This window comes from Sarcophilus harrisii, chromosome 1, assembly GCF_902635505.1.
Source record: "Sarcophilus harrisii chromosome 1, mSarHar1.11, whole genome shotgun sequence".
Taxonomy (NCBI): domain Eukaryota; kingdom Metazoa; phylum Chordata; class Mammalia; order Dasyuromorphia; family Dasyuridae; genus Sarcophilus; species Sarcophilus harrisii.
The window spans coordinates 315,296,588-316,308,873 of record NC_045426.1 but is presented as its reverse complement, the minus strand read 5'-3'; the positions used below and the strand labels follow the sequence as shown (position 1 = coordinate 316,308,873).

The 1,012,286-nt window shown below is 38.7% G+C and overlaps 21 protein-coding genes and 3 long non-coding RNA genes across 84 annotated transcripts in view; 11 read left to right on the top strand and 13 right to left on the bottom strand.

Moving 5' to 3' along the window:
- The window catches only part of FAM205A (family with sequence similarity 205 member A), an 11,222-nt gene extending 9,360 nt beyond the window's left edge, over positions 1-1,862 (bottom strand). Inside the window, exons 1-2 of the mRNA XM_003761796.3 lie at positions 1,633-1,862; positions 1,189-1,234 (exon numbers count right to left, since the gene is read on the bottom strand). Of these exons, the coding sequence (XP_003761844.3) occupies positions 1,189-1,234; positions 1,633-1,761 (175 nt within the window). The 5' untranslated portion in view covers positions 1,762-1,862. The remainder of the gene's footprint in view (positions 1-1,188; positions 1,235-1,632) is intronic.
- Positions 1,863-55,175: 53,313 nt separating this feature from the next.
- On the bottom strand, positions 55,176-84,486 carry LOC116420457. Its single transcript, XR_004230784.1, has 5 exons — positions 84,411-84,486; positions 84,182-84,302; positions 80,108-80,247; positions 63,860-63,977; positions 55,176-55,763 (listed from the first exon to the last, which is right to left on the bottom strand). It is a non-coding gene; the product is annotated as an uncharacterized LOC116420457 (long non-coding RNA).
- A 37,796-nt stretch (positions 84,487-122,282) lies between these two features.
- On the top strand, positions 122,283-152,008 carry PHF24 (PHD finger protein 24). 4 transcript variants are annotated; one of them, XM_031945419.1, is made up of 10 exons: positions 122,283-123,044; positions 132,405-132,455; positions 134,740-135,121; positions 135,696-135,881; positions 140,360-140,438; positions 140,904-141,109; positions 141,616-141,776; positions 142,147-142,248; positions 145,751-145,863; positions 151,541-152,008. In XM_031945419.1, the coding sequence occupies exons 3-9, from the start codon at positions 134,744-134,746 to the stop codon at positions 145,845-145,847; spliced, it is 1,209 nt and encodes a 402-aa protein (XP_031801279.1). In that variant the 5' UTR covers positions 122,283-123,044; positions 132,405-132,455; positions 134,740-134,743; the 3' UTR covers positions 145,848-145,863; positions 151,541-152,008. The 4 variants fall into 4 exon arrangements, with proteins under 4 accessions (XP_031801279.1, XP_031801277.1, XP_031801280.1 ...); XM_031945417.1 differs by having other exon boundaries at positions 148,251-152,008; XM_031945420.1 differs by lacking the exon at positions 132,405-132,455 and having other exon boundaries at positions 148,251-152,008.
- Positions 152,009-166,565: 14,557 nt separating this feature from the next.
- On the bottom strand, positions 166,566-168,929 carry LOC116420456. Its single transcript, XR_004230783.1, has 2 exons — positions 168,842-168,929; positions 166,566-167,643 (listed from the first exon to the last, which is right to left on the bottom strand). It is a non-coding gene; the product is annotated as an uncharacterized LOC116420456 (long non-coding RNA).
- DNAJB5 (DnaJ heat shock protein family (Hsp40) member B5) lies at positions 168,226-179,546 on the top strand. 5 transcript variants are annotated; one of them, XM_031945415.1, is made up of 4 exons: positions 168,226-168,307; positions 174,512-174,756; positions 178,368-178,969; positions 179,160-179,546. In XM_031945415.1, exons 1-4 carry the CDS (start codon positions 168,231-168,233, stop codon positions 179,391-179,393), a joined length of 1,158 nt encoding a protein of 385 aa, XP_031801275.1. In that variant the 5' UTR covers positions 168,226-168,230; the 3' UTR covers positions 179,394-179,546. The 5 variants fall into 5 exon arrangements, with proteins under 5 accessions (XP_031801275.1, XP_031801276.1, XP_012398498.1 ...); XM_031945416.1 differs by lacking the exon at positions 168,226-168,307 and adding an exon at positions 168,413-168,475; XM_012543044.3 differs by lacking the exon at positions 168,226-168,307 and adding an exon at positions 169,187-169,364.
- Positions 179,547-181,082: 1,536 nt separating this feature from the next.
- On the bottom strand, positions 181,083-203,930 carry LOC100920272. Of its 4 annotated transcripts, XM_023497654.2 has the most exons (5): positions 200,100-200,618; positions 199,858-199,997; positions 199,126-199,162; positions 187,784-187,844; positions 181,083-187,533 (listed from the first exon to the last, which is right to left on the bottom strand). In XM_023497654.2, the coding sequence occupies exons 2-5, from the start codon at positions 199,864-199,866 to the stop codon at positions 181,170-181,172; spliced, it is 6,471 nt and encodes a 2,156-aa protein (XP_023353422.1). In that variant the 5' UTR covers positions 199,867-199,997; positions 200,100-200,618; the 3' UTR covers positions 181,083-181,169. The 4 variants fall into 4 exon arrangements, with proteins under 4 accessions (XP_023353422.1, XP_031801272.1, XP_031801273.1 ...); XM_031945412.1 differs by lacking the exons at positions 199,858-199,997; positions 200,100-200,618 and adding an exon at positions 203,673-203,930; XM_031945413.1 differs by lacking the exons at positions 199,858-199,997; positions 200,100-200,618 and adding an exon at positions 202,080-202,181.
- Positions 203,931-215,043: 11,113 nt separating this feature from the next.
- C1H9orf131 (chromosome 1 C9orf131 homolog) lies at positions 215,044-219,670 on the top strand. Its single transcript, XM_031945411.1, has 2 exons — positions 215,044-215,290; positions 216,814-219,670. Exons 1-2 carry the CDS (start codon positions 215,084-215,086, stop codon positions 219,529-219,531), a joined length of 2,925 nt encoding a protein of 974 aa, XP_031801271.1. The 5' UTR covers positions 215,044-215,083; the 3' UTR covers positions 219,532-219,670.
- Positions 219,671-241,891: 22,221 nt separating this feature from the next.
- On the bottom strand, positions 241,892-260,307 carry VCP (valosin containing protein). Its single transcript, XM_031945406.1, has 17 exons — positions 260,011-260,307; positions 255,806-255,917; positions 255,487-255,659; positions 254,097-254,239; positions 253,159-253,289; positions 252,422-252,553; positions 250,299-250,401; positions 249,309-249,442; positions 249,082-249,217; positions 248,674-248,786; positions 247,944-248,108; positions 247,738-247,860; positions 247,271-247,483; positions 246,757-247,065; positions 246,324-246,479; positions 242,952-243,106; positions 241,892-242,562 (listed from the first exon to the last, which is right to left on the bottom strand). The coding sequence occupies exons 1-17, from the start codon at positions 260,025-260,027 to the stop codon at positions 242,457-242,459; spliced, it is 2,421 nt and encodes an 806-aa protein (XP_031801266.1). The 5' UTR covers positions 260,028-260,307; the 3' UTR covers positions 241,892-242,456.
- A 1,624-nt stretch (positions 260,308-261,931) lies between these two features.
- On the bottom strand, positions 261,932-273,126 carry FANCG (FA complementation group G). 6 transcript variants are annotated; one of them, XM_031945407.1, is made up of 14 exons: positions 271,831-273,123; positions 271,258-271,351; positions 270,848-270,979; positions 270,276-270,466; positions 269,849-270,008; positions 269,379-269,509; positions 266,301-266,447; positions 265,860-266,011; positions 264,765-264,831; positions 263,960-264,303; positions 263,569-263,657; positions 263,136-263,306; positions 262,688-262,811; positions 261,932-262,599 (listed from the first exon to the last, which is right to left on the bottom strand). In XM_031945407.1, exons 1-14 carry the CDS (start codon positions 271,918-271,920, stop codon positions 262,491-262,493), a joined length of 2,001 nt encoding a protein of 666 aa, XP_031801267.1. In that variant the 5' UTR covers positions 271,921-273,123; the 3' UTR covers positions 261,932-262,490. The 6 variants fall into 6 exon arrangements, 5 of the variants coding, with proteins under 5 accessions (XP_031801267.1, XP_012398487.1, XP_031801269.1 ...); XM_012543033.3 differs by having other exon boundaries at positions 271,258-271,348; XM_031945409.1 differs by having other exon boundaries at positions 270,848-271,450; positions 271,831-271,914.
- Positions 273,127-280,030: 6,904 nt separating this feature from the next.
- Positions 280,031-291,482, bottom strand: PIGO (phosphatidylinositol glycan anchor biosynthesis class O). 6 transcript variants are annotated; one of them, XM_003761764.4, is made up of 11 exons: positions 291,119-291,482; positions 288,950-289,449; positions 286,968-287,111; positions 286,498-286,621; positions 285,628-285,787; positions 285,087-285,266; positions 283,302-284,826; positions 282,580-282,786; positions 282,045-282,250; positions 281,013-281,083; positions 280,031-280,700 (listed from the first exon to the last, which is right to left on the bottom strand). In XM_003761764.4, the coding sequence occupies exons 2-11, from the start codon at positions 289,446-289,448 to the stop codon at positions 280,571-280,573; spliced, it is 3,246 nt and encodes a 1,081-aa protein (XP_003761812.1). In that variant the 5' UTR covers position 289,449; positions 291,119-291,482; the 3' UTR covers positions 280,031-280,570. The 6 variants fall into 6 exon arrangements, with proteins under 6 accessions (XP_003761812.1, XP_023353417.1, XP_023353415.1 ...); XM_023497649.2 differs by having other exon boundaries at positions 286,498-286,573; XM_023497647.2 differs by lacking the exon at positions 291,119-291,482 and adding an exon at positions 290,937-291,077.
- On the top strand, positions 290,533-292,502 carry LOC105749516. The gene is made up of 2 exons (XR_001120592.3): positions 290,533-290,687; positions 291,077-292,502. It is a non-coding gene; the product is annotated as an uncharacterized LOC105749516 (long non-coding RNA).
- STOML2 (stomatin like 2) lies at positions 292,442-296,614 on the bottom strand. Its single transcript, XM_003761765.4, has 10 exons — positions 296,176-296,614; positions 295,696-295,833; positions 295,278-295,377; positions 294,956-295,014; positions 294,767-294,868; positions 294,418-294,552; positions 293,910-294,054; positions 293,710-293,789; positions 293,224-293,352; positions 292,442-292,749 (listed from the first exon to the last, which is right to left on the bottom strand). Exons 1-10 carry the CDS (start codon positions 296,218-296,220, stop codon positions 292,612-292,614), a joined length of 1,071 nt encoding a protein of 356 aa, XP_003761813.1. The 5' UTR covers positions 296,221-296,614; the 3' UTR covers positions 292,442-292,611.
- Positions 296,615-298,375: 1,761 nt separating this feature from the next.
- FAM214B (family with sequence similarity 214 member B) lies at positions 298,376-314,935 on the bottom strand. 10 transcript variants are annotated; one of them, XM_031945400.1, is made up of 13 exons: positions 314,834-314,933; positions 314,502-314,531; positions 313,513-313,606; positions 308,787-308,893; positions 307,876-308,033; positions 305,568-305,707; positions 301,923-302,888; positions 301,470-301,528; positions 301,150-301,255; positions 300,651-300,809; positions 300,275-300,343; positions 299,964-300,139; positions 298,376-299,784 (listed from the first exon to the last, which is right to left on the bottom strand). In XM_031945400.1, exons 7-13 carry the CDS (start codon positions 302,811-302,813, stop codon positions 299,631-299,633), a joined length of 1,614 nt encoding a protein of 537 aa, XP_031801260.1. In that variant the 5' UTR covers positions 302,814-302,888; positions 305,568-305,707; positions 307,876-308,033; positions 308,787-308,893; positions 313,513-313,606; positions 314,502-314,531; positions 314,834-314,933; the 3' UTR covers positions 298,376-299,630. The 10 variants fall into 10 exon arrangements, with proteins under 10 accessions (XP_031801260.1, XP_031801258.1, XP_031801265.1 ...); XM_031945398.1 differs by lacking the exon at positions 307,876-308,033; XM_031945405.1 differs by lacking the exons at positions 300,275-300,343; positions 307,876-308,033 and having other exon boundaries at positions 314,834-314,935.
- A 17,315-nt stretch (positions 314,936-332,250) lies between these two features.
- Positions 332,251-660,052, top strand: LOC100918963 (protein unc-13 homolog B). 11 transcript variants are annotated; one of them, XM_031945391.1, is made up of 42 exons: positions 332,251-332,583; positions 392,806-392,835; positions 415,695-415,794; positions 444,814-444,931; positions 445,657-445,780; positions 461,027-461,100; positions 463,691-463,745; positions 504,913-504,948; positions 513,633-513,870; positions 530,389-530,712; positions 532,424-532,514; positions 616,327-616,373; positions 619,866-619,944; positions 621,746-621,751; positions 622,547-622,621; positions 622,876-623,095; positions 627,664-627,891; positions 628,686-628,827; positions 629,968-630,137; positions 631,098-631,213; positions 632,850-633,013; positions 633,758-633,908; positions 635,118-635,186; positions 636,675-636,764; positions 637,170-637,301; positions 640,935-641,062; positions 641,730-641,815; positions 647,032-647,158; positions 647,331-647,427; positions 647,662-647,805; positions 648,236-648,313; positions 648,857-648,934; positions 649,229-649,317; positions 649,523-649,675; positions 649,811-649,934; positions 650,140-650,196; positions 650,550-650,630; positions 652,353-652,500; positions 654,382-654,438; positions 657,865-657,957; positions 658,324-658,483; positions 658,627-658,912. In XM_031945391.1, the coding sequence occupies exons 1-42, from the start codon at positions 332,562-332,564 to the stop codon at positions 658,910-658,912; spliced, it is 4,887 nt and encodes a 1,628-aa protein (XP_031801251.1). In that variant the 5' UTR covers positions 332,251-332,561. The 11 variants fall into 11 exon arrangements, with proteins under 11 accessions (XP_031801251.1, XP_031801253.1, XP_031801252.1 ...); XM_031945393.1 differs by lacking the exon at positions 504,913-504,948; XM_031945392.1 differs by lacking the exon at positions 621,746-621,751.
- On the top strand, positions 518,940-530,382 carry LOC116420454. Its single transcript, XM_031945385.1, has one exon. The coding sequence runs from the start codon at positions 519,348-519,350 to the stop codon at positions 527,619-527,621; it is 8,274 nt and encodes a 2,757-aa protein (XP_031801245.1). The 5' UTR covers positions 518,940-519,347; the 3' UTR covers positions 527,622-530,382.
- Positions 660,053-660,762: 710 nt separating the features above from the next.
- Positions 660,763-808,773, top strand: LOC100918706 (phospholipid-transporting ATPase FetA-like). Of its 6 annotated transcripts, none has more exons than XM_031945379.1 (29): positions 660,763-660,897; positions 678,310-678,374; positions 686,219-686,275; positions 695,990-696,048; positions 717,043-717,156; positions 718,131-718,229; positions 720,539-720,600; positions 729,593-729,665; positions 730,144-730,214; positions 731,299-731,381; positions 731,985-732,143; positions 735,355-735,443; positions 752,815-753,011; positions 764,055-764,263; positions 767,187-767,230; positions 768,891-769,056; positions 782,344-782,532; positions 783,081-783,196; positions 784,792-784,956; positions 787,472-787,583; positions 798,754-798,859; positions 799,401-799,548; positions 800,085-800,268; positions 801,088-801,311; positions 802,436-802,519; positions 804,419-804,664; positions 804,815-804,953; positions 806,332-806,462; positions 807,619-808,773. In XM_031945379.1, the coding sequence occupies exons 2-29, from the start codon at positions 678,317-678,319 to the stop codon at positions 807,814-807,816; spliced, it is 3,582 nt and encodes a 1,193-aa protein (XP_031801239.1). In that variant the 5' UTR covers positions 660,763-660,897; positions 678,310-678,316; the 3' UTR covers positions 807,817-808,773. The 6 variants fall into 6 exon arrangements, with proteins under 6 accessions (XP_031801239.1, XP_031801242.1, XP_031801243.1 ...); XM_031945380.1 differs by lacking the exon at positions 660,763-660,897 and adding an exon at positions 670,876-671,810; XM_031945381.1 differs by lacking the exon at positions 686,219-686,275 and having other exon boundaries at positions 660,764-660,897.
- A 6,179-nt stretch (positions 808,774-814,952) lies between these two features.
- RUSC2 (RUN and SH3 domain containing 2) lies at positions 814,953-905,815 on the top strand. Of its 6 annotated transcripts, none has more exons than XM_031945368.1 (12): positions 814,953-815,033; positions 884,806-886,854; positions 900,582-901,268; positions 901,486-901,671; positions 901,919-902,062; positions 902,283-902,359; positions 902,444-902,618; positions 902,729-902,834; positions 903,663-903,709; positions 903,992-904,787; positions 904,885-905,022; positions 905,114-905,815. In XM_031945368.1, the coding sequence occupies exons 2-12, from the start codon at positions 884,874-884,876 to the stop codon at positions 905,313-905,315; spliced, it is 4,539 nt and encodes a 1,512-aa protein (XP_031801228.1). In that variant the 5' UTR covers positions 814,953-815,033; positions 884,806-884,873; the 3' UTR covers positions 905,316-905,815. The 6 variants fall into 6 exon arrangements, with proteins under 6 accessions (XP_031801228.1, XP_031801229.1, XP_031801230.1 ...); XM_031945369.1 differs by lacking the exon at positions 814,953-815,033 and adding an exon at positions 855,820-856,243; XM_031945370.1 differs by lacking the exon at positions 814,953-815,033 and adding an exon at positions 857,357-858,169 and having other exon boundaries at positions 900,582-901,262.
- Positions 905,816-906,055: 240 nt separating this feature from the next.
- Positions 906,056-923,873, bottom strand: FAM166B (family with sequence similarity 166 member B). Of its 6 annotated transcripts, none has more exons than XM_031945378.1 (6): positions 923,850-923,873; positions 907,816-910,692; positions 907,189-907,379; positions 906,777-906,982; positions 906,541-906,592; positions 906,056-906,441 (listed from the first exon to the last, which is right to left on the bottom strand). In XM_031945378.1, exons 2-6 carry the CDS (start codon positions 908,046-908,048, stop codon positions 906,164-906,166), a joined length of 960 nt encoding a protein of 319 aa, XP_031801238.1. In that variant the 5' UTR covers positions 908,049-910,692; positions 923,850-923,873; the 3' UTR covers positions 906,056-906,163. The 6 variants fall into 6 exon arrangements, with proteins under 6 accessions (XP_031801238.1, XP_031801237.1, XP_031801233.1 ...); XM_031945377.1 differs by lacking the exon at positions 923,850-923,873 and adding an exon at positions 921,373-921,457; XM_031945373.1 differs by lacking the exon at positions 923,850-923,873 and adding an exon at positions 920,771-920,855.
- On the top strand, positions 922,801-929,271 carry TESK1 (testis associated actin remodelling kinase 1). Its single transcript, XM_031945371.1, has 10 exons — positions 922,801-923,719; positions 923,935-924,056; positions 924,142-924,190; positions 924,496-924,642; positions 924,811-924,893; positions 925,174-925,264; positions 925,953-926,036; positions 926,192-926,281; positions 926,519-926,636; positions 927,949-929,271. Exons 1-10 carry the CDS (start codon positions 922,886-922,888, stop codon positions 928,872-928,874), a joined length of 2,544 nt encoding a protein of 847 aa, XP_031801231.1. The 5' UTR covers positions 922,801-922,885; the 3' UTR covers positions 928,875-929,271.
- On the bottom strand, positions 929,192-938,680 carry CD72 (CD72 molecule). Its single transcript, XM_012543018.3, has 9 exons — positions 938,430-938,680; positions 937,650-937,757; positions 937,304-937,378; positions 935,472-935,561; positions 932,988-933,392; positions 931,457-931,632; positions 930,867-930,970; positions 930,020-930,166; positions 929,192-929,541 (listed from the first exon to the last, which is right to left on the bottom strand). The coding sequence occupies exons 1-8, from the start codon at positions 938,509-938,511 to the stop codon at positions 930,025-930,027; spliced, it is 1,182 nt and encodes a 393-aa protein (XP_012398472.1). The 5' UTR covers positions 938,512-938,680; the 3' UTR covers positions 929,192-929,541; positions 930,020-930,024.
- A 42,036-nt stretch (positions 938,681-980,716) lies between these two features.
- LOC100917659 (nascent polypeptide-associated complex subunit alpha, muscle-specific form-like) lies at positions 980,717-985,620 on the top strand. Of its 6 annotated transcripts, none has more exons than XM_031945365.1 (6): positions 980,717-981,333; positions 982,506-982,922; positions 983,371-983,427; positions 984,063-984,107; positions 984,879-984,971; positions 985,069-985,617. In XM_031945365.1, exons 2-6 carry the CDS (start codon positions 982,583-982,585, stop codon positions 985,422-985,424), a joined length of 891 nt encoding a protein of 296 aa, XP_031801225.1. In that variant the 5' UTR covers positions 980,717-981,333; positions 982,506-982,582; the 3' UTR covers positions 985,425-985,617. The 6 variants fall into 6 exon arrangements, with proteins under 6 accessions (XP_031801225.1, XP_031801223.1, XP_031801221.1 ...); XM_031945363.1 differs by having other exon boundaries at positions 980,725-981,333; positions 982,564-982,922; positions 984,876-984,971; positions 985,069-985,620; XM_031945361.1 differs by having other exon boundaries at positions 980,732-981,333; positions 984,876-984,971; positions 985,069-985,620.
- Positions 985,621-985,722: 102 nt separating this feature from the next.
- Positions 985,723-992,277, bottom strand: SIT1 (signaling threshold regulating transmembrane adaptor 1). Of its 2 annotated transcripts, none has more exons than XM_031945366.1 (5): positions 992,195-992,277; positions 986,940-987,075; positions 986,739-986,797; positions 986,563-986,624; positions 985,723-986,471 (listed from the first exon to the last, which is right to left on the bottom strand). In XM_031945366.1, exons 1-5 carry the CDS (start codon positions 992,250-992,252, stop codon positions 986,229-986,231), a joined length of 558 nt encoding a protein of 185 aa, XP_031801226.1. In that variant the 5' UTR covers positions 992,253-992,277; the 3' UTR covers positions 985,723-986,228. The 2 variants fall into 2 exon arrangements, with proteins under 2 accessions (XP_031801226.1, XP_012398485.1); XM_012543031.3 differs by lacking the exon at positions 992,195-992,277 and adding an exon at positions 987,200-987,386.
- Positions 992,278-993,195: 918 nt separating this feature from the next.
- Positions 993,196-999,171, top strand: CCDC107 (coiled-coil domain containing 107). The gene is made up of 6 exons (XM_031945367.1): positions 993,196-993,420; positions 993,501-993,627; positions 993,722-993,792; positions 993,886-993,967; positions 994,053-994,159; positions 998,968-999,171. The coding sequence occupies exons 1-6, from the start codon at positions 993,264-993,266 to the stop codon at positions 999,066-999,068; spliced, it is 645 nt and encodes a 214-aa protein (XP_031801227.1). The 5' UTR covers positions 993,196-993,263; the 3' UTR covers positions 999,069-999,171.
- Positions 994,834-999,003, bottom strand: ARHGEF39 (Rho guanine nucleotide exchange factor 39). Its single transcript, XM_023497640.2, has 8 exons — positions 998,677-999,003; positions 998,261-998,355; positions 998,051-998,171; positions 997,696-997,811; positions 996,758-996,828; positions 996,465-996,593; positions 996,093-996,322; positions 994,834-995,024 (listed from the first exon to the last, which is right to left on the bottom strand). The coding sequence occupies exons 1-8, from the start codon at positions 998,806-998,808 to the stop codon at positions 994,908-994,910; spliced, it is 1,011 nt and encodes a 336-aa protein (XP_023353408.1). The 5' UTR covers positions 998,809-999,003; the 3' UTR covers positions 994,834-994,907.
- Positions 999,172-1,012,286: the final 13,115 nt, after the last annotated feature.

The following is a 1,012,286-nucleotide window of genomic DNA, read 5'->3' as shown; positions in this document are numbered from 1 at the left end:
GTACCATCCATATCCAGAGAGAGAATTATGGAGACTGAATGTGGATCATAGTATTTTTACCTTTATTATTGTTGTTTTTTTTCTTTATCATGTTTTTTCTCTCATTTTTTTTTTTTGCATAGCATGATGAATATGAAAATAGGTTTAGAAGAATTATATACATTTAACCTACATTGAATTGCTTGCTGTCTGGGGAAGAGCAGGAAAAATGTAGATCACAAGGTTTTGCAAAGGAGAATATTGAAAACTATCTTTGCATGTATTTGGAAAAATAAAAAGCTATTAAACGTTTTTTTAAAAAGAAGTTTGTAAAAGTATCTGTCTTGGCAAGGAAAAAGAGATCTTCCTAAAAGACAGGGCTGAAGAAGATAGTAAAAGAAGATGTCTAAGTGATATGAGATGAGATGAGGAGGGGAGCTGAGGAAATTCTTATCTAATGGTCTCAGTATCTTCAACAAAATATGAAGTGAGGGCCTCAGCTGAAAGAATGGGGCAAGGAGTACTGTGGGAGACTTGAGAGATGAGGAGATTTGGAATAATCATTCTGATGAGAGAGAGTGAAGGGATTAAGGAAGTATAAAAGGACAGCCTCCTGCAGAGAGGGACCAGTTAAAATTATGTAGTGGACTTAGTCAACACAAGTTTCATGATTTTCTCCAACTCTGTACAGCAGCATATGAATAGCAGCAAAGACTGATGGGAATAGTCCAATGTTGGGGCAAGGCATGATAGCACAAGGAGCAAGAGATTCAAATGTAGAGGGTAGTTTAATTTTGACTGGCTCATTAAGGCATCGAGATGGGGAAGGGAGAAGAATGTAGCCAGTGCTGGGATCATAGCTTTGGAAAGAACTGAGGGATGGAGGGTCTGGACGTCATGGTGAGGATGAAGAACAGGGTGAGGGGTCCTAAGACACAAGATAAGATGCAATATGTTAAGCAGGTGAATCTGGGCAGAGAACCGAGAGGGTAGACTCTCCCACAGCCTCAGGGGTTCTACAAGATCACTTTGGCTTAGGGTGGACTATTATCCTGCCCCCTCATTCCTTCAGTCCTATGAAAGGGACAGAGCAAAGATTTTAGGAAATTTCCTGGACTTCAGATGGAACCCCAAGAGAGTTGTAAAGAGAAAGTAAGTTCACTGCTGGGAAAGACTGGACAGGACTAAAGGCTTAATTTAAGATCTCACCTCTTTGTTCTGTGCCTTTGAAACTCCTTTGGACTTTTCTTTGACGCTGAAAGACAGAGGATAAGTGGGAGAATGGGAATTTATTCTTTTTTTACATCTCAAAAGAGATGAGACTCACACAAATTCCCCAGTCTTCTCTCTCTAGTCATTCAACCTTCTATATTTTCTTAACCAATTCTTACTATCCACTCCACCCCACACCCTTCCTTCCTGGCTTTTTAATGAAGGTATCCTACAGAGAGGGCTTCCCAAGAAAAGGCTTTTTCTCTCTGATGGCTCAATCTCAACTGTGGTTGGAGAAGGAAGAAAATATCAGGAAAGAAGTAAAGAAAGTGGGAGAAAAGATGAAGAAAAGAATTAGCTCTGTCTAAAGCCCAAGTAGGCTTCTTATCGCCTTTTGGGGGCATAGAGAGTGGGAGAAAAGGGACTTAGGTGTTTACCTACCCGGCAGCAGCTCTGTTGGGTTTTCCCAAACCCATAACAGAACTGCCACAAGACTATGATAAGGAACAAGAACCCAAAGGTGTAATGAGCATAGCCACTATTCCAAAGAGCAAAAATGTATCTCAGCATGGTCCAAATTCCACTAAAGCAAAGAGACTAGTCATCCCTGTTCCCTGAAGCTCAGAGTGCTGGACACTTTATGGCTCCAGAATTCCAGAATTCGTCATCCTCACATCACAGGGGATATAGAATCTGTGTTACTCAGTACATCACAAAGAGGTCCTAATTATGAGGCAAGAGAGAGCTGCTACAATAGGTTCTGTCCCTTTAGGGAAACTGAAGCAATGCTTAAGAATGTGGCTGTGACTTTCTGGTTAGCCCTGTCAGATAATGTGATGCTAATGAGGATGGAATCGTGGCACCGCCTTTATATGGGTCAGCTAACAGTTCTATTCTAGGCCACAGATTGCAATTTTTCCTCAGGCAAATGGCTCACAAATGCATGCTATGTCCTTAGTGGTGCTCAAAGAGATCTGTGATCTCACTGATTTGAATCTTCCCTCCAATGATTACAGATCAAAATGCATCCATGCCCTCTAGTCTTGTGCAACTTTTATCCAGGTCCCTGTGAAGTTCATCCAAGAGTCTGCCTCACTTTCTCCTAAAATCACAAGGGTATATTAGCAGAGCACTAGGGTTTTCCACTTGTCATCACATCATTTTTTATTCTTGTTTGTCTTTTGAGTTCCTCATTGGTTAGGTGTTACAGCATGCTTATAGTCTTACATTTCCCCCTGTTTTATGCAATTTCTTTCTAAAAACAGATTTATATATACACATATATGTATATTTTGCTTTGCCTAATTTTGTCCACATAACCCTACTCTTCATCTCAAGAGAGTCACCTTTTGGGGGGATTGTTGTGAAAGTGCCTTGCAAACTTTAAAGCATTGTATAAATGCCAGCTATTAGCATTATTATTACAACAAAGAATTTTAAAAAGAAATGAGGAAGAAAAAATGATCATGCATTAAAAAAATGATACCATTTGCAATGCTCCACTTCTACAGAACCCCTCCCCCAGTGATTTTTCAAAGGATTAGAAGATATTTTCTCATAATGTAATAATATTGAATCCTTCAGAAAGTATTCCATTCTTTGTAGTCATGCAAGAATACCGGTAGAATTTTGGAATTGAAATTTAGGGTTTGTTCCAGAAGAATCTTGGAAACATTAAAAGAAATTTGCATTTTACTGAAGGCAAACTAGACAGCTATATCCTCCCTGTTAATTCTGGCCCCAACTCATTGTACCGTATATTCCAAGTTTGCAAACTGATTGACAACTATAGGTTGTCCATTCAAATGTATGCTATCATCTGGGTAATAAATATTTTTTCATCCATTTGGTTTTTCTTGTGTACATGGTCACATCACATTCTTTTGAGTAGATCTGAATGTCTTCCAGGATACTTTGTAATGTTATGGGACTTGATACAACTGGCACAAAAAACCAGGAGGTTCTTGAGAGCTTCACCAGTCTCAGAAAATTCCTTTTCAAGTTAAATGGAATGATTCTACCTTCTGTATCTCTTCCTTTCTCTTTCTAAAATTTCCTGGAGAAAGGTGGACCTTTCCTCATGCTGACTAAAATAGTGGACAGCTCAAACAGAATAGCAGACCCAGGTTCTTGTAGGCAAGTGTAAATTGGGATCTTGGCTACCCTTTCTGCTTTGCATTTCTTTTCCTGAGCATAGAGGACCATACAACAATTCTGAGATGGACATCTTCAGCTTTGAAAGCAATCTTTTAGAGGCTGAGGACTCCTGGGTCCCTCAGTTGGTACTGGCTGAATCATAGCAAGTGCTACTTACATCTATTGCAATACTTCTAAGATGACCACATACATAGCAGATGAGACAATGCAGAAAATATGGACCTTAAGGAAAATTCTGTAGACCTGAATATGAAATACTTATTCAACAGTCTTGTAAAATGTGATGTTTTGAGTATCAATGCCCTAATACAATAGTGGTTAAAAGTTACTGCTTCATGTTTAAATTTTTGGTTAATGCTTACTTGTGATTCTGTATAGTTCATCATTTTTTTAATGTGGAGGAAATAAATAGCAGGCCTCTATTTGATTTATATCATCCATCTGTCTATTTATCTTTTGAGTATATATAAGACATGAACCAAATCTAGGCTCAAAATGATTTTCTTTCTTCTAAAAAAATTTCATTTTTCCCAATTACACATAAAGACAATTTTTAACATTCAATTTTAAAATTTTTTGCATTCCCAATTTTTTCTCTCTCTCCCTCAGTTTTCTCCCCTCTAAAATGCTAAGCAGTTTGATATAGGTTATATATATATATATATGCAATCATGTACAACATATTTCCATATTAGTCATGTTATAAAAGAAGAAACAGATCCAACAAATCATGAACAAAACTAAAGTGAAAAATAGTATGCTTCAATCTGCATTCAGATGCCATAAATTTTTTTACCCCCTCTAGATGTGAATAGCATTTTCCATCATGAGTTCTTTGAGATTGCCTGGGATCATTGTATTGCTGAGAATAGCTAAGTAATTCATAGTTGATCATCAATTATGTAATACATTAATATTGCTGGTACAGTTTACAAAGATCTCCTGGTTCTCTTTACTTACTTTTCATCAATTTATTTAAGTCTTTCCAGGTTTCAATGAAATCATCCTTCTTGTCATTTCTTATGCCATTCCCTAACTACTACATACCACAACTTGTTTAGTCATTTCCTAACTGATAGGCATCCTCTCAATTTCCAATTCTTTGCTACCACAAAATGAACTGCTTTAATATTTTTGTACATGCAGGTTCTAAATGATTTTTCCTGAGTTTTGAGATGGTTCATAAAAAGCTAGAAATCAAAGGAACAAAGGCTTTTTAAAAGGCTAAGCTCACCCAAAATTGAATCTGTTTTGTTATGAGTAAACCCAGAACATCTCAGATCTACTGGATTCATCAGTGGGTTCAGTGTTGTTACAATTACAAATGAGTAATGAAGAGATTATGAATAGTATTGATTCACAAAACAGTAAAAAACGGTGTAGAGGGAAACAAGTTATAGAAAGCTTGGCAAAAGACCCAATTAAGCTGGATTGTCTCAAGATGAAAACGGAAGAACAAACAGCACAGAATAGAACAGATTTACTAGCATTTTTGCACATTTAGATGCCATCTTAGTTCCAAATGTAAAAATGGAAATTTTTCTAGGCTTATTACATATAAGGGGGAGGGGTCTTGTCACTGGACTCTGAACCTCAGAGTCTGTCCAAGTTAAAGCTCTGAGAAATGGACCTCCAATGATCAAGCCTTAAATACCTATCTATAGTCATATATATGTATGTGTATATGCATTTATATGTATTTATCTATATATATGTATGTGTATATGTATATATATTACTCCCTTCATTCATCCCTGTGTCTAGTCATATCCTTCTTGTTCCTCATACTTAACATTATACCTCCTATCTCTTTGCATTTGTACCTTCTTTCCCCAATACCCTGAATGCACTCTCTCTTCCCTTCTGTCTCTTAGAATACTAGCTTTTTTCAAAGTTCAATTCAAGCACCTTCCTGATGCCCTCAGAAGCTAGTGATACCCCAAAAATTGCTTTCTATTTACTTACATTTTTACTTACTTTACTATGCATGTCTATAAATATACATCTGTATATATAGCACATATAGTACATGTATGTGCATAATTGTTTTATACATGTGTATTATATATGTGTATGTAATATGTATATTGTGTATGCATCTTCATAATTTCTTGAGGACACAGACTATTTCTTTTTGTTTGTGTATTCCTAGCAATTTGCATAGTGCCTAAATATAGAGGGTAACTAGTAAGTACTTGTCTATTGATTAGGTTTGAAAAATCTTGGTATATTCTCCATGATAACCTGAGCACATACCCTGGCAGATAGAAAAACTGACTGCTTTTTTCTTTTAACTGGGACGTGTGATTTAAATAGTATAGAGAACTCCCAGTGAGGTAACCTTGCCAATACAGATCAATTCCTGCTCTGCAATTTATAGTATTATTGATGTTGCTGAGCAGATGAATATTTTCCTTCGTATTGAGGTCTCAGACTGGGGTAACCAACCACCAAGTCTTTTATCTCTTTGACTTTTATTGGCTGATGTCTCACCTCACAGCGTCTATTGACACACATTATCATTCTTGGAGTCAACAAGCCTTTTGTTGACTTCTTGGAAGATAAGAACTATTTTCTCCTTAGAGGATCCAACTCCATCAACTTTGGAAAGAGATTCATCTTCCCAATATATTCCCAGAAATACTGCAGATTCCGCAATTCGGTAGTCCTTTTGTTACATTCTTCCATCTTACCACCTTCATGATTCTTCTATGTCCCTTTAAGTGTTCTCTCTATTCTCTCTATTTTGTCTTCATACAAAAGTTTTTTCCATTAAAAAAAAAAAAAAAAGAACAGCACTTTGTTTTCCCTAGTGACCTGGAAAGTAGAAAGATATTCTTCAACCTTGCTTAAATTGTCTTATAGGACCTTCTATTTAAGAATAGATTTATAATTATTTGACCATGGCAGAAAAAGAAATATTCTGCCTCTACTTAGATCACTTCAAACTCCTCCCTGTTATCCATACTTTCTGCAATCATAGGTTTTTTGTCATTTTTGTTAGTAATTCTTGTCTGTTAATTTCCCTGGTGAGCTTGTCTCACCTTACCTTTTGCTTGTCTACTTGTCTTACTTGTCTTACCTCTACTTGTCTTACCAACTTTTTTCTCTCTTTCCTTATTTTTTTTTCTCCTGAGTCCATCTCCTCATATTTCAGCTTGGGATCTTCTTTTTCCTAACATCCTCCTGAATTTTCCCTCCCCAATTTCAAGATGTAACCTCTTCCCAACAGATGTAGCCATAGTGATACCAGGTTGGGTTCTATAATCCCCAGGAACTCGGGGATTATACCATAGTAGTATTCCCTAACTACCACATACCATTTCCTAACTGACAGGCATCCTCTCAATTTCCAATTCTTTGCCGCCATAAAATGAACTGCTACAAATATTTTCATAGACATAGGTTCTAAGTGATTTTCCCCGAGTTTTGAGATGGTTCATAAAAAGCTAGAAATCAAAGGAACGAAGGCTTTTGAAAGGCTAAACTCATCCAGAATCGAATCTGTGGCCTTGGGGTTACTTCCTTCGAAGAGAGAGGTCCTATGGATTAGATAAAGAGAACTACAATGCTTAGGGAGAAGTAAAGGAAAACTGTATGTAAAGCCATGGAACAAAAAGTAGGGGAAAATAAGTGGAACTGAGACCAAATGACAGTGGACTGTTCATTAAAGGGAGAGACCCTATCGGGTGGGTCAGTGAGAGTGGACATGAGGATTGGTTAGGAAACAGCAGTTGTGGTTGGTGGCCAGTCCAGTTCACAGCCCCTTTGTTTCACTCATCTTTCCTGGAGAGCCAAGGAAAGCTCTTCTTCATCTATGTTTCTGCTTCATTTCCTGTTTCCCTTCTGCTGAGTAGGAGGAGAGGCAGGGGAGAACGGAGATTTTAACACACTCCCCCAAATCCCAGATGCAGCCATCACAGCCTACTATGCTCCTTTAAAAGATTATTTATGTTTGTTACTTGAAGCACTATTAAAAATATAGTTTCATTTATCATTATTTTAGTCCAAACAATAAATACACAGATCAGGATTAGGAAAGGAGAAACCAACCCAAATGGGAGAAGAAATTTTCCTTAACTCAGATTGAGGCCAAACAGTTGAAGTCTTTCTTCAATTTTAGTGATCTCTAAGAGACCTTCTTTTGAAGATCCTTAATCAAGGCATGGGCACATGGCAGTGAGAGGTAGAAACTGGTGTGCTTATTCAAATAACTGCCAAAACCTTACCTGGCTACATTCAAAATGACAAAATCCTCTAAATCTCCTTCTTCTTCTCAAAGGTGTTGTAGAAACCAATTTCTAATTAGGAAACAGTTCTCTTAAGTTTAAAAGGTTTATGTAAAGTGGAGATTTGTACATAAATGACTATTTTATGCACATTTCTGAGAATCAGTAAATATCTCTTGTGAAATTAGTCTATACTGAGACCTCAAAGCCTTTTAGATACTCCTTGGGTAAGAATTACATCTAAGTTGAACATGTTTATACTAGCTGTGTGAAGTCAGTTTATTTTCTGTTTAATTTGCTATTCAATCTGCCAGTTCAAATGCTTTTGCAATTTTAAGAAATCTCTGTGGCTGGCATAATGTGGCACTGAAGTCTGTTGCTAAGGGAAACCAGCAAAGAAGTTAACATGTCATTATACGTAGAGTACAATTAAACAGACTCTATGTAGGAGAAAGCCTATAGAAGGAGAAATATTCAAATAAGTCCTTCCAAAAAGAGAAAAAGGGGAAAAATACTTCCTGATTGGTAGGAGGTTAACTCTGAACTGATGCTCAAGAAAAAGGTGATGTGGGGATATGCAGTCTAATTTTCTTTTCCTGCCTTGTTAACAGTTTATGCCTTCTGGTGTCTGAGAGGATCAGACATTTGAAAGGTGTGCAAAGACAGAAGAAAAGGGATGCTGATGAGGGCTGAGATTTGGCTGCTTCTAATAGAGCCTATATCTTAATTATAACCATCTCCAGGAGTAGGCAGAAACATATGAAAGTCAGCAGCTAAGAGAAATCACAGAATCTCAGAGTTGGAAGGGAGCTCAGAGGTCAACTATATACTTCTTACCTAGATCTGAGTTCAAAGTATTGTTTAATTTGTTGTCCATTCAAAAACTTGGCTTGAGTGGCAGTCTCTTTGCTGCACCATATCAAACAGTAAATAATTCAAAAAGCAAAAGACAGTTAATTAAAAGAGAAAAAAGATAAATCACAAGAAATTGAATTAGGTATTAACCGTTCTGAGTACATGTCCACCAGTGAGTGTCATCTTTTATACCTTGGGAGTTCTGGTCAAATCCCTCCATTTAATTCCTCTGCAACCTGAGCATTGCTGGAGAGGAGCATAGTTGTAGAAAACCCCCTGTACTGGGGTTAAAGCTTAGAGTCCTAAGCCCCTCTACATAGTCAGTGGGTTAGAGACCTGGCCCAGCTGGAAGAGCAAGACCAAATGCACAAGTGTAGACTACTTGTTCCCATCTCCACTGTCTTCTGGGTCTCTTCCTCCCAGGTCTCTTGCTGCTCATGCCAGATTCCCGTCTGAAACTCTTAGCACATTTTAAACCTCTTCTGCTGCAGGCATTTCTTACCCAATCAGAATTTATATTGGATATCCCTACATTACCAGCTCATGCACAACCATCTGGAAAATGTAACCCAGAAAATCACCACCAGTGAATGAGACTCAAGTATTGTGGGGGATCCATAAACGTGCCCTCTGTACAATTCAATCTGTAGCTGAGCAAGGGTTTTCTTTACAACATATTTCACAAGTGGTCACCCAGCCATCCCTTAGTGAGGGTAATACTACTTCTTCCTAAGACATCACTTTTAATAATTTGGCTTGAGTTGTCAGAAAGTTTTCCCTTTCATCTAAATTTCCTTCCATCCAGTCTAAATCTGCCTCTTTGTAGCTTCCCTTCTGTTTGTTCTCTGAGACCATAAGACTTCCTTCAAATACTTAATGATAGCAATCATCTTCTCCCTGTTCTTCCATTTTTATTTCATTTCTACCTCATTCACCATCCAGTTTGCTCCACCTCCTCAACTGTCTCCATCCCCTCATAGATACACTCTTTTCCCTCTCCCAATTTCTAGCACTTTTTTATGAGTTTTCTATTTAACTATAAATTATCCTTGAGTGGAGGTTGTCTAATTTTCTTGTATTTGTATACCCAGCATTTAGTACAATGCCTAGCATATAATAAGCACTTTATAAATACTGCAACTTTACTCTCTTCCCCCCCCCCCCTAACTTCACATCAATTATAAATGGGCAGAGTAAAACCACCAAGGCAATCCACAACTAGGGACAAATTAATTGTCACTGTCAATTTTCTTAGTATAAATTAGTGTCCTGTCTATACCTTGCTACCTCCCTGACCTAACAGTTCCATCTGGGGAAGGAAAGAGAAGTGGAAACAAGAAGAAGGCAAGGAGAAAGGAAAAAAAGGAGAAAGAAGAAAGGGAAAGGAAGGGGGAAAGAAGAGGTCGGGGAAAAGGGGGGAAATGGGAAGAATGGGGAAAGGAAAGGATCACAGAATCATTAGTGATAAGGTTAGGTTTTTTCCCCCCTCCTTCTTCTCTGTTCTCAACAAATGCCTATCCATTAAAAAATCAAAGCTATCTATAATAAAATGAAAAAAATGCTCTAAATCATTATTAATTAGAGGAATGAAAATTGAAACAACTCTGAGGTACTACCTCACATCTATTAGACTGAGTAATAAGACAGAAAAAATGATAAATGTTAAAGATGGTGTAGAAAAATTGGAACACAATATTGTTGGTGAAGCTGTGAAATGATCCTACCATTCTAGAAAGCAATTTGGAACTATGCCCAAAGGGATATCAAACTGTGCCTACCTTTGAGACCCAGCAATACCATTCCTAGGTCTGTAAGACAAAGAGATTTTTTTTTTAAGGGAAAAGAACTTATTTGTACAAAAAGTTTTATAGCAGCAATTTTTGTAATGGCTAAGAATTATAAATTGAAGGGATGCCCATCAATCAGGGAATGGTTAAACAAGTTTTGGTATATGATTGTAATGAAATATTGTCATGAAATATTATTATCATAAAAAATAATGAGCAGGATGAGTTTAGAAAAACCTGGAAAGACTTACAAGAACTTATGCCTGGAGAAGTGAACAAAACCTGGAGACATTGCACAAAGTAATAGCAATATTGTATAATGAACAACTGTGAATGATGGAGCTATTCTCAACAAAACAATGATTCAAAACAATCCCATAGAACTCATGATGAAAAGTGATATCTGCTCCCAGAGAAAGAACTGATGGTATATAAGTATAGACTGAAACATACTATTTTTTTACTTTCTTTCCCTTCCTTCCTTCTTCCCTCCCTCCATTCTTTTCTTTGTCCCTCCCTTCCTCCCTCCCTCTATTCTTTCCTTCCTTCTTCCTTCCCTCCCTCCCTCCTTTCCTCCCTTCTTTCCTCTTTCCATTACTCCCTCTCTTCCTTCCTTCCTTCTTTTCTTCTTTCCTTCCTTCCTTCCTTCTAGTGACTAATGTGGAAATTGTTACATTATTATATATGTATAATCTATATCATATTGCTGACTGTTTCAGAGAGGAAGGAAGAAAGGGAAGGAGTAGCAGAATTTAGAACTCAAAATTTAACAGTGAATGTTAAAAAATTATATATAATAGGGAAAAAATTAAATTAAAAAAATAAATGGTTACCCATGCCTTTCCGGGAGCCTTAAATGTAGCCTTATTGACACTCCAGTCTGGCTCTCTTTGAACATCCAAAGTATCAAATGGGATTCTGTCAATTAGAGTTTGTTAGTATTGCCCTTGTCCTTTATTTACACTATCCCCTGAGCGCTTCCATTCACAAAAGTTCATTCTGTCTCACATATATACTCTGACATGAAAGAGCCAAAACATTTACATATTCATATATCCATATACAAAAATTTTTCAGAAGTACCCCTTCCTACATTATTTAAACACACACAGACTTCTATATCTATAAATCTCTACACAAATAAGTGGAACCTTCAATGGCTCTATATCATCTACAGATTAAGGTCAGATTCCTTAAAGTAAAATCTAAAACCTGACCCCAGTCCCCTCTGTCACCACATCTTTCACTACTTCCTTATTTAAACACTGCCCCACCTAGGATAAATTGATATACGAACTAACCCATAACAGATTTTTTTGCATTGTCTCATCTGTCCCTTTGCTCAGATCATTCATCCTGACTATAATGTCATCTTTCTTCCTCTCTAGATTTAAATCCTATACATCCTTCTTCCCAACTCTTTTGCATGCCTTTAATTCCATCCTACAAAGAATAAGGACTCTTTTTCTATAAAGACCACTGATCTAAAGAGAGAAGTAGAATTCCATGCTAGCCAAAACCAAACCAAACCAAACCAAACCACCAAACTTTGATTTAATCAGCTCATTGAGATGGATCAAGAGAAACCAATTAAGTTCCCTTTCCCACTGCTGGTCAAAATTCCCTACCAACTTATCTAGTTCCCACTTCTAAAACCTCCTCCCAAAAAGATAATGATAAATGTTGGAGGGGATGTGAGAAAACTGGAGCACTAATGCCTTGTTGGTGGACTGTGAACTGATCCAACCATTTTAGAGAGCAATTTGGAACTATGCCCAAAGGACTATCAAATGGTGCATTCCCTTTGATCCAGCAGTGTTTCTACTGGGTTTGTATGGCAAAGAGATCATAAAAAAAGGGAAGAGGACCCACATGTGCATAAATATTTGTGGCAGCCCTTTTTGTGGTGGCAAAGATTGGAATCTAAGTGGATGCCCATCAGTTGGAGAATGGCTGAATAAGTTATGGTATATGAATATTATGGAATATTATTGTTTTATAAGAAATGATCAGTAGGATGATTTTAAAGAGGCCTAGAGAGACTTACATGAACTAATGTTCATGTTCATGTAACTAAGTGAAATGAGCAGAACAAAGAGAACATTGTATACAGCAACAACAAGATTCTGTGATGATCAACTGTGATGGACCTGGCTCTTTTCCACAAGGAAGTAATAATTCAGGCCAATTCCAATAGACTTGTGGTGGAGAGAGCCATCTGCATCCAGAAAGAGGACTATGGGGACTGAATGTGGATCACAATATAGTATTTTCATCTTTTTTGTTGTTTGCTCACTTTTTTTTCCTTTCCATTTTTTCCCTTTTTAATCTGATTTTTCTTGTGCAGCATGATAAATGTGGAAATATGTCTAGAAAAATTGTACATATTTAACATATATTGGATTATTTACTGTCTAGGGGACGGGGTAAAAGAACGGGAGGGAGAAAAATTTGGAAAACAAGATTTTGCAAGGGTAAATGTTGAAAATTATCTTTGTATATATTTTGAAAATAAAAAATCTATTATTAAAAAATTAAAACTAAATAAAACCTCCTTCTCACCCTCCACCCCCATGATGGTTCTACTGATCTGCCAGTGCTTCAACCCTTAATCCCCCTTCCAAGACTCAAATAGGTCAGTCAATTGTCAGCTTGTTTCCTTTCCTAGCAGCATTAGAAAACAACAAGAAGTTTTATTAATCTTTCACCTAAATCTGGGTAGTTTTTGCCCTCATGACATTATACTACTAGTGAGATCTATTTCTTCTTACTTTACTCATGGCTCCTTCAAACCACTTTCCAAGAACTTCAAACAATTTCTCCTGCATCTGCATAATAATGAGCTGTGTTCTAAAACAGTTTTACTGTACAAGAATGCTGTCACTCTTCTGCTGTCAAGGATGGGATCTGCTTCTGTCTCAAAATGAAGTGTTAAACCAGAGACAGCCTTTAGACCAATGCCTTGTACATGGTAGGCACATGACAAATATTTCATCTATTAAGGCTTGGACAGGGGACATTGAGACCTGCATCTTACATAAGTCTCTTTCAGGTACATAAACAGTTTTATCAACATGTCAGGTATATAAAGTACCTCCACCAACCATTAATCTATCACTTAAAGTTTGAGAGAGTTGGGTGAAGCTCAGAAGATTAAAAAAAATTCACCGATAGTTGCAAAGCTGGAACGTGTTGGAAACAGGAATTGAACCTATCTCTTCCTGAGTTCAAATCTGGCATTCTAACCTCAGTACCTCATTTTCTGTCTGCAAAATAATAGTTTTTAATTAATAGTTTTAATTTATAACTTTTTTAAAATAATAGGAGCTGATAGACCTATTTTTAAAAATTTCCTGTGAAGTAAAATTACTGGGCTAGATGTGGTAATGGGGTGTCAAAATTCTTATGCATCAGAACTCCTTTAGAATATAGTTGGTTGTTGTCTATATTATGGTTCTAAAGCAGGGCTTCTTAATCCCTCCAGGATCTACGGATCAATTTTAGGGGATCTTTGAACTTGGGTGGGGAGAAAATCACAGCCCTATTTTCATTTTAGCATTTTCCTTTAAGATTATTATTCTGAGGTCCATATGCCTCACCAGACTGCTAAAAGGGTCTATGATACAAAAGTTTAAGAATCTCTATCCTAAAACATTGTAAAACTTGCCTGATTTATTACTGATCACAAATGTTATGAAGGAATTTCCTTGGGTTTCTCATAACAAAGTTAGACAAACTTCCTTTGAATCAGTAATACTGTCAATAAAAAAGATATATTTTCATTCTTTATAATGAAAATCACGTGTAAATAACATTCTATACCTCCGAGTACTTTGTAAGGGTAGTGAAAATTAGGTGTTCTTGATAGAAGCACTAGAGGGCAGCATTTGTCCACCCAGCTCTATTTTTCGGCCAGTATGAGCCCCAGCCTCACTCTAAAATGGTGAGAACTGGTCCTTGGTCTGATGTCAGTTCCAATAAATACACTGCCTCAGAGTACTTGTAGGGGTAAGAGGGGAGATGATGAAATTAAGTATAAATCCACTGAATTTGAGTTCTGTATTTCTCAACTCAACCCAAAGCAGGAGCTCTTAACTGGAGTCTGCAATATCTCTTCTTACTGTCTCTATCTCTCTCTTTTCTCTTCCTCCTCCTCCTTTTTCTTCTTCCTTTCTTTCCTACATCTTTTCTTCCTTTTCCCCCTTCTCTCTATTCCTTCCTTCCTTGCTTCCTTCTTCCTTCCTCTTTTCCTTCCTTTTTCATTCCGTCCTTTTTTCTTTCTTTTCTTATTTCTTTTAAAATATTTCAATAATTGCATTTCAGTATAGCTGGTTCTTTTTGAAATCCTGTGTTTTTTATTTTATTTTATTCATTTATATTCATTGTTCTGAGAAAGGGTCCACTGGCTCTGTCAAACTGTCAAAGGGCTTCACAATACTGTGAACAATACTGTGTGTGTCCCAAGAAGCTGGGATCACAGAGGGGAAGGGGAAGATTCAGGTTGCTTTATAGCAAGAATTGTAGACAGAGATTATGGAATCTTAGTTTCTTATTGCTGCTCGAATAATAACTTATTGTGGTGTGTTGATTTAAGGGGCTCAGTTAGCTGAAAGCTGAAAGGGGAAGTAAGAATAGCACATATTTAAACTAAATCAGATTGTTTGGTGTCTTGGGTAAGAGAGTGAGGGAGAAAAATCTGGAACACAGTCTTATAAAAATGAATGTTGAAAACTATTTTCACATGTATTTGGAAAATGAAATACTATTGAAAACAAAAATTAAAAAAAGTAAAGGGGAAGTAGACAGTGGGAACCTCCTATTAGCCATCTCTGCATTGAGTGTTCCAAACTAGTGGTTCCCAATTCTTTCCAGTATATGGTTTGCTTCTTAACATCAAAAAAATTCTTGATCTCCCACATGAAAATAGTTATGCCATTAAGATACATTGATTAAGAAAACAAAAGAAAGAAGGCTATGTCCTTTGATGCTAACCAGATTCTCTTCTCCTGGGTCACATTGCTTCTTACTTCTATGGTGCTTTTAAATGAACTTGTATTAAAAATACAATTAATATCAAAATATGAAACATAATTGTGTCTACATATATTTGAAAAATAGCAACAAATGCATGTATATACAAGACATTTTATACCAAGGCATTTAATAAGATAGATATTTTGCAATAACTACACCCTTCTAACCGCAGGTTGGAAATCATTGGTCTAGATTATACTCCCAAGCTCTTAATGCTTCTCTAACTGCACTCTGGAGAGGTCTGTATAGACAACCAGAAAATGAAAAATGCTACCCATCCAGACAGTCTTGGGGTCTCTTCTCCATTACCCAGAATGCTCTCTATCTGCCATGCTCTGCACACAGTAAATGCTGAAAAAAATATCTGTTGAATTAGATTGCTGTTCCCCACCCATTCCTTTGGCCCTGAAGCAGTCTGACAAAGAGACAGACCTACGGGGTTCAAATCTAGGTCCTCCAGGATTAACTCATACATATTTTTTTTTAAAAGAATTTTTTCCCTTCAAGTATATGGCTTGGCAATCCTTCTTTCCTCCTTTTTCCTCTCAAGTGACCACAGACAAGGCAGTTCTATTCCTTCTTACGCTCTCATGCATTGGCAATTTTGTCCTCCACTGGGCTTCCAAACTATTTCTTAAACCTCCTTTTCTTCCCATCTCCTTCTTTCTCCTCTCTTCTTACTCATTTTTGTAAGTTGTCCTTGTCTCACAGAGCTTTGGAACCTTAGAGAGTGTGGAGTTCAACCATCTCTGTCCGGATGAGGGAAATAAAGTGCAGAGAAGCTGTAATGTGCTAGAAAGTCACATAGGCAGTGGCCAAGCTGGGATGAGACTAAAGATGGGACTAGAACCCTAACTTCCAGTTCAATACACAGCACTGGAGCCATAATCTCTATTTCCTTTCCATCTGAGAATAGGATTAAGACTCTGGAGCCAACACAGACTTTGATGAACCTTGTACATCTCCAGTTATCATATTCCCCATTTCAGGCTCTTTTCTTTGTCATATTCCCACCTTGTAACATTAGCTTGTTGAGGGCAACAACTGTCTTGTTTGCATTTATATGTATCCTCTGAACATGAAAAATAGTAAGGGCTTAATAAATGTTCCTATCTCTTTGTCTATTTATCTATCATCTATGTATTTATCTACTATATTTCTGATCATTTTATCATATTGCCTCTCTTTATAACAGTCCTAAAAATGGGCACAAATATACTATATAGGTCATTTGCATGATCCTGGCATGAGCTACTAGGATTATGCTAGGAAATGAAAAGAATTTCATCATTCCAAACTAACTATTGAGCATTCCTGGGGAAGCTCTCCTCAATGAGAAGCAGAGCTGTGGGGGAAAAAAAGATTTTGATTCAAGGGAATCTCTTTTGCACCGTCTGTGTGAGATTTATGGGCTTTAGTGAAGCTCTAAGCATAGGCTTTATTTATTTTTATATTATATGTATTATTTAGATATATACTTTATTTGGGGGAAAAGAAGTCTAGCAGAAGATGTCAGCAGCACAGTAAATACATGATCTAGCCACAGACAGCAGCAGCACTTCAGTGAAGAAATAGCAGCTTCACAGGCAGAAAGAAATGCTAGTTGGGGAGACATCACAACTGGGAAGTGACTGAGAAGTGACAGGAACGCATGTTTATCTCCCACCCTTTTATTTATAAGTGTTTGGGGGCAAGGGCAGTTAAGAGAAAAGGAATATTCCTGGTTATATACTTTAGAATTCATGTGTCATCTGGCTTGGTTTGACATATAGAAATACAATGAGGGCAACTCAGAGCTGTGAATTTGACTATTGCTCCAATACTATTATAAATCTGGAGAAATTACAAGACCACACAGAGGAGATCCTGAGTTGAATATATATTGTGCTACATCAATACTTCAATGAACCTGCAATCTTAACAAATGTGCAACTAGGTGACATAGTAAATAGAGTGCTGGGTCTGCTAACTTAAATCCAGTTTCAGATATTTACTAGTTGTGTGATCCTGGGCAAGTTACTTAACCCTGTTTGCTTCAGTTTCCTCATCTGTAAAATGATCTGGAGAGGAAATGGCAAACCATTCCTGTATCTTTGCTAAGTCACTTAACTTCTATCTGCCTCAGTATCCCCACCTGTAAAATGGGGATAATAATAGCATCCAACTTCTGCAGTTCTTGTGAGGATCAAATGGGATATTTGTACAGTACTTAATAGAGTGACTGGCACATAGTAGATGCTTCATAAATGCATGTCCTCCTTTCCATATTGTTTCAAGGAGAAGTTTAAGGCCATTAAAAGAATTTTGCCATTGTTGGTGGAATTGTGAATACATCCAGCCATTCTGGAGAGCAGTTTGGAACTATGCTCAAAAAGCTATCAAACTGTGCATACCCTTTGATCCAGCAGTGTTACTACTGAGCTTATATCCCAAAGAGATCTTACACATGTGCAAAAATGTTTGTGGCAGCCCTCTTTGTAGTGGCTAGAAACTGGAAATTGAGTGGATGCCCATCAACTGGGGCTAAGTGACTTATGGTATATGAATGTTATGGAATATTATTGTTTTATAAGAAATGATCAGCAGGATGATTTCAGAAAGGCCTGGAGAGACTCACATGAACTGATGCTGATTGAAATGACCAGGAGATCACTATACACTTCAACAACAATACTATATGAGGATCAATTATGATGGACTCGGCCCTCTTCAACAATGAGAGGATCCAAATCAGTTCCAGTTGATCTGTAATGAACAGAAACAGCTACACCCAGTGAAAGAACACTAGGAAATGGGTATAGACCACAACATAACATTTCCACTCTTTCTGTTACTGTTTGCTTGCATTTTTGTTTTCCTTCTTGGGTTATTTTTACCTTCTTTCTAAATCCGATCTTTCCTATGCAACAAGATAACTGTATAAATATGTATACATATATTGTATTTAACATATACTTTAACATAATTAACATGTATGGGACTACCTGCCATCTAGGGAAGGGGATGGGGGCAAGGAGGGTAAAAGTTGGAACAGAAGGTTTTGCAAGAGTCATTGCTGAAAAATTACCCATTCATATGTTTTGTATATAAAAAGCTATAATAAAAAATAAAATTAAAAAAGAACTTTGTCATTTTCCAAAGATAATCCAGTTTTTTTTTATCCTCTTCCTATTCAATTCTGGACTCAGTCCACTGTTCAAATTATGTTTACTGAAAGAGCAGCTCTGGGTGTATCACATTTAACTGCATGTCAGATTCTGGACATCAAATATTCTATATCCACTTGTTTTGTCTTGCATGGATAGTTAAACTGAATTCTTTTAAGTGATTAAAACTCTCCTTTAGGAGGCTTTTTAGTGTTTCAAATCTTGGTGCAATTAGTACAATGTCATCTGCAAAGAGAACTAGGGATTGGAATCCTTCTTGACAATAGCAACTCTGGTTTGTGTGTATATCCTTGTTTTATGCCTTTAATGCATATTAGTAATGAGAGGGTACATAAACAAAATTATCTTTGTTACTGCACCTTTTAAGAAATGTTGCATTTTTGTGATTTATGCATAAAAGAAACATTATTTTGCTCTCCTGAATCAAATTTTTAGAATCGAGAAACAATAAGAACAGTAAGATTCTTTATATTCTGCACCTCATAGTTGATTGTATGGCTAAATATGTTATCTGCTGCATAATAATTATACCAGCCTGCCTGTTCCCTTTTTGTGTCTTTATCAAGGATGCCCTCGATGCATGTGTAAATGATTCTTTAAAGATTTTTGTAGAGATGAGAAAGCATATGGGGTTGGTATTTATATTTCCTTGCCTTTTTTTGGCTAACAATAAGGTCTGTGAATTTTTTTCCCCAACTCGTTGGCATCTTACCTCTTTTAGCCAGAATGAGAATAAATTCTTTAATATCCTTAACACTGTGTCACCATTAATATAGATCTTCTAAGGTGCATATTTAGTCTAATCCAGCTGTTCTTCCCACGTATCTTTTTAAAAGGTCCTTTCTATTTTCTTATGAAACAAATCAGTCAGTGGTGAGTCTACATATGACTGTGTTCTATCGTTATTGATGGAAAAGAGACTTGGAAAAGAAATATTCATTGATTTTTTCCCCCTCTTTTTCTATTCATCATCCTCCAGTTTCATCTTTAAATGTCCTTTGAATAATTGGTTTTAATTGGGTTTCTACACAGCTTCATTAAACTGTTCTCACCACTGTTTCTATATAATGTAAAAAAATAACATCATTATAGCCTTCCAACCTCCTCCTCTATAAGATTTTTACAAGTGAGTTTTTATTCTAAATCACTGCCTTTTGTTCTCATACCTTTCCATTTGGCAGGGAGATTAAGTGTTTGCTGACTAAGGTAGTTTGGAGACTTTAATCTCCTTGTTTTGATGATTGATTTAGATCTGCTCATATTACACGGGAAATCTTATTTGTCTTTTTTGATGTCTGGCTTTTTTTTTTTTTAATACATTCAATATGTCAAAAAGTGAATTCATTATCTTTCCCTCTAATCCTCCCCTCTTTCAAATCCTTCAATTTTTGTTGAGGTGATCACCATCTTTCCATTGTCTCAGGTTCATTATCCCCCTCAACCTGTATATCCAATCAATTGCTAAATCTCACCATCTCAAGCCTGATAATACCTTGTGCTTATGATACCTTCTCTCTACTCTTACAGCTTCCCCTTAGTTCAGGTCCTCATCACCTTTCACCTTGTTCATTCTAACAGCTTCTTGATAGGTCTCCCTGCCTCTGAGTGTCTTGCCACTCCAATCCATTCTAGTTACCTCTGCCAGAGTAATTTTCCTTAAGCATCGATTTGACCATGCGAGTCCCCTACTCAATCAACTTCAGTGGCTTCTTATTGCTTCTAAGATAAAACACAAGCTTCCCTGCTTAGCTTTTAACGCTCTAGACAATCTGGCCCCAACCGATCTTTCCTGCCTCACTAGACATTACCTCTCCTCCTGCACTCTGCAATCCAGCCAGACTGCCCTTCTCTTCATTCTTAGTATTCCACTTCCCATCACTCTTATTGAAGAAGATATTTGTGGTGTACAAGAGGGAGGATTCTGTAGAGTCTAAAAGCCTTCCCTTGATCTGAGCTCTGGGAGTGTCACTTTGTGGTTGAGTAAAGGTGGCTGGAAGCAGGGAGACCAGTTAGGAGGCCATTGGAATATTCCTGCTCTCTAACCAGAAGGGGGTCTTCTGATTCAAAGGAAAGGGAGCAGATGGGAGAAATGTTGTGGAGACAGAAATGACAAGACTGACTACTGATTGACAATTGACTTCCTCATTGACAATGAGGAAGATAGATGACTTTGAGATTGTGACCTTGGGTTATTGATAGTATGCTGGTGACTTTAATAGACATTTTTTTTTGAGGAGGCAATTAAGGGCAAGTGACTTTCCAGTGTTACACAGCTGGTTAGTGTCTGAGGCTGGATTTGATTCAGGTCCTCCTGAGTCCAGGGCTGGTGCTCTATCCACTGTGCGACATAACCCTTTTCCCTTCTTATTCTTCACACACACACACTCACTCACTCATACATCTATGCACTGAATATATAACATTACATTTTACTTATTATTTTATCTTATATTCCTATGTCTCTCTCAAAGTATGCAATGTTTTATTAAATGTAGCCCAGCTAAGGTGATAACTCTTTAGTTGATTTTTTTTTTTTTTTTTTGCTTTGGTATATTTCTCTTCTAGGGCAATTTAGCTCAAGGATAGAGGTTGGATGAGAGGGAGTAGAAAAGAAGAATTGTCACCTTATGGGAAGTAGTAATGCAAATAAATGTTGATAGTATGGTATTGTAGGTAGAGGGCCAAGCTTAGAGTAAAAAAAACAAAACTGGTTCAGGTCCTGCTTGACCCTGGGAGAGTCAGTGTGTCTCAGTTCCCAAGCAACTCTCTAAGTGGGAGCTTCCTCACTTAAAGTACTTCTGTCTTCCTTCACCTCTACTACCACACACCAAGAAGACCACAGATCCACAGTAAAAAATAAAATTTTAGCTTGAAACTCATTTTTGGGCCCATTTGCTTCTGCTTGGAATGTCCTTCCATCATCTTTCTATCATTTCCTTCAGGAAACCTTTTGCTATTAACCCTACCTGATTCTGTTACCTTCTATTCAATTGTGCCACATTTGTGCTACATATTCCAATAACTGAACTCTTTTTAAAAAAATAATTTCCCCCTTTCCCCAACACACCCTTTCCCATAAATTCTGTTTTTCTGAGTTGAAAGCACCACCAAATCATCAATTACCCAAATTCACAGTCTCAGTCCCCTATCTCCCTCCTCCAGCTTCCTCATCCCCCCTGTCAATCAATAGTCAGTCTTGTTACTTCCTTCTCTATAACACTTCTCACATCTGTCCTTTTCCTTTTAATCACTCTTCGATCCCTTTTTCATACAACCACAAAATAGCTGAAGTAGAGAGAAACTAGGGACCAATTAGGAGGCTATTGTAATATTCCAGTTCTCTAACCAGGATGGGTAACTAACCACAACAAAATGGAAACTGTCCATGTCCTAAAAGAATAGTCATCCCTCATTCAAAAAATTTCATTGGCTTACTTCTAAAATAGCATATAAGCTTCTCCAGCACGGAAAGTTCTTTCCAATCAGGGCTCAGTCTACATTTCCAGACTTATCTCACATCACTCCTCACTCAATATATATTGCAGTAGCATGGACCGAGAGTTCATGGACTAGGATACATGGTTTCTATATCAAAGGATCATAAATTCAAAGCTGAGAGGGTCTTTGGACTCCAATTCTCACATTTAACAGATGAGAAAAATAAGGCACCGAGAGATTAAATTACTTGCGCAGGATCACATAGCTTCTGAGGATCTGAGGCAGGATTTGAACTCAGATCTCCCTATTTTCTAAGGCCAATTCCCTATTCCTTCTATCATATTACCTTAACATCCCATCCTCATGTCTGGAATGCTGAAACACCTCATGTCTGCTTTTTGAAATCTCTAGATCCTTCTAAGGCTTAATTCACCACCTCCTACACCAGGACATCCTTGATTCTTCCCACCCCCAGTGAGTCTCTTCTGCCAAATACTTTATATTTACTTATCTGCATCTATACAATCCCCCAGTAGAATTAAATTCTCTTAGAACATGGATAGTTACCTTTTGCTGTGGTTAGTTACCCAAGCAAACAATGGATTTGTAGATAGACTTCTATCTGGTTATATTTCCTCACCATCCATTTTAAGTGGGTTGTATTTTAGGATCACATGAAAAAAAAAAAACAACCCAGCTGAATAAAGCACAGAAAGAACTCTGGTTCTTGTTAAGCATTGCTCTTCTCCCAATCCCCACCTTCTCAGTATTGGGAATTGTGGTCTTAGTAGTGGAAACCACCATGACCTTGTGGTTCTAGTCTCACAGAGGTCTTAGGGTCCCAGATTCTGAGATAGAAGCCCTATTAGAGGTAATCCAGCCAAATCCTCTCATTCTATAAATAAGGAAACTGAGCCAAGAAAGATTTGAGATGTGCCTTAAGTCACAGAGCTAATAAATAGCAGAGCTGGTATCTATCTACCTCAAGGTTAAATTTCAGTACCATTTTCATCTAGTGCCTTATTATGTTTGTCCCCCTGAGCCATTATTGTCACTTGTCTGGTTTTACTGTGTCTTAAAACTGTAGAATTTGTCAACTTGAGCAATACACAGAAAATAAATCAGTAGCAAAATACTACCTTCTTCCTCAAAATGTGATTGGGGATTGAGGGGCAATCCTCAGTAGAGGGGCACAGGTTTATGTGTTAAAAATATAATGGAGGAGATTTAAGTATTTTGAATGTTTTAATAAAAGATAATGGAGACTTCTCAGGAAAAGATGGTATTTGTCTTTTGACATGCAAATCTGTTTTGAATCTCTGAAAGGGAATACAGATTCATAGTACATGGTGGGGAGGGGAGGGGGAGAAAGGGTTGGGGGAAACAGGTGGCTGGATGATGCTGTGGGATGGAGTTATAAAGAGCTCTTCAGAAAACTGCTTTCAACAGAAAAGAGAGGGAGGTAGAAAAAGAGAGAGGGAAAAAGTGACACAGAGAGACAAACAGGGATGAGAGACAGAAACAGACAGAGACAGAGACAAAAACAAAGACACAGAGAGGTACAGATGTGAGAGAGAGAGAGAGAGAGAGAGAGAAAGAGAGAGAGAGGAAGAGAAGAGAGAGGAAAAAGAGAGAGAGAGAGAGAGAGAGAGAGAGAGAGAGAGGAGAAAGAAGAGAGAGAGAGAGGAAGGGAGGGAGAGAGGGAGGGAGGAGAGAGAGAGCACACATATGTGTGTATAGGATGAGCTAATCAAATGTAGAAGGGCTGGAGGTACAAATTTTGTAAAGGCTTGAAATCCAGGGTTAGAGAGAAGGCATAAAACCTAATGTTTGGGTGCCTATCTAGGACACATACAGGCCTCTCAGGAGAAGATTCTCTTCTAGAGCTCAGCTGGCTACAGGCTTGAGCCAAACTGGGCTAAGTGAGGTTGGATTGATATGAAAATGGCCATGAGAAAGGGAGATGGCAGACTGACCACAGAAGCAGCATCCAGAAGACACGGTTTACTGTTTCCAACCTGAGCCCAGCTAAGTGATATGAGACTGTTTATAGTCTAGCTCATTGTAGAGGGTTTTAGGGGCAGTTAGGTAGCACAGTGGATAGAATGTCACAAAGACTCCTCTACCTGAGTTCAAATCTGACCTCAGACATTTACTAGCTATCTAACCTTGGCCAAGGCACTTAACCCTGTTTGCCCCAGTTTCTCAACTGTAAAAATGATTTGGAGAAGGAAATGTAAGTCACTCCAGTATCTTTGCCCCGCAAAATAACAACAACCCAAATAGGGTCAAGAAGAATCAGGACTAAAAAATAACAACAAAATAGGATTTGTAAATCCCTCACCCCTAATATTTCTTAGTAAAATTTAATTAGGCCCTTGAATTAGCTATGTGTATTCAACTGTGGTAAATGGGATGGGCAGAGTGGGAGGAAGGGCTTCATTGTCAGAGAAAAAAAGAGTATAAGGTAGTAACCATTAAGATTATTTTCCCAGGGCAGCTAGATGGTTCAGTAGATAGAGCACTGGCCCTGAAGTCAGGAGGACCTGAGTTCAAATGTGACCTCAGACACTTAACACTTCCTAGCCGTGTGACCCTGGGCAAGTCACTTAACCCCAATCGCCTCAGCAAAAAAAAAAAAAAAAAATATATATATATATATATATATATATATATATATATATATTTATTTTTTTTTTCTATTCTGCCTATCAGGCAGATTGGGTCCCACTGGGTAGTTGACTACATCTCTTCTCAGAGATTTGTCATCAAGTAACCTTTAGGATAGAGATATCTAATACTGTCATTGATCTACTCTATGTCTGATTTATCAATCAATCAACCAATTGATATTAGCTTTGCCCAAACCAGAAGCAAACTCCTTTCCAATTCTCTCTCTCTCTCTCTCTCTCTCTCTCTCTCTCTCTCTCTGTCTCAAACCCAAAGTGAGGTATACATGGAGACCATGTGAAGTCAAGGGATACCTCATGACTCCTGATCTTGGACGTCTTTTTCTCTCTTTGAGAAATCCTCACCAAGCTCACTTTAGGAAGTGACCTTGGTGACAGATGAATTGCTCCCTTGCTCACCTGGAGCTGACTCCTTCCAGGAATCCAATGTCTCAGCTGATGAATCACTCCATACCTACAATAGGCCCTGCTGTGCTGGCTATCAGCTCCTAGACTCCAGTTATTGGTGGGACTATGAATGATTTTGATCTTTTGGCTTTCCTGGTCACCTGGGCTCTTCCATCTCAGAATACTAACTCATCTAAGGGATTCACTCGTTTATCTAGGAGAGAAGAAACAAAATGGAAGAAGCGATATGTATTCTGGGATATCTGGTGGCAGTTGGGAGGCAGCACGGCCTCTCCCTCCTACATGCAGCAGCTCAAAGCATTCCTCTTTACTTCACCAAGGAAGGGAAAATAAAATCATCCATGAAAATCTCTCTGCATACTCAGTTCTGGGTCAGCATTGATCCTTTGGGCCTCTCAGCCAGCCAGAAGACTGTCACTCTACAGTGCCAGCAATGGTCAGAAACTGGCTCCCAGAGTTCCACCTGTTGATTGGGGACCAGTTAATGAATATCCATGCAAACTCTCTCTCACTCACCAGCTCAGGCAAACCTGAGCTCGCTCTAAGTGCCAGGGCCTTTTGCTGCAAGAAAGCAATCTTGATAGTCTTTTCTCCCTTCTCATGCTTAGCCTCTCAGCAGCTTTTGTCCTAGCTACCAGGGTGGATTCTTGTATACTTTCATTTCTCACCTTGGGTAATACTGCTTTCTTCTTCTACTGTCCCTGCTGTGCTAGTCCAATTTCCATGTCCCATGTGCTAAATATGGGGGAATCTGAGTTCTCCTTTTTCCTACATTCTTCCTTTTAGTGATTCCTTTGGTTTCCGTCATCTTTATGCAGATGACTCCCAAATCCCATATTTGGATCTGATCACTCTCCTGATTTCCAGCCCCAAATTAACAACTACCATAGAGCATCTCTGTGTGTGTCCTATAGTTATCTCAAATTCAACATTTTCAAAATCAAACTCTTCCTAAACTTGTCCTATACTCTTACTTTGTGCCAGAGATTGCTTGAAGCACTGGAAATTCAAGCAGAAAGAAAGACAGTCTTTACTCTCAATGAGCTTATGTTCTTATTAGGGAAGACAACACACAAAAGGGAGCTGAAAAGGAGATGGAGAACGAAGGTAATGTGGTAGGGGAAGGGGTGGGGAGCTCAGTAGGAAGGTGCTGTAGAGATGAGTCAGGATGGAGGAAGGCAGATGTGGTTGGACCAGGCCTCCCCCAGACAATAAGGGTTCTGGGAAGACAAGCCCATCACAGGAGGAGCTAGAAAAAAGGGAGAGTGCTTTCAAAGTGAGATCCAGAGATGGAGTAAGCTCTGAAGATGAAGAGATTTCTATGACAATAGGGAAAGTCCTGTAGAAATGAGACAGGAATGGAGCCTGGAGACGAATGAACTTTCTTGGGGGCACACTATCATTCCAGTTACCCAAGTTCAAAATCTCAGAGTCATATTTAATTCTTTATTCTCTCTCACTGTTGTTGTTTAGTCATTTTCACTCATGTCCTACTCTTTGTGATCTCTTTTGGGATTTTCTTGGCAAAAATGCTGAAGTAGTTTTCCATTTCCTTCTGCAGTCATTTGACAGATGAGGAAACTTGAGACAAACAGGGTTAAGTGACTTCCTCAGGATCACACAGCTAGTGTCTGAGACTGGGCTTGAATCTAGGTCTACCTATTCTAGGTCTCATCAAGCCACCTGTTCCCCCCAACACTTCCTCTTCCCCTCCCTTACACACCATGCAATATGAATCTACATTCCTTTTCAGAGATTCAAAATGTAGATTTGCATGTCAAAAGACAAGTACCAATTTTTCCTGAGGATTCTCCATTATCTTTCAAAATGCTTAAATCTTTCTCATATTTCTAAATACATAAATTTATGCCCCTATACTGAGGATTGCCTCTCAATCCCCAACCAAGATTGATGGAGTGCCAGGCTTGGGGGTCTAGCTCACCATCCCTATCCAATTAGTTTCTGTGTTTTATTGACTCACACCCTTACTCCAAAATCTTCTGTGTCTCTCTGATAGGGTACAGCTTCCAAGGGAAATACAGCACCATTTGAGATTTCCTGACCTTAGAGTGCTATTGTTCTAACAATCTGCCTGTCAGTGATTCCCCCATGGGAAGTCTTTCTTGCTGCTTCTTGCTGCTAATGTTCTTTTCCTCTTCAACTTATCTTATATATGCTGCCCTGCCTAAATGCTCATGCAATGTCAGTTCTCTGAGGAAACGAGACAACTTCACTTTTTCTTTCCTTTATTGCCTGTTCCTAGCACAGTGCTCACACACAGGAGGTACTTAATAAATGCTTGATGAATCAGTTTGGAAGGTCATGCGTGACTCAGAAATAGTGTTTGACAAAGAAATAGACAACGTTTTGTCTATGGAACTTTGATCTAGGAAAGGATAAAATAATCTGCCTCAACGAGCCTTCTTTGCAATTTTGTTGTTTGACTAAGTGCCTATCTTCCTGAGCTGGGGTGAGCAGGGCCCTGTTTCATTCTGATTTAGACAGTCCAAATGAACTAATAACAGAACCTGACCAAATAATGCCAATAAAATGTGCTCGCCAACTCAGACTGTGGCATAGAATTTAGCTTCTTTTCCAGAAGCTTGGATGAAGTTTGAGCCACCTCCTCTTGGCTCAGGGGAGTTTTTATTTAATTTTCAATATTCAATATAATTTCATTTATATTTCAGAAATGGCAAATCAAATCAAGGCTTGATTTATTATTTGTTGATTGTCTCAATTTAAGAAAGTGATGGAAAATAAGCTAATACAGAAGATTAAAGTTAAATATATGTCTTAGTTATAGCCTGTTGTTGTTTTTTGGGGGGGGTTGTTGTTTTTTTGGAGGTCGATTCTATTGTTGTTGTTTGTCCTTTGTTCTTGAAGAGAACCATAATCTCAAGGAGGTGATGCCATGATATGCCAGTGAATTGGAATGAAGTGAGGGAGGGCTGGGCAAGATCATCTGCTTCTTTCCCCTCCAGAGCCATCCAGGACCAATGACCAGATGTAGATCAGGACAAGTGGAGATGGTCCTGGATGCAATGGGAGACCATGGCCTTGATAAGCTAAAGTCTTTAACAGGCCTTAATCTGACTGAAGGCAATGCTCAGTGATTAAGGTTAGGTAAAGAATGAGGCAGAAAATGATCTTTTTTATCTAGTCAAAAAAATCAGTCTGCTAGAGGAAAACCCTCAGGGTTTCTGTCTGTAAATAGTTAATATTTACACTCAGTCTAAGCCAATCAGAGCCCAAACAGTGACCACTTGGAACTTGGCCTGGGACCTATTGTTGGTCTATCAACAAGAGCCAGAATGATCTGGGCTCAAGGTATGATCCTAGCCTGTAAACACTAAGATATTTTGCAAGATTTTAGCAAAGTCTACATTCCTTTGGGCAAAGCACCTGCAGGTAAGGGTATGATACTCTATGTGGACAGAGAGAAGGAAAGTGGTGGGGGGGGGAAGGAAAGGAAGGGAAAGAGAAAAAAGAAGGAAACTGTGTTGCCTCACTGGCCAGTTCAATTGAGTCCCCATTAAAACAGCTCCTTCTCCTACTCATAGATGTGGTTGTTTGTATGTAATTTTATAAAGTTCTTCCTTCAGGTATTATCATTTGAGCTGTAATTGATTTTTTTGGTGCTCTTTTTGCTTATGTTACTTGTGAGCACTGCAAAGTGAAATGACTGTGTCCTATGAATTTTTTTTGTTTTGTTTGGGCTTATCATGAAACTGATCTTTTTTTGCTTCTTCAAGAAGAACCTTGTGCAATCCTTCCATTTACTGGTCTCACATATTCACAATTTTCCATATTTACATGGTTTAATTCCTCCAGTAGTATAGCAACTCACTGGACAAGTATCTCACATTTAGAACATTGACAATTACATTAATGTTTATAGACTATCTGAAGCATGGAAAACAGTTTAGACAGAATGTTTTGGCACTGACTTAGAAAGAAGGGAAATAATTGTCAGATCCATTAGTACCAGGGTTCACAGAAGCAACGTTGAAAAGATAAAACAGCTATCTATGGAAGTAAATTGACATATTCTGTGTAATGATGGAATCCTAACAATTTTGGCTGGAGTTTGGCTAGTTTCATAGAGGAACCTTAAAGGTCTAGTTTGGCTAGATCTATAAAAGAATAATCTGAATCAGAGGTTAGGCAACTAATCCTGGAGCTTATACTGAAATGCAGGGTACTCCCATATGGCATCCTCTCTATGTTGTTGCCCTTTCCCTAGCTGTGAAATTACAATAATAATTCTTGAGGCTCAGTAGTATTCTTGTTGTTTTTTAAAGCTTAAGAGTATTAGAATCTTAGTACTGAGAGAAGCCACAGGGAGCTAGTATAACCTACTATCCAAAATGTAATCCCTTCTTGGAGCCTAGCAGAGATTAGGTTTAGGAAATTCAGAGTGAAATAAATGCATAGGTCGTGACAGGAAAGAGGAAAGATTGTTTTAATCAGATAGGCAATAGGAATAGCAATCTATGTATTATTTTTTCATGAAATGTACCTCCCCTGGTTTTAGTGAATAAGTAGTTTAAGAGATAAATAGAATTTGTTATTGTATTACTCATTTTATAAAAAGAAGATGTGGATTGGAAAATGTTGATCCAAGAGGAATAAAATGTCAATAATGACAACAGGGTACACACAAAAGGAAATCCTGGTAAAGTGAAGAGGGAATATAAATGGGATAAAAAGTACAGCAATTACAACAGAATGAAAATCGATAAAACCAAAATGAAAAGACCATAAGCCAAAATGGGGCCAAAGTAGCTCCTCTGATGCAGAAACCCCCATCACTATTTCTAGGGGGAAAAAAATCTACTTTCCAGAATAGAATGACCAGATAAAGACCCTAGAAACAAAGGGAGATTCTCAGAGGTCATTTAATCAGTTTTTGACTACCAGGTAGCAAGCAATGTGATCAATTTTATGTGAGTAAGAAACTGTCCTGTTTTTTTTTTTAAATTATTTGTTCAATTACATGAAAAAAAATGGTTAACATTCATTTTTGTAAAATTTGGAGTTCCAAATTTTCTTCTCCTTTCCCAACCCTGCCCCCTCATTGAGAAGGCAAGCAATTTGATATAGATTATATATGTGCAGTCATGCAAAACTTATTTCTATATTAGTCATGTTGTGAAAGAAAATGCACACCAAAAATAAGAAAAATTTAAAAGTTTAAAAAAGTATGCTTTGATCTGTATTCAGACTCCATCAGTTCTTTCTCTGGAGGTGGAGAGCATTTTTCATTATATGTTCTTTGGAATTATCTTGGATCATTCTATTACTGTGAATACCTAAGTCATTCACAGTTGATCATTATATCACATTGCTATTACTGTGCTCCCTGTTCTCCTTGTTCTGTTCACTTCACTTTGCATCAGATCATGTAATTCTCCCCAGGTTTTTTTTTTTTTTTTTTTTTTTTAAGAATCCTGCTTGTCATTTCTTATAGCACAATAGTATTTTATCACAATCATATACCATAACTTATTCAGCCATTTCTCCAATTGATGGGCATCCCTTCAAATTTGCTACTATTTTGCTACTTTTAAAAACTACTTTGCTACTATTAAAAAAGTTGCAATATTTTTATACATATAGGTTCTTTTCCTTTTTAAAAAAATCTTTCTGGATTACACACCTAGTAGTGATATTGCTAGGTCAATGGATAGGCACAGTTTTATAGCCCTTTGGATAGAGTTCCAAATTGCTCTCTAGAATGGTTGTATCAGTTCACAACCACACTAACAATTTTAGTGTCCCACTTTGCCACATTCCCTCCAATATTTTTCATTTTCCTTTTTCAGTCATTATTAGTTAATATGATATCTCAATTGTTTTAATTTGCATTTCTCTAATCAGTAATAATTTAGAGCATTTTTTCATATGGCTAGATGCTTTGACTTCTTTGTCTGAAAACTGATCATTTCTCAGTTGGGGAATGACTTGTATTATAAATTTGACTCAGTTCTCTATATATTTGAGAAATGAAACTAGATTGAGTTGTGCATCTAGCTCATGATCCAGGAACAATTACTTAATGAATCTGTGACCTGTATCTAGTAGACCTGGCCTTGCCCCAAACAAATAACTGCCTTCTCTACAGAATCTACAGTCTGATACATACTGGTACTTCCTTCCTTCAGCAAAATAGATCACACTCTAGCTGTGCTTGTGCATCATGTTGAGCCCATGCTGTGGGATTCTTGTACACGTTTTTCTTCAGCCAGCATGGCGGATGCCTTCCTTAATCTCACAATATCACAGGAATAGCAATGAGCATCCAGGCTATCCAACAGTTACCCCCTTGTCCATGCCAAATGACCAATCCGTCCTCCTTTTTGGATCATGCATTTATTTAATCACATCCTTTAGTCTGGCTCTTCATTAGTTCTGGTTTGCAACATGTTGCAGTTGGTTTATGTCCCCCATGCACCTACCCCTGCACTGTACTTAAATACCATTACTTCCTAAATTATAGTGTGTCATTACTCTCAGTCATGAAATCACACTGGAAGAGTATTGAATATTGAAAAGAAGAGTCTTCCTGGAAAAGACTTTTAAAAAAGCTATCTCCCTTCTTTGTGTGGAAACAATTAGTTGATTTGCTGGTTGATCTTAACTGCTTTTAGAAAAGTATTTTTTTATTGTGTACTTCTGCCTACCTGGGAGGGGTAGGGAGAAATATACTTGGAAAAGAAAGTGACACAAAACCAAAAGATAACAATCTTTAGGAGGGGTGTAAAAATGCACTATTGCTCCAGAGAGAATCTTGGTATCATTAAAAGAATTTAGCAATTTTACCCAAAGGCAATTCAACCCACTCTCCTCCTGTACAATTCTGGGTCCATTGTGTGGAATGCTTACATTGCCTGTGGTGTGGGTCATTTTCCATTGGCTACTTTCCAAGATTATATAATATATAATGTAAATTTACATATATATAATATATACAATATAGCATATGTACAGTTATGTATACATAAATATATGTAAAATATATACTGTACATTATATAATCTATATACAAGTCATATAGGCTGAATAATAAATAGGTACTCTTTATCCACTTGATTTTTTCGTGTGTGGCTGAACTCTTTTTACCTAATTATAGTTCTCATTTAGGAGGTTATACAGTGTTTCAGGGTTTGATTCAATTAACACTTCATCTGCAACACAGTACCATCTGGAGCACATCACATTGTGTAGCAGTCCTGGACCCCCTCAGCAGTGTGAAGAAGCCTATAGACAGAATTTTGCAGAATAATGGTGTCTTTAAAATAATGGTTTCACAACTGAAGGAAAAGCTAAAAATTTCAGTTAGAAGCTAGTGAAAATAAAGATGTGATTTTATTTTCCATCTAAATTCATGTTGCTGATCAGTATTCTTCAATTGTGTCCAACTCTTCATGACCCCATTTGGAATTTTCTTGACAAAGATACTGGAATGGTTTGCCATTTCCTTCTTCAGCTCATTTTACAGATGAGGAAACTAAGGCAAACAGGGTTAAGTGACTTTCCCAGAATCACACAGCTAGTAAATGTCTGGGGCCATAAAAACTCATGAACTCATAAAGATGAATCTTCCTGACTCCAGGCCCAGCGCTTCTATCCACTGTGACACCTAAATGTGCCAATCTAAATTCATGGACCCTCTCAGTCCCAAATTCACCAAATACTTAAGGACTCTAGGCTTAGACTTCACAATCTCCTTGGAATTCTTTGACTAAAATTCTTTAATGAATGTCTTTCATTATACAGCAGTGAGCATCTTAAGGAAATCACACATCTCATCTGATATTAATGATCACAAGGTTTTGAACAAGAATATTTGTTATTATACCTTTTAAGGAATCCTGTACATTTTTGTTAAATGCATGGGAGATGCTTTGATAGAAGAGAGTTCTTAAGATCACTTTTTGCTCTATCAAATAAAAAGTTTTTAAAAATATATTTGTTCTCTACTTCTTTCAGTTAATTGTGTGAAAGTAAAGATGTGCTCTATTGTGGAATATCACTGGGATAGAATCACTTTTCTTTTCTAACAACCTTGTCAAGAATGCCCATGCTACTTGTGTCAATTATTCCCATATTTTAAAGAACTTTTCTTTTAGGTATTATTGTTATAGTATGTCTATTCCTCTGGGAATAAAAATTCTTGGGAGAACTAAAAGGATGAAATATTTGGTTAAAGGACCAAAGAGAAAGAGGTTAAGGACCATAAATATATTTCATATCTATGGCTGCGTTGAGAAACATTAATCCCTAGTAGCAAATAGCCAATTAGGGAAGTGAAGAAATAATTGTTCCAGATTATCCTTAGCCTTAGAATAAATACGTTTTCTTGCTTGGAAAATTTCTCTGCTTTTGCAGATTAACATTTCTATAGATACCTGTATTTAAAATGTCATTGTATATGAGTGTAAATAAGATTGAAGACTGGTAAAAAATAAATATGAAAAATCAATGGAAAGATAATGTTATTTCTTAAAAATTATTGTTGCTATACCTTCATACAATTTTATATCAAATTATATGAAAAATGACTTTTAAAAGGAAATCCCCAGATATGTTATTGTCAGAAGAGCTTACTAAATAATTTTATTGAATTATCACAATATATAAAAAATAATTTTTTGCTCCCCAAATGAATTCAATCACTATGTTAACCCAAAGCTATGCTTCCAAAAATATTTTCCTTTAAAGCTTACATAAAATCTATGTCTCTGTTAAAATAATTTTGAAAATTATTTATATGAGAAAATAAAACAATTACACCCAAATCTAAATAAAGAAATGCATTCAATGGAAAACTTTCACAAAAGTGGACCTAATTCATCGCTATCCATGATTTTTTTCCAGTATTTCACCTAAGTCATAATATCTCTTTCTGTCTTGATTAGAGCAAATGATGCTAGCTATTTCTAACAGGATTGTTTGTGGGAGATCTAATTTTTTAAATAGCTGTCATAAGCCAAATATATTGTTGTCAACATTAACAGGTATCTATAAACTTGGCAAGATAACCTGATAGATTCCTTTGCCTAAATAAATTCCATGATATAGTTATGTGTTCAAGTTACTTTTCACATTCACTGGCTGTGGAATTCCAGTCTTCCTTCCCTGGCTTAAGGGACATTCATTAAAAAATGATGATTTAATCAATCTCAGGTTCTTTTCTAATCTTACAAGTTTTGCTCATATGAAGAGTCACAAAACTTTTTCAAAATGTTATTTAAGTTCTGAAAGATATCACCAGAGCCAATATCTTGGCCTTCAAAGAAGTCCCTTTACAAGCACAAGATGTGTGGGAAGTAATGTCAAAAGACCTCAGACAAAATTCTGACTCTACTACTTACAATATTACCTGTGTGGTTTTGAGCAAGTCATTTAAGCATTCTCTACCTCAATTTCCTATTCTATAAAATAAAGAATTATGAGAAATTATAGAATTATTAATATAGAACTGGAAGTAAACTGATTTTACCTCGTAAAGCAGGAGTTGAATTATACTTTATGGAGCTAATCTCCTTTGGCTGTTTCAGATAATTCAGGACTTTGGAGTGGCACATCAGTTCCTTAGCCTCCCTACTGATGGTTCTGATAGTTATTCTCATGAGGCAATGAGCCCATGGATAAGCCTGCCTGCCTAAGCCTAAGATCTGGACATCTGACGGGTTCTTGTGCTTTGTATTTTTGTCTTTGAGAAGAAGTGATTTAATAGTGATCTTGAGAGGTTTTTGTTGGGGGACAACCTTATGAGTTTGAGAGTTCAAAATTTCTGGATTCCTCATTTGATACCTGATGCTCTACAAGAGATGCTTCCTATAGCACTTCTTGGAGATCACCATGATGAGGAGGATGATAAAAAAAAAATTATGCCCTGGGTGGCCAGAAGAAATGAATCTTGGAGGAATTGTCTAATCAGTGCAGAATTGGGAGAAGGGAAAATGGCTGTTCAGCAGTCTCACTAGTAACCTCATGTTGTAAGTATCAAACACCCCCCCCAAAATACAATAGGAATTATGTTACTGTATCATGTTTTAAGCATCTGTTAATGTACACTCAGAAGTCTTTTGTATTTTAGACATTTCTTCTATGTAAAGGAAATAAATAGTATCTCGTGTATGATCAACCTTATAAACAAGGAAATTTTTTAGGTTTCTTTTGATGAAACACTAAACTTGAACTAAATCTAAGTTTTAAATGATTTTCCCCTAGGGTTTTTGAGGTTGGTGGTGTGAAGTACCAGAGAAGATGAGAAATAGAAACTGACCCCTCTTCTTGGAGGTTAGGCTCTCCTAGTACTGTAGCCATCCATGTTTGAGCCTACAATTCCCCTTTTGGAGGAGAATCCCCTTAGCACCGTGGTCTAGCAGGACTTGTTATATATGTGAGGAAATGAGGTCAGAGGATTTGCCTAAGGCCACCCAGGTATTTTAAATTCAAAGATGGGGTCTGAGCCCCATTCCCCTATACTCTTTCTAGTGTACCACACCACCTCCCTTAGGTGACCTCTTAACTCCCATTCAACTCAAAATTCTAGAATTGCTATGGGCTCATTAATTTCCTCAAATATTCACTATAAATTTATGAATGACTGGGTCCAATGTACTATCATATTCTCTAATTTTAAAATGTTTTATTGGATCAGATACTATTTCATCGAGGCATTTTTATTAGACATCTGTGTTTAGGGTTTTATCTTTGTCTTTTTTGTGGAAATGTAATATGTATTACAACAGAATTCCCCCTAAATGATTTATTCTGAAATCAATCTAAATCCCAATTAGTAAAAGTCTACTGATACTTAATGACTCCAATGTTTGGCCCAACATAACAATATTTGCCTAAAAACATGTCCCCTAAACAAGGCATCATTCCTATTGAGGCTTAACAACAGACTTTCTGAGTTAGTTTATTTCAGTAGGGACAGATATGAGGCATTTACCAGCCTGATGACAGTCCTATGGGCAAAGAAAGGTCAGTTTTGGGGGTGTAGGCCAGAATGGACAGGGAGGGCAAAGGATGAGACATCCAACAGACTGGTCCAGGTGTGACTACATGGCAAGATCAGCACTGGGTCAGATTTGCTTCCACCCATCTCAAGTTATTTGGGGGTGGAGGTTCCAATGTAAATGACCACCTTTCTCTGACTCTTCGACTATCATGATGCCAGAAGCCAAAACTACGAGAGTCTCCTGAGGAGGGTGTGCTAGAATAGGAGCCCCCTCGTTTGCTACTACGGATTGTACATGTGCTGACACTTGGGGGAGCCCTACAAGAAACAACATGGAATCCAGGCACTCCCCCAGGCGGTGGCTTGCCATTCCATCTGGGCTGGATTGCTATATGCTTGGCAATTCCCCCAAGTACAGAGGCTGTGGTAAATATTTCAGTTATAGTCACGGCTCACTGGCCTCCAGAACGCTTGCCAGTCTTTCTAGATTTTTACAGAACCACAGAAAGCTAGATTCTCACTGAGAAAAACCTTATTACACCCCTGGAAATTATTTCCTTGTTTTAGAAATAGTGAATTCAGAATCCAGAAAAAAGACATTACATTTCTGGGGCTACCTTGGAAACTAAACTAGTACCAGAACATTAAACTCTGTCTCCCAGACCTGCTCTATTGATATTAACTGTGTCAAGGCTGCCTCTCTTAGAGCTCCGAGGAAAACTACTTTCAGTAGATTCTATCATATCAAATATCTGGATAAATTACCAAATCTATTTCTTCTTTATGATCATCTCATATCCAATATGATACCAATATTTTTCAATCATCCAAGCCAGAGATTGTGAAGAAATCTTGGACTCTTCTTCCTCCTTCATTCTCTATGTTCAATCTGCTGTCAAAACCTAACTTCTTTCCTTCAAAGAAAAGAAACTCAATTCACCTTTTAATTTCTATTTCCATTGCTACCACCTTTTGTCTACATGCTTAGGTTACTACAATTGCCTATTAGATGATCTACTGGTCATAGCTCAATTATTTATAATTTATCAACCACATGAGATGTAAGACATTTGAGAGACTGGAGAAAGCAAAGCATTCCAGTAATACTACTCTTGAGAAGTATTATTAGGGTACCACCTAAAGAGGAGGGAGAAGTCTAAGTAGAGCATCATTACCATTTCAAGTGCTTAGAATAAATTAGCCTATTCTGGAGGCTGATTGATTGGACATCTAATCACTTTAAACAAGGTGAGGCCACTTGATTGAATAAACCAATCAACCCCATCCTTACTTGTAAGTAATAGCAAATCACTGAACTTTTCTGAAAGTGTCATTATTAGAATAGCCCATCAGAAAGATTATTCAGGCAGAGGTACTGAGAATGGTGTTAATGTTGTTGTTTGTCCTTTGTTCCTGAAGATGGACCATGACATCTCGGAGGGGATGCCGTGATATGTCAGTGACTTGGATTTAAGTGAGGGAGGGTTGGGCAAGCCCCCTCCCTCACTTTCCCCTCAGACCCATCTGGGTCCAGGGGCCAGATGTAGATCAGGACTCCTGGGGATGTCTCTGGATGCAGTGGGAGACCTTGGCTACGGTATTTCTCAGGTCTGAGGCAAATGCCTATTCAGTGATTAGGGCTGTGTAAGAAAGAAATGAGGCAAAGAATGGCTTTTTTTAGTCAAAAAAAAAATCATTCTGGAAGGGGAAGACCCTCAGAGTTTCTGGTCAAAACAGAAAAAATTTATGTTTCCTCTTAGGCAATCAAGGCTCAAAGACCAAGTGGAGGTTGGCCTGAACCCTTTTGTCAGCCAATCCATGAGAACCAGAGTGATTTGGGTTTAAGGTATAGATCTTTATGATTACAAGTTCAGTGCTCTATCCACTGTACCATTTAACAGCTGTCAAGGTATAGATCTTAAGAAAGAAATCTAGCCTTTGAACCCCAAGATATCTAGAGAGGTTTCAGTGGTTCATTCTTTTCTCTCTCTGTCTCTGTCTCTCTCTTTTCTCCTTCCTCTCCTTTTCTTCTTGTTTAGAATGAATTAGAAAGGGAAGGAACTAGAGACACTAGAAGACAAGTTAAATAGGCTATTACCAGTCTAACTATGAAGAAATGAGAGCCTATCAAAGACTTTTCATAGGCAGGGAAAGGAATGAAGGAAAAGAATCATACATCTAGACGTGAATGGGATCTTAGAGGTTATCTCTTACAATCTTATTTCCTTGTTTCTTATTTCTATAGGTGAAGAAGGTGACATAGGAAGAGACAAATGATCAAGATCATAAAGATGGTGAGAGAGAGAAAAGAGGGAGAAGGAGAGAGACAGAGAGATACAGAGAGAGAGAGAGCATGCTAGGATTTGAACTCGGGGTCAAAAGTAGCACTCATCCCACCACACCAGCAGGAGACATTGTTGAGGTAGAATTTCTAGGACTCAGCAAATAATAATTGATTAGATGTGTAGGGCAAAGGAGAAGGAGGAGACAAAGAACGATCCTTGGCTCTCAGCCTGGAAGATTAGGAAGCTGGTGGTAACAGAAATAAAGTGGAGCTGGGGAGAAGTTCAGAAGTTCAGTTTGAGGCATATTTAGTTTATTAGTGTCATATTCAGGTAGAAGTTTCCAGCAGGCAGTTGGACATTTGGCACTGGGTCATTGAGCACAGAAACATAAATAAATGCTCATAACTTTCCCAGGAATGATCATTCCTCTTTTTCTAGAAATTTGAGGCGGCATTTGCCAGACCTTATACTTTTCAGGGACTTCTGTCTGCCCTATTTAAGGTGGGAGAGAGCTTTCCTGCTAATCCAATGAATGGAGAGTGGGTGGGCAGCATTCCTGCTGGGGCTTACCAACTGCCCTTGCTATGTCAATTTATTTCAGTAAGGGCAGATGTAGAAGATTTCCCAGCTTGAGCAAAGCCCAATCGGCAGAGGTCAGTACTGGGGTGTTTAGGTCAGAACACACGGGAGACAACAGGAGCTGAGTAGGTAGGTAAGGCTTAATGGACCAAACACGGTTTCCTGCCTCTCAACCAAAGGAAGACCAGATTGGGGCAGAAACTGAAATGGAAGAGATCATCAGTCAGACGCAGCAGATTGGTTGTGGGAGGTTTCAAAGCTAGGAAGATAAAACGAGAGGCGGGCCAGGGCTGGGACCAGAGAGAAGCAACCTGAAGGAGCCTCCATGAGCAAGCTGCTCCATACTCTCCAGAGAGACCTTTTAAAGGTCTATGAGGGAGAGCATCATCCTACCCAAAGTGAGCTGGCTCAGAATGAACAAACACTGCCAGAGTGTGATGACACAATCTTCGGGCAAATGAAGTCCTCAATCACCCAATCTGCCCATTGCAAAGATTGTCCCATGCCTTAAGGGAGTACTAGAATTGAGAAGGTAACAGTAAGATAGCTAAGGGAAGCAAAGAGACAGGGCTCTAGTTCCTCCCCAGGCAGCTGAGGCCAGGGCTATTTACCTGAGAACTAGCACTGTCTAAGGAGCTGAAAGCTTCTCACAGGCTCTTTTATTCTCACAGCTTTGGCAATGGTAGGGGGAAAGAGGAATATAATTAGTTCTTTATAATTTTACATATTTGCATAGTGAGTCAATAGAAGATTCGGGAATTGTAAGTCAAAGTCTTCAATTTCTTGGGTCTTTAATTCTAACCATTACAAAATGGTCCTATAAGATACTTTATTTCAGGTGTTCAGTAACAACAAGTGTTTGTATAATACTTTGAGATTTACAAAGCACTTTGATTATTTTAACACACTGAAGCAGCACATTATTATTCCCATTTTATAGAGGTGCTCTGAAAATTAAGGTTTTGAGAGTCACTTATAGGACCTGAGGTGGACTGCTACCTCATTTCTCCTGACTCCAAGTCTAGGACTCTTTTCACTATGACCTGCTGTAATTATTTGATGGTATTTGTGATTTTTATTGTTCAGTTGTTTCAGTTATGGCCAACTTTTCATGGTTCCATTTGGGGTTTTCTTGATAGAAATACGGGGTTAGTTTGCCATTTCCTCCTCCAGCTTTACAGATGAAGAAATTGAAGTAAATAGGATTAAGTGACTTGCCCAGGGTCACACAGCTAATAAGTGTCTGAGGTCAGATTTGAATTCAGGAGGAGGAGTCTTCCTGACTTCAGGCCTGGAATTCTAGCCCTGTGTTCAGGAAAGACTAGCACCTCTGATGTGATGACTTTCCAGGCCCCTTTCAGGGCTGCTCACCCACTTATAGTGTCCACTTTTCACCTAACTCTTGCCTATGGCTCCAAGAAGCAATGACCACACACCATTTTAGCAGGCGGGCTCACCCAGGTTAAAGGCAAGTGACAGGGCTCAAACCTCTTTGTGAGTTAGGGAGATGTGTGCTGCCTCAAGCATGTGAAAACTTCCCCAAGCGGGATAAATGGATGAGAACCATTTGTTCCAATGGCTGGCTGAAGCAGATGCTCTGGAGCTCTTAAGCTTGGTCAGACATGGAAGACTCCAAGGTCATCCGGTGCATCCCAGGCCATCACCAGTCATCCCGACTTTTGTCCTGCCACACTGGACTTGGATGACTCTGGAAGAGAGAGTGAGACTGATGACTACAATTCTGCTTCATTTAAATCCAATTCATACACAAGTGAAGACCACCCTATGATGTCATTGGTCCTTAAAAAAAAGGTACCAAAAACCTAAGGACAGATAGCAACAATAAGAAGGAACAGTGATTTAATCAGTGTATCATTTTCTAGAAATTCAATGTACATTTCCTGAAGGCAGAAGCTTAGGCTGCCATGTCTTCTGTGCCTCCATCCTGGAACACTGGACCCATCTTAGCACAATACAGACAATGAATAGACAAAATGAGCCACAGATAAGGATTATATGATACTTTTTCTTTTGGTCACTGCTTTCACCTGCCAATTCTCTTTAAAATTCTCTTCCATGTGGAGGCCATATTTTATGGACTACTAGAGAGAGGCAAGGGACCAGGCCTGTGATTTTAATGGTACAACGAACAACCACGTGAGGGAACTCTACAAATGAAGCTCTGCGGCTTGTGTCGTGTTAGAGATGTGCCAGGGCATTGCCTTTGCAGCTGGTAGGAATGCAAAACACAAGGTAACTGGCCCCAACCTTTAGTCTTGCGAAGCGAGGTTCTCAATTGGATTCTGGGGTCATGATGGGAATTTGAAAGGAGATGAAAGGAAGTTTCTTACCCAAAGTCAAATGGCAAAGTTGGGCCAGGGAGTAGCATCCTAGGAAGCAGCAGAAGAGTTCAGAAACAATCTAAGCCTGAGTGTCCTGGCTGGTGGTACCTTGTCTCTGCCGCCTTCCTTCAAGTCTCTGCTAAAATCTCACCTTCTGCAAGAAGCCTTTCCCAATCCTTATTCTTACTACCCTCCCTCTGAGACAATTCCCAGTCCATCCTGTCCATATCTTGTTTGCATGTTGTTTCCACAATCCAATGGGGAACTCACTGAGAGCAGGAAGTGCTCAACACAACAGGAGCTTCATAAATACTATTAGTAAATGGCTGGCTGTAAGCTAGAATTCACAAAAAGAGTGGAAGTCCTTGATGCCATGGTTGAAAGGGCCAAGGCGAGGACCAGCAGAAAATAGCAGTGCACAAGAGAAGCAGTCTAGTGGGGGCAGGGCTGTGGAGGAGAAAGAGGAGGACCACAGATAAGCTTTTTGGCCAGCAGCTCCTACCCCAGAGCTTGAGGACACCCACACAGCAGCGATGGAGGGAGCAGCAGTGGGAGCACTGGAGGCAGGGACAAGTTTCATCAGAGAAGCCAGCCCAGGAATGTGAGCAGGATCTCTTCCTATGGGAGGATAACCTCTCCCATGTGTTTGGGTGTATGTGTGATGCCTCTTGCATCAGTGGTTGTACAGTAGTGGGGAAAGGGGATTTAACCTGCAGTTTCTTTTGCTGTGTAACTTAAAGAATGAATATGTATTCTGGCTGATTTAGCAAAAGAGAAATTCATTAGGGCCTATAAACTATGATTTGTAATAGAAAGACAACTCAAAACAAATCTTAAATCTAGAATCACTGTCAAAGCAGGTTCAGATTTGAGGGAGGCAGACATGGGTTAAGTTTGTGGGGTTCATCCACAATCTCAATTTTGGTATGCCTTAGTATTGCATAGATCTAAGTAAAGGTTCTTTCCTTTTTAGAAAAAAAAAGTATAATTATTTCCCTCTAGGCTGTGATTGGACAGTAGGGTTTTCCAATTCTTTTTATAATTTTTGAAATAATATTTTATTTTTCCAAAGGCATGCAAAACTAGTTTTCAACATTCACCTTTGCAAAATCTTGTGTTCCAGATTTTTTTCCCTCTCCACCCCCTCCCAAGACAGAAAGCAATCCAATATAAGTTAAATATGTGCAATTCTTCTAAATTTATTTCCATATTCATCATGCTGAGCAAGAAAAATCAGATTAAAAGGGGAAAAAACATGAGAAGGAAAAAAAGGCAAAGAACAACAAAAAGACAAAAATACTGTGCTTTGATCCATATTCAGTCTCTATAGTTCTCTCTGGATTTGGATAACACTTTTCCAGTTAGACCAGTTGATTTAAAAGAATAATTATATTTATCCTTGTGCAATAAGATGCTATTGATATTTGTCTACTGCATTATGACATTGCATCTGGTTGGCATGGTGGATAGAGTACATTTTCCTAAGTTCAAATCTAGCCTCAGACACTTATTAGACATGAGATCCTTGGAAAGTCACTTAATCCTATTTGCTTTAGTTTTCCCAGCTCTAAAATGAGTTGGAGAAGGAAATAGGAAGATACTAATCTTTTCCAAGAAAATCCTAATTATGATCATAACTGAAACAACTAAACAACACTGCATTATGACTATACCATGGCTAGCTAGTTTATTGGAAAACTGGTGTACAGCAACAGGATTGGACCCCCACTAAGGACAGTTAGTTTGGGGCTACTAAGAAATTACGATGATATTATGCAAGGTTGAAGCTGTATTATGGACACTCTGGGGAAATATAGGCTAGGCCGCAGGAGTCCTCAAACTTTTTAAATAGGGGGCCAGTTCACTGTCCCTCAGACTGTTGGAGGGCCGGACTATAGTAAAAACAAAAACTTTGCTTTGTGGCCTTTAAATAAAGAAACTTCATAGCCCTGGGTGAGGGGGAAAAACGTCCTCAGGTGCTGCATCTGGCCTACAGGCTGTAGTTTGAGGGCCCCTGGAGGGTTATGGAAATGAAGGAAAAATTATAACTACATTATGTAAACTGTCTGAAACTGTATTTAAGCATCCTCAAAACATAGCACCTATATCCTCCTCAGGAAAAGGTACTCACAAAGAGCCATCCTGCTGTATGGATTCCAAAAAGGGAAGTTAAGTCTTTTTTTATGAGGACCATGCTACCTAGCAAACAACTCTTTTCAGTCCTGGCCAGTACAAGCCACAGAAGTGTTACAGCAATGTAGGGACTCGAGGTGGATAGTCCTGGAGGTTAAGGAAAATCTTAAGAGGCTCATATTTGATCTGAAAAAGTGTTAGGTTGCTTGAAGAGATGGGTGAAACAGCATGGTAGTATGGAGACTTTCTAGAAAACCTATATCCATAAGGTCACAGATTTATCTAGAGATAGAAGGGACCTCTAGGGGTCTTAGGTCAGCTCTTTTGACTACAAAACCCAGTAACTTAATCTTCACTCCCAAACACAGCTCCTATGTAGTCTCAGCACAGAGAAACCCCTACTCTGTTAGCCATAGCCTCAGGATATTTTAGCTCTTTTTTTTAAAGATTCAGTTTACCCCCCTTACTCTCAAAAATCAGCAGAAACCTTCAGGCAGAGATTTAAGTCTATATTTTTAATTCCTCAGCTTCTGCCTAAACTGTCACTCTCTGATGCAAATGTACTATCTGACTTGGGGTAAGAAAATTAATTTCATCCCTTTTCAATCACTATCATGCTCCTCATGGTAAATCAAATTAGGAATTTCACTTTAACAAGACTGAAAAGGAATTCATATGGTGGCCAAGAGCCTTGCTTCTTACATTATTGCCAGAAACATCATCACTGCCAGATAAATTGACAGAGATGTGTAAGGGAGATTGATCAGACAGTTCCCTGACCAACTAATGAGCTTTCAGAGCACAAGTACACGGGAACCTCCCTATGGATACAATGGGTAAGTTTGTGTCCTGATTCATTTCCAGTGTCCAGTTATGTCCCCAAGGTAATCTAGTAGGCTAGGTCTATAAAGTAAATGGACTCTTGTCAGAGAAACTGCCTCTCTGAGCCAGGCCCATAAATAAAAGCAACAGAGGACATAGTATAGCATAGAAGACCCAAGTCAAGGTAGGAGCTTTTCTCCCACTGAGCCACAAATAGTGTCCTTGAACAGAAAAAGCACATGTCAATTATATATGCTTGCCCTGCTTTCTAAGCAAGTACTTATCAAAGGCCAGAGACCAGAGAATGAGCTTCCCTGCCTCAAGAAATGGCAAGAGCAAAGGCAAAGATAAGAGGAAGCTTAGGGGAGAAGCAGACAAGTGGCTTGTTCATTCAATCTAAAGGGGGAGTAGATAGAAAATATTCCTGAACCCCACCTTCTTGTGTAGTGGAGAATTAAATATTTCCAGGCAGCATGACACTGAAAACCATCCTTCTTGCAGAGAAAGTAAATTTCTTTTGGCAGTAGAGGATTCACAGATTTAAGAATTATAGCTGAAAGGCAGCGGGGGTGGGGAGATTTCCTAGGCAATGAAATCCCAGAACTGAGCCTTCTGGAAAGAGAAAGAGTATTTCTTGGGCAGTGTCAGCTTTGAGAATTGCCTCAGAAGTAGTCACAAATTTGAGAGTCTTGAAATTTGGTGCTGTAGCCAAAGAAAGGGGATTTCCTATACAAGTGATCCCAGAATCTAGTAGTCTGGCTAGAAAAGGTATACTTCTTATGTACCATGAGCCTTGGGGTTTATTTAAGAGTATCCCTATATGGGGGTAAGCTCAAGAGAAGGAAGAAATATGCTTCTTGGAGGAAAAAAAGGAACTCCCAGAGGAACAAAAAAGGATTAAAGCCATGACTCAGTAGGCAGGAGATCAAGACACCCTGACTTAAGGAACTAGAACCTGAGTGGATGCCCATCATCTAGAGAATGGCTGAACAAGTTATGGTATATTCATGTAATAAATGTTACTGTTCTGAAAGAAACAACCATCAGGATGATTTCAGATAGACCTCAAGAGACTTACATGAACTGATTCTGAGTGAAATGAGCAGGACCAGGAGATCATTGTACACGGCAAAAACAAAACTATATGATGATCAATTCTGATGGACGTGGCTCTCTTCTACAATGGGATGATTCAAACCAGTTCCAATAGACTGGTGATGGAGAAAGTCATCCACACCCAGAGAGAGAACTGTGGGAACTGAGGGTGGATCACAATATAGTGCTTTCAATCTTTTTGTTATGGTTTGATTGAATTTTATTTTCTTTCTCATTTTTTTTCCTTTCTGAGAATTTTCTTGTGCAGCAAGATAATTGTATAAATATGTATGCCTATATTGAATTTACATGTATATTTGTACCATGTTTAACATATATATTGGATCACATGCCATCTAGGGGAAGGGGGTGCACAGAAGGGAAGAAAATGGGAACACAAGGTTTTTCAAGGGTCAATGTTGAAAACTATTTTTGCATGTATTTTGAAAAAACGGCTACTCCCAGTATTCCTATGAGTGATTTGGATAGTGCAAATTTGATAGAAAAGGGGAAATCAAACATGTTGGTGGGGGGTGAGTGGTAATGGTGAAGCTTATGTCTATAAGTCTGGGAGGGACTGTGTAAAGCTGTGAAAAAACTAGAAATCCAGTAGAAAGTTGTGTATGTCACAAATGACAATACTGAGCTTAATTCTTTCCAAAGGGAACTACTTTAAATGTTTTGCAAGTAATGTCATGGTACTCTTTGTGAACAAAAGAAAAACAAGTGAAAGGGGTTTATTTGTTTTTTTGTGTGTGTTTAAAAGCTCCTGTGATTCCTTTGAGTACTTTATGTGATTTCTTTATATGTTTATATGATCTGGCAGGTCCTCTGCATCTTCTATATTTTCTGTGGGATGAAATAAAAACTAGTTTGATGTATGTTATCTTGAATGCTTATATAAAATTTGTGCATTCTCTCTCCCTATCTTCCCCTGCCCATTTTACCAACACCTGAGGAAATGAAGACATAAACTATGTTTAGAGATCTTCACAAAGTAAGGGGTAGAGAAAGTCAATGAGCTAAAAAGAGAATATGTCCCTTTTTAGGTCAGCCTCTCAGAGAAGACCTGGTTTGTGTAAGTTCAGATCCTTGCAGAGCCTTAGATCACGGATTACATAGCTCTCTCTCTCACTTTCTCTCACCTCCTTTCCCCCTCTTCCTTCTTCTCCTTCTTCTTTTCTCACTCTGTCTCTGTCTGTCTCTGTATAACCCCTTACCAAATATTGTTTTAATTGCAACATATAACCACTAACTAAACTAGAAGAGAAAATGTCTTCCTAGTATAGAAGAAAGTCCTAGGTCCCATCATCTCTCAGCAGGATGTTTAAATAAAGCTACCATCTTAAATTAGTACCCCTCACACACAAAATCCCCCCACAAATCTCAGGGACTACAATATTTTGAGGAATTTTCAGGCTGTTGTGATCACTTAATTTCACCATATTCAGCAATTCAGCAATAACTACTTAAACTGTTCTAAATACTTTAGACAAATTACCCACTTCAATGGACTCCAAGTGCCCAAAGGATCTTAAACCTCTTAAAACTCTAGTTCATAATGACTCCCATCCTTGATATCTCAAACTCTAATTGCTCTTCACTATGGAAGCAATCACAAGAGCAATCCAGTACAGTGATAAACAAGGCCACTTTGTTCTTGTGCTTATCATTTCTGCAAATTGACTGCCAAACATAAAAAAGAAAGTCATATATTAAAACTACATCCAAAAATCTGGTAAGGAGGTGGGATACACAACCAATATCAGGGACTTGTCTCATCTTAAGAATTTGGTTTTAAGGGACCAAAAGAATATAGGGAACCTAAGGGATAAGAACTGTTATGGAAAAAGAGGAAGAAGAATTCTCTGGAATTCAACTCCCAAAAGAAGCTTCATGGGACAAGACCCTACCATCTGAAATAGACACAGAAGGTTCCTGGGCAAATTAGAAGAGTCCCTTCTCAAAAGGACAGTGCTAGTAAAACAAGAAAAGGCCCTTTAAATTTCTGACAGTTTCGCTTGGGGGTGGGGCTAGTTGGATGTTACCCATGGTCAGGGAAAATAGTTTGAAAAAGTGGAGCTGCTATCCTACTGAGCTGTCCAAGGTTCTGGATTCTTTCTGACTCCTTTCTGACCACTCAGCCCTAGTTTTATTATTTATATACTTTTATCCATTTATACTGATCTAACTCCTGTGAATGATATTCAGTCCTATAGGTATGAACTGACCCCGCCTACATGACCATACTGTGCTGAATTATGCTAGCTTGTTCCAGATTTATAACCAGGGAATAGAGTAGAATCAACCAGTTTTAATTAGTCAGTGTGAGGAAGAACTGAGTGACCCCTTTACCCTGGGGAAAGAGCAAGTCTTGGTAGAGATATCTGGAATTTCATTGGTGTTGATAAACAAAAGTATACAGAATAAAGGAAGACAGAAATGTATGAACTCTAGGAAAGATACTATTACTAACTATGGTTAGTAGTAATCCACAAAGTGGATATCTAACCTTGACTAACCCTGGAAGGGAAGGAATGTCACTTCCATAATCAGTATTGTGGGCACTACAGGCATTGAATGTATACCTTATCAGTCAAAATTACTTCTAACTGGGGTGGGGAAACCTTACTGACTCCTCCAGATTGCAATCACCAATGTTCTGGCCAAAAGCACTAAGTCTAATGTATATGAAATCACTGTGCCTCCCAGAGAATTTTACTGCCAGTACTTAGATCTAATCTGGATAATTCGAATAATAGAAGAAGGGTTAATCCATTTAAATGTGGATTTAAGCACCACACCATAATACTCCCCCCTTTAATCCCCAACTCTAGGACACTCACTACCCAGGATTTTGTATGTAAAATGCTATTTACATATCCACTTAGTCTCATAAAGATCCGAGTTCTTCAACTATGCCAAGGTGACTTAAGTTCATTACATGGATCAGAGTTCTAAAGTCTTGCAAAGTTGCTTTCCTTAATAAAGTTGTCATTGTATACATTTTTAATCAGTTCATACAGTTCTCAATGTCAATTGAAATCTATTTTGTTGTTTCTTATGGCACAATAATATTCCTTTACATTCTTATAACAGAATTTCTTTTAGGAGAATGTCCCAGTGATTGGTAGCCCTTTGGTTTCCAGTTTGGGACTACTATGAAAAAAGTCTCTATAAATATGCATTTTACATATGGGTTTCTTCTTTCTATGATCCCTTTGGGATACAGGCCTAGTAGTGGGCCAAAGGATGTGCACACTTTGGGGGGCTTAGTTTTAAACTTCTTTCCAGAACGACTGGACCAATTCACAGCTCTCCACCAACAGTACATGAGTGTGTTCATTTTCCTGCAGCCCTTGCAACATTTGTCATTTTGGTCAATCTGACAGATGGGAGATGGAATTTCAGAGTTTCTTAAATTCAACCATTTCTCTAATTATTAGTGATTTCAAGCATTTTTCACATGGCTAAAGATAAATCTGATTCCTTTCTTTGAAAATTGAACATTAAATGGTCTTGTGATAAAAAAAAAAATGTCATCTACACCCAGAGAGAGGACAGTGGGAACTGAGTGTGGTTCACAACATAGCATTCTCACTCTTTTTGTTGTTGTTTGCTTGCATTTTATTTTCCTCATCATATACTTTTCTGGTTTGATTTGATTTTTCTTGTACAGCAAAATAATTATATAAATATGTATGCATATATTGGAGTTAACATAAATTTCTACCATGTTTAACATATATTGGACTACTTGCCATCTAGGGGATGGGGTGGAAGAAGGGGTGGGGGAAACTGGAACACAAGGTTTTGCAAGGGCTAATGTTGTAGAATTATCTATGCATATGTTTTGGAAAATAAAAAGCTCTAATAACATTTTTAAAAAAAATAATTAATGATGACTTGCATCATAATACAACTAGTCATTATTTTCTATTTAGAGATGTAATACTACTATGTAATTAAAGTAACTTTTTACTATTAAAAAAACTTTTTACTATAAAAAAAATTTACTATAGAAATAAAACCATACTAACAACACAAATACCTGAAGCATTATCTTATATGAGTAGTTAATGGACATCAATATATGTGGTTTTCTTTTTCACTTTCAAAAGATTTTTTTAAATATTATTTGAATTTTTCTTTAAAATGTTTTTTGGTGTCTTAGTTTTTATTTTTATGAATGTAGCAATATTTGGAATATATTACTAGTGAATTGAAAGTTATTCTGGACAAATCTAAGATTTTTAAATTTCTGAATAACTACTAAAAAAAGAAAATTGCATATTCATATCTTTTGACCAATTATTAATTGGAAAATGGCTCTTAGTCTCATAAATTTGAGTAAGATACTTATATATCTATTGGCTATGAGGCTTTTATCAGAGTAACTGTGGCAATTTTTTTTTGCAGTTACCTGTTTCCTTTCTAATTTTAACTGACTGACCCCTATTTTCTTTTTTTCTTCTTTTTAAAATTATAGCTTTTTATTTACAAGCTATATGCATGGGTAATTTTACAGCACTGACAATTGCCAAACCTTTTGTTCCAATTTTTCCCCTCCTTCGCCCCCATCCCCTCCCCCAGATGGCAGGTTGACCAATACATGTTAAATATGTTAAAGTATAAATTAGATACAATATAAGTATACATGTTCAAACAGTTATTTTGCTGTACAAAAAGAATCAGACTTTGAAATAGTGTACTATTAGTCTGTGAAGGAAATCAAAAATGCAGGCAGATAAAAATATAGGGTTTGGGAATTATATGTAGTGGTTCATAGTCATCTCCCAGAGTTCTTTCACTGGGTGTAGTTGGTTCAATTCATTACTGCTCTATTGGAACTGATTTGGTTCATCATTGCTGGAGATGGCCACGTCCATCAGAATTGATCATCATATAGCATTGTTGTTGAAGTATATAATGATCTCCTGATCCCATTCATTTCCCTCAGCACTGAACCCTATTTTCTAAGCAGTATCAAATCATTTTGATGATTCTTGCTTTGTAATATAGTTTGAGATGTGGTATTGCTAGGACACCTTTTTCTACTTTTTTCCATTACTTCCCTTGAGATTCTCAAACTTTTCTTCCACCAGATGAATGTTACTAATTTTTTTACTTATACAAAATAATCCTTTGATAGCCTGATTGAGATTATACTGTATAGATAGATTAATTTAAATAGTATTGTCACTTTTACTATACTGGATCATTATGTATATTGTTATCAATTTACTACTACCTCCAAAATGATCACTCTTCCTCATGGTGGAGTCCTTGAAAATGATGGCTCAGTTTATATCATACCAGTGGACATTCTATGCTCCTGCTACCATTACCACTTTCCTTTTCCTTCACAATTGGTTTTCTGAAAGATTATTTCTACTCAAACTCTAATTAATATTCTCTTTCAAGCTAACTCTATTTTCATCCTAGGAAGTCAATTCCATTGTTTGTTCATCATCCACAGAGGAATGGTCAGCTAAAGGAAACTAATGGTACCTTAGAATAATACACGCTAATATGATATACCAATTTGGTAATTGGGACAAAATTCTCTATACAAAATCTTTTTTTTTTTTGCTTCTTACATGATGACTTTCTTCCCTAGTATTTCACTTTGATATCCACAATTGAGGTACTCAGTCCAACCTCCAAACCTTCCTGAATGATTATTTAAAGCCCTTTGATCTTACTCTATGAGCTACATACCAAGGACCTATCAACCACTAGAAAGCTTCCAGAAATTCTACATGTGAGGGTCTTGGCTTGACTCCCCACAAAATGTCTGCATATGATTGAATCATCAAAAACAATCATTTTATCAGGGCAGTTGTCATAACTGTTGAAGTGTTGAAACTTAATAATGTTTAGGCTGAAACTATTATATAGTTATATATACTATTATATAGTATAGCCAGTCTTTTACTATTACATTCTTCATCCTGCCAAGTTTGGCTGTGAGCCATACCTACAGCCTATGCCATATTTCTCAGGCTACAGAAACAAAAAGGACAGATTGGAGGTCCACAATATTCTGGACCAAGAAGCAACTATTTATAAATATCTTCTAATCAAGAAAGTCTGTGGTCTTCAGGGCCATATTTGGGACCCTGGCCTGGCTAAGTGCCTGCCCCTTACCTTGTCTGGCATTGCATCATTGCTCCCTGGTGAAAAACAGTCTCCTTTCTACTTCCTGGAGGAGGAATGAAAGTGTTCTCATATTCTGAGTTTCCAGTACCTATCGTCCTAAAATTATCTTCGGTTGATGTCTTGTTGTCACATTCAATTCATTTCAATTCAATAAACATTTTATTTAATGAATACTATTCACAAGTCACTGCTCTAGGCATAAGTCAGTCCCTGACTTTAAGGAGTTTACAATATATTGAGAAGCTAGAGCATATTAATAGATAAGTAAATATTAAATAATCTGAAGAAGAGAGAACTAAGATTGGAGGGATAGAAGCAGGGTGAGCTCTCCCTGTCTCAGCTCAGGACTTAATGGTGAGGTCTTCCTAGAGTGCCTGCCTTGATACATCTGTCTAGTCTGTAGAGCATAAAATAAGGCTTTTTAACTTTTTCCACTTGCATCCCCTTTTTGTCTGAGAGATTTTTATGCAACCCTAGCATATAGGTATACAAAATGGCTATATAAATCAAACATTTACTGATAATAAATCAAAAATTTGTGACTTCCCATATTCATAGCTTTGGCATAGGTCATCTCTAATTGCCCTGGCTCAGTACCCACTGAGTCCTGGTATTAACAAGACTTCCAAGCAAAGATAACTGCATAAAGATATTTCTGTGTGCATGTTTGTGTGTGTTTTCATGAAGAATTTATTTTTCTCAAAGTTTGTGTAGATATTTTTCTTGGTTTATCTGACTATAATTTGGTAAGTTTAAGTAAAGTCAATGAATTTCTTTGGAGGAGTTGATAGTGGAGATATATTTACCTTATTTTTTTGAGAGATCATCATGTAGATATGAGCCAAGTGGATATAAATCCTTTAGTTCACTATGTTTTGTGACAAATTATCAATGTGTGTTTTCTTTGGAATATCTTGTTCTGTGTGGATATGCAAAGAACACATCAGAGGGAGTAGAAGGAAATGGAGAGAAAGTTTCTTATAAAAGTTATTTGGTCAATGCTCTAAACTGAGACCAAAACTTGACATTTTTCCTGGGAAAATGGAGAATATTTTTCCAGATCTCTACTTCTTCTATTGACCACAATACTTCAAGGACATGATACCTGCCCTACTAGTAGGAGAAGCTGAGTCTTTCAAGAACAGCAAATTTTTTTTTTATTATTTTTCATTAATAAAAGATTTAGTGCTCATGATTATGGCATGATCAACTGTTATACACTTAGCTCTTCTCAGCAATATAATGAACCAAGAGAATTTCAAGATGTGATTTAAAAAAATACCATCCACATTTATGGAGACTAAATATGATTGAAAGCACATTATTTTCACCTTTTTTGTGTTTCCTTTTTCTTTCTCCTGGTTTTTTCCTTTTGTTCTGATTTTCCTTTTACAAGAAGACTAATATAAAAATATGTTTAAAATGATGTACATTTATAACCTCTCTCAGATTGTTTGCTGCCTTAGGGAGGAGGAAAATAAGGGAGGGAGAGAGAAAAAAATTGGAACTCAAATTTTATGGAAAGAAATATTGAAAAAATAAAATACTATTGAAATTTTTTTAAAAAATAAAATCTAGTGCTCACAAATGCAGCTTTTTGTCATTCTTTCATATCTCCTTTATTACTCCATTTTTCCTTTCTTATAGTTTAAGATTTCCCCCTTCTTGATAACACCTTAATTTTCCTCCTTGTTTGCCACTTCTAAGCTTTGTCTTTTTGTGATTGTAGGGGCAGAACTGATGCAGGGATAAGATTCTGACAGTTGAAGAATCTTGGGTTCACAATCTGCCTCAGATACTTTCTGTGCAACCTAACCTCTAAAGGCTTTCATTTCCTCTTCTGAGGGGGTTAAACTAGATGACCTGTGAGATCCTCTATAGCTTTTAAGTCCTATAAAATGCTATGCTTAGACATTTTAGTCTCTACGAGTCATTTCTGTTTCTACCATCTCAGGACTTGAGTTGATTTTTCCTGAGGCTACAGCCTTCAGAATATAACTCTGCCAATAATCTTGAAAATGATTAATAGAAACATACTCTAGACAGCTTGAATATAACAAAATAGTTTACAACGGATATTAGAGTTTATAAACTGTACAAACTATACATATGAACACATATATACATATCCATATATATGCACTATATATTTACAATGCAGTTTGCAAGTTACAGCTATATAAGTAGGTATTGAATTTATCCTGTTTCTATCTTGCTTGCACAGTTTTTTGCATATTGTATCCCCAATTAGGCTAGGAGCTCCTTGAGAGCATTTCTTTGTATGCCCAGCACTTGGCCCAGTGCCTAACATATAGCAGGTGCTTAATAAATGCTTGTTAACTTGGAGGAATATGGCTCAGAAGTTGCTAATTCTAGCTAGTTTAGTACCTTAAAAACAGTCTACCTATGGTCTTGTCTCTCTGGCTCTATAAGGTCCAGAGTCTCCTTCTAGTTCCAATCTGTTTCAGATATAAAGCCCAAGGCCAATTTTCCTAATAACACAGATTGAAAGGCAGTATGGCCCAATGGAAGGACCTAGATTAAAATGCTAGATTTCTGAGTTACTACCTGAATGACCCCAAATATGTCACTTAACTCCTCTGAGACTTGTTTTTCTCATCTGGAAAATGAGATAGGTGGGCTAGATGATTTCTCAAGTCATCTTCTAACTCTCTATCTCTGACCCATGACATCCCCTGGCCAGCAAGGAAGCACTGAACTCTCTATTGTTCAAGGAGACTGCCTCCCTAGATCTGCTTCTCCTAAATCTCTTAAGTAAATCTGTTTGTCAGTTCCTTTAGAGTTCTTCTTAAATCTAAGATTACAACTGAGGCTTTTTGGCACAGTGTCTCTTTTTTGTATTTTTCTCTTAATTCTCACTTTTCTTTATTATTGTTGTATCCTCAATCCCAGATTTAATTGATATGGGTTTCTCTTCTCCGCCAATGAACGTTCTGCCCTGTGTGAAGGGTAGTTCATAGTTGGAGAGAGGGGAAGGGAGGCTCTTCAAACTTCGGTTTTCTTAGAGAGTTTTTCAGGGCTCTGCATTCACTTTGGGTCCTTCTGGCTTCCACCTTCAAGAGAAAAGACCTCCCTACACATTGCTGAAGAAAGAGATTCTGGGAATACATGAGAGGAACAAGCAGGCCATCAATCTCTCGCTTGCTGCATTAGACACATCAGTGAACTTCCCCTTGGATGAGACCTGAGATTCTCTGTTACCTGGCTCTCAATGAGAGAGCTCTTTCACCTGTATTGTCTGGTGTATATTCTTCTGTGTGCTTTCTCTGGTTTCTTTTTTTGGCTACCGATAAGGATAAAGGGGTTTTCTTTGATAATTGCTGAGTATTAATTTTGAAAGTGATATTTGTAGGGAAAGGTTTCAAACCTTAGATTTAGGAATCCTTCCTTCTTCCTCAATAATAACACAGCATTCAGATGTGAACTTGAAGCTGATCTCATTCCCTCAGACTAACAATATTTAAAGACTAGATAAATATAATGCTAACTCAATACCCCCTCTCCCTGAGGAGAGCAGAATGACTTCCATTCTAAACTTCCTGCTTCCCCTCCTGGTAAGAAACAGACTCATACTTAGAGAAGGTGGGGAAGAGTAAAGGCTAAAGATGCTTCTATTCTTACTCCTTTCAAGCCATATAAACCCCCATGCTACAAGTGGAAAGAGAGCACTTTGCAACATGTGAGATCTCACTAACACTGTTAAAGCAAATGTTATTAAGTGCCTACTATATGCCCCAGTTCTGTATTAAGGTTTTTTTTTTTTTTTTTTTTTTTTACCCCAGAGGCATACCCATAAAGAAGATGGACTTCCTGCACTCAAGAAGTATGCAATCCATTAGGGGAAATAATACACACAGAGTGAAAAACTGAAGAGCATTTTCCAATAGAATTATACATCAGCAAGTGCAATTTAATGTTCACAAAGCAAGAACAAATAAATGTAGCACAAACTAAGTGCATAAATGTCAAGAGGATATGGAGTTAGATGAGTGAATGGTCAGGTGAATTAACTATGGACAATTTCCCAAAGATGAATTCTGAGCCAAGTTTTAATACAAAGCGACATAGAATAATGGAGAAAAGGAAATGGGTCTGTTCAGGTGAAGGGAGTAATAGCATGAGTAAGTCAAATATATAGAATAGCAGGTGATCCACATGCATATAGTATGTAACCTTTGGCTTGGGAGGAGGGGGCTAAGGAGAACAGTCATAATAAATGGTACCTTATTGATCAGATACAGAACTTCTGGTGTGTGCTCAGTAACTAGGGCTTCCTCCAAAAGGCTCGGCTGGCTGGAACCCAGGATGACGGACTCTTGTTGAAGTAACTGCCCTTTTCCATGCTTTATAAAGTTGAAGAGGAAGAACCAGGTTTTTTTTTCCTTTCCTTATTCAAAAGACAGATCAGAAAAGAGATGAGCGCACTTGGTGTTTTAGGAAGGGAAATATATGTCCACACAAGTCCCTTCCCACCAGGAACTGGAAATGGGTACCTTAGAGGCAGAGATACATTGCAGTTGTATATGCTTGCAAGCAGCCTAAGAAGAGAGATCGTGAAAGTAGATTTCTCAGGAAAAGAGATGGCAGTCGCTGGGACATTGATCAATTTGTTACAAAAGCATAAGGCAGAGGTACACATGAGCATTGTTACTTGGCCTGAGAGAGTAGTTCCTATGGTCCTAAACTTCAAAGTCCTGTGTTGAGGGGAGATTCTCAATTCCCTAGGCAATGTGATAGTGGAATCTAGCTTTTCTGCTAGAGACGGTTGATTTGTTGGATAGCATCAGCTTTGAGGGGTGCCTTATAGATAATAAGCTAAGTTTGAGAGTTTGAAGACTGGATCTACTAGAGAAAAAAAGGGATTTCCATATGTAATATGGTCCTTGAAAAAAGAAGAAAATTACTCACTTAATCCCTGATAGGCATTCTACCAGGACAACTGAGCTAATGGATTAAAATGTGAGTCTATTAATTGTTTGAGGACCTAAGTGGTGCAGTGGTTGGAGGGCTGGGCTTAGAGTCAGGAAGATGAATTCAAATCTGTTCTCACACTAGCTGGACTAGTTAGTTCTTACTTAGTTCTCACACTAAGTGACTGGACAAGTCACTTAACCCTGTCTCACTTTCCTCATTTGCATAATGAGCTGGAGAAGGAAATGGCAAAGCAATCAGTATCTTTCCCAAGAAAACCCCAAGTGGGTCACAAAGAGTAGGTTATCACTAAAATAATCCAATAGAAATTGTTCAGCATTCATTTACTTACAAAAATTATTTGTTTTTTAGATGTCAACACAGGGTGACACTATGAGCCTGAGAGGGACTATATAACATCATGAAGGGATGGGGGACTAGAAATCCACCAGAAGGTGAAATGTTTGCCCTAGGGGCAATCCTAGGTTCGGTTCCCTTCCAAAAAAAGCTATGTAAATCAGTTGAGTGCCTCATGTGTTTCTTCCACACCTATTCATGAGCTCCTTAGAGTCCTCTGTATCTTTTGCATTTTCTGTGAGATGAAATAAAAGCTCTCCTGCTAATATGGATTGCTACCTGAGTGTCTGACACCCTCTTATCCACACCTGAGGAAACCTAGATCTCAGCCAAACACAAACTATAATTATAGGCTTGTCTGGAGTAATTCCAGATAGGAACTACAAGCCAAAGAGAGAAAACAAACTTCTTTGTCTCCCTTTCACTGACTCAATCTCTGTGAACTCGAAACCACTAAAAATCTTTTAAATATAAGTAATTCAATGTTGATTCCTTTTCTAATCCTAAAGTTTGTCATTTTTTCAAAGGGCAATATGATATTTACTTTTGCTTCTAAGTAAGATAAATGCTACCTTCTCCAGGGGATCTTGGTGGCAGTTTGGCTAAACTGACATCAAATAAACTTGATTATGGACTTAAGATTTGAACACCCAAAGTTTCTATGGACATTATTAACTAATATTGCCTTACTTTTTACTCAGTTGTGCCTTAAAAAATAAGTGTGGCACATAAATGTTATTTAAAAAAATAAATGTGGACTTATTCTTATAATTCCTAATCTCATTCCCAGAGTGTGGCTACTATTGGTCCCCTCAGGATTCTAGCTGTATCTTGAGGGAGTTGGGGAATGGTTTTCTAGTGTAATAATTTATGAGCTCCCACTGGGATTCCTTCTCCAATGATTACTAGTTCACATCAATTAGTCAATTAGACTTAATAAACTTTTTGAAAGGGATATTTACTAAAGAGATATGGTAAGGATAATGGTTAGAGAATATTCCCAACTATTCTATAACACATTTTCCTAATAGTAGATACAACATCTAGAGAAAAGTGAGTTCAAGCTTAGAAAGTATATGTAGCAAAGAGGTAATTCACATCTGTTGCTTGCTGGAAGTCTTTTTCTTCTCCTTTTGAGATGAATTACTCTTAGGTATAGTGTAGCTTTTCAGGTTCTTTATAGAGCTTTAAAGCTGCTTTTCTTCGGAGTCTAGTTGCCCTTGCCTCCCAGTATAAAGATGGCATCACCTGTTCTGGGGACATTGCTAAGGATTAGGACTTCAGACTCTCTGCAGTTTATAAGGTTCCTCTCTAAATAAATTGGGAGACTGAAATGAGGGATTCTTCCTCAGAAATTTGTTGGTTTTATACAAGATCCACAGGGCATGGCCAAGTCCCCTCAACTATTTTAAATATTTTTCTTGTGCAAGTGTTATTCCATTTCATCCAAGAACTTGTAAACTAATTAAGGACTTTTTTGCTTGGTCTAATTGATTCAAATGAAGTATCCTTACCAGGTTAAAGAAATTATGGGCTAGGGTGACTGAGTCATTAATATGATGCTATACATCTTAACATAAGAATAGAATGCTATTAAAATTATGAAGTGAAAATAACAGAAAAACTGTGTGAGATGTAAAGTGGTTCAAGACACAATAACTACCTTTAAGAAGTTTACAATTTATTAAAAGATAAAAGTATACACAAGCTAAGGAACTAAGTTAACTACTATTTTTTCAGCAGCTTATAAAAGAAAAGTAGTTAAAGATGATGAGATAGTGATGTCATTCCTGCTACTTTGAAGTTTCTCTCCCAACCTACCATTTATTATCCTAAATGACTAAAATGTTACTGCTGATGGACAAACATTAGTTAATTCTTTAGTGAGTGATATGTAATTCATGAATATCAGAGAAACAGCATGGTAGAACTTTTAGCGTGTTAAACTTAGTATCAAGAAGACCTGGATTCATTTCTCTGATAGTTAATAACTCTTGACACTGAGCAAGCAAGCATTTAACTTCTTACAACCTCAGACAACACCTTAGGACTTATTTGCCATTATAGATTGTGTCCTATGTTAGTAATAGAAATATATCTGTATATGAACATCAATTTTAAATAATAAGGCATAGAGAAGGCAGAATCAAAATGGCAGAGTAAGGCAGGAACTCATCTGAACTCTCCCAAATTTACCTCCAAATATGTATTAAATAATATCTCAAAATGAATTCTGGAGCAGCAAAACCAACAAAAAGATAAGGTGAAACAATTTTTCAGCCCAAGACAACTCAGAAGGTAGGTGGGAAAGGTCTATCTCACTTAGGTAAAAGCGGAGCACAGTTCAGTGCAGGCAGTATTTGGGGAAGCCAGCAGTAAGCCATGTCCCAATAGACCAGTGCAAGGCCCTGTACTGTTGATGCATCAGGCCCTCCCTTTAACTCCTTTTCTTTCAAAAGCTGCTGAAAACATAGCAATTAATTCAGTTCCTTAGCTTAGTGTATTCTTTTTCTTTTTAATAGACTAGAAACTTCTAAAAAGTTTCTGTGTTTTATACAGAAAAAACTACTATGTTTTATACCACTTTATATCCCATACAGAGTTTTTATGTTGTTTGCACTAACCAAAAAAGAAACCTAGATCCAACAGATCTATCTCAGAAACTCTTTCTATCCCAGAAAAAAAGTCCAACTTTAACATAAAAATTAAAAGTCACAAAATAGGGTGGGAAAATAAGCAACACACACCAAAAAAGAACTTAATCATACAAAGTTACTGTAGTGATAGGAAAGATCAAAACATAAACCCAGAAGAGGACAACAATAATCAAAATGGCTACATGTGAAGCCTCCAAGAAAAATATGCATTGATCTTAGGGCCAAAAAAAAAAACTCTTAGAAGAGCTTTAAAAGGATTTAAAAGACCAAATAAAAGAGTAAGAAGAAAAATTAGGAAAAGAAATTATAGTTATATAAAAAAAAATGAAAAGGAGAATCAATGGCTTGCTAAAGGAAGAACAAAAAATGGTAAAATATATACAAATATACACAAAAATTTGACTCCAAAAGTAAAACTGGCAAAATGGAAAAGGAATTACAAAAGCTCACTGAAGAAAATCTTTCCTTAAAAATCAAAATTAGGCAAGTGGAACTAATAAAAAATAAAAAGAATGAAAAAATGTAAGAAAATGTGAAATATTACTAGAAAAACAACTGACCTGGAAAACAGATGCAAGAGAGATAATTTAAGAATTACTACTTGAAAGTCATGATCAAAAAAAGGCCTTGAATATCATATTTCAAGAAATCATCAAAGAAAACTGCCCTAATATCCTAGAATCAATGAGTAAAAGAGAAATTGAAAGACCAATAATCTCTGGAAGAGATCCAAAAATGAAAATCCGTAGGAATATTATAACCAAATTCTAGAGCTCCCAGATCAAGAAGAAAATATTGTAAGCAGTGAGAAAGAAACAATCAAACATCATGGAGCTTACATTCAAGATTAAACAGAATTTAGTACCTTCCACATTAAAGAATAAGAATTCTTGAAATATGACATTCCAGAAAGCAAAAGAATTAGGATTACAATCAAAAATCACCCACCTAGGAAAACTGAGTATAATCCTTCATGGATATTCAATGAAACAGAGACTTTTTAAACATTTCTGATGAGAAGACCAAAGCTGAATAGAAAATCTTATTTTCAAATACAAAACTCAAGAGAAGCATAAAAAGCTAAAAAGGAAAGAGAGAACATAAGAGATACAATAAGGTTAAATTGTTTACGTTTCTACAAGGGAAGATAATACTTGTAACTCTTAAGAACTTTGCCAGTATTAGGACAGTTAGAAATATACATAGACAGAAGGCATGGGAATAAATTGATTTTGATGGGATAATATCCCAAAAAGAAAACAATGAAATTAAGTGATGAGAAAGAATTGCACTGGAAGAAGAGAGAAGGAAGAGCTAGAATGGGGTAAATTATCTTACATGAAGAGGCATAAAAGAGCTTTTATAATGGAAGGGAAAAGGGGTGTGGGTGAGCATCAAATGAACCTTACTCTCATTAGAAATGGATCAAAGAGGAAATAACATACACGATCAGTTGGGTACAAAAATCTATCTTATGCTAAAAAAGAATAGGAAGAGGAGAATAAAAAAAGGGAGGGGGACTGGTAGAAGGGAGAATGGATTGAGGGTGGTAGTCAAGAAACAAAACACTGGTGAAGAGGGACAGGGTAAAAGGAGAGAGAAGAAATAATAAGACATAATTGTATGGTTAAGAAGTAATAAAAGTAGATAGATCACACTAGAAAATAGCAGTTAGTAATTGGGATAAGATCTCTTAGAGAAAAGATTTCAAGATGTAGTTGAAATCAATATCCCATTCTACAAATGGTGTCTGCATTAGCAAATGGAAGGATGGCTTTTATATATGTGCAGAGAAGACAGGACCACTGTTAAGCATTGATCTTTTTAGCTACACTTACACATAAAAGGCAGAAATTACCACCATCAGTTATTTCAATTCAACGGATAGTGACACCATGAACAAAAAGATAATAATCCCAGAACAATCTGACTATTGCATAGAGCAAATCATCTTTTTAAACCATAATGATGTGCTTGCTAATGCAATATATTCTGCAATTGCTTATTCTTTGAACATGGCAATAGATTTATAGTAACTCTCAGAGGTCTTACGGAGGGTACACAAATTCACAAACATGTCATCTATAACCTGGTGTTTCTCCCTACAATTCCTTCTTTCTTCCCCACACACCTCAACTACTGGAATTCTTTTCTCATGGGACAAAGCAATGTCCTTGAGGTTTGATTGGCTCAGAATGATTAGGCCTCAGTGATAGATGTGTCTTCCTGGTCACCTGAGTACAAAAACACCCAGGACACGGGAGACTAGAGTTCTCAGACTATCAAGCGTCAGCAGGAACAGTAGGGATACAGGAAAGATGCATTCATTCACCTTAGCCAGCTGTCTCCTTGGTGAATAATCCCTTCCTGCTCTCAATCTCTTTCCACTGCTATGACTTAGCTCCTTTTAGTAACTGTTATATGGACAAGTGTCTTATTTCAATACAGATTTGAGCTTGAGGTATCCAGCCACCCTGGTCAGACCTGGACTGGCTTGGTCAGCCCGGTTCTGGGACTTCTTACTAGAAGCATATGGATGCTTGGCCAGATTTATGTCCAGAGAAGAGCAAAAGGGAGATGGAATATCTACACAGCTTTGAGGTGTGTATAGTGGTATACTCTGCCAGGAGCCCCTCTTCCCTCTTGATTAAGGTCTTTGTTTTGACTCTGACTCCAGTCCACAGCTACTTCATGTGCCTTAATTTGGGAGTGACCATTAAAAGAGAGGTCAAACATGTATGTCTGGAGTGAGAATAATAACAGACTCTCAGTTTGCATCTGTGGAGCTTCATGATCTCTAGGAGTGGAGGAAACTGTCCAAGTTGAAAACATAGAATGGTTTAAATAAATCCAAAAGGCATCCAGAGACATGGGAGAAAAGAAGGAAATGTTGCCAGATTGCTATGGGAAGGGGAAGAAAGATTAGCATAGTAGAGAGCCACAATGTGAAGGAAAGGCCCAGACCCATTTCCTTGCTGGTCCTAGGAGTCATTTGGACCATGTAGGTCCTGAGGGAAGGTAGAACCTACCAGAAGACAAGATTATTCAAATCTCTAACAGCACCAAGTTATTTTTTTATAGCAGCCTAGAACTATAAACTGGGAGGACTATACCCCCTAGGGAGGCAAGGACCACCTGAAGGGAAGAGGAAGTGAGTTATTTAGGAATATCAAGTTCAATCAGGATACTACTATAAATCTGGATGACTATATAGCTCCCTGGAGAAGATATAGGTCCATTTGAAAGGGAGCCTTGACAGTTTTAGGGCTCAGAAGTATGTGTGAGTTCTTTGTGGTTTTTGTCAGGCTAAAAAAAAAAAAGAAAAAAATAACTTGTCCTATATTTGCTATTGTTAGCCTGACTGTTTATGTGAGAGCTGAGGGCTCTTTAAGACACAAATCCAATTCTGATGTTACTAGGAAAAACCCTAGGGTTAACCCTTAAGAGTTACTGTCAAGAAACCTTAGAAATTGAAGATACTACATGTAAACACAAAACTGTGGTCCTAAGCCATGGACTGCATAATCTTTTCAGTCTAAAAAGATAATGGCTGAAAGAAGTTATAACTTTATGATGGGAATGGAACTATTTCTGTGGTGGAAATGACTAAATAACTAAAACTAGACAGACAGGTTTAAAAATGGTCATTAATTTTTTTTTTTACTGTATAGTATTGTATGGATTTCATTATACAAGAAATAGTACAAAGTCAAATAGAAATAAATTCTGGGAATGGTAAATATAAGTTAAATAAATAACAAGTTATTATTATCTTCATCTGACTGTCCCAAAGATATCTTAAATTTAGCATGTCCAAAAATGAACTTGTTTTCCCTCTAAATCCATCCCTCTGCTTAACTTCTCTGTTTCTGTGGAGAGCACCACCATCTTTTCAGTCACCTTAGTTCTGAAGCTCGAGTCACTTCTCATTTGTCCCTATCCCTTACTCTCAATATTGAATCAGTTAGTTGGGAAGCCTTATACATGGGGAATAAGCCTCATGATCCCATTCATATTCAATGGTGATTCTGCCAAATTGTTTTATTTCTTCTGTCTCTCCTAATTTGTGTCCATGTAGTAGCACCACTCTTCACCCCTCCTCATCCCATTAGAACATAAACTTCTTGAAAAGAAATCCTGTTTAATTTTTGTTTTTCTTATATCTATTTTCAGATAACTCATGCTTAAAGCTTCCTAATCTGAATTATTATGGAACTTTAATCATTTTTATAGTCCATTGTTAACTTTTTGCTCTGACATTACATGCATGGTTCCTCCACTTTGGTTAATAATAATAATAATAATATATTTTATATGGTGTTTAAGGGTTGCATTGCATTTTTCTTTTAATAAACTCCTCAGGTAATTTGTGCAAGCTTCATTGTCTCTTTTACAGATAAGAAAACTAAAGTTCAGAGAGGTTAAGTCATCTGTTAACAGTCACACGACTCATTTATGTCAGAGTGTACTAATATTCCTGTCACAGTATGGGGCTGGGTGGACACTAGCATATCCTAGTAGGGTATTTCTTATGCTCTCATGTTCTAAGTATACTCACCAAAATACTTCACCGTGTATTAATGCATACGTTAGACACTGTCATTTACTCCCATGGGTGCTGAGTTAAAAATATAGCTGTTAACTCCTTCTGTTTCCCAGGCAGCTGCTGACTTACTCTGCAAGAAAAAAAAAAAGAAAAAGAAAAGCTTTCCTCCTTCAGAAACACTGGGGTGAGGGAAAGAAGAGAAACAGATCTAGAAAGGGGCGTGGGTAGTATGTGAGCTGGCTGAATGTGAGAGGGACTGTGTGGGGGAGAAGGTGTGAAAGATAGGTGCGTGTGCAGTGTATGTAAAAGTTGGAGGGGAAGTTTATGGGACGTGTATATATGTGGCTCTTCTACACAGACTAGGTCCAATATTGGGAATATCACACAAATCACTTATTTTTCCTAATATCCTAATACTCGATAACCTCTAGCAGCATAAAATCTTATACTACACCTAAGTCTCAGCCACAAAGGAAAGGAATCTTAGTTTCTATGCAAGCTTTCAGGCTAACAGCCCATTGACAAGTTGACAGACAGGTTTACTAATCTGACCTCCCCTCCCCCCAAAAAAAGCCCTACAAATAAGAAAGCTCACATTTGAGCCTACACACACATCACAATAATTTTCCTTCCCTCTCCTCTGGGGTTCCACTCTCTCTGGGGACTTGTTTAGCACACCAGATTCACATCTGGTCTCCTGTAAGGTAAAGCAATCAAATCCTCTAGAGAGTTCAGCCTTCTCTCTCCAGTAAGTTCCACTTGCATAACGATCTATGATACAGCTCTGGTTACACCATTTTCTTCTTTCCATTCACTCTAACACACATCCTCAAAAGTCACTTGATGTCAGTGGAGAATTGATGGTCTATCCTTTAGACATGGGGAATATACAATTAACAGTCCCCACTTCTTAGGTTGTGGGGATCCCTCCTCCCTGGGAACCACATGGCTTTCCCACAGGGAGCTAGCAGATGTGCCCGTTGGCTCTTCAGGAGACCCAGCCCAATTTCTGGATATACTGCCTTTCCTCATTTCCTTTCTCAGTTCTGGCCCTCTGCATCTGTTTTCTTTTTGAAAGCTGAGACCGAGGTGACTAGCTATGATAAAACCAATGCCATTTTCCAATGTGATATTAATGGGGACATCAACACTTTGTATAAAGAGATATACTTAGTGCCAGAACAAAGGCTTTATCTACAGGTGTTAATAAGGCCTTTTACACTTTGTTTAGACAGATATCTTCAAAACTAAGCCCATAGCTGCCTTGGCAATGAGGACAATGAGAACAATGTCAATGTCTCCCATATACATGTGTGTATGAGAGTTGGTAACTATGAACAAAGAGCAGTTTTTACTGCAGTTAACTAGTCTTGGTTCAAAAGCCACATAGTTCAGGTATTTATGCCTATACATTTATATATGTAGTAGAGTGCACTATCTGCACTCAGATTTTTTTATTTCAGGGAAGGCAAGCCCAGACTTTCAGAGAAACACAGAATCCAGCTGCTCATCAGAGCCTCTAATAAGCACAAAACTGAGAGGACTAGCTATCTGCTGTTTATTTATTCATTGCATTTATAAAATGTACCCATCAATAATAGCTTTTGGCAGGTATGGAAAACTAAACATCCAGTAATCCTTGGACTAATGCCAGATAAATTTACCATGCATGACTTCAAGAGACACAGTGGACAATCAAAGGAATGCCAGAATCAGGGCAGAGAGGGAGGAAGGGAAATAGGGGGAGAGAGAGAGAGAGAGAGAGAGAGAGAGAGAGAGAGAGACAGAGAGAGAGAGAGAGAGAGAGAGAGACAGAGAAGAAAGAGAAAGGGAGAGAAGGAAGGAGGGAGGGAGGGGGGAGGAGAGAGGGAGAGAGGGAGAGAAAAGAGGGAGGGAGTAAGGGAGGGAAGGAGAGGGAGAGAGAGAGAGAGAGAGAGAGAGAGAGAGAGAGAGAGAGAGAGAGAGACTGACTCTCAATGGAGAAAGAAGGCTACCAAAATTAAGGGGCCTGTGTTAAATCTCTGCCTATACAAGCTCAAATATGAGGAAGCAGCTGAGAAACAAATAATATTTTATATATGTGAAGCAGTTACAAAACATTTCCTTGTTTTATCCTCACAATAACCCTGAGCGATAGACAAAGAAAGGGATTGAGGTTCAAGAGAGGCTAGCTGGCTTGCTAAAAGATGATCACAATAAGTGATGGAGGCCAGAATTTAAAACTAGGTCTTTGGATGTCAAGTCTAACATTCTTCACAATAGCATATTGCCTTTCTGGTTAAAGTCGGGCTCCAAGAAAAAGAACAGGAAAAATTCTGTTGATTAGTAGCCTGAATATTCAAGGGACACATTCAACCTCCAAGTTGCCTTAAATTGCCCCTCTTTCTTTGTTTGTTTGTTTTAAACATATTTAAATGTCATTTCTAATAGTTTAGGGAGCATAGCAATTCGAAGGCAGAGGTTTCTAGCAAGGTTGTCTTTTTAGGAGTGTTCTCAGTTTGGGCTATCTACATCTGTTGAGTATTGAGTTGCCCTGTTCATGTTTATGCCCATCATATTTCCCTTTTCCAACTAAAAGTGTGGCGAATTATGGGAAAACATATCCCAAATACATATCAATAGAGTGGGTGGGAATTTTTCTTGTCATTTATTTTCCTACACTGTTTAATACAATGTCTTTTGCTTTGAACTAATATCTTCTACTTGGTCTGGATAAAAAAAAACCCACAAACATTCATAGGGATCATGAGCTATGGTTTTGAGTGGATACTGGCCCATAATATGCCTCAAGTCTGAGGTAGCTTTCAGGGGACCCATGTGTATTTGGTGACCTGGGAATTATATCTATGGGGATTCAGTAGAGATCTCTATTTTTGGATGCTCAGGCACTGTAGAAATATATTGAAGATGTTATATTTTTCCTAAACTGTAGCTGAGTAGAAGGTTTTCCTAAGTGGTTTTAACAAGCCAGACAAAACACTTTGAAACTATTGTCATGTGTCAGCATCATTAGCCTACTGTTGTTTGATTTAGCATTAAGCTAAACAGCATCACAGTTTTCCTATAATTAGAAAATTGGTACACAATAACAGGACCCCCCTTTAAACACTGTAGCTGGGGGAGAGTACCTATTAACCATTGTGATGATTGCACTGAAACCATCTAAGATGATGCTATAGACAGTTTGGGAAATGTCCTACTGTCCAAAATGTATAAGAAAGAATATAAAGCACTGTATTATGTAAATTGTTTAAAATGGTGGTACATTCCAGCATTGCTGAAGGAATAAGCGTTGATGGAGAATTCTGAAAAGTAATTACTGAACTCCCCAGGCAGATGAGAAGATTTAAATCAGTCCTGAAGTCCTTGAAGAAGATGAAGTGTGGAACAAGATAGTTGGAAAGATAGCATATGTAACTGAGGAAATGGTAGCATAAATTAAGTACTGAAAGCAAACTATCATCAGCCTGCCTATACATACAAGGGACTTAATAGGTGAAAGTATGATCCTTTTTGAGAGAGTATCTGTACCTACCATGGGAAATGCTTTGAGTCCTAGCTAGCACAAACCATTGAAATAACACAAAACTGATAGAGACATGCAGGAGGCTATTGCTGTACTAACATAGTATCCTTAAAAATGCAGTAATCCTGAGATCACAGGGTCAGAGTATTGAAGGAGAACCATGATGGGGGAATGGAATATGTGCAGGAAGCCTTGGTCCTTTTCACTCATACCTTTCAATAGGAGGAAGGAAAAGCCTCTGGTTTTACATTACATCCGGAAAGTCTACTTAGAGGCTGAAAGTCAAAGCATCAATAAATATATAACACCTGGAACCATTTCAGACTAACTCAAAGGACCAGTCGGTTCATATGGGACCAGGATGCATGGGAGAGGAATGTTTGGACAACAAATGGTGTCTTAAATATGCAGCACTAATACAGTTGGTGAAAAGATTTGAGCCGAGGGCAACAGTCACAGAGAAAGGCCAGAAGTAGCATTTATAAAGGGTCTAAGGTTTGCAAAACACTTGACATGTTATCTCATTTCTTACAACCACTCTGCAAAGGAGGTGTTTATCAATGTTCTGGGATGACCAGCTGTAAATGGCTTTGCTATTCTCAGTAGTACAATCATCCACCACTACTCTGAAGGACTTATGATGAAAAATCCTATCCATTTCCAGAGAAGGAACTGATTGTGTCTGATACAGATTGAAGCATTCTCTCTTTGTCTGACTCTCTCTTTCTTTTTAACTTAATTTTTATTGAGGGTTTTTATTTTCATTAGGATGGAAGATCTATGTTTTCTTTCATAACTTGACTGTCATGGAAATGTCTTGCATAAATTCACATGTGGTTTCTTAATTATGGGTGGGGATAAGGAAGAGAACCCAGAACTCAAAAATCTTTAAAAAACAAATGTAAAAAAATTGTTTTCAATATAACTGGGGGGAAATATTAAGTAAAATAAAAAAATTTATAAACAAAAAAGGAGGTGCTTATTATCATTCCTGTTTTAGATGAGGAAACTGAGGTTTAGATAGGTTAAGTAAATTTTCCAGAGATACACAGCTAATAAGTATCTGGGACAGAATTTGAATACCAGCCTTCTTGATTCCAACTCTAACACTGGTTCAACTGGTCCTGACTGGCTCAGGTATAAATCTTCAGGGGTAAGCCATTTGATTCCTTTGCTCTCCCAAACTACTGCCTTCTGCTGGGAGGGAACATGCTTTCCAAAGTGACAAGAGAGCAGCTGCCTCAGAGAAAATCACCCGCAGAGCACCACAGAGACTGCAGGGAATAAGGAAAGCTGCCCCTATTCCTGAGTGCACAGGCTATTCCTGTCTCTTCCTATCTATGTGACCTCCCAGGGCCTTGGTTTACTAAGTAGACTTAAGTGACCTCTGGGGTTCTTTCCAGTTCTAAATCTGGGATCCAATTAACTCAAGAGGCTGAGCTTTATTTACTTTCTTTGGGGAGGCAGAGAATAAAATGGATAGAGTACTTCACTTGAAATCAGAAATATGTGAGTCTGAATTCTTCTGATTTCTTCATCTGTAAAGTGAAGGCAATCACAGGATTTATGTCTTTGCAAGGTAGTTGTTTTGCCAACATCAAAATGTTATATAAATGTAAGCTACTTATTATTATTATTATTATTACAAATGCAGACTAGAAGGTTACACACATGCTGAGTGTACTTGAGAGAATTCAAAAGAGTACTGTGCCATAAGTGACTGCCACTGGACCAGAAAAAAAGCCATTAAGTTAGGGACCCCAGACCTGAAAAGCCTCATTTCTACTTCATCCACTTATTCTATATAGACTCACAGAGTCCTATGCAGCAGGGACACTAAAGATCGGAGATGTAATATGACATTACATGGAATTGATAAACTGAACAGCAGATCCCAACTGCCAATGATCTTAGCATTCAAGGGCTTTTCATAACCTGGCTCCATCCTTCCTTTCCGGCTTTTTTTAAAATTTCATTTCCCTCCACTAACTTTACAATCTATTAATACTATGTCATTTTGTCGTTTATTATGCTTCATCCTCCATCTCCAGGCCTTTGTACTGACTCTATTCCATTCCCAAGAGGCTATCCCCTGAATTCTTTCAAGACTTAGATCAAAGGCTATCTTTTGCAGGAGGGCTTCCTACTCCCCCCAGTCATTTGAGCCTTTCTCTCTGAAGTTATTTTACTTCTACTCTATATCCGTTGTGTTTATATGTATTTATCTACATCTATCATGCATTGGTAAGTAAATTCCTCGAAGGCAGGAGCTGGCTTTGTTATTTTTGCCTTTTTTGTATTCCTAGCACTTAACAGTATCTGACACATTATATACATTTATAAATCTTGACTGATTTCAATCATTTTATGTTTTTGCAACATATATCTTGACAGCCCATACAAGAAGTAGGCCTCTATGGATTTAATAAGAACTATCTATATGGGGGTGGGAAGGTTTATATAAGTATGAGCTTTAAGTCAAAGAAAGTAGACAATACAGCCTAAGTTCAGACTTGGTGAACATCATTAATTGGGATCAACTACAGCTTACTTAAAGTATTGGGAAAGTTTAGCAGTTTGGGAGCTAGGGGACTCGATATCTAGATAGCTAAACATAATCTTAGAAGATAAACATCCATGATAGAAAACAGCACCAACCGAACGCTAAACCTTCCATCTTGAAATTGAAAGCGAATTCAAAGTAGTTTGATTTGGGCAATTATTCAATGGCTGAGAAATGGAAAGATCACTTGCAGAAGAAGTGTTAAGTATGATGTATTTTAACTGCATGAATAAGATGTGAGGTATGCCAGAGGAGCAATACATAAAAGTTCATCTCAATGACTACTGACCTTTTTCAAAATGATCTTGGAAAATTCACTTCTATGAGATGAAAAATCTATGATATTATCTAAAGAAATATTAGTCTACAAAATCATCAAGGACTCCTGTTATCCATGAGCTCCCTCTGGAGCTGTGGTATAAAACAAAGCTTCTTTTTTTGTTTATTTTTTGGGTTTTTTACATTGCTTTTTTTTCTCAATAGTATTTTATTTTTCAAAATACATGTAAAGATAGTTTTCAATATTCATTTATATTCCAAATTTTTCAAAATACACATAGTTTTCAACATTTATTACATTCCAAATTTTTCTCCCCTCCTCTCCAAGACAACAATCAATCTGATATAGGTTAAACATCTGCAATCCTTTTAAACATATTTTCACATTTGTCATGTTGTGCAAGAAAAAATCAGGCCAAGGGGAAAAAAATACAAGGAAAAAAGCAAACAAACAAAAGTGAAAATACTATCCTGCAATCCACATTCAGTCCTCCATAGTTCTCTCTCTAGATGTGGATAGCATTTTCCATTCCAATTCTCATTGGAATTTCCTGGAATCACCACATTGCTTTAAAGAGCCAAGTTCTTCCCAACTGATCATCATACAATCTTGCTATTACTGTGTACAATGTTCTCCTGGTTCTGCTTGCTTCACTCAGCTTCAGTTCATGTTAGTCTTTTCAGGCTTTTCTGAAATCAGTCTTCCTCATCATTTCTTTTAGAACAATAATACTCTATTACATTCATATACCATAACTTATAGTCATTCCCTAATAATGAGCATCCACTCAATTTCCCATTCCTTGCCACTACAAAAAGGGCTGTTACAAACAATTTTACACACGTGGGTCCTTTTCCCTCTTTTGTGATCTCTTTGGGATAGAAGTCCAGGAGTGACACTCCTGGATCAAAGGATATACCCAATTTTATAGTCCTTTAGACACAACAGAACAAAACTTCTCAAACTGTGGGTTGCAACCTCACTGAGTATGTGCAACTGAATGTAGGGGTCATAAAAAATTTGGCAGTAGTAAAAGTTATCAAATATTCTGCCAAGATTTAATACTTTATGTAAAAATAAGCATATCTATCTCATTAGTATGAAATTTTGATTTTGTCTTTAATGAATGGTAAAATTATATGTATACTAAAGAATTGATTTAAAATAAACTTCTTTATGATTTGTTATGAGTAAATGTTTAATTTGTATACCTATTTTATATGCATACTATATACATACTATATACATGGGTCACGTAAAAATTTCGTTAGTGAAAAGGGGTTGCGAGTGGAAAAAGTTTAAGAAGCTCTGGTAAAGAAGTAGTCTAAGACTATTTGAATGAGTGTCCATCATCAGATGGAACAAGAGAAGAACTAAGGTGAATCAGTATGTTCAAGATAATCTAATTTGTCTGTCAGATTGGTTTTTCAGTAGTTTTTCAGTCATGTCCAACTCTCTGTGACTCCATTTGGGATTTCTTTGGCAGAGTTACTAAAGTGATTTAATATTTCCTTCTTCCGCTCATTTTACAGATAAGGAAACCACAGCAAACAAAATTAAGTGACTTTTCTAGGGTCCTACAGGTAGTGGCTCAGGCAAGATTTGAACTCATGAAGATGAGTCTTCCTGACCCCAAACACAGCATGCTAGCTACTGTGCCACTTAGCTTTCCCATCTGTCAGGTTGTCAGTGTTGGACCTGGGCAGTGAATATCCTGACAACTCCATGCAGAGGAACCAAGAAGAGAATGGCTTTCATCTATCTGCCAGGCAGGATTGCACAGGTTGAGGCTATCATATTCAAGGATCTTCAGGGAGTGTCCACCACTTTTAACAGCTTATAGAAAAGGCCAATGTGGATAAAAGCATAATATTTTCACCTTTGTTGTTGTCATTGTTTGTTTGCTTGTGGGTTTTTTTCTTTCTCATGGTTTTTTTCCTCTTTTGATCTTTTTTTTTTTTTCCTTGCACAGCATGACAAATGTGGAACTATATCATCGTTTAAACTATATTGGATTGCTTGCTATCTGGGGAGGGGAAGGGGGGAGAAAGGGAGAAAAATTTGGAACATGAGGTTTTGCAAGGATGAATGTTAAAAACTATCTTTGCATTTGTTTTGAAAAATAAAAAGCTTATTATTATTTTAAAAAAAGAAAAAGGTCATTGGTGTCATGATAAATCTACAATTGTTAGTTTATCTAGAAAGCTTCATTGTCTTTGTAAAGACTTGGGAAAACATAAGGAAAGGCTAATGAAAATATTAACTCACTAGGAAAGTGCTGGTTTTTACTTGTCAGAATGGCAGGGCAAAGACCAGAAAACAGCAGAAGATTCCAGTTTCTAAGCGAAGGAAGCTTACTGTACAATGACATTGTATAGTAAAAGGAATGAGTCAGACCAAATGTCTTCTGAAGTTCCTTCTAGCGCTAGTATCATAATCAACAATTCTGTAGGGGAATAAGCAATGGTATCAGAGGCAAAGAGATCTTCTATTGGGTTGCTGTTTTAGGAATATATAAATTGTCTTGGCCAAATGCGTCTCTGCCTTTATGTTATATGTGCAAAAGCAACTTAAGAAGCTAGTTATTAAAGGATCTGTGAATAAAGAACAGATGGGCACTTTCAGACTATCCCTAATGACCAGTAGGCTAGAGGATGAATGGGATGACGGGCACCTCCGTTGAGATTTTGATCAGCAAGGGCAATTTCCCTGAGTCTAACTGGTCTAATTAGTAAGAAAACTCACCCTCTGCCCTACTTTTCTTCAACCTATCCCAGTCAAACTACTGCATCATAGAGTTAACTACCCTACTCCTTCCCTGTGTCAGTAATCAAACTGCTGCACTTCCTACACTTAAAATACTTTCCAAGACTTTTAAAAAAGGTATTTATTTGCTTAGCATCTAAACCTGTCGATTGGCATGGAAAGAAAGTTTTAATCTCTTTTTCAAAAGGAAATCAACATTTAACCATGAGTCAAGGCTAAGAGCATGATATAATTCCACAAATCCTACTCTAATACTTCATTAGAGCATGGGGATGACCCTGAATTTTTAAATGCTATGCAAGAGCAGCACAAGCTCTGGGATTTTCTACCATGCTCAAAAAGCTTTGAATACATCTTAGTAAAAGACCATATTTCAACCTAGAGAATGATAGAACACTCATCACCAGAAGGGCAATGTGGATAGAGTGATAATCCTGACACAGACATTTATTAACTCTGTGACCCTGGGCAAATCACTGCTTGCCTTATTTCATCAAGCTATAAAATGAGCTGGAGAAGGAAATGGCAAAACATTCCAGTGTCTATGCCAAGAAAACTAAACCCCATACATATTTGTGTCTAATGATAGTCCTCTTGGTGGAGGTGGGGTGGGAGTAGGGGAAAGGAGAGCAGAGAAAGGATAGAAAGTCACACAATAACTTTATTATATATTTAAAAGGAAAGGCAAGTTACACATAGTAGATTTTTCATGTGCAATCTTTTTTTTATTCTACTTTGCCATGGAAATGCCTGTCCTATTTCTTAAGTTCAGAATAATTTTTTAAAATGGGATCACAGAGTCAAACATACTGAAACAAAAACAGAGAAAGATTTTTTCATGAAATTAAAAGAAATATAATCTGACCTATTAAACAAATTGCTGATACCAAAAAAGAGGGGGATGGATGGAGTGGTAGGGATGAATAGAGGAATGGACAATGATTAAATTAAAGCAATTTCCCACAGAAATGTAACCAATATAGATCAGTTGCCATGAAACCAAATGAGCTAAGAAACCTTTAGTTAGCAAACACTTGATTTCCTTGCTAAGCAGAAAGACATGACAGCCAAATGCAATATCATTTATAAAATTTTAGGGAGAGCTATGTTGGAAGATTATACACAGTATCACATTACATGACATCAGGAACCAGTGAAGGGGAAAACAAAGTTACAGAAAATTTGTTGAGACCCCCAAATGAGCAAAGTTATCCTAATATCATTTAAGGATGAAACTGGAAGGACAATGAAATAAATCCCAAAAGGGGGAAAATCTGTGGCATTTTTTATAATAAACTTTTTTCATCACTAATGTGAATGAAATTACTATATTTGGACATTTACCAATATAGTACCAGTACTACTTGAAGAATAGAAATGGCACCTAAAAAAAAACCCCAAAAAACAAAGATACATTAAAGGTACTAAAAGTCATAAAGAAAATCTGGCATAGAGTTCAATTGAAAGAAAATCTCTATGGATTGTATGATACTCTAGATCAAAACTTTTTAAAAAATTGACTATGACCTAATATGGGGTCTTGTAACTGAATGTGGGGCTTATGAAATTATGACTTATTATCATAAAAGTTTGATTTGTATAACTATTTTATATTCCTATATACCCAAGGTAAAAATTTCTTGGGTGAAAAAGGGTAGGAAAAGGTTTAAGAAGTCCTGCTCTAGATGCTCCTGTTTAAGACATGATATATAATATGTATTATCCATCAACTAATGTGTCCTCAAGATTCTGGATTGAGATTATTATTATCATTGTTATGATTGTGGGATCAAGCCATCAGAGAAGTCAGTTTCTCTTCATTATGCCCCCTACCTGGACTTCCCTTGGTAAATTTCTAAAATCCAGTTTATATTTAGCTCAAATCTGGAATTTCTTTCAATGTGAGTAGCAGAATCCCTTCCTTCAAAAGGACTAAAAATAGAACATTGGTGTCACATCCGAAACAACTTTTGTCCTCAATTTCAGTTTCATTCATGTACCCATTTTCACTGATGATCCAGGGAGTCCCCAATCAGTTTGGTTAGCTTTTCAGGACTTTATCCTTTATTTGGGACCTTTAATAATCCATACTTCTTTTCCTGCAGGGGTGGACATGCTCATTAGCACCTTAAAATATAAGACAGAATACTCTTGATAGTATCAGCGATTGGGGCTGCCCTAAGATGTCATGAATGACTTGGAGCTTGGATACCTCCAAGCTGATGAGTTTTAGTGACTGAATGCTATAGCTACCCCAAGATGATATAGTTAGCTTGGATCCTCGGAATAATGGAATTCTGTTGGGAAGGAGTTCTCTTTTGTACCACTAGTCTACAGCAATATATATCAAGAAAATAATTCTCCATGACTAAGTTAGATTCACACAGAGATCCAAGGATGATTCAAAAGTTGGGGAAAATTCACATGAATTAATCATTTAAACTACAAAAATAATAAAAATCATATGATTATTTCAACAGGTGCCAAAAAAAGCCTTAACAAAATACCATGTCATGGAGGGTCATGAGATATGTTTGGATTTGCTCTTTCTTATGGGTTATGTAAAGCATGCAGGCAGATAGTCTTTATCTGTTTCTTGTCTATTGTTTCAAAGCCTGGGTGGGTTACCTCCACCCATATGCAGGGTCTTACACTGTGGGATGATGAAGAGTTGACTAGTTAGCTACTGAGCCAGAAAAAAAGGATGAGTCAGGGGACCTGTGAGGAGACAAGTTCCTGCTGGAACTGCTTAACTGTGACTATCCAAATAACAAGATATAATTCCAGTGAAAAGTAGGAAGGACAGGGTCCTTCTCTTTCCCAGTATAATGACTATCCTGTCCATTTAATTGCTAATTCCATCAGGACTTAACTAATTGAGTTTTCACTGGGGCACCTGGATGCCTCTGTGTCTTTTTTATTTGTTCTTTCCTGGTCTTAGGTAAATGAGTTTCCATGGTGGGTATGTTTAGGATTAGAGGTGATCTAGTGAATTCTGAAAAATCAGTAACTCTTGAGAAGTGATTGACAGTGGCAGTGGTATGCACTGGAGTTACCCTGACTAGCGTTGAGGAAAGCTTTGGCATTTTTAGAAAATGTAGGTACCATTAGGACAGGGGCAAAGCTTGGTCTATTTTACTAGCAGACAAGTGTAAGAGGTGATTAGGTAGAATCAAATTATTAGTATTATATAACTGTTTTAGTTTTGATGAGGCTCAAAATATTAACCTCCTAGTCAATTTTGAACATAGTTGTGTTTAGTTGTGGAATTCTGTTTTAATTATTCTGTTAATGCATATTGTGAATCTTTTAAACTTAGTATTTTTCAATCTGGGTAGAAATAAATTCTCTGTCCCATACCTGATTCATAATGTACACTGAATGCATCTTTTCCAATGGGCCCTTTTAGGAAGCATCTTAAGACATGCAGGCAATAAGTATTACTATAATTAGACACTTCCTTCAGTGTGAGGGTTTGTTTAGTACAGGAATCTATCTTATCCTAAGAGGAAGTAGGAGTGGAAGAGGACAGGAGAAGAGATCGTGTGATTTGGGGAAGTCTGGGGAAGTCAAAAGCAAAACACTTTTTAGGAAGGACAGAATAAAAAGGAGAGAAAGAAAGAAAGATAAACAGGGGGAAAATAGAATGGAGGGAAATACACAGTAAAAATATGCCATGAAAAAATTTTATAGTAATTTTCTCTGATAAAGGCTTCATTTTTCAAGTACATAGAGAATTATGTCAAATTTATAAGTCACTCCTCAATTGACAAATGATCAAAGAATATAAACAGGAAGTTTTCAGATGAAAAAATGAAAGCTATCTATAGTTATATGGAAAGCAGCTCTAAATCACTACTGATTAGAGAAATTTTTGCAAATTAAAATAACTGTGAGATGACACCTCACATCTATCAGATAGGTTAAGATGACAGAAAAGGAAAATGACAAATGCTGGGGCAAATTTGGGAAATGTGGGACTCTAGAGCAGTTAGTATAACTGTGAATTGATCTAACCATTTTGGAGAACAATTTGGAACTTTACCCAAAGGGCTATAAAAGTATGTATATCCTTTAACCCAGAAATAAAAAAAGAAAAGATTTTTTTAAAGGAAAAAGATTTAAAGGTACACAAATATAGCAACTCTTTTTATAGTGACAAAGAATTGGAAATTGAGGGGAAGTCTTATCAGTTGGCGGAATGGCTGAACAAATTGTGGTATGTGGTTGTGATATTGATAAGCAGCTTGATTTCACAATAATCTGGGGAAGTTACATGAACTGATACAAAGTGAAGAGAGCAGAACCACAAGAAAAATGTGCACAGTAATAACAGTAATATACAATGATCACTTAGGAATTCACAGAAATACAGTGATTCAAGAAAATTTCTAAGGACTTGATGGAGTCTGAATACAGATCAAAGCATACTTTAAAATTTTTTCTTTCTTTTTTTTTGGAATGTGCTTTCTTTTACAACATGACTAATATAGAAATGTTTTGCACGACTACACATGTATAATCTATATAAAATTCAGATGGAAAAATTAAAGCTATCTATAGTTCAGTGAGGTATAGGGTTGAGAGGATGGGAAAAAAATCTAGAACTCAAAATTTAAAAAAAAATGCTTAACATTTTAAGCATTGTTTTTACACACAAGTGGAAAAGAATTTTTTTTTTTCAAAAACCAGACAGTTTCTTATCCATATGGAATAAATTGGTCACATTGCTTCCTATCTGGCAGTCAAAAATTGACTAACTAAATGACTTCTGAGAATCTCCCTTTATTTCTATGGTCTTTATTATCTGGTCACTCTATTCTGGAAGGTAGATTTTTCTGTGAGAAATAGGAATGGGGGTTTCTGCATTAGAAGAGCCACTCTGTTGGTCTATGGTCTTTTCATTTTGGTTTTATTGATCTTCATTCTGTCATAATTGCTGTGCTTTTTATCCCATTTATATTCCCTCTTCACTTTACCAGGATTTCCTTTTGTGTACCCTGTTGTCTTTATTGATATTTTATTCTTCTTGAATAAACATTTTCCAAACCAATCTTCAAAATGAATAAAACAATAACAAGTTCAATTTATCTCTTAAACTACTTACTCACTAAAACCAGGGGAGATGCATTTCATGAAAAAATAACACATAGATTGCTATTCATATTGTCCATCTGATTAAAACAGTCTTTCCTCTTTCCTGCGCATTTATTTCTCTCTGTAATCCGTAAACCTAATCCCTTTTAGGGTCCAAGAAGGGATCTTGGATAGGAGGTTAGACTAGCTCTCCCTGGCTTCTCTCAATTCTATTCAAAGGTTAAAAAAAAACAACAACAATCATACTAAGCCTCAAGAATTATTATCCTAATTTCACAGCTAGGGAAAGGGCAACAACACAGAGAGGATGCCATATGGGAGTACCCTGCATTTCAATATGAACTCTAGGATTAGTTGCCTCATCTCTTTTTTTAGGTCTAGCCAAACTATACTTTTAAGGCTTCTCTATGAAACTAATCAAACTGCAATCAAAATTATTAGGTCTCCATCAGTACACAGAATTTGTTAACTCCTTCCAACAGAATAGACATTTCTTTTATCCTTTCAATGTTGCTTCCATGAAATCCCGCCACTAATGGATCTGACAATTATTTCCATTCTGAGTCAGTGCCAAAACATCGCTGTCTAAACTGTTTTCCATGCTTTGAATAGTCTATGAACATTAATGTAATTGGCAGTACTCTAAATGTGAGATACTTGTCCAGTGAGTTGCTATACTACAGAAGAAGCCAAACCATATAAATATTAAACATTGTGAATATGTGAAAATAAAAGAAATCAGCAAATTTCCAGCAAATAAAAGAACTGCACATAGACTCCTCTTGAAAAAGTAAAGAAAGGATTTGATGGATCAGTTTCATAATGGGCTCAAATAAAACAAACAAATAAAACTTCAAAGGCCATTCAGTCATTTCATTTTTCAGTGCTCATAATTAACATAAGCAAAAAGATCACCAAAAAAACAATTGCAGCTCAAATGACAATAGTACAAGGAAGAACTTCATAAAATTACATACTCCACAATAGCATGCCATCTATCTATTGATCTATCACATGGAGACATCTATATATGTCACAATTTTTTATTCTGTATACATTTTGGTCAATTGTGTGATATAAAGATCTGTTATATAAAAATCATCTAAGAAAAGCTGTTTATTTCCTATCAATATTCATCAAGAAAACTCTTGTTTTCTACTGGGTAAAATTAAGAAAATCATCTCCATAGAGATTTAGTAGAGTTGAGAATGTAAGCAAGGAAGGCAGTAGTTGCTCATGACTTTTTGGTCATTTTTGGGCAAAGGAGGAAGAGTTGATGCTTGCCTTTTTGTTTGCAGATGATTGTGCACTGCAGCCTCTGAGGTGGAGGTGCAACAAAACATTCATCGATTCTATGCAGCTTGGGCTAATTTTGGCCCAACAACTAACACCAAGCAAACAGATTCTCTACCAACCAGCACCATCATTCATATGTAGAACCATCAGCTAAAGAAAATGGAAATATTTTGAATGCTGTGATTAAGTTCACTTATCTTGGTAATTAATACTGGCTGAAATGTGAGGTCATAAAAGTAAAAGTACAACTGAGGTATCTGAATGACCTCCAATTGCAGTATTTGAGGTATGCAGCATTCAGGTGATACACTAGGTTTCCCTTAGATCTTCCGTGAATGTGCACTGTCTAATTATTTTTAATCAAGGCTGACAGCCTCAATAGGCCTTGAAGACTTACCCCACTCCTCTACATGGCATCTCATCATATACAGTTAACTGTAGGAAATGGAATACTGAAAAAATATTGTAATATAACATCTACTATTTCTACTTGCTCAGATTTCTTTCTTCAGATCTCCTAGATTTAGCCACTCAGTTGTGAATAATAATCACAAAATCATAATCACAATTGTGATTAATAACATGGAATCAAAATGCCAAAGATAACATAAACTCTGCTTACTACACTTTTACCTTCTCAGGTCTTTGGCCCACACGGGCACAACTGTGACTTATAACGAGGAATAAGGAAAAGGCTTTCATAATCCCAATTTCACCAGCCCCAGGACTCACAGCAGCTGGTGGTGCTGAGCTGATTCCATGCAGTGTTGGCTTCTGTCTCTCATTGCCCAGGCTGTTCTGGCGCATCTGGTCACATGCACTGCTCATGCTGCTTCTTCCTGTCTCTCTTCCTTGAGCACTGGAATTAGCCTCTAAAAGATAGAAATGGTAGAAGAGAGAAGAAAGTATATTCTACATACCAGGATAAGAACTCACTATTTGATAAAAACTTGGGAACACTGATTCCAGTGTTATAGTATGTCTGAAACTAGCCATTGACCAACATTTCACATCCCATATCAAGATAAGGTCAAAATGGGTACATAATTTAGGCATAAAGAGTGATACCATAAACAAATCAGGAGAACTAGGAATAATTTATTTGTCATATCTTTGGAAAAAGGAAGAATTTATGACCAAATAAGAAAAGAGAGAACATTATGAAATGCAAAATGAATGATTTTGATTATATTAAATTTAAAAGGTTTTACACAAACAAAACCAGTGCAGCCAAGATTAGAAGGAAAGCAGAAAGCTGGGAAACAATTTTTATAGCCAGTGTTTCTGATAAAAGCCTCATTTCTATATCTATAGAGAACTGAGCCAAATTTATAAGATTATAAGTCATTCCCCAATTGATAAATGGTCAAAGGAAAGGAATAGACAATTTTCAGATGGAGAAATTAAAGCTATCTATAGTCATATGAAAAAATGCTCTAAATCACTATTATTAGATAAATGCAAATTAAAACAACTCTGAGGTACCTCTCACACCTACCAGATTGGCTAAAACGACAGGAAAAAATAATGAAAAATTTTGGAGAGGATGTGGAAAAAGTGGGATACTGATGCATTGTTGGTGGAGATGTGAACTGATCCAGCCAAAGGGCTATAATACTATGAATGCTCTTTGATCCAGCAGTGCCACTACCACGTCTGCATGCCAAAGAAATCATAGAAGAGGGAAAGGAGCCCAGTGTATAAGGATTATTTGTGGCAGCATTTTTTGTGGTGGTAAGGAACTGGAAAATGAATGGGTGCCCACCAACTGGGGAATGACTGAGTAAGTTACAATAAGTATGAAAGTAAGGAATATTACTGTTGTATAAGAAATAATGAACAGACTGATTTTAGAAAGTTTGTAAAGACTTACATGAACTGATGCTGAGTGAAACAAGCAGAACCGGGAAAACATTGTACATGGCAAGACTATGTGATGATCATCTATGAATACTTGGCTTTTCTCCACAATTCAGTTATCCAAGGCAATTCCAATACACCTTGGATGGAAAATGCCATCTGCATCCCAAGAGAAAACTATGGAAACTTGATGCAGATCAAACATATTATTTTCATCTTTTTTTTCTGTATTTTTTCTCATTGTTTTTCCCTTTTGTTCTGATTTTTCCCTCCCTTCCATATGAGCCCAATATGGCTCATATGGAACTATATTTTTAAAAATGAATGTACATACACAACCTAAAAATAAAAAAAATAAATGCAACCAGAAAAATACTTTATAATCTTCTGATTTTCAGTACCAAAGAAGCTATAAGGAAAAGACTTTTTATTTATCGAAGGTATTTACCTCTGCTATGAAAGTTATCTTGCCTAACAGAAGACTGTCTATAGATTGTGAAGTTTGCTAGATGTTCTCATACATGGATGATTTCATGTATAGGTTACATAAGACCAAACTAACTTTGTTTCTTTTTTTAGCAGATCAGGAAGATGTTATAGATACTGTATAGATAATATAGATAAGGTATAGCTATCTAGATAGATGTATAAATTTTTAGCAAAGTAATTGATAATTACTCTCACACTAAATTTGTAGTCAATATGTAAGTATGTAAACTCTGATTATAGAGAAGTTAGATAAACTAGGAATTTGTTAAACAACCAGAACAAAAAAAAAAAAAAAAAAGATCATTAACAATTCAATGTCATCAAGAGAGGAAGTCTCTACTTTAGGCTCTCAAGACTTTTCGAGGTAATTCAGACCAATTCCAATAGGAGACAGCCATCTGCATCAAGAAAGAGAACTGTGGAGACTGTGTGCATCACAACATAGTATTTTTATCTTTTTGTGGTTAGTTGCTTGTTTTTTTTCTTTTGATCTGATTTTTCTTATGTAGCATGATAATTGTAAAAATATGTATAGAAGAATTGCACATATTTAACAAAAATTACTTGTTTATGGGAGGGGGGGTGAAGGGAAGGAAGGAAGAAAAAATTGGAACACAAAGTTTTTCAAGGGTAAATCTTGAAAATTATTTTTGCATATATTTTGAAAATAAAAAGCTATTATTTTAAAAATAGGGAAACTAAAAAGAAATTTTTAAAAAATAAATTGCTAAAGCCTTAAAAAAAAAAAAAAAAAAAAAAGAATCTGTCCTTGTCTTTATGCCTAACTTTCTTTGTTAGGCAAATTTGAGAATTACATAAAGCAGGGAGGAATATTAACACATTAGAATGGCCTACTGAGACACCTTTACTGAACTTGATACATAGAGTGATCTTTGCCGAGGCACCTTTAATACTTTCTCTCACATAAATACAGATTTTTGTAACATCACTATATGGCACACACAAGCATGGGCACACACGAGTGTACACACACACACACACACACACACACACACACGTTATCAACTCCCCATGCTAGTACTCAAGTATGCAAACATTAAACATGGAATAGATTTTATTTACAGTAAAAAGAAAAAAAACCTACAGAAAATTGTACTCAAGCCCATAAATATCCCCTCTCCTTTCTTGATAGACTTCTATTTTCTCCTATAGATCTATAGCGTCCTTATAGATTTTAGCACTTTTCTGGTTAAGTTCCCCCGGAGAAGGAAAGATTTCAAAATTTACTAAACAATCAAGCTACTCTGTACCTCTTATATTTGTTAAGCTTTTCCCACAGTGACCCCTTTTTCCTGAGAAATTTTTACATGACCCCATCTCGAATCTGAGCCGAGGTATTTCTGGGATCATTTGTGCATGCACAGTCCAAAGTACACACATGTGTTCAGAACCAAGACTCTAGTGAAGTCACATAATGCGACATGGGCAAGCACTGCCAGAAACACCTGATCCATTATGCATAATTGATTTTGAAGTATTTTTTGGTCATTGTGTTCAGAAACCTTTTATTGTTGCCCAATTTTTCTCGACCCCTCCTCCCCATTCAGTTTTGAGACCCATAGTTAAGAAGCTCTGTTATACAGTCCTACCCCAGACAGAGTTCTAGCAAGGGGTAAAGGCAGGATTAGTTCCTCCACATGAGCTCCTGTAACCTCCTGGCCCCTGCCTCCTGTTGGCTCCCAGGTGCATCTCCATTGTTGCTCTGTAACTGCCATTTCGCCTGCTGACATTTCATCATGTCACTGTCTCTCCTTGGTTTGGCTTCCCTGCTATGGCTGCTTGCCACATTGGCCCTTCTCAGGGCTTTAACCTCCTACAGACTCCACATGTGGACTCTAATCCCAGACCCCACTCAGGGCCGTAACTCTTCATCCCACAGGGATCCTGTGGCTGTGTTCTTTCTCCCAGGGTATGATAGATCTAGGTCATATTTTCAATGTCAAAATGATCCCAAAGGCCTTGCTGTGGCAAATACACATGGCTTAGTTTTTGTGTTTCCTTAGAATATTTTATTATAGTTGCAAAGTATTTGAGTCTCTAAAGAGAGGGATCATACCCAGGAAGCTGGGTGTGGTTTCTGCTGCAAAATATTCCTCAAGGGAATCTGGGGACAAAGGTCCCCAAATGAAGATAAAATAGGGAGGCACAAGAAATTTCTATCCCAAGATAGAGCTTGATTTCTAGTGCAGACCTAAGCCTTAGTGAGCAAGAAAAACAGTTTTAAAAATAGAACTAATTTTGAAGATCCCAGGTAACTAGGAGTTGCTAGGTTCTGTGTTCTAAAGAGCCTGACACCTAAAACACAGAATCTCCCTCTAGACATGAAAAGGCTTGCTTTTGCCAGGGCCATAAAAGGAACAGAAGGATTATTTCTCAGAGGAAAAGAGCCAGGAATGGTTTTCCCCTCAACAGACCCTCCCTTGGCCTGTTCCTCACCTGTAAAACTAATAGGACAGGATTCAATGGCCTCAAAGTCACTTCGATCTCTCAACCCATGATTTATGAACTTTCTGTTGTTCAGTTATTGGCTCTGTTAAGGGCTTCTTCTGTCTAAAAGCTGCATCAAAAGGAAAATGCTATCAGGTTTAAATCAAAAAAAAGAACTTAAGAAAATCCATTCTTCCCCTCCTCCCTCCCCCCCCCCACCCCCACAAAGAAAGCCCACCTCTTTCCATCTACTCTTTGGCAGCTTGGTGCTGCAAGGGACAGAGCACTGGGCCTGCAGTAAATCCAATCTCAGATATTTTCTGGCTGTGAGACCCTGGCTGGGCAACACACGGTTTCTGCTTGCCTCAGTTTGCTCAGCTGTAAAATGAGAATAATAATAGGGCTGTTATAAGGATCACATGAGACAACACTGACAAAGTCCTTAGCACACAGGTTCTATCCATCAGGAAGACCTGGTTCTCTGACTGGAGCCATGAAAAGCCAGCCTGCCAGCAGCTAGCAACAATCCCCGAGACAGCTGCCCCCTGACAAGCAGAGGGGCCTGGCAGAGATAAGTGGCATTTGAGGCCCATTGGAAGCAACATGATCGCAGGAGCCTTCAGCAGAGACAGGAATAGTCCCTTCATGCAGATACCCTCCCCACACTGTTCTCTACAATGCTTCTACTCTGCAGACTGATAGGATGGAACACTGTGCCCCAAGGATTTGGGCAGGAAGTGGGGGGAAATCTTTTATGGCCACTATTCTTACTGTGGTTTTTTTCCCCCTTTAAATGTATTTGATTTTAGCCAATTATGTCCTCTGGCTAATTATTAAAAATACTTGGATGGGGACCCATAAATTATGATTGAATGGACTCTAAGACTCAGAGTGGACCCAAAACTATGGGACTTGTCTAGAACTTGTCTACATGACCACATGCTATTTGGGGTTTGGTGGCAGAGAGGATGGTTCCATTATTATTTATAATAAAATCATTTTAAAATTTAAAAAGTATTATTTATAATAAAATAAATACATAAAAATTAAAAAATAAAATAACTAAATTGCCTTCAAGTTTTTTCCCCTCCCTCTTTAGAGCAAGCTCAAAAAGTCTCTAGATTATTTAAGACATAAAATTTCTTTCAGACAGGGTCCATATCCCAGTTTTCCACACAGGAAACTGTAGGAGTCTCCTTTTATCCATCCTCTTTCTTTTTTGAATCTATTTGAGTTATGGGAGATCTTCCCAGCTCCAGCCAGGCTGACTCCCCTTGTTCAGCACCTCCCTCTGAATCTTGAGTCTTCAGATCTGAAGGGATTCCTCCATTCTCTCTTCCTGATTATCCTCCTAATCCCCTTTTTCTTCTTGGGGTAAATGGTATCCATTCTAATCAACCTGTGTTGTTGCCTCGAGAAAGTATTAGAACCAATATGGCAACTGTATTGCCCCAAGGAGAGGCAAAACCAGCCATAGCACACTCAAGGAACCACCATGGGGAGGAATCATAGTATGCTAGTCTTGGAAGGAATCTTTGAGATCAGCTAGATCGATCATTTTGTTTTGAAGAATTAAAGATCACACAGCTAGTGATGGTAGGTAGGCAACCAGAATCCTGTTTTGATCAATATTCTCTGCATTGCACCATATGTTCTTTAGATTTATATTTCAGTGTATATGATACAGATAGGGTATACATCTTCATAAATCTTTTTGTCTGTAATAAAGTTGCATTGAAATAGTGCATTTCTATCCAAAGCTAAGATTCCAGAAACTATAGCTACAGGAAAGTAGTAAGGTGTAGGAATCATGATAGAAAAAGCAGGACAATAATAACTGTACTAAATGAATCCCTTTCTATTTTTTAATTTTTGTTGCTTAGTCATCTGCATTATATCTGACTCTTTGTGGCCCCATTGGAGTTTTCTTGGCAGAGATACTAAAGTGGTTTGGCTATTTCCCTCTCTAGTTTATTTTACAGGTGGGGAAACTGAGGCAAAAAATAGACTTGCCTAGAGTCACATGGCTATTTAAACGTCAGAGGGCAAATTGAACTTTTGAGGATGACTCTGACTCCAAACCTGTCACTATCTACTGCATCACCTAGCTGACATCTATTTTTAATATCTTCTTAAAATGACTATCACCTTCCATGAGATCCCATTTTTTCTATTGAGAGCTGATCAATTTTAAAATAGTTGATCAGTTAACTACAAAGAATCATAGACCTTTGACATTTTAGAGTTAAAGAGGAATTTAGAGGTCATCTAGTCCAATACTGTCATTTAGAGGATAGAGACGAGGTTCATATAACAAACGAAGTCCTGAGAAATGCTAAGACCACATGGCAAACTAGTGGCAGAACCAGGACTACAACCTATATATCTCCTGGATTCCTAAACTTCAGTATTTTTTCTTATTTGCCTCCTCTTACACATTTAAATTGTAGCAATACGTCCAAGGCTCACATTAACTTTTTAAAAAGAAGCATTAAATCCCTAAACTAAATTCTGCCATTTACCACATCCCATACCATTAATACAGGTAAAATTCTTGAAGTTGTCAGTCATCATAAGCATATACCTGTATCAAACCCAAAAAACCAATCAGTCACTCACTCTCAAGCACAGTGATACAGAATTTCATTTTGCTTTCATATGAGCAGGACAGAATCACCCCCTTGGAATGGGCTATACAATACCAAAAATACAGAAAGGAACTTTATGACAGCAGATTCACAATAGTGTGCAGGGTTTTGAAAAGGCAGGGCCACATCTTTAGAGTAAGCTGCTTGTGTGTCGTTACGTAGGCCATCTGATGTTGTTTGTTATTGTGGAAGAATGTCCTCCATTCTTAAAGATGACCATGACATCAGGGAGAAAATGCCCTTATATGCAAGCGAACTGAATTTTAGTGAGAGAGGGATGTGCAAAGAGACAGGGCTCTCTTCCCCAGAGCCATCTGTGTCCAGGCCCCAGATATACATCAGGACGACTGGAGAAGGCTCTGGAGGCAGTGGAGGATTTGGCCTTTTTAAGCTCAGGTCTTTAATAGGTCTCAGTTTGAATAGGACATCTAACAGTGCTCTGGGTAAAGGACTTGACTTGCCGTCTATTTGCAAAGCCTCTGCTAGTTGATCACTTCTTCTCTCATTCTGGGGTGGTCATTTCAAACCCTTCGGGGGGGACCTCAGCTGAGCCTGAAGGCCCAACCTTCTCTACTGTGATATTTTGCATTTCATACTAAATCTGTCTATAACGTTACAAATTTCACACTCCTACATTTCTACAGTTACAGCATCTTAATCATATTGAAAATCATTTTGTCACTTCTCTTTTATAAGTGGAACTAACATTTCCACATGAACTAGAAATACAAAATTATTCATTGTCTTTCTAATGGGTCTCAGTAGGTTCATCTATCTCTGCAGTATCTATCTCTGCCTGCACACGTTTTTGTACTGCTTTTATGAGTGTGGTTACATAAACGGTGTCTGTGTACATACATCCCTATATCCTTGAGGGAAGAAAAGCTTGTGTGTGAGTGGGGAACCAGGGTAGAAGAAGGAGTGATAGAATGAAGAAAAAATGAGAGAACTGTTTTCCCCTCAGAAACTGCCCTGATAAGATGGCAAGGAACCTATGTTTTGGGGGCCTCCCGAAAACTTCTCACTAATCTACCATAACATCCACCTCTTCTCCCTAAGAATTCAGTCTTCTACTATCAATTTCCTGTTCTTCTGAGGAAATTAAGGTTTAGGGAGGTTAAATGAGTTACCCAAGCTCACCTTGGCTAGTAAATGACAGGACTCATTGTCTTTACATTGGCTATGTTCTTCCTCTCCAATTTTCATGATATGAATACGTATAGATTTACATAGTACCTAATACTTCTCAAAATGCTCTTTATATATTCTCTTCCTACATCTTGCTTACTTACTTGTAAGATTTAATGGGGAAAACAATACACAAAAGGAAGTTGTAAAGGGGTGGGAGAGGTACTACAATGCTGCCACACAGAAAGCAAAAAGATTTCAAAGGAGATGTCTATCCTGTCACCTCTCTTAAAGGGAGGAGTTTATGGTTGTGCCCTGCAATGAGAGGAGCAGAGAGTGAGGATGAAATGGGTTTAAAAGAAGGCTGATTAGATCAGCTAGGAAATATTTGAGTCTGGATTTGAATTTAGATCTTCCTAACTTCAGGCCCAACTTTTAATCACTACACATAGACACTAAATATACTCTGCCCAGTTAAATAGTTTGGTTATCCACTGAGTTAAAGGAAATTCCTATTGCTGCTGGTGATGTGAATTAGGATCAGATTTAGCAAATCTACTTTTTTTAAATTAATTACTAACTATGGCTTTTTTCTGGTTAGACACATTTTTGTCCTCAGGAATCAGAATGAATAATAATAATGATTTTTTAAAAGTTTGTACTCAGCATCAATTAAGTCTATTACAAAATCCTTTCTTGATCATGATGTTCTGTATGGTCCATGTAATCTATTCTGCTGTCCAATTGGCTGTTCTAACTACCCCATTCCCAAGCTGAAAGAAAGGAGATAACTCTCCATTTCATCTGTTAAAAAGAAAAGTATTGAATTGGATCATGAATGTTCTTTTCAGTTTTAGAATTCTATCATTTTATGATTCTTATCCCTTAGATGACAGGAATTTAATCCATGGTGATTGCTGAGGGCTCTTCATTTTTCTGTTCATTTGTTTGCTTTACATAACGTGCCCCAATGTTGCAGGTAAGTGGACTAAATTAATCTAGCAGCTCTGGAAAGCTAAAGTTGTAATCCTTTGGAGGAGTTTTTGTCTTCTAACAGGATTTCAACTGGTTTGGATGAGGTATGATTAAAATAAATAAAAAACAAACAAAAATTTGTAATAACATAATAAATGATAGCTAGTATTGATATATCACTTTAAGGTTTGCAAAGCATTATACAGATGTTATCTCATTTGATCCTGATAACACCCCCTGAAGTAGGTACTATTATCCCCATTTTACAAACTAGGAAACTAAGGCAGAGAGGTTACATAACTTGCCTAAGTTTATACAAACCAGTGAATGTCAGGCAGAGCCCTTCCCATTGTAGCTACTAGCTGCCTCAGACATAAGTCACCTACCTAGACTCTAGCCCTTCTCCTGGTTATTCACATTTGACATTATTAGCCCAGTACTCTGTCTACTTGCTCTGGACTCAGATCCTTTCCCCAACCCTTACCTTAATCATGTGCTTCAGAACTGTTCTCTCATCTGAACTGTTTGTTTAATTGGATAAGAAGTAGAGATAGACCCAAGTTAGGCTCAAATGTGACATGGGTGATTTGTTAAATGCTAACATTAATAATTAACTAAAAAGGAGGTTTACTTAGCCAGTGCAGAGAAGGGGTAGCCAAACAAAAACATTTTAGCATTCAGCTTTGGAAGACATACTCCCCCCTACCCATCTCCACACGGAAAGGCCTCTATTCAGCAGAGAAAACAATGGTGACTAAGATGGTCTGGGACATCCACCAAGAGTGAAGGACCCTGATTCTACAAAGGGGACCTTCTTATGTCCTTAGGTGACCATCAATATAGCCAGAGGCTCCCAGGATAACAATATCAAGGGATGCACAGCTGGAACCTTTGTCTCCTAGACTGTTTGAGTTCCAAGGACAGCTTTAATAACTGCCATCTTTTCAGTCTCAGGTCAAAAAAAAGGAGCCAGACCTTCCCCTTGCCACACATGTCTTCCATCTCCTGCTGAGCATGTCCCTTGAGGGAAGAGGAAGAGGAACATTGTTGGGGAGTGGGACTGCTGCACCCTTTCATACCTAATCTCCAGCCTTCAGAGAGAAGAGAAGGGAAGAGAAGCTTCCCACCTGACTCTGCCTTTCATTGTGTACTGCACTTGAGTCTCATTTGAGAAGGGCCTTCCACTCACAAATGACAGCCTCACAACTGGCCACTCCCTACAATCTTGATGACTCTGACCCACTATAGTTCATTATCTAAACCTATTTTCCATCTTGAAACCTGGTGATCCATTCTCCTCTACACTGTCCTCTTCCCTGTCTCTAGCCCCATTTTCATTTCACTAATTGCACCCTGATGAGCCCCAGTCTTGGATTACTCCGTATCTGCTACCTTTGCTCCTATACTCATGCTGTTCAATGATGGTACACAAAGTCACATAACTATTCTGACTAGATTTACTATAAAATTGTTACACCACCTCAACGGGGCCCTCACTGTTCCCAGGCAATTCTACCATGCCTCCCTCATTAACTCACCGATCTACTCTCTTCCTAACTCCTTAGGATCTGACTTCTGAGCTCATTATTCAGCTGAGACCTCTCTCTCCAATTACCAATGATCAGCCAGTCCAATAGCCTTTTCTCTAACTTCATTCTCTGTGACTTTCTCTGTAGCCTCTGACACAATCACACCATGCAATCAATCTGTTGCCAAAGGCTATGGAGTTCACCTTTCCCACTTCTCTCCTCTGACATTGCTCTTATTATGGCGCAGGTTCTCATCACCTCTATTATTGCAATGGTCTGCTGGTGCACCTGCCCGCCTTAAGTCTCTTTTCTCTTCAATCCATCCTCAATCAGTCACCAATGTGATTTTCCCAAAGCACCAGTCTAACCATGTCACTCATCTTCTCAATAAACACCAATGGCTCCCTATTGCCCCCAGTAACAAATATAAAATCCTGTTTAGAATTCAAATCCTTTACTAAAGAAGGGAAGGGGACCTGTATGTCTCAGGATGTTTGTGGCAGCCCTTTTTGTGGTGGCTAGAAACTGGAAAATGAATGGATGTCCATCAATTGGAGAATGGCTGAATAAATTGTGGTATATGAATGTTATTGAATATTATTGTTCTGTAAGAAATGACCAGCAGGATGATTTCAGAAAGGCCTGGAGAGATTTCCATGAACTGATGCTTAGTGAAATGAATAGAACCAGGAGATCATTTTTTTTTTTTTTTTTTTTTTTATTTAATAGCCTTTAATTTACAGGATATATATATGGGTAACTTTACAGCATTAACAATTGCCAAACCTCTTGTTCCAATTTTCACCTCTTACCCCCCACCCCTCCCTAAATGGCAGGATGACCAGTAGATGTTAAATATATTAAAATATAACTTAGATACACAATAAGTATACATGACCAAAACATTATTTTGCTGTACAAAAAGAATCAGACTCTGAATTATTGTACAATTAGCTTGTGAAGGAAATCAAAGATGCAGGTGTGCATAAATATAGGGACTGGGAATTCAATGTAATGAGAACCAGGAGATCATTATACACTTCAACAATGATATTATATGAGGATGTATTCTGATGGAAGTGGATATCTTTGACAAAGAGAAGATTTAATTCAGTTCCAATTGATCAATGATGTTCAGAATCAGCTACACCCAGAAAAGGAACACTGGGAAATGAGTGTGAACTGTTTGCATTTTTGTTTTTCTTCCCAGGTTATTTTTACCTTCTGAATCCAATTCTTCTTATGCAACAAGAGAACTGTACAGTTCTGCACACATATATTGTATCTAGGATATATTATAACATATTTAACGTATAAGACTGCCTACCATCTAGGGGAGGGGATGGAGGGAGGGAGGGAAGGGAAAAGTTGGAACAGAAATGAATGCAAGGGATAATGTTGTAAAAAATTATCTGTGCATATGTTCTGTCAATAAAAAGTTATAATAATAAATAAAAATAAAAAAAGAATTCAAATACCTTCATAAACTACCCCCCCTACCTTTTCAATCTTTTTATACACTATGCCCTGCCCCCAAATTCTCTTCGATCCAGGACATTGGTATCCTGGCCATTACACAAACAAGTCATTCCATTTCTTGGTTCCAAGCATTTTCTCTGGCTGTCCTCCATCTTTGGAACACTTTCCCTCTTCTCCACTGACAACCTTCCCTTCCTTCCTTCATATCCCAATAGAAATTCCATCTTTTACAAGAAACTCTTTCCAATTCCTTTTAATTCTAGTGCTTCTCCTCTTATTTGCTTCCTATTTATTCTATATAGAGTTTGTACATATTTGTTTGTCTGTTGTCTTCCCCATTAGATTGTAAGTTCCTTGAGGGGCCAGGATGGTCTTCTGCCTTTTTTTGTATCTACAGCACTTAGCACCACTGGTACATAGTGCTTACCTAGTTTTGTCACTTGGGGTGAGTGCTATTGGTGCAATACTGGTTCTGGCCAAGTCTTTTGTTTCTTTTCTATTTATATCACTGAAATCTGCTGCTTTCTACCTCTTTTGCTCAGCTCCAGCTAATTCAGTCCCAGAACTCTGCCTTGGGTTAAAACAGGGTTTTGAAAATTCCTAAGGAAAAATAGATTTCTCTATATAATTAAGCCAGAAAAGACTCTAAATTATAATAGAATGAGACCTAAAGATGTATTCTTAATAAGCATAAAAATCTCCACTTCAAGCCCAGAAAAAAGTTAGCCAATTATTTAGGATGAAAGTAGCTATCTTTTTAAAATAATTTTTAAATTTTATAATAGCTTTTTATTTTTCAAAATATATACAAAGATAGTTTTCAACACCCATCCCTGAAAAATCTTGTGTTCCATATTTTTCCCTCCTTCCTCATCTCCCCCTTCCCCTAGACACAAATAATCCAATATAGGTTAAACATGTGCAATTCTTCTAAATATATTTCCACATTTATCATGCTGCACAAGAAATCAGATCAAAAAAAGAAAAAAAAAAACAAGCAAACACAACAACAATTACAAAAATGAAAATACTATATTGTGATCTACACTCAGTCCCCACAGCTCTTTCTCTCGATGCAGATGGCACTCTCCATCACAAGACCATTGGAAATGGCCTGAATCATCTCATTGTTGAAAAGAGCCATATCCATCAGATGAATCCATCATCACATAATCTTGTTGCTGCATACAATGTTCTCTTGGTTCACTTCACTAAGCATTAGTTCATGTAAGTCTCTCCAGGCCTCTCTGAAATCATCCTGCTGATTGTTTCTTACAGAACAATAATATTCCATAACATTCATACACCATAATTTATTCAACCATTCTCCAGCTCATGGGCATCTCCTCCCTTTCCAGTTCTTTGCCGCCACAAAAATGGCTGCTACAAACATTTTTGCACATGGGTCCTGTTCCCCTTTTTATAATCTCTTTGGAATACAGACCCAGTAGTGACACTGCTAGATCAAAAAGTATGCACAGTTTGATAGCCCTTTGGGCTTAGTTCTAACTTGCTCAAGGAGTAACTTTGTTAATTAAAGAATTCCAGCTAGCAGAATCTCTTTTTAAAAGTATATTTTTATTGATATGTTTGTTTTCATATCACCTTCATTTACAACTATATTCTTCTTTCCTCCTCTACCCAATCATCCATCTACAGGAATGTTTTTTTTTGGTGGTCTCTTCAATCCTTGATACAAAAATCATTAGATGGAACAGTAAGTCCCTCACCCAGCCTAATCTTTTCTGTAATTCCAGACAATAAACATCTGAGTTCAAATCCAGAATCAAACACTTACTAGTTGTATGGCCCAAATTGCCTCAATTTCTTATTTGTAAAATGGGGGCACATTGGAAAAGTATCTTTGCCAAGAAAACCTCAAGGACTTTTGTCACATAGAATCAGTCATCACTGAACAACAACAAATTAACATAAGATCCCACATATCTAATCATTGCATCCATCATCTATTCTAAATTAATGCCTCTAAGCATCCAAGCTATAATAACAGGAGACACTAGAATAGTAGCATCAAAGCACAGAATATTCACACATAAGCTGTATGTGAATTAAAATGAACTATTTTTGTTACTGGACAGTTAGAGCTCTTTTTTTATTTTGCAATATGCTGTAATAATTATTTTTTGTTAGCTCTCTTCATAGAAATGCTCTAACGTAGTTCAATATATTCTTCCTGTTTAAACATAAGGCTACAGAGGCCCAGCAATTGAATCATTTTCCAAAATAATACTGTGATTAGGAGAGCCACCAAAATCAGTTCCCAAACTCAGATTGCTACTAAGCCCACTTAGCAGTATTGTCAGGTGGCTATCAAGGCTTGTTCCTTAATTAATGTATCTGTCTATAACAATACTGCATTATCATCTAGGGCTGTTGTGGGTTAGAGTTAATAAGTAATTACAAAATGCTATAAAGATGTTTGGCAACAATAGTAATTATTCTAATCACCATCTCTAGCATCTCCAGTGTTGGGGGAAAAGAGGTCTCCACAATCCTCATTGAGTATGCAGCTGCTTGTCAAGTTTCCTTTCCCTCAGATTCAATCACCCTTCCATTTTACTAATAAGCACAGCAATTCTCCATGTTCCAAAACCTTACTCTCAAATTGGCCCAGACTCACAGGACAGCTATAGTGTCTCAGGGTGGCACTGAAGGGCTGAGTCAATATGAGAAAGGGAATCAGCTTTGACCTTCATCTTTTAAAATTTCTGAAGTTCAAGGAGACTTGGGGCAAGAGCCTAGAAAAGCATAAAGTCCTTTAAAATATACTTTCTGTACTTCCATACCTGACTAAACCTGAAATGGAAAGAAGCTTTTCCTCCTCTCTTCAGAGGTAAAATGGGATCAGCTTTCAGGCAATTATGGAGAAATGTTAGATTGATGAATCAGGGGTTATTGCTAGAGGTCCTCAGATTTTTTTAAAAAAGGGAATGGAGAAACAGAGATACAAAAAGTACATAGAACCAGTACTCATACACATAAAAAGTTTTGAGTCTTGTAAACTACTAAGCTTTTACAGTGAAGGAGGAGGAGATAAAGCTTGGAAAAGTATATCAGGCAGAGAAATTTGGACTTTACCCTACAGGAAAAGGCATACAATAAAGGATTTTAAGCGAGTGGGAGATGTGTTCTGAAGAGATAACACACATGAAAGTATTAAAAATTGGAAAAGTACTGAAAAATAACAAGCTCTATGTGCAGATGCTGCCATCACAGCAGAAATTGAAGAGGGCTGGAAGGCAATTCTGTATTTGTCTTTGTCTCATGAGATTGAGGGAGCAAGGTGGTTCCTCCACATGCTCCACCACTGGCTCCGTGACACCCTCCAGCCTTGTGGGTAGGCTCCCAACATCAAGGTCATAAAGGCAGGCGACAGATGCTACACAGGAGTTGTGAGCATCAATGGGTTGTGATGTGTATCATTACAGGGAGTGATGAATTTCTAGCAGTGATTTTGAGGAATCATAGTGAACAGGAGCAGTGTCCTGGAACCACATATGCCAAAATGTCCCAACTTTCAAAAATAGAAGAAAGTAGATTTTTCAAACTATATGTTTGTGGATTTAATGTCAATTCCTGTCAAAATTCTGGAATGGGATATAAAAGAGACAGTGAATATCTGGGAAAGAAAGAAGTAATAACAAGTTTTCATTATGGTTAAAGGACAGGTCATGCTAAACTAATCTTATTTCATTTTAAAATAGAATTATTTTGATCCAAACTGGCTGATCAGAAGTATGCTATAGATACAGTGTTGTGTGGATTTTAGTAAAGCATATGACCAAGTCAAGGGGGGAAGAAGGACATCAAAATAGAAGTGGACTGAACAACAGTACTGGTAGACTTGTAATTGACTGACTAGCCAGATCATAACCAAAATAGGTATTTCTGGCTTGATGGAAGGAAGTTTCTAAGAAAGGAGGTTTCTAAAAGAAGGGCCTCAGGAGTTTATTCTTGATCTAGTGTTACTTAATAATTTTATTAATACTTTATTAAAGAAACACTTACCAAATTTGCTAATAACATACAACTAGGAAAGATAGCTAATATTTTGGAGGAAAAGGGTGAGATACAAAAGGTTCACCATATGCTCGAATATTTGGTCAAATCTAATAATGTTAAGTTTAATAGCTATGGATGTAAAGTCTTATGCTTAAATTCAAGCAAATTAAAATCCTAAGTATAAGATGAGTTTATTAGTTTTGCGTTTGAAAAAGATCTGGGGGCTTTAGTGAACTGCAAGCTCAATATGAGTCAGCATTTGATATGGCAGCCAAAAAAGGTAATGTGATTATCTCAGTTCCATTAAATGAGCTTAATACCCAGAATTAGGGAAGGAAAAGTCTTGCTGTGCTCTGCCTTGGTCAGATAACATCTGTAGTGTTTTGTTCAGTTCTAGGCACTATATTTTATTAAGGCTACTGATAAGTCCCCAAAAAATCAAGATAAGGGCACCCAGGAAAAAAAAAGACTGCTTTGAGATCATATCATACAAGATTAATGGAAGCACTAGGGATATTTATCCTGAAGAGGGGAAGATTGGGGAGGTACATGATAGCTGTCTTCCTTTAGTTGAAACACTGTCAGATACCAGAGCACTTAGGGTTATTAGGCTGGGAGATCAGAGCCATTAGACTGGCTCCAGAGGGCACAACTAGGAACAGTGTTTAGGAGTTGGGGAAAGCAAATTTAGGCCTTGATTCAAAAAAACACTAATAATTAGAGCAATCCAAAAATGGAACTGGCTGCTCAAGAAACACTAAGCTCCCCTTCATTGCCGGAAAGGTCTTCAGCAAAGGCTGCACAAACACTCTTGGCATCCTTGGGAGGGGATTTCTGTTAAGCTAAAGTCTGGACCCATGTTATCTGAGGTTCTGTCTAATTTTGTGATTCTGAAGTAAACAGAATCCACTGAGCTTGGATTCCCCAGGTCTTGCTTTAACTCCAGCATTCAATAGTTTGTATTTTTGAGTAATGATGCCTATAAAAGAGCATAAAAACCTTATCTATCTCACAGGTAATTTTAATATTCCTCCTAGTGCTTTGAGAGGTGTTGAATGAAGATATTTATTGATAATATTAACAAAACACACATAATGCCTATTAATTCAGATGTGAAAGAGATTCTTGCCCATATTCAGCTCTTCCTCCTCAGAAAACTTATACTTTCACCATTCCCCATGATCTTATATTTCAGATGATTTCCGTTATCTTCTATTACATATTTACATATGTTAAACTTAGTTTTTCATCATTTCTATAACATCTCAAACAAAACACATGCCTAAAAATATAATTCCTTACTTGTATTTCCTAAGCAATCTCACATGCCATGTGACCAGAATAACCTTCCTGGAATAATATCATGTTCATCATTCCTGTAGCAGGAGCATTTCACCTAAGGGTGTGAAGTTCTATGAATCAATTAACTTTAGAAATTGGGGGGGGGGAGTGGAAATAGCAAGGACAGGGTTTCTGCACTATTTAAAGATAACAGTTACTTGGCAATTCAACATGCCTGAGATACACCAGCAAAACCCTAGTGATCCATTAAAATAATTAGTCTAGATCTAGCAGGAATCACAGATCATATTTAAGATGTTTTTATGAAATGCATATATATGTAACAATGCAGAGGAGTATCTGATAACAAACTGAGATATTTCCTGTGTGCTGGGCTGAATTATGGGAACCACAAAACAGTTATTTATATTTCCTTAATTGTATAGGGAATTTGAGTAGAGGTGAGAAGAATAGGAGATTATACAATGAGCAAGTAATTACCTAAATACTGGATTTGGAATAATAAGACCTGTGCTTAAATCCCAGTTCTGTTACTTATTACCAATGTGATATTGGATAAATCCCTTCCCCTGTCTGAGTCTCAGCTGGTTTATTTGTAAAATGTAGAAACTGGCCTAGATGATTAGGCTCTTTCCAACCATAAATTCAATGATCCAGATATGTGTGGAGTACATAAGTCAGTTGTGTCATCAGAAAGCTTTCTGATTAGTTAAGGATGAGCTTTTCAGTTGTCAAACAAGAGGATGACTTTCATTCAGAGCATCCTCATGGGTGGATTCCTAAACCATTCCAGGTCTCTTAGGAATACAGATATCTAAATAAGACCCATGTAGGAAAGATAATGATGGATCAAATTAAGCCTAAAAAATTGTAGCTTAATAGAATGATTTACAAAGTTAAGTGTCAAGTTGGCTGGGACTGACTACATTTTTTAAAAATACATTTCTATTTATTTGCTACTGGTGTATTATTTCTTTGTAAATATAGATCAGCTCTGTCCTACTCCCACTGAGGGACCCCAGCTCTGGCTCACATGGACCAGAATTAGTCCCAGAGAAAACCTAGAGAAGTTCTAAACAGAGCATTTCAGACTTTTTCTTGAAGTCTGAAGTTCTTTACATCTCCTGTCCAGGGCCTCAGGAAAAATCATTTAAAAGTTTAAATTTATATTATGTCCAGAGTCTCTCCAAAGGGGAACAGATAAGCTTTCAACAAACAAAGTTGACCATGTATAAGAGAGTTATTTATTTCCTACATACAAAAGAAATGGCTATATCATAAAAGACTCCTAAGCACGCATTAACAAAGATCTAAAACATCCAACAATGAATCTATAGCTTCTATTATTCTCTCTCAGAAGGTTGATGGTTAAAACATCAAAATGTGAACCATTTTGTGAGATTACCAGACCACTATTTTACCTTCACCTTAGTTCTATGCTGTATGATTAACTCCTTCCCAATCTGTGGACTCAAATTTACCTTCTTGCCATTTAGTCCTATGAAGATGAAGGGAATTTGTGATCAAAGAGAGGAGAGTTCAAATATGAATGGGTGCTCTAGAATTGTGTATAGATTATAGACTTTATAATTTAATATTTTGAATAATATTGTATTCCATCACCTAGACTAAATGTTCTTAATCTTTGTTTGGTCATGAATCCCTTCAGAAATCTGGTGAATCCTATGAACCCTTTATCAGAATAAGGTTTTTAAATACATAAAATGAAATACAAAAGATTGCAAAGGAAATAAATTATGTGATAAATAAACTGTTACAATTATATATAATATATAACATGATATATATACATAGATATGCATATGTTTATTGTTTTTCTTTTTTTCATGAATCTCACATTAATTGTGCCAAAAATTAATTCTGGATCTGGCCATTGCAGTACATACAGCTGTAGATTCAGTACTGAAGGGAATAATCTAAACATAGGTAGCCTAAATTCCTGCTGGCAGTTACAGAGGGCAGTTAATAGGGATACTGCAGGAAGGCCATTTCATGCAAAAGACAAAGACTTTGATAAGACCATTAAACTGGTGCCTCAAATACAGAGCCATTTTGAGGGACAACTCAGATAGTGCAATCTTTAAAAGATAGGTTAGTATTTATTATATGTATATAATAAAAACTAACCTATCTTTTATAGATTATCCTATAAAGTGTACCAAGGGCACAAAAGAAGGGAATTACCTTAATAGAGATTGTAAATATCAGACTAACAATTAGAATAATCCCGATGTTGAAAGGACCGCCTCAAGAGAAAGTGAGAGGGGCAACTAGGTAGCAAAGTGCATAGAGCACCTGCCATGGAATCAGGAGGACCTAAGTTCAAATTCAGGCTCAGACACTTACTAGTCGTGTGACCCTGCGTTTGTGAGGGAGAGGAAGAGAGAGGGAGATTCTCCCTCAAAGTTCTTCACGCAAAGGCAAAGTACCAGGAACTCTTATTCAGGTAAGGATAAGAATAGATATCCTATGACACCTTAGAAATAGGAAGCTGCTGTCCTAGAAAAAGAATATGATTCACATTACATCGAATTCCCAATCCCTATATTTTTGCCTGCCTGCATTTTTGATTTCCTTCACAGGCTAACTGTAAAATATTTCGAAGTCCAATTCTTTTTGTATGGCAAAATAATGGTTTGGACATGTATACTTATTTAGTATTTAATTTATACTCTAATATATTTAACATGTATTGGTCATCCTGCCATCTAAGGGAGGGGGTGGGGGAAGGAGGGAAAAAATTGGAACAAAAGGTTTGGCAATTGTCAATGCTGTAAAATTACCCATGCATATAACTTGTAAATAAAAAGCTATTAAACCAAAAAAAAATATGGTTCAGTTAGGCCTAAGGTCCAGACCTTAATCTTAGCAAGCAACCATAACAGTTACAATTGTTCCTTTCTTGAAATTACTTGATATTGACGAAACAATTATTGGATAAAGCCCTTTCTATGGTTGCATCAATTAATCTACAAACATTTATTAAGCACCATTAAGCACAGTATTGGGTATCATTCTAAGAGCAGAGAATATAAAACCAAAAATGAAACAATCCCTACTTTCAAGCTTATATTCTATTAAGGAGACTACATGCACATACACAGATAAGTACAGGATAAAGATGAAATAAATACAAGATTCTTTGGGGGAAGAGGGGAAGACGTTAGCAGGTGGGAGATCAGAAAGAGCTTCATTTGGAAGGCCGTGTTCAAATTGGAGCCTGAAGGAAGTAAGGGATTTTACATGGTGAAAATGAGGAAGGAATGTCCTTGAGGCCAGGGGAACAGCTGTGCCAAGGTACACAGACAGGAGATGGACTGCCATGTACGAGGAAAAGAAAGAAGGACCGTTTGTTTACACCATATTGTGTGTGGGAAGAACAGAGAATATCTAAAAAACCTGGAGAGGTAGGTTGGGGCAAGATTATAAATGGTTCTGAGAGCCAAAGATATATTTTGGCAGTCCTGAGGATAGAGAGAAACCAGGTAGGCAGATCAATTAGGAGGCCAATGTAACAGTCCAGGGAAAAAAGTATGAAAGCCTGAATGAACCACAGTGGAAGATATAGAAATAGTAAGAAGAGAAAAGAAGCAAGAGATCTTATATTAAAAATAAGATTTGGAAAATGATCGGCCATGTGGGGTGGAGAATGAGTTCTTGAGGATAACTCTGAGATTATAAATTTGGGAGAACAGAAATATGGCTGTATTCTTGACAGAAATAAGAAACTTTGTGACATCTGTTTTGGAGATGTTGAGTTTGGAATGTCTATGGGACATCAATGTCTAATAAGGGTGAATGATGTTAACAGGAACTTGGGTCATTATAAAAATAAACTGAGGAGATCACAGAAAAAAGAATAAAAGAAGCTCTGTGTAGATCTAGTTGGAAACATGATATGGATGATGAGCCAGCAAAGGAGACTGAGAAAAAACAGATAAGTAACAAGTCTAGTCATATTTGTCTAAGGAATTTGGTTGAGAAAAGGAGAAAATATAAAGAACAATAACTTGAATAGATGGTAGAGTATAGTAAAAACTTTTAAAATTCTTGCACATGAACATAGGCATCAGGGAATAAACAGTAGATGAGCAGAGATTCAAGATTCAAGAAAAAACAGGTGATGAAGCAATTTGCAGATCACTGGTGTAATAGGAAACATGGTGTATTAAGAAGGGCTAAACTTGGCAAGGAGAAAGATCACCTCTTTATTAGAGATTAAAGGAGAGAGGACAGAAGGTATCAAGAGATTTTAAGAAGAGAAGGGGAAAAGAGGGAACTGATGGTAGATTATCTCTAATTTCTCAAGGAAAATTATCTCTATTTTCTCAGTCAAGTATGAAGTCAAGACCCTTCATTAAGAGCAGAGAGGAAGTGAATTTTGAGCAGAGAAAAGAAGGTTTATAACAGCTGCTGTAGGAAATGGGATAAAGAATAAGTTAGGAGGATATAAGAAGATTGTTTTACTGCATGGAGAGCTCAATGGAGGTAAAACAAACAAACAAACAAATTTTTAGTGGACTCTTTCCTGTTATCTTCAGCTGTTAATGAGAATAGAGTGGGAGATTGTCAGGCATAAGTAGCAATAGGATAGGGGCAAGTGATTTGAGTATAAAAGAAATATAAATTTGAACTGGTTAACTATAGATTTGAGATTGAAAAAAAGAAAAAAGTAAAATTAGAGCAAGAATAATAGCCCAAGAAAATAAAGAGTATGTTTAGGAGGAGTAAGTTAATAGAGGTTATGATCAGCTAAAATAATGTCAACTTTTTTTTACTGTAGAAATGGAACATTTATTTGTTGGGTGATAACAAAATATAAGGTGTAACCATCCCTACATATGATTGAGGTAGAGTGGAAAAGGCCATGGTATTTAAGAAAATTGGGAAATTAGGAGGTTTGGATATTTGAGAGAAGAGGAAGACAGAAAACCAGGGACTGTACTCCTTCAGAAAAAAAGAGAAAAAAAATTACTTTGGAGTCCAATAAGCAATAGCCACCATGACCTAGATTTGCTAATACATTTTGGTAGAGTGAGCTTCAAAGGAAAAGAGATTGCAGAGTGATGATAGCAAGGTGGAAGTCTCAAAGGGGCAGTGGGAAGCAAACAGTGTTCCAATTTCTCTTTGAGTACCAGGATTAATGAGATATAAAAGAGGGTACAGCTCGTTCTAGAGGGGATAGCCAGGGATGTGTATCTAGGGAAATTTGGGTGTGCCATAAGATGAAAAAATACATGAGAGGAAGAGGAACAAAATGGGGGAAAATATGTTAGTTACACAATGGGAATTTCAGAGGGCACAATGGAAGGGATTTGTACATAGAAGGGGATAGTTGAGGAGGATAGTGATGAGAAATTGATGATGAGACTACAGATAATAGTTTACTCTTAGGCATCTGGTAATAAAATATCACATTGATTGAGAGACTAATAAGTAATGAGAGCTGACTAGCCACAGGGAACAGATCAGGTCCCCTGAATTAGATTGGGATTAGATGGAAATGTCCACTGTCTTGGCAAGGGACTCCACTCAGGAACAGAGTGTCAGGGAAAGGGATGGAAGGACTCTAATCCAGGAATAAATAGCATGGTCAGAAGGAGGGAGATTCCATTCATGGGATGACTATGTAAGAGGAGACCAAGCAATGTGGGGATACAAGAGTAGTGTGGGAACTAAGGAGGTAGACAGAAGCACTGGGTGCCCAGAGCCAAAAAGGTGGAGAAAAGGCATTGATTTCTCTGAGCTCTCCCCAGAATCCTCCAAAACATTTTAAAATAATGACATAAAATGATTCCTGGAGTGACTATAGCATATGAAAAAAATACTACAAATCACTATTGATTGGAGAAATGCATATTAAAACAATTCTGAAGTACTACCTTATACCAATTAGATTGATGTATAAAATAGAAAAGGAAAATGGCAAATGGTGTAGGGGATGTGGGAAAAATGAGATATTAATGCACTGTTGGTGGACTTGTGAACTGATTCAACAGTTCTGTAAAGCAATTGGAACTATGCCAGAAAGGCTTTAAAACCACACATAATCTTTGACCTAGCAATACCACTACTATATCTATATCCCCAAATATCCCCTATATTTTTAAAAAAGAAAAGGACCTATATGTACAAAAAATATTTATAGCAATTCTTTTCTGAAGGCAACGAAGTTGTGCTATATGATTGTGATTGAAGAGTATTATATTATAAAAAATGATAAGCAACATGCTCTCAGAAAACCCTGAAAATATTTCCATGAGTTAATGCAAAGTTAAACATACTGTGTACAAACAGCAACACTGTAAGATGATTAGCTGTGAATAACAATGCAATGATCTAAGACAACTTAGAAGGACTTATGACTTAAAAAAAATTATATTCATCCCCAGACAAAGAAGTGATTTTGCCTGAATACAGATTGAAATATACTTTTTTAACTTTACTTTTCTTGAAGGTTTTTTTGTCTATGTTTTTTTCACAACTTAATTGATATGTAAATATGTTTTGCATGACTACACATGTATAACCTATTTTGAATTGCTTGCCTTCTCGATGGGAGTGGGAAGTGGGGAGGGAGGAAGGGAACTCAAAGTTTTAAAAACAAATACTAAAAATTGTTTTTACATGTAATTGGGGGAAATAAAATACTAACAAGAAAATAACTAAAGAGATAATAGTATCACATACTTGCTCTAGTCAAAACAGTTTGCTGATCTGACCAAGGCCTTGATGGTTTGTTGGTTGTATATAAGATCATGGCAAAATTTGGTGTCCCAGAGAAGTGCATCAGTGTTGTAGCCAGTTTCATGCTGGCATGTTGGCACATGGATGACAGTCTCAAGCTTTCCCAGTCACCAATGGAGTGAAGCAAGGCTGTTTATTTGCCCCCATGCCTTTTAGCCCGATTTACTGTCAGACACCTTCAACAAAGATGAAAACAGCATCAAGATCAGCTACTGCACTGAAGGCACGTAGTTTAACTTGGCAAGGCCATAGCCAAGACTAAAGGGAGGGAGAATTGGAATGCAAGTTTTTTGTGCACAGATGATTATGCCCTCAATTAAGCCTCTGGAGCCAAGATACAACAGAATATGGAACAGTTCTCTGGGGTTTGTCCTAACAGAGGTTCTCCACATCACCGTATCCATATGTGGAAGGAACCACTGGTTTCAGCAAATGGAGGAATTGTAAATGCTGTGGATGAGTTGACTTATCTTGGCAGTATATTTGGTTGCTTACTAAACTGAAGGTCTACAGAGTCTTGTACTGACCTCACTGTTGTATGCCTGTGAAACCAAATAGTCTGCCAGCCCCATGCCAGGAAATGGAATTAATTTCATTTGAATTATCTTAGAAAGATTCTGATGATTATCTGGCAAAATAAGGTGCCAGACACGGAGGTCCTTTTTCAAACTGAAATACCAAGTATTCACACCCTACTGCAGAGAGGACAACCTCAAGAAGCACAACTCCACATGGTTTGAACGCCAAACATATGTTCACCTAAAGGACTATTTGAAGAATTCACAGAAGGCAAGCAATCATGCAGAGGTCATAAAAAACTATACTAGGGCACTCTCCAGGTATCTCTGAAGAACTTCGGGATCCATTGTGAGACTTGGGAAACTCTGGCACAGGAGCGTGCAAAGAGCATCCAAGAAAGTATTATGCTCAATGAACAAAGCAGTAACTCAAAAGAAATGTGAGGTGTGAGCATTTAGGGACACTACAAATATTCCTGTCTGATTGATCAGGCAGTCAGGCACACTGTATCATGACCCTGACATAGTGATGTCCTTTTGGTCCCCTTCAAGCATGAAGGACAACCAAATCAGAACTACAATTGTTCAGTTCTGAGCATATTTCAGGAAAGACACTGATAAACTAAAGAACATCCAGAGGTGAGGAAGATTCTCAAGGTCATGCTTTTTAAGGGTCAATTTGAGGAATTGAGGATAGTTAATAGGACAAAAGAAGGCTTGGAGAGGACATGACAGATGTCTTCAAATTTTAGAAGAGCTGTTATGTGAAAAGATTAGACTTGTTCTGTTTGACCTGAGAACAAGAAGTAAAAGATGCAGAGGTAGACTTAGACTTAGTGTGAGCAAGAAAACCCAGAACTATGCAAAAGTGGAATGGGCTGCCTACAGAGGTAGTGCATTCCCCTCCCAAGAACTCTCTAGGTGAAAGTTGGGCAACCATTTGTCAGCCATACTGTTCAAGGGATTCTTGTTTAGGAGCAGGTTGGACTACATGGCCTCTGACGTTCCTAGCATCTCTGCAATTTTGCCATCCTCCAATTCTAGCTTGACACTCTCCCTTCATAAGGCATTCTTCATCTCTCAAGTCCTTTCTTCTTAAGCAGTTCACACTTGCTGTCTTCCCTTATTAATCATCTCTTTACTCCGAGATAATTTGTCTCTGGCTCCAAGATTCTTCCAGTTTCCAATTTCTCCAGATGTTTGCTTCAGTCCCTGTCCTGATTCTGTCATTCAGCTTTTGTCTCATCATCAAATTAGTATCCACAAACACCACATTTAAATCACATAAATGAGATGACTTTGGGCTTATCGCCCTTCTCAATTAACTCTTTGAAAAAGCTATGTACACCCAATGGTTACATTTCCTCTTAAATGAAAGTGCTCTTCAAAAAAGAACCAATGATCTCTTAATTGCCAAATCTAATGGCTTCTTCTCAATTCTCATCCTTCTTGATCTTTCAAAAGCTCATAACACTGATGATCAATTTGTCCTGAATATATTGGGTTTTTGCAACTATTCTTTCTTAATTCCCTTTTTTTTCTGTCTGACTCTTTTGGTGGACCATTATCATTGTCACTCCTACTAACTGTATATGTCCCTCAAGACTTTATGCTAGGCTCTTGTCTCTTTGTACTCAGATCCTTTGGATTCAATTAGTATTTCAATGCAGATAAATCACTGATCAGTTTATCCACTCCTTGTCTCTCTTCTGAGTTCCATTCCCACATCTTCAATTGCCTATTGGACATTCCAAAGAGGATATCACATAGCTACCTCAAACACAACATGTCCAAAACAGAATTTATCTTTTCCCTCAAAGCTTTTCTTCTTTTGAACTTTCCTATAACTGTAAAAGAAAAAAAAGCACCACAATCTTACCAATCACTTAAACCTCTGTTATGAACTTTCATCCACACACTTAATCAGTTGCCAAATCTTGTAATTTGTCTATATAATATCTCTCCTGTATATGCTCTTCTTTCTCACAAAGCCACCAATCTAGTTCAGGCAGCCCCTCATTATTTCTTATCCAGACTATTTCAATAGCCTTTTGCTGCATGGATTTTCTTATAGGTTTGACTAGTTAACACCAATATGTCAGTATAAATCAGAGAAACAGGTTTTATTATACTCAGAGGGTGACACACCCTATCAGCAGTTGTTGGGAATATGTCTGTCATTCACAATTCAGCTAGTATTATTCATACATTAAATGAGACTTTTAAAAATATAGCTTTTCATTAATAGGGTAGCTGGTTATACAAAAAAATGCACATTAAGAAGAATGTAAATAGCTATATGAAGTAAAGAATGGATATATCCTTTTCAGAATAGCTAGTTGCTAACTAAGTGAAGCAAGTAGAACCAGGAGATAATTATATACATCAACAAGATTATACAATGATCAATTCTGATGGAGGTGGCTCTTTTCAACAAAGAGATGATTCAGGCCAGTTCCAATGGTCCTGTGATGAAGAGAGCCATCTGTATCCAGAGAGAGGACTGTGGGGAGAGTGTGGATCATAACATAGTATTTTCGTTTTTTGTTGGTGTTTGCTTGCATTTTGTTTTCTTTCTCCTTTCTTTCCTTTTTGATCTGATTTTTCTTGTGCAGCATGATAATTGTGGAAATATGTATAAAAGAAATGCACGTATTTAACATATACTGGATTACTTGGCATCTAGAAAAGGGAATGGGGAAAGAAAAAAATTTGGAACACAAGGTTTTGCCAGAGTGAATATTGAAAATCATCTATGCCTATGTTTTGAAAATACAAAGCTTTAATAATAATAATAATAAAATAGCTAGTTGCACTAAATCCTATTTGGCTAGATATGGGAGAAGGGCTTTCCCAAGACTGTTGAAGTACTTTTTTTTCTTTTTAGCAATTTAATCTTTTTACACCAATTAGGGGTGCAAAGAAGAAACTGCAGTGAACCAACTATTGCAGCTAGTCTTGAAGTTCATGAACACAGCAAAATGAAAAATACAGAATAAAATTATATCAATTATGTTTTCCCCAAAATTCACTTTTAATATTTCTAATTGCTCTCCCTGCTTCAAACCTCTTCTTCCAATCCCCCTCCACTAAGCTGCCAAAGTGATGTTCCTCAAGTACAGGCTAACTATGACATCATCCTTACCCCTACTCTTTCCCCACTCCACCAGCAAGCTCAATAAACTCATACAGTTCCCTATTATCTCCAGGGTAAGAACCTGGGCTCTTCCTATCTTTTCAATCTTCTCACTTTCTCCTCCCCTGCAAGAACATTACAATCCAACCTTAACTGATCTAGTTCCCTATCCCTCACCCAAGATCTCCTGTTTCTGTCCTCTTTTCACGGGCTGTCCCCCAGGCCTGGAATGCTCTCCCACCCAAACTCTAACTCTTAGAATCCCTGGCTTCCTTTAAGACTCAAGAATCCTCCAGGAGGTCTTCTTTTCTGGTTCCTCATGTACCTCCAGCTGCCAGTGCCATCTATTCTTCCAAGGTTACCTACCTGCTACTCCGAATTTCTTTTGTATGCTTTGATACATTTGCTGTTTCCCCCCCCCCCCCCCATCAGAATATAAAGTCCTTGAGGGCAGGCACTTCTTTTATTTTTTTCTTTTTATCTCCAGAACCACAGGTACAAAATATGTGCGTAATAAATAAATGCTGAACATTATTTATAGACTGATAGTGATATATTTAGAGATTTATTTATAACCAAAGAAATAAGAGGGGAATCTGAAGGTCAGCGGCAAGATGGGAAAAAAAAAAAAGCATGGGATCATTGATTTGGAACTGGAAGGCACCTCAGAAGCCATCTAATCCAACCCTCCCCCATTTTTAGTAGATAAGAAATTGCCCTTCAGAGAAGTTAAATGATTAAGCTAAGGTCACACAAGAGAAGTGGAATTCAAATCCAGGCTGTAGTTCTAAGGTGACAGATTCTAATCGTTCCCATATGCAGGCTTTTGTTTGCATCCTTGCTTAGTTAGCAACTTTGTCCCACCCCATCAAAATGGTGAGAGAAACTAAGGATCAAAAATATATAGAAAGATATTTGGAGATCAAGAGCAATGAGAAACAATTGGGTTTTTACTTGTAAGACAGCTTTGGTTTGCTTCTCTGTATGTTAAGGAATAAAATAAATTAACCATTATAGGAAGCTGAGCAGATCATAGGGTCATATTCCAGAAAAGATAGAAAAGCTAATCCTAAATAAATTAAATCTTGTTCAGGAACCCCACCCCCCAAAAAGATCAGTTTTCTGTCTTTTTAAAAACATATTAATTTTATTCTAAACTTAGGAAATTAAACAGACATCTACATAACAAAGATGGATAGAAAACAGAGGAGTGAACCTGAAACTGCAGATCCATTATGTACAAATTGTTATTCTTTTCAAATATGCAACAAAGTTATGTAAGTTTCTTTTTTTCCACTTCCTCCCACCCCAAAATTTTGACATGGCTACCATTAGACATAAATATGTATGTGTGTGTCTAAAAAAACACATACATACACATATATATGTACTGATTCAAATAGCATCTTCTTTCATAGGATCTTTGCAGTTAATTGGGGTATTCATAAGTCTGAATGACTTGACTGCTCAAAGTTGTTCTTAAAACAATGTTGCTGTTACTGTGTACAATGTTTTCTTGGTTGTGCTCATTTCACTCTTCATTATTTTGTGGAGGTCTCTCCATGCCTTTCTAAAATCATTAAGCTCATCATTTCTTATAGAAGAGTAATATTCCATCATGAACATAAACCACAATTTGTTTAGCCATTCCCCAACTGACAGGCATCCCATAATTTTCACTTCTTTGCCACCACAAAGAGAGCTGCTATAAATATTTTAAAATATGTAGGTTCTTTTCCATTTTCCCTAATCATCTTGAGAAATAGATATAATATTGGTATTGCTGGATCAAAAGATATAGGCAGTTTAATAACTCTGTGGGCATCATTCCAAATCTCTAAAATTGTTGGATTAGCTCACAGATCCACCAACAATGAATTAAGATACCAATTTTTCCACATTCCCTTCAACATTTGTCACTTTCCCCTTCTATCATTTTAGCCAATCTGATTGGTGTGAGATGATATTGATGGAATCTTAACTGCTTCCCCAGTCCAAATTCTTTTTTTCTCCCTCTTCCCCTCCCTCCCTCTCTGTCTGTCTGTCTCTCCCTCCCTCTTTCTCCCTCTTTCTCCCCAGTAGAGCAAAAGGATTTTTCTATGCACACCTTATCTGTATTTTACCTTTTTTCAATCACAGGCACTTTTCTCACATATATCCTTATCTGAAATTCTCCAAATGTGTGTGAAATCCAATCTAGAATTATCCAGTTTTCTTACTCTGCACAATTCTCCTATTTTTCTTCTCTATATAAACCTCAGCCTTCCTCTGCTGGGCTACTAGCTCCCTCCCTTAAAGAGAATAGGTTGCATAATCTCTATTCCCTTAAATGCCCAAATAAATGCCCTTGCCTGGGTCAGAAATTCTGAGCCTGAATTCTTGCTGAGATAATACCATAATGCTCCAAAAACCCAACAATATCTCAAGGTTGTTTTAATTTGCATCTCTCTATAATCAATAATGATTTAGAGCATTTTATGTGACTATAAATTGTTTTGATTTCTTCATCTGAAAACTGCCTGTTCATATCCTTTGATTGTTTATCAATTGAAGAAAGACTCACAATCTTAGAAAATTAAAAAAGTTCTTTATATACTTAAGATATGAGACCTTTATCTAAAGAACTGTCTATAAATTTTCCTCTAGTTTTCTGCTTTACTTCTGATCTTAGCTACATTTTTTTATTTGTGCAAAATTTTTTAATTTAATGTAATCAAAATTATCCATTTTATATCTCACAACACTCTTTTATTTGTTCATAAATTCCTCACCTATCCATTAGTCTTCATGTTCTTCAGGTTTTCTTATTCTATCTCCCTTTCTATCTAGATCATGTATCCATTTTGACCTTATATTGGTACATGGTATAAGATACTGGTCTATGCCCAATTTCTGCCAAACTGCTTTCCAGTTTTCCCAACAATTTTTACCAGATAATGAATTCTTATGCCAAAAACTTAAGTCTTTACACTTGTCAAACACTAGCTTATTATATTTGTTTAATGCTGTAGATTGTATGTATACTCTGTTCCACTGATCTATCTGCTTCTTAGCCAATACCAGATAGTTTTGGTAATTATTGCCTTATCATATAGTTTAGGATCTGGCACTGCTAAACCTCCTTTCTTTACATTTTTAAAATTAGTTCCTTTGAATTTGTTCTATGTGGATTTACTTTATATCCTCCTACTTTGCTGAAAATTTTCATTATTTCAATTAACTTTTTATTTGAGTCTTTAGAATTTTCCAAGTATATCATCATATCATCTGCAAAAAGAGATAATTCTATCACCTTATTTTCCATTCTGATTCCCTCTATTTCTTTTTCTTCTCTTATTGCTATTATAAGGATTTCCAATATAATACGGAATAACATTGATGACAGTGGATATCCTTGTTTCACATCTGATCTTACTAGGAAGGCTTCTAGTTTATCCCCATAACAAAAAGTACTTGCTAATAGTTTTAGATAAATAGTTCTTAACAACTTAAGAAAAAGTCCATTTATGCTGTACTTTCAAGTAGTTTTTTGTTTGTTTGTCTTTTTTGGCTAGGAAATTAGGGTTAAATGAGTTGCCTATGGTCACACAACTAATGTGTGAAGTGTCTGAGGCTGCATTTGAACTCAAGTCCTCCTAACTCCATGGCTAGTGCTCTATCCACTGTGCCACCTAGCTACTCCACTTTTAAGTGGTTTTTAATAGAAATGAATGTTGTATTTTATCATGTGCTTTTTTGGTGGGACCCCTTCTTTGTCTTTTATTCCAGATAATTTATTTAATATTGGAATTATTTGGTCTTTAAATGTTTGATAGAATTCACTTGTAAATCCGACTGGTCCTGGTGCTTTTTTATGAGGAAGTTCATTTATGGCCAATTTTCTGTCTTAAAGGCAGATTACCAAAGCAATTACCAACATCATAAGCCATGTGGAACAATAAAAAAAGAAAATAAGAAAAAGGTTATTTTCGCAACATTTTGCAAGGGTCTACAAATAGTTTGCTAAGTTTATATTTCTTTCACTAAAATGCATATATCTGTACAAAAAGATCATATGAAAAGGTCATATGATATGATATGATATGTCAGAAGAACAGGTCTAAGAAAAATGAAGCATGCCTTGAAAGAATTGAAGTGTTTCATGAACAAAAAGGAGTTGAAAATATGGAGAATTCTCACCTGTGTCAAAGATGGAATATGGAGCATGTTATACAGAATACATGGAAAGATTACCAAACATGCTAAACCATTTCTGGAGAATACAGTTTCTTATATTCCAATGAATGATGATGAAAATTCACATAAGATGAGACATCATTCAACAAGAGCCAGAGGAGTAGAGACAAAAAGTAGTAGTTGGTGATTTCCTATAAGAAGTAAAAAAATACAACTCTAAGATACCACTACACACCTGTCAGATTGGCTAAGATGACAGGAAAAAATAATGATGATTGTTGGAGGGGATGTGGGAAAACTGGGACATTGATGCATTGTTGGTGGAGTTGTAAACGAATCCAACCATTTTGGAGAGTGGTTTGGAATTATGCTCAAAAAGTTATCAAACTGTGCATACCCTTTGACCCAGTATATCCCAAAGAGATTATAAAGAAGGGAAAGGGACCTGTATGTGCACGAATGTTTGTGGCAGTCCTTTTTGTAGTGGCTAGAAACTGGAAACTGAATGGATGTCCATCAGTTGGAGAATGGCTGAATAAATTGTGGTATATGAATATTATGGAATATTACTGTTCTGTAAGAAATGACCAACAGGATGATTTCAGAAAGGCCTGGAGAGACTTACACGAACTGATGCTGAGTGAAATGAGCAGGACCAGGAGATCATTATATACTTCAACAACAATACTATATGATGACCAGTTCTGATGGACCAGGCCATCCTCAGCAACGAGATCAACTAAATCATTTCTAATGGAGCAGTAATGAACTGAACCAGCTATGCCCAGAAAAAGAACTCTGGGAGATGACTAAAAACCATTACATTGAATTCCCAATCCCTATATTTATGCACACCTGCATTTTTGATTTCCTTCACAAGCTAATTGTACAATATTTCAGAGTCTGATTCTTTTTGTACAGCAAAATAACGTTTTGGTCATGTATACTTATTGTGTATCTAATTTATATTTTAATATATTTAACATCTACTGGTCATCCTGCCATCTAGGGGAGGGGGTGGGGGGGTAAGAGGTGAAAAATTGGAACAAGAGGTTTGGCAATTGTTAATGCTGTAAAGTTACCCATGCATATATCCTGTAAATAAAAGGCTATTAAATAAAAAAAAAGAAGTAAAAAAATAATTTGTTGATATGATGTGAGCTCTTGTCAAAATTGATGATCGTAATCCATTTCTGGTGACACATGTGAGGGCAAATTATACCACTACCACTAGAAGAAACTTAAGAGAGAATATCACTAAGAATCGGGAAGTCCTTGGCAAACAAACTAAAGACTTTAGGGACAAAAAAACTGGCATCACTTATGCCATGGAAGACAGGAAATTTGGAAGATAAGGATAGATATGAATACCTGCCTGAGATTAGATATAAAGGAAGCATTAGAGGAGAAGTAAATTAAGAATATATATTCGAAAGAATATTTGAGAAACTGAAGGGAAAACATGATTGACTTTTTGAATGAAGATCAATAAAGAAAGAGAAGTGATATTATTGTTTGAAACTATGTAACAGACCACTTGAACAAAAAGAAATTCAACACAGAGGATAGTGTTGTTGTGGAGGCAAAGACTACCAGAAATTAGATGTGGAAACCACCCAAAGATCTGCTGGTTCTCCTATCTAAGAGAAAAGCAGAGCAACTGAAAAAATAAATTAATTACTATTTTATCCTTCAAAAGAAAATGAGACAAAATCTTACAAAAATGAATGTTGAAATCTATTTTTACATGTACTCAGAAAAATAAACTGCTTTTGAGAAAAATTTTTAAAAGAAAAAAGAAAATGACACAGAGAACTGTTATTCTGCAGCTGATTCTAACCCACAAGGAACAACCAGTTGTTGACATATAAATGACAGGAACCTTGAGAGTGACCACTTCATCAAATGATAGGTGATACAGAAGACAAAAGCTTTAATATAATCTGAGAAAATTTGAAATGATCCAGAGAAAAGATAGAGAAAACTCGAGAACTTAATACTTTATAAGGAAAGTTGACTCGTGGTAATAGAGGGATTTAAAAACCAAAAGGATAAATTTCACAGGAACATATCAAGCAACTCAAATTAACACTTCTTCTTACAACTCCCCATACCCCACTAGATGTGTAGAGGGTGAAAGCTAAGTCGAGTAACTAAGAATGAATACAAGAGTGCCTGGTATCCTGAAGCTCAGAATGAGCCAAGACTGGCAGTGAGTGAAAAAACAAAGTGGGGTGGGGTTTAGCTATTTGGAATAAAGGAGAGGATCAAAGAAAGCACAGAATTACTACTGTGAGTGGATGAGGGAGAAATTATCAACTTAGTTTTTGTGTTTCCTTTTCAAAGCAGAAAGTAAAAAGTACAAGAGAAGTGAAGAGACCAGAAGAGGGCTACTCGCTTCCCTCAGTGGCAGTAAGTCACCAGGACAGAATACATTATATTTCAAGGTAGTAAAAGAACTCTTGTGTGTAATTGCTGAGCTCAACAAAAGATCACAGAGAACAGAAATGTCTTGATTTTCAAACAGGGATGAATATAAAATCTCCAAATTAAAATAAAGAGCTTGACTTTTATAGTAAACACAGAAAAAAACCCATATGACCAAAGATATGTTTTCAATAATTACAAAGTAAAGAACAATCTCTAGCAATAATCCCTAGAAGGTAAGGTATGTCAAGAACAAGTAATGACAAACTACACTCATTGCCACTTTTTGATTCCCCAGTTCTAGAACAAAAAACTATACTCTTAGGGAAGGGAAGTGCCAACTTTTAGAAGCATTTTATAAGATCTCTCATGTTATCATTGTGAATAAGAGAGAAATGTAGGGGCTAGGCAATATTACAGTTAGGAAGATTCAGAGTGCTTGGAATGATTAGAACAAAGCAGTCACTAATTAAGTCAGTTAACCTGGAAGAGGGTTTCTAGAGAAGTGCTCCAAGGTTTTGGCCTTGGCCTAGCACCACTTTTAATCAATGACTTAGATAAAGGGATATTTGGCAAATTTTAAGATGTGATAAAGCTGGGAGAGATAGCTAATATATTGAAAGACAAAATAAAGACCTAAAAGCATCTTGACATCATAAAGATGGGTCAAATTCTAATTCATTTATTCCAAATAAGTTTAAAATTCTTCATTTGGATTAAAAAAGTCACTTACAAAAGTATGTGAAGAGGAGTTGTAGCTAGTAATTTATATGAAAAAGATCTGGTGGTTTTAATGGACTGAAAAATCAATATGAAATCAACAATGTTGATATTGCAGTCCAAAATGTAATACTATTATTCTAGATGACATGAAGTAAAGTATCCTGTATCCAAGATATAGGAGAAAATAATACTTTGCCCTGGTCTGACTACCTCTAGAGTACTATTAATTACTTCCAAGTACTACATATTAGGAAAGGCATGCATAAGTTGGAGCATATCCCAAAAAGGGTAACCAAAATGTCAAGAAAATTGGAGAATATGCCATCTGTTGAAGGAAGTACAGATTTTTTTAGGGTAGAGATGAGAAGACTTGGGAGGAATAAGGCATTATGGATCTTTTCAAGTATTTAAAGATTGGCATATGAAACAAAAACTAGGCTCACCCTTTTTTAGCTCCATAATATAAAAGTAGGAGTAATGCCTGGAAGCCACAGAGGCCAATTCCAACTTGATATTAAGGGAATACTTCCTAATAATTAAAAAGATTCAAAAGCAGGATGTTTCTTCAAGAGAGAATCTTTAACCTTTCACTAGATTTACTTCACAAGCAGAGAATAGAGATGTTGTAGAAGCAATTTTGGGCTACACACAAGTTGAATAAAATAGTACTTGTGGCACTTCTTTTGTGTATGATTTTGTGACAAGTACAGCTGAAGAATTACTATTATTTAGTATATTGCCATATCCTCTTTGCTAGTATTTTATTTAAAATTTTGCATTAATATTCATTCAGATGAAAGTCTGGTTTCAAAGATAGATAGGGAACAGAAACAATAAAAAGGACCAAGAGCCATTAACAATAAATAAAAGTCTTCAAAAGAAGAATTGCAAACCAACAATCATATAAAAATTTTCCATATAGCTAATAATTAGAGAAATGCAAATTAAAATAACTCGAGGATTTACCTCACACCTATCAAATTGGCAAAGATGGAAAAAAAAGAAATAGTGTTAGAAGGACTATCAGAAGGCAGACACACTAACACACTGTTGGTGGAGCTGTAAATTAGTCCAAACATTTTGGTAAACAATTTGGAATTGTGTAAGAAAAGTTATTAAACTATTTACACCCTTTGACCCAGGATCCTCTTATTAGGGATATATCCCAAGGAAATGAAAAAAAGGTCTCATATATACCAAACATTCACAGCAGCATTTTTGTGGTATCAAAAGGGTAAAAATAAAATGAATACCCACCAATCCAGGAATTACTGAGCATATTATGGTGCACCAATACAAATATTATTGCACCATAAGAAACAACAGATATGAAGAATTCAGAGAAACACAGGAAGGTTTGTATAGCCTAATGCAAAATGAAGTGAGCAGAACTCAGAGAACAATATCCACAAAAAGTATATAACACTAAAAGTTAGTCAAACTGAAATAAGTTGCAATATCCAACTTTAGTCCTAGAAAATAGATGATGAAACAGATATCCTATCTCTAGTTTGAGAGACGGAAGGACATGGATGCTGAATGTTGCAAATGCTATTAAAGAGGGTCACTATGTTAAATGGTTTGCTTAGCAAAGTTCCATTTGTGGGAGAAACTGCTACAAAATACTTTTATATATAACAACATCCTGTGCTTGCTATCTACTGGACAAATTTAGCTTTATCTCTCCCACCAAGTAGTAAGAGAACCTAGTAATAATGAATGCATAAGATATTTGGAAATCAAAACTTTTACAAATAAAATTTACAAAGTAGGGCTGGAGAGGCTATATAAAAAAATGACAAAACTTTATCCATCAATTGACCTTAATTAAGCATCTACTCTATGCATAGCATGGTTCTGGATGCTGTGGTGAATCTTTGAGGAATAAAAGGAAACATCCCATTCTAGCTTGAGGCAAAAAAAAAAATTAGATGAAACTAATAAATCATGAAATAATCTTCCCCTGAAGAAGAGGTATTTATTGCTGGCTTAAATCAGACAGTGATCTAAGAAAGTGACCATTTAGTATTCCCTAAAGGTTAACCATTTCTGAGCAACTAATTAAGAGAAATATACCTAGGCCACCCTTGAAGAATAATGGCTTATTTCTGAGAAATAATATTGAAGGACCTTACATAATAGATCAAACCAGTGATCTCTGACAATAGAGCCAAGAGATAAATGATGAGTGTAACATTTACCAGAGAAACTTCCTGCCATTTTCTTGGTGAATAAAGAGCAAATGGAGCAGTCTAGAAATTCCAGATGGAAAAGCCCTGGGACTTCTCTGAAGGAAATCCAGTGATTCCTTGTTGGTTGCCATAGTAATTCTTCATTCTAGGTCATCAAGTAAGAAGAGAAGCATGGAGCCTATGTTTCAGCAATAAATAGAGATAAGCATAAGCAGGCAACATCCTAAGAACCTTCTCAGTAAACTGTATCCCAAAACCAATTTAGGAAAGGTACTCCTGTGAGGCACCTATCTCTAAAAGCTAATAAGCTACTTTATTAAGATGGGAGAGGAGCAGGAATTAATGAGATTCTGTTTTTCTCTTTTCCCATACACAAGGAATTATTATAAAATGAAAGGACTAAGACCTAAGTTAAGTGTCTCTCCTTTTTTATAATTAGATAAAAATGTTTTCTTTTAAAAAATGGTATGCAAGAAAAATATAAACAACCATTTATTTAGTCTTTTAACCTAGGAATCACTATGCAGTTTCAACCACATTATTTCCCTACTTCTTGTTTTAATTTTAGATTTCATATGGAAAATGTATGTGAAGAAATGTAAAAGAGTCAGGGGAAGAGAACGCATGCATGGATAGGTACAGATTGCACCACTAAAGGGAATGCCTACACTTGAGGATATCATTGGCCCTGTAAAATATCACTCTGCTTAAGAAAATACAGTGCTGATTCAGGCCAGTTCCAATGGTCTTGTAATGGAGAGAGCCATCTGTACCCAGAGAGAGAGCTGTGGGAACTGAGTGTGGATCACAACATAGTATTTTCACTTTTGTTGCTATTGTTTGCTTGCATTTTGTTTTTTCTCATTTTCTTCCTTTTTGATCTGATTTTTCTTGTGCAACATGATAATTACGAAAATATGTATAGAAGAGTTGCACATGTTTAACATATATTGAATTACTTGCCTTTTAGGGGATGGAGTGGGAAGGAAGAGAGGAAGAAAAAAAATTTGGACACAAGGTTTTACAAGGGTAAATGCCAAAAATTATCTATGGATATGTTTTGAAAATAAAAAATTTTAATAATAAAAAAGAAAATATAGTGCCCCTCTCACCAAGCATTTACAACTGTCCTCATTTTTGCTTCTCAACCAATTCACTCTATAGCAGTTGTATGCACAGCTCTCTATTTGGTACTAAGGGAGATGAAAAAGAAATTGAAAACACAGGTCCTGACTTCTGAAAAACATTAATCTGTTTGGGAAGAGGAAACATGCACACAGCAGGAGGAAGACTGGAGTACACTCCATGGAAATGCTGGGTCTATGCTTGCTGTAGCCATTTCTTTAGGACTTGGGAACCCAGGAATGAAGTAACAGTCCCCTTATTGACACTGAGCAAAAACAGCCTCAGTAGACTTTAAAAGAGAAGTGAATCTACCTTCTACCTCTCTTTTCTTCTCTCTGGAAATGTAAGTAGTCTCTGAGTCTCTCCCTGAAGGGGTAAGGGTGGGATTGATGGCCTGAGGAATAGCAAACTTGGCATGGCAGCTCAAGCATGTGTGGGTTTCAGTCATTGAGACTGGGCATTGGGTCCCTGATTTTGTTTTGGTCCCTTGTTTAGGGAGAATGGTGAGCTAAGTGAGTTTCTGCAGAGGATGACTACTGCCAGGAGAAAGATCAAATCAACCCTTGGTGAAGCTTTCCAGAAGACAAGAATATGGTGGAAACTATTTAACAGCACAGAAAATTCAGCAACTCTGCAAACTGCATCATGTGCTGATGTTCTGAGTATCAGCTTCTGGAAAGAAAATAAGAATAGATATGTTACTGGCTTCTTCTGTCAAGGGGCACTTATGGGTTTTAGTTATTTATTTCCTCCAAAAGAAATGTTTAACAAACTTGAAGCTTGAGTCCCTTTCTACTCCCTACTTTTTGGAAGAGACCTCAGGCATGAGCCCAAACTGAAACCTTAAGCAATTCTCTACAAAGTTCCAGGTTAGGCTTCTAAAGAGCCAAAGAGCCAAAAAAAAGACCGACTCTTTTCTTAGGTTGTGGATCTCCCCCAGGACTGAAATTAGTCTTTGTTCATGGGTCCAGATTTGAAAGAGGCCCATCTTAGAAAGGCAGCCCTCAGAGTAAGCCCTTGGAGTAAGCAGCCCTCAGAGTTCAGCAGCTGATTCTTATTGTTACAAATGTAAAACAATAAAAGAACAAATGATATAAGAATATATAGCAAACTGCTTCCCAGAACACCCTTTCTATTCTAATCAAATTAGTCCCATTCAAATCTTACACACTCATCTATAGGACTTTGTTCATTCTGTTTCCTCTTTCTAGGCTGCCTGACCCTCTTTTTTTCTCCATTATGACTCAGCTCAAAGCTCAGGTTTTTCAAGAAGTTTCCTCTGACTATCCCTATCCTGCTGTGATCAATCATATGCTCTGTGTTCCTTCAATACAGGAATCTAGTGTATCCTAAAATCACTTGGGCAGAAGAGAAAGAAATACTGTAAAGAGCAGAAAAGTATAAATAAATTAAGCTATGGCTTTTAATACTTTTAGATAAGCAATAATGTATATTTTATGGATTTAAGAAATCAGTTATATTCCAGGAAGTCAGCAGAGATTTTTTTAAGGAACAGATTTGTTACCTCTTCCTCTTTGTTGACAGCTCTAGTTTTAAACCAGAAAGAAGCTGAAAAGACATTAAATACCATCACCCTTTACAATCCTCTGCCTACAAAGTTACTGGAATAATTCAGCTCTGAAGGGGGTCCCCAAACACCATGCCTACTTACTTGTCAGGGCTGTCACAGCAAATGATGTTGATCTTTATTTATCAAGCATACTGAGAAAGAAGAGTTGCATAACTCAGTATATTATTTTTTTTATTATAGCTTACTATTTACAAAACATATGCATGGGTAATTTTTCAACACTGATCCTTGCAAAACCTGTTCCAATTTTTCCCCTTCTTCCCCCCATTCTCTCCCCGACATGGCAGGTAATCCAATACATATTAAATATGTTAAAACAAATACTATATGATGACCAGTTCTGATGGACCTGGCCATCCTCAGCAATGAGATCAACCAAATCATTTCCAATGGAGCAGTAATGAACTGAACCAGCTATGCCGAGAGAAAGAACTCTGGGTGATGACTAAAAACCATTACATTGAACTCCCAATCCCTATATTTTTGCCCACCTGCATTTTTGATTTCCTTCACAAGCTAATTGTACAATATTTCAGAGTCTAATTCTTTTTGTACAGCAAAGTAATGGTTTGGTCATGTATAAAAAAATAAATATGTTAAAACAACATATATATATATACGTTTATACAGTTATCTTGCTGTATAAGAAAAATTGGATCTATAAAAAAGTGAAAAAACCCAACTCAATACATTATTAACAAAGGAAATTGAACACCAAAAAAATTACTTGCAACAATGTAAATCGAAGAGTTCACTGAATATCACTGGAATTTAATCACATTTCTTTGTAATTCTTTCAGCCGTATAGCAATTTCTTTTTTTTAGTACAACTTTTATACTGTTTGAATATTTTAGGTATTTAAAAAGAACATATGCTAAATAAATGGAAAAACCCATTGTATTAATCTGTTGTATAAGGTTCCTGGGTAAATGTTGTCAAAATCATCTTAAACAGTGTAGACATAAAGTAGTTATTCATTCATTCAAAAAACCCTTATCTTGTGCCTACTGTGTACAAGTCACTGTCTTAGGAACTGTAAGATAAATTTGGATCAAATACAATCTCTACCCTCATAGAGCTTACAGGGGACACAATAATTAAGGATAAGACAAATAATTACAATATATGATGTGACTTAAGACATTATTTAGATTTGCAAAACGATGCAATGTGAATTCCAAGTAGGGAAGGAATTACAGATCAGGGAAGGATTCAGAGAAGACAGTATTTGCACAGAGATATAAGTGGGAATCCAACAGGTGAAAAGGGGAAAGAGACATCCATGATATAGAAAACAGCATAAGCAAAGACAAAGAGGCAGGAAAAGTGTGTAAAGAGAGCTAGACAGACCTTGCTCTTAAAAATAGAAGTCTTATTAATTACTGCAGGAAATAGTACACAGAAGGCTGGTTCATCGGCTCTCCTGGGCTTAATTATTTCTATGAGGATGATTCCCAGATTCAGATGAATCAATCACAGGCTCTCAAGCTCAATAGTTCATGATTTCTCCCTCTAAACCCTCTCCTCCAGATTCACCTATTCCTATCTAAGTCAACCCAGCTCCTCCAGTCCCCCAGATCTGCAGCTACTGTGTTCTCCTGAACGGCTGTGCTTCAAAGCAGTGATAGAGCGATTAAAAATGAACTCCTGGGACGGGAGGGTCTGCCTGAAAAACGCTCAAGAAAAGGAAGAGCAAAGGCCCCGAGTAAGGGGGAAGATCAGAGTACCCAGCCCTACACTTGCAAGAAAACGGGCAGGGGAGGCTCTAACCCTAAATCTATTTCGTGCCTTTGGGACCCTGCAAAAGCCACAAACTCAGCGAGCCTCAGTTTCCTCCCCCGGTTAAGCCAAGGCTTGGGCGCGAAGGCTGGAAGAGGGCTAAGCTCCTAACCCGTCATCCCCACTTCCCCAGACAGGTGTGCAATGCTCCTGCAGCTTCGCACTTCGCTGCTCGGGTCCGCGTGCAAGGGCTTTGCACCCCCCACGAGCAGGGTGAGCCGGCTGGACCCCGAGGAGCAGCAAAGTCCTCCTCCCCCCGGCCCCCGCGCCTTTGTGGGAGGGGGTGGGGGAGGGGTCCGAGTTCCGTCCCAGGTTTTCGGGTTCTATCGGATTCCTTAAATCCCAGCCTCAGAAACGAAGCTCCGGTTGGCTTTAATTGGCGCCTCCTCCCCCGGCCGCAATCACTCTCACGAACGAACTCTCTAAGGCACCGAGTCCGGAGGGGAAGTTGATGGGGGCTCATGAATGAATAAATGAATGAATGAATGGGCGGATGAATGAACGAATGCATCCGTGCACGCACGCGTGCACGCAGCCGCCCCCTCCCGTTCTGGGCTGGGCCGAGGGGCCTGGAAGGGGAGGGCTCGGCTTGTGACTGACCTTGCCGGTGCCAGTCGGACGGACTAGCTGGTGCAGTCCCGGGCTCTGCAGTCCCCGGGCTCGGCGGGGGGGGGCGCTCATTGGCATTCCCCAGCCCGCCTGCGTCAGGCCGGAGCTGCTACACCGCTCCCCCGGTCACCCCGACGCCTGCCCTCGCCCCCCGGCCCGCCGCCCCCTCCGCTAGCCAACACCCCGCGCTCTTCCTCGCTCACGCCCTCCCAGCCTCCCCGCCGCGGTGCCTCCTCCCTTCCCCCTCCAGCAGGCGGCGCGCGCCGAGCCTCTAACCGTCCCTGCGGCTCCGCTCCCCCCACCGCCGCCCCCCTGTCGGAGGGGAAAGGGGAGGGGGCGCCAGGCTCCCGGCCCGCCCCCCGCCCGCCCACTAGCCAAGGGCGCTTCTGCCAGCGCCGGGCCGGAGTAGCCTCGGCGGCTGCACCGGCGGGGCCGCAGCGGCAGCAGCGGATAACGGCCACCGCCGCGGTCGCCGCACGAGCCAGCCGAGCCGAGCCTCCCTGGGCGGGTGCGGGTCGGGGGCTTCGCCCCGGGCCGGGGCTCGCCGCCGCCCGCCTCTCGCCCAGCCTTCTACGGGTCCGGTCCCTGGGTGGGGCTGGCGGGGTACACTAGGGAGGATCCTCCCTGGGAAGCTCCCGGGGCGAAGGCGTCGCCGTTGCCCCGGCTCCGGAGTGGGAGGCGAGGATGTGCGGGCAGGAGACCACGTCGTAAGTCCGTGACCCGAGCCGGAGCCGAGTTCCCGGGTGAGCGGCGGGAGCCGGGGAGGGGGGAGGGGGGACCGTATGAGCTTGGAGCGCTGCTGGGCCGGGGGCTAGGGGGAGGGCGGCAGGGCCGGGCGGCAGGGCCGGGCAGGGCGGCCGTGGAATGCGGACCCGTCCGGGGGCCGCCCGCAGCTGTCCACGCCCTGCGGCTCCCGCCCCGGGCCTCCCCGGGTCCTGAGCGCCCCGGGGCGTGGCTGCCCCATCCCTGCTGGTGAGGGTCCGCGAGGGCTGTGCGCCGGCTCGCTCGGCGCCTTTGCCTCGAACAGCGCCCGTCTCCCGCACTGACCACTGCGCTCCCCAGGCACAGAGTAGGTGCTTAATCAGTAGTGGTTGGCCAGGGAGAGGACTGATCGTTGCCTCCTGCACCCGGAAAAATGTTGGACGGAATGATCCCTCCAGGACTCTGGGGTCCCCTCCACCAAAGGACTTGACCGTGGGAAGGAAGAGTCTGGGGGAGCTGGCCCGGGCAAGTGCGGGGAGCGAAAGTTGGAGCTTTGTGGGGGGGGAGGGGGGGCAGACTGAGAGGGAAGCTCAAGCAAGATTAAAAGGACTAGTGTGGTCGTTTGTCCGGAGAAGGATTTTCGAACTGGGGAGTTTTTGGCCTGAAGGCACAGGCATTCCAGAAAGATGCTTTAGGTTCTTTAGAAACAGTATATAGATTTCTATTTGTCATTTAAAATTCTATGGTGCTTTAAAATAGGCAATATACCTGTGTGTGCAGTCCTAGCTGGCTATGAATTGAGGTTGGAGAGAAAGGGGGTCACCAAGGAGAAAGCTAAGTAGATGGATTTTAGTTAGTGATCCTGAAAGCTGCTGAGTGGTTTTCATTTGTTAAGCGAAGGTGGTGAGAGAAAAAGCTGTCTTTGAGGCAGGAAAGAATATGTTGGCATGCTGCACTAAGAGACCAAGGCAGAAAATGTCTACTTAGCCAAGAGTTCTTTCCTGGGCTCCACAGGACTACAGGGGGTTGGTGGGATAGATTTCAAAGGGTTCGTAAACTCTTTGGATTGAGGGGGGAAATTACATCTCTATTTGGGTTTTCTTAATACTATGTTTGTGGGTTTTTTTTTTTATGTATTTTAAAACATTCTGAGAAGAGGTTCACAGGCTTCACCAGACCAAAAACGGGCCAACGAAAATGTTGGAATGGTACCCTGTGACTGAGTTCCTCTAAAACCTTTTATTTTTCAGTCTGCCTAGAACCCAACCAATTTAGAATGACAGAAATGAAAGGGACCTTAGATAACACTTCTACAGATTAGGAAACTGAGCTTTTAGAATTCTTCAGAAAGGAAATGTTTTGCAGAAGATCACTGAATTGAGAGGGACCCCAGATCTCCATATTTTTTTTCCTGCTGCATCATAGGATTTCTTTCCAATTCCTGTCTTTAATAGCATAAGCATTGTGATATTCCTATATAATTTGGGAGATCTCAAATTAGTAGGCAAGAAGAGGCTGCTTAGAAATGGGCGCTGATGTTTCCAGACACCCCTTTTCCAATATATCTTCCTTATGTAGCTTATTTATGCTGGTGATTTAAATTATTTTGGTATATAAGTGACTAATCTCTTACCTCTATCTCAATTCTCCTTCCTCTAGATACTCTCTTTCAACACAACAGAAGTGAAACTGTCTTCCTTCCTAGCCTTTCCTTTGTACAATTTACTCATTTTACCCAGCTACCAAAATAATATTGCTAATGCACAGGTTTTATTACATCACTCCCTTGCTCTAATAACTTCCAAGTTTCCCATTGTCTACTACTAAAGCACAAACTCCTTAGCCCGGCATTAAAGGTATTCCATAATCTTGATTCCAATCTCCTCCCAGGTCTTATTCATATCCTTTCCCTTCATACATGTTATATTCCAGCTAAACTGGATCACTTAATGTTTTGGGTCTCTTCTAGTCCTCTCTGATCTCTGCGTCTTGTACGTGCTAGCCTGCGTCTGCAGGTTGTCTTTCTTTTTTCTTCCTACACCAACTCAGGTGCTAGCTTCTAGATGAAGCCTTCCCTGATCCACTCCCATCTAATCCACCACTGTATCCCTTTTGTCAGATCATATATTCTGATTTGTATTATTTTTTGTGTACCTCATATTCGTCCATACTGGATTCTAAACTCCTTGAGGGTAAAGATCATTTCCTTTTTTGTTGTATTTTGAGTTTCTACTACTGTGCTTTATATACAGTAGGCTGTTAATAAGTGTTTATTGAATTGAAATATCTCTTCCTATCACACTCCAAAAACCCAGGAATTCAGAAGACTGTGATCTTGGAGTTGACCACCACCACCCATTTGGCTTCTCCCTCTCCTGTTGATGATCCAAAGGAATCTATAATGTTTCTCACTAGTACCATCCAGTAAAGAGCAACAATTTATTTAATAAAGTGCTTTAACACCCACTAAAGCCTTCCTCCAATGCCTCAACCCAGTAAGCATGTGGTTTGCAGTTCTCAAGGACTATGACAAGGGAGTATAAACTCTGGCAGATCCTAGGAACCTAGGGTTGGCTTGTAGGACTACTGCCCCCAGATCAACCTAGCTAATATCAGAGATTTTACCAGATTAGCCCCAAAGTGATCAATTGTTTTTGCCATAGCAACTCCTCAAAACCCCATACTAAGTTATAAGAGCAGAACAGTCTGTTTTTATCATGAAATCACAGATTCTTGAAGTGTTTTAAATTTACATAACACTGCTCATAACAACCCTATGAACTAAATAGTAAGAGTGTTTATCACATTGTCTACATGAAGTTAGGAAAACTAAAACAGCCCATAGTCATATAGCTAGTAACGTCAGAGCCAGGGTTCAAACCCAGGTGTTTTTAGATTTCCAGTTCTGAGTCCCTTCCACTGTACCAGGCTGTCTATCTCCCACATCAGTGGGGAATGGGAGGAGGCAGCAACAGCGTGGTTCAGTAGAAAATCAGAGGACCAGGACTTCAAATCCCAAGATTTGCTACTGCCTTTATGGCTTTGAGCAAATTATTTCACTTTTCTGGGCTTCAGTTTTCTGATTTTATATTGAACTATTGGAATCGTAGATGAATCCCTTCTAGTTGTGAATCTACTCTTAGTAGGTGCTTTAGTGTTTCTTGATTTATGTGTTGGTTAATGTGCTTATATAACCTCCTGACAAAGCAGTTTTTTTTTTTTCCAATTCCCATAGATATTTGCAGTTTATTTTTGTTTTTTTTTTTCCTAATTATTTACTACTGACTAGGGCTCCCAAATGTTTTAAGGGAAAAATTACAGAGTTCCAAAAAGTTACTTAGAAAGCTACACAGTATTTATATTCCTTTACTGCACCGAAAATATATAACTATTCTTTGTCTAATGTCCTAGTAACATTTCAATGGATTGATCGTAATTCTTCAAACACATACTTTTAAGTCCTAGAGGAAAAATGTCTTTTCCTATCTGGACCCAGGGGTTACTACCCTCAATGTAAGCTGCCCGTACTTACTTTCACAACTTGGTGGAATTTAGGGAACAGTTTAGTCTTATCTTATCTATAAGCAATCTAGAAAAAGAGGTAGTGATTATAAAGAGCTAGGATTACATCATCAAGAACAGGTTAATGTGAAGGCTTAGATTTGCTCTAAGCCCTAGGGAGCAGAACTGGGAACAATAGGGTAAATATTGCAAAGAGGCAGGTTTAGGCTTATTACAAGAAAAAACTTACTAATAATTCATTTTACCCTAAAGTTGAATTGACTGCCTTGAGAGATAGTAGGTACTTCTTCAATAGGGATCTTTAAATGAATATTGGGTAACCACTTGTGTAGAGGGACTTTGTGTTCAGTTATGGATTGGATTTAGGTGAACTGCTTGTCTAGTCTACCATAGTGGCACCCATATTTTTATTTGTGTCACAAACTATTTGTAGATATTGTTCACTGTATTTTAATTGTTTGGCCATCCTTGAGACAGCTTCTCCAGTTCCAGTCTCTCTTCCACACACCTGCCAATAATCTTATTCTGAAACACAGACATGTCACTTTCTTCAAGAATCCTATTGACTTGAAGATAAACTCTGAATTCCTCAGCTTAGTTATAATCCTTCACAATCTGTCTTCAGCGTACCTTTCCACAGTAATTCTTGTTCATAAAGTCTACATCCCAGCGAAAATGGTCTAGTTGCTATTCCCTGAATTTCACACTCCTATTATTTCTTTGTGACTTTGCATAGACTATCCCCTGTGCCTGGAATGTACTTTTAATCTTTTTAAATCCCTAGCCTCTTTCAAAACTCATATTGTGTGCTTTTTCCTAATAAAAAAAAAAGCTTTTTCACCCTGTAATGCCATCCCCCAGTTATTAGTAGTCACTTTCATTTTTCTGTTTATGGTTTATCTTTCAGTGGAATATAGACTTCTTGAAAGCAGAAATTGCCCTTGTGTCTCCTGGTACCTTGCACAGATTAAATGCGTAATAAATGTTTATGGAATACAATGGAATTTTCATTCTTTAGGGGAAAAAATGATGGTTAATGGGAAAGCAGTGTTCTATATCTGTGATTTCATTGGTGTAGGAACTACCAATGAGGAAATTCCCTCTATCATTGCAGATCATCAATTTATAGTCTTAACAGTTGCCTGGAGTGCTGACAAGTTGTGACTTACCCAGGGTCACAGTATTTTAATGATATTTGTAAAAAAAAAATGTATTTGAATAGCCAATGTGTGTGAAAGGGAGGACAAGAAATCCAGTGCTTTCCAATGCTGAAGCCACCTTTTTAACTTCTGCACCCTACTGCCTCTTCTCAGTTTTTCTTATTCTCATTAAAAATAAAAAACAAAAAAACCCAACCTAGTAGCTTCATCTCTTTTATCTTTTCCTAATTTACTTACAATGGCTCTTTAATGAAGTATAGACTCCCATTTAAACAGGATCCTGGACCATACCTGTTCTTCCACCCATTCTCACATTCATCTTCACATGCAGCTTAGAATAGAGAATTGAATTTGGCGTTAGAAGGAAATTCAGATGTACAGTCCTTTCATTTGACAGATAAGGAAACTGAATCTTAGGGAGTTGACTGCCCAGCTAGTTTTCTAATATAGGTCATTGGACACCAGATTCATGTCATTTCCATTACACCAAAGGTAGGGAGTAGAAAAGTTTCTGAGATTCCTAAGTAGAATATAAGAGCATCAATCCATGGGGTCTGAGCTCCAAAGATGTTATTCCACGTGGGCATAGAAGCAGAGGAAGCAATTGATAAGCGTGGGGATGAGCCAAGGCTCTGAACGATCTGGTCATGCACAGCAGAATGAGAGGCAGCAAAAAATATCTAGAGCATTGAAGGGTAATTTTAAATGTAGATTAAAAGATCTTTTATTGAAAGACACATGAAAGAGAGGAAATGTGTTGAACCTTTGGCAAAATGGGTTAGGTTATAAAACGTGGAAAAAGTAGCAAAACCAACAGGCTGGTCCTAGAAAGTTTGTGAAATGTGTAGAAGATATACTATGGTTGTTAACCAAAGTTCTGGCTTAAACTCTCCAATGGTATTCAAAAAGAGCCCAAGGCCATGGTATTTTGTCACAAAAAAGAGTGGCATTTGTGATTGTCAGTGTCCAACCAAAAGTAACAAAAGTGAGGAAGAGAAAACCAGCAAGAGTGAATTCAGTTTGGCAAACCTTTATTTAACAACTTCTATATACAAGACACTGTCCTGGGTGCTAAAGATAAAAGATGAAATCTAAGCCGGTCTCTGGCCTCAGTGAGTTTTAAGATACGCCATAAGAGAGGAAATAAGACATATACATTTAATTATAATGTAAATTAGAAGAGAGATAATTTCTAGTGAAATGTTAACCTAGACTTTATAAGAAGGGAAGGCATTCAAAAAATAGAAATGGTGGGTGCTGTATCTTTTTCAGTATGGTACACTATATAAGCAGCATAGAATTGAGAGAATAAGATGAGATTGCCAAATGGCTTGTAGTCCAATTTGATTCTAATAAGTTTCAAAGAGAATAATGTGTTGTCATGAAAGGGAAGTTAAATGACTCCAAGGTGTTTTTACTTTATTTGATTGGCTGTGATAATGCCAGGAGTTTTTTTTTTTTTTTGGGGGGGGGGAGATATAGAGTTAATATGTTAACCTGCTAGAATGGATTGGAGGCAGAGAACTAGAGCATAATTTAGGAGACCTTTGTAATTGTCTTAAGTGAGAGGTTGTTTTAGGATCAGGAGTAGTAGATGTGAATGGAAAAAGAGAAATTTAAGAGATGGTGTGAAGATAAATTAACAGGAGTGAGTATGAAGGACATTAGTAGTCCTACATGGGGCCAAAGTTTATAAAGAATAGGAACATGTATATGTTAGCTTTTATACTATTCTGTTGCACAGAACCATCCAGAATTAGAAACTTCATAAATTTTATACAATATGGTGGCAAATCTAAAAACAAACAAACTTGCACATCAGTATACTTGCAGTATCAGTATAGGATAAATGATTCCTAAAAGAAAACCTTCTGGCACAAAAGTGCTTAGTTGCCTGAGACACAGGTATGAAATATGGAGATAAAACATTACTTAAAAGATATCCAAGGTTTCTTATTCACTTTTCTACAAAAGCTCATTTTCTCTGCAAAAATTGTGTTGATAGTTTTAGCACTTAACTGTTTGAAACACCGTTTCATTTCCAATCTATTTGATTTCTTAAAATAAACCACAGAACTGATGGCATTTTGCCCACCAAATACTCCTGGCTTGGATTTTTTCTTCCTCCTTCGCTGAGTAATGTACTTAGCTAATTGTAACATACCAACAGGTTCTTTGAGGGCAGCTAGGGTAGTGCAATGGATAGAGCACTGGGCTTGGAATCAGGAAGATTCATCTTTATGAATTCAAATCCAATCTCAGATACACTAACTGTGTGACCTTGGGAAAGTCATTTAACCCTGTTTGCCTCAATTTCCTCATCTTTAAATTGAGCTGGAGGAGGAAATGGCAAATCACTTCACTATCTTTGCCAAGAAAACTCTAATTGAGGACACAAAGAGTCAGACACATTTGAAAAAATTATCAAACAACAGATTCTTTGACTGGTGCTGTGTTGATGTTAAAAATTTATAGTAGACCTAACTTTTCTCTTAACCAGGAGAATAGACTTCTGTCATACTTTATTCTAATTAGTTTCAATGCTTATGGCTATCTAATTTCTGGTGTTTTTAAGTGGCCAGCAAGAAGCCTCAGCTCTTCTCTGTGTTATCTGTTCCCCGAGAACCTATATACCATAGATAACAAGTTTGGTGACTGTGTTCTCCAGATGCTAACTAAAGTTATTATTGGTGCATCCCTGGACAAATAAAGGTGAAGAACAGAGACCCAGTGGCACCACCTGCAGTTCTTTCTGGGATTAGGGAGAAGTCAAATCTAAAAATAGCTCCCTAGGTTATCACCAGGAGATCAAATGGCTAAAACAGATCCCACACCAGGACATATGGTACTTGAGTATATATTGGATTTTTATTGCTACAGTCATTGATCAGATGACTACAGATCACACAGCCCTTAATGTTGCCTGTAAGCCTACTCAGTCCATGGACCTTGATGTTTACTATCAACAGTAAAAGGACTGACTTTTTTTCCTGACAGGTTAAAAACTTATATAACTAACAAGAGCAAACCTAAATTGTGTAGTGAGCACATAATCTAGCAGTTATGGCACTTTCTTAGCCACAGAAGGTCATAGTCTCTGTGATTTGAATTCAGGTCTTCATGAGTCTATTCGCAATGTTTATACTTACTTTCATTTTCTCCCCAAAGCACAGGCTTTTCCTGACTATTTACACAAATTGGTTGGTATCTGTTTGGACCAATCACAAATGCCATGGTCTTCATGTATTAACAGGAACTCAGGATATATACTCCTCTATCAGATTGAGGAAATAGACTTCAAACTTCATCATATTCCCTTAAACCATGAGCTCTCCTTTGATGGTCTCTTGTGCTACGGAACAGGATACCACAGGAGATGACCTCCAACATTGAGTACCATATTGACTTTAGTATAATTAGTCTCCCTTGTTCTGCTGATGTGGTTTATGTAATCCATCCTTAGCTAACTGTGTCCTATGATTAGAGAAGTCACCATACTGCCATCAATTGCTGATTTCTTTTTATTTCTGCTGACCCTGATCTCATTTCTTAATTTGCCTAGTTACTGGAGAAGCAAGATAGATATGAATCATGTTTTAGGTTGGATGAGTTCATAAATATTTTTGAAGTTAAGTTTTTAGTCTCACTGACCTTTAACCCATCTTGAGGAATTTTTTAAAGGTAGTGTAAGAAGAGCCCTTGAACTTGAAGTTTGAAGTCTTATGTACTCATACAGTTCTTATGAGAATCATGTGAGATAATATATGTGAAAACAGTTTTTAAATGCAAAGGGCTATATCAATCTACATAGCTATTATTATTGAAGGAGAGGATCTTAACACAATGAACTGTCTTCCCATGGTCTCCCACAGTATTCATGCTATAACTGTTATTGAGCATCTATGGGACAGGACAGCAATATATAGTGTCCATATATTATATCATTTAAGTCCCACAACAACTCCTTGAGGAAGGCATTAATTACCACTCTCTTACAAATGAAAAAAAAACCAGAGGTTGAAAGTTATTAAGCAGTTTGCCCATGATTATACATACAGCCTTTCAGTGTTAGACATGTGATTTGAATTCATGTCTTACTGACTCTGTTCGCTAAGTTTATACTTCCTTTCATTTTCTTCCCAAGAATATTCTAAAGAAATATTGGGAATATCTTTAGTTTTGTAGTTTTCTGAGGAATAGCTTAATGGCTAAAGCTGGAATCCTTTGATTCCATATTTCTCTAGCGTATTCTTAGGAAGAAAATGAAAGGCAGAGAGAGCCAGGAAAATCTCAACAAGCACATTCATCCTCATGCCTTGTTCCCACCTCACCACCACCCACCAGACTTCACTGGCTTTTATTAAACAGAAGGAAATCTTCCCCCCCCCCCCAATCTTTTGTTTTGACCAATCATTAATCTTCCACTTGTCCTGCAACTAAGCTTGTGGTTGTTTTGTTGTGGAGTTTTTTTTTTTTCCCCCCAAAAGCACCTAAGCACAAATCACTGTGATTTTAAAAAGAGCATTTAATCAAGATACCTTTTATGCAATTTCTAATTTGTTCATACCAAAAGTTGCAAGTAAGTTAGCCCCATTAGTGGGCTGTTGTATTCTCAGTTTTCCCTTCAAAATCAAAACTATATCAATTCTAAAAGTAACATGTTTAGTATCCAGAGATCCTAATTTTGGTGGTTTTCTTTTTTTCATGATCCTACTACAGTACTGCTTCACATACAAACCTAGTGTGGCCAAGGAAATTGAGCTATTTCAGGTAAGAAAAACAATTTCATAGAGTGCTTATTCAAGGCATAAGGTGACTTTATGCTAACGAATACTTCATCTTTTTCAGGATCCTTGTATAAATGAATTACAAAGATCATTTTAGAGTGTCATTAACAATTGAGATTTTCTAAAACAGTGATTATTTTTGTAATTGTATAGAACAATAGGTTATAGAAAGAAAGGGGTCATTAGGAGGTTAGGACATTTATTATGCTGATACAAAGTCAAATAACTTTGAGAGATTTCATTTTTGGTTGTCTGGGCTTTGTTCAATACATTTTAATATGCCTTCCCACAAAACCAATAAGAATCCACTTGTATGCACAGCCTTCATCTTATTCCAGTTTAAAAAGTTAATTTAACATGTTTCTCCAAAGTTATCTTCCCACTGCATTGAAGTTCTTTGAAGCAAAACATGAGATTGACAAATTTTAAGATTATACAAAAGACAAATCTAGCATTTCCTAACTGGAAGAAGTGAGTATATAGCCTCCAAAAGGCAAGATTCCTGGGTTTCATTTCTAGTTCTGCATCTTATTTACAATCTGATTGGTGATGGCTATTCTAAGTATCTCAGTTTTTCCCTCTTAAGATGGGTAATTGCTTTGTTAAAAATCTGTTTGATCTAATGACTTTGAATTTAGTAAGTCAGTGATTGTTGAAACAACACTCAATTCTTGTGAATTCCACTGGCTGGAGTATTAACTTTGATCTACCTAGATAATGTGAAATAATTGTTAAGTTGTCATCAAGTATATTTAGATGCTCAGAAGAAAGATATTTTGAGAGTTTTTTCTTGGGGGGGGGAGGCAGAGTTAGGTTTTCAGTTTCCAGAGATGTGACTCCCCTAAGTGTATTCTTTAATTGTTCCTAAATCTTTCTTCACCATATCTAGTCTACAAAAGTCAATGCTATTTATGCTCTGTAAATCTTCCTTAGCCAGTTCTAAAAAGAAACAACTTGAAATTAGCTATTTTAAAAACAGAATGCTTGAGAAGGAAAAAATCTTTCTTCTACTTGCCAAGATCCCAAATTCAGGAATCTGGGTTTCCTTGGTAACGGCTGATTGCAGAGCAAACACTAAGGCAGAAATTTGCATCACTCTTATGCAAGTGATGTCATCATCTGTTACTGGAGAAAGTACAGAAACTTCTGATTTCTGGTCTCTAGTCCCACCAAGTATGTGGAGAATTAACAGCTAAGACAATGCAAAGAAAATCTGGCTGCCATTTGGTTATATTCAAGAGTTTATGATGAGTCAGAGTTTGCAAAAAGTAAAGAAACTAGAGACCAAGGTTAAAATGAATTTCTATTTCCTTTTTCCTCCTTTCTCTTATCAAATTGAATAGCTTCTCCTCCTGGTATGCTAGACCATGATGCCTAGAAAAGATCAGTAGAGATGTTCAATGTAATATCTTTATTTTCTTTCCAATTTAACATCATTAATACCAAAGGAAAACCATAATTGTTAGGTTACTTCTTATCTTAAATCAGTTCAACTAAACTAGTCCAAGCAATAGATATGGGATTGGGATTGATAATTTGACTCAGATGAGAAGCAACCAATAAGAGATGTTCATATCTGTGCATACATGCATATGCATGTAAAAGGGATTGCAGAATGGAATTAGATCTATGGCTACTGGCTATAAGAACTATTGGCTTGTGCACAAGTGATCTTAAATTATGTCAGGGATAAGAGTGTACTTGGGATGAAGAGTGGCAGATTTCTAACTTAATCCAAGAATTTTCCTAGAGAAAGACATGTTAAAAGATAATCATGCTCTCACCCTAACAGTAGTGAGACTTTCTCTTGGTCAGATGGGCTTTGTGCCTAAAATTACAGAATTCTGAGGCAGAAACCAGGCAGGCCATTTTGCTATAGAATTTCTCAGATGGCAGAAATTTGGCTTAGGTCCTGAGGCCTCTGCTAGTTTTCACAGAACAGAGCTCTGGAACTCTGAACTAAATTAGATTTAGGAACAGAAACTTATATCAGCTGAGAACCACCTTCAGTAACAGATGGTATGTGCCCCTTTTACTGATTGATGATCTCTTTTGGATACCACATTGAAATCCATTTGGCTGAGTGTAGCATTCTGTTAGGATATAAGTTCATTGAGAGCAGAGTCTGTCTCACTTTTATAATTGTAATCTTAGTGCCAAGGATACAGTAGGTACACATAGTACCTAAGGTAATTAAGCTTAATAAATGTTTCTAGTTTGAGTGTCCTTAGACACATACCTGTATGCCTCTGCTCTTTTCCTCACAGAATCATGGGGGTATTGATGTCCAAACGGCAGACAGTAGAGCAGGTCCAGAAGGTGAGCCTGGCTGTGTCAGCTTTCAAGGATGGGCTGCGGGATAGGCCTTCTCTCCGACGCACGGGAGAATCGGCTGGGTCTCGGAGAGGCACTGTAGAACACTCTGTCCAGGAAGTACAAGAGGAGGATGAGCCAGAGAAAGTGGCTGCTGTCCCACAGGAAGAGAACAGTGTCAACAAAGCAGCCTGGGAAAGGCTGAGAGATGGCCGTGGGGTAGAACCTGAGGAGTTTGACCGTGTCAATCGCTTCACACCACCTGCCTTTATCCGACCCATTCGGGAGCTAAATGATGATAAGCCACTTGATATCTGCTTGGAACCTAGAGAATCTGTGAGTTCTAGAGTAAGGCAGTAGAACTACAGGGGAGAGGGGAGAATGGGCATGATCCAGAAGGAAGAAGATCCCATATTTACAGAATAAACGGTAGGCTGCCTAGGGATCAGATAGCAGGACAGTGAGATGTGGGGTATGAATAAAAAGCATTAAGATAAAAAAATTTAGCGAGATGATGGACTTTAATCCAAAACAAACTGATTTAACTTTCACTTTTTCTGTCTTAAGTCCAAATGTTACTGAGTTCTCATCATAGGAAAATAGTTTAGCAGGGGTATGTGAAGCAAAGGATGAAATAGGGATGTCACTGCACATCCATCTATCCCTTCTACCATTTAATAGCATGTCAGCTGGAATAGTATACCCCCCTTCTGTTTCAGAATAACAGAGTTTCTTGGCTCTCTTCCCCAAGAAGCATTGACCAATATTGAATATATACCTAAAGTGTACATTTCTTAATAGTCTGACCAAGAAATTTAGGTGTAAAAGCCAAGGCTTTGCTTAAATACAAATGGGCATCCTGTTTCATGTTGTTGAATATCTCTTTTCTCCACTTTTACTTACTTCTCAGGTTATCAATGATGAGATGTGTGAGATTTGTGAAGTATGGACTGCTGAGAGTCTCTTCCCATGTAGGATCTGCACCAGAGTTTTTCATGATGGCTGTTTACGCCGTATGGGCTATCTACAAGGAGACAGCACAATGGAAGTGACTGAGATGGCGCACACTGAAATAGGATGGAGCTGTTACTATTGTGTGAGTTTGGTGGGGTTGTAGTGGTAAAGTTGTCAAGGCAAAGCAATTAAAGTCAGTTATTTTACAAGCGGCTATATTATATGGGATCCTCCACACTTAGAGTAGACTCAAAAGGTGTCTAAGAAGAAGTAAGGATATCTGTTTCTAAGACGCCTTTATTCTCCAGATTCTGGCCTGTAAATAAACCCAGAAAAAAGTTTGATAGCACAAATGATTTCTATAATGGTTTCTCATCTTCATAAAGCCATATCCAAACATTAAATTTTATTCAGCTGAGAAACCCAACAGAATCTCAATAATATTATTTCTGTATGGATTGACTTTCTTTCTAGGTGAACTTGTGACAAAAAGCCAATATCTGAGGCCTAGTCAACAATATTTTTAATAAGTAGTCATTTAACCCTTACAAGATTTAACTCCATCTCCCAAAGTAGCCAATTCCATTTTCAGATAGCTCTAATTGTTAGGAAGCCTATACTGCCTCTATGCAACTCACTAATCTCTGTTCTGTTCCCTGGGGCCAAGGAGAATAAATTTAATTTTCTTTCCATGTGGTAGCTCTTCATATACTTCAATACAGTTGCTCCTACCTCCTCATGTCCCCAGATTTTCTCTTCTCCATGCTAAACATAATAACTTAACTTCATTCTATCTTCATATAACATGAATATATAATATCACAATTCTTCACTATCTTTATCATCCTGCTGTGGATACCATTTATTCTTGTCATTCTTAAAACATAGTGCCTAGAACTAAAAACCATATTCCACAGGTGGGCTTTGTCGGGCAAACTAAAGTAGAATTCTTCCTTCCTTAGACTGTTATGCTCTGTCTCCCTCTTAATGTAACAGACAGCTACATTAACCTTCTGGGCTATTATGTGATATTTTTATTCAGATTGTATGTGCAAACTGCTAAAATCCTCAGATCTCTTTCAGATGGGTTACTGTCCAGCCATGCCTCACTTACCTTAGACTTATTAAGTTTTTTTTTTTTTAACAATGTGAAAATTCACATTGACTCTTAAATTCCATCTAGTTAAATTTTGCCCTATATTTTTTTGGAAACATGTTAACAGTACTGCCCAGCTTTTGTCATTTGCAAATTTGACAATCTTTGTTGCCTTTATCTCAGTCATTAATAAAAATGTCAAATAGCACAAGACCAATGATAGATCCCAAAGGTACTCTATTGAAGATCCTCCCTAAGTTAGCATCAGATTTCTGTAAAATAACTTTTCCCCCCTCATCTTTCCTTTGTATATGCCCTGCTACCCCACTGGAATGCTTTCACCACTCTCCTCTCAACCTGTCTGTATACTGCCCTTCCTTCAGAGTCCACCTGAAATTGTCTGTTGAAGTCTTTCCTGGATGTTTTAAGTACACATTGAGCTATTGTGTACTTTTATTATCTGAAATATTCACTGCATTTTGCATATATTGCTCTTAGTATGTATCAGTGTAAACTCCATTACAAAGACCACATTTTACATGCCTTTGTTTCTTTCCCACAGTGTTCAGTATAGCACCTTGTACATAATAGGAGCTCCATAAATACTTGTTTATTAGTTAGCTCATCATAATTGATAAGCCTATTCAGCCCCCTAAATTGGGCATAGAACTCCAGAGATTAAGAGTTAATTCATTAATTCAGCAAATATCCATTAAGAGCCTGCTCAATACAAAGAACTCCTAATAGAATCCTCACACTTTTTTTAAGATTTATAATAATAATAACAATAATAACAGCCACTATTTGTATAATGCTTTAAAGCTTGCATAGTACTTCACATATGTTTCCTCATTTGAAACTGAAGTTTGGCAAAAACCCATGGGAAACATGTGCAATTAAAAGAGAAATTATTGAGATTTGGGATCCTGAGAATATTGTTTCCCCAAAGCTAGTAATAATAACTCCTGCTATCTCTGTAGCACTTGGGCTTTCAGATGTGTTAACTTGTTTTTAACTTTTTTTTAATCCTCACAGCAACCTTTTGAAGTAGACAGGACAAATATTATTTTCCCCACTTTATGGATGGGGAAATAGTCCCAGAGAAGTTAAGAAACCTAAGAGCCCATGGCTAATAAACTGGCAGAGCTGGGAGAGAAGCCAGGGTTTATGACTCATACTGAGTGCTCTTTCCACTGCACAATGCTGCTTCCAAGGGAGACTTAAACCTCATAGCCCTCCACTTTCAGTGTTATCCCACACTGTGGCTATGTTTGTAGTGACAAATGACAATATATTATTTTTTCATATATAAAGATGGTGGTAGTTGCTATTTCTTTTTTTTTTTTTTAAGTACTTGAAAATTTTGATTTGTGAGCAAAAGGTTCTTCACATAATTTATGCTCATAAAGATTTTTTGGTTCAGTGTTTGTAGTAATTGTCATCATTTGTGACTACCTTTCAGATTTGGTCTATTCAGATCCTTGGCTTAAAAAGAGTCCTGCATTTAAACATCTTCCTCACCTTACTAACCCTGACTGACACACACTGGTCTAGCTCTACTATTTTGTTATTTTGTGGGAATTTGGGGGGAGGGTATTGATTTTTTTGTCACAGTTTTAGACGATAGTCTTTCATAAAATGAAAAAAGTATTCCTTATGCTTCTTACAACAAATGACCATAAATATGTTTGAATATTCTTTTATTACTAGTGGACAAATACTAGCAAAGGGCTTCTTACATCCTCCATCCCAAATCCTTATTCCCTAACCAAACCACTTAAGTCAAGGTACTCAAATGAACTCTGAAGCAAGAAAAATATATGTAAAGCAGTAACACACAACACATACACATCCTCTGTCATGGTGCTATCCCAAAGCCATTCTGAACTAAGCTAATTAGGCTACTTGGGTTCAGATTTCTAATCATGAGTCAACATTGATTTTATTCACTATGAGCTTAGTTGTGTTCCAATTTGACTACCCTACTCCTGACCCTGGATTAAGCAGATCACTAAATTTAGCTATACTGCTTTCTTCTAGAAGCATCTCAATCCTGAGTGAGAACCAGAGCAGAGGAAGAAGAAATAGATCATTCCTCTGACTTTCCCCAAATATTGCTCTTATATAAACATTTTTGTCCAGAGACTTATAGCCTATTCTCTGATCCTGTACATGCAGTTTGACATTTCAGGAGCATTAAGATCCTCATCTCTGAAATGGGAATTACAGTGAATCAGAAACGATAAGAAGTCAATACCTTATTTTAAAAGTGTCAGATGAATAATTGAGGCCAGCTTCTCTTGACTTCCCACAGAAGCTTACATTCCCATCTAGTATTTGATCTCAAAATGGTAAAGTTCAATATCGTCATCATTCTTTTATACTCATGTTGGTAGAACACTTGTTATCCTTATTTTACTAATGAGTAAATTTAGTCTCAGAGAAAATAACTGACCTGACTAGACCCATATAGCTAATTAGTGACAGAATTGGGATAACAAACCATTCTTGAAGTGACCTGCCATTTCCTGTCTCATTCATCTGAAATCCCAGGGAGAATATATTATTAACCTTTTGGGTAAATGAGGCAGCTCCTGGTTTCTCCTCAACCTTATTATGAAAATCTTGAAGATATTCTTTCCTAAAAAGGGCTCTTTTTTCCTTTGGCACTAACAACATGGTGAAATGAAAAGAATATTGAGAGTCAGAGGACATAAATATAAATCATGGTACTGTTATCTGCTACCTTTGTATTCTTGGTCAAATCATTTGACCTCTTTAGACCTCATCTGTAAGATTATGTTGAACTAGATGGCATCTTAGTTCACTTTCAATTCTAATTAAATCTATAATGTTTGATCCTAAAATATATATATATATATATATATACCAATTAGAATTCCTCTTGTAGGAGTTACTGAGGACCAAATAGATCTGTAGTCAAATTCTACTTTTTCTCCCAAATATCAGTTACCATCCCTTCAAACCCTAGCTTTCTTCCTTGATGACACTTTTGCTTCAAGATTTTCTGCTATGGTAGAATTTCCTCTTATAATTAAGTTGAAGGTTTCCCTTTTCTAAGCTGAAGCCCCATTTTCTGCTGTCTCCACTAATCTATGCATAAATTCACCATCACTAATCAAGTATCTATAGGTTCGTGTCCCAGTCTGATGTGGTTCCTCATGAGATCTACAGATGGCTTTCTTTAATCAGGAAGCTTTGCACCTACCTGTTCTTTGATGGCATTTCTAGACAAATTGGAGCCCTCAACTGAACATCAGCACTCCAGAATACTATAAACAATTTTTTGACACTCATTTACCTAGTTAATACAAATGTATGTCATTTACTCCTCTAGCACTGCAATAGAATGATTTCAGATGATCCAAGCAGTCAGGAATAGAGCTAAGATTAGAACTCCAAACCAACCCTTAATCCATTTTTCTTTCTTGTCTTTGGAGCAATAACACCCCTGCCAATACTAGTGCTGTTTACTTGATCTGCAACTCTTTCATTTTTCTTAGAACAACCTCAACCTGCTTCTCACAGAAGAAGAAATGTACAGCCTCATGGAAAATTTCCAGCAATGCAAAATTATTCCTGGTGAGGACTGCCAAATGTCTCTCAGGGTTTGGGGAAGGACACTGGTCAGGTTCTCCCAGATGTGAAGTCATATTTGTATAATTAACTAGCCATCTTAACCATATTTTTTTAAATTGAAGGATAGTGGGGCTTCCTGTTATAGCAGGAAAATAATTTGTGGTCTTTGGGAGGAGGAGTAGGGAAAAATAATTTTTAGACGTCCCTGTAAGTCTATCCATTTCCATTTAGAATTCTAGCCCCCAAATAAGTGACTTCTCCAAACTCCCCCAGATCTGAGGGTTAGTATTACTTGATAGAAAAGAGAGATACTCGTAAGTGGTTGCAGCCAGTGTACAGAATCAAAGGTTAATATTTAGAAGTGGAGGGGTAGGGGGGACAGGTTGAAGATAAATGATGAACTGGGTCTAGAATTTGATAAAAGTACACAAGGAATTAGTGACCCTGGAGGCTTTTTTTTCTTTACAGATTGTTCCTTGACACTGGAGGACTTTTTGCGCTACCACCATCAGGCAGCAAGACGAGGAGGAAGTGAAAGAGCACTGAGTGAAGAGCAGGAAGAGCGGGCAGCTCAGCAATTTGCTGCCCTCGATCCTGAACGTCGAGGCCATGTTGAATGGCCTGACTTCTTGTCCCATGAGTCCCTCCAACTACTGCAGAAACTTCGTCCACAGGTGTGGCAGGGTTGGCTGACCCCGGAACACTAGATGGAAAAAGGGTTTGGGAAACTGGAAATTAAGGAAGCAAGAATACAATAGTTCTTGAGCTATTTGTGGCAATGACTTGGTGAAAGAAATAAGAATATAAGAATCCTCAGGAGTAAAGATAGAATTTAGGACTTTTTCTAGTGACTAATGACCAAATGTCCAGTGTACCCTAACTAGCTGGGACAAAGGAATCTGGGTAGTGAGATTATAATGGAGGTTAATTTACTTTTGTTTATTCTAAAAACCTTAATATTCCATATAAAACCTGGAGACCTTAGGATTGTAGAATTTATAGCTGGAAAGGCCTTAAATATAATCTAAGCCAACCACCTTATTTTACATGTGAGGAAACTGCTTAAGACTCTTTCAAAGTCATGCAGATCATAAAATAGTAAAAACGAGTTTCAGAAAGCCCCACTTTCAGCAGAAAGTGTCTATAGTACTCTTTGATTCCCATATCCTTTTTCCCTAAGAACTCTCTATTAAGGCTACTCACAGTTAAGGAGCGGGAACGAGCTCGGACAGCCTTCCTAGCCCAAGGCATTGGGGGTTATATCAGTGAGACTGAATGCCGTCGTGCCCAACATACCTGGTTCCGAAAACGACCCTTGGAAGCACCATCTTGCAGTGTTAGGTATGCTTTATCTTCATACTTTACTCTCCTTCTTAAAATCCATACGAATCTCCCCCAAACCTCTTCTGAAATCCCAATAATTGCCTAATCACTCTTGATCATTTGTAGCCAATCCAGGAAAGCACCTCAACTCCTTTACTATTCTCTGCCACCATCCCACAACCTCATTTAAAAAAGGAATTCTTCTGTATGTGCCATACCTTCCAGGTAAACAGAATAGAGTGATTCCTAGAGTCCAGGATAGCCATTGCTAAGAGCTAAGTGCTGCCACAAGTCAAAGGATAAGATGCATCATCTCATAGGAACTCTGGCATAGGACCAAATCTCTTGATCTTGTCTATTCCCAACCATATGTCCCTGTGCCACACAGTATCAGCCATGTGGGACCCATATCAGAAAGCAGTCCGGCCAGCAACAGCAGTGCCAAGAGTCCAGAGAAACCTCTGCAGACAGCTGAACAGGAGGAGCCCAGGTGAGATATTTGTGTCATCACCCTATCCTTGGCAAGAACCATCATTTCCTTAATATTTTATTTTTATCCAGTTACATATAAAAACAATTTTTAGCATTAGTTTTTAAAACAAGTTCCAAATTCTCTTTCTTCCTCACTCTCCAACCTCACCCTATTGAGAAGGCAAGCAATTCAATACAGATTATACATGTGTAGTTGTGCAAAACATTTCTATAATAGTCATGTTATAAAGGAAAAAAGCCCTCCAAAAATCCAAAACAATAACAAACCCTCAAGAAAAATAATGGTAAAAAATGCCATCAGTAATTTCTTTGAGGATGGATAGCATTTTTCATCATAAGTCCTTCAGAGTTGTCTTGGATCATTTTATTGCTGAGAATAGTTTTGTCATTCACAGCTGATCATCTTACAATATTGCCATTACTTTGTACACAGTACATTTTACTTTGCTTCAGCTCAGTCTTTCCAGATTTTTCTAGAGCATCCTGCTCATTATTTCTTACACTAGTATTCCATCATAATCATACCACATACCACAGTTTGTTCAACCATTTCCCAAATGATGGGCATCCCATCAATTTCCAGTTCTTTGCCACCAGAAAAGAGCTGTTATAAATATTTTGTACATAGAGACATTTTCCTTTGTCTTTTTATTTTTTATTTATTTTGGAATACAGACCCAGTAATAGTATTGCTAGGTCAAAAGGAATGCATTGTTTTTTTAAATCTTTGACCATAGTTTCAAATTGCTTTACAGAATGACTGAATCAATTCGCAATTCCACCAACCATATATTGTCTCATTTCCCCAGTACTTGTGATTTTCCTTTCCTGTCCTATTAGCCAATCTAGTAGTAGATATAAGGTAATATTTCAGGATTGTTTTAATTAGCATTTCTTCAGTCATTAGTGAGTTAGAACATTTTTTCACATGGCAATACCTAGTTTTGATTACTTCATCGGAGAACTGTTCTTTTGATCATTTATCAATTGGGGAATAAAGAGCCATCATTTCTATACTCTGTAGGGTGCCATCATTTCCATTGGTTGGCCTTAGTTCCTCATATATAAGATAGGCCTACAACATTGGCCAAGAAGAAAGCCTGCTTCACATGAATTGAGGTCTTGACAAACTTGTAGTGTCTCTTAGGTTATTATCTCAGTTGGAGCACATTACATATGAGGCTCTGTACTACGTTCTGGGACTACAAAAAGAGACAAAAGACAATCTCTGCTTATATGGAGAATACAGCTTACAAATAAATATATACCAAGCAAGCCATATAAAGAATGAAATGGAAATAAGAGAAGACACTAGAATTAAGTGGGATTGAGGAAAGTTTCCAGTAAAAGATGGGACTTTAGTTATGAATTAAAGGAAGCTAGAGAAGTCAGAAAGAAGGCAGAGATGAGAAGGAAGAACATTCCAAGCATGGAGGACACAGAGAAAATGCTTAGAACCAAGAGATAGTCTTTTTCATGGAACAGCCAAGAAGTGAGTGTTGTTCGACCAAAGCTAGATCCAAGGGTGGGAGAAAGTGTGTGTAATCTATAAGATAACTGGAAAGGTAGGGAAAGCTAGGTTTTGAAGGGCTTTGGTTGCCAAATAGAATATTTTATATTTGTTACTGGAGGCAATAGGGAACTACTGTAGTATATTGAGTGATAGATATGGTTGGAAGATATGATCAGCTTTAGGAAAATCACTTTAATCAATGAATGAAGGGTAGATTAGAATGGAAAGAGATTTGAGGCAGACATCATAATGCAAGCAAGATAATTGCAGCTTGAAATGATGATCTGCAATGCTGACAATGTCAGAGAGTAGGCCATATTCAAGGCATGTTTTTAAAGGTGAAATCTACAGGCCTTGAAAACATAGGTATGGGAGATGATAGTGAGATGACTTGTAGGTTGATAACCTAAGGAACCGGGACAATGGTGTATCCTTCTACAGTAATAAGGAAAGATAGGAGGAAGGAATGGTGTGGGGGAAAGAAATTCAATTTTAGATTTGCATTTAAGATTATTGTAGACAATCCAATTTGGGTTGTCTGAAAGGCATTTGGAGGTGGAAGAAGGAAGTCAGCAGAGAATTTTGGCAGAAGTATGTATATTTAAGAATCATCAGTATAGAAATGATAATTAAAACCATGAGAGCTTATGAGATTACCAAATTAAGTAATATAGAAGGAGAACAAAAGAGGAGACAGATCCTGAGGGCTTCTTGTGTCCCATGGATATGATCTGAAAAAGAGGATCCAGCAAAGGAGGCAGAGAAGGAGCAGTCCATGTAGATAGGAGGATCAAGAAAATTACCAGATTACCAGAAACCTACAGGAAAGAGATGCAGAGGGAGAGAGTGATCAAATGTGTCAAAGGCCACAGAAAAATCAAAGAGAAAGAAGATAGCCTTTAAGTTAAGAAATCATTGGTAATTGGAAAAAAGACATCTTGATAATATGGAAATAAGTTTAGAAGAATTACACATTTAACCTATGTCAGACTGCTTATTGTTTTGGGGAGGAGTGAGGGAGTAGAAAAAAAATTAAAACGAAAGGTTTTACAAAAGAGAATGTTGAAAACTATATTTGCATGTATTTGGGAAAATAAAATTATCATTAAAATTTTTAAAAATAAAAATGTATTAGTGGAATTATGACATCAAAAGTTAGATTGTAAGAAATGAATAAGTGAGAGGAGACAAAAGTTGAAGGCACCTATTGTAGATGGCCGTTTTCAAATTTAGCTACAAGAGACAGAAGAGAAATAGAGCAATAGCAGAAACGGAAGAATCAAGTGAGGGGTTTTTCAGAATAGGGGAAGCAAGGGCTTGTTTATAGGCAGTGGGAAATAAAATAGTAGACAAATTGAGCTACAGAAAGAGAAATCTTTTGGCAGAGATAAATGGAATGGGATCTCTTGAACAAATGGAAGGGTTAGCCTGGGTAAGTGAGTAACTCACCTTAGATGAGATGAGATAGAGGGGAAAGGGAAAAGAAAGCCAGAAGGCACTTGAGTAATAGATAAGGAAGAGGGGAGAAGAGAAAGTTCACGACGAATGGCCTCAAATTTTTTTGTAAATTATGGGCAAACTTATCAGCTTTAAGGGTGGGGAGAGCAGTAACCATGGGAGATTTGAGGAGGGATAAAGAAGTTTAGAAAAATCATTATGGAAAATGTAATAGTTGATAAGGGAGATATAGTAGATTTCCTAGCCACAGCAAGGGCCCATTTGAAGTTGTGTAACATAAATTTGTAGTGGACCCAGTAAGAATGGTTGTATAATTTCTCTATCTTTGTATTAATAGCACATGTATAGAAGCAAAGGCAATCAGCAATAGCTTAGGGTTCTTGTCACAACTATTAACTTCTCACCCAGTTGTAGTCACTTTATTTGTGTCCATCCAAACTCACATCCAGCCAATAATAATTGAATTGTCTCATCTTGTTTCAGTATCATGAGATATGTTTCACCTTCTGCTCTTTCATTCCCACTGTAGGTCTGTGGATTGGCCCACTTTCCTGAAGGAGAATATCATCTACATCCTTGCTGCCCGCCCCAACAGTGCTGCCATTCACCTGAAACCCCTAGGGTAGATCCTCTAGAATGAGGGTTAGTCCCAGTTGGGGCAATGTGGGGTAACCTCCTTCCCTAACTCTTGACACTGATAAAGACTGGGAGGGGGGAGACCTCCAGCATCTTTATTACTAAGTTTTGCCACATCTAGGGCATCTAGATAACTTTTCCTTTCACAGGAAGAATAGCAAGGGCATTGCCTAAGGGAGAGATTCTGGGAAAAGAGAAAATGCTCAATTCTCTACCCCTAACAACTCTTGCTATTACTAGCCAAAAGAAAAAAAAAAAGATTCCTTCCCCTACTATTCCTTCCTCATCTTAACCAGTGTCACTGATGGGATAATTCAAGATTCTTTATCCCTCTAAAGTTGCTAGAAGTTTGGGTTCTACTTGGTTGAGAAGGACCAAACTTGATTGATATTCTAAGTGATCTTTATAGCTGAAAGAGACCTTAGTGGTCACCTAGTCCAACTCTCTCATTTTATAAATGGGGAAAATGAGATCCAGAGTAGTTTTGACTTGCCTAAGGTCACACAGTGAGCAAATGGCAGCACCAGTTAGTAGAAGCCAAGTCTCCTAACTTTCTAGTCCTATCCCTTTATAAAAACTCCCTAGATTTGTTTTGGGGCAGGGGCTGGGGTGGAGGGTATGCATATTCCTTCCATAGTTAGTCAGACTTTTGATTTCTGATTAGCCAGAAATGACCATAGTCCCTTAAATTCCTAATTCTTTTAAATTCTTTTTTTTTTTTTTTTTTTTTTGCTAAGGCAGTTGGGGTTAAGTGACTTGCCCAAGGTCACACATCTGGGAAGTGTTAAGTGTCTGAGGCCAGATTTGAACTCAGGTCCTCCTGACTTCAGAGCTGGTGTTCATTCACTGTGCCACTTAGCTGTCCCTAAATTCTTATTTCTAATTGGCTGAATTAGAAGCAGCCTGCCATACCTACCCTTTATTAATTTTGTAAACTACTGAGACAGGAAAATAGTATCCACCCCAGAATTTCAGTAACTGTGGCTGAAAGAAATCTCACCCAAAGTCGGTACAATTCTAATTAGCTTTGGAAATGAAACTGGTACTCTTAGATGAAGCTGTGTTGTGTCACTATTTTGGAAGTGGACAAAATGAATTATAGTTCTGGCTTCCTAGAACCAAAAGCCTGGATTTGGTGGGCAGTATAGAAAATCAGTCCCTCTTAGCAGTTCAGAGGACTTTATTAAGTAGGTATTACTCTTATCTCCTGTCTCCAGCTTAGTCAGTTCCTATAGACAAGAGTAATTAATAACCCATCATTGTAGAGAATAAAGAAATCTTCCTTAGCATCTCTAGGAAGGAAAAAGGGGTTTTTTCTAAGTTATTAGTACTACAGGTGATCCTTCCATACCACTGTTAGAATATGTGATATACTAGGAGGAAACTTGGAAGAGTACTGGGGCTACCCTGTTTTCTGATGAACAAAGCTTTTCCTAGGGTTAGGGGCTAATGGAATAAGCAGTGACTTAGAGAGAAGGAGGTTTCCCCACCTCTCACTATCAGAAAGCCAAACTAAGTCTTAGATTGCCCTTCCCACATATATTCTCATTAGGCTATGTAACAGCATTTTGTGACTACTTCCTTTCAAATCTGCTCTGGATATTAGATTTTATCAGTATAGAATTGGGATTAGCATTAGGGACTAAATTATGAGTTGCCTGAATGTTCATCTTCTTGGGGTACAATGAAATAGGGGATGGGTATGTAAGTCTGATGACCGGTACTTTAACTTCAAGATCTGACCTGGTTTAGGAAAGCTGCTATATTTCCAGGCTTCTAGTTCCTTAGTGAACTTAAAGTATAATTAAGACCTACAGACTGCCACCCAAAACACTTATGTCCTGTCCCCATGCTCCAGCATTGTGAATGCTGATCTTTAGGAAGAGCAGAAATGAAAGGAACCCCTCTTCATCCTCCCAAGTCTTCTCTATAGCTGTTAAATAATATAAAGAAACCTTATACTACAGCCCAGATAAAATAGATTTGGAGAAGATAGGTTACTGAACTAGGAGGCAAATCTCTTGGTTTCTGTTTTTTTCTTCTGTTAACTCACAAAGACTTTGATTAGGTAAATTCAACTCTTATTCAATGCATTAGTTTCTCTAACTAAAAATTTGAAGAATGAGTTCTGTCATATGAAAGCCAAAATTTCCCTGAGTGCTGAAGAGACATTCCTTGGCAACTTCATATCAATAAAATGGAGAAATAGGACCTAGTGTTGTTGATACTTTGAGATCATCAGTATCATTGACAATGAGCCAAGTCCAGAATTGAACAGGAGGAGAATGGGCTGGATTACCTTTGTAAAATTGCACAGTGCTTTTAATGACTCCATATTTCTCATTAAAACAAAAGACTCATCTTTTTTAACACTCTTCTTGTGTGTTATATAGCTTCAAGTCATGGCACACCACAGTCTCTGAAGAATTAAAATTACCTAACAGGCAATAGAGTGGCATAGGATGGGCAAAAGTAGAATGTAACATGTAAGCAACCAAGAAAAAATTTAATAAAGGATATCATCAGATAATAAGAAAAGAAACTGTCATGGCCACTACAAGGACAAGAACTCAGCTGGCATTCATGTGGTATCAAAAGAATCCCAGAAGTCCTACAGCATATTAGGTAGACCTCTTGTAGAGGATTTATGGGAGTATGGACAAGAAATGTACAAGATTAAGAGGGATGAATGGGTTTCTATCTACATTATTGGAAAGAACCTTCACATAAGATTACTGATCCAGTGAAATACTGAGATTATCAAAGGAATGTCACAGTAAATGCAATGAAGTCATGAAAATTTATGGTCCACAAAACAGAAAAAAATCAACATGGAGAAATAATGAAAGTTGAATATTTAAACCTGAATTCAAGATAAGAGTGTGACTCACTGTGTTCTGAGAATTTCACAAGCTATAGCTATTTTATTTTTCCTCTACTGTGTTCAGAATATTGACTGATAGTTGGCAGTCATTCCCACCAGAAAAGGAAAAAGTAAGTTGCCTTCTTTCATTCATGATGGCATCAAGAACATTGCATTCCATCCTAAGCTTTTATCCCAAGAAGCACTTGTATGCTTTCTCACTATACATCAAGTCAGAGACCTAGGGGTTCACTAAAGAATGATCCTCAGAGAATAGATCTGATTTCCACAAGGTAATTGGAGGGACACACATTATTCTTCAAAAACTTAAGGGATCTCATCTTTTGCACTCAAGGAACTTGATGACCTTCATTAACTACCAGGATCATGATTCTAGGTTCACTTATCCTGCTTAGATGAAAAGTGATGCCAAAAAAGATTGCTCTCCAGCCACAGCCTTATGTCTTAAATGTGTGAGAAAGCCGTATGGTACAGCTTGAAAGGTAGACACATCAGAAGTCCATCCAAACAGAACTGTTATTCGGTGTGCTTGACTATTGCTCCTTTCACTTGGTGCTCTGGTGAGGCTTAAGTGAGTTCCGTTTCCCTTTTTCAAGGAAAGCAAGGAAAAGGATTAAGTCTTTTCTCTCAAACTGGGGGGATTGAGGCAAAGAATATTATAGAAGTGGATTCTTATTTGAGAACCAGATTACCTATATTGGAAAGAACCTTGAAATGTCCATTCTTCTTGCCTCTTGGCAGGGCTGGACAAATTGATAGCTCTCCCATTTTTCATAAACCATTAGCCAGAGAGGGAGATTCCAAAGCTCTATCTGAGGTAAGCCATTGTTCAAAGTCCTTGGTCATCAATTCTACGCAGCCTAAGTCCTGTCTTCTCCAATTTGTTTCCTCCTACTGCCTCACTGGGGAGTTGTATGGAATATTTGAACACTCCAATATATTAATAAAATAACCCCCCTTTAACCTTAACTCTTTCCTCCTAGGTCATCCTAAGACCTTTCAGTTATGATCTTACTGTAAATTCTTTCAGCATAGATGTCCTCTCCTAGTAAAGGGACTCAGTTTCTGTCCATTGACTTCAGCAACATGATCCTAATATCTCTTCCCCATCTTTTTTCTTCTGAGGGGAGGCATTGACTATCAAATATCTTTAGAGAAAACTACTATGAAATTCCTTATTATCCATCAGGCTACTTCCTTAAAACCAGATTAAAATTGTGCAGCCCCTGCTATCTATCAGGTTGAATGGAAAAGGACCTGCCACAAAAAAGCAGCTGTAACCACCTACTGAAGTATTGCCATTACTCTTTCCCTGTGGCCTCTTGCCTTCCTGTTTTCCTTTAATATTGAGGAACAGGCTCTAGATTTAGATACACTAAAAACTGATCTTGGGTTCTTGATCATTGTTAACATTTGATATTGAAAAAGAGGCCTTATCTCCTACACATTGTTTAGAAATACAGAGAGCTAATCTTGGGTTCTTGATCATTAATATTTGAGATTCAAAGAGGAAGAGGCTATACACCAAAATCACTCTTACAGGTTCATCTCTTTATTTTATCTCCAGCTCCATACAAAAGTATTTTGCCCATGGAAATGCTAAGAGCACACACAAACACAAATACATTGCTTTCCCAACCCAATGTCACTGTAACTGAAGAGTGATTTCTGTTCAGATCTACTAGCCTTGCTAAGCTGCTCCTGACATCCAAGCTTTGGAAGCATCTACATAGAATGGCAAAAGGCCTAGAACCTTTTATCCTTTACAGGAGTGACCACTATGAAACCCTACTCACCCCAAGCCCTTGCCTTTTTATAACTGGAAGTACAGCAGGGACTGTATTACCTTTTGGGATGTGCCACTTTAGAAGAGGAGGAGGTCTCACTTGGGAAACCCCTGGAATCACCAATCTATGAAAGTTGTACCTACTATAATCATGCCAGCACCAATGTGAATGAACCCAGATACCAGAACTGTAGCCGGCAAGCAGAGATGGAAATTTAGTAGAAATTAACTAGAAAAGCAGCACTAGGAGTCCTCTTCGTCCTAAGGACAGAAGCAACATAGCAGGTGGCACTGGGATGCTGATGCTACCCAGCCACCCAGAATTCTTAAGTGGATGCCTGTGACCCTGCAAACCAAAGTGTACTATTTTTCAGCTGGCAGCTTGTAGTGTGAAGTGTGCAGACAATGCAGTAAGAAGCTGAGCAGCCCGGATTCTAGAATTTCAGGAGACACCATCAGCCAGCATGAAGCCACAGCCAGAGCCACTTACTATACAGGTTTACAGTTGAATCCCTCAGCTGCTGCTTTTTGCATGGCATTTACTCTATAATCACTTGAGATCTCTGAGCTTCTGGGGAATAAGTACATTATTGTATGCTTGTTGCAGCTCAATGAACTTCCTTATCAGACTGTTCATGACAGTTCAGCCTCTCAGAAACACTGTTCTACATTTGATCCAGTCTTTACCATTACCCTTGGTAGCCCTTGGAATGAGCCATGGTTTTTAAAGAAAGAAACATTAAGGATAACCGGAATCATGATCTCTCTGCCATATTTCTTTCATGATCCAGTGTGGCATGTCATTCATTCTTTGTGCTTTTAAAGTGGGTCCTATTGTATGATCCAGGCATGTATTACTTCTTGGGAAGTCTGCAGTTTCATATTGGGGATATATGCTCCCACCTGGTTAGGAATGTACGTAGGCAGTTGGAACTGCCCTTAGGTGGTCATTTCTCCACTGCTCTCTAAATTTTTGTAACCTTTGGGATTGGGTTGTCATATCCTTTTAACAGATAATGGCAGTGGGACACAACAAAAAAAGGACTTTCCAAGAATCTATACTAAAACAAGGAGAGGATTGAAGATAGAATTGAGGTGTCTTGGATACCAATTCTGGGAGCTTGGCCACAATGCCTGAAGAGATGTCTCCTTTGATCCTTTCCTGAAGAACACTGAAGACATATTTGAGGAATACTTAGGCAGTGGGTCACACTTATCCTTTCTTCTTCCACATTCTCACTCTTAGGAGTTGGCATGCCCTTTTTAATAGAATCTGCCCCACGCCCTGTACCTGTCTTTCTGTGAACAACTAACTTGGACATTGAGGGGTAAGATCCCCAATTTCATTTTTCCCTTGATTATAGTTGCATGTTTCTTCTACCCGTGCCCAGTCTTTGTGGGCAGTGCAGCCAAATGGAGCTGGTACTCCCAAAGTCTGGGCACACACAGAATATCCTAATAAAGAAATCTTTACACGACTACCTCCATGTGTGGTGTTTATAAAAAGGTAGAAATGTAATTCAAGAGCCAGCTAGAAAGACCTGAACTCAAAACATTCTTGTCAAGGCTTAGGAAATATATGTTTGACAAACTTATTTGCTCCCATATCTCTGCCATGGATGCTCATGTTCTCAGGATATTGACCTACATTTGTCCCTTTTAGTTGGAGGGGGTCTACAGTTTCCCAGAAAGGAATAGTCTCACTGAGAAGGAAGATACTAAGCAGTGAGTCTTCCCAAGGAATCACAGATCCTGACTTATCTCCAGGACATTTCTGATATTAATCTTCTTGAGAACTATTAAGGGCTAGAAAGGGGGAAAGGGTGGTTAGATCACCTTTAATGGAAATTCTGATCTATGTACATACACTCATACTATCCTGATAACCTGGAATAATCACAAAAGCTGGATTTTTCCCAGATTGGAAGATTGGAACAGGGCACACAAAGGTCCTAAATTAAACACATTTTTATTTTAGAGTTTTTGTGCTCTGCATCTGAGCAAACTTTACTCTTGATCTCTGATCATCCATGGACCAACACTGCTACCTAGTTTTTTTTAAGCTTTTTATTTTCAAGACATATGCATAATTTTCAATATTCATCCTTGCAAAACCTTGTGTTCCAATTTTTTCCCTCCTTTCTCCTCACCCTCTCCCCTAGATAGCAAGTAATCCAATACGTTAAATATGTGCAATTCTTCTATACATATTTCCACAATTATCATGATGCACAATGAAAGTAACAAAAATTTAAAAATGCAACAAAACAGTGAAAATACTATGTTATAATTTCTTAAATGGTGTATTTTGCTAAGTAAAGCTTTTCAGAGGGAAGGGTTGTGCTACCTAGTTTTTAAATTTTTCATAAGTAAAGCAACAAGATAACACAAATACAAATACCCTGAATTCTAGCCTGGGGGATTGGGCTGCTCCAGCTTTTCAAACCTTGCTGGATCCTCAAGTCAATCCCCAAAACCATCACATCACACCACATCCCATCTGAATGGTTTTAAGACTAAGGATTAAAATGAAACTTTTGGGGGCAGAGGCCTAGTGGGATAGGCAAAAGATTTGGGATAAAAGATATCACTGGGATTATGTTGCCAGAATGGGTGGATTCAACTGAGTCTTAGTAAGGATCAAGTATTACACTATACAGCCTCAATCCTTCAGACCATAATAAGCAGAGAAAGATCAAGAATATTTCAGAGGTTACCAATGAATTTGGCAAACTGTCCTCTGCTTCACTCCTAGTTATGTTTTGTACTCCCATTTTCACAACAGTCTAGCTTCTTAAGGCACCCAAAGGTATACTTAATAGGAAGGGTATCTGACTTGATTTCTCTGGTTGCATAGTAAGGGAGACACTAGTAAATGGTCCTGGAATCATATAGGGGAAAAATGTGGGGCATAAAATTTACCAAAAAAGATAGGGGTGTCCAGAGCAAAGGCAACATACTGTAGGTGAGCCTTATGAGTCTTTGGCTAAAAAAAGAGGTTTTTGAGATTTTTTGGATTTACACTTCATTGAAAAAGGAGTTAAGAGTAAGGAGGAGCCTTTGTCCTGAACTCTCTAATGAGATCAATAGCTTTTAATAGAACTAACACCTCCATTCCCAACCAAAATGAAACAAGGTTTTACATTAATAGAATTTTCTTCCTAGCAGCTGATTTTCAGGTTTTCAAAGGTGTCCCCACTGCTGACACTTTGGGGCTGTTGTCCGTGGTGCTGAAGGCACCAGACAACCCAGTCGAGACTGTCCCACAAATCCTAGATCCTATTTTTCAAGGATGTGAAAATTATTTACATCTCCAGTGTATCACCCCATATTCCAAAGAAAATCAAAAACATTACGAAGATAAAACTAAATTAAATTTGTTACATTTTGTAAATCTATCCTACACTGCACTTTTCAAAATTATATCATGCTATCAATAACTTAATTGGGCTTCAGTTTTTTCATAAGAATGACGTATTTGATGGTATTCAAGGAATGTCTCTTTTAAATCTAACATTCTAGGAACCTATAAGCTTTTAAGTGCCCACAACTGCTGAATGGTTGATATGTGCCTAATCCTATTTTGGGGAAAGAGGAAAAGACCTAGTACAAGATCTCAAGAAATTCATAATCTTTTTGAAAAAGACTAAAAGCTGTGAAATGGTGAAAAAGTAGATTATATGGTATTGGTTCCTCAGATAAACCCTTTGTGCTTAACAATTCTACTTTACCTTCATTCTCTATCTCCCATGATTCTTTAGCATGACTTATTACCTTTTTTTCTACTCATGGTTACTACCAACCTCCACCCCAACACTTGTGACCCAGTCTCCTACTTAACTAAAATCAAGATCATTTAACATGAACTTATCTTCTTCCATTCCTCAAAACTTTGCAGTATTATCCACATTCACCACCTTTCTGAATCTAAAGAGATGTATTTGTCACTAAAGTTAATCCCTCTGTTTATGTCCTTGATCTCCAGCAGAACCTTAATCCAAACAATTCTCTCACTACACTTCCAATTTCTTCTCCCTTTGCACCTTCCTATTTGCATAGGCATACTTAGATCTTCCAATCCTTTTGTTTTTAAGCCTTTCCTTGAGGTTCAATTATGTTTACCTTTTGTCCTATTGCTATCCTCCCTTTCATTAGCAAACTTCTGAAAAATATTCAATGATCCCACTTCATCCCCGCCACCCCTACTACCCATCTACTACTCTCTCAAAGGTCAACACTAATGTCCAAATCACAATTCATAGGACTACATGTCCAGAGACTTGAGTCTAAAAGTGACTTTAGGGATTATCTATCCTAGTCCCCTTATATATGAAAAAACTAAGACCTTAGGAGGCTAAATGAATTGGATTAGGTCACAGATAGTAAGCAGCAAAGGTTGGGTTCAACCACATGGTTAGAAACAAATTGGAAGCAAATGAATATGATCTAATAAGTCACTCCTCAAAAATTTTCAGTGGTTTCCTATTGTCCAAATAAAATTTAGATATCTCTATCCATCATTTAAGGCCCTCCGCAATTTGTGAATATGATTCTCTACAATCGTGAGAGAGAGGTATGTCTACTCTAATTTTGCTCTGCTATTTCCTATACCTAATAATTCTACTAAATTCTTAATCATCCTTTAAAGCTTATCTCAAAAGTACTTTCTTCCACAAAGCCCTCACCTCCACCATGGCAAAGACTTTGTTCTGAACCTCTCTAATGCACTCTTTGGGTGATATTATATGTTATAATCATATAATTGTCTTAATCGCTCTATTTAGAGGTATAACCAACAGCCTCAACCCCAGGATGTTAATCTTTGTGGTTCTGCTCTCCTTAGGCCATATCCTATCCTCAGTAAACCCTCTGCTCCCTCACCTGCAATGGCCTAACATTCCCTAATAGTCTTATTGTTACTGTACCCCCCTCTCCCAGGCCTGTTGTCCTGTTGTACCACAGGAACATTTTTGTGTCCTGGGGCAGAGGGAGTCTACCACCATGCTTTTTGTCAGCTACATCCTTTCCTGAATTCCTCAATGGGACTGGAAGGTATGAAGACAAGAATCAGATTCTTTAAGGAGTAAGTCATCCTTCCTTGATATGACTGCCCCTAATTGGGAGTGAAAAGCATTGAACTATGTACCTAATGAAGGTGAAGATATACCATTCCTCCTTTACTGGTCCCTTCCCAGATTCCCTCTTCCAAGGGAAAGCCTTCCTAGCAGTGGCTTTGGAATGTCCCTTAACTCCCCCTCACAGGGGAGATGTCCTGGAGTCTTAATTCCACAAAGCTTTATTTCCCAAGGGGGCCTTTCCTTGAGATTTCCCTCTCTTCTCAATCCTCGACCACTTCCCAACTAGCCCTTGAGAACTTATTAAAATATTAAAAACATCTCCCCTTCTCTAGGGAGAGAAATATACTTCTCTTTGTAGAGTGCCTGGAGGCAGATAATAACTATATAACATATGGACAATGGACAAAGACCTAAGATAAAAGCCTCTTTCTTCCAAACATTTTTGGGAACTTTGCTCCAATCCTAAGTCCCCTGTCTAGAAAACTTGCATTTCTAGTGATAACTGCACATCAGAAAACACTGTTTCCCCACTAATTTTTCAGTCCTCAACTTCCTTGACCTCTTTATAATTTCTGACATAGCCAAAAGTCTTTTGAAACACCATACTCTTCCCCTGATTTTCTCCACTGTTTTCTTTGCTTTTGGTGAAGGTGAAGACTTTAAATCTTTTGGGGGTTATTACTTAAAGGCCTGTCCTTGTCTTCCTCTGCAATCTTATTGCCCCGATTTCCAACTTCTTTCTTATTGGAACATAATTTTGTTACCTTTTGAAGAAAAATCCCAATCTATTTCTCCAGCCCTGAGCTCTCTTCTGAACAGCATAGAGGATATCTCCACTTGGATTTCTCATTAGTATCTCAAGCTCACCCTGTATAAAACTGAGCTCATGTTCTTTCCTCACAAACTTGCTTTTCCTTATGACTTCATTCTTTCTATCTATGATATTACCTTTTCAACTTAGGTGAAGTTTGATTTCCCCCTCTCCCTCACTGTTTATATTTATTCAGTTCCCAAATGCCACTGATTCTATTTCATTTATCCTTTCCTCTCTCTTTCCATAACCATCATCCCAGCATAGATTCTCATCACTACTCCATGTGGTTTAAATCAGGGCCCTTTTTGCTTGAGAAATTTTTACGTGATTCAGGATCTATGAGTATATATAACAGGTATGCAAATCTAACATTTGCTGATAATAAATCATAATTTTGTGACCCTCACATCAATTAGAAGACCCCCCCATGGGATCATAACAGCCACAAATTAAGAAGCTAAAGTATAAATGAATCAGATTACAGAATAATCTATTGCAGCTAGAAGATACCTTAGAAATCAGCTATTCTAATTCAGTATATAGATGAGAAAACTGATTCTCAAAAAAAGTTACAGTGCTTTTGCCAAAGTCACATAATGATCGAGGCAGTAGTAAGTGGCAAAGCCAGGATTTGAGAGTCACTGACTCCAAACCCAGAGATATTTCCCAGTACTGTGGTGAGAAAACTTTGTAAACTGCACCCAAGTGAGCTAACAAGATAGAAGGACACATTCTCTTTCTTGTAGAAGTTGGGGAGAAATTGAGAAGTGTAAAGATTATAATCCTTTCAGTCTTCTTCCTAACCCAGTTCCCAGCTCTTTTCTCTGACATGAGAGATACTGGTATCCTAAAAAGTGCCCAGACATAAAGGAAATATGTCCAATGGATAAATTCAGTGGAAAGAGTATTGGAGCTAAAAGATCTATATTCATTTCCTATCTTTTACTACCTGTGAGACCTTGGACAGATCATTTGATCTCTGTGAATCTGTAGATCTCATTGGGACTTACAGAGATTTGTAAAATAAGAGAGTTACACTAAATGTCTTCTGAAGTCACCTCTAGTTCTAGTTCTAAATCAGAAGAAGCTGGCATCAGAATCAGTAAGACCTAGTTTGACATCCTGCCTCTATCACATATAGGCTTTTTGGTCCTGGGCAGATTAGTTAATTTCTCAGTATTCCAGGCAACTCACAAAGTCTCTAAATTTCTGAGAAAGGAACAAAAGTTCCTCATCTAGAATTCTGTACATCAATGTAAATCACAGTAAAGGAAAAAAGTATCCAATTGCAAATGTTTTCTCCCTTCTTCCACATAACTACCACCGCCTCTCAGTCACCCATGCTTGCCCTGCAGGGAAGAAGAGCCTGTCCTAGAGAACAGGGTGGGGAATTGCAGAATTTATTATTCATTCTAAACTTTGGAAAACAGAAGAGAGCTAGTTAAGAGCTGAGCTCTAGATGCCCTCTGGTGACAATCTTTGGTACTCTCTTCACTGTCATAAAGTTGGAATTTGGGTTCCTTCCAGTCCAGTGATCTGATTTTGACTCAGTGTTTTATTGGGGACTGTGGTAGCTTCCCTCTATGATAACATTTTCATAAGAGTTCCAATTTCCCCTGGAATTGGAGATCTAACATCACATGTTCATCTAGGTAGTATATCTTTAAATATTATAAATATTATAAATTGTAAATATTGTATTTTAAATATTGTAATTTATTGTATTTTCAACCTGAACCACTATCTTATTCATTTAATCTGTTATTTGCTGAGCAACTACTGTAGGTAAAACAGTGAATTTGACATTGTAAGGACTAAAAAGACAGGAAACACGCATTTATTGAGCTATTGTATCCCAGGCTCTATGCTAAGTGCTCATTACAACAATTCTAGGAGATGTGTATTGTTTATTATCCTCATTTTATGGTTGAGGAAACTGAAGTCAGAATTCAAGTGACTTGCTAAGGGCCACACAGCCAGTGTGTGAGGTCCTATCTGAATTCAAGGCGTTTTGAATTGTAGCCACAGGGCCTACTAGCTATCCCTTGCCCTCAAAGCTTTTGAAAATAAAACATGGGCTACCAGAGAAGGGAAAGCAAAGCATAGAAAGACCTAGAAAGGGAAATGCCAATGCAGAGCAGGATATGCTTAAGTGTTAATGAATGGTACAGAGAAAGGAAGTGCTGGGAAACTTGAAGAAGAAATGGGCATTGGCTGGCTCAGTCAGGGATGACTGCATGGAGGAGATAGAATTTCATTTGAACCTTGAAGAGTGGGCAAAAATTTGAGTCAACAGAGAATGGAAAGGAGAAAGGGAACTTTAACTATGGGCACAGCATGAGGGAAGAGTTCACAAAGAGAACACAAGATATATTTATGAAATAGGCCAGGCTGACTGAAGTGGAGGGTCTGCATTAGGAATCAGTAGGAGATAAGATTGGAAAATTAGCTTGGGGCCTGACCATAAAATGCCTCACCAAATAATCCGACCTTATTCCTATAGGTAACAAAAAGCCTTTGAAGGTTTCTGAGTAAGGGACTGACTTGCATTTTTTAAAACCAAATTTGTGATCTCATTGGATTTCTTCAGATGAGAAAACTGTTATCGGCTTAAAAGTGTAGTCTTAGAGAATTGCCTGAAGTCCTGAGTTTCAGAGGTAGAATTTGAACCCAGGACTTCATAATTCTATGGCAACTCTCTATCTATTATGCTATGCTATTTCTCAACATCTGCATTAGGGAGGTTAATTTGGTGGCAATGTATAGGATAGATAGGAAAGGGGAAACACTAGCGATGAGGAAACCTATTAGAGTAACAATCCCAGTAATCCAGTATGAAGAGATAAAGTAACTACTGGAAGCAGGGGGGTGGGGGAGAGCAGGGAGAGACAGACAGAAAGAAAGGGAGAGAGAGAAGGAAGGAAAAAGGAAGGAAGGAAGAAAATCTTACTGTTATTTGTCTTGAAATTATCACCTTTAAATTTTAAAGAGACATTGCCATTTATCCCAGTTCTAGTTCAACTAAATTCAACAAACATTAGACATTTGTTTACCATATACAAGGAACTGTGTTAGGCATTAGGGATAGATGTAATATATATTCGTCTTTGCAAAATGGTAAAGGTATACTCACACATAATACAAGTTTCAAAAGCACTGGGTAAAATAGGTGAAATAGAGAGGCCTAGAGGATTTGAGGAGGAAAAACTTTCTTCAAGCCAAGCTAAGTCAACAATCATTTATTAAATGTTTACTATGTGCTAAGCACTGGGAATACAAATAGAAAAAAAGGGACAGTCCCTGCTCTCAAGGAACATACTTTCTAATGAGGAAAACAACAGATATAAGGAGGCTGAAAAGAATAGGGGAGAAGGGAGGGAAAGAGAAAACATCCAGATGGAGAGCAAAATGGAAAAGTCCAGAAGAGTGCAGCCTGGTAGGAAATTAAAGAGTTTGTGGGTTTAGAGGAGAGAGACAATTTCATGAAGATAGTTGGACCCAGGGCTGAACTCTGAAGGAAGGTAAAAGTTGTCAGTAGGTAGAAAATGAAAAAAGATAGTACAAGAGATATAGTATAAGAGATGACATGCACAAAAACATAGAAATGGAAATGAGCAATAAATACAGGAGACGGGGCAGCTAGGTGGCACAGTAGATAGAGCACCAGCCCTAAAGTCAGGAGGACCTGAATTCAAATTTGACTTCAGACACTTAACACTTCCTAGCTGTGTGATCCTGGGGCAAGTCACTTAACCCCAATTGACTCAGGGGAGAGAGAGACAGAGAGAGAGACAGAGAAAGATATAGGAAATGATCACATGGTCCAGTGTGTATGCAGCATAGAATATAGGAAAGCTCGAGAGTGACATAAGTCTGAAAAGATAGGTTCAGTCAGAACTTTTGAATGTTCTGTGTATGTATATATATATATATATATATATATATATATATATATATATATATAAAATGTCCTCCATGGCTCTTTTCAATAATGAGGTAAGTCAGGCCAATTCAAATAGACTTGTGAAGGAGAGAGGCAGCAGCATCCAGAGAGAGGACTGTGGGGACTGAATGTGGATCACAACTTAGTATTTTCATCTTTTTTGTTATTTGCTTGCTTTTCGTTTTTTCAATTTTTTCCCTTTTTGATCTGATTTTTCTTGTGCAGCATGATAAATGTGGAAATATATATAAAGGAATTGCACATGTTTAACATATGTTGGATTGCTTGCTGTCTAAGGGAGGGGGGGAAGAAGGGAGGGAGAGAGATTTGGAGTGCCAAGCTTTGCAGGGATGAATGTTGAAAACTATTCTTACATATATTTTAAAAATAGAAATTTATTACTTTAAAAAATCCTCTGATCATTTCTCATCCTCTTATCCTAGTTGAAAATGGTGAGCCATTGAAAGTTTTTGAGCAGAGAGAGGACATTATCAAACAGGTATTAAATAGATTATTTTGGCAACTGTGTACAAGGTAGATTTGAGAAGGAAGATATTGGAGTTAGGAATACCCATTAAGAGTTGAAAGAAAAGGTTGAAGGGGGAGATATTATTGAGTATAGAATCAATAGAATTTGAGAATTAATTTGAGGGAGTGGGAAGTGAAAATGAAAGTTTAGTCAAGAATGGATTCAAGATGTTGAGCCTGAGTGAGAGAATAATAGTTCCATCAATCTAAGTAAATTTAGGGGAAACATACTTGGGAGAGAATCTTGAGCCTGAGGTAGGTGAAACACTAGCTATATATACCTAGCTCAGCTCAAGAAAGACATTGAGATTGAAGATATTTCAAATTCTAGGGTTTGAGAACCAAGTCCATTCCATCCCTTTCTAATTCTATGGATAGTTATCCTGAACCTTCTCAGTTTTCCACTTCCCAAACTAGAGTACCCATCTCTGAAATTAGTCCTAATTGTATATCCTGTCCCACCCCATCTCAGTTCTGACCTCCTCCAGTAGTGCTTGACTTATCTTTTTGTCTGATGGAAAAACAATGGAGTTCCACAAGGAATTTCATGGTTTGGTGATTTATCCAGAGCTGCCGAAATAATCATAGTCCCTGCTGACAAATTTACAAGAGTTAAATCTCCAGCAGATGCAGACTTGCAGGCAAACACCTACACACACACACACACACACACAGAGCGTGGGCGATGATAACATATGCAGCATACAAGGTAGGCACTCCATCACTACTTCTTGAATGAATGAATGAGTGAATGAATGAATAAATGAACATTTGGATTATCTTCAAACTAATCTGGAGAGGCTTCTTCAAGGAGAAGAGAATTTTGAAGAAGCACAAAGGTTTGACTGAAGATTATTGAGAGCTATATTGCAAAGGCCAATGGACTAACCCTATTTTAGTCAAAAGACTTGAGTTTGAATTCTGTTTTTTCTCTGTTAGCTGAACAAATTACTTATCTCTAAGTCTGTTTCCTCATTTGAAAAGCAAGCATAATAATTATACTAATTTCTTTACAGGATTGATATAAAATGAGATGCACATTCAAAATTAAAAGTATGCTCATTCAATGATGTACATTAAAATGCTATTTATTTTGTACCAACAAAGCCTGTTTTGATGTCATATGCTATCAGTGGAGATCGTTCTGTGTTCTCAAAGGTTATTCCAGCAAAGCACAAAATCCTGATCTAATTAAGATTAAAAGGCTTCAAATATAGATGTAGCAATGATAATAAGCATTATATATATGTCATCTAAGTACCTGGCTGGCTATGTCTGGAGATATTCATCATCAAAAAAGTGACTACCAAGAGTTCAATGAATAAATGAGTGAATGAAAAAGCCTAAATTAAGTGCTTACTTTATCCAGATCATTGTATTAAGCTTTAGGGATTTATATTATAAATTGAGATAATCCTTGCCGTTAATAAACTTACATTCTAATAAGGTAGGGATTTGACTGCAGGGCAGAAGATGAACCAGAGAGTGTTGCAGAGTAGATGGCAAGACATGGAGTTTCAGAGAAGACAGCAGCAAGAATGATGGCAAGATCTAGCTGATTCATATAGAGTCATTGCATAGATGAAAAATTTATAATTTCCTCCTAACATGCACCTTTTTGACCTGCAAGTTTTTCCTTTTGTTCCTCTGCTGCTTCTCGTGGCACAGGCCTCTCTCTCTGTGGCCTCTTGTTACTTCTCCTCTCAGCATGACAAGACTTTATCAGATTCCATTTGCTCTCTTAAGCTCAAAAAGCTGAGCCATCTCCAACTATGTTCCTTTATGACCAATACCATGACATCTTATCAGATACAAGGATCCGGGTGTGAATAGGGTGAGTGGATGGTTTGTGAACTTGGGTACTCTGAGCCAAATCCTTACATGCAAAGTAATTCATGCCATCGGTTTAGACATCACTTTCTTCTGGACTTTGAAAAGACAGCCTACTGATGTTGAGAAAGAATGTGTCTGATTGTATGGCTGCGCCTGGCTGTATTATGCATGACTATATTTGTATGGAAGCCTTATTATCTTTTGAGTTGTCTCTGGATGGTGTGTGATTTGTATGATTGGGTATCTAATATATTGAATCTGTAACTGTGTATCTGTTAGGATTCTTACAAGGTGCTAAGCAAGTGGAATTGAGGAGACAGTGGTTAAATCTACTTTAGCATTGATTAATCCTACAACAAATAATGGTTTCCTAGTGATATAAGGATTGGTGTATACTCAGTGTGGAGCATATAAAGTGGAGCTGTCAGGGCCAGACACACAAGCCCACTCTTGAATGAAGAGACAGTTTCATTCCATCTTCCACCTTTGTGCTTGCTGGAGGCTGAAGTTGACAAAGGCAAAGGACTAGCAGCAGGAGCTCTTGGAACCAAGGAGAGAGATAGACCTCTTTTAAAGCTAACCAGGCCCAGGAAAAGAGACAAGACTTTGAAGGAAACAGTAAAAGATTTGGCTTTAATCCCTGCCTATATTTGGGGTGATTACACTAAACTGAAACGAAGGCTGCCCCCAGAATCCTCCCCAAGAAACCTACTCCCAGAGAACATTACACCTTAAAGAAGAATATTACATGTATCTACTTGTTCTGATTTGAAAGAACTTCAAAGACCACTGACTGACTGAGGTCTATTTTCTATTTATATAGATAATATGAATTAAAACTAAAAATCTGAATGTGAATGAACTTTGAACTGATAGGTAAAGACGATTAGTTGCCAAATCTCATAAATTCTAACTCTACAATGTCTCACATCACTCTCTTCTTCAATCACATGGTTATAATTCTGGTTCAGACCCACATCACCTCTCTATTGCAAAAGTCTCCCTGTTATTGGGAATATCTCTCCCACCTCCAAAGTATCCTCCACACAGCTGTCTAAAGCACAGACCTGACCAAGTCACTTCCCTACTCTTGTAGCTGATTTTTGTCTGTAGAATCAAATGCAAGCTGCTCCATTTGTCCTTTCAAGCCCTTCATATTTGCCTCTATCCTACCTTTTGAGACTTATTTCCCATTTTAATTCCCCTCAACATTCCAGACAAATGGGCCTGCTGGCTGTTCCCTGGAAATAACATTCTTCCTTTCCTATGTCTTTGCTTCGGTTGTCTCCTGTATTTGGAACACCTTCCTTCCTTACCTCATTGAATCCCTCAAAGCTCAGGTAAAGAGCCCTTACTACGAAAAGCCTCTCCCAATGGCCCCAGTTTCTACCCAGTTTGGCTTTCCAACTGCTCTTCCTCCCTGAAAAGTATTTGAGTGTTGGGACTCTTAGATGCCATTATGCTTCTAGTATGTACTATTTAATATATATTCTGTTGTATAAACATGTTACTCTCTTTCTCTTCCAAGTCGTCCTCTCCAGTCCCACTCCAAACTTTCACCTTCAGGAAGCAAATTATTTTCATTTTTACTTTGAATCCATAGTGCCTAGCATAGTTCCTGGAATTTAATACATAACTTAGTTCATCTGCAGATGGGAACAGTAGATAAAGTTGTAGCAGATTTAGAGGTCTATGTTTTACCAGGATCAGGGATATATTTAGACTTACAGATCAATCTAGAGCTCGGTCTAGGGGCCACTTTGTGGCCAACGTTTGGAGTCAGTCCCTAACGTTGACTTGGATTGTAGATTATGTTAGGTGGCTAACTTTTGATCAGGTTAGATGAGTTTTGGGCAGGATTAGGAATATATTATGTAAATTCAATGATTATTCTGTGACTGGGGCTAAAGGATCAGATTATGGAAGGAATTCATAAATTAGCATATGGCCAGGTTAAAGGATCAGTCTGTGGCTGAGTTAGAATCAGAGTTAGAGGTCAGTTTATAGCCTTTCTAATGTAGTCCCTGTTGGTAAATTAAAAGAGGGAAAAGGAAAGTGGTGAGAAAACAGGTAGTAGAGGGAGATGGGACATATTGCAGGCTGAAAATAGCCAGAAAATGGGATCCATGGGGGCACGAGCATTCAAGAATCCTAGCATTTAGTCCCTCTTCAGAGAATGGAGCCACAGAGCTTTTTCTCCATGATAGGCTTTATCCTTCCAAACCAGAGCTTCTCAACCATATCCCGGGTCAGGCCTGAGTTAGAGGTGCATCCCTTCTTTGCTTTCCTCTAGACCAGTGTCAAACTCAAATAGAAACAGAGGGCTACTAAATGTACATGAGGATCCCTTGGGGATACATACTGACTTAGAAAACTACATGTTAACTGACCATATTATTATCTGTCAGATAGCCCCTGCTCCTCCCATAAAATCCAAGAGAGAGATGAAATCTTTAGCTCTCTTTATAGTACTATGGTGGCAAAAAACTGAAAGCTGAAGAGGTTGGGAAAGGGAAGCCAAAAGATCATAGGTTCATTGATTTAGAGCTGAAAGGGATCACAGAGGTCATGGAATTCAACCTCCTCATTTTAGAGATGAGGAAACAGACCCAATTACTTAAGTGACTTATGCAAGGTCACACAGCTAATGTCACAAGTAGGATTTGAACTCAAGGACTGGTCAATTCCTAGGCCAGCCCAAAAGGAAGTCCAAGAAACTTAGAAGGAGACAAAGAGACATTAAGAGGGAAAGTAGACCAGAAGTAAGATATGTTGTGGAAAGACAGGTGTAGGAAGGAGAGGGAAAGAAAGGGAAAGGGATATGCAAAAGTTTAAGCAAGAGAAGATGGGAAAACAAGAGGGAAAAGGAAAGGAGATTAGATATTAGAGGAAGCAAGGGTTCCTTCAATGATGGAAGGAAATCCCTTGAATTTTTCCCTATTTCCTAGTTCTTCCTTCTTCCCTTTGAAGAAATTCTCTCTTTGAGAATGGGCAGGTAAGGACAGTGTATGGGGACTTGGGCTGAGGAAATGGATGGATAGGAGGAACAGACAGTCCCCTAGCCAGTGCTGAGAAGAAAAGGGGTGGGGGAAAATGCCACAAGAGACTCTCCTTCCCCTGTGGTTGCTTCATCTCCCTTGGCAACCAGGGCCTTGGCAGCTGTTCTACCCGCCCCCAGAACTTAGCAACCGTGGGAGCCCCTAGCAACTGCTGCCATGGCAACAGGGTAGGAAGCTGAGTACAGGCTGGATGATGCGGCCCTTGGGCACCCCCTCATAGCCCCCCGCCAAATGTGGGATGGACTCAGGAAATCATGGGGAAGCAGGAGGAAGAAAGATGGGCAGATCCTGGGGCTTATGATGTCCTGGTCCTTTGCCCCAAGCTCAAGCTTTCCCTCTGTTCCTATCTTCAGACCTCCAACATTTCTAGTTCCAAAGGGGCTAAGGAGGAAGGCACAGAGATCTAAAGTGATGATATCCCTTACAATTACACACAACATCATGAATATAATATATGCAGAATCACATATAATATATCCACTCAGTTGCACACACAGTCATAATAAACACATAATCATTGACACATATTTACATATTCACATTCATTCGTTCATACAGATCTATAACCATACATAAAAGTTACATGCATGATCATGCACATGCACTTACACAAATCCCCACAAGTTAATCACAAGCAAACCACCAACAGACACATCATACAAATCACACACAACCACAGATGGCTCAGAGAGAATAATTTCACACAAGCACATGTAAGCATATAATTACAGTGACATAACCACACAATTGCAAATAAACCACACATTCTGATACGCAAAGACATACTCATAGGCAGATTTATTTAATCACACACATGGGGTTAGAGTCAAGTAGGGTCAGTAATCAGAGAAAAAGATGAAAAACATATACAAGTTCACACAAATCCTATTCTCCCATTGCCCTTTCACTCTATCATTCCCAATCCTCAGCTTCTTCCACACGCCTTCTCTCTCAACCCCTAACCCTATCCACACACAGCCAAGTGACCTGTATATGATAGACAAATTACCTAGTACGGGTTTAGCCATGCCACTATTATTACCACCACTGGTCTATCTCCTCTTACCTAGTTTTCTCAAAGCTCCCACCGGGCCTATCTATATCTAAGTCCCTTGCCCAGATTGACAGAGAAGAGTGCCCAGGGCAAGGCAGCTTATATGATAGCATTTCTCTCAGATACACACAGGTATACATGTCTGCATAGACATAGAGAAACCTAACCTGTAAGTATATACTGACACATGTATATAAGCTGGGCATACACTGGAACATGAGCATCCTGACAAACACACATATCCATGAGCAAGGTATACACACACACACACACACACACACACAAGTATTTATATTTAAGTATTAAGTATTTAAGCCCCCAAATCAGAGATTAAGCAGTAGTGTTAGAGGATCTGGGAGCTAGGAGAAGAACAAATAGGAAGTAGCTGGGATAGGGCAACTCAAGGACAATTCCTCATAACCTTTCCCATAGCTAGAGAACAGATCTTGTACCCCTCTCCATCCTCCACCGAGGGGGACATTATCCCTTTCATCCCATTACCTTGCTTATTTCCTCTTTCCTTTTATTAGATTTTTTAGCTTATTCTGTCTCTGTTCCCTCCCCCGTCTTCCCTTTCCCTCCCTCATCTCCCCCCACACACCTGCACCATTACATCACACTACCCACTCTCCCCTAGCCCACAGATATAGGTGGTGTGAATGAGGGAAGGTCAAATGAAGAAACCTTCTAGAATTCAGGTCCCACTTCCATCCTACAGTGTAATTCAGGACTGGGTACTTTTAAGGTCTCAGGTTCCAGCTCAGTCATTAGAATAGGAACATTGCTTTTTGCCTGAATCTCCTGCCCCTGGAAGAAAGAAAAGAATGGAAATTAAGAATGAGTTCACTGCCCTTGGGGAAGCAGTCCCCACCCATTTCCCTGGTGTGTCTAAAGGCCCCTCTGTCGGGGTGGCCCCCTCCCCCTGTCCCCCTCCCCGCCCCCTCCCACACCCCCGTCTCCCGCTGGCACAGATGGGCCCTGGGAGACAGTGACGTGTGCGCCAGGCACTGTGTCTGCTCAGGCAGCTTCCGATGGCAGCCACCCCCGCAGCTCTACTCCCCCAAGTCCCAGGGATGGGGTGAGGGGGTAGACAGGAGGATGGGAGACAGGAAATAGGAGGATGGGAGATAGGGGGCAATGAAATGATGGGAAAAAAGCAGGATTGAAACAGGGTTGGAAAAAGAGGGACGGAGACAGAAGAGAGGGGATGTGTAAGGTGGCAGTTTAGGTCAGTGATATGCATCTAGCCCAGAGCAGTGCCGCGCCTGGGAAATCTGGGCCTAGCTGAGGACGGGGGGTCTGGGACTATTTCAGGGCCAGGGTCGGGATCTACGTGTCACTCTGTGGAGGGGACCTAGGACTGGGTAAGGATGGAGGGTCCAGCCTGGGTAGGGATGGAGGGCCACGGGGTACCAGAGATGAGAGAAATCAGACGCAGAAAAAGTCAAATGATTTGCCCACGGTCCCAAAGGTAGGAGCTGACAAAGCCAGGACTGAAACTCGGTGCCTGTGATTCCTATAATAGAACTCTTATGGATCTATAATACAAGGGGGTGGGACGAGGTCAGCAAGGCGAATCTAAGGATTGGGGCAGAGTGCGGCAGCAGGGTGGGGAATCTGGAGTTGAGCCTGGGCCAAGGTAGGGGATCGGGGGGCGGGGAGCAGCGTGGGGGTGGGGTTTGGGGGCTGCATCCGGGGCAGGATCTGAATCGGGGACCTGAAATTGGGCTGCGGCCCGGTGGGGGCAGGGGCGGTTCCTGCGGGGGCGCGGGGAGTCCAGGCAGGGTTCCGCATGAGGTTTAGGGAGACAGGCCCGGGCGGCTGGCCTCGCCAGGGGAAACCGGGAACGCCCTCGCCCCCTCCTCCTTCCCTAACCCCAAGCTCCTCCTTCATGGGTTCCCGAGCCCCCAGGCAGGTCAGCCAGTCAATTCGATTCATCACACATTTATTTAGTGCCTAATGTACGGGCGGCCCGCTAGATTCTGTGGAGACAAAGGAAAACAACCTGAAAAACCATCCTGCCCTCAAGAAGCTCGTGGTCTACTGGACAGCGGCTGTTGGGAGGGCCAAGTCTGAGGCCGGATTTGTGGGCGGAGCCAATTGGGAGTTTCCTCAGTCCCATTCCTCCTGTCGTCGACTTCTTGAACCCACCCAATGGACTACAACTCCCAGGATGCATTGCGACCCGTTTCCCATTCCCTCCGAGAGGCTGATGTTCGTTTTGGTTTTTTTTGAGGGGAGGAGGCAAAAACACCCCCCCCCCCCAAAAGCTAAGTCCGGGGCGCTCTCGTAGGCCTGGAGTAGCCGCGTTCCCTTTAAGACCTGCCTATGACGTTGCGAGGCTTCCAGAAGGTTCTCTAGAGACTAGTAGGGTGGCCGGCGTTTTCCACCTCAAAGGCCTGTCAATTGGGCTGGTGGAGAAATGCCAACACTAGCATGAGGCGGGGCCAAATCTTCCATTTGGACCAATGCAATCGAAGATCATATGAGGATCCTACCTTCAGCTTCCTTCACCAATGAAGTGACTGGTAAGCTAGGAGGCGTGGTTGACTGACTTCTGAAAGCGCCAGTCATAAGCCTGGAATGCGAGCCTTGTGCAGACAGGGGGTCGGCCGCAGGCCGCCGTTGAAAGTAGGCGTCCGTCCCCCCACGCCTCCCTGTGCCCCCTTCTCGCTCAGTACCGTCCAATCATGTCAAGGACCGTGCTGAGTGGCGGGCCTGCCGCGCAATGGCCGGCGCGGGGGCGGGGCCCTGGGGGCGGGTCTCCCCCCCTGCCCACCCACCCTTCCCCGCTCTGTCAGCGGCCGGTGGCTTCGGTCCCGGGTGGAAGCGGTGAATCCGGGGGGAGGGGACAGGACGGGACGGGACAGCGGCTCAGTCTGACCGACCGCGGCGGCGCCCACAGCTTCTCACCGGTGAGGGCGCCGCGCCGGGGCCGGGCGGGGGCCGGGGTGGTCCCAAGGCCGGGGTGTCTGGGCTAAAGCAGAGCCGGAGGCACTACTGGGTCTGGGAGCCGCAGGGGTCTGGGGGGCAGCTCTGGTGGTCTTGCGCCCAGGGGCTTGAGCGATGTGGGGTGGGGGCCGAGCACCTGCGCCGCGGGACTGCTAGAGGGCCGGGGGCCGTCGCCGCCACCAACGCCGCGGGTGGGCACTGCTGGGAGTCGGGAGCTGGGGGCCGCGCCGCCGCCGCCGCCGCCGCCGCCGCCGCCGCCGCCGCCGCGGGGACCTCGGGTTCCAGACCTGCCTAGTCCCCCCAGGGACGGAAAGTCCCGCGGGCGCTCCCTCCCTCCCGGGCCGGGCAGCTGCTCTCCGGGTGTCCGGCCGCCCGCAGCCTGGGACAGCTCGGCAGGAGAGGGGAGGAAGGACTGAAGCGGACTGAAGACTAGACGTGCCCCACGGCGACCATAGGGCCCCACCACCCTGCTCTAGGCCCCCCGTGGCGGTGAGAGCGAGCGACAGGCAGGCAGAGGGGGGGTTGCCGTAGCGCGGGGGGCTGGGGGCTGGCACTGGGCCGGGGGTGGCTGGGAGCGGTCTCCGTCACCGCCGGGCACCCCCACCGTGCCCTCCCCCGCCAGCTCTGCCTTCCCCCCCACACCCACAACCCCCCCCAGTGACATCACCGCTCCGCACTGAGCCGTTCAATGCCCCCCTCCCCGGCTGTTGGACTTGGGGACCCAGGGAGAGCCCCAGCCTCCCCGCACACACTCTTCCCGGCCAGACCCCCGCCCCCACCCTTCCCGAAGCGCCTTTTGTCTGAAGCTGGCCCCACCCCGAGACCAATTAAGGAGGAGACACCGCACGTCAAGTGACTTCATTGAGCAGGTTCTTGGTGATTTGGGGTCAGGCTCTCCCCGGTGAGTGAGGAGCTCCACGCTGCTCCTCTGCATCTCACACTCACAGGCAGTCACTCACAATCATACGCGAGCACACACACTGACCCACTCTCAGGCAGCCCCGAGTCTCCGAGACAGCCAGTCGGCGGTCACCTGCGGGGCTGCTGCTCGGCAGCTCCCCTCACCTGTGAGGGCTCACATTCCCTGGCTCTTGGGTGCCAGGCCAGAGCAGGACATGTGGCCCTGAGCAGCACTTGGCTGTTGAAGCACCTGGTGGACAGGTGGGTGAGGGCAAAGAGGAGGGGCATTGCTGGGAATGTTTAAGCGCACCGGGCTCTCCTGCGCATCCCCAGCTGCTCCCCCAATCCAGGCAAGAGGAGGTTTCCGGAGCTTCCCACACTTCTGGGGAGAAGACTTCTTAGCTAGCTTGATGTTTAAAATTCAGCTGGAGCCGTTAAAACTGCGTGCATGGACGCTGAATGGGTTTGTAAAGTTTCGGTAAGTCCCTTTAAAAAGTATTTTCACCCTCTGTCAGGATGGCAGAAGGACATTCATCCTTTCATCACAACTCACCATTTTTCACCTCAATTGTCTTATCTCATCTCTGGTATTTTATTCATTTCATATCCATCTTCTGATATTTCATCCTCTCATATCCTCCCCCCTTTTCCACCCCTTTTCTCCCCTATATCACATTCTCCCTTACCTTATTCCTTAGGATTTCATAACCCCCATATCTCATCTATATCTCATATCTCCTCATCTCCCCATATTTTATAATCTATTTCACATCCACTATATCTCAATAGCCTCCTATCTCCAGATATCTCCCATTTCTTCATCCTCCTCATCTCATAGTCCCTCATTCCCTTTTATCCCCTCATTTCCCATCCACTTATCCCTCCATAGCCTATATACTCACTCTCCCATATTTCTTATAAACTCATACCTCATCTGATATTTCACATATCCTATATCATATCTTATTCTCCTATTCATATCATTCCAGTCATGCCATTCTTTCATACCTCACCTCATCTCATACCCCTGCATTACATATTCCAATTTATAGCTATATTCCATATCCCTTTATACTTGCTCTTGCCATTTTTATTTCATTTCCCCATACCTGCCTCCAATATCTTATCAAAGATTTTATTTTATCCTTTCCTCTTATCATAGCAACCGCAGTGCTCTTGCTCTCCAAGGCCTTGGAGATTCTTTGTCATCTGAGCACATGGTGGAGGAAATGGGGAAGGAAAGCAGGGCCCCTCTAAGCTCTTACCTACTAGCCTAGAAAGACATGCTAAATTTGCTGGGGAGGGGAGAGGGAGGACTTCTAAAAGAGCTTGTCCTTCATTTCTCCCTCCCATCAGGGGGGTTTTCAAGACCTTCTTGAACCCTGCTTATTTGGCCGTTTGGTTCTGAGGAAAGGAACTAGTTTGGTGGCAGAGGTAACTTGGGGACAGCATGAGGATATTCAAGATTAGAACTTATTTTGTTTGTCCTTTGACACGGACATGCTGTGATGCCTCACCTGTGAGCTGGCATTGGTGGGTGGGGGAATGACACCCAGGGCCTGAGTAACTGTAGGGTGGGGAGGCCTGGATGATGGGGGAAGGAGATGTGGGCTGGGACAGAGATGACAGCACTCCCCCTTCCAGCTCCTTCTCAGATAAGATTTTACTGCTGCTTCCGAAAATGGCTGCCCACCCCCAGATGCACTTTCTTTTCTGTGTGCCCTCCCTACCCCACCTCCCCCACATGCCTGTGATTCAAAATGGCAACCCCCAGCTTGTCGCGTGGGGGGCCGCCGGGAGCTGTGCAGTTTGGCATGACGCGCTGGTGGAAGGAGGGGTGCCCGGGTTCATATAAATGCTTCTCTTTCGTACAAAGAGGCTCCCAAAGGCATGAGTCAGCCCAGCAGCTGCCAGCAACTGTGGGGGCAAGAACTACAGCCATTCTAGCCCTGCTAGCCCAGGACCTTAAGAGACCTTAGAGACACTACCTCCTTTCCTACCTGAAGAGGGATAGAACTGTCTCCCTCTTGCCTTCCCACCCTCCAAATGCCACTCGAGGGCTGGTGCTAGATCATCATGAGGGCAAAAAGTAGTGGGTATGGCCTTAGCCCAGGGCTTTGCTAGAAAGGCTCTGCCCCTGCCTTAGCCATTGGCAGTAATTGTGTTATGCTTTAGAAGAGCCAGAGAATGGCTTTTTGGCTATTCCCCAGAGAGATCCCTGGCCAGGAATAGGAAGAAACCCTCTCTTCGACATATTATGCACATCCCTATGGACACCCACATATACATGTACATATGGTAAGAAGCAATGGGAGCTATGACTGTCCTATGTCATCTGTGACCAGATATCACTTGATCTAGGCCTGGCAGACAAAGGCCAGTGGGGACAACTGGGACTTTGGGCACTTCATGCTATATAAGACACTGAAAGCTGGAACTGAACCTATATAGGCAAACTTAGGATGTCTGAATAGGAGAAAAGGGCTTTCAGGAATCCCCCTCTAGTATTAGGTAAAGGGTAGGCTTAAAACAGCTAGTTGCAAACAGAGCCAGAATGGGACAGGAAAAGAACTCTGCCTCTGCCAAGTTGCCTCTGTGTCAGAATTAACAGTGTCTACTGTGTGTGTTTTGTGAGGCAAAAGATAGTGAGTGAACTGAAGTGCTACCTTAGGGCAGGGAATTGATCCTCATGCTGATGGAGGCAGAAGCTCCTAGTTCCTTGTCCAAGGGCTATGACTCATCCTGTCTTCATGAACTTGGAGGGCTCAAATCACATGTGAATGTGAGGTTGGGAATAAGCAGACTAGAACAGAAATCAAGGGATTTTAATGACAGAAAGACCCTGGGATCCCTAGCATCCTTGGCTTAACTTCCCAGTATGACTGGCTAGCTCAGAGGTGACCTATATGTCTCTTCCTAGGAGGCTTCTGGGGAAAGAATATTCTCACAGGACCATCCTAAAGTTCCATTATTGAGCAAAGATTTTCTACCCTTTCAGAACAGCCATCCATCAGTTATTCACTCATTAACCAGATAGATGCTACCTTCTTCATCCCCTCTCCCCAGGGACTGCAGCATCCCTGTGACAACCCAGCTAGGACAGCCTAATCCAGGATGCCTTCCCTTCATTTCTTGTCCATGTGTATGTAGCATGAGCCAAATTTAATATTATGTGAAGTATACCATTTCAGCAGTATTAGCATCATTAGCTTTCACTCCCAGTATGTTGCGGGAAGGAAATGTTGCCCTGTATAACCTTACTAAACATACTTCCTATCCTGTTCTACCAGCTGGTTATCTAGAGACCCAGTGGAGAGCTGCCTTTGAGGCACTGGCACACAACCGATGTCTTTGATCTGGACAACTCTAAGACTTGAGTAATGAATCAGGTCTCAGCTGGGCCCCACAAAGTAGGCCACAGCCTCCTCACTTTTCAGCTCCTGGAATTCAGGGGCTAAAACCAAAAATATGCTCAATTCAGCCCCTAAGCTGGAAAGGGGTCGAGTGATTATGGTGATGGGAGGGAGAGCTTCTGGTACGGAAGCTAAAATTTAGAGCAGGGAAGTTTCTTGTCTCAGCTCTACCACCAAGGAGCTGAGTGACCTTGGAAGTGAGTTCATATCCCTAAGCCTCAGGATCTAATTCTAAAGAACTTTATTATTCATCTAGTCCGATTCTTTCCTTTTATAGATGAGGCAATTGAGACCAAGAGAGGAGACTTGTCAAAGGGTAAAATTAAAGGTCCGGGGGAGGTCAGGGCAGGTAGATGAAAGGGGCTAGAAGACTAAAAACTATTTTAGATTTGGCCCTGGGCTTCTTTCAGGAACAAGGAGGCCAGTACTGGTCCAGTTGCTGTAATGGGGAAGGATTATTATAAGATTCTGGGTATCCAGTCTGGAGCCAATGAAGATGAGATCAAGAAAGCATATCGGAAGATGGCCTTGAAGTACCATCCAGACAAGAACAAAGAGCCCAGTGCTGAGGAGAAGTTTAAGGAGATTGCAGAGGCTTATGATGTGCTGAGTGACCCCAAGAAACGAGCTGTTTATGACCAGTATGGGGAAGAAGGTAAGAAAGCCCTCAGCTTCTCAGCACCTGGCCTGGGGCAGCCCTGTGGGTGAAGCATGCCTGTTCTCACCGAAGAGAACTCTGTGACCCAATTCCTTCTGAGCTCCTTAGTAACAGGGAAGAGGCCCTGCCATTTGGGTGTTGAGGCTGAGGCAAGGGTCAGAGGAAAGCTGTCTCATCATTTCCCTGAACCTAACCCCTTTTTTCTGCACCTGGGGTTTCACTAGCTAGGACTAAGACTCCTGCTACTCTTCTTAGCATTCTAGGACCCTGGGACCCATTTCCTTTACCCTGAGCTCTCTAAACTCTCTATTTACCACTATCACTTGACCAGCCTTCACAGTTTAAGGCCCCACATAACACAAGAAAAGAGGTAAGACATAGGATCTAGTCACTATGATGCCTGGGGCCTTGGGATTCTTCTGCCAGTCTTGAAACCACCTCTTCTCCCAGCCTTATTAGGCCATCCCTGAAGTCAGTGCTGCCCCATTGGATGCGAAAATGGGGAAAGGCACATAACATTTGTATTCATCAGCAAAGAGTATTAGTCTCTGAAGACCTCTATATAAACAAACTAGGGCCAAGGGAAGAGAGATGTGGCCTCTAGCCCAGTATACTGCAGACCCAGAGATCAAGGGCACCTGAGATCCTGAGGGAAGCAATTTGCCTGCTGGGGTCAAATAGGAGCTGAGACTTAACTGCTGAGACCAGGGCTAGGGTTTGGCAGCCAAGAGTAACCACATTTTTCTTTTCTAAATTAAAGCATGGTGCTATCAGGGAGTGTATATCTCCTTAACAATTCTAGAGCACCCCTGCTGCTGTCTTGGGGAGGTAGAGATTATCACTGGCATGATGCCCCCAGGACATGAGGTGGCCAAAAGCAGGGAGAAAGGTTTATGTCAGGGAGAAGGAAAGGCCCAAATAAAGCTGAAGGAAGAGTGGCCCTGGCAATACCTCTTAGCAAATCCCACAAGCATGATGTAGCTGCTAATTCTGGTCCTCCTTTTCAGGGCCCCACAGTGCCAGCAACAGGCACCTGTTAGGCTATATTAAGACAACACTGTCTCAAGCAGAACTTAGGGCTGCCAGTCCCAAGAGGAACCTTCTTTTCCTTTCTCTACCCTCCCCTTTCCTTTTGCCTGCCCCCTTCTCCTAGTCCTTTGGACATTCCCTTCCCAGACTCACCAACTCTTGGTGATTCACCAGGAATCTCCCAGAATATCCAAAAAATTCCCAGGGATACCAGAGTAGGGTAGTGTACAACTTTAGAAGTGTCAAACTCAAAATAGGAATGGGGACACTAATTCATAAGGTTCCCTGTCAATACAGGCCACAAAATGCCTGTTTTAAAATGAAATATTATTTAGCTTTTTGGTACTTTTATTTTGTAAAATATTTTCCAATTACATTTTAATCTGGTTTCTGATGGGATGGTATATGGTCAATAAACCACCATGTGGCCAAGCCTGAGAATTGAATCCATCCACCCCAGGGCCCCTAACCTAGGTAAAAATCCAGCTGCCTTGAGGATGGGGGGAAGGGGGGAAGGGGGAGAGCCCTCCCACCTCTCTCCACTATAGTTACCAAGTTTGGCCCATGGGCCCCTACGGTCTATTCCATATTGAGAATCAAGGTTGGAGGTAGAACTCACTGTTCCTAGAGAGTCAGTGACTTTGGAAAAGTATGTGGACTCAATCCCTCTGTTCTTTGCCTTTTTTCACCTCTCCCTACCTCTTTGGATATGCTGACTCTCCTTCAAGGACTAGGAGGAGGGGCTGACTCAAACAGTGAATATACCACATCCCCTAGTCTGCCAGAGTGCCAGAGGCTGGTAGTATTTCTGGCTGCCATTCCAGGCTGCCTCCTCCACAGCCACCCCCACAAGAAGCCTGTCGTGCAGACAGACCAAGAGCTGTGAGCTGTGAACGGCTGAGGACAGCCTGTTCCCAGCCTACTGGGGGAGGGGGAGTCTATTGGGAATCCCGGGGGGGGGGGAATTGGGGGAGATTGAAGCCTTTATTACCTTGTCCAAGAGCCCCCAACCTTGATTCCTCCCTGAAAAATGAAACCTAAACCTGTCCTCATGACCCTCAAGTCTTTGCCAGGGAAGTAACAGGCTAATTTGGGCACTGCTTTGTGGGAGGGGGATGGGAGGAGCCTGCTGGGAACTCCAGGTGAAAGGCTCCAAAGAAAATGCAGTCTCTACCACTGTGAAGCCAGTGTGAGGAATGAAATTTCAGGAAAGGGGACAGCCATCCTGTGACTTCCCAGTTAGGTCCCATGGCATGTGGGAGTGAAAAGGCTTAATAATGCCATTTTGCCATTCAGACACTTGGTATGGGGCCATGGGCAGCATTTGGAAACCTCCAGAAAAATTATTATTCTCTGCTCATGAATATATTCAGCTTGTTTCTTCCTCTGGGCCCTGAGGCTTCCCCTGTAGGGACTGGAGAGGGAGGAGGGTTGGTCTTCCTCACCAACTATATCTCAATCTGGCTCCCACTATAGAGGAGGGGGTAGGGTGGGCACAGAGCTGCTAGAAGCCTTTTGTGTGCCTTAGGCAGTGTTGGAAAATTGCTTCCCCTTTTATGTTACTGTTCATCAGAAGCTTTGAGCCTTCACTGTAACTGTAGCACATGCCACTTATTACAAAATAAATACCTAGCTGCTGTGGAGGATGGAATTTTCTGACCAAAAAAAAAAAAAAAAAAATCAAAATGTTCAAAATAACCAACTATTAAATATCGTCCCTCTTGTGATCTCTCTTGGGTTTCACCAAAGCCATTTACCCACTTTGCCTATCCTTAGTTGCAGTTGTGGGTGGGGAAAGGAAAGGATTCAAAAATTCCCCAGCAGCCTCAGTAGAGTATCCAGAACCTTTCTTGGACCTCAGCTATTCATCCACTTCATGGCTAATGAATGTCCTCTTCTCCTAGAGGCTAAGCAAGAATCTAGGAGGTCTCCCCCCGCCCCCTTAATTCTCAATGTATGAATCAGAGGCAAACAACATGACCTCTCTGGTTCCACCTCTCAGCCGGTTCGAAGGACTGACTTTGGGGACGTTTGAAGGGCATGAGAGTTTAAAGTGGTGCCCAGAGCATCGTGTACAGAGCTGTCAAGAGCACTAGTTTTTTTATTTTATTTTATTTTTATTATAGATTTTCATGGATATCATATTTATGGGTAATTTTTCAACATTGTCCCTTGCGATCACTTCTGTTCCAACTTTGGAGCACTAGGTCTTAATCCTGGGCTTGCTCTCTGGGTTGCTTTGGGCAAACCATCTCGGCGTGGATCAGACTAAATAATGAGTACGCTCTGACGGGGAGGGATGATTATTCTTCTCCAAACCAGATATTACTCTCCCCGTGCTCACAAATGGCAAAGCTGCCATCCTTTCCAGGGTAGTAGTTCCCCCCCTCCCAAGATAAGGGGGAGGACAAAAGATCCTGAGAGCCGGCAGTAAGTATCAGGTAACTCCCGGGAACCCAGCTCCCCTTCTTAGAGACGGGTTTGCTGGATGAGGGCAGGGCGGAAGGAGCAGAGCCGAGACTGGAGGTTGTGTTTCTAGCCTTACCTTCCTTCCTCCCCGCTCCCCCCTCCCTGCCCAGGCTTGAAGACCGGCGGTGGCAGCTCCGGAGGCTCTGGAGGCTCCTTCCACTACACGTTCCATGGCGACCCCCACGCTACGTTCGCCTCCTTCTTCGGGGGCTCCAACCCCTTCGACATCTTCTTCGCCAGCAGTCGCACCACGCGGCCCTTCAACGGCTTCGATCCAGACGACATGGATGTGGACGAAGACGAGGACCCGTTTGGCGCCTTCGGCCGCTTTGGTTTCAATGGGCTGAGTGGAGGCCCCAGACGAGCGCAGGAGTCCCTGCACCCCCGGCGGAAGGTGCAAGATCCCCCGGTGGTGCACGAGCTGCGCGTGTCCTTAGAGGAAGTCTACCACGGCTCCACCAAGCGCATGAAGATCACCCGGAGGCGCCTCAATCCCGACGGTCGGACCGTGCGGACCGAGGACAAGATCCTCCACATCGTCATCAAGCGGGGCTGGAAGGAGGGCACCAAGATCACCTTCCCCAAAGAGGGCGACGCCACGCCGGACAACATCCCCGCCGACATAGTCTTTGTACTTAAGGATAAGCCCCACGCTCACTTCCGACGAGACGGGACCAACGTGGTCTACAGTGCTCTGATCAGCCTCAAGGAGGTAAGCTGGGACCCTGGTTCGGGCTGCGAGTCCCGGGGGTGGTGTGGGACGTCCCCCCGAAACCCCCCGATTCCCGGATGCCTAGGGCCCAACATCCCGCCCGGCCTCACCTGACCGGCCGCGCGTTCCCATTCCCCACCGGGCTTCCGAAATCAACGCGCGCTTTTCTGCCCCGCCTCCTCTTCCCTAGGCGTTGTGTGGCTGCACTGTGAACATTCCCACCATCGACGGCCGAGTTATCCCCCTGCCCTGCAATGATGTCATCAAGCCTGGCACTGTGAAGAGACTACGCGGGGAGGGGCTGCCCTTCCCTAAGGTGCCCACCCAGCGGGGCGACCTCATAGTGGAGTTCAAAGTGCGCTTCCCTGACAGGATAGCTCCGCAGACGCGACAGATCTTAAAACAGCACCTGCCTTGCTCCTAGGCCCAGCCTCAGGGCCGGCTCCCGGCCTCCACAGCAATACCGCCCTCCGGCCCCAGGCTCTGGCAGCCAGAAAGGCTATCCAGCCGGCCCTACCGCCCCTCCGGGCTACCTTTTTCTAAAATGCAAAAAAGCCACTTTTGTTTTCAGAAAGTTGTTACCGCCCCTACCTGGCAGTGCTGTCTCGGGTGGGAAGTGAGGGGGGGAGGGGGGGGGGGGGGGGAGGAGGGATGCCCCCGGGGCCAGGGGTCGCTGTTTTTTGTCCCAAGCTTTGGATCCACTTTTACTGCTCCCCGCGGCTGGAGAGTGATTTGACTGTTACTTGACGATCTACATGTAGAGGTTTCCTATCCAGGCCTGTAAATAGCATGTCGTTTCCCCTACCCGCTGCCGAGGTCCTTCCTGCCCTCCTTTCTCGCCCCCTCTCCCGCCAAATGTGGGGGAGGAGGGGACTTCAAACAGGACACTCTTACCCCGGACCATCACCACACGCGAAGGGGGGGAGGGGGCGGGGAAGGATGATTCTTCTCGTGTAAGCGAGTACACGTACACACACATACCTTCCCACATATTTGTGCACACATACTCTGGGATGGGGGAAGGGGGGGTGGGGAGGGCCACTGAGCACGAGACACTTTGTATTTACCAGGGGTGGAGTTCGCCGAGCTGCCGGGGGAGAAGTGGGACCGGGAGGCGGCTGGGGCTTCTCCAGACAAGACACGCCTCAAAACACTTTCCCTCCTTTGACAGCCACACCTTCCCCGAGCCAAACCGGGGCCTGCGAGCTGGGGGAAGAGGGGCTGGGCAGAAGGGGAAAGCGCCTACTATGTACCACATGTGTTTTCTTTTAGGCTAACTAAGGGGCTGGAGTGGGATTTTTACCTTTTTGTACTGGGCAACTCTGTGGTGCTGCCAGCCTTGATCCAAAAAGGAGGGGATTTTGGAGTTGTCCCCACCTTCTGGGAATTCATGGTCACCGCAGCCATGCCCTGGCCTCCCCCGCCCTGGGGCCGAACTCGAGCCCGGCAAGAGCCCGGTCCGGCCCTTCCAGTCCTAGTCCCCTCCGTCTCCAGGCTGCTTTGGTCTTTTCCCTGGCCTGTGGAGCTGTCCTGTCCTGTCCCTGGAGTCTGGGGACCCCAGGACATCGTAACTTCGCTGTTCCACACTGTACAACTGTCATTCTGGACAGCAGGGAACTCTGGAGAAGGGGTTGGCGACTCTGGCCTGGTCTGTGGCTACACCCTAAGGAACTGGGGTGGGGGCTTTCTTGGTTTTTCTCATTTTGATGAGCCCCTGAATGTTTTTATAGTAGTTTTTTTGTATTTTTTTGTAATGACAGTATTATGAAAAAATAAAAGTATTTTAAAAATAGAAGTTATCAGTCAACCACTACAGGGAACGGGGAGGGCGGCGGGGAGAGGAAGGATTCCGCCAGCCTCTCAACCACCTTTTTCCCTGGCCCTTCCTCGTCTTTGAGACACCGGCCAAGAGGCTCCTAACCGGCAGCTCCAGGTGGGAGCTGCCCCCTAGTGGCCATCAAGTTATTCTGGAGAGCCACCAGCTGGCCTCAAAGCGCCTTCCTGACCAAAAGAGCCGTCTCCCTCAGGCAGTGGAAAAGAATTCTCCCCCAGGCTTGAGCCCCCAAAGCAATGCAGCAGACACCGGTAGGGGACAAAAAACCAGCTACTCTTGTTAGAAGAATAGAATGTATTTGGGAAGGATAAAGCCCTTAACACAAATGGTAACCATCCTCTTTGGAAGGTCTAATAAGGTCATGTGTCATGAGAACAAGTTATCTCCTGGGAAACTGGATTCTCGGGTAGGGAGCCAAAATACTCCATACTGAGTGGAAGGGCCTGGGGATCTCTGAAAGTAGGGCCCCCGAAGAGGTGGCTTGGCGTGGTGCTGAGAGTGACCTAGAGTCCTGGAGAACCTGGACCCTCTCTGGCGACATCGGAACTGACCTGAAGAGATGGACATCTCACTAGCAATGGAAGCCAGCTTCTCTGGGGGCAGGTGCTGATCCCTGAATCTCACAGTTTTCTTATTTTTAACCCGTTTCTCCCTGTCCTGGGCCTGCCTCTCCCAACTCAGACTCCAGTGGCCTGCTGAACGTTTTCCATGACCGCTTGATTTGCCATTACCCTCCCGAGGCCTAGCGGAGGGGAGTGCCCTGAGTTCCCTGAATTTATTGCTAGGGGGCTTTGTCTGGGCATCCAGCAGCTGGAGCTCCCTCTCCTGTTGCTGCTCCTCTTCCCAAGAATACAGATCGTCCATCGACCCCATCTTCTTCTCTAAGATCAGTCCAACAACAGTCATGTCCTCCGGAGCTGAAGGAGCCCGACTGCCGAAAGGAGCCCTGTTCCCTTTGGAGAAAGGCCTGACTGTGAATGGACTTTGCTTAGCAGTCTCCTCAGCTATTGCTACCTCTCCTCTAGCTAAGGGCTCTTTTGTCCCTTTGATTTTCTTCTTAGGACGAAGCCAGTTGAAGAAGCTCTTCATCTTCTCTGCTAAACTAATTTCTAAGGAGATTTTGCGCTGGAGTACTCCCTCCTGCTTTGGGAACCCTAAAACACTGCTCATAGGACCCTGAGACGGCCACCTGCTGGTATAGGTGTGGCCCTTCAAAAAATTAGGGTCCTTTTCTGGTTTTTCAAGCCCCATTCCTTGGTCTCTTGGGGGTTTACTGTAGTTCCCCTGTCTCTGAGGTTGTAGCCAGAGTTTGCCCTGATTTTTGCCTGTGACCTGAGAATGAAGTTTCTGGTACTCCCTAAAGCCAGGGCTTTTTCCTTCCACCTTCACAAGAGTACCAAGCCCCTCAGCACTTGTCATGTCCTTATTCGGTTGCTCCAGTGTGTATGACGGGAGGACCTCAGTAGCCTGAAAACCAAGAGCACAGGGCTGGACCAGAGTGTTTTTAGTGAGAGACTCTTCGTAGCTTGGTTCTAGTACTTTGAGGTCAAATTCTTCCTCATTGGCAAATTGTGCTTTATAAATAAGGCAGCTTAGATCCTGAGTATCCATGGTTCTTAGAGAGAGGGTTTGTCCCTCGGCCATCTGGACGACCTCTTTACTCTCTGTCTCAGGTGAAGGCTCTTGAACACTTTCAGACTCAACAGCTGCCACAGTCTCTTTCAGTTGACAGGGAGTGAGTTGTCTTCTTGTGGCCATTTCTCTAGATTCCCTTACCCTCAAGGGAATTCCCAAAACCTTCTCCACCATCCTTTTCTTCAGGTGAAAATTTAGCTTAGAGAAGTTGTTGGATTTGTTTAATACACAGGAACTCTTAAGGAGGCAAATGCTGTCACTATCTACTCCCTCATTGTCCTTGAAGAAGGGAAATGTTCCCGGTCCTTGAAGTTGCTTCCTGAAACTGGAGGGTAGGCTCTTCTGTCTTGGAAGTAAAACTGGATGCTTCATATTCAGCTCTAAAATTTCCCTCCTAGACCCAATTTCAGATATGTGCTTTCGGGGTCCCCTATGCATTAAGTTAGACCTAGAGAGAAATGTATTCTCTTCCCAGTCCCCCCCAGCCTGTGGTGCCTCCCAAAGTTCTTTCCCAACATTCCAGGAACCCTTCTCTGCCTCCAAAATATCTAATACAACAGCTGAGGCCTCTCTGGCAACACCACCCACCCAGATTTCCTGGAGGTTTCTTTTGCCTACCCTAGAATCAAACCCTAGGCCCCCACCTCCAGTAGGGGAAGTAGCTTGGAGCAAGCCTGAATTTTTTAGTTTAAACAGGTAGATGGATTCAAGGACCTTTTTGGGCAGACCCCACTTCAGCCGGATGTGCATGTGGCGAATGTGGGATTCAAGGACTTTCTTAGTCTCTGGATTAAGGAATGGAATGTCCTTGCAGGGTTCTACCTCATAAATCACTTCTTCAGTGGGTGAAGGAGCCTGGGGCTGGGACTGTGGCTGGGGCTCAATTTCTGGCTGTAAGTGGGGCTGAGGTGGGGTTTGAGTGGCTGTGTCTTCCATAGATGAAACCGGAGGGACAATCTCTCTCATTTTGGGTGGTCTCTGAGATGGCTGAGTAGGCTGTAAGGACACAGACCGACCCCTTGCAGTGGCCCACGAACGGCTCACGCTCTCAGGAACCACTTTCTGCTGAATGGCCACACTCTTCTGAAGGAGATGTTGCTGTAGTACCTCCTGTTGGCTAGGGGATGGGCTTTTCTCAAGGTCGCTCTTTGGGCTCTCCTCTGCATGACTGACTGGACCCGTCTCTGGAATTATTGCCGATGCCATGCCTAGAACAGCTGCAGAGTCGCTGGCCGTATCCTTCTTGCCAGAGTGCTTGAGGCCTTCAGATGTAGGAGACTTGGGCTTTTGGGGACTTGCTGGATCTTGCTGAGGTATGGTCTGGGGGGCGAGGTGTTTGATGGAGTCTTCCACCCTCCGGGCCAGGCCCCAATGGTGTTGGACAAGCCTCCTTCGGAGATGGGTCTCCAGTATTTTCTTGACATCTTTGGATATGAAAGGCAGCTCTTGGGGCCAGTTGGAAATCTGAACCTGGGGGCAGGAGGCCTTGTGGACCTGGGGCAGCTGGAGAGGCAAAGGGTTGAAGGCCTCATGAGATCTTTGAACAATCAGGGGCACGCCCCATAAGGACTGGAGCTGTTTCTGCAGCAGGTGCCACTCCAGGGCCTGGAACCTGGGCAGGTAGATAGTGGGGATCTTTATTGGGCTCTCTTCAGGGTCAGTTTTGAAGGTCTTGATGTGGGGGGAAGATGAGGGTAGGGATGGGGAAGGGGAGGGTGGAGAGAGAGTTGGGGATAGGAGTGGAAATGGTGAAGATGGTGACCGGGATGAGGTTGGGTATGAAGGAGGAAGCAGCGTTAAGTGCTGAGTTGGAGAAGGCAGAGAGGGTTGACTAGCTGAACCGGGCAGGTGGAGGTAGGAAAGATCATTGAAGAAAACCAAGGGATTGTCCCCCGGTGGCAATTTGATGGTGGTCCCCAGCCAGCATGAGCTGCTAGACCCCATATAGGTTGTGGCCAAAGATTCACTGTGTAGAGAGGGGAGACCCCAAAAGAGCTGGATGCATTGTCGATTATGGCTCAGAGTGCTCTCAGCACCCCGCCCAGGCATGGAACAGAGTCTGTTCAGGAAATGGAGGGTGGTGGGGGCTAAGAGCAGGGATATAGGTCTGTGAAGCCTCCGGGAGTTGGGCATCTGCTCTCGCTTCATGGTATTGACAAGGGACCTTTCAGAACCCAAGAAGGACTGCTCTGTCCCAGAGGCACCCCAAGGCTCTGAATCAGGGGCCCACAGATCTTTAACAGATGACTCTCTGTCTTCTAGGACTAAGGACAATTTCTTCAATTCTCTGCGCTGGAAACATGGTGGGATATCTGGCCTTGGCTGGCTCAGTAACTCCTTTTCCTTCCAAATATGGAGTGCTATTTTTTCTGTGATGTGCATCTCCAGGAATTCCTGGGCACTTGGGCTGAGGAGTGGGACTTCATTAGCCTCTGGGTACTGCTGGGTTCTGGAATTCGTAGCCTGTTCAGAAAGCCTCAGTCGTAAAGGAACCAAGTTCTTCTCCTGCCACTCTGAGGTCTTACTGTCACATATCTTTTCTTCTGGCATTGAAAGGGGCAGAGTCCCCTTTTCTTCCTTTTTCCCCCACAGATAGGGTTCTGGTAGTCCAAGAGAAAGGGGCTCCAGTTGGGAACCCCAGAGCAACAAGTAAGGGAGCATTAAGTACCCTTGGGAATTCCGCCATTGAGAGGAGCCCGAAAAGGTTGCAAATGATTCACTGATGTCGGTCAGGGAGGCTGAGGATATCAGAGCATCCTCCTCTGGGGATAAGACTTTGGGAAGGGTGCTCAGCTGGTCTGGTCCTTCGCATGTGGCTGGCGAGAGGGGATGACTTGAGGGCCTTGGAGTCAGGGAAGGTTGTCGGGGAGGCTGAAAGTCTACTAGAGAAGTGGAATTCAGAAAGGCCGCCGGGTCCTTGATGTGCATACGGTCCACCAAGGGTTTCCTACTCGGTGGGGTGGTATGGACTGCTGAGGGGGTGCTGCTCACTAGTGGCCTGTGGCTGGCGGAGTGGCTGTGGGTCCTGGGAGGGTTCTGGGCGCCGGGGCTAGTCCCAGACAGTGAGAATCTAAGCACCTGGGAGACAGTCTGTTCCTCTAAGGTGGTGGCAGCTACTGAAGTGGTTTCAACTGTGGAATGGGTCTGGGCTCCAGAGGGAATACAGAACAAGGAAGATCTGAGAATCTGTGAGGTGTTTTTCTCTTGTACGGTGGAGGCCTGTGAGAAGGTGGGAGTCACAGAAATGGGGGGCGTTGCAGAGGAAGTGCAGGTTATGAGGGGAGTGTGAACCACAGAAGGAGTGCAGATTGTGGAGGGGGTGGAAGCCTGGGAGGAGGTGAGCCTCATGGAGCTGGGGCAGCTCGCCGCAGTGGTACAGACCCTGGAGGGCATTTGGACCAGAGAGGAGAGATGGACCACAGAAGAGGTAGGGCTGTCCCCTGGGCTTCTGGCCATTGAGGAAGGGTGGGCTAGAGAGGCCTTGGGTGTGAGGGAGGAGCCGTGGAATCTGGAGGTCCTGGAGGGTTTTGTTGACAGGGTGGGAGCTTTTAAGGGGGCTATTGAAGTGGTAGGAGGTGAGAAGGAACCAGAATTCCTGGAGAATACAGGAGTCATTGAAGGAGCTTTGGAGGAAGTGAAGACTGATGAATGGGTAAGGTCCAAGGAGGGGGTAGAAGCCACAGAAGTGGTGAAAGTTCTCGAGTAGTTGGGGTCCAGTGAGGTAGTATGGGCCACGTAAGAAGAATGGCAGAGTTGGGGATGTCCCCGTAAGTAAGCAGGGTCTATTAAAAATGATCTGTCTAATGAGGAAGTTTGGGCTATTGGGGGGCTGGAAGCCACAGAAAGGGTGGGAGCAACAGAAGGAACAGCATCAAAAGAAGGGGCAGGAGCAAAAGAAGGAGTGGGAGCAAAATAAGGGGTGGGAGCAAAATACGGGGCAGGAGCAAAAGGAGGGGCCGGGGTAACAGAAGGAATGGGAGTAAAATAAGGGGTCGGAGCCACAAAAGGGGTGGGAGCCACAGGAGGTACAGGAGCCACAGGAAGGGTTGGAGCAAAAGAGAGGGTTGGGGGAATAGAAGGGTTGGGAGCCACAAGAGGAGTGGGAGCCACAGGAGGTAGAGGGAAAAGAGAAGGAGCAACAGGAGAGGGGAGAGCCATCCGAGGAGGGAAAGCCACAGAAGAGGGGAGAGCCATCGGATGGGGGGGAACCAGAGGAGGCTGGGGAGCCATAGCAGGTGGGATAGTAGTGGAAAGGGTGGGAGCCACAGGAAGGGTGGGAGCTACAGGAAGGGTGGGAGCTACAGGAAGGGTGGGAGTGAAAGATAAAGTGGGAGCAATAGGAAGAGTGGGAACTGAAGAGGCAGCCATGGTGACTGATTGGAGATCCTTAAGCAAGGAGGTATGGGTAATAAACTGGCTAGGTGATTCCTGGGGAATAGCTGGGTTAAATGAAGGAGTAACTGGAGTGGTGGGATTCACTGAGGAAATTTGGGCCATGAAGGTAGCTTGAGTAACAGGTGGGACTACCAAGGGACTTGGCTGCACTAAGGGAGTGGGGGCCTTTGAGAGCTTAGGAGTTAACTGTGGGGACAGGGTCCCAGGAGGGATAGTTTCTGTGGAAGAATCTGTCATCAAGGAAGTGCGGACAACAGTGGAGGTGTGAGCCAGCACCGATATATGGGTCCTGGAAGTCGTACTGGACTGAGAAAAGGTCTGGACCCTGATGGGGGATTTGCCCTGAAGAGAGTTAGTAGCTGAAGGCGAGGAATGGGGCAGGGAGAAACTGAGGTCCATTGAGTGGATGGGAGAAATAGAAAGAGCATGACCAGGTAAGATATTGGCCGTCATGGAGGAAGAGGGATTCCGTGAGGAGGAGTGTGGTGGACTTGTGTTTTGTGAGGAGCTGGGGACCAGGGAGAGGTTGGAAGGCAAATTTAGAGAGAGATCAGATGGCAGGGCCCAGGAGGCCAGTTCGGGCAGAGTGGATTTGAAGAGCAGTTCAGCCTCCAAAGCCACAGAATTGCACACTTCACAGCCCGGATCTGTGCATAGCATCTGCCGGACGCTGCCCTTCTCAGAGAACTTGGCCTTGTGGCTGCAGGAAACAGGAATGACTGGCTGAAGGCTGGAGAGGGTTAAGGTGGCAGGAACTAGGGAAGGGACATTTGAGTTATCTTTGTCCCTCCTGTTCCGCCCCCACATCCCCCATCCCATAAACCTCCACATCCCCCATCCCATAACCCCCCCTCACCACACATCCCCTCCAATAAGTCTTTGATTCTCCCCCACCCCATGATGGACACAGAAACCTAGAGCTGATCAGATGGGAAAAGGGGATAGGTCACCTTTTCAGGATAGAGGGCAGCTCCCGAGGGCTTTCGAATTCATCTTGATAAAACCTCCAAGCTATGGAACCAGAAAAATAGTATGAGATTTACAGCTGGAAAAAAACATCTTTAGAAACCATCTATGTTGATGCTAAATGGTCAGGTAGAAATCTAAGAAATGTTGAACACTCAGGAGATATGTTGGGACGCCACTGTCTCCAACAACCCCGAGTTAATTCACAAGTTCAGAATAAATAAGAAACAGGGAATTTTGGTTTGCCTGATTGGGAAAACTGGCCAAATTTTGGTTTCCTTTTGATGAGCCTCTCCCCTTTGGAACTTCTTTCTCTGAGAGCCACAGGTAAGCCAAAGGACTTCAAACAGACTAACATACTTGTGTAAGAAAACCTAGAAATGAGAGTTGGGAAACATGATAGAAGGCATTTGGGTGAAGATCAACAGATGGAGAAATAGAAAGAATGTTGTCACCCTAGTTTTGTCATCTGACACCCAAACAAAGGAAATAGATAAGACATTTCAGAATGCAGAAATTTTAGAAATTTCAAATAAAAGAATTTTCAGGAAATAGTTCAGTTGGAACAGAGGTCTGATATTCAGAGAGACTGGAGCAGTTTATTTCAAGCAGTATTTGTTAAGTCCTACTCTGTGGACACATAGACAAAAAAAAGGGTTCAAAGAACTTACATTCTACTGGAGAAAAATAATATGTGCAATTAAGTAAATTTAAAATATCCACAAAGTAACAATCAGTTGGTTACACTAACAACAGGGAAGATCAGGATAGACTTCTTCCTATTTGAGCTGACTCTTGATTTAAGCCTTAAAGGGACAGACTTCCTACCTTTCATCTGCCCAGCTGCTAGTGCCTCTTCTACCACCATCCCCCAAAATAAATTTTCTTAAATTTAAAATATTTTGTATTTTCCTTATGTTTGCAATATTTTCCTAAACAAAATATAAACTCCCAGAAAACAGACTATTTGCGAGGTTTTTTGCAATCTGACACAGAGTTGGCCTGTGGTGCTTGTTAATTGATTTCTTGATTGATAGAATCAAGCCTGTGCTTTAGAGATATTAATTTCACTGTGAATGGGGAGGAAATAGAAGAGACAAATTCTCAGAGAGAAAGGGGAAGGGAGAAATCATTTTCCCATAGACATTCCAGGAAGAAAGGCCCAGAATGGCAGACAGAATATCCCATAAGGGGATCAAGAGGTGGAATATTTTGTACTTAACATGTGTGAGGGGGTTTTATCTGAAATCAGTCTAGAAAGACATCATTAGTGTCAGATTATAAATGGCTTTAAATATCAAACAGAAAGTTGGCATTTTATTCTGGAGGAAAATGGGAGCCAATGCAAGCATCTTTGGCAGGCTTATTGATCATCCCTCTTCCTAATGACCCTATTTAGGGCCCCTCTATTCTTCCAGTTATCTGGGTTTGAAAGCTAAGAGTAAGAGAATAATCATTTATATACACTTACTCCATGCTATGCTATTTTAAAAATAAACATTTTCATTTGATCTTCAAATAACTGTGAATTATTTTATATTTTACAGTAGAGGAAACAGGCAAACAATTAAATCTCTTGCTCCAATTCACCCAGCTAGCAAGAGTCTGAGCTCAAAACTGAACTCAGGTCTTCCTGACTAGACCCAGGACTGTACCAGTAGCTGGTACATTTTCAAGTTTTCACTCTCCCTCACCCCTGTGTTCAAACAGCTGCCAAGTCTTGCTATGTCTACCTCATGACATGGGCCACATCTATCCCTTTTCTCTACCCACTTGAATGCCACTCAAATTCAGCCTCCCCTCTCACCTGGACAATTGCAACAGACCCTCCTGATCTCATTTCTCATTTCATCTGGTCTGTGCTTTCTGATCCATCCTCCACAGTTTCCAGACTGATGTCCCCAAAGCACAGATCTGACCATACCTTGGTCCAGAAGCTCCAATGCTTCCCTGATCTTTCATATAAAAACACCAGTTCCCCTGGGGAATCAGCATTTAAAGCCCATTCACAATCTCCCTCCAATCTAATTTTTCCAGATTTAAATATAACTCCCCTTTACACATCAGCATCCAACCCAATAGGCCCATTCACTGTTTCTCTCAGAAGATTCCATCCCTCTGATGAGGTCCCTTCCAAATTTCCAATTCTGTTGTTCTGTGAATTTCTGTACCTTTGCACAATCTGTTCCTCATACTTGCAATGCCCTTTTTCCTTACTGTGATCCCTAGGAATCCCTAGCTTCCTTCAAAGCACAACTCAAATATTACTTCCTACATAGGGTCTCTCTTCATTTGTCCAGCTGCTAGTACCTCTTCTTCTCCCCCAAAATAAATTTACTCCCCCAAAATAATAAACGAAAAACTCCCAGAAAATGGATTATTACAGGAAGTCTTTTCAGCCTGGCACAAAGTTGGCTTCTGATGCTTGTTAATTAATTTCTTGATTGACACAATCAGGTCTATACTTTAGGGATATCGATTTCACAACTCTTTGGGAAATGGATTGGAAAGGAAATGGAAGGCTGATTAGATTCAGTTGATTAGAAGGCTAATGTAATAGTCTGGAGTAGAGGCATTGAGAGACTGTGTGAGGATGGTGTGTCCATGGGGGAGAAGAAAAAGGAATATTGGGTTCAGGAAATGTTTTGGAGGTAGTTTCAACAAAACTTGGCAACTGGATGGGGGCAGAAGTAAGATAGAGTCAGAGTTAGTTGATCCAGACTCCAAGGATGCAAAGTTGAGTGACTAAAAGATAAATTACCCTTTATGGAAACAGATAAATTAGGAAGGGTGGATGTTAAGGAAAGGTAACAACTTCATTTTGGGCATGTTAAATTTGAGATGCCTATGGAACATCCATATAAGATGGAGATACCTAGTAGACAGCTGGAGATATATTGGAACTTAGGAAAAGGATGAGGACTGGATAACCAGTTTTGGAAATTATTCAAATAAAGATAACTGAACTTGTGGGAACTAGTGGGAGCACTGAGAGCAAGTAGAAAGATTTGAGGTTCTGGGACAGAATCTTGGTGGGAAGTAAGGCGTTGAATAATGATCCATCAAAGATAACTGAGCAAGAATAGTCAGTCAGGAAGCAGGAGAACCAGGATAGGGAAGAATCATGAAAAAACAGAGGAGAGAGTATCAAGGAGGAAAGGATTAACAAACACAAAAAAGCTCAGGAAGAATGAGGATGAAAAAAGACATTGGATTTAGCAATTAAGAGATTACTAAATCCAGTAAATTATTGGGCATATACCCAAGGAAATGAAAAACTAAGACAAAGTTCTGTATGTATTCAAATATTTAGAGCAATATTTTTTTGCAAAAGCAAATTACTAGAAACAAAAAAATGGGATATGAAAACATAGTAGAATGTTATTATGCAATAAAGTGACAAATATGAAAACAGGAAACAAAAAGAGTTATAAGAACCAAAGCAGTGTGAAATAAGCAGAGAATATAGATATATACATATATCCATAAATATCTGTAGATATATATACATCATCTATCAGAATTATTTTTTGGTTTAAGATATGGTTGCATCCTGATTGACTCATAGTGAGTACAAATTGCAATCATTTCTATTTTGGCTTGAAATCCTGAAAGTTTATTTATTTAGATTTTTTTTTTCCTTGACTAAGTGAAAGAGGCCATTCTTTGCCTTGATTGCTACCTAGTCTTAATGACTGAATGGTCATTGACTCAGTAACACTGAGACTCCTTGAAGACCTTAGCTTAAAAAGATCAAGTTCTCCCACTGCATCCAGGGCCATCTCCAGTCATCCTGTTCTATTATCTGGCCACTGGACCCAGATGGTTCTGGAGGGCAAAGTGTGACAGGTGACCTTTCACAGCCCTCTCTCACTTAAATCCAATTCACTTGCATGTCATAGCATTACTTCCCTGATGTCACGGTCCTGTTTGAGAATGAAGGACAAACAACATATATATCTTTCTAGCTATAAAACAAAACATTGTACGTAGAAAGATCTCTAAAAGCAAGTCAAACTCTAGTCAGTAATAACCCTACAGTATTCTCAGGGCAGAATATATTGTCAAATGAAAGATTCTTACTTAATCTTCTTTTGTTGTTGTAAAAAAGAGTGCAGTCTTGATGGGAGGAAGATTTTGATTTTCTTTTTCAAAACCGGTTATGGTGTGAAAACAAAAGGCATAAATAAAAAAAATGTACTTAATCACTGGAATGGGTCTGAGATCTCATCAGTTTGGTTGTTCTAGCCAATGAGTCAGATCACAACCGATCCTCCAGTATTTGTCCATGTCCTACTATAAGTTCACAGTAGGAGATATACCCAATGGACTGAAGGCCTTCATCATTCTCCTGAGTGTGTACCATTCTCCTACTGCAGGACAGATATCATGCTAGAAGCTAGAAATATAATAAATGCAACAATCCTTACTCAACAGGAGCTTACATACTGATGGGGAAGGTAACATGTATAGTATAATACTTAATAAATGCTTCATCTATCTGTCTCTGGGGGTACTGGTACTGGGAATCAAGGGCCACATTGGGGAGGGAGCCACTTTCCCCACATAGTTACAATTTTCATTAGCCATTCCAAAATTCAAGCCTTTTCTCTTTCATCCTGTCTCTCTTGAGTTCTACTTCTTTCTCCCCAGTCTCTCAGAAGTATCTTTGACAATCAGGAGTCATGTAGCATCACAAGAGTATCCTTTAAGGAACCATTCAACCTGCTTGGGACCTGGGGTGGAGGAGTTGTAGCTATATTTATATTGCTCCCCACATGGCTTCTATATGGATAAGGAAGAGAACTTTTAACCAAATAAGGCACTGAGGCAATTCCAAAAATAAAATAGATTATTTTAACTACATGAAATTGAAAAGCTTTACTCCCAACAAAATCAACACAACAGAATAAGAGGAGTTGATAATTGAGGAGAAAAAAATTTTCACACCCATATCTCTGATTAAGGATCTGATATCTGATATATATACCTAAACATATATACATGTGTTATGCATATGTATGAATATATGCATGTGTATAGAACTAAAAATATCAAAGCTGGGATAAGTAATCAAAGGAGAAAATCAAACAGTTCTCTATAAACTAGTTCCACATAACTAATAATAAAAGAATTGAAAATCAAAAGAACTTTGAGGTTTTACCACACACTCAGCAACGTGACAAGGATGACAAAGTCTGGGAGTAGTCAATGCTGGCAGGATTGTGGTAGGTACATGCACACACACACACACAGATGCATATATGCATACATACATACACACAGACCTAAACAAACAGTTGGCAGAAGTGTAAATTGGTCCAATCATTCTGGAAAGAAATTTGGAATTTTTAAAAAGTTACTAAAATATCCATATCCCTCTGATCTAAATTCACAACTGCTAGGCATATAACCCATGAAGTTCAAATGCAGAAAGATCTAATGTGCACCAAAATATTTCTAGCAGAACTTTTTGTAGTAGCACAGAACTAGAAACAAAATAGATGACCACTAACTACAGAATGAAATTCTTTTTTTCTCTTTTTTTCTAATTTTTATTAAAGCTTTTTATTTTTCAAAACATATGCATGGACAATTCTTCAACATTAGCCCTTGCAAAACCCTGAATTCCAATTTCCCCTTCTTGCTCCTATCCCCTCCCCTCAATGGCAAGTAGTCCAATATATGTTAAACATGGTAAAAATATGTTAAATCCAATATATGCATACATATTTATATAATTATCATGTCACACAAGAGAAAAAGTGAAGCAAACAATAACAGAGTGAAAATGCTCCCACAATTCTCTCTCTGGCTAACAAATTCTTTAGAACATGTATGTGATGGGATATTGCTCTGCTGTAAGAAATAATATGGTGAATACAGAGAAGCATGGGAAGATTTATATGAACTGATATAAAAATAAGCAGAAACAGGAAAACAATATATATAATGACAACAATGAAAATGGAAAGAATAACGGCAAAGCAATCAAAATAGAATGCTCCAAAACGGCAATGACCAAGTTTGTCCCCAAAGATTAATTATGAGAAGGAACTATTATGGGGGCTTGCATTATAGTTGATTTATCCTCTCTTATCAATGATAATAGCTTCAATTCTGATATTACTCTGTGTGTGTGTGTGTGTGTGTGTGTGTGTGTGTGTGTGTGTTCAAGCTCATGAACTCTCAAATAGACTATCTCTGTCAAAAGCAAAGCAGCTTGTAATTTCTTGGCACACTTTAATAATTTCCTTTTTCATTGCGTATGTTTAACCTATATTGGATTGCTTGCTATTTATGGCAGGGGGTGAGGGGGAGGAAGGAAGAAAATTGGAACACAAGGTTTTGCAAAGGTGAATGCTGAAAACCATCTTTGCATGTATTTGGAAAAATAAGAAGTTATTAAAAATAATAATTCCATTCTTCCAAAGTGGAAGAATCCATATGGAAAACTGCTATTCTGGACCTAATTTTTCACCACCAACAAGTATTCTATTGCTGAAGTAAAACTAATAGAAACTTTGAAGGGATATGAGCATTCTACTTTTAAAAAGTATTATAGAGAAAAGGCTAGGTGTAATTTGATACATACCTTAGATTTTTAGAGAGCATAGTCAGAAAAGGAAACATGGGAACACAGATGATTTAGAGCTTTAAGGAACCTTAAAGGTCATCAAATCCAACTTGTTAATGTTACTCCTAGTTCCTAGACTCTACTCACAGATGGTAAGGAGTTGGAGGCAGCAGGACCAAGGCGTCACACCGCAAAGATGCAACATGGCCAGTGAGCTCACAGCAGAAGTTTGTTTGGTTGAAAGCCAAATAAATAAGACATCCCCATGATCTTTGGACGACATCATAGGGCGATTAGCCAGCAGTAGGGGCTGCTTTGACACAAGGGGAATTGGGGTTGCTACTCACCATGGAATGAAGCCATCTTTTCCTGGCTATTTATAACCAGAAATACTTGAGGGGTGGGTGAGTCAAGGAATTCTTAATAATGGAGAGAAGAAGGGAATGCCAGATGCTCTCCTCCATAAATGGCCCCTGGGTGCAGCTGTTCCCTTGGCAAACATGACATTGAGAAGTCCAGTTTACTCAAAGGCTGTGTGTCTGGGAGTTCTGAAGTTCACTCTCCCCTCTATTTCTTACATTTAAACAAGATCAGCCAATCAAAGTTTTTATACACTTATCTCTTTCACCTTGATTTTCCGTAGTAAATAATAGTCTAATCTTTAATGAATTGGCTTTCCTCTAGGGGCCTTGAGGAGCTAAGAGATAAGCATCTCAGTAAGTAGTAGAGGCAAATAGCAGTCAATTGTGATTAACTTATGAAATGTTATGTAACAATGGTTTTATATTTTTAACTCTGGGTCAAACATGTTAGAAACATGAGCACTAGGAGACTATGGTCTATTCAAGCCCCTTTGAAGAAGCCAAGTATTATTTCTCAGCCATCTTTCCTATTATGGAATAGGGGTTTCTGCATAAAACAGAAATTTAATCCAAGGGATGCATGTAACAGATTTCAGAGGGTCCGTGAATCTGGATGAGAAAAAAAAAAATATTTTCACCAACCTTTGATTTACTTTATAATCCTATGTATTTTTATTTAATTCATTTAAATTCATTATTGTAAGAAGGCATCTATAGGTTTCACCAAGCTGTCCAAGGGGTTCATGACATTAAAAGCTAGGAAAATTTCCTGTATTTGCCCATGCTAGCAACACCACTACCTCCTCCTCTTTATGTTTTCGGTTTTATTATTTGGTCAGGAAAGTACAAAATTTGTAAAGTAGCAAATAAAAATAACCTAATAGCTAACATTTACATAGCACTTTAAGGATCACAAAATGCTTTACAAGTATTACCTCATTTTATCCTTACAACAATCCTGGTAGGTAAATGCTATTAGTAATCCATTTTATAGATGACGAGCCTATGGCAAATAGGAGTTAAGTGTTTGAAGTTAGATTTGATCTTTAGGTCTTCCTAACTTCTAGGTCCAATGCTCTATCCATTGTGCCACTCCAACAGAAAATATTACCAGTGTTTCTAGATGCCTAAATGAACTCAAGTCATGAGGCTAAGACCAGATACATCCAAGAGTCTGGGAGAATTGGCCAATAATATTGCCAGACAACTGTAAGTGATCTTTGAAAGAGCATAGACATTTTGCCCCACAGATACCACCACTAGATAAACAGCACAAGAAAGTTAAGAGAAAGAAAAATAATCCTATTTTTGCCAAAATATTTATGAAGCATTTTTCATAGGATTATACATTTAGAGCTGTATGTGACCTTAGAAACCACTGAGACTATAATATTTTATAATTGATAGGCAGACAGAGGTTAAGTGATTTTGTCCATGGTCACACAACTAGTTTGTATCTGCCGTGGAATTTGAATTTGGGTCTTTTTTATTCCAATTCTGGTGCTCTTAGCAGCCTTTCATGCCTCCAAGATGCTCATCCATTGGGGAATGACTGAAAAAAATGTATGGAAGGAGCAGTTAGATGATTCAGTGGATAGAGCACCAGCCCTGAAGTCAGGAGGACCTGAGTTCAACTCTGGTCTCAGACACTTAACACTTCCCAGCTGTGTGACCCTGGGCAAGTCACTTAAACCCAATTACCTCAGCAAAAAAAAAAATATGAATAAGAAAAATTCAAGGAAATTGGGGGATATTCATATGAAATGATATAGAATAAAGTAAATAAAACCAAAATGAATTACACAAAGACTACATTAGGACAAAGGAAAGCAACATTGAAAGACAACAGAACACTGATCAATGCAACACCCAAGTATGACTTCCAAGAACTGGTAGGAAAGGATGCCTACTACAATTAATTTTCAGTGTGGAATGAGGTATGTTCTGTCAGATCTAACTCATATTGTTCATTTGTTTTGTTTAGCTTTTCTTTGGTATGGGAATGGTTCTATGGTGAGAAAGAGGAATCACAGGGAAATGATAGTGATGTAAAAAATCAATATAACATTTTTCTTTTAAAAAGTAGGCATGGGAAATGGTAGAATTACTAAGGAAGTGGAAAAGGGGAAAAGGGAAAAAAAACAGTGACCTTGATTTAGATCTCTAGCAAAATTTTAGAAAGTATTATTAAAAGACTGGTTAACAGGTACATAAAATAAGAAATAGGGATCTTAATTGAGAATGGCTTGATCAAGAATAGATTATTTCAGATTAAATGTATTTCCTTTTTTAAAAAAGAAGAAAGTTGTGTGTGTGTGTGTGTGTGTGTGTGTGTGTGTATATATATATGTATCTATGTATGTTTATGTATATAGAGAGAGAATGAGAGAGAGAGATATTGAGAGAACACTTCTTAAAACAGGTGAACAATGCTCATGCTGTTCTTGGGAACAAGACAGAAAGATATTTATTGTTTTTTGACTTGGCTGGGTCCAAAGACAAGTCAACTTAGTAGAAAGGGGAAGAAGAAAAGGGTAGAAAAGAATTTTAAGCATTAATTAAATGACCACTATATACCAAGCACTGTACTGTAAACATTTTACAAGTATCTCATTTGATCCTCTGAGATAAAGGTGGTATTATTTCCATTTTACATTTGAGGAAACTGAGGCAAACAGGGTTAATTGACTTGCCCAGGGCCACACAGCTAGTAAGTACCTGAGGCTGAATCTGAATTCAGATCTTCATGACTCCAGGTCCAGCATTATAGCCCCTGTACCAACTAAGTGCCTCTGGAAATCTCGCAGAGTATTCCAGTGATCTGTGCTTGGTCTCATGCTGGTTAACAGTATCAAAGAGTTATATAAAGACATAGAAAATGTGTAATTTACAGATGACACAAAAATCATCAATATATTGCATGACTAAGTTGGACAGGTTAAAACACTGGACTAAAAGAAATAAAGTGAAATGTAATAAGCACAAAGTCTTAAACATGGGTTCAAATAAAACATCTGCTCCCCTCAACTTCTTCCTTCTGAAAATAGTTTTCTGCTTTATTCAAAGATAGTTCTTGTTTCTTTTTAGGTGCAAAGCCCCAAGACCATGGTTAACCTCTCAGAAATAACTAGAATCTAAAGCTGTCTAAATGTGTCAGCTCTGATTAGTGGTGGTATATTAATTAGTGAAGAGCAAACCCAGCCCATAGAAAGTAGGAGGGGAGAGATGATGAACAAGTAAAGGAATGAATATATAGCTGATAGATACCATAATGGTGCATACATGTGGACAAATTCATTTCTGCTAATCAGATTTTTTAAATGGAAATTTTCTACTTTTAATGGATTTAATTCATTCAATAAACATTTTATTTATGGAGGAGGAGGAGGAAGAGCAGGAGGAAGAAAAGAAGGAAGTCAAAGGTAGAATATAGGCTACCAAAGAAAAAATTTCTTATTTGGGTTCCATTAAAAGAAGTATGCTGTAGGTGATTAGGTCTATTTGCACCCTACCATAACAATATGGTGTTCACTTCTAGGAGTTGCATTTTTGAAGGGTCATTGATAATTAACCTAAGGAAGAGTCTTGAGATCATGTGTGTGAGAGATTAATCTTAGTGTCTTCCCTCTAAAATTACTTCTAATTATTTCCAATTTTTCCTCCATATATCTTATTAGTACCTAGTTATTTGTGGTGGTGTCTCCCCTATTAATCCTTGAGAGAAGGGACTGTCTTTCTCTTTTTCTTTGTTATCACTAACGTTTAGCACAGTATCTGAACACATGGTACGCATTTAATAAATTCTTATTGACTAACACAATTTAGAGGAAAAAATATTTTCAGGAGCCATGGTAACTATCTTTCATGTGAAATGTTTGGCCCCAGAGGACAGAAGCAGGAGCAATGTATTGATAGATGTACTGAAGTAGAGTTAAACTAAATATGAGATACAATTTCCTAATAATTAGAGCTTTCCCAAACTGGAATTGATTGCCTTGGAAACTATTAGATTTCCTTTCACTAGGTAAAACCTTTAAAACTGTTCATTTCCTATGTGGTAGAAGGGATTTTTGTTCAGGGGTAGGCTGAACTAGGTAGCCTCTGGTATACATTCTAGCTCTCAAGAGTTTGTGACTGGGGAAGGAGATGGGAATGAAGACTGAGACGGGGATAAGGATAGTGATGGGGATGAGAGGATGGGAAGGAAGATAAGAGAATGAGGCTGGGGGTGGGCATGGGATAGGAGTAGAGATAGGATGCAGTAGACCTGGGATGGAGTAGAGGTGGAGGGAAGAGTAGGGATGGGGATAAAGCCTCAAGGGAATGGAGCACAAGGCTTGATAACCCACTCCCAAAGAAGTTCAAGACATAAAGCACAGGACCTTACCTCCCTCTGCAGATTCTCTGCTCTCTGGTCTAAAACGCTGAAAGACAGAAATGAGGAAGTAGTTGGAAATCTGATCTCACCTGGAAGCAAAACCCCTCCCCAAAGGTCCCAGTCTCCCAGACTGATTCTACTTACAGCCTCCTATGCATGGAAAAGAATTGGAATCAGAACCAAGGAGTCTGGACTAAAGGGATGGGTATAAGGGAATCTCTGATTTGACTCCTGGGCCATCAAATCAGCTCTTTCCAAATAGTATCTAATTATAACCACCTGCCTGTCTCCAGTAAGTCTGTTTTCTTTCAGAGATATCCATAGGGTTAAATAAAGTATTTTGCAACTCTTGAAGCACTCTATAAATGCTAGCTATTAGCAGTCATCCAGTATGCACACCTGGCCCATGCTTCAAATATACCTCTAAAAATACCCTCAAAGGGCCTAGCAGTTTGAAGTTCAGGAAACAATTATTAAGATTGAGGGAACTTTGAAGCCATAGGATGAGTTAAGTAGGTGTTTTTTTTTTTTTCCTTAATCACCACTCCTACCACCCCCACCATCGCCCAGCAAAGTCCCTGAGCTAATGGAATCATAGATTTAAAGATGGAAGGGACCTTCAAGGTCAACTCATCCAACCCCCTCATTTTACAGATAAGGAAATAAAGATCCAAAGAAGGAAATTTTACTTCTCAAGGATCATTTATGCAGAGGTTCTCTTGTCTCTCAAGGCCCACTCACCACATCCATTTTTCCTCCACCTTATCTCTCATAATTTCTCTCTTCCTCTCTACTCAAGACCATTGTCCTGAGGCTCATACTTCATGTCTGCGTCATTGTAATCATGTCCTATGTGATCTCCCAGCTTCCAATCTACCACTCTTTTAAGAAACAAAGTATTTTTAGTCATTTCATTTCAATACTCACCCACCCCACCCCATCCCAATCAACTCATTCAATGACAAAGAAAGGCAAAAACATACAGTTTAGTGACTACATCATGCAGTGTATACAACATTCTGCCCTAGTAGTCCCCTGCCTCCCTATAATGAGCCGAAAGACGTGATTCATCTGTTCCATGGGTCTTTCGACAGTTTTTCAGTTACTCCAAAGTTCCACACCCTTTTTCTGATCAGTAGCTTCTAATATTCTCTTGATTGAACTTCTTATTTTGCTTTGCATTGCTTCATGTAAATTTTCCTATCTTTCTCTGAATTCTTCGTATCCCCAATTTCCTCCGGTACAATAATCCATTACATATACTTGTGGTTTCAACCAGTCTCCAAAATTAAATCTATGATCACCCAGTGTCTTTTCTGGATGAGGAAAAAGTAGGAGTGGTGAGCAGCAGTTATATGCCTGGTAATAATAGTAGGACCACTGAATCAAAGGGTAGATTAAGGTTGGCTACTTCTTCTGTCTAACTCCAAATTAATATCTTAGTCAAAGTGGTTGAAGTCAAAAGTTTCACCAAAAGGGAATTGATATGCTTAATCTTCCCACAATCCTGCCAAAGCTGACTTGCCATTTTTTGGGTCATCTTTGTAGGATATAAGATTAATTTTAATTAATCTTAATTAAGATTAATTAATTTGTATGATATAAAATTAAATCTTGGCTGTTTAAAATTGTATTTCGCTAAATATGAGTGATTCAGAACATATTTTCACGGCTCTAGTCTTTCCTTAGCCCATTATTTACAAGGCTCATTGTCACACTCATCTCTGGAATAAGATGGGTCTATTGCTCACCAATCCCCAGAGTGGGGGAATTTTGCACCAAGGGTCCTATCGGGGCCTTAGTTTAATTTAATTTCTGTAGAACCCCAGCAACGGGTGCTGTTCGAGGCTCATGCACCACTATACCTTCTCTAGTGCATCTGTCACATCAGCATCAGAGCAAATACCCGGAGGAAGTCTTCCCCTCGATAGGCTGTATATAGTTTTAAAAGGCTTCTTAGCATGTGGTCCTAAAGACCACAAGATGGCGGTGTTGTTTCAGAAAACATAGTTTTCTCTGCCTTTTCTGAGATTGTCTTTGGTGTTTTTGTCTGTCTCTTCTTACAGAACTCATTTATTATTATAACTTACTTAATTAATAATATAACTTACTTTAAGAGTTTTATGCTCCTTCTCTACCTTTATTTTAAAAAGCTGTTAAAGGATATTTTGTATTTCACTTAAAGAAAATTATAGTGACCTTTTTTCTTTATGTTTTCTTCTTTATTTCATATCTTTGCTTCCTGGAGTGAGAAGTCTCTCAATAATAAAATAAAACTTAATGTTGAGCCATTATAATAATTAAGTTTGGCCCCTGAGGAAAAGACGAGAAGATGGTGGAGGCAGAAGACTATGAGCATAGAATGTTGTATATGTTGTCAGACACAATTTGTTAGTTTTGCCTGTTTTGTGTGTGTGTTTTAATTTTTGTTCCAAGGGAAAGTTCATTGGGAAGAAGCTGAGAGGAGTAGTATAGGCAAAAATGCAATAAACCAAAGACATTTTAACACAAAATAATAATAAATAAAATTTGAAGTTTCTCCCCCAAAAGAAAGGTTCTTATTAGATTCAGGCCTATAGGACTATGGTGCCTATTAGATAATTGTATTTCCAAAGTCAAACTCTCTCCCATTAGATAAAGGCAGATTTTCCTAAAGGTTCGGTCCTGTCTTCCCTTTTCTCATTTCCAATAACGAGCAGTGCAAAGATCTAACTGGGCTTGAAGAGGTCACCTATGGGGAATCGGTCTGTGAGGGACTACAACTTGGGCGTTTTACCGTCACATTCTCTGTCTCCACCCAGGAGCTCACCCAGGACAGGCTGTGTGAATTGAGGGAAAGAGTTTTTAAGAGGTGATGCTGAGAAAGGGAAGAAGCTAACACGAGTCAAGAGTCGGCACAGAAGATCGGGGACAAGAGCGGAAGGAAAGGGAAAAAGAAAAGTTGGTCTCCATAGGAGACCTACCTCACTGAAATGGCTGTTCCTCCTAAAGTGGGGTAGAAATAGAGACTTTGAGAAGTGACAGAAGCACACAAGGAAGAGCATGATGCTGCAGAAGTAGACTACTGAGCCAATACCCTCTAGAGTCAGTATTTGGTTCGTCAGCATCTGTAGTAGATCCAAGGTCCCTCCACAATCATCCTGTACAAGGTTGCAGACATCCATCCTTCCCAAAGAGCAACACCATCAAATGCTTCTAAGCCTAAGAATGTCCCACTCCAGAGAGGGTTCCAGCTCTGCATCATAGAGCCCTAGAATTTGACTTATGGAGGTTGTCATAAAGAAAAATCTCCAGGTGGGGGAGGGGGAAATCGGAGGAAGATGGAGAACTCCTTCCTCTCAAGGTCCCTCCTAGCCCCTCTCCATCATCTCCCTTTCATCTCTACTCTTTTTCTGGGCTCCAGGGCTTCCCCCAGTGGCCACTTACCGAACCAACGACTTCCTCCAGGGAGTTTTCCCTGATTATTCCCTTCCATTTTCCATCTAATTAGAAAGATCCCAAGTCTCCTCAAGGTGCTCATGTAACTGTAATACAATTATTATTTTAGGCAATGTGAGTTAAGTGACTTGCCCAGCTGGTAAGTGTCTAAGATCAAATTTGAACTCAGAGCCAAAGTTCTAGCCACTATACCAACTAGCTACTCCAGTCATAATATACTACATTATATTATATGTAATAATGTCACATAATATAATACAATTTAAATAATCATAATGTAATTGTAACAGCTCTAGATTTACATAGACCAGATCCAGTCTTGGGAGAGAGAGGGGAGTTGTGCTAAAATCTTATTTCTCCCTTATTTTGCCCCCCCAAAAAAACCTCAGAAGATCATGTCTAGGTCTCCACTGATATAGGTAAAAGGGTCTCCAGTTCCTGTGAAAGAATTCTAAGGAACAATATTGAACAGAGGACAGCTTTTATTTCACCCCACAGAAAATGTAACCTAATATAAAGGATTCAGCGGCTCATAGAAAGTAACTAGGAACCCCTCATACATGCACCTCCTTCTGTAATTTCCACTTTCTACACCAGAAGCCTTTATTCTCTCTCATCTTTATAGTGTTCCCTAGAAGGAAAATGCTAAATAGGCCCCTTACATCCCAGTGAGTTCCACTTTCCACACCAATACAGGCTTTAAGTTGGAGCACTTAGGTCAGCTAGGTGGCTCAGTAGAGCACCAGGCTTGAAAGCTCCTCTTCCAGAGTTCAAATATGGCTTCAGATACTAACTGTGTGACCTTGGGCAGGTCACTTACCCCTGTCTGGCTCAGTTTCTTCATCTGTAAAATGAGCTGGAGGAGGAAAACGGCAAACCAAGCCAGTATTTGCCAAGAAAACCCCAAATTGAGTCACATAGAACAGAAAACAACAAAATAGCATCCCCTTAATTTATCCTAAGTTCCTCAAGAACATGTATGAATTGGAAGGGGGAAATTGTTGCAGAATGTAGAATGGTGTGGAGCAAAGGTAGAAATTAAGAAGAATCAGCATGAAAGAAAAGGGAGGGGAATAGAAAGGAGCATCTCTGTACAGAATTTGACTGGTTCCCTTTACCTTAGAAAAAATTCTGTTCCTCTTGAACTGAAGTTGATAGACAGACTTATTGAAATGGTAGAGCAGCAAAAGTAGCAACATACTGCCCAGGAAGTAGAAGCCAGAGCCAAACCCCCGTCCATTCAGGACATGACCCACCAGTGGTTCTATCATGCTCCAGGTCACCCCAATATCTCTCAGAATGAAAGGACAGGCTTCCATTCTCTCTAACGCTCAGATCCCACAAAGGACATCTGGGGTGCTAAGAATGACCAAGGCCAATAAGAATTCCAGGGCTGCATCACAGGGCCTATGGAATTTGGGTCAGTAACAAAGGGGAAGAAAGGAGCAATTGAGGAGGTCATGGATAATGGCTCATACCCCACCCCCCACTTTCCTCATAAACCCCTCTCTTTCTCTAGATTCTTTGAAGTTATCAAATAAAGGAAAAGATTTTCTTTTGTGGCCTATGGGAGTGCCCCCCCCCCATATAGTTGACTGAATTATTCTGGTTTTTAAAATAATGTGAAAACTGTCCAGGTATCATTTCTTTCCCAACCCTTTAACTGGAGGAAGGAAACAATATAATTAGGTCAAGTTCTTAACATTTTCTGTTATTTTCTGCCCTTTTGGGAGTCTGGTGAAGTCTTTGGATTTCTGAGAATAAGGTTTTTAAATGAATAAAACAAAATACATGAGATCACAAAAGAAACCCAATATATTGAAATACAGTTATCAATAAAAAAAATGTTTTTTAAGTTAACAAACTTTAGGTTTAGAACTTTTGGCTTAACTGGTTAAGTAATATTAATTTACTCATTTTAGTTACTTAACATGAGTTGAATACCTTAACTCCACCACTGACAACCTGAGAATGATTCTGAATAATAAAAAAGTTTAATTCATCAATTTTCTGGTGGGAAGGATATTATAATTGTCTGGGAACAAGTGCCTGATGAAAGGTCTATCCAGGGTGAGTCATGCTAAGTGGTTAGTTTAAAAAAAGAAAGGAGAGAGAGAGAAAGAGAGAGAGAGAGAGGAGAACAAGAAGAAGGAAGGGAGGAAGGAAGGAAGGAAGGAAGAAAGGAAGGAAGGAAGGAAGGAAGGAAGGAAGGAAGGAAGGAAGGAAGGAAGGAAGGAAGGAAGGAAGGAGGGAAGAAATCTGGGATTAGCGAGTTTCACCCTGTTATGGTAGGGATGAAAAGGGATGTGGAGGTGGGGGAGACAAAGACAGGCATTGGGGAAGGGAATAAATAAGCATTTATTAAGTGCTTCCCTACTTTACACCAGGTACTGCATTAAGTGATGTATTCAGGATAGCAATTCCTAGTTCCTAATGATGTTTGAGGTTTAGTATCAGATAAGATTTGTTCATATGAAGAATTTACATTGGCAATTTTCTTTGGCAAAATGCAGGTTTATTTTGGAAAAGTTAAGACAAAATGAAGCGGTAATGATAAATATATGAAATAGATTTGGGAGAGTATGTAATAACAATGGAAAAGATTAGTGTCCTAGAGGAATTCACAAGTAACCAGGAGAAAGGGAGCACCCCATGAGGATGGGGTATGCTCTTAGCTGGCAAACAAAATTCATAGAGGAGTTTAACACCTAAAAGAATTAGCTATAAGGAGGAAAAAGATACCATGAGGCAGAATGTTGTGGCAGACTGACACAAAAGGGGTTCAGAAAAGATGGCTTAAGCTACGGACAGATTTATAGGGGAAATTTAACCTCAGGGGTTTGACATGGATTTCTGGCTGGACCCAGCCAGGTGGGGCTCTCTACAACTTCCGCAGAGGATGGGACAATACAGTTCAACTAATCCCCATCAGTGCCCTTTCCTGCTTGTTCCTTGCTAACCCCACTTTAGTTACTGTGGACCTCATAAAGTGCTTTTACAAAAATTATCTCATTTGATCTTCAAAACAATCTTGTAAATGCTATTATTATCCCCATTTTACAGCTGAGGAAACCGAGGCAGATAGTGGTTAAATGACTTGCCCAAAGTTACACAAGTAATAAATGTCTAAGGCTGATTTGAATCCAGGTCTAGCCACCTAGACTTTTTTTTATCTTTTTTGACATAGGGAACTCCTAGAGAAAGAAATTTCTTTTATCAATGCAAGTCAGTACCTTCTCTGCAATTTATAATGAGTTGTCTAGAGCAACCTGTCAGGATAAATTACTCGGCCAATATATATCATAAGCAAGACCGGAGCTTTTCAACTGTGATGGATGTAGCTTTTTTCAATAAGGGGTAATTCAGGCCAATTCCAATAGATTTGTGACGTAGAGAGCCATCTGCTTCCAGAGAGAGGACCATGGGAACTGAATGTGGATTGCAACATAATATTTTCACCTTTTTTTTTATTGTTGTTTGTTTGCTTGGGTTTTTTTTTTTTTTCATTTTTTCCTTTTTGATCTGATTTTTCTTGGGCAGCATGATAAATGTGGAAGTCTGTATAGAAGACTGCACATGTTTAGAAGAAGTGCACATGTTTAACCTATAATGTATTACTTGTCTAGGAGAGGGAAGAGGTGGTGAGGGAGAAAATATGGAACATAAGATTTTTGCAAGGGTAAATGTTGAAAACTATCTTTGTATATATTTTGAAAATAAAAAGCTATTATAAAAAAAAAAAACCTGAACCTTGCTCTTTCTTGCTTTGAGTCCACCTCCCTATCCACTACATTATGTTACCTCTCTATTCTACTAAATTTTTAATTTTCTAATTTTGCATATTATCTTTTTCTTTGTAAATAAACATTTTCATTATCTACAGTGGCTATCTATCAATGACTGGATAATCTAGTTACCGTGGCAGTTACTCACTTAAGGGGGGGGAAATATAATTAGAACCTAATATGCCAGATCTCTAAATCCAGGGACTTATGAAGGTCTGAAGTATGACTCCTAAAGATAGGATTACAGTAATGTTAAGTTCATAAAGCAGCAAAAGGTGGAACCTCAGGGTCAAATTCAAAACATCCTAAACTTAAGTGTTATCTAGAAAAGGTTCAAACTTAAGGTCTATAAGCTAGAAGCTTTATAGCAAGCAACTTGATTTACGGGTGTAAATAACCCCTAGATTAATGCTGTTTCCTATGAATTATCTTACTAGTTCCCAGGCACAGAAGAAATCTATTTGCTGAAAGGAGTCAATCAGGAACTTGCAATGAAAAAGTCTTGCTTACTCCCAAAAGCCTCTGCTGGTGATCGATCAATGGTTGACCCTGCTGAGCTCACCACCCTCCTTTATCTCCCCACCCCCCAAAAAACTAGCCTAAACCAGCCTTTTGGGTCAGCTGTACCTGCAATTCATCCTGCTTCTGGTTCTGTTCCTGGGAAAGACTGTCCATTTTTACCCTACCCCTCCCTAAACTTCCCCTTTGTGGTCCCTGCCTCTCCTAGCTCAGGAGAACTATTCCTTTGTATTTTATATTCAGGTGCCTCCACATTAATACCTGATTTTCCTCTTAAGAAAACTTTTCTGCTTTCAGCTCAGCTTGGAATCCCCTACATTTTGAGGGGTGGGCTTTGATAGTGGCAATGCTGGTACTCACTTAACCTACTTTCTCTAGAAAACTTCCCCTGATTACTGTTATGTATTTTCCAGATCTCCTACAACATCCACAGGGGCATGTCAACAAATCCTTATGTGTTGTAACTTTCAAAATATAATGATAAATTACCTGTGTTGCATCAAAAATCTCTTGAGTCACTGGGCCAAAACAATAAATATAAAACATTGACGCAACCAGTTAAATCTGCTTTTAAAATAATTTACATTTAGAGGTGATTCAAGTCAATTCCAATAGATTTGTAATGGAAAAAGAATTCAAAGAGAACTGTGGAGACTGATTATAAATCAAAGCATAGTATTTTCACCTTATTTTTTGTTGTTATTATTGTTTGTTTGCTTGTTTTATTTCCCTTTCATCTTTTGATCTGATTTTTCTTCTGCAGCAGGATGAATATGGACAATTGCACAGGTTTAACCTATATTGGATTGCTTGATGTCTATGGGAGGGAGGATGGGGAAAGGAGGGAGAAAAATTTAGAACACAAGGATTTGCAAAAGTAAATGCTGAAAACTATCTTTGCATGTATTTGGTAAAATAAAGAGCTATTAAAAATAAAATATTTTAAAAGAATTTACATTTAAGTCGATGGATTTCCATGTGCAAAATGTCAATCCTTTTCAGTCATACCCTCTAAATCTCCATCAGGATCCTTTGTCCATCCATTCCTATTTACTCTTCCTTTTATATGTTTGTAGTAAGTGTACATCCTTCCGTGACTTCTTTTTCTACTTTGTATTATTTCATAAAGCTCTGCCCAGTGATCTGGGTGGGGTACATGTCCTTTTCTATTCCCTCTCAGCTCTAGTCCTATACAGGTGCACTAGGTCCAACCCTTGGGAAATCTGGCCTTCTATAGAGAGAAAGCTTGGAGTTACTCTGGCTGCAGAGATGCAGAGAAAAATACCCAAAACTTAGGTTTGGCCAATAGCAAGCCTCTTCCCCAAAGTGGGGAGTTAGTAAATCATATATATTTGTCAGCTATTTCCCATACATAAAAGAAATAACTCAAGATACTCAAAAGTATTCATTAGTAAAGATTTAAACAAGAAGCAGTAATAATTTAATGTTGTTATACTCTCTTAGAAATTTGATATTTTTGGACTACTTGCTATCTAGGAGAGGAGATGGGGGAAGGAGGGGGAAAATTGGAACACAAGGTTTTGCAAAGGTTAATGTTGAAGAATTATCCATCCATATATTTTGAAAATAAAAAGCTTTAATAAAAAGTAAATAAAATGATGAAGACACTGTAAAAAAAAAAGAAATTTGATATTTAAAATATCAAACATAAAGCAGTTTCTAGGACTCTAGTTGATCCCAATTCACCTTAACTGCCTTGTCTAAAATTCTCAAAATCTGTTTGTTCTGGCAAGGCAGAGGCAGAGTTCCTAGTTTTTAATCTTCTGGCCAAGTGAGAAAAAGAGCTTCTTCTATTGCTGATAGCTATCTCTCCAACTAGAAACTCCCCTGCTTGCCAGTCAAAATTCACTGAGGGACCCAAGTTTTCCAGATATCTTGAATTCACAAGATTGCCTCCAAAGTGAGAAAAATCCCACTCAAAACTATTTCTCAGTCCTCTATATTCAGCAAAGAAATACAATAGAACCAGTCCAAAACCCAGATCATCTGAATGAACACATTTCATTAGTTGCTAGAGGCCCATAGTGTTTATGTTGCTAGAATGAGAGATCACAACAATTCTCCTTTTGACTTAATGACTGGTGATAGGGGGCTGCTTTGTCATTTCAAAGTCTTTCAGGACAGAATCTCATATTTCCCTGGAAGTTACCAGGAGGTCTCAGGACACATTCTATGGAATGGTCTCATTGGACTATACCCAAGATGCAAATTTATATTTATATTTCTCATACTTATTCATCTTAATTGCATTAAAGTATTTTGTTACACTAATATATCACAATATTTAACTAGTTTCCTGATATGAAGCATTTAGGTCACATTCAGGGTAATTTTTGCAATTACAAATAATGTTTCTGTGAACAATTTTGAACAGATAGCTCTTTTTTACTGGTGCTTTTGATAATATTTTTGAGGATAGTTTCCCAAAGATGAAATTATTGGATCAAACTGGGCCATGATTATATTTGTTATTTATAATAGTAATCCTATCTTAATAAGATAAATCTGACAGCTAATTTTTTTTTTCCTGAAAAAGAATGTGTAACAGTTATTTGAAGACAATGTGTAATGGTTATTTTCTTGTGGAAAAAGTCTATCCAATAGGTGGCACTAATATTCATCTGGCTGCTACCTACATTGAGGTAGTGATTGTGAACAACATTGTAGGCATAGTATTTAGGGCAACATGAAAGGTTTATAGAACTAGGCTTAGGAACATAATGTAGACAAGTTCAATGTGTGAATGCACTATGCTTAAATTTATTCTCCTTGATTGTTTATCTATTATAAGAGTTGGTTTTTTTAATGGGGAGCAAGATTTTGGAGGAAGAGGAGGACTCTGGATGGTAATGTCCACCAAAAAACCCCTCCAAAAAAAGACAGAAAGGAGAGACATAGAAATATTCTTAATACTTAAAAGAGAAGGAAATTCATAGGGATACAGATAAGCAAGACAACTTTGAAACTATAATGCTAAATGTATTATATTTTTCCCCCCAAAGCAAACTGTATGTAATGGGAATTTATGACTTTATTTGTAATCCTTTTTTATTATTTGTATTTGAAAGTTCTCATTTTTGTTGAGGTTTGTCCTGGTCAGAATGACTATATGTGTGTATATATCTTTATATTTCCCTACATGCACACATAGATACAACTACACAGATTTTTTGAAAGAAAACTTACTGGTAGAAATAGAAAAATGGAATATTTTTGAAAAATATCTTACTATTATCCAATGATATTAGTAACATTGATATTGGTTATTCAGTGATAAAAGTATAATTTTTTGTGGTTATTCCTCCTTCACTTTTAAAGAGGACCAAAGACATCCTAAGAGATGTGGATTGATTATGTATTGGATTTCAGCTAGGGAGAATCATCCAAATCCAGTGACAAGACAAAGGTCAAGGCAACTGGCCAAGGCCCAGGATGCAGTGGGTGACTTTGGCCTTCCTAAATTAAGATCTTTTCCAGGTGTCAGTTTGTAAGCAAAGGGCCAGGTAGACAAAAGATGCCCTGATTTACCATCACAAAGATATCAATCTGGGAGGAGATGATCCTCTAGAATTTCTGGACAGAACAGAAAACAACTCCTATTTACCCTCATTCTAAGCCTACAAAACCTAAACAATGAGCCACCGGAAATTTAGGTTGGGGCTATTATTGTCCTGTGAAAGCCAGAGTGATTTGTGATTTCCTAATAAAAAATAAAAGAATATGACAAATCACATAAAACAAGTAACAGCAACACAGGTGGATCCATTATGGCTAACTGTGTGGTCTGCTCTTCCTTTCCCATTCCCTGGCTCTTAAATGTTTCCTTCTGAATTGCCAGGTCTGAGGCTTTGGCATTTGTTAATTAGATGAGCCAGGGACAAGTTGAGCAATCTGAATCTCAGTTTCCTCATCTATAAATTGGCAATCATAATAATTATACACTACCTCCCAGGATTATAAAAGTTAAACTATTTTAAAATTAAATACTTAAATTTAATATTAAGTGTTTAAAAGAATTTTAATGCAGGTTCATATCGTCATTAGCAATCATCATTATCATTATCACCATATAGAGAAGTTAGATCCTTAAATAGTTACTCATCAGTCCATAATATAACTTGGGTTGTGAAACATTATATGAGGCATCTCTAAGATCTCATTCAGTTCTAAGATTCTATGGTTTATTCTTTTAAAAAATTATTTTGGGGGGAAGGGAGTGGCAATAGGGTTAAGTGATTTGCTCAGATACAAAATATTTGAGATCACATTTGAATTCAGGTACTCCTTACTTCAGGGTAGGTGCTCTATCCACAATACCATCTAGCTGCCCAACTATGATTCATTTGGGGAAAAAAAAAGTTTTGAATGATGTCATTTATATTTCATATCATCATAAATGTACCATCCCTCAAAATCTTGCAAAAATAAATGTTGAAAGCTATCTTTTAATGTAATTGGAAAAATAAAATACCATTGAGAAAAATAAACAAATAAATCTTTCCATCCTTCTTCCCCTTCCCAGAGAACTATATCACATAACAAATAATATTTTTAGAAATAAAAAAGGAGAAAATGCAAAACCAAAAAAGTTTGAAAATATGTGTAATACTTGTATGAACCTCCCACATCTGCTAAGGAGTGACTTTAAAATGTCTCCTATCTCTTCTTTCACGTCAAGCTTGTTCTTTATAGTTTTGCAACATTTGCTTTTGATTTTCTTTTGTATTTTTATGTATGTGTGGTCTGTTCTTTCTATTTACATTGTTACAGTCATTATATATATTCTGTGTTTTTTTCTAATTAATTTTTTTCAAGATAGAGATGTTTAAAAATGGTTTTTATCAGAGGGAAAGGAGTCAGAAAATAGGAAAAGTTGAGATTCTAGAGATAAAAGAGGAAAGCACCTGGAATGAAGTCCTGTATGGGAGGAGGGAGGTTAGATCTAGTCTTTGAGGCTAAATGAGGCTTCCCCTAGGGATCTAGAGAGAGATTTGTTGTTGTTGTTGTTTTTTAAAAATACATATTATTTGTCAACATAATATAACAAACTTACACCTAAGTTCCTCCCTCCTTGTTCATGATAGATGCCTGGGATTCATATAAAAATTCAGGAATAAATCTCCTAAAGTGACCCAACATGCAGACCATGAGAAAACAAAGAGATGCTAAGCTTCCATCCCTATGAAGAACCCCTTCCACTGAGGAGCAATTGAATCAGTTACAGACAATAATATAGGAACAAAACTCCAATAGAGAGAAGCAATCCACCTGCAAGCATCTGTTAAGAGGTTTTTGTGTGTCAATCACAATGCAAACCCAGTTGTGCTAGGAGAAAAACCACAGACTGCACAAAACTGGCAGCAAGATGAGTGGCAGGGAACAGAGACACAACAGAGAAGATAAAACATATAGAAATTGCTCTTCCTGAGATAAAAACAGAACGAGGACCTCAAGTTTACAAGTAAATGAAATTTGAAGAAAGGTCTAATACATAGTTGAATTTTTTAGACCTTTAACTTCATGCTAATTACCTATTGCTAATGTTAACATATACTCTAAAATACAAGAATAATAGCTAATGGAAGTTAGATGGGGCAGTGAATCATCAGGAGGACCTGAGTTCAAGTATGGTCTCAGACCCTTAATACTAGAGGTGTAATCCTAGGCAAGTCATTTAACTCCACATACCTTGCAAAAAGAAAAAGAAAATGAAAAAGAATAATAGCTAGAATTTCTACAGAACTTTATGGTTTGTAAAGGCATTTTACAAATATTATATATCATTTCATCCTCATAACACTGGTTGGTACATGCTATCAGGTAGATAATGTCTACCTGAGATAAAGTTAAGTGTTTTCCTTAGGATCTAATAGCTAGTTCATATTTGGTCTCAGACACTTACTAGCTGGGTCTCTCTGGGCAAGTTACTAATTTAATCCTGTTTGCCTCAGTTTCCTCATCTGTAAAATGAGCTGGAGCAAAAAATGGCAAAAATCATTAGTATCTTTGCCAAGGGAAAAAAAAAACTTTTAAAGGTGTCAAGAAGACTGAAAACAACGACCAAAAAAAAAACCCCACTTAGAATTAATCCTGTATTTAGGAAGATTTCCTAAATATAGAAATACCTTGGTTCAAGTTCCTCTCAGTTTTCACTAGAGGAGTTGTTCTTAACCCCTTTGTATTATGGACCATCAGCTAAAGCTAAAATTGAAATCCAAGGTGAATTCCATGCAATCCAACTTGACAGTCTGCTAAAGCTTATGAACCTTCTCAGAATAACACTTTTAACGCAAAAAACAAAATACATGGGAATACAAAAGAAACCAATTGTATTGAAATGCAATTATTAAAATATTTTTTAAAATCTCAGAACTTTGAAGGAAGTTAAACACATAGATTCTAGAATTTGCATGTTCACATTGGTGTGAATTCTGCGTCTTGGATCACTTTGGAAGGTTTATCTCAGAAATCCTCAAATAGCATCCTTGCCTATCACTACCTTAGGAAGAATTTTATAGATACATCTTTATGATAATGATTCTGTACTTTAATAGATCAGTTTGTATTTAGACAAAATAGCCTGTATTTTTTAATAATCATATTGCTATATAATTTATAAATAAGTCATAAAAATTTACAGGTATGATCTTCAGGGTTTGTTTGTTTTTTAAAGCAGAGAGGGCATTCAATTTAAAATGCTTAGCAATTATGTATACAAATGCTCTAAAGGTTTGTACTTACAGCTTTCTACTCTAAAATGCCTGGTTTCTTTTTAAGAACAGAATTTGTATATATGTGGAATAAATGTCTATTCATAATTACTCTCACAACATAGAAAATAATCCCAAAAACACATGGACCCAGGTTAAGATTTTCTTGGTTAGTGTTTAAAATATAAAATTATTATAATATTTTATATACTTTTTTCACAATTTGACTTTTTATGCCCCCACATCTCATTAAGTTTATCTCTTTCCTAACTTTGAGAAACCCCAAAGGAGAATACATTCACATTACAGTTTAGAATATATCAAACCTTAAATAGGATCAGAAATATAGAGATGAAAGAGGTTATCTCTTCTAACTCTTTTATCTTATAGATGAGAGAAATAATTACTAATAAGTAATGATTTGGGGAGATTCAGAGTTCCCCCTTTTTCTATCCTTATTCCAAGACCTCATTATCCAAAGTTTCAGCTAACTTCCTCTGTCCAACTTCACCCAACCTTACAAAGAATCTAAATTGAAGTCCAAGGTGAATTCCATGCAATCAAACTTGACTGGAGATAGACCCCTTTGTCTTAATAACTTATCTAACATCGGAGAGGCTCTGGGTATAGAGATAGCCTCTCAGTCCAAGGGTGACATGATGTCACTCTTAGACTCTCATTGTAATAATAATTCTCTCATTAAATTTTTTTAGGTTCGCCATGTACATTCATTTTTTACATATTTCCATATGAGTCAGGTAGGGAGAGAAAAATTAGGACAAAAGGGAAAAACCATGAGAAAGAAAAAGAGAAGGAAAAAATTTGAATTCAGGTCCTCTTGACTTCAGGGGTGGTGCTCTAACCACTGCACCACCTAGATACCTCTATAGGGAGTTTTCTTGCATAACATGACAACTATGGAAATATGTTTAAATGGATTGCACATATTTAACTTATATCAGTCTTGGAGAGGGGAGAGATAAGGGAAGGAGGGAACACAAAGTCTTGCAAAAATGAATAAAATACTATTATATTATTTTATTTTTATTATTATAGCTTTTTATTTTATTATATTATTTTAAAAAGAAGTAAAGTTTAAAAAAAGTAAAAGCTACAGGATCAGAAATTTTTTTTTAAAAAGTATCTGAGGTCGGATTTGAACTCAGATTCTTCTGACTTCAGGGTATTCTATTCACTGTACCATCTAGTTGCACCCAAATGTACTATTTTTTAAAATGATATAAAATCAATTTTAATGGTTTAAAAAAAAAAAACTAATAAGGAGACCCTGAAAGTTTTGGGTTTTGTTTTTGTTTTTTCACTTTTTAATAAGAGAGTAACAGAAACGTTTCAGAAAGGGCTGTCTGAAAGCCAGATTAGAGAAAGGAGACGCTCGAGCAGAGTCCTTGGGAGACATTCCTTGATTCCATAGGGTCTGTGACATCAGTGGAATCTGTTGCTGTTTCCAGGGGCCTCCTGGGGAAGCTGGACTAGATGAGAATGCTCACAGTCAAGGCCCAACTTGGCCTGATCTGGGGAGAGATAAAGGAAGCTCTGCTGCCGCTGGGGTGCTCCCAGTGTGGCTGCAGTTGCCCCCAGAGTCCTGGGAACCTGCTGATCCTTTTGCTGTTCCTGATTTGGCATTTTCGGAGAAAGTATCACCAATGGCTCCCAACCAAGAGAGATGGGAGTCAAAACCCAGTGAGTGACTGCCGTCCCCTTCCCCAGACACAGGACAAAATGGATTACTGCCACCCACATGACACAGGGCAGGGGGAATGAGTATTTTCTATTGGATATAAAGCAAGGCAAGTGACCACTGACCTCTTGGATGTAAGTCAAGGTAAATAATCATCGATGCCCCTAACAGGAAAAGATGAGTGGTCACTGAGCACCGAATAAGGTAGGGTGAGCCACCAGTGATTCCTAGGCCAGGGACAAGGCAAGTGCCGTTCAGGACCCCCCATTCTAGGAAAGGCATTGAGTAGTGGGCAGAAAGGGTGACCGCTAAATTTGAAGTTAGAGGACCTGAGATTAAATCTCAGTTCAATCGCTTATTATCTATGTGATTTGGACAAATCATTTACATTCTTTGGACCTCAGTTTCCTCATCTATGAAATGAGATTATTCGATGTCCCTAAGCTGCACAACTAGGACAGTGAAGCATCTTGTTAAGATCGATTCATCTGAGGATCCTCAACAGGGAGTGTTGAGCTTGAAGAAGAGAAGGTTGAGAGGGAGATGATATCTGTCTTTATGTAGTAGGTCTAACTACCGTCATCTGGAAGAGGGGTGGACTTAACTCCACCGCATTCCCAAAGATAGAACTAGCAACCAAGTGTAGAAATCTCAGAAAAACCCTTTCAGACTTGACCTGAGGAAGATTCCTAACAACGACAGCTTCCAACTCTCAGATCCTGGTGATTCTGCCTTCGCTGGATCCCAGAGAATGAGTGACCACTGACCCTCCAACCCAGGAGCAAAGGGAATGATCACTGACCCACTGATGAAAGGTAGAATGAGAAATCATTGGCTTCTGGACGTGAGGCAGAATGACGTGAGGGCAGAATCCCCCCTAACTCCCGGGGGATTAGGGAGAGTGAGTGACCACTGATTGCAAAATAATACAGGACAAAGTGATAAATTGCTCACTTCTCCCAGACACAGGACAGTGAGAGATTATTGACTTCTGGACATAAGAATGATCATTGATCCCTTCCCCAGACACACAGGAAAGAGTGTGGGACTAGTGACTTCTAAATACAGGGAAAGACAAATGATCGTCCACCCGTAGGACACAAAGCAGATGGACTGTTTCATGTGGCTGCCAGCTCCAAAACCTAGGACAGGGTCAGTTACCAGTGACATTCAGATACAAAGCAAGGGACGCGCTATTGATCCCCAAACACAGAAAAAGAGGATTCCTGGAACCCAAGAAAGGGAGAGTTACCATAGACCCTAGAAATAGGACCGGGTCAGAAACTCCTCACACGGAGCTTCTAGGGTGATTGCCGTAGACTAGTAATAAGGCAAAGTAAGTGACCATCAGACATGATGCAGAGAAAATGACAACGGATTTCTGGGTACTGGGCAGGCCAAATAACCACTGACACATGGAAGGACTGGGTGAGTGACCACTGAGTCCCTCGCCCAGACACGGGGCTTTCCAGCCCCAGCCAGGCCTTCAGTTCTCATGCTGTTCCCTTCTCCCTGTACCCTACAGGTCCTTCCATTTCTATTCCTTATCGCCCATAACTTCCTAGAGAGAGCCCAAAGTTGGAAGCCTCAGAGCTGGAAAAGACTTCTTTTCCATAAGGAGAAAGAGGAAGAGGAAAAGGAGGAGCAGGAGGATGAAGAGGAGAAAGAAGAGGATTTGTTAAGACAAATGAGGCTAGACCCTTGGTGGTGTTTCTACCCTAGCAAGATGGAGGCTGAGCCAAAGACCCCTTTCTTCCAAACAGAGACCTTAGGGACGCCAAATGAAAATGTGGGGAGTGTGTACCCCTCATTCTGGGGTCCTGGTGGGACATACCAGCCTTTTGGAGGTTCCGAAGGATTCCCAGTCCGAACAGTGACACCAGACCCAGGGCCCAGCTCTTATTACCTCCCCAAACCTGCTGGCCTGATCCAGGTCCCTTCCTCCCTTGATCCCCTATCTGCCTCAAGTGCCAAGGCAAAAGGAAACATTCAACTCTTCTGGGGTCTCCCTTCTCTTCACAGTGAGTCTTTAGGAAGCACTTTCTCAGTGTCTGGTTGTACCTTCCCCATGGGGGCCACTCACCAACAGTCATTTTCAGACACGCCTCTTATCTTTTTCAATGAGCTTTCTTACCTCCCCCTCCCCAACCTATTAGTTAAAACAGTGTCCCTTCCTCCCCCATACTTGCCCTCAATCTCTCCCTTCCCTGTCTTGCAAGAAAATTGTGAAGTTGCAGAAATGGCATTTCCTGAGCTCCCAAATGACCCCCAAATCCCATGGTGCACCCCTGAGTCCCAGGAGCCAATCCTAGACCCAACACTACCTTTATTTTCTCCTCCACGTTCCCCAGGGGAGCCCCAAGGAATTGACTTCATGGAAGTCACAAAAGTGATGGCTTCAGAGGGATATGAGTCCCAGGATATGCAACAGAGTGAATTAGCCTGGCTCCCTGAATCCCTAGCCCAGACCCCCAGCTCAACCTCAGTCCCCTTTCCTGAAGCACAAGGAGTAAATGGTCCAATGGAAGACCTCAAAGTAACAGTCTCTGAGGCCCTACTGAAAGACCAGTGGCAGAGCCAGCTTCCCCAGGACCCTGAACCACTCCTCAGTGCATCCCCACAGCATCTGCTGAGTCCCCAAAGATACGGTCTCATGGGAACCTCGAGTGAGACGGCCCCCCTGACCCTGCCTGGGCCCATCGCCCCATGCCATAACACCCAGCAAAGCGAACCCCCCTGGGCTCCTGGGACTTCATGTCTCAGCCCGCAAGGAACCGGCCTAACCGAGGGTCCCAGAGTCACGGCTCCCATGATTCTTCATGTACCTGAGGTCCCATGGCTCAACATGCCTGCTGGGCCTCTGGCCCCAGGGCTTACCATGGGCTCCCAGACTGAGCTGCAAGGAGCCAGCTCCATTCCGGTCCCAAAAGGGACAGCTCCAAGCTGGGATATAATGCAGACCCAGCCTCCTTGGACCCCAGGCCTACCTGCCTTCTCCCAGGCTGAACCCCAAGAAGCAAGCTCTAAGGGAGTCCCTGGCCCCTTGGCTGGATCAGAGTCCCCAGGATGGGGGTACAACACCCCTGCTCTGGAGCCTCCATCCCAGATGTGGCCCCCCTCTGACACCGGAGAGGATGAGCACCACCCACCAGAGACCCTCTCAACATCCAGGATGTCCCAGGAGGAGGGAGCAATCGGAGAGACCCCTCTCCCCACCCGGAGGGCCCCAGGCCCTGGAGCTGAAGCCTGTTCCTGGAACAAAGAACCCAGAACCCAGTTTAAGAAGCACCAGTACAACCCTGACCCCCACTCCCTAGCTCCCAGCCCCCCATTCCCAGGCCTATTTTTTCCTAGGACCCCTATTCAACAAGAGCTGTGCCCCCCAACTTGTCAGATCCCAGCCCCCAACCCGACCCACCAAGGGACTGTGGGAACCCCACCCAACTGTGCCCACGTCCAAGCAAAGAAGGCTATGTCTCAAGACCTGCTCTGCCAACCTGCTGCTACCCATCAGCCACAGCTGCAGGAGCTAGCGAGAGATGGGCAAGATCCTGCCAGGGAGGGCAGAGAAGTCCCTTTGGCGTCTCCCCAAATTCCCGACCTCCAGGCCCCCGAGGTCGCAGAGCCCCAGCCCCTGAGTCAGCCCGACAAGAGCCTGGCAGCTGCCAAGATGCCCTGTGCCCCCAGGAGGGCAAGAGTGGGGGGCTCTGAGAAGCCAGGGCCCCCGGCCCCGGGCAAGGGCCCCGCCAAGGCCACAGTCCTGAGCCGCAAGAGGGAACACTCCAGGAAACCCAAGGCCGGAGACCAGGGAGGAGGAGATGCAGGCTGGGGAAAGGGTCAGGCCTCCGGCAGCAAGAAGCCTGCGAGCCGGCAGCCTGCGAGGAGGTCTCTGGTGCCCCCCCAGCAGGGGAGAAGGAATCTCTGTCAGGCCGCTCCCCCTCCCAAACCCGAGATCTCCCAAGCTCTGCCCACCCAGGACCCTTCCAAGGGGCAGGGAGTGGGGGGCGGGGACAGCTCCATCTCCCGACCCCCCTGGAGCCGCTCCCAGGGGGGCCGGGGTCCCCGCAGGGAGAGCTGCGGCCCCGCCAAGAGAGGCCTGCAGAAATTTCTGGGAGGCCTTCTGAACAGCCTGAGTTACAGCCCAAGAACTCTGTCGGTGGAGAGCCTGCAGGCAGCCCAAGATCCAAGGCTGGCCAGGCCTTGCGTCCCACAGCCCAGTAAAGAGACGGAGTCCAGTCTCTAACTGGACTGCTGCTTTCTAGGCTGACTCTGGGGAGCAGAGTGGGAGAGAAAGGATGCACTCCCTGCTGGCCATTTGGTTCTGACCTTTCCATTAAAAAAAATCGTTTTCCTTGGCTTAATACAAATACAGATTTAAGAATTATTTTGAAATTTTGAATTTTTTTTCAATTACCATTTTCTTCCCCATCTAATCTTTCCAACACCATTAAAAAAAAAAATCTTTGTAACAAATAACAGTAAAACAAAACAAATTATCACTTTGGTCATGTCCCAAAACGTCTCATTCTCCATCAGGCAGCTAGATGGTGTAATTCATAGTGGAAGACTTATCCAGCCACCCACATTTACTAGCTTTGGGACTTAAACAAGCCATCTCCAACTGCCTCAGTTGTCTCAACTAGAAAATGGGAATAACCATTTTTCAGGGTGATTGTGCAGATCAAATAGGATAATTTGCTGGCACGCAGTAGGTGCTATGCAAATGCTTATTTCCTTCCTTTCCCATCTTTGTCAGGAGGTGAATAGCATCATTAGTCCTTTGGAAACATGATCATACTGATCAAAGTAACTCTAAGCGGTCTTTGCCATGTTGTTCTCCTGGTTCAAAAGCACAGGAGCATACACTACAAGGCATGAATACCAAAAGAAATTTTAAAAAGAGAGAAAAAGGAAAAGGACCCATCTGTACAAACATTTGTAGCAGCTCTCTTCTCGGGGCAAAGAATTGGAAATTGAGGGATGCCCATCAATTGGGGAATGGATGAATAAACTGCGGTGTGTGATTGTCATGGAGTATTATTATTCCATGGGAAATGATGAGCAGAATGCTTTCAGAAAAAAAACAGGGAAATCCTCCATGAACTAAAGCAAAGTGAAATGTACTGCATACAAAGTAATAGCAATGTTGGGTAATGACCACAATCCACAGTGACTGCTATTTGCAACTCCAAAGGATTTATGATAAAAAAAAAAAATCCTATCCATACCCAGAGAAAGAACTGATTGTGTCTAAACTTGAAGGTTTTTGAAAATTAAGATGGGAGGTCTATGTTTTCTTTCACATGAGTTTTACAGGAAAGTTTTGAATTTAAAAAAAACATGAGGGCAGCCAGAGTATTGGCTCTGGAGTCAGGAAGTCCTGAGTTCACATCCAGCCCAGACACTTTCTAGCTGTGTGACCCTGAGCAAGTCACTTAACTCTGTTTCAAAAAAAAAAAAAAAAAAAAGAAAAGAAAGAAAAAGCAAGCTGAGTTGAACAATGCTGCTTTCTTTATGTTGCCCTCGCATCCACCCTGAGCAGTGGCCCCATTCCTTCTTTACTGTTCTTTTCCTCGATTTAGCTAAAATCCTGGAAGGAAGTCATTCCCCATATCTTCTCTAATGACTTCTCCCCTGGCCCAACTGTTAAAAACTTTGCCCCTTTCTTTTCTGCTCCTGCCCTCCCTTCCAAATCCTGACTGGGAACTGTGAGGTCACAAGTGATGGCCCCTCGCTTCCTTTCTTGAACCCCAAGATCCATTCATTGTTCTTAACTGTTTTTGAATTTAAGGATTCCTGACAATATTCTTTTTTTCTTTTTTAATAGCTTTTTATTTTTCCAAATACATGCAAAGATAGTTTTCAATATTTACCTTTGCAAAACCCCGTGCTCCAAATTTTTCTCCCTCTCTCCTCCTCATTCCTCTCCCATAGAAAGCAAGCAATCCAACATAAGTTAAACATATGCAATTATTGTAAACATATTTCCATATTCGTCATATGGTGCAAAGAAAAATCATATCAAAAGAAAAAAACCATGAAAAAAGGGGGGGGGGGAAGCAAACAAAAAAAGGTGAAAATACCATGCTTTGATCCACATTCAGTCTCCATAGTTCTCTCTTTGGATGCAGAGGGCTCGTTCTATTCCAAGTGTATTGACATTGTCTTGGACCACTGTATTGCTGAGAAGAGTCAAGTCTATCACAGTTGATCCATCACATAATCTTGCTGTTGTGTACAATGTTCTCTTGGTTCTGCTCATTTCACTCAGCACTGGTTCGTGTAAGTCTTTCCAGGTTTTTCTCACATCAACCTGCTCATCCTAACAATATTCTTATAGCCCAGTGCTGTTTTTTTGTTTAATATTCCCCCTTTATTACCTGTTCCCATCCTTCCTACATGTCTTGATAAGGAAAGTTGATGGTGGGGGTAGAGGTAAAAAGTGATCCCCCGTCCCCACATTAATGTGAGCAAAACTTTGTCCTAATTTGAGAACAGATATCCTGAACATGCTTTGGCACCTGCTTTAAAAAAATAACAGGCAACTCGTGATGCATTTGGTGATTATTGAAGTTATTTCCCAAGTGGCTGGCTAGCTGGGATTCAGGAGAAAGGTTCTCTTGTAAGAAATCCCCCTTGAGGAAAGGGACCTGTATGTGCACGAATGTTTGTGACAGTCCTGTTTGTAGTGGCCAGAAACTGGAAACTGAGTGGATGCCCATCAGTTGGAGAATGGCTGAATAAATTGTGGTATATGAATGTTATGGAATATTATTGTTCTGCAAGAAACAAATAACAGGATGAATTCAGAGAGGCCTGGAGAGACTTACATGAAGTGATTCTGAGTGAAATGAGCAGAACCAGGAGGTCATTGTACATGGCAACAACAAGACTATACAATGATTAATTCTGATGGATGTGGCTCTCTTCAACAATGAGATGATCCAAACCAGTTCCAATCGCTCAGTGATGAAGAGAGCCATGTACACCCAGAGAGAGAACTATGGGAACTAAATGTGGGCCACAACATAGCATTTCCACACTTTCTGTTATTGTTTACTTGTATTTTTGTTTTCCTTCTCAAGTTTTTTTTTTCTTTCTTTCTAGATCTGATTTTTCTTGTGCAGCAAAATAACTGTATAAATATGTGTACATATATTGGATTTAACATATATTTTAACATATTTGATGTATGGACTACCTGCCAGCTAGGGGAGGGGGGAGGGGGAAGGAGGAGAAAAGTTGGAACAGAAGGTTTTGCAAGGGTCAATGCTGAAAAAATTACTCATGTATATGTTTTGTCAATAAAAAAGCTATAATAATAATAAAAATTAAAAAATAAAAAGAAATCCCCCTTAAGCTGGCTTTTAGAGGAAAGTAAGAGTTGCTACTGGATCCTTTTGCTTTTTTTCCCTATTCTTTTCAGAGAACAGATTGGTGCCTAGTAGTCTGGGGGAGGACTAGGGCAGGATGGAAATGAGGAAGGAGCCTGAGAACATCCTGCCTCCTCCCCTCCAGAAACGGGTAATGACCACTTTGGGCAGGTGACATGGATGAGCTCAGCTCCGTGGCCTGCCAAGAAAGAGCCTGGGAATGGACTTTCTCAGCCTACAAGACGGCAACAGCCAGGGTATGGTTAGATTTCTTTCGGAAGCCCATGAAAGAGGCACAAGTGCATATCCACTTGGCCCAAGAAGGAGGTCAGCAGTGATGTTCCTGAATGCTAGCCTTTTAAGGGAGGGGGAAGAGCTCACTGTCTTAGTAATGTGATTCCCAGAATCTAACCTTCCAGCCAGAGAAGGGTGATGTGATTCAGTCATAGAATTGCATTGTGGATAACCCCAAATTAAAAAGTCCTGTCCCCCTTTCTCCACTAATTCAATTACTTATTATCTTGGCCTAAAATATTGAAATAACATAATTTATGCATTCTTAACTTGGGGACTGTAAACTCTTTTAAAAATGTTTTGATAATTATACTTTAATATAATTAGTTTTCTTTGTGACCTCATATACTTTATGCGTTGAAAAATGTTATTTCAAGGAGTTTATAATCTTTACCAGACTACCAAAAGGGTCTGTGACATAACAAAGGCTAAAAATCGAGCTCTCTCACTAATGCACTGTTGGTGGAATTGTGAACTGATTCAGTCATTCTAGAGAGTAATTTGAACTATGTCTAAAGGGCTATAAAACCATTTACTTTTAGATCCAACAGTACCACAACTAGCTGTGTCCCGAAGAAGTGGAAGGACTTATTTGTATTTTTTCTTTTATGAAAGCTTTTTGTTTACAAAACATATGCATGGATAATTTTTCAGCATTGACCCTCTCAAAGCCTTCTGTTCCCCTCCTTTCCCCCACCCCCTCCCCTAGATGGCAGGTAGAAGGACTTATTTGTACAAAAATATAATAGCTCTTTTTTGTGATGGCAAGGGAATTGGAAATTGATAGGATGCTTATCAATTGAGGAATGCATGAACAAGTTGTGGTAAATGATTATAATGTAACATTACTATGCAATAAGACATAATGGGCAGGCTGATTTCAGAAAAGCCTGGAAAGATTTACATGAACTGATGCTAAGAGCAGAATCATTGAAACAGCAAGATTATGTGATGAATTTAACTCTTTCCAACAATGAGGTGATTCAAGGCAATTCCAATAGATTTATAATGGAAATTACCATCTGCAACCGGAGAGAACTATGAAGACAATGTGGATAAAAGCATATTTTCACCTTCTTGTTATTGTTGTTTGCTTGTTTTTTTTCTCATTTTTCCCTTTTTGATCTGATTTTTCTTGCATAACATGATTAATACGGAAATATATGTAGAAGAATTGCACATGTTTAAAATACATTGGATTACTTGCTATCTAGGGAAGTGGAGGTGGGGAGGAGAGAGGGAGAAAAATTTGGAACACAAGGTTTTGCAAAAGTGCATATTGAAAACTACCTTTGCATGTATTTGGAAAAATAAAATAGTATTTTAAAATAAATAAAAGAAATGATGAGCAGATGAATTTCAGAGAAATTCTGGAAAGACCTATATGAACTGATCCAAAATGAACTGAGCAGAGCCAGGAAAACAGCAATATTATATGATAATCAACTACGAATGATTTAACTATTCTCCACAATAAAATAATTCAAAACAATTCTAAAGGACTCCAGAAGAAAAATGCTATCTGCTTCCAGAAAAAGAACAGGTAGGGTCTGAGTGTGGATGGAAGCATATTATTTTTCACTTTCTGTATTTTTACATACAGGAAAGGTTTTTTTTTTTCCCCTTTCTTTGGACTTATGTTTTCTTTCACAATATGACTAATATGGTAATTTTTTTTATAATAATAGCTTTTTATTTTTCAGAACACATGCAAAGACAGTTTTCAACATTCACCCTTGCAAAATCTTGTGTTCCAAATTTTTTTCCTTCCCTTCTCCCCCCACCCCAGACAGCAAGTAATCCAATATAAGTTAAACATGTGTAATTCTTCTAAACATATTTCCACATTTATCATGCTGCAGAAGAAAAATCAGATCAAAAGGGAAGAAAAATAAGAAAGAAAAATACAAGCAAGCAAACAACAAAAAAGGTGAAAATACTATTTTATGACTGAGTTAATATTTTGCATAATTGAATTGCTTATTATTTCAGGGAGGAGGGGAAGGCAGGGAAGGAGAGAAAAAATTTGGAAATCAAACTTTTTATTAAATGAATATTAAAAATTATTTTTAAAGGGGAGAAATTAAATAAAAAAAAAAAAAGAAAAAGAACTGGGCTCTCTATCTCAGTTCTTTCCCTTCTCCAGTCTATCCATAGACTGACAATTGCCAAAGAGATTTTCCTAAAGCACAAGTCTAACTAATCTCAACAAACTCCTGTGGCTCACTGTTACCTCATGAATTAAATAAATACAAACGTACTCTGTTTGTCATTTAAGGCCCTTTTCCACCTGACTCCCACCTGCTTTTTTCCTTTTCACAAATTTTACAGTTTGAATTGGTCATCCTACTGTCCTACACATTCTATTTCCCAATTGTTCCTTTGTAGTGGCCATGTCTTGTGCCTTGAATTGATTTCCATTTAACCTTCACTTCTAAGAATCCCTAATTTCCTTTCAAGCTCGGCTACAGTGCCTCCTTCTATATGAAACTTTTATTCATTCCACCTCCACCCCACCCTATTTGTAACAACCCCCTTCAACAAGTTCTTTGTGGAGCCTCTTGGGAAAGTTTAGGCAGCAATTCCCTAGGCATAATAATCTCTATATGTAACAGGAATTTGCTATGATAGGTAGGGTATCACAGATGGAAAACGTGCAAGAGGGAAAGAGAGGATTCTGGGAAAGTTCATGTAGTCAGTCCCCAGCCTCTGGAGGATCTCCTGAGCTCAGGAATTCTGAGCTGCAGGAGAGTTGGGCATATGAGGTATTCACATTGAGTGCAGCATCAGTGCTATACTTCTGTATTTCTAACCTAATCTGCAAAATGACCCTTAAACTACATAACCTAGGGAATCTAAATCTAAGTTCCTATGAAATAGTGGAGGAAAACCATCATGTTCTAATCACATTGAGGCAAGTAGGTGACCCTGGAGTCAGAAGAATTTGAATCCAAATCCTATCTATTTACTGGCTGTCACCTTGTTTGGCTCAGTTTCCTCATCTGTAAAATGAGCTGGAGAAAGAGATGGCAGACCATTCCAGTGTCTTTGCCAAGAAAAGCCCAAATGGGGTCATAAAGAGTCAGATAAGATTCAGCAACACATGGTAATTATCAACCAAGGCTTAATTACTTTTTAGCTATTTAGTATGTGAGAGGGAAACAATAATTCTCTCCCATCATATTCCACCCCAGCCAGAATAATAAATAGCCCCCAAATAAGTAACACTTCTGGATTATGGATTATATGAATTATGTTAATTATTGTTAATAATATAACAATATATTATATTAAAATATAATGTATACTATAAAATGATATAATTATTATAATATATTATATGGATTATATATATGAATATTATATGGATTAACTAGATTGAAAAGAATTACTGATTTGAAAAGTCCGATTTCCCTTGAAAAGAAACCCCTCTTGGAAAAGGATCCACATGTGCAAAAAATGTTTGTAGCAGCCCTTTTTGTAGTGGCAAGGAACTGGAAACTGAATGGATGCCCATCAGTTGGAGAATGGCTGAATAAATTGTGGTATATGAATATTATGGAATATTACTGTTCTGTAAGAAATGACCAACAGGATGATTTCAGAAAGGCCTGGAGAGACTTACACGAACTGATGCTGAGTGAAATGAGCAGGACCAGGAAGGAGATCATTATACATGGCAACAAGATTATACAATGATCAATTCTGATGGATGTGGCTCTCTTCAATATTGAGATGATTCAAACCAGCTCCAATTATTTTATGATGAAGAGAGCCATCTACACCCAGAGAGAGAACTGTGGGAATTGAGTGTGGATCACAACATAGCATTTTCACTCTTTTTGTTGTTTGCTTCCATTTTATTTTCTTTCTCATTTTTCCTTTTTGACCTGATTTTTCTTGTGCAGCACAATAATTGTAGAAATATGTATCGGAGAATTGCACATGTTTAACATATATTGGATTACTTACCATCTAGAAGAGGGGAGGGAAGGGGGGAAATTTGGAACACAAGGTTTTGCAAGGGTCAGTGTTGAAAACTTATCCATGCATAGGTTTTGAAAATGAAGAAAGAAAATAGACCCCCCCCCCCTTCAGATCATTTGAAAAATATAATACAATGAACATGAAATGGTGACAAGACTTCCCAAGTTCTCCTCTGCAGAAGAAAGGAAGGAAGGGGAAGATGGCCTGGTCCAAGCTCCTTTTCTATTTTCCGAATCTTTTATCTACCCCAGCCGAAGTAGCAATGCAACCATCTCCCCTACCTCTGCATTCAACCCTGCAACCTCAATTGTGAAGAATATCCTAAAGAACTCCCATATGAACTAAAAAACCACCTGTGTCCTCTTCCCCCCTAGGCAATTCTGTGCCTGGTTCTCCCTACGATCATATGCTATTTGTGCAATAATTATCCCTCATGATGAGTTTGAGGCTTAACACCAAATAATGAGATTTAGGGGAGCAATTGGCCCCAAATGTTGGCCTTCGGCACCAAATATCGGGGTCCTTTCATGTGAGGGCCATTTTCTTTGGCGAAAGGTAGGTTTATTTAGAAGAGGTAAAAGAGAGATAAAAGGTAAAAGGTAAAAGGTAAAGGTAAAAGGTAAAAGAGATAAAATAGACAGGAATGGTAAATATGAAATAGAGTTGAAAGAACAAAAAGGTTAGAGTCTTGGAGAGAAGGGAGACAGGGAAAGGGAAGGGGAGAGGAAGGAGAAAACATGAGCAGAATGCCTTGGTGGACTAATCCAAAAGGCGTTTAGCTAAAATGGCATGGGCCGTGGATAGATTTAAAAGGGAAATTTAACCTCGGAGGTTTTACATCCAAGGATTTCTGACTGAACACAGCAAGGAGGAACTACCTACCTGGGAGCAGGGGGCGTGGGGAGGAAATGGGGCAGGGAGGGGAAGGGGAAGGGAAGGGGAGCAAGGGTGTGATCCCTGACCTAATCACTCACACTGGTGGAAAAATCATCTCCCTTTCCTCCCCTTCCCCTAAAAGCTAGCCAATGTCCCTTACCAGTACTAAAAATACTAAAATATCAATCAAACAAACAAACAAATAAATAAATGGGTGAATAAACAAATAAATAAATGGGTGAATAAACAAACAAATACATAAATAGGAGATGGTCAATTTAAGGATTAAATCCGATCTTCAGAGCCAGCACAGTTCCTCTGTCCTTTGGACCTATCTTCTAGTCTCTGTCTACATTCCTCTGAAGCCAGAATCTTTTTGCCACCCTCATGCTACCAGCCTCCCTTGCCTCATTCCTTCTTTCTCCTTAGACATACTGGTCTCGTGTGACTAATCCCCTACCATAAGCTTTTCATTGTCCCTTTAAACTAGCCATGTTGAAACTTGTTGTGCCCATGCACAAAGCCCTGAGGGAACTCATTCCAGAAACAAACATAGATTCTGCTCTGTTCTGGACCCCTCCCTTTTACTATTGTATTTTACCAAGCCTTCTCTCTCTTTATATGTAGATAATATAATGTTAGGATTTTTCATTGGCATAGGAATCTTTAATATTGATTATTTTCCTGATATTAAACTAAACTTCCATTCTAGGTACAGTTCCCTTTTGGTCTTAATAATTTTTTTAATATGTTGTTGCATTTTTTACAGTATTTCATTTAATATTGTTCACATTAATGTTTATTAATGATATTGTCTCTTGGTGTTTCTTTTTTTTTTAAGTCCTCTTTTTTTTTCAGGTTTTAGGATCAAAACTTTGTTCCTTTTCCACATAAGTAGGCAAGTTATGAACACAAAGTATTATTACAGATAAGTCATCTAACCAAAGACCATAACATGCTGAGGAAAAAGAAAGAGACATTCCATAAACTGTTTCCTGCAAGATCTTTGCTTATAAACAGGATGACCTTGAATTTTGAGACTAGGTCTGGTCTTTTATTTTTTTTCTTCTCAATTTTATTTTTCCAATTATATGTAAAGATAGTTTTCAACATTCATTTTTGCAAAATTTTGAGTTCCAAATTTTTTTTCCTTCCTTCTTTTACCTTCCCCCTCCCCAAGGCAGCAAGCAATCAGAAATAGGTTATACATTAAACATATCTCCTATTAGTCATAATGTGAAAGAAAAATCAGAACTCAAGAAAGAAAAAGCAAACAACAAAAAAAAAGATGAAAATTGTATGCTTTGATTCACATTCAGCCTTCATAGATCTCTCCTGGATGCAGAAGGCATTTTTGATTCCAAGTCTATTGGAAGTGTCACGAATGTCTTGAAATTGTATTGCTGAGAAGAGCTAAGTCTGTCATAGTTGATCATCACATAATCTTGCTGTTACTATGTATAATGTTCTCCTGGTTCTGCTCATTTCACTCAGGCCTGATCTTTTGAGTTTTTCTTTTAATATTGGTTAAATCTCCCATGTACTCTCAAAAGTCCATCCATCTCACCAAAAGACACTCACTTTACAGATGAAAGGAAACTGCAGGATTGGAATGATTTACCAGAAGTTAAATTACTGGTAGAGCTTTCATTCTCCACAATCAAAATAAAGGGGTAGTTGCTCTAGGCCTCTAGATCCATTGGGTTACAAAGCATCATTTTGCATTAGGAATTGACTAGAAAATAATGATTCTACTTGGGGTTGGGGTGGATCAGAAGGGATGTTACTGAGGGCCTCACTTCTGTCCTTGGACAGCACATCACTTCTGCTGGAATAGGCTTTATTGTCTGTGTGTTTGAGTGTATGAATACACACATACATATATACACAGATTTATACATATATACATAAATATAAAATTTACAAATTTTATCCTTTTTTTTTTTTAACCATATTTGTCACATCTGCACTTGTCACAATTCTTTTCATGCTTCAAGACACAAATCAAATCCTACTACATCAAACTTTGTAAAGCATTGAAGCATTAGCTTGAAGTCAGAAAACTAGGTTGGAATCCTGCAACCAACTAGTGAAAACACAGAATTTCAATATCTGAAGGGGATCTTAAAGGCCATCTAATCCAACCCAAATATAAATCCCTCCTAACATTTATCTAATCTGCCATATGGTTGCTTTATTGGAACATCTTGAAGACTGAATGAGAACCCATTGGCACCTGTGACTGGCTCATTTTACTTTTCACAGTTCTAATTGTAGAGAAGTCTTTCTCTCATATGAAACCAATTTTAAGTTATTTTTATTTATTTCATTTTATATTTTTAGTTTCCCACAATTTTTTTTGGTAGTTTCCACAATTTCATGATATAGTATTCGTAATTTCCATCTAGTTTTGCCCTATGGGGCCTAGCAAAATAAATTTAATTCTTCCATGTGTACATAACTTGTGGTATAGTAGAAAAAGAACTATGGAGTCTAGGGGAAATACTGCTCTGAGGTTTGATACCTGTGTAACCCTAAGGAAGTCATTTAATTTTCCTGAGGCTTAACTTTTTGTTCAGAGGTTGTTTGGTCATGTCTGATTCCTGATGACCCCTTTTGGTGTTTTCCTGGCAGCAATATTGGAGTGGTTTGCCATTTCCTTCTCCAGGTTATTTTACAGATGAGGGAATTGAAAACAACTTGGTGAGAGTCACTAGGTCACAGGTAGGAAAGTGTCTGGGGGTTGGTTACCTTTTCTGTAAATTGAGAATGAACTGGATGACCATGAGGTCTTAACTAGAAGTTCATTCTAGTTACCCTTCTGACTCTAGATCCATGATTCTTCAGACAATTGGAGACAGCTATCATGTCTCCCCAAGTCTTTTCTTATCTAGACAAAATATAGTTTCTACCAAAATATATAATCTTCATGAGGTATGAACTGAGGACTCTTTTTTTTTTTAAATTATAGCTTTTTATTTACAAGATATATGCATTGGTGATTTTACAGCATTGACAACTGCAAAACCTTTTGTTCCAATTTTCCCCTCCTTTCCCCCACCCCCTCCCCCAGATGGCAGGTTGACCAATACATGTTAAATATATTAAAGTATAAATTAAATACAAAATAAGTATACATGTCCAAACCATTATTTTGCTGTACAAAAAGAATCAGACTCTGAAATAGTGTACAATTAGCCTGTGAAGGAAATCAAGAATGCAGGCGGAAAAAAAGAGGGATTGGGAATTCTATGTAATAGTTCATAGTCATCTCCTAGAGTTCTTTCCCTGGCTGTAGCTGGTTCACTTCATTACTGCTCAATTGGAACTGGTTTGGTTCATCTCATTGCTGAAGATGGCCAGGTCCATCAGAACTGATCATCATATAGTATTGTTGTTGAAGTATATAATGATCTCCTGGTCCTGCTCATTTCACTCAGCATCAGTTCGTGCCAGTCTCTCCAGGCCTCTCTACATTCATCCTGATGGTCATTTCTTACAGAACAATAATATTCCATAATATTCATATACCACAATTTGTTCAGCCATTCTCCAACTGATGGACATCCATTCAGTTTCCAGTTTTTAGCCACTACAAAAAGGGCTGCCACAAACATTCGTGCACATACAGGTCCCTTTCCCTTCTTTATAATCTCTTTGGGATATAATCCCAGTAGTAACACTGCTGGATCAAAGGGTATGCACAGTTTGATAACTTTTTGAGCATAGTCCCAAACTACTCTCCAAAATGGTTGGATTCGTTCACAACTCCACCAACAATGCATCAATGTCCCAGTTTTCCCGCATCCCCTCCAACATTCTGCATTATCTTTCCCTGTCATTTTAGCCAATCTGACAGGTGTGTAGTGGTATCTCAGAGTTGTCTTAATTTGCATTTCTCTGATTAATAATGACTTGGAGCATCTTTTCATATGACTAGAAATAGTTTCAATTTCTTCATCTGAGAATTGTCTGTTCATATCCTTTGACCATTTATCAATTGGAGAATGGCTTGATTTCTTATAAATTAGAATCAATTCTCTATATATTTTGGAAATGAGGCCTTTATCAGAACCTTTGACTGTAAAAATGTTTTTCCAATTTATTGCTTCCCTTCTAAATCTTGTCTGCATAGTTTTGTTTGTATAAAAACTTTTCAATTTGATATAATCAAAATTTTCTATGTTGTGATCGATAATGATCTTTAGTTCTTCTTTGGTCACAAATTCTTTCCTCCTCCACAGGTCTGAGAAGTAAACTATCCTATGTTTTTCTAATTTATTTATAATCTCATTCTTTATGCCTAGGTCATGAACCCATTTTGACCTTATCTTGGTGTACGGTGTTAAGTATGGGTCAGTGCTTGAACTTAACCATCATATTTACCTTTTTCCAGATACTCTCCAACTTATCATTGTTCTCTCATAAATGGTCCACCCAAAAGGCAACTCAATTATCCAGGAGTGACCTAACTAGGGAAATAAAATATTTCTAGGTTTCAGCTTCTTCATCTGTGTTGTGACTTCATAGGATTGTTGTGAGGATCAAATAAGATTATCAACAAGTTCTGTCTTCAGTACAGTTCTATTCCACACTTATCAATCCTATCTTTGGAAGATATAGTTACCATTACTGCAGATGCCACAAATCTGGGCAGGCTAGTTAAAAAAAATTTTTTTTAATAGCTTTTAAATCCAATTGCCTCACACACAATAATAATAACAATAATACAAGTTTTTGATGAAAGAATCGGAATCCAAGTTAACAAGTTAAGATAGGACGTCAAATTTAATAAGACAAAATTGAATAAGGGAACAATTCTTTAACATTGAAGTGAATACATTCCTTTACCTGTTGTCAAGTTCAATTATCTCCTTCCTTTCTCCACTTTTATCTCCGACACTTTCTCAAAGTTCAGAGAAGCTCCAGATTAATTTGCATGTGCTGGTCCAGCTACTGATACAGGAAAGTGGGAAATAGAAAAGCAAAAGGAAAGGAAGTGGGAGCATCTTTCCTAATCCTCCCCAAAGCTGGGCACAGCAGGAGGCTCTTCACTCAAATGTGGAAAAGGAGATGAATTCCCTATAACTTGGTTGAACAGGGCTACATGGAGAGTGAAGCTGTGGGACCTGAGTTTCAGAACAGAAAGTTTTAAAAAGTCTGGATGAAAACATCAAGATTAAAATGTAAGTGGAAACATTTAACAAAATAAAAACAAAAGTAGATGATGTTAATTAGGTGGCATATCAATAAAGCACTTTCTAGTTCTGAAGTCAGAAAGATTCATTTTCCTGACACTTCCTGGCTGTGCAAGTCTCTTACCCCTGTTTGCCTCAGTTTTCTCATCTGTAAAATGAGCTGAAGAAGGAAATGATAAACTGTTCTAGTATCTCTGCCAAGAAAACCTTAAAGTTTTCTGTCCCCCTAAGAATCAGACATGACTAAAACAACTAAACAACAGCAAAATCAATATGCAGTCCATAAGGATCAGTTTGCGTTTGAAACTACTGGGAAGAAATCTGGACCTTGGGCCTGACAGATAAAAGTACAAAGTAACCTAGAGAGATGTTGGCCTTGACTTTCTCATTTGGCGAGAGCCAGCATAGCATGATAGAGAGCTACTCTCAGGCAAGAAAAACCTTACTTCAAGCCCCTGCTTCTGATTCAAACTGGCCGTAGGATCCAGGGAAAGTCACTTAATCTAATGTAACTTCTCATTGCCTTCAGACAACCCTAAAACTGGAATTTGCTGAGTAGTACCAAGAAGAAATTTCTTCACTGGGATTTTCTTAAACCAAAGAAATCACAGGTCTATTTCCCCTCCTCCTGCCCCCTATAAATTACAGTGGTATCTGAAGGCACAAGTGGCCAAAACAGAGTACCAAATGGATTTTTTCTATAAAGAATATATCTCCAGGGACAGTGGGTAGAGCACCAGCCCTTTAGTCAGGAGGACCAGAGTTCAAATTTGACCTCAGATACTTGACGATTCCTGGCTGTGTGACCTGGGCAAGTCACTTAACCCCAATTGTCTCAGGAAAGAAAAAAGAACATATCTCCGGTCAGCAGCCTAACCATTCCTCCCCCAATTCCCCAAAGGGGCAAGTGGGGCTTCCAGCTGCAGAGAAACAAGCCAGCCTCGCTGGGCTCCTCTGTTCTTGACCCAACTCACTTTCTGAGAGGAACTGCAACTTTTATACTCCCCTACCCACCTAGTTTCCCAAGGGCTGGGGAAGGGGGGGATTATGTGGAAGTGGAAGTTTTGATCCCTTAACCTCCCTTGCTGCCTAGGGAGTCCTGGATCCTCCTGCCACTGCCTGGTGGCCCTGCTGCTGCTGGAGCCTCCACTGCTGCTCTTGCTGCTGGCACTCCTGCTGAGCACACCGGCCACAAGGCTCTATGGCTCTTCTAGTACTACTGTTTTGGGAGCTGGGAGACTGCACCACAGCCACACCGCCCTGCAGGAAATGTTCCCGGTCTCGGCACAGTGGACCCGGCCCGGCACACTGTAGCCTGGGCTGGAGAGGAGAGTACATAGCCCGTACTGGCTGAGGGCAGTAGCAGTGGCAGTGGGGGCTGGGGAGTAAGCCTGGCCAACCTCACATCCTTACTGCTCAATTTAAGACAACCACCAAGTGTGATGAGTGGCAGGCAAACTTAAGTACTGAAGCCTTTCCTCATTGAAATTCGTGGAGTTTTAAAGCAGTTGAGCACTCAGTTTCCACAGCATTTTTCTCCCATTTTGTAAAAATGGGAGCAGGAATTACATTTCCAGGGTAAATCATCCGTGGGGTATCTAGAACTGATGCTGTCTCTTGGGGGAAAAGAGGAAACTGAGAAGCAGGGCAGTAGAGGAGCCCGAGGGAGCCAAGCTGACGAGCATCTGCAGAGATCCAAGCGGGACCAGACAGATCACAAGGCTTGCTGTAACAAGCAGCAGGCGCAGCAGCTGTTGCTCGGCCTTCTTTTTTCACTCACAAGTGAACTGGAAGGAGCAGGTGCAGTGACATGTTGATGGCAGAGGCCTGCACATCAAAAGCCACAGCACCAGAGCAATTCAGCAACAAGTGAGACAAAGGACCTTTTGGATGGAACAAACTTAAACCACATTCAGTGAATTATTAAGCACTGTGGATCAGGGAGCCTTGACCCACTGGAAGTAAAGGGAGGGGGTGCACCTGAATTTTCTAGCAAAGCCCAAATTCTTCCTCCTTGGGGCAAAAACAGGGACACATAAGGTAATTTTAAATCAAAAGGAACGCATAGGTCACAGTATAGGTGGAGGAGGACTGCTGGAAATGAAAGGTTATTTTCTTTAACTAGACAAGGTATTCCAAAAGTCTTTTGGGATACTATGTTGGCTCTAGCATGAATCCTTTCTCCATTTTTTATTTCCCTAACCATAAAAACTTCTCTCATTAAAAAGCCAACTTGTCCTTCTTCTTTCTCTTCTTCCTCTTCTCCTCTCTCTTTTCTTCCTGTCTCCGTCTCCCTCTCTTTGTCTCTCTGTTACCATTCCCCCATTTTAGATGGAAGGAAGAAGGCAAAGAGGACATTGGCCATTTAATCCCATTTTAGATGGAAGGAAGAAGGCAAAGAGGACATTGGCCATTTAATCCAACTGTCAGATTGTGGGTGGTCTTGCTGTTCTTCAAGTCTACATGATAGCAGCTGGGAAATTATTTAAAATTTCTAAACAGACCCTATTGGACACTATTATAAGTATATTAACTTCTCATACAAGTATAGAATATTGGAATCTTCAAAGTTCAAAAAGGCCTTGTAGGCAATCTATCCAAAACATGAATTTCCCAATTCTAAAATTCCTGACATGCAAACATTCAGCTTTTGAAATTAATCTCCAGTGACAAAAAATCTCCATTTCCAAGGGCAACCCATTTCAATTTTGGGTCACTATAATAATATAATAATTTCCTTCTTAAACTGAGATCCATCTCCCTATAAATTCTATCCTTTGGTTCTAATTCTATTTTTTGCAGCCATGTAAAATAAAAATAACCCTTCTCCTTAACATGAAAACTGTGATTTTAGGATCTGCAACTTCATCAGCAGTTTCTGTGTTTAAATTCCTTTCAGTGCCGAGATGAAGAAAACTCTGGTTTTATATGGTAGTTATGTAGATAATTTATACAACTTAGTAGGGAAATCTTAGGGTGTTGTCTGAGACACTCAGAGGTTAAGGGATATGCCTTTTACAAATCTCAAAGAAAGAATTTGAACCTGAATTTTGCTGACTTCACTTATAGCCACTGAGGCCACATTGCTTCTCATTAATCCAGTTTAGAAATTTGTCAGGAATCAAGATTAGGCTCATTATAGTTTGAAAATGAACTTTGTCACCCTTTTGGAAAATCAGGACATTTACCCTACTTCAGTTCTGTGGCTTCTCTCCAGCTTTTGACAGTTCCTTAAACATCACAAACAGTGGTTCAGTCAGTAATCTCATTCTATATTCTTTCAGTGCCCTGGGATATTGAGAACAGCTGGGGCTTCTCCTCTTATCTTTTCAGTAATCTTGATTTATAATTCCCTGTTGACCAGTTTTGTCCTCTCCTTCCACATTTAAAAATTGTTTTTCTTTAGTAGAGAAAACAGAGGGAATGTAGGAGTTGAGTAGCCATATACAATTGGTCTTTTCTCATCCAAAAGAGTGGTACTATCCATTCTCTGTTCATCATCTCCTCCTCTTCTCTGTTCATTTTTTCCTTCTCTTCTTTTTTGATCTAGCATTTATCCCAAACCATTCAAGCTTCTTGACACTATTCTTTAGGTTTCTTTTTCCTGTGGTTATCTTCAGTTATCTGCCCTTCTTTCCATCTTTGGATATTTGATGAAGCATGATCCACCTGGCGTGATTATAAAACATTGTAGATGACTACCAATCTATACCTTTTTAGGCTATTAAATACTTCCCAAGGTCTGCCATAAGTACTCCATTGAGACTTAACCAACATACTAGAGGTATTCTTCTAGTTCTTATCTTACATAAAATATAAGGACAACACGCTATCTTTCTTCCTATTTACCTGAACTACCTTTTTCCAGTCTCCATACAATAAAATACTATAATTAAAATAATAAAACTGATACTACTACTTGTAATCCAGTCCTTATCGGTATTGTGCTACAACTTTCTATATATAGTTTCTATATATAGCTTTTGGATATATAATAGGAGCAACATCTATCCCATTTAGGTGAAGCCAATTTTTCCTCAAAAGGCAATGAAACTGTCTTCAGGACTTTACAGATCTAGAGGACAAGGTCTAGGATGGCTGATGCAGTTTCCTGGTTGTTTAAATATAAAAATGCAGTGTGTGTGTGTGTGTGTGTGTGTAGAAGTGATTCTCAGATGTGACTTTCAATACGGTTTATTTTAAAACAGAGGTTATCAGACTTATAAAGAGCATGCAAAACTCCCTGTGCAGTCTGTCAGGTTAAAATGTAATTGGGAAATGTCTTTTAAAAAAATACAACAGTAGCATAATTAATGTTATTTTGTGATTTTCTGAGTCAATATGCAGTCAGAGGAGATCCATTTCTTTCAGTTTGACACTACTGGCCAAAAAATCCCCAAACAGCAAAACCTCACTGTCACTTAAGGCAGAAAAGCCAGGTTCAAATTCTCCCTTACCCTTTATCATCTTTGAGCCTGCCATTATGGTAAATGCAAAAGTAGGAAAGCAAATTAGTGCTGTATTTTTGCCAAATATTCTTTCCATGCTATTGAGGTTTTTCACTTGACAATTAGAAAAAGCAGCAGAGCTGGGACTAGAAAAAACTTTGTTTTCAGAGCAGTTGGTGTTTTTCCTAAAGGGAGGAGTTGAGAATTCTAATTCCTGACTATATCAGATGGATGCGCTAGTATCTCTCTATACAGTAGGCTCACCAAAACGTCTCTCCTGATCCTGATAGAGCAAAGAGAAATTAATCTCTTACAAATGTCTGGCCCCAAACAAACTTGGGAATTTCTAGGATGACTTCCTCCTGATCCCCACCAAGAGTCTCTCTTGACTTAAAAAGGGTCCCAGACATACTGTGCTCCCAGCTCCAAACCACACAGAGAATGAGATAGGGAGGCAGAAGTATAGTTTGCCTCATCTTAACATGTAGTATTTACTAGCTGCCTCACACTGTGTTAAATGTGTTATAATGTCCCACAACTAGTTGTGTCCGAGGCCAGATTTGAACTCAGGTCTTCCAAACTCCAGGTCTGCTATCCATCTATTTCCTCTGCCACCTGAGGGCCTTTCATGTGACTATCAGAAGATTATTCCTCAACCCTCATTAGTGGTTCTCACGTACTCACCAAGGTGACTGCCATCTAACAGTGATGGAGCATATCACAGAAGAGACAACAATTATTACAGAGGATATGGTTATACCAGAATGGTGTCAACTTTTTTTTCAAGGGTGAGGAAAGAGGGACACACAGATGAGGAAACTGAAGCAAGGAAAGAGTGATCTGACCAAGGTTTCAAAGGTGAGACTTGAACCAAGACCTTCCTAGCTCCATGACCAGTCAGTTGTTTGTCCACTGGGCCACAATGGCTGTGCAATGGGATTTCCATCAGTCCACATATGGTGTTAAAAACACATTGGAGCATAGGCCAGAAGAAGGCAGACAAGGTCAAGAGTCATAAGTTAAGCCAGGAGTCACACTGATCAGCTCCCTTCAGGAGTAATCTTTGGTCTTAAAGCATTTTCTAGTTTCTTACACAATTTCCTGGTCCAGATAAGAGAAATTTCTTAGAATGAAAGTGAGCCTAGGGAGAAAATCATTCTTCTAATTTATAGACAGGGTCCAAGCTTTAGCAGCTTGTGGTATAGTGAACAAAGCACTGTGCCTGGAGTAAGGGAAACATCTTCCCGAGTTCAAATCTGGCTTCAGACACTTGCTAAGCTGTGTAACCTTATCCAAGTCACTTGACCCTGTTTGCTTCAATTTCTTCAAGGACACCAATGGATAAATGGTCAAAGTATATGAACAGAAAGTTGTCAAAAAAATTCCAATCAAAACACTGTATAAATATGTATACATATATTGTATTTAACATATACTTTAACATATTTAACATGTATGGAACTACCTACCATCTAGGGGAGGGAATGGAGGGAAGGAGGGGGAAATTTGGAACAGAACATTTTGGTCAATGTTGAAAAATTCCCCATGCATATGTTTTGTCAAAAAAACTATAATAATAAATTTTTTAAAAGAATTGCAATCATATAAAAGAATGCTCTGAATCACTGAGATGCAATTCAAAACTAAGTTTTTGAACTGTCTATATACAATAATAAAAGATTAGGAAGTCAACATCAGAAGTTGTGAAAAGACGGGCACACTAATGCATTTTTATAAACTGAATTGAGACTATTCTGTAAAGCAATTTGAATTTATGTGAAAACAACTGACTAAATTGTCTAGTAATAAAATATTCATGGAAGCACTTTCATGGTAGCAATGTAGATGCCCATTGACTAAGGAATGGCTAAACACACTGTGGTACATGAATATTTCTATTTGTTCAACAATGATAAATATGAACTGACAAGTTTGCAAAGAACTTAGTATGAAATTGTGCTAAGTAAAGCAATCAGAGCTAGAAAAACAATATACACAATTACTAAGACATTGTAAAATGAGGAGACTACAAAATCAAAACTGCTTCAAAATTAGAATGGCCAAACCTGGCCCCAAAGAAGAAATGAGCGCGTAACTCTCTTCATTTGTTGGCAAAGGTTTTGGGACCATGGATACGAAACACTGCATATGTCAGACTTTTTCTTTTTTTGGGGGGGTAGGGGAGGAGGTGATGCAATTAGAGTTAAGTCACTTACCTAGGGTCACACAGCCAGGAAGTGTTAAGTGTCTGAGGTCATATTTGAACTCGGGTACTCTCAACTTCAGAGCTGGTGCTCTACCCACTACACTAACTAGCTGCCCCTCAGACTTTTTCAATGTTGGTTGCTGGAACAGTTTAAAAATTATGAAAAGATGGCTCTCTAGAAAGAAGTATGAAAGAGATAAATGGTAGGAAAAGTAAAAGTGATCTAAAAATTAAAAGATATCAAATACAATTTTTTTTTAAAGCTAGAGATGTAGAAGATAAGGTTTTGAGAATGTATCCAGTAAGACAGAAAAAGGGTTTTAGAAGCTCAGGGCTAAAAAAGCCTAGCATAAATGATTGTTAGATTAATAACTGCTTTTGAGTTGAAGTCATCTGCAAAGGTATGACTGAAGCCAGAATGAATAAGAGCAAAGAAAGTCATTTCTTTGTCATTTCCCCTATCCTTATAGGGTACAACTTGCTATCAAAAGTCATGATCACAATCCCTCTTCCCCAAGAGTCCAAAGCCTAGCTAACAGCTTAGTCAACCTTCCAGAACTCCCCTTCTAACCATCCCCAGGGAATTACCCAAGAACCATCTATTGGAACCAAAGGCAGCAAAGTAAAAAAAAATATATATATATTAGGGCTAAAAAAGTGTACCCAGTTTCATTAGGGAAAAACTTATTTTAACCTATGCCAAAACACCACTCTTTCTGATGTAATGAACTGAGCCCATGATCTTACCTAGGTACAAAACCAGCATTTTTTTCTAGAAAATACTTAAAATAGAAAACTGAAGTCCCAGTTTAAATTACTCTTTTACCAAGAAGTCTAAGTCACAATCTGAGATTATTCATCTGCAAGATGAGATCATATTCCATCTTATACTACTCACCTCACAATGTTGTAAGGGAAGCATTTCTTTTAACTAAGAGGTGTGAAAATGAGTCACTGAGTTCAGAGGCAATGTGGCAAAGAGAGCAGCTCGAGTCAGAGAGACCTGGGTTTGTCTGCCCTCAAATACTGACTACATGACCCTGAGGAAGTCAGAGCTTCTCTATGTTTGATGTACTTACAAGGTTCTCTTAAGTTTGTAACTTTTATTGATAGGTAAGTTTTCTCACTGGGCCATTCCTGTATCAGTGATTCTGAAACTTTTGGTCTAAGAAAACCTTTACATGCGTAAAAATTAGTGAAGCTCCTTCTCTTCCCCCAAAGATTTCTTACTTGAATAACACCCATAAATATTTTCCATTAGAAATTAAAACCTTAGTATAAAAAAATTTGACCTTGTAAGACCCTCCTACAAGGACATCAGGGAACCCAGACCCAATTTTGAGAAATACTGCCTTATTATCAGTAAAACAGTCCTTATGTATGAAGGTCCACATTAAAATAAATCGCTTTAGTTATCAGGTCTACCTGCAGGTAAAATAAATCTAATACAATCTTCCCTCACGGAGCTTCATGGGTCTGATATTTTCCTGACATCTCTGAACTGGCATTTCTTAAAAGGCAGGCTTAAAAATAACTATCTTCCCCAGTCTTCAAATAATCAAGGCCCTGGAAACTCTATCAGACCCTCAATAATTAAGGAACAGAATTAGACTTAACAGAAACCAGAGCCAGGATGGCAGGGAGAAATTCCAAAGGTAAAAAAACACAGACCAACAAACCCAGTGCTTTATAACAGTCTCCAACTAAAAAGTTGCTTCTTATTTCTCCTTTTGCAACTTATTTACTTTCCTTGGCTCACTCTGGGTCCCAACACCAGCTTCTGATTAACTGGAAAGGGGGAAGAGATGAAGAAAAAAGACCTTATTTGCACTGATACCTAAAGGAGTCTACCTTTACTACTCAGGTATATTCTAGTGTGGACCCTAGACCTTCCCCTTCCCCACCCCACCCCACCCCCCAGGAAAATCTAGGCAGGAGAACGAGAGGATCATTTGTTAGGACTTCAAAAATCCGCTCCTTCACACACATCAAGCTAGGGAGGAATGACGACTGAATGAGTCATAGTTCTCCTCCACTCCCAGCCAAGGGGAGTTACTAGTTCCTAGCCAAGGAAATGAAAAGACAAAACAGCTCTTGGAGAAGTTCTTCCCAAATCATGCTTGGGTTTGAGGCACTGCCTTGGCACCCTCCCTCCCTGCTTGCCAAAGAAGATATGAAGCTTTCAGGGGAAAGAAGGAGGAGCAGGGGCCAGGACTCAAGCTCTGTTTTGACCCAACGTTTATTGTCCTTTTACAACATGTTTTTGGTTTAGAAACTGCTTGTGATTAGTTAATTTAATTTTCCAACATTAACTCAAAAGCATGTAAAATAAAATGAACCTACTCACTATGTAAAGACCCACGGCTGTGGCCCCTTATCCTGGTGTGGACAGGGAAAGAAGGGACAGCATGGGCAGCATGGAGTGAAGTTCAGGCGCTTTTATTACTGGTGGGGGCTGGACGTTGGCTCCCTTGCTCTCGCCCCACAGAGGCCACCCGCCCGCTGTACCCCCCCCACTACAACAGAAATGGCGCAGGCTCAAGGCCCCGATTCCCTGTTGGTAATTCACTCTCCGCCTCCCAAATGAAAATCGCTTTTATTTTATCGCTTTTGTTTTGTATTTTTTTTTGCAACAGAAACCCCCTGTCCAGAGTCTGACTGCAGCTTAACTGTTCGGACTGAGGAATGGAGCAGGCTCCGGGTGCCCCCGGTCCCTCTCAGGCAAGAGCCTCCCTCCCCCAGGGACCGAGGCCTGGCCAGCTTGCTCCGTGGCCAGCCGCTGCCGCTTAGCCATACAGGTCATCGTCATTGTCTTCCGTGTACACGTTGCCGCCTGTGCCTCCTCCACTGCCCTGGCTGGGGCCAGCCCCGCCTTGGTTCCCTGAGGGGAATCTGCATGGTGGAGAGTGCACATTAAGACCTGGTCAGAGGCATCCTCTTCCCTCCCACCTCTTAGGAGGTTATCTAATCTAACCCACTCATCAAATGATGACATTAAGACCCAGGGAGAGTAAATAATTTACCTAAGGGCCACAGAGAAGGAGAATTAGATGCTGGATATGAGGCCCAGACAAATCCTTGGGGTCAGATTCCTTCCACCACACCTTCTTTCTATGGACACCTGCCCACTACCACCACCAACTCCCGGGCGGGAAGATGCCATTCCTTCCCTCTTTAGCTGGCCCCCTTTCTCTTTTCCTTCCTAAGGGTCTAGAATGTCTACAAGCCAGCCCTCCAACCCTCCACCTTGGGTCTCACCTCCAAAGTCCCATTCTTCTTACCTGAAGCTGCCAAAGCCCCTGCTCTGCTGAAGGGTCTGGGCAAACATCTCATATTTCCGGATATCATTGTCACTGACAGAGCGGCGGGCAAAGCGCATGGCCTCCTCAAAGTGGTCCCGGCGGATCTCAGGGACTGGATCATCCTCTTCTACTTCCTATAAGGTAGAGAGAGATGAGCGGGGACTAAGGCCTACCAGGATTCACCAAGCCTTGGTAATCACCAAGCCTGTCTTCCCCCAAGGAGCTTAAGGCAACAGGCACCTCACACTGGGTAACAGTTAACTCAAGACAAGATCCAGGCTCCAGGGGAGCACTGAACAGCACAACCCTACAACTTTCCCAGTGCCCAAAGTCTGGCAAGGCTGCAACAGAGGCATAATTTTAACAAGTTACTGAGCACCATTCCTAATGCTATCTTCTAAGATGCCCAACATCCTCCAAATTCCCACAGTGATCCATTATAGCACATAGGGAAGTGTCTAAAAAAATCTCTTTGTCCTCAGTTTTTATTTCCAGCTTGAACCACAATTTAGGAAGCTGCATAATCTTTATGAGTCTGTTACCTACTTTGCAAAGAATGTCCCAATATTTGTCTTTACTTCCCTGCAGGCTTCATAGTAGGTGATAAAGAGAGGTGGTATGTGTATATGTATGTATGAGACAGAGAAGAAATAAATAACTATAATTCTTGGCAAACAATGGCAGAACACAAAGAAATACTCTGCTGCAAGGATCCTCAAACTATGATCCATGGGCCAGATGCAGCAGCTGATGACATTTATACCCCTCACCCAGGGCTATGAAGTTTCTTTATTTAAAGGCCCACAAAACAAAATTTTTGTTTTTACTATAGTCCGGCCCTCCAACAGTCTGAGGGACAGTGAACTTGCCCCCTATTTAAAAAGTTTGAGGACCCCTGATTTAGGGGAAGAAACAATCATTTCCATTGCCTGGAAGCTAGCACTTAAGCAATGACTTGAAGTCAGTATGCAGATAATGTAAATCAAAGGACATTAAAATTGAAAGGAATTTTTATTAATTAAAAAAAAAAAAAAAAAAAAAAAACCCACACACTTATAAAAAAGAATAGTACAGGATAAAGTCAGAAAGTTACTGGATCCAGACTATGGAGGATTTTATGGATGTTATCTTAGACTTTACATGGTAGATGGGATTATGTGGTGGTTTTTGTTGTTGGCTTCCCCTTGCCCCAAAATATGGTTAGGTAGGTATAATAGAATGATGACCTTGGCAATGGTATGAAACATAGATTAGAATGAAGCAAGACCAAAGGCAGAAAAAACAAATACAAAGCTATTTCAACTATCTAGGACAGACGTCACAGAAGTTTGAAGCAGGTGGTGGTAGTGGGAGAAGAGGGGGGACAGATTCAAGAAAACCAAAGAATCAAAATGACTTAGCAATTAACTGCAAGTGGGAGGTTTTGAAGAGTCAAAGATGACTTGGAGGTTTTGAGGTGTTTGACTAGGACAATGATGATGCTATAAATATAGAAAAAATATATTTCTATATTTAGGAGTGTGTGGGGGTGGGGAAGATAAGCTGTTCAGTTCTGGTCACACTGAGTTCATGCAGTAAATATGTTATAATAGAGCTCTGGAATGAGTTCAGGATTAAAGATACAAAAGTAGGCATTATCTGAATAAAGTGATAATTGAAGTAAAAATACCAAGGGACAGAAAACAAAGCAGATGGATGAGGCCATGGGGAGACTTCATATGGGGTCTCATAATTGAATGTGAGGGTTGGGTTTATTACAATTTATTATCAGCAAACTTTTGATATTTATTTTATGTGCCTATATACCCAACGTCAAACTTTTCAACTGAAAAGGAATCATGAATGGAAAAAGTTTAAGAAGCTCTCATTTAGATGAGTAAAAAGGGTTAACAAAGAGAGCCAAAAAAGTATAGTTTAATGCAAGGAAGGGAGTTATCTCAAGAAGGGTATGTTTAACTATCAAATACAACAAGATCAAGGAAAATGCAGAGTAAGAAATCAGTGGATTTGGTGATAGTCACTCAATGATAACTTTTAAAAAAGCTGTTTCTATAAAAAGCATTGGTGAAAGCCAGACTATAAAGGGTTGAGGAATATGTGAATAATAAAGTTATAGCAGCGGCTTAAGTTCCCATTTCTAGAAATTTGATGAAGTAATGAAGAGGTAAGACAGAACAATAATATGAGGACACATAAAGGCAAGTGTTTTTTGTTTTTCTTCTTTTTTTTTTTTTTTTAAAGGATCAACACTTTTGTAGGTAGTGAAATGTAGAAAATTAATATAAAAGAAGAAACTAGAGGTGATAAGATCCAAGCAATTGGCACAATGGAACAAAAGAATGCATAAAAACTTAAAAGAGGCTTTCAATAGAAAATAAAGAGTCCCCAAATCAAATGTGTCTTGATCCTCAATCATAATGTAAGAGGACGGGAGCCAAGATGGTAGAGAGTAGATAGTTCTTTGAGCTCTTCCTGGTTTACCTCAGATCAAAACAAGATCAAACCTCTGAACAGGTTTTGGAATGACAGAAGCCAAAAATATTTGGAATGTAACAAATTTCCAGCAGAAGATATTCTGGAAGAACCTCAGAAACGTCTGCCTCAATCAGGTAAGGGGGGGGGGGGGGGGGGAGAGAGGTGATGCAGCACAGGGAGACTCAGGGTAGAGAGGTTTCTGAGCGGAGGAAATCTAATGGTAAGCTTGTACCCAAAATACAGCAGCATTTGCTATTCTATCTTGGTTCAGAAGCCACAGCAGACTAGCTGTGAGACCTTCACCACAATTACAGAAGGCAAATAGTGAGCCCCTGAACCCCAAATAACAAGCAGGATTTGCCCATGACCACCCACAGCACTGGCCCCAGAGCAGCATGAAGCCACTGTGGCCTGTAGAGGAAGCTTGGGACAATCTCCCCTTTGCCCCAAGAGCAGACCTCAACCTTTAAAAATGAGCAAAAAAGCAAGAAGAGCTCTGACCACATATAACTTTTATGGAGATCGAAAAACTGACCTCGAACCCGAAGGACACTAGAGGCAAAAACATCTCTAGATGAAGCCTCAAAGGGGTTGATAAGATGATCTCCATCTCTATTCTTGGGAGAATTCAAAAAGGATCTCAAGAGAATTAGAAGAAAAATGGGGAAAGAAAATGAGAACTTGAAAAAGGAAACACAGAAATTGTCTCAAGAAAAATCACTCCTTAAAAAACAGAATTTGTGAAATGGAAAAAAAAAATCCAATGAATCGAACAACTCAATCAGAATGTAACTCTTTAGGGGAAATAGGTAGATTCCAAACTCAAAGAGCATTCAATATTCCTTAAAGCCTAGCTGTATGAAAAAGGACACTTACCATGGCAGAGGGGTTGGTCTGTCTTTCCCGTTCTCGTCGAATTTCACTCTCAATGGACTCACGGATAGCCAGTTTGCAAGCACGCTGACAGATCTCTGTCAGGTCAGCCCCAGAGAAGCCATTAGTCATCTTGGCCAGGAACTCTAAGTCTACATCCTGCCAGAAGTCAGAAAGCAAATTCAGGACCCAGACCTAAAGTCCCAAACAAAAGGTCTTTTTTCCCCTGGTTTACCCTAATTCTCCCTTCTATGATGACCTTTCCAGATCCTGAACTCAGATTTCACAAGGAATTCATAAGAGCCACCCAAGGAACACCCCAAATATGGCCTAAAAAAAAAAAAATCTAAGAGAAGGATTGCTTTTTCCCCCACACCAGGTTGCTGTAGGAAAGAGACACAGTTGTCAAATTTATCTCCAAAATTCCTCTACTCACCTTGGCAACAGGTGACTTTCTCAGGTTGGCCTTAAGAATTGCAACACGGGACTTTTCATCAGGCAGGGGTATATAGATGAGCTGGTCTAAGCGGCCAGGCCGAAGAATTGCAGGATCAATAATATCAGGCCGGTTTGTGGCACCAATGATGAACACGTTTTTCTTTGTGGACATACCATCCATTTCTGTCAGAATCTGGTTGATGACTCTGTCAGCAGCACCTCCTCCATCTCCAATGTTGCCGCCACGAGCCTTAGCGATTGAATCCAGTTCATCAAAGAACAGAACACAGGGGGCAGCTTGGCGGGCCTTCATGGAGGAATGACACAAAAAGAGATGAATACTTGCCCAGATACTCATTACTCCATCCCAAAGCCCCTTCTTTCCCATATCCAATGGCTTTAGTAAGGTATTGCTAAAACTGTTTCATAATTCATTCCAAATACTGGTCCCAACACACCTAGTCAGTCTGGAAATCCATAGGATAAGAGACTGGATCTAATACAGAGCTCACCTTATCAAAAATCTCACGGACATTGGCCTCAGATTCGCCAAACCACATGGTGAGAAGTTCAGGGCCCTTGATGGAGATGAAGTTTGCCTGGCATTCATTGGCGATAGCTTTGGCCAAGAGGGTTTTTCCACAGCCGGGGGGCCCATAGAAGAGGACTCCCTTGGATGGTGTCATACCAAATTTAAGGAACTTGTCTGGATGCTCCACAGGATACTACATGAAAAGAGAGCTCAGGGTAAATCATTAATATGAGGAACTGGGAATAGAAGTATAATTGATAGCATTTTCTGGAAACAGGAAAGCCAAATCACACACCCAACTTGATTCACCTCACAGTCTCCCACACTCCCAGGACCCAAAAGTAGTCTCATCTCTTATCACAATCCCTGGGGGATAAGATAGCAGAAAGCCTTACTCACTATTCTGTAGAACTCTGAAATAGCCCTAACACTTCAAAACTCTCTCACCTGAACAAGCTCTTGGAGCTCCCGTTTGACATCCTCCAGACCACCAATGTCCTCCCAGGTCACCTGTGGCACCTCTACAACAGTCTCCCGAAGTGCTGACGGATTGCTCTGGCTCAGAGCCCACTACATCAGGAGGAAAAAGCTAGAGTAAGACTCTGTTAAAGGAAAAGGAGTAGGAAAACAAGAGTCATGAAGGGTATCCTTACCCGGAAGTCATCCATGGTGACAGCCAGGGAGTTCATGACTTCAGCATCAATGGTCTCATCTTCCAGGTCAATGAGGTCCATCTTCTTTCGAATGGCCTGTAGTGCTGCTTCTGAACAGAGGGCTGCCAGATCAGCACCTACATGTCCATGGGTCTCATTGGCTACCTGTGAATAGAAGGTCATTCTGGTTAAAGCCCAGCTCTCGGCCTGAGCTAGGAAGAGAAGAATACCCAGATTTCATATGAGGCCTCCTGGAATTCCTTGCTCATTTCTCTCTCCATAAGCTCCTTCCACTGTGAAGTTGTGCCTCAGCCTTCTCTTCTCAAGACACATTGCACTAACAGATTTGCATTCAGAATTTCAATTGTTCTAATCTCAAAATCCTAAGTTGCCCATTACTGCTCAAGGGATAGTTTACACTTGCCAAAATCAGGGCTCTCAGTGACTGGGGCCTTGACACACATCAATGTTTCCATTGCCATGACCTGCCTTTTTGACTGTTAGCCACAACACACACCTAGGCTGAGTTAATCTATTTCAAAGTAGCCTCAAAATAAGTTTTTCTACCCATACAAGTTTATTAATAATTACAGTCTATCTCTGCCCCAACAAGTGCTCCATTTCAACAATCAACTTGAGCCCTGCTCCACAGAGCCTTGGCGGTTCAGCAACTCTCTCATTATCCCTTTCAGATGATTGAGTCTCTTATTTTACTCCCTTTAAGCCTTACCTGTTCTAGGTCAACATCATCTGCCAGCTTCATGTTCTTGGTATGGATCTGCAGAATCTCCAAGCGTCCTGTGGCATCAGGAATTCCAATATCTACCTCCCTGTCAAATCGACCTGTAGGAATACATGCATACACACCATTCAACCCTGGGCTCTGGCCACATATGCCTGCCCCCTCCCCAATGGAAGTGGGTAAAAGAGCAGAACTCTATCATTAAATGATCTGGTAGCAAATAGCCTAGATCCTGCAACTATTGAGGGGAGGGAGAAGAAACAAATGAGGAAAACAGGAAAAGCAGAAACAAGAATCTGTCATTATCCTACCCAACATGCTAAATCTTAAGATTATACTATGATCAAACAATTACATACAGAAGAACATTCGCCAAAAAAGTCAAGGGGCCATTACCAAACCGTCTAAGAGCTGGGTCAATGCTGTTGGGTCTGTTGGTTGCTGCCATAACGATCACATGTGCCCTCTGTTTCAAACCATCCATGAGAGTCAATAATTGTGACACAATTCGACGTTCTACTTCTCCATGGGTCTGTCAAAGCACAATGTCCTTCGTCAATAGGCAAGGTTGTACCCCAATCTCCCTTACTCTCTCTCTCTCTCTCCCTCAGGGGAATCCATACCTTCTCTCTCTTGGGAGCAATGGCATCCAGCTCATCAATGAAAATGATGGCAGGAGCATTCTTCTCTGCCTCTTCAAAAGCCTTCCGCAGGTTGCTCTCTGACTCACCAGCCAACTTGCTCATAATCTCAGGACCTGAAGAGATGCATTGAGCAATCAAGGATGAATCTGGTTTCTTCTCCCCAAGGAGAAGAAGCCATAAGGGTTGCCTGCTAACCCTGCCTAAGTTCTGTTACCACTGAGAAGCTTCTCCAGCCACCTCTGATACACTTTGACCTAGGCAAACTGCCAAGACCTTTATGAAAAAAAAAAGTCACTTTGCCTATTTTCCCTGTTATGAAAATAAGATATTGAAAATATTAAGAAGGGTAAGTTGAAGGAAACATGTTGGCAATTATTTGCTTGTCAGAAGGAGTGAGAATCGCTATATGAGGTTACTCTTCCTATGACTCCCCCCTTCCCCTCCCCTCCCCCCCAATCCTCAGGAGATGGTAGGCTCAAAAATCATGGCCTTCCTCATCTTACCCACTTTCAGGGAAAACGCCTAATCTCCCCCTAACAAGGTAATTCAGCATTCCCATATAGATTGACAATGAAATAATTCTAACTAACCGTCCACCTGCCGCCAAACTGTTGTCTATTCCTCTACTCCTGAATTCTAAGAGAAGATAGTTCTGGAGGGAAGGACACATACAAAAGAGTCCCCTGATACATGCCTAAAACCCACTGAAGTCATTTGCCTCTTCTAGTAGAGTGTGCACTTGAATTAATTCACATCAGGGGAGGGCAAATGTCCCACACCCCCTTTCAAAACCAGTGGTTCTTGCCTCTGTCCCAGACTTAATTGGGGGAAAAGAGGTCAGAGAAAATCATTATTGTATGGGTATGTACATGCGGGTACAACATATTGTATTTGAACTGAGAGGACCTCTAGAAATCAAGAGTCAGAAGATATCCAACCCACCACCTTAGGAAGAGTTAAGTAACTCACCATTGATCAGAAAGAAAAATGCTCCAGTTTCATTTGCCACAGCTCGAGCAATCAGGGTCTTCCCTGTTCCAGGAGGCCCATAGAGCAGGATGCCCCGAGGAGGCTGGGAACAGGCACAAAGTAGATTTAAGAAGGTTAAGCTAGCACCCATGCTAGTTCTCTTCTCTTCCCTCAACAAGAAGTTTAGCAAAGGTTCTCTATATAGGGATGGGATGAAAAGTTTGAACCTAGCAATAAAAATGAGTCCTCAATAGCAAAAGTGACAGGTATGATTTACTATTCAGCCCACAGAATTAAGTTGTCAACAGTAAAGTCACTGAAAGGGGAGATGGGGAAAAAGTAGCAAAAATTCTAACACATAAACATCTGTATCTCAGAAGACTAAGAGGTAAGAAACCTTAAAACTAAGACATAATACTTTGAAAAACTCTAGTTGGAGATTCCAGAAGCTAGAAAGGAACCAAAAGGTGGCCTGGTACCCAGACTTCAGGCAGGTGACTAGATCACAAAGGACAAATAGCAGATGTTAGAGATTTCTAAGAATGCAGGCTCCGTACCCTCCCCATTACTGTCCCATTCTAGTGGTCATGACATCTTCACTAAATTCTTCCAACCATAACCTCTACTGAGTTGAACCCATTTAAAAGAAATTCAGAACAATAAGGCAATTCCAATGGACTTGGGATAGAAGATACCATCCACATCCAGGGAGAGAACTATGAAGACTGGATGTGGATCAAAGCATAGTATTTTTCACCTTTTTTTAGTTATTTGCTCAATTCCCCCCCCCCCCCCTTTCTCCTGGTTTTTTGCCTTTTCATCTAATTTTACTTGCACAACATGACATAAAAATATGTTTAAAAGAACTGCACATATTTAACCTATATCAGATTGCTTGCTGTCTTGGGGAAAGAGGGAGGAAAAGAGAAAAATCTGGAACAAAGTTTCACAAAAACAAATACTGAAAACATTTACAAATATTTAGAAAAATAAAATACTACTTAAAAAAATTCATAACAAGAATTGAAAAGGATCTTGGAGGTCATCTAATCTCTGTATTTTAGTGCAAGTTTATGCTACATGATACCAATAACCCAACTATAAAACTGGATTCCAGAAGGGCACCTGGCTTCTCCTACAAAATGGTAGAAAATTCACTCAATTGAGCCAGCAGGTATCAAGCAGTCATCTATTCTCTGTTATTTTCAAGATAAGAAGACCAAGACCCAGAGAACTAACTTTGACTTAACTATCTTTGTAGTGTCTTCCTCCATGATTATTATGCATACAAAAGAATGACAGCTTGGTACTCCTTCACATAAACCATTCGAATACCATAGTATAATCACTAAATTATATACACATTCATCCCATCTACTTTATGCAGTATGCTAAGAAGCTGTAAGAAATGTAGAGATAAATGAAACACAATCCCCTATATTTCAGGAGCATTCAAACTAGTAATTCCAAACTTTTTCTTCTCCAGGCTAACCATCAACTTTAACCTAAACTCATTTTCTATTTCTATAGGTTTTTTTTTTGAACTTTTCCTCTAATCCCTTCACATCTTTTAAAGTGACCTGACCTAAGACATAACATTCAAATTAGGGGCTTATCTAGGGACTACTTCCTGGCTTCCACTCACATTTCTTATATGTTGATATTATACTAAGTTATTAATTAACAGTGTTAGTGTGAAATTAGATTCAGCATACGGTCTCAACCCCAGGACTCACATTCTACCCTCTAGCTAGGTAATCTTTCCCAAAGTATAAACCTTGCAATCCTTCTGTTAATTGAATGCTCATCTTTACATTCGTTTTTCTAATTACTAAATTTAGTTCTATTTTCTGAAAGACTAAGTAAATGACTAGTAACAGAACTTAGGATTTTCACGTGCAAAGACACCCAAGGCATTAATAAGATGATTGCATAGCACAGCCCAAGATAAATCTGTATTGGATACCACTCACTATCTACACTCCTACAATGACATCAAGGCACTGCTATTTTCCACTATCCCTTTACTTTTCCATTTTCCCTTCACAAAGTACAACATTAAAAAGCTCTCTTCCTGCTGTTCTTCTTGGGCATGGCCCTATCTGAAGCCAAAGGGCAAATACCTTTACACCAATGGCTTTGAAGAGGGCTGGATGTCTCAGTGGCAGCTCCACCATTTCCTTGATCTGAGCCAACTGTTTTCGGCAACCACCAATGTCATCATACCCCACTTCATTGAGGGATTCCTCTTCATCCTGAGTGAAAGGAATTATAAAGATTAGCAATACCAAAGATTCAAACTTGTCCAACGTCAATGTATGAGGATGTCTTATTATATTAGGAAAAAGGAAGGCCTTAAGAAGAACATGTTTCTACAAGGTATAGTGGTCTAGTGCCCAGGAGATCCAGGGGAAATTTCCCCCTGGAAAGGTCTCTGACACAGCTATTCTATTGACTGATGAAAACAACTCTATGGGAAACTCTCCAAAAGGCCAACAACTGAAAAACTAAAGACCTTAAAAGTTCTGAAGGTACCACTCCTGGGAAAGCTAAACTGTCACTGTGATCAGAATATCTTTTCCCTGGTGTTTCTTCAAAATTACCCTGCCCAAGTTCTGTTCAGAACAAGAACCCATCCTGCTGATTCTTGGCCCACACCATAAAAAAACAAAGGAGAATCAGGGAAGACTGTTCTAATCAAGGAGCAACTTATATGAGAATGGAGTTCTGACTTCAGCCTCTCTACTGTCACATCATTCCCAACATATGAACATTCTACTCAGCTTTCTCAATACCCTGCTCCAAACCATACCATACATTCAAAAGATTGATAAGCTTTTACCAAGAGGGTGGAGCTTACCTCTCGTTTAATGGGTTCCCCTTCACAATGAATCACTGTATCTGGAGCAACAATGCAGTAGGGGCTGGGATCTGTCTCCACCACTTTGAATTCTACAGCACGCATTCCACCACGGACAAGAAAGATATCACCTGTAGGATCATTATAGTATATAGTTATGACAAGTATCAACAATAAATGGATGGTAAGCTAGAAAAGACCAGATATAAATTCAACCATTAATATTGGGAACTTGAGCTCTAAAACCACGTGGGTACCCATGTCCTAATACTTAGTCAAAGGGCAAAACATTAATCTGGACTTAGAAAAACTTTTTTTGCCTCTTAGATACCTTATGGAGAAGAAAGCCTTTCTAATAAATAACCAATTTTTGCCACAGGTAACAAGGAAAAAGGATCAAAATTAAAGAGTTTCATGTAATGGACGCAGGGGGAACTGTATATTTTCTGGGAATCAGAATTGGACAAACTGACAAAGACTTTACCTAGAAAGGGTGTTGAGGGCCACCTGGAACCCAACCACCATCAAGGCCTAGCCTGGCCTAAGACAAATAAAAGTAGTAACTTTCTCTCCTGGGGTACAAGATATACCTGTCAGTAGGGGCAGATGGGTGTGAGAAGTTACAAGAGAACTTCAGGGATTAAGCATTTTCTGGAAAATATGGATACCAGAACCAAGTAACTCTACCCATAATCAATTCACTGCCAGGAAAATAAATACCCTGGGAGCAGCTAGGTGGTACAGTGGATAAGAGCACCAGCCCTGAAGTCAGAAGGACTAGAGTTCAACTCTGGCCTCAGACACTCAACACTTCCTAGTTGTGTGACCCTGAGCAAGCCACTTTAACCTCAACTACCTCAGCAAAAAAAGAAAAGAAAGAAAGAAAGAAAAAAGAAAATGAATACCCTGCTAGTTCATTCCTCAAAGCCTTAACTTACCTTTTCGGATGGGTCGATAAGCTTCCAGGAAGTACGGCTTGAGGTACACCTCAAAGAGATTGCCGGTGATGCCTTCCACCGTGTCATCGATGGGCAGTACATGGATACGTTTGCCGTACTTCACATCTGGGCACGGCTGGATGCTGAGGACGACAAGCAGACTCCACGTTACCCACCACACTGCAGCCCCAAGCACTGGGCGTCGGAAAGGGCCTGGTACAGAGAGCTGATGGCAAGTGAAAGAGAAAAGGCAGGGACGGCTTTAGGTGAAGAGAGGCAGGAGAATGGGGTGGGAGGGAGGGTAGGAGAAAAGGCAGGAGCTGAAGCAAGATACCACACACCCAGGACCCTGAACTCCAAGGAGGACAGCAAATGCTACAAGTTCCAGATGGGGACCCAGCTTAAGGATAAGGACTCTTACTACCATTCAAAGGAAGCAACATGGGGAAAAGGGAAGAACAGCTCTTGGTTGGAAAATTGCCAACCTCCTACCCTTCTGATAATCTTGGGGGAATCTCACAGCCTCACTCAACAGGGAAGTTTGGGCCAGGGATGAGAAGGTGTAAAATGAAAGAAATGTCAACTAAATTTGAGAGAAATAAGAACTCTGATAACAGGTACATATATACACATGAGCACAAATATACTTCCATTCTATGCATGTCTCAGAAGGGATCTCTTTAGCCCTAATCTCCTAAGAAAAAGGTTACATGAGACTCACAGTCAGGAGAAAGTAACTAAACACACCCGAGATGAGATAATACAGATACTGAGAACCCTACATAAAAGCCAGTGAGAAGACTAATCAAGGACTGAACAGAAAGAACCCAGAAAGAGAAAGCAAAAGAATGTGCCTGGAGATCATTCATTTATGACCAGTAGTACTATTTGAGCCATTTTCCTGTGACAGCTGGTTTTCTTAACTGATTTTCCTGGGGTTAAAGTATGACCTTCACAAGCTCTCATTCATCATCACAACATCCCTAAAATTCTTGGTTAATATCTCTCCCTTTAGTTTCTTGCCACCCAGCACAAGAACACGAAACCATCAGCACAAGCAGAAGAGACATTACAAAAACTATTAGTTTGGGTCCCCTGGCAAAAAGTCATGAAGCCCCCATTTTCCATGAAACATCAAGACATTCAACTTGAAGGCGTGGTGTAGAATTTACCAGAGTCAATCTCATATCCTTTCCAGTTATCAAAATGCTTGTCAAGATTTTAGAGTATCTGAGTCTTCCCCCAAGAACATACTTGAACCATAAAGTGAAGCTCCAGCCTCCCCTTCCATAGTAGGGAGGAATGTTTATGACAGGCCAAAACTCATGCCTCTCTTGTCCCACCCTGCTGCCCAGGTCTCTCTCATTAAGGGCCAAGGATCCTCACACACCTGATAACGTCCCCCAGGCGCACTCGTAGGTTATTGCGGACAACCCTGTTCATGCGAATCTTTTCATCTGAGCACGTGTCATCAGAAAGCACGATGCACACTGCTTCCCGTCTCTTCTTGCCTTTAAGCAACACTGTGTCACCTCGGAAGAGCTGCAATTCATCCATCTTGGCCTAGAAACATCATGAGAGTCACTGGTCAGTATGGAGTAGTCCAGTGACTAAGCATTAGTTCAGCTACCTACAGCCCTTGTCCCTGATGACCATTCTTTCCATTAATGCATAAAATATGTCTGAACAGATCACCAATATAAACTTACCTGAGACAGGGACACCACACTATTGTCTTCATTGATAGCTTCATCAACGATTAACCGATTGGGGCGGTTCTTCTGCTTGAGAATGGCTGTTGATAAGTCGTCTGCTTTTGAACTGGAAAAGGGAAATCCAGTTAGATCTCCAAGGCTACATCACTCTTACCCAAGGTTTTTGGGAGTCCTTAGATCTTGTTTGAGAAACTTTAAGGTCAAAATTATTTTCATGATATTAAATGCTTTAATTCCTAATATAGTAAATGTTGATAGCTATAATTCACATTAACAAAAGCTCTTTAGGGTTCTCAAGTACAGCCACAACAACTCAACTAGGTGAGGAGACTTAAAAGTCTACGAACTGAGCATGAATACTGACATACTATAAGAAGTTTTCAGTGAATTTGCTGCCGATATATGCAAATGTTTCTGTCTCAAAGACAGAAAAAGTACATAGGAGATGGAGCTATGTGTTCTGGAAAAATTAATATAAATTTCATATTACAAACAAAAAGTCTTTTGCTTCCATGGAAAAGAGTTATGGGTAAAAATATATATATTTTTATGAATAGCCTCAAAGGCTAATAATGATATTGTTAGCTACATACACATTTGCACACTTTAAACAATTACTATGTAAGAGGCAAACTCTTAAGAGGTTTGGGTTGGCAAGTAGTAGGGCACTGGTTTCATAAACCAGATAATGGGTTCTAACACCATTCATGGAAAACTTCTTTAAATCAGCAAATTTTGGAAAGACAGAACACCAGAATCAGAATTAAAAGTATGGAGTTTGAATCTTGCATTTACTCCTAAGCTGTGTGATCTTCGGTAAGCAACATAACATCCCCATTTTATGATCCCCATTTCCTCATATAGAAAATCATGGCATTGGTCTCAATGACTGGAAGAGGTCTCTTCCAGTTTATTAGGATCCTCTGTTTCTCACAAGAAAGTTTAAAGTTAACTGTAATAGTCAATCCCAAGGTTAGATAAGTTATTAACAAATGTGTGAAAAAAACAAAAAATAAATTATCTGAACTTTCTAGAAGAAAAAGTTCATACTGGATGCACAAAAACATCTTGGCAGCTACCAAAGTGCTACTAAGCAAAAAAGCTTCACAGGAACTTGAGTTTCAGGACACAGCTTAATGGAGCTAGTCAAATGTCAAGTGGTGGAAACCAAGAAATACAGAAACAAGTAAAGAATTTCTCCTTTTATCTAGGCTTAAAAAAAAAAAAAAAATCAAGGCTATTAAGGATAACCTAACAGTTCATTTTAAATACTTCATAAGGATTCAAATAAAATCTTTGAACTCTATTTTATCAAGTCCTACTCTAGCAACCAATTAGCTGAACTTAAGGACAATGCTTAATTTAATTTGGAAAGAATTTTGTGAAGGATCAATCAATTCCTCTTTGATCAAGACCCAGAAAGAGGTGAATATTGTTTAAGAAAAAAATCTTTTACATCAACTTTTTTTTTTTTAAATCCCAGGAATAATGTCTGTATTGGAATTAATGGGATCTCTCAGATTTCCCAGGACACAACCTATACCCATTTTAACAGGGCAAGACTTCTGTTAACTCTTCCATACATAACGCAGAACTATTATGTAATAAGTACCCAAACACTACCATTTCTATCAGCTGAAAAACCCACCTGTACAACTAACTGGAGCAATATGCTTCAAAGCCAGAGAAAACAATAACCATGATAAAGGATAAAAGTACATCTACTGACAAACGGGACTTAAGTGCTAGTTCAGGGTAATGAAAGCTCAGCAGGTATTGAGCCCATCAGGGCCTTCTTCCCCAACCTGCCCCTCCCACAAAAGAGACCAGAAGTGAACCATCTCTAAGGTACAGCCATCTTGTTGCCTTATTACTGTAACTGGAGAACAGGAGCATAAAGGAGCAAGGAGAATGAACACAATTTAAAAAAAAAAAAATGCTATTAAAACAAGTTTGTGCTATATGATACCAACCCAACTATAAGACTGGATTCCAGAAGGGCACTTGGCCTCTTCCACAAAATGGAAGAAAATCCACTCAATTGAGCCAGCAGATATCAAGCAATATGCTAATTCCTGAAAGCTCTTTAGAACACAGAAACTTAGATCTACTGTCTTCTAATCCAATCATTTTTTTACAAATGAGAATCTAAAGCCAGGAGAAACCAATTTTATGGAGTTATACAAGTAGTTAAGTGGGCAAGATTTGAATCCATCTCCTCCGACTCTGAGCTATATTTACCATGCTGTGTCATGTTCTATCAAGCTTAGCTCGACTCAGACCCTAACCAGAGTAATCGTGGATCCACACTAGGGGCTCTTATGACTCCAGAGGATCACAGTGAACCCCGAGATACAAGCCACAAACATGGGGAGGGTTTCAAAAAGCAACATTATGATTTAAAAACTAAGATTAAAGTCAACAAGTTCTCTATCATGATAACCAAAACCCCCCCAAACATACTGAGATGATAGTTTTACAAAGATATTTAAGATGAAATTACCAGTGTAATTAAGCACTGCTACTAAATTATACCTTACCTTCATGGAGAAAAGGCAAGGAATAAAAAAACTGCAGTAAAACATAGGGAATTAGAGAATAAAGTGCTGGACTTGAGTTAGGAAAACTCAGATTTAAATGCTGAACAGTTTCCTAATAGATAAAACAAGAATAATAATAGCAATTCCTTTTCTTAGGATTGTTGTGAGAACCAATCAGATGTACTTTTATGTCAAATTAAAGAACATTTATTAAGGGCATACCATGTGCAAGGCACTATACGAGGTATAGTGATACAAAACTAGGCAAATTTGCGAATCTTACAGGACTTAATGTTAGGTACTATTAAAAATGGTTTCAAGGCTGGAAAACTATCATACTTCTCTGGGAAGCAATGAAGGGCAAAGAATGAAAATATTGCCTTTCACTCCTGAGAGCTTATTTCTTCTAAACTTCTAGCGTTCTAGGCTTTGGGTTAAGAATGCCTTGTAGATGTTCAATGAAGGGCCTTTCTCAATTTAACTTCCTCATCCTTAGGTACCTACTACGTCTGGGGCCGGGGCTCCTCGTGCACTCCACCAACAAAACCGGCTGATTTAGTCCGTCTCCACCTCCATCCCCAACATCAGTTGAAGTCCGAATTCAAAGACAGCCAGGAAAGCACCAATAATAATAACCCCAATAGCATAAATCTAAAGACCTAAACTATTTAACACACTATGAGGCAAGAAAAGAAAAAAATCTCGGCAGCTCTCATGGAGAAGGAAATCAGATTTCTCCTCGGCATTTCAAGAAGCAGGAAGGCCATTTAAAGGGGCCTAACCAGTGCCCCACCCCAATCGATTAGCTCTCCCCACCCCCAACAAAGCCGCAAATCTCCAAGAGAACAAAATTCCAGTAAGTGATTTTAGCACCAAAATGCCAACCGCTTCCGCCCGAGGTAGAGTAGGTTCTTCCTCGTGACCCGGCGCCCCCACATCAGCCCTGCCCCACGCGTGGGTTCCCCAAAGGAGTTAATATATTTCACGAGACGTCCAAGTCCAGATCCACCCCTCCCTCAGCCATCGCCTGGGTCCGCCCGACTTCTTTCCCAAACCTAGTCGGTTCCCACTTCTGAAGAGGATCTGGCCCGAGGGCCCCAACCCTCACGTGGCCGTCCCCCTCAAACCGGCGGCGCTGGGCCCCGCGTCAGCACAATCACAGGCCGGGGCCTGGAGAAACCAGCTCCTCCAACCGAGGGAAGTCCCAGCGCCCGCAAACACCTTCGCATCCTCTCCCTCTTCCTCCTCCCTCCGTAGGCGGCGCGGCTCTCCCAGAGGACGGGCGCAGGGCAGGTGTCCTGGGCCCAACGTTGCTCGAAGGCGGCGGCGGCCCGAGGGCCAGACTAGGCCCAGCGGGGCCGGGCCACTTTCCCCGCCCCCCGCTCCCGCGGGAGACGCCGGGGCCTGCATGACACAGCAGGATCGGATCTGGCCCGGGCCCGGGGCGCCTAGCGCCGCGTGCCCGCCGGGCCGGGCTCGAGGACGCGCGCTGGAGAGAAATGGCCCGCCTGGCCTGTGGCCCATCCCCAGCATGAACTGCGTCCGGGGCCGGGGCCTACTCAGCTCGGTCGCCGGCCTGAGGCCCGAGGCCCGGGGCCCGGAGCCCGGGGCCCATGCGCGCTCCCGCGGGGGGAGGGGACGCGCAGGGGAAACACTTACTCGGCTCCCGAGGCCATGGCGCGCGCCTGTCTCCCGGCCGGCGGCGCGCGGGTAACGGCTACGAGGGGCTGGTGCGGGCGGCTGGGCCCGGCGGGGCTCGGCTCTCCCAGGCGGACGGTGGCGGTTCCTCCGGGTGGGCTCCCTCTCTCTCTCTTCCCACGGAGGCGGCGGTGGGGAGGGCGGGTGGCTTAGGCTCCGGTTTCGGGAGAAGGAAGCGCTGGCGACTACGGCGGCGACTGCGGGCGCTTCAGGGAGACTGAGCCGAGAAGAGCCGAATCATCGGAAGGAGAGAAGCACGCGGCCCAGCCAATCGGCGCCCGCGCTGCCGGCCCCCTCCCTCCCCTCCGTTCCTCTCCCCGGCAACCCGCTACGGTCGACCAATCAGAAAATTGATTCGTAGATCCGTTCCCGCCCCTGGGGTGCAACACGCCTGGTAACGCAATGATCATTGGCCACGGCATTACGCTTCGTCGGCGGACTAGGAAGCGCAGCCAATAAACAGAAAGAACGACGTTTGATGGACAGGCGAGAGGAGGGAATTTGCTTTCTCTGAAGTGGACTCTCCCACTTGGCCCCAGTTCATTGGCTCCGAGGGTTAGCGCTCCAAGGTTCCCCAGCCTACGTTAACACAATGGCTTGGGTCTTCTTGCCTCTCCTATTCTGGTCATTGACCCACGCGCCAATCCATTTTATTACTGTTATCTTTCCCAATCCTCATCCACTTTCCAGTCATCTCCTAATCCCAACTTTAACCACCTTCGTTTTCCCTACAAAATTCTCAAATCACTCTCTAACCTTGTCCCCTAATCTTCAGTCCTCTCATTCCAATCCGATTTTGTCCAAAAACCCGTCACGCCAGGCCTCACACTGACTGCTTTGCTATAGGTTCTCACCCAGAAGCCCCCAAATGTTTTAACCCTGTTCTGTCCGGGAGTCCCTGGTCTCGCTGATCTGCTTTGGGACTCTAGAACCGCACTTCCACCTCACCTCATCTCTCTCCTTGCAGTGGGTATTTTCCTATGACTTTTTAATTAGGTCAAAAATTCCTCACTTCCCAGCCCGTCTATTTCTTGGAGAGCGATATCCGAAAACTACATATCCCAGCATACCCCGTACCACTGAATGCTGGGACTTGAAGTCCTTGGTCCCAAGACTCACTCCACCTTTGAATTTAGGCCTTAATACCTTTACACTGTTCAAAGAATGGGACTAAAGCACTGCCCCTTTTCCAGGATTTCACCACCAGAATTTTCTACTGTTTCCTGGCAAACGTGCTTCCCTCTCCTTCATACTCTCTTCTTCAAAATCTGTTTCCCAGAAAATCCCCGACTGACCCTTGCTTTCAGTTCTAGACTAGTTTGGCCATAGCTTCTGATTTATAAGGAAGTGTGCTGTAATAGAAAGGGTGCTAGATTTGGAGTCTGGAGATAAGGATTCAGGACTTTACCAACTATGTGGTCATAGGGAAGTCCCACATTCTCAGAAGTTCAGTTTCTTCATCAGAAAAGGAGATAATACACTTTGTGTCTTCATTAGACAGATCAATTCTTGGAGGCAGGGACCCAGTCTTCTTTTTGTAGATTGCCCTAGGGTCTATTTCAGGATTTTTAAGATTAGAGACAGGTCAGAAAAGCATAAAGACAAAGCTTCAACCTGGTTTTTTGGTTGTTTGTTTTATGACACTGTCTCCACTACAGAACTAAAAAGAAAACCCATGATCTCACAAGTCACCACAGACCTTTCAAGTCAGCGTGTCTCCCTTAGAAAAGCCTGGATTCATATCATATACACTGACAATTTAAACCTAGATAGTTTATAATAGTTGTTGCACATTGTTTTCCCTATTACTATGATCTCCTTGAAAGCAGGAACTGTCTTTTGCCTGTTCCCGAGCATATAGCACAGTGCCAGGCACATAGTATTCACTTAATAAATATTTATTTATTGACCAACTGATAACCACCAAAACACAAATATTATTGCTTAAAAGCTAAGGGAAGGAAGAAATCAAGTAAAGATGGGGGGGAGGGAGGAGTCTCCATTTCCATTAGAGTCCCTTGGACTTCCACTATCATCAGAATATATCACATCAGATAAAGGGGCTGAGTGGCCCAGTGTCCAGAAACCAGAATTCCCAGCATTTACATGCCAAAGACAGATAGTATGGACAGATGGACCAATACAAAATTTTACTGGAAAAAAAAGGTAATAGGTACCAAAACAATAGTGACAGGAAGACACATACATACACATTACACACATACACATATGGGAAGGGGATAGAGTAAACTGATTACTTTTCTCTTTACCCCTATCATTTCCTCCACTTTGAGTGTTGAAGGAGAATGACCAAAAAGACATGTAAGGAACCAGGGACATGGCTTTCTCCAGCCTACTGAATCCCTAGCCATCCCCCTAAACTGAACTAGGAGGGAAGCTCAAACAGAGAAGATCCATGGGAAGCCAGGACTGAATGACCATTAAGGGCTAGAAGGCCTCTGTAGTGATTTCCGAAGTTCTTGCAAGAGGGACTCCTGCTCAGTGATTCCAATGCAGTTCATACAGGACTCTAAGTATTGGGGGAGAAGACTGGAGAGAAGAAGAGAAGCATAAGAGAGCAACAATGGCAAGATGGTTCAAACTCGGTCCCCACCATCCCACCAGCCCTCAGTCTCACCCCTCAGAGTCATCCTGTTGCTGGTCAGCCTCAGACTCTAGCTTCTGATAGATTGCAATAGCATCATCCTTCCGCTCTAGCCTCCATAGGACATGCAGCAGATGTAAGGAAGCATTTCGGTAACCTGCATCACCCATATACACCCCCCCATCTTCATTAGTTTTAAAAAGATCCCCACAGGGATTTCCCCCATCACATCTCAGAAGTCTCCAGCAACCTACAGCACATCAGCCCTACACCCAAGCTGGCAAAAGAGAAACTTCTGCATGGCAGACATATATTTATGCTCACACACCAGATCGTGCACCTTGGCATACCTTGACACATTTCCTAGGCCAGAATACATACTTGTACATACACAAATTTCAGAGTTGGGTACCACTATGCATCTATTCAAAGGTAACTCACCCGCCCCCCACATAAGACCTTTCATACCCCTCATCCATACCTGGACAAACCTGCACACCAAGGAGGAAATCTTGTAGAGCCCGGGCATCCTGGCCTTCTGCCACCCATTCCAGCCCTCGGCTAATTAATGCCACTGCTTTTAGCCTCTGAAGAACCTTCATAGATAGGCAGATCTCTGAAGGGAACTCATCTTCATTGCTGGAGACAACATCTACCCTTCCCCCCGCCCCCAACCAAGTTAGCAATTTATTTCAGAGCCATAAATTCCTGAGGCAGCATCTGTACCCAATCTCTCTGGAGTCCATGTTCCCAGTTCCCCTGTATTGGTCCATCCTAGCAAAATCTTTCTCTAAAGGACACTCTCTAAAGGATTCCTTTATAGGATTATTAGTTCCCTTGGGGAGGACCCCAAGAAATCCAGAAGTGGTAGGAAAAGAGTGATGGATCATAAGAACCAGAGACTTGGAGCTCACCTCCATTCAAACCTTGGCCTTTATCTCCACCTGCATCTTGGTCTACAGCTCTGCCCATAGGCTGTACCCGGAAGAGTAACTCAAGGCACCTAGAAGGGACCGGATCATGTGTGGTTTTTGTCATGGATCCTTCAGTCAGTGAAGATTTATGGAACAGTTCTCAGAATATTTTTAATGGAAGGAATGCTAATTTTCAACTAGAGCTAAATGAAAAAAAATATATATTTCTCCCCTAAGTTTATGGACCCCCTGAACTCTAACCATGGACATGTTCAAGACCCTTGTTGTAAGTAGACTTCATATGGGGCTTGACCCCTACACTGGAGGTTAAAAAAAAAAAAGGCTCTCCCCCCCACCCCGCCCCCTCCATTTATTATATTCTTTCTCTCACCTGCTAAACTCCTCCAAGGCTTCTTTCCGGGCTCCCAGCCCAGCATGGGCCTGACCCTGAAACAAGTGGGCAGCTGAGGCCCACAAGAGGCAGCACAGACGCTCTGAGGGGTTCTCAGAAAGAGGAGGGGCTGGGGATAGAGAGGACTTGAAGCTAGCCCCTCCTTGACCCAGCCAGAGTTTCTGAGGAACCAAAAGCACTATTCGGCTAAGCAGCTCCTCACACACAGTCAGGGAATCATGGAATCTGCCCACAATAATCAGAGCCACTGCTGTCTCCAGGAAGACCTCGGGTACACGGGGAACTTGAGAGCCACCAGACAGGAACACAGAACATGGCATGCCCTGAAGAGATACCCACCAGCACTAGTAATTCTTCTCTGGCATCATCCACACCCTCTCCCCTCCAACCCGGGCCTTGTGACTTGAAGACCAAAGGTCTGAAGAGGAATATCTCCCTTCTAAGCCTTTAAGACACTCCCCCTCCAGGAAGCTTTCCCAGATTCAGCCTACCTCAGTCTTCAAGAACAGATTGTTTAATTCATTGCAGCACTAAGCACAGTGTCTGGCAAGAACATCCAATGTTTAGCATAGTACCTGGCATGTAATAGGTGCTTAATAAATGTTTACTGATTGATTATGCCTCTAGACCCTCACACAGTATCCCACACATAGTAGGTTAGCTCATTGAGAGATCATTCAAACCTCAAGAGAGGGAAGACAGAATTATTCTGCTATAATCCATATGGAAAACCAGCATATAGCCCTTCTTCATCCTTCTGCCCAATCCTGTCTCCCACACACACCTGTGACATTGGTCCATCCAACAACAAGGCCAGCAGGTCCAGGTACTGCTCCACAGCCTCTCCATTCCTAAGGATCCATAGTATAGATGATGCCCTCCTTCCCCCTGCTCCGTCCTTCCCATTACTCTCCCAGATTAGGAATGATCTTGACAACCAATGTCCCAATGACTGCTTTTATCCAATATATGGATTTTTCAGGACTACTACTTCCCTTCTTTCCTCCCCCAGATGCCACTTTTGTATCATTACCATGCACAGGGGGAAGAAAAGCTCACATTTTGTTTTTTGGCATTTAATTATTCAATGGTTAGCAAAATAAAACTAAGATCAGGGAAATAAATGGGGAAAAGAAAGAAAACAAGCATTTATAAAGTGCCTACTATGTGCTGGCCACTATGATAAGCCTTTTACAAATACTATCTTATTTAATCCTTGCCAAAATCCTGGGAGGTGGGTGATATTATTAGTCCCATCTTATAGCTGGAGAAACTGAAGCAGACCGTGACTTACCTAGGATCACACAGCTGAAAACTAAGACTCAATTTTAACTCATCTTTCTTCCTGACTCCAGGCTCCCCTCACAGACAGAACTAGGGGAGGGAGAGAAGCCTATCATTTTCTGTTCCTGACTGTATAGAAAGCAAGTTGAGAGTGTGGGCATTTGCATCTCTAACTGCTCTAACCAGACTGGAGAAATGGGACTGACACTGGGATGGGCAGGCTCACAAGAGAATGAGTCGAGAAGGCAGAGCTGAGGGCAGGTGAAGGATAGGGGCTAGGAAGAGGCGATGTTGGAGGCAGAGAGAAGAGAAGCAGCCTTTCAAAGAGTCAAAATCCTTGAATGGGTTTGGGTGCTTGTCCCTGTTCTACCACCAACTTGCTGTTTGAACTAAAACAAATCTTTTTCTGACATTGTTTTCCCCATATGCAAAACAGGGGGGTTGGAGCAGACAGCCCTGAATTCCCTTTATCTTTGTAACTTAGCCCTGTAACTGTCACTTCACAAATTTGTGCTAATGGATTTTAGCACTAATAATCTATGAATCTATTAAGTGGAGATGGAGAAAGGGAGAGGGAAAGTAGATATGCCAATACCTGCCTGTCTGGAGACACCGACTTGCAAGAAGGTATCTGGCCTGGCTCTGGGTCCCAGCGTATAGGCAGGAGGCAGGGCTGGGTGGAGGAATCAGAAGCTCTACCCCAATAGGGAACAAGGGTGGCCTGGAGTCTTGAGGAATACTCAAAGCCTGCAAGAAATAATAGTAGATGGCAGAGAAGGGACGGATCCCCCCATCCCATGGAATGGGATTGCATTCCTGTCTTATTCCTTAAGATACTGCTCTCTGCCAATCCTAAAAGATATAAGGCTTCTTTAGTTCCTAATGAAGCCCTGCCTCCCTCTAGCATCCAAACCCATGGATTTCCTGCCCTGGTCTATCTGACCAGGGCAGATGAAGAGATTGTTCAGGCTGAGTGGGGCAAAGGGAAGGTCCAGAACCAGGGCAACAGCCTGGATCTCCAAGCCCATGTGCACACCTCTACTAGTAGCCTTAAGCTGTCCAACTCAGCTGTGGTGTGGCCAAGCTGTCGATAGAGTCGAGCAGCCTCCAGGAGAGGGGGTCCTTGGCCTGGGCCTGCCTTTAAAGCCTCAAGGAGATGCAGCAATGCCCTCTGTGGATGGCCCTGGAACAGAGAAAGACAAAGGCAGGGGAAAAAACATGAAAACAGGACCCCAGGTCACCAGGAATCCTAACCCATACATAAAGACTTCCTATTCCATGGTCTTCTTACATGTAAGCACATGGGCCCCTGCAGAATTTCAGCAGAAAAAGGCCTCAGAGAATTGAACTCATTTATAAGAATACAAGCCAGTCTCCAATTGATGGTCAAGGATATGAATGGACAATTTTCGGACAAAGAAATTAAAGTCATTTCTAGTTATATAAAAAAATGCTCTACGTCACTATTGATTAGAGAAATGCAAATTAAGACAACTCTGAGGTATCACCTCACACTTCTCAGATTGGCTAAGATGACAGAAAAAGATAATGATAAATGCTGGAGGGGATGTGGGAAAACTGGGACACTATTTCATTGTTAGTGAAGTCGTGAACTGATCCAACCATTCTGTAAAGCAATTTTCAACTATGCCCAAAGGGCTATAAACCGTGTATAGCCTGTGATCCAACTGGCCTGTATCCAAAAAAGATCATAAAAGAGAGAAAAGGACTCACTTGTGCAAAAATGTTTGTAGCAGTTCTTTTTATAGTGGCAAGAATTGAAAAATGAGTAGATGCTCATCAGTTGGAGAATGGCTGAATAAGTCATGGTATATGCATATTATGGAATATTATTGTTCTATAAGAAATGATCAGGAGGATGATTTCAGAAAGGCCTGGAGAGTCTTACATGAACTGAAGTTGAGTGTAGTGAGTAGAACCAAGAGAACATTGAACATAGCAACAAGATTATGTCATGATCAACTGTGATGGACTTGGCTCATTTCAACAATGCAGTGATTCAGGCGAATAGATTTGTGATGGAAAGAGCCATCCACATCCAGAGAGAGGACTAGGGGAACTGAATGTGGATCATAAAATAGCATTTTCACCTTTTTTTGTTGGTTTTTTTTTCTTTTTTTCCCTTTTTAATTTGATTATTCTTGTGTAACATGTGGAAATGTCTAGAATTACACATGTTTAATATATATTGAATTACTTGCTATCTAGGGGAAGAGGTGAGGGAAGGGAGGGAGAAAAATTTGGAACACAAGATTTTGCAAGAGTGAATATGTTGAAAACTATCTTTGCATGTATTTTGAAAATTAAAAAGCTATTAAAAATTAAAAAGAAAAGAAAAAGAAAAAAGACCTCAGAGGCCACATTATCCACCCAACTGAAATCTGAACATTGATTTCAAGGAAATTTTTACCTTTCATTCAAGCTTAAATCTATTTCTGCCATTTCCATCCCATGTACTTCTAATTCTGTCTTCCAGGAGGTACAGAACAACTTTATTTCCTCTTCTAAATGAAAGGTCTTCAAGATCTGAAGGCAGCTGTCATGTCACACATAAGTCTTATCTCCTCTAGGCTTGCTTTGATCCTGCAGCCTCTCTTTAGGTGACATGAAATCAAAACTCCCCAACATTCTAGCTGCCCTCCTCTAGATATTTCCAGCTTATCAATGTCCTTCCTAAAAATGTGGCCTTCAGAAGTGCACAGGGGCCCCAGATGTGGTTTGACTAGGCCTGAGAATAGGGAGGTGGCAATGTCTCTCAAGGCCCAGCCCCCATGCATCTGACTGTGGCACAACATTGGCATCTGCTCTTTTTTCACACCCCACTGCTGAACTGGACTGAGCCAATAATTCAATAAAGGTTTATTAAATGCCTACCATGTCCACCAATGCAAGGCAATGTGCTGGGTGCTATGAATCTACAGAAATAAGAGAGTCCCTGCTAGAATGGAATTGTTATTCAATTGGGTGGGACACAAGTCTAGGCAGGTGAGTCAATGGCTAGAGAGCTAAGCCTACAGCTGGGCAAACTTGAGTTCAAGTCCCCTTCTCAGGCACTTACTATCTGTGGGAACCTGGGAAAGTCACTTGTCTGTCTGTCTCAACTGCTTCTTAGTAAAATCAGCACCTATCTCATAGTGTTGTGGTAAAGATAATGTATGACAGTATTTTTTTTTTTAAATACAAGTATAGGATATCTATGAACTATGACAGTTTCAAGAGAGGCACACTAACATCTAAGGAAAATCAGAAAAGGCCTCTTCTAGGCACTTGAACTATATTTGAAAGAAGCTCAAGAATCTACAAGGTGAAGGGAAGAATCCAGGGAAGAAGGGAGAGAAAGTGGAATTCAAAGTTTTAAAAATAAATATTAAAAATCATTTTTACATGTAACTGGGGAAAAAACACTAAATAAATTTAATGTTTAAAAACATGAAGGTGAGGAGGCAGAGGCTGAGGTGTTATGTGGGGAGAAATCTAGGTCAGTTGACCTGCAAGTGAAAGTGTATTAAGGGCATAATAAGACAGAAAGATCCACTAAAGAAAAAAAATTTCAAACCCATGTCCAGTCATGTCTTTCCCACCTTGTACTCATGGCCATGATTCTTTGGACCAAGTTTAAACTTTACCTTTGTAAGCTTTGCAAGTCACCTTTCTAAACTTGGCTTAGACTAGACTTAGACTTAGACTAGAGTCTATCAGGATTTTGTTGAATATTGACTGTCATCTACTGAGGTGGCTATTTATCTCTTCTAGCTCTGTTTCATCTGCAGATGTAGGAAGTGTGCCACATAAATCCAGGTTATTGTGATAAAAATGTAAAAGAGCATAGAGCCAAGCACAGATCCTTAGGCCATTCCATATTTAAACATTTAACTATTAATTATTCTTCTTGGGGTCTGGCCATTCAATGAGTTCTGAATTCATCTATCACCAGAACAGCATAAAGACTGACAAACATTTTTTAAGCTAAGTATATCTGCAACATTACCCACTATAATAGGAAATGAGATTAGTCTGATAACCCCCAGTGCCACATTAGGTTGAGTGAGCATCCTCCCCCCACAACTTAGGGCCTTTCAGATTTTCCCATTACCATTTTCCGAAGGCAGGCTCCCAAGGCTGTGTGGACTTGGGCTAGCACAGGGCGGGGGCACAGGCTCAATGCTGCTTTTTGTAGGCTGCTCAAGGCTAACAGCAAGTTCCCCACATGAAGCTCATGAAGCCCTGAGAAGTATCAGGAGGGAGATCCATTAAAAAGAACTGAAAGCTGGAGATGGGAGGTGGGACTGAAACCTGAGGGTCCAAGGGAAGTTAGAATCATATTCACACATGAACAAATACCCCAAAAAAAGCAAAGGGAAATGAAAAATGGAGAGATAAGTTGTAAAAGAGACTGAGATCCTTCCCCTTCCCACTGACCACATAGGTGAGGGACGTGGCAAAAAAAAAGGGAGATGTACTCTGTAAGAAGTCATTGGGGCTAGAAGGAGAAGAATATGTAATCCATTTCCTTTCATGTCTACAGGTTGGGTGTAGGGGCACAAACCTGGACCCTCTGCTCACCTTGGAGGAATGCAGCTGTCGTAAGAAGAACATCCCTCAGACTCCTGGCATCCTGGAGGATCACTGGAGCATCCAACTCTCCAATGGGGGGGTCCCACATACTTAGCAATGACAGCAAGTCTTCAGTAGGTTCAAGGAGAGGAACCCCACTCTCTTTGTACTTGTTTGGTGAGAAATTGGGATCAGACTTCAAAAGGCCCAGAAGTCCAACCACCAACTTTCCCCTAAGAAACTCCTACCATTTAGGAATTTCTCCTTTGCCCCCCTTCTCTACTTACTAACCCCCTTACATCCCTGCCTCACCAAATATGAGCATCCCAGATTAGGAAAAGATGGACTCAAGAGGTCAACCCCCTGGGGAGGGGAGAATTTATGGGGGCACAGAATTGGGGAAGAGCCTGGAACATAAACTGCTGATATTTCTCACCTGGCTCCTCATCACGGTACATAAGAGTCTAGCTAAGTCTCCAGGATGGTTATCTGTCAGCCATAAGGCCCCCTGTAATCCCACCAAGAGGTGTAGGGGGAGAAGCATCTCAGGAGTTATGAAGGGGCTTTGAAAAATGGCCTTCCATAGGTCCCCTGACTGGGGCAATGGCACCCCCATAGCATCCAGCACTATAGAGATACAGATGGTTAGAGAGGGCACTTAGAAAAGCCAAGACAAATTACAGGATCTTCCCTCATGTTACCCCACCCCTTCTTCCAGATAAATGGTGACTTTTGCTCCTCCACCCTTCTCTCACAGGAGGGCCTACAATCAAAAACAAGTAACACAGAAGCTGGACTATAGACAGAAGCCTTAGGTTGTTATCCCATGGACTCCTGTAATGGAGGGGAGGATCTGAGGGAGGGGTTGAGAGTTTAGCAGAGAGTTAAGGAGAGGTTACTGTAAAACATGTGTACTCTGGAGAGCTATAAGTTCTATGTAAGGGAAAGGCTGGTTGTAGTAGTCAGGTTAGTGGGTCACTAGGGGGAAAATCAGTATCCAGCTCTCACCCCTTTCCAGGCCCCGATGGATGTCCAGAGCATGATCCTTCATGAATCGCTGGGTCAAGCCAGCTCCCAGGGTCAGGGTATTAGCCAGGACAGTCAGCTCCAGAGGAAGCACAGAAAGAGCTGAAGGGAGCCCTAGAGTCATATGTCAGGAATCACTAGGAGCTCCTCTAACGGGACCTTTTCTTTCTTCCATCAGGAAACTCCTTCCAACCAGGAGAATTTCCACCTCAGGGCCTAGACTGAGCCTCACCTCTGGTAATGTCCCCCTCCAAACGAACTACCAAGATCAATAACTCTCCAGGCCTCCCTCTTCCTCCAAAGGGGCAATGCTTAAGAGTTCAAGGGACCAAGATCGCTCCCGCTTGGCGCCCGGCTTGCCCACTCTGGTGCCCTCGGCGCTCCCGCCATACCCTGTAGCCTGTGGAGGAGCCCCCGGAGTCCGTCTAGGACGTGATGAGCAGCCTGCGGCTTCAAGGACTGCCCCGAGTGCTGAGCTGCCACCTGCTAATCAAGGAAAGCTGTCCCCCGGGGGCCTCCCGGCGCCCCGCCCGGGAAAAGGGAGAAGCCAGGGCCGAGGCCAGGGATGCTCTAGGATGCCAGGCTCTAGCAATGAAAGACGCGGCCCTTGGGTGTGAGGCCCAGGAACCGGAGGGCAGAGGAGACTCCGCGGGATGGGTGTTTGGTGGCCCGATGACTGGTTTAGCCCGCGGGTCTGTGAAAGACTCACAGCTGACCTCGGTAAGGGCCTCAAAGAGCACTGCCTGCCGATAAGGAGGAAGACTCTGGCTAAGGGGAGGATCGTGGGAGATGGAGCTTTCAGTGCAGAGCAAGACGTCAGTGGGGAGGCGCTGCCACTAGAGTTAGTGGTCGATAGAGGGGTGCGGCAAGTGAGCGGAGCTGCAGGGGAGCGTGCCAAAACGGGTGTTACAGGGGCAGAAGGGGGGTGTCTCTTTGGATAGGGGAATTGCAGGGACCGAATTTACCTTCCACTGCCCGACCAGTTGATCATTTTCCTCCCTCCACAGGCGCAGGCAGCCAGGGTGAGCCTGGGGCGCGGTGGGACCTGGGGACATGCTGTTCCCGGCCACCGCCTGAGGGTTTCTCAGGGCTTTTCCACATCCGACGCCGGCACGCCTGGGAGCACAGCGGGAACGGCCGTGGTCTCCTAGGCGAGCGGCAATTCGCGGGAAGGGAGCTCACACATGCGCAAATCTGAGCCTTGGGTAAGCTCACCCAACATCAGGCAGATTCGTCTCCCCGCCCACGCAGGCGCTGAAGTCGTAGCGGATAGGCCAATCAGATACAGTCCGAGCCACGATTGGCCTTTCAAAGAAAGGGCGAGACCCGCGGGAAACTTGAAGACGGAATAGGGGGAATGCCTCCTCAAGAAGAGGATCTGCTAAAACTACTACAGTATATGGGGGTGAGGAGGCGGGTGATGTGCCCTCGATTTGGGGGGGTTGGCATAACCTCGCTGTCTCCTCATGAGCATCCGGGGTAATGGAAGCTAGATCCCTGACTTCCCTCTCCCGCAAACCATACGCCCCAGCATGCTTCAGGAGCTCACTACTTTTCAGAGCATGCTGGGAATTGTAGTTAGAGTGAAGAGCTTTGCCGGCCTACCTGTTATTTTGGGGGAAAGAAGGTCTGCCAGATCTATACTAACTCCCACCCAATGGAGAGCAGATCCTTATACCATTTTTTGTAAGCTCCCCAAGCAAACTCCTATTCCTTCCCAAGTCTCATATCTCTTCTTGCAGTCTAGCCTCCTATATGCTCCTCAATAAATCACATTTCTCAGGAATTTACACTTGTACTTCCACTTTCTCACCATCCACTCCCTGTAATCTGGATTCTGTTATCACCTTACAGAACCTTTTTTTCAAACTGACTTCCTAATGTCCAAATGCACTTTTTCTTCGGTGCTTATTTTCTGGCCTCTCTACTGCTTCTGTTACTGTTCTTTCATTCTTGAAAAAGTCTTGATTTTCATTTAAAAATAAGAATGAAAATTCTACTAAGTGCCAGTCACTTTGCTAAAAATAAATATTATCTTATTTGAACCACAGAAGAATTCTAGGAGGTTGGCATTATCATTTTACAATTCAGGAAAATGAAGCAGAAAGGTTAAAGGATTTACCCAGAGTTATTCTGGTAGTATATGTCAGAGGTCACATTTGAACTCCATTCTTCCTGAACCCAGGACCAGCTCCTCTATAGGTGGCACAATGGATCAAATGGAATATTTGTAAAGAGTTTAGCACAGTGCCTGGTGTATATTAAGTGTTATAATGTTTGGGCTAGCTCTCTGGAAGGCCTCAGGATCAGTCAGAGTCAGGATCAATCAAAGTCCTTGGTCTTTAGGGGGAGAAATGAAGGAGATGAATCCTGGACTCTAGAGTCTGGAGCCTCTCTCTCCCCCTTGTCCTGTGGCAGGGCAACTCTGACCTCTCTCCCTCAACCCTCTAATCCTTGCCTCAGATTACCTCACCACCATACATTCAGTAAGCACCAATGGTGAGGAGAGCCATCACATCACCATCTCATTTAAATATACATATATAGAACCATTATCTCACATAGAATGGGTAATTAGCCTTAAGTGCTCTGCTGTTTTAGATTCAAGTACATCTTTTCAGAGTTGCATCCCTCTACAGGTGTTTGATAAATTCTTGTTCCCTGACTAAACCAGCAGTTGTCCTGAAAAGGATCTGGAGATTTTGGCAGATTGCATGCTCAATCTAAGTCAGTAGTGAGATGTGACAGCCAAAAAACTAATGCAACCTCTGGCTGATTATGAAGAACACAGTAAGGGAGGTGACAATACTACAATCCCTATTCTTATAAAGTTTCATCTGGAGTATGTATTTAGATCTGCACACAAAGATTTATAGACAGTGATAAGCTGGAATGTCCAGATGTGGATATGGGATAAATTGCATAAAAACCTGTCATAAGAATGTAGCCAAACCAGTTCCAATGATCTTGAGATGAAGAGAGCCATCTGCACCCAGAGAGAGAACTGTGGGAACCGAGTGTGGATCACAACATAACATTTTCACTCTTTTTGTTGTTTACTTGTATTTTTGTTTTTTCATTTTTTCCCTTTTTGATGTAATTTTTCTTGTGTAGCATGATTAATATGGAAATGTGTATAGAAGAATTATCCATGTTTAACATATTGAATTACTTGCCATCTATGGGAGAGGGTGGAGGGAAAGGGGGGGAAATTTGAAACACAAAGGTTTTGCAAGGGTCAATGTTGAAAAATTATCCATGCATGTTTTGAAAATAAAAAGCTTTAATAAAAAAAATGTAGCCTTGACCTATTGCCCTGTGATTCGAGACTTTGCAATAAATTGAGCTATAGCTAAGATAATTGAACACCTAGAACTTTTAAAGTTACATTCCCTATTATTGTTCTGTAAGAAATGACCAACAGGATGATTTCAGAAAGGCCTGGAGAAACTTAGAGGAACTGATGCTGAGTGAAATGAGCAGGAACAGATCATTATATACTTTAACAACAATACTATATGATGATCAATTCTGATGGACCTGGCCATCTTCAGCAATGAGATGAACCAAATCAGCTCCAATGGAGCAGTAATGAACTGAACCAGCTACACCCAGTGAAAGAACTTTGGGAGATGACTAAGAACCATTACATTGAATTCCCAATCCCTATATTTTTGCCTGCCTGCATTTCTGATTTCCTTCACAGGTTAACTGAAATATTTCAGAGTCCAATTCTTTTTGTACAGCAAAATAATGGGTTGGACATGTATACTTATTTTGTATTTAATTTATACTTATAATATAGTTAACATGTATTGGTCAGCCTGCCATCTGGGGGGGGGGGAGGAGGGGAAAAACTGGAACAAAAGGTTTGGCAATCGTCAATGCTGTAAAATTACCCATACATATAACTTGTAAATGAAAAGCTATTAAAAATTAAAAAAAAAAAAAAGAAAAAAGAAAAAAAGAAAGTTATATTCCCCCCCATGTCTTGACCTTGACCCCCACCTTTTCATTAGCATTAAGTTCCTAAAAGGGTAAAGAGTATATCCTTGGCTAGTATTTGTTCTACCAGAGGTGAACTCAATATTACAAAGGCAATTCATTTCACTTTTAGACAGTTCTACTATAAAATTTGTCCCTTCATTGAGGTCAAATAAAGCTTTCACTTTTTCACTCTCAATCAAATCAGAGTAACTCAGATTGTTCTTCAACACAAGCCTTCCCTCACTAGTATTGTATCTTCTCTAACCAATTCCTTAAAACTACTTTCTTTTTCATAGGATGGTTTTTTAGGCCATTTTATCATCTTGGTCACCTTCTTCTGGTGCTTGTTAATGTTCCTAAAATGTAGCTCCAGGACTGAATGTAATACAAAGTACATTCCCTTTCTTGATTTTGATCAAAATTTTTTTTTCTCTAGCCCTAAAATCATTCTTTTTGCCTCATCTGACTATAGAGCAAATGATAAAGCTAGAGACCCTGGACCTTCTGATCAGGGGACTAACTTACTAGGAATGGGCTTAACATTCAGTGTTGACTCACAATCCACAAAGGTTCATCCTTTGAATGAGCATTTTCTTTTAAACTAATCTTGAAGATCATAATAGATGAACAATCAAGGATTTCAGTTTGAAGGAAGAAGAGGGGGCACTGAATACAGCCATTGATCACAACTTGAGTAAAGAAAAAAAGGAAAATCAGCATCTAAAAATCACAACTCCAGAATGATATTTAAAGATCACTAGATGGGGTTAGGAGATGGGTTCTAAACTTGGTGTTGCCACTAAATTACCATGTAGTCTTGGACAAGTTATTTCCTCTATAAAACTATATAATTTTTAAATTTCCTTCCAAGTTTCACATTTTGAGATATAAAGCCTCCTCCCACCCCCGCCCCAATTCCATTCTAACCTCCCCAAATCAGAGTCTGTGAAGCTACTTTTTACGAGATGGAATTCTGACTCAGTAATGGTTTGTCTCATAATTCCAGAGAAGGCTGAGCTGGTAAAGACATATTTAGTGCATTTTAAGACTAGAGATTTTGACTAACAAAATCCAACAGTTACAGTTACAAAGAGAAATTCCATTTAAAGTAATTACCAATAGTATAAAATATTTGGGACTCTATCTGCCAAGGAAAAATCAGGAACTATATGAGCAAAACTACAAAACACTTTCCACACAAATTAAGTCAGGTCTAACCAATTGGAAAAACATTAAATGCTCTTGCATAGGGTGAACAAATATAATAAAGATGACAATATACTATCTAAACTAATCTATTTATTTAGTGCTATAGCAATCAGACTCCCAAAAAACTACTTTAATGACCTAGAAAAAATAACAACAAAGTTCATATGAAAAAACAAAAGGTCAACAATTTCAAGAGAACTAATAAAAAAAAAAATCAAATGGAGGCAGCCTAGCTGTACCAGATCTAAAATTATATTATAAAGCAGTGGTCACCAAAACCATTTGGTATTGGTTAAGAAATAGGCTAGTTGATCAGTGGAATAGGTTAGGTTCAAAGGACAAAATAGTCAATAACTTTAACAATCTAGTGTTTGACAAACCCAAAGACCCCGGCTTTTGGGATAAGAATTCACTTTTTGACAAAAACTGCTGGGAAAATTGGAAATTAGTATGGCAGAAACTAGGCATTGACCCACACGTAACACTGTACACCAAGATAAGTTCAAAATGGGTTCATGACCTAGGCATAAAGAATGAGATTATAAATAAATTAGAAGAACACAAGATAGTTTACCTCTCAGACCTGTGGAAGAGGAAAGAATTTATGATCAAAGAAGAACTAGAGATCATTATTGATCACAAAATAGAAAACTTTGATTATATCAAATTGAAAAGTTTTTGTACAAACAAAACTAATGCACACAAGATTAGAAGTGAAACAATAAACTGGGAAAACATTTTTACAGTCAAAGGTTCTGATAAAGGCTTCATTTCCAAAATATATAGAGAACTGACTCTAATTTATAAGAAATCAAGCCAATTGATAAATGGTCAAAGGACATGAACAGACAATTCTCTGACAAAGAAATTTGAAACGATTTCTAGCCATATGAAAAGATGCTCCAAGTCATTATTAATTAGAGAAATGCAAATTAAGACAACTGAAACACCACTACACACCTGTCAGGTTGGCTAGAATGACAGGGAAAGACAATGTGCAATGTTGGAGGGGATGTGGGAAAACTGGGACATTGATGATACATTGTTGATGGAATTATGAACACATGCAGCCATTCTGGAGGACGATTTGGAACTATGCTCAAAAAGTTATCTAACTGTGCATACCCTTTAATCTAGCAGAGCTAATACTACTGGGCTTATATCCCAAAGAGATCTTAAAGAAGGGAATGGGACCAGTATGTGCAAGAATGTTTGTGGCAGCCCTTTTTGTAGTGGCCAGAAACTGGAAACTGAGTGGATGCCCATCAGTTGGAGAATGGCTGAATAAATTGTGATATATGAATATTATGGAATATTATTGTTCTGTAAGAAATGACCAGCAGGATGATTTCACAAAGGCCTGGAGAGATTCACATGAACTGATGCTGAGTGAAATGAGCAGGACCAGGTGATCATTATATAATTCAACAATACTATATGAGGATGTATTCTGATGGAAGTGGCTCTCTTCAATGAGATGTACCAAATCAGTTCTAATAGAGCAGTAATAATGAATTGAACCAGCTACACCCAGAGAAAGAACTCTGGGAAATGAGTATGAATCATTACATAGAATTCCCAATCCCTCTTATTTTTGTCCGCCTGCATTTTTTATTTCCTTCACGGATTAATTGTATACTATTTCAAAGTCCGATTTTTTTTTGGACAACAAAATAAGTGTATGGACATGTATACATGTATTGTATTTGACATATACTTTAACATATTTAACATGTATTGGTCACCCTGCCATCTGGGGGAAGGGGTAGGGGGAAGGAGGGGAAAAATTGAAACAAAAGGTTTTACAATTGTCAATGCTGAAAAATTACCCATTCATATATCTTGTAAATAAAAAGCTATTAAAAAAAAAAAAAAAAAAAAGACTAGAGATTTTGGGAACACTATCAAATTTTCCATTTCAATATCCATTTCAGTATAATGCAGGCATGTTCAGTACACAAAAAGCACCAACATTCCTTCTTTTAACTATGTCTCTTGAGCCCCTAAAATGTCACAATGTGTAAGATCGCAATAAAAGAGTCAGATAACTTTCCCTTCCCATAGATCCCATTAGAGAACACTGACCAAGAATATGGCCAATATTCACACCCTCTTAAGGTTCTCGTTTGGTTGGTATAGCTGCCTCTCTTCCATCTGCGGATTATCACACTACCAATATAGAGCGGCCAATCTATGGTACTCTAATAGTACTCCATAGTACTCCAATAAAAAGGTCCTATAAAGAGCTAAAGAAGGCAAAAGGTTGAGTCTTGGGGCCAGGAATTCTTAATCTAGGGTCCATGAATCTGTTTTTAGAAATTTTTTTATGACTGCATTTCAATATAGCTTGTTTTTTTGTTTTATGCATTTAAAAACATTATTCTGAGGAGTCCCTAAGCTCCATCAGATGGCTAGTGGTCTGTAACAAAACAAATTAAGAATTCCTACTCCAGGCTATCTTCTTTCCCTTTATTTTCAAAAGCTTTTTATTTTTCAAACATATGTGTGGACAATTCTTTAACATTAACCCTTGTAAAACCTTGTGTTCCAATTTCCCCTCCCTTCCCCCCACTCCCTCCCCTAGATAGCAATGGTAGAAATATATTTTTTACTTCTTTCTTGAATTTTCATACAATACTATTCCCTATATTTTGAGATGCAGGACTGAAGATAATTTTTGGATTTTGACTGTGATCTAATATGTTAGCTATCTCAAATTTCTATTGTCTGAAAATTTAATAAGCATGTCATCATCACCCATATAATTTAAAGAAATGTTGAACAGTGCAGGATAAGGATAGATCCCTGGAATACTCCACCACAGACATCCCTTCTAATTGACACCATTCCATTAATCAACTACTCTTTTTAGCTCAGTCATTAAATCAATTCCAAGTTTACCTAATTGCCTGGTAGTCTAATCCATACTTCTCTTATTCATAGGAATAGCATGATTTCCAGTTTAACTAAATCAACTTAACTCTCTGGGTCTCAGTTTTTTCATCAGCTAGGTAGTACAAACAGATGGGGCTGGAGTCAGGAAGACCCGAATTTAAATCTAGCTTAAAATATTTACTAGTTGTGTGACCCTGAGCAAATTGTTTAACATGTCTACCCCAGTTTCCTCAACTGTAAAAATGAAATAACAGCACCTACACCTCTCAGAGTCATTGTGAGGATCAAATGACATAGAATTTGTAAAGCTCTTAGCATAGTGCTTTACTAGTGCTTTTACATAGGTTTTTGTGGAGATGATTAATAAATACTTGTTTTCTGCCCCTCCATACAATATTTACTTAATCTTCATGTACCTTTTGTAGTTTTTTACACAGTAGGCACATAAACATTTGAATGACTGAAATGGGAATAAGACAAAGAGACAAGCTGTAGCTAGATTGTGGAGTGTTTTGAGGAATTTACCATAGGGAGTTAATGAAGACTAAGTTTTAAGTAGTTTTTTAGGAAGGTTATCATAAAATCACATATTTGGAGACATGACACTTTAGCAACCAGCCATTCCATCATTTTAAAGATGAGGAAATTCAGGAACATTGGGAAGTTATTTACCCTAGGTCAGACAGGTATCTGAGTGTGAAAGAGACTCAATCATACAACAGGCTCTAGTTATTCTCAAATTCTGGGATTCTTATTTTTCCCTCACTCAGGGTGCTCCACTCCTACTTTCAGGCCTCTTCAAATATGAAGTTCCTAAAGAGAAAGGACCCATTCTTTTGTGATATCCACAACATAACCTCACATGGTGCTCAGACTGAGCATAAGTAGTAAGCAGATTTACTGATTTGAAGGGAATGAAGGATATCAAACCTGGAAGAATATATTAGAATATGGCATATGAGAAGCTGAGTGGAATAGGACAGAAACTGAATATAGACAATATTTTTCCCCAACAAAGTCCTATCCCACAAGATAGGGGTTTCTTCCCTCCAGCATCTCTTTCTTTCACACAAACACATTTCTCCAGTGTTTTATTTCATTCTGGGCACACAAAGCAGCTCATTTCCCCCACAAGGCCCCACCCCAGATTTCTCCAGTGCCTCAGGTTCACTTAACCCATCCTTATTTAGGGAGAGGCAGAGTCATTTTACTTGGTCAGGCTCGGATAAGAAAATTAATGGAAAGAACAGAGTCAAGCCCAATGCTTCTATGCAGTTGCTTGGCCGGCCTCCAATCTCTCCAGAGGAGAGACAATTTCAGCATAGACTCAGGTCCTCTGCCTTCCTCCAATCCTGAATTTGAACACTTTAATAAAGTCTCTGCTACCATCTGGCTCCACAAGTGTGTGACCCATTGCTACAAACCCCCTGAGAATAGGGTACACACGCTGTCTGGAGTACAAGACGCAGTCTAGGATCGAGTCCTAGCCAGAGGTCCTGCTCATTAGGTTGTCTCAGTCCTAGAACTGAAGGACAAGCTATGGAGAGATGAACCCAGGGCTCACTTGCCTTGGGGGTGTGAGGTGAGGTTGGCCCCAAGATCATGTGACAAAAGCTACCTCTCTTGGGACAGAATGAGCTGCTTGAACCAGGATCCCACAGCTCTGTCTACCCACATGACCAGTGCCACACCCAGAAGGAGGGCTACGCTGCTCACCACAAAACCCACAGCTTCAAAGATGAACCTACAAGCAGAGAGGCAGGGGCATTAGGATGCTGTAGTATGGTGGTGGAACATTAACACAAACTGTTAGATTCACTGGAGGCTCGCCTTTTCTGCCCATTCTCTCCCCGTCCTTTTAACACTCTGGGAGAATATACAAACTCCTAATTCACCAGGTCACTACCACCCCTTCCAGACAATACCTCTCTACTTCCCTTTTACTTTGTGTCTAAGCAGATTGATACCCAAATCAAAAAGCAACCATCCAACTTCTCATCTAACTCTGGACCCCATCCACCCTACATCCCTCCCCTCATTGAGAACATCCACTCACTTGGGAGCAAACACCTTCCAGACCATGAGATGTCTCCTGAGTATGGAAGCTGCCAGAACACAGGCTAAGACCTGGAGGGGAAGAGGGAATGAGGAAAAGAAGAGTGAGGATGAGGAGGGATGAGAAGGGGGAGAAAGGAATGGTGTATGAAGAGGCAGAGAAAGATGAGAGGAGAACTCTGAGGATGAGGAGAAGAGCAGAAGCATGTGTGACAGAAAGAACACAGACCAGTACTCTTGTGGGTCCAGATTCTACTCCTGACTTGTCTACTAACTTGCTGTATAATGTCAGGCAAGTCACTTAACCACATGAACCATAGCTACCTCATGGAGAAAATGGTCATTATTAAAGTCCTATTAAAATTCTGCAATTCCTTGTCTCTGGTGCTCAGAGCCCCCACCTTCCCTGAGGGTAAGGCTAAACAAATTATTGCTTCCTCACACTGGGAAAAAATTGAGTGAAAAATGTGTATTTTTCCATCCATTGGGGATATGGATTACATCTGGTTTCCTGAATCAGTTGAATGACTCTCTATACATCATTAGCTGGGTCTGGATGGTGGTGTGGTACAAAAAGAATTGGAATTGGAGCCAAGAGATTATGTGTTGTAGTCTTCATTCTACCAGTGACTCAATATGCACTCCTGGAGAAATAGCATGTGCCTCAGTTTCCTTACCTCTAAGTTGGAAAAAAATATTTTGGTCTTTTTATATAGGACTGTGGCAACCAAATGAGAAAAGGTATTTCAATGAGCTTGGAAAACTGAGGTGACTGAGAGTGAAGCATGTCTCTTCCCTCTTAGCAGATGCTGATTTGTTTTGTTTGATGGTACTTACTTATTTTAGGAAGAATTCTACTAAGAGAGGGGAGTCATTGGGAAGTGACAGTGATCTTCCCCCTTCTTCCCCCCTCAAAACACCAGCAGATTATAAAAAAAAAACAATTGTAAAATGGTATATACAAGTTTAAAATTACTAATCCTTCAGCTTCCCTCCCTTGAAATTCCCAGCCATATCAGTTAATCATATCTACCTGTACACCCAGGATGAAGAGGTACTTGAGGCCCAGCTGTAGGAGAGCAGCATTGAAATGGTGAGGGGCATCCCGGAGACGCATCTCCATCAATGGTTCCTCCTTCTCTCCCTCCTCCTCAGTCCCACTGGTCAGGGACTTTTTCTTCTTTGTAGAGCTGTGGCCCTCACACACAAAGGGCCAGAGCAAGAGCAGTGGGCAGCCAACTGCCTCCGGGGGTGAGGGGAAATATAGGTCTGAGGTTACTTTGGTTCCAAGAACAAGCCTCGATTCCCACAGGACAGCCCCATCCTGACTTAATTCTGTGCTTTAATGAGACCAGATTAGGGGCTTTACAAAGGAGGATCCTTCCGGCTAACAAAAAATGCCAAGGGGCCAGTGTCTCATGATACCTTGGCCAGTCTTACACACTGAGCAACTGAGATAAAAGGAAACAGTAAGTTTCTTCCCTTCCCCTACTCAGGTGGGAAGTACCACCACTCCCTTCTAGAGTCTTAGTCTTAGGAGACGGAATGGAGGTTGGGGGATGAGATACCTGAAAAAAGAAGGTGGGAGGCAAAGGTGTTGGCCCCTACGAGCAGAGCGGGCAGCACAGGGGATGAATCATGTCCTTCAGGGAAGCCCACAAAGGCAGCATTCCAGTGGATAGCTGGAAAGACAGGTTGATGGCCTGTGGAGTAGAAGGTCTGAGTGGCTGTGAGAGCCCAAGCAGAAATAGCTAGCCATGGCACGGAGAAGGGACCTGGGAAGAACACACAAATTTATCACCTTCACACTGTTAGCTTGTTCTCCTTTCCCCCCAACAATGTCACATGACTTTCCTGTACTCTGCTCCTGTTCTTTAATTCTGCTCCCACTTTGCATCCATCTCCTCTGCCTAGTCACCCTGATCCAACTTCCCCAGTGCTCACTGTTGCAGACAAATGGTCCCCTAACTGTCTAGAGATTAATCAGTGGGGTAAAACTTCTCCAAAGGAAACAATCCTGATTAGAGTGGAGAGGGCAATAGGTGTGGAGCAGGGGGAAGTGTTTGAGCCCTGACTTCTCCCAGATCAGAATCTCCTCAAGAACTGGTGACAGCAGCACTATTATAAAGTAAGACCAAATGTCAAGGTGACTGAAGTAGGCCTGCCATTACTAAGGAGAGGACAACCTTTCTCCCCAGCCTCGATGGTCCACCTGGGAGTATAGCTGTTCCAAGGACAAGGAGATGGATATTCTAGGGATATCTATGGACGGGACTGTCCTGCCGCCTACCAGGGCTTCCAGCAGGGGTTCCAACAGCAGCGGCGAGCAGCTGCAAGAGTAGGAAACTCTGAAGGAAGAGGATCAGGAAGGCGAGGATGATCCGCTCAGTGTGCAGCAGCAGCAGTGGGAAGACCAGCAGGGCAAGAGTGGTCACCACGGCGGCAGAGTACACACTCCCCAGCCCGTAGGCTGCCAGTGCCAGTGGTGTCTGGCCCCCACCCCCAGCCAGCTTCCCCCTCAGTGCCTCCTGCATTCGACGGTAGATCTGAGGGACTACATAGTTCAGGTCAGCTTGGGAGGCAGGGGGTCCCACAAAAGGGACAACGATGGGGTTGGGGCTGCTTGCCCCAGTCTTGACCAATACTGTGACAGGCTGCCAAAGCAGCAGCCCCAGTCCTATGGCTGCCAGACCCAATACAACCCGTGGCAACCCTATCACAGCTCCAGACACCAAGGCCTGTAGCCTGGGGGGTGCCTCATCTGAGCCTGAAGCCAATGCCCAGTGGGCAGCAGTGCCCAGAGCCATCAGTGGCAATCCCCAGCGCACAAAGAGGATTGAAGGTGCAGAGCTGTTCAGATTCCCACAGCGACGTAGCCAAAATCTTACAGACAGGACAAGCACCCCTAGTGCCCCTAGACATGCCCCATACCAAAGGTTCTTGGCCTGGCCACCACCCACTGAAGATAAAGGAGCTAACCAGGGTGATGACTGGCAAACAGGTGTCTCTTCTGGGCAGCGATGGAAGAGACTGGACAGGCGTACACACAGGAGCAGGCCAACCAATAGCCCCAAGGCCCGAGGACCCTCCCGCCGTGCCACAGATGCTGTGGGGGAACTGAGGCAAGAAGCTGTGGGTCCCCCCACCAGAAGCCGGCCCTCCCAGTGCAGCTGAGCCACCACAAACAGGGACAACGAACATAAAAGGAAGGGGGCTGCCCGGGCCTCAGCCAGGACAAAGCTGTCAGAAAAGAGGGCAGCAAATCGAAGAAACAGGAGCACCAGGATGGGCAAAGGGCCTGGGAGAAAGATTGCCATTGGTGGCTTCCCTCTCCATTTTAAAGCCCACAGGAAGGCCACGAGGGAAGTGGCTGCACCCCCTGAACACAACAGAGCTGGGTCTAGCCCAGTCCTTCCTACTATCAGTCCCCCAGCTAGCAAGGCAGCTCCTACCAGGCCCCAGGCCACAGACTTTAGGAGCAGGCCTAGGAAAGGGAAGTCAGGGGAGCTGGTGAGCCCAGAGGTCACTAGGCAGAGGAGGCAGGTGAAGGCCAGGAGCACAGTGCCCCCTATCATTCGGGCTGGGCGGAATCGAGCCCATGTCTCTGTGCAGGCTGTCCTCGCTCCCTGCAAGAACAATCTCAGCTGGGAGATCAGAGCCTGTACGTCAGCCTCTCTGACCTCTTCAGTCTTCAGCTGATCTAACAGTCGCTTATATTCAGAAGATGCAGAGGAGAAGAGGTCCTGAAGGCGTTGCAATTCCTCAGGGGGCAAGTCCTGGGCAGCTAATGAGTAAGCATGAAGAAAACGGGATACCTGCAGAAAGGGTACAGGAAAGAAAATGTCAATAAGGCATGGAAAGGGTAGAGGTAGAGGGGGGAAAAACAGAAATGTACAGTAGCCAAAATGCCCCAGGGCTAGAATCCATATCTTATATAGGCTAAGTAAAGAACAGAAATGGCTCAGGAGATGAAGGATAGAGAAAATGAGCATGAAGGCACAGGCTGTGGGTTTTTTGTTCAAGTTTCTAACTCCTAGATCCTAGTCCAAGACAGCCCTGTCCCCAGGTCCCCTACCTGTTGGGCATTGAGATGGTAAGCAGAGGCTTGTGCAAGAGCTGTAGCAAGAGGCTGGGTATCTACTTCTCCTGAAAACAGATCCACTATCACTTCTCCTATGTTTCCAAAAGGTATAGGCAGGCCAAGCAGAAGGGCGAGTGTCGGTACCAGGTTCACCTGGGGAACCACTTCCGGGTCCTGGAGGCAATAAAATCAAAGGTAGGAACAAATCAGTGGAAAGGGTGGAGGAAAAAGACCACTGTCCAGAGTGCAATGAGGAGGAGCAAAGAAAAGAACATTTAAAAGTGATAGAGATAGGTAAAAATGATGAGAGTAAGGTATCTAAAGAGAAGGGGAAGGGATGGGAAGGTGGTAGAAGTATGAGGACAAGAAAATATCTGAGGTAAGGGATAATATGGAAGTGGCTTGTTAAGTATGGGGAAGAGGATGAAATAGTCACCTAAAAGACAATGAAATCAAAAAGAGAAAAAGAGTCCAAGGGGTCAAAAGGAAAGAGGAGACCTGGGGAAAAAAAAAAACTAATGGCTTTTGAACTTACTTCTGGGGGTGCCCTGGGGAAAAGGGGCAAAGAACTGTAGAGAAAGAGGGCAGCCATGACTTCTGGCTTGCTGTCCCCACCATGGTCTCCTGTCTCTGTCATGCCATGATCTCCAGCCACCACCAGCAATGTATCATTCTCCAGTCGCTCCACAAGAGTCCTAATTGCACGGCACAAAACAATGGGGGAAAGAGAAGGAACCTTTGGGAAGATACTATCCTGAGTATAGTCATCCCTTGACCCCTGGCATTCATTAAAAGAGCATTCTTAGGAGTTTATGGTTTTACAGGATGCCATGTTATCTTGTTTAGCCCTAACATGATAACTCTATGAAGCAAGCAGTTAAAATAATTGTCCTAATTCACAAAAAGAAACTGAAGTTCAGATACTGGTAATCAGGTCCCATTACCCTCAGGCTAGTTTTCAATGAGACCCAAGTTACTCAATGATAGAGGGAACCCAAATAAACATGACCTCAAGTTTCTGAAAGGGAATACTGGTGGCAATAATTAAGTGGAGCCAACAGAGTATTAGACAAAATCCCAACAATGAACGTCTAATCACATTAAGTACTTCAATAGAGAACCAACAAATATACAGTGATCTCCTATGCCCTAACCCCTACTCCCACACTATTAGAAGATAGTCCTGACCAGATCATGTTCCATATCTAACTACCCTCCCTACCACACTCAAACACTCTTACTCCTCTATGTCTGTCTGTCTGTTTTCCTCTCTCCCTTTCCCTCCCTCTCTATCCCCAAAGAGCTACTATCTCTGCTCCATCATCAATTTAGGCCCTGCTTCCTGCCCACAACTAAATTTCTCTAAATTTACTAAATAAAATGTACTAAATAAAGTACAACTTACTGAAGCACCTGGTCCATCTGGTTCAGCTTCTTGGCCATCTCAGGATGGTGGGGACCATGTTTGTGGCCACAGTGATCTACACCCAGGAAGTGAGCAATCAGCAGGTCCCAGTCATCTCTGTCCACTGTAGATAGCAACACTGAGACAAAGGGCCTGATACCCCTCCTTCGTTTCTCAACCTTTAATATCCTCTACCAATGGAAATTGACTCCAAATTTCATCACCCAGGAAAGTACCATCCAAAGGACTTTCAAAGAATCACATCCTTACCCCGCTGCATAATGCAGCTCAAAATCAGATCCAATGTATGTTGGGACAAATACAAATAGTCTCCAATGGTCTTAACTCCATATTTTACAAATTGAGTTTAGCACTAGCTTCTCAGAATATGACCCAAATATAAGACTGGTCTATCCCCACCTCTCCCTTCCATCAAAATCTAAGCCCAGATCCCACTTAGGACTGCTCACTGGTAGGGTAGAGGTGCTCCAGAATGCCACTGTCCACAGTGTGTAGATCTTTAACATTGAAAGATGGGAAGAAGAAGGCTTGAGAGAAAGCTTCTGGGAACAGCCCCTTCCAAGTGTCATCCCCCATGAAGACCACACGTTTCCCTGTAGCATTGGGAGAGTCAGGGAGAATTTTTGAAGATTATTTTATAATATGGTCTCACTCTACAATTTCCCCTTCTTTCCTTCCCCCATCAATATAAATCTTTTGCTTTAGCCATGCCTTTTCAAAAGGCAATGACCCATTACCATTTTTACATCCCAGCCTTTGCTAATACCATTCATACCATCTGTAATACCCTCCCCTCCTCATTCTTTGCTTATCCAAATCCTAGCCATTATTAACAATGCAATTCAAGTCATATCTCCTACATGAAAACCTTACCTAACCATTCTAATCTACCATAATCTTTCCTTTCAAATATTTCAAATATTTATAGTAATCTTAGTTATATCAGTCAACAATTAAAAACAATCCAGTCCACCAAAGAGTTTATATTTCTTTTATCATTCTCTAGTTGTTTAATAAAAGTAAATAGTTTTCCTCAATTATGTTGTAAATTTTTTGGGAGGGGAGGGGAAGGACTATACCCTCATTGTGGGCCAACAAAGTTTAGCATAGGGCGGGTCATGCATCAGGAGTTTAAACTGCTGATAAGGCAAACAGAGACAGGTAAAACAGTAGGAAAAAAGCCTCAGACAAAGAAGAAAGTGGAGACTCTGTGATAGTGAAGAGAACACACAAGGAAGGAAGGTAAAGTATGAGAAGAACCTGTAGCATATTGTGAAAAAGCATAAGATTGGAAGAGCAGGTAGGCTCTAGTGACAACTCTTCCACAAATTAATTGTACCATCTTAGGTAAATCATTTCACCTGACTAGACCTATTAAGGTCTAAATTAATTTGAATGAGAGTAAGGTATCTAAAGAGAAGGGGAAGGGATGGGAAGATGGTAGAAGTATGAGGACAAGAAAATATCTAAGGTAAGGGATAATATGGAAGTGGCTTGTTAAGTATGGGGAAGAGGATGAAATAGTCACCTAATTAAGAGGGTTGGAACAGAACATAGGTTCATCTGTTTCTTTGTATTACTGACCTCTCTTCATTAGTATGATAAAACCCAAGAAGCCTTTCTTAGAATAATGTTTTTAAATGCATAAAAAACAACACAAAGGACTGCAAAGGAAACCAATTGTAATGAATATACAGTTAACATGTGTACGCATTTATATTTTTTAAAGTTCATGGACTCCAGGCAAAAAAATCCTACACTACCTGGTCTCTAAAGTTCTTTACTACACTAACCTCTTTGTCTTAACAGCAGTTCAAGTAATCTGAGTTTTTTATTTAAGAGGTCTGGGCTTACACTATGAATCAATTGTGAGACCAAAAAAACTGTGACTTCAGGCTAAATTAGAAGGAATAAAGTATTTAATATAGTTTAGACATTAATGTCTAAAAAAATATATAACTGCAGGAGGTAACACACAACACTTTAGGAATGTTGTGTTCCCTTCTGGGTACCATGATATCAACATTAACAAATTGGTATATTTACAGAGGAACATGACCAGAATGATGTGTGATGGCCTGAAAATCTTATCATATAAAGATAGACTGAATGACCTGAGGACATTTAACCTGGGTAAAACAGTCTAAGGTAGACATAATAGCTATCTTCAAATAGCAAAGGAATATCACAAAGAAATATACTTATTTCGTAGTTGGGAGCAAAAGGTTTAAGTTTCAGAGTTGAAACTTCTAATGATTAACACTGTTGACTAAACGTATAAAAAGCAAATGCAGGATAACTCCTCATCATGGCTTTAAAGAAGGGATTCCTCACTGAGTGAGAATTTGGCCTGGATGATCCCTTTCAATTCTAGGTTAATATCATTTTAACATCCTAAGTTTTTAACATTCCATAACCTTTTTAGACTGACCAGTGTTGTTGAGCTGAGCAATGAGGTTATCTTCTTGGATGGCATAGCTAGCAAAGTTGCTCCCAGCATCAATGAAAGTAGGTAAAGAGCCTGTGGTGAGGGCCTTGAGTCTCTGCATGGTGGTGGTGGGTGGGTCAGCCAGGAACCGGTACAGGCGGGCATGTTGTGGCTTGGTTTCCAAAAGGTGCTGTATGGAACCTAGTTTTCCTAGGTAGGGGTATTGGGCAGGAAGGCCACCTGGCCAAGGTTGTACAAAATCGAATCGAAGTGCATCTATCAACACTATCACAGCTCGGGAAAATCGGGGAGCTGTCCAGCAGGCTCCGGGTTCACCTCGGCCACCTCCCACCAGAGGTCCTTTTCCAGGCAACTCCTGACAGCTGCTATGATTAGTAAGCTCCAGCCGGGTGAGCAGGAAGCCACTGGTGAAGAGAGCAATTCCAGCATAAAAGAGGAAGCAGACCCAGGCCAGGAAAAACAATACCAGGGCCTTCAGCATTCTGGATATCAGGAAGACAGACATGTTACTTAAGTTCTCACTGCTCATTCAAACTCTTGTGCACTAACCTCTCTCTCTTTCCTCTCTCCACCCCTCCTCCATGAATCCCTTTTTCCATCTCTCTCTCTCATGTAAATCTTCAAGGCAGACTCATCAAGAACACTTAAGGCACAGAAAACAAGTTCTCTTTTCAATCAAATTTCAGTTCAAAGTCACTATCTAATAAGCCTTCCTTGAACCCATTCTCTAACTCAACAGTACAACGTCACCTTTCATTCCAAGTTTGATAGATTACTGTAATTTTTTAATAAAAATAGTTCCACCCAACTTCAACAATGGTGTGGGCTGTTTCCTGCTGTGCCTCAGTTTCTCATTTCTGTAAATCTAACCACACGGCCTCCATGGTCGGCTCCCTCTTTAGAGCTATGATCTTATGACTCTCCTCAGACCTGAGGAATCCATCAGTGTTAGATCCTCCTTATTCTTTGGTCAAAAATCTTGTCCTACAGCAACTGGATCTATACCAAGCAAACTGGAGATTAGACACGGCTAATTAACAGCACCTACCTTCTGGGGTGGTTGTGAGGATAAAAGCAAAATATGTTCAATATGTTTTGCAAACCTTAAAGTGCCAGGAAAATGTCAGCACTTTTATGTTATTATTACACCTAGTCTGAAGTGAGGGTTAGCTGACAGCGGTCTGGCATGTGAGTGACTCTTAAATGCTGGAAAGAAATGGCTGGACAGCAAGTGTGAGAATGGAACATCACTCCGACAACGACTTCTCTGGGACTTGGGACACAGGAAAAAGCGAGTCCCCTCACCCAAGACATGCCTATGAATCCTTCCTCCTCTCATTTTTTTCTCTCCCTTAATTGAAGCTTTCTCCTTTTACCGCTCCCTCCCTGCCCCACAAACAGGTTTGGGCAGCGAGCAGCACGGGCCCCTTGGCTTTTTCAGCTTGGAAGCGCCGCCTCCCAGCCCCTCCCTCCTCCGAGACCAGCCTCTCCCGAGTCAAAGTCACCCTCCCCAGACCAGCGCACCGGCCACGCCCCGTTTGGCAAGATCAGGCACCACGAGGGAAGGGGGAGGGGAGGAGTGCCCAAAGCCGCGGTCGGGAAGAACCTGCAATACGCCGATGGGGGAGCGGCTCCTAGGACGGAGCCCTGGGGCCTACGGGAGTGCCGGAGAGAGTAAGGGGCAGAAGCAGCACCGGGCGAGACGGGGTCCGGAGAAGAGGTGCTGGGCTGACACAGGAAGGCGGCGTCGGGGGTCAGGGCACTGAAAGGAGTAGCGGCGAGTGGGATGCAGGAACACAGAAGGGCAGGATGGCCGGAGGGAGGAGCCTTGGGAGTGGGAAACACTTAGCGCGGTGGGGGGACGCAGGGCAAGGGGACATGAGGGGGAGGAAGGTACGTTACGAGGATGGGACAGAGACGGGGGAGGGCAGGGGGACGCGCAGGGAAGGCCACGGACTGTCGAGCACACCTGAGGTAGGGGGGTGACGGAAAAGGACGCGGCAAAGGAGGACGCGCGGGACGTGCAAACACAGGCTACCCTCCCGGCCCCGGGGAAGGGGTCAGGAACACAGGGATACTAAGAGGCGGTCCCTCCCACTCTGCTCGCAGTCCCAGGGGTCCCCGGCGAGCTACGCGGACACCCTCAGTCACCTATGAGCAGCACAGCAGGCAGCCGGAAGCAGCGCGCTAGGAACCGGAAGTGTGGCTCAGGTTCCCCTCTTCCCCCAGCCGCACACCATGGAGAAGAGGCACGCAAAGCTAGAGAGGAGCGCCGCGCTTGGAGCGCCCCCTCCCGAGGACATGAGGACGAGGAAGAGGGAGTAAAGGGAAGCAGGTCTGCGACAGCGCTTGCCAGGGACAGCATGGGGCGTCCCAGCAGCCCCGAACAGTGGAGCGACCTTCTTTGTCTTTGCATCCCCAGCAGCTAGCACTGTGTTGGGCAATAGGATGGTGCTCTTAAGTGAACTGTGGGCTGCAAATCACCGCCCTGGGCTGGGCAGTAAGGGGAGGAAGTTGAGAGGGTCCCTTCCCATTGGACATTGTCCCCCAGTTAGCATTTCTGAGGCCTGTGACACTAATCAGGGGTAGAAGCAGAAGGGGGTCAAACCCCTCTTTTAAATGGGGGCAAGAGGAAAGGGATTAAACAGAGTCGTGGCATTTGAGATGAGGGCTTTGTTTGATCCAGTATTCTTCCATTCCACTAGCGTTTATAAGTTCTTTTGTCTGGTGTCCAGTCCTAGTTAAATCACCTCAAAAACAAAGGGAGATGGACCCAGAGGTTATTGCAGAACTGCAGCAAGGGCAGGCTTTTTGTGGATTTTGACTAAGCCCTCGGGGTGGACTTATGTGGGAGTATATCTATCCGGTGCAGTTGGCTAACTAGGGTGAAATTGGTCTTAAATCCCTCAAGACAGCAAGAAGAAAAAAAATTGGGTTTCTGATAGTGATATGTAACTTCCCACGATCCCACCCTTAATAGGTAATGATTACCCCATAAGTTTGAGCAGTGATTCCCCAGGGCAATAGGAAACAAGAGATTCTTCTCCATGCCCTACAATACCCTCTTCTACAATGGGAAAACAGAAAGCATGAACTAAAAAACAGAGATCTCCCTTTCTGCCCAAAGTCTTCTCAGCAATATGCTGCAGACTACAATCCTACAGCATGCATCACACAGGAGGGCTAGGCTAACTCATTGAGAAATGAAGTCTAGTCTTCCCCATAGTTTTGTATGGGAGGAAGAGAGAAGAATGCAGAGGTGGCGTGGAGAATTTCCAGTGTTCCTCTTTAAAAACTCTTTAATACCTGCCTTACTTGCCATATCAACTTCTGAAGGAAAAAAAATGTTTCCAAACCCCAATATGGATGTGGAGTATTATGCAGGAAAAAGAAAATCCACCATCTTACAAACTATAACAACACCAGTTTCCTGAACTTTCCCCCAAACTCTAAGACAATGAGACTGCTTCTTGCTGCTGTCCCACCAGATGTATTTATTACATGATTAAAGTTCAAATAAAAAAATAAAAACCAAAATCTTGGCTGAGGGGTCCAGAAGTGTTGAGGGCAGTGGGGTAAAGATGGGTCCTGGATCAGAAGCCTCTCCCAGGATTCCCAGGGCCCACAAGCCAAGCCAGGCTCTGCTAACTCAGTTTTACACGTTCCAGTTCTTCATCCTGACCAGTGTTTGCACGCTGGGCAACCCTGATTTTTCCATCAGAGACTGAACTTGGTGCCTCGGTGGTGGAGGTTTTGGCAAGGGCTCCATACACACTCATGGCCTGGGATTAGAGAAAAACAAAATTAGGTGATTGGTGTAATAACACATAAAAAATTAGGGCAAGGGACAGAGGCATGAAAATGGAGGAACAAGAGATGGGAATGAGACACCAGGGAGAGGAGATGCATGTGAGTATTGAAGGCAGAGAATAAGAAAGTAAAAACCTTAAGGCTGACTGATTGATTCATAGGTGGAAGGGGAGAACTGAGGACCACAGTGAATGGTAATTCATATATTGGAGGTGGAGAATCAGCATTTCATTGGGAAGGAGGCTATTCAACTTGAAAGGGGGTAAAACAAAACTATTTCTGCAGGAAGATTTAATTATTTTTGATTGGGGATGTGAGGAAGACCTTCAGGAAAGGAGAGATTCAGAAACAACATCTAGAGACAATGTTCCCTGGGGTAATCTGGAAAACTACTTTAGTTTCTGGTAGAATGCAATTAAAATGGGGATGTTGAGGGAGACTCTAACCTGAGCCACCATGCTAGTGACATCTCCAGGATTAGAAGGTAGCAGAATGGTGTTGGAATCCTTTGCCAGTTTGGAGAAAGCGCTGACATACTGTTCGGCCACTGTTAGGGAAGCTGCTGCATCTCCATTCTATAGTCACCGCCACGATCATCAGGTCAAGAATTACAAAAAGTATAAATAACATAAGGGGTCATGAGAAATGAGATCAGGAAATATGGGACAGGTGAGGTCAGGGGCCATGGGAAACAAGAAATCGGGATCACAAGGCCATAGAGTCAAAGGACATAGGCTTAGGGAATGCATTTTGAGGTTAAATCAAGGGAAGTGGGAAGTCAGGAATTATAGAAAATGTGACTTCAGAGATGAGTTCAGATTACAGGGGACACAGCTTCAAGAGAACCCCCCAAAAGTAGATAGGGGAGCACTATGGAGCATTTCTGCTTAGGAACAGGACAAGAAATCTCCTACCTCCTATTATTCACTCACTTGTTGTGTCAGAGCTGCTGCTAGGATCCGTATAGCCTCAGCCTTGGCCTTTGCTTTGGCCAGCACTGCAGTGGCCTCGCCTGGGGGAGGCAAGAGTTCTCAGTGACAGCAAACAGGGAAAATTTGTTCCTGGCCAGAATCCCTACAGGGACAGAAGTCTGGCCAGACCAGACCCCCTCTTTACCCCCACCATCACTGACCAGCTGCCTGGTTGATTTGTTCAGCCTTCTCTGCCTCAGAGGCCAAGATCTGTGCCTGCTTCTTTCCCTCAGCCACATTGATGGCAGACTCCCGAGTTCCCTCTGACTCAAGCACCGTTGCACGTTTCCGACGTTCTGCCTCTACCTGGAAGCAGGGTCACCCCACCCCAAGGTCACCAAGGAGACAGACCTAGTTTTCAGGCTATCAGGGATGGCGCTAAAACAGAGACACAGCTATACTTTCTCATCCCAAGGTCATCTTGGGGGTAAAAAGAAGGCTAGCTAGAGAACTCAAATATGGATAACCATAATCCCCATCAATAGAGTTTTCCCAGGAAGATGAAAGAGCAGGGTCCAGGGACTAAAAAACAGATTCCATTGCCATTCTCACTAGGCATTTGAATAGGATGATCTCTGTCTCTGCAACCAATGACTCCTTCCCAGCTCCTATGGTTTTCAGCTTTAAACTGCCCCACCATTCCAAGAGCCACGCCCTCATTCCCCCAACCTGCATCTGCATAGACTCTTTGACTCGAGGAGGTACGTGGATGTCCTTGATCTCATAGCGGAGACAGCGGATACCCCAATAATCAGAGGCCTGATTGATGGCATCCACAATGCTGGCATTCAGGGATTCTCGTTCCTGGTGTGGGACAAAGATGAGATAACATCTTATTTACCTCAGTGGGAGCCCTGTTCTAGGGAGCTGGACCAAGCAGACAACCTGATACCTTCCCTTGACTCCCCATCACACCATCAAGTCTCCAGGGGAAAGATTCAATACAACAAGGTCTGTAAAAAGGAGCCTTTACACTTTTACCCTAAGTGACCAAAAGCTGTGACCTGACTCCACTCACACGAAAAACCTTATCCAATGAGAGCTTTCCAAGCTCACTTCTCATGGTCGTCTGGGCCAGCTGGGTGACTGCATACTCTGGATCTTCTACACCATAGCTCGCCTAGGGGAAGAGTTTGTGATAAGGAATATAATGTCCCGAGATGGGAAGTCACCAAAATTGCCCACAAATTTGGAAGTAGGAAGGTACCTTGTAAGGGTCCATGATGCGCAAGTAAAGCACTCCATCAATCTGTAGCGTCACGTTGTCTAGGGAAAAAGGGGAGGAAAAGTCAAGGTCTTTAGCCTCTCAGCCTCTATCCCACAGCTCCCCATTCTCCCCAAAGCCCTTCCTCTTCCCTCTCTAATGTACCCTTCCCTCCTTCCCTTCCTGGCTTTCTCTATCATGACTCCCCAATTGCTGCTCAGTTCTCTCACGTCCTCACGGTCAGCTCCGCGCAGCCCACCCTCCTACACCCCGTCACACTTGTACATAAAGGCAGAATGACAAGGAGGCGTGCCCTCCTCCTCACCCAGGGTCACAGCTGACTGTTCGGGCACATTGATGACAATCTCCTTGAGGCTCTGCACATACCGGATTCGATCCAGCACAGGGATTAGGATGTTTAAGCCCTGGGTAAGAGTGGGAGGAAAAGTCAGAGGATCTGGTAGAAATTAAGACCCTGAAGAAACCCTCCCTATGCACGAGCATTCAGTCCATAGGGGCTTCTAGATAGCCCGGACTTGTGTGGACTTCCCCATTAGAAGGTGAGCTCCTCGAAGGAAGAGACTGCCACACTTTCCCTATGTGCACGCCCATCACTTAGCCCGGCGCTTTGCATGTGACAAGTGCTAAATACAAGCTTTGTTCACTTATTTTCTTCATGCTCAGGGCTGCCTCCCCCAGCTATTCCCCACGGGCAAAGGGGGAAGGAAAAACGGAAATCTCACTGGCTCCAAAATCCGGTGGAAGCGACCCATCCGCTCCACGACCCACGCCTCTTGCTGTGGCACAAACAGCACGACGGTATTTCTCGGGAGGCCTGAGGCCGCGCGGTGCTGAACGGGGCCCAGCCAGGCTCTGGGAGCCTGCAGGAAACAACCACCGATAGATAGGGAGGTGGGGGAAAGGAAGGCGCGGAGAGCGGGTAGGGCAGAGGCCGGGGGTGGGGGCAGCGAGCACGGGAAGAACGAAGCCACGGAGGCGGGGTCCTGAGAGCGTAAGAGTTCGGAAAAGGGGGGGCGGGGACGGCAGGTGAGCCCGGACACGCGCGCCCCCGCCCCCACTCCGTCCCACGTGGGCGGGAGTTATTTCCGACCCCTCGGTTTCTCCCACCACAGCGGGCTACCCTCCCCATCTTCACTAGGTAGCAATGGGCGGCGGGGCGCGCCGGGAAAGAGCGCGGGGAGGAGGGCCAGCCCCCTTCTCACCTTGAGCACCAGGCCCCCGGCCCCCCGCGCCGCGCGCACTAGCATCTCACAGCACCGCCACGGCCGCGACCTGACCTCCGGAACCAGCGAGGTTCGGCCTAGAACGACGCCTCCCTACTCCCGGAGAGCGGGCAGCAGCTCATGCGGCCCCTCCGGAAACACTTCCTCCTCGCGCCTGGTCTCGGAGCCAATCCCCGACGCTCCGCGGAGCGGCGTCCAAACGGTCCCCCGGAAAGCGAAACCTTCACCAGGACGCGTTCCGGGGCTGATTTCTATCCCCGGCCGTTCCCCACTCTTTTAGACTTACAAGCCGGCTCTTCGGTTTCCAGCCCCAGTGGAAGAAAAGTCTTGTAGACCCTTCGGTGTACAGGCGACCTGGGAAGGCCAGACTCCTTTATTCTTTCCCTGGCCCCTCTCCAAACCTGCGTGTTTTCCCGCCCGGGCCCCTTGATATTGTTGGGGGATAGAGGGAGAGAGTTAAAGGTTGCTATGGCGTCCCAAAGGGAGACGCTATTGTGTTGCCATAGTGATGACTTCGCCGGGAGATGGCCGGTACCCCTCCCCCACTACCAGTGACTGACCCGGTTCCCCGTTGCCATAGCGACCGGCATCATCCTCAGTTACCCTCGTGACGGGGTCTTGGCTTCCCCTTACCCCGGACTTTCTCTCACCAGAGAATGCGAAGAGCTTCTCTTCCTTGGGATCTCGCAGCTCCCTTAGCTCCCTGCAGATTCTCCAGATCCCCTCTAGGCGAAAAAAGAAAACAAAACATAGAGCTAATACCCATTTTTTTTTTAAGTTCATGTGGCTGGATTTCCACCTTTTGTATCTTTATTTGTCCTGGCACAACTCATACAATCTTTCATGTTTGGGTATTTCCTATTCTCCTTTTGTAGCCACGCAGTTACTACATCCTGTTGTTTCAACCTCTGCATCATTTCCAGAACTTTTTCCCTCTTACCACTTCTCCTCCCTTCCCCCCCGCCCATGTTCTCCCACAACCTGCCCCTTTCATTCTATTACTTTACTTCTATCCACACTTAATGCCTCCCTTTAGTAGAGTGAAGTTAAAATTCAGAGTAATAATAATCAAGGCCCTTCCACAATGTGGAAAATTTCATCGAGCCATTTCTCATTCAACTCCATTCAATATGATCTACGCTTCTAGAAACTAGACCCCTTACTGCTTCCAGTACACACTTTTCTGCATGATTCATGACATTCCCTATTCCTAGAATGTTATATTCCCCTATAATCCTATTTCTGTTAACTTTGGCTGTTTAATTCCTGCCCATTATTTGAAACCCCTCAAAGAATATCATTTCATTGAAGTCTTTCCCTGAGTTCTATTCTTCCCACTGCCAAATTGGTTTTCCTTACTTTACCAATTTTATTTTGCTTAGACCATCCTTAGCTGTTGTTGCAATCTCTTTTCATACTTGATTTTGAGCTTTATATTATATTCAGAAGGATGTGCTTGTTATATTAATGTGTGACCAAGCACAGAGGACCTCATCCGGAAAATGAGAATAATAATAGCACCCATGTCCCAAGGTTTTCTTGTCAAATAAGATAATTGTACAGTACAGTTTGTGGTACATAGTAAGCATTATATAAATGTTACCTATTATTATTTTGGGAGTGGAGTCGAACCCTTCCCCCCAAGTACCTTGCATAGTTTTACTCCCAGAAGGTACTTATATATTAGTTGTATAACCCTGTGTAACCTGTATTAGTTTCCTGAATTGTAAATTGGAGATAATAGCAACACTTACCTCTAAGCAATTGTGGGAGGATCATGAGGTAATATTCTTGAAATATTTAGTTAGCATAGTGGTACTAGTTAGCACATACTAGGTACTAAATAAATGCTAGCTATTATTATAAAACATACAACCATGCCCTTCCAGGGACAGTCCTATTCCCATTTCAGTGAACTGAATATTCCCCAGCCTTCAAGACTGTTTACTAAGCCCCTTGTGATCTTAAAAGATTAATTTCATAATACTTGGCCTACTTCTTTTATAAAGTCAGTCAATAGATTTTTCTGGAAGGCTCCTTTCTAACTATCAGTTATGCTAGGAAGACACCACTGGAAAAGGCCTAGAGTTTCATAATACCTGTTCTTTGTCCAGCCTCTTTCTTCCATGGTCTGTATTCCCCTCTTAATCCGTTATCAAAAAGTGTAAGACTCAAATCATGTCTCCAAACAAAAATTTATTAAATTTCTTTTTTTTTTTTTTTTTTTTTAAGAAAAGTACCAGATACAATTTATTCCTCTGATTTTCAAGTTTCTGCAAATGCTTGTTCCCCTAACCTCATCCCCAGGAGGCAGGACTGGGGCTGGGTCAGGGTCCAGGATAGGGTATACAGTCCAGGGGGGGACAGACAACCAGGAACCACAGCAACCACAACACAAATGTGCAGGGGCCATTCCTCCCCCAAGCTGAGGTAGGTAGGTCAGAGTCCGAGGCTCAGCCTCTTCCCAAGCAAGAGGTGGGAAAGAGCATAGTCCTAGTTGTTGGCTCTGACTCTGCTCCCCTAGCCATGCCTCTTCTGCGCCAATCCCCCCCACTCCCCATGCACAAACACACACTTCACTCAGGACCCCAAGGGTGGGAGAGGCAGATGCTTGGGGGAGGGTACATTGGATTATAGAGCCCACCTTAACCCTCCTTATTTCTCTCTGTCTCTATCTCTCTCTCATACATACACACACACACACACATTTGGTTTCTGGCAGGCATCATGGGGCAAAGGAAGGGAGACAGGAAATAGGGAAACTAGGTCTTTGGCTACTGACCCAGTCTCTTCAGGATAACACCTCTACTCTGGCCCTCAGGCACATGGAGTAAGGCCACCCCCACACCATTCTGCTATACTCTCCTGTTCCTCTTATCCTCATTGTCCCTAACCAAGAAAGGGCAGTTCTTTTCCCCTTAACAGAGATTAGTCTGCTCAAACCAGGAGGTTAGGGCAGTATCTGAGATGGGTGGAGCCATGTCAATTGTCAGGTTTTGGAGGTCAACAAAGCTGTCCCAACTGAATAAATTATAAATTAACAATAAATAAAACAAGAGGTGGCCCCTGCCCAGGATGGGAAGGGAAAGCTGAGGGAAGGGTAATAGGCCTGTGCTCCCATGGTCTACAGAACATGCAGAAGGCCCAAATCCCTACACCTGCAGACATCAGGTAAATTTCTCTTCTTCACCATCTAGGGTAGTGGCTGGGAAGCCAAAAGGGAGGGGAGAGAGTGTGTGTGAACCTGGAGCAGGGCGTTAATTAGCTGGAAGATGAAGGACAGGAGTTTCAAACACCAAATGGTCAATACTTCAGCCTTGAGTTTAGCTGTCCCTTTAATTCAGGCCTGGAGGACCTGCCTCTCTCCTCAGGCCCAGCGTGTCCAAGATGGAGTAGGCTAGTGTCCTTGGAAAGGCCTGAAATCATCAGGGCAGTCAGGGCAAAGGTGAATAACGAGGATTTTGAGGGGCCTCTGTCAATGCCTGCAGCTCATAGGGGAGCCCCGTGTCTAGTTCCAGGCTCCGGCGAGAGAAGAGGAGGCGGATATCCCCATGCAGATACAGCCGGCCAGAGCGAGAACTCCGGAATCTGTTATGGGTACAAAGGATTGGGAGCCAAAGTGAGGTCTGGGGCAAGAGAAGACCGTTGGACTGGAAATATACTGACAAACAAAAGGGAAAGACAAGAGTTGGGGAAGAGACTGGAGGTATTACGGGAGATTGTATCTAAGAAAGACCTGTTTTCCCCAACATATCCTTGACCCATACCTGAGGTGCAGCAGGTAGCAGAGGAGGCGGCGGGTGGGGCTCCCATTGCCCTCCTCACCCACAGGCACCAGGAAGAGTCGGTGGCGAAGGAAGGTCACATGGGCAGCAGGCATGTCCGAGAAGTCAAAGGTCACAAGGAACATCTTCACCACCGTCTGGTTAGGGTTAAATAAGGTCTGGGGGGCAGGGGGAAAAGGGTCAAGAAAAATCCTAGGGGGCCATCCCACCATCCCCTCCCTCCCTAAACTCCATAGTTGTGGGGTTGGGAAGGGCTTGCTGCCACCCATTTTCTCCCCAGAGGGCAGACTCACCACTTGAACGGTGCCCGCCTTGGGAACGCTATAGCCCTTTCTCCCCAGAGGATTCAGGTCCACGACGCCCTGGGGATTCCAGAGGAGCCATGGAGCCATCAGCTAAGAGAACCAAAGTCCCCAGGAGCCCAGAGTCCCTTTCCATCTCAGAGCCCCCAACCTCTGAGTCCTAGAACCTCCAGGAACTTTCCAGTCCCCCAAAGCTCTTGACCCAGACGTGTTCACCAGATTTTCAAGAGGGGACGGAGAGGAAATTTGGCAAAAGCTGATGATTTTCCTCCCATTCCTCTCTTGCTCCTCCTCCCCTTCCCCACTCCGACTCCCACCTTCCCCATAATTTTCCAGCAATTGTAAAACAGGTCCAAGCAATCCTTACCAGGAAGGGGGCAGGGGCACTATGCTCAGAGACATCGAAGAAGGTGACAGCAACAGGCAGGGTGACATGCTGAGGACAGTAGGAACCGCTGGCCCCAATCTCAGCAGTGAAGCCCTCGATGTGGCCAGATGGTACAAATCGACCTCGAAGCAATGACTCCTAGATGTTAATAAAGAACGTTTTTTGTGGTGGGTTTTTTTTTTTTTTTTTTTTGGTGAGAGAATAGGGATTAAGTGGCTCATCTAGGGTCACACACCTACTAAGTGTTTAGTTTCCAAGGCCACATTTGAACTCGAATCCTTTGGGTTGGGCTCTGTCCACTGAACCATCTAGCTGCCTCAGGGACAGCATATTAAAGGAGAGAAGTAGACCCTTTCCAACACTTCCTTAAAATGATTTCCCTGGGGCCCTCTCTGCATGGAAATCTCTCCCTTTATTAATCCCTCTCTCTCTCTCTCACCCTCCCCACCTTTCCAGGACGACCCAGGGAAGTCAGTACCTCAAAATTGCCTAGCAGGGTGTGGCTGACAGCAAGGGTCGGAACAGGGGGAGCACTGGGAGAGATCAGCAGGCCTGGTCCCTTCCGGAAGCTTCGCAGGGAGCTCCTTAATAAGGGGAAGAGAAAGAGGCTATTCAGTAGTCTCTCCTTCCCCCCAGCTTCCCTCCCTACCACCTTTTCTCTACCACTACAGTATCTATCCCATCTCCCCCTCACCCCCTGGGGCTTATTGGACTAAATACCCATCTGTAGAAAGAAAAGGAACAACCTTGTGCCGAGCTGACATGGAGATGATGTGCGAAATAAGGTCAAACACTTACAGTTTTAGTCTTCGGGCACCTTTCAGCCTTCGTCCTGTAGGACTACAGTCTGCCAGTCCCTGCAAAGGATAGGGAGAAGAGAGGGCCACGACCAGTAAGAGGAGAGGGGTTGAAACATGGCATGGGGGAGAGAGGTGGAGCTCGAAGGGTAAAAGTTCCCATTCAGGACCCCTAGAGAGCGGGGCATGAGGAGGAGGAAAGAGCCAAGGTTAAGGTGATGAAATGGGATTTAGAATATGTGGGCCGGGCCGGGCCGGGCCATCAGCCTGGACCTTCATCCACAAAATCTGCCCAGAGGGACACTGGCTCTGGAGGAAAATCCCACTAGGACATACATAACAGCTTGCTTATTTTCACAGGGAGACAGGGACCGGATTAGAGCAGCGCTCTGAGCAGACAGACAAAGGGCAGCAGACTTGCGGCTGCAGGCTTCCTTTCCAGCTCAGGGCTCACCTGCATTGGCTCCCTGGGAACGGGCAGCAGGTGGTTCCAGAATGGCGCAGCTTTGGCATCAGTACTTCGGGCAGCGGGGGGAGGGCCAGAAGGAGCTGCCCTGTGCCTTCGGGGGGCTGGTCCCTCATCTCCAGAGTTGGCATCAGGGGCCTCCCCAGCTGGGAGCAGCCTCCGCTTGGCAGGACAGGGCCCTGGGGGGACTGGGCCTGAGGGAGTATGCTCAGGACTATGTCCATTGGCAGTACCAGGGGGTCCTCCAGGCCAGGGACTGCTCCCATTGCCCATCTCGGGTCCTGGGTCTTCTTCCCCTTTCTGTGCAAGACTGTGCAAATCAGCATCAAGTATGTGCAGCTGGCCACAAGGTGACCCTGGCCCAGGGACCTCACCCAGGGCCCTCCTCCCCCCGGGCTCTGGAGGGCCCCAGTCTCTGGTGTACAAAGTGCTATAGGAAGCATGTGGTAGAGGCCCAGGGAAAATCCAGGCTCCAGTAGTCCTAGATGGATTTGGACTGTCCCGATGTTCCACAACCTGGAGACCACGATGTGAGAAGTGCTGGCCCGCCCCTCCAAGCCCCAGGCTGAGCCCAGCATCCAATGGCCCTACTGTGGCTAACTCTTCAAGAAGCTGTCCTTCCCGACCAGCTATTCCTGGAGCTCGCTTTGCCTCACGGACACCTTCAGTAGGCGGTCCTGGCCGCTTCAGGGCCCTACGGGGTTCAGGAGGGCTGGCCAAAGGGGAGAAGACAGACACCTCGTAGACTCCCTGGGACACAGTCCCTCCTGCTTGGCTGAAGCCCATGAGCAGCCCACCCCTCGGGCCCCCCTGCCCACCTGGGGGCTGTGAGGGGCCAGGCTCAGGGGATGGCGTTGGTTCCACCTGCACGTGGCGCATGGAGTTCCCCTCAAGTCAGAGCAGTTCCCCCAGGAGGCCTTTGCTTTGGGCCTGGGCTGGGGGTCCTGGGCACATCTGGAAAGTAAGAAGAAAAGGAAGGGAAGTTAGTTTCCCGTCGAATGTCCCAGACTTGCTCCTTGAATTGCCCCTGATCACTGGAAACAGAAGGTGAGTAAGGTCACACCTGTGATTTTCAAATCCATATCTACCCCTTTGGTCTTTCACTTGTACTTTAGGCCTACATACCCAGCTGCCCAAAAGACCTCTCCATACTGAACAGACCTCAAATAAAACTAACCTTTAGCATGAATATCTCATCCTTAATCATCTTCTCCATTTCTTTCCATGGCAACATTCTCTTCCTAAACCAAGGCAAGAAATCTTTTTGATATTCATCTTTTCTTCTTCAAATTGACCTTTCCTCAATATTCCCAAGGCTACCAATCTAGCAATCTATCTTAGAATTTATTGACGCAATCTCCCTTTACCAAGTTTCCCTGCCTCTAGTCTCCCCCTAATTCCACGTTGCTATCTGAAAACCCTTCTCAAAACTCTCTGACATCACCCCAAGTTCAAGAACCTATGATGTTTCCCTAAAACTTCCAATATCAAATCCACACAGCTTTCCACTGATTGGCTTTCTTCTTCATCTCTCTCCAACTTTATCTCTCCCCAACACATAGATTCCAATCAAGCAGAAACAATCTATTTACAGCTTTCCTTTCTGTTCCCTTGCCCTCAATACCCATTTTCATTTGACAGCATCATAAGACCAGAGATTTAGAGCTGGAAGGGACATGGAGTTCTAAGTCCTTTGTTTTACAGAAACACAAAGTTGATTCCTCTAAGGCCACAAAAGCTGGTGTTTAAAAGCAAGACAAACTCAAGTCTTCCTGACTCTAAACTCATTGCTCTATTTTCCATTATTCCATCCAACTGCTGTTCCACCTAGGCAGAAAACTTATCTTCTTCTTTACCTTCTTCAATTCTTAAGACTTCTTTAAAATCAGAACAATATTCATAATGTCTTCCCAAATTCACTGTATCCTATAATGCACCTCCCTTTAGCCATTCAGCATACAGCTCGTGCCACATTTCCTTTTGAATCTTTGCCCATAGATTATCTTATACTTGGTCTCAGTTGTTCCATCCAGTTATAGGTTTTTTTTTTTTTTTTTTTTAATCCCCCTGCTAAATCAGTTCAATAGTAAGTTCCTACTTTGTGCAGGGCACTGTGTTAGGCACTCTGGTGAATATAAATATTTAATATTTAAGAGACATGGCCCCTGCCTACTGTCAATAAGCTTCCAATCTAGTTGGGAGGGGAAGGAAATGATAGTTATACAAATAAACATAAGATTAGAATAATTGCTATGAGAAAGCACAAAAAGGAGAAGTTATTTCCAAGGGTAGGATTTTTTTTTTTTTTTTTTTTTTTATGAAGGGTAGTAGAGAGAATGGGAAAATCAAGGAAAGCATCATATGATAGCTTAAACTGGGCTTTACCAGAGGAAAGGCATTTGAACAGTCACTGGAGGAGGGGGCGGTATAAGGAGGGGAAGAAGAAGGCAATACAATGCATTATAGGCAGAGAAGACAGTGTAACCAAAGGCAATGAGAACAAGAAGAATTAGAGTTTTGATGGAGGGCTAACATGTAAAAAGAAATAATGGAAAACATGATCCATAAAAGAAGCCTGGGATACAATTTCTGAGGGCCTAGAAAACCAATAAAAAGATTTTAGACTGTTAGAAAGCAATGAAGAACTTTAAAAGTGTTTCAGAGACTACATTATTTCATTCCTCCTGCATTTCCCTAATAACTAGCATAGAATAAGAAATGCAGAGTATGTAGAAATCCCTCACAACACTCTCCTTGAGCCATTCAATGTAACTACATCTTTTTATTCCAATGTTTGCCTTTTCATATGGTAGTCTTCTAACTTAAAATGCCTTTTCTACTAATCTAAGTGCAATATATGTCTTCAATTTAACTTCAAATTCACTACCTCCAGGAAGCTTTATTAATCCCACTTTTCATTATTGTCATTACTCTATCTGCTTCAGTCATTGAGAACTATGATCCATAATACAGCCAGGTCCCAGTTCATTTGAATAATGAATTCCCTCCCTGGAATGATTCCATGTAGTTGAATCCAAACTTATTGGAAGTTATAATACGTAACTCTTTCTAGTTTGGTGGAAATACAGTGTGAATTTAAATAATGCAACAACTACTTGGGGGAGGGGAGGAGAAAAAGGAAGAATCATCATTTGGACTGATAAGGACTTGGATGTAGATTTTTTTTTTTTTTTTTTTTTTTTTTTTTTGGTGACACAATTGGGGTTAAGTGATTTGTCAGGGTCACATAGCTAGGAAGTGTTAAGTGTCTGAAGCACATTAGAACTCAGGCCCTCCTGACTTCAGGGCTGGTGCTCTATCCACTGTGCCACCTAGCTGCCCCGGATGCAGATGGTTTTGTACAGTTTGCTGGTTTCTTCCTAAATCCTGTCTTTCCATCTAGACTGGAAATTCCTTGAGAATAAGCACTATGCCTTTTCTGTACACAGTCAACTCCACACTTAGCAAAAGGCTCTGTGGCTCCTCTTCATACATGGTGGATTATCAGTAAACAGGGAATTGGCCTCGACCCAGGAGGATTTTCAGAGTAAGGAAGAAATCCACTCCCTCTCCTGGAGGAGAAAAATAGCTTAATTTGAGCGTCTATCCATCTTTCTGAGACCCAGCACTCACCACGCTGCAGGGGGGCCCTTCCCTGGCTTTCTAATCCCCCTTTCCAACTGCTCTTCACTAGCTGGTAGTCTGGCCCATGCCCACTCCACTGGCACGGTCACTGCCACCATCCCGGGCAGCTCCTTGGCTCAAATGGGACTCTAAAGAGAAAAGCAAAGAGATCAGTCAGGATTCAAGTCAGGGCCACAAGGCCAGGCTCTCTGTAACCCAACCTCCCCTCCCTGGGAGAAGGAACTCCCCAGTGACTGCCCCTAAACAGGATTTCTTTTAAGTTATTGAAGACAGCATTGAGGAGGATATGATAACTGCCTTTAAATACATAAGGGGCTGTCATGTGAAAGAGATTTATTTGGTCATAATTCCAAAGGCCAAACTGTTATCACCAGGTGGAAGTTTCAAGGAGGCTGATTTTGGCTCAGTAGAAATAACTTTCTAACTAGGGCTGTCCAACCACTGAAACAGCCTCTCTAACTGGGACAGTGATTTCATTTAAAACAGAGATTGAATATGAACAGGTAAAAAGATTCTAACAAGTAGAACCAGCCTAGGTGACCTTTTAAGATCCGTTCCAGCTCCAAGATTCTATGCCCAGTTCCAGTGGTGACTGGTATAATGGCCAAGACTGCACACCTCAGTTTCCCTACACCCCTGCCAAGCTCCCACACAGAGATATACTGGACAAACAAAAACAACTCTGTCCCCAGCCTGGCTCCTTTTGTCAGCCTCCAGAAGGAAACTCCATACCTAGAGCCCCAAGGCCATGGAGAGGTCGATTGTCTCCACCACCACCTCCGCCCCCTACTTCCCAAGTTGCAAATCTCCAGCCAGTTTTCTTCCTTTCCTAGCCCCACCTCCACCCCTCCCCCCTCCTCCCAGCCCCAGCCGGGCCCGGGGCTCCTCCCAGTTAGACCCTACCCTACACTTCCCCCACAGGCTTCACTGGGTTCCCTGGCTCTCTAGGCCTGCGCTCTGCTCTGGCAATAGGCTCCCAGGCAGCCTGGCTCTTTAACAGGAGGCTCAGTTCCCAAGAAGAAGTTGGGGGAAGGGGGGGGAGGGAGCTAGGAAGGAGTTCTTCCCAAGGCCTGCCCCTCCCCCCAGGGCACTGCAAACCAAAGATAAGGCCGACCCAAGAGAGGGCAGCTGTAGACACCTAAACCCCACCCCCCTCACTTCTGAGGGGAAGGCCTCCACCCCACCCCAAAACACTCCTTACACAAAAACAACTTCACCTCTGAAGGTGGTTTCTTTATGCCCCAGGACAACTGGGTTTATTCTTTAGGAAACAGCCTGCATATTATACGCAATTTCACACTCGCTAATTTGTCCCACATGTACTAGACCCACACCCAACCTCAGCCCCCTTCCCCCCCAACTCCCACCCCCAATAAACCATTCACTCAAGAACCCATTTTGGAGGGAGTTGTTTAAGGAGTCTCTGGGAATAGGCATCAGGATTAGGGACTATTTCCCCTTCAGGTCAGACAAAACTGCCAACTCCATTTTGTTCCTAATACAGGTTATGGCTCTCTGCTGGAATTTAGCCTATCTACCCAAAATAACCTTTTTTTCTTCTATAAGTGTTCTTGCCCTACCTCCTCTTCTACCTTTCCAAATCTTATCCCTTGAAACAAGGATCCATTTGGACCAGTGAGAAGACCCACTAAGAAGGCACTGGTGAAAGGAAGTGTAGAAGGAGGACAAATCGACATGGACTGAGGTCAGTGTTCATGAAGTAGTTGGAAAATGAGCTGGACTTTGAATTCTGGGTAGTTTCAATAAGAATTCCTTCTCTGTTAGAACCTGATGATTCTCTTTTTAGCAAAATTCAGGATTTTACATTTCTAGGTGAGGGGGAGTCTCCAGAATAAACTTTGTTTTCCCTCTGCCTTCCCCTCTCCAGCCCTAACACACCTTTTCCCAAAGAAGATGCTAAGAGTTTGTTGCACTGAATTCTTCTCCACCTAGTTAGCATATGCCCTGAGGAGAATGTCCTCAGTTTTCTCCCCAGCAGTAATTATTTCAGGTCACACCCCCCACCGGCAGCTTCTGACCTTCTGGGGATACGGAGCACTCCTCCTGGGGAAGCCAGGTGATGAAATGGTACCCCAGGTGACCCTTGGCATCTGATCATTACCTCAGTGCCCTTTGGAGTACCAGACCCTTTAACAAGAGGTTCTTGCTTCTCTAAGCACAAAGCCAGTCTGGATGTAGACCAGGACTCTAAGCTGACTCATAAGGCCGCTTGGGAGGGGTTCCTCTGTGTGTGGGGGAGGGAAGATGGGATTCAGTGGAGAGGCATGGACCTCACCCTCTTTGCAGGAGGTGGGAGCCCAGAAACACCAGCTGGTGTCTAACAGCTGTGCCAGTCTGTGGACTGCAAGGACTGCAGCTCCCAGCATGCCATGAGCATGTCACCCAAGAGGACTACAAGTCCCAGAACACCATGGAAACAGCACTTTCAGACACCTGCTGGGGCCAAAGTGAGAAGTATTGGGGGAGGGCAGAGCAGGAGCCTAGTCCCAGCCTCTTCCTTCCTTCCCTCTCCTCCCCTCCCCATAAACATTAAACCGGCCCACTTCTGCTCTTGACCAAGTCAGCAAAGAAGGGGGTGGGGGAGGGGAGAGGAGAGGAGAGAATATGGAGAATGGCTCTGCTACCAGATCAGTCGGGGGAAGTACATAAGCTACTAACTAGTCTTTCCCCAGGATTACCCCTCTTTTCTAGCTAGAGGGGCCGGTCCCACTGTACACCTTCCTCCTTGCTCCTGAATCTCATTCTCCTTTCTCCATCTAGGACACAACCTTCCACCAACATTCCAGGGTCCCCAGTCTGAACTTCTAATTCCCCTCCTTCCTTTCCCCAAACCCCAAGTTTCCTAGGGCCCCATTTTCTGCTGTAATCCCTACACCCCAGCCTTCTCCCCCACATGAGGCCCCCGCGCCACTCTTCTCATCTCAGTCCATTCAAGTTCCCAACCCGAGCCCCCAGAGTTGATTTACAACCCTGACTTCCCCCTCCTTCCAACCTCTCTGGTCATCCTTCCGCCTCTTCAGGATAGATCTTCCAACCTTCCATTGGGCCTTCCGATTCTTCGGGCTCCTGAGACTTGGTCTCGGCAGCTCCTACCCACCACTGCTCTCAGTCACCCTCCCCCACCCCGTTATCCCATTTCTGAGCAGCTCTCCCAGGGGGACCCCTGAAACGCATCTTGCAACTCACCCTGTTCCCAAACTGTCTGAACCGCGGCTGCTGCTGTTGCTGCTCCTCCTGGGTACCCCTCCCCTCTGCTGGCCCCCAACCCAGACAAAGGGTGGATCGGGCTCAGTCTGTGAAGAGGTAGGGCGCTAGCGGGCTCGGTCCCCGGCACTGGCCCCGGCTCTCGCGGCCCCCCAGCTGCTGTGGTGCCCCTCCCAGCCCCAGTCCCACCCCGGGGCCGCCCCGGCTCCGTGCCGCCGGCTCCGCGGCCCCTCTGACTCACAGGCCATTTCCTACCAGCTGATGGGACCGCCCCGCCCAGCACCCCCCCAGGCTCAGGGCCCGTCCACTGCATCGGACACGCCCCCGCCCCCCGACCACACCCCTTCGCCAGGCCACGTCCACGTTCATTGGTCCGTGGGGGGCCGGCCTCCCCCCGACCTCCGCTGCAACCACTTCGTCAGGCACACCCTCTCCTCCAGTCACACGTCCATTGGTCAGTAGCGGCCAGCCTACTCGGACCAACCCCGCCTCCTACATTAACCCCTCACCCGCCATGGGCTCCCAGCGGAGTGCTTCTCTCCTCCCACCTTTTTACCCTTTTAGGATAAGACAGCACTGAGGACACAGAAGTTCCAGGTCCCCTGGAACTTGGAGACCTCAACTCCACTTCATGGCCACCCAGAAGAGAATAGGAGGTCCCTGAATATTTTGAGAGAAAATTAAACAGCTCCTAGGGAGGGGAATCTTGAGTTTAAGTCTGATATCTGTCTCCACTAGCCTACTGAGAAAGTTATTTAAACTCTCAGTGCCTCCGGAAATTCTCTACAACTAAATTGCAAAACACTTGTTAATTGGCATTGATAGAGGGAGTTCCCTCACCTGAATAGCCTCACACTTAAGAAATAAGTCTGGACAAAATGGAAGGCTGATTCTTTGCATAAGCAGAGCCTTCTCTGACCCCTTAGTCTTCTGATCTGCCCCTCTCAGCATAAAACTCTGGAGCCTCTGGGTGACTGACCTCACTGAGCTCCTCTAGACCACACTGATCAAGCTGGAGGTGTTTTGAACCCCCAAATAAGAAAAGGAGTCACTCAGAGTGGACCCCATTTCTATCTCTATCAACTATCTACCTTCAACAATTACTGTAAGAAACATCTTTGTATTTGGGTCCAACACAGTCCAGAATTGGAAGAGAAGGATGGGAAGGAGGAAGAGTAGGAGGGGGGAAGGGGAAAGAATAAAAGGACCGGAATTCCAAGATTAAAATGCTCCAGACCCGACAGTAATTTCCTAACTTGTACTAGAAATTCTGGTCATAGGACCTGAGGAATATACCTAGATAGTATAGAGCAGTTGGGGAAGGGAGGAAGAGGACACATACATCATCAAAGCAGGAGGAAACTGGAGAAGCTGCCCAGTTCTCAGTGGTGGAGCTCACCCCCATGACTCACAGCTCCCTCGAAACTCTCCACCCTTTATCTACCTGAGTCACCAAGGCCTCGGGCTTACCCCAAGCCCTGATAGATTAAATGACAGGGCAGCCCTCAATCTCAACCAAGTGTCCTCTCCTCCCCTTACCATGTGTCCCCTTTCTTCCAAAGGCAGTTCTACATAAAACCCCCCACTTGGTTCTGGTTTGTGAGGTAGAGGATGCCTTCTGGCAAGGCTTAAATATGAATCTGCAGAAAAGTCAAGGGGGAGAAAGTTTAGAGCAGAGGAAGAATAAAGAGAAAAGTAATTATCCCCTTCAAAAACCAAAACTCTTCTCGAGCAATCTAGGGATGCTAAAGTGCCCTCAACCAGCCGTGTGACTCAACGCATTGAAAAGATCAGTGGCCTGGCTCCAAAGGCTTTATTTAGGTAAACAAAGGTCATTTCAGGGGCAAGTAAGGAGACCTCGAGAACCTATTTCTTCCTACCACCCCCTGACATTATCCTTCAAATACACTCTAGCACCTAGTCTTGACATTATTTTTCACACACATTTTTACTGAACTCATCAGCTTTCTCCGTTCCTGGTGGAGTACTGAGAAAGGAAAAAGCTTTAGGATAGGATTTTCTATCCAGTGGGATAACACAGAAAACAGAAAAAGTTCATCCTTCCTCCTTGCCCTGATAATGACTCCACTTCCACAGGCACCAGAGTCTGGCCTGAAGTAGTATCAGTAAAGCTGATGCAAGAGAGGCCCAGAAAAAGGAAGATGCTGAATGGGAAGCCTGAGGGGAAGGCAGAGAAGTCAGGGTAGGTTCCCTAACAAGTAAGGAGGCAATCTGAAAGAAAAAGAACTTTTGTATTAGAGTTAGAGAAACCTATTGCTGATAAAGTCTTAGTTTCTGCCCAGTCAGATCCTACCCACCACCCACCCACCCACCCACCCAGCCACCCAAGGGTCCCAAGAGAGGGGAATATTTTACTTTCTACTGTCTATGCAGAAGGAAGAAAAGTAAGCAATCCTCAATGTATCCAGGTTTCCTTTCACCCTGGTCTGGGAGAAGGCATAAGAACAAAAGCTGACTCTCAGCCATCTTGGTCTTGCTTAACCCATCCTATAACAGCAAAGAAGAGGGCCAGAGAAACTCACTTCCCCTTAGAAGCTTACCCCAATTCAGAAATTCAGCTTTCCTTAATAGGATGGATTCTCCGTAGGAGAGCCTGCTCCCAAGAAGATATAATAATTTAGGACTATCTCTTCCCCTCCCCCCACCCCACCCCCACTTACCTCCATCCTCAAATCTGGTATGACTGAAGCAAATCTCACTGAAAAGATACTGCTCTCTCCCTCAAGGCTATGCCTATGCTGTCCTCAAGCCAGTTTCACTACTACTCATCCAACTCTGCTTCTTCCAACCTAGTTCTACTCTTTCTATGGTCATTTAAAAGTAGAATAACAACCTATTTAGGGAAGAAGATAGAGATGCTACCTGAGTATCAGTCCCTGCTTTGTTATTATCTTGACTTTGAACAAATTATTTCTTCTCTCTGGGCTTGTTTCCTCATCTTTAAAATAGGATGTTAGACTAGATAATCACAACTTACATGTGTATAATATACTTTGAAAAGCGCTTCACTAACCATTATCTCATTTGAAACTTTGCACAATCCTAAAAGATAAGCTGGCCAAAACACTAATTTCATTTTATACATGATCCCTAAAGGTCCCTTCAAGCTCTAAATTCTATCATACTCTAAGCTACCCATTGCCTAACAAGATATTCAGTTCTGTCTGTCCTTCCCACATGAAAAAAAAAATTAGGTAAAACATTTAGGTAAACTGCTTAATCCTGTCTACCCCATTCTCTAACAAGAGACTAATGCTGCTAACATTGTCTAAGAGGGTCTCTGATGCCCTCTTTATTTGGGCAACTTGTGCATTCCCCAGAAGCTTATGAACCTGGTAGAATCAGGCTATCACTATTCTTTTCGAGTGGCCCCCCTTCCCCCAATAAGAAAGCCAGAAAATCTGTCTGCCCTGGGCCCACCCTCTCGAAGAGACAGTCAGGGAAGCAGTGTTGCCATGGCAATCGGTTCATCCTCATCAGGCCTCAGCCTATTTCCCCCCCTCCCCCACCCCACCCCCCACCAACCTGCCCCTCTTTTGTTTGGGTCTAGGGCAGTCTTGTCATGTCACTGACACCATAGGCTGCCTTAAACATACATCATTCGTCTCCTCTAAAGCATCTCTTCTTCCCAGTCAGAATCCTTCCTCATAACCTTACCCCCCCAATCCAGAAAGGAAAAATCTTTTTTATGCCCTTAAGAGCCTTCAGTACCATCCCAAAGTCTCCATAGGGATCCAAGAGGGTTCACATTAAGGGCAAATAGGGTCAAACATTATAACCAATGTTCAATTCTTGCTGGGTGGGTGGGAGAAGAGTTTGTCATAAAAGAATGCAACTTCTTTTTATAGCTGAGGTTGAGAGCTCACCTCTCTTCTAGGGCTCATGTTCTAAGGAAAAAGAATCTCTCAGGGAACATAAGCTTCAATGTCTTCCACAAGGGCCCAGTGGAGCTAAGTATTCAGCAAGTAGTAGAGACCAGATTTCTATGCAGGGAGTTCCTGGCCAGGAGAGGTCTGCTGCAGTGAAGAGGACTGGGCCCTATGGACAGTTTGGCATTGTGGAAAGAGTACTATTAGATTTAGGGTCAAATACTGTGTGTGAATCCTGGCTCGGCCATTTACTACCTGTATGACTTTTGGCAAGTCATATAACTTCTCTAGGCCTCAGTTTCCCCATCTGTAAAATGAGGGGAAGGGTGGTTCTAGATGACCTCTAAGGGTTTCCTTCCATCTGTGGATCCAGTGATGTTACCAGGGTCTCTGGGCCCCAGACACCTGAAAACAAAGCTTGCCCAGGGAGGGCAAGAACCAGTCAAGTCCTAGGCAAGGAAGGAAGTGGCAAATGAACACACCCAGAACAAAGGGGCAGGGCAAAGGAAGGCCAGGGACAGGGAGGACAGGGACCAAGGCAGACATCAACGAGGAGCAGACATAGGGGGTTAAGAGCCTCTTAAGAGGACCTGGGTGGGATTGAGATTAGGACTAGGTAGAAAATGGAAGGTGACATGGGATGGGTTGAAGAACAGAAGTTGGGCAGGTGAGAGGGAGAGGGCTCCCTAGAGATTCCATGAACCCAGAAAGCAACTTTAGTCATTATTGGATAATCTCACAGTTGACAGAAGTGATCATCTCCCATGCCTTATTTAGGGGAAATTGACAGAGTCCCCCCCAGGGGCAACAGGTCTCACCCATGTGAGAGCTCAGCACCCCCCCAGGCGAGTGGGGCTTTGTGCTGAAAGCATCTTCTCCCTCCCTGGCCGGGGGTTCCATGGGTACTGGGAGCTGAGGAGAAAGCATGGGTACTTTGTGGACACGAAGCTTGCTAACTGCTACTACCCTCCCCGCCCTTGCCAGGTTCCTACAGATCCTCACCTTTTCATTCCTCCCCCAATTTCCCCTCTCCTCCTTCACTCCCCCTCTCTTTCCTCAAGCATATTGCGCCTCCCCATTACTCTGTTCTGTAAATCCCCACAAACGCCTCCCAGAACACCCCTGATAACGAAACACTGCCCTACTGCTCTGCTCTTTCTGGGTCACTTGTTCCCTAACTCCCAACTCCCCCCCTTATGCCATAAAACCTTCTCCTTCCAAGTCGGAGCTCCGTACTTAGCCCCCTCTCTTCCTCACACAAAGAAACCCCTTCTCTTGACAGAGTTGTCCCAGAGGCGGCTTCTTCCCCCTTACGGTCACATACCCACCCCAAGCCCCGCCTCACTGGCCCTCGCGGTCCGCTAGGACTGGGCTAGACAGGGCTGTCCCTGAGCCCGGCCAGACGCCTCCCCCTCACGCGGCTGACCCCACCTTTCGCAACCCCTCCTCTCCCTCTTCATCGTTCCAGTTACAGAATCCTTTTCTTTTGTCACACAGACACCCTATCTGCCTCTCTCGCTCCGCAGCCCTGCCCACCGTCCCGGGATGCCCCCTTAGGATACCCTCACAGCCCCGGTCTCCGCCTTTCGTGCCCACCTCCCTAGCGCCCCCTTGCTCCCCTCTAGTGCCGCCAGATCTCCCGCAGACCCCTCCCCTTCCTTGCACAGTACCCCACCCCTTCCCTTCCTCAAAGCCCCTTGGATCCCCTCCCCCCCAGCTTTCTCACAGAGCCCTTTCCCCCCCCAGCCTGCCCCCATCCCTCCCCTCCCCCTTATCCAACAACACCCTCCAGCCTTCCCTCCCTCACCTGTAGCTCCAATGGTCGGTCCCTTTGCACCTAGTGAGGGACAGGGACGAGAGAATAGGGGGTTGGGGGCGGTTACTGAGCAGCCGCAGCCTCCGCCACCTAGCCCCGCCCTTCCCCTCCCCCGGGTCCGCCCCTTCCCTTCCTTCCTCCCTTCCCCCGAGCCACGCCCCTCCCCCAGCAGGTCCCCGACCCCCCTCCGGTCCCGCCCCGTCCATCCCTCACTCCGACGGGCCCCACCCTGCTCCCTCGGACCCCGCCCCACTGCCCGAGCTCCGCCCCACTGCCCGGAGCTCGGGCTGACGGCCGGGAGGACTCGGCCCCTCTGGGCTCACCCTTGGACTAGGTCTGGACTCGGCCGGGCTCTGCGGCTCTTGATTGACGGCAGCGGTCCCGCGGCCCAAGCCGGCCTCCTGCTGTGTTCAGCCAATCGGCAGCCGAGGAGCGGCAGCGACACACGGGGACCGCCTCGGGTCCCGCCCCGGCCACGTGCGGCTTCTGTGATGACAGGTTGGGAGGGGGTGGGGCCTGGCCTTTGGGAGCTGAGCAGCACCAATGGGCGTGGCTTGAGGCCGGGACCCTGCGGACGGTCGTCCGGGTGTCCCGGGCCAGTGTGGGTGTGTTGCCTGGGACTCTCCGAGTCACCTGTACCCCGCAGGGCCGGGTGAACCGGAGCACGAGCCCGCCTGTTCCCTCCTCGGCATCGCCGCCTCCGACTGGTGCACCAAGGGTAGGAGCGCGCTAAGGAGAGGATCAGGGGCTGACAGGGGCTCTTAACGGGCGTTAGGCCCCCGTCTGTTCCTCAGATGAGCTTAGGTTAGCCCGCTCCATTTGGAGGCGCTCCTTCTGGCCGGGCCTGCGTCTGAGGCCGGGGCTTTTATTCACGTGGGAAATGCCAAAACCTGAGAACTGAACGAGGCGAAGTCCTGGCGCAACTCCTTAAAGTTTTCCAGCTGAAGAAATCTGAGACTCGGAAACCTCAAGGCGCTTGCCTGTGGCCGCACAGGTCCCGAGTCTTCTGGTTAGCGTGCTCTTTTTCACCCCGCCGTGCAACTCAACACATTTTTGTTGGGTCACTTCAGTGTGCACGAAGCCCTCTCCTCCGTGCTCAGATGAAAACCAACCTAGCTCTGCCTCCCAAGGAGCTTGCGTCGGGATTAGAGGACGTAAGGCGTGTACTAATAAAAATGATACACGAAACGTGTTAAGGGAGGAAAAAAGGCATCCAGGCCAGTAACTTGGCGACTCTTCTTTTTGTGTAAACTCACTCATTTCTAACATTTAAACACTCAGTCTTTTCCCAGCCTTTAGTATTTTTTGTATCCAGTGAGAAATAATATGGGGTGGCGGGAGGGAGCAGCGGGGAAGGGAAGACTGCTTTGAATTTGTAGTCTTTCAATTCAATTTCAATTGTATTAACCGCAACAGTTGAGGCTGCGTGGAACAGTGTTGATGAACCAGGAGTCAGGGATCTATTTTCTCATACATTACATAGCTTGACAAGTCATATGACCTCTCTGGGAGTGAAATAAACTCTAGCATTTATCTATTAAACCAGGAACAGACTCTGATTGTCATAAATGCAGAAAGTTACTTACCCCGAGGAAACTGACAACTGCATCCATAAAACGGAAAAATATGTGCACGAAACATGTATGCACACATATTTGTATTTTCTGCCTATGGGAAATACTTTACTCATTATACTGAGGCATCTAATGAGATGCACTCATTGAATTGTCTTGTCTACCTCCACCCCCTCAGCCTCTGGTATAGGCCCATGATCCGCAGTGGAGGCAAGGGCAGTTTGGTGTTGAAGTAGATATTGTCAGGCCCAGATTCAAGAGATGTGCATTCAAATCCAGCCTCAGGCACTCTCTCTGTGCCTCTGGGAAAGTCACTTAATCCTGTTTACCTCAGTTTCCTTATCTGTAAAATGAACTGGAGAAGGAAATGGCCAACCACTCCAGTATTTTTGCCAAGAAAACCCCAAATGGTGTCGTGAAGAGTTGGCCATAAAAAGTGCCAATAAGTGAGAGAGGCATCTAGGTTGTTCATCGGATAGAGAAGCAGGCCTGGATTCAGGAAGACATGAGTTTTTAAATCCAAATTCAGACACAATAGCCAGGTAGTCCTGAGTAAATCTGTTTGCCTTAATCCACTGGAGAAGGAAATGGTAAACCATTCGGATATTCTTGACAGCACAACCCCAAACAGGGTCAAAAAGAATCTGACATCATTAAGCAACAACCAAGCGTAAATAAAATGCTGCATTTCCACGGATGTGTGCGCTAAAATTAAAAGAAATCGGGCCTCTTTTTTGCATCAATCTTAGGAAAATGCGATTGGAATGAAGTAAAGGAGAGGAAGTATCTCCAGCAGTTTTGTAATCATTTATGCTGGGATGCTCTTCTCCTACCTGTCTGAAGATGGCAGGATAGGACAATACAAAACAGCAACACAACTAGTGCTGACTTGAAATCCAAGACACTTTTGTTGTTAAAGAGTATCTCACAAGGTATGTAAGATACTATAAGACTTTGGGGTAAATCCGTATATCTGAATGCATCTGTACAAGTCATAGTATCTGACTGGTTGTGTGACTCTACATATAATTCCATTTCTGGAGGGGCTCTGGAGTTTTATGTATTATAGAATGGGAAAAGGGAAGGGAAGCATCCTATATTCCAGGCACTATGATAAGAGCTTTTAACAAATATCATCTCATTTGATCCTCACAACAATAGTTATCTTTATTTTGCAGTTGAGCAAACTGAGGCAGAGGTTAGATGATTTGCCCAGGGTCACACAGCTTATATAAGTATCTGAGACTGAATTTGAACTTAGGTCTTCTTGACTTCAGATTCGGTGCTCTATTCAGTGCATCTCCAGCTGTCACAAATATCTTCTAGGTAAGCTCTGTTCCCAGCTTCTGCTTTCTCTTTTCACCTGATTTGCCATCTTTTCAGTTCTTTTTTTTAAAAATGAGTCTGTAGTTTAGAAAAATGAAAATGAAATGTGTATTGTCAGTTTGGGTAAGAAGTGGTAGACCTCCTTTGGCTGAAGGTCCACATTCTTTTCTTGGATGGAGACTAATTTCTGGAATATCTCTCCAAGTGATGTCTGCTTGAAGTGTCAAACTTTGGGGTAAGAAATTTAGGACGGAGTAGCTGGCCCTGGAGCTGCTTTTTTTTTTTCTTTTTTTTTCAGGTACTCATGCCCCAGAGATTTTTACAGGTCCACACTCTCCCCTTTCCTCCTCCCATTCCAAGTCTACTGTCATAACAGATTCAAAGCTCTGCATAGGTACAATGTTGTATTTCTAGGAGTTTCCATTTTGGGTCAATAGGTTCTTTAAAAGGAGTGTTGGGGAGGGAATAGAGGCAGGGAAGATCTCAGTTCCAGGAGTTACAATTAGTCCCTAGTTGTTGTTGAGTTTTTTTCCTCGATAAATTCTTCCTATTGACTCTTATCCTAACTAAACCCTAGGACTAATAATTAAATCCTGACTGAGAGAGAAATTCTAGCTTTGTCCAAGGAGAACAAGGTTGTGTGTTGAAGACACAACCCTTAAGATCAATAGGTGTAATGACCCTTCTCTGAGCAGCTGGGTGGTTCAGTGAATAAAGTCCTGGGTTCTCCAGTCAGGAAGACTTAAGTTCAAACTGAGCCTCAAAAACTTAATAACTGTATGATCCTGATCAAGTCACTTAACCTGTGACTAACTATAAAATTGGAATAATAGCACTTACCTCCCAGGGTTGTTGTAAAGTGAGATAAATTGTTATATAATATATATGTATTATGGATTTAAAATGCTTAGTGAAGTGTTTGGCCATAGTAAGAGCTTAAAAACAAGCAACAATAAGTAGGGGCTTGTTTCTCCTTCCCTCACTCCTTAAGCTACCAGTAAGTCTGCTCTTGGCTTATCACCAATCAATAAGTGGCACAGTGTTTTAAGTACATTACTACTGCCACAATATCTCATATTTGTCTTCTTTATCGCCTTTATTTTCTCATAGCAAACAACTTAGTAAAACTTCCTGAATTATCTCAGTAGTCTCCTAACATTATGGTATTCCTTCTAGCCTCTCTTCACTACAACTCATCCTTTGCACCATGACTGTAGTATTCTTTATGCCCAGATTTGGTTGCCTTCCTTGTCATAACTTTCCAATGGTTCCCTGGTTGTTTATCAAATAAATTCCAACTTCAGCCTAAAACAGTGATTTTTCAAAGTATGGATAAGTGGGAGAGGTTCAATATCAATCAAATATCAATAAGATTCAATAGAGTTTCAGAATTCTATCAGGGTTCTAGAATATTGTATAGAACTTATACTTGAAAGCTAATGAGAATGCTCAGCTATTAGTAATTGAGTGTTGTGATTTATCACAGCAAAGAATAATTGTGTTGAAAGTTAGAAAGCTAGGAAACCAGTTGTAGAGTGATTACCATTTTCTAACTTTGTTTTACATTATGTTTCAAACCAAAGTTTTGTCACCTGACTTATGTCCTTCAGTCCCTTCCCTATGTATCTTTGCTTACATCATTACCTGTGTCTGGAATATTCTCCAAATCTCAATCTATTGGAATCTTACCAGTGCTTAAGCATCTTGCTGAAATGCTGTTTTCTTGTAAAAAGCCTTCTCTAAATCCTTCAGCTAGTTGAAAATTATCTTTTCCTCTTCAGTACTTGTAATAGCTCTCTGTATTTCTCATTTTCCATTTTGTAGTATAGTTATTTGTAGAAGAGTTTGTCTCCTTTAAATAACTGTCTAGCATAACGACATTATTTGGCAGACCACTATAGGGCCTGGTAATCCACCCCCTCCTAGGCCTCTGTCATTGTGGTTTGCCTGGGTTTTCTCCCTATTCTTATTCATTGCTTCATCAAAACCCCACCCCTACTACTCAGGGATAGTGTTACTTTGGGCTCTCATCTAGGGTTTGTTTGTTTTTTCCTTTCAAATTAGGGAAATAAAAAGTCACTAAATACACAATTACAAATTGAATATGGGACAAGTAATTTATTCCCACTCGGAAAGTAATGACAAGAAAATCATAGGTCCATGAATAGGATTAAATCAGAATTTAGTATCAATTTATTACTACTAGTACTGTTAGTTGGGAGACCAACAATCAATCTTTCTTGGGTTTTTGAAGAACTATTCAATTAGCCATGTTACATTTTATCTTGACACTGTTCAATCAAACATTTTGATCTTCCAAGCTTTCTCCATTTTTTCCACTTGCCACCAGCCACTGCTATTCTGGAGATACTTGCAGGATATCCAAGACCTTTTGCTTTTCTGGGATTCAAAAGGTTGCCTCGTGACTTCATCTATCTTAAAAATTGCTGCTTAGTTTCTTAGGAAAGGAAATACAAGAGAGAGGCAAAGGCAAACCCAGTGAGTTGAGTCCGTATTCCACCTGGGAAGTGGCAGACCCAATACCATTAGATACCCTATTGAAATCGCATCTTGTCACTGAGAAAGTTGTATCTAAGAAAACACTGATCAGAAAATTTCTCTTAATAACTGTGGTCACCAATTCTTCTAGTTTGGCAATCACTTAGGACCCCATCCCCTCTTTCTTTTTCTAGATATACACACATGTATACATACACATATGTATATACATGCATGCACAAACACACACACACACATATAAGAAGACTCATTTTCCTTAGTTCAAATACAACCAGACACACTAGTTGTGTGACTCCCGGACAAGTCACTTAACCCTGTGTGCCTCAGTTTCTTCATCTGTAAAATGAGCTAAGGAAGGAAACGGGAAAATCTCACTAGTATCTTTGCCAAGAAAACTCCAAATGTAGTCAGGAGGAGATGGACACAACTGAAAAATGACTAAACAAAATATATATACGTGTATACACACATTTGTATATATGTATATGTGAGTGGACTTACTAAATGGATTATGTCTATAATAACCACATCTTTACTCAAATGTAGTTTAACCTTTTCACCTCTGTTGTTGAGTAATGCTTGACATGTCATGACCCCATTTGGGGTTTTCTTGGCAAAGATCCTAGAGTAGTTGGCCATTTCCTTCTTTGGCTCATTTTACAGATGAGGAAACAGAGGCAAATAGGATTAAGTGCCTTGCCCAGTGTCATACAACTGGTGATTGAGGCCACATTTGAATGCAGGAAGATTATTCCTAATTCCAGGCCTGGCATTCTGTCCATTGAGCCACCTGGCTGCCACTTTTCACCTCTATCCTGGACTATTATAATATCAACCTTCTTGTTCTATCTACCTCCAATCTCTTCTCTCTTCAATTCATCTTGCAAATGGCTGCCAAACATATCTTTGTACTTTTCTCCATCTAACATTTTTAATAGTTTATAAATATTTCCATAATGATTACATAGTATTTTCAAATAAATCAAGGCCATATGATCTCCTTTCCTAGATTATAACCCAATTCTAATTAAAGAGTATTACTTATAGCTCAGACAGCTTAAGAAAATTTACCCATGATTACATAGCTAATAAGTGTCAGAGGCAGGATTTGAACCCACATTTTTTTAACTCTTAAATCCAGCATTCTATCCATTATAACACACTGTTTTCATAGAGCAGGTGTTTAATGTTTGTTGAATTAAATTATGGATTCAACGAAAGGGTATTTTGAAGTCTAACCAGTATTTCCAATTTTTTTGAAGAATAAAATTATTGTCAACCATAAAGAAAAGCAAACATTAAAATAAAAAATAATCACATGTAAACCCACAAACTTTAACTCATTTGTAATTTGTTTAAAAATACTTATATTCATATGACAAGTCTAAGGCTACATGTGATACTTAGGTATAGGTAGCTGAATACATCAGTCATAGCCCTGGAGTTAGAAATATCTGAGCTGGTTCTTGTGAGGATCAAATGTGCTCATATATGTAAAGTGCTTAGCATAGTGCCTGCCACATAGCAGGTACTTAGGAAATATTCTTTTTTCTGTGTTCCCTTTCCTCTTCCCATCTGGGCCACTACTCTAGTGTAAGTAGTCCACATCAGACAACATACAGCCTTTTTTAAGGTTGCAGAAAGACATAGTAACACTTTAGCCAAGGAAGAAGTTGGTCAGTGTCAGAACACTTAAACAACAAACCAAGTGGTCTTGCCTGAGACTTTCTGCTGTGCCATGACAAGCCTGATGCCTCTCCTGTCAGTTTGTAATCTAGGAGTCATTAACTATGTTTAATATTTTGATAAATATTTCAAAATGTAACTTGTTTCCTTTGTGATCTAATATATTTTATGTTTTTAGAAACATTATTCTCAGGAGTCCATAGGTTTTACCAGACTGCCAAAAGAATCCATGACACACAAAAAAACATGAACCTCTGAAATGAAGATTGATAAAATACTATTCCAAATATCCAAATAAAATTTATGCCATGGCTCAGAACCCTTTAACTATGTTTTCACTTCCTTCTCTCTCATATCCAACAAGCCCCTCTGCCCCCACCTCACCACTCCCCGGAAATCAGTAGATTATGGCACTATATTTGTGTCTGACCTGTGGCAGAGCATTCTGAACTCCTATTGATCTGATCAGACACAGATGGACACATAAATTTGACTCTAACATAGTGATATCATTTTGGTTCTCTTGAAAAATGAAGGACAACAGAGTTTTACACTCCTGCTTTGAATACTCTGCCTCCAAACATAACCTCCAAAAAGTCTCAGGTTTGATCTCCTAATGTTTTTTTTTTTCCTGGGATATTAAATGAACAATCTGAAGTACTCACTCTTTCCCCAAAAAACTATAGAAACAAAAAGTCCAAATCCATAATCAGTTAAGCAAAACTGTATATTAATGTAGATATTGATAAATGTAATTCTCTGATCAATTTGATGAGTTTATAGGAACTTTAATTGCATCTCCTAATGGTGTGAATTGGGTTTAAATTGGTTGGGTCTTAGAGTCCTCTTTTTGCTTGCTTTGTAAGGCTGAAGTTTTATTGAAGAATTTAAGTGCCTTTTTAAGGAGAACGGAGCATAAGAGTTAAGAGTGACTCTGGGACCTGTGGAAATCCTGCTGTATCTCTAGGAGCCACACAAGGCTATCTTCAGAAAGAATTTTCTGGGAATTCTACATGGTCCAAGAGAAAGTTATTTGATCCCAATTTCCTGAACCCCAGGCTCCTCAATGGGAAATGGGAGATTTCCTGAATAATGTCCAGTCCTTAAAGAGTTTATAGAACCAGTCTTCAACAGAGAGAGGGGGGAAGGGGGCAATTTCCTGTGTTGTGCTGAATTCTTGGAGAATTTCAGAATCAAGCCTTCTAGAGAGAGAAAAGTAGAGTTCCTGAGCAATACCTCACATTCAAAAAATCCTGAATTCCAATCTCCCAGTAAGGGGAGGGGATTTGTTCCCAGGACACATTAACCTTTTGGAGAGAACTGGTATATGACCTTTGGAACTCAAGGAAAAGCCTAAAGCCTTGACAAGGATGAGCAAAAACTCAAGGCTTTTCCCATTCCTACTACAATGAATTATTTGGATAGAGCAGGTCTAATGGTAAGAGTCCATTTCCTTCCAGGGGAGTTTATAAACTCTCAACATAGTATAATTAAATTGGACATCTATATAAGTCTGTGGGGTGAAAGTAAGATTTACCAGAATCTCAGGGGGATTGTCTGTCAAGTGAGTCCAAGTGTTTTTCCCATTAAAGGAAATCCAAGTCCTTGGATAGTTTCGGTAAGTCTGGGTTTCTAGGATGACAAAAGGATTCACTAGAATATTAGAAGGTTGTTACTTAGTGATCCCAAGTTTATTTCTCTTCTGAGGACAGTTTGACTTGCATGGTGGAGCTATAAACTTGGTGGGAGTAGGAACTAGAATATCCTGAAAACAAGTAGAAATCCCTGGAAAAAGAGGGAGATTTTTATCAGTTGTTTAGGTAAGGTCTTTGTTAATGTTTTTCTTTTTTTAAAAAGTGGGATAAAAAATGATATTTATGATATCGTTCTATGATTCTATTTCTACCCAAGATCTTTTATTCTTTAATCTTTCCTTCTGTCTTATCCTCTCCCAAATCTATTGTTTGTCTTCAGGACAATAGTTCCTCCATTTTTCCTCTTTTTTTTTCAGTGTATAAGGAAGTAATTCGTCCAAGCAGCTAATCACCAAAAGGGGGCTAATTAAATAACAGTAAAAATGTACCAATTCTACATGATTTCTTTATAAAGTGTAAATTAGTCCATTGAGGGAATTAGAAAGAAAACAACACAAGATCAAGAATGGATAGCCCACAACTCCAAGTGATATTTAAAAATTGGTTTAGTATGTCCAGGAAAGAAACTCAAAGAGAAGCAACTCCGATGAGACATATAGCTGAGAAAGTGGAAACATAAGTTCAGGAAACTACCACAGACAAAGAGACCGGGACTCTGAGAATGAGGCTGCTTGAACAGATTGAGCAAAAGGAATGTCAAAATGGAAGCTATATTGCTAAAAATATTTCCCCTGTACTACAGATCCCAAGGTTATAATCCTGTATTTCCTTTCTCTATTGGGAATCTTTTGTAAAAGGTTAAAATCTTTCCTTCTGGGCACAAGGAATATTTGTTTACTTTTGTTTTAAATGTTTGATTTGTATTTATATGAAGTATTAACTATAAGCACTTGCTAATCAAGTGCACTTATGGAAATAAAGCTAATGGTGATGGTGGTGGTTCTGATAGTAGTAAGTATCCCTAGGGAAAAATAAGAATAACAGTTATCACTGAGATGTTTTTGCCAGAGTTCTGTCTCAGGTTGGATGCTTAGAGTGACAAATAATAGAATTATAGAACATTCCATAGAACTTTGCAGCACAACAAAGAAGGAACATTTATACTGGGAAACCCATTTAGATTGGGATCAAATGTATGACACATCTTTTCACCCCTTCTCTGACTTTTCTTGCCTACCTTCACCATCTTGACTACATGGTTGATCAGTTCAACACATTCTCTTAGCTATCCCTGCTTGAATCCCTTGTCCCCTTTTCCCATCACTAGTCATGCCTTGCTAAATTCTAAACTTGGGTTATCTACATGGTCTCCCTTTGTTTCTACTTACCTGGCTACTGAATAATTTTAGGATAAGTAATCAAGTAATCAAATCTTGTTTTTCAGTTATTTTCATTTGGGTCTGATTGTGACCCTTTTTGGGGTTTTCTTAGCAAAGAAACTGGAGAGACTTGCCATTTCTTTCTCCAGCTCATTTTACAGATGAAGAAACTGAGGCAAATATTAAGCAAGCATTAAGTGACTTGCCGAGGGTTCCTCAGCTAATAAGTATCTGAGACCAAGTTTAAAAGTCAAGAAGATGAATCTTCCAGATCTGGAATTTTATTTACTGTATCATCTTGTTGTTCTTAAACAAATGCAATCACTAGAAATTTGTGCCCTCTAGCTCCAAGTTGGACCACAATTCTTTTATTTTTCCATGATTAACTATCCCATTCTCCGTAGAAGCTATTTCAAACTACCTCCTCCTTCTCCTTCTCAGAATACTTCACCTCCTACCTTAGTGAGAAAAAAGACAGAAATAGGGAAGTTTGGAGGAGTCTTAGGTTTGAGGGAGTTGGGGTTATAATTAGTTCTGTGTTGGATATGTTGAGTTTGACATGACAATAGGACTTCTAGGTGGAGGTATCTGGCAGGCAGTAAGTGAACATGAGACTGGACAAGTCAATAGAAAGATTATATAGAGATTTAAACATTTGCATGAGATCTAGACATCAATTGAATTAGAATACTTGAATCCCTGGAAATTGAGGAAATATTAAAGAATAATATATCTAAGAGAAAAGTCCTAGGTAGGTGCCTAGGGAATATACTCTTTTTTTTTTTTTCCTGAGGCAAAAACTTGCCAGGGTCACACAGGGTAGGAAGTGTCAAGTATCTGAGGTTAGATTTGAACTCAGATGCTCCTGACTTCAGGGCTGGTGCTCTATCCATTGTGCTACCTAGCTAACCCTGGGAATATACTCTATAAATAGGAGATAATAATTATAGTTAAAATTTATATAGTGCTTACTATATACTAGGTACTATGCAAAATGCTTTTATTTTTTCAGTTGATCCTCACAAAAACACTGGGAAATAGGTGCTATTATTATCCTAATTTATAGATGAAGAAATTGAGAGGTTAAGTGACCACTAGTAAGTGTTAGAGATTGGATTTGAACTCAGGGCTTCCTAACTTCCTAACTCCTGTCCTGGCATTCTAATCTACATTGCCATCTAACTTGCCCAATGGATGATGGATGGTGGATAAATATTCCCTCACCACCCTAAAATTATAAAGTGGCAATCATCAAAACCATTTGGTACTTGCTAAGAAATAAGAGAGATTAGTGGAATAGATTAGGTACACAAAACACAATGGTCAATGACTATAGTAATCTCCAAAGACTCCATTCTGTAATGAGAACTAATTGACAAAATTTTTTGGGAAAATTGGAAAACAATATGGCAGAAACTAGGCGCCAACCAACATCTAGCACCCTATATCAAGATAAGGTCAAAATGGGTTCGTGATTGAGACAAAGGGTAAAAGTATAAGAAAATTAGTAGAGCAAGAAATAGTCTACCTGTCAGATCTAAGGAGAAGGGAAGAATTTTTTTTGTTTTGTTTTTTTTGTTTTTTTTATTTTATTTTATTTTTAAACATTGTTTACACAGCATTTTTATCAGAGGGATTAGAGGAGTTGATTTGGCTAATGAGACTTAAACTAGGTTTTGCTGTTAGGAGTCAGGAAGAGATAAGCAATAAAATTACTGGTTATACTAATCAAGTAAGTATGCAAAAAAAAATAAATCCAACCCAGATCTCTTCTCTTTTTTTTTTTTTTTATATTTTTATTTTTTTTTTGAGGTTTTCTTTCTTTCTTTTTTTTAAATAGCCTTTTATTTACAGGTTATATGCATGGATAACTTTACAGCGTTAACAATTGCCAAACCTCTTGTTCCAATTTTTCACCTCTTACCCCCCACCCCCTCCCCTAGATGGCAGGATGACCAGTAGATGTTAAATACATTAAAATATAAATTAGATACACAATAAGTATACATGACCAAAACATTATTTTGCTGTATAAAAAGAATCAGACTCTGAAATATTGTACATTTATCTTGTGAAGGAAATCAAAAATGCAGGTGGGCATAAATATAGGGATTGGGAATTCAATGTAATGGTTTTTAGTTATCTCCCAAAGTTCTTTCTCTGGGCATAGTTGGTTCAGTTCATTACTGCTCCATTGGAAATGATTTGGTTGATCTCGTTGCTGAGGATGGCCAGGTCCATCAGAACTGGTCATCATATAGTATTGTTGTTGAAGTATATAATGATCTCCTGGTCCTGCTCATTTCACTCAGCATCGGTTTGTGTAAGTCTCTCCAGGCCTTTCTGAAATCATCCTGTTGGTCATTTCTTACAGAACAGTAATATTCCATACTATTCATATACCACAATTTATTCAGCCATTCTCCAATTGATGGACATCCATTCAGTTTCCAGTTTCTAGCTACTACAAAAAGGGCTGGAAGGGAAGAATTTATGCCTAAAGAACTAGAAAACATTATGAAATATAAAATGAATAATTTTGATTACATTAAAGTTTTTGCCCTAAGAAAGTCAATGCAGCCAAAATTAGAAGGGAAGAAGAAAAATGAGGAAATTTTTTTATAGCCAGTGTTAATGATAAGGAGCTCATTTCTAAAATATATAGAGAACTGACTCAAATTTACAAGAATACAAGTCATTTTTTAAATGATAAAAGGATATGAACAATTTTTGGATGAAATTAAAGTCATTTTTAGTCATATGAAAATCACTTTTCATATGAACAACTCATATGAGACGACTCTCAGGTACAACCTCATACCCCTCAGATTGGATATGATGACAGGATAAGATAAATGTTGGAGGGTTTGTGAAAAAATTGGAACACCAATACATCATTGGTGGAGTTGTGAAATGATCCAACCATTCCAGAGAGCAATTTTGAATTCTTCACAAAGAGTTATAAAATTGTGCATACCTTTTTGATGCAGCAGTGCCACTACTGGGTGTGTCCCAGAGAGATCATAAAAAAGGAAAAGGGCCCATATGTATAAAAATGTTTATACCAACTCTTTTTATAGTGACAAGGAACTGGAAATTGAGTGGATGCCTATCAGTTGGGGAAGGGCCAAATAAGTTATGGTGTATGAAGGTAATGGAATATTATTGTTCTATAAGAAATAATGAGCAGACTGATTTCCAAAAAGCCTGGAAAGACCTATATGAACTGGGGTTGAGCGAAGTGAGCAGAACCAAGAGAAAAATGTATACAGTAACAATAAGATTATGTGATGATCAACTGTAATGGACATGGCTTTTCTCAATAATGCAATTCCAATAGACTTGGGATGGAAAATGCCAATCACATCCAGAAAGAGAACTATGGACATTGGATAAGGATTAAAACATAGAATTTTCATCTTTTTTGTTTCTTTTGTTTCTTGTTTTTTTTCTCCCTTTTTGGTCTGAATTTTCTTGCAAATAACAAATATGGAAATATGTTTAAAAGGATTGCACATATTTAATCTATATCAGATTGCTGTCTTGGGGAGGGAGAAAAATTTAGAACACAAAAGGTCCCCCCACCCCACCCCCATCCCTTGAGGCAATTGGGATTAAGTGATTTGCCCAGGATCACACAGCTAGGAAGTATTAAGTGTCTGAGGCCACTATTGATTGAATTTAGGTCCTCCTGACTTCAGGGCTGGTGCTACATCCATTGCACCATTTAGCTGCCCCAAACACAAAGTTTTACAAAAATGAAAGAAATTATCTTTACATATAATTGAAAAAATAAAATACCATTGACAAAATATTTAAATATTCCTCCATTAAATTTATTTCTAGTTGTGACATAGCCAATGAAAGAATTCTTATAGAATAATATTCCTAAAGAAAGATCTTAGTTCGAAAGTTGAAGAATATGGTATCTTGAATTCTGGGTCAATTCAGTGTTGGACTTGGTTAAGCCCTTCATTCTTCAGGATCAGCTAGATTGCTGTGGCTACTGGGAAATTGTGCTATAGAATCTAGTTGTCTTACCTCTGATAGATCTTCCTTATCTTTGAAGTATATCAGATCATGACCTGATCCATGATGTCTTTGATTCAAATTCACCCAAGATCAAAAAATAACACAAAATAAAAAGAGATAGAAGATACAACTCACTGTGCATTCATGACTACAGCAACCTTGGGTGAGGAGATACGTCAGTGGACAGTAGTTTTTGCTCTTTCTGCAATCAGAGGTTAAGAACATTTCTTTCTTCTCCTTGAATGCCATCAGGGAAAGAAGAGAACTTTTGTTTGTGCTTTTTTGTATATACATTCACCTTTGGCTCAGAAGATATTAAAAGACTAGTAAACCAATAGCAAACACGTATTGAATACTCACACATTCTCTGAATTGGAGTTAAGGATTCTTCAGTAAGTATCATAATGTGGAAGCAGATTCACCAAGCTTTCACTAAGGTTGTCATAGGCAAAACATGCTGCCAAGAGCTAGTCTCTTATAGGTCAGTTACCCTTCCTATGTTAGAGATGGTCTAGAATCAGGACAGGACTTTCCTCAGGTTTGGGAGGGCATCCCAAATTAGGCTGATTTTCTGCTGTGGAAGTTGCTCTTCCTTTGATGTCAAGTAGGTGTGGGATCTCAATTTCAAATATGCTGTTAAGTCTTTAATGATTTCCAGATTTCTTACCTTATTTTCTGAGCTTCATTTCTCACCAGCTTCAGTCTTCTGGACTGAACTTTATCATGGCCCCAGGAAACTTTTGACCTAGGGAACATCTTCAGTCTGGGGACTCACCAGACCGTTACTTCTTGCCTTGCTCTCTTTTCTGAAGAAACTTGTATCATCCCCAAGTGATATAAGGCTTCTGGGGATATAGGCCTGAGTCTAGCAAAGCTAATTCTTTTTTTCTATTTGGAATATGCTCCAGTTTTTTCATTAGGAAGGAAAGGATTTGTAAAAAAACATCTATGGCCTTACAGGCTTCCTGTTTTTGAAGACTGATTGAGGAAATAGCCCCTGTCTTGATTCTAGGAATCTAGAAGAGTCAGCAACAGGTAGGAGGCAGGCCTAATTTAACTAGAGAAAAAATGTATCAAAATAAGTTCTTTCAAACAACACCCTCTGAGAGAATAATTCTAAAATATACATTGCCCGGGAGTCTATCATAGTAGAGCCGGCTCCAAAGCATTTGAGTTATATCTAAAGAAATGAGATAACAGTCAACACTTTAACTTTTTATTTTTAAATCACAGTAATTTTTGGATATACTCTTCCTGCTTCTCCCCTACTTCTACTGAATCTTCTCAGGTAAGCAAAACCAACTGAAACAATGAGTCAGAATATTCAACACTAGAATTTCCCACTTCTCTACTGAAAGAAGGAAGGTGCTTTCTTATTTCAGTAGCAAGTTATAATGGGTAAGCATTTGCTTTCAGTTTTTAAGATACTCTATATATTATTCTATTGGTTTTACAATTTTACAAATCTTCTCTGTTCTACTTTTTATATGAAAATACTTTTTTGAAGTGTTTGTTAAATTCATTCTGCATTAGTTCCTACAGCACTCTCCATGTTTCTCTGAATCATTCATATTTTCTATGTCTTATGATGCAATGTAATTTCATTACATTAATATACAATAATTTGTTCAGCTATTCCCCAATCAATGGAAACTCACTTTGTTTCTAGTTTTTGTACAAAGATAATTTAAAATCTACTTTATGTGTCTTTACCTGGCCTTTCAGAGAAACTCTTATTATTTTAATGTCAGTAGCACTTAGAAGAAAAGAATGAAAGTATCCTACTTCGAAGGGATCTGAGAGCTCTTGAATATTTCTACTCAAATCATGATTCATATCCAAATATCTCTGACAAAGAAGCATCCTCTTATGATAAAGAGGTTGAAACTATTCTCTCAAGTAAAGTTTTTCAACATTTCTACATTCAGAAAATCATGGAATTTTAGAGCTGAAAGGAATTCCTAGAGGCATCTATTCTAAACCATGTGTCTATTCTACTTTTCCAAGCTCACCTTGCCTCCTTAGAACCTTAAAATTTTAGAACTAAAGGAGGTTATGCCCACACTTTTGCCCACACATAAATTATTTCCACAACATCTGATACTGATATTCCACAACCATCTTTGATGATTATTCAACCTCTGCTTAAACACTTCCAGTGATGGAGGAAACTCCATCCTAAGGCAGTCTAGTCTCTCATTAATGTATAGTTTTAACTATTAATATGGTTCTTTATACAGAACTAAAATCTGCTTCCTTTTAATTTCTACCCACTGGTTTTGGTTTTGTCCTAATTGAGCTTTACAGAATAAATCTGTTCCCTTTTCCTTCTCAGTAGCTCTTAAATAGTTTGAAAACAGCAGTAATTTCCCTAATGAAATTTCTTTTCCAAGTTGAATAGCTTCATTTTTAAAAACTCTTGGGCAATAAGGAACTGCATATCTTTGAGTTTTTTTGTTTTTGTTCTAAATTTAACAAACATAAAAAAGGGTGTGTGGAGGGGGGAGAATTGCCAGACAGAAAAATACATTAAAGAAAAGAGGATTAATACACACAAAATCACAAATCATTACTGCATACAGATTGATTTTTTTAAAAGTAAAAAATAAATTCAATATTACTTTTAGAGTTGATATATATATATATATATATATATATATATATATATATATATATATGTAGTTTGTTTGTTTCCTTCTGAACTTTTTTGTTCTACTTCATACTTTAGGAAAAGCTTCAATGGTCTTTCCCCCAGCGTCCTCACTGCTCTCCAGTCCCTGCATTTTTTCATTTTTATGTTGCTTCTGCCAATCATTTGTATATTTTATTTTTTGCCTCACTCCTTGGAATTGAACCAAATTAACACTAACTCAGAGTGACTAGAACACCGGGCCTGAAGTCAGGAAGACTTAAGTTCAAGTTCAACCTCAGACACTAGTTTTGTGATCCCGGGCAAGTCACTTAACCCGGTTAGCCTCAGATCCCCGTCTGTCAAATGAGCTGGAGAAGGAAATGGCAAACCAAGCCAGTATCTTTGCCAAGAAAACCCAGAGATCACGAAGAGCCGGATCTGACTAAAAGGATTGAACAAACTCCCTGACGCTTGTTCTGTGGGGGATGGGCGAGGCATCTTACGTGATTCCTCAGAGCCCAGGAACCCAGGCACTTGAAGGAAATGCACCTGTAGGAAAAACAAACCCCGCCTTAACAGGCTCAAGGTAGGAAGGAGACTTAGAAGTCCCGTCCCCAGAGCGGGCGGAGCAATTGGTTAGCACGCTCTTTCTCCTCCAGGTGAGGAGAGAGACTCCTTTTGAGCTCCGCCCCTGTTCTAGAGAAGCTTGGGGGTGAATGCGCTGATAGGGATGAGAGAATATGTGCGTGTGCAAGTGTACGTGTGTATGTTTGTGTATGAATTTGTTCTTTGCCGAAGCCGCACCTACAAAAGAGCAAGAGCAAATCCCCGCCCCTGCCCCGCCACTCCGGCTTCTCATGGGCGGGGCCAGAGCAGTCCTCTGCAGCTGATTGGTCGGGGGCAGGGCGGGACGGGGCGTGGCGGCGGGGCTGGGACTCCGCCGGGGCTTCGGGACCCTGGCGGGAGAAGGCTGGAGGAGAAAGGGGGAGGAGGGAAGGGGGAGGAGGGAAGGGGGAGAGCGTGCTCGGCTGCTCCCGCCTCCCTCCGAGATGGCGCCGCGGCGGCTGCCCCCGCCCCTGCCCCTGCAGCCGGTGGTCTCGGCCGCCCGGAGCCCACGCCGCGAGTGAGGTGGGGGACCAGACGGGGGGGCGGATCTCGGGGAGCAGCCGGCGCCGCCCGCTCGGGGCGGGAGCCATGCGGAGCGGCCGGAGCCGAAGCCGGGGATCCCGAGGCGAGCGGTAGCCCGAGCGGCAGCTGCACCTGCTGAGGCGGAGGGGAAGCGGCTTGGGCTGCGCTTCTCCCGGACCATGTCTCTGCTCTGTGTGCGGGGTGAGTGAGGCCGGCTCCCACACCTACCTTCCTGCCCCTTGCAAACTGCGCGCGGCTGCGCTCTGAGCCCCTCGCTCGGACTCCCGGCTGCGGGAGTTCCCGGGAGGGGGCGATTATTAGAGACCCCTACTTAGAGCTCTGGGGGTGCTAGACAACCATGGCATCCGTGAGAGAGGGGGCTAATGTCAGAGACCCCTACCCAGCGCCCTGGAGTGCTGGGATAAGATGACATCTACATTCCCCAAGCCCCTCGGGAGGGGTCTATTGTTAGAAACCCTACCTCTGCCGCTGCTGGAGCACGGTGGCGTCCTTCGGGGACGAGGCTATTGTTAGAGACCTCTCTCCAGACCCCTGGGATGCTAGCGTAAGATGACATCTATTCCCTCCTAAGCCTCTGGGGAAATGGTTATTGTAAAATCTCTCCCATTCCCATTTGAACTCCCGAAGGAGCTGAACGTGGCAAGCTTCCTCTCGCCATGAACACCTGCAGCAATTCTGTTACTATAAGATCCTTCCCATCGGAACACCTTGGGGAGCTAAGTTTAAACCCACTCCTTCCCCTGTATATGAACTAGAACTAATTCCCTTCCCCTCACCCCCCAATCAGAACTCTTGAAGAGTTGTAAAATTTCCTCCCTCTTCGACTCAATAGGAAAGTAAAGTTCCTAGAAGTGGTCTTCCAAACTCTTTTATTATGTTAACTTAAATTTATATACTACTTTGAAGTTTGCAAAGCATATTACATAATTTATTTCATTTAACCCTCACTACAGTTCTATGTTAGGCACAGTCTTTTTATCCTGTATTACCAATGAGTAAACGGGCAGAAGTTAAATGTCTTGACCATGGTCACGCAACCAGTAATTGTCTGTAGCGTCTCACATTTAGTAAATTTCAGAGGTGGGATTCAAACTCGGGCCTTCATATACTTGTACTGTAACCCCCATCTACCATTAAAAAAAAAAAAAACAACGCTCAAAACCAGACCACTCTAAACAAAAATAAGTCTAATTCTAGTGCAGTGGTATTTTTCATTCTTGTAGCCTCACTCCTGGAGAGAAAGAATGTTGCTTTTTCTTTTCCTGTTTTTTTTTAAAACTCTTGTGGAGGGTAGTTGTATGTTATTGTCACATTTCCTGCTTATTCCAAGCTGCCCTATGGTATATTACTGTTGGCTAGCTATGTAACATCATGGCTCTATGCAATGCCATACTGCCAGTGCTTGGCGGTCCTAGCTGGTGGCTGAATTGTGGAATGATTAGAAAATTGACAAGCCTTTCTCCTTTCCCCTCCCCTACCATTTCTTAAGAAATGGGGGAAAAAAATTACAGCAGCTATTACCCTGAGCTTTACTTTTTTATTTTTTACAACTGTTACTTATTCTTAGTGACGTAGTACTATGGCTCATTGGAAAGAGCACTAGAATCTAAGTCAAAAGAAATGGTTCAAATTCAACTACCTACCTGTATGGCCATGGTCAAGTAACACTCTCTGGGCCTCGATTTCCTCATTTGTAAAAAGAGCAGTTTGGACTAGTTGGCCTCTAGTTGAACAAACTTTTGTCCTCACTATAAATCTATGATTTCCCCTCCCTGTCCACCATTGTTTTTCAGGGTTTATAATCCATCTCTCTTCTCATTTCCTCTTCCTTTTGTAAGATTGAAGCCTAGATTATGCCTTTGTATGATTTGATCAAGTATTGTGAAAGACTCTTTGTCCTTTCTGGGAAGAGTGTAGGAAGGTCTGTTTTTATCATCACTCCCTTCAGAACAATTCAGAGTTCTGAAGATCTGTGATGTGATTTCTCTAGTGACCTTTGCTGTAGTGAGTGCAGATATTAGGATGTAAAATGTGCTTAAAATAATCTAGGATATAGTATTTGGTTTTAAGAAATTATATATCTGTTTGCAAAAATCAGGTAACTTGTTGCACCTGGTCTCATCTTACAACTATAATTTGGAAAATTCATTGATAGCACTCATTAGTGGCCACTGATAGCAAAGACCTCCTGATTCATTCTGTATTCAGAAAAAGGGGCAGATAAGTAACTTGGTTGTATGAAATTTATGTTCCTTATTCCTTAATGGAACCTCTAAGTGAAGTGCTCCATTGGAGAATTTTAGATTCAGTTTTTCCATGTGTTCCACATACGCTGAAGTGTTGTTTTGCTACTCTTGATTCTGTCTCCCCTTCTGCTGGCAGATGGGAACTTTCCCCTCCCCCTCTCTGTTCTCTCCCACAGGATTATTAAATCCCCATTAACCCAGTCCCCAAACTGGGCCTTGGCTATTTCTAGAGATTATATAACACATTAAGGCTTTTTTTTTTCTTTTTAAGCTTGATCTTTCATTGATGAGGATTTTGCTTTGATTTCAGTTCTCCTCCTCCTCCCTCCAATAACTGGGAATTTTTTGTTTACAGAGAATTACTGAAGTCTAAGTAACAAGATTTGAGTAGAGAACTTTACAATGCACCTTGTTTCCTTTTATTTTTGTTAATGACAACAGTAACAAAATACTCTGGATGATTTGAATTAGTCTTATTCTCTTGCAGTAATTGTGTTGAAGGATACAATTTTAATTACATAAAGCTGCCTATGCCTACAGTGATTATGCTACCAGAGATAGAAATAGGTTGCCTCAGTAGTAATCAAAGCCTGATAAAGCTAATTCAAGAAGAAACTTTATTAAATTCTCTTAGGGTAATGAAGAAAGCTTTCTTAGATTTCAGTTTTCTTTGGTCCTTAACGTTTAACAACTCTCATCATGTGGAAATTCAGTTACTCCTACTGTAACATTATTTCTGTGCCTTTTGTTTTGTCTTCAGACTGGTAACAGACCTCTGTATAAGAACCTTAGATTACAAAAGATTATGAGATTGTCGGGCACATTACATTTGTATATTGCTATACAAATATAGATCAAATGTAAAATTTGTAAATATAAAACTATAGATCTGTGTACAAATTAAAGCTGCTGCCTTTTTTTTTTAAGATTAATATGTTACTTAAGTGTCATGGAACAATGTTTTTGGAAGGGAGAATAAAGCAAAACTTCTCTCAAATCTCAATTATTGTATTTAATCTTGATGGGGATGCAAAGAATAAGTAGCATGATATAGTGGCTAACTTGTTGGTCTTGGAGTCAGGAAGATTTGTTTTCAGATTCTACCTCTGCCACTACCAGTATGATTTTGGGCAAGTAATTAAACTTCTGAAAGACAGTTTTCCCATTTATAAAATGAGGAGTTGGACTATTTAGTTTCTAGATCCCTTCCAGTTCTAAGCTTGTGCTGTGATAATGTAATGAATGTTACGTATATCCCTAAAAGCAACCTTCTGTAATAATAATTCAATACAATTGTACCCCTAATAACTGGAGTAGTAGTAGTATTTACTTGGAAAAACTAATGGAAAATATCATTATTGGTGAATCAGTTTTTGTTCAGGTACCCTCATTGATGAATGATGCATCAAGTACTCCCTATAGATGAGTGATGCAATATTCCTTAGTCTTTCTACTTTATCCCAGTTAAATCAGTAATAATTTGTTGACTTTTCCTTCCAAATAATTTCTGCCATCTTGATTCATCTTTCTGGCCCCGTATGACTAGAAAAAAAAATTGGCTTTGTTTAAAAAAATAAATTTTTACTGATGTAATTTGCATTTATATAATCTAAATTTCCTCTGGACTCCTCACTCCCCCACTTTCCCTTCCCAGAGAGTCTTCATATGACAAAGATTTTTTTGTAAAGAAAAGCTACCATAGGTTTATAATAGCTCTTGTAGTCTTCCCCCCCCCCCCCCCCAATTCATCCTGCACATCTAATCAGAGACAACCTATTTATATATCTTAGGCAAGATTTGAAAGTTGAGTTCTGCATTTTAAAAGTATACCTCCCCTCCCCCTTCATTGTTTTCACTGGTAGATTTGAGTTTTCACTGTAATATATAACTTGTTACAAAACAAATATCAAAACAATTTTTTTGACACTAAAATGTGCATTTATTAAAATATATTTAAAAACATTTTTATACATTAGCTACCTATCTTGCTTATAACTAGTCTTAATTTTGTATCATCAGAATAAATTAAGATGCTGCATTAATAGTGAAATATCTTTGCTCAACCTCTAGTAGGTCCTCCCTTATTAGAGGGTAAATAAAGCCAATGTTTCTTAACCTTGAGTTCAATCTAACTCCAAACTATTTCTCTAGTATTATTACCCACAACTCTTTCATAGGAGTCCTTGTCTATTCACTGTCCCAAAGCTTGTCTTTTTAATTCTTGCCTTTGGACATTAGTTACATTATTTCCAAAACACAGAATTTCATTTTAATCCCCTCCCCCCCCTTTATCCAAATCCTAATCCTCCTTTAAGGCACAGTTTATATCTTACCTTCATTGTGTGGGCTTTTCTGACTCCCCTCAGTCCACAGGAATCTCTTATTTCTCGGAATTTCTACAGAATTTATTGTTTGCTTTATTTACTTAAAAATCATTCATGTACTCTGATAAAATTTGTATTGTTTTGTACCGTATAGTATAATCTCTGTGACAAGGGTATCGGTTAGACTGCATGTAAAGTTTCATGTTCAGTTATTTAGGAACAGTGTTGACATATTAACATGTGCCCTGAGAAGGGTAACTAGTATGATGGCAAAGATTATAGAAATTCTTGATGGTGTATCAAGAATGATTGGAGAAAGTAGAGATGTTTAGCTGAAAGAGAAAAGAAAAATAAGGGAACATGCTAGCTATTTTAAAATGTTTGAAGGGCTGTCATATAAGAAAGGAATTTGACTTATTTTCTGTGGCTTCAAAAAGCAGAATGAGGATAAATGAACAGAAGTGGTAGGGAGACAAATTTCTAATTAACATAAGGATGCATTTCTCAATATTTAGAGCTATCAAAGAAAGAAAAAGAACAGGCTGCTTTCTGGGACAGGAATTCATTAGAAAGCAGAGTCTGGAGGACTACCTCTTCTGAGGATTTCTGTTTTTGGTGGGAAGTTTGATTAGATAATCTCCAAAGTCCCTTTTAACTCTAAATCTAAGATTCTATTTAACTCTTGTTAATTAACTATTCCAGTGTATCTGTAACCTCCCCACAAAATTATAGGGCGGAAATTATTGTCTTACATGCTTTTGTTTAGTCTCTTGAGCTAAAGCATAAAATCTTTCTGAGCAGAGACCATAGTTTTATATGTCTTATCTCCACAGTCGCTAATAAGAACTTTTTCAATGAATATTTTTATTTGATTCTAAGTGGTTCCAAAGCAGTGAAAACAACTCAATGTGATGTGACTAAATGCAATAAGATACTCCATATCCAGGACTTTTGAGTTTTACTCATTAACTCAATTCTTGAAAACTATGCTAGTACAGCACAAGTTCTGCCAGGTTCCATCAGTTATATTCAGAGCTACTTATTACCCAAAGCTGATGAGGGCTATCCTCAGTGGACCAATTTCTAAAACATGGTGGATGCCCAAGTTAAGATGAAATTCCAGATTTGAGGTAGCCAGAGGTATTAAACGAAGGCCTAAGTATTCATCAGGAATATGAGATCCTTTATCAGAAGCTAACAATGATATTTTTGTATCTGTTCCATGGTCTTGGAGTCTGCTAATTTAGAAGAATAACTTTTTGTACTGTGAACCAATAAATGTATTCTAAATCTGCAGTTTTCAGGTTATAATGCCATATAGAGTTGGAAGGAGATATTCTTCTGCCAACTTGAAACCTGTATGCTTGTCTTTTACTCTCTCTTCCCCAAACTGTATAAATGATCTATGCTCTCTGCTGTCTCTACCAGTGATTAATTACTTTTGTTTTAAGTTAGGTAAGCCAATCTATTGGTGCATTTAATGGTTGTAGATATGGTTTCAAGTCTGAAAGAAATTTGGACCTTGTAAGAAAGCAGAAGTTGACAAAAGATGGAAATAGTCAATATTGGAGGGATTGTGGGAATATGGGTACATTAGTGCATTGTTGTTGAACCTTTGCTTTCCAAAATGGCTGTTTTAATTCAGTGTGAAATGTTGCAGATGAAATGACTAAAATGTCTATAACATCTGTCCTAGAGATTTCTCTTTAGGTTTATCCTTCAAGAAAACATCATTTTTTAAAAAAGGTCCCTATAGATGCCATGATATTGACATCTTTTAATGATAGTAAAGAGCTGGAAACAAATTAGATCCTTATCAACTGGGGCAATGACTAAACAAAACTATTACACTATACATTAGTGTAATGAAATATTTCTGTGATATAAGAAATATTTATTTTCTTTTAAAAATTTTATTAAAGCTTTTTATTTATAAAATATATGCATGGGTAATTTTTCAGCATTGACCCCTGCAAAACTTTGTTCCAAATTTTTCCCTTCTTTCCCCCACCCCCTCCTCTAGATGGCAGGTAGTCTAATACATGTTAAATGTATTAAAATATATGTTAAATCCAATATCCATATATACATATTTATACAGTTATCTTGCTGCACAAGAAAAATTGGGTAAAGAAGGAAAAAAAACTGAGAAAAAAAACAAAATGCAAGCAAACATCAACAGAAAAAGTGAAGATGCTATGTTGTGCTCCACACCTAGCTCCCATAGTCCTCTCTCTGGGTGTAGATGGCTCTCTTGATCACTAAACAATTGGAAGTGGTTTGAATCATCTCATTGCTGAAGAGAGCCGCGTCCATCAGAATTGATCATCGGATAATCTTCTTGTTGCCGTGTATAATGATCTCTTGGTTCTGCTCATTTCACTTAGCATCGATTCATGTCGGTCTCTACAGGACTCTCTAAAATCATCCTGCTGGTCATTTCTTACAAAACAATAATATTCTATAGTATTCATAAACCATAATTTATTCAGCCATTCTCTAATCGATGGGCATCCATTCAGTTTCCAGTTTCTAGCCACTACAAAAAGGGCTACCATAAGCATTTTTGCACATGTAAGTCCCTTTTCCTTCTTTAAGATCTCTTTGGGATATAAGCACAGTAGAAACACTACTTGGGTCAAAGGGTATCCACAGTTTGATAACTTTTTGAGCATAGTTCCAAATTGCTCTCCAGAATGGTTGAATCTGTTCAATGTAATATGATATAAGAAATAATAAATATAATGTATATAAAGGTATAGATGCTTTCTAAGCAGAGGTAAAAAAAAAATAATATAGCCTTGACTACAAAAATGTAAATGCAAAGAACAAAAACTGTGTAACAATCAAAAGTGAATGTTATAAGATTACAAAGAATAAGCATAATTCCAATGAAGAGATGAGAAAACACCTCTCTCACTACTCTGCAGGGGGGGGGGGGGGGGGGGGGGGGGGGGGGGGGGGGGGGGGGGGGGGGGGGGGGAGAGGTCCATAGGTGTGGAACATTGCACTACATATATTTTCAGATTTTTGAAATATATTGATTGATTTTTTTTTTTCCCCTTAAAAACATCCGTTGTTAAGGTATATGATCTGATTCTTTGAGGGGGAGAAGAGATACAGGAGGAAATTTACATGATATAAAAAAGATATCAAATAAAATTGTTTTTAAAGAAGTCACATAAGTGAAAGCTTTGATGTGGAACATTCTTTTTTCAACCTTTAACAGAACTTGAACAGATTATGGTAGACAAAGCTATTTAATACATTTTGGAGAATTTCTAATTTCTTGTTTGTGTAATTGTTGTGAAACACTGAAGGTGGATGTGTGTCTTCAAGTATTATTGATATCTTAAGCAAGAGAAGTTTGAATTCTGGTTCCTATTTAGAGGGTGAGCAAAGAAGGATGAGTTATATTGTATCTGATAAAGTACAGCTTGAGTAGGAGGATAGGGACCACTGTTGAAGAATCATTACCCACCATAATCAGGAAATGAATTCTGTTGCTGTACAGAAATGAGATTGTATCATCTGAGTTTGCATTGGAGGAGGGAATACCATATTTGTGAAATCACAGTTATTTTGAAGCATTGAGTGAGTGTCCCTGGTTTTTGAATGTAAGCACCATCCCTGAGGGCTTCTGCTAATACTTTATACTTGTACTTGTGATAGGGCCTGGAAATAACCACAGCTATCCAGGACTGACTCTGGAGCCTGTCAGAGTCTTTGGTTTGATCATAAATTTAAAGGTGACATTATGGTAATACATTGCTATCTCCAATATTGTTACTTAACACTGAATTACAAAATTGTAGCTTATTTGTAAAATAAATCAAACATTTTGAAATAAGTCTAAGTATCACAGCTATATTGATAATGTGTTATTATAGCAAAACTCAGTATAATTGAGCACTGTCTTTGGGGAAGGAAATGAAAGTAAATAATGTGCACTGTATTAGGCACTAAGGATACAAATGCAATGAATAAAATAACATCTACCGGTAAGGAACTTATATTTATGTTGTGCTGTGACTAGTCCTTAAAAGCTTAAGTCGTTTATAAAAATAAAAAAAAAAAATTTTTTTTTGTGGCACTGGCCTGGGTAATTTGAACCAAATTATTTCAGGATTTTCTATAGCAATGTGGAATTCTTAGGATCTTAGAATCAAAAGTGTTCTCCAGCTTGGAGATAAGCCTCTTTTTAAAGACTGTTTCCCTGTTTCAGAGCTTCAGATTAAAGGCCTCTGAGAGTCACCCTGAAGGTTAATAGGGCTTCCCACAGTAAAAGAGATTTTATATTGAGGATTCTTACTTGGAAGGCAGAGTTTGGGAGGAAGTCGCAAGAACTTCTGTTCAGACCCCCTCAAAGAAGAAAAAAATAATGACTAGTGATTACCACCTTAGATATATTCATTTTTGTTCTAATTTAGGTAGTCTAGAGTTAAATTCAGATCCAGTAAGTCTGAGAAGACAATTGAATAAATTTGGCATTAATTAGCAAATTTGGAATTGTGATCCTAAATAAAGTCAAGGTAGTTTTGTGTTATTATATTAAAGGAATTGAGATTACTTAGCCAGAAGAAGAGAAGGCTGAGGGATAGCTAAATCTTTTAATCAGCCTTGCACAAACACAGAAGATACATTAGTCTGTCATTTTTTAAAACCATAGATCCAAACAGAGTAACTACAAGCCTTTTAATTTTGATTACCTGGAAATGCCTGGTAAGAAAATTTGTGATAATTTATGGTAGGGTTGTAAGAGTATATATGTATACACTATAATGAAATAATTCTTACTATACTGTTGAGGAGTGTATGGATTATTTCTGTATGCTTACTATATATGGCATTATAAACTTGCTAGATGTTCTGGGTGAGCAAGTGGGTAGGGATGTGAATAATTGGGGCTATAAGCTATGACTCATCATTTGAAACTTAGGAAGTAGGGTTAGTCAAGTGTTATAGTACCAAGTTATGAATGCCCTTAATGACAGAATTAGGAATTAGGATTTGAGACTTTTGAACAGCAAATTTATTTTTAAGAAAGCACTATTTTAGAAATATTGGTTTGTCACCAACCTGGGTAAGGGATATCAATCAAGTAATGTGTAATTGCAAATGAAGTGGACCAGTTACTTAGTAAGACATGTTAACTGTAACTGTTCCACTGCAACCCATAACATGTAAAAAATATTTAGCGAGGAAAGGCCTCAAGGACTATGATAGATTTTCTCTGGAGAAATCATGGAAAAGGCATAGGCAAGAAATGGTGCAGGATGAGAAGGTGCTGGTACATTGTTATCTGTTCCACTGGAAGAGAAACCACTTTGACAGACTATAGATTTGATGTGGGCAGCCCTGAAACTGTCTCTCTCTCTGACTTTGGGGGGAATGTTTGAGAAACTCCTTGAATCCTCAGAGAAGCTCTCACCTGAGAGACCCACCCTAGGGAATCAAGATAAAATGGTTTCATTCTGTTTATCTTGGTGGACTAGTTGAGTCCAGAACCACTACTACTTAGCCCAAGCTGGAGATGTAGATTTCTATGGACCTCTATTGAGTTGGAGATTAGTCTAGGACTACTCATTCAATTGGAAAATTTCTATTCAATTTGAAGATTCAGTCTGATTTCAACTCAAATTGCCTCCAGCTCCAACTGAGTGAAATGAGCAGAAACAGGAGATCATTGTTTCTAGACAGCCTTCACCTAAACTATCATCTAAATAATAGTTTCAAATTATAATTTGAAGCTAAAGTTTCAAATTATAAAAAGGGGAAACTTGGGGCTCATTCTTTGTGGAGGGCCAAAAGCAAGAATCTCTCTCTCTTGGCATAGCTGCCTTCGAGGACCCCCTGTCCACTGAGCAGGCATTCTCTCTCTCTCTCTTTTTAAAAATAATTATAACTTTTTATTGACAGAACCCATGCCAAGGTAATTTTTCACAACGTTATTATACCTTGCACTCACTTCTGTTCTGACTTTTCCCTTCCCTCCCTCCACCCCCTCCCCCAGATGGCAAACCAGTCCTATACATGTTAAATATGTCAGAGTATATCCTAGATACAATACATGTGTGCAGGACTGAACATTTCTCTTATTGCACAGGAAGAATTGGATTCAGAAGGTAAAAATAACCCAGGAAGAAAAACAAAAATGCAAACAGTTTACATTCATTTCCCAGTGTTTTTTCTTTGGGTGTAGCTGCTTCTGTCCATCATTGATCAATTGAAACTGAATTAGGTCTCTTTGTCAAAGAAATCCGCTTCCATCAAATTGCATCTTCATACAGTATCGTTGTTGAAATATATAATGATCTCCTGGTTCTGCTCATTTCACTTAGCATCAGTTCATGTAAGTCTCTCCAAGCCTCTCTGTATTCATCCTGCTGGTCATTTCTTATAGAACAATAATATTCCATAACATTCATATACCACAATTTACCCAACCATTCTCCAATTGATGGGCATCCATTCATTTTCCACTTTCTAGCCACTACAAACAGGGCTGCCACAAACATTTTGGCACATACAGGTCCCTTTCCCTTCTTTAGTATCTCTTTGGGGTATAAGCCCAGTAGTAGCACTGCTGGATCAAAGGGTACAGGCATTCTTTCTTCAGCATTAATCCCTCTTTATCTTTCTCTCACCTATTTCCCTAACAGGACCACACCCTCTTTACCTCTCTGGATTTCTCTGCTAGGAACTTTATCTCTCTGCCAGGATTCCTCTGTTTGACCTTTACTTTGCTGTCAGGACCTTGCCACTAAGGAAGTCAATCTTCCTAGAAAAGACTGGCTTCTCAGTTCCAACAACAAACACTTCTTTTGCCAGTCTAACTTTTTGGGTTCGTAAATTCATTTACGAAGGACCTTTGCTGACCAGAAGGGGTTCTTACAACTCTCTGTCCTGTGCCAAACCTCATCAGATTCATTGAGGTAACAATGCATTGGCACCAGCATATAAAGTAGATTAGAACTGGGGAGAAGCTAGAAGCCCTAAAATTTATAGCAGAAGAGTAATTTAGAGTAGACATGAATCAAAATCTTATAGTGAGCCCTGAAATAGATTACAAAAGGAAGCTTTCCAAGAGATTAAAAAAAAAATCCACAAGATTGATGCTGTTATGCTTAGAATAGTTTAGGTGAAGGCTGTCTAGATAAAGGAGCGATAGACTAGATTTTTGGCTGTTTTAATATTCCATCTTAGGTTTCTGTGAATTTATTCTGTGCTTATCAAGAAGTAGAGTGTAGTGCATCAGCATCAGATAAAATTCCATACAATTAAAAAAATGAATATTGGTTTCTTCTTAACTTTTCTGTTTATTTTTGTGGCAAGTAAGTTTTATTTTCCTGTAAGCTATTTCTTGTTGTTGTTTGTCCTTAATTCTTGAAGAGGAAGAGTGCTGCTATTCTCAAATTATAAAGGTGACCTATTGGACTATAGGGAGCAGAGGCATCTTCTACAAAATGAAAGTTGGGTTTTTTTGCTTGGTTTTTTTTTTTTTTTTTTTTTTTTTTTTAGTTAGCAGGAATCCAATACCACTTTTTGGAAGGTAGAGATGATGGAATTAAGACTTAGTTTTCTGGAAACTGAATGGATGTCCATCAGTTGGAGAATGGCTGAATAAATTGTGGTATATGAATATTATAGAATATTACTGTTCTGTAAGAAATGACCAACAGGATGATTTCAGAAAGGCCTGGAGAGACTTACACGAACTGATGCTGAGTGAAATGAGCAGGACCAGGAGATCATTATATAGTTCAACAACAATATTATATGATGACCAGTTCTGATGGACCTGGCCATCTTCAGCAATGGGATCAACCAAATCATTTCCAATGGAGCAGTAATGAACTGAACCAGCTACGCCCAGAGAAAGAACTCTGGGTGATGACTAAAAACCATTACATTGAATTCCCAATCCCTATATTTATGCCCACCTGCATTTTTGATTTCCTTCACAAGCTAATTGTACAATATTTCAAAGTCTGATTCTTTTTGTAGAGCAAAATAATGTTTTGGTCATGTATACTTATTGTTTATCTAATTTATATTTTAATGTATTTAACATCTACTGGTCATCCTGCCATCTAGGGGAGGGGGTGGGATGGTAAGAGGTGAAAAATTGGAACAAGAGGTTTGGCAATTGTTAATGCTGTAAAGTTACCCATGCATATAACCTGTAAATAAAAGGCTATTAAATTAAAAAAAAAAGAAGACTTGATTTTCTACTTAGGTTTATATGTAAAAAATTTGAAGGGAGAGAGGGGAAGAACAGAATAAGCATTTATTAAACACTTACTATGTCCCAGGTACTGTGTTAACTGCTTTACAAATATTATTTCATCCCTTCAACAACCTTATAGTACGCTAATACACTGTTGGTGCAGTTGTGAATCATTCTGGAAATAAATTCTGGAACTATGCCCAAAGGTTATAAAACTGTATACTCTTTGATCCAGCAATATCATTATTAAGTCTATATCCTAGAGAGATCAAAGAAAAAAGAAAAGAACCTTATGTACAAAAATATTTATAGCAATGCTTTTTGTGGTGGCACAGAAGTGAAAACTGAGACTGTAAGTAAAGTGAGTAAAAGGTAAACAATTTATCCAGTAACAATAGTACTGTTATCAAGATAACCAGCTATGAAAGACAATAATTCTGAACGATACAGTGATCTGCCATAGCTCCAAAAGATTCATGCTATCAGTTGTCAGCCTCTAGATAGAGCTGATAGACTCAGTACAAATTGAAGCATATTTCCCTAGCTTTATTTCTCTTATTTCCCCTGCCCTCCTCCGAACATGGCTAATGTGGAAATGTTTTGCATGTCTGCATATAATGGGTATAATTTTTTGTGCCCTCAGTGTATGGGGAAGGGATAGAAGGAGGGAGAGAATTTGAAATTGAAAATAAAACAATTACAATCACCCTATGAAGTAGGTGATATTACCCCATTTTACAGTTAAGACAGACAGGTTAAATGATTTGCCCAGGATCACATAGCTAGTAAGTGTCTGAGGCCATATTGAATTTGGATCCTGACTCTAGGTGCAGCACTTCATCCACTGTAGCACATGTAATGTGAAGAGCAGGAAGCACACTTGTCATTAAGGAATTAAATTTCCAGGATAAAAGAACATTAAATTTTCATCTTTCTGTGTCTATTTGTTACTTAGTTTTTGCATAGTAAGGACTTGCTGAAGGTTCTAGAGACAGATTTTTTTTAATAGATTGTTATTAATTGTGATATTAGTTTTCTCTTGCAGCTGTTTGCTTTATTAATTTCTCAATGTTTAAATTGTGGGTGATGAAGGGATGGTGGAAGGTAGAGGGCAGTGAAGATGTTCTGCCTAGCAACTATGAAAAGGGTGGAGAGTAGAAAATGTGAGGAGATAATTCAAGCAAAAGTGAAGTAGGACAAAGGTGAGCAAATGATTGAACTGAATTACAAATGATTTCTGTATTAAATATGAGCTAGGACCTAGATAATTTCACTTTGACAAGGTGATGAGGTAGGAAAAAAATGTTGCTTGTTGAATTGTGGTAGATAACTATATTATGCAGATCTTTAGAAAATAAGCCCAATATCCTTTCCTTTATTGAAGAAAAGGGGCATTATAGGTGTGGAATATTGCACATATTTTAGTCAGACTTGGTCATGTATTGGTTTTGAGAAACCACTTTTTTTCCTCCTTTTAAAGTCTTTATTTCAAAAAGTAGATCATACATTGGGAGTTATGTGATGTAAAAACAAGAGGCATCAAAATGAAGAAAATGCATGCAATTCTGCATTTGTTAAGGATCCAACACTATAATAATTGAGATTAATGTGGGATTTTGGGGTAAACTAAATGTTTGACAAATTGAATTAATTGTATCTTGACTTTTCAAAGACCAAACCTAGCCTTTAGACAATTCTCTGGCTATTATGAAGAGTAAATATGTTGATTGATCTGTAGACCAGAAAGTATCTGTAGGGCCCACAAAATACTACATTTACTCAACTAAGTGTGGTATAGTAGAAATAGGAATTTTCTACTGCACAATCCATTTTCTCTGAGCTTCTATTTGTACAATTATATATATATATACACACATATATAAATACATATACAAATATAAAGCAATATTATTATCAACAATAATAACTGATTAAGTATTGTAATACAAGGGGTTTCTTTTGGGAGAAAAGCTAGAATATTAACTTAATAACCAATTTCCCATTTGATTCTCTATGGATAAGGGGTGACTCATCATTTGGAACTTGGGGCAAGTAGTTGCACCAACATAGAGAAGCTGGGACAATCAGGGAGCAGTTTGGATTCCAGTGATATGTACCATATTTTGTGTGGCTTTTGGTACTTTATTGAGCCTTATATTAGGAATTCACAGGAAATGAATTCCTGGAAATTAGAGAGTGACTGTCATGTACCCCTGGTGCTAACATTTTATTAATATCTATTTCTTTGCATTCATTCATTCATTGCTTTATAAGCACGTTGGATTACATTATGCAGGTTTTCTTCCCTTGTTGTTACATTTGTGTCTATCTTCTCTCTCCAAATGAATTGTAAGATTTTTTTAAAAGTCTGTTTCTTTTAAATTTTTTTAATCCCTTCTAGTAGGTAGTGTAGTACTTTATTCAGAAGAGGCACTCATAAATGCTCCCCGAATAGGCAAATCACACAGTGAACAAAATGATACAATCTAGGCAAAGTTAGGAAAGAATCTAAGCTAGTCTACAGGACTCACATCTTTCTGTTTCTGTATTTTTTTTCACTATCTACCTTTCTTTCAGCCACTTCTTTCACTTACTGATTAAAGCATTTGGCAAATCTTAAGGACAATGTAACTTGTTAATATTATTATTATTATTATTATTAACCATTAAAATCTAATCACAGGAAGGGAACTTACACACTCACCCAAAGATATATATAGCTTTCAGTGGTATTTGTATTTAACCAAAAGACAAAGTATTAAACTAAAGAAATTGACCTCCTGTAGAATCTGAGGCAATAATGAAATGGGTAAAGAGGGGTGTGTGTATCTTCAGCTGATACCATAAATGTTGAGCTTTTTACTCTTTCTACATTTAAGACTGATGTGGGGTGGGGGGTGGGGAGGTGAAACTGTATTCTCTTTAATCTGTAAAAGAAGGGAGATTTGGGATCTTAGGCCCTCCCCTGGGAAAAAGCATACCTTCCCAGACAAAGTTAAGTGGCATTTGATTGGAGATCTCTGTCAAATTACCCTCCATTGATCTTTTGGGGGTGTCCTGAATCCCATTCAGGGAATTCCCAGACTCTGGGAAAAAGCCTTCAAAATGATTTTATTCAATTGGAGATCTCTGTCTGATGGTCCTTTATTGATTAGCCCAGAGAGCTCTCAGCCCCAGGCCAAGATGTATCCCATAAAATCATGACTTGTCAATCCATCTCTTGCCAGACTTGTAATGAGAAGTTTTGACTGCAAAGAGAGCTCTTTCTTAGTGAAGAATAAACTTTCCTTTTCAGCCATTCAGACTTTTGTTTCATTAATTCTTTCATGTTGGACCTGCATAGACCAGAGGGGATTCCCACCTCAATTCTCACGCCTCTCCATTACCACTAGACCCGCATCATTTTTGGTCCCTGACTGGGAAACAAACCCAGGCCACAGTGGTGAAAGTGCTGAATCCTAGCCAGTAGACCCGCATCAATAGCAGTCTTGGATCTTAGTCTCTTAGGATTCAGAACTAGAAGGTTCATCTAATTGATTTCCTAATTTTATAGATGAAGAAAGTGAAGCTGAGAGACCAGATTCCATAGTCATGTAAGTAGGAAGTGACAGAAATGGTATTTGAATCCATGCCTTATGATTCATATCCAGTATTCTTGTAACTATATGATAATTGCCCGAATGGAAGAAACTTCTTCCTTCATTTCATTTCACATTGGGCAGTATTTTTCCTTTTGTCAAGAGCCCTGGGCTGTTTTTCTGGTTTTCTTTTTAATGGGAATCTCCCTTTACTTCTTTCTCTTCCTCTCCACCCCCATCTCAAAAGAAAAGCCCATTCTCGATTTTCTTCTCTTATGGTGACTTTTTTTTTGGTGGTAGCTGGCACTAAGACTTCCAGATTTCATTCTAGTGATTTATCTCTCCTTATTTTCTTAGGAGCAAATCATATACACTGTCTCTCTTGCAGCATCAGTTTCCTCTTGGGGATAGATCCCTGACTCTAGAGTCTCTTCCCTTGGGAAAGTATGGGTTGCTGTATTTTTGTTTGTGGCTTCACATATGTAATTACATTGCTCTACTAAATTAATGTTTACTTTTTCTTGAAATGTAACTAAGAATTAAAAGTTACCTATGTGACTTATTTTCTTGTGATATGGATTCTAATTGTGAAGCCATAGTTACAGTATATAGGACTCAAAGAGTAGGAATTGACAGTTTTATGAGAAATTAACCAATATTTTAAATGTACTACTTATATTCTTCGTTCCCTTCAACATTAGTCATAAGAAAATGAGGTCTTTAAAGAACAAAAGCAAAAAAGATGGATCATAAGCTTTAGTTTGGATAGTATCATAAACTTTAATTTCCATATACTTGGGGAATATTTTCTCAAAATTTCCACGGCTCTCAGAAGTTTAGGAGAACAATCTTCAGGTAGGACTGGGCTACACAGGTGATCATATGATTTGTTTTTTTGTGCTGATGATAGATGCTTTTGTTTGTAGATTATTCGACCTCATGATCTTAGATTTAGAACTAGAAGATTTATTAGAAGCCAAACTGTCCAACCCTGCCATTTGATAGATGAGGAAGTTGAGGTTCTAGGAAATTAAATGATATGTTTAAAATCATACTGGTAGTGTCAGAGGTGGGTACTTACCATTTCATATGTAGATGAATTTGGCTTTGTGTGTTGTTTTTTCCCCCAGTCACCTCATGTTGGATCAAAAGATTATGGATTTGGACTAGATTAGAGCCAAGATTCAAACCCAGGTCCTCTAACTTCACACCAGAACCTTTCCCACTCTATCACTGCCCTGCAGTCATTGAAAAAAACTACACTTCTTCCTGGTGTCCTTCCCATTGATTAGACAATATATAATATATGCTCAGCAAATGTAGACTCATTTTATTATCTTGGGCTACGCAAAAAAATGTCTTTTAGGGGCAAATATAAACATGTTCCATAACTATGCTATAACTCAACTAAAATAGATAATCAAGACTTTACAAAATTTCACAGTGGGATGGGATATCTTAGTCTGTTTACTCCAACCATTAACTTGAACAATCATCTCCTCTATAACATACCTGACAAATGGTAGTGTATTCAGCCTTAGCTTGAAGATTTTGTATGAAGAAGAACCCACTACTTCCAAAGGCAGCCCAGTCCTCTCTTGGACAGGTTTAATTATTAGGAAGTTTTTCTTCATATTGAGCCAAAATCTGCCTCTCTGTAACTTCCACCCATTGTTTCTAATTCTACTTTATGCAGCCAAGCCAAACAAGCCTGATCTTTCGTCTACAAGATAGCCCTTGACATAAATACATAAAGGCAGCAACAATCCCCCTTCCTTGGCTTGATCTCAAGACCCTTTGCCATCCTGATCATTATTCTCTGGACCTACCCTTCAGGTTATTAATGTCTTTCCAGAATTAAATACTGCTCTGAACAGAATCCTGGGAAATGAGCTATCATCTCCCTGGTCCTAGACACTATGTTTCTCATAATCACTTTAGCTTTGTTGAGTGCTATATCATAGTGTTGGCTTTTTTATGTTTTTAAGAGATATTGTTGTCTATTTTTGCCCTATTTTGTACGCATGGAGATTTTTTTTGGAACCTACGTTGAAACTATTTATATTTACTATTAGGTTCAACCCCAAATTAAGGGAGATAATTTTTAAATAATAGATTAGTGTTTTTTAAAAAACACGCAAAGATAGTTTTAAACACTCACCCTGGCAAAACTTTGTGTTTCATGTTTTTCTCCCTCCTTCTCCCTTTCCTCCTCCCCTAAACTGCAAGTAATCCAATATAGGTTAAACATGTGTAATTCTTCTAAACATATTTCTACATTTGTTATGCTATAAAAGAAAAATAGATCAAAAAGGAAAAAAAATGAGAGAACAAAATCAAAACAAAACAAGCAAGCAAACAACAACAAAAAAGGTGAAAATACTATGTTGTGATAGAGGATCCGATTTTAAATTCCAGCTCTAGTACTTAGATACTTAAGTCATGCTCAGTTACATCCTGGATTACTTTAAAATAAATAAGTGGGGTGGACAAGATCTTTGAGCTTTCCTTTTAACCCATGAATCTTTGACCCTATTAAAAAAAAACCTTTATGAATTAAAAGCTACTAGTGAGGTTTTTATTTCTTGAAGAAAGTTATGATATGAAGAAATTCAGACCACTCTTTTCCCACAGGCAATAAATAGGATATAAAGAGAGTTTGAAAAATGCATGAATAACAGCTACTACAAAAGATATAAAGGTAGAACAGAATGACAGTTGGTAATAGTATCAAGTATGCAAGACCCAGGAAGTTTAGCTTTTATTTGGAAGAAACTTAAGTAATTATAGTTATTTATAAAGAAGATTATTTTAATAATGGCAATTAGAACTGAGAGAAAGTGTGGAAGTTGGAGTCTGGAAGAACTAGAATAAAAATCATGATTCTAATACTTATTAGTTGTGTGACTCTGGGTAAGTCACTTAACTTTTTTTTGTCTTAAGCAACTTCCTAGGATTTATTTACTAAATCTTAGACTAGTGGTGGGGGTGACACATTGAATAGAATTCTGGGCCTCCAGTCAGTAAGACTCATCTTCCCCAAGTTCAAATCCAATCTCAGATACTAGCTATGTGACCCTGGGCAAGTCACTTAACCTGTTTACCTCATTTTCCTCATTGGCGAAATGAGCTTGAGAATGAAATTGTAAACCACTCCAGTATCCCTGCCAAGAAAACCTCAAATGCGATCACAAAATACCGAACACACTGAAAACAACTAAGCAACAACAGACTAGTGATTTGCATTAATGGAAGTTTGCTCAGTGTGGAAATCACAGATCATTTGAGTAAAGGAGTATTGGATAATTTAAACTGTAGGCAAGGTTAAAATAGTAAGGCAAACGGTTCCCAAAGTTTTGTTGTCTTAATCAAGAGATAAATAATTATAGGTTCATTAGCATCTCCAAATTAAATTTTGTTGAGGAAGTATTTGGAAGAAGCTGACTTTGCAGGGTGAAAGATTGCTTGCCTAAGACTCCAGATATTTTCTTTGGTAGTCCAGGTTGGAACAGTTTTATCCTTTATGAAGCATACCATTATATTAAAATGGTTAATTTGTAGATTACATTGACATCCAGTGTAAGATTTGTTAAGCTCAAGTGTCACCTTCTATGTGAAACCTTTCTTGATTCTCTTCTAACAAATTACTTTGATTCTATCTTGGATGTAGTTTGTATATACTTATATAACACTCTTCTCTATACTCTACTCAGCCATCTTTTTATTCCTCCAATTTCACATCAAAACTGACATATTTGATCCCCAGAGGGGATTCTCAGAGTACTCCTGTGAGTGGTTATCCTCCTAACAATGTAGTTCATAAACTCCTATTAGTGTGATTCCCTTTTATAATCATCCAGTTAAATTCAAATTTTTAGACAAGTTATTTACTGAAACAACATAACAATAGTTATAAAATATTTCCCCATTCTTCCATAAATAGTCACAGAGTATACGGGGGAAGATTGGGCATAAACTTGAAGTTATATGGTAATTGAACATTGATGTAGAAAAACCAAGGCAGTTCACAAGTCTGAAAGAGTAGGAATTCATTAACTGTTCTTTATCAGGAGAGTTCTCCTGGAGTTTGCTGTGGGGTCTCATGTTGAGTAACTGTACTTGCTACTCCACTCGCTGGCTCCTTGCCAGGCTTAGCTACTGCTGGACTGGACAAGGCAGATCACTTGGTTTTTGGGCTACTGTCTGACTGCTGGGGCAGATGAGTCACAGGGCAGAATATCTCTGATAGAAGAGTTGATATGTTGGACTCCCTGAATTCACTCTTTGATGGACATGTATAGCTTTCACTACATTCAGCCTCTGGCTTGGCAGAGCGTTACCGTGCTCTCTTCAGCCTGGTCTGATAAGGCACTCTTTCAGCAAGGGCAGTGACCCTTAGTCTAGGACTGGCAGAGAAGCCTCTTCAGGACCTTGGCTCTGAGGCTATCCACTTCCTGGAAAGGAAGTCTCTTGTTGCAGAATTCTTTTGTTTTGAACAAGTAATCTTGCTGAGGCAATCTATCTTTTTTGATGGTGGTGATCAGTCATTTAAACTGGAAGATTCCCATCCTGGTCTTATTCAAATGAGTAGGCAGACAGAAAAATATTAAGATAATCTGTACCCTTGACTTAAATTCTTTGTTTTATTGCTTGATTTTTGTATACTGTTGAGCTCTTCCAACCTCAGATCTTTTTCTAAGGTGTAAAATGTTCATTTTATATCTGAAAGCTTTCCCTTTTACATTTTAGTGTCTGTTTTTGCATCTTCACACACACACTTGTCTTCCTTGATTCAATGTAAGCTCTTTGAGTCTTTGAAGTGTGGGTCTGTTTTACTTTTGTCTCTGTATCCTCAGCATCTAATACAATGCCCCTAAAATAGTAGTTACTTAATAAATGCATCTTGAGTGCCTGAATATTTAAATATTCAGCTTATAAATAGACTGATGAAGATACTGACAATATTTAGTTCATTTTTACATCTTGAAGGATGCATGATGAAGGACTTAGAATGTGTATGAGCTGAAAAATCAGATGAGTGTGAATAGGGAAGAGCTTAGTAAGGGACCAAGTCACTGAAAAAGTATGTGACTTAGATGGAAGAGAGAAAATCAGATTACTTAGATGATGTCACAGGTGGCTTCAGAATCTAGCTTATCTTCTGAGATGTGCACTGAAGGTCATTGATCTCTGGTCTACAAGCAGTGAAACTTTTGGTAACAATAAGAACAAACTAAAAATTTAAAAAGTGATCATGACAATACTTTCTATTGGCTACTTTATACTTTTCAAAGGCTTTCATATGCAATTAAATCATGTCATACTTAAAAATTTGAGAGCCTTGAAAGGATTATGAATTATTATTATTAGTTTTATAAATCTTTATATACTTCGCATAAGGATCCTTAACCTTTTCTGTGTCATGATGCCCTCTGGAAGTCCGGTGAAGTCTCTGAACTCCTCAGAATAATGTTTTTAATTGCATAAAATAAAAAAAAACATAAAATTACAGAGGGATATCAATTATTTTGAAATGAAGATGCATTTTTCCCCCCATCCAGATTCACAGACCTCTAAAATCTCTTCATGAGCCACAGGTAAAGGTTTCTTAATAAGTATTTGTTAATGAATTGAGTCTTCTGTCAGCCTGAAAATAAAGCTCTTTATCATACTTAATTGATACTTATTATGTATAACATTAATTTGATATTTAGTTACAATATTTCCATTTGAGAAAATTTGCACCTGTAATTTTTACTGATTGCAGTAAAAAAAAAAAGTATATTACATTATTTACAAGCATAGCCTTCTTCCCTCAACTGGGAAGTCATCCTTTGTAACAAAGATTAAAAAAAGAAAATAGAGCAAAACTAAGACATCCACTCTGGTATCACAGTATATACAATGTTCCCCATTCATAGTCTCTAACATCTGCAAATTAGGGAGCTATGTTTTCTTATTTTTTTTTATCCCTTTTTTTCTTATCCCTTTTCTGGGGCAAGGAAAGTTTGCTCATCTCTTCCTTCCTTCCTTATTGTAGTCAATTCTGTCTTTTTCCTGATTTTACTTACATCATTAAAATAATTGATATGGATATCTCCATGTCTCTGAATCCTTCATATTGATAAGTTCTTGTAGTGATGTAATATTTTATTACATTCTTGTATCGCAATCTATTCCTCAACCCTTTTTTGTTTCTCTTTTTTTTTTCCGCTATCACAAAAAGGATTAGAATGATTTTTTTTGTATGTATAGGATTTAAAATATAATTTGAGTCCCTTGACCCATAGGATGAACAAAGAATAGACATAGTCCATCATAGGATCAGGAGTTGAAAGGAACCATTTGGTCCAACCATTTTATTGTCAAATGAGGCAACACTGAATGATTTGTTTGGGGTTATGTAGGTAATAAATAGTAGAATTGTCATTCAAATTCAGGTCTTTAAATTCTAGGACAAGAGTTTATTACCCTTGGACAAAGTCTTACCAACTTTCTGGTTAGAAAATATCAGAACCTCTGGTTTTGGCATGCCATAGACTTGGGAAAAGTACAGTGACATTTAATGAACTCAGATGAGTTGGCCTAAGGTGGCAATCTAACAACTCATTTAAAATGATGGTAGGAGTGCCTAAGACATCCTTTGAGAGCTATTTGAAAACATGTTTTTCTTGTGGCCAAAAAGCCAAACAGAAGGGACAAGATGGTAACTGCTGTTACAAATATTCCAGTCTGCTCTTAGGAGTTTAATGAAATACACTTTCACAGAGGACTAGTATTATTTGAAGATTTGTTGCCTAACAGTTATTTTTTCTGTTAACACCTGTTGCTTGATGGAGTAATTTTGCTGTTGCCTGAGGAACTCCAATTTACATTCCCTATCCTGGACTGCCCTTTTCAGGGTGATGACAGGTGTTCTTGATAAATATGAATATTTTTTCCATATTCCATTTGGGAGTTTTACAATATGAAATATTTTCTATTTCCTTTCTGGAGATCTGGTTGGTATCTCAGTAACTATGCTATTGAATGGTAAGAATATGTTACAGACCAATTTAGAAGATTCTTGTGGGTAGAGATTCCATTCTATACCATAATTCTCTGTAGCCTATTCAAGGTCTAGCATGATACCTAGATGTGCGCACACACACATACACACACACTCAACAAATTACTTCAAGTATATTTGTGTGAAGCAGCATTTAGTGACTACTGGCCTTTCTTATAGAATATTTAATAAATGTTCCTTCATCTACGTATTTAACATGTTTTATTTTATAATATGCTTATTTGCAAATATAACGTATCTCCCTTATCAGGCAGCTTTAAGTTTCCTGAGGGTAATGACTGTGTCTAATTTATTTTCATCTAACAATACTTAATCAATATTTAGCATAGTGGTTTTTGAGTGGCATTTTGAACACTAAAGTTAAAACACCAAACTGATTGATTTAATGGGTCCTTTTCTTATTTGCCACCTTCTTGAGTTTATTTAGTAGCTATAGCTTTAAGCAGTTGTGTAATGCAGGGGAGAGATAGATGGACAGACTGCTTTTTTGGTGTGTCAACGTATAATAAAGTTTAAGGTATTTCTAACAAGTGGCCACCATAGAAACCTGTATGTATATTAAGGCAAACTGTGTTCTGGTTAAGGTTTGTTTATTTAGGGGGAAAGAAAAGAGATAAATTATAACCTGTAGTGTGTTTACTCTAGAATTAGTCATTGGCTTTACTTGGCTAATTGAGGTTTGACGTAAGACCTTATTGTTTATCTTTTGTTATGAGCAAGGATTTTATAGCTAATAAATTTTTTTATAGAAATGGCAAGATATTCTGTTGTATATGTGACAGATTAATTATTAGTGAATATATATTACTTTATACTAATTCCTTTTGATTGTGATATTGATATTCTTTTTAAATTTATAGAAGATAGTTATGCAGTAAATATATTTTTGAAGAGAATAGCAATGAAAAGTGCAGTAAATGGTTGATTAATTAAAAATAAACTCAATTGAAAACATTAGTGTCTTGCACATAAAAAATACTGAATAAATGTTTGTTGCATTCAAATGTCTGAACAGTATGAATCTGGAATATATCATTAGTAAAAGTTTCTGAAAGTATCAGGATTGACAACACTATTAACAGCTGGTAAATTCATTCTGATATGTTAGAAGTCTGTACAGAAAATTTGGATTTTCTCCAAAGAATCCCACTTGTTTACCTTTGTTCATTCATATGTTCACTAGGCTTCTGGTATGGTCCTAATTCTTCCAGCTAAGTCATATTAAAGTAGCTCCTGGGAGAACCAGACTGGATAATTTGGCCTTGATTCCATTCAGCTGTGTTTATATAGAACTGGCCTTGATTACAAGGACTATAAAAGCTTTTTGTTAACTTAAATTGCTCTTGGGTATGGAAGAATTATCTCGTTGAAAAATATCTGTAGAATCAAAAAAAAAAAAACATTTCTTAGGAAAGCATATTTAGGAATATAGAGAACAATGAATTTTCTAGGAATTGGGGCCAGACTTATTTAGTGATACAATTATAGGCCTTCCAATGAAGTAAGAATTAATTAAATGACATATAATTATAGGCTAAGACATATCCAAATAGGTATTTTGCTTTTCTCAAAATGCAGTTTACAAAATTTCAATTTGCATAAAATTGATTAATTTTATTTATTAGGTATCCTTTTTGTGTCCAACACTTTGTAGGTTGTAGAAAATTGATTTGTTTTGTATAACTTGGAACTTTGAAGTTTAGTGAGGTTAAATGACTTGCTATTGTCATTTAAATAGTAAGTATAAGATATTCCTTGGCAAAAATTGTAGTGGTTTGCCATTTTCTTCTCCAGCTCATCTTGGATGAAGAAACTGAGGCCTGCAGGATTAAATGACTTGCTCAGGGTCACACAGCTAGTAAGTGCCTTATGCTCTATTCATTGCACCAACTAGCTATTCTAGTTAGCTAGCTTTTTTTTTTTTTTTTTGCAGTTGGCAAAACTGAAGCAGGTAGTAATTAAGTGTGTCCAGGATCACATAACTAGAGGGGTTGAGAAACTGATGTCTTCCTAACTCTGGACCCAATACCTTGTCCACTGACTTTTCCCTAAATAGAAGAAGTTAATTGCCCTTTCCATTCCATGTATGGGGCGGGGTGGGGGGGGGGGAGCGGGGAGATGTCCTGTTTTAAATCTCCTGCTCCTTTGCTTTGTAGTCTTTCCTTACCTAGGGAAAATGAAGAACATGATATTTGCTAGTGGTGCTTTTGAAGAATGAATAGCACATGACAGGAAAATTATAAATTGTTTTAGGGATACAGAATACAGTTATCCCTTCCACATCATGGGGACTAGCGGTGCAGTGCTCTTGTGATCTAAAAAATTCTTGTAAATTTTTTTGGCCCTCTCTTCATACCAAAGAAGAAGCTTGAATTTTTTATTTTATGGGGCATGGATATTATATAATAATGTCCATATATTTTATGCATTTCTGTGTCATTGCTGGTCTTCGAGTGTCACCTGTGGCTTCCATAAAATTCTCATTTAATTTCTTATGGCTACCCAAGATATATTGAAACAATGATGAAGCAAGCCATGATGTAGAAGAGATAACTATAGTATTATCACTCTAAATGACTGTTTTCTTTTTACAAATCATTATCTCCTCTGTGTCCTGTCTTCTAGTGTTAGGCCTGGATTTAGGAAGTTCAAATTCTGATTGAGGCACTTATTAGCTATGTGACACTGAGCAAGTCATTTAACCCTGTCTGCCTCAGTTTCTTCATCTGTAACATGGGGATAGTAAGCCCTATTTCTCAGGCTTATTTTGAAGATGAAATGAGATATCAGTAAAATGTTTAATATAGTGTTGTTGTTCATGTTCAGTTGTGTCTCTTCATTTGGGGTTTTATTGGCAGAGATACAAGAGTGGTTTGTCATTTCCTTCTCCAGCTTATTTGACAGATGAAGAAACTGAGGCAGACAGGATTAAATGACTTTTAATCCAGGGTCACATTAGTAAATGTCTGAGGCCAGATTTGAATTCAAGATGAGTTTTCCTATCTCCAGGCCCAAGACTCTATCCACTTTCCCACCTGGCCCAGTAGATACTTAATAAATTTTGTCCTTTTCTCCTTTCCATTTTCCCATTCTCCCTTTCCTCTTCCCTTCTGAATAGGTAGCCTGAGATATCTGTACATGTTGGAGGTGACTCAAAGGAATCATAATGTGATTTATTTGAAAAGTGCTTATTTAAAATGAGAAAAATAAGTTTGTGACATAATTTCTCAAGGCATTAAGAACTACTGTTTTTTAAGAGTATATATATATATATATATGCCATGAAATGGGGAAAGTCAGCTATAGTATGAGAAGTAAGATGATAATAGCAGGATAGAATTTTCTACTGTAAAAATGCCCAAATTCAACCTGGCTTCTAGTTCTGAATCTGCTGCTCATTGCTAAATCACTTGATATCTTTATACCTCATTCTTCTCATTTATAAAATGAAATTAATGCCTATCCCTACCTAAACTTATAAGATAATTTTCTGGGTTATTAAAGATGATACAGAAGTTATGACACTTCTTTGAAAACTACATTTATTGCTCATTGTTCTCCTAGAGACATTCTTTGTTTTAGTCAGCCTGAATATATTTTGCCCTTTCTATTTCTGAATTTTGTTAATTTCCCCCCCCCCTTCATCTATAATCTAAACTCTTTCTCCAGTTGCTCCCCATTCAAATCTTGCTTTAAAAAAAATTCAATCCAAATGTCATTTCAATCCAAATGTCTAAAGCTTTTCCTAGTCACCAAACCATAAAGAAACTTTTTGCAATACTTTAACTCTACAGCTTTCAAAGAAAAGCCCATGCAGTGTCACTCTAAATTTTAATTATTTATGTCATCTTTCTCTGATTAGATTGTGAGTTTCCTAGGGGTAGGAACCGTATTTTCTTCTATATTTGTGGCACGTGGCTGAGCCTAGAATCTTCTTTGGGAGTGTGAAGCAGCCTTGATTTTCACTAATATCTTCAACAAGTGCCCTTTTTTCTTGTAACTCTTAATTAAGTATATGTGAGGTCTTAGTCCCATGCTATGTCATAGTATCTTCCAAACTGGCCCATGTATCCATTATGGCTGCAAGGACCCTTAGATATTGGCTAATCCAGTTCCTTCTTTTATATATGAGTAAACTAAGATTTAAAGTCTAAGTGACTTGTCATATGTATAGGAATGACACTGTTCTTTTTTCTATATATAATGTTTTGGGTTCTTTTTTTGTGGGGGAACTCAATCTATTCTTGTGGATTCAGATATTCCATATAAATCATTCTCTGCTATGTTGTTGCTTTTTACCCTCAATACTTGATCTCATTTGTATCTGGATTACTGCATCCAAAATATAAAATGATGGTTTTCTTTGATCTCTAGATCATAGCTGCAGATTTTGTGCTGCTTTTGAATATATGTATATATATATATGGATGTGCTTATAAATACAGGTAAATATATAGCAACATCAAACAGTACAGTTGAGAACTAGCTGATAGATTGGGACAGAGTGAAAAGAATTGGACTAGGGTCAGGAGCCCTGGATTTTAGTTTGACCTCTGCCCCACACCAGTCATATCACCTTAAAAGATAATATGAACTTTATTTCTTCTTTTGTAAAGTTAAGATAATACTGCCTATTCTGCTCTGCCTGTGTCAGAGGATTGTGGGGGTTGAATGAGATAATATATGTGAAACACTTGAAAAGCTATAAAGTGCTTTGCAAATGTGAAGTGATAGTATTATTATTTTAATTTTTTATTACAGAGCAGGTTTAACATTGATTTAGAAATGAATAGGTGAAAATATTTTAATATCTTTCCCAATATAGGGCCAAAATTTTAAGAAAATTCTTATCTCTAGGGTTTTGGAGTTTATCAAATATTCTTTGTCCTATATAATGTTTTAAGATCACAGAATTTACAAACCTTTTTTTCATTTGATCATGATAACAGTCCTATGAAGAGGACTTTCTTTCTATCCTGTTGATGAGGAAACTGGGCCTCATAATAGTTAAGTGACTTGCCCATGGTAATGCCACAAGCATTGTAAGCAGAATTTGAACCAAAGTGTCTTCCATTTATAAGTTTAATGCTCTTTCTACTTTACCGTGTGGCCCTTCTAGATTTTCTTTCTGATTGGTTCCTGACAGCCTGTTACCGAAGAGATTCTTAACTTTTCACCATAAATCAATCAACAGTTACTAAGCATTTCTTATGTCAGAAGTGATATAATAGATGCTGGGAATAGTAATAACAAAAGGGAGACAGTCTTAATCCATCAGAGGACTTACATCTTACCTAGAAGTAGCTAGGCAGTGTAATGAGTAGAATGCTGGAATTGGAGACAGGAAGACCTGGATTCAAGTCCTGCCCCAGGTATGTTAACTGTGTGACTCTACACAACACTTTCTTAGCTTTAGTCTACCCATAAATAAAATCAGAATAGTGATAGCATCTCTCTCATAGAATTGTTGGAATAATCTGTATAAAGCACTTTGTAAACCTTAATATAAATGCTATTATTATTATTATTATTATTATTAATTCACATGTAATTAATTTGGGTGGAAGTTAACATTTAGAGGAATTGTGGGGAAAAAAAACCTTGAAGAAAGTGGAACCTTGTGCTGATACTTAAAGAGAGCTAAGAGTTTCAAGAGGTGGAAGTGAGGAAGAGGAGCATTCCAAGAATGGAGAATTTAAAAACAACAAAAAACAAGAGATATAAAATGGAATGTTATATATCAGAAAAAACAAGGCTAATTATGACATTTATTCAGTAGAAGACAAGAGCAGGAAGAATAAAATATAATAGTCTATTTTCCCACCAATACATGCAATATCTTTAGAGTAGAGAAGAGTATAGACTCCTACTAGAAAGGCACATGAATTCGAGAAAACTCCTATTTCTCGGGGGGCTTTAGTCACCATTCCTTGTGAGTTTGGTCTCTTTAGAGAACAGACTGAATAATGTTTCACACGATTGGGGGAAAAAACTATGCTATCTGTTTGTTCTGGTTCTTATAGTTCTTCTGATGGGCAGAGTCCTTCTCTGCTACTCTTGGGCTGCTGAAGTAGTGGCATGCTCTTTTAGTACACTGCTAGTCCTGGCAGGGTGATGAAAAAGTATTACACTCTTTTAATGACAAGTAGTTCCTTCAAAACGGAGAACTGCTAAGTTTATCAGATCCCTTTGGGGCTTTGAAGTATTTCTCCTCTCAAGTTGTAGATAGTAATAGGGTCATATAAACTTTCTCCTGTCAGTTCCTCAAATAGCTGGGGATTCTATTTTCTCCAATCAGCTCTCAGCAAATAGCCTCTGCTCATAGCAAAGCAGATATGGAAATCTATCTCATCCCTTCCATATCTCCTCCTCAAACCTACAGTATCAGTAAAGGGTAACTCAGGCAATTCTTAAGAAGTTTACCCTTTCTCAGGCTTTGGGTGGTTTTAGAAGGAAATAAGCTCTTCACAAAGTAGTGAGAGTCAACTTTCTTCCAATGAGCTTCCAGCAGTTCCAGAGTTTATCATGCTTCACTCATTTTGCTCAACTGACTCAGTCTTTCCTCAGTATTTCAGCTTTTAGCAAAGCAGTGACTCTTCTAATCAATAGAGCATGACCATCTCTGGTCAACTGTTTCAGCTTGAAGCAACTATTTTCTCCTGTGTTATCTTTGATTGTCTTGAACTCAGCTGTTCCTTCTACTTTTTTTCTTTATCTGATTATTTCTTACTGCTTTCCTATTATCTCCTATTCTTCTTTCTGGTTTCTAATGCCTTATATCAAGGATTCCTCATAAGCTAACTCATCTCTAACTTATAGTATGAAGGTGACAATTCTACTTTTTTGTTAAACGTGATCCCAACAGTTCTTATATAAGCTTCCCATAGCCCCCAAAGTTATTTAATATAATTTTTTTGTTTTAACTTTCAGCACGCTGAAAGACTCATATGGCTGCTGTGTAACCATCATTACCTTAGATAACACTCTACTTTAAAACAGATCTTCCTAGTGCATTTATCTGGGGAGACAATTCTCTCAGGTTTTCAGCACAGTCTTGTTTTCTCAACATTTTATCTGAGAGGTTATATTTCTTCTCATTCTTGTTTTATTAGTTTTCCTCACACAAATATTCTTTTTCTGTTTTTTTCAGCAACCAAAATGTCCACATACAAAATGCTTATTCTCTTATGTTAGCACTGAATATTCCTCCAGTTGTTTGTTATACTTCATTTCTTTAAGTAGTATCTTGTAATTGTAGCTATATAGATTTAAGTGTGGTTTTGAGGGATTTATTACCAAACATATTATGCATTTTGTAATTATCTTGTATATGACTTTACTATTATTTCATCTTTAATTTTACTATTGCTATAGATAAATAGTATTTTAAATTTTTTCTTAAACTTATAACTGAATAACCAAATGCAAAAACAAAGACATGTAGAGTAAAATCTTTATTTATTTTTAATTTAAAAAAAATCACCCCCAGCCCCCATTAAGAAACCACATATGAAGTTATGCAAAACATTTCCATAAAAGTCTTGTTGTGAAAGAAAATATAGATCGCCCACCCTAAAAAACAAAATAAGACCCTCAAGAAAAGAAATATTTGAGGGGGTAGAGAGAGTAGGGAGAGAGGAGGGAGAAAGAGGAGGGGGAATAAGAGGGGGAAGAGAGAGAGAAGGGGGAGAGAGAGAGTAAGGTGGGAGAGAGAAAGAAGGTAGAAGAGGGAGAGAAGAGGGAGAGGGGGGAAGAGAAAGAGGGAGGGGGCAGACAGAAGAGAGAGAAAGCAAATGAGTGTTTCAGTGTGTTTTCAGATACAACTGGTTCCTTCTCTGGGTATGGAGAGGATTTTTTTTTTTATCATAAATCCTTCAGAATAGTTGGGGATCAGTATACTGCTGAGAATAGCAAAATCATTTACAGCTGATCGTCCCAGAACATCATTATTAAATTGTACACAGTACATTTCAAAAAGTAAAATCTTTAACGTGTTACCCTGTCCCCTTTAAGCAAAGTAAGACCAAACTAATTAAACAACAGCAAACAAAAAATTCATTTGTTCTATGTTCTTTTCAGTGTGTGTATTTACATAGTTGTAGTTAATCATGTGTACTGTTCTAGTTTCTCGGATCTCCTTTTCTTATTTTGTTTATATGCCTTTTGCATTTTACAGGTCTTTGAAACTGAGATCCTACTAGCTTGTGACTTGTCACACGGGGTGGGGGTGGGGGTGGCAAAACTTGGACTGGGCTCCCTGCCAGTTATATCATGGTATTGACTGGATAGACAATTAATATATAGAAATTAATTAAAATAATAGCAATAGGGGTTGGGGATGACAGTATTATGATTACTAAAAACTTATTAGAAATTCCTAGATAGTGTAGTGGAAAGAGCATAGGACTAAGAGTCTAAATCCAAGTTTTCATTTCTGCCTCTGAGCTGTGTGATCTATGGCAAGGCACTTAATCTTCTGAGCCTCTGTTTTCTAATCTGTAAATTTATGGGATTGGGATTAGATTAAATCAGTGTTTTTCAGCTGCCACTTTGCAACACATTTTTATTGGTGTGAAACTTTTATTTTACAAGAAATGCCTTTTCAAAGCCCATCAACATACAAGTCTGATTTTTCTTGTATCCTTTTCCTATTTATGGCTTTCTTCATTTTCTTAGCCCTCAGTCCTTTGAGCCAATGCAAGCAGTAGCATTGAAATTGTGGTAGGAAAACCTGTTCTTTGTAAAGAAACTAGATATTTTAGTGGCCTAGATGTAGTTTGAGTTGTGAGAAACTGGATGAAGATGACCTCTAGTATCCTGTCAAGCTCTATGTTTCCAAGGGGAACCTCGCTTATTACTTAATTGCTGTTTAAGGCTGGTCATGGCTCATGGTGGTTTGAGACAGTGCTAGTATAGTAGGTTGTCTGGAAGGCCAATTCTTTTTTTAAATTATTTTTTAAATAGTATTTTGCTTGCCCCCCCCCCCCCAATTATATGTAGCCAACCCAAGGTTCCAGAACTGATACTGTTGATTGGGCATTAGTGTTATGGTTTCAAGTCCATGCAGTTCACTGGAAGCAGCAGAGGGCAGTAATGGCTTGGTTGGGCAGCTGATCATAGGAGCTATGCCAGGAGAGGTAGAGAAATTCATAGTCGACAAACATAGATGATATGCTTTTTGGCAAACTGGAGCAGCCTGGTGACCATGCTCTTAAGTTCTTAAAGGGATAATAGCTTGTTGGATCCTAGGACCTGATATTTGAACTAGAAGAAAAGACAAATACACAATTAAGGAATAATACAAAAATTTAAATGGAATTGTAACAAGTTCAAGATGAGTTGAGATATGTGGAAAATGTTAAGGATGATTAAAAGGACATTTAAAGGTATGTTTGGAACAAGAAGGGTCAAGAAAGGCTAGGTACCCCTTTGAGAAGATGGTACGATGTTAATAGATGATAGATAAAGAATAATTATTTATATGTTATTTTGCTTTCATCTTCTCTTTTAAAGAGAATAACTTTCAAAAAAACAGAGGAAAGTTCATGGGCTTTAGTTTCCTCTTAATTGAGATAAATAATAATAAAGATACCTAAATATTTTAAGTAAATTTATATCTCTTGGTCTAGATATATTATATTCCAAGAGACTTAATAATTAGAAAACATGCATGATCATTGAACTATGCTGATATTATTTGAAAGATAATAATTCCTACTTATAGTTTACTCTTCTAATTCATATATGCCTTTTTTCAGATATACTAGAAGCTTCTAAGTATCCTTTGATACTATCATACTATTGTCCTCATTTTACAGATGAGGAAACTGAGTCTTAGAAGCTTTGCTATAGTCACACGCTAAATCTCTGAGGAAGAAGTTAAATCCAGATGTCCTGACTCAGAACTGAGTACTATGCTTAATATAGTGAGTATGTACACTCAGTACAGCTGCTACTAATCCTGCATAATGCCAGAGGTGGTGATTAAGGCCAGACAAGAAACTTAATGTATCATTTTTACTCTTTCCTAATACAGGAACATTTTTCCATCTCCAGAAAAATTCTACACTGAATTATTATTATTATTATTATTATTTTTGGCTTAGGAAGCATTGAGCTTTAGGAGCTAACATTGGTTGCTGAGAACAAGTCATGACCAATGAACCATTTTGTCTCTTTCAGTAGTTACAAGAGTGCTAGATTCAATTCTACAAATAGTTATTAAATGCCTGTGTCCTGGTTATTAAATGCTTGTGTCCTGGGCTCTCTGCTAGGTTGCTAGGTACTGGGCATACCAAGAAAAAAACACAATAGTCTCTGCTTCCAAAAAGCTCTGAACAGTTTGGGAGAGGGGAAAAAAAACATGTAAAGCAAATAAAGTTAGCACACACATAAAAAATAGAGGAGGTAGAAAAATGCTGAAAAGTAGGAGGTATTGGGGAAGTCTTCATGGAACAAGCAAAAATTGAGTTGTCCTTTTAAAAAAAATTTATTTTTTTTCAATGAACAAAAATCTATTTTCTTTGCATCTTCATACAGTAGACAAAACCAAGAAAAACAAAACTTTTATAACAAATATGCATAGTAAAGTAAAACAAATTCCTGTATTAGTTATGCTTCTCTCAGAAAATCCTTGTCAATTAAATCTTGAAGGAACTTGAGAATTCTGAGAAGAGAAAATGAGGAGAGAAAGCCTTGTAGGCATGAAGACCATCTTATGTGAGGGGTATGGAACCAGGAGAGGAATATCAGATTGGGGAAATGGTTAATGTTCCCCTCTGACTGACACATTAACTCTGTGAAGGGCAGAAATATGAAATAACCATAAAACAGTGGGTGGGAACAAGACTATCAAGAGTATCAAGTATCAGGAGGAAGAGGAGTTTGTATTTTCTTTTAGAGGAAGTAGAAATCCTCAAAGGTTTTGGAGCAGATGAGTGACATAGATATCTTACATGCTGTATTTTATGTGAAAACCACCTAGAGCATAGAATAGTGTGGATAAAATAAAGACCTTGGACTTAAGAAGATGATTTGGGTTCAAGTCTTTCCTTTGATACATGCTAGTTATGATTTTAGGCAAGTTATTTGACCTCTCCATGCCTTAGGCAACTGTCTCTGGTTCTATGACTGTAGATTGTTGAGTAGTTGTTGATCTGCTTTGGTAAAAGAAGTTCCTCACCAGGAATTCTCTATGCTGATGAAACCACAGGACCCGGTCTCTGATTTCAGGAAGAAGAAGGGCTGAGTTCTCCAGGGAAAAAAATTCATCATTATACCAGAACTATGTTGATCTACCAAAAGCACCAAGGACAAGTTTGTTCTGTATCTTTTTTAAACAGGACAGCAAGGTGTAATGAATGGGATATAAGAGAATAAAATGTAATTCTTGCTATATCTCTTGTGACCTTGGCTGTAATATCTGACTTCTCTACATGTCTTCATGTAGTATTCCCATTTTAAAGAAAAATCCATCCTCTAAATCTCCTTACCTTTAAGAATGTTTGTGGATGGCATTATCAGTTGTTAGATCTAGTGACTTCCTCTTTTGATTATGAGAATAATCTACTTTGGAGCCATAGAATTACTGATAGACACTTTTAATAGATTATGATATCTATTCTAGTGTTTGCTCTGTACTAACTTATTTGTCTTTTAAAAAATTATTATTTTTAATTATTTTTGTCCTTTTAGAAATTGTTTTCTTTTTTTTGCTTTTAGAAATTGTTTTCTTTTTTGCTGAGTAAGAGAGACTATTTAGGGAACTAGGTCACTGGCCACAGTTATTTGTGGGATGTCAATGTTAATAGGATTACTTTCTCATAATCTCATGAATGTGAATTAAATATTTGATTCTTATCCTTACTGCTTAGCTCAAAGAAGCAGCTAGAGGAAAAACGTGAGAAATGAAGCAGTAAGCCAGGCTATGATTTGGTGTAGCCCTTATTTTTTGATGAGCTTCGCTTTAATCTGTAGAATCTATTCCATCTCTGTTTTCTGTGTGAAGGGGGGTATCTTGAAATTTATAGCTTTCATTTTCTTTAGGAAAGTTTAAGGTAGCTAAGCATATCAAAACCATTCATTCATGTACCCGTTTTCTTTTTCCCTAAACTCATCCTTCCTTAATACTCTTATTTCTATTGAGGGTGCCATCATTCTCCTAATTATTCAGTTTTGAAATCTTGAAGTCACCTTTCTCTGTTCAGTTTCCCTTATTTCTTATTCAATCTTTTGGCAAGGCTTATTAGTTCTATCTCCCTGGAATCTCTTATGTTTATTTTTGTTTGTGTGTTTGTATAAATAAATACATATACATGCATACATTTATGTACCATATATACACACATAAAGGCAATACACTGATATATGCATACATATATTTATGTCTATGTTGTTTATTTGTTTACTGTTCTATGTGATCCTGTGTATAAAGTCCAGGTTTTCTTAGTAAAGAAACTGAAGTGACTTGCCATTTTCCTTTTCAATGTGTCTCCATTTTACAAATGAGAAACTGAGGTAAATAGGGATTTAGTGACATACCAGGATCAAACAGCTTACTAAGTGTCTGAAGTGGGATTTGAACTCAGATATTCCTGATTCCAGACTCAGTGCTCTGTCCACTATACCATCTAGCTGTCCCATTTATGTCTATATATAACATTTCTTATGAATAAGCCACACCTATATCCAGGGCATCCTTAATAAAGTATTAGATAGGAATAGAAATTTTGCAATAGATCACATTTTTATAGTCACACAATAGTTGCACAAAAGAGAGTTGGGGGAGGGAGGGAAAAAGAATAGAACAAGAATTTAAGTACTTTCTGTGCCAGGCACTTTGTTAAGCACATTACAAATATTTCAACTGATCCTTGCAACCATGAGAGGTAGATATTATTATCTACATATTACAGCTTAGGAAACTGAGGCAGAAGATAAGCAACTTGCCTAAGGTCACATAGCTAGAAACTATCTGAACTCAGATTATCTTGGCTCCAGGTCTTGCATGCTATTTACTGTGCCACCTAGCTGCCTCTGTTTTTCAGTTTGTTGAAGATTTAAAAAAAAAAAAAAGCTTTTGATTCAGTAGAGAAATCTTTGCCTTTTAAAAGCTTTCTGGCAAAGTGTCTTCCACACATAAGTTAAAATTATACATGATTTGATATAATACATGACAATGGACAGAGCCTTGTTTGATCCTCTGATCATTGATAGCAAGTGAGGCATAAAACGGGAAATGTGTACTTGCCAAAGTTGTTCACCACAGTCAAGGAGGAAATCCCAGGGCAGTATCCAATTCAAAGAGAAATTCCCTCTAGATTGTGAGTTCCTTCAGATGCTCTTGTTTGTGAATCATATCATGCTGATTAAATCAAATCCTGGAATATTGTAAAGTGCATAATATTCATAATCACTCAAAAGAATTTGGTATAATTTCACAGAGGAAAAACCAAGTGATAAAAATGGCCTATTTTCTAGATTAAGATGTTTAGTTGTGTAGACCATAGTTAGAGCTCATCCTTTGGTATATGTGCCTACAACAAACACTTCAGATATATAATGAATTACTTCCAGAAATGAACATAAGAAAAACACACTAATTTGCAAAAGAATTGCAGAATTCTTTTAATTATTCTAAGCTTATCCTTGAAAGAAAGGCCCATCTTTTTAATGTCAATATTTTGGCATGTCATGAAATACTACAGATTCTGAAAAATTGAAGTATTATCCAAAACATATAACTGGAGCAGACTATAATATAGTATAAATAACTAGACAAGTGGTGTAATGGAAGTTACCAAAGAATGCCATGATCAAATAAAGAAGATGGGACTGGTTATGTGGTAGGAACAAAGGATAATTGATAAACAGTTTGTGTACTACACTGGCATCTCACATTGTCAGTACAATCACCTGTCCAGTGGAATTATAGGAGAATGTGTATGGATCCAGTAGTATGGACAGGCATGGATGAGGTGCAAACTGTATCATTGGGAGAAATGCTAGCATTGATGAGATCACAAATGCATTGATGTACTACAGTTTTCTATTAATTTTGTTAAATAACGTTAATTTTTAATGAGTCATACATTAATTGATATATAGCCATAAACCAGGTAAGGATAGCTGGGGAATTTGCCTCAGAATGCCAACATTGAGTGGCACAATTGTTTCTGCTCCTGAACCCAGCCCCAGGTCATCCTCATCCCTAGAGTCAAGTTGTATCCCATTGCTTTACCTTTCCTTTTCCATCGTTTTTTCTAACCTTTCCAGGATTGTAGGGTTGGGGATTAGGGCCATGCTATGAGGAATATGTTGGATTCTTGTAAGCATGGGGATTTCTTTCTTCTGGCATGACCATATTCAACTAGGACTGATTATATTCTGTGCCTCAATTGTGCTGCTGGGACTAGAGACTCCCAATACAATGTTCCTGGGGAAGTTCTGGGATCAGCAGTGTGGTTGGGGCATTCATGCAGAATTAGGATTTTTTCCGCAGCCTTTCTGCAACCCAGATGGTCTTTTCGCAGTCTTTCATACTCTTGTTTCTCCTGGTGGTTTTCCCAGAAGCCAAAAGGCTCTGTGGTTCCCATGGCCCTGTGGTCTCTCACAAATCTATAAGCCTCCTGTTCTCTTAATGAATTTGCATTGCATTCTAGAATTCCTAGATGTTTCCTTTGCATGCTGATTATCATTCTCTGCAGATAATGTCCTTTTTGCCTTTCTCTTACACTGCTTAGCACCTAAGGGCCTTTTTGCTTATAGATGGGCTGAGATATCTTTTGCCCCCTTAATATGTTAAGGCCATGCTAGCATGTCCATTTAAATAGTTTTAGCAATATTACCTATAAATTGAACTTTAATATTGCTAGATTTATTAATGAACAAATTCTGATTCTGTATATTGCAGTTTCTGTGCATGGATGTCATGGGAAAGATTCCAGCCAATGCTTAAATTGTGGTCAGGATGAGGCGCGCACACACACACACACACACACACACACGGAGTCATGGAGAGAGAGAGATGAAATGAGTGAATGAGAATGTGTGTAGTGGGAGGTGAGGAGAGGAGAGGGAAGAAATCATGACTAGAGTATACCTTTAACTGTTTCAGTTACATCTGTGAACTGCTAGTATATAGGAACAGCTTTTGTAGCCTGGAGCACAGCATAGAGGTAATATGAATCAATCACTAGCCATACTAGGTTTAGTAAGAAGTGGCCAAAGCCACAAACCAAAGAACAGTCATTTTACTACCAGCATAAAGAATGTTAAACCTTGGTCACATTTGTTACATACAGCACATCACTTTTAGAATATGTATTGTAAAAGGTTGCCTTATCTTGTTGTGTTCCTTTATTGGCTAGAATGGTGAATGACATCAATGATACAAGAATAAAAATTCATTGTTTTTTGACCACCTTCTTCATATGTTCTTTATAAAATTTAAAGAACTATATAAATATAATAAATATATAATATAATAACTATAAATATAAAACAATGCATTATTATTACTTTGGATAAACATATCAGAATGCCATTGACATTCACTTTAAGAGTGCACCCAGGTATAAAGGTGAAACTAGTACAAAGATTAATTACACCACTGAAAAGTGTTTTCATTGCTTTTATCTGAAGGTGAAGAAAAATAAAACCTTAAGTGTTGACTCAGTAAATGTCTTTTGTGTCAGTGATATTCACACACTTCAAAGCAAATTATAGTTAATAAATAGAGCTTTGGTAGTAAAATTATTGGTGGTATAAAAGTTAAGCATTTATTAAATGTTTGCTAAGTGCAGACTTCTGCACTCAACTCACTGTAGGGGAATGCATACAAAATGCAACATAGTTTCTACATCTCCTTGAGGAACTCATAATCAGAAGATGACAACATGGATGCATGAGATGACATTAGAGACATTACAAAACTACTTAAGTACATGATAATAAATGCAAATAATCAGAGTCTAGTTGATCTTGATAAGGGAAGCTCCTTGGACATAGGAGGCTATATATAAGGAGAATAGTAAGGAATATAGAGGAAGAATAGAGGTTTTTTAAAATGTGTTTTTGGTAATGTGCTTTATCAAATTTAGACTTGTACTGAAATATGACTAGTTCCATTTGGCCCTCTTCCCCCATATCTTGGGGGAGGATGCCCATGGGTCCTTCCCCCTTCCTGTGGGGCAATGCAATAGGAATTCTAGGCCCAGAATCTATATAATCCTGTGTTTATAAGAAACTAGAGTAAATATCTCTAAATTCATTATTCCATCCCTGTCTTTTGCTTCAGTTTCTGATGAAGAGATAATAGTATATATGCATGTATGTATGTATACACACATCTTAATGTCTGTTCAATAAAACAGAAGTTCCTAGGAAGGTAGGAACTGCTTTGTGGGTGTGTATATGGTTTTGTGACCTCACTGCCTAACACAATGCCTTGCATATAGTAGTCACAATAAATGCTTATTCTGTTATATTGACTATACCTAGTAGTATTTTGCTTTCTGTCTCTTTTTTTTTTCATGCATTCAGCAAATATTTATTTAGAGTCTACTGGGTACTTTATTAAGTACTGTGAGAGAAACCAAGCTAAGTGATTCTCATCTTCAAAGAATTTGCAATCTAATAGAATGTGCTAAGGTATAGACACAGATAAATATGTAAATTAGAATAAATGCCTGAGAGTATAAAATACTATGATATTGGAGGAGGTAAAAATAGATCACTTTTATTTTCTAGGATCAGGGAAAACTTTTTATAGGATGTAGGGTAATTTGAACTAAATTGCTGAAGGGAAAATTATTAGTTGAGTTTTATATTTGTTGAATTTGAACTGTGAAACATTTAGAGAAAGATTCTTTGTATAGAGTTAGAGATGGAGATTTGACCTTTAGGGAGGTCAAAGCTGGAAATACGGATTTGTGGGTCATCTATGTAGAAGAAAAAATTGAAGCCATTAGAGTAAATCTTCCTTTTTATATTGCCATTCTGCATTAGATTGTAAACTTCCTGAGGGCAGGGGCATTCTTTCATATTTGTATTACCAGTGCTTTGGGCATGCCTGGCACATAGTGGGCCCTTGACAAATGTTAATTGACTGACAGTGAGATCCCTGAGGAGAGAATATAGAGAACCAAAATCTAAAAAGGACCAAAAAACTCTGGGAGCACCTATTTTAAAATTTTAGAAAAAGGATGAACCAAGGAAGCAGTTAAATAGGTGAAAAGAACCATCTCAAATTCATCAAGCATTTATTAAGTATATTCTCTGAAGGCTAGAAAGGAGACAGTACTCAGAAGAAGGTAGTCAAGTGCATACTAAAGAGAAGGATCAAGGAGGATGGAGGTTGGGAAAAAAAGCTTTCTTGGATTTGGATCAGTAAGTTATAGATATATATGGGAAAATAATTGACTAAAATTATTTTTAAAATTTATTTGAAAAATTTGGGGGGAGGATCATGGGAAGATGGTAGAGTAGGTTGGTAAATTTCAAGCTCTTTTTGATTTCCCCCTCAAATAGAACAAATTTGCACCTTAGGGTGAACATACACTCATGAAAAATCTAGAAGACTTGGGACAGAACTGGAATCCTCCTGATACAACCTGAAAAGAAAGACCCCAGGCTAGGGATTAACCTGTCTGAAATGCAAATATCTCTGCCTGTAGTTCATCATCAATGGGGATCCCTTGAGCTAGCTGGGTGCTGCTGAAACCTTAGCCAGAACCCTAGATTCTTTCATCTCCAGACGGTTTGTGGAGTCAGGGTTTGAGTCCAGGAAGACAGAGTGCACCTTGGCTGTTTGGGAATGTCAGGCCCAGCTGTGCTGCTGATACTTAACCCTGGACAAGAAGGAATTGGCACACCTGTGGTTGCAGAAGCAGCAGATGGGGCACTTCTGGCTGTGGGCACTTGTAGGAGGAAGGAGCTCTTGGTTTGGGGTTCCTGGTCAAAGGAGAGAGCTGGAGTGAAGCTTGAGACACATCCCCCCACCCCAGAATTAGAGGTGCTTACACTAATACCTCTTATTAAAAAGAAAATGAACTGGAAAAGAAGAAAAAAGAACCCCATTATCGAAACATATTATGGGAACATTCATCTTTAGAGGAGGACACTTTAGTTTAAAAAAAAAAAAAAAAAGCTTCTATCCTAAAGAGCAATGTGAAATGGCTCCCTTCCCAGAGAAAATTTATAGAAAAACTCAAAAAAGAATTCAAAATTCAATGAGAGACTTTGAAGAAAAACTAAAGAAAAAACAGAATGTGAAATATCTTAAGAAAAATGACAATTTTGGAGTGTTATGAGCCAGAACTTGAAACAAGGTGTTAACTCAATGGAGTTGATAGAAACAATGTTTAGGTAATTGGTTCACACATTAGAGCTTACACCTTTGAGAGTTCACGCATTAGCTCACACATTAGAGTTCACAAGTCTGGGAGATTCACAAGTCAAGAACCCACAATCCCACTCTCTCGGAGGAGGAGTCAGTCTTTGGGTTCACACCTTTAGGAGATCATATATAAGAAGCTCTCGGTCTCAGCGAGGGAGATAATGAGAAGCCACAGGTGAGTGAGGAGACTTTGGGAGATTCACAAGTGAGAAGTCAGTTGAAGAGATTGAGAGCCAGAATCAAGTCGGGAGATTCAGAACTAAGATTCAGAGAGAGCTGGAGGCTGAAGCTGGCAAGAACTCTTGGAATCAAGGAAAACCAACCGGGCTATTTTGGAAGAGACAATAAAGAACTGGATTTTAACTCTTGGCTGCATTTGAGATGATTATTACTTGGAACTGAACCCAAGGCTGCCTCCAGAAACCTCCCCAAGAAACCTGCTCCCAGAGAGAACCATCATATTTTAGAAAAGAAGAGAATACCACACTGGAGAATAGATCAAGAAGAGAAAACATAAGGGACTGCCAGAAAGTTGTGACCAATAAGAGAACCTTGACACTAAAATAATGCAAGAAATAATCCAAGAAAATTGTCCTGGAGTGATAGAACATAAGGGGAAAGTAGAAAAAGAAAAAAATCCACCAATCACTATCTCAAAGCACTCTTGTGTGGAAACACAGGAATATTATTATCAAATTTTGAAAACCCTGAATCAGAGAAAAATTTGCAAGAAACAAGGAAAAAACAATTAAAACATGCTGGAGCTACAATTAGAATTGTACAAGACTTATCAGTAGCTACCATAAAACATCACAGATCCTGGAATCATATCTACCACAATCAAAAGAACTAAGTCTGTGCCCAAAAATATCATATCCAGCAAAATTATCTATAATCCTAAATGAGGAAAAAATGGACATTCAACAAACTTGAAGATTTTCAGGACTTTCTATCAACCAGAGTCAAGCTTAACAGAAAATTTAACATATAAGAGTCAATATGAAAGATAAATTTTAAGAAGCTTAATGTGGACAAACTGTTTAAACATGGACAAATTATTTTTTATATGTGTGTGTGTATATATATATGTATATGTATATATGTAGTGTGTATATATATTTATATACACACATATGTATGTATATAAGATTCACATCAACAATAGATTAGCTCAAAAGAAAGATTAGAAGACTAAGATAAAAATAACAATTATGTTATACAGATGAGGTACAGAGGAAGAATACACACAGAAGCATTAGAGGGTGGAGGAGGGCTCATGGTTTTGAAAATCTACTCACATCAGCAATGGGGTTCAATGGGTAAGACTATAAATAGAGCATGAAGAGTATAACACCCTCCAAAATCTATACAGAAATAAGGAGGGAGGGATGGGTGAATAGGGAAGCAAAAGGTGAGGAAGACAAGGGAGGGATCCTTGGGTAGGGGGAGGTTAAGTAATAGCAAGGCAAATTATGGAGCAGAATTTAATTAAAGTGGTAGCTTTAGGATAGGATAGGAAAAGCATGTGCATATGAATGTGTGTATGTATCTATGTATGTATACATAAATATAGCTCGTCTTAAATGTAGTTTGCTTGGGAGTAGTGGGAGAGAATGAAAAGGGTGGGAAAAAGAATAAAGTAAAGTAAGTAGGAGAGAACCAAAGAACAATTTATAAAAAAGTAAAAAAAAAAAATCATTCATGACTATAATTTCTTCTAATAATATATAATATAATTTCTTGATGTGATAATTTGTTATAATATATGTTGAATCCTCTCTGATGTTCTGCTTGGCACATGCCAAGGTTCTCTTTTGTTTTGCTTTATTTTGTTTTGCATTTCTTTTCTGTTTTCTTTTTTTTCTTACTGAAAAAGGGAAAAATATTTGAGGGGCTTTCTTTTCAGTTAGATGACATTTTATTTACTTTTATCATTCATTATTATTCCCCCTCCTCCATTTTCCTGCAACAGATAATTCTCACCACCATCAATTACATTTGAAAAGTAGTTTATTTGAAGCCAGGAGATAATAGATTCAAAAAATATTCTTTCCTATTCTTTAGGAAGCCACATTTTTTAAACCTTTAGTACTTTCTATGTAACTAGAGGTTACAGTCAGCTTTTATATAAGTCAGATTTGTGGGAAATAATGTGACATATCCAGACCAATATGTGTAATTCTTCTCATCTATAACCATTAGATAATATGGAAGATAGAAAGGAAGTAAGTATTAGGATTAAGAATCTTTGCATAATGGCTGTCTTCATGAATCTCTTAATCTGATTGAGATGTTGAGACTAACATATGAATCTATTAGTATGATGTTGTCTAATATTTGTTAAGAATTATGTAATGATATATAATTAAATGCCAAGTTGTTTGGTAAATCTCTAAATTCTATAACAATTTTGAGAAAGGGTAACTCAGAGGAAGAGGCTTTATTACCTATATCTGTAATAGGGACATCCAATATTTTAGGTGAAAGTCTCAACTAGTATTCTTCTAAATTTTCTCCCCGAAGAGGGCAATCTGAGTAACCAGGGAGAGGAGTAGTAGATCTCCCCATTCCCAATATACACACACACACACACACACATATACACACATGCATATGTATATATATACACATACATGTATATATGTATTTTTTAAATTAGCCAGTATTGATGAGGTCTAGATATGGAGTACCTAAATGAAATTAGGGTTTGAGTGAGGTCTAGTGGCAGGTCTAGTGGCAAATGAGACAGGGAGTCAAATAGAGCTTCCCTGCAACCCCTTTGGATTCGGCGCAAGGATACGGAGTTAAATGATGTCTAGTGGTGGCTCAAGTCCCCAATAAAGGAATTTGTAGGCCCCAAAAGCTAGACTGATAAAAGAGATTTATTATAGGGTTTGGAAGTAAGGTTAAGGTTAAAGCATAAAGAGATAAGAAGGGCACTGGAAACAGGATTCCAGTGGACAGATCCCTGGCACACCAGGCGTAAGGCTGGCATGTTTGGAACCTCTGCCAAGAGAGGATTCCAGCTTGATTCTTTTATAAGGAGAGATTTAGCTAGAGGGGCCTGGGGTAGAGTCCCACGTTGGCTCAGATAGGCCAATCAAAATATTCTGTAGGCACCTTCTTGCCTTGTTGGGCTGCTTCCTATCTCTCACCCTTACTCTGGCAACTATAATCAGGTCAATACTATCAGTGCTTCCAGAAAGGGAATGTGAACCAATTCCTCTGGGGTTCTACTCATTATCCTTGTGACTTCCAGACCCCAAACTCCTCTCTAGTACTGTTAGCTCATCCTATTAAATTTCTTGAGAGTAAGGCCCCCCGTTTGGTATATGTGTCCTTAATGCTTAACCCAGTAGAACCCTGCACATAATAAGGACTTAATAAAGACTTCTTTCCCCTCCCTACCTGCCCCATTTCATTTTAGTGCTGACCCCCTCAAGACTGGAGTACATATTCTTGGCCTTGTGACTATCAAGTTTTGTTTCTGTTTTGCTCTTCTCTGCTCTTTCTATAGTTTATCAGCCTTTTCACCCTTATCTATTGCCCACTGCCTGACATTTTATGTCCTGTTTGCCACATTAAATTGGGCTAAGACTTCTAAAATTTTTTTTGTTAGGTTTGAGCCTTGTTTTGTATTGAAAATGTGAAGTTTAAATGAGACAAGTATTTAATGTTAGATTTTGCTAATTAGGATCAATCTATCTGTCAGATCTATGGCTAATGGAAGAATTTATGAGTAATTGAGATAGAAAACATTACTAGATATAAAATGCATAATTTTGACTGATCACATTTAAAAAAATTTACACAGACAATACTAATACACTCAAGATTAGAAGGAAAGCAGAAAGATGGATGGAAATTTTTAATAAATGTCTCTGATAAAGACCTCATTTTTCAAATATATAGAGAACAGAGTCAAATTTATAAGAATACAGGTGATTCCCCAGTTGACAAATGATCAAAGGAAATAGCTTTGATTTCTTTATGTGAAAACTGCCTATCTATAGTCAATATGAAAAAATGCTTTAAATAACTATTAGAGAAATACAAATCAAAACAATATAAGTCATCAACATTTCCATATATCAAACAAAACTCTTCAAGAAGAGATAATAAAAAAAATTAACACCCCTTCCAAAACAAACCCAGGAACTATAGAAGCAAAATTATAAAAAAAACTTTTTATACAAATAAAATAATTTAAGTAATTAGAGAAATATTCATTATTCATGGGTAGGCAGGATCAACATAATAAAACATAATAAAAATGACAATTTTTGTCTAATTCAAATATTCAACTCCATCCCCAATTAAAATTACCTATTAATTTATTGACTTAGAAAAAATAACAAAATTCATTTGGAAAAACCAAAAGTCAAAAATATAAAGGAAGTAATGGAAAAAGTATAAAGGAAGGAGGATTAACAATACCAGATCTTAAATTGCATTATAAGGCAGTGATTATCTTTTTTTTTTAATGCAACTTTTTATTTTCAAAACATGCACGGATAATTTGACAACATTGACCCTTGCATAGCCTTGTGTTTCAGATTTTCTCCTCCTTCCCCACAATTCTGTTGCTGCACAAGAAAATCAAACAAGAAAGTAAATGAGTAAGAAAACAAACTGCAAGCAAACAATAATAAAAAGAGTGAGAATGCTATGTTGTGATCCACATTCAATTCCCACAGTCCTCTCTCTGGGTATAGATGGCTCTCTTCATCACTTTATCACTGGGACTGACATTAGTCATCTCATTATTGGAAAGAGTCACGTTCATCAGCATTGATCGTTGTATAATATTGATGTTGTCGTGTACAGTGATCTCCTGGTTCTGCTCATTTCACTTAGCATCAGTTCATGTAAGTCTCTCCAGGTCTCTCTAAAATCATCCTCTAGATAATTTCTTATAGAACAATAATAATTGTTCTATATTTCATATACATGGAATAATAATCCATAACATGTCATATACCATAACTTATTTTCAGCCATTCTCCAATTGATGGGCATCCACTCAGTTTCCAGTTTCTTGCCACTACGAAAAGGGCTGCCACAAACATTTTTGCAATGTGGGTCTCTGTCCCTCCTTTAAGATCTCTTTGGGATACAAGCCTAGTAGAAACACTGGATCAAAGGGTATACACTGTTTGATAACTTTTTGAGTACGATTCCAAATTGCTCTCCAGAATGGCTGGATCAGTTCATAGTTCCACCAATAATGTATTAGTGTCCTAGTTTTCCCACAACCCCTCCAACATTCATCATTATCTTTTCCTGTCATCTTAGCCAATCTCAGAGGTATGTAATGGTGTCTTAAAGTTGTCTTAATTTGCATTTCTCCGATCAGTAGTTATTTAGAGCACCTTTTCATATGATTAGAATTTATCTAAAAATAGTCTATTAATATCTTTTTTTTTGTTCATATCTTTTAACTATTTATCAATTGAAGAATGGCTTGAATTCTTAAAAATTTGAGTCAGTTCTCTATATATTTTAGAAATGAGACCTTTATCAGAACCCTTAAATGTAAAAATGATTTCCCAATTTATTGCTTCCCTTCTGATCTTGCTTTTTAATGTAATATAATCAAAATTATCTATCTGGTGTTCAATTATGTGTTCTAATTTGGACACAAATTCCTTTCTTCTCCACAGACCTGAGAGGTAAACTATCCTATGTTCTTCTAATTTGCTTATAATATCACTCTTTATGTCTAAATCATGAACCCATTTAGATCTTATCTTGTTATGTGGTATTAAGTGTGGGTTGAGTAAGGCAGTGATGATCAAAACTATCTGGTGCTGGCTAAGAAATAGAAAGGTAGATCAATGGAATAGAGTAGATATACCATTACAATAGTAGATAAACATGATGACTTTGTATTTGGTAAGATTTATCCAAAGATTTATGATTTTAGGATAAGAATTCATTTTTTGACAAAAACAAATTGTTGGGAAAACTGGAAAACAGTATGACAGAAACTAGACATGGACCTATATCTCACAGCATTTCCCAGAGTAAAGGATGTATGACAGATATAAAGAGAGATTTTACCATTACATTGAATTCCCAATCCCTATATTTATGCCCACCTGCATTTTTGATTTCCTTCACAAGCTAATTGTACAATATTTCAGAGTCTGATTCTTTTTGTACAGCAAAATAATGTTTTGGTCATGTATACTTATTGTGTATCTAATTTATATTTTAATGTATTTAACATCTACTGGTCATCCTGCCATCTGGGGGAGGGAGTGGGGGGTAAGAGGTGAAAAATTGGAACAAGAGGTTTGGCAATTGTTAATGCTGTAAAGTTACCCATGCATATAACCTGTAAATAAAAGGCTATTAAATTAAAAAATAAAATAAAATAAAAAGAGAGATTTTACAAGAAAATTAGAAGAACGTGAAACATATTACTTATCAGACTCATGGATAGGTGAATAATTTATGAATAAATAAGAGATAGGAGCAAAATTAGATATAACATGGATAATTTTAATTATGTGAAATTAAAAGGGTTTTCCACAAATAAAAGAAATGTAGTCAAGATTACAAGAAAAGCAGAAAATTGGGGGGAATTTTATAGGTAGTTTATCAGATAAGAGTTTCATATCTAAAATATATGAAGAACTTTGTCAAATCACAAGAGTATGAGTCATTCTTCAGTTAATAAGTAGTCAAAGGATAGGAACAGGCAATTTTCCAATGAAGAGAGGCTTAGTCTTATAGTCTTATAAAAATGCTTTCAACCATTGTTGATTAGAAAAATGCAGATTAAAACAATCTTGAGATATCATTTTGTACCCTCCATTTGGACTTTAGTGAGAAGGGGAAAGTGTCAAATGTTGGAGAGGATGTGAAAAAATTGGTTCACTAATTGATTATTGGTGGAATTGTAAAATGATCCAATGAGAACAATCTGCAATTATGCCCAAAGTTATTAAACTGCCTATACTCTTTGACCCAGCAGTACCACTTGGTCTATTTCTTTTTTTGGGGGGAGGGGTCACTTTCTTTTTTTATTATTATAGCTTTTTATTGACAAAACATATGCATGGATAATTTTTCAGCATTGATCCTTGCAAAAACTTCTGTTCAAACTTTTCCCCTCCTTCCTTCCACCTCCTTCCCTAGATGGCAGGTAGTCCCATACATGTTAAATATGTTAAAAATATATGTTAAATACAATATATGTTTACATATTTATACAGTTGTCTTGCTACACAAGAAAAATCAGATTTAGAAAGAAGGTAAAAATAACCTGGGGAGAAAAGCAAATATGCAAGCAAACAGCAACAGAAAGAGAATATAAATGCTATGTTGTGGGCCACACTCATTTCCCAGTGTTCATTTGCTGGGTATAGCTGGTTCTGTTAATCACTGATCAATTGGAACTGATTTGGATCCTCTCATTGTTGAAGATAGCTACTTCCATCAGAATTGATCCCCACATAGTATTGTTTTTGAAGTGTATAATGATCTCCTTGTTCTGTTTATTTCACTTGGCATCAGTTCATGTAAATCTCTCCAAGCCTCTCTGTATACATCCTGCTACTCTTTTCTTACACTTGGTCTATTTCTTAAGATGATTAGAGAAAAAGGAAAAGAACCTATATGGTTTTAAAATGTTTATAGCAGTTCTCCTAATGGTGACAAAGAATTGGAAACTCTAGGATGCCTATCATTTGGAGAATGGCTAAACAAGTTATGGTATATGATTGTAATGGAACATTCTTATGCTATAAAAAATTATAAATATGAAGATTCCAAGAAAACCTGGGAAGACTTGCATGAACCGATACAAAATGAAGTGAGCAGAAGATGGAGAACATTGTACACAGTAATATCAATAATGTATGATGAGCAACTGTGAATTCTTTATCTATTTTCAGTAATAGAGGGATTCGGGGCAATTCCAAAGGACTGATGATAAAAAGAAATGCTATCATTTTGTAGAGAAAGAACTGATGGAGTCTGAATGCAAATCAAAGCATACTATTTTTCATTTTCTTTTTTTCTTTTTTTTGGGGGGAGGGTCTGTATTTTCTTTCACAACATATAACTATTGTGGAAATGTATTTTTCTTATTATACGTGTATAACCTTACATATATTTGCTTATTTCTCAGGAAGGGAGGAGGGGGAAGAGAGGGAGAGAAAGGGAAAACTTAGAACCTAGTATTTTTTTAAAATAGTGTTAAAATTGTTTTTACATATAATTGAGAAAAATAAAATATTAAAAAAAATAGGATCAGTCAATCAGTCTATAAGCATTTAAGTGCCTGCAATGTGCCAGCACATAGATGCTAGAAGTTGGGGATACAAAGATAAAGATAAAGCTGTCCCTGTATTAGAAAAATTTCATTCTTTTGGGGGAACAATATAAACACATAAAATTAGGTATCAAATTGTATATGTATAACATATCCAATTGCTGTCTTGGGGAGGATGAAGATAAGGAAGAGAGGGAAAAATTTGGCATTTGAAAATCTTACAAAAATTGATGTTAAATATTATCTTTGCATCTAATTGGAAAAAATACTATTGAAAGTCTAAAAAAATTAAAAAGTAGATATCACATATGTATACAAAGTAAATTCAGAGTAAGTTCTGAGGTAAAAGTTATTTTCAGGCGAAGAAATTAGAAAAGGCCTCATATAGGAGGTAGCAAGTGATCTGAGTTTTAAAAGGCTTTATAAAATGCATCAGTGAGCAAGGGATGCATTCCAGGCAACAAGGGGACAAACCTATACAAAGGCACAGGAGAGAGACAACAAGGAGCCATTTGACTGGACCACTAGAGTGCCTGAAAGGGAGTAATGTGTGTTAAATCTGGAAAGGTAGGCCAGGGCCAGATGGCAATGGACTTCAAGTGTTAGATAATGAGCAGTCCCTGGAGTATTTAGAGAAAGGCAATGATATGCTTGAATCTGTGCTTTAGGAATCTTAGTTTGGCAACTAAATGAAATAATTGTGCTGGATGATCTTTAAGGTTATTGTTAGGTATAAAAGTTTGTGTGTGGAGGGCAGTTAGGTGGCGTAGTAGAGAGAGAGCACCAGCCCTAAAGTCAGGAGGATCTGAGTTCAAATCTGGCCTCAGACACTTAATACTTCCTAGCTGTATGACCCTGGACAAGTCACTTAACCCCAATTGCCTCAGCAAAACAAAACAAAAAAAGTTTGCATGTAAAATTTCTTCAAGAATCTGTTCAAGCAACAATCTTCTGCATGAAACTTTATCTAATTCTGCCAGCTGCTAGAGCACTCCCCCACTCCCAGTTTATCTTGTTTTAATTATAATTATTTATGTGCAAAGAGTTTTCCCTGTTAGAAGGTTTCTTTAAGGGCAGAGTTTGTTTCATTTTTTTCTTTGTATTAGTGCCTGATATATATTAGGTAATTAATAAATACTTATATTTCGATTGTTTGATGCCTCTAATTTATTATCCCTACAATGATATAATTCTTTAAAATACATTTTACCAATGTATTTTGATTGTTACTTAATTTTCTTTTAAACCAAAAAAACTATACTATTAAAAAAAAAACTGATAGTATGTAACATCTCATAACCATGGTCTATCCCCTCTCTGTGAAGAAGATAATCTGTTTTAACATGTATTATCAAGCATACTAATGATTAATGTACTTGCTTTGATTTTTGTTCTCTTTTAGGATGATCTTCAATTATATTATTGTGGCGTTTGTGGTGTTCTCCTGGTTTTATTTTCTTCATTCTTCATTAGTTCATTATGTCTTTTGAGACTGAATTTCCTTGAATTCCTCATATTTGTCAGTCTTTGTGTCAGTGTATATATGTATATATATATATATAAATGTAATATAATTACATTTATTTGTCACAGTTTGTCCAGCTACTTTCCAACTGACAAGCACCAATTTTCCTAATTTTTGTTACTACAGCAAGTGTTGCTATGATGATTTTGCTGTGTAGTATGTTTTAGAAGCTCTTTTGCTCTTGCTTCTCTTGTTCTCCTCAAGGAAACTGATATGAAGAGAAGAGCAGCAATTCTCCTTCATCAGTCTGTTGCCAAGGTCTCTCTTTTATTTTTGCAAATTTTCATACATACTTCTACTTTCTCCTCAACTGCTGCTCCCACACTAGTACAAGTCCTCCTCACACCTGGACTATTGAAATAGTCTCTTGGTTGATTGCCCTGCCTCAACTCTGTCTCCATTCCAGTCCATCCTCTGCTCAGCTGTTAAAATGATCTTCCTAAAGCAGAGGTTTAACCATGTCACTTCCTTATGTGGCACTCTGTTCCATTTTCTGACAAATCTAATTGTTGGAGAATCCTATCTGGCTATTATATATCTCTGTGAAATTTAGGATCATAAAATATCAGTTGTATCTCACCAGATGTGGTTGGCAATGGCCTTGAGGGTTGATGGACACCTTCCCTTTGACCTTGGTTTGATTTCCTGAGCAAAAAAACTTCAGTAGAGCCAAAGTTAAGAAAGTACACTTAAGGACAAAAATGAAGTTACTCAGGTGTAAGATTGGGGAATGACAAACCCCACAAAATCCTTGAGTGTTTAATGTCTATCGATCTGTTCCATGACAACTTTAGGGTTTAAAACTAGTGTCCTAAGCTAGGAAAGAAGATTCCCATTTTATTTGGTTTGATTAAGAACCCTCTTAGAGATGTAAGTTTTGGCTCCCCCCCAAAAAAAAAAAAAAAAAAAAAAGAAGAAGAAGAAGAAGAAGAAGAAGAAGGAAAGAAAGAAAAGAAGAGGAAATTTGGAGAAAAAGAATCCTGGCAGCAAAAGAGAATAGAGAGTCTTGGAGTAGTTTTCAGTTTGCTATGGAGTTTAGGTTCCATATTTGGATAATAGCAGGAAATCTTAGCCCCACAGACCCATGACCACCCAACAGAGAACCTGGACCACTTATTTTGTCTTTATCCCTAGCACATAGTGCAGTGCCTGACACATAGACATTTAGGACAAGCTTGTTGCTTGATTATCTTCCTCTGGAGCTACATAACTCCCCAGACATTTTGAGACTGGGAACAAATTGGGGTTGTTGGAAGCCAGAATGAATTTCCAGGGCAATTTTTGTATAGCATTGCAGCCCTAGAACTGGCCCAGAATCAGAACTAGGTAAGCCAACTGCAGGGATAATAATTGTGGGGAAGGTTCTCACCCAAGCAGTTATTCATTTTGGGCAGCTGTTCTTCCTCTTCAGAGCACAGGAATTCTTAGTTCCTGTAGCACAATCTGTGAAGGCTGTAGACCCTTTGTCAGAAAAGGTTTTCAAATGCATAAATTAACATACATAGGATTGCAAAGGAAGTTACAAAGAAAATACCTACCAAAACACATATTTTTAAAAAGTTCATTCCAGTTTAAGAACTCTTATCACAGAGTAGATAGAGTAAGAAAAGAAGTACTGATATGGTGACAAATGAAATTTGATGGCTGAAGGAAGACTTTGGGCAGAAAAACTTTTTTTCAGTCCATCATAGACTTCTGTGCATAGAATATTTCTTAATATTTGTAGCTGCAAATTCCCATGGTTAAGAATATACACATGCAACATTTTGTTCATATCCCTATGCTGGTACAAATAATGGATGCCATATATCTTATAGGAATTTCTCCTCCTGCTAAAACCAAGTTGTGATAAGTAGAAACATATTTAGAGTGAAATTTCATTTCCCTGACCTTGTTCCCTGACCTCTCTTATGTCATCCATCTTTATCATATTATTCTTTCCATATCAAAATGAAGTAATTCTACAACAATTTGGATTTTTTAAAAGTTCATTTCAATATTAAGTTATTTTGTGGGCATGTATTAATTACTTCAAGTAATCTTGTTGTATTCCAGCAACAATTCAATGGATGTAATTTCCCTGGTTTATTCAATCTTTCAAATGACTTTAGTGCTCTTATTTTATTTTCTCTCCTTGGAGAATTGGTTTGTGTTGATTACATTTTTTGCATATGCATCTAGTTACTAGCCTTTCTATTTGTCTATTTCATTATCACCTTAACCTAAACATGCCCAACACCAAATATGTATAATTCCTTTGACCATATTTCTGTATTTGTCACGCTGCAAAAAAAAAAAAAAAAAAAAAATCCGATCAACAGGGAAAAAACAAAGAAAGGAAGGAAAAAACCAAATAAATAAACAACAACAACAAAAAGGTGAAAACACTAAGCTATGATCCAATCTTCAGAGTTCTTTCTGGATGTGGATGGCACTTTCCATCTCAAGTTTATTGTAATTGCCTGGAATCATCTCATTACTGAAAATAGTCCATCACAGTTAATCGTTACATAATCTTGTTACTGTGTAAAATATTCTCTTGGTTCTGCTCACTTCATTTATCAGTCCATGTAAGTCTTTCCAGATTTTTCTGAAATCAGCCTTCTCATCATTTCTTATAGAACAATAATATTCCATCACATTCATATATCATAACTTACTCAGCCATTCCCCAACTGAGGGATAGCCACTCAACTTCCAGTTCCTTGCCACAACAAAAAGGTGAATCATCTTCATTTATTTCTTGTCTCAACTTCCCTATTTTTATCAGTGCCACTATCCCTGAGGCTTATAACTTCAGAATCATCTTTGGTGAATTCCCCTTTATGTTTCATGTATCATATCACCACTCAATCAGAATTTCTTTCTTTTAAAAGCAATAAATTCTTTTATCAATAAGGTCACATATTCATTTCTTCTTTTCCATTTCTACTACTATCATTCTAGTCAAAGGCCATCATGAAGTTATGCTTGGTTTAATATAATGATCTTTTTTTAAAAAAAATAGTATTTTATTTTTCTAAATACATGTAAAGATAGTTTTCAACTTTTATTTTTGCAAGATTTTGAATTCCAAGACTCACATGATTGATTCTATATGAAGTGAGCAGAACCAGGAGAATATTGTACACATTATGTGATAATCAAGTGTGATGAATTTGACTCTTTCCAACAGTGAGGTGATTCGAGGCAGTTCCAATAGGTTGGTCATGGAAAATGACATTGCACATCCAGAAAAAGAATATGAAGACAGAATGTGGTTCAAAACATAGTATTTTCACCTTTTTTTTCTTTGCTTGTTTTTTTCCTTTCTTGTGTTTTTTTTTTCCTTTTAAAGATATTTTTCTTGTACATCATCATGAATGTGGAAATATGTTTAGAAGAATTTCACGTTTAACTTGTATGAGATTACTGTCTTGGAAAGGGGGAAGGGGGAGAAGAGGAAGAAAAATTTAGGACATAAAGGTTTTGCAAAGATGAATGTTAAAAACTATTTTTGCATGTCTTTGGAAAAATAAAATACTATTAAAATTAAAAGAAAGAATTTATTTAAAAAAAAAGAATTTTTGTTCCACATTTTTTCCCTTCCTTTCCTTATTTCCTTCCTCCCCAAGACCATATGCACTCTGATATAGGTTAAATATGTGCAATCCTTTTAAACATATTTCCATTTGTAATAGTCTTTTAAATGAGCTCCTATTATTTCTCTTTTCTCTCATTTATTCAGTTTATCTTTGCTAAAATAACAATTTTGTCTTGTTACTCTTTTTAAAAAACAAATGAACCTTCCATGGTTCTTCATTACATCCTGTATAATGTTCAAATATGTGTGGTTTCCAAAGTCCTTCATAATCGAGTTTGAACTATACCGAAAAATATTCACTATTCCTTCTTCCTCCAGGTCTCTTATTCATTCATCTATTCATATAAATATGTAACATGGTTGGTACTCATTAAATAAATATTTATTAAAAGATGTATATAATCCTTCAACCAGAATTTATCGTCAGTATCTGCAAAGCAATTATTTTTTCAGAGAGATAATTTCTGAGATTTTAAGTGTCTTAGAGAAGGAAAGACAGAAAATTTAATATAAAATTGGAAGGAAAACAGTGGATGGGCAATGAAAAAGCTCTGTCAACAATAGAAGAGATGTCACAAGGTAGTGCATTATTAATTAGTATTTGAATTACATTATATAGACAGTTACTACTGAAATAGTTTGGAGAAAGGAAAGCATCCCTTCAAGCTGATATTAGGGGAAGGGTGATAAGGGAGGAAGGTTTTACAGAAGAGCTGGACTTGAGCTCTATCTCGGATTTATTTATTGGGGAAAATGATAATCTCTTGGGTCCTCACATGGCTTTGTTTTCAGAAGCCTGCTTTGATCTTCTCTAATGCTGAATACATTTATTAGTTGGCTGAAAGCCATTTGAAGCTTGCTGAATTCTTCCTGTCTACATAGATGCATAGGTTCCTAATCTAAGCTCTTTGATGGGTTACTATCTTTATATAATTTAATATCAAATTCCCTTTGATCATTTTTTTTAAACCAATTTGCCTTCTAGAAAGGGCTTTTCTCAATTTCTACTTTTAAAACTGTGTAATCCTACTGATTTTTAGTTCATTTTTAGAAATTTATCCCCAACCCTTCATTTTATAACATTTTTCCTATATTTGGAATGTGATATTTTCTGTTAAGATATCAGTTACAGGGATTTCTAAACTTGGCTGAGTAAAGCTAACTGGTAACTTGAACCATTATTAGTCAAATGTTCACCAGTATTTTGATTAGAAAAATGCACAGGTGCTTCTGTTTTTTCATGGGTCATGCAGATTATGTGCTTTTGTGGAAAGTCCTGGTGTAAGCAGGTTTGTATTCAAGGGCTGACTCGCCACTTAATATTTCTGTGACCTTGAGTCAGTCACATTGTCTTATCTTTTGCTCATTTTTAAAATGAGGGGGCTGGACTAGATTTCTAAAATCTTTTCTAAATAATATATTTATATGTAGTTGGGGCGAGAAATGGGACTGTGTAGAAGTCTCAGTTTTGGTAAGAAAGGGGCATGAAACTTTCAAAATTATTCCAAGTTACCTTTTTTGAGATTTAATTTATGTAATTTTGGCCACTACTAAAAGACATTTTATTTATTCCATATTGGTGAATTACCAGTCCTTAAATCATTTTAGGTTTATTTAGAATGTAATCTCTTGAGCATCTGTTCCACAATGAGGAAGAATAGGATTAGAGGCTTGGGAAAAAGATATAAAGCAGTATATCTATGGGAAATACACTAGCTGAAAAGCTGTGATAGAGTGTGAGTGGAATTTTCTCTTCTTTGCATCTTTTCTTTCTCTTCTTCTCTCCCTTTCTGGATCCTATTCATAGAAAAGATTAAAATGAGGAAGAAAGGAAGGATTTCTATGTGCTCAGGAGGAGGGGTGTCTATCTTAATCAGACCACAAATCTAAAGTATCTAAATTTAAGTATCTAAATAGCCTATCTGTTAGTGATTTTTGTTCCTTTTGGTAGTTGTCTTGGTAGTCATAAATGTGTGTGTGTGTGTGTGTGTGTGTGTGTGTGTGTGTTTTGGAGGGTTAAATTAGGATAGTTTTTGAGCAATAAAAGGACAGTTGTATGTGTCTGCATTGTTCCTGCTTATATGCTGATACATAAAACTATAGGATATAGCTAAGGAAGGAAATATGATATGAATAGAATTGCTGAGAACTGGTTTTTCAGTTGAAATAAAATAGCATAAATTTGTTGTATTCTATACCTTTTGGAAACTCTTTGGGATGGGGAATATTGATAATAGTGATAATATAAATAATCATTCACATCTGTATAGAGCTTTAAGGTTTACAAAGTGCTTCCTTCAAAATAACTCTAAGTCAATATCATCCTTCTTTTACAGATGAGAAAACTCAGACTCAAAGAAATAGTGATTTGTCCTTGACTTATTGTTAGCAAATGGTAGATTCTGTAATAAAGTAAAAGATATTAGGGATGATCCAAGATTTGATGATTTTTTTTTGTAGTGATCACTTTACATGTGAGAGGAAGATAATAGAAATGAATTCAACAAACATTTATTAAGCAGTGCTATCAATCAACCGAACATTTATTAAAAGTAGTACATTCCAATTGCTGTGCTGCTAGGCACTGAATATACAAAGAAAAAAAAATGGTTTGGTACCCCTAAAGAACTGTTATTGTATCATGTATGCATATCATTATTTTGCCTCATCTTAGTTAACCCCTAATTTGCATTTGTAGGTTTAGTTGGGAGACCTAATTACCCCAAGTTCATGGTACTTCATGGGTCTGTAATCTTAAACCTATACCCCAGTAGCTCCTACCAGTATGTTTTCTTTCAGTAGTCAGCCATTTGATATAATTAACTCAAAGCAAAAGTATTTATTCTAATGAAATAGTAGCTACAAAACATGGCCCTCCATAAATCTGGGACTTATGCATCAATAGAAAGGATGGAATCATTGGTCTAGAACAATATTAGAGGGACACATATCTAGGGAACATATATGACTAAGCCAAATCATGCCTCTGATGGTACAGAGCTCCATTACCCTTTCCTTCTCTTGGGCAGATAGTTTAACTGGGTTCCATGAGCCTGTTTCTCTCTCTAAGTCAATGTTTGACTCACAGGGATAGTTTATTTTCTTAATTCCCCAAACTCACCCTTCTGAGACCTATTTCCTGTCTCAACTGGGCTTTCTCATGGTTGGGTATGGGGTATCCTACTAGGGTAGAAATGATCCCAATGAACTAATAAGTAAAGTGTCATGGTAAAAAAAAAAAAACAAAAAAAAAAAACCAAAAAAACATTCTGGAGATGGGGAAAGACCGGATCAAATTCATGCATTTTGACTCTCTAAGAAGGAAAAGGCATGGGTCAAGACTGGGAGGGTAGGCTAATAATGATGTAATTTGGAGAAGAGTATTTTTCTCAGCATCTCTTAAAATCCTCCTTAGATGCTTCCTCATGACAAGAAAATGATGTTAGGTTCTCAAAGGCTGTGCTGTTGAAGCCTAAGCTCTAGCAGGTTAACATGGCAGTGAGAAAAAAGTGATGAACCTGAAGTCAGGAAGACTATGGTTCAAATTCCATGTCAGACACTATGACTTTTATCCTTTCTGAGCCTCAGTTTCCTTATCTATAAAATGAAAGGCCTGAAACTCTAGCTCTTAGTCTGTGACTTATGCTCCTATTGATTTAGATGGACTTCGAGCATGAGCCTGTTTATGGATTATATGTCAGATGTCTAAAAGATAAGCCTAGCTAAAGATGCTCACCTGGTTTGACTGCTGTTAATGAGTTTTCAAGGAAATGACTTTGATATAGTCAGGCATAGAGAAGTACCATCAGTGTTTAATAAAGGGGAGTGCCCCTTCATTTGCTGATCAAATTAACGATCTTTGAAGTAGAAATTTAGAAATACTTCCTCACCAAACACTCTAACTTTAAGTGTTTAGAATATTATAGGTTAAAAATGTCATATGAAATCTCAATATTAAGTTAAAAAACATTTTATAAACCTAAAATTTAGCGTTTGAATGAAAAGAACTTATTTAGTAATGAGAAAAGGGGGATGGAGTCTGGACCATTTGGACCTATGTGTAAGATGGGAAAACTCAGAAAAAATTAAAGTCTTGCCAACTGATAATTGGTACTCTCAGTTTTCTAATATTCCAAGCATATGGTCAGACATCAAAAGCTATTAACAGTGGAGGGAAAAAAAGAAAAGAAAGGGGATGACCGCATTTAAGACCTCTTGCTTTTGCCTTTCTTGGCTTCCTTGGGAAACTCTTATTATATTAATATTTCTGCTTCAGGGAGGACAGACTGGAAGTTTCTATTTCCACTTCCTATAGATACATTGAGAATGTGATTATATCTAAATGCCAGTATGGATATTCCACAGAGTGTGAAAAGGGGAGTAATGAATGACAAAATTGGAAAGATAGGTTGAAGCAAGATCTGAAAAGGAGTTTGTATTTGATTGTTAAAGTAATGGAAACCCATTGAAGTTTATTGAGTAGGGAAATATCAATCTTGGATCTGTGTTTTGAGAAAATCAGCACTTTAGTGGTAATTCTATGATTCCTATTAATTTGTCTTTTGCACTAATTCACTCATACCTGAATTATTTTGGGAATGATTGTGTAAATTAGAGTTATGAAATAATGTATGTAAAATGTTTTGCAAACTATATAGATGTATTGTGTGTCAATTATTAGTGGTTAATGTTGTTATTTTTATTTTGCTATTTTTTAAACTTATGTCAGTGTTAATTGGATTTGATTTCAAAATGCTGTTATGATATTTCCATGCCCTTTCTTTAATTATTCTTTCTAAAAAATAAGCCATCCCAGGATTAGTGATGTCAGTCTTCTTTCAATATTCTGACCACATCCATACCCTTGACCTTTATTGTGCTTGTAGCTGTTATGGCAACAGCCTTTCATTTCATTCAGTGATGTTAAGAGGAACTCCTTTCTATGTCAGCCAGTGGCTGTTCCTTTAATAAAGACCTGCTCCTCTCTCACCCTTTGCTGCCTCTCTTTTTTTTTTTCAGCTTGGGGTAGTCTGTTTGTGAAGGCTTATGGAATGACAGACTCAACACTCCTGTTTTAATCTTGAGTTCCCTATAATTATATGTTATATGATGTAATGTCACACATCTATGATAAAGATACTTACTTTGTCCCTTCTTCTTTTGCAGTTAAAAGAGCCAAATTCCAGGGTTCACCAGGTAAGGCAAATTTTACATTATCCTACTTTTCTCCTACAGTAAAACTTGATTTTGAAGGTTATGAACTGGCCCAGTGGTGTGCTGTGTTTTTATTGTCAAGTTATTTCAATGCTTACATTTTATTTTACTCTTAAAACTTTATTGATTCTTTTTGTTTTTGTCACCACCTATTCCCCTGGATTATTCTGTAACTAGGAAAAAGATTTAAGTAAAACCAGTCCACAAAATTATCAGGTCCAGTAACACATAAAAATTCTCTTGCCAGTATTTTTGAAGACTGTACTTTTTGAAGACTCTACATCTCTTTGAAGAGAGAAGGGTCTTTCCTCATCTGTTCTCTGGAACTAAGATTCGTTATTGAAGTTAATCTGAGTTCAGATAACTCTTTTCTGATGTTTTAAATGTACTTTATTGTAGCTATTCTGCATATTTTCCTTCCTGGTTCTTTGCTTTCTTCATATGGTGCCATACTAAATGATATTTAAACACAAAAACACAACAAAACTACCAAGCCTCAATCACTGTAGAATGTGGGACACTATTTTGGAATTGGTTTAGTTATATAAAACATCAAGTGTAGGGAAGATACTATTTGTATAGCCTTTAATAATCACAAAACACTATGTATCTGTTCAATTTATAACTCAGTGCCTTTAATGTTATTCCAAGTGGTAGTGCTAAATGTTGTAGATTTCTTGGTGAAATTAGATATTTCTTTCTACTTAAAGAGCTTACTACTCTGATAAGGGAAACAGAATGTAGAGAAACATTTATAAAACAAATTAGACAGTAAAGACAAAGGAGAAATGTTACAAACTACCATGAGAAAATTGAGAGATTACTTTCATCTTGGGAAGAGAAAGGAATAAGGGAGTTTCCTGGAGAAGTGTGGTACCTTGGTTGAACCATGACAGAAGGGAGAGTTTCAAAAGACAGAAATAAGGATGGGGAAAATTTGTTTCAGAAAGTTCATTCTCTCTCCCTTCTCTCCCCCCCCTCCCTTCATCCCTCCCTCCCCCCCCCCTCTCTCTGTATATTTTGTACATTGAGTAATCCAAATTCGCTGGAATTTAGAATATTAGAAGAAGAGTGCTAATAATATAGTAAGACTAAAAATTTTTGAGTTAGACTATGGAGGGCTTTTGAAGCTCAGGATAAGAACTTGTTTATTTGAAAGGTAATAGAGAAGCAGTGAAAGTTTTTGATGAGAGTAATGAATAGGAAAAATTACAAAGAGTGTATGGGTATCAATGTAAAGGATAATTAGATTGGAAGGGAGAGAACCTGACAGCCAGGAGGACATTTTAATAATCTGAGAGATTATGAGAGACTGACTTAGAATGTAGCCATGGGAAACTAAAGGAGGTGGAAGTAATAGAGAGGAAAGTTAAACATGATTGATATGCCCCTGAATAGAGACAGCATAGTATAATGGATAGAATGCTGCACTTGGAGTCAAAAAGCTCTGGGTTCAAATCTAATGTAAGACAAAATTTATTAGCCTTTTAAAAATTTTATAAAATTACAGTGTTAAAAGTAAGAGAAGGGACAAATATTGAGAGAAAAATGTGGTGTTTGGACATGTTGAGTTTAAGGAGCTCCAGGGCTATATAGTTGGAAATATCTAATATTTGGTAACATTATCTTATTTGATCGGTGACTTTAGGAAATTAGGTAACATAAGTATTATTATGCTGATTTTAATGTTTTTATTTTCCTACTTTTCAAAATAGATATAGAGAGCAGCATTTTAAAATCATAAGTCAGTGAATTTGATTTCAATTTCTGGGATATTTCTAGCCTGAATTAGTAGGATAATTTGTGAACATCCAGAACAAGTGGTGTTGTATTAAAAAAATATATTTTATTTATTTTTTAACAGAACAAAAGATGTGGCAGAGAATATTTGTATACAACAAATCCTAGTTTCTAAACAGTTATTTTAGTGGTAATATTTTTAACTAGGGGATTGTTTCTGAATCTGTTTACTAAATTTGGAACACTAGTGGCAAGAAAACCATAACTGGCATAAAGTGTATTATAGCATCGTCGTTCCTGGAACTGAAATGGCAAAGATGATTTCTCCTATTTTCTTTAAGCAATCTTTAATAAAACAAAAAGTGATCTTTGACATAGATTCCTTTTTAAAGGGATTAATATTGCATTTATATGTACATAAGCAACTAAGAAAATTATGGAACTAGACTAGGTAAATGACTCGAGATCCTAACTCTGAGTCTATTATCAATAGATCAGTCATCATTTATTAAGCACTTATTATGTGCTAGGTACTGTGCTAAGAATACTAAGTACTCTTAGGACCTCAAAAATCCTTATTATTAGTTAAAAAGAAAAAAAAGAAGCCTAATTGTATAGGACTAATTATAAACTGATTTTACACATTCAACACTGGAATCCAAGTGAAGAAAATTTAAAAAAACAGATTTTTTTCTCATACCAAGCAGGTGTTTTGAATATTCAGTAAGCATCCCAGAAAAAAGGTTATGTTGGTAATGAATAAATTGTTATCCACTAAGTTTCTTAGAACAGGGGTTCTTGATCATGAACTCTTTAGGCACTCTGGTGAAATCTATGGACCCTTTCTTAGAATGATGTTTTTAAATGTATAAAACAAAATATGTTACAATATAAAGGACTTCAGTTATTGAAATGGCTTCATAATTGATCTTCCTGCCTGAAATCCCTTCCTACTTTAAAACTTCCTCTACATTGCTGCCAAAACGATTTTCCACTAATATATCATTGGTGGAGTTGATAATACATCATTGGGGAAGGTGTAAAATGATCCAACCATTCTGGAGAGCAATTTGGAACTATGCCCAAAGAGCTATCAGACTGTGCATATTCTTTGATTCATCAGTGTTACTACTGGGTCTGCATCCCAAGGAAAACTTAAAGAAGGAAAAAAGACACACATGTGCAGGAATCATTTTATGAAAAGGTTCCTATTTTCCAGGATCAGTAACATCAGTACTGGTCCAGTTACATACAAACTCCTCATTTTCTTAACTCCCCTTTACCCTTTACCCTTCCCACTCCAGTCCATTAGCTTTGCTTTTTCCTGAAAGGGTTATATGATGAAAAATGAATGGTGATGGCTACTTATGTGAATCATGACCCTCAAACTTTTGTGGGTTGTGATCCATGTAAATTAACCAAAACCATTAATTCATGTATAAACTTTTGTACACGTTTACTTATACATATTTTGTAGAAGGTACAGAAACAGATAATTTTACAAATAGTAAAATAACATGCATATATTTCCATCATGAGTATTCCTTTATGTCTCTTTTTTGATGGCATATAAATTTCTTTGAATCTCTTCTTAGTTGGACTGATCCAGCTGGCTAGAGTTGAAGGCAGAACCTGTAGTTTAGGATAGGAGGGATCAGGGCTAATGACAGTATAATTTAACACATTGGAAAGTTGATCCACTAATTTTTCTATAAATTTGTTGGCTCTTCACTGATTTGGATTTTCAAGAATAGTTTCTATGTGTCCCTGTTTCAATGAAGGTAAATTGGGGCAGTCTTTGAAAAGTTATCTTTTAATTTTGACTATTGTTTTCTTCTCTGTTCTTAGCCTTCCCTTTTCATACTCCCTTCTTTCATTGCTGCCAAGAACTCAATGAGGATATTTTTTCATCCCATCTTTCCTATCAAAGTAGAATAAGATTTAATATCATTCATTTATACTTGAAGATTCATTCAGTATATGTTAAATAGCTACCATGAAACAGGCATTGTTCTAGGCAATGGCTTTATAGAGACAAAAACAAAATGAATACTTTATTTACTTTATATAACTGCAGCTCCCTTTGTATTTTAGTCTATTAATCATGAAGAAGCATATCTTTTTCTAGTTCCATCTTCCTTAGTTTGCATTATTCTTTTTTTTCATAACATTTATTCACTGTATTAGAGGATTTTTTTTTTCCTGTTTGATTTTCTTTTCCCCTGTAAGAGATGTCATTCTTTTTTGAGGCTTTTTGGTTTTTCTTTGAAACTGTGAGCAAGTCACCTAACCTCTCTGAATCTTAGTTCCCTCATCTGTAAAATTGGGATTAATAATATTTTTAATTATTTACTGCACAGTATTTGTTGTGACTCCTGAGTGAGCTAATGTATGTAAATTACTTTGCAAACTGTGTGGTACTGTTTAAATACCAGCTATTATTATTTTATTTTTTCACCATTACATATGAAGTAGCTATTAATGAATTGTATACAAATTTTTTTCTTTTAAATTATCCTTTCAGATTACATTCTTGGTATACATAATAACTTTCAGGATTCTTAGGCTGTATTGCCAGGTTTCTTCCATAAAAGTTAATTCTTACAACAAGTTTTTATTAAGTGCTAACTATGTGAGTTTGAGATATCTCTAGAATATATAATTAGAAATGTCCAATGGGTATTGTTGATATGAGAGACTGGAGCTCAGAATAGAGGTTAGGGCTGCACATAATTTGAAAGTCATTGTCTTTGAGTTCATAATCGAAATCATGAGAACTCATGAGTTTACCAAAAGAGAGTTTATGAAGAAAGAATAGGTCCCAGAATACCTTTAGGGAATATCTGCCATGGGAGGTAGAGATGGTAGGGGGAGTGGAACAGAGAGAAAGTTTGAGCAAAGGACACTGAAGACAGGTAGAAGAACCAGTACAGAGTGGGATCTAGATAGTCTTAGAGACTATCTAGGAAAAGGAAGTGATTCACAGTGGCAGATGGTATGGAGAGGTGTGAAGACCGAGTTAGCACCCTGGATACCTTAGAATCAGCCAGAGCCAGGATAAGCAAAAGTCCTCGGTCTTTATTCTTGGTCTTTAGGGATAGAAGTGAACAGGTTGGACCAGGATCTCCACAACCCCTCTTCTCTTCATCTACCACCAAAGTGACTCTGGCTTGTCTTACTCCACCCCCTAATCCTTCCCACAAGTATCTGTATACACCAATAGACTAAACCAGCACAGAATAGTGGGAAGGGCCATTTTCCAAACATATGCTAATAGAGTATTGTCCAGTTGGTAATTAGCCTTAAGTGTTCAGTTGTCTGACCTCAGTGCATCAACTCAGAGTTTCAGCCCTTTAAATCTCCCACTTTCTTTTGCTTTAGAACACAGGTGGTCATGCCATCTCTGACTTTTCAGGGAGGTGAGAACCCCAAAAAGGAGGTGATCACACCCTCCCTGACTTCTCAGGAAAGGAGGCAAAAGCACTAAAGGAGATGATCATACCCTCCCTGACATCTCAGGAAGAGAGATGAAAAACACGAAAGGGAAGTGGGAGTCAAGCCAGATATTGCTAGCGGGTTTCTGGGCTGAAGGGTCTTATTAGAAACAGGTATGCACAAACCCATCAGCATGGGAGGTATTACACAAGCACATAGCAATAACACACAAGCTATTAGTGATGACTCTCCTCACAGCCAGTGCAGGCTCATTGTAGTGTAACACACATGAATTATACATGCAAATAGTGGTGTAACAAGCAATATGAATCAACATGGTGTTGTAAAAGATTTCCAGAAGTCCTAGAAGGAGGGTATGTAAACAACAGTCACACATACGTCTTCTTCAGCAGCCAAGAGATAGTCCAAAACCAATCTGTTGTCCATTGCTTTACATGTCAGGGAGTCTAATGATCCCTGCAAGTTTTTGAAGTCCTACAACAGTCTTTTTATGTGTTAGGGAATCCAATGATTCCAGCAGATTTTGAAGTCCTGCAACAGTCTTATCATTTGATTCCTGAGGGTTTTCAAGTCCTACAACAGTCTTATCATGTCTCAGAGAATCCAATGATTCCTGAGGGGTTTCAAGCCCTACAACAATCTTATCATGTCTCAGAGAATCCAATGATTCCTGAGGGGTTTCAAGTCCTACAACAATCTTATCATGTCTTAGAGAATCCAATGATTCCTGAGGGGTTTCAAGTCCTACAACAATCTTATCATGTCTTAGAGAATCCAATGATTCCTGAGGGTTTTGAAGTCCAACAATTTTTGATGTCCATGAGTCAAATGCCATAACTTCTAGGCTCTTTCAGTGGTGGGCACAGTCAGTGATGGAACCACCTGCTGTTTCTTGGGTCTTTTCCTTTGTTTCAAGGGTCTGCTCCATCTCTCTCCTATGGACAAGGCAAATATGGCTTGTTAACACCCATCTGATTCCTTCTTCATCTGTGGAGATACAAGCAAACCCTCTCCCCCAAGCAGTTAACCTATCTGGTCCTTTCCATTCACCACTTTCTAGATCTCTCCAGATCACCTGGTGATTATCTAAAGATAGTGGAGCTACTTGTACTGGACACTGCTCTTCTGGTGGGTTATAAAACCTGTCTGCCGGAGCCAGTGCATCTTTGTCAAAAATCAAGAAGTTAATAGTATAAAGAGCTAGATTTAGAAGTTCTCTAGGGCTACCTGTGGCTCCCCCTTTGTTTTTGGAGGAGCATCTTAATGTCTCCTTTCTCCTCTCTACTACTGCCTATCCTTGAGTATTAAAGGGTATGCCAGTGGTGTGTAAAATCTTATACTGTGCACAAAAGTGTGCAAAATGTTTAGAAGTATATGTAGGTCCATTGTCTGTTTTTATTGCTTGTGGCCAAATGCTTATATAAGGAATTCAGTGACCACTCAGGCTATCTCTTTTGCTGCTGATATTGCAAAAGTGAATCCTGAAAAGGTCTCTTACAACATGGATAAAAGACAGACAACCAAAAGATTTATAATGGGTCACATCCATTTGCCAAATTTCATTGAGTCTCAAACCACAAGGATCCTTCCCTGGAAGCAGTGTAGGAATGTGGAAAGGAAGGCAAGCTGGTGCTGGTGATATCACTGCCTCTCCCACTATTCCTCCTCCTTCCACCCAGGAAGGTGAAGTTGATGGGGGTGTGTCAAGAACCCCCTCCCCCCCATCCCGTTTGCAGTTTAGGCAGGGTTGAAGCTGCCTTGTGAGAGGGAGAATCACCATGCCCTTCATTATGCCCTTCAGGTTCACTTAACTCCTCATGCCCTCTGGTGATATTGCCACTAATCTGTCCTTTGTCTTCCTCTTTTTCCTCACATTTCCTCATTTGGCTGTTCTTAAAACTCTTCTTTTTTCTATAACTTGCAGGATTCTTTAAGGCTATATATATATAGAATGTTTCCTTGGAAATTGAATGAGGATCTTTATCATTGTAGTATTCACATAGTTGATTTCTACTAGTTTCCAATTATCTGGTCCTATTTCTTCTTCCTTTAAGAACCAAGGGGACGTGTGTTCTAATGTACCCAAGAGTCCAGCGATCTGCTCCCAAGTTACAATTAAGCCTTGTTCCTTGATCAACTTAAGTATGCTTTCTATAGCGCCCCCTTGGGGTGAGTGTGGGGCTGGGGCACAATCTTTTCTTGATATCGGCCCCATTTCAGCTAGAAAAGGTTACTAGTTTAGTCCTTAACAAAGTAAGTTCCCCATTTGTCTATTAAAATACTCACCCTATTTCCTGGTCACTGGGGACTTCTTCAGTGAAATTAGGGCCCTTGGTCCACATGTTGGGCACCAAATGTGAAGGCCGAGTTAGTACCCTGGATGCCTTAGAATCAGCCGGAGTCAGGATAAACAAAAGTCCTTGATCTTTTATTCTTGTCTTTAGGGATAGAAGTGAAAGGAATGGACACAGGATCTCCATGACCTTCCTTCTCTTCCTCTACCACCAAAGTGACTCTGGCTTGTCTTACTCCACCCCCTAATCCTTCCCACAAGTCTCTGTATACACCAATAGACTAAACCAGCACAGAATAGTGGGAAGGGCCATTTTCCAAACATATGCTAATAGAGTATTGTCCAGTTGGTAATTAGCCTTAAGTGCTGAGTTGTCTGACCTCAGAGCATCAACTCAGAATTTCAGCCCTTTACAGAAAGGTCTGGAAGGAAGAGGGCTGAAAAAGAGACATTGACTTTGACAGTTCAGAGATTATGCTGATAAGTTTCTCAATATTGAACCAGCCCTGAATTCCTGGTATAAATCCTCCTTGGTTATAGTGTATTATCCTGGTAATAAGTTGCTGAAATCTCTTTGCTAATGTTTTATTTAAGATTTTTGTCCAGATGACTTTAATGACTAAAAGAGGATGAATCTCTACTTATCGAGTTTTGCTTCTTTTTGGACTTCCTTAAAATTCCTATTTCCTGTCTGAGGAGTATCTTCATCTCTAGTATTTATAATAATAGTTTAAAGTTTGTATCTAATCCAGTGCCTTTCTCTTATGGCGGAGGAAACAGTTTTATGCCACCTTAATGTCTAACAAATAATAAAATAACAGACATATATATATTTCCATTATGAATGTTCCTTTATATCTCTTGTTTGATGGCATATAATTTCTTTGAATCTCTTCTTAGTTGGACTGATCCAGCTGGCTAGTCATTGATAATGTGGACAATACAACGTAAAGCCCTGATGACATTCCAGTAGTCTTCTGTATTTTCTAGGTTAGAATATAGAAACAGGATGTCTAGTGGTCATGCCGAGCTCCATGGTGAACTCCCATTTTTACCCAGAGCCATTAGGCATGATGTCACTTCATTTTGGTCAGAAGCAGGTTTTCATCTCTTTCCATTTTAAAGTCACTGTTTCCTCATGACCTCATTATTTCTTGTTTGAAATGTACCTCCAACATTCATAGTATAGAAGAGATAACATTCCATTTTTGGAATGATCATGTAAAGGAGCTTAGTGAAGTCTCTTTTTTGCCATCTGCTCCAAAAAGTCAAGATGCTACTTTCACGGAATGGCAATTCCTAATTTCATGAAGACTTTTTATCTCACTTGAATCTTGAAAGGTCAGTGCCTCCACCACAGTGAGTATATTCTTTTAAGATAGCAATATGATATGGCTCCAAACTCTAAGAAAAGAGGGGTTTTACTATAGTGTTTAAAATAATTTAGTCAAGTAGTTAAATTAGGTTTATCTGATATGAAGACAAAAATGACTCAGCAGGTGTACTGGTAACTGTTTCCTTACTTGATCTCTCTGAAAGCTTTTATAAGTACTATTATATCATTGACATAATAGTACCTAAATCTGGAATCTGTTCCTGGAAATTTTGTTATGTGCCTTTTCCCAGCACTAGGACTCTGGATATTTTAAATTATATAGCAAGTAAACCCTTAACCAAAAATTACACATCAAATGATGGGTCTGAGGATATTCCAAGTTGTAGAAAGAACAGCTTATGTGCTTATGAAAACTACTATTTAGAAAGCTTACTGTTAGAGTCATGGTATTTGGACTCTGAGGAAGGAAAAAAGAATGGGACTGGAAGTAAAGATGGGGAGCCTTTGAATAGGATGGATCACAGGATCCTAAATTTAGAGTTAAAAAGGAGTTTAGAGATTATTGAGTCCAACCTTCTTATTTTATAAATAAGGAAACTGAAGCCTAGTGAAGTAACTTATTCAAGGTTATATGGCAGGATTGGAACCCTCTTGACTCCCCCTTCATTGCTATTTTTAGTGTATTATACAATCTCTCCATTTTCATTTGTATGTAGGCAATAAAATTTGTCACTCTCAGAACAGTTGCAATCTGCACTAGTGAAAATTGTCCATATACCAGGGAAGTCACAATCTAATTTTGTATTCTATACAATATAACCCCATAGAAGCTATTTGCTCCAGCCAATCTGCTGGGTTATTTATTATCTTTTAAAATTGCCTTGAGTTTTTCTGCCTCTTTGCCTCTTCTTATAACTTATACAATCTACATGCTAAGAATGCCTTCTCTTGATTATCTTTACCTATAGATAATTTTCAAATCATCCTTCAAAACCCACTTAATGTCTGCCTCCTTTCCCTTTACCATTCTTGTTCATAATAGACAATTGCCTATTACTGCTTTTTATTTTAAGATACATTTTTCATGTTCATGACTTAGTTTGTAAGCTTTCTGAGGGTAGGAACATAGAGTTTTTAATTTTGTGTCTTCATAATATAGATGGTATCAGCTCAGGTCTCACTAGCAGATTTCTGACTCATCAGTACCATCTACCAGGTGTCTCAAGTCAGGTAAATAGAGAAATAGGGCTAGAAAGATTAGGTAGAAATCACAAGTTATATTCTTATCCATATGGATTCGATCTGTTGGACAATCTCAAAAGTCTATATAGATGGAGTTTGGACTCAATATCTAGTAGGTCAGAAATAGGGGCAATAGAAGGCAAAGAGACCTTAAAATAACTTCCTCCTGAAACAGAAACTATAGCCCATTTTTATACTTAAATTTTTTTATTTTTACCAATTACATGTAAAAACAACTTCTAACATTATTTTATTCCTTCCTCTCTCCTTGAAAAGGTAAGCAGTTTGACATAGGTTACACATATATCATATAGGTTACACAGACCAAAAACCCCCCAAGAAAAATAAGGAAAGTTTTTAAAAGTATGTTTCAGTCTGCATTTGGACTCCATCAGTTTTTTCCTTTAGCGGTGGATAGCATTTTTTTCATCATAAATCCATCAGAATTATCTTGGATCATTGTACTGCTGAGAATATCTGAGTCATTCACAGTTGATGATCATATTGCTGTTACTATGTACATTCTCCTGATTCTGCTTATTTTGCTTTGCCTCCATTCATTTGTCTTCTCAGGTTTTTCTGAGGCCATCCTGCTCTTCATTTCTTATAATAAAATAGTATTCCATTACAATCATGTACCCCAGCTAACAAGACAATCCCCAATTGATTGGCATTCCCATAATTTCCTCTTCTTTACCACCAATGCTATTTTAAGCATTTTTGTACCTATAGATCTTTTTCTCTTTTATACTTAGGACTATGTATTTTGGAGATAGGAGTCCTGATTCTGCTGCCCACCCACATCCCTAAGTTTTTGCTTGCTTCCAGAGTGAAGGCTAGAAATTTCACAGGTATAGTTTGTTCTTGATTAAAGCAGGAACAAATTACTAGTCTCTCCCTACTATCTGTCTTTCCCCCAATTCAGAATTTGTAGTAGGAACTCAATAAAAATATGAGTGTGCTACCGTATATAGGGATAATGTGCTCTTAACAACAGTGTGGTTGTAGGAGTATCCCTGCCCTTTTAGTACAAAGGCAAGTACAAGCAAGGACATATTTTCAGTATGGCTTCAGATCTTTCTTTGAAGTAGATCTAGTTCTGTACTGCTAGAGATTTAGATACAAGTTTTAGGTTAATATCCATCCAAATCATGAGTATCAATTAAGTATCAGGGACAGCTACCATCAAACTCCATTGGCCCTTAGATTTATTAGTCTTTTCAATATGGCATGTAATGTTGGTCCAGCCTGCTTCCTCAGGCTGATTTAATGCCTAAGGAAGGGGTGAAATCAGAACTTTCCTGACCTTTCCTTGGAAGTCATTGCTTTGAGAACCACTTTCAAGCTATAAAAAAACAATCTGTTCATATTTCTCCCGTGGCAAAACCTTTGTAGTTCTGCCTATAAAGGAGGATGCTAGTTCTATTCTTTTGGTAATAATTATCTTTATAGTTGACACAAACTGCTGCTCTGTCTACTCCCAAATTCTTTAATTAGTCTATACAGAGCCTCCTTCTAGCTTTTAAAAAATTTTCTGTGGTCCTTCTCTTTATTTTTTCACATCTTTAAATGAGTTGAGTAATAATCATAACTGATTTGTGTAATATTGCATACTATTTTGAGTCTTCTTGTAGCCTAAGTACCATAGATATGATCATCTGCATTTATTTATTTATTTTATAGGTGACTTAAACTGAGGCTTAGAATTGTTAAGTGACTTGACTAAGGTGATCCAACTAGTGAATGTCAGAGGCAGACCAACCAATTAGTAAGCATCTGTTAAGTATCCAAGATGTACCTGCTTTGGGCTAGTTATTGGGGATATGAATACAATTAATGAAATAATCCATATTTATGAGAAACTTAACATCAAAAATTTTTAATAGTATTTTATTTTTCCAAATGTAAAGATAGTTTTCAACATATATTTTTATAAAACTTTGTGTTGTAATTTTTTTTCCCTTTTCTGCCTTACCTTTCCCCTCCCCAAGAGAGCAAGTAATTTATATAGATTAAATATATGCAATCTTTTAAAACATATTTCCATATTTGTCCTATTGTACAAGAAAAATGAGATTAAAAGAAAAAAACACCATGAAATAGGAATAAATAAATAAATAAGGTGAAAATACTATGCTTCAATCCACATTCAGTTTCCATAGTTCTTTCTCTGGATGTGATGGATATTTTCCATCTCAAGTCTACTGGAATTACCTTGAATCTCCTCATAGTTGAAAAGATCCAAGTCTATCACAATGATTGTTACATAATCTTGTTACTGTGTACAATGTTCTCTTGGTTCTGCTTTCTTCATCTTCTGTTTATTGTAAATCTTTCCAAGATTTTCTAAAATCATCCTGCTGATCGTTTCTTATAGAGCAATAACATTACATGATATTCATATAACATTAACTTATTTAGCCATTCTCAAACTGATAGGCATCCACTCAATTTCCAGGCCCATCCCACTACAAAATGGCTGCTGGAAACATTTTTGCATATATTTGTTCTCCCTTTTTTATGATCACTCTGGAATATAGACCCAGTAGAGACACTGTTAGATCAAAGGGTATGTAGCTCTTTGGGCATAGTTCCATATTGCTCTCCTATCAAATTGGGTGTAGTATACTTAGAATGACAACCACTATTGAACCAAAACTTTTCCTTTCCTAATCTGTAGTCTGTATACCAATGTAATTAATTGGCATTAATCACTCACCATTTAGAGGGGGGGGGGGGTCACTGACTGAATGAAAATAAATAGAATCTACTTTGTGACTGCTCCTTTAAATATAGTTTCTCTTCCATTATTCTTTTGGCTGTGGTGATAACTTTTGGGATTGCTTTTACTCTAGCTGATTTTCCTGTTTTGTATTCGATAGAAATGCAACACTCTCCCCATTTAATTATGCATAAATGACATCTGTTTTGCTTGGATTACAAAAAGAACTGTGGCTATTTGATATATAACTTTATTTGCTTCATAGTTAATAAGGATCAAGAAACCTTCTTTTTGTCAACAATATGGTAGCAGGTGTCCATCAGACTCAACTAACTTCAGAATCAAACCCGTATACTAATGTAATCAACCAGTACCATAGATACCATATATGTATCTTCATGTCTAATGTTTATAATTTATACAGTAAACTAGATAGAGGGCAAGAGCTTGGTACTTTATCACACCTTTCTCTTCTCTCTTCTGATAAAGATAACTGCATCACTTCTTTTTGAATCACAAAAAGAACTAGAAGCAATGGATTTAAGTTAGAGGAAGATCAGATTTTGGTTTTTCATAAAAGGAACACTGCCTAACAGGTATCCAAAAGTAGCACAGGCTGCTGCCTCAGAGAGTATTGACTTCTCATTCATTGTATATCTTCAAGCAGAGACTGGATGACTGTTTCTTGGAAATGTTCTAGAAAGCATTCTGTTGTGGTTCTCTTGGGTACCTCTAGTCTTTGAATCCCATGTGTACTTATTAGTGTCCATAGATTCTGCTTATGAATGTCAGTATGACTAAGGAGGGCCAAATTTGATTGTACCTTATATAGAAAAAAATTTTATTTTTAATTTTCTTATTCCTCTGTTATTTTCCTCATTTTTTTCCTTAGGGGTCCCAAGACAATAGTTGGTTAAGACATGGGATGATTGAAATGAGGGTTGAAATGCTTGACAAAGGACTCAGTATCTCTGTGTTAGAAAGTGTGAGACTCCATATATATATATATTCCCAAAGTTAGAGAGCCCATATCTCCACACAAATGGCTACTATTTACATAACTATAGCTCCTTGTCCAAACTCCTTTGGACAAACACATTATGGCTCAGGAATTAAATAGCCAAACAATAACAACAAAAATACAAACCCAAAGTTGCCATTATTATAGTCAAAGAACATGTGTACATGTTCAGAGACAAAATGTGAAGCAGAAAGAATGCTAGCTATATAGTTAGAAGACCTGAACTTTTATTCTGGCTCTGCCACTTACTGCTTGTGTACTAATCTTGGGTAAATAACTGAACTTCCCTGGCCTAATTATAAAATGAAGAAGTTGGATTAGGTGATCTAGAAGCTTTCTTATGATCCTATGACTTCGAGTCTAGATCTCTTTGTATTCTACTGCAGCATTTATTAAGGACTTTGGTGTGCTGTAGTGTTGGAAGGATATAGATCTCTAGGCTACTTCTTGCACAAGACTCTCATCTACATACTCTGAGCATCCTTGGCGTGGCTCTTCCCATGCTTGCATTCGCTCTCTCATCTCTTCTCTCCTGGTTTCCCTGACTTCCTTCCATTCTCAGTTGAAGTCCCCCTTCTGCAAGAAGTCTGTTTTGGCCTCCCTTATTGCTGGAGCTTTCCCTCTCAGGTTATTATCCTATTAAACCTATAGTTTCTACCACCATGGAACTTAGTCACATAAAGAATGTAACATTCACAAATAATTAAAATACAAATCATTACTTGGGAAAGAGGAAGGGAGACACAAAGACAAGCAAAATGCTATGGTGATTAAAGGAGGGGAAACTTATTATTGAGAGGGGATCAGGGAAAAGCATTGTGGAAAAGGTGACATTTAAGTTAAGTTTCAAAGAGTTAACAAGCAGAAAGGTAAAGAGAAGACATTTTTCCTTGGTTCTTTTTTATTTTTTGACTAGGTGAGGAATTGGTCTATTATTTGTTTCATTGCAGATGATTCTAACAACCATTAGTTTTTTAACTAAAGTGTTTTACATTGACTTTTAAGTTAGTATTTATAACAGACTGTGCTTAGCTTATCTTGGACAGCCAAGTGATTTTTACATGCATTTTACTCGTGAGTGTTGGGTTTTTTATTTATTTGTTTTATTGTTTGTTTTTGTCTTGTATTTTTATATTCTTCTACCTCAGCAGATGTAATAAGTTTGTAAGAGAGCATACAATAAGTTCATCTGGAGAGTTGTTTTAAGACGCCACAAAGAAAATTAACTTTTAAAAAATGATTAACAATGCTTTTAGTGTTTTATGTCTGTTAACACATTTGTAACTTGTTAAGTCAACTAGTAAAAATACAACAGAATTACAGGACTGAGTGCACTAAACCAGATACTATAAGCTCCAGATGTGCTTAATTTGAATCTGATGTAATTTAATTTACAAAATAGTAATTTGTTATTTAATTTGTGTAGACCCCAATTTAGTCACAAAATTAAATTATTCTTTCATCTCCATTTTGTAAAATGGGAACAAGTGATTCTGGTTTCATTTTTGACTTTTCATATGACCTTAAGCCAAATCACTTACCTAACCTATGTCTAGTCATACAAAAGTAGTCATATAGAGGTGAAATTGAGAGGGATTAAACACACACACACACATACACACACAGATTCTGTTGCTGGTTCCTATTTCTTACCTTTAAAAAAAAAAGCATTTGAAATCACCAGAACTTTCTGGGCCTCTTTCTTTGTCTCTAATATTAATGTACTAAGCTGTGTGCAAAGCTGTATAAAATAAAATTTGAGTAAATGATTTTGGCCCTTTAACTCAAAAAATCCATGGTTCTTGGAACATTCACATTTTTTTAAAATAATAGCATTTTATTTTCCCAATTACATGTAATAATAGTTTTCAACTTTCATTTTTGTAAGATTTTGAGTTCCAAACTTTTTACCTCTTGGGGGAGCCAAGGCAGCAAACAATCTGATATATAGGTTACACATGTATGGTTATTTTAAACATATTTTTATACATTTACAATTTTATTTTTAAAGCTTTTTTTTTTTCAATTGGGGGTAAGTGACTTGCCCAGCGTCACACAGTCAGTCTGAGGCTAGATTTGAACTCAGGTCTTCCTAACTTCAGAGCTAGTGTTCTATCCACTGCACCAACTAAGATGCTCCTAAAGCTTTTTTACTTTCAAACATACACATATATAGTTTTCAACATTCATCCTTGCAAAACCTTATGTTCCATTTTTTTCCTCTCCCTTCCCCTACCCTTCCTCCCCTAGACCGCAACTAATCCAATATATGTTAAACGTCTGCAATTCTTCTCTACACATTCCCATAATTATCATGCTGCACAAGAAAAATCAGATCAAAAAGGGAAAAAATGGTAAAGAAAACAAAATGCAAGCAAATAACAACAAAAAAGTGAAAATAATACGTTGTGATCCACACTCAATCCCCATAGTCCTCTCCCTGGGTGCAGATGGTTCTCTTTATCACAAGACCATTGGAATTGACCCAAGTCACCTCGCTATTGAAAAGAGCCACTTCCATGAAATTGTTCATCGAATAATCTTCTTATTTCTGTGTACCATGTTCTCTTGCTTCTACTCATTTCACTTAAGCATCAGTTCGTGTAAGTCTCTCCAGGTCTTTCTGAAACCCTGCTGATCATTTCTTATAGAACAATAATATTCCATAACATTCATATACTAAAACTTATTCAGCCATTTCCCAATTCCTTGCCCCACTACAAAAAGGACTGCTATAAACATTTTTGCCCATCTATGTCCTTTTCCCCTTTTTAATGTTATCTTTGGAATACAGGTTCAGTAAAACCCTTTGGGCTATCAAATATTCCATATTGCTTTCCAGAATGGTTGGATCCATTCACAACTTCACCAACAATGTATTAGTGTCCCAGTTTTCCCATATCCCCTCCAACATTCATCATTATCCTTTCCTGTCATCTTAGCCAATCTGAGAGATGTATAGTGGTACCTCAGAGTTGTCTTAATTTGCATTTTTTCTGATTAATAATGATTTAATGCATTTTTTCATATGACTAGAAATGCTTTTAATTTCTTTATCTGAAAATTGTCTGTTCATATCTTTTGACCATTTATCAGCTGGAGAATGGGTTTTTATACATGTTTTTTAAACAAGTATTCCTCTATAATATTGAAATCTTTAAGAAAATTGTCATCTCTTGAGTTATATTTAAAATGAAATGGAATAATTCAAGATATTCTATTCTTTGTTCTATCCCATAAGAGTTGGATCTCCTTTCTGAAGCTTTATATTCTAGTATTATACATGTACAGTAGACTCAAACCAATCTTTTTGAGGGCAATTAAAGCAATCTTAATATAGATGTTAATGAGGTTATAAACTCAAACTGTATGTGGCTAGACAGAGAAGTGTGTATGTGTATCTATCTATCTATCTATCTATCTATCTATCTATATGTAGTCCATTTCCTCTTGTCCGCAGCCTCTTTCTCCCTTATACTCTCATTTCTGCTATCGGTCCTTGAGGTTATCTATTTTTTTTTAAATTAAAGCTTTTTAATTTTCAAAACAATGTCTGGATAATTTTTTTTTTAATATTAACACTTGCAAAACCTTGTCTTCCAACTTTTCCCCACTTCCCCCCACCCTTCCCCTAGATGGCAAGCAATCTAATATATGTTAAACATGGTAAAAATATACTTTAAATCTAATATATGTATACGTATTTACACAATTATCTTACTGCACAAGAAAAATCAAATCAAAAAGGAAAAAAATGAGAAAGAAAATAAAATGCAAGCAAACAACAAAAAAAGAGTGAAACGCTATGTTGTGATCCACACTCAGTTCCCACAGTCCCCTTGAGGTTATCTTTACAACCAAATCTCCTAAATATAGAGAAGGGAACCTGCTATATTCCTTTGGTCATTAATTCTATTTTGATGTATGAAAAGTTCAAGAGACATAATTTCTGGGTAATTAGTCATGGCTGTATAGTAACTTAATAAAAGGATTGGTCATTTAACTGTCTCTTGACTCTACTGATGTTTCTGTGCCCTTGGAAGAATGAATGTTCCTGACAGATGGCAGTCAACTCTGATTAACAATTAATGAAAGAATGAATATTAATGAAAGGTGAACTTTTTCTAATGAAGTACTGAGGAACATGACTGATGATGAGCACATCAATACTCTCAGACCACCCCCAGTTCTAGGCAAGTTAGACAAAGAATCTACCCCTCCCCACCCAAGCCTGAGAAGAACACAATGTGCTTTCCCAATAGAAATCTGAAAAAGATTGAGGAAAAAGTTAAATCAATCTCAATATCAGTATTGTCCTTTAAATGCTGGCTGATTAACCTACAAGGGACTTATTTCCTCATTCAGAAATAGGAAGTGGAAAAAATACTGGATCTCCCTAATGATAAACTGTTATTAATATGAGAGAAATAATCATTTTTCTCACTATCCACATAGTATTTACTGACTTCAGCTTGAGTAGGTAAGCAGGAGCTCTCAACTATATTTAAGTTCCTACACTCAATTCAGGATAAACTTGCACTCCTGTTCCAGATTTCTCTGCCTCGTAATGTTTATTCTGATCTGCTCTTTCAACTGAGCTTTTTTTTTTTTTTTTTTTTTTTTTTTTTTAATGCTCTCGTTTCTTTGTCTACTTTATTGATTATAAATTACTAGGATTCCTGGGCTTACATGTTAATCTATTGTTAATTGATCAAAGCTATTCTTACTGTTCTCATTAATTCTAAAATTCACTCTTGGCTTAACTAAACAGCCATTTAGGGAACATAACCCTATTGGTAATATCATGATTCCAGAATGATTAGTAGACAATACATTCATTCATTCAATAAACCTTTACTAAGTGACTACTCTATGTCAGGCATTATGCTGAGCTTTAGAGATACAAAAAGAGGCAGATGATCGTCCCTGTGTTATCTCCAATGAGATTAACTTTACTACTTGTCAGGATTATTGCAGGAGTCCCCTTGTATCCAGCTCTTCATTTTGCCCCTCCAGCTCTAAACAGTTGCTGACTATATCATTCTTTTCCTCATGGAAATACAAAATTTGCATATTTTGCATTTAAATTAATCCTTTTTGATTTGGTTCCAGCCTATCTTTACAGCCTGACTATATGTTACTTTCCCCAATGCATTAAATGTTCCAGACACAATTGAAGTTTCCTGTATATGAAATCCCATTTCTTTTTTCAGTGTCTTTGCACAGATTATGCCCCATTCCTGAAATTCTTTCCCTCCAAGAAGCCTTTCCTGACTCCCCCATTCTTTAGTCCTTCTCCAAATCTCTATGTGGTTATTTTGTATATAACCTATATTTTGCTCATTTGTGAATGTACTGCCTTTCCTTGGTAAAATATAAGCTCCTTGAGGACAAGAATTGTCTCACTTTTCTGTTAGTATCTAGAGCGTTTAGCACTGTATGTGACACATAACAGGATCATAATGTATAGTTATTGATTAGACTTTGATACTACTAAAGATATAATTCTTGACCTCAAGAAACTTAAAAGGAGTGGCACGTACACAAATTATCATTGCAGGGTTGGGTATAATGAGTTCAGGGTCAAGATGTAAAGAATTCGAGACAGATGTAGGTAAGGGAGAATTTACAGCTAGGAAGATCAGGAAAGAGGTGGTATCTTAGTTGAATCTTGAAGAAGATAACTTGGGCAAGTTTGAAATGAAGGAAGGTACTCCTACACTATCACATAGAAGCAAGAGGTAATAGCTAGAGCTTGTAGAAGAGCTCCTAGTCCAGTCTTGCTGGAAATAAGATTGTATAAAATTAGTTTTGCAAATAAAATGTTATAGTAACAATATACAATTTCAAATAAAGTTATGGAATAAAAAACTCCTCTAAAGAAACCTTATATTAACAAATAGCAAAAATTATGAGGCATTTTGATAGCATAAATAGAGTATTGGCATTGTAACCAGGAATTCTTGGGTTACAAGTACTGCCTCAGACTGTGCTGTGTATTCTTGGGCAAGTCAAAACCTTCCAGGCCACTTCTGAGTCTATAAGTTATAGAGAAAATGCAGGCCTATATAGTGGGAATTTTCTTACCTTGGAGGTCCTTTTATCAATGAAGTCACAGGTTCAATCTCTTAAATGTGATTATTATCATTAATATAAAAATGTTCACTCATTTAGGACCTATTATTGATTATTGTCTTATGGGTCTTTTAGTAAAGTAGCTTAAAAAATTCACTAATTACTCATATAAAATTAATTGAACAATTAATTACTAAAATTATTACTATTTTTGTTTCTAGGATATACACAGTTAAAGTGTGTTTAACCACTATCATTATAAAAACTTATTTATAACATTCTTTCCATTTTATATTTTGAGTTTCAAATTCTCTCCTTTCCACTCACCTTATCCCCCAAACTGAGAAAGCAAGCAAAATGATATCAATTATATAGGTAAAATCATGTAAAATATATTTCTGTATTAGCCATATCACAAATAAGCACCACAAATTGAGAAAATTCTATTTAGTTTGCACTCAGATTTCATCATTCTCTCTTTAGAAGTGACTAGTATTTTTTCATCATGAATTCTTTGGAATTTTCTTAGATAATTGTGTTGCTGAGAATAGCTAAGAGTTATTCATTTAATCATCATTACAGCATTGCTGTTACTGTGCCCAATAATTTTGTATCGGTTCACTTTGTATTAGTTCATGTAGGTCTTGCCATGTTTTTCTTTTTTTCTGAAACCCTTCCCCACCTATCATTTCATACAGCACAATAGTACTTCATCAAAATCAATGTCATTTGATGACTTTCCCTTCAGATTCTAATTCTTTGCCACTAAAAAGAGCTGCCATAAATAATTTTGTATATATGCATTCTTTTCTCTTTTCTTTGCTCTTATTGGGGTACAGACATGGTGTTGCGGAGTCAAAAGGTATGCACAGTTTTATAACCCATTGAGCATAGTTACAAATTATTCTATATTACCAGTTCATGATTACATCAACAGTTTTTTAGTGTACCTGTGTTCCCTGATCCTCTGGAGCATATTTTTTTTAATATGACTACAGATAGCTTCATTTCTTCTTCTGAAAACTGCTTAGTCATATCCTTTGACCGTTTATCAAATGAGAAATGGAAAATTCATTTCCCCCCCCCTCTGCTTGCTGTAGTAAAATATAGTTGGGGTATGTGTAGATCTATAACAATTTCTTATATTTGGTAGTATCTTTTTTGTTTATTCTTCTTTCCATTTGTAATTTTTGAAATGAGACTTTGTATCACAGCCAGCCTGGCACAGTTTGGTTCTGATTTGGATTCCTGTCCTGACCTTCCCCTTTCACAGTTAGATATTCCTGGATTTGAAGTTCACAATTCAGTATCTTCAGAGCTTTCAGTGGCATCTCAGGATAGAATGTTAGGGACATTAGAGCAGTTGGCTTGTCCTATAACGAGAGCTAGCATGGTTTCTAGTTGCTCCCTAAGGTTTGTAAAGTCTTCAGTGTGGATTTCTAACAATTCTAGGGCTTTTTCAGGGGTGTCGTCTGCTCTTGTCCTAAGGCTCCCTCTAGTCATGCTATCAGCCCACTTGTTTGCCTTTACTGGCTCTGGCTTTTCTAGTGGCAGTCTCTCCTATTGCTTGTGGGCTTCTGGCTGAGATTTTTTTTTGGGGGGGGGGTAGTTCTGGGGTAGAAAATATCACAAACTATAGTTTTTCATTGGATTTCTTGATCATTATTTGATTAAGTTCAAATTTCAGGTTTTTCCTGGATTAGGTAAGGGGGAACTGTCTACTTCCAGTAATGCAGGCATATTGTCTGGAATTTTTTTTTTTTAATCAAATGTTTTTAGTAATTCAGATGAAACATGTGCATGATTTTAAAATGTTCAGAGTTTATGCTTTGGTTGACTTGATTATATCAGCCTTAATTTTCCAAAAATGTGTGAGAAGACTGATCTGGTAGTTTGTGCAAAGAGCCAAAGGCAATTTTCTCCTATTTTGAAAAAGTTTACTGAAAGCATAAAAAATATTATTATGGGATGTCTTTCTGGAGATTGGTAGATTATTGATAAAAACAGCCATACATTCTGAATTAGTACACATTTTTTTTAAAAAAAGTATATTTTTAATGAGGCTTTGGTCAATGAAAATTCTTTTTTAAACTATATATACTGATTTTTGGCTTGGAAAACATGTTACTCTAATGATAGAGGTGTGCTCAGAAATGTAATGTGGAATATTATCATGTTATTTAGTTTACTCATCACTGAGATGACTAAATTATTTCCAGTGCCATTTTTATGTGTGGTTATTATCACAAGTTATCTTTAAAAGAAAAAAAATAAGAAACTACCCTGGCCTTTATATATAAACAATCTTAAGGACGTCCTATTACTAAGTTATTTTAGAGGAGAAATCTCTGACCTTCGCATACTTTGATTTCCCTTTACATTGTTTAATTTCATATATTTGTGCCTTATTTTCCCAACTATAATCTCTGCAAAAGCAAAACCAAGGTAACATGCTTCTTTGTTATTCCATAGTACTCTGCTCACAGCAGTGGCTATGAGTATTTGTTGATTTGATTTTCTTTTCAAGGTTTAATTTAACCATATTTTCCTTTAAAAAATAAGTAATTTCCAAACTATTTTAATTATTTTTTTATTGAGAAGTATATGTAATTTTACTTTTCTGTGATACACCTGCTCAGATGCCTTATCATAACATGATAGTGGCTTGAACTTTTGAAGACTGTGTTGCTGAGTATAGACTGAGAAAATGGTTTAAGTACTGGTCCAGAAATGAGTACCAGGCTGTTAGTGTGTCATGTGACCAGAAAGTTGGTGATCAAATAATCCATTTTTTTGACAGTTGCAATTCATGAAAATGACTACTGGGTCAAGGAAGGGCTTCATGATACTCTAATGAAATTTACTTATCTTTTGAAGTATTAATTAAAGGCTTTATGGGGATCATATTATAATAATTAAACTCTTCACTCTTTAACTTCTGTATCTTTTTCTTTAGAGAAATTTAATACATATGTGACCCTGAAAGTACAAAATGTGAAGAGTACAACAGTTGCAGTTAGAGGGGACCAACCTTGCTGGGAGCAAGATTTCATGTTGTAAGTATCCAGTAGCCGCCTGTGTATTTCCTAATCTTTTAGATGACAGAATTAGAGACTTGGGGTTTGTTCTTTGTAAGAATTTTTTTTTTGCATTATTTAAGCATTTGTTATAACCTTTAAAATTTGCAGAACTATCTTTGGCAATCTAAGAGATAGAGGGATAAAAATAAAATGCACTTATAAATGTATTTCTTATCATGATGACAAATTATGTCATTGCTTTGTTAAGCTTTATGAAGTAATAACATCATAGCCAACATTTATATAATATTTTTAATTTTACATATATGCATATAAGTATAAGGTATTGACTTTTTATTATGTAGACATTTAGATTTCTAAAAAGGACAGAAGAGAATATTTATTTGTGAAACATTGATGAAATCATTTAAGAAGAAATATAACCCAAAAGATAAAAATATTTAAGGAGAGACATGGACTATTTTGTGGACCTGAGATAAATTTGCTTTTCAGATAACTGCTGAGGGGACCTGTTTGAAAAAATAGTACTATCTAAAGATGACTATATATACTATAGCCTACCAGCTCATTAACATATTACTCTCTAAGTTTTGAAGGAAATAGTTGATAAACCATAAATCAAATATTTGTTTGAGGAACATGGTATGATCACTGAAATTATTGTTAAGGTTATATGAGAGAAGGAGAAAAGAGCAGAGGAGAAGCCATTTATAAAAGATAGAAAACTGACAGGAGGTAAACAAAGCTGACAAGCCAATTTTCATGCTGATCTAGGGAGCTATTTGGATGAGAATGTTGAAATCTAATTGCATTATCCTTTGCAATTAGAAGAATTGTCTGTACTTATTACCTTACAGATCCATCTACAGCTTGAGAGAGGGGAAACTTCTCAGGATATTTGTGTTGTTCTGTTGCCCTTAGTAACCTAAAAGGAGAGAAATTGGGCTTTACTATTTTGCTTGAGAGAGTACTTTTTCAGTACCATACCAAGGGTGGCTAGATGAGTGGAGACTGACAAAAACTTGGTTTGTTTAACAAGGAAACTATGAAAACCAGAAGAAAAGTAGAGCAGTGAAATGTTTTTGCTCAGTCGGTGATTTTTTAAAAAAAAGAGATCAAGGATATAAGGGCCTGTGGTACAGATTTGTGTATTGTCTTAGGATGGGAGTTTCTTTATCATGTGCCTCCCTATTAGGTTGCCACAGATTATCACAGACATAAATGTTACTATCATTCTTGTTTTTACATTTTATTGAGTAAATATTGTGATGATTTTTGTGTTGCCTTCTTGTTTGGTAAATATTATGTATTTGAGTTAATAGTGTGAGAAACATACCAGTGGAGGCTCAGAAGCTACAGGACAAATGGGAGGAGTGTATCTCTCTCCAATTTCTTCATACACACACCTTATGATCCTGAGAGTTGAGTTATAACAGCACTAACCATTACATTGAATTCCCAATCTCTATATTTATGCACACCTGCATTTTTGATTTCCTTCACAAGCTAATTGTACAATATTTCAGAGTCTGATTCTTTTTGTACAGCAAAATAACGTTTTGGTCATGTATACTTATTGTGTATCTAATTTATATTTTAATATATTTAACATCTACTGGTCATCCTACCATCTAGGGGAGGGGGTCGGGGGGTAAGAGGTGAAAAATTGGAACAAGAGGTTTGGCAATTGTTAATGCTGTAAAGTTACCCATGTATATATCCTGTAAATAAAAGGCTATTAAATTTAAAAAAAAAAAAAAAAAAAGAGTCATAACAGCACGGTTGTGGTTGTGACTGGCCTCCATACTCAGAAAATTCCCAAGAATGATCAGAGTTAGGGCGGGTTAGAGTGAGTCAGTCCAGTGGGAGAGAAGGGATGCAATGTTAGCACCATGCCCAGGCTATGTAAGTAAATAAAAATTACCTACAGTTTGGGGGGAGGGGGGAAAGGAAGGGGGGGAGGGGTTTGCAGGGAAGGGCAGGAAGGAAAGAACAAACATTTTGATAGGTCATATAGTTCTTATGTAGGAGGTAGAACTTGTGATAAGCTTTAAAAGAAGTGAGGAATTCCAAAAGGTAGAAGTGAAGAGAGCATTATTTTAGACATGGAGGGGTAGGAGATGGAGCCTGAAAATTAATTTTTTCCTGGGATTTATTAATGATATGTTCTAGATGAGTCACAAACGCCATTAAGCTGTGGTAAGGAAATATTCTGGTTATTCAATTATCCCATTGTTCAAAGTGTTAGGATTCTAAAATTCTCCTGAATATCATTTAATTTTCAATCTGTATTCAGTCACAATCTGTTCTTTCTCGTGTATGAATAGCATTTTTCATTAAAAGAGCTTCAAAGTTGTTTTGGATCGTTGTATAGTTGAGAATAGCAAAGTCATTCATAGTTGATATCTTATAAGACTGTTGTTACTATATATATAGTACATTTCAACTTGCATGAGCTCATGAAAGTCTTTCCAGGTTTTTCTGAGTGCATCCTGCTCATCATTTCTTATAGAATAATGGTATTCCATTATAATCATATACCATAATTTGTTCAGTTATTTCCTAATTGATTGGCATTCCCTCATTTTCTAATTCTTTGCTCTGAGAAGAGAGCTGCCATAAATACTTTTGTACATATTGGTCCTTTTCCTTTAAAAAAAAAATCTCTCTTGGAATACATGCCTAGTAGTGGTATTGTTAGGTCAAAGAGTATTCCTGGTTTTATAGCTCTTTTGGCATTCCAAATTACTCTACAGAGTACTTGAATCAGTTCATAATTCCACCAACAATACATTAATGTCTCATTTTCCCCACATCTCCTCCAATATTTGTCATTTTCCTTTTCTGTCCTATTGGCCAATCTAATAAGTATGTGGTGATACTTCAGAATTATTTGAATTTGCATTTCTCCAATCAATAGGGAGTTGAAGCATTTTTCATATGGCTATAGATAACTTTGATCACTTTGTCTGAAAAGTTTTCATATCTTTTGATCATTTATCAATTGGGGAATGGCTCTTTTTAAAATATAAATTTGACTCAATTCCCTATATGTTTTAGAAATGAGGCTTTTATCAGAGAAACTTGATTCAGAATTCTTTTCACAATTACTGCTGCTATTTCTTCCTGCTTATTCTATTCTTTCTTCTTTCACCTGTCCCTCTTCCAAAGTGTTTTACTTCTGACTTGCCTTTTCCCCAATATGCCCTCTCTTCTATTGCTCCTCTTATTGTGTCTTTTTTCCCTACTATTTTCCTGGAGGGTAAGGTAGATTTCTATACCAATTGAGTGTATATTATTCCTTCTTTGAGCCAGTTCTGTGAGATTAAGATTCATTCACACATCTTTTCCCCTTCTTCCTTTACATTGTAAAATCTTTTTCTAGCCTCTTTTATGTTAGATAATTTACCCCATTCTATTTTTCCTTTTCCTCTTCTCCCAGTACATTTCTCTTACCCCTTAATTTAATTTAATTGTTTTAGATATTATCCTTTAATATTCAACTGACATGTGCTCTCAGTCTATATTTACTTTTTTTAATTGTCCTAATAATGAGAAAGTTCTTCTGAGTTACAAGTATCAACTTTCCATGTAGGAATGTAACTAGATTAGCTTTATTAAGTCCCTTATGCTTCTATTTTCCTGTTTACCTTTTTAGGCATCAGTAGAATCTTATATTTGAAAGTTAAATTTCCTATTCAGCTCTGGTCTTTTCATCAAGAATGCTTGAAAGTCTTCTATTTCACTGAATTTGCATTTTTCCTCCCACTTAATACTAAGTTTTGCTCGTAGGTGATTCTTGGTTGGAATCCTAGTTCCTTTTCCCTCTGGAATATCATATTCCAAGCCCTCTAATCCTTTAATGTAGAAGCTTCTGTCTTGTCTTAGCCTGACTGTGGCTCCTCCATACTTGAATTCTTTCTTTGCATATATTTGCAGTATTTTCTCCTTGACCTAGGATTTCTGGAATTTAGCTATGTCTTGGGAATTTTCATTTTAGGAGGTGATTAATGTATTCTTTCCATTTCTGTTTCACCCTTTAGTTTTAGGATGTTGGATACTCTCTTCAGAAAAGATGGCTAGGCTCTTTTTTTTATCATGGTTTTCAGGTATTCCAATAATTTTAAAATTATTTCTCTAGATCTACTGTCCCTGTTAGTTGTTTTTCCAATGAGATATTTCACATTATTTTCCTTTTTTTTTTTTTTTTTTTTTTTTTTGATTTTGTTGTATTGTTTCTTGGCTTCAAATAAAATCATTAGCTTCCATTTGATGAATTCTAATTTTTATGGAATTATTTTCTTCAGTGAGCTATCGTACGTTTTTTCCATTTGGCCAGTTTTTTTTTTTTTTTTTTTTTAAGGTATTCTTCTCCTCACTGGCTTTTTGTACTTCCTTTTGAATCAGGCTCATTTTTTTCCCCCAATGAAACTCTACTTATTTTATTTGATTTTCAAAGTTCCTTTTGAGATCTTCTATAACTTGAGATCAATTGCTATTCTTTTCTCTTTTCCCCCCACTTCTTATTTTTGTTGGGGGCTTTGGGTATAGGAGCTTTGACTTTGTTATCTTCTTCTGAATGTGTGTTCCGATCTTCACCATAGTAACTTTTTATGGTCGGAATCTTTTTCTGTTGTTTGCTTATTTTCTGAGCCTCTCACCTGACTTTTAAGTGTTTGTTAAAGTAGTATAAATGTAGAATTACACATATAGTTGTAAATGTAATTACATCATTACAGGTGTAATGTCCCAAACTTCAGGGATTTTGTGCAGTTGCTTTCAGAGATTCTTCTAGGGAATTGTAAATTTTTAATTCATCCAAGGTGGTATTGATGAGGTTTAGGTTTTGGGGTTCCCTTTAGTAGGGAACTAAATGATGAGGTCTAAATTTAGGGAACCAAAATAAGATTAGCATTTCTGGTGGTCAGGGAGTTAAATGATAAGGTCTAGTGGCAGGCTTGGGGTTCAGGAAACCAAATGGAAAGATTTGGCTCCCCTCCACCCCCTTAGGATTCAGCACAAGAGTAGAGAGTTTTGGGGACTCCCTTCTGGCAGCGCAGAGATTCTCTGTAAAGGAATTTACAGACCCAAAAACCTAGATTGATAAAAGAGGTTTAATTATAGGGATTGGGAAGTAAGGTTAGAAATCTGACAGAGAGGCATAAAGTCTCATTAGGGAAATAGGTGAGGATACAGAGAGGGTAACACTGGAAAAGAATATTATTCCATCGGGCAGAGGTTTCCATGACATAGCCTAGCATGGCATAGCATGGCATGTTTGGAACCTCTGCAAAGAGAGGATTTTAGTTTGGCTCTTTTATAATAGGAGCTTTGGCTATAAGCTGAAGGAAACTCATGGGTGGAGTCCCACGTTGCCTCATCTACTCCCTGGGTTTCAGCTTGAGCTGGAATTCAATGAGTTTCTTGAGTTCAATAGGATTGGAATTCCTTTTGCTACATAACAGAATGAAACTGTCTTGTTTGCTTTCCCTCTGGCCAGGACCCTCACTGAGGTAGAGTTGAAGGAAACTTTCTCCTTCAAGGATTTTTAGAGTTTTGGGATCCCTTCTTTAGTATGACTTTAGAAGTATTTGTAATACTCTCCTGGCCTGTACTCTGATCTGTAAGTGACCACAAGCACTCTTTTGTGCCTGGAAATGTGAGGAGAGTCCATGCTGTGCTGTGGCTGTAAGTTCTGGTGTACTAGTTCTAGTGTACTCCTTGCCCTGGAACTGTGAGCCAGAACTGTGTCCCTGATATGAATATGGGCTGATCAATGTACTCTTGCTTTAATGCTAGCAAAGAGACTTCTGTAATCTTCTTCTGACCAACTGTTCAACTCCCTTTATCTATTTGTGGGCTGAGACCTTTGGAAGCAGCCATTGATTCAGAGGCTCCCAAGGCCTGCTCCTTGTTTGCTGGAGTTGTGCAGTCTGCCTTGGATTGTGCTATCTTCTCGCCCCAGGCAACAAATCTTTTCTGCTGACCTAAGCTATCTTTGGTGTCTGTGGGCTGAGATGTCTGGAAACCACCACTGTTGCCACTGATTCAGTTGTCTTGAGGCCTGTTTTTAATTTGCTAAGGCAGTGGCTGTGCAGGTGAGGTATGAGCAGGACTGTGCTCTACTCTTACCTTGGTGCAACTTTCTTACCTACTGACCTTTTTAAGTTATCTTAGACTGGAAAATTGTTTCATACCATCTCTTTGTGGATTCTTCCACTCTAGAATTTGTTTAGTCATTATTTAAAAGTATTTAGAAGTATTTGAGGAGAATTTGGGCAAATCCCTCTCTCTTTCACCATCTTGGCTCTGCCTTTGAGCCACTCTTAAAAAAAATTATTATGAACTTAATAATAAACATGAGCATTTCAGTATAAAAAGAAAAACTTTAAAAAGGGGTTGCATTATCAACTGTCAACTTCTGTAATGTACAGTTGGTTTTCTTTTGTATAATTCAAATTTAACACGGTAGTTGGAATATTGTTCTGCTTATCCTTCTGCTCAAATTGAGGGAGTCAGGCATAGTGGATAAGACATTGAACTTGGAATTAGAAAGGTCTGAGTTAAAGTCTTGTCTTAAACATTTACTAGAATAGTTAACTTTCCTGTGGCTCGGACCAGGAGATCATTATATACTTCAACAACAATACTATATGATGACCAGTTCTGATGGACCTGGCCATCCTCAGCAACGAGATCAACCAAATCATTTCCAGTGGAGCAGTAATGAACTGAACCAGCTATGCCCAGAGAAAGAACTCTGGGAGATGACTAAAAACCATTACATTGAATTCCCAATCCCTATATTTATGCCCACCTGCATTTTTGATTTCCTTCACAAGCTAATTGTACAATATTTCAGAGTCTGATTCTTTTTGTACAGCAAAATAACATTTTGGTCATGTATACTTATTGTGTATCTAATTTATATTTTAATGTATTTAACATCTACTGGTCATCCTGCCATCTAGGGGAGGGGGTGGGGGGTAAGAGGTGAAAAATTGGAACAAGAGGTTTGGCAATTGTTAATGCTGTTAAGTTACCCATGCATATAACCTGTAAATAAAAGGCTATTAAATTAAAAAAAAATTTTTTCCTGTGGCTCAGTATTGTCATCTGCAAGATGAGGAAGTTGGACTCAGTGTTTTATAAATTAGTTTTAAGCTTAAGCTCTAAATTTATGTTCTTCTCATCTTTTTTAATAACTAAAACATTTATTAGAGAAAAAAGAACATTTAAAACTCACTTATCTTCTTTTTTTATTATAGTTTTTTATTTACAAGATATATGCATGGGTAATTTTTCAGCACTGACTCTTGCAAAACCTTCTGTTCCAACTTTTCCCCAACTCCCTCCCCAGATGGCAGGTAGACCAAAAACATGTTAAATATGTTAAAGTGTGTGTGTGTGTGAGTATACACACATATTCATACAGTTATTTTGCTGCATAAGAAAAATCAGACTTAGAAATAAGGTAAAATTAACCTGAGAAGGAAATAAAAAATGCAAGCAGACAAAAACAGAGGGATTATAAATGCTATATTGTGATTCACACTCCTTTCACAGAGTTCTTTCACTGGATGTAGCTGGTTCTCTTCATTATTAAACGAATGGAATTGATTTGGTTCATCTCATTGTTGAAGAGAGTCACGTTCATTAGAATTGATCCTCATATAGTATTGTTGTTGAAGTATATAATGATCTCCTGGTCCTGCTCATTTCACTCAGCATCAGTTCATTTAAGTCTCTCCAAGTCTCTCTGTATTGATCCTGCTGGTCATTTCTTACAGAACAATAATATTCCATAACATTCATATACTACAATTTATTCAGCCATTCTCCAACTGATGGGCATCCACTCAGTTTCCAGTTTCTTACCACTACAAAAAAGAGCTGCCACAAACATTTTTCACATACAGGTGCCTTTCCCTTCTTTAAAATCTCTTTGGGATATAAGTCCAATAGTAACATTGCTGGATCAAAGGGTATGCACATTTTGATAACTTTTTGAGCATAGTTCCAAATTGCTCTCCAGAATGGTTGGATGCATTCACAATTCCACCAACAGTGTATCAGTGTCCCAGTTTTCCCACATCCCCTCCAACATTCAGTTATCTTTTCCTGTCATCTTAACCAATCTCTTCTCACCTTTTTTTTAATCCTTTGAAAAAAAATAATTTTTTGTTACATTTTGTGTTCTGAACCATCTTTTTCTCTCCCTCATTCACCCTGTACTAAAGAAGTCTTTGATCTCTTTCTTCTTTTCCCCATCTGTCTCTGCCTGCCTCTCTCTCTCTGTCTGTTTCTCTGTCTGTCTCTTTCTCTCTTTCTCCTTCTCTCTCTCTTTCTCCTTCTCTTTCTCTTTCTCCTTCTTTCTCTCTCTGTCTCTTTTTCCTTCTCTCTCTGTGTCTGTTTTTTTCTCTCTCTCTTTCTCTCTCATACACACATGCACACATGCATATTTCTATTAATTTTTTCTTCGAAGATGCTGGATAGCATCTTCATGCTATCATGCAAGTCATTACATGTCTTTTCTAAAATCAACCTGTATATTATTTTTTTACACCATAGTAGTGTTCCATCCCTATTATATACCACAACTTGTTTAGTCATTCCCTAATTAATGGGCATCCTCTTAATTTCCTGTTCTTTGCCACCTTGCAAAGGGAACTGCTATAAATATATAGGATCTTTTCCTTTTTCTCTGATCTCCTTGGGAAACAAACCTAATAATGGTATTGCTGGGTCAAGGGGTATACCCAGTTTTATAGTTCTTTTGCACATAATTTCAAATTATTGTCCAAAATACTTTGATCAGTTCACAGTTCCACTTGTCGTGCATTATTGTCCTAAGATCTTCTCATCTTATAAGAAAAGCCAATTTTAATGTAGAAGGAATAGTCTTATTGGTAAGAGGAACGTGAAACAAGAGGGGGAAATGTAATTAAAGCCAAGGGAAGAGAGAGTATTCAGTTAGAGTGGGTGGTTAGTAATCTTACATACTGCAGAAAAGTTCAGGAGAGGGAGACTTGAAAACGATTATTCAATTTGCAATCAAGATGTCATTTCTGAAACAGTTTTCTCTACATTTGCCAGCATGGTAAGGTTTGAAGCCAGAATGGAAAGGTTTGAGTAATAGACAGTGAGGAAACAAAAGCAGTAAGTATGAATCAATAACAGCTTAGAAGCGAAAAAACTGAATGCAATCTCAGGTTACTTTTTTTTTTTTTTTTTTTTTTTTGCTGAGGCAATTGAGGTTAAGTGATTTGCCCAGGCTAGGAAGTATTTGAACTCAGGTCCTCCTGACTTCAGGCCTGGTGCTCTAATCACTACACCACCTGGTGCCCCAATCTCAGATTACATTAAGAGATATAGAATATTGAAAACAATGTGATAACCTCAGTATATTATATCCTGATCAGATTGCACCTGAAGTATTTGTGTTGAGTCCTCAGTGTTAACATTTTACAAAGGACTTAGAAAACTGTAACAGGTTCAAAAAAGGATGACCAGAATGCTAATAATACTGAAGACCCAACATTCCATATAAGAACTGGTTGAAGAATTTTATTTAGTCTGAAGAAGAGAAAACTTTTTGGAGGGCATGATAGTAATCTTTAAGTAATTGAAGAGGTATCATGTAAGAGAGACATGTCTTCCCTAGCTTCAGAGGATAGGATTTTTCTACAATTTCTACAGAAAACTGTAGAAAATAAGATGGAATCAGCATTGTTAGGCAGATTTAAATCACATTTAAATGTCCAAAAGCAGAATGGTAATTTTAAGAGGGAGAAAAGATAACTGAGAGGATTAGAGAAAGCTTCAAAGTAGCATATGATCAAAACTATGAAGGCAGATAAAGTTTCTGAGGGCCATGGATCATGAATGAATACATTTTAAGCTTATTCAAATGCATGGAGATAGGAGGTAGAATATCATGTCTGGGGAAATCAGTGTAGTTTATCTTAACTGTATCAAAATGCACACAAAAGAAAATCATGTGAAGTAAAACTAAAAAAATATATTGGTTCCAAATTGTAGAAGATGAGGGGTTTGTATTTTTTTTCCTAGGGACAGTATGGAGCCATATAGTCAGCCTTAGATTTTAACAAGAAGCAATGTGACGTAGTGAATTGAGTGGGTAACTGAAATCATAGAGAGGAAGACTGAATCCAAATTCTTCTTCTGAAACTTCCCTTTTCTGAGATTGTTTCTTCATTGGCTTAGCTATCTTTGGAGTCACTTTCACTTCTAAATCAACAATGTTATAAGATTATGTTGACAATTATATAGAGGATGAATTAGAGTGGGAAGAAATTGTAAACAGGGAAGCCACTTGGGGTACCATTATAGTAGTCAAGGTTAAGAAATTATAAGGATGTGAACTAGAATGATGGCAGTATATTAGAAAAAATTATGATATCAGACATCTCATGGGAAATGAATTTCAAAGTCAAGCAGCATGGTTGCACTTGGAGTCAGGAGGAGCTGGCTCAAATCCCATTTAAAAATTTACTAGCTGTGTGACCCTGGGCAAGTCACTTAGCCTCTGTGCTTCAGTTTTCTTTTCTGAAAAATAATCTCAGAGACTTCTAATCTCCCTTTAAGTTCTAAATCTATGACACTGACTTGGCAACTGATTCAATATGGGATATCTGACTCGGCAACTGATTGAATGTGGGGGTTTGATGGTAAGGAAAGAATCATTGATGACTTTGAGATTATTCTTGAGTGAGTGTGGGAGCATGATAGTATTTTCAATGGGAAAAAAGGGATTTTGGAGGAGAATCTGATATGAAAAAAATACAATATATTTCAACTTGTTAGAAATAGGATGTCTAATTTGAAATGTTTTAATTTGGCTATAGTAGTAATCAGACTCACTCATTTAGGGGAAACTATATTAATTAGGAGTTATTTGAAGAGTCATAAGATGAAATGTTTCTTAAATAATAAATTTCAAGTACATGAATAGATGTATCATATTGAAATAGTATTTATCTTGAAAGATAGCTAAATTGGAATGAGTTATATAGTTGATTTCATTATGAAGAAAAAATATATATATATGATATCAATTAAAAAAAAACAACAAACTTTTAACTAGAGTATGGGAACTGATAGGTCAAATACATGTCTTCTTTTAGACTACCATTCTAGAGTAAATGTAGGAATGCATTTGGAACTGGGCCAAGTTAGTTCACAGTAATTATGGCATTGCAGGAAATTCGTATGGCAATGCTACAATGATTAATAATGCCTCAACAGTTTTCTGAACATGTTGGGATGGATACTCCCTCCATTGGTATAGATGATACACCTCTTTTGCCTATCCTTCTGTAAATCCTATATAGAAGATCTTCTCTATCCTCTAGAAGCTTTTTTCTGTTTCTTTAAAAATTTTAAAAATCTCAGTGTAACACTTGGGCTATCCATCTATTGCCAATCATATATGATATATGACCCAGTCACTTCCTTCTTATACTTATCCAGAATGCTGTCTTTTAGGCCTTTTCTTATGTGCAAATCATCATTGGTAATGTGCTACAACTTACTCATACCTATCATGTATTTTTCCATTAGCCTTTGAGTTACCTGGAAATTTGTTTCTTTTAAGTTATGGTGTTCCATAATTTCTAGTTATACCACAACTTGGGAAATAAATGTTTCAATCTACTTTGGTTTTCCTGTGTTAAAGATTAAGTTGACCTCTTTTTTGAAGTCATTGAGTTGTATAGTAGCCATGTATGACTCTGAGAGTTTTTGGATTGTTGGAAAGGTTGAGCACCTCAGAATTGATGCCTTTGAATTGTGTTGCTGGAGAAGACTTTTGAGAATCCTGGTGGACATCAAAGAGATCAAATCAGTCAATAATCAGAGAAGATGATTCAGGTTATTCACTGAAAGGTCAAATTACGGAAGCTGAAGTTTAAGTACTTTGACTATAGAAGATGGGACTCATTGGGAAAGACCCTGATGGCGGGAAAGATTGAAGGCAAAGGATAAAATGAACAGCAGAGGATTAGATGGATAGATAACATCATCCCACAAGTAATGTGAACTTGGATAGACTTCAGAAATAGTCAAGGATAGAAGAGCCTGGTGTGCTGTGATCTTTGGGGTCTCGAAGAGTCAGACATAACTGAATAGCCATGGTTTACTGGAACATCATCCAGTACACTGAATACTTTTGATATAAGTTTGTTTCTTCATTTCATGCCTCATCTGTTATTAATTCTTTTGGGATTGTTGAACCAAGTTATCTGCATGATAAATTTGTTATCAAATTTGTCATCAAATCTTTTATGTCTTCATCCCCTTGGATGTAGAAAATAACTTATTTGAGAACAGCCATAAAGCTGTATTTTGTTTTTCGTTTTCAAATTAATTATTCTTTTTTAAGTTAAAATTACAGCAGATGTTTATATACATTGTATAATATAGTTATTTGCAAGGCAATACGGATTTGTATAAAGGCAGTTAAGTGTAAAGTAGATAGTGTGCTAGATTTGAAGTCAAGAAGATAAGAGATCACATCTGACTTCATATTCTTACTTAATGATGTGATTTTGGACTAGTCACTGCCCAAGTGATCTAACCTTTGTTTCAGTTTCCTTCTCTGTAAAATGAGGCTAATAATAACACCTACTTCCCAGGATCGTTGTAAAGATCAGATGAGATAATTTGTATATATGAATTGCTTTGCAAATCTTAAAGCACTATATAAATGACTGCTTCTCTTATTAATAATATATATTATTGCTCTTAATAATAATAATAATAATAATAATAATGATTAATATGAAGACCTGTCCATTATTTTCTTGGTTTTTTTTTAAAAACAAAGTTGTCCTTGATACATGTGTAGACCATTTTTATAAAGATTTTATGATATATCTTTAAAATTAATTCCTGAGTACTGCTAAAATTTTGTTACCTTCAATATATATAGCTCCCTAATATGTTTGGCTCTTTCCAGCCACTCTTCCTGACATTGTCTTCTTTACTATCATTGTGATTTACTTCTAGTACACAAAGTACAGAAAAAAATGGTTCTTCTATCACTGTTAATGTTTTGTCATTAAAAGTCACTGATGCCAGTTATAGAAACTCTAGCAAAAAAAAATAAAATAAAATTACCATTCCCCAATAGGTGGAATGGTCAAACTGTAGAACAAACAGTTCTCAAAAAAAAAATCTCCAAATTTTAACAATCATATTAAAGAATGCTCCAAATCACACTAGTCATAAGAGAAATATGAATCATGACAACCCAGAGGCTTTACCTCCCACTCAGCAAGTTGGCAAAAATGACAAAATTTTGGAATGGTTAATTTGGAGGTGTTGTGGGAAAATAGGCACACTGGGACATTGTTTGTGAAACAATTTTGGAAGGCAGTTTGGAATTATGCAAAAACAGTGACTAAAATGTCTGTTTCCTTTGACTCAGAGGCTATAAGTAGGCCATGAAAAGAAAGTACCACTACTTTTCATGATAATAATGAATTGGGAACAAAATAGATGTCTATTGACTGGAGAATAGCTAAAATTGTGTTATATGGATGCAATGGAATATTAGTATGTTGTAATAAATGAGTAATATGAATGAATACTGAGAAACATGGAAAGAGCTATATGAATAGATAAAGAATGAAATAAAGAACCAAGAAAGCAATATATATATAATAATTGCAACTATGAGAATGGATAGATACACACACGCAAAGTATATGTTGCAAAATTACAAAGAACAAGTATGGCTCCAAAGAAGGGGAATGATAAGGTACTTCTCAATCACTCTGTTGAGATGGGAGATCTATGAGTGTGGTACCTAGCACATATTTTCAGATTTTCAATCAGTTATGCTGATTTTCTTTTTTTTTTAAGCTTTAAAAATATTTATTACATGGGATGACTCTCTGAGAGGGAAAGAAAGAAAAACTGTGGTGATGTAAAAGTGAAAGGGCATCAAATAATACTTAAAAAAAAAGCTGGCAAATCCATTTCATTTGACATGTATTTGTTGTTCTTTCATTTTCAGCTGCAAATATCTTTGGGATGACCTAATGAATGGAATCTCATGACAGCCTTTGTAGGCTTAATTTCCCCTCAACTGCTTTTTTTTTTTTTTTTTTTTTTTGGGGGGGGGATGATATTGCTTATGGTCTTTTATCCTCCTATGGAGTGTTTTGAAAATGAGCTTGTGCTCTGAACTTGTCACTCTTGGCTGCCTTTTCCCTCTCATTGGACAAAATATTGTATAATTACCTGCTGGTAAGGTTTTTAGATTCCTCTCTGTGTCCTCATTGTGGTGACTTTTTTCTTGATTAAATAAGCTTTGCCAAAAATGGAGTTCAGTAGATCTAATGCCTTTCTTTGCTTTTGTTCCTTTAACATTTTATTTTTGTAGTCAACGGCTTAAACAATCAAATTAGACTGATTTAAAATACATAAAGTTGGAGGGGATGTTGTTCTTTTCATCTTTCTTCCTTCGTCTAATATGGTACTTTTGACGTTTGTTGATCTGATAGCAAACTGACAGCTGATTCACAATTAACTATGATTGAGTTTTTTTTTTAAACATTCATCACAGATTGCCTGCTTTATAGTAGTTGTAATGTTAGTATTGATTGAGAAATTTTAATTATAACAAAAAATTACTATATTTTCTATGACACTTTAAAGGAATTTGTATATTATTAATCACAGAAGTTTCTGTGCATATTAGGAAAATAATACATATGTGGGAGATGTAATTTATTCAGTTTTTAAAAGGAATATTTGCTTACTTTTTCTGAGTCACGCTGAATATTTTGTTGGTTCTAAATAAAGATTAAAATGACAACATCTACAGAGCATATGGCTTTGCAGCTCTCTTACAATAACTATGTAGAAATCCAACAACTCTGTCCTCTGTCTCTGGTCCTCGAGCTACAGAATGGCATTCCTTGATGGGATTAAAAAAAGATTTATTATTTAGTTTGATAATTATTATTGTTTATATTTAGCACCCAACAAATCCCTTTTTGAAGAAAGTATAGCATGATAAATTGTGGTGTTCTCTTCTTTTGTATAATATATGATGGTTCTCTGGGAGCAGGTTTCTTGGGGAGGTTTTCTGGAGGTAGCCTTAGTTTCAGTTCAGAGTAATAATCACCTCAAATGCAGCCAGGATTTAAGTGCAGTCTTTTATTGTCTCTTCCAAAATAGCCCGGTTAGTTTTCTTTTGGCCTATCTCCCTCCTTGGTTCCAAGAGCTCTTGCAGCTTCTCTGCCAGCTTCTGCCTCCAGTTCAACTCTGACAGCTGGCTTCTCAATCTTTTCAACTGAACTCTCCTGACTGAGCTCAGCTGTTTTTATGCTCTTTTAGAGGTGTAAACTCAAAGGTTGACTCCTCCTCTGAGAGTGGGATTAGAGGAGGTGTGAATTTGGATATCTCATACTGAACCCTGAAATTTCCCAAAGGTGTGAACTAATGTATGAGCTAATGTGTGAACTCTAAAAGGTGTTAACTTAAACATTGTTTCTATCAACTCTAATGAGTTAACATCTTGTTTCAAGTTATGGCCCGGTAACATCTCCTCATAGGATCAGATCAATCATACTGAACCATGCTAAATTAGATAATTATTGTCTCTATCAATTCTAATGACTTAACACTTTGTAAGGATTCCAACAATAAATTGTTGCAGCAGCCTACTAAGTGATCTCTCAGCCTCAAGTCTTTCATCATTCTGGTTCACCCTACCCAATGCTGCCAAAGTAAATTTCCTTAAGCACACATCTGACCATGTTTCACTCCCTTATTTCATCGACTCTAGTGACATCGTTAAGAGATAATATCAACTCCTCTGTTTAGGTATTAAAGCCCTACACAACTTGGCCCTGACCTACCTTTTCTGTTTCATTGGACATTATTTCTTCTTCTGTACTATGTGATTCAGCCAAATCGAATTTTTTCTACATTCTTCATTCATGACATTCCATCTTCTATTGCTGTGCCCTTGCATTAGCCATCTCTCATACCTGTGGTGCATGCCTTCTTTACTTCTTTCCCAACTCTGCTCAAGCACTTATTTCCTTTTTTTTTTTTTTTCTGCTGCAGCAATGGGGTTAAGTGACTTGTCCAGGATCACACAGCCAGGAAGTGTTAAGTGTCTGAGGCGAGATTTGAACTTAAGTCGCACTCACTTCAGAGCTGGTGCTCTATCTACTGCACCACCTAGCTTCCCCTCCTTTCTTTTTCTTAAAAAAATTTTTTTTGTAAGGCAATTGCAGTTATGTGACTTGCACAGGGTCACATAGCTAGGAAATCTTAAGTGTCTAAGGCTGGATTTGAGCCTTAGGTTCTCCTGACTCCAGGGAGAATGCTCTATTCACTACATCATTTCACTTTCTTCAAACATCTGTTTCTACATGAAGTCTTTCTTTGCTTTTTTTTTTTTTTTTTGAGAAGCAATTGGGTTAAATGACTCACCCAGGGTCACACAGCTAATAAGTGTTAAATATCTGAGGCCAGATTTGAATTTAGGTCCTCCTGACTCCAAGGCCAGTTCCCTATCCACTGCAACATCTAGCTGCCTCTACATGAAGCCTTTCTTGATTCCTTCCTCACTCTTGCTCTTCTACCCTTCCTTTCAAACTACTTTATATTTATTCACTTGTATTTTCATGTATGTATGTATGTGTATACACACATGTAGACACTTGTCTTCTTCATTAGAAATTTAGTGCCTTGAGATTAGAGATTACCTACTTGTCACTGTCAATGAGATAATGCCTGTGAAGAGCCTCTTAGCAATAACTTGCCATATAAATAATGTATATCATTAAATAATTTTTATTGTACCCAAATTATCCTGCATTTACTTCATGGAGAGGTGCTTGAATATGCTATAAGTCACTGGAAGAGAGATTAAATTATCCAAAACAACTGGTAAGGTGCAAGGCTCTACCATGTAGAGTAAGGTGCTGGGAATGAAGTTAGTATTTAATGAATGCTATATATCTAAATGAATATGTTGGATAGAATGAGAGGGAAAAAAAGTATTTAAACCTGCAGTTAGGAGAGCCCTACGTTCAGATACTGTTTCAAGCATTAGCTCTAAGACTTAACTCAGGTAATTTACTTAATTTATGAACCTCAGCTTCCTGATCTGAAAAGCAGTGATGATATATCTATTAAAGAACCTTATGACACAGGTTTTGGTGAAATTCAAGTGAGATGATATGGTTAAAACCAAAGTACCATAGAAATGTCATTTGTTTTTTTCTTTTAAAAAATTATTCTTCTCTTCTCCTATTGAGAAGGCAAGAAAAATAAAACCCATTCTAAATATATAGACATGCAAAATAAATTTCTTCTTTAACCATGTTGCAAAAAAAGGAACTAAATAGAAGAAAATATGCTTCAATTTATACTCTTCAAGTCTATCAGTTTTCTCCCTGGTGATGATGCTGTTGGATATTTCCTCATGGGTCCTGTGGAATTGTGATTGATCATGAGATTTATCAGTATTAAGTTTTTCTTTAATTTTCTTAAAAAGTTTTTCAAAGTTGGTTATTTTACAATACTGCTTTTACTATATAAATTGTTCTCTTGGTTCTGCCCATCAATTTATACGAGTCTTCCTAGGTTGTTTTTTTTTTTTTTTAAATCATCCCCTTCATCATTTCTTAAGGGAACAATAGCATTCCATTGCATTCATATATCATAACTTGTTTCAATTAATAAATATCCCCTTAGTTTCCAGTTCTTTACTACCACAGAAGGAGCTCCTGTAAATATTTTTATGTCTATGAGTCCTTTTCTTATTCCTTTGATTCCTTTGGGGTATAATCCTAGTAGTAATGTTACCGAGTATAGTATAGTTTAATAGTTCTTTGGTGGGTATAGTTACAAATTGCTTTCCAAGACATTTGAACTATTTCACAGCTCTACCAATAGTGCATTAGTGTACCTATTTTCCCATAACCCTTCCAGCCTTTATCATTTTCCTTTTTTTAATATCTTTTTCAATCTAATGGGTATGAGGTAATACTGCCTAATTGTTTTAATGAGCATTTCTGTAATTATTAGTGAGTTAGAGGATTTTTTCATATGTCTATTGACAGTTTGGATTTCTTCCTCTGAAAGCTTCTTATTCTCATTTTTTACCTATGTATCCATTGGAGAATAACTCTTGTTCTTATAAATTTTACTCCATTCCTTACATATCTTAGAAATGAAATCTTTATCAGAGAAATGTACTACAAAAGATTTTTTCCCTCAGTCTTCTGCTTTTCTTCTGCATTGGTTTTCTTTTGCAAAACCTTTTAAATTTTGCATAATCAAAATTATCCATTTTATGTCTTTGGGAACCTTTCTATCTCTTGTTTGGGTATCAACATTTCCCCTAACCATAAATGTGACCGGTAATTCCTTACTTGCTACACTAATTTGCTTTTGATACCAACCTGCATCCATTTTGGCTTATTTTGGTGTATGGTATGAGAACTTGGTCTGCACCTAATTTCTGCCATATTCCTTTCGACTTTTGTCCACAGTTTTGTAAAATAGTAAAATTTTACCCCAAAAGCTAGGATATTTGAGTTTATCAAATAGTAGGTTTGTGCTCATTTGCTTTCTATATCTTCTTGTTGTTCAGTTGTTTTTATCATATCTGACTCTTCATGACCCCATTTGGGGTTTTCTTGGCATTTTCCCAAGTTACAGGAGTTGTCATTTTCATCTCCAACTTATTTTACAGATGAGGAAACTGAGGCAAACAGTGTTAAGTGAATTGCCCAGGGTCACAAAGCTAGCAAGTGTCTGTCCAGATTTGAGGTCAGAAAAATGAGCCTTCCTGACTTAAAGCCAGGTACCATCCAACTGCCAAATTCTACCATTCAACCTCTGTTTGTTATGCACTACCACATTGTTTTGATGATTACAGCTTTGTAGTATAGTTTGAATTCTGGTACTATTGATCTCATTTTTTAAAAAATTAATTCTTTTGCTGTTTTTGATTTTTTTGCTCTACCAGATGAATTGTGTTTTGCATTTTCTAGCGCTATAAAGTAATTCTTTGGAATTTAACTGAATAAGTAAATTAATTTGGGTAGTATTTTAAATTTTATTAGTTCAATGACCTATGAACAATTAGTATTGCTCCAAATCTTTAGATCTGTATTTGTGTAAAGAGTTCTTTTGTGGTTGTGTTCATGTGGTTCCTATGTGAGTCTTAGCAAGTATATTCCCTAATATTTTGTACTGTATGTAGTTATTTTAAATCGAATTTTTGTTTATCTGTCCTACTAGGTTCTTTCAAATGTTGTTTTTTGAGGGATGGGGTTGTGGCTTTTAAAAATATGATGATTTGTGTGGGTTTATTTTCTATTCTTCAACATTGCTAAAATTTATTATTTTGATTAAATTTTTTAATTGACTAGAACTTCTCTACTATCACAGATGAACTATTATAGCATCTACAAAGAATAGTAACTCTAGTAGCAAGCAAGACAGTAGAAATGACACATGTCTTATTCTCTTCTGATATGATTTTTATTTCTTTAGTTAGGTTTCTCTATTTTAAAAGCTTTTCATTCCAAAAGCTTAGAGATTAAGTATTTGGTATGGTGGTACCTATTTAAAATATTTCTTAAATGAGAATTTCAATGAATGAGTTCAGTGAGTTTTCATGAATGAACAGAGTTGAGAAAGAAGTTACTAAGAGTTGTTCTTGTGTCAAAGTTATGCTTGTCATAAGGTATAGTTGAGTTGGTGAAATATTTTTAATGAAAACACTCTGAAGTAAAATAAGCTTTTAGCACAGGTACTTTACATGATTATTTTCCCTTCTCTATCTAGGCTTTTCTGTTTGATAAGAAAAGACCTTAAGTCTAAAAGGTATTGTTCCCAGATGATCTGTAGGGAGTAATCAGAGGAAATTCTTTAACACTAAATTAGTCTCTATCAACAACACTGGGTCCCCTAATTCACTGTTGCTGGAACATTTTGGAGAGTAATCTGGAATTATGCTCAAATAATTATTAAATTGCCTATACCTTTTGACCCAGCAATATTGTTACTAGGTCTATTTCACAGGATGATTAGGGAAAAGGGGGAAAAACCCTATATATTCTAAAATATTTGTACTATTTCTCTTTGTGGCAAAGAACTGGACATTGCCGGGATGCCTGTTAAGTGGGGAATGGCTGAACTAATTGTGGCATATGATCATGAAGGAGTACTACTGTGCAATAAAAAATGATGAGCTTGTTGATCTTAGAAAAACATGCTTGCACACAAATAATGAAGAACAAAATGAGTAGAACCAAGAGAACATAATATATAGTAATAATATTGGTTTAAGAACAACTTTGAGAAATAGTAGTTATTTTGACTATTATAAATGCCTAAATTCATTAAAAAAGGACCTGGGAAAGAAGATGCTATCTACATTCAGAGAAAGAACTGATGAATAGCTGTATAAAATGTTTTTACATGTATATATTTATGCATATACATATTTTTGTCTGATGGTAGCCATCTCTAGTATGGAGGGTGCAGTTGGGAAGGAGAAAAAAGTTACATGATAATTTTATTATATATTCAAAAGGAATATCAAATATCATAGTTTTGTAGTTTTCATGTGTAATCATCTTTTTCTATCCTACTATGTTATGGAAATACTTTTGTTAAGTTCAAAATAAAATAAATTCAAAACAAAACACAAGATCCTCAGATTTAGCAGATTCTATTCACTTCCCCGATTATACCATTGAGCTGGTGCTATCTCATGAAAAAATTTTAAGACTTTGAAATTCTCCTGAACGTTGACATAAAAATTTACAGGAATCCTTTATTCTACAGCATGACCTAGCACATTACTCCCATTTTATTATTTCTTTTTTTTTTTTTTAAATAATTATAACTTTTTATTGACAGAACCCATGCCTGGGTAATTTTTTTTACAATATTATCCCTTGCACTCACTTCTGTTCTGACTTTTCCCCTCCCTCCACTTCCTCCCCCAGATGGCAAGCAATCCTATACATGTTAAATATGTCAGAGTATATCCTAGATACAATATATGTGTGCAGAACTGAACAGTTCTCTTGTTGCACAGGAAGAATTGGATTCAGAAGGTAAAAATAACCCAGGAAGAAAAACAAAAATGCAAACAGTTTACATTCATTTCCCAGTGTTCTTTCTTTGGGTGTAGCTACTTCTGTCCATCATTGATCAATTGAAACTGAGTTAGATCTTCTCTTTGTCAAAGAAATTCACTTCCATCAGAATACATCCTCATACAGTATCATTGTTGAAATATATAATGATCTCCTGGTTCTGCTCATTTCACTTAGCACCAGTTCATGTAAGTCTTTCCAAGCCTCTCTGTATTCATCCTGCTGGTCATTTCTTACAGAACAATAATATTCCATAACATTCATATACCACAATTTACCCAACCATTCTCCAATTGATGGGCATCCATTCATTTTCCAGTTTCTAGCCACTACAAACGGGGCTGCCACAAACATTTTTGTATACACAGGTCCCTTTCCCTTATTTAGTATCTCCTTGGGGTATGAGCCCAGTAGTAGCACTGCTGGATCAAAGGGTATGCACAGTTTGATAACTTTTTGGGCATAATTCCAGATTGCTCTCCAGAATGGTTGGATTCGTTCACAACTCCACCAACAATGCATCAGTGTCCCGGTTTTCCCGTATCCCCTCCAACATTAATCATTATTTTTTCTGTCATCTTAGCCATTCTGACAGGTGTGAAGTGGTATCTCAAAGTTGTCTTAATTTGCATTTTTCTGATCAATAGTGATTTGAAACACTCTTTCATATGAGTGGAAATAGTTTCAATTTCATCATCTGAAAATTGTTCATATCCTTTGACCATTTATCAATTGGCATTTTATTACTTCTTAGTATGCTATTGTTTTGGAAAGTTGTCTATCACTATGAATGTTTAAGTAGTTGACTATATGGAAGAGTTTGTCCTTTGAAGGCAGGAGTCAGTATATCAGCTAGTAAAGCCTTGCGGTCTTGGGGGATTAGAACTAGTAACAATTATTTGTGAGCGTAGATTGTAACCCAAGTACTGAAGATTATTTTGTTTTTCATATTGCCATCTTTGCTTCTGTAATTCCATGCATTCTTTCTTTTTTGATATTTTATCTATAAAAAGTTTGTGAGAGGGAGTGGGTGTGGGAAGCTAAGTACTTAGATCTGGGTTGCAGTCATGTTTAAAACTTCATTAATATTTGAGATTCTTATCCCCATTTACTAACTAGCAAAAGTGACTCATTTAGAATTATTACATTACATAATAGTCTCTAGCAAAAATTAATTGAACTCTAGACCTCTTAGGATTTTTTTCTTTAGCAGTTCGTTACTATTTCCAATAAAATAATGTTTCAAATTAGGTAGCTGGAATTTTCAAGAAAGACAAGTGAAGTAATTAAAATAAAACTGGTCCTAGAGTTAGGAAGAACTGAATTAAATGGCAACCTTATATGTGCACTAACTTACGGGGTCCTAGGCAAATCACTTAATCTCTGTTTTCCTCATTTTCTTCATCTGCAAAATGGAGATAATAATAGCACTTACCTCCCAGATTATTGTAAAAATCAAATGAAATGACAATTGCAAGTGCTTTGCATAGCGTTTGGCACATAGTAGATGCTATATAAATGTTAACTTTTGTAATGGTGATTTATAAATGATTAATAGTTGGTGTCTATATTTAATATTTCTTTTGCTTTCAAGCTTTAGATTTCAAATACTTATCTTTGGCTCAAAAAAGAGTAGCTGTAGCCATTTTAACATTTCAGAGGCCTGGAGATGCATTAAGATTCAATACTCCTATACCCCTAAATTAAGGGGAATAGAAGAGATCAAAGAAATCAGAGGTAGCCAGGCACATAAAAGAATGACTAGTGATTAGGTGTGTCTCTTGACTATCATTGTTAAGTGTAAATAGTTGATTTTTCTTTTAATTCAATCTACCTATGAGTCTATTGAGAATATATTGTGTTCTCCCTAAAGAAGTCTCCATTGGCAATATGAATATTATTTCAAAGTAAGCCTTCCCCACTCCTTGAGGTTTATGACTCTTTGGAATGCTAGTGGTCAGGGCTCCTAAACCTAATGATCTCAGTCCTAATCTCCAGGAAGGGGGGTTGCCACCAGGGAGACTGAGGCAGAATAATTCAGGAAAACTGAAGCAGAACAATTCAAGGAAACTGGGGCAGAACAATTTAGGGAAATGAGGCAGAGAAACTGAGTTATAATACCTTTTTGTGGAAAACTCAGAAAGTCAAATCTAAAATGCACATCTACTATGGTTATAGGGATGGAAATGAGAGGAAAGATGTGATTAACACTGTTATCCTCCTGATGAGGATTACATGGAGGCAAATCCTGGCATATAGCTGTTGACTATTAGAACACAGCAGGAATAGAGAGATTAATCAATGTACCATATTGCAATCAGGAATGAAGGGACCTTTTCCTTCTCTCTCAAAGGCATATGGTAGAACTGAGCGTACCATAGATCTAAGCAGCAGAGCTTCAAATAAGAGGAAGCTGCAATCAGTCACTATAGGCATACTCCAAAGAAGTATCTCTGTGTGCAGGGTACACAAAACATACTATTGTTTTTTGTCTTAGGTGGGTAACAGTCATTATCACTGATACACCAAATGCTTTGTGACTTCCAGGCTCAATCCTGAATTCTGATAGTCCTAAAATTTTTGTAGACGTTAGGTGATTATTGACCAGTTATGGTACTCAAATAGTCTGGGATCTTGGTTCATTTGCTGATTCTTTTTACTCTTCAGCAATAAATTTCCCTTCTAATTTTAGAAACTGTGGAAGTATGGACCATTAAATCTAAATCCCTCATTTTACAGATAAGGGTAATGAGACTCCAGTAGGTTAAGGCTTGCCTTAGGCCACAAAGGCAGAAAGTGGAAAGCTCAGGTTTCAGTCTCAGATCCTCTCATCCAAATCTAAACACTCTACTATACTACTGTGCTTCTTCTCCTGACCCCAACATATATTGAATTTGCATTTTCTGTTGCTAACTTCTTTACTGTCTCAAAAGAGATTTCTTTCTTTTTTAAATCCTCCATCTGTGCTCTTTATACTTCTCTTAAGCACTATGTTATGAATATTCATCCATTCCTTCTTCAATCATGTTAATTTCAAACAATTTTAGAATTTTAGAGCCAACAGAGACCTTAAAGATAACATGCTTTCCTTGTTTTCAAACAAGCATAAAATTGTTTGAAAATGTCATTCATTTTACCTTACCTGCTTTATTTTTTCTTTTATTAATATTTTATTTTTCTAAATTCATGCAAAGATAGTTTTCAACATTTACTTTTGCAAAACCTTGTGTTCCAAATTTTTTTCTCTCCTTCCTCTCCTCCCTAAATTAGCAAACAATCTGAAATAGGTTAAACATGTGCAATTCTTCTAAACATATTTCCCTATTTTTCATGCTGTATAAGAAAAATCAGATCAAAAGGGGGGAAAAAAACACCAAGCAAATAAACAATAACAAAAAAGGTGAAAACACTATGCTTTGATCCACAGTCAGGCTCCAAAGTTCTCTATTTAGATATATATGGTACTTTCCATAACAAGTCTATTGGAATTGCCTTGAATCAAATTATTCCAAAGAGACAAGTCTATCACAGTTGATCATCACATAATCTTGCTGTCACTGTGTAAAATGTTCTCTTGGTTCTGCTCACTTCACTCAGCATTGTTGTGCCACAGTTCTTTTTTATTGTCCTGACTCAGTTTCCCTAATTTCTCTGCCTCCATTTCCCTAATTGGTCCTGACTTAATTTCCTCAATTGTTCTGCCTCAATCCCCTTAGTTGTAACACCCACACACACACACACTCTGGTTCATTTAAGACTGGTATAAGTCAGAGGTTATAAATCATCAATGTGTAAACTCAAAAAGGGAGAATCCAGACTTTCTGTTTCTAGCCAGACACTTTCTTACCTCCCAGTTAGTAAGAATTTATAGTCCTATCCCTCAGCCTGTCAGAACTGGATTAATGATTCCTGCCTGGAGATTCCCACTCACCAGAGCTTGGACTCTACCCCCCCTGCCTTTGTTTAACTACTGTGTATAAATATATCATGGAGAACTCACATTGGTGGCTGGATTCTTGGAGATGATAGTCTCGTTCAGCCTAGGGACCAAACCATGGATCCATTTGGTACCAGTAAATCTCTCCCTTTCAAATAAATTATTAAAAACTCTCTAGTCTCTATCTTGCCTCAGTTTCTCCAGCATTACATTTGGAGGTCCCACTGAGATATTAGAAAATGAAAGCAGGAGTAGAGATTAGAGACCTTTGGGTCTTTGCCTTGGGCCTCGGAGTGGCTGGAGATCTGGGTTCTTGGCCTGGAGAGGCTGGCCCTCTGCATATTTTTCCAGAGTCTCCGGAAAAGAGAGCAGTTTTCAGATATAACTATGCCTGATGCCTGATAGTGGACACTCCATTTTGGCCATGGGAGAGTAAATCTGGGTGTCTTATGACACAGTCTGATCTCTATTGTCTGTCTGTCTGTGATAGCATCTGGATTCTCAGAATTACAAGACACACAACAGGTGTTAAATTCTGAGATTAGTGTCTACTGGATGCAGTGTGGCACTCTGTCTTCTAAGACACATCTGGTTCTTGTGTCAATTGGCACAACACATCAGTTCATGTAAATCCAGGATTTTTTTTAAATCAACCCATTCATCATTTCATATAGAACAATAATATTGCATTCATCTGTATACCATAATTTATTCGACAATTCCTCAATTGATGGGCATCCACTTAATTAAAAGTTTCTTGCCACTACAAAAAAAGGCTATTGTGAACATTTTTCATGTGGCTTACCTCTTTTATAGGATCACAATGTGAATGAAAGAGACCTCAATCTAGTCTAACTCCATCTTTATTTATAAATAAGGAAACGGGAGACTCAAGGAAGTTAAGTGACTTACCCATAAAATGTTTTATACAGTTTATAAATTCATATCCAATCTTATTTCCTGTTCCTAGATTGAAAGCCCCTTAAGGGGCTTTTTTTACTTTTGATTGTTCACTGTTCAGAGGCAATATATAGTAGATGATTAATGTCTATCAAGTAATGTCTTTCTTTTTGTTTATTAATGTAAAAACATTGAGCCTTGAGTAAGGCAAGATCTTTTAAGCACTTGTGAAATGTGTGGTATCTTGGATGTGGACTTGCTTTGGATCTCACATTTAGCTACCCCAAGTTCTCCCTTCTTTGTGGGTCACAATCTATTCCAAGTCATAATTTATGAGCCTCTACCAGTGTGATGAATTTTTCTAGTAATGCAGAGGAATCTAGTGATGAGATATACACATAATGAGGTAATTTGTTTTAATACCTCAAAGCTGCTAACATTTTCTGATCATGTCATCATGCTGCTTTCTCCAGATCTATTCTCTACCAGGCAGACTTTCTCAACCCTGCTGAGTCTTCATTTCCTCATCTATAAAATAAAGTAGAATGACCCATACACCCACAGTTCCTAAAATAATTAGGAGGGAGATGTGCTTTTTCTGCAGAGTAACAAAAATCAGGCATTAAACCAGCATTCCAGACCATCTAGACTTTCAGTGCTTCTTGCTGATCTTTTCTAGGTTTTGCATCTCAGCTGGTCCCTGCCCCGCATACCCTTCGGGGGAGAGCTTTCCTCCTTAGCTGGTGCTGCATCAGAGTTGGCCGAAATCACCCATGTTCTTTGATTCTTTTAAAGGAGTCGGCCAGTACCAACTAAATATCCGGGTGCTGGTGTCTTTAGCACTCTTAGATGCTGTCATGCTTCTCTGAGTAGGCAGGTGCTCCTTCTTCTCTGCTTCCTCAAATAAAAGAGTCTGAGTAATTCTATGGTGAGGACAGTTCTCTTCTCTACAAGTAGAAAGTATTGTACTCTCTAGAGAAGACTGACGAGGTGGGTGACCTTTGTCCTCCTTCCTCAGGAGGACTAGCTTGTGTCTCTGCACTTTCTTTCTGTGTGCATTTACAGAAGTGGTAGTTCACAGAAATTAATCTGGGAATTTAAGCTCAAAAGCTGCCCCATCTAGCCCGGGGCTTTTTTACACAGTGAGAATAATGAAGTGTTTTTTTTATCAGTTGGGCAGATCACTTGATCTCTCAGTGCCTTAGTTACCTCATTTGTATGATGTGTGGGGGGGTGTGGATTTGATGCCTACTGAGGGCCCTCCAAGGGCCCACCTCTGCTCCCATGGTGCTGTAACCTGCAGAGAAAGATGTGGCTTCATTCTTATGAATGTCTAAGATGTTGATGGGCCTTAAGAAATGGTAGGGAGAGAAATGCTTTCTTTAATAACAGATGTGAAATAATAGTAGAAAGAAAACTAGATCTGAACTCAAGAAGACTGTAGTTTGATTCCAGTTTTGTCAATTTTGTACTGCCACTCTTTTGGGATTGTTAGGTGAATAAAATGAGAGCATAAATACAGAAGTGCTCTGGAAATTACAAAATATATAAATGTCAGATGGTGGTGTTGTTTTTTTTTGGGGGGTTATATTCATATATATGTATATATATATATATTTTTGAATCTATGATTATATAAATTATACACATTGGGAAACTACCAGTATGGAGACCTCCACCAATATATTGGCAGACATATTGGCATCTGTCAGTGTTGTGCTATAGTTTCCTTTTATTGTCCTGCCTCAGTTTTCCTAAATTGTTCTGCCTCAATTCCCTTAATTGTTCTGTCTCAATTCCCCGGTTGCAATTCCCCTTTTCCTGTTCATTAGTACTGAGATAATTAGGGTTGTAGAGATCTAGCCACTCTGACCTTCCAAAAGATAAAACTCCAGATGTCCTATCTCAGATACCTAACTGGCATCCTCTATCTCTAAGTTCCAGACTTTCTGTATCTAGTTTGACTACCCCATTTACTCCCAGTTTATTAGAATTCATGGTCCTACCCCCAACCTGTCACAACTGAATTGATGTCCCTGCCTGGAAATTCCTGCTGTTTACCAATACTTAGACTCCACCCCTTGCCTTTGTCTCCTGGATCTTGGAGCCACATATATAAATCATTAGAATCTCACATTTGATGCTGAATGCTTTGAAACATCAGCCCTGGGACCAAAATGGATTCTTTCATCCCAAAAAATTCTCCTTCTCAGAAATACAAATAAAATATTAAAAACTCTCTAATCTCTATCTTGCCTTAGTTTCTTCAGCATTACCTTTATACCTTCTAATATTAGAGAATTGCCTGGGGCATCAAGAGATTAAATGACTTTTAGGTGGACACAAACCAGCATAGTTGCAGCAGGTCATAAATTCAGGTTTTCTGGACTTTTAAGGTTTAATTCTCAGCACACTATCCTATGCTGCGTTTTGTGGCATATAAAATATAATAAAAATGTCTGAGTCTTATATTCTACCCTAAAAAATGACAACAATGTGACATCATTATTTGTCTACCGTCTGGTACTCTCTCTCCATTGTCTGGCTGGTGGCTGAAGTGAGGGCCTAAATGTGAGGAAAGAGGCCAAAGAAATTGCTAGAAAGGAAGTTGCTGCTCTAAAGATGTATTCCATGATAAGTTGTTAGGAACCTTCAAGGTGAATCAGTGTCACACAATGCTTTTTCCCCTTATAATAGATGATAAAGATACTATTGAAAGACCACTTTGAACTCTGTGTTGTAATGGGGATTCAGTGTAGTACAGTGGGATGAATGTTAGCTCTACTCAGAGAACTTGGATTCAGATTCAACCTCTGTCTTGACTTTGGAAAAGTCATTTATCTTCTCAGTGCCTCAGTTTCCTCATCTTTGGAAGAGGGATTTTGACTGATTGGCCTCTGAGTTCCCTTTCCATTCTGGATCCATGTAACTTATGCCATATGTAAGTCAAAAGTAGGTAAGTATGTTGTTTTGTTTTTTCATAGTATCTGAATTTCCTCATAGACCTATTTTGTTTGTTTCCATTAGTGAGATCAGTCGCTTGGACCTGGGTTTAAGTGTAGAAGTATGGAACAAAGGCCTGATTTGGGACACAATGGTGGGCACTGTGTGGATTGCACTGAAGACCATCCGGCAGTCAGATGAGGTTAGTTATTTGTGTTTCCTTTCTTTGGTCCTGATGATGTTAACTTAATTCTCTTCTGCCTCTTTATTAATTGGAAGTATTAGCTCAAATATGAGAAAATGAGTTCAAATATGAGAAACTCATATTCATCTAGAGCATATGTAGAGTGAAGATGGAGCCAAACTAGAAGATTTTGAATAGAAATCTAAAAGGGATTTTTGGTTAAAGAGTTTGGTCTTCATGAGTTTTCTGTACCATGTCAAAATGCTAAAAATCCTGCAGGGAGGAAGCACAATTAAAACTACTCTGTTCTAGTTAAAGGAATTAGAGCAGAAATTTTTAACTTTTTTTATTAAAAAGAAAAATTTTTCATGGACCCCCTTGACAATCTGGTAGAGTTTATGACCCCATCTCAGAATAATATTTTTAAATGCATAAAATAAGCACATTTTAAGTTCATAAAATACAAGGAATTAACAAGGAAACTGATTATATGGAAACATTTTTCAAAACATACAACCCATTTGTGTAAAAGACCATTACACTGAAAAAAAGTCAATGTGAAGAACAAAGAGATGAGATAAAAGAGAAAATATGGTACTTTCATATGGAGCATATATGATTGTCAGAGATTCCTTACAAACAAGAGGGTCTAGAAGAAATAGGGGCATGGATCTTGCAGAAATGTATTGATATAAAAAGCATAATAGGAATTTAAAACTTAATCTTAGATTTATGTCCTTTAGGAAGGCCCTGGGGAATGGTCCACCTTGGAAGCAGAAACGTTAATGAAAGATGACGAAATCTGTGGAACCAAGAACCCAACTCCCCATAAAATTTTGCTAGATACAAGATTTGAATTGCCTTTTGGTAAGTATGTTTGATTATGTTTTTGACCAATCCATGCACATTTATATGCTATTTTAGAGTTTTTCTCCAGCTATTTGCATGTATGTCTTATCTCCTCAACTAGGTTATATACTCTTTGAGGGCAGGAATTCTTTCTTCTCAATGAATTGAATTTTAAAATTGAATTGAGGTGTAGCAGTTTATGAAAACTTGTTTTTTAAGAAGTTTGGTTTGGTAGAAATATTTATCACACAGTCACTTGTATTGCTCTACAGATGTCACCTATCCCAAGAGCATCATTAATTTATTCTTTTTAAAATATTTTAATTTATTTATAGTCTTGAAATCTGCATTCATGTTCTGTTTCTGATTTTCAAGTTTTAAAGAAACTTGAGTATTGCTAATAAATACCACAGTAACCAAAAAGATTGAAAGACCAGCTGTTATTTCAGAGGCATTTAATTTTCTGAGCTGCCTAGGAGGAAGAGTTTCAAGAATAGCTTTTTAGGCTCTGTGTTCCAGAGGAGGCTAAGGTTGCAACAAGGCCATAGTGACTGACCTTCAAGTTCACCTCTAAGATCAAAAGAGATTCTTACATTTATTTCCCTGATATGGGAAAATCAAAATCCTGGCCTTTGGCTCAGACAGAAATGAAACCAAGATACAGCTGGATAGGAGAGATCTAGAAACTTATTTTTAGAATGAGCTAGAAAGGATCTCATTTTAGTTGAAAATAAATGTCATGAATAACACCAGCAAGAAGATAAAATAACCAATCATTCTAAGCTAATCTGCATCACTGAAGTCAGTTTTTGGAGGAAATTCTTCCTCTCTAAGGGGTGCTCCTGCTGTAGCAGCTGCCACTGTAATTGCTTTGGCCTTCCCTGCTTCCTCATACTTAAAGGAAAGGGAGCTAGACTGCAGGGGGTGTGACAGAGTAGAACTCCCCATGAGTTTCCCTTTCTAAAATCATGATTGCTTCCATGGTTATCCTACTGTAAGGTAGAGGAGAAACATATCAGGTTCAAGTATAGTGAAGAAGGAGAATCTTGTGCTGTCTGTGTTGAAAGTGATAATGGCTCAACAGCAGGTGATTCTGAATTATCCTATTTGTGAAGCTCTTGGTGATGGCAGTTGATTATGGGCTTGTGAATATCCATCCCATCAGGTCCCTTTAACTGTTTTTAGGAGGAGAGGGGGATCAGTGACCTTTTGGTGTTTAATTGCTTTGACTGCCTTAGTACCTCAAGTACTTTCTCTGTTGTATCACCACTACCACCATTCAATTCTTTTTCTGCCTTGGTTAAAACCTCCACACTATCTATTTGCCTGGGATATTTGTAAACAATTTTTTTTCATTTGATACCGTCAACTATGAGAGGTCCTTGACCAGGGTATTTTGTAACATATTCAACAAAAGCCAAATATTTATTGACTACTTCAGAACATATTCATTCTTTAAAAAAAAATTTAAGTTCCAAATTTTTCCAGTCTTCAGTCCCTACCCCATCCATCGAGAAAGCAAGCAATATAACACTCATTATACATGTAAAATCATGCAAAATATATTTACATACCAGCTATCTTGCCAAAAGAAACAAGAAAATAAAGGAAGCAAAAATTAGTATGTTTTAATCTGTACTCAGAATTCATCAGTTCTCTCTTTGGAGGTTGATAGCATTTTTCATCTTAAATCCTTAGGAAACTGTCTTAGATCATCATATTGATCAGAGTGGCAAATTCTTTCAAGTAATATTAAGTGTTTTCTATGAGGAATTGTTCTAGTCATTGTAGGGTATACAGAAAGAATAACATGACATGTTCTTGTCCTCTTGGAGCCTGTGGTCTACTAGTCTGCTAGAATTACTTTAGTGTTTTTTTTTCTCTTACTTTTAAAGCTTAGGACAGTGCTTGGAATGTAGTCAGTACTTAATAAATGTTTGTTGACTTGTCTTGAAGAAATATGAGTAAAACAGAAAATCTTGAGTCATTATTTCCCAAGTGATTCTGTAAGACATGTAGGACAGAGCCTTGGAATCACAGTATCAAAGAGTTGATAGAAAAATTAGAGACCCATTTTATACACTTTTAGTAGCAGAGCTAGGACTAATACCCAAGCATCCTGATCATACCTCTCCTTTGTAAACTTATGAATGCATTCCCACAAAAAGGAAGAATTACAGCAGATATGTGAAAAACATTTATTAATAAAAAGTTTCAGCAGCAGAAAAGCCCATAGTTTGCTTTGTGTTTTTGAACGTAGTTGCTTTGGACTCCTTTCCCGATTCTACTAGATTCCCAGACTCTGCCTCAATCAGCCTTTTGAGACATGTGTCAAAGATATATTTCTCATATCTAACAATTACTTTATTCTGTTGCCAGCATTCCCAGTTAGTTCTATTCTTATCTAAGCATTTATACTATCTAGAGGAGCTACTTGGCAATATATTTGATCAGTAGGTGCCATTTAATACAGAATTATAGAACATTAGAGTAGAATAGACCATAAGAGCTCATTTACTTCAGCTCCTTATTTTATTTTATAAATAGGTAAACTGGGGCCCCCAAAATTAACTTGTTTAATTAGAGTAGAATAGACATGAGAGCTCATTTACTTCAGCTCCTTATTTTATTATATAAATAGGTAAACTGGGGCCCCAAAATTAACTTGTTTAATTAAGCTCAATCTATCACCTGTGCCTTGTACCTAGTAAACACTTAATAAATAAATGTATGTATTTATGTTTAAAATTGAATTACCTTTAGGACTGGTACTAGAATTCATTTCCTGACATCTAGTTTAAAATTCTTTCCATCCTAAAATACATTCTGAAAATTGCTTAAAATTGGAGGTGAATTTAGCAGTTGGTGGCATTAATTTCACCAAGTGCTTAAGAGCTCATATCCTGGAACCCTTGATTATCCTTACTCTGTAGTGCTGTGAATAAACATGAGAAAAAAAGATCACCTTGAAGATAATTGTGGTTTATGAACTAGTGTCTTTTGCAGAGGTTGAAAAGATAGGAAATTTCTACAAAGAATCCAATTAACTTCTCCAAAGTTTAGAGGATACAAACCAATTCAATATATAATTTGATATGTGGTGATTTCAATTCAAAGGTGTTAGTTCTGGGGAGAATGACAAAAAAGTTAGAGAATATAAAGATTAAGAAATAAAGGAAGCTAAAGGCTTGTGGGTTATTCAGATGCCTTATGCCTATATGGTATAAATACTTTCTTCAAGAGCATAATTGGAAGTTGTTGGACATTTTAAGAATCAAAATATGTTAGAAAAACTGGAATTTACTACAGATGTGAAATGACTAAGTTCTGACATGTGATTCATTTCTGAATCAGTTGCCAGGGTTTAGTCAGATCACTGATTGCTTAGAATGAATCCGCATCAGTATTAAATTAGAAGAAAAGATGAGTTAGGTGGTGTAGCAGTTAGAGTGCTAGACTTGGAGGGAGGACCTGAGTTTGAACTCAATCTTAAACACTTACTAGCTATTTGATCCTAGACAAGTCATTTAATTTGTCTTAGCTTCAGTTTCTTTGTATGTAAAATGGCAATAATAATACTAAGTATCTCCCAGGGTTGTTATGAAGATTAATTTTAATGATTTTTATAAAATACTTTGCAAACCATAAAGAACTAGCCATTGTGATAATGATAAGGACATTTTATATATAATGAGAAAAGCTCTAACCTTGTCTGTTTAAACAAGCTTATTATTACCTCTGAAAGATAGGACATGAACAAAAATAAAGACATTGGCTTTAAATATTACTCTTTCTCTGAGGAATTTATTGATTATTAAAGAATCACTATAATAAAGACCAAATGGTCCAGAAATTGAAAGAGCTAGCAAACATTTCTGCTCCTTAGTGAGTGGACAGGCAGCCAAAAGAAACACCAACTTAGCATAGGTGTTTATTTGCTTAATGTTGGGGAAGAGGGTAATAGAAGACAACAAGCAGTTATACCTCAAAAAACATTGAAAAGAACTGGGGAATTGGGTGGAGAACAGATATGCAGAAAGTTTGGTATGAAATCCAGCTAAGCAAGGTTATGCTAATGAAATCCTTAGATTAAGCCTGAAAGAGAATAATAGATAGCTTTGATATGGAAGAAACTTATCAATTTTTCTTTGGTGATTGATTTTTATCATTAAGAATAGTGGAAGCAAATTTCTTTGATAAAAATCTAATATATGAGGAATTAACATAAATATATAAGAACAGAAATCATTTCCAACAGAGATATATGGTCAAATGAAAAAAAAAGATATCAGCAATCATATAAAGAAATACTCCAAGTCATTAATAATAAAAGAAGTGAAAATTAAAGGATCTCTGAGCTCCTACTTACATCTGTCAGATTGGCAAAGATTACGGAAAAATTGTGATCAATTAAATTATCTATTGTGACTTGAGAAATCTGATTATTGTCTATTGCTTGATAAAGAAGTGATACATGCATTTTCATGCATACAAACGTGCATTTTCAGACATGGACAATAGGTTGACTTATTTTGCTTGACTATACTTATTTGTTAGAAGGGAATGCTGTTTTTTAGGGGTGGGATAAGAGGAAAAAAAGAAGAAAAGAAAATGCAACATCCTGTTAGAATAATTAGCCCATTTTAAGGTTAGAGAACAACATAATGGTCCCCAAGATGTATTTGGTTCCCTAATATTGGATTTCAGGGAATTTATTTTAAATAAATAGTTCTGAGTTTAATCATAATCACTCTAAGCTTCCAGTTAGGGAAATTCCTAATGCTAGATAGAGTTTGAGCTCTCAGTCTAAACTTACATTTATTTCTTTGTTGTTTACCCCTGGCCTCTTTGTGATTGTAGCAATATTGAATTTTGCTAATGAGACAGAAGATTATCATATAACACCTGTGTATAGACAGACATCAAGAAAGAAGTCAGGGGAAGATCTGACCTATTTTGGGGATTTCCTTCAGAGTGGGTCCTCCTCTCTAAGACCTCTCTAGAGTCAATGATTCTCCCCAGGATCTCCCTTTACTTAAGCAGTTTAGTCTACCTTTTGTTCCATGATTGTTCCAATCTCTTGAATGTATAAGCTTAAAATCTCTTACCTCTTCTCCCACTTGTCTGAGATTTTTCCCTTTTATGTAGATTGCTTAGGGATGACTCATTCTCTCCCGAAAAAGCTTTGATTCAAGGAGGTGTACAGGCCCGATTTACATTTAATTCTAATTGTTGGATTTAGTCAGAAAATTCTGTTTAATGCACTAGAGCCAAGTGTGGTTATTTCAGTTCCACCCCTATAACAGAAAAGAATATCAATGAAGTATTTTTCCCACTTAATTAAGGATAGTTTTCAACATTGATTTTTTTTTAATAAGATTTTCAGTTCCAAATTTTTCTCTTCCTTCCCTTTTCCTTTTCCAAGAGAGCAAGCAATATGATATGTTATACATATATAGTATACATATTCCCAAATTAGTTAGATTGGAAAAGAAGAATCAGAACAAAAGGGGAAAACTACAAGAAAGAAAAGACAAAAAACAAAATGAAAATAGTATGCTTCAAACTGCATTCAGACTCCATAGTTCTTTCACTGGATGTGGAAAACATTTTTCATTGTGAATCTTTTGGAAATTGTCCTGGATCATTGTGTTGCTGAGAAGAGCTAAGTATATCATAGTTGATTATTGTACAGTGTTTTGCTGTTATTATATCCAATATTTTTCTGGTTCTGTTTCTTTCACTCAGTATTAATCCATGTAAATCTTTCCAGGTTTTTCAGAAATCCACCTGTTCATTATTTATTAAAGCACAATAGTATTATATTATATTCATATACAACACCTTGTTCACCCATTTCTCAACTGATGAGTATCCCCTCAATTTCCAATTTTTTGCCATTTTCTTTGTATGTAATATTAGCCAATCTGTTACATATGAGGTGATTGTTTTAATTTGCATTTCTCTGATCAATAAAATTTTAGAACTTTTTAAATATAATTGTAGACAATTTTAATTTCTTTAGCTGAAAACTGCCTATTCGTATCTTTTGATCATTTATTAATGGTGAACAATGAAATATTTTTAAAGTGGGAGGCTTTAGAAGGATACAAAGAAGCAGAACAGTTTTGTTACTATTGTGTTATTATATATTAAACCAAATAGTTGATAGCAGAAATTCATAGCTTCATCCAGTCCACTTTTCTTCTCTTTGTATATATTGAAATATGCATGTTTGTTAATGTTTAAATTCATAATAAAAACAATCTTAAAAATCATTGCTAGTAGCTACTCTAATAGCTTGTGGCAATATGAGTAAGTGAGGAAGGATCTCAAGAAATTTAATATAGCTTCCATGTACCTTTTAAGTTTTATTCCCTATCATTCCCTTTTTTGACCTCTCTGTTCTAGACAAATTGGCCTTTTACCTATTTACCATATACAAGATTCTAACTTTTCCTTCTTTATGTCTGATCATGCTATCTGGAATGTATTCTTATCTTACTACTGCCTTGAGAAGCCCTAGATTCCTTCAAAGTTCAGGCATTATCTCTTATACTGTGGCTTTTCTGACTGCCCAATGGTTAATGTTCTTTCTCTCATGAAATTATTTTGTATTTAATTAGCTGAATGTGTATTATAATCTCTCTGTAAGCTCTTTGTAGACTGGAATTGATTTTGGTTTGGCTTTCTGTTTGTTTTTGATGTTGCTAGGACCTAGCACAGTGCCCTTCATGTATGATAGTAGGTGTTTAAGAAATTTTTAAGTAGAGAAATATCAGAAAGGATATATTTGCCAAACAAATATATTCCTAAATATACAATTGATATTTTTACATTAAAAATGTTGCAGGCTTTTTAAGAAAATCTGTAATCCAATTTTTCTATTTTAATTTAACTTACTTTAAAAATAAACATGTTAGTAAGCTCCACAGGAAATTCTACCTCACGGGGTATAGACAGATACTATGACTATGAAAGCAATACTGTTTTACAAAAATATCACATTTTTTAACTGGCTGACCTATAAAGTTTCAAGAACTGAAAGTAATCCAAGCCAAATTTTATCAGTTATAGCTCTGGTTGAATCATCTTCAGGACAAACTTTAAATGATAATTTTAAGACTAGCTCAAGAGCAGGATATAAAGAAGCTGGAATTGTGAACTTGAAAAAAATCTATGAACTCAATTGGCTACAATGATCAAAGGCAGTGACATATAAAATTAAGGTGACCATTGCCTAATTCCTTACAAATGCCATTTAGGCCTGGTATTGAATACAAAGTAGTCAGCCTCCCAAACAGCACAAAATAGTTTCTTCCATTCTTGTTGGGATGACTTGGGGATTTTCTAGATTGTTTTCTTAGATGAAAAAAAGATCGAGACTAGAGAGAGTGAAATTAGATAAAGGGCAATCACAGTAATAGGATCCTTAACTGGAAAGCAGTGTGGAGGAAAATCTCACAAGGGGACAGGGTGCTTAGTGTTGGGGTTTGGCGAGAATATCGTTGAGGTGAGCTCTGCCAATGATACAAGACTGCCTACTGGATGTAAACTCAAAGAAAGATAGGCAAAGGTTGAAAGAATGGACTAAATGCTTTAAAGGCAGCTGGTAATGCACTGGATAGAGCAATAAGCTTCTCAGCATTGTGCCAAATGATCAGGGTACAAGTGAAAAAGAGAAGACAATTCAAACCCCCAGGGAATTTATATTCTGATAGGAGGAAAACACAGCAGGTATAGAAGAGTGATGGTAAGGGAGGAGCATTTTGTTTTGGGAAGTTATGGGATGGTCAGTGGAATTATGGGGGAATAGATAGACATCTCTTCTAGGGGCAATGAAAATTGAATGGATTTGGTTTAAGAACTGGCAGAAGTGATTGACTGATGGCTGAGAACTAAAGTGAAACATTTTTGGGAACTAGCCCAGATATAAATAAATAACAAGCAATCACCAATAAGCATAGTAAGATTCCTTCTCCTGAGCATGGTTGGAGAATAGAGAATAGAGGAATAGACATGCGCTCAGAGGAAGAGAGCCAGGAAGGGAAGGAAAGGATGGCTGGGGCCAGGCCTCGATGTAGAGGAAATGAAGAACTAGAGCTCTGGAGAGAAACTGTAGCTAGATACATAGATTTAAATGTATATTGAAGTTGTGTAACTGAATGAATGAGAAATATCTTTGTAGAAAGATCTGACTGTTATTAACACAGACTTCTTATAGGAGAACCAACCCACTATGAAAAATCACAAGAATTTAAGATGAATTAATTGGAAGTACATTGGATAATTTTATTTTTTTCTTTTTTAATTTAATATTTTTTCCTCCAGTTAAGTGGAAAAACAATTTTAAACATTCATTTTTAAAACTTATTGTTCCAGATTCTTTCCCTTCCTTCCTTCCTTTGCTATACCCCTCCCCCATTAAGAAAGCAAGTAATTAGATGTTATATGTGAGCAGTTATGCAAATATTTCCATAATATTCATGTTGTGAAAGAAAACATAGACAAAAAAAGAAAAATAAGTAAAAAAGGTATGTTTCAATGTGGACTAAGATACAATCATTTCTTTCTCTGGATATAGCATGTTTTATCATAAGTCTTCTGAATTGTCTTGGCACTGTATTGTTGAGAATAGCACAGTCATACATGAACTAATGCTAAATGAAATGAGCATTACCAAGAGATCATCATACATGGCAACAGCAAAATTATATGATGATTAATTCTGATGGACATGACTTTTGTCAACAGTGTGGTGATTCAGATCAGTTCCAATGATCTTGTGATGAAGAAAGCCATCAGCATCCAGAGAGAGGACTATGGGAACTGAATGTGGACCACAATACAGAATTTTCACTCTTTTTGTTGTTGCTTGCTTGCATTTTGTTTTCTTTCTCATTCTTTTCCCTTTTTGATCTGATTTTTCATGTGCAACATGATATTTGTGGAAATATGTAGAGAGGAATTGCCCATGTTTAACATATATTGGATCACTTGCCAACTAAAGGAGGGGGAAAGGGGAAGGGACAGAAAAAAGTAGAACACAGTGTTTTGTAGGGGTGAATGTTGAAAATTATTCATGTATATGTTTTGAAAATAAAAAGCTTTAATTAAAAAAATAAAATAAGTTAAAAAGAGAGAAGAATAAAGTCATTCACAGCTGATCATCTTATAATATTGTTATTAATTTGTACACCATACATTTCACTTTGCAGGAGCTCATGGAAGTCTGAAATCATCCTACTCATCACTTTTTATAGCACAGTAGTATTCCATCACATACTCTAACCACATATCACAGTTTGTTCAGCCATTCCCCAATTGATAGACATCCCTTCAATTTCCAATTTTTTTGTCCCCAGGAAAAAAAACAACCTGTTATTATAAATATTTTTCTGCATATTTGTCCTTTTTTAAAAAATCTCTTTTGGGATACAGATCTAGTAGTAGTATTGCTAGGTCAAAGGATATGCATGGTTTTATAGCCCTTTGGGTATAGTTCCAAATTCCTCTTTAGAATGGTTGAATCTATTCACAACTCCACCAACAATGCATTATATATCTCATTTCTCATGCATTCCCTCCAACATTTATTTTCCTTTTCTGTCCTGTTAGCCAATCTAATAAATATGTGGTAAATTAGAATAATTTTCCATATGACTATAGATAGCTATAATTACTTCATCTGAAAACTGTTCCTATTTTTTGATCATTTATCCAATTGGGGACTGGTCTTTTTTTTTTTTTTTTTTTTTTTAGAAATTTGACTCAGTTCTCTATATGTTTGAGAAATGAGGCCTTTATTGGAAAAACTTGCCACAGATTTCCACCCCCCCACACAATTACTCTTAATAACTGTATCCCTCATTCTCCCTTTACTCTTTTGTTTCTTTCCTTTTAACCTTTCCCTCCTCAAAAATGTTTTGTCTGTGATTACCCCTCCCATTATTCTCCTCCTTTCCTTGAAACTTTCCTGTAGGATAAGATAAATTTCTATACCCAATTGAATATGTATGTTATATCGTCTTTGAGCCAATTCTGAAGAGATTAAGGTTCACTCACTCCCTGTCTTCTCCCCCCTTCCTCTCCGTTGTAGAAGCTTTTACTCGTCTCTTTTGTGGCAGATAATTTATGCCATTCCACCTTACCCTTTCCCTTTCTTCCAGTACATTTTTCTCTTGCCGCTTTTTAGATTGTATCTCTTCATATCCAACTCATACCTATGCCCTTTGTCTATTTTTACTCTTCTAACTGCCCTAACAATAAGAAAATTCTTCTGTATTACAAGTATCATTTTCCCACATAGGAATGTAAAAGGTTTAACCATATTAAATCCCTTATGATTTCTCTTTCCTGTTTACTTTTATGCTTTTCTAGAGTCGTGTATTTATTTGGAAGTCAAATTCAGCTCTGGTCTTTTCATCAAGAATGTTTGAAATCCATTTTTCCATTCATCAAGAATGTTATTATCCATTTTTTCCCCTGAAGGCTTATACTCAGTTTTGCTAGTTAGGTGATTCTTGGTTGTAATCCTAGCTCCTCTATCCTCCTCAGTATCATATTCCAAATCCTTCAATCCTTTAATGTAGATGCTGCTAAATCTTGTATTATTCTAACTGGGGTTCCACCATATTTGAATTGTTTCTTCTGACTCTTTGCAATATTTTCTTATTCATCCTGTAGCTCTAGAGTTTGACTATAATATTTCTAGAAGTTTTCATTTTGAGATCTTTTTCGGGAGGTCATTGTTGCATTCTTTTAATTTATGTTTTTACCTTTTGATTCTAGAATATCAGGGCAGTTTTCATTGACAATATCTTCAAAGAAGATGTCTAGGCTCTTTTTTTTGATGATGGCTTTTAGATAGTCCAATAATTTTTAAATTACCTCTCCTGAATCTATTTTACAGGTCAGTTGTTTTTTCAATAAGATTTCATGTTGTTTTCTATTTTTTTCATTCTTTTGGTTTTATTTTATTATTCTTTGATTTCTAATAAAGTTATTACTTTCTATTTGCTCAATTCTGATTTCTAAGAAATCTTTTTTTCAGTGAGATTTTGTACCTTCTTTTCCATTTGGCCAACTTTACTTTTAAAGGAGTTATTTTCATCAGTGGATTTTTTTCCATTTGGCCAATTCTACTTTTTAAGGCATTCTTCTCATTAGTTTTTTTGTTCTTCTTTTACCATTTGGTCTATCTGCTTTTTGAAGGTATTCTTTTCTTCAATATTTTTTGGTCTCCTTTATCAAGCTGTTGATTTGTTTTTCATGATTTTCTTATATCACTCTCATTTCTCTTCCCAATTTTTCTTCTACTTTTCTTACTCGATTTTCAAGATTCTTTTTGAGCTTTTCCATGGCCTAAGTAAGACCAACTCATAATTTTTCTTGGAGGCTTTTTCGAGGTAGGAGTTTTGACTTTATTATCTTCTGAGTATGTGTTTTGATCTTCCTTCTTACCATAGTAGCTTTCTGTGATCAGAATCTTTTTCTATTGTTTGCTTATTTTCCCAGCCTAATACCTGAATTTTAATTCTTTATAAGTACACTCTACTTCCAGGGTAGAGAATAAACTGTTCCAAGTTTCAGGGAGTTTGCACAACTGTTTTCAGAGATATTTCTAAGGATCTGTAAGTTTTCAGTTCTTCCAAGATGGTATGATCTAAAGAGAGGTACATTCTTTTCTGCCCTGAAACTGTTAGGAGGATCCCACTGTGGCTTTAAGCTCTGGGGTACATACACGTGCTCCTCCTCTCCTGGGATTGCCACCCAGCACTGTGAACCTGATTTGAGTATGGACAAAAGTCCTGCTTCAGTGCTAGCAAAGAGACCCCTGTAATCTCCTTTTGAAGTGGGCTAAAAGCTCACTGAAGCCTTTACTGCTGATTCAGTGGCTCCCAAGGTCTACTTGTAGTAGGGTTAGGGTTACATTGGCACAGTTTGTCCTGGATCGTGCTCCACACCAATGCAACAGACCCTTCCTGCCAACCCTCCAAGTTGTCCTTGGCAGGAAAATTGCTTTATACTTTCTTCCTGAGGCTTCTGCTGCTCTAGAATTTGTTTTGAATTATTATTTCTAGGTATTTGGAGAGGTTTGGGGGAGAATCAGGTAAGTCCCTGACTTTATTTCACTATCTTGACTCCATCTCCTTGAATTTGTTTTTGATAAAATGTAGAGCCAAAAGTGTGCTAGATTTTTGCTATCCTTAATTTTACTAAAAAGTGCAGTTTCAAAACACAGATAACATTTGTATATAGGATCTTCTGGAAATTTGTTTTCTGTAATGTCTTCCTTTCGTCCATCTGTCTATTATTTAATACATCACTAACATTTCTAGATATTCCCATCCTTCTTTTCCCACCCAGACTTTTCTTGTGATCAAATAACAAAACAAAGGGCATTGAGGAATCAAGGGTAGTAGTAATGATAATAACAATTAACATTTATATAACACTTTCCGTTTTGCAGGGCATTTTACATATATTCTATCATTTGATTCTCAACAATTCTGTGAAGTAGGTGCTATTATTATCTCCATTTTACAGATGAAGAAATTGAGAGTGAGAGAGGTTAAAAGACTTGTACAAGGGTCATTGGAATGTCTGATATATTTGATCTAGTCTTTCTGTCTACCATTTTAGCTTCATTATTCCATCTGGAACAGTGGATAAATGTGAACCACCTAAAAGTGCATTTGTATTGAATGTGCTCTGTTGAGAAGCATTGTTCTAGTCTGGAGGATCAGTGTCTATCAGACTGGATTTCTGCACTCCTGAGCTCTTCTCTCTTGATTCATTTTCTTACTTGTAAGTGCATATTTACCAGCCTGAGTACTTTGGTGATGTTTAAATTCTTACATGGAATGTCCTGATCAATTTGTAACTCTGAAGCACCTCATCAGCTCTTCTTCTGTACCATTGCCTTTTTGCTCCATCAGTGTACTTCACTAGTGCATTTTAAATGTGCTCATTATGTTATTCATCTTCTTCTTCTTCTTCTTCTTCTTCTTCTTCTTCTTCTTCCTTCTTCTTCTTCTTCTTCTTCTTCTTCCTTCTTCTTCTTCTTCTTCTTCTTCTTCTTCTCTCTTCCTTCTTGCTTCTTCTTCTTCCTTCTTCTTCTTCTTCTTCCTTCTTCTTCCTTCTTCTTCCTTCTCTTCTTCTTCTTCTTCTTCCTTCTTCTTCCTTCTTCTTCCTTCTTCTTCTTCTTCTTCCTTCTCTTCTTCTTCTTCCTTCTTCTTCCTTCTTCTTCCTTCTTCTTCCTTCTTCTTCCTTCTTCTTCTTCTTCTTCTTCTTCTTCCTTCTTCTTCCTTCTTCTTCCTTCTTCTTCCTTCTTCTTCTTCTTCTTCCTTCTTCTTCTTCTTCTTCCTTCTTCTTCCTTCTTCTTCCTTCTTCTTCCTTCTTCTTCCTTCTTCTTCCTTCTTCTTCTTCTTCTTCTTCCTTCTTCTTCCTTCTTCTTCCTTCTTCTTCCTTCTTCTTCTTCTTCTTCCTTCTTCTTCCTTTTTCTTCTTCTTCTTCCTTCTTCTTCTTCATTCTTCCTTCTTCTTCTTCTTCTTCCTTCTTCTTCCTTCTTCTTCTTCTTCTTCCTTCTTCTTCCTTCTTCTTCCTTCTTCTTCCTTCTTCCTTCTTCTTCCTTCTTCTTCCTTCTTCTTCCTTCTTCTTCCTTCTTCTTCCTTCTTCTTTCTTCTTCTTTCTTCTTCTTCTTCTTCTTCTTCTTCTTCTTCTTCTTCTTCTTCTTCTTCTTCTTCTTCTTCCTTCTTCTTCTTCTTCTTCCTTCTTCTTCCTTCTTCTTCCTTCTTCTTCACTTCTTCTTCCTTCTTCTTCCTTCTTCTTTCATTCTTCTTCTTCTTCTTCTTCTTCTTCCTTCTTCTTCTTTCTTCTTCTTTCTTCTTCTTCTTCTTCTTCTTCCTTCTTCTTCCTTCTTCTTCTCTTCTTCTTTTCATTCTTCTTCTTCCTTCTTCTTCCTTCTTCTTCTTCTTCTTCTTCTTCTTCTTCTTCTTCTTCTTCTTCCTTCTTCTTCCTTCTTCTTCTTCTTCTTCCTTCTTCTTCCTTCTTCTTCCTTCTTCTTCCTTCTTCTTCCTTCTTCTTCCTTCTTCTTCATTCTTCTTTTCCTTCTTCTTCCTTCTTCTTCCTTCTTCTTCCTTCTTCTTCCTTCTTCTTCCTTCTTCTTCCTTCTTCTTCCTTCTTCTTCCTTCTTCTTCCTTCTTCTTCCTTCTTCTTCCTTCTTCTTCTTCTTCTTCCTTCTTCTTCCTTCTTCTTCCTTCTTCTTCCTTCTTCTTCCTTCTTCTTCTTCTTCTTCCTTCTTCTTCCTTCTTCTTCCTTCTTCTTCCTTCTTCTTCCTTCTTCTTCTTCTTCTTCTTCCTTCTTCTTCTTCTTCCTTCTTCTTTCTTCTTCTTCTTTTCCTTCTTCTTCCTTCTTCTTCCTTCTTCTTTCTTCTTCCTTCTTCTTCCTTCTTCTTCTTCTTCTTCTTCCCTCTTCTTCCTTCTTCTTCCTTCTTCTTCTTTCTTCTTCTTCTTCTTCCTTCTTCTTCTTCTTCCTTCTTCTTCTTCTTCCTTCTTCTTCTTCTTCTTCCTTCTTCTTCTTCTTCCTTCTTCTTCCTTCTTCTTCTTCTTCTTCTTCTCTTCTTCTTCTTCTTCTTCTTCCTTCTTCTTTCTTCTTCTTCTTCTTCTTCTTCTTCTTCTTCTTCTTCTTCTTCTTCTTCTTCTTCTTCTTCTTCTTCTTTTTTTTTTTGCTGAAACAATTGGGATTAAGTGACTTGCCCCAGGGTCACACAGCTAGGAAGTATTAAGTGTCTGAGATCACATTTGAACTCGGGTCCTCCTGACTTCAATGATGGTGCTCTAACCACTACACCATCTAGCTGCCCCTGTAATTTCTTCTTTGTAGTTGATTTTTGCCTTTTGATTGAAAGTGGCCCCAGTTATTTCCAAAGCTGACTCAATCTGTTTGGTGCATCTGTGTTTTGTCTTTGTGGTGCTAAAGATGTTGACCATGATTTTAAAAAAAGAATTATGAAAAAAATAAAAAATTATCTATTGTTACAGACTCTGAAAAGTATAAAAATTAAATCAAAGTATTAAACTTTTTTAACCCAAGCCAACCAGTCTTGATTTTTCTTTTTTTAAATTCCAAGATCTCAGCTCTCTAGGATGAGAATTTGTCAGGTTTGTTTTGGCTGCAAATGATAGAATAAACTTCTGACATGGTTTTTTTTGTTGTTGTTGTTGTTTTATTTGTTTGTTTTTGTGTGTCTGTGTGTGATAGATATTCCGGAAGAAGAGGCCCGATACTGGACCCACAAACTGGAACAAATCAATGCTCTGGGGACTGACAGTGAGGTAGGGGCTATTATTTCTGTAGTACCAAGAGGGATTGGAACACTTCTGGAAGGCCTAGATAATATAGCTAGAAGTCCTGGTGTTTGATCAGAAAGTAACTGAAGATTTGAGAACAGCTTGGTCTTTTGGTGGCCTGAATGTTTCTGAACAATAGGAAAAATAAGAATACTATGAATGAATGTTCTTAAATGATGGCATAAATCAAAGCTGTTAGGAGATAGGGAGGCCATCGAGAAAAAAGAGCTGACCCAGAAGATTTCAAAATTATACAGTGTGAGAAATTCACTGAGGGAAAAGTATGGCTCCATGTCCGTCAGAGGAAAGTAGTGTGTTGAAGGCACGTAACTGTCCAATTATAAGGTCTGGGGGGAAGTGCAGAAAAGGGGATATAATGAAGATGGTAAGCACTGTTTCTAGCTGTCAGAAAAGGGAAATACATAGTTGTATGTTTCTGCTATCTTTATGCAGATATTAAGTGGAGTTATTAAATGTTTACTATGTGCTAGGCATTTTGATAAATATTATGGATACAAAGAAAAAAATGAAAGCAGCTAGTTTTTATTCTAATGGGGAGTATAACATGTATGTATACAGTTATATACATGATATATTCAATGTAGATAAAAGTAACTTTAGAGGCAGCAGTAATTAAGCAGCCTGGAAAGGAATCCTACAGAAGATGGTGCTTGCAATGAGTCTTGAAGGAGAGATTATAACGAGTTGAAGGTAAGCAGAAGAGTGTTATAGGCATGGGATAAAAGTAAGTGCAAAGACATGGAGGTAGAAGGTGAACTGTCATGTGTGACGAATAGCAAGTATGGCTGACTTCTGCAGTGCACGGAGCAGAGTAATGTGTTAAGACTAGAAAGACAGAAAAGGACCAGGTCATGAACACATTTAAATGCTGAGCAAAGGATTATATATTTAATCCTGGACGTCATAAGGAACCACTAGTGCTTATTGAGTGTCAAGGTAACATGAATAGATCTGTGCTTTAAGAAAATTTAATATTATTATTATTTCCTGGAAGAGCGGGAAGTACTGAACATAGGCCTCAGATTGTGGCAGAGAAGACCCTCCCCTGGAGGGATTGTTGACATCTTATCCAACTCAGTAACAGTTTATTAATTTGCCATGAGTAATGCTGGACAAACCAGGACTATTTTCTTCCTTAGGGCATTATGTCAGGCCCATATATTACTTGAGGTGGTATCATTAATTTTGTCTTCAGGGCCTTTTCATAGTTGAGCTAAAGTAGTTTTTCCAATACTTTCTTATAGTGGGATTTTAAAATTTAAAACGTTGGCCTCTGACCATTGCTTTCTGAAAGAAGGAAGGAATAACCTTCCCTTTTGCAGAAATAAGGGCCTAAAGATTAATTGTGTGTAGTATAATCTGATCTTAACCTACTTCTCTCCCCATATTTCTCTTCCTCATTTCCAGCTACACTGGTCACCTCTCTATTTCCTGATAATCCTGTTTTTCCTTCTGATATCCTCTCTTGTCCCTTCTATTTCTTCAAACCATACTCATTCTTCAAGATTCAGCTCAAGCCCCCCTTTCTCATGAAACTTTCCTTGATCGTGCTTGCTTTCAGGGTTTGTTTGTTTTTCTTCCTTTCCTTGGCACTCTTCTTAGTTTTTGTCTTTAGTAATCTGACAATTAAATGTGAATTGCCTTGTGACATCTGTGTTTTTTGTCCTGGCTTCTTAGTTGGTTCTTGTACTGTTGTTTGGCTTTTAAAAAGTGGTTTTACCTTTCCACTGAGATCTATAAAATTCCTTGCTGACATGGATCTTTTCTTAAACTCCTCTGGAGAAGAGTATCTAGCAGAGGACTTGGTGAAAACTTATGGGATTACTGTTAGATGATAAGAGGCTGTTGGATTAGCTCCTTAGGACTGACTTCTTGGTTAATGTTCAATTATTTATACTTAAAAGACATCTAATCTCAGCCTGGTTCATAAATAGCCTCTAGCTGGATACCTAGTGAATCATATAAGGTAAAATGGGTGGTCACTTGTTCTAGCCATTTTGTACCTCCAGGAAGAGCCTTACAGTGCCCCTAGAAGCCCCTCTGTTTGGTGGGAAGCTATGCTGAACACACTGAAGTCCTGCTTCACTTAGAGGCTTTAAGAGGAGAACCCTGTCACCTGAACCAGGAAATCTCCTTTTTTTCTGCTCTGTGTGTACCTTGCAGAGTGACCAGGGGAAGAGGTGGTAAGACCTAGAAAGAGATTGTGAAGGGAACATTCTGCTCTCCTGCTCTTTGGCTCAGCCTTTCCTGCTGCCTGAGGGTTCTGAGAGCCCTTGTCTATAGACAAGGCCAAACATTTCACCTGGGCAGTCTCACTGGGAATGTGTCACACAGGCAGGGAGGAAACCTGACATTCTGTTCTTTGTGTGACATGATGTTCTCCCTAAGATGGGAAGGAGAACATTTCATGGAACATTCTATTTCAATTCAGTAATGGACTGTGCCTTAAGTGAATACTTAACCTTTTAACAGGTAGCTGTGATTTCTTTTTCCCATCACATGTTGAATCTCTTATGTGATGTGTTGTTTTTGTTTTGTTTTTTCCTGATTCTAGTATTTCCAAGAAGAAAGCCAGAAGAAGCTATTGCCCATTGCTGCCACCCAGTGTTGTAAGTGAAAATTTCTGTTTTCTCTTAAATCCTACTCTTCTACTCTTACTTTCACTTCTCTGAATCTCTGAAATGAACACTTATATTTGTTGGGAGGGATTGGAATAAGTAGTAGATCAATAGAAATTTCAGTTTACATACCTGTACCTTCCTGTTGGCATTAGTATCTTTGGGAGGACAAATTATTAGTCAGGATATAATAACCCTTCAAGGAACAATTGCATCCCTTTGGACCTATGATTAAGGGAAAAAAAACTGAATCTGAAAACTTTGTTAAGATGGAGGTCAAGCCAAAGCTGCCATCAGGCCCACTGTTCTTTCTCCTGCTCTGCTCACTTCCATTGAAGAGCTGTATAATAGCTCAGGTAAAGACTATTTTTTGGTGAGTTTCTTGATTTTGCTGGCTCAGATTGGGTTGTAGCTAAGTCATATTCAAAGCATGTTCTCTACTGGATGGTGATATAATTATAAGTAGGCTAATTTGGAGACTTATAAATGGTAGTGTTTTTGTGGTCATGGTAATGATACAGGTGGTGGTGTAGAGTTGGTTGGATAATTTTTTTTAAGGGATACCATGAAAAGCTTCTCAAATGACTCCTTTGGCCTCAGTTGAATATTTGGCATATGCAGTATTTAGGCAGTCCTATTTTTTCTTGGAATGGGTGGAGGGCACTTATCCTTTATCCCTTCACTCAACTCTTTCTTAGGAAGAGTTTTGCATTATTCTTTGATAAGGACTATAGTATCAGGATTGAAAGGGAGCTTAGATGTCATTTAGTCCTGTGACCATGGAAATAAGTCTTAGGCTGTCAATTGGTCATTTTCACCATTTCTTTTCTAGGAGGGAATGCTTTATAGAAAGGGAGTGGTAGTGGGAAACAGTTTTTTAAAAAAAACAAAAACAAAGGCATCAATAAACCAATAAAAAAAGTTCGTTTGGTTTAACCCACTACTGATTAGGATTCCCTTCTGTATAAAAGTCAGTTCATTTCTTCTAGCATATGATAAAGAACAACTGTAACGTGTCAGGCATTAAGTATGCAAAGACAATAATAATATCTGGCATTTATGTAGTGCTTAAAGCTTTGTTACATATTTTACAAACAAATGTTGCTCCTCCCCCATCTATTGAGAAGGCAAGCAATGTGATATGTTTTGCATGATTTCACGTGTGATTGATATTTCCATATTCTTCCCAAGAAAAACAAAGTGAAAAAATTATGCTTTAATCTGCATTCAGACTCTGTCGATCCTTTATCTGTAGGTGGATAGTATTTTTCATCCTGAGTCCTTTGAAATTATCTTGGCTCATCATAGTGCTAAGAATAGTTAAGTCATTCATAGTTGATCATCATAGAGTAATTATATTACTGCGTACTATGTTCTTTTGGTTCTGCTCACTTCACTTCCCATCAGTTCATATAAGTCTTTCCAGGTTTTCCCAAAGACAGTTTGCTCAATTACAACTCTGAGGTACCACCTCACACCTCTCAGATTGGCTAAAATGACAGGAAAAGATAATGATAAATGTTGGAGGATATGTGGGAAAACTGGGACACTGATACATTGTTGGTAGAGTTGTGAAATGATCCAACCATTCTGGAGAGCAATCTGGAATGCCCTATGTGCTTTAAAATTGTTCATACCCTTTGACCCAGCAGTGTCATTACTAGGTCTTTATCCCAAGAAAATCATAGAGGAGGGAAAAGGACCCACATGTGCAAATCTGTAGTGCCTTTTTTTGTGGTAGTGAAGAATTGGAAATCGAGGGCATACTCATTAATTGGGGAATGGCTGAAAAAACTGTGGTACATATGAAGGTAATGGAGCATTATTGTTCAATAAAAAATGATGAACAAGCTGATTATAGAAAGGCCTGGAAAGATTTACACAAATTGATGCTGAACAAAGCAAGTAGAACCAGGAATACATTGTGCACAACAATACCAAGAATGTGCAGTGATCAACTATGAGCTTCTTCTCAGTGATTCAATGATCCAAAGCAATTCCAGTAGACTTTGGACAAAAATGCCATCTGCATCCAGAAAAAGGACTAAATCAACACATGCTATGGTTCACACTTTTATTCTGCTTTTTTATTTCTCCCATGATTTTTCCCTTTTGCTTTGATTTTTCTCTCCCAACATGATTCATAAAACAATGTATGTTAAAAAAATAAATTTAAAAAAGACAGCCTGCTCAACATTTTCTTTAGAACAATAATATTCCATTACAATCATATGCCACAGATTGTTCAGTCATTTCCCAACTGATGGGTATCCTTTCAATTTCCAATTCTTAGCCACTACAAATAATACCTTCTCCACTCCCTTTTCAAAATATCTTTGGAATATAGACCTTGTAGTAGATACGGATATGTACAATTTTATAGCCCTTTGGGCATAGTTCTAAATTGCACTCCATAATAGTTGGATCAGTTCACAACTCCACCAACAGTATATTAGTATCCCAATTTTCCCACATTCCCTCCAACATTTGTTATTTTCCTTTTTTGTTGTATTGGCCAATCTGAAAAGTGTGAGGTAGTATCTCAGAGATGTTTTAATTTGAATGTCTCTAATCAATGATAATTTAGAGCAAGACTTGTTAAACTTTTATCATTCACAACCCTGTTTTTGTCTGGGACCCTGATTATATAATAGATATATTAAATAAGAATACAAATTAAACAGTCACTGACAATAAATCATAACTTTGCAACCCCAAATTCATTTATGAGACCCCCAATGGGGTCATGACCTAGAGTTTTAAAATCTGGGATTTATAATATTTTTTCATATGATTATAGATTGCTTGGTTTCTCCTGAAAACTGCTTATTTATAGCCTTTGACCATTTATCAATAGGAGAATGGCTCTTTATTTTTATAAATTTTACTCCATTTCCTATATATTTGAGAAAGGAAGTACCATATTTAAAGGACGGTAATGGACTTAACTATGTCCAGGAGCAAGAAACCCAAGAATAGCAAGGGATCTGAAAATAGTGCCATAATGTTTATGTTTGGTTTTTTGAATTTTTGAAATTTGATTCTCTTGTAGAATGTTCTAGTTAAAAGAAAAGGGGATGATTTAAAATGAAAAAGACTTGGGGTGTGTGGTCAGAGAATATAATGGTAATTTTTCAAATGTTTTTAAAAGGTTATGATCTCAAAGAAAGAACAGACTTATTTTCTCAAAGGCAGAAACAATAATAGGTAAAGTGACTTGTGATTTCTTTGGATAGGAAATTCCTGGATGAGGAAACTCTCTTTACCAATCCTTTTCTCATATTCTTAGAGAGCTGTTAAGACTGAGAGGCCTTTTTTTTTTTTTTAAATCAACAAATCTATATGTTTATATTCAAGAAAACATTAATAGTTTAGGAAAATGTTATGTTATCAATTACCTTGATTTGAAGTGCAGGAAAGATTTGAGTTATTGCATATCTTGTATCTGATGAGGTCTAGATATGGGGTACCTAAATGAAATTAAGGTTTAATTGAGGTCTAGTGGCAGCTTTGGGGTACAGGGAATCAAATAGAGCTCCCCTGAAACCCCTTTAGATTTGGCACAAGGATACGGAGTTAAATGAGATCTAGTAAGGGATTAAGGGTCCCCTGTAAAGGAATTTACAGGCCCAAAAAGTTAGATTGATAAAAGAGGTTTATTATGGAATTTGGAAGTAAGGTTAAAGTATAGTTAAGGAAATAGGTGAAGGTAGAGAGAGGAGGGCATTGGAAACAGGATTCCAATGGACAGAGAGTCCTTGGGATGCTAGGCTTGGTGCCAGCGTGTTTTGACTCTCTGCAAAGAGAGAGCTCCAATTTGATTCTTTTATGAGGAGAGATTTAGCTAAAGGGGCCGGTGGGTGGAGTCCCAAGTTGGCTCCTTTTGGCTTTCAGTGGGGGCTTGAGTTTGCTTGGGGGGGGGTTGGAAAACCTGAGCAGATCATTAGAATGAGGGCTAGGACAGCCCAAGTTGGCTCAGATCCGATGGGGGCTGGGAGAATCCAATTGGCTCAGATCCAGGTTGGGGCTGGGACAGGGCCGGATCTTCTATTGGAATTCAAAGAGGTGCTTTTGACTAGGATTTGTGAATCAGAAGGTCCTAGCTTCCTGGATTGATAATGCATCAGCTAGGAGGGGTTGGGAATCAGAAATAAATCAGTTCTTAAAGGGACCACAACCTGCATCATTCCCCCCTCAAGCAGTTAAAACTTAAATTCATTTAAGAGAAAAAAAAGACATGGGGCAGAGTCTCTTATTGAGGCAGAATGGAAGATTTTCTCCTTCAAGGATTTTCCAAGTTTGGGGGTCCCCTCTTCATATCTACCTGCTCAAGTAGAAAGGAAGGGACGAAATTTTGCAACTTTTAAAATTTAAGTTAGCAGAAGGAGGAGTTGGAGAAGGATGGAGGAGGGATGCAGCAAGACTGGATGATTATTTTCTTAGGAGTTTTTTGCAGTGAATGTGGGGAGACAGAATTTGATGCTTTACCTAGACCAGGAAATATGATCAGAGGGATCTTTCAGATTGACTTATAAGAGTATGGGCTCTATTTGTGCTTCTCCTTGAGTTGATCATTGGTTATGTCTGCTGCAAGCATAAGCTGGAATCTTTTGCTGAGTAGAGAACTATGGTAATACTGTCCTCTTCAGCTCAAAAAGAGAGCATCCATAGCCAGATGAGAGAATCACAATGTTCAAAGTTAATGAATTCTGAAATTTCTACCTTTTGATCCTCTTACCAACTATTTTTCTGTTGTTGATATATTTCTTCCTTCAGTCCAGAGTCACATGGCCATTATGTGTCTGTCATGGAGGTGGGACTTGAACTTGGGTTTTCCTGGCTTTAAGGCCAATTCTCTATATTGTGCTGTCTCCATGTAGTAATTACAATAACAACTACTTTTCACATTGATAGAGTATTTTAACATTTGAAAAGTACTTTCTCCATCTGTTGTGTGAGAGTAGTAAAATATCTAGGAAGGTCAATGGATAGAAGTTACAGGAAGGCACAGTTGGCTCAGCTTAAGCAAGAATGAAATCAATTAAAGCCAATGGAAATTTTTCAGGAGACAAAAAATTGGTTGCCAGATCTCAATCTGGAGCCAGGGCACAGTTGGAGAACTGGAAAACAGTCATTTTTGTGATCCAGACATGAAAAGAGAGTTGGTAAGTCCATAGGGGTGAGAGAGAAGCCTAAGAAGGGTAATTTTGATTAGCAGCTAGACTCTAATAACTGATTGAGTTCTAATACTACCAATGGAAATTTATTAAGGAAAATGCTCTTGGGAATAGATTGTGAAGTTCTGACTTATACTCACCTTACAGAGATCTCCTCAGATGCAATGTGGTTTAAAAAGGAGGTGGAGGTCAGATGAATAATCCCAGAAATGCCTTTTCCCCTTCTTCCTTTCCAGGGAAATCCCCTTTGGAAATAATCCTGTTTAGTTAGAACAGATGGATATTGGATGATCTCTGTGTGTTTGTCATTGACATCAGTACTGAGGGGAGGGGTCGGTTTAAACATTGGCTTCAGTCCTTGTCTGAATTTAAAAATAGTACTTTTTATCTCACTTTCTAGTAGTCCTTCCCATCTTGTAACCATCTTGGGTGTGGTTTAGAGTTTTTTCTTTTCTTAATGATATCACTGATGTCAGTCAATACATTAGTTTTTGACAGTCTTATTTGCTCATCCTCATTTTTAATGAGGACACAAATGATATTACTTAAGGGCTAGTATAATTCTTGAGGTGGTTTTATCCAACTCTTCATTTACAGAAAAAGGAATAGTCCCTGAAACGTTAAGTAACTTGTCTATGGTGATAAACAAAGCTGGGATGTTAACTGGTCCTCTCACTACAAATACAGGCTATTTTCCATTAAACTCAACATTCTTTCCCCTTCTGCTATTCTCAGGAACTGTTCCCAGGCATCTCCTTTAGGATTATAGGTCCTTTATGAAGACATTAACTAAGTTTACAAACAGCTTTGGCTCTGTTCTGTTTTAGTTTTGTTTTCCAAAAGTGATGAACATGGACAAAGATGGGTGATGCATTTGCATAATATAAGGATATGGAAATCTTCCTCTTTTTATCCTTCTCTTATTATCTCCCTTTATTTTTGACCCCAAATCAATCTGATTTCTATCAAAAAAAAAAAAAAAAAAGATTTAGCTCCTGTTGTATAATTCTGTGGAAGGACTAATGCATAGCTCACTAAATGGATTCTTCTCTCATAATGTGTTTCTTATATCTACCTCCTTTTTAATTTCTAGTGTTGTTGTTCTAGTTAAGGACCATATCATTTCACATTTGAACTACACTGCAATGGTCTTCCAATCCAAATCTCTGCTTCCAGTTGCTCCTACATCTAGGCCATCCTTTATGTCATCTTCAGTTTGAACAAATAATTTTTGTTCTACTTGTACATCTGCTTGTACATTATACTAAATACTGATATATTGCTTTGTTCAGAAAGTTTCAATGCCTCATTATTATTTGTAAAATAAAGTTCAAATTCCTTAGACATTCAATATCTTCTATCATATAGATCCAATTTACCTTTCCAATCAATCTCCTGCTAATCTACTGCCCAAACTACTTTCTTAACTCAGACAGGCTTGTCCTTCCTAAATGTGCTATTCTTTTCCCTTCAGTCTGTCCTCCCTCCTTCATCATCTTTTATGATTCCTATCTATCCTTCAAATCTAAACTCGGATTAATCTGTAGGATGCATGTCTTTCCTGATTGCTTTAGCCAGCCCACATGGGTAAATCTCTGATTTCCTTCCTCTAAGACTTATTAACTATATAGCACTAGTGTGGTACTTACATATTTCCTTGTTTTCTTATTTATATTTTTATTTATATATTATGTCCCAAGTGGACTATAAACTCCTTAAGGTCTTCTACTCTGACTTAGAATTTTTGTGCCTTCTGCTATAATATCATTTGCATAGTTGATTTATAGAAATAAGAGCCATAATCTTATGTTGAGCAGGTAAGAGGAAAAATGTTTTGTTAGCTTATTTCATGACTATGTTATGGAATAGTAATGACAGTACTGAAAGCACTGTAATGAAAGCAGTAGTATGTAATGAGCAGTAATGAAAGATTGGTATAGATTGTAAAGAAATCCTTCAGCTATTAGATCTCTTTATGTGCTTTTTGTATTATTTGATCCAAGGCAATTTTATTTTTAGGATCAGTTTTGCTGAGGAGGTTAGAAATCTAAATCTATGATTTAAAAAAATTTTTTTGTTCTCATTCCTCCTCTGTCACTTCTTCCTTATGCTTCATCTTGCCCTCATATCATTGCCCCAGAAAGCCAACTTCCCTCTCTCCTTTTCTTTATAGCATCAAAAAGGCTTTGATCAAGCACCTGTCTGTACTTGGTGCTTTGATCATCAGTGAGCAAAGCAAGATAGATAGATCTAGGAATTTGCAGTTTTTTGAGCAGGCAAGCCTGATGCAGTCAGACTTAAAAGATTATATAGACAGTTAAATAAATCCTGAGTCAGAATTAAAATTAAATGATTTATCTTATGTACAAATAGCTGCTAAGAACATTTTGGAGGGTGAAGAAAGGAGTCACAGAACTTGTACAATGAGACAAAATGGAATTAGGGAATTGGCTCTTTTCTAGTTCAATAGGGAAGCATTCTTGGAGGTGATTTTTCTGCAGCTGCTTGAATGGAAGAAAAAAAAGGAAAGGGGAGGGTTCAAAAATATGGGATTATTAGATGAAGTTGAGGTGATTGAGGGGGAAAGGAGGTGCCACTAAGAAACTTTAGTAGCCTAGGGAAGAAGTAAGGGTGTAGATGGTAATCTATTTGGAGAATAGTAATTCTCACATGAATAACAAAGTTTAGTACTTATTAAGTACCATGCAGTGGGATAAATTCTGGAGATATAAATGTGAAAGACAGATGAGTCCTACTTTCTAAAAGGGGAGACAATTTTATTATTAATAATAAATAGTGTTTAGAATTGTAAGGTTTTGTTAAGAGCTTTACAGTTATTACATTTGTTCCATACAACAATCTTGGGATGTAAATATTATTATTCTCATCCTTGAGAAATTAAGTGAACTTGCCTATGATCACACTGTGTCTGAGTTAGTTTATGAATTCAGGCCTTCTTGGTTCCAAGTCCAACACTCCATCTTCTGTGTTACATAGTCACCTCATAGGGTGTCTCAGGAAGGGTGAGGTCACGGAGTTGGTGAGTGAAGTCCAACAGAGTTGGTGAGTGAAGCCCAAAGGTAAACAATTGGCACTCTCATCTCAAAAATAGTGGTAGTCTTTATTTGACTGCTTGATTCTGGATCACATGAAGGTAATATGAGCTTGGTTTCTAGGGTAAGCCCTAATCCCTTGTCTTGGTGACTTCAAATTGACTCTTTCCCGCCTCCACCCCTTCTTCAGCCAATGATCAAATCTTAGTTGTGAGAAAGATATGTATGTACTCCAGATGGCTTTGGGTTCTGTCACAATTAGAGGTGTGGCCAAGGTTTATTTTACTTTTTTTTTTTTTTAAGTAGGTCTGTTCCAGCAAAGGCCCATTGTTAAACTTGTCAGCATCTGCCAAAGATCTGCCAAAGTCATGGGAATTCAGGGTTAGGACTGAGGCCAGAGAGTGCTGCAAATTTTTATTATAATTTTGGCAAATAGATTTTAGCCCCATATTAGACCTTTAAGAATTTGCAGCTCTAACGGGGGAAGTTGGTTTCATGGATTTTGTCAGCTCTCCAAATCTACTAGATTAGCTCTGCTGTGCAGGGCTTACAGAAGAAAAAAGCACAGAGTGGTTCTGAGAGAATACCTCCTGAGTAGATGGGTTCTTTCCTGAGAACCAGGCAGGTGGTTGTTACTGCCTTTTTATCAACCAGACTGTGAAGCTTGCAGAGATGCCAGAGGGTTGACAAAAGTCTACTCTCTTCTTCTTCAAAGCCTTGAGTTTTATTGTTGCTCCCGAACAATTTGTCAAATCAGATGTCACATTCCATCAGTTGGGTTAGTAGGTGATGTTGCACATTTCCTCAAATTGCTCCTGGCAGTGACGAGTTCCATCATAATCAGTGAGTTCCTTTGCCCCTTTCATTCTACCAACCACATTCACCTCGAAGCTTCATCTAGCCAAAGGAAGAGGTTTCTTTCCATGCAAGTGATTTTTGCCTCTTAAGGAAAACAATCATTCTTTACCTCTTCTGTCTTAAACCGGGTACCTGGTATTTCTAGATTTTTTTTTAAGGGATTTGAGAGACAAGGAAATTCTAGATGGAAACCCAAGTTTTTCTTTAAAAATCCACATATCATCTCATTTCATTTTAGTTATAATTTTGACCTTTTAATCAAATATATCTCTGACCAAGGAGCTGACAAGCAAGAAAATTGACTGATTTGAGCTTCTATTTCTTTTATTTCTCTGATCTATCTTTGGTGGCGATGAAATACAACAGAAAAGCTTAGCTAGAAGGCTAGATCTGCTCTTGAATAGTTGGAAATCTGCTATAATTTGATAATTCTGTTTTTGGTTGGTTGAAACAATAGTTTTAATATTTGAGCTGTTGTCACAATGAGGTCATTTTTCTTTTTTTTTTTTTTTAAATTTTTTTTATTAAAGCTTTTTCTTTTCTTTTTTTATTATTATAGCTTTCTACTTACAAGATATAGGCATAGGTAATTTTTCAGCATTGACAGTTGCAAGATCTTTTGTTCCAACTTTTCCCCTCCTTCCCTCCACCCCCTCTCCCAGATGGCAGGTTGGAGGTCATCTTTTTTAAAGAGCTTTAGACTAGATAATCCCAGTTCCTTTCCTTTTTGTCTTCAATTTTTCAACCATCTGATCTTTTTCATTATTTTTGTTGCAATCTTTTCCACATCCTTTGTTTTAGGAATTATGTATTTCAAATGGAGACACTGAGCTTTTGTTATCAAATGCTAATTAATTTCCAGGGATCCAGCTTGCACAATATTCCAGTTTGTACAACTGTACAACTACTAACAACACTTTACTTTTCTTGTGACACATGTACTATGAACTTCTAACCCTTGCTTGATTTTTTTTTTTTGGAAAGTCTGCAAATATTGTAATTTGTGGCATAAAATCATCAATGACCTCAGTTTTCATTTGATTCTAATAAACCTACAGTGTAGCTAAGTTATTTTTACAATTCTGTAATTAAAGTATGTTTTATTATATCTTCTACAAATGAAAAGTTTGGCAGTAGTAAGTTGTGAGCTGAAATGTCCTAGGGGTGTTCTCATTTTGTCTGAAATTTTAATAGCTCTTTGAATCTGCCTCAAATCTTTCCCTACTTTATTTACTTATTTATAGTCTATCCTTTACTGAGCTTCCAAAGGGATCTTTCTGAAGTGAAGATCTGACAATATAGTGCTCCCACCCACTTTCAATAAACTTCAGTGGTTTCCTATTGTAGTCCTAGTTGTTAGTGTTTGCCTTTTGTTTTCAAAGAGAACCATGACATCAGGGAGGTAATGCCATGACATGAAAGTGAATTGGATTGAAGTGAGGGAGAACTGGGCAAGGTCACCTGCCTCACTTTCCCCCTTGGAGCCATCTGGGACCAATGGCCAGATATAGATCAGGACAACTGGAGATGGCTTTGAATGCAGTGGGAAACCTTGTTCTTTTTTAAGTTAAAGTTTCTTTATCTAATCTCTAAATATAAAATTTTGCGTAGTCTAATTCCTATTCTCTTTTGTCAAATTTCCTATGCTCTTTTCTTAATCTCCTCCAATCTTTCTGCCTTCCTTCTTTTTTTTTTCTCCTTCTCCAGTCCTCTTCCTGGCTTTCTATGAATCTAAATAATCCCCGCCATTTCAATAAACTTCATGTGATGTTTGCCTTGAAATTTTACCCTTACAAGTCTGTTAAAAGCAAATCTTCCACGAGAATCCAGAAAAATAATTAGTTAGTGAGGAGATGGAATCACGCTACGCTTCCCTGCTTGGGACAATGGGATTTATTTTTCGGACAACTGAGATGTTCTATAGTGAAACTTGATTCTAGTGTGTCATTCTGACAAATAGAATTCTATCAGTCAGATCTTAAAGGGATTTCCAAGAGCTAGTCAGGTTGTTCATTTTTATCCTTTAAGAAAAGTCAAAAACTGTTTTGTGACACAGTAACCCAAGTCCAGTGGAAGATCTACCATACATCTCTACATTTCTTTTCTGAAGCTTTGAGATTTGAGAACTGTGAAGGAAAGCAATCTTCAGAAGATCCTAGATAAAAATGAAATAGCTTAGCTGCAGTTTTTCATCCCATCTTCCTGAAAATGGTGATTTCCATTTTGCACTTAGTTCTTATGTTGCTTTCCTTTCTTATGTACCGAATGATATCAGAGATATAAATAGGATAGCTAGTCAGGTGTATTAGCTTAAGGAGTCAGAAACTATTGATGAATCAGATAACTTGATCTCTGTCTCCTCAAGGAGCTTCCAGCCCAGTTATGGAGTGACTTAGAAATATTTGTCATTATTTCCACATTTTGTTTCATATTTTGACCTATTGCTTCTACAGAATCTATTTCAGATTGTATTAGTTTTTGTTCTTTCTTCATTTACGTGCATACTCAAGAAATAAACCTAAAAGGTAAAAGAAATCTTGAGAATCTAGATAATTTATCTGTAAAGACTGTAGTTATATGACTTAGAAATATTCATTATTATCCCTTTGTTCTATTTGAAATCAGCATGGAAAGACATATGTATCGTAGTTTAGACCAGATAAGTCGGGGGTACTCATAATACTCACAAAGGAATAGAAAGCTATTATATCTTGAGAGAACAATTTATGGAAAGGATGATATAATGGGTAATTTTACTTGTTCCAGAAATAGAATTGACTTGTAAGAGAAAGTAAAGTTAAGGTACATATTCAATATATGGTAGAAACCTCCCATCTCATCTGAAAAGATGAGAAGGGATAATATGTGAAGGGATGGACATAAGACTTTAAGCAGAAGGGACATACAGTAGAACTGAGAGGAAAGGGTAAATAGGGGAGGAACTAAGGTGAGAGGAATACTGAGAAAGGAGAGGCTGTGAGCAGCAAGTGGTGCATACTAAGTTTAATAGCTAGGAAGGGGGTAAGGGGAAAGAAGGAGAAAAGCATAAATAGGGGTTAACAAGATGGCAAATAATACAGAATTGGTAATTTAACCATAAATGTGAACGGGTAAACTCCCCCATAAAGAGGAAGCGATTAGCAGAATGGATTAAAAGCCAGAATCCTACAATATGTTGTTTACAGGAAACACACCTGAAGCAGGGAGATACATGCAGAATAAAGGTAAAAGGTTGGAGCAAAATCTACTATGCTTCAGGTGAAGTCAAAAAAGCAGGGGTAGCCATCCTGATCTCAGATCAAGCAAAACAAAAATTGATCTAATTAAAAGAGATAAGGAAGGGCACTATATCTTGCTAAAGGGTAGTATAGATAATGAAGCAATATCAATATTAAACACATATGCGCCAAGTGGTGTAGCATCTAAATTCTTAAAAGAGATATTAAGAGAGCTGCAAGAATTAGATAGCAAAACTATAATAGTGGAAGATCTCAACCTTGCACTCTCAGAATTAGATATATCATACCATAAAATAAATAAGAAAGAAGTCAAAGAGGTAAATAGAATACTAGAAAAGTTAGATATGATAGATCTCTGGAGAAAACGAAATGGAGACAGAAAGGAGTACACTTTCTTTTCAACAGTTCATGGAACCTATACAAAAATAGACCATTATTAGGACATAAAACCTCAAACTCAAATGCAGTAAGGCAGAAATAGTGAATGCATCCTTTTCAGACCACGATGCAATAAAAATTACACTCAACAAAAAGCCAGGGGAAAGTAGACCAAAAAATAATTAGAAACTAAATAATCTCATACTAAAGAATGATTGGATGAAACAGCAAATCATAGACATAATTAATAACTTCACCCAAAAAAAACGACAATAATGAGACATCATCCCAAAATGTGTGGGATGCAGCCAAAGCGTAATAAGGGGAAATTTCATATCTCTAGAGGCTTACTTGCATAAAGCAGAAAGAGAAGGTTAACGAATTGGGCTTACAACTAAAAATGCCAAAAAGGAACAAATTAAAAACCCCAGTCAAACACTAAACTTGAAATTCTAAAAATAAAAGGAGATCAATAAAATTGAAAGTAAAAAACTATTGAATTAATTAATAAAACTAAGAGTTGGTTCTATGAAAAACCAACAAAATAGACAAACCCTTAGTAAATCTGATTAAAAAAGGAAAGAGGAAAATCAAATTGTTAGTCTTAAAAATGAAAAGGGAGAACTCGCCACTAATGAAGAGGAAATTAGAGCAATAATTAGGAATTACTTTGCCCAACTTTATGGCAATAAATTCAACAACTTAAATGAAATGGAAGAATACCTTCAAAATATAGACTTAGCCCAGATTAACAGAGGAAGAAGTAAATATCCTAAACAGTCCATCTTAGAAAAAGAAATAGAACAAGCTATTAACTAGCTCCCTAAGAAAAAATCCCCAGGACCAGATGGATTTACATGTGAATTCTACCAAACATTTAAAGAACAATTAACCCCAATGCTATATAAACTATTTGAAAAAATAGGGACTGAAGGAGTCCTACCAAACTCCTTTTACGACACAGACATGGTACTGATACCTAAACCAGGTAGGGCTGAAAAACAGAGAGAAAATTATAGACCAATCTCTAATGAACATCGATGCTAAAATCTTAAATAAAATATTAGCAAAAAGATTACAGAAAATCATCCACAGGATACACTATGATCAAGTAGGAGTTATACCAGGAATGCAGTGCTGGTTCAATATTAGGAAAACTATTAGCATAATTGACTATATCAATAAGCAAACTAACAAAAACCATATGATCATCTCAGTAGATGCAGAAAAAGCATTTGATAAAATCCAACATCCATTCCTAATAAAAACACTTGAGAGTATAGGAATAAATGGACTTTTTCTTAAAATAGTCAGGAGCATATATTTAAAACCATCAGTAAGCATCATATGCAATGGCAAAAACTGGAATCTTTCCCAGTAAGATCTGGAGTGAAGCAAGGTTGCCCACTGTCACCATTACTATTCAATATTGTATTAGAAACACTAGCCTCGGCAATAAGAGTCGAGAAAGAGATTAAAGGAATCAGAATGGGCAGTGAGGAAACCAAAATATCACTCTTTGCAGATGATATGATGGTATACTTAAAGAACCCTAGAGATTCTACAAAAAAGCTATTAGAAATAATCCATAACTTTAGCAAAGTTGCAGGTTATAAAATAAATCCCCATAAATCCTCAGCATTTTATACATCACCAACAAAATCCAACAGCAAGAGATACAAAGAGAAATTCCATTCAGAATAACTGTCGACAGCATAAAATATTTGGGAATCTATCTACCGAAGGAAAGTCAGGAATTATATGAGCTAAATTACAAAAAACTTTCCACACAAATAAAGTCAGATTTAAACAATTGGAAAAATATCAAGTGCTCCTGGATAGGTCGAGCAAATATAATAAAGATGACAATACTCCCTAAACTAATCTACTTATTTAGTGCTATACCAATCAGACTTCCAAGAAAATATTTTAATGATCTAGAAAAAATAACAAAATTCATATGGAATAATAAAAGGTCAAGAATCTCAAAAGAATTAATGAAAAAAAATCAAATGAAGGTGGCCTAGCTGTATCTGACCTAAAACTATATTATAAAGCAGCAGTCACCAAAACCATTTGGTATTGGCTAAGAAATAGATTAGTTGATCAGTGGAACAGGTTAGGTTCACAAGACAGAATAGTCAACTATAGCAATTTAGTGTTTGACAAACCCAAAGATCCTCACTTTTGGGATAAGAATTCATTATTTGACAAAAACTGCTGGGATAACTGGAAATTAGTATGGCAGAAATTAGGCATGGACCCACACTTAACCACCGTATACCAAGATAAGATCAAAATGGGTCCATGATTTAGACATAAAGAACGAGATTATAAACAAATTGGAGGAACATAAGATAGTTTATCTCTCAGACTTGTGGAAGAGGAAGAAATTTGTGACTAGAGACCATTATTGATCACAAAATAGAAAATTTTGATTACATCAAATTAAAAAGCTTCTGTACAAACAAAACTAATGTAAACAAGATTAGAAGGGAAGCAACAAACTGGGAAAACATCTTCACAGTTAAAGGTTCTGATAAAGGCCTCATTTCCAAAATATATAGAGAGCTGACTCTAATTTATAAGAAACCAAGCCATTCTCCAATTGATAAATGGTCAAAGGATATGAACAGACAATTTTCAGATGAAGAAATTAATAATCATTACCACTCATATGAAAGAGTGTTCCAAATCATTATTAATCAGAGAAATGCAAATTAAGATAACTCTGAGATACCACTACACACCTGTCAGATTGGCTAAGATGACAGGAAAAAATAATGATGATTGTTGGAGGGGATGTGGGAAAACTGGGACACTGATACATTGTTGGTTGAGTTGTGAACTGATCCAACCATTCTGAGAGCAATCTGGAATTATGCTCAAAAAGTTATCAAAGTGTGCATAGACTTTGATCCAGCAATGTTTCTACTGGGCTTATACCCCAAGGAGATACTAAAGAAGGGAAAGGGACCTGTATGTGCCAAAATGTTTGTGGCAGCCCTGTTTGTAGTGGCTAGAAGCTGGAAACTGAGTGGCTGCCCATCAATTGGAGAATGGTTGGGTAAATTGTGGTATATAAATGTTATGGAATATTATTGTTCTGTAAGAAATGACCAGCAAGATGAATACAGAGAAGCTTGGAGAGAATTACATGAACTGATGCTAAGTGAAATGAGCAGAAGCAAGAGATCATTATATACGTCAACAACGATACTGTATGAAGATGTAATCTGATGGAAGCGGGTTTCTTTGACAAAGAGACCTAATTCAGTTTCAATTGATCAATGATGGACAGAAGCAGCTACACCCAAAGGGAAAAAAAAAAAAAAAAAAACAAAAAAACACTGGGAAATGAATGTAAACTGTTTGCATTTTTGTTTTTCTTCCCGAGATTACTTACCTTCTGAATCCAATTCTCCTGTGCAACAAGAAAACTGTTTGGATCTGCACACATACATTGTATCTAGGATATACTAGGACATATTCAACATATATAGGACTGCTTGCCATCTAGGGGAGGGGGTGGAGGGTGGGAGGGAAAAATCGGAGCAGAAGTGAGTGCAAGGGATAATGTTGTAAAAAAAATTACCCAGGCATGGATTCTGTCAATAAAAAGTTACTATAATAAAAAAAAAATAGTGCGGCATATTATTTCCCTTTTGGATATCTGGAGGAGTTGTTGTTTTGTTCTTATTGTATTGAACAATATTTTATTGTGAAGACTGAGTTAGCACCCTCGATACCTTAGAATCAGCTGGAGTCAGGATAAGCAAAAGTCCCCAGTCTTTATTCTTGGTCTCTAGGGGTAGAAGTGAACAGGATGGACGCAGGATCTCCATAACTTCTCTTCTTTTTGTCTACCGCCAAAGTGGCTCTGGCTTGTCTTACTCCACTCCCTAATTCCTCCCACAATTTTCTGTATACACCAAAAGATTGAAACAGCACAGAATAGTGGAAAGGACCATTTCCAAGCATATGCTAATAGAGTATTGTCTGATTGATAATTAGCCTTAAGTGCTTGATTGTCCGACCTCAGTGCATCAACTCAGAGTTTCAGCCCTTTACATCTTATAACAATTTAACTATTATATTAACTATTATGTTGGGGTTAAAAAAAAAAAACCCTAGCACTTTGATATTTGTATTTTATCACTCATTTAAATTTTTGCTATATTAATACTATTATATTACTATATACTATACCAGTTCTTATATTATTATTTTAGTGGTATGAATATATTGACTTTGAGTTTCAGTTCCTCTCCCTTCCTTTCTCCCCATTCCCTAATTTAGAAGGCACATGTGAAGTTATGCAGAACATTTTCATAAAAGTCATGCTGCAAAAGAAAATATAAATCTCTCCTCCCCCCCAAAAAACTTAATAAAAATAAAGTTCTAAAAAAGTATGCTTCAATCTGTGTTCAGACACAATGAGTTCTTTCTCTGATTATGAATAACATTTTTCATCATAAGTCCTTCCATCAGAAGAACATAAGACTACTTTTGGATCACTGTATTGCAGAGAATAGGGAAGTCATTCACAGCTAATTATCCTACAACATTGATATTACTTTGTATATAGTACATTCATTTTGCATGAGCTCATGAAGGACTTTCCAGGAGAACATTCTTTCTGCTCATCATTTCTTATAAGACAATAAATAGTATTCCATCTTAATCACATACCACAATTTATTCAGCTATTCACAATTTATTCAGCCAATCCCCAATTGATGAATATCCCCTCAGTTTCCAGTTCTTTGCCCTGAGAAAAGAGCTACTGTAAATATTTTGGACATATAGGTCTAACTCACACCTCTGCCCTCTGTCTATATATGCTCCTTTTACTGCCAGTATAATGAGAAAGTTCTTATGAGTTAGATGTATTATCCTTCCATATAGGAATATAAACAGATGAACCTTATTAGGTCCTTTATGATTTTTCTTTCCTTACCCTACTCCTGAGTCCTATATTTGAAAATCAAATTTTATTTTCAGTTCTGTTCTTTATTATTATGAATGCTTGAAGTTCTTCTATTTCATTGATGATCTACCTTTTCCCCTAAAGGATTATATTCAGTTTTTGCTGAGTGGGTGATTCTTGATTGTAATCCTTGTTCCAATTGCTCTCTGGAATATTGTATTCCAAGCCCTCTGATCTTTTAAGCTGCTAAATCCTGTGTTATATCTTGACTGCGGCTCCATTATACTTGAATTGTTTTTTTCTGGATGCTTGCAATATTTTCTCCTTGACCTGGAAGTTCCAGGAATTTGAATTTTCATCTTCAGGTTTCTTTCAGGAGGAACATGATTTCTATTTTATCCTCTTGTTCTAGAATATCAGGACAATTTTCCTTGATAATTTCTTGAAAGATGATGTCCAGGTTTTTTTTTTTTTTTTTTTTTTTCAATGGTAGCTTTCAGGTAGCTTTAAAAATTCTCTCTCCTGAATCTAGGGTCAGTTGTTTTTCTCATGAGATATTTTATGTTGTTTTCTATTTTTTCATTCTTTTGGTTTTGTTTTATTGTTTATTTCTCATAAAGTCTTTAGATTTCATTTGCTTAAGGAATTATTTTCCTCAATGAGCCATTGTACCTCCTTTTCCATGTGGCCAATTTTGCTTTTTAAATGTGTTCTTTTCCTCATTGACTTTTTGTACTTCATTTTGCACAAGTTTTATTTCTCTTACCAGTGTTTTCCCTCTGCCTATAACTTGATTTTCAAAATTCCTTTTGGTCTCTTTCATGGCCTGAGATCAGTTCTTATTTTTTTGGAGGCTTTATATGTAGGTGCTTTTGAAAGGGGGAGGGAAACTGTTCCCTTTACTGAAACTGTTCCCTTTAAGATTATCACTTTGAAACTGTGTTCCCTTTTGATCTGTGATCCCTTGGGAGTCTCCCTCCAGATAAATTATCTTTCAGGGATATCAGAGCCTTTGATTCAATTAGAAATTGTGGTCAAAAAGCACCCCTTTGAAGTGTTGTTAATTCCAATAGATCTGGGCCGGATACTGATAAGCATCCAGGCCTGGGAATCTTGGCTTCCTGAAGCCTCAAGACTCCTTTTAAAGGGCAGTTTCTAAACTCACTCTTTGCAGAGACCTAAGTAGCTAGCTAGAACCCTGCCCGCTGAGAAGGCATTCTCTTCTCAGTGTCAGCTTCCATTTCCCTAATAGGACTTTGCCACTAAAGTCAGTCTCTTAGCAGAACTGGCTTCCTGTCCAACAATAAACTTTCATTTTTGCCAATTAATAATTGAGGGTTTCATGAATTCTTTCATGACGCACCTTTGTGCTGACTATAAGGGGATTTTAGCAACTCTTTGACTGCCACTAACCTCATTACTTTGACTTTGTTGTCTTCTTCTAAGTGTGTGTTTTGATCTTTCTTGTCACCATAATAATTTTCTATGATTAGAATCTTTTTGTATTGTTTGTTCATTTTCTCAGCCTATTATTCAGCTTTTAATTCTTTGTCAAATGAGGACTATTTCCAGGGGGGGAGAATGCAATGTGCCAAGGTTTAGGGATTTTGTGTGGTTTTCAGAGATCCTTCTAGGGATCTGGCCACAAGTACTCTTTTCTGCCCTTGAGCTGTGAGAAGGGTCCCTGCTCTATTGTGGCTGTAAGTTCTAGTGTGCTAAGGCAACCAAGTCCTTCCTCAGTGCTGAGAAGGAGAGCTCTTGTGGGCCCAGGCCTCTGGAAGCTGCCATTATCACCATCACTGCTGCCTGCTCCTGATTTGCTGGTTTCCTAAAGCCCTTGATTTCAAACCTTTCCTGCCAACTAGTCAGTCTTAGTGTCTCTGGACTGAGAAGTCTAGAAATCACCAGTACTGCTGCTGATTCAGAGGCTCCAAGGCCCACCATTGACACTTGGTCTGGGGCTGTGCTGACCTGACCTGCACTGGGATTGCACTGGACTCTTACTGTAACAGAACTTTACTGTTGACCTTCTAAATTGTCTTTGGCTGGAAACTCATTCTGCCTCTTTGGAGGGGTTTGGGCAAGAGCTTTGGGGTAGAGGGAGGTCCCTGCTTTTGCTCCACAGTCTTGGCTCCGCCCCAACATTCCAGGTCTTGGGATTCCCCTGGAGGCATGCTTTCACCAATTTCTGAAACTCACAGGGGCAAAACCTCCAGGTTAATCTTCATAAAAGAACCAAAAAAAAAAAAAAAAAAAAAAAAAAGAAAAAGAAATTGATATAATAACTTTATATAGAGGAATAACAAAGTATACATAATAGATTTGCAGTTTCATGTGCACCCATCTTTTTTTTTTTTAATATACTATGTTGTAGTCCTTGTTTTATTTTATAAATCAAAAATTAAATAAATAAAAATTAAAAAGACAAATTGTAAGACAAAGAATTAAAGCCCCTGTTTTCACTTGTTGAGGCTATATCCAGGCCTTTGATGAGAGAAAGCTTTATAGCATTGCCTCTTACCAGATACTATCAGCAACAGTGTCAGACCAAGAGTCGAGATCTGCCAAGAACATCCAAAGAGAATGCTATCCTCATCTTTTTGAAAGAGGAAAATGTATAGATATGTATTGAAAAGCATGAAAAATATTATCACTTTTAGGGCACATACAAATTTAATACAAGATAGATTTTTGGGGGCGAAACAGTATACTTTAAATTTAAATTGATACTTTAAGAGGTCTGTGATTTCATTGATGTTAGTACTATTTTCACCAATACAGATTGTAGCTGTTTAGTAGATAGTTATCAGGGAGGTAGCACGGACCAGTGAAAATATCACTGGGTTTGAACTTGGGCACTTCCTTTCTGGGCAAATTAATTAACCCCTCAGAGTTTCATTTTCCACCTCTGTTAAGGTAAGGGGCTTGCATTAGATGATCTATAAATTCCCTTTTATATTAAATTTATAAGTTCATGATCCTAAATGAAAAATGCTTTGTAATAAGGTAAAAGAGCAAGGAGGTGATAAGAATAGTGGATAAGATAATTTAAGAAGTTATTCAGGAAGGCTTGAGCCTTGTGCTTCATCTTGAAAGCTATTGTGGAATCTATTGGAAAGAGCCATAGAATCCAATCTGCCCCTGAATAAGAATCCTTTCTACGACATCCTTAGAAATTGTTTTCTAGCCCAGTTTTTTGGAGAATAGATTTTCTTTTTTTTTTTTTTTTTTTTTTTTTTTTTTATTTAATAGCCTTTAATTTACAGGATATATACATGGGTAACTTTACAGCATTAACAATTGCCAAACCTCTTGTTCCAATTTTTCACCTCTTACCCCCCCACCCCCTCCCCTAAATGGCAGGATGACCAGTAGATGTTAAATATATTAAAATATAACTTAGATACACAATAAGTATACATGACCAAAACATTATTTTGCTGTACAAAAAGAATCAGACTCTGAATTATTGTACAATTAGCTTGTGAAGGAAATCAAAGATGCAGGTGTGCATAAATATAGGGACTGGGAATTCAATGTAATGGTTTTTAGTCATCTCCCAGAGTTCTTTTTCTGGGTATAGTTAGTTCAGTTCATTACTGCTCCATTAGAAATGATTTGGTTGATCTTGTTGCTGAGGATGGCCTGATCCATCAGGACTAGTCATCATCTAGTATTGTTGTTGAAGTATATAATGATCTCCTGGTCCTGCTCATTTCACTTAGCATCAGTTCGTGTAAGTCTCTCCAGGCCTTTCTGAAATCATCCTGTTGGTCATTTCTTACAGAACAGTAATATTCCATAATTTTCATATACCACAATTTATTCAGCCATTCTCCAACTGATGGACATCCATTCAGTTTCCAGTTTCTAGCCACTACAAAAAGGGCTGCCACAAACATTCGTGCACATACAGGTCCCTTTCCCTTCTTTATAATCTCTTTGGGATATAATCCCAGTAGTAACACTGCTGGATCAAAGGGTATGCACAGTTTGATAACTTTTTGAGCATAGTTCCAAACTACTCTCCAAAATGGTTGGATGGAGAATAGATTTTCTTTACTTTCTCCTCCCCACTTCTCTACTCAAACATAGATCCAAGCCAACCACCATGTACTTAGAAAACACTTTTTCTCTTCTTGTTGGTGTTCTTCCTCTTCTTCTTTTACTCTTTTTTGTCTTGTTCCTCTTCTTCTTTCTCCTCCTCCATCCCTTCCCTCAGTGATGTGCTCTTTCTGTCCTGTGGTTCCATTATTCCACTCCAGCAGCATGATGACAGTGTTGTTAGTTCCTAGACAGAGTCAGATTTCCCTCATACTTTAGCACCTAGAGTTCCCTGTGTTCAAGAAGCAGGAAATAGGTGGACTCCCTCAGATCATGGAGGAAAACTTCAGAAAAACCAAAGAATCCTCAGTTCAAATGTAAGGAAGAAAGGGATCTTCAGCTACTGAAGAGTTAGACATGTATCTTAAAATGTATGTGAATGTCACTGGAAGGAAGGAAGATGAAAGTAGTGAAGATTAAATTGTATTTAGTAGTATGGAAAACAATTGGCATTGATACTGATTATAGATACTGGAGGTCTAACAGAGGAGAGAAGCTTTAAAGATTTGGTTTGGCTGTATAAAAATAAAAAAGTCATTACAGTCATTTATTTACAGTGACTGCTTTTTATTTATGCCTAATTACTATGCAGCACAATAACAATTATATAAATCATTAGATGTGTCAGATTAACTCCTATAAGTTTTATTTGATTACTAGACTCTGCTAGTATAGTAGTAGTTTGTTATTCATATAGCTTGGTCATCTGCTCACAACTTAAAACAGAATTTTATTAGGACTTGTAGAAAAGGGTGAAGAATAAGTAAAAGAATTTCTAGAAATTTTAAATATAGGGTTACTTCAATAAACAAATACTCTAGCAGATAAGTTTTTACAATATTTTTTAAAAGCTCCCCAACCCCCCAAATCATGTTAAGTACAGATGCAATCTCGTCATGGAAGAAGTATGAACACAGTCACAAAACCTGACTTCCAATCTCAGATTTGCCATTGATTGGTTCTATGTGCCCTCTTGCAAGTCAGAACTTCTATGTCTTTCAGTTTCTTTTAGATATGAAGAGGTTTGGTATTGAAAAGCCTATTCAGGCCTGGTTCAAAGGTTTCTGGCCTTTTATTGTTGTCCTGAAGCCCTTTGTTAGTCTAGTAAAACCTATGGATCCCTTTTCCAAATATTTTTTTTTTCTTTTTGTTTCTGTTTTTTTCAATAAGGAGTTACTGGAGTGTATTGAACAGGGCAGTGACAAGGAACACATCTCAAATAAAATAATAAAATGCAAGATGGTATTTAATGAATCACAAAATACTGTGTGGAACAGACAGTAATGAAAGAGTGTAGATGATCTATGTAAGTGGAGAAATAAAATAATAAATGCACAAAATACAAATACATCAATTATGTTGAAATGCAGTTATGAAAAATATATATTTTAAAAACACAAATTCATGGACTGCAGATTGAGTCTCTATCCTAGAAGTAAAAGGCAGCAGCCAGTGGAGTTTATCAAGTAGGAAATAAGTCAGATCTGCACATTAAGGGTATGCAACTCCATGAATTCTTAAGGATTCTTTTTTCTTTTCTTAGAAGAGAGAACTAACATTAAACACTTTGTAAGGCACTGCAAGCTCACTGTGAGTCACAAATGTGATGTAATTCCCCCCACAAAAGTTATTGCAGTTCTTAGTTGCATTAATAGAAGTATAATATTTAGAATAAGGGAAAGCAGTAGATCTGCTGTTCTCTGTGCTAGTCAGACCACATTTATGTATCATTTTTAAGGAAGGATATTGACAAAAACCAAAGGCTTACCTGGGTGTTGAAGAATCTGGTAAACATGCCATGAGGAACACTTAAGTGAATTGGGAATATTAGCCTGGTGAATAGGAGAATCAAGACAGAATATGACAGCTCTCTTTAGATTTGTTGTAGACTTGATGGCTATGAGGTGTCTAGATGAGGATTAATGAGATCCTCTAATTGTAGAGGTGATAGAAAGCATAGGGAGATCCTGGGGATGCCAGGACAACCTTTTTTTGCCATTTAAAAAAATAATAGGTTTTTTTTTTATTTTCAAAATATATGCAAAGATAGTTTTCAACATTCACCCATGCAAAATTTTGTTATAATTTTTTTTCTTTCTCCTTTCCTTTCACCCCCTGCCTTAGACAGCAAGTGACCAATATATGTTAAATATGTAAATTCTATACATACATCCACAATTATCATGTTGCACAAGAAAAATCAAATTAAAAAGGAAAAAAATGAGAAAGTAAAAAAGCAAGTGAACAATAACAAAAAAGGTGAACATACTTATGTGGTAATTGATACTCAGTCCCCACAGTCCTCTCCCTGGATGCAGATGGCTCTCCTCATCACAAGTCTATTGGAATGGACTTGAATCACCTCATTCTTGAAAAGATCCATGTCCATCAGAATCGATCATTGCATAATCTTCTTGTTGCTGTGTACAATGTTTCCTTGGTTCTACTCACTTCAAGCCTTTCTGAAATCATTCTGCTGATCTTTTCTTAGAGAACAATAATATTTCGTAGCATTCATATACCATTACTTATTCAGCCACTCTCCAACTAAGGGGCATTCACTCAGTTTCCAGTTCCTTGCCACTTAAAAAAGGGCTGCTAGAAACATTTTGCATATGTGGATCCCTTTCCCTTTTTTATGATCTCTTTGGGATACAGACCCAATAGAGACACTGTTGGATCAAAGGATTTGCACAGTTTGATAGCACTTTGGGCATAGTTCCAAATTGCTTTCCTGAACAGTTGGATCAGTTCACAGTTCCATCAACAATGTATTAAGATACCAATTTTCCCACATCCCCTCCAACATTTATCATTATCTTTGCCTGCAGGACAACCTTTCTATGCATTGCTTTCATCACATTATTCTCCTATGGAAAAATCTACAACCAAATCATATTTATAATTGCTAGCATTTGTATAGCATTCTGAAATGTGCAAATCACTTTACATAAATTATCTTTTGTGGTCCTCACAGCCATCCTGGGAAGGAGGTGCTTTATTATGGACACTTTTTTTCTTTGTAGATGAGGAAACCCAGTTTGAGAGAGATCAGGGAATTTGCCCATAGTTCCTTGCCTAAGATTACACAGGTAGTATCAGAGGCAGAACTTAAACTTTCTGAATTGCAGTTTCATACACTGTCTTCAGGGCCATCAGAGCTGCCTCTCCCTTACAGCCCCTATACTTGGCTTTATAGACCACTCAACCTAGTCTCACTCTTCTTAAGCAACTTAATTTTACAGTATCCCTGAATAGCCAACTACCGTTCCATTTGGGCTGGTCTTTATCTTGTTCTCTGAACATATGATGCTCTTTCTTGCATCTGGGGATTTGTTTATGTTATTTCTACCATCTGGAATTACCTCTCCTTCACCTGCCTAAATTGTATTTTGACACATTGGGAAATATTGTTATTATATTCTAAGTTTAGCTTTGATGATTTTGATCTCCCAGCCTCAAGACTTTTCCCTTCTAATTTGTCTTACACACACATACTAATGTACTTTTCCCCAAGGCCCAGATCTATCCATATCATCCCTCTTCTCAGCTACTGCCAATGGTTTCTTGTTACCTCCAGAATAAAATGTAAACTCGTTTGATTGACATGCAAAGCTCTTACAACCTCTGCCTTCTTATCTTTCAAGTCTCTTTACAGTCTACCCTTAGTCTTTCCGCCAAATATTTTGCCACTCATATTAGCTTGCTCTCAAAGACCTCCTGTTCTAATGGAGGAAACTATTTATAGAATGTTTCAGCTGAAAATCAGATGGAAAGGTATATCCTTATAGAACTCAGGAACAAAAGGGATTTAATGCCTCTTGTTTAATATCATTTCCACTGAAAAAATAAAATTGGTTTATGATGCTGAAATATTTCATAATGTCAAAGATTTTGTCTTTAATGGTTATGAATGCAGCTCTTGCAAGAACATTTGCCAGGCTGCATTTGCATAGAGGTTGCTTCTAAGATTATAACTTTGGATGCTTGAATAGAAGCACTGTAATTCCCAAGGATGAGGGCTCTCGGGTATCTCTATCATGGTCTGAGGGAGACAGTGGTCAAGATGGTGCAAGGTGGCACATAACGCCACCTTGTGTCAACATCAGGATGCTTTGCTGTTTTAGCTAGGCTGATTGGGCCCTTCTTCTTGGAAGCTGTCTCTCTCCATGGCTTTGAAGTCTCAGTCAACAGTTTTTGTTGGTGGTGATAAGGAAGATGGACCCTTTCTTCACAATGATTTCTCTCAATAATGATGCTTTCAGGCACTGGGCTAGAAACAAGTTTGGTTGCTCAGGATGCCCTACTATTCACTATTGGAGGGGCTGTTGTAGTTTTTTAGATAATCTTTTTTTGTAGATAGATAATATTTCCCCCTCTCACCCCCGCCTTAGTGGACGGTCTTTGTGAATTAATATATATTAAAAAATCCATTATCTGATGACCAGCCAAAAAAAATGGTCATGAGCTTTTCTGAACTTGTCAAAGCTGAGTTTCCAGTCACAGGTATTAAGACAAGGGGATACTATGAAAGAAACATTGCTAAATCTCACCTCTGATGACTACTACCTCAGTAACCTTCAGCAGTTTACTTAACTCTTCTGGGTCTCAGTTTCCTCATCTGTAAAATGAAGGAATGAGACTATATGGTCTTTAAAGTTCCTTCCACCGTCCTTTCTTATTTATCCTTAATCTGGCTATAAGCACACACAAAAGTGCCAGAGATATGCTCTGCTTTTAACAAACCATGATGAAACATTGGATTAGGACTTTAATAGAGGTAATGGATTTAAATGATGCAAATAGAATAAGTTTTTTAATGTACAGTTTGGTGACTTTCTCATTAATCCTTAAGAGTTATTAATCTTAACTTTAATTTGTCCCATTGTTAATTTTGAACTCTTTACTTGGAATCAAAAACCTTCTCTATCTGTCAGCTTCAGACTCTTGGATTTCAATGCCTTCAGGCAGTTTCCTCTCAGATATTGGTTATGGGCACTTTAAATAATCATTCATTCTTTCATTCTCCAAATATTTACTGTGCCTACAATGTACAAAAGTTCCTTAAGGGAGAGGCACTGTGCTAGCTATTCATTTATCTGGCTTCCTTTCTTTACTGCCAAATGTTTAGGTAATGCTTCATGGGTTTAAGTGCCATCTGGGACCTCTCTTTGATTTATGTCTTTAGGATCTGGCTTTATTTCCTTTTACTGTCACCATCCCTACCTATTCTACAAATCTTACCTCTTCTATGAAGTCTTCTCTGATTTCTCCATCCCACACAGATATCTCTCTCTTTTAAATCTAGGTTTAGGAAAACTGCTGATGAGAATATAATTAGGATGACAATGATATTATACTTAAAGTTTTTCTCAATTGGTTCTTTTCTACTGTTTTTCATGTGAACACAGATAGGATAATGATTGTCCCATCTACTGTATTCAAGAAGAAAAGGAATGTACCAAACAAATATATACCATTATTGTACTCTTTGAGCTAAATGACATTCAATACAGTTTAGTAATTGAAAGGGCAGTCCAGTAATTGAAAAGACAGATGGCAGTTCTCTTAGAGGCTATGATGATGTTTTTACTGCTCTGGCATTCTGTTGTCATGGAGAAATTAACTAGTGCTGGACCATTAATTGGTGTTTGTACAGGAGGCAGTTGAGTTGCTTGGGTGTGTTGTCTCATAATTTTAGTCATTATTTTAAAATATTTCTTTTATCTTTTTAATGATCATTATTAATTCATAGGATTTCATAAACAATATGAAATAGAACAGACAAAAATCCTAGTGTGGAATCAGAGAGTGAAACGGGAGGAGAAGATGGTGATAGTTTTGACTATTGCACTGTGAAGATCACTCTCATTCCAGAGAGTTCTTTAGTTTAAAAGACGACTAAGTTTAGCTTATTTCTTTCAGAAAGTTTTTTTTTCTCTCATTGTGTGATTTGGTGAATATTTGAAGTCATGAGCTACATTTTGATATGTCTGAGATCACCTTGAGAATGCACTGGAGAGTGGAGTGGGAAGAAGGGAAGTTTGGAAGGTCCAGTCCAGAAAGTTATATCAGGAAGAAATAGTTATTTCCCTATTGTTAGAAGGAATTAAAGAGTAGGCTAAAGTTGCTATACCAGTATCATTTAATAGTGGTTTTTTTTTTTGGGGGGGGGCAGAGTTTTCAGAGTAAAATTTGTCAAATGCTTCCTTATATATAGTGCAGGATTTTAAGAAGAAATTGTTAGAAAGAGTTGTTAGGTTGCATTATTTTCAGCATTTTCTGTACTGTTATAGTGGTGGTTGTTATTATTAAGTCATTTCAATCATCTCTAACTCCTTGGAACATTGTGGAGTATTTTTTGGCAGAGATATTGGTGTGGTTTTTTCATTTCCTTTTTTCTCATTTTATAGATGAGGAACTGAGGCAAATAAAGTTAAATGACTTGCGTAGGCTCACACAGATAATAAATGTCTGAGGTCAGATTTTAATTCAGTTCTTCCTGACCCCTGAACTCAGCTCTCTACTATCCATTGAGTCATCTAGCTCTTTCCTATATATGCTATCATGTTACATAGACTTAAAGAGTCTGAAAACCATTTATAGGATTTTCCTGCCGTAGGTTGCCATGTAACCTCATTAATTACTTGATTGACACTCTTTTATTAGGTTGTTATGTGACTCACTCAGGGGAAAAAATATGTTTGACTAGTGACACAGATTATACCATATTTTTTATTACAACTTAAAAAGTCAGGTACATTATCTTTTTGCTACATTCATTCAATCATTCATCCACACACCAGGAGATGCTATATATAGCATTTTGAGGTTTTATTGTCCACTGCACCGTGGCAAGTCAGATCTGCTGTGAGATTGTGACAGAGCTCATCTCATGCTTTTTATTCTACTATGGGTAATCAGTGTAACAGCACATATTATTTAAATTTCATAATTCTGCTTTTACGATATTGCTTGGTTGAATATTTCCTACCAGAAAGCACCATCTTCTACATAGTCTCTAGTGTCCTTTCCACAGAGTCTCACTTTAAAAAAGTTATACTCATTAGCTTCTCCAGATTTTACTTGTTGATCATACACTCCCTCATCCCCAGTCCCTTATCCCCAGCTTTATAATATGTTAGCACAATATCTGTTGTTCTGTATTACTTGCTCTGCAATCTTTCAGTTAAGCTTTTTCTATAAATTTATTATTATATACAATAATCATTATATAATATTCATGCATACTAAACATTGTGCATTTATAATTTCTATAACTACAGTATTCTATCATGAACTTTTAGTTTGTGATTTTGGAGATTTTCAGCTAATCCATAATTTTATATTGACTCTATAAGTCTTTCCTAATTGTATATCATTTTGTGTCTGTGCTTCAACAACACAGATATCTAAGTTCTAGAATGACTGTCCCAAAAGACTCTTGATTATTGCTATACCCTGTTGAGTTGAAAGAATTTCCTGGGGGAACCAATTGTGAATTCTCATACTATCTTTCAGATCCCTAATTTCCTGTTAAAATAGATCTATAAAAATTAGAGTGAATAGTTTTAGGCTTATTATGTAACTAATCTTCACTCAATTGGTAATAGGCCATTAATTTGAAGAGGTACCATCAATATCATTATTGCCCACTGTATCATGTCTTAGTATATTAATGAAGTTCTTAAGAGAATTATATTTGTTCAGTACCTGTCAAAATTCAAATCTACTAATTTGGATGATCTACTTTTGGTATCAAATATTTTTATAAATTTGACAAGTAAGATGGAGAGGCCTGATGTTCTTCCTTAGATTTCTTTTTTATTTGTTATGGGCAGAGATTATGTCTGCTATATCATGTTGTGATTTAGAGCTCCCATTAACAACTGCAAAAGATAATATAGGATACTGTCTAAGGCTCTTCTAGCAGTGAATAAAATTTAAGTGGGAATTTTTTTTTAACCTTTTTTTCCCCTTGAAAATGGTAGCATCTTAGAGCCCATATAGACTTTCCTCAGTGTTACTTGTATAAAGGGAAAAAATTAGTCTAGCTTTCTGAGTCATGTATTCTGAAGGAGGTAGTCATTTAACACTAGGGGGATTAACTAGCCTTTTCACTCAAGTATCTATGTAATCATCACAGGCTGATTTTCAAAAAGATTGTGATGAATTTTAAGATTCCTTTTGTTTAACAGAGCCCCATTTTCAGTGTTGAAAAGGGGGTATTAATGAACAGAGTGATGAATTTGGAAACAGGTACACATGAGTCAAACTCCTTCTCCAGACACTTATTAGATCCTGGGCAAGTCATTTAACTTCTCTGAGCCTCAGTTTATTCATCTGTAAAATGGGTAAATAATAAGACCAACTTCACAGAAGTTTGGGAAGAATCAAATGAGTTCTTTACAAGATATATGAAGCACTTTGCAAAACTTTAAAGTACTATATAAATTCTGGTGGTTCTTCTTCTTATTATTATTTTTAGGGAGAAAACTATTAAAATGTTTCTGCCTCTCCTGGATTCTCTCCTTGTCCGTGTCAAAGCCATGTCTTGAGATTTCTTGATTACCTCGGTTCATAATAATCTCTGTTGCTTCTCACTCAAAAGCCATTTGGAATTACTTAACTCTTATAATACTGCCTTATTATTTCACTTTTTCTTGCGTTAATCTTGTCTTCCTACTTAGATAACAAACTCCATGAAGGCAGGAATGGTATGTTATTTCTTTAAATCTCCTATGGTACCTTAAATATAATAGACACTCCATAAATATCTGTTGATTGAATATATAAAGTACTTTTTCTTCTTCTTCTTTTTTTTTTTAACTTGCTTTGCTAATCATATAGCAGTAAGCATCAGATATAATTATTGGTAGTAGTAATTGCAGACTTAGGTGAACTTAAGAAATTGTAATCAACCCTTACAAATCAATGAGAATATAATACAAAGATTTTATGCATCCTTTGAGTTCATTCACCTTATTTGTGGAGTGTATTCTGTTTCTAAGTTCCTATAACACCCTATCTCATTTGCAAGTATTGAGTTATTGTGCTGAGCACCATGTTTAGTTCTGTGAGCCATAGATGAGTAGTTAAAAGCAGTTTTTGCTCTCACAAAATATTACAACTAAAACATTTAAAGAAATCAGAAAATAGTGAGGTGCCAACTTATGTACCAGTGATTGGAAATACAATAGGAATTCAGAGAAGAGTAATATCAATGGGGGTTGAAGTAGACAAGGAATATTTTTACAAAGGAAGTGGAATTTGTGATGGCCTAGAAGGGTAGCTATGATTTAGATAACAGAAAAGTAGAGCAGGGCAATATAGAGGAGGACAAATGAGAATAAGCATGATATGATAAGAAAATAATGAAAAGTTCCTGTTTAGTTTATTTTTTAATAGATATTTGTTGTTGATTTGGATGAGGAGGAATAATAAGAAATGAGGATGGATAAATAGGGTAGGACCTTTAAATTATGGAATGCCTTGAATGGAATAGCATTAAGTTTAGATTTGATGAAGTAAGCCATAAAATGTTATTGAGTAAGAGAATGAAATACTAGAAGCAGTATTTTCAGAAGTTTAGTCTCTCCCTCCTTTTAGTTTATCAAGGATGCTATTACCAGATCACAGGTAGAAATCAGTTAAGAAACCGGTTGGCTATGAAGTAGGCACGATGTGATGAGGTCCAGCTAGTAATTTATGACCTTAGAGTTTGAAAGTACCTTAGAAGTCATCTTTCTGGCCTTAGTTTAGTCATCTATAAAATAAAAATTGGACTTTATGATTTCTCTACTGTTCAAATTCTAGGAATTAACTTCAGTTTCCTGTTTCCTTCCCTTTTTTTTTTTTAAATAACATCCCTGAGAGAATGGTCACCCAGGTTTTACTTGAGCATTTCTAAAGATAGGGAAACTCATTGGCATATGAGGCAGTTCTTCCCATCTTTGGAATCTTGCTTTTAGAAAATTCCTTCTTATTTTGAATCTTCTAGTCATTTATACTCATTAGTCTTTCTCAATAGAACTAAATGAAGAAAATTCAATTCTTCCATATGATGATGCAGCTTTTGATATATTTGAAAATAGCTGTCATGTCCCTCTAATGTCTTCTCTTCTCCATATTAAACATCCTTCTTTTATTTCCCATTTGACATGTAAGCATATGGAGACATTATACCAACAACCTTGACCTTATTAATATGCTATTCTAGCCTACTGGCTTATTGATCATATGTGGTGACAATATGTTTTGAGAGGAATGTGCAAATATGAGTCATTTTTTTCTCAATAGTATTTTATTTTCCTTAATACATCCAAAGATAGTTTTTAGCATTCATCTTTGTAAGATTTTGAGTTCCATTTTTTCTCCTTCTTTCCTTTATCTCCACAAGATAACAAGTAATCTGATATAGATTATGCATGTGCAGCCATTTTAAACATATTTCCATCTCAGCCATGTTGTGAAAGAAAAATTAAGACCAAAAGGGGAAAAAAAAACACAAGAAAGAGAAAGCAAATAAACAAAAAGCTGAAAGTAATATGCTCCACCCTTTTTGATGTGGCAAGGAATTGGAATCTGAGGGGATGCCTATTAGCTGGGGAATGGCTGAATAAGTTATGGTATATGAATGTAATGGAATATTATTGTTCTATAAGAAATGATCAGCAGAATGATTTTAGGAAGGCCTGGAAGGCTTACATGAACTGATGCTAAGTGAAATAAGCAGAACCAGGAGATCATTATACATGACAACAACAAGATTTATATGAAGACCAATTCTGACAGACATGGCTCTTTTCAACCATGAAATGATTCAGGCCAATTCCAATGGACTTGTGATGGAGAGAGCCATCTGCAATTAGAGAGAAGATTGTGGGTACTGAGTGTAGATCACAACATAGTATTTTCACCTTTTTATTGTTGTTTGCTTGTTTTTCTTTCTTTCCCATTTTTTTCCTTTTTGAGCTGATTTTTCTTGTGTAGCATAATAATTGTAGAAATATGTGTAGAAGAATTGCACATGTTTAACATATATTGGATTACTTGCTTTTAGGGAAAGGGGTGGGAGAGAAGGGAGAGAAAAAAATTTGGAATACAAGGTTTTGCAAAGATAAATGTTGAAAAATATCTTTGCTTATATTTTGAAAATAAAAAGCTATTATTTAAAAAAATAAAAATAAGAGATCATGTAAAAAATGCGTATCCATCCAAAAAAAAGAAAGAAAGAAAATAGTATGCTTCGATCTGTATTCAATCTCCATATTTCTCCTTCTGGATGCAGATGGCATTTTTCCTTCCGAGTCTATTGGAACGATCTTGGATTATCACATTGCTGAGAAGAGCTAAGTCTATCACAGTTGAGCATCAGATAATCTTATTGTTACTGTGTACAATGTTCTAGTTTTGCTTATGTCATTCAGCATCAGTTTGTGTATGTCTTTCCAGGCTTTTCTGAAATTAGCCTGCTTATCATTTCTTATAGAACATATGCCATAAATTATGGAGCTATTTCCTAATTGATGGGCATCCACTCAATTTCCAATTCCTTGCCACTACAAAAAGAGCTTCTATAAACATTTTTGCACATGTGCATTCTTTTCCCTCTTTAAAAACAAGAAATTTCAAGGGAAGAGATAAACTTTGGTGTCAGAAAGATAAGGATGTGATGGAGAAGGAAGAATCAACCATTACTCCTGGGTAATTAGAAGAATGATGAAATCCATTGCAGATATGAAATTGTTGAAATCTCAGCAATGAAATTTAAATGTGGAAGAAACAATCATGCTTTGCTTTTGTGTCAGTGGAAAGTTTGAAGTACTGTTTACAGAGAGTATGAGTGACAAGCTTGGTTCAGTTGTCTTGGAATCTAGACTCTTAGGTCCCACTATATCAGAGGCTTGTTGTATATTCATTGGTAAGAGCTGTAGCATGTGAACTGAAACTGTTTTACTCCCTAGGGAGGTTGATATCATTAGCACTCTAATTAAAATTGTAAACTTGAAATCCATTTAGATTGTGGGAGTCCATTTAATATGTGTGAATGCCCATTTTGAGAATGTTGTTCATTTTGTAATAAAGCTGTTAGAATGTTCAGCGTTACCAAGGGAGCACATTTTAACATAGCTTTTTCAAAATGATGCATTTTTTAAAAATGTCTTTTATTTCCCTGTCTTACTGTGAGTTTATAACCTGGTCATCAAAGGGTATGTGTGCAACAGATATTTGATTGAAGGAGAAGTAGCAACTATGACTTTTGCAAATCAAAATAACTGAGATTTTACCTCATACTCAGCAAATTGGCAAAATTGCTGAAAAATGAGAATAGTCAAAATTGGAATGGTTGTGAAAAGACTGACACATTAATGAACAATTGGTGGAACTGTGAATTGGTCCAACCGTTTTAGGAAAGACTTAGAAGACTAATATGTAGTGATACAAAATGATATAAGCTGAACCAGGCATAAGAAAAACAACAATAGAAATAGAAAAAAATAACATTAAAACAATCAAAATGAAATTATACAAAAATGTTATGACCAAATTTGGCCCCTTATAAAAAATGCATGAAACGAAGAGACAAAAGACTAATAATTGGTGACAATTACAAACATGTGCATAATGCTTTAAGGTTTGCTAAGTGCTTGGCATGTTCTCATTTGATCCCCGCAACAACTATGTAAGGTAGTTACTATTATCATCATCCCCATTTTATAGATAAGAGAATTGAGCCAGAGAGGCAATAGAAAAGGTAAGTGATCAGGATCATACAGCTAGTAAGTGTCTGAGGTAGGATTTGAACTTTCTGATTCCATGTCCTGTGCTCTATCCATTGTGCCACCTAACTTCTCATGAGTGTGTACTGGATGTGAAGCAATACATAAAATTTCTAACTTTTTTGATATGTTAGTTTTGTTGTACTGTTTTTTTCCCTCATTTTTTATTTATTTATTTATTTATTTATTTTTTTGTTATAAAAGACTGCTCTCTAAGGGGATGGTTACATTTGGAAATGAAATGATGTAATTATAAAAGATAATAATAAAATTATTTTTTAAAAACTAATTTCTTTAATCTCAAGGTGCTAGAGTAGTACCTATGACCTCCTTTTCAAATCTTCTAAGAAAAAACTAGAGGACAGATTGGCTAAGATGACAGGAAACTATAATGATGAATGTTGGAGGGGATGTGGGAAAACTGGGACACTAATATATTGTTGGTGGAGTTGTGAACCAACCATTTTGGACAGCAATAAGGAAGTATGCCCAAAGGACTATCAAACTATGCATATTCTTTGATCCAGCAGCATCTTTACTGGGCCTGTATCCAAAGGAGATCATAAAAAAAAGAAAAGGACCTACATGTGTAAAAATGTTTGTAGCATCCCTTTTTGTAGTGGCAATGAACTAGAAATTGAGTGGATGCCCATCAGTTGGGGAAAGGTATATAAATGTGATGGAATATTACTATTCTATTTTTAAAAAATCAGCAGGATGATTTCAGAGAGACCTGAAGAGACTTACATGAACTGATGCTAAGTGAAATGAGCAGAACCAGGAGGTCATCGTACAGAGAAACAAGAAGACTATGTGATGATTAATTCTGATGGACATAGCTCTTTTCAACAATGAGGTGATTCAGGCCAGTTTCAATGGACTTGTGATGGAGAGAGCCATCTATACCCAGAGAGAAGACTGTGGAAATTGTGGATCACAATATAGTATTTTCACCTTTTTTATTGTCTGCTTGCATTTTGTTTTCTTTCTCATTTTTTCCTTTTTTGATCTGATTTTTCTTGTGCACTATGATAATAGTGGAAATATGTATGGAAAAGTTGCACATGTTTAATATATTGGATTACTTGCTGTCTAGGGGAGAGGGTGGGGGAAAAAGAGGAAAAAATTTGGAACACAAGGTTTTGCAAGGGTGAATGTTGAAAATTATCTTTGCATGTGATTTGAAAACAAAAAGCTTTAATTTTAAAAAAAAGAGGGAGAGGATTTGATGCTTACAGCTGTCAATGAGGCAAAGGCTAAAGTTAGTGTTGAAGCATTGAATTTGGAATGGAAAGAATGGGGTTTGCATCTTTGCTCTTTCACTTCCTATCTGCATGGGCCTAAGTAAGAGGGGAAATTGCTTCTCAAGGACTCAATTTCCCCATCTATAAAATGGGAAAGAGGAGAATAGGAATACATAATTTTTCATATTCTTGTCAGCTTAGAAGTTGTGATCCTGTGTATAAAGATTATTTCAAAAGCATAACTCTTATCAGCTCTGAGCCCTAGAAACTCAAGTGCCTCTACTTCAGAGGCTATTGGATAATTCTTGGATAGGGGTTGTTGGGATTTTTCTGGTGAAGGAAGAGGTCTGTACCTATTTGTTTACTTTTTTTGCCACAGATTTAGACTGGAGAGGATGCTTAGTAAAGATGAGTTAACTTTTTGAAATGTGCTTGGGGGGTAGACACTTGGATATCTCTCATTTTGGTTCTTGAAGCTGAATGTTTATTCCATTTGTAATTAATTCTTCTAAGAAATCTCTTTGTACAATATCTAGGGCAGCACTATGCATAATAAGATCCTGAAATGTATTGACATTGGTTATTCTCAGAGCTTTCTTATGGCATCTATATATGGAACCAAAGGACCCTGAAAATGAGTAAATTGGAGTATGTTTGGTCACCTTCTTGATTCAGTTTACACTTTTGCACCAGCATTTCATGTGACTACAGAAAGCAGATAGAGGTCTAAAGAGGAATGGGGTTTGAATCCTTCTATTAATACTGCAGCTCAGTAATGATGAGTTGTATTTTAAGGAAGAAATGGAAAGACTTGGTTATAAAAAGATAAAAAAAAAATGCCAACATTGTGTCATCCTAAGTTTCCATTCAACTCAGCCTTCTGTTTTGGAAAGGGGTATGGAGGATGGGTAACAGTGAGCTGTTTGTCTTCTATGATGTCATTCTCACAGCTTAGCCTAGTTTTCATAGAATTGTAATCTTGTAGAATCTTAGAGCAGGAGGGGATCATTGAATTTAGAGAAAGAATCTTGCATTCCATGTAATCTCTGTTGTGGATTTCTCAGACATGGGTTTCTCTGAATCTTCTTGAACTTATTTTTCTATCTAATCTATCTAACCATTTTAATAGTGAGTTTCTCAAGTTTGTTCCTCACCCTATGAAACTCTTACTTCCTTTAGTCCTTTAATTCCATATGTAGACTTTATGATGTCCCTTTCTTTGATGTTGCCCTTCTCTGGTTTTGGGGTCACCTTACAAGGCTTGGAGTGGGAATGCTGGGCTGAGTTCAAAATAAAAATCTCCTTTTGATCTTTTGAGTTTCTAACTTGTGTATGACCTTCCTGCTCTATGGGAGAAATCTCTTGAATGTTTTTTTTAATCTTTTGTTGTATCATTGACCCTCATCTAATCATCGTGGGTCAACCTGATTATTATAGTCTCATGCTTACTGTAAGATGAGAGCAATCTGATTACATTAGCTACACCCACTTTCTTTTGGTAAAGTGATTTTATTAAAAGAGTTTTGTTGGTTTGTTTTAGCAAAACTTTATGATGGAAAAGGATTGAGACATTTTATTTCCTTGTGGGCATCAAGGTGATACTTAAGTTAGAGTACTGAACCTCGAGTACGAATGACCTGAGTTTAAATGTACTCTCAGACAATAAGTGGCCATGTAACCCCAGATAACTCATTTAACCTCTGTCTTAGCTGTCCTCCCACACCCAGTACAGTCTCTTCCTCCTTTCTGTTTCCTCTTTTCCTTCAAGTCCCAGCTAAAACCCAACTTCTATGGAAAGTACTTCCCTGTCTTCCTTAATTCTAATACTTTCCCTTTGTTTTTTGTTTTTTTTTTTTTATTTAGAATTTATAATCTATATAGATTGTTTGTACTTAGCTGTTTATGTGTTATCATCATTAGACTATGAGCAGAAATTGTTTATCTTTCTTTGAATCTCCAGGATTTAACACTGAATCTGGCACATAGTAGGTATTGATAAATGTTTGATAAATATTGACTAATAGTAAAATTCTGGGCAAATCACTAAACTTCCTCTGGCTCATGGTTTCCATCTCTAAACTGAGAATAATAATAGTACCTACTTTACAAGGTGGTTGTGAAGATTTGTATCCCTCAGAATGATGAGGAGTCACCATTTAATAAAAAGCTGGAGAGATCTCTAAGAGCAAAGCAAAAGTTTATTGTACGTTCTTGCAAGAATCCCTTCCATGAAGCAAGCAATAGAAGGGAGGCGGAGGAGGCCCCTTTTAGGATAGGTTTGACATTTTAAATAGTCCCTAAAGCAAATACCTCTTCCACCACTGACCATCATCCTCATTGGCTGAGGGTATTACATTATAAACTCTGGAAGTACCCAAGAAATTGAACTTGGCCAATAAGTACATAGTTGCCCATATTTGATCAAAATAGGGAGAAAATGATGTCATGGGAGTATAGCAAGAACGGGACTTAAGTATGCCTTTGAGTCAGTGCTCAAAGACCTTCAGGCCTACTCAAACTCTGAAGTAGATGAAGCCTTACTCGATTTTCACAACTGTCTTCAGAGATCTCACCTCGCCTTGTTCAGATCAAATTAGATGATTTCTATAAAATGTTTGTTACAAACTTTAAAGCATAATACAAAAGTTATTATTATGATCATTATTATAGAGTTCTTGAAAAGATTTGAGAAAGAGATAGCTTTTACTTTCTAGAAGTTTTCCCAACACACATCCTCACACATACCCTATCCCATTTGTGGTTATTCACTTGTTTTTATCATGTCTAACTCTTCATGACCCCATTTGGGGTTTTCTTGGCAGAAATACTGGAGCGATTTGCCATCGTCATTATAAATGAGCAACTGAGGCAAACAGGGTTAAGTGACATTCCCAGAGTCACGAAGCTAGTAAGTGTCTAAGACCAGATTTGAACTGATTTCAGGCCTGGTGCTCTTATCTACTGTGTCACCTAGCTGACCTCACAATATCCCTAACTGACCTAGTTTGTGTCACTTCATAACCCAGCCTGTTTTGTTTTATTTTGCCTATATTTTTACTCAATAGTTGCTTGAGGCATTGTACAGAAAAAGTTGAAATCTCTGAGTCTGCTTTTTCTTAAACTCTGGAGCCAATTATATTCAAGGGCTAAGCCCCTTCCAGAGTGGTACCCTACAGGAAAGGGATTCCCAGGGCACAAAGTAATTATTTTATTTTCAGGGGGGAAAGACATTGCAGCTTGCCTGGAGCAATCTGGGTTGATGTGCACATTCTGAGGTTTTACATGATTATTTAGTTTCCAGTTTTCTTTTCAATTAAGTAGTTATTCTCAGGCAGTTGTTGTTGCTATGGGAACTGTGCTACTGACTAAGAGTATTTCCTTAAAGCCAAACTCGCCTCAATCATATGGTACTGAATATTATAGTCCTATAATGAAAAAAATACAGTGGATCTTTAAACATAAGAAATGACAAATAACCTATATCTCTTCTTTCATAGAGGGTTTAAAGGAAAAATGCTCCTGACAGAGAGAGGAATTTATAGATCAAAATGAGTTCTAGGTTTGGAACCAGAGGAATGGGGTTTGAATCCAGGATCTTCTACTTACTCTATTGGACCTTATAGATCATTTCACCTCATCTCTGGAATGAAGGAGTTAGATTAGATGAATTTTAAGGTTTCTTTCAGCTTTAAAGTATGATCCTGTTAACCTATAATTTTTGAAATCATAGATCAAAATTTGGAGTGAAAAGATTTTAAATCCATTAATTCAACTCCCTCATTTTAAAGATGTGGAAACTGAGTCAGAAAGATGTTAAGAATTGCTCTGGATTGCATAGCTAGTAAGATTTGGTAGAGCTCAGGTAATTAGAAAGATTTGAACTGAGGCCCTACTAGCTTTAAGGTCTACCCTGTGATCAATTGATTCTGTACTTGGATATTTTTTTTCCTTTAACTTTGAAGTGATTAGGATATTTGTTCATTTTTGTTTCCTAATCTTTGTATTTTAGAGCAATTTGGTCAGAGAATCAGACTATATGTCCTGTGTAAGAATCAAGCTTTTCTTTCTTGCTAATGGAGGGAAACAAAACTTTGGGAATGTCTAGGCCTTATTTTATCTCTCTGTTCCATGCCAAGAATGACTAGCCTTTTGTAGTTGTGGGGATTCATTTAGGGACTTTCAGGGGACCAGTATTTCATAACTCTAGGAATCTTGTTAGATCAGAGCTCAGTTCTCTGCAGCTCTTGTCCAGAGCCAGATCAAAATCCAGATGCCGTGTTGGATCTGTGACCAAGTCTCATCAATCAGGAGTTTCAAGTCATTCTTTTCTACCAGCAGCCTTCACTTGACATTCTTTTGGCCCAAGATGACTTGGCCTTATTCCTTCTGCCTGTTCTTGATAACATCTTTGGTACTCTAGCTGCTCTGACACAGTTCCTAATGGGATAAACATTTGGTTTGTTTATTATGTTTTTTAAGCGTGTGTGTGTGTGTGTGTAAGTAAAAGAAAAATGATATAGATTATAAATCATAATAATTCTATTAGTTTTAGTTAACTGATTTTTTTTTTAAAAAATCAGAAGGTAGTAAGGATGAGTGATAGAATTATTGGTTGACAAGTTACTGAAGTGTCAAAGTAAAATGCCTTAGTTAAAAAAAAAATTAGTGTGAACATTTGTTTTAATGGAGTCTTTGTTATTAAAAAAGCATTAGAATTCTAAATTGGGTTACTTTGTGACTGACAAGCAGGTGATTTTCTATCTGGGGAGAACTGGATATGAAACATTGAGTATGTATACACTCTTACCTCTTGCAAAGCTTCTCATTGTGGCTGTCCCAGCTGCTTGTAAAATTAAAAAAATAAACAAATGACCTTTGTGCCTTTCCTCTGAATAAAGATTTTTTTGAATCTGAGGCTTCCTAGTTTGACTAGGGAGATCAATGTAGATAAAGAGGTGAGTACATATATGATTGTACTAAGAGTCAGTTTAGGTTAAGAAGAGATTCAAATAAAAAGAAGCAGTAGATTTTGGGGTTTTTTTCATATCTTTTGGGAATGATTTGGGAATGACTAATAGAAATATAAGAACCTCTTGGTGAATAATAGTCTTTATGCTAAGGAAAAGGGTGAACTTATATGTTATGTCATATCAGTGCTTTACAAGTTGTATTAATTTTAATACTTGTGTGACCTTCAATAAATCACACCCTCTCTGGATTTTTATTTTCTCATGTAAAATGAGGGGAGCTGGGCTGGATGGTTTTTTAAAGTCCCCTGTAGTTCAGTGATTCTATGTCTCATAAGGTATTTTATAGGAAAAAATATCCTTTTCATTATTTCTGAAGTTGTTTTTTTTCTCTTCTTTCTTTGCTGCCTATTGTGGTTTCTTCAGGTAATTGGACCTATCTGGGATGGGGAGAACAGCCGAGTATGTAACAGTTTTAATTTTTTTTTAAGTTTCTTAGTCCTTCCTTTTATCATCCTTCTCCTGCTTTTCACTTTCCCACTCCTGACTTTTAGAATCATGCTGTTCACGTATACAAGCATAACATTTATGTCTCTTGGCGTAATTGCCTAAGGATGGAATGGCCCATTCACTGTTGTACTTCCAATTCATTTCCTAAAAGCTTTTTGTCTCAACCTTAAAACCAGATTCCAGTTTATATAGTAGCAAGGCCTAGTAGTATGAGCTCCCATAAGCCTAGGGAGAGCTCTTCTGTCTGACATCTACAAGGTATTATCTGCTGCCAACCAGAGTGCAAGTCACAGTATGTAATAACAGGTTCATGGTTTGAGAAGTTGACACAATGACTTAGTGCCTTTGCAGACTGCAAGGAGACTGAGCTAATTCCATGCATTCTACCTCAACTGAAGAAAATGGGCTGAGGGCAAAAAGAAATGGCCTGATGGTTTTTTTTTTAAAGAATAATCTATTTGGCAAGAAGAATAAATATATTTTTGGCCAAAGTCCATTTTTATACCACTCCTCATTTCTTCTTCAAAATAACCTGGTCCTAACAGACATTTTCCACAGCCTAGCTTGGCATCTTTGATCTGAGAATCCATAGAGCTAGCAAAGCATGGCACCAGATTCCTAATTATATTCATTGACAAACCTAATTTGGTCATTGCACTGATTATGTTTGGGCCATTGGAATAATCTAACAGACTATGGTCAGAAAGATGATATCCCTGATCTTAATGAATATTTTTATTTGATTCTAACCCAGAACATTTGTCACCATCACTGTAGAATCAGTCTTTCTTGGCTTTTAGGTGATTTAAAGTTTTAAAATAGAGTCATAGAAAAAGAAATTGGACACTGAAAGAAAATATATTTGAGCAATGATTACTCATTATTCCCCATATATAGTCTATACTTTCCCATCTCTCTGCCTTCTCTTATGCCACATTTTCCTGTCATGCGCAATGTCTTCTCTTTCCCTCTTATCTTATTATTCTCCCATTTCTGTTGTGATCTCTTTCATAAAGGCTTTTCTAACCTTTTACAGATGAAAATGGGGAACTCTCAGACTTGAAGAATCTTATGCCTTCTGTATTTATTCAATTGAGTTCAACAAGCACCTCTTATCTGCTGGGCTTATCACACGTGGTTGTATTAGAATCATTTGGAAATGTGTTATTTCTTACTAGCTTATAAACACCTTAAGGATCAGTATCATGTCTGTTATGTCTTTGTACCATTTAACAATGCTAGACACAGTATTTTGCTCATATTAAATATTTTAAATATTTGTTGGATGGACGAATAAATAAACAAGTGTATTTTCTCATCTGGGAGGTTTTTCTCCTCTATCTCTAGACTGATCATTTCCAAACTGAAGCCTTTATAATCCAAATATATGACAAGTCCCAGATGTTGGTTACACTGTTCTATAGGCCCACAGTTTTTTTTTTTTTTTTTTTAAATAGTGCTGTCAGGTAACTTGCTAGAGAGGAGGCAATATCCTTTCTGAACAAGAACAAATCTCTTAAGCAAACTGAGGTGAAATTTTTTTTTCCAGTTCTTTCTTTGGGATAAAAGCATTTTTCATTTGGTCCCAGATGGATTTTGCCAAAAGCACATTGCTGCTGAGGATCTTAATTCTCACTACTGAAGAGGTCTCTGAATTTGTTTTTTCTCTCCTCAGCCCGGTTTCCTGGACCAGATTTGGCTTGTTTGACAAATTTCCCTCCTTTGCTCCCTCCCCTTTCCCTTTTCCCTTCATGGTTCTTTCAGTTGTCCTGTTATACATGCTCAAGGCCTTCCTTCTAATCAGAGTTTGTGTTTGTGTCTCTGTTGTATCAACCACACACTTCTCTTCCTAATGAGGAGTTATTGAATGCTTGTATGCTTCAATAGTCCAGAACTGATAAAAGACCCTCTTTCCTGCAGCTTTTTCTTTTATGTGGGCACTAAGCTCATAGAAAGAGAAACTGATTTTATTCCCTGATTTTTCTGGGGGAAGGGAGAGTATAGAAGGTGCATTTCAAACCAACAGATGCATCAGGGGATAAAATAACCATAACCAAGTTCTCTCTCTTTCTTTGCTGGTTCATGTCAAGTTCTTGAACAGGTTTTATTGACTAGGTAAAAGTACAGGTTTCTAAATTCAGATGCCTTTGACTCTAGCTGCCTCTTATTTTAAATCTTTGTTGTAATGTGTGTGCCTGAAGAGGCTGTCTTGTTTTAGCTAGTAAGCATTAACAATGTAAACTTCTTGAGAGAAAGCCTATCAATGTGTCTTACACTTCTTCCCTGAGATTTTGGTAAGCCTCCTCTCATTCTTTACTGAAGTTCATAGGAATACTTTGCAAATTGGAGAGTAGAACAATCTACTTACCTTACCCTGTAGCCCTTTGGGAAAGTATGTTCTAGTTATGTACACATAACCATGTTGTCTGCTTTGAGGAAGATGTCTTGTGGCTGAGGGGCTTACTAGTCTCCCATGACGTGCACCATTAGAATACTGGCCCGGACTTGTCACGGTGACCTCACATGGTAGCTTCTTCCTTTCTTCCTGGAGAACAAGAGGAACCTTCAAGATCCTATGTCTTTGAATAGATTGTGGATCAGTCCCACAAAGTCAAGTCTTTGCTGAGATGATTATTAATGTTCCACAAGTCATCCTGGGAAACTGTAAGCACTGTTTCAGGATGGGAAATTCAGATCTCAGGTAATGCCAAGTTTTATTTTATAGTGTAGATATCTGACACGGCTTTTAGGGTTCAATGGAAAGAATGCTGGATTTGGAGTGAAAAGATCTAGAACCAAATTTTAATACTGTCATTTGCTACTGGGGAGCCATGGACAAATAACTTAATCTCCCTGGGCCTCAGTTTTCTCATCTGTAAAATGAGTAAGTAAAAATGCTTTTTAAAGTCTGTCCCAACTCTGGGCCTGAGATCTTTTATGTAGCTTCTAAGTATCAGTCTCTAAACTGTGCATCTCTATAACTAAAGAAGACATTGGTAGAAAATGGTATATGTTGTATGTGTTGTATATATTGCATTCTGTTGTGTATACAGAAAGAATTAAAATCTGAAAGAAGGGTTCCCAAACAAGACCTGAAAAATTGTCCACCTATGTTTTCTGATATAAGGACATTTGTGAGCACCATGAAAGGTTACCAATTTTAATCATTCCCTCCATAAAGCCTGAGGTTAATTTGATATATTCTACTAGATAATACTCAGTTTTTGAAGCAGGAAGAGTTAATTTCCGCAGATGACATGGCATATCAGTGAATGATCATGGAGCCCCACTTCTACCATCTATAGATTTTAAGTTCTATTTTAGGCATCAATCCCATAAAATAACCTATGATAAATTACTTTGTAAATTATAAAATTTCCATAATTGTTAACTTATTATCACTGACTAGTGTTGACTGGCAAATTGAAAATTTTTCCAATTTTTTGAAATCCAGTTTTATTGTATTACAACAATGCTCATGGTTTGCTCAGCAGATAGCTATTAAGTAAGAATTTCCTAATGGTATAGTCAGGAGCAGGAGGTTGTGTGCTACCTTGTCTGAAGGCAACCAAATGGATTTGATTGCATTCAGAAGGAACCAACAGTTAGCTTTGAAGTAGATCTATGTTTTCATTAAACGAAAACAAAACAATGGGCTTTTATGAGTGTCCTATATCAAAAGCATTATTCATTACTAGTTAACATAGCATGTGGGAACAATGCATGACTGGAGATATCATAGAAACCAAATTCCCCTTTAAAAGTCTATGAGTGCTTTATTTCTAGCCAGACTTGACTATTGAGAATTAGTCCCATTAGTGATTGACAGAATTTTACAGTTATTCTTCTTTGTCAATTGGTCCTGTTGGGATGAATTATGTAGACTTACCTTGCAAATTTTCAGGCCAAAATGTGGGCATTTCTCCTTGTTTTGGGCTGTATCTGTCCTGTCCTTTTCTATAATTTCTAACTAGTAACCTGACAAAGAAGAACAGCCTGGGAATAGTTCTCTCAGATAGATGAGTAGTGAAATATGGTGTCAGAAATGGCTTCCTTTTTAAGAGTGACAACAAAGAAGTTCTATGTTGAGAAACACAGTATAATCAGCCTTTATTTTTGAACAGGACTAAGTCTAACTGTTGTGCATTTTTAGCTGACACATTTTGAAAAGGCTGTTAATTTTAATTTCACCCCATGAAGTCAGTGAGAGGCAGAGAAAATTCCATTGAATAGTAATCTTTGTTGTCAAGTAAACTTGGCCATGTTTTCAACATCATCTTGAATGATTTAATTTTTTTTCCTATATCTCCCTTTATCCCAGTGCTACTCTCCCTCATAGTTCAGGGATGATTCTTTCTGGGCTAAATTTAGAGGTGAGGAAACATTACTGAAGCTAAACAAGTCAGGTCTAGGCAACAAATATTATGGGCTGGCTACATTCCAGACACAGTGCTAAGTGCTGAAGAAACAAAAAGGACACAAAAGACAGGCCTTTCTCAAGCAAGAACTCAGTCTAATGGTAGAGATAACAAGCAAATAACTATATACAGACAAGATACATGTGGGATAAATCTTAGATAATTTCTGAGTGAAGGCACTAAAATTAAGAAAGACCAGGAAAGGAAGTAAGATTTCCGTTCCTTGAATTTTAGACCCTTTGATCTGATTCCTTAGGCCTGCCTTAATTAGGACTTCTCTACCTCCAGGAGCCTTCACAGTTTTTCTATGTATGCTCGATTTTTACTTTGATAGGATTATCCGGCATATACATTTAGAGCAAATTTCGGTAGCTTTATAATTTCATTAATATGAACATGTGAAAAGCACTATCTTTGCCTAAGTCCGTAATTAGGCCTGGAGTCAGGAAGATCTGAGTCCAAATTCAGCTTCAGACATTCATTACCTGTGTAACCCTGGGAAACTCACTTAGTCTTTGGCTGCCTTAATTTCCTCATCTGTAAAATGGATATAATAATAGGCAGGTGCTATTATTATGTTGTTGTGAGAATAAGATTAAATAATATTTATATGTGCTTTGTAAGTGTTTAAGCACTCTGTAGATGCTATCTTCTTCCATCTCCTCATCCTGATGTACTAAAGGGTTTTTTTTAGATTTTTGTTTTTTACATTTTTAAGATACTAATGCAAAATTGGACTGATGACCAGTTCATCTCCGTATCTGTCTGTCTGTCTGTCTCTCTCTCTCTCTCTCTACCCCCCCCCCCCCTTTTTTTTTTTTTTAACAGCCATACATCTCTTTGATAAAATTCCTTATGCTACTTCTTGCATGTGGATCATTTTTGGAAACATACTGAAAACTAAATGCACCCTTCACATATCATTCCTTTATCTTTGGGTCTTTCTCATCTTTGATTTTTTAGAGGTTATTATGGTCCAAGATTTCATAGCCATATGTTATCTCCAGAAGAATTTTTGTGTGTCCCATGTACAATCCGGCCTATTCTTCTTTATATCTAATTTAATTCTGAACTTAACTCTTTGCCCATTTGCAATGCTTGACCATTGCATGGTGCCTTGCACATAGTAAATATGCAATAAATACTTAATAAATTGATTCTTTGTACCATGGCACTAACAATAGCACTTGGGGGAAAACAGAGATTTTATTATTTCTTCCCAAAAGTGATCCATATGATATTAATAATTATCAACCTATATGGCTAAATTCTCAAAGATTTTTATAAAGATGAATGAGATCTTCACATATATTAACAGCAGCCTTGATGAAGCTATGAAGAGGAAACACATTTTTGCAAATTATTTTCTATAATGGATTTATATCTTTACAATTTCATAGTTGAACTAAAGGTTAAATTATTAAGCACCAAAAAAAGATAGGGCATCTAGGCAATATTAAAGGTTTTCCTCCTAAGAGTTTTTCGTGCACATGTCAAGATCATTAAAAATTCCAATCTTAATAACAGCTATCTGAATATTAATGCCAGGTGAAGCATACTTGAAGGCAAGTACAGTCCATTTCACTCATAGTAGAGCGAATGTATGCTTGGTAAAGGTTGTTACCACTGAAATGGATGATGTCTTACTCAAAATGAAAAGGGATTCCCTATACTATTTGGATTGTCTAGTAATTGTGTCTGAAGTCCTAAGGTCTGTAGATTTCAGAAGGTCTCTGAAGTTAAATAGGAAAAAAATTACAAGATTTTTTTTTTTTAACCAATCTTGAACTGAAATTAAGCATTTCTTTTAGTTATAAATATAGTAACAAATATGCTGAGAACAAAAAATAGTGAAGAGCTCCTGGAGATGATTATTACAAAGGATATTGTATGATTTATGATCAGGTGTCTGTAATGGGATCCATGATTGCTTTAAAAAAAAAGATCACCCTAAAAATCCTTAGGGAAGAAGAGAACACAAAACTAAAGAAATATAAATGTTCATTGTCCAGACTATGACATTTAATTTGTAAAAATATTTTCCTTTTCATCTATATCAAGAAAAGGATGAACCAATGTAGGAAGGAAGGAGAGACAATTCCTCACCACCAACTCCTCACCACTCCTGTCCCCACAAATCTTTCTTGCTTTAAATGGAGAGTATATATGGTTTGTTGGAAAGAACACTAGACTGGAAGTCAGACAATATAAATTGTAATTCTAATCCTTTAGTTTAATAAAGCATGACTTTGAGGCTAATTATGAGGTCATATAATTTTGAGTTGAAAGGTATCTTAAACCATCCACTCTGATCCCTTGACTACATAGGTGAGGAAACTGGGACCCTGAAAAGAGATTTAGAAAAGATCTGTAACTTATCCAGGATCACATAAAGTTGTCTTGGAGCTGGGATTTGAACCTATGTCCCCTAACCCAATATCCAAGTGTTTTTCCCACTATATTTAATGTATTTTTTATATATTTTATATTTATTATATTATATTTACTATATTTCCCTACTATATATATATATACTGCTAGTCATATAACTTTTGATTCTACTCCATCTGCAGACAATAATGCCTGTATTATCATAATTATAATGTATTACAATAAATGTACAAAAATACATATGCTACGATAATAAAGTTAAAATAATAATCCCTGTAAAAATAAACATAGGTTGTTTTTAGTACAGTCCATTTTGCAAATAAAGTCTTGAATAAATGTGAAATTTTATTAGTTAGAAAATTGTCAGAATATTCTACTGCATCTAAAGATTTAGATTTTTTTTTTTTTGAGTTATGTTACGCAGGGGCAGCTAGGTGGCGCAGTGGATAGAGCACCAGGCTATCAGGCTATCAGGAGGACTTGACTTAAAATCTGGCCTCAGACACTTACACTTCCTAGCTGTGTGACCCTGGACAAGTCACTTAACACCAATTGCCTCAGCAAAAAAAAAAAAAAATTATGTTACCCAAGGAAATGATTGAGGCCAATTCCAGTGATCTTCTGATGAAGAGAGCCAGCTACACCCAGAGAGAGAACTGTGGGAACTGAGTGTGGATCACAATATAACTTTCTCACTCTTTTTGTTGTTTGCTTGCATTTTGTTTTCTTTCTCTTTTTTCCTTTTTGATCTGATTTTGCTTGTGCAGCACGATAATTGTATAAATATGTATACATATATTGGATTTAAAATGCATTTTCTTAACATTTTTTAAAAAAAAAAATGAAGGACAAACAACATTAATTCTGGATAACAAACTGAAGATTTTGATACAAAGATTTCCCTCCCCCCCCCCCCCCCCCCCCCCCCCCCCATGTTTCCTTTCTTAACCTGGATACCTTAATTTTGTTTGTCCAGAAGTTTTTCAATTAAGATTATTAAAATAATTTATCTTTTGTAGTAGATTCTGCCCCTTGTTTATTTAAGAATACATTTCATACCAAGATCTATGTTGCTTCTCTTCTGATTTTTGTTATTTTTAATATTAAGTTTATATGTTCATTTAAAATTTATCATGGAATGCATTGTAAGATATTAGTCTAAACCTAATTTCTTCCAGATTGCTTTCCAGATTTACTAACAGTTAATCAAGTATAGAGTTGTTTCCTAAAGAATTTATGTTTGTTTCATTTTTAATAATCCCCCTCTCTGGTCTGTTCTATTGATCAGTTTCTCTGTTTTTTAATCAACAACAAATAGTTTTGATGATTGCCTTGAATATGATTTCAGGTTTGAAAGGATTATTCTCTATTCATCTTTATTTTCATTATTTCTGCTGATATTCTAGATTATTTGTTTCTGCAGATGAATTTTCCTATGATAGTATCACATTCTGTAAAGCATCCCTTTGACTGTTTCATTGGTATGGCACTAAAACTTAATTAAATTAAAAAAAAAAAGTTATGTTACCTGTAGAGTTATGATCTTGGAAAAGTTGGGTAGTGTTAAAGAAATGAAACTTGTGAAGTTCCTTCATTGATTAGGGTTGTAATCAAATAAAATCTCTAGTCATGTTTGATAATTAGGGAGTAATATGAACAAAGAATGGAGCAACAGAAGAGTTTTTGTTGTGGATTAAGTGGTCTCCAAGTCCACCTTGTAGCTCCTTTACATATTCTTGTGGCTTAGGCTTTGAACAAGTTGGGAGCCAGGAGGCCTGGAAAGGGCTGAGACCAAAGTGCAATGTACTAACTACAATTCTTCCTCAGCTTTTGAGGACGCTGACAGTGCCGTGGATGATCGAGACAGTGATTACCGCAGTGAGACCAGCAATAGCATCCCTCCTCCGTATCATACTACTTCCCAACCCAATGCTTCTGTTCACCAGTTCTCGGTGCCAGCCCAGCTGCAGCAGCAGCAGCTCTTTCTTCAGGGCAGCTCTCGGGACTCCTGCAATGACTCCGGGCAGAGCTATGACTTTGATTACCCAGAGCGGAGGGCCCTCAGGTGGGTACTGTGGACAAAATTCTGTGTGTGTGTAGGTATCTTTCTGTCTGTCTTTATCTCTCTGTCCACAGTAAAGTAGAAAAAAAAATCTCTATCTCTGGAAACTAAAATATTCTCATCAGAGGCAGTTAGAGAGTTCAGTGAATTTCAGCACTGGGCCTGATGTCAAGAGTACTGAGTTCAAATATGATCTTGGATACTTGCAAGTTATGTAATCCTGCACAAGTCAATTAACCTCTGCTTAAACCTTAATCCACTGTCATGAAAACCCAACTTTTTAAATAGGGGGCCAGTTCACTGTCCCTCAGACTGTTGGAGGGCGGGACTATAGTAAAAACAAAACTTTGTTTTGTGGGCCTTTAAATAAAGAAACTTCATAGCCCTGGGTGAGGGGGATAATCATCCTCAGTTGCCACATCTACCCCTCGGGGCCGTAATTTGAGGACCATAGCCATAGACAGTCAGATACAACAACTAATCCTGCCTCTGATGCTATTCTATTCATATGATTTTGGACGTCAGTTTACTTCACTGGGCCTCAGTTAATTCATCTGTAAAATGAGGGAACTGGACCCAGAGAGTGTCTCCCCTTAATATCTCTATCCGTGATCATATGATCCTACAAAAATTTCATGCAAGTATGTCATTGATGGGAGAGATTTGGGAGCTATAATTAGAAATTCAGTTGAGAATACAAAAATGTGACCTCCCAAGCTATGAGTGCTTTGTCTAGAGTATTTGGATTTGTTTCTTTTCATCAAAAGTATGTTCATGGAAACATACTGAAAAAATATCCCAAACTTATCTAATAAGAAGGGTGCAGAAGGGACTGCACATGGTTATATTTACCAACTAGATCCATGGCAATTTGTTAAAAAATAATTTAATTGAATTAATCTCGTCTGTTTCTGAAATAAAAGGTGCTGTCCCATACATATTGTTGTCCATCTTGCCACACTTTCACCAGTGAAATAAAAATCTCAAGCTTAATGTGATGAGCATCTGTTTCTCTAAGAGATTCATTCACTGAATTTCAGGCTAGTATTTTCTGTTTTATCAAGGAATGTTCTTCACATGCCTAAATGTTTTTTCTTTTTAATATAGTCATAAGGAGTCTCCTTGGAGTTAACCCCCCTTTAAAACTATATTTTATATATACACATAAATATATACATGTAGTTTTCCCATTATAGTATAAGCTCCTTGAAAAAACGATTATTTAATGATTGACTAAATCAATTGGCATTTGTTTTAATTAGTTGGTCATTTGGTTTCTGTCATTTTAATTGTTCTTAGTAGTCCATTTTAGTTTCAGTCTTTCCTCCTTTCAGTGACGATGAGGCACACATTCACTTCCAGTGAGACTATCATTAAGCTTATAAATGCTTCTAAATTCGTTGTGAGGGATGTTGGAAGGATGACAGTTCTTTTAGCTTGAGTCATAATGCCCTTTCATTTATTGAACATCTCTTACTTGGGAGGCAGAGACATTTTGAAATTCATTTCTATAATATTCAGTTTCTACTTTCTCTCAGCTTTTTCCCAAATAAGGGAAATCATTCAATGAACAAGAGTCTATTGAACTTTTGGGTGTCCACACTAGGTGCAGGGTGGAAGTCAATAAAAGTGTGAGACAGCCCTTTCTTGAAGCTCCTAATCAGAGACTAATTGGGGATAAAAGACTAAGACACATTGATTAGAGAGCAAGGAAATCTTAAGTTCTATATTATTTCCTATAAAGACTATAGGAGTTCAAAAAAGGGAAGGGTCTTTTTAGATGTATTTTACATCACAGAATATTGCTATTTTCCATACTTTTTTTCGCCCTGTGGCAATTGGGGTTAAGTGACTTGCCCAGGGTCACACAGCTAGGAAGTGTTAAGTGACTGAGGCTGGATTTGAACCCAAGTCCTCCTGACTTCAGGGCTGGTACTCTATCCATTGTGCTACCTAGCTGCCCTTATTTTCTATATTTCTTAAATTTATTTAAGAATTCAAAAAGAAAGCAATAACAATTGTAGGTTCATGGAAGTTACCTGACAAAACTGATAAAGAGTAATGTAAAAAAAAAAAAAAAAAAAAAAAAATGAGGTTGCAAATCCCAAATCCTGTTCTTCAGTTCTCTACTCCAGCCAACATGATAACCTATTATGACTCTGTTGCTTTCATTAGCTGTCTCCAATATCTGAAATATTCTCCCTCATTATCTTAGTAACCCGTCTTCCCTGGCTCCTTTTAAAATTCAGGTCAAATTCCATCTTCTTCAAGAGTCATTTCTATGTCCTTCCATTCCTAACCACCTACCCCCACCCTCAACACTAGTGTCTTTCCATATTGAACATATCTTGTGTGCATGCGTGTGTATCTGTGTGTATCTCTGTGTGCATGTAGTTGTTTGCATATGTATCTCCCTTATTGAACTGTGAATACCTTTAAAATAGAGATTGTTTAAATGTGAAAATATGAATAGAACTGTACTTGTTTAATAAATAGTGGATTGCTTGCTGTCTAGGGAAGGAGAAAGGGGAAAGGAGGGAGAAAAATTTGGAACACAAGGTTTGGCAGGGGTGAATATTAAAAACTATCTTTGCATATATTTTGATAAAAGTTATTATTTAAAAAAATAAAAAATAGAATAGAGTTTGTTTTTGTCTTTCTTTGAGTCCTCAGAGTTTAGCCCAATATTTGGTTCATAATAGACACTTTAAATTGTTTGTTGATAGCTTCATTCACTCTAAAACTATAAAGGAATTTTTTGATGAAAAAAATTTCATTTTAATAATCCTTTATATTAGGGGAACTTTTATAGCAAAAGAAGGAGGACTTTTCTCTAGATTCCATTTCATAAAGACCCTTTTCTTTTCTGAACTCCTATACTCCTTATAGGAAATAACATAGAATTTAAAATTTCCTTGTTCTCTAATTGTTTAATGTGTCTTAGTCTTTTATTCCCAATTAGTCTCTGATTAGGAGCTTCAAGAGACTGATGATTATTCTGGAATCATGAATGGTGGTTGTATATATAGTTAGTATGTCTTTCCAAGATGTTTGCCTTTACAATATTGCAATTATTATATAAACCGGTCTGCTCCTCATTTTATTCTTCATCAGTTTATAAAAAAGTCTTCAAAATTGTTCATTTTTATAATATTGATTTTATAACATAAACCATTCTTTTTATTATGCTTATTTTACTTTGCATCTGTTCATATACAATTTTTTCCCTTTGTAAATTTTTTTGACTTTTTCAATCTATTTCCTTTTTTTTTTACAGCATACTATCTCACATTCACATACCATAAGTTATTTAGCCATCAATTATGTAGTTTCCTAATTTTTATAGATGAATACATTTTAAAGTCTAAAAAAGTCTTTTTTACTGACTCCAGATTCCAGAGCTAGTATTTGGCAGAACCAGGAATTAAATATACATCCCTTCCAAGCCCGGTATTCTTTCTTCTCTATATGGAGATATGATGGACATTATCTCTAAATGATAATGTTCTTTTTGCATTAAAGACTTGTTTATTTGGGTCCCACTCATTGTCATTTTTTTTTATGTTGGGGGATGGAATTATGCCAGTCCACTTTTTCATACATGCTAAGGATAAATGGTTAGCACAGATTTCTGGGAAACCTTTAAAATACTTTCCAGAATGAAGTTCTTTTTTGAGTACATCCAAGTACTTTGAAAACATACTGATTCTTTTTGCAGGATAAAGGCATGATTATCTCTTGATTAACAAGAATTCAAATCACAAAATGTTTATATGGTGCACTACATAGCATGATTGACTTGTAAGCATTATTGTGCCTCCTTTAGATTGGTTTAGTAACTTGAAGATACTAAATGATATTTCTTTACAGATATTCTGTAGGTTAAACTTTGTGGTAAATCATCTGGGGAATCTGTGATTCCTGATTAATACGTTTTTATTAAAAGGCTTGATGCTATAATTAGACTTAGTTATTATTGTTAAATTAGTTAAACTGCTTCATTCACTGAGCCATGATCTGAAAGGCCAGTAGGAACATGACTAGAAGATTTCACATTTTTCCATTCTTTGTCAAGTGTCAATTCCACATTGTGATAATGTGAAGGATGCCTCTTTTGGATTTCTTGGATTAACTTGTCTCCTTAGCCAACTTTTCTTCCTTTTATTTGGATTTCCAGTACAAACATTTTAAAAGCCTAGTGACTAATAGCCTTACTCTTTATTCTTATTTTTATTTACTTTAGAGAAAATAGATTGTGGAATGTATTGTCTGTAGGTATTATTAAGTCTTTTGTTGAGAATAAAGAATAGATATGCTTCCTGGGAAGCAAACAATTTCTAAATCTGAGAAGTGGTTTAGACTTCAGTTGACAACTTAAAAGCCATTTATACTTGCAATTTATTTTGCTGTTGTAGAGCAATATAATGATATCACATTTCTAATATGACTAGCTATTGACATGCAACCTTCTGTGCTTCTATTTAGATTTCACAAAGAACATGAGTGTATTAATATTGGTTTCTTAGAATGTGATATTTTGACAATAGTTTTTTGTTTTGTTTCTGATAGTGCAGTATATGTTTGCTAAAGTCTGGTGTATGTTGACAGGCAAGGATTTTCATTGTTTTAAATTTCTTTCTTTCTCTCTTCTTTTTTTAAAAGCTATGCTTTAGATCACCTCCCTGCCTATATGGACTCTGAAGACTTACTTAGGCAAGTGGGCAGTCATGCTGGTGTTTCTTTAAACCCAAACCTATAGTCATATAACTATTGGGTTAATGGAGTTTTCTTAAAAGCAAGGATGTATCATAGGTCTGTTTGAAATAATTAGCTCTAAGATTTTAAGCTTGCAAATTTATTTCAAACACTGATAACATAAATTCATTTTATTGTTTCAATGAAAATAGAAACTCTACAGAAATAAAATGTAGCATGTGCATATAAGAATAAATTTTTCCTTTTGGTTATAACTATTTTTTTTCTGACTTGAATTAGTCTGTTTTACTTCATAGGAATGGCATTGCTTTAAGAATTCTAATATGTTTTCTTTGAACAGTATTTAAAGCTTTATTTTGTTTTTTATTTTGTTGTTTATTTTGTATTTATTCTGTTTCATATATATTGTACAAATCAAATTCACAACATAATTTTTATCTTTTTTAACAAAATATTTATTAAACTTTTTTCCTCCCTTTCCTTCTTTTCTTTTTCTTCTTTGCCTTCCTTTATTCTTCTTGCATGCCAGACAAGGTTCACTAGTTAGAAATGAAAAAATTAGGATCATTCCAGCTATCTCCAGACCTGGAGATGAAGAACAAGCGGACATATATGAGGATTTAGGAGGGCAACTCATAGAAGAGTTTTTAGAAAACAATCATCAGAACTGGCAAGAAACAAAGCTAAAAGGAATCCAAAGCTTTTACAAAACTAATGAAAATTATCACAAGCAAGAAAAAGTAAAATATAAGAACTGGCAACAGATGGAACTCCAAGAGCAATATAGAAAATTTACTGGCATATCAAATTTTGGTACTGAGTCAGAAATACTTCCTGTTTCCAGATACCCTAAGGAATATAATACCATAGATAGGAGAAGGAAAAAGAAAGTTATATGCAATAGTTTTGAAGACAGTGAAAGAAGCCAGTATGATCATAGAAACTTGAGATCTCATGATTCTATCTCAGGTGCTAAAGTAGTAAGTAAATCTGACATTAAAAATAAATTCTCAGAATATGCTAGTGCTGAAAAATATAACTTTTGCCACACTGAAAAAAAACCCCTATTTTACCCTATTTTGCGCCCATATAAAAATGGGCTTTTAGTTAAAAGTGGCAAGTGTGCCACCAAGTTGGAAAGTGTTGAATATGATGATTCAAATTGTCTTAAAGATTGCAAGAAGATAATTAGTTTAGAAGAATCCAAAACTAATTTTACTCCAGTAGATATTCCTGAAGAATCTGATAGTAGCATTTCTGATGAACTGCATTATTCCCTTGTTTCACCAGATGAGCTGGATAAGCTGTCTTTACTTTCATTTTGTCCATCAAATACCTGCCATTATGAAGAGTATCTTGAAAACTCTCATGTAACAAATCCAGCTTTCTCTCCACAAAGGCTGAATTGTGACGCCAACATGCATAAAGAGAACAAGGGAGGTCACATGAAAGTGTTAGTGCAGTCTCCTATGGAGGAACCTCAGGAGGAATATGTTGATACCATGGATGAGTTACAGTGTTTAGTGGAAACAGTGTCTGAATATTTAGCTGAGAAGGAAGAAGAAATCAATAAATTTAGTTCTCTTTCAAACTCTAAAACAAAATATAAACAGAATAGTACTTTTGATACTGTTGATCAGAAGCCACCAGTAGATCAAATACCACCTTTATCTTCACAGGAGACTGGCAAAGATAGCAAAGTCAAGACTCTTCCCCTCCCTGAGTTGACTGGAGTGAAAAACACAGTCAGCTCTTTGTTTACTTCATTCACTGAAAAGGTAGGCTCAGGCACAAAGCATCTCTCTGCTTCTGTGGAGAAGCTTGTTAACTTAGTTCCTGAGAAAACAGAAATCTCTCCCCAAAAGGAAAGTAGTTCAGATTCTAGGACTAGAGCCAGTTCAGTATCATCGAGCCTAAAAATAGGTGGCCAAATCGAAAGAGATCTTTCCATGTATTCTCCATTACCCTCTCAAACAAGTGACGATGCAAATGATGCCAGAAGGGACATAACCTCTGAAAATGATTGTAAAACCACTAAGACTGTGGCTCCAAGTCTTCAGGATTCACCAGAACCTATCAGAATCCAACCCAATCCATCAGAAAGTACTAAAAAGGACTCACCTTCCCCAGAGATTCAGAATTCAGTCATGAGTTCTATTTTTAATATGATAAATCCATTAAAGATGTTTTCAGAAAAGGAAGAAACAAAAAAAGTTGACCAGAGTATTCTAACAACAAAAGTAAGCCACTTAACAGTTGACCATGAGTCAGTACAAAAGGAAGCTACCTTAATAAATGACAATAATTGCAGTGTAGTGCTAGATGTGAATTATAAAGAGACTATTAGCCAGACCCAAATTCATCCATGTGAGGATTTGCCATCTTCAGGAGTAACCAATGAACTTCTAGACCCAGTTAGTTCTTCCTATGTGAAAGATAACATGAGGAGCCTTTCAGAAGAACAGACATGTACACATGTGCCTCACCTATCAAGTCAACAAGAAATATGTGCCAAAGATATATCAGGAGTTCCTTGTGGATCAGGTGGTAAAAATGAAAATCAAAGTGTAAATGAGGAGACTTCTTTACCACCTTTAAAGCCAGATAAAGTATCTGATGACAGTTTTTTTCTTAGCCCCTTAAAAAAATCCTTTACTCAATTTTTTCTTACTTCCTCTGAATCATCTTTAAAAGAAGCTTCATTTGTATCTATGGAAGCTCACCAGTCTTACGTTTCAGAAAGCAGTGCAAAGAAAAATAGACGCTCATTTTCCTTAAGTGGGAAGCTACATGTTCCATTTTTAGGGTCTCTTGGTAGTTTTGAAAAGCAGCAGGATTTAAAGGAAAATGGAAGCATCTTTCCTTCTATATTTAAATTTGCTTCCACTGACAACATTACAACCTCTTCAAATCAGTATTGTCATGGTCCACCATTAGCTGCTTCTAAAGAACCTAAAAGCAATTGCCCAGAAGTTTCAAAAAATAGTTCAACAAAGTCCGATTCCATTGAAACTATTTCCAGTCTTCCAGATGAGTTTAATGATACACAAAAAATCCACCAAAGTAATCACAATCTAGAAAATGGAAATCAATATGATAAAGATACCTTGGGCATCCCTATAGCTATACCCATAGTACACAATATTTCTAATTTTTCAGGAAGAAGTGAAAATTTAAATCAAAAAGTAAAAACTTCAATAGTATCAGATTCTTCATTAGTTTTAAATGCTGACTTCACAAAATTAACATCAGTTTGTGAAAGTAAAGATAATGCTCCTGAGAAAAGTACTAGTCAAGACCTACTTTATGGACAGCTAAGATTTTCTTCTGAAAGTTTACTCAGTCCACAAGAATTAAATATGAAAAGTGAAAGTCATTATCAGAGAAATAGTACCTCAGGTTTGCTTTCTGGAATATTTAAATTTGTATCAGATGAAAATGTGGCAGATGGTAAACCAAATGAGGTTAAGTTCAAGTCTTTAGATTTCAGAAAATGGTTAGATGTAAGTAGATATTCTAGCTTTGATGAAATGCCTGTGAACTCAGATGAGACTACCAATCAAGAGAATCATATTGTAAAGCAAGAAACTTCTAGCAATTTGACAGGCTTCTTATCTTTGCCTGAAAAGAAAGATAAAAGCATACAAGTAAGTGAGTCTTTAGTAGATGAAAACTCTACAAGAACAAATATACCAGATAAAAAGAACTGCAGTTCTTCTGAGTATGCTCTTTCTCATAGTAGTCCTAGTGCTCAACAGGAAGTTGTGAAGAAATCTTTATCTAAGGAACAGTTTCCTCGGCAAATTCCTGAGCCAAAACAACAAGAAAATTCAAGTGAATTGAATTCAAATTTACTGAGGAATACAATTATCTGCACATCAAATTATTACCAGACTTTTGAGGAAACAAATTGTCCTTTGGATTTTGAATGGAATTCTGACTTGAAAGATTTCTCTGGAGATCTCAATAAAATCATGCAACCAATTTATTATGTTTTAAAGCAAAATACCCTTCCATTAGCTGAGCTTTTCTCCTGCCCTCAATCAGATGGTTCAATAGTTAATCTTTGCCAAAAAGATGAAAACACAAATATATTAGAATGGAGAACAAATCCGGATGGTGTTGACTGCAGTGAGTTGCCATATGAATCACTTGACCAATTAGCATTTCACGAAGACTACTCAGTAAAAGAGAGTATGTGGGCAGCTAACTCATTGGATGGAAACTGTAATAATAATTTTCCACTTTTTGAAGCTAATAAGTATTTGTTTGAAGAATTGCCCATTGACTTAAGTTATTCTTCAGGTTATAACCAAACATTGTGGACTCTAATTGATCAAGAGTCCTTGGGAATGGATGAAACTTTTGCATTTTTAAATTTTGATTACAAGTATCATGAATGGTTGTCATGGCTTGAAAATGGAATATGGTGGCCATCAGAGAATAGGGAATATGGACATTATGTGTACAGTGATGGCCAATATATCTATTCTCTGCTTACTGATTCTACTGGGCAATATGTATATGTATATAGACCTGATTCTTATTTTCAAGAGTATTTGAACTATGATTTCCAGATGGATTCTATATCAAATTCTATGTTAGATGATAACATGATATCTATGTGTGGCTTCAAAGTCCTTCTTGGTAGTGAAGATGAATTACTTTGGTGTGGTAAAGAGAAGCAATTAGATGACTCTATTAATAAGCCTCTTGATTTGTCTATGGCATTGCACAGAAATGATAAATTAATGAATATGAATTTTGAAACCTTTTCAGAAATGGTTGAGGAATCTATATATTGTCAGAATGATCAGCCATTAGATTTTTCAGGATATAAATTTAAAAAGTTCAAAGTAATTTTAGGACATGAAAAAGAAAAAGCTGAATATCTTGAGGATATCCTTGATTTGAGAAGTCAACCCAAAAGACTTGATAGTTGGGATTTAAGTGGACAAACTCAGATAAAAGAGAAAAATAAAAGGCAATTTATAGGTAAAGATTCATTACATGAAAATTCTGATTTCCATATGCAACAGGCCTCTTCTAAACTAGCTGTACCTTTGGTTTTTCCTGAAAACACAAGCACAACCCCTAAAGATCTACCAAAGAAGTTGCCTACAAATAAAATGACTTCTTTTTTTTCTACTTTGGGTGATTTGGTGGAGAAGACTTTGAATTATGATAAAAATGGGTCCTTTGAGACTTCTGCCTTGAAAAAAATGGACATACAGTTACAATCAACTGAGTTACCAAGTGATGACTTTTCAAGTGGGTTATTTGCAGAGAGCTCAGAAACTATGGAAGAAACTCCTAAGAAGGATGCAAAGAGACAAGCCATTTCTAATATTCTAAGTTCAGAAATTACTAAAAATCAAAACACTCATGTGAAAAAGGAAAGTTTAAGATCAGCTTCACAATTAAGTCAAATAACTCCTGATGTTAAACCAGATGGAAAAGGGCATAAACTTATTACAGCTGATCCTATTCTAACCCTTTTTGGATCTCAGTCCGATAAAAATGAACCAAAAGAATTTAAACTTCCTAAGAGTCAATCTTCCATAGAACCAGAGGAAACGCTATTTAAAAGTGCATTGAAACTTTTTGGTTGGGGAGAAGATTCTTCTGTAACTACAGCAATAGATAAAACCCAGACATCTGGATTTTTTGACTTCTTTAAGACCCAGAGTAATAAGGATAGTTCACCAAACCTGGCAAGTAGTAGTGGTAAAGAAGAAAAGGCACAATCCCAGGAAAAGAGAGAATCTACAGGTATTTCATCTCTCTTTGGTTCCCTTGGAGATCTCTTTAAAGTAGATGTGTCCCCTTTACAGTCAACTGAGAAAGTTTCCACTCCTTCAGGTATTGACAGCCAAGAAATCATCATGACAAGCACTGATGTCATGCAGCCAGGCAGCCAGGATGACAATGTACTTCCTTCTACTACGCCAATTTCTTTATCAAGAAAACCTAAAACTAGAGTCCTGAACAAACAGGCTACTATTCATGACAATGAGCCAAAGGAATCTTCAATTGGAGAGATCCAAAGAAAGAATAGTTTAGGAAAAGGCATCTTAGGAGATCAGCCACTGAGTTCAACTCCCTATGTTAATCATCTTGAAAAATTATCCAAAGACTCTCCATTGGAACATAGTGGAAGTTTGTCTTTAGTGACTATGGAGGACTCGCGAGATAACCAGAAGTCTTCTGATGCATTGAATGGAATTAATTCAAACAAACAAGATGTGTTTTTTGGCATGAAAGGGAATTTTTCAACCACTGCAAACTCTCCATCAAATTCAAAGCTTCCAACTAGCAAAAGTATATTTTCTTTTTTGACTGAAACAGAAAAACCTAAAAAAAAAGCTCCTGACAGTAGCCCACATGCTAAATTTCAAGAAGGAGAAGGATTATTTAAACTACCTTCCTTCTTTTCCTCTAGGGGTTTTAGCAGTAAGAAAAGTGTGTCTCAGAGTAGTTCCAGTTTTGGTTTCTTTGACTTGTCTTTTTGGGACGAAAAGCAGCAAAATACTGTTGAGAAACAAAACCTTGGCAACGTATCTCCTGTGACTTCTCAACCCTCTAAGCTGCCATGTGATTTTGTAGCCACCAACAACAAAAAGGACAGACAAGAAGGTTTAGATGGGAAAATAGATATCTCACCTATGGAGGCATTGCATGAGCAGAAAGTGGCTACTGGCACTCTTCTCCATGACACTATAGATATCATACCTGATGTGGTCAAGTGTAATGGAGAAACAAAAACCCATTCACCAGATTCTCCGTCTTTAGTTCAGGTTGTTCAGTTACAAAAAGACAGTTCTTATTCTCTAGAACATCAAGCACCAGAGAATACTTTACTTGTGGACACAGAAACCACAAAACCCTATTTGGAAACACCTTATGAAAAAGAAGATTTGGGTCAGAAAAGTTCTACTAGTAATTCCCTATGTAATTCCTTTTCATATGATATCCATATGTCTGAAAACCTAAATGATCTTAGTGATTCTACTAACATTCAAAAAAATGAGAGTTTAACAGGGGACCAATTAAATTTGCCTAAAAATTTAGTCAAGCAGTCAACTAATAATGATAACTTACAGCAAGACCTTGAGTTAGCCCCTTTCTCTAATCAGCCTTTGAATACATTGAATTCACAGAGCAAACCTGTAGAAGCCCCAGAAGGAAATTCAGTTTTGGATTCCTCATCAGAAATATTTTCAGGCTTCATAACTAAAATGAAATCTTTCTCTGGGAGAATGAGTGAATCTCCCAAAACATTCTCTGGACTTTTCTCCCCATCTCAAATGGCAGGAGGAGCTTCTCAATCTCCAAAGAAAAGTTCTTTTTTTGGTCTTTCATCTAGCACATCATCTCAGACTCTCACAGGAGACTTGTTTAGCATATTTAAAAGTCCCAAGCCAGAGACTCATAAGCAAGATTCACATTTCCAGGTGAGTTCCCAGCTTCCAGACAATTGTCCCAGAGAGGCTGTGGAATCAGTATCTCAAAAAGAAGCCAAAAAAGAAGAAAGCTCAGAAGCTCTTCCTTTGGAATCAGCTATCAATGACCCTGAAAGGGCAGGAGGAATTGAAAAGTCAGAAGCTTTGACAGATGGCTCTAGATTGAGAACTGAAATAGAGGACAATCAAACTCTTCTCATTGAACCCAAAGAACTTGAGTTAAATGCTTCTGATTCTTCCATTTCAGGGCATAATGATGTAATGAGAACATTGCCTCTGAATAATGCAAGGGAGAATGGAGCATTGCAAGACACTGACGTAGAGCACACATTCCAGACAGAGAATATTTCAGTTACCTTAGAAGTGGAAACAGACCCTGCCTGTATAACCACCCAGACTCCTCTCCTAGCACAGGCTCTCAATGGAGTTTCTGAACCTTGTCTAAGTCATACTCTGGAGCCAATATCAGACCTGCCAATTGCTCAGACAAGTCAAGACTTATTGGAATCATGTTTAAATAATGAATTAAAAACTGAAAATACTCAGGATGATCAGGCAAAAGTCAATTTGTGTCTGCTCAGCCTAGACAGCACAACAGAGACCAAAGGACAAGTGGAGGAGCAATTGGAGAAGTGTACTGTTCCAGAAGCAAAGGAAGAAACTGGCCAGTGCCATGCCCTGAAGAACCTACCCACTGTTCCCCCAGAAACAAGCCATCAAAAATCTAGATTTGACATTCCAAATATGCCTAATTTGCCAAAGTTTGATTTCATGTCCTCTGCTGCTGATCGTGGGAAATCATTTGGCTCTTTCTTTTCTCCTGTGTCCTCTTCTGGGAATAGAGTTTCAACAGAATCTGGTTTCATGTCAGGTTTTAAGAAATTTTCAGTTTTATTTGAAGGAAGTAATGAGGAAAAAGGAAATGCAATAGATAGCGGCTTAAAATTAGGATTTGGAAAGAAGCTGGACATTCCATTTCTGTGGCAAAAAGAAAACAAGGAGAGTACTGCTCAGGGGCCTCCAGAGACTCTTCCTCTAGTTTCAGTAATAGGCAGTGATCAAGGCCAGGGGACTCCAGAGACCCTTCCTCCAGTTTCAGTAATAGGCAGTGATCAAGGACAAGGGACTCCAGAGACCCTGCCTCCAGTTTCAGTAATAGGCAGTGATCAGGGTCATAGCCAAAGTAGAGAAAATATGGCTACAGTGTCTCTTGATGTACCTGGAGCTAATGTTGAACTAGTTGTATCCTCCAGCAATCAGGACATCATGCAGAATGCATTCATCAAAGACCTTGCAGGGCCTGAAGTGATTAATAGCAAACAAGAAATGCTGGTATTTGAAGAGCATCATCAGACCGGGAATATCTTATCTTCCTCCATGGATCTCATAGAACAGGAAGGCAAACTTTGTCCCAAGTTTGAGCAGCTGCCTCAGCAGAAGGAAAAGCAAGAGCAAGAAATTGTGCCTGACAGAGGACTTCTTACTAATGATGACCCCTCATGCAAGCCCCAGCTGACACTGAAAGGAATCATGGAATCAGTGACTGAGAAAAGGCCTGTTTTCAACAGAGCATAATAAATGGTTTTAAGTAATTGACCATTTATAATGCAAGTGATATAGAAGTAGATCTAAGACCCTGTGTTGTCATTCACAGCCTTATTATAATACTGTCTTTTTCTAGTATCTGTGTTTAATGTTAGAGGTAGGTAGAATAGACAGTTAATGTGTCAGTTTCTACAGCCTGTTCCCTTTTTATTTGTGATGTTTTTGTGTTAGCTTATCTATCCCATTCCCTCTGGGGCTGTGCTCCTGGGTATACTGCCTTGAAGAGTTTAGTCATTTACTCATTTGCCTCATTTACTTGTTTAAGAGTCTGCTTTTAAAGAGCATTATTCTGATGCTTGGGGTGAGGGAGAATCTGTATTGCATAATGAATGAGTGAATATTAGGGTCAGAGTAGATGGCAAGGAGGAATATTAACCAGGAAGAAAATCAAATGTTCTAAGTATTCAGTGAAAGTGGGTCTAATTATTTCTTTGTGTCTAAACTACTTAGTCAAAACCTCTCTTGTTCTTTTGTATTTAGGGGACAATTTTTTAAACTTCTCATTTTTTAGTCTTCTGTGGTACTTCCTTCAAAGGCAGTGAAAATGTAGATATAGCTAGATATGGATGGACAAAGAATAAAAACAATAATAATTCACATTTATATAGCACTTGTAGATTTTCCATGTAAATCTTAATCTACATTCAACTCTTGCCCCCAGGCTGCTTAGATTTATGAATTTCCTTCCCTCCCATTAGTCTTTGATTAGGAGAGTAGGTCTTTGATGTTCTTTATCTGTTTGTCACTGCCCTTGGACTTAAAGGGAGTTGTAAAGTCAGGAGAATTCCTAAGTAAGCTGAATCACCTCTACTCATAGGATTAGAATACTGATCCTCTAGAAGTGATAGATCTATCCTTTGATGTACCTGTCACAGATTATCCCAAGACATTGTTCATGACATAGATATAAAGGGCAGTATTTTCTTTGGAAGAGAGACACAATCAGGTATAAATGAAGAATGCTGCCTTACCTTTTATGCCTGGGCCAACTGAACTGGAATGGTCATAGCCTTTGCCCAAGTAGAGCCAGTAATCACTGGTTCAATTTATGCTCAGGAAACTGCTCAGAGCAAACCATGACACATTTCCTATCCCAAGAACATTAGTAAGGGTTATTGGGACTGGCCCAATAACTTTCGTTTTTGAAAAAACACTCTAATTTCTTTCTTTCCCATTAAATTTACTCTCAGAGTAGATGAAGACTTGGCTGTCTGTGGCAGGAAAGTATCTTGCCTGCCTTCCTCCTTGGGAAATTCAGCTGCTTCTGGTTTTATAATATTTTAGTAAGGAAAAAAACAAAAGTGTTTGGAGCTGGGGAGAAACAAACAGACCCATGAGGTAGTTGGTCATTTTTATATCCCAAGTCTATATTTTCAGGCCCTGTTGAATTTGTGAAGCATCCCTGGGCTTCCCAACTGGAAGACAGAAATAATAAAAGGATAGCTTTATTGGCTACCTACAGTGGATTAGTCTTCAGTCATCCTTTGAGAAGAAATGCCTTTTTTTCTAAAAAAAAATATCTCTGCATAGTTTGGTATCACATTCCAAAGACAGGCTTGTGCTGTGGATTTGGTTAGTTAATAGTAAACCTAGGTGGTTGGCCTAAGGTAGCACTTTCCTGCTGTTTTTATTTCCTCTTCCATGCAGCCTGCTTTGCCATTTGTACACTGCCAACCCCTCCCTTAGCTTCCTTCAGTTGCCTTAATTAGTTCTTGGTGCACAAGTGGATTACTTATGGAGGAATATAGTAATAAAGTATAGAGAAAAATATATAGGGAAAATATATAGAAGAGTATATAGGGAGAAGAATATATAGGGAGTAAGAGTAGGGGTAGGGTGAAATCTATGGATCTGAATAAAAACATCTGGCATGGTTCCAATCTTAAAAATGGATTATATCCAATTTATTCAAAGATAGATTATGTCCAAATGATTGAGTGAATTACTATGGGAATCCTACCTGTCATGGGTATATGTTTGTGATTCTTCCTCTATGGTCAAAAGTATAGTTGTTTTAGTCAATAAAATAAGATCATCCACTAGTAGAGTTTCTGTGGTCCTGATTTGTTCTTTCCATGGTTTATCTCAATTTGTGACTGACAGCAGAATGAGCAGTACCATTTTCCTATGGTTCATATAAGAATTAATCATTTATATTTTCAATGATAAGGAAAGAGAAAAGGGAGACTTCACTTTAATGAAATAAAAGTTTTTTCAAAGAATCAAGATCAACCAAGTTTCATTCAGAGAAATAGTAAAAATTAATATAATATTAAATCATTTCATTTCCAATGTTCTAACATATTCTATAGGAAATGAATACAAAATTATATTTCTGACAGCCACTGGGTAAAAATTTCCTGAGAAGGTTGTAAGGTAGGAAGAAATTTTTAGGTAAAAAGTACCACACTATTTTAAAAAATTCCAGATCTTGTCAATAGAAATATAATGTGCAGGTAAGAAGTCTTTGAAACTGGATACAAGACTGATGTTAAAGCTTTTGGCAAACCCAGGAGTCAACTCCATTTTATATTTTTCCTCTACTATAATTTTTGTTAAGTAGGAAGTAGTTCTACTAAACTGTGAAGGTCTTTGCACTGAGAACCTAATGTGAAATCCCTGATACTGCAACATTTTCTTTACTGATTCTTAAGCGCTGCCTGGGTACTATTTTATATTCATTTCCTTTTTCCTCTCTAATTTCTGACTTGTCTTTGTTTTCTACTTCTTCTCACAGCCCCACTGGCAGCAGTAGGTATGGTTCCTCTTGTAATGTTAGTCAAGGAAGCTCGCAGCTGAGTGAACTGGACCAGTATCATGAACATGTTCATAACTCAGAGCAAGATGATGACCATCGAGAAAGGGACTCAATTCATTCTTGCCACAGTGCTGGAAGCTACACAAAGGATGGCCAAGCAGGCTTTGGGGAACAGGAGAAATTGCTGGAGGTGACCAGTGAAGCTGAGAAGGGAAAAGCTTGTGAGCCAAAGGAAATGGTTAAAGAAGATAAAACATCTCATCTTCCTCTAGAATTGGAGCCACATAAAAGCTCCCAGGAGAGGTAGGTGATTATTACTTTAAGGAGAATTTTCCTAGCTTGCCGATCTGATTTCATTGTGACAAAATATTTCTTTCCCATTCCTTCCCCCATAAATCACAAAAAAACAACCAAATAGATCAGCTATTGTTCTTTCAAACATGAGTCCATTGGACTTTTGTAGTCTGTTGGGAGACTAGTTCAATAGGTGGTTACTCTATATAGTCTTGTGCTGGTAGGTCCTGACCTGCTCTACCTCAACTTAACTTCTCTAGCTCTAAAACAGACCTTAAGCCATTCAGAAGGAAAAAAAAAAAAAACACTCAGGGAATTGCCCCAGAAAGAAGAACTTGGCCTCTTATTGGGTATCTTATGGATTATTTTTGTGGATTCAAATTCTGATATTTCTTAAATTTTAAAGAGTACTTGAGACCAAATGATTGTTTTGATGTTTCTTTTATCCTGAGTGTAACTGAGGCCATATGATTCAGAAGAGAGCCATTAAAAGTCATTCAGAAAGTCTTTCTTAATCCTCATCTAGAAGAGCATAATTTTTTATTAAGCAATTTGGACTTATAAGAAAGAAAATAGAAAACTTGACCTTTTAAAATCCATATAGGAGCTAAGCCCATAAATGGTGTATTATCACTGCCAGGCAGTGTTAGTCAGTCGGGTAGCCAGGAGTAGCTGACAGGTGGTAGAGGGAGGATGGTTGAGGGTGACTAAAATACTTGGTATTTTGAAGCAGAATAACAAACTCTGCCCATCCCTCACCTTGAGTCCTGGAGCAACATAGCTTGGACACTTGGCAAGTGAATGAGTAAAAGAGAATGGCATGTCTATCATGTCCCAGAGCTAACTCTAGTTTTGGGCACTTATCCAGAAAGACAAAACTGCCTTTTCTTTTCTCCTTCCCTCTGGCTAGTAAGTGTCTACTCTTTGTGAATATTCCCCACTTTGGGGTAGACAAGAAGCTAAAGAAGCTAAGCTTTGGTATTCTACTTTTGGCCAGTACTACATTTGGATTAGACCAAATAACCTAGCCTTGGTTTGAACAGTGGTAGGAATTGTGGTAGGAAAGGTATTTGTTTGACTGGTTATTGGACACTTCTCTGTTATCTCAAGGCTGGGGGGAAGGAGGTAAGTTACTACTAACTAAACATTATGTATTATCACTAATGAAATATGACAACATGATCTGGTCTAATGTAATGTAATCATCTTTTCCTATAAGATGTTTGGTCATCGCCACTGTTTGCTTCACAAAATAAGTTCTTGAGGCCTGAGAAGTTCTTTTTCCAATTTAGGGAAAGTTAATTGCAATAATGGGACTACTTAGCACTAGGGCTTTGTTTTTAAGGTGAGTGTCAGCAACCTTTCTACAATGTATGAGATTGATTATTCTTAGGCAAAATTTTTCTTATTGAGGAAGAGAGGGGGATATAAGTAGGTCAGTGACAGATTCTTGTAATCCATGTAAACAGTTCCAGTCACTGGGTGCCATCTCATTGCACATCGCATAGGTTGTTAAAACTCAGTCTAGTGTTTAGTCTACAAATAGTGAATAAGACGGCACTAGGGCAAAAACAGTTGATGAATAGCAAACTATGGGAAGGATTAGATGAATGTTGCTGTTTGATTTTGGATGTTCCTTAGTTGTAGTAGCTCTTACTGAATATTTTTTGTTTTGTGGGATGATCTGTTTCTAAAAGAGCTGTTTTGCCTCTGTTCCAAGTTATTCTGAAGAGACTCATTCTTCACCATTTACACAAGCTAGAGCACATTGGATTCGAGCAGTTACCAAAGTCCGACTCCAGCTACAAGAGGTAGGGAATCTACTGGTGTGGTATGCATTAAAGCTATTTATCCTTTGTGAATGAAAAGCTTATGGCATTCATTGATGAGCATTTTTTGGTGAGAATGTTGGAAACTAAAAAAATTGTTAGTTTTTTTTTTTTTTTAATCAGATAGTGCTTCCAGGAAGACTTGGCCAAAAAACTGAGAATTAATTAGGAAGGAAGAAATAATGAGATCTATCTGAATCAGTTTTTAACTCCTCCCTCAGTATTTTGGGGTAACAGGGTTAAAACTGCTTTCTTCTTTTTCATTGTAGAAAGAGGAAAATCAAATGAACGTGATCTAGAGTATGGAGGAGAAATTAAATGCTCACTTCAAGTATCAAAGTTGCTAATCAAATGTAGCCATGATATTATCAATTCAGAAGATCCCTCTTATGTTACAGATTGCAACATGTCCTTTCCTGCTGATCATGTGTGTTTCTTATTTATGTTTTACATAGTCAGCAAAAGGATGTCCTCTACCCAATGGGTGAGAGATTTTCCTTGTTCTATTTTGACATCATAAGAATATCAGAGGGGCAGAGTGGCTATTCACTTGCAATCCTTTTTTTTTCATTTTATAATATGCATATCTTCTCTATTTATCATAAATAATTCCACAATCTCTTTTGGGGTTCTTTACTGGTTTTATGTTTTATAGCTTTCTCTCATCCATTATGCACCTCTCCATTGTTATTTGTGTGAGATTACTTTTTAATTATATGGAGACAATTGTATTTCATATTTTACTGCCATTCGATAATGTAAATAAAATTTTAGTATTTTAAGGAATTGTTTTCTTCAGTGAACTTTTGTACCTCCTTTCCCATTTGTTGTACTTTTAGAGGAGTTGTTTTCTTCAGTGGATTTTTTTTTCCCTTTGGTCAAGTCTGCTTTTTAAGGCATTCTTTTCCTCATTGGCTTTTTAATTTTACCATTTTGGCCTAATCTGTTTTTATAAGGTCTTCTTTTCTTCAGTATTTTTTTTTTTTGTCTACTTTATCAAGTCATTGACTTGTTTTTCTTGATTTTCTTGCATCACTTTCATTTCTCTTCCTAATTTTTCTTTTATCTCTCTTAGTTGATTTTCAAAATCCTTTTTGAGTTCTATGACTTAAGACCAATTTGTATATTTTTTAAAAACTTTGGATGTAGGAGGTTTGACCGGTTATCTTTTAAGTATGTGTTTTGACCACCTTTGTCACAATAGTAACTTTCTATATTCAGAATCTTTTTCTGTTTATTTCCCCAGCCTATTATTTGACTTTCAACTATTTGTTAAAGTAGAACTCTACTTCTAGGGTGGAGGGTCCACTGTTTCAAGTTTCAGGGGTTTTGTGCAGCTGTTTTCAGAGTTTTTTTTCTAGAGACCTCTAAGTTTTTAGTTCTTCTGAGGTGCTATGATCTAAAGAGAGGTGTTTATTCCTCTCATGATATGTACCAATCTGCGAGTACTCATTTCTGTCCTGGAACTATGAAGAAGGTTCCTGCCCCATGTGGCTACAAGCTCTGGTGTGCTTGTGTTCCTCCTTGTCCTGGGACTGTCACCCTGGATTGTGACCTGAATTCAAGCTACAGAGACCTTCCTCAGTGCTAACAAAGAGATCTCTATGATTTCCTTCTGACCATTTATTTGTTCCCTTTATCATATGTGCGCTGAGAACTCTGGAAATTGCCACCACTGCTGCTGATTCAGTAGCTCCCAAAGCTCCTGATTTATAGGCCTTTATAAGGCCCTTAGCAGGACTGAGGGTCTTTTTTTTTTTCTTCTGTTTTTAAAGGAGCTGTCAAAGCTTTGTTCCAAAATTTGGAATTTACTGTTGCATGGTGGTAAATGGAATGACTTGCGAGTCTTAAGATGTAGGTTCTGACACTGCTCTGCCACTGACTGGCACTGTGACTTTGGGTGCTATCTTGGTCTCAGTTTTCTTATTGTTCAAATTAGTAGATTAGATTAGAAGGCCTTCAGAGATCTCTTCAGGTCCTTAGTCTTGGTCTCCTGCACTGTTTCAAAAGCCTTCTCTTTGGCTTCTCTGCCTTAATATTGCTTTCCATTTCAATCCTTCCTTCACACAGTTGCCAAAGTCCTAAATCATAAATCTGCCATGGGACCCTCACCCTACTCAGCAGACCCTAGTCTGTCCCTATTAACTCTGGGATCAAATATCTTTTTTTGCTTTGAAAGTTTTAAACATACACACACAAAGAGTGACACATATACATACACATACACAAAGGAAGTTCTAAACAACCTGATTCCTCCCTACTTTTCCCATCTTCTCACAAGTTACTTCTTTCTACTTATCCTGTGGCCTTTGACATTATTGATCTCTTCTTCTAGATACTCTCTTCTTCTTCTTTTTTTCTGAGGCAATTGGGGTTAAGCGGCCCAGGGTCACACAGCTAGGAAGTGTTAAGTGCCTGAGACCAGATTTGAACTCAAGTCCTCCTGACTTCAGGGCTGGTACTCTATCCACTACACCACCTAGCTGCTCCAGATACTTGGTTTTGAGATACCACTCACTCCCAGTTCTCCTCCAATCTGTCTGACCAACCCTTCTTCTTTGTTTCCTTTGCTGGATCTCCTTTCAGATCATGTGCTCTAACCATAGCTGTCTTTCAGAGTTTTCTGTTCTGGACCCCCTTGTCTTTTCCCTCTAAACTATTTCATTTGGTAATTTCATCACCTTTCATGAATTTAATTACCATCTTGATGCTAATAATTCTCAAATGTACCTTTCCTGCCTCAAGACTCTCCCCACCCCAATCCATCCGTCATTCAGCCACTAAAATGATTTTCCTAAAATGCAAGGCTGATCATCTCAATTAAGTCCAGTACCTTCCTATTGCCTTGAGAAGGAAATACAAAATGCTCAATTTGACATTCCCTTCTTAGCCTACCTCTCTGACATCTGACTCCTAGACACATATTCTTCAGCCCAATGGCACTGGTCTCCTGACTGTTTAATCAACAAGACCTTCCATCTCTCAGTTCTGGGGATGTTTTTCTTTTATATAATATAATTGTTCTCTCTGGGAGCAGGTTTCTTGGGGAGGTTTTCTGGAGCAGCCTTAGTTTCAGTTCAGAGTAATAATCATTCCAAATACAGCCAGCTGATAAAATCCAAACATTTATTTCTTATCTTTTTCCTTGAGCCTAGTGAGATTTCTTAGAGACCTATCTCTCTGCTTGGTTCCAAGAGCTTTTGCAGGTTGTCCTTTGCCTCTGCTTTCTTCAGCCTCCAGCCAGCACAAAGGTGGAAGATAGAATGAATCTGACTTCACCTTTGAGAGTGGGCTTGTGGGCTTCTGTATCTCCCAGAGTGCTCTTTGGCCCTGAGAGCTTCTTGCTTAAATGCTGTTCACTGAGTACACACCAATCATTATATCACTGGAAAAACCATTATTTGTTGTATGATTAAATCAATGCTAAACTAGATTTAAACATTGTCTCCTCAATTCCACTTAGTACCTTGTTTCAAGTTCTGGCCCATAACATTTCCTCATAGGATCAGATCAATCATACTGAACCATACTAAATTAGATAATTATTGTTTCTATCAACTCTAATGAGTTAACACTTTGTGCGGATTCCAACATGGGGATTTTCTCTAATTATACCCTGTGCCTGGTGCACTCTCCCTTCTTACTTTCCTTGCTTCCTTTAAATCCCAACTAAAATCCCTCCTTCTATAGGAAGCCTTTTCCAATCCCTCAGTTCTAATGCCCTCACTCTGTTCATGATTTCCTGTTCATCTTTAATATAGCTTGCTTTGTATATATTTATTTGCATTTTGTCTCCCTCATTAGATTGTAAGTTCCTTGAGGGCAGGGATTGTCTTTTTGTATCTCTAATGTTTAGCATAATGTCTGGTACATAATAGGAGTTTAATAAATATTGAATAACTGTTTTAGATGTTCCTCACGTGAGGATCCCTCTCCTGTCACTATTCCTTTGTATTGGCTGTCCCCCATAGTTAGACTGCTCCCTTTACTCACTTTTTACTTCTTGAAATTTGTGCTTTGTTCCAAGACTTAATTCAAGTACTACCTTCTGCAGGAGGCTTTTCTTGGAAGCCTTTCCCCCCCGTAAACTCCCTCTAGCTGCTAGTTTCGTCTCTTCTAAGATTATTTTGTAGCTATGTAGTATGTATTTTGTATGTACTTGTATGTACATATGTATGTACAGTATGTACAAACTTATGTATGCATTGTTTTCTCCATTAGAATGTAAATTTCTTTTATTATTATTATTATTATCTGACTTGCTTTATTTTGTGTTTTAACATTTTTATTTTCCCCAGTGACATGTAAAACAATTTTTTTCCATTTGTTTTTGAAACTCTGAGTTTCAGATTCTCTCTCTTCTTTTCTTCTTTCCCTTTCCCTGCATTGGGAAGGAACAAGTGAAGTTACACAAAACATTTCGATAAATATCATGTCACAAAAGAAAACATAGATCTCCCCTTCCCCTGCAAAAAAAAAAAAAAAAAAAAAACCTTGAAGAAAAAAAATGTAAATAAAAAAAAGGGTGCTTCAATCTGAACAGACACAATCAGTTCTTTCTTTGGGTCTAGATGGCATTCCTCATCATAAGTCTTTCAGAGTACTCTTGGATCATTTTATTGCTGAGAATAGCAAAGTCATTCACTGCTGATCATCCCACAACTTGTCTATTACTTTGTACACAGTACTAGAATGTACATTTCTTGAAGGTAGGGACTATTTAACTTTTTACTCTATTAATCCAGCTCCTGACACATGGTAGGTGCTCAATCACTGCTTATTGATTGATTGGATGATTCAAGATACAAACTCTAGCTGTACCCTTTTTAAGTTTTCTGCAGTTTTGCAGTCAAATTGTTAATTTGTTATAATGAAATTGTTACTGTAATGTTGCAGTAAGTCTAATCATCAGACAACAATCTAGCACTCTTCATCTTCTGCTTTACTTTGATCAGTCCCTAGACTCCCTGTTAAGATTCATATAAGGTACTAAGACAGTGGAATTGATAGAGACAGTAATTATCTAATTTAGCATGGTACTTAATAGTTCTCTAGTTCACTAATGTACTTAGTACTTATTAGAGTTCCACAAGGTTCACACCTTTAAGAGAGCATATATAAGGAGGAGCCCACTAAAGGACAAGCCCACTAATGAACAAGCCCACTAACACAGAAGCACATTCTCGGAGGCAGTTAAACCTAATCTGGCTTGTGGTTTTTTGTGGCCTTGTGGGAGCCTATTACTGCTTTATATGCTCTGTCTTGGATCAAATCTTCTTGGATCAGTGTTAATTTTATTCAGCTTCATCCTATGCTCATCTTGTCCCCTCCTCCCCCTCATATTTTGTACCTAGTAGCTGCTCTGCTTAAAACTTATATCCCTGACATCTATACCTATAACTCTTAGCTTGCCTTCACATCAATTCACTACTTTGAGAGCTCTATAAACTTCACTCACCTTGGGCAGTCTAGTTATTGATGGACCCTATACCCTAAACATTCCATGCCTTTAATCATCAAGCTCTTCTTCCTAACTTAGTTCCACTCACTGTATCCCTAAACCATTTCCCAGCATTTCCCTAAACCATTTCCCAGCATTTCCCCAAACCTGGTGCTAACTTAGCATTGCTTCATGCTAAAGTACCTAGAATTCTTTGCTTTTGTATCTATTATGTGCCATACTAGCTTTGCCACCCCTTTCCCTAGACCCACCCCAGCCATATTAACCAGATATCTGCAAGTGACCACCATCACCCTTTCAGGAAGATATATATTACTGTTTTCCTATGGTCTCGGCCACCCCTCTTTCTGTTGATTTCAATCAAACTGTATTTTTGGAGAACCAATCAATGGAAGACATAGTATGGCTATATAATTTATCCTGAGGAAAATGAGTGATAGAGATCAATTTGCTTTGTATATGCAAAGTACAAGGGCAGTAAATAGCTTACTTTAAGTGTCAAAAGTTTATTCTTGCAAGTAATTATTCTGGTTTACTTTCCTGCCTGATCAAATGATAGATAGCTTTTGGAGATGCTGGGTTGGTCTAAGGGACTTCTGATGGCGCCCCATGCCATTCTAGTGACATCTCCCATCCAAGAACTCTTTATCTCCTTTTGTTGATGCTGGACATGTCCATCCAGGCTCAGCCTTCAGAATCTGTTCCTTGGTGACTATATGAACAAGAAGTATTTTGGCTTTTTCTGTTGCCTGAGTGGAGGCTTCAGAAAGTAGCACCTGAGCTTAGTCTTTAAGAAAACCAAGAATTCTAAGAGGTAAGGAGAAACTGTAGTTTGTGGATTAAATCAGGGATAGCTTGTGAAAAGGCAGAGAGAAGGAAATGGCATATTTAGTTTGGGGAGTTAGCCACTTTAAGTAAAATATGCGATGTTATGAGAGAAAGTACTAGGAAAGGAACTTTGGTGAGAGCCAGATTATGGAAAGTATTAAATAACAGCTTTTTTATCCTAGAGTCAATAGGGAACCCCTGAAAAGTTTTGAGTAGGAAAGTGACAAGCTTAAATTATAGTTTTAGGAACATTCCTTTGGCAGTTGTAGAGCAATAAACCAATTAGTAGGAGGGTTTTATGGTACAGTAGGCAAGAAGTAATAAGGACCTGATTCTGAACTTATCTAAATAAATATTATCTAATATTTAGATCTAATAACCTAAATATTATCTAAAATATGTATGCATATATTGTATTTAACATATACTTTAACATACTTAACATGTATTGGTCTACCTGCCACCTAGGGGAGGGGATAGGGGAAAGGAGGGGGAAAATTGGAACAGAAGGTTTTGCAATTGTCAATGCAGAAAAATTACCCATGCATATATCTTGTAAATAAAAAGCTATAATAATAATAATAATAAAAAGAGTAGATCTAAATGATGTTGTGGAGGTAGAATTGATAGAACTTGGCAATTTATTGGATATTGGGAATGAGGGAGAAAAAAGTCAATGATGACTTAAGTTGTGAAATTAAGTAGCTTTAAGGCTTACCAGAAAAAGAATGTTTTGTTTTGGTGGGGGGGGGGGGGATATGATTTCCATTTTGAAAGTTTTGAATTTGGAATGATGAGAGCACATTAGGTTCCTCATATCATATTGGGAAAAGTTCTGAAATTCAAGCCAAAAAACCTGACTTCAAATCTTATCTTTGCAACTTACTACTTATGTGACCGCAAGACAATTTAAGCTTTACAGGCCTAGATTTCCTCATCTCTTAAGTATAAACAATTGATCTATGATCCAGGTGGATATATTTAACATTTGATAATATGTTGCTAATATTCAAGAAAGAGAATGAAGTTGGTTATCTATGAAAATTGAACATATGGTTTCTATATAATAAGGTTTCCAAGAGAATCTGTAGACTAGAGGAAGGAGGCTAACCCAAGATGGTGGCCAGGGAACTCCCATGTAAAAGGGCAGGAGATACATGATGATTTAATACAGGCGATTGCAAAGAATAAGTTGAACAGTCATAGAAACCAAAGAAGGTGAGACAGAAGAAGAGATTAATTGACAGTATTAGAAGTAGAATGGTCAAGTAGGATGAGGATTGAGAGAAGGTCATTGAATTTGGAAATTAAGAAATCGTTTCAGCTGAATAGCAATTTGAAAGCTGGATTACTAAGGGCTGGGAAGTGAGTAGGTGAGAAAATGGGAATAATGAATGTAGAATATTTCTTCTAGGAATTTGGTTGTGAAAGGAAGAAGAAATATAGGATGATAGTTTTCGGGAGTGAGAGGGCCAAGCAAATGGGTTTTTTTTTTCCTCCTCCAGATCATTTTATTTTTTAAATGGATTTTATTTTTCCAAATACATGTAAAAATGGTTTTCAACATTCACCTTAAGCCAAAGGTTTTTAAGGATCAGAGAAGTCCGAAGATATTTAAAGACAAAAGAGTTAGTGGATAAGAAGAAATTAAAGAAGAAAGGAAACATATATTTATTAAGAACCTATTAGGTGCCCGCAGTATGCTAATATGCTAAATACTTTACAAATATGATTTCATTTAATCCTCACAAACTTGGGAGGTAGATGCTATTGTACCCCCATTTTATAATTGTGGAAACTGAGGCAAACAAGTTAAATGACTTGCCCAGGTAATAAGTGTTAGAGGTCATATTGAATCCTAGTGGCTTGCCACTAGGTCCTATGCTCTACCTACTGCACCACCTAGCCATAAAAGGGGAAATGAAAAAAGAGAAACTCCCAGGAGCAGAAAGGATCAAGAACCCAAGTAGAGAGAAGGATTGGCCTTGGCAAAGAAAAAGGTCGCTGTCCTCAGAGCTTGGAGGAAAGGAGAAGAGAATGAGGAATGGTATGCAGAGGTCTTGAGGTATAGCGATAATGAAGCAATCACAGCAGATGGATTTGATTTCCCTAGTCAGAGTAAGGCCTGCTGGGAAGAAGAGAAGGGAGCTCTTAAGAAGCTAAGCGAAGGTTTCGAATAATTGCAGGGAATAGTGTAATAGCCAGGTGATATGAAAAAAAAAAGTTGTTTAGCAGCAGGGAGGGCCCAGGTAAGATTAGTTACCTTTTTAATATGAGAGTGATGCAGGTGAAGAACTTCCTCCAGCTTTGATGATCATCCAGTGAGTTCTGAATCCTCCTAATTGTACTGTTCACTTTGACCACAAGGACATTATGAGACACATTAAATATCTTGTGAAAATTCAGGTATCACTCCCTTTTGTTGTTCTTCAGTTCTATTCAACTCCATTTGGGATTTTCTTAGCAGAGATATTGTAGTAGTTTGCCATATCCTTCTCCAGTTTATTTTATAGATGAAGCAAACAGGATTAAGCAATTTTCTCAAGATCACATAGCTAGTAAGTTTGAGACCAGATTTGAACTCATTAAGATGTCTTTCTGATTCCATCCACAATGTTCAATCCTTCACACCAATTACTTCCTTTTAAATTATTTTCCTGACCTACTAACTACTAATTTACTGGCCACTTAAACTGTCACAGGTTAGTGTGGAATGAATTGTACTTGAACCCATGAAAGTTCTTAATATAATGATGAATCTTAGAATTTCTCCATGAAGTAATGTTTATTGTCCTATAGATTATAGAATCTAACTTCTTCTTTTTTTGAAGGTTAGGCTATTTGCTAACGTCTCGTTCTATGACTTCTCATCTTTTTTTTCACAACTTTTCAAAGAGGCTATAAATAGTGACTTGCAAGTTTGTTTAGTATCCTGGGCTAGTTGACAAAATTAGTGAAGCTAACTTGATGTTTTTTCCCCATCATTTTATTTATCTCATGAATGCAAGATTCAAGAAAAAGTCAAGATATGTAATGATCAGATTTATGCCATATCATTATGGCTGCTATGTAGAGGATGGATTGAATAAGAGGACCTTGAAGCAAGAAGACCAATTAGGTGACTATTGGAATAATCCAAGCAAAAAGTAATGATGGCCTATGAATTTCATTTCCTTTTTAAGCATATTTAATTTGCACTTTTCACTCTGAGGATCATTTTCTTTAGCAGAGAAAAGTGAAGAAAAATAGGAGCCATCTCTATTGTTTTCATTTCATCCCATTCCCATGCCCATCCACCTGCAAAGCAGGTTATCAAGATAGCTAAAATAGCACTTTATTTTGTCCTTAATATTCATTGCAAACTCCAACTTTCTCTTGTTTTGTGAATGCAAAGTGCATGAGTAGTAGCTTGCTCTCTAAGTGCATTCTTTCAAAGAGTTTTTTTGGCCTTCCTCCCAGCCCTAGAGGTACTGAGATGCTGAGCTGTCCCCTCACCATCAACTGAAGTGGAAAGGATTTCTGCTGGAGTCCAGGGCCTCTTCCAGGGGCATCTTCCATTCAAGAACTCTTTATCTTTTGATATTGACCCTTGGCATGTGTTTATACCTGGTCCCCAAGATCTCTAACTTGGTGACCTGGTGAACAAGTATAGTTTTGGCTTTCTCTTGTTTCCTAAGTGGAGACTTCAGGAAGTGTCATCTGAGCTTAGTCTTCAAGAAATCCAGGGGTTCCAAGAGGTAAAGATAAATTGTAGTTTGAGGAACAGAATATTAGGAATAAAAAGTGAAACTAAAGATATGGAAATGAATACCAAAAAATGACATTATCCTATAGGATCGTGGATTTTTAGAGCTTAGGCGTCAGGTAATACAATATTCTAACTTTACAAATAAGGAAACTGATGTCCAGAAAGGTTAAATGATCTGCCCACTGTAGCACAGGTTAGAATTGGGAGAACTAAGATTCAAATCCTATTCTTCTGGCTCCATGTTCAGCACCCACAGATCTATATCCAGCATTTTTAAAAATTGAAGTTGGTTAAAGATTTTCTTTCATGATTATATCAGTCTCTTTAGACTCCTTTTCCTTATCATTCATTTGTATCATTAGAATTTTCTTTTTGAGAGCCTAGTATTGCTCTTATACAGACTTTCTATGAAGAGACTTAGATTATAGTATCATATCAGTCCTTATTCAGATTCAGCAAGCACTATGTGCCAGGTTCTGTGTTAGGTGCTGGGGATCCAAAGGTAAACATGAAATGTCCCTGCCCTCAAATAGCTTACCTTCTATTAAAAGAAAATAACATATATGTAGAAAGTTAAATATAAAATATATACAAAGCAATTTTTTGGGAATGGACGCAAGTCTGCCATAAAGGGAAAATTGCTCATGATAGAATAGAAGATCCAGAATGTACAGTGTAAGTATGGAACAAGACCAAAGCATGTATGAGCCACTAGAGACATTGAGTACCACATTAAAAAAAATTCTTTCTTCCAAATTCTAGAATGTATATCAGATTATCTCATGAAACTCAAGGATGATGTGATCACTCCTTGGTTCCTGTCATTTCTCTTCATCCTTATTAATCAGAATAAGGTGAGAAATATAGTTTCCCCTGGTTGCTCCCTGAAGTTTCTCATTGAGGTGTGCCAAAAGTGTTCTCTTCTTGCAATAGAGAATAATTACTAATAGGACGACACTTCCAAGTCACTTACATAATTTTACATTAGTTTTAAATCATTTTCTCTCACTGGAGTGGGGTACTGCCACTTCATAATTAATAATCACTAAGACCCTTTCTTGGGTTTTAGTTGGAGATAAGCTAGAAGACTTGTCATAATTACTACTCAGTAAACTATCCCAGGTTGATGCATTAATCCAGTTGGGGCTCTAAATAAAGGAAGGGAACTTTGTTTTAATGTGGGCAATTATTATACTTTAAAAAGGACAAGTAAAACTATTGCCTAAACTTTCATTATGAAGTTTTGTGTTTGTGATTCTTTCCGTTTGTGTTTCTCTCTCTGACCTTCAGCATGTATCCCTGTTTATACCTATTTAGGCCTTAAATGGTCAGACAGAAGAATACAGGCATTCATTGTGGAGTGGTTGTGAATCATTTGATGTCAATTAGATCTCAAAACATTATTGGTCAAATTTTTATGAGAATAGATGGATAAAATTGTACTTGATTTTGTAAATTGACTCAACATGAAAAATATACTTTGAAATTTGGATTGTGTCCCACATTTGCTGACCACGTGATTAGCCAATGAGTCATGCTATTGTTTCTGCATCCTCTCCTTTCTTCTTTGATTTAGCTTATGAGTGAGGAGTATTTGTAGCATCAGGAGCTTAATTGAGTGGCCAGTACCAAGAAACAGACAGCAATTCTCACATGCAGCATGTATGAATCAGTTTATGACAGGCAATATATTCTTTTCTCTTCATTTTCTATTTAGAGGGGGCCACTGGGCTGGATGTGAGTAGCTGCTTGGCTGGTGGGTGCTAAAAAAAGAAAACTGTCAGGTTTTCAGCTGTCATCATTGCTCTATAGCAGCCTTATAGCTGTGGAGAAGAGAATTATGTCTATGTGCCCTTTCTGGATATCTCTGTTATTTTCATGGTAAAAAGGAGGATTTAAAGGTTAAATTCATTGAAGAAAAACTTGTGATATCAACATGTCAGCTTATTTTTGGCATTTTTTCCTCCAAGTTTCCAGTTTTCCCCAATACATCTTAAACTCTGTGGAATGATCTGACCTTTAGTTATGGGCAATTGAGGGAGGAATGCTTGAAGCCAATGAGACCTGAACCAGAGGAGCAGGCTACAGCTAATTCACATTTTTTAAAATAAATTTTTTTATTTTTATCTTTTATTTTTATTTTGCCCGTATTTCCCTCTGTATTTCTTTCCTTCCCATGACTGGGAAAACTTCACCAGCAAGTCCTAAGGCCATTTTCTTTGGCGATGGGAAAAGCTATTAAAAAGATAAAAAAAATTCCTAAGGATATTTTGAGGACTTTTGATTAGCTATGCAATTCATAGCAATTTCACTGTTTTGCCTAAACTGCAGAGATCTGTTAAAAATTCTGATAATACTCTTCTCAGCCCAAAAGTTTTCAAATCACCTCAGTTTCTATAGATAAGATTATTACATCCTAAATGGAGATTAAAAAAGGAAAAAAGCCTTTGCTTCACTGGCTATGATGTTTAATTATTACCCCAGTATGCTAGGAAATAAAAAAATTGAAACATTTTACTGATCTGCAGCAAATAGCACTTAAAAAATAATTAAGGGACAGTTAGATGGTGCAGTGAATAGCGCACTAGCCCTAAGAGGCAGGAGTATTGAAGTTCAAATCCAGCCTTACATGTTTAACATTTCTGGCTTTGTGACCCTGGCCAAGTCATTTAATCCCAATAGCCTGGCTTCCCCCCCCCCAAAAAAGAAAAAAACACTCAAAATAAAATGTTAAAGGGAAAATAGTGAGTCAAATTGGTACCAACACCTATGTGTTGTCCTTCTCACCCCTGCTAGCCATTTGTGGTATAATTTTCCATCTCCAGTGCTATTTGCCCTATCTTTGGTGCTGCAGCTCTTTGGAGACTTCTGAATGTTGCTGCTCAATCAGCAATTAGCAGATATGGGGCTCCTGATTTGTGTGCTAAACAACTAAACAACTGGTTATAGCCCCCTACTAGTTATTTGGTAAGTTGCCTTTCTTTCCCATCTACTTTTCTACTGGCTTTTTGTGTTTTTCTGCTGCTCATATAATTGGGAGAGATATAGACCTGGGGAATATCCTATCTTACCTCCAATGTTTGGTAGCTAACAACTCAGAGTTAACTACTCTAAACTACAAAGAGTATCCTTTGCTGTAATGTTTTTGGGGGTTTTCTGGGGGTCTTGGAGCAGCTTTCCTTTCAGCAAATTAATCACCACAAGAATAGCCAGGTTTTAAAGTCCAAATCCTTTATTATCTCCTTCACAATGTAGTTTCCTTGCCTGGGGCTCAGGCCAGCTTTCTTAGAGGCCTTCTCGAGTCTTGGTTTCAGTGAGGGAAGGGCAGGAGGCCAGGCCAGCCACAGTGTTGTGAGATGAATCTGGCTCTGAGTCTGAGTCCCAGCTTATATGCAGTACACTGAGTATAAACCAATCATTATATCAGTAGGAAACCGTTATTTGTTGTAAGATTAAATCAATCATACTGAACTTAGAGAACTATTAAGCACCATGCTAAACTAGATAACCATTGTCTCATCAATTCTACTGAGTTAGCACCTTGTAAGAATCCTTGTTTTACAGTTCTGGCCCATAACACTTTGCCATACTTTATTAAGGTAGATAATGTATAGGTATTCTGCTTATTTCTTCTCTGGATGTGTCAGATATTTATAAAATCATTTATTTAGAGAGCAATTACTGCTAAATGTAGAAATTGATGTCAATGTAAGAAGATACTCAAGTCTTAAATTATTTTCTGTGAACCCCCAAAGTAACTCTCTCTAATTTGAAAGGAAAACATTAATTCAGGTGCACATCTGAAAAAAGTAATACAACATAATTCATTTATTTGTTGCTATATCCCTAGTATAGGACTAGGACTTTCAGTAGGCAATTAAAAATTTCTGTCATTTGCTTGATTAAGCAAGTATGTGTGGATCACTGGACACTTGGGAATAAACAAAGTGTGAAGTTTTGATTAAACAGTTTCTGCTCTCAGGAAGTTTATAATCTAGTAGAAGATATGACTGCAGAGAATCTCAGAAGAGATCCCAGAAGTCATTTGTCAACACTCTGCTTTCCTTCTATTCCATCTCTAATAAGAGATAGTTATACTGTATAACATTATATGAATACTGTGGAATGTTGCAAAACAAAGTGTATCACCATCCTAGGCATCTAGGCTTGTCACTTTGGTGTATTCCTCTTTCTCATTCATCCCACGTATCCAGTGGATTGCCAAATCTAGTTTTTCTACCTTGGCAATATCTCTTGGATAGCCGCTAACATTTATATAGTGTATGCCAGGAACTATGCTAATCATTCACGATTATTGTCTCATTTGATCCTCACAAAAACTCAGCAAGGTAGGTTATGTTATTATCACCATTTCACAGTTGTTTTTTCTTCATTCTGGAAGAAGACCTTGACATCAGGAAGGAGATGCCATGACAGGCAAGTGAGTTGGATTTAAGTGTGGGAGTCTGGACAAGGTCACCTACCTCACTTATGAAGAAACCAAGGCAAAAAGGTTTCAGTGACTTGCCCTAGGATCACATAGCTAGTAAATGTCTGAGATTAGATTTGAATTTGAATTCAGGTCTTCTTGACTTGGAGCCTAGCACTTGAGCTCCACTCACACAAATACAGCTCTGCTTCAGGCCCTTATTATTTCTTGCCTTGCTGGTCTCCCAGCCTCAAAGTTCTTAGAATTCCACTTCTTCCCCTTGACTGCCCAGGTAATTTGTCTAAATGATTGATTTTTAAGCTTTTTGGTCTCAAGACTCCTTCACATTCCTAAAAATTATTGTGGATTGAACCCAAAGAGTTTTTGTTAAAGTGTATTGTTATAGCTATTGATATATTAATATAGCTATATTAGAAATTAAACCTTAAGTTTTAAAAATATATTTACTTATAAATTCATTTAAAATAATACATGTTAACATAATATATTTTAGTGAAAAAAATATAGTATCCTAAACAAAAAAAAGTCATAAGAATAACATGGTTTTGCACATTTTTGTATATCTTTTTAACATCTGGCTTAAAGAAAACAGCTGCATTCTGATATCTATATCTGTGTTGTTAATTGTTTTGTTTAAAGTATACAATGAAAATCCAGCTTCACAGATATATAATTGTAAAAGAGAATATTTTAATAGGCAAATAACATCTTATTATTTTTATGAAAGTAGTTTGACCTTGCAGATTTTGTGAAAGGGTCTTGGAAGCCCCCAAAGGTCTATAAACCACACTTTGAGAACTTCATAATTTGGTGCTTCCCTATTTTTATAGTCTTCTTATGTTGGAATCCTTACTAAGTGTTGTCATTAGAGTTGATAGAAACAATGCTTGAGTTCACACCTTTGGGAGAATTCACATTAGAGCTCACACCTTTGAGAGTTCACACATTAGCTCATACATTGGAGTTCACAAGTTCGGGAGATTCACAAGTCAGGAACCCACAATCCCACTCTCTCAGAGGAGGAGTCAACCTTTGGGTTCACACCTTTAAGAGATCATATATAAGAAGCTCTTAGAGCTTCAGTCAGTCAGTCAGTTCAGAAGATTGCCAGGAGTCAAGAGTTGAGCTAAAGGCAGAAGCTAGCAGAGGCAAAAGACTAGCAACGAGAGCTCTCGGAACCAAAGAAAACTCAAGTGAGTTCAGTTCGGGAGATTGACAAGCTAGAGACTGCAGTTGGGATGAACGAAGGCTTCAGAGGAGCAGAACCAAGACTGAGATTGAGAACTGGAGATTCAGAGAGAGCTGCAGAGCTCTTGGAACCAAAGAGAGAGATAGGCCTCTAAGAAAACTAACCGGGCTATTTTGGAAGTGACAATAAAAGACTGTACTTAAATCCTTGGCTGCATTTGAGGTGATTATTACTCTGAACTTAAACTAAGGCTGCCTCCAGAGAACCTCCCCAAGAAACCTGCTCCCAGAGAACCATCATATTTAGAAAAAGAAGAGAACACCACATTCTTATGCTTTAATCCTCACCATATACTTTATAACAGTGGCCTTCTTGCAATTCATTAAACATATAATGGAGAAACTGATCAATAAGTCCTACCCTTATAAGCCTGCATAGAATGTATACATATTTAGCTAATACAATACTCTACATGGAAGCAGACTTTCTAGCCTCTTCTATGTGGAAAACTGAATCGACTAAGCATACTGGGATACTCCTATTCCTGAGGAGTAGGAGTGTCTTTTCTGTAATGTCATTGACTCTCAACCTTCCTCCCCCTGTCGTCCTATCCTGTGATCCCTTCACTGTTAGCCAACAGTGACTATAGTTCCAATTCTATATAAGCTATTTAACATCAATTAACTTTTACGAAAGGATATTTCCAAAAGGATTTTTCAAAGATATGACTAGAAGTACAAAACATTTTTTCCAAACACCTTAGGGACACACTCTTCTCCTACCACTTTGGTCTCTTGGAAGAGAGTGGGCCCAGAGTATACTGGCTAAATGTTAGAGTTTGCCTGGGATAGCATTAGAAAAGAGATATCTCAACCCCTCAGAATTGCTTGTCGAACTCTGAGGAGATATAGCACTTGGTTCTGGGACAGTGAGCTCAGAGAATGCTTGCAGCAAGTATAACATTTCACCACTCTGCCTTTGCATCTGACTGTCCTCTATGTCTGAAGTACTCTTGTCTATCTCATCTCTCTGGCTTTTAGTATTTTTGACTTCCTGTCAAATTTCACCTTTTGCTGAAGGCCTTTTATAGTCCCATCCTCCCTCTTATCCCCATTCTTCTAATGCCTTCCCCTCTTATATTGTCTCCCATCTAATATCTACATATTAAATTCATTTGTATATTATACATTTGTCACATACACACAAAAGTAGTAGAGATATACATACATATTCTATATAATTAATGTACATCTTGCCTCATCATTAAGAATATAACATCTTTGAGAGCAGGGATTGTAAGTGTCCTTAGGATTTAGCTCAATGCTAGACATTTAACTGCTTAATAAACGTTGCTTGATTGTGATTTCAAAGATGAAGTAGCATTGGAAGAAGTAGCATTTAAATTAGTTATAAAGGATGATTAGGGATTCAATAGGCAAAGAAAGAGGGAGGGTCACTCGATAATATGAACTTAACTAAGCAAAGGCATGAAGGTATGGGAACACAGTGTATATTTGCAGGAAAAGAGTTTTTTTTAGTTTGATAAAACATTTTTAAGCACTTCCTATATACTAGACATTGTGCTAAGCACTGGGGATACAATTACAAGGGGGTGAAATCCAGAGAGAATCAAGAATAGGATCCTTCCCAAAATGGACTCCCCCAAAGAAGGAATCAAGAACAAAGAGAAGAGGGGCTGCTGGGTGGCACAGTGGATAGAGCACTGGTCCTTGAGTCAAGAGGATCTGAACTCAAATCTGGGCTCAGACACTTGATACTTAACAAAGGAAAAAAAAGAAAAGAAAAGAAAAAAGCTTCAGTTTGGAGGTTTGTCAGGATGGCAATGAAGTAGGTGAGGAAAAGGAGATGTAGTCCAGAGAAATTGAGAGCAAGGCATAATGGTTGTAGTCTTTCCCACAATAATTTATTAGTTAGGAAAGAACCAATAATAAGAGGAGAGTTCCAGGTCAAACTTTTCTAGAGTGTCAAAAGCTTGATATGAATATAGAATATGGCAAGTGTGATATGAGATAAAATCAGATAGGTAGAACAAGGTTTGCAAAGTTTAAGAAACTTGAATACCAGGCAAAGTGAATTGACCTAATTGATACCTACTAAGCTTCTTTTCCCCTATAGACTGCACCAATTTTTTCCCTAAAACATAAAGAAGCTATCCTCAAAATGTGATTGGCCCAAAGGGACCTATCTAGTGGCCTCAGCCCATGTTGACATAGTTTCCTGGTCATCTCAGGGCTTAAAAACTTCTATTCCCATAAGAAGCCCTGACCATTCAGACTTGGGGGATGTCCCAAGTTGGATTTAGTAACTGTACCCTTAAAAGGCATCTGATTGAGTAAACCAGGTAGACATTCATAAAAGTCTATACTACTACCCTAGAAGTAACTCTACTAAGTAGCATCAAGGCTAACCGCAAGGTCATGAGAGACTAGGTGAGCTATACACTATGTATGGAAATAATGCAATGAGTCTTTAGTGAGCTTACGTTATCAGCTAATTGCTTATAAGAGGAGCTTGTAGGAATATGATGTTCATGGCAAAATGGGGGTTGGGGAATATGAAAAAACGCTTAACATAGTGCTCTTTCTAGGACATTATATAAGCTTGTTTGTTTCAACATGTCTAGAGGTACTAGTCTGTTGTGGTAAGCAGACACAGGCAGGTGGTGAGAAGAGAGGTATTCCTGAGAATCTTCACATTAGAAAGAGGGCCGTAGAGCTTATTTCATGACAAGAGCTAGCCCTCTTGATCTGTGTTTTTCCTGCTACTTAAGCCATTTGCTATGCTTTTGGCTCTAAAGCCTGGATATTTGTCTATGCAAATCATCTCTGATACCAAGAGGCTGTTCTGCACCATAAAGACAGGTTTGACTCTTCTGTGTGCTTCCCCTGAATGTCTGCTTTATAATCTTTCCCCCTGATCTGCCCCCTGCTTAAATTACACCATTCAGCTTCCCCCAGGTCTAAATGAAGTCAGCCTTGGAGCGCCTGTCAATCCTTCTACACATCCCACCTCTGTGCCTTCTCCCACTCTGTCCTTTCCACCTGATTGCCGCCTACTTCACAGACATCCAATTATCACCTCCCAATGTTCAAATCTTGCTTTTTCCTCCAGGAGATTTTTCTCAAGTTAGATTTATACTCATGTCCATCCTCACCCACTCTACCAATATGACTTTCTAGTCATCACTACCACCAACCAACATTTAATGAGCACCTGCTCTATGCTAAGGATGTACTGAAGTAGAAAGCATGGTTCCTACCCCAAGTAGTTTACTTGAAACAGGAAGATAGGACATATATTTAGAAAATTGATTAATATTACATGAAAGAATATAATAAATACCTCATAGATGATCCATCAATATGTTCAATAGATAGAAGAAAGAGATTGTGGCAGAGATGATTGGGAGAGGTTTACTAGAAGGGCCTGGAGGACCATGAGATTTGTACTGTTTCAGGTTGGAAGGCACTTTATGATAATATACTACAAACGGTTCATGTTATAAGTAAAGAAACTGACATCTAGAAAGACATAGCAATTTGTAGCACATAATAATGGAAAGATCTCTGACTGTATTCAAGAGAAACCTGGATTTGAATACAGGCTCTGACACTAGTTAAGTAACTGGGTAGATTAAACCTCTAAGAACGAGTTTCCTTGTTTGGAAAATGAGATGTATATGTCATGGGGTTGTAAGGAAAATGCTTTGTAAATTTTAAAGTACTAAATAATAATTAGCAAACATTTTTGTTAGTAAATTTTATTAATGTCTTTTGTTTTTCATCTCTTGGATTTCCCCCTCCTTCTCCTTTTCCCTTTAGAGAGCTAGCTTTTGTAATGTTTTTTTTTTTTTTTTTTTTTTTAAGTAGAAAATTTAAAAAGAGAAAGGTGAGGGGAAAAAAATCAGCAAGCTTAATCCCTACATTCAAAAAAAAATTAACACTATATGTATTGATCCATACTCATGGATATTCCCCCCCCCTACACATACATACACACACACACACACACACACACACACACATATACACAGAGTCACTCACTTCTGCAAAGGAGTGATGGAAGTGTTTTCTCATTTATCTTTGTTGTAGCCAGGCTTTCTTTCTTTCTATGTATTTTTTGCAGCATTCATTTTTGATCATTTTATGGTACTTTGTGATGAGCGCATATTTTAAAATCAGCCGGAGTCAGGAATTCAGGTTAAGGGAAAATCTTCAATCTTTATTCTCAGTAGAGGTGAAGAAGGATCTGAGGTGAAGGGGGAGGATTAGCAATGTGAGCAGCTGTGTCAAGCCAGCCAGACCAGAAGCCAGTCAGCTGTTCCTTTCCCTGCCCCTCTGCCTCCACCCACCAAAATTGTCATTTCCTATACAACACATCAGGACTTGCACAAAGAATGGGCAGGGGCCATTCTTTCTCCAAACATATATATTAATAGAGTATGGTCCAATTACAATTTAGCCTCACATGCTTGGGACCTCAGTGCATCAACTCAAGCTTCAGCCCATTACAGTACTTCTTTCCCTTTACATTGTTAAATAATTGTGTACATTGTTTCCCTGGCCCTAACTAGCTCATATTTATACTTTAAATACTTTAAGGTTTGCAGAGTTTTTTTTACAAATATTATCTCATTTGTTTCTCAAAACAATCCTGTGAAACATGTGGCATTACTATTTCCACTTTACAAATGGGGAAATTTAGTCCAAAAATGGCTAAGTGACTAGTCTAGAATCTTAGAGCTAGTCTCCTAGGTAGATCTTCCTGATTCCAAGTTGATTGCTCTGTACAATAATGGATTCACATAAGAACCTATTGAGGAAAAAGATAATGGAGAGGTAAATTAAATTAGAGCCAGATTTTGGAGGACTTTTAGGGCCTACTTAAGGAGTTTGGATTTTATTCTGTAGGTAATAAGGAGCCACTGGAGATTCTAGGGTAGAAGAGTGACATGTTTAGGAAAATTAAGCTGATAATAGTCCAGAATGAGTTGAAGTGAGGAAGGACTAGAAACAGAAATAATTAGAAATTTGTTTTATTATGTGTGTGGAACACTGTATATATTTTCAAATTTTTCAATGTATTGTTGATTAATTTTTGCTATTTTTTTTACTTTCAATTACACACAGTCCTTGATTTGCAAATATGTTTTTTCTCAAAAGTTTATTTTTAAATGAGTTGCTTAGAACTATGAATGTATTTTCACAAAGAAATAATTTTATAAATGTAGTTGGAAACCATTTATTGGGTGTTTGTAGTATAAACAATGGAGTATTTAAAGACATGTAAGACAGTTCTTACCCTCCAGGAAGTTTACAGATAGAAGGGATATCAGAGATAGTCTCATGCAGTCCCTTCATTTTCTAGATGAGGAATCAGATCCAAAAAAGAGGAAGTGACTTCCAAAATTAATCAGTCAGTCAATTAGCTTTTTTTTTTTTTTTATTAAACACTTTAAATATATTTGGCATGTGGTCTATGATGTTGGATTTGGCACCAAATGATGATGATTTGAGAACTAACATGATGTAGGTAATGTACATTCCAGATGATGTTGTTGAGATTGGGAAGGGGGACCCCAGAAGTTTGGGGTCATAGACCAGTGTTGGAAGATATCTCAAAAGTATTTCCAGGCTTGAACTTATCTCCTAGACAAGGGGCAAAGTTTATTGTCATTGTAATTCCATTACAAGTGGCTGAATTCAAAAGAAATTAGCAAAGTCCTAAGAGAGAGAAGACCCCTTTATCCAGCTTTCTATCGTTGACATGCTACTTCTATGGCCCAGAGGAGTGTTCTCCAGAATTTAGTTATCACTGACCAAAAGATTTTCTCTCTGACAGTCAGCAATGAACTGAGGAGTGGTCTATTCACTCTTGTCTCAGGAGTTTGCTCTGTGGGACTATGCTGAGGTCAGAAGCTGTCCTGATTGAGGAGTGGTGTATTCACAATCAGACAGATTTGAGTGTGGGAGTTTCCTGAGGCTGACTTCAAAGCCAGAAGATCTAGGATTCCTGACATTGTTCAAATAGAAGCTCCCCCACCCCACCCCAAAATCAGGGGACCTCAAATGCTATATTGGTAGGCACTAAAAATTGGGGTTTGGTCATGTGAAGAATTCACAATGGACATTCTTTTTGGCAAAAGGTAGATTTCTTCAGAGGAATAGGTTACAGACAAAATGAAGGGATACAATAGAAGCAGTAGGAATGGTAAATATGAAACATGAGTTGGGAGAGCATAGGAAAGACAAATTCCTGAAAGGGACATAGCATCCCAAAAGAGCTAGCTAACTATGAGGAGTAGAATTAGGGTTAGGAAGCATAGTGCAATTAGGAGAGATACCATGTGGCATGGGGGAAGGAGAAGGGGAAAGAGGCAGAAGACCTCTATGGGATGGCCCATAATTTTATAGGGAAAATTAACCTCAGGGACATAACTAGGACTTCTGATGGGGCATGCAAGATGAGGCTTCTAGAGACCCCTAAAAAGCACAAGTCTCAGGGGTTTGGCATAACTTGGATTTCAGACTGGACACCAGAGAGTGGGACCAAGGAACTACATTGATCTCTATTGGTGCCTTCTCCCTGCTTGCTTCAGGGATCAATTCTTTAGTTTCTTTCTATACAAAACACTATTTAAGATCTCAAATATAGTACTAAGCATACAGAAAAAGGCAAAAGACTACTCCTACTCTCAAGAAAGTTACAGTTTTATGAGGAGACATGTAAGCAATTATATGCAAGCAAAATATCTAAGGATAAATTAGAGATAATCAACATGAGGAAGGTACTAACATTAAGGAAGACTGAGAAAGGCAAAAGGTTAGACTTGGCCAAGACTTTTAAAGATACCAGAGATGTGAGGGAAAGGAGATAAGAATTTTCCAGAAATGGGGGACAACCAATGAAAATACTCATTAGTATTAGTTAGGAAATGGAATGTTAGGCCAGTGTTACTGAATTACAGGGTGTGTGGTTGGTACAGAGGCAGGGGATGTAAGGTGTAAAAAGACTGGAAAGGTAAGCTAGCAAATTAGTGGCAGAATCAAGGGAGTAAGGAAGAATAAAGAAGTAACCTGAGCTAGGAAAAGGGACCAGCTCTCAAAGATGCAACTCACAACTGATTCCAAAGTTTTTCAGAGAGAACTTGAGTGTGTCCTTAAATCTCCTCTTCTAACTTCCACATGAGCACCTGCCCTATGTGAGTTCTCCATAAACAGTCTTTTAGGCAAACATAAGTTTGGCATTCAAACAACATGGTCAGTGTTGTTGTGCTCTGCAGTGAAGTTTGAATGCCTGGCAGTTCAGCTTGACAAATAACCTTAGTGTCTAGTATCTTATCCTGCTAGGTGATCTTCAGAATCTTTTCTTAAGACAATTCAAATAGAAATGATTCAGTTTCCTGGTGTGGTGCTAAAAGACTGTCCAGGTCTCACAGCATACACTAATGAAGTCAGCATAACAGCTCTGTAAACTTTCATTTTGGTAAGGCAGTCTAATACTTTTCTCCCACACTTCCTTTGGTTTTGCCCATGGTTCTTTTTTTTTTTTTTTTTTTTTTTCAAAATACTTGCAAATGTAGTTTTCAACATTCATCTTTGCAAAGTCTTGCGTTTCAAATTTTTCTCCCTCCCTTCGTTTACCCACCTTCCCTAGACAGTAAATAATCCAATATAGGTTAAACACATATGATTTTTCTATGCATATTTCCACTTTTAACATGCTGCACAAAAAAAAAATCAGAACAAAAAGGAAAAAAAGAAAATAAAAAGCAAGCAAACAACAACAAAAAAGGTGAGAAAACTATGTTGTGATCCACATTCAGTCCCAACAGTCCTCTTTCTGGATGTTCAGATGGCTCTCTCCATCATTAGCCCATTGGAATTGGCTTGAATCACCTCATTGTTGAAAAGAGCCAAGTCCATAAGAATTGATCATCACATAATCTTGTTTTTGCTGTGTACAGTGTCCTGTTGGTTCTACTCACTTCACTTAACATCAGTTCATGTAAGTCTCTCCAGGCCTTTCTGAAATCATCCTGCTGATCATTTCTTATAGAACAATAATATTCCATTATTCAGCCATTCCCCAACTTATATTGCCCAAGGTTTTTCTTACTGTCATAGGCTCACACCTTAGAGCTGTTGACATGGTAATGCCTCACGGCTTGTTCATAGAAATAAATTGAGGAGGGAATTCGCTTTCAAAGCTTAATGCTGATTAATGCTAATTTAGTCCTATCTAAACTTTTTATGATATGTATATATATTGATTCCATACTGGTTGATTCAACATATTTGATCCAACAGATATTGTTAAGAGTCTCTTATGTAAAAGACATTGTGCTGTCATCCACCCTCTCTCAATCCATGACAAGCTTTCCTGAGCCTGCCCTATTTCCTGAATCTTAAGAATTGTTTATGTGCAGCTTGAAAGTCTCCATAACTTTAGAAGGCTATGTTCTCTAAGATAAGGAAATTTGTATCGATGGTGATAATGTGGGGAAAAGAACTCAACATCTGAAATCTTATATCTGTTAGCATTTTTGATGCTAAAAATATCTCATCATCTGAGATCTTAAAAAGTATCACCTAACCCAGTGTACAACTGTCTCCTAGGCAAGTCTTTAGCTTTGCCTGGATTTTGGATAGACCTGGCAAGAAGCCAGGTAGAAAATACTACCTATTGAAGGGAACATCTGAGGAACAGTCTGAACTGCTTCGTGATTTAAAACAGCCATTTTTGGCTAGTTCATAGGTTCTAGACCATGGGAGTGTCTTGAAGCATACAAAAATGACTTTTTTCATATTAGAAAAAATTGGGTGGAGAGAGAAGGAACTGAACCATTCCATTGCTCTACAGACCTCTCACTGAGAAAACTCTTTGTACTGGTACACATCTATACCCACCTGGCAATTTTTATTTTTTTGGTGAGTTCCCTGAGGGCAATGAGAAGGTAAGTGGCTTGTCCGGGGTCATTCTTCTAATATGTGTCAGGTAGGACTTGAACTAAGGTCTTTTTGGTCTCCTGAGGCTTACTTTTTTTTTTTTTTTTTTTTTTTGCGCTACTATGGAATAGTAGGTGCCAAATAAAGTTTGGCTTTTAGGAGAGACTTCCCTCACTTTTTCCTTAATGTGTTTCTTCCTTCCAAAATGACACGCAGCATGTAGGAAAAAGAACCTGCTTGATCCTATTACTTTTTCCTGGAAAAGTGCTGAGTCTAGGCTACACTTTTCTGTGATGAGTGGGTTATGCAACTTTGATGGCTGCTGGGGGTTGGAGGCTAGAGTCCTTTGCCACATTTGCATTATTAGTCTGTTGTTCCATGAAGACTCCCCTCGATTTGCTTTCCTGGGTCTTGGGTTCTGCCTCAGGCTTAGAAGCCAGGTACTTTCTTAAAACAAACATTTCCCCTCATTTGCTTTTTAATTTGTCCCCTAACTCTGTGTGACAAGCTACTATGGTGTATTTGGTGTGAAAGGGCCTGAGGGCCAAGATGTACATCTGAAATGTCTTCCCATTTTTGTCCATTTTGCTTTGAGTTGTGAGGCTCCCTCTGGAGAGGGTTGTGTCGATGTGTCAAGTTTGAGATATCTGCCTTTACCCTGCAGCATCCCTCTCACAACTTCAGCTGAGGCCATCTTATATAAGGTCCTTTTGGATAATGAGTCCAGACTTCCATTCTTTGCTATGTATCCTTGCCTTACATTAAATCTAACTGATGTCCTCACCAGCATCTCTATTCATTACACCCTTTCCTGCTTTCCAACCCATATCCTTCATCACTTCATTTTATTCTTTTTGCAATTTTAATTCAAGTTAACCAGGTCACTTATATACTGTTCCTCTACTCTTGGCCTATGGAACTGAAACCTGGCTTTACCTCTACCATCTGCTTTCTCTTCTCCCATTTGAATGCTGCTGAACTCAATAAGTTATGCAATTGAGACAACTACAAATTTATGATGTCTAATCTGTCATTTATCCTCTGATTGACTCTTACATTTCTTACAACTGCTGCAAAACTCTCTTCAGACCTTCTATTACTGCTTTTATCCTGAATCCTTCCATCTCCTTAGGCAACTTGCCTTTTGATTTGTTTTCCTCTCCTTTTTTCTTCCCCTAATCCTTCCTCTTATCTTCAATTTTTCCTTTTCCTCATGCCTGGCCCATACCTAGTAGGTACTTGGTAAAAATATAGAGGTTGATTGAGTAGTATCTAAAGAGGCAGAGAGATTTAAAAAAAATTACAACTGAGAGAAAGCTTATTGATTTTAGAAATTAAGGGATCATTGGTAACTGATTATTGACTTTTTCCTTGTCAATTACAGATTGCTCAAGTTACTTTTTCTTTGCTGCTTACAGGTATACTTAGGCTACTCCCTTAAAAATTCTTAATTTTAACCTTGCTGTTCTCTTAATCTATTACCCAATATTTCTTCTCCCTTTTAGTGCCAAACTCTTAAAAATCTTTTACTCCTGTTTCCTGTACTTCACCACCCACTCACTTCTCAAATATGGCTTCTGACTTCACTGTGCAACAGAAAATGCTCTAAATGGTTACAAGCTGGTTACAAATGATTTCTTAATTTCTAAATCCAGTAGCCTTTTCTCAGTTTCCATTTTTTTCTTGACCTCTCTGTAGCTTTGGATACAATTCAGTCAATCAACAAGTACTGTTTATGTTCCAAGGACTCTGTTAAGCACCAGGGGATACAAAGACAAAAATGTCTATGTATATGGTATTATTCATTTATTCAGTTGTGTCTGAGCCTTTGTGACCCATGAACCATATAACTACCGGGTCCTTCTTTCTTCCACTATCTCTCAAAATCTTGTCCAAGCTCATGCTCATTGCTTCTATGACACTATCTACCTCATCCATTGTCATTGTCTTCTCTTTTTGCCTCCAATCATTCCCAATATCAGGATCTTTTCCCTCTGAGTCCTGTCTTCTCATTATGTGGTTTAAGCTTCAGCTTCAGTATTTGTTCTTCCAATAGTAGTCTTAATTAATTTCTTTAAGTATTGACTGTTTTGATGTCCTTTCCAACAGACTCTCAAAAATCTTCTCCAGCACCATAATTCAAAAGTATTGATTCTGCAGTGCTCAACTTTACTTACAGTCCAACATTCAAAACCATACCCTACTCTGGAATAATATTCTTTAATTATATGGACCTCTGTTAACAAAGTAATAATATCTCTTCTTTTTAGTATGCTGTCCAGTTTTTCCATAGCTTTCCATAGAAAGAGCAAACATCTTTTTATTTAGGGTGAAGTCACCATCTGAAGTGATCTTTGAGTCTAAGAATATAAAATCTGACACTATTTCCATTTTTTCTCTCTCTTTTTGCCAGAAAGTAATGGGACCAGTTGGTATGGATCTTAATTTTTAAAAAATATTTATTGCTAAAGCTTCAAACTACCTTTTATACTTTTCTCTTCTACCCTCATCAAAAGGCTTCTTTCTTAATTAATCTTCACCTTCAGCGCACATAATCACAAACACAGAATATAGTCATATATTTGAGGAGGTAGAAGAGATAAGGGGAAGACTTCATGGAGCAAAGTAGTACTCGAACTTAAAACTTGAAGACTAGAATTCTGAATTAAGGTGAAGAGGGAGTGAATTCTAAACTTGGTAGAGATGAGGAACTTTCTACAGGCTCTCTTTGCATCAAATCTCTCCAGTCTAATCCCTCACACAACTGAAAAAAAAAAACTCCTCCAAACTGGGGTTTCACTCCATCAATGATCTGCTTAAAAGCAATCAATAACTTCCTCTTATTTACAAGATAAAATATATACAGTACTCCTTGGTGTAACATCTACTGCTTTCCACATTCCCAATCCTATTTTCACTTAAAGATTTCTTTCAACCAAAACTCTGATAGCAATCCACAAATTTGGCACTGTTTTTTTTCTCTGAATTCTCACAAGTTATCCAATATCTGGAATGCACTCCTCTTTCTCTATTTCTCAGAATCCTTTTTAGCATTGTTGAGGTCTAGATTTGGGGTACCTAAATGAAATTAGGGTTTAGTTGAGGTCTAGTGGCAGGTTTGGGGTACAGGAAGTCAAGCAAAGCTCCCCTGTGACCCCCTTGGATTCAGCGCAAGGATACTGCAGTAAATGAGGTCTAGTAGCGGCGCAAGTCCCCAATAAAAGCATTTATTAGTCTGAGAGCTAGATTGATAAAAAGAGGTTCATTATTGGGTTTGGAAGTAAGGAGATAGGTGAAGGTAGAGATAAGGAGGGCACCGGACAGAGGGTCCAGTGGACAGAGGGTCCTCACATGGCTACCATATTTAGAATCTCTGCAAAGAGGAGGACCCCAGTATGGCCCTTTTATAATAGGAGACTTAGCTCCAGGGGCTTTTGGGTGTAGCTCCAAAGTTGGCTCAGATCTGGGTGGGGCTGGGACAGGCCAGATCGTCTATTGGAATTCAAAGGGACCAGAATTTGTGAGTTAAAGGATAGTTATATTCACTAGAGGGGTTTGGGAATCAAAGATAGGAATCTTTCCCACATCAGCATCAGAAACTGATATTTTATCAATGGAAGTGACATTAGTAGAAGAGGCTTTAATATCTGCTTTGGTACTATCACCTAAGGACCATGAGATTTGTTTAATCTAACTCTAAATTTAAAACTCCTGGTCAGTCTGTAACTGTTTATTAAACATCTATTATGTGCCAGACACTGCTAAGCACTGGAAATACAAATTCAAGTGAAAACAAATACAGTTCTGGCCCTCAAGGAGTACAATCTTTTTTTTCTTTATTAAAGTTTTTTATTTTTCAAAATATATGCATGGACATTTTTTCAACATTAGCGCTTCCAAAACCTTGTGTTCCAATTTTCCTTCCTTTTCCCCATGCCCTCCCTTAGAAGGTAAGTAGTCTAATGCATGTTAAACATGGTAGAAATATATATTAAATCTATTATATGCATATGTGCTTATATAATTATTGTGCCACACAAGAAAAATCAAATCAAACCAGGAGAGACAGAGAGGGAGAGGGAGAGGAGAGGGAGAGGAGAAGAGTGGAGAGGGAGAGGAGAGGAGTTCTTCTTTGGTCATAAATTCCTTCCAAGGAGTTTATGATCTAATGGGACAAAGACACCACAGAAGCTGAAAATGGGATTGGCATTGATGTGAGGAGGTACCCACTAAGTGGAGGGAGTTCCAGAGAAATCTACAAGCATTGTAGTTGGTGGGAAATGGAGAGAAAAACTGTGATGAGTTTTTTTTTTTTTTTTTACTACATAAGTAGAGGCCCTAGAACCCATGGCTCTGCCCTCTAGTCAAAAGATATAATCCCAGAGCAGAGGGTGCTGATAAGATGTGAGTACCAGCAGATTTAGAAAGCTTGCATATTACATATGTATTGTCGCCAGAATTAGACCACAAATTCTTTGAGAGCAAAAATTGTCTTGTTTTTTTATTTGTTTTTCCAAAACTCTGTACATGGCTTTGCATTTAATATATAACTAATAAATATTTCATTTATTCAGAATACTTATCTTTTTTCAAGGCTCAATTCAGATTCCACCTTTTCTGTGAAGCCTTCCTTGATTTTTCTGATTGTTAGAGTTTTTCCAATAACTCAGTTTTTCTTGTCCTATACTTATTTGTGTACATTTTGTGTCCCATTAGTAGAAAGAAAGCTCCTTGAAGGCAGGAGCTATTATTTATTTTAGTTTTGTGTCCTCAAGGTTTAACACTGTGTTTTACACTTTATGTTCATTTAATTGAATTGCAAATTTATGCCAAAGAGTTTGGCTTCCATTCCTTGCAAAATTCTAAAATGGATTATCAAAGATCTGTTTCATGAACATCTCTAGAAGAAGAAAAAAAGGAAGCATAACCAAATCTATAAAAAAAAAGCATTTCTTTTCCATAGTTATTAAAATTAAATTGGAGAAATGAAACTTAAATTAGCAAACAAGCTCATAGGGAGATCAAGGAATAATTAAGGGTGGAATTTATTTTCTCCCAAAAGAATGTAAGCTCCTTGGGAGCAGGGACTGGCTATGCAATGAAGGGTGGAGCTTTATGTCCTGGAACTTCTGTAACATCCAATTAATGAGGAATCAGAGTTGGGAGTCCATGATGGGAGCCCTATCTCAAGAAGATAGGGGAAGTCCTAAAGGTGAGATATATAGAAGTTGAAAAATTGTATTGAGATTGTTGTGAGAAGTCCTCAAATGGACACAAAAAAGAGGAGGGATTAAATGGTGTGGAAGTGAGGCCTTCTCAGAAAACTGATCCCTGCCATAGTTTAGGATTACAGTTCTAGGAACTGCAGCTCCCCACTTTGCTTGTACCCTTGCTTAATTTTGCACAAACCACTTTGTAATCTATATGGTCCTCCTATTTTTGTACTCTGAGAGTGCAATGGGTTCCAGAGACAAACTGTGAGCCCCTGATATTAAGGCAGGAGCAGCTGGAGCTCAAGATAGGATAAAAATTATTTCAGGCTATAAAAAACTGTGCTCTGTTGCCTGGCCTTTGCCTACTTTCACTAGAATATCCTGGTAAAGGTGATGCCCCTTTCCTAGAGGAATTGAATAAACTGCTTTCTGCTCTGGCTCTGAGAAGTGTCTATTTGAATTATTTTGAGTTAGTGGTTGCTGTCCCATACAAAATCATGCCAGTCTACCCTTGCTTTTTTAACAGTATGACTTAACTAGGATATTAGGGGAAAGCTATTTATGATAATTCTCCTAGGTTTTAGCATGCTACTCTTGTGTAAAAGATGTAGAAATGTAGGCAGGAGATGAGGTGTAGTATGTGAGAAAAACATCCAGGAGGCCAGTTTAGTTAGATTATAGAATGCACGAAGGGATAGGGGAGTAATGTTTATTAAGTCCAGAAAAGTATGGTAGTCAGATTGTGAAAGTCATGACAAATTTGTTTTTTATCCCAGAAACAATAGGGAGCCTGGAGATTTTTGATCTGAGAATGATGTGGTTGTACCTGTATTTTAGTCATATTAATTTTACAACTCTGTGGAGTCTGGATTTGAGAAGTGAGAAATTAGATGGATGCAGGAAGTCCAAATAGGAATCCATATTACAATAGTCCAAGTGAGAGAAGATGGAAGCTTGGAGTGGTGTTTGTGTAATTGGAGAGAAGGAAATAGATGAGAAAAATATTATTAGAGGCCAAAATCTGGCCACTGATTATTTAAAGATGAGGAAAAGGAAAGAGTGAAGATGGACTCCAAGGCAGAACATGCCACAAACACATTAAAAGTTATGAGAAATTATTTTCTATCATATTAATAATCACTTGTTAAATAAGGATTGAAATTTTACTTGTTTCCTCATTTAAGGACTAGTCCCTCTAGGTCATTCAAACCGTGTTTGAAAAAAAGGCTAATAGATGAAATTTCTAAATTCTCAGGCAACATGCTCCTTCATCTTGGGCAGGACTCCACATAAATAGGGGATTTTAGTTCTGTTAAGAGTGTTAACAGAATCTAATCTATGTGTATTCCAGCCCTAAATCATTAAGCCCTTGTCTTTGTGCCTCTCCTTTGGAGTTTAGGGTAACCCAGTTCATATAGAAGGAAATCAACCACAGTGGTCTGGATGGAGATAGATTCCTTTGTCCAGCATGCTAGAAGAGGCTGAATCTCATGATCAAGCCATCTTCTCAGGAGGAAGAGCCAAGCTCTTCATTTGAAAATCTAACCCTTTCATTAATTGTTCACTAATCAAGGTTGATTTTCACTTGTCAGGAATATCCCTCTTTTCAAAGGAATTTAAGCATTTGGTGATCTCCATAGTTTTATCTTTGGTTACCTAGAGAGACCACTGATCATCAGCTTAGTATCGGCTAACCTAATTAATAATCTGCTTATTAATTACTCAGAAACTTTGTCTCTGAGTTTTTCATTCATCTCACTTATGTATTAAAATATGTAAATAACAATTGACAACAATAGAAGAGATGTCACAAGGTTATGTGATTAAATACCAATGAAAAGTATAAATAGTAATTACTAATGGAATCCATAGAAAAAAGTGATCCAAGTCTGCTGTAATCAGGAAAAGGTTTATGGAAAAATTCCCAGGATATTCTAAATTGGTAAGATTGTATGGTGCCAGGAAACTCTGAGAATTTATTTCTGGGATCCAGAAACTTGGTATTGGCAAAATAGGAGAATTTATTTAAACTTTTTTTTACATTAATAAACTGGGCATGGCATAATGAATAGGGCACTTGATCCAGGAATATCTCTTTTAAAATCCTGCATCAAATACTTGCTGTTTGTCTCCAAGGAAGTCACTTAACCCCTTGTGACTGAATTTCCTCATGTATAAAATTAGAGGATTAGAATCCATGATCTTTAGGATTCCTTTGAGCTCCAAGTCTATGATTATAAGGCAATTAAATGTCACTAAGATTTCCTAGAACACTATGGAGAGCAGTGATGTCAAACAGGAATGTGAGGAGTGGGACCCTAAATGATTTGTAAGGATCCCTGAAAGCTGCATTAGAAAATGCCAACCTTATTCAGAGTTCAGTCTAAGGAAGACAATGAGTTAGATTGTATCTGTGGATTTATTCCTCCTAAGAAAGCAGACTTGTATACCTGGGAGCGCACAGTCAGAACTGAACTTGGGATGGGTAGAGGCAGCAGGGGTTATAAAGACAAGAATCACAAGGAGGGGTATAAGCACATGGTGGTCTTAACAGGTTGTCCCTGGGCTGGCTTGTTTTTCAGAAGGTTATCAAGCCCTGTCAGGCTTAGTGACTAGGCTAGGGGTTGGCATGAGCCAGTCTAAGCTGGTTCTGTAGCATAGACAGGGAGTTCTAGGTTTAGTGAGCAAACATCGCGAGGAATGATGTGTCCAGGTTAAGTTTGTCTTCTGCTTAATAGATTCTGGTTCCCAGGTCAGTCTGTCTGCCTCTGCATAGTAGGGGAGCTTGAGCAAATCAAGATGGCCAGTAAAAATCATTAACTGCTTCAGTTTCACAAAAACTGGACATATTAACATTATTATGTTCTATTGTGTTTTATTTATCTCATTAATTATTTCCCAATTACATTTTAATCTGCTTGACCACAGTGGACTTCTACTCAGTTTTGGTTTATCAACAGTGTGCCCAAGCGTTGGAAGGTAGGCAACATGAGGTTTTGAGTGAGTGAAATTACAGGGATACTCTACCTAGAATCTAGAGACTTCTTATTTCCTATTACTGGTCACATTCCAGGATATCGAACAGATGTGTCTGTTCAGCACGCCCCCAGAGAGCATTCAGAAATAGTCCTTTGAACATAGGGAGAGATGACGGCAAAAAGAATGTTTTAGATGAAAGCTAGTGTCCTGGAGGCTGATGATTCAGAAAGGTGTCCAGGGTGGGTGTTCTGTGTGTTGACATAGTTTCTGAGAGCTAGATGGTGAAAGCCTAACCTTTGACTAAGAAGGTGACTAGTCCTATCTGGGGAAGGGGTAGGCAAGAAAGCTAAGATGGCCAGATGGAAAGTGACCATAGCTGTTCCCTTTATTCTTGGGCCTGATTCATTTAATAAGCATTTGTTAAGCTCCTACTATGTACCAAAGACTGTACTAAGTCAGAGTTAGAAAAAATGGTACAATAGAATGAGTCACTGAATTTGCATTTGGACTCAAATCTCTGCCTAAGAACTTGGCAAGTCACTTAATTTCTCTAGATTTCATCTCTCTCATCATAAAATAAGTGATTTGTACTAAATGGTCCCTAAGTCACTTCCACCTCTGAATCTATGATCCTGTGTACTCTCCTCGCTTTAAAGGAGCTCCTGGGTGAGTTAGGTTTCAGCATTATCAGGTAAGACTGGTTCTCTGTGGTTTCCCTAGGACCAGGAATTTACCTCAAGGATGCCACTTTCAGAACAAACATCCCGTGACTTAAAAAGGGGGAGAACAATCAGAATTCCTACCAGTTGAGAAAGTTCTAAGAACTGATGGATAGTAGCTCCCAGTTGAATTCATACAATTTTAAGGGAGGCTGCTCTTCAATAATTGTACTGTAATATCCCCAGACAAGCAGCTTATTGGACCTGCTGCCTTTTGTTTTCTAATTCCAAAACCTGAGGGGATGATTAGTCTGATCATATGCAGAAAGTTGTGACAATGATGTGTTAATTATTTTACTGCCATTTATTGGAGTATAGTCAATGCATGAACTTATCTACTGTGGTCTCTATAGTCTAGTGCTGGATTTGGAAATAGAGAAGATCCAGTTTTGAATCCTGCCTCAGATACTGATTAAATATCTGATTCTGGGCAAGTTTCTTATTTTCCTTGGATCTCAATTTCCTTATTTGTCAAATGAGAAATTTGGACTTTTTTTTTCCTTTTTGCTGAGGCAATTGGGGTTAAGTGACTTGCCCAGGGTCACACAGCTAAGAAGTGTTAAGTGTCTGAGACCAGATTTGAACTCAGGTCCTCCTGACTTCAGGGCTGGTGCTCTATCTACTGCACCACTAGTTGCCCCTTGGACTCATTAATTTTTAAGATCCCTGCTAAATCTAAGTAGTTCTATGATCCAGTGATAGTCCCAATTTCCTAACTATATTACGATTGAATGGAATAGGTACTATTATTGGTAGATTGTGAACTGAACCAAACACTCTGGAGAACAAATTGGAACAAATATTCAAAGAGCAATAAAACTGAATTCTCCTTGACTCAGCAATACCACCATGATGTTTGTATCCCAAAGAGATTAAAGATAAGGGAAAAGGACCTGTTTATAAAAAATAACAGATCTTTTTGTTGTGCCAAAGAATTGGAAACTGAGGGCATGCCTATCAATTGGTGAACTGAACAAGTTATGCCATATGATTGTAATGGAATACTCTTGGGCTATAAGAAATGAGTGGGATGATTTCAGAAAAGCTTAGGAAGATATATATAGATATATAGATATAGATATAGATATAAACTAATGTGAGGTGAAGTGAGCAGAACCAGAAGAACATTGTACCTAGTAACAACAATATTGTAATGATATCAACTGTGAAAGACTTAACTATTCTAATTAAAACAACAATCCAAGACAGTTTCGAAAGACCCATGATGAAAAATGCTATCCATTTCCAGAGAGAGAACTGATGGGCTCTGAGTGCTGATTGAAGCATACTTTTTTTCACTTTATTTCCTTGTTTTTTTTCCCCCATTATGGCTAATATGGAAATATGTTTCGCATAACTTCACATATATGATCAATATCATATTGCTTGCCTCACTCAATAGACAGAATTGGGAGAAAGGAAGAGAATTTGGATCTCAAAATTTTAAGAAAGAAATGTTAAAAAAAATTTTTTTTAAAGATTGAATGGACTGTCCCTGAACCTAGTATTTATTCTCTTTCATAGAAATCCTCAAACAAAGGCTGACTGCATATTCAGGAGTTCCTATCTGGATATCATAGTTTAAGAGGGACATTAAAAATTAAGCCTTTATGAGGACTGTAAAACCATGTATACCTTTTGACCTAGCAATACCATTACAAAAAGGAAAAGGGGAGCAGCTAGATGGCATAATGGATAGAGCACCAATTCTGAAGTCAGGAGGACCTAAGTTCAAATCTGGCCTCAGACACTTAACACTTCCTGGCTGTGTGACCCTGGACAAGTCACTTAATCCCAATTGCCTCAGCAAAAAAAAAAAAAAAAAAAAAAAAAAAGAAAAAAGAAAAGAAAAGAAAAGAAAAAGAAAGAAAAGGAATATACAAAGATATTTATGGCAGCTCTGGGGTAAAGAACTGGACCTTGAAGGGATACTCACCAGTTGAGGAATAGCTGTTGGAACACTATTGTGCTATAAGAAATGATGAGCAAGATATTCTCAGAAAAACCTGGAAAAATTTACATGAGCTGATGCAAAATAAAATATACTATGTACAAAACAAAAGCAATATTGTATGATCAACTATGAGTGACTTAGCTATTCTCAGTAATGCAGTGATCTAGGACAACAATGAAGGACTTCTGATAAAAATGCTATCCATCCCCAGAGAAAGAAGTGCTGGTGTATGAATACAGATTGAAGCATACTTTTTTTAACTTTATTTTTCTTGAGGGCTTTTTTTGGGGCTGTTTTTTTAAACATCATGACTATAATGGAAATGTTTTGCATAACTACACATGTATAACCTACATGAAATTGCTTGCTTTCTCAATGCAGGGTGGAGTGGGGAGGGGAGAAAGGAGAGCCTTTGGAACTTTTTTTTTAAGTTTTAAAAGTGAATGTTGAAAATTGATTTTACATGTAACGAGAGAAAAATAAAATGTTAAATAATAATTTTTAAAAAAGAAAAAAAAAGATTAATACTTTATGATGAAAGAAATGAAAACAATTTAATGGAAAGAAGGGTTAAAGGTTTCATGTTGGGATAACACCTGGGAAAGAAAAAAAAATTTAGTGGGAACAGAATAAATCTTTTCAAATATTTGGAGAGCTGTTATTTAAGAGAGTAAACATTTATTTTATGTGGGTAGAAGTTGGTAGAAGCAATTTTTTTTTTTTTTTGCAAACAAAAGTTAGAAGAATTTTAACTAATCAAGAACTGAAAAATGGAATAATCTGCGTTGAGAAGTAGTGAGCACTCTATTGGTAGAAATACTCAAATAGTAGCCTGACAAGTGGATGACCACTTCTTAAGGATATTATAGATAAGATTCTTTTTTCGGATAAGAAGTTGGACTAGATGATCGTTAACTTTTTCAGCTGAAAACACTTACAATGCTTGGCACTTTGCAGATTAAATTTGTTAAATATTAAGAATTTACTATGTGATAGATATTAGGCTAAATCCTGGTAATATTTATAAATACAAAAGATAACCTCTATCTTTAAAAATCTTATTTTTAATGGGGAGGACAACATAAAAAAGGAGTTGAAAAGGGATAGTAAGAGAAGTACTCCCACAGGCAAAAGCTCAGAGCATCAGGAGCAAAAATAGGATAGAAGTGAATATGGTCAGCCTGGGCCTTTCCTCAAATGGCAGTTCTGGTCAGGACCTAGTGTAAGAGGGGACCACAGAGATGAAGGTCTCTTCATTTTGAGAAGGGGCTTGGGATGACATGTCAAAAAGTAGTAGACTCATTTATTTGTGCTTCTAACAATTATAGAAATTTGAGAAGTTCTACCAATTAAAATATACCAGAAAATACTAGTTTATGTACTGTTTTCTTGCTTTCATTTCATTCTAGTTTATAGTTTATTGGTCTGTTTACCTTATCCACACTAGAGTGTAAGTTCTTTGAGCATATAGTTCATATCTTATTTATCTTGGTATTGCCATCAATGTCTAATGTATTAACATCACTCATGGTAAATGCTTTGTTGCATGTATGAATGAAAATAAATGTATAGTGAAATTTTGGTCTTTCTTTCCCTGTTTAAATACATACTACCAAGTCAGGTCCCCAGAGTTAGGTGGGCTATATCTCCTCCTCAGTGTTGTGTGGCTACCCTTGAGAGGCTGGAGGTAGCTTTCTAATGCTATCAGCTCAAGCTCTCATTTCTGTATCTTTTCCTCACTACCAGTTACTATCAGTAATTATCACACCAGTATCATCTAACCAGTTAACTTTAATTAGTTTTTCCTAAAGAAATGTCATTCGAGAAAATGGGTGGAGAAATGCAGCAAGAATCAAAGTACGAAGTCTATATGAACTTCCCACCCCAATCATCCTTTCCATTCCTCACCCTCCGTACTAGGGCAGACTCACCCCCCTACTACTCTATTTCTTAAGCAAATCTTGGCTCAGATTTAAAGTGTGTTCTACAAACATTCATCCTATGAGAATCATTTAAGTTATTGCGTAGCCGCTAGACAGGGGTTGATTCACTGCTGGATTGGATTCTGCTTTATGCTCCTCAGTGCGATGCTCCTTCCGAAAATTGGCAAATTTTGATTTAGACTCCAGTTTCTAGACCTTTAGTGACTTTCTCAACCTTTCAGTGGTCACAAGGTTATGGCCTAATTCTTTCCAACTCCAACACTCATTCTCCTAGCAGCTGAAAGAACAAACAAAAAGGTAAAGAAATAGAAGTGCCATGTGGTTATGGGCCACACTGTAGCCTGAGTGGGGAATTAGAGCCAAAGGTCAAAGATTTCCTTTATTACCATTAGGAAAGAGTTCTTTACTTGATTTTTGTACCTTTTGTATGCACGCTCAATTCTGGCTCTGCAGTTGATCAAAGACTTTTTTACCTTGTTATCAGCAAAGAGAAAATAGTCATAGGGTCCTGGGGAACAGGGCTTCTCCCCTATCTGATATCATACACTTCTTTTATGTTTAATTTTTTTCCTTAGTAGTAAAAACTCACATTTGTATAGCACATTAAGAGTTACAAATTATTTTCTTCACAACTGCCTTGTGAGCTAGATGGTATAAATATTATTATCCTCATTTCAGAACTGAGAAAACTGAACCTCAAAGAGGCTAATTTAACAATAGTTTCCACAAGTAGATAAATGTCAGAGTTTGTATTTAAACCCCTTCTTTCATCATATGCTTCCCTTTTAAATAGATCTGCTGAACCCTCCACATGAGCTGTTGTTGTTTGTCCTTCCTTCTCAAAGAGGACCATGACATCAGGGAAGTAAATTGGGTTTGATTGAGGAAGGGCTGCATAAGGTCTCCTGCCTCACTTTCCCTTCCAGAGTCCTCTGGTTCCAATGATCAGATATGGATCAGGAAACCAAACTCTCCATCTGTGTAGCTCTCCTGGGACTTGGCCCTCAATGACCAATTCTCTCAAAATAAATTCTGTAATGAAAACAAAAAGGAAAGAAAGAAAAAAAGAGAGAGAGGAAAGAAAGGAAAAGAAATTGAGTTTTAGTGTATTTTTAGAAGATTTTAAAAGTGTATAAAAGAGACCACAATTTCATATATAATCTTCCTTCCTATTCTTTATGTATCAAAAGGTTCATATTTGTTAGTGATTATGAAGTTGAGGATTTTTTTTTTCAAAAGCTTTATAACTATCTCTTCTCTTCCAATACCTCTTACCCTGCAGCTAATAACAAAATTATTTAGAAAGTCTCTGACTCTCAGGAAGCAGGAGGAGAAATGGGGAGGTTTGGCCCTAGCCAATCATGCTAAGATTAAGTAATGCTTGTGTAAGCATAAACCTGGTTCTGTCAGTGGGGAACAAATCAAGTTTTTTCACATCCATGGAAAGAGACAAGCCAATATTTGGACTAAGAAAATACCTCAGCAATTCAACTAGTAGGGGAGGGAATTCCTTCACAGTGTGTTTCTTTATTACTTGAAAAAGATCCTTAAAATTAAGGAATTGGACTAGAGAACTTATAATGTACCTCTAAGCTCTGAATCTGTGATCCATTATCTTTAATCTAATTAGCCTCAACAAAGGAGGGACAAATTTGAATTAATGCTTTTTATGTTCAAGAGATTTTTCTTGAGATGAAAAGAATTGATCAAGTTTTCCTACTTATTTTTTTAAATAACTTTTTATTTTAAAAATATATGCAAAGATAATTTTCAACATTGAAAACCTTGTATTCCAAATTATTCTTTCTCTTCCCCCTACATCCTTCTTTAGACTGCAAAATAACCCAATATATGTTAAATATGTGCAACTCTAATATACATATTTCTGAATTTATCATAAGTGCACAAGAAAAATAAGTTCGAAAAGGGGAAAAATGAGGGAAAAAAAAAGGCAAGCAAGAAACAACAGAAAAGGTGAAAATACTATGTTGTGATCCACATTTAATCCCAATAGTCCTTTTTCTGAATGCAGATGTCTCTCTCCATCGTAAGTCTATTGGAATTTGCCTGAAACATCTCATTGTTGAAAAGAGCCAAGTCTATCACAGTTGATCATCGTATAATCTTGCTGTTGCTATACACCATGTTCTCTTGGTTCTATTCACTTCACTTAGTATCAGCTCATGTAAGCCTCTCCAGGCCTTTTTGAAATCATCCTTTTTGATCATTTCTTAAAGAACAATAATATTCCGTAACATTCATATACCACAATTTATTCAGCCATCCTCCAACTGATGGGCATCCACTCAGTTTCCAGTTTCTTGCCACTACAAAAAGGGCTGCTGCAAACATTTTTGCACATGTGGGTCCCTTTCCCTTCTTTATGCTCTCTGGGATATAGGCCCAGTAGAGACACTGCTGGATCAAAAGCTATAGTTTGATAGTCCTTTGAGCATAGTTCTAAATTGCTCTCCGGAATGGTTGGATCAGTTCAACTCCACCAGCAATGTATTAGTGTCCCATTTTCCCCATATCCTGGACTCCAACATTTATTATCTTTTCCTGTCATCTTAGTCAATCTGAGAGGTGTGTAGTACCTACTCTTATTTTAAAAGACATTTTTATTGACATTTTGGTTTTTATATCACAGGCTTATTCTAATTCCTGCACTTGGTACATCTCTAAATGAGTGATTAGTGGTAAATTAGTGGTTAAAAAAAAAAAATCCCTTTATTTTTCTCCCATGTTAGGAAAAATAAAGGGAAAAAAAGCACAAACCTTAGATGTCCATATCAAATTTACCAAAGAATATTTTATGAAATAGATAGATTGCAGCCTCAAAAGGCCTGGGGATGAGGGTTTATGGAGAGATAGTCAAGGAAAGTGTTTTGGAAGAGATAAGACTTTGACTCAGATCTAAAAGAGGGAAAATATTGCAGAGGGGTTGTTCTACGTGAAGGAAACAGTATATGAACAAATGTATTCCAGGTGAAGTGGGAGAGAAATGAAGTTAACTGTATAGTTAGTAAGTGAGAGCTGGTAGCCTGTGGTGTCAGGTAAGGAAGGATTAGTGATGACAGCATGGAAGAATTGGTAGGTTATTATGTATAAGAAATAGGGAAAATGGAAATGAGGCCTTTATCAGAACCTTTGACTGTAAAAATATTTTCCCAGTTTATTGCTTCCCTTCTAATCTTGTCTGCATTAGTTTTGTTTGTACAAAAACTTTTCAGTTTGGTATAATCGAAATTTTCTATTTTGTGATCAGTAATGATCTCTAGTTCTCCTTTGGTCATAAAGACCTTCCCCTTCCACAAGTCTGAGAGGTAAACTATCCTGTGTTCCTCTAATTTATTAATAATTTCATTCTTTATGTCTAGGTCATGAACCCATTTTGACCTTATCTTGGTGTACGGCGTTAAGTATGGATCAATGCCTAGTTTCTGCCATATTAGTTTCCAATTTTCCCAGCAATTTTTATCAAACAGTAAGTTCTTATCCCAAAAGCTGGGATCTTTGGGTTTGTCAAAGACTAGGTTGCTATATTTGTTGACTGTTTTATCCCTTGAACCTAATCTATTCCACTGATCAACTAATCTATTCCTTAGCCAATACCAAATAGTTTTGGTAACTGCTGCTCTATAATATAATTTTAGATCTGGTACAGCTAAGCCACCTTCATTTGATTTTTTTCATTAATTCCTTGAAATTCTTGACCTTTTGTTTTTCCATATGAACTTTGTTGTTATTTTTTCTAGGTCATTAAAATAGTTTTTTGGGAGTCTGATTGGTATAGCGCTAAATAAATAGATTAGTTTAGGTAATAGTGTCATCTTTATTATATTTGCTCGCCCTATCCAAGAGCATTTAATATTTTTCCAATTAGTTATATAGAGAATTAACTCTAATTTATAAAAAATCAAGCCATTCTCCAATTGAAAAATGGTCAAAGGATATGAACAGACAATTCTCAGATGAAGAAATTGAAACTATTTCTAGTCATATGAAAAGATGCTCCAAGTCATTATTAATCAGAGAAATGCAAATTAAGACAACTCTAAGATACCACTACACACCTGTCAGATTGGCTAAGATGACAGGAAAAATAATGATGATTGTTGGAGGGGATGCGGGAAAACTGGGACATTGATGCATTGTTGGTGGGGTTGTGAACGAATCCAACCATTTTGGAGAGTAGTTTGGAACTATGCTCAAAAAGTTATCAAGCTGTGCATACCCTTTGATCCAGCAGTGTTACTACTGGGCTTATATCCCAAAGAGATCATAAAGAAGGGAAAGGGACCTGTATGTGCACGAATGTTTGTGGCAGCCCTTTTTGTAGTGGCTAAAATTGGAAACTGAATGGATGTCCATCAGTTGGAGAATGGTTGAATAAATTGTGGTATATGAAAATTATGGAATATTACTGTTCTGTAAGAAATGACCAACAGGATGATTTCAGAAAGGCCTGGAGAGACTTACATGAACTGATGCTGAGTGAAATGAGCAGGACCAGGAGATCATTATATACTTCAACAACAATACTATATGATGACCAGTTCTGATGGACCTGGCCATCCTCAGCAACGAGATCAACCAAATCATTTCCAAAGGAGCAGTAATGAACTGAACCAGCTATGCCCAGAAAAAGAACTCTGGGAGATGACTAAAAACCATTACATTGAATTCCCAATCCCTATATTTATGCACACCTGCATTTTTGATTTCCTTCACAAGCTAATTGTACAATATTTCAGAGTTCGATTCTTTTTGTACAGCAAAATAACGTTTTGGTCATGTATACTTATTGTGTATCTAATTTATATTTTAATATATTTAACATCTACTGGTCATCCTGCCATCTAGGGAGGGTGAGGGTAAGAGGTGAAAATTGGAACAAGAGGTTTGGCAATTGTTAATGCTGTAAAGTTACCCATGCATATATCCTGTAAATAAAAGGCTATTAAAAAAAAAAAAAAGAAAAAGAAAAAAAAAGAAATAGGGAAAATGAGAAATCAAGTAAAAAAAAAAATCCCTGAGATAGAGAATGATACCCCATTACTAGATGTGTTATAGTCAGGAAGTAAAAGACTTACAGGTTCTGATATGTCAAATGTCTTCACTGATAGTGATTTTCCAAATTCTCTTGGCTAATCTCTCACCTCAGTACAACTAATCCAGATACTTGGGTTTTGTGTCTTCTCTTTGAGAATTGTCAAAGAAAGCAAATGTAGCCATCATTATTCTCAGACTTTTTATTTGCTCACCTTTAAAAAACATCCCTGGATTTTGGATAGTGCAAGTAGCACTTCCCTTTTGTTCTTCAAATAGTAATTGGAACACTTTGGGGAAGACTGATTTTTGAATATCTGAATATTTTGCTTCTGGGAAAGGAATCAATTACTCTGCTTTCTGACAAAAAATTGTTTTGAAGTGAAGAGGGTACAACTAAAGCAGGAGCATGAGAAAGGTCAACTTTCATGTTAAGCCAGCTCCCTGAGGCCACTGCCAGTTCCGGAGTGGTACCTGGCCAAGCATTAGAATTAGAGGAACAGTGAAGGATTAAGTGGGGAGAAGGAAGAGAGAAGCAATTCCTGAGTAAATCTGCTCTTTGGCTCCTCAAACTTTTAAAATAGGGGGCCAGTTCACTGTCCCTCAGACTGTTGGAGGGCTGAACTATAGTAAAAACAAAAATTTGTTTTGTGGGTCTTTAAATAAAAGAAACTTCATAGCTCTGGATGAGGGGGATAATCGTCCTCAGCTGTTGCATCTGACCCACATAGTTTGGGGACCCCTGAAGATTAATTGAAAATGGGGACCACCTAGATTTTGGCCAAGGAAAATTTGCTTTAGCTTAATTTTAACTCCTTCAAGTATTGCTTGCATTTACCATTATTGTTGTTTGCTGTCTTTATGACATCTGACAATTTTAACAGTTCATTTTCAATTTCAGCTTCAAGGAACTTGTTCTCTTTCCCCTTCTAATTTAGCCCTCATTTTCACCCCTCAAAGACTCTGATTGAAAACAGATTGGAACCAAGGTTATCTCAACTGGTAGTTAATGCTTTTGAATCTGAGTGCAAACAGGTAATTTGTTACCAAATTCTTCTTTTAAAATTTTTTTATTTTTTCTTTTTTTCTTAATTTTGAATTCCAAATTCTTTTCCTCACTTCCACACTTCTCCTAACTAATGAGAAGGCAAACAAAATGATATCAATTCTACATATGAAATTGTGCAAAACATATTTCCATATTAGCTATATCACACACACAAAGTGAGAAAGCTATCCTTCAATTTCCATTCAAAGTTCAACACTTCTCTCTGGAGGTAAATAGCATTTTTTTCATCATGAGTGCTTTGGAATTGTCTTAGATCATTGTATTGATCAGAGCAATCAACTCTTTCACAATTCTACAACATTGCTATTATTGTGCACAATGATCTCATGGTTCTTCACTTTGAATCACTTCATATTGGTTTTGCCTTGTTTTATTTCTGAAACCAACCTTCTCATTTCCTGTCACATACTAGTACTCCAATATATATTACATGAACACAATTATATGCCACAACATGTTCAGCCATTCCCCAATTGATGGGCATCCCCTCAGTTTCCAGTTCCTTACCATCACAAAAGCTTTTCTATAAATATATTTGTACAAATATATTTTCCTTTCTTGTTGATATCTTTGGGACACAGATCTAGTAGTGGTATTGCTGGGTCAAAAGTATTGCAGTTTTAATAGCCCTTTGAGCAGAATTCCAAATTGTTCTCCACAATGCTTGCACAATTAACTACTCCACCAGCAGTTTATTTTTTTTTTTTGATAGCCTGAAGTGATACCTCAGAGTTGTTAAAATTTTTATTTTTTAATCAGTAGTTATTAGAGCATTTTTTCATATGACTATAAGATAGTTTTGATTTTTTCCAAAAATTGCCTGTTTATGTCCTTTGATTACTTAATCATTTGGGGAATGGTTCCTATTTTTATAAATTTGATTTAATTCCCTATATATTTAAGAAATAAGGCTTTTCTTAAACTTGTTATGAAAATTTTGATAGTACTTCATTTGTGTATGATACCTTTTAGCAAAATGTAGTTTTTAAAAATTAGATCTAATATTTAACATATATTGGGTTATTTGCCATCTAGGGGAGGGGGAGTGGGGGAGAAGAGGGGAAAATTTGGAACACAAGGTTTTGTAAGGGTCAATGTTGAAAAATTATCCTTGCTTATGTGTAATGTTCTCTTCTCCAAAATATAAAGTTCTCTGGGAGCAAATTTCTTGGGTGGCTTCTGGAGGCAGCCTTCGTTTCAGTTCCGTGTAATCACCCCAAATGCAGCCAAGAGTTAAGATCCAAATCCTTTATTGTGTCCTTCAAAATATCCCGGGTTAGTTTTCTTAGAGGCCTCTCTCTCTCCTTGGTTCCAAGAGCTCTTGCCGCTAGTCTTTTGCCTCTGCCAGATTCAGCCTCTCATTCTCTCTGAATCCAAAGCCTCCAGTCAGAACAAAAGTAGAAGTTGGAATGATTCTGTCTTGCCTCTTCTAGTGGGTTCCTCCTCTAGTGGGCGCCTCCTCTAGTGGGCTTGTCCTTTAGTGGGCTTGTTCTTCTGACTTGTGAATCTCCTGGACTTGTGAATCTACTGACTGAATCCTGGCTCTGAATCTCCCGGACTGAATCTTGATTTATGAATCTCCTGGAGTGCCTATCAATTCCAGTGACTTAGCATCTTGTAAGAATCATAACACTTATGTTTTGAAAATAAAAATCTTTAATAAAAAATAAAAAATTAGGTCTAGTTTTGTTTTTGCTTTGAGATCATGATTGAAACTCCTTTTTTTTTTTTTTTTTTTTTTTTTTACTTCAGCTAAAATTTAATAGATTCTGCTCCAGTTCTTTATTTTTTACTCTATGTATGTCTTTCTGTTTTAAGTCTCTCTCTCTTGTAAACAACATATTGTTGGATTCTGGTTTATAACCCATACATCTATTTGCTTCTGTTTTACGAGTAAGTTCATCTCATTCACAATTATGGTTCCTACCAATTTATTTCCTATTTTCTTCTGTTTACACTTCTCTATCTCTTTTTATTTTTTCCTTTCTCAAAAGTCTGTTTTGCTTCTTGACTCCTACTTCTCTTAATCCACTCTTATTTTTATCACCTAGACCCCATATGTCTTATCTTCTTCCCCTTCTATCTTCCTAGTGAATAAAGTAGATTTCTATACCCCAAGTATGTATTTATTCTCAACAAACTTCAAGCATTGTCTGCCACTTTTCCCCATCCCTATTTTCCTTTCCACTATAAAATTTCTTCCTTGTATGTCTCTTTTATGTGAGATGATTTTCCTCATTCTACCTCTCTATTTCTCCTTCTCTCAGTGTATTTCTCTTTCTTATCCTTTTCATTTTTTTTTGAAAATCATCTCAACATGGACTATTATCTGTGTAATAGATTCTTCCTAACTGTCTTAATAATGATAAAATTCTTTAAGAGGTAAGAGTATTATCAGCCCATATAGGAAAGTAAAAAGTTTAACTTTATTGAGTCCCTTATGATTACTGTTTCATATTTACTTTTTTTTCTTATGAATCTTATGTTAAATGTCAAATTTTCTATTCAGCTCTGATTTTTTATCAGAAATGCCTGAAAGTCCTCTATTACATGAGATATCCATTTTCCTCCTGAAAGATTATAGCTAGTTTTGCTGAGGAGGGGTTGTTTGGTTGTAATACAAGCTTTTTTGCCTTCTGGAATACCATATTCCAAAGCCTATTCTCCTTTAATGTGAAAGCTGCTAAATCTTGTGTGATCCTGATTGTAGCTCCACAATATTTGAATTTTTTTTCTTAGCTGCTTGCAATATTTTCTCCTTGACCTGGCAGGTCTGAGATTTGGCTGTAATTTTGTTGGGAGTTTTAATTTTGATATCTCTTTCCAAAGGTAATCTTTGATTCTTTCAATTTCTATCTTATTCTCCAGATTTAAGATATCGGAGCAGTTTTCCTTAATTTTTTGAAATCATCTTTTTAAAAAAATAATCATGTTTTTCAGGTTGTTCAGTAATTCTTGAATTGTCTCTCCTCAGTCTGTTTTCCAGGTTAGTTGTTTTTCCAATGAGATATTTCAAATTTTCTTCTTTAACTTTGATTGTTTTTTATTAGCTTGAAATTATCAGCTTGCACTTAATAAATTCTAATTTTTAAAGAATTATACTGTACCTTCTTTTCTTTTTGGCCTATTCTTCTTTTTGAGGAGTTATTTTCTTTGATGAATTTTTGTGCCTCTTTTGCCTTTTGGCCTATCCTATTTTCTTCAGTTGTTTTGTGCCTCTTTTTACCAATTGCTAATTCTCTTTTCATAATTTTCTTGCATCATTCTCACCTCTCTTTAACTCCTCCAGGAATCCTTGTTGGCCTTGTGTCCAATTACCGTTTTTCTTTGAAGCTTTGGTTATACTTTTTCTTACATTGTTGTCTTCTGAGAAAGCGTTTTGCTCTTCTCTGTCACTAAAGTAGCTTTTTATTATCAAATTCTTTTTTTCTTGTTTGCTCATTTTTTCAGTCTCTTCCTTGAATTTGAACAAACTTGAGTTCTGTCCACCTTAGGATGGGAAGGCACTGTCCCAAACTTCAAACTTTTTTGTACTGCTGTTTTCAGAACTAGTTTTAGGGATTTGCAAAGTTTTGTTGCTTCAAACGTTCTGTGAAATGGGGAAAGGTATGGTTACTGTTCCCTTGGTCTGTGTTCTGATCTTTACCCAGAGAGTGTTCCTGTTCCCCTATGGTCACAAGTGCTGATGCTTCTCTCTGTTCTATAAGTGTGAGCAGGGCCTCTGCTTCCTTGTAAATGACCATAATTGCTCTTCTTCATTCTGGTACTGTGTATAGGCAATAGAGTTGCTAATCAGGCCAGCTACATTCAGTGCGGGGTCCCACATAATTTTTTTCTGACCTGTTGGCTAATTTCCTTTTCTAATTCCCAATTCTCTGGGCTGAAAGTTCCCAAAGATGCTGATGTGGCTGTCTCAGGCGCTTTCGAGGCCTGCTGTTGCTGCTGCTGCTATTTATGCTCTGGGCTGGTCCCAAACCTCATGACACAGAGCTCTCCTACAAATCTCCTAAATTGTCCTAATCTGGAAAAATGTTTCACCTTGATCTTTTGTTGGCTTTACTACTCCAAAACTTGATTTGAGAAATTATTTTACAGTTGTTTGGAGGGGAATGTTGGGAAAACTAGCTGAGTTGTTGTCTATAGTTTGCTATCTTGGCTCCCTTCTCCACCACATTACTTCTGAGAAAATATTTTCAAAATAGTTTTAGAAAGGATCTCTATGTCTTTTAGGTTCACATCTGATTATAGAACTTTGTCCTGACTCAACCATCTGGAAGTGTTCTTCAACATTTCACTTTTTTAGAAGGAATTTTTAAAAGTACTGATGATGTGACAGCCTGAAAGTCTAGAGAATGACATTAATAAGGTATCTGAGAGGAACCAAGGTGTTTAAAATGATAGCACTGTCCAGCTTACTTGCTATATGAAGGACAGTGTTGTTCTGCTACTAGTTAGATATTGGCTTTAGGAGGAATGTTCTCAGTGATGGGACTTATGCCAGGCTATAAAACTAGTGATTAATGCTGACTAGGAATAGGGGGAGTTCTGGAGATATTGGGTATAGCACTTAAGGCAGGGGCAAGTATGTCTAGAAAACTTTTTATGGACTGTCAGTGCTATATAAATATGATTTAATACATTTAGTATAATAGTTGTCAATAGATGTGTAAGTAGCAGTACCAACTTTTTATTCTTCATTAAAAAGTTTTTTGATATTGTTTTTACATTACCATCATTTCCCAATAATCACAAGTCTCAAAGTACATTTCCTTGTATCAAAGAAAAACAGGTAATACAAATAAATGGTGTTATCAGCCACATTTGACAATTATGTGGCATTTTCCATGTGTAGTCCACTGCCTCTTTACTAAGAGGAGCGTGTAAATATCAGACCTCTGAAATAAAAATCTTTCTGTACCTTAATCCGAATTCTGATGTCTTTCAGTAGTATCTTTCTTCACATTCTTGTTACTATTGTATATTATTTTCCTATCTTCATCATGCAGCAGCTCATGCAACTCTTTCTTAGTTTTTCTTAATTCCTTATGCTTACCATTTCTTATAATCCATTTCATTTATATATACTAGTTTAGTTATTCTTCAAACAGCAGGCGTTCAAGTATCAATATGGTGTAGGGAGGATGGAGTACTAGTTTTGTAGTCAGAAATATCTAAATTCAGATGCCACTTTTCCTCTTCCATCAGCTGTGTTACCATGGACAAGCCTCTTAAATGCTCTGAGCCTTAGTTTTTATCTACAATAAAATCCCTTCTTTGGAGATTGTGAGGCTCAAATGAGTTAACAGATATATAAAGCTTTAATAATAACAAATCAATAAAGAGAAGAAATAAAACCTCAAAAGTGAGCTCACTTCTTGACAGTTACTCCTGTGAGAAGTTATGTTTTTGTTGAATTTTGTAAACAAATTGAGATGTTAGGGGTTAGAAAAATGATGCTTGTTTCTGCTATCTTTATGCTTGTTCTAGCAGCTGTGAGCTATGAGGGGGCAATGTTGCCATTGCCAGTCTTGCTATTACCATTATCAATTTTCTCTTTGTTTCCCTAGTTCTGAAATACCTTCTGCTTTTCCCAGAGTTAGTGCTTCTAGCCATATGGAACATCCGCATTTATCTCAGCTCACCTTTGTTGAAGATCCCATGTTATGGGCATGAAATACCACCTCAGCCTTACATAGATTTCCATGCTAATGAGGTCACCTGTACTAGCACAGAAATCAACTAATTCAATTTCTTTATTTCATAAATAAGGAAACTGAGGATCAAAAGATTAAAACTGACTACCCAGCAAAAATAGTGAGTTAATGGTGGAACTAAGATTGAAACCTAAGTCTCCCTACCAAAATAGTATTTCCAGTACATTATGTAAAACTCCCTTTGACTCAAAAGAGTCGTTGTGTTCATAGTCAGGAGTTAGGGGAAAGATGGGATGCTCTCAGATTTGGACTTTTGATAATCATAGTCTCTCTATGGTTGAGACCAAGAATTTCATCTTTTATGGAATGGAAAATGAAGAACTTGTTAGCTAGTAAAGCTTGTCCATAAGAATCCGATGACCCAGTTTTGAATTTTATATTCGAGTCTTTATGTCTAGGATGGTGTCTGACTAGATTGTAAAATTGAAATTTGCCAGCAATTCATGATCCTTGGATTTTTCAATATGGCTTGAAGGATTAGATTTCTAGCTATTTGGCAGCCATGTAATGGTTCATTAGGAATGCTGTAACATTTTGCAAAGGATTTGGATTAGATGAATATCACTCTGCTGTTGTTGTTCAGTCTTTTCAGCTGTCTAACCCTTTGTGACCCCATTTGGGCTTTTCTTTGCAAAAATAATGGAGTGGTTTGCCATTTCCTTTTCCAGCTCATTTTACAGATGAGGAAACTTAAGTAAACAATTTTAAATAATTTGCTCGGGGTCATACAGCTAGTATGTGTCTGAGGCTAGATTTGAACTCAAGAAGATATTTTCCTGACTGCAGTATTCTTATCTAGTTCACTGCATAGCTGCTTCTATCATACCCCTAAGGTTCTTCTTCTCCCCCCCCCCCCCTTTACTAGACACATCCAGATCAAGAAGAGAGTAGTGAGGAATAAGGTAGTCTTTGTTGGCATTAGATTCTTTTCACCTGTTGTGTTTTATCTTACACAGTTTCTTAAGAAGTTTCACAAAAGGGGCAATTGTATAAAAAAGAAATATGTTTTTGAGTCACTTAAATCGATTAAATCTTCTTGTGAAGACTGTTGGACTCCAGGTTGGTCACAGTCACATGTACCAGTTATTATATATGAAGTTTTCTATCTATTTAAGTTTTGGTCTCTTTAGTAGATAAAGGAAACATCATACCCAAGACCTAAAGAATACCAGAAAATGTGTACTTGACTGAGTTTGTATTTGAAATGTAGGCTTAATTGAAAACATTTTGTATTTACTTGTCTGTGTACATGTTGTTCCTCAGCTTCCTTCACCACCAGAATATAACTTTCTTGAGGACAGGGACTGTTCTTAATTTTGTCTTTGAATTCCCAGAATCTAGGGACAACTAAGTGGCACAGCGGATAACAGTATCAGCTCTGAAGTGAGGAGGACCTGAATTCAAATAGGTCCTTAGACATTTAACACTTCCTAGCTGTGTAACTCTGGCCAAGTCACTTAACCCCAATTGCCTCAGAAAAAAAAAAAAGAAGAAAGAAAAGATCTGAATTCCCAGAATCCAATATATGGTAGTTGCTTAATGTTACCTTGATGAATGAATGAATGCTTGACTCTTAAAGGTTAGTGTAGGTGCCAATTGAAAAGTGTGGATGTTCAGAATGACAATTGATGCTACAAACCTGGAAATAAAAAGATTGATATTATATTGTTAGTTCTCCAAAGATCTCTAAGGCCATGGGCCTTACACAGTTTCTTAAGAAGTTTTATAAAAGGGGCAATTGTATAGAAAAGAAATATGTTTTTGAGTCACTTAGATTGATTAAGTCTTGTGTGGTGAAGACAGATCCTTCCCTTTCAACTCAGTCTGGTTTTGGTCTTAGACAACACATTGATTTTTGTGAGACGAGGAGGAGATAAAATGGAATGTTCTTCCAGTTATCTTTCTTTTTTATCACTTAGCTGGTTTTAGCTAAATATGGAATTTAGTATGGCAGGTGGCCCTGTGACTATCCCACTCTTAGATCTTCAGTCTGCCTACAGTTCTGAACCTTCCTTTAGTTTATTTTCCCACAACTTTGCTCCAGTGTCAGTGTCACAGAATGAATTTCCATCTTGACTCATCTGTCTCTAGGCAGAAAGCCCTACAAATAATTTAAATTGTGAACTAGACCTTTAGTATGTCTGTTCAAACTATCTCAGTAATTCCAGGTGAATGCCTTTTTTCTTTTCCTTAACCCAATCTGTTTTCCAATATAGTATCTTATTTGCTTTTCACAACAGTCCAACAAGGGAGACAGGGTAAGAATGATCATTGTGTCCAATGATGTACATAAAGAAATAGGATCAAAGACCATAGCTTCATGGAAGGTTAGAGAAGAAGGGCAGAGCTGAATGGCATGTTAATGGTTATCTAGATCCTGTTTCTCAAGTACCAGTTCTGAGGCCAAAGAAATTATACACTTTATCTCAGGTAACATTGTAGAACCAGTATTCAAACACAGTCTCTTTCAATTGTCCCATACTGCCTGAGTCTAATCATTACTCACTCAAGGTGTTGATCAAGGTTAGAGTCCCACTGTCCTATGGAAAACACGTTTTCTTCAAAGAAAGTTGTCTGTTAGATCTTCATATATGGATTTGTAAAAATCAGAATATTAAGAGGATTACAGATCTAGGATAAGTTCCTAGTCCAGCCCCTTTTTTGTGGAAACTGAGATCCAGAGAAGTCAAGTTGAAATCTCTCTATGAGAAATGAGTACTTTCATATATAGAGCTGGTGAATCTGTTGTGACAGAAGTCCAGCCTATTTCTAATTTATTTGAAATTATGAAGAAGGGATTAAAAAAAAAAAAAGGTAATGGGATGTGCTTGATGCTCAATTAGCTAACTCTTACCTGAATGAATACATAGTTAAAGCTGCTCAAGGAGATTAGCTTCAGAACAAAGAATAACCCTTTAATCAGAAAATTCCTGTGGGTACTCAGAGAAGCTTTGGTTGAAGTTTTGCTTTAGATGAGGCTATCAACTGTCAGTCATTCATGAAGCACTCCAAGGAATTACATGAAGAGCCTGACCATCTTGATTCTGATCTAGAAAATGATTTCCTCTCTAGATAGAAGGAAATATCTTTTTAGGCATCAAGATGAGTGCATAGTTTATTCCCAACATCTCCACCCTCACCTCAAGTTCACTAAAACTAGTTATGATATGTTTAACTTGAATTTCAAATATATCCTAAACACTTGTCTTGGGAAATTCATTCAGTTGCTTTCTTAAAATAGTGAAACTCAAGCCTGCCTTTTACCTTTATACAGAAAGCTTTTTGCAGATTCTGCTTAACCAGAGCAGGAAGCCTATGTTTTCCAATGAGAAGTAATGCATATACACCCTTGAAAATACCTCCATATGGGGTGGGGGAGGAGAATGGACACTCTTTCTATGACTCATGAATCAGAATTATAGGAACAATAGTAATAATTAATATCCACACAGAACTATCTTATTTCTCTCTCCCTCTCCATTTCTCTCTCCCTCCCTTCTCCCCCTCCCCCTGTATGTGTGTGTGTAGACAGGTATAGATATAAATTTTCACAACTGTGTGTTGGAGAATTAATACAAGCATTATCATTCTCATTTTGTATATGAGGAAATGGATGGAAAAATTTAATTTTTATAACTGATTCTTATGTTCACATTAATTCTCATATTCACATTATTAGTGAAGAGAGGAATCGATCGTGGTACCTCAGGTCGGTTGAATCCATATCCAGAACTCTTTGTATTCTGAGTTTCTTCTTCCTGGATACAATAAGTTCCCAGGGAATCTAGATTCTGGCTCAGGCAAGAGAAACTCATTTGATCTAGTTTCTCTGTGGTTGGTGGTAAGAGTGGGTGTGGAGAGAGAATTCAAATTTAATGAGCCTTTTCTTCATTTTTGTGCTTCTGACTCTTGGCCATGCATTTTTTTCCTTGGGTGAAGTCCAGGGAACTCCATAGCCAATTGACTGTGAGTTCAACTGAAATCTGACAGTATTCAAATTTTTGTTACTCTGAATCTGGAAATAGTTCGGGTTTTTCTATCAATCCTCATTTTCCCTGTCATCCTGCCAGCTCCCAGCTGGGTTTAGGAGGTATTTGCTTTGCTGTAAGGAGTTGGCTGCATAATTAGGTGGAGGGTTCAGAAATGAGCTGTAGGGTTCTCTTGGAATAAAAATTTCTTACATCACATGAGGGGGAGAGATGTAATTGGAAGAAGACAGCAGGAAAGTGGATGCTATCTGTGTAATCAATGCTTTTTTACTTGTAGTTTTAAATAAGTAAATTAGTATTCATTTAAAAAGTTGATTTTACCTATTGAATTAGGTTGTTAAAGTCTTCACTCAGATGGCCTAAAGTCCCTGCATTCTAAATATCAAATCCCAGAGTTAATAGGAACATTTCCTATAGGTGTTATAAGGATTCATTCTCATGTCAGACAATCAATATTTTTTCTCTAAAAACATTTTCTTCCAGTATTCTGTTAGTGGCTTGGGAGGGTTAAAAAAGTTTTTTTTTTTTTAATTTGATATTTTAAATTACTTGAAATTTAGGAAGATAAAATGGGTATTTTATAGCAAGTAAAGCTTCAATACTGGATATAACTAAGATTCTGGGAAGATGACAGAGTAGGTCAGTAAGTTTCAAGCTCTCCAGATTTCCCCCACAAACAGAACAAATTCATGCCTCAGGGAAAATTTAGATTGGTAAAAAACCCAGAAGACCTGGGGCAGAAAAGGTGTCCCTCTCAGTACCACCAGAGAAGATCCAAAGAATGACCCCAGGCTGGGGATTAACCAGTATGAAGTATAAACAGCTCCAGGCTAGCTCTGCAGAAACACTTAGTGGGAAACCTGAGATTAGCTGGATTTGGCTGGAGCCTCAAGGGAATTATAGAAACTTTCTCCTCTCTCAGGCCCGCTGGAGTTTATGGGTCAGAGTCTTGGGGAACCTCGGCTGATTAGGAATGCCAGGCCCAGCTGTGCTGCAGACAATTGACCCTTGGTGAGTATAGTACACACATGATGAGTGTAGAAGCTGTAGGGTAGGGTTGATGCTGGCACTTACAGGAAAATGGAGCTCTTGGTTTGGGATTCCAGGTCAGAGGAGAGAGCCAAAGTGAAGCTAGAGGCACTGTCCCTCCACTCCATGATTAGAGGTGCTTACAGTAATACTTTTCATTAAAAAAAAATAACTAGCAAAAAAGAAAGAACCACCCATAGAAACTTACTAGGGGGAACAGGGAAGACCACAATTTATCTTCAGGAAAGGACACTGAAGTGAAAGAAAAAGCTTCTTCTATCCCAAAGAATAATATTAAATGGCTCCCTGCTCAGAGAGAATTTATAAAGGAACTCTAAAAAGAATTTAAAGATCAAATGAGAGATATTGAGGAAAAACTAAAAAAAAAAAACTTCCAAGAAAAATATTATGAAAAAAAAATTAACCAACTAGAAAAGGAGATAAGTCTTAAAGATGAAAATAACTCTTTTGAAAATTAGAGTTGGGCAAAGAGAAGCCAATGAAGCTATAAGAAATAACAAAACAAAATATAAAGAATGAAAAAATCGAACAGCATGTGAAACAACTTATAAGAAAAACAATAGAACTGGAGAACAAATCAAGAAGAGAAAATATAAGAATAATTGGGTTATCTGAAAGTTCTAACTAAAAAAAAGAACCTTGACATTGTAATGCAAGAAATAGCCCAAGAAAATTGTCCCGGAGTAGTGATAGAACAGGAACGGAAGGTAGAAATAGAAAAATATCTACTGATTACCAGCCCAAAGAGATCCTTTGTCGAAAACACAAGAATATTATTGCCAAATTTTGAAACCCCTAGATCAAAGAGAAAATTTTTGAGAGAAACAAGAAAAATATTTTTAATATGCTGGAGCTAGAATAGTACAGGATTCATTAGCAGCCACAATAAAAGACTGCAGATCCTGGAATCCCAGCAATCAAAAGAATTGTCTCGCACCCAAAAATATTATATCCAGCAAAATTATCCATAATATTTCATGAAAAAATGGATATTCAATGAAATTGCATATTTTCAGGACTTTCTATCAGTGAAACCCAAATTCAATAGAAAATTTAACATATAAGAACCAATATCAAAGATCATTTTCAAGGAATTTGGCATGAACAAATTATTTATGTTTCTTACATTGAAATGTATAATATATGTTTAAGATTAACATCAGCAATAGGGTAGCTCCAAAAATAGGTTGGGGCAATTAATATTTTTTTTAAAATAATAATTGTTCTATAAATGAGGGACAGAGGAAGACTAGACACATAGGTATTAGAGAGGGGAGGAGGCCTCATAATTCTGAAAACCTACTCACATCATGAATAGGTTAAATAGACAACACTACATATATACTATGAAGGGTATAGCAGTTTCCAAAATTATAAAGAAATATATTATGAAGGATATGGCAGCTTCCAAAATTTATAAAGAAATAAGGGGGGGAGAGGAGAGGCAAAGGGAGAAACAAAAGTGAGAGAAGATAAGGGAGGGATCCATGAGTGGGGGGATATCAAGGTAAATTAAGAGCAGAATTAAAGCAAAGAGTTATCAGAGATAGGAAATATATGTGGGTGGGGTTTGTATGTATGTATATATCTATATATCTATCTAAAATATATTTTTGCTTAACTATAGCCTGCTTAGAGGAGGTGGGGGCGGGGAATGAAAGGGGAAATATAATTTTAAAAGAGTATGCAGCAGAGAACAAAAAAAGCCTATAAGGAAATAAAGAAAAAGATGGGCTCTCATGAATATAATTTCTTCTACTATTATATATCCTTTCTTGAACTGATAATTTATTGTTATATATTTTGAATCCTCCCTGAGGTTCTGCTGGGCACATGACAATGTTCTGTTCTGTTTTGTTTTGTTTTCCTTTTATGCCTTTCTTTTTTTTTAATTCTTTTTTTTAAATAAAATAAAATTTTTAAAAATGCTTAATAAAACTTGAAACTGAACTAAACTAAACTAAATGTAAAATATAAAATACATCATTGTGTCAGTGAACACAAGTAAACTACTGATTTGTATCTGTGTACTGCTAAAAGACTTGGTAGTGGGTAGATAGTACAAGTCACATTTTGTAACCAAGTTGAAAGGAGAATATGCATGCAAACTTGAGCAGTGTTTATTGCCTTCACTGAGCTCTACCCTTGAGATTGAAATATACAGTATACCAGTTTATAATATAGGCCTTTCAATAAATTTACCAGTATGTTTACTGGAATTACCAACTTTTTGAAACAATTTTTTTTTTAAGCATTGCATGTAGGTCACTTTTTGGCCTCTAACTTTGATCCAACTAATTCCTGTCCCTCAAAGAACCTAGGAACAAGAAGAGGTTATGGGGGTTCTGGGACTGTGTGATGCCAGTTCATCAGTTTGTAAAATTACACAGATTAACACAATCCCTCTACCTTTCTCTCTTCTGCCAATACTACTAGCCACTCTTAACTCCTTTCAGAGTCTTAACTCTAGCTAACTAAGTCAATTATATTTTTTTAAACTCCACTCCTTTTTCTGTCATTTTGTACCTTCCTAACGTCCATCCTAGATCACTTCCTCATTAATGCCCCTTTTGCTCCTACCCTCAGACTGCTGGATGTAGCGAGAGAAAAGTCATGATAACTAGGTCAATTACAAATTCAATTATTCTCATAAAGACCAAAAACTTTGAAAAACTTAAGAATTCTAAATTACCATCCACAAATTCAGAGGACTAATGATGAATCATTTTCCTCACTTCCTAACAGAGGTGATGTACTTAGGGTACAGAATGAGAATATTTTTGAACATGGACAGTGTGAGATAACAAATCTGCTTGTAACAAATATAAATATCTGTTTCAAGGCATTGTTTTTCTTTTCTTTTTCCAATGGGGACAGAGAGCATGAAAGAAGAGAAAAAAGATTTTCGTTCATTTTTAAGAAAAAGAAGGCATTTTTAATCATATTCATTCCATATTTTTCCAATTACATTTTTGTTTATTCTATTTTATTTAATATTTTCTACCACTTACATTTAAAGATAATTTTTTTTTACTTTTTTTTTTAAACTTTTGGGTTCCAGATTCTCTTTCCACCCTTAGCTCCTATTAAAAAACCACATGTGAAGTTATACAAAATATTTCCATAAAAGTCATATTGTGAAGGAAAAAACAGATCTCCCAGCCTAATAAAAAAAAAACCACAAGAAAATTAAAATTTAAAAAAGAGAGAGATAATATAATTAAATATGTTTTCAGACACCATCAGTTTCTTCTCTGAGTATGGATAGGATTTTTCATCATAAGTCCTTCATAGTAGTTGTGACTAATTGTACTGCTGAGAATAATTGTACAGCAAAGAGAACAGAATATTGCTATTACTTTATATATAGTCATGGAGGACTTTCCAGGTTTTTTTCCAAGAGCATTCTGCTTATCACTTCCCATAGAACAACAGTATTCCATAATACTCATATAACATAATTTATTCATCCATTCCTCAATTGATGAGCATCCCTTCAATTTCCAATTTGTTGCCCTGAGAAAAGAACTGCTACAAGTATTTTTGTATATATAGGTCCTTCCTCTTCCCCCTCTCCTTTTGAAATATCTTTTGGTATTCATATATAAAATCACATCTTTTGATCATTTATCAATTGGGGCATGGCTCTTATTATTATTTTTTTTTTATAAATTTGATTCAGTTCCCTCTATGTTTGAAAAAGAAGGCCTTATCAGATAGACTTGCTTCAAAATTCTAAAAAAGAAGAAATTAAAAAAATCAAATCCATCTACTATCAAGTGGGCCCTCACTGCTATGAAACAATAATGCTTTTATGCTTTCCAGATTGACTCCACCATACTCACTAAACTCATTCTTATAAGTGTTTGCCTTACTTTTGAAACCTTGTTACCATCATCACTCTATTTGCAAAGGACTTTATTGCTCACTCTACTGAGAAAATTGAGGCTATCCATTTTGACCTTTCTCATCTTTTCTACTTTACTCCTCTGAATCTTCACCTGTTCTCAGTTTTCTTTTATTTTATTGCTTGAAAAAGAAGTAATCCTTTTCCTTGCCAAATCTAATCCTTCTATTTATACTTTTGATTCCTTCCCTCCCATCTTTGAGAAATTCTCCCTTTAATAATATTTTTTTCTGATTTTAAATCTCTTCCTATATCTGCTAGCTTTTTCCTTAACTGTCTACACACCTTGAACTTTCAATACTATTGACTATCTCCATCTCCTAAATATACTCTGCTCCCTTCTTTTCCATGACACTGTTCTCTTCTGATTCTCTTACTTGTCAAATCATTCCTTCTTGGTCTTCTTTTCTGGACATCATTCATTCCTTCTTCATAAAATGTTCAAAGTGGGTGTCCTTTATATATCTCTTTCCTGGTCCCTTTTTTCTTACATTCTCCCTCCTTTCCTCCCTTCTTCCCTTCCTTTTCCCTTCCTTCCCTCCAACCTTCCTCCCTCTCTTCCTCTGTCACTCTTCCCTTCTCCCTCCCCTCAGCAACTTCCATGGGTTCAGTTAAATAAATTTTTGATGATGACTTCTCAAGCTATAAATCAAACTTACAATTCTCACCAGAATTATAGACCCAGCTCATTCTAATCCAACATGTCAAAAAGAATTCATTTTCTCCCTTAAATGTATATCACACCAAAATTTTTATTTTATTTTATTTTTTATTTATGAAGCTATCACCATCTTCTCTATCACCCAAGTTTGTCATTTTGTAGTCATCCATAATTCTTCCCTCTCCCTTCTTCCCAAATCTAATTGCTAAGTCCTGTCCATTCATTGATTATCTATTAAAGCTACTTTATTCACATGGCTGACAACCAGATGTAGACCTTCAGCACCTCTTGCTTGGACTATTTCAGTGGTATTTGTTTGTTCCCTACTTTTAATCCCTCCCCCTCTGATCTATCTTCCATAATATTACCAAAATAATCTTTCTAAGGTGTATGTCTAGCAAGGTCCTTTACCTATTCAAAAATCTTCAATGACTCCTTATTGTCTAGGACAAAACCTAAACTCCAGGTATTTCAAGTCGCTATGAAATCTGGCTCCAACCCAACTTTCTAACCTGATTTCATATTTACTTCCTTTTTATGTATTCTGTGTTCCAGACAAATGATTTTACTCGATGTCCTCTATTTCTTTGTGTTTGTCTATAGTTTTCTCAGTGCCTAGGATATATTCCCTTCTCCACTTTACCTCTTTTAATCTTTCTTCTTTCAAGACTCAGCCTAAACCTTATCCTTTATGAAGCTTTTTTCAATTATACTTTCTTCTGTTTTATTTTTAATCTTAATTAAGCTTCTTCCAACTCCAAAACCTGTGATCCTAGGTCACAGTGTTTAACACATGTTTTATAGGTTTAATGGTAGGGGATAAGGAAATACTGCAGCAAAGCTCTAGAATATCTGGGTACTGCCTTCCCTTCTCCACTTCCATCCAAACTATAAAGCATCTAGATTGGGGGGGGGGGAGTATATGGAGACTTGGAATATTTCAGACACTAAATAGCTTTGTAAATTTGGGCAAATCATTTAATTTTTTTTTTTCAGTTTCCTAATCTTTCTCCCAACTCCCTAATCCTTTTATAACCTCAGTTCCTGCTCTCCCTGGTTCCTATCCTACTGTTATTTTCCCTTTCTATAATGCCCTCTGGTCCTATTGTTTAACAAACTACTCATCATTCTAGAGTTCTCCAACTTAAGTGATCACAACCTTTGTCTTCTGTCAACCTCAACCACTCACAGAAGTGGCTTAGTCTTAGAGTTTACACTGCCTTACTCAGCTTTATTTGCTCCAGGTGGCAGAATTCCCAATTATGATTGCTCAGAATACTCAGGTCTCTTAATTTCTCCAATAGGAAAGTGAGCTTAATAGGTTGGTGGATAAATGAATGAACAATGATTATCTTGTCACAGTAAACAGTCAGAAGGTTTGTAGAAAAGGAAGCAATTCAAAACTTGGAATAGATATCTCTCTTTTTTGGTAAGATTTAAAAAAAAATTTTATGCTTAAATATTAAATGAGAAAAAAAAAACATTGCCATGTACACAACAGACCCATAAGAGAAGATTGAATATAACACAATATATGCTGCCCAAGTTTTCTTTGCTTCTTGGTTGGTTTTCTTTGGTTCTCTGCTGTGCACTTTATTTTTTTCTCATGCTTTCCCTCTGCCCCAATGATGACTACAGTTAAGTGTAAAGGCATAAATAGATGCACACACACACACACATATATCTAGATGTCTAATAAGAGACATACATACACATACACATGTGTAAGACTGCACAATGCTTACTTTCTTCCATCATCTCTTTCTGTAAGAGTGGATAGCATCTTCTCTCATAAGTTCAAATCTTTCCAATTTTTTTTCTCATTTGTTTCCTACCTACATCACAGCAATGGATTCAAACAGCATTTCTTCATAGCATTTTTGAGGTTAAATTTGAGGGTATTTTAAAAGATAGAATGACTTGTTTGTTCAAAGTTGTTCTTAAAACTAGATTGCTTTTACTGTATACAATATCCTTTTGGTTTTGCTAATTGGAATAAATATCTTTTAAAAGTCTTTCTGTTGAAAACAGAGGCCCAATTTTTGATAAGAAGAAAGTAAGGTTAACACTCCTAGTATTAGTGGGCCTCAGTCTAGGCTCTCCTTTTTAGGGCTCCAGTTTCGAGACTATCCCTTGGGTGAATGTGGGATTTTTTAAGCTTGATTCTTCTGAATTTTGGCAGTCAACCACACGTTCCTTTGGATGCCTTACATCAGGTGAACCTGGAATAACTATTTTGTGGGTGGTACAGTGGGTAGAGGCTGGCCCTGGAATTGGGAAGATTTGAGTTCATACTCAGCCTCAGACGTAATAACCATATAAATCTGGCTTACCTATATATCCATCCTTCTTTTCTTTCTTCCTTCTTCTTCCCTTCCCAACAAGCTTTCCTCGTGATAACTTGAGTTTACATTTCTGTGAGAATGGAATTTCAGTGATTTTCCAGTTAGCATTAAAGCAGACCTATTGTTCTTCATGTGGGTCTTTCTTTCATCTCTGCCTCTCTAGCCACATCTCTGATTCCTTCATACTTTTTTTGCTTCAGTCAGTCGTGCTTATCGTGTCTCATTTCCAGTTTTTGTTCCTAGAGGAAGCTAGATGATCAAGTGGATTGAGTGATGGAATTGAAGTCAGGAAGACCTGAGTTCAAATTCTTCCTCACATAACCTTAGTTTTATCAACTATAAAATGAGCATAACAACACTTATTTCACAAGGTCATTGTTGAGGATGCAATGAAATAGCATATCCACTTCTTTACAAGATCTCTGATCCACTCACCTTGTGTGGGGAATTTTAAAAGCAAATTGTGAGCAGACCTGAGAAAGAATAGACTAGGTTGGATTTGGAGTGGGAGAGTTGAGGTGAAATCTTGAGGTGGTGACTTATTTTGTGTGATTGAGCAAGTCCCTTAAATTATCTGAACCTCAGTTTAGTTTTCTCATCCAAAAAATGTGGGCGTTGACATTAGCCCAGAGGATTTCTGTGATTCCTTCTAGTCCTAGTTCAATGATTCTGTGTGTCTAGTTGCTTCCAAGCTCCTATATAGTTAGTTCATTGAAGGAAATCAAGTAGTTTATCCTCTAATCTTTAACTGTCTTTGAGTGAAACCTTCTTGGAGTGCATAAAATAAATGTAACAGTGATTATTTTGCCCTATAAACACAATCAATTCTCAAAGCTAAATAGATGGGGAAAATAAAGGGGAAAGGGAGGGGGGGCTTCTTTCTGTGAAGCTTTCTCTCTCCCTCTCCCCTATCTGTGTGTGTGCATAAATTATCTTTTCCCCAAAAAGATAGGAATGAGAAGAGGAAGGTTGGGGGAAAGAGTAAGATATATATAGCGAGACACACAGAGAAGGGTGTGTGAGAGGGAGCGTGGCGGGGCGGGGTGGAGGGGGGCGGGCGGGATGTGTGTGCTGCCTGCACCCTGGGAATGTGTGAGAAGGGCTGGGGCTGTATGGGAGGTTGCAGGCAGGAAGCAGCTGGAGAGGAGGAGGAGCAGCAGCAGGAGCAGGAGCAGGAGCTACCCTGCTTTCTTTCTCATCTCAGAGCTCCCGAATCCATTGAGTTAGAATTACAGATTCAGCCGAAGTTTGGCTCGCCTGCCTGCAGCGGGGGAGAGAGCGGCGGTTCCAGCTAGTGACCGGAAAGCCTACCTGGAGATCCTTCTAAGACGGCATCTCCAGCTTTGCAGCCAAGGAATCCCCTGCCTGCCTTTCATCTGCTGGATTTCTGGGCTGTGCCTTGCTTCCTATCATCAAGTTTGCACCGCTCCTTGACAGGGAGGCTGCTTGGCACTCGAGCCCGTCAGTTTGGTGCAGCTAACAGTAGCTTCTTCGTGCTCCTTGCCAGGAGGGCGATCAGGAATGGGCTTTGTCTTTGTTAGAAAGTTCATTATGTAGCTTCTGTGTGCCGTTGACAAATTCTCCAGCATGGTTTTCTTTTAAGGAAAATCACTTGGGTTCTATAGTTGAGCATTAATTTCCCCCCCTTTTCCTTAATCCTCATTTTGGGTGTAGTAGCAAGGTAAGTGTTGTAGAGTGTTATTGGTATACACAGGAAACTGGGACAGGAACATAATATTATTGATAGAGAATAATCGTGTTAATTATATAACCAGCCTGGGGCTCTGCTGCTGATGGGTGTCACTCTAGCAAGACAGATGTGTCAAATGTGTGCACTAAGAACAGCAATTTTCAGTATGTAACCATGTGTGCAGATATTTGGTGTACCTTGTATGTGCATATGGAATTATGTGAGCCTGCATACAGATGTGACTTCACCCTGTGTTCTCCCACATGGATATTGATAGGTAACCTGTCCGTTTCCTATGTATCCACATGTTTATCTGGATAGCCATTTTCATGTGTGTACACGTGTATATGTATACATGTGTGTATATATGAATGTCTTGTGTCTGTATTTCACATGATTATGAATACATGTGTAGGTTACCCATATCTCATGAGTAAATAGTGATAACTATCCATCCTGCGTATACACATGTGTATATATACAACTAATCCCACCATGGGAGGAAGGGTGTCAATGGCCATCCCATCCATTATGGTACATATGTATACAAGATAAATTATCAATTCTGTGTGTGCATAAGTATGTGGCTATAGATTATCTTTCTCAAGTGTGTTCATTTGTATAAATAAACTATTCATCTCTGTGTTTGTATAAACTGCCTACATAATACATATGTGGATTGTACAAATAATCTAATCATTTCATATGTGAGCTTATAAAGATAATATCTTGTATGTATATACATGGGGCAGATCTATCATCTCACATGCACAGCAGTTGAGCTGAGATTGTACTGCTGTCTATAAAAAAAAATAAGACGGTGAAGGAGTAGTCGGGTATATTCTGTAATAATTGTTTTTTCCTTGTGACTAGACATTGAAGTGAGATTCATTCTTAGAGCAGATATTTCCTCAAGAAATCTAGAGATTTGTAGCAGAACTGAAGAAGGTAAAGTCCTTAAAGCTTTGCTACTTTGGGTTTTTATGATAACCTGAAGCTAGATGGGTAAGATGCAATAACTGGAGCTGTGTGTTGAATTTCCAGCTGGAAGTCAAGTGAATAGGATGGGGATTCATGTGTAGGCACCAGAGGCAGGCTTTTACTATTGAGCTTAAGATTCATGTAGGGTATGGGATGTCTACTTGGAAGCATCCTTCTCTCTATGGCCAGGTACAGGGTATGAGTGATTTAACCAGGGAAGATTTCCTCCAGAAAAACTGGTGAGGCAGGAGTGAAGGAGATGGGCATTTTCCACAGGACTGGCATGAGAGTGGATGTTGCACTTGGATCTTGTACCTCTCCAGAAAAACATAAAATCACTTAATCTCTCTGGGTCTCGGTTTCCATATCTGAAAATGAGATAGTTGGACTAGATGACCTCCGAGGTTTCTTCCAGTTTTAAATCTAAAATTTAAATGAAAAGTCCTAAAAGAGATTGAGACTTTATAGGCGATTAGAAGAAATTAATACAGAGAAGATTCAGCTGAGATCAGAAGGTAGAATTTGGGATCTAATGTGGACAAGCCCTTTTAAAAGTCTAATTTAATATAGCTACAGAATTGAGGTCTGGCGGACTTTCCTCATGGTCAAAGGGAATGAAGTCTATTCCCCATCAAATCGCTTTGAGCTTTGGCACCCTGTTTCAGAGCTGTTGTTATACACCATGAATTAGTCCATATAAGCAAATGGTTTGGGTTTATTAGCAGGACTATTATTACTAATAAGGTAATAATCCTGTATAATTGTTTAGTGTAAGGGTTCTTTCTTAGCCGTGTGTGCGAGTGCGTGCGTGTGTGTGTGTGTGTGTGAGAGAGAGAGACAGAGACAGAGACAGAGAGATGGGGTATGTGTGTCTTTTGGACCCCTTTTGGTAGGCTGATGAAGTTTCTAAACCTCTTGTCAGAACCATATTTTTAAATGCACAAAATTAAACGCATTTGATTACAAAGAAAACCAATTCTGATTTGTCAAAATATAAAAAGTATTTTTTTAAAACCCAAATTCACTGGATCCTAGATTAAGAATCCCTGGACTCATGCTTACAATTTGCAGAGTACTTACATGATCTTACTTGATCTTCACAACAATCCTAGGAAGAATACAAGATAGGTACTATTCTTTTGTGCACATGAGAGCTTGCTTTGCTCATATTCCTGTTTAGTGGCACAGCCAGGATTTCTGTTTCTCCAACCAGTGCTTTTGCCACTGTGCTCCATCATTGTTTTTTTCCAGGTCATTTGATGAGAAATTTCTCTCTGCTTTGTAACATAGAAGTTTTCCTGGGAAGAAAGCTGGGGCTGTAGGGTTTCTAGGTTCTCAGAATTGTATAGCTAGCCCAATGATCAACTATTTAGTGCTGAGTCTACCCTGTTTGAAGCAAGAGGCTTTCTTTGGCAAGTTGCCACACTGTTGGGTATGTGGCCAAACCATTCATGTAAATCTATAAAACTGAAATTTTCTGCTATACTAGCTCCTTTTTTGCCATGTGTTTGAGTCCAGATTTTATAAAGGTACATGCTTCCTACTCCTTCAGGATTTTAGAAGGTGGAATAGAATGAAATTTTAGGATCAGAGGTCATCTAAACTCTTTTTGGAAGTCATGTCCTGGTCATATCAATAAATTGAGTCTATGGGAAGCTCATTTTTGTTTTGGAAATCTGTCCCAGAGTATTATTAGGATAGGGTTGTTTGGGATTCCTAAAGCATGAAATGACTTCAGGCAGATTTCATAGTTATCCTTTTGTATTAATGAAAAATTAAACATAACCTTCTGAGGGCAAGAATTCTTAAACTAAAGGGATTTACCCAAGCTTCAGGTCACACGACAAATAACAGTAGCTGGAGGAATACGAAGACTATGAAGATTCCTTAAAGTTATATTATTCACTCTTCTAGCCAAATAAAGAGTGGACCAGGCAGAGAAAATGGGAGAAGTCACTTTACGACTACAGCAAAAAAAAAAAAAATGACAATGTTGTCATACCAACATGAGCATGCCAAAGAGACATCCAAGACATTCCCTAATTCTCTGCCATCTTTACTTCCTTTTTTGGTTACTAGGGAAGGCTGGAGAAGAGAGAAGACAGTAAGGAAAGAAAAGCAAATATCCTAGAATGCTTTGGGGCCTCAGTCTAATTAGTGTCTAGTTATGATCTTAGGAAAGAACGAAAGAAGAGGAAGGAAAGAAAATTGGGGAGAGGGAAGGAAGAAGCTTTTTGTCTAGAAGTAAACATTCAGTTTGGAAGGCATCATGGTATAGTGGAATTAACTTGGGTTTGAATATTTTTGCTGCCAGTGACTCATTGTGATTGTGGAGAAATTACTCCCTCTCTCTCTTTCCCTATGTATATATCAATTTCCTACTCTGTAAAATGAGGGGCTTGAACTAAATGGTCGCCAAGATATCTTCAAATTCTAATGCTATAGTATTAATTATGTTTCTGTCCCTGCCTGTGCCTCAAGTATGGAGGAGAAAATGGGATACGAATCTTGGGTCCCTTAAAGAAGTTGACTATATAAATTGATGGGAGGAGAGCAGGAAGGAAATTAGCATGAGAACTGTTGGGAGGGTGGGGAGATAGCATGAGAACATTGGTTGCCCAGATGAGGAGAAAATAGGCTCAAAGTGGGAAGGATCTAAGGATTCACTTGATCTCCTTCATAATGGTTTATTTTGGTGGGACTAGTTGAAGTATTCAATTCCAAGATTTTCTACCCTTAGTGTTGGCTCAAAACCACTTATCTTGGTTCCTTGGGGTGGGTCACACAAAGGAGGATTCAAGAGTTCAGAGAGTTTTGGGGTCCCTTTGTCAATAGTGTGGTCTTCAGGCAGTCCATTCTTATAGATTATGGAAGGTATGTTGGTAGAGGTAGGAAGGGAATTAGCCGCCCTTTATTAGAACCTGTCAGTTTCAACTGTTCCCTTCTCCATCCTAGGTTGGTTCCAAAGTATAGGAAAAGTGGGTAGATTAACCCTTTTTGCTTAAAGTTGATCACTTTTCTCTGTTTGAGTCTCTATAATGTTCTTATTCAAAGATTCAAAGATGCATTTCAGTATTTTGGTAGATGCATAAAGTCTCTAAAGCAGTTGGGGGATTAAAGAGGTGAGGGGGTATTGTTCTATGAATACCTTTAGAAAGAGGGATTAACAAATCATTAATTACCCTGGCTTTGCCATGCACAGCTAATTCTATAAAGGGAGATTTTTCTGGATTTGACTAACATTATGGAACAGTGGAAGGAGTTTTGGCCTTAGCTTCCTCCTCTGAAAAATGAAAAGATTGGACTAGGTGGCCTCTGAAATCTCTTCTAGCTCTATGGCTCTGATTGTATGATCTGTGAACCTCTGAGCTCACCTTTGGTTCTGCTCAGGCCATGTTAGTAGCTTTTTTGGGGAACTTTTTGAAAGATTCTCTGGAAATGGGTGATTGTCCTAGGAGGGGGCAGGAAACAGGTTGCTATGACAGCCCTGGCTGGAAATTTTCTGCTTTTCTCCAGTGTGAGAAACCAGGCAACTATTCTGTATTGATGTAAGGGGTGATAAGAAAACTACCTGCAGCACCTTTGAATGGCTCTGCTCCTGCATTTTCACAAGGGGTGCCAGCAGTTGGGGTAAAGCTTTCCTGGCCTGCTGCAACCCTTCTGGTACTTGCATTGTACAGATACTCAGTTGGTTTGGGTAGATTTTAACCTCCAGAATTAAAGCAAAGTCTGAAATAGCTATTTAGACAATGGGATGATTTGGTGAGATATTTAAGTCTGATTATAGATTACAGCAAAGACTGGCATAGAGTTACATGAATCCCCACTGAGGTCCTGATCAACCTGCTTATCAAGGTTAGAATCAGTAAAGACCATCAGGGATCTCATGTTGTCTATCAGTTTCTGGGCCTTAGCTTTCCCAGATGCTAAACTTTGTAATGTATGTCACTGGTATTTGGAACCATCTTGATCTTCATTTTTAATCTGTGAACATTTTTTTTTTTTTTTTTTGCTGAGGCAATTGGGGTTAAGTGACTTGCCCAGGGTCACACAGCCAGGATGGGTACTCTATCCACTACACCAACAGCTAGCTCCTGATTTGTGTACTTTTGACTGGGGTTTTCGTACCAACTATTCTTGTCAAATACCTTATCAGAAGAAGTTCAGGGAGAATAAATAGATAGCTATAAAATAGCTAGCAAATGTTTTCTAATATAGGGAGGATTTACAAAATGAACACTAGAAGCTCTCTGTTCCTCCTTAATTTTGAGTAGGATTGTCCTTCTCTTCTTCCTACCTCCCTCTCTCTATCCCTCCTTCTCTCCCCTCTTTCTTCTCTTTCTCCCCTCTTTCTCTCCCCCCTTTCCATAATCATAGTGTACTTCGAGGTTTCCAAAGATCTTTTCATATAACACCTTAGTTGACCCTCACCACAATCTTGCTAGGTAGGTGGTATTATTACCCTTTTTTCAGATAAGGAAATTAGGATGCAAAGAGGTTCTGTGACTTGCCTAGAATCACAGAGCTAGTTAAGTATCTGAGGCAAGTTTTGCCATCTTCCTGACTCTGGATCCAGTGCTCTAGCCTCTAGTGCCTCTTAGCTGCCCAAAGAGATGCTGCTGACCGAGCCGACCCAGCACTCTCCAGACCCTAAAGGTTTCTTCTGGGAAAGGGCTCGTCCATGGTACTCATGGAGAAACCCAGAGCCAGGTCTCAAAGAGGGTGCAGATAGAAGGGTGACAGTGACTGAGGAATGAAGCCTCGAGACAGTAAAAGGGGAGGGAGATGCAGGTAGTTATTGGGTCTCTGTGTGTTCCAAACCTCAGTCCTGCCCTAAGCCCTAGGGAGCTGTAGTTTCAACGATGGGGGGAAACAATCCTCAACCAGCACCAGGGAAAGCTGTTGTGTTGGCATATACTTGATGGCGTTTGGATCCAGCAACAGTAAAATAGCAGAACCTGATGCTCTGAAGTCATTTGTGGCTTGCTCTTTGATTCCAGACATGGAAATATAACATTAGCTGGGAGTTAAGAGAGCAGGGGCTCTTCACCTTTTCTGTGTCGTGGACTCTTTTGGCAGTCAAAAAAATTAATGGACCCTGCGTTAAGATTCCTTCTTTGTTAAAGGGAGCTGGGAATTGATTGGCTTCCCTATCATGTGGGATAAAATGGCAGCTAGGTGGCGCCATAGTGCACAGAGTACCGGGCTGCAAGCAGGAAGGTCCATCTTTCTGAGTTTAAATGTGGCCCAGACCCGAAGCTAGCTGTATGACCCTGAGCACGTCATTTAACCCTGTTTATCCCAGTTTTCTCATCTGTTAAAATGAGCTGGAGAGGGCAATGGCAAACCGCTGCAGAGATGCTGCCAAGAAAACACCAAAAGGGCTCATGAAACGTCAGAAATGCCTAAGAATGACCCATGGCTAAAAGCAGTAGTGTGGGGAAAGATTGATAACCAGGTTAGGAATAGGGAAACCTGGGTTCTACTCCTTTCTCTGTCACTTATTAGCCATGTGACATTGAGCAAGTCAACCTGTCCTTTTGGGGCTTAGTTTCCACTTATGTTAAATGGTGGGTCTGCTCTAGACGTGACAAAGTAATTTCTTAGTGTAAAGGCCCAGCTTTGGGCTGATATTCTCATTCAGGTGCTTGTGGCTAACCTACACTTAATCTACAGACTATAATTCTAGATACATGAGACTAGGTCATGTTAACTCCCCCCGACTCTAGAAAAGGGTTCTTCTGTAAGACCTGAAGGGTCTTCTTAGCTCCAAGCTCAGCTCTCTCTTTCCATCGTGCCACAGTGAGGAAAACAGGGCAGATTCAGTCTCTCAGGAACTGTTAAGCTGCACAAAGGAGACAGAATCCTAGTTATATTTTAGTCCCTCGAATAAGTGCCTGGCTAGCTGGAGTGTCCAGCCACATCCTGGGAGGCTACATCTGTCACATTTGCAGCAGCATTAGATTAGGCTCCTCCCTGCCAGCAATAAGGAAAGAACTAGACTCATAGTAGGATCAGTGCTGTCCTTGGCTGGAGGAAAAGATTGAGGAGCACTTGCCACCATGCCAGAAAAAGTTCTGAGTACACTTTGTCCTCCCTCTCCCTGTCAAGACTGATGCCCATCCATCCATTTCTGTGTCACTGAGGGAGCATGTATTGATGGAAGCTCTGGGGCATCTCCTAGATTCTCAGATCCTTTCCTATATCTTCTTTTGTTTCTGGGGGGTTTATAACTTTCTCTTTCTATTTGGAAATAATTTCTTTAAAGTGGAATCCTTGTTAAAGTCCAGCGTGCAACAAAGCAAGTCCCTAGAGAGAACCAGCTGAGGAGTTTGGGCTTTTTACAAAAAGTTAACCTCACTCTAAACTGTTCCTATCTGTAGGGTAGATTCCAGGGATGCTTTAGTAGTCAACCTCATCAATAACAGTTAATAGTTATCTAGGTCTTCAAGGTTTTCAAGGCACATAGGTCACATAGTTATCTAGAATGGAGGAAGTTTCCTGTGCAATAGCTAAAGCTATGACTTGACTGAATCATGAGTGTAACAAAGTGCAAAAAGTTCCTTTTTACCTAACCTGAAATCTTTTATCAGCCTATGTTATAAAGATGGGCTATGTGTTGGTTGATGATGACTGAACTACTGACATTTTTGTTTTTTTTTTTTAACTGGGAATTCTGATGAAGACTTAGGGATTCAAAGATTCACTTCAGTTTTCCAGCACATACAACCTAGAATAGTCACCCTGTTTGGATTCAAGTGTGTTGTCTCATTTTGTGTCATTTTTTTGTTTATATATTTGAACAATATCATTAAAATATATTTTGATAACTGTAATTTGAGCTTCTTGGTGTTGATGTATTGCATATTCATTCATTCAATCCATTCATTCATTTATTCATTCTTTAGTTAGTCTTTAGTTCTCTAATTTTATGTAATTTCACTTTTTACTATATGATTTCCTTCCCCCATCTCTTAGAATTACTTTGTTTTTGCAGGTTGTAGGAAATTTTGCTCCCCAAAAGGAGAGGAGTCCTAGAAGACTTACCTGTATCACAGAATTTGCTTTTTGTTTGACATTAAAAACTGCAGTGAAGACCAAGGATTGAGAGTTATAGGCCCAACATTCTTAGCTAGAATCTACTGACAGGTCAGAACTGCAGCAGGAATCCAAAGAGATAAAGACAATTTTATAGACTTTATCTGGGTTTTTACTGTTATATTTTATTTTACTCTTGTTTCTTCTTCATTTTTTTTTTTACCTTAGCACACTGTTTTTCCTCTCTTAATAGTTACCTGATAAGGAAGTCAAATTGGGATCCAAAGGCATATGTTGGACTTGAGAGTTAGACACATGTCTCTCTTGGGCGGCATGATGCTCCAGGCCCACTGCAGCAGCCAATGATGTTTGCTAGGAATAGATTGAAAAGATCAGGACGTGGCATTGCCTTTCCAAAAAACTCTCTAGGAAGCATCCTGGCCAGAAAGAAGGGGAAGAAGCAAAAAAACCCTCAGATCCTGAGGGAGAAAATGAAGAGATTGTTGCAGGAACCTCAAGAGAAAAGCTCTGTAAACCCAAATACTTCGTCAGGGCTTTCTTCAGCTGATTCAGGGTCAGCTGTGATCAATTGTGATACCAGGAATAAGCCCTCAAACCCTATTGAGATCTCTTCTCAGGATAGGACTTTGCTGTCTACTTGTTGTGACCAAGTGGTCACAGTTAAGAGTGAGAAGGCAGACATGACTTGCAGTGATTGCTCGGGGCAATCCAGTGGCCCTGGCTTAGATGAAGCCCAGTTGGGTAAGAGGCAGCTTGGCACCTCAAAGCCTGACTTTCAGGACATCTCCTCTGGGAGCCCTGGCACTAGTCAGCAGGAACTCCCTGAAAAAGAAAGAAACAAGCCCTCTCCATCCAAAGGTGATAGCCCCAAGAAGCAGCCAGAACCTTCTGGAGACGTGGTAGACTACATTGTGAAAGAGCTACAAGGGATCAGCCGCCTCCAAATGGAGATTGCTGAGCTTCAGCAACACCTGAGTTTGGTCAAAGGCTCTGTGGATGAGGTATCCAGCTGTGTGGATTCAGTGCTGAGTGAGATTGAGGGATTACAGGTGGGTGGCAATCCCTCTACAGCCAAGGCATGTATGATGGGGAAAACCAAGGAGTCCCATCTGGAAAGGCTCAGGGAGGAGCCTACCTTGTATTTTTATGGCCTTCCTGAGCAAGATGGGGAAAACACAACAGAGCTTGTAAATAGCTTCCTGGCCAAGCACCTTTGTGTTAATGGCATCCAGTGTAGCAAGTATATCAGGGATGCTCACCGGGCCAATGTGGCTGTGGGCAAGGCCCATGATCCCCGGCCCATGATTGTCAGGCTTGTACATCCTGAGCAGAGAGACTTCATTTTGCAAAAATCGATTCTCTTACAAAGTGTAGGGGTCCAGATTGCAACACAGGAAGAGCCCAGCTGGTCGAAAGGTTGGAGCCCTCAGATGGACTCCATTTCATTGTTTCAGCGAGGGTTGCAGGATCATCCCTGGCGCTCTTTGAGCCTTGATGAAGGGGTTCTACATGCCAATAAAAGGGACAAGGCACAAAAAACAGATGCTGACTGGGTCAGAGCTCAGAATCAAAGTGGGGATTCCCAGGGCCAAAAGCTTTGTTTTCCATCCAAGGTTACCCCAGCAAAAAGAAACAGTATGGTGGCCGAGCCTTTGGAAGAAGTTGGGAAAGCAGCCCAAATGGTCTTTTGCAACCATGGAAACCAGACTAGACCACAGAGGGAGGCCCTTTCATCTGTTTTGCAGGAGAAAAAGGGCTCTGTCTTAGAGTCCATCCCCACGGAGGAAGATTCTGGGAAAGCACAGGAGTTTCCACAGCACCCTTGTGAAGGAGTTTTGTGCACAGAAGCAAAACAAGTTGTCCATAGCATTAAAGAGAAAGCCAACCACTGTCCATCTCTTGAGGGTACCAGAGCAGAGAAGGGCCAACTGCTGGGTTGTGGAACCGGACTTGAGATTCTGAGCCGAGAGCAATTAAATTCACTTTTAACAGATGAGTCCAGAAGGCTGATGACTCTAAGTCATGAAGACACAATGGATGAAGTGACCATTGGACCTGAGGCTTTCAAAGACATGGTTCATATTAACTTAAATGAGGAAGAGGAGACTGCTGTGCAGGTCCTTAGGGATGCTTTGGATAGCTCCTCATATGTTTTGGATGCCTCACAGGAAGATGAAGATGGCACGGATGTGAAGTTTTATACAAATAAATTAGGAAAAGCAATTCATCAATTCAAATCAGCTCTTCAAGGAGTATTTCAGAAGCTGGAGAGCAGTGATTCCTTCAGTCCTGAAGGCCTGGAGAGCAATGAGAGTGGCTCCCAAACTGATGACAGTGATGGGCCACTGCAGATGTTGAGCCCAGGAGACAGAGACTACTTAGTAGAAAGCCCCTCAAGTAGGGGAAGTGAGAGCTTGGCTAGTGAGGCTGCCACCAGTGAACTGATTGTTTCCAGACGTAAAGAACAAGCCCATTTGGACCATAGAAGCCTTTCTCCTGCTTCCAATGATTCTCTGCTCTCTTGTTCATTGCCATGTTCTGATTTGGATGTCTCTCTAGGACAGCTGAAGCCCATGAGCAGCCTTGGAGATGAGACTTATTCAAGGCCTCAGGAACCCAAAGATGGAAAATTGAGCCTAGAGCAAGTGTGTGCAGAGACTATATACCTCAACAAGTGCATCAACAACTTCAAAAATGTACTGAGAGAAAAGAGACTAACGCAGAAGAAACTTTTACAGGAATTAGTTCAGGAGGCAAATTGTCTTTCAGCTGAAGAAATATATTCAGGTACATTAAGTCTATGGTGAATAAGTCCTTGGCTGATTGTCCAGGATTTTCCTTTGGCCAGTACTGGACATTTGAAAAAGCACAGGGGTGGGTGGACTTGTCTCAGTCCTGTTGTAAATATACATGCAAAAATCAAATGGGTCAGGGATAGTACATCACAGTACACCTGTGATTTTGTAGGTATAGGGGGCTCCCAAGTTTGGGAACTCAAGTAGGGATCTTCTCTTCAGTTAGAATCATCTAGAATAGGGCTTATTAAATTTTTTCTTTTTGCCCAAGAAATTTTTACATGAACCCAGGTATATAGGTATATAAAGTAGGCATGCAAATTAAACAGTTACTAGTAATAAATCATAATTTTGGATCCCCACATTCAGTTATGAGATCTCTTATAGGGTCAGGAATCACAGTTTAAGAAGCTGAAGTATAAAGCACTGAGATGTCTTAGTGACTTGCCCAGGCCCACACAAACCAATACATGTTCTAAACAGACCTAAATCCTCCTGACTTGGAGGCAGTCTCTGTAGCCACTGTTTGCTCTTGTTTGTATTTGTTCTTTAGTTATCAAATACAGAGTTGTTTAGAACTCTTGTTACAATAGGACATCACATTGTGTGGTTGTAATATAATTTAGCTAAAATGAAGACATGGCTAGAAATTGTTTCCTGTCTAGAAAAGTTGGCCATGAAATAGATCTGAAGTACAGTCTTCAAATAGTAATACAAAAAGTGGAGTGTCATTCATAATTCCTTCTTTTCCACTTCCTATTCTCCTAGTCCCTGACATGATGTGGTTTGGGCTTACTAAATGGTTTAAGGCATTATATGAGATTTTCTGGCTAGGAAAATGAGGATGAGTGACATAGAAAAAAGACTTCAAGAACAGTAATTCAGAAAAAATATTTTGTCCAGCAATGACAGGACAAAAGGTCAGTTTTCCATTTTTGTTTAGTCACTGCTATAGAGATCAGAATAAGTACTTTTTAAACATATTTATTCCTTTTAGGGAATCATAGCCAGATTGACAAAGCACCATTCTTCTGGGCCATCAGTTAGAATACAGAAGTAGCTTTGTGAAGATAGCTACCACATTAGGCTCAAGATGCTTTGGGATATAGCATATAGCTATATAGATACAGATATAACTGTAGAATTTTGCTGAGATAATGTTAAAATGAATAGAATTGGCTGGTTTTTATTTGTTGATGGGGAGGTTATGGTATGGGGTCCCAAGTCTTTGCTGAGGAGGTAGGAACTAGTTTTCAAATGTGACAGTGCTTTTAAGATTATAGTGGGCTGGTGTGAAGAGTTGTGAAGGAAAAAGACGATATAGATCTTCTCCTCAAAAGTCTTAAGAGTCTTACTGGGGAGACAGGACTCCCACATGAAACAACAGTGAACAATATCAATTACTCTGTCAAGATTTACTGAGTGTTTCCTGGATGCCAGAAAATTTACTAAGATCTGAGGATACAAAAAAAGGGCAAAATCAGTCCTTATTTTCAAGGACCTTTTTAATGGGGGTTGTAACATATAAATAAATAGGTATACCACACTAGTTCAGCCTACATGGAGGGTACAGATGATTATGTTAAGATGATTATACTTTTGTGCTAAATTATATGATATATATTTAGTCTATCATTCAGGTTAAATTAGTTAACTTCTCTGGGTCTGAAGTCATTATTTGCCAATAAGATTGGAGGTTGAGGGATTGGAGTTGATATAAATCCTTAAAGTCTCTTCCAATTTTAAAATTCCTTGATTTTGTGACTATAAATATGGTAGGAGCTCATAGAAATGAAAGATCAGTGAAGCTTAGAATAGTGAAAAAAGACTTCTCAGAAAGAAGAAAAAGCAGAATTTGTATAGGAGAAAGCAGAAATTTGAAGTAAGAGGAACAGCACGAATTTTTTAAAAACAAACAAACAAACATGATCTTAATAGAACAAAAGGAGAGTGTTTTGAGGGACTAGGCAGGCCTGTTTAATAAACTCCAGTGGCTCCCTGATGCCTGTAGCACTAGATAAAGACCTCAGTTTGACATTTAAATCTCTTCACATCTTGTCCTTTCTTGTCCCACCTTCCCTTATCCTTTCTACTTTTCCATTCTTCTTCTAAGACTCTTCTTATACTTTACAGTTCAACTATCCCTTCTGGTGCCCTCACTGTTCCATACACAGAGCATTGTAGCTCCCTTTGTCATCATACTTTTGCACTGTTGTTTACCACAGTTTTACTTCTGGACTTAATTCAAACATCATCTTCTACCTGAAGTCTTTCCTAGTCCTCCTAGCTGATGGATCTCGATTGTTTCCCCCATAAGAATTTTAGCTTCCCAGGGATAGGAAAACTATTTACTTTTGTCTCTGCATGCCCAGAATTTAGCTTGCTGCCTGAAACTTAATGTTAATTGATTATGAGGTCAGATTATGAAAGACCATTGGTCTTAGGCTGAAGAATTTAAACTTGTTTCTACAGGTAGCTTTGAAGTCTTTGGCCAGCTATCTGAAGAAAACTGTATTGTAAACAGATTAATATGGTGATTAATCTAATGATCTGCATCATGAATTAGAGGAGAGAAGAAACTGAATTGGAAATAGGTAGGGCGTGAGATAATGAGGACCCAGATTTGGGCAAGTGTCAGTGACAGTGGAGATAAAGGCATAAGTAAGTACAAGAGCAATTTGATTGCTTTATAAAGTTCTTTCAGTAGGTTCATCTCAAAGGTTTAATTGGTCCTGGGAAAAACTGTTCCTATGGAATGGGTTTGGAGTACAGGAGAATAGAGGTTAATAGCAAGAAGAAGAGGTAATGTGCTGCTTCTTTCTCATCTCTAATTACTTGAAAAACAAAAGAGAGGGTTGATATCTATTATCCTCTCCCCCCACCTCCTGCCCTGAGAAAGATGGCACTGCAGTCCTATTGGAGAGTAAGACAGGGAGAATCACATACTATGTTTCTTCCCAATTATGAATGAGCTGGGATGCACAATGTTGATTTTTATAAAATAAACTTAGCCAAAAATACCAAAACCACTTTCTTTGGCTGATGATTAGACTTTTCAAAGAATTTGACTTTAATATCAATGGTAGACTCCAGGGACGAATTTTCCCTTCTTTATCAGACTACCCCTTCTATAGATCAGAGGCTTGTCAACAGAAACTTGTCTCATCTGCAAAGCTAACTCTGCCCAGATTCTGACCTGCTCCTTTGTCCCATTAGTATCTATAGAATTGCCCATGGTGAAGCAGCTGGCCTAGAGAAGGGAGTAGTTTATATCTCATGAAATGAGGGGGCTTCAAGCAGGATACAGATTCATGACAAACATAATTTCTTCAAAATTGAATTCATGAGAATAACATATGCTTCATTCCTTTGCTATCAGCTTTAAGTGAGACAATTAAACCTTCATACCACCACTACACTAGTGTTTCTAATGTATTATTAATGTATTACAAAGTAATACTATTATTCCCCTATTGCTTAATTGCCTTCAGTGCTTCCTTACTGTCCACTTAATGAGTCCAAACTACGTGGTTTGATATTTAAAACCCTTCACAGGGCCCGCAGCAGAGTGGGAAGGATGATATCAAAATCTTAGCCATTCTTCAAAATCCAATCAGATGTCATCTCTTACATAAAGTCTTGCTTGATAAATCCCAGCTGCTATTGCCAGGTTTGTATTTTGACCTGGAGGCACCTTTTTTTTTTTTTTAGCTGTCTGAATTCCAACTCCATCCAAACAGCCAGCTGGTTCTGGATGGCACATTGTTGTGAGGCAACTCTAGAGTGTTAGACCAAAGTATTCCAATAGATTGTCTAAATGCACTACTGTTATAGTAAGGCACAAGAAAGAGGGAGGCAGGTACCATAGATGTGAATATTCACTAGATATTCCAGTTGACTGTATCTGTACATGGGGGGAGGGGGAAGGGAAAAGAGGAGAGAGTGAGGAGGGAGGGAAAAAGGAGAGGGAGAGGGGGAGAAGGAGAGGGAGAAAGAGAGAAGGAGGAGAGGGAAAAAGAAAGAAAGGAAGAGGGAGAGGGAGGAGAAAGGGGAGCAGTGGAGGAGAGGAGCGGGGAAAGAGGGGATAAAAAGGAGAGAATAATGGGAGAGGAAAGGGAGAGCTGGTGGAGAGGAGAAGAGAAAGAGGAAGATGAGAGAAGGGGCTAGGGTAGAAGAAGGGGAGAATAGAGAGAGAGAAGGAAGAGAGGAAGAGGAGGGAGAGAGAGAAAAAGAGAAGGGGGCAGAGGAGGGAGAGATGTAGACAGAGAGAGGAGGGAGAGAGGAGAGAAACTTGGATGGACTTCCTGAAGGGAAAAAGAAGGGCAATTCTCATTAGGCCCTTGGGGAAGAACCCGGAAAGAACCTCTCTTTGACCAAGAATTTGGTATAGAGAAAAGTATCTGTGCCTGATAGTAGTCAGACTAACTAGGTTTTTACCCTCTGAGCTATATTGCTTCAGGATCCCCTTACCATACTCTTTCCTGTTCACTCTCTAGAGCTGGAAAACTAGGTATTGCACTGAGGCATATTTGATCATCCACTTTACTGACAGTGGAGGGAGGGGAATTGGGGAAATTGTCGTCACTGACTCTGATGTCTTCAGGTGGCCCGTGGTCTGGCCTCCTGATGTTGAATGCCTCTGTTGTCCCAGGACAACAATTGTAGTGATGTTTCTTGAAGAAACAAATTAGAAAGTAGGAGGGCCCAGGCCCTGAGTGAAGCTAACTTGTCCTTGGGGTGGAGTTGGCCTGGATACTGCTGAAGAGCTTGTCTTGTTTCGGAGCTCTGAGGCAGAAAGTTTGAGCTTCTCTTGAGAAGGGAGCAGAACAGGCCCTATCTTCATCTGCCTCACGGGAACAGGAGCAAGGGGGGAAGAACATGAAACAAATAGGCCCTGCTTCCCAAAGTGACACATCAGCTCTTCCATGAATGTGGCTTCTGAAACTCATGCTTTCCCACTGGCTGTTGATTGGGAAGTAGGTATCTTTCCAGGGAGGCTTCACAGGAGAAAATTTAGCTGAGGTGACCACACTCACACCTAGGAAACAAATGGAGGACAATTACCTGTCGAACTGTGAGAACTGACTGAATGTAATAGTAGTTCAGAGAAAACAAGAGATCTGTGTGAGCCTGAATAGTTAGAGAAAACTTCATGGAAGAGATGGGATCTGGGATGGGCCCTGAAGGTTGGGTAGAATTTGGACAAGCTGGGGGAGGGAGGAATGGGATGGAACATTCTGCGTGATTATATGATGAGGTTATTATTTGTTCTTTAAATAGGTAGAAGACACTTTTTAATAGGAACTGAGCTGGTTATTTTATTTTATTTTATTTTATTTTTAGCAAACTCAACCCGAGGGCCTAGAGCTTCTTAGTTGAATTGTCAAGGCCCCAACTGGGACATGAGGGTAAAAATCTATGTATGGCTCTTGTTTCCTGTCAGGCAAAGGATTCAGCCTAAGAGTTTAGTTGGGCTACATCTAGAATGAGGTTGTATGGCCCCTGAAAAAGTTATGATTCTGCTCTGAACACTTTTCTGCTGGGTAGCAATGGGTCTGGTGGAGTAAACACATGGAGAAGGGAAATGAACACAAGATTTTTATTCTTTCAAGAGAAGGCCTTTTTTTTGTCTTTGTCCCTGGGAGAGCCCAGCCAACAGCCAACAAGGGCATGTGATGAACTCAGGAGATCAGTCCAGATTTTTAAACTACTCTCCTTTCCTTTCCCTTCCCAGCTCCCCAGGGCCCAACTATCCCATTGCTGAGCTTCTTGGAGAATTGGCAGCCTGTTTAATGTCTCACTGATGTACATAAATTTAATCTCTTCTTTTCTCTTTTTATCTTCTTTCTTTTCCCCTTACAGAAGGAAGGCAACAAGCCCTTCAGGTCATGTCTCATGGTTCTTTGCCCTAGTGGGGTGTGCATGCTCTGTGCATGCTTATGCCTGTAGACACTTTGTGTTCTCTCCCCAAAAGTGGTGTGTGTGTGTGCATGTTCTGTGCCTTCAGATGCCTTGTGTCCTTCCTGCATTCAGCATGTTTAGTTTTGGGGGGAAACCTGGGTAGAAAATAAAAATCTATTTAGTGCAGGGGCTAAGGAACTTAAGTTTCCTTTGAGCTGTCTATCTTATATGGGGCAAAGGAAGGGAATACACATTTCTATAGTGCCTCTTTATGCGTGATAGGTACTTACAAATATCTCATTTGATCCTCATAACAACATTTTGAGGTAGGTACTGTTGTTATTCCTATTTTTCATTTGAGGAAACTGAGGTAGAGGTTAACTGACTTGCTCAGAGTACATCTAGTAAATGTCTGAAGATAGATTTGAATTTAAGATCAGTCTACCAGTAATACAGGCTTGAGAACCTTTAGGGACTGCTGGAGCTACTTCTTCTATTGCTTCTTTTAATAAAAAAAATATTGCTATCTTTTTTTTAAACTTAGTTTAAATTTCTCCTCCTTCCAATGAACCATAACTTTCCCATTACTTCTTTTTGGAAAATTTTCATCTAGGGGTGTATCCTAACTAGAACCAGGACTAAAAGTAGATAAGGTGAACAACTTTCTTGGGTACACCACAAAGATTCTTGATTTTAAATATTTATTTTTATAAATGCACAGATTTGCAATGCCAGAAAATTCTACTCTTAGTGTTATTTATTTTGTCAAAAGTCAATATGCTTTAATTATTTCTCAAAGCGTTAGGTGGACCATAACATAAATGGGACATAATTATCAAAAACAGGGCACCCATTTTTACACTTTGCCCATCATTCTTTCTTGACTTTTGAAAAAAGCCTCGAATCCTTCACTTACTTTCAGTGTACTCATAATCAAAACTACGCAGCTTTGTGTGTGCCTCTGTTCTCTCCTCATCTTGTCCATTAGAGTGATATTTCACATATATTTTAATTGCCAGAGAGAATCCAAAAGCCTGCATTGATCTTGAAGCTAGACTCCTTTGGAGCAGGCTATGGCTGTGAGAGAAAGGGTAGGAACTGTAGGTCCTGGTACTTAGTTCTGATGTTGGCTCCCATAGTAAAATGTTTGCCTTTGATTTGCTCAAGAGACTTGGAGATTCTGGAACATATTTTTCACCCAGACTAGCAGACTCTTAACAGTTTGAAGTGTTTGTTTTGATTCTTCACGTGTTAACTTTTTCCAAGTGCTTTTTTAGCTGTTCCTTTCTTGTTTTCTTTGAAGCTTCTACTCTCAGCATCTCACTGCAAGATTTAGTTGAATCGTCAGGGAAAACGATGCTGGTTTAAAGACTGATGCTAATCAGTTGCTGCTGATCCTCCTTAGAAGCTTTAATGTAATGCCTGAAATGTGTATGATGGTATCAGGTTGTTCTCAAGTCCTAGTCTGAGTCTTGGCCAGGGCTTAGAAACCTTGAAGGGGAGGTGGGTTTTCAGAGTTTATTGCCCAAGGCTGGGTGTTAATCAATGGCTTTGAGAAGGCAATAAATGTGCTGAAGGTGGGATACATTCAAGTTAAGACAAGCCATTCCTTGGTAGGAGCTTAAGGGGAACCTAAATCAGTTCAATGAATATTTGGGCCTTAAATCTTAGCCCCTGATTGGAGCTGACCCTTTAATTAATTCTCCCTGCTTGCCCTGCCTTTGGGGCTCTGGCTGCCCTGTTCTATTCTGAAATTGTTGATAGATTTTCTTGTGGCCTCAAAGGATCTATCCTTTGGAAGGCTAGGAGTAGGCGGCAAGGAAGCTGCTCACTGCAACCCAGGGAAGAAAAGGAGTTGTAGCACTATGACACTGGATAGTCCCATTCTTTGGGACCCTTTTGCTTTAGAAGAAGCTGATCCTGATCTTGATTTCTAAGATCCACTCTTAAGGGAGATGGAAGTTTTTTGCCTGAATTGAACTCAGATTCTTCAATATAGTACAGTTTGCAAACCTTGAGTCTTGGAGAGGTGGACATAGGACCCTCTGCTGAACTCTTATTTATGCTGCATCCTCCATTTTCATCTTCTTCATCCCCATCCCCTATGTGAGGTGGTCCTAGACCCCTGCTGAGCTCTTAGCTATATGTCCCTCACATTTCTAGGTAGTCTTAGGGCCAACCCCTTCCACTTCAGGCTTTGGTCCCAGAGCCTCCTATCAAGCTCTCAGCTCTACAGACTCTTGCCCATTATATGGACCCCCCCAGACCATTTATATATATATATATATATATATATATATATATATATATATATATATATATATATATTCTGTTTGTGAGTCAGGAAATTTGTTTTTTCAGGTCATTTTCCCCATTGACTTTCTCAGTAGCCCCAGCTCCTGATAAAAGTTACAATTATTGGGTGGTAGAGAAAACATCAGTCTGGCATTGACAAATAAATTCTTGCCTTTTGTCCCCTCCAACCTGTTTTTCTCTGGGACTTGACTTTCCCAAATAGACTTTATGTCTATTTGGGAATCTCTGGTAACAGATCTCTTTAGTGAAGAATAAAATCATCTGGTATGGTGGGAGGTGTATACATGTGTGTATATGATGTAGTCATGCCTCTGAGCCCCAGCTTAGCCCGGGGAAGCAGATGGATCAGAAACAAGCTGGCTAGCAGAATGACCAATCCTCCCCAAGTGGTGATCCTGCCCACCTCTAGGAGTGGAGAAAGGTAGCTGTGTTTGCTGAGCAAGACCAGGACTGAGGGAGGAGATAAGGGGAAAGTCCTCCTTTCCTTTGAGAAAGGACAGAGAATGGTTCTGAGCTCTGGGATGCCTGGATATTCCCATCAGTCATTGCTTCAGGGGTGACCTACTTATGGTAACTTGTTTTCAGGGGATAAGGGAGAAATACAAAACTTCCCAGTTGTAGTAGCACACGTGAGACCCTCCCTCCAGAAGTGTGAAGGAAGGTTTTTGAGGAGATACATTCAGGCTCTCTTTTGGCTTCACTTTGCACATAGCAGAGAGAGGGCTGCTTCTGCTTGTTCCCCTCAGCTGATGCCAGTGGCACTGCTGACCCAGATTCCAGTCTTCATTCTAGTCTCTTACTGTAGCTTTGTTGGAGTCAACAATCCCCTCTCTCCCAAACATCATTGTTTTAACATGTCAAGAGGTAACCCTGGATTTGATACCCTCCGATCCCTTATTTGTTCCTGGTGGGCTCACTCAACTATATTCTCTTTTCCACTAAATTTGAATGATTTTAATTCTCAAGCTATAAAACTGTTTATAAAATTGTTTGGCTCTCCTGTTTCCTGTCTTGTCCCTGGGAAGGTTCATAGGCATTTATCTTCCACTGAAAGCCAACTATGCACATGATTTTATTCTGCTGAGAGCAGATTTGATGACTTGAATATCTGTGGCTAAGTGGCTGTTTGTGTCTCTGTTCAAGACCTGATTTTCCCGCATTCCCCTTGCCAGCATCACCACTATGACTGGTTTTCAGCAGAGCCACTTGGGCTTTCCCTGGGAGGTGTATGAGGACAGCTCCTGATCAACCTTTGCTCAAAGGGAGGAGCCTAAGGTAGTTGTTAATTGAAGCTTTAGTTATCTTAGACCTTAAAATTATGGTGGGTCTTTGTCTTCAGGCTGAGATGAGCCTTCATCTGTAAACGTCTTCCCTATCTTTGCGTGAGAACCACTTAGGGATGTTCTTATCCTAAATAAAGCAAGAATCTTTTGCAAATGTGGGGTATAGGAGGGAAGAGTGAAAACATTTTTTTTCCCTAAAGAACAGATGCACTGAGCAGACTCTTAAAAATCTCTGCTGAGGAATCCAATGAGTAGCTATCCATGGTCCATGTCATTACAACCTGTCTTTCCTGGCATCAGACAGAGATATTTTTGGGGTAGAGTTGTTAGAACCAGGCACACCATTGCCAGTGGCTATGCCTGTGTGTTTCTGTTGTCCATATGTTTGTGCATTGCAAGTTGCATGAACTATATTCCATAAGAACAGATTCCCGAGTCTCCCTCCACCTGTCATACTCCCAGCCTAAGTTATATCTAAGGCTTTGACTTTCCTTAGGATCTAACTTAATTTTCCTTTTCTTTTCTGAAGGCTCCTGATGATGATGATCCCTCTAGGCAGCTGTGGCTCCCCAGCGGGTAAGTGCTTCCTGGGACAGCATTTTCCTACAGTCCTTTCCAAAGATTTTTTTTTTGTCTATTTTTTTAGGAGGCAGAAAAGAGAGCTCTATAGATTGGTTCCCATGACTTTTCTTTATTTCTGACCCCTGCTATCATAGCAGTAAGTAATACAGAAGGTAGAAGAATGGAGTCAGAAAAAAAGTTTCATTTAGAAGCACTTTCTTTTTGATTACTGTCAACCAAAAAGATAGCTTCCAAATCAGTGTTACTTACCACAAAGTCAAGATAAGACAGTCTTGGGGCCAAGGCCATAGGAATCCCAGAGAGAAAAAAGACCTTAGCTTCATGTGGTATTCTTTGCTGGAAATAGTCCTTAGATCCTTAAACTGAAAGAACTCATGGAAAATCTGATCATACCTTGATCTTTGAAACAATTAGATGATTAAGCCACTCGGATCACCACTAGGATCATCTCCTCTTTTCTGGAACATCACTAGGCAGATTTTCTTTAGTGACTGTCCATCTGCTTGTATTTTACTTTCCTTATAGATTTTAATAAAAATTTTTAAAAATAAAAGGTCTTATTGATATTTAATTTTGTTTTGTTTTGTTATAAACATTTATGGATTGCTTTTACTTCAGAAGTCTTTTGTAACAAAATAAAACAAATTAAATTAATAATACAGTGACCTCATATGAAAGTACAGGCAGCATTGCATATCTAGAGTATCCCCTCGTCTTGCTTTTTAAAATTGAATAACAGTCTATTTTTCTCTTCATCCTCACTTCATTAGAAAAAAAAAAAGAAAAATTTCTTGTAACAAATATGCATAATCAAGCATAACAGATCAGTCAATGGCTGTATTTGTGTATACAGACAAACACATCTCATTTTGTATCCTATTTCTGTAATGTCTCTGCTTGGTAGTAAATTTTTCCTTATTTCCCAAAGAATCTTTCTTTTTTTTTTCCCTCTTACTTACAACCAAGTAAGTGATTAAGCTTCCTCTTATCCAAACTCTCAGTATCCCTTAAAAAAAAAGCTACTAAATTCCTCCTTAGCCCTTTCTTCTCTAAATTAGACACTCTAAAATTCCTTACTTTAATCTTATATTCCCCATCTTTTCCCTGTCTTTGATCCTTACTACCTATGTCACAGCCTTCCTAACCTCAGGATCTTCAACTATGAAAAAGAAGTTGGGCAGGATGGTGCTTTAAGGTTCCTTCTGACTTTGATCTATAGTACTTCTCCTTCCAGGGTCCCAGCGTCCTGATGTCAAGGGACTAGTTCTGATTTAATAGTGATTATTGTTCGTTTTAACTACCAAGAACAAATAGCAACAAATTCAGAGGCAGAATGGTTTAGTGCGTAGAACTTTGGACTTGGAATAAAGAAGACCTGGGTTCAAAATCTGCCTCACGTAATCACTATCTTGGTGTCCTTGGACAAGTCATTTAACCATTATCTATAAAATGAAGAAGTTGGAATTGATGGCCTTTTAGTTCCCTTCCTCTCTCTTTTTTTCTCTCTCCTTCCTTCTCTTATTGCTTCTACCTTCCTTTCTTTCTTTCCTCTTCTTTTTTATCCTTCCTTCTCTACCTTCTTCTCTGCTTTTCTTTTCCCCCTCCTCATAGTTTCACTCCACTAAAATCTGACTTTGATGCTGTCTCATAGTCTAACAGTGGGAATAAAGGTGAGCCTTTTAATAAAACTGTGTCAGTGGAACCACAAACTCTGGTACATCCCATTAATCTGGAAATGTTTTGATGATGGATCCATTGTTGGCCTATGTCTGTTGTCTTAGGATCAGCCTTGCTAAGTTTAAGGTGTCTTAACACTCTAAACTTTAGCTTAGCTGCCTGATAGTGAATTTTTGGCAATAGCAATTCAAAAAGACTATCTGCCAAGTAGATAATGTTCCTACTTCATCAGAATTACAATTACTTGAAACATTGAAACACTACTGTGGATTGTCCTTTGTGAGTAGATCTATGTCCTAGATGAATTATCTTGTATTGCCCCTTGAAGAACTTGTTTTTCAGCTGTCTCTCTGTTCCCAAGGCTCATTGCCAATCTATTCCCTAGGACGGTTCCCAGTGCCTAGCTGCCTTATGTGAGTGGTGACTCTTCGAGAGTCACGAACCTCCAAAGCTGAAGTAAAATTGCATCATGAGTACCATGGAAGGTTATATGCAAGGAGCTGAGGTGTATTAGAAGTGCTGATCCGCAATGTTAGTCTGCACATGCTTAGGTTCTGGCTCCTACCACAGGGGCTGCCTTGTCCCATGGTTGTCTTGATTTGGAAGTGTTTCTCAGAAAGGCAGACATGACTGGATTGCCTTTTTTCTTCCAGGAATGTCAGGAATGTGGAGAGAGTTAAATCACATTATAAAATTTCTTAAGATTCATTTCCTAAAAAGGTCCAAACCATATCTTTTAATCAGGTGTTGAGTTAGGGGGCAGTGCCTGTGATCTATCCTTAAGAATTGACTATGGAGTCTTATGGTTTGAAATTGTGGCTGTCAGGAACTTCTTTCTTTTTTCTTTTTTTTTTAATTATAGCTTTTTATTTACAAGATATATGCATGGGTAATTTTACAGCATTGACAATTGCCAAACCTTTTGTTCCAATTTTTCCCCTCTTTCCCCTCATCCCCTCCCTCCCCCATGGCAGGTTGACCAATACACATGTTAAAGTATAAATTAAATACAATATATGTATACATGTCCTAACAGTTATTTTACTGTATAAAAAGAGTTGGACTTTGAAATAGTGTACAATTAGCCTGTGAAGGAAATCAAAAAATGCAGGCGGACAAAAATAGAGGGATTGAGAATTCTATGTAGTGCTTCATAATCATCTCCCAGAGTTCTTTTGCTGGCTGTAGCTGGTTCAATTCATTACTGCTCTATTGGAACTGATTTGGTTCATCTCATTGCTGGAGAGGACCACTCAGGAGCTTATTTCTGTTGTGAGTCTGTCACTAGCTAGAAGCTATAGATCCAAGAGCCCTCTTGATGAATAAGTTAACAAATATACACTGAGTCCCACTACTGAATGGACTCATGTGTCTAATCACTTACTAGGCTTGGTGGAGAATTTAAAAAAAAAAAGGAGAAAAGTACAGTCTTTGCTGTATGGCTCTCACAGTCAAGCTGAAAGAGACAGGTAGTAAACATAGTCTACAAGAGAGGAAACTATTCAGCACAATATTCAGAATCAAATTTCTAAAGCCATCTGTCCTTTCCATTGCACATCTAGGACGGTCTGTCTTGGGAGATAATTATCTTCCTATTGTGGATGTAGAGCTTGAGGCTGAATGACCGCTGTCAAGCATACCTCCTTCTCCATGAGCTGGGAAGTTGGGCTGGAGGATCTCTGTGCTCCTTCCACCTCTGAGGATCTGTGTTGTTATCTCACTTTGCCAGCTCTACTGAAGGCCATTGGGCAGTGGAACTTCCTTGCGTCAGGGGAATGTTGTTCTGAATTTCTGTCTGTCTTCTCCTAGGTCAGCTGGTGGACTCTATGGCATTGACAGCATGCCAGACCTACGCAAAAAGAAACCACTTCCCCTCGTCAGCGACTTGGTAAGAGTTGTTTAGGCCTGTTCTCAGAAAGAGGACCATGGTATAAGGGATGTCTCATTGCAGAATCTGACATGTGCTGGTCACTTGGACTCACTATGATGACTGACTTCACAGCAATGACTTGTTGACAGTTTTCTAATAATTCTTTCTTGAGCAGATGCTAAATAGCCTTTCTGGAAAATACTGGCCTAATTGGACCTTAACCCTTCCCAAAAACATATTTCGAGAAGGAACCTCAGTACATGGCTTCCATGTCTTTCTGGGACACATGTAAAATGGGATCCATCAAGGTTGGATCCTCAGTGTGGTCTCAGTGACACCCCTAGTTTTTTCTGGGAGCACACCTAAGAAGGAGCCAATAGCTGACCTCAAAGGAGCCTGTGGCCTCTGTGCATTCTCAGGAGTTATATTCTCAACTGTCTTCCTTGGTCAGGATCTACCTTTGGAATACATTTGGGCTGGATACTAAGGGATTAGCCTCTGTGCTTTCTAGGCCTTATGTAAGACTCCTTGATTCTACTGAATGACGTTTACTGAATGACGTTTACCCTTCAACTGTCTATCAAGACACAGATCTTGAAGATTTGCACAGTTGATGGGTTAGTTTCTTTTTTGGAGTAGTAAAATCTCTCACACTATTAGATTTCCTCTAAAACATAGGTTTTTGAGGGAATTGGTCCTGAAACTGAAAGGTCAGAGGATCCCTGCTAATCTCTTCCATTGTACTACACAAGGCCAACCCTCTTCCCACGGTCTCCAGGATGATTAGACCCTTTCCGCTACGACCCCTTTTTTCTTCCCCACTTCCTACCATATATCTCTGACATGCCTTTCAGGCGAGCTTCTGGGTCTAGAATTCCATTGCCATCTAGGCTTTGATGATTGGGTGCCTTGCTTTTAAGATCACACAGTAAGGACACATCCAGATTTCCTTCTACTACACTCTGCTTCCTCTAGAGATATATGCCATACCCTGTTACTTCTCTCCCAGCATCTCACAGCAGGTTCTTTCCTGCCTTCTGCTAATAATCAATTAACTCCTCTGTAATTTTTTTCTCTTTTCCTCTCTCTGTACCTTTCTTCTTGGGTGTTATTTCTAGGTGACGTGGGATGGAGATCTCTGGTCCCTATGACTGCCCAGACCAGCAGTATATTTCCTGTTGGACTGAGGAGTTAAAACTTTGTCTGCTTTATAAGATGGTGAACAGAACCAACCATGTGTCTATTGTGAAATCACTAAGCTCCTTGTCCAGATGACTTCCTTTCTTCTTTCTTTTAGTTATGCCTTCAAGCCTGGTTCTCCTACTGCTCAGTCACCAGCTATTAGTGGACAGGGTTTGCCTAAAGGCCCCTCCCTCCTTGAAGGGTACTTTTTTCCCTTCTCAGGAATTAAGAGTCTTTGCCCCTATTGTGTCTGTCCCAGGGATTGAGTGGAAAGCTTCTACAAAAGACCTGCAAGAAGTGCTCTGGCCACTACATTTAGCCTGCACAATCGTCCTTGGTTCTTCTGTCCCTTATTCTACATACATGGGCTTTCCTTTCCTCCCTTCTGACCCTGATTTTCTGGGTACAGAATTGGGTCCTTTTCCTGTCTTAGCCAAGAACCTCAGACACTGTGAGATCAGTACCTTTAGTTCTTTATTCTGCAGAAGTCTGTCTTAGCACAGATGATACAAGTCTAGTTTGAGACAGGCTTGTCTGAAGGCAGAAGGGATTTTTGGACAGCAGGTCAATGGCAAATTCTACTTGGGTTATGGGAATTAATATCCTATTGTTTCTTTCTCTGCTCTCCTCTCAACAGGCCATGGTGAGTGTATTCAGAGTTCTTTTCTTCCTTAGACTCCCTAGACTATACCATTGTGTATCCTTTCCCAACCCTTCCTCTTGTTTTGGTTTGATATTGTTAAGTGTGCCTGTAGCCGCCATTTCATTGATATAAGCCAGCTCTTTGCAGGGCAGGTGGCTGTCCTTGGGGATGAGGCCTTGGGCCATACTGCAAGAGCAGCTGTCATTCACCTTTTTGGTTGCCTTCTGTAATACCCATTGAACTTCTAAACTATCATGTTTGTGGGGATTTGGGTCCTAGGGATTGGTACCAAAGCTGAGAAGAGTAAGTAAAGCTTCTGAGGGGGTATGGATGTCACTGTTGTCAGTTATGGTCACTATGTGTGACTTATACACGAGACTTAGATGCTTTTGCACCACCTCTCTGAACCTCATCTCTGTTCTGAAGTACCTACTACTGCTGTTATGCCCTCCCCTTCCCCTTCTCCTCAGACTTTCCATGTGCAGCTTTAGCTCTTGGTAGCCATGAAGGGGGGAACATATTAGAGCTGGGAGGGGAAATGAAGCCCTTTGGATGATGTACTTCTCAGGCGCTTGTGATTTGTTAGGGTATAGTCTCCCTAAGAAGCTGAGACAAGGGGCAGTTAGCAGGAGCCTTAGCTTGGGGTCCTATTCACTGGGATGTAGATGTAGTGAATGACAGGAAAAGCCTGTATTGGGAACAGAGTTTGAAAGGTCCAAGCTGGTAGTGTGGTTCCCTATATCTACTCCAACTTTATCAGCCTTTGGCAAGGTTGATGGTCTTCTCTCTTTACAGTCACTGGTCCAGTCCAGAAAGGCAGGAATCACATCTGCATTAGCTACGCGGACCTCCCTCAAAGATGAAGAACTGGTAAGTATTAGATGACTTCATGTTGAACTACATTTCTGTTCTGGGTTCTGGGTCTGTACTAGACTAGCCAGGCCAAGCTCAGACCAATGACATAATCACTAGTAGCTCCTTTGCTGAGTCTGAAGGGAAGGACAATTTCTCTTGAGACTTTGGTTAGTTATAAAATTAAAAAAAAAAAAATCTTTGCTTTAGGATTTCCCTGCCTAGACTTAAAGTCAACTGTTATGGGGTATGGCTTGATATGTGTTTTTCAGAAATCTCACGTGTACAAGAAAACCTTGCAAGCCTTGATCTACCCTATCTCCTGCACCACTCCTCACAATTTTGAAGTGTGGACAGCCACTACACCCACCTACTGCTATGAATGTGAAGGCCTTCTGTGGGGCATTGCTCGGCAGGGCATGCGCTGCACTGAGTGTGGTGTGAAGTGCCATGAAAAGTGCCAGGATCTGCTCAATGCTGACTGCCTGCAAAGTGAGTGCTGCTGCCTGGGCCCACTCGGATGGGGGGCGGGCTGAAAGTGATGGAGAAAAAGGACTGACAGGTCTGGACGGACAGCATCCTCCATAGCAGCTCTTTTAGCAATGTGGTTTTTCCTGGTACTATGGCCAAGAGGGTACTCTGGGATGGTTATTCTAGGCCCATTTGCTCTGAAGTTCTTGCATCAGGACCTCTGGAGGCAGATTTGAGAGAGTGTGTCTAATGGCTGCTTTAAATGCTCTCTTAGGAGTCCCTTGGAAACATTCACCTTGGCTTGCTTGGATTTTGGGGGTTCCATTTGTGGTGGGGAGAGGATGAGCAGAGGAATATGGATCTGTGAGACATGTTCATACTTCACTGCCATCACTTCCCAAATTGCTTCTCTAAGCTCAACCCAGCATAATCACCAAGGAGGAAGAAGAATGACTATCATGAAAGGGTACTCATGGCATACCTCCCACAACCCAGTCCCAAGAGCCAGGAAAAGTGGTAGTTACTCTAATTCATCAGTGGGATCTCCCAGACAGGAAAGACAGACGTAGAAATTTTGAAAAGACCAAGGTCAGGAGAAAATATACTCTTTTGTGCTCTAGACTTTCTAAATCAATAATTGGAAATGTAATTTTGTTAGATGTATATTCAAGAAAAGTGCTGGAGCTGAGAAAAGGAAAAGCAGAGAATTCATGTAGAAAGAAATGTTGAAGGTGATGGTGTTTCCTTTCTTATTCCATACTCACTGGGTATGAGCAAGAGCAAGAACTGGATAGTTTGGGATGCTTCCCTTCTCACTTTCAAGGCCAACATGAGGTCATTTTCTTTTTTCATAATGAAGATGCCTGACGATGATAAATAAGGTACAGAGAGCTCTTTTGACAGTGTAAAGCACCAGGCACATTCTGTAGTACTGGAACAGATAAATGTAATGGGATTAGGTTGAGAGAATCTCTGAGAGACTGGGCATGGTGCCTCTCGGAGGTCTTTTTTTTTTTCTCTTTCTTTTTTTCCTGAGGCAATTGGGGTTAAGTGACTTGCCCAGGGTCACACAGCCATAAAATGTTAAGTGTCTGAGATCAGATTTGAACTCACGTCCTCCTGACTTTAGGGTTGGTGCTCCATCCTCTATGTCACCTAGCTCAGCTCTGCTCTCTACTAATGTGACTCTGGATAAATCACTTAAGTATCTGTGGGGCTTCTCTATCTATCTGTCTGCCTCTCTTTCTGAAAAGAGGTATTTGGAATAGATTGAGTTCCATGATAGCTCTAATCCTAGGATCCTGTAATCAGTGCTTTCTTTCCTCCATGGCAGAATGGCATTTTTTTTTTCAGCTTCTTGCTTGCTTTCTTGTCTCTTCTGCAAGCATCAGTCCTTTGTGAATTTCTAAGGTTTTTTATTGCTAGTAACACTTAAAACAGGTAAGTGATAAAAATAGCAAGTGTAGAAATTATAAGAACTCTTCAGTGTCTCACAACAAAATTTATCACTAGTATTCACTGGAATGTAAGTAAAGATAGGACCGATCTTAACTCCTTTTTTAGCCTTGTCACTAGCCCACCTTCCTTATTCTTGTCTTGAGAGCAAGCAAGTCTCACCTACCCCTCTAACACATTTTTTATTTTTAAAGCCAAATCCTAAACCCCTTTCCCATCAAGTAAGGAAGTTTCTGTCATAGATTCCATTTTTCTTTCCTATGTAGTCTCTCTAGAAACAAAGAAATATGTAGGTGCTTGATAGTATGTTTCTACAGATGAAGAATCATCTCCTCCGGCACATAGAAGAGGAATAGAGGACCCAGTGAAGCAGGATGCTAAAAGTCAGAACACCTGGGATCCAGTTCCAGCACCTTTCCTTATTAGTTGAATGGTTTGCTTCTTAATTTTAGAGATCCCTATTTGTAAAATGAGAATAATAATGCATCTGCAACTTGCTTGGCTGGATTGTCATTGGAAATATATTTTGAAAACTTTAAGGCATGTTATAGACTTATGTAGTTGTTGCCATTGTTGTTTAAAGAATGAACATGCTCCTGAAGTTAGAGTCCAAAAGTGGGGAAAACCCCAGGAAAGGATGGAAGATTCTTTGGGGAGTGTATTGAAGGACAGATTGGCAGAGTGAACCTATTGTGTGGGAGTGAGGGCAAGATGACTTGTCCACAAAGACAGACATGAGCTAAACTTCAGGCCAGACACCTTTGCAAAATTAGATCGTTTGTCTAAGGATACCCTTTTCTATCTAGCTGACTTCCTGACAACATCCCTGTTCTTCTGGCCTCAGGGCAGCCATTCTCCACCAAGAGGGCAATTGATGTTTTTCTTTCCACTTGACACCTTTTCCTCAGCTTCAATCTGAGGAAGCAAAACCTTATCCCTGGCTTCTTTTGCCTTCCTCCTTGGAGGAACCTCACCTCCTGGTTTCCAGTGAAACAGCCCTGGGGGGACAGCTGGCCTCCTGAGAGATTAGATGTAGGAGTTCTGAGTTACTGTGGGCTATTAGGATAAGACATCATAGTATCTCATCTGGAAGAGAACTAGGCAGAGCTGCTGGAAGAAGACCAGCATGTTAGTCCCTCCTATGGGACACCTAATCCCAGTTTCATATTGTGGAAGAACTGTGGCTCCATTTTAGTTCTCAGAGCATCTTGGGGAAGCCTTGGCAGCCTCTCTTTGACCAGAGAATTTTTGAAATGAAATATAGGTGAGATACCACAGCTGGGACTATTTCTACAGAAGATGACCTCAAGCTATATCCCATTCTTTGTTTATACTGTGTCTTTTTTTCCCCAGGTTCAGCCAATTTTTTTTAATACTGTGTCCTTACAGCTAAAGGTAGCCTTCAGGTGAAAGTCTAAATTCCAGGGGTCCTCAAACTACGGCCGAGGGCCAGATGCGGCAGCTGAGGACGATTATCCCCCTCACTCAGAGCTATGAAGTTTCTTTATTTAAAGGCCCACAAAACAAAGTTTTTGTTTTTACTATAGTCCAGCCCTCCAACAGTCTGAGGGACAGTGAACTGGCCCCCTATTTAAAAAGTTTGAGGACACCTGGCCGTGAATAAGGTTGGGCTGAGGACGTAGAAGAGCAGGGAATCCAGTCATAGGTACCCTGGTGTTTGCTGAAGGAGGCTGTCCAGACAGAGGCTATATAGACTGTTCTGCCCAGTAGTATTGGACAGCTGAGCTTCTGAAAGCCAGAGTGATGACAGGAAGAAGCTTTGATTTCTAGAAAGCTCACTTTGGAATTGCCAGAATCCTAATCACAAGGAGAGAGGAGTTTGACTCATAAAGAATTGGTCTTTTAGTGCCAAATTCTAGAAAATTCTGAGGAGGCTGTGTGCATGTATAGTAGCCAGCTGTCACCATGCCTTCATTTACCTGGCTCTGAATCAGATACCATGTTGGCCACTTATAGAGCTGGCATTTATAGAGAAGAAGTAAAAACAAAATTAGAGGACTTGCTTTAAAGGACCATAAAGTGTGACCAAAGTGAGCCACTATTTTTTAAGGCAGATAAGATGTCTGAATCAACCAATAAGTATTTATAGAGAAATTGGTCCATGTTAGCCCTGCTAGGCACTGTAGGGGATATATAAGAAATATGGGAAATAACCATCCCTTTAAGAGGCTTATAGTCTACTGGTAAGACAAGGCACATATGAAGCTACAAATAGACTAAGTCTTGGAAATTTACTTCCCAGATTTTGTTGAAGATATGGGGCACTATGAATATGGAATGTTTCACACATTATCACCTGTTATTATTGATTTATCAGTTGGTTTTACTTAATTTTCTTTATTACAAAGAAAAGCTTGTTCAATTTGGGTGGGAGGTCATACTAGTCTCAAAGCTAACTCTTCTTGTTGGTTTGGTCATTAGAACAGGGACTGGGAATGGACAAATTTGTACTCTGTGCCTGCTAGGAGCTGAGCTGTTTTGATCTATAGTATGAGGGAGATAAAAGAAGAAAAATATATGAATCTCACCTTTATGAAGCTCATAGTTTAGTTGGAGACAAAAAGCTCACATGCATGAAACAATTCCATCACTTCCCTTTACCTTCCCTTTTCTAGTTCAGAAGGGCTACTCAGAATGACTGTATTTATTTACATTAATCTTATTATTCACTGTGGTGATACCTCAAGCCCACCCCCGATCTTTATTCCTAAGATCTGCCCACCAAACAGTTGGATTCCTTCTCTTTAACTCATCTGCACCCGAGTCACTCACTGGAGACTCACTAGCCACTGGAGCTAAAGAGTGGCTGCTGCTTCTGTCACTTTCTATATTGAGTAAAGCTAGTAGAGTGAGGCTCCTGTTCTCTGATTTCCTTAGCTGAGTGGCCTGGGGAATATCTACAGAGTTGTAGAGGCATTAACCTTTAACTTTGAGACAAATTCTCCTTTGTGTCATAAACCCACCCTGGAGTATCGTTATGGTCTCAACTGAAGAAGAACAATTTTTTTCCAGGTCTAGATCCCCATTCTTATTCCTCAGGTAATCCCAGGCCCATCCATCCCTCAGGCCAGAAGCTTGATTGTGATACCTGACTGTTTCTGGCTCTCACACAGGGGCAGCAGAAAAAAGCTGCAAGCATGGTGCCGAGGACCGAACTCAAAATATCATCATGGCTATGAAGGATCGCATGAAAATACGTGAGCGGAATAAGCCAGAGATTTTTGATGTTATTCGAGATGTCTTTACTGTGAGCAAAGTTGTCCATGCCCAGCAGATGAAGACAGTGAAACAGAGTGTGCTAGATGGTACCTCCAAGTGGTCAGCCAAGATCACCATCACAGGTGAGGGCGGAGGCAGTCAGGGCGGAGAAGAAATCAGGGAGAGGGTCTTTGAGGGGAGGGAAGGGATGAAACTGGGTGGGTGTGATGCGCAAAGCTGACAAAAATAGGGAAAGAAAAGGTATGCAGGAGTGGGAGGGTAGGCAGATGAGAGGCGATTATGGAGACTGGGGACAAAGGTACAGGGAGTGATGACAAGAAAAATATCAATTTCACAGATTATGTGCTGTGTGTTTAGCCTAGTGCTAGACTAGGAGACATGGCTGGCAAAGTTATTGCTCTCAAGATCACCCCTTCCTGAGGGAAACTCCTCTGGGTGAAAAATTAAATGAAACTACCAGGATTAAATTACAGTGCAACAGAATGTGATTAATTATTAAGTAAATGGCACAGAAGTGGAGTCTGTTGAGATCAGGAAATAAGATAATGTGTGGGCTTTATTAGACAAGAAAACCCCCACAGAAGAGGAATGTGACCTGAGCTGGGTCTTGAATTGGTCTCATGTTTGATGAATGAGACTATAGTGAATGGTTGTCTTATTAGGGACATCCTCCTAAATCCTCCTAAAAAAGTAAGAAAAATACATAGAATCAGCCTCGCTTTATTGAAGGGCCATATCTTAGGAGAGGAGATAAGTAGACAAGAAGACACAGTATTGAGTGAGAATGTCTCTAGTTCCTTGCCTTGGACTACCCATTGTGACTGAACTTCTCAACAGACACTGCTCCTCATGTCAGAACTAGCCTGATGTTAGGATGGGGATCATGATTCACTTTTGTTCCATGCATGCCTTGTAGTGGTGTGTGCTCAGGGTCTGCAGGCCAAGGATAAGACTGGCTCCAGTGACCCCTATGTTACTGTGCAAGTTGGAAAAACGAAGAAACGAACAAAGACCATCTTTGGCAACCTGAATCCTGTTTGGGAGGAAAAGTTCCATTTGTAAGTGGCTGAGGGAGAAGGCTTAGATTGGCTGGTGGGACTGAGAGCTTTGGTGTTCAGGGCTCCCAAGAATGGGGAAAGCTCTGTTTTGCTATAAGGTCAAGAGGTCTTGCTGTTCCCTAGAACTTGAACAGGGTTGAGGAGAAAAAGAAAAATGCGAGGAAATTAAGTTGATCGTTTCATACTTAATTATTGCTGTGGCTGCTGCTATTATATTCTTTCTTAGTTCCTTCCCCTAGATGTATCACCTCCAGCTTCTAATAACTACTGTATCTTCACTTTAGTATAGCCAAGAAAGCTTTTATTGTGTTGCCTGTTGACAGTCATGGGGCTGCAGCAATAGTAATCCAGATAGGAATGGCCATTTGTTGGATATGCTATTAAGGGGACTCCTGTTCAGGTATTGTTTAGATTAAATGGCCTCTGATGGTCCCTTTCAAGTCTGAGAGTGATTTTGGGAGTATTTCAAAGAAAAGGAAACTGAAAACCTCTCCTTCTGAATCATATTACTTCTGGTTTGTATATAGAAGCACAGATGGAGGTTCATAACTCTTCAGTTGCTCTGCTTTTATTTCTTATTTCTAATTTATTTTTTCATCATTGCAAATTATGTTGGTAGTCAATAAGGCCTGGGTACTTGATCACTCTTGTTTGTTCCTAGAACACTTAAATACAGTCCAAAGCCACTGGCTTTCAGTGATTTTCTTGACCCTGGACAAACAACCTTTTTTTCTGGATCTCCCCAGAATCTATCTTCTACCTTCCCTTACAAGGCAATGAAAGGATTAGGCTAGTAAGTAGCTTATTGAGATCCCTGCCCAAGCCACAGAAAACATGCTTGTCCTCTGCATTCCTTGTAGTTAGGAAATATGTCCCTTAAAGTAGAATTGGATTGTTCTACTCTCTTGGAAAGATTCATTTTTCTAACAGAAGTAAAGAAAGACAGATTGACATATAAATATGATATATTCATCAGGAAAGATAGATTGTTCTCTGACTCTTCCTCTTGTGTGCTTCATCCAGAATGCTCTGTGTAATTTGGTGGTTGGGTAGCAGAATAGAGAAACTGATGACTGTATTTCAGTCCAGAGACACCTGAATGTTAGGTAATTTTCCTTTGTGACTTTCTTTCTTCTACAGTGAGTGCCATAACTCTTCAGATCGAATCAAAGTACGAGTGTGGGATGAAGATGATGACATCAAGTCAAGAGTGAAGCAGAGGCTGAAGCGGGAGTCAGATGACTTTCTTGGCCAGACCATCATTGAAGTACGAACCCTGAGTGGCGAGATGGATGTCTGGTACAACTTGGGTGAGGAGCTGGGAACAGAGGACATGGGTATTTCCTTGGGAAATTGTTTGGTAATAAACCTAAAGGACATGGACACAAAGGGAGGGATTAAACAGAAAGCTAATTGGGATCTTTCTACCATCATTGAATCAGATGTTGGTGAACTTGGCAGGGAAATCGTTCTCATCATAGACCACTTTTGCTGTGAACACGGACTCTAGTTTATCTGTCATCACCATCTAAGCTAGCTAAATTGGGCCTCATGTTTCCAGACTGTGCCTTCTCTCTTCCTGACTTGTCCTGGTCTGGAACCATTAACTTTCTAGTGACCAGAGATCTGTGTTCATCATTATTATCCTCAGTCTCCTAAGCAACTCATTGCTACGGAGCTGAGGAAAGAAGGGAAATTTGGGAATATCTCTTCACTGGCACAGAACTTCTTAAAAAGAGACTCTAGGGTTCTGAAATGATGGGTGTAAAGAACTTTCTTCTATGTGCAAGCCATCTCTGAGTGAGAGAGAATGAATTCTTGTAGGTACCTAACAACTATTCTTATCATCCATTGCCACCTCATTCTCCCTGTTACCATTCCACATTCTCTTTCCCCCTGTTGTGTTTTGGGTGCCAAGACTGAGAATCCTGAAGTCAGTAGAATGCTAGTGATCCTGTGCATCCACACTCAGCTTCATTGAATCATGATAATCATAACTTAAGTGGAGAAAGGCTTGGGCCAGCTCTGATTAGGTCTATCCTAAGTTCTAGACTCCCATGGACTCTTGACATCTAAACTAGAAATTTCCAGTCCTCCCTTCATCAACCCAGTCAGTTATACTTATTGGGGTACATGTCTTTGTAAGGATAATTGCCCCCTTTAGATTGTAACCCTGGCCCTCCTCCAAGAAGACCCTTCTACCCCTAAACTGGAGTTGGACATATCTTGCTTGGTTTGGGCATAAATTTCCTGTTTCCTTTCCCTTCTAGAAAAGAGGACAGATAAGTCTGCTGTCTCAGGGGCAATCCGGCTGCATATCAGTGTGGAAATAAAGGGGGAAGAGAAGGTAGCACCATATCATGTGCAATATACATGTCTCCATGAGGTAAGTCAGCTCTAAGCAGGAGCACCTTTCTTGTCCACCCACACCTCCCTGGGAAGAAATCCCCAAAAGTGAATAGCATGATCTCCTTGGAAGATTAGGAACCAGACAGCTAGACCTGAATGACATTCTTTGTTGTGTTGGTGGCTTATTATATAGCCTTAGACACATTAACTAACCTTATGTTAAACCTTGCCTCCTGAGCGCTCTATGGTAAAATTGGGTAAGAATGAGAAAATTTTTATGAGGTTTCTGATCCTTTAATTCTCACATCCTTGGCCATCTACGGCTTTCATACTCCCAATTGGCAACATAGTTTTCTTCTCTGTTCTCCCAAATTCATGTTTGTCAATTCACCTAACTGCATCACCTCATAATAAAAGCAGTCCAACCATGCTCAGATGTTTTCATTTCTGGTATCAAGGATGCTGTAGCTCCTGTGCCTTGGGACAACACCAGGGCTTTCATTACTTTCATCTTCATCCACATCAGTGGCCACCAGAGCGCCTGGCTTCAACAAAGCCATGTTCTCATCTATCAAAGACCTTGAACTAGTCCCAGAGCCAGATCTGCAAGAGACTGACTCCACTTACAAGGACAGCACTATTGCTTGGATAGTGTTACAATGTGCTAGGTTCTTTGCAGGGCAATTTCTCCCCCACTCCCTTCATCCCTCCTCCAAGTGCTGAACTTCTGAAGTGGTTTGGATTTTGTGTGGTTGTCTGGAATTAAGGAAAGAGGGCAGTAAACTTTTTAATGGTGTTAATGCAGTATACCACATTATGGTGTAGAGATGACACAAGGGAATCATTATTGAATCCCTTATTGAATCCATGGCAGCTGACAAAAAAACCACTGAGAGAGCATAGTGTGTGCTCAGATTTGTAATTTAGAGCTATCAGTTTAACAGCTAGATGGAGTGGAGAAAAGAGAGATTGGAGGCAGCAATATAATTTAAGATGCTATTGCAATGGTATAGGTGAAGAGATAGTAAGAATATAAACTAGAAGTTTTCTAAGTGGATAGAAAGGATGAACGTGAGATATTGTGTGGAAAGAGAGAATCAACAAGACTTTGCAAATTACAGGAAATGGAAAGAGAAGGGAAGAATCAGGGATGACTGTGGGGAAAACCTGGGTAGTTAGAAGGATGGTGCTACCTTTGATAGAATTAGGGAGGTTTGGAGTATGGATTAAGTTTTGAAGGGGAATAAGTTCTATTTGGGATAAATTGAGTTAGAGATGTGTACAGAGTATATAAATGGTGATATCTAGCAGGCAGTTGGTAATTCAGGATTAGCATTCAAAAAAGAGAAGAGAGCTATATATGATGATGAAGTCATCTGCAGAGAGAACATGATTGAACTCATGGGAGCTAGCGAAATCCCCAAGAGAAAGATTATAGAGAGAAAAGACCCTGTTTGGCCAAAACAAGAGCCTGGAGAATACCAGTATTTTGTAGGTAGGAGGAGGATAATGATCCAGCAAAGAAAACCAAGAAGAATCAGTTACACAGGTAAGAGAAGAACTAAAAGTGGTATGATGTTGAGGATGTTCAGGAAGAAAGACTGGTCAAAAGTGTCACAAGAAACAGGGAGGTCAAGAATATGGGATTCTTAACTTCTTTTTATCTCTTGCAGAATCTGTTCCATCATCTCACAGACATCCAGGGCAGTGGAGGAGTCCGAATCCCTGAGGCCAAAGGGGATGATGCATGGAAGGTTTATTTTGATGAGACAGCCCAAGAAATTGTGGATGAATTTGCCATGCGCTATGGCATTGAGTCAATATACCAGGCCATGACGTGAGGTTCAGTAGGAATTCTAGGGGAAGGGGTGCTGATCACTTAAATGCTATTGAAATCATACTGAGAAAATAGATTGGCCCTTATTGAGTGGGAGCAAATCAAAGCTGAAACCATCCAGCACTACCAGCTTCTGGTACAGTCTTCCTCTCACAGTCATATTGTCCATTTCACTTAGGGGGAAAGAAAAGGGGGTATATTTGTGGCTATTTCCAGGACCTGAATATATGGTACACTGTTCTCCTGGGAGAGGAGAGATGGAGAATGTGTTTTATTTACTGAGCCTAAGGACTAGAGGTGGCACATGTCACTGTCCCCATGATTCAAGGAGGCTAAAAATGGGTATACGTGTATGCTGCTGCTCTAGGACCCAAAGAGAAAAAGGAAGGAGGGGTGTATATGTGAAGTTCTAGGAATCTAGGAAAGGGTGTGTGTGTGTGTGTGTGTGTGTGTGTGTGTGTGTGTGTGTGCACCCTACCTTTTTGCCCCTAAATAAATGGTTAGGGAATTGATCTGTAGAAAAGGAGAAAACAACTACTGATTGAGAGGATTACTTCTTGTAATAGCGATAGAAGTCTTGTCAAGCAGCTGATTCACTTTTGCTGAGAGGAGCCAACAGGCAGACTTGGGCAATATCATGGGAAGCCATTGGCCTAAGTGAGGGAGGTAACCTTGACTTGATTGTGGGGGATTTGCTGCAGGAACCATGGTACTGATATAATTCAGAGGTCTGTTTTTCCTCAGGCACTTTGCATGTCTGTCCTCCAAGTACATGTGTCCTGGTGTACCAGCAGTGATGAGCACTCTGCTTGCCAACATTAATGCCTACTATGCCCATACCACAGCTTCCACCAATGTCTCTGCCTGTGACCGTTTTGCAGCCTCTAACTTTGGGGTGAGTATATGTACACACAAACACAGATGTAATGATGCTCATCATTCATTAAGTTTGTCTTTGCAAAGACACTTCCATTAGAAGTTAATTTATTTTCTCTTAAAGTACTATGTCTGGAATTCAGGTCACTTTCACCTTTTGAGTGGCAATGTCTGCTTCTAACTCTAAAAATCATGTAAGTTAGGGCTCATCTTAGATGTAGGTATTTGTAACCAAAAAAGAGAAGAAAAAAGAATGCTTTTTACATTTGGCTTACTTTTTTCATTAAAAAACTTTTAAAATAAGCATACGTAATAAGCAATGCAAAAAGAAACATATAAGTTAAATGTATCAGCTCATTTTCTTAAAACATCATCAATAATAGTGTCCTCATCCAAAGTCTTTAAAGAAAGGCTAGATGACCACTTGTTGAGAATGTTGTAGAGTAGACTTTTGGTCAGGTATTGATGGCTGCTGATGCAAGGGTTTTTTGATTTCTCCCAGACATGGTTTCAGAGCTGCAGCTCCATCACCAACGCATTAGTCACCAAGCAGTAGCTCTTGGTTGCATGAGTTCCCCAGTGAAACTCATTGTAGCAGTATCATAGTAACTCTTGCAGTTCTGTCTAGCTAAGTCAAGTCAACACACATTTGCTAAATATCTTCCCTGTTTGTTAGCCACTTTGCTAAGTAAGCACCGAGGATATGAGCTAAGGCAAAAACCAGGCCTTGCTTTCAAAGAATTCCCAGTATAATGATAGAGGCCACATGCAAGCAAACATGTACAGATAAGATACCTGTATCTTACAAACTGGTGATCGTCCCAGAGGGGAGGCACTGCATTAAGGGGGAAGAAGGAGAGACTCTTGCAGGAGGTTGTTTCTGGGCTGATTTTGAAGGGAATCAAGAAAAGTAAAAGGGATGAGGGAGGAAGAGTAGAATTCCAAGTTTGGAGGATAGTGAGTGAAATGCCTGGTGTTGGAAGCTAGAGTATTTGGGGTAGGGAACAGCAGAAGCCAGGATGAGAAACCTGCTGTTCTCTTAGTAGATCTCAGAGGCCCAACTGATTAGAAATTGACTTCAACGTAAGTTTTGAGTCTCCTTGGGCCAGAGTCCTGTAGGGCTAGAAAAGGACATCGAACTCCCTTCTCTTCCCTTGTATGTACCCACTGTGCTCCCAAGGGCTCAAGACTAGGGAGTCACGATTGCCACTGTCTACTCTTTCCACAGAAAGAGAGATTTGTGAAACTGCTGGACCAATTGCATAACTCATTGCGAATCGACCTCTCCACATACCGGGTAAGCTGAAAACCCCAGCCTGGCTGGTGGGGGAGCACTTAGAAAAGGGGAGAGGGAATAGGACTAATGGGCCTGAACAGTGATGGGCCATCCCTGGAGTGGCTTCTGAAGGAAGCTGCTCAGTGGTGCAAGGAGATTTTGTGCTAGATTTGGAGTCCCCAAACCCGAGTTCAAATCCTGTTCATGTACTTACTTCCGGAGGCATCGTGAGTAAGTCACTTATCCTTTCCAAGCCTTAATTTTTCTCATCCACAGAATAAAGATAACAATAATTGTTATTTGTTATGAAGATTAAAAAAGATAACTATGTAAAGCATTTTGCAAACTTTAGAAAGTCTGTAAATGTGCTGACTGTTCACCCTTCCTACAGAGCCACATCCAGCTCCATGGTCAATGCCACTGATAGCCATGAGTACAACAGTGTGTCTAAGTCAAATGGAGACTTAGTTAAGCCATGCTATAGTTCTGCTGCCCCAAGGTTCTTATCCTGACTCTGACATTGCTTTCTCTATACTTTGGTTAACTGTTAGATCAGATCATCCCTAAGCCTTGGCTGTCAGATTTTGAGACCTTAATTTAAAGTACTCCACCCTTTCCTTCCCTTTTCCCTCTCTATATCCATTTCTAAGTAAAGCCTAAGCCAGAAAGTCCATTTGTTTTTTAAATCATCGTGGTTTTTTTTCCAGTTGGCATTTGGCTTTTTTCTTCTTCTCATCCACTGAAAAATAAGATGAAAATAAATACAGAATCCCTATATTTAGAGAAATAGCTTTAGAGACGGAAGGGGAAACTTGGCTCAGGCCAGAGCCTTGCATGCATGATGTTTGTCCCCACAGTGAATTAGGGCTAAAGTAGGAAGAAGAATTATGAACCCTGAAAATTTCCCCAGGTCCTCTTGATCTGAACAATATAAACTTCACTATTTGCCTTAAAATGTAGTGAATTCCCACCCACATTTAAATGTAAGTGCAAAAACTCCCTATAAAATCAAAGAGAATTGAGGTTTGAATGATCTGCCCATCCATTCCCTTTCCATTTACATGGATAATTGGTATTAATAGTATATAGTATATTGTGCCATGTAGATTGGCCTTTTGTAGTTAAAAACATTTTTTTCCAAAAATGGAAATTAATTTGCTTATGAGAGCAAACTTCAATGAAATGTCTTCTAACCTCATTATCAGCAACTAGGATCAGCTTCCTGTTAAACTCCTCCTGTTAAAATTTTTTCTGATGTTAAAAGTGTGTGTGTGTGTGTGTGTATAAATAAAATACACTTATATTGCTCTAAATGTTTATGTCATAGCCCTTTTCCCTGAGCAAAGTGTTGGATTCAGGAACCCCTTAAGTAGGGAGGGAACAGGTAGAGAGAAGCATATAAGAGATGGGATCTAGAGAAGGTTCAGTCAGCTAAGCTAACAGGAGTTATTGGGTTGATGCTTCTTATTTGCAATTTTTTTTTCATTTTTGTCTACATTTGGTTTGTAGAACAATTTCCCTGCTGGGAGTCCTGAAAGGCTGCAGGATCTGAAATCCACTGTGGATCTTCTCACCAGCATTACCTTCTTTAGAATGAAGGTGAGTGTTTAACGATAGGTTGGGAAATTGGTCAAGGAAGGGAAGGACTCTGGGTCAGGTTTGAACCTCTAAGTCTCTGTCCTGAACTGAATGGTATGCCTGATATTTGGAGAGCCCCAGATTCAGGAAAAGTAATTTTCCCTCTCACACTTGTGTTGTGTGACAACACTGCACTCTGTGGGCTAAAGGAGATGAGAGCTTTTGTTGAATAATCCTTCACAGACTGGTCTGACAGCTCCATCCAAAGGCATAATCTAGCATGTGAGGGAAAAGGGTGACCAGGCAGAAAGAAAGCTCTTTCTAAGGCTGACCCAGGAAGGAAAGAAAGGAGCACTCCCAGTTTAACTGGGTTGGGTATGATTTAGAACCTACCTCTAGGCTCATATTCTTTTGTATTCATTTTAGGTACAAGAACTGCAGAGTCCACCGCGTGCCAGCCAGGTAGTGAAGGACTGTGTGAAGGCCTGTTTGAATTCCACTTATGAATACATCTTCAACAACTGTCACGAGCTGTACAACCACCAGTACCAGACTGAAGTGAGATGTCTTATGCACTGCCTTCTTCTCTTTCCCCTTTAATTCCTATTCCTTATTGGCGATTGATCTGTCTTTTTCTTGGTGCTGTGGCCATTTGTAATGACAGGCTGAGCATTTGGGCTAATGATTTTTGCAATTTCAGTCTCTCCAGTCTCTTCCAAACTCCCAGATAGATACTATGTAAAATCTATGGTTTATTTATAGTTAGGTTGAGACTACCTTGAACAGTTACTGCCATTTGAGCTAATACAGTTTCTTCTTTTCTTCTTTTCCTTTTTTTTCCCTTGAGGCAATTGGGGTTAAGTGACTTGCCCAGAGTCACATAGCTAGGAAGTGCTAAGTGTCTTAGACCAAATTTGAACTCCAGATTCTCCTCCCCTGCGCCACCTAGCTGCCACTGAGCTAATACATTTTCTTTCTTTTTTTTAATTATGGCTTTTTATTTACAAGATACATGCATGGGTAATTTTTCAGCATTGACCCTTGCAAAATCTTCTGTTCCAACTTTTCCCCTCCTTCCCCCCACCCTTTCCCTCAGATGGCAGGTAGACCAATACATGTTAAATATATTAAAGTATATGTTAAACACAATATATGTATACATAGTTATACTGTTATTTTGCTGCACAAGAAAAATCGGACTTAGAAATAAGGTAAAAATAACCTGAGAAGGAAAACAAAATGCAAGCGGACAAAAACAGAGGGAGTGGAAATGCTATGTTGTGGTTCACACTCATGTCCCAGTGTTCTTTCACTGGGTGTAGCTGGTTCTCTTCATTATTGAACAAAGGGAACTGATTTGGTTCATCTGATTATTGAAGAGAGCCAGGTCCATCAGAATTGATCATCATATAGTATTGTCGTTGGAGTACATAATGATCTCCTGGTCCTGCTCATTTCACTCAGCATCAGTTCGTGTAAGTCTCTCCAGGCCTTTCTGAAATCATCCTGTTGGTCATTTCTTATAGAACAATAATATTCCATAACATTCATATACCACAATTTATTCAGCCATTCTCCAATTGATGGGCATCCCCTTCCGTTTCCAGTTTCTGGCCACTACAAACAGGGCCACCACAAACATTTTGGCACATACAGTCCCTTTCCCTTCTTTAAAATTTCTTTGAGATATAAGCCCAGTAGTAACAATGCTGGATCAAAGGGTATGCAGAGTTTGATAACTTTTTGAGCATAGTTCCAAACTACTCTCCAGAATGGTTGGATGTATTCCCAATTCCACCAACAATGTCCCTGTTTTCCCACATCCCCTCCAACATTCATCATTATCTTTTCCTATCATCCTAGCAAATCTGAGAGGTATGTAGTGGTATCTCAGAGGTATTGATCTCTGATCAATAATGATTTGGAGCATCTTTTCATATGGCTAGAAATAGTTTCCATTGCTTCATCCAAAAGTTGTCTGTTCATGTCCTTTGACCATTGATCAATTGGAGAATGGCTTGATTTCTTATAAATTAGAGTCAATTTTCTATATATTTTGGAAATGAGGCCTTTATCAGAACCTTTGATTATAAAAATGTTTTCCCAGTTTATTGCTTCCCTTCTAATCTTGTCCGCATTAGTTTTGTTTGTACAAAACCTTTTTAATTTGATATAATCAAAATTTTTCTTTTTTGTGATCAATAATGATCTCTAGTTCTTCTTTGGTCACAAATTCCTTCCTCCTCCACAGGTCTGAGAGGTAAACTATCCTATATTTTTCCAATTTATTTATAATCTCATTCTTTATGCCTAGGTCATGAACCCATTTTGACCTTATCTTGATGTATGGTGTTAAGTGTGGGTCAGTGCCTAATTTCTGCCATACTAGTTAATACATTTTCAAAAGAAATTTGTGGTTTGGAAATCTTATAGGAATTCACCCAGATTCTCTGTTCTTTCTTTTCATTCCTGAGATGAATATGGTCTTTGAATTGTGATCATTAAGGAATCTAATGTTATTGATCTCTTTGATGTTATTGAAGAATCTTTCACTGACTCTAGCCTTTAGCAGAGATTTCTTTGAAGACTTGATTAATTTTTTGTTTATACCTGAGTCAACATGCTTTGTGGGCTCCCCCCTCTCTTTCCTTGGGCATTTTCTTTTGGAGAGATATTTTTGCTTCTGGTCAGACTCTTTACCTGTCAGCCAGGAAGGTATTTATTTGAGAGTCTAATTTCTGAGCTCTTGGCCTATACTGAACCTCCCAGAGTATCACTTATAAAATATTTGGCCTTTTATACTTGAGTAGTAATGCCTTTTTTCTTTTCCTACTTAATTTTCATAATTAATGTTTCCTAAAATAGAGTTAAGTCCATGGTAGGTTTCTCGACTGTCCCTCTTCTGCTAGATGAATGACTATAATTGGAAAAGGATCGTTTGGACTTAAGTATGGTTCCTGTGAAGATTCTTCTCGTATAGGGCTAGGTGCAGCACTCCAGGGCCAAAACTTGTACTTTGCTTCTCTTATTGGGATAAAAAAATGTTTCCAGAAAATATCTCCACTGTTTCTAGAAAATAGTCAATTCTCCCCACCCTGAACATTTTCTGCATTTCTTGGTGACCTTGACTTCATTCCTTTTCTTTCCCTCATGTTACTTGGAAAGAGTGTGAGCTCTGTGGGTAATCCTCTGTTGCTTAACTACCTATATGAACTTGAGCAAATCATTTAAATTTGTTGGGTCTTCATTTCCTCATATATCAAATGACAGGGTTGGACTAGATCACTCCTTAAGTCCCTTCCAATCCTAGATCTTTCACCCTATTATGTTTCTTTCCCTCAAAACTGGAGATGCCAAATGGACCCTATTGTTGTCCAACTGTATTGTTCAGCATTCTATAGTTCCCTGTAATGGATTTGTAGATATTATTTTTGTCATCACTGACTTATTACCACATACTTCTTTCACCAATCTAATGTGATTGGTGACTTGACCTCATTTTCTTTAAATCTGCCATTGAGATGGCCAGGTATAACCTTTCCCACAGACTTCTTGAATCCAAGGGTCCTCTAATTGTCTTATGGGCACCAAAATTTCTCTCCAACTATACACAAAAAGTCATGAGACAAACTGGACCATAGTGTAGTTGTGATTCAGAGATTGGCGGATAGGAGAGAGCAGGAAGAGATCAGTCACTACTTATAGTGGATTGGAGCACAAAATCCAGTATCACTTTAAGGGCATTTATCTCTCCTTTGTTCTGGGTCTTATATGGTTCTGGGGCTGGACTTAGTCCCTTACACACTTCATTTATCTGTAGGAATGGTGAGGTTTCTACACTATAAATTCTAGGAGCCCCTAAATCAGTCTAAATAATCACAACTTACTCTCTGAATTTCTAGTTTTCCTTTGTGCACAGGGTGTCAGTACTTTTGTACAGGGTTTAAATGGAGGAGAGTGGGTCAGTGCTGCAGTCAGAAGGAAGCTCCTGAGGATGCAGCTGTTGTGGACCAATAGGAGTGGAGAATTCCTTATCCTTGGGGAGGAGGCTGGCCTAAAAGAGGGAGGGATATGGATTATGGGGATAGAATCTCCAGGAGAAAACAAGATCCTTTCCCTGAGAAGGAGGAGAGGATCTAGGAGATGTGTATGTTGTGTATGTTTTAATATTGCTATGATTTTTGGAACAAGAAACAGGAACTGCCTCCAGAGGATCAAGGCCCCAGTATCCGGAATCTGGATTTCTGGCCCAAGCTCATTACTCTCATTGTGTCCATCATCGAAGAAGATAAAAATGCCTATACATCTGTCCTGAACCAGTGAGCAAGCACTCCTCTTCCCAGACCCCACCTGCTCTCAACCCCACTCTGTCTATCTAATGGCCTCTTTCTTTTCTGTCCCTGTATGTTTGCAGTGCCGCCTCCTCTTCCCGTCCATGTGTCTGTCCGTCTATTCCTTGTGTCTCTCTGGTTAACTGCCTTGACTAGGGCTTGAGGTGGGTGCACAGCTGTCCAGGGTGTTCCTTCCCCTTTGGCTGAGCTAGCTCCCCTGGGTGAGAGGCCTTTTGGATTAGATATATTCTGGATGTGCTCCATGGAGGCTTAGGGACTCTGTGTTCAGTAGTGTGGCATGCTCCATCCTCTCTCTCCTTAGGACCTCACTTCCTGTCTTTCTCTTGGGGTATCAGACCCCTTCTTGTGGCCCTCCCTCTCCTTTTCCTTTGGTCTCCTTTCCCATAAGTCTAGGCTTCTCTTCTCTCCCCAGATTACTTCTCTTCAAATTGGGCCTCGCCTCTTCCCTCCTTTGGTTCTTTCCTTTCCCTCCTCCTGCCTTCCTCTGTTTCTACCTCCAGTTTCCCCCACTGGAGTTATGCATTCCCTGTCCTGGACCTTTCTAGTTCAAAAGTCCCTTGGGCCAGGCCCTCAGTGACAGAGCTAAGAAGGCCTTGTTTTGTGCCCTAACTCTGAAACCCCTTCCATTCTCCAGGTTCCCCCAGGAGCTGAATGTGGGCAAGGTCAGTGCAGAGGTGATGTGGCACCTATTTGCCCAGGACATGAAGTATGCCTTGGAAGGTAAATAGTTAAAGTCATCTTCTTCCTTCAACCCTCCACCTGGCATGGCAGAATCCTAAACTAGGACGGTTCTCCTTCAGAGGACCTCTTCTCTCATTCCCAGGAGCAGGGCTCTCACTTCACTTTTCTAGTTATTCTCACCTATGTCCACCTATCCCTTTGTTGTCGAACATTTGTGTATCTTTGTATCCCTAGTCTGATTTAGTGGGAGGAGACAGCTTGGTCAGAGGAAAATATCTTTCTGCCAAGTTCTCAGGGTAGAGTAAGAATGACGTAGAATTTGGACAACATTGAGGGCTGAAGGAAGAATGGGTTTGGGTGTTAATCTTAGGAGGGGGCAATATTGTTGTAAGCAGGGAAGTAGCATCATCTCCATATCATATCGTGGCCTTAGTGAATAGGAATGTAGCTATAGCACTATAAAGGACCTCAAAGGTTATTTAATTCAAACCCTCTAATTGGACAAGTGAAAAATCTTGAGCCTAAAGGGATGAAATGCCCAAAGTCACACATCCAATAAATAGTCGAACTTCTTGAACTACAAATCCAGTACTTTCCATGGTGCTACATGGCTTACACAATCCCTGCCTTCAAAGAGCCGGCAATCACTTTCAAATATGGAAAGTTAAATTCAATCTAAGAAGTTAAATATAATTCAATACAAACATTGAGGAAATGTCACAAGACAGTGCAAATGAATTGTATGAACAATGAGTGCTTTTAGTCTAGATAAATAAGAGAAAAAATACTTGAGGCTGCTATGAGCAGATAAGACTAAGACTTCATAGAAAAGGTGGGACTTGACCTCATTCCTGAAGGATAGATAGATTATAGATAAATAGAGTGGAAAGGGAAGAATATTACAGGAGATGCAAGAATTGTGTGGGCAAAGGTTTGGAGGCAGAAACCCCCACCTTTAGGCCAAGAGGCCCCTAAAACCATTTTGATGGAGGCTTCACTGGCAGTACCATTAGTGACAAGGTGCTGACTGTCCCTTTGTTGAGCATCTTTATTACTCCATCTCTTAGGATTCACTCAAAACACGTACATGATCCAGCTATAAAGTAGTGAGGCTGATTATGCAAGTCACATACTTATGTATATATAGGGATATAAAGCCAAACATAAATAATCTTTCCCTTCAACAAGTTTCTCTGGGGAATATATGATTTTGGTTTTAGATTACATAGACAAACAAAACACAGGTGAAGCAGAGAATGGGAGACTACATTTGCTTAAAATCCAACATGAATGGTGGTGCTGAGAGAGACTCACAGGCAGTGATGGGAGCATTGGAATTGGAATCACTGGACCTGGGATATACTACTTTACCAGCTGCATGACTTTTGGCAAGGCTCTTCAAGGGGGATTGAATTAGATGGATCCTGAGGTTTCTTCCAGTTCTAAATTTGTGATTTTATGAACTTAGGTTTGCACAGCATGTTTTTACTTATCAATACTATTGAAATCTAAAGAAAGAGGAGATCAGTGTGGGTACAGGAAGTTTTTTTGGAGACAGAGTTTTTGAGTTTTGTAAGATTGGAATAGATACTAGAGAAATGAGAGGGCATTTGGGGGCAGGAAATAATAGGGACAAAGACTTGAGGGCAGAGACAGCACACACAGCAAGATCGAAAGAACCCTTAGAAAGGAGCTTGGGGTTTGAATATGAACTGTACTACTTACCCAGCAACCATAAGCTTAATGAGTAATTGGATGTAGAAGCTAAGAAGAAAAGGAGGCATCCAAGAGAATGAACATTTGAGTCGGGACTGGAAGAGTAATGGAGCTCCTGATAGCCAAAAAGGGAAGTTGGAAACGAAAATGAATCATTTCAATTGATCCCATTTGTTTAATCAGGAAGAAATGAACAGCAACCAACTGAACCTGAGCTTTAAACTCCATCCCAAGATCAGGGACAGAGATGTGGTCTAGCCTAGGCATGAGGGGTTGGGGACTCCTTGAATAGGGAGAGAGGATCATAGCATCCTAATCAGCATTGTAAGAATATTTTATATTTACCTACCATTTTTGGAAAAAAAAAAAACCCTACAGTACTCTGGCTCAGACAAACAAATGAGTTCCCCATGTTCAGAGATTAAAGGCAAACTCAAGGCTTCTGACACTCTGTTCTGATGTGTTTTCTACCATACCAAGCTGCCTTGCCTGAAATGTTAAAGGAAGAAGAGACCTTAGGGACATTATCTCATCAACTACTTCATTTAAAGTATGGGAAAACAGACTCAGAGGTGAAATTACTTGCCCAAAGCCACATAGCTAATTATAGTGTAGAAAGAGATCAGAAGGGTATGGGAAGAAAAATGGGAATAAGTTCTTAACTACTGTAGACCTGAGTAATCCCCAAATCTTAGAAACAGTAGCACGATTCTTCTGGGACCTGTCAGAACATTTGCAGAGCCATAAACAAGGTTTAGTACTTACCTCTCATTAACCTTTTCAAAGCTGCTCAGCAATAGAAGCCACTAGATATGAGAGGTACAGGATTAAGCCAAGAACTTTTTAAAGGCAGGAAATGTGCAAATAAATGCATAACTGTAAGACTTTGATACCTAGGAGAAGGCAAAGTTAGGGAATTTAGGAGCTCTGTACAGTGGGGAAGGCCTGCTCCCTACCCTCAACATGGTTCTAGATGGGATACAGAGATTGGTTCCTCAAACAGACTCTGGCACCCCACTGTTTCAGGACCCTAGGGTCTGTGTTCTTTTAGCCTAAGAAGCAATTCCCACAAGGAAGAGGTCCTTCCAAAGGTCATCTAGTCCTTACATCTCTTGGATAAAGGCAAAAGAGAAGGGGTTGGGGAGCAGGGCGCATCTTAGGTGGATGTGGCAGGACCCTGAAAAGGCTGCTCTGTTGTCTGCCATTTGCATTATTCACTGTTGTCTCTGCTCTGCCAAAAGGACCTACTACTGTCTTTCGCATCCGCAAAGTCCTCTTTCTGGGTGGTAAGAGCTTTTGGTTGCTGCCTCTTTGCCTTTAGACTTGCAGCCTTTCATTTTATCTCCTTCCCTTTCCTTCCTACCACTGCCTAGTGACAGTTTCCACTATGGCTCTAGGAGCTTAGTAGCACTGCCTGGCACTGTACTAGAATAAAGCCCTCCCGCCAGAGGCCACCTCAACTGCTGCTCTTGGGCTATGAAGGTGGGCCTTGGGCTAGAGCTAGGGTCAGGGCTTACCTCAGTCCAGTGTTGCCTTCGCTTCCTCACGGCCACCAAAGTTCCCCTTATCCCGTTTCCAGTGCCCCACTACCCTTTCCCCACTATCCCAACCAGCCGTGTGCCCAGTGAGGAGAGCCAGAGTGGGGAGTGGCTGCTGGGACTCTCCTTCTGGACACATGGGCATGTTTTCCAAAAGGGGAGGAGGGCACTATAAATGGCCGGAAGCAGGGTTCCCGGGGGGTTTCATCTCAGTGAGAACTTGTTTCTCAGCAATAAATCTGAGTGATCTGGAGCCCCAAGTGCCTGAAGTTTTAGGGCCTTGGAACTGAAGTTCTTCAGGCCTTTCTGTCTTGTGCCTCTTGTGCCTACAAGAGTCTGTTCCAAGCTTGCTATTGCTTTACTAGGCTGAGCTGGTGTTAAAAGATAAGGGGTGTAGAGGGTGTGTGTGTGTGTGTGTGTGTGTGTGTGTGTGTGTAAGAGGGGAAATGGGGGAAGGGAAGAAAGAGAGAAATGGTATATAGTGCCTGAATAGAATACAAATTTCTTTTTTTTTTAATAATAGCTTTTTATTTTCCAAATACATGCAAAGATAGTTTTCAACATTCACCTTTGCAAAACCTTGTGTTCCAAATTTTTCTCCCTCTCTTCCCTAAATACATATTTCCTAGCAATACTGAAGGCTGTAGAATAGATATTTTGAGGATTTTCTTAAAAGAAAACAGGATGAGATATGCTGATATTCTAAAATAGGCCAGTGTCTCAAAGCGAGACTGAGAGACCTTCAGAAATAAAGAGGGGTCTAAAAAAATGAACAAAAGGTAGTGTTTATGATAATACAGAGGAAAGGCTGCCTGGAATGAAAAACCATCCTTCTTTTCCTACTTTGATCAGGATGCAGATTCACAGAATACAATGTAAGCTATAATTTTGTAGAAAATGAGATATAAATAAGGCTGAATAATTAATATTGAGTTGTGAGAGTAATTTGGCTGACTTTCACTTTATTCACTGATACTTCTCTTCCATTCTCAGATTTTCTTTTTACACTTTACATACAAGTCATGTTTGTTTTGTAAAGAGATTCAACTTATTGCCAAAAGAGAAGATAAATTGTAATGGCTGTCTCCATAGATAATAAATCATTTGCAAATCTTGAAGCACCATGTAAACATTACTTATTAGATATTATTAATATGCAGCCACACAAATAAAACATGCATATTTGTTGATTTAGTAATGAAGGCATTGTGAATGGTCACTGCCCCTGCTTCTCTTGTCAGACACAGGCATATGGAGGTGGTGAGTCTTTGTTTTGGTATGCACAGAAGAGATCTCTGATGATACAAGAGATGCTTTCCTTCTCCACGTAGATAAGATAGCAGATGTCCAGCTACTTAATTCCCATTTTTTACAGTGCGGAATAGCTTTCTGTGGTATTCACATACGATCAGATGTTAATGATTCCCCATTCTGGACTTTCTTATTCTCATACCTGTCTTGAAGTTCTGTTCATTTTCTGGCTCTTGTCTTTGCTTTGGGGCATTCCATCTTATCCTAAGATGCTGGCACTCTTGGATTCTCAGCTCTTTTTCCACATGGTTCTCAGTGTAACTGTGTATTTGTGAAATTGTTTTTAGTTCATTCATGGTGTATTGCTAACTCTCATATTCTAGAACAGGCAACTCTTTCTAGAAGTAGGAAAGCTGCATTGGTTCGTGATCACCGTGTAGGCGGTGATTCTTTTCCATACACTACCACCGTTCCTTCCCCTGCCTTGGATGCCAAAGCCAAATCAAGAGCTTTCTAAGAAAGTATCTTCCCAACCCGTCTTGGCTGTGTGATTAAGAGAGCATCCACTGAGGCTGCTCAGTGTCTGTGTGCATGCGTGTGTCTGCATGTGCAGATGGTCAGAAAAGGGCAGGGGGGCTCCCCTGACCCTGGGAACTTTCTTTGAAGAGCTCCAGCTGGGCTTATTGCCTTTAGCGGGGTCAGCATGGTAGCCACAGACCTACCAACTGACCTCGACCTTTTCTCCCTCAGAGCATGAGAAGAACCGACTCTGTAAAAGCGCTGACTACATGAACCTGCACTTCAAGGTGAAGTGGCTTCACAATGAGTATGTTCGTGACCTGCCTGTCCTCCAGGGAAAGGTGCCTGAATACCCAGCGTGAGTCAGACTGTCAGAGTGGTGGTGGGGGTGGCAGGGAGGAGGATTTAGGCACTCAGCCTGGAAGGGGAGAAGGGGGAGAGTATCTGCAGACTTGGATGGGGGTGGCCCAGCAAAGGAGCCAGGGAAGTAAGGGTGGCTTCTCTCATTGGTCTTCCTGCCCCTGCTCCAGGTGGTTTGAGCAATTTGTGCTGCAGTGGCTGGATGAGAATGAGGATGTGTCCCTGGAGTTCCTGCATGGTGCCCTTGAGAGAGACAAGAAAGATGGGGTATGTGTCAGGAGGGGATGGGGCCTCTCTCTTCTGGAGGGAAGAGCTGGGTAGCTCTGCCTAGGACCTGACTGCTACACAGTAGGCACAGGGGCTGTGTCATCCCAAGAATGGAAGTCCCTGAAACCTCACTCTGGGGTGATTAGCCAGAAAAATGACTTTTCCTTGGGAGATTGGGAGGCTGAGGGGCCAAGAGACAATGGGGGATGACCCTATGCCTGGGGCTTTCTCCAGTTCCAGCAAACATCGGAGCACGCGCTCTTCTCCTGCTCCGTGGTGGATGTCTTCACACAACTCAACCAGAGTTTTGAAATCATTCGGAAACTGGAATGCCCAGACCCTGGCATCCTTGCCCACTATATGCGGAGATTTGCCAAGGTGACCGTCATCCCTGACCCCTCCCCAGTCAGTGTCTTACATGGGCCCTTCTGCTCCCTGCTTGTCAGGTCTAGGCTCCAGCTCGGTGGTCCCCTAGGCAGGGCAGGGGCCCATGAGGATGTGATCATATGATACGAGCTTTTGCCCATGGTCAGTGCTGAGGTTGACAGGCTCTGAGAGGCTCAGATAAGGGGACACTAGACACTGTGACAGGGCTACCAACTAGGGGTGGGACAGATTTTTTTCTCCCATTTCTTGCAATCAGTCTTTGTGGTTGGGGGCTCGATGGCTGTTGTACCCTTTGGGTGAAAGTGGCACTTGGGCATAGTTCTGTGGGTGTGCCCTGTGGCTCTTGTTCCCAACTTGGATGACAGCAAAGCTGACAACTCTTGTTCTCCCTGCCCTTCCTCCGTGCTCTCTTTTTCCACAGACCATTGGAAAGGTGTTGATGCAATATGCAGATATTTTAGCCAAGAATTTCCCTTCCTATTGTGACAAGGAGAAACTGGTAAGAGATGGTCTCCCCCAAAGGGGAGGACTGTTCCCAAAGGGAAGAGCAAGAGTCCTGAGGAAGTGTGTTGCTAGATCAGCTGCTGACCTTCTAGGAGGGATCCTCCCTCCATTCTCTTGACTCCTGCCACTGACTCCCTTGTGTCAGATCCCAGCCCTGGGGCCCCAGGTACCCACTGTCAAGCTGAGTCCTCACTACTTTTCATTACAAATTCACCCTGACCTGAATTTCTGTCCGATATTTACAAACAGCAAGTGTAAGAGAATTCTTTGTTTCTCTTCTACTTTCCCATCCAGAGAAGGTATTGAACAATGAGAGGTCTGGCTCTCCTGGAAAGGTTGTGACTAAGATAAGCACCCAGACCACTCTGCATTAACCACCTTCTCATTGAGCCCCTATGAACTTAGGGGATGCTCGAGGAGAGGATCTAGTAACCCATTTCTAGTGACCCATAATCTAGTAACTGCAGATCTGATAACCCATGTGTCCTGCAATGCTGGGAGTGGGAAGGGTCTCAGCAGCTCTGCCCTGTTTCTTTAGCCTTGCATCCTAATGAACAACGTGCAGCAGTTGAGAGTGCAACTGGAGAAGATGTTCGAGGCCATGGGGGCCAAGGAGGTAGGGCACGAAGGACCGACCACTTCCTTCCATTCCTTCTCAAAAGGCCAAAATAGGATACTGCTGGGGAGGGGCAGGGGAGGGGAGAGGTGTTTCCTGACCTGGCGGGAATGCCTGACCCACAACGAAGGTAAAGGGCTGGGTGGATTTGGGAAGTTGGTGGGGGCAGGGAGGAGAGACTGAGGCAGTAGAAGAGCTAGAAGAAGACCTGGAAAGGCTCAATTGGGGAAATGGAAGAGCCTCCTGGATAAGGAGGGAGAAAAAAGTAAATGGGTCACTCTCCTGTGTTTGTAGCTAGATCCTGAGGCAGGAGACAACCTGAAGGAGCTTCAGGTGAAACTGAACACCGTTCTCGATGAGCTGAGCACGGTATTTGGGAACAGGTGAGTGGTCCAGGCCACCTGCCCCAGGTGTTTTCTAGCCCTGTTTCACAGTGGTTGGAGGCATTAAGAACTTTGTACCCCTACTATGGGAGCAAGAAGAGTTCCTGGGGCAGTTTGAAGAACAGGAACTGGGTGGAACTTCCTCTTAGAATCTTCAAGAGGCAGATAAGAGTAGCAAGCTGAGCTTGATATGTCGGGTGTTTAGTTTTCAGACTCGGATTGACGAGTGCGTTCGACAGATGGCTGACATCCTGAGTCAGGTGCGCGGCCCGGGGAATGTGACCCCCAACACCAGAGGCTCAGTGGCTCAGGAGGCAGACGGTGTGCTCCGACCCCTCATGGACTTCCTGGACAGCAAGTGGGTGCAGAGAGGAGGCGCTTCTCTGGAGAGTGGGCAGGGGAGCAAACAAACCAGGGACAGAGGTCTTGTGGGAAACCCAGGGGGCTTGAGGCGCCCTCGCCACCCTGACCCTGGGGCTCTGGCTCTCTCCAGCCTCACGCTCTTTGCCACGGTGTGTGAGAAGACGGTGCTGAAACGGGTGCTAAAGGAACTGTGGCGGGTGGTGATGAACACCATGGAGAAAACAATTGTGCTGCCCCCACTTACGGACCAGACGGTGAGCCTGTCCCTCCTCAGAGACCACCAGGCAAAAGCACCCCCAGCGTGCATGCCCCATGTTCTCGCACCCTGGCTCTCCAGCCAGAGACGCAGTGCTCACTGGCCGGATAGCATTCATTCAGAGGGCCGGGGAACCACATTTTCTGTGATCGGAGTCTGGATGTTTTTAAACTAATCTTTGTTATCCTCCCCTCCCTGCTTAGGGGCCCCAGTTGATCTTTACAGCTGCCAAAGAGCTAAGCCATCTCTCCAAACTCAAGGTAGGCTGCTCCCGCTCAGGGCTTGCAGAGGAGGATGAGTGTTCTGAGCAGGGCAGCGGGACAGGACGGGGAAGGGCATCCTGGGTGTTAAGGGTGGCACCTTCTCTACCCAGTTGTGGTGCTCAGGGGGGTAGTTCATTTCCTGGGCAGTTGGCCCTTCCCAGAGACAAAGTGCAAGGCTGCCCCAGCAGGCAGGCTGGAGTGTTGAGGGTGGAAGGGGAGGGAACTCTGAGCTGTCTAAGCTGAAGAGGATGAAAGAGGGTGTTCTCATGGAGTTGTCTGTTGACAGAAGGTGAGGAGCAGCCCTTCTTTTAAACTTCTGATCTCATGGTTTCCCCTCTCTGTGATTGTAGGACCACATGGTACGGGAGGAGACACGGAACCTCACCCCAAAGCAGTGTGCTGTCCTTGACCTTGCACTGGACACCATCAAGGTGGGATGAAAGACTCTTGCTGATTTCTCTCCACTTGGCCCCACACAGTTTAGATTCCACTGAGTCAGGAGCCTCCCATATCCCTTTATCCCAACTCTGCAGTTTGGTTTCACAGTAACACCAATAATGACTGTTAAGCCAGATCTCACCGAAACGGTAAAAGTTTATGATAGTGGTGACTGATTTTTGGAGAAACTTATTCCCTCCACTCTCCTAAGGGTAGCATGAAGAGTAGCTCATCTGGGAACTTGTAAAACTTGCTCCATGCAGAAAATGCTTTCTAAGAGACCCAAGGCCCCTGTGATCTTGCCTCAACGAGAGAGATGGCAGGTAGTTGGTGTTTTTTCCTTGCTTTTGGGGGGCCCAGACTTCCCGAGTGAGCCCACGGGAGAATGTGAAATTAGGTGAGGAATTAGCAAACATCAGGAATGCCCTCTCCTTTCTCATACACACATGCTACAAGTCATGGAAGGTACACTTGAGCAATAACTCGGCCCTGCTCCACAGTTTGGGGCCAAAGGGATGACTTCCATTACCATTCTAACTTTTATATTGCCTCAGGTCTCTATAAAGTTCATTTAAGCTTTTAATCAGAATTTTTATCATGTTTTTATCTCTAGCTTTACTAGGTAAAGTTCCTTTTCTTCCCAAATCCAGAATTCCCTAACCTAAAGAATGAGAGTGAGCATACAGTTTTTCTTATTAATTCAGGGCTCCAGTTATCTGAGCACTGAAGTTACTCTTGTAACAACAATAATTATAAAAATAATATAAGATATTTGTATATAAATGTATAAAATAATGTTAGCGATAGCCGCTAGTCATATAGTACCTACTATGTACTAGACATTTTACTAAACCCTTTACAAATATCAAATTTCACCTTCACAACAACCCAGAATTAAGTGCAAGATGAGGAAACTGAGGCAAACCAAGTGACTTGCTCAGGGTCACAAACATGGACTTCCTGACTCTAGGCCCACTGCTCAATCTACTGTGCCACCAGCTGCCTCCTAATTGCCTCAGTCTCTTTCTGTGTATGTGTGTATAATTTTAAAGTCATGCTATTACCCTCGTCAAGAAGCTTCAGTGGTTTCCTGTTGCTTCTATTATAAAACATGTGTTTCTGTCTTTGAATTTAAAGGCTTTCATTTCTACCTTCATCTGAACTTTCTAGACATTTCACATTACTTCACACACCAATCAAACTGACCTTGCTGTACTCTATAGCTTTCTATATCCAAGCTTTTTTTATTTGTTCTAATGATTGGAATGTCCGCTTTCTTCATCTCTGCTTTCTACTTCCCCTTAAGGCTGAGCTTAGGTGCTGTGGGATGAAGTGTTTCTGATTCTTCTGGTTGTTAATATTCTGTCCCTCACATTTTTTATGCATATAGGTAAACATATAAGTGCATAGATACATATATGAAAGTATTCATAATAAGGGCTTAATAAGACATCTAAATAAGTGGTTTAGATCAGATAAAGCAGAGAGGATCCCCATTGCACAGAGTGCACTCTAAGTTCTCTTCCACCCCTTAAGATTCTGAGATCATCCTGGTATTACTATCTGGCCTTGTCCTGGATATGTGCTTACTGGAATAAGTGCTGCCCTTGTCTTGTGTTTCTTCTCTCCCTACTTTTACTTTCATTCTTAGCTCTTTTCTATCAATCCTACATCTAGTGTTTCTGAAGCTATAATGATAACTGGTTCCCTTCCAGCAATACTTTCATGCCGGTGGCAATGGACTGAAGAAAACGTTTCTTGAGAAGAGCCCAGATCTGCAGTCCCTTCGCTACGCCCTGTCCCTCTACACACAGACCACAGACACACTTATCAAGACCTTTGTGCGGTCACAGACTGCCCAGGGTGAGACCTCTGAGAGAAGTGTCCCTCTCATCTGTTTTATGTGTTACCTCAGCCTCTGTCAACACATTCATTTGTCCAAGGATTTAGTATTTCTACTCACTCTCACCAGATATCAATGGTACCTCGGGACTCATCCCACTCCCTGTCCTTCCTGCAGCTTACAGTTTCATACCTTTGTTCTTGATTTCTAAGGTTCTTATTCCCAACCTCAAGTCCATTGATACTTATCTTTTGCCCCAAAGGTTCAGTATCCTCTCTTCCTTGAAGGGCACAGTGTCTCCAGAATCCCTAATTCCCTAAGGAATTAGCCCTTTCCTTACAGTCAGACTATAGAATCATAGACTCACCTCAATCCATACTCTCCACAATTTCAGCCGTATGTTTTTTTATCCTTTGCTTAAGGCCTTAGTACTTAGGGCTTCTCATCACATTTTTCATTCAGTTGATAAGTCTTTTCCCATCTCCTATCCATTCCTCAGCCAAGATGCAGACTTTGCAGTAATGTCACCAGAATCTTTTAGTACTTTCAAACTGTTTTGAACATTTTCACTTCAATGTCCAATTTTCCTCTTCCCTAAGAGCCTCAGAGGGACACTGAAGGGAAAGAAGCCCTTGTGGTATTTAAAGCCTGGCTGAGGAAAGTAGGGAATGGAGGAAAACTTCTATAAAATAGTAAAAGCAAATGTACTCAGAAGCCCTCAGTGGGTAAAGAAAGGTAAGAGATGGCTTTTCTGAATCTAGAAAAGCATGGGAAGCAGGGGAAAGGAAGGAGAAGAGTTTTAGCTGGTTTTGGAGTGTGGAAGAATCATAAATGAAGCAAGGAATAAGAAGACATTTTAAGACTAAAGATGCCCAAAGGTATAATTGAATAAATTGAAGGGAGAGATAATAAACTAATAGAGTTATATAGAGTCAGGGGGCTTGTATTGAGTATTGATACTTTTGCATGTGTACATATAGAATAAAACTTTCAATTTTGGAGAGCTTTGAAGGTCTGACCAAAGAGTTGAGATTTGATGGGATGGAAGATAGGTTTTTTTTGAACTGGAAGATGGTCTGAATAAAACAAAACAATGATGGAGAGAAACCTGCATTATTCTAACCATGGCAAGGGGGCATGTGGAACGATGGGCACAGGAACTCTGGTGACTAGCCAGGGCCATCTGGGAATAGCTAGAATGGAAAGAGTCGGGGATTGGTATGAGAAGCTTGGAGGAATTGAGTGAGGAGGCAAGAGAGCACATGTTCCCTTCTCTCAAGCCCCCAAGAAGTCACCTTTGTGTTCTATAACCCTCTGGTGCTTGACAAAGTGAAGGCAACAATACCTCTTTCTCTTTGCCCTGTTTTAAAGCCTTCTCTTGTTCCACTGTCCCCTTTATAGAACTCGGCAGGGGGAAGAGAGGTGTCCCATGGTCCTTGTTTTGTTGCCTTATCTACCTTTAAGCTGTGGGGCTCTCCTCCCAGGTGGATCCCTGAATTAGCTCCTCTTCCCTGGGTGGGTTAGAGATCCCTCCCATGTCTGCCCTGCCCAAAGACCATTGGGGAATGATGGCTTCTGTCTGTACCTCCAACCCTTAAGAAGGTTTCTAGGGGATCTTAGAGGTCATCCGGTTCAGGCTGCCACCCCGCATCTTAAATTTGAAGAAACTAAACTTACTTTTAAAACATGTTACCCCTTTATTCTGTATCCTCTGCTGCTTGCAATGTGGCCCCTCATCTGAGCTCTGTTGTGTGATATCCAGTCTGACCCCGCAACTTCCAGGACTGTTTTGCCCTGTGAACAGTTACTCTGACTGGTGTACCTGACTGCTTTCTAATTTCTCTTCTCTCTCTGTCCTGCCGCTGCTGCCGCCACCGCTTGACTTTTCTTTGCTAACCCAGTGCATGATGGGAAGGGTATTAGGTTTACTGCAAATGAGGACATTCGGCCGGAGAAGGGTATGTTATTCTCTGACGTGGAGCCACGAATGCCGTGCAGGCCTCTCCTTTTCCCTCTCCCTCTCCCCGGTGGGATGGTATGTGCTGCTCATGCCGGGGATGGGCCTGGTGTTGGTGAGGGGCAGTGGTTCAGAACTGTGGCAATACGGTAACACGTTCTGACAGCCTGGGAGCAGCCTAACGGTGGTTCTGCCTTGGAGTTTGAGACAGAGGAAGGTGGCTGTGCTCTGCGAGGGAACCTGGCCTGTTTGTGCTCCAAATTGGAGAAGAAAGTCTGGAGCAAGCTTTTTAATGTTTCCTTTTTGGCCTTTTGGGTCTTTAGCAGCAGGAGTTGTGAAGCAGGCTGTTGAGGAAGGCAGGATTTCTGCCTGAGTTGGAGGTGGGGCCAAATATACACACTGTACTCTTAGATCCCAGGGTGGCTACAGTTCTTAGGTCTGGCCACATGGTGGCACACGGACTAAATTAAAACATTTCGGAATTTCCATTTTAAAAGACATAGAAAACTTCTCCAGCCATTACCCAAATGATCCCTTCTGAAATGTACCTGGCAGGTGTTTTCTTGAATTCCCAGAAGGGGTAATGTTACTTCTAAAGGTTAACCGTTTCTCTTCGGGGTAGCTTTGTAAGGAATTTCTTCTTTATATCAAACCTAAAAATGCCATCTAAAAATGTGAAATAAGTATTCCTTCTTTGTCTTCTAGTCACTGATAGAAGTTATTAAATAGCATAGTGCTAAATATATTTTCTTACACTCTGTGTTTTACAATTCCTTACAACTTGAAACTGAACTATTAATCACTAACTTTGGTCATTCAGTTATTTATGAATCCAACCGATCATACTGTTCTCTAATGTATATCTCTGTTCTTTCTACAAAGATGCTATGGAAGATAAAGTTTTACTAAATTCTAGATAAACTGTGTCTATTGCCTTTCTTTCATCTCTCTATCAACTTGATCTACAGAGGAAATAAGTTTAATGGAACAAACCTGTCCTTGATGATTCCCTGCTGGATCTTGATGATCACTAATTCTTTTTTCTCAATGTTCACTTTTTGGTAATACCTTCCTTTTAAAAAATGGGGAGAGAGGGGCTAGGAATCCAATTCAAGTTCTGTGGCCTATCAAGTGCTGATTTCCACTCTGATAGTTTTATTTTTGAAACTGGATGATGTGTTTCTTTTACATTCTTGTGGGACCTCTCCTATTCTCTAGGATCTTTCAGAAGCCATGTTCCTTGTCTATAATCATCAAGTCTTTCAGAATCCTGACATATAGTTCGTTTGGACCTCACAATTAGCCCTCATTTAGACAGCTAAGTCATCTCTTACTATCGCCCTGTTTCTTTTGGGTTCCAGCTCCCTAGTAAATTTTGCTTTTTCACTCAAAAGAGCATTCCACCCTCCTTATAGAAAAGACAATAGTACAATAAGAAGCAAATGGCTCTGCTTTTTTTTCCCCACTATTAGTTATCATTCTATCCACCCTAAACAGTAACAGTTCTGAGCATGCTTTTGATACTTCTCTTCCTTCTCTAGCTCAACCCTTCCCTTAAAATATAATTTAAAACTCTTTTTTTTTCTTCTTAGCTTCTTTGGTGGTTATTAATCATTCTGAGATTTAGTACTTCTAGTGCTATTCATACAGAACTGTATTTACTTTTGTATTCATCCTTCATTATATGCTTTTGCTTCCATCTAAGATGGTTAATGAATTCTTTATGAATTTGTATCACTGTCTCTAGATAATTTCCCTCTGGGAATTGTTTTTCTTTATATCTTCAGAATGGTTTTTCTTTGTGTCTTAAGAATTTCATTCTTGAAGTTTCCTGTCCTTTTGGGGATGGTTGCCTTTGGAGAATTTTAAGCTATTTTACCCACCTTTTCTTTGAAAGCTTCAAATTTTGTTCTCTAAAAATTGAGGGTACATTGTCAAATTATGCCCAAGTAACTCCAAGAAACTATTGGTCACTTGTCCATAAAGCTCCCATCATTTTTATTTAAGCAACTAGTTCCTGACACTAGATTAACTGTTCCCAAAATATATTTCTCCATCTTTTGAGAGCTTGAAATTACTATTAGGGCAAATTTACATATTTTTGGAAGAGAGAGCCAGCAGATGTCAGGATATTTGAAGTGACCTATCACTATTTTATCATCTTTCCATGTAAAATTCATGCTTTTTTCCCCAAACTTTTCAGTTATTTTTTCTTTCCACCCAGTTCATATGTAGCATATATTTTTATGACTATTAATTCTATTTTTGTCTTTATTGATCATCAACCCAAATGCTTCTCACCTTGTTTCCCCTTTCTGGTTCTTGAATTTCTTTACATGGGCTTCTCTTCTTAATATATAGTGCTACTCCATCTCAGCCTCAACTCTACCATACTCTTTTTGAGTAAAATAGACCCTTCCAAGACTAAATCCTATTCAAGGTTCCCGTCCCACCAAGTCTTATTGAACCTTTGTCTTGAAGATTTGCTTCTTTGTGTTAAGTATGTAGTTTATCTTACTTGTTACCCGTACTTTATGTTTTTATATATAAACATCTGAGACTATGTAATTTTTTGCTGACTACTATGAATTTCTGCCTTCCCTCCCTTATTCATCTCTATTAATGGTCTTATTTCCACAATTTAACTACTGTCCATGGAACTTGGTGGATGAATATAGACTTCTCCTACTCCTCACCTTTCCAACTGAAGGTCCTTTTGGTTAGATTTGCCAATACTCCAGGCAAATGTGTTTTTAAATAGTTCTTAAAGACTTATTTCTCTGACCTGCTCTTCCTATGTTTTAAGCTAGGATTTAGAAATCCAAATTTGGTTCTTAAATATCACCTTCTTAAAACCTTTTCCAAATTTACCTTTCCTTTAGTTGTCAGTTGTGATGAAAATCCTCCCAATCCTTTCAAGGTTCTTAGTGTCTTGCTCAGTATTGAGTGATGCTTTCTAGATATCTTGTTTCAGTCCAATGGAAAATCTCCATCTAGCTGTCCCTGCAGCCTAGCCAGCCTCTTGCGTCCCTGCCTTGCTGTCAGAAGTAGGTAGTAATCTACAAGTTCTTTTGGTGTCTTCAGGAAAATTTTGCAGCCAAGAGCCAAGAATAGTTGAGATTCTAGGGAACCCCTGGTGATCTGAGAGAGCTGATCCGGCAACCCAGCCATATTCACATGAAATGATCCTCCTAGAGAGGAAGGAGGAGGACTCAAGGACTGGCATTATCAGCCTTACCTCCACCTTTCCCTTCCTCTCCTGCATTATGTACTCCCTACTGGCTGCTGCAGGATGATTGCTGCTTGGCTTTGGGGCTGGGTGGAGCTGTCTGAGCTCTTACTCTGGGCTCCCCAGCTTCATGGTCTTGTTCGGAGCTACCCCAGCTCCAGGGCTCTCAGTTGATGGCTTTATGTGCCTGCTTTACAGGGTCAGGTGTGGATGATCCTGTGGGAGAAGTCTCCATCCAAGTGGATCTGTTTACACATCCTGGGACTGGGGAACACAAGGTCACAGTGAAAGGTGAGAAAGGCAGATGGTATATGCATGGGGAGGGAAGGGGGAATGGCAAAGGCCAGGAATTCTGGCCAGGAAGGGTGAGGAAAGAAGGGGAGGGTATGGTGAAGGGCATCCCTCCTCTTTCTCGCCCAGGGAGTTTTCAATGAACTGTTAAATCTCCTGTGTTCCTTTCAGACTAAACTTTCCTTTCCTGATTCCCAGACACAGGACAAGTCGAAAGCATCCACAGTGCCTAGAATGTCTTCCCTAGTTTCTCTAGGAGAAATGCTATGTGGGGCCTAGCAAGGGTGGGAAAGGGGGAGGGAAGTGGTTATGTGGACATGGGGAGGCCCTCCTAAGATTCTAACTGGGCCCTCTTGGTTTGGGTAGTGGTGGCTGCCAACGATCTCAAATGGCAGACAGCAGGCATGTTCAGGCCTTTTGTGGAGGTGACCATGGTTGGCCCACACCAGAGTGACCGAAAAAGGAAATTTACAACCAAGTCCAAGAGCAACAACTGGGCCCCCAAGTACAATGAGACGTTTCACTTGTGAGTGGGGAGCATTTTTCGTGGGGGAAGAAGATCTTAGGGGTGAGGGGAAGAATGGTAATGAGGGTATTATGGGATATGTTGTTTGTGTGGGGAAATTCAGCAGCCCCAGCTAATATGACCCCATCCTCTTGTGCTCACAGCCTTTTGGGGAATGAGGAAGGGCCTGATGCCTATGAACTTCAGGTGTGTGTGAAGGACTACTGCTTTGCACGTGAGGACCGGGTGCTGGGGCTAGCAGTGATGCCATTGAGGGAGATGGCAGCCAAAGGTAGCTGTGCCTGCTGGTGCCCCCTGGGCCGTAAGGTCCACATGGATGAAACAGGCCTGACTATTCTTCGGATTCTGTCCCAGAGAAGCAATGATGAAGTGGCTCGAGAGTTTGTGAAGCTCAAATCAGAGTCTCGCTCCTCAGAGGAAGGGAGTTGAGTCTCCCATCCCATGTGCCAACCTGGGCAACTGTGCCTGCCTTCCTTCATATCATCGAATTCCCATCCTCCTCCCTGCCAGGCTCATGGAAGTTAGCTGTGGAGTAGCCTTTGATCATCTGTAGCCAAGAAGTTGATGCCTGATTTTTAGGAGAAATTCTGGGAGGGAAAATTTTCTCACACAGGCACTAGGCTTCAAGGATAGCCAGGAGAGTTTTTCCTTAAGAACCAAACCAAACTTATCCTCTTTCTCATCTCTTCTCTCCCCACTCCTAAACACACCCCCCCCCCCATTTAAATGTATCCACGTTACTCATATGAAGAAAGTCGGGGGATCTAGAATGGTTGGTAGTGAATGTCTAATGAACAGCGGAGTTGGCTAGACCCACAGATGTGCCTGATACCTGTAGTCCAGGGAAACCTCATTGGTAATCCTGAGGGTGTCACCAAGAGCTGAAGTGCCTGAGCAGAGGCTGCTTTCATCTTGCTGCTTCAAGCCCCAAGGACAAAAAGTAGAACTGGAACTTGCCAGGGATAAATTATTCCCCACTTCTGGGCCTTGGCCTAAGAGCAAGTCCCTTTATTGCTGGCCCTGAAGAGGGAGTTTCCAGAAGCTTTTAAAAGTGTCACAATCAGAACAGATTCACATGGTGCTTAGGAGTCTGGGAGAGTGTCTTTGGGTTGGCCCAGCCTGGGTTGCTGCTATGAATGTGAACAAACATAAGCAGAAGGGGAAGGTTTTTTTCTTTCTGGGCTAGATCCTGAGATAAATCAGTGGCTACAGGAGTTGGATTTGGGAAGAATTTTCTTGCCCCGCTCACCTTCTGTAGAGGGTGATGTCCCACTGATAAGTAGGACTAACCAGTCCCTGTTACCCCTCTTGGTCAACAGGTAGGACTCTCTGGATTTTTTTTTTTTTTTTTTTGGTATGGACTTTCTTTAGACACTTGTACAGCTATATGAAGTGGGATTTGGATTTACCTGGCATGCTTCTAGGATTCTCGGGAACTTGATGTCCACAGATACACTGCCCAAAACACTAAAAAAGAAATCAAGGCATTTTTGCTGTTGTTAATCATTGTATGTGCCATTGTTGCAGAAGATTATAGGATAGACTTTAATAAATTATCTTTTAGCAGCATTTTGTGTTGTGTTTTTCTTTTTTGTAAAATGTGTAAAAAATCAGAAATCCAATAGACTATTCATTTTTAAATTACCATTAATAGCTCAGCGCAATGATTCAGAGTTTGCAAAGTATTTTTATAAGTTTCATTTGATGATTATTACAACCACCCTGTGAAATGGATGCCATTATTATCACCCTCATTTAACAGATTATTAAACTGAGACACTGAGAAGTTAAGTGATTTACTCAGGGTCAAAACAGCATCAGAAGCAGCTTTTAAACTGAGAACTTTCTGCCTCCAAGTCCAGTGCTGTCTACAACACATAAGCTCCTCACAGACGGTTGTTGTTACACCTCTACGCGGTTTGAGAAGAAACACCAATATTTGTTTATTATCTTCCTCTTAAAAGAGGAAAATCTAAATCCCTACCTTTTATATGTTATCTAAACCTATTAATATATGTTTGAACTAAACCACACAGCTAGGTTTGTACTGGCTGAGAGTGTCACATTTTACAGTCGTTTCCTGTAATGGCTCTTAAATAAGTGTCAGTGACTTTGGACACCTGGCTTCAAGTAGCTGTCAGTAGACTTCCGCGTGTAGAAATAAGAGCATCTTTTAGGTAGGAATTCAGAGTCGCACATTAGAGGGGGCGGAGCCATCGGAAGCCGCATCTGCGCACTAGGCCGGGTTTGGGTGGAAATCGAGGTGTTGGCCATGGGGGGGGTGGAGCCAGCGGAAGCTGCGCCTGCGCCCTGAGCCTGGTTTGGGTGGGAATTCTGAAAAAACGTCGCGGGCGACGGGGAGTCCAGATCCGGAACTGGATTTGGACGGAAATTGGGAGCCGTCGCCGGCGATGGTGAGTGAGGAGCGCTGGCCGGGGAGGGGCCGGGCAGTCTTCACTTAGGGAGCTAGAGGTGAGGGTGAGAGCGGAGCTTCGTTCCCGGGACACCCCTTCATGGCTCCCCGAATACCCCGGGGCCCTCCGTCAGTGAGCCTGCTCACGTCGGGAAGCCTCCCTGAGGATCCCTGCCCTCCCTTCCCCCTCCCGGGCCACGGTGGCCGCGGCAGGGCCCGGCCTGTAAGAGCATCTAGGACCCCGAGGCCCTGCCCGGGGGTGGGGGAGGGGGGCGATTCAGTCATTCTTTTGGGGTCAGACTCCTCCATTGATGATTTCTGGAGGTTTGAGGGTGTCTTTAAAATCTCGGGGCTTTGCAGACCCAAGTGTTCTCGAAGGTGGTCCCCTTTAGCAAAGGAGCAGGGATGTCCGACCTTGGACGCTAGCGGGACCCTGGGCAATCACGTAACCTCTGTTTGCCTCCATTTCGTCAGCTATAAAATGGGGAGAATAACAGAGGCGATATTTGTAAAGCGTTTCGCCTCCCTGCTGTACGTATAGCGTTATCCGGATATTGAAATTTATTGTCTGTCAATAAAAAGTTATTATAATAAAATTGGAAAAAAAAAGAAATTTATTGACAGGTTAGAAATAAAGTATAGTGGAGGTATAAGTAACGTATGAAAAGTAGGGATTTAATTTTTTTTCTTTAAGAGAAAAATAATAAACAAATACTTTGTATATACAACAGAAGAAAATAACTGGAAAATTAGGTGGAGTTATATTTTAAAGAGCTTGTGAAAATTGTAATTTAATCCTAGATGCAATAGTGATGTACTGAAGATTTCTGAGCAGTCAGATTTGTTCCATAAGAAAATTGTTTTGGCAGTTGTGTGGAGGATAAATTGTAGAGAATAAAAACTTGAGCCAAGAAGATGAAAATTATTACGATTGTGGAGATAGAATCTATAGATCTTGGTAATTAATTGATTATGGGGGAGTCAGAGTAAGGGAGAAGGCCGGAAGAAGCAAACTCTTCTCTCTACCTCCTTATCTCACAACTTAGCTTACAACTCAACATTATTTTCCTATATTTCTTCCTTTACTCCAGAGTTGAAAAGATGCTTTTTTTCTTTGCAAAGTCCAATCCTACTGTTTGTATCCTGGATCTGATTTCTTTCCATTTTCTTCTGTACATTGTCGCTATAACCATCCTTTCTCTTATTTTCAGTCCCAATCCACAGGCTCCTTCCCTACTTGCAATATATATGTGTCCGTTTCCTTCATCCTTAAAAAAAAAAAAAAAAATCTAAATCTTACTATCCTTGCTAGCTGCTTCTATCTCTTTTCTTTTTTTCAGCTAAACTCCATGAAAGAGTGATCTTCCTTTCCTCATTCTCTAGTAAGTTCTTTCAAATCTGGCTTCTAATCTCATTACCAAATTAAAACTCTTCTCACCAAAGTTACCAAATATTTTTAAATTGCTATATCTAGTGACCCCTGCTTGTTTCTCATCTTTCTTGACCTCCCTGAAGCTTTTGACATTGTTGCTCACCCTTTACTCCTTTATATTCTCTTTCTGAGCTTTTGATTCTTCTACTTCTTCTGAACTCTCCCTCTTTTTTTTTTTTTAAGTACTTTTTCACTGGATAACTTTATCAACTCCTGTAGGTTTAATTTTCATCTCAATGCAGATGACACACAGATCTACATAACTATAGTCTCTCTTAAAGAGATCCAGTCAACTGTTGTCTATTGGTCATTTTCAGCTGATGTCCCATATGTATCTTAAACTCAGCTTGTCCAAAAAAGAACTCATCTTTTCCCAAAAATCTACTCTTCTTCCACATTTGCCTTTTATTGTCAGAAGTACTGTAATACTTGTTAAGTCAGTCACCTAGGTCACAATCTTGATGTTACTAACATTTCACTCTTTCTTACCTCACATCCAGTGAATTGCCAGATTTTGCAATATATAGCTCCACATTATCTGATGTATCCGATCTTTATTTTCCCTTCTCACAAATTTAGTTCACTTCTCTTCACCTCTTGATGGATAGCCGCAATAGCTTCCTATTTGGTCTCCTTACCTCAAATCTCTACCCATTTCATTCTATCTTTGTGTGAGTGTAGAACACAGCTTCCAAAGTGATTTTTCTCAAGCATAGGATTGATCATGTCACTTTTTTACTTAATAAATCTCATTACCCCTAGGATCATATATAAATTATACTATTTGGCATTTAAAGCTCTTCATAATATGACACTTTTCCTTTTTTTTTCCTTCTATTTTTCTTACACATCATTCGTTTCTATCTGCTCAGTGATAAAGGCAAAGTGGTGTGCTTGCTGCTCCTCACACATAACACTCTATATCTGGATCTTTGAGAATCTTTTTTTTTTTTTTGGTTCCAGCTCCCAGGATAGTATCTGACATATATAGTAAATATATAATTTTTTCTTCTTCATCTCCCATTACCACATTTTTATACTGGCTGTTTCATTTGCCCCTTCTCTCTATATCTTGAAATCTTTTTCTTTCTTTTACAACTTAGCTGAAACACTAGTCTTAATTGATTCCTGTATCTGCTATTGCCCTTTCTCCCAAGACTGCCTTGTATTTCTTCTCTTTATGCTTGAGAGACAGCATGGCATAGTGGATACAGAATTAGCTTGAAAGTTAGACCTAGATCCAATTTCTGCATCTTGATAGATTCTGGCTGGGTGAAAAAATTTCTCTTAAGACTAAAAGTTGCAGAAAAGGTACCAACCTGCATTTCTTGAGGAAGTTTCTTCACCCAGGTATTTCCTATATGAAATTGATCTAAGAGATGAAATGAGATGTTGCTTGAATATTAAAATATGAATCCACCATTTACCTTACTCAGAGCTCCAACTCTGTGAAGGTCGTATACTTTTTCAGGTCACTTTGCAGAGAATTCATAAATTAACTGTGTTGTGGTCAAGTAGTTTTTGATAATATGATATATTTTTAAAATTCCTTTGAGAAGAGAAAGAGCTCTCTAGAAATTCAAAGCATGTTTTTCCATCTAGGACTTTTTTTTTTTTAGTTATTCCAGATTGTTTCACTTAAGCTTTTAGAATCCTAATTTCTCCATCTGTAAGATGGGGATATCACTCTGCTTCCTATTTTACATTTCTAATGAGAAGATCAAATGGCATAATGTATATGTAAAATAGATTTTGAAAATTGAAATGCCAAATAAATATTAGTAATTTAAGTTATTTTCATAGTATAAATTATGAATTATGTATTTATTTGGAATATGCTTATATAACACATTATACTACATTATAATATGTGTATAATATATTATACACATATTATTCTTCATTATATATATATATATACTACATGTGGATTATTAAGATATTTATAACATATTATACACATGTGTATAATATGTTATAAATATCTTAATAATCCACATTAAAGGGGGAGAGGTTAAGGACTGGTTACTCCCTTCCAGAGAATTTAGTCTCAATCTTGCAGGGGAAAAATCTTAGCTGCAAATTTCTCTGATAAAGTTCTGATACTCAAGATGTATTAATAACTGATTCAAATTTATGACAATAAGAGACATTGATAAACAAATGGTCAAAGTATAGCCATAAGTAGTTTTTACTGGAAGAAAGACAAGTTATTAACAACCAATGCTTTAAATGCTTAAAACAATAAAGAGAAATAAAAATTAAAGCAGATTCCACTTCATAGTCATCAGATTGGCAAAGATGATAAAAGAAGAAAATGATATTTATTGAAGGGACTTCAGGAAAAGAAGTACAATAATGTGTTGTTAGTGTAGCTGTCAATTGGTCCAGCCAATTTAGAAAATATTTGGAGCCATGTCCCTCAATAATATTTGATCCATTGATTCCACTATAAACCAAAGAGATCAAAGAAAGAGGAAAAGGACCTATCTATATGTATAAAGATATTTATAGAAGCTCTTTTAAGCAAAACTTATAAAGGAATGGCCAAAAATTATGGTATATAATTTTTATATACCATATAAATGGATAGATTTATAAAAATATTATAAGAATGGATTAAATGAATAGTTTTAGATAAATTGGAAAGACATATGACTTGATGCAGAATGAAATGGGCAGAATCAGGAGAATAATTTCTATATTTCAATGTAAAGAAAAATTGTTTTAATTGCCTATGCATATTAGTTATAAGGGTTTGGTTTGGTTTGGTTTGGTTTTTCAAAGTGGGAAAGGTAAACATAGTGGGAGGGGATAGGGCCAGGTTTCTCTGTCTCTCAATTGAGAATACGGAAGATAAGCCAATGAATGTAAAAGTTACATATATTTGAAAAAAAGAAACAATTCTATAAAATAAAAAGTTTGAAATTTTATATAGTCTCCTTTTCTGTTGTTTATATGCAGATATTCATTTATTTACTGTTTATTGAATTCAGAAAAAAAAAGAAAAGAGAAAAGATCACATGTACAGTGGTTGTGAAGAGATGAAAGAGGAGTCAGGATGAAATTAATAACTACGTTAGTTGAGATGAAATATGATAAAAGCAAAAAACAGGACAGAGGCAAACCTTATTTTATTGTACTTTGCAGATAAGTGTATTTTTTACAAATTGAAGGTTTGTGGCAACCCTACATTGAGTAAGTGTATAGGTACCATTTTTCCATCAGCATGTGCTGACATCATTTCTCTGTGTCACATTTTGGTAATTCTCACAATGTTTCAAACCTTTTTTTATTAGTAATATACCTTTTTTGGTGATTTGTAAACAGTAATCTTTGGGCTTACTATTACAATGGTTTTGGAGTGCTCTGAACTGTGCTAGCAAAAGACAGTGAAATTAGTCAATAAATATTGTGTGTTCTGATTGTTCAATCACTGGCTACTCTCCCCATTTCTCTCCCTTTCTTTTGGTCTCCTTGAAAGTATAATGGCCTCTAAGTATTCAAGTGAAAGAAAGATTCAATGCAGCAAACTTCATTGTTGTCCTATTTTAAGACATTACCACAACCATCCCAATCCCAGCAACCACCATCCTGATCAGTCAGCAGCCATCAACATAGAAGCAAGATCCTCTCCCAGCAAAAACAAATTCATAACTTTCTGAAGGCTCAGATGGTTAGCGATTTCTTTTAGTGATAGTTTTTAATTATTTTTAAATTAAGGATAAACTCTTGCCCTCCTCCACCAGCTGACATAATTTGTTGTTTCCATCAATGGACTTCTTAATTTTTTTACATAATATTATTGTATATTTAATAGGCTACAATATACAATGTATACTTTTATATGCATGGGGAAATAAAAAAAATTCCTGTGATTTGCTAAATGAGATTTTTGCTTTATTGTGGTGGTATAGAATCAAACCCTCAATATCTCTGAGTTATACCTGTGTTTGTAGTAGGGTTAGAAAGGAGAGAATAAATTCCAGAGGTATGTGGAGGGAGAATGAACAAGGCTTGGCAACTGCTTGGTTATGATATAGAGAGTGGAAAAAGTCAAAGATAAGTTTTGAGATTTTAAGCCTGGTGACAAATAGAATAATGGGAGCACCAAAAATCAAAAAGTTTGGGGGAAGAGACAGATTTTTTTTATTAAAGATTTTTATTTTCAAAACATATGACTGAATAATTTTTCAATATTAACCTTTGCAAAACCTTGTGTTCCAATTTTCTCCCCCCTTCCCACACACCCCTTCCCACACCTCCTCATCTAGGTGGCAGATAATCCAATATATGTTAAACATGGTAGAAATATATGTTAAATCCAATATAACCATGCATATTTATACAATTTTCTTGCTGTATAAGAAAAATCAAATCGAACAGGAAAAAAAAAATAGAAAAAATAAAATTCAAGGAAACAACAACAAAAAGAGTAAAAATGCTATGTTGTGAATCACCTTCAGTTCCCACAGTTCTCTCTCTGGGTGTAGATGGCTCTCTTCATCACAAGATCATTGGAACTGGCCTCAATCATCTCATTGTTTGAAAGAGCTCCATCCACCAGAATTGATCATCATATAATACTGTTGTTGCTGTATACATTGATTCTCATAGTTTTCTCACTTCATATAGCATCAGTTCATGTAAGTCTCCCCAGACCTTGTTAAAATCATCCTGTTGATCATTTCTTACACAACAATAATATTCCATGACATTCATGTACCACAATTTATTTAGCCATTTTCCAACTGATGAACATCCACTCAATTTCCACTTTCTAGCCACTACAAAGAGGGCTGCTACAAACATTTTTGCACATGTGGGTTACTTTCCCTCCTTTAAGATTTCTTTGGGATATAATCCCAATAGTAATACTACTGGATTAAAGGGTATGTACAGTTTGATAGCCCTTTGGGCATGGGAACTATGTTATGTATAACCTGAAGAACAGAAAACTGAGGGAAACAGCTCTCTTGTATTTGTAAGGCTATCATGTGGAAGAAGAAATTTAGAATACAGAAGGCAGAATTGGAAGCATAAAGTAGATGTTGCAAAGCGTCAAATTTAGGTTGATGTTAAAAAAAAAAAACAAAAATCTAATAATTATAGAGTTCTACAGAAGTAGAATTGGCTTCCTTGGGAAGATTATGGGTTTCCTTCTCACTAGAGATCTCCAAGTATGGGGACAGAAGCCATGATGATGATGATAACTAGCGTTTTTGTAATGCTATAAAATTTGCAAAGCATTTTACAAATGTAAATTATTTGATCATCCCAATAACTCTGTGAAGTAGGTACTATTTTTAGTTTTACTTTACTGTTGAGAAAACTGAGATTGAGAAGGTTGTAATTTGTCCAGGAGCACTCAAATATTAAGTATCTGAGGAAGTCTATTCCTCTATCCACTGAACCATTTAACTACCTAGCTACATGAGATAGAAAAGTGAGTTTAGGAAGAAGAAATAGAAGCAATGAGTAGAGACTACTCTTTTAAAATTTTGATAGTGAAAAAAAGAGAATTAGGATAAGTTCAAGGGATATCAAGGTTAAAGGTGTTAAGGACTCTTAAGGAGTGTCCTGAACTTATTTTTTTGTTTGCCACAGTTGCTAGAAACACTGCCACTGCTTGTGCATTTGGCACCTTATAGATAAGTAGACTATCCTGTCTAAATAATCTAGCAGTTTCCAAGGGAAAAGGATGCAGTTTTTGCCATTGCCTTGCTCCTCCTCTTCAGGAGTAATTTTGTCCTTTTCCCACCTTTACTATATCTTTCCTCCCCCCATGGTGTAACCCTTTAGGTGGAGATTTCTTTCTCCTGCTGTTATGAAAATGCAAATTCCTATATGGATTGAGAAATCTTTGAATTCTATATGCAAATTCATTTTTCTTATAATAAACCTAGTTTTCACATAAGTTTTATGGAGTTGTTATTGCCTGTTGACAAGGGGTGTGTTTTTTTTTCTTTTTCTTTTGTAATTTTATTTTCAGAATAGAGAACACCTGAACCTATTTATATTTATAACATTCACCGTCCTTGAAGAGGTGATGATAAGATTAAGAGTGTAAGATTGGCTTTGGCATGAAGGGAGAGCCAGTTTATCATCTGAGACTGAAATTGAGCAGGGGAGGACAAAGATTTTAGAAAGTTGAGGGAACTTATTCTGGGAGGCTGTAATATCAGGAAAGTGGGAAATAAGATTGTCTTCTGAGACGAGGGAAATGGTCCATAAATAAAAGAAAGTACTGGTTCCCTTCTGAATATCAAAGTTGGAAAAATATGTTACATTTATGGATTAACTATTAAGTTTCCTGATATTTAAATAATTAACTTTTACACCAGAAAGCATGAACAGTTCTGGACAACATGAAATCTTTATGAAGAAGTTGTTTGAACATTTCTGAGCAGCTCAGATTACAGATTCCCATTTTTGTTCTTCTCTGTTCTAAATTAAAGATAGAAATCCTATTTCCTACAGACTGTTTTCCCACATAGTTATTAACAGTTAACACAATATGAACTTTAATTGAGTTATAAGAATGCTGCAGACATGATAATTATAGAAATAGGTATAGAATAATTGCACATTATTAACATATATTGGGTTGTTTGCTGTCTGGGGGAGGGGTGGAGGGAAGGAGGGGAAAAAATTTGGAACACAAGATTTTGCAAAGATGAATATTTAAAATTATTTATGCATATGTTTTGTAAATAAAAAAGTTTTAATAAAAAAATTTTAAAAAGAATGTTGCAGGAAGAAAACAGTTGTTTTGTGAATTTCTTCTTAATTGTCCAGACTTTAGTGTTGAAAGTTTTCTGACTGCTATCAAGTCATAGATATGTGACTTATGAGTAACTATATAAGAAAGTTATATTCCCCTATGAAAATGATGAAGTTTCAGTTAGAGATGGTGCAGCAAAGTTCAAACTTTTTTTGGTAACTGAAATCTAAAAGATGAAGTGGCTATATTTTAGATAAAATGTACTCAGTCCTTTGGGAGAGTTAGGAAGTGTGGAAAGAACAGTGCACTAACAATTAGGAAGTTTGGTTTCTAGGTCTAACTTTGTTATTGTGGAATCTTGAGGAAGTCATTTTCAAGTTTTTCAAGTCTCAATATTATCTTCAAAATGAGCCTTAGAAGAAGAGAAGGTAGCCCAATGTTGAGGTATCGAGTGTGTGTTATGGTGTTGGCTTTTAAAGAATTCAGCCTCAGACTTCCAACCCAAGGAAAGGCATTGATTGGGGTAATGCACCCAGCAAGCTGCACTTCTCAAGGGATGCAGCAGCCAGGGCAAAGCAGGGCAAAGATTTTTATGGGGTAAATGGTGCTGATTATATCACAAAATATGTAGATTTTAAGGTGAAAGGAAGGGTTTGTTAATATGGGGAGCTGTGCATGTGGTTATCTAGAGTTCAGCTCACTCAGGATTTTATGTATGGTAATTATAACTAACCTGACTTTGTCATAAGTTCACCCAAAGGACAGCAGATAAGGAGAATGCACAGGCACCACTTTGGAGAAAGACCCGTCTGTGGCCTGTGGTCCAACAACCTGCTCAGGATTCTGTTGGTGCTATTTTCTTATTGCCTGATTTCTGTGCTGTGTCTAAACCAGATGGTGTGATTATAGAGCATGTCAGCCTGCTTGTTGTTCTAATGACATCCAGGATTGAGATTTCTGTGGGGTTTGGGCTGGGGGACAACAATTAGAATTCCATCACCGAGTCAGACCCCTGTGAGATACCTTGATCAGAATCCAGAAAGACTGAGAAGGAAAGGTCAGATAGATAGGAAGAGACCCAGTAAAGAGTGGTACCTAGAAAGAAAACCTAGAGAGAAGAGAATATAAAGAACAAGAGGATAATGAAGAAAGTTACTTAGGAGAAGTGAAAGACTGCATGGTAGTTGGAAAAAGGCCAATTGATCTGGCAACAGAGAGATCACTGATAATTTTGGAATGAGCAGTTTCTATGGAATAATGAAATAAACTGTATGGTAAGGGATTAAGAAGAGAGAAAATGGAGATACCCATTGTAAAAGACCTTTTCAAGAAGTTTAGCCATTTGTGCAGGTCTAATGAGATAATGTGATTCAATTCAGTTGGGCCATTCTAGACTATAAAATTTTCTAGGAAAAAAAAAATCACTGTATAATCCTTTGGTCTAACTTGAACTCCAAATTAATAAATATGGAGGCTGGCCTCTACCTTGTCCCCTGATAACCCTGATCATTTCTTCTTAAGAATTCTGGATAGAATGATAACACATTTATATAAAGCTTTAAGGCTTATAAAGCACTTTTACAGTATTGAGGTAGATAATTCAGGTCTTATTATCTAATTTTATAGGTGAGGAAACTGAGTCTTAGAGACGATTTGTCCATTGTTGGATAGCTATCACAAAAGTCTGACTCCAAATCTAAATTAATGCCAAATCTCAATATACGCACTCCCTTCCTCCTTCCCTCCCCTACCCTCCCCCTCTTCCTCTGTCTCTCATACACATATACACACACAAGTGTATGGCATGTATATGTATGTGTGTATGTATATATATTCTGTTAGATTACCATTATTTCTGTCTCTGGATATAGAGTATGGAAGAGAGACAGAGAGAGATTCATACACACACACGAGAGAGAGAGAAGAGAAAAAATGTTGGCCTTGAAATAAGAAAAACTTAAAATTCAAATTCTGCCAGAATTGGCCAAAAATAGGCCATTTGTGCTTCAGCAACTTCCTAGGATTTACCTATTTTCTTTTGCCTAAGGACATTGAAGGGATTTGTGATAAGGTCACACTGTTGGCATTGGCTGGACTTCTTTATAACTTTAAGACAGCTTATTATCTGCTATGCCTGGCTTTCTCTGATGAATATTCACATGGTCTTTGAATATTCCTGTATATAGAATTGTAATTGTCCTTTTTAGAACATTCTCTTTGTCTAAATAAGGTTTTTTGAGGTAACACTTCAGAGTGTTTAATTTGTAGGTATTGTGCTGTTCTTAGGTGAAATACTTAAAAAAATTTCTGGTAAATACCCAATTCATATCTGCATAACACCTAAAGTCCTATGATTAAACAGTTGTGTTTGCTCAGTGCTACGCTGTGCCTTGGTCTACCTACAAACCCACGAAATAAGCCAGGTGTTTTCTGTGAGGAGTCATTAAAGAGCTGTGCCTCAAAAGAGCCAATGAGAAACTGCCACTAATTTTAGTCATCAGAGAAATTTTCCATATCCATGCAAAGAATCGATCCATCAGGGTCTCCATCTGACCTGGTCGATGATTATATTTGTTAAAATAAAAGCAAAAATAAATCTCTAAGTTAGGAAATTTAAATTCCTAGAATCAAGTGGCTTGTAGAAATTTTTCACTCTAGCTTTCCTTATGGTACTTTGTCATATTTGGGGATAGGATTTGTGGATTTTTTTCTTAAAAAAGAGAGTGGTGAAAAGAACATCCTGATTAAAGATCATCAGGTAAGTGATTTAATTTTAAAGATATTTTGAAAAAAGACTTCATACCTGCTTATGAACACTGACTAAAGTATCTATAGCCAAAGTTACTGACAAAAATGGTTCTAGTCTCTTTGTGCTCATATATGGGAACAATTTGACTGAGATTTGTTGGAGTTTGTTGTCTAAAGTTTCACTAAGACAATTTAGTAAAGTTTCAGATGGGTGTGGCATTGAATATTCTTTTCTTTCAAAAAAAATAGGGGCTTCCAAGGACAGCGCTATTTAAAAGGTCATTCTTGTTTGTTTTGTTTTCTTTTCTCTACTCTTTTCTGCCCAGCTTAAAATGCGTGGTTTTTTGTTTGGCAGGCTTGACGTTGGAGAGTGCCATTTTAGACTCTATACACGGTGCATTCACAGTTTATAGTAGTACTCTCCTAGATTTGGAGCAATTTAATGGAAATTTCTGGCTGTTTCTCAGATTCTAAGTGCAACTGCCTAGTTAAGATAACATCAATTTCTAGTGAATCCTGTAGGAATGGTTTCATGACTTTGTCCCATTGCTTTTCCTTGATTTATGAGGTGAAATTGTCTGTAATCTCTCACTATTCTATTTGCTAATACTCTGCAAAAGAGACATTGTCTAAACCCATGTATCCCATGTTGTCATATGCTTCTCCTTGGGGGAAAAAAAAAAAAAAACATGTTACCTGGATTAGAGGGCTTGAAAGCTGAGTTGGCCTTGATATTAAATTTGGTTTTCCTCTTTTTAAATTTGCAAGCTGTTATCTCATTTGTGTTAAAAATAAACTCTCAGTTTTATAAATTCATCAGTGTTTTTATTTCAACTGTTGATCTTTTAATTTTTAAGATTTCTGTTTTGGTATTTGGGAGTTTTTATGTATAGCTTTTCTGATTTTGTTTTTGTTCTTTTTAGTTATTTACTCAATTAATTGATATATTTTTTTCTCCTTTGTTGATAAAGATTTTTAAGGATATAAATTCTCCCCTAAAGAATGCTTTGGCTGCATACATTTGTCTCATTATTATGATTTTCTTTGATGAAAGTGATGAGGTGTGAGAATTGAGGGTAAGAGATCCCCTAACAGCAATGGGATCCCCTCTGGTTGATGTTGTAGATTCTTTTTAAAACAATTTGCAAACCTGGAGTTTGTGACAAAAAGGGATTTATTCACCCTAAGAAGACAGTGCGAAGAAGACAGCTTTCTTAGTAGGCAAATTCCTGAGAGGAATTAGCAAAGTATCTTCATCAGTGGTCTAAGTCCAGAAGGGTATTTAGCAAAGCTTTAGGGTTCAGAGTCATCTTTTATTAGCCTTCTAAGGTCTGGAGCTTCTTTGATCTTTGGCCCCGAGCTGGAGACCAATCTCTGGATGAATCTGAGAGACTGATTTTTCAATTCAATTCAATTCAATTCAAAATTGAATGAAATTACTTATCTTGGGAGTTTCCCTTATGGACGGAGGGTGAGCCCCTTCCAGAGGGGCACCCTTCCCCCAAAGGTTCCTTTCCAAACCTCCTCCCACAGATTACAGGACAACATTTACATCAAAATTATCTGTTCTTTCTATGATTTGTTATTAATTCACCAATTCTTTAGGGTTAACTTATGTAGTCTATAATTAATTTTTAAATTTTTATTTTATTTTTGATTCTGTGTTCTCTTCCTTCTTCTCCTTTACAAATATATATAATCATGCAAAAAAAAAATTAACCAAGGAAGGAAGGAAGGAAGGAGAAAGAGAACATATGCTTCAATCTTCATTCTGTGACCATCACTTCTCTGTGTGAAAGTGGATAGCATATGTCATCATGAACCCTTTGAAATTGTGGTTATCTTTCAAAGTTGACTGGCTTTATACTATTGCTATTATGTAAATATATAATATTAATGTCAATATATGTAAATATAATATTATATAAAAGCAATTATAAATTGATCCTGCTTACTTCATTCTATACCAATTTATATAAATCTTATCAGGTTTCTCTGAAATCATCCCATTCATCACTTATTGCAGCAAAACAATATTATTTCATGACATTCATATATCATAATTGGTTTAATCATTTGCTGGTTGATACTCCGTTTTCCCTCAGTTTTCAATCATTTGCCACCATAAGAGTTGCTATAAATATTTTATGCAGTGGTTCTTTTTTCTCTTTCTTCAGTCTCTTTGAGGTGTAGATAATTCCAAATTGCTTACAAAATGGTTGGATATAGCTCTAAAAATGACATGTTAAAAATTTTATTTTCTGATAGCCCCTCCAGCATGTGTCTTATTTTTACGTCATCTTAGCCAATTTGATGGGTTTCATTTGTTTTGAAGTGGGTCATAGTTGTTTTAATTTGCATTTCTCTCATTATTAGAGATTTAGAGAACTTTTTCATATGGCTATTAGCAGCCTAGATTTCTTCTTTTGAAAACTCCCTATGTGTATCCTTTGACTATCAATTAGAGAGTGGATCTTAGTTTTATATAGGGATACAGCCCTCTAAATATGTTCAAAATTATACTTTTAGGGGCACCTAGATAACACAGTTGATAAAAAATATTGTCCCTGAAGTCAGGAGGATCTGAGTTCAAATACAGATTCAGACACTTAAGTCACTTAACCCCAATTGCCTTCCCCCCACAAAAAAAAAGAAATGATACCCTTATCAGGGAAACTTACTACTAAGATTTCCATCCCTTTCCTAATTTCATGCTTTTGATCTAATTTTAGCTGCATTAAGCTTTTTTGTACAAAAAAGCTCTTAATTTTATGAATCAAAATTATTTTATCTCCTGTGAATTTCTCTATCTTTTATTTGGTCATAAATTCTTTCCCCATTCATACATGTGATACCTTCCATGTTCCTATAATGTATTTATGATACCACCTTTTATGTGTAAATCAGGTACCCATTTGGAATTTATCTTGGAATGAAGTGTAAGATGTTAGTCTCTCCCTATTTTTTGCTAGACTATTTTTTAAATTTTCCCAAAAGTTTTCATCACATAGTAAGTTGTTCCCCTAATGCTGAGATTGGGTTTATTAAACACTAGGTCATTGTGCAGGAATTAAGGTTGCTGGGATAAATATCAATAATCTCAGATATGCAAATATGCATTTTGATAGTAGAAAGTGAAGAAGTAAAGAAGAATTAAGAAGCCTCTTGATGAGGGTGAAAAAGGAGAGCGGAAAAGGTAGCTTGAAGTTTAACATCAAAAAAACTAAAAATTTTGCATCTGGTCCTGTCATTCCTTGGATGACAAAGGGAGAAGAAATGGAATCAATTCAGATTTTATATTCTTGAGTTCAAAGAGCAATGCATGTAGTGACTGCAGCCATGAAATTAAGAGACTCTTGTTCCTTGGAAGGAAAGCTATGGGACATCTGAACAGCACACTAAAAAACAGAAACATTACCTTGCTGAAAAAGGTCTGTATATTCAAAGATATGCTTTTTAGCAATTTATGGCTCTGAGAGTTGAATTATAAGAAAGCAGAACTTTGCAGAATCGATGCTTTCAAGTTGTGATGCTAGAGAAGACTTTTGAGAGTCCCTTGGACAGCTATGACATCAAATCAGTCCATACTTAAAGAAATCAATTCAGGCAATTCATTGGAAAGTTAAATACTGAAGCTGAAGCTTAAATAATTTGGCATATGATGAGAAGACAAGATTCAATGGAAAAAATCCTGCTGTTGGGAAACACTAAAAGGGGAACCACAGAGGATGAGATGGAGAGATAGTGTCAAGGAAGCAGTGAACATGAGCTTGGACAGATTTCAGGAGATAGTAAAGGACGGAAGGGCTTGGTATGCTTTTTGATCCTTATGCAGAGTTGGACATGCCTGAAGCACTGAACAGCAACAAAGGCTGTGGGGCTCCTTTACCTCTGAATATTGGGTACTTGTGTATTTTATTTTAGCAGAGTTTAAGATCAGGTACTATTAGGTTTCTTTCTTCACTCTCATCCATCCCTATTTTCATGGATTCCCTTAATATTCTTGATATTTTATTCCTCTAAATCAATTGTGTTGTTTTTGTTTCTAGCTCTATAAAGTAGTTCTTTGATAGTTTGATTGGTATTTATTTATTCAGTGAATAAACAAATAAATTCAAAGGAGAGAAATAATTTTTTGAGAATAAGTAAATCAATTTAGGGAACACTTTTTTATTAGCTAGTCTACATATAAGCAATTAATATTTCTATAATTATTTATATCTGCCTTTATTTGTCTAGAGAACATTTTATAATTAGGTTTATAAAGTCCCTATATTTATCTTGGTAAGTAGACTTCCAAATATTTTATACTGTCTGTAGTCATTTTAATTGAAATTTTTTTATCCTTACTGAATTTTGTTGGCAATATAAATATGTGCTGATAATTTCTTTGGGTTTATATTGCATCCTGCAACTTTGCAGACATTAATTGTTTCAATTAGTTTTTTAGTTAACTCTCTAGGATTCTCTAAGGGAAATATTGTCATCTGCAAAAAATAACAGTTTTGTTTTCTCTTTGCAGATGTTTATATCTATTCCTGAAATCTTTTTGCCTTTATTTTAATAGCTAGCATCTCTGGTACAATATTGAGGGCTAATGTATTAATAGACTTAACCTATTTCATTCCTGATGTTATTGGGAAAACTTCTAGCTTATTTCCATTCCAAATAATGCTTTCTCTTAGGTTTTGATAACTATTGCTCATCATTTTAAAAGAAGCTCTGTTTATTCCTCTTCTTTCTATGTTTTTAATAGGAATGGGCATTGTATTTTGTCCAAAAAAAAAAAAGGTTTTTCTGCATATGTTGAAATAACCATATGATTTTTGTTATTTTTGTTATTGGCAAGGCCAGCTATACTTACAATTTTCCCAATAACGAACCATCCCTGCGTTACTGTATAAAGCCATTCAGTAATGGTATGTAATCTTTTTGAAATCCTATTCTATTTTATGAGTTGCTGCATTTCATTCTCTGAGCCCATTCTGAGTCTGTCTCCTAGCCCTTTCCAAGTCTTTTTCTGAGCCCTTCTGAATCTCTCTCTCTGGCTGTTTATCCCAGTTTATATGCAGTATACTGAGTATAAGCCAATCATTATATCACTAGAGAACCATTATTTGTTGTAAGATTAATTCAGTCATACTGAACTAGAGAACTATTAATCACCATGCTAGATAACCATTGTATTATCAATTCCACTGAGTTAGCACCTTGTAAGAAACCTTGTTTCAAGTATGAAGTTCTGGCCCATTACAATTGTTAACAATTTGATGCAGCCAAAAATGATTTGCATTGAATAGGTGATATAATCTTGCCTTAGACTGGATAGATGATACACAATTATTGGAAAGACTTAGAATGATAGGGATTTACCTTTATAATGTAAAACATATAAGGTAGTTACAGACTTGAATATGAATGGAAACATACACAAATACCTTTTAATATATCTTAACAGACTTAGCCTTTCCCTTAAAAACAGATTCCATTAATCTAAATCGGATTTAGTAATTTTGGGAATCTGTATTCTTAAAAAGCTCCATGTAGATGTCTAATTATACTGTGGAATTGTTTGTTTGCTTTTAAGAGAAGGGGTCCTGAATCATGATGGTTTCTATTAGACATTAGAATGTGATTCACACTACCATTTATCTTTGGAAAAAAAATCTCATTGCTCAACAATTTTATTAGTATTACAAGTGTGTGTAAGACAATTTTTAATTATCTCAGCATTATTTCTAGGAGAGAGAGAGAATGTAAACAGGTAGCGTTTCCTTATTGTTGGGATTTTCTCTGCCACAACCACTGTGATATTTAATATTGATCAGGAAACAAAAGACAATTCTACAAAGAGCTAAAGCAAGGATTAAAAGTTTAGTTGGGTCTAAATATGTATACATATATTTTATTTAACATATACTTTAACATAGTTAATATGTATGGGACTACCTGCTATCTAGGGGAGGGGTGGAGGGAAGGAGGGGAAAAGTTGGAACAGAAGTTTTTGCAAGGGTCATTGTTGAAAAATTACCCATGCATATGTTTTGCCAATAAAAAGCTATTTTTAAAAAAGAGTAAAAAAAAAGTTTAGTTGGTAGACATTTTGTTTGTGATGAACTCAACTAGTAATGAAAATGATTTCATCTCTTGGTTCCCATGTGACCAAATTGAGAGAATGATTAAAAAGAGAATATACCCTTATTAACTTAAGGAACTGTCACTTAATTTATCATGGTTTCAATCAAAGGGGATTAATATGAAAGAGATCCTTAAGTTTTCCTATTTCTCTAAGTATGTACTTCTAAACATTAACATTCTATTCTATTTAAACAGAATATAGACCTATAATGAATAAGATACTAATGCTTTTTAAACATTAGCGAATATTACTTTAAGGTATACTACATTCTATGTTAGGGGTCTGGTATTAAGTTTCTTAAGCACAGGTGTGATTGAACAATGTCTTCATAAAGAATTCTAATTTGGATGTTTTTCTATTCTCAATACAGAAATTTCATGCAAGTTTCTGGAATGCCGCTATTAAAAGTACCATTTAAAAAACAGACAAAAGTTGGTAAGAGTGTTTTATTGGTCTTTTTCTTGAAGTATGTTCCTTAAAAAGGAAAGTTTCTTGTTTGTTTTAACAAATGTTTTATGCTTTTAATTGTTTGCCTTATTACTACTGCACTGTAATATATGTGTAGGCATGTATGTTTATATATGATTAATTGTATATGTCATATTGTGTGTGTATATCTGGTGTATATATGTTAAACATATGTATGTGTTTCTCCATATATACACATATATGTACATGCATGTAGAGAGAGAAATGTGTGTGGTATTCGTTTGACGTTTTGGCTTGTATGTACAGTGTCGTAGGTAAAATCCATTCAAAACATTTTAATCATCAGAATGTATTATCTGATCTATCCAACAGGTACTGGATCTACTTAATATCTTTTCTAGGTCTGCCTTTACCACTCTCTGGTTAGATACCTTCTAGCAGAGGAACAATCTTAACAAGCCCAAGCAATTTTTCTAATACTCAATAAAGTGTCTCACTGTCATAGCATTTTCCCCTTGCTCTCAAGTTCTAATTTAGTTGAAAAGAAGACATAATAACCAAATATTAAAGTATGAAATTCACCATTTATATTTCTGACTCACTTTCACCCACTATTTCATTTTGTCAGGTCTTTTTAATACCCACAGATTTAGACATTTATATAATTTATATTATCACATAGTTTCTGTAACATGGAATACATACACACATATATGTATACATGTTGAGGACCACGTCAAAGTAAGGGGCAGGTCAGTTTGCCTGAAAGGCCCCACAGCTGTGAATCACACACTTGAAGGAATTGCAAATCAGCCTTTATTGACGTAGATTCACATTCCCTGTGAATTGGGAATGAAATAAATTGGAGGCAAGACGAGAGATGTCAGGCAATGCACCTGCCTCTTGAGTCTCCTTGTATTGTTATCATTCTCTCACATGAAGGGATTTATCTGCTGGTCAGAATTAGATCCCCAGCAGCCACTAGCAGGTGGCCCCCATAACATCCAGCAGCCACTAGCAGGTTGTGCCCATAACATATACATATATAAAATAAAATTTTTCTTCATCCCACTTAGATTGTTGATGTGGATGGGAATATTTCTCAAATAAACATACTCCCAGTTTATAATGGCATGAGAGAGGCACACTTATTTCATCTGTCTTGGGTTCATGAATTAAGGAAAATAGCTGTGACCACTGTGCTAATTTATACCCTCATTATTTTTCATAGCTATCAGAGACTATTGTAATTGCTTCCTAATTCCTATTCTTACTTCCAAGATCTTGTTTGTCTTATCCATTGGTCCTCAAACTTTTGTTTTCAATATCTTTATTCTATTGAAAATGATTGAGGATCTGTCCAAAGAGTTTTTATGTGAGTTATAGTTATAAATATTGATCACATTAAAAATAAAAACCAATTATGAATTTGTAGACTCTCTGAAAAGATTTCAGAGATTCCGAGGATGCTCTAGACCAGACTTTGAGAACCACTCCTCAATCCATAGTTGATGCAGATGCCAAAAATATCTTCTTAAAGAATAAGCCTAAAGAATTGTAGGAAAATGGTGGTATATTAGGATCACAAAACACTCCAGTAAAGTGCTAAAAAGCATTAGAAGTAACAATAATAAAAGGAAAACCAAAAAATTATCTATAAACTCTATCAACTGCAGGAATGCATAAAAGGAAGCATGGAGCAGAGAAAAACAGGTCTGTAGAAGAGGAAGTGTGAAAGAGTGTGGTGCCACAACAGCAGTCAAGGCCAGATCAGCATTTAACACAGACCAAGCTAGAGCCACAATGGGGCAGATTGTACAATCAAATATTTGGGCAACCCTAGCTCTGTTCAACATTCAGGTAGCTTAGAAATGGACCACAGCAAGATGTAAGACCAAACAGTTCCCCCAAAAGGTAGAGCCTACTCTTATCTACCAAATGCAAAATCAAGTAGGGCCTACTCACACCCTCTAGGAGTATAGGAATGCAGTTTGACCAGTAAGCCACCAGTACAGAAACTGAAGTTGAAGATAGGAGAGTAAATAAAAGAAAATACAGATCACAATGAAGCATTACTTTGGAATGAGAGCTCAAGGTAGAATCTCAGAAGAAAAGAATATGCGAAAATCCAAGTAGGCCTTAGAGAAAGAAATTTCCTTACTATAAGAATACTTGGAAGAGATGAAATGTGAGATATAAAAATTAATGATTAAATAGGAAAAAATAGTAGCAGCAATTAATATCTTAGATGAATTGAAAATCTGTGAAAATCAGAATAAAAGAGACAGAAAATATTGACTCCATGAGACAGCAAGAAATATCAAAGCAAAAATTTTTTAAATTCAAAGGAAAAAAAAAATAGAAGAAAATACAAACAATTGACCTGAAAAACAAAACAAGGAAAGATGAAAAATAATCATAGAATTACATGAAAATCATGAGAAAAAACATATTAGATGCCATATTTCAAGAAATTATAAATAAAAACTGTCTAGTTCTCTTCAAATAAGAGGACAGAGTGAAATAGAATTCACTATTACATCTGTAAAGAAACCTCAAAATGAAAACTCTTAGGAATGTCATAGTTAAGATCAGAGTTTCCAGGTAAGTAGCCAAAAAGAAAAACTTTTAAGTAGTAGGGAGCCACAACCAGGATCACAGAAGACTTTTTAGCTGCTTATGATAAAGAAAAAGAGAACTTGAAGTGTGGCATTCCAAAAGGCAGCAGATAAACCACAACCAAGAATAATCCTAATGAGGTTTAGATTTGGGATTCCCAAATGAAATGAGGTTTTCTGGTGGTCAGGGAGTTAAATAAGGTCTAGTGGCGGTGCAAGGGTAGGGAGTTCTGAGGATTCCCTTCTAGCAGCACAAGCAATTCTCTGTAAAGGAATTTACAAATCTAAAAACCTAGATTGAGGTTTATTATGGGGATTGGAAGTAAGGAAATAGGTGAGGGTAAAGATAAGAGGGCACTGGAAACAGTATTCCAGTGGGCAGAAGCTCCTTGGGGTGCCAAGCATGGTATGGCAGGCATATTTGAAATCTCTGCAAAGAAAGGGTTTTAGTTTGGCTCTTTTATAATAGGGGGCTTTGGCTACTAGTTGAAGGGAACTCATGGGTGGAGTCCCAGGTTGGCTCCTGGCTGGGTTTCAGTTAGGGCTAGAATTTGAATTGAATTCAGTGGGTTTGGGGACTGAGCCGACCCTACCCATATAACAAAGATGAAACTGTTTGTGTTGGGGTGGAGTCCCCTCACTGAGGCAGAGTCGAAGGAGGTTTTCTCCTTTAAGGATTTTCAGTTTTGGGGTTCCCTCTTCAATCCTATGTGACAAAACCTCAATATAATCCAATGTGGAGAAATGAATCTTTAATGAATTAAATGAAATTCCAACTTTCCTGATGACAAGGCCATAACCGAGTAGATACTTTAAAATGCAAAGGTAGAACAAGAGGGGCATAAAAAAAGTACAGACATTTGATCAGTTTGAAAGCCTTGTTAGAATAAATTGTTTTCATGCTAATGAGGGAGAGGAAAACAGCCCCAGTGTATTCAGAGAACATACAGTAAAACATAAGTAAAACAGATCTGGGATTTTTTTTTTTTGATGGTCTTTTCCTCTAGGAGAAAATATAAAGAATAGGAGACTTATGAAGAAAAGATATAATAATAATAATATTATAAGAATGCATAGGATGAAGAATATGCAAATAGGGAGGAAGAACTGAGGGAAAAATGAGCATCCCATGAACATTACTTTCTCCTGAATTGGACAAAGGAAAATAGAACATAAAACATCCTTACACACATACATAAAGGATATACATTTGAAGCATATTAAACTCAACAGGGAAATAAATAGAAACAGGAAGGGCAGTTAGTTAATAGCATTTGTTAAGTGCCTACAGTATGCCAGATACTGAAAATGCAAAGGGGAAAGGACAGTTCTTGCTCTCGAGTTCACAGTCCAATGGAGAGATAACATGCAAACAATTACATACAAACAAGATATATATATAGGATAAATTGAAGATAATTAATAGAGGGAAAGCTCTAGCATTGTGGGGACATCGGGAAATTGCTATAATTTGTTTTTCTGTTTCCCAAAAGATAAGCATTCTTTTAGTTTCTAGGGTGTGTTTTTTATTTGTGTTTTTTTGGTTTGTTTTTTGTTTTTTTTCATAAAAGCCCCAAATCATTGATATGAGAGAGATGTCAATTAAAGCAACTGAGATTTCAACTTATACCCATCATATTGGTAAGGATGATAAAAGAGAAAAAAAGACCACTGTTGGGAGAGGCAGAAGGAAAATAAACACTAATGCACTATTTGATGGAACTGTGAATTGCTTTAGTCATTCTGGAAAGTCTTTTGGAACTATGCCCCTGAAGTCCCTAAAATGTACATACCCTTTTAACTAAGTGATAGTGCTACTAGATCTATATCCCAAAAAGATCAAAGAAAGAATAAAGTACAGTTAATTTGTAGTATTTATTTTTTGTAGTAATAAAAAATTGGAAATGAAGAGAGTAGTCATCTGTTGTGGAATAGCTAAACCAATTATGGTACTTGATTAGAATGGAATATTATTTAACCATGAAAAATTAGCTTCAAGAAATCTGGAAAAATTCCACTTGTTCAGTAATGAAGAGAGCCATCTACACCCAGAGAGAGACCATGGGAACAGTATGTACCACAAAATAACTTTCTTACTCTCTCTGTTGTTATTTGCTTGTATTTTATTTTCTTTCCCAGTTTTTTCCCCCTTCTTGATCTGATTTTTCTTGTTCAGCAAGATGACTTTACAAATATGTATACATATATTGGATTTAACATATATTTTAACATGTTTAACATGTATTGGAATACCTGTCAGATAGGAGAAAAGATGGGAGGAAGAAGGGGAAAATTTGGAACAAAAGGTTTTGTAAGGGTCAATGTAGAAAAAATTACCCATGCATATGTTTTGTAAATAAAAAAGCTTTAATTAAAAAAAGCGTTACCAAGGATTTAAAAAAAGAAGAAAATTGAAGTTTGGTCTTAGGAACATTTTGCTTTTCAAGTTTAGACTTGCATTTCCTCAAGAATGCCCTGTCTAGAATTCATTTCTATATATACTCTTATTCTTTAAAAGAAATTTATTTTCTTTATATTCATATTTGATTCAGCTTTAAAGAACCCAGTAAGTTTGTGGGGAGATTAGGATAAAAGCAAAATACCCAAAGATAGTATCTTTCTGAGAATGGTAGCATCCAATAGATCCCCATATTATAGAAAAAGCTACAGGTTAATATTTTTGCTTAAATAATGGGGAAGCAAATTGCCTTCCCCTTATCTTCTCCTTCCCTGGTCCTTCATCTGTCTTTAACACATAACATATAATGTACACAACCCTATCACCCCCAGTCTTATCTTGACTTTGATTTTTCAGTTGCAAAATTGAGTTTCTCAGAAAACATAGAAAGGTACTTATAGACTTGAAAGAAACTAGAGAGTCCTTATCATGAAAATCATAATTATAGAATCTCAGAGATAGAAGGAATCTTAGAAATAGTTCAGTCCACTTATTTTTATAGATGAAGAAAATGAGACTTAGGAAGGATAAGTAACTTGCAAAAAGGGCTAAATCTAAGTAATTGTATTGAGAGAATGTCAAGATTAAGCAAATGCTGGTCAGCTTGCCAACATCTAGATAATGAATAAACTCTATTAAACTCTACATAGTCATAAAAGTTCCTTTCTATCTCAGATGGGAGAGCCCTATAGGTAAAGAAGAAACACTAGATTCATTATGTTATTTGTTTGTATTTACCCATCCATAACATTATTACTCAGAAGCTAGAGAAAACTGGTCAAGGATAGAGAATTTGGCACATGGGCTGATTTTAATTGACATGCAGTTGATTACTAGTAGTATTGACTGACTCTTGTCAAAAGCTATTGGCAGCCAAGGAGGTCTATGCAAGATAAAGTGGTATGTGTCCAATCTCCTTAACCCCCATTTTGTTTGTCTAAAAGTCAGAAACTTGTTATACTACTTTTCAAAATTAAACACTGCATCACAGTGCTTTGAGCCGGATGCACAGATGATTTTAGAATTATAAAGTACCTTTAGCAACTCACCAAGTAAAACCTTGGGCCTAAGGGCATGTATGTTTTTTTTTTTTATATGATATAGGTCCCAAATGAGCATCTCAAAATTCTGTATGTGTCCAAGAACTTATGTGAAGTTGCTAAAACCTGAAGAAACAATTCCAAACAACCATTGGAAATTGGATAAATACTTTGTAGATATATTTAGGGACCAGACTATACATATTAAGCATGAAAGGAGCAGATGAAGTAGAAATATGACAGAGAAAAATCCCAGAAATGACCACAGGCTGATCATAAATCAACAGTGTGGGGAATGAAGAATTGAATTTGATCTGGGATATAATAGCAGTAGTATTATAATATTCAAGAATGAGAAAGTATAAATTCTTCTGAATTGGTAAGATTCTTTTTGTATATTACATGAAATTTTGGCTTCCTATCTAAGGGACCTGTGAAAGGATTAATGGACATCTGTTAGAAAAGGGCTACCAAAATTGATGAGTTTAAGTGAAAAAACTAAAGAAGTTATAGTTATATGACCTAGGAAAATAAGACTAAGGAACAATTTAAATACTCTCTCCAATTATTAGAATGTTTTTGCTCCAATAAAGTACAATAATAATAAAGTGATTAGCTTCAGAGGAAAATGGTAAAACCCATATGAACTGGTGCAGAATAAAATTAATAGAATTAGGGAAACAACTTATATACTTAATAACAACAATTTAAAGAAAAACAAATTTGAAATACTTTAGCATTCTTATCAATTTTGATTTGTAAAACACAATTCCAAAGCCCAAAGATGAAATATATTATCCTAAATTTTCTAGAAAGGTGATAACCTCAAAATGCAGAATGATATTCATTCATGCATTTATTTATTTATTCCAAATATGTCCAAAGAGGGTTTTTGCTTTGCGCAATTTCCCGATGTCCCCACAATGCTAGAGCTTTCCCTCTATTAATTATCTTCAATTTATCCTATATATATATCTTGTTTGTATGTAATTGTTTGCATGTTATCTCTCCATTGGACTGTGAACTCGAGAGCAAGAACTGTCCTTTCCCCTTTGCATTTTCTGTATCTGGCATACTGTAGGCACTTAACAAATGCTATTAACTAATTGCCCTTCCTGTTTCTATTTATTTCCCTGTTGAGTTTAATATGCTTCAAATGTATATCTCTCCAAGTATGTGATTATTTGTTGATGGGAGAGGGAGAAGAAATGAAGGCATTAATTCTGTTTTCCAAAAAATTTCCTTTAATTTGGCAGTTTTGCTGTAGCTCAGGGAAAGGATTGAAGGTAGGGGGAGATATTTTCAATAAGAGATGGTAAGATTATATGGATAGATGCCCACACTGAATTTTAAGGATTATTTTACCTTATCATCAAATTCTGTTCTCTTTTTTTTCTGATCAGAAATTGTATTTGATCAATTTAAACAAGTGTAATAAGTCTCTTTGAAATCACTTTACACAAGACTCACAAGAGATTGATTTACAAGCTAATTAGTTAAATTATAATGGGATATTTATTAGACAAGATAACTTACTATTAATTTGTATAGGGCATTCTTTTTTGAAGATTATATGCATTTGGGAGGTCAAATTTTAGGCAGGAGGTCACTTTATTCTGCTTAAAATATGTTTTACTGTTATTATTACTATGACAGCATGACAAGCAAAAAATAACCTACTTAATATATTTTTCTTTCTAAACTTTTCTATGATTTATAATTATTCCTCCCAAGTATTTGAAGATGATGAAAGTGGACCTAACACTAGAGCCCTAACTAGGGCTAGGAAAGGTAGGCAGCTATAAAAAGTACAGTATCTGAGGTGAGGGAGTGGGGTGGTGAATGGGGAAAAGAAAATGAGGGACATTATTTAATGTTACTTTAAAAAAAAACTTAATCATTAAGAATTGTAGTACACATGTATTTATTTTATGGTAAGTCAAGTTGTATGTGTTTAAGGCTTGAAGCCTTGATGAACAGTTACATAATAACAATTTTCTAATGGGGAAAGGACCATATATTTTTCAGATTTTGCTGGGAGAGCATAAAGGCTTTTTTCCTTATTCAACCCAGGAAGTTTTAGAGCTTTATTTTTATAAGTCTTCAAAAAGGATTTTTTAGTGCCAGAATTGGACAGCTTTTGTTATATTAGGTAGAAGTATTAGATAATTAGAATTACTGTCCTTTTATTAGAATGGTGTACATAATAATATAGCACTTAATAATCTTTAGATTTAGTTCCTTGATATTAGAATGCCTCCTTCCAAGAGGCATGTGTAGAGCCTTTCCTAAGTACTATCTTAGGTTCCTAGATAAAGAATGTCCCCTTTTCTAGAAGTTGATGTGTAAAACAGACATATTGATGATATTCCATCTCCTCTGAGGATCCCCCATACTGCTACTTTCCTTCTTTAACCCAATAAATTTGCTTCCCCTTGATTTGGCAATACAATATTTCATTGGAAATTAACATATAGTATTTGTTTTTAGTAACCCATTATCCTGACCACTTCTATCAACTCAAGTCTGTCCAGGGCCTTGAGTAATCTATTATCTTGAATTGTCATTAGCAGCTAAGTCTCCCTGAGGGCAAAGCCTATGCATTTTTCTTAAATTATTTTTGTCCCAGGTAAACTATATTTGTATAAATAGTTTTGTTAATCTGAGGACGAAGGAAAGGAAGCGGGGAAAGAAGAGGAAAAGAACAATAAAAGAACAGAATTCCAAAAAAAACCACTTTGTCACAATGTGGGCACATGTAATAGTTTGTTAAGTATATTTAAAAAATTTTTCTATTTTGGAGATTTTTCCTTTATTACAGTATTACTTAGAATTTCATAGACAAGAAAAAAATAACGGAACTAATTTTGCATAAATTTATTGAAACACTAATAATTCTGCCTTTGACTTTAGAAGAACTAGATTGGAATCAGAGGAGAGAGATAAAACTGAGTATAATCTTTCAGCAGGAAAAACATATATTTCGTTGTTTTTCAAAGTTGATCATCATTACAGTATTACTGTATACAGTGACTTGATTCTGCTCATTTCACTTGTTTCAGTTCATGTAGGTTTTCCCATATTTTTCTGAAACCATCCCTTTCATAATTTCTTAGAGCACAATAGTATTCCATCATAATCACGTTACAAATTATTCAGCCATTACCCAATTGTTGAGGATCCCCATAATTTCTAATTCTTTGCCCTGAGAAAAGAGCTGCTATAAATATTTTTGTGCATACAAGTTCTTTACTTTTTTCTTTGATTTCTTTGGAATGCAGAACTAATAGTGATATTGTGTGGTCAAAAAGTATATGTAGTTTTATAACCTTTTGAGTATAGTTTCAAATTGTTCTTCAGAATAGTTGGATCAGTTCACAATTCCATCTACAATTCATTAGTTTAACTATTTTCCCTCATCCCATCTAGCATTTTATCATTTCTGATAGGTATGAAATGGTAATTCAGAATTTTTTAAAATTTTCATTTCTTTAATCAATAATGATTTAAAGCATTTTTTATGTGACTATAAATAGGTTTTATTTCTTTCTCTGAAGCTGCCTTTTCATTTTCTTTGACTATTTATCAATTGGGAAATGGCTCTTTTTTTTTATTATAATAACTTTTTATTGACAGAACCCATGCCAGGGTAATTTTTTACAACATTATCCCTTGCACTCATTTCTGTTCCGATTTTCCCCTCTCTCCTTCCCCCTCCCCTAGATGGCAAGCAGTCCTATATATATTAAATATTTCGCAGTATATCCTAGATATTATATATGTGTGCAGAACCGAACAGTTCTCTTGTTGCACAGGGAGAATTGGATTCAAAAGGTAGAAAGGAAGAAAAGCAAAAATGCAAACAGTTTACATTCATTTCCGAGTGTTCTTTCTTTGGGTGTAGCTGCTTCTGCCCATCATTGATCAACTGAAATTGAGTTAAGTCTCTTTGTCAAAGAAATCCACTTCCATCAGAATACATCTTCATACAGTATCTTTGGTGAGGTATATAATGGTCTCCTGATTCTGCTCATTTCACTCAGCATCAGTTCATGTAAGTCTCTCCAAACCTCTCTGTATTCATCCTGCTGCTCATTTCTTACAGAACAATAATATTCCATAACATTCATATATCACAATTTACCCAACCATTCTCCAATTCATGGGCATCCATTCATTTTCCAGTTTCTAGCCACTACAAACAGGGCTGCCACAAACATTTTGGCACATACAGATCCCTTTCCCTTCTTTAGTATCTCTTTGGGGTATAAGTCCAATAGTAGGACTGCAGGATCAAAGGGTATGCACAGTTTGATAACTTTTGAGCATAGTTCCAAACTGCTCTCCAGAATGGTTGGATTCATTCACAACTCCACCAATAATGCATCAGTGTCCCAGTTTTCCCGCATCCCCTCCAACATTCATCATTATTTTTTCCTGTCATCTTAGCCAATCTGACAGGTATGTAGTGGTATCTCAGAGTTGTCTTAATTTGCATTTCTCTGATAAATAGTGATTTGGAACACTCTTTCATATGAGTGGTAATAGTTTCAATTTCATCATCTGAAAATTGTCTGTTCATATCCTTTAATCATTTATCAATTGGAGAATGTCTTGATTTCTTGTAAATTAGTGTGAATTCTCTATATATTTTGGAAATGAGGCCTTTATCAGAACCTTTAACTGTGAAGATGTTTTCCCAGTTTGTTGCTTCCCTTCTAATCTTGTTTGCATTAGTTTTGTTTGTATAAAGGCTTTTTAATTTGATGTAATCAAAATTTTCTATTTTGTGATCAGTAATGGTCTCTAGTTCATCTTTAGTCACAAATTTCTTCCTCCTCCACAAGTCTGAGAGATAAACTATCCTATGTTCCTCTAATTTATTTATAATTTCGTTCTTTATGCCTAAATCATGGACCCATTTTGCTCTTATCTTGGTATACAGTGTTAAGTGTGGGTCCATGCCTAATTCTCCATATACTAATTTCAGTTATCCAGCAGTTTTGTCAAATAATGAATTCTTATCCCAAAAGTTAGGATCTTTGGGTTTGTCAAACACTAGATTGCTATAGTTCACTATTCTGTCTTGTGAACCTAACCTATTCCACTGATCAACTAATCTATTTCTTAGCTAATGCCAAATGGTTTTGGTGACTGCTGCTTTATAATATAGTTTTAGATCAGGTACAGCTAGGCCATCTTCATTTGATTTTTTTTTCATTAATTCCCTTGAGATTCTTGACCTTTTATTATTCCATATGAATTTTGTTGTTATTTTTCCTAGATCATTAAAATATTTTCTTGGAAGTCTGATTGGTATAGCATTAAATAAATAGATTAGTTTAGGGAGTATTATCATCTTTATTATATTCACTCGGCCTATCCAAGAGCACTTAATATTTTTCCAATTATTTAATTCTGACTTTGTGTGGAAAGATTTTTGTAATTTTGCTCATATAATTCCTGACTTTGGTAAATAGATTCCTAAATATTTTATGCTGTTGACAGTTATTCTGAATGGAATTTCTCTTTGTATCTCTTGCTGTTGTATTTTGTTGGTGATATATAAAAATGCTGAGGTTTTATGGGGATTTATTTTGTATCCTGCAACTTAGCTAAAGTTATGAATTATTTCTAATAGCTTTTCAGTAGAATCTCTGGGATTCTCTAAGTATACCATCATATCATCTGCAAAGAGTGATAATTTGGTTTCCTCATTGTCTACTCTAATTCCTTTAATCTCTTTCCTCGGCTCTTATTGCTGAGGCTAGCGTTTCTAATACAGTATTGAATAATAATGGTGATAGTGGGCAACCTTGCTTCATTCCAGATCTTACTGGGAAAGGTTCCAGTTTTTCCCCATTGCATATGATGCTTACTGATGGTTTTAAATATTCTCCTATATTTTGAAAAGTCCATTTATTCCTATACTCTCAAGTGTTTTATTAGGAATGGATTTGGATTTTATCAAATCTTTTCTGCATCTATTGAGGATCATATGGTTTTTGTTAGTTTGGTTATTGGTATAGTCGATTATCTAATAATTTTCCTAATATTGAAATCCTGCTTCCTGGTATAAATCCTACTTGATCATGATTATTACCGGGGATGATTTTTCTGTTCTTTTTGCTTTTTATTTAAGATTTTAGCATCAATATTCATTGGGAGATTGGTCAATAATTTTTTTTCTGTTTCATCCTGGTTTCAAATAATACCATGTCTGTGTCATAAAAGGGTTTGGTAGGACTCCTTCAATCCCTATTTTTTCCAAATAGTTTATATAGCATTGGGTTAATTGTTCTTTAAATGTTTGGTGAATTCACATTAAATCCATCTGGTCCTGGGGATTTTTTCTTAGGGATTGGTTAATACTTTTCTATTTCTTTTCTAAGATGGGACTTTTGGATATTTCTTCCTCTTTAATCTGGGCAAGCTATATTTTTGAATATTCTTTCATTTCATTTAATTTGTCAAATTTATTGGTATAAAGTTGGGCAAAATAATTCTAATTACTCTAATTTCCTTTGTTGTGGCAGTTCTCCCTTTTTCATTTTAAGACTAACAATTTGTTTTCCTCTTTCCTTTTTTTAAATCAGATTTACTAAGGGGTTTTCTATTTTTTGGTTTTCATAAACCAACTCTTAATTTATTAATTAATTAATAGGTTTTTTTACTTTCAATTTTTTGTCTCTCCTTTTATTTTAGAATTCAAGTTTAGTGTTTGACAGGTTTTAATTTGTTCCTTTTCTAGCATTTTTTAGTTTGCAAAAATTCACGCCTTCTCTTTATCTATTTTATGCAAGTGGCCTCTAGGATGTAAAATTTCCCCTTATTACCCTTTGGCTGCATCCAACATTTGGTATGATGTCTCATTATTGTCATTTTTCTTGGGTGAAGTTTTAATTATGTCTATGTTTGTTTTCACCCAATCATTCTTTATAGGTTATTTAGTTTCAATTAATTTTTTGGTCCACTTTCCCTGGCTGTTTGTTGAATGTAATTTTCATTTGCATTGTGATCTGAAAAGGATGCATTTACTATTTCTTTACTGCATTTGAGTTTGAGGTTTTTATGTCCCTAATATGGTCAATTTGTATGGTTCCATGAACTGCTAAAATAAAGTGTATTCCTTTCAGTCTCCATTTGTTTTCTCAGGGGTCCCATCATATCTAACTTTTCTATTTCTATTTACCTCTTTGACTTCTTTCTTATTTTTTTGTGTTTGATTTATCTAATTTGAGGTGCAAGGTTGAGGATTCCACTATTATAGTTTTGCTGTCTATTCTTGTCTCTTAATTTCTTTTTAGAATTTAGATGCTACACTACTTGGTGCATATGTTTAATATTGATATTCTTCTTATCTTACCCTTTGGTTTAGTGCCCTACCTTATTCCTTTAATTAGATCAATTTTTTGCTTTTGTTTTATCTGAGATCAGGATGGCTACCCCTGCTTTTTTTCTTTACCTGAAGCATATGTTCTGCTCCAACCTTTTACCTTTACCTCAATATCTCCCTGCTATGTGTTTCCTTACAACATTTGTAGGATTCGGTTTTAATCCTTCTGCAACTTCCTCTTTTGGGGTTTACCCCATTCACATTTATGGTTAAAATTACCAATTCTGTATTACTTGCCATCTTGTTAACTCCTGTTTATGCTTTTCTCCCTTCTTTCCCCCTTCCCCCCCTTCCGGTATTAAACTTGTAAGCACCACTTGCTTCTCACAGCCCTCCCTTTTTAGTATGCCTCTCCCCACCTTAGAGTTCCTCCCCCTATCTTACTCCTTTTTCTCACAGTTTCCATATTCCCTTCTGCTTAACTTATTCCTTCCCTTTTCACTTTTCCCTTCTCACTTTTCAATGAGGTGGGAGAAGTTTCACCATAAATTGAATATGTCTAAAATTTTTCTCTTAAAGCCAATTCTGATGGCAGTAAAATACCAACTATATTCATTCCCCTCCATTCTTTCTCTCAGATATAATAGGTTTCCTTTGCCTCTTCGTGAGATGTAGTACCCCCACTTTACCCTTTTTCTGGTACAATGTCCTTTCAACCTCTAGTTTCTAGAACAATATATATTAAAAAGTCATGCTAGATAGTAATAATGCTAGCTAGATAGATAGTAATCTTAGAGAGGTTGCTGCTGGTATTGGGGGAACTAGGAAATGCCAGATACAGAAAGGATTACTTGAGCTGAGGCTTCTGAGAAGGCCAAAATTCTAAGTGGTGGTGGTTAGAAGGGAGAGTATTGCAGGCACCATAGACTAAATGAGACTAAGAAAGTACAGAGAAAAGGCCCTTGGTGTGATAATCAGGCATGGCAGAGGGATAAATAGCGGTGATAGGAGGAGGCAAAGAACAAGGAAAGAGTACTGTTACAAAAATCTGAAGGGGATAGAGAAAAGATTGAGAGGGAACATGGTAGTTTTCTTCAAGTATCTGAGCTGTCATATGGAGAAAGGATTAGACTTTTTTTTTTTTTTCCATAGAGAGCAAAACAAGAAGCAACAGGTGTGAAAGTTGTGAAGAGACAAATTTAGTCTAGAAGTTAGGAAAAACTTCTTAATTTGAACTGTTCAGAAGTGGGACAGATGATCTCAAGAGGTAGTATATTCTCCCACCTTGGAGATCCCTAAGCAGAAATCACTTGTGGGCATTCCTTTTGGATGTGGGTTGAATTAGATGGCCCACAGGTCCCTTCTTCACACATAAACTCTCTTGTTCTGTGATTATATGATCCTGTTCTCAAGCAGCTTACAGTTTACATGCAGCAATAGTTTTCTTTTTCTGAATATTTTTATAAAGCTTTTTATTTTCAAAACATATGTATGCATAGATAGTTTTCAACATTCACCCTTGCAAAACTTTGTGTTCCAAAATTTTTTCTTTCTCTTCCCTCCACCCCCTCCCATAGATGGCAAGTAATCCAATATATGTTAAACATATGCAGTTCTTCTATACATATTTCCACAATTATGTTATACAAAAATCAGATCAAAAAGGAAAAAAATGAGAAAGAAAACAAAATGCAAGCAAATAAAAACAAAAAGTGAAAATAGTATGTTTTGATCCACACTCAATTCCTCCCAGATCCCCCACTGGGTGCAGATGGTTCTCTCCATCATAAAACCATTGGAACCTGCCTGAATCACCTCACTGTTGAAAAGAGCCATGTCTATCAGAATGGATCATCATATAATCTTCTTGTTGCATACAATATTTTTTTTGGCTCTATTCACTTCACTCAGCATCGGTTCATGTAAGTCTCTCTAGGCCTCTCTGAAATCGTCCTGCTGATCATTTCTAATATAGCAATAATAGTCCATAACATTCATACACCATAATTTATTCAGCCATTCTCCAACTAATGAGCACTATATACACCATTGGATCAAAGCATATATGCAGTTTAAAAATCCTTTGGGCATTGTTGGTGGCATTTATATAAATAATAAGTGATTGGATTAGACTGGATAATGAGCATCCACTCAGTTTCCAGTTCCTTGACACCACAAAAAGAGCTGCTACAAACATTTTTGCACATGTAGGACCTTTTCCCTTTTTTATAATCTTTTTTGGGAAACAGGCCCAATAGAGACATTGCTGGACAAAAGGATATGCAGTTTGGTAGCCCTTTGGACATAGTTCCATATTGTTCTCCAGAATGTTTGGATCAATTCATAACTCCACCAGCAATGCATTGGTTTTCCAGTTTTCCCACATCCCCTTCAACATTTATCATTATCCTTTTCCGGTCACCTTAGCCAGTCTGAGAGGTTTGTAATGCTATTTCAGAGTTGAAAGATAGTTTTCAACATTCACGTTTGCAAAACCTTGTGTTTTAACTTTTTCTCCCTTCCTCCCTTGTGTTCATGTGCAGTTCTCCTATATTCTGTATTCATCATGCTGTGCAAGAAAAACCAGATCAAAGATGAAAAAAAGAAAAAAAAAAAACAAATAACAAAAATAAGGTGATCCATAGTCAGCCTCCATAGCTCTCTCTCTGGCTCTTTCCATCACAAGTCTATTGTAAATGTCTTTAAATCACCTCATTGTTGAAAAGAGGCAAGTCCCTTACAGTTGATCATCACATAATCTTGTTGCTGGGTATAACATTCTCTTGGTTCTGCTCATTTCACTTAAGCATCAGTTCATGTAAGTCTCTCCAGGCTTCTCTAAAATCATCCTGCTGGTCATTTCTTTTTTTTTTTCCCTTTTTTTTCCTTTCTTTTTTTTATTTAATAGCCTTTTATTTACAGGTTATATGTATGGGTAACTTTACAGCATTAACAATTGCCAAACCTCTTGTTCCAATTTTTCACCTCTTACCCCCCCTCCATCCCCTCCCCCAGATGGCAGGATGACCAGTAGATGTTAAATATATTAAAATATAAATTAGATACACAATAAGTATACATGACCAAACCATTATTTTGCTGTACAAAAAGAATCCTGCTGGTCGTTTCTTACAGAACAATAATATTCTATAACATTCATATACCACAATTTATTCAGCCATTTTCCAATTGATGGGCATCCACTCTGCTTCCAGTTTCTTGCCACTACAAAAAGAGCTGCCACAAACATTTTTACACATATGGGTTCTTTTTCCTCCTTTAAGATCTCTTTGGGATATAAATCCAGTAGATGCATATTGGATCAAAGGATACATGCAATTTGAAAATCCTTTGGGCATAGTTGGTGGCATGTATATAAATAATAGATTTTTTTGTGAGCTCTTTGTGAAGGAATGAATGAAAATTACTATGTGTCAAGCACTATGTGAAAAGTTGAGGATAAAAATAGAAAAGAAAAACTCTCCCTTCCCTTAAGAAATTTATATTCTAATAGGAGGAGATAATACATATAAATGGTTTAGCTGTAGGTCAAATAGAACTCCCCAGTTAGGTTAGGGTATAAAGCAAAGCAGGTGATAATGCAGGTTTAATGTTATTTTCATTGTTAAAGTTATATCTATTTTTGATCTTAAACCATTTGATAACACCGAAAACTTTGGTAGGGAAGAACTTTATTAATCTTCAGTAGCTGTGACTGCTGAGGCAGCAGAGGTAATTGCCAGGTCTGTGTCCTGATAAGTTCATAAAAGTTGGGCTTACCATAAACTTTTGGAAAATTAACAGCCTTAGAAATTTTGCTATGTGAAGGTACAGAAATCCCAAATCCAAAAAGTCAATCTGTTCTATAAAAATTCTGTGAGATGGGATGTGAGAGAGTTAAGTAAGTAGAAGAATCCCTTAGGAAACTTCAGCTTTTTTGACTTTACCATCTTCCTCATTGTAAAGACATGAACACTTGGAAGTTTTGGCTTTCTTATTTGGTAATTTGTGTACTAGATGATTTGACTAACTCTTGATATTGAGAAGTTAAGAGAGAGAAAAATCATATTTGTACCTGAGGATCTTTTGTTAGAGATAAAGAACCTATTAGCCTATGGCTGCTTCTAAAGATGAATATTCTGTTTATCCATTTTTTTTCTCCTTTACAGAACAAGAGAGACATTTGCAAGCAAACAACAAAGAATTTAATGAAAAATTTGAATATGTGGTAAGCACACTGCTTTATGGCAATTTTAAGTGATTGTTGAAAGTCCTACATTAGCCTGTAGGACTGTTTATGTGGGTGACTGGGTCCTTCAAGATATTAGGAACCATTGATCCATCTATCAACAAGCATTATTATTATTTTCCAGGCACCATGATAGGCATGGAGATACAAAAACAAATGAAACTGTTCCTTCTGTGTGGGGTGAGTGCTAGATCCTCTCACCCAAATTGACTACTCAGAAGCATTTCAGATACAAACAGAAAGCATTTATTTCGTCCTTGCAAGGAGAGGTCCAGACATGCCAGCTGAGCACTGAAAATGGTGAATTGATTAAATTGCAAAAGACTTGGGTTCATTGGATGGACTGAAAAGGAATTAACCATTGACCAATGGTCAGCAATGCTGTCTGATTCCTATGGGTCACATAACTTCCTGAAGGTTAGACTGAGGGTCTGATCTTCTGTGCCCTACAGACCCCTGAGAATAGGGATCATGTGACTTTAGGCCTAGGGTCTGACCCACTCCCTCTCAGACTTTTTGAGAAACCTTCAGCTATTCTTACTCAGTGCTTCTTCTTTTTCATACATTTGAAGATTTCTTATGCCAATCCTGATATATTCCTTCCACTAGGACTTCCTCATTATCTAGGCCTTCAGGCTGGTTCCTCTTCAGTTCTAACTGTAACCCACCCTCTACCATTCAGAACCAACATCTGCACATCAGTGGAAGCTTTTACTGAGACCATTTTAGCTAAGAAATCTTGAACTATTATATGACTAAGTATATAAGCAAGCAGGTAACAGGACATTGCTGCTTAAAACAATGAGCAGGAATTAGAGACCCCACTTCCACCAACTTCCACCATTTGTCTTGGAAACCCTATTATCACAGACCAACAGACTGGCTTCTGGCGGCCATAGCACTACAGCACTGTCGGAGCCCGGGGGTCTCAGGGCCATTGTCATATCCTTCCCACGTCAAGCAGTCCGGACCCAGACTCATTGGGACAAAGGGACAAAGGTCTCATCTTCTGAAACTGCTTCAGGCTGACAAGGAGCATGACACTGGCCCTGCCCAGTGCGGTCCACACTAAAGAGGGGAGACAAGTGACTTTGTAGGCAGCATCAGACAAGTGACTTTGTAGGCCAGCATCAGTAGTATCAAAGCTGAGTGTCAGGATCAGGTCCCAGATGATTTTAGTGTGACCAAGTAGTTGGAATTTCATGGCTTACAGTCTGGAAGAAAAACTCTCACAAGTATATTAAAAATGCAGGGACTAAATATGAGCAAAAGAAAAAGAATAAACCAAAGTGAAATTAATATGGAGATTACTAGGGACAGTCACCAGGAACCCCAGGAAGGCTGCAGGGGAGATGAAGTATCATGAATGCCTCTCATCCAAACAGCTTTTCCTGGATAAATACTAAAGAATGTTTTCCCCAAATCCCTGCTTTTATTTCCTCAAAGGAGATGGGGCAATGGGTGAAACTTTGTGGCCTTAAGTGTGCTTTTGTATAAACTTTAGGGACTTTTCAGTCTTATAAGGACAGACTTTTACCTAATTAGTACAGGCATTAACAAAACCAAAAGCAGCTTGAAGCCCCTGCAAGGGCCACATATGTAAAATCTTATCTCCCAGTCCTCCCCAAATATGTACCTTGCTCCAGATAAGTTTCAGGAGAGGGAGGTTTAATAGTGCTTTCAGAATTTACTTGCCCTGGGAACTAGATAAGGGAATGAAGGAGTCAGGAGTTGGGGAATTAAAGATGCCATGGTCAGAAACAAACAGGCAGCACATAGGCTTACAGATTCAGCTGCCCATTTCCCTTGGCCTAAAGTGAATCCCCTTCCTTTACGGAACATAACAGAAATCTCTCTAGATCCAGTTTGTGGTAACTGTTTCCCTCATACTTAATGGGGGAATGTTTGGCTGTCAAAAATCCCTTTTCTTTCCATATAACCCCCATGAGCCTGCAAAACATGAAAAACTTATATGAAGTCATTATAGATATTTACTTTCATTTCTTTCCACAATTCTAAAGCTCTGATATAGGCAAAAATGCTCCAAACCTGGTAGGGAGCCAGAATCGCCAACAATTGGCCCAGGATGAGCTTAGGAGCTTCCTCAATTAGAAGGGCTGTGGAAGCCACTGCTCTAAGGCCTTGGGTGGGTCACCCCAAAGATACCAAGTTTCTTTGAGAAGTAAGCAAGGAATCTGGGATCCAGGAACTGGCCCCACCTTTTATCAATATGTAGAGTGAAAGGCTTTAGGTAGGGCTAAGATAGGAGAGAAGTCAGTTTAATTTTCAAGATCTGCTTCCTCTAGTAGGAAGCAAAAGGCAGGTGAGAGGGAGACCAAATACTTAACAGACTGATAGGCAAAATGGGCCTTTAGACAAAGAAACTCATGCAAGCAGAAAGTTAAGGGTTATGGTAACAGCCATAGAAGCCTCCAGGGCTGAGCTGCAGATCAAGATAGCTACATACTTTTTTGTGCTCAAGGCTTCTACTGACCACTCAGTCTGATTACAGAAATTTGTTATAAGAGGAAAAAGCAGAGATATGATTATAATAGTGCCAAATCTGATCCTTCAAGGCCTCAGCCTGAGAGCACATACATGACAAGATAAAGCATCTTTAGCTCTGTTTGACAAGCAATTATGTAATAACAATTTTACCTCGTAGCTAGATTCAGGAATAATCAGGTAGAAAACAAAGAAACAGAACTGGGAAACTGAATCAGAAGGATCCCACCTTGAGCAGAGACTAAGGTTGTTCTCTCAGTTCTTACCCAGATAAGCTATCCACCTTTGATAACAATTCAGGAAGATATTCCTCCCAAATGATGGGTTACTGACTTAATGATCCATCAGGCAATCATATCCAAATTCGAAACTCAAAGCAATATTAGTTACATTCCTGAGAGATTTCATTTTAATAGCAAGTTTCACCAATCAGAAGCTTCAGGTATATATAAAAACAAAAAACATCTTAAAACAATTGTGCATAACCTATCAAATGTGCCTGCAAGACACAGTCAAAACTAGTGCAGGGATATCAAATTAAAATTCTACTATAGGTACTTAAAGAAAGCTATAGATTATATTTGTTATATTCATTAAAAAAAAGGAGACCATTAAGCATTTAAATAAATATTGAATAATTTGCTGAAGACAGATGGAGACCTTGGTAGAACTTGCAGTTATAACAAAACTCTTAAAAGTTTCTTACATTATTATGGAATATTACTGTTCTGTAAGAAATGACCAACAGATGATTTAAAGGCTAGAGACTTACACGACTGCTGAGTGAGAATGAGCAGAGAAGAGATCATTATATACTTAACAACAATTAGATGATGACCAGTTCTGATGGATCAGGCCATCCTAGCAACGAGATCAACCAACTAATGGAGCAGTAATGAACTGAACTTGCTAAACAATGAGAAAAGAACTCTGGGAGATGACTAAAAACCATTACATTGAATTCTCAATCCTATATTTATGCCCACCTGCATTTTTGATTTCTTCACAAGCTAATTGTACAATAATTCAGGTCTGATTCTTTTGTACAGCAAAATAATGTTTTGGTCATGTATACTATATATATCTAAGTATATTTTAATGTATTTAACATCTGCTGGTATCCTGCATTTAGGGAGGGGGTGAGGTGAAAAATTGAACAAGAGGTTTGGCATGTTAATGCTGTAAAGTTACTATGTATATATCCAAATAAAGTATTAAATAAAAAAAAAAAAAAAAGTTTCTTACATTGCTAAGCAGTTGAATCTTTAATATGGCATCAAAAATGACTTTGTTTTCATGCAAATAACTAGTATACAGTTTTCAATCCTAAATTTTAGATACTAAAAATCCCAAACAAAAACCAGATGGGAAACAAACAGGACTGACTGTGAAACTGAGTCAGAAGGATCCCACCTTGAGCAGAGACTAAAGTTGTCCTCCTACTTCTTCCCCAGATAAGACATCTGCTATGACAGAACTCTACATTCATACCCATGCTTTTTCCAAACCCAACAAGTTAAGTTCACAGAGTAGAGGCTGAAGTCTGTTTTCCCTGTGCCCTAATTCTCTGTCATTTCTCTTTCTCTTTCAATATGTCAGTTCTCATTTTTTGTTCAAATTTTAGATTTCACAATTATGACAATAATCCCTACTTAATTAGCAATTTCACAATCTTCATAAGTGATAGCCAGATAAACATAACATAGCCTATCCCCAAAATGGATAGGAATCTCATGTAATTTACAGTCATTTATGTACAAACCAATTAAAAAGTTATTTTATTTTTTTTATTTTTTGTTTTTTTTTTTTAGATTTAGGAATTTTTAAGTAATTATTTTTATTTGTTTCATTAAACATATCCTAATGACATGTAAAAAATATTTAAAACTCGTTAAAAAATGAGTTCCAAATTTTCTCTCTTCATGCTATTCTTCCTGATCATTTTTTTTTTTTTAATAGCCTTTTATTTACAAGATATATGCATGGGTAACTTTACAGCATTAACAATTGCCAAACCTCTTGTTCCAATTTTTCACCTCTTACCCCCCACTCCCTCCCCCAGATGGCAGGATGACCAGTAAATGTTAAGTACATTAAAATATAAATTAGATACACAATAAGTATACATGACCAAAACCAGTTATTTTGCTGTACAAAAAGAATCAGACTCTGAAATATTGTACAGTTAGCTTGTGAAGGAAATCAAAAATGCATGTGGGCATAAATATAGGGATTGGGAATTCAATGTAATGGTTTAGTCATCTCCCAGAGTTCTTTCTCTGGGCATAGTTGGTTCAGTTCATTACTGCCCCTTGAAATGATTTGGTTGATTCGTTGAGGATGACCTGGCCATCAGAACTGGTCATCATATAGTATTGTTGTTGAAGTATATAATGATCTCCTGGTCCTGCTTATTTCACTCAGCATCAGTTCGTGTAAGTCTCTCCAGGCCTTTCTGAAATCATCCTGTTGGTCATTTCTACGGAACAGTAATATTCCATAATATTCATATACCACAATTTATTCAGCATTCTCCAACTGATGGACATCCATTCAGTTTCCAGTTTTTAGCCACTACAAAAGGGCTGCACAAACATTCGTGCACATACAGGTCCCTTTCCCTTCTTTATGATCTCTTTGGGATATAATCCCAGTAGTAACACTGCTGGATCAAAGGGTATGCACAGTTTGATAACTTTTTGACATAGTTCCAAACTATCTCTCCAAAATGGTTGATTCGTTCACAACTCCACCAACAATGCATCAATGTCCCAGTTTTCCCGCATCCCTCCCACAATCATCATTAATTTTTCCTGTCATCTTAGCCAATCTGACAGGTGTGTAGTGGTATCTTAGAGTTGTCTTAATTTGCATTTCTCTGATTAATAATGACTTGGAGCATCCTTTCATATGACTAGAAATAGTTTCAATTTCTTCATCTGAGAATTGTCTGTTCATATCCTTTGACCATTTTTCAATTGAGAATGGCTTGATTTTTATAAATTAGAGTTAATTCTCTATATATTTTGAAATGAGGCCTTTATCAGAACCTTTTGACTGTAAAAATATTTTCCCAGTTTATTGCTTCCTTCTAATCTTTGTCTGCATTAGTTTTGTTTGTACAAAACTTTTCAGTTTGGTATAATTGAAATTTTCTATTTGTGATCAGTAATGATCTCTAGTTCTGCTTTGGTCGTAAAGTCCTAACCCCTTCCACAGGTCTGAGAGGCAAACTATCCTGTGTTCCTCTAATTTATTAATAATTTCATTCTTTATGCCTAGGTCATGAACCCATTTTGACTTATCTGTGTAGGTGTTAGTGTGGATCAATGCCTAGTTTCTGCCATATTAGTTTCCAATTTTCCCAGCAATTTTATCAAACAGTAAGTTCTTATCCCAAAAGCTGGGGTCTTTGGGTTTGTCAAAGACTAGGTTGCTATATTTGTTGACTGTTTTATCCTTGAACCTAACCTATTCCACTGATCAACTAATCTATTCCTTAGCAATACCAAATGGTTTTGGTAACTGCTGCTCTATAATATAATTTTAGATCTGGTCAGCTAAGCCACCTTCATTTGATTTTTTTTTTTTTTCATTAATTCCTTGAAATTTTGACCTTTTGTTTTTCCATATGAATTTTGTTGTTATTTTTCTAGGTCATTAAAATAGTTTTTTGGGAGTCTGATTGGTATAGCGTAAATAAATAGATTAGTTTAGGCAATATTGTCATCTTTATTATATTTGCTCGCCCTATCCAAGAGCATTTAATATTTTTCCAATTGGTTAGATCAGACTTAATTTGTGTGAAAAGTGGTCTGTATCTTTGCTCATAAAGTTTCTGATTTTCCTTGGCAGATAGATTCCTAAATATTTTATATTATCAGTAGTTACTTTAAATGGAATTTTCTTTGTAACTCTGACTGTTGGATTTTGTTAGTGATATATAAGAATGCTGATGACTTATGTGGGTTTATTTTATAACAGCAGCTTTCTAAAGTTGTGGATTATTTCTAATAACTTTTTAGCAGAATCTCTGGGGTTCTCTAAATATACATCATATCATCGGCAAAGAGTGATAATTTGGTTCTCATTGCCTATTCTTATTCTTTAATATCTTTCTCAGCTCTTATTGCCAAAGCTAGCGTTTTAATACAATATTAATAGTAACGGGTGATAGTGGGCAACCTTGTTTCACTCAGATCTTATTGGGAATGGTTAAGTTTGTCTCCATTACATATGATGCTTACTGATGGTTTTAAATAGATGCTGCTGATTATTTTAAGGAAAAGTCCATTTATTCCTATACTTCTCAAGTGTTTTAATAGGAATGGATGTTAGATTTTGTCAAATGCTTTTTCTGCATCTATTGAGATGATCATATGGTTTTTGTTAATTTGGTTATTAACATGGCCAATTATATTGATAGTTTTCCTAATATTGAACCAGCCTGCATTCCTGGTATAAATCCTACTTGATCATAGTGTATTATCCTGGAGATGATTTTCTGTAGTCTTTTGCTAATATCTTATTTAAGATTTTAGATCAATATCATTAGAGATTGGTCTATAATTTTCTTCTCTGTTTCACCTTACCTGGTTTTAGGTATCAGTACCATGTCTGTGTCATAGAAGGAATTTGGTGACTCTTCATTCCCTATTTTATCAAATAATTTATATAGCATTGGGGCCAGTTGTTCTTTAAATGTTTGGTAGATTCACATGTAAATCCATCTGGTCCTGGGATTTTTTTCTTAGGGAGTTGTTTAATTGCCTGTTCTATTTTTTTCTGAAATGGACTATTCAAGCAATTTACTTCCTCCTCTCGTTAGTCTGGGAAGTCTGTATTTTTGGAGGTAGTCATCCATTTCACTTAGGTTATCAAATTTATTACATAAAGTTGAGCAAAATAACTCATTATTTCTCTAATTTCCTCTTCATTGGTAGAAAGTTCTCCTTTTCATTTTTTAAGACTACTAATTTCATTTTTCCTCCTCTTTTTTTCTAATCAGATTTACCAAAGGCTTATCTATTTTATTGGCTTTTTCATAGAACCAACTCTTTGTTTTATTAATTAGTAAAATAGTTTTTTTACTTTCAATATTTTTAATTTCTCCTTTTAATTTTAGAATTTCCAATTTAGTATTTGATTGAGGTTTTTTAATTTGGTCTTTTTTTAGTTTTTTTAGTTGCAAGCCCAATTCATTAATCTTTTCTTTCTGGTTTATTCAAGTAAGCCTCTAAGGATATAAAATTTCTTATTACTGCTTGGCTGCATCCCACAAATTTTGGTATGATGTCTCATCATTGTCATTATCTTGGGTGAAATTATTAATTGTATCTATAATTTTGCTTCACCCAATCATTCTTTAAGATGAGATTGTTTAGTTTCCAATTACTTTTGGTCTATTTCCTAACTTTTTGTTGAATGTAGTTTTTATTGCATCATGATCTGAAAAGAAAGCATTAACTATTTCTGCTTTCTTGCATTTAATTTGAGGTCTTATGTCCTAATATATGGTGTTTTGAATAGGTTCCATGAACTGCTGAGAAGAAAGTATATTCCTTTCTATCTCCATTCACTTTTCTCCAAAGATCTAACATACCTAATTTTTCTAATATTCTATTTACTTCTTTTTTCTTTCTTATTTGTTTTGTGGTTTGATGTTAATTCTGAGAGTGCAAAGTTGAGATCTCCACTATTACAGTTTTTTGTTGTCATTTCTTCTGTAACTCTTTAACTTCCTTTAGGAAGTTGATGCTATACCACTTGGTGCTTATATGTTTAATATGATATCGCTGTTGTTCATGTTGCTTTTAGCAGGATGTTACTTCCTTATCTCTTTAATTAGATACTTTTGCTTTTTTGATCTGAGATAAGGATACATCCTGCTTTTGATTTCACCTGGAAGCATAGATTTTGCTCAGCCTTTTACCTTTACTCTATATGTATCTCCTGCTTTAAATGTGTTTCTGTAAACAACATATTTGTAGGGTTCTGACTTTGATCCAGTCTGCTTCTTCCTCTTTATGGGGGAGTTCATCCCATTCACATTTACGGTTAGAATTACTAAATCTGTATTTCCTGCCATCTAATAACCCCAGATTATGTTACTTTTTCTTGCCTCCAAACTCTTTCCCTTTTGAATTCTTATGAATTTTCTTGATACGATGTACCTTCTTATAATCCCTCCCTCCCTTTGAATCTTTCCTCCCTTTGAATCTTTTCCTTCCTTCCTTATTACTCTTTTTCTTTTTCCTTTTCCTCCTCTCGTTTTATGAGAGAGAGAGAATTTTCTTAAAACAAATGTCAATTATTTTTTTTTTGAGTTAATCTGATGAGAGTAAGATTACACAATGTTCTCTCCTCTCTAAATTCTCTCAGATATGATAAGTTTTTGCTTTCATGGGATGTGGTTTCTTTTATCCTCCTTCCACTTATTCTTGCCATCATCCTTTTCCATATTTCTTTTTTATGTTATATCTGTAAATCAAATTATATCATGTATTTTTGTATATCACAACAGAAATACATTTCTCAAGAGTTTTTTACCTTTCTGCATCTCTTGAGTTTTGTGGTTGAGATCAAATTTTTGTTTAGTTCTGTTTTTTTCCTTAGAAACTAAATGGAATTCATTTGTTTTATTAAATGTCCATCTTCTTCCCTGGAAGAAAATGCTCCTTAAGCTGGGTAGTTTATTTTGGCTGTATTCCAAGTTCTTGTCTTTCGAATATCAGATTCCTAGTCCTTTCGTCCTTTAATATGGAGGCAGCCAGATCTTGGGTGATCCTTATTGTGGCACCTCAGTATTTAAATTGTTTTTTTTTGTTTGTTTTTTGGGGGGCTGCTTGTAAAATTTTTTCCTTAATCTGATAGTTCTGAAATTTGGCCACAATATTTTGGGTTTTTATTTTAGGGTTTCTTTCAGAAGGTGTTGGATGAATTTTTAATGCTCTATTTTATTTCTGATTTATTAATCTGGACAGTTCTCTTTGATGATTTCTTGTAAAATAGTATCTAGGCTCTTTTTTTTTCATAGTTTTGGAAAGTCCAATAATTTCAGATTATCTCTCCTAGATTATTTTCCAAGTCTGTCGTTTGCAAGTAGATAATTCATGTTTTTCAGTTTGTCATTTTTTGTTTTTGCTTGACTGATTCTTGCTGTCTCAATGAATCATTAGTTTCATTTGTTCAATTCTAATTTTTTAAAGAATTATTTTCTTCATTAGCTTTTTTTACTTTCTTTCTGTATATGTCCAATTGAGTTTTTAAATGTATTGTTTTGGTCTGTGGAATTTTTTTCCATTTCACTAATTTTTTTTTTTTTTTTAGTGAATTATTTTCTTTTTCCAATTCACAGATCCTACTTTCTTGCGCGTTCTTTGTCTTAAAAAGTTATTTTAAAAATCAGTACTTTACCTTGTGATATTCTAACTAGATGTTCCATTCAAACTATCAGTTGCTTTTGCAAATCAATCTTTCTTGTCTCTTATTTTTAAAATCACCTCTTTAAAAAAAAAAACAACTTTAAAATTCACAATATAGCTAATATCTAAATGACTTTGGACCAAATTTCATAAAGCTTATACACACGTCCAGCAGAGCTGACAAAAGTTTTTAAGCATAGCTCATAACTTTTACAAATTACCCAATATATATATTTTAGAAAGCAACATCATCTAATTAGGAGATACAAACATTGGCTCCCTCTTAAGATAAGTTCTCAGAACTTTGTTTTAATAACCTATTTTTAAACTTCAAATCAAATACAGATTTAAATTTACAGTAGTAATGTTTCATTATTTGCACACAAATTTCTAAGTTCTTGTACTTAAAATAAATAAATTCACAATTCTCAATTCTAGCACATACCATTTAATAGTGATATAAAACTTACAGCTCATCTTGATATCTAAGGAGGTGGCCTTAAGCTCAACATTCCTGATGTAAAAGCCAATCTTTAGAAGTTGTTCCTTCTTAACAAAGTTGTAAATTATCAGTAAACTCATTCCTTCATTGGGACCTATGTAACTCAAACAAACAAGTTATTGCTCAGTGATAACAATCTTCTCACCAGTTTTAAGAAACTTAACAAATTTAGAATTTAAGAGGAATTCCAGAAAAAAAAACCTGTTACTTCCTGTCTGTTTACTTTTTTTGATTGACATCAACTTTTTGTTTGTTTTTACCTCCTCCCATTCAGAGCTGCATACTCTCAGGTCTCTAGGTTTTTAAAATGCAAACCTGATCCAGATAAAGGTGGGTTTTTTTGTTGTTGTTATTGCTTTTTTTCCTCTGTGAATCAGAAAAGATTTGCAAACTAGGCTGTTTGCAGTCAGGTTTTAAAAGCAGCCAAACGCTTTTCTGTTTTTCCCAAGTTTACAAACTCTTAAAGCTTCTATTAACACAGTCAATGCAAAGAGATTACAATTTACATAAAACTGCTTTTACTATTATATCTCAAATAACACATTTCACTGAACTGATTGAGTATATTTTCTTTTTCACCCTCAACTCTTCTCTTATGTATCCCTTTATCCTTTGCACTATCCTCCTTGTGGAGGCCTTAATTTAGTTGAATTTGCTTCCAAATTATTTTACACACACACACAAAATTCATTTATCTCAACATTGATGTTGTATGTTGTTCATATCTAAAAATCTATATAAAGTTATCAAATATGAAGCAATCAATAAAGTTAACACTCTTCTAGCATTTGTTTTATGCTAAGCAATTTTGCAGTCTTGAAATGACCAATTGCCAAACTCCCCAATCATTGCTCTCGCAAATTGGCTTTTTTCCTGTAGCTCCCTGCTTGGCCAGAACTGGGATCCACAGGAAAAAGTCAGGATTTTTTTTCCCCTTTTTAAGATGGGAATCAAAGATATTAAGAAATCTTTCCCAGCATTCTAACTGCAGCATAGAAGTTTTTCTTCCTGCTGGCTACATTTCAAATTTTTCCATGTCATTAAATCTAGTTTACAGGACAGACATGGCACAGACATTCTGCATAAAGACACAAACACAGACAAAAATTTCATGGAAGAGGAGTGTCCTTTCCCCACGCAGGACAGCAATATCTCATCAAGTGCACTTTTGCTCCAAAGATTTGGATTGGACTACTCCTTCCCCTTTCCCTCTGGGAGAGCAGCTCCAATCTCATGGCTTGAGTTCCTCCAACACATAGAACCGACCTTTTGACTCAGATCCTCAAACCTGGAGGGGTCACCCCAATCCAGCAGTCCCCCAGAGCACCCCTGCTCTGTGCCATTTATCAGGACTTCCTTGTGGCTTACGAGGCAGCACTCCTTCCCTTAGATCACCAAGCCTGATCCCAGGGTCTCCTGTCTGAGAACAGCCCAAGGACACAGGCAGGCTCTGCCCTGGGGAGAGCAGCTCCAGTCTCTGGACTGCTCTTTCCCCTTTAGCCCTGGATCATTAGCACCCCAGCTACCTGACTGACCACTTGCCCTTGGGCTTCTTCTTCTTCAGAGACTCATGCTCCTGGTTGTATCTGGGGGCCTTTCTTCAGGCCCGTACGCCACAGAGAGGGAGGCTGAGGGTCTGATCTCAAGGAAGGTCAGAGAAAACCCACACAGCGCCTGCCTTGAATCAGGATCCCAGCTGTCTCCCTGGGAACCCACAGATCCCAGACAAGCCCCCATAAGCTGTGTGGGAGGGGTGCCAGACCTCTCCCCAAAGTGACTACTCAGAGGCATCTTCAGGCACAAACAGGAAGCATTTATTTGGTCCTTGCAAGGAGAGGCCCAAGCACACCAGCTGAGCAACCCAGAACCCTTCTGCTCTTTTCTCCCAGCACTGTGCCTGGTCTGGCCAGCTGGAAATGGTGAAGAGGTTAAATAGCAAATGACTTGGGTTCATTGGATGAACTGAAAAGGAAGTAACCATTGACCATAGGTCAGCAATGCTCTCTGCTTCCTGTGGGTCACATAACTTCCTGAAACTCAGGCCTAAGGTCTGACCTTTCTTGCCCTACAGACCTCTGAGAATAGAGATCACATGACTTCCTGAAACTTAAGCCTAAGGACTGATCCACTCCATCTCATAGATTTTTGAGAAATCTTCACCTGGTCCCATTTAGTACCCTCAAGGAGCTTACATTTTACGAGGAAAACAACATGTATACATATAGGTTAAAAATATTCAAAGTCAGTGAAACATAATGAAGAGACCCTAGGAACTGGTTGATTAGGAAAGACCTTGTGTAGGAGGTAGTCCTTGAACTGAGTTCTGAAGTAGGCTTATACAGAGTTGGGAAATTCCAGGCATGAGAAGGCAGCCAGCTTATCCAAAATCACAGAGAAAAGAGATGGAGAAACAGCAAATAGGCAGGGTGACTGGAATATAAAGTACAGGAGGTAACAGGCAGTCAGTCTGGAAAGGTAACCTGGAGCTGGATTGTAAAGGGCTTACACGTCCTTCTGAGCAGAGGAGTAACAGGCCATACTCTGCTTTATGACTATATAGCTGTGTAACTGCATAGAGGATGGATGGCAAAAAGGACCAACTGGAGGCAAGGAGACATATTAGAAGGCTGTTGCAATAGTCCATATGAGACATAAATGCAGGCCTGAATTCATTAAATAATGGAAGAGGAGGAAAAGGATAAGAAAAGTATTTGGGGAAAGACTTGGTAATTAATTGGATGAGGGTGAAGGGTTTGATAAATAAGAAAAAAGAGTTGAAGATGACTTTAAAGTACCAAACCTGGATGTTACTTTTTACAGAAATGTGGAAGTTAGGAAGAATCATCAAATGAATAAATGAAAAGCATTTATTAAGTGCTTACTCTGTACTAAGCACTGTACTAATCACTGAGGATACAAACAGTTGCTGCTCTTTTTGAGCATCCATTCTAATTGAAAAAAATGATATATAGAAGTTTACCTGTAGAGTGGATGGAAAGGTTGTCAGGTTTTATTAGCAAGGTCCAGGGTTTTTTGAGTGTATTTAAAAGTCAGTATTTATGTTTAATCTTATCAAAAATATTCTAATTGATGATTCCCTGCTCATCCAAACAATGTAAACAGCCATATGTACCTAGAGCAAGTCAGGTGGAAAGAACTAGAAGGGTCAGCCCATGATTTTAGGGAAGAGAGAGTTAGAATAAGGGGTCAGAATGGAGTACTGGATCTTAATTCCTTCCCATGAGGGTGAGGATTCAATAGTGGGAAGGGGAACCACTTTCCATTTGGAAAGGGAGAAAAAGATGATGGCATTGACAGAAATGAAGAGGAAAAGGCATCCTAAGGCAGCTGCTGCTGCTGGCCTCTTTGGTACCCAATAGGATCTGAGCATCAGGTGATTTGGGGCCAAGTAAATTTAGGGATGGAGAGTTACTTAATAAATTATGTTTTGCATATTTTGAATTTGAGATATCCATTGGGATATCCATTTTGAAAGGCTTAGTGTAGGTAGTTTGTAATACAGGATTAGCACTTAGGATAGACTAGGTAGGGATATATATAATTCTGGGAGTCATTTGCATAAAGATAATTGAACCCATGGAAGCAGATGAGATCACGAAGAAAAAAATGTGGACAGAAAGAAGACACAGATTACCTTATTTGAGTGCAGCTAAAGTTAAGAAAATGGAGTTCTAAAGCTTTGAGTTTCAGATGAATCACCATCTGAATCAGAAATTATTAAGGAGAGGATTACAAAGAAGACTGGGACATAGTTTCTGTATATCTCTAATTAGGAAGTATGCTCGGGCCACTCTTGTATAAAATCTGTTCTTGTTTGAACTATACCTTAAATAAAGTACTAAAAAAAGTCTTCTGCCTACTGATGTCCCTAGCTCCCAAGCACAGCTCTCAAGCATTACTTTTCAAAGTACCTCTCCCCATCAAAGATAGTTGAGTCATTTTGTGCAATTCGACTTCACTTAAATCCAATTCACTTGCAAATCAAAACATCATGCCATGAAGTCTTTGGTCTTCTTTGAAAACAAAAGACAAATAACAACCTCTCCCCATTACTGATAATCAAGAGTCCTGCTTTCCTCTTGAACTTTTGGATCCAACAATTCCCTTGACACCCACCACCTTTGTAGTCAAACTTGAGAGCAGAAGGAGGAATCTTCTAGGAAACCTTTGCTTCTCTAGGCCAAACCTCAGTAAAGCAGCTGTAGCTTTTACCAACAGGCTTACGGGATCATACAAAGGATGTTAAAATATTATATTTCAATATTTCCTCTCATTTATAGTAGAAGCTGTCTTTTGCTTCCTTGATATTTGAATTGCTTCTTTCTAAATTCTGTTAATTTTTCTTTCACTTGGAGCTCTGGATTTTGGCTATGACAGTCCTGGGACTTTTCCTTTTAGAGTCTCTTTAAAGAGGTGATCAATAGATTCTTTTTGTATTTACTTCGTTCTCTCATTCTAATAGATCTGAGCAATTTTCATTTATGATTTCTTGAAATTTAATGTCTAGTCTTTTAAAAAAATATGGTTTCATTCTTGATCTGTTTTATAGGTCAGCTTCTTATATCAGATATCTTACATTTCTTCTATTTTTTCAATCTTTGGTGTAGCACATTCCTTGAAAACTAGAACAGACCCATAGAAATCAGTGGTTCCATGAGTCAGCAAGAAATATTACTGCTACATCAAAAGATTCAAAAAAATAGAACAATCTGTGACAGCACTCAGATAAGGCATTATATGGATAGTTATACTTTCTCTTAAGGTCTTTCTACCAGAAGTTTTATTTCATTTTTTAACTGTTGCTTCATTTCTTCCAAGTATTCATTTACCTTTGAGTTTATATCTCAGACTTCTTTCTCGGCTTCTGTCTTTTTATCAGAAATGCTTGGAACTCTTCTATTCCATAAAAAAATCCATTTTTTCTTTTTTATAGAGTCATGTTCTGCTTTTTTTCTGTGCATAGTTGTTGTTTTTTCCTTATTCTCTATCTCCCATTCCCTACCTCAGGGTCTCCTGATACCATTCCAGGCAAAGCCTGAATGATACACAAGCTTTAATTTGTAATAATACTCATTGATATTTTCTTTGATTTTTTTTTCTCTCTGTCTTTAGTTCTGGAATTAAGGCCTTGCATCAGGACCAAATTCTACTCCCTGTAATGCTTAGTCTTCTCCACAGGTTATCTGGATTCATACTCTGATACCTTACCCTGTGTTTGCCCCTTGATTTTTAAGGTTCAGAGTATTGTATTTTCAGGGCTATCTCTGGTGTCCTTTGAGGACATTCCAGAAATCTTGGAGTTCCTGAGCCTAGGATGCCTTAGTTGACTGCTGCCAAAGATTGTTCCTGTTTCCTTTGACCATATCCAAGCATCTTTAAGGTCAAGGAGTTTTTTTGTTTTTTTTTTTTTTAATTAAAGCTTTTTATTTTTCAAAACATATGCATGGACAATTCTTCAACATTAGTCCTTGCAAAACCTTGTATTCCAGTTCTCCCCCATGCCCTCCCCTAGATGGCAAGTAGGCCAATACATGTTAAACATGGTAGAAATATATGTTAAATCTAATGTAGGTATACATATTTATACAATTATCGTGCTGCACAAGAAAAATAAAATCAAACCAGTAAAAAAAAGAAGCAAAATAAAATACAAGCAAACAACAACAAAAAGAGTGAAAATGTTATGTTGTGCACCACACTCATTTCCCAGTGTTCTCTCTCTGGGTGTAGATAGCTCTCTTTGTCACTGAACAATTGGAACTGTCCTGAATCATCTCATTGTTAAAGAGAGCCACATCCATCAGAATTGATCATTGTATAATTTTGTTGCCATGTACAATGATCTCCTGGTTCTGCTCATTTCACTTAGCATCAGTTCATGTAAGTCTTTCCAGCCCTCTCTGAAATCATCCTATTGGTCATTTCTTTTTTTTTTTTTTTATAATAACTTTTTATTGACAGAATCCATGCCAGGGTAATTTTTTTTTATAACATTATCCCTTGCATTCACTTCTGTTCCAATTTTTCCCTCCCTCCCTCCACCCCCTCTCCCAGATGGCAAGTAGTCCTATACATGTTGAATATGTCGTAGTATATCCTGGATACAATATATGTGCAGAACCAAACAGTTTTCTTGTTGCACAGGGAGAATTGGATTCAGAAGGTAAAAATAACCCGGGAAGAAAAACAAAAATGCAAACAGTTTACATTCATTTCCCAGTGTTTTTTTCTTTGGGTGTAGCTGCTTCTGTCCATCATTGATCATTTGAAACTGAATTAGGTCTCTTCATCAAAGAAATCCACTTCCATCAGATTACATCTTCATACAGTATCGTTGTTGATGAATATAATGATCTCTTGGTTCTGCTCATTTCACTTAGCATCAGATCATGTAAGTCTTTCCAGGCCTCTCTGAAATCATCCTATTGGTCATTTCTTACAGAACAATAATAGTCCATAACATTCATATACCATAATTTATTCAGCCATTCTCCAATTGATGGGCACCCATTCAATTTCCAGTTTCTTACTACTACAAAGATGGCTGCCACAAACATTTTGCACATGGGGGATTCTTCCCCTTCTGTAAAATCTCTTTGGGATATAATCCCGATAGAAACACTGCTGGGTCAAAGGGTATGCACAGTTTGAAACTTTATGAGCATAGTTCCAAATTGGTCTCCAAAATGATTGGATCCATTCACAATTCTACCAACAATGTATCAGTGTCCTAGTTTTCCCACATTCCCTCCAACATTGGTTATTATCTTTTTCTGTCATTTTAGTCAATCTGAGAGGTGTGTAGTGCTACCTCAGAATTGTCTTAATTTGCATTTCTCTGATCAAGTGATTTGAAACACCTTTTCATATGACTAGAAATAGTTTCATTTTCTTTATCTGAAAATTGGCTGTTCATATCCTTAAGGTCAAGGAGTTTTCTAAACAGCCTAATTCTTTCTTAGGGGAATCCTCCGCTCCTGCTTTCTTTAAGATGCAGATGGTCAGAAAGGATGCTACCTGTGCTGGCTCTGTTTTGCCTGCTAGCCCCCTTTCCTATTGCCCTTGAATTTTTGGCATTTGGTGAAATTCTTGGTCGGTTCTGGGATGGGAGAAAGCACTTACTATAGTTTTTATTGGATTTCTCAGTCATTTGTGGTTTGACACAAACTGGGGTTTTTCTGGAAAGCGTTGAATCAAATATAAAATTCTCTGTAGCATTGAAAGCCTAGTTCCTTTGACTCTTTTCAGTCTTCTTACACCTTACTCTCCTACACATACTCTGATCTAGCCACACTGGCCTCCTTGCTGTTCATTGCATGTGAAACTCACATGTTCTGAGTCTATACCTCTTCACTAACTATACCTCATGCCTTACTCACCTACTGGCTTCCCTGGTTTCTTTCAAGTCTCAGCAAAATCTTCTGAGGAAGGTTTTTATCCGTTTCCTCCTCTGCACTGCTATTGCCTTCTCTCTGAAACTAGCTTCCATTTACGTTGTATATATATTTTTATGTGCATAGTTATTTGCAAGTTGTTTCCTTCATTAGAATATGAACTCCTTAAGAATAGGAATCATATTTTGCCTTTCTTTGTATCCTCCAGTGCTTAGCAAAGTGCCTTAGCACCTAGCAAATGTTTTTAAAATGCTGGTTGACTGAGTGCAAATCTTTATGTTTAACTTTATTAATTTTTACTTTCCAGTTCAATTTAATCCATTGACAATTTATTAAGCAGGTAATAGGTGTGTTATGCTAGGTACTAGAGTTACAAAGATAAAGTGAAAAAAATAACCCCCTGCTCTCCAGGAGTTAATATTCACCTGGGAAAGAAAACTGTAAATAGATAAATACATATGTGATCTTTTGCAAAAAAGGAAAAGGAAGGCAGCATTAATAGAAATATCAAGAAAAGTTTCCTATAGAAAGTGATATGTAAGCTGAGTTTTGAAGAAAGTTAATGAGGAGGCCCTTTTCAAAAGTTTGGAAATAGGAGAAGGTATGAAATGCTGAGTTGAATTTCAGGTTGTTTAGTCTTGCTTGAATGTAGAGCTTTGGGATATAACCATAGTTATAAAGAGTAAGCAGAAAAGGTAAACTAGAGCCACATTATGATTGGCCTTAAATGTTAAACTAAGGAGTTTGCATTTTTTTTTCCTCAAGACATTAAGTAGTTACTAAACTATTTTAGCAGGGAATAACATGATCAAATTTGTATTTTAGGAAGATTATTTTGGCAGTTGCATGGAGAATGAATCAGAAAGGGGAGAAATTGGCTGCAAGTAGACCAATTAGCAAACTTACTGCAATAGTTCAATTAAGAGCTTATGATAGCTTGAACTAAGATGGAAAGGAGAGAGGTGCAAGACGTGTTATGTAAATAAAATGAGAGAAGATATGGTGATTGACTGAATAGTGGGGATGAAGCTGAGAGAATAGACTGGGAAAAAATGTGTCTTCAACAAAAATAGAAAAGTTTAAAGGAGGAATGTGTATGTAGGAGGGTGAATAATTAATTTTGATTAGGAAATATTGAGTTTGGGACGCTCATAAGAAAAATTAGGACTAGATTTTTAGATGTGGGAGCCAGCTGCATAATAAAATCCATGACAGTTGAAGGATGTCACCAACCAAAGAATCACTCACCAAGCATTTGTTAAGGACCCAGGTACTATGCTAAATTCTAGGGATAGAAAGACAGAAATAAAATAATCCTTGCCTAAGAAGCTATCTAAGGAGATATATCAGAGCAGAGTTAGCTGGGAAGGGAGGGGAGCTCAGGAAAAAACTTCATTTAGAAAGAAACACATGAACTGAGTCTTGAAGGAAAATAGAAATTTTGAGAGACAGAAATGAAGATTGAATATATTCCAAGCCTGGAAGACAACCAAAACAAAAACAGAACATTATGTGTTAGCTTATATAATGTAAGACAATTTAATTGGGTATAGTATTGTATAATAACAAACAAAGGAGTTTACATTTGATCCTAGAAATAATAAGGAAGCCTATCTAGAGTTAACTGGAGTCTATGAGCCATCTTATGAAATTTGACTTATTCTTCTATCCTGTTCAAATCTTTTGGATATCAAGTCTATCTTTCAAGATAGTATTCTATCAGTAGACTAATTGATCAGTGGAATAGCTTAGATTTAAAGGACAAAATAGTCAATAACTTTAATAATCTAGTGTTTGACAAACCCAAAGATCCCAGCTTTGCGGATAAGAATTCACTGTTATAGCTTTTTTCCTCCTCCCCACTCCTTCCCCCAAATGGCAGGTTGACCAATACATGTTAAATATGTTAAAGTATAAGTTAAATACAATATAAAGTATACATGTCCAAACAGTTATTTTGTTGTATAAAGAATCGGACTTGGAAATAGTGTACAATTAGCCTGTGAAGGAAATAAAAAATGCAGGAGGACAAAAATAGAGGGATTGGGAATTCTATATAGTGGTTCATAATCATCTCCCAGAGTTCTTTCACTGGGTGTAGCTGGTTCAGTTCATTATTGCTCTATTGGAACTGATTTAGTTCATCTCATTGTTGAAGAGGATGATTTTAGAAAATCCTGAAGAGACTTACATGAACTGATGCTAAGTGAAATGAGCAGGACCAGATCATTATATTTCAACAAATACTATATGATGATCGATTCTGATGCATGTGGCTCTCTTTAATAATGAGATGAACAAAAAGTTGGAACAAAAGGTTTTACAATTGTCAATGCAGAAAAATTACTCATGAATCTATCTTGTAAATAAAAGGCTATAATAAAAAAAAAGATAGTATTCTATCTATCTACTTAGCTTTGTATGACTGGAAAAATTGAAAAATATTTCATTTGAGATTTTACCCAAGGTACTAATAAAATAGTCAAAATAATCAAATTGTCAATAGACACAAATAGTCAATAAAATAGTCAAATACTTATTGGATCAAGTACAGAAGTCTGTGGCCACCCTCCCCCACCACATACACATATCAATTGACTGATTCCCAAGTCATTCAAGTACTCACCTAAATGCAGTATCATCCAGGCTATATATTTTTTATCTTTTGAAGGATAACATCCATGAAAAATTATGTCAAATACCCAACTAAAATGGGAGTTTGCAGAAACTATTCCAATTGCAGTATCAACAGAGAAGTCCCTTTTGAGACACCTTGCCACTGCAAGACAAATCTTATATTTTTTTAAACTACCTATTCTACCTTCTGGGCTCCCAGAGACCCTAAATGAGATGGAAGATAAGGGGAGAAAAGAATAAGTCCCTGCCTTCAACAATACCTAAATGTCAGCTAAATAGGAGTACATCCAACTAAGAGCTAATTTCTACTATGTTACTTCTGTGTTCCATTTCCTCTTTGTTTTTGTCTTAGAAGGTATGTGCATTTCTGTGAAGATTGGCAAGAAGAGGGAGAACTGTTGGGGGGAATCTCTATAGAGAAAAATCCATCTCTGAGTATCTATCTCATTTTATAAGAAGTATGTGGGGTTTTTTGTTTCGTTTTCTGCAGAACAATGCCATCAGGACATCAAAATACAATTTCTTCACATTTCTGCCCTTGAATCTATTCGAACAATTTCAGAGAGTAGCAAATGCATATTTCCTCTTCTTGCTGGTCCTACAGGTATTTGGTGAATGTTTTCTCAACGTGTTGTTTTTTTTGTTTGTTTGTTTGTTTGTTTTTTAAGTAACATTTTATTAAGATCTTCAAAAGAAAACCAAAATGTGACTTTCCTATCTAGGTAAGTTTAAACATAGTAAAACTGAAAACCACATGATCTGCATGGTTTCAAGACCAGTTCTCAGTAGGTGAGATCAAGTTTGGCTTGAATCTGGCCATACCTGAAATGAATAAAGCAGAGCCACTAGCCTAAACCATTGATCATCTCCAGGCATATAAGAGTCAGAATGTTTAGCTTTTAGGACCATAAACAAACATATTGGGACTTTGGGTGCATATGTTCCATTTGGGGCTTTCTTCAGTTGAAAGTCCTTTTCCCCAAGTTGCTTATATTTTTATATATCCGTAGACATTTCTGAACTCCTTTTAATACACAATTCCTTCACGTGGCCCTGATGTAGAGCCTAACTTCTTAGGCTGCTAAGTCCCTGAATCCAATGACATTGTCAGGGATGATAGGTATAGGTATGCACAAGGTAACTGTTTAGGGGTGGGGGCAAGATAAAAGGAAAAGGATAAAAAATAAAGATGAGAGACATCTGCAAATCACTGACAAATTTCCTCAACTTTTCCCTCCTAATCCTTCTCAGCCCAAGAGTGTACTTAAAACTTGGCCTAGAGGATTTGAGTTGTTTTTTTTCTGTGCTTCACCTCCCTCCTCACTGTTCTTTATCATTGAGAGGTCTTCCATGAAAGGAACTAACACTTAGCTACCAAACAGAGCAGCTGAGCCAACACTACAGTCTTAGTAACCTTCAATGCTTTCTCCTCTTTATTCTTTGAAGTTTTATTTGTACATAATTAAGAGATTCTGTGTTGTCAGGCTTAGAATATGAGTATGATTTAATCCATTATCTTAAAACGTGTTCTGTCCTGTCTTTATTTTCTAATATTAGGTACCCTCCCTTTTTTTGCAGCTCATTCCACAGGTATCATCTTTGTCTTGGTATACAACAGTGGTTCCTCTGGTATTAGTACTCTCAATGACAGGAGTGAAGGATGCCATTGATGACATGGTAAGGTGATTTATTATTGGCCTTTTTTGTTTTCTGTTGGGCTTTCCATGGGGGAGGGCAAAAAATATTTTTTAGAATTTCTCAAACTGTTGTAGGAGAGAAAAGGTTCAGCTACTTCCTCCTATAGGGATAACTTTCTTTCATAAGCTCCTTTTCCTAGTTTAACCTTGAAGCATACAGAAGCTGGGGGATTGTACTACTCCTGTTCTGTACCTAGGCATATAGTTTGGATCGAGTGCAGTCCTGGGAACCTGGCCTCGATTGACAGGAACCTTCCTTTTGTTATACTATCAGCTCATTTAAAACCATCCACTCTGGCATTTCAGGGATGATTTTACTTATAGCTTAGGTTAAACCTGAGGTTCTTCCCACAGGGTTACATGTAAAGGTATTCAGTATGCAGTATGATTCATATATGGGACAGATAATGAATTCCTACACACACAAGAAATGCCAATCCAAAAAGATTCACAAGTATGTATTAACATAACAGAATTCAGTAACTTATAACTGATATTACAGTCTGTTGGGAAGCTGATACTAATCTTCATGAAACATGAAGCAATTTGCAGGACTGCTAATTAGCATTTTACATTTTATTTTGACTCTGCAGTATCCAAAAACATGTCCCCTACATGTTTGCTGCTGAAATGTGCAAACTTAGGCTGATACTCTTATCAGTGGCCAGCCTTTCTGGTACAGAAGTTTCTTCTACCACCAGCTAGATACAACTTAATAAGACCCATAACATCTATAACTTTCAAATTTACAAGATTGCCTGTAAGTCTACTACATATATGCATTTCATGATATTCATTGATATCAAGAAAAGAATAAACATAATATCAAGAAAGAATAAACATAAAAGAGGCAGCCAAATTTAGGCTCATACTCGCCCAGACATGAAATACACTTTTGGATGACAGTTTTCCAACTGTGACATGTTGGATGTCATGTTCTAGTTAGTTGGAAGCCAGAGTGGGAATAATAATGGCAAATCACTCTTCTTCCCAGTCCCTTCTTGGGAAGCAGTTTGAAACTGTCCTGAAATTTATAGCCAGAAAGGAACAGATAGGCAAAGGGTCACACGTGACTGGTAGTCACTCTAAACTTCTAGACACAGAACCAGGAATGTCAATTCTGTCCATGCTCCATGGAATGGTCCTTATAAAGCCAATTCAACCTCTCTATATCAAAAAGTCTTTTCCCACAGTCTCTTAAGATTATGTGTTTGAGTGTTTATGACCTAGCTCTGAGTATAAAGGGACAAGGCTGTATTATCCCTCCCCAGAATAATGGTTAACAGTGACTGAGAAGAAGGGGCAACAGGCAATAGTTTGAAAATAATAGAAAAATCTCACCATGGTGGAAGGAGGAAGAGGACTGAAAGCATGCCAGAGAGAAGCAGCCTCCAAGTAATGGGAGAATCAGTTAAAGCTGTAATCTGAGTAGCAATGAAATAGATAGAGAGTGAAGGAAATGTCTGTGCATGGAAGGCATCTGGAACACTCAATAGGAACATTGTGAAAAGACACTGTCCTTAAAAGGAGATACATTGAGAGTCAGGGCACAGGTGAAGCAGCTTCAAATTATTCATTCAGAACAGTTATTTAAGGCAAAGTGGGAGCTAATCCTTAGGCTAGCTTATTTAGTTATACAGAAGACAGAATAGTTATATTGTCTTAGTATTGAATTAACAATTCAGGAAACTGGGACAGTCAGAGATCTAGAAGAGCTCCTGTACCAGCAGCAATCTAGAGGTTTATTCTTCCTTATTCCTATATGTGAGTTATTACAACTATTTAGGATTTCCTTCCCTAGGATTTGGAACCCAGAATATTTTTCCTATGTAATATATTGGAGGTACACCAGTGCTTCTCAGTCACAGAAGAAACCACCATCTGATAAGATTTTAGGCTCTACTTACTAAGTGTATGTACTCAAAAGTGTCAGATATAGACTTTACACATTATTACCATCTAAGGCAATGTTGAACTAGAAAATCAATCTGTAACAATGTTGAAGACCTAAGGTGAATTGCAAAATGGAAAGAGGATGCTGTCATTGCTTTATCCTTTCACTGCTCAGTTTTCATCCCTGCATAACCTTCCTGAGGTAAGTATTTTCTCAAACAAGGAATTTATAAGCATAGCAAGTTTGACAATGGCATTATGACAGTAGCTGTTGTTTTTTTTTTAATTTCAGGCAAGTGATCAGAACATTTTTCCATATTATGAAAATGTTTCTAATTCTCATTCTTTTATCAAAACTTTACTATTCTTTTTGAACATTTTTCTTTTATGTTACAGTATCGGCACGAAAGTGATAAACAACTCAACAATCAACCTGTTCTGGTGTTAGTAAATGGCATGTAAGTGCTTGTGATTGGGGGACTGAGGAGCAGGAAAAGTGGAACAAGTATTTCTAGCAAAAGTGACAATGTTGGATAAGATGACTTTGTTCATATTTGGTAGGGTTGCCATTAGAGAAATAATAGATACAAATAGGTAGGTAGCATTGTGGATAAAATGTTGGACTCAATAAGATGTGAATTAATTCCTCACAGTTACTGGCTGTGTAATCCTTAGCAAATCAGTTAACCTCATTGTGCTTCATTTTTCTCACATGTTAAATGAAAGCAACAATTGGACTTGAAGGTCCCTTCTAACTCAAAAACTGATTCTTTGTATGATTTACTCCAATAGTTTTACTTGGCTGTTTTTAACATCCATTCATTAAATAATAGTATTCCATATAAATGTATAGAGCATTATACTTAATGCTACAGGGATAGACAGATAACTACAACATAGCTCCTGCCATCATATAATTTATTGTGTTAAAGGGGAAATAAAACATGTATAGAAATAACTGCAATGTAGAGCAAATAAAGAATGTTCCAAAAGTTTCATTGATGTTTTAATTGCTTAAAATAGCATGAAGACTTTTGGAATACCCTGACTAAATACTTTGAGAGCGAGAAAAACAATGCACTATGGGATGCCAGAGAAGACAGTTTGCTTCTGATTGAGGTGGAAAAGGGGTATGAAGTTTGTGTAGGTTTTGCAATCAAAACTGATCTAATAAAGAAGCTTGTCAGCCTAACAAAAGGAGTGAATAACAGACTCATAACAGTGCCACTTGCAGGAAAATGTCATGCCATTATCATCAGTGCCTATGCTCCCACCTTAACAAACCCTGATGAGATCAAAGAAAAATTTTATGAAGACCTGGAGACCCTTATCAGTGTTCCAAAAGAGGACAAGCTTATAAATCTGGGGGACTTAATGCTAGTGTATGTTCAGACTATCAGGCATGCCGGGGAGTCCTTGGGAGGAATGGAGATGGGAACGCAACAGCACACTTACTTGTGCATCTTGAGACCTTCTCATCACCAACACTATTCTTTTAACCTAAATGAAATACAATTTCATAAATGCACCCATCCTTGCAGCAAATATTGGCATTGTGTTTATAAGGAGAAAAAACAGGATGTGAGAGTGACAAAGGCAATATGTGGTACAAAGTGTTGAACTAATCAGACTTATCCTCTCCAAGTTGAATATTCTTATTCAAAAGAAGTGAAGGCCCAAGTCAAAAAGACTGTCAGAAGAATTAATGCCAGTAGATTTGAGTTCTTCTCTTGGAGAGAACAGTTTGTGACTGATTTGGAAGGTTAAGTTGAGCCAACACACAGTTGCCAATAGTGGAGGAGAAAAGGAGTAGACAACTTTCAAAGAATTGGTGTACAGCACTGCATTTGCTCATTTGGGTCAGAACACTGGCAAACACTGAGACTGGTTTGATTGGAAAAAAAAAGATGCTAAATAAAAACTAGAACTCCACAGGGTATACCAATAGAATAATTTATCCATCTCTAAGAAAATAGCTTTCAATTTCATCAAAAATAAAGTACACTCAAAAGTAAGATATAAGATTCTTGACTCAGTAAGAAGGCAGTGAAATTCAGTTTTATGCTGATAGTAACAATCCAAAGCCTTTTTATGACACAGTGAAGGCTGTTTATGGGCCAAAGACTTCTAGTGCATCTCAACTACTTGGTGCTTGATATAGCCACATTGATTAGTGATAAAGATATGCTTTTAGAGAGCTGAGCTGAACACTTCTATAGTGTTCTCAACAGATTGTCATCAAACAATCCTGAAGCTATTAACGGTTTACTTCAAGTTGAAACAATCACTCCCTAGCTGAAGTTCCAACTGAAGAAGAGTTTTTGAATGTCATTAGGTTACTTTTATGTGGCAGAGCATCCAACACTTATTGTATTCCAGCTGAGATTTACAAAGTGGGGTATCCATTGATCATACAAAAGCTGATTGAAATTTTCTAGATTATATGGCAAGAAGAGGTTGTGCTCCCAGAGTTCAAGGATACCTCCATTATCCATCTCTATAAAGGTAAAAGGAATAGATTGTCCTGTGACAATCACAGGAGTGTCTCTTTCTTAGTCATTGCTGGCAAGATTCTTGCTAGAGTTGTCCTTAATGGACTTACCCTAAGCCTGGAAGGTCAGGTCATCTATCTGAGAGCTAGCGTAGCTTCAGAAGGGGCCAACGAACAGTGCAAAACAGAGGTCTGTACACAACCTTTGTAGATGTGATCAAGACCTTTGATACTGTCAATCATGAGGGATTTTGGAAAATTATATCAGAATATGATTGTACAAAGAAGTTCATCAGTATAGTACGTCATTTTCATAATAGCACACTTGCCCAGGTTCTGGACAATGGACCATTGGACCTCCTGTACTTTCCCGGTCACTGATGGAGTGAAACAAGGCCGTGTTCTTGCTCTCGTGCTGTTAGCATGATGTTTTCAGCCTTGTTGTCAAATTCCTTCAATAAGGACAAACATGGCATCAAAGTCAGCGATTGTACTGATGGTAAATTCTTCAGCTGGAAAAGGCTACAAGCCAAAACTAAAGTGGAAGGAGTGTTGGTGCAAGACTTTTTGTTTGCAGATGACTGTGCACTCAATGCAGCCTCTGAAGCAGAGCTGCAACAAAGTATGGACCAGTTCTCTGCTGCTTGTGCTAATTTTGGCCTAACAATTAACACCAAGAAAACACAGGTCCTCCATCACTACACCATCCATATGGGCAGCCATTGCTTACAACAACTGGCACAGCTGTGAAGGCTGTGAATAAGTTCTCTTACCTTGGCAGTAGACTTTCCAGGAATGTCCACATTGATAATGAGAGTGACACACACACATTGCCAGAACCAGCTCAGTGTTTGGGAGGCTCCAAAGGAAAGCGTGGAGGAGAATTAGACTGACTACCAAATTGAAGGTATACAGAACCATTCTGCTGACTTCATTGTTGTCTGCTTATGAAACCTGAATGGTATATGAGTGCCATGTCCCAGGAAGCTGAATTGCTTCCATGTGAATTGTCTTAGGAAGATTCTGAAGATCACCTGGCAGGATAAGGAACCAGACACTGAGGTCCTTCCTCCAGCTAAACTGCCAAATATCTAACTCTACTACAGAGAGCACAACTTCATTGGGCTGGCCACATTATTCAAATGCCAAATGTACACTTGCCAAAAATAGTATTTTATAGAGAATTCACATAGGGTACTCACAAGATGGTCAGAAAAAGTGATCCAAGGATACTCTCAAGATCTCTTAAGAACTTTAGAATTGATTGTGTGATATGGGAGACACTGGCACAAGATTGTCCAGCATGGCACCCTCATCAGAGAAGATGCTGTGCTCTGTGAGCAAAGCAAGATTGAATTAGCTCAAAAGAAACATGAGATGTACAAAGTTAAAACCACCCCAAATGTTCATAGGGACTGTTTTTGTCCAACTTGTGGCAGAGCACTCTGAGCTTATGTTGGACTAAGCAACCACAGTTGGACACACTGTAACTTAGACTCTTTAACATACTGATATAATTTTGGTTCTCTTCAAGAATGAAAGACAGCAACCAACCAACCAATGTGTGTGGGGTGGAGAGGGGGGAGAGAGAAAGAGTGTGTGTGTGTGTGTGTGTGTGTGTGTGTGTGTGTGTGTGTGTCTGTCTATGTTTGAGTGGTATCAGAGAGCCACCAAACTACTGGGCAGGAGGGTTTTATGTATAAAATGAATCAAGATGTGCCTTTGGTATGATTGGTAGAGTGAGTTATTTATTTCTAATGCAATAAACTTCAGAAGGTCCACAGAGCTCTAACATTGCTACTTTATTAGGACATACATGATGGGATCTAATCTTGGCAATAAAGAGCTTATCTGACTTCTTGAATGAGCTTTATCACCTCTAAAACTCCCTAAACATGACCTTGAAGGAAAGGACAGGGCCCCCACCCATGGGGTTCAGTCTTCTGACATTTGGTCCTCTCTGAAAATGAAGGGTGGGCAACAACATGTTGTCAATTGTGATAGCACTCTTATGCAGAGAAGTAAATTACATCAAACACTTCAGTGCTCCTTGTGGGGAGATAATGGGCAGTAACCACATCAGAGAAAAAGGGTCAAATATATGTACCACATTCTAAAATGCAACAGCTAAAGATGTTGCATTGTTGTATTCTAAGGATTCCTATAGCAGAAAAATTAATCTGATGAGCACCACTTAGAGATAGTAGGATCTCTGAGTAAAGGCATCAGAAGAGCCCAACAACAGACAGGTTCTGCAGTGTAATGTTATGTTTGATTTTCTGAAGGTCTTTGGACCAGCCTTTGTTTCAGCAGAGTAATCACCATGAGAATAGCCAGGAATAAAGTCGAAATTCTTTAATATCTGCTTCACAATCTAGTTTCCTTGCCTGGGGCCCAGGCTAGTTATCTGAAGGTCCTCCAGAATGTCTTGGTTTCTGTGGGGGAGGCAGGAGGACCACCACCACAGTCTTTGTCTTGAAGTCTATCATCTATCTCAGTCCAAGAGCTTGTGCTTTAGTCTCCAGCCCTCTGTCTTCTCTGAGTCTGCCTCTAAGCCCTCTCCAAATCTTTCTCTGAGCCCTTCTGAGTCTCTCTCTGGCTGAGTTTGTCCCAGTTTATATGCAGTATACTGAGTATAAGCCAATCATTATATCACTAGGGAACCTATTTGTTGTAAGATTAATTCAATCATACTGAATTAGAGAACTATTAATCACCATGCTAAACTAGATAACCATTATCTTATCAATTCCAGAGTTAGCACCTTGTAAGAATCCTTGTTTTAAGTACAGAGTTCTGGCCCATTACACTGCAGGAGAGTAACTGCAGTTATCAAGAAGACTAGACAACCTTGAGATATAGAAGGTGGGTGAAGAACTATTAGCCACAAATTGGTCACTGTTAAAATAGTACATAAAGGATATCATGAACCTCCACAGCTGTCAAGAGTGATTACTCAGTGGATGCCCATCAGTTGGAGAATGGCTGGATAAATTGTGGCATATGAATGTTATGGAATATTATTGTTCTATAAGAAACGATCACCAGGATGATTTCGGAAAAGCTTGGAGAGACTTACATGAACTGGTGCTAAGTGAAATGAGGAGAACCAGGAGAGCATTGTACATGGCAACGAAAAAATTATACGAGGATCAATTCTGATGGACATGGCTCTTGTCAACAATGAGTGATTCAAACCAGTTCCAGTGGTCTTGTGATGAAGAGAACCATCTGCACCCAGAGAGAGGACTGTGGAACTGAGTGTAGACCATAACATGGTATTTTTACCTTTTTTGTTTTTGTTTGCTTGCTTGCCTTTTTTTGTTTTCATTTTTTCCCTTTTGATCTGGTTTTTCTTGTCCAACATGATATATGTGAAAATATATTTAGAAGAATTGCATATGTTTAACCTATATTGGATTCTAGGGGAATCTGTCTGGGGGAGGGGTGAGGGGAAAGGAAAGAGAAACATTTGAAAACCAAGGTTTTGCAAAGGTGGATGTTGAAAACTATTTTTACATGTATTTTGAAAAATAAAAGGCTATTATCATTTTTAAAAAGAGAGAGAGATTACTCAGGGGCAACTAAGTAGTGTAGAGGATAAAGTACCAGCCTTGGAGTCAGGAGGAACTGAGTTCAAATCCAGCTTCATACATTTGACACCTACCAGTTGTGACCCTGGGCAAGTCACTTAACCCTAATTGCTTCATCCTCCACCCCAAAAAAGAGAACAGTGTCTTAATGGGTGAATCTTACTTATATGACTGATGCTGAGTAAAGTGAGAAGAACCAGGAAAACATTGTACATGCAACAGCAAGATTGTGTGATGATCAAGTATGACAGACTTGGTTCTTCTCAGCAATGCAGTGATCCAAGGCAGTTCCAATAAACTTTGGATAGAAAATGTAATGTGCATGTAGAGAGAACTCTATCAAACCTGAATGGGGATTGAAGTAAAAAAAAAAAGGAGTTAACTTTTTATTTATTTTTTTTTCTTTCTCACGGTTTTCCCCTTTTTTTCTGATTTTTCTTTCCCAACATGATTCATATGGAAATATGTAAAAAACGAATGTACATGTACAACCTAATTTTAAAAAAATATATACAAGAAAAAGGAAAAAATTATTACTCATCATGACTGTCAACACAATCTCCTCACTCAACACATTAATTGCATATCCTATATGCACAACCTATATTATATGTTCTATGGAGAAGACAAATGATGAAGTTGTCTTTGCCTTTGAGAAACAGAGTCTAGATAGGGAGATACATAAAACAGCAATTAATATATAAACAAATTATATGGCATAGTAAGTGGCATAAGAATTCAGAAGGGAGGGATATTAATGATATTTGGATTAACAAAAGGGGGAAAAAAAGCTTCATGGAGGAGTTAGAAGTCCAACTAGGTCTTCAGTATTTGGATAAATGCAGCAGAAAGACAAAGTGTTGTGGAAAGGGATATTCCAAATGAACAGTAACAACAAAAAGACCAGCAGTGAATTTAATACATCTGGCTTGAGATAGTGACAAGCCTGACCAGAGTGCAGGGAGCATGTTAGGGAGTTGTGAAAGATGAGAAAGTGAGGTCAGATTGTCAAGGGCCTTGAAAAATCAAGCTGAGGAGCTTACCTGTGAAATCATTGCAGTATTCCCATGAAGTCTCTTGTATTTTGCTAAGCTGACTGTAGCTATCACACATTCCTTTGGGGAATTCTCAAAATTCCTAGTGGGAAATAAAATGAAATAGGTGTCAATCTTTTTCCCCTATCAACAACTTGTATTATAAACATGTAGAGTCATTGAACAAGAGAGTCCCATCACCACTAACCTACCCCAACAATTCAGCCTACTCCCAGAGCTTAGTTCAATCATTTGTTTCTGTCCTTCCCTTCCCCTTTGGCCACTCTTGGAAAAGACATTAGGAGGGGAAACCTCAGATCAAGGGGCAGGTTTGGTAAGGGAGCTTAGTTGTTACTCCAGAGTTTCCTTCTCTGGAACAGATAGAAACATGCCCTAGTTTTTATATTGACAAATCAGTAGAGCAAATGGGACAGCCTGTAACCAAGAAAAGAGTACCAAAATCGGAAACAAAAATGTTTAAATGTCTTATTTTACTGACACTTTTTCAGCTTCATGTAGAACCCAAACTTCTGAGTCTCAGAAGTTAGAATAAGGAGATTATATTTCTTCCCCTTTACTTTTATTGATAAAAGGTATAGCAAACAATTTTTGCGTGGCTGGCAAATATAAAAATTGAAAAAGAATTAATTTAAGACATATCTTCAGATTTCATTCCCTTGAGTCCAGAGGCTGCCTTTGGTGTTTTTAGGAAGGAATGTCTGAAAAGAGAGACCCAACTGGCTCTTCTCAGAAGAGGCATACATGGTACTGTGACAATCTAACAACTGCTGGAGGAGCCCTTTCCTTTCATATATAGCAGTATATGTGTATATTATGTCCATATGTAAGTAATGAGGTTGCTCTTAGTTTAAAAGTGAGCATTATTTTCTACTCACAGGCCTTCAGTTATCTTTGCCAGTACAAATCTGCATGGTAAACTAATGGCTAATTGCCTATATTTGCAAAGTGCTTTTTCAGTCATTAAGGTATATAGCATTCTTCCTTAAGCCTTTCCTTAGGTAAGAGGGTTTATTAACCTTGCTTAGTAACAAAGAAGTTGAGGCACAAAATGAGGAAGAGGTCTCATTGTCAGACTACTTATTTGGGGAAAGGTGGGAGGATGACTATGGAAATTTGAACCAGTTATTTTAGAAAAATAAACATGATGTGAAATTCAATATTCACTAAATCCCCATTAGAGTATGTTGGTTGCTGGAATCTCTTTAAGGGAGCTGTTTCCTCTCTTTGGTGTCAGAGATAGAAAGAGTGTTAGATTTAGGCTTAGAAGATCTAGGTTTGAGCACTAACCCCAGCATATACAATCAGTGATTGAGGACAAGCTACTGTATGTACATCAACATCTTCATCTATAAAATAAGGATAATAATATCCAAGGATTGTTGTTATCAAATAGCTGATCACAGTGTCAGGAGACTTAAGCAGAAACCAGTACAAGAGAAATAGATATACATGTGGAACCCAGAGTTCCCAGTCCTTATAGAAGTTTGCATATGTGTGACAGTACAACAAAAAGGGGAGGAGAAAACAGAAAGGAGCATGGCATGGGAGGGCAAATGTGCAAAAAAGGTGGGAAAAGGACAAAACTCCTTCAGAAGGGGAGGAGCAAGGTAATGCCAAAAGCTACATTTTTTCTCTTTTTGAAACTGGATCATGACAACATTTGGGGTCGTGTAACAGAATGTGAGGAGCAAAAACAAATAGGTAACAGTAAAAGGTATCAATTATTACAACAAAATTTAATTCTTGATTTGTATATTTATTTTATATACCCCAGATTGTATAAATGTTTGTCAGGCAAAAAGAGGTCGAGTGGGAAAAGTTTAAGAAGCCCTATGAAGATAATAAGAGCATCCACTCATCCGCAAAGGACTCCAACTGCACAAGCATTTTCCTGGCCTGGCCCAGACTGACTGGTGCTTGCCTGTCTTGCCTGCTAAGAACACATAGGGATCCAGCTTGGGGTGGAAACAACAAATTATGTCAGCCATGGGAGGAAAGATTTGGGGTTCATTCTTGACACATTCAGGTCCTCCTACATGCTCTGGGTTCAGTGCTACTGGAAAATATAGCAACTCAAAAAGAAAAGTTCAGGGCACCCCTTAATAGTCCTTAACATTGTGAAAAAAAGTACTTTGTAATCCACAGTATAAATGTGAGTCATCAGAATTCCACTAGAATTTTGAGTCCATTCCTACAGCTAGGACTCTACTCTAGGACAATCCCTGTCCTACTTCAAGCATTATTAGCTTCTTGATCTCCAGCTGGCCCAAATGGCCCAAGAGCAGCCATTTAAAGAGTTGTTCTCCTACAGGATAAAGGAAGAAAAGTGGATGAACATCAAAGTGGGGGATATAATAAAACTACAAAATAACGACTCTGTCACAGTGAGTACCTTATTTACCTATAGCTAGTATCTTTTGACCTCAATGGGTTCTGCAGCTGTTTATGTCAGTCACCCCTGCTTATAGCAGCCTTGGCAGGGATTAATGCACACACCCTCTGAGGAAGCTTGGCTTCTCATTTCATGCCATAGCTTTAACCCAAGAATGAGTTTTTAAATGGGGAAGGAGAGGCAGGGAAATAACTTTTAGAGAGAATTTGGGTTGAATCTGTGAGGGCAAAGTCCCAGTCTTAGAAATCCATTAACGTCTATCAAGTCTCTGAATCGCAACTACTATCTCTGTCATAGTGTCATTTCAAAAACGTATCTTTTCTCTCATTAATGCTATTGGTAACTTCATACAGGGTTGTCGTGAGAATTAAATAAAAACCAATATATAAGGATATTGTGAAAATCTATACACATGTGAAGGCTTGTTCTAGTTAGCATTATTACTTATCTTTAATCTTTTCTAACTTCAGGCTGATGTGCTGTTACTCTCCAGCAGTGAACCCTGTAGTCTGACCTACATAGAAACTGCAGAGTTAGATGGGTAAGTATTCCGGCCTACGGATAGACTAGGTTAACAAAGCCAACAGTGTATAAGTAATTCCCACAGGTGTATGTGCTTGACATGTGTCAAGAAAAAGTTGTTCTTCATTAGGAAAAATTTGGTAATACTAGAGAACAAACAGGTTGTACTTCTAGGTACCCTGGGCAAGAGAATTGTGCAAACTATTCATGCTTCAGGTAGGGGATGGACTGAATGGCCTCTTCTTTACATAGGTAGGATCTTGTACTCTCCTAATATGGCCTTGAAGAACCATGGCCACCTCCACCCCAAGAGGTATCATCACAGCAGGATTTTTTTTGAAGGGTAGGCAAAATATTTTGGAAAGTTTCACAGAGCTTAGGTATAAAAGTTTTTAAAATTCTGATCAAACTATTTCCCCAGTCTTCTTTGTGTCAGATATTATAAAGCATCTTTAGTTTTTACTTCTATCCCCATTCCTTTATTTAATTGCCTATTAATCACTGAGCAAGTGTCTTTAAGGATTTGTGTGAAGAATATGTGTACAGGAGTTTCAGCCCTTGAATGTGCTGTACTGAGGAACTCTAGCTGTTTTATAGGAACCATGCTGCCTATTTTTAAGCCTCATCTCCAGGGTTCTCTTTACGGGTTCTTTATTATCTCTAGTATATCTATCTCAGTTTGAACTTGAGAACATATAGAGAGGAGCTTATTAATGTAGTTATAACTTCAGGATCAATACTTAATCTCAGGAAAGAGCCGAGTTGTGGTTTTCTTTGAACAGAGGAGCATGACCCAATTCCATTTTGAATATAGTATATTTTTTGAAACCCCTGTAGATGGACATAAGTATATGTATGTGTGCTGCTTTTAGTTCCTTCGTATACATACACACATATGCACATTTATACATACATATGCACATGAATGGACAATAGTTTATATATGCAATTTGACATATAATCTACGTGTTAAATATTTATTATTAATATAATTATGTACATTCACATATACATGTATATATTTATTTGTGTGTGTGTGTATATATATATATATATATATATATACATATACATATATATATATATGTTTAATATTACTCCAGGGAAACCAACTTGAAAGTAAGGCAAGCCCTGACTGTTACCAGCAACCTAGGAGACAACCTAGAGAAACTCAACACTTTTAAAGGTAAGGTAGAATTAGGTTGCTTTTGGAAAGTTTCAGACTACTTCATTTCACATTTAGATCTTTTATATATTGGTAAAATTACGTTCCTTGAAAAGTTTGTCATTCAATTTTTTCTCTGTATGTGTGATCAATGCCAAGTGCAAAATTTATTCCCTCTGATGTCCAGAAAATATTGCATGACTCTAAAGGAATAAGGGATTGTATGTACCCAAAAATGTGATGAGAAGTGTTAGCGGAGAGGTGGAAAATGCTCACATTTTGTTATTTAGTAATTTTTAGTAATTTCTGACTCTTAATGATCCCTTCTCAAGTTTTCTTTGCAAAGATATTAAAGTGATTTGCCATTTCCTTTTATAGATGAGGAAACTGAAATAAATAAGGGTTAAGGGCTTGTCAGGGATCACACAGTTAATATGTATCTGAGGTCATATTTGAACTCAGGACTTTCTAACCTCCATGTCTGGCACCCTATTCACTGTGCCACCTAACTGCCCCCAGTATACTTATTTCTGTACTGCCTATAGGTTTAATCTCTATATCTCAAGATATATGTATTATTTCCTCCCCAAGTTACAGCTCTCTCATTCCTTTCTCTTTCTTCAGGTGAAGTCAGGTGTGAGCCTCCCAATAACAAACTAGATGAATTCAAAGGGATATTGATCTACGAAAATGAAAAGTATCCCTTGGACAATGAGAAGATGTTGCTAAGAGGCTGCACCATCCGGAACACAGACTGGTGCTATGGCCTTGTGATTTATGCTGGTAAATTTCACTATGTCTTTTCCAAAGCTGTAGCCTACAGGATACTATTAAAATGTGGCAAATTTTGTCAGTATTATTTTCTTTAAATGGCAAAAACAGAACACATACTATTCATGTATATATACTTGTACATATACCAGGATATCATCTATGTGGGTGGTCTGAAATTTCTAGTGACTTAAAAAAAATCCTCCAGCGTTCTAGCTATCTGCATTAGTCATTTTGTGTTGAGCCTATGGGCCACACATTAATTTTTTCAACTATTCTTAAATATGTAAGAAAAAGTAAACATATTGAAAAAGCATATAAAGAAAGAGGATTTTCAGTTATAAGATAGGGGGAAGAACACATCTTTGTGACTCATTCATATGGAGAGTACATACACAGAGAATGTGTCCATGCAGAGTATTTAACTAGAGATAATACATACCCCACAAGTGTTTACCAGAAATGATAAAGAAAGAGAATATAGAGAATATCAAGAGAGGATATTACATTGATATTAGTTAGACATTATAGTCTATTCTTTGGCAGATATGTGATCACATTGATTTGGATCATCCAAATATGGAGATCATGGTGCATCTATACCTCCCTATCTTGTTTGTATATTGACCATGTCTTCCCTTAAATCTACTGTAGGGGTCCACTCAACATTTTAAAGATTTGTCTCTAATTCTTGATATTTCATAGACACCAATAGAATATGTGAGCTCTCTATTAGTTATCTTTTGATGTTGCCTATTTTTTCAAGTTTACAGCTCTAATAAGATTCCTTTATGTAACTTCTGTGAAATTTTTTATTTTTATTATGTTTCAGCTCTTCTAAACTTCATGTGTTTTTCCTTGCCCACTGAGTGATCTTTAACTTCGCTTCTTTGGAAATTATCACATTTATTGCCTCTCAGCCTTACATCACTGGAAGAAGATTGGTATTTTTTTTTTAAAATGGGCACTTGCTTCCCAAGAGAAACTTGAGGTCATCAAAAGAATTCCATTTTCCCAAAAACAATTCTACCTTCTTTTCAGTTTTGGGCCCAACTAATTATTGTCTATTATCCATCCTGCTGTATATTATAAGGGGAAGGAATATATCTAAAACATGCTACTATAATAGTACCCTCTTCCAAGCAGAAGCAGGGATTTTTCCCAGGCCATTCTCCCAGGTAGAAAAAGGGAAGTGACCCTTTTGTTCTCCTCAGTGCTTAATGTTAATGGGCTGAGTGTTGACTTCAGCTGGATAATGGGACAACTATTCTTGTCCCTTCCTTCACACAGTGTGAACAAAAGTTAAAGTTTCATGAGACAGCATGAGACAGAGGAAGACTCTTTATGCCTTTCAAAGAATCTTAGTTTTAGAGACTTATGTGGTCCAATACTCTTAAGATCCCACCAGTTGAAAAGGAAAGTAAAGAGACTCAGTAAGACAGTCACAATCTAGTTCAAAAACTTGGGAGTACTTTCCTAGTTGAATCTTGGTCTGCAGGACCTTGTCTCCAAGGTCCCTATCCAAAAGCCAAAAAGGTGTGAAATAAAACATATTCCCAACCCCCCAAATCTCATTAATCAAGTAGTAATAAGGCAGAAGCAGCCTCACTGGTGTTACCAAGTCAGTTTCTGCATCTCACTCTCATTTGACTCTATGGTTTCTAGGGTATGGGAAACTCTATATAGAGCCCCAGCAGGCTCAAATTTCAAGAAAGGAAAATGAACTTTTAATGAAGCTTTTGCAAAAAGAATAACCTCCTTTAGCAGATGATGTGTTCTTATTTTTGGCTGAAAAATATTACTATTGTATTAATATAACAGAGTTCCTATCTCTTGTTGTATAGCATGACATCTAAATTACGTCTTTCCTGAAAGGGGCTGATAGAAGGTACTCATCTCTAAAGACTCTTTTTGGGAAATTGCCTCCTTCACACACTTAGCCACATTTCTATTGCAATGTTATATCTTCAGGCTAATACTTGAATGAAAAGAACAATACTGCATGGTAGAAATTTTGTTTTCTTTGTGTTCACCCCAATATCTTTTCAGGGTTGATCATCCACCTTTGTGGTTTGCCTTTTACCCAATCCTCCCCCATAGTCCCCAGAAGCTGTAGTATGTACAGTGACTATCCCTAGTAAACTTTCTGAGCAGATGGACTTCACCAAATTGAGGATAACCTCAATTGGTGAGTTAGGGAATGTCTGCCCCAAGCACACGAAGACTCTCCCTAGCAGAGCGGGCAGATGAGAACGTCTGCCAAAGTGATACCTGAAGTAGGAACTGCAGAAGGCTTAGAGCTTGGTCAGGTTCAGAAACTCTCAAGATCATTCATTGTAGCCAGGACTATCATCAGTTGTGTTTATGTTCGTCCTGCCACTGACTTCAGTGGTTCAGGAAGAGAGTGAAGCTGACCACTTCTCTGACTCACAAATCCAAATAATGCAAAAGTTAAAACATTACCTGGGATATTATTGGTCCTCTTCAAAAAAAAAGGACAAACAATTCACAGAACTGATGATCAAGAGAAGTAATCGTCAAATAGTGAAAGGTCAAATAAATCACCTTCTTTTCAGATTTTTTTTACTTTGAGATTCCCATACTGACTCTCCCAACTAGAATCCTGGTGCTGGTGGTTGGTTTTCAGAGCTATTTATTAACCATGAAGAGCTCTCTGCTAAGATGATCCTCACCCCAGAGGTCTTCAGTCTTTCATCTGTATTCTTTGCAAGCTCTTGCTATCAGTTTCCACATTCTTCCCCTCCACAAGAATGCTCCCAATCCATTTCTTCATTTATTGTGGGAAAGCTGTCTCGCTGGTTCAGAATTTACACACTGAATTGGCCATATAGTGGAGGATTCTTCCCAAAAGCTTGTGATTCCTACTGTTGGAAAATTCTGTTACAAAAAAATGATCAGCTCTTTTATAGGTGTCTGTCTGTGGAAAACACAAGGTTCTCAGAGCTCAAGAAAGGAATAGGTATGAAGTTTCTATAAATATTGGTTGTTCAGTTGTCTTCATGATCCCATGATTCCATAGCATGTTAAGTCAGTCTGTCCTCTACTATCTAAAGACCGAGTAGATACTAAATTTAGAAATGTGGCTTTCATAGTGTGTGTTGTAGACAAAGATTTTTCCCCAGGGCCATGTCTTCTTACACTGCTTTTGCTTGATTCTGAATAAAACTGGTCATTCCCCAAAATACATCTGTGTTTAACCTAGGTCATGACACCAAATTAATGCAAAACAGTGGAAAGACCATCTTTAAACGGACAAACATAGATCATCTCATGAATGTCCTTGTGTTCTGGGTAAGTCAAAGAATTTTCTCTTCCCTCCTATACAAGTGGGCAGACTTTGTATAGAAGTAACTAATGTTTCCACTGTGTGTGTGTGTGTGTGTGTGTGTAGTGTGTGTATGTATGTTCATAAAGGAAGGAAGGAGCACATTATAAAGTTTAAAGTGCTATGTAAAGTGTTAACGTTAAAGTCATCTTAAACTTAGCTCTCAGAATTTTATGAGAATCAAATTAGATAATATTTATAAAATACTTAGCACAGTTCTTGGCACATAGTAAGAACTATATAAATACTTATTCCTTTCCCATTCCCTATGCCCTTGGCATATGCCAGGTATTGTGCTAATAAGTACTTTACAAAGATTACCTCATTTGAACTTCCCTGAGAGCTAAGTTTAAGAAAACCTTAAAGTTAATACATTTATAAAATATTTTAAAATTTATAATGTTCTATATTCACAAAATCCTTTTAAGGTAAATAGTACAAGTATTATTGTTTTCATTTTATAACAAGGTCCCAATTAATGTTAGTGAAGTGTGATCTTATATAAAGGGCCATACTATTTGAATTTGTACTAATTAAAGTTATACATACATGTAAAATAGGGTCATTTATTCTAACCCATTGGAAATATTGAATGGAAACTTTTTAAATAATTATTTAATTTGATAAGAAATATGTATTTCTTATTCTAGTTTATCACAAAATAATAAAATAGTTATAGAAAGAAAAGTTTAAAAACTAAAAAAAAACCCACGACGTTATCTAAAGATAAAACCTATATCAACAATACGACGGAAATGTCATCATTGCCACTTATATTATGTTAGTAGCATAATCTGAACTTTCTTCTTTTCCTAAATCTTAATATGTGTTGATACAGAGCTTTATTCATTTTTTCATAAATTTGCATATTTGCATTCTGACATATAAGCCAAGCATAGTTGGATGACCTTGAACATTATCTAAAATTATAATGCACTAAATGCAATAGTGTCATGCTTGTAATATATTTCAGTAACTAGGGTAAAAGGACTTGAAAACCAGTCTTCCAAAGCTGCTTTAGTAACCTATGATTTCTTATTTTACTGATTAAGAACTGGAAGTGTTTAGCCTCTCAGAAACCAAGGATTTCAAGACCAATAAAAATTAAGGATTTTAATTTAAAACTGAGTTTTCTATCATCTCCCAATAAAATTGTTAGACAATCCATAGACACTAAATCCAGGTCCAATTTTTTTTCTTCTTAGAAAGATAAGTTATAGGAAGCATCTTTTTTTTTTAGAATAAGCCTGTCTATTTTACATTAAAATTTTTTATTACTTTATCTTCTTCAGTTATTTTCTTCAAAACATCAGGATGCTGTCCACCCTTACCTTCACTGGCCACTTCTTTGATGATTTTTACATTCAATTGAATTAACTGTAAAATGTATTATTTTAGTTGTTATATTTTTTTTGTTTCAGACTTTTCTCTTCTTCCCCCACCCACCAGACTGACCATATATATTGGGACACTAATATATTGCTAGTGGAACTGTGAAATGATCCAGGCATATATTGGAGAGTGAACTGGAATTATGCCCAAAGAGTTATAAAACAGTGAATATGTGTCCCAAATTTTCCACATCCTCTTCAACATTTGTCATTTTCCCTTTCTATCATTTTAGCTAACTTGATGAGTATGAGATTATATCTTAGTTGTTTTAATTTTCATTTCTCTAATCAATAATGATTTGGAGCATTTTTAATATGACTATATCTTTGATTTCTTTATACCAAAACTGTCTGTTCATATCCTTTGACCACTTATCAATTAGGGAACAATTCATATTCTTATAAACTTGACACAGTTCATTAGATATTTAAGTTATGAAACCTTTACTCAAGAAAATGTCTATAAATTTTTTTTCTCAACTTTCTGCTTTCCTGCTAATCTCAGCTACATTGGTTTTAGTTATATAGACATTTTTTAGTTTAATGTAATCAAAATTATCCATTTTACACTTCACAAAGCTCTCTATAATCTTGTTTATTCACAAATTCTTCTATTTGTAAGTCTAATAGATAATATATTCTATATGTTCTTCTATTTTATATTAGTTCCCTTTATATCTAGGTCATGTATCCATTTTGATCTGATGGTATAAGATCTTGTCTGTACTAGTTTCTGCCAGATTGTTTTCTAGTTTTCTTAACAATTTTTAAACCAGGTAGTGAATTCTTATGCCAGAAGCTTAAATCTTTAGATTTCTCAAACACAAAATTACAAATTTATCTAATCTGCTCTGCTGATCTACCTTTTTTCTTAGTTAGTACCAGATAGTTTAATAATTAAATGCCTTATTTCTCTAATTGTTGTAAAAGTATGTTTATGTAGTTCCTGAATTTATCTTAACAGATAAACTTCCAGGTATTTTATGCTGTCTACAGTTATTTTGCATTGGAATCTACAGTTATTTCTTCTTGCAGGGTTTTGTTTGTGATATATAAATATGCTGATGATTTATGTAGATTTATTTTATATACTGCTATTTTGTTAAAATTAGTTCAACTTTAGTTGAATCTCTAGGATTTTCCAAGTATATCATCATATCATCTATAAAAAGAGATAATTTTATTATCTCATTGCTCATTCTGATTCCTTCCATTTCTTTTTCTTCTCTTATTTTTATTACTAGTATTTCCAATACACTATTGACTAATACTGTTGATAATGAGCATCTTTGCTTCACTCTTGCAAATAATGCTTGCCGATGGTTTTAGGTAGATGCTTCTTATCATTTTAAGGAAAAATCCATTTATACATATACTTTCAAGTGTTTTGATAGAAATAAGCGTTATATTTTCTTAAAAGTTTTTTCCTCTATCTGTTGATCTAATATTTTTGTTATTGATATGATCAATAATGTTAATAGTTTTCCTTATGTTAGACCAACCCTGCATTCCTGTTATAAATCCCACTTAGTCACAATGCAGAGTCTTTATTGACATACTTAGCTAGTTTTTATTTAGGATTTTTGGATCCATATGTATTAGTGAAATTGGTCTATAATTTTCTTTCTCTGTTTTGTTCTCTCTGGTGTAGGTACCAATACCATATTTGTTTCATAAAAGGAGTTTGATAGGACTTCTTTGCCTGTTATTCCAAATAAATTATTTAATATTGAAATTAGTTGATCTTTAAATATTGTTAGAATTTACTTATAAATCCATCTGGTTCTAAAGCTTTTATCTTAGGAAGTTCATTTATGGTCTGTTCAATTTCTTTTTCTAAAATAGTTTTTAATAAGAGGCTTTTATTTCTAAAATACATGCAAAGATAGTTTTTAACATTTACCCCTTGCAAAACCTTGTTCCACATTTTTCTCTCTCCCTTCCCATCACCCTCTCCCCTATTCAGCAAGCCTTTTCCTCTCCATTTCTACTAGTACTACTACTACTACCATTACTACCACCACCATCATTACTACCCCAGTTTAAGCCCTTATCATTTTATTCATCCACATCCAGAGAGAGAACTATGAAGACTGAATGTGGATCAAAGCATAGTATTTTCATCTTTTTATTGTTTGTTTGCTTGTTATTTTTTCTTATAGTTTTTTTTTTCTTTTGATCTGATTTTTTCTTTTTGCTCAGCATGACAAATATGGGAATATCTTTAGAAAAGTTGCACATGTTTAACCTGTATCATCGGGTTGTTTGCTTTCTTGGGAAAGAGGGAAGAGGGAGGAAAGGGAGAACATTTTGGAACCCAGGGTTCTAAGAAAACTATCTTTGCATGTATTTGGAAAAATAAAATATCATTAAAAAAGAAAAATCAGATCAAAAGAAAAACAAGCAAACAAACAACAACAACAAAAAGATGAGAACAGGGCAGCTAGAGGACACAGTGGATAGAGTTCCAGCCCTGAAGTCAGGAGGTCCTAAGTTCAAATCTAGCCTCAGACACTTAACACTTAAGTGGCTCTGTGACCTTGGGCAGGTTACTTAATTCCAGTTGTCTCAGGAAAAAAAAAGGAGAAAATACCATGTTATGATGCACATTCAGTCCTCACAGTCCTCCCTCTGGATGCAGATGGCTCTCTCTATCCCAAGTCTATTGAAATTGGCCTGAATCACCTAACTGTTGAAAACAGCCAAGTCCATGAGGGTTGATCATCCCATAATCTTGTTGTTTCTGTGTATAGTGTTCTCTTGGTTCTGCTCACTTCACTTAGTTCATATAAGCATGACATAAATTTTGAGTTTAGTCGTTTTCAGTTTCAACCTTGAGAAATAACAAGGTATAGATCTTCTGCTGTCTACTTCCACAAGCAAACCAGGCATTTTTCAAAGTGATAGGATATGTTTATTTTCTGTCTTAAGTCACAGTAGGGGATATAAGCCAAGGAGGGCTGTCCTGAAGGTCTTCCACCACGACCTCAGCCCCACCTTTTGCTATGACCTCAGTTCAGCCCCTTCATCCTGGAGTTGTTGACTTTGCCAGCTTGCAATTAGGGCAGACCAAGCTCCCCTAGGTAGCAAATACTGCCACTATTTAGTGAAATGTTTGTGTATTTTTAACCATTTAACATGTAAAAATAATGCTACCTTTTTCATTAGGTTTCATTCTGTTTATTATGTCACTAACAAAGTTTGTGAGTTTTGCCTCAACGCCACCTTTCCTATAAGTCCTATATTTTGAAAATCCATTATTTTTCATAGCTTTATAATTTTTCGGAATGCACATATGTTATACTAATGGCAGAACTAATAGGTTATTATTATCCTGATAGTATAGATGAGGAAACAGACTTGACCAGGGTTAAATAACCTAGGAAGAGTTTGAGATGGAATTTGAACTCAGATCTTCCTGATTTAGTAACATTGAAAAAGTTTTGACATGATATGCAGTGTTTCACACCTGTAGATTGCTCCCTTAGCAGAGGAATGGGAGCAACATTATTCCTGTCTCTGCCCTTGCTCAGCAGAAGCAAGCATTCTTGAAATCCTGCGCAACTTTAATCATTTCTTGAGAGTACAAGGAAAGCCATCATTTCCATATCCCCAAGTGACCAAAGGCATTGACCCAATTGCTTGAGCAAAGACGTCACATAATAACACATATAATTGACTGCTGGCTGATGTTGCTTTCATGTTAAGAGGGTTTTGTCTAAAACCATGTATTGCATTTCTGTGGCATTTGTGTACCTATTGTAATTCACTGAATTTGGGGTTCTCTAATGACCCTTGCAGTAATAGACAATGTTTTCTTGTTGTGGCCATCTTTTAAGAGCTCATGGCATATTACCCCTTTGATCTCAGAGGCAAGATGAATGAGGTGGGAACTCGCAGGATGTGAAAAGAGCTCCAGTTTATTATGCCAGACAGCCTTGTTGATATACATTTTTGCAAGCATGATCAGCATGTGGACAGTAGGCAATCCCCAATCACCATTCAGAGAAGCAGCTCATGGGCTTTGAATATGCATGGTGTTTGCCGCCAATGGGAGAAGAGCCAATCCAGGAATTCAACAGCTTGCTCACAGGCGAAAGGCCCTGTCCAGGCTTCCCTGCTCATGTAGCCAATGGCTGTGACCCTCTGTCTCACACCTGTTCCCATGATGTCCCATGTATCACTTGACAGGAAGAACTTGCTGAACTCTAACAGTTGAGGTTGAAAGGCAAATGTGGCATAATGGGTACATTTCTGACCTCAGAGTCAGGAAGAGAAGAGCTCAAGCCCAACCTGTGATACATACCTGGCTGTGTAGCTCTTGGGAATCACTTAATCTCTCTGTGCTTTCAGCAAACTCACAGAGATTCTAAGTTGCAGAAGAGTTGCTGATCTGCTTTGATAGAGGGAATTTCCTCCTCAAGGATCCAGACAAAAACACTGGGGAGCAGCATGAGAGTTGAAGTAGCAGGGAAGAAAAGCATTGAAGGATTGAAATCTGGGAGGGAATTTAGAGCTTAATTCCCCAATTTTGCATATGAGGAGACCAATAGCCAATCAATGTATATAGCTTACTATCTTGAGGATTGTGTCCAATTCGAGATGTCACACCTTAAGAGAGACTGAAAAACTGAAAGAGGGAGATTGCAAGGATCTGGAATTATTTCATGTAAGGAACAGGTAAAGGAGATATCTGACTTGGAAATTTGTGATGACCGCATATTTTAAAATCAGCCGGAGTCAGGAATTCAGGTTAAGGGAAAATCTTCGATCTTTATTCTCAGTAGAGGTGAAGAAGGATCGGAGGTGAAAGGGAGATCAGAGGTGAAGGGGGGTTCACGATCGCAATGTGTGCAGCTGAGTCAAGAAGCCAGCCAGACCAGAAGCCAGCCAGCTTTCTTCCCCCCGCCCTCCGCCTCTCTCTCTGCCCCTCTGCTTCCACCCACCAAAGTCGTCATTTCCTATATAACATATCAGGACTTGCACAAAGAGTGGGCAGGGGCCATTCTTTCTCCAAGCATATATATTAATAAAGTATGGTTCAATTACTATTTAGCTTCATGTGCTTGAGACCTCAGTGCATCAACTCGAGCTTCAGCCCACTACAGAAATTAAGAAATTTGGTAGGACAAGAGATAACCATAGTAGCCATTTTCAAATATCTGAAGTGGAATGTCAAGTCAAGTGGAATGTTAAATGGAAAAGAGATTAGACATTCAATCTAGGATTCTTTACTTGGATGTATGCTCGTATCTCAATTTTAGAATCTAAAATGCATATCGTTATCTTCATACCAGTTCCTCTTTCTAGATCTATTAATGGTATCACAAATTTCCTTTTCACCAAAGTGTGAAATATTCAGGTTGTCTCTAACTTCCTCTACATGCAGTCAGTTGCCAAATTCTATCAGTCATTTTTACTCCTTCCACACTATATAAGGTCCTCATTACTCTTCCCCTGAGCTGTTTCTATAACCTCTTAACTGGTTTCCCCACACCCAGTTTTTCTAATCCATCCTACACAATATTGCCAATTTAATTTTCCTGATGTATGGCTCTGACCACATCAGTTTTCTGCTCAAAAAAAAAAAAAAAAAAAAAAAAACAACCCTCCTATTGTTCCACATTTCTCACCAAACATCTTTTAGACTCTTTGGCGTGGCATTTCTGGATGCTCCATAATTTATGTCCAATTTATGTTTTCAACCTTATGTCATACTATTGTTCTTTGTGGATGCTTTTACAATTAAACTGAACTACTTGCTGTTCCCTAAACTTTTATCCCTCCTGCCTCCACATTGTTACTCATGCTGTCCCCCATGCTTGGAATGCATTCCCAAATAATATGCATATTGAAATCTTTCTCTTCTTTTAAGACCTGATTCAGATACCGTTTCTTCTGTGAAATATTCTTTTGACAGCTCAAGTTATATTGAACTAGAACACTAAAACCACAAAATCAAAATGCCAACATACCCACGGTCTCCTAAAGCTTATATGATTAGCCTCTTTCACCAGCTGTAACCCAGGACTCACCTTGCTGATGTTTCTTCACTGCTACTGCCTTCCCTCTGGACTGGGTTTTTCAACCATGCAGGTTTGCCTCTGGGAGAAAATGCTAAAGAGGCTGGAAGAAATTAGTCATCTAATTGAGCCTCTTCTTTTTACAAATGAGGAAACTGAAGTGCTGAGAAGTTAGTAGCATACACACACACACACACACACACACAAAACACCCCATGTGAATGCAGCCCTTCTTACATGCTTCCTTCCCAAAAGAGCCTAGAAAGTACTCCAAAAATATTAGATTCAGATAAACAAACAAATTTTGTTACCAACTTCTCACTGCTGCTCTTCCAGCCTTGTATACATGCTGTGAAGCAGGGACACAAGGACCCACCTCCTAGTGCCAAAGCACTCTTTCAAATCAGGGTTCAATGAAGTCAGGGCTGACCAGTTCCACATTTGACCACACTCTCAGCATCTCAGTTTGGTGTCTTTCTTTCCCATTTCACACACCAAATTGTCTTCTCTACTTAGTCATTCTAGTTACTTTCTAAACTCTAATGGTCACTCACTCCTTTACTTACTCTTTCCGAGGTCCCTTTGGACACAAATGCTAATTCTTTTTCCTTTACTATACTTACATTACTTTCCAAACTTCCAAAATATCAATAGTAAATTTAATATCTCTAATTAATACCATGGAATTACTAGAAGCTGTAGATTGTGACATATCCCTAACTCATAAAACTGGCAGTCTTAAAATTATTAAAATACAGATGTTTCTACTTGTCAATAATTTGACAACAAATTATGCTTTGTTCAAGGCTGGCGTTAGAAGAGAAGTTCATTGTTAGAAGCCTTTAAGCACCAGGACAAAGTCTAAGCTAGGGCCTTACAGGCTAGTTGAAGAGACAGATATATACCTAAAAGCATAAACAGAAATTCCAGATGGTATGTGCCAAGTTTTGGTGACTGCTACAAATAACAAACTAGTCCTGGATATCTCATTACATAAAGCCCAGCAAGTTTTCCTCCATAGTGAAATGATTCACTAATTGAGGCAGACTCTAATTAAGTGCCCCATTTGTCTCTAGTAAAACAAAAAATTCAACTTCATCCAGTGCTCCTTTTTGCCACAGAAAAAAAAGGGGCACAACATTTTCATCTTTTATAATTTAAGCTTAATCATTTAAAATGTCTGTTACTGTAAGATGTGCTGGTTCAATTTCATAGCCATCTCTACCTCAGTAAGCTCATGTAAAGTCCTTAAGCTCTTCAGGAACTGAATCAACAGGACACCCTCATGATAGCCTGGACCTAGGTGATTTCAAGAGTTGCTGAGGTTGGGTTTTTAGCATCAGCTGGTAAGAGATTTAGGAGACCCTGCATAAGTATCATGCTTGTTGGCTAATTTGTCCCGACTGTAGGTGTCTCAAGTCTATGGCTGGTAGATTAATTCTATTAAATTTGATTGACATTTAGTAACTACAAATCTTAGGGTCTGAAGAAAAGCTAAACTGGGTTTTTTTACAACAGTATATCATTCCACAGTTAGCAATGCAGAGTGAAACATGCTATTTTTCATTTTTTTTCCACTTTAGGTTTTCTTCCACTAAATGACTTAAATGAAAATATGTTTTACATGATTGCACATGTTTAACCTATATTCTCAGGAGGGAGAAAGGAAGGGAAGAAGAGAATTTGAAATTCAAAATTTTTAAAAGTGAATGTTGAAAATAGTTTTTTGAAAGTTGTTTTTACATGTAATTGGGGAAAAATAAAAATGTTATTTAGAAAAAATTATCTTGTCCAAAACAGAACACATTATCTTTTTCCCCAAAATTCCTCTATATTACTGTTAAGGGGGCCACCATCCCCAACTCTATTTACTCTCTTTCTCACTGTGCATATTTAATCTGTTGTCAAGGCCTGTCAATTTTTACCTTTTCAGCACCTGTCACATGCTTTTTACCTCTGACATTGCTATTACCTTAAAGCAGTTTCTTACCACCATATTCTTGGACTGCAATAGCCTGATAATTGGTCTTCCTGCCACAAATCTCTCCCCATTTTAGTTCATCCTCTACTCAGTTGTTTAAGTGACCTTGCAAAAGCTCCAGCCTAAACATGTCACTCCTCTATTCTAGTAGGTCTCTATTACCTCCAGGATCAAATATAACATTCTCTTTATGGTGTTCAAAGCCCTTCATCATCTGCCCCCTTCACCTTTCCAGTCGTCTTCTACCTTATATGTCCCTCACTTTCATATACTCTGGATCCAGGGACAACAAGCCTTCTTGATGCTCCTTGGGACAAGACACTTTATTTTTCTACTCTGGATTTTCCCTGACATCTCCCCATCTCCTTCCCTAAGCATGGAATGCTCTTCTTTACCTCTACTGTAAAGGGCAGGAACCCTGGAGAAATATACTTAAGGCTCTATATGATTGATTTAATCCTACAACAAAGTGTTAACTCCAGAAAGCTAGCCCGGCACCAGGTGAAGGAAACAGACTGTGAAGGAGATAATAAAGACTTTGGACTTTCCCTGACTATTCTTGTGGTGATTATTCTATTGAAACCAAGGCTGGTCCGAAGGCCCTCCAGAAAACTAACCAGAACATTACAGTTCAGAAAATCACCAGGGTAGTAAATGACAGAACCAACTTCTGAACTGGATTCTCTGACTCGAAATCCAGATGAAAAAGATTTTGCTTCATCCTTAATATCATCTACAGATGAAAGTAGGGAAGCTGAATGATCATTTCAAGCTCAATAAATGTGTTTTCTCTGCAGCCTAAAAAAGTCTTTTCCGCAAAGCAGAAACAAAAGCCTAAATAAGTCAAAAATGACTAAAGAAAACAAATTGCCACCACACACCTTTCTAAGTGTGTAACAAAAGAAACCTGGTGGCATCATTTGTTATGTAATAAGCTGATAAACCAGAAAGCTAGCCTGGCCCCAGGCAAAGGAGACAGACTGTGAAGGAGATAATAAAGACTTTGGACTTATCCCTGACTATTCTTGTAGTGATTACTCTGCTAAGACCAAGGCTGGTCTGAAGGCCCTCCAGAAAGCTAGCCCAGACATTACATGTTGGCGCCCAAACGTGGAAATAAGGATTTATACTTGGCAGTCCAGACTGACACAATCCTGAGTTCAGTGGAAAAGTCTCTGTGACCTAGAAATTAGGGTGAATATAAAATTAGACAACCAGGAAAATTTGGTAAGGGCTAGACTAGTGTTTCAGCTGAAATGAGACAAATGCTTAGAAAAGAGCCTTCCCCACCCCCAAGGGAAGTGTGTAGAATGCATAGTTAAGCGAATAAAAAACCAAGGTTTGATTGTAACTTGGAAGGAGATCATTGGACTTTTAGAAACATTACAGTACATATCCCCTTGGTTCTCTAAAGAAGAAAAATTAGAGCCAGGCAAGTGGAAACTAGTAGGAGAGCAACTAATTGAATATTAAAATAACAATGGTCCTGATTCAATTTCTAAAGAAACATTTTATATATATGTATATGTATATAGCTTAATGCAATTGGCTTTAGGGAATTACATAAGTTTTAGAATAAGGAAAAAGGAGAAAGAGCAGGAGGAGAATACTGATGACAAACTAGTTGAAAAGCATGAAGAATTAGACCAGAAAGGAGTTAAGTACAATTCTGATGGACATTTCCCATCCCCTGACCTATCCCCCTCAATTAACCCTTCATTGGGTAGAGGGAGAAGAGGAGGGGGAGGGGCAGTGACACAATCAGCACCACCTATGAAGCAGCCTAAGACTCGATTACAAAAGGCACTAGTTAAAGCTAAAAAAGAAGAACAGGATGTATCTGATTTAAGAATAGAAGCATACCCTGTTATTTAAGAGTTTGACTCCTCAGGTCAAGAAAGGAGAAGCTATATTTCTTTTGATCTGGAAATTATTAAATATCTGAAAAAGGGTTGCATTCTTTATGGGGCTACATCATTTTATATTAAGATGGTATTAGAGAATTTGGCTTATGATTTTAATCCCTAATGATTGGAAATCTATATCTATAGCAAGGACATGTTTAGAACCTGGACAAAACTTGTGACTTTTGGAGTACAGTGAACTATGTAGAATACAAGACCAATGAAATAGGCAAACAGGCGTTAAAATACCAGTTACCTTTGACCAACTGGCAGGTAAAGGTCAGTATGCAGACACTTCAATACAGATTAATTACCCTTTGATAGTATATGAGCAAATTGCTGCTACTGTTATCAAAGAATGGGGCAGCCTCTCAGAAAGGCAAGATAGAGGGGAAGCCTTCAGGAAAATAGAGCAAGGTCCAAATGAACCCTTTGCTCATTTTGTGGGATGTCTGCAAATAGCTATCATACAAACGATTGGAGAAAATGCAGCAATGGGAATAATGATGCCAGAGAAATGCTAGAGAAAATGCTAATGAAGTTTGTAGAGGAATTACATGGGGAATACACAAAGATGCTCCTTTAGAAGAGATCATAAGATGCTGTGCCACAGTAGGCACAAATGCCTTTTATACCCAGGCTATGATGCAGAACATGGGAAGACAGGGTCCCTCTTGGCAAGGGACTTCTAGAGAACCTTGTTGATGCTTTCAGTGTGGTGTAAAGTAGGGCATCTGAAAGCTCAGTGTAGGTATAGAGACAGAGTGAGAGGACCAGATGGGAGAACAAGACCCAAAACCCCATGTCCAAAATGAAACAAGGGCTTTTACTGGGCCTCAGAACATAGACTGACCCAGGGAAATGAGAGGCAGGGCCCAGCTCCAAGACCTCAAACAAAAAACAGGTGGGGCATGATGGCACCTGAGGTTACACCCAGAGAGTCTTTAGAAGTTCAATACTCTGATATGATCAATCAGCCAAAAAGCAATCATATGGGAGAAAGAGATTACAATTGGGGAGAATACAGGTTTTATAACCCGACAGAAGGGCAGTGTCCAGTGTGAGCAGCGCCAATAAAATTGCCAGTTGATAAGGAGAGATCCAGAAAGTGGCGAATAGAAGGGACTAGATAGGTTAATTGCTTAGGAGAAATGGTTTGCTTATATCTCTACAGATGAAGAAGGAATCAGATGGGTGCCAAAAAGCACCTGGAGAAAGACAGAAAAAGAGAAAAACCTCAAATCAAAGGAGAAGACCTAAGAAATATCTGACACTAAAAGAGCATGGCTGATAATGAGACTTACAGAACTTCAAAATTGGCAGGAATCATTGGATTCCCTAAGACATGATGAGACTATAGCAGGACTTTAAAACTTGCAGGAATTATTGGATTCCCTGACACATGAAGTAATGAACAATAGATTGATTTTGGACTATTTCTAGGGCTTATGGACATGTATAATTCCTCATGTTGATTCATGTTGTTTATTACATCACTACTACCCTGTGTTATATTATTATGTGCTTGTGTAATACCTCCCCTGTTGATGGATTTATGTATATCTGTTTTGAGACCCTTCAGAAACCCACTAACCTGGTTTGACTCCCCATTTCCCTTTGGTGTTTTCACCTCCCTGACAAGTCAGGAAGGGCATGATCACCTCCTTTTTGGGGTTCTCACCTCTCTGAGAAGTCAGGGAGGACATGACTACCTATGTTCTAAAAACAAAAGAAAGTGGGAGATGTAAAGAGCCAGAATTCTGGAGAAGTGTACTTAAGGCACAGTGTGATTGATTTAATCCTACAACAAGGTGTTAACTCGGTGGAATTAAAATAAAAATTCTCTAGTTTACATGTACTTAGTACTTGGTATAGTTCTACAAGTTGACACCTATTCTACAAGATTGACACCTATGATGGTGTAATTATAGTAGAGTATATAAGAGCTAAGAGCTCTGGGAGGGGAGACAGACTGGAAGGTAAAGATCCTCATGGTGGCTGTCCTGTCTCCTTCACTTCTTCACTGGGATGAGAGTGATTCCATCTTTGATCAGCTGTTGTGGCTCTCCTGCCCCCTGCACTTTATGAGATTCCATCTTGGACCAGCCTTTGGTGGCTCTCCTGCCTCCTGCATTCCTCCACTGAAACCAAGACCCGTTCTGGAGGGCCTCCAGAAAGCTAGCCCAGGCCCAGGCAAACGAGACATACTGTGAAGGAGATAATAAAGACTTTGGACTTTATCCCCAACTATTCTCATGGTGACTATTCTGTTGAGACCAAGGCTGATCCTGAGACCTCCAGAAAGCTAACCAGAACATTCCACTCTGCCTCCTGGCTTCCTGGGCTTTCTTCAGCTCCTAGCCAAAATCCTACTTTCTGTAGGAAGACTTTGACAATCTCTTCTAATTCTAGTGCCTTTCCTTTGCTGATTATTTCCAGTTTATCCTAGAAATAATTTGTCTGTAAATAATTATTTGCATATTCTGTCTCCTCGAGAATAGGGTCTGTCTTTTACATATCCCTAGCACTTAGCACAGTGCATGACAAATATTGTAGGTATTTAATAAATGTGTATTGATTGAATGCCCATAATAGCAATATCCTTCCCTTTCTACCCCTTGCCTGCTGACCCCACACTATTATAATCCAGTTGTAATCCATATATCCTTTAACACCCAGGTCAAAATCCATGTCTTTCATGAAATTCAAATCAGAATTAATTTCTTTCCCCCTTCTAGAGTACCTTATTTATAGTCCTTTCATAGTATTTCCTATGTATTGTATATTGTAGTTATAGACTGAGGTGAGTTCTGTTCTGACAGTAAGCAGTTGAGGAGCAAGTCCTTTGTACTCTACTTCCAGAAGAGAACAGCAGAGGTCTCCTTTGAAGTGGATTAATGTGAGTGTGTGGCCAGCTGCTGCCAGTTATGGGGAGAAGAAAGCAGGATGGACTGGCTAGGGAGAAACAGCACAAGCTGGCTTCCCTCTCAGAAAAAGGCAGCCAAGCCAGGAAGGCCTGCAGAAGAGCAGTCTTCTCAGCAGGGCCAGAGTCGATGTGGCCAAATGCTCCTGGTGAGCATCTGGTCAAGAAAGCAAATTATAGTCAGACAGGACTTCTGGGGCCGTACTAGTAACCCCACAAAGATGGCTTATTGACCTGCATTGGAAACTTGACTATGTGTAGTATTTATTTTCCCTTAAAACTGGGATTGTGTATTACTCACCTTTATATTCTCTACAATGCTTTTTATACCCATAAATGTTGAATGGATGGTAGGTAACCAAATGCATGAGTAGATGTTCAAAAGTGACTTTCTCAATGATTACTTAGCATCTCTGTGTGATACTGTCAGTCTGATGTAATATGCCCTTTGCTCCTAAAACTAGATGGTGTAGAAACTTCCTAATATCCACCTTTATATTTACCCCCTATTTTTAGAAAAGGAAAAACTTTCTAATGATTGTAGCTGTTCAGTAATGAAGTGGGCTACCTGGTTAACTTGTCACAGGAAGGGTTGAAGCAGAGATTCTGTAGAAGGAATTTCTTTTTTTTCTTTTTTAAGATTTATATATACATATTTATACAATTATCTTGCTGCACAAGAAAAATCAGGTCAGAAAGAAAAAAAATGAGAAAGAAAACAAAATTCAAGCAAACAACAACAAAGAGTGAGAATGTTATGTTGTGATCCACATTCAGTTCCCACAGTTCTCTCTCTGAGTGTAGATGGCTCTCTTCATCATAAAATCATTGGAACTGCCCTGAATCATGTCATTGTTGGAAAGAGTCAAGTCCATCAGAATCGATCATCGTATAACCTTCTTGTGGCTTTGTATAGTGATCTCCTGTTCTGCTTATTTCACTCAGAATCTGTTCATGTAAATGTCTCCAGGCCTCTCTAAAAGCATTCTGCTGATCATTTCTTACAGAACAGTACTATTCCATAACATTCATATACCATAACTCAAGATCTAAAAATGATTATATCATAGTCCAGCCTACTTGTGGGTTCACATATATGTGTGTGGGTTCATATATATGTGTGTGTGTGTGTGTGTGTGTGTGTGTCTATGAAAGAGTCATAATTGAACACCAAATAGATAATTTTGATTATATTAAATTAAAAAGGTTTTGTACAAACAAATCTAATGCAGACAAGATTAGAAGGGAAGTAATAAATTGGGAAAACATTTTTACATTTAAGGGTTCTGATAAAGGCTTCATTTCTAAAATATATAAATTTATAAGAATTCAAGCCATTCTCTAATTGATAAATGGTCAAGGATATGAACAGACAATTCTCAGATGAAGAAATTGAAACCATCTCTAGTCATGTGAAAAGGTGCTCTGACTCACTATTGATCAGAGAAATGCAAATTAAGACAATTCTGAGATACCACTACACACCTGGCTAAGATGACAGGAAAAGATAATGACAAATATTGGAAGGGATGTGGGAAAACTGGGACACTGACACATTGTTGGTGGAACTGTGAACAAATCTAACCATTCTGGAAAGCAGTTTAGAACTATGCTCAAGGAGTTATCAAACTGCATATCTTTTGATCCAGCAGTGTTTCTCTTAATCTGATCTGACAGGGGTTAACAAAGAGACATGAACTGTAATGTGAGCAATCCCCTTGGCTGAGATACTCATGATTCTGGAGGAAGGGAAAGAAGGGGCAAAGGCAGAGAAGTTTACTGAATTTTCCCCTCTTACTATGCTTCTCTAGAGCTACATTATGTTGAAGCTGGGGTTTTGAATCTTTTTTTAAAATAATTTAAAGATTTTCCGATTCTTAGTTAGCATGTGTTGTATCCTAGAGACTGGGCATGAAATTTGGGAGAACATACATGATTGGAGTTGTCAGAGGTCCCTTAATACTTCCTAGAGTGTTTTTCCTTTTTTCAGCATCTACTCTATCCTTCATTCTACATTCTGTTTTCCAGTGACCAGGTTTTTTACAGTAAAAACAGAATTTGTTGTTCACATTTCTTGTTGATTAAAGGGACCAGATTTTCCTTTCCTAATGGTGCAGAAGGGATTCAGGAACTAGTTTCATCCTCTTCCGCTAGTTGTAATCTCTAGAGAAAATCCAGTGTGAGAATATTGCCAGTCAAAAATAGCTTAATTTGTTTACAGTAAGGTGGGTGAAGATTATTAGCAAAATAAGATAAAAAGTGAAATGTCAAGGCAGGGTTAACAAGGAGTGGCTATAAGGTACAGATCACTTACCAATTTTTTTTCCTTTGTTCTCTTCACTTCGGGAATTACTGTCAAACTCAATGCCTTAAGTTGCCCTAAAATAATGGAATATTAATCTTGCCAATTACCTTAAAAAACCTTTTATAAGATTTAATCCTCATTTTTCCTTAAAACAAATTCTATGGAGTGGTACCCCAAAACTTACTAAGATGTTTCAGAAAGGCGTGAGTTCCTGGAACTATCCCAAGGTCTCAGGAGTTCTTTCCTGTGATCTTAAAATGATGGATTTCCAAACCTCCAGAATCCACCAAGATGTTTTTATCAGTTCTACAACTTTATCTAATTTTATTTCTTTAATTCCAACTTGGCCAATATTGCAATGAAAAAAGATTGCAGGGTTTTTTCTTTCTTTTTCTTATAACTTAATGTGCAGAAAGTCTAAAGTGGAGCTAGTCCTTCTTACTAAGATAACTGCTTCAGCTATGAAAGTTTATTAATCTTTCCTCTCTGGCTAGAAGTTTTTCTGGCTGGCTTCATTTTAAATCTTTCAAGGTAACAGGAGCTAGCTTACAACACAAACACAACACAGACATTAAAAAGACACAAAGACAAAATGACAAGATAAAAGCAAATTGTGCAAATCTAATTTTACCTGATTGACTTGGAGCACATAGAATTTGAGACATATAGAAAAAAACAGACCAGAAGTGCTCAAAGGAGCCAGATTACAGAAGTGTGCCATTCACAAAGCTAACTAAACATTCTCTTAGCCTGCAGTGGGGCTGAAGCTGGGGTTTTGAATCTTTTTTTTTTTTTTTTAATAATTTACAGATTTTCCTGTTCTTAGCTGGCATGTGTTGTATCCTGGCAATTGGGCATGGAATTTGGGATAACCAGAAGGGTTATTACTTCCAGATCTATCTGCCTCAAAAAGAGAAATTCAGTGCCCCAGGTGTTTCTACCTTCCTCATATTCTGGTCATATCTCATCATTCTCAACACTGTGGTGCCAATTTCCCTCTATGTCAGGTATGTGTATCTTTCTGGGGAAGGAAAAGGTCATGCTGTGGTAAAGTAACTACCCTCATACTTTCCATCTTGGGAAGAAGGCTGCAATAAAGCTCAGTGAAAACGCAGGGGTTCTACTCTGGTGCTCAGAAACTGACTACCACAAGAACTTTATCTACTCAGGAGAGAAGGGATAGGTTCCCCAATTTTTCCTGAGAAGTTCTCTAGAGAAATAATTGAAGTTTTCCCTAGAAGGGACCCCCTGAGGAGATGATGAGAATTCCCAACTCTCACCTGACATTCCTAATTAAAAGCAAGGAATTTCAGACTTCTTTTTCATGGTGCCTTATTTCTACCTAATAAATGTTTATCAACTATGAGTTGACTACCCTGTACAAAAAAGAGGAAAAAATATTACAAAGTACACATATTCAGGTGGATAATGTAGCCCCTGATCTCGCAGGGCAACCCAGGACAGATTCGATTGAAAGCCATTCTGCCCTTGTTCTGATTTTCACTATAGGTTTCCTGACTTCCAGATTCCACGGCACCTCTTCAGCCCCCATCCCCCATCTCTCATTCACACCACTGCCGGTGTATAGCATTAGGATAAAGTCTAAGCTCTTTAGTTTGTTTTCCAAAGATTTTCTGATTTTCCAACTTCCACACTCCGGCCTTTACCTCTCCACTGTGCAGAGTTGGCACTGGTTTCCAGTTGTATTCTGCATGTGCTCAGTTCCAATTTTGGATTATAACTCATGCTTCTCTTGCTTGGATTATCCATCCTGTCCTCTCAACCCAGCTTCCACTTTACTTATCCAAAATTCAAAGTGCAACTCAGAGTCCCTTCTCTAAAAAACTTTGTTAGCAATAGGAACCTATTAATGTTTTTGAGCTGAAGAGTGACATGATTAGTACTATGCATAATCTGAGAGCAGTGTGCAGAACATACAAAAGAAGGAAGAGACTATAGGCCATGAGACAAGTTAAGAGGCTGTTGCAGTAGTTATCTTTCACATTATCACTGTTTCAATATCTCACATCAGCTTAAGAATTAAATGAAAATTTGGGTAGAATTGCCAGATAATACGGAAAATATTTAGAAACTCAGAAATACATTAAATATGTGTTGGTTTTGTAAACACTCATAAAAGAAAAAGAAAAAATTCAGCCATCTTCTCTGGTACAAAGGAAGGGTCAAAAAATTTTCCAGATCACAGGGGCACTTTTCCCTCAACCCCCATGATATAAAAGAGTCAACTATAGTCAGTCAGTCTACAAAGCAAAAAGACTCAGGTGAGGATAATTGGAAGTAGGAATGCAAAGGAATGGCAATAGATAAAATATTACAGAAGTAGAATCATAGAATCTTAAAATTGCAAGAAAGATTGGAAATCTCTAATCTAACCTCCTCCCATATGGGAATCCATTCTACGATATTCCTGATAGGTTATCGTTTAATGACTTCAGCCACCTGTAAGAATGGCCATATTTTAGATATCTTTATCATCTATAATTGTGCCTTTGTGTGATCCTGAATTTTAAATTCTCCTTGCTGATCATAATGCCCTATCCTTCTGCTTCTCCTGCTGTTTCACTAAGCCTTTTCATGCCTTATTACTCTTCCCACTCTTTTAGTTGGTCAAGTCATCTCTAGCCACTTCTCTCCTTTGCAGTTTTGGCCTTGTTGTTTACTTATTTAATGATAGAATGTCTTCTCTCTTTGAATCCTTTGTTTTCAAGTCCTATACCTCCATTTTCATCCTGTCATAGCCCTCACTCTCAGTCACCCCTATAATGTAACCTCTCCATTCACTTCCTCCACTGGAAGATATCTTACAAGCGTGTTTACCACCACAAATTCATGTTTTCTGAGATCATAATTCATATGCCCTCATAACTGCATGGTAGTCCTTTTATTCCCTGATCTTATCCTCTCTCCCCCAACTACGTCTCCTGTCTCTCTTCTCTCACAGATGTTGCCACTGACTTTTCTGAAAAAAAAAAGAAGCTGATTCCCAAATCTCCTTTATTCCACAATTCAAACCCCCTTCACACTGTTACTCAGCCTTTCTTTTGTTTCTGTTTCTGAAAAAGAAGTTGCCTTTCTTCTTTCCAAAGCCAGCCTACTTATTTATATTTTTAAAAATTTTTATTATTATAGCTTTTTATTTACAAGATATATGCATAGGTAATTTTTCAGCATTGACAATTGCCAAACCTTTTGTTCCAATTTTCCCCTCCTTCTCCCCACCCTCTCCCCCAGATGGCAGGTTGACCAATACATGTTAAATATGTTAAAGTATATATTAAATACAATATAATATATATGTCCATACCGTTATTTTGCTGTACAAAAAGAATTGGATTTTGAAATAGTCTTACATTTATCTTTGACTCTATTCTCACTTTCCTCTCAACTTATTCTAGAATTTCACTACCCCACCTTCCTTCTCATTTTAACCTCTTGCTATTTACTGCTCCTTTCCTGCTGCCTACAAACATAACCACGTCTGTCTAATCCCTAAATAAATCTTCACTTGGTCTGCCTTCCCCTCAAGATATTATCCTGTCTCTTCTCAGTTCATCTATTCACATTTCTTCTACTTCCTCACCACTCTATTGAAACTTCCTGCTCAAAGATTACAAATCTCTTAACTGTTTAATCTTACTCAGGCCTCATCCTTCTCCTCTTTTCAGCTTTCTGATAGTGATCACACCCTCCTCCTCCATGTAATTCCTTCTCTGGCTCTTAGAAAAGCATCATAGCATGATGGATAAGGCATTGGGTTTGGACTTAGGAAGATTTCCTGGGGGCTAGATACAACCTTTCTGAGCCTCAATTTCTCCACGTAAGTTAACTCTTATCTCATAAGAATCTTGTGAGGATCAAATGAGTTCATGTATATGAAATGTTTTATGAAGCTCAGAACATGATGGAAATACCAGTGACCACTATTTCATGGCACTCCTTGCCTTTCAGGTTCCTTCTTATCAGTACCTTTGTTTACTATCCTCTTACTTCATCATCCCTTTTGCATGCATGTCCTCTAAGACTGTCCTGGTAAACTCATTAATTCCCATGGTTTGAATTGTCATCAATATGCAAAAGATTCCCAAATGGACGTATCCAGTCGTAACTTCTCTCTTGAACTTCAGTCCTATCTTGTCATTTACTTGCTGGGCATCTCCACCTGAACATCTCATCAACACCTCACACTTAACAGGTGTAAAACAAAACTCATTCTCTCAACCTAAACCCCTTCTTCAGACTTCCCATTTCTGTCGAGAGTCCCACCTTTCTCCCTGAGTTAAAAAACACAGGCTCCTAACCTGGGAGTGACCCTTTAGTCTTCCTTTTCCTTAAATGCCATATTTTTTTTTTATTTCACTTCTAAAACATTTCTTGTGTCTGTCCCCTTTTCTCTATTCACAGGATCAGCACTATGAACTATCACTTCTCCCCTGGACTAGTGTAGTCACCTTCAATCTTCCACATCTGTAGTCCATATCTCTATTCCATATCTCTAATTTATAAAGAAAATATATTTTAAAAATGAATGTACATGCATAACTAAAATGTTTTCACATATAATTGGAGACAATAAAATTTTTAAAAATTCATCTTCTGTGAATTTCTCTATTACTTCTCCTTCTTATTTAGGACAGGAGTGGTTTCTGTGCTCAGCACAGGCTCAGGTAGGAGATAATGAGAATAATCAAAATCATCTCTCTAAGGTACAAATCTGGCAGTGCTCAAAATCCTTATAGAGGCAATTTTATATTGCCTGAAAAATAAAATGTAAATTCTGCAGCCTGGTTTGAAAGGCCTCTAGCATATAAGCCTAACCTCCTCATCCAGCTTTAGTTCATATATGCATCTGAATTCGTAGGCATCCCATCTCCCACCAGTCCATGCAATTTATTTATACCATCCTTCTGAATCCCTGTTGCTATTATCTGCCAATCAAATCTCCACAGAGCACTTTTTCAAAGACTTTAGCACCTGGCCTACAATCAATACTCTGTCATCATCCTCAGGGACTTCAGTATCCATATTGGAGGAACATTATCAGAAACTGACTACAAAGTTTATCATATTCCTTAGTTTTAAAGACCCTAGCATTGTCAGACTTACTACCTCACCTTTTTAATGGATTAACTACCAATAAGATTCTGAACCTTGAAATCTATTTTCTTTTTCTCAGTGGCATTTTATTTTTCCAAATACATGTAAAAATATTTTTCGACATTCATTTTTGTAAGACTTTTGTGTCCCAAAATTTTTCCCCTTTTATCTCCCTCTCTCCCAGGACAGCAGGCAATCTTATATAGGTTAAATAAATATAATCCTTTTAAACATATTTCCATATTTGTTATGTTGTGCAAGAGAAATAAGACCAAAAGGGAGAAAATCATGAAAAAGAAAAAGCAAACACGCAAACAAAAAAAAAAAGGCAAAAATACTATGCTTTGATCCACATTCATAATTCTCTCTTTCTCTCTCTCTTTGGAAGTGGATGGCATTTTCCATTCCAAGTTTATTAAAATTGTCTTATATTACCCATATTGCTTAGAAGAGCCAAGTCCATCACAGTTGATCTTGCTGATACTGTGTAAAACATTCTCCTGGTTCTGCTAACTTCACTTCATGTAAGTCTTTCCAAGCTTTTCTGAAATCAGCTTGTTCATCATGAAATCTGTTTTTTAATCTCATTATCTCTACCTGAGTCTGTGCTGAGCACAGAAACAACTCCTATCCTAAACAGGAAGGAGAAGTAATAGAGAAATTCACAGAAGGTGAATTTTTTTATTTTTATTTCCCCCAATTACATGTAAAAACATTTTAGTTATGCATGTATATTCATTTTTTATTATAACTTTTTATTTACAAGTTATATGCATGGGTAATTTTACAGCATTAACAATTGCCAAACCTTTTGTTCCAATTTTTCCCCTCCTTCCCCCCATCCCCTCCCCCAGATAGCAGGTTGCCCAATACATGTTAAATATGTTAAAGTATGAATTAAATGCAATAAAAGTATGTATATTCATTTTTTAATATATTTTCTTATGAATCATATTGGGAGAGAAAAATCCAAACAGAAGGGTGTGAAAACCATGAGAGAAAAAAAAACAGAAGAAAAAGAAAAAAAAATTGAACATAGCATTGTGAATTTAGTCAGTCTCCGTAGTTCTCTCTCTTGATGCAGATGGCTTTCCATCCAAAGTTTGTTGGGATTGCTTTGGACCACTGAATCACTGAGAACCAAACCTTTCATAATTGATCATCTCACCTTCTTGCTGTTACTGTGTACAGTGTATTCCTGGTTCTGCTTGTTTCACTCAGAATCAGTTCATGTAAATCTTTTCAGACCTTTCTAAAATCAACCTGTTTATCATTTTTATAGAATAATATAATATTCCATTACTTTCATATACCATAACTTATTCAGCCCTTCCCCAATTGAAGGGCATCTAATCATTTTCCAATTCTTTTCCACTACAAAAAGAGCTGCCACAAACATTTTTGCACATGTGGGTCCCTTTCCTTTCTTTAAGATCTCTGAAACATAAGCTCAGCAAAAACATTGCTGGATCAAAGGATATGCACTTAGTTTCATAGTTTCAAATTGCTCTCCAGAATGGTTGGAATATTCCACAATTCCATCAACAATACATTAGTGTCCCAGTTTTCCCACATCCCCTTCAACATTTATCATTATCTTTTCCTGTTATCTTAGCCAATCTTAAGTTGAGTTGTGAGGTGGTACCTCAGTGTTGTTTTAATTTTGCATTTCTCTAATCAATAGTGATTTAGAGCATTTTTCACATGACTATAGATGACTTTAATTTCTTCATCTGAAAATTGTCTGTTCATATTCTTTGACCATTTACAAATTGGGGAATGACTTCTATTCTTATAATTTAATTCAGTTCTTTATATACTTTAGAAATGAGGCCTTTATAAGAGACACTGGCTATAAAATTTTTCCCTCAATTTTCTGCTTCCCTCTAATCTTGAATGCATTGGTTTTGTTTGTGAAAAATTTTTTTAGTTTAATGTAATCAAAGTTGTCCATTTTGCATTTCATAATGTTGTCCATTTCTTCTTTGGTCATAAATTCCTCCCTTCTCCAAAAATCTGATATAAATTATCCCTTGCTCTCTCCTAATTTACTTATTATATCACTTTGTACACTTAAATTATGTACCCATTTTGACCTTATTTTGTTATGAGGTATGAGATGTAGGTCTGTGCCAAGTTTCTGACATTATTTTCCAGTTCTCCCACCAATTTTTGTGAAATAGTGAGTTCTTATCCCAGAAGTTAGAGTTTTGGAATTTAGACATATATTATTATGTCATGTTTATCTAATTTACTAATCCATCACTCTATTTCTTAGCGAGTACCATATGGTTTTGATGATTTCTGCTTTATAATAGAGTTTTAGGTCTTGTACCACTATGTATTTTCTCTTTATATTTTTTCATTAACTCCCTTGATATTCTTAGCCTTTTGTTCTTCCAGATGAATTTTGTTACTAATTTTCCACCTCTATAAAATAATTTTTTGCCAGTTTGATTGATATACTTGTCATTTTTATCATATTAGCTCAGCCTACCCATGACCAATTGGTATTTTTCTAATTGTTTGTGTGAAAAGTGTTTTGCACTTGTGTTCATTTAAGTTCCTGGGTTTTTTCTTGGCAGGTAGACACCCAAATATTTCATTTTGTCTACAGTTATTTTCCTTCTTTTCCTGTTGTGCCTCTTCATATAACCAAATTTATCCCATTTTACCTCCCCTCCCTTACTCTTCTCACAGTACAATCCTTTTTCCACCCCTTCATGTCTTTTTCTTTAATGTCATCACATCAAAGTCAATTTATACCCACACTCTTTGTCTATGTATGCCCCCTCTAACTGCCCTAATAAAAGATACCATTTTCAAGAGTTACAAGTATCATTTTGCCCTCTAGGTTTGTAAACAGTTTAATCTTTATGTGTTTTTTCTTTCCTCTTTACCTTTTTGTAAATCTCAGTGTTGTTTTAATTTTCTTGAGTCCTGTGTTTGAAGATCAAATTTTCTGTTTGGTTCTGGTCTTTTAATAATAGTTTTTTTAAAAATAATAATAATAATTTAATTTAATAATAAATAATAAAATAAATAAAATTTAATAATAATGGAAAATGCCTTACTTTATTGAAGATTAATCTCCTCCCTAAAAGATGATGCTCAGTCTCATTGGAGTAGTTAATTCTGATTGTAATGCGAGGTCCTTTGCCTTCCAGAATATGATATCCCAGGCCCTCTGAGCCTTTATTTTAAAGGTGCCAGACTGTGGCTCTTTGATACTTGAAATTTTTTTCTGACAGCTTGCAATATTTTTTCCTTGAAATTATAGTTATAGAATTTTACAATAAGTTTCTTGGGGTTTTCCTTGTGGGATCTTTTTCCAGAGGTGATCAAATGGAGTCTTTCAGTGAATATTTTGTCCTCTGGTTCTAGTGTATCAATAGAATTTTCCTTGATGATCTCTTGAAGAATGCTATCTGGGGTCTTTTTTTTTTTTTTTTGGTCGTGGCCTTCTGGAAGACCAATAAGTTTTAAATTGTCTCTCTTGGATCTATTTTCCCGATAGGTTGTTTATCCAATGAGGTATTTTATGTTTTCTCCGTTTTTCATTCTATTTAGTTCGTTTGACTAATTCGTAATGTCTCATAGAGTCATTAGCTTCCATTTGCCCAGTTTTTAATGTATGATTTTCTTTAGTTAGCTTTTGTATTTCTTTTTCAATTTGATTAATTTGGTTTTTTAAAGTGTTATTTTCTTAAGTGGATTTTTTTTTTTACATTTGGCCAATTGTATTTTTTAAAGAATTGTTTTTTTCACTGAATTTTTGTCTTTCCTTTTCCAAGCTGTTGACTCTGTCTTGCATATCTCTTGTTTCTTTTCCCAATTCCTCTTCTACCTGTCTTATTTGCCTTTTAAAATCCTTTATGAGCATCTCCAAGAAAGTCTTTTTGGGCTTGAGACCAATTCATGTCATCCTTTAAGATTTCCCATGTGGCCATTTTGTTCTCTTCTGAGTTGATGTCTTGGTCTTCCCTGTCTCCATAGTAGCTTTCTATGGTTAAGGTTCATTTCTGTTTCTTTCTCATTTTCTTCCTTCCCATTCCTCCCATTCCTTCCTTCCTCCCATTCCTTCCTCCCATTCCTTCCTCCCATTCCTTCCTCCCCTTCCTTCCTTCCTTCCTTCCTTCCTTCCTTCCTTCCTTCCTTCCTTCCTTCCTTCCTTCCTTCCTTCCTTCCTTCCTTCCTTCCTTCCTTCCTTCCTATTTTGAAGGTTGAGCTCTGCTCCTGGAGTATAGATGGTGCTGTCCAAACTTCTTGTGCCATTCTGAGCCTGGGCTTTGAGCACAGAAGCGCCTTGTATTTGGTGTCTTGCTCACAGCAGGGTAACCCTATCTTCTCTCTCCAGGCAGTAGTCTGATTTACCAGATTGGCAGTCCCCCTTCTTCAGTGGGACTGGAGACTGTCTCAGTAAGGACCAGAGGTCTAGGTTGCTGATCCGTTGTGATTAAGACCCTCTCATTGACTTTCCCAGATAGCATCTTAGTCTCCCTCCTGGAATCCCGTTATCCTTTGACCGAGATAGCCCATATCTGATTCTGCTACCCTGATCTTAGATTCTTAATCATCACCTAATAAAAAACTGAGCTGATTTCATTTTACTCATAAATTTATACTGCATAATTCAATGTGGTCTCTTACGTCCCCTTAGTGATCTTTCTCTACTGTTAATGATTTTGTGTATTAGCAGCCATTGCAAAAGATTTCCCATCTCAAGTTCCCAGTAGCTTCCTTATCCCCAGCCCCAGACCAATAACACTCAGATGATTTAGTTTTCTATTCTCTTATAAACCACTCCTGCTCCTGCTTTGGTTCACATTTACATTCTCATTCCTTCTCATGCTCACTCCACAACTGTCTTCCCCATAGGTCAGTGCACTAATGGAGTTCACAAAATTAGTGTAAAATGAAATATTCCTTAGGATACCTAACCACAGAGCTTTAGCAATGTTCTTCTCTACATATTCCTTAGGTCAACTCATTATACTGTCAAACACTGCTTACAGAGTCATACTAAGGATGACAGCCACTGGAAATAGTAGCTTCCCTTCTTTTTCCTTAAATATACTCCAGCTATAGCACTCACACATGGCAGAGGGATGTTATTATTATTCACAAAATAATCCACCTGCCTCCTACAGTTTTAGTGTGCTTCTAGTTACAGTACTAATACCATCTTATCAAGTCTTATCACATCTCAAAATGTCTCTTGTGTCTGTCCCCTCCTTTATGTTCCCAGTAATTCTTCCTGTCTTTCTTTTCCCTATTCAGTGCCATCCTCCATACCATGCCAGATTATTCTTCCTCAGGAAGAGATATGATTATGTCCTTTTTTTTTTTCAGAACTCTCAGGAGCTCCCTACTGCCTACCAAGTAAAATTCATTTTCATTTGCCTGGCATTCAGATCATCCCAAAGTTGGCATTACCTTATCTTTCCAGATTTATGTTGTACTACTCTAATATGTGTACCATGTTCCAGACAAACCAGACTATGCTCTCTGGCCTCCTCATTTATTTTTGCTCCAGAAGTATTCTTTCTCTCTAAAATCCTTTAAAATCTAATCATATGCCATATTCTAACAGCCTTGCAGTTGGTCTTTGGGCTACATAATGTCTAACTCACCTTTTGGGTTTCTTGCCACTCTTTTATAATTTTGTTTTATTTATTTCTTACATATGTGAATTGTTTTTCCTCCTTTAACTATTCTTACTCTTTAGAAGGTATACTCCTTCATTGATATTTTCCACCATCTGTTTTGCCTTGTCAATTATTGTGTTCTTTTAAAATTCTTCCTTGAGCAAATTTTAAACTATTCTGGGGATTCTTGCAGTATGGATGTCCATTTTGTCTTCTAGAGGTATAGTTGTCATAATAGCCATGATCTGTTCTTCTTGAGATTTTTTTCTTAATTTAACTCTGTAGTATTTATTCATTGCATTGGAATTCCATTTTTTCTTCTGTTAGATTTCCTATGAGATTTTGTCTTCTAAGGATTTTTTTTCTTCCCTCATCTTTTCTTTGTTGTTGTTATTATTTTATTTCAAGATTTATATGTCTTTGTTTTGAGGTGGTACAGGAAAGCTGGACTTAGTCACAACTACTTTTTTGGCCAGCTTGCTAAAATTTCCCTTAATTTTTGTTGTTCTTTACTCAATTTCTTCATTCTGTCTTTTGCTGATTCCAATTATCTTTAGTTCTCCTACATCGTTTTCCCTTTCCTCCATCAAATATTAAATTAAAGAAAAAATATTGTGGCAGGAGATGACTGAGTTCTCAAAGGATTATGCCACTGACATGAAGTTATGTAAGGTTCTACCAAACTTCAAAGACTTTATGTATAAGTCTTTTGACAGATTATGTTGTCTGAGGACCAGCCTAACTAGATTCAGAGAGTTTCATCACTAGACTGGTTGCTTGGTGATAAACTTTTCAGTCACAGCAATTCTTGAAGACCATCTAAGGCATAGATACTTTGCAATCTGGGTCAATGAAAGGGAACATATACCAATGAAATCACAGATTCTTGAAGTATTAAAGTAAGTTTGTTTACAATTTTTCTCAAAAGTTTTTGGAGTGAATTATAACTTTTTATTATTTAGCACTTATTTATTTATCCACTTAAGCTTCTCATTCAACATTCCTTGGAGATCTCGATATTGCACATTGTTGAAGTTTTTCCTTTGTTTCTCTTATAATGCAGAATATTGAATTATATAGGTTTTTTTTCTCATTGGTTCTCAAATTTTATTTTTCATGTTATTTCTAGAAATTTTGTTGGATTTGGACATTTCTCTGAGTTTTTGTTGAGCAGGTTTAGATTTCCCTGGGTCTTACATGTGCCCCCTCTGCTATCTTTAAAGGAGCCCTGAAGCAGGACTTTCCATCCCACACTGACCAGAGTTCTCTCTCTTCATTTCTCCACAGTGTAGAGATAATACGATTGGGCAACAGCTTCTATATCAACTGGGACCGAAAAATGTTTTACATCCCATATAACACACCAGCCCAGGCCCATACCACAACTCTGAATGAGGAACTAGGCCAGATCCAATATGTGTTCTCTGACAAGACGGGGACACTGACTCAGAATATCATGGTTTTCATCAAGTGTTCCATTAATGGGCGGTCATACGGTATACACAACTTAATTTCTATCAGAAAACATTTGTTACCAAGTTATTGTTGGGTATGATAAAAATCTGGCATGATATTAATATTCTTTATAAATCATCCAACCCTAAACTCAGTAAATTTAAATGATTGCATGTGCTCCAAATGAAATCTAGCTCTACCTTTAATCCTTTCATGTGGCAAAGAAAGCACATCTCTACAGCCACCCTTCTCTGAATTCTTCCATGGACTAAGTCCTGGGGGAAGCAACTAAAAGGGAACAGTATGGAAAGGTAGGAAGAGGATCAGTGACTCTGACATTATTGCTTGATTTTATAAATTGTGGCTTTTGTGATCATTCCATATTTCCAAAATATATAAATATATAATGTGTGTGTGTGTGTGTGTGTGTGTGTGTGTGTGTGTGTGTGTGTGTGTGTAAGGCATGTAAGGCTCCTTCCTTTAAATGTCTATGAACAATGATCTTTTTTAGTAGGAAGGAGACCTCATATTAAAAAAAAAATGACAAAAGAATAGGCACAAATCAGAGCATTCCAATATTTTCTTGTATTCCTACCAATCTAGATCTTGTACTGATTGCCTCTGATGGATCATTTTTGGCCAAGGTGTGTACGTATTTTGAGAGAAATAAGTATTTTCTTAATTAATGTCTCAGACAAAATCAAAGGTTGAATAATAATACTTGCATTATCTAACTCTCATGATTTTCATGAAGATCAAATAAAATAAAGTATGTAAAATGCTTTGCAAATTTTTAAGGCACTGTAAATGATTGTTATTATTATTAAGACAGATGAAGAGTCAGGAGATATTATTGTAATGAATATAAGACCCATCTCCATCACAGAGAACATCTAGACTTGTCCCCTAATTAGTCAAAGGTCATTGTTTTTTATACTCAAAAAGGACCAATGACATTACAGTGTTGAGATCGAGGTACAGTGTGTGGCTGCTCAGTCCTGTATGAACTCAAAAGGCTCTACCACGAGTTGGGCACAAAAAGACCATTGAACATTTGGGATGGAACTATTTCTAGATTTGCATCTTCATATTTCCTTTGTGCTGCTACAATTCTGCTTTGTTCTGAATATATCTAATAATTATATATGACATTTATATAGCACCTTAAGGTTTGCAAAATACCACAAATATATCATCATTATTATTATTAAATTATCAGATCTTCATAACTCTTTGAGCCAGATACTAAAGGTGTTATTATCTCCTTCTTTAAACATGAGAAAACTGAAATTCAGAAGTGTCATCAAAGATAACTCATCTATGATCACACAACTATTAGGCTGGGATTTGAAGTGGTATTTGAACTCAAACTCTTTTGATTCTAAGTCCATGCTCTTCCACTACACTAGATTGCCTTTCAGGAAAATAATAATAACTGGCATTTATACGACTTCTTGAAGTTTGTAAAGTCCTGGTGGTGCAGTCGATAGAGTGCCTAACCTGGAGTCAGATTCAAATTCATCTTCCTGAGTTCAGATCTGTCCTCAGACACTTATTAACTGTATGATCCTGGGCAAGTCACTTAATTTTGTTTGCCTCAGTTTCCTCATCTGTAAAATGAACTGAAGAAGGAAGTGGCAAATCACTCCAAAATCTTTGCCAAGAAAACCCCAAATGGGGTCATGAAGAATTAGACACAATTGAAAAACAACTGAACAAAAGTGTTTTACATACATTGCTTTATATAAGCCTTGATATAGCCCTGTGATATAGGTAACTGCAGTTGTTATCCCCCTTTTACAATTTCCATAGTTATTCAGCTTATGAAAAAAATGACAAAAAAAAGTACAGGCCAGATTTGAAGTCAATTATTTATTATTTTAAGTCCAGAATTTTGCCATCTATACCAGATTGTTTGTGTACTAGCTACACTCCTCCTCTGAATACTTGTAACCCCTTTGAAGACCTAAATCACTAATAAATTCTATAGATTAATCCTATCCAGAATTGTATCTTTGTGGCATCTTCACTCATTGTATAGTTACTAACAGAAACTTTCTTAGTTAGGGAAATATAAGATGATAAAATTAGAACAAACTTGGAAGCCATCTCCTCTAGTGCATACCTATATTGTCTCTAAACTGTCCCTAAGAATTGATCTTATGCATGTTCTGCAGTTACTAAGAAACATGCTACTGGTGCCACCTATTTCCCAGTTGTTCATTCACTTTCACTAAAAGGAGCAGAACTGGGGCCCTAATTCTCCTCCTCCAATTAATGACCAGTATAGAGGGTCACAATCAGTGGGGGAACTCTGGGTGAGGTATGAGACCCTTCAGCCCAGAGGGAATCTGCTGACAATGTCTGGTTCAGTTCCCCATCTCCCCTAAGGGCTCTCGGCCTTCCTGAGAAGTCAGGGGGCAGTGATGACCTGTGTTGAGATTGAAGCAAAGGGATAGCAGGTGGCAAACTACAATAGCAAGTTGTTTACATGGTCCTACATGCTCAGAGTTGTTTTTGTTACATTATAATAAAAAGGGGAAAGCCCTTGAAATAAACGGACTCCATTTTCCCACATCCTTGGGAGTCTCGCCTCATCACTTCTCCACTAAGAAGGTATATTTTAATCACCCCGATGTGGGGGCTCGAGAAAGCAACGGTACGTTTTGTTACCCCAGCTTGGGGGCTCTAGAAAGCAGGATATAATAGACCAGACTTTAGGAAGGGAGAAAAAGGAGACAATTTTTAAGCGAGGTTTAAGTGCGAATGAAGCACTTCAAGATCTAGGAATGAAAGAATCATGTGCAGAGGCTTACAGGTTCTCTTTTAGATTTGTTTACCCTCTTCCAGGCAATTTGTAACACATTGTTACTTGATTTTTTGATTAGATATTTGGGCTGGGTTGCAAGATGTCTGGCATATAACTCTGGGTCAGAATGACATCCAAAGTCCATTTCCCAACAGGTGATGTCTACGATATGACTGGACAAAAGATGGAAATCACAGAGGTGAGAGATGACATCATGGTTCCTGGAGAAATTCACATGTAAATTTCAAGGCCTATGCCAACATATTATAAAATGACCCCCTGACACAGGCCTATTCCCTGAAATGAGTACATGTCCCACTACACGACATAGGCACACACATACCACTTTGTCTTCCTAATGCCGACCTACCCCCCTGACACTAGATCCCATGATAATGAGATTGGATCTCACTAATCTGTGCCACCAAAGGCCTTGTGACATGATTATACATATCCCAAAAATATTCCAAAAAGGAAAAAAAAAGAAGAGATCAATATTTTACTGCAAGTCATTAAATGTGTCCCATGCATAAAACAGAAAAAAAGAAAAAGTACCTTCTAACAGAGATTATAATCTGGAGAGAAGAGAGTCATTCACAGCAAATAGTTAAATAAGAAAAGATAACATTATTAATATAATAGTATAGACAATGTTAGAAGTTAAGAATAGAGACAACTCTGTGGATCTAAGTGGTCAAGAAAGGAGGAGTTAAAATATGAGCTATGTCCTAAAAGATTAATAACATTTGAATGGGTGGGGAAGGAAAGGCATTTCAAATGGGAAAAAAGCATGAAAAAAAGATACAAAAATGGAAATGTGTATGGAACAAAAGGGAATCTATATTTAATAGGGGAAGGTGTTGAAATTATTGGGGAAAAGGAAAGATTTGAGAAATGAGGGAAAGACAAAAATCGGTCATAATTCTAGATGTTTAAGCTTAATGGTATTGTTGTAAGTAATAACGAAGTAAAGTGAAGCTGATTTGTGGAGAAAAGATTAATTCTGATTAAATCATGGTGAATTTGAGTTATCATCAGACAGTATATGCAGTGGAGCTGTCCAGCAGGCAGGCTCCTTTGCAGAGCTGAAATTCAAGAAAGGCCAAGGCAAGGAATACAGATTGAGATGATAGCTGAAGTTTAGGGGATGAATGATCTCTGAAGAAGACTATATGACAGTGGAGAAAAGGCCAAACACAGGACTGAAATGAAAACTCATGAGTGAGGAACCAGAAAAAGTGATCAGAAAGGGGAGAATAAACTTAGTGGAGCAACTTAATGAAAGAGAGAAGTGTTCACCAGTGGCAAATGCTGCAAAGAATGAAGACTAACAAAGTCTTGGGATATGTTGATTAGGATAATAATCAGTGGTTATTCGAGTGTTTTTTTATAGTGGGCATAAAGGGTAGAGGAGTGAATGGATCAAAAAGTAGTTGTAGTGATTATTCTTTCTAAAAAAAAAACTAATGGGAAGGAGAATGACAAGACAGCAGCTCTAGGGATAGCAGCTAAAATTTTTAGTAGCGAGAAAATCTTGTAGAAGGGAAGGGTCTGGTAGAGAAGGAAAGATTGAAAATGCAAAAGAGAGACAGGAGATGGTTACTAGAATAGTTCTAATAGAGGAAGGATAGGATGTAATGAAAAGTTAAAAGGTTTACCAGGTCCCTGAAACAGTGGGATGATAGAGCAGGGTACTAGAATTGAACTATAAGACTTAGAAAGTGGTAAGAGAGCCCAGTAGGAAACGTCTCCCCAGACCTAAAAACTAGAGTGTCTAGATAAACTAAAGAATCCAGACATTTCCCTAAAAGAGCTTAACAGTAGCTGCTGGAATGATTGTTCTTGCCCTTGTGTTGTAGGAAACAGAGAAGGTTGACTTCTCCTACAATAAACTGGCTGACCCCAAGTTTTCATTTTATGACAAGAGTTTGGCAGAAGCAGTAAAAAAAGGAGATATAATGGTCCACCTTTTTTTTCTCTCCCTCTCGCTCTGTCACACAGTGATGTCAGAAGAGAAAGAGGAAGGTAAGAGAAGGGCTGGGACGCGAGGTTATATAATCAGTTACAAAGTTCATGGGGCCAAGCTTTGAGTTCTCAAAATCAGTCCCTCCATTTAAAGATCCTATCTATTGTGGAGACATCGGGAGATGGTTCAAGATTGCTCTCCTTGATAGTATTTCAGAATTTAAATGCTTCCCTAAACATATTAATTTCTTAGAGGAGCTTATTACGTCTCCATCATATTTTAGCAATCTTTTATCCAATCTTTATCTGAAACATGTACAGTATGGCATTGTAAAGCAATGAGACTTCATCCTTCAAAGTGTCACATTTAGAGATTACCTACTTGTATGGTTCTTTATAAACCTTAGACTGACATACAAATGTGAGTTATTAACAATAATAACTATGCTTATTTTAGTACTACATTTAAAGGATCTTTGATTTCTTCAGTATAGTCACAATATTTCCTGATATTCTCTTCTCCATGCCTTAATGAGTTTTTCTGGCTGAAAACAACAACGAACTGTCAATGAACCTTTTGGTAATGAAACTCTTTGAACCTACACTGTCTTCAGAGGAGACAGAGACAGAGACAGTGAGACAGAGAATCCATTACTGAAATTATAATAATAATAGTGCTTTAAGGTTTAAAAAGGATTTTCTCACTACAAGCCTGTTAAGTAGAATAGTGCCAGTGTTATTTCATTTATTCTACAGGTAAGGAAACTAAGACTCACAATTTCAATTACTATTCTCCATACTGGAAACCTTTGCAACTAAATAAAGCCTTGAACCTGATATAACCTTTGCAACTAAATAAAGCCTTGAACCAGCACAGTCTTCAAGAGCAGAGTGTTATCTCAGTAATATAATGAAGTATTAGAATAGGGTTTACATGGAGAAACAATAATAGTAATATTATTATTAATGCCTCCCGTTTATGTAAAACCTAATTTTCAAAATGCTTTCCTATTCATTTCATTTAGTTTTTATATTAGCCTGATGAGGTACAAGAAATAGACATTACTATTTCCATTTTACTGATTAAGAAATTGAAGAATACAAAAGTTAAATGATTTGCTCCAAGTAATATAGCTCATAAGAATCAGAAAATAATGGAACTTCTATCTTTTGGTTTTTGGCTTAATGCTCTTTCTACTGTATGACACTGCTTCTCTAATGTTGCCATTGAAATGATGCCATTGCTCTAAATATTTTTTTAATTAAAACTTTTTATTTTCAAAACATATGCATGGATAATTTTTCAACATTAATCCTTGCAAAACCTTGTGTTCCAATTGTCCCTCCCTTTCCCCTACCACCTCCCCTAGATGGCAAGTAATGTGTTAAACATGGTAGAAATATATGCTAAATCCAATATATGTATACATATTTATTTTTTATAGCTTTTTACTTACAAGATATATGCCTGGGTAATTTTTCAGCATTGACAATTGCAAAACCTTGTGTTTCAGTTTTTCTCCTTCTTCCCCCCACCACCTCCCCCAGATAGCTGGTTGACCAATTAACATTTCTAGTTTCTAGAAGCTAGTGTTTCTAGTACAATATTGAATAGTAATGGTGATAGGGGGCAACCTTGTTTCACTCCTGATGTTATTGGGAATGGTTCCAATTTATTCCCATTACATATGATGCTTACTAATGGTTTTAAATAGATGCTACTGACTATTTTAAGGAAAAGTCCATTTATTCCTATACTCTCAAGTGTTTTTTAATAGGAATGGATGTTGGGATTTTATCAAATGCTTTTTCTGCATCTATTGAGCTGATCATATGGTTTTTGTTAATTTGATTATTGACATAGTCAGTTATGCTAACAGTTGTCGTAATATTGAACCAGCCCTGCATTCCTGGTATAAATCCTACTTGGTCATGGCATACTTTCCTGGGGATGATTTTCTGTAATCTTTTTGTTAATATTTTATTTAAGATTTTAGCAATCCTGCAAACGGGTTGCAAAGAGCGGCCAAGTTGTGGAAGTGCCCTGGGAAGAGTTCTGCAGCAGAAGAGTTACTGCCCTGGGAAGAGAGGCTGTGCTATGGCAGTTCTGGGCAGACCCTCCCACCTCTGCTGTGCAAAAGTGTTACTGCCCTGGGCAAAAAACCCGTGCTGCAGAATGCAGTTGCACATGTGCTATGGTCTGTGCTGAGTCACTTCCAGTGCTGGGTGGGTGTATCCAGGTCTTGTTAAGCTCTGGGGTTTTGGGGTACACTCTACCTTTGGCGTTTGTGTAACTTCTCTGCTGATCTATTGCTTTGCAACCAAAGCAGAGCAGCCAACCGGTGGTAGAGTCTTCCCTGCAAAATCTCCACCAGTGGAGACCATCCCCACTCCCCAGTCTGCTCAGCCTGCTAGCCTTTGCATTCTCCTACCTGTGCTGGCCTCCTCCTGCCTGATCAACACAGAACTTTTCTGGCAATCTTCCAAATTATCTTCAGCTGGTAATTTGTTGTACTCACAGTATTTGTGGATTTTAGCAGTCCAGCACTAGTTCAGAGGCTGAATTTGGTAATTAGTAGTAAAGGTACAAGGGGAGCTTAGAATGAAGTGTGTGTCCTCTCCACTATCTTGGCTCTGCCCCACTTCTTGTATTATTTTGTATTATACGATTCTTTTTTTATCATAGCTTTCAGATAGTCCAGTTATTTTTATATTTTTTCTTTTTTAAATAACTTTTTATTTTTCAAAATGCATGCAAAGCTAGTTTTCAACATTCATCCTTGTAAACCTTATGTTTCAAATGTTTTTCCCTTCCTCCTCACCTACTCCTCCCCTAGATAACAAGTAATTCAATATAGGTTATGTCAAATTTTTTATCAAGTTTGAGTTTGGTTGATAGAAAGTCCTGGAAATCTGCAAGTTTATTGAATGTTCATTTTTCTCATTCAATATTCTAGATAATTTTACTGGATATAATATTTTTAGCTGCAGGCCTAGTTCTTTTGATAGTCAGTAGATAGGATTCCAGGATCTGCAGTCTTTTATTGTGGCTGTTAATAAGTCCTATACAATTCAAATTGTAGCTTCAGTGTATCTGAATTGTTTTTTTTTTTCTTCTTTCTTGCAAAATTTTCTTTTTGATGAGGGTTTTGAAATTTAGCAATAATATTCCTGTGTTTTCCATAAAGTGTCTCATTGAAGTGGTGATCAGTGAATTTTTCTATTTCTACTTTCTCCTCCTATTCTGTCACTCCAGGACATTTTTCTTGAATTATTTCTTGTATTATTGGGTCAAGGTTCTTTTTTTGGTCACAACTTTCCAGCAGTTCAATTATTCTTATATTTTCTCTTCTAGATCTGTTCTCCAGATCTGTTGTTTTTCTTATAACATGCTTCACACTCTGTTCTATTTTTTCATTCTTTTTGTTATTTTTTGGTCTCTCATAGCTCCGCTGGTTTTTCCTTGTCCAGTCATTTTCATCTTTGAGACTTTGTATCTCCTTTTCTAATTAACTTTTTTTTTTTACAGTCTTGTTTTTCTTGTATTTTTTTTAGTTTTTCTTCAGTGTCTCTCGTTTTATTTTTAAATTCTTTTTTGAGTTCTTTTAGAACTTTTCTCTGGGCAGGAAGCAATTTTATATTACTCTTTGGGGTAGAAGCTTTTTTTACTTCATTCCTCCTCTGAAAATGAATCCTGGTCTTCTCTGTTCCCACAGTAAGTTTCTGTGGTGGGGTTCTTTCTTTTTTACCAATTCATTATTTTTTTTAGATGAAAAGTATTAGCATAAACAACTCTAATTGTGAAGTTGGGGGGTTGGGATGGTGCCTCTAGCTTCACTTCAGTTCTCCCTTCTGACCTAGAACCCCAAATCAAGAGCTCCACCCTTCAGCAAGTGACTGCATCCAACAGTGTCTTTGCCACAGTGCCTTCACACTCATGGGTGTGCTGGTTCCTTCTTGCCCAGGGCTGCATCTCTGCAGCAGTGATGGGCCTGGCATTCCTAATCAGCCAAAGTTCCGTCTGAGTTCAGGAAGACAGAGAGACTCTGTCTCCACAAACTCCACAAACAGTCTGGGAGGTGAAAGTTTCTATGCTTCCTGTTGAGCTTCGTCTAACCCAGCCAGCCCCAGTACTACCCATCTGGTGTTTCTACAGAGCTAGCCTGAAATGTTTGCACTTCCCTCAGATTAATCCCTGACCCAGGGTCTTTCTTCAGATCTTCTTCCCATTATACCTGGAGGAATCCTATTCTGCCCCAAGTCTTCTTGATTTTTTTACCAGTCTGTGTTCACCCTGAGGTGCAAATCTGTTCTATTTGTGGGGAGAGATATGGAAAGCTTAAAATTTACCAACCTACTCTGCCATATTTCCAGAATCCTTCCCTTTAATATAGGTTAAACATGTGCAATTTTTCTAAACATATTTCCATATTTATCATGCTTCACAGGAAAAATCAGATCAAAAGAGAAAAAAATGAGAAAGAAAAAAACATGTTTTCTCTTTTTGACCTGTTCTCTAGATCAGTTTTCTCATGAAATTCTTTTCTATTTTTGCATTTTTATATTTTGTTTTATTATTTCTTGATCTTTTATAATTTCACAGGCTTCCCCTTGCCCAATTCTAATTTTCAGCAACTCGTTTTCGTCCTTAAAATTCTGTATCTCCTTTTCTGTTGGTTAACTTTTATAATCTTCTTGTTTTTCTTGGATTATCTCTTTATTTTAAGTTTTTCCCAAATCTCTCTTTGGGATTTTGATTTTTAATTTTATTTTTAAAGGTTTTTTTTTTTTTAGCTCTTTTATGAATTCTTTCAGAGCAGGTAACCATTTAATGTTACTCTTTGGGATAAGAAAGGCATTTTTAACTCCTCCTCTGAAAATAAGCCCCAGTCTTCCCTATTCCCATAGTAATTTTCCATGGTTATAATTCTTTCTCCTTTGCCTGATTACTTTTTTTTTTAATTTAGTGTTCCTTCAGTTTTTTCCTCTGGCTTGGAATACAAAACCAAAGTCCCCAAAGCCAGTAGCACCCCTCCCCACTCCTTTTGCCTTCCCAGGTGTGTGCTGGTTCCTTCTTGTCCCAGGGCCACTTGTCCACAGCACAGTGTAATTATCAGTAGAGATTCCTTCAATTTTCCTCTACTCAGACTCCTTACAGTATCTGTGGCTGGGACCAAGGCTACCACCAACCCAGCTAGCTAGAGGTCTGGCAGCTTGCTGTTTCAGTAGAACTAGCCTGTGGATATTTATAAGGCCTGTCTTCATAGGTCAAAACATAGGACTTCTCTGAGGAGCGGAGCCAGGGTGGCGGAGAAGGCACACGCGACTTTCTAAGCTCCTCTCATAACCAACTATTTTATCTAGCCTCAGAAATAGCTCTTCACTGCTTAAATTCATGAAGATAAGAAGCATACAACTTACCAGCTGAAGTCATTCTGGGAGATCGCCAGGAAAGGTTTGTCCTGAGGGGCCAGAAACAGACCAGCGCAGGCAGGGAGAGGCTAGCATCCTGAGCAGACCAGGGGCAGGGGTGATCTCTGTGGCTAGAGAAGTTATAGAGACCACTCTGCTATAGGCTAACTGCTCTGCCTTAATTACAAAGCAGTAAACTGGCAGAGAAATTAAAGCCTGGAACAGAGAGTACTCTAAAAAAAATGCCAGAACCTAACACTGGCTGTAGCTACTCAAACTAGTGACTCACGAGACTGAACCACAGCCCTGCAGCTACATCCTGCAGTTCGGGGCTTTTGTGGGGGCAGTTACAAACCTACACGGCAGGGGGGCACAGCCTGGGCAGCCTCTAACCTGCACAGTGGGGGGCTCGGCCTGGGGCAATAGGACTTCCCCAACAGTACTGTGTTTCCTGGAGCAGAGACACTTCTGGTCCCTGAAAATCCATTCACTGCTCAACTGCTAATACCCACAGCCTCAGGGCAGGATTTGACTTGGGATAGTGAAACTCTCACTGCTCAGCGTCTAGCCCCAGGGCAGTCATTATCTCACACAGCAGGGGTTCTTTGCAGGGCACTTTCCCAGCTCTGCCCTGCAGGCCTGAGTTACTTCCAGGTGGGGAACTCTTTCCCAGAGCACTCTAGTACCTTACTGCTTTTTGCAGCCAGCTAGCAGGACAGCTACCCCTCCATACATCTCTCACTGTTCTGCAGAGGAAGCTGGTAACCTCCTGGCCCTGAAGGCAGACCCTACAGGCTTTAACAAAATGAGTAAGAAAATCAAAAGGACAATTGATAGTTTCTACTCAGAAAGAGAACAGCTTTTCAACCCTGAAGAGACTAATAGCAGACAGTCTCCAGACAATTGTTGGTCCCCAATACAAAAGGCTCTCCTAGAAGAGACTATTAAAAACCTTAAAAGAGAACTAGAAGAAAAATGGGGAAAGGAAAGAGAAGCTATGCAAGAGTGTACAGAAAAGACATATAACTCATTAAAAGAAAAATTTGACAAAGTGGAAAAAGAAAACAACTCCCTGAAATGTGAACTGGAAAAGGTAAAAAACTCCCAAGATGTGCAGGGAAACAGAATTTGTGAATTGGAGAAAGAAAATAACTCACTAAAAAAAAAATTAGTGAAATGGAAAAAAATTCCATAGAGCAAAATGACTCATTTAAAAACTCAATCGGACAGATACAAAAAGAAGTAAAAAAAGCTAATTAAGAAAATAACACGCCAAAAATCAGAACTGAACAAATAGAAATGACTGACTCTTTGAGACAGGAAGAATCAGTCAAGCAAAACCAAAAAAATGAAAGATTGGAAAAAAAAAAAAGAAAAATATTTACTTGAAAAAACAATGGACCTGGAAAATAGATCAAGGAGAGAAAACCTAAAGATCATCGGACTACCCGAAAAATATGATGACAAAAAGAGCCTAGATACTATTTTACAGGAAATTATTAAAGAGAACTGCCCCAAAGTAATAGAACCAGAAGGTAAAATAGGCGACGGAAAGAATCCATCAAACACCTTCTGAAAAAGACCCTAAAATAAAGACTCCGAGGAATATTGTGGCCAAACTTTAGAATTTTCAGATTAAAGAAAAAATTCTACAAGCATCCAGGAAAAAACAGTTAAAATACCAAGGTGCCACAATAAGGGTGACACAAGATCTGGCTGCCTCAACATTAAAGGATCGAAGGGCCTGGAATTTGATATTCCGAAAGGCAAAAGAACTTGGAATGCAGCCAAGAATAAACTACCCAGCTAAGCTGAGCATTTTTTTCCATGGAAGAAGATGGACATTTAATGAAACAGAGCAATTCCATCTGTTTCTAAAGAAAAAACCAGACTTAAACAAAAAATTTGATCTCCAACAACAGGACTCAAGACAAGTAGAAAAAGGTAAAAGGAACTCTTGAGAACTGTATTTCTGTTGTGGATATACATAAAAATCACATGTATAATTTGATTTTACTGATATAGCATAAAAAAGGGAAGTAGAAATGGAAAGGGGATAGTGTCAGAAAAGGGGGAAAGGGAAGATAAAAAGAGGGAAACTTCATGCGTCGATGAGGCAAAGGAAACCTATCATATCTGAGGGAACTTAGAGAGGGGGAGGAACATTGTGCGAATCTTACTCTCATCAGAGTTGGCTCAAAAAGGAAATAATTAACACATTTGTTTTACAGAGAATCTTCTCTCACTTCATTAAAAAGTGGGAGAGGAAAAGTGAAAAGGAAAAAGAGTAATAAGGGAAGGGTACAAGAAAGGGGAAGGGATTCAAAGGGAGGAAGGAGGGATACTAAAGAGGGAGAGCTGGGTGACTCAAGTGGGACCAATAAGTTTAATACTAAGGAAGTGGGGAAGGAGGGCAAGAAAAAGAAAAGCATAATCTGGGGATATTAGGATGGCAGGAAATACAGATTTAGTAATTCTAACCGTAAATGTGAATGGGATGAACTCCCCCATAAAGAGGAGGCAGATAGCAGACTGGATCAAAAGTCAGAACCCTACAATATGTTGTTTACAAGAAACACATTTAAAACGGGGAGATACATACAGAGTAAAGGTAAAAGGCTGGAGCAGAATCTATTATGCTTCGGGTGAAGTCAAAAAAGCAGGGGTAGCCATCCTTATCTCAGATCAAGCAAAAGCAAAAATTGATCTAATTAAAAGAGATAAGGAAGGAAACTATATCTTGCTAAAAGGTACTATAGACAATGAAGCAATATCAGTATTAAACATATATGCACCAAGTGGTATAGCATCTAACTTCCTAAAGGAGAAGTTAAGAGAGTTACGAGAAGAAATAGACAACAAAACTATAATAGCGGGAGACCTCAATCTTGCACTCTCAGATTTAAATAAATCAAATCACAAAACAAATAAGAAAGAAATTAAAGAGGTAAATAGGATATTAGAAAAATTAGGTATGTTGGATCTTTGGAGAAAATTGAATGGAGATAGAAGGGAATATACTTTCTTCTCAGCAGTTCATGGAACCTATTCAAAAATTGACCATATATTAGGACATAAAGACCTCAAAATTAAATGCAGGAAGGCAGAAATAGTAAATGCTTTCTTTTCAGATCACAATGCAATAAAAACTACATTCAACAAAATTGGAAACTAAATAATCTCATCTTAAAGAATGATTGGGTGAAACAGCAAATGATAGACACAATTAATAACTTCACTGAAGATAATGACAATGATGAGACATCATACCAAAATTTGTGGGATGCAGCCAAAGCGGTAATAAGAGGGAATTTTATATCCTTAGAGGCTTACTTGAATAAAACAGAGAAAGAAAAGATTAATGAATTGGGCTTGCAACTAAAAAAACTAAAAAAAGACCAAATTAAAAACCCCCAATCAAATACTAAATTGGAAATTCTAAAATTAAAAGGAGAAATTAAAAATATTGAAAGTAAAAAAACTATTGAACTAATTAATAAAACTAAGAGTTGGTTCTATGAAAAAGCCAATAAAATAGATAAGCCTTTGGTAAATCTGATTAGAAAAAGGAGGGAGGAAAATGAAATTAGTAGTCTTAAAAATGAAAAGGGAGAACTTTCCACCAATGAAGAGGAAATTAGAGAAATAATAAGGAGTTATTTTGCTCAACTTTATGCCAATAAATTTGATAACCTAAGTGAAATGGATGACTACCTCCAAAAATATAGACTTCCCAGACTAACAGAGGAGGAAGTAAATTGCTTGAATAGTCCCATTTCAGAAAAAGAAATAGAACAGGCAATTAAACAACTCCCTAAGAAAAAATCCCCAGGACCAGATGGATTTACATGTGAATTTTACCAAACATTTAAAGAACAATTGGCCCCAATGCTATATAAATTATTTGATAAAATAGGGAATGAAGGAGTCCTACCAAATTCCTTCTATGACACAGACATGGTACTGATACCTAAACCAGGTAGGCTGAAAACAGAGAAAGAAAACTATAGACCAATCTCCCTAATGAATATTGATGCTAAAATCTTAAATAAAATATTAGCAAAAAGACTACAGAAAATCATCCCCAGCATAATTCACCATGATCAAGTAGGATTTATACCAGGAACGCAGGGCTGGTTCAATATTAGGAAAACTATCAATATAATTGGCCATATTAATAACCAAACTAACAAAAGCCATATGATCATCTCAATAGATGCAGAAAAAGCATTTGATAAAATCCAACATCCATTCCTATTAAAAACACTTGAGAGTATAGGAATAAATGGACTTTTCCTTAAAATAATCAGCAGCATCTATTTAAAACCATCAGTAAGCATCATATGTAATGGAGACAAACTGCAACCATTCCCAATAAGATCTGGAGTGAAACAAGGTTGCCCACTATCACCGTTACTATTTAATATTGTATTAGAAATGCTAGCTATGGCAATAAGAGCTGAGAAAGATATTAAAGGAATAAGAATAGGCAATGAGGAAACCAAATTATCAGTCTTTGCCGATGACATGATGGTATACTTAGAGAACCCCAGAGATTCTGCTAAAAAGTTATTAGAAATAATCCACAACTTTAGCAAAGTTGCTGGTTATAAAATAAACCCACATAAGTCATCAGCATTCTTATATATCACTAACAAAATCCAACAGTCAGAGTTACAAAGAGAAATTCCATTTAAAGTAACTACTGATAATATAAAATATTTAGGAATCTATCTGCCAAGGGAAAATCAGAAACTTTATGAGCAAAATTACAGACCACTTTTCACACAAATTAAGTCTGATCTAACCAATTGGAAAAATATTAAATGCTCTTGGATAGGGCGAGCAAATATAATAAAGATGACAATATTACCTAAACTAATCTATTTATTTAGCGCTATACCAATCAGACTCCCAAAAAACTATTTTAATGACCTAGAAAAAATAACAACAAAGTTCATATGGAAAAACAAAAGGTCAAGAATTTCAAGGGAATTAATGAAAAAAAAAATCAAATGAAGGTGGCCTAGCTGTACCAGATCTAAAATTATATTATAAGGCAGCGGTTACTAAAACTATCTGGTATTGGCTAAGAAATAGACTAGTTGATCAATCGAATAGGTTAGGTTCAAAGGACAAAACAGCCAATAACTTTAATTATCTAGTGTTTGACAAATCCAAAGACCCCAGTTTTTGGGATAAGAATGCATTATTTGACAAAAATTGCTGGGAAAATTGGAAATTAGTATGGCAGAAACTAGGCATTGACCCACACTTAAAGTGACCAAGATAAGGTCAAAATGGGTTCATGATCTAGGCATAAAGAATGAGATCATAAATAAATTGGAAGCACATAGGATAGTTTACCTCTCAGACCTGTGGAAGGGGAAGGTCTTTATGACCAAAGCAGAACTAGAGATCATTACTGATCACAAAATAGAAAATTTCGATTATACCAAACTGAAAAGTTTTTGTACAAACAAAACTAATGCAGGCAAGATTAGAAGGGAAACAATAAACTGGGAAAACATTTTTACAGTCAAAGGTTCTGATAAAGGACTCATTTCCAAAATATATAGAGAATTAACTCTAATTTATAAGAAATCAAGCCATTCTCCACTTGATAAATGGTCAAAGGATATGAACAGACAATTTTCAGATGATGAAATTAAAACTATTACTACTCATATGAAAAGAGTGTTCCAAATCACTATTGATCAGAGAAATGCAAATTAAGACAACTCTGAGATACCACTATACACCGGTCAGATTGGCCAGAATGACAGGGAAAGATAATGCAGAATGTTGGAGTGGATATGGGAAAACAGGGACACTGATACATTGTTGGTGGAATTGTGAATAAATACAGCCATTCTGGAGAGCAATTTGGAACTATGCCCAAAAAGTTATCAAACTGTGAATACCCTTTGATCCAGCAGTGTCTCTACTGGGCTTATACCCCCAAAGAGATACTAAAAAAGGGAAAGGGACCTGTATGTGCCAAAATGTTTGTGACAGTCCTGTTTGTAGTGGCCAGAAGCTGGAAAATGAATGAATGCCCATCAATTGGAGAATGGTTGAGTAAATTGTGGTATATGAATGTTATGGAATATTATTGTTCTGTAAGAAATGACCAGCAGGACAAATATAGACAGGATTGGCGAGACTTAAATGAACTGATGCTGAGCGAAATGAGCAGAACCAGGAAATCATTATATACCTCACCAAAGATACTGTATGAGGATGTATTCTGATGGAAGTGGATTTCTTCAACAAAGACAAGATCTAACTTAGTTTCAATTGATCAAGGATGGACAGAAGCAGCTACACCCAAAGAAAGAACACTAGGAAATGAATGTAAACTGCTTGCATTTTTGTTCTTCTTCCCAGGTTATTTATTCCTTCTAAATCCAGTTCTCCCTGAACAACAAGAAAACTGTTCGGTTCTGCACACATATATTGTATCCAAGATCTACTGTAATCTATTTAACATGTATAGGATTGCTTGCCATCCTGGGGAGAGGGTGGAGGGAGGGAGGGGAAAAATTGGAACAGAAGTGAGTACAAGGGACAATGTTGTAAAAAATTACCCTGGCATTGGTTCTGTCAATAAAAAGTTATTTAATAAAATAATAATAATAATAAAAACAGGACTTCTCATCAAAGATAAAGTTAGAAATGACTGAGAGGTAAGCAAATCTTTGGGCAACTCTACACTAGGAAACACCTATTCTCATATAACTGTTTCACATTCTCATCCCCTTCTTCTTTGAGTCAGGACCAGCTACTTCATTGTACCTTCTGGCTGTCCAATAACCATCAAAAATGTCTCTTTCAGAGTCTCCTTCAGAGCTCGATGTTTTCTTTAGATTCTGTGTCTTTCCCTTCCCTATCAAATCATTGTTGAACTTGGTCCTTCCTGCAAAAATTTGACTGTGCTATTTATTGGTGAACCAGTTGTTGCTACTATGGACTGTGAAGGAAGATCCATTAATTTCTATCTAGAACAGCAGAAAAGCATGTATACAGTATAAGAATCAGCACAGGGACCCTACCATTTGCTTGTTGTTTGTGTTAGTCTACTCTTAGCATGCAGTGGTTATTTCAGAGCTTATAATTCTAGGTCCATATTCAAAGAGCAAGTCATTGCAGAATTAACTGACTCAAGGGATTCTTCCCCTGCAACATTTGGCAATTCTGTCCTTCACATGGCATAATGGGAATAGCACTGAATTTAGAATTGGAAGATATGAATTTGAATCTTGTTTCTGGATTTTGCTAGCTATGTATTAACAATTGGTACATTATTAAATCTTTCTTCATCTGTGAAAAAAAACTTTGATTACATGATGTATCTAACATCACATTTTCTCTGTTAGGAAAGCATTTTATAAATTTTAAAGTTCTGTATAAATATAAGTTAATATGGTTGTGAATCATGTTTTCTGTTCTGGACTGAAACAGCTGCCAACACATCAAATCAAAATTATGTCTTCTGTGTATTCCAGAGTCCATTTCTCAGTCTTTATCAGTTTATGTATTTGAGACAAGAAGGAATCAGAGCTTAGGATAATCATGTCATTGGTGGGTAGATAATCTGGAATTCAAGTTGCGTCTGTATCCTATATTCTGAGAGATTTGCTGATCAGTTACATGGCTTTATGATCACATTTTGTTAATCCAGCCTGTCCTTACTGTGACTTGAGTGAATAAGCTGCACTATACTTAGGAAAGTAGTAGCTCAAGTAGCCTTAATTTCTTGGTGGTGATAGAGATTAGGAATGTAGGAGTGAAAAAGACTCATAACTGAGGTGCATCCTCATTCTTCAAAACTAACTGTGTTCCTTAAGAACTCATGCAAAGCATCACTTCAGCCTAAGTATGCCTCCAGTGTTCATCCTTAATGCTTCTAGCTCTCTCCTTTTTTCTCTCTAGGAGAACTCGTATATCAGGCACAGTCTCCTGATGAAGAAGCTCTTGTCACTGCTGCCAGAAATTTTGGCTTTGTGTTTCACTCTCGAACATCTGAAACAATCACTGTAATAGAAATGGGGGTCACAAAAGTCTATAAACTCCTAGCTATTCTGGACTTCAACAATGTACGAAAACGGATGTCTGTGATTGGTAGGCGCCCTGGTCCCTCTTATCATATATATTCTGTGGGTCTGTCTTTGTCCCCCTGTCTCCCACACATTCTTCAAAGGTGCCCCCACTCCTTGGTACTCCAAATAGCAATAGTAGCCTTGTTAATCTCAGACCCAAGATATCCATTAAATCCAACTTTTCAGGCTTTTCACAAAGCAGAAAAAAAGGCAAATGCACATCTCCTGGGAGCTTAGGAGTAGCTCTCTACTTTCTACTCAGTAAACTCAAACATCACTCTAGATTTTGGGATTGATGGCTTGGAACTAAGACTTGTCATGCTTTCTTGAGTCTTTTGAAGGACAAGATTCCTTGGTACCATTAAGAAATCCACTTTTCCCCTTGTGTTGGCTGTACTCCTCAGGTATCCACCTGGGGCAGAAACTTCCTCACCACCTCACAAGCTCCATGTCAGGGAGTCTGGCACTAGATCTTACAGCCAGAAGCCTTCCCCCTCTTCCTTTCCAGAAGGGTGATACCTTTGCACACTAGAACCAGATCATGATGGCCCTTGTTTTACTTGTTCTTAGTACAGACACCCAAAGGTAAGGTGATTTTGTTCTGCAAGGGAGCTGACACCATCATCTGGGAATTGCTCCACTCAACCTGCAGATTCCTTCAGGATGTGACCATGGAACACTTGGATGTGAGTATACCTGTATGGATCATGATGTATTTAACATAGCATTTCTCTGTGAGAGAGTCCATGCATATTTGTACAGATGTGTATTTTGGGGAATTGGTGAGCCTATGTCCATGCACATATGTATACTTATGTATAGTTATATAAGTATATATATATATATATATATATATATATATGTGTGTGTGTGTGTGTGTGTGTGTGTGACTGTGGGTATGATGTATATCTCTGTTAACATGTATCTGAAGATGAGTATATTTTGCAGCTCTGTGTATGTTTGTGTTTATTATTTTATATGTCTGTATCTGCATAGCCAAACATATATCTGTCTCTGTATTATGGAAGTGAGGAAGACCAAACAATCTGAGCTATTCCAGCTTTGAGTTTTGTGAAAAGAATGGTGAGCACAAGTCAATTCAGCAAATATTTAAGTGTTGTTTGAAGAATATAACAGAAAGCAGTGTGGGGGTGTAGAAAGATGAATAAGCTCTGGTTACTGCCCTCAAGGAGTTTATAACCTATTAGAAGAATAGCATAGCATATTCATATATGTGTATGTGTGTGTATATACACATATATGTGTGTATGAGAGAGACAGAAGCACTGGGATAAAATGTGGAGTGAGGAAAATGTCCACAGTACAGAAAGAGAATAGTTTCTGAAGGTATGTATACCCTAGACAGATTTGCTATGTTTGCTTCCCACCAAGAAGTTAGGGACTCAGCCTCAAAGGGAATTTTACTATCAATTTCCTATCTTTTCACAGAGGCTGTCCTACTATACTTTTGCTTTGGACACACACACACACACACACACACACACACACACACACACACCATCATTCTGGTCAGTGATACAAGGAAGTATCAGTACTTCTCTCAGTTGGTGCGAAACAAGGACATGAGTCTCTCATATGTGTATAGATGAGGATGTGTATATATCCCTATCTTCAAGGGATCATTCTTCCTCCCTCTTTTCTATACTTTCCCTTAGGATGCCTATTTATGACCTAACTACCCTGCAAGGCTACCTCTGGAGTTCACTTTAATCTGATTTTACCTTTGGGAAGGTAGGAAACACTGATTTTCTGGAGTCTGTCCCTCCTCACAATAGCCTTGGCATCATGAATCCAAATATGGGATGGCTTATGAGGGGAAAAGTTGGAAATATTTAAGGGACAGCCAAACCTTTAGGCAGCTCCAGCTCTGGTAAATATCTCCTCTCATATAACTACTTCACTTTCTCCATGAAGGACCCAGCTGCTACTTTTTACCCTCTTAACTGCCTATAACTCCCAAAGATACCCTACCATGTCTCTTCTAGATTCTCTCCCTTTCCCTTCTCTATCAATTCATTATTGAATTCTTCCTTTGCTTATAGAAATAGAACAGTGAGCCACTTATTTCTATTTCTATAACATCTTCCTGAGAGGTTGGTGAGGAAGATTAAAATCCTCAGGCTGCCCAATACAGGATTCTATTCTTCAAGCATGCAATAGTTATTCCTTCCAGCTGGTGGAACATCCTGGCCCTTGATCATTCCTGTACAGAGGACTTAGTTCTGTCCTGACCTTCTCTGGGAACACATATGTCTTCCAGGAATTTGCCGGGGATGGCTTGCGTACCCTTGCTGTGGCCTTCCGAGAACTGGATGAAGAAACATTCCAAAGGTGGAGCCGAAAACACTATGAAGCCAGCATTTCCCTTGAAGATCGGGAGGAAAAGTTAGGACTAGTCTATGAAGAAATTGAAAAAGACATGATGGTTAGTCCAAGGGAGCAGGAACTGAACTTCTCCTGGGAAAAAAGGCTCATGGGTCAAGAGGACCATGGCTATACTCTTTCTAGTTCATGTAACAGGAATAGAAAAATAATAAGAGAAGGGGTCACTACTTATGTGATAGATACATGATAAATCTTTACGTAATAAAACTTTTTTTAAAAAAGGCCTTTGAAGAGAATGTAGTTTGGTTCCAAGACAGTGACTGAACTCTTCAGTGTATACTCACCATCCTTAACTCCTAGTTGTCTCATGCATTCAGTTTTCTCAGCTGTAAAATTAAGGGCTTGATTCACCAAGATCTCTTTTAGCTCTAACACCTTGATTATATGATTTCTTGACAAAGCCATTATAACAAAAAGTTCTGGAAAAATATCAGAAAAGTACCATCCCCTAAATCTAAATGAATTCAGAATTTCCTAAATAATTGAAATCCTCAGGTGATCTAAAAACATAGTCACTTTAATTTTGAGCTTTACTTCTTTTCCCTGCTTCTCCCACTACTCTGCCTCAGTTCTTTTTCTAATTAAAGGAGAGATGGGAGGAGATATAGGAATTTATATAATCTACCAATAAAAGACATAAAGATCCATGCTATCTTTTTACTAGAATATAAAAGCAAATGAGTATCAAACAGGAATATTTAGAGTAAAGATTAAATTCCAAAGGTAACACATCTTTCTAGAGGATCAGTTCTTTTGGGGTATATGTCTATATTACACATTGCCTGCCCTTCTGAGGCCATACCAGAAGGATCATCTGCTCAACCCTTATGATTTTTATTTTATTTTATTTTATTTTTTTATTTAATAGCCTTTTATTTACAGGATATATACATGGGTAACTTTACAGCATTAACAATTGCCAAACCTCTTGTTCCAATTTTTCACCTCTTACCCCCCCCACCCCCTCCCCTAAATGGCAGGATGACCAGTAGATGTTAAATATATTAAAATATAACTTAGATACACAATAAGTATACATGACCAAAACATTATTTTGCTGTACAAAAAGAATCAGACTCTGAATTATTGTACAATTAGCTTGTGAAGGAAATCAAAAATGCATGTGTGCATAAATATAGGGATTGGGAATTTAATGTAATGGTTTTTAGTCATCTCCCAGAGTTATTTTTCTGGGCATAGCTAGTTCAGTTCATTACTGCTCCATTAGAAATGATTTGTCAACCCTTATGATTAATCCTCATAGGAGGCTTATCCAAGCCTTTATCCAAGACTTATGCTAGGCCCTGAACAGGTGATACATAGCCATTAGAAAACATAGGCCATATCAATATCTAGTTGGAGAAAAACATAAAAATGTCTTTAAATCTCATGAAACAATAAATAAGTATATAATAACAAATACTTAAACTGAGACTAGCAGGACCTAAAGGAAAAAGGACTGATTTAGGTAAAGATAGATCTTATTCTCATTGGAAAAGAAAGCTCAGGGAACATTGCTTTTATAGACTGAGAAAGATGGATATTTGGAGTAAACATAACAATAGGGGATATTTACATAGCACATAGAATACATTATTTCATTTGGTCTTCATAATCACTCAGTGAGTGAGGTGGTACAAATATCTCCAGGCTAAGAGAAGGTTAACAACTTGGTCAACATCCCACAACTAGTAAATAGCAGAATCAGAACTTGAATCAGGTCTTTTGAGTACAAGTCTAGTGCTCATTCTATTTATACCATAATTTGTATGATAAAACTGGATGTGTATTGAAATGGATGTTTTGAGAAATAGATGTTTAAGAAGACACATTGTATATTAAGAAGCAGATGGTATGTGTTAAACAAATCATTCTGAGAAATAGGCATAAGCATGGCATTGTTGAAAAGCAAAAATTTGGAATTCAAAATCTTACCAAGAGGAATGCTGAAAACTATTTTTATATGTAATTGGAGGAAAAATAAAATACTATTAAGTAGAAAAAAACAAAGGATAGATTTAGAACAAATTTAAACATTTAGAACAAATATAAAATGTATAAAATACCTAGGAATCCACCTACCAAGGCATATTTGAAACATAAAAATAAATTTATTTTTTTCAAGAATGATTTAAATAAATGGAAGAATATTTACTGTTCCTTGTTGGAGTGTGCTAATAGATATAGCACTTATATTACCAAAAAAGAAAGAAACACAAAGCTGATCAAATGAATTAATATTTTAACATGCTTAGCACAATGCCTAGCATATAATATATACTATATAAATGCTAGCTATTATTATTAAGCAAGTTTTTGAGAAGTGATACATGTAGGTTACTGAACTGAATTTTGCACAACTGGACAATTCTCAGAATACAATTTAAACCAAGTTGACTAGGGTAGAGTCCAAAGGATGGAGACAAACTGGTTTAAAACTTTTAAACAGATTGCTCCATGGGAGTTGGTGTTCAATAAGAACTCTTATTTGACCTCAGCAAAACAAAAGACTAAAGTAGCCTAGAATGAATTCAGATCTGCTTTTTTATTTCCAGCTTTTAGGGGCCACAGCCATTGAAGATAAGTTACAAGATGGAGTGCCTGAGACAATAACCATTCTGAGCAAAGCAAATATTAACTTGTGGGTTTTGACTGGAGACAAGCAAGGTAAAGACAGCCTACAGACTAAAGCATTCTCTCCCTTCCCATCCCTCTCCAATCCCCAAAACATCAATTCACTTTCAAATTACTCCTTCCTTACTGTACATGTAGGTTATCGACCTGAATTTTCCACAACTGGACAATTCTCAGAATACAGTTTAAACCAAGATGACCAGGGTAGAGAGATGCACCTCAGCTGTAAACTCCACTATCCCTGGCAAGGTGAAATATAAGGCCCAGTCTGATTTAGGAAACAAGATTTATACTCAGGAAATAGAAAATGAAATTGTAGTCTCAAGGCCGAGGTTCTGCATTTCTACCTGTCTGCTAAAGAGTTTTAACCCAATATTTTACTCTCACCTCAAAGCCAAAATGTGCAAGATCAGATTATTATCTTTATCAACACACCCTACCTCTTTCCCAATTTGGCATCCTTCACAGCTACCTCATTTTTCTCTTCCATCTCCCTTCTTATAATCATCCAGTCTTAAAAATCTGATATCTTTGACTCTTCCTTCTCTTTAAACTCCCCCAATTCACTTACCAAGTCCTATCAATTTTTCCTTTAAAATGTCTAACATCTGTACCCTTCCTTTCCATTCCCATTATCACTACTCTGATCACAATCCTCATCACATACTTTTTGTGGATCACATAACTTTTTGGATTATTAACACTCTGATAAGTTATGAGGCTGTCTTAACTGATTTTTAAGACTAATGGTTTACTCTTCCCAAAGCAGAATTTACTATTGAAAAAAAATAGATTCCACTCTGCATTTCTGGTTCAGTGAAGTCATTGTTCTTTATTGGTTATAATTGAAAGAGGAGACACAATTTAAAGGGTTTAGAGGAAAGGTAGGAATTTATGGACAAAAGGGCTTCAAAGGAAATCAGGCTGGGAGGATGGGAAGTGCTCAAGGATTAAATGCTGAAGACAGAGATGGGAGACCATTCCAGTGACCAGGAAACATGGAATTTGTCCAAAGATACCAATATGGATGTATAAGGAATTCACCAAACTACTTAGATTTTCAAAATAAATATATAGAAGATGGGATCAAGGCCAGAGAACAGAGTAGAAATAGAGGAGTGTGCACAGTCCTATAAAAATATCAGGAATACTTTAGCTCAGAAACCTGGTAAGGGCTAATGACAACAAAAGGTCGGGTTTTTGTTTTGCTTTATTGGGAGAAAAAGTAAGATCAGAGAAAGGCTATAAAGCCTTTATTAACTGGCAAGAGAGAGAAGACAATGCTGCTCAATTTTTATTTTGTTTCTATTTTCTTTGCAAAGGAGGATGATCTTTACACTGGAAATGACTGAACAAAAATAACTAACAGGGAGCTAATACCCAAGATAAGTGTCGAAAAAAATAAAATGCTGTACTCTTGTGTTTTAAGTACAAGTCTACCAGAAAGAATTTTTATTCAATTTAACTTAATTATAAATCTAAGCCATTCTCAACTTAGAGAAATGAACAAACTGGCATTGTCCCTGTACCACTCCTCCCTGCCCTCATGCCCTCATACATGTCTACCCCAAGATGATTTGAAATAACATTTATATATTTGAAATAACATTTATATGAATCTTAAACAAGAAAAAGACAAAATGTGTTAAAATACAATTTGGGGTAAACATTCCAGAACAATGGCTACTACTTAATTCCTATCTGGACCACTCTTCTATAAGATTGCTAATATCTCCTCTCAATGATCAATATGGCAGGCTTTTCTAACTAAAGGAATAGAGCATTTTCCTTGGGTTGGTTATAGGCTCTTTAGAGAAGTGATCACCTTTAATCCATTTTAAAGGAAAGCTTTAGTTTTTATTGTACCCACTTCTCTAAAGGGAAACATTTGTAAAGGGCTAAGAGAAATCTAGAGAAAATATTATTTCTTAATATTTTCAGTTGAAATAAAAATGATGTTTTAACATGCTTACACAGTAAATAGGGAAATAATAAGAGAGCACCTAGCTACCTTTGATGAATTCAATTATATCTAATGATGGGTATGATGGGTGGAAATCTAAAATAACCGAGGAAACAAAAGCTTCAGCTTCTGAATATGTCAGTTTATTAAGCAATGCATGTCACTTGCATAACAAATTGGAATCAGGCCTTCCTTAGCTTGGCACTGGACTCCAAATACTGTAAAAAAATATATTATTATGCATTAAAAGAAAACAATGATCAAAATAAAAGCAAGAATATAAATTAGGTAATCTGATTTCTAATTTGAGGAAAGATTGGGAGGAAAAGAGCAAATTGGTGTAATTCCCTGAAATCAGAGAAAAAAGGTGTCCTATTCCCCTAATCAATCAAAAGAAGAACAGTCATTGATTGAAAAGTATGGACCAATTTTCAGATGAGAAATATAGCCTGCTTGAGATGTCCTAGTATCAGTGTTTGTTTGGATCTGACTAAGTTTCTTGTCAGTATAACCTAAGTCCTTAGTTAAAGCAAGAGATCAGCTTCTTAGCTATACAGGATAAGTTCAATCAATGCAATAAAGTTTTCTCGCAAGACAGAAATTGGACTAGATACATAACTAAACACAAAAGGTACTGAACTTGATCCAGGATTGAGTCACAAGATGGAGTCTGTGGTGAACTCAGTTCCCACTGAGAGTTGCCATATATGAATACTGAACTATTATCAATAATATATGAAATATGGAAAACAGGAATAGTATCACAAGATTTAGGAGGGCAAATATTTCAATTTTCATAAAAGGAAAAATATTAGTGTCTACAGACTTTAAACCAGTAAACTTAATTTTGACTTAAAAGATTCTAGAATGTATCACTAAAGAGAGATGACTAGTGAATAGCTAGATAGTATTTTTAAAATCCAGAATTGATTTTTTTTCACATTATTACTAATGTAGTAGATAAGTAGAATGCCACGAATAGTTTACCTAGATTTTAGCAAAGTTTGTTTTAATAAAGTATTTCATGCTGTTGTTGTGGAGATGAACTAGATTCAGAACTTAGTTGGATAACTAGAATCAAAGAGTAATTATCTAATTAATGGTTCAATATCAACCTAAGAATAGATTCCCTAGTCTGTGCTATTTAGGATTTTTATTAGTGGCTTTGTAATGCATATTTGATGTGCTCATCAGATTTGCAGGTGACACAAATCTGGTAAGGAGAGCTAACACACTGGATGACAGTCAGGATCCCAAAGAATCTTGACAGGCTATACCATTAGGCTGAATATAAAAAGATCTAATTCAGTAGGAATAAGTATAAAATTTTGCACTTAAATACAAAAACATCAGTTTCACAGATACATGATGGGAGAGGTAGCAGTTCTCCCAAAAAAAAAAAAAAAAGATGTAGGAGTCTTAGTGGGCCGAAAGTTCAATATCCAGTAGTGTGAGATGACAGACAAAAAAGCTAATGTAGTCTTGGACTGTATTAAAAGGAGCATAGCTTCCAGGCAGAATGAAGTGATCCTTTCTCTAATATTTTCATGCACATGCTGGATGACCACTCATTATGTATGTTATAGGAGGGATTCCCTTCAAGGATGGTTTTGACTAGGTTGCCAGGACAGATCCTGTAACTTCCCCCCTCAGTCAATCAGAAATGAAGACCATTATTTGTCCCTTTCAACTTTCTAATCCTCTGATACTGTGCAATATTCAGAGAGACATGGTCTTCATGTCATGAAGGAGCAATTTCACTTTGCTGATCAAGGCAGGGCATTTTTAAATAATATTAAGGAAAAAAAATCAAATAACCATGGCACAAAATTAGGTGGGAGAATGAGGAACAAAATTAAGAGATAGGTGAGTGTATATAGTACTGGAAGAGTCAGGGAAGCTTAGGAGCCCAGTGGAATTTTTAGAATATTCTGAAAAAGGTAAAATGTATAAAAAGGTATATATCCTTTGACCCACCAATACCATGTTAGATCTGTTTCCCAAGGTGTCCAAGGGGAAAAAAATACATGTATTCTAAAATATTTATAGCAGCTCTCTTTGTGATGGCAAAGAAGTGGAAATTGAGGGGATGTCTATCAGTTGGGAAATGGCTAAAAAAGTTATGGTATATGATTGTGATGGAATACTATTGTGCTATATAAAAATGATAACCTGACTGATTTTGGAAAAACTGGAAAGACTTGCATGAAATAATGAAGATTCAAATGAGCAGAACTAAGAGAATGTTGTATACAGTAACAAGTAATATTATTCAAAGAACAAGAGTGAATGACTAAGTTATTCTATTATAAATACTCAAACAATTGCAGTGGATCTCCAAAGAAAGAAATGATAAATAGGAGTATGTATAGTATGATTTTACATACGTATATATGTTTTATATTGTGTGTATGAGAGAGACAGACAGACAGACAGACAGAGGGATACAGAGAGAGGGGGGAAAAGAAGGCGAGAGAAAGAGAGGAAGAGGGAGGGAGAGAGATGGTATGAGGTGGGTAGGGAGTGAGGGAGGATTCAAAACTTAAGATGTAACAAAAGATACATTTAATTTAAAGATAGAAAAAGACAAAATGCTAAATTTATCAACAAAGACAAATGGATGATAAATTTTCATTGTTCTGCTTGGATACAATGTACTTTCTAACTGGAATGCATTTCCTTATAGTTTTTTCAAGTTAGCAATGCCTGTTCTTCCCACAACCTTAGCAGGAATGCCATTCTCTTTAGAATAACAATAAAAATAAGGCAGGGTCGGGCTCCACACTTCCTCATGTCACTTGTATCCTGTGTATTTTAACACCTTCATGTGGAGTTGGGTTTTTTAATGTGAATGTGTGATTTCATTGGCATATAGAATGCTGTAGAACAATCCCTCTATGGATTTAATTGAACAATTTATCTTTAATTTTTGTAGTATTTGTAATACTACAGAGAAACTGAGGCAAGATAGAGATTAAAGAGTCTTTAATAATTTATTTAAAAGGGAGAGATTTACTGGGACCAAATGGATCCATGGTTAGGTCCCAGGGCTGAATGAGACTATCATCTCCAAGAATCTAGCAAACAATGTGAGTTCTCAATGACATATATACACGTGGCTCAAACTCAGGGGGTAGAGCGAGGCAGGGGCAAAATCAGGGTGCTGAGAGTGGGAACAGGACTCTGACAGGGAGGGGTAAGCCTCTCGAAATGGGGGGAGGCATCTTGATAAGATGGTATCTGATATTCTGATAGTTTGGGATGGGGAGAGGCATTCTGATGTTCTAAAACATAAGACCTTTTATCCTTATCAAATATTCTGATAAAGAGGAAGGGGAGGTTTTGCAGGACAATTATAAACTGATGCAAAACATTTAGAGAAACTGAGTCAGGACTGGGTCAGGATAATTAGGGAAACTGAGTCAGAATAATAAAAGAGAACTGTGGCATAACATTTCACACTCTCTCTTCTGAATATTCAAATCATTGAATTACCTTCCTCCAGAAGGTCTTAGCACCATAATTTTGACTAATCCTATGTAAAGCAAATAAACCAAACTAAAACTAGAAACATGCAAGGACTTATGGCAAGGACCAGTCTCTCCCTGATAACGCTAGAATTATTAGCATCAAACAGCATTCCTCATTTAGGGAGACACACAGGCCTCCCTGTTCAGGTCCTCTGCAGTTGGGGAACATCTCAGCCAGAGAATCCATTTTGAGATGGACAGTTCACTATGAGTTAAGTCTATGGCCATTTGTGCATAATTCAGCCTCTGCTGAGTAGCAGTGCTCAAGACAGTCCTGCTGCCCATCCTAAGAGGGCACCCCAAGTCTGTCAGGGACTCCAAAAGGGAAAAAATGGGGCCTGGAGTAACTCCACCTGTCCCCTCTTAATAGAACAGGAACTGCTACTAGGAAACAGATTTCTAAGCAAATTATGTACTTAGACCAAAGCAGGCAACCCCAAACTATTAGAGTCCTGATATCAAGATGCTGAAATACTAATTAAGGGACTGGGGAAACAGGAGTGGAGAAACAGATCAGAGAGACTGCCAATCCCAGGACAGGTGTCTAATTTCTGGTTGTTTCTAAAAAATAATCGCCCAAAAACCTGAGTCTGCCAGCGCAATTCTAGCAGAATAAGGGATTTCAAAGTTAAAACATAATTTCCAACTCAGTATGAACTAATGAGAAAAAAGGCAGGGCACAAATGCCTAAGAAAAATACATCTGTTTTCCCAATTTCCTGACCAGTTTCAACCAGTTTCTCCATTTTTGTTCATGGAAAGGAATTATCAAATGACCATTCCACATATAAATCCCAAGAGTGAATCACAATTCCTATACATAACAGACTAGGACAGTAAGTTTCCTAAAAATCCCTCAAACATATAGCAATAGTTAAACATTTTTAACAAATCCCAGTTTTAACAAATCTTAAACAGTTAAAATTTTAACAATAATTCAACCACTTTCCCACTCCCCAATATCAGTCCAAATTACATTAGGAGCAATGATGTTCTCAAAAACTGTTGTCTGCTGAGGAGACGCTCAGTCCAGAGAGGGGAGAGCATGGCCATGCTTCCTGCTACCAAAACTTCAGATGGGCCGATCCTTGTCTCAGAAGCAAGTCAATACCTGTAATCTGACCAAAATCTAGAACAAAAAAACACAAATCTAACAAGTAAAGGTTAAAGCAAACTGATACAAAATGTGAAGAGGCCAGTATGAATTGACCAGCAGCTTCTCACTGTGCTAACTGTCCTCTCTTATTTAGAAACCTTTAAAAACCTGAATATCCACAAACACAAATATTCAGTAACAGATAAATGATCAGACTAAATACTTATTTGCCCGAGTATTCAGGATATAATGATTACATATAATCAGGTTGGAAACAGCAAGGTATAACATAACCATATTGGAAATAGCAAGGTATAACATAATTGAATTGCATTAACAGTTTCTATTGACTGTTGCTCTGATCATAGAAATTATTTACAGGAGGAAAAAATGCAGGGACACAACCATAAAATAAGCAGTTAAAATTTAACTTTCAGCAAAAACAGGATAAAATAGCTTTAATTCATTTTTATTTCAGTTAATTGTCCCACTAACTATAGAGCTTTAAAACTCCCAAATAGTATTAACTATAAGCCCAAAGAATTTTACTTCTAATAACAAATTCTATTAACCAAGTTTCAGACAAATCCTAAACAGATATTTACCATAACCTTATATTTATGACAGTAAAAATTTGTCTCAGTAAGTTCACTTCTTTCATATCTAAGTAGATGTTTCCATAAGAGAACATTATACATGCAAATCAGTTTGCTTTTAAAAATACTCAATACATAGACAAATATTCCAAATTACATATTGTCTATAACAGAAACATTTTCAAAAGACAAAAAAATATTATTTTCAGAGGCTCTTTAAATGACCTCAAGATGACCCTATACAATCAATTAAAACATAAAAGAATCCAAGACGTTCCTTAAAACTATTAAACTTTTAGAAATACCATAACCTCATATTGATAACAGTAATAAATTTGTTTCAGTAAATTCACAAGTTATTTTTCATATTTAACAGAAACATTTTCAAAAGGACAGGGAAAAACTATCTTAAATTATGGGCATAACCTCAGGATACAATTAATTAAACTTATACAGAATACCCAATTCCACATAAAAGAATCTGAAAGATTCTTTAAAATATCAATTAAACATCAGAAGTAATTAATACTTGAACCAGCAAGGAGCTGCAGTTTGTTTAAAAAACAAAAACAAAAACAAAACACCATCTTCATTGGGCCAGAGGGATTAGATTGTCCCTTTCCACATGGTCGGCCTTCCTCCATTCCACCATGCTTCCTGACCCCAACTTCTCACAGCTAACCTTTTTAGGGTGCCATATTCCCCAGATCCAATCTGTCAGCTAAAGACAGGCTCCAACTTCATGGGGTATTTCCTTTCTCATGGCAAATGGCGAATTCACTAGGTTTTTTATGCCTTTTTGTTCCCCATTTCTGGAAAGCTATTTTCTTCTCTCTCCTCTCACACCATCTATTCCTGTCCCATCTCTGTCTCACTTCTCCCAATGCTTACATGCTCAAACCTTCTCCGACATGCTTTAAACACTCCCAAACCAATACTAGATGCTCCATGTAAACTATTAATTGTTTTTGCAAATCAATCTTTCTTGTCCCTTGTCTTTAAATCACTTTTTTTAAAACTTTAAAAACCAAATTTCATAAAACTTAATACATATATCCAACAGAGCAGAATTTACAAATTACGCAATACTTCTAGAAAGTAACATATCATCTAAGTAGGGAGATACAAACACGACCTCCCAAGGTAAGCTACTGACATTTTGTTTTAATAACCTATATTTTAACTTAACATCCAATCAAATACAGATTTAAATTGCTAGTAACATAAAACTGCTTTTTCTATCATATTTCAAATAATGAATTTCTCTCTGGTCCCATGTGGCCATTATTCCCAATGGACTTTTCGTAAGCCCCAACTTTGGCCAGAGTTGGAGCCTTTAAGAAATTCAGACTTTTCTTTACCTAATTAGAGGCATGTGACCCCTTTCAGGTAAGTTAACAGAATTCACTCCAACAAGTTCTTAAGATCTTACATTCAAAGATAACTAAATCTAGCCTGCACAGGCAACAGTAAAATTATTTCCCACAATTTAAAACTGCCCAAAAGAATATTCAGAACAAATTTGGCATGCAAAGGCAATAGTAAAATTATTTCCCACAATCTTAAAATCATCCTAAAATTCTGAATTAGATGTTTCTCCACCCAGAGTTTCAATCAGATAAGGTTTTATTGCCCTTTATTCTAGCACACTCTGAAAACCTGCTTCAAGGAAAAACCATCTGTCTTTTTGTTCCTCTTACTCACAAATTAGTAAAACAGGTTAAAAGTTTAAAATCACAAGCAAATTTTATATTAAGTACAATTGCAACATTGAAGTAACTAATTCTCAAATTTCTTAATTTAACAGAGCTCTGAACCAAACAAGTCACAAACAAGGGACACAGACGAACAAGTCACACAGAACACATGGACATGTGCAGTCAAAAACATTTAACACACAGTTTTTTGCACACACAGTTTTTAGCCAGATGGCATCTTTAAAAAAAAAAAAACACCTAGTTTATACTCTGGAATGTCCAGAGTTGTGCCAACTGGCACACAAATGTGTCTTAGACACCAGGTAGGGTCGCTTGCATCCAGAAGACCTTACTCCCAGAATTTATGCCCGTTGGCATTTCATAATTCTGGGAATCCAGATGCTAGCATACAGAACAGAAAAGATCTTATACGATAGAATAGAACAGATCTTAAAACATCCAGACTTACTCTCTTGTGGCCGAAATGGTGTCCACCATCAGGCTTCAGGCACAGTTGTGGCTGGAAACTGCTCTTTCTCCGAGGCTCTGGGAAAAAAAATCCAGGAGGCCCAGGCCTTTCCAAGCCAAGAATTCAGATACCCAGCCACCCTGAGGCCCAAGGGGGATTCCCAAAAGTCTTTTATCTCTAATCCTGCTCATTTTCTAACATCTCGCTGGAGAGCCTCCAAAATGTAATGCCAGAGAAATTGAGCAAGATAGAGATTAATGAGTATTTAATAATTTATTAAATGGGAGAGATTTACTGGGTCCAAATGGATCCATGGTGTGGTCTCAGGGCTGAATGAGACCATCATCTCCAAGAATCCAGCCAACAATAACATATATACACATGGCTCAGACTCAGGGGGTAGACTGAGGCAGGGGTGGAATCAGGATACTGAGAACCAAATGAATTCTGATAGGTTGGGGCAAGCCACCAGAGATGGGGAGAGGCATCTTGATAAGACGGTATCTGATATTCTGCTAGCTTGGGATGGGGAGAGGCATTCTGATATTCTAAAATATAAGATCTTTTATCCTTATCAAATATTCTGATAAAGAGGGAGAGGAGGTTTTGCAGGACAATTATAAACTGAGGCAGAAAATTTAGAGAAACTGAGTCAGGACTGGATCAGGATAATTAGGGAAACTGAGTCAGTACAATAAAAGAAAACTGTGGCATAACAGTCTTAAAGGATAACATGGAGGAATAGTATTTGTCAGAGAAAGGTTTGAATCCAAATATTCCTGACTCCAAAGTTAGCTTGCTAGTCATCATAATGATGATAGGCAAAATAAACTGCATTTTCTTTCTAGATTTTAGGACCCTTGACATATTCTATCTCTCACAATCCTTCAAAACATATTCTTTGCCATTGTCTGCCCAGTTTTGGGCTCACTATGTATCGACATGTCATCCTACATGTGTTTTGTTTGAAATGCTTTCTCTTTTCTATCTTTTAACGTCTAACTCTAACTCCTTTTTCCTCCATAAAATCAACTGTTCTACTTCACAGACACCCCACTGTCTCTTGGATTTCTAAAACACTTATTGTCTATATCATATAATCTAGCACTTTATTGGTTTCTGTTTCCTGAGCCGTGAGGTGGCACACTGTGTAGAATGCCAGGTCTGGGATTTTCCTGAGTTCAAACCTGGCTTTAGTCACTTAGTGTCTGTGTGCCTCAGGGCACATCACTTAACCCTGTTTGCCTCAGTTTCCTCATCTGTAAAATGAGCTGCTGAAGGAAAGCAAAACACTTTAGTATCTTTGCCAAGAGAATCCCAAATGAGGCACAAGGAGTCAGACACAACTGAAATGACTGAATAATAATGATGAATTGTTTCTTGTTGGATTTGGCCCCTTAAATAAATGTAGGGAAAGAAAAAATGTTCCCTAGAACAAGAATCTCATATACTGTCCCACATCACTCAGTCTCTTGTTAACCTAAATGATCAGTGTTTAATAATTATTGAAATGCTGAGCTGGAAGGTATACTCTAAATACTACTAGAGGATTTTAAAAATCAGTATATGTTTAGGCAGGGAGGGAAGGCTTCATGGAAGATACCTGATAAGAATGTACTGATGAATAACAATTGCCTGTTTGTAAGAGGTAAGCTGATTTAGCCATTTGGTCACACTTGGGATCATCTAAAGATATTATTGTCTGAAGGCCAGGGAATAATGAGTGAAGGAGGTCTCAGCTCTGGAAGGAATAATTGGTCAGATGTAGACTTGACCCGATCACTAAAAAGAGTGGGATGGCTCTTCCAAGCACCATTCCTTACTTATTCATTGCATAATCCCTTTCTCTACAGAGACTGCAGTGAATATTGCCTATGCTTGCAATATGCTAAGCGATGATATGGATGATGTGTTCATTATAAATGCCAAGGACAGTAGCATGGTCCTGCAGGAACTCAGGTACTGACAAGAGGGCAACCTCAACTATTACCTTCTATGGTCGAGTCCTGGGGTCAGTTCAGCAAATGTCTTTTCCTTCTGTGTGGTTTTACTCCAGTGTAGAGCCTGGGAAAGGGTATGCTGAGAAGAACTTTTTAGCAGAAAGAAGATAAAAAAATGTGAAAGAGGGATAGGCTGTTGAGAGGAATATGAAAGAAAAAAAATAGATATGGTGACCTCTGGGGTAACCTGGGGACTGAGAAAAAGAGGTGATATGGGGGATTAGAAGGACCTCCTGCAAAGGTTGGGGAAGTTTGAACATTTGAAAGGAGATGAAATATTAAGAGACAGCCTGCGAGGGAAAAATATAGTCCTCTGAAGGACATAAGAGGGATGTTGGAACATTATGGGGAGTAGTACAAAGGAAAGGCTTGGAAAGATACTGATGGGCAAGCATGGTTTTAGGGTTTGCTTAGATCTCAGGATCTTGAAGGAACCATTTCCATCCCAGGGAGGATATATGGACAGAGAGCTGTTTTGATCAACCATTCATTACTTTCAGGTCAGCAAGAAATAAGATGAAACCTGGCTCTTTACTGGAGACAGACCCAGTAACTGCCTTCTTAACCCGCGCAAAAAGGAAGAACTTCATCATGCCTGAAGAAGTGGCCACTGGTAGCTTTGGCCTAGTCATCAATGGCCACAGTCTGGTGGGCAATGGGAAGCTTTGGACCTTTCCTTTTCATTCAGGGCTCATTTAGGAACTATTGCCATACATACACCCTTCTCCTTCCCCAAGTAATATCTCAAAGCAGAGGTAATTGAGAAATCTTAGAGTAGCTCCCTTTTTCTGAGAATATCCTTCCTCAGAGAACTGCTTCTTTCTATCTGAAGTTCTACATCTACTGTGGTCCTCATGTCCTAGGAGCTCCAGGTACAATCTATTTCTCCAGGTCCAGCAAGTATCTGTACCTGAGAAGTAGCCCATTGGTTTTACCCTGAGTAAGATTCTGTATGGATTTCTATGGATTTTTTTTTCTATGGATTAGATCAGAAATGAGGGAATACAGACCTGGCCTTGGAGCTTGTTCACTATTCAAAGGCATATTGGAGCATGGGTTCTCACACTGCATGTTTAATAAAAACCCTTATGTTTGGAGGCCTTCCTGTGGGGAACACAAAAAAGGTGGAGGCCAGAGGTTTACTGAGTAGCCTAATGAGTAAATGTGCGTGTTTGGGGCCACAGGCTCATGCCCTAGAGAAGAACATGGAGGTGGAACTGCTCAGAATAGCATGTATGTGCAAATCAGTGATCTGTTGTCGTGTGACGCCTCTGCAGAAGGCCCAAGTGGTAGAACTAGTGAAGAAATACAAGCAGGTGGTGACACTAGCCATTGGTGACGGAGCCAACGACGTCAGTATGATCAAAGGCAAGTGGATCTGGGGAGTCAGGTTGCTCTTCCTTCATATCAGTAGTAGTGACATAGGAAGCAGCGGCATCTAAGCTGAACACTGAAAGCAGAAAAGGAATCTGAAAGTTGTAATGGGGGTGGGAGAAAGAAGACACAGAGGCAAAGAGCCTTCTTGGCCTTGGGGATGGCGTGTGTGAATGTGTGCAGGTGGGATGCCAAGTATGAGAAACAGCAGTAAAAACTGAGAGCACTTACAGAATAAGCCTGGAAAGAGAGTTTAGAGCAAATTATGGGAGGTCTTGAAGACTAGATTAAGGGTTTATATTTTATCCTAAAAGTAATAGGAAGTTTTTTTAGCAAACAAATGGCAAAATCAACTCTGTGCCTTTTAACTGATAAAGCAGTATAGAGCAGAAACAAGTAGAAAAGCCAACTAATTCCTATTAGAAAGGAGAAAAGTAAGCTTCCCCAGAAACTAGCATTTCAGTGCTTGTGATTAATTGGAAGAACTTTAAAATTCCTTTCCCCTGGGGAAAGAAATCAGCATAAAAAATAAAGAAAATAATTTGCATGAATCAAATAAGCTTTCCTTCTATTGGGGCAATTTTATTTATGGCTTATTAAAAAGACTTTGCTTAGTAGGAGAATAAAACCCTACTTTTCCTGACTGCCACCTCCAGCACTCTATCTAGCATCCCATCAGCACATGAGTTAAAGGTGTCAGGGGGGTTTAAGTGAGGGCCACATTGTGCTTTTAGTACTCTTTTCCATCCTTAACCAGTTAATAGTCCTGGAAATAGGTATGGCAAGTGAAGAACTGCCTGGATCTCATTGCAGCTGCCCACATTGGGGTAGGCCTCAGTGGCCAGGAGGGGATGCAAGCCGTTCTTGCCAGTGACTTCTCCTTTGCCCAGTTCCGCTTTCTGCAGCGCCTGCTCTTGGTCCATGGTCGGTGGTCCTATTTACGAATGTGCAAATTCCTCCGCTATTTCTTCTACAAGAACTTTGCCTTCACACTGGTGCATTTCTGGTATGGCTTCTTCTCCGGCTTCTCTGCACAGGTAGGTCAGGCACCCATGTCACAGTATTCCCAGGCATGCCTTCAGGCAGATGTTGATAAAGTCTCTCTGGGCTTGACTCTCAGTTCAGTCACCAGTATCATTACCATGATATCCCCTTCCTCTCCCCTAAGTGAATTAGCCGTCCTTAATAGAATCAACTTCCCTTCATTTGTAACTGAAATATTTCTCAGTCTAGAAATTCCCAGAATCTGGAGGAGCCCCTATGAAGGCTCTGGGACAATGCAAGCCGAGTTCAGGGGGATGGCTAACGCAGGAGGGTGCCTTAGGCCATGCAGTGCAATGTTTTGCTTAGTCCTGGATTCCAGTGTGAAGCTCCATGTCCTGAAAAAGCTAAGTTAGAATATGGTATTCCCACATTTTCATTACTACCACAGAAACTTTGGGAATGTCATTGGAGAAGACCTGCTGACTTGATATATCAGGAATGGCCTTAAGAGAGGGCTTAGAAGTCAGGCAAGGGCACCATCCTCCTTACCACTTCTGGGGGCTACTTCCCCTACTCCTTCCAAAGCTAAAACTAGATATGGATTTAGATATAGTCCAGGGAGAAAGAGTAAGTGGGTTGGCACTTTACATGGGTTATATTGAATTTTGGAGCACTGGAAAAAGAAGAGTTATATGGGGAGGGAGGGAAAGAGGGCCTAAGTCTAGACTGCCAAAGATCTTCAAAAGCCTGTCTACCTTGCTCTGATAAGCATCATAATCAGTATTCTTTTATTCCTAGATAAAATCTTGAACAATCTATATGTCCAAGGACATACATGAAAATCTATATGTAATTTTTAAGCAGTTTTTGAGGAAACTGAAAGTCTGCCTACTTTTTATCTTCAACATGGCTACCACCCAGGCATTGGGAGAAAGCCCTCATTTTAGGAAGAATCATAGTATCTGGAAAGCTGGAGGGAAGGGAAGAACCTATATCAAAAATTGGCTTTCTGCCTAGTCAAGATCTATGAAACGCAAGGGTGTGGCCAATATCGCCAGTCCCTAATCACCAATATCCCTAATGAGGGAACTGGCCCCAGGCTCATAGGGAAAGGAGAATACTATATGAGATATGGAAAGAGAGATTAACCTGATTTCTCTTTTTGGTGTCTCTACAGACGATCTATGATGAGTGGTTTATAGCTTTTTACAACTTGGTCTACACATCTCTCCCTGTCCTGGCCATGACCCTTTTTGACCAGGTAAGACCCAGGCACAATCTCCAGGCAGTGACAGGTTTCCTCCCCTTCCAGAGCTAGAACAAACAAGGCGGGATGGGATGGCTTTTCAGCTGAGTGAGACTGAGCAAGGTCCATAGTAGCTGGAAGTGAGCTTCTATATTTAGAATTTAGAATTATATTTTTTCTAAAAAAAATTATTTTAATGTGATAGGGAGGTGGGAAAACCTGATAGTGAATCTTTTTGTAAAAGGAAAAATTCTTCTATAAAGTAAAAATCACTACCCAGATGTATCTGTTATGTAAATCTAGGGTTGCCTTAAAGTACAGTAAAGTACAGCAATTAGAAGGAAACATGAAAATTACTGTATAGTGTAACTGAGTTCATAAGTATTGAAAAATTGCAGTGTAGATGACAAGTGAGGTTAACTAGGAAAGAATTCCTGAAAGAAGAGATTTCAAAGGGGAAGAATATGGATCACTGATGAGGAGAAGTGAAAAATGTGCCAGACTTTTACTAACTCAGTGCATCTGCCTGTAATTGTCCTACTCCCCAGAAGAACACTAGAATTTGACTGGAGAGAATCACATGAGGAGTATAGATGAGATGGAATAGGGCAGTTGAGTGATAGACCTTTAAAAATAGTCTTGAGAAATTGGTACTTGTTAGGAGTAATGGAAAGTCACATTTTCTACATTGGTCTGGAATTCCCCTCTAGAACTCTTGTAAGTCTGGAAATTCTAGTGGAAAAATCTGCTTCAGAAATAGTACCCCTGCCCCACCCTGGGCCCCAATCCTGGGCCACAGGGGCAGAACCAGAGCCTCTGTAAGAGTCACAACCCAATGTGAGGAAAAGAATACTAAAACTAGAATCATCAGAGTCCTTGGTTTGAATTCTGCTTTCTGTACTTATTAGCCATGTGACACTGGGGAAATCACCTCACCTCCTGAGAGCTTCTGTTTCCTCATCTATGAGATAGATGAGGAGATATATTATGAGATAGAAATATTGATATCTAGAATTCCTACCTGTTGTGAAGAAAATATTCTGCAAAGTTGAAGACTGTGTATAAATAGGGACTGAAGGAAGACTGAAGGGGACCTGGAGCCATAACTAAGCCAGAATTTTCTCACTTGGGCAGCTCCAAATCCTATGATTCTACATCAGTCTTAGCCTCCATTAGCTCTCTTCTTCATTACTCAAGACTCACCAGGGCTGAGACTTTCATCCAACAGTCTCCAACTTACAAGATGACACTGACTCAAAGGTGTTTCCAGAAGAGCCTCATTCTCTTGCATCTGAGGCACTGGGGTGCATAGGGGGCCAGGCCTTTGGGACTATCATTTTTTGTTTTTTCCAAGTGGTTTCACATATGTTCCTTTATTTTGATTTGCCTAACAACCCTCTGAGATAGGGAAGAAAAAAAAGGAATGATTATCTTTATCTTAGCGATATGGAAACTGTCCAAGATCTCTCACTAGTGATTAGAGGATTTTAGATGAGAATCCAGAGTTTCAGAATCCTGGACAGGAGGCTCTCCAGCTACTAAAACCACATTGCATTCATCTACGTAGATGAAGGCAAAACAAATGACATTTGAACCTGAGAGTATCCTAGCTCTATTGCTATTCTAACTTTGGTATGACTTGAGGGTAGGAGGAACTTGTGAGGACTTTTATCTTGTTCTTATTTCCTTTTGGAATAATCCCTAGTATCATGATTTGAAGGAGCCTTCCACCTAGGGAAGTGTCTAGTCCTGGGAATGTAGATCCTAGGTGGTAGTATTCCTGAAAGTGGGAATATACCTTAGTTGGGAGGGGAAGGAGAACCTCTCTTCAGCCCTTGAAAAAGATGTTTAGGACCTGAAAAGATCTTTAGAAGGTAGTTTCTTACCTTCATGGCTCCAACCCCATGCTTTTAGGATGTGAATGATTTGTGGAGCCTTCGATTCCCTGAGCTATATGAACCAGGCCAATACAACCTCTACTTCAACAAGAAGGAATTTGTGAAGTGTATAATTTATGGCATCTACAGCTCCTTGGTGTTGTTCTTCGTCCCCTATGGGTCTACTTATAACTCAGTGCAAAGCAGTGGGAAGGACATCTCTGACTACCAGTCTTTTGCCCTAATAGTGCAGACCTCTTTGCTCGTGGTGGCAACTGTGCAGGTACGGTGATGGAGGTGGAAAGGAGGAAGGGAGACTTATAGATAGGGAAGGGAGGAATAAGGGTGACAGCTGTGGGGAGGTTGATGTGGCAGGGGGCTGGTCTACAGCAAGGGAAGGAAAGGGGCTGACCCTTAGGTGGATGATTTTCAGGTGGGCCTGGAGACAGCCTACTGGACAACTGTGAACCAATTCTTCATTTGGGGCAGCCTGATCTTATACTTCAGCCTCATGTTCCTCCTTTATAGTGATGGCCTGTGTCTGCTCTTCCCTCACACCTTCCGATTCTTGGGTGAGCCTGGGTAGAGTTCAGGATGGGGCTTGGATCAGGCCTCAGGTCAAAAAAAGGGGATTTCATGGGACAGGAGAGAGACTCAAAGCTGACTTCACCCCATTGGGTTATAGGTTCTCATTCACTTTTAACCCCCCTCAAAATAGTTCTGAATCCTTAGCCAGCTGTTGTTCCTTTCCTTCAATAGACTCTAGAAACTGACTGGTTTATTCCTTCTGTTGCTTCTGATGAGGATTTTTTTGTCCTCTGAATCCCCTTGTAGAAAGGAATGCAGTGTGTCACACATTCCCTTCCTCTCCTTGAAGCAAGCACACTTGGAAGTTTTCTAAAGATGATATGGAGGGATAAATATAGCAGACATGAAGAAAGGTATTCCACAGTACTTGTGGTTTCATTGATGTGGAATCTCAAATCTGAAGGTGCAGATCCAACCCAGTAAAGCTTTTTTATCCTGCACCTCTTGTATGTCTGCCCAAAAACCCTGCACAGAGGTCTACCTATGATGAAAGCCTTCATCTGGTTATCTTGACATTGTTAAGGATCACAACAGAGCATCCCAAACCACTCATGAGTTATCCCTCATTTATACAACACATTCAGCTTATCCCTTTTCCATCAGTGAGAACAGTTTAAAAAGTATTAAGCTTGTAAGACTTAGAAAGGGTCCTCAAACTTTTTAAATAGGGGTCCAGTCACTGTCCCTCAGACTGTTGGAGGGCCGGACTATAGTAAAAACAAAAACTTTGTTTTGTGGGCCTTTAAATAAAGAAATTTCATAGCCCTGGGTGAGGGGGATAATCGTCCTCAGCTGCTGCATCTGGCCCATGGGCTGTAGTTTGAGGACTTAGAATCTAAGTCTTAAGACCTAAATCATCCCTGATGATTATTCCTGATCTTAGTTTCTATTTTTCTCCTTTTCACTAACTTGTTTTCTTCATTCTAGTCTTCTGCAAGAGCATAAACCCTTTCCTGAACTCTTTATCATCTTTATTTTCATAGCTCCTACCCCTGGGTTCTTTCTCCTTTCAATGAAGAAGTTTACCAATCCTCAGGTCTCCCTGTCTTCTCTTTTGCACTATATTTTGCCAGGCAAAACAAAGGCAACTATAGGTATTAATGGGGGGGTGGAGGTGGGGAGAAGGGGGTAATGGATATACAGATAATTCCACTGAGATTCATTTGCAGTCTGAAGGAAACCTCAGAAGTGTCTACATCTTATGTCCCACCCAAGAGTCATTCCCTGCCCTGCCTTTGGGGACTAACATTACCCGTGGAATATTGTCACTAGCCCATAATCAATATATTCTCGGCCCTCAACTTCTCCCCTCCCTTCCTAAGCACTTTGGCCCAGGCTCTCCTGTGTGTGGGGGGGTTGCAGGCACAGCTCGGAACAGTCTGATCCAGCCTCAAGTGTGGCTGACGATCCTTCTCACTGTGGTCCTTTGCGTGCTGCCCGTGGCTGTGTACAGATTCCTCCAGATGGAGCTTTTGCCCACCAAAGTTGACAAGGTGAGCAAAAGAAGGGTAAGGAGGTGACATACCTTGGTACTATAGTTCCCTATTGTCTTTGCCCTGCTCTCATCCCAAAAAGGCTGGGCCCAGCTATCATGCCCCAGCAGGCACTTTGGTTCTCCAAAATGTGCTTGGACTCTCTGGCAAAAGTGACAAAATTGGGTTTTTTGTTTGTTCCTTTTCTAACTTTTCTCAATGAGAATCCCAGAAGGACTAGAAGAGGAGCATCTATTGGCTTATAGATCCCCTCTCCTTCCTCTCTATCCGGCTCCCTCTCAGAGGCAGATTAAGACTCAAAGGCCCCAGCACTGAGTCCCTGGTGGAATGAAGCAGCATGACCTGGAACACCTGGCCTCCCTGGGGCTGGCTCTAAAACAACAGCCATGGTGAAGCTGTCTGGTTTGAAGATCACGGCAAACACTGTGGTTCAGATGTCTTTGTGGCCTCTGGGGCCCATGTCTTCCCTAGACTCACTTCTTCTCATTGTCTCTCTGTGGCCTGGGTCCCTTCATGCCGCATGTCCCATTTATATACATATATATATATATATATATATATATATATATATATATATAGCTCTTCCTCTGCATCCTGAGCCTATGCCTCCCTGTAAGCCCGTGAGTTCCCATAATTATGGCCATAACACTGCACTGGGAAATCTGCAGTCCTGACTTCCAATCCTGGCTCGGACACCAAGTCACTTCTCCTTTCTGGGGCCTCATCTGTAAAACAAATGGATTGGACCAGGTGATCCCTAGCATTTTATGATCATAGGATCATAGATAGAGGTGGAAGAAACCTTGGAGATCATCTAATATTCACCCTCTCATTTCACAGATGAGAAAACTGAGGCCCAGAGAGGCTAAGGGACTTATTGATCAAGCAATCAAAAATCATTTGTGAAGTGCAAGACATGTGTCGCACAAATACTAGGGAGAAGTATTTGAACTTAGGTCCTCTGACTATAAATTCATTGTTTTTTTCATTATATCCCAATACCTGACACCTATAATTTGTGATTCATTTCTCCCAGTTAACTGTGTCTATCCAGCTGGTCTGTGCTGCCCTTGAGACCTAATTAAGACTTCATGCTGTGTGTGAGTCCCTTTATTCCTTTCTTTCCTGCCTTTCACCCCTTGCTCTTAAACTCCAGGTTCTCAGAAAGATCCATGAATGCATGAAGTACCCTCTGCCACCGCCACCCCGGGTAAGATTGAGACGCACAAGTTCACGACGCTCCGCCTATGCCTTTGCCCACCAGTATGGCTTTGGGGCACTCATCACTTCGGGAAAGAACATGAAATCAAGGGCAAAGTTTGGCTTTGGTGATAACTTTTCTTCCTATAAATGAAATCTCCTTGGGATCACTAGGACACCCCCCCAACTCTTATCCATGCACCTGATTTGGGAGGGAAGGCTCAGTCTCTAGGAAACCTGCCAACAGAAGAATGCCCTTTCTCCTCAGCCTCTTCACTTCTCAGCAATTAGGGAAGGGGGCTCCGACTATCCAACCCAAATGTCTGAGGTAGAGACCCAGGCAGGAGTGGCCGGATGCCTTTGCCCCCCACCCCCTTCCCACTCCCCCCCAAAAAACTACCTGAAAGAGAAGCACTGAGTTATTGAAGAAGGTCAACTGGCAGATCAAATATGAGCAAGTTGATGCCATCCCTAGCCAAGCCCAGAATCTTAGGAAGAAAGATGAAAAGTCTTAGTATGAGGCCTCTGAGAAGAAAAGCCTCCTCCTGAGTAATTGATTTGTCTACTTTAGCATGAGGAGGGAAATTAAATACCTCATTCAGTATCCCCTACAGTCCCATAGTAACATAACTACCTTCCTCTTCTCCAGGTGATCCCTGCCCCACTTCTCTCCAAGTCCCACATCACTATAAACCTCCCTCTTTCCCCAAAATTCTGGACTTAACCCTACCATGCCTCTCTCTGGGAACAACTTGAAGAGTTCTGTGGCACTAAGAGGCAAAGCCTGGCTCTTCTGGAGGCGTACCATATGAGCTAATGCGGCCCCTTAGGGTTTGTCTCTTATGAATTGGGGAGGGGCATTATTTCTTTTGGGGTGCATAGCAGAAGAGGGAGATAGCTGTTTGATCCCTTGCATCCTAAAGATCTCTGGGAATTGGAAGTGAAGCTGATTTGGTAAGGTGACTGTTGAAATTTGGGCCATAGAGCTGGCTAGAATGGAGAGAGCCCTCCCATGAAGCCATTTTCAACTCTTATTTCTTGGGAGAGATGAGAAGTCAATGTGTGTTGTGCACTGTTGTCTTCAGTAAAATTATTTTCACAGGAAATTATACATACTTGAGTGATCATTTATTGTTTAAATTCTCTGGGAATGGACAGGTTGGTATGGCTGGGGCTAGAGTAATAAGAGTGGGAAAGAAATCGTATTTGTCATTGTTCCATGGCTCTGCCCCATCCTCAGAATCAGCTTCTCCTTGCCACTTCCCCCTTCCCCTCCCTCCCTCCCTCTCTCTCTCTGTCTCTCAGACAGAGCAGAATGGGATATTTTTCGTTTGACTGCCACCCTCCTTCTTCTTTTCTGAAGGGGCTAATGAGCCAACTCTCTTACATCCACCTTATTCACTTCAAGCACTATTCCTCATTGCCTCTTTCCCTTTTCAGAAGATGAAAAGCAGCACCCCTGTTTCTGTGTTCATTTCCTGGGCCTAGGAAAACCTACACAATCCTATGACATTTTTCTAAAGGTTTTTATAAGTAACCCCATAAAACTGACATGGTATGAGAAACAGAAAGTTACAATGAGAAGATTTGTTAAAAACAAACAAACAAAAAAAAAAAAAACCTTCATTTAACAACCCTTCATTTAACTTCTCCATTTCTGTTAATGGCACCATCCTAGTTAGAATTTTTCTAGGCTTATAAACTTGGAGTAATGAAGAATTTTAGTTGTTGGGTTTTTTTTTTTTCAGTTGTATCCAACCCTTTGTGACCCCTTTTGGGTTTTTTCCTTACAAAGATACTGGAATAGTTAGCTGTTTCCATTTCCAATTTATTTGAGAGATGAGAAAACTGAGGCAAATAGTTAGGTGACTTGCCCAGGGTCACATAGCTAATTTCTGAGGCCAGAATTGAACTCGGAAAGAAGATTCTTTTTGTCTCCAAACCCTACACTCTATCCATTGTGTATCTTAGATTATCAAACATACTATCAGGAATTAAGTTCCGATGCTTCCAGTCTCTCCTCTGATTCCATGGGAAATAATCTAGTTTAGGCTCTCATCTCTTGTCACTGAGAAAAATGTGATACCTCCTAATTGCCCTTCCTGCCCTCAATCTATCACTCTCCTGTCCTTCATATATAAATAATCTTTCTAATTCATTACTATGATCATGTCACTCCTCTGTTCTAAAACCTTTAGCAGTTCCCTACTGAATGTTAAATAAAATATAAATTCCTGACCTTGGCACACAAGGCCATGTATATTGTTCCATGCTATCTGACCAGGCTTATCTCACATTACTCTCCTTCACATATTCTTACATTCTAATGAACCTGAACTCTCTTTCATCTCCATGCATTTGTTTACCCCACACCTCATATCTGGAATGAACTCTCCCTTAATTTGATCTGTTAGAGGGCTTCTCTTCCAGGAAGGCCCAACTCAGAAGCTACATTTCCTTGAAGCATTCCTGCATATCCCAAAGTAAAAATGTTTTCTCTCCTCACATTCTGTTCAGACTTCTTTGTACTTATCTCATGCTCCCTTGTACAAAAGTTATTTGTGTATTTGCACCAATCCCCCCCCCCCCCCCAATGAGATTGTAAACTCTTTGAGAATAGGACTTATGTCAATCAAATACATAACTTTGTATTTCTAGGACCTAGCAGAATGCCTTTCACATTGAAAGTACTTAATAAAATTTGGCAGAATTGAATTGAATTGAATTGGATTGAACTGAATGACGGAGCTGGGCAATATAAATAGGAGGAAATTACTAACTTAAGCCTAAGACTTCCAAATCCTTAATTAAGGGCTAGGGAAGTATATTCCAAAAGTTTGAACATTCTGGATATCCAGATTTAAAGCAAAGAAAACTAGAACTGAACTATCACCAGTGCTAAAACTGGATAAGAGGTTATGGAGTCTTAAGAAGAATAAATCCAATGCCCTAGAAGAACCCTACAACCTGTCCTCAAAAAACATTTGTTAATGGTTTAATGTCAATATTAACAATGTCCCAGAAATTTTGTCCTTTGCAATTTGATACTTTTATCACTGAATTATATATAGGCATAAGGGATATGCTCTTTAATCTTGAAGATAACACAAAGTTGGTAGGGATAGCTAATAGATACTAAACTCATGATCCAAAAAGCTGAATTTATAAGATAAAATTCAGGAGGAATAAATATGAAGATTTATACTTGGATATCCCACCCCACACTAAATTGAATTCACAAATATAAAATGATAGAGGCATTGATAACAGTTCTGAAAAAAGATCTGGAAATATTAGTGCATTTGACAAAAGAAAAAAAAAAGCCAATGCCATCCCGGGTTTCAATAATGGACAAGAATAGGAAAGTGATAAGTGCACTATTCTCTGCCCTCATTAGACTTCATCTGAAATACTGTTTTCTGTTCTGGGTACCATTGTTTCAGAAAAATGTTGATAAGATGGAGAGTGTGCAGAAAGTAACTTGCATGTTGAAGGGACTTAAAGTCCATGACATACCCACACAGTGATTAGTTAAAATAATTGGACAAGTCAAGCTAGTCTCAGGTGGGATATGATAACTGTCTTCCAGAATAGGAAAGGCTGGCAGCATGGAGAGTAAGTATTGTATTAGTCTTGTCTGTCCCCAAGGGTCAGAACTAAGTGGAAACCTCAAAGAAGCCAAATTGAGGTGTGAAGTCTAGAAAAATTTCCCAACTATTAAGAATGGTCTAGAAGTAAAATTCATTGCTTCAAGGTTCACCCTTCTTGGAGATTTCCAAATAGAGGCTGAATAACCCTTTGTAATGTATGACCTAGTGGGCATTCCTTTTATGTATAAATTGAACTAGCTAGCTGCTGAGATTTCTCCCAAATCTCAAATTATCTGATTCTGTGAGACCTTGGGAAAATTACATTAGCAAGAAGCCAACATGACACCATAGTGAAACAACTTGTCAGAATGATGTGCTAAAGAAAGTAGCAGTGTCCCCTTGCTCTGCAGACCTGAGCCTCAATTAATGGCACCAAACATCTTTGATAATTTAAGTAAGCTTTTGAGTAAGTTTTTATTTCTAGCCAGTACCATAAGTTACCCATGGATATGAGTAGGACAACCTTATTCTAGAGATGACCAGGTCATCCTCCTTGGATGGAAGTATTTAACTAGCTCTGTAATTCCTCTGGAACAGTAGCAATGAACTCGGCTTCTTCACTATTTGTAGTAACAGGTTATAAATTTATAACCAGCAAATACCATCCAGTCCATATTTTAAAACTCTGTCTCTAGTTTATGGACCAGGTTTAGAATCAGAGAACATTTGAGTAGGAAAGTGCTTTAGATATAATTTTAGAAAGGAAAAAACTGAGGAGCATGGAAATAGATTCTCTCAAGATTATACAGTGTGTAAGGAGTAGAACTCAATAGAATTCAGATCTACTGACTCCTATCCTCCTTCATTCATACAGTTTTAACTTCTTACATTTAATTTTTTTAAAAATTATTTTATTGTAAATGTAATATGTTCTTCAATTATTTATGATCTCATCAATGTGATTACTACTCTCACCAACAATGGAGATAGCAACCATTCCATGCCTTCTCATCCTGTATAATCCTTATCTATGTTCTCTGTACCCACCACATTAGAAGTCTTGCTCTGCATCCTTTTACATTCTATGGGTACCTGGAACTATTACCAAGAAATAATGAAGGGAAGTTTTGGCTGGTGGTATGAAAAACACTGAGTGGATGGTGGGTCAAGGTGAGTCTTGGTATCAACTCAGGGCCCAGGACAGGTTGCATGCATGGGGTCCAAGACCTGTTAACTACTTTGATAGATGACTCATATCCATGCTAGGGACCAGTAATGGCAGTTGGAGCTATTATCATGCTACAAATTGGATGTTCCTGATGGTGTTCCTCATTATCATGGTTATTTTTAATATCAAATCTACTTTGAACTGCTCCTGGCATGACCTTTACTTTTTAGATTATACTTTTTCAAGGCTCTTATAGATGGTTTTTAATATTTTTATTATTTGTATTAAGCTCCTCCTCTAATGCTGCTGATGAGGTCAAAGACTTTTTAAAGGACTATTTTAAAGGTGGAAGAACTCAGAAAAAAATTTGGCCTCTGCTATTGAGAGAAATTATTTTTCTATTATTAATAACCAATTATTAAACTAGGCCTGAGATTTTTTTTCCCCTTTATTTCCTCATTCAGGAATCAGCCTTTGTAAGTCAGCCAGTTTCTGAAGGACAAGACTGATGATAAAACTGGCTTAACCAACTCTACCAGCATTCTCCTCAATCTTGGGGTCCCACTCAATTGAGAAAGTTTATTTCTGGTAGAAGTGTAAAGGGAATCTAATCCAGGTGAATTCTGCCCAGAAAGCTTTAGGCTCACACCCTTGAAATACTCCATCCCTATCCCCCAATATTCAGTTTAAGTGGATATATGAGTAGAGATTGCTCCTGTTATTCAGACAGCTGGAGACTGCTGTGCTTCTTGATCAACTCACTCCTCTGAAGGAGGAGCCAAAGGCTTTCAGCCCACCATTTGAAAGCCCACCTCCTACCACTTCACACCTCTCAGACTGGTTAAAACAAACTGACAGGAAAAGATAATGCTGAATGTTGGAGGGGAAGTGGGAAGACTAGGACACTGATACATTGCTGGTGGAATTGTGAACACATCCAGTCATTCTGGAGGGAAATTTGGAACTATTCTCAAAAAGCTATCAAACTGTGCATACCCTTTGTAGGCAGTGCTACTACAGGCTCTGTATTGTAGCAGCTCTTTTTGTGGTGGTAAAGAATTGGGGAATGTTTGAATAAGTTGTAGTATATGAAAGTAATGGAATATTACTGGTTTTATAAAAAAATGATGAACAAGCTGATTTTAGAAAGGCCTGGAAAGATTCACAAGAATTGATGCTTCCCTAATTGCCTAATTCCCTAAAACCAAGGAAAAAAAAAAAAAAAAAAAAGCTAACCGAAACAAGTAGACCCTGGAAAGATTTGGTTTTTCTCAGCGGTTCAGTGATCCAAAGCAGTCCCAATAAACTTTGCACAGAAAACACCATCTGCATCCAGAGAGAGAATTATGGAGAATGAATGTAAATCAACATATGCCATGTCCACTTTGCTTTTTTTTCTTGTTTTTTTATTCTCTTGTGATTTTTCTTTTCTGATTTTTTTTCTCCCAACATGACTCATAAAGGCGTATTTTAAAAATTAATGTACATGTATAAAAACAATTTAAAAATAGTTAAAAAAAATAATCCTCATTGATTGTTCACCAATCAGGGTCCAAAGCATTTATACTCCCAAAGTAAGGGATCGTAACACCCCCCACACATACAGCCGTGAGATTATGGATGCAAGTGTGTACACCAACTGGATAGTAAAAAGACCCCCGCAGTTTTCCATCTCTGTATCTATCCACAATACCTAGCACGCAGGATATTTACAGAAGGAACGAACAAATGACTGCACCAATGATTCATAGCTTTCATTGAGAAATTCAGATCTGTATTCCCCCCCCCATCCTCTTCCTCTGTCCCAGAACGCTTCCTGACAACCCCCCCTCCCCGCCGTGCAGAAAAGGGCAGCCAGCCACCCTCCCGTTGGCAAAAAAAGACATCCAAATGCAGGTCTTGAAGAGGCGTCAGAGATGAAGGAAAATGCTAGCAGAGAATTTAGAGAGGTCCAGGGCAACTAGACGCTTAGTGCATCTTTACTTTTCGAAAAGAAACCCTCGAGCGCGCACGTTTTTCCCTGCAAAGAAACACGCCCCTGAGGATGTTCAGAATTCTGCGCATCGGGGATGCTGGGGGGAGAGGCGGGAGAGGCTCGAGCCGGCGCTTCACGCCCCCACGCAAAGTCCCGCCCTTGAGCTGAGCTTGCACGTGGTGGGAGGCCCGGGCAGCTTCCCGCGGGGCGCGGAGAGGCGCAGGAGGCGGGGCTAGGATTAGCCCCACCCCCACACGCCGAGGGCAACACGGGCGCGTGACGGGCCCAAGAGGCCCGACCAACCGCCAGGGGCGCGAGGCGGGGCGAGAGGGTCGAGCCAGCCAACCACGAGGCAGAGAGAGGGAGCCTGGTCTAAACCGAGAGAGAACCTGCTCGAGCTCTTCCCGCTCAACCGTCTGGCCGTCCCGCCCAGGGAGACGGGCTAGGAGCCGGCGGAGAAGCAAAGTCCTCGGTGAGGGACACCGCGGGCCGCACCATCCGTGCTGCGGCAGCAGGGGGAGCCGGCCGAACCACCCGCCTGGCGGGGCGGGAGAGAACGGCCTCCGGGCGGGAAGGGAGCTCCTGGCTGCGCGTGACGGGGCGGCCGTGAGAGGCCCGAAGCCGAGGCGAGGATCTAGGTAGGAGCCCCCGGAGGCCTCTGAAGCGGTCCCGAGGCGGAGAGACAGGGACAAAGAGACAGACAGGGTCCCGCCTCCCCACACTGAGGAAGCGGAGCCCCCGCTCCCCCTCTCCCAGCCCGAGGGAGAAGCTTTCTTATCCCCTCAAAAAGAGAGGCTCCGCCCCCAAGAAAGGGCCCCTCCCTTCCCCTCGCCCCGCCCCTCGCCCCTCCCCTCCCCTCGCCCCGCCCCGCCCCGCCCCTCCCCCGCTCTCTGATGGTGCGGCCCGAGGCCTCGGGTTCCCCTTTATCTGCCCCCCATTCCTTTCTCCAGAAGCCTTGGGACGCTGCTTTGTCCACCCTCAGTACGCTCCGCAGGCGCCCTCCTTCCGGGCGGTCTTGAGGGGAGCCCTTCTCTCTCCTACTTGATGATAGTTGCTACTCCTCCGTGTGGTTTGCAAGTAGCCTTCCTCCCCAGCAGCCTTGAAAGGGCAGGATTATGGCGCCCATTTCACGGATAGGGAAGCCGAGGCGCAGCGAGACCGCACAGTACGGGAACTTTGCCAGGGCTGCAGGCTTCCTCTCCCCCATTCTGCCCATCCCTCTCTCTCGGCTTCTTGTCGTCCAGGTAGAGAGAGCATCCGGCTGCTCTGCGGACTCTCTGGAACCTTAAGGGGGTCACACTATGAATGACTCTGTCCTTCCCCCGGCCAGGGGCGCACTGCCCGCTGACCTTTTATCCTGAAAGAGTCGTAGGACGTTCTCCCAGCTGTCCTCTCGAGGTAGCCGGTCTAGCTCCTTCTGGCAGAGCCACAGGCCGGGGGGGTGGGGGGTGGGGGGAGTTTCTCCCTCTATGCGGACTGTGCTGTGCCCGTCTGAGGAAGCTGACCGATTTAAACCCAAACAGCTGGTAGGGGCCAGGGCTCTCCTCACAAGGAAAGAGAGAGGAAGCTGGCGGATGCTCATCCCCAATGAGTAGAAATCAAAGTTTTTTTTTTTAGTCCAGTAACAACCTTTTTCTGGAGGTGTCTTTAAAGAGAGACTTAAGCTGCGGAGGCTGTGGTCTGTGTTTTTAAGGACTCCTAAAGCGTACAGTAAGAAAGGGCACAATCTTAAATGACCCCTCGAACATCGCTAGGAAACATGATAACTGGTGTGGGAATCTCAGAGACAGTCATTTTCCAGCTGGTATAGTGGGTGGGGCTCAAAATGCGGAGATCATCATTGAGTAGCTGACATTTTATTTAGTCAGTTGGTTAAACGCTATACAATCTCCAGGGGCACCAGGTACTTTGGATAAAGGACCCCAACACTATCAAGAACTTTACCAAATTTCACGAATGTTCCTCCATGTTAAATATAGAGGGGTTAGAGCTCCAGCAGGAGCCCAAGAGAGAATACCCATGGTCATTGGAATCCTAATTGCCAATATAGCTCCTGAACTATACTGGGATATTGATGTTTTAGGAAAGTGCATTGGTGAATGTACATAGTAGTAAATCTAATGAATTCTAATGAAATTTACACTTTAGAAGATATGTTGGGACAACAGGAAACTGAAACTTCAAGTTTTCTGAAACTTAATTTGTCTTTGGTTTTGAGAAGGACAAATTCTTGCAAAAGATTTGATAAAGGTGAATAAAACCTAAATCACAGTTCCAGATATAGAAGGGTCTTCATTCCAGAACTTCTTAACCTTTTTTGTGTCATGAATCCCTTCAGGAGACTTGGAATATAATATATAAGCTACATATAGAATTATAAAGGAAACTATATTAAAATTTGATTTTTATTAAAATATTGAAAGAAAAAAAAAAGTTGTTGGACTCCAGGTTAAGAACTCTAATCTCTTCTGAATCACCAGCCACTTGTTATTTCCAGTTAGATGTTTTGTAGAATCTAAAATTCAATGTGTCCAAAACAAAATTTGTTATTTATAACGTCTTTCATTCTCAAAGAGATGACAATCAAAAGAGTGATGTCTTGACTTGGAAGTGAATTGGATTTAAGTGAGGCAAGACTGTACAAAGTCATCAGCCTCATTCTGTTACCTCTGGGGTCTTCTGAATTTAGTGACAAGACAGGTCAGAACCATTGGAGATAACATCAGATGCAGTGGGAGATTTTGGAAATTTTCAGGTCTCAGTTTGAGGCATCACCGATTCAGGGATTTAAAACTAGGTACTTTTTTATTGTTATTCTGTACAGTGTTCTCTTGGTGCTGCTCATTTTACTTTGCATCAGTTCATGTAAGTCCAGTTTTTTTCTGAAATTATCCTGCTTGTCATTTCCTTTTTTTATAGTAAGCTTTTTATTTTTCAAAATACATGCAAAGATAATTTTCAGCATTCATCCTTGCAGAACTCTGTGTTCCTTATAATACAATACAATACAATAATACAATAGTATTCCATCATATTCATATTCCACATATACCACCACTTGTTCCACTTTTCCCCAATTGATAGGCATCCTCTCAATTTCCAATTCTTGGTCACCACAAAAAAAGGTGCTATAAATGTTGGACATATATAGGTCCTTTTCCTCTTATGTATCTTTTTTGGGATACAGACTTAGTAGTGATATTTCTGGGGTCAAAAGATCCTATATGGTTTTATAGCTGTTTGAGCATAATTCTAAATTGCTCTATATAGTCATTGAATCAAGTCACAGCTCTACCAACAATGTATTAGAGTCTCAATTTTCCCACATTCCTTCCAATATTTGTCATTTTCCTTTTCTGTACTGTTAGCCAATTTAATAGGTGTGGTAGTACCTTAGAATAATTTTAATTTGCATTTCTCCAGTCATAGTGATTTAGAGCAATTTTTTCATATGGCTGTAGATAGTTTTGATTACTTCATCTGAAATTTGTATTTTTTGATTATTTTTTTATTTTTTAATCTATATTTTTTATTATTTATCTCTTGGGGAATGGTTCTTATTTCTATAAATTTGAATTGTTTCTGTTTTATTAGAAAAACCTGCTTCAAAAATTTTTTCACAGTTTATTGTTAACTGTATTGCCCTCCTTCCTATCTCCCTTCTTCTGTTCTCTCTCTTTTCACCCTGTCTGTCCTCAAAAGTAGTTTCCTTCTAACTACTGTCTCCTTCAATCTATTCTCCTTTCTATGAGCACCACTCCCCTTCTTTTATCCCCTTCCCTTTCTACTTTACTTAAAAATAAGCTAGATTTTCATACCCAATTGAGTGTATTTGGTATTCCCTCTTAGAGCCAATTCTGATGAAAGTAAGATTCACTCACTTCTCCTTGTATTCCCCCTCTTCCCCTTCACTATAAAAACTTTTTGTCATCTCTTTTAGTTGAGATAATTTGCCCCATTTTACTACTTCTTTTCCATTTCTCTTAGTACATTCTTCTCATCCCTTTTTTAATATATCATCCCATCATATTTAACTCACATCTTTGTGTGATTATTTTCATCATTTTTATTCCTCCTAACTTCCCTAATAATGAGAAAGTTATTATGAGTTTACAAGTATCCTCTTCCTATATAGGAATAGAAACTGTTTAACATTTATTCCATTATCATTTCTTTTTCCTCTTTGCCTTTTTATGCTTCTCTTGAGTCTTATATTTGAAAGTCAGTTTTTCTATTCAGTGCTGGTCTCTTCATCAGAATTTCCATAAAGTCCTTGGTTTCGTTGAAGGATTATACTCAGTTTTTCTGGGTGTGTGACTCTGTTGTAATTCTAGCTTCTTTGCTTTCCAGAATATTATATTTTAAGCCTTCCAGTCCTTTAACTAGGAGCTACTAAATCTTGAGTTATCCTGACTGTTGACTCTGATAGTTGAATTGTTTCTTTCTGGCTACTTTGCAGTGTTTTCTCCTTGATCTGGGAGCTCTGGAATTTTGCTGTAATAATCCTGGGAGTTTTCATTTTGGGATCTCTTTCAGGAAATGACTGGTGGATTCTTTCAATTTCAATTTAACTTTTGGTTCTAAAATTTCAGGGCAGTTTTCCTTGATAATTTCTTGCAAGATGATGTTTAGACTTTTTTTTTTATCATAGCTTTCAGAAAGCCAGTCATTTTAAAATTGTCTTTCCTGGACCTAATTTCCAGATCCTTTGTTTTTCAGTGAGATAGTTCACATTGCTTTCTATTTTTTCATTCTTTTGGTTTTTATTGTTTCTTGATAACTCATGAAGTCTTTAGCTTCCATTTGCTCAATTCTAATTCTTAAGGAATTCTTTTCTTTTGTGAATTTTCCTACCTCTTACCATTTAGCCTATTCTATTTTTAAGGTATTATTTTCTTCAGTATTTTTTTTGTATCTCCTTTACCAAGCTGTTGACTCTTTTTGCATGATTTTCTTGCATCACTCTCATTTCTTTTCCCATTTCCTCTCCCTCTCTTACTTGATTTTTCAAATCCTTTTTGAGCTCTCCATGGCCCAAAACCAATCCATATTTTTTTCTTTGAGATTTTTTTATATATAGGAATTTTGACTTTGTTGTCTTCTGAATGTAGTTTGATCTTCTTTGTCACCATAATCAGAATTTTTTCTGTTGTTTGCTCATTTTTCCAGAATTTCTTGACTCTTTGCTAAAGTGAGAATTTTTTTCCAGGGAGGAGGTGCACTGTCCCAAGCCTCAGGGGTTTTGTTGCAGCTGTTTTTATAGATACTTCCAGTGACTTGTAAGTTTTCATTTCTACCAAAGTGGTGTGATTTAAGGAGAGGTGTGTTTACTAATCTTCTGGCCTGTGCTTTAGTCTATGAATAACCACAAGCACTCTTTTTCTGCTCTGGAACTGAGCAGGGTCTCTGTTCCATTGTCGTTGCAACCTCAGTAGTGCCTTTGCTCTTCCTTGTCCTGGGACTACCACTCAGGACTGGTACCCGGCAAAGCAATAGTGTCCTTCTCCTGCCACTTAGAAAGAGACTCCTGTAATCTTCTGACCAGTTTTTTAAATCTCCTTACCATTTGTGGGCTTTCTGGAAGCACCTGCTGCTACTGCTGATCAGTTACTCCCAAGGTCTGCTCCTGGTTTGTAAGGCCTGGTCTGTGCTGGTGCAGCCTGAACTGAACCACACGCCATTCTCACTAGACCTTTCTTGCCAACCTTCTAAGTTGCCTTGGTCTGGAAAATTGTTTCGCCCCATCATTTTGTGGGTTCTGCCATGCCAGAAATTGTTTTAGAGCATTATTGAAAAGTGTGTAAAAGGGCTTGGGGAAGAGGTCAGGCAAGTCTTTGTCTTTTCTCTGCCCTCAGAGTTCATGTCCACCAGTCAGTTTGTTAGGCAGTACCACTTTGATAATTATCAGTTTGTAATATAGTTATTTCTATGCTGGCTTCACATTTTTTCCTGTTGATTCCTGATATTCTTGACCTTTTATTCTAGATGAATTTTATTGGTTTTTTTCTAATTCTATAAAATAATTCTTTTGGTAGTTTGATTGGTATGGCATTGAATAAGTAAATTAACTTAGGTAGATTTCAGTTTTCATTATATTGGCTTAACCTGCCCATAAGCAATTCTTCTCTCTCCAGTTGTTTATGTCTTTATTCATTTATGTGAAAAGTATTTTGTAATTGTGTTCATATAGTTCCTGTGTTTGGTAGGTTAAAACCCCCAAGTATTTTATATCGTCTGCAGTTATTTTAAGTAGAATTTATTTTTCTATTTCTTCCCATTCAGTTTTGTGGTATTGTATAGAAATACTTATGATTTATATAGATTTATTTTTATATCCTTCAATTTTGCTAAAATTGTTAATTGTTTCAACCAGTTTTTTAGCTGATTCTCTAGGGTTCTGTATGTCATATCATTTGCAAAGAGTGATTATTTTTTATTTCCTCATTGCCTTTTTTTATTCCTCTTTTTTTCCTCCTTAATGCAATTAATTAACATTTCTATTACTCTTGGTTTTAAATAGATGCCCCTTGTCATTTTAAGCAAGACTTCATCTCTTCTCTCCAATTTTATGGTCGTGTGATTTAGGCCTTCAAAACTCTTCACCTGGGCTTTCTTAATTGGTTTCCCTATCTCTCCTCCCTTCCTAATCTAGTACTTTATTTTACACTTGTAAAATTGATATTCCTATAGCACAAATGTGACTATTAAAACTTGCTCAAGAAGTTCCAGCATGCAAAGTCCTTACTTCATTTGATATTTGTAACACTTCATGCTCTGGCTCTGGCCTATCTTTCCAGACTTAATACGCATTCTTCTTTTATTTATATACTATATTCCACTCAAGCTAGCCGAGGTGCCATTTCCTGTATGGGCCATGTTACTAGGGAACATAATTAACCTTCAATGCTTACTAGTTAATGTGGTAAAATTGATGGTTAACTGTATGTCATGCTGTTGGAATCATTCCATCCGGGGGCAGGGGAAAATTTTTGTGTGTCTGAAATAGTCCCAAGCAGGAAAGATTCAACACTCAGTGACAAATATGAAAGTCAGCCCTACCTTGGGGTTTTTTTATTAGCACCCTCAAACAGCCAGCATGGCAGCCCCTTAACCTCTATAGCTACTACCAGTTGTTCACTGACTTGTAGGTTTCTCTTAATGAGCATAGACATCTTCATCCTTTTTTATCTAAGAATAAACAGATTGACCTTTTGAAAAATAATTTTTGTGATGTATTCATGTGGTCTTCACATATCAATACTCATTGGTTGGATTCCTATGAGATAGGTGTTTGCTCTTGTCTTTTAACCACTTATCTGTTGAGTAATGGTTCTTGGTCTTATATATTTGAAATAATTTCCTTACTTTTCTTAGAAATCAGATCCTTATCAGAGATTTTGATGTTAAAATTTTGTCCTTTAAAGTCAAAAGTTTCTCTAGGAAGAAGAATTTCATGAGCAGTATGTCTCCTGGTAATAGATGATGATCACTCAAATGGCTCATAGTCCTGAAAGGAGTTGCAATAAGGCATTAAATCCACAAAATTGAGGGAAAGGGGGCCTGGACTTTGCAGCAAATTATTCAGATAATTCATATAGATGTTATTCAACTCCAGTGGGAAAGGCTTACCTATCTAGCAGCCCTTGGCATTTCCTTTTGAAATGGTTCCAAGCTCTTAGAACAATCCCTTAAGGCTAAATATTTATGTGAGTCTCTGTGGGGTAAGAGAGGGACTCTAGAACGTTCTGGTGTTGCCTGTGTAGTAGTCCCAAGTGTGTTTTCCTTTCAGGTGAAGTTCAGTCCTCAGGGTATCAGTTGAGAGGGTTGAAGAACTGCATACTTGCAGTCCTGTGCATTTTCCTCCAGAGTGAATTTAAACTTTAAGCCTAGTGCTTAGTTTGAAGAGTTTAAAAAACTCTATGGAAAGTGAATGGAATTTTTACAAGTGAAAGTATTGATTTTTTAAAAATATGATTTCTGACTACCCATTTCCCAGATAAAACTCTCAGTAGGGACAATGGCTAAAGAGTTGTTGATTTGGGAAGCCATCCCCAAAACTGGACCAAGTCTATATGAGCCCAAAGTGAAAGTTACAAAGTAGTGGGCTACCTGTATGTATTATAGATAAAAATATAATGGTAACTACAGTGGAGAATAATGATTAGCACATTTCTTAAAATTTCATGTGTAAGTCTTTATGAAGGGTAAACACTTTTTTTAATTCTAGTTTAATGTCATATTATTATATTGCCTAAACAATGTGAAACTCAAGCTAGAAAATGTGGAATTCACATTTTTCTGAAACTTTTTTAGCCCATTATCATTTATTGACATTAATAAAGGCAATTTAAATATTCCAACAAATAATCATTAATTAACAAGGAAAGTATAAACAGGACCCTGACAATTGTTTCGCCTTATCATAGTGCCACTAATTTTCTGTTTTATTTTGGGCAAGGCATTTTACCTCTTTAGGCCTCATTTGTGAAATGAGAGAGTTGGACTAAAATCTCTAGGACCCCATTTAGCTCAAACTTTGTGAGTCTGTGTGTTGATTCTAAGTGACGGATGTTTTTTTCAGTTGCTGGAAGCACAACTGAAATTGATAGAGCCTCTTAAGGAAACTCTTACACTCTACAGACTAGTCTATATGCTGTGCTAGAGGATTCATTTTTTCCTAGGTCCTAAATGCAATGGATAATTCAGGTGGACATTTCATTGATCCTTTATTGAAATCAGTGTGTGGAAAGATCATAGGAGGGCTTGAAAACTGATTTTCAGCTCTTCTATGTGTTTGTGTCTCTTGAAATGTTGCCTAGGACAGAGCCAGCCCTGGTGAAGATGACTTAGAAAAACTGACCACAGGTTTTTTGGAACTGAACAACAACCAAAATATAGGCTGAAAATACAACCAAAAACTAGGAAGCAAAACAATTCTGATCAAGAGATAAAATAGTCTTGTTAATTTAATGATCTTTTTGGACTAGATATGGGTTTTCTTCTTTTAAAGTTGCTAAAAATAGGATAGCATAGATCACCAGATTATATTGAAAGGTTTAACTGCTTCATAGTTTTTCAAGTGCCATATATACCCATATGTATAGTTTAAGACAAAGGAATTTATTATATTATATATAATACATTAAATTTCATAGAGTTCCTCAGGATGTATGTAAATGTGTATATGTTGACAACAGTAGCTAACATCCTATTATCTTGAAAGAACAATTAGCAAATTCCTTAATCAAAATTCTATTTATGATAATAATTATAGCTCCTGTTTGCAGTTTTCAAAACTTATGTTTATTATGCCATTTGATCTCATGACAACCTGTTTGGTAGATGCTATTAATTTACATATTCTTTAGATGAAACAAGTCCCAAAGGGACTATATATAGAAACTCGTAGTTTTCAGAAGTGCAATTCAGACCTAGGTTGCCTTAATTTACATTTGTTATATACAGATATTGACTGAGCTACTAATAAAAAAAAATTTACTAACAATTTTGTAACTGGAAGGCAGAAATATTACTTAGTTAAAATAAATAATCAAAATATTTTTTTTAAATTCAAGCTTTTATTATGTGTCTACTTTGTGTAAAGCATCATTTTGTTCAGAGAAGTATAATAATGAGTCGCCTTGTTCTTTCTTAGCTTTTGGTTTTTAGCTATGACTCTTGATTCAGTAGTGCCAGTGATTGCAGTGGGGTTTTTTTGTTGTTGTTGAACCCATACAAATGTAAGATATGGATTGCAACAGGTGTACTGTTCTTCATAGTACAATCCCATATAAAGGATTTTCTTTGATTTTATGGCAAATAATGTCACAAATTGGAATTATGTAGAATATATGGACTTTGCTCTTATTTCTCTCCCCATTTGCATTCCACTAACAAGTTGAATCTCCAGAGCCCCCTTCAGAATTCTAGAGACCTCCTTTAAGTGTAGGAAAGAGTGTTCTTTAGTAGTCAACACAAAATTTCAAAAACAGGCTCCCCAGTTATCAAGCAGAATATATGTGTAGGGGCTTAAAGACTGGACTTTCCTTGGCCATTCACTCCCACCTCAGTTACTCTTGTAATTAGTTTAGTCCAGAGCCTTCACCCATAGGGATCAGATCATTATTCATCCAATTGGTTTGATTGAGTTAAACCCAGTTAGGCAGCTTGTGTTCCATGATTATATTGTTTAATGGTTCCAAATGAACTGTTTGGCTTTTGAAAAAAAAAAAAAAAACTTGTTAAATTTTCTCTCCTGGAAGTTTGAGAGTCTAGTCACCTATTTTAGCCAGGAAATAAATTGTTTATGAGAGAACTCTGATTTGAATCTATTTAGCAACTTTATTCCAAAAAGCCTTGAGGATTGTAAACTTCTGGGTAGAATTGTATGAACATTCAGAGTTATAAAGTATAAAAGGTTAGAAGAGAAGGCATAAGAAAAGTAGGCAGCAGACTACAAACTGAGATCTACAATGGAATTGTCGGTCTTAGCCTGGCACTTGGCCTGATAACTATTTTCTCTGAGATAGTGTACTTCTTGCTGCTTTTGCTTGTCAGAAAAGGAACCTAGGTGTGGAGCCCAGAGGCCTCCTAGGAAAGAGCTGTTAAGTGTCTGTGTGTATTGCTCTTTGTGGGTGGGGCCCTTATGGACTGACCTTACTAACTAAAATGTTTTGTTGGCAGAGTAGCTTGCTGGTCTTTGAACAGAAGCTTTGACTATAAATGGACTGAGCTCTTTGATGCCCTCAGATGACCCTAAAAGGACTGCTGCTGGAAATGGGAACACAGGTTATAATTTTCTCTACCATTCTCCCAGGGTAGATTTATTAGTTATGATAGCCAATCTGGGAACTATCCTGACACCAATTGTTGGAGAAAAAAAAATTCAAACTTTTCCTGAAGTTCACGGCTTTGTGCCTAAACAACGTTCCTGGAGTTGTAGACAAAGCAGATTTCAATCACAGGAAAAAAAAAACTCTTAAGTAACTGTGTAGATGCCCTTTTTAGGGAAAAAACAAACTGTTCCCCAACAGAAACTGGGCTTTTTTGATACACATTCTACATTCTTCCCTAGCTACTCATCAGTCTGTCAGTTGCAAGAAAAAATCCCTTAGGGTACAAAGTAAAGGGCTTAGAGAATGATGGGGATGGGGATTGGGGAAAGTCTGGAAAAAAGCAAAAGGAGACAAGTAACAGGAAGCTGGAGGGTGGGGTAGAGATCTTGCCACTGCCTGGAACATTCTGTTCTGGTTCTTATATAGTTGTGCTCACTTTGGCTCTGGTCCATTGGGAGGTCCAGATCCCAAAAAGAAAATGAACTCAGTGGAGAGCTAAACCTGTAACTAACTGCTGTATTGTGAGATTTGAAAGTAATAAAAATCCTGTCTTCTTATATCTTCCATAGTCCAAAAAAAAAGGAATTTGTCTTGGGGATTCAAAACAGAATATCACAATGATAAAGGTGCTTCCTTCCTGTATACTAATTACAGAGAACCCTTTTTTGAACCCTGAATTCTACTTTGTGATTGTGGGAGGTCTGATCAAGCAACAAATCATTGCGCAGTTTCTAAGTAAGGCATATACTAGCAAGATGAAGAGAGCTAGCCTCTTCTGAATCACAAATGTTATTTCTTTAATACCTGTAATTGTCAATGGCTTGCCAGATTAGGTGGACGTTTTGGAAGCACTCATTTATTAGCATATCTCTAGTTGCTATGCCTTTGATTTGCCCGTTCCTCTTTGTTCCCACAGCTACAACCTTATGCCTTATCTCCTGTCTTCCTTATCTCAAAACTTGGTTATTGCTGGAGAAAGTTTACCTGTGGCCCAGCACCCCAGATTCTGGGTTCACATAAAATCCAACCTTGGGAATAATTCCAAAAAAATCTTCTTTGTCCCCTCCTCAGAGTTTCCTCTAAAAAAAATAGTCTTCTAGGACATATTGTCCATGTTTTAGTTTCCATACATGTAGATCCACAAACAAGCAGTCAAAGTCATAATGCTTATCACTTATGGAATAGGCTGTAGACTGAGGGAGAGAGAGAGCAAGAGGAAGGGAAAGACAGAAAATGCAGAAAACATATAAAGGACTTGGAGTGGCCCATAATTAGTTGATATGATTCTCTCCACACTTCCAGTGAATCCTACCTTCCCCTCAAGGAGTAATCATTCTGAATAATGAATTTGGTGTTGCTAGTGGGGTTGCTCCTTTCTCTCACTTCCCCCAGACATTTGATGAATCTTTCTTTTTAGACAGTCTTCTAACTTTATGGTATTACCTTAAGGGCTTGGATTCCTCCCCAAAAGGAAAACTAACTTGAGGATGCTACAGAGAAATGCCTTTCCATCTGATGTGCACTCTTAATAATTAATGATTGTAACAGAGGATAAAATCCAGATCTGTTGTTTTTCATATCAAGGCTTAATCTTTTGCTGCCCTCCTGCCCCACCTCCAACCGTGGTTTCCTATTCCTGAAAAGCTAGAGCTATCTAAAAGAGTTACTGTTCTTTCTTATAGTACAGTTCAAGAACTTTACGTTGTCTAGAAAATCCCTTTTCCTCTTTCTAGCAGGTTTGCATTTCAGAACTCTGTCATTTTCCTTCTAGTTAATCTGTTTTCCATCACTTGGGCTGAGATGTAGTTATACAACTCTGCTACTCCACAACTGCGGTCAGGAACTCTCTCCTGAGCCATATGGTGAGAGAACACAGGCAAACTCTTCTCAAAGAATTTAGAGGAGAGATAGGGAGAGGGAGGAAGATAGACAGATGGATCAAATGTGAGGTTTTTTTAGGATGAGGACAGCTGGATATGCTTTTAAGCAGTAAAGAGGCAACAGGAACAAAGATTGAAGATTCGTGATAATTGAGTAGAGATTTTAGAAGAGTCTGCTAGAAAAGACTGAATTAAATTGGAATCATTTGTATGTGAATTGGGGCTTTAATTTGACAAAAAGGGTCAACTTACGTGAAATCAATGAAGAGGGAAGGAAATAGTGACGGAAGACATCTAGGTGATATGAGATAAGAACGATATGAGAGATCTCTTAGCAAATGACCTCAGTTCTTTCACCTTAAGCTGTCTGGTTCTAAACATCAGAAAGTTTTTCCTGATGAAACATTCCCCATCTCCAAAGAAAGAATTGAACTTTTTCATTTTTTTCATTTTTTTTCTTTCATTCTGGTGGTCTTGTACAAAATTACTAATATAGAAATGTTTTGTGTGATTGCCCATGCATAACCTGTATATGATTGCTTACCTTCTGGGGGAGGAGTGAGGGATAGAATTTGCAACTCAGAACTTTAAATAAAAATTAAATTGTATCACATCCCAAGAATTCTTCAGTGATCAAGCCAAAATTTAACCTAAGTTGGGGATGTAAAGGTGAATGCTTTCAAGAAGCTGGATTTGTTTACAAACACACACACACACAAACACACACAGTTTTTTAGTTACAGTATTCTCCCAACTCAGCATCTTTACACAACATCTGTTTGTGTAAGTTTTTTCCAGGTTTTTTGAAATCTACTTGCTCATCATTGCTTATAGCACAATCATCTTCCATTCCATTCATATGCTATGGTTTTGTTCAGCCATATCCCAATTGATGAGCATCCCCTCAGTTTCCAATTCTTTGCCACTATAGAAAGAGCTGCTGTATTTTGCATTTTTTTTCCATTCCTTTTCCATTTTTAATGATCTCTTTGGGTTATAGACCTAGTAATGGTATTTCTGGCTCAAAAGGTTACAGTTTTATAGTCCTTTGGGCATAGTTCCAAATTGCTCTCCAGAATGGTTGAATCAGTTCACAACTCTACCAACAATGTAGTAGTGTTCCAATTTTCTTACATCCTCTCCAACATTTATCTTTTCCATCATTTTAGCCAAACTGTTAGATATGAGGTGGTACCCTCAGGGTTATTTTAATTTTCATTTCTCTAAATCAGTAGTGATTTGAAACATTTTTTCATATAACTCTAGATAGCTCTAATTTATTTTTCTAAATTTATGTAACTTTATTATATATTTAAAAGAAATAGCAAGTTATACATAATAAATCTTTTTTATCATGCTAAATTATCTTTTTTATTATATTATGTTATGGAAATACTTGTTTTATTCCTTAGATAAAATAAAATTAAAGAAATAAAAAGAGTATATTCTGTAAGTTTTGGATAATTCTAATTTGGGGACCAAATTTGCCTCTGTATAACTTTGTTCCACTGTTTCTGGTTGTGCTTTTTGAGATCAAATAGAATTTCTTTTTCTTCACAAACATTTCAATAATTGAACATAGATAACAAATACCCTGAGTCGTCTTTTCTCCAGATTATACATCTCCTATTCCTTCAACGTTTGTTGATCATGACCTTAAGATCTTTCATTATTCCTGTTTTCCTTCTTTCAGATGCTCTTAATTTATAAATGTCCTCAAAAGTTCAATGTATTCTTCATTCACAAATGAAGATAATTACCTTGTCATTTTTTACTTTCAATAGAATGGAAAACAAGAAGTCTTACCTAACCCCCAAAGGAAATGTGTCCAGCTGAGAAACAGTAAGGAGAATTCAACTAAGTTAACTCACGTCATAATTTTGTTGCTGGTATAATTAGATTCCTTTTATTGAAGGATATGTATATATTTGTAGTGATAAGCTAACATAATGGAAAGAATCCTGGATTTGGAATTAGGAAGATCTGTAGCTCTAATTTCTATATCTGAAAACTGATCCTTTGGCCATTGATTAGTTTGGAGAAAAGCATATAAATATGATTCAAGCTAGAATGCCATGGAGGTAAAGGAAAGATCCAAAGTATTTTAAGAAAGTTTAAAGAGGGAATGATCACTTTTACCTGGGAGGTATGTGGAAAGACTGTTCATGGAATAGTACCTGAGCCAGACCTTGAAACAAGTATTTCAACAAATTAAGATGAAAAGGAAGCTCATTCCAAGCAACCTGTGTGATAAGTGGAAGAATGCACAACAAAATTAAAGAATAGCTAGTAGTCTTATTTGGCTGGCTGGAATGACAAGTATATAAAGGAACGCAGTATAAAATAAGACTGGTAAGGTAGATTCGAACCAAAGTGTCAAGAGCATAAATTTCAGGATGAAGAATTTGTCTTTTATCTCAAACTATAGGAAATCATTGAGGGCATTTGAGCAGAGTAATGATTTGATGAGTCCTATGTATTAAGAAAATTATTTTGGCCAGCTGCATAAAAGACGGCTTGGATAAAGGAACAATTAATGTCAGGAAGCTTGTTAAAAGAATATTACAATAGAAAAAACAAACAAAATTATGTAATTTTAATGACCAGGTTTAGACTGATAAAAGAATTGAGAAAATATATTTTCCTCCCTTTGTTGCAGAGTGATTATGAGTATAGAATGTTGTTCTTAGACACTGTCCATGTGATTGGATTCAATTATCATCTCTATATTATTGATTCTCAGATTTGTTTAGACTTAATTCCTGACATGGTCTAGACTTTCTCTTGACTTTCAGTCTCATCTCTCCAACTTCTTTTTAAAAATTTGAAAGAAATATCCTAACTTAAATGAACTAATGCTTAGCAAAGTGATCAAAGTCAGGAGAACAATGTACACAGTAACAGCAATATGATGTGATAATCAATTTTGATAGACAGATTTCCTCAGCAATACAGTGATTTAAGACAATTCTGAAATTCTCATGATGGAAAATTCTATCCACATTCAGAAAAAGAACAATGAAGTTTGAATTCGGATTGAAACATACTATTTTTACTTTTTAAATGTTTTTTCTTTCTCATGATTTTTTCCTTTTGTTCTGATTCTTCTTTCACAACATGACTAAATATATTTAATATGAGTGTATATATGTAACCTGTATCCAATTGACTTCTTGGGAAGGGGAGGGAAGGAAAAAAATTGGAATTACAATCCTATAAAAGTGAATGTTGAAGAAAAAAATAAAGTGCTTCTAAATGTGGGGGGAAAGAAAGTTAATATTCTTTGGACATCTTAACCTCAACATGTCCCAATCTGAGCTTATTATCTTTCCTCCCAAGTCTCTAACTTCCCTATTACTATCCTGGGTACTACCATACTCCTAGTCCAATAGAATCCCAACTTAGATGTTACCTTCAACTCCTCAGTCTTACTTTTCTCTATTCAATCAGTTGTCAAGTTCTGTTATTGATACCTTTAAAACATCTTTTACACTGCCCCTTTGTCTCCTCTGATACTATCACTACCCTGATACAAATGCACATCATCTTACACCTGGACTGTATCAGTAGCCTGCTGGTTGATCTCCCTGCCTTAGACCTCTTTCTGTGTGAAACTGATTTTCCTAAAGCACAGTGGAAGTATAATGGTATCACTTCTCTATATAACTAACTTCAGTGGTTCCTTCTTGCCTCTACGATCAAATATAAAATTCTTTGGCTTTTAGAGTTCTTCCTAACCTGGCCCCTCCTATATTTACAATTTTCTTATCCTTTACTCCCCCAGTGTATCCTGCCATCCAGTGACAAATCTGATGACTTATTTGTTCCTCCATAGGCAAGATGAAACCATTTCCCAATTCCAAACATCTTTGCTGGCTGACCTCCCATACCTGAAACTCTTTTTTTCATCTCTACCTTTTAGGATACCTGGCTTCCTTCACATCTCAGGTAAAGGCCTATCTAGTACAAGAAGCTTTTCCCATTCCCCCTTAAAGTTAGTGTCTTTTCTCTGTTATTTCCAGTTTTTCCTGCATATGTCTTGTTTGTATGTTGTCTTTCTCATTACTCTGTAAGCTCCTGAAGAGTGGGAACTGTCTTTTGCCTTTGTTGTTATCTCTGATACTTAGCATAGTGCCTAGTTGCTTGCTGTTGTTCAGCTGTTTCATTTGTCTGACTCTTCATGACCCCATTTGGGATTTTCTTAGCAAAGACCCTAGAATGGTTTGCTGTTTCCTTCTCTAGCTCCTTTTTTACAGATGAAGAAAATGTAGCAAACAGAATTTAATTAACTCGCCCAGAATCATGTAGTAAGTATCTAAGACTAGATTTGAATTCAGGTTTTCATGACTCCAGGCTGCCATGGTGCTCTAAATCCATTGTACTACTTACTTATCCACCTGGCATTTAATAGATGCAAAATACATGCTAGTTAACTGATTTTCTTTTCTTCCTTTTCATTTTTTTGTTATAAGGTATATGATTTGCTGGGTAGGAGAGTTGAGATTGTAGTCAGAAATAGTCATAGATTCAGAATTGGAAGGTATATTAGAGATCATCTATTCCAATCTCTTCATTTTATTGGTAAGGAGACTGTGATCCACAGAGATTAAAGTGACTTGCTGAGAGCCATCCAGCTGCACATTGGTGTCTGAAGAAAGGACTGAATCTCTGTATCCGAACTTAAAGTCCAGGATTCTATCCTATATGACACATAGCCTCTCAATATCGTTTGTTATACAAAAACAAAAGGCATCATTTCTTTTTTTTAAAGGAGAAGAATATTGTGATAATTCACAGGAGATGGGATAAAACCCTGGACTAGAGTGATATAGCAAAGTGTAAAGGAAAGAATCTCTATAAGATAGTGTGGAGGTAGAAGTTTATCTGGCCTCCATGGGGGAAATGCTCTCTTTTGTGAACAATGAGCTCAGTGTACCAGGACAACTGATCCTTTAATGTGATCACTATGGGGACATACCTTGGTGTGCTATACCTGAGTGGGACATGATCTATATCCCTTCCAGAGATGAAGGAAAATGGGTTTTGATGCAACTCAGACAATATGACTATAGGGTGATTACATTTGGTCTGTAATATACCTGCCTACCTTTCAACAGTTCATAAACACGATTTTTCATACCTGCAATCATCTACTTCAATATTATGATCTCCACAGATCATATTGAGTAACTACCCACTATAATTAACTCTCCACAAATACCACTTGCATGCCAAGCTAGGAAAAGGCCCTAAATAGAGTTCTTAGAACATTAAGTGTTGCTGAAATATAAGGAAAGAACCCCAGAACATGGATGCAGTTTAATACATGCAGCCCTTGTGACCACAGAATATCTCAGCAGTTGTGGAGTACTTTTCCCACTTCTATCACACACTACTCATTGTTTTCTTCCTTCGTTACCTACACTGAAGATGTCTTAGAACTTATAATGACTAGATAGCAGGCCATTTATTCTAGGTGCTCAAGGTATAGATTATCACCACTACTGTCAGCCAGGCTTATCCTGATCTTCAATGTTCTTATGGTAGAATCAAATGTCCTCTTTATCACTTTAGTGGTGATACTTTCTAAGATTGAACTATGATTTACTAGGCTCATTCTATTTCTGGAAAACTGTCTTCAGTAGAGCAACACTATTGCTCTCTGAACTTCCTTTTGAACCATGGTAACAATATCACTAATGGGCTCAACACCTAGTGGCGGTCCAGATTGACCATCATAATCTCATTGCATGTGTGATGACTTATGATAACGTTAATAATTCAGTGGAAATATGCTCTCATTGATATGCCAATTGATATAAATGGCAACCTTTCCATTCTTTTTCAGCCTGTGCAACTCTTGCCTACGTTTTCCTTTAAATCTTCGATAGGGGGTTCACCCAATAGGATAGGTTGATTCTATTGTGATAATTCTAAAAGAATTTATGCTTATTGTTATTTGTGGAAATATGTATAAGAGAAATGAACATGTTTAACATATATTTGATCACTTTCCATCTAGGGGAGGGGGTGGGGGGAAAGGAGGGAAAAGTTTTGTAAGGTTAAATATTGAAAATTATCCATGTATACATTTTGAAAATAAAAAAAAGAATAAAAAAGAATTTATGCTTATAGAATGTATCTTTTAAATGTTCAACAAAGTTTTTCATTTCATCAGCCTTCCCAAGTAAATCTGAGTCTCTCAGACTCATGATAAGTTGCAGTAGCCTCCAAGGTAATTGTGCCACAGGAAATATGTAAAGGATCAGGGATGAAATTTGGGCCTTTCTGATTTTAATCAGTTTCACATTTCTTCTTTGGAACTAATTCAGGAAACCTTATCTTTGACCTCAGGACTTTTCCCTTTAACTTCATTCTAAACTTTTCTTGTTCACTGATCTACCTTCTTTCTCTACTTTCTTTTGTTCATCACATATTTCATACTACCAATTCAGGGCTTTGAGGAGAAAATGATATTCAAATTAAGAATACCACATCGTGGTAAGATAATTAGACATATGTATGAGAAAACTACTCGGTATCAGATTGGTGACACTCATGCCTTTCTGACTTAATATTTAAGTAGAACTATTTCTATGGCCTGGAATATTGTGTTCCTTTGAGAGTCCCAAAGAGAATGACATCTTTAAAGCTCAGAATAACCACTGCCAATCTAGGATTCACCTGAGATTCTGGATTGTGCCCATTAGTAACTCCCATAATCCTAGGTTTATATTCAAATATTTAGGAAAATTCCTAGTTGGAGGGTCTGTGATGAATCACTCATATGTCTTCATAATTATTAGTTGTATAATTTCTCCAGTCTGACCAAGGACTTATAAACAGGTTTGGATAATGTCCCCATCACCTCAAAAATCAAATACTACCATTCTGATAATATGCAAAGATGTATATGCTGTTGTCTGTTTTGTGATTTTAAAGGTTTGAGGAAAGACACAAACAATTTCTATTCTCTCTAATAGGTAGTAGGTTGGTGTCATTTAATGCATCTGTTCCCTTTTTATCACTTTATTTGGAGAGATACAGCTTATTTTATTTTAACCTTTATTTTATTCAGAATCCCAAAGTAAAGAGTATATACATCAATGAAGAATTTGTTGGTATTTGTAAGCCATATATAAGCCATAACTACAAAGAAAGAAAAAAATAATTTTAATGACACATTAAAGCATATGTCAAGACGAGTGACATTTTTCAATATGTTCCTTTGAAGGATATCACTTTATCCCAAAAATGCTACTATTGATCAAAAAGGATTAGGAACTTTGCAATTTGGATTTGCCTTCTAAGGGGCAGATGGTTGGTGCAGTGGATAGAACATTGGCCCTGAAGTCAGTTCAAATCTGACCTCAAACACTAACCATTAACTGTGCAATCCTAGGCAAGTCACTTAATCTCAATTGCCTCTTCCCCTCTCCCCCCAAAAAGAATTGTCTTCTGAGCAGAGTGGTTAGTTTATAAACCGCACAAGAAAGTTAATTTCATTACACTGACCTCATTTTGTGTATCTCAAAAAAAAAGCTTCAACACTAAGGGAATAAAACCTTATTTTACTAGTAACAGAAGTTGTCTATTGTTAATAGTATTTTGTGTTTAAAGTCTGGAAAAACATTCTTTTGGGTGGGAAAAGGGAACACCTGAATAATATGTTCAAATACTTCAGGGATTCCTCATTTCTTACATGCTGAATATCTGAACTTGATTTTCAGGACCCTCCTTAATCTATACATACATACATACATGTACTTTGATGATACTATATTCAAGCCATTAGCCAATTGTCCTCTCCAGGTTATTCTGACATCTGGAATAATCTCCCCTTGAAACTGCAGTACCTACATTGGCCACCAGAGGATGTCTAACCTGCAATTTGTCCTGCTGCTAAGGAAGATTCAAATGAATCTGTCACTCTGGCCAAACTGACTGAGATGATGGAATATGACTTTGAACTTTTGGAAAGTGAGAGGATTATGGAAAGAGGCAGAGTAAGTAAGAAAATTCTAAATTCTTCATATTTCCCCCACAAACATGACAAAATTGAGCCTCGGGGAGAACATAGAGCAGTTAAAAATAAATAATAATTGGGACAGAACACTCGTTCTCTTGGAACAACTGGAAGAGATCTGAAGAAAGATACCAGGACTGATGTTTGGCCCCTGTGAAATGTAAACATCCTTCAGACTATTTCCAGTGAAATAGCAAGGTATTATCCCTGGGTTTAGCTGGGTTGAGAGGTAACCTTGGCCCAGCCACAGGAATTTTCACCTCCCAATGTGAGAAGTCAGATGTCTGAGCAAGGGAAGACTGAGGGAATCTCTGCTGATAAGAAATGCCAGGCCCAGGTATCCTGGAAGACATGTCCCTGTGTGAGAAAGAACCAGCATACACCTGGTGAATACAAAAGCAGTGGGACAGGGGTGCTACTGTTGGCCGTGGGCACTTAAAAAAGGGTGGAGTTCTTGGTTTGGGTTCAAGTCTAGAAGGAGAACTGAAGGAAGACCTGAGTAAGAAGCACCATTTCTTCATATCCCAGGACTAGAGATAAATACACCATTGATGACCTACTCTAAATTTTTTTTAAAAATTAGCTAAGTTGAAAGACCCCCAACTGTAGAAAGTTACTATGGAAAAAGAGAAGACCAGGGCTCATCTTCAGAATAGGAGACTGAAAAAAGGTCTCTCCTACCTCAAAGAGTAACATTAAATGGTTACCTGCCCAAAAAGAATTCACAGAAAAACTCAAAAAGACTTTAGAAATCAAATGAGAGTTTTAGTTTTAGAAAAACTAAAAAACAAAAACCCCCAAAAAACAAGAATATTATGACAGCCAATTAGAAGAGGAGATCCAGAATCTTAAGAAAAAAAATGACTCCTTGAAAACTAGAATTGGGTTAGGAAAACAAGCAAAATTGTAAAAGATTAAGAAATAATAAAAACAAAGTATGACGAATGAAAAAATAGAAATGAATGTAAGACATTTCTTAAGAAAAACAAATCTGGAGAATAGATTAAGAAGAGAAGACATAATTAGACTACTGGAAAACTACAATCAAAACAATTAGATGAAGTTGTCCTGAAGTATTAGAACAAGAGGAGAAAGTAGAAATTTGGAAAAAAAAAAATACCAGCCAATCACCACCAAAAGAGATCCTGCAAGGAAAATCTACAGGAACATTGTAGTTTAAATTCTTAAATTCCCAGATTAAGGGGAAAATATTACAAAGAACAAGAAAAAAGCCAATTCAAATATGACAGAGCCACAATTAGAATCACACAAGACCTAGTAGTGGCTACATTAACATTAAAAAAAAGTTAATCATAATCCTGAATGGGGGGAAAAATTTGAGTCAGTGAATTGCTAGACTTAAAGGATTTTTGTTGCAAAAAGACCTTAACTTAAACAAATTTGACATAGAAGATCCAAGTGAAATATAATCATCAAAGATTAATTTCAGGGAACTCAATAAACAGTTTGTTTTATATGTGGATATGTAAACTATATGTCTAAGATGGTCATTAATAAGGAGGTAGTTAGAAAGATTGGGGTAAAGTTGAATATGATGTGATTACAAAAAGCAAAACCATATAGGAAAAGACAAAAAGAATAATTAGGTTATATGAATGAGGTGTAAGAGGAAGGAACTGACACAGAGGAATTAGATTGGGGAGGAGAACTTTTTTGTTTTCTAATAAATTTTATTCCTGATCACTCTCATGGCTCCGTTCATAGCACTCCAAAGAATGTTCAACAGCAGGTTGGCTTTGGGAATCTAGAACCCGAGTTCTGAGTCATCACTTGGCTACATTATAGGTCTATTAATTATTAATTAATCTATTTTTCTTTCATTTTGCCTCTTCTGTTTCTCCAGAATAATTTTGCCTCATCTCTGCCTGTCAAATATTCTTCCCATTTTCAAAGTTCAATTTAAATGTTATGCAATAGAGTTTTTGGTTCCTTCCTTTATTCTTCTCTAAGTACTTCCCTCCTTCAGGTAACTGTAGCACTTCTATTTTTCTCTCAGAACACCTCAGCATTCTCAGAGTGTACTGATTCCTTCCCACCTGTCATTTTATCTTATTTGTCAAAGAAACATTTTACCCTGTACTCTTGTTATTTGTGTATAAGTCTTACATACCCTACTAGATTATAAATTCTTTGGAGTTAGAAAGTGTCCTGTCTTTGTATTTACTACACATTGCCTCACACATAGTAAATTCAGAATAAACATTTGCTGGATTAGATCGAATTGAAATCAGAAGAACCAGCAGAAAGACATGATCTTGGGAAAGCTACATAAGTCATCTTGACAAATAAGTTTACAGTTGAGTGGCCTTTTCAACTATATACTCTTCCCCTTGTTTTTTCTATCAAAGATCTTGCCCTGCCAACCATCGTCTTGGGTTACTTCCACAATTCACTGTCTCACTTCCAGTCATATGTTACTGAATAAAGCTGGAGAAAATGGCACAACCATGTTGACTGGTTTCAGTACAAACGTATAATCTTAACTTAGCTCTCACTATGGCAAGACAAGCTTTTCACAGCTCCCTAATTGACTCAGAACAGCTTTTCCAAAACTTTTCAAACCTCTCACAGGTGCTTTTGCCAATGCCTTTTCAGCTGAGAACCTTGCTTCATGTCTCACTGAAAAAGAAAAGAGACCCTTTGCCAAAAATTGTCTCTTCTCTGTTTGTTATTTCATACAACTCAGATTCTCTTTGTTGCTATCTCCTCCACTCATTTCACATAATGAAGTGAACTTTTTCCTTGATAGGGCTAAATCTTCTATATGCACAAGTGATCCCTTTCTGTCTTTTCCTGCATATTTCCCCCTTTATCTTCTGTACTTCCTCATTTATCTTTAACCAATTCCTGTCTACTGCCTACTTCCCAAATGCCTACAAATATACCCATTTCTTCTTCCCTCAAAAAAACCTCACTTTATCCTTATTTCTACATCTGTCCTATATCTCATCTTCCTTTTGCCACTAAATTCCCAAAGAAGACTCTTTACAATATATATCTCTGTTTCCTTCTCATTTTCTTAACACTCTATAGTTTTTATTCTAGCCTTATCATTTAATCAAAACTGTTTTCAAAAGTTACTAATCATTTCTTTTTTTAATATCTCATATAATTTATTTAATATTTTCCCCAGTTACATGTAAAACAATTTTTTAACATTTGTTTTTAAAATTTTTGAATTCTAAATTCTCTCCCTTATCCCTACACACAATTAAAAAACCACATGTGAAGTTATGTAAAAACATTTCCATAAAAATCAAGTTGTGAAAGAAAATGTAGATCCTCTACCCTAATGAAAATGAAAACCTCAAGAAAAGTTTTTCAAAAAGCAAGGATGCTTCAATCTGTATTCTGACCCAATCAGTTTCTTCTCTAAATAGGATTTTTCATCATAAGTACTTCAGAGTAGTCATGGATGTGTACTACTGAGAATAGCAAAGTCATTTATAGCTGGTCATCCAGAACATTGCTATTACTTTGTATAATGTACATTTCACTTGGTTTTGAGTACTTGGAGGATTTTCCAGGTTGTTGTTTTTTTTTTTTTTTTCTGAGATCATTCTGCTCATCGTTTCCCATAGAAAAATAATATCACAATCACAAATACAATTGATGGACTTCCCCTTAATTTCCAATATTTTTGCCTTGCGAAGAGAGCTGCTATGAATATTTTTATATATATAGATCATTGTCCTTTTTAATGTTTTGCTATTCATGCCTAGTAGTAGTGGTGTTAGGTCAAAGGATATGCATAAATTTATAGCCTTTTGGGCACAGATCACATCTTTTGATCATTTATCAATTGGGGCATAGTTCTTTTTATAAATTTGACTCAGTTTCCTCTTTCTAACCATTTCTTGCATGCCAAATTTAATTATTTTTCTCAATCCTCATCTTTCTTTTTTTCTATTCTTCATTTTTTTTGGCTGAGGCAGTTGGGGTTAAGTGACTTGCTTAGGGTCACTCAGCAAGGAAGTGTGAAGTGTTAAAGTGTCTGAAGTCAAATTTGAACTCGGGTCCTCCTGACTTCAGAACTGGTGCTCGATATATCCACTATGCTAATAAACTCATCTTTCTTGACTTTGCTACAGCCTTTGACACAGTTGATTATCATTTTCTCCTTGATAACTCTAGATTTTAGGGGAGCTACTTATTTCTTCTCAGTCTCTTTTACTATATCTTCATCCAATTTATACCCATTAAGAATGGGTTACTCACGCAGTTTTGTCTTTTTTTTTTTTATATTGTTTGTTGGTAATATTATCAGTTCCAAGTACTTAAATTATCATCTCCCTTTATTTTACTTCGCTTCATAGTATTTTTATATATTCTCTTTGCATTATTTCTCCCTTTATGTTTATATATTTATATTTATATATTGTTTTACTTAGTAACCTCATCAGTTCTTGGGGTTTCAATTATCATTTCTGTGCAAAATAACTCTCAGAACTATTTATCCTTGAGAAGAGAGCTGCTATGAATATTTTTGTATATATAGGTCATTGTCCTTTTTCAATTTTTTGCTATTCATGCCTAGTAGTGAGAGGCAGCTAGGTGGCTCAATGAATAGAACTCTGGGCCTGGAGGAGTCAGGAAGACTTGAATTCTGCTTCTATTTTGCCTTTTTATTTATTATTTAACCACTTCCCTCAATGGATCCCTTCCTTGTCTTCTTCCCACACCTTTTACTTACCCCTCTTTCCATCCTTTTTCCCCTTATCTTTTAGATTTTGGAGGGTGCATATATACCCTTTATGATATATATGTAATGTTGCCTATTTAACCCATTCCTGATGTGAATAGGTTTTCACCTCTCTCCCCTCTAATGCCTCTGTGTCTCTTCTTACTCTGTACCTCCTTTGTATAATAAAATTACTATTTTTACCTTAACTCTGCCCCAATCTTTTTTGGGGGGAGGGCTACCCTATTGCTGATGTCAATCTTATGGCATACATTTCCCATATAAAAAAATAAACAATTTGTCCATTTTAAGTTCCTTAAAATTGATCTTTGATAAAGGCTCTTATATATTAAATTTTCTATAGAGTTCAGGTTTGGTTGATAGACCTGAAAATCTGCAAGTTCTTTGAATGTTCATTTTTTTCTCAAAATTCAATATTATAGATAATTTTTCTGGATATGTTATTTTTGGCTGTAAGCCTGGTTCTTTTGATTGTTGGTAGATATTTCCTGGAACCTGTAACCTTTTATTGTGGCTGTCAATAAGTCTATTCGATTCTAATTGTAACTCCACAGTACGTGAATTGTTTTTTTCTTAGTTCTTGTAAAATTTTCTCTTTCATGTAGGGGTTTCAAAATTTGGCAGTAATACTCTTGTGTGTTTTCCCCTTTTCTGTTTCTTAATCTTGATATTTTCCCTCTGAGATTACCTCCAGTTTATCCTAAATGTATATATCATCTTATTTGTCTATAGTTGTTTCCATAGTGTCAAACCTCCCCCTCCCCCATCCCACTTAAATTGGGAATTCCTTGAGAGCAGAAACAGGTTTTTTTTTTTTGTTTTGTTTTGGTTTTTTTGCTTTTTTTTTTAATAGCTTTTTATTACAAAACATATGCACGGGTAATTTTTCAACATTGACCCTTGCAAAAAACTTCTGTTTCAATTTTTCCCCTCCTTCCCTTCCCCCCCTCCCCTACATGGCAGGTAATCCCATACATGTTAAATATATTAAAGTATATGTTAAATACTATATATATATATATATATATATATATATATATATATATATATATACATATTTATATAGTTATCTTGCTGCACAAGAAAAATCAGATTTAGAAGGTAAAAATAACCTGAGAAGAAAAAAAAGTACAAGCAAACAGTAACAGAAAGAGTGGAAATGCTATGTTGTGGCCCATACTCATTTCCCAGTGTTTTTTCCCTTGGTATAGCTGGTTTTGTTCATCACATCACTGATCAATTGGAGCTGATTTGGATCCGCTCATTGTTGAAGAGAGCAACGTCCATCAGAACTGATCCTCATATAGTATTGTTGTTGAAGTGTGTAATGATCTCCTGGTTCTGGTCATTTCTTATAGAACAATAATATTCCATAACATTCATACACCACAATTCAGTCATTCTCCAGTTGATGGGTATCCACTCAGTTTCCAGTTTCTATCAAAACGGCTACCACAAACATTTTTGCACATATAGGTTCCTTTCCCTCCTTTAAGATCTCTTTGGGATATAGACCCAGTAGTAACGCTGCTGGATCAAAGGATATGCAGAGTTTGTTAACTTTTTGAGTATAGTTCCAAATTGTTCTCCAGAAGGGTTGAATCCATTCACAACTCCACCAACAATGCATCAGTGTCCTAGTTTTCCCACATCCCCTCCAACATTAGTCATTATCTTTTCCTATCATCTTAGTCAACCTGACAGGTATGTAGTAGTATCACAGAGTTGTCTTAATTTGCATTTCTCTGATCATTAATGATTTGGAACACCTTTTCATGAGTAGGAAGTTTTAATTTCATCATCCAAAAATTGTCTGTTCATATCCTTTGATTCTCAATTAGAGAATGGCTTGAATTCTTATAAATTTGAGTCAATTCTCTATATATTTTGGAAATGAGGCCTTTATCAGAATCTTTAACTATAAAAATGTTTTCCCAGTTTATTCCTTCCCTTCTAATCTTGTCTGCCTTAGTTTTGTTTGTACAAAAACTTTTTAACTTGATATAATCAAAATTTTCTATTTTGTGATCAATAATGATCTCTAGTTTTTTTATTTGGTCACAAATTCCTTCCTCCTCCACAAGTCTGAGAGGTAAACTATAACCTATGTTCTTCTAATTTATTTATAATCTAATTCTTTATGCCTAAATCATGAACCCATTTTGATCTTATCTTGGTGTACGGTGTTAAGTGTGAGTCCACGCCTAGTTTCTGCCATACTAATTTCCAGTTTTCCCAGTAGTTTTTGTCAAATAATGAATTCTTATCCCAAAAGTTGGGGTCTTTGGGTTTGTCAAACACTAGATTGCTATAGTGATTGACTATTTTGTCCTGTGAACCTAACCTATTCCACTGAATTTTCTTATTTTCTTATTATTTTTATTATTTATTTTCTTAGCCAGTACCAAATAGTGACTGCTGTATAGTTTTAGATCTACTACAGCTAGGCCATTTGATTTTTTTTTTTCATTAATTCCCTTGAAATTCTTGACTTTTTGTTCTTCCAGATGAATTTTGTTGTTATTTTTTTCTAGGTCATTAAAATAGTTTTTTGGGAATCTGATTGGTATAGCACTAAATAAATAGATTAGTTTAGGGAGTATTGTAATCTTTATTATATTCGCTCAGCCTATCCAAAAGCACTTAATATTTTTCTAGTTATTTAAACCTGACTTTATGTGCGTGGAAAGTTTTTTGTAATTTTGTTCATATAGTTCCTGACTTTCCCTTGGCAGATAAGATTCCCATATATTTTATACTATCGGCAGTTACTTTAAATGGAATTTCTCTTTGTACCTCTAGCTGTTGGATTTTGTTAGTGATGTATAAGAATGCTGATGATGTATGTGAATTTATTTTGTATCCTACAATTCTGCTCAAGTTGTGTATTATTTCTAATAGCTTTTTAGTAGAATCTCTGGGGTTCTGTAAGTATACTACATTTGCAAAGAGTGATAATTTGGTTTCCTCATTACCTACTCTAATTCCTTTAATCTCTTCCTCAACTCTTATTGCCAAAGCTAGCATTTCTAATATACTATTGAATAGTAATGGTGATAGTGGGTAACCTTCCTGATCTTATTGGGAAGAGTTCCAATTTATCCCCATTACATATTGATGGTTTAAATAGATGATACTATTTTAAGGAAAAGTCCATTTATTCCTATATTCTCAAGTGTTTTCAATAGGAATGGATATTGGATTTTATCAAATGCTTTTTCTGCATCTATCATCATGATAGATGATCTATCCATATCATCTATATATGAGACAATCATATGGTTTTTGTTAATTTGGTTATTGATATAGTCAGTTATGCTAATAGTTTTCCTAATATTGAACCAACCCTGCCTTCCTGGTATAAATCCTACTTGGTCATGGTGTATTATCCTGAGGATGATTTTCTGTAATCTTTTTGCTAATATTTTATTTAAGATTTTAGCATCAATATTCATTAGGGAGATTGGTCTATAATTTTCTTTCTCTGTTTTCATCCCACCTGCTTTAGGTGTCAGCACTATGTCTGTGTCATAAAAGGAATTTGGTAGGACTTCAGGGACTGTTTTTGAATTTCTTTGGATCCCTAGTATACTGTTTCTTTGGATCCCTTTGTATTCCTATGTATGCTAGGTGTATCATATGGATTTAGTAACTAGTATTTGACTTATTAGTCTTTAAAGGATTCAGTTTTTGCGATTGGAAGAGACGAGAATTTTTTTTCAAATATTTGAAGGGAAACTGACAGGGTTCAAGGATGATCATGACAGACACTTGAAAACTTAGAGCAAAATTTAGAACAATAACTAAAGAATCCCAGGATTCATGCAAGCTAACTAGTAAACAATATTTAACTCCCTATTATGTGTCAGATCCCAGGATTAGACACTGGGGATACCAGAGATAAAAGTCAGTCCCTTCCCTCAAGGAGATTACAGTCTAATCACATAAGATTTGAACCAGAGTGAACAAGTATGGATTAGAGATGGGGGAAAGCACTCCCAATAGGCCAAAATTATAAAGACCACTAAGAAAAGCAAAATCTAAAATTAGTGATAGCAAACTCAAAAGAGAAATGGATCCCTTCTAGCTCACATTAACTTAGAAAACCATAAATTAACATCATTTATGTTGTGTTTTTATTTTGTTAAACATTTCCCAGTACATTTTAAACTGGTTTGGGCTGCACTTCACTGCTTGATCACAAGTTTGACACATCTGCTATATATGACTGCAGGATCAGTTTAAGGATGATGTGAAATTCAAAGAACAAATTTTGGTGACTGGATAGAAAAGCAGAACCTTTCTTATCTAGAGATCTAAGGACCAAGAGGACTAAAGAATGGAGAGACAGTACAACTTAGAACCAGAAGATACAACCTGGGAGCTCATAGTTTTGTTTTTGTTTTTTAGTTTATTTTTATTTAATAGCCTTTTATTTACAGGTTATATGTATGGGTAATTTTACAGCATTAACAATTGCCAAACCTCTTGTTCCAATTTTTCACCTCTTACCCCCACCCCCTCCCCCAGATGGCAGGATGACCAGTAGATGTTAAATATATTTAAATATAAATTAGATACACAATAAGTATACATGACCAAACCGTTAATTTGCTGTACAAAAAGAATCAGACTCTGAAATATTGTACAATTAGCTTGTGAAGGAAATAAAAAATGCAGGTGGGCATAAATATGGGGATTGGGAATTCAATGTAATGGTTTTTAGTCATCTCCCAGAGTTCTTTCTCTGGGCGTAGCTGGTTCAGTTCATTACTGCTCCATTGGAAATGATTTGGTTGTCTCATTGCTGAGGATGGCCAGGTCCATCAGAACTGGTCATCATATAATATTGTTGTTGAAGTATATAATGATCTCCTGGTCCTGCTCATTTCACTCAGCGTCAGTTTGTGTAAGTGGGAGCTCATGATTATGGAAAAGTTGAAACACAAATTCTTGGAAAGGATGAGAATCCCATCCATGTACTAACCTGATTGTGCTGTAAAGTTGAAGCACATTTAACTTGGCCTAGAGTTCAAGCCAAATAAAGCTGAAATTAGAAAAATAAATTATATATGAGAACTCCTTAAACATAGTCAACCAGACCTATCTGTAGTTTAAAATTTCATTATTTGTCTACTTGTATATTTTGCTATTTTTATTTCCTTTGAAACTCAACTTTTATTTTGAACATTTTTAAATGTGTTTCTATAGAACAAAGTGGAGAAAGAGTTTGTCTATGCCTAGATTTAAATTGAGAGGAAGATCGGAAAACTTTGAGAAGCTACATATATATATATAGTAGTAGTGGTGGATATCCTATCTTAAAATATCAGAAAAAATAGATGGAACTAAGGCAGACAGAAAAGTCAAAGTTTAGGATAAAATGAACCCAGAATAAAAATAGTGAGGTTGATGATCTCCTGCCAGTAAATTTCCTTTGTGGTTTTTCCTAACTAGAATTGGATCTGAAGAAGCAATGCCATTGGTCAGGCTAAAAATTGACCATAGCTCTGCAAGTTTTAAATAACTTGAGTCTGCCAGCTGTTGAGAGTTTCAGTCAGTCTAGACCAAAAGTACTTTGTGCAGTGTGACTCTTGCACATTAAAGAGAGAGGATCCTCTCTAAATTCTTCATTCCGACAACCATAGCATATATCACTTAGGAAGACCCTCGTTGTGTAATTGCAGATTCATTTCAAGAAGTTTGAAGCACAAAGGGACAAAAACGCATACTCTTTCCAAGCAAACATGGATACAGAGACTTGGTCACTGAAGGCTGAAAGCAGTTTCAATGAACATGATTGATCTGTGGTAGCAAAGAAGAGAGCTGACTATGATTGGAGAGTGTTATTCTTGACAATCAAAATCAGATATGCACAGACAGGTGAGCAAATCTTGCAGAGAAGAAGCAAGACTCTGTGAACTCAACTAAGTTACCTATCCAGGGAGAAACCTCATGAGACTGACCTGAGGAGAGAGAGAGCACAATCTCTAGTTCTGGAGTGGAGATGACTTAAGCACATGCGTGTGCCTCATGACCATTGTACTCAAAAGTTCATGCCTACTGTTCCCATGGACATTATTTATGAAAGTATGTGCCCCATATTAATCAGAGAAATGTTTTGTGACTACTATTCTTCCTATGTTCAGGCTTTCCAGCTGTGTCCAATTCTTCATGGCCTCATGTTGGTCTGCCATTTCCTTCTCCAGCTCACTTTACTATGAGGGAATTGAGGCAGAGTTAAGTGTCTTGTCCAAGGTCATACAGCTAATAAGTGTCTGAGGCCAGATTTGAACTCAGGAAAAGGAGTCCTGTGCCTCCTAATTTATCATTCTTCCTATACCATTTTAGTAAATATCTTTACTTAGAGCTAATTGTATCTCCTGACTATTAAAAGAAATCAAATTGGTGGTGGGAGTTCAGACTCACAAGGTCCCAAAGACCTAAATCATAAACCTGTGATTGTCACATTTGGGCAGATGAGTATAAAAGTATTTAGTAAAATATTTCCACAATCATGAAGAATTAGGGGGAGGAATCTAGAAAGAACAGGGTGGAAACTGAGAACCTAGACCTAGCTGCACAATCACTGATCTCTGCAATTGATTTGAGTCATTGTTCCAACTCTCTTAGCCTGAATTCAGAAAAAAACATGGAATGTCAAGAGTGTCAGATTTCATCTGCTCCAATTTGCACATGTTCCAACATTATTGTTATTATTTGCTTGGTGTAATGAGGAAATGGGATGATAATATGCATGTGTGCTTGCCCTGCCCACATGTTGAACAAAACAAGGAAGGGGAGAGGCTTGCAGCCATCGAACAACTCAGTGGAGAGTAAGCAACTATCTTCCTTGATGCTAAGCCTATTAGTATCAGGAAATCCATGTTGCTAATAACTTTAGAATGCCAATTACTATAGTGGAGTGATTTCAAAGATCAAGCTGCTGTTCTGCTACTGCAGCTGCTTCTTCCAGTGTGTAATGTTTGTTTATTACCATAAGTCTCCAGCAAGTGGGGTTAGGTTGCCCTGAATTGTAATTCTCGTGGGCTTTTATTAGGCCACAGCCCTAAAAGATTAATAATTCACTTAGTATCAGAAAAAACACAATTCACAGTCAGAGGACTTTATATCAGATTTTAGCTCTTCTACTTCATGTATGATGTCAAGTAAGTTGTTTAACTTCTCTGAATCAATTTTCTCAGCTCTCAAATGACAGAATTGAATTAAAATTCCTTTTAGCTATAAACCTGAGGATCCTGAATTTTGAGGATTTTCCCTTTGTATAATCAGAGTTATTCATTAGCACCTAATTAGTGAATTTATTGGGAATTCCAGGTGAGGAAATGCATTATACCAATATAGATCAATAACTTTTCCTGCAACTTGTATTTTTAGAAAGCTATTTGGGACACCGTGAAATTAAGATATTTGCCACGAGTCATGCAGCCGGGAAGTGTCCAAAGAGAGGACTTTTGAATCCAGGCCTTTTTGAATGGGAATCTGGCTTTCTGTCCATGAAGCCAGGTAGCCTCTCAAATTATATACTTAACATATATTATAAGTGAAAGTGGCCTAGTGTCTAGAAAGACTAATTAGCATATTGAAATCCCATAGGATATTGTTATATAAAGGCATTGCCTGGACAGTATCCTGGAAGATTCCAGTTCAGGGTTGTATCCCTATTGCATGAAATTAATGTGTCTTTCTAAAATTTAAGCACAGCATTCATAGAGACACAGCATAGTGGATAAAGAGCTGGCCTCAGATTCAGCAAGACCTGGTATCAGGGACTGCCTGTTTACAAACTGACTATGTGTTGAAGACATACTGTCTTTCTTTTTGCCCATCTCTCCTGTCACCTACGTTCAAATCCTTGATGTCATCTTTGACTCCTTACTCTCACTCATCCTATATATCTAATCGTTTTTCCAATCTTGTCATTTTGCTTTTACAGTATCTCTCAGATCCATTCAGATCCTCATTACCTCTTATTTGGATTTTTGCAATAATCTTCTAGTTATTCTCCCTATCTCATAATTTCTTCCTACACAGCCCATTTTCCACACAGCTACTAATGTTGTTTTCCTAAAAAGCAGGTTTGACCATGTCATTTCCTTGCTCAGTAGACTCTAGTGGCTCCCTGTCACTTCAGAAATTTAATTTAAGCACCTCTATTTGGCATTTGAACCTAATCTAAATTTCCAGTATTATTATACATTACTTTCCTTGTTCCCCATGGTCCAGCCAAACTAGCCTTTTTACTCTTTATCATTATATATGACAAGCTATTTGCTGTCTCTATTCCTTTCTACTTTCTATCACCCTAGGCCTAGAATCCACTCCTTTCTCACCTCCACCTCTTGAAATTCCTCATTTCTTTTAGGGGTCAGATCAACTGTTACCTCTCACATGAAGCCTTTCCAATCTTCTTAGTTGCTAAGTACTCCCACCTTCACCCCAGTTGCCTTATATATATATGCAAAATCCCACAACTAGAAATAGATTGGGACAGCACATGCTAGGGATACCCTCACTCACCAAAGAGTCTTGGCTTTGTGCCTAACACTTAACAAAGGGGATCAAGCTCTTGTACTCTTGTGCCTCATTTTTTCCCCATTGGGACAACATTGGGGGAAATCTCTTACAGCTTAGACTTTATCTACTATGTCTGAGAGTCCTCCAGAATAAATTAATAGAATAATTTCTATAAATATATTCAATATATAAAATAGATGAGGTATAGGACTGCTATTTATTTCCTCTACCACAAAAGAAATGTTTAAAACACAAATGACTCATAAGTGTGCACTGACAGATACATAAAGCGTGATCCAGCAATCTGTGAGTTATTATACTCTCCTGGGAGAATGACACTCAAAACATTGAAACTTGAAACACTTTATTGTCTTCATCTTAGCCTTACTCTGCCTAAGCATCTCAGTGAAGCTGTCTGTTCTAGCAAGCTTGTTTTAGGCTTATCATCCTAACTGTGGTCATCTCCAGAAAATTGTGGATATCACCTCCCACTGAGCAAATAGTATCTTGGTCCAGGAGTTTAATCCTCTCAGACTCACAAGGTTGCTGCCAGGTTAGAACCAGTTTGGAAGACCTGGTCTCAGATTCACTCACCAGCACATGTTATTTCTGTCATAAGCAAGCAATCACTATCTCTACTAAGGAGAAGAGGAAAGTACTTTCCCTCATCACCATCCCCAATGAAAGGTCAAAGGAAAGGCTCAAAGAGTTCCAACATACTCTACAGATGAGAAAAGAAAGAGTAATCATAGAAACTGCCTTTCCTTTTAAAGTTAATTGAGCACTGTATGCAGTTCTTCTTGTCTCAGTCCTCTTTTACACAGCATGCCATCAGGAAACCAAGATACCAAGAAGGGGGGCTATCTCATCCCAAAATGAAAATCTTTCAATACTGCCAAGGAGGGGCTCTGTATACATCCTCATGTTTGTCACCCCAGTTATATCTATTTTGTAAATATTGTAAATACACATTTATATTTTCATGTCTGAGATCTTTAAGGGCAGGAACTGATCTGTATCTCAAGTATCTAGCATCTTTCAATACTGCCAAGGAGGGGCTCTGTATACATCCTCATGTTTGTCACCCCAGTTACATCTATTTTGTAAATATTGTAAATATACATTTATATTTTCATGTCTGAGATCTTTAAGGGCAGGAACTGATCTGTATCTCAAGTATCTAGCAAAGTGCCTTGACAGCATATAGTAAGAACTTACTAAAGGCTGATTGATTATGACCCTAGACAAGCCTCTGCATTTCTCAGTGCTCTGGGCAACTCTCCATCATGCAGAGGACCTGCCAATCTGCTTTGGGAGAGAGTGATTGCTCCCTAGGTTTCCATTACAGTGAGGATAAAAGAGAGCCTTAATAAAGGGATTGGGGGCGGGGAGGGGGGGAAGGCAATAGGATCAGGAAGAGCTTCCCTCTAACAGAAAGTAACTCCTAAACTGACTTTGAAGGAAGAAGAGAATTCTAAAAGAGAGATGAAGGAGAAAGTACAGTACAAGTATAGGGACCAGCTTTGCTGCATATGGAGGTGAGAGATGAAATTATTTGAGTTTTGAGAACAGCCAGAATTAATCAAATTTGGCCAAAATGTAGAAAGAATAAAGGAGAATAATGTGAAACAAGATTGAAAAGGCAGTTAAAGCCTAAATGTTAAGGAATTTTTATATTTTATCCTGGAGGTAATAGAGAGTCACTAATTTGGGAAACAACTTCCTCAGTATCGTAGAGGGTTTTACCATCATTTGAGCAAGGGAATTGCAATGATCTATTCTCTTCTGTCAAGAGTTTTGTTATATGAGTAGTACTAGTAAGCTATCATGTAAAATCTATCCTACATTTTTATTCAGAGATTTAAAAGGATTATACAGGTAAAATTATTCATGATAATGAGTGACATCTCAGACAGGATTTTTGGCCATTTTATATTACTGAGTTCCGCTTCTAGCCTACTCCAAGAAAAGGTCTCCTACCTTAACACCTACGCTGACCAGACATTACTCACCATTTGATTACCTGGTCATTGCCCTAAGAAATACTGAAAATGATTTGGATTTGAGGAGTAGTACTTTAAAAACATAAATAGAAACACAAAATGGCTTGTGACTTAGTCTTCACTCCAGGAGCTTAATAATGCCAGAAGTGAAATTCCAGAGGAGCTTTTTGAAGCTCTGTGTATAAGAGAAATGAGCCAGTCTGTCTGCTCCACCAGACACCCTCCAGAATGTTAGGGATACATTCCTGGATTCTTTGCTCCATAGGAGGATCAGCCCTAAAGAAGGGGAAAGGGTTTTTCTGCTCAAGACTTTCAAGGGCAGAACTTTGGGATTTTAGCCTTAGATACAGAGGCCCTAACATATCTTAGGGAGGTTCCAAAGTTATTCCAAAGGTTTTCAGTTGGCAGAAAATAGATTGGCTTCTAGAGTTTATAGAATCAAGAGTGGCACTTAGGGGCAGTACTGATACCTAAGGGCAAATTGACATTTCTCTTCAGGAATTCAACTCAATTCAAGTATTTCTTAAATTCTTTATTGTATGTGAGATAAACTAAACCAAGCACAAAATCTGTTGGTTTTTAAAAAGTAAAGGTTGATTTGGGGTTTCAAATCACAAAATTGCTTATATCCTGAGTAAACAAAGAAAAAAGCCCAAATCCTACTTCCTTACTTGAGTGTATTTTCTCAACCTATTAGACAAAGTCTGTTTATAAATCTTAACTGCTAAATGCTGGATCTACTGAAATTTAGAATATCAGTCAATGTTGTGCGGCTCATAAGTAAAGGATTGAGGTAAAGCTCCTCCACCTTGGGAAGCATTAAGAATTTCCCTTGAGGAAAATCAGAAACTTTATGAGCAAAATTACAGACCACTTTTCACACAAATTAAGTCTGATCTAACCAATTGGAAAAATATTAAATGCTCTTGGATAGGGCGAGCAAATATAATAAAGATGACAATATTACCTAAACTAATCTATTTATTTAGCCTATACCAATCAGACTCCCAAAAAACTATTTTAATGACCTAGAAAAAATAACAACAAAGTTCATATGGAAAAACAAAAGGTCAAGAATTTCAAGGGAATTAATGAAAAAAAAATCAAATGATGGTGGCTTAGCTGTACCAGATCTAAAATTATATTATAGAGCAGCAGTTACAAAACTATTTGGTATTGGCTAAGGAATAGATTAGTTGATCAGTGGAATAGAGTAGGTTCAAGGGATAAAACAGTCAACAAATATAGCAACCTAGTCTTTGACAAACCCAAAGATCCCAGCTTTTGGGATAAGAACTTACTGTTTGATAAAAATTGCTGGGAAAATTGGAAACTAATATGGCAGAAACTAGGCATTGATCCATACTTAACGCGACACCAAGATAAGGTCAAAATGGGTTCATGACCTAGGCATAAAGAATAAAATCATTAATAAATTAGAGGAACATAGGATAGTTTACATCTCAGACCTGTGGAAGGGAAGGTCTTTATGACAAAGCAGAACTAGAGATCATTACTGATCACAAAATAGAAAATTTTGATTATACCAAACTGAAAAGTTTTTGTACAAACAAAACTAATGCAGACAAGATTAGAAGGGAAGCAATAAACTGGGAAAATATTTTTACAGTCAAAGGTTCTGATAAAGGCCTCATTTCCAAAATATATAGAGAATTAACTCTAATTTATAAAAATCAAGCCATTCTCCAATTGAAAAATGGTCAAAGGATATGAACAGACAATTCTCAGATGAAGAAATTGAAACTATTTCTAGTCATATGAAAAGATGCTCCAAGTCATTATTAATCAGAGAAATGCAAATTAAGACAACTCTAAGATACCACTACACACCTGTCAGATTGGCTAAGATGACAGGAAAAAATAATGATGATTGTTGGAGGGGATGTGGGAAAACTGGGACATTGATTCATTGTTGGTGGAGTTGTGAACGAATCCAACCATTTTGGAGAGTAGTTTGGAACTATGCTCAAAAAGTTATCAAACTGTGCATACCCTTTGATCCAGCAGTGTTACTACTGGGATTATATCCCAAAGAGATTATAAAGAAGGAAAGGGACCTGTATGTGCACGAATGTTTGTGGCAGCCCTTTTGTAGTGGCTAGAAACTGGAAACTGAATGGATGTCCATCAGTTGGAGAATGGCTGAATAAATTGTGGTATATGAAAATTATGGAATATTACTGTTCTGTAAGAAATGACCAACAGGATGATTTCAGAAAGGCCTGGAGAGACTTACACGAACTGATGCTGAGTGAAATGAGCAGGACCAGGAGATCATTATATACTTCAACAACAATACTAGATGATGACCAGTTCTGATGGATCAGGCCATCCTCAGCAACAAGATCAACCAAATCATTTCTAATGGAGCAGTAATGAACTGAACCAGCTATACCCAGAAAAAGAACTCTGGGAGATGACTAAAAACCATTACATTGAATTCCCAATCCCTATATTTATGCACACCTGCATTTTTGATTTCCTTCACAAGCTAATTGTACAATAATTCAGAGTCTGATTCTTTTTGTACAGCAAAATAATGTTTTGGTCATGTATACTTATTATGTATCTAAGTTATATTTTAATATATTTAACATCTACTGGTCATCCTGCCATTTAGGGAGGGTGGGGGGTAAGAGGTGAAAAATTGGAACAAGAGGTTTGGCAATTGTTAATGCTGTAAAGTTACCCATGTATATATCCTGTAAATAAAAGGCTATTAAATTAAAAAAAAAAAAAAAAAGAATTTCCCTTGAGCAAGGAACAGAGAAATTTCTTTTTTCTTAAATATTTCCAGCTTTTCCTTAAGCATAGGTGATCCTAAAGGGTTGTTCCTTTTTTTTCCTCCTCACTATATAAGTCTCTGTATGTCCTTATCACTGATTATCTCTGGAATCTTTATATTCAATTCTAATCTGCCTCCTAAAGTCTAGTCCCATATCACTGACTCCCTGATAGGTATCTCCACCTGAATGCCCAATTTACATTTTATATTCCACATGTCCAAAAAAGCATTCAACATTTTTTGCTCTAAATCTACATCTCCCTCCTATTTATTAAAGAACTACTCAGTGGAAGGCACCGGGGGATACAGACAACACATCTTTGCCTACATAAGCTTAAATTATGGTAACATGGGATGGGTGGGATTGAGAGTGCAATATATAAACAAATAAACAAATAAAGGGGAAGATTGTACCTGACAAGTGCAAGATGGCGCCTGAGCCATCTTTGAATGATCAGTCAGAGATTCTTATCAGCATAGGTGAGAAGGGAAGATGTTGGCAGGGAAATACAAACAAGCAAGAGAGGAACTAATTTGGGAAACAACTTCCTCGGTATTGTAGAGGGTTTTACCATCTTCCCAGTTGGTTAAATTCAGGATTTTAGAGTCTCTATTTTTCCACCTCCCTCATTTACCAAATGCAAATCTTGTGCTCTCTCCTTCTCAAGATCTTCTATCTGCCCCCTTCTCTCCTCTTAGACAGCCACCACCCCCTTCTCTAGGCAACTGTTGTGATAACCTCCTAAGTGGTTTAACAGTTTCCAGTTACCTCTCTCATGTAACATTCACCTCCCTACTGAGAAGTCTTCCATTGGCTTCTGACATTTAAGACGCTCTGCAAATTGGCTACAGTCAGTCTTATCTCATATTTATTCCCCTTTGCAACACATTGTTCATTCCAGCCAAACTGGATTACAAGCTGTAGTCCAAATTTGACATTCCATCTCCTGCATGTGTACATTTGCAAAAATCATTTCTTATAGTACCTACAATGTCCTTTCTCCTCCTTTCTATCTCATAGAATCTTTTGCTTCCTTCTAGGTTCAGCTTAGCAGTCTTCTTTTATATACCTAATTGTTAATATCCTTCCCCTTTTAAATTATCTTGAATTGATTTGTACATAGATTGTAACTCATCTTCCATTATATAAAGTTCATGAGAACTTTTTTTGTTCTTTGTAGCCCTAGCAAACAACACAGTCATGTTTGTTGAATTGAAATTTCCAGTATCCTTAAGTTGGTAAGGTTAACTGGGACTAGGAGTACAAGCATACAAATTCCCAAGAGACTTACCTAGTTATTCTACAAACCAGAGACCAGATTATAACAGACTCCTATTTACAGAGGCCTGAGAATCCCAAGGAAGGGGGCAAAGTAAGATCCAGCTTACTCCTAGCAAGCAGTCACTGCTGTAGAAAGAAACCACCTGCCTAGTTGAGTAGGCCTCTCTTCCCCTCTTGTGCCTGTCATACCTGTCTTAGTGTTTGACTACAACTTATCTGGACAACAATCCTGGGAGGTTGGTAAGTTGGATTTTATTGATGAGCAAACTATGGCATGAAGAGTTCTCAGAATCATAGATCCCGAGCTCCCAAGTTTCCCCAGAGAGGCTAGGGCATAGCTAAGAATGAAATGAAGTTTCCTGCCTTGCAGACCAGGGCTTTTACTGTTGGGCACCATGCCTCTATCCTAGATATGGCTAACCTCCAGGCAGAAATTAAATCAAACCCATATCTCTACAGAAGTTTGGTTGTTTCTGAGATTATATAGTTTTTGAAAATCAGAATTGCATGGAGTGCCTACTCTTTACCTCCCTCAGACTACTCCAATTCTTGGCTTGTTGTTTCTATCTTGGTAGTGAGTCAGTTGTGAATGGAAAGCCCAGGAGTCACCATTGATGTACTCATAGCAGCATTTCTGCATTCCTGAATTCCTTCCTGGTGTGTTGTGCATTTTTATCATTCCCCAGGAGCCCAGTGTTCACAATGTGCATGACTTCAATAGGCACTCTGGCTTTCAGGACAATACCCCAGCTTCCAGTTGCCCCACAACTTGGTGAGAATTGGGGGAGGAGTCTCTGAACAGGGAGCTTCAGTACTTGGTAGGTAGAGAAAAAAGGGGACAAGAAGTTTTCTAGTGTGAGTTCATGGGTGGTAGCTACCCGGGATGAAGAAACACTGTTTCTCTGTGTTTGTTCCTTACATTGTCTTTTCTAGGTAAGTAGAGGAAAAAGTTGCAAATAAGTTTGAACAAAATTCAGTATCTTTTATGATGTCTCCAGTAGATTTTTTTTTCCCCTTCTTTCTTTAAAATTTCACCACTCATTATTATGCGAACCATGACCACCTTAGAGAGCTAACTCTGTTTTGCCTGTAGACATTTCCTTTGGTGTCTTTCAGGGATCTTTCTGTGTAAAAACAAAGTACCTTTTTTCTTTTCCTTTTCTAATCAAATCCATACATATTAATTGAGCAAATAATCTGCATGATTCACAATCACGGTCTTTTAACTAGGAGGTCATGGGACTAAAATTCCTAAACAATGACTCTCAAACTGAGGTCTATCAGAGATTTGGTGACAGAGCTTACTGGATGCTGAGCCTCATTTCAGCCTCAGATAAGCCGAGTGAGAGTCCTACCCCTAATCTTCATTACTGCTTCTCATGGGGTACTTAAAGAAAGACTCAGTTTTGTCTGGAGACCAATTGAGCTGTGCTGGTTCCCAGTGGCCCTAGAAAAGCACAGGGTTGCTCTTGAAGTAGAAAGCTGCCCTGGATTTGGGCAATAACCAGTAGAACTTGATGCTGACGCCAGAGTGTAAAAATAAACACCTCCCACAGTGTCTTCTCAACCCGTTTGGCATCAGAGCTGCTATTATTAACCTGAAGGCCTCACAGGCAGCTGTAATGGGCAGACAACAGCCTGGACGGGACCCATCAAGCCAGATTGGGAGTTTGCTGCCTTCCCCTCGCACCTGGGGAGGCCGGATTCAAAGCCCCAGAAAAAGTGTGGCCAGGCTAAGAACATGCTCTACTTCAGGTAATGTCAGAGGTGGACTTTACAGCTTTGGCCTTTTGGTCAGAACCCTTGGACACTTTTTTGAAAGAGTTCTGGATTTCAGAGAGCCTTACATTATTTGGCTAAATAGTTGGGGGAGTAAGTAAGGGAGGAGGAGGGATGGGGTGTTACAGAATGATTGACCAACTTTATTTGTAATTTTTATCCCATTTTTCCAAAGATGGAACATGGGAGATAAGGAGAGGGAAATAAAAGATGGCATCCTTTTCTGCTGGTACTTAGGTTTTCTCTTCTGAGCCTCTCTTTTTGTTTGAAAAGTGTAGAAACAAAGAGCAAGGTAGAAGAAGAAAATCCTTAACATTTAGTTTCTTCTCCTCATTCTAACCTCTAGCAAGCAGCAAAATTCAGATTAGAAACAAGCTAATCCTCAGAGACTTTGTGAATGATGCTGCTGCCTGCCTCCCATACCTTATCTGGGAGCTTCCTAGCAGCATTGATTTCCAATTATATTGTGTAGTTTTGGGGGGACTGTGTTTGAGCAATATAGCCTACCTTTACTTGTTCTTTTATTCCGTGGTGGCAGAAGGAAGGTTATTGGAAAAAAGGTAGGGACCCCAATGACCACCTACCAAAAGATGACCCAAGTCAAGCATGTCAAGGTAAAGTAATGGAAATCCAGCTACTGCTTCTTCAACAAGGTATTCTCAAATCCCTCTTGTCACTGATAGGGTTGAGATAAGTTTAGTAGATGTAGGCAGAGAGATAGCTTAGTTAATTGAGCCCTGGACCTGGATTCAAGATCTGAGTTTATATTCAGCCTCAGACACTTACTAGCTGTGTGATTCTGGGCAAGTCATTTAGCTTCTGTTTCCCTTAGTCCATTAGAGAAGGAAATCACAAATCACTCCAGTATCTTTGCTAAGAAAACCCCATGGATTGTAAAGGGCAGCTTTGTGATACAGTAGATAGAGCACCAGGCTTGGTGTCAGGAAAATCTGAGTTTAATTTAAATCTGACCTCAAACACTCACAGATTTGCCAAGAAAATCGGGGCCATGGGTAACAAAGACTGACCAGACTGAACAACAACAAAGGATAGAGAAGGGGGAAAAAAAAAATCCGCCCCCACAATGCAATTGGGAAAGGGCTTTGACCTGGGGAATAGATCACATTGGCCTTGAGGGCACTGATCTCTTTCTTGAACTTTGGCTGAGTCATCTATCTGGGAAGTGAGTGCTGCTGCTATGGGCAGAGGGGCTAGAAAATTGGAGCTGAAGATTGGCTTCTTTTGCCCATCTGGGCACTGTGGATGGTGCTAAGAGAGAGGAACACGTGAGTGAATGCCAGCAGCTTCTCCCTCCCTGGGCTGCCCCTCCCATCTTTCCTCTCTGTAACGGGCTCTGTGTAATCCAATCTAGATTCTTCTCCTAGCCCACTTCACTGCGCATCTGTGGCCCTTTATTTACAGCGGAGCTTCTCATGAACCAATTGGGCAGCAGCTTGCCAGCCTGCTCTCCTCAGTCCACTGCCTAGGGGGAGGGGAAAGAGGGAACACCCCGGCCTTGCTCCCAGGCCTTGAAGCGGCAGGGAGCAGCAGCAGCAGCAACACCCCTAGAAGCAAGAGATTAGCCTCTCAAGACTGAGCCTGAGAAGAGCCTAGCTTGGACAGTTCCTGCCCCACCCATCCCTGCTCCTGCCTACACCAAGTCAGCTCTGAAAAAGAGAGCGACAGCCCTGAACCTCTAGAGCAATCTTAGCTCTGCCTCTCAGCTCACACCCTTGGGAAAAGGCTCCTCTTCCTGCAAGGATCCGTGCTTTCTGCAATTGCCTGCCTCCCAGATCTTCTCCTGCATCTGCAGAGGTTTCATTTCTTCATCTTCCGAGCCTGGCTGCCCCCTGCATTCTCCATCCTTATCTCCGAAGAAAACATTCTAGGGTCAGACTCAAGGTAGGCCCTGATTTTTCTAAGGCCTAAGTCCCTGTAACTCTCCCGTTTCCCTAGAGGGAACTGAGCCCCTATCTTCAGGGACTTATCAGAGCTCTGTTTATAATTATGGTAGTTAGAAACTAAGGTACCGAGGAATGTAAGTTATTATTAATGGGGGGGGGGAGAAGGGGGGAGAGAGAAAGAAGGGAGGTGAGGTTTGTTCATATTCTGCTGTAGAGTCTTTCTCTTTGGCCTGGCTTTACTGTGGTTAAAGATAGACTAATTGCTCCCAGGGACCTTCTGAGGTCTTCTGGCTTAGCTCTCTGTCTGCAGGCAGAAACTACCAAGTGATCTAAGTAATGTCTGAGGTCCATTGGCTGCCTAAAACTTGGGAAAATAGTTGGTGTTTCCTAACCTTCGTTCAGATCCAGGAGATAACATGTCTCTTTTGTGATGGGAATGACTGCCCTTGGGCAGAGGATATTTGGGAGTGGTTAGGAAATATATATCTGGGTTTAATCTGCCTATTGTGGGGACTGGGGAAAGAATAACCCCCAAAACAAGTCTTTGCCTCTTAGTTCATTTTTGCCTCATTTGAAATTCAGAATATACATTCATATCCATTCATGCTTAGCATTCCAGCCTGGAGATTAAAGATTTGTGGGAGTTTGGCTCCCCAAAGAATTTGGTTAGATTTTATATGAGGTCACAGTGGCCAGGTTCAGGAGAAGTGGTGGATTTGTGCTTTGGGATTTTGTTGCTTTGGGCAATAAGCTAAAGACCTCTTCTTCATAGAGAGCATCCTATTCCACCTAAATGGTCAGTGATAAGCAGTTTAGGGGCAGTCTTTTGTGGTGTTGTAATTGGCTCTTAATCAAATATTGGCCTTCCTCGTGAGTGCCTTGAGAACCTATGGATAGGAAATATTTTGAACATAAATATCAAAATTAGCTGTGATCCTATGATTCTAAAAGAGAACAGTAGAATAAGTAGGAAGCAGCTGGGTGTGGGTGGGCTGGTCCTTCAGCCTAGAGATCTCATTGCACATTCTCAGCGTGCTGGCCTCAGATTTGAGTCCAAAATAACACCACCATGGTTGGGTCCCTAGGGTCATTGCTGTAGCCTTTTACGGGAGAGTTGGACTAATCTATTAACATGGCCAGGTGCTCTTAGGTACCTGATAGGTGATTTCTTTTGCATTCTACTTGTAACCTAATCTTGGGGTCCAATAGTTTACCAACAATGTCTTAGCCTTCAAAGTTTGTCCCTTCATGTTTCCCTCCCACTCTAGATATAGTGAGAGCTTCTAGGATTAGAAGAGCAGGCTGATGTAGGATATGAAAAGGCTTTTCACATTAGCCAGACATATAGGAGAATACTCTTTTGCTCTGTTTTTCAGTAGCTAGTGAAGAAGGCAAATCTTTCTCTTGGAGGAGCAACAAAGCAATAAATGATTGCTCTGAGATTATACCACACCCTAACATTTCAGACTTCAATAAGACTAGACTGAGGTGCCTACTGTTTTTCTAGCCCTGTACACCAGTAGAGGATTACAAATGACAACTAGCCAATCATAAGGGGGGAATTAGCCCTAAATTGATGACATGAATACTTGCCTTTTGTCTGATTCCAAAACCTTGCCAGCACCAGTTTCTAGGAAATTTAGAGCTTTCTCTAAATCTCAAAAAAAAAAAAAATTTTTTTTAAATTCTTAATAGTATTTTATTTTTCCAGTTACATGTAAAGATAGTTTTCACCATTCATTTTTTGTAAGATTTTGAGTCACAAAATTTTCTCCCTTCCTCCATTATCTCCCCTCCCATGACAACAAGCAGTCTGATAAGTTACACATGTGCAATCATTTTAAATATTTCCAAATTAGTTGTTCCATAAAAGGAAAATCAGGACAAAAGGGAAAAGCCATGAGAAAAACAAAACAAACTAAAAAAATAATAATAAAAGTGAAAACAGTATGTATGCTTCGATCCACATTCAGTCTCCAAAGTTCTCTCTCTAAATGTGGATGGCATTTTCCATCCCAAATTTATTGGAATTATCCAGGATCACAGTATTGCTGAGAAGAACCAAAACCATGACACAAGTTGATCACACAATCTTGCTGTTGCTATGTACATGGTTCTCTTAGATCTGCTCACTTCATTTGGTATCAGTTCATAGAAGTCTTTCCAGGCTTTTCTGAAGTCAGCCTACTCATCATTTTTTATAGAACAATAGTATTCCATTAATTTCATGCACCATAACTTATTTAGCCATTCCCCAGTTGATGGGCATCTACTCACTTTCCAATTTCTTGCCACTACAAAAAAGAGCTGCAAGAAACATTTTTGCACATGTGGGTCCTTTCCCCTCCTTTATGCTCTGGGATACAGAACAGTAGTGATACCTCTAGATCAAAAGGTATGCAGAATTTGATAGCCCTTTGGGCATAGTTCCAAATTCCTCTCCAGAATGGTTGGTCATTTCACAAGTCCACCAACAATGCATTAGTATCCCAGTTTTCACATATCCCCTCCAACATTTATCATTATCTTTTTCTATCATCTTAGCCAATCTGATAGGTATGAAGTGGTATCAGAAAGTTGTTTTCATTTTAAACAGAAAAATTGTTATTGTTATTGTTTTGTTTTTATTTAGGCAGTTGGGGTTAAGTGACTTGGCCAGAGTCACACAGCTAGTACGTATTAAGTGTCTGAGGCCCAATTTGAACTTAGGTTCTCCTGACTCCGGGGCCGGTGTTCTATTCACCACACTATCTAGCTGTCCCAAAATTGTTACTTTTGTAGGGCTTTGGAGAGACAGAGATTGCTTGAACTGTTTTACAAGTGGTAACTGGTCTCTAATGGCAAAGACTAATCAAGGATTTTAGAGAAGCAGTGTAAAGAACTCTAGATTTGGAAGCAGAGGACCATGGTTTAAACTTGACTGCCAAGCTACCTATATAACCCCAATAGTTAAATCCGTTTCTCTGGGACCTAATTTTCTCATTTGTAAAATGAAACTATTGTATCAGATAATAGTAGATGACAGTTATATAGCACTGAAGGTATTCAGAGTCAATGCCTACTTTGAGTCAAATCCAATTTGTCACTTCTCTTCCATAAAGCCTTCTCTGATCATCCTAGTCCACACTGACCACCTCCTCTGAATTCCTATAACATGTATTGCCTATACCATTCATTAACAATTTAGCTGCTATACATTAAATCAAAAGTTGTTTCTGGGAGCTCCGCAATGCCTTGCACATTGTAGGAGTCACTAAAGGTGATGGGAACACATGATCCCTACTCTTAGTTCCTCAGGGAACTCCCAATCAAATGGGCAGGGATAGAGTGTATCATTGTTTAAATGGCTTTTTAGTTAGTTGGTAACTTTTTTCCCTTATTGATGGATGGGTCACTCAGAATATGTAAACATTAAAGCCAAACAAGGAATCAAATGGAAACTGTCATTCACACAGAGGTAACCAAAACGTGTGTAGTTAGTTTGTGCCATGTACTCTCATCCTCAGAGATCCTTGGCAACCCCAGAGAAACTTCTAAGGCTTCAGGTTATAAGAAGTCTAGCCAACAAATACTTTTGTCTTGTCTTTTTTTCCCTATACTATACACTTTAATTAGTATTATTCCTGGTGTTCTCTTGCTATTCCATCCTTAACCTAACATGGCTTCCTTAAGCTACAGAGAAAACCCTGGACTTGAAATTCTCCCCTAAGTCTTAGTCAGAGCCTCTTGAAAAAATGACTTTTTTTTTTAAATAAACCCCCATATCAGGCTGTTTAACAGGTACAAATCTTCTTACTCACTGTGTTCATCTGTGACCTCTAGACATGTTTTTGTCATTAAACGTAGTCATCACTGTTATTATCATTAACGTCTCAAAATATTCATGTCCCCATTACTGTGGACATTACTGTCCATCTGCTCTACTATGCTATATTCTGATATAAGCTATATGTGACTAAATAACAAGGTCATAGACCCCTGACCTTGTAGAGTTTACTGGCTAACTGTAAAAGAGCCAGTTGGATTTCTAGAAGTCCAAAATGGATAGTAATAAAAATAATAATAGCCACCAAATATTAAAAAAAAAAAGCTCATTCTCTTTGCTATTTGGAGTCAGTTTAATGGAATATACTTTTTTCTGCTTTGTACAATTGATTTACAGATTTACAAATCACTTTTCATGCAACAAGTATATAGGATAGATAATACAAATATTATTATTACTCTGTCATACATATAAGGAAACATGCTGGGAAATTATTTTTTGTTGTTGAATCGTGTCATTTGTATCCTACTCTTTGTGACCCCATTTGGACCTTTCTTGGCACAGATATTGGAGTGGTTTACTATTTCATTTTTCAGTTCATTTTACTGATGAGGAAATTGAGGCAGACAGGTTTAAGTGACTTGACCAAGGTCACACAGTAAGTTTTTGGGATGGGATTTGAAATCAAGAAGATGAGTCTAATTGATTCCACACCCCATTCTTTTTCCAATAGTTAATAAATGTCCAAATTGGAATTCAAATTCAGATGTCTTAATTCCAAGGACAGTACATATGTATATGACAGACCATGCAGAGAAAAAAACAGAAAAGTTTGGTGTAAATCAGAAGAGAGAGTCAGCAACATACTTGACTATTTGGGCCATTTTGTGATAGGAATATGAACATTGGATTAATATCTTGGACATGGCATATGAACCATTTAGGGCAGGTTTTTTTCCCTAAAAATTTTGAACTTTGTGAAATCTAAAAATTATTTATCTGACCCCAACTGATGTTTGCATTTTTTTAGAGGTCAGAAAGGAAATAAGACATTTTGTTTCATCAACCCTTCTAGTTTGGTCCAGACAGGAAAGCAGATTTGAATAGAAATGGATGAAGAATTATCCTTGGCCTAATAATAGAGGCCAAGAAGAGACTTTGTCCTTTTAGTGTTACCATGATTAGAAGAGGAATCATGAATCCTTGAGACTAGAAATGACCCAAGCTTCATAAGATCAGAGTTAGTCCAGATATTCAAGAACAAGGATCTTTAGATCTCCCAAGCCATCTCTGAGCCAAACTGGCCATGAAATAAAGAAAAGCTCTATTCAGTGTTATCCGCAAGGTGAATTTTAATACTGGCCTCTATCTCATGAGTTTTTGTACCTTACTCTGGGATTAGGAAATATGAGGCTTCACAGCAGTGACAGGCCTAAGATTTTTTTTTAAAGGGAAACTTGTTTTCTACACAGAGAACCATTGTGTCAACTGGGACCTATGCCAGGCAGTGTTGCTTATTTGGGGGGAAGCAGTCACATTTCTTAGAGTGACTGACTGCACACATACTCCAGAAGTGCTCCAGTCAATTAATCCCAGGGGGTCTTTTTTGCTGATCACACTACCTTCTTGGATTCCAGGACATTAGTCTTCATAGTCTTCCTAGACAAAGAATAGAGTGATATTCAGATAAGTTAGATATGTAGTCCTATAGCTAAGGAAAGCTCCTGGGAAGAATCCCAAGCTGCTCTCTCATCCAAAAAATGGAGAAAAAAAATAAATGAGGACCAGAGAAGAATAAAAAAAAAAAAAAAAAAACCACAGTTGTCATTCTATGGCTATAGTACTTTCCAATGAAGAGTACAAATAAGCCTTAAAGAATGTCAGGTAAAATAATAAGTTAATGATAATAGGAAAATCTGGAAATGGAGATGAGATCTAGCAGGGATAAGGAAGGATCTTGAAAGAGAAGTAGATTTTAGACAAGTAGAGAAAAAAAAGGAAGGCAATTTAGACAGAATAGTATAAGCAAAGCCATAGGGACCAGAATGTATGTGATATGTATGGATGACAGTGGGTAAGTAGACTAGTTTAGTTGGATATAAAGCATCAGAAAATACAGTAGTAGTAAAATAGAAGATTTAAGATCAGAGCCATGAATACCAATATTCATGAACACAATATTCTCAGAAGATCAATATGGCTGTACGTATTCTGAATGTGAAGACAAATGGGACAGAGACTTGTTGGGAGAGTACTACTACTACAGTAATCTAGGTATAAGAATGAGAAATGGAAATGGAAAGAAAGGATGAATATAAAAGGTACAAAAGGAGAAATGGAAATGGCTTAGTAATGGACTTTGTGTGTGTGTGTGTGTGTGTGTGTGTGTGTGTGTATAAATTAGTCAGAGATGACTAATATTTTGAAATTGAGTGACTGGAAAAATGATATAACCATTAACCAAAATAAAAACACCCAGAAAGGAGACAGGGCTTAGGGTAAAGAGGGAGGTATGATAAATACCAGTTTTGGACAAGTTGAATTTGATATGCTCAGGCAGTCCTAGATGATTGATTTAAGCTAAAAGTTAGAATGTAAAAAGGCAGTTATTGAAAAGGGGAAATGGGCGGAGGCAGTGTAGCTAGATGTTTTCAGTGGGTAGCATGCCAGACCTGGATTCAGAAGGATTCATCTTGCTAACTTCAAATACGTTCTAAGTGTCTAAGAACACTTGTTCTTAGAACACTTACTAGTTGTGTGATCCTGGACGGGCCAAATAACCTATTTTCTTGTTCAATGAAATGCATTTCTTACCCAACTCTCTATGTCTGTATATGTGTGTTCTTTCCTTTTGTTTTTGACCAGTTTTATTGAGTGAGATTCAAGTTATCAGCTGCACTGCCTTCTCCCAACCTCCTACTTCTTGGTTTGACTAGATGTCTACTTGTGCACCCTTTTTATGTATGATGCTTGTCATTCTCTTCTTTTCTCTACTCTCTCTTTTAGTATAGTCTTCATTCCTTTTCTTTCTGTTTTTTTTTGTTTGTTTGTTTGTTTGTTTTTGAAGATCATCAATAAAAAACAGAACTACTTCCAGGCCTTGTCTAATTAGGCTCTATTTAAACCCTAATGAAGATAGGGTTCATTGGGAACACATATAACCGCATATTTAAATGTAAGCAGTTTATCATTGTTCATTCATGTTTATCATTTTATATCTATCGTTACCACTACTGTATTTGAACTTGAGTTTCTCTGGTCTTTTTATCAGGAATATTTGAAAGTTTTTGGTTTCATTAAAGATACATCTTTCCTATGAAGAATTGCACTTAGTTTTGCTGGGTGAGTTATTTTTGACTGTAAGTCTATGTCCTTTGCCTTTTGGAATATCATATTCCAAGTTTTCCACTCTCATACAATGATGGCTGCTAAATCACGTATGGCCCTGATTGTGGCTTTTTGGTACTTAGAGTTTATCTTTCTGGCTGCTTGCAGTGTTTTACTTTGACCTAAAAGATCTATGGCTATGCTGTACCAGAGATTTTCCTTTTGGAATTTTTTTCAGAATGGTGACTGCTAGGTGCTCTTAATTTCTTTTGCTTTTGGGTTCTAAGAGATCTGTGACATTTCTTGTTTTTTCCCCCACTGAGGAAATTGGGGTTAAAGAGACTTGCCCATGGTCACAACAGCTAGGAAGTATTAAGTGTCTGAGGTCGGATTTGAACTCACTCCTGACTTCAGGGCTGGTACTCTATCCACTGTACCATCTAGCTACCACATGATAGTTTCTTAATGCCCGGGATCTACTTTTGGTCATTGTGTTCAGATATTCTTAGTCCAGTGATTCTTAATTTTTTTTCCTTGATATATTTCTAGATCAGTTGTTTTTGCTTTGTGATCCTTACATTTTCTTCTATTCTTTCCCAACCTTTTTATCTTTTTTTTTATTATTGTTGCATTATAAAGTCATTGGCTTCCAAATGTTTGATTTATTCTAATATTTAGAGAGTCTGTTGCTTGGGTAAGATTTTGTACCTCTTGTACCAAACTATTAATTTCTTCTCCAGTTATTTCTTCCATGACTCTCATTCCTTCTCTAATTTTTCCTCAGGTTGGTCTTATTCCATTTATAAAAACATTTTTTTAACTTTTCAAAAAACTCTTGCTTCATGAAATCCAGGAATTCTAGTTGGATTTTTGTGCCCAAGATATGTTTTGCTCCAAGGTTTTGCTTGTAAATGTTTTAGAGTCATTTTCTTCTTCTGCATTTGTGTCTTTAAGTATTCCTTGCCACCATAATAGGAAATTATGAAGTTCTTTTTTGTTTGTTTGTATATTTTTCTAACCTGCTTCCTAATATCAGACAAGCTATAAGACTGACCTATGCAGCACTTTTGGAGTGAAAGTCTATTGCTGCTTTCTGGGATTATTGAGTATTGTGTTATTCTAAGATCTCAAGGAAAGGGTGGATTCCTACAAGTTTTTAGTGTTCCCAAATTGGATTGATCTAGGGCAGAGTTTTAATTGCTTGTCCCTGCCCCTCATGTCTACAAGTTCCTGATCTCGTTTGGGTCTGAGCAAGAGTAGATTGCTGTTGGATTTCACCCTTCTCAGAGAGCTAAAAAGCTCTATTGGTTCAAGTGGTAGAATTGTGGGCCTTCCTTTGGAAGGAATTCCTGTCTTGCTTATTCATTTGAATGCTAATGCTGGAAGTGAAACCCTGCTCTGAATCTGGGGTCTTAGCTACAACAACTCTGTTGCTGCTGCTGCTATTGTTGGGTTTTGAACTTCAGGGCCTTTCTACTTGGGAATACTATTCTGTGCACAAACTCCCTTCTCACTTCACTCTGGGAATGGGCAATATATTTGTCATTTGGCACCTGTCCCATTGCAATGCCCTGGTATAGGTCTAGGAATAACTCAGTTTGAGTCTGAAACCTCTCATTTCCCTTGTACACAATGGTCTAGGCATTACATTCCTGGACTGATTGTCTTCACTGTCCACAGACCTCTCTCCGTATGCTGAGCTGAGCTGGACAAATGACTCACAGTGACTTTTCCTGGATTTCTCCATCGAAATTCGATCTAGTGCAGATATGTTTGGAGGAGTTTGTGAAAGAGAGTTCACTGCATTGCTCCTACCACTCTGCCAAATTAGCTCTACCTCCTATCTGTCACTCACCTTAACTTGAACAAAAGTGCTCCTTTCCTCAGCAATCTTCTCGCCACTTGGGAAAGTAGAGTACCCCAGTGGACCCTGGAAGTATGCTTTGGTATTGTAGTAACTTGGCTGTCAGCACTGGATACCCTTTTCAAGACACAATGATTTGAGGATGTGGCTACTAGGCTATCTGTGGTCCTACATAGAATAGCTTGAATTTGGAATGAACCTTAACAAGTAACCCTAGGGAGACTTAACAGTCCCTTCTTAACTGAGTATAAAGACATGGGTGATTTTGAATGACCTGATCATCATCTTGTCATCCTTGTGTTTCAAAAATCATAGCTCAGAGCTCTCTATGGGAAAGAGTCTTTCTCTACCTACCTACTATAGTGGTGGACACTTTGTCATCTCCCATTATCCTCAAAAGTGCTTTATTTATGTGGAAAGCCCTATTTGTCTAGAGAGCTGCCCCAAACTCCCGTTGAGACTTCACAACTTATATGATGATCTAGCAGTAAAGACCCATAACCAAAACCTGATCTAAGCCAGGATCTAATTGTATCTGAAGCAAAATTGTGATAGAAAGTTAAAAAGAGGTGAATGAGACTATAAATCCAATCCATCATACCCATTTCTTTTTAAATTGTCATCTATTCCCTTGTTTTCATTCATTGGGAAACTAGAGGAATTCTGTTCTAACTCTCCACTTTAGCCACCTAAAAAAGAGACAAAGGACAATACCCATTTGGAGCCTCTAATTAGTTTCATTGACTTTGCAAGTTCCAAACCAGTGAAACTCTGCAATTGACAAAACTCTGAGCTGTCTCCATTAGAACATGATCTCATTAGCCATTTTTCTACTGATACATTAGGTTTCTGTTTAAACTCCTGCAATCTCCCTAGTTCCTTGCTGGTGAAAGCATATCTACCTTCTGAATCCCCTATGGAGTAAATCATTCACTGGAATCTAATAATGGGATAGGCCTAAGGCTTTTTTTTTTTTAACCACCTGTACTAGTTCCCAATCCTCTTCTCCTAAGTCCTGTTCTCTTCACTTATAGCCCTAATCCTAGCAGGGTTTAGCATCTTTTCTAGAGAATGGCCTATCAGTCCTCACCCCAATTAATATTGCCTTCTTTCCCTATGCTCTTATTAGATCCTTAAACTACTTCTGTTTTCAAGGTATGGTCCTTAAAGTTCTTGAAGTTTATTCATCTCTGCCTCTAATTGTCCAATTCACAAAAACAATTTCCCCATTTTCCTTAATGTTGGTGGTTTTGAAATTCATTAACAAAAGCCAAGGAATACTTAATTTTGCTGTATTTCTACTTTACTTCTCAAGTTTCTTAAACGTCCATTGGGCTAATACTAAAAGGTAAATGGGAACTTTCCTCCTTACTCTACCCAAGGAGATTACCCATGTATCCCAAATAAATCTGCAGCTATAAGGTGCCAGGTCCTGTGTATGAACATCCAAGCATTTGAGGATACTTCTGCAATACTTTTCCCCTAGTTCAATAAATAAATTAACCATGAAATTATCGCAAACAACTTCTGCTTACCACACTAGATATATAAGGCCAAGTGTATCTCAGGCCAATCCAGTATTTCAGGCTCAGGACTAGAATGCAGTGAGGCACTTAAAACTAACAAATCAAATAAAGCAATTTTACTGGTGACAAAGGCTTTAAAAGAAAGAAATTTCCTAAGTGCTAATAATGGAAGAACACAGAGAAGAAAACTAAGTCTGGATCTTTAGGAATGCTTGCATTTGAGTGGAAAAAGGAAATAGTGTCAAATGAGAAAGAATTGTGGGAATAATACCTGAATATAGCATAGAATAATTCCAAGGTAGGAAAAAAGTTTTAAGAAAGAGTGCTAAATCCCAAAGAGGATGAAAATGTTTGAAACTCCATTGGTCAGGTGAGTAGGAGGTCATTGCTAATCTTGAACAAGAGAGTATATTCATTGATGGGTGTAAAAACCATATTTCAGGGTATTAAGGACTGACTGCATCTGTCCTTGCAGATAGTGATTCTAGACAGCTGTTACCAAAAATGTTGAAAAGAAGGGAAGGAGAGACAGCTCTGCTGTTTGGGGTCTTTGTGTCTCTAGAACCAATAGTCAATTTAATCCTAAATCATGAGTACTTTACCTCTTACTTTCCTAACCCGCTTGACTTGTCTTGCTGCAAGTGCCCTGAAGTCCTTAGACCATTTCCTGTTTCAGTTATGCCAATAACTACTGTTCTCACTGACAAAGAAATGCATCTGAGCAACCTGCCTTTCAGTTTAAATCTTGACTGACTTGATTATTCCGTCCCTTTGTTTTATATTGGCACTAGGAATTACTGTCAGCTCCTCCAAAGACTCCTATCCCAACTGATTTCTTATCCTACCTCAGGCCTCCCCAAAAAAGCTAGAAGAGAAATGTCATCTTTCATAAGAATATGGTTTGCAAGCCTGCTTTATGTACTTATTTCTTCATCATGGATGCCCATGATGCAGAGATAGATTATAATTTATTAAATGGGTAGATTTGAGAAAGTAGGGTGTGTATTTGTAGTTATTACTTTTTTCTCAGTTGCCTGATTTGGGTCAACAAGATCTGAATTTTGGGGGAGTTTACCCCATGCTTTCAGTATTTTACTTTTCCATTTTAGATACCCTGACAGTGGATTTCTCAATGCCTTCAAAATTGTATCACCACTAACTTGGATTTCTTCTCTAATCCAATTGCTTTTTCCACTTCTGTTTTCTTCAATATCATATCTACTCTCTCGAACAACCATCTGAAATTACAGTATAGTTGTCATGGCTTCACATGCCAATAAAAAAGGAATTGTTATAAAAAATCTTAATAGATCTTTTTTATTTTTAAATCTGTTGTCCTTCTTCAGTTTCATCCTCACTTGCTTTCAGAATGACTTTACTTAATTGGGTCTTTTGCCTAGTTTTCTTTATACTCATTTTTCCCTATATTGCTTCTCACTATTAATCATTTATGCTTATATCATTTTTTTTTACAAACAAGTTTATGTTTTATACCATTGCTATGCTTGGCTACCATGTTTCATCTCTTTGTTAGATGATATGTTTGTTGACTGAGACAGTTTCTAGTCTCCTTTGGTCTCATTATAATAGTTGATTTACATCAGTTAAGCTTCTTTAGGAAATTAGTATAACCAGTATCAAAGTTCATTTCTCCATTCAGTTCCTATTTTTCAACATCAATAGTTTTAATTGTATATCTTTTCTCAATTTTATTCTTTCTTTAGAATTTGTAGTAATTTTGATCCTTTTTCTAACTATAAACAGGCAGTTGTTTCAGAAATGACTCCCGTATCAGTAAGAAATAATTTTTTATCTGATAAAATATAATTAAATTCCTTTTTGTGATATCATTTAGTATTCAGCAAGTTCAGCATCCTCCTCCATCTTTGTTGTCAAAAAAAATATTTTATAACAAACATAAAGCTTTGGTGTAGTGTATAATCTTTTCCCTTTTTATGTTTCTTTTTCTTGAACTGTATTTTCTAATGTGTTTTTTTAATCATCATCTCCTATACTCTACTTTTATATTCAAGTCTCTGTATGTGAAAGTGTTTGTTGGTTCAGAATGGAGATGGTTAGTGAATTCTTAATAGAATTTCTTTATCCTAAGTTTCTGCAACAGATGTCAATACATAAACTGTAATTATTTTCATAGTGATAACATGAGTTTTTATCATGAGCATCATAATACAAGATGACCAAGTGTCCCATGAAATGTTTTGAATATTTGCTTCATTTGGGCAGCTAGGTGGCATAGTATGTAGAACACCAGCCCTGAAGTCAGGAGGACTTGAGTTCAAATTTGGCCTCAGACAGATCCTGAGCAAGTCACTTAACCCCAATTGCCTCAGCAAAAACTGTATGTGTGTGTGTGCTTCATTTATTTTAATATTAATTTTTTTTTAATTTGAGTTCCAAATTCTCTTATTCCCTCTAGCTTTTGCCCTGTCCATTGAGAAGACAAAACATATAAGTTATATATGTGAAGTAAAAATTTCTGTATTAACCATATTGTTCCCCCCAAAAAAGCAAAGAAAAAAATAAAGTGAAAAAAGTATGCTAATTTACATTCAAGATCACATCAAGTTCATATCAGTTCTCTTTCTGGATGTAGATAGCATTTTTTCTTCATGAGTTCTTTGGAATTTTCTTGGATCACTGATTGATCAGAATAGCTAAGTTCTTCATGGCTGATCATTGTTACAGTATTATTACTGTTATTGTATACAGTATATCCTGCTACATTTTTGTATGTATCTATGTGTGTTTGTATTACATGTTTGTATCTAGAGATCCTTTTCCTTTTTCTTTGATCATTTTGGGGTATCAACTTAGTAGTTTTATTTCTGGGCCAAAAGATATGCACAGTTCAATAGCTCTTTGGGCATAGTTCCAAACTGTTCTCCAGAATGGTTGAACCAGTTCGTAACTCCTGCAGCAGTACATCAATGTACCTATGTTCCATGAATTTTTTTTTCTTGTGTAGACACACACATTAAGACCAATTTGATCAAAACAATCAACAAGCATTTATTATGTGCCAGGCATTGGGATATAAATATAAAAACAAGATAGATACTATCCTCAGAAATCTTAAATAATACTGAGCTGAATAGATAGATATGGTTTTATTTATAGCAAGATATATCAAAATTAATACAGTAGAGTTTCTCCCATAGCATAGCCAGTTCTTGGCCACTGGATAACAATGTTACATTTAGAGTACCCAAAGTTAAGAATATTTTCAGATGGTTTATAAACTATCTGATTCTTAGCACCTCAACTCTTGTTTACTCTCATTCTTCCACCAAGAAGTAAAAATGGGCTATTGAAGCCTGACGCCAATTTGCCCTGGTCAAAGAATTCAGCACCAAATGACTAGCCTACTTGGAAAGGAGCCTTTCCATACTTAGCTAGTTTAGTCCATAGAAAAGAGACATAGACTATTACAAAAATTATGCTCAATTCCTCATCATAGTAGATTTTGCATTTTGTTGGCAAAACTTTTTAGAAGTCAGGGTCACTGCCACATCGTGATAAGGTATTGGAGTAGCATTTTGTGAAATTTCACATACTTGAAGTATTTTAATATGTCCCATATTAATGTCCCAATATAGGAGGACATTGTATGATCAAGGGTAGATTGTATGATCCAAAATATAAGTTATGCAACAAAATGAAGGAAATATTAGTGTGGATTGGAATATCTAAGGAACACTTTATAGTGGAGGTGGGAAGATGGGTAAAATTTAAATAGAGACAAAGGATAGAGAACATTCCAGATTAGAAAGAATGTTACGAGCAAAGCCTAGATGGGGTAAATGAGCAGTATGTGAAAAAGATCAAGGAGACCAATCAGACAAGAGTGGAGGATACATGATGGGCTCAGGGAGAATTAAGGTTAGGTAATCAAAATCAAGTCAAATTACAGAGGGTCTTAAAAGCTAGGCAAGAAGTTTGCGTTTTATTCTATAATAAATAGGAGGCCAGTGAGAAAGGGAAGTGACCTGAAGTGATATAAATAATGGATGGTAAAGGGAGAAACTGGAAGAAGAATAGAAGACTGCTTATGTTTATAATGTGACAATGTATACATTTTGCTTCAAATTAATAACAAATTAATAACTTCCTTAGTGTCCATTGTACTCATTGGTATCTTGTCAGAAGTCCTATAAATCCTATTTATAAACTCCAGGAAGAGATTTTTAGTGGTGGCAACTGTATATAGGTGTGGCAAGAGGTCTGTGGTATAGTTAAAGTGGGCCAAACCAATAAAATTTGAGAGCTGCTCTCCTATATCAGCACCTGAATGCTGGCTGTCCTGTGTGACTAAATCACAGACTTTTATTCTTTTCATCTCAGCACATGGTCTCCATTATGAATGGAAAGGATATGAAGCAAAGGGGGAGGGGGGGAACGCTAGAGAAGGCTCAGCCTGCTTTATATGTTACAATTCTCTGTGAGCTCAGAGTTCTGCTTCTTTCCTCCTCTCCTCTCCCTTCCCCTCTCTGTTCTCAGCCCCAATTTATTTTTTCCAGCTTGTGTCATATGTTCAATGACTTCTTATCTAGGTCTTCAGACAGGAAGGAGAGTGTTTTTGGTGGCTAGTAAGATTGAGACCCAATGATCTGGGCTTGATGGTCATGTGGCACCATGGGAATGGAAAGGTGTTGGATTTGGAATTAGAAGACCTTAGTTTGGATCCCACCCCTGTCACTTGCTAGCTGTAAGACCCTGGGCCCTTAGGTCTTATCTAATCTTTCCAGATCTCAGTTTCCTCATCTGTAAAATGAAAGTTTTGGACTAAATAGCCTCTAAGGTCTCTTCAAGATCTAAATCTCTGATGAGGTGACAGAATAAGTATGAGGATGACTACTTTGTGACTATTTTTTGCAGTCTTCTCCTATCTCAATAGGATTAACCAGGTCTGAGATCTTCTTTGACCTCTGAGGTTAGAATCTTAAAGAGTCAAATAACAGAGAGTGAGAAGAGACAGTACTTCTGCTTCTTGTAAATAGAGTTCTTCAAGACAAAATTGTGGGAGTTTCCAGGATAGCAGAATGTCTGCTATAGTCCCAGGCAGGCCACCCCACCCTTCCTCTTCATAGAGAGCTGGTTTTGAACCACGAAAGAAAGGACAAGACAGCCTTCCTGCCAGAGAGCCAGGCAGAACTCTCACAGAACTCCTTTCCATGATCTGGAAGTTAGTGCTTTTTCTCAGCACAATGTCTCTTTAACTATCATCCCCAGACCTTTGTTCAATAGTTCCTTGACTTAAATGAGCTTTCTTCCCCCAGATGGGATGATTGGAGGAATAAGGTCTGACCCCACAATTACTAAAGACAAAGCTGTAACATTGGATTTGGAGAGAAATCTCAGTTTCTGCTGCTGTAAGGGATCCCACTGGAGGGATGAGAAACTGAGCCTCTGTGTTAGGGCAGGAGGCCATTCCTAAGGTGAGAGACACAAGTTACTGGAAAGCTACCACTCTCTGTCCCAAATTTCATCTTCCTAAAACAGACCTCCATCTCCTAATCTGAGTTTCACTTGCAGTTTCCTCAGAGCTTGAGCTGACTTCATTTGGGAAAGAGATAAATATCTCCCCCAAAAAAGCCTTTCCCTCTGGTTAAACTACCAGGAACCTACAGAGAATATGCATGGTATTGCTCTTTGAATCTCTTTCCTTGGTTTCCTGAACCTCAGAATGACTCTCCCAGAACTTGATGAACTTCTATAAATGACTGCCCTGAGATCAGTCTAGATATACTTCCTGTCCCCCTCCCCCAATTCTTGCACCTCATCCCCATTCTGGGCCCACTGAGGTTAAACAAAGGAAAGGGGCAAAGGGAGGAAATGAGATGTCACTCAAAGGTGGAAGAGGGAAAGGTTTCTAGCTAAGAACTGAAAGGAGTGGCCCACGGAAAAGGAGAAAGCCCCAAGTCTGTTTCCATCCCAAGTTCTTTCCCAGGGACCTCCTAGGGAATGAGAAGGACTGGGCCCAGCCCATCCTGCTTCCTCTTCTGTTACTCAAAAAGAATCATCCATCCAGTTCCGCTTGCCCTGGATCTCTGACTCCTTCCTCCTCCCTCCCTTTCCCTGGGCTGAGAGCCCATAGGGATTGACAGGGAGGGAGGCTGAATGGCTGTGCTGTGGGCATGCCTATTCCTTCCCTTTCCCTCTTCCCTCAGCAACAACGTCACCGCAGCAGCAGCGGCGGCGGTGGCAGCAGCAGCAATAGCAGCAGGGACGCTGGGGATGGAATTGCGCAGCCCCTCTGCATGGGCAGAGATGCAACTGTGAGGAACAGAAAATAGAGCTGAGGAAATCAGCCAGATTCCCCTGCCCAGCCAGGCCAGAGCCATCAGGAAACCCGAAGGTCTAGTTGAAGGCTCCTTACAGAGGTACAGCTGGATGGGGAGGGAAGAATAGGGAGGCTTGGATGGTTGCCTGGCTCTTTCTTTTCCACCTCTAGATCCTGGAGGCTGGCTTTGTCTATCTGGCTCAGGGTTGGGAAGAAGGGGTCTGATAGAATAGCCGCCAGAACTCCTCAATCGTGTGTGTGTGTGTGTGTGTGTGTGTGTGTGTGTGTGTGTGTGTGTGTGTGTATGTGTGTCAAGCACAGGGATAACAAACAGCCAGGCCAAAAGGGTTTGTGCTGGTGCTGCCCTATCAATGAGGTAGAATGTCTCCCCTCCTCCCTCCCTCCTGCTGGCCAAGACATCAGCATTTGTTTTGGTTCAGAGAGTCAGACTGCTCCCTCCATCCCACTGCTGTCTATTTGAGAGAGGTAGACATAATTAAAGACAAAAGGCTGAAGTATGTATTAGAGAATCCTGCCAAAGGAAGGCTAAGTCTGTATAGTCCCCCAAAATGGAGTGATCTTAGAGGATTAAACTCTCCATCCCCATGATTCTATAGGGACCAGAAAGCTGAGTCTTGGTATAAGATCTGACCAGAGAGATTATTTCCCCCTGAGGGCTGACCAGGGATGCTCTGAGGTGTACAGGAATCAGCCATTAAGGAGGTTGAGGTAGAGATGGGTGGAGGATGGAGCAATATCCAGATAGCTGACTAAAAAGTCAATAATAACCAAGGTCCCTGGTATCATATTCAGACTCCTAGGGAGTTATATTCCCTTCTTCCTTCTTTCATCATTTCCCCCTCCCCAACCATGCCCTTTCACTTTTCCACCTGCCCTCTCAGGGAATTTTTCAGTATATTATAAGTGAGCATTCCTGTTGAGAACCATGTCCTTGCATCTCAGGGCTCTCAGGCCAAGGTCACTGAAATCTGGGACCAGACTCAGTGTTCTAACTCCTAGTCTCTACTTCATTCTCTACCTCTCCCTGGAGATGGCAAGAACTGAGAAAGGTAGGCAAGGGGACACCTACTAATATGCACTAGGATTGTCTGGAAGATAACACTGGCTATAAGGTAGGGCCTTCCTCCTTGAATATTAAACATTTTTCTAGCCAGGAGTGTCCCCAGGATATCATGTCAGTCTGAAAGAGGCTCTCATGGTGTGGGCTCACTTACAAATAGAAAGAAACAGAGGCAGCCTGGTATTTGCACAAGCCCCCTTCCTCCATTTTAATAGTAGTTATTTTATATATTTTCTGTATTCTTGAAACAAGACTTTCAGAGACCTTACCTCTATTGCAGCTTTGGCCTAAAAGGAGAAGAACCCCAAGGAGGAGGTTGTGGTCCCTGCTAGTTGCAATATGATAATCATTATGCTACCCATTAGCTTCCTGTGGAAAGGACAAGCCAGGGTTAGAAAAAAGACCCTCCCCAAAATCCTTCTTCCCTGGTGTGGAGAGTTGGTACTTGTGTGATTGTCATCATTGTTGTACTTGTGGTCTCATGTTAATTGAATCCACAATTCGACAGTTAGCCTGGTTAAAGTTATTAACTCAGTCATCAAGCTTATTAAGCATTACTATGTGCCAGATACTGTGCTAAATTAAACATAGATTCAAAGAAAGGCACTGTCTGTCCCTATTCTTAAGATGCTCACATTCTAATGTGGGATTCTCCTTTTGGTGTCCCAACCCAAGAACTCTGAAAATTGAAGGAAAGGAAGGTTATGTGTGATGAGGGCTCTTTTTTCTGTAGCCGTTTGTCCCTAAGGAGAAAAACAAGGGCAACTCTGAGTGGAAGTAACATCCGGTTAGTCTTGGAGAGTCAGAGCAAACTGACTGGTCAGAAGCTGGCTTAGAGTGCTTAGCTGGATGGGCTTCCTAAAAGACAATGGATTAGGCTTCCAGTTATTTCTCAGGTGTACCCTTTCACTCAGTCTACCCTTAACCGGGGGTGGCTTTTCCTCATGGTTGAGAACCATGCTATGAGCTCCCCTAGAGCCAGGATTTAGTCTTCTCCTTTCTCCACAGCACAGGGATGGGGACATAGGAAGCACTCAGTAGACTCTGCCTGAATGACCCCAGATTAAATGAGAACACAGGGAAGGAAGGAAGGAAGGAGGGAGAGAATGAGTATCTATTATATGCCAGGGACTGTGCTAGCTACTTTTTCCAAATATTATCCCATTTTAATATTCACACGAATACTTTCTTTTGAAACGTAGTACAAAAAAAGTCAAAGGACAGTCCTTGTTCCCATTGAGCTGACAGACTGTTAGATAGCCACATCTTAGGAAGAACATTGATAAGCCTGAGAGAAAACAAGAGATGGTAAGAAAATTCAATATTGAGTCGTATAAGGTTGGAGAAACCAAGGACACTTACTTTGAAAAAGTAAAACTTGGGGGGATACATAATAATTCATTTTAAGTATTTGTAGGATTATATATGAAAAGTCCATCTCCTTTTTTTTCCCCTAAAACTCGCTGTGTTTCTGGTAGCTTTAATTATTTTTTTTTTTGCAATTCTTCTAAACGTATTTCCACATTTATCATGTTGCACAAGAAAAATCAGAAAGGGGGGAAAATTAGAGGGGAAAAACAAAAGCAAGTAAACAATAATAACAACAAAGGGGAAAAACACTATGTTGTGATCCACATTCAGACCCACATTTAATGATCTTTTTGGATACAGATGGCTCTCTCCATCACAAGTCTATTAGAATTGTCCTGAATCACTTCGTTGTTGAAAAGAGCCATGTCCATCAGAGTTGATCATCACATAATCTTGTTGCTGTATACAATGTTCTCTTGGTTCTACTCACTTTATTTAGCATCAGTTCATTTAAGTCTTTCCAGGTCTCTCTAAAGTCATCCTGCTGATCATTTCTTATACAGTAATAATATTCCATTACATTCATATACCATCACTTATTCAATCATTTCCCAACTGAAGGACATCCATTCAGTTTCTTGTTCCTTGCCACTACAAAAAGGGCTGCTACAAAAATTTTTGCACATGTGATTCTTTTCCCTTTTTATAATCTCTTTAAGATACAGGCCCAGTAGAGACTCTGCTGGATCAAAGAGTATGTAGAGTTTGATAGCCCTTTGAGCATAGTTCCAAATTTCCCTCCAGAATGGTTGGATCAGTTCACAACTCCATCAGGAATGCATTGGAGTCCTAGTTTTCCCATATCCCCTCCAACATTTATGATTATCTGTTTCTGTCATCTTAGCCAATCTGAGAGGTGTGCAATGGTATTTGTTAGCTTTAGACTAGGAATTGATATCCTACCACTATCAGCCATCTCACAAAGTCTCCAGCCCCAGTTTTTAGACTGATTTCTGTTAGTTTCTGTTGGTCTCTTGGGGAATTGCAGCTATTTCTTGGAATAAATTCAGGGAACTTTGTCTTTGGCTCCACTGCTTTCATCTTCTTTCAAAATTTTATTCATTTTGAACTTAAATACAAAAAGACAAAAAAAGAACATTTCCATGTGCACAGCACAAAATGAAAAGAGGTTTCAATATAAAATGATGAATTTTGATTTCACAGTTTTCTTTTTTAAAAAATTATGTAATAAGTATTACACACCATTTTCAAAGCTTTTCCTTTGCTTCCTTCTAAGTTCTCTTTTGTTCACTTTATTACTTTTTCTTTCTGTCTCCCTATCCTGCCCTGGGGAAAGTGTATTCCTGTGTATATATGCAAAATCATATTATACATATTTTTTTAATCAGTTCTTTCTCTGGATGTGGATAGCATCTTCCTTCATAGGCCCTTTGTAGCTGATTTGAGTATTTACAATATTCAAAAATGATTGAGTTGTTCGAAGTTGTTTTTAAAATAATTGCTGTTACCATGTACAATTTTCTCTTCATTTTGTTCATTCACACTTGATTATTTCATTGCAAGTCTTTATATGTTTTTCTAAAATCAACCAGCTCATCATTTCTTATTGAGCAGTAGTATTCCATCACAAACATTCCATTTCACTTAAATTGATTGGCATATAGACAAAATAACTTTTTAATTGTTTTCATCTTCTTTCTAAAATTCTCAAATTGAGTTCCAACTTGAAGAAATGCATTTCCTAAATCTTTCTAGTCCCTGAGCCAACCCCTATTTAGAGAGCTGTCACACCTAATCCCAAATTAACTTTCTCTCTTCTGCTGCTGCCACAAACTGAGTGCCTGACTTGGGTACCAGCTTCTTCTTTCTTCTTCTACCCTTACCTCACAAACTACAAAACTGTGTTTCCCAGAGCTTAGGCACTTAATACGTGCTAGTTAACTGACTACTATTTAGAAGGGGAAATGATATATTTTCATTTTAAAGATAATATTAAGATTATTAGAAATGTATGTGTGTGTGTGTGTGTATGTGTGTGTGTGTGTGTGTATATATATATATATATATATATATATATATATATATATATATATATAATTTATCTTCTTCCAGATTAGATTTTGGCTTTGCTTCCTAGGGTATGTCCATACTTTAAAGATTACCATTAGACACCTATATGTGTATACATGCAAAACCATACTATACTTCTTTTTATCAGTTCTTTCTTTGGATAGATATGGATAGCATCTTTCTTCATAGTTCTTTTGTAGTTTATTTGAGCATAATGCTTAAAAATGACTGCTATTCCTAAAAGCTAGAGCCTCCACACTATAGCAGTTGCTCTCTTTTGGTCCCAGAAGAGAATAGAGTCCTTGGAATCAAGACGTTCCTTTGCCAATTTGGGGATTCATTTACTTGAGCTCCTCATATCAAACTTTTTGGCTAAATCTACAATTCTGTGGTCATTCTCAACCAATTAAGAATCTTGATTACGCCCATCAATTGGAGAATGGCTGAATAAATTGTAGTATATGAATATTATGGAATATTATTGTTCTATAAGAAATGACCAGCAGGATGATTTCAGAAAGGCCTGGAGAGACTTACATGAACTGATGCTGAGTGAAATGAGCAGGACCAAGAGATCATTATATACTTCCAACAACAATACTATATAATAATCAATTCTGATGGACGTGGCTATCTCCAGCAATGAGATGTACCAAATCAGTTCCAGTAGAACAATAATGAATTGAACCAGCTACACCCAGCGAAAGAATTCTGGGAGATGACTATGAACCATTACATAGAATTCCCAATCCCTCTATTTTTGTCCACCTGCATTTTTTATTTCCTTCAGCTAATAGTACATTATTATTTCAAAGTCCAATTCTTTTTGTACAGCAAAATAACTGTTAGGATATGTATGCTTATATTGTATTTAATTTATACTTTTAACATATTTAACATGTATTGGTCAACCTGCCATTGGGGGGAAGGAGAGGAAAAATTGGACCAAAAGGTTTGGCAATTGTCAATGCTGTAAAATTACCCATGCATATAACTTGTAAATAAAAAAAGCTATAATAATAAAAAAACGAAAACAAAAAGAATCTTGATTACATAACAGTTTGAGGGGGTTCCACCTACATTCCTACTTAATTATTGGCTACTTGGCTACTTGATAACTGCTACAGTGCTCATATATGCTCAGCAAACATCGGTTGAATGACTAAAATTATACTAAACAAAACTGCCCAACAGTAGAATGGCCTCTCTTTTAGAATTAGTGAGTTCCAAGTCAGAGGGAGTGATTAAGCCAAGATCAGCTGATTATTCATCAAGGATTAATAATAATTATAATCCTGGAGTTATAAATTTACGACTGGACCTTAGAGAGCCTATCATCCAATCTTCTCATTTCATAGTTAAGGAAACTGAGTCTCAGAGAAGTTAAGTGACAGTCATGGTCACAGGCAAGAGCTGGTATTCAAGCCCAGGTCATTGGACACTGAATCCACTGTTCTTCTCTATGTTGCCTTTATTGCCTACCTTGATAAGAATATTATAGTAAATTTTTTGTAGGATCTTATCAAACTCTTGAGATTTCTCTAACTCTATGATGACAGCTGCTGAGAGAGTAGGTAAATTCATCCAGTCAGATACATGGTTAAGAAAAGATACTCTGACTTCTGGTTACAGAGATGTCTTCATACTTTCAGGGTGAGTTAGAAAAGTGAAGAATGGGGGAATCAATGAACACTGGAGTTGATTATCAGGGTCAGAGTTTAGATAGATGGAATAAGAGAGGGCCAGAGAATATATATTGTAAATAATTTCTCTAAAGGAAGTGAAATTGGGAAGATAATATATCCCCAAACCCAAGTCCAAGGAAGAGTTCTAAATTCTGGGATGCCAAGGAGCTTATAGCAATAGAGGCAAAGACTTGACTTGGCATGGAATCATGAGCAATTGAAAAACATCATGTGCCTGAAGGAGTGGGATGGGAAGTAATGGTTCTGTCTCTCAAGGAAGGTGGTAGTTCTGTTTTCCTCCCTTCTTTCTCAGGCAGCTGATCTAGGATACAGTGTTTAAGGGTTTGATTGTGAAAAGAGAAGTTAGCAGAACAAAATCAAAATGAGAAAAGAGAATTTGAAGTGTACTCTTAAGTCACCAGTTAGGACTTGGGCATGGATGAGCACACTGGTAGGAATTAGTTATCAAAGGAGGAAGTGTATCATGAGACAAACATGGCCAGCAATGGAAGGAAGAGGGGGAGGGAGGGAGGAAGAGGTCATGGAAGAGGCCATGCAGTGGTATGTGTGTTGAACATATTTGATTTTGTTAAATAAAACTCTCAGTTCTGGCTCCAACAAACTCCTTTTCTACCTTGGTTCAGACACAGACTTCAAGGGGGAATGCTTCTTCATTATATGGCACAAATACTTGCAGTCATTTAGCAGACTTCTTCAGGATAAATTAGGCTCTCCTCTCTTGCTGGGTAGGAACAATAGAAGGAGTCCCTCAAAATCAAGACAATAAGATATCAAACCCCTCATTAGAATTAAGACCCCCATAGTAGGAGGATCCTGGAACAGAGAATTTTCTCTGGAATCATTGTCATATTTATTTAATGCTTCAATAAGCCTTGGACTTAAGGTTCTCAGTGTGACTGTCACAAATATCAAAAGATGCTATGCCTCACTTGTGCTTACAGCTCTGAAAATACAATGTGACTTTAAAAGACCACAGGATGGAGATATGACTCCATGAAGTTTTCTCTATCTTACATCATTAGGCACAAGGCCTAGCTCTCTGTGTTGTCTTACTTTTTTTTTTTTTTTGACTTTGTCTGTTTTCCTCCCCTCCCCCATTCTTCCTTCTTCCCATTATCCCATAATTGACCAAAATATTGACTCAAACTATATATGTCATGTCTGTTCTACAGACTGCCATGGCCAAAGAAGTCATAAGCCTGTTGTTACCTTTCTGGAGAGAATCCTTTCTTGGGTTCTGTCAAAGGAGAAAGAATAGAATATATTGTTTTTCTGAGAGAGAAAGGAGAGAGAGTGAAAGCACTATATACATATACATTTTTCATAGGGTCAGTGACTATCAAGTTATAACAGTAAAATAGTTTTTAAATTTACTGAATTATATTTTATCATCTCATTTGATCCTGTGAGATTTATTGTCATAAATAATGTTATCCTTATTTTATAGATGAGGAGATTGAGGATCTGGGAACTTATAACTTGCCTGTGATCGCACAACTAGTAACCATTCAATTTGGAACTCCCCTAACTCCAAGTCCAAAGCCCTTTCTGCTAGACCCTGATTAAGTGATTATTGTATATTTGGGTGTTTTAGTATACTTGAGTAATTTAGTGTTTATGGATGAGCATATCACCATATATGTATGTATTTTTGTATGTCTCTGCATCTTGTGTGTATGTTTGTGTGTGCCCCCTGATGATGGAGTTACAAGCAGTTCCAGATGAGGATCCTACAGTGAGGTTTTGACTATAGAAAGAGGTACTAATATATAATTACTATAACAGAAAGCTCTTTATATCTATTCATTTATATATATATATATATATATATATATATATATATATATATATTAGCCCTATAAAGAAGTTTCCATGGCTACTGGGATCTGAGTGACAAGGAGAATGGGAGAACACCATTATCTGTGTGTCTCCGTGAGCCACATGGACTGATACTTGGGAATGATGTAGTTAGGAACATATGGACAGGAAAAGAACCCTCCCCATTGTCTATCTTCAATATTCCTCTGTTGTAGAACAAATGTTGCACTGTATTACATGTGACTAGATGTTGTCATATATATAAATTTACAAGAGTTAAAAAAAAAGTTGGAAAGTGGTATCTATCATTAAAAAGTAAATGACAGAAAGAAGGGTGAAGAGAAAAGCATCCTAAAGTAGAAGATAGAAAAATAGGAGTGACAAGGGAAAGAATAGAGGAATGAGTGGGCAGTGAATTGAGTTAAGAGATTCTCTTGAAATGAAGACTATTTGAGCAGATAGAGACTGAGAGCTCAGACACTTAGGAAAACTGAAATTGGAGGAACAGTAGGAATGGAATCTTAGCTTTAACATAGAACTATATAATAATACTGTACATTTATGGAGAACTTTTAAGGTTTGCAAAAGTGCCTGATACATCTTATCCTTTGATCCTCACAACAACCTGAAAGGTAGGTGTTGTTATTTCCCCCTTTTTACAGAGGAAGGAACTGAGGCTGAGAGAGATTAAGAAAGACTTTGCCCTGCCTCCACAGCTAAGTAAAGGTCTGAGGCAGGTTTAGAAGCCTGGTCTTCCAGATCTAAGTCCAGCACCCTATCTGTGTGTGTATGACTGATCCAGTGACAAAGAAACTTTTATAATAAGGCTTCTAAACTACGTCTATGTCATATACTACTTGGGCATGTCTCTTCTCAAAACAGTTTTTAAGTATATAAAATAAAATTACAAAGAAAATAAATTATACTGAAACATAGTTATCAGAATATTTTTTTAAAAGATCTATTTTATTTTCTTAAAAGGAGAACCTAAACTAAACCTTGAAAACTGGGGGGAAATATTGAAAGACAAATATACAACCTATGTGATTTTATTTGTCTTTCAAACATTGTGCTTAATTTCCAAAAACTGGAATGATGAATATTTTTAAGGGTACTCTTATTGTCAGTCTTTCCACCATAGTTACTTGGTTCCCCATTAGAGCCAATAATATTTGTTGAAGACTGAGCAGAATTTGTTCTTTATTTTTGGAACAAGTAATCAAAGATGGAAAAAGTTTACTTGATAAAAAACATTTAAACATATCTATTATAGATTGAAACTCAAGGGAGGTCAAGCCTGTAAGTTTGCCTTAATTTTCACCCCCCCCCAAAAAAAAAAAAAACAAAAAAAAACATAAAACCGAATCTAGGTCCGGCCAGAACATATTTTATTCTCTCAGGAATAGGCCCCTATGATACAATAGAGTACCAAATTTGACAAAGGAGAACAAGGCTATAAATCTGAACTTTACCCCTTATTCTATTAATAATAGGGGCAGCTCAAGTCTGTGATGGCGCAAAACATACTGCATTTGTAATTAAACTATGTTCTAATCTTGGCTTTATGACTTATTACCTATGTAACTTTAGATACTTACCATTTCTGGGTCTCAGTTCCCTCATCTGTAAAATGAGAGTATGAGACTAGATGATATCAGGTGCTTTCTAATTCTTAAGTCTTGTGATTCTAGGATCCTTCCAAATCTTCTGCTCCCGGGAATAGGCAGGGTTTTATGTATCCCAAGTACAGATATGAAGATATGTTAGGTATGGTGGGAAGCTGTATGTGCCCTCACTTCTGGCAAGATGACATTGCATTTTGTCTCTTTTTGTGTCTCTCCAGGTTCCAGGCCTTCCTGATGAGATGTGTCCTGCCCCAGAGAGTACCGGGGGCAGTATCTGGGGCCATTGATGCCCTCGGCCGAACTTTCCAGAATGGATAGTCCCCCCAAGCTGACAGGAGAAACCCTCATCGTCCACCATATTCCCCTGGTGCATTGCCAGGTCCCTGACAGGCAGTGCTGTGGGGGTGGAGGTGCGGGCAATGGAAGTTCAAGGACCAACCCCTTCTGTCCCCCTGAGTTGGGCCACCCTGACAGAGACCTGACACAGGCTGACTCTCTGCTCTACAGTAGAGTGCTCCCTGCCTCAGGGGGTGCTGTTGGGCCTGGGGATGGTCCCAAAAGCAGGATCCGTGATGGGCGAGGCCCTGGAGTTCCCAAGCGGCACAACCCATTCCTAATGAAGGAGGGTGAGCCAGAAGAGCCATATGGAGATTGTGGCAGTTCAACCCAACAGTCCTTTCACCTACATGGGAACAGACAGCCCCCCTTCCAGTTGGCAACTCTTGGCCCTGGAACAGGGAAAACCTGGGGAGCCACAAACAGTCGAGCTGGAGTGGTAGAAGGACAGGAGCAGGAGCCTCTAAGCAGTTCAGAAGCACAGAAATGCAGCCATGGGCACCACTGTCCCCCAGAACTGGAGGCAGAGACCATGGAGCTGGATGAGGGGGGTGGCCCTGGGGCCAGTGACACCTCTGGTTTTTCCTTTGATCAGGAGTGGAAACTAAGCTTAGATGAGTCCCCAAGAAACCCAGGCGTCCGAGCCTGTGGCTGTTCAGGCTCAGGATCTCGACACTGCCGTTGCAGCAGCACATCCAGCCAATCTGAAGTGGCCGACCAGTCCATGGGCTATGTTAGCGATTCTTCCTGCAACAGCTCAGACGGTGTATTGGTCACCTTCAGTGCCCTCTACAACAAGATGCATGGTCACTCCCGTGCCAATCTCAACTCTGCCCCCCTGTCTTGCAGCGACTCCTCCTTCTGTAGCCACTCAGACCCCGGAGCCTTCTACCTGGATCTGCACACCTCGCCAGCTGAATCTAAGATGTCTTGTGAGTCTCATCACCCCGACAGTGGGGGTGGAGACGAGGGCTGCGGCTACCCTCATGCTGCCTCTCCTGAGCTCGATGCCAACTGCAATTCCTACCGCCCACACTGTGAGCCCTGCCCGGCTGCGGCTGACCTCACCGCCTGCTTCCAGAGCCAGGCCCGCCTTGTGGTGGCCACACAGAACTACTACAAACTTGTCACCTGTGACCTGTCCTCCCAGTCCTCACCCAGTCCCGCCGGCTCCTCCATCACCAGTTGCTCAGAGGAACACACCAAGGGCAGTCCTGGCCCAGTCTCAGGCCAACCCACTGAATACTACCTATTCCAAAAGCCAGAGACCCACACAGAGGAGCAGAAGGCCAAGAGTTCTCCAACAGAACTGGGACCTGGGGCGGGCCCAGATGTGATAGAGGGACAGGTATACGTCAACGTGTCTCCTCCCAACCTCAGTGGCGGGCGCCAGCGTTCCCGCAGTTATGACCGAAGTTTGGAACGAAGCCCTCCAAACCGGCTGGGCTCCCTGGAACGCATGCTGAGCTGCCCTGTCCGTCTGAGTGAGGGACCCTCCTCATTGGCTGGGCCCGGCTCCCCACCCAGACGGGTCACTTCCTTTGCTGAACTGGCCAAGGGCCGAAAAAAAGTGGGAGGCTCAGGTTCACCTCCCCTGCGGCTGAGCACTGGCGACTCCTCCCTGGAGTTCTCACCCATCCCTGAATCCCAGCGGGATGGGACAGGCCCACTGGATGAAGGGGCCCGCTGTAGCCACAGCCTACCCTCTCTTCCCCTTGGGCTCTGCCTGGATCCCAGCAGCCTAGAAGCCCAGGCTGAGCAGGGCAGCAGGGATGGCCTCCAGCAGGGCCCCCAGTCCAACGAGGTGCAACCCACCAGTTTTGGAACTGCTGGGCAGGCATCCCTGGCTCTTCTGATGGAGCCAAGTTCTCCTTTCTCAGCAGTCCCAGCCAGCAGTCATGCACAGAGGGATATAAGAGCTAGAGCTGACGGTAAGGATTGGGAAACCTAGATGAGCCACAGCAAACTGGGATGCCAGATGCCAGTATACTGGGGAACCATTCTTGGCATATCTGTTGAATACCTGAATTGATTATGGCGTAGAGGGAAAGGATGGATGACTAGGGAAATAAAGAGCTTTGAAGTGTTGACACCTCAAAGTGTTATAAAGATAGGAAGTGCTGTGGGAGAGACACAAGATGTTTAAAAAGGGGCCAACTAGCTAGTGGGGGACATAAGAACAACACACATGAGATAATTCGATAAGAACTAATTAAATGATCCCATTTCCGAGTATGATCACATTTCCTTCAGAAAAGGAAGAAAGCAATGTGAAAGAATCAGAAAAGGCTTCTTGGAGAAGCTGGAACTTGGGCTTGGTTTTGAAGGTATAAGGATTGGATAGGCAGATAGATTGGGTGGAAGGCATCCCTAGCTCAGGGTACATGAACAAAGGTACAAAAGTGAAACTAAGCACAACATGCAACCTTTAGCAACACACTGTGGAGATGTGACCTAACTGGAGTGAAGTAGAGGGCACATTCTGGGAAGCAGGTAAAATCAAGTTGGATATTTAAGGGTAAAATAAGATTGTGGAAGACCTGGAAACCAAAGATGAGAAGTTTAGAGGTGCTAAAGCAGGTAATAGACAGCCAACATAAGTACTTAAGTAGAGCTGTGCCACAATAGAAGCAATGCCTTTGGAAGATCAGTCTAGCCTTGATATACAATCTGGATTATAGCAGGAATTCTTAAATCTTTTTTGTGTCTTAGATCCCTTCTGGCTGCCTGTTGAAACCTGAAATTCTCAGAATAATGTTTTCAAATGCATAAAATACATATGATTACAAAGGAAACCAGTTATTAAAATAGTTAGAACATTAAAAAAAAAAAAAAGTTCACAGACCCCAGGTCTTTAAGATATGTGGATTAAAGGAAGAGTCAGCCCAGTGCAAAATTGTGGAGTTTGTCTTCATAGTTTAACTGCCTTTTTTTCTTCCTTCTCCTGCCCCCTGTCCTCTCACTGCCTCTCTGTTCAGGCACCCAGCCTTCTGGCTGCCCTAAGCACCCCAGTAGTACTCCAAAATCATCTCCTCCCTTCTCAATATTCCTTTAAATCCCTAGTTCCCTCAGAATAACTGCCTTAGCTAGTTCCTGGTATGAAAGTTGATTGTGGATATGTGACCTTAATTCGCAACTACTTTCTGGGTCTCAATTTCGAAATCCCCTTGACATAATGAGGGAATTGGAATATCCAAGACCTAGCTAAATTCTGTATTAGTAAACAAAATCATATCAATTAATATAGCTTGATGTATTATTCAAGTCATAGTATTATCAAAAATGACAATTACCTATATGTAAGAATGACACTTGACTAGAGTAGGGAGGTTTGGAGGTAGGGTAACTATTAGTATAATCATGCATAAGGTAAAGAGGGTATAATACATTTCATAAATATATAGCATTTATAGAGTGCCTTATGGTTTACAAAGAACTTTACAAATGTTAACTTATTTTATCTAACAACCACCATCATAATAGATGCTATTATGATCCCTATTTTACAGGTAAGGAAACTGAGGCAGACAGGTTAAATGACTTGCCCAGGTTCACACAGCTAGTAAATATCTGGAGCTGGTTTTAAACTCAAATCCTTCTGATTTCAAGTCCAATGTTCTGTTCTCTGTGTCACCTATGATGGTGATAATTATCATTTCTGTAGTATGGCAATGCTATTGACTAATAATGAAACCTAGAAATGGGGCTAATTTGGAGGGAAATGTAGAGAATTCACTTTGGATATTTTGAATTCATATGATCATAGTGTCAAAAGCTGGAAGGGTAGCAAAAATCACTTAGTCCATAACTCTCCCTTATTGCATAGATGAGAAAGTTGAGTCTGAGAGGGGTTACTTAAGTAAAAAGTAGCAAAGGTCAGATTGAATGCAGGTCCTTTGAATCCAAATCCAAAGTTCTTGCTGTTTCATATTGCCCCAGAGGTACTAAATAGGTTTTTCAGTTTGAAATGATGGTAAGACACACAAGTAAAAAGGTCTGACATTCAAACCATGAGGCACACGGGAAGTAGGTAGTTTGATCATTGAGTGTAACTGTTACCAGATCTTATTATCACTATTTGATACACGGGGCCTTAGGATAAGTCTGAATCCTTGAGCCCCAAAGACCCATACTTATCCTTGGAGTTATTCCCATGCCCCTCAAAGATAGCAGTCATTTCCCAGCTCGTAAAGCTGTGTTGCTTCCCAAAACATTGTCTTAAAAGTTAAGGAGATTTTTGTTCAGTCATGTCCAACTCTTTGTGACCTCGTGAACCATATTGTCCATGGGTTTTTCTTAGCAAACGGAATGGAGTGGTTTTGCATTTTCTTCTATAGTGGATTAAAGCAAATAGAGGTTAAGTGACTTACAGTGTCTTAAGGCTGTATTTGAACTCAGGTCTTACTGATTCTAGGCATAGCACTTAATCCACTGAGCTATCTAAATGTCTCCTTAAGGATACACACACACACACATACACACACACACACACACACAAAGTATGAATAACAGGGAGAAATTTTTTAGTGACCTCTGTATTCAGTTTATTTTTGTCTTTCTTCCATGGCCAGGTAATTTCTGGGCCCAAAGTATAGACACAGAAGAGGGAAGCTAAGTAGCAGATGTCAGTTTCTCCCCAAAGAAAAGCAACGTTGATTGTTTGGGGAGAAAACAAGCATGATGATAGGAATCCAATAATACTATTAGATCATCTATAAAGAGAGAAAGAAACAAACAGGAGTGACACTTGATCCCTGCAAAGAGTTCATGAGACAGTTCTGTATCTCTCAATGTGAATTTAAGATGTAAGAGAAAACACCTCAAGACTTGTCTGATCCAGCTAGTGACTGATGTAGGCAAAAATAGCAGCACAAAAAAAAAAAAAAAAAAAAAAAAAAAAAAAAAAAAAAGGTTCTGTCAGAAGGAATATTGGAATCATTGCTAAAGCCTTAGGCAAGGGATGGAATGCTTTATGAAAACAGGTAATATTTTGATTACTTATGCATAATGATGAAAGACAAGGATTTCATAGGGGAAAGGGAGAGTTCAGATTTGAACATCTACTTAAGATTAAAATAAATTTTTGACCAGGGGGAAAGTATGCATACAAAGCCTAGGATTATATATGACTGGAATCTTTGAATCTAATTAAAAAGACATTAAACTGGGAAAAAGAGAAAACTAGATGATGCTTATCCACCAAGCTAGATCCTCTAGAGAGTGGCTATGAGAAGAGTGCCAACTCCTAAGAGTTTATAGGAGAAAAATGCATGCAAATAAAATCCATAGTGCCTATGACCTAAATACTAATGCACAAATGTATAGAATGAGTGAAAAAAGATCAACTAGAAATCTGTGTGAAGAAACAAATTCAGCTTCATATATTGAAACTTAATTAGGGTAAGAGCCATGGATGGAATATGGCCGTCTTCAAAATAATCAAAAAAATGTTTTAAGAAAGAATAGCATTAGAATTTTAATCAGATGGACTCTTGTGGGAAAAAAAATTGAGGAACCATAAGGGGACAGCCTAATAGCATCTGAGTGAAAAACAGTGGCAGCAGATGTCACTGAAGAATATTAGAGCAGAGAAGAAAAATAGATTGCAATTAAAACATTGCAAACCTGACATAAAAGCATATAATTATAGAGGGGGGAGAGAGAGGGTGGTTCAGTTATCCTGAAAATCACAAGTGTGTTTTTTTGATTTTGGAAGGGGTGGGGTTTGCCAAAAGAAGAAATAATGTCCTGACTTGTCTTAGTAATAATTATCTCATATCTCAGAAGTTGGAGGAACCAATCAGAACAACTGGTATTCTGGACCTAACTCCCACCAACAAGGAGGAACTGGTTGCTAAAATGGATGTAATAAAACTTTGGAGGGAAATTGACGGCTGCATTACAGAATTTATGACAAAATGAGAGGAAAATCAAGCATTCACCCTAAATTCTGGGTGATGGTATTAACAGAGAGTTCAGAGGAAGGATACCTAAGATACTATGAATGAAATTCAGAAGAGGAAAAAAAAAAAAAAACACAGTTCAGTGATATTGAAAAAGAGGACAGAGTTGTCCCCAGTCTATGACTTAGAGATTTCATCAACCAACACTTAAGATAGGAAATGAAAACAAGGGCAGATAACAGGCTCAAGAGAAAAAAAATATATATATTAAATTATCATTTTGCTTCTGTTTTCTCATCCGAGGAGAATAATCTTTGGACTTTGAAGGACAAGAGAGAAAATGATTAGCAGGGAGTAGAAAGCCAGAATGAGTGAAGAGTTGGTCATACAGCAACTAGCTGCCCTCATTGGGATCCCCAGATCATAGAAATTATTTCTTAGGGTAAGAAATTTGAAGAGTCTGGAAATGAAAAAGGAACAAATAATTTATTAAATCTTTCTTGCATGCTGGGAGTTGTGCTAGATGCTTTACAAATAGCTCATATAATCTTTACAACCCTATGAGGTAGATAGATGCTGGTATAGTTGAAAAAATTGAGACAGAGGTTAAATGACTTTCCCAGTCACGGAGCTAATAAGTATATGACGCTGAATTTGAATCCAGGTCTTTCTGATGCCAGATGCAGCACTCTTCACTGTATCATCTAGCTGCTTTATATATGACTGCTAAAATACTTTTGATGATTTTAAATAATACTGGAAAACACAGGCAGTCCCAAAGCTCTACTAGAGAAGAGAATGAAGTCTAGAAATCTATTCCTGGAAGAATTCTGGATCACAGTAAGGAAGAATATATTAGGATCCTGGTAAGATTTTTCTGAATCCCCTGTAGTGTCTCCTTTACGTTCCTTGACAAAGCTAATTTTTCATTAACAAATTTAGCTCTTTGATAAGATATAAATTGACCTTCTTCCTAATTCCCCTGACTTAAGACTATATTAAAGGTGATGATGGAGTTATGACTGGCCATACACTTAAGCTATGAATGTCCTACTTAGTTTTCAAAAGAGTACTGGAAAGACAGATGTAGAGAACCTGAGCTGAGAAATACTGAGAGGAAAGGGATTATACAGAGATTCATGTTCTTTCACCAGTAGTGAAGTGATAAAGATGTTTTGGAACCAGAAAAGGATTTCCTAAGAGTTCTCAAACTAACAGCTATAAGAACTTAAGCCTGTAGCAGCAGGATGACACTAGCAGAGCACTCCAAGCCTTCTGGACCCAAAGAAGTTATTGGATAATTATGAATCCCTGGACTAAACAGGAACTGTTTTGATGAGTATCAAAGGAGAAAACCATGAAGTAAAGAAGAAAACTAAATTTTTTTCTTTCACCGTAATAAGGTATTTGGGCTACACATATCCAAAAAAGTGATCAACTCCATGGTGAGGTATGGAGGAGGCAAAATTTGTCAGATTTTATTTACATACTAATCTTAAAGGTGTTATTCTTTTGGAAGACTTCAACTCTTTGGCTTCCAGCCTGACCTAGGAATTGTGTTATCCAGGAAACCTGGTTCCAAGAGTTTTGATCTAAAATGTTTTTCCAAAAATTACTTTATCACTTCTCTATTCTCCATTCTTTCAGTTTCTGTAGCCAGTCTGGGCTAGGAATTCCTTAGTGTCTTGCCACTGCCTCCATCTTGAGACCATTTGGTTGGCTAGAGATGGTTCAAAGTTATGCAGACTTCATTCCTTTCTAGAGCTAGCTGATAGCACAGAAAGATGGCTTTGTGGTTGAAAAACTAGGCCTAAAGAAAGTAAGAGTTCTGTGCCCACTTGAGTATATTTGAGCATTTTTGAACCAGTGCTGTGTAACATCAGTAACTTGAGTAAAAGCCTAAATGGCTCACAAAATTTGTAGAGTATGCAAAACTAAGGAAGATCACCCAATAATTGAATGACAAGCTAGAAAATGGAACTACGTCTAACAAGATGAGATTTAATATGAATAAAAGTAAACTCAGAAAAAATGCTTTCTACATCTCTCAAGTCTGATTATTCCATAATTTGTCGCTCTAGCTCTACTTTTAAAGACCAAATCTGAAATTCAGACTTTAGCCATGATTCTGTCATCCTTAATATGTTGTTAAAGAAGAAAGGGGAGCACATAGCATCAGGTGGGGTTATACTTGGTATCAAAAAGTTAAACTCTTCAATAAGGGGGCTTTGTCAATGGAATAATATTTTGTAGGGATTTAAAAGGCCTACCAAGGATCCACTTAGTCTTTATTAAAAGTGTAATTTGTGACAGATATAAATAGATAAAAACATGTAGCTTTACTATGTGCCAGGCACTATTCTAAATTCTGGGGTCTACAAATAAAAGCCAACAAGACAGTCTTGGTACTCTTTAACAGATGATAATACATAAAGACCAGCTATAGAGAAGAAGGGATGTGTAAGTGTCATCAAAGTTTTGAAATGGTGTCTGGGAATTGGAAGCCTACTTCTAGGCAAAATAATGTAAAAGTTCACTTATCAGTATCAAAGGAAAGATGAAATATGCTGAAATGTAGCACATAGTAGCTGCTACTTGAAAATGATGTCCAAGAAACGATATCTAGGACTGGAAAGGAGTGATCACTAAAAGCCAGAAGAACTTGTTCAAGTATGGGCCATGCCAAATTATCACCACCTCCTTTTTGACAAAATTATTTGACTAGTAATTAGGGGAATACTACAGAGTATAGATTTTAGCAAAGCATTTCATGAAGTCTTTCATTTTTAAGATGGGAGGATATATATTAGATGATAATGATAGCACAATTAGGTGAATTTGGAACAAGTTGAATGATAATCCAAAAAGTAGCAATTTCAGTGTCTATTTGGAAGACCTGGGTATAAGTCCTGTCTCTGGCACTACTACAGCTGTGTGACCCTATGCAAGTAGTCTAGGCAACTGTCTAAGATACTGAGTTGCCAAGGAGGTGCTGACATACCTTGATAAAAGGAGTTTCTCCATTGAATTACCTACAGCAATAAAACCCCAAATCCAGTTCCTATCACTATTTCTATGCAGGAGGTGGTCTCTAATGCAATGCTATAGGTAAAAAGCATTAGATTTATTTTACTTGAGCCCTAAGAGGAAAAATTAGTAGTGAGTGAAAGGCACAGGAAAATTTAAGCTTGATGGAAAGAAAAGCTTCCTGATACTTAAAAGTTTTTCAAACATAAAATAGGCTACCTTGATCAGTAGTATACTAGTTTGCCCTCTTGAATTTATCAAGCCAAAGTTAGATGACTACTTACTCCTTTGTCAGATCTGTTGTAGATTGAACAGAGATTGAACTAGATACTCTCTTAACCTTGAAATTCAGAAAATATTCTGAATTTTTTTTTGTGATTCACAAATATGCAACACAGAAGTGAGCATAGAACAAGAGGGTGACCAGACCAGCAAGGAAAGACTTTGGTTCTGTATGATGCTATATATAATTGGGAGCTCTGACTGGTTGGAAGCTGGGAGGAGGAAAGAACATGTGGTTTTCATTTCCCTGTAATGGAAACAATCCAAATTTTAGGTGAGAGTAGGAAGAAAGATTTTCTCATGGGTTTTTTCCATGCAAATCCATGAGTCTTTCCTGAGGGGGACAGGGAAGGCTTCTAGGTTCTGAGTGGATAGTCTGTTTCCCACTGGCATTAAGCACTTGAAATTAAGCCAATATCGAGGGCCTGCCTATCCTGATAGGACTGTGGGTATATTCTATCCCATCATTCATTTCTCTCTGTCCAGGACAAAAAAATCAAGGTGGAACTTATAGGGATGGAGGGGATTCAAGCTTAAGCCACTTGCTTGAAAACATTTGGTGTCATACAGCATTAACCTCTTTAGTCTTTCATCCAATGCCCGTCTTTTTACTACAGAGACATTTAAGACATTGTCTATGTCCTTGGGAAATCTGTAATCTAGCTGGGAAAATACACACATAAAACAACTGAACATTGCAAGTATTATTAAATGTTAGATTATGTATTTATGCACTATGTCCTACAGAAAGTCAGAAAAAGACATCCATGAGGTTTGTAATAGATTTTTCCATTCTCAATTTCTATGCTTCCTTTTGTTTTCAAGGTTGTGGTCCTTTGTTAGTTGGCTGCTACTTTTCAAAACTTATCCTCCAAAGCCTACTTTATACTTTTTTACATTAACATAATACAAAAAAATCTATATTATAGTAATAACATACAATTTCTGCTGATGTAACTCGAGTTACTGGTGCATAGCATACTGTGTTCTCATCATTGTACTCAGAGAAGCAAAAGGCACAGTCTTACAAGCTAATATGAGACTAAGACAAATACGAGACAAGCTGACTAACAGTATATTATGGTATATGGCTGGTATGGAAAAGAATTCAGAGAAGGCAATTATTGTGATGTGGGATAGCCATAGAAAGCTGCTCAGAGGAGGCAGGACTTAAGCCAGGAAGTGAAGAATAGGTAGGATTTTGTTAGGTTAAGAGCAGAAAAGTGAGAATGAAATGAGCAAAGGGGTAGAGGTGAGTATACATTTCAGGGAGAAGTAAAAGATATATTTGGAGCATAAGGTTAGAGAGAGGTTTGAATGCCACCAGAATAAGAAATTTGAACTAAAATCCTGTAGACAGTAGAGAGCCATTGAAAGTTTCTGAGCAGGAGGATTGAAATGACCCGAGTAGTGTTTTATTATAAACATTATAAATAGGTTATCGTCTAGAAGTCTAACGACAGAGCAGTTTAACTAGCATAACTTATGAGATAGATTCTCGGTATTTTTCTGCAAAATTGACTAGTTCAGATGCCAGAAAAATAAGTATTAGTAAAAGAATTGATTTTTACTAAATTCTCTAATAAGTATTAAGTGCTTACTCTATATTGTGCCAGGCACTGTGTGTTGTTACACAGAAAAAGCAAAAACATTTCCTGCTCATAGGCTTCAAGACAAAAAGGAATTTGAATTGGGATCCCTGCCATGTCTGATAAGATTTTTAGTCCCTTCCAAAACCTATTTTTTAGTTTTCACTCTGAATTTAAGCTCTTAGACCATCCCTTTTGGCCCTGGTGTGGCACTCTCTTTACACTGTTTTATAATCACTGGCCATCTTGAAAAGATTGAAAATTCTTTTCCTTAAATTGCCTTCTCGTCCTCTCTCTCTCCTAGAGATCACCCTGACTATAACCCCTAAAAGTAAAACTCTTACCTCAATCCATTTTCTCTGTCCTGTTCAGTTTGTCTGAAGATCTGTATTTAATAGCACATTGTTAAGACCCACTCTGCCTTGAATGAAAACCCTTCTAAACCCTGACCTAGTCTCAGTAGGGACCAAATAGCCATGAAGACGGGTGCACTATCATCTTTGCAGCCTACATCAGTATTTCTGTTCACTGAGTACCTGTTTTCCTCCAGCTTTCAGCTCATTTGCAGGGCACATAAATGATGTATTATTGAATGATCAAGTTCAGGTTACCGGCTCTGCCAATTTCCCTAATAGTAATAGTAATAATAATAGTTTTTTTTATACATTTGTTAGTGGTTTGGAATTTACAAGTTGTTTTCATAGACATATAATGAGATACCAGTCAGGTATTTCTAGAAGCTGATTTGTCTAAAAGCGTATTCTTACGTTTTTATTCCAAAATTACTTAAAACATTTTAACAAAAATTGTCAGTTTCTCCTAAAAGAGAAGTGTTAATCTGTCACGGTCTCATTTTGCTAAAATAATTACTGGCATTTATGTAACATGTTAAATATATTTATTTGAGCTTTATCACAATCCTTGAGGTAAATATTTACTACATTCTGTAGATGAGAAAACCTCCACTAAAGGAAGATTGTTATTGGACCTAGTTTTCTGGTTATTTCACACAACTAGAAAGTATCAGCAGTGGGATTCAAACTCAGGCCTCTTCCTGCTCAAATTCCATTATATCTTACTGCCTCTCTAAAAGCAGAAAATCTAATTCTTTGGATGCCTTACAAGGACATCTTTCATAAGAGACAAAGAAAGGAACTTTGTTCTACCCCCTACAAAAGAAGAAATGATTTGTAAAGTAAAAGAGTTAGGAATCCTGGGGAAAAGTTAGTGTATCATTTTAGAATTTTTAATAAAGGAAGAGAGCACTGATAGATGCATAAACATAAAAAGGAAGCAGTTATCAAAAGTTCAAATGAAAGATGTTTATGATGCTAAAGGCAAAGAGTACAAAAAGGAAAGATGACTCAAGAAGAAATGGATACACTAACAATAAATTTTTAAAATTGGAGATGATCCTAGTAAAGGAGAAAAGGGAATGACTTCTAAAAATAAAAATATGGCTACATAAGATACTCTCAGAAAGATAAGCATGTAACCAAGGAAAAATACAGTGACACCTGCAAGGATATTAGGAAATCTAAAACCAAAGTAAGATGTATGGGACTACCTGCCATCTAGGGGAGGGGGTGGAGGGAGGGAGGAGGGAAAAGCTGAAACAGAAGTTTTTGCAAGGGTCAATGTGGAAAAATTGTCCATGCATATGTTTTGTATATAAAAAGCTATAATTTAAAAAGTAAGCTAAGATTTGTGGAAAAAAAGCTAAAAAATAACCAAAAAACTTTGTTAAAACTAAGTTCAGAAAGAAAAGTGAGGGCTGGACCAATAGAGCAGATTATAAAGTTTTAGTATATAACAGAGAATCAATCACTTTACTCTTAGCCTGCTTGAATATTTCCTACCCAAGAGACTGATTAGGATTAAGAAATAATTGAAACTCAAAATAGGTATGGAGATATAAAGTAGAGAAGATCTCTCTTAAATGAATTCAAGTCAGCAGGCCCAAAAATATATATATATATATATATATATACACACATATATATATATCCTAGGATGTTAAAAGAACATATCAATGTGATTAGTGACACTGAGTAATTAAGAATAGACAAGGTTTAAGAAGCCTGCAGACAAATGTAGTTTTGATTTTCAAAACAATCATAAATTCTAAAAACTCCCAATCAGTTGATAGTCTGTCAACAGCAAAATTCTAAAACTAATTATGAAACAAAAAAGATTTTCAGCATTTCAAAAATGAAGCAGTGATTACTAGAATTTAGCATTTGGTTTACCAAAAAAAGCCAAATCAACTTCATTTTTTGTTATTAGAGTGTCATGTCAGGGAATGTTTTCAGTGTATCTTAAATTCAAGGCCTCAGGATTATTGTATTTTCATTGAGCTTTAACAAATGGATAGGAAAATTCAACAGGCAGAGGTGGTAGAGAAAATGACATTCTGTACATAAGGAGCTATAACATATGTGGAGACAATTAGTATGAAAAGACTGAAAAAATAGATTGGCCCCAGATTATGGAAAAGAGAGCATAAGGATGTTGGATTCTATTACTGACATTTCAGGATTGCTTAAAGAGGAATGTTCTAATTAGTTGAATAATCAAAAATGATTAATATGTCTTATGGAGGGTGATCTTTAGTAGAGTGCCTCAGAGAACTTTCAAATAAGATAAATAATATCAAATAAGAATTATCATCTTGGATAAAAAGATGTGTTTATAAAATACGAAGATGTCACAAATGGTTTTAATGAGTAGACTACAAGATGTGATGAGCAAATAAGAGATCTAGCAGTGTCCTAGAAAAACATGAGGAAGGAAAAACCACTATCACTTAGAGAAATGAGAGATAGTTTCAAGAACCTAAAGCATATTAGGGGTGAACCAAATTTAACATGATAAATCCCTGCATTTAGATTTTTTAAATTAGTTACACAAGGAAAGGACAAGGAAAAAATAGATTGACAATTCATTTTGGATAACTGATGTAGCAGTTTCTAGAATAAGTTAACAGACTACATTAAAACATAAGTATAGAAATTTAGAAATGAATAGGCTTTTTGTACTGCACTGGTAGGAACATGACTGGAATATCTTGGTAAATTTGGTGCATTATCTTTTTAAGAGTTGGTACACTATCTGAAAATTTTGTAAGGAACAGTTGAAAGAACTGAAGAAAACTTGATTAATCTTCAAACCTATAAAGGCTGACAAGTAAAAAAAGGTTTAAATTTTAATATATAGAGAGCATATAACACATACAGTATAGGGTTGTTGTTTTTTTTTATCTGAATGCAAATGTAACATCATCTCTGAGAACACCAACATTGGTGGGTTGGGACCTCCAAAGGGCAACTGCTACTCCCAGGTTCCAGACAATAGTCTGTGGATCTGCACTTCTACTACAATAGCTCATGAACCCTCAACCAATGTTGCTTCCCAATAATAGTAATCCAGTAGACGTAATTCATTGTTGTCAATAGCATTTAATAAAATAATAAAAATAGGGGCTCATATTCTCTCAAAAATAGCATTTATGGATAGTAGGCTCAAGTTTGGCAAATAATGATAATGTGGGGAATACACGTGGCCAAGGAAAATAGCAATTACAGATGTGTCTCTCTTTTAATGTAATTATCATGAAGGCTGCCCACTTTACCTTGGGTTCTGAGTGGGGTTCCAATGTTTCAATCCTCTTCACAACTGAACTTGTGATTGTCAGAGTTAGCTCAAGTCCCTATCTGTTCTGTTCTTTGCTTTAAGAGAGCATGCTCCTTGAAGCTGCTTCTGGCCACAAATTCGTGCCTTTCCTCATGTCTGTCAAAGAGACTATGTCTCTCTGCTTCCTCAGGTATCAAACTTCTGAACTGACTTTCCAACTGCTTGAGAGGGGTGCCTCTTTCCAAATGAGTTCCTCTCTAGATATCATGACCACTGGGGCAGTGGAGGAGGGAAATAAAATCTCTCTCCATCCCCTGCACATTTCCTTCTCACAGACCTTCCACAACTGTTCATTCTTACTAAAATCTCAGATTGATGGGACATATTTTAAGGATCAAGGGTTCATGACTTCAATGACATTGTTTTTTGCTCGGTCAATCAGAAAAATATATACTGTAAGGATAAAAAGTGTTACGATCCCATGATTGTATCAACTGAGATGGAAGGGTAACCAAAACTTTCTAATTACACTGTTGAAAAATGGGCCAGCCTGGGAAGTAGGGTGTTCATTGCCTAAAAAAAAAATTAAGCATTCAAGAATGTTACATTATTCCTACTCATGAAAGAGGTTTAGACAAGATGGATTAAGGTCCCGTAAAACTCAATCCTAGAGCTTCCAGATTGATTATGGGAGATCAGGATAAATTGATACTTTTAAAAGAAGGAAAGGAAGGAAAAACCTGTTTTAGAAAAAACCAGCTTTAGAATATGAGTTCAGCTTTAAACACGTTGAGTTCAAAGTGAAGATAGAATATGTAGGTGGAAATATGAAGGTAGTAGTAGTGGCTAGAGCTTAGGAAAAAAGAACTAGAGCTATGTGGAGGTTGCTTGCCCACATAGGAAAGTTGAAACCTTGGGCAGCAGATGAGGATGAGGGAGACACTGAATAGGAAAACACAAAACTGGGACTGGTTTTTATGGTAAACCTACATTTAGGGCTAAGGAGGCCTAAAAAAAGGAATGAGAAGTTAGTATGATGGAAGCCAAGAGGAGAGAATTTCAAATAGGAATGATTGTCATGTGCCACAATTATCAATATTCTCCCATCTTTCCAGAGCCTAATGATAACTCCCATTGTTCCCTAGGTTTCATTTTCTATCCTTGCCTCGTCACCTTTTTTTTTTCCTTTTTAGTCTCATATTTTTATTTCCCTTCTCTCTACAGGGGGCAGTGCTGAAAATCGGCCCGTCCTTCGCTACAGCAAGGAACAGCGACCAACCACCCTGCCCATCCAGCCTTTTGTGTTCCAGCACCATTTCCCTAAACAGCTGCCCAAGACCAGGGCTTTACACAGTCTCTCCCAACTCTACAGCCTCTCTGGCAGCAATCGTTCACAGGCACCTGTCCTGCTGGCTCCCACCTCCCAGGGTTCTGTTCTGGCCCCCTCAGCACAGGCGGCTGCTCCTGCTCCCCGAACAGTGGATGGAGCTGCTTCCCTCTCTGAAGAAAGCACCAGAAAGGCTGCACCTGACCCAGACACCTCTCGGCCATCCCCTCTGGGAAGCTATTCTCCCATCCGGAGTTCAGGCCCCTTTGGGACCAGCACCGACTCTTCCTCTGCCTCCGGTTCTCCCCCTGAGCACGCTGTGGATGGCCCCCCACCACGAAGCCGCTCCTGCCCTGCCGCAGCCAACCTGATCCCTGTCCGGCAGGCCCTGATGCCTGGCCCCACCCCCCAGCTGGAGGCCCCAGAGAGGCTGCCACCAGAGCCCAGCCCATTACTCTCTGAGTATCGACTCCATGGGGCAGGCAACCTGTCCCACCTGGGTCCCACAGGACCTAGCCTGAGCAGAGCTGAAAGCCTAGCCCGGGGAGGTGGTGAGGGCAACATTACATCCCGGCTTAGTAAGGGTACTAAGCATGCGTCTCCAACCTCCCCCAGCAATGCCTACACCCCCAACATACCCTGGAATAGCTCTTCGCCTTTCACCTGGGTGGTCCTTTGAGGGATATCTCCATGGGGCTCTCCTACCCTTGAGTTCCACAGGGTCCATGGGGCAACAATCCAGGGGGTGAAAAGTGCTGGTAACTGTAGCTAACTTTTCTTTCTCATTCTACCATGCCACAGCCAACCACCTATCCCCTCAAGCTCTCAAGTGGCGAGAATACAGACGAAAGAACCCACTAGGGCCACCAGGGCTTGGGGGAAGCCTGGACCGGAGGCCCCAAGAGACTCGACTGGCCCGAAGAAATCCTCTGTTTGAGTTCCCTGGACCCCTCAATGCTGCAGGTCACTTGCAGTGCCGCCTAAATGGTACATGCACCAATGAGGAGGTGTGTGTGGACTTTGTAGCTGAAAGCTTGAGAGGAGGCAGGAGATGGGGCTGTCAAGCCAGCCCCAGGAGCACAAATTTCACATGAGACATTCCCTACGGAAGGAGCAACAGGAATAAGTCTATTTATCGTGAGATAAGGGTTGGGGGAAGTAAATAGGTGCAGGTCAGCAGCATCAGGTTTGGGATCAAAAAGTTAGTTGGTTGTCTCTCCCACCCTCCTTCCAGGTCAAGCAGCGAAGCAGTTGCCATTGAATCATGCCGACTTCTTCTCTGACCCCTTCTCCTTGGCTGAGAAGCCACCGGCTGAGTTCTGTCTCTCCCCAGATGGCAACACAGAAGCTGTCTCAATTGATCTGCTACAAAAGAAAGGTAGGAACCTACCCCCATCCTTGTCTCCACTTGAGCCAGAGGTATTGCTGTCAATAACACATCTTACTTCCATCTTAAACAGAAGAAATCCTTGTCTTTCCACAAGCCCCCTAGATCTCCAAGGTTTATCCTTATGGTGACTGTTCTTGGACAATGTTGGAAGCCGAGTTACTGTGTTTGGGGGTCTCCAACATTATAACCACTTTTATCTTTTCTCCAGGACTGGTGAAGGATGTTAACACTGCTGTGGATCTCATTGTGGCACATTTTGGCACAAGTAGGGATCCTGGAGTTAAGGTATGGGAACAATTGAGAGAGCCTCAAAATCTCTTGTGTCCCTATGTCTTCTTCACACCTCCTTACTGTTTATTCCTTTCTCAGGCCAAGCTGGGAAACAGCTCTGTAAGCCCCAATGTAGGTCACCTAGTGCTGAAGTATCTATGTCCAGCTGTTCAGGCTGTGCTGGGTGATGGGCTCAAGGCCTTCGTGCTGGATGTCATCATTGGGCAGCGCAAAAACATGCCCTGGAGTGTGGTTGAAGCTTCCACACAACTTGGTATGGGGCAGGGGAGTGGAAGAGCTTGAAAGAGAAACAGAGGCGGGAGGGAAATGGCTAGATTTAGGAGTTCAGTATTTTTGAGACCAAATATTTTTCATTCCTCTCAGGCCCATCCACCAAAATTCTGCATGGCCTCTACAACAAGGTCAGCCAGTTCCCAGAGCTTACTAGTCATACTATGCGCTTCAATGCCTTCATTCTTGGCCTTCTCAAGTAAGTACACAGGGACATATATACATAAACACCCAGACCACCCCTACCACTTCTGAATATGAGAATTCCTGGACAGATCACTAATACTCCTTCCTTCATGAGCCACAGGGTTGACATTTAAGTATTTAAGTATTCCTTTATAATTTAATAATTTATAATTTTCAACATTCACCCTTTTTTCCCCCTCCCAAGCGCAATTGCTTCCAGCAAGCAATCCAAGACAAGTTGAACATGTGCCATTCTTTTAAAATAATATTCATCATTCTGCTGCACACACATGCAAAATCATATTCAAATATAGTTACTGTGTACGATGATTCTGCTCATTTCATCTAAGTCTTTCCAGGCTTTTTCTAAAATCAGCCTGCTCATTGCTTGGAGCCCTATAATGGAGTAGGGAGGAATAGATTTGAACTCAAGTTTTCCTGACTCAGTGGATAGAGTCCCATCTAGCTGTCACTCATCTGTAATCTGAGTTCAATCCCTATCTAAGATCCATTGGGTCCTACACTGTCCCCTGGACTTTTTAGTTTGCCCACTTATTCACTTCACCTTTATCCTAGTGCTACCCCCCATTAAAGTTTCACTTGTTTCCATGTTTGTTGTAGATGGGCTCTGGATCATTGGGTTGCCATATTTCTTTCTTCCTCATTTATTCACATGTCATTCACATCACCCTGTTCATAACTACCCTCCCTGCTCTTAAGTGACTGAATGTCTCCTGATCTTGGTGCCCCCTCAGCTCTCACCATTCGCCAGCAGTCTTTTAAAACACCCTCTGTACAACTAGAGTGTTCAAAGCTTAAACCTCTACTTATCTCCCTTCAGCATTCGTTCCCTGGAGTTCTGGTTCAATCATCTTTACAACCATGAAGGTAATACTGTCCCATCCCTTGCAAAATGCCCATCACCCCAAAACTTTAAGACTCTGCACTGTAGCCTTTATCACCAAGCAGCCTTAAGCAGAGACTGTTCCATGTTCTCCAGCCACAAGCCCAAGACTTTTTAAAGCTGTGACTCTTCAGAACCACTGCAGGCCTGTGGGGGAGGGGGAGGGTTGTTCTCCAAAGTCTCCTGTGCCATGGTATATGCCTCCCCTGCCTTCTTAACCCAAGTCTGTGTCCGGATGCCTTCCCCATCCTTCCCTCTCCTTACAGATATCATTCAAGCTCATTACCAGCCATGGGGTTTCCTGAGTGCAGCTCACACTGTGTGTCCAGGATTGTTTGAAGAGCTGCTGCTGCTGCTGCAACCTCTGGCACTGCTGCCCTTCAACCTTGACCTGCTGTTCCAACATCGGCTCCTTCAGAATGGCCGGCAGCAGCAACAGCAGAAGGAGCTGCTCCGAGTATCCCAGGGACTGCTTCTCTCAGCCCACTCCACTCTGCAGCTGGCACGTGCCCGGGAACAGGAGAGCCATGGGGGCACAGATGGGGCAGCCCCAGGGGAGCGGGTGAAAGGGGTGGGTGCTCCAGCAGGAGGGGAAGAGGAAGAGAAGGTGGCGGAAACGGTAGCAGAAGTACAAGCAGGTGCAGGGCAGGGTGGGCGGGCACGAAGTGGGCAGGCTGGCTGGTGGTACCAGCTCATGCAGAGCTCCCAGGTCTATATTGATGGCTCTGGTGAAGGCTCCAGATTTCCCCGGAGCAGTGAAAAGAAGAAAGTAGCAGGGGGCTCCCAGGCTCCACCTCCCCGAGAAGGTGTGGTGGAAGGGGCTGAAGCCTGTCCCACTGCTGAGGAAGCTCCCAGCCGGGAGAGGGGTTGGCCTTTCTGGATGGGGAGCCCCCCAGACTCTGTGTTAGCTGAGCTGAGGCGAAGCCGGGAGCGTGAAGGGCCTGTAGCCCCCCAGGGAGGCAGTGAGGAGGGGACCCAGCAGGAGTCCACTTCCGGAGGTATCAAGTGGGGACACCTGTTTGGCTCTCGGAAGACCCAGCGAGAGGCACGCCCACTCAATAGGTAAGAGCAGTTACAGGACACAAGGGGAAGGGACAGGGCAAACTTGAGGGAATGGAACTTTGGAGTACTAACACAAATTGTTCTCCCTCCCCCCCAGGCTGCCCTCAGACTGGCTAAGCCTAGACAAGTCAGTGTTCCAGCTGGTGGCGCAGACGGTAGGTGCCCGCCGAGAGTCAGAATCGAGGGATGGCCCTGAAGAACCACCTGCCCTAGACTTGCCCCCTAACTTGCCCTGGTGAGCAGGGGAAGAGGTGGGAGTGGGGATGGATAAAAGGGCCACTGGCTCCAGTGGATTTGACTTGTGTTTTTTTTCTTTTTCTCTCCAGCGAGGTGCAAGCGCTCTGCCACCATCTGGCCACAGGGCCTGGGCAACTGAGCTTCTGCAAGGGGGACGTCCTGCGGGTGCTGGGACCGGCTGGGGGTGATTGGCTTAGGTGCGGCAGAGGCTCCGACACTGGCCTGGTGCCCCTCGCCTATGTGACACCGGCTCCCACCCCAACCCTTACCCCCAGGGGTACTCAAGATTGAGGCCCCCTGTGCATGCTGGAGCCCTCCAGGCACCTTCACTTTCCCTAGGGACCCAGAGCCCAGGATGGGCCACAGACTTGGCTCCCCCCAGCCTGATGGGAGCTGAAGAGCCATGCCTGTCTCCCCATGCCTGCCCTCCCCATCTGCTCTGTATTCATTAATCCCTCATAATCTGTCCCAGTGACCTTAGCCCGACCACTCAGCACTCACAACCCACCACCTACGCCCACCCTCTAAGAGGACTAGGCCCTGGGATGCCGAGACTTCCTGCCCCCAGCTGTGAGGCTAGGGTACAAAGAGAGGGGTTGTGCCATGGGGGCACTGGGCTGGGCAGTGCTGTGGAGAGGGGAGAGTAACAGTATTGGGGGCCAGCCCCTCCCAGGCCCCCCCAGCTGTAAATAGGCTGTTGCCAACACCCTGGCCATATGGGGGAGGGCCCGGGCCAATGTTTATTTATTATTTATTTATTATGCATATTAATAAAAAAGGTGCTCAGCCTCTGTCCCTGCTCCTCCCCCATCTCTCCCCAATCAGAGTGTAGGGGAAAGAGGAATGTTAGAACTGCTTCTAGAAGTTTCTGAGGCCCAGAGCTTCATGGGAGTCCCATAAGTATGAGCACACTGGAACTTAGCCAAGGAAAGCTGTCAGAGCAGACACACTAAATGGAGAGATCATGGTTTAGGGGTGTTCTCTCAGTAAGGCTCTGCCTAGAACTTTAAATCTTGAAGAACCTCTCTCAGATCAGTCATTGGATCTTTAGTAAAATTTTTTGGTGTCTCAGATTGGCTCCTTGTGGAGCTGATGTGCCATCCACCCCATCTGATATTTTAGAGCAGCTCCAACTTGCTTTAACTCTGGCTTTTAGGACCTTTGTCGTCCTGTCCCTCTAGCTCCCCAGTCCGATTCAGATTTCCATTCCAGGTCTCACCTGGTACATAATCCCTATAACAGGGCACCATGCCTAAATTCTTTAAGTAGGTCTTGGAAAGACTGGGAAGACGCTTTTGGTCCCTCTGTCCCCTGGCCCCTGGGCACATCTGCCCAAATTCCTGAAGAGCTTGATTGGTGAGGACAGGAAAACTAGAGCCAAAATGAAAACGGGCTCGGGGCACAAATCCAGTAAACCCTGTGAGGAAAGAAAGGAACATTTAATATCTAGATATAATGAGAAGGGCTCTCTTCTCTTCTCCCTCCCCCATCACCTCCTACCATACCCATTCTTCACCTGAGATGAAGAACTTCTCAGGATCTCTGTCATCCATGGAATAGGGGGAGGCCTGAGGAGACACCAAAGGAGATTGGGGACAGAATCAGAGTATCTGGCCTGTGACACACACACATCCCTTAGGTTCATGGGGAGCAAAGATCCTTGGGCAGCTTCCCACAAGAGAGTAAGAGATGAAGCCCCACTCCCCTTGCCACCCTTGTCGATCTCCCAGCCTTTTGGTCAGAGCCCCTCACCTTTGGTTTTTGCTCTGACTTCAGTTCCAGCTTCAGATGCTTCTCTGATTCCTTCTCATCCTCTGCCTTAGGCTCCAGTTCTTTCTTCTCAGCCTCCAGCAGTTCTTTATATCCTGTACCTAGATGGCTAGTAAAGTCCCTCAAAGCTTCAGCCCAGACCTGGGTGCATCTCTTGGCAAAGATGTGCTGAGACCGGGGCACAAAGCCTGGAAGGTCATATTGAAGGAGATGATTAGGGAGTCCCAACATCCCCAGGGAAAAGGAAGAAGTGAATGCCCTTTCAAGGCATGCTAATAATATTGAGGGCATGTGCCTATTTCCTTGGGGTGTGGAACGGGGAGGAATGAGTATCATATGTCATTTCCCCCAAGGGGATATCTGGATATCAGATATGCCTTTGAGATAGCTGTACCTGTGTACCCTGGGATCATATTGGACTTGATCCTCTCATATCCGTGGAAAGAATGCTTGATCGGGGGCAGAAGCATGCGATGGGCAGGGGGCCAGGCTAAGTCAGAGGGGCCAGACAGCAGCAGCTGTGCAGTCAGTTGTCCATAGGTCTTCCCCAGGCTGAACCCAAGGTGTGGGCAGTGTCCAGTATACCTATGGTATAGGGTTCATGCATTCAGTCCCCCCTCCCGTTATCCCCCATACACTTGTGGCAAACGTACATTGCTGATGATCTCTACATGTATTGGGTATCCCCTATTACACTACACCACCCCCTTTTCAATATGTATATCCCAACTGTTCCTTATTTTACAAGGGACAGGTGGGCATGTTGGGCTTTTCGTTTGTTTTCAGTCCAGTGGCCATGTTCTCCAGCTGTTACCAAGGAGATGACAACACGCCACTGGGAATGGGGGCCAAGAGATTGCCATCACAATTTTCCTGCCACACTGTCCCTACCCCCCTAGCTTGTCTTCTAGACCTGGTATCTCCAGTTTAGTTAACCACCCCCACATCATCCATCCTCAGCTCCCTCCCCAATCCACCACACCATCTTCTGAAGGAGTTCTTAGTGGAGACCCCTACTTACCCTGGGATGTAATAAGGAACCCGGGGTGGTAGCCCTGGGGGGAAGGCAGAGCTGGCCATGGCCCTGGACCAGAAAAGAGCCTTCCCAGTCAGGCTCTGGCCTCTGTGTGTGCGTGGGGTGTCCAGGGCTGCGAGGCAGGGCCAGGAGGAGTGGGTGGAGCAAGGGGCCGGACTTAAGACGAGAGACAGGTTGCCTGGGAATCGCAGACAACAGACCCCTGTGAAACAGCACATCTGCCCCACCCAGCCCAGGGTCGGTCAAACCCTGACGCAGACAGCGCCTTATTTGAGGCTGCGGGGATGAGCATTATTCCTTGCTGTCAGAAAACCTTCGTTTACTCACAAATGATAGAAAATGCATCAAAGGCTTTTTGTAAATCCATGCATTATCAGAGCACACAGAAAATTTCTTTTGTCTTTAAGTCAACCGAGTTGGAGAATACCTTTTACAGGGAGAGTGGATAGGAGCTGGACCAGATACATAGTTTGTGTCTTTAGAGAGGCCTTAGGATCTGATTCAGTGTGAAAGAATACTATTTGAGAGGCAAAAGAAGAAAAGGTAGAAAAAGACAGGAAGATGAAGCTGTGAAGGGTTGAGTGACTTTACTTTTTGTGATTACACATAGTTCAACAAGAGATTAGAGGGTGTTTTATCACCAATTATGACACTTTGTAGGGATAAAAAGTATGAGCGCATAAAACATTTGTGCAACTTTGTATTGGCACTAAATGCCAAAAATTAATGGTATATAGTACAATAGGAGTAAGCACTGAGTAAGGATTTAGGTGGGGCAGCCAGGTGGCAAAATGAATAAAGCAGATCATCTAGCTAGTGTCAGGGAAACTCGACTTCCTGAGTTCCCATCCAACCTCAGACACTTTGTATCCCTGCACAAGTCACTTTGTGACAAAGCCCTCTTTGTCCCAGTTCCTCAACAGTAAAATGAGCCATAAAAGGAAATGGTCAACCAATCCGGGATCATGAAGTCAAGTCAGATACAACTGAAAAATGAAGTGTGAAGAGGTCTTGAGAGAATGTAAGGAAGCTTTTTGGATTCTGGGAGAAAGAAGAGTTCATGACCATACAGTGGAGGATTTGCCTTGAGTCATACCCCATTCACAACTGGGAATGAACCCCAGTTCATTCAACAGAATTGAATACTAAGTTCAGTTGGTTCTGAAAGCCACAATTTTTAAGACCACTGAGAGGCTGAGGAGAAGCTTCACCAGAATGGTAAAGGGTCTTGAAAACTCATGGGGAGCATGAGACTGTGTCTGGGTTCAAGTATTTGAAGGGCTGCTGTATAGAGATTACTACACTCTTTAGCCCCAGAAGGCAGAATCAGGAACAAGGTTGAAGTCTCAGAAGGGCAATTTTGGCTGTTTAATGTCAGGGAGAACTTAGAAAAAAATGGGCTGCTTTGGGAAGTAATGAGTTTCTTCTCAGTGAAGGTCTCCAAACAGAGGCTGGGTAGAACATACCACAGACTGCTTCCTTGTGGTATGAGTTGGACTAAATGGACTGACTAGAGAAATCATCTGTGACGGCTGCAAGTTCTTTCTATTTGGAGAGTGCTCCATATGACTGACACCTGGAAATCTGAGGACTTCCCTAAACTCGCAGACACTATCTACTGGGTTACCAAATGGGTGCCTCTCGTGCTACCAAGCCATACGAGAGAAAACGGAAGCAAGCAAAAACTGGCCCTGGCTCAGTATTGGTCTAGAGAATTAAATGAGCTATTTCTCAAAATTAATGAAACATAGGAAATCTCTAGTTCTGTCCCCACCCTACAAGTGACCTTTCAGAATGTCAAACAGCATTCACAAGGACATTGATCATCAGAATACCACAGGCAACATAGTGAAGCCTACTGGCTCCAAGGAAAATGCAATTAGAATTGTTACATCCTCTCACGTGAACTCCACCTTAGCTTCAACCTGCACTTGTACATTATATTGGACATCTGGAGTTAGGTTCGGATCCCTATCTCTGTAAAGTATCTTTTGTGCAACTTTCAGCAAGTAGGCCACTTGAACCAGATACTATATGAGGGCTCTACAATGCAGGAGTCTCAAAATTATCAGCAAATGTTTGGTTTGTATACCTATATACCAGGATCATGTAAAAAAGTTTTTTTTTTTTTAATTTAAGCCTTGATCTATCTATACCTTTTATAAGATAAAAGCAGTTGAATTCAATGGCTTTCTAAGGTCATTGCTGAGTCTTTGCTTCTAAGAATCCTCTTCCCCTCCATCTCTCCTGCCAGTGAGATTTTTCACTCCCTAACACTCTGAATCTACCTTGACTTCATTCAGCATTCAGAGTCTCAAGGCATGGTGGATCTGTGAAATGAGTTGTCCTGTGAGTTATCCTCTGTGGTCAGCTCTCCCTGACCATCAGGACCAGTAGCTGCAGCCCTGTAATTTCCACTCTACCCCAGAATCCAACTGCAAAAAGTCTAATGCTCTTGCCCAAATAGTGGTGTGCCAAGTGCTTCAGTCCAAATGCAGAGGTTCTCTGCTCCCTGGTTTTGCATGATAGGAAGATTTTTTTCAAATACAAAGGAAAGGAGAGAGAAAATCCTCTTTTGGAACTAGTGTCCAAATCTTGTTTCTCCCCTAAACATTTCTTCCTGTTCTAGAACACCTCCTTTCTGAAGCAGTACCATCCTCCCTGTGAGTTCAAATATGTTACCTTCCCTCTAAGTTTTGAGATATGACGATTAACCATAACATTCTATGAGACAGAGTCACATACCTTTCCACCCATTTTATAAAGTTAAATATCTTACCCATGGTCATGCAGGTAGCATTAGAAACAAGAGAAGGCAGGTGATTGAGTGCTCTCTCTGTCACCAAATTATTATCCTGAACCCTGAGATAAATAATAGAATAAACAGTTTAGACACAGGTTATACTCACTTCGATACAGAAGGAGAGTCATCTTTATTTCCTACTGATTAAATGCGCCTCTCCATATTGTGATATAAAAGATATAGTAACAATAAGTGCTTCAGAGTCTACTATTAATTGCTTTAAAGGGCATCCATATCCTTTGGGAGGATATTTGATAAAATTGGGCAAAGTCTGGTTGGTATGTACCTTAGATATTGGGAAGAGAAGGTTTAAAAATCAGAGAAAGGATAAATAGGCCTCAGTGGCCTAAAATACTACAAGGGATATTTTAATACACAAGTTATTCTAATAAAGAGAAAGAAGCGATACTGTCTAGGAGAAACTAATGTGGAGGCATAGGAGCTCCACTAACAAATTCTGATCTTAACAAGTTCAGAAGATTAAACAAGAGTGGAAATAACTAATGGATGAGTATAGAATAATGTCAGGAGCACTAAGCCCTAGAATGAGCTTCATGAGACTAACAAACACTGAAAACATCAAAAATATTTTAAAGCTCTTGTAAGAAGAAAATGTAGACTTCTGGCAAAAATTTAGACCATATTATTAAAGAAATAATAGTTTTGTGAACATTGGAAAAGTAGCCAGTGTGGCTTCATCCAGAGCAGGTCATGCCAGATTCTCTCTTTTATTGGAATTACTGGAATGTTGTGGTGGAAGCATAGTATATATCTAAATTGCAAAAAAAAAAAAAAATTCCAATTATCTGAGCAAAATTCAGAAATATTAGGTATAACTACACAGGTAGATGATTTCAAAACTGGTTGACTGAATCCAGAGTAGTTAGCAGTCAATAAGACAGAGTGGTTCCAGTGCTATCCAACTTTTTTGTCAGCAATTAAATAATCCCATAAGGGATAGCTTACACACTAGATAGCAAAAGTCAGAATCCAGGAGTTTACTGGATGACATGGGTCAGGCCTACAATTCAGAAAAAAAAAAATATATATATATATATACATATATATATATGTATATATATATATTTATCATGGCTGCTGAATGGAGGTAGGAAGATATAAGAATAGCCAATGAGAAGATATTGAACTAAGGGGAATGGTTACGTGAATGGAGAGAAGGGGGTTAGGGTTAGGGTTGGCAATTTAGTTGGCAATGGATTAAATATGTAGGGGAAGTGTAAAAGTAGAATTGAGTATAACACCAAGGTTGTAAGCATAGTAGGTGACTAAAAAGACAATAGAGGGGAGAGTTTTCTGGGGGAAAGATAATGAGTTCTATTTTGGAAATATTACATAGTTTATAGCTAAGGTTTTCAAAACACTTTACATAAGTTATCTCATTTGATCTTAACAAACCTGTGGCATAAGCATTATTTATTGTACCTGAAGAAGATTAAATCCCAGCTGTCTAAGGCAGGATTCAAATTCAGGCTAAATGTCATACAGTATCATTCACTGTACTGCCTAGCTACCTGGTCATTTTCAATCTCAGATGTCTCTGGGAACATCCATTTTGAGACATTCAAGAAGCAGTTGATGATGGGTGATTATATATAGTTGAGAAGAGACAATGATATATAGATCTGGGAATCATCTGCATAGATATGGCCATTGACCCACGTGAGCCAAGCATATAAACAAGAGTATGAAAAAGGTCTTCACTTTTTGTGCCATGAACTGCTTTGGCAGTCCAATGAAATCTATAGACACTTTCTCAGAATAGTATGTTTAATTGCATAAATTAAATATGTAAAATTACAAAGGAAATAGTTATATTGAAATATAGTTACACTTTTATGGATCCTAAGTTCAAAACTCTTGGCATAAGCAAAAAAAAAAAAAAAAAGATGGTCCAGGACAGAACCATTAGAGATTGACTCAAGGTAGTGAGTGGTGTTTTTTTTTTTTTTTTTTAAGGATAAGGGATACTTGAGTTGTTTGTAGTAGGCATGAAGGTAAAAGCTCAGTTAAATAGGAAGATATTAAGAATTAAGAGAGTAGGAGAAATTTTCTGGAGAAGTTCGCAGAGAGTGAGATGAAGGCTGCATGTAGAAGAGTTGGCCTTGGCAAAGGGAAGTAATACCTCTTTTTATGAGACTGGAATAAAGGAAGAGATAGAGAAGATGTCTAAATAATATGTGATGAGGAAGAGAAGAGGAACAACTTTCAGCAAATCAGTTCTTTCATTCAGATATGAGATAAAGTCCTCAGCTGAAGGTCAAGGGAGGGAAACTCATGGGAGGATTAAGGAGAAACTAAAATATTTGAAGTAGTTCCTGCAGATTGGGATAGTGAATTAATGATTAGGAAATGAGAGCCCAGTTCAGATCAGATGACACATTTGTAGTAGACTCCATCAACATGGCTTCATTTCCTACAGCTCCTTTCAGCAGATGCATAGGAGCAAAGGAAGATATTGGCAGTAATCTAGAGTTGAGATTTGGCAAGGCATGATTGGCAAAAGAATGTTCTGGGGAGAGCACTAATGGGCTAAAGAAATGGAGATCATAATGAAGACAAAAAATGAGATTTATAAAGTAATATATAAATTGAGGGATTTATATGGTGAGGGATTATAAAGTAAAGGGAAAATGAATAAACAAAAGCAAACAGCTTAAACTAACTCGGACTAAAAATTCTTACTCAAGTATAAGTTGAAAAATTGATCTCTGAGGTCTCTCTCAACTATGAAATTCCATGATTCTGAAGGTATAAAAGTAACACCTCATTATGAAATGAATTAGAACACTGAGCCCTGGTTAAATGTCTGGGGGATCAAGAAGGAGAAGACTTAGAACAATAAAAATTTGACTATTTCACAAATCTGACACAAGCTTGTTCTGGGGATAACCGATGGTCAGGAATAATTTAGGACAAGAATTGGATATGATTCAGAGTTAACTGAATAGTAGTATATAAAGATTATAATGAAAATTAGGGCACCAGGAGGCTATATTATAGTATAAAGATGACTCAAATTCTTCAGGATTATGCCAGTTTTTCAAGCTCTGATAGGTCTTATTCAAATTGAAAAGGCTTCAAATACAGACTCTCAGTGATCATTATGATTTATCTGAAGACCAGATTAGCTAAATTTGAAAAGGAGCATTATTACAAGGGCAGTCTCTCTGGCAGCAATAACTTAACTTTAACCACAGAAATTCATGTGACTAAGGTATATACCAGTAGAGGGAGTTAAATTGTCTTTCTCTGAACCATTGAAGCTTAGTTAGAATTGAGTATGGATTAGATCTGGGATTAAAGGATGAGTGAGGGTTAGCACTATGTTGGCAGTAAGCAAGGGAAAGGAAGAGAAGCAGGTTTGGGAGGAAAAGAGAAGAAGAAGGGCAGGAGATGAGAAAAATGAATGACTATTAGGCAGTGGTATGACTGAGATTGGACTTGAGGCTAAACATGATAGAGCCAGGGAAGGGAGAAAGGTAGAAAGTCAGAGCATGTTATTTAGGGAAACAGGAAACTCAGGAGGATTAGAACTAGAAGGGAACTCAAAAGATCTTTTCCAGTTCTCTCATTTTACAAAGGAAACTTTACAAAGACCCAGAGAAATAAGTTGACTTGTCCAAGGTCTCACAATAAGTAGAAGAGTCAGAACTCAAAATCTTCTGACTCTGTCCAACATTTTTTCCAAAATATAACACTGCCTCCCTTGAAAAATGGGACAACTTGGGCCTGCTGAGTTTGGTTATGTTTGAAATTAAGATCCAAAATAAAAGGAGGGTTATGATATCATTATTATACACACACACACACACAACACATATAATTGGGTCACCCTGACTTGCCTAGGGTCACACAGCTAGGAAGTGTTAAGTGTCTGAGAACAGATTTGAACTCAGGTCCTCCTGACTTCAGGGCTGGTGCTCTATCCACTGTACCACTTAGCTGCCCCTGAGTTACGATATGTTTAAGGGGTGGTTCAAATACTCAGAAAAAATAGGGTGCATATTAGAAGAATTAGGGTGTCCAAAGAGAAGACAAGCAGAGAAAGAGGGCATTAGTTTGGATTAGGACAGGAATTAAGTCACAAATCAGAGATCAAATCTGGACTAAAGTTAGGATATGGAAGAGAGGAGGAGAGGGAAATGAAGAGGGAGAAAGAGTTGCAGATAAAGATCAATAGATAGGTAGGTGGTTAGAGCATGTTTTGAGCTAAGTGCTAGAGATACAAATACATGCTATTTACAGTTCCTGCCCTCAAGAAGTTTTACAAACAAAACATTGATTATACATTAGCCTGAGAGTTAGCAGATTTTCAGAAGGGACACTGAAGAAATGTCCCCACTCTTCAAGGTTCCTTTCTATTTTTCCATTTTTCTATTTCTCCTCATCTACCCCAAACTACTGAGGAAATTGAATGTTTTCTCTAACCCTGTGTCAGCAAAATTTCCTTTAATCAAAGCATGGTGACAATCTTAAAGCTTTACTAGAGAATAAAAGATATATTTAGGATGAGGGCTTCAAAATCTGGAAAAGAGTTGGGACCTAATATACATATTTAAAAAACAGCAATGTGGCTAAGCTGGAAGAAAAAAATGACCTTGACCCTTAAGCTTTCCTTTTCTAGTATGGTTCTCCCCACCACCACCACTACCAACACCCATTGACATTCCTCCCCATCACTATTCATTGGCACTGGAGACCAAAAATGTCTTGGAAGCCTACTATCCTCCACCAATCTGAGTAACCTTTGACCATTCTTTGGAAAGACAGCTTCTGACTTAATTTTGACTATTTACAATTTATCATTTAGAAATTAAATTGGGAGCCATGAGGAATTTCCAACCCTACAACCCTCTGACAAAGACCCCTCGGCCCTTTGGAGACCAGGAATAAAGATTAGAAACATAGGTTTAAGCTCGAAGGTACTGGGTTGGATGGGACTATTCTGTGTTCCAGAGAGCCTGGTTCTCAGGACAATCAATGTCTGGGGAAAAAAAATACTTATCCTGGTAAAACCTTTATGAGCTGGGTGGGGGAAGGAGGTTCCTTAATCTGTAATCTTAAACAGCAGTAGCAGAGCCCAATCTTCCACTTATGACAAAGAAGTAGAAATCATCTTCTTTATGTTACTGGTCCTCTTCAAGAACAAAGGACAAACAGCAACAGAACCTCAATACAGTAACCCTCTTGGAACTAGCAAGTAGAAAAAGAGAATCATCACATCATCTTACATGAGACCATCCAGAGCACCTAACAGAGACTTTGTGCCAATCAAGAACAACAAGGAGTAGACCAAACAAGGACAGCAAAACGGCATCAGTCCTGTAGCATCGCAGGCTCAAATCATTCTTCCACATGTGTGGGACTTGCCCCTTATGCAGGACTCTGTATTTGTGGTTGGCTACAATGTACCACACATATAAACCTCTCCACATGTGTCCTTCGGTGCATCCACTTTTCCCACTAAGATGTGTGTTTTTATTTATAGAAGTATGTCTAAGGTTTTACTAAGAGATGATGCTTATTACTATTTTATTAAATCGTTTTTCTTTTAACTGTATTCTCTGGTTGACTAGTAAAACCTATCAGTGGGAACGTGTGAGCTTGAGTGGCTCTAAATCTAGTTGAACAGCTATGTAGTTCAGTGGATAGAGAGCCAGATCTTGAATCAGCACCTGAATTCAAATCCAGCCTTAGACACTAGTTGTTTGGCTTTGGACAACAAATCATTTAACCCTGTTTAAACAGCCTTCCTTTCCCCGTCTGTAAAATAAGCTGGAGTAGGAAACAACAAGCTAGTCCAATATCTTTGTTATCACAAAGAGGCAGACAACTAAACTGAATGAACAAAAAAGCCTAGTCTTCAACCTAGTGCATCCTTGCTTACAAGCATTTATTAAGCACAGATTGTGTTCTGGGCACTGTGTTAAAACACTGGAGCTACAAAGACAAGCTTTTAAAATTATGGTCCCTGAAGCAATAAACTGGGAAAACATTTTTTACAGTCAAAGGTTCTGATAAAGGCCTCATTTCCAAAATATATAGAAAATTGACTCTAATTTATAAGAAATCAAGCCATTCTCCAATTGATAAATGGTCAAAGGATATGAATAGACAATTCTCGGACAAAGAAATTGAAACTATTTCTAGCCATATGAAAAGATGCTCCAAGTCATTATTAATCAGAGAAATGCAAATTAAGACAACTCTAAGATACCACTACACACCTGTCAGATTGACTAGAATGGAAGGGAAAGATAATGTGCAATGTTGGAGGAGATGTGGGAAATCAGGGACACTGATACATTGTTGGTGGAATTGTGAACACATTCAACCATTCTGGAGAGCAAAAGCTATCAAACTGTGCATACACTTTGATCTAGCAGCGTTACTACTGGGCTTATATCCCAAAGAGATTTTAAAGAAGGGAAAGGGACCTGTATGTGCAAGAATGTTTGTGGCAGCCCTGTTTGTAGTGGCTAGAAGCTGGAAACTGAGTGGATGCCCATCAACTGGATAATAGCTGAATAAATTGTGGTATATGAATGTTATGCAATATTATTGTTCTGTAAGAAATGACCAGCAGGATGAATACAGAGAGGCTTGGAGAGACATACATGAACTGATGCTGAGTGAAATGAGCAGGACCAGGAGGTCATTCAACAACAATACTATATGATGATCAATTCTCATGGACATGGCCATCTTCAACAATGAGATGAACCAAATCAGTTCCAATGGAGCAGTAATGAACTGAACCAGCTACACCCAGTGAAAGAACTCTGGGAGATGACTATGAACTACTTCATAAAATTCCCAATCCCTTTTTTTTTCCACCTGCATTTTTGATTTCCTTCACAGGCTAATTGTACACTATTTCAAAGTCCAATTCTTTTTGTACAGCAAAGTAACTGGACATGTGTGGTTATATATATATATATATATATATATATACATATATATATATATATATATATAGTATTTAACTTATACTTCAATGTATTGGTCAACCTGCCATCTGGGAGAGGGGGTGGGACAAAGTTGGAACAAAAGGTTTTGCAATTGTCAATGCTGAAAAAATACCCATGCATATATCTTGTAAATAAAAAGCTATAATTAAACAAAAAGATTCAAAAAAATAAGTAAAAATAAAAATAAAATTATGGTCCCTGCCTTCAAGAAGCTCTCATTCTAATGGGGGGAGAAAACATGCAAATATATATGTACATTCAAGATATGTACAAGATGAGTTAGAGACATTCAACAGAGGAAAGGCACTGGCAATGGAGAAGAGGGGCCCGATAAAGAACTCTTGCAAGGGAGATACAAGCTGAATCTTGAGGGAAACCAAGAAGTGGAGCTGAACAGGTGGAAAATTCCAGAAATGAGAAATAGCCAGTGAAAAGTCATGGAGTCAGATGGAGTATCATGTATGAGGAACGAACAGACCAGTGTCATTATCATAGAATATTTTCTAAGGCATAACTAGACAGGAAAAATAGCAAGCAGCTAGGTTATAATGGATTTTTAAAAAGCCAAACTGGATTTTAAATTTGATTTTTGAGGAAATAATGAGCCACTGGTTTATTGAGTAGAAAGTAGGATAATATGATCAAACTTTGTGCTGTAGGAAAACCAATTTGCTGGGTGAAGTATGGATTAGAGAAGAGACTTGAGACAGGCAGAGTTCAAGCATAAATAAAGTAATGAAAGCCTGACCATAGCCTAAATATGTTTCAAGAAATCTTAAAAGAAAACTGCCCAGATATCTTAGAACCAGAGGACAAATCGGAAATAGAAAGAATTAACCAGTCACCTCCTGAAATAATGAAATGAATGAAAACAATCAACGGTATCAGCCAAAATCCAGAGTTTCTAGATAAAAGAAGAAATAGTACAAGCAATCAGAAAGAATAAATTCTGAGAAGTTATATTTAGGATCACACAAAATTTAGCAGCCACCTGATAAAGGAGCAGAGAACTTGGAATTCAATATTCCAGAAGGCAAAAGATATGGGCTATAGCCAAGAATAATATTCTTAGCAAATCTGGGTATAATGCTATGGAGGGGGAATGGGTCTTTTAATAAAGGACTTCCAAGCTTGCCTAATGAAAAGATCAGAACTGTGTCAAAATTTTGAAGTGGAAACACAATTTAAAGAAACACAAAGAAAAAAAATAAACAATGACAATTGATTTAACAAGGATAAACTGCTCACATTCAAATCTGGGGATATGACACATGTGCCCTCTCTGATTGCTACATTATTAGGAATCATAAGAGGGAACCCAATTAGAAAAAGCCTGAGAAGGGTTCTGCTATGTCTAGAATGTTAAGAGAAGGGAAGAGGAATACATAGGGGATAAAGGGGGAAGGGAAAGGTAGGGAAAATTAACTAAAGTGGGACATCTATACAAACAGGAGGGTAAATTTCAGTCTCATATAAATTGGTCAGAAGGAAGAATATATACTCTTAAATTCAATAGAAAGATACATTTCACTCAAGGGGGGAGGGGAAGAAGGAAAATCAGAGGGTAGATTAAAGGACTGGTCCTAAGAAAAAATCCTCAAGGATATCCAAAAATGTCTCTTTTGAGGGTGCAAAGAATGGGAGTCAGAGATTGCCCTTAAATTGGGAATGAGCAAATTATGATTTATGTGGTGGAATACTATTTGTTCGGTAAGAAATAATGGAAGAGTTTCAGAAAAGCCTGGGAAGAATTATATAAACAGATGCAGAGTGAACAGATTTATGTAATGGCTACACTATGCTAAAAATTAGTAACTTATCAACATAATTGACCAACCACAATTTCACAGGACTAATTGATGTAATGTGATTTGTGGCCTTCCCTTGCCAACCTCAACATAATGATGAAACATACTACTCACCCCCCGTTACAGGAGTGAAGGACTCCAGAGCGCAGAATAAGACTTTTTTTGGACATGACCAATGTGGAAATTTGTTTTGCGCATACATGTTTGTAATGGAATTTTTCTTTTGTGCTCATGTGGATGGGGGGGTGGACTAGGGGAGGGAGAAGGCAGATTTTACTGACTGGAAAAAAATAATATTAAAAATAATGATCTCATACTTCCCTGGAAACCATATATGTATTAGGTGCTAGCTATAAGGCCAGAAAGATCCAGATTCACTGAGGGCCCAAAGACTCTCCAGCCTGGAGTGCCCGATTGCCTCTTTAATCTCCCTCCCTATCCTCACTTCCAGCTATATTTTCCTCTTTTTCTCCTTATTTCTATGATACTCTCTGTTTCTCTTCATGGTTTGTCCCAGTCACCTTTCTAGATCTGCAACTTTTACAATACCCTCCCCCCTCCCTTTCTCGGTCTTTTTCTCCCGCTGGATTTCGTCGATCTCTCCTAAATTTTTATCTAGACGTTCCTCTTCCTACTCATCCCACGGCCTTCGGGTGGCGGCTCGGATTCTGGCTTTTTCTCTTTCTTTGTCTTGTCTCACCCCGCCCCGCCCCCTTTCATCTTTTTGTCTGTCAGCCTCGGGTTCTCAATTGTTTGTCTCTGTCGGTCTTTACCTCAGCTTTTCTGACCTCCTCAAAGTCTCAGGAGCCCCCTCTTTTGTCTGTGCCCGTCTCCCTCCATCTTGGTCAGTCCCATTTTTGCTGTTACATCTGGTCTGCACTCTATGTCTCCTTTGGTTCCGACACGCCCGGGGTTCCCTTTTCTTGCTTTCTCCCTTTCGTGCCTGATTCGCTCTTCTTCAACCTCCGTCTACTTCTGTGTCTCTGTACCTGTTTTGCGTCTCTGTCTCTGCCTCCTGCCTCTGTGCTTATCGCGGCTTCTGTGCATCTCTCTCTCTTTTTTTCTTTTTTCTGTCTCCCCCTTATCTGTCTCTCCCGTGTCTATTTCTATCTCCCCCGCGTCTCTTCTCTCCCGTCTATGTCTCTCCCGTGTCTGTTTCCTCCGTGTCTGTTTCTCCCGTGTCTGTCTCTGTGTCTCTCCCGTGTCTGTCTCTGTCTCTCCCGTGTCTGTCTCTGTCTCCCCCGCGTCTGTCTCTGTGTCTCTCCCGCGCCTCTGTCTCTCCCCGTCTGCGGTCTCCCTCCCTGCGCCCTCCCCGCCCCTTCTGCTCTAGCTCTCACCCCCTGAGGGTTCCAGCCGTTGGGCGGGAACGGACTGGAAGCAGCAGGTGGCGCGAGGGCGGAGGTGGACCCTGAGCTTCTGGGGAGAGCCTGCCCAGCAGCCAGTGACATCACCGATTCCCCTTCCACTATTGGCTGCCCCTTCTCTGACCCTGAGCAAAAGAAAGTGGATCCAGGCTGAACTAGATCAAGTTTATCCTGCGACATTTAAGGCGAAGGGGCCCTTGAGAACCGAGCCTGGCACCGGCAACATGGGGAGGGGGCCCGCAGGCAAAAAGGGCTATCAGTCAGGCCCGGCAAGTCAGCTCTGATGGGGGAGGACGACCACCTGTCACCTACGGCTCTCTGAGTGGGAGGGCTCACAGGGAGGAGAGGGGTCACCTTTAGGGAAGGCAACGAGCGAGGGGGAGGAGTCGCGAAGGGTGTGGAATCCCGGCGTGGGGGACCGGAGGGGATACCTACCATTAAGGGGAGGGGTTCACATTGAAGGAGGCCTAACTGGGAGGGGGCTTAGCCCTGAAGGAGAGAAGGGTCACATTAAAGCAAAGTGTCTGGAGGGGGAGCGGAAGCAAGAGGTCAAGGAATCTGGGCAGGAGACAAACCTCTGTCTCCTAAAGGTTCAAGGGGATCCTCCCGCCCCCAACTTTGAGTTGGTGCCTCGGCGGCGTGGAACCACATAGAGGCTCAGGCCGGGTTCAGAATTCAGGGCAAATCCTAGTCCGGTGATGGGACTTGGAAGAATAGGACATTTCATTGCAGGGGAGGGGGGGGGGGGTCAGGACACCAAAGGGATCTGCTTCCCCACTTCCTCTCTTTTATTCGTTTCACAACTACTTGATGACTGTAAAGTCCATCACTTTCCACTTCAGAAAAAGCCAAGGAGAATGGTGGCTTCCTAGTTAGCGCTTAAAAAAAAAAAAAAATAGATCCTAATTTTCAACCATCACTAATAAAGGAAGTGAGCCTCCTTCCCCCCTACCCTTCACCAGGGTAGATGAAGCTCAGCATGATTGACACTGAGATACCGTGAACTGTCAGGGTTAGGAATCCGCAAGAGTCCTGCCTCTGTCACTATTCTGAGTCTATCCTTAGACGAGTCATTTTTGCCCCACACTCCAAAGTTTCCCCATCCACAAAATACTGAAACAATTTGAGATAATGGAAAGGGTGAAGAATTAGGCTAATTCTACCGTTAGACACTTTTCAAGCCTATGGTCTTGGGCAGCTCAACTAAATTCAGTATCCTGATCTCTAAAACGAGAATGAATTATAATGCTTGCACTAGGAGCACTAAGTATGAGTAGAAAGAACTTTACAAAGACTGTAAATGCAAGTTATCCGTAAAATGGGAAGGTTGGGCTTCGGAACTCTGATCAATGAATGCAGTTACCAATTAAAACTTCCGGAGGCTCTCCTTGAAGATGTTTCCCACCTCATGGCAGAGAATAAATGGAGTACTCTAAAACATATATTTTAAGACATTGGCCAATCTCTTGATTTGGCTTGCTTTTATATTTGTTACAAGAGGAAGGGGAGAGATGTGATAGTGATGCAAGGGGGGAAAAGGGGAAAAGATCATCGATGAAACATTTTTTTAAATGAAAAAGGAATCAGAAGGAAATCCATTAAGGGACAACAAGGTAGTTTTGCAGCTTCCATGTTCCATTTTACATGCACTTTTATAAATCTACATGAGTTTTCAGTTTCATATACAGATCTCTTCTGTTCTTTGTATATTGACTAGTTTATTACAAAGTTCATAAATTTTTTTAAAAATTTAAAGAGTTGAAATTCTGGTTTTGTTTTCCTCATTTGAAGAAGGTGTTTTGTAAAATTTAAAGCAAGTCATAAAACCTCAAATGAATTAATATTTATAAAAAAGCAAATAACGCTAGCATGTCCTACCTCACTGGGCTTTTGTGAGGAAAGCTTTTTGTTAAACCTTAGGGTACTCACTACCTAAATGAGAGTTATATTATTATGGGAATAATGCCTACCTCACTAGGGTGTTGTGAGATCAAAGGGGTTCATGTCAGGGAGAGCCACAGGTTAAAGTGGGGAAGATTGGCATCTTTTGCCCCGGGTCTCTAGTCCAGCCGCACTAGCCTGGCCCGCATGCCCCAGACTCTGGGGACCAGGGCCAGAGCCAGGAGACAAGAACAAAGAGGAGTACCCGCAGCAGCAGGGATGGAGATTAGATCTAGGGAGGAGGCTGGGAAGGAGGCTCAAGGGCGGGATGCTCCGGGCGGTAAGGAGTTAAGCGGAGGCCGGGCCCCGCCCCCCGCAGGCCGCAGCGCCGGAGCCCAGCCGGAGCCGGAGCCCGAGCCGGAGCCCGAGCCGGAGGAAGGGGAACACGGCGGCGGCCTCCGAGCCTGCCAACCCCCGGGGGAGAGAGCCCGCCCGCCACTTCGGCGCCTGGGGACTGTCGGGCCGGCCCGAGTCCGAGGCCCTAGCCTCGGAGCCGAGTGGAGCGCCGCGGAGGGCTGGGCCGGCCCGGCCCCGGGCTGCCAACTCCGGGGGCGGACCCGGGATCCCGGGGATCCCTCAGATCCCCCCCATCTCCGGGCCCCGAGCCCCAACGCCGCCCCGTCTCCCCCAGGCCGGATCCCCCGCGCCGGCTCTCCTGCGAGCCTCTGGCCACGCCAAGAGGCCCCCGCCGGGTCCCCGGGGCCCCCACGATGTGAACCAGGAGAGCGCGGTCCGGCCATGGCCGGAGAGCGGCCCCCGCTGAGTGGCCCGGGACCGGGGCCGGGGCCGGGGCCCGGGCCGGGGCCGGGGCCGGGAGAAGGGCCCGGGGAGGCCGGGGGGGAGGGGCCCCCGGCCCCTGGGGGCGGGGGCCGCCCCTCCTCCTACCGGGCGCTCCGCAGCGCAGTGTCCAGCCTAGCCCGGGTGGACGACTTCCACTGTGCGGAGAAGATTGGAGCCGGCTTCTTTTCGGACGTGTACAAGGTGAGGCCTGGGGCAGGGACTGGGGTGGGAGGGAGAAGAAAACTGAAGGTGGAGGAGGGTGGGCAGGGGGAGTGTACTGCTGCTGTCTGGGATAAAAGAGGGTGGAGGGGGAGCCAGGTGGGGGTGTTACCACAAAAAGAGGGCTTTGGGGAGGTGAGCGGGGAGCGGCCGAACCGGGGTCCCTCAAACGGCTTCACACACACACATTCCCCCAGGTCCGTCACCGACAGTCTGGACAGATCCTTGTGCTGAAGATGAACCGGCTTCCCAGTAACCGGGGAAACACGCTTCGGGAGGTGCAACTCATGAACCGACTTCGGCATCCCAACATCCTGCGGTGAGCGAGGGGACCGGGGTTCCAGAAGGTAGGGCCAGGACTGGGGCAAGATCTCTTCTAACCCTACTTCTTATCTTTCCCCCAGGTTCATGGGCGTCTGTGTGCATCAGGGGCAACTGCACGCCCTAACTGAGGTGAGGAGGGATCTGAGTAATGGGAGATCCAGGAGCAGCAGGGGAGGCGGGAGGGGGGCGGGAACTGCTAGTAGAAATGTGCCCCAAAAAACTAAGCCCTGTATTGTAGATGGCAGAATTGGGGAATCATGTGTCCCCCTGGCTGCTATTCCTTTCTTTTTCACTCTTCTATACAAAGAATTTGCTCAGGCAGAGCTTGTCCTGCAGAATTCCCACTATCCCCCAGCACAGCATGGAGAGAGATCTGGAGCACAGCTCCAACCTCCTCTGATCTCTTTGTGCCTCACAACTCCTGTGTCCTACAGTACATTAATGGGGGAACCCTGGAACAGCTCCTCAGCTCCCCAGAACCTCTGACCTGGCCAATAAGGCTTCGCCTGGCTCTGGACATTGCAAGAGGCCTGCGCTACCTACATGCTAAAGGAGTTTTCCATCGGGACCTCACCTCCAAGGTGAGCCCCTTTGCCTTTGAGATAAAGTAAACATGGGATGAGGCAGTGGGAGATGTTGGAATTGGGAGCCTAGATAATGATTTAGGAGGCATGGGGATATGGGGCTGTTGGAAAGGTATGAGGAAGGGAGGTAATGAGGTTGGTGATATGAATGTGTATATGTCTCAGAATTGCCTGGTACGTCGGGAAGAGGAGGGCCTTACAGCTGTGGTGGGTGACTTTGGGCTGGCAGAAAAGATCCCTGTATACAGGTAAGTCAACTAATCCTATCCCCCCTTGAGAGCAGCCCAGCGAAGACCATTCTTAGCTCCCAAAGTGTGTTTGTATACGTGCTACCTTATCTGCCCAATGCCTCCTACTGAAATACCTACCTCCATAGACTGCTCCTAATGGAACTCTGCCCCTGCAAAACTAAGCATCAACTTGAGTTTGGGGGTGCTTCATGGCACTCCTTTTTTGGTGGGAAAGAGCCACTTAAAAGGAATGCGTGTGGAGTGAGTCAAGTCTCAGAGGGCTCTATCCTGTTTGCAGAGAGGGGGCACGAAAGGAACCATTGGCTGTTGTTGGCTCCCCATACTGGATGGCACCTGAGGTACTTCGAGGAGAACTTTATGATGAGAAGGTAAGACACCCTCAGAAACACTCTCCTTGTTGTTCAAGATCACTCAGGACCTCCCTGAAGTGTGGTTTTTGTATCCTTTCCTCCAACCAGAGGAGTCTACTTTTGGGGGTTGTCTTGTGGGAACCTACAAGATCTTGTGTAGGCAGAGCTTATCTCTTAGTCTAAACTTTGTATCTCCTCTGCCAAGAGAGTACAGTGTTCCATATGCAAAAAGCACTTTGTAATTTAATGAATAAATGAATGAGAAATACCTCAGCACCACTTCTAGACCCTCCAAAGATCCTTCAGAATGATTTTCTAGCTACTACTTAAAGACTTTCTCTTAAAAGACTGCTCCACAAGTCTCTCAGAGGATTCTCAGACACCTTAAAGACTTATTTTAAGGTCCCCACGTAATTTCTTTGCCCACCTCCCCAGTATACTACTTTTGATCTCCTCGGGGATTATGATATCAGTGTCCCAAGATTTCCCTGGTCCCGTCAGACATTCCCCACACCCCCAACCACAGCCTATATTCTTGAACCTTTGATGTTCTCTCTTGGACGGGGGAGCTTCAGGTATCCCAGGGGTCAGACTAGAAGATCAATAGTTCCCATGAATCCCTCCCATCCCCATATACTTCTGGCAGAGGAAAAGGAAGTTTTTAATCTCATCTCATATTTTTCTCCCTTCCCCACCGACATTCCAGGCTGATGTCTTTGCCTTTGGGATTGTCCTGTGTGAACTCATTGCTCGGGTCCCCGCTGACCCCGACTACTTGCCCCGAACTGAGGTAAGTGCTGCTGGGTGAGGAGAGGGGAAGAGCAACACATTTTTTTTTAAACTAGGGAGTACTCAAGGAAGGGGATTCTGAATGAGGGATGAAGGGTTTGGTTGAGTGAAGGTTGGGAAGCTAAATGGGAGGGGTTTTGAATCCTTCTCCTTCAGGATTTTGGTCTGGATGTTGCTGCTTTCCGTGCCCTGGTTGGGGAAGACTGCCCCCCACCCTTTCTCCTCCTGGCCATCCACTGCTGTAGCGTAAGAGCCTCTGCTTCTCCCATCGAACCCTTGAGTCCCCCATCCCCCTCCCCATACACATACACATACAGACACTACCCCTTTGGCTTCGCAGAGGTGGGTATCACATTATCCCTACTTTAGCCAGGGTTAGTGCCAGGATTAGCACTAACCCTCAGAACTTACAGGGTTGGGGGGTAGGGAGAATCATTGGGAAGGAGCCCTTGACGAGAAACTCAAACTGCATCTCCTTTCTAGATGGAACCTAGTTCCCGAGCCCCCTTCACTGAAATCACACAGCATCTGGAGCATATCCTGGAGCAATTGCCTGGTCCCCAGAGTCTGGTGAAGCCGGCCCCCTCTGCCCCAACCCAGGGTATGGGAGAATCAGGGTGATACATGGGGGCACAGGAGTTGGGAATGGAGGAAGATGCTAATGGTTCTGGACCATCAGGCAGCATGATGGGCAAACAGGAATTTTGAATCCTCTCACTAAAAGAAGCACCTATGACATGCAAAGGCACGAGGGATACCTAGTGCCTGCCCTGGAGCCCTCCTCGGGGGGAAACAAGCATGTTACAGATAAGTCACTGGAAATCAATATGAAGTAAACAAAGTAACAAGTTGGGGAGCAGAGGGCAGTAAATCTTTGCTCTACTCTCCTTTTCTTGACTGTCTGGGAGGATCTGACTTTGCTCTTTGAAATTTTATCTGTTGTGGGAGTAGTTTATGATGGACTGAAGATAAAAAAATAAGATACCAATTTTCACGAAGGGCTAACATGAGGGGTTGTTTCTGACTGTGTATTTGTTACAAGGACTTTATCTCTTTCCTCCCCCTCTCCCCCCATCCTACTCCCCTAATTGTGGGAGGTTGGGAATAGAAAGAAGAGAGGTAGGAGGGATAAAGGATGGAGTAGCTAAAAGAAAGGAAAGGCAATGAAACATTTAAAAAATATATAACAGCAAGGCTAGAAAGAATCACGGGACAACTTTGAAAGTTATTTGTTAAATTTATCATTTATTTATTTTTAAAGCAAGTTTTACATAACAGATCCAGCAATTTCATATGCAATCAATTCTCTTTTCTGTTCTCCTATCTACAGAAGTGCTCGTTTTATTTATTGTTTGTTAGATTCAGAACTTTAAAAAATAAGTTTTTCAAAAAGAAGAGAAGGCAGGGTAATGTAGTGTAGGATGCGGGTTCAGATACCAGTTCTGCTTAGCCAAGTCATGCAACTTCTAAGTTCCTTCTCAGTTCGAGATCTGTGATCCTTTTTTTTTTTTTTTTTTTTTAATTTAATAGCCTTTTATTTACAAGATATATACATGGGTAACTTTACAGCATTAGAGATCTGTGATCCTACTCTGAAAGTCACCCAGGAGGGGTGGTTAGTTCCTGGGGTACAATGGGGAACACTTAGGACCTTTCTGCTTGTTGCCTCCACAATCCATCCTCTCTGATAATACAGGAAGCACTTTGGGTTCTTTAGAGCTGGGGCTTATGAGGAGAGAAGAATGTGAGAAAAATTACCCTAGAAAGGGTGGTTTCCGGGCCCTTGCATTGATCACAAGGAGGTTTGGAGAGAGCTTGTGAGACAGGGCTCGGGAAAGGGTTGGGGAAGTCATTGGAAAAGCAGGGTCATAGCAGGGGCTCCAAACATTGACCACCACTTTCTCTGTCCACAGCGTCAGCCCCAAGAGATGGTCCATCTACTGCTCCTCCTCAGAACTTGCCACTGCCCCCCGACCCCCGGCTGGCTCGCAGCCGCTCTGACCTATTCCTCCCACCATCCCCAGGCTTGTCCCCTTGCTGGGGAGATACCCAGACCCGGGTCAACCCCTTCTCCCAGAGGGAAGACCTTTGGGGTGGCAAGATCAAGCTCTTGGACACGCCCAGCAGAAGGGCCATTCCGCTGCCGCCCCTGCCCACCGCCACCCCCACTCCGGTGACCACACCCGAGCCCCTGGTCCAGCTCCCTTACCCCCGCCCCCTGCCAGGAACCCCCGCCCGAAGATGCCGCTCCCTGCCCTCCTCTCCGGAGCTGCCTCGCCGCATGGAGACCGCTCTGCCTGGGCCCGGCCCCCCTCCTGGGGGCCCCTTCTCTGAGGACAGGATGGACTGTGGGGGCAGCAGCCCCGAAACAGAGCCCCCGGGGCCCCGGCCCTGCCCATCCCCCGCCGCAGTCAACGACAATTTCATCAGCACCTGTTCCTCGGCCTCCCAGCTCTGGTCTTCCAGGGCAGGACCTGCCTCGGGACTCCTGATCAACAACAACCCCTCCCCCGTGGTGGTGAGCTCCCCCCCGGGCTGGGGTGGCCAACCCTGGGGCCGAGCTCAGCGCAGCCTGCCCCAGGCCACAGCCCTGGAGCGGACCGAGCCTCTCAGCCTCCCCCCCACCGTGGCCCCCAGGGACCCTGACGAGGGGCTGCCCTGCCCCGGCTGTTGCCTGGGCCCCTTCAGCTTCAGTTTCCTGTCTGTGTGCCCCCGACCCACACCTGCTGTGGCCCGCTACCGCAACCTGAACTGTGAGGCCGGCAGCCTCCTCTGCCACCGAGGGCACCACGCCAAGCCACCCACGCCCGGCCTACAGCTGCCTGGAGCCCGCTCCTAGCAACGGGGACTGGGGGAGAGCTTGTCCCTTGTGCCCTGAACTTTGATCTGCAGAAGGCTGATGGAATACCCCCCGAATATAGCAGTTAGAGCCTGGGCAGTGCCAGCCTCAGCAACCCACTCCCTGCCTAGGTTCGGGAGCCTGGAATCGGCAGTTAGGCGGTGGCGGCTGGATCAGAACCGGCAGCCACAGGACACCCTCCCCAAACCAGCTTGGACTCAGAGGCTAGAGCATTCCTTAGCCAAACCCCAGGACCCTCCAGGGTCCCACACAGCGTCACTGACATGGACACATGTGGTGTGGCTGACACACAAGACTAACACACAAATTATTTAAAAGTATTTCAATAAAACTGCCTGGCTGGCTCCGGGCCGCCCGCACCCAATCTGCCCATGTATCCTCTTCCCTTTCCTTCTCACCCCCTCTCCTAGAGTAAATATCTCTCATGGAGGCCCAGGAGTGGGCCAGGGGCTTCAAGGAAGATGCTAGAATCCAAATCCCCCTACTCGAGGTTGGTCCCCTCTTCCCAGAAGTGGTCCAACCTGTCTGGAAATGGAGGATGGGAGCAGAAGGGAATAATGACTAGACAAGTGTTTGTTCAGTCCTTAATCTGGGCCCTTGACTGCAGAAGCCGAGAGGACTTGAGATGAATCCTGAAGCTCTGGACCTGGGATGGGGACAGGGAGGTGGGAGAGGAAGGAGATAAGGGCTCAAGGTCTGAAAGGGTAGAATTCTAGTGAGACCCCACTCCATTGCCCCTCTGCCCCCCACCCACAATTTCCTGAGCTGGGGAAATATGTAAAACTTGGCCCTTTTCCCTCCAAGATCAACCAAGAGCTCCATCCACTCTGGTTGATCATCCCAAAGGCTACTACCTATAGTTCTGGTCTTGGACCTTCATTCTCCCTGTACCCCCAAATACAGAGTATGTCTCTGTCCTCTCTGCATACTCTCTCCCATTGCTCCCAACAATCTCACAACCTGGTAAGAGCTGGTGTTAGAACTTTGGTGATGCTAGGCCCCTGCTATCCAATCTAGACCCCTCCTCTGAGGAAAGGAGAGCAAGCAATCTGAGAAGCAGCCAGTGGGCTGTCAGTAACTCCCAACTAATTAGGCGCCTCTCTGGAGCTGCTCCCCACACTTACCCAGCTCAGGGAAAGAAGTGGTCCTCGATCTCAACAGGACATTCAATGGCTTGTTGTTCAATGGCTTGTTTCTCACAGATGAAATAGAAACTCTCGCTACACTTTTCAGAAGTAGTGTAGAAATATTTAATCACTGGACACATGCTTCTGGGGAGCAAGGAAATGGAGCTGGGTCAAGTTCTAGCCATTTTCCACCCCAAATTCCCTCATTCCACCTCCTTAACCCCTTCACACCCTCTTCCTCTGCCCCCAACAATAGCCCAAGCTCAGATCAGGTTTTTGAAGGGGAAATGGGGGGAAGGAGAGGTTTACAGAGGGTGTATGGAAAAAAGTGGCCAGGTCAAGTCCTATGATGCAACAGGGTCTACAGGATGCTTTAAAACCTACAGAGAGAAAATGGCCCCACACTGAGGGAGCTGGGAGAGACTGTTATCAGATAATCACCTGAGCTATTCCAGACTAAAAGTCTGGGAAGCCAGAAGTACCGCCCTTTCCACTGGGTTGGGGATCCTGGAGTGCCCAGCTCTCAAGTTGGCACCTCTGAAATTCCCATTCTGCTTTCTCCCCGGCAGGGTTCCTCATGCCTGTGCTACCCTTGAGGGGATCCTGTGCTCACCCACACCTGGGGGCATTTGGTCAGAAATACTGTTGGGATGCCTGGGCTCTTTTCCTCCTGCTTAGGATTTCCTGAGCCAGTGCACTTAGTTTTGTGGTTCAATTTCCCCTCATTCTTCAGAGAGTTAGGGTTAAAGCCACATCCACATGGGGTGATGTGACATTGAAGTAAAAATTTGGTAGAGGGGACAGCTGGCAGGGGGACATGTTTACCATCGCTATATCAACTTACCGATCTCTAAGTGATTTGTGATTAGTTTGCCATCCCTGGACCCAGAAATTAGGATTTGAAGTTTTTTGTTTAAATATCTTCTTTATTGATTGAAGGTCAGAGTACTGTGGAAAAAGTCCAGAGGGAAAGATAGTTTGTGGGAGAATGAAGATACCTTGGGGAGGGATATGAGTCAGGAGCGCTGTGCCTTCATGATACCAGCACAAAAGGTGGCTGAGAACTTCCCACCATCTCACCCTTCCCGGGGGTTCAGCCCTGCTTCTATCAAACATCACCTTGAAAACTCTGGAGGAGCCCCACAATAGGCTGATCTTCCAGCTGGGGAAAGACACTCACTAGCCCTCCACCAAAAAGGTGAGACAGTTCACCGGGTTTGATCAGTCACCCATGACTGTAGCTCACAAGATTTAAGAGGGATAGAGGGAAGAGAAACACATGAATCCTATGACAACCAAGGACCCCTATTTCCCCCGCAAGTCATCCCAGAGAAGTCGTAGAGCTGACAGTACATTATCCATCTTGCCAATACTCCTCATCTGCTAGGGGATCAGAAACTATGTGAAGCCTAGAAAAAATGAAGGAACTCTTACTTTTTCTTCCAATGAATTCACCATAAGTAGATTTGAAGACAGAGATTGACAAAACGAGTCACTCTCTTTCCAAGTCTTCTCACAGCTTGACATGTACAGGCATTTGTTCTTAAATAATGTCCACCCCAAGGGACAGCAGTATTCTTGGCAGTGGTAAAAATGTCTCCACTCCTCACCTAGGAAGGAGATCACAGCATTAGTTTACATTGAATCTGATTCCTTGGTATTCTCTGATAAGAGCATCCATGGGACTCAATGGAGAGACCTCTGCACCTTGAACTTGAATTTAAATCTGTCTTCAGCGCTATACTAGCTGTGTGACTGAGCAAGTCACTTAATCTCCATTTCCTCAATAGCATCTATTTCCAAGAGAAGAGGATCAAATGAAATATTTGTAAATATTTTGCCCATAGCCCAGTGCCTCACATATAAGTGTTTAATAAATGCTGGTTCCCTTCTTCCTTTTCTTCAACCCTCCTACTGACACCCTTCCTCCCCCAGTGGTTCTTTTCTATGACTGATTCAGCAGGGGAGATACCGTACTCAGAGTTACATCTTAGCTTCTTAAACTTCTAATTCATATGACCTTTACTATTTTTTTCCTTTCCTTTTTTCTCTGGATATCATCTTTATATCTATATAAGTATACTTTTTAGAAGACATTCACAAGTTCTATCCCAATTTATGAATCTTATAAATTTTATTTTACTTGATAGATGCTATTATTATCCCCATTTTACAGTTGAGGAAACTGAGGCTCAGAGAAGTGACTTGCCTAGGGTCACACAGCTAGTACGTGTCTGAGTCTAAATTTGAATTCAGGTCTTTCTAACTCCAGCTCCCAATGCTCTTAATCTAGTGCTAAACACCTTTCAGTCTGTAATTGCATGCTGGCCTTTGCATCTTTACCTCTCTGAGCCATTTCCTCAACTGTATAATGGGGATAATAATGGGAAAACAAGACGCATATTCTCTTGATAATAGTACCTATTCCATAGGGCTGTTGTAAGATAATATCTTAAAAAGTGGTTTGCAAACCTCAAAGCACCATCTAAACACCAGCTATTGTTACAAAACTAAATCCCTTCTCCCAATAATTCACAGCCTGAAGTTTCACCCTCCTAGATTTCCAACCTTCTTTGCCAGTTTCCTTACACTGAGATGAGAGGATCATAGATTTAGAGCTGGAAGGGGCTTTAGATATCTTACAATCCATTCCTTTTCATATTATAGATCCTATATAAGTATATAGTTATAGGTATCATAGGCAAAGTAGGTGATTCATATGCTACAGACGGCTATAAGAGTTGTGGCAATAAGGGTGATGTTAAGAGCTCATGCACTGGTGTGGGGTGGGTTTATAGCTTTGATAATTGAGTCTTTTGAGTAGAATCCTCCTAGAAATGGGAAAAGCTAAATTCCAGAGTGGCAAAGTCTCACCCTATGCTTTCTGTCTCCCCATATGTTGTGTGCAGTTGACTTGCTGGTCCCTGATCAACCCCACCACCAACCTCTCCTTCCCATGACCAACCTTCTCTTCTATCAAATCCCATACTACTTCTTGGGAATGAGCAACTGAAAAGGGACTGGACTTGCTTCAGCCGATTCTGCAAGATGTTCAGCTTTTCTTCCAGGTTTCTCTTCTCATTCAGCTTTTCTTCCAGGTTTCTCTTCTGCTCTATATTGTTCTCCAAGCTCAGTTTTGTCTTATTCCATTCCAACCTGCAGGTCAGCAGGAGGTTTTCAGTAGTTTTGTGCTGATCCTTTTCTACCTTCAGTTCCTTCTGGGTCTGGGCCAGGTCTTCCCTGGTAACCTGCAGATCCTTTTCCTTACTTGACAACTGGGTAGTTCCCTTTTGGAGTTGCTGCCTCAGGCTACCATTGGTGACTTCCAGGATCTGGTTGATGTTACTGAGTTGGTGAGATAGCTGCATATCTTTTGGACACAGAAAAGCAAGAATGGTGAAAAAAGCCAAAACCATGGTTTCTCCAACTTTATGGGTATTTATCATTTTTCTCTATTTCTTGCAAACTTCAGGACAACTGTACTCTTTCAGCTACTTGTCTCAACAAAGTTAGGTTACAAAGTCCTTGTATGTTAACAATTGTACATGTAAATCTTAGATTGATTGCTGTCTTGGAGGGGGGAAGTAATGGAGAGAGGGAGAAACAAAAGTTAGAACTCAAAAATTTTACAAAAATGAATGTTGAAAAATAACATTTTTTCATATAATTAGAAAATTAATAGGGGCAGCTAGGTGGCGTAGTGGATAAAGCACCAGTCCTGAAGTCAGGAGGACCTGAATTCAAATGTCAGTCATTTAACCCTTAACATTTAACACATAAAAGTCTCAGACATTTAACACTTCCCAGCCGTGTGACCCTGGGCAAGTCATTTAACCACAATTGCCTCAGTGTAAAAAAAAAAAAAGAAAGAAAGAAAAGAAAATTAATATACTATCAAGATAAATAAAGACTTCTTTAAAATAAATAAATGGATCTTTCTCCTGGATCTATTATTCAGATCAGCTATTTTTTGAATTTTAAAAAATGGGGGCTTCAGGAGTTAAAATCTTAGGAGTTTTGTGGGGTTTTTTTATTAAAAAAAACTTTTTATTTTCAAAACATATGCATAGATAATTTTCAACATTCACCCTTAACAAACCTTGCGTTCCAAATTTTTCCCTCCCTTCCCCCACCTCCTCCCCTAGATGACAAGTAATTCAATATATGTTAAACATGTATAATTCTTCTAAACATATTTCCACAAATATTGTGCTGAATGAGAAAAATCAGATCAAAAAAGAAAAAATGAGAAAGCAAAATGCAAGTAAACAACAAAAAAAGTGAAAATACTATGTTGTGATCCACACTCAGTCTCTACAGTCCTCTCTCTGAGTACAGATGACTCCCTTCATCACAAGATCATTGCAATTGGTCTGCATCACTTCGCTGTTGAAGAGCCACATCCATCAAAAATGATCATCACATAATCTTGTTGTGTACAATGTTCTCCTAGTTCTACTCACTTCACTTAGCATCAGTTCATATGAGTCTCAAGGAGCTAAAGTCTCAAGAGGTAGAGGTAGGAAAGCAGAAAGCTGTAGAGACCAATACAAAGTGGTCAGTTCTGCTTATCTTAAGAGCAGATCTAGATGTCTAGAACTTATCTGAGATTTATGTATTATAGAACCAAAAGGTCAGACAGCAAACGTAGATAGTTTTCCCTAATTTAGGACCTATTACTAGCATGTGGTTTTTGGTTAACATAGGATAGTGTGCAAATTATGTTCCTTTTGAGGCAGTCTGTACATGATGGCTCCTAGGTGCCCCTTTGCAATCTTGTTTACTGCCATTATCAGTTTATAAACCTATATACTATACTGACCAGAAAGGGAGAAAAGAGGTGGTCAAGGAGACGAGAACAAACTAAACTTTTAACTAAATAGAGCTCACAGTTTGGTGACAAGGAACATTTGGAGATCTCCCAGGAAAGAAGAGTGAAAGCCTAGAGGTGGTTGGTGATTCAAGCAGAGGGATGAGTCTCCAGAGAGGTAGAGTGGTACTGTTAGAGATAATGAAATGAAAGGGCTTGCCTCCCTGCCCAAACCAGCTCCCTGTCCCCATTTGGGGCAACCATAAAAATAAGTTACAAGAGAACAAAATGAATAGAACCAAGAGAACAATTTATTACATTGTCAAAAGAAACAACTTTGAAATAATGGAGATCTCTGATCAATATAATGATCAATAAAAAAAGATTGATTCTTCAGACAGATGAGGAAGAATGCTCCAGTAGGACGAGTGATGGACTCATGATGCAGAATGAGACGTACATTTTTGGACATAGCCAATCTTGGGGATCTGTTTTGCTTGACTGTGTATAAATGTTTCAAGGTTTTGTTTTGATGGAGATTGAGGGAAGAGAGAGGGAGGAAAAAAAGAGAATACTTGATAATTGAAAAGAAAAGAATTTAATATTTAAAAGATACTTAGCAAGAGGGGACATACTTACACTGAATGCCTACAGTGATAGTAGTGATCCCCAACAGCAAACAGGTGCCCAACAGGCTCAGGATAATGTATGGTGTCCAGGTCATAGGGCCTGAGGGGAGAAAAGTTGGGATGGTAAGTCAGTCTGTCATACAGGAGAAAAAGGGACAGTCACGAGTAGTTTTGTTCAAGAGAAGCACCACTTCAGTTGGGATCTAAATGCCCAAGCTATGAAATGAACTCAGTGGTTATGTTAATAAAGTCTACTGAAGCCCCTCTATTATGCTGAATATTAATGGATTAAGAGGTTTTTTAGAAAATGGAAAAGAGAAAAATCTCACTGAATTGGCTTGGATTCTCCATGGCAATTTATGGGTCTCACCAAATAACTCAAATAGGCATTTAACATATAACTTGCCTTGTGAGATTTTGGGGAATCAGTGTTTATATGTTGAAGGTTATATTTTAAGTTACTGGGGATTTGCTGTTGGGAGAACTATTAGATTTATGGGAGAATTAGTCCACAAATGACTGGTAGAAAATATCACCTTGGAGCCATCTACACCCAGAGAAAGGACTGAGGGAACCACAGTGAGTGTAGATCACAACTTAACATTCTCACTTTTTGTTTTTGAACATTTGTATTTTGTTTTCTTACTCATTTTCTTTCCTTTTTGATTTCCTTTTCTGATTTTTCTTGTGCAGCATGATAATTGTATAAATATGTTTACATATATTGGATTTAACATATATTTTAACATGTATAACATAGATTGCTTGTCATCTAAGGGATGGGATGGGGGAGGGAGGGGAAAATTTGGAATACAAAGTTATGCAAGGATCATTGCTGAAAAATTATCTGTGCATGTATTTTGAAAATTAAAAGCTTTAATTTAAAAAAAAAGAAAATATCACCTTTATTTCACCATTTTTCTATTGCAGGAAGCTGTTCTCTTACAGAATACTCCTATGCCAATGGTATTCTATACCTCTTGTATATAGGTTGTTGCAAATATTGTTCAGAAATACCTAACTTCAGAATTATGTTTTGTAAAAGAAAATAATTGTTTTAAATCTATTTTGTAAAGATATAAAGGACAACAGAATTTCTGAAATACAATTTGCACTAATACACATGATGAGCATGACTTAATAAAATAACTTTATTCTCCCTAAAAAAGGAGGGGGAGACAGTTACAGAAGGGATCAGTTATAAGAAGGGAGATAGTAGGAATATGTGGCCAGGCCTTTTATAAGAAGGGGATTGGGTCAAGGCACTGGTATGGTGGTAAGGGAAAGTGTTTAAAGGAAAAGATGAAGGGATTAGGGCAAAGGCAAGAGGCCATTATATGGCTGAATGTTTCAGTTTGTTCCCCCAGGATAACAGTAATCATCCATACTAACTCTCTTTTTCTTTATCTATTCTCCCCTAGTAGTGGGCATCCAAGCACCCATTAGAGCCTCCAACTTTCTTTCCTCTGGCTATTTTAATATTCTAGACCCTAGTCCAATGCTGGGGGAGTGCAGAGTCTGGGGTATGTGTTCCAACTGTGTGTGCCCTAAGGATGGTCCTAGAAGAGTACTAGAAACATCAACCCTAGAAATCCTCTCCTGAGGCTCAATGTCCTGCCTTCCCCAGGTATGCAGGATCCTCTCCCCTCTTCCCAAAGTGTCTACGGACTCCCTGACAGTCCTCCTCCATTCTAACCCTCAGTGTCCCTTTTCCCCCACCCATCACTTTCTCTTAAAGTTATCCTCTCTCCTTCCTCTGCCCCAGCCCTTTCCATTTCAGGATTTCCCTGCCCCAAAACAATCCCATCCACGGACTCAGAGTACCTGGTAATTATTACTTACAGGGCAAAACCCTCCTGGCAATTGGTGATGTCATTGAATAAGGTACAGCAACTGACTTTTCTGTCTTTTCTCCACCTGGAGATAGAAGAGTAAATCCTCCTTCAAACTATCCTCCCATGGCTGCCCCTCTATTTTTGAATCTCCCCCCATTTCTCTACTCCCCCGGTGGTCCATTTCCCCAGGGACACCTCCATCCCCCTTGGCCTTACTTCCATCTTCCCAGGCATATTCAGAATCCTCTCCCCTCTTACCCAAAGTCCCTAGAGACCCCCTGACAGTCCTCCTCCACTCTAACCCTACATGTTATCAATATGTAGTTGCCTCAAAAATCTCCAGGAGCACCCACCTGTTTGTCCCTCACAAACAGGTTGATCTGGGCTTGGGAACACATCCTTGACTGAAGGCACTTGAACATTTTCATAGGTGAGCTCTCCATCCTCATCCACCTCAGGGTCTGGAGGAGGGAGGAGAGAGATGAGGAGATGGCTAATTAGGGATGGGGTCAGTATGTAGACTGACTCACTGAGGAGTAGATCAATGATATTAATGGGATCAATAAGATTTAGGAGATGAGCCCAGTGCAAGAAAAATAATAAGTGATTGTAAAAATGAGGCAATTGTACAGAGGTAGAGATAAGTTAGAAAAGTAGGGACAGCCTATGGGAAAATTCACTGGGAGTTGGAGCCAATGAGTCACAGAATCACTGTGGAGGGGGATCATATAAGTGTGTGGAGTCTTCATGGCAGAGTCAGTCACTGGAGAAATAGAGCCATCAGTGTATTGGGGGGATTCAGGGATTGATAGGATAATGGGGAACTAGGCAAATCAGCGACCAGGATGAAGTTCAAGGGAGTCAGAAAAGGATGATCAATCAGTAAACATTTATGGGCTGCATGGAGATAATGGAGAACGAACTAGGTGAAGGAATATGGACTATCGGGGGGGAAATGGTGGCAGTCAAGGAAGATGGACTATAGGGAGATGGTACATATGAAGAGGAATTAAAAAATATCAAGAGGGAAAATTAGCTGGAGGGGCATAGGTTCAGGAGAGAAGGGGCTTCAGAGAGGAGAGAATCCCCAGAGGATGGAGGTCAGAGTAGGGGCTGGTTTCAAGGGCTCTTACCCTGTTTCAGTCTAGCTGAAAGGCTCTTCTTCAGAGGGGATTTCACAAAGCGCAGATCTGCATAGGTGATGGATTCAGCCATGGTCCTGAGGTCCTTATGATCTCTTCCTCTTTTCCCTCTTACCCCTTCTGTGTCTCCCTTTTGCTGTCTGCCCCTTTCTCCTTATCTGAGTCCTTGTTCCCCTTATGTCTGCTCCCCTCAGTCCCTCTGAAGCTCTCTGCCCACTCCCGATTGAGAACATATTACACTGCTGAGCTCTTCACTAAAGACTTTTACTACAAAAGAGGAAGATATAAGAAATTAAGACTCCCCTCCCCAGCTGGAGTCAGTAAAGCGAAAGGTGGGGTCAGCTCAAAAATAGAAACAGGATGATATTAGTCATAGAAAGATAAGGCACAAGGAAAGAAGAAGTTGGGACTCAGGATCAGAGGAGAGGGGTCAAAGACAAGGGAAAGGGAAACTGAGGCTTGGTAATGGAGTAGATTTCGCAGGATCATTTCCTCCAGGAAATTGTTCCTGATTAACTCCCCTACTGTGACTACCCCACCCCTGCCCACCCATACTTTCTATTGTATATTCTCTGAGCACTTGGGGACTCAAACCTGTCTCTCCAGCAAACTGACAGGTTTTCTAGGGATTTATAGGGATTATATCCCTAGACTGGGATATCACTAGACTGGAGAGTCTCCAAGGGAATATCTATGTTTTTCCAACCCAAGTCCCAAAGAAAGAGACTATTCTTCCTCCACTTAACTCCCTAGAATGGTGTTATCAAAACAAGATTTCTCCCCAAAGATGGGAACCAAGTTTCTCATTTTTCATTATGATCCTTCCCTCAGGGCAAAAGGTGTTCAATCAAAGGTGTTGGTGACTGACTGTATGACAGTTCTGTGTTTACCAATACCCAGAATACCCAGGCCAGATTCTTAAGGATGCAGGACTAGAATCCTCCAACCATTTGGCACCTTGTGAGTGCTTGGAAGACCAAGGACCAAATGGTCCTTCCTTTAGTTGCCACTAGCATTCCTGCTTAGGACTCTTTCCTTTCCCATCTCCCATTTTGGTCACTTTCCTCCCTTATGGACAAAGCTAGAAGGCAATTTAGAGATTCTCTAAACCAACACTTCCACTTTGTAGATAATGAAATTGCTGTGTCCTCATTAAAATTGTTGTTCTGGTTCCTCACTAATCTCTATCCATAAGAGGTCCAGAATTGTAGAGTTGGCTCTCAAGTGCCCTATTCCAAGCTCTCAAGACCAATCAATCTATCAACGCATCAAACATCTTTTAAAAGCCTACTAAGTAAAAGGTAGTCACCTAGATATTTAGAAAACAGAGAGAAAAATAATTCCTGCCCTCAAAGAGCCTCTATTCCACTGGAGAATAACCCCAAGAAATTATTGTTGCATGCAGTCATGAGAAAGGAGATGAACTGCCTCAACGGTTTGTTTCGGAAAGTGAAAATATAGGCACTGAGAGAATAATACAGAAATGGGGAAACAGTGAGTCAATGATGGGAAAAACCCCACCCTCTCTTTGGGTTGTCCCCCACCCCCATCCCCTAGGCTCCACCATTCATGCAGCTGTGGAGACAGAAGAAGAGGAAAGAGATAATAATCAGATCTGAACAACATTATAACAAGTGACTAATCATGCATGGGTTTTTGACAGGCTCTTTTAAATGTTTCTGAGTTTGTGTGGGTATGTGGTTAAACTTTGTCCATGTCTAAATATATATGAAGCAATAAGGTTTGCCCCTACATATAAAAAGACTTTGGATCTCTCCTTCCTTGGAGAATGATAAAACTCCAGGGAATGGTAGCCTCTACTTGTAACCTAGTGAGGGTGCTGAGGAGGGGGCCGAGCTGAAGGGGACAAGGTGCCTCTTTATGGAATAGAGTGAACATGTATAAGATTCTGGTGTAGACATGTAAAAAAGGTAATGAGTGAGGGGATGAGGGAGTCCCTCCCTCTGTAAATATCCTCATCTTTCAGTAAGCTTCTGAAAGGAGAGGTAGGATAGAAAAGGCAACAAATGTACCAACAAAGGAATCAAGAAAGATTCATGTGATTCCCCAAGGAAGACAAATCTTTTTCCCTGCTCCATCCTAGGATAATTCATATATGCCCCAAGTTGCTTAGCCTAGGGTATGGCAATTAAAATTTTTCTGTATATTAATCCCTTTCTATTTACAGACCTGTAAATGACTTCGAACTGGTTAATGGCTATGATCACAGTGTGCCCCAAAAGATTTGTTTTGGGACACATGAGGGGTGGGATGTTAAAAATTATTGCTTTGCTGCCTCTCATTAGCTTCTTATTAGAGATTGGATGTATTTCCCACTTTTCTCAGACTGACTGATTTTTCCAATCTCTGTCTTCATTGCTTGCATAGATATTCAAAAAGGGCTGGAGGCAGTATAATTTCTTTTATATAAAGGGGAACTATACAATAATAAAGGATGGTAGTACAAAAGGGAGAGTATTTATTGGATATAGAGTGGTTGCACCAAGAACTTCTGACTACAGGAGCAGAAAATAACTTTTCTGCTTAGATTTCTCCCCCACTGTGGGAAAAAAAGGGAGAGGTAGACCTTAAAGGTATTTTTCAATTAGAAAAATAGCATGTTTCCTAGCTTCTGGGGGAAGAACTCACTATTTCACAGAAATTGCTAGGAAAACTGGAAAATTATATGTCAGAAACTCGGCACAGACCTATATCTCACACCCCATACCAAAATAAAGTTAAAATTATTTGAGCATAAAGGGTGATACCATAAGCAAATTAGAAGAGCAAAGGATAATTTACCTATCAAATTGTGGGAGAAGGGAGGAATTTGTGACCAAAGAAGAACTAGAAAACATGAAATGCAAAATGGACAGCTTTGATTTCATTAAATTAAAAAGGTTTTGCACAAAAAAAAGCCATCACAAACTAGATTAAAAAGGAAATACAAACCTGGGGAAAAAATTTTATAGTCAGTGTTTCTGATAAAGTTCTCATCTCTAAAATATATAAAGAACTGTGTCAAATTTATAAGAATACAAGTCATTACCCCATTGATAAATGGTCAAAGGAGATGAACAAACAATTTTCAGATGAAAAAATTAGAGCCATTTATATTCATATGAAAAATGCTCCTAATCACTATTGATTAGAGAAATGCAAATTAAAACAACTCTGAAGTATTACCTCATACCTCTCAGATTGGGTAAAATGACAAGAAAGGATAATGATAAATGTTGGAGGGGATGCAGGAAAACTGGGACGCTGATACATTGTTGGTGGAGCTGTGAAATGATCCAACCATTCTGCAAAGCAATTTGAAACTATGCCCAAAGGATTATAAAACTGAGTAGTGCCATTACTGGGTCTGTATCTCATTGAAATCATTAAGGAGGGAAAAGGACTCACATAAGCAAAAATATTTGTAGCAACTCTTTTTATGGTAGCAAAGAAATGGAAAATGGGTAGATACCAATCAGTTGGGGAATGGCTGAACAAGTTGTGGTATATGAAGGTAATGGAATATTATTGTTCTATTAAAAAATGATGAACAAGCTGATTTTAGAATGGCCTTTAGAAAATCTTTAGAAATATTTGCCTGAACTTTTGCTGAGCAAAACAAGCAGAACCAGGAATACATTGTATAGAATAAAGCAAGATTGTGTGATGATCAACTATAAAAGACTTGGTTCTTTTCTGTGCTTCAGTGATCCAAGGCAGTTCCAATAAACTTTAGGTAGAAAACAGCATCTGCATCCAGAAAGAGAACTATTGAGGTTGAATATAAAATAACACATACTATATTCACTTCTTTTTTATGGTTTTTTTTTGTCTCTCATTTTGTCTCTTCCCCTTTGTTCTGATTTTTCTCTCCTAACATGATTCATAAAGAAATGTGTATTTAAAAAGTCAATATACATGTATAACCAGAAAAAATAATTAATAGAAAAGAAAATTAAAAAAAGAAAAATAGCATATTTCCCAAACGCAGGCAAGGGAGATAATATCTATGGAGACTATTAAGATTGTCTCACCAATCATTGCTTTTATCAGGGCTACAAACACCCTCAGCAGCTGCAATTCAATGACTTGTCAGTGTCTTTGTAAAGAGAAGACCTGGGTGGTGGGAGTGGGGAAATTGTTTTTTTAGATGATGTAAAAAGTCATTCTGTATTCTGTTTGAGTCTTCATGGTTAAAAAATGTAAATGGGAAAATTTAGGCTTGAAGGAAGAAAAAAACTTCCCAACAACTAAAACTAACCAAAAGTGGAAAGGGCTACCTGGGGAGGCAATGGCTTCCCCTTCACTGGAGGTCTTCAAGCAAAAACCAGATGACCATCTGTAGATAGAGTATTTTGTAAAGAGTATTTTGTTTTGGGATATTGGAGGGAATGACATTGGTGGGTCCTTCTAAGTCAAGTAATTCAATAAGCATCCATTAATCTGTTACTATGTAACACAGATGCTGAGCACTGTGATACAAGTAGAAGCCCAAAAGAAAGACATTCCCTGCCTATGAGAAGTCTACATTTCAATAGGGAAACACAATGGGATGTATCCAAGAAGGAATATGGTGGAGGTAGAAGTCTGGAGGATCATGAACATGTCCCCAGAGAAGAAGGAAGGAGTCAACATGGTTAAGCTTTCAAATGGAGGTTCCAGGAGCAAGCAACCAATCCAAGGAAGGAACATGGGGATGGAGGGATTTTCCCAGATAAGAAAGGTGATGTAGTACAGAGAAGAAGGCAGTTTCCAGGGTGAAGAGGCTACAGGAACATGGTGGCCAAAGCATCTCCCAGAGTAGGGGGCTGCTGAAGCATCGTGGAGAAAGAAGTTCAGAGAGATAGAAGTGGACTCCAGAGAGGAATGAAGTAGAGATTCCATCTTATTGCCTAAATTGGAGCTTCTGTGATAGGGTTTCTCTCAGCAATAGATATAGATATTATATGACCCAGTAACATTTTAGGGTTTAGTCATCTTGGAGAACATGAATGTATATGTGTGTATGTGTATATGTGTGTATAATATTGGATAGTATATATAATCCTTGATTCCTCACTATTTCTGTTCTCTCCCCCTGCCCCACCATGTCCAACCTGTTGTCATATCCTATTGTTTCTAATTTTACATCTATTCAACCATCTTCACAATTACACATTTTACATAGTGCTGGCACATAATAAATGGGGTGGGAGGGGAGGAAAAAGGAATAAGTACTTATATAGCACCTACTATGTGTCAATCATTGTGCTAAGTGTTTTAAAAATATTATCTCATTTGATCCTCACAACAACCCTGTGAGGTGGGTGCTATGATCATCCCCAATTTATAGTTGAGGAAATTGAGACAAACAGGGTTAAGTGACTTGCCAAGGGTCTCACAGCTAATAAGTGTCTGAATTCACATCTGAACCCAGCTTTTCCTGACTCCTTTGGAATTACCGTTCTTCAGTATTGGAAATAAACTGATCTTTTCCAATCTGGTGGCCACTGTTGAGTTTCCCAAATTTGCTGGTATATTGAGTCCAGCACTTTAATAGGTTTATCTTTCAGGATTTTAAGTAGTTTAGATGGAGCTGCTTCCCCTCCACTAGCCTTATTGTTAACAATATTTCCTAAAATCCACTTGACTTCATTCTCTAGGATGACTAGCTGTAGATTGATTTAGAACCATAGTAGTTCTTGATGATTTTAAGATCTTTCTTATCTAGCTCTTCTGTCTATTTTTGTCACCTCTTCTTAATCTCTTCTACTTCTGTAAGTCCCTACCGTTTTTGTCTTTTACCATGACCATTTTTGCATGGAATGTTCCCCTGATATTTCTAATTTTCCTAATGAAATCTCATCTTGCCTATTTTATTGTTTTCCTCTATTTCTTTGCATTGCTTATTTAAGAAAACTTTTTTTTAGTATCTCTTCTTGCTATTCTCTGGAATTCTCCATTCGGTTGAATATATCTTTCCCCTTTCCCTTTCTCTTTCCTTCGTACTTCAACCATTTGTAAAGTCTCATCAGACAGCTATTTTGCTTTCTTGCCCTTCTTTTTCACCTTGAAGTACCAGAAGAGCCAGCTGGTTTTCAAAGAGGTAAGGAACTAGAGACCAAATTGCCACCATTTGCTGAATAATGGTAAAAGCAAAAGAGTTCCAGAAAAACATCTACATCTACTTTTTTGACCACATTAAAACGTTTGACTGTGTGGAGTACAACAAAATGTGGCAAGTCTTTGAAGGGATGGGAGTACCAATTTGTCTTGTCTGGGGAAAAAAGTTACCCCAGATGGCCAAAAGAGAGACTGAGGCAGAGCTCTGAGCCAAAAACACTTTATTAGAGAAGTCTGACTCCCCTCCAGTAAAGTAGACCACAGACCTCCTTCTCAGTCTGGGGTGCCATTGTAATGCCAGAGAAACTGAGCAAGACAGAGATTAGAGAACAATTTAATAGTTTATTAAATGGAGAGATATACTGGGACCAAATGGATCCATGGTTGGTCCCAGGGCTGAACGTGACTATGGTCTCAAAGAATCCAGCACTGATGGGGACAGCAAGACTCTTTTATAGGATAACAAGAACAATGACATAATGGGGGAGATACCTGAATGGGAATAACCTAATGGGGGATGGGGGCACCTAGGATGATACAATGGAGCAAGGTACTGGAGAGATTACTGATATTCTAATGATGTCTAAAATAGATAGACCTTATATATACTTATTGTGTATCTAATTTATATTTTAATATATTTAACATCTACTGGTCATCCTGCCATCAGGGGGAGGGGGTGGGGGGAAAGAGGGGAAAAATTGGAACAAGAGATTTGGCAGTTGTCAATGCCGTAAAGTTACCCATACATATAACCTGTAAATAAAAGGCTATTACATTAAAAAAAATTTTTTAATAAATAAATAAATAAAATAGATACACCTTTATCCTGTCAAACATTAAGAAGGATCATAGCCTAAAGATATAAAACCTTTATCTCATCAAACATTAAGAGGGAATGGTTATAACCTGAGACAGAGTAACTAAATAGGACAATTGGAGAAACTGGGTCAGGACATTAAAAGGGAACTGTGCCATAACACCATCTCCTTCCAGGGCTGTACTTTTATAAAGCTAAATATCTAGACATTCAAGAACAATTTGCCAAATATAGAACAATTTCATTGGTTGACACATACAGAGCAATTTCATTGCTTGCCATATAATGCATAGGTTAAAATAAGAAAGCCAGCAGAGTCACAAGGTAGTTGGATGGGCAAGGCAGGAAATATTTCCATTGACTAGGTGGTCACAAGATGGATGAGTTATCCTTTGGGTTGGACAAGCAGAGACAGCATGTCCTCCAAGAACATGTTTTGGGGAACTTAGGAACTTTCCATCATGCCATCATTTTTGCTCGATTGAATCATGGAATTTGAGCAATATCGAATTTGTGCACAACAGTATAGAAATATTTCATGTCAGTGTTCTCATGGTTTTGTGGTTGTACAAATAGACCCCACAGTTGGTATACAAGTAATTTCCATTATATTAAAGCGTGGGGTCTATTATATGACTTCTTTTTCAAACACTATACTTCTATGTAATTTATACAGAATATGAATTGCTTATTCTTACATGATTGACTAGATATGCATTGCTAGATGAATAATTAACAATCATTACCCCTTACAAAATCATTACAAACTGATTAATACTGATTAGAGTTTGAATAGGAGCCTTCAAGTAATCAGCTTTTTCACTTATCTCTTGAGGAACCTGTATGCAGATCAAGAAACAAAAGTTGGAACCAAACACAACACAGCTAATTGGTTTAAGATTGGGAAAGAAGATCATATCAATACCAAAGCCACTCTAAAACAATGAGATGATTCAGGCCAGTTCCAATGAAGAGAGCCATCTACACTCAGAGAGAAGACTGTGGGAACTGAGTGTGGACCACAACATAACATTTTCACTCTTTTTATTGTTACTTGTTTGCATTTTATTTTCTTTCTCATTTTTTCTGGTCTGACTTGATTTTTCTTGTGCAGCAAAATAATTGTATAAATACATATGCATATATTAGATTTAACATATATTTCTACCATGTTTAATATATATTGCACTACTTGTCATATAAAGGAAGGGGTAGAGGAAAGGGGGGAAATTGGAACACAAGGTTTTACAAGGTTAATGTTGCAGAATTATCCATGCATATGTTTTGAAAAATAAAAAGCTTTAATAAAAAAGAGTATCAGAAAAAAATATGCTTTGCATGATTTCACATGTATAATTAATATCATACTGTTTGCCTTTTCACTGGGTGGTGGAGGGGATAGGAGGAAGAGAGAATTTGGTATTCAAAATTTAAAAAGAAGAGGATGTTGAAATAAATAATAAATTGAAATAGTTTAAAAATTAAAAAAAAAAACAAAGCCAACAGAAATAATACTATTATCTCAATAGACACAGAAGAAGCTTTTTGGCAAAATATAACCTCTATTCCTTTTTTTCCCTCCTAAGGCAAATGGGATTAAGTGATTTTCCCAGAGTCACACAGCTAGGAAATATTGAGTATTTTTCCCTCTTGAGGCAATTGGGCCAGGAAGTGGTAAGTGTCTAAGGCAAATTTGAACTCAGGTCCTCCTGATTTCAGGGCTGCTTCCCGCTCTACTGCACCATCTAGATGCCCCTAAGACCTCCCTTCCTAATAAAAACACTAGAAAGAATAGGAAAAAATGGAATTTTCCTTAAAATTATAAAAATATAAAACCATCAGCAAGCATCCTATTATCTATAATAGGAATAAGCTAGAAGACTTTCCAATTAGTTCAAGAGAGAATTAAGGAGGCTCATTATCACTACTATTATTCAATATTGTACTAGAAATGCTGGCTGTAGCAATATGAGAAGAAAAATTGAAGAAACTAGAATAGATAATAAGGAAATAAAATTATGACTCTTGGCAGATGATATGTATACTTAGAAAAAAGAATAAACTAAAATACAATTTGAAATAGTTAACAACTTTACCAAAGTTGAAAAAAATAAAACAAAGCCACATAAATCATTAGCATTTCTTTCTTTTTTTTTTTTTTTTTTTTGGTCAAATGCTTTTTCTACATCTATTGATATAATCACATGATTTCTGTTTGGTTATTGATATAGTCAATTATGCTAATAATTTTCCTTATATTGAACTAGTCCTGCATTCCTACTATAAATCTTATTGGTCAGAATGTATTATCCTGGTGATAATCCTGGTTGAACCTCTTTGCTAATCTTTTATTTAAGATTTTAGCATTTCTATATGTTACTATGTAGAGTATAAGTATACTGTATATACATACATAAATATAATTATGAAACACTTTTCACACAAATAAAGTCAGATCTAAACAATTGGGAAAATATTAACTGTTCATGAGTAGACCTAGTCAATATAATGAAAATGACAATTCTACTCAAATTAATTTACTTATTCAGTGCCATACCAATCAAACTACTGAAAATTGTTTTATAGAACTAGAAAAAATCCTAACAAAATTCATCTGGAAGAACTTTTGTTCAAAAATATCAAGGGAATTAGTTTTTAAAAATAAGAAGGTAGCCTAGCCATGCCAGATCTCAAACTGAATTATTAAGTAATCATTGAAATGATCTGATATTGGCTAAAAACTAGAGTGAAGGATCAGTTAAAGAGATCAGGTACCTAAGATATAATAGTAAATGATTATAGTAATCCAGTGTTTGATAAAACCAAAGATCCAAGATTTGGGGATAAAAACTTCTTATTTGATAAAAACAACAACAACAACAAAAAAAATCCCAACTGCTGGGGAAATAGTTTTGCAGAAACTAAGTATAGACCACATCTCATACTGTATACCAAATGGAGACATAATTTAAACCAAAAGGGTGATACCATAAGCAAATTAGGAGAGTATGGAGTGGTTTGCTTCTTAGATCTATAGAGAAGGGAAAAAATTATGACCAAGTAAGAGAGAAAATATAACTAAATGTAAATTGGATAATTTTAATTTTAATTATATTAAATTTAAAAACTTTTGCACAAAAAAAATGCAACTAAGATTAGAAAGAAAGCAAAAAAAAACTGGTGCGGGAAAGATTTTTACAGCAAGGGTCTCTAATAAAGACCTCATTTCTCAAATATAGAGAAAAGTAAATCAAATGGATAAGGGTACAAATCATTCCCCAGTTATCATAAGTGATCAAAGGATATAAACAGGCAGTTTTCAAACAAAGAAATCAAAGCTATCAATAGCCATATGAAAAAAAACTTCTAGATCATTATTGATTTGAAAAATGAACACTAAAACAACTCTGAGGAACTACCTCATACCCATCAGATTGGCTAGTATGACAGAAAAGGAAAATGTTATATGATGGAGGAGATGTGGGAAAATTGGGACGTTAATGAAGAGTTGGTGGAGCTGTAAACTGCTACAACAATCTGGAAAACAATTTGGAACTATGCATGTAGGCTGTAAAACCATGAACACAGTGACCCCGAAATTACACCATCAATTCTAGACACCAAAGAGATCAAAGAAAAGGGGAAAGGACCTAACTGTACAAAAATATTTATAGCAACTCTTTTTGTGGTGTCTAAGAAAACACTGAAAGGATACCCATAAATTGGGGAACGGCTGAACAAGTTATGGCATATGAATGTGATGGAATGCTACTGTGCTATATAAGAAGTGAGAAACACAATGCTTTCCAAAATAACTCGAAAAAACTTACACAAACGGTGCAAAGTGAAATGAGCAGAACTAGGGGAATACTGTATAACTTAAAAGCAACATTGTATGATGATCAACTGTGAATGTCTTAAGCATACAAAAAAGCAGAGATATCATCTTTCCAGCAAAGGTCCCTACAGTTAAAATTATGGTTTTTCCAGTAGCAATGTATGATTGTAAGAGCTATATTGTAAAAAAAAAAAAAATTTAAGTGCCTCAGAATTGATGCTTTAGAGATAAATGATCATTAATAACCAATATCTTGGGGAAATTGAGTTTTCTACTTTATTTCAAGGTCCTGATTTTAATGTCTCTTGATGAGCCTTACTGATAATGAAATTGCATTAACTCTCTTTATCTTGATCAGATTCCATCCAACCTTACCAGGAATTGCTCATTATGTTCTATATTCAAGCTTGGGTGTAGACAGATCCTTTTGTCTGGTTAATCCAAGACTGAATGGTCTGAATAGAGAGAGAATTTCTGTCAGCACCTCAATGATCATCTGCTCTTTTCAAGGGCATATAAACTGTGCATTCTGCTGCCATAATTGCCTTGGGCTAAGAGTGACAACCAAATGACTATTCTTTTATTAACAATTTATTGTCCTTATTAATAAAATGATGAAATTACTCAGAAACTATGTCTCTTAAGACTTTTTAAATATCATACTTTCAAATTGTGGTTGCTGGAGAACTTTTGAGAGTCTCTTGGGTGGCAAAAAGATCCAATCAGTCAATACTTAAAGATATTAATTCAGACTATTTATTGGAAACATGAACGTGAACCTGGACAGGCTTCAGGAAATAGTGGCTGATAGAAGGACATGGTGTGCTATGAACCACAATCATGAAAAGTCAGGCATGACTGACTGAGTAATCACTTCCTGATTCCAGACCAAGTGTTCTATCCACTAAATCACCTCACTTCCAAGTACCTTATAAATGCTGTTGAGTTCACCTGACCTCCCCTCCCCCATCTCTTCTCCAATATTCCCACTCAAATATAGCCACATATCTATAGCCACTTTTTTGCATCAGCACCATGGATCCTGCTTGGAGCCTCCATGTAGAAAGCACAAAACCATAAGAGAAAAAAACAACAAAAACAACAAGCTGGTACATTGCATATATAGTCAAACTCAGTTGATATATAAAGTTCTGCTAAACTTCTTTTTTCTCCCTCTTTCTTTTTATTTTCTGTTACAAAAAAATGGCTCGCTAGAAATGTGAGAAGGTGAAATATATTTAAAAATAAAAATGACACTAGTGTACTCTTGGTAGAGATGTGAACTATTAGTCCTGGAAAGCAGGATCAGTAGCTAGATCCAAAAAGTTATCAAACTGTGCATATCTTAACCCAACTATAGAATTACTAGGTTAGGCTAGCCCCAAAAAGAACAAAGAAAGAGGGAAATATGTGTAAAAATATTGATAGCATCTCTTTTTATTATAGTCAAAAATTAGAAACTAAGAAGCTGATCATCCTGTGAATGAATGGCTAAATAAATTATGGCATATGAATATAGTGGAATATTATTGTGCCATAAGAAATTATGAAATGGATAATTTCAGAAAAAACTGGGATGACTTCTATACAAAGATGTAGCGTAATGTGAGCAAAAGTAAAATAATATATATACATTATGGCAATTTTTTTCTATTTGTTTAATAATTTTTATTTTTCCTCATTAGATTTAAAACAAAATTTTTACATTTATTTTTAAAACTTTGACTTCCAGATTCTCTCCCTTATTCCCATCTCACCCCCCATTAAGAAAGCACATGTGAAATTATGCAAAACATTTCCATAAAAGCCATGTTGTGAAAGAAGACATAGCTCCCCACTCCAAAAAAAAAAAAAAAACTCTTAAGAAAAATAAAATTTTAAAAAGTATGCTTCATTCTGAATTCAGACACAAGCAGTTCTTTCTCTGGATACCATTTTTCATGATAAGTCCTATAGCATAGTCTTGGTTCATTGTGCTGAGAATAACAAAGTCATTCACACTTGATCATCCCACAATACTTCTATTATTTTGTACATATTACATTTCACTTTGTTTGAGTTTATGCAGGACTTTTCAGATTTTTCTGAGAGCATCCTGCTCTACATTTCCCATAGAACAATAACATTCCATTATAATCACATCCCAAATTTATTCAGCCATTCTTTAATTAATGGGTATCCCCTCAATTTCCAATTTTTGCACTGAGAAGAGAACTACTATGAATATTTATATACATATAGGTCCTTTTTCTTTTTAAAAAAAATTTCTTATTAGATTCATGCCTAGTAGTGGCATTGTTAGGTCAAAGGATAAGACTGAATTTATAGCCATTTTGATTATAGATCATATGTTTTGATCATTTATCAATGGGGTATGGCTCTTGCTTTTTATAAATCTGACTCAGTTTCACATATGTTTGAAAAATGATACTTTATAGAAATCAAGTGGATATCCATCAGTTGGAGAATGGCTGATTAAGTTATTGTATATGAATATTATGAAATATTATTGTTCAATAAGAAACATTCAGCAGGATGATTTCAGAGAGGCCTGAGAAGACTTACATGAACTGATGCTAAGTGAAATGAACAGAACCAGGACATCATTGTACACGGCAACAAGAAGATTATATGATGATCAATTCTGATGGACGTGGCTCTTTTCAACAATGAGATGATTCAGATCACTTCCAATGGTCTTATGATGGAGAGAGCCATCTACACCCAGAGAGAAAACTGTGGGAAATGAATATAGATCACAACATAGCATTTTTACTCCTTTTGTTGTTGTTTGCTTGCATTTTAGTTTCTTTTTCATTTTTTTTCTTTTTTGACCTGATTTTTCTTGTGCAGCAAGATAATTGTATAAATATGTATGCATATATTGGATTTAACATATATTTTTTACCATGTTTAATATATATTGGATTATTTGCTATCTAGGGTAGGAGGTTGGGGAAGGAGAGAGAAATTGGAACACAAGGTTTTACGAGGTCAATGTTGAAAAATTATTCATGCATATGTTTTGAAAATAAAAAGCCTTAATTAATAAAAATGACATCTTATCAGAGAAACTTGTTTTAAAATTCCTTTTACAATTACTATTACTAACTGTATCCCTCCTCATTTATTCTCTTTCTCCTTTCACCCTTTCACCCTTTCCTCCTCAAAAGTGTTTTGCTACTGATCATTCCCTCTCCCAATATTTCCTGTATCTCCTTCCTCTCTTTCCAAATCCTTTTCCCCTCCTACTTTCCTGCAGGGTAAGATAGATTTCTTTACTCATATTGGGTATATGTGTTATTTCTTCTTTGAGCCAATTCTGATGAGAGTAAGGTTCACTCACTTCCCCTCACATCCCCCTTTTTCCCTCCACTGTAAAAGCTTTTTCTTCCCTCTTTTATGGCAGATAATTTACAACATTTCACTTCTTCCTTTTTCTTTCAATACATTTCTCTCTTATCCATTAGTCTTATTTTTTTTTAGATATTATTCTTTCATATTCAACATACCTTTGCCCTCTGTCTATATATATTCTTTCTGATTGCTATAATAATTAGAAAATTCTAATGAGTTACAAGTATCATTTTCCCATGTAGGAATATAAACAGACAAACCTTAATAAATCCTGTATGATTTCTTTTTCCTAATTACCTCCTTTCACTTCTCCTGAGTCCTGTGTTTGAAAATCAAATTTTCTTTTCATCATGACTACCTGAAAGTCCTCTATTTCATTGAATATTCATCTTTCTCCCTGAAGGATTATACTCCATTTTGCTGAGTAGGTGATTTTTGGTTGTACTCCTAGCTCTATTATTTTCCAGAATATCATATTCCAGCCCCTTTGGCTCTTTAATGTAGAAGCTGCTAAATCTTGTGTAATCTTGACTATGGCTCCACTATACTTGAATTGTTTCTTTCTGGATGCTTGCAATATTTTCTTTGACCTGAGAGTTCCAGAATTTGGCTATAATATTCCTAGGAGTTTTCATTTGGGGATCTCTTTCATGAAGTTATTGTTGGATTCTTTCCATTTCTATTTTACCCTCTGGTTCTAGAATATCAGGAGTTTTCCTTGATAATTTCATGAAAAATGATGTCCAGTATCTTTTTTTGCTCATGTCTTTCAGGTTGACCAATAATTTAAAAAATTATCTCTCCTGGATCTATTTTTTCAGGCCAATTGTTTTTCCATTGAGACACTTCATGCTGTTTTCTATTTTTTCATTTTTTGGATTTTGTTTTACTGTATCTTGATTTCTCCTAAAAACATTGACTTCTATTTGCGCAATTCTAGATTTTAAGGAATCATTTTCCTCAACGAACTTTTGTATCTCCTTTCTCCTTTGACCAATATTGTTTTTTAAGGCATTCTTTTCCTCATTAGCTTTTTGCATTTCCTTTTGTATCACTCTCAATTCTCTTCCTAATTTTTCCTCTGTCTCTGTTACTTGATTTTCAAAATTCCTTATGAGTTCTTCCATGACCTGACCCGAATTCTTATTTTTCTTGGAGGCTTTTAGATGTAGGAGTTTTAACTTTGTTGTTTTCTGAGTGTATGTTTTGATCTTTCTTGTCATCATAATAACTTTTTTATGGTCAGAATCTTTTTTAACTCTGTTAAAGTAGGTCTCTGTTTCCAGGGTAGAAGGAACACTGTCCCAGGCTTCAGGGTTTTTCTGCAGCTATTTTCAGAAATCCTTCTAGGAACCCTGACCATAAGTCCTCTTTTCTGCTCTAGAGCTCTTAGGAGTGTCTCTGCTGCACAGTAGCTGTAAGATCTAGTGTGCCAAAGCTAGTAAAGAAACCTCCTGTGAACTGAGACCACTGTCCATGCTCACTCCTGGTTGCTGATTCCCCAAGGCCCTCTCACCCTGATGAAAGACCTTTCCAAGTTGTCTTCGGTGTCTCTGGGCTGAGAGGTCTACCAGCCAGTGCTGCTGCTGATTCTGAAGTCAATAGGCTCATTCCTGCTTTGCTGGCCTTGGGGCTAGCCTGCTTTGGGACTGCTTGCTGGGTGGAAAATTGTTCTACTTCATTTTCTTGGGTGTTTATTTAGAATTATTATTTAAAGGAATTAGAAATTGTTTGGGGGAAAGCACGGCAAGTTCCTGCCTTTATCATTTTGGCTCTACCCTCTCTCTCATAGCCGACCTAGCAATATTAAAGAGAAAAACGACTCTGAAAGGCCTTAAAATTCTGATCAATCCAACAATAACAATTCCAAAAGAATGAAGACAAATCATGCTATTTATCTCTTGACTGAGAGGTGATGAATTTAAAATTGAAGTAAAATTTTAAAGGAGACATATTTTTTGATATGGCTAACTTGGGGATTTGTTTTCTCAGGCCATGTATGGATATACTGAGTAATTTATTTTTTAGGCTTGATTTTTTTTTTAATTTGCTTTTTGGGAAAGAGAACAGCTGTAGAAGGGACAGACAGACAAAAATGTTTTTATTTTTTTTTAAAGTCAGATAAATTATTGTTAAGTAACTAACTATTGAGGAGATCCAGGTTTTTCCCCCTTCTAATTTCTTCATTAAGAAACCAGAAAACTGTAGGTTGTTCAATCTCTGAAGGACATTGCTGATGGATGAGATTACCCAAATCTTCTGGGGTACCCACTTTTCAGTCCTGGGTGGGGGACCCCACACAATTAGAAAACCTTACAAAGAATTTGATCTAAGGTAAATTCTGGTCCATTGTATTCTACTCAGACTTTGGTGGAGAATAAGGTCCTTTGACTAAATTTCTTGAGGCTGGAAGGTAATCTGGCTTGAGATAGTCTCTCTTTGTCCATGAATGACATATTCAAAGCCATGTGTCCCAGCCCCTCAGTAGAATAGGTCCAACTGTCATAATATTCCTTCTTCTCAATAATTATCTACCAGTTAGAGTTGCTTGTCTTTCAAACCCACTCTTCCAAGGGCATGTAAATGTCCAATGCGTTTTTTGATCCAAACTGGGATCTTGCAATATAATATTCCAAAAGATACAGGCTTTCAACCAATAATAATCTATCCTTCAGTGCTAAGTATCTTCCTACAAGAGAGAAATTAGAGCATTTTCAAGCATTTCAGATTTAAAACAAAACAAAACAAAAACAAACAAACAAACAAACAACCAGAGTGGAGTAATAACTTTGAAATAAAAACAAGAGTTCACCAAAATCTAGAAAGTCAATTTACTAGAACAATTAGAAGGAGCTGTATAATGATACAGTATTAACATTCTAGTAGAGGGAGAAGAAACAAGAATCCCTTCATGTTTTCGAAGAATATTGAGGAAATTAACTGAGAGAAACAGAGGTCAAGGGAGTGAATTGATTCTGTTCTAAGGGTTTGAAGAAGGAAAAGAGAAGAGAAGATAAATGGAATACATTAGTGTGGAAAAGAGAAAAAAAGCCAACAATAATGACAATTAAAAATTAAGGAAGCTGGGAACATTTTTATACATAGGAGAAAACAGAAGTACAGAAAGGAGAACAAATAAACAGAGTAGTTTCTGAAAGTAACATATAGAATTTAATATATATTCTTTTTTTAAAGTATGAAAATTTTAAAAAGTGCAAAATGGAGATTTACAAAGTCATATGGAATTCTCTTTTTGTATGTTTTTGTGTGTATTGAAATGCTCTATTTTTTTGTTGCTTAAGTGTATAATTGAAGAAAAGGAAAGAAACAAGATAGAGATTAATCAAAAGCATTTGTTATGCCTTGACCATGAGCCCATGCTCATGCTAAGCTCTATAAGGTTCGGACAAAACTAAATTGAAAGCAAGACACCTAATTTTTAAGAGTGAATTTGTAATATGAGTTTGGAAAATATATGTATATATATGAAGGGGACAATCTACTCCAGCAGTTTTTCTGATGACTACATCCCTTGATGTAGAACGAAAGAAGATGTAGAACAAACTGACCAAATAATTGTGGCAGGAATAAGTCAGGAACTTTTAAGACAACAGGTCCTCCAGCAGTCAACTTACTGGTCCTTTGGATTTCAGTGATAAGCATGATCCTGGGCCATGAAGGGACTGCCTTCCCTGTAGGAGTCAAAATGAATGACTATCACCTAACAAGCAATGAAATGGGATGAATAATACAGTGGGAGGGGATAACACCTTTCTTTTCACTTTTGTGACTCTGGCAGGAAGGGAGAATAACTGAGTTTTCAGATATTAAGAGAAGTGGAGAGCTGCCATTCAAGAGTTTTAAGGCAAATATTGAATTTTATTTTATTTTATTTCTACAGTAAAGAATCTAGGAAGCTCAGAATTTATACCTCACCGGGAGGGGAAGGGTGTCAGTGGCTGGAGCTTTCTACTATACCTTTCACTTCTGATTTCATTCAGCTGTGGTCCCACTCTCACTTTGCCACACCCTCTGCTAAGCATAGAGGTCTGGGCTTTCAAGCTAGGGATCAAGAGAAAGTGATTTGTCACAGAGAAGAAGAGTGAAAGAAAGAGATTCGGAGATAATGTGGTACCTGAGCAACGGAGCTGGACTTGGAGTCAGCAGCCCTCAGTTTGGATTCTGTCTCTCCGGGGTTCAGTGAAGGGATTAGACTAGATAGTCTCCAAGGTGCTTTCTAGATCTATTCTTGATTCTGTGATCCTGGTGAATTTTCTCATTTTGCCCTGTGCTGGTTTAGCTCAAATGAAAAAAGTCAGGGACTCATGCCATTACCCAGACTAGGCAAATCTCCTGAGCTATAATTGTCAGCAGACTCCAACTTCATTCCCTGTGCTTTGAGTCCTAGATCCTGAGTTCCTCCAAACTTTCTGCTTACACTTCTAATGATGCAATCAACAAGCATATATTCCTTGTCCTATTCAGAAGGGAATAGAAGTGAGAAAAAACAAATATATCCTGTATATTTCCAAGAATTCCTCCATCCAGATTGATCCAATGTCTAGGAGACTTCTGGAATCTGAAAGAATGGTGAGCCTGAAATACCATTTTTATACATTTTATATGTTGCTATTTTTTCTGTTTTATATATTTGTATACATTTGTATATGTTTATGTTTTATATATTTATCCATCTAATATACTTTTATTTATATATTTTATATTTAAAATTATATATATTTATTTTTATATTTTTTATTGTACATTTTATATATTTATAAATTTTGTGGGTTTTATATATTTATTTTATATGTTTTCAATATATAAATTTTATATTTTTTGAAATAAATTGTGGTAAAACCTAATCAACTTTGGCAAAGTAGAGTCAGTGCTCTATAGGAGCAAATCTGCTTGGACACTATAGGAAGAGCTTACTATGCTATTCTAATATTAGTAAGCCAGTAAATGGTCCATAAGAACTTGAGAATATTGTACCACAATATAGCAAGTTCTAAAAAAGAGACTAGTTTTCACAAGTGGAGCTCAGAGCTATATTTCAATTAGACAAAACTACAAATCCACTTTTGCCGTAAGTTGACCTCATTCCCGTAGAGACAGAACTGAGAGATGTGTTATCGATTTTCTAGAAATTACAGAATATAGTATTTAGTGCTTATGCAAATCTAGTCATGTAAAAGCCATCAGTCTGAATGTGGAACTATCCACTGTCAACACCACCATAGGATAGACAGTAAAATGAATATTATATGTGAATGTGTGTATACATGAATGTATATATATATATATATATATATATATTTGTATGTATATTTATATACATGCATTCATATATATGTATATATGCACATACACATTTATATATATAATATATATAAATGAGTTGTTTTTAGACGGTCACTTGGTGCTCAGCAAGAGACATGCAGTTTAAATAGGATGGGGGCTAAGCCAAGTTAATAAATTATGAATTTGTCAGGAATAATTCTTAAATTTAAATTGACGTTCATTTGTTTTTCAGTCACGTCCAACTTTTTATGTTCCAATTTGACGTTTTCTTGGCCAAGATGCTAGAATGTTTTGCCATTTCCTTCTTTAGCTCATTTTACAGATGAAAAACTGAGGCAAACAGACTTACGTGACCTCCCCAGAGTCACACTGGCTGTCTAAGTGTCTAAGACCAGATTTGAACTCAAGATGAGTCTTCCTGACTCCAGATCTGGTACTCTATCCACTATGCTACCTAGCATTCTAAAATTAAATCACATTAGATCAGCATGGACTGAAGAAGGTCTAAATGCTAAGGTCCCTGGGTACGTCCCTATCACACATGCACAAGGACTTGGGACATAGGTTTAGGTGAGGTACTGAAGATTCTGCCTTCACAAAGAGAAAGAGCAAACTCAGACATCATTATCTTGTGGTTTACCATAAGTTAGCATTCTGAATAGTAATTCTGGTGGGGGAGGAGAAGTAGGGAACATAATATACCAGTTACCATCTTATTGGAGAGCATATACTTTGCCCTTTACTTAATTTGCTTTTCCATCTCTCAATGTCAATGTAAACATTCTCCTATAAAGAGAAGGTTAGAGAACTTTCTCCTTTGAAACTAAGATGGGAAAAGAGATCAAAAAAGAGGGGAAATGATGCCCAAGTACAAAAATGTTTATAGCAGCTCTTTTATGGTGGCAAGGAACTGGAAATTGAGTGGATGCCCATCAGTTGAGGAATGTCTGAATAAGTTGTAATATTTCAACGTAGTAGAATATTATTGTTCTATAAGAAATGATGAGCAGACCGATTTTATTTTTTTATTATAGCTTTTTATTTACAAGACATATGCATGGGTAATTTTTCAGCATTGACAATCGCAAGATCTTTTGTTCAAATTTTTCCCCTCCTTCCCCCCACCCCTTCCCTGAGATGGCAGGTAATCCAATACATGTTAAATATGTTAAAATATAAATTAAATACAATATATGTCTACATGTCCAAACAGTTATTTTGCTGTACAAAAAGAATCAGACTTTGAAATAGTGTACAATTAGCCTGTCAAGGAAATCAAAAATGCAGGCAGGCAAAAATAGAGGGATTGGGAATTCTATGTAGTGGTTCATAGTCATCTCCCAGAGTTCTTTCTCTGGGCGTAGCTGGTTCAGTTCATTACTGCTCCATTGGAACTGATTTGGTTGATCTCATTGCTGAGGATGGCCAGGTCCATCAGAATTGATCATGATATAGTATTGTTGTTGAAGTATGTTGAAGTATGATCTCCTGGTCCTGCTCATTTCACTCAGCATCAGTTCATATAAGTCTCTCCAGGCCTTTCTGAAATCATCCTGTTGGTCATTTCTTATACAACAATAATATTCCATAACATTCATATACCACAATTTATTCAATCATTCTCCAATTGATGGGCATCCACTCAGTTTCCAGTTTCTGGCCACTACAAAGAGGGCTGCCACAAACATTCTGAGCAGACTGATTTTAGAAAAGCCTGGAAAGACCTACATGAAATGATGCTGAATGAAGTGAGCAGAACCAGGAGAACATTGTTCACAATAATAGCAAGATTATATGATAGTCAACTATGATAAGACTTAGCTCTTCTCAGCAATACAGTGATTCAAGACAATACCAATAAACTTGGGATAGAAAATGTCATCCATATCCAGAGAGAGAACTATGGAGACTGAATGCAGATTGAAGCATACTAGTTTCATTTTTTTGTTTGCTTTTTTTGTTTTTTTTCCTTTTGTTCTGATTTTTTTCACAACATGATAAATATGAAAATATGTTTAAAATGATTGTACATGTATAGCCTATATCAGATTGCTTGCTGTCTTGGGGAGGGAGGAAGTAAAGTAAAGAAGGGAAAAACTTAGAACTCAAAATCTTACAAGAATGAATGATGAAAACTATCTTTGCATGTAATTGGAAAAACAAAATACAATTGAAAAATTTTTTTAAATTAGGGAAACTATGGTGAAAACAAAAAATACAATTCAGAAGCCATTCAACTTGCAAATATACAATCCATAATTAATGCAATGGGTTTGGTTAGCCCACAGTTTTTTGAGCACACATTTCATCATTCCTGTCTGATGAACATTAACTCAAAATCATCTCTTCACTTCAGCATAGTTCTCCAGAAGAATAGTCAGATTTGAATCTGGTACAGAAGAAAAAGATAAAAACATGGAAAAGGAAAATAATAAAAATTGAAGGGGGTGTAGGAAAATTTGGGTGTCAATGCAGTGTGGGTGAAGTTGTGAACTGATCCAGCTATTCTAGAGAACAATTTGGAACTATTCCCTAAGGACTATAAACCTATGTAATTGGATTTAGCAATAGCACTCCTACCTAGGTCTAGACACCAAAGAGATTTTTAAAAGGACCTATTTGTACAAAAATATTCATAGTAGCTCTTTTTGTTATAGCAAAGAATTGGAAATTGAAGCTATTCCCATGAATTGGGGGGGGGGGTGGCTGAACAAGTTGTGGTATATGATTATAATGAAATAGTACTGTGTTTTAAGAAATGATGAACAGGTGAATTTCAGAAAAACCTGGAAAGATTGATGTGAAACGAAGTGATCAGAATCAGGAGAACATGATACACAGTAACAATATTGTATGATGATCAGCTGTGAATGACTTAGATCTTCTTAGCAATACAATAATCCAAGACAATTTCTTTTTTTCCCCACCTAATATTTTCCCAATACATGTAAAAATAATTTTCAACATCACTTTTATAAGATTTTGAATTACAAATTTTTTTCTTCCTTCCTTCCTTTCCTTCCCCTCCCCGAGGCAGCAAGCAATCTGGTATAGTTGCATATGTACAATCATTTTAAACACATTTCCATATTAGTCATATTGTGAAAGCAAAATCAAAACAAAAGGGAAAACCACAAGAAAAAAACAAACAAACAAACAAATAAAGTGAAAATAGTATGCTTCAATCCACATTCAGTCTCCATAGTTCTCTCTCTAGACGTGCATGACATTTTGCATTCCAAATCTATTGGAATTATCATGGATTACCGTATTGCTGAGAAGAGCTAAGTCTATCATAATTGACCATTATACAATGTTGTTTCTTCACTGAGAAAAAGTAAAATATTATTTTTTAAAAAGAAAGAAAAAAAGATGAAGACAAAGGGTTGAAGTTTCTGATTGCTTCCCATATGGGATTAAAATTGATCTTTGAAAAATGATTAAAATTTGGAGAAGCAATATCAAGTGGTGGGGAGGATATTGGATGTAAAGTTAAGAAACCTGGGGTCAATTTCCACCTCATTACTGTCCAGCTGTGCAACTCTAAAGAAGTCCCATAACTTCCAAGAGCCTAAATTTCCATATCTGTAAAATAGGGATAATAATATTTATGTTTCCTAGCTCAATATCATTGTGAGGAAAGTGCTTTATAAAACTGTTAAGGGTAAAGAAAGTATTCCAAATATCTTAGGGCAGTTTCAATCTATCTTTTTGGACATCTTGTATAAATGTGAACTATTTTTATAGACATAGTAGAGCCTAGAGGCACTCAGTGTTAGAATAGAGACAATAATGTGACTTGCAGGATAGATCATAAAGAAACCTGCCTGTAGACACCAAGATACTATTGCTGTAACTCTAAATTGGTACAACTGTTTTATAAAATAGGAATTTTACAAGTATAGCACCTGGTTGTGGCAGCTCATTGAAAACCACATGCATCCAGAGTTTTTTTCCCTAGTCTCCTACATCTTTTAGGTGCCAGGAAAAAACAGGAAAAAAATTTATCATAAAGTTGTTTTTTTAGTTTTGTCTGACTCTTTGTGACTCCATTTAGGGACTGGCAAAGAGGCTGCAATGTTTTGCCATTTCCTTCTTCAGCTCATTTTACAGATAAGGAAACTAAGGCAAGCATGGTTAAGTGACTTGCCCAGTTACTAAATGTCTGAAGTCACATCTGAAATCATGTCTTCCTGACCAAGACCAGCACCAGCACCACCCAGCTACTAAGATAGCATTAAGGCATTTAACATAAACAGAGTCATTTTCTGGGGTCTTTGGGGTCATTCTAATGTTTCCCTCTGAGGGGGGAAAAGGAAGAGGGAAGAATTTAAAGAGTCACTTACAAGGAAGATGCTAGAGATCAGAGAGAGTGAGTAGGGAATTCTTCCTAATCTAGGGACCAATTTGTAATATCATCAGACCACAGGGTTTGCCAATTAGGGAATAAATTGGTCATTCACCAGCAGGTATAGTAGGTATTTGATTCATTGAGATGATTCTTTCTTTCTTTTATCCTTTGGGTTTATGAGACTAAGAAACACTCGACATAGAGCTATGGGGTTTCCTTAGCTCACTGATGGCAGGGAGGAACAGAGTACAAAAAGAGAAGGATGGAACTTTAAAAGTTCTGAGTAACATAGCAACTGTAATTTACTTAAGCTATAAAAGTTCTTATTTTTTTATTCTGAACTTATAAACTTCAAATAAGGAATATTTCCATATAAAAAGTACAGTAGAAAAAGAGGATTATATGTGAAATCACAAGTCTTTATTATATCTAGTTTGCTTCCTTTTTAAGGTATTGATAAATTTAACTTATTAATTTAAAACTCTCTTGCTTGTCAATTTCCTTCTAAACTGCCTTTCATCTTCTGTGCATTTTTTAAAAAGCCTCAATGATTCTTTTCTTTCTTTTGATTTAAAAAAAAATGTCTCAATGATTCTTTTCTTTCTTTTCTTTGCTAGCTCTCTCCAAAATTCTACCATGATGAAAAGAAAAAGAAAAACACAATTCTTGTATAAAAATCATAGTCAAATAAAAGAAATCCAGATATCTGCCAAAAATTTATGTCATGTTCTTCACTTTCACATCAGTTCTCTATCAAGAAGTGGGTTGCATCAATCAAAATCAGTCATTTAGACTCATGGTTGGTCATTATATTGATAGTAGTTTTTAAATCTTATTTGTTATTGTTAACATACACATTGTTCTCTTGGTTCTGCTTACTTCAGTCTGTATCAGTTCATATAAATCTTCCCAGATTTCTCTGAAACCTTTTTGTCATTTCTTTGAAACAATAATATTCCATTACATTCATATATCTTACTTTTTCAGCCATTCCCTGAATTGATGGGTACTACCCTGTTTCCAGTTCTTTATGATAGCAAAAATAGCTACTATAAATGTTTGTGTATGTATGGGCCTTTTTCCAATATCTTTAATTTCTTTGGGGTATAGTCCTAGGATTGCTGTGTTTAAAAAATATACACAGTTCAGTGACTTTTTGAGTATCATTCAAAACTGCTTTCCAGAGTGTTTAGATCGATTTTCAACTCCATCAATTTTTCATTAGTGCGACTTTTCCTATAAGACCTTCAATAATTGTCATGTTCTTTCTTTCTTTTTTATAGTCTAAAAGATGTGAAGTAAATCCTCAGAGTTGTTTTAAATTTTCATTTCTCTAAATATTGATGATTCAGAGCATTTTTTCACCTGGATGTTGATAGCTTGAATTTCCTTTGAAAACTTCATATCATTTGATAATTTGTCCGTTAGAGAATGGGTCTTGCTTTTATAAATCTGAACCACTTCCTTATACAGCTTTGTTATGAAGTCTTTATTAGAGAAATTTGATGCAGTTTTTTCCAGTTAACTGTTTTCCCCCTAATTTTAACTGCATTATGTTAGTACAATGTTTTTAATAACTATAGATAATAAAAAGTCTTGTTTTTCTATTTTTGTTTTCTTATGATTCTATCTAAACCTTGTACTGTGATGAATTTTTCTCCCTTTAACAATAGGAATAGTATTTTCTTCCTTACTCCTCTAATTTACTTGTGAAGTGACCTTTTTTCTCTGGGTAACATCCATATGGAGATAACTGTGTGTAACACTAGGAGTCACTTTTTCACTAAATATATGCATATGTATATATTTATATGTGTATATACACATATATACACACACATACATACATACATGCATTCCCACACATGTACTTATACACACATACTATGGAGGAGAGAGAGAGAAAGAGAGAGAGAGATTGGGAGAGAGAGAGAAAGAAGGGGAGAGAGAGAGGGGGGGGGGAGAGAGAGAGAGAGAGAGAGAGAGAGAGAGAGAGAGAGAGAGAGAGAGAGGCAAAAATAGAAGGAGAAGGAAAGGGACAGAGAGAGAGAAAAGAGTTCAGATTGGGGAGTTAAAAAAACAATTTAGGAAGACTTGGAAGAGTATCTTTTCTAAGCTCTACCCACCTTCTTCCCAAAGTCTCCTCAGTGGCACTGATGACTGGACTAGTCCCCCAAGCCACAATGACAATGAAAATTAATGTTTTGGGAAGTGAATGATCCCAAACTCCCACTTAAAATTCTGCTTTGGGGAGATTATTACTACTAATGAGAGCAATGAATATGGGGTTGGGGTTCCAAGTTAGCTAGGGGAAAAAAATTACCCAGTACTTGTCCTTCTGTGACTAAAATTAGCTTTCCCTCCTCTGCTATATACTCATTCTAAGAACAAAGGAACCCAAGGAAATGCACATGCCTGGGTCAACCACAAATATTTATTTAAAAAAATAAAACTAGGGCAGTAAAAATATAAATTAATAAAAGAGAAAAAAATGAGTTTGAATCAAGAACCAGCTGAGTCCAGCAGTTTTATGCCTTGCAGCTTCTCCTGATGCCTTTCATTTTTTTCTCCTTGCTGACTTGGTTGAAGAAAATACAGTTTCTCGGTGTTGTTGCTATTAAAAACTCTTCTCAGCTACTTTTCAACTGATGTATTTTGGGGAAGAAGCCTCTCTTCCTCTCTTGGTCTTTCCTCCTTTCCCCAGGACTCTACTAGTCCTGACTCCTCTCAAAATCTTAGCTTGAGAAATGAACAAAAACTCAAAATCCATAAATTCTCTGCATGTCTAAGCTACACTTCCTGTTTAAAGAGATATTACAAGGATATATAGTGTGAGATCTATATCTAAATTTGTGGTGCAGTGTAAAGAGCACCAGCTTTAGAGGCAGGTAGCTCTTGCCGCAGACACTTTAGTGACCCTGAGTAAGTCATTTAAGTCATTTATCTCAGTTTTCTTCATCTATAAAATGACCTTTTATTACACCTTCACAATTTACTTTTCAAGGGTGAAATTGATTTTGTTTATAATTAATCTTTTTTTAATCTATTTTACTTTTTAGTCCTCGTCTCCTTATTTCCAGTTTCTGTCTGATTCTCCTTGAGTTTAGCATAATTTGAATTTAGCCTGTGCACTCAGCCTTCCTTTCTACAGTTTCGATGAAAATAAGGTTCATGTGTAGCCAGAATTTCTTACCTTTTTCCATGTTTTCATTCTTCTCCCCAAACCCCAATTATGTGAAATTTACTAATTAGAATTTAGAATTTACTAATTCTACCCCTTCCTCCCACTTTTTCCCTAATGTATTTTTTTTCCTTTCCTTTCTTTTTTCTCTTAAGATCATCATAGTACAATAAAACAACACAGACCATCTGCTTTATTACTCCTTCCATGACTCCTGAAAGTTTTGTTTCTGCTCCTTAGAATGTGAACATTGTATCATCATTCTTTGAATTGCTCAAATGCATTTACCTTCCATATTTCTAATGACCCCTAAGTATTTATTTAGCTTTGGTCTCATCAGCAAGAATACCTAGACTATCTCTTAGCCATTAAAATGGCTATTAAATAGCCATTAAAAAATGCTCCTAATCACTGATAACTATCAAACTGCAAATTAAAGTAACTCTGAAATTCTACCTAACACCAATGACAATGGCAACGATGACAAAAGAGAAAAATTACAAATATTGATGAGACCGCTAGAAAATAGGTACACTAATGTGGGAAGCTGTTCAAGATGGAACTGAATCAGAGGCAGTTGGAGATGTGAGATTGGAGATCAGCAGAGAGAGGAGGGCACAGATAAATTTGAAAATCTCCAGCATAAAAATTGAAATTAAATCCATGGAAGCTGAGGAAATGACCAAATCAAGTGGTCTATAGAAGAAGAGCACCCTGGACAGAATCCTGAGGGATTCTATGGTCAAAAGGAATGTCTGGACAAAAATCTAGCAAAGGAGGCAGAGGAGAACTGGTCAAATAGAAGGAAATATCAGGAATATCAGGGAGGAGAGAGTGATCAGCAGTATGAAAAGGCTGCAGAGAAGTCAAGGAAAATGATGATTGAAAAAAAGGTCATTAGTGGCTTTTTCCAACAATGAGATGATTGATGCCAGTTCCAATGATCTTGTATTCAAGAGAGACATCTACATCCAGAGGGCACTGTGGGAACTGAGTATTGATCACAACATAGCATTCTCACTCTTTTTGTTGTGGTTTGCTTGGATTTTATTTTCTTTCTCATTTTTTATCTGATTTTTCTTGTGCAGCGCACTAATTTTAGAAATATGTATGCCTGTTTTGGATTTAACATATATTTTTTACCATGTTTAATATAACCCAATATATTTTAGCCATCCAGGGGAGGGGGTGATGGGAAGGAAGGGAAAATTGGAGCACAAGGTTTTTCAAGAGTCATTGTTGAAAAAATGTTCCTTGTGTATGTTTTGAAAATAAAAAATTTCAATAAAAAAAGAAAAAGTTAAAAAAAAAGGAAAAACACGTCATTGAATCTGGCAAATAAGAGAATATTAATAACGTTGGGTTAAGTAGTTTCAGTGGAATGATAAAGTTGAAAGCAAGAGTGTAAGGAGTTAAAAAGAGAGTAAGAGGAGAGAAAGTAGAGGCTTGTCACAGATGGATTTTTACAAGGAATTGGGTATAAAAGGCAGAAGAGATATAGAACAATAGTTAGAGATGGAAGGATCAAGTGAGATTTTTTTTCCAGAATAGAGAAGACATGGGCATGTTTGTGGGCATTATAAGATGAAAGTAAAAAGAAAGAGATTGAAAATGAGTGAGAGGGGGCAACTAAATAGTGAAGTGGATAAAGGGTTGTCCCTGAAGTCAGGAGGACCCCAGTTAAAATCTGACCTCAATCACTTAATGCTTACTAGCTGTGTGACCCTGGGCAAATCACTTAACCCCAATTGCATCACCAATTTTTTTTTGAAGCAAGAGTGGGATGGCAGAAATTTATTGAAGAAGAGATGGCATGGGATGATTTGAAAATTTTCATTATGTGAAAAAGAGGGTGAAGGAAGAGAGCGTGATAGGAGATGAGGAAGAGGGGAGAAGAGGAAATTCAAAATAAATGGCCTCTTTTCTATAAAATAGGAGATAAGGTTCTCAGCCAAAAGTTGGGGAGGGGGGAGAGGGAGCCATGATGGGACATTTGAGGAAGGATGGGAAGGTTTAGAAGAATTGATGTGAAGAGTGAGGGAGGTGTCTAGTAGGATTGCCTAGCAGTAGTGAGAGCCCAGTGGAGGACTGTAACATAAATTAATAGTGATCCCAGTCAAAACAGTTGCATTAATTTTCTCCACCTTCTTTTAGCAGCACATATGTAAGTGTGAAAATGGGAGGAATTCAAGACTGAGGCTTGACTGGACATAATCAGCATTGTGATAAAGGAATGAGGGATTCAAGAGAAAACAGTGTTGGGATGATTAACTCACCAAGGGGTAAAGATAGGAAAGATTAGAAAGAGGCTAGGACAAGGAAGATAGCCTGGCAGAAAATCTCAAGATTAAGGGATTGGAAATCAAAATGAAGATGGAGAATAGGGTTATAGAAGGGATAGCAGAGGGAGGAGTGAGAAGGTCAGATAAGGGGATCTCAGAATTCTTGAGCTTTGAGATGGTACATTCCTGGGTGGTGACAAGATTGGAAGATTAGCTCAATAGGTTGAGGAACTGAGTGATTAGAATGTTTGAAGGAGAATCAATACATATGTTGAAATTCCTTAATATGAGGGCAGGAGTTGGGAAAGAAAAAACAATTGTAAGCCATATCAAACTCATTGAGGAAGGAAGAAGAATAACCTGGGGGTCTGTACACAACAGTTATCAGGATTTTCATTGGGTGATACATATTAATAGCATAAATCTTAAAAGAAGAGAAGTTACTGAGTGAAGGAGGAAGGGGAGGAAGAAGAACTTGGAAGTGGCAATGGGAAGCAAGAAGTATTCCAACTCCCCTGCCTTGACTAGTGAACCAAGGAAAATGACTGAAACTGTAGCCAGTACTGGAAAGGGTGTCCAGGGAGGCTATGGAAAACCAGGTTTCAGTAAGAACTAGTAGATGAAAGGAATGGGAGAGGAACAGATTTAAAATAAAGGGAATTTTTGTGCCTATGGAACAGGACGTTCCAGAGGGCATAGTAGATGGGCTGGGTGAAATTAGTATAAAGTTTTGGAGTTGAGGGGTATGGGAATGAGGAAACAGGGAGTAGGAGGTGTGGAGTAGGGTTTGGATGATGCTAAACAGTTCAGAATCATTGAAGAGGATGAGAATAGTCATCACTGAGTCAAGAGCACAACTCTGTCTCTCAAAGGACAGGTACAGAAGGAAATGGGGAACCTGAAGTTCCCCTGGGAGTTGCTCTTATTTTAATTGTAGGTTTTCTACAACCCAAAAGAGAAATTGGGCTACCAATAGCAGGTGGAAGATGCTTTGTGTTGGTACAGAGGGAAGTGGTTAATTTGAGACAGATAGAAGATTCCTCACTTGGTCACTAGCAGCCTTTCCTCAGAAGACATGCTACATCAAATAGTGGATACCTGCAGATTGAGTTCTCATCTGAGGAGACTAGCTATGAGCTAGCAGCAAGAAGCAAAAGATTCCTTATACAGAGGGAAAATACCTCCAATATAGCTTTTCCTCATTTTAGACGTGAGGAAAGTGAAGGCAGATGAAGATTAAGTGATTTGCCCAGAGTCACACAATTAGTTAGAGTCTGGGGCTGCATTTAAACTCACATTTTCCCAATTCCAGGTCCTATTCTCTATCCACTGTACCACCTAACAGGTAGAACAAATTATGGTATATGAATGTAATAGAAAGATAAAGTTTCAGAGAAGTCTGGGAATGAATGAACTTTCATAGAGTAAAATGAGCAGAACTAGTAGAACAATATATGTAGTAATACCATAAAAACAAATAATTTGAAAAATTTATAAAATCTGATCCATACGGTGATTAATCACGATTTCAGAGGACTGATGATGAAGCATGCTATTCACTCTCTGGCAAAGAGGTAATAAACTCAGGGAGCAGAATGAGTCATGTATTTTTTGAACATGGCCACTTTGAGAATTTGTTTTGTTTAATTATTCATATTTATTACAAGAGTTTTGTTTTGTTTTGTTTTTTATTTTTTTAAAGGAGGCAAGGAGTTGGGAAAGTTGGGAGGAAGGGAAAATAGATTTTAAATGAATAAAGAAAATTAACTTTTAAGAAAAATACACTTAGTAGTACTTTATTCCATTAAAGATCTAATGCCTTCTATGTCCTGTAATGTTATACTCAGTGTTATCAGATAAGTCACTCTCGGCTCTAAGCCTTTACCTAATACTTTCTCAAATAATACATTCCAAGTTATTCACTTCTTTATAGGGATAGCTTCCAGGTCTTATGTGATCCTGATCTTGATTCTGTAGGAACTTAACTCTTTTTTTCTGACTGCTTACAGTATTTTTCTTTGACTTAGAGATTTTGGATTTTCTTATCTTTTTTTAGGAGGTAGTTTTATTTATGATTTCTTGAAATATGATATCTCGGCTTAATCTATATTATCTGTGATTTAAGTTACAACAGGATGTTCTTCAAGAACCTTACAAGTTGTTCTGACCAGCAATTGACCTAAGCACATTTGGTGCCAAGGAAATCTGATCCAGAACACGCCCCGATTATTACTATCCCCAATCTAAGTCCCACAAGGTACACTAATTCTGCTTAGGAGTCAATTGACATGATACAGTGTTTAAGCTCCAGGAAAACCTTACCATGACTATGTGTTAGGTTTCAATCTTCCTGACCCTGGATATATATCTGTACTCTCCAGGCTTCCTTGCCTTGCCCCTGGTCTTCAAACTGGAAGGTTTCGATAAGTTTTATTCCTCGGCTGGACTTTTCTTTCTAGATCCCTTCTTTAGTGCTTGCAGTCTTTTGACTATCTCTTTGTGCAGACCCGAGTTGGCAATATGAATTTAATGTAGTTTCTCCTTTTATTTATTGATTGTGACTTTTTTCTGGGTTTTTTTTTTTGTTTGTTTTTTTGTTTTTCCAGCTAGAGTTATTGTGAGAGAGCCGGGCTATTTTGTTTCTACTGATTCCATTATCTTGATAAGTGTCTTTAGCCATGTCATGGTTTAATGTTGCATCTTTCACTTTCAATCTAATTCAGTATATTTACTTTAATCTACCTGTATATTAGTAAGATTGGGAAAGCAGTTGAAATCCTGTGAAAATGGGGACTAAGACACCTGAACGGTTAGTGAATTCTTGGAATTCCTTGGAGTCCTTGGAAGCATTCATGCACTAAGCAGAAACCTGGGCTTAGTATTTAGGGCAATGCACTAATCACATTTGGTAGGTGAATAAATCCTTCAAGACGCACCTACGAGCTGTTCACACTTGCACAAAGGAAAAGAGCTAGAATCCTTGAGATTGGCTTGCCACCTGCTGGATTCCACAATAATTGCAAGTCATACCCTAGAAGGCTCATCAAGGAATGAATGGTTCCTCCTGCAGGTCCACAAGGATTAATCCTCATATACTCAAGTTTTGTTCCCTAGAAGGCTTCTTGCTGACGAGAGAGGGGCAGAAGCCGGAGTTCTACAATGAAATTGTGTCCTAAACTATAAACATACAATATCAGGGGAAAGTGCGCGCTATTCACAAAAAATTTAATTTTATGACTAAAAGCATTACGAGATGACTTTGGGAATATGGGTCAAGAAAGAATTTTAGAGCTAAAAAGAAACTGACTTTTACTGGTGAGATGACCCAGATGTCACTAAGAAGCATGAAATCCATGCTCAATCTTTCACTATTTATGTAAAATATAAACACAAACAAACCTTTGGAGTTTATATGAAATGATTTTCTCTCTGGAAGCAGAGGAGGGTGATAAATTGAAATAAATTATCTTTCCCTCAGTGTCCTGGCATGCCCAGCCAGGATCCAAAAACATATGTACTTTTAAACATCCTGAAGTCTTGTGAGAGGAAATAATACTCTGTATATGGATTTCCTGCCAGAATTCTCTCTGGTCAAGGTAGAGACTGGGAGAAATCTTCTAAAGAAGCTTGGTTTTGGCTGCATGGAGAAGTTGGTAAGCTTCTTTTAGCTTAATTAATCCCTAATTGATTTTCTTTACCAAGGCTTCAACTCAAACTTTCTTGAGATAATATGAACTCCCTTTTCTACCCTTCTTTACATACCCAGTACATTGACATCATCCCCCTTTATCTCTTCTTTTATTTCAGACTTTGATGAAAATCAATCTCTCAACAATAAAAAGATATGTTATATATGTTTGTAGCAATTCCTTTTGTGGTAGCAAAGAATTGGAAAAGGAGTGGATGTCCATCAACTGGAGATTGACTGAATTGTGGTACACGAAGGTAATGGAATATTATTGTTCTATTTTTAAAATGATGAACAAGCTGATTATAGAAAGGCCTGAAAGAGTTACATGAACTGATGCTGAGAGAAATAAGCATAATTAGGAAAATACTGTACACAGCAAGAATATTCAGTGATCAACTATGAAAGGCTTGGTTCTTCTCAGTAGTTCAGTGATCCAAAGCAATCCCAATAGACTTTGGACAGAAAATGTCATCTGCAACCAGAGAGAGAACTATGGACAATGAATATAAATCAGTACATGCTATGTTCACTTCTCTTTTCTGGGTTTTTTTTTTTTATCTCTCCCATGTTTTCCCTTTTGCTCTAATTTTTCTCTCCCAACATAATTCATAAAACAATGTGTATTAAAAATAAATAACTTATTACAAAAAATTTTAAAACAAAATTGTGTGTTATAGTAATAATAATAAAAAAGTATTAACATATGTCATAATAATAGAACTATATTATAATGGAAACATATTATATAGAATAGTTATCATTATTGTGATTGTTGTACATGTGGACTAGAAATGCCATTGAGATTTTTGCTCAGATCTCAGTGTTCCTAACATCTTTATTAGAACACAATGAAAGTATTTCCTGCTATAATTCTCCTTGGGGACAAGAAGGTATAGTTCTAGGCTCCTTGATTTCTTGCCAAAGCAAATATTTCCATGAGCAGCTTATTCTCAAAGTTTCTGCCTTTGTCAGAATGGATTCTTTAAGGAAATTCAAAATGCTGAGAAATATTTCTTCTTCGACATGTTAGCTAGTGTTAATTTTCTAGTTCTTGATTGGGTATGCCTGTGTACATCTGATAAAATAATCAGTTGCCTCTGAAATATAGCTCTTGATATGTTTCAGAGATTAAAAGTCAATGAAGAGACTAGAACAAGGGAGATTCTCAAACATTAAAACTCAATGACCCAGTGTTAGATCAAATAGAAAACATCTATTACCCAGGGGGGAAAAAAACCTCCTATTTTGGCCAAAAAAAAAAAAAAAAAAAAACTTCTGAGAAAACTGGAAAGCAGTGTGGCAGAAATTAGACTTAGACCAATATCTTATATTATATTTTACAATACATTATAAATAGATATATTACTCTAATTAAAAATTGGACTATAAAATGTTAGAAGAGAAACAGATCATATACTTGTCACAGTTATGGAATAAGAAATGTATTCTTTATTGTTATCTTTAAATATTTTCTAAAATTCATTATTTATTCATTTTAAAAGTTGTTTTCTTTTTAAATTTTGAGTTCCAAATGCTCTCCTTCCTTCCCCCCTGTTTCTTACTTATTGAGAAGGCAAGAAATATAAAATCAATTATACATATGAAATCATGTAAAACATATTTCCATATTTTTAAAAAGCAAGAAAAAACAAAATGGAAAAATATACTTCAATTTGCACACTCAGAATTATCCATTTTCTCTCTGGAAGTGAATAACATTTTTTCATCATGAATAAAAGATATATTCTTGAACAAATAAGAGATAGAAGCAATTACAAAAGATAAAATAGATAACTTTGATTACTTGAAAATGAAAAACTTCTGCATAGATAAAATTAATACATTAAGACTAAAAAAGAAAGTAGTTGGAAATCAAATTTCACTGACAAGGGTTTATTATTTGATATGTGTGTGTTATACACATATGCATAAATACCTCACATACACCATTCCCCAATAAATGTATGGTCAAAAATTATTAACAAACAGTTATCAAAAAATTGTAAAGCATTCATAACCAATGAAAGAATGTTTCAAATGATTAACAAGAGAAATACAAATCAACATAATACTGAAGTTTTACTTCACACCCAAAAATTGGCAAAAATGACCAAAAGTCATAATAATCAATGTAGGAAGGGCTGTAGAAAGATGAATATGTTGTTAGTAGAGCTGTGAAATGATACATCTATTTTGGAAAGCAATTTGGAACTATACAAATAAAATTAATATTATATCCATATCCTTTGAATCAGAAATTCCATTATTGAGAAGTCATCAATAAGATACTTCAAAATATTTATAGCTTTCTGTTTTATGATGGCTAAGAATTGGAAACAAAGACTGAGGAATGAATAAACAAATTGTGGTGCATGAATACAATAGAATACTACTGCACTGTAAGAAATTATGTGATAAATACAGAGAAATATGGAAAGATCTATATGAATTGATGCAGAATGAAATAAGCAGAACCAAGAAAACAGTAACCACAACCATATAAAGGGAAAGAACAAAAATTAAAAGTAAATGTCATGGAGCAGCTAGGTGGCATAGTGGATGGAGCACCAGCCCTGAAGTCAGGAGGATCTGAGTTCAAATATGACCTCAGACACTTACCACTTCTTAGCTGGGTGTTCCTGGGCAAGTCACTTAATCCCCATTGCCTCAGGGGGAAAAAAAGTAATTGTAACAAAATTATAAAGATTAAGCAGATATCTTCAACCTTTCATAAAGATAAAAGGTACTAATATGTTACAAATTGCACATGTTTCTGAACTTTTTCAACAAATCACCAGTTAGGCTGATTTTTTTTCCCCTCTAAAAATACTATTTGTCATATAAGAAGGCTCTCTGGGAGAGGGAAGAGAAAGAACATTTGGGATAACTATAGTGGTTTAATAAAGAGAAAATATCAATTAAAAACTTACTTTCTTCAAAAAAATGTCAATAAAGATAAGTTCCAAAGGCATGCTAATAGTCATATTCTCCAAATATAAAGCACAGTTTGCTAACCATTTTTTTTTTTACCACAAGTCAAATACAAGTCTAACCATTCTAGAAGTGCATAGCATTTTTTTATCAAGAGTAGATATATTCTTTAAAAAATAAGAGATGCATCTTACATCTTCTGGAAGTGAATAACAACTGCTACCATCACTTTCAAGGTTATAGAAGAAAATGCCCCGAGTGCCTGTGGTTATTGGTACCATGTATAGGATCAGGTACAAAAAAGCATTCCATTGAAGATCACCAACCTTCTACTCTCATCTCAGCAGTAAAGTACCTTGTAGGTAATGGACCTTGAGTCATTTAGTTCCATTCCATCACTTCTTGGTTCATATCACTCCTTACAATCCATCAGTCAGCTGCTCTTATAACAGATTGCTCAAAGAACAACTGAGGTAAAGAATGAAATAAGATTCACTGCAATGCTGGCAGTCTGTCTAGTCAGAATCTCAAACTCTCCCTGGCAGGTCTACCTTTGCAATCTTTATCATTTCTCTGCGGGGTCCTCTGAATCCGGATGCTATGGGCCAGTGGTTCTCAAAGTATGGTGCAGTGAATCCTGGAGGGTCTCTGAAATCCTTTCAGAGGGTCTACAAATTCAAAATTAGTTTTTTTTCTATTTATGATAAATATCTATTATATAACCCATATAAACAAAAACTCTTTGGACATATTCTCAATAGTTGTTAATATCGTAAAGATACTGAGAAAAAGAGTTTGGGCTCTTAAGCAACTGACCAGAAGATCATGCTCACTGTGTTGAAAATCTATTGACCCCCTTTCATTTCCTTTCTCTTCCCCTCATACTGTCTGGGAGAAGAACTGGGGTCAGGGCAGGGGAGGGACTGGCAAGTTCAAAAATGAGTTAGTGGGACCAAGGAAACAAGGAAAAGTAAGAAACTGGAATGGAACACCAGCAGCAGTGACTGGTTTTGTCCTGATCCAGTTGACATCATATTATACTTTACCTCTTCTAGCCACCTCCTGGTTGTAGTAATTTAGTTTTCATAGAGCATCCACTCTCATTCGGCCCTATCTCCATGAATGGTTTCATGACAATATTTCATTCATAGCATCATTATCATTATAATAGCTAACACAGGAGTTTTATTATTATTATCTCATTTGATTTGCATGGCAACCCTGGGAGGGAGGTGCTATTATAATCTCTGCTTTATAGATGAGGCAGCTGAGGCAAACAAAGTTAAACATGTACCCCGTGTATGAGGCCAGATTTGAACTTGGACCCTAACTCCAGGCCCAGTTCTCTCGCCACTATACCATCTAATTGCCCATAAATACAGAGATGCAATACAGAGCTTGGGCTTTTGAGGCCATGGATTTCAATTCCCTCTTTTGGAAGATGAAGCAACTCAAGCTTTGTGTTTTTCAAGATCATATAAGTAATATGTGGTGCAATTAGGGCTTTAATTCAGGTTCTGTGATTTCAAATATGCCCTTTATATTGCCCTACCGTAGGAACAAATCACCTATGGTCTACTTTCTTTCACATAGCACAAAAAGCTTTCACTTCCTATGACTTTTTCCCCAAGCTCTCTTTCAGTATGCAAAGCTCTAGGCAGAAGTCCCTGTAGGAATAAAGAAAATAGAAACTCAAGAACACAAAATACCATCACCTATATTACTCACATGCTAGCAAAAGGGCCTGGAGGAAGTCATACAACCATGTTAGTGTAGTCCAATACAGATTTATTATTCGAAGACTTCTTTATTTGTAATTCAAGTGTAGTTTGTTATAATTCAGAGATTCTTCTCAGTGGTTCAGTGATTCAAAGCAATCTTAGGACAGAAAATGCCATCTGCATCCAGAAAAAGAATTAAGGAGACTGAATGTAAAGCAACACATACTATGTTCACTTCTTTTTTCTGGGGTTTTTTTCTCTCTCCCGCAGTGTTTCCCCCTGATTTTTCTCTCCCAATATGATTTATAAAGCAATGTGTGTAAAAAGAAATAATTAATTACTTTTTCAAAAGATTTGTTATTCAATCTCAACTCAACCTGTAATGAAGTAAATTAATCCTTTAATTTCTCCCTAATTGATTTTCTTTACCAAGGCCTCAGACTTTGAGATAATATGAATTCCCTTTTCTACCCTTCTTTACATCCCTAGTACACTGACATCATCCCCCTTTATCTCTTCTTTTATTTCAGACTTTGATGAAAAGATATTCCTTCAGATTTTACCCACCATCAGCCCCTATCTCTGCCCCTACTCTTCATTTTACTATTTATGGGTTCGTTCTCTCCTGTTTCAGAGATCCTTAAAAATTCCTAACTTGATTTCACAATGCCCTCAAGTTATCTTCCAACATCTCTCTTGCTTTTCACATCCAAACCCTTAGAAAAAGCTATACCCATAGTTGTTTCTTTCACTGTTCTCTTATTCACTTCTCCACCCCTGCAATCTGGCTTCCATCTTTATCATTCAACAGAAACTGTTCTCTCCAGGGTCACCAATGACCTATAATCATCCTTGATTCCTTACTCTCTTTTACCTCACATATCTGTTCAATTGCCAAATCTTGTCTTTTCACCCATACAGCACTACTTGCGTTTATCTCCTTCTCTCCAATTATACAGCCCAGGTTAGTGCCTGTCACTTTTCTCCTGAATTATTGTAATCCTCTGCCCCAGATGTCGCCTTTATCTCCTATATATTTACCAAAGTAGTATTGCTGAAACACAGGACTGACCAAGTCACTTCACTGCTCAGTAAATTCTCGGGGCTCCCAATTAATTTTGATATAAAATGCAAATTTCTCTGCTGGGAAAACAAGTCTTCTCCTATTCTGGCTGTGATCTTCATTGACAAACTTGTCATTGCTGCTTGTACTTCATTCTAGAAAAGGACCATGAGGTCAGGGAGGAGATGCTGTACCATGCAAGGAAGTTGGATTTAAATGAGGGAGGGTTGTGCAAGGTCACCTGCCTCACTTTCCCCTGCAAGATATAGGTCAGGCTGACTAGAGATGGCCCTGGATGCAGTGGGAGCTATTATGTTAACATTATTATATTATAGATCACATGTATTAATTCAACCTTTGAGCATCATCTAGGGGTTTGATGACTGGTTGGCCCATGCCCAGTATGAGAGCAGAGGCTGCTTAAACTTAAGAGTGCCCTCTGGTGGCTTACTGACATAATATTTTGAGTAGCTATTTTTGAGCCCTACCTACTGGTCTTATTAATAGATGAAACAGTGGTCCTGATTTCATGTCCATGTGAAACAAAGTGTTTCCACTTTTTTTTAAGGCTGGGCTGCATAGTTTCCAGAAAAAAAAAGAAGTGTAGTTTTTGGGTTGCAATAATGGATTATCACCTCCTTGTTCCTGGAAGCTTTAGCTCTCAATACAGTCCAAGATTGTATTAATCTTCTGGCTAGCGTATCACATTATCGGTTTGTATTGGGTTTTCAGTCTGCTAAAAATGCAAGATTGTTTTGTGGTTGTTTTTGTTTTTAGAAAAGTTACTTTAATTGCCATAATGAGTAGTTCACATGATTGTAGATGGATAGCCTATAAAATAAATAAGTGTAAATATGTACACACATTTATAATTATAACTTCCATATATACATATATCTGTGTATATACACATAAAGCTCTACATTTATACATATTTATACAGATGGAGGAGGAGGAGAACAGGCTGGATTGCTTTTAGAAAATTACAAAGTTATTCTGGCGATTTCAAATTATCAAAGGTTAGCTCATCCTTTTACCACTAAAGAAGAAAACAAAAAAATAAAAATTTATAAAGTGGCTACTGTATGTCAGCCACTGTGTTAATTGATTACAAATACAATTTAATTTGATCCTCATAGCAACTCTGAGAAATGAGGGCTGTTATTATCCCCATTTTATTGCTGAGGAAACCAAGGCCAGAAGAAATTATGTTGTTTGCCTAGTATCAAATAGCTAATAAATGCTTGAAAACAAATGTGAACTCAAATCTTTCAGATTTCAGGCTCAAAGTTCTATTTCCTGAGTCACCTGGTTGCTAATATTCTTTTGGTGGAATTATATGGCTTTGAGTAATAGAATATCATAGTCTTTAAAGAGCTAAAATTTAAAAGCACTCAAAGGACAGTGAAAAGCTAAGTGGTGATTATGAGCAGATCACAACATTAGGAATTATGTAGAAGCAATATAAAGTATGTCATTAAGGAAATATTTTATCAAAAAGATTGCATTCACAAGAGAACAGAAGATGGCACCCAGAATTTTGGAGAAATCCTCTATAATAAACATAGGCAAAGACACAGACAAAAGTTACACATGATGAACAAGCAGAAAAGGGATGAAATGTGCATTGGTAGAGGGAATATTCACATCAATGAGACCCCAGAATATTTAGAATATTGAAATTGTGCTATAGTATAATCTGATCAGACTCCATCTGGGGGGATAACAAAGTGCTGACCAGTCATATTTGATTTGGGATACCATATTTTAGAAAGAAAATTTCTGGAGGGGATTGGAAGATATAGATTAAGAGTGTGAATAAGTCCTGGCAAAGATGAGATGCATCTTGGATCTGGAAGGAAGTGAAATCCAAGTTTGGACCTGAAGAAGAGGATTGTGGTTTTCTCAGCAAATAGGGAGATAATTGTTGCTGAAGTATTTGAGATACTGCTAAGCAAAACTGAAAAGTGAAGGAGTTTGAGAAACATTTCTTTAGGGAACTCAAAGGGTGATTCAAAAAAAAATTTCTCAACATAGGAGGCAGAGAGTTTAAATTCAGAGTGGACTCAGTAAAAACTTTTGGATTTTGATCTCAAGACAAATATTGTTTGGTGACACTAAAGGTCAGCAAACTTGCTCATTAAAAGTTTGAGCAAAATCAGTAGCTAGGAAGGAGACTAGAGGTTATATAAGGAACTCTTACAGTCTTTTAGGTATAAAGGGGTAAGGGAGAAAGGAGAGAGAGAGAGAAAAGGAAGGAAGGAAGGAAGGAAGGAAGGAAGGAAGGAAGGAAGGAAGGAAGGAAGGAAGGAAGGAAGGAAGGAAAGAAGGAAGGAAAGAAGGAAGGAAGCAAGAAGGAAGGAAAGAAGGAAGGAAGGAAGGAAGGAAAAGAAGGAAGGAAGCATAGAAGGGAAGGAAAGAAAAGAAGGAAGGAAGGAAAGAAGGAAGGAAGCAAAAGAAGGAAGGAAGGAAGCAAAGAAGGAAGGAAGGAAAAGAAGGAAGGAAGGAAAAGAAGGAAGGAAGCAAAAGAAGGAAGGAAGGAAAGAAGGAAGGAACGAAGGAAGGAAGGAAGCAAAGGAAGGAAGCAAAGAAGGAAGGAAGGAAAGAAGGAAGGAAGGAAGGAAGGGAAAGAAGGAAGGAAGGAAGGAAAAGAAGGAAGGAAGCAAAAGAAGGAAGGAAGGAAGGAAGGAAGGAAGGAAGGAAGGAAGGAAGGAAGGAAGGAAAGAGCGAGGGAACGGAAGGGAAGGAGGAAGTTACCAGGCTGTAGTGGAGGAAGGAGGAGAGATGGGAAAGACACAGCAGGACTCGGTGGTTGGAAGGCTGGCCGCTTCCACGGTGACTACAATGTTTTTCCCTTGAGGGGGACTGGCAGACCTGAGCCGGCTGGCCCAGAGCAGTTGGCGAGGAACCTTAAAATATTTACTCTAATAACATTACCCTTAAGGACAGAGACATTTAAAACGCAGGTTTCAGAAAGCAGCTTTGGCTGCTTAAAAATCAAAACGAGAATTTAAATTCGGGCGTCTCTGAAGTGATTTAATAACAAGCCTGGAGGCACTCTGAGTCAAGCGCGGAGCCTCGGGGCGGAACCCTGCCTGCTACTCTCCGCGTCACTCCGGGCAATCCGTCTGCCCCTGCGGGGCTTCGGTGGCTCATCTGACTAAAAAGCAAAAGCTCTTAGCTACGCCCAGAGAAAGAACTCTGGGAGATGACTAAAAACCATTACATTGAATTCCCAATCCCTATATTTTTGCCCACCTGCATCTTTGATTTCCTTCACAAGCTAATTGTACAATAATTCAGAGTCTGATTCTTTTTGTACAGCAAAATAACGTTTGGTCATGTATACTTATTCTGTACTCTAATTTATATTTTAATATATTTAACATCTACTGGTCATCCTGCCATCTGGGGAGTGGTGGGGGTAAGAGGGGAAAAATTGGAACAAGGGTTTGGCAATTGTTAATGCTAAAGTTACCACTACATATAATCCTGTAAATAAAAGGCTATTAAACTTAAAAAAAAAAAAAAAAAGGCTGTAAATAAAAAAAAAAAAAAAAAAAAAAAAAAAAGCAAAAGCTCTTTTTTCAAACAGCCCGGCTAGTAGGAAGCTGTTCTGCAAGGTTCCTCGGGGCTAACAGGCGCCACGTTTCTTGCCTTCACGGCGAATGGAGAAGGGAGTAATAACCGGGAACGAGAAAGAAATTTCCGAGGTTAAGGGACACAAGTGTTTTAAGCCGGGTTAGATTAGAAGAGGGCGTCTGGTTTAAATGGGCGGCAGTGTGACGCTTTTCTCCGATTCGCGCCGGGCTGGGGCGGGGCTCGAAGACAGACAACGGCGCCGACGCCAGCGGGAGCGGCCCTGGCCGGGCCGCTCAGGCCAAGAGCGCCGCAGAGAGAACAGCAAGCGTCAGCAGTTCCCGGGGCCGCGGGCGAGTCTCCCAGAATGCAGAAGGCGGGGGGCTCCCCGGACTTCGTTTCCCAGGATGCCCCGGGAGGAGAGGCCCAGGGCCTCGTTCCCCGGATGTGCGGGCCCGGCGGATGAGTGATGCGGGCGGAGGGTGTGGGGGTCACGCATGCGCGGTGCGGCCGCGGTGGTGCGGGGCTCGGAGCGGAGACGCGGCTGGGCTAGGCGCTCGCCCCAAAGATAGGGAGGCTGAGGAAGGGGGCTGGGCTTTGGCAGCAGCCCGGGCCGAGCAGGGTTGGGCCGCTGCTGCAGGGAGGGCGCGGGTCCTCCTTCCCACACTCCTGCAGGTACCGACCCAACCTGAGCTGAAGGCGGCCCCACCCCTCCCAGGCTCCCCGTGCCCCGGGGCGCCCCTCCCCCTGCACGTCGGCCCGGCATGCGGACCTCCCCCCACCCCCGGCTCCGCCGCCCCCGTACGCACCGCGCTGCCCGCGAGCCCGGACCCCTCCCCCGGACCCCGGCGTCCCGGCCCCTCCCCCGCCCGCCTCCCCGTCTCTGCCTCCTCCCACCCCCCCCTTTTACACACAAAGCGCGTCCCCAGCCCTGACCCCTCCCCCAGGCCCAGCGCGTGCCAGCCCCTTTCCTCTCCCGCGCTCGGCACATCCCCGATCCTGCTCCTGCCCCCCGTCCCGGGCTCCTCCGCCGCGGCTCCCACGCCCCCAGGCTCGCCCCTCCTGCGGACCCTCCCCCTCCCGCCTGCTTTCCTCCGCTCCCCCCGGCAGATGCCCCGCCCGCGCCCACTCCCCTTCCTGCCCTGCCCCCGCCCGTCTCCCTGGACCCTCCCCACCTCCGCGCCGCACACACCCCGCCCCCCCTTCCCTAAGGACTCAGTCCATCCCGCCCCCAGGATGCTGACACGCGCCCCCTCCCCAGGCCCTCCGCCAGCCAGCCCTGCCCACTCCTTGGCTGTCCTCCTCCCCACCCCCTACACAAACCCTCCAGAAGCTGCTGCCCCAGGTAGGTTGGCCCCCTGCAGCTCTCCCGACTTACCTGCGCTCCCACTTGGTAGCCCCGGCCCCAAACCCCGCCCCTCCCGCGCCTCCCCACCCGCAGCAGCGTCCGAAGAGCCGCCTCCGAGGGGACTGGGCTGGGCGCCCCCCGGGCCAGCCGAGGGTCCACGTGCAGGACCCGGTAGCGGACTCCCGTCCCAGACACACCGAGCCCTGACCCTGCGCTGTTCCAGGCCCATGGGCCCCTCGCTGGAGCTCCCGTCCCCTAACCGCGGGCGTTCTGAGTTTCCCCCTCTGAGCCCTCCCCCCCTCCCCCCGCTGCCAGCCCCCCGGGGGGAGCGCTCCTCGCAGCTGGGCAAACAGCCTCGTGCCCGATCCCGGCCCCCGCGTTAGCCAGCGAGCTCTCCTCGCCCTCAGCCCCCTCTCCTGCACCCCAAGCCCTTCCCTGCTCCGTCCGTCCGTCCCCGTCAGCCTACCTCAGCCTGTTTGTTTTTATCTATGTCCCATAGGCCATCTGTGACAGCCCCCTCCCCCCGCTCTCTCCTTTTCTGGGGTCTTGGTGCTCAGGGTAGAGAGAGGAGCCTGAATGATGCCCAGGGGCCGGGCCTGGACCCAACAGGAGATCAGCTGCCTCCTGACTCTGATCCAGGACTCTGGGGAGGTCACGCTGCTCATGGCCTCCACCTCCAGGCCTAATGAGGCCTTGTGGCAGTCCATCTCCCAAGGCCTGGGGGCGTCGGGCTACGGCAGAAGTGTGGCTCAGTGCCGATCCAAGTGGAAGGCACTGAAGCAAGCCTTCTATTCTGAGTGGGAGACCAGCCGCCAGGCAGGGGCTCCCTCCTCCCAGCCTCCGCCTCACTACCGGACCATGAAGAGACTCTGGAAGGCTGCAGGAAGGCCAGTTTTTGGAGAACGTCGCCTGCCAGGTAAGGAGGTGACCCTGGTGACAGACCCGAGAGAGGCACACCTGAGTCCAGAGGCGCCACCTTTTGGCCTCCTACGGAAGCTTTCTTTATGGAACCCCCAGGGCTAGCGGGAAGAGGAGAAAGGCTGCAAGGGCCTTCCTCCCACACTCCTGGCTTATTCCTGGCCCTGCCCTCCCCGGAGTTAGGGAAGTCCTGTGCCCAGCTGGAAGCCCCTCCCAGAGCTAAGCCGCCGGGTGAGTGGGAGGCTGGGGGTTGGAGAAGGGGGTCCCCCACATTTGGTCCACAGTCATCCATTAAGTTCGCATTGGGCCCCAGACGCTGACTTTTCATTGAAGATCCAAAGACACAAATAAAACAGCTTATGATGCAGTCTTGGGAATGATGCAGAGATTTCTGGAGTTGGTGGGAGCCCTAGTCTTAGGCTGACGTTCTTTCCCCAACTACCCAGGCTCTGATACAAACCTTGAAACAGCACCAGCACCTTGTGCCAAGAAAGAATCCGCCCGTGAGTATTCTGGGGAGCTGTTGTGGAGGAGAAAGCCGAAAGAGGTTGAGGGGGCTTAGTGGGAGAGAAAACTGAGGCGCTCGTTTGTGTGGCTGAGGCAGCAGATGCCCTGGTCAATACAGCAGAGCCCCATTCAGTGCCCGCTGTGTTCTTGGCCCCAGCTAGTTGCTGGAAATTCAAAGACAGAAAGGAAAACGGTTCTGCTCTCAAGGTTGTTCTTTTCTTCTGGGAGAAGACAACATCATTTGAGGAGCACAAGACAACTAGTAGCTGGTGGGGACCAGAAAAGGTTTCACAGAGAAGGAAAAGCTGAAGGGAAGAGAAGTTGAGCTTTAAAGGGAGCTCATTCTACCTAGGCTAGGGCATGCAACTTATCACAGACTTAATGCCCATGTGCCTCAGCAAGCATGATTTTCAGGGATTAAAATATGCACATTTTACAAAAAATGCCCTCTTCTGCATGATTCCCCCCCTCCCCCAAGTGGGTTATAAACTACAGGACTGACTCCTAGTCTTTCCCTAACATTAGCATTTGTGGGGAAACAAAATAGGGAAGGTTAAGTTAGGAAATCCACAGAAGGCGTCAAGGTTGGGATCAGCAAGTAAATCTGAGCGTCTCTGCCCTCCTTCTGCAGCTCCTGAGGAGAAACAGACCAGCCCTGCCCCCTCCCAGATTCCAGGTAAAGCTGACAAGTTTCATTTTTCTTGGGTGATTTGGGGTGTTCCTACAGCCATCCTGGGTAAAGGAGGACACACCTGGGGCGGAGGGGGGGGAATGATGGGGAGCAGAGTGGAGTCTCTAGAGCAGTGGTTCTCAAAGTATGGTCTAGAGCATCCTAGGGATCTCTGAAACCCTTTTAGAGGGTCTACAAATTCAAAAATAGTTTTTATTTCCAATATGGTAAATGTCTATAAATATAACCCAGATAAACAAAAACGCTTTGGAGAGATCCTCAATAATTTTTAATAGGATAAAGATACTGAAAACAAAAGTTTGAGAACCACTGCTCTAGAGCAATAAAGATACTGAGGAAAGAGAGGAAAATGGAAAGCAGGAGGGAGAAAACCCCCTGGCAGGGGAGAGTTAAATGTGTGGGATAGAGAGCCTGGGGGAGAGGGGGTCCTTTGGCAGAATGCTAGCCTGGGGAAAGGGTGAGCATCGCTGATTAGCTGTTGTTCCCCTCATGTTCTCCTCTCACAGTACCCCCACTGCCTCTCCTCCTCCCCACCCCCTTCCCCAGCTCTTTGGAGCCTTTCCCATCCTGGTAGGCTTTGCCCATTGCGCCCTTCTCTATTTTCAAGAGAGCTGAGCCCAGCCCTGTGTTGGAGCTAGATGAGCAGGGCTGAGTTGGGAGTAAAGGGGACAGGCTCCTCATGGCAGTGGAGGAGTATGAGGAAGTGGGGCCCAGCAGGACTTAGCATGGTTTTTTTGCCTCCCCCTACCCAAGAAGAGCCTCCAGCTTTGGTGCCGGAGATCCCAGCCAGGCCAGATCTGGTCCCTCAGGGAGCCAGGGAAGAGCCCACCCCTGTGTCAGGACTGCAGGGTAAGCATTCTCCCCGCGCCCCTCCCTCGCCGGGGCTCGGGCCTGGTCGTGGGGGAGGCAGCAGGAGGCCTTGACCTTTCCTGGCACGCTGTTGCAGGCCCCGGGGTGGTGAGCCTCCTCCAGAACATGCAGGAGCTTCTGGTGCAGATCTTGCGAACATCAAGGCAGCAGCAGGCACTGCTCGAGAGCTTGGCCCAAGACACGGTCTCCCACCTGCATCTGCTTTCTGACGGCCTGGGCCAAATGGGCCAGACCCTGCAGGCCCTGCTGATGCACAGCCCCAGCTGGCAGAGCCCCCGGCCCCTGCTCACGCCCACGCCTGCCCCTGCCCGACCTCACCCCCCGGCCCTGGGCCTACACGCTCCCCATTCCCCCTCCATGCCTGTTGCCCCTGCCAGCCCCTGCCTAAAGGAGGAGACCATCCTGCCCCCACCCAGGTTTGCACCGTTATGAATCTGGACCCACTCCCCTCAAGTGGAGAGCGCAAGCCACTAAGACAACTCTCTCACCTCCTTTGTCCTGCTGGTGAATACAGAGCCCCGGGTCCCCCTACCCCAAGTAGTCCGTTCCCAAGACTGGAGACTTTTATGTAAATGTCCTCATATTTTAGAAAATATTTAATTTAAAAGAAACATGCATCCTTTTTTTTACAGTGAGAGATTATTTGATTAAAAAAATTTAAACAGCAGGAGAGGGGACTGTGCCCCTGGCTCCACCCTGTTCTTTCAGTTTCTTGGAACCTGTCTCAGGGGCTGAGGACGAAGGCTGCAGACACCGTCATTGTACTTGTCCCGGGTCAGAGTGACCCTGGCTCCCCCCTAACCTGCAGACATGCTGGCTCACAGGAGCTCTCACACCTGTGCTTGCTCTCTCTGCCCTGGGCCCTTAGGTCTTTTCACAGCTGTGTGTGCTTGCCCCCGCCCCTCATCACGCCACCACTTCCTGTATTTCTGAAGAAACTGGAGGAGGGGAGTTGGGGCCGGAACTGGTTAACCTCAAGAGGGACAGGGATGGGAGGGTTCATGAAAGCAGGGGGTTTGAAGGTGGAGTGGGTGTCTTGTCCAGGCTAGAAGCCTCCCCCGCCTCCTAGTAAGGAGAGAGGCCGCCACCTGTTGTGGGGTACGCTCCCCCGCTACGTCCCATGGTCATAACTCAAACTAAAACAACTGTGGGTCGGAAGGGAAGGTCAAGATGGGACTTCTTCCTACGGACGATGGCCCCTCCCCAGATGCGTCTGGTGCTGGGATCTGGGTCCTGTCACTCGTCTCCTGGCTGGCTGTTGGCATAGTCCTCGTTAGGGAAGGCTGCCCGGCGGGTCTGGGAGCCCACCGAAGCATAGAGTTCGGGCTCCGGGAGCCGGGGCTTGGGGGCAGACTGCTCAGGCTCCAGCATCATCACCACCTCTGAGTATTTGATGGGGGGCCCCGCACTGGGTCCTGGGGGGCGGCCCTGAGGAGGCTGCAGCTGTAGGCTGGCATAGCACATTGCCTCCTCTCCCACCTGGGAATAAAGGCAGGGTGAGGGTGTGAAGGGGACCCCAAGATCCTCTCATCCCTAGGCTCACCCCCATTGTGCACCAGGTCAGACTTACTCGGGGGATGTCTCCTGCTGATTGCTCTTGAAGAATTGGCCCTGGCTTCTGCGGTAGCCGCCCTGAGAGAGGATGGATGGAACAAGAACCTCATTCACGAGTTCCCAAGCCCCTCACCCACCCTTTTCACTTGCTCTGGAAACCCTTTTGCCTTACCCTGGTTCCTTCCCCCTCACCTGTTTGCAGGTACGTCAGGTTCCCATACAGTGGTACCTCTTCCACAGGCTTCTCGGGGCTACGATATAAAGAAGGGAGGGAAGGAGAGGGGAGGGAACAAGTAAGATGGGAAAGCTGATGGTGCAAAAAACACCCCTCTGGAGTCTGAAGGGTGGCTGAGAGAAAGGCCCCTGTCTGGTGTCTTTCACCAGCAGTCTCACCTGTCCTGTCCCGGCAAAGCCTTGTTCTTTTTTCTGGTGCATCGGATTAGGTGTTCAGCCAGTGCCAAAAGGAGCAACAGGGTCACCACGCCCAGCAGGGACCACAGCCCAAAGGCACACTGCAAGTCCGGGAACCCTGAAAGCCGCAGTCACTGGGCCGTCACCACACTCTCTTCTTGGCCGAGTCCTCCCCCTGCAGCCACACTGCCCCCCAACCTCCAGCCTGCTCACACCCACCCACCCTCCGGTCCCCACCTCACCAGCCGTAACATTGGAGCATTTCCTATCGCTCATTAATGCCCAGGGTGTGTGGGTCTGAGCCTTCCAGGTCAAACGCTGCTCCTCGATCCCCTGGAGCCAAGTCACTGTGGGCTTGGGGGGCCCCCGCTTTCTCCCCGTCCCTGCCTCAAATCACCCTGTCCCCTGAAGCTCAACAACCAGCCACAGCTACAAAAGCCACAGGAGCTTCCTTCCGGAGCAGAGACAGGGGAAATGCTCCCCCCCTCCCCAGATGTGGGAGTCCAATGAAGTGCCTCCTGCTCTCACCCCTCTTCTTCTCTGCAGTCTGACCTGATTCACATTATGGAGTATTGAGGGGAGAGATTCCATAATGACTGAAGGGCAGGAGATGTCAGATCTGTTAACTTGGGGCTTTTTGGCTCTAGCCTCATGTACCTACCATGCCTTCCTGCTCGCACTGATCCAGAGTGAGTAGTCTTGAGATACAGTAGAGGGAAGGAACAGGGGATGGAGAGGAGGGATGAAATCTGGGCTCTTCCTGATAACTAGTTCTCCTTTCTAGCTTCCTTGTTTCTAGAACCACCAGCTCAGTTCTCCCAGATTAGAAGGAACCTCTCCTCTCTTACTCCTGCTGTAAGTAAAGCTTTTCTGGTTCTACGTGCTCAGCAGCCCATCTTAGTTTAGACCTCCTCTTTTCTTTGGATTACTAGCTGGGCTCCCCTGCTACCAGCTTCTTTCTTCAACATGCCATCCAATCAGTATTCCTAACACACAACCACATTTCAGCAGCACCCCATTGCCTTCTTTATTCTGACCTCAGCCTTCCTTTTCAACCACTTCATTTTAGTTTCCTCTAATCTGTAATCAAGGGGCAAGACATAAGCTTCCTTTTGACTTGGACAGAGATAAACAAGGCAAGTGATGAGCTGTGGGGTCTCCAGACACTGCATTCATCTTTTCTGGGGGTATTCTCTTAGCTTTCTGGTACTCGGTACTTCCTTCCCTCCAGCTTCCTTTCCATGTTAGATAATATTCACTCTATGGAGACAAGTCTGATTAAGCATTCACCTCCCTCAACTATTTGAGGCACAACCCTCTCAACTTTTCCATTAAATTGCAGTCCTCCATCTAGGCTGAGGATTATTTTAGGATATGTTGGGAAAGCCCAGGGAAGCATTAAACCAAAAAGCTTCTTGAATAAGAAATGGTATTTCTTTCCTTGTCCCAAGCCAAAACACCTTGTCCATAGGAAGGGAGGCCAGGTTTGTTACTATTGGTATTGTGTTTTTTTGTTTTTGTTTTTTTTTTAAACGCTTCTTGACTTCAGTTTTATTTTTCTAATTGTATCCTTAGCACCTAACTCTGTTTGGGACATATGGAACAGTGTTTCATGATTGAATCATATACATAGAATTATATAATGGAAGAGACTTCAGAAACCAGCTAGTCAAACCTTTTATGGCATAGAGAGGGAGTGGAGATCCAGAGACAAAGTATTTCATCTAAAATCACAGAGCTGCTATCTTGTCATTATGGAAATGATAATCGTAATAACAGTAATAGTATCTTATTTTCTTACAATTAGAGAATTAGAGTTAAATGACTTGCCAAGGGTTTCGAAACTAGAAAGTGTTACGTATTTGAGACTAGATTTGAATTCAGGTCCTCTGACTTCAGGATAGGTAATCTATCTACTATAGTAATAGTATCTTTGTAGAACTTTAAGGTTTGCAAAGCACTTTACCCTCACAATATTCTTCTTCTCTTTTCTATACTTTTTTTATTATAGCTTTTTATTGACAACATATGCATGAGTAATTTTTCAACATTCAACATTTAACATTTCACTTCTGTTCCAATTTTCCACTTCCTTCTCTCCACCCCTTGCCCTAGATGGCAGTCTTATACATGTTAAAGTATATCTTAAATACAATATATGTGCACATATTTGTACAGTTCTCTTGTTGCACAAGAACAATCAGATTCAGAAAAGGTAGAAATAACCTGGGAAGAAAAACAAAAATGCAAGCAGTCCACATTCATTTCCCAGTGTTCTTTCTCTGGGTGTAGCTGATTCTGTCCATCATTGATCAATTGGAACTGAATTAGATCTTCTCATTGCCGAAGAGAGCCACTTCCATCAGAATACATCCTCACACAGTATTGTTGTTGAAGTGTATAATGATTTCCTGGTTCTGCTCATTTCACTCAGCATCAGTTCATGGAAGTCTCTCCAGGCCTCTGTAAAATCATTCTGCTGGTCTTGTCTTAGAGAACAATAATATTCCATGGCATTCATATACCACAACTTATTCAGCCATTCTCCAATTGAGGGATATCCACTCAGTTTCCAGTTTCTTGTCACTACAAAGAGGGCTGCCACAAACATTTTCTCATATGTGGGCCCCTTTCCCTTCTTTATGATCTCTTTAGGATATAAGCCCAGTAGTAACACTGCTGGATCAAAGGGTATGCACAGTTTGATATATTTTTGAGCATAGTTCCAAATTGCTCTCCATCTTTTCTATACTTTCAAAGATTTCTGTTTCATATAGCTTAGAAATCATGTCTTTGGGTTTGGAAATATCTATGAAAATCATTGTTCCCAAATGTTTCTGAATCAATGTTGTATCCAGGTGTTTATGGACAATAAGCCTGTGGTAAGGGACTGGTTGTGGTACATTTTACTGAATGACCTCTCCAACATATTTTGAGGTCACATTTGTAGTATGGGGACTTGTCATCTGTCAGTCCATGAAATATAGTGAGCTTCTGTCCTCAAATTCCAGCCACCAAGTCATGTCTTGCTAGGTATTTGGTAAGCACTATGGTATTGTGCTTTTAAGCTTCTATAGAATAGTCTGGCCCCCTCATCTTGCCTCTTACACTCAGCTAAGGCTCAGCTTTGGGTCACTCCCACCCTTGTGACCTTTATGCCTACATTGGTGCTGCTGGAAGAATGGGGAGAAAATCATACAGCCATTCTGACTGGTTCCACTGCAGATTTATGATATACAACATCCCCTGGGCTTTCACTGCTTTGAGGCAATCCTATATCTCCCTCATGAACTCAACATCCCCTTCTCCATAGCAGATCTTCCAAATCTTTTCATTCCTCCTCAATGCTTCCCCTCCCAACACCCCCCCCCCCCAGAACCTAGCCTCTATATGGGGGGGAGGGGAAGCCATTTGATATGAACTTCTTTTCCCTTCTTTCTCATCTCCAATTACCCAAGTGCCTTCTGCCACATTCTCCTCCTCCCTTTTCACATGAAGAAGTGGTTTTATCTCTTACTAGGGCTAAGCCATCTACAAATTCAAGTGATCCTATTCAATCCTATCTCCCCCAATGGACTGCCCCTCAGTCATCCTGACTCTTCTTTTTATTTTCAGTCTCCCTATCTGTGGAGTCATTTCCTTTTGTTGTTTAGTCATTTCTAGTCAGCCTGGCTCTTCATTGTGGGGTTTTCTTGGCAAAGATACTAGAGTGGTTTGCCATTTCCTTCTCCAGCTCATTGTACAGATGAAGAAATAGACAAACAGGGTTATGTGACCTGTCTGGGGTCCCCACTAAGTTTTTAAGGCTAGATTTCAACTCAGGAAGATGAGTCTTTTTGACATCAGACGCAGCTCTCTATCCACTTCACCTCTCAACTGCTGGAACCATTTCTTGCTGCCTACAAATATAGCCATGTCTTCTGTGCTGAAAAAACTCTCACTTGATCCTTCCACTTGCTATATCTCTCTTACCCTTCCTAGCATTAATAATAGATGCATCTTTTCTCTTTACTCCACCTCTCTATTTAACCCCATACAGTCTGGTTTCTGACCTTATTATTCCACAAAAACCACTCTCTCCAAAGTTACCAGGGATCTCTTAGTTGCTAAATCCAATGGCCTCTTCTCAGTCCTTGTTCTCCTTGACCTCTCTGCAGTCTTGGATCTAGTTGATGTCTCTTTCTCTGCATCTCTCTTTATTCCTGTCTCTTTTTATCTCTGTATGTGTGTCTCTGTCTCTCTCTTTTGCTCTGTTTGTCTGTCTCTCCTGGTTCTCATTCTACCTATCTGACCACTCCTTCTCTCTCCTTTCCTGGATCCCTCTCTAAGTCACATCCACTAACCTTAGGTGTCCCTCGGGTTCTGTCTGGGGCATTTTTCTCCTATGCTAACTAGGTGATCTCATCAGCTCTCGTAGATTTAACTTGCCATTTCTAGGCCAATGATTCTTAAATCTGGTGCCTTTGCCACATTCCATTCTCAAAGCTCTTCCTTTCAGAACTCTTGAATTGGATGTCAGTACACATGTTAAACTCAATATATCCAAACAGAACTCATCTTTCCCCCTCAACCCTCCTTCCTATAGTTTCTGTCACTTTTGGGGGCAAAACAATCTTCTTACTCCCTCAGCCTTGTAATCTCGGAGTCATCTTGGACTCCTTACTCTCTCTCACACTCATGTTGATGAGTTCGGCTCCCCTCAATTCCAGGCCAGGGAACCAAAAATGATGAGGTTCGGCACAGGGCAGGGAGGAACCCGGTCCTTCGGAAATGAATTTATGAACCCGAAAAGTGAGACTGGCAAAAGAAGTTGGTTGGTACCGGGAAGTCAGCTTTTGCTAGGAGGCTGACTTCCTTAGTAGCAAGGTCCAACAGAGAAGTAAAGGTCTAGCAGAGAAATCCTGGCAGAGGGGTAAAAAGGGGTAGGGTCCTTTAGGGAAATAGGTGAGAGAGAAAGAGGGAGAAGAGAATGTCTTTTCAGCAGGCAGAGGATCCCTCGAGGGCAGCTATGCCAAGGGCATGATTCTGGCTTTGCCCCTCTGCAAGAATTGGGCCCATTTGCCTCTTTTTATAATTGAAACTTTGGCTAGAGGCTGGGGCAGTTTGAGTTGAAATCAGAAGAGATTATCTTCTAATTGAATCTGTAGGCCTAGACTAATTGTCAATTTAACAGGGTGTAATCAGTAGTGAGTGTCATCAATGGGGGGCTGTGGGTCTAACAGAATGAAAGTACTTACCCCGAGTGCCTGGGGCGGGTCTTTTGCAGAGGCAGGGTTCAAGGAGTTTCCGTCTCATGCCCCACCCACGTCAGGGAGAGAGTGAGAGTCTCGGGGCTCCCCTCATCAATATCTCGTTTCCTTTTTCTGATACTCCCGCCATTCTGGAGCAGGCCTTCATCAGCCTCATACACGGACTACTTTATCAGTTCCTCGGTGGAGCTGCCTGTCTCAAGTCTCCCCACTGTAACCCAGGCATTACAATGAATTTCCCCCAAAAGTAGCTCATGTTACACCGCTCCCCATAATCTCTGGTGGCTCCCTCCTACCTGCAGGTGCAAACGGCTGTTGCACGAACACTGTCCACCTCTGGGCTCCCTGCCTTCGCTCAGGCTGCCCCCATGGCCGTGGAGCCCTCCTTCCTGCGCTGCAGAATTGGTGGTTGCAGCCGCTAAAAGGACGGACGCGCTGAGAATGAGCCCCGTGGAGTTAGTGCGCCTGGCGCACTGCCTGCGTAACTATGCTTCTCTGACTAAGGGCGGCCTCGCCGCGCTCCTTCCACTCGGCTCTTCCACCGAAGTAGAAGCGCTTCTCGGCGGGGTTAAGGGGAGCTGCGACATAGGCCAGACGCACATGCGTGCGTGGCACTTTCTGCCAGAGGTCCGGGGACTTTCCCCTAGGCGCAGAGTAAGGAACACGTCCTCCGTTTGTAGCCTAGGCAACAGGCCTTCAGCAAGCGCCTCAAGACGCTGGCTCTACTCTAGCCATTATAAAGCTCCAAAGATCGACTGACTTTTATATTGCGGTTAGAATAGTGATATAAATTTTTTTTTCCCAGGATTCCCGAAATGGTGCCTTTTTGCTAAAAACAAAATTAGCATTTAATATATAGCGGGTAAATATTGTGAAAAAATCATTGAAAGAAACAGTGCTCCTAGAGCATGTAAGAGAGAAAAAAGTCCGGCATGCACCGGGATACTGGTTAGGTGACTATATTATGTAAATGCATGCCTCAGCGGCCCTTCCCCAGCCTCGGGCGTTGGGTGGGCTGGGTTAGCTGGGCGCGCGTGCGCGTGGCGTCACGGGCTGCATGCCTGCGCCTGCTCCCACGCTGCCGCGCCGCCCGCCCGGAATGCCGGCCTCGGGGCCCTGCGGCCGGGCGCTGCTGCCGGCCGCCTTGGCGTTGCTTCTCGTCACCGCGGCCCTCCGGCTCTTCGAGGGGGTCTCCGGGCCGCGGCCCCCGGCAGGTAGTGAGCGGGCGGGAAGGGGCGCGGGCGGAGTCGGAGCCGGTGGCCCGCTGTGACCCGACTGTGGCTTCGCTCTGCAGGGGAGCCAGCCCGAGATGGGCTGCGGAGGACGCTGGAGGAGCCGCGGGCGGCGGGCCGGCCGTGGGGGCCGCTGCCCCTGGGAGCCTTGTACGCCGTGGGCGTGCTGGCCTTCGTGCTGCGCCGGTGTCTGCCGGGGGGGGGGGGGGGGGGGGGGGGGGGGGGGGGGGGGGGGGGGGGGCCGGGCCGGTGCGGCGGTGCGGCCACCGACCTGCCCCGCCTCCCTGCAGGGACAGAACGAGGCCGACGCCTCCCCGGAGGAGAAGCCCGCCGAGAAGGAGCTTTTGCGCCGAGGTGAGGCGGGGTCAGTCGGTTAGGGGCCGCGGGGCGCGGGAGAGGGAGGGGAACCCTCCCCGCAGACACGTCGGACGTGTCGCCTTTTCTCAGAAGCGCAGCTGGCTCAGGAACTGGCGAGGACGGAGCAGCTCCTGGGCGGCCTGCTGGACCAGCTGGACCCTCTGTTTGAGCGGTGAGAGCCGGTGGGCCGGGCGGGGGCGAGGGGCAGCTGGGGCGCGGAAGGGGGCACGCGCAGACTTGAGCGGGCGCCTCCGCAGGGTGGAGGCGCTGGCCGGAGCCCAGCAGGACCTGCTGACGTTGAAGCTTCAGACCATCGGCCAGCTGCTAAAGGACCAGGGACTCCGCACGGCCGTTGCCTCCCAAGGTAGGAGCTTTGGAGTGGAACGGCTGTTTGGTGTCTGATTTGAGGTGTCTGACTCGAGGACTCATGCTACCCCCTTCCCCCCACACACAGAGCACAGCCCCCCTGTCCGAGAGGACCTGAGTGCTGAGGAAGATGATGACAGTGACCTCCAGACCTGGGGCTGGGGGGAAGAACCCGAGGAGGGAGTGGCTGTGGCCTGGGCCCCCAATGTCTCCTGGGGCCAGTTTGGGGAAAATGGGAAGGAGTGGGGACTCAGGAGGAGGAAATGGATTGAGGGGACCCAAGTCACCCACTGAGAGAGGTGGTGTAAGAGAGAGCTTTGGGTTAAGGAGTGGTATCAGTTTGAGAAAACCTGGTAAGGAATTAAAGCTCAGATGTGAGGAAGTAGGAGGCTTTCTTCGAGGAGCAAAGATGTCTTAGTAAAAATAAATTTAATCCATTTAAGTATTCACTTGATCATCCAAAACATAAATGTGCTCAAACATAAATACCCACATCATACACGCTTCGCCCTCTTCTTTACCACCACATAGTGGCCGGCCACATGAGTCCTAGGGATGCTGAGGCATCAGAGCAGTCAGACTCCCATATCTAACTGCAAACAGCTGTCAGGTGCTCTTCTACCTTGTGTGGCTGCTACAGAGAAAGGACAATCAACCAGTGAGCCCTTTCCCCAGTCTGGGTGAGAGCCCTGGCAGCCAGAGAGGCAGAGTACATGAGTGTTGAGGGGAAGGACACCACTAAATCCCTAGAAGCAGGGGAGACTCAAGGCATACCTGATGGCTGCTGTCAGACTGTGGTACCAACGGGATAGTGCCTCTTGGTCCGTGGACATGAGCAGCAACTTTTCATGAGGAAAAGAAAGCTGGGGCAGGGGAAAGAATGTCTTTATAAGTTGTCTAGCCAGAAAACAACAATCCTAAAGTTGGAGTCGCTGTTGTTTAGGGAAAGGATGGTTAAGTATATGCAGTTAAGGATGGGAATAGGGACTGGACTTGTGATACCACTGATACTGGAAACTTCCAAGTGAGCAACTCTGATAATACAGGTCTGTACCTTCCCTACAATTTATATCCTTACAGAGTTGTCTAAAACAAGGGTTGGCAAATGGGCTGAAGTGTGAAACTTAATTCTAAAACTTTACTTAAAAATGTAAAGATTGTTCCTAGCTTACAGCAATACGAAAACAGATGGCAGTTCATTTGCCAACCTTTGATCTAGGGTACTACAGTTTAAGTGATTTGACCAGTTAATCTAAATAAGTATGCATCAGAGGTGGAACTTGAACTCGGGTCACACCGGTTCAAATGCTAACTTTCTATCCATTGAACCACATTGCACATCATACACAGACCTTAAAAGAGGTGTGGTAGCCTATAGAGTTACGGTCTGAACTTTATGGAAAGGACAGGACAAGGTTTCCTTCCTTAACCTGGAGAAGACTTAGGGGAAGGAGCACTAAGAGGGTGTACAGCCTTAATTTTTGAGCCAGAAAGTCCTTAGAGGTGATACAGTCCAGGTGGGGGAGAGGAAACAGGTTCAGAGGGGTGATGACTTGCCCAGATTCACATACTAGCTGGTGGTAGAGGTGAGATTGAAGCCCAGGTCTCCTGACTCCTAGTTCAATGCTCTTTTATAGTGTCTAGGAGTTTTAAAAGAAATTCCTAAAGATGGATCTAAATAAGTTACTCAGGGAAGTTTGAGCCCTATTTCTGTCTTGTAGGAATATTAGAATGGCCACAGTGTGTCCTCTACAAAAAGGGGCTTGATTTACTATTCTGCTGATTGATGGATGTTAATAATGCTACAGATTAAACTTAAAAGTATGTCATGTATATGTCTTTTGTTTTTTTAAAGCAGATGTTTAAAATTTACCTGGGGGTAGGGGATAGTTGTGGGCTGATAGGCCTAACTCTCCCTATCCCCAACTTACACTGAGCAGGCCACCTCCTGGCCCCCCTGAGTGACCAAAGATCCTTTGGAGCTGACATTGGGCCATGGGATAAAGGGCCTGGCAAGCAAAGGTCCCTCCATGCAGGATATGTAAGACAGACCGCGGTTTGGTCATCAAAAGTGCATCAGAGAAGAGGAAGAACAGTCGGGGCTTTGGCTCCCCCTTAGGGGGGACCACCAGCAGCCAGCCTTGCCGAAGGAACCAGCGCCCTGTGGCAGAGAGAAAACAGAGTGGTTAGCTTAGTTCAAAGAGACCAGAGTGTGATACTGGGAGTGGGCAGCTTTGTTTTGAGATCCTGAGGATCCTTGTGTGCAGCAGAAGTACCAGAGAGGGAGGGATTAGAACTCTGACCTTTGGTCAGACCTTTAGCCCTACGGCCACTGAGTAAAGCTTGAATCCGATGGAGCTGCCGGCAGTTCTCCTGTTCTTGACCGATAGCACTAACCTGTTGGATGGCCTCACTCAACTTCTGAGCAGCTCCTAAAATGACAACCCCACCCCAAAAATGGCATTTGATTAATAAGGCACTGGGAAAGGAAATCAAAGAAGGAAAAGGAAAAATGAGACTAAAAACCTGAGTTCTAATTGTGGAAATAGTTTGAAGTATGGAATATATTAATGATGTTGGCTCAGGGCAAACATACTTGTGAGCTGTTGATAGTCAGGGCTGTCAGGACCTGTATTTTCAGTCAAAGCTACAACCAGGTTTTCACATCTGAAACACAAAAGTCCTCAAGTTTTTAGGGATATTAGTTCCAACTAAGTCTGGGAAAAGCAAACTTATCCAATCATACATAATTCAGAGTGCCACCTTTCCACAAGGCATATGGTTTCTGCCTTTCCTAGCTTAGAAGGGATTAATTTCTTGCAGCACTGACTTGAAGCCTCTTTGTCTATTCCTACATCAGTCTGGAACTGAGTATGTGCTTGAATCTTGTTTTTCCACCCAGGACTAGAGGGCACTCTTTCCCCATTTTTCTGACTGAACTCTCAGGAGACCATAAAGCAACCAAGATAGAATTTCAAGTTATTTACTTACTTAGGGAAAGGGAATGCATATAAGGAGTCTACAAAAGACTAGGGGTCAGTAGCTCTTAGTTCCCTGAAGTTACTTAAGTCATAATCTTAAACATGCCCCCTAAGGACAAAAATTTTGTGAAAAGGACAACATAATCAGATATTTGTGTATTTAAATCACAGTGTTTGGTGGCCAAAGGAGTTTGACTGAACCAAGTCTTAATGCTAGCTGACCTTTTTTCTATTGTTGCAGTATACTTTACAAACATTATCTCGTTTGATCCCAGTATGTACTACTGGTATTATTCCCATTTTACAGGTGTGGGAACAGGCCAAGAGGAATTAGTAAATATCCAGTCAGAGTCAATATCTGAAGTAGAATCCAAGTCCTGGTGGTACTGATTTAAGATCAGCCAGCACCATCCACCCCAACCTTAGTAAGGATGGCTTTTCAATTGAGAGTATGGACACGAAGAAGACAAATACATGTTCAAAACTAGGGTAAAGTCAGTGAACATAAGTTTAGCATCAGAGTAGGGATCATAGTAGAATCGGGGTCACTTACTGTTGGAGACGTCGCAGTGGTAAGGGAAGTATGTCCACTAGCCGAAGGCCCCCAAATTCAGGGCGCCCCTCCTGAAGCTGTACAAACTTTCTGAAATTCTTCTTCTTTAGCCACCTCTAAGTTCAGATAGAGTTTGGGATACAAAAAAAGCAATAAGAGGGGTACAGGTTGGGGCTCACAAGACCTTTATAGTTAGTTGTGCACACAGCAAATCTATCCAGATTGTTAACTTTCTAGAACAAAGAACCTTGTCTGACACAATGTGGAGCACATACAGTAGATTCATAATCTCTTGAAACAAAAGAAATGAACGAATGCTCACAGTAGGAAAACCTCTCTGAGAAAATGAGGATACCTCGAGGGTGGCCCTGGACCGCTCCTCATTGGCAGCATAGCAGGTGTAGTGTTCCAAGTGGTGACAGAATCTTTCTAGGCCTACTCCCCAATTTCCAGCTTCCAGATGCAGGAGCAGCTCTCTGCAGATGGGACAACACAGACTCTGCCTTCCCCCAGAACACCTCCATCCCACTGTCCTCCCACAGACCACCTTTCTGCCCTTACTCACTGGCTGGCACTATGGATGGATTCCCAGGGTCCAAACACAGCCTTAAGTTCAGCTGGTGGCAGGGTCCCTTTAGCTCTCAAAATGCACAAAAAGTACTGGGGAGGGGAAAGGAAGAGGCAAGTGACAGGCACATAGACTCCTGCCCCAGAGAAGGAGATGGGGGTGGTGGGATGCAGGGGACTAGGCACAACACTATAGAGACCTTCTGGGGCTCTTCCTCCCTCCCCCGGGCACAATGCACGCAGGGTCCTGTGCCTCCCTCTTTGCATCTTTCCACCCCCGCCCCATCTCGATCCCCTGAGCCACCAGCAGCCTGCCCTCCCCCCGAAGTCCCTTGCCCACCAGCGCCTCTCCCGCACACCCCGTGCCCACCAGCCGAGGCCCCGCCCCTCCCCGCGGCGCACGCCTCCGCGCACCTGCACCACCAGCCCCAGCTGCTCCTGGTAGCGCTGCTCCGTCTCCAGGAGCTCCCGTGCGGTGCGGCTTCGCTTCCTCTCCCAGCGGGCCCGCTGCTCACGCACCGGGCACCGGGGACCCGGGCTCGGCATGGGGGGCAGGGCTGAGCTGGAGCGAACCGGTATGGAAACGATAACCTGCCCCGTACCCCCGCAGAGGGGGACTTGGGCACTCGCGGAAAGAGACCCTAACCTCTCGGCTCCCTGCACGCACCCCCTGAAGCCGCGAGCTCGCCACGCCCAATACCACAGGTACCGGGGCCAGCCAGGATTCAAATTCCAACCGCCACCAGAGGAGGCGGAGCCGGGCAAGGGAATTCTCCACTCCGCCCTCTGTCGCCTCGGAGGCCTAGAAGCTGCGATATTGTGCACGTACAAAGGAGGCCTCGGGCTGCCCGCCCAGTCCCCACTTCCTCCTTTCTGGCCTTCCCGCGTGCGCACGCGCACACTCCATGCTCGCCCCCCCCCCCCCCCCCCCCCCCCCCCCCCCCCGTCTACTTGGGTCACTCCAGTCGGGTCCGTGGCACTCCCCTCCCGGCCGCGTCCCAGAATTTGGTGCTGTCCCTTGGAGTCGGGGCCAAAAAGTGTTTGGGGGCTTTATGATGGGAGCCAGGTAGCCTAGCGGCTCAGTCCTGCTGATGAGGAACGCGAGGTTCCGAGAGGCTGAACGGTTTCCCCAAAGTCGCACGGCTAGTGGCGCAGGAAGGGCTTCGGTCCCAGCCTGTGCCATTCATTGCCTGTGTGCTTCCCATTCAGGTAATTATAGTCAATTTTCTCAGCCGCCGTGGGGACAAAAACAGAGAAGATCTCGGCTTTCCGGGCCGTGGAGCATGTCCTCGGGGCTGCTCCAAGAAACCTTGTCCCGAGTCTGCGGTTAGGCTAGCACTAGACTCCATTGCCTCCTGAGCCCCAGCTGGCTAAAGGCCGTCCTGCTGCCCAAGCCCGCTCCCGGGGTGCGGGCAGCTGCCGCGCCCACGCCGATTACCTTCCCATTTCCTCCTGGGGTGGCCGCGGGGCTGCCGCTCTTAAAGCCCACGCCCTCGCTCCCTTTGCCCTCCTTCCCGCTGTGAGACACCCAGAAGCCAGACCGCAAGCAAGCTCTTTGTTTCTGCACATAAGCGATTTGCTACACAAACCGCCAGGGTAAGGTTGCTTGTAATCAAAATAATGGGATTTAGAACCGGGGAGAGAATGATGGAGGAAAACCTCCTCCCACCTCGTTTTACTGATGTCCAAACTGGGAGACGGTGATTTCCCCCCGGTCAGGGAAGCCCGCAGTGGACAGGCATCACACGCCCATCAATGGAGAAACAACTAGACAAATCGGGGTACATCTAATGGAGTGCTATTGTGATGTAAGAAACTATGCGAGACACCCAAGGAGGCAGGGAACACCAGAACTGATAAAGAATTAAATAAGCAGAGCCAAGAATATACGCCTACAAAAATGTAAATGAAAAGAACCATATAACATTTTTAAAATTAATCCCACCACATTATAAAGAACAAGTGTTTAGAAAGAAGAGATGAAAAGACACTTCCACCTCAAAACTTTTCAGATGTGTGAGGACCATAAGTGACGTACATAATACTTATTTTCAGATGTTTCTAATACATTGATCAATTAAGCTGTTTTTGTTCTTTTTTGTGTATATGTGTCTTTAAAAACTATGTTATATGGGATGGCTCTCTGGAAGTCGGGTGAGGTAAGGTTAGTGGAGAAAACTATACAGAGAAGCAGAAGCAGCAAAAACATCAATAAAAATTTATTTAAAAAAAAACAACCAACCCACCCAGGTCTTCCATTTCCAAATCCGTGCCCTTTGCAGAGTCCCATGCTGCCTTTAAGGCTATATATAGAAGACAACCACCCGGCAGTAGACTGGAAGGTATTCAAATTTTCCAAGCGATTAATTTATTTTAATCATTCTTTAAAATTTACAGATCATTTTTTTCACCACCCTGTGAAGTAATGAATATTTATTCAGCTCAAACATTAAGCACCTATTCTGATAACCATTTTGGGGATGAGGAAATGAGACTTAGAAAGTGTATTGAACATCAAACAATAATACCCTCCAGGACTGAAAGAAACCCAAGTTTCCTGACTCCAAATCCAGCAGGCCACGATGCCCTTTAAAATAACTCAGTTTCTACAGCACTTTTTGCACAGCAACCCATTGAAGCAGTAACTGCACCTGTTATTATACCCTTTTTTCCTAAGTGAAGGTGAGTTACCCAATAGGAAAAAATATGAAATAAAAAAAGGTTTAAATCCCACTTCTGAGACTTATTAGCTGTGCTATAAAGATCCTAAACCCTGTGAGATTATGTTTATGTGAGATATTTAGTTAAAGGGTTTTAACCATTTTTAGATATTCTCTTTCTCCCTATAATGTTCATGAGCCTCGTTTGGCTCCATGGGTCTCTCTGGGCTTCAAGCCCAAGTATGTTCCTCTCTGGCAGGACCCCCAAATACAGTGGTATGTTCCTAGCACTGGAGCTCCTCCAGACTGAATTGGGAGTTATGTGGCTACTCTGGAAGAGAGAAGTTGTTTTTTCTGCAGCCCGAGACCCACTTTCTGGAAGTCTCCTGATTGATTGCAGGTGATTGCTGACTTTGGGTGATCTACCCACATTCTTACTTTATCCTTTGACTAATAATTGACTAATACTTTTCCAAATAATCGTGAACCGATCCAGCCAATCTGGAGAGCAATTTGGAACTATGCCCAAAGGGCAATCACTGCATACCCTTTGATCCAGCAATACCACTACTAGGTCTGAATCCCAAAGTGACCATTAAAAAAGGAAAAAGGACCCACATATACAAAAATGTTTATAGCAGCTCTTCTATGGTGGCAAAGAATTGGAAATTGAGAAATTTCTCACCAGTTGGGGGTTGGCGGAAAAAGTTATATGAATGTGAGGGAATATGCCTAATAAGAAATGATGAGCAGGGAGTAGCTAAGTGGCTCAGTGGACAGAGCACCAGCCCTTAAGTCAGGAGGACTTGAGTTCAAATCTGGTCTCAGATACTTAACACTTCCTGGCTATGTGACCCTGGGCCAGTCACTTAACCCCAATTGCCTGGGGGGAGGGGGGAGAAGAAAGAAAAAGAAATGATGAGCAGGCAGATTTCAGAAAAACCTGCAGAGATTTACATGAACTGATGCAGAATGAAGTGAGCAAAACTAGAACATTGTATTACACAGCAACACTGTATGATGGTCAATTCTGATAGACTTAGCTTTTTTCAGCAATACAGTAATCTAAGACAATTCAAAAAGATTCATGATGAAGCTCTTTCACTTTTTTTTGGTTTTGTTTGGTTTTTTGTGGTTTTTCTCTTTTGTTCTGTTTCTTCTTTCATAACATAACTAACATGGAAATATGTTTACATGACTCCACATGTATAACATATCAGATTGTCATCTTGGGGAGGGGAGATGGAGAGGAGGAAGAAAAAATTTGAAATTCAAAATCTTAAAAAAAATGAATGTTGAAAATTATATGTAATTGGAAAAAATAAAATACATTAATAGAAAATGTCATTCACATCTGGAGGAAGAACTATGGAGTCTGAATGCAGATTCAAAGCATACTATTTTCATTTTTTTTGTATTTTCTTTTTTGTGGTTTTCTCTTTTGTTCTGAATCTTCTTTCACAACATGACTAATAGGGAAATATGTAACATGATTTTACATGTATAGCCTATATTTGATTGCTTGCTGTCTTAGAGAGGGGGAAGGAAAGGGAAGGGAAGAGATGGAAGGAGAAAAATTTGAAACTCAAAATCTTACTAAAATGAATGTAATTGGGGAAAAATAAAATACTATTAAGTTTAAAAAATAAATAAAATACCACTTACTCGTAAAAAAAAATACTTTCCTACATATTTTAAAGGTCCATGATTTCATCACTGTGGGTATTATTTCTACTAATTCAGATCACAAACTTTCCATGCCTCAATTTTACAAGTTTAGTAAGGTGATGTAGTTACATAAAAATCCTCCCCACTTGGTTCTCAAATTTAACGGAAGGAGCCTTTCCAAATTTGGGTGAGGTGGTCCTAGGACAGCAAACTTATATATTGCTTTAGAGATTTGCCCTCTATCCCAGTCCAGCTAAGAACTTGTTGAAGCATGCTTTCCTATAGTATAGCCTTTATTGCCCAGGTTCACTTCCCTACCAGGATAAGGAATCTTGGAGGAGGAGGAGGAATTAATTTTTAAAAGCTCTGACACACAAGGTTATCCATAATCTAGTTCCAACATGTCTATCTTTTCCTTATGCTTTTCCCCTTAATATTCAGCCAAACTGGTCTCCTTTTATTTTTATTTCTCTTGTCCCTTCTTCACTTTTGCTTATGCTGTCCTTAATGCCTAGAGTGGACATCCTCTCCATCTCATCTTCACTCTCCATATTGAAGGTCCCTCTTTTCCTTCAAAATGCGTTTTAAATGTCACCTATTCCATTGTGCCTTTCTTGATTTGTTTCCTCCTTTTCTTCATTAACCAAGGTTGAGCAGTCAGAATACTTCTTGATCCCCATCTCTACTTCTACATTTTCCCATAACAAACATCACTCTTCCTTTGAGGTTCATTCAATGTACATCTGTCACCCAATCAAGATGATGATACCTAAGATACTTTCTTTCCTTCCTGAATAAGTTAAAATACCAGGCTCACAGTCTTTCCACCCCAACTTCTGCCCTTATACAAGAGAAATTCCAACATACATACCAATATTCCTTTAAACACCCTAATATCCATGCTCTTCAGTCTCCTTAAAACCAACTTCTTCACTCCATTTCACCTGTCCACAAAGATGACCAATCATATCTTGATCTTCCCTTGATCCACAAATGTTCCATTTCCATTTCCATGAATTTTCTCTTCTCCCTTCTTCTCATCTCACACCACTGAAATAGCTTCCTGTATTGCCTCTGCCTTCACTATGTCTTACATGAAGAAGTGGTCCTTCCTGCCAAAGCAAACACCTTTACCTGTACATGTGATTCCATTCTATTCTATCTTCAGGTTTTCCACACTATCTTTTCCTCTCTTACTAATCTTCAGTCTCTCAATGTCTGCTGGCTACTTCCCTGATGCTACAAAGCAATCCTATGTCTCTCCCAGCCTTAAAACAAAACAACTCATTTAATATGTCCATCCCCTCTACCATTCTATGTCGGTTTTCTCTTTGTACCTCCTTGAGAAAGCTGATTATGGTTGGTGCATTGACTCTCTTTCCTCTCATTGTTTTCATCTTTCTATAATCTGGCTTCCAACCTCATCATTTAACTGAAAAAACTCTCCCAACTTACCAGTGTTCTCTTAATTACCAAATCTATTAAGTATTTTTTACCCTCAATTTTCCTCCTCCTTGATTTTTCAGTTACTTTTGACACTGTTCATCACCACCTTCTCCTTGATGTTGTCTTCTTTTGGGTTTTTTTTGTGGAACTGCTGTCTGCTGCTTCTACTTCTCTGACCACTCTTCCTCTCCTTTTTGCTGGATCTTCATCCAGGTCATGCTTGATAACGGGGTTGTATCTTCCTCCATATTATTTCATTTGGTGTTCTCATCAGATCCCATACATTCAATTAACATTAAATTGATATTAGCATTTTTATCAATTTGATTCTCAGATTTATTTATCCAGTCCTACCCTCTGTCCTGGCCTCCAGGTTCCCATCATCAGTTGTTTATTGGACATCTCAGACTGGATGTTCTGTAAACATCTCAAGCTCAACAATAATCCAAAACAGAACTTGTCTTTAAACATATTTCTATATTTTCATGTTGTACAAGAAAAGACTGTTTTTCTACAGTATTTCTCATTAAATCTGATTCTAGAGCTAGTCTTCTAGCCAGAGAAAGAAGATGTCTCAGAGGGGGATGAAATGGGTTCATGAATTAGATATAAAGGATGATACTATTAGCTAAATTATGAGAATGAGGGATAGTCTACCTCTCAGATCTGTGGAGAAGAAAGGAATTTATGTCCAAAAAAGAACTAGAGAATATTATGAAATGCAAAATGGATCATTTTAAATTCTATTAAATTAAAAAGTTGTTTTGTTTTGTTTACAAAATCAATGCAGCCAAGATTAGAAGGGAAGGAGAAAACTGAGGAAAAAATTTGCATTCAAGGATTCTGATAAAGGCCTCATTTCTAAAATATATACAGAATTGACTCAAATTTATAAGATTACAAGCCATTCTCCAGTTAATAAATGGTCAAAGGATATGAACAATTTTCAGATAAAGAAATTAAAGCTGTTTCCAGTCATATGAAAAACTATTCTAAATCACTATTATTAAATGAAAATTAAGACAACTCTAAAGTACCACTATATACTTCTCAGATTAGCTGAGATGACAGGAAAGAATAATGACAAATGTTGGAGGGGCTGTGGGAAAACTGGAACACTTTGCTGGTAGAGTTGTGAACTGATCCAACCATTCTGTAGAGCAATTTAGAATTAATGACCTATATTCCAAAGAGATCTTAAAGGAGAGAAAGGGACCCGGCAGCCCTTTTTGTTAGTGGCAAGAAACTGGATGCCCATCAGTTGGAGAATGGCTGAATAAGTAATAATGTATGAATGTTATGGAATATTATTGTTCTATAAGAAATGATCAGCAGGATGGAGAGACTTACAAGAACTGATGCTAAGTTAAGTGAAAGAACCAAGAGAACACTGTGCACAGCAACAAGATTATGTGATAATTGTAGTGGATGTGGCTCTTTTCAAAAATGTGATGATTCAGGTCAATTCCAATAGACTTGTGATGGAGAGAACCATCTACATCCAGAAAGAGAATGATGGGGACTGAATGTGGATCACAACATAGTATTTTCTCCTTTTTGGTTATTTTTTGCTTGCTTTTTTCCCTTTGTCATTTTTCCCCCTTTTTGATCTGATTTCTTTGTGCAGCATGATAATTGTGGAAATATGTATAGAAGAATTACACATGTTTAACCATGTTTACTTTGCTGTCTAGGGGAGAGGGTGAGAGGAAGGGAGAGAAAAATTTGGAATACAAGGTTTTACAAGATTGAATGTTGGGGGGCAGCTAGGTGGACAATGGCTGGAGCACCAGCCCTGAAGTCAGAAGGACCTGAGCTCAAATCTGTTCTCAGACATATAATACTTCCTAGCTGTGTGTGACCCTGGGCAAGTCACTTAACCCCAACTGCCTCAGCAAAAAAAAAAAAAAAAAAAAGTGAATGTTGAAAATTATGCTTGCATATAAAAAACTTTATTTAAAAAGGGGGAAATAAAAAAGCTATTATTAAGAAATGATGATCAGGCTGATCGCAGAAAGGCCTGGAGATTACATGAACTGATGCTAAGTGAAGTGAGTAGGACCAGGAGAACATTGTACACAGCAACAGCAGCATTGTGTGATGATCAACTATGACAGACTCAGATCTTCTCAGTGATCAAAGACAACTCCAATAGACTTGGGATTGAAAATGCCATCCACATCCAGAGAAAGCATTTTGGACACTGAATGGCGATCAAAGTATATTATTTTCACTTTTTTAAAAAACCAGTTTTTTGTTTTTTCTTTCTCGTGATTTTTCCTTTTTGTTCAGATTCTTCTTTCATAGCATGACTAATATGGGAATTATGTTTAACATGATTGTACATGTTTAGCCTATTGTTTGCTCTCTTGGGGAGGGAGGAGAAAAGGGAGAGTATGAAAAATTTGGAACTCAAAATCTTACAAAAATAAATATTGAAAGCTAAGTTCCCATGTAATTGGAAAAAATACTATTAACTGAAAAAAATGGCACTTAACAAATGCTGGCTGACTGTCTTGGTTAGATCCTTGCCTTCCCCATTCCTAAGGTTACTAGGCTGGCAGATAAACACTTTCTTCTATTGTTCAAAAAGGAAAGGATTTTAGTACTAATATTGATATTGAATCCAAGGCCAGCTAGGTGTCTTAGTGGATAGAGTGCTACACCTGAATCAAGATCTGAGTTCAACTCTCAACTCAGATACATACTAGCTATACCTGGGTAACTCACTTAACTTTTGCCTCAGTTTGCTTAACTATAAAATGAGGATAACAGCACCTACCTCCCAGGGTTCTTGTGAAGATCAAATGAGATAATATTTGTAAAGTGCTTAATATGGTACATGGAATAATATTTTGCATGTCTGCAAACACACATGAACATTTATGTACACATGTGCACTTACATGTACATATATTGTAGTGTGTATATTACTGTTGGGGGGAAAATGCTGTTATAGAAGTATGTTTATATGTGTGCACATATATATTATGTGTATATGTATATATAGTTATACATATATACAAACATATACATGCTTCCACAATAGCATTTATTTTACCCAATAGTAATATATTTCCTTCCCCCTTAATCCAAAACTGTAATTTACCATATTATATACTAGTATATATTTATCATATTATAGCATGTAATATTATTCTTTATTATATTATTTATATTATTATTCTTTATATACATATGTATATATATCATATATATTTTCCTTATTCACTATTCCTATAAATGTTCCCTCCAATTATCTTGGAGGAGAGAAACCTATCTGAAGGTATAATGGGAGATCATAGCAGATTAGGCATTTCCCTCTCTGAGAAAGAAGACTTGGATTTAGAATCATGTTAAATTGAATTAAATTGTTTCTGAAAGACTTTTGTCTAAAACGCAAGAGTATAGTGTTAATATTTTTTTCTTTGACATTGCTTCTTTATACCCAACATGATTTTTTTAAATCTTGAATAAGACTTGAATGGAAGCTGAGGACCCTGTTGCCTGCATTTGCGGATACCCAGACACAAGCTATACTTGGGAGATCTTCCTAGAATAACTTTAGCAAGGATCTTTTTGGCAATCAGCTCCTGAGATTGAACCAGATCCCGGATCATAGATCGCAGCTTCTGTATCCTAGTTCTTTATCTATCTGTCTTTCCTTCTATTTGATTGTATACTCCCTGAGGGCAACATCCAAATCATATTTATCTCTGTAGTCCTGGCACAGGACTGTGCAGACAGGAGGTATTTAATAACTAATTACAGCTTCCCTCCCTCTTCCCAAATAACCCAGCAAACAAAGCAATTCCACCTGATATTCACCCTCGAGGTTCAACAAAAGACAACTACTTGCTTTCATAATGTCTCTTATTTGCCAAGCAGTGTGCCAGGCACTGGGGGAGATAGGCTCTGCCTGCGTGAGCTAAGAGGAGGATATCACACACACACACACACACACACACACACAAATAACTACTGTAGAGTACAAGACGGACCGCCATACGTGTTTGGGAGAAAGGCAGCTTAAAGCCTGAGAGGAAAAGATCATAATATTTTCTTTCAAAATCTACTCTCCCCAGTTCCCCTTCTTCTGTCAGTGACATGATCATTCATTCAATTTTGTGATTTCTTTTTTCAGTCATTCAGGTTTGAAGCTTCAGCATCACCTTTGTCATGCCTCTCCTTGGTCACATCCATGAAATCTATCACCAAGTCCTTATTGATTTTTTTCTCTTATGGCCTCTCTTGAATCCCTCCCCTCTTGACCATTTCTTCTTCCAATGGAGCTCATTAACCCCTGGCTGGACTACTGCCTTCTCATAGATCTCCTGTCTTACAATTTCAACCCCCTCCCATCTGCTCTACACACCCCTGCCAAATTAATTTCCTCCTTCATGGCTCTGATTGTATCTCTACCATATTTGGAAACTATTACCTACTAAATAAAATTCAAATTCCTTAGCTTGGTATTCAGGCCTCTATTATCTGTCTGCAACTTCTCCAACCTTATCTCCCACTAATGCCCTTCATGGTCTCTATATTCCAAACAAATGCCGTCCTAGCTCCAGCCTTCTGTTCCCTAGGCCTGGAAGGATTCTCAGAATCCTGTGTATCAGTCTAGGTTTATCTCAAACGTCATTTCCTTTGTAAAGCTTTCCCCGATTCCTCAGATTGTTGTTTTCCCAAGCCTAAAATATATCCTTTCCTCATCTAGGTGGCCCAATGGGAAGAACATTAGGTCTTGGGTGAGAGACTGGAATCAAAATCCTTATTCAGACATTTACTAGTTGTGCGACCCTGATCAAGTCACTTAATTTCTGTTTACCTTAATTTCCCCATATGTAAAATGGAGATAATGACAGTGCCTACCTTTCAGGGTTCTTGTGAGATTAAATGAGATAACATTTATAAGTGTATAATAAATGTTTGTTTCATCCTTTCCTTTCTTCTTCTACTTGTTATAATTCCTGGGTTCCTTCAAGTATCACCTTCTATATTAGGCTTCTCCTATTACTAATGTTCTCCCTCCCTCTATTATTTCATGTGTCTTTTATATGTAATTATCTGTGTGTATGTTGTTTCCTCCCAAAAGAATATGAGCTCCTTGAGGAAAGAGATTATATCTTATTTTTATTAGCCTCTCTCTCTCTTACTGCTTAGCATAATGCATTTCATATATTAAGTAGTCATTGTTGAATGAATTTTAGGGGCTAGTGGAAAAGAATTAAGGAAGATTTCCTGGCAAAAACATCTTTTTAGTTGGTTGTTGAAATATAGGTAGCATTTCCATAGGAAATGGGGCAGGTGAGTAATGAGGGAAAGTAATATGTGGCCAGAGCACTATAGCAGTAGAATAGAGCTTGGGATCAGGGCTCACCTGGGGCCAGGGTCCCCCAGCTTATAGAGCCCTCTCATAAACTCTACAAGCCGCCCTAAACAGATTAATGAGATGATACGATCCTCACCTGGTGGCCAGCCCTTTGGTGATGGGCGTCTCCAAACCTGACAACAGGCAGCCAGGCTCATCCTTCCGTGTCTCTCCTTCCTTTGAACAAGTCCTTTGTACTTCTCTGGGGGCAGACGACCAGGCAAGGGGCTTATCTCCCCCACCGGAAGCAATCTCTTTACTTGAGGGACACTTGGGTTGGAGGGAACAAAGACTCAGGCCCAAATGAATGAAGAGGTAAGAGCTAAGTAATTAGAGATGGCGAGCTTTGAAGTTACTGGAACCAAGATAGTGAAGGCACTGAATAACTACAGACTCCCCTGATGACACAGAAGACTGAACTCTATGTTCTGCGTAGCTTAAAAGAGGAATGTAGACCCAGTCTGAGCAAGATCCTTCTCAGGTTAGGACACAATGATTCAGGGTAATACAGAGCAGAGGAGAGAAATGAGGGTATATGAGGTTGGGAGATAAACAAAGGCACCCCATGACCACAGTAAAGTAAAATAAAGCAATTTGGAAAGACTTCAGAGCCCTGATTGATGCAATGACCCAATATAACTTCAGACAAGGGATAATGAAACTTGCCTTTGGCTTCTTTGCAAAAAAGTGAGGGATTAGAAGAACAGAATGAGACATTGATTTCCAGATATGGCAAATCTGTTGATTTGTTTTGTTTGTGACTTGTTTGTTACATACACATAGGCACACAAACACACAAAAATACTAAAAAAAGAAAATAATATCAGTGTAACACAAAAATTCATAGAGAAAAGTTTGGAATAGGATAAAGAAAATGAACAATTTTTTTATTAGTATGTTGAATATTAATTTCTTTTAAAACAAACTATGTGGCACATAGTTTACAATTTCACACAATCATTTTTGTTCTTTGGTTGAAGGAGAAATTAATCTTCCTTTATTTATTAGTGACTTGCCTGGGGTCACACAGCTAGTTAAGTGTCTGAGGTCAAATTTGAACTCCGATCCTCGACTCCAGGGACCATGCTCTATCCACTATGCCATCTAGCTGCCCCCAAATGAACATTTATTAAGCACCTACTGTGTGCTAGGGTCTGTACTAAGTACTTTTTATAAATATTATTTCATCTGATCTCCACTACAATCCTGGGAAGTAGGTGCTATTTTTATCCCCATTTTACAGTTGAGGAAACCAAGGCAAACAGAATTTGTCATGTGTCACCCAGAGAGTAAGTGTCTCAGATTGGATTTCAACTCAAATTTCCTGACTCTAGGTTCAGCATTCTAACTGCTGAAACACCAGCTGCCTCTGAATGTTGGCTGATTATTGATTATTGTCAAGTTCATAACAAAAGTAGAAGTGTAAAATGTCTAAAATAAATGAAGGTATTCAAAGTTGGTATAGAAATCTGCATCAAACAGGCTCAACAGCCAAGCCGTGGTTTGGAATATCCTGGAGGGTGAGGGGTTAAAAATTAATGAATAACTGATGTCAGCAAAGCTAGCATTTATTTCCATCATTTTCCCAGAAGGACACAAGATTTTCCATAGTCCTTCACGATAGAAAGATTTAGTCTATCTGTAGTCTCTCAAAGTATTGACCAATTTCCAGAAGCAAAACAAAATTGTAGGCCCAGAATTCCCATCCCACAGTGACCAGAAACCAAGGCCCAAGACCTGGAGCATGGTTTCCATGGCTAGAAGTAAGGCTCTCAAGTCACTGCAAACATTGCTTCAAAGTGATTTAAGACACAAATCTTAAGTGTTAGAGATACACTCCTGAGTTGTTTAAACATATCGGGAGACACAGCTTAAGTCTTGACCTTTATAGATGAATTTCCTCCTCTGTAAAATGAAGAGGCTGAACCAGATAGTTTGCAGGGGCTTTTTCTCTTCTTAATACAATAATTTAGAGACACAGGACTGTGGTGGTCCAGTCACAATGGGCAAGAGAGACATGCTCCCCACACCAGCTGCCTCTGAATATTGATTGTTGTAAAGTTCATAACAAAAGTAGAAGTGTTAAAAATGTCCAAAATAAATGAAGACATGATTCTAAGTGATTGGAGATATAATTCTAGGAAAAGAAGCTCACCCCATTTTTCCTCAATCACCATTCTGATACTTTGGTCCTTTTGAGGGTGAGATATGAGGAAATTGAGCTAATTGAGAGGATTAGGGCAGCAAGTGGTTAATTGTGAGAATTGGATGAACCATACTGACTTCATCTTGTGACTCAATTCTAATTCGGTTCTCTTTTTTTATTCAATTATGGGTCTAGTCCAAATATTGACAAGTTATACCTATACCTTCGGAAGATTGAACCTTTATTTTCTTGGTCATTTCATCTTTCCCTTGCCACACTAGGATAAGTAGAGGAGAATTGAGTGGTCAATATGGGCTGAACACATTCAGTCTATCTGATTCTCCATTCAAAAACATACTGTGTGACTGGGTAAGCCACTTAACTTTTCTCCCATCTTATTTTCTTTATTTATGAAAAATGGATAATAACAGCACCTGATTCACAGAGTTGTTGTGAGGCTCAAGTTAAATAACTGACATGAAGTGCTGGGTGTTGTAGTAGTGGTGGTGATGGTTGTGATGTTGTTGTTTAGAGAATAAAGAGGCAGGCTTAGAAATACTGAGAGACTGAAAAGAAAATATTCTTCCCTATAGTGAGGGAAGGATGACAGAGAGGAAGAGAGGGGAAGAGAGAAGCAAAGGAACCATAAGTCATCTTCAAGATTAATAAGACAGATAGTAGAAGACAGAAGAGAAAAACGAAGGTTCCTTCCTGCCTAAGATCACAAAGC

Coding starts and splice junctions, on each gene's coding strand:
- CCDC107 (XM_031945367.1), top strand. CDS start 993,264: ATGCCTGCGCCTGCTCCCACGCTGCCGCGCCGCCCGCCCGGAATGCCG. Junction 993,421..993,500: donor CGGGCCGCGGCCCCCGGCAG/GTAGTGAGCGGG, acceptor TTCGCTCTGCAG/GGGAGCCAGCCCGAGATGGG. Junction 993,628..993,721: donor GCCTTCGTGCTGCGCCGGTG/TCTGCCGGGGGG, acceptor CTGCCCCGCCTC/CCTGCAGGGACAGAACGAGG.
- CD72 (XM_012543018.3), bottom strand. CDS start 938,511: ATGGCTGAATCCATCACCTATGCAGATCTGCGCTTTGTGAAATCCCCT. Junction 935,562..937,303: donor TGCCAGGAGGGTTTTGCCCT/GTAAGTAATAAT, acceptor TTCTCCCCTCAG/GCCCTATGACCTGGACACCA. Junction 930,167..930,866: donor CACAAATCACTTAGAGATCG/GTAAGTTGATAT, acceptor CTTGCTCCCCAG/AAGCATGTGTCCAGTGATTA.
- FANCG (XM_031945407.1), bottom strand. CDS start 271,920: ATGTCCCCAGGTCCCACCGCGCCCCAGGCTCACCCTGGCTGCCTGCGC. Junction 263,658..263,959: donor GCCTTGGAGGAGTTTAGCAG/GTGAGAGAAAGA, acceptor GGTCCCTTCTAG/GTGCCTTGAGTTACTCTTCC. Junction 263,307..263,568: donor AGGCCAAGGTTTGAATGGAG/GTGAGCTCCAAG, acceptor GGGGAAGGGTAG/ATGTTGTCTCCAGCAATGAA.
- LOC116420454 (XM_031945385.1), top strand. CDS start 519,348: ATGGAACTCCAAGAGCAATATAGAAAATTTACTGGCATATCAAATTTT.
- VCP (XM_031945406.1), bottom strand. Junction 255,660..255,805: donor GTGTGGTGTCCCTGTCTCAG/GTAAGTTTATAT, acceptor TGATGTTTCTAG/GCCAAGATGGATGAATTGCA. Junction 249,443..250,298: donor ATTTTTCTTTCTGATCAATG/GTGAGTTACTTA, acceptor GCATCTCTTCAG/GTCCTGAGATTATGAGCAAG.
- DNAJB5 (XM_023497656.2), top strand. CDS start 170,985: ATGTTTAAGCGCACCGGGCTCTCCTGCGCATCCCCAGCTGCTCCCCCA. Junction 174,757..178,367: donor TGACCAGTATGGGGAAGAAG/GTAAGAAAGCCC, acceptor CTCCCTGCCCAG/GCTTGAAGACCGGCGGTGGC. Junction 178,970..179,159: donor CTCTGATCAGCCTCAAGGAG/GTAAGCTGGGAC, acceptor CCTCTTCCCTAG/GCGTTGTGTGGCTGCACTGT.
- ARHGEF39 (XM_023497640.2), bottom strand. CDS start 998,808: ATGCCGAGCCCGGGTCCCCGGTGCCCGGTGCGTGAGCAGCGGGCCCGC. Junction 998,172..998,260: donor TCCATCCATAGTGCCAGCCA/GTGAGTAAGGGC, acceptor TCCCATCTGCAG/AGAGCTGCTCCTGCATCTGG. Junction 996,829..997,695: donor CCACTGCGACGTCTCCAACA/GTAAGTGACCCC, acceptor TTTGTGTTTCAG/ATGTGAAAACCTGGTTGTAG.
- LOC100918963 (XM_031945387.1), top strand. CDS start 603,844: ATGATGTTTGCTAGGAATAGATTGAAAAGATCAGGACGTGGCATTGCC. Junction 635,187..636,674: donor TCGACCTCTCCACATACCGG/GTAAGCTGAAAA, acceptor TTTGGTTTGTAG/AACAATTTCCCTGCTGGGAG. Junction 641,816..647,031: donor CATGAAGTATGCCTTGGAAG/GTAAATAGTTAA, acceptor TTTCTCCCTCAG/AGCATGAGAAGAACCGACTC.
- LOC100917659 (XM_031945363.1), top strand. CDS start 982,583: ATGATGCCCAGGGGCCGGGCCTGGACCCAACAGGAGATCAGCTGCCTC. Junction 982,923..983,370: donor TGGAGAACGTCGCCTGCCAG/GTAAGGAGGTGA, acceptor CCAACTACCCAG/GCTCTGATACAAACCTTGAA. Junction 983,428..984,062: donor TGCCAAGAAAGAATCCGCCC/GTGAGTATTCTG, acceptor CTCCTTCTGCAG/CTCCTGAGGAGAAACAGACC.
- PIGO (XM_012543048.3), bottom strand. CDS start 289,496: ATGAGCAGTGAGAACTTAAGTAACATGTCTGTCTTCCTGATATCCAGA. Junction 285,788..286,497: donor CAGATGGACCAGGTGCTTCA/GTAAGTTGTACT, acceptor CCGTGCAATTAG/GACTCTTGTGGAGCGACTGG. Junction 281,084..282,044: donor TCTTCATCCTGGGTGTACAG/GTAGATATGATT, acceptor CTTCCCCTCCAG/GTCTTAGCCTGTGTTCTGGC.
- FAM214B (XM_031945400.1), bottom strand. CDS start 302,813: ATGCGCCACGTGCAGGTGGAACCAACGCCATCCCCTGAGCCTGGCCCC. Junction 301,256..301,469: donor GGTGCCCGAAGACTAAAACT/GTAAGTGTTTGA, acceptor CCCCTTATTAAG/GAGCTCCCTGCGAAGCTTCC. Junction 300,344..300,650: donor GTGCCCCTGCCCCCTTCCTG/GTAAGGATTGCT, acceptor TGGAATCCCCAG/GGCGTCGTGGACCTGAATCC.
- PHF24 (XM_031945420.1), top strand. CDS start 134,744: ATGGGGGTATTGATGTCCAAACGGCAGACAGTAGAGCAGGTCCAGAAG. Junction 135,882..140,359: donor GATGGAGCTGTTACTATTGT/GTGAGTTTGGTG, acceptor CATTTTTCTTAG/AACAACCTCAACCTGCTTCT. Junction 140,439..140,903: donor GCAATGCAAAATTATTCCTG/GTGAGGACTGCC, acceptor TTTTCTTTACAG/ATTGTTCCTTGACACTGGAG.
- C1H9orf131 (XM_031945411.1), top strand. CDS start 215,084: ATGAGAATGCTCACAGTCAAGGCCCAACTTGGCCTGATCTGGGGAGAG. Junction 215,291..216,813: donor GAGATGGGAGTCAAAACCCA/GTGAGTGACTGC, acceptor TGTACCCTACAG/GTCCTTCCATTTCTATTCCT.
- RUSC2 (XM_031945368.1), top strand. CDS start 884,874: ATGCCCTCGGCCGAACTTTCCAGAATGGATAGTCCCCCCAAGCTGACA. Junction 902,360..902,443: donor GTAGGGATCCTGGAGTTAAG/GTATGGGAACAA, acceptor TTCCTTTCTCAG/GCCAAGCTGGGAAACAGCTC. Junction 902,619..902,728: donor TGAAGCTTCCACACAACTTG/GTATGGGGCAGG, acceptor CATTCCTCTCAG/GCCCATCCACCAAAATTCTG.
- STOML2 (XM_003761765.4), bottom strand. CDS start 296,220: ATGCTAGTGCGCGCGGCGCGGGGGGCCGGGGGCCTGGTGCTCAAG. Junction 293,790..293,909: donor ACAAATCAACCAGGCAGCTG/GTCAGTGATGGT, acceptor TGCCTCCCCCAG/GCGAGGCCACTGCAGTGCTG. Junction 293,353..293,709: donor CAGCAGCTCTGACACAACAA/GTGAGTGAATAA, acceptor CGGTGACTATAG/AATGGAGATGCAGCAGCTTC.
- TESK1 (XM_031945371.1), top strand. CDS start 922,886: ATGCCCCAGACTCTGGGGACCAGGGCCAGAGCCAGGAGACAAGAACAA. Junction 924,643..924,810: donor ATCGGGACCTCACCTCCAAG/GTGAGCCCCTTT, acceptor TATATGTCTCAG/AATTGCCTGGTACGTCGGGA. Junction 926,282..926,518: donor TGGCCATCCACTGCTGTAGC/GTAAGAGCCTCT, acceptor TCTCCTTTCTAG/ATGGAACCTAGTTCCCGAGC.
- FAM166B (XM_031945378.1), bottom strand. CDS start 908,048: ATGTGCTGTTTCACAGGGGTCTGTTGTCTGCGATTCCCAGGCAACCTG. Junction 907,380..907,815: donor GTTCCTTATTACATCCCAGG/GTAAGTAGGGGT, acceptor CCTATACCATAG/GTATACTGGACACTGCCCAC. Junction 906,983..907,188: donor TATGATCCCAGGGTACACAG/GTACAGCTATCT, acceptor ATGACCTTCCAG/GCTTTGTGCCCCGGTCTCAG.
- LOC100918706 (XM_031945379.1), top strand. CDS start 678,317: ATGCAAGTTTCTGGAATGCCGCTATTAAAAGTACCATTTAAAAAACAG. Junction 764,264..767,186: donor CATTAATGGGCGGTCATACG/GTATACACAACT, acceptor ATTTCCCAACAG/GTGATGTCTACGATATGACT. Junction 806,463..807,618: donor TGCCCACCAAAGTTGACAAG/GTGAGCAAAAGA, acceptor CTTAAACTCCAG/GTTCTCAGAAAGATCCATGA.
- SIT1 (XM_031945366.1), bottom strand. CDS start 992,252: ATGAGACGGAAACTCCTTGAACCCTGCCTCTGCAAAAGACCCGCCCCA. Junction 987,076..992,194: donor ACCCGCCCCAGGCACTCGGG/GTAAGTACTTTC, acceptor TGCGGCTTTCAG/GGTTCCCGGACTTGCAGTGT. Junction 986,472..986,562: donor CAGCAGGAGACATCCCCCGA/GTAAGTCTGACC, acceptor CTTTATTCCCAG/GTGGGAGAGGAGGCAATGTG.
- LOC100920272 (XM_031945412.1), bottom strand. CDS start 203,873: ATGGAAGCCTGTCCTTTCATTCTGAGAGATATTGGGGTGACCTGGAGC. Junction 199,163..203,672: donor GGAACAGAATTTTTTCTAAG/GTAAAGGGAACC, acceptor TCTGTCTTTCAG/CGTTTTAGACCAGAGAGCAG. Junction 187,845..199,125: donor CAGAGAATCTGCAGAGGGAG/GTAAGGTCCTGT, acceptor CTGGTTCCATAG/CTTGGAGGTTTTATCAAGAT.